The sequence below is a fragment of the Ambystoma mexicanum genome, chromosome 9 (assembly GCF_040938575.1).
Source record: "Ambystoma mexicanum isolate Mex_15411 chromosome 9, UKY_AmexF1_1, whole genome shotgun sequence".
Taxonomy (NCBI): Eukaryota; Metazoa; Chordata; class Amphibia; order Caudata; family Ambystomatidae; genus Ambystoma; species Ambystoma mexicanum.
This window is the reverse complement of record NC_090931.1, coordinates 529,783,055-530,936,487: the sequence shown is the minus strand read 5'-3', so window position 1 is coordinate 530,936,487 and position 1,153,433 is coordinate 529,783,055. Positions and strand designations below refer to the sequence as shown.

The window sequence follows — 1,153,433 nt, the reverse complement described above, 5'->3', positions numbered from 1 at the left end:
AAACAAAACTTTATTAATGATCAGGATGGTGTAACGCCCAACTAATCCTATGCAATGGTTGGAATTTTCCGTTCCTAAATAAATCTAAACAAAGTCTGTGTCTACAAGTCTAAATTAAAGGTCTGTCAAAGTCAAAACCTATGCTTGTCCTCACAACTACAACAAAATCTAGTGGGGAAATGTTCTCAACCAAATCTAAGTGTTGAAGTTCAATACAGTTCCAATGTATCTTTGTCTTGTGGGGTAAAAATACAGCTCCAGAGCAACAGTGATGGAGAGGCCATGTTAGGCCCCATTGTGGGAGTGAAGCTTTCTAAGTGTGGAGTTCCATTGAAATTAAAAGCAGTACAAAACAGTGATTTCAACATGAGGCCTAGTGTATGATCGAGAATGGGCCTCCTTCCATTTTGTTAGAATGTTCAGGCATTTAGCTGAAGAAAAGTGAGACTTAGAACTGGAATATTGTTACCTGTGTCGAATGGATTCCAAAAGACATGTGGCACTGCAGATGCTGACTTTATGTGAAGGCACATGTGACAGATTTAAGGCTGCAGAAGTGCACATGGAAGGGCATAAATACATTTGAAATACGGTGCATTTGGAAAGCTAAAAAGAAAGAATAATGCCTTACATTTGAAAAATGAAGTCAAAAGACAAATTGCCTTCATGAGGAATAAAGAGACTTAATTTCAGTACATAAAATGACGACAATTATATGGAAAGGCCTATTTCATTTTTCTAGCAATGAACACACTGGTTCCTATGTAACTGTGTCTTATCTGTGTGCGCTAGATTAATAGTGAATCTATCTCTATTCTAATGTAGTAGAAAAGAAAGATTGTATTTATGAACAACAGGCCTAGATATAATGCTAAAATGTTATATGTAAGGACATCTTGTCAATTTAAAGCTGTATTTTCTGAAGGATGGCTGCAACTGGTGTTGATCTGGAGAAGAAGATCTGGTTGTCAATTTAAATGCTAAAATATACAAAGAAGTAGATTGAAATTATGGGATTTACAGATAACACGACCAACATAAATGACCTTTGAGGTCAGGTTCCCCATAAAGTGTGCATTAGCTCTGAACAAAGACTTTTTGAAGCCCAGGAGAAGAGGGTAGAATAAACACTAGCAAGTCAGATGTCCTGATCTGGTCACAGAAGAGAAATTAAACTGCTTGAGGGTGATCAGAAAAAAAACACCTCTCATATAATGCATTGCCATGTGTTTAACATTGAATACATTTTAAAGGGGGTACAAATCCATTTGGGACCATGTAAAATGAAATTATGTTGATGGACATAACTTAAGTTATGATCAGAATTATGATTCTGGCATTTTTAATAAATCTGAGGCATTGGAAATATTTATAGAGTGATAGATGGTGAAATTAATGTTGGGAGTATTTAGTGTCAGAGTTGTAGCCATTTCAGTGCAGCAGCAAATTGCGTAAATAGTAAGAGCGTGCTGAATTAAAATGAGTACGTTCCGACAACCCATAAAATGTAGAATCCAAAAATATATAGATGTATGTAGTTATCTGAAAAATTAGCATAGCTGCAATGTTGTGAGATTTTCAGAACCTAAAACGGTTAAACCCTCTTGTCATTTTGGAATGACAACTCTTTCTCCTCCCTTAGCCTACATTATAGATATCTCCCAATTTCTGGTCCTATCAGTAGCCAGTGGGCATCTTGGTGGGAGGTGAAGGGAGAGTGCGAGCCAATCCTTACCGTGGGAATTATGATAATGTGGGAGTGTCATCAGCCCTATAAGAGGTCAATTTTGCCTCAGAACAGGGCTTTTCCACTTGATTCTGAGAGGTAGCCTGCTGCTTGACTCTTGTGAGGAACAACTAGCAGAGAGGCCTCAATCCTTGCATTGAAGACAGTGACAAGGAAATCTAGAACCTAGCTGGGACCCAGTCAGGGGAGTCAGAGGCAGTCTGGGTGCAGGGGAAATTCCTTGACTGAAGCCCTTGACCAGATCTGTGCTGTTCCCAGAGAAGCTCTGCTGGTTTCCCTGACCAAAGCCTCCCATGTAATTAGAGATATCCTAAATGCCATCAAAGGTGTGAGGGTGGAACTACCAGCCTTAAGCACCATTATGCATAGCGGGTAGGGGGGGTGGTACTGGCAAGGCCCTTGGCACATTGCATTAAATCCAATTCAAATTAATTCCACTATAGAAAATCACCCTATCCATTTAAATTGAATTGTGTTGGCAACAGCCTGCCTTAATCATTCCATTAAATTGTAATTGGTGAGAGGGAGGGCTATGTAGATCCTTAGAACATTGAATTGAAGTTAAATCAATTAATTCCCATATAGGAAATCATGGGATGAGTGTTAGAATTCAAACCTAACAAAGTTCATGCCCAGTGTCTTAGAGGCGGTATAGACAATAAAGACTTGGGTGACTGTCCTTCTGAAACCCCTGACTCCTGTCCCGAAGGGGGTTCCCATAATCCCAAAATAAGTAACCCTAAAACGCTGCTATTCAAGTGAAGGTAGAGGGTGCAAAACGAAATTCCCCATTTACTCCCTTGCATCCCAAACCAGAATTACCAAGAATTACATCTCAATTGTATGTAGGTACTAAATGGAATGTCCCTTTGCTTCCCTTGCCTCCCAAACCAGAATCCCAAAGCACTGCCTGTCCTTTCAAGGTGTGTTGCAAAACAATTTTCTTTCTCCATTATATTGTAAATGTTTTCTATTGGTTCATTTGCAATTAAATCTGAGTTGTGACTGAATATTTCAAACTTTTACCTGTGTCATATCGAAACTGTAAGGCCTTTAAATCTGTGTTAGTCAATTGGTGCAAGAAATTTGAATTTGTGATATTGTGTAGTGACACAGTATTGGTGGTTGAGGTTGGTTCCTAGTCTTCTTTGTCAAACCTTAAACAAATAAATAAGTATTCTTACTATACACCGGCCTGGTACCTAGTCCAATGGTGACATAGGGTATTTGTTGGGGTGGGTGCGAGACAGGTTGGAGGCCTCACTAAAGTTTTGTCTGTATAAGTGCTTTGGGTGCATGCCACCATGCTTGGGAGGAAAGGAACTCCCTGACTTGAGTGTGACCGCCTACTAAACTGCGATAGTTTCAAAGAGGTTTCAGCACGTTTTGATGCTTCATTCGTTAGATTCACATGTATCACAGTTTGCATAAAAAGAGGGTCTTGGGTTTCCATTCCCCAAGTTCAAATTTAACCAAGTTCATACTACACTGTGATCTTGGGACTTCCCCAAGATAAACACTCTCCATCCAGTTTTATGCTTCTCACGGTTCCCTTCCCCAAGAACTATACTGAGCAGTTGACTTGTTTCCTCTGTTCACAAGTTTGCAAAAGAATACACGGTCCACTTGACCTGTCCTTTAGTTAGCTTCACCTAGGCGGGTGAACACCAATAGCTGGGAGTTCATCAGCACATACTTCCATATGCTCCCGAAATACATTATGATCCTACTAGTAAGGGATTTCCATGAGCGTAGGATCCTGGATTGGGTGCTAGAACAGGCCACCCAGTCCAATAGCCCTCTGAAACAAAAACAACCCTAAAAACCCCAAACCATCAAAGACACCCGCCGCTGCAAAGGTAGCAGAAGTGAAAAATAATCCCACATTGGACTAGTAGACAGGGGGTCCTAAAAATACTCCTTCGACCAACAAGCAGAATGAGAGGCAGGGGAGACCCTCGGATCCAACCCAATCGGGTGGTAGCCAGGCAGGGTATCAGACCAACGCTCCATCTGACCCTGCCACCTATATCAGTCCAAGATACAAGGGTAACACCCATGCCGGTTTCAGGTAATATTATCCCCATATATATGGTCGCCGTAAATAATATCGCCGGGAAAAGGTTGCAGCGATATTATATGGGTGACCATATATATGGGGACAGAGGAAAAAAAATGTAAAAAGCATGTTCCATGCAATAATGTCGCCACAAAAAACAACCAATGTTTGGGCGATATTTTTGCATGAGGAGATTTTTGTGGCGACATTATTACATGGAACCAACAGGCCCATCCTGAGTTAAGTATGGACTCCTCTTACACCCCCCAATTTCAGGACAATAGATTCCCGAATCAGGGAGAAGAGAGACCTATGGTGGAAGGTTATCAGGGAAATTCCCAATACCTGAGCTACTCTGGGAGAAGGGACAGCTACCCTTTATGAGTGCAGCGAATGTATGAACCCAGACCTGCAAAACAGAAAAAATGTCACAACTGGAGAGACAAGTCCAACAATTGACCCATGACCTGGGTCACATGTTGAGGGCTCAGCATAACCCTCCAATGGAAACTGCTGTCCAAAATAACTCGACACCTGGGTCAGGTGCCCTGGAACAATGACAGGAAGAAACCTCTGACAACCAACAGGTTCCAGAGGAGGAGCACTGGGTGGAAGGGAGATGTGACACCCTAGAGGAAGCATCCTTTCCCACTGGAACAAAACTCCTGGAAACCTCTGAACCTGAACATAAATCTTCTACCCCTGAAAAGCTAGAACCCAAAGAACAGAGGGTAAAGTAGGAGAAATCGAAAGCCAAAGGAAACCCACTTTTTGGAGGAAGTCTGCATCATCCCTTTCAAAGTAGAAGAATCCCTGGATGATTCAGGGAAGAAACCCTTCTCTTTCAGGGATGGAGGGATCCCTCCCAAGGAAAAATGGGTCCCAAAAGACCCTGATTTCGACAGGGTAAGTATGGAAATGGACCAAGACAAAGAAGCTCTTAAACCCACACAATGTCCCCCAGATTACCTTGAAAGCACTCAGGTGGCCTCCCCCAAACAGGTTCAGATAACTGTCTCCGAAAAAAGGTGACAGCAAAGAATCAGGGGAAAAAGTGGACTTCCCAATCCCATTTGTTTCTGGGTACAAAATATTTTTTACAGATTCACAAACTCTGACACAACTAAATACCCAAGATCACAGAGTGTCGGAGTTGAATATAAAAAAAGTTAACTGCCAAGCTGCTACAGAATGCAGATTTTCTTTGCCTCCTTGAGGAGAGAAAAGGAAGATTTTATGCTTCTGTCAAGGTACAGGGTCAGTGTGCATTATCAACACTGGTGGATACTGGATCCCAAGCCACCCTCCTGTCCAAAAAGGCCTTCAACCAACTAAATTCAGGAAGGGGGAGAGTCACTAAATTCCCCTCACACCTCTTTCTGGACTCCAAAACTTCAATGGGAACAATATGTCTGTGGAATGGACTGCAGATCTGGAGATATAAATTGGGAAACATAGGGTAAAACACCCGGTGACAGTCATCACTCCAGAGGGCACACCTTGTCTGCTGGGGAATTATCTCCTTAGGAGGTTATCACCCCTGATTGACTGCATGAACAAGGCCCTCTGGACTCAGACTAACTGGCCAATCAAATTAAAACAAAGTACAAATTATGTGAGTTTGAATGGCACATGCCACATGATTGAACAGCGGTCTAACAAAATAGAATTCCATTTTGTGAACAATCAGTCCCACTCCTCCTCCTGTAATTCATGCACTACTACAATGTCGTCAGGCATAGTAATGTTACTGCTGGTTTGTCTCCTTTTCCCCTTCCCTTTCTCCTTCTAACTGCTTTTGCACTTGCACTATCAGAATTGTCACCAGACTTATTAAGATAGTTCTATTTTTCACATTCTAATTTGTTTCAAGGACTTGTTTGAATGTAACTGTATTTTCCCATGTTCTCTCCCCCCTTGAAGTGCTTTGAAACACATTGTGTAAAGGCACTTTACAAATAAACAATCAATCAATCTTAAGTGGCATTCCACACTTAAGCAAATGCTCTGACATTTTATACCAATCCACAATCAGAAGAAAACCCAAATCCCATGGCAAAAGATGAAAAACCAGCTCAAAGTTTGACTGACATCCAGATAAAGGGCGAACAGCTGTTTTTCCCCATTCAGGTAAATGAGGGGGAGGAGCCTGTTCTCGCCAGAGTATCCCTGAATAATGGAAGAAGCTTCATCATCAAAGCATTATTCAGGAAACTCCCAAAAGATCAGACCGTTCCCACATTTAAATTGATTGATAAGTGGGAAATGGGCCTGGAAACTCCAAATTCCAAACATCTCCTGCCTAGCTGGTGTATGCTAAAAAATTCCATTGGCTGCAAAAGCATAGAACATAATTGTTGAGTGAGTTATGAGAGATGTTCCCTCCACCTTTTACTTAGGCAGTGCTTCAACACTCATATAAATCCACTGCAAAGATATACTGAAAATGTAGGCTTTGTTGACCATACTTTGTTATTAATTAGGTCCAAATTAATTGGTAGCCAACAGTCACTACCTCCCATCCTAGAAACCTCACATCCAGGCCAACAACATAACAAGAGATCTCTCCTCCCAACTGGAGGATACCGCCGGAATTGCAGAGCCCGAGGTCTTTCCAGGCTTTAAGCAGATGGTCAAAGAACAAATACTTCTCGCTGATGCCTGTGAGACCAAGGAGCAAAAACAGAAGCTGAAACAGGTGTTTCTGGATTTTCAGAATATCTTTCACTGAATTCATATGTTTGTGGACGCACGGAGATACATTCAACCACCATGCCCACGGACCCCGAGATGGCTCCAGTATTTGTAAAGCAATACGGGTTGCCTCTAGCATCTATGGAGTCACTCATGGAGATTATTAAAAAGTTAGAATCCTGTGGGATAATTTGTCCAATCCACAGTACTTTTAACAACCTTGTTCTGGGTATACTCAAACCCAATGGCCAATGAAGACTTTGCGCAGACCTTAGGGGGTTAAATAAACAGGTCCACATGTCAAGATGGCCCCTTGCCTACATTGGTCAGGGACTGGTCCAGATCTGAGGGTCAAAGGTGTATACCGCCATTGACCTCACCAATGGTTACTGGACAGTACCCATGCGTAGGGAAGACCAGTAGAAGCTTGCCTTTACCATCGGGGGCAGCAATACACATGGATCCGAACCCCCTTTGGATACATATACTCTGGCAATGAATTTAACATCTTTCTGCATGAGGCCATACCCAATTTGGGTGAAAGGGGAAACCATGCAGATATTGTCTTAATCATGGGTGAACACATAGCTGAAATACACTATGTTCTGACCCAGTTGCAGAAAGCTGTAGCAAAACTGTCCTTTCCGAAGGCACAATGGTGTAAGACCGCGTGAACTTCTAAGGGCAGGAAATCACCCTATGGGTCTCAGACCCCAGGCAAAAAAGGTGGAAGCATTATTGAAAATGAAAGACCCTACTACTCTGTGAGAACTAAGATGCCTTCTTGGACTCACTGATTATAGTAGAAAGTTCATTAAGGACTACGCCGAGGTCACCCGACCCTTGATCAATCAATTAAAGACCGGGGTCAAGTGGGAGTGGAATCTAGAACATCTGAGGCAGTAAAACAACTAAAGAGAAGCCTTTCCCAAGCCCCTTCTTTGGCTTAGCCCATAAAGAGCAAGGAGTTCTTCTTGGATGCAGGGTTTTCAGATACTTGCTCAATGGTGGTATTAAACCAAAAGCACGACAAGGTCAACAAAGTAATCTTGTATGCAAGCAAGACGTTGTCATCTGTAGAGGAAAAATTCAACGATTGCGAAAAGACACTCCTGGCAACAGTGTGGGCGTTGAATAATTACCGCCCATTCATCCAGGGGAAGAACATCATAGCGGAGACTACTCACCAACCCTTGCAATACTTACAAAGTGACCACATCCAAACAGGGAACATAGGTCATTCCAGAATTACTTCCTGGATTTTGTCCATGCAAGGCTTCCTGTGTAGGTCAGATATGGCCAAAACAAGAAGAGTCCTCGAGCTCAAGGACTGGCTGACTTGCATGACTGTGCCTAAGAATACACTCTTGAGGACGAAAGTCTAAGGACCAATGACAATATGGAGGCGTACCTTACTTCCACGCACAAAGTCTATGAGGAAGACACGTCTCAGGGGATACCCACAGTTTTTGTAGATGTGTGATCCTACCATGTTGACAATTACGGGGAAAAATAAATGGTGGCTGGCATTGGGAATGCCTGGGTGAATGATACCCCGGAAACCTCTGCAGGGTACAAACCCGGTCCCTGAAGTAGTCAGGTGGCAAAGTTGATGGCAGTACATCAAGCCATGACTCACTGCCATGCAACACCAAAGCAAATAACTGGTTCATAATCACTGATTCAGGTTATGTCAGGAATGGTTTCGTGGAATATATGATTAATTGTAAAAATCGAGGCATGCTGTGCGTGAATAACAAACCGTTCAAACACTGGAAATTAATCCAATGAATTGATGATATGGTAACCTCTAATGAGATGACCATCTATTAGAAAAAGATCAGAGGTCCTTCCAAAATAGAGGAACCCGACAAAACTGGAAATTACTTGGCTGACCAGTTGGCCAAAACCGGAGCCATTCAAAGGGATCTCATTGAAACTGAATCCCGGTTGGGGGAAATCCAGGTCTCTGCTGTCACCAGGTCCCAAACCCATGACAATAATAAACTCTCAACTGCCCAGTGGAGTAAAGAAACCCCAGATGCAGATTTGATACCTGCACAAAAAGAGAACCCAGTTATTGGGAAATGTTATCAACATATTGAGGACGCACTGAATTTTCCTCTGACAGAATCTGATTATATCGGGAAGGAGGATCTCCGGGTGTTGATGAAGTTTTCCAAAATGTTCTAAATCCAAGACGATTTGTTGGTAGGAAGATCTATATCTGGATGTGACCAGTGGGTGGTACCTACCTCATTCTGAAGTCTGATGTTAAGTAATTCCCATGACACGACCACTGTCAGTCATAGGGGGTTTCATACAACATTATAACTCTTGTGCGGGGTCGCATATTGGCCACACATGAGCCAGGACCTTGACATCTACTTAAAGGGGTATCTTGTGTGTGCTCTCATTCAGCCAAGTTCCCTCACACACATAGCTCCCCTACACATAAGGGGAATAACACTGCCTTGGTCGGATTTGCAAGTTGATTTCATTGGGCCAGTGATCCGCTCCTCTAAGGAAAACAAGTACATGTTGACTGTGACATGCTTGTTTGCCAAGTGGTTAGAATGTCTTCCGGCCCCGAATTGTAAGGCAGAGACAGCTGCTGCACAAATGATCAACCATATCTTCTCTCGTTTCGGCTTTCCCCAAACAATTGAGTCGGACCGAGGAAGTCATTTTACCAGCGAGGTGATGACCAAGATGTGGGAGACACTAGGGGTAAAGAGAAAACTCCACAATGCCTACCACCTAGCCTCAAGCAGGGGAGTTGAGAGGTACAACAAAACAATTGTGGGCATATAGAAGAAGTTCATGGCGGACTCTGGAACAAGTTGGGACATCCGACTACCATTTGTCCTAATGGCCATCAGGTCCACGCTATCTACTGCAACCAAAATGTCTCCATTTGAGCTCATGACTGGATGAAAAATGGTGCTAACTCAGGTCCTGCTCTACAGAACTCAAGAGCAGACCCTGATCAACGCATCCAATACCCATGAATACATTGAGAATTTTTACAGAAACATCTTCCACACACTTTTGCTTCTGCTCAGCGCAATTTAGAAAAGTCATCAGAAGGAAGCAAAGCCTACTACAATTTAAAAACTAACAGGAAGGAGTACGAAGTAGGAGACAGGGTATACCTGTACAATTTCCAGAGTAACCAGGCCAAGGAGCAGAGGTTCCTCACCTCTTGGTGTGGTACCTTTGAAATTGTTGATAAAAATCTCACCTGTTACCTATAAGATCTGCATCCCTAAAGGAGAACTTACAGAAGAGAAATTGGTCCATATCAATCAGTTGAAGAGCTGTCACTCCAGACAGGCGCTATGACTGATTGAAGTGCCAGTGAAGGTATAGCCAAGGAACCATCTGAAGAATAAAAGGAATGGATGTTAACCCGAATAGAGAATATTGCACAGTGACAGGGAGTAAAACAATTCATAATGATAAGGAATGTACCAAAATTAGAAAAAGAGAATGTTGTAGAATTGTGTATGTCAAGTGAAAACAATTTTAACATTTGGTTGCAATGTATAAACTGTTGTTTTATGTCAATTTGTATCCCTATTTACCGGGGAAAGAAGTACTGTTTAAAATACTTAACCTCTCTTTTACTCTGGGAAGATTCAATAACTCCCTATCTTCACAGCTGGGGAGGTTGAACTTTCCGGAAAGGGAGGGGTCCAGGACCAAAACTCCAAAATCCTAAGAAAGAAGAGAGTGCAGACCAGAGCGCCACACCATCAGGACAGGAAAAAGAGCGGGCATGCTCCAATGAGGAGATTCATGGAATGAGCCAAAGCAAAAAGATAAAACAAAAAGCCCACTCTCCCCTTGCTCTTTTCTCTGAGTCACCTGAGTCAAAGATCCAGGGGAGGGGAACTTGTGGGGTAAAAAGACAGCCATGAGCGACAGAGATAGAGAGGCCAGGCTAGGTCCAATTGTGAGAGGGAAGCTGGCTAAGTGTGGAGTTCCATTGAAATATAAAATCCAGTGCAAAACAGTAATTTTAACGTAAGGCCTAGTGAATGAGAGAGAATCGGCCTCCCTCTATTTTGTTAGAATGTACAGACATTCAGCCAAAGAAAAGTGAGACTTAGAACTGGAATATTGTTAACTGGGTCCAATGGATTCCTAAAGACATGTGGCACTGGAGATGCTGACTTTTTGTAAAGGCAGATGTGACAGATTTAAAGCTGCAGAAGTGCACATGAAAGGAAATAAATACATTTGAAATACTGTGCATTTGGAAGCTAAAAAGGAGGAATGATACCTTACATTTAAAAAATAAAGTTGAATGACAAATTACCTTCATGAAAAATAAAGAGACTTAATTTCGGCACATGAAATGACAACATTTATAGGGAAAGGCCTATTTTGTTTTTGTAGCGATGAACACTGGTTCTTATGTAACTGTGTCCTATCTGTGTGCACTAGATTAATAGTGAATCTACCTCATTCTAATGTGGTAGAAAAGAAAGATTTTATTTATGAACAGCAGGCCTAGATATAATGCTACAATATTATAGGTAAGCACAACTTCTCAATTTAAAGCTGTGTTTTCTGAAAGATGGGTGCAGCTGGTGTTTTTCCCATTAAACTGAAAGGTCTGTACCTTTGAACATTTTAGCTCAAGACCTTTGGCTGAGGACCCCTAGGAGAAGAAGGCCTAGTTGTGAATTTAAATGCTAAGATATGCAAAGAAGTAGATTGACATTAAGGGATTTACAGATAACACGACCAACAGAAATGACCTTTGAGGTAAGGGTCCCATAAAGTGTGCATTAGCTCTGACCAAAGACCCTTTGAAGCTCAAGAGAAGAGGGTAGAATAAATGTTGGCCAGCCAGATGACCTGATCTGGTCATAGAAGATAAATGAACCTGCTTGGGGTGATCAGAAACAAAACCACCTCTCAAATAATGCATTTCCATATGTTTAACATTGAACACATTTTCCTAATTAAAAAAGATCATTGGGTGTCTCAGTGGGTTCACTCCGGGTTCATTTTAAAGGGCATACAAATCCAGTTGGGACCATGTAAAAACAGAATGTTTGTGATGTATATAATATAATTTATGATGAAAACTAAGATTCTGTCATTTTCATAAATCAAAGGAATTGGAAATATTGATAGAGTGATATACGGTGAAATTAATGTTGGGACTATGCAGTGTCAGAGTTGTAACTATTTGGGTGCAGCAGCAAACCATGAAAAACAGTGGCTCCACCCAGGAATGGCGTGCTGAAATAAATGTAGCACTTTCCGACTCGCCATAAAATGCAGCATCCAACAATAAATAAATGTATGTAGTTATCTGAAAAATTAGCATAACTGCCATGTTGTATGATTTTCAGAACCCAAAAAGGTTAAACCCACTTGTCATTTTGGGATGAGAAATCTTTCTCCTCCCTCGGCCTACATCATATATATCTCCCGACCTCTGGCCCATTAATAGCCAGTGGGTGTCTTGGTGGGAGGTGAAGGGAGAGTGCTAGCCAATCCTAACCATGGGAATTATGATAATGTAGGAGTATCATCAGCCCTATAAGAGGTCGATTTTGCCTCAGAACAGGGTTTTTGCACTTGATTCTGAGAGGTAGCCTGCTGCCTGACTCTTGTGAGGAACAACTAGCAGAGAGGCCTCAATCCTTGCATTAGAGACACTGACAGGGAAATCTAGAAGCTAGCTGGGACGCAATCAGATGAGCCAGAGGGAGTCTGGGTGCAGGAGAAAATCAATCCTTGACTGAAGTCCTTGACCAGATTTGTGCTGTTCTTAGAGGAGTCCTGCTGTTTTTCCTGACCAAAGCCTCCCATGTAAGTAGAGATATCCTAAATGCCATCAAAAGTGTGAGGGGGGAAACTGACAGCCTTAAACTCCATCTCGCATAGCGGGTACGAGGGTGGTAGAGGGAAGTCCCTTGGTACATTGTATTAAATCCAATTCAAATTAATTCCACTATAGAATATCACCCTATCCATTTAAATTGAATTATGTTGGGAATAGCCCCTCTTTATGCTTTCCATTAAATTGTGGGGAAGGGGGAATCTGTGTAGATCCTTAGAGCATTGAATTGAAGTTCAATCAGTGAATTCCCATATAGGAAATCACAGGATAAGTCGTGTTAGAATTTGAAACTAACAAAGTTCATGCCCAGTGTGTTAGAGCTGATATAGGCAATAAAGACTTGGGTGACTGTCCTTTTGAAACCCATGACTCCTGTCCCAAAGGGGGGTGTCCATACTCCCAAAATAAGTAACCCTAGAAATCTGCTATTCAAGTGAATGTAGAGTGTGCAAAACAAAATTTCACATTGGTTCCCATGCCTCCCAAACCAGAATCCCAAAGTACTGCCTATCATTTGAATCTGTGTTGCAAAACAATTTCTTTCCCCATTGTACTGTGAATGTTTTCCATTAATTCATTTGCAATTAAATATAATGTAAGTTGTGACTGCATATTTAATTTTTTTACCTGTTTCATATCGAAACTGTAAATCCGTTAAATCTGTGTTAGTCAACTGGTGCAAGAAATTAGAATTTGTGATATTGTGAAGTGCCAGTGCATTGGTGGTTGAGGTTGGCTGATAGTCTTCTTTGTCAAACCTTAAATAAATATATATATTATTACTATACACAGGCCTGGTTCCTAGTCCATTGGTGACGTATTTGTTGGGGTGGGTGCGAGACGTGTTGGAGGCCTCACTAAAGTTGAATCTGTATAAGCGATTTGGGTGCAAGCCACCTTGCTTGGGGGGAAAGGAACTCCCTGAGTTGAGGGTGACCACCTACTAAACTGCAACAGTTTCAAAGAGATTTGTTCACGTTTTGATGTTACATTCATTAGATTCACATGTATCACAGTTTTCATCAAAAGAGGGTCTTGGGTTTCCCTTCCCCAAGTTCAAATGTAACCAAGTTCATACAACACTATTATCTTGGGTCTCCCTTCGCCAAGATAAACACTCTCCAGTTTCTTTTGGTTTTCAGGGTTCCATTCCCCACAAACTATACTGAGCAGCTGACTTGTTTCCTCTATTCACATAATTGCAAATGAATGCACGGTCCACTTGACGCCTCCTTTAGTTAGCTCCACTAATAACACACACCTATGTGCTGCTTTTCCAATATTTAGTGGTTTCTGGTCTAGGCACAGTTATCAGACCACACGGTCCACCCACTACCGGTCACGCAACCAGCAACCACATGCCTTGTCTGTAATCTGACTCTTGATATTGACAATGTCAGCATTTAGGAAACTTCATGGGTTAGGCGCAGTTGTCAGACCACACGGTCCACCCATCACAGGTCATGAAACATACATTTCCCCAAAGGCTGTTCTTCAGTAGTATTCAAGAAAACTCTTCAATGTCCTTATAAGTCTTGCACATTATTCATAAGGTGTTTTCCTGGCAGTGGGTTACTTGATAGTCCCTGAATGTTTATGGAGTCTTTAGCATTTCATAGTTTGATCAAGTAACAACTTTCCTTACATTCAATTCTTCATAATTGCAGCATTCACTTGGTTTCACCCAAACCACGACTTTCCTGTCGCCCAATATTCAGTAAATGTGATGTTGCATTGTATTTATCAGTATAATTTGATTCAGTATTCAATAAATGTAGTTTTAATCTGTGCCGACTTGACTAGCACCTTCAATTTGGTCCCAATCCTGCAGTCACCTCGACAAGACTCCCGGGATCTCAGTTGGCATTTTGGTTCTTAGCACAGCAACTTCTCCGCTCTCTGTTCCTTCTGCGACTGCCTCTCTCATGTGATTCAGATTTCCACCTTTTATACTGTTCTCTACTACTAGACACACAGAGAGGCACATTGGGGGAGAGATCAAGCTACCAGACCCCCATCTGGTGCTGCAAGAGCAGCGGGGACACCAAGGCAGAGAAGGTAAGACCTGTTGGGCTTAAAATGTGCATTTACATTAACAAATTAAATCTGAGTGGCAAGCACTCCAAACACTGCATACCTCGCAGGTTACCTCCGGAGGGAAGCCTGCTTTTAGTGGAGTCACTGGCTCCATTTAAATATGCTCTTTTATGATTAACTTGACCAGTAGGGCTGGTAAATCAAACAGCATTCGTTTGATTGTAATATGGCTGTCGTGGTCACACAGCCTCTCAGCAGCAACACCCTTTGTTCAGGCCACACATAAGGAGCCAATCCCTTTCACCAGCAGGCAGAAGCCTGCCCCACCCAAGACTCCTGTCTGTACCTGTCCAGGCCTGGAAGGGTTGGGTGGGCCCCCTCCTTTGTGCCCCTCCACAAACAATGCTGCTGCCTCCTGAGCACTTCCTGCTCCTGCAGGAACCCAAACCCCAGCACCTTCAGGCTTCCTTCTGCTTAATGTGAGTGATGGCTGAACTGCCCTATTACCTCCTCCACCTATCTCCTTAATCCTTAACCATAACTTTAACAATCCATTCTAACTTTCTCCCTCGTCCAACTATGTTCTTTCACTTCAATCTGTGCAAATTAAATCAGGTAATGTTTCTTCCTTTGCCATCTTGCATCCATTCTGTAAACTGCAATGCGATCCTTTTAAATCGTATCTTGGTGGTGTGCTTTTTCATCTTGCATCCATTCTGTGCACTGCATTGTGATCCTTTTAAAATCATATCTTGGTGGTGTGATTTTCATCTTGCATCCATTCTGTGCACTACATTGTGATCCTTAATCGTATCTAGGTGGTGTGCTTTTGCCATCTTGCATCCATGTTGTGCACTGCATTCTGATCCTTTTAAAATCGTATCTAGGTGGAGTGCTTTTCATCTTGCATCCATCATTTTCATCTTGAATCCATTCTGAGCACTGCATTGTGATCCTCTTAAAATTGAATCCTGCACTCCACACTGCATTGTATTTGTGCCCTCTTAACCACAAGGCCACCTTGGAGTGAGAGCCAGCACTGTGCAGTGCAGCCCCCCTCCTTCCTTCTCTCATCTATCCTTTCTCACTGAGATGGCACTCACCATCTCTCCTATCTTCTCTAACTGCTACACTATCACCTATCCTCCCTATCTCACGACGTCTGGATGATAAAAGCACAAAAAAGACATTCTGGGTGCAAATCCCGGCCTTCCCATCGCAGACACATACGTCAGCTCATCTTCTGCAGAGATCTTCACTGATATCCATTTCTCTGTCCCCTCCCCAGACCTATGTACTTCTCAGCTCATCTCTACCCTCTCCCCTTTCACATCCTCTCCCAATAATGATTGCACTAAGTGGGAAGTCCTCTTGGCAAGCTTCTTCGCATCACGCTGCATAATTAATGTCTACCATACTGGCACTATCCTGGTTCAGGGTCCTCAAGCCAACTTCCTTTTCTTTGACCGGATCCTGCCATCCCTCATTAACCTTCTTCCTTCTCCTGCTTCTCCCCTTACCACTCTCTTTATCCCCCCCTCCTTTGACTGGAGTACCACACCCCTGTACTCCACCTAAGAAAATCTTCAAAGGCAGAGACCGCCTCCACCTGGGAACTCTTAACACCCGCTCAGCCAACAAACAATCTGCTGACATCTGCCTCCTTTGTGAAGCCACTGACTTTGAAATTCTCACTCTCACGAGACATGGTTCAATGCCAGCCCAGTAATTGCTTTTGACTGACTCCTACCTGACGGCTTCAAATCTCCAGCTGTACTCATCCTACTTGATCTCTCCTCTGCCTTTGACACGGTCAACCATTATATCCTTATAAACTGGCTCTATGATACCCTTGGTATCTCGGGGTGGGCACTGGACTGGCAGACCTCCTTCCTAGCTGACCATTTGCCCCAAGACATTCTGGGCACCTTCTCCTCACCTACTTCCTTCTCCATCTGTGGCGTCCCCCAGGGCTCAAACTTCTCCCCTTGGCTCTTCAACACTTACCTTGCTCAGCTGGCACTCCTCATTTCCTCCCCCCACCCCAACTTCCAGTGTTATGCAGACAACACACTCTTTTTCAAACTTCCTGCTGACACTCTTGCACCTTCCTTCATCCCTGACTGCCTGTCTGCCATCCAGGCCTGGTGCACTTCCAATGATCTCTGCCTCACTGACAGCAAAACTGAGATCCTACCCATTGAGACCACTGTTCTGCCTTCTTCCCTTCACTCTGGCCCTCCTCCATGGGCTTCCCCCCTGCTCCGTCTTCTGAAACCATAAACCTTGGAGTGATCTTCGACTCCTCTCTTTCCTTCCTCCCTCACACTCACATTGTCAAGAAGTCCCACTTTCAGCTCCTCCTTCTCAAAGGAATTCTAGCTTTTCTCACCTTCCCTCAGAAGCTCAGTGTTACCCGACCCCTGGTTCTCTCTAGGCTTGACTATTGCAATAGCCTCCAGCTAATCCAGAATAGGGCAGGAATACTTAGGTGTGTCCTCAAGCCCAGAGACTGTATCTCTCCTGCCCTAAAAAGTCTTCACTGGCTCCAAGTTGCTTGACAGATTAAATTCAAATCCCTCTGTAGCATCCATAAGGCTGTCTGAGGCCGGGTGATCACTCTATCTCCAACTCGTTCTTACTAAATATTCTCTCTCTAGACCCCTGCATTCCTCTGGCACCAATTCTTTGTGTGTAAAGAATTTTGCTAAACAGAGGGCAGGAGGTCGATTGCTTTCCTCAGCTGGCTCCCTTCTATGGAACAGCCCCCCCCCTCTGTGTCTTGAGCAGGAGTTTCTTAAAATCTGGAAGCTCCTCAAGATTTTCCTCTTTACCTCCTCCTTCGCCCCTTCTCTTCTCTGCTAATTTCACAGTTGCTTTGATTGGTGTCCAGGGCCATTATGCATCCTCAGTGCTCTCACCTCCCACACCGAATAGCCTCCAGCTTCTGTCTATCCTCAGCACACCCTCCTTCCTGGAGGCTAGCACTTGGCATACTTGAAACACTTGTGTATAGGCGTGTTATAAATGCCATATCATATCATATCATATACCTTGCACTTCATCTGTTGTTCACCCACGAGCACGGGCAGCCAGCACCTAACCCCACTTACCCTTCCCATCTGTACTTGCACGTTCTGAATACTCACAAGGCGTAGTAGGTTGGTCCTTTTTTCCCTCCACTGTATTTCATATTTTTATGTATTTAATGTGCCTCATTCCTATGTCCCCTCCCTGTTGCCCAGTGGGCGCTTTGAGACAGAATGTATTTGCTCTATAAGCACCTAACAAGCAATAAATACTAACAGGCTGCAGGTGAAACAAGGTATACTCAATTGCCTGACCCTGCTGAAGCCTATTAGTGGGACAGGCCTGCTCTTTATTACTATGTGCCTCCAGAACACTCTTCTTCACCCCAGTACCAGAGTGGTGTTTATAATGGGCACTCTGCACTACTCCTAGTTGTTTCTTCTTCTTAGTATTTAAAGGAAGACTACAGGGAAAAATGGGATGAGATTGGCAATAGCCCATAAAGACTAAGGGAGGTGAGGATAGGTCAACATCAGAAAAGACGGGATATCATGTCTTGCCTTCAGGTACCCTCTCTCCAATCCCCAAGGACCCTCCTCTCAGGTGATCCTCCTTCGGTTGCCCACTCCCAGGGTTGGGATCCAAAAACGATGGCCCTTCCCTGGCCACCTGAACAGAAGATCCCTGGGGAGTAGATTTGAGAGTACCTTCAGGTTTCTCATAGGTAATGACCAAATGTTGGAAGTTTTTTGAGTGAAGTGAAAACTCCATATTGCCTACCACCAGACATCCAGTGGGTGGTGGAGTGATACAATAAAACAATTTTAGGAATTTTAAAGAAGATTGCAGTGGATTCAGGACCCAGTTGGCCGGAAGGTTACCACTAGTCCTGAGGGCTCTGAGGTCTACACCCAGTTCTGCAACTAAAATGTCCCAATTTGAACTCATGACTGGTAGGAAAATTATCTTGCACCAACATCTGTTATACTGAACATAGGAACAAACGTTGAGCAATGCCTCTACCACTCAAGAATAAGTTAACAATTTGAGAAAACACCTCCAGCATGCTTTAACTTCAGCCCAAAGGAACCTTGAAAGAGCTGTGGTAAGTACCAAGACCTACTATGACCTGCCTACTACCAAAAAGGATTACCAGGTAGGTGATAGAGTTAATTTTTTTTAATTCCTTACAAAACCAGTCCAAGAAGAATTTCCTTGCAAATGGAAAGTATCATATCAGATCATAGACAAGATCTCTCCTGTTACCTAGAAGATCAAACCCAAACAGGGGAACGGGGGAGGAATGTTGGGGTCCGTGTGAACCAGCCGAAAGCCTGCCACCCTCCAAATGCTCTTCATCGCATCAAAGAATCAGTTTCTTCTCCCGATCAGGCAATTTCTGATCAAAGCAGGGAATCTCCGTAAAGCGGTCAGTTTGAATGATTATACTGCAAGGACGAATGTTGAAAAAAACCAAAATAGAAAATAATTTTTGCATGCATCCATAATTCATATGTAGTATTGTCAACAGAGTATGACAGATGAGAACAGGGAATCATAATGATAAAGAAAAAAATATTGTCCATATGTTATACTAAACCAGCACTCCTAGCAACTCTAAAATCAAAGTTACACATTGAATTCCAGCCTCCTGGACCCCAGAAAAATAAGGGCGTATTAAGGAAAGGAGCACTGAGTGTCTGCATGCCCCAACATATGAAACCGAGGGGGCAGCATGAGTACTGCTCTCAGAAGAGAAGAAGAACATCCATGCTCCACTGCGAAGGAGAATGTCCAACAAATAGTCCTATTTGAAAATAGTATTATTAGAAAGTCCACAAATTGCTGCCCTTCTCCTGGAGACATCAATTCAGGGAGTGGGGAATCTGTCTGTACTATATGTTATAGATAATAAAGATGAGACCTAAATAAATAAATTGAGACAGGCCTTCCTTCCTTCATGGCAAGAGCAATTGAAATAGGATGTACCATCTTTGGCGCTTATTAGAGATGTCTGCCTCTTGCATGATGTTCCATTAAAAAGGGACACCCTGTCAAATTGCAGAGCGCACCCAAATTTTGAGAAATGACTGTTGCAATAATGTATTTGCAAAGCTGGAATTCATCATATAAATGTACAGTGACATATTTTCTTTCAGCCATTGAGCAACTCACTGAGAATGTATCAGAAAAATGTGTTTCCTTTAATGCCCATCTTGAATATGTGTTGTGCTGTACACAGGCATTGTTGGCAAAGCATATCTCTGCCATGTGCAAATTCCTGAGCACAAAATATCAGGCACAGGATGATCTTCATTTGGGGATGCAGCTTTGAGCAGAGAAAAGAAAACTGTAAGGCTTAAAGTGTCACAAGAACAAACCATGTCACATGTGTAAGAGTGGCCCAGAATTAAAGTAGTTATGTTGCAGGGAGCACTTCTAGCCATTTCATCAAAAGTTTATAATTGAATGTCTTCATATGTCCCTACAATGTGAATATCATATATGAAGATGATGTAATTACAGCAAAAGTTGTATTCCAGTCAATGTGAGCATTTATATATAATGGCCCTCATTACGAATGTGGCGGAAAGGCACCAACGGTGCCGGTAGTGTCTACCAGTGCCGTTGTTACCTCTCCGCCACATTACAAGCTCTGCTTGCCGGTGCCGGACTGCACGCGTGGTCTGACCAGGCGTGCAGACCGGCACCCGCGAGCAGAACTCGTGATTGCAGCGGCACCGTTAATAACAGTGCCGGTGCAGCCATGCTCCCGACCCCCATTGTGCCCTATGGGGCAGAATGGGGATCGGGAGGCCGGCCATACCGGCACCTGCAAATGGGCAATTACCAGCCCATTCATCTAGTAATGGCCCGGTAATGGCCCATTTGCGGTTGCCGGGGCCGGTAACAAGTTTGGCAGTAGCCATGCCCTTAATAAGGGCACGGCTACCGCCAAACACGTAAGGAGGCACACTGTGTTAGTTTATTCGGCCATGGAATTAATTCATTTCAAACGATATTGTTTGAAACTCAAGAATAGGAATGGAAATGATGATATATATATATATATATATATATATATACACACACACACAATACAGATGTAAATATGTACTGATCAAAGCGCTATATACATTTCTAATTATTATTATGTACGAATTTCATTTTGCTGTGTGATGTGCACTGAAAAGACAGGTCTGCATTAGTAAAAGAAGAAATGAAACCCAAGTGAGATAGAATGAAAGAACAGAATCAAATTGTACTTTAAGTTCTGTTCCCACTTGTAGGCAAACAGAAGAGTTCAGGGCCTCCAGTCAAGTTCGAGCCAGTCAATACAGTCTATGGTCATGATAAATAGCTTTTAAAGATCACCCCAAGATGTTTCTTGATTGTGTTCAATGCAGGCTTTCAGAACATGTAAGCACTATACATCTTAATAAGGCATTCACTCATGACACCAGGCCTTGCCTTCAAAGAATCAATTTCACATAAACTCATAAAAAGTGCATTAGTCTTGAAAGGTTAACAGAGCGGGTCACATGCACTCAGATGCACAGCATTAGCCAGCTACCTTGGATTAGTCAAGTTTAAGGGTCATTGAATATATGCACAACCAAGAAGGAATACTTAGGCGGGTATTGTTTCTGCCCTCTTGCAGGGAACTGCTGCAAGTGCACGCCAAAGAAATCCCACTGTCTTTACATGAACAAAAATCTCAATTAAAATGTGCAAAAATGAAATATAGTGGTGCATCGCAATGAAAAATCTGATTGATTAAACTAAATCAGAAATTGAAACTAAATTACATGTCACTGTTAAGATGGATTTCTAAACTCTGACCTGGCGGGCAGAAGTTTGGGAGGCACCCTAGTTTAGTGGAACAGGGGAACCTTCTGGACAAACCAGACCAATCTACAGTAGCTTGGCAGGCGGTCAAGACTAAGTCTCAGGAGGAGTGATAGTGATCGGAAGCCCACAATGAGCACACACAGTAAAACTCCACTGATTACCTTTAAACAGATGCATCTCAAAAATACATTTATTATAGGCCAACAAAACATGATAAAACCACAGTTATCAAGGAAACAATTACCACACACGCTTATTCACTATCAAACATATATACAATAATGCAATTAGCCTAAGGCTGATAATGGGGGGAGAAAATAACCACAACCTGGAACAGAAAGGGGTTAGATCAACACATATATTAGATAAGGTAGTTCTTCATCAACAGTCCCTAATGTATGTAGTCCAGTCCTACAAAGTGGGAGCCTAGCGCTCAAAGTACAGTTATGTGTTAACAACACGCGGTCAAGCGTAAAACAAAAAGCGGGTTCTCTTAAGGGGGCTGTAGCTGCTCAGGAAGGGGTTTCAGGCGATGAAGAATACGTTCCTATTTCTAGAAGAGGGTCTATCCTTGCGGATAGAGCAACATTTGGAGTTCGGGAATAGCTGGGGATTGAAGGCTATCCCAGCCAAGATGAGTATTTTTTGGGGGATTCTCGTGCGTAAAAAGGGATGGATGTGCCAGGGGGCCACCGGTAAGTTATGAAAGTACTCACTGACCTTTGACACAGTCCAGACCAAACTTTGGCAGTCTGGCCCACTTCATACCAAGGTGTTAACTCTGCAGTTTCAGGATGCTCCGGCTCTTAGCGACTGCGGGACGGAGCGATGGTCTGTGGCAGGACAGTAGTCTTTACTCAGCTCTCAAAAAAATGAGAAGGATAGTTCCAGTGCAGCACATCTCAGGACATGGTACGAAAGAACTACAGGAACTTTCAGCGATAGTCACCACATGGGGACGACACAAGAACCACAAATGCTTGCAACATGGCTCACTCTCATAAAATCTGACCCAGAGGAGCTAGGACGACGAGTCTTTGTGGAGCTAGGACGACAAGTCTTTGTGGGAGAGGGCCCAGGACCACAAGCTAGCAATTTTCAAAGTCTTGAATCTCAACTCAGGACAGCAGCGGTCCTGTGCGATACCCTGAGCTCGAGCTGGAGAGTTCAGTGGATGGCACAAGAACACTTCCGAAGAGGCTCTTTGCAAAGGTAAGTAGGAGATGCCAGGAGTAGTTGTTTCACTACTCCAAAGGGCTGAAGCGCACTTGCAGGCCTACTTGGTTTGATGAAAAAGCAGGGGTCCAATGGGACAACAGCAGGGTCAGTGTGCCAAACTTTCCAAGCACGTAAGCAGCGAATCCTTGAATCTGCTCTCTTGTTAAGGATGCTTGGATCCTTATGAGGTTTGGTGTGAACCTCAGTAGATCAACCTGGAATGGATGCAGAGCCCCTTCTCTTATCCAAGTTTCGGTTTGAGCTCAAATCTTAGATATCCAATGGAAGATCTGCTCTCATGTATGCATGCCAAATGTGGGCCAATCGTGGCCCACAGTGGTTCCAGTCATTCATGGCTACCAGACATAGCACACGTGACATGCAGGAGCTCACGAAAGATGAGATTTTTGCGGAAGGCAGCATGCACAAATAAGAAATACCCAGGTCTCTCGACCTGGGGGAAGGCAAAGGGAAAAATGGATAAAGGACAGAACAAAAGACTTCGTGGCAGGGCCATTTTCAGCACTGGCCACAGTCTTGAGCCAAACGCGGTATGGTCCATAAAAACAAAGTAACATTTTTAAAGTAAACTGCTGCCACTTGTTCATACTAGACACACTTGTACAAACAGCAAAAAATCTGTAGAGGGTGACTAGGGTCATAAAACAAAAGGACCCCTATTCGTGGTACTGTAATCTTCACTGATGCTAATTTTAATTATATTGTGTCACGTTTGAAATCATTGCTGCTAACTTTTTAAGTACACCTTGATTTTCACTGTTGTTGAGCTAGTAAATCTGTAAGATAACTTTGCACACTTGCGAAAAGTTTGTTAGCAGAGGGAAAGGGGAGGATTTAGAACTCGCCTACTAATTCAGTTTTTGAGAACCACCTCTCCCAGCATTCTTGTAGTCCCGTTGGACTACATATTTGCATTCCAGGTGTGAGAGTGCCAGCGCGAGCGAGACTAGCCGGTCTTTGCCCTCTATTTAAAGTCTTTGGGCCTCATTACGACCCAGGCGGTAAGGGGTTTACGGCAGCGTTAACAGCGCCGACCCTTACCGCCTGAGTACGAGGTCCCTTAGCGCCATGGCGCTTTTAACACCTGCTTTTAGCAGGTGTTAAAATCCATGGCGCTAAGGGACCATGGAGTTAATTACGCCACCGTAATTTACGGTGGCGTAATTAACGCCTTCCCCACTCCCATTATGCCCTATGGGGCAAAAATGGGAATGAGGAAGGGTAAATGGGGATTGGGGACTTACCGCCCCGCCAAGGTCGGAATGGGGCGGTAAGTCCGCCAACCACCATGGCGTAAACGTAGTTTACGCCATGGTGGTAAAGTCACGGCCCAGGCGGTAACTTACCGCCTGGGTCGTAATGAGGCCCTTTGTGTCTGATTGGCCTCTTTACTGCATACATTTCTTGTGATTGAGTGGTTGCTGTGTGTGTTTGAAGTTTGCTAATATTTGTAAAAATCTTCACTGCTGCTAATTTTAAATATATCGTGTCACGTTTGAAATCATTGCTGCTAACATTTTAAGTACACCTTCATTTTAGCTGTTGTTGAGCTAGTAAATCTGTCAAAGAACTTTGCACACCTGCAAAACATTTCTTAGCAGAGGGAAAGGGGAGGATTTAGAGCTCGCTTACTGATTCAGTGTTTGAGAACCACATCTCCCAGCATTCTTGTAGTCCCGTCAGACTACATATTTGCATTCCAGGTGCGAGAGCACCGGCATGAGGGAGACCAGCCGGTCTTTGCCCGTCTGTGCCGTCCACGGTGGACTATATCTCCAAACAAAATATAGATATCTGCGCTCTTGCAGAGACATGGCTGCACGATGCAGCTGGCCCATCTATCCTTTTGGCTATCCTCACTGATTACACCACTCACTATACGAACGGGGAAGGGAAGGGAGGAGTAGCATTTGTTTTGAAAAAAACATATAGATATCTGGGAATTAGATCAAATGGACATTAATGGCTGTGAAACTCTGTGATTCAAAGTAAGGACAGATCCCTCCACAACCATAAACATGCTCCTCCTCTACTGCCCCCACCCATAGTTATGCTAAGTTTTGTACAAGATTTACAGAGCTGTATCCTTGCCAAATGTAAAGACTGGACCAAATTGATAATTTTGGGAGATTTTAATTTGTGGAAATGGGAACAATCAGATGCCATGGAACTTGAGAAATGGTTAGCCAGAGTAGGTTTCTTACCGTCTGGGGATGAACCTACACATATTCAAGGGCATATTCTTGATTGGGTAGCAGCCTATAATTTGCCTTTAGCTAATATGAATATGTCTGTGTGCCCGTGGTCGGATCCCTTCTTTGTGGAATTTACCATCAGATCATTACCACCACTTAGAAACAAGCTTGTTAAGCACATCTAGGTGACCTCTAGATGCTTGAAGAAATTAACCCCAGTTACAATTAAGAAAGCGATGATTTCAACTAACAACCTAATCTCACAGCTGAACTCTATAGAGATGACCAACCACTTTTTAGATACATTGGATGATATAACCAATCATTTGGCGCCGGTCAACACCAGAAAGGTTCTTGACAGATCGAATAACGTTTGGTTTTTGGATGAACTTAGACTGCTTAGGACGCAGAAAAGGAAAGATTTCTATCTGTGGTAATCGTTTCAGAGTACCACTGTCAAAGCAAGCTCGGGTCAAATGGATAGTATTATAAGAGATGTAGACTGGTGCACTGCAATTCAAAAAGTTATGTTAGCGAAGCTTGAAAAACTCAAAGCATCATTGATCAGTGACCGCATCCCCATCACCCACCAACCCCCGACCCTCTCACACACCAATTGCATTAAAACCCTGAAAAAAAGGAAACAGACCTGGTCCCCTACAACCTAACATCACTCCTCACCCCTCCTGTCCTGACCATGCACCTCACTCCCTAAATCTCGAACATCACTACCCTCCTCCCCTTCCTTACCCTGCTTCAAACCCCTCTCCCTTGAATTTTCTCCAACCACAACTAGAACCCCTAACCCCCTATGCTTTGACCTGGAATTCCCAACCCCAATCCTTCTTCACTGCCGACCAACCTCACAAACCCGTCCAACCCCACCCTCCGCACACCCAGCGCCTCCACCGCCCACATACTCTTCCCAACCACCATCGACCAACCACCTCTCCCACCCCCCAGATTCCACTCACTCCCCTCACTCCCCACCACCCACTCCTCCCAACCACCACCCCTACAACCTCCACAACACCCCCTGTAAGATGCATCCTCTTTAATGCCCGATCTGTAGCAAAAAACAGACACAGCATCTTTGACCTCCTCATCTCAGACAAAACAGACCTAGTCTTTATCAAGTAAACCTGGCTGTCCGATGACTTCACCCCTATCGCCCACATTCCTTCCCCTCAGACTACTCCCTCATCCCACTCAACCGACCCTCTAGAGGAGGAGGTGTAGCAATTGTTTTCAAATCACACTTCTCCGCCTCAATCATCGACTGCCAGACAATCATCCCTTCCTGCGAATTGCTTCTCGTCAAACTATCCCTCTCCCCAACGTTCTCCCACAGCTTCCTAATCATCTACAGACCTCCTGGCTATGACAGACAATTCTCTAGCAACCTCTGTGATTCGATAGCCACCATCCAAATAAACCATTCCACCCTCACTCTTCTAGGAGACTTCAATATCTGGCTAGACATTCCCACCAACCCTATGACCCACTCACTGGTCGACAGCCTAGATGCACTCAACCTCCGCCTCCACATAAACGGCCCAACTCACTCTAAAGGACACACTCTTGATGCCATCTTCAGCTCCCAAGACCAGATACATCTAAGCCCCCCCAAACCTATCATCTGGTCTGATCACTTCATTGTGCCTTTCACCATTTGCTCACCCGCTCCCCTCCCCATATTCGAACCAGAACCCCCAAATCAATGCAAATGCTGGAAGAAACTAAAAATCCTCCCGCACTTAGCCGATGTGCTCCGCCAGTCCCCTCCTCCAACCACCCCACGCAATGAACCCTTAAATACTGACGCATTTGACTCATGGCTCACTATCTCATTAATCCCACTCACCCCCACTTGCCAATATTCTGCTTGCCGTGGCCCTTTTCCCAGATGGTTTCCACCAGAACTGAAGACGGCAAAACAACTGTATAAACCACTCGAACGCAAATGGCGGAAAGATAAAACCTTCCTGAGTACATCCACCCTAGCCCGGCACCATCGTCACTACAAAGCCGAAATCCGAAAAGCAAAAAAAGTCCACTACAACTCTCGACTTCTGAACTGTGAAAATCCCTTCAAGGAACCCCACAAAATCATCGCTGAATTCACCAAACCAACCTGTACCACCACCCAATCGACCCCATCTCAGTCTCTCTGCGACTAACTCTCTCTCCACTTCTATACCACTGCCCCTGAAAGAACAAATTCTCTAAACAACAAACTGGCCCTCATGTCCCCACCACGTAATCCTCCCACCTTACCTGTCAGCCCCCCACCTGCCCCAGCAACTGCAACCCAACCCACCTTTGACTTGTTCACTCCAATATCAACAGACCAATTAATCAAACTTCTCTCCCCCGGAAACCATCCGGCTCCTCTCAAGACTTAGATCCCTACCCCACCTCAACCCTCAAAGAAATATTTGCATCTACCTGCGCAGGAGAGCATGCAAGATCATCATAAATGACTCCCTCACCCATGGAATTTTCACCGACGTGTTCAAAACTGCTCATGTCAAGCCTCTTCTACAAAACCTTCCCTCGACCCTCTCGACCCCAAAAACTACCGCCCCATCTATAACACCAGGTTCCTTACTAAACTCATTGATCGTACCACATACTCCCAATTAAATGCCTTTGTTGAAGCCAACAATCTCCTTGACCCTGCACAATCAGGCTTCAGACATCGACATGGAACCAGAATCACCCTGACCTCAATATGGGATGACCTTAAAAAATCACTGGAGGCTCGGCGGGATGCGCTGCACTAATCCTTCTAGATCTATCCACCGCCTTCGACACTATCAACCACTCAATCCTCCTCAACCGCCTCCACTCCCTAGGAATCCGTGGAAATGCTCTCAAGTGGATAGCATCCTTCCTCACCAATAGGAAACAAATAACCCTCCTCTCTTCCTTTGCTTCCGCTGCCTGACCAGTCAATACCGGAGTTCCACAAGGAGCGTGCCTATCAGCCCTCAACCTCTATATGTCCACCCTCCCAGGAATAATCTGCTCGCACAGTATCCTGTGCTATAACTACGCTGATGACACCCAATTAATCCTAAAACTCCTCAACTCAAACCACAACTATCAGCCCGACCTCGCTGCCTGCCTCCTTTGATTTCATTTGATTTTATTTTATTTATAAAGCGCAAAAAACCAGGCCCAGGGGCAACCGGGCGCATACTCTTAAACATGTTACAAAAAGCAGTAGTTACAGTGAGTTACAAAAATATACAGCATATATACATGTACCGAAGGGTACCATTAACAGTGTATAATACAGGGACAGAGCAGAGAGAAAATGTATATTCAGTTCTGTACCCCACATGGAGTCTGGACAGTGTCAAGGTCTCATGAGACTTGGGAGAGCAACCATGTTTTAGCATTGTTCTTGAAGGAGTGGAATGATGGTTCAATTCTGATAGGTGTGAGCAAGGTGTTCCAGAGTTTGGAGGCCAGGGCGGGGAAGCTCACCCCACCAGCTTTTTGGAGTTTGCATCTAGGCATGATGAGGCTGTGAGTTTGGGCTGCTCTGGTAGGTCGAGTGGAGGTGTGGCGGGATCAAGGTCACGCCACACCTCCCACCACAGTGGAGGTCATCCAGTGATCAATGACCTAACACTCTCTCACCAAACCAACAACGTCTTTATGTCCTGCCATTACCACCTCAAAATTCTTAGACGCATTTTTCCGTACCTCTCCTTTCCCAACAGACCCGCCGCTGTCCAAACTATTGTAATCTCAAGACTTGGCTATGCCAACTCCTTCTACCTCTGGGTCCAAGCATACCACCTCATTAGATTACAAAAAGCACAAAACGCTGAAACCAAATTGCTTCGAGCACTTGGCCCAAGAGATCACACCTCTCCAGCGCTCAGAACTCTCCACTGGCTCCCAGTTGAACGAAGGGTGACTTTTAAAACCTTATGCATCTCCCACCGAGCAATGCATAAAACCGTACCTCTATACATACAGAACAAGTTAAAACCCTACCACCCACCGCGCACTTTAAGATCAAGCTCTGCCCTCCTCCTAGTGATACCAAACACCAACTCAGTCAGGCTAGGAGGATCATCGTTCTCAGCCTTAGCCCCCACTCTGTGGAACTCGCTTCCACCCCAAATTCAACTCACCGAAGTCTACATGTCCTTCTGCAAACTACGAAAATGTGGCTCTTCCCTTAAAGAATCGGCACTCAGAACAGACAGAATAAATAGCCACAATAAATATAAACTCATGGTTGTTGAACAAAGAAAATAAAGAACAAAGGGATTCGATCGAACAGGTAGAAAGACTAAAATGGATAGTATAACTAAAACAGACAGACTGAGTGGAACGAATGAAGTGGATGCAACAAGTGAAGTGGATGGAACGGATGAAGTGGATGGAACGGATAAAGTGGATGGAACAGATGAAGTGGATGGAACAGATGGAGTGGATGGAATGGATGGAGTGGATGAAACGGCTGGAGTGGATGGAACTAATGAAGTGGATGGAACGGATGAAGTGGATGGAACAGATGGAGTAGGCAGAACGGATGGAGTGGATGAAACGGATGACGTGGATGGAACGGATGGAGTGGATGGAACGGATGGAGTGGATGAAACAGATAGGGTGGATGTAATACATGAAGTGGATGCAGTGGATGGAACGGATGGAACGGAGGGAACGGATCGAGTGGATGGAACGGATCTAGTGGATGGAACGGATGGGACGGATGGAGTGGATGAGACGGATGGAGTGGATGGGACGGATGCAAACGGATGGAACAGATGGAACCAGATGGAACTGGATGGAACTGGATGGTACCGGATGAAGTGGATGAAATGGATGAATTGGATGGGAAAAATGGAGTGGATGGATGGAATGGATAGAGTGGATGGAGGGAATGAGGGGATTGGAGGGGATGAATAGATGGAGTGGATGGAGGGGATGAATTGAGTGATGGATGGAGGGGATGAGTGGATGGAGATGAGTGGATGGAGGGGATGGAGTGGATGAGTGGATGAAGTGGATGAAACGGATGAAGTGAAAGAAACGGATGAAATGGATGGAATGAATAGAATGCATGGAACGGACACACTAAATAAAATGGATAGAGTGGAGGGTACGGATAGAATGGATGGTATGGATAGAATGGATGGAATGGATAGAGTGGATGGATGGTATGGATAGAATGGATGGAACGGATAGAGTGGATGGAACGGATAGAGAACATGAGCAAATGGAGTGAACGGATCAGATGAAGGGAATGGAATGGATGAAGAGAATGGAATGAATGAAGAGAGTGGAACGGATGAAGAGAGTGGAATGGATGAAGAGGATGGAAGAGACGAAGTGGATGGAACGGACGAAGTGGATGGAACGGATGAAGTCGATGGAACAGATGAAGTCGATGGAACGGTTCGAAAGGATGGAGTGGATAGATAGATAGATGAAGTGGATGGAATAGATGAATGGATGGAGTGGATAGAATAGATGAATGAATGGATGGAGTGGATGGAATGGACAAAACAGATGGAGTGGATGGAACCGATGGACCCGATGAAATGGATGGAGTAGATGAAACCGGATAGAACGGATGAAGTGGATAGAATGGATGAAGTGGATGGAACGGACCAAGTGCATGGGAAGGATGGAGGGGGTGGGTGGATGGAATGGATGGAGTGGATGGAGGAGATGAGTGGATAGAATGGATGAGTGGATGAAGTGGATGGAACAGATTAATTAAATGGAACGGATGAAGTGGATGGAACGGATGAAGTAAATAGGAAGGATGGAGGGGGTGGGTGGGTGTAATGGATAGAGTGGATAGAGAAGATGAGTGGATAGACTTGATGAGTAGATGAAGTGGATGGAACGGATGAAGTAAATGGAACGGATGAGGTGGATGGAATGGATGAAGAGGATGGAACCAATGAAGCGGATGGAACGACTGCTATGTACCTGTACCCCCATGTTAATCTATCTATCCTGTCACTTTATGTACGTATGCCGCTATGTACGACCCCTGTCCTGCCCTCGTGCCTGGCCGCAAGCGCTTCACTGATAAACCACCATATCACACTACTATGCTCACTCTCTCCTATACACCATCATTCAACTAGAACACAGCTATGCTATGATACATTCGGCCTAACTGTTCTCATACTAACATGACCCCACAAACACCTCATCATCCTAATAAAACACAGCTAGCCGAGCACATTCCGGCTAGTTCAGGCGTCTCCTCAGGCCTAACGCAGCCAGAACTCAGTCTGAGTGTCCACCCTCCATACTGAACCCATCCAACTGATTTCCTCCGCACCACACCTACCGCTAAGAAGCAGCTACCATGCAACAACCACATCAGCTGCACACATATCCGGTGTGCCCAGGCACCATATGACCCTCTCTCTTTCTACTGACTTGAACTGTGGTTCCACAGGGCGTTCAACCTACCAGCGCTTTGAGATCATACCAATGATACATAAGGCGCTATATAAATGCCAAGTAACATAACATAAAATAACATCAAGAGAAAACCTTAAAACTGACTCCACCGCTTGACACTACTGAGGATACGCCATCCTATAATTCTGAGATTGATGCATCCCCTACTTTTAACTTTAGAACGGTTTCAGTAGTAGAGCTGAGGGCAATTCTAGCCAAGCTCAAACCCTCTTCCTGTAAAGGAGATATTTTTCCGGCCACAGCTATGAAATTGTGCTCTGACTCTCTTGTTAACTCCTTGACCAAAATGGTTAATGCCTCGCTTAAAGAAGATCGTGTTCCCACCCGTCTTAAACAAGCATGGGTGACTACTTTGTTAAAGAAACAAGGCCTTGACCGTCTGAGTTACACCAACTATAGCCCCATCACAAATTCCCCATTCCGTCTCAAGATTTTGGATAGGGTTGCCTACTACAGTTGTTCCGACAAACGAAGGATTAACTGTAATAGTACTAAGCCTGAAGAAGCTCGAGCAGAGAGCGGAACTCGTGACATTTCTAACCCGGATGGGTGAGTGATATTCTGTTTTTTGATCCATCATGATTGTCAGTCATGTCAATCTTTTAATCCATGTGATGCACCTTACTTAATAAAGAAATGTAATTACCAAGCACTGTCTATGGGTGCCCGGCATTTTGTTTCTTTGTTGACACAAGTAGGCAATGCTTAAGTATGCGCAAGAAACTGAGCTAAACCTATATATTATAGGGCGGTGGTCGTCGCCCTGGTGAGTCGGAGACACATAGGACCACTCAAAATTCTATTGCAAAACAACTTTTGATTCGAGTAACGAATTTGGCTGAAATTTCAAAAGTGATTAAAAGTATGCAGGCTCCCTAGATTGCAAAGTTTCGTAAAGATTTATTAAACAATAAAAAGTTATTAAGTGTCAAAACAATTTCTTTTCTCTAAAAGTGCTGCCTATTTCCCATTAATTTTCCCATAGACAAAAAAAGTTCAATTTTGCCAAAGCACACAGCATAAACCACTGGACGGATTTGGACCAGGTCCAAAACAACTTGGGCACAAAGCGCTGACTTGCGATCCATGCATGGTTTGGGGTTATTCCGTGCTGTAGATATTTTTTGAAATTTTACGGTGAAGGGGGTCCCCCTTCCCCAAAAATTAGTTATATCTCCCATGGTGCATTGCAGGGTCAGGGTTTTCAGAAACTAAACAACCACCATGTTGTTTTTCTCTCGATGCAAGAGATATTGAAACACAGTAAAAAGCTATTTGTAGATCAAAAACATACAAATGCCATCATGGTAGAGGTGTGGGTGGATAGAAAGCACTGAGTGAAATTTGGGAGTTTCTTGCGTTGAAGCTAAGCAGGGTCAGCCCGCTTTGAAGCTAAACAGGGTCAGTCCTAGTTCCTGCATGGATGGGCGACTGAATGGGCATCCACATTATTTACTTTCTTTAAACCGTGCTACTGTCAGTCCTTGAAGGTGTTGCACTCTGAGACAGTGGCCCTCATTACAAGTTAGCCGGTCTGGAATCAATGGTGCCGGTATAACCGTACCGGCACTGCTTTCCGTACCGGCTCATTCAGACCCGCGATGGAGGAAACACCATCACCGCAAAGCGACCCCTACGGTGATAATGCACCTGGTATCTCTGTACACGTAAACAGCGGGACGACTCGGCAGCGCACCCCCAATCACCGGCAATGCGCGATACCAGACACATTATGAGTAGCACAGACATGGAAACACTGCCAGGATCATGGCGTAAACACTGTGAACACTGCGCCAGTACCACATGGCATTAAACAGTGTCAGGTGAGCTGCAACAAGCCCCAGGTGTGCACAATCAGGCCAGCTGCACATCATAGGCCACTGGGAGCCTACAAAAGGGCCACACCCAAGCCACCTTCTAACACAACCATGCTGTCAGCCACCCTACCAGCAATTGGGATAGGGGACCTGTAAGCAGCAGTGGAGATTGAAGCAGCACTGAGGCAGAGGAGAGGCGGTTTAGGCGCTGGAGGCAAACAGGAACCCGGTGGCCATCACAAACCTCAATGTGCAGCAGGTACCACCCTGCAGGCAGCCAGCAATACCCCGCAACCTGACCCCAATTCAAATACATACATTATACCGGCTTGACAGGGCCTCAATCATATCAATCGTCACCCTCATTGAAGAAGACATCGGTAGCCGCATTGGCATACGGACTGCAATCCCCACCCTGCTGAAGGTAGTCTCCGGACTTCATTTCCCCACCAACGGAACCTATCAGCACACTGTTGGGGAGCTGCACGGGCTGTCACAACCCTGTTTTTCTAGGATCCTGCTCCAGGTACTGGATGCGCTGCTCCGCAATGCATCAGAGCACATTGGCCTACCCCGTACCCCGACCCAGGTCAATGCCACCAAAGTGGCCTTTCATGCCATTGCCGACATGCCCAATTGCATAGGCGCATTAGATTGCACGCATCTGGAGTTGACTGTCAGACAAGCAATTCAGGTGGTGTATCGCATCGGAAGCAATTCCACTCACTCAACGTCCAGATAGTCTGGGATGCCCAACAACTCATCACGCATTGCTGTGCATGTTTCCTGGGTTCCACACATGTCTCGATGGTATTGCGGAATTCAACACTGCAACACGATGGATGCATCTAGTGCTGAGCGCAGTGGTCACATCTTTGCTGTGTGCTGTGTCTGCCTGATGCAGATCTGCCCATCACCTTACGATGCATGAGTCACCCAGCACATCTGAACACATGTACATTGCAATGATTGGAACAGGTTCTTGCCTAACATCATTCCACGAATGTAAGCATCACTGAACTCAGCATGGAAATGTGATCCAAGTGTGCACAATCGATGAGTCAAACATCTGAATACCAGAAAGAGTATTTGTGGACTGTATCTGAAACAGACAGTAATACCACAAACAGTAACATGTGCCCTTACTATCACTCCCTTGCAGGTGATTCCGGATATGCACTCACGCCATGGCTCATGACGCCCATATGATGGCCAGGGAACAGGCATGAGGAGGCCTGCAACCGGGCACACATACGGACACGTGGCGTGATAGATCGGACCTTTGCAATGCTGAAGGGCAGGATCTGCTGCCTGAGCAGATCAGGTGGTGCATTGCAGTACAGCCCAGTGAAGGCAGGGAAAATAGTGCTTGCATGTGCTATACTGCACAATCTGTGCATACGCAGGAACATTCCACTGCCCCGCACATCGAACCAGCAGATGAGGATGAAGATCATCATGGGATGGGTGCACTACCAGGCCGGGGTATCAATGATGGACAACATGCACGTGGAGCACTGATACACAATTTGTTCTGATATACCTCATACACACATTCAGCACTTCATGTCGTAGCACTAGAGTAAATGATTTCTACACACACAAAATAAGACTTGTCATTTGCATTTGCACACCAGTGTATTGTGAAATTAACAGAAGGAACTGGTTTAGAATTGGAATTAAGACCACACGTGCCCCTCCACCTCCCCAACGTACCTACCCACCATCCAGGCCCAACTAACAAACCCCACTAAAGACCAACCTCACCTCCCCAACGTACCCACCCACTAACCAGTCTCCAACTAACAAATCTCACTAAGGACCACCCCCACCTCCCCAATGTACCCACCCACCGACCAGGCCCCAACTAACAAACCCCACTAGGGAACACGTCCCCAACGTACCCACCCACCAACCCTGACCCCATCACGACTTGTGTGACTCCAGTTCCACAATGTACAGCCTATTTTTTTGCATGTTTTGGCCCATGGTCGTCCTTCCCAGTCGCTCCAGCCAGCTGCAATGACCTCCTCCGGTTGCTGCTGGCCACAGAGCTCGTGGGAGTGCTGCTGGCGGAGGTTTGGTGGTGGCACACGGCCGACGAAGGCCTGTGGGCAACCAACATTGTCTCTGCAATGTTTGACATTATGTTGTTACCCTTCGTGACAATACCATTTTTGTGGTTGCAAAACGCCCTATTGCACGCGGCACACAGAGGTAGCACTGCTCTCACGCTACAGACGGCCTCCTCCCGTTGGAGCCTTGCCTCCTTAAACTGTTGCTCCACAAGTTGTGTCAGAGTGTCCTGGCGTTGTTCGATTCGCTGTAGCCGGGCAGTGAGTTCCTGGAGGGAAGGTGTGGGGGAGCGCATAGGACTGTGCCTTCCCATGAGGATGAATGTGTCGTGCTTCTCAGGTGTGGTGTTGCTCCCCTCATTACCGTTCCCAGGGGCGTCAGCGGCCTGATGAATGTGCGCACTTTCGATGCTCTCAGAATCATTGTCGCTTGTTGGGACACAGGCACTTGGAGGTGTACTGGAAGTGGCTGCAGGGGGATTTGACGATGGCGCATGCTAGTCTGCAGGTGCTGCAGGGATTGTGGTGTTGTGCACTGGCACTGTAGCGGATGCATGGCTGCCAGAGGTGCTGGCCGTGTCTTGCTGGAGTTGTCTCGTCCGACGGCCTGGTGCAGTCCATCTTGACGCCGCCTGTTCTGCACTGTCATTATCGGTTGATGTACCTGTGGGGATTGTAGGGCATGCTGTTAGTGGTATGACAGGATGTGTATGGGGCAGTCACATGCAACACACTCCTCATGCTTCATCCACTTGCAGGCACACTCATTGATGGGTGCTGTACTCAGGTGTGTGAATCAGGTCTTGCACTCAGTTGCACGCCGTCTGGCTGTCTGGGTGGTGTTGTCACATGGGGGTGCTGGGTGTGGTGGGCTTGATGGGGGATGTGTTGTGTGCCTCTGTGGCCCTGGCTGGGGGGGAGGGTGTGCTGGGTATGGTGGGGTTGATGGGGGATGTGTTGTATGCCTCTATGGCCCTGGCTGGGGGGAGGGTGTGCTGGGTGTGGTGGGGTTGATGGGGGATGTGTTGTGTGCCTCTGTGGCCCTCGCTGGGGGGGTAGGTTGTGCTGCGTGTGGTGAGGTTGATGGGGGATGTTTTGCGTGCCTCTGTGGCCCTGGCTGGGGGGGTAGGCGGCGCTGGCCTTCCTTCATTCACACTCATGGCTTTGCACTCTGCGCACTTAGCAGTCCTGGCAGGTGTGTGTGCTCCGGTCTCAGCATCACCTACACCCTCGATCCCTTCCAGGTGCATGAGGCTGCTGCACCTCTCCTCCCATGTTTGCAGCTTCAGTGATGAATGTGGTCCCCCTCCTGTGGTACTGCTCTGATGTCTGTGTGCTGCCAGCAGGTTCCTGGCATGCAGCCGCAGGTCGTCCCATCGCTTGTGGAAGTCCTTCACTGTCCGCACTGTCACACTCCCAGCTGTGCACTTCTGAGCAGCCTCAGACCATATCCCCTTTCTCCTCTGCTGAATGGTGTGCCTCTGGTCTGCACTGAATAGTACCGTTGCATTCTCCACAATGTGATCCATGAGCACGGTCAGTTCTGCCTCGCTGAATCAGGGTTTCCACTGCCGGATGGCTGGGACCCTTTATGTCATCTCCAATAATGATTTTCACTGGTCACAGGAGCTGTAGGCCTGTGGTTCATGAGGATTGCAGTGGATTGTGCATTTTGTAATGGCCGCCGCTCTCTTTCTGGTTTTCGCGATGACGGTATTGCTGCCAACGGTATTTCCACATCAGCTGATACCGGCTTGGCAGGTGCAGTTACGGATGTACCGCTGTCATATGGCCCGGTGCATCCTTCTCCGTGGGTGTTACCGCGATGGTGGTGGGTCCGGTTACGCACTGTCTGGGCGTGTCTGCCAACCTGTAAGTATACCTTACTTCCACATACTTGCGGTCGGGGAAACGGTGTTACCGCCATCACGATAAAACCGGATTCTGGACTGACTAACTTGTAATGATGGCCAATTTATTACCTTTTTCTGAATTGCATTCTGGTATTTGTAGTCTCCCAGTCAATAATAAAAAAAATATGTGTTTTTACAGCAACAGTGGGTTTCCCATCCCTGCAGTAACTGGAACAAACCCTGCTTAGTTTCAAAGTGAGGAAGGGGTCAGCCCACTAAGCCATGTTGCCTAATATATGGAACTCCCCCCTTAGAAGAACACTTAGAGAAACACGGCCTAAGGGGGCTGGACCATTCCTCGCTTTCAAACTAGGCAGGGTCGGTCCCGGTCACTGCATGGATGGCAGACAGTGGACGGTCCTGAATGCCATGTGTTTTCTTAATTTCAAATATCTCATAACACACGGCATCTGCATTTTTATAAAACATAAAAAATGAAAGAAAATACAAATCACATTTATGCTGAACACTGCTATCAGAGAACCCTGACCTTAAGGAGTTTGAGACGCAGCACTTAACCATTATGCTAAAATGGTGTTATTGTTTGGATTTTCAAAAGTTTCATACCTAGCCTTTTAGCATTGACCATATTAAATGATAGGCTAAGTATGAAATGTATGCCCTATAAAGCACCAAGCCATTGTGGCCTAGTGGTTAAATGCTGGGTCTCGAACTGTGGCAGACCAGGGTTCAAGGCTGTATGTTTTTTATTTATTTAACTAATTTAATTAAAAGAAAAGCAACAAAAGTGGGAGGTGGCGAGGTTTGTTGCAGTGCAATGATCTTATTTAGCATGAGGGCATTTAGACGTGGCTGCAATGTCAGCCATGTCCAAATCTCCCTCACCCCAAAATAACAATGCCGGAATGGCTTTCATGCCAAAAAGGGTGAGCTGAAATGGGTGTGCAACATCGGCGTGCGCCAAAATGATAGTGCTGAAAAGAGGTGTACCGCTTGGAGAGCGCTGCTTAATCAAAGTGTGTGCTCCATGGCAAATAATTTAATCTCACCGCGCATTGCCTAAAGACATTGTGAGTTCTCAACTTTTTAAATATCTCATAACACACATAATCACATTATTTATTTTTAAACCGTGCTACTGTCAGTCCTCAAAAGTTTTGCACTCGGAGACCAATTATTTGCCTTTTGCTGAATTGCATTCTGGTATTTGCAGTCTCACAGCCAAGATGGGGTGAATAACGCCACAATTGTACTTTGCCTAACATAGTTCTATAAATGATGTATATATTTGACTGACACTGTGGTATGTGTACTTTTGAAGTTAGCTTTATAAAGCAGAGTATTGTTGAAGACAGTCATGGGACTGAGGAGGATAAATGATGAGAGTGCAAGTAAATCATGAGTATTTGCCCACGATGTGGCAAGAGAGTTTGCAATCCTGGAAACTTGTGCAGTTATATTCCACTGATTGTGGTTGCTTTTCAGGGCACCAGTAAGGGACACGTGTGGGTGAACAGAGTCACTTTTTTCCCGAGGATTTATTTGAGGTTGGTAAGCTTGCTCAAGTATTTGGATGCCAGGATTTTACTCAAGTTGTCATGTTGCCAGTGCAGACCATTGACCACAAGCACGTGTTTCATATTGGGATTTTGTTTTCCATGGAATATTTCACTACTCATTTCTGGGTTTTAAAGGTGAGCCCCTTTTATACTTTACCAGCTCATTTATTGAAAGATTTTCTCTCTCAGGTTACTTTTCTGGTGTTCATTTTCTTTTTAAACGTCCAATGCCATTTTGTCTTTCTCACTTTCTTCTAAGGAGAAGGTCAATTGACCTACATTTGTATTTTTCACTTTAAAATATGTGGCCACTTACTGTGAGTCGAGCGTAAGTACTTACTGTTCTGGGACTGCTTGTTGCTGCCACGGTCTGTCCTCTGTGTTGTTGGTTGGAGGAGGAGACACAACTTCAAAAGGTTCAGATCCAAGCGAGCAAGAGCAAGCATAGTCCAGCATGAGTCTTTACTGTCCTTGCTAATTCCGCAGCCCGTGGCTCCAGGGAGTGCTGGATTTGACTGCCTGGGTGAAGTTTGCAACGCTCATGCTCCAGCTGTTTGGATCCTGGTGGTTGCTGCATGAGTAGGTATTTTTCTAAGCAGCGGAAGTGAATGTGAAAGTGAAACTAACTGTAATCCAAAAGTACTAAGTGGAGCTTATTCCTTTACTGCGGTTCACTGCAGTTTTACATCTTATCAGCTACTTCAGTGAGCCTTAGGGTGCACTGCCCGTGGCCCTTTGCCGGCACCTTTTAATCCTCTTGAAAGTGCAATTACTCTGTATACCAGCGTGATACATCTATACAGGGGATAAAGCGTATTCAAAATTGTGCACGCGTGTAACCTGAAAAACCCACCTCGTCACAAAAAGTGAAAGGGCCAATAGGGGCAGGGGGGTAGAGATGGACTCAGGCGGCTCCCTAAGTCATCGGCGTGTCCTGACCAAGGCCTTATTACTGACCTTCTATCTTAAGGTTTGAAAACAAAAAAGGGGGAATAAGCTGCCTAAATAGGATTGAAAATACTGGAAGTGGTCTCCCCTGCAATCCTTGATTTACGGGCTTCAGACTGTACTGCATACTGTTTCGACCTGGATTTGCGTACTGGGTGTCTTGCGCGTGTTTGCCAGTTGACTAATAATCACTTTGTAGGGTCTGCAAGCAACTATTTGAGTGTCTCTCCCCGGTACTGTGGTGGTCAAAAGTTAACTTGTTTTAGAGCACTGTTTTTCCTGATATTTTACTTATATTTTTGCAGCATCTTGTTTTACTTTTTACCTCTTTTTTTACGAAGTGAGTTTGCCACTACTGGCCTCTATGGTGCTTGGTCTACAGTGAGAAAGATAAAATTGGAAAAGGGGAAAGAAAAGTTACGTTTTTATCCATGAACTAAATCAAATATTAGACTGGGTTAGCACTTATAGGGGGAGCCCTGTTAGTGTTGATTGGGATTGGGATTGTTTAATGCATATTAGGTATTTCTTATTGCATATTGTACATCTGCACTTTTTGCACTTTGCACATTGTGTATTGCATATTTTGTACAGTATATTGTACTTTGTGCTCTGCGCATTTGCATATTGCATCTTGCACTTTGCACTTTTCACATTGCTACTATTTGCTTTTAATCTGAATTGGTATAATATACTAGTATAATATAGAATAATCCTGTTTGAGTGACCTTACAATGGTAAAAAGGAACCTATGAGATGAGGGTGGTTTGGGGAAATTGGCAACAAGTGCCAAAAAACCTAAGCAATCGAGAGTACCGAAAGCTATCAACCTTTAACCAGGACCCCAAGGGCTAGGAAAGCTGCCGCCCAACTTTCTCTAGATTCCTATCTAACAACGACGGCTGGGAACCTGGCGGAGAGGATCCAGATTACTGACAAGCAATATGGGAGGCTGCTTCATCTATAGGGGTTGATGAGAACAGGGGCGAGGAGGGGGCCCTCTTGGGGTTATGGCAATTGGTGAGACCCCCACTGAGGTTGTTGGTATAATGAGGTTCGGGGGTGGTTGGTTCTAACTTGGACTCCAGGGAGTCTCCTGTGAATAAGGGTCCTGCCTCGTGTGGTAATAACCAGGCCAGTGTAGCTCCTATGGTTGCATGGGGGGTAGGGGATGCGGGGGGGGGGGTGGGGAGGGAGAAGCAGAAGAGCATGGGGATGTCCCCACTTTAGGGGACATCTTGTCAGCCTCGACAGCGACTGAGGATGACAAGATCTGGCTCGAGTCCTTGTTGCATAAAAAACGGAAGCCTTTCTTCCAACTTCTGGCCCCGAAAATAGGAGCCCTTTCTATGTATAAACTCGGGGAGGCTAAGTGGATGGAAAAAATGGAGGCTACTCAAGCCCTGCTCCAGTCTTTTAAAAGAGGGGTTATGAGTACCCTAGCGATACTGGATGACTCCATCAGAGATCTAAAACTGCGAGTAGAAGAACTGAGTGAGAAGGGAGGGAAGAGGAGCAGGCTTAACACGACAATAGCGCTGATTAAGGAAGGACAGGACGGTATGGAGGGAGTTTTATCAGGTGGTATTCCATCCCTAGGTGGTGGCGTCAACCTCCCTAAAAGTGAGATTGGCCCTTGTGGAATAGATCTAGATGGGCCCCAGCCCCTGCAGGCCACCTTGGTGAATGTTGTGGAAACAGGACGGGCTTGTGGGGAGACTTCAGTGCTAAGGCTTGTCCAGGCAGCCGCAATGTTGGTGGGGGTGATAACGGGAGTTCAGGGCCTGTCGAAGGGAGCATTCGAAACTACATCATCCTTGATGAATAAGGCCAGGTACTGGATCAATTACAACCTGATGGGTCCTAGTATAGACCCGAATCTAGTTATAATAGCCAGAAGAGTGGGATGGGTAGGCCCTGACTAAAAAATCAATCAAGGGGGACTGTATTGTGCTCTCATTTTTCAACCCTCTAATTGGCAGGCATATTTTGACCTCAAACCCAACAAGAGGCCTAAGGGCCAGTGGGTTGAAATTGGAAAACACACTGGTAGGTTTGGATTATTTCTATCTGCAAGCAGGGCTGTTAACAACTTTGCCATGCATACACGGGGAAAGGTATTCCATGGGGGACCTCAGAATTGGACAGAGAGGTGTTCAAAATACTCCAAAAGCAGCTTGCCTGCCTTCCTCGGAAACTGCATATGGGAGTTATCCACAAAGATTGGAGAGGGGGCACCTGTTAGGGATTTAGCGCTTCAGAATCCATTTGAGCCCCTATCCACGTTGGTCGTGCAGGATTGACAGGGTTGACTTCAAAAGGGGAGCCAGCGAGTACATCAGGTAGTGGGCTGGTGCTCCCCGTGGTTGCCCCTCAGGTAAAGATCGTTTTTTGGAATATAGCCGGCTCCAGCGGGAAATTGAAGTTGGATGAGAACCGGAACTTTCTGCAACGCCACGAGATCATCCTTTTACAGGAGACTTGGGACCTAAAAACCACACTAATGGATGGGTATGCCTCCTACCGTATTCTGGCTAAGAACAATTGAAGAGGGAGAAGCTATGGGGGTTTGGTTGTAATGGTTAAGGCTTCACTGCCACGGGGTGGAGGTTGCATATACCAAAATGGATTTCCTACAACTTTTAAGGTTTAATTCCCCGGGTAAGGAAAGGTTTGACATCCTAAATTTCTGTAACAGTCCAAATAAGGAAGAAGGGGATAAATGGAGCAAGGTAAAAGACTTCCTGGATAAGTATCAGGCAAATGATGGGGGGACGTAGTATAGATTAATTTGGGGGGGACTTTAACATTAAAATGGAGTGTGGTTCACCATCCGATCTCTATGAACCCCTGGAAGATCACCTCCTACAGGCACTGGACCACAAATGGAGGATACCAGGGCATGTGCAAGGGGACTCCAACTGAGTGCCTGGCTCATCAAATGGGGTATGAGATTGGTAAATGGGCGTATTAACCTGGATATACCTGGGAAACGTACCTTTAATAATCACCTGGGCTCCTCCACTATTGATTACTTCTGCTTCTCAATAGACATGTGGGAGAACATTGTGGATTTTGAGGTACCAAGAGTGGGCAACAGGGACCATTATCCCTTGGTTTTAACTGTCAGTGGTCTGGTGGTGGGGTCGGATTGCTCAAATGGTACACCATGTCAAGTGGAAATGGATGAAATGTCCCTCAGGAGGATTAAGTGGGGGAAAATCCAGGGTTCTGGGGTGCATCTTAAAATATTGGCGGGGCTCAATATAGAAATAATGGGAGGTCTTGCGGACCCCGGGAAATGGTGAACCTCTTTATGGCCATTCGGGAGACTCTGAGTGGGGCTTTCCTGGTGACATCATCAAGCAAAGTGAATGGTGGAAAGAGAGGCTGGTTTGATCGAGATTGTAGGTTGGCAAAGCTAGAACTCTTAAATGCCCATTGTCAGATAGATGCAATATTGTTCGCGCTCGCTCTGAATATCGAAGGGCGATTGAGCAAAGGAAAAGGGCGATGGAAGCCCATGCATGGGAACATTTCCTGGAGGACAACAAGATTAATGATGCCAAAGCCTTCTGGGAATTTGTTAAGGGTGGTCCTGCCGCTAATGTCATGCAGAGGCAGAAGGGTACCGATGTGGGGGCAGTGGATTGGGTATTTCATTTTGGCACTCTCTTTGGGGCTGGTTAAACACGAAGAAGAGGGAGTCCGGGGGTGTAATGCTGCAATTTTCTGTGGAAGAGGTCGCAAAAGCAACTGGGACTCAGTCACCTAACCGAGCCCCGGGCCCAGATTCTATTCCAGCTGATCTCTTTATGGTTGTGCTTCCAGCTCCATTCGGCACTGCGCTGCCCACACGGACACACACGGCTGTAACTACCAGCAGCTACCAGACTCGATATTCCTCGGGTCTCCTGTTGATCAACTCTGCTCGGCTTCTTAGTACTCTTAAGCTTGGGCATCCAGCTCCACCCTATAAGCTACATGATGTGAGAATTTAATTACCTACATCCTTGTTAGTGTCCAGCTGAAATTCGACAAAGAAAGTCACCTGACAAACACTCTGGTTTTAGTCCAGAGCAAAGGGTCCCCCATACCTTGGTTCCATGAAGAAGGCTGTGACCCTCTGTTTAGCCGAAACGTCCAGGGACCCTGCTACCTTCAGTTGTTAGGTCCCCCCTCCCCCTCTACATTCTTGGGTTCGATTCATGTCAAGGACGTCGAGCAATAACTGTTCATGTTGTTTCTATACGTTTGTGTTAAAGGTGTAACGTACCTGGTATTTCCATTAGGTGAAGTAAGAACAAGCTATGTACTTAAAAGTAAAAAAATTTTGAGCTTGTTTATGTGTTTTTTTCCTTGAAATGTCATCATACGGTATTTGCATGTATTCACTAACCCAGGTCCGCTATGCATGTGCCGCAAAAGTTTTCAATGCAGCATTTCTCTGGTAATGCGGAATAATTGTATAATTGTTTAAATGCAATGTCTGCTTTACCTACTGGTATTTACAATCCAGTTTTTGTTTAATGACTGAGAAGAGACAATAAAAAACTATTCTCAGATTCTATTTAATTTAATTTACATGAGTGCGTGTATTACCTTCCCTTTGTTCGTATACCCATCCTTTGGATATGCATAAATCATGCTACAATATAGGAGCAGATACACTTCAAATTTCTTTTGCATATAATTAAATTGCAATCAGCTTTGTCTCCATAGACAGGACTCGCCCTCTTGTTTTCCGATCTCTTTATGGAAGACATGGGCACCAGTGTTCACCCTGCCCTTCAACGCCTGTCTGAGCTCAGGGAATTATCCACCCTCATGGAAATCATCAACTATATTCCCTATATTCGAAAAGGGAGATGTATCCAAGCCTGCCTCTTACCGTCCCATTTCCCTATTGGACACGTCTTTTAATATGTTTGGTTGGGTCTTACTGGGACACATAGAGAGTTGGCTCACAGAGGGGGAAATTCTGACTGATATCCAGTTTGGTTTTCGCCCTGGTTTGGGAACATTGGAGCAGGCATGAAATCTATTTCTCCTGGTGTCTAATTATGTATTTTGCAGGGGCGAGGTCGTTTATCTCACCTTAATGGACTTACGCACAGCATTCGACAAAGTTGATACGTCAAAAGTGTGGGTTGTGCTTGAGTCCATGGGTTGCCCTGGGGGCATTACGGCAGTTAGATACAGTCAACAGAGCCAACGTGCGATATGGACCTGGAGGAAGGTGCACAAAGTATTTCAACATATGGTTGGGGGTCCGGCAGGGGTGTGTGCTTGCCCCCATACGTTTTAAATTATATATTAATGGCTTATTGCAAGCCCTGCTAAATATTGGTGCAGACATTTTGACTACAAATTCTGGCCGATGCTTATGCCTTTTTTATGACAAGATTAGGTCTTAAAGTCAATGCAGCCAAATCGGCGATGATGGGTTATAAAGAGGGAAGGAAGCTCATCAAGATCCGTCCGATAGTGTGTTGTGTGGAAGTTATCCCAAGAGTTACTGTATATGACTATTTGGGGGTAAGGTTTTCCGAGACCATGTCGGGCATTTCTCATGTGAAAAAACAGTCCCTGGAAATGAGAAAATATTTGGTGGGCCTACAACACTTTTTAGCAAGCTGTAAGGGACAGCACATGCAATCAGCTCTTAAGGTGTATTCCTCGCAAATTAAGGCAGCTACCCAATATGGAGGAGCATTGTGGGACTATTGAAAGCCTGGTGACTTACAGAGCAAGGAGAACCATTTTTTTTAAAACTCTCTTGGGGCTTCCAGCCTCCTCATCATGCGCCTCAGTCCACAGGGAACTGGGGATGGCTTTCTGGGAGTATGATTGGGCCGCCGCCCGAGTAAGTTATGGTTGAGTCTTTGGGGAAACAAGAATGCAACTGTATGCCGCTTCATTATAAGCAACACGCTAAACAGAGACAGATGGTCCAAAATCTGATGGTTAAGGGCGGTAAAGGACCTTCTGGGTCAGTGTGATGTTCCTATTGAGTTCCCCCCGGTGGCAGTGTTACCTCCGGCAGAAGTAAGAGCATTAAAGGAAGCAGTGACCCGAGGCATTGTTGCTAAGTATACCCTGATTGCACTGGTGACTCATGCTGATAGCTACCACAAGCACAGAAGCGGGACTCTGAATTTACAACCGTATCTTGTCTGGGCTTGGAAGAAGTACCAGAGCTGGCTCATTACCAGAGCCAGATTGGACTGCTTAGTGCTGAGAGGAAACACTGTGAAATGGCCTGGCTATCAAGATGACCCCAGTTGCCCTGTGTGTGGAGCCCCCAATGAGAATCTGAGTCATTTTATTTAGTTTTTCCCAGGCTATCGCGAGATAAGGAAACAGACACTATTACAGATTTTACAAAGCACAGATATTCGACATGGGCCCTTTTGTCCTACATGAAGGCTGCTATGAACAGAAGAAAGGGGTTTTAATGGAGATAGAATGCTGTATTTTAAAACATTTTAATGTGAAGCTTTTAAGTTTGCTTTCTAAGTTTTATGAACATGTTATGGTATGAGTATTATTCATTATGTATACTATGTTTATGTTTTATGTATGTCATGTGCTCGTATAGTGGATGTCTTCTACATCTGATACATCTGAATAAACCTACTACAACAACAACACTACAAATTCTTAGGTTTAAAAGGTGAGCCCCCTTTATACTTTACCAGCATATTTATTGAAAGATTTCCTCTCTCAGGTTACTTTTCTGGTGTTCATCCTTTTTTGTAACGTCCAATGGCATTTTCTCTTGCGCACTTTCTTCTAAGGAGAAGGTAAATTGAACTACATTTGTATATGTCACTTTAAAATATGTGGCAGCTTACTGCGCGCATATTCATGGGTGCCAGCTTTTGATTTTTGCTATGAGGGCAATAATGGGGGCAAAAGAACACCATTGAAATTCAAGGAAAATACTTTAGTTGCAGGGACATTAAGGTGAGCAATACATTGTCAAAAAACTTTTGAAATTCAAGGAAAAAACTTTAGTTGCAGGGACATTAAGGTGAGAAATAAATTCAACGAAAACCACGAAATGCAACTAAAGCCACCTTAACTTCGTGCCCCCTGTTGCGCACACTATGACCCCAATGATGACATCACAGATCACATCACTGATGACATCACTAATTACATTACAACAGTAACTGGCCTTAAGCATGGCCTTCAGCTATGGTCAGTGTGCATGGCCAAATATATTTTAACATATGAATGGGTACTAGTCATGGCCTTCAGTTATGGACACCGGTCACAACTTTCACCCATGTGCACTGAATATTTAAAAACAATGACAAGCTACCAACCATAGATTCTGGCCTTTATCAGTGGATGCAGCTTTCAACAATGTCCCATGTATATTATGTACACTGAACAGGCACTAGCCATTGACTTTAGCACAATACTGGCCAGTGGCCACAATCTTTGACTGTGCCCACTATACATTCTAACATATAAATGGGCCACTAGCCATGGCCTTTGACCTTGATCAGTGTGTACATCTTTTGGCCATGTTCAATGTAAATTTTAAAATAATAAAATGCAATAAGCGATGGCCTACAGCCGTGCCCACTGTGTATTACAAAACACTAACCAGCCACTAGCTATGGCCTTCGAATGTGCCCACTGTATATTATATACACTAACCAGCCACAGGCCATGGTTTTCAACACAACACTAGCCAATGGCCCCGGCCTTTGGCTGTGCCGACTGTATATTCTGACATATTAATGGGCACTAGCAATGGTCTTTAGCCATGGCCACTGACTAGAGCTTTTAGCATTGCCCACTGTATATTTTAAAACAGTGAAGGGCTACTAGGCATGGCTTTTAATCATGCATATTGGTATTTTTGAACACTAACTGACCACTAGCTATGGCCTTTGGTGCTGGCCAGTGACCCCAGCCTATGTCATGGCCAAGTCCATGGCCTAAATAGATATTAAGGTAATCAAAGTACTCATGAGCTAACTTATAAATGATGTTATGTCTAATGCCATTATTGATGTAATCAGTTATATATAATGCAATTAGTGTTGTCATCATTGTTCTCAAACATCATGTAATTAGTGATGTGATCTGTGATGTCATCATTGTGGTCAAAGTCTGTGCAACAGGGGGTGTGAAGTTAAGATGGCTTTAGCTGAATTTCCAGAGTTTTGTTGCATTAAGTTCTCACCTTACTGTCCCTGCAACTAATGTTTTTTCCTTAAATATATATAAGTAGAAAAGTCCATTTCATTTTTCCAAACCTTTTTAAACCCACCATAACTTTCTTGGTTTTATATATATATATATATATATATATATATATATATATATATATATATATATATATATTCACTGAAAAAACTTTGTTAAGGGGACATTATGGTTAAGTTGCACTAACATAAACCCATAAAATTCAGTAAAACAAACGTTGGTAAATGGACGTTATGGTTTTAAGTAAAACCACAAAACCCTTGAAATTCTCCAGTTATGGTACAATAAGCAACCATAACTCATGCTACCTCTTTGCGCAGCTAAGACTAACACCCAGGACATCAAATACTCCTTTCACCCAAACAAACTGTCCAGTGTACAAATGCACATGCAGCTCAATGTGTAATGTATGCCAACAATCGTTTAAATCTTACAGCAGTACTAAAAGACAAAAGTAAAATGAAAACTTTACAAACCATAGACTCCTGTCTAGTGCACACCCACACTGGTCTGCGAGGACATTCATTAGCCTGTATTTTAGGAACTACGTGCAAAAGCACTTTACACTACATCAGAATGTTAGCAACACACCATTCTACTATACGGAATCTTGTGCATAGAATATACTATGCAAATAGTCCTGCTCTAGAACTGCAACATCCAAAGAACTCCTTCAAGCAACAGAGCACATTCAATGTAAATACTTTGAAACTGAATGTGACTTAGAGAATTCTGTACCTTCAGAAAAACATTACCAAAAACATCATGAACACCACCCCTCTTAATAAACACCTACAAAAAAGAAATAGCTAAGTTTCAAAATAGATCTGCTCAAACACAAGACCAAATATGTGTCTGTTGCCGCAGAACGTTTCATAAAAAGAGCACAAAAATAGTAGATCCGGCTTACAAAATAGAAGACAATGAAGAATCCCAAAGGTTCCAATTAGCTTTATATCTAACAACAGAAGGTAAATACAAAATAACTAACCCAGCAAGAGTGTGCACGTACTGAAACACAAAGCTTGACAATAACCAAATTCCATCACGTGCCATCACTAATAACTTCAAAATATTCCCACTTCTAAAAGCTCTCCAACATCTTAACTTGTACGAGAGCATTATAATACAAACAGTGCACCCATTTCAAGCTATAATACGCCTTCAACCGAAATCAGCCAAATTACCTCTGTCTGAGCTACTAAAGGGCATTCGTAGCAAAGTAGTATATTTACAATTGGACCTAAAAGAAAATGTTCAAACTCTAGGACTACAACAGACAATAGATCAATTGATTATACTATTTAATGGTGTGCCAACGAAAGACAAAACATTTGGCAAAAACTAGTTGACTTAAACAAAGTTAGACAAGCCCTACAACATCTAAAAGAAAACAATGTATACTATAAAGATATAGGAAAACATAAAAGAAACTACCCAAATAATTCAAGATTCACCAGCAAGTGGCCAATTTGAACATGTAGATTCTGTTACAGCAGCCAACATTTTAGGCCAGTATACCATTCACCCAATGCACTCCAAAGACATGATTGTTGATGCATTAGAAACATATCAAATGCATTAAGCAAAAGCATCCATAATGAGCATACGGGAAAAAAGTGTAGAAGCACATTCTTTTCCTCTACTTTTTCATCCAGGAAAAGGAGGAACATATGAAGAAAGGTCCACGCAAATTAGTGTATCAGAATATCGCTCTTTACAAATGTATTCTGAAGACCCCAGATTCAGGCAAAATGTTGAATACATGTTCCACCTCCTCTTTGAAAGTGAACAAGCAACTCTATGTTATGGAGTTGCACACACATTAAAAACAGGCTCTAACTGTTTTTAACATATCTGCTACCCAGCTGCTTCAAAAAATAAAAGACAAAGATAAAGTTTTGCTGTCAAGTATCACAAATCTCTTGGCAAACATGCTTGGTATAAAAGAATACTGATTCTGATGTCACACTGATGTACATTGCATGCTAAGGAGCCTAGGCCCACCACATGGTTTGTTACTTTAAATTGTGCAGAGTATACATGGGGTGACTTGCACAACTTCTTACACAATGCAAACGAAAAAAAAGATGGAATAAAAATAAAAAGACCAGGAAAACTCTGTTCTCTTGACCCTGCAAATGTATCAAGGTACTTTCACCATCGCTTCATAGCCATGCTGCATTTTATATGCAATAAAACTACCCCTTCGCTCGGAGAAGTGCAATACTTCTTTTGATGTGATATCATATGATATGGTATTTAAAATGCGCTTAATACCCAGAGGTTTCTAAGCGCTGACCCGGGGATCGAACCTGTGTTGCTCCGTATCGTCTTGCTTCCAAGGCGAGCACATTGCCGCAGAGCTATCCTCCCAGAAGATGAAAGAATATCAATACAGAGGAGCACCACACATTCACATGCTTTTGTGGATAAACGATGCTCCAAAATGTGGCCATGATTGTGACGCCACTGTTGAATAGTTTGTTGATAAATACATTACCTGCGACATCCCTTTCAGAAACCACAGAACGGGACCTACATGCACAAGTGTTACTCTTCCCAAAAAATACATTTGGCAAATACTGCCAATGTAGATGTAAAAACAAAGGGAAATACTATACCAAATGTCACCTTGTCTTCCCTAGACCAGTGTGCAAAAAAGGACAAGTAAATAGCTTGATGTGTTCTGTTAGACACAGCATAAAAGGCAAATCCCCTAAAAATACATACAACATTAAAAGAGACACAGCATCCAAATACATCAATGATTACAATGCAACCATTGCCTTCTTGTGGAATGCAAACATAGATATGCATTATATTGCAGACAATTCCACTACAGTTGCAAGATATGTCACAGCCTATCTCACCAAAGCTGAGAAAACAGAGCTAAAAGACCTCTGGGATGACATATCATCTGATAAAACACTATCACAGAAATTGGACAGCTTCAGTATAAAACTGCTCTTGAATAGAGAATGTGGGTCCTACAAAGCTGCAGACCGTTTAGCAGGTCCAGGTTTATATGGCAAATCTGAGCACATTGTCTGGCTGAACCTTGGACCAGGTTCATCCCAAAAAAAGAGTACTAAAATTCTACCAAGAGATAGAAAACATAGCCGCAAATCCCAACAGCCAGGAAATTTTAAAAATCAATGTACTTGATACATACTACACAAACCGAAGTACTACTATGGAAAACATGTGTTTTTACGAAATTGCCCAAAACTACACTGAGAAAAACAATGTCACACCAAATGAGACTGGCAGATATTCAGTTTCAACTTGTGAGGGAAGCCTAGTAAAACTAACTTAAACCAGTCTAATTAATCATGAAAAGTTATCATTTAAAACTCAACAACATAGAGAACTGTATTACATGGCCCTAATTCAACTTTTTATTCCAACTTTTTAAACCTTGGAGAAAAGAAAAAGAATTATTGGGTGACCATGGCTCATTTGCAGTTCAATTTAAAGCAAATGAAAGCAGTATAACAAATGACAATTTCAAACAATACAAAGAAATGTTGGACAATGAACGCCAACAAGAGGAAGAAATTGAATGTCAATGATGCAAAGACACTCCTGAGGGCAGTCAACCTTCCCTTACAGGAACCCAAGACCCACTTGGAGAACCACTCATTCTAAATGAAGCAGAAATAGCCATGACCGAGGTAGAAAATATCATGTATCAATATAAACAATCTGATGAATACTTGTCATTTCTTGAAACTCAGCTAAATGATGAACAACTCACCATTTATCTAGAAGTCACTCAAGAAATTGAGCATGGTTTTAAACATGAAAGTAAAACCTATACCTGTAAAAATGACAAACCATTGGTCCTGTGTGTAAGTGGTGAAACTGGTTCTTGTAAAACATTCTTAATTAAAATAATCAACACATTTCTACAAAACTTAACAAACAACAACCTTTTAGAGCTGTGGTAACAGCCCTCACAGGTTTAGCTGCTTACAACATAGGTGGTGTCACTTTACACTGACTGCTACTCCTACCCGTAGAACACCAAAAAAAATTAGAATACTGCAAATTGTCAGCAGAAGCTACAACTGAGGTATGCAGAATTCTAAAATAAATGAAAGTGCTCCTGATAGATAAAGTAAGCTTGGTGTCAAACCTCATGTTGGCTTTAATTCATTTCAGAATGCAACAAGTCATAAAAACTAACTACGAAGAACTGTTTTTGGAGACCTCCTACAGTTAACGCAAGTGAAAAGGCCTATTTTCAAAACATTAGGACACAAAGAATGCTATAATACTCTTGGCACCATTGGAAATGTAAATCTCTCGCAACATGTTCACTACAGAGAACTAACTAAAAACATGTGCCAGTCTGCAGACCTCACATATGCTAACATTTTAAAAAGCATAGGAACTGGGCTGCTTGGTAAAGATGCAAAATCCATTTTAAATAGTAGACTAATCAATGAGTAATATGGGCGAAAAACATCTGCTTCTGATGTCATGGAACAATAAACTCAACAAAATCTAAAATGTATGTCAAGCTGTAGTCAATTCAACGAGACAATGTTGAAAAAGAAATGTAACCTATACTGCATATCTGCTCGTCAGACAAACTACAAGTGCACGGCATGACACTTCCCATGTGTCAACAACCAACAGCACATCTAAAGAGCTTAGTAAAATGTATCTCCAACACAACCGGATTGGAAAAAATATTAACTTTGTGTCTGAACTGCAGAGTATTTCTAAAATGTAACCTTGACGAAGAACAAGGCTTAGTCAATGGAACAATTGGTACAGTTGTTGGCTTACAGGCATAGCCGCATGACAACAAAGTACAGTTTGTCAAGATCCACTTTGACAAACCTGTAGAGCTTAAACAAATTGGCGGAACAATAGGATGTTATGTTCTTTTCAAAGACATGTACGTACGCAGAGTGCAATTTTCTCTGTCACTTGTATATGCTGTCACTATTCACACATTATATGGTCTAACCATAGATCAAGCATTGATTGGCATTGGCAGCACAGTCTTTAAAGAAGGTATGTGTTATGTAGCCCTTTCAAATCTGCATACACTCAATGGTCTATTCCTAGTTAACTTTGATGCAGACAAAGTCAATACTGAAATTCCTTGCACCCTGGAATAGAACAGGCTACAGGCACTATACACCTCCATCTAAATATGTACCCTGTACCTCAAAAAAAAAAACCTTTTAAAAGACAAATAATAGAAACAGAACTTATAGCAGATTTCCCAACAATACCACTAAAATAACAACAAGCAACTCCTGCATCAAACAATACAACCCCAGAACTATCTAGTACGAAGTCAAGTTCACATCGATCAGAAAATAAAGACACAAATGTCTCTTCTCCACAAAACTTCTGCAAGCCCATCTAACGATCCCCAAACACAACTCTCTGGTCCATTTAAATTCACAAACACAACTGGAGTAAATTGTTATGCTAATTTAACAATGAATCTTCTCCTCCAATTGCCACCAATTGCTCACAACATTTACTTAAACGGCTCAAACCAGTTGCGTTTGCAAATGCTCGTCGTTCACAGAAATGCCACAAATAAACCAGACAACGCTTACAGTGTCTCAGGCATAAGGCAATAATTGGACTACTGTGCAGGAATGGTAAAATTTACCATAAAAACACAAAAAGATCCATAAGAATTCCAAACGTACTTACTACAAGCACTGGAAACTGAAAACATCCCTATAAGTGAAATCTTCCAGATTTCATACACGTGGAAGCATACATGCAGTCTCTAGAACCATGTTTCACAAGACCACATCCCTAATTAATTATTTCTATATGTATCCATACCGAATTGTGAATCCATTCAATTTCACCAGCTTCTGCAGAATACAAATCATGGCATATTATGCCCTTTTGCAATTCAAACAATCGTTCCACCAAACAAATAAACTCACATAGCCAATATGTCATACTTTTGCTTCTAAGGTACAATGCAGATGGTACGAAGAATAACTGTAAGCTTACAGGCTTTACACACAGGCAAGTATCTCTTGGAAAGAAAACCTTCACAACAGTAGGTATACTATACCACGCTGATGCTACAACTAATTCAAGGCACTACACTGTATATGTGGAAAAAAAGTCATTGGTTTGAATGTAACGATACCTCTGTTACCCAAAAACATAGGTTACCATCCAGCAAATTTAACAAATGCCTACTTAATTTTCCTTCAACCCAAGTTGAGTCACTAAACTATAACACAATTAACAGTAAGAATATGCCAGCAGGTATCTAACTACATCCATAATACTGCACAAACATTTTGCAATCTAGTTAGAATATGACAACAGGTATCTAAAATACCTCAAAAACACCCTTCATTGCAAAGCACTTCAAATACGCTATCTGAATTGTTATATGACAAAAGATCTTCTAACCTCTAATGTAGTTATAATATGTCAACAGGTATCTAAGTATTGCAAGCATTCCCTTAATTACAACATACTTCAAACAAACATACTATCACCCTTACACTCACGTAACTGTAATCAGGTTTTTTGTTATCCAGTACAAATTTTATTTCCCAATGATTATGTAATGTGAAAACAACAGCAGTGTGTCATACACTAATGTTGTAGCAAACATACTACTTAAAATTGACTGTTTATGGAGGTCTAAAAAAGAAAATGTATATCCAAAACTGTATACCACTACAGATTTTGAACTATCATGCTCAACCAATTGGACTGATTTTTTCCACAGAAAAGAAACCACAAATTACAGTTGCATGATGCTACAACACTAAGTAGCCACAGCAATCTTAATCAACTACATATTCGGAGAGCACTGTCCTCAATTGTACTACAATCTTAAGTACTGTATACAATTCAATTACATAATTCCTCCATATTACAAACACTTTGTACTCCCACTACATTATGTACAATTACTGTACACATATTCCTACTATGGTGATTCTGCCAATACCCCTGTTACATTACCTATAATTACAATACACATATTACAACTGTGGTGATTTTACCCAGTGCACATATTCTGGGGGGCATAGTCTGCGGTCATGCCCCCCAGAATCTGGCCACTGAACACAACACAATTAACTGTATAGCAAGTATGTATCATACATGGTCAACTAATAAAACTCACCCCCACGCAATCAAAATGATGTCCGTGGACACCAACATTGACTGTGGGCGCAAAGGCATTTCCAAACCCTTTTTTCACCAATGAAAACAGCTCTACATTATATTAATTCCACTTCCATACCATTTCTATGCCCTCTTCCAGCTATCAAAAAACCCCAAATGTCTTTTCAAAGCCACCCATCCATGCGATGTCTGCAAACTGCTGCGGTGTCTGCGGACAGCTACGACAGCTGCTTGGCCTTTTTCAACCTACAAAAACATACCCATATCATATTTTCTCCACTCCCCCACCCTTACCAGCCCTTCTTTCCACCACCAAATGACCCAAAATGGTTTTTCCAGACCAAATGACCCAAAATGGTTTTTCCAGACTTTTTCCCCACCGCAATGTCCGTGGTCTGCGGTGACTCTCCGTGGATTCCAACATGGCACGCATTTCCAAAAATCTGACGCACATCACGCTTTTCAACATCCAATCAGTGGGTGTGTCTGATGTCCACGGACCTCACGTAGGCCCTGAGCCAATCGGAGGCCCGTCCGCAGACCGGAAAGGGAAGTAAGTCCACAGACTGAACCCAGATATCATGTATTTGCCCTACTTTTTGGTCATTTTAAAAATAACTATTGGACAGCTTTACAGCAAATTTACAAAAGCACGCTTTCGGGACTAAGCCACCACTCCTGCCGATAATTTGGTGAAAATCCTTCCAGTGGTTTGGGGTGTAGATGTGAGCAAATTGTCTTTCCCATTGCGTCCATGGGAAAACCAACACATTTTGGGACCCCCTATAACTTTGCCCCCCCTTTAACGAAACCTCACCAGTCTTCACGGGATATATCTGATGGGGCCATACACTATATTTGCAAAGATGTGTGAGGATTCGTTCAGGGGGGCAAAGTTATAAGCCACCCAAAAAGTGGTCTTCCTATGGGTTTTGTAATTTAACCATACCTAGAGGGCCGCTAACGCATCCCTGTAATATATATATATATATATATATATATATATATATATATATATATATATATATATATATATATATATAATATTGTAGTGTGCTCCAAGGTAAAGCTGGTTTAAGTTGCTTCAATTAAATAAGATTTGATTTTTGAATTCCTCACTGTCTATTCTTTGCCCTAAATTGTGGGGGGAATTATGTTAATGGAGGGTGTGAGATTGGTGTGTTTTGTCTGAGTGGACCATATGCCAACAATTTCACAAAATACACTACAGACTAGAGGAGAGAAATAACACACCTCCTCATAAGGCCAAACATATTGGACCAATCACAACAAAGGGGAGGAAATTTGGGAGTTTCATTATCTGAAGGAAACCTCCGATAGGTCGGTCCAAGGAAAACATACTGAGTCAAACGATGCTTCATGATTGGAGTTTATCAAGTATTTAAGACCAAACTCACAGGCAATTGTGAGAGTTCTTGGAGAAAACAGCAGTTTAAGGGAGAGTGCCCGACAGGAGAAGTGCTGACTAAGGTTCCGCTTGGATGTAGCTGATGAAAATTCCCTTTAAGAAGGGAGCTCATTATAGAAGTCTTTCCCAAGACAGAACCAGAATGCTTGAGAGGGACTTTGAAAACAGAAAACTGATTGGGAGTAAAGCTTTATTGGCAGCGCTGTGCTGCGCCCGGAGATGTTGATGTTCCTACCTGCCCTGTTACTATAAAAAGGCAAACCAAAGGAGAGTAAAACAACCCCTGTTCATTTACATAAATATCGGAAGAACTACTTCAACTCATTGAATGGGGACTGGGCGTGTAAGGGAATCTTTGTGGAAGTATACTGAAAATAAAATTCTCTAGAATTTATAATCATGCGGGAACAGAGATATGACCGAAGACCACCCCACCATCAAGAGGGTGTAAAAAGGTGATGGGTCAAACAACTGGTTGAGAGCATTGGTCAGTAATCAGACTCCAACACAGAAATCCTGATTCAGGTCACAGAAACATTGTCCAAACTGTATCAACAGTTCTAGGTGGACAATGACAAGAGGGACATATTCAAAATGAAAATGTACAAGGAAAAGAGGCAAACCTGGATGCAATAGGAAAGAAATGACAACCCTTACAGGAAGCTTCTTACGCATCCCATGAAAATACCCCAGAGTTTCTGAAAAATGGAAAAAGCCATTAGTAATCCCTGTTCATTCCTTGAGATAAATCAGATAAACACAAGAAAGTGAAGTTCAGTGAAGTACAAAAATGTGACAATGAGATTTGATAAAGAGGAAAAACGGTGGACAAAAACCAAGTGTTTTCTCTTTCAAAGGTGGATTAGCACTGCCAAATAACAGTGCAAAAAATAGTTTAAAAGAAAAGAATGAGATTAACAAAGAAAATGAATCCCTAGACTCAACACCCCAACAGAAGAGAAAATATAACACTGATCGCAAGACCAAAAGAAGAGGGTATCCCTTCATCTCCAGACATATCTATGGATTGCACTCAAAGCAGAGGCAGTGACCTGGAACATGATGAAGGAGCATAAATTCCTGTTTCATTTGTAATTTCGGAATGTATTTTTATTCCTAGGGAGTCTTTGACCAACCCACCTGAACTTGAGTTTGAGTGAGATGCTCATAACATGGTGGCCAAAGGTCAAGTTCGTGAAACTGCAAAAATGAGAAAGATGCATTAAGAACTGTTCACTAATTCACACTTTCTCTATCGCTTGGAAGTAAAAGATGAAAGGTTTTTCACGCCTACCCATGTTCAAGGGCAACTTGACTTACTGGCCATCATAGATACAGGGGCCCAGGTGACCTTAATCTTCCAAGAAGTACTAAATACTCTGAATCAAGAAGAGGAGGCAAACATGGAATTATCCTCAAACCCCTACTTGGAGAGCTACACAATTTGTATGGAAGGGAGTTTCCAGTAGACAGGGTTACTGAGACAGAAATCAAAATACTGCAACATTGACTCACCCATCCAGTGATAGTCATGGCTCCTCAGGCCACACATGTCTTACTGGGGAATTGTTTCCTTCTAATGCTTTCCCCTTTGATAGATTGCATGAACCAGTTCATTGCCAAATAGGTCTGTTTAAATGGTGCTTGTCACCTGACTGAGTAGCATATGAATTGAGTGGAATCTAATTTTTGAAAGACTCCAGTCCCTGACACCCCTGTCATATCTGTCATATCTGTGAAGGAACATGTTGGTAGTGAAGGGACTTGCACTGAACTTTTTACAATAAATCTTCCAACAAAACATTAGTGGTTCTCGACTCTTGATGGAAATACACTGAAGTGTTATCCGCAGCGGACTTCCAGTGGGGGTCTAGGTGAACCAGTTGATGACTCAGGACACAAAATATGTAGTGTTTCTACTGTACAAAAGAAAGGAGAGCTTACATTCCTCCCCATTCAAATTAATGGAGATAAGGATCCAATTCTCTCAAAAGTCTATTAACCTCAAGAAAGAAGCTTCATCAGTAGGAAACTGACAATTACAGAAAGATGAGAAGATTCCCACATATAAACTAAAAGATACATGGGAATCTGGATATCATGAGATGGAGTCAAAACACCTGATCACTAGCCTGCATATGTTGAAGATCACAATTAGAACCAGATCAATAAATCATAATAGTTGGGTCAGAAGATATGTTATTTCTGATTATTTGGAAATCGGTCATGATATAACACATTGATTAGCAATTCATTTGGATTATATTATCAACAAAGTCTGTTTCAAAATCAGGGGAAATCCAACAGATTTCAATGATAGCAAGAAGGCAGTTAGGTCATCTCAATTGCAAATGTATGCTGCTGAAGTACCAATCAAAGAAGAAATCACTATTCCTGGAAATACTCAACAATATACATTGTCAATAAAAGTCAGAAATGGACCAATATTGATTCATAAAAAATGTTTTAATTTACATAATATTCTTAGGAAACAATGACTCTCTCTACATCCATGTCATTAGTAGAACTTAAAGATTACATAATTCGAATAGTGATTGGCAATACCCATCCCCAGATTTTCACTGTGTCTCATGATACCTTTATTGGCATGGTGGTTGATCCCAAACATTTTTCAATGGACTTAACAAATCCTATTACTGCTCCAATTTCTGAAGATTGTTATATCCATACTGATGATAGCAGACCAGAGTCTCTCTGTGCCTGAAAGGGGGGAGTAGTTATGGTGTTATTCCTGTGTCCTTATGGGATGGAGGATGTTAACCGGGATGTGTTGGGAGATTAAATAGTATTTTGAGACACCAGTAACCATCTCGATGTCAAGGAATCATCTACCCAGGTAGATGCTATAACTAGGAATCCCTCTACCCACCTAGAAGATACCTCATCCATTTCTTCCCAATAATTATTTCCAGCTTTCTGTAAAATGTTTCTGGATTCATATGATGGTGGACATATGTCTCTCTTATTTCACAACAATACTTACGGACCCAAACATGGTGCCAGTATTTGCAAAATAGTACAGACTGCCTCTTGCGTCCATGGAATCACTCACAGAGATGATCCAAAATGTGAAATCACGTGGGATCATTCATCTGATCCATAGTACCTTCATTAGCCCAGTACTAGGAATATTAAAACCCAATTACAATGGAGATAGATTTTGTGCAGACTTTAGGTAACTGAACATGAGGGTGCACATGTCAACGTGGCCTCTCCCTCAGAGACTTGCACATATCCAAGGTTCTAAAGTAAACTCTGCCCTTGATTTGATGAATGGATAATGGATTGTCTCGGCACTCCAGTATAAACCTGCTTTTAACTTTTCAGGGGCAGTAGCCTGCATGGACCCGAACACTATTTAGGTACATTAACACTGGGAATGAGTTCAATGTATTCCAACATAAAGCCATGCCAGACCTTTTAGAAAGAGGGAACCTCTCCAATGTAGACAACCTATTATGAAGACTAAAACTGCAGAAGATGCTGACCCAATTAAGGAATGCAGGCGTCAAATGATCTCTTCAAAAGGCAAAGTGGTGCAGAATGAAAGTAAACCTTGAAGGAAATTTAATCACAGCCCTGGACCTTAATCCGCAGAAAAAGAAGGTTGAAACTTTAATAAATTGGAAGTACCCCACAAATCTACATGAGTTACAAAATCTCATAGGTTTGACCAACTACAGTTGTAACTTCATTGAGAATTAAACAGAGAATACTTAGTTCCTGGTGCATCTGTTCATGGCAGGGGTGAAGTGGGTGGGGAATTTCAAACAAAGTTGTGAAACAACTGAAAAGAAGCCTTTCCTAAGGTCCCTGATTGGCTTACTCTATTACAAATAAAGAGTTGCTTTCCTTTTTTCAACACCTGTTTAAGTGTGGTTTTGTACTAGAAACATGATCAGGTTAAAAGGGTAATGTATATGCAAGTAAAATCTTATCATCTGACGGCATTAAGTCTAATGAATGTGAGAAATCCTTCCTAGGAAAAGTATGGACGTTGAAAAACTACCATGTGTTGATACACCGGCAGCATATTATAGTTGAGATATCCCACTGAACTCTAGAAATATTTTCAGAGCAGTCAAATACGGACTGGGAATCTCTCTACTTCAAGGATTTTGTTTTTGATTTTTTTTTATTGTTCCCGGTTTATTCAAAACCTTATACAGTCAATAAACATACAGTCAATAAATTAATCAATCACATTTAATTATCTATCAATTCATCTTTTTTTACATAAAATAAATCCATTAAAATTCTATACACATTTTCTCCAAAAGTGAGATGCTTACAACCTTATCTTTACAGAATTGGGTACTTGCTTACACCCCATCACATTATCCCCAATTTTGTTTTACAAAATTGCACAACTCTAATTAACAAAGGGGTCACACTACCTAATAAAATATAGTGCCAGACGTTTTCACCATTTAAAAAAGTTAATTCATGCACAAATACACTAAACACCCTTCCCTTGTCTTCTGCAACTCAAGACACACAATCATAAGGTGTTTTCAAGTTTCAACTGCATCCTTACAAAAATGACAAGTTGCACTTTCTCATAAACCTCTAATAAATAAAATATCCCTGGTTTGGATAAGGTTAAAACAAACTCTCAGAAAAATGTCTCTAAATCAGCTGTCAGGGCACTACCTCAGATATTTCAACAAGGAACACCTTTTTTGTCTCAGGGTTTATTTCCTTTTAAGACTTGTATTTTCTCCTTTCGTCACAGGTATTGATCCAATCAGGTTCTAGGATTTTACTTTTCACCTTGACAGGATTTTCCAACAGAGCCTCAATCGTAATTTCATATACTTCCATTATACTCTGACAATCCTCTTTAAAAGGTGAAAATGGAGCTCCTTGTAAACATTCATGCTGTTTCCCCATCAAAGCCTATGGTGTGTTTGGTTTACTCAAAAGTAATTTGCGATACAACATTAACTTCAATTGCACACTGCTAATCATTGAACTCAAATCCAATTAAAAGTGAAGCATAATTACAGGGACACAATTTGGTAGGGCCAATGTCTTCCTCCAAATCAATCCTTCCAATTTACTCAGCTCCAGATTCTCAATTGCACCCCCTACTTCTAAACCATACAATGCAGCAGGGACAACCTTACAGGCAAAGAACTGTAACAATGGTTGCAAGGTAAAGCAACAGTATTTTATCTTAATGTACACCATTTGTGCTGCATATTGTTTCCCTTTCGACCATACTGCCTCTTTCCTAATAGCATACTCTGTTGGCTTAAAAAGAGTTATATCTTGGTATTTCACTGTTGGAGAACAGTTAGTGTGGTCAGTCCAATTTGCCATTTAAAATGCATTGGTTTAGGCTCCTTTCCATTGTATCAAAGGATATTAGATTTGTTCGGATTTGCCAAGAAACTGCTAACTATTACATAAACTTCAAAACTGTTCAAAAGTCTCTCCAGACCTATCAGCGTATTGTTCAACAACAGCAAATCATCTGCATATGCCACCCAAAAACAGTGTTCCCCCCTACCCTTGGGGGCACAAATGATGCGTCTTCCAAAAATCCACCCAACAGTTTTTATTGGGCCAGAGACCGCTCCACTTAAACTTGGCCTCACCTGGATCATAGTATCCCTGTGTATCTGGATCAACATTTGCAAGGGGTATCCCGGGATGCCCCACTTCAAAAGTTTTGACTAAAGCCTTGCTCTGTCCACCATATTAAATGCAATGCTCAGGTCAACACTTGCCACGTATAGCAAGTCCTTCCCCTCTGCACTAGCCTGATTGAACAGGGATTGAATAAACAATCCCTTTACATCCGTACCGATGGCCCTCCTGAACACTGTTTGAGATTTAGATATTCTCCCAGTAGAGACCCAACCCTCGATATTTCCTAGAACACATCTGGCAAAAACTTTGTTCTCCATGTCCAGGAGGGTAATCGGTCGGTAGTTCAAGGGTTCCAAACAACTCCCTTTCTTAAAAATCGAAACAATTAATGAGGTATTCCATGAGGCTGGTAACATTTTAGTCTCCAAGATACTTTGAAATAAAATATGCAGAATCACAGCCCACACTTCAGGGTCCCGCTTCATCACTAAATTACACAAGCCATTAGGGCCCGGGCACGTGATTTAGAACCATATTTAATAATTAGACACAAATTATCTGAGGATATATCAAGTTACCATTGGTCATTGCAGACAAAGTTAAAATTATCAGAAATCACTTGCATATATACTTCAAGGATTACTTCCTGGATTCTTTCTGTAGATATCAGATATGGCAAAATAAAGGTTAGTCCGCCCTAGGTGGCAGTAGGAACTCACAGCGCGCCATTGTTAAGTGGTTTGCCCTTAACTAGCATGTTGTAACTATAAGCTGAACCTAGATTTGCAACACAGTCACCCTCTGTGACATTAGCATTTGGAAACAACAGAGCGTGTTTTGAATAGTAAAATTGGGAAACTGAAAATACTGAGACCTGAATGAATGTTAGCATTCTTGCTTTAACTTGTGACTGAATTGATATGTAATGGAATTGATTTGAAGTCTGCATTTATTCTGGCTGCCACTGTGGTTGCTGGATGTGATTTAATTCCAAACACCAACTGGACATCTACTTTTGATTCTTACTGTGCATTACCATGTTTTCCTGCCTCCCTGGGCTCACACGTACGCACACACTGTCGAGAACAACAGTTCCCAGAGTGCTTACACGTCGCCTTAAGAAAACATCAGGTGCTTCAGCGCCGGCGCTTCAGCGATGAAGCCGGTCTACGCCGGTCCCGGCGGACCACGGCTCACGGCTCGAAACGCTGCTGAAACCACCCCACATAAATTGTTGATCAATCTGCAGGTATGGGCTATCCTAAACTTTGCCAACTGCTGTCCCATGCTACTATTTTACAGAACCAAAAGCTAGTCCAAACCTACATCAACTCCAGACCAGTTTCCCCCACATCCACTTCACCATTGAATGACTGTACTTTACAGTCACCAGACCTTAGTGCTAAACTCATATTAGAGACACACACACACCAAATCAATCTAAACCTCCCAAAATTAAAATTGCACTACTTAATACCAGATCACTGACAAAACACGCTCAGGAGATCCATGATTATATTGTAGACGACAAGCTAGATATCTTATGCCTCACTGAGACATGGTTACAAGAGCCAATGGGCCCCACCATAGATATTGCAGTGCCAACCAATTATACCATCTATTTCAAGAATAGAGAGACTGGGAAAGGTGGAGGAGTGGCTATAATTGCCAAACAAAACCTCAAGCTCTTCCCCTCCCCTCCCCTATACAGTGCACTGGTTGTGAGATTATACATCTTAAACTGACACCCACCTACAATGACTGCGCGGACATAATAGTCATCTACAGGCCTCCAACCTTAATCTCTGAATTCAATGACGAATTGATCAATATTTTGAATAACCTTAAAACACCCAACACAGAGAGTATCCTCCTTGGAGGCATTAACAGATGGAGGGGCAATACCAATGACCCGGAAGCTATTAATCTAGTGGAAGAGCTGCAGAACTGTTCCTTTATAGTAATTAACAAAGGTCCCACTGCCGTCACTGGTAACCAGCTTGACTGGATAATTAAAAACAACTCGGACATAACAATGTTGGGAACTTAACAATGTATCTGGACAGACCACTATAAAATTGAAGCTCTATTCACTCTCAAACAAAAAACAGCGATAATAAACAACTCACCCAAAATAGTACTAGATAGAAACTTTAAAAAAAATCACTCCCACCATTCTATCAGAAGGCATAAACAAAATTATGCTTAATACTAAAGATGACGATCCATGTGAAGAAATCATATTGGTATACAATCAATGTATAAAAGAACTACTAGACCGCCATGCTCCTATGAAAAATAAACAAGTTAGGCCCAACAGAAACCATCAAATGGTTCAATGCTGAGGCCATTGAACTAAAAAAGGAGAAACGAAAGCTAGAAAGGAAATGGTCAAAAGACTGCACAGAATCTAATAAAACAAAATGGAAGAACGCAGACAACAGATACAAGACCAAACTCATTGAACTCAAGAAAAACCACTACAATTAACTAATCAGCAATGCCTCCAATTCCACTGGTAAACTTTTCCAGATCCTTAAAGCCATTGATAAACCCAAGGCTCTCACCCCGCCTTTTCAACCCACAGAATTAGATTGTGAGAATGTTCAAATGGCTTTTCACAACTAAATCATTAAGGCCAGAGAAACCATCCTAAATTGCCAGAACTATAATCCACCTACCCCGGACAAACCACGTGAGACCAAGTTTGGATCACAAAATCCTGAGTTTCAATTTACACCCATATCTCTGGAAGAGATGAAGAAAACTCTCTCAAGTATTAGATGCACCTCATGTACAGAAAATGTGTTGTCACCTAAATTAATACTGGAAAATACGGATATCTTTGCTCCTTTTCTTAGAAGAATGGTAAATACGTCCTTTAGGACGGAATTGTACCTACCATAATTAAAACAGTAACTGTTTCATCCCTACCTATGAAACCAGAACTAGACCAACAAGCTCCTGCCAATTTAAGACCAATAACAAATTGCAATTTCTTACTAAAAGTATTAGATAAAAATGCCACTGAACAGCTTCAAGAATATGTGGATAATAATGTTCTACTGCACCCCCAACAGTCGGGCTTCAGGACTGGTCACAGCACTGAATCTGCATTACTAGATCTGCAGACTGAAATGCTGGGTATCCTTGACAAGGGTAAAACAGGTTTACTGATCTTATTAGACCTCTCGGCAGCCTTTGATCTGCTTGATCATTGGAGGTTCTGAGAGGCCTTGGAACTTTCAGGAAAGTGTTCACAAGAGGCAACCGAGTGGGTGTCTTCCTTTTTACAAGACAGACAATCTAGGATCATTAGGGGCAGTCACGCTTCTCAAACCAAACCAGTGGATTGTGGAGTCCCACAGGGAGCCAGTTTCTCCCCCTGTTATTCAACCTATACATGTGTTGCCTGTGCACTATGTTGACCCAACTTGGCATATTCTTTACCAACTTCGCCGACGACACCCAATTAGTCTTCGAACTTAGTGGAGACTATAGGCACGACAGCAAAAAACTAACATCCATATACAACATCATTGAAGGTTGGATGAAGGCTAACTGGATGTACCTTAATGGTACCAAAACCGAGTTAATGATATTTGGATCCCCATATGCCAGGAAAAAACTGAGCCCATCATACTCCTCATTTGGTATCAAAAATTCACAAATTGCAATATCAGAAAAGGTAAAGACGCTTGGTGTCTACCTGCAGGCTTCACTGGGAGCAGAGGCCCACACAGCCTACCTGAAAAGAAATTGCCAATACCACCAAAAACTTCTCAAAAAAATCATACCTTTGCTTAACCAGAAAAACAGTACCACCATAGCCAGAGCTGCAATACTCTCTCGACTAGACTATGGTAACTCCCTACTCCTAAGCGCAAATAACAAATGCCTGAAGCAATGCCAAGTGGTGATTCAGAACCATGCCATCAGGGCTATCACGGGCAAATCACAAAGGGAGCATATTACAAGTGACAGAAGAGCCTTGCATTGGTTTGCCATCGAGGAGAGAATCATATTCAAGTCTCTCACACTGGTCCATCGATGCCTATATGGAAAAGTCCCTGCATACTTAAAAAAGCAATTCAAATGGCATGAACCAAGCGGAAACCTGAGATCTTCTGAAAAAAGGCCTCCTTCAAATAATTCCAGCAAAAAAGATGAAAGGTCTAGGCAAGGCCTTCACGAGCAGAAGTGTCCTTAAATGGAACGAACTACCCGTGACTTTGAGGTTGGAAACAAACCATCTATACTTCAGAAAGCAAGCACCCATAAACCTTTGTTTTCTGCCTGACCTGACTTACATGCGTGGTCCTACCACTGTCCCGTACTCTGTTCATCATTTCGTGTCTTTTTGGAATGCGCTCGGATGCCTGCGGGCTGCAGTGCTATATAAATAAATAAATAAAATAAATAAAAAAGAATCCAATGGCCCAAGGATTAGTAGATCTACATGACTGCATTAAGGATAACTGTTTAGAAGATGAAGAATTAAAAGCAACCAATAGTATGGAGACATAGCTAGCATCTCCCCACAAGGTGTATGAAGGAAGCACCTTTCAGAAAATGTCTATAGTTATATGTATGGAGGTTCCTACCATATCACAGAAAATAATAAGAGGGAATTAATAGCTTGCATCATAAATGCTTGGATGAATGACACCCCGGAGCATTTAGCTTGATATAACATTGCTCCCGGGAGTATTCAAGTGGCAGAACTGATGGCCATGTATAAAGCTCTCCTTATTGCCATAGATCATCAACTCCAGAAACTAGTTAAGATGAATAAATTAAGATTATGCCCGAAGTGGATTTGTTGTACACTTGATGAACTGGAAAGGCAGGGGTATGCTGTGTGTCAGCAACAAATCATTGAAACTCGGGAAGGTAATACTTTTGAGAGTATGCATACATGCTTCCACGTACACCTACCAAGGATTTGACCTGAAAGCAAACACATGGCCATAAGAACATGGGTGCCAACCCCAAGCCGGTGGAGGACAAGTCGGTAGAAATGGTTCCTGCATAAGTGGACGGGCACACAAAAACAGGAAGTACAAGGAGCAATCTGGAACTTTAGCTGTTTTGATTTTGTGGCCAGAAGTGTGCAGAGTTGTTTGTGTTCTATTAGTAACATTACGTTTCCAAGCAGTAACAACCTCATGTCAACTCTAGATAAGCCTTCCACGGGAGTATTTATCAACTTAAAGGGTGAACAGTCCTGTTTCCACATTATGAAAGAACATGGCCAGCACCAATAAACGCTAAGCAAAGGTTGTGGTTTAAAAAGTACTCCTTGTGCATGATCCGAACTGCACACAACTCTTTAAGAGCGTACACGAATGATGAAAAGGTTACGGAACCATCAAGTGTTTACTTGAACAGCTGCAATTAGCCGCCTGTTCTAGATGCCCAGCAAACGTGCATTTGTTTAGTAGGGCAACGTTGACGACTATTGACATTGTCAAAGGGCTTTTGTGTAGTTCACAGCTGTCATTGGTCTGACCTGACAGTGCTGAATTCTAGGTACTGGCGCAGGGAGTGATTGATTTCTGAGTTGGGTTGGGCGACTGTTCTGTTGGATTGGACATTGGGCCTCATTACGACCCTGGCGGTAATCCGCCGTCATTACCGCCATGGCGTAATGAACGTTAACGCCGTGGGACGATGGCGTAAAGGGCGCCACATTACGACCCATCGCGCACGAGCATTACGCCATGGCGGTAATGTAAACTGCGCCATGGCGGTAGTGCCCCCAAAACGGCACCTACCGGCATCGTATGCGGCGCAAGGTGCACCACCGCCACCGCCGTACATAGCGGTGACCGTAGTTAGCGGTCACCGCAATTAGCGTTGACCGTAGATAAGCGGAACCGGAAGTAGCGTCACCGCGGCGGAACGGGAAAGAGCACGGCGGCCATCTTTAAAAACACAATCCATTGCCATCCTCCGAAACCACTGGACATCCGAGCCTGAGACCCCGCAAATACCGGCTTCAACCTTCTCCCTGCAGGAAGATGCCTAAAGTTGTGAAAAAAGCCTGTGACCGCCAGCGGCAAGACCGCTTCTCCAGAGAGGAGCTTACCATGCTAGCGGAGACCCTCCAGGAGAACGCTGCAGTGGTATTCTCCAACCAACTGACAAGACCGGCCATATCCAAGAAGAAGGCCATATGGGCACTGGTAGCTCAGCGGGTCAGTGCCGTGGGAACAACACCCCGCAATGTCAAACAGTGCCGCAAGCGGTGGGACGATCTCCGGCTCAGAGTCAGGAGCATACTATCAGCTAACATGAACCTGGCAATGGCAACTGGGGGAGGATCGGAGTCCCCTATAAAATTGCAGCCATGGGAGGAAATCTGTGCCTCCACAATCGGAATGCAGAGCATTGAAGGAGTAGGAGGAATGGAGAGAGGAGCCCCGACATCGGGCGATGCAGGTAAGTGGCTCAAATCAAGGCATGCAAATCTCACCTAAGTCCATTCATGTGAAGTACAATGTTGGCCCATAGTGTAAATGCAACACATCAGCCGGAGACTGCCCACAGATACATCCAATCTGCACCCTGTACACATGCAGTATGCACACCCTAACAGCAGCCACCCACATACCTCCATGCTACTTCCACACAAAAGGGAGACAACTTTTTTCCCCTGCATGAAATGTGCCACATGTACTAACTGATAAGATGCCAGTCGCCACAATGCCCGGCCAATGTCCGCAGACCCATCAATAACACTCTCCCTCCTCTGTCCCACCACAGGCTCAAATTCCGACCTTGAGGAAGAGGACACCACTGCCTCCACACCCACCAAGAGGGCCAGGCCAACTGTGCCAACACCACAACCCTCCACCTCTGCCCTCCCGAGGAAAACCCCACAGCAGCCAAAATCCATGCAAGGGAAACAGGACAGGGCACAGACAGCCACCCCAGCAGGCAGTACAGCAGCAGCAGCAGCAGCAGACATCACACAAATCATGCCCACAGAAGCCACAGCCTCTGCTGCAAGCAGCACAATTGGGGAAACTGCTGCCATTGCTGCCTCCTCCGACAGCGAAGCAGGGATCTTTGAGGAGAGTGATGTCAGAAGCCCCACAGGCCACCCTCATTCCCCCTACCTGTCCCTAAGCAGCCCGCATGCGGATGCCACACAGGGTCAGCCAGAGGATGACGATTGGCCAGCCACTCCATCCCCGCTGCAGGGGCAGATCAGCCCAATGGGAATACCACTGCCATTAGCCATGGGCCAGAATACCAACCATTCTCTGGAGGCGATTGCCACCCGGCAGCAGCAACTTTCCTCGCTGCTCGAAGAACATGTTGCTGAATGTGGGGGGTCATGTGCAGCAATGGAGAAATGTGCAGAGACAGTGAAGGCAGCTATAGAGTCGTCCACAAAGGACATCTGCGCGGAACTAGCTGCTGTGCGGCACGCCATCACTGACCTTGTGCAGACAATACGGGCCATGCGTCCAAATGAGCAGGCAGGATCCTCCTCGGTTGCCAGCTCGACACCGAGCAGCCCCATCCGCCGATCGGGGAGGAACCTCCGCAGCACAGGCAGGGGTGCCCCGGGGGCCAGTGGAGGGGGCTGCCAATAGTGGCCGGACAGTGTAGGAATCCTACTTCTGACACTGCTGCACAGACTAACTCACACCTTTGTTGGGATTCCAGGGGGGGGGGGAGGGTGGAGGGGGGAGTGGGTGTGTTGGGGTGTGCAGGGGGGTGGCGGGGAGGTGTGTTGGGGAGTTAAGGGGGGAGTTTGGGGGGGTGTGTGTGCAGGGGGGAGGTGGGAGGTGGTGGGTCACAACGTTCCATGTCTTGAATACACTTTTACCTTGGAAAAAAACCCAGAGTGTGTTGATTTTTTCTTTGCGCATGTGTGCTTTATTGGTGTACAGTCCACATTGTGCATGTCCCGGTGCCACACAGTGCCCCAAGTGCAGTCACCATATGACACACACCAGCCATGTGTGCTAGAAGCAGTGGTCGATGATAGTTTGGCGCATTGCACGCCCCTCCTGTGCATCGCCTCCTCCATGGGGTGCCGCCCCATCTGCTCCCTCCTCATCCTCATCGTCAGGTGGTTGTAGTTCTGCGTCAGGGGCAGGGGCACATTCTGCCTGACGCACATATTGTGTAGCATTACACATGCCATGACGATCTTTGCCACCTTCTCATGGCCATACAGGAGTGCCCCACCAGACCTACTGAGGCTTCGGAACCGTGCCTTCAATAGGCCGAATGTCTGCTCTATGACCACACGAGTACGTGTATGTGCACGGTTGAAGTCCTCCTCGTGCTGGTTCTGCGGGTTCCGGACTGGTGTAAGGAGCCAACTCTTCAGGGGATAGCCAGCATCACCTGTATGTAGGCGAGAATGTATGTGTCAGTCATGTTGTCTGATCAGGAACATGATGTTCCATCATGGCTTGCTTCCAACTGTTAATTTGGCTCACATCTACATGACCTAATTTATTCACACAATGCTACCTGTATATGCTCATGGCTTCCATGGCCTGTTTTGCATGCCATCACCCAATGTATGCAGAGGGGTTGTGTGCATTGTAAGTGCCCATCCTCTGTCTCCGATCTCCGTGTTACTCACAGACAGGTGGAGTATGCATCCCCCCCCCTTTCAGCCAGGTGGAGTATGCATCCCCCCCCTTTCATCCAGGTGGAGTATGCATCCCCCCCCCCTTTCAGCCAGGTGGAGTATGCATTCCCCCCCCCCTTTCTGCCAGGTGGAGTATGCATCGGTACGTCATTCACCTGCCCACTTCCATTACATTGGACTCACCGAGTAGCCAGGATCTTGGGCCTGCATGTTGCTCCATGTAGCGTGGTATTGTGGAGTTCCTCAGGACCATGGAATCATGGGTTGATCCGGGGAATCGGGCACAACAATGTGTGATGATCTTGTTGGAGTCACAGACCATTTGCACGTTGATTGAGTGGAACTGTTTCCGGTTGCGGTACGGTACCTCCACGGCACGTGGAACCACCAATTCCACATGGGTGCAGTCGATGGCACCAATGCAACCGGGTATGCCGGCTAGTGCATGGAAACCCACTTTGGTGTTAGCTATCTCCTGTGCAGTCCATGGTAATGAGATGTGGTTGTCTGTGTGCTTGAGGAGGGCATCGAGCACTTGGATGAGTGTTTGCGAGAATAATGGTTGTGAAATGCCATGCAGGTGCCCCACTGTGTGCTGGTAGCTGCCTGTGGCCAGGAAGTGGAGTACAGCCACTACCTTCAGTAGGGGGGGGATGGCGGTTGGACTTTCTATCATGCTGACGATGTCGTTGTGTGTCATGTCTACGATGGCGGTGATGGTGTCCCGGTCCAAACGGTACAGGGTGTGGATCTGCTCAGCAGTGAGGTTGAATGGATTGGCTCTGATGCGTGGGATTGGGGGCTGCCTGCGTGGTGGCACTGGCTGTGCAGGTGGGGCTTGCTGGGCCTGCCTTGCCCTCCTTCTCCTCCTGCGTCTCCTCTGTGCTGCCTGGTGTTGTTGCTGTTGTAGTAGTTGTTGTTGTTGTTGTTGCTGTTGTAGCACATGCATTGCTATCAGGTCCTCCAGCCCCAACATTGCCATTCGAATTGGTATCATTGTGGAGTGTGTCTGGGTGTGGGAAGGGGTGGGGTGGGCTCTTTTTGTACTTCCTGAGTCTGTATTGCCTTCACCTGTGCTGTTTCAGTGCACCTGTGGCAGCTGCATTCACTTAACATGGCCCTTTACGGTTGGTTCGCGATGGCGTTGTTAGCACCATGGTGGTAAGGTACTTAACGGGCTGGGTGATGGCGTTAGGTGCATGTCCGCTTGGGTCGGGATTTGCGTAACTTTCCGCCATGGCGCTAAGTACGGTGTGGGCGGGCGCGGGCGCGGACCCTTGTCGCAGTTAGCGGCAGCGTTGACTACGATGCCGCTAATGGCATCGTAGTTAACGGTCACATGTCATGATCGGACCTGGCGGAAAAAGATGGCGGTAACCATTTACCGCCATCGTTTTTCACTTAGCGCCAGGGTCGTGATCTTTGGATCAATCTTGAACTAAACGGATCTTCTTCTATATCAGGCTTCAAGCCAGGGGACCAGCCTTTATGCCAAGCTCTAAACTAGAACAGGGGTTTGCAATCAGCGCCTCTCGTGGCCCCTCACCATTAACTAACTATGCGTGTTACATACCACTGAAATAGGGCTTCATTCTGACAATTTATTATGTTTTTATTGAAGACCACGGAGCACTTACAACAGAAACACTGTCCATGAGCTACTGGGATTTCATGCTGGAAATAAAAATATGACTGCATGTTTCACTAGGCAATGAATGGCTTGTATTCTCCCCTGCTTCCTTTCAAGTTTAGCACAAAAGGTGCTTCCGATTCCTCTCGGCTTTTCTGGAGTAGGAATGCCTGTCATTCATGTACAGCATATGCCAAGGATGAGTGCGCCAGAGGACCCAGCCCAGCATTCAGTAATTCTAGTAAGGGGCAATTGCCAACTGGGTGAGGGTTCTACTCTCAACGGAATACTGGATCAGGCTTTGCAGCAAACACATCTTCATTCACAAGGGATTTGAGACAAGAGAGGAACTTTCCAGGCAAGAAAATGGTCACCCAGAGTCCGATTCAGGAACAGCTGCCTGGCGATGACACCCGTAAAGCTCTCCGTCGTCACTTAGCTGCAGTTACGATGGGGGCAACATATTTTGTTTGTCGCTTATAAAAATGATCTACCGAGCTGGCAGAACCCCTTGGAAACATGTGGGAGAGTGCCGACATGCTGACTTGCACCGACAGCCAGTTGGCTGGCAGGCCAGCCAAGCAGTCTACCTTTGCAGAATTGTTGAGGTTTCATCAGGGCGGCTCAAAGCTTCCCGAGACTGTGACATTTTGTGCAATAAATAATCCAGAAAACACAGCTGAAATATTGTAACAGTTAATTTTTTGTTCACAGCAGCTTTCCAGGGCATATGGTGTTCTCATTACGCAAGATATGATCAGTGCAACTTTAAGGGGTTATGCTTTAACTTAGCCTGCCTAAAGCTACGGGTTTCTGCTAAAAGAGTTCAAACAAAACTCGTTTCTAACAAAACCTACATAGAGGTAAAAAAGAAAATGCTTAAAATCTAAAAATCTAGCAAAACCAGATTATACTGCAATGTTCAGATTGCAATGTTCTAGGTTTAAGCAATTTCCCCCATTATAGGAGATTGTGGACTGAATTAACTTAAAAATAAGGAATTAGCCAAACCGGGGACCAGCCAAAAAGGGAGTTTGCTGACATGACACACTATTGCCAAGTTGTTTTAGTCTTAAACTCGCATTGAGGCTTGCTGTGCTCTCAAAACTGCTGTTAAGAGTTGAACGCATCTTTCATTCCGTATCGTGCACTTTTCCTCGATTTTACTTTGACCAGTTTTTATTTGGTAGATGTTAATGTGTGTGTGAGAGAGAGGAGTCTTGGTGAAGAGGGGGTGGGGAGGGTGCTAGAGGAGAGGTTTGGGGGGGCCCACATTTCTTTTTAAAAACAGTCAAAATCAAAACGAGCCAAAGTGCACGAAGAAAGTGCACATGATGAAATAGAAGGGGAGGAATAAACGTAGAGCCCTTTTACAACTTTGTTATAGTGTACTGTCGGTAGGTTCAGGGCTATTATGTGTCCCCTGTCCTACCTGCGGGGTATCAATCTCCCAAGTGCTAAATGAAGACTTCTGCTGGTGGTTGCAGGGGTCATACTTTTTCTTGAAGGTACCCTTTCTGATTCCAGATCAAAGGTCTGCCATACCATGCAGGAGGAGCAGGGACAGGGGATCCCAGAGGGGCAGACGCTCCTTGGGGTTCTGTGGACAGCAACAACCATATACATGTTGTTCAGCTATTTTCAATGTTTCATCACAACCAGTAACAATCGCAATGCCACTGTTACATGAGGACCAGTTTAATACACACAGCTCCTTCCCTCAACAGTCATGGTATTGCCTCAGGTATGTTCAGCTGCAAATACCACGCCAATCATACACCAGCAAGCATGGTCTGCTTTCTTTCCTTGTGTTGATGGTGCCTGGGACATGGGCTTTGTTGTTGACTCACATGCACTTCAATATTCCCAGCTGTATTCAATACGTCTGTGTCTCTACTCCTTTTCCGGCCCATTTCATGATTAAATATTCACATATCCAGATTTCTTTCTGTACAACAGACACTAAATGGGCAAAAAAGGCACTGTCAACTCACTTCATTTTACAGCACCTCTTTCATTTCCCTCTCATACCCCTTAAATCTACGAGACTTCCATCTTCCCAATGCCCCCAAATCCCTCTTGCCCCCCCAAGCCTCGTTCAATAAGATTAGAGCCAAGGTATGAGATGCGCTGCAGTGAGCGTTCCCAGACACTCCAGATTTACAGTCCATCATGTAATATACAATGGTAGATGATGAAGACGCTGCACAATTTATTTTTAGGGTCCAAGAGATGTGGAGGGCAGAAACGGGCAACGCCTTGGACCAGTCCACCCCCTTCTTCTATTTTATAGTAAAGCAAGGCCTACCCAAGAAAGTGCAGAAAGCGTTCAATAAGTGTGGCCAGAAATTTAAAGCATTATAGTCCATCATTGTAGGAGAATAAAGGAGCGTGAGAAAGAAATGATTCATAGGTGACAGGCAGAGGAAGCAAAACTAGTACAAAATAAATTAGCCAAAGTAGCCGTGGTGGCATCGGGGCCAACGCCAACACAGACAGACAAGGTAGGGCATGCCCCTAATGCTACAAGTGCCAGAATAGCCACGGTGTAGGCCGAAGGAGGGCAAGGACAGTGGGGCGGAAGCCCGCAATTCTCTAGTCCACAGTGGCAAGGGGGACAGCAGTGAGGAAGAGGTGGGTTTTGAGGATAATGGGGAGGTGGGTTTGGGGGATGGGGTTCAAAGGAGGAGGAATGGCAGTGTTGGGCATGCAGAAAGTGGGGCAATTTTTCCAGAGAATGCCAGAGTACACAGTGTATGGGGTATAACTACAGTCAGTAAAATTATAGCCCCCATCACAAGGTTCCCCCCAAGGACTGCCCCCAGGATGTCCTCAATACCATATGAGATCCATCAAGCCTACACGCAGCTACTCCCACAGATTCCCGGCCCCCCTCAACCATGGAACCCGCAACAGGAAGTACAGCATTATAAGCCCTGCCTCAACATGCAGCAAGCAGGGAACATGAACACCTTCAGCAACGTGCCCAATGGCACATTGGCCCCGTTTCAAGGCACTACAGTGGTAGGGGGAAACCCTTTTTCGTTCCCTGGGACAGACACATACCCTAACTAGGACAGCCCAGAGAGAGCAATTTCGTGTCCAGTCCTATCAATGATCCAAAACCCAGAAGAGGAACCCTTGGTGGGGGCAGAGATAGGGAACAAACAATTCATCTTTATGGTGGACACAGGAGCTGGGAAGTCGTGCATTAGCGAAGGTGACCTCCCGTTATCAGGCAAAACTCTTGACATGCAGGGATTCTGTGGGGCTGTTCTAACGGTTCCATACACAAAAGATTTAGATGTAAAGGTAGGGGGAAGGTCGTAAGGTCCCCCCTTGTGTATTCTGAGAGCTCTTCCATCCACTTGCTCAGCAGGGATCTGCTTAGCAGGCTGAACATGACGATCTCGTTCACAGACAGCAGCATTATCTGCACAACACCTAGCATGTGCTCGTTGAGGGCAATGCTCGTGATACATGCCATGGTGCTTGACGTGGTGGTACAAGGCATCCCTTTCAACCCATATGTTCATTTACTCCATTATGGTACTCGCACAAGCCATGCCACAGATTACAAAAACTTGCTGGATAGTACCAACTGATTTCATTTTTCAGCCCGTAGTATCCCCAGCATTGGTGGCAGGCACTATACTATCCCCAGATCTGGAGGGGCTGCTGGTGTCTGCCAAAAGAATTGTGGTCCTAACGACAGATACTCAGGGATGTCAGTGGTGCACAGTATTATGCATTGATCCGACTGTACCCCTCAAGGAGTTGATGGACGCCAAACTTTTTGAGGACAATAACGATGACGGGGAAATAATGCTCAAAATATGCATCCCATGTGAGATTATGGTACAATACCGAAGAGTCCAGAGCCTCCTCACGGTTGTTGTTGCACCACCCCTGTTCAGCCAAGGAGAATTACAACAGGTCACACCACAGTTTTGGACAACCAACCCACAGGATGTAGGGATGCTGAAAGAAGTGACCCCAGTAAGAATCACACTAAAGGATGTAGCAGTGTTACCCCGGATGAAGCAATACCCGTTATCCAGGGAGGAAGAAGAGGGGATAAGAGACACAATACAAGCCTTACTACACCAAGGGATCATATCATCCTCTACCTCCCAATGCAATACGGCCATATACCCCATTAAAAAGGCAACATGGGGCAGTTGGAGGATGATCCAGGATCTCTGCCCCCTCAATGACGTAGTTCAGAAAGGATTTCCACTTTTTCCAAACCCGGCCTCCATTTTGTGCAGTATCCCCAAGGAAGCAACCCATTTCACAGTGGTTGATTTAAAGAATGCCTTCTTTTCGGTACCCCTCTACACAGACTCAAGTATCTCACAGTATTCACCCATGGCGGAAAGCACTACGAACATACTCGTTTGCTCCAAGGGTACTGCGAGAGTCCCTGCATATTTAACAGGATACTGCACAAAGACTTAGGTAACATTCAGGTGCCTAGCACAGTAATTCAGTAAGTAGATGACTTATTGGTATACAGTGAACAGAACTGTCGCAAAGACTCCATCGTCCTATTGTAACTGTTAGCCCATAAGGGGTATAAGGTTGACAAGGCCAAGCTCCAATACTGCCAGCATGAAGTACTCTATTTAGGGCAGCTCATGACTGCAGACGGCAAAAGAATTATCCCTGACAGGGCAGTGACAGTGTGCGCCACGCCCAGACCAGTTACAGTAAAGGACATGCAAAAATCTTTAGGGTTATGTAACTATTGCAGGCCTTAGATTTTGGACTATGCAGTATACATGAGGCCACTCTTACAGGGCCTCAAGGAAGCACAGAAAGAAAGCAGTAACATAGAGTGGACCGCAACCATGATTCAGAGTTTCAATGATCTAAAAGAAGTAATTTTTGACAGTGCCTATTCTTGCCCGCCCAGACTACACCCAAGAGTTCTACATATGTTCACACTCAAATGGCACTCTTACGACAGCAGTACTAAAGCAAAAGAGCACAAAGGGCCACAAGCCACTGGCTTACTACTAGCGGTACACTAGAATCAGTAATGATGGGTCAATTTGCATGCGAACAAGCTCTCGCTGCAGCTGCCTTTGCAAATGAGAAGAGCTCCATAATTGTAATTGGGTTCTCAGTGACGTTGTACGTGGAACACTCAGATTTGCTATCATAGAACAATCAAAGTCCACTTTCACCACCCAACGGGCATCAGCGTACAAGATTATTCGTCAAGTCACATATCCATGTTGTAAGATGTAAAACAGTGAACCCTGCCACGTTCCTAATGGAACCGGCACAGACGAAGACATACAGCAACATGACTGTGCCACTTATGAGGGCGAGGAGGACAATATCCCCAAAGCCAAAGACAGCATTTGGAAGAGGGCAAGGTACATTTCATTGATGGCTCAGTGACAATCGAGCAGGACACAGGGCATATACATGCTGGGGCAGCAGTGGTGCGCTTAGAAGCGGTGGAGTATGAGACACTAGTAATGAAAAGATTACCCATGCATTACTAGGCACAAGCGGCAGAACTCATAGCACTCATTGAAGTGCTTCGAGCATCCAAGCGGTGTTAGGCCACCATTTATTCTGACTCTGCCTATGTCACTACAACGGCGCATGCAGGTCTTTCATGCTGGAAAAGGAGGGGCTTCAGACGGGCAGACAGATCACCAGTGGAACATTCAGCGCCACTCAACACCCTGATTTCTGCCCTGGCAGAGCCATCTGTGGTGGTGGTCATCAAATACGCAGCCCACACAAATAAAACAGACGAGATTTCTTTGGGAAACGCAGCTGCCAATGTGGCATATCTCCCAGTGCCCATACCTGCCGAGTATGATATCACAGCCATCACCACATAACCAGACACCAACCCATACACAGAATTGCTGATAGCACAGATAATAGAGCTTCAGTGCAGGGAAGCGCAGGAAGAATGAGAGATCTGACTCAAGCGTGGGTGCGTGCATTCACCAACTGACCTCTTGTGGAGGCAACAATGCACTGGGAAAGTAGCTATGCCAGTGGAATTACTGCACACAGCCTTTGAGCAGCTGCACTACCCCTCTCCCAGCTCCAAACACCACATTCCAGCACAAATACTGGAAGATTGGTTTATACCAACTCTCCAAGAACACCTCTCAATTATGGCCGTGGAGTTCTCCACCTGGATGGTTTTCAGTACTGGAATGACACTGTGCACATTGCGAGGCACTATGCCTGCCCCATCGGGCTGTTCCGCGAGCTCCATATTGATTATGCGGACATGGGCGAGAGATGCAATTGAGCTCGCTATTTCATTGTAGTGGTGTGTCCGTTCTCACAGTGGGTTGAGGCCCGCCCCAGTGCCCACCCAGACAGCCAAATTCCTTGTATCAGAGGTATTATTCCCCTGATGGGGAGTGTGCGATGTGATCAGATAACGACACTCACTTTTTAATGAACTCTTTAAGGAAATCACAGCGCTGTGAGCTATTAAGCACTGCATGTGTTCCATTTATCACCCCCATGTGAATTGTGCTGTGGAATGAATAAACAGCCTTCTCAAGAATAGGCTGTCTAAATTGTGTAACACCCTGAAAAAGAACTGGGTGCACTGCTTGCACCTGGCCCTGTTCCATTTGTGCACTCAGCCAAATTAGAACCATCACATCTCACCACATGAGATAGTGACTGGCAGACGCATGCAAATGCCCATCTCACCTGTGAGATGGGCACCAGATGTCCATAGAATTGTAACAATTCTGGGAGAGGAATTCAAGGAATATTTAACAAACCTAACATGTGCGATCAAATGCGTCTCACGACAAATCACACCACCTCACCCAGATGACGTCACCCAGATGACGCTCAAAACATGATGGTCCCACCAGCAGACACAGCACCCAACCAACCACTGTTGCCGGGGGAGCTGGTGTATGTCAGAAGTTTTGTGCGCAAATGGAACAATCCCAGATTCCATGGGCCCTACGAAGTAGTGTTTTCCAACCCTCGCGCAGTAAAGGGGAAAGGGCTTTGATATTGGATACACCTTGCGGACATTTGCAGGGCCCCACCGAATTCCACACCAGTACCCTGAAAATGGACACAATCAGTCTACCTCACCTTACATAGCTTAATGCTGTCAATATAAGTGCATGTACAAAAAGAGCCGCACATGCATTGCTGCTAGAAGTATAAGCTGTGTACATTAAAATAAATCTCTCTCTCTCTCTCTCTCTCTCTCCTTCTCCTGTCTGCTTCTTTCCCTTTTTCACTCTCCTGATCCCCTCCCCTTGCCCATCCCTCTCCCATACCCATTCTTGTTCCCATTATAGGTGAAAAGAAGATAGGTCCAACGTCAATTGTCACTGCATAGCCATAGAAATATTAGAAGTTCTGCTAGAAAGTATTCATACCAATGTGGCCTGCATTTCACAGCCATTTTGTTCCCCTTCCTTATGTTACTATTGGGAATATATTGGGTGTCATCTTTTATTTGGGTGAGCCATCTAAAAGAAGGGGGGAGTGGGAACCCGAAAAAAGTACACCTTTTAATTTAACTAAACCATTAAACACAACTGTATATATGCACAATACGTCCCAGGCAAATAACACCAGCGCCGGTATTACTGTTTGCACAAGTAAAATGTTTGAAATACTACTTCCAACTATTAAAAACCTCTTTTGTAGCACAGATAGTAATGATAAACCACAATTAGCAGGAGTAGATTACCAAGAAGATATATATCGCGCCATGACACCATGAAAAGCCAAGCGCATAGGCTCAAATATGATGGATAACATGGCCTAGGCTTGGATGCGGTTGAAGATATCCATCATCCCGAGCACTCGAATAGTTGGTACTCTGACATGAGTGCAGTGGGTAGATGAACAACCAATAGCAGTTGCTACGTATGCTCCTTAATACCGCACGCATCAGGTGCACCCACGGTTCTAGTACCGATTATAGAGACATAATGCCTGATTTATCTTGCACTATGTAGGATCAAAGGCACTTTCCAGGAACGTGACGTGAATCTACAACGTGTCTATCCAGATGCCCAGAAATGTAAAGCCAGTCCTATAAACACCAACTGTCTAAAGCAACCCTATTTGATGATCAAAGGAGCAAAGTATGTTAACAACAAGTGGCTGGAAACTACCTTCACTTGCCAAGTCGAAGGCCTCCTGGGGTTTCAAGAAAAACTGTGGCCCTTGTGGAACGACCGTGCGCACAAACGTAGAAAGAGCACATCACGAAACTGACATGGATTTCAGCTATCGCGAAACCAGTAAAAGAGCGCCAAGAAAAGAACTATGAACTGTGCTTTTTCAGCAAAGGAACTGTCTTTGTTGGTTCTAATGAACGATGCAACAGAACAGTGTTGATTCCGGATCTAAAGAGGGACACAGCAGCACGGATGGACTACTATTGGGTGTGTAGCCAACAAGCATACATGCACCTCCCACCCTCCTGGAGGAGCTATTGTACGCTAGCTATGCTACACTTAGCCCTATTAGTAGTCCTAGAAGAACACCTCAACGGGAGTTACTGCCCGACGAAGCACCAACAGTGCCCTCAACGATCGCACTGCCACCACCAGACATTCGCATTCTCCCTGGGAAAGAGTCGTATGGCCAGGTGCGGAGGAAAAAGAGGACATCAAACTATCCAAAGACTCATCGAAATAGCTTGAAAAAAAAACGGAAGAATACAAGCTATTCACCTCAGCAGAGACATGTTTTGCATCCTTATTGCTACACAGTGTACACACACAAGCTAATTTCAAATGGCTCAAAATTGTGCGCTGGGAACTGGTCCAGTTGGCTAACGACACGGAGCAGAGGTTCAACATCATAAGGGTCGAGCGGCGTGCCCTAAGGCTGATGATGTTATAACTGATATTTTCTAGATATGCTGACGGCGATGGAAAGTGGTGTGTGCAAAAAGACAGGGAGTTCATGTTGCCCATCCGTACCTTCTGAAGATGCTGAGAATGGGACTGTGTCACACGTCATTGCTGCAGTGTATGATCTGGGGGCCAAAATGAAAGAGGAGGCTGGCGTCCAAGAGGAGGACTGGTTCACAATAGATTTTAGTTGGGCTCCATCATGGCTGGGAACACTGGTGAAGATGCTGGTGCCCATCATCGTGTTCGTCTTGGTCATTTTCTTCTCGTTCCAGTTGGGTCTCTGATGTTGTGCCAAAGCAGTGCCTAACAGCGCAATGATGATGGTCTCTATTGGCATTCCAAAAGTACCTCATAGCACAAAGGAGATATAAGTACAAACTAACCACCCCATTCCCCACATGGTCCCTATCCCCTACGGAGATCAAGTTGACTGACTACACCACACATTGTCCCTCCCCCGGGCCCCTGAAAATGATAAGGAAGTATGGGTAGATTTGGCAGGGGGAGGGAGCTGCATTTATAGGACACGTACTCCTGAAGATTATGCACGAGCAGAAGAAAGCTTATGAAATGTGTGTAGTGCACGGATGCCAATAAAGAGAACACCCCCATATGAAGCTTCTGTCACAAGGGAAAACAAGTGCAAATATGGGGGAGAATTAGTTACTGTAGAAGTAACGAAAGTGAGGAATGTTGGGATGGAAATGAGTCTGTCCCCCCTAAGCACTTTAGAGTGAGGCGAATCCATAGGTAACCGTGCAATATACTGGGGAGAGGAGGCTGTGCTCAGACAACCAGCACAAACATAATATTGGGGAAATAACAGATACAAAATCGTAAAATGTATATATATTGAGACGCCATTTTGTAGTTATGGAAGACACAGGCAGACCCCTACATGGCTGCGTGGTAAAACATAGGCCGGGGAAGAGACATGAGCAGACTCAAACACGGAGGGAAGAAGCACTAGGCTGGTAATTCTCACAGAAACTTTCCTTTGTCCCCTAAATGTTGCAATTACTTATTTTCCCAGAAAGGAATGTGCCCTGCAACGCCATGAGACAGCACCAGGCTCCTTGCAGCATACATTCATCTTAGCCAGGCCAACAGCAGACCTCTAACCCCCACCCAGCCCACCAGGAGTAATGGCACCCACCACAAACCCCTGCATTCCACGATAATGAGCGACCCCAGCCCACCAGTGATAAAATCAATGGTCATAAAAGATCTGAACATGCATGACCATCTCACCTATTCCCAAAAATACACCCTTTGTAGTACGAGGTACAGGGAGGGATACATTATAGATCAAAATGAGGGTGAAACCCTTGGGTGTGAAGGAGTGCGATATAGACAGAGCAAGGAATTTGTGGGTCAGCATGATTGTATTCCTCCCTCCCCCTTGGTGCCAGACCCCGGGCCTCCCAGATGCATGCCATAATAATGAAGTAGTAGCATTAGTGTATAATAGTAATCCTTGGAAAAGCAACACGTGAAGAGCCTGACCTTCAATCCCTGGAGAGATGAGCCCACCTGGCCCACGTGGGAAAAGACAGATGGCTGAGACTGCAACCAATCAAAGCCTGGCATCCCCTATGGATCAGGACCGTGTACATTGTGTCACCAATCAGCTGAGCGGGTTTAGAGCCTATGTGATGATGTCATTAGTGACGCTGTGGGCTCTTATAATGTACTGTTCACGAAAATTCAGGCAGAACGTTCTCAAGCAGCAGAGTCCTCTGCTGACTCCTTTCCGTGTTGTACAATTAAAACCTTGTTATCCTTGCAAGCACTCTCTTGGCCTTTTTCCCTCGAGGGTTGTTTTATTTCTGGCGTGAGCGTAAAGGGACTTGCTTTCACATTTCACCCAAAGTATGAGGTGAAAAGGCTGGTGGAAGCTAAAGAAACCAATAGGGGATGAAAGGTGTATTTTTTACATTGAAGTGAAAGCAAGAAAACAGAGGGCATTTGCTCATGATGGTTTTGCTATGGCAGGTAAGTAGCTTTCAATATAACCATTAAGACTTAAGTGGGAAAAAGGGGGGCAGAAAACTGGTGAGTATGTGCATGACAACATGCACAAGTAAAGGTGCAAAAAACAAACAGATGCAGAGGCAAGGTGTAAAAAACAAAGGTACTTTTGCTCCAGCCTTTTGTAACTGACCGAGCACATGTCTAATTTCATTGAACTGGCTTTTTAAGTCCTCATTTTTGATTAGCACATCATCCACATAAATCACAGTTCCTCTCTCAGCTGCATCTGGAAGTGCTATACTTAGGAATATCCCAAAATCACTTCCACTTTTGATATATCTGAATGGGGTATGGACCCATGCATAGTGTAATCGGTTAAAGGAGAAGACAAATAGATTTTGTATATCTTCAACTAGTGGCACACACCAGTACCCTGCTGTGAGATCTAGAGTGGTAAATACCTTTGACCCCTGAAATTGTGCAAGGCACTGATCAATAAACGGAAGTAGCCACCTTGAAACAGGTACCCTCTTGTTTAATTCTCTGAAGTCTGCACACAAGCGCCACAGGCCATTGGGCTTTAGCACACCTAATATGGTAGCATTTAAAGTACTTTGGATAGGCCTGATGATGCCTCTGGATTCCAATGTTTTTATTATTTCTGGTAGGGACTCCAAACTGGCCATGGGTAACCTATATTGTCACAAGAATATTGGTTCCCTACCATATCCTTCTGGTAGTGTGGCAACATGCAAATCGGTATGCCTGAAATCATAGGCATCTTTAGCAAATACCTCCTTAACCTCTGTAACACAAAATCTTAATTGGTCTTTTTCCTCCTCATTTGTGCAAGCATTTACAGCTTGAATTTGCTCCTCTACCATTTTATAGAATTCCAGGAAGTCCTCCAAAGGAGGGACCTCTTTACTTTCCTCTAGGTGTGTGGCAGTGTCTATTTGGAGAGCCGCCACCCTCAAGTATCTTGGCAGATTAGCATCCATTTCAACATGCTGCATTTCACCTTGCAGCTCTTCTCTTTCAGATTCAACCACTTGAAATAGAATGCAATTATCCTGATGATAGCATAACACATCTTTTGGTTCGTAGGGGTAAACAGACTATATCCTGAAAATCCTCTTTGGTTTAGAATCCAATAACTCAGGCAATTCACCCTGCGAATTTATATAGCTTCCAAGTATATTCCCAATCACTGTGTTGTTTAAATCAGCAGTGTAGTGGGATTTCTGCACGGCCATCCCTAATGCTGTATGTTCTTCCAATGAATGTCCTGACATCCCTTGTTATTCACCAGTATTCGAATGGAGCCATCCCTCATCTCTACTAATGGTGTATACTGACACTATAGGCCTTGCTGTCTCATGGATTCATTGAGGCACACAAATGCATCGGGCCCTTTAATCTGTTGTCCCTTTCTGTACTTTAATGCTATGAAAATTGTCTAGTGAAAGCAGGAATAGTAATATTCTTCTTCACCTGAAGCTCAATTGCATATGGCATTGATTGGGCACAAGGATAAGTTCGCCTTTTGTTCTAAAATTCAGGTGCCCCTCCACCCAGACTAGACCAAACCTTTTGATTCAAGAAATCTAAAACCTAGCACATTCTGTGTATGATGTCATTTCCCAAATGGAATTTACTTTTGGTTTCACTTGCAATCCAAACATTGTGATGAAGGCTTTAGGAACCAATTATAATTCCCAACATGTATCTTCCCACAATTCTTTGCCCCAATTCAGAGTCGTCCAGCTGAAGAATTTGTTGCTTTTTTTATTTTAAAACATGGTATTACTTCTCTGTCAGGCATTTGCTTAAACATGTTTTCATTAATGAAACCCTTTTCCTGCTCTAGCGCCAAAACTGCTTGAATAATTTCTGGATGCCCATTCACATGCATCATGATCCAGGCCTGCCGTTCTTCTATGCGTATCGCTGCAATTGTTGAAATATATTTTTCCTGATCTGACTCTACAGCAACATTTGGTTTGTAATTTTCCTCATTTACATACAAATTCAATGTGTTTTCACCTATCTATGTTTGCCAATTTTCTTTGGGGTCCAGAGAAATCTCTAGAGATTCCTTTTCCTTTTCTCCTTGCATTTCACCCTGGCATGTGAGGATGACAGTGACATTAGGCACACAGCCATTTTGAAGATACACTTCCACTGCACTCTCTGATCTAGCAATTGTGTGACATTATTTTATACTGTTACTCGGCTCATTACCTTTTTAGGTTTCAGGGGCTTTATGGGCATAGACCATAACACCCCCATGTACCCCATCAATAAGAGGTGACAGTCTCCTGAGGCAGTTTGTTCTTATAAGGAATGGTATCTCATCTATGGGTGTGACCACCACTTCCTGTCTCATTCTGTGTCTCCCTATCTTGATCTCAACTTCAGTGACACCCTCCGCTGGTATTTCTTCCCCATTGATGGCAAGAAATTGGTGGGGGATTTTTGCTTTTTATAGTTCACCTAACAAAAAGGATGGTTTTTTGCCCGATTTTATGCAACCTTCAAAAAGTGAAAAAATGGCATTCCCTCGTTCCCAGCCCCCCACTCTGTGGCCCCTGCAACCCCAAAGCCTCCTCCCTCAGCCCCCACCTCCCTTCCCTCCCAGGACTCCCCCAACCCAAAGTTACATACACATACAGCACACACACAAACACACACTTACAAACTCTCCCTTGATGGCGCTTCCGGGTCCTAGCGGGGCTGTCAGCGCCTGCGCGCACTCATGTGTGGCAGGGGCGTGACAGTTCGATTTAGAAGACTGCTCTGTGTAGTCACAGAGCGGTCGTTCTAAATCTTTTTTTTCAAAATCAATTTTTTTTTAAAAGGTCTCTTGGCCTAATACCCATTAATCCTGAAATGATCCACTTTGTCACAAACCATAATTTGTTTTATGGCATGCGTTTCATCATTTTCAGATTGCACATTCTTTTTAAATTGCCTTCTTACCCTTTGCCCTTACGGTTCTTCTTGTTAATTTTTCCTTTCCTGTTCCTCATTTTCACACACATGAATGGTCTAGTTAAAGCCTAAATTAAACCACACTCCCTTTTTGTGTGTGTTATTGTTCCCTACCTCACTTTTATTCATTTGTTTTCTTGGTTTCAAATCTCTAAGCAAGTCAGTTTTTTCATCCAAAGGTAATTCATGGTCATCTGTGTTCTCATCATGGCAAGAATGACTAACTTAATCACTTATTGTCACACCATACAAGATCACTCCTGTGACATTCTTCACTTTCATTTGACTGCTGTTTTTGCCCCGCGCACAATTTCCCTATTTGCTCAGACAACATTTTAACTTGAGCCTCTAAGCATTGGAATCTGTCCATGTCCCTAGAGTCATCCCTCTGTGCTCTAGTCCGGTAATGGCTGAACTCACCCTGATCGGCACTGTTCTGATATCTGTCAGGAGACCGATTTCTGTTTATGTTTCCCCTGAATTCCAGTCACACAGGAGGTGAGAAGTATGGGGTGACCATTGTTTGACCATGGTCAACCTGTGGTGGTGATTGATTATATTGGTAATGTACATAGTTCACATTCTGTCTTTCATGTTGCTGGAATTCTTCCCTCTGTTGACTTCCATTTTCAATGAACCTATCTACATATATTGGTCTCACTTAATTGCTACTCTGGGCCCCTAATACCTGAAATGGCCCATTGTACACCTGATTTTGGGTTTTATTTTGCCATGGCATATCATACTGAAATCCTGCCTTGGGAGAGTTACCAAGCAATAGAGGACTAATGTATGTATTTCTGTCACTGGGATCTATTGATTGCAACAAAGGGGTTTGGGATGGTGCCCTTTGTGCTGCCACGCCCCTCTCATTGTGTGGTGTGTCATTTCTTATTTGAGCTTGAGCTGTCTCTAATAGCATCTTTGTGTATTCCTGGAATACATTGCACTCCCTTGGCTCAAGAATTTAGAATCCTAAATTTTGGTTGTAGGTGTTGTTAGATTTTAGAGTTCATTTGTATTAGATGTTTCAGGTGCAGGTGAGAAAACTACAACTCTGGCATATGGGTTGTATATGGGAAACAAGAAAGATAAGTTCCCTAGTTTAGGGAACTCGCGTCCCCTGCACACTGTTTGTGGCTGAATAAATAAGCCCAACGTTTTGGATAAAGCTAACCCTACTATAGGGTAGCTATTAAATACTTTTTTTCACATTTAATTGAAACAACTTGACAGTATTTCTATTACAATTATTTAGAACTGAAGTAATAATTCATCACAAAATTAATTTCTTCAAATGTGCTCCTTTATTGCCCAATGTGTTTCGAGATTGTATTTCTCTTCATCAGGAGCTGTTTTTAGACAGCATCTACAAAAAATATATAAAAATATACAATTATAAGGTTCTCAGAGTTTTCAAAATTGTCTTAAGTTATACTTAGTTAAACAAAGCAAAAATGCTTAGAATTGACTCATGCATCTGAATTGACATTGTGCAGTTGAATATTTCCTTCCAAGTCACTATCTCCTCTGTATTCTACAGATGCTGTTATATTCAATAGTCTGAACAAGTACACATCAGTCATGACAAATTCACTTCCTCTTTGGTTTCCTACTGATTCAGTAATATTCAGTGATTTCAGCAATTCCATATCAGTCTTAACCATGTTTATATAAATGACTGTGTTCTTCTTTGCATTATTTCAATAAATCATCTGGTATGAACTGTGAAATCCATCTATCCATCAATATATATACATCTGTTGAAATTTGTAAATGATAAAAAGTTGCTGACCTTTAAAAGGTGGACAACGTCCTATTCTATGATCTGTGACGGGATTACAAGAAGTCTCTTTCTATCATGTTGTCCTCCTTTCTTTGATTAACCTAAATATATTGGATTAGTTTAGATTCCAATCAGTAATATATTTGTAGGTAATGTATGTTGCTCACAATATGGTTGCAGCACACTTACTATATTGGCCTTTGTCCATGATGCTCATAATATTGAGTTAGAGTAGGTCAAGTGACAGAGGCGATTTCAGCTTTTTTTTCAAAACCCGTGATAATGGGTTCGAGTTTCACCAAAGGTATCTATTATAATAAAGAACGGAGCAAGGATGTTTTGTTTAGCAGATTTAAAGGTAAAGCTATGGATCTAATTTGATTCCATCCTTTAGCAAAGTAGAAGAAAAGGTGTCCCACGTTGGTTATTGTTCTACTCGAGAGTCTCTATCCCTCAAAATAGCCGCTATTTATTGCAACATCATTACGTATCTGTGATGTCATCACGTTATGCGTCGATGATGTCACATTTGTAAACAATGTAGCATCTTAAACTTGTATCCAAAAATAGGCTGATCTTTTTTTATTGGTAATAAAACATAATTAAGCAACTTAACGAAGCAACTCCATGTGTCTGATTTCTCTATGGGTTTTTAGAGGAAATATTATAAACCTGTGGCATATTCTTTTACATGAAGTATCTGGATGGCTGAATTAGGAAAAAGCTTCTTATTTTAGTTAATAAGCCTGTATGGAGTTGCAAGAAGACAATCTAATCCTAACTAATGTTAAATAGGTAATTTGATCCTTCTCATCCACTAAATGGCATCTTTCCTGATTTCCCCTCTAGAACTGTGGATGTAGATTATTTGGGTTTTTGCCTGGATTCCTTAGCTTTGGTCTCCTCCTTATCATGGGAGATTATTTCATAAATCTTGGTAGCCTGTTCAGTGATCCATTCTAAGGGTCTCTCCCTGCTAAATTCATGCACTAGCAGAGACACAATATCTCGCTGGAGCCCATAGAAATAAGCAGTCTTAAATTCTATTGAGTGTGGCTCATATGCTACATCAAAATGTGAGAATGTCCTCTTTAGATTTTGTAGAAACTGGCAGGGAGACTCATTTGGCTGGGCTGACAGGCTATACGCGGCCTTTTTTGCCTTGTGAATAGGATGATATGGTGAGAACTGTTGTCTAATCTTTCCCAAAATCTTCCCAAGAAAGATTTTGTTGCTCATTTAGGCATTGAATAACACTGGCAGATGCAGGGTCGAGGGCAAGATGAAAATAACGGCCATATTGTGCCCTAAGGATTTCAAGCATTTGAAAATGTTCAGTTACAACCTCAAGCTGATCTTCGAAACAACGATATGACCCTTTGTTGAATGGTTTTACCAAAGCCTTAATAGACTTCATTACCTTAAATGCATTGTGTTGTATACTGCCCAGTGTAGTGCTTTGTGCAGTGCTTTGTGCTGGGACGGCAGACTCAGCCTCCAGCATTGGAGAGCGGCCAGTTCTTGCTGGCTGAATAACAGCTAGTCCATCTCCCAAATTGTGACTGCATCCAGTCTCAATGAAAGTACTCCCCTTTTGATTGAATTCCCTTACTACTGCCCTGCACTGGCCCTGGAGATCCTGAATTTGGCTATAAAGGGCAGAATTCGCTCTTCTCAAATGAACAACTTCTCCCTGCATTTCAGTAATGGACAGTCGCCTGGACTTTTCTGTCATTGTCATCCATAAGTCTAAGAATTTCATCTTCCAATGCTTGCAATTCCTTGGCCTTCTCACTGCCACCCTTTCTGAGTATCTGAATTTCTGTGATTGCTATGTCCCTATCTTGTCGAACACATTGTTTAAATGCATAAATCCCCCCCCCTTCCCTGCATGAACATTTTCGCACAGACAGTGCGCTCTGGGGCAAGACAGACTCACACCCGTGCATTCCATTGGACATGTACCGCTAATCAGGTCAGGCAAAGTCAGGCACTTGACTATAATCACATACATCTGATGCCCATTAGCTCTCCCCAAACCGATAAAAGGTAGAACATAGACACACTCTGAGCAAGGTGAAACACGAGAAGGAGCACATATTCCATGGTGAAGGCAAACCTACTGGAGCAGGATGACCGATCAAGGGACTAGAGCAAACAGTGGAGAAACACTGAACTTCCCTGCAGGAGGTTGTTGCCTCTGAGAAGCTGTGAAGGAGACGTGGTCAGAGCCAAATCGCAGACAAAAAGAAACATGCATTGCATTCCAAAGATGCCAGCAACCCTCCCGGGTGAACGACAGAGTAGGAGAGGCGAGGTCAAGCATGTCGTATTAACCTTGAGTCATGAATCAAAGCCGCAGAGACAAGAAAGGAATGCTCACAACCAGTGAGTTAGTGAAAGACATGACAGGCAGGTTTGTGTCAAGGAAAGATTGAAGCCACAACAGTGTATCTCAAAAGTGAAGGGTGCGCACATGTTGATGAGATGCGGAAGAAAACTAACCAGTGATTAACTTTTAAGTGGCTGATAACTGTAATGCCAGTCATACAGAGTAGCAGAGTGGTCCGGCGAAAGGAAGTAGCCCATTCAAAAGTCTCAGTGAAATGTGAAATGTTTTGTTATAAAGCGGCAAAGTGAACAAACTCTGAGATACATAATGGTAAAGATTAACCCCGGCAAAAGGGGAAGGGAAAAGGTGAATGTTTAAAGAAAGATTTATTTGAACATTTTGCGCTTGTGGTACTGAACTACCAAGACCAAGGGGCAAACAACATGAGAGTATGAGCTAAAGAGAAAGTTCAAGTGGTCCTGCGTACATCTATAGTTAAAGCCTCACACATTCGAAAGTCTTTGACATTCCTGGAAGGTCTGAGCTCGATCGAGGGAGACCGGAAATGTGATAAGTTAGGACAAGGGAACCCCTAACGAATGTGAATTAAGCTTGGGGAAGGGAACCCCTGAAAGTGCTGTGATTGAGAGGTCCGAGCCCGGCTAAGGGGGACCTATGTGAACTGTGAAAGCTTTGAGAGGTCCGAGCCTGACAGAGGGAGGCCTACCTAATGTTTTTGTAGAACTGTGTACGAACTTTTGGAATGCTGGAATAAATGACTTTAATGTGGAAGGCTAGGCAGGCCTTGATCCACATTTTAAACTGCTTTTTGTTTTGAGAACCTGAGCTAGAGTATGTCATCCTCTCTAATCTGTGCTGTCCAATGTAACAAGAGAGCTGACTCAGTCACTTTGATCCTTTATGTTATAACACTCATTTTCCTTTGCAGACATATTTCCCTTACACACATTTTGTATAAGAGATAGGGCAGGAATTAGGTTTTGTTAGTATAGGCCATTTTGATTTGACAGAGACTGACTAGGACTGTGTTTTCTTTATTATTTGATGGTAGAGACTACTGTCATCATAGCTACAAGGGAAAGCAGGGTTTTTTCCAAACCCTGAAAATTGAATAAAGGTTTTGAAACTTGTACCTCTTGTGGCAGTGTCATACTTGTGATACCATGCCTCTCTTACAGCTCGTTAAACACATTTCCAAGGTAATTTAACCAATTGTGTTCCGAAAACAGTTTAGTCGGCAGAAGTACTTGCTCAGACAATTGGTGGTTTATTATACCCCAAAAATGTCTTTCATTTCCTGGAGTCACCACCTCTAACACCATTTGACCATCACACCAGCTGCGCCTAAATCGGTTTCTGAAACAATTATGTTATATATTGCACAATTCCCTTTTTTTTGGTGAAGGGTTAAAGTAGAATTACCCTGATGGTTTAAAGTCCGATCGCCCTTCTCAGGGCTCTCATCTGGATGCAAGTGTCCTCATAAAGATTATGGGTATATCTGCAGGTCTCTTGCCCAGCTTTTACTCTAGGTGAATCTAAGTCCCACAGAAGTTCAACAAAACCTGCCGGTGTATACATTTTCTAAATCACGGTTTACCTCAGAGTGTAACACTTCCCCCAGTTTTGCATTTAGAACAGAGCCTTCTTGTGTGAAGCAAACTATTCAATTCTTACTTAGTTTTACAGTTACCTTTTGATAAAAAGTGTTCTTAGTTCTCTGTTATATGAATGCGAATGAGACCTGTAATGGACTATAATCACTTGATCCCATCTCTTTGATTGTCAATGTCTCAGAACATCTGAAAAGCTCAGAGGGAACCACCAAGTAATCAATAGTTGATCTTACAATCTCATTCCTCCATGTTGTCACCGGCATCAAATCCTTACATTCCCAATGGCAATTTGCAGATTCCAATCCAAGAAGAATCTGTTCCAACTTTCCCCATTACGTCTCCCTATAAAAATCTTATTCACCATGTGAGCATTTTGCAAACAATAAGAATTCAAATCCCCGGCCAGTATTAAATCATCCCCTCCAAATCTAGAATTCACCTCCATGAGCAGAAAGGATAGATCCTCAAGAAACACAGCTAAATTGGAATGAGTGGGGTTCCAATACAGATTAACTACGACCATCGATCTGGTTGTTTTCTCCAAATTAAAGGAGACTATGATGGCCAGAATTCCTTGTATCTGGGAACTGATACATTCTGATATTATCATGTATGATTTTCATATCGCTATTATGAGCCCTCCCAAAGGCCTACCGGCATTCGGGCAGATGGCCAATTGTTCAATAATCGTGAAGCCATCCAACTTAACACTCTCCTGAATCCAGGTCTCCTGAAAGAGTACCAAATCATGGTTATTGAAAATGAACTTGCTCATACTTTCACCCCTACAAGAACTGGAGCCCCACGAATTCCAACTAATAAATTCTACTTTTTCCCATGCTAGAATAATTCCACACTCACATTTAGCTTTTGAAATACCTGAGTCAGAATATCAGGGAGTAAGGCCCAGATTTCCATTTTACCATCTTCCAAGGGACCAATAGAACCCCTCACATACTTCCCCTTGCTATTGCAGTTGGCACTCTTCTCTTCACTAACATCCCTGTGGGTGCCAGCACTTCTATCTTTCCCCAACATATTACCCTTCTTTGTGCAACATTTGGGGAGAAGGGCAGACACTTCTATTCCCAACTTTTTAATATCAGGAGCTGAATTCAACATAGCATTGACCTGCTTGTTTTGAGAGTTATATCTACTATGTGTGTCCCATCATCATAGTGAAAGCATATATAATCAATATCGTGAGGAAAACAAATATAAGTCTCAGATTTCCCTCACAAGTGACAATATGGCTCCATGATTTAACACTCTATCTATGGCCTTCATTAGGATCCAGTTGTTTCTGCCAAACTCTAGGTTGCGCAAGGGGATGAGCGCATGCAACCTTGCATCATCTTCTTTTGCAATATTAGGTTTGTTCAAGATTCTATCTGCTTGAGACCTTTGTGGACTTCCCAATTGATCTGACTCCATCTCGGGTGGTCTGGCCTCTATTGACAGTACCGTAGAGCCCCCACCACCCCCGGAGGAACCACGAATGGACTTCAAAAGATTTTTCCCACATAACTTTTCTCTATCACCTTAGTGTCATTATATGAATTTCTCATGTTATTTCTTCCTCTCTAAAAAGTGAGAGCCCAGCGTATTGGCTGAGTTACAGGGTTAGCAAGTTTTATGGTTTGCAGGCCCACGCTGATTTTCTGCCTGGGACTCAGAGCACTGAGATGACTTGAAGGTCTTTTTGCAGGTTTAACACTGATCGTCTCTGACTGTTTCTCTTCACAGATTATATTTAAGGCATTGAAATAGTTTCTCATTCCCGACGTTTTCAATTTTCCTTGTCTTTGATTTTTAGATTTGGGCACGTGCGTCTGCTCACTCGTTTCAACTGCTAATGATAGTTTTTCCTCTTTTTATCCTACCTCTGTTTTTCTTTCTTTTGAACTCTTGTAGCTCATTCTGCACATAGTTATGCTTGTTGGGGGGAGTCATTGACAGAAGTAGAGGGGGCTGTTAAGTCAGTCACTATAGGTGAACTGTATGATCCAACTCCTGAGGTTTCCACTTTATTTCCTTTCAGGCATGGTTTCATCCACTATCTGAGCCATTCTCATGAATTCCTCTAATATCGACTGTGATAGTGGGGTGTTAGCCAGGGATTAAGGAAAAAACTCCTGTCCCTGGATGAAGAGTATTTAGGTCCTCACCTCCATCCTTTAAGGGGATAGGTTCCTTGAAGCTTTTAATCTCTACCCACATTTGCTCAAATTGACTATCAAATCTGCTGAAATTCTGCTTGAATTCCTTCCTTCCTTCCTGATCAAGATTGGATAAATTCAGAGTTTTCAAAGAATTCAACACCAATGAATTGATTGCACCACTTAAGCCCACCAAGGATGATTTACAACCACCCACCTCCTTGGTAAGCTCCAACAAAATGCCTGAAGGAAATTGTACTTCACTTTTAAGTAGCTCAAAGACATTTACCAGAGAATTCAAGACAAAGCTAAGTGGGGTAAGAGTGGACTCTGAGGGATTCGTTCCAATGGTATCCACTAGGCTTTCATGTCGCTGATTTATTTGTTTACTATTGCGGGGGTTTCTACTAAATGGCAGAAAGCCAGTGTTCATGGGTGTACCCAACCCCGAATATTTTTGGGGAGGTACATTACAGGAGGGGGCATCCAAATGGGGTTTCTACCTCCCTCCCCTTCCCCTATTTGATCAATCCAATAGGAAGTGTCTGCACCATGGATCTGGGTGATATTATTGTAGTAAATATCAAAGCCTCCACATCACCATGAATGTGCGATCTCCTTTTTTCATGGAAGAAATCAGTTATAGTCATTTTTATTGTGGTTGTGGTAAAAAGTGTATTCCAAATTGTTCTTGTATGCATCCCCCAAAGGTTGAGCTAGGTCGGGGGGGGGGGGTTACAGACAATATTGCAGCATGTTCCCCGTGGGGAGACTGCACCGCACTTGGAGATATTCAGGGTGAGCATTCCCACACCGGAAGTAGGAGGCTTAAATTACTCCTGCTCACACGTCGCTGTGTGTCATCCATATCTGGGGCCCTTAGATAATCCCTTAGGCTCCCACTTCTCAGATTATATATATTGGGCATCCACCCCCTCAGGTCAAATGGTCACCAAGGTTCCCTGCCATAGACTAGCTGACCCAAAACCAAGATGTCGACCCAAATCCATCTAAAGACCGGCCACTAGAGGATTCTACACAGTTCCACCAACATGTAGGGGAGGGGATACCGTCCTAGGAGAATAGTTTCAGTGTGTATCAATGTGGCCTGAGCTGTCTCTGCAGGGCTTGGATGAAAGGTTGGTCTCCTGCTGCAGCAACTATGCCCCCACTACAGTTCAAAGAGTCTCACACTCACCACTTTCTGCCCTCAGCCTGTCGCTCAGAGCTTTTCCTGGGTGTTATTCTTTGGTCACCCTAAATCCAAGCCTCCATGCCGTGGTCGTCAGTACAAACACAGAAGCACGGAAACAAGACAACACACTCGCTGCACTCTGCTGAGCTCCACTGGTGGGGCTGATTTTGATGAATAAGGACCGCCTCCTCATTTGACACTGAGGACAGACTGTATGACAGCAGCCTCCATGATAATAACAACCCAGAAACACTTTCCCGCAGCTTAGTGAGTTTATGTAATGAAAACCAAATCTTGGCACACAGACGGATAAGACAGTCAAGCTCTTGTTTACGGTCTGCTGCTCGGAAGAGACGGAGGAGACACATTTGTAAAATGCTCCCTTTCCCAAAAATCTCGCTAAAAGCTTCCTTTTCAATTTCATTATTAATTTGTTCCTTCCAATTTTATATTTTATCGGATGACCACGTTGCTAAGGTGAATAATTTTGTTTCCAGATAACTGGACAGATTGGTAAATTCAGCTTCTATTTCTGTCATTTTGGGACCCAATGCCAGTAAAACAATACAGCGAAACTCAATGCGTGCCCTGCACAATCACCACCTCTTATTACACAATGCACTGCTTGCAGGGGAAGAACCAAGTGAACAAAATTGAAATTGCACCTAGCACAACACACTATGACTACGCTATGCAAAGGCCATGTCCAAAAATTGCCTTACTGTGTTCATGGCCAATGCACCATACATTTGTTGGGTATTTCGTGAGATTTCCTATCTTGCCACTAAACACTGAGCTAGACTCACACGTGGTTCACTTGCTGAAATGAAAGCAGGACTTAGTGTGCACTAGGGGCGCCATTTGTCTACCTTATTTGTATTGCATTGGTGGTTCAGTGTAATTACTTAGAATAGACTTCACAGTTCACCTGAAAAATGATGTGTTAATAATATGGGGAAACAGTTTATAATTACCCTTACAGAAATAATGTGTGACACAGTAAATAGCCAAGCCCAGCCTTCGTTATTTCATATGATACTTTATATATTGTCTGCAGATCAGAATAAAAATACACACAAGAATGCACAATATGCAATTATTGTACATTGTAGGTGAGCTGAGAGCAAAGTAATGTACACTCATTTATCGGCACATGCTGGTTTCCTAAACTGTCAAAATGATGCAATGAATGTATGGTAGTAGCAATTTTAGAATTTCCCTCCGTCTTCACAGTGAAAACAGTGGAGCTCTCTCCTCCTCTAATCTCGGTAGAACACAAAGGTGTTTTTAATATCTGAACCTTGAGATAACTCATAGTTTTGAGAGCGGCAGCTTATTTTTTTTCTCAGACAGCTAACTTAGCATAGGAAAATGCAGTAAACAAAGGGGCCTCCCTGACACCTACTTTTAACGATCAGTGTGTAAGAACAAAGAAATATCGAGGCTGAGTACCATGAAAGAAATACAACAATCACGGGCTGAAAAGATACAAGTATCTTTTATTACTGTACAGTTTACAAAGAAAAACAGATAGCTATCTGGCTCCCAATACCTCACAGTGTGTACCAGCTGACACAGTGAGGAGAGCGAGTGCTGGACATCTTAATACTAGCATTTTTATACAATTCCTGCAATATTGTCCAGACTCTCTTCACGTTAATAATTTGTGGGCTAGAGTTTGTGCCTAGTTCACATAACAGATGTTACAATATTATGCAAAGGATTACACAGGTTTGCACTTCCATAAAAACACAATAGTGATATAGGTTCTCGGATCTGCGGTAAACCTTATTTCAAGAGTCACTACAATGTAGTTCAGCTAAAGCATACGCTCTAGGTTTGTTCTTCATTGTTTCAATGTTTATACAAGGATGAGGCTTGTGAGTGCAGCAACATTCGAATGGCAGTAAATATGAAGCACAAGGTTTCTTTGCCCAGTTTAAACAGTCGGCTCTCGGACAACCTAAACATTAACAGAACTCAAAGGTCGTAAGGCTCAACTTGAAAACACAGTCCACCATTTTAGAACATGTAACACGAGTGAAAATCAAAATGGCGGATGAATCTTAAAATGGCGGCGAAGTTAACCCAGAATTGGAACTTTGCAACGCGGTTTTCCGTGTAGCGCGAACGGGCTTAGGCCAATATTCATAAAAAGGAGGCACTATATAATTACGGTTTAACAAACCCTCCTTTTGGCCTAAGCCAAAAGCTTTACTAAAAATATTCGCTTTACTCGAAACTCCACGTTTCAATGTCCGTACATCCTGAATCTAATTCATAAGATATATCAATCGCCATTAGATCCTTGACAGTAATATCCTTCATCACAAAAACATTTGTCCTTTTCTTGGATGCGTGTATTTTCGGCCCAATGTACCTACAGTTTGCGCACAACATTCCCCTAACATCAAACATATGGCAGGAAGACATTGTATGCAACAACAACAAAACAATAGAATACCAAGGATTACCACTAAGGCTGAAAAGAGTTTCCATCCCCAAGACCGTAAAAAGTCCCAGAACCAAGCACTAAGATCCCAATTTCCCTCGGGAACATGCACTTCTGTACTTGGGACGTGCAGATTTTGTATTGCCTTAAATATGGTAGGGGAGGAGTCAGGTAGGAAAACACAACAAGCAGATCCCACCAATTTACATACTCCACCACACTCAGCCAGTATGACGTCTAACACCATTCGGTTCTGTAGAGCCACTAATCGAATTGCTTTCTGTTCTAACCTCATATTGTAGAGTATATCGGTGGTCCGGTTGATGGTTTTCTCCAATACTCTTGCCAGTCTCCTAATATACTCGGAATTCATGATCTGTCACCAAAATGGCACAAAGGATTTCGCTACATCACCCATGACCTGCGAAGGAGTAACACCATTCTCGTCCCGCCTTGGACGAGCTCTAGAGACCTCAGAGGTGGTAGCTATAAATAACCCTGGTAGCAAGATACCCAAATAACAAGTACCCTGCCAATCTCTAGGTAGCCAAGTATAAGCTTCATTGCCACAAACAAAATAAATGGGATCACCTACATACAAAGGTCTGTCCTCACTAGTCAAATTTGCAATATTGGTACAACCCTCAAAAGTACCCATTGACTAAGAACCATCCCTTTGTATGCAGAAGGAAATAAAGTTGGGGCTTTGATTAATAGTGTAAGAAGGAAGCATGGAATCCCGGTTGTCTACGGGAGCCGTTTTAAAAGAGATTAACGATTGGAAAGGTCTAGAAAGTCTATCGGAAGGTCTAATAGAAGCAACATTGAGCTTGCTCCTATGTGCAAAAAGGGAACATCCCAGAGGCATCAGGACTCGTCTTTCAAACTCATTCAAATTAGTCCCATCGAAGTTCCCAGAGATGCTATAATTCCAACGACCAAAGAATAGTGCGCTTAGAGAGGTATAGAATGCAGTAGTCAAAGGAAGAGGATGAATATATCAGCCCAACCCCTTTTCCCTGTGTTGTGGCAAATGAAAACATATCCAGCAATTAGTTCTATTCAAGATCGCATGGGTCACATTCATGATTAACAAACGTGTATTGTTGCGGTAACTTTGTCTGTGTTGGGAATCCCTAGACGATAGAGTGTGCAGATGCACGAAAGGAGAAGACGTAGTGGGAACACTCTCAGTGGGTATCAAAGTTTCAAGTGGACGCACCCCTTCAATATACCAAAACCCAAGAGAAATTACTACTGTCAGACCAGTTAACATAATTACAAGAAAACAGTAAGTCCTCAAGGACCATGAATTTGTATGTCCAATGTCTTTGTTAGCCACACAATCGATCGGTTGCTTCGTACGAGTAGAGTTAGCGACAGGCATTGTTCCTCAAATTTGTTTCCGGAAAGTCTCTGTGACAGAGTCCTTAAGTTGGTTTGTTGGTGATCTCCTGACCACATGATTTATCTTGATTGAAGATAGCTTTGCCGGTCCCAGCCACTTTCATATGTTTCAGTGAGAGAGTGGCAAGGGACTAGTTCAACAGTAATTACCTGTGGGCACAGCCGTGCTGTAAGTCTAGTGCCGTGGACGCAGATCGTACCTCAAGACTCCAGGCACAGCGTGATCTGCGAACAGAGTGTTGTTGCTTCCTGATGGAAGTGGTGAAACAGAGGCAAGATTGCTCAAGGATGCAGGAAGATCCGAAGAAGAATTCAAAGACAAAGCAGCAATCTCCCCAGGCCCCACTAGCTCAGAAAGAATCTCCGAAACACCCTTGATGTTGTTCAAGACAGATTGATCACCAGAAGCAGAGCAAATAGTTTCCTTCTTTTCTTCCTCGTCGAGTGGCAAAGTTAAAGGTATTTTCTTGATGTGTGTCGCGTGCATCTAGTGTCTCCTGCCAGCTACTCGTACAGCAGCATCTGTGGCCAACAGGACCTGGAACGGTCCTCTCCAGTGCGGTGCGAGACTGGATGCTCTTTCAAATACTTTCGTAAGCACCCAGTCGCCTGGTCGAATTTGGTGTCCTGGCTACTCGTATTTAACTGGGGGATTCTCGCACCTGTTGATAAATCAAACACAAGTTTTGAGTTAACTGGTCAGAGTATTCAGCAAGAAGCAAATGCTCCACATCATATGGGGAGAGTCCAGTTCTAGTCTGTGGCGTCATCTGCATGGACAGTAGAGCTATAGGTAAGGTGTCTGGCCATTTCAAATTACTGCCAGCACAGACTTTAGCAAGCTTATTCTTCAGGATACCATTATGGCGTTTTATGAGTCCAGCACTCTGAGCATGTCTAGCCAAATGGAACCGTTTATTGATCTGCAATCCCGTGCATGCTTGCAGGATAACAGCAGCGATAAAATGTGGACCATTATCCGACCAGATGACCCTGGGCAAACCAAACCTAGGAAAATATTCCTTAAGCATGGTTTTCGCCGTTGTAATTGCTGTGGCATCTTTCACAGGGAAGGCTTTAACCCACTTGCTAAAGGCACAAATGACTACCAAGACATATTTGTAGTTATAGCAGCACTCCATCTCGATGAAGTCAAAATTAATCACTTCAAAAATCACAGAGGGGGGACCAAAACTACCCCTTGTTGTTGTCGAACCCTTCCCCACATTATGCTGTAAGCACACCATACAGTTTTGGACAAAACGCTCAGCAGTTTTTGAGATGTTTACATTTACCCAGACAGGTTCTAGTAATTTACAGATTTTTCTAGCACATATGTGAGTGGGACCATGAGCTATTGTAACCATGGTGGTGACATATACATCGGGTAGCATCCATCTATTCTTTATGTTGTCCACCCAGCACCCTCCCTCTTTCAAACTTGCTAAACCCTCATCCCAGTGTTTAAGTTCTTCTGAAGTGGCATCAGCTTGAATAACTCTTAGCAAGTGTTCGTGGCTTCTTTAGTGACATACATTTCTGAGAAAAAATCAGTGGCAGTCTGTTTGGCTATCCTGTCAGCAAAAGCTTTTCCTCTCCCTCATCATCTACTACCTTCTGATGTATGGCGCACTTCATGATTGCTAGTTGGATAGGAAGCGCAAGTGCTGAGAGTAGCTGAACTATCAAGGTGCTTTGTTGGATTTTTGTTCCGTGTGAGGTCAAGAAACCTCATAGTCTACCGAAGTTGTGAACCACCCCAAAGGCATACGGGCTATCTGTAGATATAGTTACTCTCAGCCCTTCAGAAAGTTCACAAGCTCGAGTCAGTGCGATAATTTCTGCGGCCTGCGCGGGGTTATGCAGAATTCTCTTGGTTTCCACAATCGTGCTTAGTCTAGCGATGGCATAAGCAGCAGTGGATGGACCATCCGGAATTTTGAAGCAGGAACCATCAGAAAACAGCTCCCCTTGTGGATCATTCAGAGATGTATCATTTAAATCAATCCTGCCTTTAGTTTCTTGTTCTGTGGTATAGAGGCAGTCATGTGACACTTTGTCACTGCAAGCAGTTTCTTGCGGAAGAGGTAACAATTTAGCCGGATTCAATACGCAACACCTCTTAATTTGGATATGCGGTGCAAATAGGATCAGTTTGTATCTTGTTAATCATATGGAAGTAAGGTGTTGCGTTTGCGTTCTGTTTAATAGAACATCTACGGAGTGGGGTACCATCACGGTTAAAGTGTGACCTAAAACCATACCCTCACTTTGTTTTGCAGCAGCAGTAGCGACAGCTCTCAGACATCTCGGCAAAGCGCATGCAACAGGACCAAGCATGGGGGAAAAATAACTGCGGGGTCTATACTTTCCCCCATGTTCCTGCATTAACACAGCCAAAGCACATCCATCACATTCATGCCCATACAACACGAAGGCCTTCTCATAATTTGGTGTGCCCAAAACCAGTGCTGAACACAGTGCAATCTTGAGCAGATCAAAAGCTTTTTGGTGTTCCAAGTTTCACGGTAGTGGCAAACAAATGCCCTTCTTTGTCAATGCCAACATTGGTTTATTCACTAGTGAAAAGTTCGGGATCCACTGTCTACAGTAAGAAGCCATCCCTATCAAGGCTCTGACTTCCTTCTGTGTATTTGGGACAGACATGCTAGAAATGCTTTTTATCCTTTCAGGTATCAATCTTCTTCCCTCCTTTGACAGGAGATAGCCTAAATAGGCGACCTCCTGTCGACAATACTGAAACTTTTTAATGAAGCTTTATGCCCATGCTCTGCTAGATGAATAAGCAACAACACAGTACCTTCCTTGCAAGCACTCTCTGAGTCTGCAGCTAAGAGAAGGTCATCAACGTATTGCAACAATGTACAAGTGGAAGGCAACTCAAGTGTATCAAGCTGCTCTTTCAAAGCCCTACTATAAATGCTCAGACTCTCCGTGTACCCTTGTGGTGCACGGGTGAATGTAAACGAGCTTCCCCCTAGGGTGTACACGAACAAATATCTGCTATCCAGGTGTATGGGAATGCTAAAGAAGGCATTCTTAAGATCCACCACACTAAAATGAGGAGCAGAAGCTGGAATCATTGTTAATATCGTAGTTACATCCAGCAGGATTGGAAATTGTGGAGCAACAATCTTATTGATAGCGCACAAATCGATAATGAAACGAAAAGAAATAGCATTATCCCCTTTCTTGTACACCGGTAAAATCGGGCTATTGCACAAACTTCCTGCAATTTCTTCAATTGCTCCACGATGTACAAAATCGGAAACTATACTCTTCAAAGCTTGCTCACCATCAATGGAAATCTTATATTGTGGAATATGTGGCAACTTAGCTTCTGGTTTCAAAACAATTTTAACAGGTTCAATTTGCAAAATGCCAACATCATCATCGTCAACCGCCCATAAACACGTCAGAACTTCACTAAATTCAGGCGGCAAAGGTCTAGTCAAAAACTGCGAGGCAAAAGATTGCTGTGGTGAAGTCGTCAAAACTACTCCATCCGAAGAACAATGAATTACCGCATTTAATTCCTTCAACAGATTCAACCCCAACAAATTCTCTCTACAGTTTGTTGTCGAAGAAACGGACAGTGATCCGTGAATGGCCCCAGTGAAGTCGGTACCGGCCGAGAAACCGGACTAACCACTTGCGTGCCAGAGAACCCTACAGAATCGTTATTCTGCCCTGACAGTGGGATGTCTGGAACCATGAATGATTAATGGAACACTTCTGTGCTCTTGTATCTATCAAAAATAGTTGCTTCCTATTCGCCACCGTCATCTCAACATAGGGCCCTTTCTGACCGGAATAGGCGTTAGTTCCAGACCCTGCTTCGGCCTGTCCTAACAAAACAATATATCATCGAAGACAAGATCTTCAGAAAGGTAGGCAGTTGAAGTATTATCGAAAATGTTTCTGCTATCTATACTAGGTTGCTGATTATCTAGCGAGAATGACTGTGGGTTTTGAGCGAACTGACTTCTACCAGGACCCCCTACCCCAGGGCGGCCTCTCGATCGTCTACCCATGAAACCATATGTGTTATTCGATCGTTGCGGAAGGATCAGGCATTGTGCTCTCTAATACCCACTTTTCTGCAATAAGCACATTGGTTCACGTGTACAGGACCCAACTGTGCATTACTTTGTGGAACACATTGACCTCAAAACTGTGTACTCCCACCCGTAGGTCATCTAACTATCTATTGCAATAATACTTTGGTTTTCAGGTCTCCCCTTTTCTTTTCAAGCACTCTCAGAAGTCATGATTTGTGACTGGCTATCCGGCAACAATCCACGCACAAACTTATCCACAAACAACCTTTTCCCCGACTCAGTGCTTAAATCCTGTCCGCTAAAATCTGAAAATATTTGTTCGAACCGATTAAAGAATTCGGTAGCACCCAAACAATCCTTCTCTCGGGAACCAAAGTTTTTAATTTCGTTACTATTCTGTATGGCAAAGTCAGTACCACTTGGGCTGGTCTCTCACCAGCTTTCCTTTCTCCATCTATCCTCACTAAGTTATCCCATATGTCACCCAGCCCCGCTTGATCATCTACAGTCCTAATCTGTTTCCATAAATCAGCAGGTGGGATCACAGGAAACAACAAGTCTATATCACCCAGAGTGAAAACTGATGAATGCAAGACAGATTCTATTTCTTTGTAAAAGCCTGATGGATTTTTCCTAATATCTGGGATCGACTGTCTAATAGTATTCACTTCCTGTCTGGAGAACGGGACATGAACACATTGTGATACATAGTGAGCTTCAATAGTAGTGGCTGCTGTACCTGCTGTAACATTAGCTGGAATCTCAACCTTAGGGACAAATGTCAGAGGAACCGCTCTCATAGGCAACTGAGTAGTAGGCAACTCCGAACGTTTGTTAAGCAATAAAGCCAGATCAAGCGCTAAATTGGTGGAAGCAGTATCAGACGCAAAAGCTCTCTTATAAATAATCATCAGTTCTGCGGGACAACAAATCTTTTTCTTTATACACTCATCCTGCAGGTATTCTACCATTACCTGTGACACTTTCTTCCGCATTTGTCGAGTATATTGACTATACATATCATATACTTCTATGGGAGATATCGACACATCTGAAATCCATCTAAGCGCATCCCTTGTGCAAATTCGCATCTCTTCACTCGTTGACTTACAAGGAGGAAGGAACCGTTTCTGCACATACAAAGCGTCCAGGCTATCACCATCTGTTTCATCATTCTGTAACCATCCTAACTCTCTTCTGAACTCAAAAACCCTCTCGACATGCTCTTTTACTTTCTCTGCAGTATCCCTTGAATAGGCTAAAACATTCAAAGTGAAGGGAACTAGCCTTGCAGAGTAATGGAGGTGTCTGCGGCACACAGTGAAGTGTGCTGCCAAAAGGTAAGTAAAGGGGAAGGGGGTAGGGCGTACGGGTTAACAGAATTGTTCATGGGAGAAAAAAATTAAAGTAATTTATGTTTAAATGATTTTCGTTTTTTTTTTCCTCAGACATTTCTGATTCGATCAAATCATGGACAACCCTCCCAACACACACCCAAGTGAACATGCAACACATTAGACATCGAAATATCAGAGGTGGGTAGTCCCAACAACTGGGATCCCTTAATAAGAGAGTGCAAAAGAAGTGATCAAGGGGTAGCCCTTTCGAGAACTGGCAATTTGCGGAGAGATAAAGTGTCCAAACCCCCGCAGGATCCACCAATAATAGTGAGCGCAGGCACCAACCAGCTCCTAACCAGTGAAACTTGGTACCAGCCATAACCAGGGGAGGATCCTACGTCTTGCTACGTGGTACCATTGGGAACCCCCTAGCGAAATGTAGGCCTGTTACATCACTGTAGAAAAAACACAACCAAAAAATGTCCCCATCCTATCCAATGCAAAGAAAGAAATACAAAGAATGCTGTAGTCTTTAACTGCATTCTGCTGTACATTCTGGTCGATTTGTCAGTGCTTCCCATGCCACAGGCCCATTCTGGTGGGCGGTCGAAGAAAGTCGCCACAAACAACAGGGTAGGCACGTTGGGATCTCACCATATTTGTCATACCCATGCTCCAATCAAAAGAGAAAAAAAGAGCTGAGTCCTCCGCTATCTTACACTGTCTCCTCCATTCCATCACTCTTCCACTGAAACAGAGCCTGTAAATCACACCAGTGACCCTCCTGCCAGACCCTCCCAACAATGACTAATGAAATGCAGGCCCAGTGTGGCCAACAAACCATGTGGGAATCGAGTAAGCATAAGGAAATTAAATCCACTCAGTCCTCCCGACCCATTGCACTTGGACCTAGCGACCCCCAGGTTGCAGCCACCTCCAGACTTGCAGATGCAAACCTGTGCTTTTCTGATATTGCAATGAAGGAGGAAAAGAAAATCTACCCTTTGTTGTTAGCTGCCAGCCCTCACCTTGCAGGTACCGAAAGCTCCACAGTCCAACTCCAGTCCTGACTGGAGTCCCAGGTTGAGGCCAGCTTTCAGTTCCAGAAAGAACCCTCCCAACTCTCATTCTGTCCAGGCTGCACTGCACCATCATAGGAAGATTACCAGCAAATAGGAATCCATATAGCTCCGCAATTAACCAGCATCCCCAAAAGTGAGAGGCCAAGGTTGTCCTGCATTATTACATGTAGAGCCTGTTGCAAGGCGATAATGCTCAAATGCTACAGGCCACCATGATCTTGCATGCCACAGGTTTAGCATTTATGCAGCAGAAAAGTGACTTCACAATGCAAAAGGCCCATTCAGTTTTCCCCCATATAGACACATGTGCAGTAATCTACCTATGGGCTGGGATCATGGAAGGGTGTCGGGAGTTATGAAGGTTCATGGTGTCTAGTATCACAGTGAATGGGTGTCAGTTGGGTTTGACCTGTTACAAAGCACAGTATGTATCATCTAGATGCACATTATCAGCACCCTGACCAGGAGAGACCCAAACAGGAGTTGCACTAAGACTCGCACACCTTTCCTACAATCCCAGGATAGGTGGGAAACAAGAAGACCACCTGTCATCAGCAATCATCACACTAATAATGCAGATCTACAATGGCACATAACAAGAGTAGGAGATGGGAGAGGGGGAGGGCCTGTGTTTCACCTGACCTCCCTCAACCACCAGACAGCACCAAGCAAGATTTACATACATGCTCATATCTCAACTTTAAGAAAGCCCTTCAGTTACTTCCTCAAAGATGATATGGATCAATCATTGGCCAGACAAAGTTTCTTAGGGTTTTAGTGTTTATTTGCGGTTTATTACAAGCAGAGCGACAGAATAATAATTGGAGTGAGGAAGGCGAATCAAAGAAATAGTCAGAATAGCTTCTCCTTTGGATCAGCCATTTTCCCAGGGTTTCTTTCCTAGGACTAAAAGAGGAGACAACGAGATTCTTTTAAACTTCAAATAAAAGCAGGACAAAATAAAGTTCTCCTTAAGGTTCCAACAAAGGAAAAAAACAAAATAATATCCTGGCTATCAAGTATCTCAAATGCCCAAGTTCCTTCCTGCAAATCCTTGTGGGGTTGCAAGTCACTCACAGTCTGAGATATTTGAATGTCTCCTTCACTTCTCTCAAATGTCTGGGAGACCTTAGCCTCCCCTTATTCATTTTCTCGTGGGATCCTGTTCCAGGGTGTCACACGCTGGTGGCTTTCAGATTTGGTCAACCACTGGAAGAAGGCTAGAAGACACCAAGCTTAAGCCCTAAAGCCACCTACCAGTCTTTGACTGGTAGGGGGAGGGCGGTTGGAGGGATATTCTCCAAGCCCTGGTCTGGGGAATGCCTTGCAGACACCCTGCATTCACCCTGGCCACTCCTTGTACCTTCAACACTATCTCATTCCTCTGACATCTGTTTCCACTTGCTACTCCAATGTTCCAATGTTATACTTATCTAAGATTTGAACTCCTTTTACCGCCTCATTACGTAGCCACATGCTCATACATCCTCCCATTTCCCACACTGGTCTGCCAAACATGTTGTGTACGTAGGTTAATATTCCTCTCTGTTGTAGCCTGAGCAGGCTAAGGGTTTGCTACCCCTGTAACACCATTGTCTCTACCACCTGCTCCTGATGATTCTCTAAAACCTCATTTCTCTTACCATAAAACTTATTACCTCTTCTCACTGTAGTTTTACCACCTCCACCTACCTTGATGCAGTTAATTCTGCCTGTGGCGCATTACAAATGTTCAGTTTCAATTACAATGAGCTCTAGATACGTCACCACCTCATCTTGTTTTCTTACCTCCTCATTCTTGTTTCTTCTCTCTTCACCCAGATGTCTCTTCATCTGTCTTACCACCTCCACTTTCATTCTCTTCCTGATGTTGTCTCATCCCATCTTTCATTTATCGCCCCACCTCCTTTTGATACCTTTCCTTCTTCTCTTCCTCTGGTCTCACAATTGCTTCTGGTCCTCCCACAAACACCTCTTTATATCTTTCCTTCTCTTCCTGTCTCCCTGCTGTGAGGAATCTGATAGCGTCCTCACTCCTTTCCCCAATATATCCTCCTCCGAGGTGGCCAGGGAAAGGTTGTCGCTATTGGATCCTGACTCCAGGGGTGGATATGCGAGGGAGGATCATCTGGGTGAAAGAGACTTGTGGGGGGGGGTGGGGATGAGGCACCCATTTCCCTTTCACCATGAGTCCAAAGTCCCCAAGACGTCATAAGGCAATTGTCAATCCCTTCCCTACTTTTCTTGTAAGTCATTCCCTAAAACACACAAGTTGTGTACTGGGATGAGGAAGGGACAAACTAGAGACATGCCTCCCTTTATTAATGCACACACATACAAACACCAGTTAGGTACTGGGACGAGGAGGAGGCAACCAAGAGTAACACAGCACTCCCAAACCAGCAACGAGCAGTCTATTTTCATTCTGACCAATCAGCATGGCGGGAGGTTTAAAAGCAGGAAGATTGAAGAACATGTAGTCAGCTGTGGAAGCAGGCCGCGGCACTGCTGTGCTAGAGCAGACCTCTCCGAGAAGACGGCATCGCAGACAGAGTGCTTGAGGAACCAGAGAAGATGCAGAGTGTATGCAGCAGCACGTGCGGCTAAAGGAAGCTGAATGCCGATGGCATAGTATGAAACAGGAACCAGCTTGAGCAGAAGAAGCTGCCGAGGGAGGCCGGCGCTGCGAGAAATGCATTGTTGGTGGAACGAAGCCACAGAGAGCCTCTATGGAGACTATGCGAGGAGCTGCACGAGAGAGAGAGAGAGTTTGTGACAGCCGAAAGCCTCGCATAAGGCCGTAAGCACCGAACAGTGAGTAAGCCTAGAGAAGGGGACAACGCGACGGCAGGCGAGTATGTAAGACTTATAAGAAAGTGAATGAAAGCTCTGATTTAAATGAAAGCATGCATGTTGATGAAAACAAGTATATGGAATACCGCTTTAAATGAAAGCAAGCACTTTGATGAAAACAAGCATATTAAATACCGCTTTAAAGGAAAGCCAGCATTTGATGAAAGCAAGTATACTGAATACTGATTCACATGAAAGCAAATACTTTGAACTTTGAATACTGATTTGAATTAAAGCAAACACAGTTGAATACCGTTATGAATGAAAGTTGTTTTGTGGAATCACACGAGTTAAAGGAAATGTGCAGATTACGAGAACAAGTATTGGCAAGAGGCATGCAGGCACTGTGAAAGCATTGCGAAGAGCCATGAGATGACGTGAAAGTGCAACAATAGAATGGTGGCAAAATAAGCAATGGTAAATAAAGCATTATAAGGATGTGGAATGAGAAAAAAAGTCAATACACCGCTGTAGACATGCGACAGTGGCAACGTGCCTATGAAGAAGGAACAAGTAAGATGTGTCGGTTGTGTGAACTATAATGGGTGGACCAACAACTGCGCCTGGACCGAATACACCCATCTATGCAATAGCCACTTAAAGCAGCACCAAGAAGCTTGTGATGTATTATAAAAGGAAACATTGTGTGATTTGAAGGTAAGGAATTTAATTCTATGATATTGTTGAAAGATAACCAAGACAGAAGAGTTGGCAAGAATCCCCAGGAATTGTCTTGTATTGAAACTGTTGAAAGACTTGAAAGCTTGGGGAAGGAAAGCCCCTTTTGTACTGTGAACTATTTGAACCTTGGGGAAGAGAACCCTTTTGACAAAGAGCAGGACGAAGCTCAGAACTTGTATTTGAACACAGCATTTTGAGGATGAGATCCCTACACATTGGGCCTCATTACACGGATGGCGGTATGGGTTTACCGGTATTTTACCGGTACCGGTAAATCCTTACCGCCTTACTACGAGGTCCCTTTGCGGGTTGGGGAATTTAACGCCTGCTTTTTGCAGGCGTTAAAAACCAACCCGGAAAGGGACCAAGGAGCTAATTACGGTACCGCAATTTGCGGTACCGTAATTAGCGCCTTCCCCATTCCCATAGAGCCCTATGGGAAAAAAATAGGAATGGGGAAGGGCAATGGTGGAAGGGGGAATTACCACCCCGCCAACCTTGGAATAGGGCGTAAGGTAATTCCCCTTTCCACCAAGGCGGTGCCGGTATTTTACCGGCATGAACCATGGCGCTAACAGCGCCATGGTTCACTGCCATCCATGTAATGAGGCCCACTGTATACAAACAGATGTGAGGGCAAGTATAGGCTTTGGACACAGACAGACATTTGCTTTGGACTTTCTGACACAGACTATCCTTATTTTTATTTAGGTAGGGAACTCCCACCTTATTTTAGGGCAGGATAGGCCTTTTTCCAACCTTCTTTATTTTAATAAAAGTTTGTAGCCCAAACTTTCAGTGAGTTGTCTGCGTCTCATTCATGATTTCTTCAGACCACCTCCTCCCGATATTTTTCAACCTCTTCCTGATTCTTCTCCACTACTCCTGTCTAACCATCTCTTCCTAATATGTCACTGCCTCTCCCCCTCTATCTCCACTTCTCCCTTCACCTGTTGTTTCCCAACTCATTCTTCTTCAACACTACCGTGAGCAAGGTTCTGCAGCCTTGCACCTCGTCCATCTCATCCCTGCTGTTCCCCACAGATTTCCTGATGGTCGCTGGGCTGCTGATGCCTCATATTGCAGGTAGGTGCAATTATTTGGAGCGGGAAGGCAGTATTTTTAGCGCTTGACATCGTGCCATTATGATTTTTTGCCAAAACATCCTGCTGCCTGCCACACAACGCATTTTTGGTGCTTTTTTCTTTTGGCCAGCATTCACAGTCACCATATGATGCTTTCATCATGGCCGCCTGAGCCCATATCTATATTGAGGCAGTGTGTGCAATCTGCCTGCCTACATCCTGCTCTGGCATTGGCTGGGGTGCTGCTTAGTCTGTCCAATGAGGGGGCGGGAGCCGGCCCCTGTTCAAAGGCCCACTTCTAAGGCCCCTGACTGTTTCCCTGTCTGCTGACAGACTGCTACATGAGACTTCTACCACAGGCCCAACCCTCCTTGAGGTTGCTATCCCTCGACTATTGGACTACCATGACTCTTACCTCACTCTGCATGGGTTAGTTACCTCCTTCTGACTACCCTGTACCCTCATCACTGCCTGTAGTCTCAGCTCTCCCTGTTATGTACTAAATTAAGTTGTTTCTATACTCACCTTTACCTTCTTACTCCGATTTCATTTCCTTAACAACAGGGTCTTATGTGTAACTTGAAAGTCAAACTTGGGTGTATTTTGCATTTAACTTAAAAGTCAAACTTGGGTGTATTTTGGATTTACCTTTGCCCACTGATTGTTACCTGCTAGCCCAGTGACTGTTCCATACCGCTGTACTTGCATACTCCTCTGTCTGCCTCCGCTCTCTTACCACCCATGGTGTTTTCTGTTTCTCCCATCTATTACAACTGCTTCTCTATCAACTATCCTTCCCTTCTCACTAAGTTTAGAAAGAAGTGTAAAAAGGATAACTTGGTCTCTAACCCTGGTCTCCCTAACGGTGATACCTATTCCAGCCATACCCTCACCGACATGCTCTTTGTCGTTCCTTCGCCGGAGCTATGGACCCCGCATATGATCTCTGTGCTCTCTCCTGTCTCCTCCTCTCCCATAAATGGTGGCACTCGCTGGGAAGTCCTCATGGATTCCTTCGACGCCTCCAGAGTCATCCTTAATGTCTATCTTAATGGCACTTTCATGGTCCAAGGTTTCAGGCCAATCTCCTCCTCTTCGATAGGCATTTCCCTCAGCTCATCAACTTCCTTTCATCTCTGGCTGACCCTTCCTCTCATTCCTTGGCTACCTTGCCCACCCTTCCCTCCTCCTCTGCCCCACCTCAGGCTACCCCCACTCCTCCGCAGGGCGCACCTCTGATTTGTACCCCTCCCCGGAAGGTATTTAAGGCTGGCAACCTTCTGCACCTTGCCACTCTCAAATCTCGCTCTGCTGTCAAATACTCCTCTGACATCTGTGACCTCCTTGAAGAACTGGACCTTGATGTCCTTGGTCTGACTCAGACATGGTTCACGGCCAGCTCTGTCACAAGCTTTGACACTCTCCTGCCTGATGCCTACAAGATCCTCTCCGCATCAAGATCCTCCCAACCAAGAGGTGGTGTAGTCCTGATCTTTCATGAGTGGATTCCTGCCACTATCATTCCCACTCAGATCTATCCCTCTTTCGAATGCCTTGTCTGCAGACTCTCAATCTCTCCTAGCCACTCTCTTAATGTTGATACTATCTATCGGCCACCTGGTCAAATCAACTCTTTTCTCCCTGAGTGGGCTGACCTCTCCTCCTCCCTCCAGGCTTGAACCACTCAACTCCTCTTCCTTGGTGACCTCAACATCAACCTTGACTCTCCCTGTCCCTCGTCTTTGGTCTTTAGCGACCTATGTGATTCCCTCTCTCTCTCTATCCTCCCCTCTGGCCCGATGCATTCTGCAGGTCACACATTTGATGTCTTGATCTCCTCCGGCCTCCCCCTCTCTATCCCTCTGACTACTCCTCTCTCCTGGAGTGACCACTGTCTCCTCTCCTCTCATCTCTCACTCTCTTCCCCCTAAACCAAGCCTACCCCTACACTGCCACCTACCTTCTCAGACTTCCGGCTCATGAAGCGTGTGTCAGTTGAGGCTTTCACTGCCACCTTCTCCCCCCCCCCCCTCCTCCTCTGGCTGACTCACACCCAGACACAGGCCTGCCCCTTCTCTACTCTTCTATTTATGATACTCTTGATGTCTTGCCCCTGTCATGAGGATCTGTTTGAAGTCCAAAGCCAAGTGTAATTCCTGGTATGACTCCAACCTACCTACAGTTAAATTTAAGTGCAGGGTGGCTAAGAGGAAATTGAGGGCTTCTTATTCATCCTTTGACTAACTGGCCTGTTGCCTGCTCCAAAGGCAATACAGATTCTCTGTCCTCACCAAGAAGAGAGTCCACATTCAAGCCTGTGTCTTTGCAGCATCTAACAACTCGGCCGAACTCTTGAAAATATGCAAGGAGCTGGCCAACCCTGCAGCAGTCTCTACCCCTCCTGTTGCCTCCCAGGCTCTTTGCAATGCCCTTGTCTCTCACTTTATCCCAAGAACCCAGGACATCCTGTCCACCCTCTCCTCTCCTCCCCGTCCCCTCCTCCCCCTCTCCATCTCTGCTTGCTGACCCTCCTTCAGCCACACCCCCAGCCCCCTTCTCGGCCTTTCCTCTTGTCTCCCCCAATGAGGTCTATGAAAGCCTTGTCAAAATAGGTTCATCCCTGTTCCTCTAAAACCATCACGGACCACATTGACACGCTCGCTCCAGCCCTTGACGATTCTGCAACCACTCCTTTGCCTCAGGATCCTACCCTCCCCTCTGAAGTATTCTCTTGTGCATCCTCTTCTCAGGAAACCCACAGCTGATCCTTCCTGTCCGGCTAATTATTGCCCAATTTCCATTACTCCCTTTCTGGGCAAACTCCTGGAAAAGCGGGCCATCTCCCAGCTTAACCTTCCTTTGGTTACCGTTGGCTGTCTCCATGACCACCAGTCTGGCTTCAGAGCTTCCAGAAGCACTGAAACTGCTCTACTGAACATCCCTGAAGATCTGCTCTCTAACCTTGACCCTAACATTCCCTCTGTCCTCATCCTCCTCGATCTCTCTTCTGCCTTTGACACGGTCAACCACACCATCCTGCTCACCCATCTCTGTAATATCTGGGGTATCACCGATCAGGCTCTGGCCTCACTGACCTCTTTCCTCTCTGATCGACCCTCCCAGGTCATACTGGGGTCCTTCCTATCATCTATCTCCCTCTCCACTTGTGGTGTTCCTCAGGGATCTAACCTCTCGCCCTGGCTTTTCAACCAATACCTGGCAACTCTTCCCCAATGCACTGCCAATTTCTGCTCTAACTTCCAGTGCTATGCTGACGACACAACTCATTTTCAGGCTGCCCTCAGCCACCCCCTCCCCCTCTCTCATCTCGGATTACCTTACTGCCATTCAAGATTGGTGTTCCGCCAATGATTTTTGTCAGAATGCCAGCAAGACTGAGATCCTCCTTATCGGTACACCTTCTGCATCCTTTCACACTCGGGTCGGCCTCCCTTGGCCCTCCTCCTACCCCTACCTTTGAGGCTAAAACCTTCAGGGTCATCTTTGATTCCACACTTTCCTTCATCTCCCACATCTCTGATGTCTCTAAAAAGTCAAACTTCCTACTGCACCTCCTCAGAGGTACTCTGCCTTTCCTCTTCTTCCCCCAGAAGCGCACTGTTTCCCAAGCTCTGGCTCTTTCTAGTTTGGTTTATTGTCAAAGCCTCTTTCTAAATCTGTCTGCCTCTACTCTCTGCCCTCTGAAACTAATCCAGAACAGGACTGTGAGACTTGTCCTTGGCCTCAAGCCCTGGGATCGTATCTCTCCAGCTCTGAAATCCCTCCATTGGCTCCCAGTGGATGCAAGGATTAAATTCAAAACCCTCTGCATTGTCCACAAGGCTTTCTGGGGCCTGGGTCCAAAATACATTCAGCTTTCCCTCCGCAAATACCTCCCCTCTCGAGCTCTTTGCTCCTCTACCTCTAACTCCCGCAGGGTCAGTCAATTTTCAAAGAAACGAGCTGGGGGTAGATCTCTGTCTTCGGCTGGGGCCTCCCTCTGGAATAGCCTCCCTGGCACCCTAAAACTTGAGGAGAACCATCTACGGTCTGGAACTACCTCAAGACCTTCCTATTTACTTCTGCCTTCATCCTCTTCGCCCCTGTTGATCTGTTTTTCTCTTGTCACCATGCACCTGGCCACCCACTGTCCTCTGGACCCAGATTCCTGCTCACCCTGCCACCCTCCCGCACTGCCTCCGGTCCACCACTTCCACTGGGGTCTGTATCTGTACCCATACAGTCCCCCCGCCCCTTTTTTTATGCCTGCACTTATCTGACCTATCATGTCTACTGCCTTAAACTCAGCACTTGCCACTTGCTGGCTGCACTACCACTTTTGTTGGTTTTATTATTTATTCATTAATTAAGTTATTATTATTTATTCTGTTCTCCTTTCGCTCCACACTTTCCACTCCTCCACGCTTCCTTGTACTTTTCCCCTCCCCCTCTCCCATGCACTTGCACGTTGTCAACATCACTGGACCTAGTAAGACTGTTGTTTTTGTTCTCCCCTGTTCCCCTCCCTTGCCTTGTCACGCTCTGAAACACTTGTATATGAGCGCGATATAAATAAAATATCAATTCAATTTTTTTTTCCTCCAGGTCAACCTCCTAATATGCACCCTCCTCTTTGCTCCGCTTACCTCCAACATTCTCCTTCTCCCACTTCTGTTCTCTCTAGAATCACGCTCCTTTCTGTCAACACCCCCCCTCCTTTATAGGGGCCCAGTCCCAACTCCTGCTAGGACCTTTCTTAATATTTCTCAAGAATGCAGGATCATTATTTGCCAGATAGTATTGGTTGATTTTAATTAATTGGAGGTGCTCTGCCTGCATTGTACCCCCGCCCCGCCCCTCTGCTAAATGGCTCGGAAAACTGAGTCTATATCTGGTGTCGGCATCATTTTGTATATGGTATATGCCCATGCTCTCTATAGGTTCTACGGAGCAGAGCTGCATAGTTCCTTAGTCTTCTGAGTTAGCAATTTCTGTTACAGTCACTCAGATGCTCATACATGCAGATATGGCTCTCGTTTTAAGAAGAGCATTGAAGAACACCTATGAAATGTCTAGACATTTGCTAAAGTCAAAGTTTGAGTGAATAAGTAATCATGTGAAACTGACAGGGATCCACCAACACATTAATCCAGATTGGTTTCACCTTTCCCACCCTAGCCTGTATACCCAGGCTTGCAACCATATAAATTCCCTTTTCAACATCCGTCCAATTGGTTTTGTAAGAAACCTGAAGGTGTCTTATCTACTAGTCCCTGGGGATCTGTCATCCAGGTGGCCAGGACACAGCCATCGCTTTTGAATCCAGTTCATGGGTGTGGACCAGTGTGGGTGGAACACCTGGGTGAGGGGTCTCGAGGGAGTGCGACACCGGATGGTGAGACGCAGTATCCCCTTCTTTGTAACATCTTTACCCCAGAGAGGAGAAAGATGGCAAAACAGAAAGGGACCACGAAGTACCCTTGACGTTTTGACAAGGAACTATTGCTTTAATGAGTCCTCGAGTTTGGAAAACATAAGACCATGAAAACAGGCTGAAGAATCCTGCATTGTGTGTCGGAGATACCCGGGGCCCTCCTGCATCAAGAATCAAGGCAGGGAGAATTACCAGCTACCGTAGTTCTGTCCTTGGCTCCAACAACAAAGCTGCTTCAGTGAAAACAACACAGCCGGTGAATTGGGAAGACCAATACAAGACTGGTCTGTGTTGATGCCAAGGTTGCAAGCGAGCGCTGGAACGAACATTGTTAAAACATGTGTGATAAGAGATGCAAGTGAAGTTAAATTGCTGATGAGTGATTGAACTTTAAAGCAAGCTAAAGTACCTTTGACAGAGTGGTCTGGCACTGCGTGAGTGCTCAATCAAAGGTCTCTGTAAGTTATCCAGCTGAGGAGTAATGAAAGTAGATGCATTTGATCTGAGCCTGGCGAAGGGAGATCATTTGAAAGTGAACGAATAAACGTAAATCGATGTGGTCCTGCAATGGGTCAAGCAAAATCCTGTGCACAGTCGAAAGTCTTTGATTTGGATGGAATAGAGGACATTTGAGAAAATACACAAATCTGGTGTGAGCCTGGTAGAGGGAGACCAATTGAAGATTTTGTGTTAAAGTGAGTCTGAGCCCGGCAGAGGGGGGTCCGGGGTGAACAGTGAATCACCCAAGAAGGTTTTGTATTAAAGTGGGTTTGACCCCGGCAGAGGGGTACTTGGGGTGAATCGAAAATCACCCAAGAAGTTGTACATGAGAAATCTGAGGAGAAAGGAACTTTTGAATGTTTGTCATATCAGGCCCTCCGATGTTAAGAGACTTTGAACGGCAAAGAGACTTTGGTACGGAAGGTCCTGATACTAAGATTTGAACTACATCCTCGTGCTAGATAAGCCAGAGACTGCGCTGAGCTCAAGTGTGCCGCCTTGTCCCATGCTGAAAACGTGGGGGAGGAAAGCCAATGGCTTGAATATCCTGACATATCATTTCTTGAACAGTTTTCTTTTGTATAACATTGGTTCCCTGCACTATTTGTATTTAGAAGCAAGGATTGGAAATAGGTTTATTGGTATAGGCCCTTTTATTTTGACAAGACACCACTAGGACTGCGTTATTATTATTTGATGGTCGTAGCTTGCTCACATCTTTAGAACTGTGGTCACTTGTGTCTCTCTTACTGTTTGATACCATGCCTTCCTTACAGTTCCTTATTAGTCTAGCCTTCTAAGTGTATCCATATGATTGTACCATATTATTGTGCCTTATTACTGCATCCACTTCTTATTCAGTGCACCATTGCCTCACAGCTACGATTGTCATATATAAAATCCAGTTAAAACACACTCACCACATACTTTTTGGTTAAACGTTAGCGTCAAAGTTAAAGTCTGCAAATAGAAATTCACACAATTTAAACCAAATAAAGATTAAGATATGCTAAGATTCTGACTATCTCATACAGAATAAGAACATTCAAATTTAAAATAAGAATACCTACGGCCATCTGTGATTTAAAAACTTCATTCACAAACCCTCCAAAGTAGTCTACATAAAGTTCATCATTCCATCTTAAAAGAGACCTCAATGCAATTCTCCTGTAATCGATATGTATCTATTTAACAGATGTAGAGTAAGACGTCTAAATTTGTTTTTGTGCCTATGGCTTGAAATAATTCAACAGATTAAATGCAGGACTAAGTCGCCCACATCCCATACAAGTCCTATCAATTGCAGAGGACATGAACAGCCAAATTCCTAGTGCCTACCCCTTTAATTGCAGCTGCCAAACTGCTGCTGTTTAAAACAATGTCATATGAAGGGAGGAACAGAACACTCTTACACAAATACGAATAGGGTAAACTAGCCTTTATTAGGAAGAAATAAAAATGAAGTGCTGGCAGTGGAGAAAATGGGTATAGCATAAACCAAACAGACCTACTTGGCAGCATGAAGGATTGGAAAAGGAACTCATCTCCCTTAATCGACATTTTATTTAACCTGCAGGACTCTATAGGGCCTTATTAGGAGGTTGGCAGTAAACCTGTACTACCATTTCTGCTGCCTGATATCCTGGTGCTACAGTTGTTAACGTGGCCAGTTCTTCAGTGCCGGTAGGGGTCTGAATTCCCAGCAGGTCAGGTCTGCCAGTAGTCCTGTGCCCCTACCAGCATACTCACAGTTTGGCCAAACTTGTAACAAAGCCTGTATGCCTGGAGAAGTGCCTGGGAAACCTTCAGCATCTTAGGGCTAGGTCTCCCCTCTTCCTAACTCTGGCTCTTGAATGGTCCGTGGGACAAAGTTCTATGATTTAGCCCAAGTGGATGGGCTGAGGTGACCATGGGTGATGGGTACCACCTCCTTCTGTAAAAGTACAGCCCTGAAGAGGTACCGCAGGGATCCTTCTGGCCATTACCAGCTTCACTGGAAACATTCTCTCCCCATATTCAGAGGATACAGAACACTAGGAGGGATGGGGACCCTGGACGGGAAAGGCCTGAGGTTCAGAGGCGTAGCCAGGATTGTCTGACAAGTGGGGCCTGAAACTAACGCAGGTGGGCCCACTGCAGTGATATACACCTCTGCAAATGCCACACAGCGCTGATAAGTAGACATTTACAGATTTTGGGTGGGTCTTTCCTGCTCAGGCCCCACCCTGTTTACGCCTCTGCTGAGGTCAGGACTAGGAAGCTGAGACCCAAGCTAAATGTAACTTTAAATTAGCTCGGAAAGTTGGGCATGACAAGGTGGGTAACGAGGAACAAGGGAAACCACTGCATGACCCCTTTTCCCTAGGGGAATCCCCATAAATCCCATGGTAGAAGGGATGTATGCATACAAGTCTTCCAGAACAGGGTTTACAAATCTTGCGGAACTGTTAGGACCTTGTGAACTCCATCACACTGGCCCACCTCATTATTCTGTTGCCCACAGTCCATAATGGTATATCTGAACTGAGGCCTTCTAGTTGCCCAAACATCTATCATCCACCAGACTGTGGAAAGTTTGCAACAGCCACGCAAAGAACTTCCATTTGGGACTGAAAAAAGTGGCACCAAAAGCCTGCAACTAGGAATTGTTTGCCAAATACATCTGAGCCAACATATCTCAGTAAATACCATGGGACCCACAAGTCAATGGAAGCAAATGTGGTCCGCAGCCATGAACCAATGACCATTCAACAATGGTTTTATTCACAGCCGACTACCAGGCACTTCCCAGTCAGGCTTGTTGGGAGAACACTCATGAGTGATAAAGAAATTCAGAATGTGTCCGCAAATTCAGGAGTGGTATGACATCCAAGATTGCGGACAACCTTATTAAGGGTTGGGCCCATGGAGACCAGCCAAATGGGGACAATCAGAACTAACTGGGAAGCATCAATTTAATTGAAAGAGTGAACACCTGCACTTAGCATTTTAAATTCGGCAACTGAGCACGGTTTGGCGGTCACGTGCCCTAGAGGTGGGACCACACTTCTATTTAGGCACCTTGAATTAAATTCTGGCAGTGGGCATCAGAAGGTGGCAAGTGATAGTGGCTACAGAGCGGTGAAGAGCAGTAAGCGAACAGTATAGAGGAAAGAAGCAAGAGGGAAGCCAAGTACGAGCTGCAGAAGCAGGGAGAGGAGGAGGGGGAGAAGAGTGGGAGGAGGGAAATGGGAGCGTTAAGACCTAGGGAGTGGACAAGTCAGTAGAGTGGCAAGTAGAACACGTTGAGCAAAGGGGGCAAGGGAAAATGAGAACAATAACAGACGAAGGAGAGGAAGAAAAGGAAAGAGCAGAGAAAGAGAAACAGCAATGTGTGTGGCAGGAGGGTTGAAGGAACAACCAGGAGCGAGTGAAAGAAGGTGGAAGAGCAAATATAGGGAAGAGGAGAAGGGGGTGACAATCGTTAAAGAGCTGAAAGGCCAGGGCCAGTGAAGGAGGGCGAGATTGTGAAGTGGGAGGAGGAAGGAAAGTAAGGAGAATTAGAAGGCTGGAAGGGCGGAAATCAATCAATCCCTGAGAAGGAGATGGTAAAAGAGGGGTGTGGCTGGGAACTAGAAAGGAGTCAGGAAGGACAGGAAAAGGGGAGCACGCCAACCTCTGGGCAGAATCAGTCAGAAGGAAGTGGAGAGGGGAGGAGAAAACAGAAGAAGGTAGCAACAGGACAGGAGGAAAAGATCAAAACGTTGCAGACCAATGAGGCGGCAAGTAGAAGGGTAACAGCAGAGGTACAGGGCAGGAACAGCAGACACCATCTAAGCCAACAGGCACCCCTCTATACAGCTACAGAGAAGCCCTGTTCTTTTAGAGACGGTGGCAGCCTAATTAAGGCAATGGTTGCTCTTATGCCCTGTGATATCCACCCCTAGGGGTGTCTAGCAATGTATCCCCTGATTCATTTTTTTAAATCATCTTTTCCTTTGAGTTTTAAAAAAGCACATTACATCATGTAAGAATACACTGCAAACGAATAAGCAAGATAGAATGAAAATGAAAATGCAAAGTAAGTACATCATTAATAACTTCAAGCAGATGGACATAGAGTTTACACATTCCATGATACACGTGTGGAAATAATTCGAAAAATCTAATAAGGCAAATGAGTGAGCTGAGCGCTACGACAATGTTGACACATACATGGCAAGGGGCACTCTCAATATGCAGATTTGTAACATCATCACACACGCATGCTCGCAATTGCTGATGCTCTATCCATCAAACGAATTTGTGGATTACCGCAAGTCAAAAAAGGCTTCCATTCCTTCCATGCTAAACAAAACGGGAAGCTGTTAGACTGCGGTAGCCTTTTCCACTGATATTGTAGTCCACATTCTTTCCACCAAAGAGAGACGTCATGGGTTAGTTGTGAGTATCACATAGGAGCCACCATCACCCCAGATGCTTGTATTCAGCCTATTAGAGTTTAAACCAAGTGTACAGACATTCCCTTCATCCAAGCATCCGAATAACAATACTTGTGGGATCAGGGGCAAATTTACATGTTTGATGTCTCTGATTAAACTGACTATTCCAATCCAGAATGGATGAACACCTGGGCACTCCCCCGAAATCTCCAACAAACATTCAGGACCCTGGGAACAATTCTATGTAGGCTATCCAGCGAGAAGTACCAACAGTAACACCGTTTATATATGCTAAATTTATGGTGTGAACTCATCCATGAGTATAATGCTCTCAGAAAAATACTTTCCCAATCGCTCATCAATACACTTTGCCATATTCGCTTTGAAAATAAGACCCAATAAAGATTGCGGTTTGAGCTTCTATCCTCTACTAATATTGGCTGTGTCGCCTACTGAAAATTCCTTTATTACTGGGGAATGATTAGGGTATGTTCTGGGTAGTAGTTCAGCCTCATTCAAGCAGTGTTCCAGTATGTTTGATATATGCCACATGTCTATCCGGGAGTGCGAGTCGTGGGCCGTGGAATAGTATGAGTATTGCCGTATACCTGGAGTCAGAACCCTCAAGCATCAGCTAGGTCGAGCTCTCTAAATCCTTCTTGTAGCACCTGAGCAGTTTTGGACGGCTGCCGGGTTCGGGAGCTAGATCTATCTAGACTGTGATCAAATATAGTATTAAAATCACCCCCCACCTCCAGAGAATGGGAATCAAGGGGTATTGAGCCAGTATATCAAGTATCTCTATATAAAAATCTGGGTCATCAATATTGGGTCCGTATGTGTTCAGGAATATAATCTCTTGGGCCCCTATCTTCCCATGCATTAGGACATATCATCCCACCGGGTCCAGCTGGGCAGTTATATGGGTATATTGAATGGATTCATGAATAAGTATCATAACCCCTCGACTTTGGGTCGAGTATGTAGTGTAGCAACATTGACGGCCCCCGGTCCTAGAAAATGCCTCACAGCCCTGCGCCAAAGCATGCGTCTCTTGCAAAAATAGAATCTGTGTTTTGTGCCGTTCAAGATAAAGTTGTAGGCGCCACCTTTTTTATCAGATTCTCCAATCCCCATACATTCCAGCTTACAAAGTGTATCGGATCAACTCCCATTTGGACAATTTATAGAATATCTATGACCAGCTGTTGTGCCATTATTCAGAAAACTTAGTACTTCTTTCACCTGAGAATTGTGCTTGCGATCGATATCGAAAAAACATGTCAAACACATTTTGCAGAACTTTTCCTCAACTCCCCATGCCTCCCCCCATCCCTCTCACAATCAGAGGGATGATACCCCCATTGTTAACATTCCAACAACATTTGCAACACTGCATGGTGGGGGTGCTTGCCTACTTACTCCGGTCTGGCGTAGTTGGCTTCTATGCTAATACTAACAAGTACTGTACTTCTGGTTATCTGGCCGTCTGGGTAACCTTTGAATATTGAGATGTATTGAGCTTGTTAAGCAGTATTTTTCAGAACATGACCATTGACTACAGTATTTCTATTAGGGCTTGCTGGTGAAATCTGGCAAAATGTACTGGACCATGTCAATCACCCTTGGAAGGGCTCATCCACAAATCGCATGGGTGAAGAAATAAACCTTGCTGATATGGTCAATCGTAGTTTGGCAGGGTAGAGCATGGCGTATTTTATGTTATGCTTGCGTAGCCTCTTCTCAGTCACCAAAAAAGATTTACGCTCCTGTTGCAACGATGCTGAAAAATCCGGGTATAGGTGGACTCTACTGGAGCCGAACAGTAACTCACCCTTGACCATTGCGGCCCATAGCTGGGCATCTCTGTCACAGTGATTAAGGATGCAGGCAATTATCAGCTGCAGAGGGGCACCAGGTTTAGGCTTTGGAGCTGATCTGTGGTGCGCTCGTTAGATGGCAAAATGAGGCGACATCTTCGGGTTGTCCAGCAGCGACCTCAACATATGCTCCACATATTCTTCCATTGAACCATCTACATTATCCTCAGGTATTCCAATAATTCTTAAGTTGTTACGGCAAGGTCTCACTTCTAGGTCTTTGTTCTTCTTACCGATGATCTGTACTTGCTTTGAAAGCGCAGAGACATCAGCACTAATTGTGGTCATTTCATCTTCGGTCGCGCCCACCCTATTCTCAACCTCAGCGACGCGGGCATCTGTTTTATCCATCTCGGCTTTGATGGAGCTGATTTTGCCACTCATATCCTCTAGTTTTGAGTGTAACGTGATTAACCCCACACGCATGTATTCTATCATACTTTTTAGCTTGCTGGATTCCTGATGGTTAGGGCTCGCCCCCGATGGTTTACCAGAACCCTCTGTCCCATTGATCCCTTTAGATTTAGCCTTGGCGAACATGTTGATGGAGCTTTGTTTCTTTCTGGCCCCCTTTGTCATCATGCTGTATTACTGATGGCTACACCGAGCGCCAAGCGGGTCCTGGTGCAGAATATTCGAGACAAAGGTGTTGTATTGAGACCAGTGGCAGCACCTTCCAATATAGCAACGGCAGGGGTCCTCCTAGTAATGTTGTTCAGTTGTGTTATTAAGTCATGCAGTCATACCTGGATTTCTTCATCTGGAGGAATCGACTGTGGGTTGGGGAGGGGTGTTACCCCACATCTGTTGATGAACCAACAGCTTATGCCATACAATGGTTTGGGGGCCTTCAGGGGAGCACTAACTCCAATAGTGCTAGGTTGCTGCCGCAGTTGTAGGGGATCAAAGTTGCACCGCTGAGCGATGGTGTTCTTTTAGGACACAGATATCTAAGCCTGGGGCAGAGGAGCCAAGTCTAGCAGCGGAGGACCAATATAGCACTGAGTGGCGGCCGGGGGGCCCCCTATATCGGCCCCTTTCAGTTCTGTGCAGATCAGTGAACCCAAAGAACGTGTACGTCCCCAGGGGGCTTTCCCTTAGTGTTCCAAACTTGCAAAGGGGGACTTCTTTGACAGGATTAAGGGATGGGTTAGTGCAGTCAGCGTGTATCACATTGTCTCAGTGTTCGCGCCCGCTGCCATGGGGTCACAAAAGTGTAGCGTCAGCATTGGGGATTATGTGTTTCACAGCCACTATGTCACATCCAATGGGCCCCAATTGCTGTGTAGCCCTCGCAGTATCAGGCAGCACAGCTTACACCGCTGGGGCAGACTGCAAGTCAATTCACACTCTCACCTTGTGCCTGCAAGCTGATATGCGCATGGGGCCACAGCCACCCTCTGAATTGCTGATTGCAGCGCAGGCGTCCATCCGCACCAAAGTGGGACGGCGGGCTGGAAAAGTGGAGGTGCGATACCCACAGGAGTAGGGTATGCCTCAGCCCAGCTGGCAGCCAGTTATGGATTCCAGGTGCCTCTGGAGGCCATTCAAGTAGCGGATATCAGTAAGAGCAGAGTTCACCTCACCCCGAGGCTCAGCGGTGCGGCTCCGGCAAGTGGAGTCACAGAGAGACTCGCATGGGATTCCCGCCGCCAACGTGCTTCCTTGGTGACAATATTGCTGCGGGCGGCCGGGCGTTATGGGTTAGGCGTGAAAAATGAAAGACACAGCCTCATAGCTGCTGAGGGTCATCGTCGCCTCGGGACTGACTTGTGCAAGGCAAATCTTGGCAGATATGCAGCAAAGCTATTCCACCAGCATTCAGGCTTAGAGTGGATGTACCAAATGTCAGCAAGACCTGTATTTAAGCCTAGCCGTAAAACCAAACAACGCAGCTCTTCTTCTATGCCACCATCCTCATCATGCGCAACAGCGCCCCCCCCAGTTTATGGACTTTTGCTGTCACTTAGATATCCTCTATTGCCCAATTCTTCTGCAAAGTATGAGGCAGAGGATCCATCAGCAGCTCAAACATCAAAACCCTATGAAGTAATATTGGGCAAGATAGCGTTTTGCGCATTTTAATTCTAGTCTTTGGTGCTAGGAAGTTAGCTAGGATCCACTTCAGCATTGACGGGTCAAGAAAATATTTCAATAGGACCTGCTGGAGGACCAATTTACTTGGTCGACGGCTTTCTCTGCATTGCATGAAAGATTTGCAAAAGGAAACCCCTGTAATTTGGCTATTTCATTCAAATTGATTGTTCTGCAAATGTTGCCTCAAGCACTTCTCCCTGGGAAAAACCTGGTTTGATCCAGATCAATTGACTGTGATAATATTGGGGCAATCCTCCACGTACACCTTTTCACGCAACTGCTCAGAAACATAATGTGTCTGAAGGAGGATCGCCCTCTGGGATCTTTTAATGGTTTCGCAATCAGGGTGAGAGTGGAGTCGATCAGAGGCAGGGTGACCCAACCAAAGATTGAAAAGGAGTTAAAGACCGTGGCCAATGGTGAGACAAGCATTTTTCGATAGAAAGCTTGACTGAAGCAACCAGGTCATCGTGCTTTATTACCTGAACATCTTGCTATTACAGTCTTTCTTTTTTTCCTCCAGGAAACCATCTCTCCAAGGACTCTTTCAGGGAGTTTGAAAAGATAGGGAGTTGTACTTGTTTCATATATCATTTTATTAGACAGAGTAAAAATTGAGAAATGCCTTTAGTTTCTTAGATTCTCTCGTGAGCTTTGACCCTTTTTTCCATTGTAATCTGTTTGATTACATTGCAGTTTATCGCAGCTCGGATCTTCTATTCAAGGTTCCTGTCTGCTTTCTCGCCTTTTTCCATCACTCAGGTGTAGAAGACTTCATCAGTGAGTCTCGAGAGCGCCAATAGAAGGGAGGAGGTGGTTTTCTCAGACACTGGCCGTACGGATCAAGACGACAAACAATCCTGAACCAAGCCAATAAAAACTGCGCATAGAGAGCACTTGAATCCCCAGAGACTGTAAGTGACTTTACATTTGACCGCCAGGAGGCAGCGGCCAAGCGAAGTAAGGGAAGGAATGACAGCTTACTGTGCTTAAGCAAGCTGGAACTGTTCTTTTATTTCTTTGAGCACCCTTTACCCTTTTACCCAGTGCATCACAAACGCTTGGCATATTCGTGCTATCAAATAAGCCTCTGGATACCAAACTTTATTTTATTGTCTATTGATACCTTGACCGTGATATAGGGTCGGCCTGGCTTGAGTTTCTGCTAAACCTTGTATTCATCACATGCAAGTTTGAGGCTTAGGGCAGGTCTCAACAAACTCCTAAAGGATGTAGGGAGTAACTAAACAACCCAAAAATAGCAAGACTGCTAAAGAAAAGAGTGTTAGGATGAAAGGTCAGCTTACATCTAGTAAATGATCTATACTAAGAGGACCCAGTGTGCTGAGTGCAATGACCGGTTCCTACTCTAAAACACCAGGGACCAGAGCGTCCACAACCAAAAAGGCATCTTTGAAGTCACTCATACGCTGAGTGATTTTAACTGCCCTTGTATACTTCTTTACTCGTCTTGACAGGTGTCTCCAATGAAATGGTCATTGGTTGTTCCATGCGGCAGTCCTACTGGGGCAAGACATTGTAGCATCCCCCTCTTGCCAAAGGGGTTTCCGAAGAGTCTGTGCTGATGTCAGCCCTGCAGGTGTTTCCCCACTTGACCTATGGGGTTTTGTCTGGGGACTCTTTTCCCAGAGCAAGCCCTGTATTATCTTCCTTTGCTGTAAGGGATTTTTTGGATAGGATTCTTCTACCACCTTACCTAGATATGTGTCTGGCTGCAGTAATTATATCCTCAGCCAGCCAAGCATTTTCTTCAACTACTCCTTTTGGTGGTGTTCCAACTCTCACTGCTATCACATCTATTTCAACACCCTCACACTCAGGAGGCCTTTGCCTCTTTTTATAGCAAGGCTTTGTCAGTAATTGTTTCAATTGGTGTTCTAAAATGTGAATCGGTTTACCCATTATTTAGGTGGTCGTGATTGGTGCATGGCTAATGGTTCCACCTCTTCCTCAGGTGTATGTAATGAAACCCCCTGGTCTCACGCTAAAGTGCTCTGCGTGTTCTAGCAGGCTAATTTGGTTCTATGCCATATTTTCACTTTTTGTAAGTCGCATAACAAAAAGACTGATTTCTTTGCCCGATTTTAGGTGGCTTACAAAAAGCAAAAAAACGTCATTCCATTGCACCCCCGCCCCTACCCCATCTCCCTCACTGGCACAATTACATCGAAATTGGGGGGTTTCTACCTCCAGACCTCCCTCCCTGAGCCGCCCCCACCTCCCGCCCCACCCAAGACTCCCTCAACCCAAACATAAACATACAACACACACCCGTGTCTCCCTTAACAGTGCTTCCGGGTCCTGCCGTGGCCGTCAGCCCCTGCGCGCACTCATGTGCGGCAGGGGCGTGACAGGTCGATTTAGAAGGACTGCTCCGTGCGGTCACAGAGCGGTCTTTCTAAATCTTTTATTTGTTGCCGTTTTTAATAAAATGACTTATTGACTTAGGACCGCTAATCCAGCCATCACTCCATCCCCTGCAGTCCTCTACTTAGACTGTCCGCCATGTTTGGCTCACACACACGAACGTCAGAGTGATTCAGCGTTCCTGATGTCGAGTTTGCTTGTTTGTCAGCAGCGTTTGACTTTGATTTTGTGTTTTATCCTCCTTGGCCATATGTTTTCTTTCAGGCTTCACTCCATGAGACACTTGGAGCTTTGCTCACTAAAAGTGCGCTCAATATAAAGAGCCGCTCTATGTATGAATTTGTGGTGGGTGCACAGCGCTCTTTGTATTGGTCACTTACGTGTTTACGTGTATTGGTCACTTACGTGTTTACGTCACCTCTGTGTTCCCATATGCCTTAGATGAATGTAATAATGGGCTCCCTGCCTTATATCCAGAGAAAGAGATTTCCTGTATAGTGACACAAGGGTTATTTTCTTGTTACAATATACTGGGCACCCGAGGGAGATATTGGGGAGCTCTTGCGGATCTGTCATGTACAACCACCAGGAGTTGCATTAGCTGGGAGTGGGGGGTGGGTGTCTCCTGGCACCCAGATGTCCACATTATTCCTCTATGGGCAAAGCCGATGTTACTTTGTCACAACAAGCAATACGGTAAAAAAAAAAAACTTCAAGATATGTTTGAACTTGGTCCAGTTGCATAGGCAGTCTTTCGCAGGAAAAATCTTCCCTTAATCTAATCATATCGAAGGGATGTCATGAACCCTGCGTACAAAAAGCCACAGTAACTTCCTCTTGAAACATGGGCTGCAAAAGGAGCAATCCAGCCAAGTGTTGTACAATTGCGTTTCCAAGTGATCCCAAATCTCTTTACCTTAACTGCTAATTTACCAACATTTGTGATCTGGCTTTGAGGGCTCTGCTGGGCCTTGAAATGTATGTATTGCAAGATTGCTTCAATTGAATTATTGAGCACGGCAGCCATTACAAGGCAATAGCCCACTTGATTCCACATGATGGAAACACATCATTTCATTCTGACCTTCAGAGGAATGGAGCCCTGATTGGATTTCCGCTCATTATTTCTCAGGCAGTATTATTCAGAGCTCCCAGGGCATCCATACCTTTGAGCACTAGTCCTAGTGCAGCAGCACCCACAAGGCGTGTGTACTGTGTGGTACAAGGCCGAGACAGCGCAGTCACGTCTGAGCTGTGTTAGTGCTACTGGGATTTATACAGCGCAGCACTGTCCTTTGCACGGTCTCCAGGTGCTGGAATGGAAAGAGAAGGCCACCGAGCGCCGATCTTAACGGTTGTGCCTTGAATGCCACGTTGCTGTTTGTGTAGTTTAGGAGATGCGAGAGCCTTGCACAAATTAAAGGTTTGCAGCAATGATGCGGCAGCTGCATATTAAAAAATTGCTTTCGTGTACAGCATCTATTGTTGCGCACACCGTTTCAGGCACACGCGTCTCATGTTTCGATATAAAACGTGAGAAGATATGCACCCAGTTGGAAGTTAAGCACACTTTTGAGAATATTTTGTTCACGTGTGGCAAACTTTGGCTTTGTCATGAAGTATTACCAGAGGCGGTAAATACTACTGGTGGTAATCCAGCCAAAAAGTCATCAATGCAGAGGATTCTGCCTCTGGGTGGTATTTTTACTTATTTATTTATTTATTTATTTATTTTATCGATTCGTTTATTTATTTGTGCATTTGTAAAACATGCCTGACCCTGAGGCATCTGGGCGCTGATTTTCCCCTCATGTAATGAATAGTACGGCACACCCAACACTGAAGCATGTTTATTTTTCTGTAGACCATCAGAAAGTATGGCATCCAGGCTCACCACCAAAAGAAGACTGCATCATATGCTTCTCCTTTGTTCCTCTCCCAACTTCCGGCTCATTAGCCAATCGGCATGTTTGGAATGGAGGCTCTATCCTGCTAGGCTGCATTACAAGCTTTCCAATGTGATATGCAGACGCTGGGCCCGGATCAAGAGGACATGGGCAAGCTGTGTCACAGGAAGACTACACTCTCCCGCCGCCCCTCCCTCCCCTAGACACGTTCTAATATCGATAGAGGCCTGATCATTGGGCTTTCTTGTGTGCTAGGTGTCCTTTGTCCTCCGTAGGGCCGCTTGACATCCGTGAGGTACCAGTAACCTGGGTGCCAGTCCCCTATCACACAATGCAGTCTTCTGGTGTGAAATCTAAAGCTTCATTCATTCGCCTTCATTTTTGGCAGATAAGGGAACTGGGTAGCATGGTGAGGGAGTGATTTGAGTACAATCACAATATTTGTTTCAAGTTAGACAAACTTCACTGGCATTAAAGTTTCTCTGTTCTTCCTCAGGTAATGTTTTTAGTTGCACCGTCCACAACTTAACCAGTAGTCCACGTGAAAGAATGCCATCCCTAAGGGTGTACTAGCTTGAGTGCTGTTGATTTTTTAATATCAAATCATGCGGTTAATTCTCTTTGTTAATCAGATCTCACATTCATAATACTCTATACAGAAAGTATAACGCAGGTATGTAACTCTGCTGAGGTTGACTACCGACACCCACAGAAGTGGCTTTCCTATTTGCCAGCTAGCAGTTATAGAGTTTGTTCCTGAAATCAGCCTGATGGAGCCCAAGGTTCCAACGTTTAGGGACTTCCTTTAACTGTGGGCAGCCTGATTCAAATTCTATGAATAGGTGCTACCAGAGCCTAGTGTCAGTTCAAAATGTAAATGCAAGCCATATCTAGTTTTACAATTATACGGACCAAAACCTTTTGGTATCATTTTGCCATCAGCTTTGTGGCTAGCAACTCATTTCACTGACAAGGCCTGTTGTGCATCAGTTGTCTAGGTGTGGGTTTCACCCCAACAAACGATTTAGGCCCAGGCCATGGAGCCCACTGTACTGAATCCTACGAGTCATCACCAAACCACAGCCTGAAGTCTCCTCCCATGTGGCCAGGGAGAGGCAGCCGCTACCTGATCCCAACCCTGGGGGTGGTATCAGGGGGAAGGATCACATGGGAGGAGATGGCTATCAAGGCAAAGTGCTGACTCCAATTTGAGAGAAGCAGTATTCATCTTCTGCTGAGGATGAAGTTGAAATAATTCCCAAATACTTAATGGGATGCTATCAATGTACCAGTCCCTCTAATACTAATGTTCACAGAACACGTAGTAAAAATTCAGTTACACAGAATGAAGTTGGTGCCTCAAAGGTTCAGGAATTATCATACTTTTTGAGAAATTCTCATTCTAATGAGAATTACAAACTCCCCCCACAATCTCCCCTTATTCGAATAACTCTGAGTTCATAGAACAGTCTGACTCAATTAAAAATAACATGAAACAACTTAATGTTACACATTCTTCTATTTATTTATTTAATTCGTTTTTTATAATGCGCCTAATACCATAACTGAGTTTGGTTTCTAGGCACAGATCTGGGATTCGAACCTCTGTTGCTCTGCATGGTCTAGCTTCCCATAATACTGAAAGTACTGGGATGAGGAAGAGGAGCTCACATGGAATAGGAACTCTGAATGGTGAATATTCAAAGTTGCAGTGTAGTTGCTATCATTCAAAGCACCTGAGCTGGATACTTAAATCCCAAGATGAGGACCAGCTGGGGGGAGTTGTTGTTGAAGCTAATGAGAATTAAGAGAACGGAAGTGCAACAGAGAAAGAAGGCAGAGGAGCAGTTATTGCCTGTGCGGGAGGCTTTGCTGGGAAGATGAAACTATCCAAGGTGCAGGAGCAGCCATGGAGAGAAGGCTGCCAGCAAGAGTACGTGCAGTGGAAAGCAGAGTACTAAAAAGAAGCCCAGCTGAAGAGGAGGAGTGTTCCCAAAGCAGCGTGTGGCAAGCAAGAGTCACCCTGAAAGGTAAAGCCCAGCAAACTACGCGCAGTGGAAAGCGGCATACTAAGAAGAAGCCCAGCTGAGGAGGAGAAGAGTTCCTGGAACAGCATATGGCAGACCGGTAAAACCGCGGAAGATCAACAGAGCTGTCAACACTGCCGAAGACCGAAGTACAACTTACCTGAGGCTCGCAAAGGCAAAAATTAAAGCTAACCGGACGCTGAAGGACCACTGCAAAGATCAGCAGCAAGAGGGAGCCACCGCAGAGAACCAATGAGCTGGCAGAGAGTGAATGCTGATATAGGATTGCTCAATATGAAAGCTGTTAAAAGGAAGACATTTTGAATATCAAACAATTGATAAAGCAAAGCAAAACTCATGTATTAAATGCAGAGCAATTAAAGAAAACAAAGCTAAGTGGCAAATAAGAACGTTCCCTGACTACAAGAAGGTAAAGATGATAAATAACCAGTACTACCCACAGACAATAGGCGGACAAAAGATTTTGGGAAACAACGAGTGGGGAAAACCTCTAATCAATACAACCCACTACCCAGAGGCTATGGGTATACTATATTAAGACAACCCGTGGGAAAAGCTCAAAACCAGCATTACCCTCAGCCATGAAGTCGAGAAACTCTTAATAAAGCAACCATATCACTTTTCAGAGATATACTTTTGGGTAAGATTTTATCTCACCTTCCCAACAGCCAAGTGACTGTGAAACTATACGAAAGCGACAAGGGTCAAAAGGCTATCAAGAAGTCATAGAAAAACCCTTTGAGAATAATTCTTGTACATTTCGTTATCAGTTTAGGGAAAACTGGAATACAAGATGTCAAGAGTCTGAGTATTTTTTTTAAAGGAATTGTTGACCAAACCTCATTCCAAGAGAGATTGGAGTGGAGAATCTTTGAATCAATATTGCCACTAAGTTTGAAGTTAGTTGTAGGAGTTTTCATCCTGGAAGGCGAGTATACCAGGAAGGGGCATGTAGTAGTTAGTACTGGCAGGTGAGTGGACCAGGAAAGAAGATGGTAGTTTGATGTCTTTGTGGCAGAAAGATATTTGAAAAGAACCTTTGTTGAATTAAGAAAATTCATGTATTGTAGCATGTGTTTGGTAAGCAGTAGCACTACTGAGAAAAGTCGCTTTTTGCTATCCTGAAAAAGTGCTTGGATCAAGAAGGAGTATTCAGAAAGATTGAAGTGCTATCTTGACAAGAAGTAGTTTCTTTGAAGAAAGTGTTGCCTGGTAACAGAAAACGTGCATTTGGTTTTGAACCTGTGTTTTGAAAAGAAAATGTATCACTCTTTCTAGAAGGACATTGTGGAAGACATTGGCCTCATTACGAGTCTGCCGGTAACCCACCGGTACTTCCAGTGGGTTACCAACAGACTCGCATTGCCATTGTCGCCCCCCAATATCCCGGTGTTACCAGGATATGGCGGGTGCCAGCAACGGGCGTAAATTCCCATTCCATGGAGTCCTATAAAACTCCATGGGATGGGAATTACTGAATCACTGGCACCATTGTTAATGAAGGAACAGCCGTGTGCTCTGCCTCCTGCCTCAATCCACCCTTTAAGTTGACTCAACCATGTTCAAGTAATTTTGAGCTGCTGCAGGACCCCCGGAGCTGCTTTTGTTTCTCTGCACACGTTGAGCTGCTGTAAACTGCTCTTCGATCTGTCACAACACCTACTCAACCCACTACAAACAATTGCCTTGCTATCCAGAACGCTAACTCAACGCAGAAAAAGCCATAGTTTCGCCCATCTTTAACACTGACTCGACCCGCTGGAAGCAACCGTCTTGACCCGTCGCAATGCCTTCTCCCCCTAGCCTGCTTGAAAAAGGGCCCTAGTGACATTTAAGACCCCACTCCTTAAATTTCTGAACACATCTTAATTGAACTCGACCATTGCTAGTAAAAATATAGCCCATACCCAACTGTCTTGAGAACCAGAGTACCTCTACCATCTTAAAGTCTGCATGCTCAAGCTCGTTTACAAGGATGGGTTAAAGTGTCTGTGATTAGTGCGTTTGTAATTTTAGTTTAATAAAGTTTCCTATTCTCATAGAAGCTCGGACTGAAAATTGTTATTTTTGTGCCCTGGTAGTATTGTTATTTGGTTGCTTCTTGAAGCATACAACAGCCCTATGGCCCATGCTTCTCTGAAAAGGTGAAGGAGGTATACCAACCATGTTGGGCCTCTTTCACCCTTATGACTGGGATCATTTCTGCTTAGTAGTAGTCTGGGGCTGTGGAGGAGTTTTATGTATCTTGTCCCCGCCAGGGTTTCCATGTCCAAAATGGGAAAGAAAGAAGTAATTTAGAGGACAAAGGAAGTCTGAGATTTGGCAAAGGAAGAGACTATGGGAGAGGCATCCAGTTGGCAAATGGTTGAGGAAGCATAATTGACCTGTTGCATACAAGCCCTAAATTAATGTTGTAGCAGGATAATTATGATGTGTTTTAACTGTTACCAATAGTGATAAACTCAGATTGTTGTAGTTTTTCCACAAGTAAAAAAGGTACATTGGATGTGCGTTCTAGATGTGCTCCAGCATACAATGTAGGTAAGAAAGCTCAATTCCACTGGATGTATCTTACATGTTTCCGAGGGCTACTGTCATATCTAAGGTGTGTATCAGGGTGCACGTGATGACATCCTTGCATTCTATTATGGAATGTCATCGCACGCAGCCTTGGTTTTGACAGTTGGAGACCGGTGTAGCTTATGAATATAGCTATGCTGGTGAGGTCCTTTTATTTATAATGGACGTTACTTTGATCTTACTGATTATTTGGTGGTCTGGACCTATTGTTACTACACTTTAGTGGCGACGATTGATGGGACGGCAAAGGTCGTTGACAAGCTAAGACACAGAACGGCACGTTCTTGTAGCCTTCCCAGCGGAAGCGTAGATGGCGAAGCGGCTGAGGCAGCACATGAGTGGGCGCTGGAACCCATGCAACCGGTAGCGGAGCAAGTGAGGTAGCCTCCCCAGCGTCGTTGGAAAAGTACATGTGTGTAGGCATGCCTTGAGTCTGCTGGAGCAACAGCGGAGGCAGTGCCTATGGCGGGTGCTGGGAACTGTCTAAGTGGTACTAGAACAAGCGAGGTGGCCTCCCAGCTTCTATGAAGCTGATGAATCAGCTGAGCTAGTATCTGTAGTGGGCACTGGGAACTGTGCGAGTGGTTTCTTATGCAGCAGTGTCGGCAAAACACATGTGTGCAGGCATGCCTTGAGTCTGCTGTAGCAGCGAACGTAGCAGCCGAGGCAGTGCCTGAGGTGGGCGCTGAGAACCGTGTTGCTGTTTCGGATAGGATGTGCTGAGGCAGTGGTGATGTCCGAGGCATGCCTGGGGCAACAAGACTGTCGGGCTGATCAGAGAAAGTAAGGGATCTGGCTGGTAATTGGTCTGTGTGGAGGCGGGTGCCTGCGGATTGACAAGGTCTGAAGGTGGAGGTGGGTTGGCTCAAGGAGCAGGGAACATCAGGATACCGCAGTACGGCTGCCATATTAAGGTCAGACTCTAAACCTGTGCTTCGAGCATATACGTCGGACATTTTAAAGTCAGGCACATCAATAGAGGCAGCAGCCATCTTACAGTCTGTGGAACTGCTTTGTATTCCATTTGCAGGTGATATTTGATTAACTTATTCTTTGAATAAAGGTCGGCAGCGGTACTTCCCATACTGCTGAATTTAAGATTGGAACGGAATTTTATAGTGTGGCACCTGTGGGTAAACTGTGTAGACCTAGCTTGGTTGGAATGAACTGTGAACTGCGCCAGCAGTGGTTTCTTGTTGGTGGAGTATGCAGATCTTAGACCCACTGCCTACGTTTTTGGCCACCTATCCCTTGGGAAGACTGGAAGGATCTATTCAAGTTTTACTTTATAGCATCGGAAGGAGAGAGATTTTCAGATGAGTGTATCTTTTCAACTCTGATGTGTGGTCTGGGGGCAGAAGCGATTCAAATTATAAAACTATTGCCTGATCTGGAGAAGGTTGCAGGTGGAGGGGAGAATGGTGGTGGGTTGTATGGGAAGCTGATGACCCTACTCCTGCCACAGTCCCTGGGCTTCCCCACCCTGATCAGAGCACAGTCCCATGGCTCCCTCCTCCTACCCTACTCCCTGCATAGTCCCTGGGCTCCCTTTACCAGCACTCTGCATAGTCCCAGGGCCCATACCCTGTCCAAAAATAACCCTGGGCTGATCCATCTGATCCAAAAACAATCCCAGGCCCCCACCTGCTTCAAGAACAAACCCAAGGCTCCCAAACCTATCTTTAAACAATCCAAGGGTCTCCCCCACTCTAAAAACAATCCAAGCCCCCCACCTGCTCCAAAACAACCACAGGGCTCCCCCACCCACTCCAGAAATAATCCAGGGATCCCCACCCACTTCAAAAACAACACCAGGGATTCCCATCAATAGCAACCCAAAAGACCCCCCACCTGCTCCAAAACAAACATCGCACCCACCCACTCCAAAAGCAACCCAAAGGCCACTCCATCCACTCCAAAAATAGACAAAGGGCCCCCACCTGCTCCAAAAACAAACCAAAAGACCTCCCACCTTAACACAAACAACCCCAAGGCTCACCCCACCTGCTCCAAAAACAACCCCAGTGCCCCCCTGCTGGCCCAAGGGCTAAACTCAGAAGTGGTGGCCTGACACGTCATGAAACAATTAAGTCTTTCTGACAATATACCCCTCAAGAGTACAAAAGGACAGATTGAGGTGAATAATGCCCGAAAATATTTCGTACATCCTGGTGCCCACACATCTGGCTGCAAAAGAAAAAACCAAGGATTAATACACAGTTCAAGGCAGTGGCGGAACTAGGCGAGATTAATAGCCGTTACAAGTGAAGAATGAGAGACAAGACTAAGGTTTTCCAAGCTAGGATGATGAGTACCCTGGGAAAAACAGAGGTAGCAATTCCTGGGGATGTTAGGTGTCTTGGAGTGTTTCTGAAGAGAGGATTGCAGGAATGTAGGTGTAATCCCGGGAGCATAAAAGTCTTGTTGACTATTCCCGCCGGCACGAGGACGCCTAAACACAGTATTTTGATCCTTGCGCCGTTGCGCTAATGACCCCTGAGTTCTTTAAAGTCTTCAGACAGAAGAAGTGATGATGTGAAGAACCGTTGAAAGTTCCAGATTAGTGATGATCCAGTAAACGTATGCAGTCCAATAAGCGTTCCAAGTTGGCAGCAGGTAGGCGAGTTGTAGAGGGCTTTAAACGTTTGCAGTCCTGTAAGCGTTCCAAGTCGGCAACAGGCAGGCTACGTGTAGCGGGCTTAAGCGGGTGCAGTCCGGTAAGCGTTCCGAGTTGACAACAGGCAAACAAGTCAAAGCAAAATCAGGAGACGAAGCAAGGAAGTCGAAATACAGACCAGATGATCGAAAACCAGGAAAACAAGGTAACATCAAGATATAGAGATTTCAGAACAAATTCAGAAGCAGCACCGTGCAGAGTGGGCAGGGTTTATATAAGGAACAGCTGACTGCACGCATATGCGCCGCCGTAATCTTGAAGGCATACGCGTATGCAATGGAAGCCAACATTTCCATGGCAGCCCATAGCATTCTCTGAAGGAACGCGTGCTTCTGGATGAACGAGTTTTCTGAGGGCTTAGTTTGAGTCCCAAATTCTTAGGAATACAGGCAGATTTGCTGGAGGCAGGGGAGTGTTTCCTCTTGTGTGTACCTAGTGCAAGACATGATGAGGAAGAACTGAACGGAACCCTGACACCCCCTCCTTACCTCATATAATCCCAGTCCCGATTTCTTACTGCGACTGTATTCAAACACCTGGAAGCATGCTCCCTGAAAAGGGATGAAGAGCATGCTTCCAGGGTGTCTATTTCCTGGGTCAGACACTCCCACTGACCCTAAGCCTGGCTCTGTCACACTGAGCACGTGCAGAGTAGCCATGGTAGGATGGGAAATGCACAAATGTGCATGTCCTATCCCACGCATACTTTTCCCTTTCTCCTTTAAAAAAATGAATATATATATTTTTGGATTATTATTAGTTTTTGGTCATTTCAGGCTGGAGTCCCGAGCCCACCTAGAAATCAGGCCCTGCCCCACAGTATGAAGACCTCTGTTATAGATATATATACTTTTTTCTCAAGGAAACAAAATGTGTGGGAATCAGCGGATTCCTTCATAGAGGATTTAAGGGGTTTGGTGGCATTGTGTGAATTCACAGGGAGGGAGGATACATTTGCGATCAATTGATGAGGCACACTTCAAATCCCAAAATTCAGGAATGCTTATGGCAAGCGAAGAATCTACTGTTGCAGGAAGCATTGTCGATTGCTTAGTGGTTTGAAATGACAAGCATGTGTTTGAAGGAGGTCAATGCAAAAGGAGCAAGGAGTGTGTGCAGGTTATGAAGGAGGTGGAGAGCGACAAAGAGTCAGGGCGAGAGGCAAAGGTATGTGTAGTGATAAAGAATTTTAAGATGGGGCGACCACAAATGGTGGACAAGTAGTATCACAGGAGATGTGCAAAGGGCAGTGCACAAGGGGAAGTTTTGGGAAGCATGCTATGCTTGCGCGTAAATAAACAAATAAATAAATAAAATAAATAAATAAAATAAATAAACAAATAAATAAATAAATAAAATAAATGAATGCTAAGGAGTGCCCGCTGTGAGGCTAAAGTGTAGGAAATGTGTTAAAATGGGCCATTTGGCACGATTGTGTAAAACTAAGAGAGTACCTGAGAATGACAATGGAATAAAATATGTGAGTTTAAAGTATGTTTGGTTTAGCATCAGTGTCAGCTGTTTTCCGGAAGATTATGGATTGGGTGATGTTCCTGGAGTAAAATGTTTTATCCTAGTGGGTGCTAAAACCGAGGCTGAGCATGATGCAAGAGTGTTTGAAGTGTTGCAGAGGTTAGAGAAGGCGGAGCTGGCTATTAAGAAGCACAAGTGTCATTTCAAGGTACACCAAGTGTCATACCTGGGCTATGGGTTGACAAGGGGGGGGGGGGTTTGAAAATGCAACCAGAGATGGTTGATGGTATACTCAAGGTTAAGTCACCAGAGAATAACGATGAGATAAGGTCATTCCTGGGATTTATTAAATATTATACCAAGTTTGTAGAGAACTTTGAAACAAAGTGTATGCAGTTTTGCTGGTTCTATTTAAGGTGAAAAGAAAATGTGTGTATACATTGAATACTGCACGGCAAAAACCATTGAGGATGAAAACCTTGAGTTTTTTTGGCTGAATGCCAATGCAAATTTATGTGGGGCGGTGGGTTAGGGTTATCATTAATGTGGGGTGAAGATGGAAGGGCAGTGGGGGGGTCTCCCTTTGCATAAAAAAAACAGAAAATCGAGGTTTTTGACCTCAATGTTTTTTTCCTTTACAATCAGACCAATCCGAGAATTTGTGAGGGGAGAGGATGAAGAAAAGCATTTAAGAGAATGAAGGAGGAGGTGGCGAACATGCATGCATTATATCATAATAATAATTTTGCATTTATGTAGCACTACAAACCCTCAGGCATCTGAACGTTACTTTTGTGGTGCTCACTCAGAAGGATGAAAGGCCAGGATTCGAACTTGTGTCAGCAGGCTCTGAATGGAGGTGAACGCAAGCGCTCTACTCGCTGTGCTATCTGACCAGCTTATATAGGTTTGATCCTACAGCCGATACCATTTTAATCGTTGTTGCGTGTGCACATGGTTTGGGGACGGTCCTCAGTCAGGTTCGGAGTGGTGTAGAGGCACCCATAGCCTTTGTGTCTCAGTCTTTAACAGAATTTGAGGAGAGATACTCCACAATAGAACAAGAGTTTTTGGCATGCTACTGGGCACCCAGCTATTTTAGGAACTATGTGTGGGATTGCATACAAATTCAGGAGTGATCATAAGCCATTGATGCATTTATTCTCTAAGAAAAGTTCGGGCTTGGCAATGCCAAGGATGGCAAGATGGTTAGCTGCACAACAAGGTTATAATTCTGTGTTGGAGGATGTACCTGTTCATTGTAATCCTGTGTCTGATTGTATATAAACAGCACTTATGGTTGCTAAGGTAAAAGAGAGTGATGTGTGTGAAGAGTGGATTGCGCAAGTAAAGGAGACTTTGAGTAATATGCTTTGAATGTCAGTGTGGCTTGAGAAGGTAAGAAGGGATGAGGAAATGAAGCCTGCCATAATGCACACGGACCAGGGATCGAAGACAGGGAAGGAGATGTCTTTTTCGTTGTACAAGATGAGTGATGAATTGAGCAATTCGGAGTTGGGTCTTGCGAGGGGTGAAAGGGTGATACCCCGTGCTTTGTTGGGGAAGGAACGTATGAGACGGATGCAGAAAGAGGTTGAGAGCAGGATTTTGGTGGATGGGGATCGATGCTATGGTCGATGAGGGAGTGGGGTCATGCATCCCATGTAGCATGAGTGATAAATCATTAAAAATGCAGAGTATGGAAATGGACATGGTGGACATTCGCGAGCGTGAATGGGGAAAAGGTGGCGATTGATTTCATGGGTCCCATCTGTTTGTTAGGTCAGGAACTAATGTGTTTGCAACTTATGCATCTAGACAGTTTGAGGTAGATTTTATTGAGAACATTACTACAAGAAGTATAATTGATTATGTAGAAAGATTATTTTTGCAGGAAGGTTATCCAAAGATCATCATATCGGATAATGGTGTTCATCAAGTTTAGCTTGAAATGTGCAGGTACATATCTTCACATTGAATTGAGGTCAGTGGATGGCATTATACAACCCTAAGGTGAATGGGCTAGTAGAACGCATAAATGGTATGATTACGGAGACTATTCAGCTGGCTCATGCCAACGGTATGGGAGTGAGGGAGTGTGTCAAGTAATGATGATGGGGTACAGTGACACAGTACATGTGGCGACTGGGGTATTGCCTTTTAAAAAAATGAGGGGAAGGAAGATGAGGTCTAGAGCATATTTGCACTGGCTGTCAGATGACGAAGGCATGAGGGTGATGGGAGGAGGCACAGGGAATGTCCAGGGGTGATGGGTGATATCATAAGTGTGAAGAAACCTTATACTGTTCCAAAGGACTGCTTGCGGTTCTATGAGCTTATTGTGGTGAGAGTAGGCAAGAGACAAGTGGTGACAAGTGATGGTAAAAGGTGGAGTATGGATCGGGTGGCTGTTGTAAGGAATCCTGACATGGTGAAGTCCGACTTTGTGAAACCAGTGGCAAAATATATGATGTATGGAGAATCAGTGAATGGGGGAGTGAATGGAACACTATGAGGTGTGCTTAGTGTGAGAAACCAGGTGGTGTCTCACCCATTAGTCCCCGGGGATCTGTCATCCAGGTGGTCAGGTCACAGCCATCGCTTTTGGATCTGTTCCTGGGGGTGAACCAGTATGGGTGGATGTCCTGGGTGAGCTGTCTTCGGGGAGTGGGACACTGGATGGTGAGACGCAGTATCCCCTTCCCTGTAACACCTCTACCCCACTGCCTTTTACAACACAAACACTTTCTAACTGACAGCCTGCACTAAGGGAAACTAGACTAACACCCGCTCTGTGTACCTGTCATGTCCCAATACTATGGTCAGGCGAGGTCAGGCAACTATCGACAATCATAGGTGCTGTGAGCTTGCACTGCTGTTAATTGGTAAATTGTAGTTTAGATTTCTTGGCTATTACTTTAATTCCAAATACTTGTGAATGGGGTGCAGACCCACTAATTTGTGCCTAAAAAATTATGACAAGGCGCGCATTCTTGTTCCCAGTCAAGTTTTCCTGCTGTAGCAACAAATTGTCTTCTCCTCCAAACGTTTTCTTGACTCCATCAATCATCAGGGAGGCTGTGTTTCTTTTCTTTTTCAGGCGTGTCTAGTTGCATTTCCTTTGCAGTTGTTTCAGGTTAATTCACATTGATGTCTCTAAGGATTCTGGTACTTGTATTCTCACACTTTTTTCAATTGCAGGTGACTGGGCAACAACTCCCTCCAAAGCACAAATTTATCCTTTATAAGGGGAGGGGGAAAACCATGTTTATGGCTCTCCATAGTAAGGCATGATGGCCCTGGTGCTGCAGCCTCTTGAGCCCGGGACTCCTGCAACATAGTCTAAAAAATGATGACAAGGCACGCACTCTTGTTCCCAGTCAAGGTTTCCTGCTGTAGCAACAAATTGTCTTCTCCTCCAAACGTTTTCTTGACTCCATCAATCATCAGGGAGGCTGTGTTGTCATCAGGGCACACCAAAAGTGAAAGAGATAGAAAGACCTAGACTGTTTAACCTTTGGTGTGGGTTGCACCCCCTAATATCCACTATGTGGTTATAGTCTCTTGCTCAACAATTAAAGTTACATTTAGCTTTCTCCACGTAGATCTCTTTATATAGAATCATTCTTAATTCTTTTGATTTCAAGTATTTATAAGGTTTAATTTTAAAACATTTGGTGCAGATGCAACTTGTGCCAATGCATTCCAGACTAATCATAGTCCTTCATGAGGGCCTTTAATTCTCATCTGATCCATATACAGTCAGTTGCAATTTGCAGTCATCATCAAATTCACCCAAAATGTGATTCATCATCCAATAATATGAATTGATGTTTCAATACAACAAGGCAATTGTGAGTATTACATATCAAAACAATTGTATTCACCATTGTTGAAAAATACATTAGGCCACAAGACATACCAACATCCACAACATATTGAAAATTGAAAAACATAGAAAAACAAATGTCAGAATGGTGCACTATGACACCATTTTCTTATACACATCTTATTCAATGACTTATTTGTGTGGATCTGTGCTTAGGGTTGAAATATCCCTCATAACCACATCCATCGGTCTGCATGTGACGTTACTCTCCGGGGGAATTGCCTTTCTTGATAATAGCGGTGCGTTATAAACCCCTTTAAATCAGCCCGGTTGAAATAGACACAAGTGATTAGCTAGTAAACCTTTGGTGAAGCTTATTAATCTGCACGTGTCCCCATCCTTTGAACATGGGATGGGTAATAAAATAGGAAAATACTCCCAAAAAATAGGGAAATACTCCCAGAAATTTAAATAGGGAGTAAAAATACTCCCAACATAAAATAGGAATCAGACACAAAGGACCTTGTGGTCCCTGCTTTCACCCAAACAGCTACATGAATATGTTTGGACCAGCAGTGCATGTAGTACCATAGGAAGACATTACTATTATTATTGCCTGATCAGAAGAAGTAAACATGTGCATGAATAACTAGATGGAGAGAAAGTACATTTCCGTTTTCTGATTAAAACGTGTTTACTCGCTTCAAAAACACTCCCATTGGGAAATTCACTTACATTTTTACCCCCCTAAAATAATTATATTCCCAAAAAAACAGGAGTGAAATACTCCCACTTCAAAATCTTGTCTGGAGCACTGCCTGTGCCGTTGAGGTCCTTTTATTTATAATAAGTGTTAGCGATTATTTGGTGGTCTGGACCTACTGTTACTACAGCTACATTTCATGATCTTATTTCTGAGACGGCTGATCCTCGGAATCAGGGGAGGTCTAGTCAGTGGATGTGAATAAAAACTAGACTGAGAGAAAGAGAAAGTGATGGGGGGCCGAAAGACCCTTGCATATACAATCTCTGCTGGGGTAGCCAGGGGCTATGGATGTAAAGTGATTGCAATGAGATCCTGAAAAGCTTGAGATGCTAGTTTCTAGTCCCACTTCGTTATCATATTACTGCAGTATGAGCTGAGTGTTGCTTGTACTTTTTGGGATTAATCAATCTGTTGGAGCTAAATTGATCTTTACCCCGTGGGAGAATAGGTGTGGAACTCCCTCATTTAGTTAAATCCATAGATGGATGATTTGATGTTTACCCCATCCAAACTTTGCTATTAGTTATAGAACTGCTTAATAAAGGAGACTCCCAGCTTGCAGTTGTAATTGACACTGTATAGTACTCTACATCATCTAATTTATTATGTGTTCTATATACAATAGTCAGACTGTTCAAGTTAAGCAGTTGTAACACCACTTAAGCTACAGTTTATCTAATCTATAACCATTTTTGGGTCTCATTTTTCTAACCGGTACAGAGATATTTATTTAGCGCTTATATTTGTTAAGAACGCAGACATGCAATGTGCCATTTATAAAAGGCATTATAGAGAACAAGGCTGAACCCCTTGGGCAATTGATATAAACGAAGAACTGCCATGAAAGTACACGCCCCTGCCCTCAGTTATGTTACATCACTCAGCTTTAAATGCACATTTTGAACTTCATCGAACCCCACTTTTCAGATGTCCTCCCTGGCAGTGAGGAGCTAGCTTGGGCCTTTAAAATGTCATCTTATAGGAGCTTATATTCAGGTCTCCTAGTAATTCGGTGGCAGGGACCTGTAGACATGCTCTTTGGCATGCACAGGTACCTGCTGCCTAAGATTCATCATTTGCATAGCGGAGGGTGTACGCAGCCTTTGCCCTGCACATTTGCACTCGGATGTACAAATGAGTAAACGCTGCCTACCATGCTCGCAAGGCATACAGCATTTACAATTACAACTAGATGCTGCCTGCCACGCACGCATGGTAGACGCTGTTTATTTATAATTGTAAATGCTGCCTGCGATGCGGACATGGTAGGCAGCGTTTAATAGTAATTGTAAAAGCTGTCTTCCATGCTAGCATGTTAGACAACATTTACTATGGATCCCTATGGAGTCCGCCTTTATGCTAGCGCAATGAGCAGGTGGGCTCAATAGGGATCCCCAGCACTTGAACCGGCATGAAAATGCATGCTGGCGCAAATGGTGGGGCATTTGTATGGCGGACACGAAGGGAGGTGGCGGAAATGCAAGTTGCACTCAGCCCCTCCTCCCCACCATGCAAATTTTATTTTATGCCTTCCATTCATGTTACGCCCGTGTAACGCAGTTTTTGTTATGTTGTGTTACGTTACTTAGATTTCTATGCAAATCTTGAACTTCACCAAATCCCACTTTTAAGGTGCTTTTCCTCAACGCTATACTCTGCTGATAGCGAGAGGCGGCTTTCTGAAATGTCTCCTTATAGCGTTTTATGTGTTTATGTTATGACGCATTACTCACCTCATACTGCACATTTTGAACTGAATCCCACTTTTAAGATGCCCTGTTGTTAGGGAGATACTACTTTGGACCTTTTAAAGGTCACCTTATAGATTTGTATGTGCTGTTCGGGATATGTTAAGTTAACCAGCAGTTAATACAAATGTCAGACTTTACCAAATCACCCTTTTAGGATGTTATTTAACATCAGCATGCTATGTTAACGAGGAGCAAGCTTTGGATCGCTCAAATGTCCTCTTGCAAGGTTTTATGAGCAATTCGTGTTATCTTATGCTAGGTTGTTCGGCTTTTCTACTGCACAAATCACGGTGTATGAGCTTCATCAGAGTCCTTTTTCTGTGTCTTATAAATAGTGTATATCCGCCTTGGCAAGGGATCCCCCATCTGGCGGCTAGACGGCGTTGCTACCTGATCTAGATAGTCAGGGTTCCCCAGCACCCCTTTCTATTCGAGCCAGCTGGCGTGGGATAGCAACTCTCCGACTACACCGGCAGCATTTGGGTAAATCTGGCAGTCACCGAGAGTCAACCACAACATGAGAACGCCCTTCTCGTGCACATTAAAGAAACGCCCAGCCAGCTCTCACTTAATAATGGAACAGCATGGGTGAGAAAATGATAGCAAAACATCTGAACGTATCATCCCAGTGAAAGGCGTGGGAACACTCCAATAAGCAACACATGAGGCACTCCTCAAACTATGCATCAGGATCATTCCCCGGGATTTCCAGCATACGCATGCTCAGAATAGTGACTGGACTTCTACTACTATATAGTGCTATTACACAATATGCGTCCAATTGACCCAAAGATTGAACTATGCTTTGTTAAAATGTCCATAGACCTTGGGTGGCAAGGGATAGATGGATTTTTCTGTCAAGTAAGGCAGTTGCTGTGAGTTGTGAGGGCAGTGGGTGGCTCACAAAAGGACCAAGAAAAGTCCTTGGTACATAAAGTAAAGTGCCCGTATGCAATTTTCACAACCAACTAGCTGCAGTATGCTGCGCTTTGGGGAACATTTTGTTTGTAATGATTTGCAAATAAATACATTGAATGCATTTTAGAAACGGTGTACAGACCCTTCTTATTTTTTCTTGGACGGGCTTGCTGCAGCTCCACATTTCTCTTTAAACCGTTGCTAGGGTCTGCGCTCTCTCGATGTATCCTCAGGCGGACAACGGTCTTAAATGCTTGATTCCTGAAGTTGGTCTCTTTTGAATGTGTGCCATTGCTCAGGTGTCTTTGGACGAGGGTTGAATCAGTGATGGGTTTATTTCACCTGGATCCCTCGAGGACTCTGTGCCAGCCAGAATTCCACACAGTCACCTTTTCTCTGTCAGTGCCTTTGCAGTTAGCCTCAGTTGATATATTCCTTAGGCTTTCCTACAGCTGGTCGTGGCTATGGGTTTGACACTTGTGGTGTGTGAGCCACGACTATCAATATTTCGTCCTCGGTTCTCTTGGGTTGGTCAGCGCTTCCAAGCTGTGGTGGTGTTTTCTCATGAGTCTGGCTCCCAGTGCGTTACTCTACCTTGGTTTCTCTCTTGGCGTCCCCAGCGATCCTGGGCAGTGTTGTTAGAGGGCTAGAGACCTATCTCCCAAGAAGTAATTCTTATTTTGATCACTTACCTTTGTCCATGGCACTGGAGTGCTTGAACTGCAACACCTAGTAGGCAAGGTTTCTCTGGATCACTCTGCTTTGCTAGACCCTTGTACTACGTTTAAGACGGTTTGAACCACAACTCCCAATAGGTAATGCTTCCCAGTTTCACATGCGTTTGTTAATTCCACTTTGCTAGTTGTTTGATGTGTTTCAACCACATGTCCTACTAGACAATATTACTCTGCTTCACTTGGTGATGTCAGCACTACTACATTAGTTCTTCATAGTGTTTATATGACATATTCCAATATGCAATGCTTCCCTGGTTCACTTGACATTGTCAACATCATTTTGCCAATTCTTTTGCGTTTTTAAACCCCGTTTCCACAATGCATTTATTCTCTAGGTGACTAGGTCTTGTTGGCACCTCTGTGCTAGGTATTTTAAATGATGGAACCACAACTTCCACTATTCAGTTCTTGTATATGGTCTCCCTATGAATATGCCCTGCACTCACTCTGCGGGTCTCCAATGTCTTCCTGTCTTGACTGCATCCCCAGAGCTGCTTCCTCAAGTGTCCTCTTCCTCCCTTCCTGGAGATCCATTCAAGTTTCTCTCTTTCTGTCACCTCGTTGGTATCAGAGCTGGTCTAGGAATTTATCGCTTTGCAACTTGTAGCATGCTCTCCTCAATTACCTCCTCCTACTGGCTGTCTTCTTTTCCAAACCTTGTCTCTGCTCATGGGGTCAGGTGCACATAAACAGAGAAGAAAGATTATTCTACTTTTGCATTTCAGAGCTTCGTCTACACAGTTGTAAATGGTGCCTTTCAAAGCACATTAGGCCACTAACATTGGTCGAAATTACCAACTGTAAACTTGTTAAAATAGTCCACATTGGCAAGAAAATCCTTCACACACTGCTTTGTCAGGAATGCCATTTGGCCATTTCCATGTTGCCCTTTGGGTCAGTCCAAGCCTGAACAGGGGCTGTTAGGGATTTTGTCAGAGGGCTATACCTAATTTGGTTGTATTTTATTAAATGGTGGCTTAGTGTTATTATGGAAACGCCCATATGGTGTGACAAGACTCCCCCCCCTTTACCTGTATTCTACTTAGGGTCAACTCTAATTACAGATTACCAGGCCTATTACACTAAAACATGTTGACAGTGCTACCTTTCACCCCAGCCACTTTTTTACGAGGTTGGACTACTGTCTTTGACAGATTTGTTAATAAAACATTTTCCATTGTGAATGATTCACCAGTCACACATGCATCATACACTTTTAAACTTGCTTACTATGAACACCAAAACGTACCTCCTGTTTTACCACCTGTGGTAAAATGTATGACCTCCTTTGGCACACTGGGGCTCTTCCTTGTAACTTCACACCCTCTTTGTCATTGAATATATTTAGACACAGAAAACACAACCATACTGTTTCAATTTTAAAAATGTTTATTTTTTATATACACTATTATTTGAGAACATGTTGTGCTGTATAAGCATTAATACAAAATAGAACCTCTCCATTAGATTGCATGACCAGTCTGTATTCATGAATAAACATCCACAGTTCATAGCTTACCACCGACCTTCGGTCCCAACACAATTGGCAGAAGACACAGTCCAAGAGAGAAAACAAAAAAAACTAAAAACACGACAGCAGGCCAACTTTCTTTTTTCTTCCTTTACATTTTCAAATTTGTATCTCCTTCAAATGCTAAAAAGGCATTATTCATCAAAGTGACCAGTTGATCCTGACTGAGTATAAAAATAAACCCAATCATCTGTGTTACTCCTCACTTCACAAATACATTCACCTTTCACTCCAGTGATTCCTGTACGGTTATCTCCGGACCACTCTGAACTGGATTATCAGCACATGGGACTATCACAGACTCTGCACAGCCCAGTCACTCACACAAAGGACACAGCTCGTCTGCCACAGATTCAGTTTCCCCCGGTGTCTACCACACATTAGCTCAGTCTCCAGAGAGCCTCTGGGGTTCTGCCTGGAAAATCTTGCCTCTCTGCACTACACAACTCTGGATGTCTGCTATTATGCTGTTCTGCCCCACACCCCTTCCATCTCCTGAATTTATATGCTATCCCTGTCATTCTCACTAAAAACCTGCCTCTAACATGATGTGTATCATCACCTGATTTGGTTTCCCTATAAGCATAGCTTTGGGAATAGATTTGTAACAATTATATACATATTTTTCTTGCAGTTTGTGCAATGAAATCACAGCCAGCAAACTGCCTGCACATTTTAATTCTATTGCAAAAAGCACCTTACTTTTGACATGTCATTTGAACCTGGTTTACACTGCTTTGTTACAGACACATTACCAATTAGTGGGAAGGGGTGTTAATTGGTTAGTTTTGGGTTAATATGTACATAGTGCAAACTGGCCAGATGACATGTTCACCCTGAAGTGGATCATTTTAAAATGTGCTTACTACAAGAATGTGCATTTCCATTTGTAATGCATGCCAGCTATTTGATATCTGTATTCTGTTTACTGCCTCCTCTGAATATAATGTCATGTCCCACTTACTGCCTCTCATATAGAATGTCCCTACATGTACAGCATCTCTCCTACATCTACCTCCTTTTTCTATTGCTGGGATATCACTGCAGGGGAACCAAAACAACCTTTCAAAAATAAAATTTAAAAACAAAAATGTGTACTCCCAATTTAAGTGTCCATATCTGAAATAAACACTCACCATATACATTAAACCACAGGCGTGATTAATTATGTACATACTTCAGCTTCATGGAACAATCAACATTTCCCACCAGAGATACATCAATGATGTTTCAATACATCAATAAATAGAATATATTTCTCAGAAATGTATTATTATTTTTTTTAATCAGATCTCATCTTTTATCAGTGGTCCGATCTCCATTTTGGTGGAGCACAACACAGCAATATGCTCCATATGCAATAAATAAAAAATAAAATAATAGTGAAGATTATGTCTTTTTAGTTCCTGGTACCCAGAATATACTGGATCACGTCACTGGAATGTCCTGTCCATTCGTTTTTGCACTACAACTGCACTCAATGCTGTCATCAGAAGAACTCCTCTAGTCCGGCACTCCATGGAATCTCCTCCAAAGGCATCTTCTTTATGGCATCTCTGGCTTCTTATCTTCACCCTTTTCTCCTGGTCCGGGGGCTTTCCTGGGGCCTCTGATCCTGTGGCATCCTCCAGGGGTCCAGTGCTCCAAGGATCCGGCGCTGCCGGGGCAAGGAATTAGTTTTCTAAAGTAAAAAGAAAAGAAAAACAAATTAAGCACCTAGCACAACACATTTATTTATCCCTCTCCTGCTGCAATGTCTGAAAATAAAATGGGATTGTCGTTATTATGGTGGCTCCATGGGGTTTGCCACACTGGAACATCTGAAAATAAGTTTATCATTATACAATTCAAAACATACCTCTCATCATGCAAACAAAACACTTTCAGCAACCTGCATTATACAGAACATAGCTCTTTATATCAGAAACCTTGATCATTATTATTATTTTTTTAACAAGCCTCAACTTGCCCAAGCCTTGAAACCTCATGTTTCGGATGGGAAGGCTTGATTTGATTTACATGTACAAACTGTTCCACTGTCCTTTCCCCCTCCTTTTTAACTATCATGTATACAACAGGGGAGACCTTGTCTGTTATTCTAAATGGTCCTTGCCATGCTGCAGGAAACTTAGTGTTTTTATGCTATTTTTCCCAAAATTGAATTTATAGATCTTATCAAACACCATGTATTCCCTTATAGATGTCTTCCTATCAAAATATGTTTTTGCACTATCAGCAGCCCTCTCCAGATTCTGCTGCACAAATGCAAATGCACATTGTAAGTGCTTCCTCAACTCTTCCACATATTCGTGAATCGTGGAGGCATTTACAAGTGTTTGCTAGTGGGTCCTGCACAATAAGTGTTGTGGCAACACCATCCTTCTCCCTGTCAGTATTTCATGAGGACTGAGATTTCTTAATTTAGCGGGGGTCGATCAAATGGTCATCTACACTAAGGGCAGATGAAGTTCCCAACTAGAACCTGCCTCAGCCACTAATTTCTGTAATATGTCAACAATTGACCTATTATCCCTTTCCAGATGACCTGAAGAAGGCCGATATGAGATTTGCAGTTTTGTTTTCACACCCAATATTTGCAAAACTTTGGTCATTGATGCACTAGTGAAATGACTTCCCCGGTCTGACTCTATTCTCTGGGGTAAACCAAACCATGAAAACATATGATTTACCAGTAGTGTGGCTGCTTTTTGCGCACTGCAATCCGGTGCTGGAATGCATTCCACCCATTTGGACATTAAACAAACCACTGTTAACAAATATTTATTTTCCCTGGCTGATCTTTTTACAGGCCCAACATAGTCATTTTTCAAATCAGACCATGGAAGGGTCAAACCTCTTTTCATTAATGGGGCTCTATGCGTAGGTGACTCAGGTTGAAATTGTGCACATACTAGACACCCTCTGGTGTATAGTCCAACATCTTGGGACATATATGGCCAATAGGTGTAATATATTAAAATCTCCAAAGTTTTTTATGAACCCCTGTGCCCTGCAGTTATTGCATTATGTGCATGATGTTACATTAGTCCCCAAAATGACAAAGGTACCACCCATTGGATTTGACCGGTTACAGATTCTCTAATCATTAATCCATCTTGCAACCTAATTCTTTTTTTGTTCTTCAGCAGTACTCTCAATTCTTCTTTCCCTTTACAATCATTTTCGGTTAGAGGATTTTGTTCTGAATCTACCAAATAATTATAAAATATGCGTAAAATGGTGTCTTCCTTTTGCGTTTTGATCAGGTCCTGACCTGGGGCATCAGAACTCCATTGCACTACAGGCTGTTCAACCTCTTTTGGAGATTTGGAGCGTGTTATCACATCTACCTGTACTTCACCAAGTAGGTGTTCAATGGGAAACAACTCTCCCATTACAGCTCCAATTTTGGGTAACTGATCTGCTTTTTCATTCCCCTCCTTGTCCTCAACTGGCGTCTTTAAATGGCCTCAGATTTTTCTCCATTGTATTATCAAATCATTTTCTGACACGTTTGTCTACGGCTTGAATCATCTTGCCATGTTTAAGAGGTGTTTTGTTTTATGTGAACATATCTTCAAGCCAGGTAAATATTCCACAAAATTATTCTGTGCATAATCAGAATCAGTCAATAAAACTGTCCCTTTGAGTTTATTTTCAACTGTGGTACCCACTGCTTTGTAAATAGCAGCTAACTCTGCTACTTGACTACTCCTAGACCCAGTCCTCATGCTCACTCTTGGGATGTTGTCACATTTAAACGGTATGCAGTGATAAAATTGCAGCAAAAATGTCACCTATACAAGGTTTGACCGTGTAAAGGTGAAACCCGTTATACCATTTAAAGGGAACGAGGGTTGCGAGGGTGTACCCTTAAATGGTATAATGGGTCAGGGGTGTCCCCCGCATCCTTTACATGGATTGCGGCGGCAAAACCACAGCATTTTTGCCGTGATATTTTGTAACCACTGCAATTTCTGCCGCACTTTTACCACATGGAACCATTTAAACCAGATAGTTCAGATAGTTCCCTATTCCTGCTACCAGTTCTTTTTCTGTTATTTTCAAAATGGTATGCACATCCATCTACATACACTGTTGGTAAATCCCTACATACATCCTCATTCAAAGCTTTGTGGGGAGATTGTTCAAATTCATTTAAATTGGATTCTATTTCTGCTTCATTGTGTGTACATTCGGCTGCACAATCATGCAGATCCGCTAGCCCTTGGGCAATTGGGCTCTTTTTATTTTGTCCATATTTTACTTCCACAGGAAACCCCTGCAATGCCAATATTCAGAAGTAATTCTGGGAGGTGCCAAATTGCATGACCCATTTCTCTTGCTTTGTAGAAATTGTAGCGGTTGATGATTTGTTTCAATAATTACTCTCTCTTTTTGTTTAGCTCTCGTAGGTCTGCACATAACGCCATTGGCCATTAGGTTTTGACACACCCAAAATGTCAGTATTTGATGTACTGTGAATGGGCCTAATAATCCCTCTAGATTCTAGATTCTTAATTATCTCAGCTCATGATTCCAAACATGCCAGTGGTAACCAAAATTGACGTACTGTAGGGTATTTTGTGGAGATTTGGGGCCTGACGGTATTTTCTTACCGCCGAAATATAATTTAGCAACAATCACTCCTTGTATTCAGATTGGGCCATGTACAACAATAATACAGTGAACATGCATTATTTCAGCACCCAGGCATGCATATTTGGTATGCGTGGGTGGTAGGCGTGGTTGGTGGTATTTTGGTGAGCATAATTCCCTTGTTTTATTTGTGGCCCCAATGTCCAGAATCCCTTATCTTTGCTTAGATTTTTCATGTAATCACTAGAGAGACCTCAGACCTACATTTTAGGAATACCACATTTTTCAGTGTTAGTGTGCCACCATGGGCGATCTCACTGACTTATTTACGACAGAGAGCTATATATGGTAATCTTGTGGTAATTTCCACTACCTTATATACGGTAGGGAGCTATGTTCAGAGAGTCTCTCTTCCCGTTGGCTCATGTACCTCCAACGAGCTATGCTACAGTCACTCACAACTGTTCATACTGAATCTGACATGCACACATCTGTCTTAAAATGACCATTGCACTGTTTAAAATCTCCCCACATCATCAGCATTGTAATGGTAAATAGTAAATACACCACCCGTCTGTTTTCAAATATTTTTCTGTATTATAAAAGTTGCAATTAAACACGATCTCATTCTTTACAGAAATAAATAAAATGGTATAGTAAAAGCATTGTCTATGACACACTGCAAAGAGAGTGGCGGAGAACAGAACTCAAATTGCAACATTAGCATTTGATTAAGGCATGCACAGGAATCCTATACTGACTGCATATTATCGTACACACTCAGCTCCCACGCTTCTGTAATTACCTTATCTTTTTAGTTGTTCTTTTTGGCTGTTCTCTTTCTGAATGTGGCTCCCTCGAAGATTAACTCCAGTAAAAAGGAACGCTTGCCTTCTCAAACCGGGGTCATTGCCTGGAATTCTCAGCTTTTGCAGATAGGAATGCCTCAGCCAGTGGAAAGGTCCTTATTTCAGCTCTCCCCAATCTCGACTGCCTTTCGCCTCCCTCAAACTTCCCCCAGCAAAAAGCCTGATCACTCCCTCTAGCATGATACTTGCTATGACGCTGCTCCAATCAGAATTAATCACGCCATCTCCTCCTTCTCTACACAATGGCTCATTTTTATAGTAATACTTTGTAACCAACTGATTTCCTGTTCTTTCGAGCCCATTTGCTTCCTGTAGTTATGTGGACAGGGCAGCAGAGAGAACAGAAAAAAAAATGGATGTGCGTTTAAAAGTTCACTTTCAGAATAGGCCTAATTCTGTAGTGGAGACACATTTTTATTAGTGGATTATGTTTCATTAGTCAGGTTAGTTGTCAGTAAGGTTAGTTATTATTTTCAAATGTGTCTCTCGCACCATAGGCATTTCAGGTGAAAAATAGTGTGCATTTTTGAATGTGCACGTGTACTTTTAACTGTAAAAATAGATTTGCATCTTATATGTTAAAATCGTTTTTGACTGAATGGCCTGTCTTTCCTTGTTAATCTGGTAACACATATAGCAATGCACCGCACCCTTGTGGTGGTGCTGCAAAAAAAAAAATTGCTACCTGTGCAGTAGTGCTGTACTCTGTGCTGTAACACGCCAAATATCCTTACATATACCCTCCTTTTGTTTTTAGAATCTGGCCACGATCCAAGCCAATTCCTAAAACAACTTGTTCTTTCTTTTTCTTTTAAAATGCATGTGTATTGGGATATCTTTCTCTTCCTGACGTAGCTAGTAAAATCAGTAACATTTTCATTTTTACTGATAGCACAATCAACCATCCACCCATGATTAGCACCAGGATAGTCAAACCCACTATTGAGCGTTCCCCCCAGGTTCCCCAATTAAATCTTTCCACTTCTATTATGCCCAGATTACTAATTGTAATATTGTTTTTTCTCAAATTCATTTTTATAACATGTCTTTCTTTGTGATTCAATAAATATTCCACATCCGGATCTATTGGAAAAGTATCCCTTTGAAAAAAATCGATATTTTCCACTTGGCTTTCCCAAACATCATTTGTTACATGAAACAATGTTAATCCCCCAATTGACACAACTGCATCCTTTGGAACCTGTAAATAAAAAACATTATATTTTACCTGTTTAACCACGTATGTTCCATGGTTTAAATGCACTACCGTCATGTTCTTTAAACAGGTGCTGACCAACCATTTACCTCTGACCATCTTAGCCTGTGCCATTTCTTCACTCCCCATATTACTAATAATCACTTCACATCCCTCTGATATACTTGGGTCAGATTTCAAACCACAAATAGCATCTGTGGCATCAGGAACAAACCGTTTACCTGGACACATATAATTTTGTTCTTTAAATGTTACACATGTTTCCAGGTTTGGTATTAAATAAACTTCAGGTTCCCATGACTGAAATGCCACCACTTCTGGAGTCTTAATCTTAATGAATTTGTCCTCTTGCCAAAATCCCACGTTGTGTACCCACTTCGTTTGATAAATAAGTTCAGGGGCTACATATGGGATGCATAGCAAAAATCCGATCTCTAGTCTTTCCAAGTCCACATATAATGGCATTGCATTCCCCATTTCGAATGCAATTTTTACCTGTATTATGTCAATTTCCCTCCTGGTCAATCTTTCTATCATTTGACGAATGATATCCTGCGAAACAAAATACAAGGGAATATGTCCTTGAATCAGTTGTGAAACTGCAGTTTGAACTTCTCTCATATAATTCGTTAATAGTCTATCAACAGGACTCATTATGTTCAATATTTCATTTAAAGTTCTGTCATGCTTAAGTATTATTTTAGTCGCCCGTTGCATTACATCCGCTTGTTCATTTAGAATGATTGCAGTTTCATTTATGAATCTCACTTGTTCATCCAGTCCCCCTCTAATTCCATCTAATGTTTTTTGTATTATTTCTAGGTCAATACTCAGTTGTTGTGCTTTAGTACTCAGTGTTCCTACCAAAATAGAATTGGCTGTTGATATTGTGGTACCTATTATTGCTCCAATTATAGACATTACCATTGATATCGCGAGCATCACCGCACCTCTCTTTCCTCTCTTCTTCTTAATGTCTGCTGAATTCACAAATGTTTTTTCCAATTGCATTAATATATCTCTTATTGACTGCTTAGCGTCCTCTTTTCTTATTTCCAGCCACTCTTTAGTCTGTTCAATCTTAATTCCGGTATTGTTCAAGTGTTTTTCAATCAAAATCTCAGGATTTAACGGTATGTATATATTTTGGAAAATCATCCTTCTATCACTCATGATGAATCCTGGTGCCTCTTCCACCGCGATACCAGATGCTGGTCCAGGTTCAATGACAACCTGTGCTTCTGAATTCTTGAAGATCCCTCCAAATATCATCATCATCAACCAGATCATCGGTATCATCTTCAATGCTGATCGCTTTGCAGCCTTGGTCTTCACCCCTCTTTGGGGCTTTCCCGGAATCCGTCCTCGTGGGCTCCAGGACTCCATCGTCTCTCCCGTGGGCTCTGATCCCGGAACCTCCGACCAAATAATGTTAATTGTCTAAATCAAAATAGAAAATAACAAATTAAGTACATAGCGTAATACTAACTTCATCCTTTTGCCAAAAATAAAACATGCTTGGTAAAAATATTTCATTTTTTTATTTTATTTATTTATTTATTTATTTATTTTTTCTGAAATTAAACACAATTTAAAAGAAAACAAGCAGATATTCAATATTTAACACACTTTCTCTCTGCACACCAACCATGAGCTTCCATTATATGTGCATTTATTTATTTATTTATTTATTTATATTATATATTTTTACATATATTACAGTGTTTATGTACCATCATAACAATCAACTTTTTTTTTTTTAACTTCTTTGTCACTGCCTCCTGATTACACCCATTTATTTTCTCTTTTTTTGTTCAAGGGACTTTATCTGTCTCTATATGCTCAAGCTGCCTGATCTCATGTCTGGGATGGCATGGTTTGATTGGATTTACATGGACAAACTGCTCTATTGCTGTTTCACCTTCATTTTTCAAAATTTTATAAACCACAGGAGAGACCTTATCTATAATTCGAAATGGCCCCTGCCAGGCTGCTAGAAATTTAGAATTTTTCTGTTTACTTTTTCCAAAATGAAACTTGTACACCTGATCCCCTACACTGTATTCCTTTACTGATGTCTTTTTATCATAATATGATTTTGCACTGTCAGCAAATGCCTCCTCAGTTCATCAATATATTCATGAACTGTGGATGCACTCACAAGGGTTTGCTCATGTGTTCTGTATAGTAGGTGTTGTGGTAACACCATTTTCCTACCTGTTAAGACCTCATGGGGGCTAACACCTGTTGCTTTGGCAGGAGTCGACCTGATTGCCATCAAAACCAATGGTAAACGCAAATCCCAGCTGGAACCTGCTTCTGCCACAAATTTCTTTAAAATATCCACAACAGACCTATTGCTTCTTTCAACTGTACCTGAAGACGCCGCCCGATATGCGATATGTAGTTTCCTTTTCACACCTAGTATTTGCCATACCTTACTCATTAGAGTACTTGTGAAATGACTTCCTCTGTCTGACTCAATTCTTTGTGGCAACCCAAACCTTGAGAACACATGGTTCACCAGCAATGTGGCTGCTGTTTGCGCACTACAATCTGGTGCAGGAATGCACTCAATCCACTTCGACATCAAACATACTACACTCAAAATATAACGGTGTCCCCTGCTCGATCTTTTTAAAGGACCTACATAGTCTATTTGCAAATCTGACCATGGGAGAGTTAGGCCTCTTTTCATCAATGGTGCTCTATGCATTGGTGAAGCAGGTTTAAATTGGGCGCATACTAGACATCCTCTAGTATATAATTCCACATCTTGGGACATATGAGGCCAGTAAGCATAATCTTTTAGTATTTCTAATGTTTTTTGTGAACCTCTATGGCCTGCAGTTATGGCATCATGTGCATGGTGTAGCATTAGTCCTCTGAATGAAAGGGGTACTACCCACTGTATTTGTCCTGTTATGGACTCTCTAATCATGAGTCCATCCTGTAATCTAATTCTTGTTTTGTTCTTTAATAACATCCTCAACTCTTCTTTTCCCATACAATCATTTTCTGTTAAAGGATTTTGTTCAGGATCTATCAAATGATTATAATAGATTCCCAAAATTTGATCATTCTTTTGTGCCTCAATCAAATCTTGGTCTGGCGTGTCATGACTCCACTGCACCACCGGTTGATCTACCTCCTTTGGTGCTTTAGAACGTGTGACTGCATCAATTTGTATTTCACCCATCAAATAATCAATAGGTAGCAATTCTCCCATCACAGCCCCAATCTTAGCCAGGTGGTCTGCCTTATCATTTCCCTCCTTATCCTCTCCTGGTGTTTTTAAATGCCCACGAATTTTTCTCCAGTATATTGTTAAATTATTTTCTGACACCAATTTGTCTATGGCTTGTATCATTTTTCCATGTTTAAGTGGCTTTTTGTTGTATGTAACCATGCCTCTTGCTTTCCAACCAGGCAAATACTCCACAAAGCTATTCCGTGCATAGTCAGAATCAGTCACCAGGACAATTTCACTGAACTTTTTATCAACTGCAGTAGCAATTGCTTTATAAATGGCTGCCAATTCCGCCACCTGACTGCTCCTATCTCCAATCCTCATCCCTATACTGGGAACGCCTTCACATTTCAACCAGACATTTCCTATTCCTGCCACTAATTGTTTATTACTGTCATTTTCAATGTGAAAAGCACAACCATCCACATATACAGTTGGCAAATCCTTGCATGTTTTTTCATCAAAAGCTTTGTGTGGTGATTGTTCAAATTCCTGTAAACTAGTTTCCACTTCCATTTCATTTGGTATTAGTTCAGCTGCACAGTCATGTAAGTCAGCTAACCCTTGAGCAATTGGGCTCTTTTTATTTTGTCCATATCTCACTTCTACGGGAAAACCTTGTAATGCCAGCGTCCATGAAGTGATTCTGGATTGTGCTAGATTGCCTGATCTAATTCTTTTACTCTCTAAAAATTGCAAAGGTTGATGATTTGTTTCAATAATCACCTTTTCTCCCTGAACAATGGGGCGGAAATGTTGTAGCGCCCACACAGTGGTTAATAGGGCCTTTTCACATTCATTAAATTTCATTTCAACTTGGGAAAATGCCTTACTTGCATATGCAATGGTTTTGTGATTCAAATCGTGTTTTTGTGATAACACTGCTGACATACAATGTTCAGAAAAACCTATTTCTATAAAGAAATCCCTGTCCTTTATGGGGTATGCTAAACATGGTGCCTTTACAAGACATTCCTTTAATTTAGCCACTGCATCAGACTGCCCTCTTTCCCATTTCCAGGGAGTATTCAGTTTAAGCAGTTTAGTCAATGGTTGAGTGATTTCTGCATAATTTTCAATGAACTTTCTGTTATAGCCTGTCATCCCTAATAAACTTTTTACTCCTTTCACATTTTTAGGATCTTTTAATCTTTGTATGGCCTCTATTTTCTTCCTTTGTGGATTTAGCCCATGTTCAGTCACTTCATGCCCTAGAAAGTTCACTTTTTTCTTGCACCATTGTGCTTTTTGCAAAGATACTTTGGCGCCTGCTTTCTGCAATTGGCCAAGTACATGTCTTATTTCATCAAAATGGCTTTTCAGGCTTTCATTTTTTATCAGGACATCATCCACATAAACTATTGTTCCTCTTTCCGCTGCATCCGGCATGGCCTTTCTCAAAAATATGCCAAATTCACTCCCACTATTGATGTACCCGAATGGAGCTCTACGCCAGGCATATTGAGTCCTGTCAAATGTAAAGGAAAATAAGTGTTGTATCTCCTCTGCCAATGGCACGCACCAATATCCAGAGGTGAGATCTAATGTGGTAAATACATTTGAACCATGTATCTGAGCTAGGCCCTGATCAATGAATGGCAGTGGCCATCTAGATATTGGTACTCTTTTATTTAACTCTCTTAAGTCTGCACACAGCCGCCATTGACCATTTGGCTTTAACACACCTAAAATAGGCGTATTGGATGTGCTATGAATGGGCCTGATTATTCCCTGTGATTCCAAATTTTTAATAATCTCTGCCAATGATTCTAAACATGCCAGCGGTAGTCTATACTGGCGTACAAACACTGGATTTCTGCTACAACCTTCTGGTAGTGTGGCCACATGTAAATCAGTTAAACCACAATCATAAGCATCTTTTGCAAATACATCCTTAAACTCCATAAATATTTCCCTCAGGTCGTCCATATCCTTATCGCTGTCACATGCATCCGCTAAGGAGATCTGCTCTTCTACCATTCTGGAAAATTCTGGAAACTCTTCTGGTAAAGGAATCTCAGCGCTTTCCTCTAACTGTGTGGCTGTGTCTTTTTGTAGAGCTGCCACTTTTAAATATTTTGGCATATCAGCTTCCACTTCAATGGGCTGATTTCCTGTTTCATTTTCATTTAAATTAAATATTATGCAATCCTCTTGATGGCAGCACACTGTCTCATTTGAATCATAAGGATACACAGAATGAATTTTAAATATTCCTTTGGGCTGAGAGTCCAGGTGTTCTGGCAACTCGCCCTTGGCATCTACATATTTTTCAGGAATATTCCCAATCACCATGTTATTTAAATCTGCCGTATAATGTGATTTTGGTATGGCCATTCCTAATGGGGAGTTTTCCTCTAAATGAATATCCTGACAACCTTTATTATTTACCATGATTTTTACAGATCCCTCACCAATGTCTACCAATGGAATGTATTCATAATCCAGGCCTTGCTGTTTTATGGATTCATTCAGGCATACAAATGCATCAGAGCCTTTCATCTGCTGTCCATTTTTGCATTTCAGTGTTATTGCAAACTGTTTTGTAAATGCAGGAATAATAGTATTTTTCCTCATTTGTAATTCGACTGCATAAGGAACCAGTTGTGCACAATGATAAGCCCTTCTTTTGTCTTCAAATTCAGGTGCCGGACCACCTAGGCGTGACCATATTTTTTGATTAAGGAAATCTAACACCATACACATTCTGTGCATGATGTCATTGCCCATGTAAAAATCATTTTGTGCTCCACTCACTATCCATACATTATGGTAAATTGTTTTCTGCCCAATGCTAATTTTAAGCATGCATCTGCCTGCAATTCGGTTTTCAAAGTCTGGACTGTCCAACCCAGAAACATATTGGTTTTTAATCCTAAATTTCGGGATTTCTTCCCTCTCCATAATTTTTTGCAACAATTTCTCATTAATGAAACTCCTTTCATGTTCAAGCGCTAAAGTGGCTTTTATTGTTTTAAGATAATCATTTATACCAACATGAACCCATGGTTGCTCATCTTCCATGTGTATTTCTGCCAGAGTGGTAATGTGTTTTTCTGAATCTGTTTTAGGAGCAATATTCTGTTTGCATGTTTTCTCTTTTAAATAGAAACGTAATGTGTGCTCATCTATGGCAGTCTGCCAATCTTTCCTTGGATCCAAGTATATTTGTACAGGTAGTTTTTCATTGTCGCTCTGCATTTTGTCTTGACACATTAATATAACAGTGACACTAGGTATGCAGCTATTCTGGAGATATACCTCCACAGCATCATTTGTTTTGGCAACGGTGTGACATTCATTTATATTGCTGTTTTGTGATTTTAGTTTCTCAGGCCTCAATGGTTTTTTGGTTAAGGACCACAGCACTCCATTCACCCCATCTATGAGAGGAGACAATCTTTTCAGGCAATCTGTCCCCATCAGAAATGGAATTTCACAAATAGATGTGATCAATACCTCTTGTTTCATTCTGTGCTTTCCTATTTTTATGTCAACCTCAGTTACACCTATGATGGGCACCTCCTCCCCATTAAAGTTATGCACTGGGCCTTGATTTGCCTTCACTGTGATCTGACTCTGTGGAGGCCTCCCTTCATTGTTACTCTTTACCAGCTCCTTGGACATAATTGTGGCCTGTGCGCCAGTGTCAATCATAGCAAAGGTGTGGCATTTTTCTTCTACAGTGATGGGTGCATAATATCTGTCCTCAACTTCCTCTAATACACATAAGAAATGTGAATTCTTACTGATTTCAGGGCTCACCTTTCTCAGGTCTTTTTCACTTTTGGCTAAGCACATTGGTAAATGAAAAGACATTTTTCCCTCCTTTTTACCCATTTCTGTGCGAGATATTTTATTCATTTCTCCATGTTCAGAGGTTTTTTGGAGTGTGGCCACTGTTCGCCCATCCATCTGGGTAACATCAGAGACCACATTACAATCCTCCAACTGAACATGTGTAACAACATCATTCAGCAATTTGTCATTTTTTAATTCTGTGCATTTGTGATCATTTAGTGTGATACCAGCCCTTTCAGCCTCTTCAAAAATATGTGGCTCAAAGAATTCTTCAGGTGATTGACTTGTACCCTCCTTGTGAGTATTTCCTTTTTCTGTCTGTGTTTGGTCATTGTTTTGCTTGCCCAGGGAAGGAGCTATGGCATCCCCACTTACTCCCTGTTCACTGGTATTCCCCATGCATGAGTCATTTTTCTTAAATCTGTCCCTTTGTTCTTTTGGAATTCCTAATGTTTCTTTTTCATTTGTGCAAATCTTTACTGTTTTATTTAGCTCTAAGTTAAAACGTACCTCTTTTTTAGAAGTATTTGCACTTTCTGTCACAATTTCATTTACTGGTACTTTCATTTTTAATCCATTAGGCATCTCAGAGTCGTTATGCAAAATTATATCAGAGCAATCAGTCATTTTGGCACTGCAGTTATCATGAGTACTTAGTCACTTTTCGGAAGCCCCCCGGTCATTGCTATGGCCATCAGCCCCCTCTTTGGAAGGTTGTTTTTGCGCTGTATAGAGCTTTCCTATTTGCTCAGCTAACATTTTCACTTGGGCCTCAAGGCACTGGAACCTTTCCATCTCTCTAGGATCCTCTTTCTGTGGCCTAGGTCGATGTTGGTTGTTTTCCCCCTGATTGGATCTATTCTGATACCTCTCAGGTGATTGATGTCGGTTGGGATGGTTTCTGAACTCTTGATTCATTTGTGGAGGGGAGCGGGTTGCACCCATCCTTTGATTATAGTCCCCTGGTGGGGAATCATTGTACTGGCGTGGACTGTAGTTCACGTTTTGCCTCATGTCCTGTCTCTCAGATTGTGGGTACTGGCCCCTATGTTGATTTCCATTATCAGTAAATCGATCCACATATCGGGGCCTATCCTGATTACCATATATCATGGTGTTGGGATCAAACCTACTCTGTCTCCCCAATGACTGGTAGGGACCATCATTTCTTTGATCTTGATTTTGTCTCTGGTTATTGTTCATACCTGCCATATCAGGCCGATATCCTACCCGGGGTCTATCCCCTAAATACCTAGGGCTGATGTAGCTCTCTCTATTACTAGGATCACGTGATTGGAACATTGGTACAGGAAATGGCGATCTTTGTTGATTACCCCTTTGTTCAGGTGTCACATTATTTTTACCTTGGCTTTGAGCAGACTCAAGGGACATTTTGGCTGACCTGATTTCCATTACTGTGGCTGAGGGTTCTTTAGATTTAGGCCTAGTATCTTTCATTTTATCACTTTCTCTACCCTGACAATAGAGTACCTCATATAGCTTTGTGCTTTGATGTACAATCCATTCAAGGGACTTGTCACGGTCAAATTCACGGACCAATTGGGATATGATGTCTTTCTGTAGCCCATAGAAGTATGCAGTTTTAAACTCATTGGAATTTGAGTCAAAAGATACATCAAAGCGAGAGAATGCTCTTTTTAAGTCTTGTAAAAATTGGCGAGGGGATGTATTAGGTCCAGCAGTAATTGTGTACGCGACTTTCTTTGCCTCCTGCAATGACTGAAAAGGAGAAAAATGACGCCTAATTTCTTTTTCAAACTCCAGCCATGTCATATTCTGCTGTTCATTTAATCCCCTTATGATGCTGGCTGTCGGGGCATCTAAAGTTAAATGAAAATATTGTCTGTACTGTTCCTTAGGTATCTGGAGTGCTTTAAAAATGTCATGCACCGCTTCTAAGTGATCCTCAATGCAGCATTCACCTCCCTTTTTAAATGGTTTGATCAGGGCTTTAATGGATTTCATTATTTTTATGGGGCTACTTGTTGCAATACATGGAATTGCACTATTTTGTGATTCAATCCTGTTTTCAGGTGTATGATATTGGTGGCTGCCCCCAATGGGAGTATCAAATCCCCCAAGGGCGCTGCAACCAAGTTCAGTCACCGGCCCAGTCACTGGAGCACTAGCTCTTTGGGCAGAGCTAGAATTCACCTCCACTCCATTGAATGTGGTACCCTGCCGCCTCTCCTGGGACCTGGGAATGCACATTTGCTGTTCTAAGTCCTTACACTTTTTAAGGAGTCTGGTTGCTTCATTTTGCAAATAATTATTTTCATCACTCATTTTATTAATCACCTCCTGCATTTCGCACATTTGCATTTGGCATTCATTGAACTCTTTATTTCTCTTGTCTCTTTCTTGGATCATTTTAATCATTTCTTGTTCTGCACTCTGGAGATCACCTTCTTTTTCACAATGTTCTTTTTGTAAAATCTGCATTTCTGAAACAACCTCATCTTTATCCTGCCTAATGTGATCCACTAAGGCTTTTAAGTGTGCCAATTCTTGCTCACTATCTTCAAATTGTTTCTTGCTTTTGGATAACTGAGTATCAAAGTCTCTGCATTTTAATTGCATGTCTTTTTGGCATACATCCAATTCTGCTCTCAACATTTCCTGATTTTTACTTGCCCCCTCTAATTCAGTCTTTAACCTGTTAATTAGCTGAGTATCATTCTCTTGCATTCGCAGGGACTTGTTTAAAATAAACCATATTTTGCCGCATAGCCGTATTAAACAGTCTTTCTCTGCACTTTTATCGGCTGCATTCAATAATCTTGTAAGGCAGACCTGAATTATGCTGCCTTCTGCAAAAATATTGTCTAGTTTTTCTTTCTGCACCTCACCTTGAATGCGGTTACTCCATTCTAATGTGCTATTCGAAGACCAATTCCCATGTGCAAATAACTTTGCCTCTAAATATTGCACTAGATCTGAGAATGTGGTTTCCCTTTGTGACATTCTGAAATTCGTTTTTAGTGGCACACTGCTATTATAAAATGGGTTCCCTTTAATGTGCAAATGGCAGTGTGAGACACGCTTGCCACGCCCAGTAGGTACTCTATGATCACTTTCCCGGCCTGCAACGCACCATAAATATGTAGGGTATTTTGTGGAGATTTGGTGCCTGACGGTATTTTCTTACCGCCGAAATATAATTTAGCAACAATCACTCCTTGTATTCAGATTGGGCCATGTACAACAATAATACAGTGAACATGCATTATTTCAGCACCCAGGCATGCATATTTGGTATGCGTGGGTGGTAGGCGTGGTTGGTGGTATTTTGGTGAGCATAATTCCCTTGTTTTATTTGTGGCCCCAATGTCCAGAATCCCTTATCTTTGCTTAGATTTTTCGTGTAATCACTAGAGAGACCTCAGACCTACATTTTAGGAATACCACATTTTTCAGTGTTAGTGTGCCACCATGGGCGATCTCACTGACTTATTTACGACAGAGAGCTATATATATGGTAATCTTGTGGTAATTTCCACTACCTTATATACGGTAGGGAGCTATGTTCAGAGAGTCTCTCTTCCCGTTGGCTCATGTACCTCCAACGAGCTATGCTACAGTCACTCACAACTGTTCATACTGAATCTGACATGCACACATCTGTCTTAAAATGACCATTGCACTGTTTAAAATCTCCCCACATCATCAGCATTGTAATGGTAAATAGTAAATACACCACCCGTCTGTTTTCAAATATTTTTCTGTATTATAAAAGTTGCAATTAAACACGATCTCATTCTTTACAGAAATAAATAAAATGGTACAGTAAAAGCATTGTCTATGACACACTGCAAAGAGAGTGGCGGAGAACAGAACTCAAATTGCAACATTAGCATTTGATTAAGGCATGCACAGGAATCCTACACTGACTGCATATTATCGTACACACTCAGCTCCCACGCTTCTGTAATTACCTTATCTTTTTAGTTGTTCTTTTTGGCTGTTCTCTTTCTGAATGTGGCTCCCTCGAAGATTAACTCCAGTAAAAAGGAACGCTTGCCTTCTCAAACCGGGGTCATTGCCTGGAATTCTCAGCTTTTGCAGATAGGAATGCCTCAGCCAGTGGAAAGGTCCTTATTTCAGCTCTCCCCAATCTCGACTGCCTTTCGCCTCCCTCAAACTTCCCCCAGCAAAAAGCCTGATCACTCCCTCTAGCATGATACTTGCTATGACGCTGCTCCAATCAGAATTAATCACGCCATCTCCTCCTTCTCTACACAATGGCTCATTTTTATAGTAATACTTTGTAACCAACTGATTTCCTGTTCTTTCGAGCCCATTTGCTTCCTGTAGTTATGTGGACAGGGCAGCAGAGAGAACAGAAAAAAAAATGGATGTGCGTTTAAAAGTTCACTTTCAGAATAGGCCTAATTCTGTAGTGGAGACACATTTTTATTAGTGGATTATGTTTCATTAGTCAGGTTAGTTGTCAGTAAGGTTAGTTATTATTTTCAAATGTGTCTCTCGCACCATAGGCATTTCAGGTGAAAAATAGTGTGCATTTTTGAATGTGCACGTGTACTTTTAACTGTAAAAATAGATTTGCATCTTATATGTTAAAATCGTTTTTGACTGAATGACCTGTCTTTCCTTGTTAATCTGGTAACACATATAGCAATGCACCGCACCCTTGTGGTGGTGGTGCTGCAAAAAAAAAATTGCTACCTGTGCAGTAGTGCTGTACTCTGTGCTGTAACACGCCAAATATCCTTACAGTACAAATGCTGGTTCCCTACCATGTCTCTCTGGTAATGTGGCAACATTCAGATCGGTTAGCACGCAATCATATGCGTCTTTGGCAAAAACCTCTTTAAACTCCATAAATATGTTTCTCAATTGATCCTTTTCTTCTTCATTTGTGCATGCATCTGCAGCCTAAACTTGCCCTTCTACCATTTTTTAAACTTCTGGGAAATCCTCTAATGTAGAAACCTCTGTGCTCTTCTCCAATCGTGTGGCTGTATCTCTTTGGAGAGTAGACACATTTAAATATTTTGGAATATTGACTTCCATTTCAATATGCTGTTTTATTTTTCTTTACATCAAATAGGGTGCAATTATCTTGGTGACAGCACACTGTCTCACTTGATTCATAAGGATGCACAGACTGAATATTAAATATTCCTTTAGGCTGAGAATCCAAAGACTCTGGCAACTAACCCTGCGCATTCACATATCTCTCAGGTATATTATCCGAATCACTGCATTATTGAAATCTGCAGTATAATGAGATTTTTGTATTGCCATTCCTAACTATCAATTCTCCTCTAAATTAATGTCCTGGCACCTCTTGTTGTCCACCAGGATTTTAATGGGTCCATCCCCAATCTCTTCCAGTGGTGTAAATTCACATTCTAAACTTGTTAAAATAGCCCATGTTGGCCAGAAAATCTTTCCCACACTGCTTTGTCAGGGAAGCCATTCAGCCATTTCCATGTTGCCCTTTGGTTCAGTCCAAGCCTGAACCGGGACCAAGTGTGAAGTGGGTCAAAGTTTTTATGACCATCACTCCAGCTGTTCTTGAATGCTGAAACCACTTCTAGAAGGTCACATCACTTCGTCTGCCCTGTGATTTCATCAAGACACAAGCGTTTTAAGTCTGCTAAGCATTGGCAGACTCCATCCAGTGGATTGTGTATCTTACCTAATGTTTACTGCCCTTCTGACCTGTTTTTTAGAAAATGAAATAGTACTGAATTGATGCCACCATACCTCAACAGTGCCCACATCCATATTTATGTATGTGATTATTCGAGTGAGCACAATTAAGCTAAGGTGATGTTAGATCCAACTGGTTAGAAATGTCTAGTCAATATAGCTTCTGGGCTGTCCCAAATTAAGGCAGCTCACAGCTGAATTGCTATTATTCCAGAATCTATTTCTCGCTCAATTAAAAACCCACATCAGACCACTTACAGATGAAATGGAGGAGAAGGGCAGGCAAATTTAATGCAAAATGAGGCTTCAAGTTCCATATGGCAGTATTTTTGAATGGCGTTCTGGAGCACAGAGATTTTGAGATAAAGGAATTATACCTCAAAATGCTTTTATCGAGGTTGCAGGAAACAATCAGGTTCAGGTAAGCTGTGTGAACAGCCAGGAGCCCCATCAGGGGGTATTGCCCCCATCGATGAGCGAGACCACAAGGGCCTGCACTGCAGTCTGAAGTCCTGCAGCAGGATGAAGGGTTTGATTTTTCAAAGGGTGGAGATTTGGAGCCAGGCCATTTGAGCCTTCTTGGCTATGTGTACTGGGCGGCAAGGGTGCAGTCAATAGTGAAGTCTAATGATTTAGCTGATTCTGATAGTTATGTTTAGTGGAGGACTGATGAAGGCAAATTCAGACTTGGGTGATTTAAGTTTGAGGTAGACAGTAAACAACCAGGACTGGAATGGCTAGGAAAATGCAGAGATGCCTGATGTCCTGTGGGCTTTTTACTCTCATGTACAATTGAGTATTGTCCACATATTGGGTGGATCACTATATCAGGATGTTTGATGAGTGAGGCCCAGAGGCTCCATGTAAAGATTGAAAAGGATTGGTAAGCGGGTGGCACCTTAGGGGACTCTGCAGGATACTCGTAGTCAGTTAGAATGCAATAGGTTCATCTGGATGGCCTGGTGTCTACCCAAGAGGTAGGACGGTGCCAGAGAATCCAATCCGGTCATCGAGGAGAGAGAAGTAGATGCAGTGGTTGATGGTGTTAAATGCAGCCGAGAGGTCAAGAAGCATGAGGAGGCATGATTCACCCTTATCCAAGATTTGGAGGGCATCATCCACCACTCGGATGCTGGCTATCTTGATGCTTTACTTGGGGCAGAAGCCGGCTGATAGTCATGTAGGTGGTCTAGTTGTTTTATTCTAGTAAGTAGTTTTGTAGCCACTACTTTTTCCAAGATTTTGCAGATCAACAGGAGGTTTGTAATAGGCCGGTGGATGACCAGTTTGTCTGAGTCAAAGGTTTTTTTTTTTTTAAAGTGGTCGTTTGAGACCAGTTCTGAGGGTGTATGTAGTGACCCTTCTGTGAGGGAGGCATTAATGATGCTGAGGAGTGTGTTGTGCTTCACCTATTAACTGTTTAATGATGGAGACCAGAATGATATTGTCAGAGTAGGAAGAAGGTTTGAGGGAGATGATTATGTTTAGGAGGTCTGAGAGAGCGGAGAGAAATTCGGTTGAGGAGGACATTGTGCATTCTGGAGGAGGTTGATTCGAAGATCTCTTAGATTTTGTCTATTTTTTCAACAAAGAAATTGTTGATTGTGTCAAATTTGTCCAAAGTTGCTGGCACCTTGGGGTCGGGTGAATGTTTGGTACAATGCATTACTTCTTCAAAGAGGGCTTTGCTCCTGCTAGAGGCTGCCGCGATGGTGGTAGAGTAGTAAGAAAAATTGGCCCCAGTAATTGGAATCCTGCAGTTAGCGCAGAGAGATTTGAGGTTGGTGAGATCACAGGGGTTTTGTTTTTTGTGCCACCTGATTGACCATTCGTTGGAAGCTAGCTCGGGGTGTAGCGGAAGCAGGTAGTTTGGTCTTTCCATTGCTGGATTTTAGAGGGACATGAGTGTCCACCAGTTTCATAGAAGTATTGTTGAATAATTCTAGAAGGACCACTGCATGCCCTGTGGTGGGGAAGTCTGCAAGGGTTGCTTTTAGCTCAATGAGAGGGAAGGTTTGAATAAGCAGCACTGATTAAGGGGGTGATTGGCCTTACCTGTGTGGGCCGTGGTGAAGTGGGTCATCAACAGTAGGATGGAAGTGTGGGCAGGCCAGTTGAGTGTGATCGGGGCTGTACAGGTTATGAGGGGCAATAATGTAAATACTAAGTCTAGGATGGTGCCTTGAATGTGCATGGGGAGAGTGCAATTTGCCTAAGGTCCATCGATCCAGTCAATGTGAAAAAGAGTACTGTGAGTGTGGTTGTTGGCCTGAGACTCAAGGATGTTAAAATCTGTGAGAAAGACATTGTTATTTTTTCTAACTTAGCAGAGGAGAGTAAGTTGGAGATGTCAGCAATGAAAGAGTCATTCCTGTGTGGTGATCTATAGATGAGATGGAGGTGATGGATTTCTTGTGAGATAAAAGGAACCGGCAGGCAAGTGATTCATGTGAGTTTGTTCTGGGAGAAGGTATGCTGGAGAGTGGCCATTTGCTCCTGTGGATGATTTCCACTCCGCCACAGTCCTTCCTGCGCTGTCGGCATGTTGGATGCAGTAGTCTAGGGGGTAGGAGGATGTCAAAAACATGGGGGGGGAAGAGTGGGTAAATCATGATTCGTTGATCTGGGTTGTGGTACAAGATGAGGTCTCTGCAGCATGAGGGACTGCTGAGCAAGCACTGATCAGTATGATGGGGCATGTGAATGTTAGAGGGGGCAAGGGAGATATTGATGAGGTTCACTAGGATAGCTTGCTGGGCTGCCAAGTGTGCTTGGATATTCGAACCCTAGACAAATGGTGATGTCTTTTGGTGATTAGTAGTAGTAGTAGTGACTACTTTGTAGGTGAAATGCAGGAAACCTAGTCTGGCCCTTGGCCCCATCAGGTACAATAGGGTGAGGGCCTTGTCTTCATCCATCCTTTACGGAGGACACTGGCAATAAAGATTCCGAAGGAGGACTTGTGAAATAGGGGGTGGGTGGAGGAACTGACTGGCAGGGTCTGATCACATGACCAGAATACTCCTTACTTAATGCTGTCTACCAGTAGCTGGCTTGAGTCCTTAAGTAGCTGCCTGGAAAGGTGCAAAAACTGGGGGTGGGCGGATCAACTGAGTAGCAGCGCCTGGTCATGTGACCAGCAGCCTCCTCAGTACTGTCTGCCTGGAGCTCGCCTAGAAGCTGCGACACATCGATGGTGCAGCAGTAGAACAGTCTGCAAGGTAAACTAGAAAGCACCAATGCAAACCTGTGCAGCAGAGGTAGGTGGGGAAGGATATGTCTCAGGAGACAGAAATGATATACGAAGGGCAGCTTAAAAACCTCATTGCTTTCAGTTAGGTACGATAAATCTAAGTGCTAAATGACCTCGGGATTTCATTTCTTGGCTTGAGAGTGTTGGGGGACGGGCCCAATGCTGTTTGCCAAAAGAGTCAAGATGGTGAAGGGGCCACCACACATGATTTTTGCAGCATTGTGGCAGAAGCAGGTTGAAAGCAAGTAACAAAAGAAACAAACATCAGTAACGTAACCCAAAATCTCTGCATAACTATGACATAACCTCTTTCTTCTACATTTTGCCTGCAGAAGGCAGACACTTGTTTGTGGCAGCACGCTGGTTCCTATTGCAGTTTGAGGTGTAGTTAGGTGTGGTTTACGCACATGCAATAAATGAACTGGCGGCCACTGATGATGTGAGCTAGGGGAGGCATGTATACATGACCTCCTCGTCCCTCTTCCGTCTCACTCTCATAACTTAGAGAAAGATGCCCACATCCATGACAGACACCCCACAAGTATTTGCTGGATACTTCACCTTTATGTCTACTTTCAGACTCTTCCTCTTTACAGTCACCCATAACTAGTACACCTCCCTCTGTTCATTCTGGTTTTGTGTGGGTCTTCTTAAGACAGATGGCCTATGCCATGGGCAGGGTTTGCGGGATAGTTTCCCTTTAACATGAGACTTGGTGAGGCCAAGCGATCACACGGCAGGGTCGTGCATTAGCAATGGAAAAAAACAATGCTTTCTTTGCCACCACATTTTCTCAGTGCATCAGGCACACGGCATGCACATCTCCCTCCCCTCGGTGGCGAGGCTGCAATGGAAGTCCCAGTGCTGGCATTTGCTGTACAGGGCTGAAGGCACTTCCTGGCTGTCACTGGGCTTCCTCTGCAGAGTCCGCATCAGTAAACCAACCGCCGCTGCCTTAATGCATTGAAGACAAAGATTGCTTTCTTTGGCAACATTATCTCTTTACCACTTCCCTTCATGTGGCATCTCTGACGAAGTTCCCTGCTTAACCTTGGGGAATGACAGTAGGATGGTCAAAGTAGTCATGGGCTGCCCGAAGCTGGTGGATGCTGGACCTAGCGGATGTATGGGGGGGAATCCTCAGACCACCCTCACTGGGTTCTCAAACTAAGGCAGGGGGAAGTCAGAGGAAGAACTCCAGTACTCCTTCCCAATATATCATGGTCCCTAATGGCCACAGGGCTGATGAAGAACTAACACCCCTCTGACACTGATAGAGTGTGCAGGTCAAGGAGGTCCAAAATCACAGCAAGGGAAAAGCTTCCTTATCCTTTAGGAGAAAACTCTTGCTGCTACCACGTATCCGGGAATGCTGTTTTTATTCTTGCCTGGTGATCAAACCATTTTTTTTAAAGTTTCTCCGTGAATTTCATCACAATAGCAGGGAACACTGATCCCAGACTGTTAATTTGTTTCAAATTTGCAATCTTCAGAACCAGAAAGAGACACCACGGAATACAACTATGAATGGAATTCATTATAAAAAGGTGTGTGGGTGAAACAAAGTAGCTATGGCTAGACTCTGCTCAGTTATTCACAATGGGAAAGGCATCTATCTACACAGTTACCAAAAGACACCAAACCTGTACGATGGATACAGAGAGTCCTCACATGCTGAACACAGAGCACCACAATGCATTTCAAAATTGCTGAAAGGCCATAAGACACCTCTGATCCATCCCCTAAATCCAGATCACACTCAAATGCTGGGCAGGCACTTATCCAATCCCAGCCTTTGCTCCAAGTATAAACCATTCACATAAGGCCCACCAGAGAGAGGAGTCTGAGACCTATCTAACCCAGCACGCGACTTTGTGCAATATAATCAGGAGGGCTCCAGTGGACAGAGTAGGTCAAGGGGCACAGTACAGGGGCAGGAGGAGGAACGAGACAGTGCAACCCCACTGAGGAGCAGGGAGGCTGCAACGGGTGTAGCGAGCAGGGAACAGTCCTTGAGACTAAGAATCTAGGACATTGAAGTGGTCAGGTGGCAGAAACCTACCCCAATATGTTCCTCCACTCCAGAGGAAAGGGACTCGTGGGAGACAAGATCCACCTCTTGCCTTAAACTGCTAGAGGAAAAACTGTATCATTTGGGCCTTTGCAACTGATTCTACAAAAGCGGGTAGGGAACACCAAAAACACATAACCTGAGGACAATTGCAAGGGTAATTAAACAGGCAGTGAACTATTGTCAGGAGGGGCCAAACTTAAAGAGGCTTTTCTTTCTTTCACAATTCACCATTGAGGTGCTCAACCCCTTTACTGGTTATGCAAATACAATATGGCTGTTCCAAACTGCATCCTTGTGTCAGCGACTTTGTGCTTCCCACTCAAGTCTCCATTACAAAGAGTGTCAGATGTGGGGTGCTCACAGACTGTTCCAAAAGCCACCCAAGCCTTTGAGTGGTACATGATACAGGGATGTGTAAGGGAGGTATGGTATCAAAGTACGACACTGACACAAAAGGTACAATTTGTAAAACCGAGTTTCAATGGGGTTGGAGAAACTCCTACTTTGCCCTATATCTATGATGGGACTAGTCTCAACCATCAAATGATAAATAAAACAGTCCTAGTTGTGTCTGTCAAATCAAAATGGCCTATACTAACAAAAACCTAATGCCTGCCCGATGCCTTGTACAAAAATGTGAAAAAGGAGAATATGTATGCAAAGGAAAGACAGTGTTCAAATTTAAAGAATAAATGTGGCTGAGTCAGCTCTCCTCCCCCACGCTGGACAGCACGGAGTAAGATGGTCCCTGTAGGCAAGATGACACACTCTGGCTCAGGCTCTTTAACACAATAGTCTGGGTAGTTCACTATATTATATACCAAAGATCCACATCTGCTTTTTTACTCTCCCCTTTCCTCTGGATTATTTTCAATCATCTCGCTCTTACAGTTCATTCACTTTATCGCTACAAACATTTCATCTTTCACAGAGACCTTCGAGTGGGCTACTTCCTTTCGCCAGACCACCCCTTTTCTCAGTATCGCGGACTTTACAGCTATCGTCACTTCAAGGTTCATTTGCAGGTCTGCCTTTCCTCGCGTCTCATCTACATGCGTGCAGCCTTCAATTCGGCGATATAATGTTGCCACTTCAATCTTTCTTCAGCACACACCGGTCTCTCAAGTTGCTTGCCAACTCACAGGCTGTGTGCGTTTTCTCTTGTGTTTATTGTCTTCCAGTTAACGAGTCAAGGTTAGTACCACAGGCGTCGCTTCACCTCCCCAACTCTGCCGTTCACCCGGCACACAATGCAGCCTTCTGATTTGGGATTCTGCCTTTTCCACATGTCTTTCGCAGCCTTTTGGAGGCAACAACCTCCTGCAGGGAACTCCTGCGTTTCTTCACGTGGCTTTCGTCCCTCGGTCCATTGCTCTCCTCCAGTAGGTTTGCCTACATCCCGGAAGCTCTGCTCTTACTCGTGTTCCACCTTACTCTGAGTGTGTCTCTAGGTTCTGCCTTTTATCTGCATGAGGAGAGGTAATTGGCATCAGGTGTATGAACTTGCAGTCAAGTGCCTGACTTTGCCTGACACAATTAGTGGGACATGTCCAATGCAATGTGTAAGAGTTAGTATTGGTACTCTCAGTCGCCCTTTTCCTCGACCCATTGTTTGTTTAGAAAAGGGGGACATCAGAGAATCCTATGAAATAAAAGGGATCATGGAAAGGAAAAAGGGAGTGATACCGTGTCTCGCCATTGGCTTCCTCACCCCCACACCCTGAAGAACCCTGACCCAGGTGATCCTCCCGCAAAGGTCCACCCCCAGGATCTGGATCCAATGGTAATGGCTGTGCTATGGCCACCTGAGAGCAAGATCCCCGGGAACTAGTGGGTGAGACACCCTTTGGTTGCTCACAGATGTCCCTTGTACTCACTACAGCTATGCCTGACTCAGCCGTACTAGACATATTCAGTATTGACCAACTTGTGACACAACCACAAACCAAGAGCATCATTTCTATAGGACTGAGGCTGGCCTCCTCTGAAGGGATCTCTGGGCGGATGATGTCGACCAGTGAAGTTTGGAGTTGGTATGGGTGCCAGGGTAATTGATCATGACTATAGTGGGTTAGTTAGGTCTATTTATTTATTTTACTTTATTTATTGGACATTTGCATGGCGCCTATAGACAGGTGCTTCCAGGTGCCACAAGACAAGAGGGGGGGGACGGGACATGGGAGTCAAAAAGTAGAGCAACAAAAACAGTTATATCAGCCTTGTGATAATCCGAATGTGCAAGTGCATGACAAATGGTTAATTCAATCATGGAGCAGAGAGCTTTGCAGTTTGCGAATGGGATGCCATTGTTCAATTGATCAGTGAAGTTTATGTCCTAATAAAGGCTGAGGAGGTATTTTGGAAGGAAGAGGCAGAAACGGGAAATCAGGGTTCAAGGCTTCTGATTAAATACCCATGATCCTAGAAGACCAGTGCTCACCTGGGTGGGTCCAGCCAGAATCATGCACCCAACCAGAGGAGACCATAAGGGAAGAATTTCGACAAGCCCAACATTCGGGCCAGGTGTGGCAGACCTCCTTTGACGAGGTCATTTTTGCAAGAATAAGGGAGAAGAAAAACAGGTCCTTATTTTCTAGATCAGAACGGATTGTTATACCAGGTAAGGATGTCCAGGATACTCAGAATGGGGGCACATTCTATACCAACTATTAGGGCTCCTAAAATATAGAAAGGCTGTCCTGGAAGTGACACACTCCCTCCTCTCACAATGCCATGAAGGGGTGGTCAAGACTCAAGCTCACTTTGGCTTGAGTCAAAGCTGATGTTTGGCCAGTGCTACACCAACAAATCCAGCAGTATTGCATGCAGTGATCCATAGGCCACCAATGTTCCTAAATTAGTGTAAGTAAAGCACCTTTACTACCCTTTCCCATCATCAATGGGCCATTCATGAGTTTTGAGATGGACGTTATTGGGCCCATGAGTCTTTGTAAAGCATGGTATCAATACATCTTAGGTAACACAGATTATGCTACATTCTTTCTTTGCCTCCTTCACAGGTAGGAGGCTGATTTTAAACACCCCTGTGCCCCACCCAAAAGCACAATTCTGCAGCTTGGAAGTCCTTCAAAACACATGCGCCAGCAGGCCTTCTAAAAGCTGTGCCTGGACTGCTTCTAAATTAATTTTTGTCTTCCTCTCCTCCACCGGGGGGGGGGGGGGGGTTTGGGTGGCAGATTTTAACCCCCCCACACCTCCTTCCCATCCTAAAACGCCACTGCTTTGCATCTTGGAAGCTTCATCCACATCCTCCCTTCATCTCCTTACCTCCGTGCTTAGATCCTACTACTACTCCAGAGAGACTGGAACAAGGAGTGCCTTCTTCTTCCCAGTCTAGATCTGCTTCTTGTGGAACTCATTCCGGTTACTGTGGGAGTTTAAGTAAATGCTTGTGGATGTCCAATTGCTGCGGTGGCTAGAGCAAAGGGTGAACCGAGCTATGTTTCATTCTTTGTTCCCTTTTAGCCCCTGTTTGCCACTCGGTGCCACAAACCAAGTGCATAAACAACAGGCAAATAAAACTCCACCAGAGCACTCCAATGAATCAAACTAATCACATACACCTGCATTCCGCTCAACTGCCACTATACATCTGCACAGAGGCATGAAATCAATCAATTTACTAGAACACACCTCCGACATACTATGTAACATAGACATGGCTCAAATAGGGACATCTATTATCCCCGACATGCTCCCCCCACAACCATATAATCCACCACAGAGAAGACAAACTCACATTTGACAAACTCACTCCCATTCACTTCATTTAAAGCTCTCACACTTGCTTCCCTCCGTCACACCCACCCCTACATTTATCTACCTCATTTACCATCTTCCGCGCAAAATACCAACCTACTCAATGACTAGGCTGCCTTCACTACTAACAACCCAGCTCCCCCTGCACCAGTATCTACCTTGGTGAGTTCAACCTTGGTAGTTCCAATCCAGACAACAACCCCATAATACACAATACCCTTACCCTCTCAGCCACTACGAACTCACACAGTTCATAGGCTACCCCACACATAGCTGGCAATACCATTGACCTTTTGATTTCAGGAAGAAATCATGTATCTGTGGAAAATCGAATCTGGTTGTCATGGGCTGACCACTTTATTATCGTCCATCATACTCGCTCTACCACACAAGCTCCCCCCACTTATCACAACATCTCTGCTGCCCCATAGTAAGAAAAACCAATCACATTACACATACATCTTTAGTACCACTCATACCACACCCTCCACACACACACGCCTCCATTATCCTTAACAATTACACCACCATCATCACAGAGGGACTCGACATAAAAGCCCCGCTAACATTTTTAAAAAACCACAACCACCACCATAAACCATTGTTCAACATTTCCCACCTCTCCATCAACCAGGAGCCAGATGCCTTTGAAAAAGCCTGCCTAAACAAGCCATGTCGCACCACTAGGGTACCCCTCAAACACTGCTGTTACAAATACAAAACAGCCATATGTAATGCCAAAGCCACACAATTCCTACAAGAACTCCAATCCACCACTAATCGTACATGGAAAACTTTCTGCATCATCAAGTCCATCTCCAAACTACCATTCAAACCCTCCTCACCCCATCCACTTCAGTATAGAGGAAGGATTGCTCAGGAGCAACGCGTTTGCCTTGGAAGCAAGAAAGCGCAGCGCAGCACAGGATCGAATCCCGATCCCGTGCTTAGAAATCACTTGCTGGTATCAAGCACGTTATAAAAGAACAATTAAAATTATAAAGTATGCAACTCCCTCATGGACCACTTTAACTCTAAAATACACAACATCAGACAAGCCCTCCCCTCTGCTGTCGTACTCCCACCACCGTTCCCAAACATTCCAGCACATGGGACACTTTATGCCCTATCGCCAGAGACACCTTTATAACCCTCACAGTCAAAACAAAACCTGCACCCTTCCTCGATGATGCATTGATACCTCAAGCTGCATTCAATTGCATCTCCACCCTCGCTCTGCACTGGTTCAACAACATCAACTACTGTCTTTCACATGGTATGATCTTCTCCACACTCAAAACTGGACAAATCTCCCTGCTCCTCAAGAAACCATCTCTCGACCCCACACTCCGCAAAAACGACTTCCCCATCGCTATACAGCCGTACCTCATCAGAATCATGGAACACGTCTTCACAATCCAATTCCAACAACATATCACCACAAACAACCTTGTCAACCCTTTCCAATCTAACTTTTGACCTGGACACATCACCAAGACCTCTAGACTTCACATCATCATGACCTTCACAACATCACTGACAAAGGACACACAGCCCTATTTGTACTGCTCAACTTCTCTGCAGCCTTCAATATCATTGACCACACCATTCTCAACATCCTATCCCAGAGGATGAAACTCTTAGGCACTCTCCTTGGCTGGTTCACCTTCTTCCTCCTTGACAGGACACCTTTTGTGTCCATACCCTTTTGATGATCCGACCCCATCCCAGCCAAGTACAGTGTCCTGATATGTTAAAACCTTTCTCCATTCCTCTTCAACCTATATGTAGAATCCCTCATATAGACCATTACCAAACAATGTCCATTTCCACCAATATGCAGATGGCACACAAATATACTTCCAAATCGTATATTCCCTGCAAAACTCCACACCCTCAAAAGCTCTCTCTCCACCATCACCCCCTGGATGGCCACTCACTTCCTCAAATGCGACTCTTCCAAAACCGAATTCCTCTTCATCTGCCCGTCCAGGGGCAAACAAGACCTCACCCCTTCGATCAAAGAATTTGCCCCATACACCACACACATATCCCTCTATACACCTGTCAAATCCCTCGGCTTTACAATTGACCCCCTTCCTTCTTGAACCACATAGTTGCTGTCACCACAACATGCAATCTACAACTACACTTCCTGCTTGAGATGAGACACATTCTTTCCCCCAACGACTTCTCACTGTAGTCCAAACACTGGTTGTATTGAAGCTAGACTACGTAACACTCTCCTCACTGGAGCCTCCAACATAACCTTTGCCCGCCTGTAAGTCATACAAAATGCAGCATTGAGATTCATCTTCCACCTATCTAAACACTAACATATCAACCTAGCTCTCACTCAGCTCCACTGGCTCCTTGTATCCCACAGAATTGCCTTCAAAGGACTCTGCCTTGTATTTAATGCCATCCACCTAAAATCCAGACAAACTGAAGCCCATTACTGACACAAACACCAGATCATTAATTAAATCTTTTATAACATGCTTAATACCAGAGACCAGTCTCTAAGCGCAGGACCGGAATTCAAACTTGTGTTTCTCTGCGTATTCTTGCTTCCAAGACAAACGTGTTATCCCTGAGCTATCCTCCTGACCCATAAGCAAGCCAGAATCTTCTATACATTCCACTCTGCAAAACAACATGCACACATGTGCCCTGCTATTGCCTGTCTAACCTACTCTTCCTAGCCTATCCTCAAAACATTGTCACTTTTGACTCACCTTTGAAACTTCTAAGGTGCTCCAAGACCCTTTGAGTAGGACCAGCGTTGAACAACAAAATCGAATAAAATGAATGAAATAAAATATATAACCAGAATTCTTCCCCCTTGAGGTCCAACAATGAGTATTCTAATACATCTCGTTCCCTACTTCCCGATTCCCCAAAGAGACCCTTACAGATCAGGGAACTATCTTCATATCTTGAGTCATGTCAGGCCTTACGAACACTCTGAGAATTGAAACATTGTGCATGACCATCTATCAACCCCAAACCGCCAGACTGATAGACCACTTCAGTGAAACTCTGAAAGTTTTCCTGTGGAAACTGGTTATGTGGATGCCTGATATTGGGACAAACTCCTACCCTGGGACTTGTTTACTACTAAGATGACACCACAGGCCTCTACCAAATACTTGCCCTTTGAGCTCATGTATGAAGGAAGCCCAGAGGTGTTGATGGTTGGGAAGGATAGGAGGACTCAGATGCAGAGCTCAGCGACTTCAATCAAGCCACCCATGAGAGGGATTTTGGGCTTATCCAATTTGTAGATCAACAAAACATGAAAGTCAGCAAAGGGAAAAAGCTGAGGTTATATGATAAGGTACAGAGTTGAGAGAATTTGCTGTGTGTGACCTCATCTTAGTCAAATTCCAAACCTCCATGAATAAATTGACAGCTAAGTGGCAAGGTCTGTACAAGGTTATAAAGGTCTGGAGAGACTACAACTAACACATCCAGCAGGACAATCGGATGAAGACCAACTGGCTGAAAACCTAGAGGAAATCAGAGGAGCAGATGCTGAGACAGCTACCTACTGGTGGATGAACAACAACTATTGTATACCTTGGAATGGCTAATTCCAGGCAAGCTAACGCTCCAGCAAATCCAGGATTTGGAAGCCTTTCTTGAACAATTTTCAGACATATTCTTTGTATCTCCAAGGCATGCAAAGGGTTTATACACAAAATTGAAACACCCCCAAGTAAGGCCATCTGCCTTCCGACTCACCACTTGCCTGAAGCAAGACAGATGGTTATTGTGATGGAGATACTGAAAATGCGGGACTTAGAGGGTCATCATCCCTAATAGAGCCACTGGCCCTTCCCGATCTTCTTGATATTAAAACACCAAAACCACATGGGATCTGGAGGTTTGCAAAGTTAATGAGATCTTGCGATTTCATGCCTATTCAAAGGAGCAAACTGACAAAATTATCGAAAAGATTGGACTAGCCAGGCTCAAATTCATGCGCGATTTAGCCAAGGGGCAATGGTAACATCCACTGGCACCTGAAGATCAGAAGAAGACTGCTTTCATGAGCTCCACAGGTATTTTTGAATTTATGGTGCTCCGATTTGGCCTACATGGACCACCAGCCACCTTCTAAAGGGTGATGGATACGATTCTGCGACTACACCAGACCTTTGCCGTCTACACTGATGACACTATCATCTAAAGCTGAAGCTCAAAGGAGCATATGATCCTGCATATACTGTTGCTGGGAAATGCATAAGTACTGGTTCCATGGCTAACACAGTGTTTACCTAAATGTGAGTTGTAGTGTTGATATATACATGATTAATTCATTCTTTCAAAATTTTGTATCAAGTTAAATAAATATTTTTGATACGCAATAACTGAATAGAGTCCTCTGGATAGTTTTTCAGTAAACACTGGTATGGTAATACCCTGTTCCAGAGCGTAGGGTTCTCCTGCGTTTTTCAGCATAATAGTCCATGGCTAACACAGTCAAGTGTCATCTAGCATGGTCTTTGATCCGCTATCTATCTTTCCAAATAGGAACAATAACAACACAACGGCAGATGGTTAAGACCATAGGCTGATAGGTCAAGGAGAACAAGGAGAGAAGAATGTTTTGAGTAACAAGCAGAAAGAAGAGTGTCAGATACAGCAAGAAGGACCGTTTCTCTGGAGGGGTATGCCTGAAAGCCAGATTGATAGGAGTGGAGGATTGAGAGCACAGAAACAAAGCTAGAATCTTGAGAAGAGATGATTTGCTTGAGTAACTTAGATAAAAAGGGAAGCAGTGAAATTAGACGGAAGCTCAAAAGAATAAAAGGATCAAGAGAGGGTTTTTGAGTATAGGGAGAATAGAGGCATGTTTAAACATAGAGGAAAATGTGGCAGAATGGAGAGAGGAGTTAAAGAAACCAGTGAGGAAGGGAACAAGGGATGTGTAGACCCGAGAGATGAGAGAAGAAGGAAGAGGATGATGACAGGGGGCAGTAGTAGGATGGGCAGCATGAAGAAGAGTATCAGAGTCTGAGGGAGAGAACAAAGAGTATAAGTACTGGAGGAGAGGAGAAAGTAGGAAAGGAAATTCCAGATGAAGGGGAAATGGAAGAACGAAGAAGAGAGATTTTAGAAGAAAGGTAATTAGCAACATCAGAAGCAGAGAGAGAAGAAGGGTCAGGAGAGGGAGGGGAGAATGTACATTTAAGATTCAAGAAAAGTCAGCAAAGATTAGATGAAAGGGAGGTGACTAGATCACATAGAAATAAGTTTGTATAGCGGAAAGAAGCACAGAATTGTAGTTAGATTAAAGAGAAGACAGAAGATTAAGGTCGGAAGATGCCCTGGATTTATACCAATGCTGTTTAACCATGCACAAAGAGCGATGGGCTGAGTAGAGAGCTGGAGTCATCCAGGGTTGGGAGGGTTTATGAGAAGGAGCAAAGGAAGAAGAAGGATTGAGAAGATCAAGTGTATCCGCAAGGTTCAAGGACAGGAGAGTAGAGACAGAATCTGCAGATAATTAAGAAAATACATTGATAGAGGGGAGAAGAGAATAGAGTGCTGAAGAAAAGGGAGAGATTTGAAAAGAGCGAAGATTGGAGCGGAGAAATGAAAGAGAACCTATTAATCAACAGTATCTAAAGAATGGGAAAGGAAGTCTAAAATGTGCCTTACTGGGCTTGTAAAATGAGTGGGACAAAACAACAACCAAAGGAAAATCCGAAAAAAAGAAAAGATGGAAAAATGTATCAGGAGAAATTAAAAAGGTCCCTTACAAGACTAGCAAAAAAAAACTTGGGTAACAAACAATAAACAAACCTTGCAAGAAAAGTGTGGTGACCCCAAAATGCCCCGGCAAGAATTGGGGCTGCTATAATTATTGTGATACAGAAGAAATCATTCCTTGCTCTAAGAAATAGTGTCATGGTAAATTACAAAGTTAGAAGGTACAAAAGCAGTAACAATGGTAGAGAACAAAGAGCCAAAGGCTCTGAATCGCTTACCTGCCGAGTTGCATAGAAAGCAGGAAGTCATGCGTGTTGACATAGCGAGTAAAATACTTGTGTTCTATATTGATAAAAAAGTACCTGTTGTGTTCAAGTTTGCTAAACAATAAAGTGGACAAAAATGCAGTACTGGGAAGGTAAAAAGAAAAAATTTGCTGTTAACAAATAATAAATAGAAAACATGTAATGTAAATAAAACGAATTTTAAAAAATCAATACAAATAAAAGAGAAAGTTAAAATAGAAAATGTGTACAGAACTGATACGAATGAAAGATAAAATGTAGCAATAAAGAATGAAGGCATACATAAAGAGAAGGGCAAAACACTAAGGGGTTGATTCATGGAGCAAACGTGCGCCGAAAATCCCAGCGCAAGCAGGCGCAAGGTAGCGCAAGCGCGAGAAACCCAGCGCACCCTCACGTGTTCGATTCAAGGAAGACGCTGCGCGTGTTTCCCGCTGTCCGTGTGCCCAATCCTGCCATGGCGCACGCAGGCACACACGGCGTGCACTACGCGCACAGCAAAAGCGCACATAGCGCGGCGCACACAACCAAAGTGGGCGGAACAGTGGGCGTAAAACGCGGAATGGGGAATAACGCGTGAAAAAGAAGGCGTAACTGGGGAAGTACTGCAGGGAACTATACGGAACGCCCACACGCACGCCAACAACCCGTATTCATGGATTCGAATACGGGAAACCCGCGCACGGCAAAAGACGCACACAGGAGTCAACGCGTCCGCCACACGAAGGCAGGCGGAAGCGTCCCCGCGCACAGTATAAAAGTGCGCGCAAACAACAAACACGTATATACAGCTACGATGAATGCCCCATTTGTCGCAGCACTGATCGTGGGACACCACAGGAGGAGGAGAATAGCCAGGGCACGCATTTTCGCACCACGCACAAGCCTTTTTGGGATGCCTGATGACCAGGTCTATGGCAGGTATAGGTTTCCACCCCACATCATCCTAGACCTGGTCAGGGAGTGGGAGGATGACCTTACATCCCCCACCCTTTGCTCCCAAGCATTGAGCCCCTTGGAGAAGCTGCTCAATGTCCTGCATTTTTTGGCCACTGGGTCATTTCAGCGGACCACTGCCATAGTGGGGGGGGTCTCACAGGCCACGCAGTCACGCTGCCTACACCAGGTACTGGCAATCATGACAGCGCGCCCCTCAGTCTGCAGGCACATATAAATGCCCAGAACACCCGCAGAAAGGCAGGCCGTTGTCCTGGATTTTTTCAGGGTGGCACACTTCCCCAAAGTGCTCGGTGCCATAGATTGCACCCATGTGGCCCTACGTCCACCTAGGGCCACTGAGCACATCTACTGAAACCGCAAGCACTGGCATTCCATCAATGTATAGGTGGTATGCGATGCAAAGGGAATCATCACCTCTGTCTATGCAAACTACCCTGGCTCCACCCATGACAGTTTCATATACAGAATGTCTGCCCTGAGCCGGGCCCTGGAAGCTGGGCAGCATGGCGACACCTGGCTCCTAGGTGAGTACAAATGCCCTTGCACATGCATGCATGTCACACACACACACACAAATAAACCCCAATAATCACAACCATTTACACCTCCCCAGGGGACAGTGCCTACCCTCTGAGCAACCACATGATGACGCCAATCCGGAACCCCACCACACCACCCCAGGTAAGATACAACGCCGCCCATATTGCAACCAGGGCCATAGTGGAGCGCACATTCGGAGTGCTCAAGTCACGTTTCCGCTCCCTTGACCGCTCTGGCGGGCAGCTACTCTATGCACCACCAGTAGTGTGCAGGATCATTGTGGCAGCATGTGTCCTGCACAATGTTGCAACACGGCAGGGCGTCCCGGTGGACATGGTGGTGCCCCCACATCCCCAACCACAGGCACAGGCGCTGCCCATGGGAGGGGACAGGGCACGTGGCGAGGAAGCCCGGACCCAGCTTGTGGACACATTTTTCACCTAAACTCCCACCCCTGCGGAGTGCACACAGGCCTGGCACATACCAGGTGACAATCGATGATGACAAAGAGACAGTCAAATGTCACAACCCTACCACCCTGAGATAGTTGCCATGGAAGTGCCTCATTGTCTGCATCCCTAGCTACTTAAACACAAGCTATCCTGTGTGACCAAAAGGCACACATATGACATGACATGATATGGCCTATACACAAGTTTTTCAAGGTGCGATGAGGCAGGGAGGGGGGAACAAGGGAAGACAGACAACGGTACTGCTAGGCCAGGTGTCATTTAGATTGTGCAAGTGCAGGGGTAGAGGGAAGGGAAAAGTGCAAGGGGAAGGGGAGGGGGGAGTGCAGTACAGGGTAAGTAGACCAAAAAACAAATACATAGGCCAGCTGGTGGCAACTGCAAAGGTAAGTGTAGACAAGTGCTGGGAAGGGGGGCTGTAGGGATAGAGAGACAGTCCCGCAGTGCAGGGGTTGCCAGGGAGGCAGTGCAAGTGGAGAGTGGCTGGGCCAGGGACCGAGGTCGGTGAGAGTGGCCCAGTTGCAGATCCAGTGCAGTTCCAGTGAAGAATTTAGCAAGGGAGAGGCAGAGAGAAAGCAGAAGCAAAGAGGAAGGTCTTGAGGTGCTCCCTGAACCAGAGATGGTTCTCCTCAAGTTCCAGTGAGGCAGGAAGGCTGTTCCAGAGGGAGGGCCCTGCCGCGGAGAGAGATAGTTGCTTTGAGAAGCGGATGACCCTGACATGCAAGGTGTGAATCACACACACCTGCAAAACAGGCCATGGACATCACTGTTTTGTCACTCAAACCCTCCCAAACCACAACATGACATGGCAATCAATACCCATACACCAACACAGTAACAATAAGGTACACATTGCCATGTCCAAAATGTACAGTCGCATCAGACAATGATGCCTGACCTGGAATCAGATGAAATGACTGACCAACAACCTTCCACCCAAAATAAGTAATTTCCAAATGCATTACAAGAGTTGTAGACGTAACATAACAATGAATGCCTGTCTACATGCACATTGTGCATTGTAAAATCAACACTGCAGCTTCTGTGTGCTGTGTCCTACTCCTGCAACACACTGCTCAGCGCACAGCACAGTGAACAGCCATTGTGTGTGATGCACAACCTGAGCATCACATCTAAGCGACAGACCACATCAAAAAGCAAATTAGGCATGTACAGGATCCATAATTGGTCACAGAACATGTGCTGCAGGGACACAGTGGGCACCAGAAGGCAAACAGTGTACACGTGGATATGCAAGGGTGGTTGTACATGTAGTGCATCAGAGTGCAAGTGTGTGGGTCAGCAAGGACATGTACTCAACATATGCATGTGCAATCAAGTGACCATCAGTGTTCTCTACACATCACATGTGAACATTCACCATGTGTACACCCCAGCATGTCAAACCACAACTATCCCACCTGAAAGGTAAACACAACACATGAACAGGCATTGATCAGCAGAACACAACATGTACATAGGATACCACCATTACAATGTCAGGGTTCCCATCACACTGCAGGGCAAGGCAACTATCAACAACAACCCCCCCTCCCTCACAAATGACCATGACCCACTGAACAACTGCACCTGGGTCATGGAGCCTTCAACCCTCAATTCCACCTGGCCACAGGATCACCTTTCCCCTTCGTCACCATCTCCCACCTTGTGTGTAAAAAGGTGCCTGCACCCTCGGAATCCACACTCATTTCCAAAATCACAAAATCCATGCCAGAAAAACGAACTAGAACACCCTCCAGTAGATGACTTGATGTATCAGTACCTCACAAAGGCCAACTACTACCACAATGATGCAACAACCAAGGTAGCACAGTAAAACAATGTCACAACAGGATGTGAACCATGTGTGGTACATAACATAGAATGATGCACCATGAACGGATGTGTAGTGTCACAGGTCCCGTGTACAGGCGCGGGAGTGTCACGAAACAACCACCCCCACCGTGTCCCGGATGCCTGCAAGGTCAAACTCACACAGGCCCCTGAGACCCTGGTGGGGAAGGAGGGTCAGGGATATGCAGTCGGGACAGGTGTTGGCACACTGGATAACTGGAATGAGTGGCAGGAGAGGGGAGGAGGAATGACACATGAAAGTAGGGAATGCACGAAATTGTACTATCTGCATGAACACATACACAATCCAAACAAACTTGGACATCATTGTCATGGCCTCTGTAGTCCAGGCTTAGGAGTGGCACGAACCAACCACCCCCTCTAGGGTTTTGGCGCCTGCAAGTTTGGGGTTTACACAGGCATCCGCAACCCCAGCGGGGAAAGAGGGTAAGGGAACGTTGCTTGGATAGGTACGGGAAGCAGGAACACCGGGTAGAGGGTACAGGGTTCAAAATTGCATAGGATTCTGGGTTATTAGGGGGAAAAAAACATACCAAATTGAATTACACATTCATCCATGCATTAGTGCACCCCCAGCAAGCCTATGCAGAGCAGTTTGAAAGAAAAACAACAAGACACTTAGCTCTGGTTTTGAGTGCTGGCCTCCTGCCTGCGCACTCTCAGGTCCGGTTACAGGAGCACTGCAATGCTGCAAAGAGAGTCACAGTCAACAACCTGTACGTGCCAATTACACAAAAACACACCACCAAACATGCCCCATAGCAACAAACTACTCTACAAACAGACAATCTGTTGTACATGCTTCGTACCCATATATAACATTACCCCTGTGATGGGTCATACACAGTCAAAGCAAAAACAAAGAGGTGATGGCTGGAAGGTTTAGAATGAATCTTAACCACTGGCATTGCTCTGGGCAACCCTCCAGACCACCGTTCTTCGCCTGCCAAGCCATTACAGAAGGGGAAAGACCATATGCAAATCAGGCTTGGCCCCACCCCAAAAGGGGCAGTCCAGCCCGAACCCCTTTTGGGGTAGGACCAAGCCTGATTTGCATATGGTTTTTCCCCTTCTGTAATGGCTTGGCAGGCTGAAAAACGATGGTCTGGAGGGTTGCCCAGAGCTTTGCCCGTGGTTATGATTAATTCAATACCTTCCAGCCATCACCTTTCTGTTTTGCTAAAGTCACCCCGAGTGGGACGGATATGCCCAGACGTGGGTCCCGAGTCTGCCGGGCCTAGAGACCCAAGCTACTCCTCACTGATGACGCCCAACAAGGCTGAAACATGTCTGGGGATGCTTGTGGTCTCGTGCAGAAGGGATGTGACCTAGCAGTTCGGGCTGGACTGCCCCTTTTGGGGTAGGACCAAGCCTGATTTGCATATGGTTTTTCCCCTTCTGTAATGGCTTGGCAGGCTGAAAAACGATGGTCTGGAGGGTTGCCCAGAGCTTTGCCCGTGGTTATGATTAATTCAATACCTTCCAGCCATCACCTTTCTGTTTTGCTAAACTCATACACAGTCAATGCAGTAAGTCAGCCGCCGGTGGGTGCGTGGCAAATGGAACACCAATGTGTCACAATTCACACAACATGCAATGTTCCCTGGGTAAGCAGACATACCCATATAGCAAGCCATGACTTCAGAGCAAGTTGTGTACCACCATGACCGAAACAAAGTTGGCAGTGCATTTATCAAAATGTACATGGAAATGAAATGCACTGCACCCGAGTATGTCCCTTGCTGTATGTCCCTGTGAGCTGCCCCTTTCCATGTCTCGGAAGGCTACATGGTTGATACAAGTGCCTCAATGGACCTTGGTGTACCGGAGGGTATGTGTCACTGCCCCTGCAGGTGTCCCAGACAACCTTACAATCAACAGCCATCAGTCCACCAACACATCTGAGCTGCATTGTGTGCTTTAACACCAATATTCATCCAAGCTCACCCTCAGTGCTGTGACTAAGCCTGCATGTGCAACTCGCCTGGTGCAAGCTTTGCTGTGTTGTGGCCCCCCTGTGATGCTCACCTTGCCTGGAGTTCCTTGGAACACGTCAGCAGTTCTAGGATGTAGGTCTGCAATCCCCGTGCCTCTGCTTGTGCACACATGTGCATGTGGGCACCAACAAACGTGTCCAGAATTCCGACATCCAATGGGCCATGTCTGCTGGCAAAGGTGCTCTGGAGGCTCATCCCCCTGCAGAAAGGGCATGAAACACATGATTAATGCTTCAAAGTCATCTGTGTGTGTCTCTTCAGGCATCTCATTACTTGACCATGTCAGAGAGTCACATCAGAAATCACACCATCAGTCCGTCTTTCACATCCAAAGTGTGGAACACTATCTACGGCATGAATTGCAACAAGCACGTGTACAGTAAAGATAAGAAACATACTACACAATGCATAGCAATGAATGTACACATTAATCATGAAATACCCCATCTAGCAAAAGCTGAACAGTGGACAATAACACCAAAATCATCCCCACTAGGGGTGTAAACACAAGTCACACAGCACCAGACATGCCACAGATATGACAGTCCAAAGCCCTTGTGTAAAAGGTTGTGACACCGAACCATCCTTGCGAGCCCATGGATAAGGGAGGCAGGAGTGGCATATGTGAGTCAAGGACCCCAAGCAGCAAACACATACACAAGACAAGCCTGAAGGGCCCAGCTGGAACAGACAGTGGATGCCTTCAAAAGCCACAAAGCACCGCACCATCACATGAAAGCACAATAGACAAGCAATTTTAAACTATATTAACTAATTACACTAACTATGGAAAACCTACATTACCTAATTAAACTAACTATGAAACAAAAACTTAACTAACTAAACTAAAAGAAAAATCAAAAATGGCCACATACGACCCGGGGGAGAGGGGAGGCACCCAGGAGGGGGGAGGTACAGGGTTCTGCTCAACATCCACATGCGATGATGCTGAGCCAAAAAAAAACCTCCATGGGCTCAACGCCTGCACAGCCCGACCTATGTGGGAGATAAATGGTCATCCGAGTCTAGCTCATCCTGTAAAGGAGGACGTGGCACAGTAGCCTGGCCACGCCTAGCCGCAGCTTGCCCCTCGTCGGCAGCAAGTCTGCCGGACGGGTGAGCCTGGTTATGTGTGGCGATGTTATGTAGGTCTGCATGCAGAACCTCACGTGATACACGTGCTTCCTCTTGCAAGGTAGCACGTGTAACACGGAGTTCCTCCTGCAAGGCCTGGCTGGACAACTGCTGCACCTCCCGGCAAGCCTGTAGCTCAGCCGAGATGGTACGCTCAAGCTGTGCAAACCTCTCCTCTGCCCGCTGCCCGTGGGACATCATAAGGACACCCAGAGTGGATTTGAGGGAAGCATACTCCTCCCTCAGGGCATCCATGTGCGCCTCTGCGTGAGCAGCAATTGCTTGACACAGAGACGACATTTCAGCCTAGCGTGCCCTGTCTGAGGCCGCCATGCCCAGCCTGAGTGAGCGGGCCGTGGACCGTGCCGCCTGCTGCTGGAGAAGCACCTGCCTAGCAGGGGGGAGCACAGATCGGGCCACACGCTCCATGCTCTCAGCGATGTTCTCCATTGCTGCCCCCTGCCGTTCGGAATTGGCAGTCATGTCTTGCTCCCACTCAGTATACTGCGGTTGCGCGCAGTGACCGCGTTGCTGGGCTTGACCCCTGCGGGACCCAATGACCGGGGGTCCTCGCTGTGTTGGCACCGCCCGCGGCTGCATGACTACATGCCCCCGTCGACGTGATGTCCCAGGCACATCAGTGACTGGTGTGGAGGGTGACCCTGCGTCCCGATCCACCACGGGCAGAGGAATCAAGACTGTCTGATCCCTCAGTGCAGGTGTCGCGGACAGAGAGGAGTGTCCACATCAGAATCACTCACCCCTGACACATGGACTTGATGCTCATCCAACTCAACATGGACGTCAGAGTCGTCATCAAGGCTGGACTCATAGGCAGCCAGAGACAAGATGGACTGTAGCACTTGGGGGTTTTCGTGGCCTACCACCCCACGACCCCCACTAGTGCCGGGTTCATGTAGTGGTAACAACCCTGTGTCTGGCATGACAACACCATCCTCCACCTCCATTGCGTCATCACCTGAAAAATAGAAAGAAAAAAGGTCACTACACATGTCAGAAGCACACAACACACACACACACACACCAACAGCAAACGCATCAGGCAGACATGTGACACACAACATATAACCTGGCATGCATGCTGGGTCAACTTTGAATTGCTTCTGTGATCAGACCTGTTGAAAGGTGGCAGTTTCCATGGAAGTGGGTCTATGCAGTGCAGAAAATGTGTACGCCACTCACTACCTACATGTACAAGGACTCCATGGTGTGTGCCAGGAAATGTGAAGGCAGTGCAATTTCAAATTCAGACATCACGTGCATTGTGCATTCAATGTGTACCATATCTAGAAGCCAAGCACCCCTCCACCCCAGTACCAAAGCAGGGATGCCTAGCATGGTATCAAAAGGCTGGCCATACACCTTTGTATTGACAGGCAGTGTTGACTGGCATCAACAGCTTAATGTGATTCAAGTGACAACACTGCAAATGATGCTGGGACAGTAAGCTGGACACATGATGAAAACTCTGGATGCCGCCCATGTGTGAAGAAGACACAACAACAGTTGGACAGAGTCATTGGCCATTGAACAGGCTGAGGCCTGTGAGTCACACAGATTGTCAGACCCTAAACATGTGTGCAACGCAGGACTGAGCCACAGTTGACATGGGAAGGCTGATGAGATGCCAGGCAATGTATGTAACCAATGACTTGTATTACAGTGATCATCCAGTCAAGGACACATAGGGGCATGCGTGCAATGCACATGGAGCATGAAAGGGCACTCATGTCCCTACGGGACATCTGACCTATGCACAGTACAAGTGAGATACCCTGCATCAAGTACTAAGGCTGTACCACACGGCATATGTCTGGCAGATTCTACGCTGGAAGTTAGCATCTACACAGGACGCATGAACAAGAAAGTACACATTGGCAAGATTGAAGCAGACCAGCGCAAAGGTGGAACTGGGGTGCAGAGTGGCGGAGGAGGGGCAAGGGAGCATGCCTACATGGAGTCCCCGCATGCAGGCAGAGGAGACATGCATCACGGAAGCATTGCATTACTTACACATCAGAACCATGTACACGTCACATGTAGTGGCAATCATGCACAACACATCCCACAAGTGAAACACACACATCCTCAACAAACACGCATCAACACTCACTGGACTGGGCATCAAAGTCCAGCATCTCTCCAACTCCTTCGACCAATTCAGGTGGTATGAACTCCGCAACGAGTGCCTCATGCGGAGTGAGCACTTCCTCCTCTGGTGCAGGCCCACCGCCAGTCACCACAGTCAAGTTGTAATTAGAGGCACGCTTAGCCTTAGTGCTGCGTTTGATGTCATTCCAACGCTTTTTTCACTCTTGCGCCGTGCGCACCTCATGGCCGAATGAACTGACATGTTCCGCAACATGCTTCCCGTGGGTGTCACGTTGGGCAGCCATAGTCAGACTATTGGCACCCACTAGCATGTCACGGCTGTGGCCCCGCACGTAGTCCACGAGGAAGTCCAGTTTCTGCTTGCAGAAAGGCTTCTTCCTCGACGTGCAGGAGGTCGTGGCTGTGTGTGGGGTCCTAGCCTGTGCTGCAGGTGCAACCTTCCTCCTCTTGGACTGTGGCGCAGACCCTGGCTGGCTAATGCTGCCCTGACCAGTATGGCCAGTGGGTTCGGTGGATTGAGCCAAGGGAGTGGCAGGTGGAGGGACGACCAAAGGCCTGACTTGTGTCAGTGGCAGCTGGGTGCCCTCTAATGGGCCCTGCGCAGCGCAACATCAGCTGTGGCAGGATCATTGACCGCAACAGTCCTGGTTGGCAGACTCACAACCGGGGTGTCGTTGGGTGCATCTGCCCTGCACTTGCCAACACCCGGCTGTTCGGGGCAGCAAATGACATGACTGCCCCAGGGACATGTGTCTTGGTCTGAGCAGCCCGGCCTGCCCCTATGGTATCCTTCCTGGCCTGTTGGAGATCTACCAAGGGCTCCTCAAGTGCCAACGCAGCCTGCGCTGGCAGACCCTGAGCCTGGGTGGCGGTGTCCACAGCTGCACCTGCAGCTACCACTACCCTTGGGCCCGTGGCAGTCGATGGAACAGACTGCCAGGTCACATGGGCGCCAGTGCCAGATGCAGAAGCTGCATCCCCCGGAACCAGAGGGGGTGGTGGCATGACTGCACCGACACATGGCACAACATTGTGCTCAAGTGGCGCACCCCTGCCTCTTCCCCCTCTGTGGCCGCCCTGGACACCCTGGAGTCCCCCTACTCCCTGGTCACCACGGCCACGTCCCCGACCACGTCCGCCACGAGGAGTACGCCCAGCTGAGGCGCCCCTCACCTTTGGTGGCCTCCCAACCATGGCACGGATGTAGTAGTGCCGGCACAGATGGAGTGGTGCCAATGGGAGATGTACACCACAATTGACCTGGGCAATTGGGGTGAAGGGGGTGGGAAGCAAGATGTTAACAGCCCCCCTGCACCTGCAAGGCTGTATGTGACCCCGGTGATGCAGTGACGGGTCACGCAACGCTCAGGCACCCCAAAACTGCAGTAAAACCGTGCACGCAACCCTGCAGCCTACGTGCGTGGATTCAACCTCCCGCAGTACGCGGTGGCACCCAGTATAACGAATAACGCGTAAGCGTGGGACACGCAGGCTACTATGACATCGAAAATGGGTGCGATACACAGGGGCACACGCAGTGGGAAAAAGAGCGTGTGCGACTCACCGTCTGACTAGCGCGATGCAGAAAAACACGCGTAGCCAATACCTCCGCCAAAAGTAGAGATACGTCCTTGATAGCTGTGAAGTTGTGATGGCGCGCGAAACAACAGGAATCAGCAACACACGTCGGTCTCCACGAAAGGCACGTACAGCGAACTGCTGGGCCCGCTCACCTTTAACCCGTGCTGAGGGAAACGCCCGTGCGCGTCACGTCACTTACGCGCATGGGCCCTTTCCTCGGATTACACGCGGACGTGCAGTTTTTCACGCACGCTGAAATGCCCATGCACGCCTGCGTGCATCACGTCACAGGGGCGCTTGCGCTTGAGGGGCCTTCTGTCCAATGAAATTGCATATGCGTGCAGACGCGCTTACGCGCTAAGGGCCTTTGCTCGAATTACACGCTGACGTGCAGAATTTTCACGTGCTAAATCACTCTGTATCAAGCTGGCCACGCGTAAGCACACGGAAGACCACGCTCCTGCCCAGAAGGCCGAATTACTGCCCCCAGAGCCCCGAGCACGCTCCCACCTGCCATCTGCTGCTGCCTGACTGCCTGCTGCCCACGTGCCCTGCCATTTGCTGCCTGCACATCAGCCAGGGTGCTGTTGCTGTGACCACCCCTGCTAGAACCGAAGACTCCCGACTGGGATTCCATCGCTCCACAGCCCAGTCCCAGGACCCAGTTGCCCACCCACTCCTGCCTCTGGGGTTGTCATGTCGGGCACTGCAACATCTGGCACCACTGACAACCCCCGGCCAGAGAGGCAGAGGGGCACCAGCTTCAGTGCCAGGGAAGTTGGTGTCCTGGTGGAGCAAGTCCTGGGGCAGTATGATGCCCTCTTCGGAAGTTCCCGCGCCGACAAGGAAGGACGGACTCGGATCTGGACGGACATCGTGACTGCCATCAACGCGGAGGGGTGGCAGTCCGCGACTTCCAACATGTCAAGAAGCGCTGGGAGGACTTCAGGTCCAGGACCCTGAACAAGGCCCGGCGCCTCTTGAAAGCAGCGGATGCTAAGGGGCGCCGGGCCACTTGTCGGAAGATCAGATGAGGGTCCTGGAACGCATATCCCCAGCGCTCGACGACCAGGTCCTTGAGAGGCAGACCCGTCTGGAGTCGAGCGGTAAGTGTACATGCATCCTGATTGTGAGCTGTGCGTGTGGTGATGTTTCAGTAGTGTGCAGGTTGCACATCTGTTTGTATGGGGTCGAGTATGGGTGGGGGTGTACAGGGCCGTGAGGCTAACACATGCAAGGGCTGTAATGTGTGAGACATGGATGGTGCTTGTGTGTGTAGGCTTGCATGCCAAATGCAGTTGTGTGGGCACACATGTTTGGATGAATGTGTATGTAAGTAGACATGTTTGTGATGTCACGCATGTATGTTGTTTTCAGCTGCATGTATCAGCACTGTGTACATGTGAATTTGTGTGTATTTGACAAGGGTGCAACAGTGATGCAACATGGATGCATGTGACAGCGGGATGTGGAAGCCTGATTGGCAGATGTGACATGGATGCCCATCTGAACACTGCAACACTTGGCAGAGGTGTACACATGCATGCAAGTGTGGTGGTGTGTGTACATGTGTAGTGCACTTCCTGTGTTGCATGTGATGTCTGGCTCAGCTTTGCCTGCTCATGCTGTTGTATGTGTATGGATGGTGCTGGCAGTTGCGATATGGCGGTGGTATGGCTCATGTGTGCGAGTTGAAATGACATGTGTGTTGGGGATTGTGATGGCATGTCTGAGGTTTGCCAATGCCACTCATGTACAACTGTCATGAGTGTATGTGTCCATTGTACAGTGCCCCGATGCCTGTGTTTTATTTCTCCCTGTCTGCAGCGTCAACTGATGAAGAGGGCGGAGAAGGTGCTGTGGAGCACAGCAGCGGGGATCCCACTGCCAGCCGGAGACGCAAGGCCCGGCTCCCCTCCCAGGTTGTGTTCTCGTCGGGGAGTGAGGAGTCCGGTGCCGCGTCCCAGGCCGCAGCTGCCGGGGGGAGGTCCAAGAGGCGGAGGTTGGAGTTGGACTCCTCAGCAGCAGAAGGGGCAGCTGGGACCCCACAGGGCCCAACGGGGGAAGATGGCACGGAGTCATCCAGGTTGGTGGGGGGTTTGGTGGAGGAGGAGGCCGTGCAAGCAACAGAGACGGGGTCTGGAGGTGGGGATTCCACTGGTGCTAGTGGTGCAGTGCAGGACCAGGAACAGGAGGCAGCACAGGCTGCCACGCAGGTGCCTGTGTGCAATCCTGTCCCTGATCCTGTCCCTGCATCATCTTGCACCAGCAGGGATGCCTACGTCCAGACCCGTTTTCAGGCAGGGGATGAGCTCACGATAACTGGCCTTCCTCTGCCTGCGGACGTGGCTATCCGGGTCCGGGTTGAGCCTGTCCTGACTGGTGTGGCGTTGCTTCAACGGGCCATGCGAGGTGACCTGCAGTCTTTTCATGAGGAGACTGCACGTCATCTCGAATGGCTCGTTGACCGCGTCGGCCTACTGGGACAGGTCACCCAGGCCAGATTCCTCCGTTTGATGGGGCTTGCTGCGACCCTCTCCTCAACTGAACCCCCTATGTGCCAGTCGTCCTCCGTGCCATCTTCCCACCCATCAGTCACATGGGTGCCCTGTGGAGCTGCCTCTGACGGTGCGGCCAGGCTGGTGGAGGAGGCATCCCTGCCACAGTCATTAGTCAGACGTCCAGCAGGGGTGGCCACATCAACGACTGCACCCCAGCCAGCGGAGGATGTGCAGGCAGCAGGAGGCAGTGCACGGGCAGAGGCACAGCAGCAGCAGCAACGTGGTGGGAGCCATGAAGGCTCGGGGCCTTCGACATCGGAGGGGCAGGCATCGGCCGGAGGGCAGGAGGACCCAGGACGGGAAGTGTCTTCCATGTGGCAGCGGTTGGGCCACGCCATAGATGCGGTGCGGCAGCGGGCGGAAGAGGCACGGCTCACGATGGTCAGGGTGGAGAACTCCATGCGGAGGGCCCTGAGGCGGGCCGAGTGCCTTGAGGCAATCCGCAGGGGGTTGGAGGTGGACACGTCGACGGCCCTGCGGACCCTCGGGGCCATGGAGGAGGACCGCCTCCGGGACATTGAGCAGGAGTTCGATGATGCCCTGGCCCGGGACATCCAAAAGTGAGCCGTCGGACTAGCCCGCTGCCCTTGTACATAGTTCTGTAGTTAGTGTTAGGTTTCCTTTGGTTTTGCATTTTTTTTGGACCTTTTGGACAATGGGCCACATTTTTGTATATAGTTTTTTTTTATTAGGTAGTGTTATTAGATAGGTTTCATTTCTTCTGTTGGGATCATGGACTCTGGCTTGTTCATCTGTACATAGTTGACTGTTGGATTTTCTTTTTTTTTTTACAATTTACCCATGGAGCAATGGCTTTCAATTATAATTTTCCATTGGATTTTCTTTTGTGGACTGTGACTTTGGACACCATTCCTTTGGATTATGATTTTTGGTTTTGCATTTTTTCACGAACATGCTTCTTTTTATTTTTTTACATTCCCATTTCTGTTTGTTTATTTTTGATTCAATTTATGTTTCCTTTAATACATATTTTTTGTTCAAAGTTCAATGTGTAGTAACATCTCATTGGTTTCATGCATATCATGATATGGGTTTTGAGATTCACTGACACCCATTGGGTGTATGTGAGGGACATGTGTTCGTTTCCAAACTTGCAATTGGGGTTCTATCATGTTATTGCCATTTCTAAGTGGGTGGATGCAATACTCGGGTGGGTGTTTTGCATTTGGAGGCTGACCATAGGGACCAGGGATCTAGATTGTGATGACATGTTGGCTGGGGAACATGAGTTGGGGCCTGGTGGAGGGTGCCCCACAGTGCTGGGGTGTGGGGGTGCAGGGGAACATGAGTTGGACATGAGTTGGGGCCTGGTGGAGGGTGCACCACAGTGCTGGGGGGTGGGGGTGCAGGGGAACATGAGTTGGACATGAGTGGGGGCCTGCTGGCAGGTGCCCCACAGTGCTGGGGGGTGGGGTGCAGGGGAACATGAGTTGGGGCCTGTTGGAGGGTGCACCACAGTGCTGGGGGGTGGGGGTGATGGGAGACATGAGTGGGGGCCTGGTGGAGGGTGCACCACAGTGCTGGGAGGTGGGGGTGCAGGGGAACATGAGTTGGACATGAGTGGGGGCCTGGTGGATGGTGCACCACAGTGCTGGGGGGTTGGGGTGCAGGGGAACCTGAGTTGGACATGAGTTGGGGCCTGGTGGAGGGTGCCCCACAGTGCTGGGGGGTGGTGATGGGAGACATGAGTCGGGGCCTGGTGGAGGGTGCCCCACAGTGCTGGGGGGTGGGGGTGCAGGGGAACATGAGTTGGGGCCTGGTGGAGGGTGCACCACAGTGCTGGGGGGGGTGGGGGTGATGGGAGACATGAGTGGGGGCCTGGTGGAGGGTGCACCACAGTGCTGGGGGGTGGGGGTGATGGGAGACACGAGTTGGGGCCTGGTGGAGGGTGCATCACAGTGCTGGGGGCGGGGGTGCAGGGGAACATGAGTTGGACATGAGTGGGGGCCTGCTGGCAGGTGCCCCACAGTGCTGAGGGGTGGGGGTGCAGGGGAACATGAGTTGGACATGAGTTGGGGCCTGGTGGAGGGTGCACCACAGTGCTGGTGGGGGTGCAGGGGAACATGAGTTGGACATGAGTTGGGGCCTGGTGGAGGGTGCCCCACAGTGCTGGGGGTGGGGGTGCAGGGGAACATGAGTTGGGGCCTGGTGGAGGGTGCACCACAGTGCTGGGGGGTGGGGGTGCAGGGGAACATGAGTTGGACATAAGTGGGGGCCTGCTGGCAGGTGCCCCACAGTGCTGGGGGGTGGGGGTGCAGGGGAACATGAGTTGGACATGAGGGGGGCCTGCTGGCAGGTGCCCCACAGTGCTGGGGGGTGGGGGTGCAGGGGAACATGAGTTGGGGCCTGGTGGAGGGTGCCCCACAGTGCTGGGGGTGGGGGTGCAGGGGAACATGAGTTGGGGCCTGGTGGAGGGTGTACCACAGTGCTGGGGGGTGGGGGTGATGGGAGACATGAGAGGGGGCCTGGTGGAGGGTGCACCACAGTGCTGGGGGGTGGGGGTGCAGGGGAACATGAGTTGGGGCCTGGTGGAGGGTGCACCACAGTGCTGGGGGGTGGGGGTGATGGGAGACATGAGTGGGGGCCTGGTGGAGGGTGCACCACAATGCTGGGGGGTGGGGGTGATGGGAGACATGAGTGGGAGCCTGGTGGAGGGTGCACCACAGTGCTGGGGGGTGGGGGTGCAGGGGAACATGAGTGGGGGTGAAGGGTAGTCCCCCGTGGTGTGGGCTGCCCTCAGGGGCCGTGGAGGTTGTGGAACGACCCAATTCATGTGTAGTACTCCACGGAACCCTTGAAATACACGTACCCTGCTGATATTGCGTGTGAAACTTCCCGCGCACCCCAAGGTACACGTACCCAGGACATTCGCATGTGGAACTTCCAGCGCACCCCTGAAATACACGTACCCTGCTGATATCGCGTGTGAAACTTCCCGTGTACCCCAAGATACACGTACCCAGGATATTCGCATGTGGAACTTCCAGCGCACCCCTGAAATACACGTACCCTGCTGATATCGCGTGTGAAACTTCCCGTGCACCCCAAGATACACATACCCAGTACATTCGCGTGTGGAACTTCCAGCGCACCCCTGAAATACACGTACCCTGCTGATATCGCGTGTGAAACCTCCCACGCACCCCAAGATACACGTACCCAGACATTCGCGTGTGGATCTTCCAGCGCACCCCTGGAATACACGTACCCTGCTGATATCGCGTGTGAAACTTCCAGCGCACCCCAAGATACACGTAGCCAGGACATTCGCGTGTGGAACTTCCAGCGCACCCCAGTAATACACGTACCCTCCTGATATCGCGTGTGAAACTTCCGGCGCACCCTGAAATACACGTACCCAGGACATTTGCGTGTGGAACTTCCCGCACACCCCTGATATACACGTACCCTGATGAATTCACGTGTGAAACTTCCCACGTACCCCTGATGTACACGTACCCTGATGGAATCGCGTGTGGAACTTCCAGCGCACCCCTGAAATACACGTACCCAGCTGAAATGACGTGAGGTACTTCCCGCGCATCCCAGTGATACACGTAACCCGCTTGCCGTGCTGGTACAGGGTTAGCGCAGCCCTTTGCGCTGGTTTGGGGATTTCGATGGCTTTTCCCTGCGCAAGGGGCGTTCTTGGGGGCGTAACTGGCGCTGCTGCAGGGTCGCTGCGCCACTGTGCGCCACGGCTGGTTTCGGTGGCTGGAATCCATGAATACGCGGTGCGCGGAAATGTATTTTGGCGCACGCGGATTGCGCAGGGATTCGCACGCGCACACTGTGCGCCAGCCCCGTGCGCCACTTGTGCGCTGAATTCTATGAATTTCCCCCCAAGGCTTTTGACAGAAACAAGTAAATTATGGTATGGGAGAAACCAATAGGGATATAAACCCAAATAAATAATAATAAATTATTAGGGCATAAAAATAATCACATGGCTAAAATTTGATAATTACATCAAGACAAAACACTTGTCAATGATTCGCTCACGCAAAGGCAAATAAGGTGCTCTTAATAGTTCATAAGAAGAAATGTAAATGTAAGTCCTCATTCACCCCTCCAGGGATAAGAGGGTCCATTCGATGTATCTACATTGCTTCACTCTGTTCAAGTCACTTACAGATATCTCTTTGAAGGGATTCTTGTCCACAACCTCAAGAATCTGAAAACACATCTGTGCAATGAAATGGCTGTGTCCCTTGAAATGGCGAGCTACAGAGGAATTTAAGTTCCATGTTCTAACACATGATTTGCTATCATTCCTTCTGATGTTCACTCTATGTGATTTTTGGCCAACATGCTAAACCCACATTTTCAGAATTGCAAGTGGCAAATTATTTCAGCATTATACTCTCTTCTGTTTTGGGAGGAAATACAACACCCCCTATAATCACATTGTTGTAGTTACCACAGTCCACAGTGTAGACAGGTGTATGTTCCAGAACGAGTAGGAGTAGTGGTGTCGCGAGATGTTTTTGCTAGGTTTATATGGAAATACTGGGGAAGTAGTGAGAAGATGCCTGGTTCTGCTGTCATCCTGGAATATACTGCAATGTTTTAATATACTGTTCTTAATCTTGTTGCTCTGGAGGGAAAACCTGGAAACGTACACTAGTTAGGTCTCAGATTTAGTAACCTGAACATGTAAAAGGGATTCTCTGGAATTGTTCTCAATTGTTTGTGCAGACTGCCTAACCTCCTCCTCATGGTATCCCCTGTCTCTGAATTGATCAAACAGTTTGTTGAATTCCTCACTGCATTTTCAGTGTCGTTAACAATTATTTGAACCCTGAGCAGCTGGTCATAGGGAAGACTGTTGAGGGTACTGGGGGGTGAAAGCTTAAACAATGGAGGGGATTGTTTCTATCAGTTTCCTTCAGGAATAGTGTTCTAGCAAGTGTGCCATTTGTAACATTGACTTCATGCCTAAATAATGTACATGAGGTTACCAATCTCTCCAGTGAACTGAATGCGTTCATCAATGGTGTTAATATAATGCAAAAAATAAAATAGGGATGTTTAAGATCCATGCCAGATGGAAAATGTAAAGTTGAATTAACAACCCCAAAATTGTAGGTATTTTGGCCACACTGTGTGATAGTATGTGTTGAGTTTCAAATCTGTACATAAGATAGTTGGCATATGGAAGAACCATGATGGCTCCCATTGCTGTACCAGATGTCTACAAAAAGTATTGATCCTTAAACCGAAAAAAAAGAGTTTTGTGATGTTCAGCCAAGTAAGATTAGGATGAATTCCTTGGCAGCTATTATATGGCCTTACTGAAGAATGATCCACCAGTGTAAAGGCTATTGACATCTACTCTAAACAGGTTATCTTTTTTTTTATTAAAGTGTTCATGATCACACTTGACCTTTACACTGTACCCATCAAATATTACAATTATCATACAAACAATTTACTAAAAGAGAGAAAAAGAAAATGTATAAAATTTGACTTAAAAACAGATCAATTAATTTATAACAGTTAAAACAATCAGAATTCATCTATGTTCAAGCCATTAGCAAATGCAAGCACAGCAATTAATTGCAAGCAGGCAAGTATCCAACAAATCCAATTTTCCACATATGCAAGATCCTCTGTTTGCAAGATACCTCTTGTTGCGGCCAGACATTTTTCCACCTTTTGCCATATGTGAAATGCGCGCCACAGTCCTGACCAAAGATTTTGGCCCACATATAAAACTCCAAAATTGGTCTGTTGTATAATCTGCAAACTCATGGTAACCCTTCTCGAAGAGAGGAAGTAACATGCTGCATTGTGTGAGCAAACGTCTTGCTGGTTCCACTGTTACCTTACACATTCGACAGAGCCGCTGACTTCCTTCCACCCCAGTCCAGGCCCCTATATTTTTTCATAAACCTGTAGGGTTTCAAGACGCAGGGAAAGAATAAAGTGCACCAGTTGTGGGGAATACATTTTTACCAAGTAATCATATGGGGCATTTACATTAATTCCCTGAGTGGAGTAGAGATAGTGTTTGCGTCTGGTAAACCCTTCATGCCAATTTCTATGCAGTGGTTTAAAACAAGTTTTTGCATATCAGAAAACCAAACACTGCGCCCGCAGTATTGGTCATGGCTCTTGATTGAATTTGAGAGTCTGCCATTTCCACTGAAGTATATGGAACCCCGCCATTTACAAACAGCCAACTGCCAAAGTATATGTAGGGATGGCAGTCCAAGTTCTAAATGCAAGGCTTTGACAGGGACTGATTTAGGAAGGCCTAGGAATGATCTTAATAGCTTGCCCTCCAACTTATTCAGCCACAAAACTGAACCCACGTGCAGAGTTTCCAAGGCCTATAATATCCCTGGAACTACAGATGACTTGTATGCAGAATGTTTTGCCTCCATGGATTGGCCTCCTTGTCTGTCGATCACGTTTTTTAATGAGAGCCATTTGATCCATGCTGTGGAAGAGACCACCTTTGCATGGTAATTGCTGTTCAAACTATGTGAAATGTGCATGCCTAGATATTTGCAGGACTCAACCTGTTCTAATCTTAGTCCTCTCAATCGCCATATGAACCTCTTCCCCTGGTAGGCTCCCTTACCTATGGACTTGATCTTTGTCTTCCCAATGTTAACTCAGAGACCATTTAACTCAGCATATTTCAATAGGGCACTGAGTGAGCACCGGTGGATGGTGTTGTACAGCTTCCAGGGTTCAAGCAAAATCTTCCACATAAAGATTATATAGCTATGACGCAAGGACACAGCCCTTCTCGAGACCGACGTTTGTATGAAAAGGTCACGTGAGCTACAGCAGCGAGATATTCAATCCCCAGCCAGACAATTTATTCCAAAGTCTGCCCCCATCTACGTGTCAAACGCTGATCTGTAGTCCACGAAGTACATGTAGATACTTGTGCCTGGGTTGTGTAGCATATCTGATATCAACGCGAGGAGCACCCAAATGGCATATTTTGTACTGTACCCCTTCCTTATTCCCATCTGTGTAGAGTTTACGATGGAATTTGTACCTCCCCATGAGGAGAGTAGCTCCAGCAGCAGTCGAGAAAAAGAGAAGGAATCTTGAAACTGCTGTCCAGCATGGCCAGAAGGCAGTGATTATTAGGACCTGTTCGGGGCCCTTTCTTATACACTGCGATCAGGATTGATTCTATGTAGGGGGATAGCAGCCAGTCTCACAAACATGGAGAAATAAAGACTGCAATAATTCTGCCCAGTACAAAGGATCGATCTTAAGAACTGCATTGCAAAACCCATCTGGACCCATGGCCCTTGATGATTTGGACCTCACAATTATTGTCTGTCTCCTTCACGTTGTGCCAGACCATAGAGCCTATCTTGGGGCCTTTTAACACGGGGGATTTAGGCTTGGATGTTGTCCAACAATTTTTGTTAATGTAGTGGTCCAAGTGTTTTCAGAAATGCCACAAACCATTCATTCAGATTTTGCAGAGCCGGTCAAGTGGCACAGCGAGTAGAGCGCTCGCTTTGACATCCGTGCAGAGCCTGCTAACGCAGGTTCGAATCCCGGTGGGGCCAAACTCAGCCTTTCATCCTTCCGAGGTCGATAAATGAGCACCACACACACTGGGTAATAATAAGCAGCGCTCAGATACCTGAGGGTTCGTAGCACTATATAAGTGCCAAATTATTATTATTAAAGTTTCACAGTAGGACCAGAATTTCTTGGTATCATTGGTCTTGAGGATTCTGTCTATTAATCGCCAGTTGCAAGCATTTTCGTTATATTTATAGGCACGCAGCCAACATTCATAATTTGACCGTCCTGCCCCTTCAAGCCTGCATTTGTTTGTTTTTTGTTATTTCTCGAATAGCGGCTTTTAGTGATCTCTTCCTTTTTGCAATTTCCAGGTCCTACAGGAGCCCTAACCTACTTGTGTACTTTGATCGAGAGAGTATCTTTCTTGTATGGCCATTATATGCAGCAGGCATTTCAGACCCCAATCATATCTGCTAAGTAGATCCTCATAAATCTCCATGCTGGTCCTCAGGTTCATGTTAAAATGACTAATATTAAGCGATGACCAACACGGTTCCATGTAATAATGTCCCAGCAAAAATGTCCCCTGACAAAAAAGTCACAGTTTTTTGTTGAGACATTATTACATTGAAAATGTGGGGGACACCACCACAACCCCCTTTTTAAAAAAAAACTGGAGCAGGCTCGCACCAAGCACTCCTGTGCTGCTTGGTTATTGATTGCCATAATATGCTCAGTACAGCATGGTCACTTATGTCGATGTAACCAGCTTGCAATTGTGGCGAATACTTAGAGATTAATGAATTAGCAAAAATAAAATCAATGCAGCTATTGTCAGTACCATTAGACCAAGTCACCATCGAGTCCCTGGAGCTATCGACGAGTATCTGTAAGTCAAATTCCAGGAGAGCTGCTCGCCAAGCCAGGCGCCTTGTCTGGGCTACCAAACCTTGCGTACCCCTTTTAATTCCAGATACGGAATCTGTGCAATCCACATTGAAATCCCTGGTTAATATGATGCCCCCTCAGGGACGTCTGCCACACCAGATCCGTAATGTCTCTGTAACCGCAGACATAACACTTTTGGTAAGGCCCCCCCTCCACCGGCGGATAATACAGAGTCAGACTAGAAGTGGTTCAGGGCCCCATGAGGATTTGGAAAGGGTGAAAACCAAGAGATTTTTTTATGTATAGGCCTGTCGATAAACTCAATTAAATCATAGCCTGTCTTTGCACCAATACAAAGCCCCCCTTTTGGGCACCCCGTTTTGACCAGAGATGCAAGCCTTGCAATAGCCATCGAGTTGAAATGGGGATGTCATCCAAGTTTCCTGCAAGGTAAACACCTCTGCTCTAGTCAGGTGGGCTAGCCCTCATTGGTTTCTAAGGAAAGAGTTGTACCCTCTTGTATTCCAGGACACAACCTTTACTAAGCCTGTGTCTTGTGGAGGATTCAGTAGGGAACATGCACTTGGGACCAACAGCCCTCTTGTCTAGTGGACATTGCCCAATAGCCAAGCTCTCATGCTCAAAAGTATGGCCAACAGCTGCTCTAATAGACCCTGCCCCCATAGTTGGTTGTTGTGGGGCATGGGGCAAAACACAGTACATTTGAGACCCAGAGCCAGGAGTGCTTGAACAGGCTTGCAAATATGCTCAATTACTATAGGTGAGTGTAAGGATGCGATGACCCAATTTGTGAGGATATATCTTTGCTCGATATTGTACAGAGGTCCACAGTAGTGTGCGATAGTCTCAGAAGCCATTTTCTATTTAGAAATGGACTGCTAGATGTCGGTGAGAGTTGCAACTACAAGAAAATGGGAACCCTCTGTTGTCACCACTCAAAATGGTAGGTGGGGTGTAGTAACCTATCACCAGAAGAAGTGCCATTTATGATTAAATCTCGCCTGAAAAGAAACCTGACAATGAGTAAAAACAGAAATATTAGCTACCTGCAAACAAAACACAGCAGTGAGACATTTTGTGAATATATTAGTACCCGCCTGATTAAACCAACCTATCTTCTAGCCTACCCTAACAGTGCAGTAGCCAGACAGCAAATGCTTTTGAAATTTTACATAAGTGCAGCTTTGATCACCCTATGTGCCTGCACAGGTCTTCGACGTGAAACGCGCTAATGTCACTTATGTGGTCTGAAGCGTTATAAACTATAGAACATTTATTAATTGAGTGTGAAAGTTTACAACGCTTAGGATATAGTTGTGTCAAATCTTACAATAAACATTTTAATTGTATCAACCTTACTTCATTGTGGGAATTGTTCATGAGTGGTTGTGGCCATAATTTGATACACCATATGGTAAAATTTTATTGGAAATGTGACGAGGTTTTTAAAATTTGATTCAATTCACTTTTATTACCAATTTATTTTAATCTCATCCACGATCAAATCATTTTAAAGTAATTTTATCCTACTTCTGCTCACATTTTACAGTATCAACGATGACTTTGTAATACAGATGTAATCACAAATTGTGCTCTATGTATTGTTACTATATGTAGTTTTAGTATTAAATCATATGTTCTGGTCTATTCTTCGTTGTATATAAAAAACTGGTTTTGCCAAGAGGCTTGTTTTTCTCCGCTTTCCGCAATCTCTTGTGTCCTTCATTGTCCATAGTGCATGGCTGCTGGGTAACTTCAAGTACTTTGTCCATTAACGTTTTTGGAGCCTGTTGTTCTTCCACTATGCTTGAGCAGAGTCAGACCAGAGCCTCCATTTTGGACTCCAAATTATCAAACTTGCGAGATTTTACCAGCATGCTTTCCTTCACTGGGGTGGATTTCCCCCTGTTCACGGTCTGATAATCATCCCCTTTGTCCTCCAATTCACTATCACTTGAAGAGAAATCAGACGTAGATAGCAGATCTTCTATGTCTGAAGTGTTGGAAAAAGTCAAGCCAATCACGTTGTTATAGTCTGGTTTCATAGGACCCAGAGAGTTACGCTGTAGGTTGAGGCAGTGTTTGAGTAACAATTCATTGTTATCAATTTCCGAAAACCCAGGAGATAGATCTATCAGAGTATTCGTGGATTCCAACGCACAATCCATATCGTTACAAGAAGCCGCAGGGTTTACCACTGGACTTTTGCCAGGTTCGATTCACGCAGCACCCATAAAGATAGTAATCTTGGGCTGTGTTGAGCCATGTCTGCCTGTACAGTCCTTCTTGTCCTTTTTTCCGGGGCCGGGGGCCTCCCTAGGCCCGCTTACCCACTGCTTGATTTCTTGGGCTTTACCCTAGCACTGCGCTGCGTAAACCATATATGTGGGAATTGAGTTTTGGCATAGCGTCTGTAGGGGAAAACAGGTATGTAACTTGTAATGCAAAAGGATGAAGCGGGGCAAGGTTTTGTACTCACAGGGTCGTTAACTTGAATCCATGAAGCTGTAGAACTGCAGATCTGTTGGCACCTAACAATTTCCACCTTCACTTCCTGCCTTTGTGCGCGCTTTTGCGCTAGAGATGTCAATTTGAAGGCAGAAGCAGTCAGGAGGTGTGGCCAAGAGCAGAGCTCCCAGGCTAGAGCAAGTGAAACAGATCAGGTAAACACCCTGCTTGCAATCCAAAAGTTCACTGCATATCTGTAGCCGCCTTCACTGCCTGCCTTCACGCAGGATATCTTTAGAAACTAAATTAACTGTCTCAAGAATATGTAAAAAATGTGTGGTATCTTTAATGTAAATTCTGGTTTTCTGAATGAGGGGATGTGCCTATGTGTTGTAGAAGGTCATCAGTGGCAGAAACTATTGTTCTCCCTGGTGGGTGAGTGGGATGTTTGTGAACCTTGGGCAACAGATAGAAGGTGGGTTCTCTAGGATGTTTTACTATAAATATGTTTTGGTTTTCTCGTTAATCTAATCCATTTCCAAGGCGTGTTTCAGTATGGTGTTAAGTTAATTTTGAATATCATCTGTAGGGTCATATCGAGTAGGTGTCAGTCATGCCTAATTGGCGATAACATTCTGAGTTGTAATCAGAAGTAATAAGTATAACTAATGCGCAGTAAGACGTTTTAATTGGGTGTCATCTAATTTAGGGGAACTTTCCACCCACTGCATAGCAGGCCCGCATAATTCTCCTTTATTTGATCAAGATCATTTTAGGAATCTAGGGCCTGATTTACCAGTAGTGATTCCTTTACAACTTCCCTCCCCGTTTGGGACAAGAAACACACAGGGTTGAATGGGTCTATTTATTAACAAAATAGAAATAATTTAATCAGTTTAAAGGTACATGAGGTTTGCATCCATGAAACTCAAATACCAATGATGAAAAATAATCAATACACTAGACACCTCATGTAATAGTTATATAACTAGAAAGGAAAATGTATGTTCAGCTTGTATTTGGGCTAAATTCCTTTCAGTGGTGTTTCTTTTTTATTACTGTGTAAAAGTGTACCTTTCTGACTTTCAGTGGGCAATTTAAAAAGTGGGAAGTTGAGTAGTCAATAATCACCCTTTTCCTTTTATCTTGATCAACTCAGCATTAATAACAGTATTCTGCTTGGTGTCGTAACACGGAAGAGACCTCACTTACTTTATTTGTCTAGGTATGCACACAGTGAGATGTCCTAAGCTCTTCTGTACCTATACATTGTGCAGAAAAGGAGTCAAGAGATCTCTCTGTATACACACCATATGATCTCTGTCATCAAATCAATAATTCCAGAAGGTCATACACGTCAGAAATATTTGCTTATTTCCCAGGATGTTTAGTCAGTTCATATACCCCCAACCCCTCAGTATTTACAAATGAAAGGGGGCAGTGTTTAATCTAATTCTAATTATAGTGTCACTCCTCTCAGGATTACTTTTACTACAGATGATACTCGCATATGAATTTCTTTTGGCTGCCTCACAGACAGGTGGTCACCATCTTAAGGACCGTTTCAATTCTCCCACTCTAGGAACAGGTGGGCATCAGTCAGCAAGATTCTGTCAGCTTTCCTTCTGCCTGTCTGCTGTCTTTTCCATTGAAGAAGACCTGAGACTTTAACTTTTGGTAGGTCACACTTACAGTGATCTGCTAATAATCAATCAATAGGTTAAAAAGAAGAGCAATCGTTCCTGTTATCAATTCTCCTTTCTCTCCTTCTTCCTCTTCCTATCCATCAGTCAGTCAGTTAGCGGGTGAGTGTCTCTAGAATATTAGGGGTTTGGACTTTTATAGAGCAGAAGCCACTCCCTTTGAGGTGTCTATCATTTCTGTAATCTAATTGGTCAATGTATGGGATTGGACAGTGTTCCAAAAGTGGGATCACATGAGATCTATTCTTTTGTGACCATTGGCCATATTAATGAAGGGAGTAGTCTGATGGCAGTAACTTCTAAACCCAGTTTGGTTCCCATTTGATGTAATCTTATCTTTGAGATTTCTTGCATTAAGCATTGCACTTTCTGTAATAGTATATTCCACACATGTGACCATGTTAGCAATACTTTCCCAAGATTGCCCTCTCTGGCGTGAATTAAATGATGCAATTTTCAACTCAGTATAACGTATGGTTAATGACTTCCACGTTTCCTTATTCATCTCACTTATACCCTTCTATCACAAATTAGCTTTCCAACTCAAAGTAACATGCTCACCAATATGATTGCTAAAACACGTGACCCAAGGGTGTGCACCATCTCTGCACCACAAAACATAAGCTTGCCCAATTCACACAATCCAAGCATCATCAGACCAATTTTGATCTTAGCCCATCCAATAGGTATTCTCAAGCAGAACATTTATTTTGTTGAAAAAAAATAGCTTTCTGAGATTTTTCATTTCAGAGTTATCACCAGAAATATGAATACAAAGCTGTTTCCTTATGAATGTTCTTTTCTTTATACAATATTACATAGCAGTATTTAGTTTTACTGCTTGGTAACCAACATCTGGTGTGAGTTCCTTCCAGCTCAGAGTTGGGGAATTAATGGATCCTGTAAATGCTCAGTCAGCATGGCAAATCTTTTTCGTAGTTAAGCTGGCAGAGCTCTTTTATTGCCTTTAGTTCCATCCCATTTGGAGTACTCTCGGGCCAGGCTGATCTTAGATAAGACATTCTATTTTCATAGGTGTCAGTTCTTTCCTTTAGGAAAGGCCTGGGTGATTGAAATATCAAGATTAGATGAGAAAGAACCACTGGCTGAGGTGAATTCCTTGTTTTTTAAAGATTTTACTCTCAAGTACAGAAACAGATATAGGGTGTAAAGTCAACACAAGAAGTTAATTGCTGACTCTGTCTTCCTGGGACCTAGTTCCAGAGACAGTCATGATCTTTATTGGTATGCTTTAAAAGAATTTCATTTCCTTGAGAAGGCAAGGCATGTCAGTTCCCATCTTGCTGTTTTGCTGGGGCTTGGTGGATTGAAATCCCATATCGTCTCTAGGTCCTGTAAAAATGCAGAGGTATGGGTCTGACACAGTAGTGGCATGTTTGTTGGCAAAGACCTATGCTTAAAAAAGTTAAAGAAAAGGGAAACCTATATCGCCTTATCTCTATGAGGGGTTGTCCTATCTCAACAATGATACTAAGGACTCTGTCAGGATGTCCCATAAAATAATGTTTCCATCATCCCGTCCAAACCTATTTCCGTCCCTTACACTCTAAACTAACTAAGGACAACTGGGTATCTTCTTGATCCAGAAGGAGGCTTCTCTCACTCTGATGACAATACTCAAGGAGTAATTCTTTAATTTAAACGTTCTTGCTTTTAACTGTTCTTCAAAGTGTTTACAAAACATAGTTCCCAAGTATCAGGGGGGGGGTCTCTTCCCCTGTTCCCTTTCCAGTTCACAACTGTCATTGCAAGTCTGGTTCACTATCCTGCCAGACTTGATTGTAGATCTTAGAATTACAGAAAATATCTCTTCTCCATGTAGTGGGTCTTCAACCCCCTGGTTTGGCTTCTTGCACCTCTCTTTCTTTCTAATAAGGTACCAAAGGCCCTCCCTGGGCTGTTTCAGGGTTTCCCAGACTCACTCAATTTTTTTCTCTTCTTAGATTAGATTATCTCAGGACCTCCCCAACTTGTTTTGGGCCTCAGTCCCATAACTCTGTGCTTCTTCGGGCTTGTGTGGGTCCTTGACACCTGTGTACTGCTCATCTGACTTCATGTTGGTCCCCGATCCTGGTACACTGTTCTGGTGGGGCTTCCCTGACTTCATATGGGTCCCAGACTCTTGTGCCTTTCTTCGGTGGGACCACTGTCCTTATTTCACTTAATGACCAACTGAACAGACCTGGTGTACTCTCCTGCCAGGTACTGTTCCACACAGAATGTGTCTTAATTTTCTTTCCAGCTTTTATAGTTAATAGTTATCCCTTTCTGTCTCCCGGATATTGGTATGTGTCTCTTTCCTTTCTTTGCCCCCTCTGTGTCCCACCAGCCAGCCCAACCCTTTCCCTGCCTCTGGGAAATGCTGCCATGGTCTCCGATCTTTCCTGGGAGTGGAGCAGGGCTTTTCTGTTGCTTCCACAGTCAGCATCCTGCTCTCACCGGATCCGCACAAGTAGGCATTTTCTCGCGTCCTCAACTGTGCGTCGTCTTCTTTCTTCGGCTTTGTTGGTTGGCTTTTCTCCTTCTCAGACGCCGGACAACATCCTGTTCCTCAGACCTAGTGGAGACCGCCGTGCCTCCTTGAGAGCGTCTTGCCCTCTTCTTCACGGGTCTCTCGCCACAGAACCAGTGTTCCGTTCCTTGCTCCTCTAGGGCTGTCTTGATAAGTTGCATAGCCCTTCTTTGCTTTTTATGCCAGGGCTGCATCTAGTAAAGTGTGCCATGTATGTTGGTTCCGCAGTGGGCTTTGGCATCTCTGGTTGATCGCCTTTGTGTCAGTGATTGTATGCACTACACACCTAGGTAAACCTCACTCTTCCCCGTCCGAGTATGATTGGTTTGATAGCAGTACTCTACTCTACAGAAGTACATTGAGGTGTGGGGGACCACAGGGGACCGAGTAGGGGTAACATGAGAGAGGGGACAGAAATGAAGAGGGTGAATACTGCATTTCCCAAGGCTATTGTCACTGGTCCCATGGAGGGCTCTGCTCCCCCTGAGATCCACCTGCTGAGTACCACCGCCAGGGGGACTATCAGGCAGCGGCCTCACCTCCCTGGCCTCATGGGAATGGGCTGCCCCCATGGGAGCAGTGACAATACCATGGGATTCATCTCAGTCCAAAGCTAGTGTTCGATTAAAAAATTTAACATTTAAAAGATGCTTTATTCTTCATGTGGCAAAACAAAATAAAACAAAACAGAGCACTAGAACATTGTATTTGCTGTCCAAGACACATCTTTAACCTTTGTGCATGCTTCAGAATACAGAAAAAGCAGTTTTCCATTTTAATAAGATTTGAAGGATATTTTTTGGGACTTGGAAATATTTATCTTGGGCCTTGACAGTTATATTTTTATTTTCAAGGAGCTTCAAACATTACACGTTTTCCTTGCATGTATGTTTTTCAGATGATGTACTCAGGTCATCGCTCATGTATTTGTTAAAAGGGTGCATTGCTCTGCATCTTATTTTTGAATTAGAATTCCCTACAAATCACCCCCCCTGCTCTTACTCGTTACGGCAGCAATATGGGGAGGACAAGGTAGTTGATCTAGACTCTTTTTTTTCTTTGGGTCCACTTTGGATGCGTCATTTCCTCCAACATCACTTTACATTCATGCACGATGAAGATCTTGTCCTATCTCTTGCTTTTTCCCTTTCTTGGAAATGCCCTTCTCTGTTCCACCAGTCCTGGAAAGAATTCTTCAATTAATTAACTACATGGAGGGGTAGAAAGGCTGGTTTAGTGACATGCAGAGACACACAAAAACAGTATCGCCTATAATGGCATTTTTTCCTCAACTTCATAAATGTATACTAATATTGTCATCCAGTCATTCTCTCGCACTCTCATTTTATTACTTACCTGTTGATTTTCTTTGCTAATCCTTTTCTTTTATCTGTTCTTCCGATTTCATTCTTCATCATTTTCTTCAGGTCTCCCTTCGGATGGCTCCTCAATCATTCTCAAAGCTGGTTGAGGGTGGCATCTTTTCAGCTGATTGATGTGGATCCATTTTTCCTCAACCAGATCTCCCTATGGATTTGGATCTTCTAGGCGACAGGAGAAAGGTTATCGATAATCACAAAATTACCTTACAAAGAAGGTAAAATGTCTTTTTTTGGCTTCGTTTCTTTGAAAACTATAGAAATAAACCCTGACACCTCCCTCGTACTCCTGTTTTGTTACTTTGAGGTCGTAATATGTTCTCATCCCTTCAGCAGACGTCTCCAAATTGCGTTGGGCATATGCAAAAGCTTCCTCAAATTCTCATCGTCTGCTCCTGAGTTCGGTAAAGCAGATGTTGAGGTAATACCATTTTTTGTCCAGTCATTAATTCAAAATGGAGACATCTTAGTGGCAGAAGAAGGTGTAGATCGAATGGATATCAGGGCAAGCGGCAATCGAATGTCCCAACTTGATCAAGAATCAACTAGAAACTTCAAGGTACTCACAATTTTTTTGTTGCATCTCTCTACACCCCCGCTCGATGCCAGGTGGTAGGCAATGTGGAGTTTCCTTTTCACTCCTAACATTTCCGACATCTTAGTCATCACCTCACTGGAAAAATGACTATCTATATCTGACTCAATCCTATAGGGAAGACTGAAACCAGAAAACATGCGATTGATCATCAAAGTGGGGGCTGTCTCTGATTTAGAATTTGGGGCAGGAAAGCACTCAATCCACTTTGTGAAGAGGCATGGCACCATAAACATGTATTTGTTTCCTCTGGAAGAATGTGTTACTGGTCCAATGAAGTCAACTTGCATATCATACCATGGTAATGTAATTCCTCTTTTCTGTAATGGAGCTCTGTGTGTGGGAGAACTCAGTTGGAACTGAGCATACACGAAACATCCTTTTAAATATATATTGAGATCCTGGCCCATGTGAGGCCAGTAAGCGACTGGTAAAATGACTACCTCTATCTGACTGAATCCTATGGGGCAGACTGAAATGAGAACAAATGTGGTTGATCATCAAAGTGGTGAATGTCTCTGTCTTAGAATTTGTGGCAGGAAGGCACTCAATCCACGTTGTGAAGAGGCATGTCACTGTCAACATGTATTTGTTTCCTGTGGAAGAATGGGTTACTGGTTCAATGAAGTCTACTTGTATTTCAAACCTTGGTAATGGCATTCCTCTTTTCTGTAAAGTAGCTGTGTGTGGGTGAGAACTCAGCTGGAACTGAGCACACACGAAAAAAAAAAAACCTTTGAAATATGTATTGGGATTCTGGCCCATGTGTGGCTAGTAAGCGACTTCTCACAGTATCTCAAGTGTCTTTTAAAATCCCATATGACCAGAAATAACTGTGTCATGGGCATGGTTTAGGATCAGATTTCAGAATGAGATAGGTACCAGCCATTGGTCATACCCACATTGGGGGTTTCCTCACCAACAGCCATCTTGAATCTTGGGCAAATTCAGATTTTTCATCCGAATGTAAACATCTTCCTGTGCTTGATAGTCTGACTTGGCCAGAGGAAAGCTGACTGGATTTTCTAAATATTTATAGACTTTTACGATAATGAGATCCTCTTTTTGAGCAATGATCAAGTCTGCATCAGAAGCATCTCTACTTCACGAAGCAGGCGTAAGTTCACTGTCAGTGGGAGTTTGTGATCTGGTTACGGCCATGACCTGGATTTCTCCCAGGAGGTGTTCCATATCTATGAAGTCACCTTGTAGAGCTCCCGTTTTGGCCAATTGATCAGTGAAGCCATTTCCATCTTTGCCAGGACCCTCTATCTTGGAATGACCTTTGATCTTTTTCCAATAGATGGTCATGTTATTATATGCCACCAGATCATCAATAGTATGGATCAATCTACCAGGTTTTAACGTTTGTTTGCACAAAGCATGCCTCTATTTTTCCAATTAATCAGGTGTCCCACAAACCTATTTTGCACATAATCATAATCAGTGATAATCACCAGTAGCTCAGTGGGTTGGTGCTCTAGCGTAGGGAGGATGGCTTGATCAATTGCTACCAGCTCTGCCACCTGGCTACTTTGCTGACCTATTTTGTCACCAGTAGAGAGTATGGAAATATCATTTAACCAAGCGTTCGAAATGCCAGCAACCAATTCTTTGTCCCTGTCTTTTGTAATATGGTAGGAACACCCATCCACATAAACTGTGGGTATCCCCTGACAAGTGGTTTCTTCATATACCTTGTGTGGGGATACAAGTATGCCTCCATATAATTATTGGTGATTAGACTTTTGTCCTCGAGACAATGTTCTTCAGCAAAATCATGCAAGTTTGCCAATCCTTGAGCTAGAGGGCTCTTCTTATTTTTGCTGAACCTGACCCCCACAGGAAAGCCCTGCATTCACAGAATCAAAGAAGTGATTATTGAATTAGAGACATTCCCAGCCCGTATTCTATCACTTTGTAGATATTTCAATGGTTGGTGGCAGGCCTCTACTATGATGTGCTCCCCCTGGATAAATGGGGGGTCATTTTTTAATGCCCACACCATTTCCTTACAAGGCTTTGGACCTCATAAATCCCAATAGTTTGAGAAATCACCCCTTTTGAGACATTGCGAATCATCTTCATTACTATATTAATAATTATTATTATCTATGTCCCTCACTAAATTGCGTGACCATGTATTTTGGGAGTGCATGAAATATTTTTGTCATGAACTCCCTACTGATGGTATGTACCTGCCGAGAGGTCTATGTGAATGCACGCTTCAACTCTTGGGCAAATTTTCTCAGATATCCGTCCTCGCCACAGACCCTTTTGTATGCAGCTTTACGGGCCTCTTGTGGGTTTCGGTACATAGCAAAAACATTTTAAATGGCTGCCTCATAAGTATACTATTTATGGTGGTTTTGGTCCTCAAGCCCTGTGAAGAAGCTGGAAAACTCAGGAGAGAATGTTCATTTTGCATACTCCATGTTATTAAAATCATTCCTTATTCCAAATGAAGACATCACTTGTTCATACATCTCTAGATGTTCCCACACAGAATAGTTCAGTTGAAGGGAAGACTTCAAGAGACTCTGAAAGATGAAGAAGGGGTTCCAAGATGAAGGAGGATACAAAGAAAAGTCCCTCTAGCAACACTGTAAAATCAGGAGAGAAATGTTCTGGGACATAAGAAGCAGTTCTTCATCAAGCAGACATTGGTCTCCATATGAGGGTGCAATGCATGTTGTTCAGCGTCCAAAAGGGAACCAGTGATGAATCACTGTGCAAGAGGGACCCAAACACTCATGGGAAGAGTGTTTAATCTCAATAGAGTAAAAAACAATTCAGGGGTCTTGCCCAGAGGAGTGGAAAGTTAAGTCAGCAGTGGCCAAGGTTGCCTGTGATGCAAAGTTCCACCGTCATTCACGAGCAATCATTTGGCTTCTGAGGCTGTGATTAAGAGAAGACCCCAGAAACAATGATTGTTTGGTATTTGCTTGGAGAGTCAAACCAGAGAGGACCCAGCCACAGGAGGAGGACCGGGAAGGCAAGTTTGCAGTGAGATTGCAGGAGTCAAGGCAGCACAGGCCTCTGGAGTATCCCGGTTGGGAGAGACGGGACTAGAGTGCTTGCCTGATGTCCTGGGATGATGATTCTCTGGTTGGTTCAGTACAGAGCATCTTAAGAGTCCCGTAGGTGAAGAGGCACTCACTTCTGGGTCAGGCAATGCAGGCACAGTCAGAAGCTTCAGGCAGACAAGGCCTACGAACAGAAACTGTGATCCAGTTGTCCCCACCCAATTAGGGGAAGAGAGCACCACTGTTGGTTCTCTCTGGTCATCCTAGAGAGGCAGAGATTTACTGTCAGATTATTTAGAGTGTCAAAGAAAGCTTGTGCAGAGCTTCAATCATTCCTAGAGTAGCAGGCTTTTCAGCTGCATAGAGCCAGCTGTTTATAGGGTTAGTGGGAAATGGGGTCTCTTTTCATTCCCATTGGGAGGTAGTGAGTGAACACAGCACCCAATCCCACACCAAGCATCATTTAAACAGATATGTGATTAGCCATTGATCAGCCATCCCTCCAAGCACACCCACGCACATATGAGTGGCTCTCGCACAAAAGAGTGAATTAAAACTGTCCCAAGCAGGCATCTGCATATGCCAGTCACCAATCCTGGGGCAAACATGTCCAGAGGCCAAAGATTGCAACCTCCCTTGTTCATACACAAAGAGGGACAAGGGTTTATCATGTGACCTATCAGGTCTTCAAGGCAAACAAAGACATCCTCCATTTTGATGAATGGTGGAGGGGCGGCATCAAACAACCACCGTAGCCACATGACTAACAGAGTGGTATTCCCTCTGGGAGACTAAGGAGTACCTTTGGAGCACCCCGGTAGAGCATGCAAAACACAGAGCTAAAATCTCAGTCAGGCGTTGGATTAAGTCTGCCAAGGAGAAACACAAGCCTAACACCCAGTAAAGCTAGCAAAACGTAGGAAACAGGGTTACCACATAAGGTTAAAAGTGAGCATTCTACACAACAGGGATCAGCAGGATATAAGAAAAGTCAATTTGAAATCGCATCCTAAAGCAATGTATATTGTCATCTAATTTTAACATTGCAATCTATTTGGTGTGAAGATGATATTCACTTTCATTCTCTGACAAAGTCTGCTAACCAACCCTGAAATGTAATGTACTCATGAATGCAGGGCCAGCAAAATGTAGTCAAATAAACGGAACCACTTACCGATTACCCACAGAAGCCTCACAACATGTCTAGCAAAAGCCAAACGAAGTCTAATGAAGGCACAATAAAATGTGGCCAGACATACCTCCAGGCTGACACAGCAATCCACACACCACACCATAGCCATGTACATTGCAGTGCTGCGCATTAGCTGACAGGTACCGGTTAAGGGCAGACCAGTTAGTAGCAGCAATGGTATGCTATGTCTTACATGCAGTGTTAGGGAAATGCATACGTTATAAATGTGTACACTTGTTATGCATATAAATCTGCAACGCAGACACGCACGGTCATTTGCTATGCAAAGTTGGACTATCGAGAAGCTTGCACCTTTGCACGTCCATACAGCAGAGGAGGGCTTTGGAAATGGCACACTCTAGTAACATGTGTGTATGATAATGCATCTTTGATGAGAATCCTTGACGGTTACATACCAAATGTGGCGAAGAATTAAGTTACTTTCCTAAGTTTCCATTAGGCAGAATTTGGACTGGTGGCCAAAGGAAATCAAGAGAGCCTCTTTACAAAACACAATTTGCCTTAAAAGCAAGTCTGCTTCTTTCTAAATTAGCTTAAGGCATTAAATATGCACTAAACCCTGCTGCCGAAAGCCTATAGTAGTGTTACATCTGTGAAACAGTCTTTTGATTGTTCTGGAACAGCAATGTCCTCCATTTTACTGGGAAACATAAATAAGGCTCACAGTGTCATGGTATTCATTTTTTCAACATTTCTGTTTGTATTTATCCATATTTATTTTTTTACACATTTTATCTGTATTTCTCCACATTTGTATTTGCACAGAAAGTTGCAAATAGTGCTTTTCCACATTTAAGAAGATATAAAATGTATCAATGTTATGCCTGTAATTGGAAGCTCATAGAGCTGAGTTCTTGAACTTCAACCAGGATCCATTTCACTCTAAAAACAAAAAAACTGCTCCTTTTGCTGACATGCTAAACTTCGTTAAACAATTTCACTCTTTGGAGCCTCTGCATTGTGTTACTTTGCACAGCCTTGGACCGCAAGTCATAACTGAGTGGTTTCCATTTGTACCTATGTGTAAAAATCGGAAAGAATGAGAGAAGCGAGACCCCTGAATATAATTTTCTTTTGGGCTTCTGTTATGCATAAAGGGAACAACAGAGAATTAGAAACTAGTTTTAAGTGCCAATGTTGTAACACGAAAGTGAAGGTAGCAAAGGTGGACCAAGTTAGTACAGAAACAACAGAAATCAACCTGTTTTGGCAGACCGTAGTCCTCAATTCCCCCACCCTTTCCTTTAGAGGCCACCTACTTGCCAATAACAGACAAGTCACTGGGTATATTGAGTGGCTTGCTCTTTTTTATGTTGTGATTTTCGAGTCAGCATAAGGACACTCTGGTCCTTGTCCTCGTCAATTCCTTTGCTTGCTATATGTGTTAATGTGAGGCTGTCGGTGGTGAGAGCAGGGGTTGTCGGACTTAAATTCTGCTGATCACCTAGGCCTGTCTGGACTCCCTAACAATTTTGACATTTTGAGCATGTCTGGGATTCCCACCAGTTGCTTACTTTATTTGTATTTATTGAAAAACTGTGGCTTTGAAAAACCTTGCTCCACCAGGGCGACTCCTTACAATCCCGATAGTTATACGTGCAAGATTAAAAGTTTCAAAATCCGGTCAATGAAGTCGCAGGTCAACTGTATAAGGACGGTAAAAAGCCTAACCGTCCCATACGTTGAAGAAATTAATTAATGAAAATACAGGACTCTGCGCCAACAACTCAAGTTGAGTTAAATCTTAGATTATGCTTTATTGATCATCCATGACCATTGAGCCCATAATTGATAACATGTTTCGGCTCCACTGAGCCTTTTTCAAATCCGGGCTACCCATAATTGTAATATAGGACATACAATATATCATAGTCAAAAAACAATTTGTATGAACGACATCATAAAGTATAACATAATACCAGTTTTCAAATATCGTGACCACAAAATATGCATAATAACATGAAAGAAATTAGACAGAAAAACAAGGATGGGCAAAAGGGAAGGGTTCATGGGTGTAGAAAAATAGGCAAACATATCATAATACATTGTTATGTTTGAGTAAACAGAAAAAGAGCACAAAAAACAGAAACAAAAACACAAACAAAAAGAAAAAAGAACCCATTAGTAATCATTATTCTTCAATTCATTGAATAATATAACCAAATTCTGCAATGGTCCCTTGAGACAAACTGACAACTTGGTGGATGTCCTTACCCGAAATTTGATGTAACCAGTTCTTATGACTATTTGTCCATGTAGTAGTAACGGGGTGCAATCCCCAATATCAATCTAAACAAAAAATGTAAGTAGCGAAGGTAAATAAAACTGATTGTCCAATTTAGAATATACATTAATTGTGTATATCAAGGTTGCCTGTGGCAACTAGGCATTTTCATGAGAATAAATCCCGCCCTTCACCAAACGGGCAAAACAACTCTTCTTAATGGTCACAGGCCATTTCTGCCTTATTCAAAACAATTCATTATAAGTTCCGTAGTGAAGACAATTGTAATTAACCATCATTACGTGAAATGATGACGCATTTCCAATTATAGAACACGTATATCAAGTACGGAAAGCACAACATATAGCTTATTTTGTTGCTACTCGTCAAGTACCATTAAAGCTAAATCTCATTGAAAAGTAAACCATGAGATAAGCGGTCCTCTCTTACCAGTTCCTGGAACACAAACAGTCACACGCGTCGGCAGGTAAGCCGAACGCTTACCAGGTATGCCTTCTTATACTAGGCGTCATCACTGTGCGCGGTTACCACGGCGACGCAAGGACAAGCGTCGTCATTGAAAACCGCATTCTATCCCCCAGCATTCTACAAATTACATATGCTATATAATTCAAAATATTTGAATAAAGCCTGAGAAACTAACAAAGCATGTATACGCTTCTCCTGACCCAATTTATATTTGTTGAATACTTAAATGGTTACTATCACAGTAATGTATAATCACGGGCACTAATGCACCTAACTACAAAAGGTTGGTGAGCATTACACGCAACATTCAAATAAAATACTGAGCTACCAATTATGATGGGGTATCCCTTTAACAACACCCTGAAATACATGTAACCTCCTAATAAACAATGAGCCGTGTTCTAAATCAAGTATAACAATGAAAATTATTCGAGCTTGAGAAGCCAGATTGCAATGTACTACATCTCACAAGAATGAAACCATTTCATTATCTGTATTAAGTCCTGTATTTGTCGAATTGAAGTAACAAATTGCTCTTGCTTCCGCTTGTCGTAACGCCTTCACTCTGTCACCACCTCTTTTGTTCAAGGATACTTGTTTAAGACCAATGAATCTGATTTCCGATTTGAGATGTAGCTGATGTGTTTTTTGCCAATGTTCAGCTAACGGAAGTGATGGGTCTTGACTGCCAATTTTGGCTAAATGTTCACGGATACGGATTCTCAACTGTCTCTTGGTGCTACCAATATATAGTTTGTGGCAGACACAGATGATGCCATATACTACAAAAGTTGTTTTGCAATTAATTCCTTGTTTAATGATCCAACATTTTCCATTTTTATCTTCGAATTCCGTTGTTCTTTGGTATGCATATTTACATTGTGGACAGACTCCACATTTCCTGAAACCAGAATCTTTCTTGTGTAACCATGTACCTTGAGTAGTGCTCTCAATGTCCGGTAATAACGATGGACTAAGGATAGATTTAAGTGTATTTGCTCTTCTGAAGGTAATGCGTGGATGATCACTCACAAACTCACCAATATGACTGTCCAATTTAAGTAGGTACCAATGTTTGTTCAAAATTTTTCGTAATCTCTGGTGGTCTGAACAATATTGAGTGATAAAGCTAATCGGCATGTTAGCTTCCAAATTATTCCCTTGTCTCTGTCTCAAAGTATCCTGCTGCTGCATCAATTTGGTTCTCTTGTATGCTTTACTTATATCTTTTTGGGCATATCCCCTCCTTCTAAAACGTCGTTGTAATAGATTACATTCCTCTTCAAATTTTAAGTTACTATTACAATTTCGTCTCGCTCTGATATATTCACCCAATGGTATATTGGTGATAGTTGGTCGAAAATGACAACTTTTAGCATGTAATATTGAGTTAACTTCAGTTGGTTTTCATTTGTGTTTTTGTTTCTGTTTTTTGTGCTCTTTTTCTGTTTACTCAAACATAACAATGTATTATGATATGTTTGCCTATTTTTCTACACCCATGAACCCTTCCCTTTTGCCCATCCTTGTTTTTCTGTCTAATTTCTTTCATGTTATTATGCATATTTTGTGGTCACGATATTTGAAAACTGGTATTATGTTATACTTTATGATGTCGTTCATACAAATTGTTTTTTGACTATGATATATTGTATGTCCTATATTACAATTATGGGTAGCCCGGATTTGAAAAAGGCTCAGTGGAGCCGAAACATGTTATCAATTATGGGCTCAATGGTCATGGATGATCAATAAAGCATAATCTAAGATTTAACTCAACTTGAGTTGTTGGCGCAGAGTCCTGTATTTTCATTAATTAATTTCTTCAACGTATGGGACGGTTAGGCTTTTTACCGTCCTTATACAGTTGACCTGCGACTTCATTGACCGGATTTTGAAACTTTTAATCTTGCACGTATAACTATCGGGATTGTAAGGAGTCGCCCTGGTGGAGCAAGGTTTTTCAAAGCCACAGTTTTTCAAAACTTTACTTAACTTGCAAATTGGGCTGACCCGTTACCTTTATTAACATTCTTCTATGATGGCAGCATATATGAAGAACCGTGAAGAAGAAACTAAAAACCTGTTTACCCCCCGAGGGGATATGTCACATGCATTTTCAAGTATGGCTACGAAACGAGAAGATTTACGTTCGAAATTTATAAAACTGGAAAGAATATCGAAAAAGGAAATTGACAAGTACTGGGAAAAAGTATCACTTGAGAATTATGTCGCTAATGAAAGAGTACCTAGGGGTTTGAGGATTCTTATATTTCCAAATTTCAACAATGAATTGGATAAAGATTTAGCAGAAGGCTGGGAAGCTAATTTGAGCAACAGCTCCATGAAGATGATTGACCTATTGATTGAACATGCCACTAGGGAGCATAAAAGGGCATTAGATGGTATAGAAGGCATACGCAAAGAAATTGCTGAGATGAAATCTAATGAGGATACTAAAGCCAAAAACTATGAGAAGATGTATGAACTGTTGCAAATATATCAAGATGAAGTAAAAATAAGGAAATTACGGAAAAGCTACAGAGATGAACGTGATTACAGGGAAGATCGTGTATATACATTCCAAACCAAATATGACTCAAGTTCAAAACCAATGTCCAGAAACTCAACCCCGAATACATCATCGGCCAGTTCTGATGCAGACTCAGACCAAGACAACCAAGCTAATGCTAGTTCCAAATCAATTGAACAAAGAGGATACTTGAATCAGATCAAAAGATACAAGAAAGGGAATCGTAATTCTACTCAGAAAACAGTCCGTTTTCAGCTACCACCAACTATGGGTATTTTGACACCTGTGCTAGGAGAAGAGGAAGGAGGGGGTGTAGAAAACGACGGCAACATAGGAAGCTTACAAGCAAACAAGAGACAAACCAGGGCCAGCTCCAAGGAGATGAGCACCAACAAATAACAGATGATCTTGTTCTCAATTTGTCTAAAAAAACTATATCTCAAGAGGAAAGACTTCTTCTTAACAAGGGTTTATCCTTTGCACCCACATGTAACTTCAGTCCATTGGACGTACAAATCGATTTATTTAAATTTACCAGAAAATTGAAGTTAAAAAAATTTTTTGCAACCAAAGCACCGGGTGATTTTCAACCTGAAGAGGCTAGCATACTTATCAGTGATAAGTCGATCCAGGATATTGAAGATACATATACATTGCGTTCATTGACCGAAGGTGATCAATATCATGTATTTCACTTATTAGATGAACTCAAGATAAAATCTGATACCCTTACCACAAAGGAACTTAAAGTACGTTCAAAATTCATGCCACAGTTGGCATCTGACAACGTCATTGACACTTTTCAACAAGCAGTTTCACGAGATCTATATAATCTTAATTGTAAAAAACATAAGAATTGGATTACTCAGAACAATTTAACTAAATCGGAAAGGAAAGCACTTGTTTCGCTTAAATTGGATTCACGGACAGTAATTAAAGAGGCTGACAAGGGAGGCAATATTGTGCTAATGGATCGGGAGGATTATTTGGAAATGGCATCCAGACATTTAAATACCCCTGGGTGCTATGAATTAAGAACGGATGATTTTCGAAAATCAGCATTGGAGCAAGTTGAAGCGCACATACTCAATTGGCATAGAAAAGGATTGATAACGGATGATGAACGCACTTATTTATGGATAAAAGAACCGGTAACTCCAACAATGTACTTCTTACCGAAAATACATAAACCCTATGAAAGGATACCAGAGGGCCGCCCGATCATGAGTGGGATTGGGTGGGTCACAGAGAATATCTCGGAATATCTGGATCTATTACTCAAACCAAGGGCTATGTCACTTCATTCATATTTGCAAGATTCCACCAGCCTTATACGGAAACTAAAAAACTTTACTTGGCAGAGTACCTTCCTTCTAGCGACTCTAGATGTGAAGGCACTGTACACGTCTATTCAGCATAAATGGGCCATGATTGCAGTTGACTACACTTTCAGGCATGAGTCAGCCTCGTATTACAACCATTTGAACATGATTAAAGAAATGTTACATCTCACGTTTGATCTCAATGTCTTTACCTTTGACAACAAGGTATACCAACAGACCAGGGGGGTAGCTATGGGTACTAAATATGCCCCAGCATTGGCGAATATCTTCATGGGGATGTTGGAAGACAAAGCAATATACACTGAATCATTTTTCATTGAGAAAATCCAATTTTGGACAAGGTACATCGACGATGTTTTTTGCATCGTCGATAGTAGCATAGAGGAATTTCACGCATTTGTGGACAAGTTAAATCTTAATTGTTTTGATATTCAATTTACTGGAGAATGCAACAAACAGCGGATACATTTTCTGGACTTGACAATATATTTGGAAGATCAAGTACTACAAACAACTACATTCAGAAAACCAACTGAAGTTAACTCAATATTACATGCTAAAAGTTGTCATTTTCGACCAACTATCACCAATATACCATTGGGTGAATATATCAGAGCGAGACGAAATTGTAATAGTAACTTAAAATTTGAAGAGGAATGTAATCTATTACAACGACGTTTTAGAAGGAGGGGATATGCCCAAAAAGATATAAGTAAAGCATACAAGAGAACCAAATTGATGCAGCAGCAGGATACTTTGAGACAGAGACAAGGGAATAATTTGGAAGCTAACATGCCGATTAGCTTTATCACTCAATATTGTTCAGACCACCAGAGATTACGAAAAATTTTGAACAAACATTGGTACCTACTTAAATTGGACAGTCATATTGGTGAGTTTGTGAGTGATCATCCACGCATTACCTTCAGAAGAGCAAATACACTTAAATCTATCCTTAGTCCATCGTTATTACCGGACATTGAGAGCACTACTCAAGGTACATGGTTACACAAGAAAGATTCTGGTTTCAGGAAATGTGGAGTCTGTCCACAATGTAAATATGCATACCAAAGAACAACGGAATTCGAAGATAAAAATGGAAAATGTTGGATCATTAAACAAGGAATTAATTGCAAAACAACTTTTGTAGTATATGGCATCATCTGTGTCTGCCACAAACTATATATTGGTAGCACCAAGAGACAGTTGAGAATCCGTATCCGTGAACATTTAGCCAAAATTGGCAGTCAAGACCCATCACTTCCGTTAGCTGAACATTGGCAAAAAACACATCAGCTACATCTCAAATCGGAAATCAGATTCATTGGTCTTAAACAAGTATCCTTGAACAAAAGAGGTGGTGACAGAGTGAAGGCGTTACGACAAGCGGAAGCAAGAGCAATTTGTTACTTCAATTCGACAAATACAGGACTTAATACAGATAATGAAATGGTTTCATTCTTGTGAGATGTAGTACATTGCAATCTGGCTTCTCAAGCTCGAATAATTTTCATTGTTATACTTGATTTAGAACACGGCTCATTGTTTATTAGGAGGTTACATGTATTTCAGGGTGTTGTTAAAGGGATACCCCATCATAATTGGTAGCTCAGTATTTTATTTGAATGTTGCGTGTAATGCTCACCAACCTTTTGTAGTTAGGTGCATTAGTGCCCGTGATTATACATTACTGTGATAGTAACCATTTAAGTATTCAACAAATATAAATTGGGTCAGGAGAAGCGTATACATGCTTTGTTAGTTTCTCAGGCTTTATTCAAATATTTTGAATTATATAGCATATGTAATTTGTAGAATGCTGGGGGATAGAATGCGGTTTTCAATGACGACGCTTGTCCTTGCGTCGCCGTGGTAACCGCGCACAGTGATGACGCCTAGTATAAGAAGGCATACCTGGTAAGCGTTCGGCTTACCTGCCGACGCGTGTGACTGTTTGTGTTCCAGGAACTGGTAAGAGAGGACCGCTTATCTCATGGTTTACTTTTCAATGAGATTTAGCTTTAATGGTACTTGACGAGTAGCAACAAAATAAGCTATATGTTGTGCTTTCCGTACTTGATATACGTGTTCTATAATTGGAAATGCGTCATCATTTCACGTAATGATGGTTAATTACAATTGTCTTCACTACGGAACTTATAATGAATTGTTTTGAATAAGGCAGAAATGGCCTGTGACCATTAAGAAGAGTTGTTTTGCCCGTTTGGTGAAGGGCGGGATTTATTCTCATGAAAATGCCTAGTTGCCACAGGCAACCTTGATATACACAATTAATGTATATTCTAAATTGGACAATCAGTTTTATTTACCTTCGCTACTTACATTTTTTGTTTAGATTGATATTGGGGATTGCACCCCGTTACTACTACATGGACAAATAGTCATAAGAACTGGTTACATCAAATTTCGGGTAAGGACATCCACCAAGTTGTCAGTTTGTCTCAAGGGACCATTGCAGAATTTGGTTATATTATTCAATGAATTGAAGAATAATGATTACTAATGGGTTCTTTTTTCTTTTTGTTTGTGTTTTTGTTTCTGTTTTTTGTGCTCTTTTTCTGTTTACTCAAACATAACAATGTATTATGATATGTTTGCCTATTTTTCTACACCCATGAACCCTTCCCTTTTGCCCATCCTTGTTTTTCTGTCTAATTTCTTTCATGTTATTATGCATATTTTGTGGTCACGATATTTGAAAACTGGTATTATGTTATACTTTATGATGTCGTTCATACAAATTGTTTTTTGACTATGATATATTGTATGTCCTATATTACAATTATGGGTAGCCCGGATTTGAAAAAGGCTCAGTGGAGCCGAAACATGTTATCAATTATGGGCTCAATGGTCATGGATGATCAATAAAGCATAATCTAAGATTTAACTCAACTTGAGTTGTTGGCGCAGAGTCCTGTATTTTCATTAATTAATTTCTTCAACGTATGGGACGGTTAGGCTTTTTACCGTCCTTATACAGTTGACCTGCGACTTCATTGACCGGATTTTGAAACTTTTAATCTTGCACGTATAACTATCGGGATTGTAAGGAGTCGCCCTGGTGGAGCAAGGTTTTTCAAAGCCACAGTTTTTCAAAACTTTACTTAACTTGCAAATTGGGCTGACCCGTTACCTTTATTAACATTCTTCTATGATGGCAGCATATATGAAGAACCGTGAAGAAGAAACTAAAAACCTGTTTACCCCCCGAGGGGATATGTCACATGCATTTTCAAGTATGGCTACGAAACGAGAAGATTTACGTTCGAAATTTATAAAACTGGAAAGAATATCGAAAAAGGAAATTGACAAGTACTGGGAAAAAGTATCACTTGAGAATTATGTCGCTAATGAAAGAGTACCTAGGGGTTTGAGGATTCTTATATTTCCAAATTTCAACAATGAATTGGATAAAGATTTAGCAGAAGGCTGGGAAGCTAATTTGAGCAACAGCTCCATGAAGATGATTGACCTATTGATTGAACATGCCACTAGGGAGCATAAAAGGGCATTAGATGGTATAGAAGGCATACGCAAAGAAATTGCTGAGATGAAATCTAATGAGGATACTAAAGCCAAAAACTATGAGAAGATGTATGAACTGTTGCAAATATATCAAGATGAAGTAAAAATAAGGAAATTACGGAAAAGCTACAGAGATGAACGTGATTACAGGGAAGATCGTGTATATACATTCCAAACCAAATATGACTCAAGTTCAAAACCAATGTCCAGAAACTCAACCCCGAATACATCATCGGCCAGTTCTGATGCAGACTCAGACCAAGACAACCAAGCTAATGCTAGTTCCAAATCAATTGAACAAAGAGGATACTTGAATCAGATCAAAAGATACAAGAAAGGGAATCGTAATTCTACTCAGAAAACAGTCCGTTTTCAGCTACCACCAACTATGGGTATTTTGACACCTGTGCTAGGAGAAGAGGAAGGAGGGGGTGTAGAAAACGACGGCAACATAGGAAGCTTACAAGCAAACAAGAGACAAACCAGGGCCAGCTCCAAGGAGATGAGCACCAACAAATAACAGATGATCTTGTTCTCAATTTGTCTAAAAAAACTATATCTCAAGAGGAAAGACTTCTTCTTAACAAGGGTTTATCCTTTGCACCCACATGTAACTTCAGTCCATTGGACGTACAAATCGATTTATTTAAATTTACCAGAAAATTGAAGTTAAAAAAATTTTTTGCAACCAAAGCACCGGGTGATTTTCAACCTGAAGAGGCTAGCATACTTATCAGTGATAAGTCGATCCAGGATATTGAAGATACATATACATTGCGTTCATTGACCGAAGGTGATCAATATCATGTATTTCACTTATTAGATGAACTCAAGATAAAATCTGATACCCTTACCACAAAGGAACTTAAAGTACGTTCAAAATTCATGCCACAGTTGGCATCTGACAACGTCATTGACACTTTTCAACAAGCAGTTTCACGAGATCTATATAATCTTAATTGTAAAAAACATAAGAATTGGATTACTCAGAACAATTTAACTAAATCGGAAAGGAAAGCACTTGTTTCGCTTAAATTGGATTCACGGACAGTAATTAAAGAGGCTGACAAGGGAGGCAATATTGTGCTAATGGATCGGGAGGATTATTTGGAAATGGCATCCAGACATTTAAATACCCCTGGGTGCTATGAATTAAGAACGGATGATTTTCGAAAATCAGCATTGGAGCAAGTTGAAGCGCACATACTCAATTGGCATAGAAAAGGATTGATAACGGATGATGAACGCACTTATTTATGGATAAAAGAACCGGTAACTCCAACAATGTACTTCTTACCGAAAATACATAAACCCTATGAAAGGATACCAGAGGGCCGCCCGATCATGAGTGGGATTGGGTGGGTCACAGAGAATATCTCGGAATATCTGGATCTATTACTCAAACCAAGGGCTATGTCACTTCATTCATATTTGCAAGATTCCACCAGCCTTATACGGAAACTAAAAAACTTTACTTGGCAGAGTACCTTCCTTCTAGCGACTCTAGATGTGAAGGCACTGTACACGTCTATTCAGCATAAATGGGCCATGATTGCAGTTGACTACACTTTCAGGCATGAGTCAGCCTCGTATTACAACCATTTGAACATGATTAAAGAAATGTTACATCTCACGTTTGATCTCAATGTCTTTACCTTTGACAACAAGGTATACCAACAGACCAGGGGGGTAGCTATGGGTACTAAATATGCCCCAGCATTGGCGAATATCTTCATGGGGATGTTGGAAGACAAAGCAATATACACTGAATCATTTTTCATTGAGAAAATCCAATTTTGGACAAGGTACATCGACGATGTTTTTTGCATCGTCGATAGTAGCATAGAGGAATTTCACGCATTTGTGGACAAGTTAAATCTTAATTGTTTTGATATTCAATTTACTGGAGAATGCAACAAACAGCGGATACATTTTCTGGACTTGACAATATATTTGGAAGATCAAGTACTACAAACAACTACATTCAGAAAACCAACTGAAGTTAACTCAATATTACATGCTAAAAGTTGTCATTTTCGACCAACTATCACCAATATACCATTGGGTGAATATATCAGAGCGAGACGAAATTGTAATAGTAACTTAAAATTTGAAGAGGAATGTAATCTATTACAACGACGTTTTAGAAGGAGGGGATATGCCCAAAAAGATATAAGTAAAGCATACAAGAGAACCAAATTGATGCAGCAGCAGGATACTTTGAGACAGAGACAAGGGAATAATTTGGAAGCTAACATGCCGATTAGCTTTATCACTCAATATTGTTCAGACCACCAGAGATTACGAAAAATTTTGAACAAACATTGGTACCTACTTAAATTGGACAGTCATATTGGTGAGTTTGTGAGTGATCATCCACGCATTACCTTCAGAAGAGCAAATACACTTAAATCTATCCTTAGTCCATCGTTATTACCGGACATTGAGAGCACTACTCAAGGTACATGGTTACACAAGAAAGATTCTGGTTTCAGGAAATGTGGAGTCTGTCCACAATGTAAATATGCATACCAAAGAACAACGGAATTCGAAGATAAAAATGGAAAATGTTGGATCATTAAACAAGGAATTAATTGCAAAACAACTTTTGTAGTATATGGCATCATCTGTGTCTGCCACAAACTATATATTGGTAGCACCAAGAGACAGTTGAGAATCCGTATCCGTGAACATTTAGCCAAAATTGGCAGTCAAGACCCATCACTTCCGTTAGCTGAACATTGGCAAAAAACACATCAGCTACATCTCAAATCGGAAATCAGATTCATTGGTCTTAAACAAGTATCCTTGAACAAAAGAGGTGGTGACAGAGTGAAGGCGTTACGACAAGCGGAAGCAAGAGCAATTTGTTACTTCAATTCGACAAATACAGGACTTAATACAGATAATGAAATGGTTTCATTCTTGTGAGATGTAGTACATTGCAATCTGGCTTCTCAAGCTCGAATAATTTTCATTGTTATACTTGATTTAGAACACGGCTCATTGTTTATTAGGAGGTTACATGTATTTCAGGGTGTTGTTAAAGGGATACCCCATCATAATTGGTAGCTCAGTATTTTATTTGAATGTTGCGTGTAATGCTCACCAACCTTTTGTAGTTAGGTGCATTAGTGCCCGTGATTATACATTACTGTGATAGTAACCATTTAAGTATTCAACAAATATAAATTGGGTCAGGAGAAGCGTATACATGCTTTGTTAGTTTCTCAGGCTTTATTCAAATATTTTGAATTATATAGCATATGTAATTTGTAGAATGCTGGGGGATAGAATGCGGTTTTCAATGACGACGCTTGTCCTTGCGTCGCCGTGGTAACCGCGCACAGTGATGACGCCTAGTATAAGAAGGCATACCTGGTAAGCGTTCGGCTTACCTGCCGACGCGTGTGACTGTTTGTGTTCCAGGAACTGGTAAGAGAGGACCGCTTATCTCATGGTTTACTTTTCAATGAGATTTAGCTTTAATGGTACTTGACGAGTAGCAACAAAATAAGCTATATGTTGTGCTTTCCGTACTTGATATACGTGTTCTATAATTGGAAATGCGTCATCATTTCACGTAATGATGGTTAATTACAATTGTCTTCACTACGGAACTTATAATGAATTGTTTTGAATAAGGCAGAAATGGCCTGTGACCATTAAGAAGAGTTGTTTTGCCCGTTTGGTGAAGGGCGGGATTTATTCTCATGAAAATGCCTAGTTGCCACAGGCAACCTTGATATACACAATTAATGTATATTCTAAATTGGACAATCAGTTTTATTTACCTTCGCTACTTACATTTTTTGTTTAGATTGATATTGGGGATTGCACCCCGTTACTACTACATGGACAAATAGTCATAAGAACTGGTTACATCAAATTTCGGGTAAGGACATCCACCAAGTTGTCAGTTTGTCTCAAGGGACCATTGCAGAATTTGGTTATATTATTCAATGAATTGAAGAATAATGATTACTAATGGGTTCTTTTTTCTTTTTGTTTGTGTTTTTGTTTCTGTTTTTTGTGCTCTTTTTCTGTTTACTCAAACATAACAATGTATTATGATATGTTTGCCTATTTTTCTACACCCATGAACCCTTCCCTTTTGCCCATCCTTGTTTTTCTGTCTAATTTCTTTCATGTTATTATGCATATTTTGTGGTCACGATATTTGAAAACTGGTATTATGTTATACTTTATGATGTCGTTCATACAAATTGTTTTTTGACTATGATATATTGTATGTCCTATATTACAATTATGGGTAGCCCGGATTTGAAAAAGGCTCAGTGGAGCCGAAACATGTTATCAATTATGGGCTCAATGGTCATGGATGATCAATAAAGCATAATCTAAGATTTAACTCAACTTGAGTTGTTGGCGCAGAGTCCTGTATTTTCATTAATTAATTTCTTATTTGTATTTATGCTCAGCATGCCTCAGGCGGACCATTCTCCTTCCTCTCGAGCGGATAGTCTCTGGTATATGATATGATATGATATTTTATTTATATCGTGCTCGTGCACAGGTGTTTCAGAGCGCAACTAGGCAATGGGAAGGGGAACAGGGGAGAAAACAAAAAGACGATCTTACTAGGCCCGGTGACATTGAGAACGTGCAAGTGCAAGGGGAAGGGAAAAAGGGAATAGTGCATGGAAAGGGCTCTGGATTCCTCATCGTCCTGCATCGCACTAGCTCCTGGGTTTTTCTCTTGACTGTCCTACTACCTACTCTTCTCCAATCTCTTTCCTCTCCCCCCCTCTCGACTTTCCACTTCAACCTTTACTCCCTTTTTGATGGGTAATTCACACACCTCCTCTTCTTCCCGCCTGGATCGTTATAACTCTTATTCCTCATCCCCTCTGGCCTTCTCCACCTCGCTGCTTACACTTTCTCTTTTCTACTTTGTGCCTGTGTAGCAATTTTAAGCACCACCTCCCCTCCATCATTCTCTTCATTTATTTCCTCCGTCATCTTCTCCTATCCCCCTCTTTTGGCTCTCTGGAATCTCTGCACCTTGTCTTGCCGGTGCTCTGTGATCTTGTTTCCTTTTCTTGCTGTTTCTCCTTTTTGTTCCTCCTTTTCCCTTCATGGTGTTACTCCTTTTCTGTGCCTCCTTCGCTCCACTTTCTTTCATCTCTTAAACACCACTTCTCTGCCACAGCTTCCTTTTCAAACTACCTGCTCTCTCCTGTCGTCTCTTCCACTCCTCCATCGTTCCATTTTCAAAATTCCTCTCCGACTTCTAGTTCCACTTCCACCTCTTAGCCAATCCCTCTGTCTCTGCACCTACGCTCCCTCCTCCTGCAGTCTTCTGCTCAGCAGCACCATACCCCTCCTTTCTTATTCCACCTCGCTGCATCACTAGCCTGCTTGCTTTCACACCTGACCCCAAAAAGTTCTTCTTAAATTGACCCCTTTTATAGCGGTCCAAATACCCGTCAGACTTCAAGAATTGTACCTCAAGCTTCAGCAGGACCTTTGCTGAAAGCAAGCCCTCTGATACACTGATTCCTTAAAGAACTACAAACTCTGCATCTGTGTTATATTTGTATATTGTGTGGCAGCATCTATCATGGATGAAGCGCATTTCTACGGCCGGACAGCATCTTAATTTTATTTTGTGAAGTTGCCCCAGCAGCCATGCTTCACAACACCCCTTACCACAGAGAGCCACCGGAGAAACCTTGCTCGCGCTCCGACTCTATAGAACCCTTCCCGCCAAGCTCACAAACTTACCTGCATGTGCGAACAAGGCTGCAGGGAAGGTCTCCAGTTCAACCAGTCCTCAACTTTGGTACACCATGGGCCACAGGAGTGCCTAGCAGGGGGACCATGCAGAGCAAATGAGAACAGAGATGGTCACACATGCTTATCCCGAGGGGCCGTCTGTGTTATCCGCAAGTTCCCAGCCTTGCAAGACACACACAATATGGGGTAGGGGAAAAGTCTGCATTACCTCTCTTGCAATTTTACTTATCATGATCTTCCTGCATGCCGCCTTCCATAATATTCTTTCTAACACCACTGGAGCCGCGTCCCGCCTCCCATAGTAAACCTTGCTAGAGCCCACGATTTCTAGGGCATCATAACTAATGAGGCTGCGGCCTGAGGAAACTCAGCATTGACACACCAAAACCCAGGAAAGGGGGGGACCAGGAGAGCCCTATTGTTACAACTGTTGGCTCGGCACCAAGATACAAACCTGTTGTTAGATGAAAACTCAATCTGAGGTTCTAAAGATCACCCGCAAGCACTTTGCCCTCTGGCAGGACCGAAACCACAGAGGAACAAAGACCTACTGGAAAATCCTCTGGGCCGTTGAAGCATCAGGATCATAAGTGTGGAAGGCCTCTGTAGGAATTCTAGATCAGCAGGACTTGCAGAACACGTCTATCAGAGTAGGCCTTCACAGAAACGGATCTTGGATTCAATATGATACAGAGCGGGTGTGGAAAACTTGGGGCACTAGAAAAGGGGAAAGGACACAAAGAGATGGTAAGAATTGAAATGTAACAACATTCACACAAGATCTTGCACAGAAGAACCCTAGGAACTAATACTCATGAAGCGGAGAGCTACAATTGTAGCGATGCGCCACTCCTCAGATCTGCTGCTCATTCATAGGATTCACGGTCTCCTTCTTACAGGTTCGGACGTGCGCCATCCCACGTTGTAATGGAAATGTTAGTCCGTTCGATCCACTAGTGGCTGCCATGTTGGAAGCCACAATTTGCGTGCGTAAGACCGCACCGGGCCGATGCCTCCAACCTTGCCATAACGACCATTGCATGCAGCGTGTTGTGACACCTATGCTGTTGAAACCCGGCAGAACTGTCAGGAGGTGGTCTCAAAGGGGCCGCTTCTTGAGGCTGCTTTGGTCTCATGCCTGTTCATTGTCTGGGGGAATGTGGACCTCCTCCATGTTCTATATCACAGACTGGGTGGTGGCAGCCTGGCCTCGGGGTTACCCCGTTACATGAACCAGCACCAACAACGGAACTTCGCAGGTCAAGGAGACCTTCCACACACAGCTCGCAGGGAAAGGAATGGGGGGGAAGTGTATTTTAAAAGCAGTTTGGCAGTTAAGCTTCTAACCAAAAGTAAGAACTTTTCTGATTACCTCGTGAGAGTTGAAAATGCATAGATGGAATAAAAGAGCTGCTCACACAGACGAAAAGTGACTTTAAATCATGAATTATTTTACAAATTGAACTCAATTTCGTGATTGATAAGTGACATGTGTCTTATATTAATCATGTACGTACGTCCCTCTGATACAAATACGAGGAATTAAAGTTACGCAGAACATGTTGTTTTAGATTTGCCTTACAAAGTGCATGTGTGGAGTTTGCAAGTTATGAACAACCAACATGTCTGCTTCGATTGAATTCCTATCTACATATCAGTTACCAGAATAGTAACCATGCTATTTGGGAGCAGCACATGCATAGACAGACAAGAAAATCAAATCCTCCACTGTGCACCTTATTTATTTTCGAAATGTGCCTTTAAGTGTCTGTCGATAGAAACCATTTATGTCGGCAATTCCTTCTAAGTAAACTATGTACCACACCCTATTTAAATCCTACTTCCAACCAGTTATATCATTTTGTGTTACAGTGTTCAATTAAAATCATGTAGCGTCAATACTTACTTGCAGAAAACGGTAGATACTTTAATTTCATACACAATAATACACATCAGTCACTTTTTCGAACACAATAGTCGAAGACAATGATTTTCAACTATAATGACATACTCGGGAGGAAATTTGGCAAACCAGCTGCTCACTGCTGGCTTTTTCCAGTTGCTCGTTGCTGGCTTTTTCCAGTTGCTCGTTGCTGGCTTTTTCCAGTTGCTCATTGCTGGCTTTTTCCAGTTGCTCATTGCTGTCTTTCATTGGCTGCCACTAGTGGCCTTGCTGAAATAATACCTATGAACATCCTCTATTCTTTATATTCCTTCCAGTGTAACATACAACCCATGTATCAAAAAGGGCCAAGCGACTTCTGATCTCTGGCTGTATCACACCACGCCCGTAGTTTGAAATATCATCGTAAAATGAAACACCCAAAAAGAACGTTTCCGACAGAGAGCATCACCCGCCCTAAAACGTATAGATAAGCAACATAAAAAGGGAAGAAATTAGGGGTGTTGCTAGATCTGGACAACATCAGGGGCTAAGCTAATGTCTGGAGTGGCAGGATTCGGGGCTAGCTATAGCCTTTTGCTTGTGGCCCCTGAGTTATATCCGGGGCTACAACCAAAAGATCCCGGGCTATAGCAACCTTAGCCCACCCCCCTAGCAACGCCTCTGGATGAAATAATCGATAAAATGGCAGATGACGCGCCACGCTCATGGGCAGGTAGGTGTGGCATCGTGAGAGCTTGAACTTGACAGAAAAGGGAGTGACATTGCACACTAAGGCCCTAGATTACTGTTTTTCAAGTCTGATGGGGGTAAACAAAATGGTTAAAAAAGCATTCATTCAGGCTTCTTATGCACGCCGGTGTACCCTATGCAACAGCATCCACCGGGTTTCAAGTGGTATGTGGTAAAAAGTGACTCACTTAGTCAGAAATGCCCCTATTTAGTGGTTTTCAAACTGTGGGGATGGCCCCCTTAGCAGGCTCCTAGGATGCCTTTGGGGTCGAGGGGAGGCGGAAGGCTCTTTCCAATATGGTGACTGCTTTCAATAGAAAATATAAGCAGGTATGGCATGGGGGACGGCAGCAATATTTTTTTTATCAAGGAGGCCTCGGCAACAATATTTTTAATCAAGTAGAGCTCAGCAGAAAAAAGTTGGAATACCAATGCCCTAGGTCATGGGCAAAAAAGCCGCCTTCGTCATCAACTGGCGCGGTCCTGTGACATTTTTCCGGGCTGTCTGTTGTTTTTTTTCCCATTTGGATCTGAGAGGTGAAATATTTTTAGGGAAAGTGTGTGTTTTTTGCATGGAGTGATCTACCTCGGGTGATCATTGCCAGACAAAGTTTAGTTGCATAAAATCCCACCTAGAGTATTCCGCAGTGAGTGTCAGTGAGTTGAGGGCTAGTGATAACCAGGGCTTGCGTCTTAATAGCACATGCCTGCAGCCAGGGGGCATATGGTCATAGGAGCGCAGTGTCTTGCTAGGGTACAGGCCCTTTTTTTCTCGGTTCAGTGACTCGTCGATTTGTAGAGCACTTGACAGTGAACAGTGGGGAGATGTTTGTGTCTAAGTGGTTCTAAAATGAGAACATCATCGGTCTGCTTCAAGGCCATGCTCTGATAAGCAAGTTGATTCTTCCTGAGCTAATAATGCCATGTGATACCAGCAGCCATTGGTTACCAAGGGCTGGAACCGCAAGGTTTTCTAATCACGGTCCTTCAGAGCCATACTCTTATTAGCCCTGAGGTAAAGCCTCCCTGATCGCGCATCTCATCTGTCGGCTTCTTTCTGGGCCATTCCAATTCTAATACACATTCGGTGGAGATGGATGACGCAGTCACGCCTGTGTGCAGTGGTAAATTACTTGTTTTGTCGAAATAATTATTGTAAAATGCTGTTTGGACTAGAACATGTTGGGGAAGATCGCACATATCCATATAAATAGTTTGCACCAAAAAATAAGTTGCCTCTTAGTTATTATTACCTATCTGACTGATTAAAATCTATGACTTACAGGCCACACACATATCTCTGCAGCGGGTGTCCAATCCACTGAGCTATATTTTTAGCTGAAGTCTCCCCTGTAAATTCCGTAAGGCTCTATTTCAATAAGTTTTTGTTTTTCCGAACAGAAATAAGAAACACAACTTTCAATATCTTTTGGTTTTCAGATGCTAGAGGCAGGTGGAGGCATCGGCAAGGGGTAAAGGCGCTGCCACCCACTGAGAGATGATTGACAAAGGGCTGGTGTAGGGAGGACCCCCGGCTACTTCTGTCACTACACGAGTGGGAGGCAGGGTCTTGCCACATGATATCAATGGGGAGCAAAGTGAGCTTATGGCCCTTTAGTAACGTGCATGCAATGGATGGGATCGCAGAATAATTCTGAGTCTAAATAGTCGAATCAACTCAGGAATATGGCAAAGTACAGTGTTATTAACAATTATCTAAAACAGGGAGGTTACAATGGACATCATCAGACGTTCACTGAGGTTTGGGATTGGCTAAGGGAAACATCTAAATATACTTTCTATAGGGACTAGGATTGTGATTGGCCGCTCACTATTAGGTGGACAACTTATGCCTACCTCTAAAACATGTCATCTTTAACACTATTAAGTACACAGTTTATCATTGGTCTTCAAACTATAAGGCCCTTCATTACACAACCCTCTACAATTGGTTGGCACGCTTGTGCCATGTCTGGAACGTTCGGTTCACTTAGCAGCACATAAGCTCAGACCCAGGTGTCAGGAGGTGGACTTGACTTTACCTCCCCACCCAATTAGCTCAACATCTCTCATCACCCATGCCTTCTGCCATGAAGATTGTCTTTGAACTTGGCCTTGCAGTATCCTTGTCTGTAGGAACATATGGGAGTGCAGGCTCTCACTGGAGTTGTTCTAGTACTCCAAGCTCAACTCTATTTCCATCCTTGGCTCATGTGACAGGAGACCATGTTTTGGTCCATTTTACAGAATTTGAATGTCTTAAATGAATAAAACTTGGCACTCTTGGTGTTATTTCTTTGCACCTTAACAAGGGACGATTCATCCTTCGCACATCCACTGCTTTCAAGAATAGATAACGGGCCTTGGCTGCTTCAATTTTGATACCAGGCCAGACAGCCTCGCCAAGATCTCAGCTTATTATTGCTGTGACAGATTTCTCTGCCTTTTCTCTCCATGGGCCCGGGCTTACTAAATTCATGACACCTATGTCCCTCTCCTATACAATGCAGTCTATTCACTACATATAACCAGTTCTATGATGACTTAGTCTACTTGCGCTTCAGCATCTGTACAATTATTGAACGGTTGATTTTCTGCAGCACTTCGCACACATGCAATCTTCGTTTCGCATATGAAAGTTTACTCGATTCTTAACTTCGTCATCAGTTTCTGTAAGATCCATGCATTCTCTTCAGCCAGTATTCTCGGGCGTCACCCATGTTTCTTATGACGTCACTTGATTCTCTCTTCGCTCTTTTTCATATTCCTTCAGGGAGTTACTCCCTCAGATTGTCGTCTCGAATACATTCGATAGGGTTTTCTCAGTGGATACCTTCTTTTGAATATCCACTGCAGTATTAGCACAACTGCTGTTGTCAAACATGGCACGATCTCAGGCCTCCAACATAAAGGAGGTAAGGTGGTGGGATTTCCTGCAGAGGCATGTGACTGCTCCTCTACATTCCCCCCTCTGGTCGAGTCCTCAACCACCTCCTCAATTGTCTCCACATCTTGATATTTTCTCTTGAAGAAGTGCTTCTTCGGAGTCCAGATCTTCATCACCTCCCTCAGGGTGCCAGCTGAATTGACATGCTCATCTACACTCCAGGTCATGTAGTTGCATTGTCCATTCGGATTTCAATAGACCCATCGTCCTACATACTTCTTATGCTTCTTTGGATGCAGGAACTTCGTTCCTCCCGGTGCTACGATGCTGGCCTCTATATATTTTCTGACATCTTTATCTGTCAATTCCTTGGGTCCAAACCCAGATTCGACATTGATCATGATCTTCATTCCTACCACCTTCTTTGATGTTTTCTTGCATTGGGTAATCGTTGCCCTGATCACACAGAATCCAGACATCATCTTCACCAATATTGCTCCAAGAATCTAGAATATGTTTGCCAATCACTGCGGAATTCATGAGAACATGGAGGCAAACCAACTGTCATCCTCAATGTCCTCTGTCTTGTCTTTCATCTTATTATGCAGGTTTGTTAACAACGTTATGGCTTCTGTCAAGGTCCCATTCTAGTCATCATGAGAAGGTATGAACATGCAACATGAAGGCCCAATTTTGCCGCAAACTCCTCCTTCCATCGCAGTGATCATGTCAAGGGCATATCTGTTCTACAGAGTCATTAGTCGTATGGCCCTCAGCTCTTTGTTGATAGCACTGAATCCCTTTAGGGTGGTATTGATTGTCTGCAGGTGCTCCCATCTCATAATCAACAGCCACTTGGCGTTGGCCATTGTTTGGATCCCAGGCATGAATATAGTCATAAATATTGAGGCAGTCTTGTTGAACAACCTGAGTTCATGGGGAATTGAGTCATATGCTTCTATTGATTTGGCTGAGAAGCAATTCCCTCTTCTGGTCCGATTGAGAAGTTCAAGCAATCTTTTTCTCAAATGGGCATCACTATTGCTGGAACATGGATGAGCACCAAGGAACATACTCCACCTCAATGCTTGGGCAACTTCATGTAGGCTCTAGACCCACAAGCCCAATATCGATCCATGAGTACGGCTGTCTCTTCTCCGATCCTAGAAAGGTCAATTGTAGTTCTGCATTCCTCATCATCTCCTACATGATTCTTTCTGTGTTTTCGGAAGCACAATGTTGCATTAGCCAATGTGATTACAACCATTGGACCTGATTCATCTTTTACCCATGTCAGTAGTTTGGCATGTTTAGCCCATGACTTCAAACATCCATCGTTCACCCTTTGCAGATCTTGTACATATTCTGGCTTCAGTAGTTGAGCTGCAGAGGACATCATTCCTTCTTGCCATCCCTTTTGAGCTTCACTTCTCCATAGACTAAGAATCAGGTTTGCTCCCAACACCCAGGTGATCCAGCTATTTCTGTCACATCAGTGCAGTTCATTTTCTTCATCTCTTCAACCCAACCCTCGTCTCCAACTATGATTCTCACCGCACGGAAATGTGGTGGGGCTCCGGTGTGCACAGCCACCTTTAGGGGCAGTCACAGTGTTTCTTAGAACTTGCGGGGGTACTTGTAGGTCCCAGTGCCTCTACAAGGTCCATCTGTGTAAATACATGCCAACCCTCCCGATTTATGCGGGAGACTCCAGATTTTTCTGTCAAAAATATTGCTAGTTTTGACTTTCTCCCACTTAAAATATCCATAACCCCAATATAGTTAAATGTGGACATTTAATTCTCCTGTTTCTATGACAAAATCTTCCTCCCTGGCGATCCAAAATGTTGGCATGCATGCTTGTATATAATAAAAAGCAGTAGTCAGCATGGTCACAGTGGCGCAAGCGTTTGGCACTGGGAGGCTATGTTTTTCTTGACCACAACAGCTTCCTTATCACAGGGGCCTGACTGGGTCGGCGAGTAAAGTGGCTTGCCCAGGTGCTGTTGCAGAGAGGTGCATACAGAACGTGTGCTAGCCTAATTGGTGATTGAATGCACCTGCTTAACCCTTGCTGACTTATAAGTAAGGGGCTGTGCTGGGGTTTGTGTTCCAGAATACACAAGCATCTTGCTCTTCCATCCAGGTTCCTTTTCCATCTATGCAGTCTTGATATAGACATCCTGGTATGGAAATGACCATTTCGATCTCCATCGTAAAGCGGCCCAACTTCCCTGAAATTGTCCTCTAGTCATACATGCTGCAAGATGACTGAGGCACCTGGCATCGTGTTCTGGGACATCTCTGGAGATTAAAGTTTGCACTGTATTCAGGCACAGGGGATGGGAGAACAGACATAGAAACTCTCCTTAGATGTCTTTCCCCCCACTTTTCTCATGTGCTGGTATCAGATATTATTCCCCTAGTTTGCTGTGTTATCTATATAGGTAATGATCCCTTCACTATCTTCCTCTGCATCTCTCTTGTGTCTTTTAGAGGTCATGTACCATTCATGAAGTATATCAAAAGAAGTTCCCATAGTAGGAAGAACCATAGGGACCTCTTCCACAGTGGAACTGTTAACAGGATAAAGATTGTGAGAGATGAGGAACAGAAAGACAAAGAGAACAATCATGCAAGCATATATTATGCATTAGAACATAGGCAGCCATCTCTCGCGCCATCCTACTACTCGTTGCACTTGTTCTTCGCCTAGAACCATGCCATTTTCTTCTTTAATAATTTGTACTACAATAATAAAATGTCATTATACTTGCAACTGTAAAATCTGCTCATTTATGGCAATAAGAAGCCTTCTTATCACTGGGCCATTTTTAGGATCCTGTAAGAAAGTGCGAACATCAATGTCTCTTCTCAAAAGAGCAGGGAAAGCTTGAAGTATAAACACAAAGACAGCAAGCAGAGGTCGATGAACGTCACTATTGGTAAGTACCATATGTTTAACTGCTTAGAACAGGTATTCTCCAAGAAATTAATCTGGATACTGATCTCATTCCAATTTCTAATCAAGAACTGACGTTTAGCCATAACTCTGATGCTTGAATGTATTTTAAAAGTTCACTTAAACATTCTTGGAATTCTCTGCAAGTCTTTGCACTCTCTGCTAAAATATCTATAAGGAGTGTCCACTGAATTCCAGTCAAGTACAAAATCTTTATTAACCTCTGGTTGCTTTATCGTCCTTCTTTTTCATCATCGATCGAGTCTGCACACACTGAAATTCTTCTTCTTGTCTTGCTTCTGGATCAGCATCAGTGGGAGGGAGGATCTCACCTTTATAGGCCTTTACGATACCCAGGTGAAGCCAAGCTCGTCTCCCTTGGACCTTCACAGCTGAAGGGGTTATATTCTCAATACAAAATGGACCATTGAAACGTGTCTCATGCCACCTTCTAGTAAAAATCTTATTGAGAACTGGGTCTCCAACATATAACTTAGGTGCCGGTAATAGTTCAATTAGGTTGGTTGCTGAATTGTCTTCTGTGTTCTGAGACCAACCCCCCTTGCGCTTGAGTCAATCTGAAATGAAAGAAATGCTAGAAGTCATACATGTCAAACAGTCGTGCATCTCATCACCTCGAGTTTTAACTACACTCTGGGCATCACTTCTACATCTAGATGGAGGTGTAAGGGGTGTTCTCATTCGCCCCGTCACTAGCTCATGCAGGGTGAGGTGGTGGTCCAATTCTGGCTGATTCCAAAGAGTATATCAGGCAAGGGGTAGGTAATGTAGCCATCCCTTCTTCAAAGTCAATCTAATTTTGGCAATCCTTTCTTTAAGGAGGCCATTAAGTCTCTCACATATCCCGTTCACTTGCAGGTGATAAGTAGAAGAACACCTGGGCTTAATACTCAATAGAAGCACCTGTTCAAATAGCTCATTAACAAAATGGGGCCCATTATCGGATCTCAGCACTTCACACACACCCCACCGCGGGAAAACTTTGCACTCTAAAAACTTCACTGTGCAAGTGGCGTCAGGATGTGTACACATACCAGTTTCAATCCACCTAGAGAAAGGACACACCATCACTAATAGATACCTATATCCATTACATACTTGCAGCATATCGACATAGTTGATATGTAAATGCTGAAACTGACCATTCGGTCAAGTTATTTTCCCTCTATTCGTTCGCAATGTGTGCCCAGCAGTAAACTTTTGACACACAATGCAGTTTACCATAAAATGTGCAATGTGCTCCAACAAATTAGAAATGAACCAGTCCTCTGCAATCATAGCAGCAAGACTCTCCCTAGTTGCATATGCGTGGTAATGCAGCTGTTCAAGCACAAACTTTAATAATGCTAGAGGCATCACCGGCTTTCCAGTGCTGTATTTTCACCACAATGCTTCTGTGGGGGATAAACGACACCCCCTTTGTTTCCACAATTCCTGCTCTTCCTGTGGTACACTCCCTTGAATCTCCATTAGTTGGGTTATTGACCATTTATAAATCCTTCTTGCACTAACATGGTTGTGATTACTTTTTCTTTAATATCCTCTGTATCAAAACTCGAAATGTCTGGGGAATATGAAACCCTTTCGGCTTCGTCTAAGGCTTCCTTCCCACAAGAGATAAAATATGTTTGCTTAGTATGCGCTGCGCATTTAACAACTGCTATGCCCAGTGGGAGTTGTAGTGCATTAATAAGCCTATCCATTAAGGATGCATGTTACACTGGAGTTCCGTCTGTGCAGAGGTAGCCCCTGCACTTCCAACATGCTAACACTGCGTGTAAGGTTGACGTCACGAAGGTGGCGTCACTGTACACCGTCACTTCCTGTCCTCCGTGTTTCTCGAGTCCGACAATGAGCGCTATTAATTCTGCTGCTTGCGCTGAAAAGTGAGACGGTAGCCTTGCACTTGCTAGAACTTCAAATTCTACATTTTGGGGCCGATTCATGGAGCAAATGTACGCCGAAATCGTGACACAAGCTTGCGCAAGTGTGAAAAAGCAAGCGCATGCATGCGATTCATGGAAGGGCCTGCGCATGTTTTCTCCGGGATGTGCGCCAAATCTGCACGTGGCGCACATGGGCGCACACGTCACTGCAACATCCTGAATGCTGTGCGCGATGCGCACAGCGAAAGCCCACGACGCTAGCGCGCACACCAAAAAGGGGGCGGAACACGTGGAATGGGGAACACCACATGAAAAAGAAGGCATAACTGGGGAAGTACTGCAGGGAAATACACGGAACGCCCACACGCACGCGAACAACACGTATTCATGGAATCGAATACGGGAAACTCTTGCATGCCAAAAGACACGCACAGGCGTCAACACGTCTGCCACATGAAGGCAGGCGGAAGCTTCCCCATGCACAGTATAAAAGTGCGCACAAACAACAAACACGTATTTACAGCTACGATGAATGCCCCATTTGTCGCAGCACTGATCGTGGGACACCGCAGGAGGAGGAGAATAGCCAGGCCCCGCATCTTTTTGCCCCAGACCAGCCTTGTTGGGATGCCTGATGACCAGATAAATGGCAGGTATAGGTTTCCACCTCGTATCATCCTAGACCTGGTCACTGAGTGGGAGGATGACCTCACATCACCCACCTTGTGCTCCCAAGCACTGAGCCCCTTGGAAAAGGTGCTCAATGTCCTGCATTTTGTGGCCACTGGGTCATTTCCTTGGACAACTGCCATAGTTGGGGGTGTCTCACAGGCCACGCAGTCACGCTACCTACAACAGGTGTTGGCAATCATGACTCCGCGTCCCTCAGTCCGCAGGCACACATACATGCCCAGAACACCCGCAGAAAGGCAGGCCTTGGTCCAGGACTTTTTACAGGGTGGTCACTTCCCCAAAGTGCTCGGTGCCATAGATTGCACACATGTGGCCCTACGTCCACCTTGGGCCACTGAGCAGATCTATTGAAACCGTAAGCACTGGCATTCCATCAACGTACAGGTTGTATGCAATGCCAAAGGAATCATCACCTCTGTCTATGCAAACTACCCTGGGTCTACCCATGATAGTTTCATATACAGAATGTCCGCCCTGAGCCGGGACCTGGAAGCTGGGAAGCATGGCGACACATGGCTCATTGGTGAGTACAAATGTCTGTGCACATGCATGCATGCCACACACAGACAAATACACAGACCCAACTAATGACAACCATCCTCACCTCCCCAGGAGACAGTGCCTACCCTCTCAGCAACCACATGATGACGCCAATACAGAACCCCACCACACCACCCCAGGTAAGATACAACGCTGCCCATATTAAAACCAGGAGCATAGTGGAGCACACATTCGGAGTGCTCAAGTCACTCTTCCGCTCCCTTGACCGCTCTGGCGGGCAGCTACTATATGCACCCCCAGTAGTGTGCAGGATCATTGTGGCAGCATGTGTCCTGCACAATGTTGCAACACGGCAGGGCGTACCGATGGACATGGTGGTGCCCCCACAACCCCAACCACACGCACAGGCACTGCCCATGGGAGGGGAAAGGACCCAGCTTGTGGCCACATTTTTCACCTAAACTCCCACCCCTGCGGAGTGCACACAGGCCTGGTACATACCAGGTGACAATCGATGATGACAAAGAGTCAGTCAACTGTCACAACCTAGCTACTTAAACACAACCAATCCTGTGTGACCAAAAGGAACACATGCAAGGTGTACATCACACCACCCCCCTGCAAAACAGGCCATGACAATCACTGGTATGTCACCCAAACCCTCCCAACTCACATCACCCTTGTCTGCCACACCATGACATGCCATACAACAGCAAAAGACCAAACCAAAAGCCCAACACATGACCAATTAGATACGAAGTGACACATGATAAATGGAAACAGGCCTGAGACAATCACAACTGCTATGGAATCATGTCAAATGACTGACCAACAACCTCCCACACATACAAAGTCATACACAAATGATGCCACCAGTGGTACCATCAACAAAAGACAGAATGCCTGTTGGCATGCACATTGGCCAATCCAAATCCACAAATCACAAACCCGTGTGCTGTGTGTGTCTCCTGCAACACAACGCTCAGCACACAGCACAGTGAGCAGACATTCTGTTGGGGATACACCTTGAGCATCATATAAAAAAGACAAGCAACAAAAAACCCATTGACACATGTACATGATCCCCAAATGGTAAGTGATCATGTGCTGCAGGGACACAGCATGGCAGAGAAGGCAATCTGTGTGCATGTGTGGGCATGGAAGGGTGGTTGTATGTGTGGTGGAGCATTGTGTAAGTGTATGTGTCAGTAGGGACATGCATGGGAAATCAAGTGACACTCAGTGTCCTGTACACATCACATGTGAACATTGCCCATGTGTACACCCCAGTCTGTCAAACCACAACAATCCCCTGACACCTGAAAAGTAAAGCCAACACAGGAACAGCCATTGACCTGCAGAACACATCATGTACATAGTACCCCCCCATGAGAGTGCACAAACACTGTAGCTCAAGCATACTGTTCCACAACAAAAGGACCTCCCTCATTTACTCATCACCATGACCTTCAGAAGAACAACAGTGGATTTGAGGAATGTCAGGTGTCTGAAGCGCAAGGGCCGATTCGTTAGAAGGCACAATATTCTAAAACTGGTACCAACCGCTGCTGCACCAAAGTGGAACTAGTAGGCTCCTCAAGCCAACTCACACAAAGTACAGAATGAGAACAATAGTTCCACTATTTTGATGCACTGCTTGTGTAGAAATTAGAGACAGCATCCATTTGTTGAGCAATATTGCTGCTGATAATAAGATGGCTGAAGCAAATAAAGGGTTTAGATAAAATCTTGTATTCTGTTTCTTTACAAGTATGTTAAGCCAGTCGAACAATTGGTGTTGGCGTCTGAAACCTGCGAAATCCGACATAGGTACTGCATGCGGTACAGGCACATTGGCAGCAAAGCTTCCTGATGGTTATTCCTGTTGTGGTTAGCTTGTAAAGCGAGATGTATGTTGCGCCAATTGGTAGAAGGAATATATCACTGGTGTTGTGAACAGTCTGAATACCAGAGTGACCTTCAGAAGCACTGTGTCTGGGGTCTGTTAGCTTCTTCCATCTAGTCTACCTGACTTCAGGATCCCCCTACCCCTTGGTTTCCTTGTTCTACCCTGCGTGGAAATAGGGTCCAGCCCCCTCACAGGCCACCTTGACTGGTAAAAATACCAAATCGCAGAGAACTCCAAGGAGCCAAACCCCCAAACCAGGGAAGAAGCCTGTAGCCCACAAAAAACCCTGGAAGAGTCTCCAGTAAATGACTTGAAGTTGCTGAATATGGGCAAGCACATGTCCAAGCAGAATGATAGAAGAACTACCAAGGTAGCACAGTTGAACAATGGATCAACAGGATGGGTGGCATTTTCAGTACACAATAATCAATATGGATGCAACAACTGATGGGTAGTGTCACAGCTCTGCTCTCCAGGTGCAGGAGTGGCACAAACCAACCACCCCCTCCGCGGTCTGGGCGCCTGCAAGGTCAAACTTACACATGCCTCCGAGACCCCGGCGGGAAAAGAGAGTCAGGGATCCGTTGGTTGGATAGGCATCGGTATTCAGGAGAACCGGAAAGAGGGTCAGGAAAGGGGAGGTGGATGGGCAAGGGAAAGTAGGCAAAAGACAAAATCCTACTATTAACAATTACACATACTCAATCAGAGAAACCATGTTCGTCATGCACATTGTACAAAATGGCTCAAAGCCGAGTCAAAGAGAGACTTATCTCTGGGGTGAGTGCTGGCCTACTGCCTGCGCACTCTCAGGTCCGGTAACAGGAGCAGTTCAATGCTGCAAAGAGAGCGTGAGTTACTATTCTGTGTGTGTTTTCCCCACACACATAACACCATTCATGCCTCAAACTTAGTGACTCCTCCCCAAACAAGCACTCTTGTCTGCTGCTTCGTTCGTATACTTTTCCTTGCCCCCGTGATAGTTCATACACTGTTAATGCGTTAAGGCAGCCAAACGTGGCCCCGCAGTAAATGGAAGACCATGTGGTAAGACTCACACATGATAGAATGGTACTTGGGTGACCTGCTAGACGCTCGTGGCGAGGTGCGACTTCAGTACAATTTGTGTTCTGCCAGCCGTGGATTTCTATAGGTAGCGCACATGGCAATTTGCATATGCTAATGATATGCACTGCACTCGAGTTTGTGCGGTGCTGGGTGCCCCCCTTGCGCTGTATTAGTTTGTGTCTCGGAACGCTACTGCGCTAATAACTTTGCTTCTATGGAGCAGGGTGGACTCGAGGGCATGGCCGATGCCCCCTGCATGTGCCCCTGACAACTGGGAAAGCTTCTTGCCATTTTGTCCTCAGCGCGGCTTGGCTGTACTGCGCGCATCTTCCCCAACGCCTGGCCAACCTCTCCAGCACTGGCGCAACTTAGCTTGCATGTGTGAGGGGCCTGGAGGAAGGTCGGCTGGGGCATGGCCCCTCGTGCTGCTCACCTTGCGTGGAGCTCCTGGAAACACGTCTGCTTCTGTCGGACGTCTGAGCACAAGCCCTGTGCTTCTGCTTGTGCGCACATGCGCACGTATGCCCCACCCAACGTGTCAGGTTGGCAGGGGGAAGTGTGGACATGACATGCATCCAACTCGACATTGTCAGAGCGATCATCCGGGTTAGACCCATTGCCAGCCCTAGACACGATGGTCTGGAGCACAAGTGGGTTCTCGTGGTCCACCACCCTACAACCCCCACTTGTGCGAGGTTTCTGGTGTGATAGCAACCCTGTTCCTGGCATGACATCACCATCCTCTGCCTCCATTTTATCATCATCTGAAAAGGGGAAAAAAACAAACATGAGTACACATGTCAGAAGCACATAACCCACACACACATTGACATCACATTGACAGCCAACACATGAAGCATACATGTCACACACAAAAGAGAATCGGCCCTCAGTGCAACACAACGAACTCCAGCGTGGTTCAGTGTGTTCAGTGAAAGACGCTGTACATTAGAATGCATTGGTCTTTTATACTCTTTGTGAGCACGATGTCCAGCCCTACTTCGGGTTAATATTCCACTAAAACATCACCGATCTAGGGTTCATGACGAGTTTCGCACATCCACATGTAACTGGTTTGCTTTTAATATATATATATATCAACAAGCCTATACAGCAACTGTGTATTCTGGTATTTTCCATGCAGGTCTTCTCAAACATTAATACAATGTAGTTAAACAAGTGTTCTACGTTCAGTATTTGAATACATTGTTCTTAACATGTGCTCGCGGATTAGTTTCATTGCACGAGTAATCCTTTACACACAGGTCAACGAAGGACAAGGTCTCAGTTCATGACCCCAACAAGTGGCCTGCAGGCAAGTTACATATTAGCTACATACAGAGGTCAAGACGGCCATGTTATATTTTGGAATGACATCGTCCACCATTTTAACTCACAGGGTGACTTTACAAAGCGAACCTAAAATGGCGGATTGACCTAAAATGGTGGCTTACATTGATTTTAAGGTCAGGACCTTGCAACACGGATTTCTTCACAAGCGACTTAGAAGCAGCTTGGCGTAGGCCAATATACATATATTTATTGCGATAGGAGGCACAATATAATTTCTCATTTGACAAACCCTCCTTTTGGCCTATGCCAAGTGCTAAAACTACTTTGGATCTCCTTGCAAATAACTCCATGCATCATCGTCCATGCACCCTGAATCGCTGTCGGAAATATCTATTGCCATCAGGTCATTCACTAAAATGTCTTTCAACACATATACTTTGGAAGTTTTATCTAGGGCATACACTTTATGTCCCATCGTACCTATCGCTTGTGCGCAACATCCCCCTAGCATCGAACATATACTAGGTAGACACTGAGTACAGCAACAAAGAGACAACAGAATTCCCAAAATAATCAGCAAGGCCGAAAATACTTTCCAACCCCAAGATTGCAAGAAGTCCCTGAACCAAGCGCTAAGATCCCAGTTTCCCTTGGGAACATGCACTTCTGAACTAAGGACGTGCAGATTCTGTATTGCCTTGAAGATGGTTGGGGAGGAATCTGGTACGAAAACACAGCAAGCGGACCCCACTAATTTACACACTCCACCACGTTCAGCCATAATGACATCTAATGCCATCCGGTTTTGAAGTGCTACTAGTCTTATCACCTTCTGTTCTAAAGTCATATTATAGAGTATGTCTGTGGTCCGGTTCATGGTTCTCTCCAGTACTCTCGCTAGTTTTCTGATATCTTCGGAATTCGCTATGTGTACCCAAAATGGCACAACTGATTTTGCTATATCTCCCAAGATTTGTGCTGGGGTGTCACCATTCTCGTCCCGCCGTGGACGAGCCTTTGAAACTTCTTTTGTACTAGCTATAAACACCCCAGGTAACAGGATCCCTAAATAACAGGTTCCCTGCCAATCCCTGGGCAACCATGGGAATGCTACATTACCGCAGACGAAGTAGACAGGTTCGCCTACATACAAAGGTCTGTTTTCCCCAGTGAAATTTGCAACGTTGGCACAACCTAGAAAATCTCCCATTGACTGAGTTCCATTCCTTTGTATGCAAAAAAGAAACTGAATCGGGGCTATGGTTAACAGTGTAAGAAGGAGGCATGGCATCCTTATTGCCTATCGGAGCCATTTTAAAGGAAATCAGAGATTGGAAAGGACAAGACATTCTATCAGAAGGCCTAATAGAAGCAACGTTAGGTTTACTCCTGTTTGCGAAAAGCAAGCATCCAAGGGGAGTCAAAACACGTTTCTCAAAACTATTCAAATTGGTGCCATCAAAGTTCCCTGAGAAGCTATCATTCCAACAGCCAAAGAACAGTGCTCTAAGAGAAGCATAACAAGCATTTGTCAAAGGTAAAGGATGAATATACCAACCTAGCCTCTTATCCCCGTGTTGCGGTAAATGTGAGCAGACCCAACAGTTAGACTTATTAAAAATGGCATGCGTAGCATTCATGATAAGTAGTAGAGTATTATTGTGGTACCTTTGTCTATGCTGAGAGTCCCTAGGGGACAGAGTATGCAAATGTACAAAGGGAGTAGGAACAGCAGGTACATTTTCAGTGGGCAACAAGGATTCTAAAGGATGCATTTCTTCAAGGTACCACAATCCTAAAACAGTGACTATTAAAAACCTAAATATCGTTATAAAAACACAGCAATACGTTTTCAGGGCCCAGGCATATTGTCCATTGTCCCGGTTGGTCACCCCCTCATTTACAAATCCCATACGAGCGATAGCGGTGGCAGGCATTGTAGTCTTCAAATGGAAACCCCCAATGTTCGTTGCTGGCGACTTCCCGGCCGTGCAACTTCTTAGTCCTTTCACAACACTAGCCAACAGAATCCCCTTCCTGAAATTTGGGCAAAAACAAGCCCTTGATGATCCTTTCCTTCTTCGAATGCATAGCCGAACCATGCCGTAAGTCTATCAGATGCACAGCAAAACCGTGCCGTAAGTCTATTTTCTTGGACGCAGATTGTACCTTGCTTTTCCCGGTACTGATTGATCCGGAAACAATGTGTTGTCACTTCCCGTTGGAAGCAATGTATCAGAGACAAGTGAAGATGCCCAATTTTGAACAGCAGTTTCTGTATGCAAAACTTTTGGGGAGTGTGGAGTTGAAATGGCTGTTTCCCCAAGCCTCACGGGCTCAGAAAGATTCTGCGACATACTCTTGGCGCTATTTACTGCTTTGGGATCGTTGGGTGCAGCATTAGCGAGGGGTTCTGTTTCCTTTGTAACGTGTGGCACTGGGTGAGGACGTTTCTTGACATGGGACGCGTGGATCCGGTGCTTTCTTCCAGAGACCCGCACCGCTGTTTGGGTGACCAATAGGACCTGTAACGGCCCACGCCAGCAAGGTGCAAGGCAGGAAGAGCGCTCAAATGCCTTGATGAGCATCCAACTTCCAGGCTGTATACTGTGGCCTGGGCCCTCGTATCGCACAGGTAAAGCCTCTCGTACCTGGTGATAAATCAAATACAGGTTTTTAGTCAACTGGCTGCAATAATCTGAAAGTAATACATTTTCAATGTTTCTCAATGAATTACATTTAGGAAGGTTCCAGATATTGGCAGGTCACCCCATTACCACCTCAAATGGAGAGAGCCCAGGCTTAGTTTGAGGGGTTGTACGCATGGATAATAACACGATCGGTAAGGCGTCCGGCCATTTTAACTTAGTGCCAGCACACGTCTTAGCGTGCTTGTTCTTGATGATACCGCTGTGTCTTTCTACTATTCCGGCGCTCTGAGCATGTCTGGTTGAATGGAACCGTTTGTCGATCGGTAATGCCGCACATATCTGCAGAATTACAGCAGCGACAAAATGTGGACCATTGTCCGACCAGATAACTCTAGTAAGCCCGAACCGTGGGAAGTACTCCTTTAACATGGTTGCTTCAAAAGCTACCGCAAACATAAATATAAAGCTGTGGTTTTATTTCTAAGTTTACTTACCGAGATGCAGCTGCAGCTTTTCTGCCTGTAGTCTCCGGTCCCCGTCCTCCGCGTACAGCACCAATGAAGGAAAAGCCACCCAGTGGAAGCTTTTGTTTACTACAGCTGGCTGGCTTTTCCTTCATTAGTGCCGCAAAAGCCAAAGCGAGCACAGCGGCGGGCATCCATTTCACAAAATGGATGCTCCCATGTGCTTTCTTTGAGCTTGATTTGCTCAAAATTTTACATAGGGACTTGGAGAAAAATAAATTGCCAATTGATTTTTTTTTAATATTGCCTATCTATTTTTGAAATAAAAAAATTTGGGCGAACCATCCCTTTAATGTGGTGATTGCATAAGCAGCTTTGGATGCACCATCCGGAAGTTTGAAGCAGGAGCCATCACAAAACAGCTCTCCTTGCGGATTATCCAAAGGAGTGTCTTTCCAATCAATTCTACCCTTTGTTTCTTGTTCGGTAGTACACACACAGTCATGTGACTCTTCATCGCCGCAAGTAGAATCTTGTGGGAAAGGTAGGAGTTCAGCTGGTTTAAGAACACAACACCTCTTAATTTGAATGTAAGGAGCAAACAAGATCAATTCATATCTTGTCAACTGTGCAGAAGTGAGGTGTTGCGTTTGGGTTCGGTTCAGTAGAACATCTATAGAGTGAGGCACCGTCAGGGTTAGATCATGGCCTACGACCATTTCCTCACTCTGTTTTACAGACGCAGCAGCAGCAGCGACAGCTCGCAAACATCTTGGCAAAGCGCATGCTACAGGATCAAGGGCGGAAGAAAAGTAGCCACACGGCCTATTCTTCCCTCCATGTTCCTGCGTTACAGCCAAAGAACATCCATCACATTCATGCACAAACACCATAAAGGCCTTTTCATAGTTTGGTGTGCAGAGCATAATGCAGTCTTAAGCAAGTCAAACGATTGCTGGTGTTCCGTGTTCCATGGCAATGGCGAAGAAATGCCCTCCTTTGTCAAAGCCAACATCGGTTTGATCACTAGTGAAACATTTGGGATCCACAATCTACAGTAAGAAGCCATACCTATCAAGGCTCTAACTTCCTTCTGTGTATTTGGGACAGACATGCCAGAAATGTGTTTTATTCTTTCAGGTGTCAATCTTCTTCCCTCCTTTGACAGGAGATAGCCTAAATAGGCGACCTCCTGGCAACAATATTGAAACTTTTTAAGCGAAGCTTTGTGACCATGCTTAGCTAGATGGATAAGCAATAACACAGTGCCCTCCTTACAGGCGCTCTCAGAGTCAGCAGCTAAAAGCAAGTCATCAACGTACTGAAGCAATGTACAAGTAGAGGGCAATTCAAGGGTATCAAGTTGTTCTTTCAAAGCCCTACTATAGATGCTAGGGCTCTCTGTGTACCCTTGAGGTGCACGAGTAAATGTGAACGAGCGTCCCCCCAAGGTGAACGCGAACAAGTATCTACTATCCTTGTGTATAGGAATACTAAAGAAAGCATTCTTTAGATCCACAACACTAAAGTAAGTAGCTGTATTTGGAATCATGGTTAAGATTGTCGTCACATCAGGCACAATTGGAAATTGTGGAGCGACGACTTTATTAATGGCATGTAAATCAATTATAAAACGGAATGGAATTTCATTATCGCCTTTCTTGTACACGGGTAAAATCGGACTATTACACAAACTTCCTGAAATTTCTTCAATCACCCCGCGATGCACAAAATCTGAAACAATGCATTTCAAAGCTCGCTCACCCCCAACTGAAATCTTATACTGGGGAATGCGTGGCAGCTCAATTCCATGTTTCAAAACTATCTTAACAGGTTCAATCTTTAAAACACCGACATCATTGTCGTCAACAGCCCATAAGCTCTCTGGTACATTAATGAATTCTGGCGGCAAATGTCTAGTCAAGAATTGCGAGACAGAAAATTGCTATGGTGAAATCGTCAAGCGCACTCCATCAGAAGAGCAATAAATCACTGCATTCAATTATTTTAACAGTATCAACCCCAGCAAGTTCTCTCCACAATTCGAAGTCAACAGAAATGGACAGTGGTCCGTAAAGGGACCCAAAGAAATGGGTACCGGCGAATTAACCGGACAAATAGCTGGTGTGCCAGAAAACCCTACAGAAACATTGGTTTGCCCTGACAGTGGAATGTTTGGAACCCGCAAATGATCAATGGAACACTTCTGTGCTCCAGTGTCTACCAAAAACTGATGTTTCCTATTTCCCACCACCATTTCAACGTAGGGACCTTTCTGATTGACCAGAATAGGTGTAGGTTCCAAACCCTGTTTCGGTCAATCCTAACGAAACAGAATGTCATCAAAAGGAAGCTCTTCAGATTAATATGCAGCGGAAGGATGATCAAATATGTTCCTGGTACCCACACTCGGAGTCTGATTATCCTGTGAAAAAGGTTGCTGAGGATCCTGTGTAAACTGACCTCTGCCAGGGTCCCCTACACCTGGGCGACCTCTGAATCGCCTACCCATATTCCCAAATGTGTTATTCGACCTTTGTCTAAGGATGGGGGCATTGTGCACGCCAATGACCCTCTTGACGACAATAGGCGCACTGGTTAATGTTCACAGGACCCAAGGGCACATTCCCTTGCGGGACATACTGACCTCCAATCTGAGAACTACCCCCTCTGGGGCCTCTAACAATTTGCTGTAATAGCACTTTAGTCTTCAAATCACCTTTTCGTTTTTCAACTCTATCTTTTTCATTATTGACACGGTTCTCGTAGTACTGAGCCATGTGCAGTACTTCTGATTGTGACTTCGCCTGCCAAGCGCTCTCAGAAGACATAATCTGTGACTGGATGTCAGGCAGCAATCCACATACAAATTTGTCCACAAATAACCTTTTCCCAGACTCTGTGCCTAGGTCTTGTCCGCTGAAATCCGAGAATACCTGTTCGAACCGATTAAAGAACTCGCTAGCACCCTCAGACTTCCCTTGGACACAGGACTTAAGTTTGTCCCAAATAATTCTTTTCTCTGGAATTATAGTTTTCAATTTTGCAATGATTGTATCAGGCAAAGTTAGTATCACCTGAGGCGGTCTTTCACCAGCTGGCCTTTCTCCATCAAGTCTAGTTATATTCACCCATGTGTCTCCCAACCCTGGCACGTCGTCTATAGTTCTAACTTGTTTCCACAAATCTACGGCCAGGAGTACAGGGAATAACAAATCGATATCGCCTAAGGTGAATACTGAGGATTGTAAGACGGACTCTATTTCTTTATAGAATCCAGTCGGATTTTTCCTAATATCAGGAATAGATTGTCTAATAGTATTCACTTCCTGTCTTGAGAACGGGACATGAACAAACTGCGATACATAATGTGCAGGAATGTTCAGAGCAACTATACCCTGTGCAACATCAGCCGCAACCTCAACCTTCGGGACAAATGTCGGAGGAACCTCTCTCATAGGCAACTGAGAAGTAGGCGACTCCGAACGCTTACTAAGCAACAGAGGTAAGTCGAGCGCTAAAGCAGTCAAAGAAGTGTCAAGTGAAAAAGCTCTCTTATAAATACTCAATAACTCTGTGGCACAACTAATCTTTCTTTTTACACAATCATCCTGTAGGTACACTATCATTACCTGTATCACTTTCCTCTGCATTTCTGGCGTATACTGACTATGTGTCATGTAGTTCAACTGGAGTTATCGACATATCTGAAATCCATCTAAGCGCGTCCTTCGTACAAATTCGTACTTCCTCAGATATCGATTTACGACAAGGAAGGAACCGTTTCTGTACATACATACTTTCCCCCTCGTCATCCTCATTCTGCAACTTTTCTAACTCCTTTCTATACCCAAATAACCTCTCGACATGCTCATTTACTTTCTCCACATTGTCGCTAGAAAACGCTAAAGTATTTAGATCCCTTAACCCTTGCGGGAGATCTGTATTATTTAATTTTCCCCACATTACACATAAATGAATCCCTAAACCTTCAATAAAAAAATGTTCTCAGGAAAATTATCCATATTACAAAGTGTGGCAAAAACATTAGCTCTCCATACAATGCTTAGCCCATGCAATCAAATCACGTTTCTTCTCTGGTGGTACAGTATTGCGAGTGACAACCTTCGACCCTGACCTCGATCGACTACAAGCGGCTCAGGACCACTTGGAAGAGAGGGAGCAGGCAAATTCAATGGAAGTAATGTAACTGGTGCGATAAAAAGAGGTGGAGGAACTGGAGGAAGGGGAACATTAGGAGGAGCAGGAACAACTAGAATAACAGCAGGTAGAGCAGGAATAGCAGGAGGAAGAGGCAAAGCAGCAGGAAGAGGAACATACAGAGGTGGCGCAGAGGCACCAGGCCTTCGTTCATTTAACAATTTGTTTATGAATTCATCGGAAGCATGGAGGTCTTTGGAAGGATAGATTTTCTGAATTCCAAGTGAGAAAGCCCTATCCATATTCCTAGTTGATTAAGAATGTTTATCTTGGTCATACAATAATGCCTTTTCGGCGTTCGTCTTATGACGGCGCGCATGTTTTTCTCTACTTTTAAGTTGCTGCAATGCTTCTTTTTTCCAATTCTGCAAAACATCAAATGCTGCAGGTCTAGCCTTTTTCTTTAATAGAATTGACTCTAAATACTCAGTACGAGGGATTTCAAAACTACCATTGATTGGCCACTGAAGTTCGGAGGCATGTCTGGTTTGTCTGTGCCAAATGTCATTAAATACTATACTTCCAATGCCATGCTTACAGTACATAGTACATGCCGGCGACCCCTCCTGTTGTGCGGGATGGCTAAATTCCAAAGATTGTCTATCGCTGCGGCACAACGCCCTGAAGCAGGTAGACAATTTCCCAGGCATATCAAATTATTGGTGTTACCTGGTCAATAATTGAGTCTGCAGATACAATATGCCAAATTCAAATTACCAGGGTTGAATTAAGAGTCGGGTCACGACTCCCCTGAACAAACCTAAGGAGGTCCAATCGGATTTCAAAGAATCTTACTTAACTAATCTTACCTCGTGTATGGTGATTTCGGCAAATCTGGCCGCCTCGATAAGTGGACCCTCGTCAAGATGCCGTCTCGGACCACAAGCTAATCGTCCAGGGATCGGGCCGTGCAGCGCTGCTGAGGTGTTGCGTCTCATTCAGTGGGGCCCCTTTTTGTCACACCGTCCGATCCCGGTCCGATAGCCTGCGTCAACATTCAACAATCCGGCATCAATCTTGAGGGTCCCTATTCGGGCGCCAACTGTAAAAACAAAATCAAAATATCGAGGCTGAGTACCCCAAAAGAAAATACACCGAACACGGGTTACAAAGGAGCATACAAAGTACTTTATTTTATACTGAATCCAGTTACGAAGAACAGAGCAAAATCAGATAGCTATCGGCCCTCAGTGCAACACAACAAACTCCAGCGTGGTTCAGTATGTTCAGTGAGAGACGCTGTACATTAGAATGCATTGGTCTTTTATACTCTTTGTGAGCATGATGTCCAGCCCTACTTCGGGTTAATATTCCGCTAATACATCTCCGATCTAGGGTTCATGCTGAGTTTCGCACATCCACATGTAACTGGTTTGCTTTTAATTACATGCAATGTAAGAAATGGAAGGAGATGGAAAGAGGAGCACACAGTTCTCAGGAATGCAATCAAATACAATACGAAATTCAGTTCCCCCCCCAGCAAGCTTAAAGGAAACAGGTAGGAGTTTGAAACACAGGCCCAAAATGCTTTTGAAATGTGTTGGCAATGGATGGGAAAATGTGCCAACTGATTTTAATTCCCTCTAGAGATTCAGGGTGAGTGGGAGATGCGTGTTGGTATTAGTTCAGGCTCACTTTAGCAATGCTCTATGAGTTATTACCAAGTTGCAAACGGATTTTAACAAAAGAAAGAATGGAGCTGCTATTTTGACAAGTGGAGAAATTGAGCCAAAATCGCAAATCGCGGTAAATTTCGCGAGTGCGTGTCTCGCGATTGCGGAAAAAGTTTAGGAAGTCGGTTCTAGGTTCGTCGGAAAGCTGAGATTCTAAGCTTTCAGAGGAAAGTTAAGCCCAAACGGTTCCAGAGATACGGACGATTAAATAAAGGTAGTTTTTCGGATTTAAAGTAAACTCAAAATGACAGGTGACAGCTTGCAGCTTCAGAATCGACAGGTGACAGTTGTGCAGCTTTACAAATGACAGATGACACGATTTCTAGGAGGCTGTTCTACTTAGGTTAAAATAGTTTGGATTAGATTATTTTAACTAAGAGATTGGTTCTGCACAGTTCTGCTAGGTACTCACAATATAAATTTGAAATATGCCTCGCCACGGATCTGGTCAGATTTTGGACTGGACTCCGGTTCTGGTCTCGGCACTTCACAGTGATCTGGGTCAGCTCTCTGGTTCTTCTCACAGCGGTCTGGGTCACTCTGGATCTCTGGTCTGGTCTGTCCGGATACAGCGGTCTCTGCACGGCTCCTGGATCTCTGCACTGGTCCTGGCAAAAGTTCTTGGCAAGGGATTCACGCAGCTCGCCTGGCTGTGAGTAGCTTGCAATGATTTGAGGCCTGCTGCAGAGAACTCAGCTTGTGGTTTTAGGCCTCTGATTTAGGCTCTAAATTATAAGTTCTAGGTTCTGGAGTATGTAGATGGAGTCAGTCTGGAACTGGTATCTCCTGGATGTTGTGAGGTCCGGCAAAACGCTCTGCAGCAACTGGATTTGAATGTCTCTACCTGTCCCAGCAGTCTCTTTTTATGTGTTTTGAAAATGGGTGTGTGCCTGGGCCTAGCTAAGCCTGCCCCTCTCTACTTGTCATTGCCCAATTCTCCCCTCTCCCATGATTGGGGGAAGGAAATGTGAGTCAGAGTGATGCTGTAGGTTTTATGGGTCAGAGGATCCTCCCCTGGTCAGTTTGCCCACAAATCTAGATTTGATTCAAATACATCCTTCCCAGATATACAATTTGTTGAAATGACATGTGCACATTATATATTCCTTATGGTCCATGCTTGTCCGCCTCTGATCTTCCTGGGGACTTGCATTCAAAAATGACAACATTTTGCGCTTTTTAACTGGTTTTGCAATATCGGACATTTACCCAAATGTACACACATGTGCGCAAGGAGTATGGACATTAATTGATGAAGTGTCAGATTTTTAACATGCAGACATTTGGAGTGAGACCCTATTTTCCGCTAGCAACCCCCCAGAATACACCACAGGGTCCTAAGGCATCTCAACATGTTCACAGAAAAATCACAAAAATAATGATATTACTTATATAATTCTGACAAGTCCGCACTTTGAGTTATCTATCTTTTTAAAATTATGCCCTGGTCAAAAAGGGGTGTGGCTTCCCACATCACAGGGTGAAATAACTGGTTTATCCACTTCCCCCAAGCTCAGCTGCTAGCAGAGGCACTGCCCCTCCCAGTTCCCCCTAAGAGGAAGCCACTTTACGGGCCCCCAATATAACATTTGCCTGAGTCCAGGACAGGCCTTTGTTCAACTCCCTGTAGTCCCCAGCTGCTCCACCCCTAATCTAATCAAAAGGGCCATGTGACCTCAGGATGCAGCCAGGCCTGGGAACACAGCTGTTGATCCAGTATCAACTCCTGTCGGGGGTAGTTGTCAGGCAGAATTCAGTTTCATTAAGCCAGGTTTCAGCTAAATGTCACTTTTTGTTCCCAGTTTTCTACATTCAAATCAAACTGACAGTTTTTACATATACATTAAATAATTACTTCCTTCAAGTCATTTCAGAATATAGTTTTACATTGTATCCACCTCTTAGCAAGTCTTTCCTTGGTCTGGTTTTGTTTCATTTTTTCAGTTTTACACAAAAGTCTGGTGGTTTTAAAACGCCGGCTTTCTGATAGTGGTGAGTACTGGTAATGCAACCATTTTTGGGATTAAGAAAATGAATTCCCCACAAGAAGGTTGTATCTTTGGAGTGGTCTTGTGCCAACTGCGCAGTTCTCCTATTCTGGCGTGAATGTGGGCGGCAATAGCTCATCCCCACATCCACCCAATCTATTGATTTAGTTTGTTCTGGGATACAATAATGGGCGGAGACAGCTCATCCCCACATCTACCCAGTCTATTGATTCAACATGGGTCAAAACGCATGACAAAACGCAGCATGCGCTGGCACACCCTGAGCCTGGGTGGTGGTGTCCACAGCTGCACCTGCAGCTACCACTACCCTTGGGCCCATGGCAGTCGATGAAACAGACTGCCGGGTCACTGGGGGCCAATGCCAGATGCAAGAACTTCATCTTCCGGAACCACAGGGGGTGGTGGTATGACTGCACCAACACATGGCACAACATTGTGCCGCAGTGGCGCTCCCCTGCCTCTTCCCCCTCTGCAGCCACCCTGGACACCCTGGAGTCCCCCTACTCCCTGCCCACCCCAGCCACGTCCCTGACCACACCCACCCTGTTGAGTACGCCCAGCTGAGGCACCCCTCCCCTTTCGTGGTCTCCCAACCATGGCACAGATGTAGTAGTGCCGGCACAGATGTATTAGTGCCAATGGGAGGTGTACACAACAATTGTCCTGGGCAATTTGGGTGGGATACAAGATGTTAAAAGCATCCCTGTGCACCTGCAAGGTGCACAGGGATGTGACCCCGGTGATAAAGTGACGGGTCATGCAACGCTCAGGCCCCCGGTAGCCCACATGTGTGTAATTAACCGCCCGCAGTATGCGGTGGCACGCAGGGACACGAAAAACATGTACGCGTGGGACACGCAGGCTACTATGACCTCGACAACGGGTATGCGATACACAGGGGGACCCACAATGGGAAAAATAGCATGCGCAACTCACCGTCTGACTAGCGTGATAATGAAAAACACGTGTAGCCACTATCCCGCCAAAAGAAGAGATACGTCCTTGATACGCTGTGAAGTTGTGATGGCGCGTGAAACAACCAGCAGTAGCAACACACGCGTTTTCATGGTTGCGGGGGCTGTATGCGGGTCCACTGGCCTATTCGCCATGTACTGGATTTGTGCAATGTTTTTGGCGCATGGGGCGGGTTTAAGGGCGTAACCGGCGCTGCTGTAGGGTTGCTGCACCACTCTAGGCCACGGCTGCTTATGGATGTATAAATCCTGGAATACGCTGTGTGCCGAAATGGGTTTTGGCGCACGCGCCTGGTGCAGACTGCCGTACACGCACTCTGTGTGCCAGCCGCGTGCACCCCTTGTGCGCCGAACTCTATGAATTACCCCCTTAATCTGTGCCTCACTACAGCAGCACCTGAATGCCTTTCCCCACTAGTCTGATCAATTTTTGAAGAACCGTCGATAAAGAAAATTTCCCCTCCTTCTTAAGCATTTTCCTTCACACAGGGTATATCATCATAACATTCAAAATAATTAGCACAGTCATGCACATGATCACGTTCTTCAATTGACTCAGCTATAAATGTGGCAGGATTCACTATTTTACATCTTGCAATCTTAATCGTTGGGTTAGAAATCATTACCTCATAAACTGAAGCACTTTGTCGATGTCAATGTGCCCTTGGGTTTCTCTAAAATTGCAAATAAAGCATGCTCCACGAAGAGGGCCATGGAGCAGCCCATGACAATACTTGTAGACTTATCAATTATGAATGCGGCAGCAGCCAAAGACTGTTCGCAAGGAAAGTGTCCTCTCATAACTGGGTCTAAAATCCCACTGTAATATGCTAAAGGTTGGTACCCCAATGTAGTTCTCTGCGTAAGCACTGATGTCACGAAAGTTCCATTCTTTGTGCAAAAACAAATAAAATACCCCAGCATAATTGGGAAGCCCTAAAACAGGGGCTGTGCAAATTGCTTTTATCAGCTCCTCAACCCTTAATCAATCTTCTCAGTCCATTCTATTTTTATTTCCCCCACTTTTGCTTTCTTCAAAGCTTTCAGCAGTGGCCTTTTGTACGTACTGTAATCAAACACCCAGGCTCTAACATAGTTCTATAACCCCAAAAACGGTTGCATCTGTTTCATTGTATATGGTTTTGAGGTTTTCATAATCGCATCGGCTCTTTCAGGTGTCACTTTCTTTCCTTCATGTGAAATCAACTGACCTATGTATAGCACCTCTTCTTGACAATATTGTAACTACTCCTTGCCTACCTTATATGCCTTTTCCGATAGAATGGTCATCAACAGAACATAATCTTGTCTGCACTCATCTTCTGTGGTGCTGCAAATTAAAATGTCATCTACGTACTGTATCACTGCACTGCTGAGATCAATATTGCCTAAATCCATCTGTAAAACTCTATTAAAGATCGATCGGCACACATGTATCCATAAGGCAGCCTAGTATGTTTCAGTCGAGTTTGGTGGAATGTAAAAGAAGTCAAGTCTTATGAGTCCTTGTGCAACGGGATTGAGAAAAATGCATTCTTCAAATTGAACACTGTGAAATATCGAGCTTCCACCGGGATACTGCACAGTATCATCGCCGGATTAGGAACTAAAGGACACTATGCGTCTACAATCTGGTTAATTGGTCTCATATCTTGTATAAATCTCCATGACCCTCCTTTATATTTTTTAATAGGATACACCGCAGTATTACATGATGATTCTGTTGGCACCACAATCCTTTGTTTCATTAGTGCTGAAATGTTCTGAAATATACCTTCATCAGCTTCTCGAGACATGGGGTACTGTTTTGCTCAAGGTAAAATTGCTTCTGGTTTAAGCTTTATTTTAACCTACACTAATCCCTTTAATAAACCTACATCACAAGGTCCTGTGGTCAGAAGGACTCTTGGCACCTTTTCCAAGTCTTCCTGAAAGAATTCTGGAAGTTACCGCATTATCGCAATTCACTGTAGCACTTCCCTCTTTTCTATCCTTATCCACTATGTGATGATCATAAATAACACCACTTCTTCAACTGTTCGGTCTTTCCTGAACATGTCGTCATCAGTTATGTCAGTCAATCTGTACCCTTCCTCGAGAGCTATTACTGTTCTCCATGGTCTACCCCCATCATCTACTCCTTGCCATTTCCATTTGTACTATGGCTGCTTCCAATTCTATAGGGATAGAGTGTCCTGCCTCTTCGTCCATAGGTATTTTCGGTCTAAACAAAAACTCATCATGTATCCTCATAATTTTTCCCACCAAGCCTGGTAGACATGTTAGTAAAATGGTTACCCGATATAGAAAAAATCTCTGGATCTACTGGAATGCCTCGCAGAGCCACTTGCCCTGTGAACACCAGTATACATTCTCCCACATTTAAGTAGTGTATCCTGGAGTGGAGCACACTATTCCTTCATCAGGAAATGAAATTGTCATGTATAGATTTGTCATTAAATCTCTCCCCAAAATGTTAACCAGTGTCTGTAGTGAGTATAACAAGGGAACAGACATGTCATATTCTGCTATATAGACTAGACTGGTAATTCATTGGTAAAAAGAACTTGACTCGTAGCGCCAGAGAAACATTGAGCATTCATGGCAATTCCTGACATTGGATATGTTCCTTCCCGTATACACGAACGAGTTGCTCCAGTGTCTACAAGAAAAGAAAAAGATTTCACTCCTATCGTCACATTGACCCTTGGTTCCTCTTGGGGGTCTGATGTCACAGATAGTACTGAAAACATCAAACCACCCTGTGAGCTGTCCTATTGTGGGTATAGGCTCACCACATCCCTGTAAAAGGATTTCCTCCTACAACAGTCACACCTCCTATTCTGGCTGTCAGTACTTGTCCTGTGTTCGCATACTGCGGTGTCTGCATAGGGGCTTGTTGTGACTGCCCTTGTGGTGGATTCACGTGCACTCATTCTTGTTGCTGTACCTGCTGTACTTGTGGCGCTTGTGTCTGATAAAATGTGTGATCTCTCTAGTCTGTGTGCTATATAGTGGAGGATAAGCTGTCCCCCCTCTTGAAAATTGACCATTTTGTACATTCCCTTAGCTTCCATATATGAGTGCAATATGGCCTGTCATCACACCAGTCCAACATACTGGGGGTGCCCGTCTGACAAGCCCTCCTTGGTTATATCTTCCTTGAGTACGCTTGTTCTTGTTCTGCGTACCTTGAACCCCATTTTGATTATTTTGGGATGAACCTCCTCTTCCTCTATAGCGTGCAGCTCTGCCTCGTGGCACAAACCCATAGCTACTTTGATCCATCAGGCACAGCTTACTCGCCTTGGATGCACCCATTGCTTCCTGCATTCCAAATCAACTTGTCAATACCGCCCCTTTTATGGCAAATTTGGACAATTGTTTTCTGAACTAACTTGGCTTCCTCAATTTTCCTATTCTCATCTTTCTTCTTATTTTTATGTTGTAATAACTGACAATGATGTACGATCATCAGCTGTACATCAGCCCATGGCTTCGCTTCCATCCCTACTTGTTTTTTCATCTGCCTCTGTACTGGCTCTAGCAACCCCTGGCATAAAATGTGATAGAATAATGTCACTGTCTTTTCCCATGGCTTGCAATTTTCAAACTGCCATTTCTTCGAAATATCCGTAATGTAAGCAATAGGATCTTCATCTTCCTTCATCTTTCGTGTCATAATTGCACCCATATCTGATATATCTGGGTACTGTACCCTGAGAGCCCTCCAAATGTCTGCTCTACTATTATTAAACAGCGCTCAATCATGTGCTGTATCCTGTGCTGTCACACTTGAATATCCTGCTCTTCTCCATATGTCATCAGCCCTCTCTCCAAGAATAGCTGCCAGGAGACCTTTTATGTCCCCTATGGCCAACGTGTTTCCTCCTGTCATTTTTTCTAATTCGTATATCCAGTGCCCGAAGTCAATCTTAGGAGCTTACAACTTAAAATATCCTTCTCCATCTGTGGCCATGGGATATACTGTGGTCTTGCTGCCCCTTTTTCCAATAAGGGAAACTGAGTGAACCCCCTCTGGGGTACATTTAAGGCCCTTTCAGAAATCCCCTTAAAACAAAAACCGCATGTAAATAATGTGGAAAAACGGCGGTGCTTCTCTTTCAATGGCCCATACATGTGGCGTGCACTAAACACAAGAATATCACCAAAAGAAGTGCTGTGCATTGTTTTACCTCCATTTGAAATCATCTGAAAATGATCTGCATGCAGGACGGCACCACATTTGCTGTTCTGTTTTCTGAATACTAAAGCTGCACACATGACATCCAAGACGGATTTGCAATTTGCTCTTGATTTCATTTTAAAACCTCACAAAGTTGTGCCTTTCATGGACACCCACCCTGGCATGCTTTACTTCTGCTGAGTACCAAGATGTGAGGCAATACATTTCCAGAACAGCGGATGTACTTGGAAATCATTTGAAAGGCAAAAAATGTGGTTTTCCATTTAAACATGGCTGTGTTTTCTTTTCCCATAAACCATCACACACAAACTGCAGTAAATGAAAGAAATAATGCAGTGTTTCTTTTTCTCATGTCAATTTCAAAGAAATGCTTGGCAGTATATCTCTCTGTGTCCAGGAACTGAGCTTATCTGTAAATGCACTCCAGAAAGTTCATTAAAAAGAAACTGTGTGCTGAAAAAAAAACACATTGGTAAACTCAAAATTAACTGAAATAAACACACGTGGGAATTTACTCTTCTGAAAATCAGGGAAATGCTGTTTAAAAGTGAACTGACAAATGACAGCGTTGCTCGCACAGAAACAGTATTGTATATCTGGGGGGTTTGCAGTGACATAGCAACCTAAAATGTACATTATATTTATTCCTAAAAAGACTTGGTTTCTGTTGAAAGAAAGAAATAAAAACTTTGAAATCAGCAGAACAAGTTTTGCCCAGGCACTTACTTCAAAGGTGTCCTGCCTTCCAAGGGAAAATAATTGCATCCACAAGTGAACCAGCCCCCATGGGCTCATGAAAGGACCAAAATGTGCGGGTTTGTAGGCTCGTCAGAACGGCCAGCATCCCTACCCAAAAGGAACAAAGTACCCAAGGGGAACTAGCATTTCACCAAGAGGTGTGATTTCCTATGACACTCCTCCCCAGCCCAACTGCCTGGGTTCAAAGGGCATCATGGAAACCCTTTGTTCAGACTGACCCAGTGAAAAGAGAATTGCTGTGGGGGTTTGTAGCACCACCCACATCTGTGACAAATGTACTCCATTGACAATAAAGGACATTTATACTTTAAGGCATTTTTTCCTGCAATCTGAATAAGCAGCAATGTGATAGTATGACAGTTTTCATGTGATTTTTAAACAAGCCCAATGAGACTAAGCATATGTTCCTAGCACCTGGGGAACTGGAATGGCAGGAAAAATGCATTTCTGGGTGAAGTATAAATGATACAGACATAAAGCTTGATGAACATATGTGGAATAGTTGTGGGCATATGTGTAGCCATTTGCAGAATTTTAAATATTACGTGTCTCCTAAAAATGGCAAAATTGTGGCAAAGGGCTATGCAACATCACACAGAGTTGGCAATCAGATTATTTGATTCCCAGTGAAATATGGAATCTGCATATATGTTTCTTATGATGGTGACTAGGATGGATTTGAAGTTTTGCTCCATAACTTATTTTTGTAAAAAAGTAACTTGTGGAAGACAAAGGAAGTAATAAAATCCCACACTTAAAATTATGTCAGTTCCCCTGAACCAATCAGCATGGAGGCAGAAGGGGACACCAGTAGCTTTGCCTATCCCATTGGAGGGGCAACTCCAGAGTATTTCCGCCCAGATTGTAAAATTCTATGATGTCACTCTGGCTATATAAGCAGGAGATAGGGAAACACAGGAGATTCAATGATTCAAAAACTCTAAAACCAGATCAAGAGGCAGCTGATCCCAACCATGGCAGGACCATCCAGATTGAGCCATACCCAAGCATCCAGGCAGAAAGGAGGAAAAGCAACTGATCCCATTTAGGAGTGGCCAGTGACCAGACCTTGCCCAGCTGTTCCCATTCAGGAGAGCCCAGCTGTCCTAGTGGCCAGATCTCTTGACCCTCCTGACCCACTAACCAGATCCTTGGCCCCACTGTCCAGAGACCACGCTGGCTGTCCGAATTCCCAAACTCAAGCTTATCTTGTAAGTATCATATCACCCAGTACCCACAAACTGCATATCCCGATCTTTTACCCTTGCATCCTATTAAAATCCTATTAACATCCCATACAAAATCCCAAATTGCCAGAATCATCTATTCACGTTTCCTTAGAAGAATCTGTGTTAGTCCATATTTGTTAGCATATTCCTTTTAGAATTCTTTTCCTTACCTGTGTAAATCTGTAGTACCATTTTGAAATAAATTAACTCATTCCCCTATAAAAAGATCCACGGTGAGCTTGTTACAATTCGAACTGAACCACCTCATATCAAGTGCCTTTCTTTAATAAATAGAGTCATTAAAATATAGCCTCAGTAGAATCTGTCATTGTGCAACCAAAATCGAATTTGCCCATGTATTGTGTTTTTCTCTAAATTCCGATTTGCCTTTTTCCCATTAAAACAACCCAAACATAATCCCATCAAGAATATTCCCTTTCCCTCAGAATCCTGTCTGTTATGTACCTTTGTTTCTCATCCAAAAATGATTTCTGATTTTCACAGCTAAGCCCCTTTTCTTAGCTGCTTGTCATTTTAAAGCCTGTGTAAAATAAGAAATTGCAATTCTGCTGCGTGTGTTTTTATTCTGCATTGTTTTCCTCCCAAAACCGATTTTCTTTTAGCTGTTTCACGTTGCTTTGGTGCTCTGTTCAGTTGTCTATAAGCTTCCTTGTCTCTTAAGTGCAGCCACACAATTTCTGTCCTAGCTTTCCCACTCCAATTGTAAAACCACAAGTAACCAGTCAAATCTGAGTATGCCATTTTGCTCCTTTTGAAGGTTTTCAATATGTTTCTGGCCTCCCATCCTGGGGCGGTGAGTGGTGGATTGAATTTAAAAATCAATGTTTACCTCTTTCTACTGACCCCTTGCCACTACTTTCCATCCACAAATAATTTTGTTAGTAGGTGTTTGGGGGAAGTGTTGCAGGGGGAGTGTGCCATCTGTCATTTTGAAGAAAGAAAAGTAATTTTGCTTCTGCTTTCTATTCAAGGTTTATGCAGATGATGTTAGGAATTTGAATTAATTGTGTTGTAGGATTTATGCTTTGTATAGCCACAGTAGTGGTGACTGCTGTTCTAATTTTTATTTGCTTGAATTTCTTTGCATTATAAAAATATTTCATTGTTACACACCGGCCTGGTTCATAGTCCATTGCGACACAGGTATTTTTTAGGGTGGGTGTGTGACGGGTTGGGTGCCTTTTCAAAGTAGAATTTGGGGAGAAATAAAGACAAATAGCATTTCTATTGTTGCGCCACATTCAGTGTCAGTGGAAAGAGTCCCTGGCTGGAGTGTGCCGTGTTCTAAAATCCATGACACCCCTCCCAGAGTCAGATCCCATTATTGGTCTATCCATGGCAGGGACGATCGTCCCTGTCTGTCTCCTCATGGATAACAACCTTATCGTGCTCACATATGGCAGCGACTCTCCCTTCTCACTATACGATCGTCCTCGGGATGCTCTGGATATGCTATGGGATCTGGCTTCCTATCTTTAGACTGTTCCCGATCCAACCATCTCACTTCTTTATCCATTTGCAGACTTCCTTCAGGGGCACACACAGTCCCTCCTTCTATCCCAAGACTGGAATCTTTCCTCGTCCGACATGTCTATTCCCCAACTAGTGTGACTATCATCCCCTTCACCCTTATCCAGATTAAGTCTACTCAAAGACAATGCTCTACGTCTGTGACTGAACAGATTTTCTTCTTGCTTCATAATTGAAATGCTAGGGACTGATCACTCTTCCCTTGAAACCCATACTTGCTACCTTCCTTTAACTGTTGATAGACCTTGTCAATCCTTTAACCAATACTTGCCACATCAAATCTTTCTTCTTCCAATAGTAATCTAGATGCCGCTGGTGTTGCTTCCTTTGTTTGAAGGAACTATTCTATTCTATCCCATCGTATTTCTGGGCTTAGTCCTACTGGTTGCTTGCGAATGAGACTGGTATCAAGACCTCATTGCCTCCTTTTTCGTTCCATTCGTTCATCTATTTCTCTTCGGTTTCTCACATCCCGTCTTATTTTTTGATGCTCTTGCCTTCGTTCTTTTCTCCTTATTCCTTTTCTTCTTTCCTCTTCTTCCCTGCGTCTCGGGAATCTTTTGTCCCTTAATCTTTGAGCTTCCTCCTCTGCTCTGTTCCTTTCCCTTCTATCCCTATCTTCTATTGCTCTCTGTCCATTATCAAACTTTCGTTGTTCTTCTGCCTGTTCTTTCTTCTCTTGCTCCTCCTGATATATTTGTTCTCGTCCCTCACGGCTCTTCCTTTTCTGTTTGTCTTCTTTCAATCTCTTCTCTCGTTCCTTGTCTTTTCTTTCTTGTTCATCCTTATCTTCTATTTGCCTAACTTCTTCGATACTTTCCCCATCTATTTTAAGAAATATCTGTTTTCCCATCCATTCACTCTGCACAAGCACTATCTCGTCAGCTTTATCCTTCTCTCCTTTCCATCTCTTAATCTCCCTGTCTATTTCTGCCGGCAGATTCGACCGCTCACTCCTTTCTTCTTTGTCTTGTATGGTTTTATAGATCTCTTCTTTTCTCTTAATCTCCTCTGGGTTATCGTCACTACTGTAAGCAGGGGATTCATATCAATATATGAACCCCCTGCTTACAGTAGTGACGATGATTACTATACCCAGTCACCGCTATCAACTCCTATAAAGGATGTAACCCTATTTCTTCCATAATAGCTGTTGTGTCTTGACTGTCGTGTAGTCAGAAGAGTCCTCTGTCCACAAGTGCCGCACATAGAGAATCTAAATCACTCTCTGTACAACCTTTGAGGCCACAGGTGGGAGATGATCTTCCGGAACTGTGGACCGCTGGGAACCCCGAACCACTGTAAAGAAAGCACCGGTTAAGTAACAAGCCTAAGACAGCAATAACAAACCAGACAACAAGGAAGTGGAACGGTCTTACCAATAAGTGGCCGTGGTGTATCTGCTGCACCTATAGAGGAGGTTCTGGGACCCAGCAAGGCTGTTTCCTTTTGCAGTGCAGTAGGTCAGGATGTGCTGCGTGTGCTGGGCCCACCTGATGTCAAAATCCAGACAAGGAAACTAAGCGGAACGTAGTACCAAAGGGTTAAGTAAGTAGAAGTCCAGAAGGCAGTCCGTCAATCGTAACAAGGAATCCAATGAAATAGAAGCCAGAAGCCAGGGGGAATCCGATAGCAGTCCGTAGTGTAATCCGAGGTCAGTGTCCAAGTAATCCAAAGGTGCAAGTGTAGTGCCGAACAGGTGTCCAAATAAACAGCTGTGAAGCACCGAAGTGTTGCGATGCGGCTGTTTAAATACCGGCGCTGCCTATTACCTTCCGGTCACATGAGTCGCAACCGCATCACGTGAGCGTAACTTGGAAACACGTGAGCGGGAGGTGTTGGTCATGTGATGCGGAAGAAGCCGGTCTCGCAAACGCCAAGGGACACGCCAATGGAACAGGCGTCTCCGCGAGTAGGCAGCATGTCGAACCATGCGCGGTGGCACATGGGGACTCGGGGAAAACACAAGTGAGTCCCGGAACTGGGCAAGAGGACGGGGTGGGATGGAGGTGCGAGGACGGGCAGAGGAACACTAGGGACACTGAGGGGTGAGTGTGTGGAGTGCGTGACAATAGCACCCATTGTTTCGGGTAAGGTAAGGGGAGATGAAGGCTCAACACCTTGTTCCTTTCGGCGGCCAAGCATCCAATCTTCAGGTGGCGGGTCTTCCCTTTATTCTTGGTACATCTTCCAGAGCTCTAGAATCAAAAATCAAAAATCTTTTCTCTAATGTCTTCCCTGTGTACACAGCGTGCAAGTATGTTTGTCATGTTTGTTTGTTTGTTTGTTTATTTATTTGGTAATGCGCACAAAATCCTTAGGTAGCTGGGCGCAGCAGTTTACAAGAATACATCAAGCTTCGTTACGACATGGTAAAGGTACAGAAATGACATTTGGGAGTGCCAGGGGATAATGAAACATACAAGAGGTGTCAGTACAGTCAGCTGTTGTCAAGCTTAACTGAGGAGATAAGAGGGTGGTCCAGAAATCACATGTTTAAAAAGGCACTTCAAAAACAGGAAAATATTAAATGTCATTAGTGCGAAGCCAGTTTAACATATTACGTCTGAATCTGAGGTAAGGCTGTTCAGTTCTGAATGCTAGGGGGAGTGCGTTCCGGGATAGAGCCACTCTAACTGGGAAACTGGCACCACCAGATTTGGCAAGTTTAAATCTAGGGACTTCTAGGCAATGAGAATTGGATGATCTAGTGGGGCGGGTAGATGCTCCTCTAATAATTATGTCTTAGAGATAAGGGGGTGCTGCATTGTTCAGGCATTTAAAGGTGAGGGAGACAGTTTTAAGATGGATTCTGTCGCTGATTTTTAACCAGTGATGGCTTCTTCTGATGTTAGAGATGTGCTCTCTGCTAGGAATGTTCAAAGCTGCTCGGAGGACATTGTTTTGTAGTGTTTGCATTTTCTCTAGGATATGTTTATTAGCCCCTACATATAGCGCATTGCAGTAGTCCAGTTTGGACATAATTAGTGCATTGGCAAGTGTGATGCAGCTGGCTTTAGAGAGGAAGGGTCTACAGGCCCTAATAAGTTTGTACGTATAGGCAGTTGAGAATGCCATGGCGCTAACTTGTTTTTTTAATGCTAGGGAAGAATCAAGGTAAAATCCTAATGTTTTTACCTCGGTTGCTGCTTTGATCGCGTTGCCATCAATGTTAAAAGATGCATAGCTGGGGCTGAGTTTTTTTTAGGTTGGTGTCCGGGCCCAGAATCAGGATCTCCGTTTTATCGTCATTCAGGCAGAGGCCATGTGAGGCCATGCATGCCTGAATGAGGTGGTATATCTTGTTTACCAAGGCCGTGTCCACGTCAAAATTGCCCAAAAGGGGTATCAGGATCTGGGCGTCGCCCTCATAGTTAGTGTAGGTGACACCCAGTCTGTCCAATATGTGGAAGAGAGGCTTGGTAAAGATGTTATACATAGTGATATGCATGATCCCTGTGGAACACCACAGGTGATTTGGATTGGGTCTGCGGATGCTGAGGGGGAGAACGGTTGGCTAGGAAGGATTGTACCCAGGCTATTGCATCACTCGAGAAGTGGCCAGCTGATGCCAGATGTTTGCATAACACTGCGTAATACACCAGGTCAAAAGCCGCCGATAAGTCAAAGAGGAGTAGCATAGCTGTTTTACCTTTATTCTTCAGCTCGTCAATTTGAGTCTTTAAATCAATTAATGCCGTTTCAGTGCCATGTGGTCTGAATCCAGATTGGCGGGAGCCTAATAGGTGGTTGGTTTCAAGATAATTCTGGATCTGGAGGTAAGCTACTCTATCAATTATTTTGAGGAGGAAGGGGACAGTAGTGATCGGTTTATAGTTAGTGGGGATGGAGGGATCTAATGTCTGTTTCTTCAGTAACGGTCGAACCCAGGATTGTTTGAGGTTGTTAGGGACAGTGCTAATCTTGAAGGAGACAGTAATACATTTTAGATAAATGGAGCTAAATCTCTAGCTGCGTCCTTGATAATTTGGGCTGAGCAGCTGTCACCCTGACAATTAGAAGGCTTGAGAGATAGGATCACTTTTTCAGTTTCTGGTATGGAGATATTAGTAAATCTGAAATGTATGTGGGACCTAGGTAATCCAGTAGGTAAGGTAGACAGTATTTCGGTGGAGAGTTGGGGAGCTTTTTTGTTGGCTATTTTGCTCTGTAGCGAGGCTATTTTATTAACTAAAGCATTTTGGATGCTGGTGCACCATTGCTTATCTTTAGGGATGTTATCAGTCGGAGGAATAGGGTTTTCTATTTTGCGGAGGATGGTGAATAGCTCCTTGGTGTTGGAGTTGGCCTTGGAAATTCTGTCATTAAACGTGTTCCTCTTGATGAGGATTATTTCTTTTTTGTACTTATTTGCAAAATTGGTCAGAATTACTTTGTTTTCGGCTATCGGGGAGTGTTGCCATATGGCTTGGAGTTTTCTTTTCTGTAATCGTAGTTCTTTAAGCTGGGGGATGAACCAGGTGTTAAGGTGGGTTTTACTTGCTTTTGCGCATTTTGATTGGTGCAATAGTGTCAAGGGCTGTGGTCATGATGTTGTTAGGGACTCAACTAGAGCATTAGGGTTGGAGTTATCCTTGAGGGAGGAGAGAGTAGGGAGGAGGTGCGGAAGTAATTTTTCCACTGCAATGTCTTTTTTACTTCTGGTGGGGAGAGGTCTGCCATAGCTTTGTTGGACAGCTTTTGAGGCTCGATTGTCGAGGAGAAGTTGATGAGGTAGTAGTCTGTCTAAGGTTGTGGTGTTGTGTTGGTGATGCTGCTGGTACAATTCATGTTGGCAACCCAGTCAAGTGATATCCCTTCGATGTGTGTGGGAGCAAGAACTTTTTGGGTGAGACCATGTTCTGTCAGGATGGCTTCCACTGAATGGGCTTGTTTGTCCTCGGGGTCATTGAAGCCGAAGTTAAAGTCCCCTAGGAGTAGAAGTTGTGTGGTGTCCTTAGAGTTGTTGGTGAGGAGGCTTGATAGGTCTTCCTCGAAGCTGCCTATTGGTCCTGGAGGTCTATATATCAAGAAGATAGTACGTGTGCAGTTATTGGATATGGGTACTTTGGCAGATAATATTTCGCAGGATTTGCTTTGAGGGGGTGTGGTTATTCTTAACTCCAGGTTGGTTTTAGCTATAATAGCTAGGTCGCCTCCTCCGGCAATGGGTCTGTCCGCTCTAAATATTTGGTAGTTGTCAGGGATAGCTAGCATGCGCGCGGGCTCTGCTGCATCATGTAGCCAGGATTCGGTTACTGCCATGATGTCTACATCATTGGTGGATAGTATGTCAGCAATTTCCATGGTATGAGCTATAAGAGATCTGGCATTCATAAGGGCACCAGAGATGGTTTTCGAGTCAATCTGCCCTTGGGTAGGCGAAGATTTGCATTTAGGGTGATTGGATCTCCTTTGTGTGTGTAAAGCAGGGGGGACGTAGCCGGTCTGTTTATTTTCCAAGATGTCACGTGGTATTATGGACAGTTCCTGCTCAGAGTTGGTGGTGTTATTAAGGTAGTGGTTTTGATGAAAGGCCTTAGGTTCGTAAAGACAGGGAAGTCTTGATCGGAGTCTGCAGTTTCTGTCCTGCAGGGGGCAAGAAAGGAAATTGATGCTAGCCATTATTATGAGGGTGCAAAGAAGTGATAGTCAAATGTTGGATAGTTGGGTCTTACTAGTATACATTATTCTATTAGGTTGCAGTAGTTGTGAGGTTGGTATGGTCTGGGTAAAGCAGATGCAAGGCAGTGGGCTGGCTGGTCCACGTTGCTAGGTGAGGTGGCAGTATGGTGGGCAGGTGGTGGGTGGCAAGTAGTTAGGTGGAATAGGCTTGCACAGAGATGGAGTTGTAAATCAAAGCTAGGCTATTTCCACATTTAGGATGGGCACAATAGGCTGCAAGGAGGGCTGGTCTTGCCTATGTGAGTTCCAAGGTTTACCAAGGTTATCAGTGAGTACATGTGGGCTAGATCCCGGTTATCAAAACTGCAGTTCAGTCACATGGGCTAGTCCCACATAGCAGAGGTACAGATAGAATCAGAGATAAGTTAGTACTGTTTTAGGTGCAAATAAGTCGGAGGGGCAAATATCATCTAATATGGTTACAATTAAGAGCACAGTTGGCAAGTTCAATATAAGCACTGCATCAGCTGATATGGTTATAGTTAAAATCCCAGTAGGCAAGTTCAGTATAAGCACTGCATCAGCTAATATGGTTACAGTTAAAGTCACAGTAGGCAAGTTCAGTATAAGAACTGCATCAGCTAATATGGTTACTGTTAAAATCACAGTAGGCAAGTGTGGCATACAAGGCACATGTGGCAGCAAGCATAAAGAGGGCAGCAATGCAGTTTTAGGGCAATCACACAAAAGTTGGCACTATTACAGGATATGCATGCATTACATATGGGCTAATTCAGGATTAGAGGCGCTAGGAGCTTGGGTTGCAATACCGCTTTTGACAATGATTCCCCTTGTGGCCACGGCATGAACATTTTATCTGCTGTGCCTTTCACCCATTCCGCACTATACTGTTTGAACTTGGGCATGTGCTTTGGTAATGTTTTGCATGGGTGCAGAAGAGGAGTGTCTCCCATAAAGACAAGTCTCACTTGACTTTCAATACTTATACTTTTGCTTAAATCAGCACTTTTCAATGTTTTAAAACAACAAATATGATGAGCACACACCATCAGTCGCTGCTAAAGCCTTTAATTTCAACATTTATCTATTTTCTTATTCAATATATCTATTTCCTTGATTGGTGCCAATCACTTCGCGACGCTCAATCACTGTTGCTCCTCAACTTTTTCAATTTTATTACAACTTTTATCGCACTTCGATATTTGTACTCAACAAACAACATTCAGACTAATCGACATTACACATTTGCAAACACCATGATCACCTTATCTCTCTCGCCTTTATTTTATACCCGATACAGGGTTTGAGACATCACCTTACGTAATCCTGATTATGCGTTATATGTTTCTGCCCTACCCCTTTTGGGATTTGAGACATCTCCTTCCGAAACTCCCTTGAGTCAGGACTCAAAGGCGCTACCTTTTCTCTTCACAATATTTCCTGTTGCTCAAAACATTATCACAATCCCATCCCCTTTATTTGCCATTCCCCTTAGTCTACTCACCATTTGTTAATCGACACGTGGCCTTCGGTATCGACTCCTCTTCCAATCCGACCACTTCGCCTTCCATCCGCAGAGTGCCCATGGAAACGCGCAAGGATTCCGTCAAAGGGGGACCTGCCCACCGCCCCTGTACTTCTTGCAACATTATTTCTATTGGCCACTCTCCACAGTAAACCTTGCAATCTTCTGGCTAATGGCGGAGGATGCTCGATCGTCTGAAACTCTGGAGACAAACTAGTTTGGATCTTTTTCAACCATCCCCACCACTACCACATGAGCTTATGGCCCTTGAGTAACGCGCATGCAATGGATGTGATTGCAGAGTAATTCTGAGTCCAAACAATCAAACCAACTCAGGAAGATGGCACAGATACTGTTTTATTAACAATTATCTAAAACAGGGAGGTTACAACAGACATCAACAGACGTTCGCTCAGGCTCTCAGCGATTTTCTCACTAAAACATCCTTATATGCAAAGAATACGTCAGAAATGATGTCATACTACGTGGCAAATAATAGAAAACCTATCAAGGGTTGGGATTGGCTAAGGGAAAAATCTAAATAAACTTTATATAGGGACTAAGATTGTGATTGGCTGCCCACTGTCAGGTGGATAACTTATGCCTAACTCTAAAACATTTCATCTTTAACACTATTAAGTACACAGTTTATCATTGGTCTTCAAACTATAAGGCCCTTCATTATATGGCCCTATACAATTGGTTGGCATGCTCGTGCCATGTCTGGAACATTTGGCTCAATAAGCAGCACGTAAGCTCCGACCCAGGTGTTAGGATGTGGACTTAATTTTACCTCCCCACCCAATTAGCCCAACATCTCTCATCATCCATGCCTTCTGCCATGAAGATTGTCTTTGAACTTGGCCTTGCAAAGTGTCCTTGTCTGTGGGAATATATGGGAGTGCAGGCTCTCACTATCGTTGTTCTAGAACTCCAAGCTCAACTCTATTTCCATCCTTGGATCACATGACAGGAGACCACGATTTGGTCCATTTTGCAGCATTTAAATGTCTTAAATGAATAAAACTTGGCACTCTTGGTGTTCTTTCTTTGCACCTTAACAAGGGATGATTCTTCCTTTGCACAGCCACTGCTTTCAAGAATAGATAACCAACCTTGGCTGCTTCAGTTTTGATACCAGGCCAGACAGCCTCACCAGGCACTTCCACAATCTCATCTTATTCTTGCTGCAACAAAATTCTCGGCCTTTCCTCTCCATGGGTCCGGGCTTAATAAATTCATGACACCGATGTCCAGCTCCTATACAATGGTGGCTTCGCCTGCAGTCTATTCACTACATATAGCCAGCTTCTATGATGACTTAGTCTACTTGCGTTTCAGCATCTGTACAATTATTGAACAGTTGATTTTCTGCAGTACTTCGCACACGTGCAATCTTCATTTCGCATATGAAATTTTACTCGATTCTTAACTTCATCATCAGTTTCTGTAAGACACATGCATTCTCTTCAGCCAGTATTCTCGGGGTGTCAGGCATGTTTCTTTGGACGTCACTAGTTTCTCTCTTTGCTCCTTTTCATATTCCTCTGGTTGTCGTCTCTTCAGGAATACATTTGATAGGGTTTTCTCAGTGGATACCTTCTTTCGAATATCCGCTGCGGTATTGGCGAACTGCTGGTGTCAAACATGGCACAATCTCAAGCCTCCAACATATAGAAGGTAGGGGGTGGGATTTCCTGCAGAGGCATGCAACTACTCCTCTACAAAAGTATCTTTAAGATATTATGTGAAAGATTTCAGTAAACATAGGAATGCACGGGCTGAGAGACCTTTCAGTGTTCCCCTTTGTAAAATCACATGCAGCCTGACTTGTATTTGTGAATGTATGTGTAATGATTCAGTGCAAGTTGTTTCCAATGTGCTACAGTAGCCACAAGGTTTCTAGGAAATGGGATGCTGTGGAGACGAACGCTGTGAACTGTGGCTCACAACAGGGAAAGGCCTGCCCGCCTCGGCACATGTGCAGCTCACTTGTCTTTTCAAAGATGGCGGATGAGCATATTATTGACTTAGCCCTGCCAATACAAGCTTGAAACAGTTATACAATTCACAGGCCACCATTCACAACCAGGGAACACTAACAGGCAACAGATGCAGACGCTTAAGGTAGAATGGCCTTCAGGGAGGGATAAAACCCCTATATAAACTGGGTACGTGTGGATATTTGGAGAACGAGTGAATGAGCCTTTGGAGACTGCTGCAGGCAGGAGAGAGCAGGAGGCTGGGGGAACAAGACGAGCAGAGAGAGGAGGGGAAAGAGAGCATCAGAAGGAGGTTGGGGGAAAGCAACAAGAGAGAAGAGGAAAAGCCGATCAGATTATGAAAAAAGGAGAGTCAAAGTAGAACTGAAGTGGAAAGGAGGATTACATAGAGGAGGAAGGAGGAAAGATCAGAGAAGGTGGTAGGAGGTGATATTAAGGAGGGAAATTAGACTGGGCCGGGGGGGCATGCCGGAGCTGGACAAAGCTGTGCAAGAGTGCGAGGAGAGGGAGGCAAATCATAATTCTACTGGGTGAGCTTGGGTGGGGTTGGAGGAGTGAGAATGTGGTGGGGTATCGAAAAAGGGGCATGGGAAGTATAAAGAGAGAAAGAAAATATGAGAGGTTCACCTAGGTATGAGCATGTGGCAAGGAGTCGAAGAGGAAAGTAAGACTGGTTGGGTGGGCAGTAGTGCTAGGACTGTAGCCTTGCTAGTGTAAATAGCATTGGAGAGACTACAGTAGAAATCATAGGAAGGTTGCATGCATGCTGAGAACACTGGCCTCTTTGCTAATGTTTGGGCCAACTTCCATGCCATTGAAGCCTTCAGAGGCTGACCCAGTTAGCGAGACTGAAGGTATTGGTAATCTGTCTCACTCGTCATACCCTATCTTTTCAAGATACTGACAAGAGAGCTGGAAGATCCAGAGGAATTGTTCCCCTGGGCAGCAGTCTGCAACCTGTTGCTCGCCAAATGTTTAGGTCTAGAAGTCACGTGATCCCTCACCTTTGACTATGCTGATGGTGTAACTCACCAACAGCTGAACAGGCCGGGCCGTTGCTCGACCTCGAATCTGCAGATAAGAGGGAGCTGCTCCAGATAATAGTTCAGCTCAAGCTGTGTGTTTCCAATCAAGGATACACTCAGAACCGAGCCTCTTCCATTTGAGGATCTCTTTTAGGCAATATAACCCTCTGCTGATGTAACAGACAGAGTGATGGATTGCTCAAAAGAGCGGAGATACCCACACCGCTATGACAAGGCTGTAAAGAAAGAAAGGAACAAGTTAGATGATCCAACAAAAAGAAACATAACCGAAACCCTTTTCTAGATGTTATCTACCTGTAGTGCCCATGGATGGAAGATTAAAGGAATGTTTCTCAGAATAACCACCAGCTAAGGGAAAGTAGGCCAAAAGAAATACGGTTACCCAGGCCTCCCTCAAGTAAATGCAGAGGAAATTGGACACCTAAATGATTCTTACCCAAGGGAAGGCAGGAGTGGTACCAGAGGAAGAGAAAACAACGATAGGAGAAAATAAAAAAACAGGATGGTTGGTACAGGGAAGTACCCCGGATGGCAACGGCATGCAACTAGAGCCGGGGTGGTGCACCAAGCAGGATAGCGTCCAATGTGCACTAGGCTTCCAGAGAGGTGAACAAACAATCAGTTCCACACATGAAATAGTCCCTATGAATGTCAAGGTCCTCTTGAACAAAGGTGGAAGATCCAGGAGGATACACAATACACGAGTAATCCGATAAGGTAGGTAAGAGAATGCCAATTAGAAGCAGCGTCTTCACCCGCGAGGAGCGTTCTAACTGTGTTGCCGGTGGGCGGACCCTGACCGTCCGCGATCACCTGGTTTGACACGCGACATGGGATGGAGCCACGCGAAGCGCCCCCCGCGTCTCCACGGCAACCTCCAGTGCTGAAGAAACGAAAGTGTGCTCCGCATGCCGAAATCAGAACAAGCATTGCGGGAGCGGGATGGAGATGTTACAGATGGGAATTGTAGTCAAAAACATTGTAAGAGCCACAGGTTGCATGCCCCTGATCTAAAGACTGAGTGTGAGATGTGATGGGGTTCCCAGAGACTTTGGGTATAGTGGAATTTAATCTAGTTGTGAATTGTCATCCTGATACTGAAGATGGTTTGGAGGACAAGTTGCGCAGAAGAACCTTTTCTGTACCTGAAAAGGTTTTTTTCTTTTTGTTGGGCAGGAGACTGAGTGTGAGGGAGAGAGAGACAAGAGGGAGAAATACAAAGCATGAATTTGTATCAAGTGGTGGGTGGCAAAACGTGATGCGCTAAATCAGAGGGGCCTCTCAGTCATAGGTCAAAATTCTTGAAATACTTGGAAAAACCATTCTCACTGTTCCTGTTTCTTTACTACGAAATCTGTTTATTAGTTTCCACCCACTCGGTTCGAGACTTTACTAAAGTTCTCTTTACAGGTATATTCTGATTTGGCATTGACTGATCCAGGTCTACCTAGTGACAGCTGCCTTCTTTTAAATGGCAAGATTTCTAGCATGATGGTTTAGGATAAATATTACAGTGGATTCACCATTATCTATGGCACAGCTAGAACATCTTGAGAATTCACAATCTCCTATGGTACAGCTGGAGCATCTTGAGGATTCACCATCGCTTATTGTACAGCTGGAACATCTTGAGAATTTGCCATGCCTATGATACAGCTAGAGCATCGCAAGGATTCACCTTCGCCTATGGTACAGGTATAGAATCTCGAGTAAATTCACCAACGACTATGGTACAGCTAGAACATCTCCCCTTCCAACTGCAGCACTCTTTAGAGCAGTGGAATGCAACCTTTCATTCTCCAGTTGTTAAATTAGGCTTTTTCCATCTTGCTAGCAAAGTCGAATCTGTGTGTTTTTGCATTCCTGTTGTGTTTGAAAATTAGGTTTTTCCTTTCCCTCTATCCATAATTCTCGCTGCTTCTAGGGGTCTTGCTCTTCTGCTGTATGGGTATCCTAGGTTCTCCCTTACCCTGGATACCTGACTCTAGATTGCTGCATTGCTTTTTGTTTATTGGGATTCGTGCACAGCAGTTTCTCCCTCTGTCCCTCTCCCCCAGATCCCTCTCTCCTCGCTCTCCCTCCACGGTGCTTTTGATCTCCCCTACCTTCTTTAACTGCTACTCTATCACCTATCCTATCTCTCTTTCGAAGTCTGGAAGGAAAACGTTCAAGAAGTATCTGTGGGTCTCCAATCCAGACCTGCCCATCGCGGACACCTATGTCAACGTATCTTCCAGGCAGACTGTCAACGGCAACCTCTTTGTTCCCTCTTCTGTCCCTTGGATTCCCCATATGGTCTCTGTGCTCTCTCCTTTCTCTTGCTCTCCCATTAATGGTGGCACCCATTGGGAAGTACTCTTAGCATACTTCCTTTCCTCTAGGGCCATCATTAATGTCTACCCTAATGGCACTGCAAAGGTCCAGGGGTCCCAGCCAAACCTCCTCCTCCTTGACAGGAGTCTTCCGTCCCTCATCAACTTCCTCTCTTCTCCTGCCACTCCTCCCTCTGCCTTCCCTCTGGCCCCTCTGCCACCACAGACGGGTATACCACATCCCTGTACCCTCCTCGGAAGACCTTCAAAAGTGGCAACCAGCTCCACTAAGCTACCCTCAACCCTCGCTCTGCCGTCAAACACTCCTCTGACATCTGCCACCTCCTTGAAGATCCTGACCTTGACATCCTCGCTCTCACTGAGATGTTGTTCATGGCCAGCTCTGTCACAAGTTTTGACACTCTCCTCTCAGAGGTCTACAAGATCCTCTCTAAGCCCAGATCTAACCGGTCTGGGGGCATAGTGGCCCTGATTTTCCCTGAATGGATCCCTGCTACTATCATATCCACTCAGACCTACTCCTCCTTCAAACCTTCAAAAACCTTTTCTGCAGGCTTGGTGTCTCTTCTATCTCTTGCTGACTCTGGCCACCATCTACAGCCCCCCTGGCCTCTCCCTCTTCCTTTCACAGCTATCTGACCTCACCTCTTCTCTCCTGGTCTCCACCTCGAAGGTTCTCCTCCTTGGAGTCTTCAATATTCACCCTGAGTCCCCTGATGCAGCCTCTGGACTCTTCCGCAACCACTGTGAGAGTCTTTCCCTCTCCATTCTTCTCTACGGTCCAACACACTCAGCCGCACACACCTTGGATGCTCTCATCTCTGCGGACATCCCCATCTCCAACCCTTTCACTACTCTCTCCTGGTATGGTCATACTCTCCTTTCCTCTCACCTGGACCTCCCCGATCCCCAGGCTAAGACCCTGCCTGCACTGTCAGTCTCATTCTCTGTCATCTGACCTATGCAGCAAGTGTCAGTTGCTGCTTTTGTTGCCACTTTCACCCCCCCAACTCCTTCCTCTGACTCTCACTCTGACTCAGCCCTTACTAACCTTCAACTCTCCATTTCCAACACTCCCGACATCCTTGCCACTATCATGAGGATCCGCATGAAGCCTGCCTCCAAGCACAACACATGGTCTGACTCCGACCTGGCTTCTCTGAAATGCAAGTGCAGAACTGCTGAGCGGAAGTGGCACAAGCACATACTCTGACAAACTGGCCTGCCACCTACTCCAAAGGCAATACAGACTCTCCATCTGCTCGAGGAAGAGTGCCTATATCCAAGCCTGCATCTCTGTGGCCACTCTAACAAGATGGCTGAACTTTTCAAAATCTGCAACAACCTCAAAAAACCTACAGCAGTTGCCATTTCTCCTCTTCCTTCCCTGGCCTTCTGCACTGCAATGGCCTCTCACTACATCTATAAAACTCAGGACAACCTGTCCTTACTCTCCTCTACACCACTCCCTTCTCCCACACCCATTCTTAGGCCTCCCTTGGCCCCCATCCTCATTTCCCTCTGACTATCCTCTTTCTCTTCTATATCACCTGATGAGGTTACTAGACAAGTCTGCTCTATGAAAGTCTCATCGAAACAGGTGCTCCCCTGCGCTTCTAGAACTATTAAGAAAAACATTTTCTCCCTTGGCCAATTTGCCACTGGATCGTTCCCTTGGAGAAGCTGGCCATCTCCCAGCTTATCCACCACACTGAATCTGATTGTTGTCTCCACGACGACCAGTCTAGCTTCAGAGCTGACAGGGGGACCACTGCTCGCTCCTTTCCTCCCACACTGTGACCACTCTCCATAGGCCCTCTACCCTCACCCTCCCGTGAGGCAAATGGCATTGGTGTCATCTTTGACTCCTCTCTCTCCTTCTCTCCTCACATCACGGACCTTGCCAAGAAGGCCCACTTTCAACTGCACCTCCTTAGAGACATTCTCCCTTTCCTCACCTTCCCCTAGAAACTCCCCGTCTCCAGAGCTCTGGTCCTCTCCAGGCTGGACTACTGCACCAGCCTCTTCCTCAATCTGTCTAACTCCTCCCTTTGCCCTCTTCAACTAATCCAGAATAGGACTGCAAGACTTACCCTTGGCCTCAAGCCCAGGGACCACATCTCTCCAGCCCTGAAATCTCTCCACTGGCTCCCAGTTGCTGCAAGGATTAAGTTCAAGACCCTCTGCATCATCCACAATGCTTTCTGGGGACTAGGAACCCACTACATCAAACTTTCTCCCCCTAAATACCTTCCTGCTAGAGCTCTTTGGTCTTCTAGCTCCAATTCTCTGCAGTTCAAACTCTTTACCAAGCAGCGAATGGGGGTAGTTCTCTCTCCTCTGCAGGGGCCTCCTTTTGGAATAGCCTACCTGCCTCTCTCAGACTTGAGCCGGATCTTCTTAAGTTCTGGAAGCTTCTCAAGGCCTTCCTTCCCTCTCCCCTGCTAATTGTCCACATCATTCCTTCAGATTCTTACAGGGCACCAGGCCCTACTTGTCCAGTCTACCCCTGCACTTGACTCCCCTGACCCCTCCAACCTACACTTGCCCTTTTTGGGCCCCCTCCCCTTGCAGTAGCCTGGCTGGGCTTGCACCCCTTAGACCTGCCAGCCCCGTACCTCGCACTTATCATGGGGACCTTGCTTCCCATGCATTCTCTGCATTCCCCTGGCTCTGCCCACCTTGTCTCCCCTGGCACTCGCTTATACCAAGGTCCTTCCGCATTTTCCGGTACTTCCCCCTTCCCCCTCCCCCAGACTTCTTGTTACTGCACTTGCACGATCCAAATGTCATAAGGCCTAGTAGTTTTTTTTTCTCCCCTGATCCCCCCACCCCCTTAACACATTGTGTATAGGCGAATTATAAATACCCAATAAATAAAAAATGAAATAAAGAGGCAGTTCTTACGCCCACCGGGCCGTCCTACAGACAGCATCTAGCATCTACAGAAGCAGCCGAAACCTTTACAAAGTGCGTGTGGTTCACCAGGCAAGACATCCCTTCCTTGCTATAATAAAGAAGATATTGCACATGGAGTAATAAAGGCTTTGAATGCCTGCTTGCTGAAAAAGGACCACCGTAAGTACAAACACCTGTCTAATGACCAGATGTCCTTTGTGCAGTCAAGAGCCTTGGAGGTGACTAGACTATTTAAGTTTAGTCAACATATGTAATCTCTCTAGAGACCCAATATGACCTTCTGGGGGGGAGCATGTGCTCTACAAACACACGTTGTCTTATGACTATTCAAGATCCACTCTGCATCAAAGCAGGCATTGACTAATAAGAGCATAACAAGGGCTCTCAATTTACTTGGGCCGCCAACTGAACTTTTGAAAAGTAAGGATGCAACCTTAGAACAAAGGAGGAGGATAGGGCACGCATTAAAAATATTGAAGCTAATTAACTACAAACAGGCGATCATTCTTCCTGGTAACCACTTTAAGGTCACGGATGATCGTGGGATCAAACGGATCACACTCTAAAACTAAAAGAGCAACATTAAGATCACAAACTGGGTTGGGCTTTCCCACTGAAGTAAACAAGCCAAAGGCCCTGTCCAAATGACAATTCACAGTGTCCTGCAAAGATGTGCTTCCTGTCTCCGGATTCTTGTATGCACTTAATAAGACGTCCACAATGTCTCGTGGATGCTTGTATCGGCCAAATAGGAAACAAATAGCAAATGTCACATGGGAACCAGTTGGGTGCATTTATGTGGTGGGCCGGAGCAAGAATCAGAGCCACTTACCACCGTAAGAGCACAAGTGGGAACTCCCTCTCAGCTTGAAGGGTGTCTGGGCTCCGGATGGAATGCCCCAAAGGAATAAAGGTTAGTGCTTCAGGAACCTCAGAGACAACTTCAGCAGTTGAGGACAAGGATGAAGTAGTAACCAGTGCTACTGGGAAAGAAGCCTCTGAGCTGGAAGCAGCAGAGAGGGAACCACAGCGATCTCTAACAAGTGAGAGAACCAACAAACGACTGAACCAATAACGAGTTATGAAAATCGTGAAATATGAGTAAGCCATCCAATGCAATTGAGAGGGAAAGTATTTTTGATAAAGAGGGGATTTACTGCTCATAGAATGAACAGGATTCAGACAGGGGAAGCCTGACCTTCCAAAAATTAGGGAAGCAACCCTCTTGCTGAGCTTCAACTTTTTTAAGGGGGTCTAGATATTCCTGGTTAGGCAGTCAGTTTGAAAGATCTCGGAACCCACAAGGGCAACAGTTAAGCGCAGTATATAGTGCCGACGCACACATGTCCACATATCTACTGCCAGGGAGCACACGTGAGTGTGTTCTCCCATTTGTTGACGTTGAACATTGCACTGATGTTGTTTGTCTTGTCCATCAGCAGCTTCTCTCCTAGGAAGGGATGAGAAGAATCAGGGCAAGAAAAATGGCCTTAAGTTGTATTATGTTTGGGTGAATACGCATGCCTGCCCTGAAGGGATCATGCATACTCAGAGGGTTTTACCGTGCCCATATGTAAAACTATCAGTGGTTTTGGGGATCATAGAATCCAGGGGGAGGAAAAGGACTACATGCCAATAAGTTTGATTCCTGAGACCACCAAAGACGGGCCCCTCAATGTCAACCTAAATAGGCATTTGAGAAGACTGCAGACTGATCTCTGCTTCTAATGAGAATCACGCCATATCCGCTCTGGACTCATGCAAGGGGTTCTATTTGCTCCCAGGAGCCACCAGGCTGTGGGCCAACGGGAACACCCATTTTATTTTTACATTTATGGCAGCTCATGAAACTCTCAGGCATCTAGGCGCTAGTTACAGTAAGTGTGAAGTGAACATTCTACAAAGTGCAGTACCACGTATAAGGGTTACAACATGCAGGTGGTTCTTGAAAGCACAGTCTAGCAAAGCCATGCCTCAAAGTACGGGGGGCTACATCAGGTGTACAGATTCGCAAAAGACAAAATAACGGTAGGTGCACAGTCTGGCAAAGCCACGCCTCATTGAAAGGGGGGTACATCAGGTGTATAGATATGCAAAAGACAAAATTAGAGTAGGTGCAGAGTCTGGCAAAGCCACACCTCATAGTGCATGGAGCTACATCAGGTGTACTGGTATGCAGTCGCGTATGTTGTAGACAAGTTGTTTATGTATACAATACTAAGCTTACCAATGATGCTGCTGCACGTATATTTATGCCTTGCGCCTGTACACCAGTATTGCCCTGTGTTACCAATGATGCTGCTACACGTGTACTTATGCCTGCCGCCCCCACATCAGTATTGCCTTGTGTTACCAATGATGCTGCTGCACGTGTACTTATACCTGCCGCCCCACACCAGTATTGCTTTGTGTTACCAATGATGCTGCTGCACGTGTATTTATGCCTGCTGCCCCTACACTAGTATTGCCTTGTTACCAACGATGCTGCTGCATGTGTAGTTATGCCTGCCACCCCTACATCAGTTCTGCCTTGTGTTGTCAATGATGCTACTAGTCCTGTATCTATGCTTACCACCCATTCACCACACGTGCCCTGCAATGCCTCTGTGACTTCGGCACCTGCTGTTAGCCAAGCCTTTCCCCCACCTAAAACCACCTCTCCTGACTCTTTGGGCACCGTAACCAACCCTCCTGCCACCCTGTTCCCCTCCCAGGATGTCCCACTAGTGTGCCCTAGTCAACTCCCATTCCCTACTTGCACATGTCCGAGATGTGCAAGACTTTATCATCAGGGACAACCTTGACCTATTGTTCCTTAGTGAGACCTGGCTAACGAGACCTCTGGCCCCACCCTTACCCTCATCATCCCAAGTGGCTACACAATATTTAGGCAGGACAGGTCCTCTCAGAGGGGTGGGGGAGTAGCTGTCATAGCTAAGGAGACTCTGTCCATCAGAAGGATCCAAGGGGAACTTGGTCAGAATTCCGACTACCTTCTACTCAAATTGAAGCTCTCCCCCAACTGCACCACTGCCTTTCATGTTGTCTACTGCCCTCCTGGCCCCACAACTGACTTTCATGAGGCCCTAAATCACGCCCTATCAGACAACCTCAAAAACTCTTCCAAAGTCCAGCTCTTGGGTGATCTCAATCTAGGGCTTAATGACCCTCACGACACCCACGCCACTGCCTTGCAAAAAGCTCTATCTAGCCATTTCTAAGCCTACCCACATTAAAGGTTGCACGCTTGACTGGGTGTCACATCACTACTGTTCCCTTCTGGTCACTGTGATTACTCCCATTCCCTGCTCTGACCACCATTGCATTAAATTTGACATCAATACCTCCAAAGGGACCCCCAAGCCTAACATCCCTCTTTCTGCTGCAATTTCGAGAAGCTTGTGTAAGCCCACCAAGGAGACTATCTCCCCTTACCTCTCGGTGCCTGCCCTCCTGCCTCCCTTCTCCAATGATCCAGAGCTACTGGCAAATGCATTTAAAAGGGTCATTACCCAAGCTGTTGACAATGTTGCTCCACTTACCTACAAGAAAGCTAAGAAAGCAAAGCATTCAAATGCCTGGTTCACCCAGGAGCTCCTGGAGTTTCGCTCGAAAAAAAGGGCAGCGCTTGCTACGTGGAAAAATAACCATAATGATGCCTCCAAGGCAGCCTTTAAGGCTATTTCCAAAGACGATAAAACTGCCATCATCCAGGCCAAAGCCACTTCTTTCAACACTAGGATTTAAAATGCTTAATATGGGACAAAATAAATGTTTGACATCTTTAGAGAGTTGGAGACTCCCTCCCCCCCTCCAGAAGGATGCAACATGGTGCAACAAAATTCAATCTGCCATGAATGACAAACTGGACACCCTGCACACTAAAATCATAGCCCACCAACTGGCACTTTATAACCTGGTGGCAAACAATCACAATACTGCGTCCCCAGTTACCTACTCCAGCCAATCAATCCCCTGTGTTTGAATTGAAAGATATGAGTGAACCTGAAGTCATTGCCCTCCTCAAATCCATCAAACCTTCCAATTGTAAAGGGGATGATTGCCCGGCACAGATCATCAAAGACTGTGCCCCCGCCCTTGCCCCATTTATCACTGCCTTCATTAATTTCTCCATCCAGTCTGGCCATGTCCCAACTGGACTCAAGGAAGCGTGGGTTCGACCGCTCCTTAAAAAGCCCACCCTTGACCCATCGGTTCCAGGGAACTATAGGCCTATCACCACTGTCCCCTTTCTGTTAAAAATCCTGGACAAAGCAGCCTACCTACAAGTTCAAACATTTCTAGAAGATAACCATCTTCTTGGTCTATGGCAGTCCGGGTTCCGGCCACGACATGACACCGAAATGGCCTTGCTTGACTTAAAAAATCAAATGGATGAACTCAGGGGCACAGGCAAACCGGCGCTCCTTCTCCTGGACTTATCCTCTGTCTTTGATCTGATGGATCACAAAACCCTTTGCCATCACCTTTCCAGTGTAGCTAACTTCTTCCTGAGGGCCTGTGCCTGGATAACGTCGTTCCTACAAGAAAGAGCGATGAAGGGCTTTTCCGATTCATCTAGTGCCAACCCTAGTCTCATTAAATGTGGGGTCCCACAGGGTTCGTGCATAGCTCCCACCCTCTACAATCTTTTCACAATGTCTCTGGTCAAAATCCTTGATGCCCTGGGCATCTCATACACGACCTATGCAGATGACACCCAGGTGCTCATCCCCCTCTCTGGCGATTATCTGTCGGATATGAACACCCTCAACTTCATCTATTCAATGATCCAATCCTGGATGGCAGAAAACTGGTTATGCCTCAACAGTGAGAAGACTGAACTTCTGCTAATTGGTTCACCGTCCACCTTGGGTAAACTGGACAAGCAATACTGATCCTTCACCGTTGATAACATCCACATCGCTGTCTCCCAAGTCATTAAGACCTTGGGCATGTATCTGGAACCTAACCTGACTATGAATAGGCGGGTTAATGCCATAGCATCCTCCTCAGCGTACCACTCTAAACTGCTTAATGCAGCTAGACCCTTCTTATCCCAACAGAACTGACTCACCATTGCTAGGGCAAAAATTGGGTTACAATTTGGACTACTGTAATGCCCTCTTTGTAGGTATCTCCCGGAAGAATCTCACCAAACTTCAACTAGCTCAAAACAATGCTCGCAGGGCTGCAACAGATGTCTCGCATAGGGATCACATCTCTGAGGTCAGGAGGCAGGTCCACTGGCTTCCCGTCAAGGAAAGGATTATTTTCAAAACCCTTGCTTTGACTCACAAGTGAGTCCATGACCTGGCTCCCCCTTACCTAGTCCAAATGATTTCCAAACCCATTCCATCCAGGTCTACTAGAGCGGCATACTCCAATAGGATTACTGTATCCAAAACGCGTAGAGCTTGTGCGGGCAGTACCAGTTTCCCAACGATGGCCCCCACTTTTTGGAACACCCTCCCTTCTCATATCAGGTTGATTGACTCTTATGCAGCCTTCCGGAAAGCCATCAAAACTAGGCTCTTTGTATAACAGTTCACATGTACCACCTGTATGTATCTCTGACAGTGCAAGTATTACCTGTATGTTTCTCTGTTTATGTAACCAAGCAACCTGTACTAAGTAATTATTGTTGGGCCGCATTCTTGTAACCCTGAATTAAGCCTTCTTACGCTCCAATCATAGCGCCTCGATGCCTGTGGGCTGTAGTGCACTCTACAAATCCAAAAAATAAAAATAAATAAGAAAATAAGCTGCAGGTCAAAACTGTTAAGTTGCAGGCAAGTTCAAATTACATGTATAGTACAAAGCTGAAAATCAAGTCAGGTGTGTTGCAGATACGTTAGCCTTCTGGTATGTTGCAGACAAGTTATATTATGTAAGAAGAAGAATGATGGGGCAGGGACTACGCGCTCTTGCCTACATAAATTGATTCCAAATATGTATAATACGCAAGTTGCCGCAGAAACATATATAGTCTTGAGAAACTTGATTTTATTCAAGGATTGGACAGTTATGTGTATAACCCATGATGCAGTGCGGAGCCGAGCCTTGAAATGCCTGTTATCACGTTGACAGATTTCTCTTTTAGGGGGAAGACTTGAACTCGGTACTGAATACAGGATAATCGTGAATAAAAGAGTGCACTTAGAAGGTGGTAGGGAACATTTGCTGTTGATGGACATGGGTCTGCCAGGTCAAACATACGCTTTGCAAATGGATGAAGCAAGACTGAGGGCTACAGAGGAGGAATGGCTTAACAACTAGTCACCTAAGCAGGCACCTTGGCAGAGACAGAGGGTGCAGATCTCAAACCAAAAAGAAGGGCACTGTATAGGTAATGTGCTCAACATTGACAAGCCTCAGGAACTTTCAAAGCGGCTTTCAGATACTTATGTGGAAGTACACATCCCTGCAATGGAAGACACCAAACCTGTCTCTCTACTGGAGTACTGAAAGAATGTGGCCAAAGCTGAGCAGTTTAAAGGACTCCTTTGGGAGGAAAAGGCCTGGCCATACACACAATGTAGAGGGTTCAATGGTAATTCTCAACGAATCTCCAGTGCTCAATTTGCTTCAATAGACTCAGCTGCAATGGGGTCATGTTATCTGAGTTTATTTTGTTAATCAGATTTACTAGCAGAGAAGAAACCCTTGGAGGATTACATTTATATATTTATTTATATACAAGAGGAACAATACTCTTTTGATCAGAAGAACGTACAATAGATAAGAAATTAGATTTGATGGGAAGCAGTGAGCTTCTTACAATGGGGTGAGTTTGACATTCTGACCAGGTTGTGGAGGAAAGTAAATGGAACAATGACTGGGGACAATACATTAGTAGACATACATAGATTAAGGACAATGAACATTGGACATTTTTAAGTGTAGAGAAAAAGCACAAAAATGCATGCACTTCTTTGCGCCAAAATGAATAAATGAAAGATTCCAAAAAATCAGTTGTTTCTGATCAAAATAATTCTTTGTTTATTTTTATTTTTTGCTTTGATAAAGGTTAGGCCCTTTTTGGATGACACGTGTTTCGGCGACTGCGCCTTTCTCAAATACAGGCCTTTTTCAATGGGGTTGCAATTCACCCACTGTAAAGTAACTTTGCCGTCCTATTAGTGACTTTAAAGTCCTGGGTTCAATCCCCTGTGTTGCATCAGCATTCCCCTCTGGTTTCTCCTCTGCTTCAGAACTTGCTGACGAGGTATTGGGAGTGCTCTCTCTTGACACTTTTTTAATCATTTTGTTATATTTTTCCTGGAAGGTGTAGACTCTATCCTCTAGGTAATCTCTATCGTCACGATAGAATTTCCTTAGTTTCCGTAGTTTTATATCATCTTGATATTCTTTTAGAATTTCGTACATTTTCGAAAAAATCTTCTCTTTTGTAACATCAAGCGCCTTTGCTTCCTTGATTTCTTTTTTAATATTTTCTATCTGTTCCGTCGTTCTTTTATGTTCTCTTTGATCATGTTCAATTAGCATTTCCAACATTTGTTTTGAACACTGGTTGAGATTTGATTCCCAGTTGTCTGCTAGGTCCTTATCATCCTCTTTATTAAAGTCTGGAAAAATTAAAATACGAACTCCTCTTGGGATCTGCTCTTTGGATAAATAGTTCTTCAGAGAGATTATTTCCCAATACTTATTGATTTCCCTTCGAGAGGCCCTTTCCAATTTCACAAATTTGTATCTAAGGTCCTCCCTTTTTGGGGCACTTGAACTAAATGCATCAGTGTTGCTGCCCCTGGGAGAAAAAAGGTTGCTAGCTTCTTCTTCCCTGTTTTCCAAGTACTCTGCCATCTTTGTTAATGCTCTGCGTGGTACTCGATATCTACAATGTACAGTTTTTTGACATTGAGGAACTTTTTTGGAACAGATATCATATGCTTGTACCTTCGCGACCTATTGTGTGTTCCTTGTAGTTTTATCCAAAGAGCAGATCCCAAGAGGACTTCGTGTGTTGTCACATTGGGATCTTCTAGGAGTGAGCCCAGTGGTTCCATATAGAGGTTAATGATGGCTGGGAGACAATGGAGCCCTGAGGGACTCCACAGGTGAAAGGGGGGCATCAGATCTGAAAGGCAATCGGACAGCCTGATGTCTGACAGACAGGTAAGATGTGAACCATTTCAGGAAGGTATCCTGTGTGAAAGGAGGTTGAGTAGTGTGTAATAGTCAAATGTGTTGAACGTAGCCCATGGGTCTAGGAACACAAGCAGGAACCAGTCCCCTTTATCGATAATTTGAAGGACGTTGTCGACCACCTGGATGGAGGCCTTTTCATTGCTGCATTTGAGACAGAACCCATATTTGGAACCCTGGAGCAGACAGAGCTGCTACATTTATGTAGAGTAGTTTGCTAAGTCTTCTGGGTTGAGGGTGGGCTATTTCAGGAGTGGGTGTAAGATTCCTGTTTTTATGACCTCTGGGAACTTACCTTGCTGAGGAAGGCATTGACTATCCTAAGAAGGGTGGAAAGGACAGGACTGGTATGTTTTTTAAGGATGGTGGCCAGGAAGATATAATCTGTGTAAGAGTTTGGTTTTAAGGATTCGAGCATGAACGACAGTTCCTTGGGAAAGAGGAGAGAGTAGTTGGTCCAGGGCTGAATGGCCTGTCGGGGAGATAGGGGATCAGAAGATGTGGAGACCTTAATGCGGAATCTGATGGTTGTTGATCTTGTTGATAAGGAACTTACTGATAGCCTCACACTTCTCACAGGATTCTGGAACCTCAAAGTCTGGTGTGGGATTCGAGCAGTGTTTGACTGATGCAAAAGGGCTTTGCTACTGTTAGAGGCTGTGGTAATGGTGGTGATGTAAAATGTAGCTTTGGTTTCATATATCAGGGTTTGCAATTTGGAACGTAAGACCTTGAGGGATGGAAGGTCCTCGGGTTTGTTGGCGTTGCACAATCATTTCTCAAGAACTCTAGATTCATTTGGTATACATTCATGCTGATAGCTGGGCTCACTCGCCCAAGATGCTGGAGTTCGCTCTCCAATGATCCTTTACATTTGATCTGGAGGTTTGGCCTCACTATCGCAGTCTGCAGTAGCTTGTCTACCAGTGTTCTTTTCAGTTTGCTTTGGCTACTAGACTCACAGATCTTGGGCTCTTTGTCCAGTATGAGGTGGTTTCTCAACATGCAGTTTCTTTCATTTGCTCTGCGATCTTTGAAGCAGTATCACAATTGGCAGTGGGTTTTCATCATGTGAGCCCTGGGACCTCAGACTCTGCTAGTGTATACTGTTCTCCCTCTGTTCAGCTTCTCCTCCGGGTGCTTGGGACCCCTCTATTCTGCATGCAGCTTTATTCCTTAGATCTTTAGAAATGTTCCTTTGGGCAGCGTATGTGGATGTGCATGCATACCAGGCTCCTTTAATTCCATTTCTATTTATACCATGCAGATTATGTTCTGGTGATTTGTCCTGCAGCTAGAACAACCAATCTGTCTGAAGAACTGGGAAATTGATGTACCAGTACTTATATTCCTTTGGCAAAGCCAGGGAGCATTCAAAAGCAATGTCCTCAGTACCTGAAGGTCCCCTACACACTTGTAAGGACTCCCCCAGCAAAAGCAAGCCAGAGAACTGAGCTTCTGCTCCCTTCCCTTTAACGCTTCTTACAACTCTGACTGTTGCTCCTTCCTCCCTCACTCCGTCTCACCTGGACTCCCACTCTCATTACCTCTTGCTGTGGCCAGTTGCTGCATTTTGTTTAAATTCTGTCCTGCTGACTTTGTACTTAGCTGTGCCCAGCTGCTGCATTGTGTTTTTATTCTGTCCTGCTGACTTCGAACCTAGCTGTGCCCACTTGCTGCATTGTGTTTTTATTCTGTCCTGCTGACTTCGAACTTAGCTGTGCCCAGCTGCTGCATTGTGTTTTTATTCTGTCCTGCTGACTTCGAACTTAGCTGTGCCCAGTTGCTGCATTGTGTTTTTATTCTGTCCTGCTGACTTCGAACCTAGCTGTGCCCAGTTGCTGCATTGTGTTTTTATTCTGTCCTGCTGACTTCGAACCTAGCTGTGCCCAGTTGCTGCATTGTGTTTTTATTCTGTCCTGCTGACTTCGAATTTAGCTGTGCCCCGTTGCTGCATTGTATTTTCATCTGTCCTACTGACTTCAAACTTAGCTGTGCCCAGTTGCTCAATTGTGTTTTTATTCTGTCCTGCTGACTTCGAACTTAGCTGTGCCCAGTTGCTGCATTGTGTTTCCATCTGTCCTGTTGTTTCTTGTCTTGTTCTGTCTCTACTGCTTCCGCCCGCCCCGTATTCTCCCCCAGTGTCTCCACCACCTGTCATGATATATTACATGGCACAAGCAAGCCAGGGATTTCCTTCCCCTACAATGAATGTGACACACAACACAAACTCTTTATTACTACTATATTGATTCTTTTGTTAAGGAGGCCCCAACCCGTCTCGCACCCAATCTCCACTAGCACCCCATGTCACAGTAGACTAGGAACCAGACCGGTGTGTTATCAATTCATATTTTATTAATGTATTATTTAATATCAAACGAGAATTATTTTTTTTAGAAAAGCCACCGATGTTGTGGCAACACAAATGCAAATACTTCGAGAAAGCAACCAGGTTAGAATATACTGTGATACTACTTCCTTTTTTTAATGACAAAGCATGACAAAAACAATTCAACTCAAATGATTGCATGAAGGTTAAGCACTCCCCCTGCGACACTCAACCCCCAAACATCAACTGGACTCGATTCCTTTGAATGGAAGGAAGTGGCAGGGAGCAGGAAGACATGGACAAATTGGTTTTGGGGTGGTGCCCACAGACACAAGAGGGAACCAGCAAAGAAGGGGAAATTTTGTTTTAGAGCACAATGAAAACATGTTTTTAATGATTTAACATATCTGCTAGGGACAGAATAGAAGGGAATTCGTATTGCTTACACTTAGGAGACAGGCAGGGTTTTAGAGAATACTAGTCAGCACACCAGGGAAAATAGAAACAGAGTAGGAAAAGCTGTTTTTAGGAGATTCAACCTGTGGGCAAAGGAAAAAAATGCTAATGGGAATTCGTTTTCACTGATGCTGACAATGACAGGCAAGCTCTGAGCAATGGGAAACTCACAATAGGAAAATCGGTTTTTAGTTAACATGACAGGTAAATAACAGGTAGGCTCTAGACAAAAGAATAACTCACAAAAGGAAAATTGGTTTTAGGATTAGGATGGCAGAGCCAGGAGAAAATACAGACACAAATGGGATTCGTTTTTGTAGGGCACAACTTAAACACATGGACACATTCGTTTTTCAGCCCACAATGGGGTTACTTAGTTTGGGCATCACTTTTATGACTTATAACAATTCACATACAGTTGGTTTCGATTCCAACTAGACCAATCCCATGAAATAAATGGAGAAATTAATTGATTTACTGAGAAAAATATACCAAGGATCTACACAGGCAGATGGTGATTCCTCAATGGGGAGGTGACCAAAATGCACAGGCAAACAAAGGATTCTTCAATAGGAAAATGGCTACAATGGCACAGGCAAATAACCGTTTTTTCAACCGGAAAATGATTTAAATGCACAGACATTGCAGCCTGCAGGCCATTTCTGACCACTTCAAACACGGTCACACTGGCCAGAACCCTCATCATGGCCAAAATCAAAAACAAATTGCAAATCTCCCAGAACAACGCCATTAGAGCAGCTCTAAACATCCCGCGAAACCACCACATCTCGGAATCCAGATCCAATCTAAATTGGCTACCTGTCAAACAGAGAATTTCACTGAAAGCTTTAGACCTCACCCACAAATGCCTAGCCAACCAAGCTCCCCCATATCTCTGCAACCAGCTTTCCCGCCACGCGCCTACCCGCCCTCAAAGAACTGCCCAGACCCACTGTTTAACCATCCCTAGGTTCAAACTACAAAAAGCAGGTGGATCAAGCTTCCCCGTCCTAGCCTCTAAGCAGTGGAATGCCCTCCCCCCCACCATCAGAGCAGAAGAATGCTTCAGTGCCTGCAAGTCCAAAACGAAAGCCTGGCTCTTCAATCAGACCTGAAACTTGGATTTCTCTTGTACCTGGGAGCCCTGTCCCAGCAAGTGCCTGCTCCAATCTCTATTCTGTAAATAATGTATATTGCTGTATATTCTGAATACTTTGCACTGTATATAAAGTTTGATTAAATGTATTTTCACTATGTAACCATGTCTAAATTTGCGCCCTGATGCCTCCGGGCCTGACGGTGCGCGTTGCAAATAAAACAAATACAAAATACAAAAAAATACAAATAACAGATTTTTCCACAGGAACATGATTTAAAATGCACATACAAATAGGAAAGGGGATTTTTCAATGGGGATCTTTATGGCAATGCTGAACAGGATAGGGCTTATGCAATCTATGGCTTGGGATATTGATACTTACAGGAGAGGGTTGAATGGGGCCTCAGGGAGGATCAGGGCACCACTGCTGGGTCAGTCAAGGATTCTCTCTAACCTAGAAAAGAGGTCCCAAGTCAGCAACTACAGCTCCTGGCTCCACTGCATGATTTAGGCCTCAGTGTGCTAGAATGGTTCCAGATTTTGGCAGCTGCACACCTCAGGATTTAATAGGGAGAGTCCTGATTTGAGGTGGAGTTACCTAGGTATCGGGTAAATGACATTACAAATGTGTCATAGTTCTTGCAGAAGGTATAGGGCACTGTTCAAAAGTCTACTCCCATCTGTGGGCTGATAGGTCCAGAAAATATGGGCGTGTTTTGGAAAACCAGAGGAGGAGACTTATCCATTATCTCACTTGGACAGGAGGGCTCGGTCTGGTTTTTGCACATGGAAATCTCACTGCATGGCAAATGCCCCTAATCTCCATATTTTGTCACATATGAAGGCATTTTTTAACACTATATTTTTTGGTGAATCACGTAAGCTTTGTCAGGTGTCTGTGCGACCTACTGGTGCGAAGATACTGTTTTTTCTAATTTACTCCCAAACTGTATTAATGAATAATATGGTGCACGGTGGGCGGAATACGGATCACAACTTACATATATTCTCTAATTTGTATGGTTCTCACATTCATACAGAGGGCCACATTACATTTTTCGTCATTAGTTGGGTTGTGTAGGTCCCACCAAAATGGTTTTTGGTTGACCAGAAGTGCCTGTCCGACACCTTTTCAGAAATCCTTACAAAAATATGGTGCGACAGATATTACAAATGTTATGCAACAAAACACCTGTCTCCCATTTTGCACAATGAGAGTGAAACTACTCAATGACCTTGGCCCCCTCCCTTGGAATGGGTCTGTTCTTGGCTGTGATGTCAAGAAGGGGTCTGGTGTTTAGATTAGTTCCAAGCTTCAAGGACTAATTGTTAGCTAAGGCAAGTTTTTATTGTGGCCTAAGTGGTTTGGTGCATAAACTGCTGGAGAGCAGGGCACTTCTTATCTCACCCCTACCACAAATCTGATCTCCCCTGGAATTTAAGGTTGTATTTTTAACAGAATGGGCTCATGTTTGAAGAGAAGCCATGCCTATATTCCCATGACCATGGGCTTTGAACTCTAGTTTCACATTTGAAGATCCAGCAGAGTCTTCCAAGGATGGCAACCTTCTCCACCTTGCCACTCTTAACTCTTGCTCAGCTGTCACACACTCCTCTGACATCTGCCGTCTGCTGGAAGAACTAGATCTTGATGCCCTTGGTCTCACCGAGACCTGGTTCATGGCCAGCTCTGTCCCAAGCTTTGGCACTCTCCTTCATGATGGCTACAAGATCTTCTCGTTGCCCCAGATCCAACCGCTCCGGTGGGGGTGTAGCCTTGATCTTCCCAGAGTGGATTCCTGCCTCTATCATTATTATGCAGGCCTACTCCTCCTTTGAATGCCTGGTCTGTAGGCTTCCTCTCTCTCCTGGCCACTCTCTCACAGTGGCTACTATCTACCGGCCACCTGCTCAGATCACTCCCTTCCTCTCTGAGTGTGTGGACTTCTCTTCCTCCCTCCTTGCTCTACCACTCAACTCCTCCTTGGAGGCTTCAACATCCACCTGGATGCTCCCTTTCCCACCACAAGACTCTTTCGCGACCTCCACAATTCTCTCACTTTCCATTCTTCCCTCTGGACTGACTCACTTTGCAGGTATTCACACTTGATATTCTGATCTCCTCAGACCTCACCCTCCTTAACCCTCTCACCACTCCTCTCTCTTGGAGTGCCCACTTTCTCCTCTCCTCTCATTTTTCTCTACCCCTCAGGCCAAACCTACCCCCACACTGCCACCCACCTTCTCAGTCATTCGACCCATGAAGCGTGTGTCAGTTGGGGGCTTTTGACGCATTGTTCGCCCCTCCTCCTACACCTCTGGCTGACTCACACCCTGACAATGCCCTTTCCATGCTATCTCTGATACTCTCAATGTATTCAATGTATTTGCCCCTGTCATGAGGATCCGCCTGAAGCCTAAAATCAAGTGAAACTCCTGGTACGACTCAGACCTCATTACCCTTAAACGCAAGTGTAGGGTGGCTGAGGGGAAATGGTTGGCATATTGCACATCCTCTGACAAACTGGCCTGCTCCAAAGGCAATACCGACTCTCTGTCCTCACTAAGAAAAGAGCACACATCCAAGCCCGCGTTTCTGCAACATCTAAAAACTTGGCCGAACTCTTTAAAATCTGCAAGGAGCTGGCCAACCCTGCCGCAGTCTCTACCTCTCCTGTCCCTTGCCAGGCCCTCTGTTCAGCCCAGCTTCTCACTTCATCTCTAAAACCCAGGAAATCCTGTCCACCCTCTCAGCTTCTCCGGCTTCTCCCTCCAGTCTCTCCTGCGGCCTCCCACCCTCCCTTCTCTGCCTTCCCTCTCTTCTTCTCTGATGAGGTTTCTAGACAAGTCTGATCTATGAAAACTTCATCAAAACAGGTTCTTCCCTGTTCTTCCAAAACCATCAAGGACCACATTGACACCCTCGCTCTAGCTGTGGCTGACTTCTGCAACCACTCTTTCACCTCTGGAACCTTCCCCTCCCCCCTGAAGCACTCTCTTGTGCACCCTCTTCTCAAGAAACCCTCAGCCGACCCCTCCCTTCCAGCTAACTATCGCCTGATCTCTATCACTCCTTTCCTGGACAAACTCCTGGAAAAGCTGGCCATCTCCCAGCTTACTCTTCACACTGAATCTGTTGGTTGTCTCCATGACCATCAGTCTGGTTTCAGAGCAGCCAGACGCATGGAAACTGCTCTTCTAAACATCCGCAAAGACCGTCTCTCTAACCTTGATTCTAATCTCCCCTCTATCCTCATCCTACTTGATCTCTCTTCTGCCTTTGACACGATCAATCATGCCATCCTGCTCAACGGGCTCCGTGATAACCTGGGTATCACTGATCAGGCTCTGGCTTGGCTGAGTTCTTTCCACTCGGACCAACCCTCCCAGGTCCAACTTGGGTCCTTCCTCTCCTCTCTCTCTCTCTCTCTCTCCACCTGGGTGTTCCCCAGGAGTCTAACCTTTCTCCCTGGTTGTTCAACCAATACCTGGCACTTCTCGCCCACCGCATTGCTGCTCTCTGCTACAACTTCCACTGCTATGCGGGTGACACCCAGGCCGCTTTCAGGCTCCCCTCTGCCGCCTCTTCTCCTTCTCTCATCCCGGATTGTCTGTCTGCAATCCAGGAGTGGTGTGCTTCCAATGATCGCTGCCCGAATGCCAGCAAGACAGAGATCCTCCTCATCGGCACACCTGCACCCTTTGATTCCACAACTCTCTGGCCGGCCTCCCTTGGGCCTCCTCCGGCTCCCATCTGTTAGGCTTCGACTCCTCACTCTCCTTCTCGCCTCATATTTTCAACGTCTCTAAGAAGTCAAACTACCAACTGCACCTCCTCAGAGGTATTCTTCCTTTCCTCTTCTTCCCTCAGAAGCTTGCTGTATCTAGAGCTCTGGTTCTTTCTAGGCTTGACTACTGTAACAACCTCTTTTTAAATCTGCCTGCCTCTACTCTCCGTTCTCTGCAACTCATCCAGGACAGGACTGTGAGACTTGCCCTTGGCCTCAAGCCCAGGGATTGTATCTCTCCAGCACTGAAATCTCTCCATTTGCTCCCAGTGGCTGCAAGGATCAAGTTCAAGACACTTAGCATTGTCCACAAAGCCTTCTGGGGCCTGGGATGCAAATATCTCCAGCTTTCTCTTCTGAAATATCTTCCTACTCAAGCTCTTCACTCCTCCACCTCCAACTCCTTGAGGGTCAGTGGCGTTTCCAAGTGACGAGTTGGGGGCAGATCTCTCTCTTCAGATGGCCCCTCCCTCTGGAACAGCCTCCCTGCCTCTCTGAAACTTGAGCAGAACCATCTCCGGTTCTGGAAGCAGCTCAAGACTTTGTTCTTTGCTTCTGCCTTCTCTCTTCCCTGCTGATATCCTGTCTGATACTGCACTGGTACCTGGCTACCCTCTGAACCACAGGCCTGGTCCCTGCCCTTCCAGTTGCACACCTGCACTGCCTTCTGGCAACCCTGCACTTGGGGCTGTATCTGCAACCCTATAACTCCCTACCTGCACTTATCAAACACTTGTATTCTGCACTTAACCCTGCACTGCCACCGGCCAGCAGGACTTCTTGTTTTCAATGTTTGATCTTATGTCTTGCACTTGCTCCTCCTCCCCTTCCCCTGGCACTTCTCCCCTTCCCTCTCCCCTGCACTTGCACGATCTCAATGTCACTGGGCCTAGTAAGATCGTTATCTTGTTCCCCTCCCCTGCCTTGTCGCGCTTTGAAACACTTGTGTATAGGCGCGCTGTAAATAAAATATTATTTCAATATCATATCAAAGGGAATGTAAGTATTGCTGAGCATGCCCCATACAAATAGTTTTATCTGCACACAAAAGCCATGAGCCCATGGCCCTATGCGACCTCCACACAGTAATGTGGAATCGCGCTCTAACATATCTGCATGTTTTAGTGACAGAACCCTGGAGAGAGTTGTCCATACCTTGCTCAAGAATGACTCGAGCGTGCAGAGGACTTGGGAGAACTTAAACTATCTTTGTGTTTTGAACTCTCCCCTGCCACTGCCCTATTTTGGCAGCTGAAAAAAGTAATAAACAATGTGGCGCGCTCGGCTTTACCTGAGCATGATGTGGGTATAACTCTTCAGTGACTGATCTCGTTCTCTCTTTCGTCTGCATCCTTCCTAGGAGGTGGTTTCTTTCTGCGACATGTCCTCTTTGCTTCGGAGAGCAGTTTAATTGTAAGGCCTGGGAACAACTGCTCATCCTCACTGCACCATTCGCGTACCCCCTGTCATTGTGTCAATAACAAAGGACCTCTCATTTACTGCCCTATCTTCACCTCTCCAGAGACCCAAGAATAGGGGGTCCACCCAAGAAATGATGGCCATGTGGAAAGGGCTCTATCATTTGTCATAACATGAGCTGTCCATTGGGGTCCAAGCATACATTTTCTGCATGTGGCAAAATAGCGATGGTAGTTTTGTGAGTGTAAACCAATCCATGTCACTTGTTCACTTTGGCTGGTAGCTGTGCATTACGAATAAACTGTCATCACACCATATGCTCAAACCTACCTTCTGCTGTTACTCATCTCCCCACACATCATCTTCCACTGCACCCATATTTCAACATGGAACAACTACCTTGTCAAGCTGACGATAGTGAACCCCACGCGTACCTCTGACCATGCACCCCAATCCTGGCCTACTGCAGGCCCTGCTACTCGGAGACCCGGACTTATTGACATTTCTGTCGTTCTTAAATGCAACAACCCCTACTTACTGCTGGTTCTTCTGGGACCCACAGAGCTAACCTCACATTTAGCACTACTCCCCCAGCACCCTGGAAGCTTTTAGTTTGCAGTGGGCATCATCGTGAGTTGGGCATTATTCCGGTGCTAATTGTGCCAGGATACCGCCCAATGCAATTAGCGTACGCCCAACGCGGCCGGCGCTATTTGTGCGGATCCCGAGTTGTTCGGGGGTGGAGGGGCGTGGTAAGTTCCCATTCCCATTGGGTCCATTTGACCTAATGGGGTTGGGGGCGCTATTACCTTCGGCAGCAATAGCGCCAGATATGGCCTTGAAGCAGGCACATTATCCTCCAGCTCAGAGCTGGAGGTGAATGCCTTGAAACACGGGATTGGGCAAAGCGGTAAATTCAGCAGTAATAGCATTACCGCCGCATTTTCCGGCCCCGCCCAACCCGTGATGAGTGTGTCCAAAATGTAAACCTCACATCGAGTGTGGAGCGTTGGGGTTGACCTGAAGGGAACTAAATTATTCTGGTTTAGAGATTCGTGGGTGATGGAAGGGAGCAGGGGGCTTCTTTCTGTCTTAAGTAGCATCCTTCGACAGGTCCCTCCACTTTGCCAGAGCTCGATTGGAGGATGGGACATTTTGCCCAGTAGATCTTCCACGCAGATGCCAAATCACAACACACATACATTCTAGGGACTCCTGCAGTTGGCTGAGTAAGCAAGACCTACATTGTACCCAAAGTCATATTATCTGGGAATTTTACCTCCCCTCTCCACCTTCAATAAATACATGAGCACCGATATGATTTATAAGAAATACATTTTCAAGCGACATGAGGAACATGGTGCAGGAAAGCCGCATTTCACATTCACTCAGGAAACCTGAAGCCAAGTTTCAGAGAAGCCCATGGCTGCCCAGTAAAAGTGATGTACTCGTTTTCCTGTTTCAAGGGAGACACTGCTGCCTTTTGAACTCCACAGGGGGCAACCAGAAACTGTTTCGTCCATTAATCTAGCGGGTCTTCCAGTCACATTACAGGCCAGACGTTTCAAAAGTATTTTATGTTTTGTATAGACAACATTGGAGATGCAAACAATATTGGCCAAAGTTACACAAAGAGAGGGGATACAAGTATTCCCTTTCACAGATGCAACCAGTGTGTTTCTGAGCAGGCTTGTGCCTTTGTGTTCCCTTTAAGGCATATGCACTGCTCTTTGTAAGGCTTCTACTGGACCTTCCTATCAGCCCAGTTATTATGCAATTTCTGATTACGGACCTCTGGAAACCAAGAACTGTACAAGCAGAGACTAAAGCGCTATGAGGCCATACTAATGACAGATAGCACTGTACAATTGAAACGTAATAGCATATACATGTATAACACACTATTAGAGGACAATCCACTGTACCTTCTGTCAGCCGATCATTCTGTCACCATTAACCATGTGGTATTTCGTAAAGCAAATGAGTTACCACTCAGAGAATAAGTGTTTCCGGATGTACAGCTCTTCTTATCCACACATACTATGTGTGTGTGTGTGTGTGTGTGCGTATATAAATATTAGACGTTCTCTACATAACATATGCCGTTCTAGCATTTCTTAAAGGTCAATATCGGTCGGTAATTCATAGGGTCACTTTTTTCCCATTACCACCAATTGCTTCCAGGAAGTGGGCGTAGGTCCTGTGACTTATTAATCATCATTGAAAAAGCTAAACATGTAGGTAACTGTCTCCTTTTGAATTTGTATCAGATGGAATGAGAGGTAATCGCGGTATAAGAACAGTATCTAAGTTCCATCTATTACACACACCTCAATGATGTGTCTATGTAGATGCGTAATTGTCAACAATTTTGCATTGCAGAGTCCCTGTGATGGCATAAGATTGCGTAGTAGCCTAATTACAGCACCAACTTTCAGTTTTAGCTTGTGAGGAAGCATTCGTCCTACAGTGTTTCGCTCTTTAGAGACTGAATCGTTGAGCCAGAAATTAACTGTTCAATGACACTGGAACCGCCATGCCCTGTGTAAAGAGAAGTGGGGGTAGAAAGAAGTAACTTGAAATTATTGCAAGTTTTTGGCGACAGTGGAAGGTGAAGGTGACCACGTAGCACTGTGTTTATTCTGTTTTTTAAAATAATAGCTGTTATTAAATTAGAAGGGCACACAGAGGTGAATTTTGGCATTAGGAGAGCAAAGGGCAAACTAACACTGATAAATTGCATCAGCTGAGTACGGAAACATAGGTAAGCGTTTTATATATATATATATATATATATATATATATATAGATAGATAGATAGATAGATAGATAGATAGATAGATAGATAGATAGATAGGTATACCTATATACATAAACACACACAAATACACATAGCAGGAGACTCCATGATGGGTTATTTATTATGCTCCAATACCAGTATAAAGGGGCGCGTCATGTGATAAACCTCTAGGCTGAGTTTGAAATCAATTATAATAATGCACATGTATGATACCATCCCCGTGAATTATGGGTTTTGAAATCACATTTAATTGCTTAGTAACATAGACAAATATGCTCCATGCCTGGTTTGTGCTATAAAAATATATATTCAGGGTATTGGCACGGTAGATGGATCAGGCCCTGTGCACCCATCACTTTGCCACCTAGGAGAGGTATGTAAGCAGAAAGTCACCGTTTTTGGGAAGAAAACCCACTAAGTTGTAAGGCTACTTCCATTAGCAATCGCGAGATCTGTAAATCAGAACTAGATCAAAGGTTCTGTAAACAATAGAGATTAGTTGTGCCTGCAAGCAAATTAGTAGATCCTGCATCTGTACCTACCAGAGACGTGTGAATCAGTGGTCAAACTGAGCAGGAGCAGTTGGGACCAGCACTCGTCTGCTTTTTTTAAATTATGTTTTACTGTTACTATACTTTTATTTGAAAAAGAAACAGTACCACAATGGTTTTGGTTAAAATTAAAGTTTAGGAAGTAGTTGAAACTTGCTCTTCAGTGCACTGCACTGAACATTCCCTTAAACAGCAAGCACATTTGTTTGAGGGTTTGTATTGTGCATTGTAGGGGGCGTGGTGATGGAATTTGTAGGGAGCGAGCGGGCCAGCAGGGAACATACTTCCACTACTTCTTTTCATACATTTTGACCACTGCGTAGATTGGAGGATGCAGTACTTGCAAGCATCCACAAGGACATGCGTTGTCGGCTGAGTGAATCCAAGATAGTAGTCACACGTGGAGTAGCTTTGGTGTGCAGATCACTGGGATGGCCCACAAGCCACTGCCACACAGGTTGGGGCAGTTGCCGTATTGGCAGCCCCGCATCTGACATACTGCCAGCTGAGAACCATTAAGCAGTTACATGCCACAGGTTCAACCCCATAGGACTATTAAAGCATCAGGCAGATTAGCGCTGATGTGGGAGTCAGGTGTTGGTGTGAGATACAGGTGCAAAACAGCGCATGGCAGTGCAGGGAAGAGGTGAAGGTAAGGCTAAACAGAGGGGAAAGAGGGTGTAGAGGAGGAACTGGAGATCAAAGAGGGGAGCAGAGGAAAGTAAAGAGCAGAAGTGGCAGATAGAGTTAGGTGCAGAGTGGAGGATAGAAAAGAGGCAGGAAGGAGGAAAAGAGTAAAGGGGAGGGTGGAAGAGGTGGAAGGGAGGAGTGGAGGAAGGAAAGAATGAGAGAGGGGGGAGCAAAGGAGGACAAAGGTAGAGCATAATGGAGCAGGGAGGGCGCAGCAGCATAACAGCAGAGGAGAGCAAGAGAGAGAATATAAGGGAGAAGGAGAAAAGGGAGGCGAGGTCCGAGGAGACAAAAGAAGTTGAAAGGAGGAGAGTGAGATAATTGAAGTTCGGCCTTGAATAGGATTATCCAGTGGTGGAAAGAATAAGGCCAGAAAGCCGACACGTTGAGGTTTTCCATCAATGGAGGGCACGGCGGGGGGGGTGGATTTGGGGAGTCGGAGAACCCCGGGATCCAATTTCTGCCTACAAGATCACCCAAGTAACCAGTGGTGATGGTAGTGGCAGTCACATTCCAAGAACAGGAGGAGCTAAGCAACATCCAGAACGGAAAAAGAAGTCCTGAGATAAGGAATAAACACTCAACAAAAGTCAAGAGAAAGGTGCATGGAGGGTGAACCCAACTGATGACGCCTGCTCGTGCTTATTCATATGACTGCCCCCACCACTAGTCCTCATGTAGTGGTTTCTAATCGGAAAGATACAAGCAGAAATGTTAATAATACTTACTGTACAGGGCTGCAGCACAGAACACAATTGGGACGTCCCAGGGGCATGATGGGTGCCCTGACCCTCCATTTAAGGGAAGAGGCTATGAAAGGTCACCGATTCATATAAGAAGCAAAAAGAGGGCCTGCGTTGATGGGGATGTCCCTCAATAATTCAGGACTTTGACAAGGAAGCTGGACTAGGTGTAATGAAGATTACTACTAAGTAATTTAGCCAATACACAGGCACTTTGTGGGGGGTTTTAGGGGGGGGGGCAAAACGTACAGTGGCAGCCCCACCGCAAGTTCTCTGCAACTAGTGACAAGATCATTTTTAACCCCTGGCACTGGGTTTCCTCTATATGAATTTGCCACCAAGAATAAAACAAACCAATTTTTACCAAAGTGCACAATACTATCTTTTAATCTTAATTTTGAAACAATGCCCACCTCAGGACTATCCCAGTTCATCTAGATTTCCAATGGATGGGGACCTCAAATATGTCAAATTATTCTGGGTCAAGTCGAAAACAGAGCACCGGCAGCATGGCCCGCGCCACTCATAAAACGTGATTTAAGGGCTGCTAAGGAAACATGCATTCCCATTGAGCCAACGGTCCTGGGAGCTCATGGCAGGCGAGGCCAGCAGCAGCACCCCCTAAAAGAGCTCTCTGGGAAGACCGAGCAGAAACAAGACACAGGGTGACAACACAATCCCCCCTGTGTGTCTTAATCAGCCGTGGAATTGCACTTTCTGAACTGACCCAAGTTTGAACTGTGCTGTTTCCTAACCAGTCTGTGCAGACGTGACCCTGTGGCTCTCTGTGTCCCGAGCACCAGCCCCCCCCCCCTCCCCTCCCCTCGGTTCTGTGCAGGCATGACAAATGTTATTTGTGCAGATAAGAAAAATGATGCATTGGTTACAAATGCAATCATTTTACACAGGACAGAAAACACACATTGCCTAAAACCAGAAGAAAGCGGATTCGCCTGAACATCTGCAATGAGAGGACACGCGTGCACTTTATAAGAGAGAGTTTATTATTTTTAATACACACTATGAAAGATCTGAGCATTTAAGAATTCCTGAAAGACTACTGGTAGTTTCATCCGCTACAATAAAACAGGCACAGTTAAGAAGATTTTATTCTACAAGCTAAAAACCACGTGCTACATACACTCTTGGCGTTGTGTGCAATTGAAAAAGCAGAGCCCAGCTGGGCAGACATTAAATGAAGATGAATTGGCAGTGACCTAAAAGCAGAGGGCTGTCTTCAGTCTGACCTTGTAAACTCATGTCCTGGAGACTCCAGTTCGGCTGCCTCATTGCTCAACTTTCAGACACCAGTTTACAGCCAGATTTGATCAACAGGCAAGCCTTTTGTCCGCTGGCTACCCTAAACGTTAGACAACCAGAACCCCGTGAATTAAATATTAAAACGACATATAAACGAGGCCCCCAATAGTGTCTTGGTTCCCACCAAAGAAAACTATGCGAGGCCCCAATTTTTTTTTTAAAAAAAAGCATTCTGCCATGATAAATAGTCATGACTTCCCATGTACCAGTTAGCATTCCAAATTGATCGCAAAGAAACAGCAAATTAGTAGCAGCTCAAATTACACAAAGTTCTACTTTGCAGAGGGAGGAGGCCAGCAACACAAGCCCAGGGCAGAAGGCCGAGTGATTGGGGAGCATGAGGGCGGGGAATACAGGCACCATGTGTTCAGCGGATTGCTAGCGGACGGGGGTGCTGATGAGCGCAGGCACCAGGAGGGGAAAGGACAGTGAAGGGGGATCAGTCTCCAGTCAGGGGGGACGGGAACAGTGCATATGGAGCAACCAATGAAAAGGGCGGGAGAGGGGAGTTTGGCGCGTGATTTGCAATGGAAGGGGGTAGGAAATGCAGGCAGGAGGGGGTATCAGCATGCCTAATTAAAAAAAGAACGTGCTGCAGATGAGCTATCTATTTCAATGGGGGTTATTTGTCTTTCTGCACCGCAACCTTTTGTTTCACAAACTTTTCCCATGGATCCAGTTTCCAGTTAACTCTTAGTTTCAGAAGACCTGCTCAACATGTTGTTGGCTGCTGATGAAGAGGTGAACATTTTTCATTTGGTAACTAGGCCTGGGCCACAGCGATGAAGCTAACTGATGGATAAATTCACACCAGATTTTGGGGCGTGTCCAGGTGGCGAGGGCGGCCTTCCTTGCCCTGCTAGTAGACTTATCTATGGGAATCCTAAGGGGAAGAGGCTGAGCGGCTGATTCTCGTTGGTTGGAAGGGGTGATCTGTAGCCATCAAAATTGCGTGGAATGCTCCCGCTGGTTGATCCGGAGCTGTTACTTAGGGTCTCGATACTTCCTTCTCGCAGAAGTTCTGTATCAACAAGAAGAGAGATCAAAGTTTCTGGTTAATATTTGTTATAATTCTATCAATCTGTTAATTCATAACACTTAGAGAGGACAGGCTCATTTTACAGGTATGCTTGCTGTCGACTGATTCAGAGAATTCTCCCAGAATGCAGCGTTTTAGAGATATTACTTATTATTAACAAGGTGTTGGAATAGAGAAACCACCTTTCCAAGAAATCCACACTCTAGTCAAATAATTACTGGGACTGTCATCCCTTAAAAAAATAGAAAAGAGGACTATGAAGGCAAAACACTGACATTGTACTTATTCTTTAAAATATATAGATTATCAGCAATAATTAATAGTGAAAGCCATGAAAAAATGTGCTTATACATTGAAAGGGATTTCGTTTTAAGTGTAGACTGTCACTACAGGACGAAGAAATTATATAAAGTTAACATTCAAAATAGCGAGACCCAAAAGATAAATAATAATAATTCCTAAAAGAAAAAAGCAGGAGAGCAGAACCTTTCATGGTGTTGGCCAGAAAAGTTTGTACACCAAATGCTTAGATGCTGCATTTAACAATATGTGCTCCAATAGGTCATATGGATCATGGAAAGATTCTTTTGCTCGGGATCAATTCTGATGAGGGAAAATAACTTTGCATAACAAAAATGCTTGGGGTGAGTAAGCATCACAAAGTTAGACTTGCAATGATCTACAGTCGCCTGGTAATGGGAACAGAACACCCCCCTCTCTCTCATCAGTGGTATGTTATCTGATCGAAAGGGGCTCCAAATCTTGGGATTGGATATTAGAAAGCCCATTCCCCTCCTGTGACCAGAAATGAGTAAAGAACCCTAGTTCGAGGATCTCTAAGCATTACCCAATTTTATCAGCAAGAAGCCAGGAAATCTTTCAATATCCTTAGACTTGGACAACATACCAAAAATCAGCTATCTTGCCTATTTCCCAGTAATATATAATGCTGCTTCGTCTTCACCATGGCCTTTGATCTACCATCAACCTGCTATCAATCGATGTTAGATGCTTCAGTCAAATTCTCTATTATGGAAGACCAGACTTTGCCAGTGACAGGACCACCACTACGGAGCCTGTTATTTTTAATTTTGGGTGTGCTTTTTTGACACCTAAATACCCATTATTATGAAAATATATGTTGCAATGTATTTCCTGCATGCTGATATAGTGGAGTTCCTCCTTGTAGTCTTCTGGAACCTTTGTTTTGTATCTGAATGTGGCTTACTCTGCACTATATAAGACTGTAAAACAGATGTAACATGAGGGATATTAAAACGGGATATGAGAGCTACGAAGAATTTAAGATATGGGTCTTCCAAAAAAGAAGCCAGTGTTTTATCCAAGCTCCGTCAGTAGCCATTTCATTCCACCAAAATATTGATCTTATCATCTTTCTTCTCTGAGGTTTAAGCATTTTGGCTATTTCTTCCTGAAGCCCAATTCAAACCCTAACGACTTTGCAATGTTTGCCCAATCTATAACTTCCCTTAAATGGCAAAGACTATTGACAGAGTAATACAGAAACAGCTTCAGCATCATTGTGTCTACTTCATGTTGAACAATCTGGCTTGCAACCTGGAGGAAGCATAGAAAAGGTGCTTGCAGATATCAAAACGAAACGACTAAGTGCGGTGGACTCCAAACAACGTGTAATCCTGATCCTCCTAGACATTCCAGCAGCCAATGACTAGGATGAAAATCACATTCTTTGTGTTTGTCTTACACTAGATATTCCAGCAGCCTGTGATTAGGTTGAAAATAAAATTGTTTGTGATTTCATCGTTAAAGCAATGTGAGTCAGCAGACTTAATCTCAAATGGATCAAGTCCTCCTTCTCTGACCTATCGGCACAGATGAAATTGGCCCATTTCCACTCATCGCATATCTGCTTCTCCTGCTGTGTTTCGTAGGATTTGCCCTTTTCACCCTAGCCGTTTAACACTTATATGGGTTCCTTTGCCCCAAGCATCAAAAATACCTTTGAACTACATGCTAATTACATACAGTAGATTTTCAAAATGAATACAGAATAAAGGACGAACAACACAATTTCAGAGTGCATGTCAAGAATACACAATTAGATTATAAGAAATAACCTCTATCTCAATGGTAGCAAAACGGAAATATGCTATCATTTGGTACAGCCCAATTCTACCCTTCTCATGGCTGCAAGCTCTAGGGAAACAAACTCCCTTCTTCTGCCAGCAATGGTAGGGACATGCTGTTTGTGCCCTATACTAACTTGGTCTTTACAACTTGTCCTTTATCCTACAGGTTAATGCAGTAGCTCAAACTCCTTTCCCACTGTACCGTTTAAAACAATCCGTCCTTACATGGAAATCATTTAAAAAATTGAATTACGCAGGCATTGATTGTTTGCATCTGCATTACTGCAACAGCATACACACTGCGTTTCCTGAGGAACTGGTCAGACAATAGCAGCTTAGCCACATCGAACTGCATCCCCCATCGCTAACCATCAACGAATCTCACTTCAGCCTCAACAGGGAAGCTGCTATCTGTAAAGCGGCAAAGAAGTTGAGAAGAAGCCCAAACCTTTCTCCTCCAAAGGCTCCGCACTCGGAAATGAATCACCCAGGGACCTTACATTTTGAGAAAACAGCTTCAAGCTTAGGGTGGCTCTCGAAACTGCAGCACTCCAAGTGCTCTTAACCTCTGCCGTTTCAGCGTCCCTTCAGGGCAACACAAAGGACCTTCTCGGGATTCCTGGGTTGGGAGGATAGCTCAGGGGCAACGTGCTCGCCTTGGAAGCAAGACGACACAGAGCAACACAGGTTCGATCCCTGGGTCCGCGCTTAGAAACCTCTGGGTATTAAGCATGTTATAAATAACCAATCATATCATATCATATCCTGGCTTCCTTCCGCCAGCTGAGGGCGGCTCTGTGTCCTCCTCGCTGAGATTCTGCAAAGCAACTTCCATCCAGGTGAAAATGAGTCTCCAATACACATTATTCTTCCTCCTCCCTTCATTGCTCTCTCCTTACACCCCATTTCTGTTTGGAGCTCTGAAGTGGTAAGTGTGCCTGGGGCTCATTCCAAATACATAGAATAAAATAGAATTATCTGCCAAAACCGAAACAGGAAATGATTAAGAGAAAGTGACTTTGTGGTGAGTAAAAAGGATCCGGGCCTGTAGGAAAAACTTCGGCCAAGCATGAAGGCGACAGGTTGAGCAGAGGCAAGCATACATAAGCAGCTGTGCTTGACAGTACAATGGGTCCACTCTCCGTCTCTAGTTTCACTCTAGTGCATTTGGGGCGTAAGTCTAGTACAAGGACGGGCCAGAAACTCTGCTGGGGCTAGCCAGGTTATACCCCCGTTTGATAGCATTTACGAGTATAAGGGGACACTGGATTCCAAACCTTGCTTCGAACGCAACTTTCCCTGTATGACATGTGCTAAATATGGAGACTGAAATGCACAGTGTGTTTAAGTGTTGCGCGGCAAACTGCTCAAAGGCCTGCTTCAGGGTGCACGGTGGATACTCTTTCATGATGTCTGTTAATGTTATGTTTAGTGATGGGCGAAATGGCTCTGCATTGTTCCAGGGAAGCCGATGGAAGAATAGCCAGGGAATCAACCAATCGGGAAGACGTCCCATTGCTCTGATTGGGTGGAATCCATCCAATCAGAGAAATATGATGTGCAAAAAAATCCCCCTTGTGCTGTGAACATTTTGGCCAATGATGAGGCCTGAATGCTGTGCATGCCCTGATTAGCTGAAACCCAGCGGAATGGTGCACAGCACATTTGGGCATTCTCATTGCCTGAAATTACCCCAGTGTCTTGCACGATTTTCACACATCGGCCAGTCTTCAACTTGGGCAAGTTGAATTGTGGAGATTTCTGCATAAAGGTGGAGTGGTTGTTGGTTGCAGCAACAAAAAAAGGCGTGCAATCCAGGTGTTCCACTTTGGACATTTCGCCCATCATTAGTTACGGTGCATCTACGTATGCTTACAGTGTCCCAAAGAAGTCAAAGACAACAGATTAGTGTTATAAAAAATAAAAAAAGAACTATGAATAGCTCTGGTCTTGGGCAGTCTGCAGGCAAGGAACATTATACTGCATTCACATACCAAGTGATCGTGCAAAAGTGCATTAGAGAAAAACCACACAAAAAATCACAACTCGGTCTGTCTTATGGAATGCTGAACCATGACCTCCAGGAGGAGTAGGAAACTAGCCGGGAGTGTTTTTATTTGGTCTGGGATCATCCAGCACAAACATCTTCATTTTACTCCACATCTTACTCTCACATGGCAGGGAAAAGGCAGCAATTTAAATCAGCAGTGAGTGGCGTATTCGACACTAATACTGTACTTATCCCGTCTGATGTTGGGCTTTCATCTCCACTTGTACACAGCTGGCTTTGCTTAAGCGTCTCACGTCAGAGCTTTCCCCTACCGTGGAGGCATCTCTGGCCAGGGAGGGCAGGGCTAGCCTCCAATCAAACTTCATTAGCCCGCCAAGCTCCTTACATGGTTACTGCTTTTTAACCATAATTGCTTTCCAGGCCTTTTAGCGATTCACAAAATACACAAACATTGAGTATCCTCATACTTCCTCTGGTTCCAAGAGACCTAGACGCGCCCACCAGTAGAAAAGCGCCTTGTTATGGGGTGGGGAGTTCGGGGCCTCTGCTGTATCTGTCTGAGAAATAGAGATGTCTCTGGATAGTGGCTCGTTTGCATAGTACATTATTAGAACGCACTGGTCAGTGGCGGTAAACAGCATCCCAGGGTGCAAACAGGTGTTCTAATTTACATCCGATTCATAGCACAGACAGGAAAAGGAAGGCGTCCCTTTTTTTAATTTCATTTCTTCCGTGCTTTAAATAGCAATAACATGCAGCCTTCCAAAGCTTTAGAGCGCTCAGAGACACAGTACATGCAAGCCCCCTGTCTTTTTGGGTTTTGGCAATGTTAGGCAGAACTGGTCACAGAAGATGCGTGCTTGTTTTCCTAAAATGAAAACGATGCTAAGGTCATTGTTGTCATGTTCAGACATTAGTTCCATCCACATCATTATGTGGAAGGTGGGTTAGGGTGAGCGCGTGACCCAAATGAGCGGAAGTGATGGGAAATGGGGAAGGAGTTATTCAGCTAAAATAAAGTTGGAGTTGAGACCGGACCTATCCGTGTGGGCCTCCTTATTGTCTGAAGCCTTGGCATGCTGATACGTACTGACAATCGCGACAAAAGGTAGACGGACCCGGCGCAGTCCACCTGGGCCTCATTCCCCAATCGGAGCAAAAGCGGGAGGTGCAGCCCGCCTCCACCGCTCATGTGGATCCGGGGAAGCAGTGGTGATTCCGTCCCTGTGGTGTGGCCGCAGAATTAAGTAGTCCATACAGCAGGCTCTTAGCCTGGACCGCAGCAGTGATTCCCGACATAACGCGGCCTGTGCGTCTCCCCCAGTGGCCACGCAGTGATAATCGAGCAGGCACGAAGGACGGGGAGGAAAAGCAGGCCCAGAGGACACCCCCTGCTTGGAACATCTGGGTGAAACCCACCCACACGTGCTACCAGCACAAATCAGCACTCCAGACAGCAGGGGGAAGCACAGTGTGACCAACAATGTCGGAGGAAGGCATCCCGGCCACAGTGCCTGCAAGACTTTCGGAGGCTTTTTCCCATGGCCAGAGTGACGTTATCCCGTGGCAACTACCCCAGGCATTCAGCCTCAGAGACACAGGTAACCTGGGGCTCTGGTGGGTCCTATGGATGAAGGACTTTAAGGCGTATGTGGGGGCAATAGGCCCCATGGATGAAGAAAGAAGGAAAAACATGCTTACCTTATCAGTGGGGGCAGCTGTGAGAGACATCCTCTATGAATTGGTTGACGAAGAAAATGCGACATACCAGGAAATATGAGAGACACTCGACACCTACTTTGCCACACACAACAACGTGGACTACAAGAGACATATCTTTCATACAGCCATGCAAGAGAAAGGGGAAACCATGGACAATTATGTCATGCGGCTGCGCATCCGTATGAAGCACTGTGCCTTCCATCAGTACTCAAATGACAAATCCCTACACTCCCAAGTCATTGTGGGTGCAAATCTGCTGAATTGAAACGTAAATTGCTCCAGAAACAAAGGACCCTCGACGAAATCCTAGCGATGGCCCACACCGACATAGCAGTCACGCAGCAGGCCATTGGACTGGGACGAGTGAAGATATCATCAGACACCATAAATCAGAAGGTTGTCAAGAAACTAATGCCAGCTCAGCCCGACAAACCCATCCAGTCAACGAAATCGTGCTGCTCGTGCGGCTACAAGTTTCCCCATGAAGGCACGTGCCTGGCACTCGGCCAGAAGTACGCAGCATGTAGGGGTGATGACTACTTCAGAGCGGTCTGCCAAAATGCCCTGGCACCAACCGCCCACGCAGCCTTCCCGAGGAGCAGCAGACGCCATCCCAATGACCGACCAGACGACAGGAGATCGAGCCACGAGCACAGAAGGTACCGCTCCACAGAAAGCGAGAGCAGCCGCAAACCACCCAGAACATTGCTCGGGTCTCCTGACAGGAGAACCACTCACAGGCCCTGACAGAGCACCCGCTAGGTGGAGATATGCGCACCATCAGGGATGATTCCTCTTCCTCACACGACAGTCAAAGGCGGAAATGATATGTGTGGGCACTTGGAAACGAGATGGCGAAGCAACACAGCCCCATTTTAACCCTACAAGTACACAGCACACCGACAGAGTTTCTCATCGACACGGGTGCAGCCGTCAATGTTCTGAGTGAAGAGGCCTATAATTGCCTCACTCAGCAGCCAAAACTGCGGCGCTCGCAGGTTGAAATTTTCCCTTATGGCTCAAACACACCCCTGCCATGCAAGGGCACTTTTAACATGGTCTGCACACACAAATCACACATGTCCCGCATACGACTACATGTCCTCTCCACAGAAGCCAACAGCGGATACATTTTGAATTTCAGAATAGCCGCTGACATGGGACTCCTTCACATCTTATACAACATGATGGCCAACAGATATATGGCCCTTCAAGGAGACGTCACTAAAACATATCTGAACCTCTTCAAAAGTCTAGGTAAACTGTGCAACTGCAAAGTTACATCAATCTGGAAGTCAAGCTTGATGCCCAACACTACAGGGGTATCCCGATAAACATTCAAAAACAGGTGGAAGAGGACCTGAGACGCTTACTAGACCTCCACATCATCGAGCCCGTGGTGGGGCCCACCCCATGGGTCTCCCTGATTGTACCGGTTCCCAAGAAATCGTCTGAAGGTTCCATTCCCCTGTGCGTAGATATGTACCGCCCCAACATGGCCAGCCAACGAGAGTGACACCAATCCCTGAGAATAAAGGACATGGTCCACCTCCTCAATTGCGCTCTGCGTATCTGTATTTATTTGAAGGACAGGGATGTCAATTCCGATCAGAAATGGCTTGCAATAACACATTCAAAGACGATCCCCGGAAGTGTACCACGAGAAGGAGTGATGAGCCAGTTCATGAGGGTGTGAACAAAGTGGACATGGCATAAAAAACTAAAAAAAATAACAGGTGACTTAAAGCTAACATAAACCTAATTTGTATTTAATTGTTTTAATTGAAATCAATGTTACTGATGTAAGTGTTTATTTTGGTTTCTGACAGGGCAGCATTGCTGATTAGAACATACTATAGGCATGGTTTTGATCACAGAACTTGTGATGGGATTGTAAAGTTGTTGGTAAAGGTAACAGTGGATTTTTTGTTGTCAGAGAGGAGAGAAATTGCATATGTGTTTAGCATTCACTCCACGAAGTGACTGAGAAGGTGCTGTAAGATTCTAGTGGGTGAGGCAATCCCTAAACATTTTCCCAAGAACTGGTTAGACAGACCCTGGATACTCTCTCTTCTATAAAATGAAGGGATTAGTGGGCATGCTGAACCCATATGTGCATGAGTGGTATCCCAGATATGTAGATGGTGGTGTGGTGTGCAGCTAGGAGGACAAAGATGGAGTTGAAAAGCAGTGTGTAAGGATCCAAAGTTTATGTTTATGTTGGTTTAGTAAAGGAATGGTTTTTAAGCTATTTTGTATGATTACAAAACAGTCTTAGTTGGTGTTGCAAGACTGTTGGACATGGCATGGGCCTGCTTCCACATGGGAAACCTGGGTGCACCCCTGAGGCCGTGAGGCAGAGGTAGGAAAAGCTATAGTAAGCATCAGCTGGTAAAAGGCTGTTGCCCTGTGAGGAATAGGAGTAAAAACAAAGGGTGTGTAATTCATGACCCTCCTATTAGAGGGGTAAAAGAGTTAAGCGCTCAGTGATCATTGGCCTTGTGTTCCACCACAGGGCTTCCCGGGCCAGCCTACAAGGAGTGCTCCTAGATATATGGGTGGAGGGAGGCACTGAACGAAGCATTTCGGAGTGAGATGGCTCGTTAGCCGGAGCTCTTACATCTCCAATCCAGGCTTTTGGGGATCTAAGGGCTCCAGCACACAATGTTCAGGCCCAGCATACCGTGACACCCAACCGGTAGCCAGAGTGCCCCTAAAGCTTCCCTCTGATCCCCCTCCCTTGTGTCCTCCCAGTGTTGGTTTTATAGAGGGGGTGACACCTTTGACCTTGTGGGCAGTGCCCGACAGCAGGAGGGGGGAAAGGGGACGAGGGTGGGCGATGCCTCCTTCAACTTGCAGTGTGATCAATAAACCGTACATATGGGGTAGGTCAGGAAGGTGGTGCATATGCAGAAATGCAAAAACAAAGCACAGAACATACAGGGTGAGCAACAGTGCTGTAAAGAGCCTGCCCAGAGTGTCCCAGGGCCCCCACATTCCCTGTTATGTAGGTGGGATAGCCTGGTCGTCCTGAGGATGCACAGGTGAGGTAAAGCGTTTCTTTGCTACTAAATTCAATGCCCACACTCTACGTTGTGGCATGCCTTGCTCCAGTACCCTGCACAGTGGTATCCAAGCTTTGTCGTTCATGTCTAGCCATCTCCCTTCTACAAACATCCCTGTCTAAGTAATCCAAATCTCTTCCTAGAGTAATATGCAATTTCAAAGAAGCCCATCACATCTGTTGTGTACAGCGTACACTGTTGTACGCATGCGCGAGCCTCAGCGAGGTTCGCGCATGCGCGTTTAAAATAAAGGCGGTGCCCACGGCAGTTCGCGCCGGGGACCGGAGCATCAACACGTCTCCGGCGTGTGTTCCTGCATGAATGCCTGTGCATGTATGAGAGTGCGTGCGAGGGGCCCCAGGCCGTTTCCCCCCCCCACACCACCACACAACACTGGCAACGAAGTGGGATCGGAGTCGTTCTCTGCTCCGACAGCGTCGGAGAGACGGAACATTGCTCCGTGATTACGGACCCGCTTGAAAGGCCGGCGGCCATCTTTTTTTTTCTCATTCTCATACGCAGTTGCAGTGGTTGCGGCCCGTGAGGGTGCTCGTGCGCCATCTGCCAGCTGCAATTTTTCCTGCCAATTTTTGGACCCTCCACAGCCCAGCTGGTGCAAGCCTGTGGCACTAATTGAAAAAAGAAGAGGAATTGTGAACTCTCTGGCCATATTACACGTCGAAGCCACACCACCTCATCACTTGGTGGCAGCAATTGTGAGTACCGGTTGCCGTAATGGGTGAGGAGACAGATGAAGAGGGTGCTGTTGCCCCGATACCACGCAGAACGCACAGCACTCTAGCCCCCATGCCTGAATTTGATACCACAGGGCCCCCATCCAAACTGGGCCCCAAGTGGCTTTTGTGGGTCAAGAAACTGGAAATGTTTTTCAGAGCCTCGGGGGAAAGAGATGATGAGGCGAAGATTGCCATTATGATATACTCGGCAGGGACTGAGGTCCACAAGATATATGACTCTCTCAACATCCCTGTAGTAACGTATGATGCATTCAAGCAAGCACTCCAGGACCATTTTCTTCCCATGGCAAATGTCGATTTCGACAGATTTGTCATGGGTGCCGAAAAACAACTGGATGATGAGTCGTTGGACAAGTTTAGTGCCCGCCTGAGACACCTAGCGAGCTCCTGCAGATGGGCGAACGAGGAGGAAATGGTTCGCAACCAGCTACTGCAAGGGTGCAGCTCAGGCAAACTGAGAAGACAGGTTCTGAGAGAGCCTGGACTGACTCTCCAGCAGATTTTGGACATGGGGAGAGCGTATGAACTGGCGGAGGCCAGAGGGGCAAGGATGGATGCTGCCACACATTCCAGGAAAGAAGATGAGGCATTCGCGATAGGACGATCCGCCCCTGGGAGAGCGAGATGGACTCCAAAGAGAGCAGATGGCCCTTCAACGTCAGGTACCACTTCATCGTGCTCTTACTGTGGGTATGACCACCCGCACAGTGGCGAATGCCCGGCGAAGTTGAGGGTTTGTGGCCGGTGTGGCACGCCAGGGCACTAAGCGAGAGTATGCAGAGCGTCCGCACCTGTAGCAGCGTCGAGAGGGCCGGAGAGAGTTGGAAGAGGTGGTACTCGCAGAGTAAGAGGCATATCGTCTATTGATCAGGACATGCAAGACCTAAATATCGCTGAAGAGCAAGTGGAGGAGGATGACATTTTTTCGTTTCCAGCATTGTGAAGGGTCCTGGCACAAGGCGACAACCCACATGTACCGTTAACATTGGTGAAATTCCCACTCCTGTCCTCATAGACACTGGTGCGTCGGTCTGTCTTAGCAACCAAGCACTACAATGCACTCCCAGGCCCACCAGACCCGTCAGCATCCAAAGCACAAATATATGCATTTGGGGGAGATGCACCCCTGCCCATCCAAGGTGTGTTTGTGGCCCCGGTGACCCATGGATAAAATACCATTAAAGCGAGGTTGTTTGTCACCAGCATAAGCCCGCACTTCCTTCTAAGCTGTGCGGCGTCAGAGGCGCTGAACATTGTACATTTCACTTTTGCAGTGTACCACACTGATCTTGACGGTCTGTTACAACGATTTGAGACACTCTTCGAGGGCATTGGAAAACTGAAAGCCGAACCCATACCGCTACACATTGATGGGTCTGTGAGACCGACTGCGCTCAAACATCGCCGCATTCCCTTTCACTTGAGGGCACAAGTGGAGGAAGAGCTACAGCTACTGGTGGATCGTGACATTATCGAAAGGGTAGAAGGGCCCACTCCCTGGGTCTCTCCAATTGTGGTGGCCCCAAAGCCCAAACAGCCCGGGGCAGTACGTATCTGTGTAGATATGAGGTTACCTAATGTCGCGATCAAAAGAGAACGTCATCTCACACCCACCCTAGATGACATTGTTGGGGAACTCCAGGGAGCAAAAGTTTTTTCGAAACTGGATTTAAGATCAGGTTACCACCACTTGGAGCTCCACCCCGAGTCGAGATACATTACGACATTTACGACTCATGAGGGGTTATACCAGTATAAAAGATTAAGCTTTGGGATCTCATCTGCGGCAGAGGTTTTCCAAAATGCCATCAGAGGAGCCCTGTCTGGACTAAAAGGGGTCATCAATATGTCGGATGACATCTTAGTCTTTGCCAGGTCTGAAGCTGAACACCTCAAGCGATTGGAGAGCATTTTTGAAAGGTTACGCAGCGCTGGGCTGACTTTGCACAAAGAAAAGTGCGAGTTCTTGAAGGACAAATTGGAATTCTTTGGGTTCATATTCCATGCCGGTGGCATCTCCCCGGATCCTGAGAAGGTGAAAGATATCAAGGAAGCCTCCCCGCCAACATCACCGGCAGAAATACGAAGTTTCCTGGGGATGGTTAATTATTGTGGACGTTTTATTAGAGACTTGGCTTCGTTGTTAGAACCCTTAAGAGCGCTCACAAGAAGTGAGGTAGCGTGGTCATGGACGGAAAAGGAGCAAAGGGCCTTCACTGCCATCAAGGAGGCCTTGTCTGCACAAGAAACCATGGCCTATTTCAACCCTGGCCGTGAATCTGAAATTGTGGTTGATGCCAGCCCGGTGGGGCTGGGGGCAGTCCTCATGCAAGCAGACGGACAAGGGGCCATGCGACCCATTGCATATGCCAGCAAGGCTCTCACCGACACAGAAAGGAGATACTCCCAGATTGAACGAGAGGCCCTTGCCATTCTGTGGGGGTGCAAACATTTCATAATATACATCCTGGGTAAACCTGTTGTAGTCGTAACCGACCACAAGCTTCTAATACCCATTTTGTCAGGCACCTCATCCAAGCCACCCCCTCGAATAGAAAGGTGGATGCTGTCGTTAATGGAGTACGGCGTCAGGTTGCTGTATCGCCCAGGAACACATAACCCAGCAGACTATCTCTCCTGCCACCCAGGCCCAGGACGCTCCAGGGACTTGGCGGAAGTAGCGGACTGTGTGGATGTCATTCACATGGTCATCGAATCCGCACTGCCCCTCGCTCTGTCGAGACAGGAAATTGCAGACGAATCCAACTCAGACAAAGCCTTTCTGAGAGTGAAGAGTGCAGTGGCCACGGGAGAGTGGCGTGAGATCCTTTTGAACAATGCTCGAAGGAACGTGGAGGTACAAAGAGATCTACAAATACTCTGGAAGGCTTGAAACGAGTTATTGGTGACAACAGACGGGCTGTTGCTGAGAGGACACCAGATCGTGATCCCCAGGTCATTGGTGATGAAAGTCCTTCAACTGGCCCACAAAGGACATCAGGGGATGGCCAAGATGAAAGCGCGCCTCAGGCTTAAAGTCTGGTTTCCCGATCTGGAACATAGAGTGGCGGAGTTTGTGAGGACCTGCATCCCCTGCCAAGCCACAAGCCCGGCGGAGAGAGGGCCACCCATTCAGACCATGGAAAGGAGCAATATACCATGGGGGACGGTACACGCGGATTTCGGTTCCACAGGCAGAGGACTATACTTCCTAGTGGTTACCGACCAGTGGTCACGATATCCGGAGGTGGAGCTGGTCGAATCCACAGCTAGTGACCACACCACCCTGGCGATGGACAAAATATTCGCCACACACGGTTTCCCCTTTGAGATATGCTCGGACAATGGTGCACCCTTCCGAGGACAGCAATTTGCTCGATATTGTGAAGAAAGGGGAATAAGGCATCAAAAAGTCACGCCGCTCTGGCCGAGAGCAAATGGTGAAGTAGAGCGCTTCATGCGGACGCTGAATAAAGTGTTTCGCATATCGGCAAACGGAGGGGAAGACCTACGGCATAACCTATTTGAGTTTCTCCGTGAGTACCGCACCACTCCGCATCGATCCACTTGAATTGCCCCCGCCTAGGCGCTTTTCAAGCGAATACCAAGAGGACTGATTCCTGAAGCCGAAGGGAGACGCCCGGGAGTGATCGACAATACCCAAGTGGAAGCAGAGAGAGCGGATCAGAATGAGCATGAGACAGCACGGCGAAGACTACCTGAGAGAGAGATCGCAGTGGGAGACACTGTGCTGGTCCGCAATAGGAGAACCGAAGGAAAGCTGTCGATGATATACGAGACACAACCACTGGGGGTGACGCACGTAAAAGGGTCAATGATCACCGCTGCCAACGCCCCGGGGCACCGTAATGAGAAATGTCTCATTCTTCAAGCGCATAGGGCCAAAGACATGTGAGGAAGCACCCCGTCAAGGCCCTGATCAAACTACTGAAGCGCCGCTGGAAAATGACAGACCGCCAGAGATGTCGGAGACACCCGAGATCCCCGATGGCGAGGCACGCAGGTACCCGAGCCGAGTAGGGCGAAGGCCCCCGCGGAGGTTCCAAGACTTTATCATGGACCCGGCACCATGAACAGTGACCCCCTGACAGTGAAAGTTTTGAATAGAACCACGTTGGTTCGCGAGTTGTCCATTATTTGTTGTTCGGGGGGAAAAGGAGGGATGTTGTGTACGGCGTACACTGTTGTACGCATGCGCGAGCCTCAGCGAGGTTCGCGCATTCGCGTTTAAAATAAAGGCGGTGCCCACGGCAGTTCGCGCCGAGGACCGGAGCATCAACACGTCTCCGGCGTGTGTTCCTGCATGAATGCCTGCGCATGAATGAGAGTGCGTGCGAGGGGACCCAGGCCGTTTCCCCCACACACCAGCACACAACAGCATCTAAACGGGACACTAAACAACCAATGATGCTAACATTGCAGCCTTAACAGCTGGATGGCATGCTATCGATTCGATGTGCCGTGTGGCATGGCCAATGTGCTTTGTAAACTTTAGCACCTTGGGCAGAGCAGATGGTGTTAGGGTGTTGCAAACTCGGGACTAGGGAGTGTGCAACACTAGGTCTGGACTAGAGTTTGCCCACACACCGCAAGTCTTTATTTTATGTCACTATTTCCCTCCACCTATGCAAGGAGACTTACAAAACAATACACGAATTTATTAGAAAACGTTTTAGGCACTTTGGACAACTGACTATATTGTACACACTATACTCTATACCCAATGATACATAAATACATCATATACATCATTCAAGGAAAGGCAAATAGGAAGATGCCCCCAAGAGAAGCCCATCCCCTGCTTGAGAGGGGCTTAGCCCACCACAGGTTTCTTAAATGATTTGGGAGCATTCAGGCAACCAGGCTGAGGGCATTTCACTAGATACGAGCCAGAGTCTGGGCCCGGCTTGCCTCCCAAGGTGTCTCCGGATCCAGCCAGCCTATCAGAGTGTAGAGCCTGGCGGTACTGGCTAAGTGAAGGAGTGAGTAGTGGGGCACTGATTTTCCGCTAAGGGGATTTCTCAGAGTCGTGCACAGCCTCTTTATGCACACCTGTGCTGGGGTGAGGCTAACATCCAGGCTCGCCACATGGCCTGATTTCATCCCTAACCACTTCTGCTAGATCTTCCACTCCCCCATTTAGTACACGTGCATCCCTTTCTTCGGTTGCCTTTAGTGCTTGACGTATCTTCGGTGGGACATTAAGTAGTGAATAATATTACACATAACATGGTTTGGCAGTGCATCCTATTCCATTATCCCAGCGTTTCCCCTTTCCATTCCTCTCACCCACCCACCAGTCCCTCTTTTCAGTTTCCCTGCAGCATCTCGAACTGACGTCCGCGCTCGGCTGAGCACTAAATAAGCAACCTAACCTACATATATGGCACAATGAGATGAACTGTCAAGAAGAACCGGCAAAAGGCACTCAATGCTTGTTTGAATTCTCGTGCCCCCGCCCCCACCTCAAGGTTTCTTCCATTGTCCCTCTGTAGTGAGAAGCAGCATTCAGGGTTCTCCTTCCGGCCGAAGGTGTTGCCATATTCAAATTATTGTTATGCTTCCTGAATTGCCATTCATTAGTTTGGGCATGGGCACTGCGGAGCATGTATTGCATACCCTTAGGTTGTGTCTGGGGTTGCTCGGTGAGAGGTGCTGCTACTGCTGTTTGAATGTTGCCTAATGTCAGTTGATTGCCTCTTGAAATGCTGGGTCTTTCCTGGATTTTAAGTGGTCCGGTTATGTGCAGATTTCCTTTGTAGCATGTTCCATAGTGGAGAAGCCACAGCCTCCAGGTCTTTCTCTGCAGAATCTCCGGGTTATTGGCACGTCATTTCTAGGTCTCGGATCTCGAGGTGGAAGGCACTGTGAGGTATTGCTTTCGATACATTCGGCCCCTTGACCTTGGTGAGCTCTGAGGGCGATGCAGAGGGCTGTGAAGTAGACTTGTTTAGACTGGTAGTCTATGCAATGCTCTATGATATGGATTTGGCAATGTATTCGCTCTCACTGAGATATATATTCATGCATTTTCTATTTCCCACTCAAGGTGCACTTGAGCCCACCCTGACGATATGCATGTCTCGGGAGGATAGCTCAGGGGCAACTTGCTCGCCTTGGAAGCAAGACGATGCAGAGCAACACAGGTTCGATCCCCGGGTCCGCACTTAGAACCCTCTGGGTATTAAGCGCGTTATAAATAACCTATCATATCATATCATGGCCCATCTGTGGGAGAGGAGCGGAAATGTGCTTCATCAGCATGGGTGTAGGAAGCAGCTGATCAGGAGATGTACGCGTCTGCCCTTAGGACAGCGCGCTTGGCAATCCTGAGACGAGAACTACAGACAAACAGAACCTCTTGTTCAGCAGATGGATACAAAGCCCCAATATTCTGATTTCACCAGGGGCATCTGTTCTTACATGGTTACTGGCTGTTCTTTGCGGCAGGGCAGTCAGGAAATCTCCTGGTGGGATATGTAAGCTAGACAACAATACAAACTTAACTGACATCAGACTTTAAAAAAAAAAAGACATACTGCAGAACATCAACTTTAATCAATGTTGAGAAAAAATGTTTTACTTGAGGAGGAAACAATACATAAATAAGAATGGATAATTGTGCAACTGGCCATTATGTTCCCGTTTAAAGATATGCTGTATATGAGTCAGAGCTGAGGAGATCAACAAACTACTCACACTCAAAATATATCTTCACCTTTCTCCAAGCAACAGGGATTAGGCTTTGACTATATCCCAGGGGATAATTATTAGCATTTCCCACTTTAGATACACTTTCTTTAGCACCTTGTACCTCGGTCCTTCCCTTGCTCCCTTGCTCTTTGTCTGCCTTCTTTTCAGAAAACAGTCACACAATCTTTGGGATTGATATTGGTTCACCATTCCTTCTTGGGGACTTTGCGGTCGATGTCATCATGACTTGGCATTTATCCACTTGGATTTCACCACCAGGTATCCACCCGCGGGTACCCTTGTGTTTTCTAACAGAGTCCCAGTACGGAGCAATTTTAAAGATGTAAAGACGCGGGCTTCCAGTTTGGTTGAGACCAATAGATTCCAATGGTGGGTCTTCAGGGTCTTGACTGAGAAACGTAGGCCCTTCTATGACTAAGATCTTCTGCAGTCTGATTTCTAGTCTTTCTCGCTCACTTTTGTACCTTTCCAACTTCCCGCACTCTGTTTTCCTCCTCTTTGCCTCCTAAATTCTCCACCACTTTTTCATTCTCTTCATCTCCCTTCTTGTGCCCTGTTTCTCCTGTCGGTTTCTGTTCATCACTCCCTCTTGCCCTCCTCCACCATCTCACTTTTCCTCCTTTTCATCTTCTCCATTCTTCTGTTCTTCCCTTCCCCCACACTAGTTTCTCTCTACCCTACCCTCTAAATCACCTTCTCCCTATTGATGTAAGCTGCAACTGAACTTCAGTACTCATGACGGCCATATTTCCCCCTGGCTCTACTCGCCTTTTATCTCTTAGTGGAGTAGGGGCCAGATGTGTACGTTTCTGTGTGTGACAAGCTATGATCTCTGTGTAAGCATGCAGAATGATTTGGCACAGCTTAAATGCACTCCTGAGCCCTCAGTTCACAAAGTTTTGCCAGCAAACAACCCTGCGGCTCTGCTAGCTGAAGTTATACTACCTGCGTCCACCATTATGGCATTATTTGGTGAGAGACCTACACAAAGGCAACTGTTTGCGAGTGTCACGGCCTGGTCCAGGCTGTTTAAGTCATGAATTTTAGCCTGATTTAGCTATGCTTGGAACCCTGTGCGTGGGAGTGAGCAAGGTCTGCATTATAGCCTGTGACCAGTGCTTGAAATCCTTTGACGCTCTCTGAACTAGGCTCTGTCCGTTCTAGTGTGTGTTTCGGGGATGCCTGTGACAGCGGGTCTGCCAGCAAAACGTTTCTCCTCCCAGTGCTTACCTGACCAGAGTGGTTCTTTCCTGGCCATGAGAGAAATGTATATTCAGCATGGCTCTTCATAAATGAGGGTCGAGATGGGATGACTTATCATTTTTCCTCAAGCTTAACTCCTTCACAAAAATTGCACATTGACAACTCCACCTACTAAAGAAAACAAAACCACGCTGTGAATTTCTACATAAGTTGGAAGCAGTAACAGGGTGGTATTTAACCAGCTGGACTACTGTATTTAACCAGCTGGACTACTGCAATAGCCGTCTAGAAGCCCAGCCAAAATTCCTCCAACAACTATAGCTCCTTCAAAACCAACCAGCCGGACTGTAGCTGAAGAAATAAGACCACCCCTTTTCCTTCCAGAACACCTTGCACTGCCTCCCACTTAAACATATGAGAAATGCCCCTTCCAAAGCACATACTTGGGCGGAGAGCCTAAGTACCTAGTAGCTTATTCCAGGCACTACACCCAAACAGGAACCTGTCATGTCGGAATGCTCCTTCCAGCTAACTTTAGGAGAAAATAACTGCAACAAATCATTGCCCCAGATTGGGACATTGTTTTGTAACAACTTTCCTGTACACCCCTCGAGAAGGTGATAAAACGGTCTGTCCCCCTTTTTCCAACCTAGGTTTCATCCAAAATGACCGAAAATATATGTCTGAATCCGTGATTTGGCCGAATTTCGGGCGTTCGAAAATTCTGATCTACTCTTCTTTACAACACTTTCAGCGCTCTATTAGCTCTGAATTGTCACAGAGTTCTTCCCTTCTCACCCGAGACCGATCCTTGCTGGACTCCGTGGGCGGTGTCTTCTTGCGGAAAGACCTGGACTTGAATAAGGCTGAGCGAGTCTCTTCCGACTCCAGCGTGCGTTTAAGATTCCGGGATGCAGCAATCCGGGGATCCGGGAAACGAAGAAGACGTGCTGATGGCGCACAAGTCCAGGAAGCAAGAGGAAAAGGGAAAGGGGCAAGGAATGGAAGTAGAAAAGCTAGGAACCAGGAAAGCAATACTGCGAACTGCGGAGCACACGTCTGATTGCTACTTGGCAATAGCATTGAGACGCGCGGAGCTGCGGGGGTGCGGTCTATTAGTAGAATACGTTACGTCCAACGTATAGACCGCGGAAGGCATGTCAAGCTGAACGGCCATGTTGGGAGTGTCAGGGAATGCAAGGCCCGTTGCGATAAGGACCAGGAAGACCAAAAGGGGCACGTCTTGTGGGTCATGACAGCATGCCTCCTCCGAAAACCTGTTCCTCCAGGTTTGCCTGGGTGTATGAGGTGGTATCTTCTGAGCAGTCGAGGGGTATTCAGATTAGAAAGTGGTTCCCAAGTTCTTTTACTGGGGGGATATCCTTTCCATTCAACCAGGTATTGAAGCTGACCCCGTTTATACCTGGAGTTGCATATCCGGGACACTTCATTTTCCAGTTGATTGTCCACCACCACAGGAGTGGGTCTGCAGGATTTCCGGGAGGATTGAATGTAAGGTTTTAATAAGGAGGTGTGAAAAACTGGTTGAATCTTTTTCCAGGATTCTGGTAGCTTGAGCCGGGGGGCCAATTTGTTTGGCCGTAGATGTCGGGGCAGTAATTTCGAGGACAACCAGACTTGATCTCCAACTGAATAAGAAGGCCCGGGTCTTCTTTTGGAATCCGCATATCTCTTGGTCTGTGTTCTGGCCTTCTCTAAGTGCTCTTTGGTCTCCTTATGTATGTTGATGAGTGTTTCAATCCAGGAGTCGACAGTAGGTACCGGTGTGGGTTGTGGAAGAACAGAGGGCAGAACTGATGGATGGAATCCTTGGCTGCAATAAAAGGGTCTGGTCTTAACTGCTGAATGATCGGAATTGTTATAGGCGAATTCAGCCACGGGTATCAGGAGCGACCAGTCATCCTGAACCTTAGTAGCAAAACATCGAAGATATTGTTCCAGAGTCTGATTAGCACGTTCTGTGGCCCTGTTGCTTTGAGGGTGATAACCTGATGAAAGAGCGCGTTGGATTCCTAATATTTGACAGAGGTGTTTCCAGAATTGTGAGACGTATTGAGGTCCTTGATCGGATTATCTTGGAAGGAAGTCCATGAAGGCGGAATATGTGCTCCAGGAAGATTCCAGCCAGTTCAGATGAGGATGGTAGCTTATTGAGGGGTGTGAAATGAGCCATATGAGTGAACAGGTCAATGGTGACCATGATGGTGGTGTACCCTCTGGAAGGCGGTAATTCCACAATGAAGTCTGTAGCAATAAATTCCCATGGCCTTGTTGGCAGTGCGGGTTGTAGCAGAAGACCCGCCGGCCTCTTGTTGTCATGTTTATTCTGACTACAGATTGCACAGGCTTGGACGTATAATTGTACGTCAGTCTTCGTTTTAGGCCACGAAAATTGTCTTTGTATGAGGTGGAGGGTGTTGGTGATGCCACGATGTCCGGAGTGAAGGGTATCATGACAGAGGTTTATTATTCTTTGTTGTAATTTTTGTGTAGGAATGAGCAGATCGTTGTCCTTGAACAAATATCCTTCCTTGACTCTCAGATTCCATTGATTCTTTCTTGAAATATTCTTCCAGAGTTCAGAGGATTGGGTTTGTACTCGGATTTCTTCCAGGAGGTTGACTGCTTGAGCTACAAAAATCGTGTGGGGAAACATCTTAGGATAGGCCTTATCTTCGGTAGTTTCATAGTCAGGCCGTTGAGATAAGGCGTCAGCAATCAAGTTTTGTGATCCAGGAACATGAGTGATGTGGAACTGGTACTGGGCAAAGAAGGCCCAACTAGCCTGACGACTGTTCCGACACTCTAATGACTGTAGAATTTGAAGATTTCGGTGGCCCGTGCGGACCTGGACTGGATATCTTGCTCCCAGGAGTAGATGTCACCACTCAGTGAAGGCTTGGCGGATGGCTAAAAGTTATTTTTCCAGGACGGAGTAGTGTGTCTCAGTGGGAGTCAGGGTTCGTGAAAGGTAAGTCATGGGGTGTTCTTGTTTATCCTCAAATTCTTGCTTCAACATCGCTCCAATGGTGTAGTTAGAGGCATCCGTTTCCACAAGGAATGGTCGATCAATGTCGGGTTGGGCCAGAATGGGAGCTTGAGTAAATCTTGTCTTCAAGAGTTGGAATGCCTTATCTTGCGGAATAGACCAGACAAAGGGGGTGTCTTTCTTCAGGAGAGCAACAATCGGTTGAACAATCTCAGAGAAGGGGGGTATAAACTTCCGGTAGAAATTGGCAAGCCCCAGGAAGGATTGAACTTGTTACACGGACGTGGGAGCAGGCCAGGATAATATAGCCTTTACCTTTGAAGGGTCCATGCCAATTCCCTCTGGAGTAAGGATAAATCCTAGGTAATGAACAGAAGCAACGTGAAACAGACATTTCTCGGGTTTGGCCAAGAGTTTATGTTCACGGAGTCATTGTAGTACTGCCTTTACATGCTCTTCATGCTTTAGAAGGTCCTTGGAGTAGATCAAAATATCGTCCAGGTAGACGATGACGAAGAGGAATAGCATGTCAGAGAACACCCTGTTCATAAACCGTTGAAAGACTGCTGGGGCATTAGCTAATCCAAAGGGCATGACCAGATATTCGAAGTGACCAAAGGGTGTTCTGAATGCTGTTTTCCATTCGTCTCCTTCCCGGATACGAATCAAATGATAGGCACCCCGGAGGTCCAGTTTCGTGAAAATCACAGCGCCTCTGAGCGCATCCAGGATATCCGAGATTAAGGGTAAAGGGTACCGGTCCTTGAGGGTGCATTGATTTAATCCACGATAATCGAGGCAGGGTCTGAGTTCCTTAGTGCCCTTCTTAGGAACAAACAACAATGAAGCTCCGGCTGGAGATTTTGAAGGTCTTATGGTGCCATTCTCAAGGTTGGTATCCAAGTATTGTCGGAGGGCCTTTTTCTCAGGTTTGGAAAGGATGAACATCCTGCCAAAAGGAATCACTGCTGAGGGATCCGTGTGTATGGTGCAGTCTTCAGGCCTGTGAGGGGGTAAGGCCCGGACTAGGGCAGTTGAGAACACATCAACAAATCCCTCATAGGCCTTAGGAACCTGCACGATATTGGAAACCATGAGAGGTGCTTGATGGTCTATTGGTGGTTCTTTGGAGGGGGTCAAGGAGGGATCCAGGATTAGACAGTGAGACATACAAAACTCTGAGCCGAGGAATAGTGATCCTGTTGTCCAATTGATATACGGATTGTGTTTCTGTAACCAGGGCATGCCCAGTACCATGGGGTAATGAGCTGACTTAATAATGTCGAATCGAATCTGCTCTTGGTGGTGGTTAATTGAACGCTGGATCTCTTTGGTCTGCAGGCTTATGGGCCCCGAAGTGAGGGGTCTTCCATCGATCGCTTCCACAGGCTGCATGATGCTTCGTGTTTCGTATGGGATGTGGTGACTAAAAACCCAATCTTGATCAATGAATATTCCCATAGCCCTGCAGTCTACCAAGGCCAAAACAGGATAGGCCTTATTCCCGGAGGTTGATAGGAAGGCCTGTAGTATCACTAGATTGTTTTGTCCAGGAGAGTTCAAGGATGGAATTGATGTGGAGCAAACATCTCTCTCCCGAAGCCCTGCTCCATCTAGGATCGGGAGTTGGCGTTTCCCGAACGCCGAGGAGGGGCCAGAGGGCCTTCTCTAACCAAGTGTTTGTCTGAGGCACAATACATGCACAACCTCGTATTAATCCTTCTCATCCTTTCTTGCGGGGATATGGGTCCACGGAAGGCTCCTATCTGCATGGGTTCTGGTTCGGTGACTGATCCAGGGTTTGGGTCAGATTTGGAGGTACTCTCAAAGGATACCTTCGGAGGGTTTCCCCTAGATTTTTTCTTCTCTGCCTTCCTTTCCTGGATGCGAAAGCCTATCTGCATGGCAAGGTCCATAAGAGCCTGGAATGAGTTCGGTCGGGCCACTCTGGCTAACTCATCTTTAATCTCCTCATTTAATCCTTTAATCCTCTCCTGAAAAGGGTAAAACTTGCCTCCGGAGACCAATCAGCTTCCTTGACCAATTGCTTGAAGCGGGTTACATACGTGAGCACATCCTGGGATCACTGCTGAAAGTCTAAGAGGCGTTCCTGGGCACGAAACACCTGCTCTGGGCGATCAAACATGGTCTTTAGGGCCTGTATGAAACCATCGTAGTCATCTAGGAGAGCGTCGCCAGAGTTAACTAGGGGTGTAGCCCAGGTTAAAGCATTTCCGGAAAGGTGAGAGATTATGAACCCCACCTTAGCCCTGGGGGTGGAAAAGTAATAGGGCTTAAATGTAAAGTGAACCAAACATGAGTCCAGGAATCCACAAAGGGTTTTTGCCGACCCATCGTATTTGTCAACAATGCCGCCCAGTAACACACTTTCTTTTGCGGCTGAATCACGGGATAGAACTAATTGCTTGAGAGCAGCGTTTTCCGCCTTTAAATTCTGCACCTCGGTGGTTAATTCTTGCATACCTCGCATCAGGTCCTGGACGGCCGCTTCCATGTCGACTTTGAGTGCGGTCGGTAGGCGTCTCAAACTGTCACAGAGTTCCTCCCTTCTCACCTGAGACCGATCCATGCTGGACTCCGTGGGCGGTGTCTTCTTGCGGACAGACCTGGACTTGAATAAGGCTGAGCGAGTCTCTTCCGACTCCAGCGTGCGTTTAAGATTCCGGGATGCAGCAATCCAGGGATCCGGGAAACGAAGAAGACGTGCTGATGGCGCACGAGTCCAGGAAGCAAGAGGAAAAGGGAAAGGGGCAAGGAATGGAAGTAGAAAAGCTAGGACCAGGAAAGCAATACTGCGAACTACGGAGCACACGTCTGATTGCTACTTGGCAATAGCATTGAGATGCGCGGAACCGCGGGGGTGCGGTCTATTAGTAGAATACGTTACGTCCAACGTATGGACCGCGGAAGGCATGTCACGCTGGACGGCCATGTTGGGAGTGTCAGGGAGTGCAAGGCCTGTTGCGATAAGGACCAGGAATACCAAAAGGGGCGCGTCCTGTGAGTCATGACATGAATTGTACAATTGTGTCACCCAGAAATAAGGATTTGCCCTTGTATAATGACACTGTTTTGTGTGTTTTTAATAAGTACAACTGGTAGATGTTCTGTGAGACAGAAGGTATGTCTTTATTTTCCCAAAAAGAAAGTGATGCGTCAGGTACTGTGTGAATGTATGCAACTCTGCAATTGGAGATGGATGGTAATGAGTGAAGTGTGCAGCTGGGGATCTAACAGTATTATATTGGTGATTGTATATCAAATAACATAACACTGCTGTGTTTTTGACAAGCTCACTTTCCTCGTTTGCACACTACTCGTGCATTTTTCCCAGTGGCCTTTTTCCAGTGGCCTTTTTCCAGTGGCCTAATTGGGCGGGAGAGGTGCTCCTCGACTTTTTAAATTACGTTTTACAGTTCCTATACTTTTATTTTAAAAAGAAACCGCTCCGTAATGGTTTCATTTTAAAATAAAAGTGTAGGAAGAAGTTGAAACTTGCACTTTCAGTGCACTGCACTGAACGTTCCCTTAAACAGCAGCTGCATGTGTTTGGGTGTTTGTATTGTGCGTGCAAGGGTGTGTGGTGATGGGGTTTGTGGAGAGCGGGGCAGGCCAGTAGGGAACATAGTTGTAACTAAGTGCCCCACGAGCAACAGATGTCCCTGGGGTGTTTGTGCGCTATACCAATGTAAAAAATAAAAAATAAATAGTTCCACTTCTTTTTTTCATACACTTCGAACCTTGTCTTTTCCGCTATTTTTTTTAAATATATCTTTTGTGTGTTTGCGGGTAGGCAATTGGGGGTGGTGGGTGTCAGGGTGAGGTGTTGGGGGGTGGGTTAGATTGGGGGTTGAGGGGAACCATCCCATTTTAACAACAAAAAAACAGCGAAAACTACCATAGAGAAACATGTACGAGAAAGAGATTTTAGAAGAATATGAAAAACTAGTCACTGCTTTAAATACAAGAGCCCGTAGGAGCTGGAATCTTGCTTTGGGCAGACCCTATTGGAGGGCATTGTGATATGACAATCCATCTGTAACAGGACATAATAGTAAAATTGTCATGCCATTTTCTTATTACAGGTGAGTAGTGATTTCACAACTAGACAGTAAAAGGACACTATTTATACGTTTGTATATAGTTATTGCTGGCAGCTAAGTATTATGATGCAGCACTGACATGCATTTGAGCACAGGACTTGCAACGAGGCAGAAAGGCTGTTGGTGAAGGTAACAGTGGATATTTTTCTGTCAGAATTATTGTGTGTGTGGCGCAAGAGCCTATGTGTGAAGAATTGACTCCATGGAAAAAATGAAACGTTGCCAGAAGATTCTAGGGTGAGGTAATGTCTTAACTGATTCGAGAACAGGATTCAACCAGACTATCTAGATACAAATTGATTACTCAGCTCTATTAAAAGGTAGTGGAAGTGTGTGTGGGTATTGGCGAGTGAGCTCCTGTCAGAGCTGGATCCCTGACACAATACTGCATTTTTCTGGATACCGGTGAGGGTGGTGCTCTGCCAGGGGGCAGCGCTCAGCTGAGAAGGGCAAACAAGGATTAAACCATTGTGGATTTGGGTCAAGAGCTGTACAGTGGGACCTCAGGTTGTGAGCTCTATTCAAACCAACAACTTGTATGCAGAGGCTGGCCACCAGGCCCATGAATTACATTTGCCATGCAGAACTCCGGTAATTGGTTTGGAAAAGAGAGAGAGAGAGAGAGATAGAGAGTGAGAGAGAGAGAGAGAGAGAGTGAGAGAGTGAGAGAGAGAGAGAGAGAGAGAGAGAATATGTCGGCAGCGTGATATTGATATTCCGTATGCAAGCCTGGAGCAAATGGAGGTATTGGATGAGAGAAGTACAGTAGGGAGAGGCTGAAGGGAATCTAGTATGAAAAATGACTCTAGACAGGGCTAGAGTTTAACTTACATTGATTCAAGGCAATTGTGGTACGCTCCATATCGGGTTTTTGAATGTGTTTCTGAAATACGGGGTTCTGAATGGGTCTGCGTGCTTTGGGGGAAAACTAGGTTGCACCCAGGAACAGTGTGACAGGAAGTAGGAGTAGGAAACTCGCTGCCCAGGAAAGGTGACAGTTAGCATTGGAAAAAGCTAGTTTCTAGTAAGGGACAGATAAAGGAAGGAGACCAGTGTTAATGAAAGGCGTCCCATGCTGGTGCAATCTGATCTAAAGCTAGTAATACAACCCTCCAGTTAGAGAGACAGGACTGGAGCCCTAGCCAGCAAGTGGACTGACAGCGGCAGCATCAACCTCAATTTCCTCCCATGTTGCTGCAAATCAATGAAGTTGCTTGGACCATCCAGAGTACCGCCACGCAGGCGAACGAGCGAAACTCTTTGACATGCCCTGGTATGTTACGGCATTTACTCTTGAGCTGCATACCTGGAGCTTTATGATCTGCTAGAGGTGGGGTGGCCGACTGACGGAGAAGAAGTGGGAGCAGGGCAAGGTTGCATTGTTGCCTTGTCCTTATATGCAAACGTGAAAATATAGGGCTTTCTCTGTTGTGTTGTTTTAGACATGTTGTGAGTTGTCTATAGGAGTGGTTAATGTAAGCTCTAGGTTGCTAATGTAAACTGTTTGGCCCTGATTCACAAAGCGTTTCCCTATGGTATTGCCCCATTATAAAATGGTTCTGTGAATCAGGCCCGTTGTGTGGTTGTTTGGGGTGTCTGTCAGAGTGGTGTTTAAGGAATGTGGAGAGTCAGAGAGTCGTGTTTGTCTCTCTGTTGTCAGTTAGTGTGATGTGTAGGGAAATGTAGTGTTGGCACTTGTCTTCAGGTGCTGTACATTCCGTTGTGCAGCATGCGCTGTTTTGGTGTTGGAGTCGTGTGTCAATGTCATTTTGGTGTGGGAGCTGTTTGTAGAGATGCCTTGCCTGTTAGGGTGGGAGATAAAATGACTTATGTAGTTATTGTTACTAGGTCTTGCCCAACAAATCACCCAGTAATTGGGAACAACGCTTTTCACCTTGGGAAAATCCTACATGGTCACATTTAAACTGTTTTTATTGTTATTATTCAACATACAAGAATCAGAAATCAGAAGCCCAACCGGGGCCCAGTACAACCCATTTCCGCCCCCCAAACCCCGAACACCTTCCATTTTATCGACACATCGGCCTGCAAAATCTCGAGGCTGCAGTACCACATCAGTCCCGGTACACAACACCAACGTTCAATACTACTATAGCTTCCAAATTCACATTGGTAAGCACACCTGAATAGTCACTCAACTACTAAGTTTAAACAAACGGGGCCCGAAGTCCATGCCCCCCGGGGGGACGGAGCACCCTGGTGTATCCTTCATCCTATCCTTCCTTATATCTCCTTGCGAGTTAGAGCTCGATGACCGCACTTCCCCCATGTCAATCCTGAAGGCTGCCCAGTCATCCTTAGGTCTACAGTGCGGTGGAATCAATTAAATTAAACTGTGTTTCCCTCTGTTCACATGACAGAACATTGAGCCAGTGCTGGAAAGAGGGGGGTCTGCTGGCTCCCCATGCATGCGCAATCAGCAACCTAGCCTCCACGGACGTCATGCCCACCAGCCACTTCCCACCCCCGTAGCCTCCTCCACATGGGCAAGCAGCCAAGTCTCAGGGGAGAATGGTATAACTGTGTCAACCATTCTAGACACTGTCTCAGATACCTTTGTCCACAGTGGCTGAATCAAGGGGCATCCCCAGGCTACATGGAGGAAGTCGGCATCCACCTGATTGCATCTCTTGCAACTTGAGGGTCTCTGTGGGTAGATCCTATTCAGCCGGAGGGTGGAGTAGCATACCTGATGTATATATTTAAAGTGCATCAAGCGGAACCTGTTATTAACAGATATAAATTTAGACAGCGTGCATATAGAGCTCCACTGTTCGTCAGTCAGTGAATTTCCCAGAGTACTCTCTCAGCTTTCTCTGTAGCGGGCCGCTAGGGGGGACCTGAGGGACCTAGCCATACTGTACAGGGTTGACAACAGTCTCCCTTTGGCCATTGGCGTGGTGCTATATGTCATGATTTGGGGGGGTGGTGCGTTCGGGAACTCGGAGCACCTCACACAGGCGGTTATATAGAAATTGTGTTATCGGGTTCTATTCTGTAAAAGCGAATAGTGTTGAATGAATATCGGCTTGTGTGTGAGTGGTATGCCCCACACATGATAAATGTCCATGGCAGGGGAATACCATTGTCCCTGTCCAGTCAGGATGGCCAGCTGATCCCAGGCCCTTAAAGTGACCACCACAGGCTGTATCTCAGCCCTGTCACATTGTTCCCATGGGCTTCCCAAAAGGCCCTTCAGGTTGCCAGGGCGAGTGAGAACTTTCTCCAGGATCGTGTGGGGTAAGTCAGGAGAGGGCATCCACCACCAGGCTGCATACTGAGCCTGGGCAGTCAGAAAGTAAAGGACTAGATCGGGAACCTCCAGGCCCCCCTGACAGGTCGGACGGCACATCGTTTCCATCGATATACGGGGATGTCTGCCGGCCCAAATTAGATTATTCACCAGACTCTTCACCCTGACCCAGTAGTACGCCGGGGGCCAGATCGGGACATTATTAAAAACGTACAATAATTTAGATAGGACTACCATTTTTATGAGTGAGATCCTGGCGGCCTGGAAAATGGGGAGCCGAGTCCAGGTGTCCGGCTTATGTTCTAAAAATGTGGAGAGCCATTAAGTAATTCTCTAAGTATAGCTTGGTTGGGGACGTGGACACCCTGATACCCAGGTAGCGTATCCCTTGAGGGCACCATGCAAAATCCTCCCCAATATCCTGCGAGGCCACACATGCAGTAAGAGGGAGGACCTCAGACTTGGACCAATTTATCCATAGTCAAGGATAGGGCTGCAAATCTGGTGATCTCTTCCACAATAGGACGCAAGTTTTCTCGTGGGTGTTTAACATATATTAACATGTCTTCAGCATACAGGGAGACGATAGAAGTGTAAGAGTGAAGGGTTATTCCCCTATGCGCATGATATTCTCTCAATGCGCAAGCCACCGGTTCGATATCCAGGGTGAATAGGATGGGGGAAAAGGGACTGCCTAGTTCCGCGAGATGGTGTGATAGGTTTGGACTGTTTACCGTTAGTGTACACCAGGGCTTTGGGAGCTGTATAAAGCAGGTGCACCCATTGTAGGAATGTGGTGCCCATCCCTGAGCGACACAGGAACTCAAACAGAAACGGCCACTCGACCGAGTCGAACGCTTTTTCTGCGTCCAAAGCGGCGACTGCCAACGGGACTGATTGGTTTACATTATGCATCAAGGTGAACAGCCTTCGCAGATTGTTCTGGATAGAGCGGCCAGGTATGAAACCTGCTTGGTCAGGGAGGATCAACCCAGGCATATGGGGTAGCAGTCTCTGTCCGCCAGTAGTTTCGCAATGATCTTGTTGTCGGGGACAGAGGTCTGTAGGAGGAACACTTACAGGGAGCTTTGTCAGGTTTAAGGAGGACCGTGACCAGAGCAGTTCGGGCAGATTCTGGGAGGACGCCCGTCGCACTGGTTGCCTCGAACATGGACCGTAGATGGGGGATAAGGAGATCAGGGAAAGTTTTATACAATTCCGCTGTGATGCCATCTGAACTAGGGGCTTTGCCATTTGGGAGGGAGCGGATCACTTTGAGGAATTCTTCATCCCAAGGGGGATTATTTAGTGAGGTTTCGAGTTCTGGGTCAATTCACCCAAAGGCAACCCTATCCAGGTAGTGAACGATGTCATCATGGCCAGCCATAGATTGTGAGGAGTAGAGTCTCCCATAATATTCTCGGAATATATCATTTATCTTTGCTGACTCCCTGGTGCGTTCCCCATCTGGCGTCTCGATTTCTAATATGGGGTTGGAGTGGTGCTCCTGCTTAATGGCCCACACAAGGATCTTACTAGGGCAGTCACCATCCCCGTACCTGGCGGTAACAATAGGATCGCCCAGGAACCGTTCCTCGTTGGACATTAATGCGCAGATCTCTTCCCTCTTGAGTTCTAGTTCAGTTCGGAACCCTGCAGAGTCCTGATGCGCCTGGCAGGTTTGAAGGTTCTTGAGTTCCCGCTCTTTGGAGGAGAGGGATCTACGAATACACTTTAGGAACCTTCCCTCCTGTGATATGCACCAGCCCCGAATGTAAACTTTAAATGTCTCCCAGACTACCCTAGGGTCTGGGACTGAATCAGAGTTTATTTGAAAAAACTCAATGATGGATTTACGGATGTCCTCGCAAAAAGCTATGTCCTCCAACACGCGGGCCCTGAATCTCCAACGGAGTTGTTTCGGTGGGAACACCGGGCCAGAGAACTGGACAAGGACTGGGGAGTGGTCAGACAAAGTCTGGGATGGTATCTGAGCTTTACGAGTAACCCGAGCCAGCTCGGGGAACAGGTGTATATAATCTATCCTAGAAGAACACCCATGTACACCTGAGTAAAAGGTAAATTCACGACTATTAGGGCGAAGGAGTCGCCAAACATCGACAAGGGCGTAGTCGTCCACTATAGCTTTCCATTTATGAGCTGCCTTTGAAAGGGAGGCCTGCGTGGAGGATGACCTGTCTAGATGTAATGAGAGCGCTATACTATAATCCCCTGCCCATACCACTTCGCAGCCCGGGAAGGAGCATAAGTGTTCAGAGCACATTTGAAAAAAGTCAGGCCGATCATAATTAGGACCATATATGTTGATAAAGAGAACCACCCACCCTGCAATCTCCCCGGCCACCAGGATAAATCTGTCCTCCGTATTCAACCTCTGAGTGTGTAGTTTGAATTCCAATGAACGGTGTATGTATATTGCTACTCCACGGGAGTGGGAAGTGAAAGGAGAACTATATCTATGGACACCCCAGCCTGTCAAGGAGGGTGCGGGGGAGTCTATAATCCTTGCCCAGGTGGGTCTCCAGTAAGCAGAGGACATTCACATGGTATATTTTGGTGTAGTTCGAGATCATTCTGGTTTTCTTGCCGTTAGTAAAGCCCTGAATATTCAAAGACATCAGGGTAATGTCTGAGAGGGTGTGTAAATCAGGACCATCCGGGGAAGTCATGGTGGGATTGGGCTGAGTTGCAACGTGGAATGGTAACATGGGGCCGTTTGCCGTTCCCCCCTCCGTGTTGTATGTACTTCAGTGTGTACTCGGTATAGCCGGAGTTGTAGGTGCTTGGATGGTGTTCCCCTCCCTATTAGGCACTGTGCATCAACATTACAATAACCTAAAACTGCCCCCCCACACCTCACCCATGCAAGAAACTCCAATCGACCGGCCAGTATAACCCACCCCCCTCCCACACAACATTGTAAAACAGCCCCAACTGAGTAAACCTTGTCACTGGGCATGGGGGTGCCGGCGGCCGCTGTGCTCCTGAAGTCGAAAGGCTGATTACCAAGCTTGTTATTCCACGTTTACGATCCGTAAATTCTGAGTTGCTCTCAGTGTAGCTAGGTGGCGAGTGAGACCCGTCCCTAGGGGAGAAGTGTCACCCAGCAAGAGTAATGATTTGAATTTCATCTGACCCAGTTCAACGAATCGCCCAGCTGCGTCCGAGGACGTGAAGAAGAATGCTGTGCCGTCATGGACAGCTCTGAGTTTCGCCGGATATAACATGGCATATGGTACTCCTTTCTTACTTAGGATATTTGTGACGTTTTGAAATAGTTTCCTCAGATCCTGCACCAGCTGACTGAAGTCCGGGAACAGGCGGATCGTCGCGGAACCCCACTTCAGAGTCTTTTTTTCTCTTGCTGCACGCAACAATATGTCACGGTCATGATAATTGAAGATACGTGCTATAATGGCCCTCTCAAGAGCGCCCAGGAGGGGGGTCTGTCCGCTAGTGAGCGGTGGGTTTGTTCCACCATGAAGAGGCTTGTGATAGGGGGGGTTTCAAAACCTCCAGGAGAAGTTTCTCCACAGTCAGTTTCATATTGTCAATCAAGGTGCTCTAGGCGACCCCAATGATCCTTATGTTATTTCTCCTGGATCTACCTTCAAGGTCATCATTCTTGGCCACTACCTTTTGCACAGTTTTTTGGATAGTAGCAACCTCACGTTGAAGCGTAGTAATTTTATCCTCCCTAACTCCAATTCTGTTCTCAGCCTCAGACATCCTGCCGCATAATTTTTCTATTTGGACTGCAGAAACTTCCACCTTGCAAGTTAATGCATCATTGTCACGCTGAGACTGTCTGTGCTGCCTTTCAGCGCCAGCAGGGTCTCATTGAGAGCTGAGATATTAAGCTGTGAGGGACCTGGGGGCTCCACCTGTTGTGAAGGGTCGTGGTCCGATCTCGCAAACTGCTTCATCTTGGATTGTTTCTTTCTTCCGGTTTCCCATCCCCACTGGGGCCTCTGATGGCCGGGCAGTTGTTATGAGCAGTAAGGCAGCAGAGGTTTACCCAGCCCCCACCCCAGATCAAGTAGGGGATGTTATTCCTGCTGTGTGTTGTATTGATGCAGAGCCGCATCTTTGTTTATTTCATCCAAGGGGGGTCTCACACAAATGATGAGCAGGTTGGAGTGCAGTAGCCCCACGGCCAGTCGGGTCTGGGTCAGCAGGTGGGAGGTTCGCAGAAGGTGGCACTCGGACATACGGCACCCCCCCCAGGCTGGTTGCCAAAACCTGAGCGCACTGGAAGGCTGAACGATGAGCCACTTGTATGCAAGGGGTCCCCAGTGAGGTGCTGCAAGTCTTGGCTCTCAAAGTCCCCACAACAATGTCGAAGGCAGGCCCTGGACATGTGTTTTATAAGGGCAGCTGGAACGAGGTCCTGGGACCGCAATTAAGTTATGACACAGTGGCAAGATCCACAATCCTTTTTGACTAAAGTGGCACTAGGCCACAGCCAGACATACAACCAAACCCCCCCTACTATTGGGGGCTTACCGCTCCAGGGAGGTCCGGGGTCCTGCCGAGTGTGGGCGTGCCACTCATACAGTGCAGCCCTGGGGCACCAGGGGGGAGGATGAGGTAAGGTGGCTCCTGCAAATGTTTCCTCTCTCCCGAGTCCCGGCTCACTTTGGTCGCAGGAGGGGTTCCACGTCACCAGCCTCGAGATGGGAGAACCAGCCAGTTCGTAGTGGATGAGCCAGCCGGTGCGGGATGGGCTCCCCGCCGCCATGTGGGATCCCTGTGCAGTGTAAATATTTTAAGAATATGGGTGCCTCTTGAATCTGCAGTAGCACCCACGGGTGCAGCGGGTGTTCTGAGCAGCCTCAGCTCCAGACTCACACGGAGAAAGTATACCAGAATGTTGAAATTACCACCGTATATTGCGGCCTCCGACAGAGCTCTCTCAGGCAGCAGCTATTTTGCGTGCCGTGCAACAGCGCCCCCACTCCCACATGGTCACATTTAGTTGTAGCTATCCATGCTAAATATTCTTTCTCCAACTGTTACAGCTTATTGTGTCATGCTATAGGATTTAGGCTAAGTGATGCTACGTCATCTAACACTGTGCTAAGGCACACATTTCGGGCCCACATTTTCAATTCTTTTGTTGGGACCTTTCTTCTAACAGCACACTAACACCTCAAAGACACTCCAACTGTTGGGTTGCTCAATCTTACATGACATTATGACAAAACACAGAAGGACCATGAACAAGCAATTGACAAAGCCACCATTTGAAACGTTAGTCTATTCACTACCCCTGACTTTTTGGTGTAGTTGTCCCCTTTGCAGAAAGCATGGCAAACAATTGTGTGTTAGCCCTCCCCTCTAAATAATCTCAGATCTCCTTAAGTGTTACAGATAATTGTTTGATATAGAAATGCTGTATGCGTGATAAATGCCTTTGTCAAACAATAACTACAAGCAGATGGGTTTATCTTAAAGACTCTTTTGGAGATGCTTGTTCTAGATTTAAGGTGTGTAGGGGGCAGTTTAAAGAGAGGGCAAGACTTCCAATGTCAGTTGTGAATTAATTAACCGTAACATAATAAAGCAAAAATACGTTTTAAAAAAGTTTGTTTGCATGCGTTTTGGTTTAAATGGGTATGATATGATATGATCGTTTATTTATATAGCGCCTATACACAATGTGTTTCAAAGCGCTTCAAGGCAAGGGAGGGAACAAGGGAAAATACAACCACATTCTTACAGGCCATGAACAGTAAGGATGTGAAATTAACTATCGTACTCGGCCTGACGACATTTCAGATAGTGTAAGAGCTAAGACATAGATAAGGAAGGGAGGGGGAGAGTGGAAAGGAAATGGAAACAGACAGGCGATTACCGTACTAGGCCTGACGACATTTCTGGTAGAGCCGGAGAAAAACAAAAGGTGAGGGAGAGGGGTGCAGAAAGGGAGGGGAGGAACAAAACAAGCGACTATCATACTAGGTCTGACTACATTTCAGATAGTGCTGGAGGGGTCGTGGGGAGGAAAAAAACAGTAATGGGAGGGTGGAGGAAACAGACGAGGTTGCTATCATATTAGGTCCAGGGACAATTCTGATAGAGTAAGTGCATAGAAGAAAGTAAGGGGAGGAGATAGGAAAAGGGAGAAGGGAAAGGAGGAGAAAAAAGAGAGTAAGCAGTCAAAAAGAGTGGAGAAGCAAGAGTGGAGAGCGAATACAATTGCAGAAGTCAGTATGTGTGTGACTGTGTCATGTAGAGCGAAGTTACCCTTTTTTCGTATGAAAAAAGATCGATTTAGAAAGACTGCTCGGAGATCGCTCTAAGTGGTCTTGTTACATCAAACTGTCAACCCCTGCCAGACATGAGTGCGTGCAGGGGCTGAAAGGAGTGGTCAGGCGAGGGACGGTGCCTGAGAGGTGTTTATGTTTCTTTATGTGTGGGTTTGTGTGAGAGTGAGTGTGTTTGTGCCTGTGTGGGAGTGGGGGGAATGTTTGTGGTGGGGAGGGATGGGGCGTGGGAGCGGGTAAAAGTGTGTTTGCATGTGTAATTGTTGGAGGCTGCAGGGGAATGTCTTGGGCTGGGAAGGGTGGTGCTGGGGGGTGAACGTGGAGGTTTGGGGAATCCCGCCAGTGCGGAAGAGGGTGGGGGTGGTGGCAGGATCGCCTCCACAGTGGGTGGGGTTTGGTTCAGAGAGTGATATTTCAGCATTTTGGAGGCCACAAAAAACAGCTGAAATAAATCTGTCTTTTTTGTTTTCGACCTTCAAAATGCAGTAATTTCACACAGAACCATTTGTGTGGGTGGGGGGACATGGTTTGTGGCAACTGAGAGCAGCATGGTGCAGAACCTGGGACAGAGAATATATATATTGAGACAGAATGCAGGATTTGGTTTCTGCACTAGCATTATGAAGCTGTGTTTTAATTGGGGTAATGCTGATATGTATTGTTGAGACCAGACACCTGGGGCCTGATTCATGGAAGTGTTTTATAATGGCGCAATCCCATAGGAAAACGTGGCATGAATCAGGTCCTTGACCTCATGATCTGGTTTGGACAGAACCTTCTTGAAAGTGCAGCAATGCTGGCATATATTTTTGAGAGGGACCTCATGTTTCTTTTTTCCTTTGACAGCCAGCATCCATACCAGTCACAAAATGCACCTATAGAGTGGTGGTGACCTGGCATTTATTGGAATGTTTCATGTGTTGCCCTGCAGAACGTAATATACATTCTACCTTGTTACACTATTTTTCTGAGATTTGTGGAGTAAAATGCAAATTCTCAACCCATTATTTTAAAGATTTTCTAAGGGTGTGCACCAGCCAAAACCTTATTGGATTAGTTTCGGAGAACTCCCTCGGTTCAGGGCAAACACTTACACCCCTCTATTTTAGAAAATGTCCCGGCTGCAACTGCTCTAGACTGTAGTGGTATTACCGGGGTGGGACAGAGAGGCCCATTAAAGTGGCTACTTGGGTGTTGCTGCCTTCTTTGACTACACATTGGAAGAAACCGATATTCCTGATAAAAAAACAGGATGTTTTGCACAGTTTGCCCCCCAGTCCTCCCCACGCTGAATACTCCCATGACTGTGCTAAGCAGATCTAAAAAAGTGATATAGATGATCAGATGTGGGAAGGAGAGCAGGAATGGGTTGTCTGGATTGAGCGATCCAAAGTCTTGGGCCAGTCGCAGATCCCATGGTCTCCACTGATATCGAGAAGATACTTAAGCGTCAATAATGAATTTGGTTGATATCTCTGTCCCCTTCTCCCTCTTAAGCTTCCAGCTGTGGTATTTTAGAGGGACTGGGATCACTGAGCTGACTGAAGACTTCTGGACCACCAATGCCCTTGAGCGGGAGCACAGAAGACTGGGAAGGGCTGAAAAGGTGTCCGGGATGCGCAGAAAGGGTGAGCAGCTGTGTTGATGCCTCCCACACCTCACGATGTACTTCAGGGGCCTACAACCTTTGGCTCTTCAGATGTTTTGGACTACAACTCCCATCATCCCTAACCAGCCTAGTCAATAGCCAGATATCATGTTAATTGGGTTCCATGTGTTAAAATCACGGCAAAAATAGCCGTGGACACAAATTATTGCAGCAAAAAGGCTGTGGGTTTGCCGCCGCAACCCATGTAAAGGATGCGGGGGACAGCCGCGCAACCCCCGTACCCATTATACCATTTAAGGGGAGTGAGGGACACCCCCACAGCCCCCGCTCTCCTTAAATGGTGTAATGGGATACACCTTTAACGGGTCAAACCAAAGCATTTAAGCCGCGATTTTTTGTACAGGCGAACTTTTTTCTGCGATTTTATCAATGCATACCGTTAATTGTAGTCCGAAACATATGGAGAGTCAAAGGTTGCAGACCCAGGGTGTAGGTAATTCCATTTGCATATAGGGGAGTCCAAGAAGGGCAGGGGGTGCACTTAGAGTACATTTTGCAGAGTGCAGGCCCTCACCAATAGGAGCCCAGGGCAGAAAAATATACACAACTCGACAACCGTTGTACACTTGCAAAATTAAACATTGCCAAAATGCTATAAGCGGGCTAAAGAAAGCCTCCTGTTACTTTTTATCCGTTGGTCCGATCTTCACTGAGAGGATAAAGGACCCTAAAAGCTCCAGCAAATTCAAAGGATACTTGGAAGCGGGCCCAGCCCAAGCACTGTCAGGTGAAACCGAGAATAGTCTCGAAACGTCAATGGCTACCGGAAATCCACGGAGCGCTCCTTCACCTGTAACACTCATGGCGCCCTCTTCCCTGTGCAAGCGTTCGCATCGTGTCCACTTGAGGCCTTCCTACCTCCTTTAAATCTACTCGAAATAAAATCCTGTTTGGAGTACTTTATTTCCCTGTTAATGGATTTCCCTTGCCCATATGACAGGCCCTACAGCGGGCCGCTAGGCGCAATTTCAGAAATCTCCTTTAAAGTCAGTTTGCTGGAAGAGATGACCCTTTCTTTGGTCTACCGGAGAGAATTGCGCAGGGCGCAGGGCCCGGTAGCCGGGATAACTGATACGATGACAGGCAGCCTGATGTGTCGCGGCGAGTGAGGAGGCCGCAGCAACTCTGAATGCAAGAATTATTCTTCATCGTCTCAAACTGTCACAACACATTACGCTCAGGCCCTGGGCTTGCTCGGGGAGTGACCCTAGACTCAATGGGAAAGTGCTGGGGGAGAGAACTAATTGCAGCCTCTTTTCACACGTCAGTCACTTTTCAGCGCGCACGAGCCTTTCAAGCCCGCCTGATGGCAGGTCCCCCTTTCCCGCGTTCCCTTCAATGGCCATCTCTGAGGGCATTTATTTTTCCTTCTGAGAACAAGGTCCGTTCGGATCTTAAAAATGTCCGGATGAAGGGAGTATCATGGCCCTAACATGGTGTTGGGAATTACTTTTCTGAGAGAATGGGCTCCACGTGCCATCTAAACACAGAGCACTCCAGCTGACAGCCCTTTCAGGGAATTTCACCCCAGAATCGGGGCACGGGAGGAAGCCACCCCTATGTGAAGTTCATAGAGAAACCATCACTGCGTGCCTTCAAATATCCCAAGCAAAGGCTAAGAATAATGTTAGGACCTAAAGGCAGTACCACTTAAAATACGACGGTTAGCTTATAGCATTGGTATGCAACCTTTTCATACCGAGCCCACCCCACCTCACCCCCCACCCGGAGTAAAAAATTAGTTTCCGCCCCCCCACCTAGGGAAGTCACCATAATCCTTTTTTTAAATATTAAAATCAGTAATCTTAATCCCTTTTTAAAGCGTCTGCACCCCCTCCCCCCTCACCGCCCAGGACATCCTTCGGACCCCTGGAGGGGGAGAGGAGTAGCCCCGCAGGTTGAAGACCACTGGCATACAGAGCAAAAGTCTGCCCCTCATATCAGGGATGGCAGCCCTCTGGAAATGGGTGGACATTGGTTCCAGGCCAGGGTGTTGATTATCACAGGTGTGTGTATCGATTCAACTTGACATTAAAGTGGATGGTACACCACTTTTTGACTTTTTTCTTTATTGCGCTTCTTTGGTCTTGGTAATGGAGAAAGTCCACAGGTCCGTTCAAAGAGGAGCCCTGGACAGGTAGATTCCACTAATTAACAATGAATTGGGCTTCACCAAGAATATGAAAGTGATTTTCTTTACAAGGGTGATCTGAGCATTTTAGGGAGGGCCTGCCAATCAGCGAAAACATTACAATGCCTGGACCCAGTACCAGGACTCGCGATTCCACATAAGTGCAGGAGTGACGCCTGGTCCCATAAGGAGGCTACAGCCCTTGCATGCTCATAGCGCAGTTCCCCATGACTGGCCACAAACATGGCCAACAACGTGAAAATCCATTCCTCTCCCCTAGAAAGCAGCCTGGGCACTACCCTCCCCGGGCTGGGAAAGTGTGCCCGTGGGCGGGTTAGCAATGCCAGCGCGGGCCTTGAACGTGCATAGGCACGGTCTCTGAGAAGATGCAGGGAGATGCAAGGGAATGTCCTCTCTGTTTGTGAATATGGGATGCGCACAAAAATGTGAGAAGAGCCCCCCCCCCCCCTTTTACCCGGATTTGCACAATTGCACACTGGAAAGGAAGTGTAGTTGGGAGGAGGGAGTGAAGTGGCATCTGAATACTCTCTGAAAGGGCCCTTTGTGGATCAGAGCAGGAACATCTGGGCACATTTTTCCAATTGCACGCTAGGAACCAGTACTGTGGGTGCATCCTGGGCGGTGTAGGTTTGTTTTCAGAGACGCTTAAGATGTACCTTTTTAGTGTCTGAGGCAAAAATTAAATACTTCTATAGACTCTGTGACAATTTGGGCCTCATTATGAGTTTGGCGGTATTCTGTCAGATTTACTGCTGGAATACCACCAAACCATATGACCATTACCGCCACTTGGTCTGGCGGAAATACCACCAGATTACAAGTGCCGACATGGTGGTGCTAGTCCCCATTAATGAAGTCCATAGGACTCCAAGGGGATTTCGTCAGAATTACCACCGGCGGTAACTCCGCCGGTGATCATTCTGACAAAATTGCTGCATTTGGGCATCAACATGGTGGATTTACCCACAGCATTTTGCTGGAGTTTTTCCTCCACCCCACTGCCAAAACCATAGTTGGGGTGGTGCGGTAATGCAGCGGTAATGCGGTTGTAACTCTGCTTCCATTGCATTATCACAATATTTGGCCACACTGCCCAACTCAAAATGAGACCCGAAGTCCCATAAATGAGCTCATAAATATGATCTCCTCAACTTTCCTCACAACCAACCATTTCGTTTAATGGATGACCAGAAAAACCATGTTCTGTGGTCTGTCCCCAAGTGCGATACAGACCCACAATATCAAATTACACGTTTTGTTTGTTTTCCACATGCGGGAAATTAAGATGTTAAAATATGAAGTTAAAAATGAAGATGTTCCTATGCAACATCTTAACTTTCCAGCATATGTAGGAAGTTGAGTTGTTGCTACGCAACATCATCTTCCCCCTGCCTTAGTCCCTCTTCCTTGCCTAGAGCGGATTTTGCAGTCACTACTACGCAGTCACAGCAACAGTCTTCAAGCCCATTTTATAGCAAAGGCAAACATTGCATGATCGCGCCTGCTACATTCTGCGTATCTAGCAAATACACCCTGTGAAAAAAGAAAGGATGCTAAGACAGGATCCACCATATGTGCGAGGCTGTGCCTTTCCAACCTTTGGATGAGAATACTCTAGTAAGTGGTTTATCGTGTGTTGGTCCTGATTATGAAAGGTAAGCCTCTCACAAAGAATGTGATGAGTATATCTGCCCACAGTACCACCAGGGTCCCATCTCTATAACAGGGTAAGTTACCTCTGCCCCACTAAGTAATCTTGATGGAAGAGCAATGACATGTCCCTCCTTCCTTTCCCATTTCATATAGCATGGCACTAACGTCACACCAGCTAGCATGCAATGTGATGAATGTTTTCCTCTTGCAATCACATATACTTAGGGTTGGGGACAGTCACACACACTACTCTGCACTGTTTGCTGCATAGAAACTGAAATTCCTTCTTCACCAACTTCCTCGGTGGCCCTAACGTGATCTTTGATTTATACTTGACTAAACCAAAAATGACCTCAACTGGTCCTTGCTTCTGGAGCTTCCTTCACAGCTTCCACCAGATTTCCGCAGGACTCAAGGTCTTCAATGGACAGCACATGCTCTGAATATTTCACTCCCCATGCCCCTTCCCGACATTTGCTCTTCTGTAAGGTAGGCCCAGCCTCTTACAATCTCTACAACAACTCTCACCGCTGCGCACTGTGCACAACCTTACAGCATTTGCATGCATGGATATTATCTTGGAAATATATGATGTTAAGCAAATATGCAAATATCCCCTTCATTAAACAGACGAAAAAAGCAGTCACATTCCAGCTTGAACGGCAACCAGCAAAGCGTTACGCCCCCAAAGAGGTGATGAATTGTGCAGGGTGACGTGATTCTTATGAAAATACAATCTGATGATAGGCAGAACACTGTCATACCAAGCACTGAGGCATTACTGTATGTGGCCAAAGTCTCTCGTATGTTAGGTAATGGGAGTCCATCAACCCAAAGGTTTTGTTTGCCTGACATTTACAAACACAAACCTTCCCAGTGCATGTCTATGCCAAAACAACAAGGGTTAGCCACTACAAACTCTCACTCACACCATGATACAAAATCCTACTGAAGTCCCCTGTGAGCGTGCAAAGACTGGAGGGGTGTATCTGTACTTCTGCCCTCTATATGGTAGGGTGAAGGCACAGAACGCACCAGCCAAGGTTCTCGATTATGGTAGAATGGACGAGCAATCAAGACTTATGCTCTCAGGAGGTGATGCAGGCAGGTTCTTAAGTACAGTCTTTCCACAATACCCCACAAAGGAATGTCCACACACTATGTTAGGTGATAACAGAGCTTCTTTATATAAAATAAGGTTTGCTAACCAAAAATATATATATATAATAATAACACTTTGTACTTGGAATACTTATTCCAAGAATGGCAAATATATACACTCTATGTCGTACCACACAATACTTAAATTCAGTAATACATGCACTAACTGCAGACAGTTTTAAATAGGCATGTGAATTCATAAGTGAGGGGTGTCAGCATAGAATAGGGATGAAAGGCAGGTTAGTTGTGAATGGTGGAAGAATGCTTTCTTTAGACTAGATATGCAATTATGTGTGAAGATTCCCCCCATCTGGGCAACCTCTAAGTGAAAAGTTAGGGAGAAACTTCTCTTGTTTTTTACAGTAGAGTCCAATAATGTTCAATAACCTTATGCTTTCTTTTAAAAGGTTATACCACCCCAAAGTACCTGATAGGTCACAGGATAACAGAATCCAAGACGAATATGGGACCCCTGGACGACTCCAGAGGCGAGAAGATGCTTCCTCATCACAGTACCTTTGGTGCCTCGGCAGGCAAAGTGGCAGAGTTTCTTGGTTTCAGTCGACAAATCCCTCTGAGGATGGCCCTCCCTTGGAAAAAGGAGCCACTGGGATGCTAAGTCCAAGAACAAGAACAGTGCAGCAGTTTTACTCTTCACGTTCCTCTCCTTTGGTTGACGATTTCTCCGACTGTAGAAGTCCTGTGAAGATTAAACCTGCTGTGGGCTCCTTAAAGGCTTGGCAGATGAGAGTAAGACCCCTGAGAACCTTCAATGACGTCTACCAGCGACGGGTGCATAGGTCACTTTTGGTGTCAGGTTTCAGAATATAACGTTTTTTTTACTTTTGTTCTTCGGTGCTGCAGCCACTGCACGGACCTCTGGACAGCTTCTGGCGACTTGAGTTGACCATAGACCCTCACCAAGTCTGGACCCCCGGGACGTCTTCATTAGCTTCTGGTGGTGGAAACCCACCAATGGACCTTCCACTGCACTCAGCAACTGTGGACTCTCTCTAGCGGGAAAAAGTGGTCAGTGATGATGCAAAGGATGTCCCTTGAAATGTTCTTTGGCAGTTTGGAACTTTCGCAGCTCCAGGTGTCCAGCAGCACTATGGCAGGGTACCCCCTCTTCTTGGCGGTAGACAGCGATGGCTTCCAGCGGTCACGAAACGCACCCTGGGCAATACCAATTGACTTCTTCGACTCGAGATGTCTGGGCACTCCTCTTCAGGACTCACAAAGGCCCCTTCTCCAGACAGCAGGCCCACAGGACTGGCCTGCAGGGTACTTCAGATAAAGAGCAGCAGTTTACACGATGGTCCCTCATAGCTCAGGTAGAGGTCTCCTTTGCAGGTCCTCTCTGGACCAGTCCTTGGGAGACACGACAGCTTTCTAATTACATGAAGAAAATGCAAATGCAGCAGCAGACTTCTCCTCCAGCTGGGATTCAGGGGACAGCTTCTTTTTGCTAATCTGACTTCAGCTTCTGAACAAATTGGTAAGTGAGAGGACTTTGGGAAACAAGGTAAAAAGCAATAGAAACCAAGAGACCACAGTGGCCATCTTGCCTTTGTGTAGGAATCCATTGATTCCTATGGCAGGGCCTGGGTATCCCAAAATGGAGGATTCTCAGAGCCACTGCTAAGTCAGCTTGTAGCTGCCACCAGCCCATACCCTGCTATGTAGCCAACACACAGGTGCCGAAAAACAAACATAAGGGTACAAGGGTGTACCCCCACACATGGGTGTCATAAGGGTATCCCATGGTTATTATTCACCAAAAGCTAAAATGAAGAGCTGCGCTGCCAGAGGTCCACGCTGGACCTGAGTGGCAAAAAAACTAGAGAAAGCACACACAGAGAAGTGGTAGGACAAGGACAGGGGCCCTGTCCTCCCATAAGGCATGTCCAGCATCACAGGGGGTAGCTCACATCAGGCAGGGATAAGGCCTAGTATTGGTCACAATGGACTTTGCTTCACACATAAGATTCATTTGCTGATGTAAATCATGAATGGTTCCTGACTCATTGTTCAAAACTGTGGGAAAATCTGCCATTCAACTATCGGTACCTCCCCCAGCACGACACACGACTGAGTGTTGGGATCTCTCTTAAGCACAGTTATTTCAGATGGAGCCAACCAGAAAGGGAAGAAACCTTCTATTCTGCATCTCCAACACTGCCATCCTTTGTTTCAACATATGTGCACAATTATCACACTGTAAGGTTATTAATGAAGCTGCTTCCACCAGCCTTCTAATGGGAGTACCCTCATCAGGCACAATGCTGAAAGGACCTTCATCATTCGCTGCATATATGTTGAAAACAAGTTCTCAGCTGCTGTCACTACAATCCTTCACACACTATACTTAATTCCTACTAGGTTCACAGCACAATTGAGCATGAAGCCCCGTGCTGTCACATTTACAGCACACTCCATTCCTGGCTCTAAACGAGGGGTTATTGGCAAGCTGTTGCATCATGCTGCCACGCAAACACCTGGCTTAATTCTCCTTTCTTACTTATGACTTTTTAGGTTCTGTCTGGAAAAGACACACTTCCTACTCGCTTCAGCACCCTGGCACTTGATGACTCCAGTACTATCACTATCACTATCAATTTTCATCTCCTTAACACAGTCAGCCATGTGCTCAATACCCTGTGCTAGCCAGTCCAACCAGCCACATTGTAAACATCTTATTGTGAACCTTTAATCAAACCATTTATTTCATTTATTTAATTGGTTTTTTATAACGCGCCTAATAACGTACCTGAGTTTCGGTTTCTAAGCGTGGATCCAAGATTTTAACCTCTGTTGCGCTGCCTGGTTTTGCTTCCCAGACCAGCGCATTGTCCCTATGCTATCCTGCTAACCATGAAGGAACTGGTAGACATACATTCCCCACAGAAACAACATCATACCAGGGATAAAACCTCCACTACCTGGTATGCCCAAGAACTGACTGACATTAAATGCATTATCTGAACACAAGAAAAACAGTGGTGCAAACCACATGAGCACAGGGACCTACTTACTTTAAAGGTTTTAAGCAGCAATTGCTGGGCACTCATTAATGAAGGTACAGATGGATGTTACTCAATGACTATCGTGGCAGCTGCTAACAGGAGGAAAGCCCCCTTTGAGGCATTTAAACTCTGCTCCAACTCACTATCTGACCCAATGATCCCCATGTCCACAGGAAAATGTAAAGTAATTAATAATGTCTTTATTACTGAGATAGATGAAATTAGACAACATATCAATTTAACAGACTTGCTGCCCCTCCCCACTCACAAACCACCTCACGTAACACAACCCTGGAAAACCTTGACACCCTCACCCACAAAGACCTTGCTGATACTCTTATTTCACAATCTCACACAAGGACATCTTTCCCTCTTCTATCATGAGCCAATTCTCAGGATCTGCCCTTATCCTCCTCCTCCTAATAGTCAATACCTAGCTCAATTAGGGCATGTTCTCAAGCACTTTATAAACATGATTAATCTGAAAACACATCAAAAAACGACACCCAGATGACCTTGCAAACTTTGCTTTCCTTTCATTGATACAGTCATCGATGAGGCAGTTGCCAACAAACTCTATGATTGGATGAACCAACTTAGTCTCTCTGTGACTTCCAATCTGTATTTAGACAGCGAAGCAAGACAGAAACTGGCACCATGTAGAATGGAGATGATGCTCACCAAATGATGGATTAAGGCAACTCCTGCTTCTTTGTCCTTCTTGCCTTCTCTGTTGTGTTTAACGTGATTAACCACTTCACACTTAGCAGTCTACTCGCAGATTGAATAGGGTTCACAGACACAGTCCTCAACTTTCTTTCCTTCTACATCTTTGACATATATCAGGACGTCTAGATGGGTAACCCTATCTGACCATCACACAGTCTCACCTGTAGAATCCCTGCAGCTCAATACTCTCTCTGGTGATATTCAATCTCTATATGGAATGGGTGAGGTTGCGCAACCCAAATAACTCACTTCATCATTACGCTGATAATACTCAATTATACCTCGAAGTGAATTGTACTCATGAAATTTCATGCCTGAGAAAATGTCTTATCTCCATCCTAGCTTGGATGACAAGCACTTTGAAGGTATCACGAAGAAGGACACTGACAACAGATACAGAATTCAAATCATATTATTAATGTAGATGTCAGGATGTAAAAAGGCCTAACCTGCCATGTGCTGAGGTGGGATTTCCCTACCTAAATAAAACTAAGAAAAGTCTGAGTCAAAGAGTTCATCTGAAGAATCTGTCTGTGTCCAAAACATATACTTGCCCTCACAACTAACCTATACAATGTGTAGGTATGTGTAAGGAAGGCATGGTATTGAAGTAAGACAGACACAAGTGAACAAAGATCAAGGGTGTTTATTGAACTTTAACAAGGGATTGAAAAACGCCTACCTAATCCTAAATCTATAGATGGGAGCAAGCTACGACCATCAAATAATAATAAAGCGGTCCTAGTGGAGTAGTGTCAAAATAAAAGGGCTTATACTAAAAAATCCTATTGCCAATCCTTACCTCTAGTTCACAAATAGTGTAGGGTAATGTTCACGAAAAAGATAGAAGTGTTCACAAAATAATAAGTCAGGATGTTCAGGCCGTTAGCCTCCCTTCCCCACGTTGTCAGCACAGGCAAGGCGGTTCACTCGAGCCAAGCACACACACCGACTTCTCAGACACAAGGATACAGTTCTTTTTCCAGCATCAGGACCTTCTGTGCCCAAGTCTCTTTTCCCATCAAAGTCTCTTGATTCAGAGGGCCTGATGTACAAAACAAAATAGAAAGTTCTTTTCTTCTTACAGTTTTCTTATTCAGGTGTCTCACCCTGGAGCCCCCTCAGCCAGGCTCTGATCCCTTTCCAAAACAAAAATTCAATGATGGATCACCTTCTTTGGGGCTTAGATCCACTTCTTTGCTCGGGTGACTCACGGTTCACCCCAGATCCCCCTCAGCCAGGCTCAGATCCCTTCTTTGTATTCAATTAGTCTCCCTCAGCTGGGCTCGGCCCAATTGCAGTTCACTTTACACTTATTGAAGACGGTGCACTTGGTTTTGCTGGACCAGTCCCAGGACCACTTTGATATAAAGTTCCCTTTTCACAATATAGTTGCCATTCATTTGGATGCCTAACAGAGACCTTTGAATGGGCGCCCAAGTGCCAATGGACCACTCTGTACAGAGTATCTTATTTATGGCTTTCAACGTACATTCACACCTTTGGTTTCCACTTGTTCGTGCCGCTCATCACATGCACTCCAAACACTGTTCTTTGTGGATTTCGTCATACAATGTTGCCGCTTGCAACCTTGGTTCAAACATTAGCTGGTTTCGTATCAGCCTTTCCGACTCACCAGCTGTGCGTTTTTTACTGGTGCAGCTTTGTTGTAGGAGCCAAGGACAGTACCACAGCGGCAATCGCTCCTCCCTGCCTGGGTTAGCACAGGAGCACCCGGATAAATTTGATGTACAGTGAAGGTTTGCTCAGCTTCAGTTCGCGGTCTTAGGCTTCTCACTTTCCAATGTTCATGAAAGTAACAATTTCTAGAGGTCAAGGGCACTTCCCTCCTTGCAACCCTCTCTGGTCACCTTTCTTCTTGTGTTAAACTGCCAACTTGGAACTGCTGCTTCCTCGTGTGCTTACATGCTCCGCCTTTTATCTGTGTGGGGAAGTGTGATGAGAGTCAGGTGTGTGTAATGATCAGTAATTGCCTGGCTTTGTCTGACCATGGTTTTGAGACATGTCAAGTATGCGGCTCTGGTGTTAGTCCATTGTCGCTTACAGTGAACTGTCCGTGAGAAAGTGGGGGGTTTGAGCTTCTAGGTATCCTACCTGGTAGGATGGGGAAAAGGTGTTACAGGGAAGGGGATACCGCGTCTCACCCTTCGGTGTCCCACTTTCACTCCCCGAAGACCCATCATTCAGATGATCCTCCCACACTGGTCCATCCCCATGAACTGGATCCAAAAGCGATGGGAGTGTCCTGTCCACCTGGATGACAGATCCCCGGGGACTAGCCGGTGAGACACCTTCAGGTTTCCCACAGATGCCAGCAACCAAAAGAAACATTGTCAACACAAAGTTCTGAGCCTCTTCCGGATAGTAGCTTCCTTTCAGCTCCCTTCCCCAAGTATCAAACAGTTTTAGCAAAAGTCTCAAAGTTACCACTTTTGAACTTAAAGTAATGCAGTTTTGACCAGGGCTCTGGGGTTCCCTTCCCCAAGTTCCAAGTAACACATATTCACGTACCAATGCATCAGATTTAAGTTCAGCCCAAGAAGTAGAAATAGTTCCAGCCTAACGGTTCCCGTCCCCAAGACTTAAGTTCAGCAACACGGCAAATTGTTTTTTGTTTTTGTAAAGATCTTGGCCACACGTGGATCTTCTCTTTATAGTTGATGGATCTAACATAACGTGTAAAATATGCTCAAAACAACTTCAGAGTCTTAATTAGTTATGCCTCAAAGGGTACTTCTTTGTCATATACAGTCTATGGCTTAATTTGGATGTTTACATTACTTTGGGCAAAATTTCACTCTGTTCGGTATTCAACACATGTAGAATTGTAATTGTTAAGGCTATGTTCAGTTTGGCAAATAATTCACTCAGTTCAGTATTCAATACATGTGGAATTGTATTTGTTAAGGTTTCGTTCAGTTTAAAATTCATTGGGCACGGGTTGCATTCAGCACACACCTTCCCCTTTCACCTGTGATGTAAGTTTGGTGTTTAATGAAAGCGGGTTGCACTCAAAACCCTTTTGCTCTTCAGCTTGCTATGTAATATTTCTTTATTTACATCAAAAGGAAATGTCCCATGCTCTGAGACCTTTGAAAACATGTTATTTTTTGCACAGGACCACTTTGATAAATGTACTCCTCTTAAAAAGTGAAGACTTCTTTATTCACTTCAAACGGAAATACCCAATGCTCAGAGACCTTCGAAAATGTGTTTGATCCCACACACGACCACTCTGATACAATGTATTCTTCCCGGGTTTCTCCTTTACTAGAAACTCACTTTTTTTCTTTAGGAACCTACCAGCAGCGCAGATCGCTCGGCCCTCAGCTGTACACATCAGAGATTAAAAATCCTGCCCCTCAGACACTCCTTTGTCTACTTCTGTTCAAAGGGGGATATGCACATCTTTTTCCACAAAAAGGGACAGCCTCTCCACAAGGCTCCCTTTCCAGCGCTCGCTCAGGTCCACAGGGCTTCAGCTCGCACGCCACGCTTCTACAGGTAATTTCCTTCGGCAGACCTCAACGTTTCAACGTGCCTTGTTGCCACCATTCCCTGCTGCTTCTCTTTGCCTCTCTGCTGCTGGTTATTTGACTCCACCTCTGCTTCCACCGTCTTCATCCCACCATGAATTGGGCTCCTTTTATACACCTGCAGCCCTTTGACAGCTGAAGGTGCGAATGTTCAACTAGCCTGACCACAATTAAAGGGACAAGCCTGACCCTTACAACTCTCAGCAAGCATCTTCCTCGTCCCGGTACAAGAGTGGTAAAAACACTAAGTCTTCATTGCTCTTAGTTGCTTCTTCTTCGTCCCAGTACTATCAATAGTCATGTGTGAAGAAATAAGGGGAACTGACTCACAATAACCCATGAAGGTTGGAGAAGGGTTGGGTTTGTTGTTAACAGGGAGCTGGGGATACCATGTCTTGCCCATCCTATATTTAACCTTTTTCCTTCTCTTTCTGGTACGTTTGGGTCAAAGGAATTTCATATCTTTTTCTTGGTCACTAGGGCATATATGACAATATCCCATTACTGCCCCTTGGGATAGACGGTTCCTCTGGGAAGGAACGGGGAGAATATAGTGTCTTGCCTGAATATATCTCATTCCCAATCTGCAAGGACCCTCCATTCAGGTGACCCTCCGTCAACTCTCCAACCCCAGAGTCAGGAACCAAAGGCGACCTTTCCCTGTCAGCCTGCAAAGAGGATTCAAGGGTAGGAGATGTGAGGATGCCGTTAGATTTCTCACAGCACCGTCTTGAAACTCAATCCCAACAAAAGAAAATTCATCCTGCTAGTCAATCTTCTAAACAGGAGGCCATAGAGGAGGCTGAATACACACGCCTTGAGGATTCACACCTGACTATGCCCCAAATGCCAAATCGCTCAGGTTCATGACTGACAACAATCTTTCCTTCCAGCAACATATCCCAAAAAAAAACTTGGTATCAACTAGCACTCCTCCAGAACATACAACCCTTTCTCTAGCATGAGAATTTTAGAACCAGATTATAGGTGATGGTAAGCCCACACCTTAATGTAGGGAACTCCCCTACTCATCAGCGTCTCGACCACACACCTGATCCCTGATGGGCCATTCAACATTTCACTGCACGCCTCATAACAGAAACGTAGAAATTCAACTGTGGGGGGCGTGGCTTGGCGCCGACTGGAATGACCACCTAGTTTCGGCACTCTGCTCCGGTGGCATAATATCATTTCTCCATATATTCCTCAAACTACACCTGGCATTGTTTCCCTTACTTACTGCAAGACTTCTTGGTGGTCTGTGGTTCATTGCTGAAGGGCTGCGTTCAGCCTCGTCAACTCTCCTGGAGATGTGTGTGGGCAATCTACTTTCTTTTAAGTAATTTCATCAAATTAGTACTCTGCATTTCTCACCATATTTCTCCAAGCACTATTTAAAGCAAATGTACAGAACTGCGTTACTCAAGTACTTTTATACTGGTGTGCTTGCAGATGAATGATACCTTCTCACAAATTTTACGGGAATAAAACCACAAATTTCATGGCGGTGTGCACACACATGTTTGTTCATTATGTCATCCAAGAAAGGACTGACCAAGGAAATATCCTTGCTGTCAGCTACTACCCTCAAGAAACAGAAAAGTGACTCTTCCTCCAACTAAAGAAGACATTTTAGACCCCATCATGCTAACTATTCTGTCAGAGATAAAAGCCCTGAAACCATTAATCGACGATTATAATGCTAAATTGCAGCAGCTTGACAATAAGTGGTCTATATTTGAATCTCGGATGAATGAGGTAGAAAAGTGCGTTAGTGACGCTGGGGATATCACAAATAGAGTAGTAACTCTGGAAACCACTATTACATCTCTGCAAAAACAGGCTGAGAATCTCAAAAACAGAAATAGGAGGAATAATCTATGCATCCTCTGCCTTCCAGAGGGAGTAGAAAATGATACTCCTATTTCACTCTTATATGCCTTTTTACTTCAGCTCCTTGACTTGCCTGCGTCAATGCATCTCAACATTCAAAGAGCACATCTTGTTGGACCAACAATTCAGTCCGAAACCCTACAGGCCTACCCAGAACTTTCATACTGGCTCTCTTGGATTACACCCATGTTACTCTTATAATGGAGAAAGTAAAGCAAATAAACAGCTGTCTTGGGAAGGAAAGAAAATATTTATCACACAGGATGTCTCCAATGCTACCGTGGCAAGAAGAAAATAACTCCCACCTTCAGACTTAAATGCCAGATATGGCATTATCCATCCTGCTATTCTCAAAGTCACCCTCAATGGGCATACCTCTACTGTCCAGAATCCAATGGACTTGAGACACTATCTTCTCTGATCAACTTACGCCGGAGCCGGGATGGGTACGCCTCATTTCAAATGGCTCTCCACCCCAATCTCATCATATATCCAACATGGATTAATGTGGCTGTTTCCTGTTAGCCACATTCCTATCTATAGTTCTTGGTCATGTTTCATTGGTACCAAATTCCATGTTTTCACTGTTCGACCCCCTTTACCCTTTATGTTTAACTCCCTCTATGTTTCCATCCATTATGCAGATCTCTATATATTTATCCTATTGGCGTATTACTCAACTGCTCCATCAAACATGCTCTTGCAAGTTTTCCTTTATTAGCAAATTTCTTTCTCTTCATATGCTATGAGTATTTTCTGTTCACCTCATCGTAACTCATGCCACATAAAATAACCTCTTAGAACATCAAAGGATTGCATAATCCTATCAAGAGACAAAAAGTGCTATCTCACCTTAACAGAAGAAAACCATCAATTGCCTGCATACAAAAATCACATCTCTCAAAAGAGGAAGCAGCTAAACTTAGACGTTACTGGGTGGGTCAGGTCTTTTCTAGTACAGCAAATGGTAAAAACAATGGTGTTAATACACTCATTAACAAGGCATTTAAATGTAAAGTGATAGCTAATGAATCTAATGATTTTAACTGCCCAAATATAATCTATAACAATTTCGGATCATGTCCCAGTAACACCCAAAACTCCAATAGATGGAAATTTAATGCTACTCTTTTGAGCGATTAATCATTTGCACCCTTCATCACACAGCAACACAGTAACTTTTTCTTGGAGAATAAAAGTCAGGACACATCTATTATTAACAATTGAGGCTGCCACAAAGCTGTTCTTAGAGGCCAAATCATATCCTTTGTTGCTAATAAAAAACTAAAGCAAGAAACGGATACATACTCAGACAGCTAAAGCCCCTGGAAACTCAATATGCCCTCACAAACTCTCTTCCATTCTTAGGGATATTGTAAGGCTAAGATTCCAATATAATAGAATTGTTACGCAGTACTCGTGCGCCAACATGCTGAAATATAAAGCAAAGATTTATCAATTCTCTAATAAGACTAGTAAATCCCTAGTGTCATATCTTAAACTCTAAAAAGAAAAAGCTAAGGTTGTAGCTATAAAATACTATGGAGGGAATAGGAAATTCTCAGATAAAGAGATCATCCAAGTCTTTTCTCAATTTTATTCTAATCTATATACTTCTGAGGCCCCTCCAAATACTCACATTCAAGATTTTCTTCATAATATTCCCCACGCTGCATATCCCGAAGCAGATTTCCAGTCACTCAATGTCCCTATATCCTCTACCAAAATACACCAAGCCATTAAAGCCCTTAAAAAAGGCAAAGCCACTGGCCCAGACGGTTTCCCTATTGACTTTTTTTGCCAGTTTTTGCAATCTATTAGTACCTTAACTCAATGAACTCTATACCCACTTCATCACGGAAAGCAAGGAGCAGGGATCCTTCCTAAAAGCCATGCTCATCGTTTTCCCAAAGCCCAACAAAGATCCAGAACTTCCCCAAAGCTATCGTCCAATTTCCCTTATCAATACAGATTGTAAACTTTTCACCAGGATCTTAGCTAATATACTTCTCCCCTTCTTACCTAGTCTACTTACACATAACCAGGTTGGATATGTGAAGGGTAGGTTATCCTCTTCCAACATTAGACTTTTTCTAGATGTCCTAGATATAACAGATAACTCCAAAGATCCCCACGCAGTGGTAGCTCTTGATGCAGAAAAAGCCTTTGATAGAGTAAAATGGGATAACATGTTCAAAGCCCTTAAGTGGCATGGCTTAGGCACCCCATTTCTCTCTATGATTAGTGTCCTCTACCCTAATCCTAAAACTTCAGTCTTTGTAAATGGACAAATGTCCTCCTACTTCCCCTTGTCTAGAGGGACGCATCAGGGATGCCGCCTTTTCCACGATTCTCTTCATTTTAGCACAAGGACCATTCTTACAAGCAATAAGACAAAATTATAATATTCTAGGAATTCAATGTGGACACTTACATGTCAAAACCGCGGCATATGCTGACGATGTGCTCTTGTTTCTGAAGCTAGCGCTCAGCTCCTACTAGGTATTATTTTGAAGTTTTCCCTAGCATCGGGTTACAAGTTAAACATCGACAAGTCTGAGGTTCTACCCCTCAACGTATATTGTACAAAAACCACACCCAAACCTTAGCCATGAAATGGTGTCCCAAAAGCTTTAAATACTTGGGTATTCATATATTGACATCCAGTAAAAAATATCAGGAAAAAACTATTCTCAAATCCTACTAACAAGAATTAATGAACTAACAACCTCATGGTCTCCCCTTTACCTATCCTGGTGGGGTCACCTGGAATATAGTAAAATTATGATTTTACCCATTATTCTCCATCTACTTTATATGTTACCAATCCCTCGTTCCCCCTCTTTTAAATTCATAGCTAAATTCCTATGGGGAAAAAAAGACATAGAATTTCTTTCAGCAAATTAAACAAATCTCATATACATAGTGGAGTAGGATTCCCTGACTTCAAAAAATACCACATGACTTTTGTTCTTAGGCAAACACAGCTATGGTTTACCCACGAAGAACCAAGGTATGCACCTAACAGGGTACTCTTGGAAAGAGCTATTGTTTCCCCCATAACCCTTGCAGATTTTTACCTCATCAAAGGTAAAAACAAATTTGCAAAATACTCCTGTATTCGCCAATCTGCCTATTTTCTTAGATTATATATGTTCCCCTCTATCTCAAACCCCTCCTTGTTCACCTCTCCAATCATTTGGCTTAATCCTTTAATTAAAATCAAGGGGAAATATTTATGTTGGAAACCATGGCTCTCCAGAGGTATAAAGTTTGGCAATCAGTTTTTACTACAAGCTATTCCAGTCACTTTTAATGAATTTGCCACTAAGTTCCATATGCCCATCTCTTTTATGCAACAATATCTGAATATTATCTATGCAATTGTGGAAAAACAATGCGATTTTAATGTATGATTCAAATATTCCTAAAGCGCAAAGACTGCTACATTTGCTAAACTGTCACATTACTGCCTCTATGTTTTACAAAACCATAGCTGAAACAACCACTACTCAAATTGCAGAACACCTTCACAGCGACTGGCAGCAGGACTGTATGTTACCTGATAATCAACTATAGTGGCCCCCACAATGGAAATATATCTCCAGGGTTACCTCTTCAGCTAGCTTACTCCAAACTCTCTTCTTTTTTTATTATAGAGCATTTATTACCCCTGTATGACATTTCAGATGTAAAATAGCCCTCAATAACAAATGTTGGAGTTGCCTATGTGTTCATAGAATGTCAGCATGCCAAAATGTTTTGGAACTCTGTATGGAATACTATCAAATTTATTTTTATCCTTGAACAAGATTTTTGTATTGAATTCATTATCTTTGGTAGCTCTTTTATACATGAAACTATTAATAAGAATACCTGTTATCTGTTTGATCTTTTTATGATGATTGCAATCCAAACTGGCAACTGGCAACTGGAAAAATGTAGACTGTATTCATTACAAATTATGGTGGAACTCGATTTGTAATATCCATAGGATGTAAAGTTGCAATGCCTCCTCTCTGGGTCTACTAAGTAAACATCAATTAAAATGACAGTCCTTTCTATGTTTCCTATCTAATATGAATTCCCATTAATATTCTGCGAGAAGAACTATTCTATGTATGATTCTGCATCTCCGCTACCGCCCTCCGCCCTCCCTTGTACATGTCCTCTGCTCTCTGTTTTGTCTTGCATGTCTTTATGTTTTTTGATAATACTTACCCTCTTATTCTAAAGTTCTAAACTCTTTCATACAATGGTAGCATATTTATACTTGGCGTACACGTACCAGATGTGTCTATTCTCTAATGCCTACTCTATGTACAAGTTCTATACCTTAAAGCATTTGCTGTATCTATTATATGCCTTGTATATCTGTTATTTCAAATAAAAACCTTTAAACAAAAACAAAAGGACAGTCAAGTGCATCTCCTCCATACTAAGAAAATGACATTGGTTACCCTCCAAGCTACAATACTCTACCAAATAGCCTGCATCTCATATAAGGCAACTCTGTCCAAACACCAGCCTACTTAACCATAACACTCATCAGCTCAGGTGAGAGACGCTCCTTTAGGAGTCCAACCATTGCGAGGCTCGAGACTAAACTGGCACACAAAGAGAAAACCAGGAAAAAGGCCTGCTCTTGCTGCACCCCAGACCCTGGAACACCATTGTCGTCGCAATCTGGACTGCGCTAATGCTCCTGCAGTACAGGAGGAAGTCAAGACCCCGCTTTTCAGGGAATACTTGGGGGTCAATTGGGACCTGCTACGCCTAGGTATATACAAACTTTATAATGTGGGATACCCAAGCTAGTAACATGTAACCTCCACTTCCACTGACCTCTGTTAACCACATATTACTTGCATAGCACTCCTTTGCTTCCTAGCTAGGTTCACACTATCTACACCCAAACACAAATACAAACTCGGGTTCAAGGCAAAAAACGTGTCTCATATTCTGGAGTTAGTTGTAAAACACAATAACTAGTCTCTGATCAGGGACAGTGCCAGAAGCATCCCAAAATCCATGAAGTGTAGCCACATGACCTTTGACTTGTTCAGGGGTTGCTTGTATGCGTGTGAACATGCTACACCTCTTTTGTACTGGGACCAAATAACTTGCAAGCACTTTAATCATATAAGTATCTCTTCTTTCACCCTCCATCTGGAAGATCAGGCAAGCTAACAAAAATGCTTGTGGCATGTGCGTATAGATTGTGGAGCTAGATGCCCTGCTTCTGGAAAAGAGAGAAACCTCCCCCTATGGACACTTAATAGGTTTCAAGGAGGGGCTCAAATTCCTCCATACAATCCTTGCTTGTGCGGCTACATGTAAAGGGGAGGCAGGGCTGTTCTGCTAGCTGCTGTGATGCCAAAAAAGAGAAGCTGAAAAAAACATAACTCGGGAAATTCCAACAACACAAGTGTACTTAAAACTGCCGCTTTCACACACACGTACACAATATGTAGTTTCCCCCACAATGTCACTATACCAATCATATGTCTGCATTTTCCCTGCAAAGTTACTGTATGCCAGTCAGCAAATAACCTTACCACAAGCTTGTGCAGAATACTTTCTAGCCAAGTACAGTGCCTCCCAGCTAGAAGCCAACTTGTTTGTGGGTAAGCAAATCTGTAAGACAAATCCTCTTCATACATGACAAAGAAAAACGGCAGATCACAAAGGTTATAAGGCCAGGGGTGCACTGGCCTATCGTAATCTCTGGAAATGCCATGGTAGGCCTCAGAACCCTGGGCCTCTTTTGCGTGGTATTTTCACATTTTCTCAATGGAAAAGGGTTGGGCTTCCTGAAAATGTGTAATATGGGGCCACGCTGAAGATTACTTCCAGGGCCTCTTTTGGTTCCCACTACACCTCTATATAAGGCCCTCGTCAGACCTTTGGGATCCTCTTCATGCCCCCTTTGATTTCAGGTTTTGCTAATAAACATGCAATAGAGGAAGGAGGTGGGCAGAATATGGGGAGTAAGCATTCGATCAACAGTTACTGGCGAACATGTGCAACTCAACTGCCCTCAAAGCATTTCACACCTTGGTGATGTGCAGATGGCAGAGCACCATAACCTTACTACGAGAAATGCAATCTCACATGCCACCAGGCATACAAAGTCACCTGCCACCTCAACAAGAGAGTGATGCACTGAATGCTGGCTGAGCCAGGCTTAGACCTATGGTCCATGTGCACTGTTCACCACGAAGAAGCGACTAGCATAAATGATAGCATCCCTAACCAAATATATTTGTGTCCGGCAGCCCAGAAATTGTAGGTGAGTAGCGGTGGTAAGGGTACATACTGTGGCAGAGAGAATCAACAGCTAGCCCAAGCATACCTTTTCGCCAGTTGACGTATTCTACTCATGCAGGCTTAAATTGGAGAGGAAAGTCGCATTCTGAGATGTTCATAGACTGCCACCTCTTCTTATCTTCCAGCCCCATCGGCCGTAACTGGTTGGAATTTGATTTTGTAATTGTAATTGGTTATTGATAATGTGCTTAATACCCAGAGGTTTCTAAGCGCGGACCCGAGGATCGAACCTGTTTTGCTGCGCGGCGTCTTGCTTCCAAGATGAGCGAGTTACACCTGAGCTATCCGCCCGAGCCAATGATTGAATGGGAGGACAACAATCATTGCAACTGGGTGTCCCAGCCTTCCCACAAGGAGTGAGACGGCACTCGCTTGGCTTCAAATTCAAACATGGCAGAAGCGATTTCTAAATAACTCAGCCCAAGCCAAAGAAAGTTCCTTTGTGAGAGCAGATCTGAAAAAGAGGAACCAGACGAAAGCCTTACAGTAAATGGAAGTCAGATTGCTTCCTAACCAGTAGCTTTGGTTCCCAACAAAGGATACCTAGACACAAAGAAAGCTGTGGTTCCAGGGAGTCCGGAAAGATTAAACTAACCAACGTTACATCATTCCTATCTCCATCGTCCCACTCTCAATGGCTAGGCACACAGGTACCTTGTCTCCTTCTTTTCTAGACTTGCCATGGAGAAACGGGGGTTCCATTACTGCCCAACTCCATAAATGAAAAGAGGCACGCAGGTTAGACTGAAGAATGCTACTTTGGTTTACAGGGCAAAGAAGAAAGCAATCCTTTGAAGAGAGCAGAAAAGGAGTCCAAAGTGACAAGACATACAGCAGAATACACGCAACAAGCACAAATCAAGGCGTCAGGAAATCCAGCAGGGCAAAAGTACAAGCGAAGGAGCTCTACAAAGGTAAAATCACATAGCCAAAATACATGACATTTCATAGTACTGGGGCCAAGAACAGAACTCTAGAACCAGCCCTGGAAGCTTTGTAATACAATTCCAGTGGCTTTGGAGCCCCCACCTTTGCACTAACCATCAAGGCTAAATCCTTCAAGCAGAGCTTGCCCTTAACGTGTTAGATTGCTATAAGAAACTCATGGTGGCAACAGTAAAGACAGAGACAAGTGATCACTGTTCAATGGTGTTTATTTAAACAATATGCAGGTTGGAAAAACGCCTAATCTAAACCTAAATCTAAGAAGGGAGCAAGCGTCGACCATCAAATAAAAAATAAGGCAGTCCTAGTGGGGTTGTGTCAAATAAAAGGGCCTATACTAAGAAACCTATTGCCAAACCTCACATGTAATACAAAAAAGGGTGTGGGATCATTTTTAAGAAAAGAACAAAGTGTTCTCAGATAATATGTCAGGATGCGGTAGCCTGGGTCTCACTTCCCCATGTTTTGAGCACAGGCTAAGGTGGGATCTTGGAGCACAGTACAGTCTTGGCTTCTCCAGCACGAGACAACAGTTCTAATGGCATGTCTCAGGACTGTCAATGGCCAAGTCTCATTTCACTTGAAAGTCTCCTGCCTTCGAGGACCTGATGTCTTCACAATAATAAAACAAAAGTTCCTTTAACAAATTAAAGTTCGGCTTCCAACGTTTGCTGGGTGATGGGTTCACCCCTGTGTCCCCATCTTCCAGGCACTGACCACTCTTGACTGCCAATACTTGGGTGAGGGCTTCACCCCTGGATCTCCCTCGGACCCTTCTCAAATCCCAGTCGGATCGCCCTCAACCGGGCTCGGACCTTTCTCTTTTCTTTAGCGGAATTCACTTCCCTTGTTTTCTCAATGTCTTTTCAAACAGTTCATAGTGGACATCCCTCGGCCAGATTCAGGTCTGTCAAAACACTGTTTCTCTGGACTTTAGACTTTGCCCCTTCTCACTGGCATCCCTCGTTCGGGTTCACTCTTGACGTCTCTTTTACTCACTTCACGATTGGTGGGATTCACTTCAGTTTATAGATCAAAGTCTTTCGATTCTACATGGATTTTGCTTGACCCTCATTATGACCACTTTGACCTATTTCGGTGGCTCTGCTACGGCCTGCTGTTATCTGTAGTTTCTCTCAGATGGGGAATGACCAGAGTCTTTGGATTTAGCACCCACGTGATGCCTGTTTCCCTCTGCAACTGGTCTCCGCTTTAACACTTCTTATAGTTCTTTCACAGATCATAGAACTTAGTTCAAACTTGCCAATTTGCGATCTCACTCAACACTGCCCTGTTCTTATTGTTTCCCCTTCGACTCACCGGCTTTGATGAACCGCTTGGCCGTTCTTCATCCTTGGAGTCAAGGCCGGGACCACGGTCGCGGGAAACTCCCTCGCTCCTGCCTATCGGCGTAAGCTTGCCCCATGTACCGTTGACATCTGCTGCAAGACACGTGTGCTATTGTTCGCAGTCTTAGGCTTTCTTCCTCAAAGGTTACGCGGCGCTGGGACAAAAGGGCACGTCTCGCCTCGCCACCCTCCCGATTCCTGCCGTCTTTCTCCTTCTCTTGAATTGCCATGCCCGATTAGCCGCTTCGTCATGCTGTCTGCCGTGCTCGCCTTGCTCGTACTGCATTCTCGGGCTCCACCTTTTATTCCTGTGGGGAAGGGAAAGGGCTGTCTGGTGTGTGTGGTTCCGGTTAATTGCCTGACATTGCCTGACGCTGGGCTTGGGACATGTCAAGTAAACGGTTTTATTACAAGTCCGTTGTCTGGTGTCTCATGATAAAGTGTTCGTGTTGGAAAAGGAAGGGGTTGGGAGTGTCAGATAAAGTGGGTGCCAGAGTTTCCAAATATCCTACAGGGTCGGAAGGGAAAGAGGTGATACATGGAATTATAACCCTAGGATTAGGGGTTGTGGTGACCTCGGGAGGGAAGGGTTTGTCAGATTTTTGAAATAAGCATGAGGGTTTGTTAGAATTCTGAAAATGGCAATCAGAGGGAGGGAATTGGTAGGGTTTGCAGGATAAACGGGAAAAGCTGAGATTGAGAAAAGAAGGGCATTGTGGGTATCATAGTGTTTTGTCTGATCAGGTTGGGAGTACAGAAAATAACAATCAGAGGGACGGGAAGTAGTAGTATGGGGAGTGTTCGAATGGAGACCGGTGAAACAATGATTCTGGGAGTTATGCTTTTTGGGTGCAACCAGGTCTGGGACCTTAGAGGATTGATAACGTACAGTGAGGGTGTTAGATCTGGGCAGGAGAGATCTAATGGGAGGGAAGGAGACAGACACAATACAGCCCATGAAAGCCTCAGATATCTCGCCCTCCTCTCCTTCTCTGGCCCAATACAGCGTCCATTCTCAGGCATTTCCCCGAGCACATCCCGGGCTCCCTTACCTAAGTGATTCCCCTTTGCTCTTTCACCCCCAGGGCTGGGATCTGAGCATGTCAAGTTTCCTTTGGCCACCTGACTAAGGGCTCCTCGAGGTTCACTTGGGAGAATACCCTCCGGGTTCTCACACGGCCTTATTGACTTTAAAAGTTAGGCCCCTCTACGTAATATTCCCCCAACCAGCATGAGGGCTCACATACAAGTTAACAGTGCATCCACCCGTTTTTAAGATTGGCTGCTATGCCATGCTCATCCTATACAGTGCATCTCAGAACACATGTGTGAACATAAAACCTGACTGTGCAGAAGCCCATACCTGCCAAGGTGAGACCTAGCAATCTGCTGACCCAGAGGCAAGAGGAAGTCATGCTGGTAGACAGATAGGTGAGAGATTCTCTACACCTTTCCCATGACACATGCACACTTGCTGTACTTCTGTATTCCTGTTCCAGGTAATGCTGCACAAAGGAAGAGATAGGAAGTTGTTGGGGTGTGGGGTGGGCATCAAGTATGCCTGGCCTCATCTGTTTGCTCCCTCTTTCCCCCTCAGCCAGGTCTCCTAGTTGTCAGTCGTACCAGAAATGCTGATGCTCACTGCGGTGGCTGTCTTCAGCTACCATCATCCTCTCTTCTGTTGCCCAGTCCAATAGTTCAGCTTAGACAGTGGACACACAGTCACAAATTAACGACACATGATAACTCGTGAGCTCCTTGACAATTGATGCAAATGCCCTTGATATAGGCCAAAGCCAGGGTCCTATAACAAATATTTTGAGTAAAGTGGGGGAGATGTGACAGTTCCATCACAGATCGATAACCACAAGAGTTGAGAAAGGAGTTTGAGATCATGGAAGGAATCTACAGCAGATAAACAATAGAACAGTGTACCACTGGATTTCTAACATTGCTGTGTAGGCAAATAAGTTCCTAATTACTGGCCCATGAGAAATCAAGCGATCGAAGATACACAAAAAACACCAATAAGTCAAAATTCATGAAGGTAACAGGGCTGCCAATGTATAGGGTATCTTTGGTGAATTAGTCCACTCAGGCAGAGTAATGTTTAATAAACCCTGCCAAACATTCCACTGCCAGAGCACAACACCTCACTGTCCACTGGCAGCAACTTTGACCTAGGTTTGCATAGTTGCAATTTACTGGTGAGCTGAATGTGGCACTTGTTAAGAATAGAATGTTAACAAACATTCAGCAGTCTTCTAATGTTAGTTCTAAAATCATAAAACATGATTTACGAGCATGTGATCCTCTTTGCTCTCTGGAGGACATCCAGATGTTGATTTTTGGAATGTAATGTGCACAGCTATAAGGCCATTACCTTTGACCGATTCTACGTTTTTGGCATCCAACTCAATATTATCGACTTCTTTTCAAGTGTTGCCTTATTTCTGCATGGGGGCATTTTGCGTCTTACTAAATAAACAATGGAGGAAGACCTTTCCCCCCTGTCTAGTCATATACACAGGAGGCCAAAATCTGATCCACTCTGTATTTTGTAAGCAGGAAAAATTGGAGACCATTTTTGTAACGCACTCTGTAGTGAAAAAGGGTTCTAACGTGAACCCAGCACAAGTACTCTCGTAGTGATCGCGCAACTTGAGACAAGTTCCTACAATTATCTGGCCTTTTTAAACGTAGATGTAATTTCCTCACCATGAATACACTGGGTTTGTTGCGATGCGTTACCAAGCTGCTAGACTTCAGGGCAGCCTACCTCACATGGTCCGTGTTGAGGATTTTGATGGTGCTTATGCACGAACTTCGCGCAACAGTTCGCCCTCGTAATCCAAGTAACGAGTAAGTATACTCTGGTTGTGATGTCAGTTAGGCCACAACTATTTAATGGTTGTCTCCTATATTCTCGTAACTTCAATATATCATTGTAATAAATACAGACTCGTGCTGCTAAATAAATCAATACATCACAGAAAGATATTCTAGGAACAACCACTTCAAACATGCCCTCGTGGGAAAGGACCAATGTTTTCATTGTATTCTTATAAATGCAATGCTCTTCCACAAAGTGGATGGATAATGGGCGAGGTCCAAAAGGTTGCTCCAAGAGAAAGACCAGGACCCGTCTCCCATTTTATGAAAGTTTGAGACACACAAATAAAAACTAGCCTGTACACAAAATTGAAAAATCTGGAAACAAAATGTAAACATTATTTTAAATGCAACAACCAGCATCGCCTAATCCCGATTTCCCAATAGGAAAGTCCCCCTCTGTTTCCATATATGAGAAACTGTTCTGGTTCAGTGAAAATTGGCTCTAGAATGGTAAGGGCAGGGTGGGGGTGCATATCAAGCCGTTAAAAAAAAGGCATTTTAGCTTCACAATAGAGAAAGACATGGCCAAAAGTCCAACTACCATGCGTGATATTGCCAGCCCTTGAAATGGAAAAGGGTCTGCAAAATGAATCTTTTAGTTATTTTATTTAGTTTGTCAGTAGTCAGCTGCTGGCAACTGTGTGATCTATTAGTGACGACTTACCACCACATCAATATTTTAAATGCTTCTTAAACTGGAATGGCTTTGTTCGTTCTCATTAGCAGAGGTCAGCTATGTGGCTCCAGTGATTTCTAGAAAATGACCTCCCATGATTAGAAATATAAAAAAGTAAACAATCCTGAAATCGCAGATATGCAGATGGGACATATGTTTCACGAGTTACTCAATTTGATAATTTGTGGGTAAAATGTCCTAAACCACAAGGAGGGGTATCTAATCTTAAAGGAAGTGGCGGGTGGCCACGAGGAAGGATATTGGAGAAATGGTTGGATTCACAAAACATTATGGCACTCAGGCAGTATAGATCTGATGAGGAATGTGTACCTCTATATGAGGGTGGGTTTCAAACAATGGAGGCCACTTTTCTGTGTAGATTGCGGGTCCTACCTGTATCAACACCACTCGATGCATTCCATGGGAGGGGGGGGGGGTTCTACCAGACCTTGGAGAAGATTTATAAAGTGCATCGTGCCTTCTCTGGTGCTCAGTATGGGCAGGTGGGGGGCGTGATATCAGCACAGACAATCTTGGAAAAGATGTTCACATTAGATGCGATGTACTCTTTACAATGAATGGCTGAGGACAAAAATGCCCTTGTAAGAAAAAATGCTCAGTCGTTTGGGGAAAACCAAGGCTGATAACTATGTCAATAAGCAAACAGGCTAAATAATCCGTACTACAGGTTTACAGGGAACCTGGAGAAAATAAAGGAGCTAACAAACCCCTCTATTTTAGCACATTATCGTTTATCAACTCCCTAGCACCTGGAGCCTTGTGTGAAATTGACTTTTTCACTCTCAGCAATTAATCCTGACACACATGTGTTTGAATGTTTTACCTACAAATAGATCAGTAGAACAGATGAATGGTTTGGAGTTCCATGAAAGTATTTAGCCCACATGCCCTGATCAAATTGTAACCTTGCTGCATTTTCGTTTTTACCCAAACTATGCACAAACAATGCCTTACACATGGAATTACGCTATTAAGAAATTCAAGTTTTAATCAGTATATAACAGCTTTGTTGCATTTAATATCTCTGCCTTATATGTATACTTCACATGCATGAAATGATTAAGGTCTGCATCGAAACTAACTAAAGCAATATTTTAAAGACATAGCATTTCTATAATATGCCAGCTGTACCGGGAGTATCATGCACCAATCTCTTTCTCTTTATTCATTTGTCTTTCTTTCTTTGTCTCACTTTGGCCGTCGCTTTCTTTGTGGGTAAGAGTTGCATTGTCAGGTGTGTGACCAGAGGAAAAACACTAATATATTGGAGGTGTAGAGGGGGTGTTGGGTGTTTTTTATGGTTACAAGGAAAAGAAAAGCACCGTTGCAGAGGCATTCCCTGTGGCGGGGACCAGCGTGATTATTTGGATACATGCATTGTCACTGTGTGTGTCTTGCGGGAGCATCACCTTTACATTGACACAGCTAGGCTCCACTAGGGTCTGATGGACCTGGTAAATGAGGACTGCAACTTTTTTATATTTTCTATGTTTTGTTAATTAGTAGTGTGTATGCGATCAGTGGGCAGCAAACAAAATGAAACATTGCCTTGGTGTTCACAGAACAACCAGATCATTAGCTTTAATGAGAGTGCCACACGTTGCAAGGATGCATGACATTTTGTGAGACAATTTGGTGTGTACTGCCGGAAAAAGAAGGTATTGAAAAAAGGAAATTATTTAATTGTACTAGCATTGTAACCTGGCTCTTTTTAACATTGTACAATGTTTTCATAAGCAAAGCACCTTATCAAGAGGTAGAACAACCATATCAAGTATTTTCTATTAGAAGGTTATCATTCCAAGGTGGACAATTTGGTACTCTCATGTTATACTCTTTCAAAATACCCACTGGAGAAAGGGTAAGGAAACAAATAGCAACAATGAGGTTTCCTCACTGCTTTACGAAAAATCAAAGAACATTTTGCTAACAGATCAATGACCACAGATCTTTATATTTGACAAACATGTCTATGATAAATGAGCTGAAAGCCTGACCTCTAAGTAAATAATGCACACTTGGCTTGGTGCTTTAAGGGATCAAGAGTAAGACTCGGACAAAGTAATCAGTTTGAATATAAATTAAGTGTTTTATTAATAAGATAAAAATAAGAAGGGTTGGGGGAAACCTATCTGTCCCTAATACTAAGAGGGGTTCCCCACCTCAACAAAACGAAGGAATTTCCATGCCAGGATGTCAAACAAAAAAGCCTAAACTGACCCTTACACTCTAAGCTCAGTATAATGTGCAACAGGGGATTCTGGTAAGCTATGCATTTGCAGCTTCCTTTCAAAGTTCTCAATGTAAAGTTCTTAAGGTGCAGAAAAAGCAATACAAGTTCTAATAGAGAAAGGGGTCTCCTTTCCCCTATGGTTTCTCTTATCCTTTACTGTTTATCCAGCACTTCAGGTTAAAAGTAAATAATGCCCCACTGCTTCACCAAAATGGAGGGAGTTTCTCCCCTACGTTTCGTCTTCTTCCAGTATTTGACTCCACATTTTCAAGGAGGACAGTTTCTCCCTTGAGGTCCTCGAGTTTGTATACTTCTACAGTTTTGAGGAAAATCCTTCTTTCCTTTAACTTCTTATGTTTTCCACATTCAATACTTTAACATCTTTTCACTTCAAACCAGTGGCATGAGTCTTACCTTTTGAATTCCTCCACTGGTCACACTTACTCCTACAATTCAACTATACTGAAGAAGCATGACTTTTCCCTTGAGTTTCCCTTAACCGCACAGTTCTTTATAACATTCAATTTCCCATACTCGGTCCTCTTTCTATCCTTTGTATACTCTCCTACCAGGGTATTTGTGACTTTCTTATTGATCCTTAAAAGGGGTATGAATCCTCCCTCTTGTGTATATAATTCCAGGTTAATGTCTCGGCTCACTCCTGCTTTACTCTACTGCCAGGATATCACTTCACTTCATTTTCTCATTCCTGGTTTACTCTCCTGCCAGCACATCACTTCACTTCCTTTTCTCACTCCTGGTTTACTCTCCTGGCAGGATATTACTTCACTTCCTTTTCTCACTCCTGCTTTACTCTCCTACTTGGGCATAACTTCACTTCCTTGTTGTCACTCCCGGTTTACTCTCCCGCCAAGATATCACTTCACTTCCCTTTGTCTTCCGCTCTTGGGTGTGAGTCCCAGACTCATGGTCTGGCCGGTTCACTAACCTGCCAGGGCGTTTCCTTTCCCCATACACTTTCTTTCATCCATGTGACAATGTTTTTCCAATACTGGGTTACTGATGCTCTTTTGACAATTTGTTTCTTTTTTAATTCCTCGTTTCATGTGTTGGGTCTCCAACCCTCTCTCAACACTATCTACATGTGCATTAAATATTCCTTTCAAGTATTGTGTGTCCGGCCCACCTTTAATACTGTTTGCATATGTATTAATCCCTTCTTTGAAATACTGGGTCATCGCACCTTTCTTTACAATGTTCCCATCCATGTCAGTTTCTTTAATATGGTCAAATGGGCTCTTTCGCGTTATCACTGTGACACAGCATTTGCCTTTCTGCGGCCCGGTAACCCATTTGTTCTCCCTGGGCTTGGTTGGCAGTTCCTGCATCTCTTCTTCTGCTTCTCTCCCGGTCTGCTGACTAGGTGTGCATCCAGTCAGCTCCTGCTTTGCTTTCCTTCACTCCTTGCGGCTCCAGCTGCCAACGACCTTCAAGCGGTAAGCTTCTTTCAGCACAGTCTCCCTGCACACCGTTTGTGTCTACCTCTGTGCTGCTTCTTACCATCGTCTCGTCTCTGGTGTCCCAGCTGGCATCAGAAAAAGTTACAAACATCTTCTGGTTATGCCTCTCTTTCAGATCCCTGTCAGTGTGGCAGTTTTAAACTTGTTAGTTTGGTCCATATATTCCAAAGATTAGAACACAGTATTGGCTTACCGCTTCTGGTCATCGTCATTGCTCCATCCCTCTTCCTCATCTCAGTACTAAAAGCAGGGGGGGCAGTAAATAGGGTGTTTGGTTTTGAAAACTTAGGAAGTTAGTATCTATGTCACAATAGGCCATACAGGTATGTTGTAAAGGTACATGGGTGTCATGTGGATGTATGGCTGCAGGGTTATTTTGGTTCAGCGTTTTCCTACGTCTCTGGAGTTGGTCTTCCCTACGCGGTCCTCCTGCACATAGCCACCCCCAGGGTCAGAGTCAGGTATCTTCCGCGTTTCCCTGGCCATGTAAGAGAATCTTTCCTCTAGAGAATTAGTGACAATATTGTTAGATTCGTCATAGTGCTCATATGATTTTTCATAACACTCTTTCTAACACTCAGGTGTAGCTGTATGATTTAATGTATGTACAATCTGTTTCGTAAATTTTATTTGAATACAACTTTATTTATTGGCTTCCTCTGTTTTCTTTCTTGATAACACAGATAGGTCTTTATTATCAGAGACAAATTAGGGTAATTGGTTACAAGGTATTTGAAGTATGCCATAAAATAACAGAGTGAGTGGGTGGCACATTAAGAAATCTTAACGACAAATTGCAGCCAAGGACTGTTTTTTTCGGTATCGCCTCAAAAAACGAATGCAACAACAATGACAGAGATTTCTTGTGATCTAATTTTTGCGAGATCTTTGCACTTTTTTTTACAAAAAAATGGATGGGAGGTTTGGGTATAAATTAAGGTGGGGAATGAGGGGGCCACAGGGAGAGTAGTGGAGGTATCCTCTCCACATTAAAAAAAGAAAATAAATGAAAAATAGGATTTCTTTTCTTCGAAATTCGACTACATAAATCTTTGTTTTGGCCCTTGTTTTTTTCAGCATTTTAACAGAGATCCTTTTTTCATAATCACATTAGTACTGAAGCTTGTCTGCCCACAATGAAGCTCCACTGGCCGCAACAGGTCATTTATGGCATCAGGGCTTCCAGTCTATTAGCCAAAATGTTAGCATACGCCTTGGCATCAACATTTAAAAGGACATTTGGCCTATAAAATGAGCAATGCTCAGGGTCCTTGCACAGTTTGGGTAGCATTGATATAATTGACTCTCACATCGATTGAGTAAAAAACTGTACCCTTCATTATCACATTTAAAATATCTCTATTTGGTTGCAAAAGTGTTTGACTTGGAACTTTGCATAGTTTTAAAGAGGAAATAATCCTAATAATCTTTTCTTTGGATATTGGGGTGTCTAAAATGTACTTCTCAGTGCAAGAGTGGTTATGCAGAGTTACCCCTTGTAGGAAAAGTGATAATTTCCATCTTTCACCAGCTTTGCTAGTGCGTAAGGTGTCATAGAAATATTTAAAAGGTCTACATTCCTCATTCTCTTTGGAGACTTTGCAACCCCCTTTGTCAATCAAGGATGCAACATGGTTTGCCTTAGTTCTTGCTTTGAGTTGGAACGCTAACAATCTATTATTACCAAATTCATAGTATTTTTGATTTGTTCTGAGAAGTAGATATTCAGTATTATATATATGAAGAGAGGATGATTGTTTTCTTGCCAATTGCTAAAAACATTTACGTGAACAAATTGTGTAGGTATGTTCCAGGTCCTCTATTGTCCAGGGAAGATTTTCCTCTGCCTTCACCGTAAGATTCTTGAGTCTCTATGCTTTCCCAATTAGAAAGCCTCTTACTATAGCTTTCACTGCATCCCACTACTAAGAACCAAAGAGACAGCTATGATATTGCTTTGGAAGAAAGTGCTAATCTCTTTTTCTAATTCACACAATCAGACCAGTTCTTACAATAACCATTGCGATAATTTAAAAGAGGTTTTAGGCTCCTTCAGTGCCCACTCTTTGTCAAAATACAAAAGCGCTTGATCAGAGCTAACAAACTGACCTATACAGGCACCAACTGTGATAACAATCAACCGCACCCCTTCTCATCTACCACAATATATTGAATTCGGGAATGTGTCCCATGCATATAGGAGTAGCATAAATACCCTTTGATCCTGTAATTTACCTCTCACCACGTCTCTCTCAAACACAAATCAGTGAAAGCCTGAAGGGCATCTTTAGCTGATTGGGTGCTGTAAGGAACTCCCGGTGGCAACAGTAAAGACAGACACAAGTGATCACACTTCAAGGGTGTTTATTAACCTGCAAAAGTGGGTGACAAACACCTAATCTAAAACTAAAGCTAAGATGGGAGCAAGCTTCGACCATCAAATGCAAATAAGGCAGTCCTTGTGGTGTCTTGTCAAATAAAAAGGGGTCTATACCAAGAAACCTATTGCCAAACCTTACAACTACATACACACAAGTTTGGGATAGGATTCTTAAGAAAGAAAGAAGTGTTCACAAATAATATGTCAGGATGCAGTAGTCGGGGTCTCCCTTCCAGACATTTTGAGCATGGGATAAGGTGGAACCGCTGAGCACAGCACACTTCACTGACTTTCCCAACAAGAGACAACAGTTCCGCTCTCAACCTTCAAGAACCTTGATGGCCAAGTCTCCTTTCCTGCAAAAAGTCTCTTGCCTTCCAGGGTCGCAAAATAACAAACCAAAAAGTTCCTTTTATACAGAAGGTAGGCTGATAATGGCTCACCCCTGGGTCCCCCTATTCCGTGTGTAAACCCCTTACGAATTATATTCAACAAAACAGTCTCCCTCCTTTGGGTTCACTATGGCTTTTCCTTGGTTCACAAATCTTAATGTCTTTTTAAGCAATTCTTCAGGCCGCACCCCTTTCTGTCGACCTCCCTCTGGCGGGTTCACTCTTGCCAACTTTTGCTGAACAGTTCACTGTGGACATCCCTTGGTCGTGTTCACTTCTGTCAACGCTCTGTTCATATTGACTTCAAGCTTTGCCCCTTTTTGTCAGCATCCCTCTGCTACGTTCACTGTTACCAACTTTATCAATCATGCCTCTCTAAATCACCTGTCAGTCAAAGACTTTCGACTGTACAGAGGATTTTGCAAGACCCCTGCATGACCACTTTGACCGTTCCTTTGCAGCCTTCAGGTATTAGCAGTTTTAACAAACATGGAATTGACCAGAGTGTCTCGAGTAAGCACCCACGTGGTGCCCGATCCCTCTGCAGCTGCTCTCCCCTTTATTCTAAGTTGCTACTTTGCAGCCTTTGTTCAAAACAATTTGTTTTTCTTATCGGTTCTCCCCTTGAATCACCAACTGTGCTGAACCGCTTAGCTTTTCAGAATATCTGGAGTCAAGGCCGGTACCACAGTAGCAGGCGCCTCCCTTATCAGGGTAGGCACTCTCCGTGTACCGTTGACATCTGCTGCAACCCACTTGAGCTACTGTCCACCGTTTTAGGATACCTTTTGCAGAGGTTTTGCGGGTCTGAGTCGGAAAGGGCAAGGTCGTGTCTCTCCTTGTCAGCCTTTCGATATTCACTGCCTTTTTCCTCCTCTTGAACTGCTGTGACTGGATAGCTATCTCATTGTGCGGGCTGCCTTGCTCTTCGTGTGCTTTCATGCTCCACCTTTTATCCCTGCGCAGAAAGGAAAGGGCCGTCAGGTGTGTGTGGTTCTGGTAAATTACCTGACTTTCCCTGGCCCTTACATTGGGACATGTCAGGTGAACGGCTCAGGTGTTAGTCGGTTGTCTTTGGTGTGCGAAAGGGTTTGTGTTGGAAAGTGGGGGGGTTAGTGGAAACAGTAGTGTTTGGTGAAAATAGACAGGGTGTTCGGGAAAGAATAATCATAGGGACTTGGAGAAGAATGGTTGGGAGTATTTAGGTAAGACACAGGGAAACAGGGATTCTGGGAGTTGTGGCTTTTGAGGACAGCCGGGTTTGGGCTCCTATGCAACTTGTCAGATATGGAGGAGTAGTTGGATTTAAATAAGGGAGATTCTTTGGGCGGAAGGGAGACAGATGTGGAGCATCCTATAAAGGTTTTAGGGACTTTGTTCTCCTCACCTTCTTCTTTGGTATAATACTGTGTCTCACCTGAGGCATATGCCCGAGCATAACCCTGGGCTCCTCTACCCAGCTGATCCTCCCTCGCTCGCTCGTCCAACCCCAGGGTTGGGATCTGAGAGCACTAGCCCTTCCCTGGCCACCTGAATAAGGGATTCTTGAGGCCTAATTGGGAGAATACCCTTAGGTTTCTCACAGTGCCCCCCCCCCATCTCACTCCATGTGATCCATATAGTTTATTGGCAGTTACTATGTTAACATCTCCCACCAGGATTACTGCTTCACTGTTTCTTGAAGCCTCTGTAAGAAGTTTTTAATGTATTCAATGTGACCTTCATTAAAGGCATATAGAGAGACACGTGTAATTTCCCTTCCTTGAACCAGCTCAAACAACATAAAAAATCTGCCATCTTTATCTGTGTCTCAATCTGATCAAAACAAATGGGAAATTAATCACCAAAATAATGTATACACCTCCTATTTATTCATTTTGCTGTTGTGAAATGTTTTGAGGGGAAAGTCCTTAAGAACTAAAATGATAGGTATTATGTCATAACATGTGGTTTTCTGGAATAGTGTACACTTTGACTCCCTGTTCCCAGATTAGACGGAGAACCCTAAACTAGTTGTACAGCGTGATTAAGACCCTCACCTTTAATGATCTCACATTGAATGTTGTATATCTTGATGCAATTTCAGTAAACCTTTGTGTCTGCCTACACAGAGATGTTGGTGACTATACATCATACCAGAGAAAATCTAAAAAAACAAGTAGTCAAGATCCTTCTATTGCCTTTACCCTCCAACACAAAAAAAAGAAAACCAGCATGTTCAAAACAGAATGTTCGCCATAAAGTGTATTCCTCTCTCAGGTTTGGGAGTGACATTTGGCATATACCAAAGGTGTTTAGAGTGTCAACCACCTGGTATAAATGACACCCTTTCTCCAACCCCATTCCCGGTCCACAGCACATATGCAAGGGTAAAATAAGTGCAAACCTCCCACAATGACAGTATCTTCAACAACACTCTGGTGTGAGGACGTGAAATAGTGCAATATTTGAACTATTAGGATAACTATAGCTCAGCTTTCACTTGGAAACACCTTTCTCATAATGAGGACCCATTGGCAAACCTCATAGCTCTACTCGAATTGTGAAGTTCCAAGATGAGTTAAAAAATCTATGTAATCAACCTAAAATTGTGGCAAAAGACCAAGTTGTACTTCTACAAATGTGGTCTCACTTATCAGCCTCTTTCTGGCATTTAGCCATCAGTCAAACATTGATGAGGCTTTCATTGAATTCTACTTCCTATCCTCCAGGCTACGCGTCCAAAATAACCGAAATTTGGCTGTCTTCTGGCCACTGGTGAAAACTGATGTGAACTTGATACACATATTCGTGTTAGTCAGGGCTAGTTAGCAATTTAGTTTGTTCTTCGGCACTCCAATGGCAATTTGTGTTTGAAAAAATTTAGAAATCGTTATTCATGTGTTTGGTTTTCAATTCATTTTTTTATTGTATCTTTCATCTCTCTGTTGTTGCTCCCTTTTACCAGTATGCTGATAATATCAGCATTGTCCATATCATTCTTTCATATTAGTTTGTCAAAGTTATTTTTTCATTTGGTTCACCTGGAAATGTTTATACACTAATTGTATTTATTGTTTGATCTTTTGTAAAATATAAATATATACAAAATTATTTTCTTTCAAATTGTGGTGTATCGGCTCAATACATACCCCTCATTCAACATATCACACATTTGTACATATACCATGTATACGGCAAATTAGATGATTAAATCATATAGCATTTTTCAATTTTGAATACATTTATAAATCAACTTGAATCGTGATACACGGGAACACCTTTTTGTTGTTTATGTAATCATTATGTTTATTAGGTTTATATAGCGTTTTAATCCAAAGCGCTTTACAAGATAACAACAAGATACAAGAATAATGAAAGAAGCACTTTTACATTCATGAAACAAACCAATGAAACAATATGTAGAACAATTTCCCTAGATGGAAGAAGTTGAGGGGAATGGTGAGGAGGGAGAAGAGCAGGTGGTCAAGGGAAAAGCTGACATTTCAAATTTCAAGGGTGATAGGAGGAGGGAAACGAGAAAGGGAGGGTAGGAAGGTGGGTAGGAGGTAGAATAGGGAAGTAGGAGAGGAGTGAAGGTAGGGAAGGAGGTCAGGGGGGTGGAGAAGGAGATTTCAGGGAGGTTCGGAAGGAGGAGTAGGTGGGGATGGAGCGGATAGAGAGATAAAGAGGTAAAGAGTTCCAATGTAGGGGGGCCAAGAGCTGAAAGGAACAGAAGCGTGAAGAGGCACATGGGGACGGGGGGATGGTGAGTAAGAAGAGATCAGCAGAGCGGAGAGAGCGGAAGGGAGTATAAAATGAGAGGAGATAAGAAAGATAGGGGGGGCGAGGTCATGGAGAGATTTGAAAACCAGACAGAGGAATTGAAATTTAAGTTGGGAATGAAAGAGAAGCCTGCCAAGGTAAAAGAGCGAGGAGGAAATGGAATTGCGAGAAGCATGGAGACAAAGGGTATGGAACGAGGAGTGGTAGCGGGATTTGAGGGGGTCTAGGTGAGAGGCAGGGAATCCAAAAAGAAGAGAAGAGCAATAGAAGAGATGCGAGATAAGGGAGGAGATTAAGAGTTTAGAGGCATGGAAGATAAGGGAGGAGCGGATCTTGCGAATTTTGAAGAGATGGTGGCGACACGCAGGAGAGATGAGAGAAATACGAGTTTAACTATCTGAGAGCACTAAACCCCTCTCAAATCTTAGGGGAAATAGCGAGACAGAGCAGACATCATCCGCATGGTGTACAACCTATAACCACTACAGTGAACCTTTGCATTTACTCAGCTTCGGACAAACACATTATCGGAGCCCGCAAGGATAGCCTCTACAGGCCACCTCCTCTGTAATCCGTCCATTAATCAGGATAACATTTTGTGTCTTTTCTCCTTATGGGCCTGTGATTCCCATTTTTACAATGTCTCATGATGTAGTGTTCATCGTCAGGCTTTCGGCTTCATATTCCAGACCCAATAGAGCACTCGTCTCTACTACAGTCGTCACTTGAAATTTTGTGTATCTTCACATGAAGAGTGAACCAAAAGGAAAGGAACAGACATATCTCACGTTATAGGCTCTTTGCTTTTAGAGTGGCCCTTTTAAAGGCAATTCGTTTTGTAGCATTACTGGGGCTACATTGTGAAATATGCAGAGTGTCTGCCATTTCAATGATATTTTATTTTTCCCTCCGCCCTTTTTCAACAAGTACACGTTTATGCTGTAGGAGTGGAATTTCATTATAATGTCTCTGGGGCCTGAAGTATTAGTAGTTCCCTTAGGGCCTAGTCAGTGCATTCTGTCCAGAACAATTACAGAGGTGTGTGCCTCGGTCCAGATGTTGAATTAGCTGTTGAAGACATGTTGACAGGTTTCCTCCTTTAGAGCCCTTTACTAGGCCTATCAAGAGAAGATGGTCCCTTCAGTGGTGATTTTCTAACTCTTCAATGTGGGAAAGGGGCATCACATGAATTCCTCTCTACTGTCCAAGAAGTAGAAAGCAGTTCTCTTGAATTCTCCTACTGCTATATATATAGCATTGGTGGAAGACTATAGTTCCTCAGTGAATTTCTTCATGATATCTACCTTAGGAGTTGAAGTACATGTTATTAAATCCTGTTTAGTTAAGGGCTGCTATGTTGATTTTGAGGAGCCTGGGGAGGACGATGTTGCTGAGGTGTGACAATTCACACTGCTTTCACCATCAAAACCCAGCATGTGGTCAGGGGTTTCAAGAGGAGTTTTCCACAGTTTTGTAAGTGTGGCTTTCTTGGTTATAGAGCTTTTCCTTATTGTTTCTCCTTTATAGTGCACTGACATCAGGTCACAGTAAAGGAGATCTTCAATATGCTGTATTTCGGGAATCAGCCTCTGGCTGCGGTGTTCCTACCAACTCCTCCAGCCAGTAACGCCACTACTACTTTCACAAGGTGCACTCATCTGTTTGTTTGGCTCCTACCTCTCAAAATGAAATGGCATTTGAAGCTGTTAGCACAAGCTGGAATACACTGACTCGCTGGCCATCGCCCCGGTTCAGTGTTCGACTGCGCATAAATTAACTAACATTGCAACTGATACTCTTGTGCGTACTCCCTCTACAGATACCCTTATTACTGCTACACAACCTACCGTGTGCTCTTCTGCACCAGATCTGCTTGCACATTCTAGCCACAAGTTCCTTCATATTGAGGACACTGCTTTGGTCTCGGCTGCTTTGACTGATCGGAATGCTTGCAGAGAGACTACCCCTGCATTAATGTCCTTGCAAAATGTTTTTCTCGCATTATCTTGTCCTAATAACGTGCCCGACAGCGTGCCTATTGCGTATGCTACTATTTCAGATGATCAAACCTCAAAGTTCAGACCTCCTCACAGGGACTGCACTTTGGAGGCACGAGAACCATTAATGTCACAGACTGAGACCATAGTAAGTAGCAATAACTTAACATGTACACTCATAGACACACAGTCTCTAGCCAAACACGCTATCGAAATATCAGAGTACATCACAGAGACTTGGCTCTCGGATACCACCGGCCCTAATCCAGCACTTGCCGTTCCAGGTGGCTAGTCTATTCTTATGGGTAGATTGGCTCTTGACTCCACAGCTCCTTCTCTCTGAAACAGTCTACCACCAGTTCCAAGAGAGATACTCTCATTGCCAATCTTCAAGAGAGCCCTCATGACTTATTTATTCACTAAAATTGGCCTCTTTTCTGGTGGGAAATCTGATGTTGGACCTCCATGGTACTCCGAAACAACTGGATGTATATCTATGTTATGCAAACTCTTCTTTAGTGTTTGTCCTTTTTTTGTGCACCTCTTTGTCCATGGTCCATGAGCTTTTGCCCTATGCTTCTGGTGAAGCCTTCAAATGATGTGTCAAAAGAGGGGTTCAGCCCTTTCAAAATCCAAATTGGCCACAGGGATTTGTGTAGGCTAGGACTACTTTAATTAACCAATTCTGGGTCCCCATGAAAAATATCCTGTATGCATGAGGTCATAACCAGAGTGCTTGGCAACAGAAAAGGTAAAGGGTGAAAACATGTGGTACTAAGTCCCACCCATCTTCCTGTCTGTTCTTCATCAAAGGGTCCCTCTGGTTAATGGAGCTCTCTGTGGTTTCTGATTAAAGTGCCATGTCTGCCGTAAAGCTGCAGTGAGAACTGACTTTCTGGCTCTGCCAAACCACATACTCGTACCTTCTGAATTCCCCCCGCCTCCCGGGATGACTACTGTAAACACGCAGTACCAGGTATGACATTTCACTGTCAATCTATACTGAGGGCGGGAGCTGGCATCAGGTTGACACAGTTGCATATGAAAGGGTGTTGGGATTTCCTGTCTCCTATGTTAGCCTCTGCAGCCAGGTCCCATGTGGGCCTGTTTGAATTAAACTCTGATTATTATGTGAATGCTGCTGTCAGCTATAGGGCTAAAAAAAAAGACAGGGCTGCTTCTGTAGACTGTGTCCACCCACGGGTCTGTGCGTATGTCGTGCAATGAGCATAGTAAAATGAGTGCGGATTAGCTCCACACATTTTCCAGAGGTTGATCTACCATCATTCAATTTCATTTAAATTTTCCAAAAAGGCCCAGGCGAGTGCACACCCACTGTGCGGTTGCTCGAATTCCTCACAGCTACCACTGCATTAAGCAGAAACCAGGTGCTGTCCCAGTACCGCTTCGAGTGTATGAGAGACATTATGCACTCTGACGGCCGTATCAAATATACCCTCATACTGAAGTGGTGGAAGGATGTCGACATACACCACTGAACATGGAAGAGCTGTAAGTGCAAATTGACACAAGTAAAGTGATGTTATAAAGAGATGATACAATGACGCACAGAAATGGTATAAGAATACTTAAAGAATTAAGGTGTTATCCAAGTAACGAAGTAATCAAGTATAAAGAGATGGCAAAATCGTCTATGCTAAGAAGACAAGTGAGATGAAGCGCAACAAATGAAAATATGCAGAAATGCAAGGTAGATGAGACATATAGAGGCTTAGTGCAGTATAAACTATTACATGAGTAAAGCGTCCATGATGGAAAAATGGATGTTGGATTGTTTTGAAACTACCTCAGAAACAAACCAAGGCCACAGATCAGAAACGCTGCAGAAAACAGCTACCGCAAAAAACAATGAATATCTGTTTTGCTAAGACTAAGGGTGACACAGCAAGACATAATTGGAAAGTACAAAGGGAGATAACCAGGATAAGCTATTAATGAAGGGCACATTTCTCTTAAATTAAGCAGAGACGAAAACATCTGCATGTGCCAAGTATTGGACAATCAAGGATGCGAAAATCATATGCAAGGTGGAACAGCCAAGTCTCCAGAGGCCAAGAAGAGTAATAAAACCCAACATAATGAAATCAAATAGCAATAAATGAGAGGTTGAAATGGACAAATGCGTGGTCTATTAACACAGGATTCAGAACTTGAAAAAAAGGCCTATTCATTAAGCTTCAAACAAAGATAGGGGTGTACCCGGACTCCCTTAAAGGTTCCAGAGAAGAAAACAGTCAGCAACAGTCAACTATAAAGGAGAAGCCTTGGCTTGTGGCCTAACCGATGAGAGATGGTAGGCTAATTGACCAAAGTAGGCAGTATTCTGATGTCCTTCTCTGCATCTGGGTTTTGTTTTGTTCATGTGCTGCTAGCCAGTCGAATGTCCAGGGTTGGGAGAGTACGCCAACCAATCATGAGTGGCTATGAAGCAGCATGTTATACCGTGTTGTAGAAACCAATCAGCTGTCAGTTTTTTGCTATAATCAGTATTATTTGTATTTTAGAGGTAGTTCAAGGCGTGCCCACTAGATAAGGGGCAGCCAATGATATTATTAGCACTTACACATACTCTAGGTATATATGTTCCCCTAAACAATCCCTCTCCTTGATGGGTTTTGTTGTTTGCCACCTAGGATGACGTCAACGCTGATGTACATTGAGGTATAAAGTCTTTCGGGTACCAGAAATGCTTTGATAGTGTGTGAGCTGCGACTTTTTATGCTTGCCAGATTTCCCTACTTTATTTGAACTGACAATAAAGTAGTACTTTGCCATATTCTTTAAGTCTATCCGGTTATTTGGGTCTGAGGTAATTTATTATGGTATTTTTCAAAAAAGGTAGCAGGTGCCCCTCTCCAGAAAGAACATGGCATGTTAACCTGTTCTGTGTTTTTTTCCTCACTTTGAGAGTCTGCAGCCATCGCTTTTTGCTCACTGTACCTTTCACAGATGGGAAATATCCATTTGCATATCAGTCTTTGTCCCGCCCACATGGGCAGTCCAGCACTGAAATGCTATGGCAATTCCCTTCTGAACAAGAGTACCAACAGCAACCCCAGACATGTGTTTCAGCCTTGTTGGGTCTCATCAGTGAGGTGGAGCTGTGCCTCTCTGAGCACAGTGAGCAGGGTGTCCACATCTGGGTTCCCCCAGGTAACTCAGGGTGACCAACCCCAAGTTCCTTGCAAAAAATGGTCTAACAGGGTAGCAGACGCCCCTCTACAGAAAGAACATGGCATGATAACCTGTTCTGTGTTTTTTTCCCACTTTGAGAGTCCACAGACATCGCTTTTTGCTCACCGTAGCTTTCACAGATGGGAAATATCCATTTGCATATCAGTCTTTGTCAGAAAGACAATGGGGGTCATTCTGAGTATGGTGGTAGGGGGTTAACGGCACCGGTAAGGATGCCGGTGCCGTTAACCCCCTACTGCTACATTCCGAGGTCCCTTAGCGGGTCCCACCAGGAACGGCTGGTTCAACCAGCCGCCCTTAGCGAGACCCGTTAAGGGACCATGGAGCTAATAACGGGCCCGCAATTTTCGGGCCCGTTATTAGCTCCTTCCCTATTCCCATTGAGCCCTATGGGGCTCAAATGGGAATGGGGAATGGTTTTCGAAATGGGGATTTACCGTGTCCGCATAGGTCGGAATGTCCCAGCAAGTCCCCATACCGACTACCAGGACCCGAGTTTGACCCCCAATGTTTGCTGCTGCTGCTATGGGAAATAAGGCTAGGTATCAGGAGCCTGTGAGTTTGCAGACATTTTAAGCAGCTAGAAACAGAGCCACGACTAGTTTTAGCCATTATCACCGTTGTGTTAAACTCGATTCTCACTACTTTAGAAAAGTAAATTTTCTAATTTTCTAATTTTAGACGTTCCCTTGTGAATTAACCCCAGGGCTAAGAACAGGTTCAAGAATCTCTCCCTATTCTTTAATTGTTGAAATACCACGGTACTCGGCTTATTATCACAATACACCAGGGTGGTTCTGCATTGCACAGCATGAAGGCTCAGAAGCTCCAACTATTAACTATCTTGCCAACCCGGATCCTCTTTTTATCATGCTTTTTACTAATGTTTTGCTTTTTCCTTGGGTCACCTGAAACTATTCAACCAGAAATATTTATTATAAACAGTGCTTTGGAACACTACAAAAGTATTCTGCCACTCAACAAATTATAAGGTTGTTCTAAAGAGAAGCACATCTTTGATCAATTCTGCTACTAAAACTTTTTATTGATTAATGAATGATATTCAGTGTAACTTGTCTAAAAAAGGCTCAATTTTAATTCTTAAGTGGATAAACATACGGTCAGACAAATAGCACACAGAGCTTGGAGCTTAAGTCCTACTTATGAAATACGATTGGATGTTGCAAATTCCCAAAACGGACCTATGAGAACGAATATGAAGCAAACGGGTCGGACACTGGCCCTTTGGGTCTTATCTACCATCAATTTGTACATGTAAGTGGCAGAAGGACACTGAGGCAAGCCTCCCTTTTCTTCGATGTTAAAATGTTTTTAATATACTGCAGAGATGGAATCAGTCCGCTGTAGCATGTCTCATGGCATATTAACAGAGACTCTCTGGCCGGTCCACCTTTAAATGCGTGGGCGCAGGCAGTCGCACCTTGGTACTCTGCCCCGTGGGAGCGCACATTACTATCGCAAGCAGCAGGCAGGCAGTGGCAACCCAATAAACATGCCCAATAAAACGGAGCCGAGCTTGTCCTGTATTCCCGCGCAAAAGAACACGATATTATACTAGATACCAGGAACCTCTGGCTTGCTGCCATCCTAAGCTCTGTCGGCATTTTATACGGGGTTAAAAGTGCACTGGATGAAGGAGCCCGCATTTAGGGAGACACGACGCTTTTCTACGGCCGCTGGAAACATGACGGGGCCTTGCAAAGATGCTCTCAGGTTTCAAGCTACGGCAGGCTTCTGCTACGAGCTTAAGATGTTTGGCTGCACGGACGGCACTTTAGGGAAGCGAGGGGCTGCGTTTTCTCTTGGGAGGGGATGGTGGTGGCAATATTATGTTTTATGAGAAAAGAACACATGTGATGTAATAAAAAAAGGAGTTGCAGAAAACAGAGCTCCGTGCTGTTAAGCCCAAGAGGGCAGAATGGACAAACTGCTCTTGTAAAGTTTTCAAAGCGACTTTCTACCTCCTTTCTGTATCACTCAGTTAAGTCAGTTGTAGCCAGAATGTTGACAACCATGGTACATTATATTGAGAGGATACCTTGATTTTACGTAGTGCTGCACAATCATGTATGCTTGTTTAGGCACTCTCACACATATAGACAGTTGAGGGACAAGAGGCACAAGGAGGTACAGTGATTTGGCCAGCGGTAGAAGTGCAAGGAAATAAGTAGTGGAACTGTGGTCCTGGCATGGGAGAGGGTTGGTGGAAGCATGGTGCAACATGTTGCAAGGTGTTGCAGCCGGGGCATTGCAATCGTCTAAGTGACTAGTAACTGAGGCTCCTATTACAACTTTACACTTACAGAGGACAGGAATGGACAAATCCTCCATATAGAATGGTAAATATGGTCGTAAAAAGTAGAGGAATGGTAAACAGAAAAAAATAAAAGTAGTGGAACACCGCTCCCGACCGTTACCGCTCTCTTCTATCACTGGATTTGGGCAGGTTGAAAAGTTGAAAGAATGTGCTCAGATCTAATCAGTACTAGCACTGGTCTCTCCGGATTGTAGAGTCTGATTTGAGCCACCAGACCATTTCTCCCTGTAGACTTCTTCATTACTGCCCTGCATACTGTGTATGAAATGCTAGCAAACCCTCCAAAGTCTGGAGTGCTAATGGCTACTTTTTTGTGGGAAAATGGCTCAGCACAGGCAACGCTGGGCTTTTTTCCAGAAAGAAAATCTGCAAGCATGATGGCAGCTGCGCAAAAAGTAATTATAAACTTATTTCTGTAACTGTTATTTCTAAGCATTCCGCTGAGAGTTAACAGCTTAGTTACAGCTGTAAATGGATATGTTTTGAGTCACATGTTAGTCAAAATGGGTGGCGTCAGAAAGGTACTGTGGTAGGAGCGAGGTCAGCATGTCATATGGTAGAAGTGTCGCCATCTTGGAAGTTAACAGCTAAGACAAAATGAACAGAATAGAACGTAAGCCTCGATGTGGAGCTGCCGCTCTGTTTAGCTCAGACCCCAAAACACATCTCCCTTTTCCATTCCACAGGAGAGAAACCGAGGTCAGGGGCACCCATGGTGCGCAGATAAACACTAATTGTATCTAGCTGCAGGGTCTGAACATGGTGGGAACAGAATGTTAGTTGGTAGAAGAGACGGAGGGTATGCCCCTGTGAAGGACACATTCGTGAGAATAGGGCATGTGGTCTTGTGACGCCAATGAGCCAGGCAAAGATTTAGAGCACTACTACCCTCACCTAAGAGTGGCCATCACATTTGAATTACACACAGACACACAACCAAAGCAAATACATTCCTGAAATTCAGACTCCAGAGCGGTGCCCGGGTCATGTCATTACCAGGCACCTGGGTTTGGAAGGAGAGAAGGGTGAAGCCGTGTCTGGAACGTTACATGATTTAGGATAGGAGGAGCAGAGGTGATGCCAATACATTTAGTACAAGGCCCGGGATGCAACTTCTGTGCACTGCTGTGTCTGGTATAATGAGAAGGCTGAATGTCTATCCAAGCAGAGTTGGCTTCGCCAGTGTACTTTGAACGTGTATGGATCGGAGGGATGCACATCACGTGATGGTCTCGATCTATTAGTGTGTCAAGTGTAAATGACCAATCCTGTACCTGGATTTGCTAGTGATGATGTAGTGGGCTATGTGTCTAGGGGAAGGGGTCTAGATAAGGTGTGGGCAATCGGTCAAGGGACTATAGGGGGGGTATTAGCATGTTCTACATGTGGTAGCAGATGAGGGTGCTGGGATAACATTGTAACCTGAATATTTAGGTTTTGCGGGTTTTCCGCTATATAACCGGTAACTTCTTGAGGTGTGACCAACTCTGTGTCAGTACAGTTCTACAGGACTGGCCTGAGACCTGTTTGCATGTAATAAACCTAGTTTTCCCATGCAAAGAGATATGCAGTGATTATTTGGTCCTTTGGATTATTCTTATCGTTCGCTTTTTGGGTTGCTACTTCTCTCTACAAATTGATGACCCTGACGTGGTCCCAGACTCTCTGTGAGGTTGGGGTGCCCCAGCTGTGCATCCTAGGATGCAGCACCCATCTGCAGGGACCAGTAGCCTGACTTCTGCAATGGCTGTTAGGCCAATTGCCTGACTACTACATCTATATGCCTATTCAGCCCTCTTCTTCGTCTCAGTCCCTACAGAATTCTGCAACATGTATGAGTAGTTTGTTTCATCAAAGGTAGGTTGTTACACTTCTTTAGTTTGGCAAAAAGACATCAAAAGGGTAGGATTCTGGGGAAAGTTAAAAGGGGGTCATCCCAGTATACCTGGTCTGTTTTCCCGACCCCCAGGGTCAGGATCAGAAAGACACATCTGCCTTTCGCTGGCCACATGAGGAGTGTCCCAAACCAGGCCCCAACAGATTCTTCACAGGAACCACATAATAAGACTATAGCAATATTCTATCACATGTTAAGGCAAGGACTTACAAAAGAGGTGCAGAAAGATTTGGTCAAGGTAGTGGGGATCAAGGATAAGGGATGGGCAGAGATTCGGGTGATTATAGTACATCATTGCAAGCAGCAGCAAGAGAAAGAGCAGGAAGTGGTGGATAACACGCAGAAGGCTGAAGGGAAGTTAGTACAGAAGAAATCAGTAAATCTGAGCATAGAAGGAGTGGTGATGACAGGCCCGCCTGTAGGGCAAGTAGACATGAGAATATCACTGCTGGAGACGAGAATGGTACCGGAGTGGACAGAAGGGTATGAAGGCTATCCAGACAACAGAGTTTATCAGGTAGGGTATCAGGGGGGATTATCAGGGAAGTTTCCCATGAGGGTGAGGGGGATTTCAGGGTGGATGAGGAGGTAGATGAGGAGGTAGAGGAGGAGAGTTTGGAGGGATGAGGCAGAGATTTGGCGGTCCAGGACCATGTTGGTCATGTGGGAGACTAGGCCATTTTGCGCAAGAGTGTAGGAGCAGGCAAGTGTATGCGTTATGATCCCCACTCATATCCCAGCAGGCCGACAGCCCTGGTTACATACCAACAGCAGTGCAGAATGATGCCTCCAAGCATCCCATATCGTATGGGGCCCATGCAGGTGCCCCAGCAGGGACAACCGCCCCCAGTATTTATACCAAGCACCAGTGCCACAACAGATGCAACCCCGATCGCACAGTACTGCACCAGTGTATGCGCAGCAGCAGACACAACGGCCAACCCCACAGGTTTGGGACAAAAATGCTTTGCTGCACGGCACAGTGACACCGTACACAGGGGCAAGTGTGGTGGGTAGTAACCCCCTCGTATTCCCTGAGTCGAACACACCCAGATTAGGACAGACTACAGAGAGCCCTGAAGTCCCCAGTCCTGTCAGTCACAGATAACAGAGCACTCCATATGGATTTGGGCAATATACATGTACTGGGTATGGTCATTCAGTATGCAGATGATCTCCTAGTGTGCAGCACAACAGAAGACCTATGTAAAGCAAATTCAATTACACTGCTAACACTGCTTGCAAACAAAGGATACAAGGTAGATAAGGACAAAATGCAATACTGTCAGTAATTATAAGTTACTCACCATAGTGGTTAACATACTCTTAGTCCATAGTCCCCTTTCCTCCATACTGTATGGGCGCCCCTCGCTAGGAATTGGAACGGAACCTTTTTCACCAGAAAAAACATCTTACACTTTAAATTTAGTTGCGCATGGGGGCGTGGCCCTGGGAGCAACCGCTCTGTTGACTCCGGCTATCAATGCCACAACCAAGCAACCTTTGATGCATCAGCCACATTAAGTTTGCCTAACAACACTGTTTTGTTAAACAGGGAGGTTGGTGGGACTCATGGAGGAAAGCTGAAGTACGTTAGTCACTACAGTGAGTAACTTAGTGGATTCACTTCTTGCTCCTTGAATGATGTCAAAATTGTCCTGTGACAAATGGATGTGCTGCAGGATTAAGTGCTTAGGAACCAGGTTGCTGGGGCTAACTTATCCTGGGAGGGGTGGATTACCGCCCCCCTTTTTGGGATAGTAGTGGATCCAGCCCCACTGGCAGGGGAACTGGTGGTTGATTGGTCAGTCGTAACAGCTCTGAGAACCATGGTCTGGCAGGCCACTGGGGCGCTATCAAGATAAGACATAGACGATCCATCTCCCTGACCTTGCAGATTACCCACTGCATTAGCAGGGTGGGTTGGAATGAGTATGTCATCATGCCATCCCACTGAATCTGCAATGTATCCCCCAGCAAAACTGTGCCTTGACCCATCCAGGATACGAACTGTTGACACCTCCTGTTGAGCAATGTGGTGGATAGGTCTACTTGGGGCTGACCCCATTTGTTGAAGATCTCCCTCAGGACCCTCTCATTCAATTGGAATTCGTAATTGCCGACCACCAGCCTGCTGAGACTGTCCGCCTCTAGGTTGGACTCCCTGGTGGGTGAATGGTCAAGAACAATGTTGTTGGCTAAGGCCCACTCCCATATGTTAATGGTTAGCTTGCACAGAGGAGGAGATCTGGTACCCCCGTTTGTTGAGGTAATACATGCAGGTGGAACTTTGCGTCTGAATGCAGACCGGGCTGTTATTAATAACCAGGAGGAAAGCTTTCATAGCTAGCCAAATAGCCATAATTTCGAGCCAATGTTTATGCCTGCCCTGGTCCTGTCTTGACCATAGGCCATGCACACTGTGCTCATTCAATGTGGCTCTCCAGACCTTGAGGGAGGAGTCCTTGGTAATTGTGTATGCAGGTTGTGGCTACCTAAATGGTCTGCCTGCCAAGAGATTGGTGTCTATCCTCCACCCGAGTAGGTCCTGTAGAAGGTGTGATGGTATGTTGACTAATGCCGCTTGGGAGACAGTTTCCCGACTCCAAGAGGCTGAGAAATGTAGCTGCAGCCTCCTCATTTTGAGCCTGGTGTGAGGCACTGCCAGAAGACAAGCTGCCATAATACCTAGGAAGCGCTGGTACCACCATGCTGACATTACCATCCTGCTCAGGAAATGCCCTGTAGCCGCTTTGATCGCTACAATCTTTTCCGCAGGGGGGGGGAAGACTTCTTTGCTTTCGTATCCCAGATGGGACCCAAGAAGGTCCAGGACTGCGTAGGCTGAAGCGCTGACTTCTTGAGGTTGATGTAGAACCCCAGTTCGTATAGTGTATGCATAAGCCTGGCTGCTGTGTTCCCGACTCCCTTTGGAGAATCTGCTTGCACCAGCCAGTCGTCGAGGTATGGATAGAGGTGGTGGCCTTCCAACCTGAGTAGTGCTGCCACTGCATTCATTAATCTCGTAAACCCCCTTGGGACTGAATTGAGATCGAATGGGAGAACATTGTATTGGAAGTGTAAGCCCATGACACAGAACCGTAGGAAGGAATGATGGGATGTGTAGGTATGCATCCTTCAGATCGAAGGAGCATGTCTAGTCTCCCCCACACAGGGACTCTGCTATCAATGCTGCCATAACCATCTTGAACTTTTGAAGGGGTAGAAAAAGGTTCAGGGCTGAAAGATCTCTGGGAGGGGGACTGGAAGAAGCACTTGTGTGTAGTCTTCTGCTGTTTACGCCGGTGTTGGCTGGGTGGCCTGTTGGGTTGCCTAGTCCGGCGGTCCTGGAAGCCCCTGAAACCACCAAAGTTATGACTTTAGTCAGGACGCCAATGGCTCTGGCCAAAGCTCTTAAAAGCTGGCTTTCCAAGTATAGCCAGAGATTTAGCTGTTTAGGAGCTGTCCTTTTTCTTGTCCAACTCTTCATCGGTGTATGAATGGAACAAGTCAGCTCCTTTAAATGGTAGATCGAGAATATGGTCCTGCCCATCCGGATTAAACCTAGTGGCCTTGAGCCATGCAGTCCTCCTCATGTCCACAGCCACACATACAGCCCTGCCTGCTGTGTCAATGTGAGCCACAGATGATTCCATAAGTTCCTGACCCACTATCTTTGCTTCTGCTAGACCGGTTCGGAACCGTGCCTTCCTATTAACTGCTGGGAGGTCCGGGAGGAAATTGGCAATCTCCCTCCCCAGTTTTTGGTTCACAGTGGCTAGCACGGTATCCACAAATACGCTTGCCGTAGGTGGAGAGTGGCATTCGAGTACACTTTTATCCCACAGGCCTCTAGCACCTTTTCCTCTTTGCCTAGTAGGGCCGAAGTGGATAACGACGTGGAAGTTTGAGTTTTAGCATACACTGATGCCGCTGCAATGACTGATGAGCGTGCTTGAGGGTGCATGGACAGGATGAGAGAATCATCCTCTGCCTGCCTGTACTTTGCATCCAGGCGCTTGTTGGTTGGCTGCGTTTAATGAGGTCTTGCCCAACCCTTCTTCGCTAGGGCTTCTGCATCTTTCTGTAAAGGAATGCCTCATTTGATGGTCAAGCAGTTGGTAAGTACCTCTGTCAGGACGCCCGCCTTTGGTTGCTCCCTTTATGGCAGCAGAATCCCTAGGAGCCACCCTTTCATGGAAAGACCTTGCGGAGGAGGAGGTGTCCTGATCCTTCTTGTCATTCGTGTCACCCACTGTGTCGTGCAGGTCCGTGCAGTCTGCTGGTGGAGTATTTGTGGGTGCTGCAGGTGCTGCGTCACGCTGTTAGACTGTGCAAGGGCTCTGTGGGCTGCAGCGAGACCACTGTGGTATTTGGTACCAGGGACTGTACCATAGCCAGAGGTTGGGATGGAGCTGGTGTTTGGAGCTACTGCTACTATCATCGACACTCTGATAATCATAGGATGACTAAAATACCTCCATCATTTTTGATATCAGGGTTGAACTATATGTTTTATAAAATTCATCCGGTAGGCCATCTCCCCTAGTGTTTTCCCAGATTCTAAGGAATCAATCTCTGCCCTCAATTGCATTTCTGTCATAAGGCATCCAATTAATCCATCTGTTCTGGTGTCAGTCTAGGCAACAAAATCTGCAACAGTGTACATTCTCCTCAGCATCGCAGTGCCCATCCCTTCAATAAAGCGACTCATAATAACTACGGAAAATCCTATTGATCTCAGTCTGGGAATGCCAAATTTCACTGCATTCATCCACCACTGCGCAAATGTTGTGTCTCAAACTCTCCCTACGACAAAGCCACACTAGTAGCCTGCCTGCCTTATCCCCATTTTCATGCAGCTTCTCCATATATGCTTCAAAGTCAAGCTCCCCTAACCCCTCCCATGCTCCAATACATTGCTTTCTAAGGGCGGTCAGGTCCTCCTCCTGTGTCCCTTCTAAGTCTAGCAAACCCTCCTTAACTTTGATTTCAGATTCAATGCTAGCTATTTCGTCCACCAATGTCTTCCTGATATCTCCAGTCTCAGCAATCGCTTGCCACTGAATAACCACTTTAAAGGATTCCCACAGCATATCACAAATGTCCACACTTCCTTCATTTGTATCCCAAAATTCTGCAGTCCTACCTTCCAGGTGATCTTGAAATAATGAATCAGACAGTAACTCTTTCCTCATCCTCCACATCGTCACAGGAGATATCTCACCCCTCAACACCCACGTAAAGAGCAAGGGGGCATGGTCTGAAATTGACCTACCCATATAATCTATATTAATGAATTTATCTACGAATTTCCGTGAACATATAGTCAATGCATGTGAATACCTTATGCCGGGCCAAATAATTATAATACAGCCTTTGTCCAGCATGCATCAATGTGCAAACATCTACAAGTGCTAGATCTTCAAGAATAGTGCTAAGGGCCCTCGCCAATGAAGATTGAGCCTGGTATTTGGTGTCTGACCTATCGAATCTGGGATCTCAGGTACCATTAAAATCACCTCACCATATCCAAAGTACATTCCTCAGCAGTTCCAGTCGTCCATGTAGAGAGAGGAAAAAAAGCAGGATGTATCGTGGTTGGGAGCGTAGGTATTGATAAAACACACCTCCCTATGTTCTACATATCCATGCTCCATGATCATTCTCCCCAGACTGTCTGACTATACAGCCAACAACTTAAACAGGACCGACCCAGCCACCCATATCGGAACCTCTCTAACCATAGGTAGAATAATTGGCTCTATATCCCACTCTACCCTGTCAATCAATAATAGCAGCCTGCCTATCATCTGTTAAGTGTGTTTCTTGAGGCAATGCAATCCTCACATTTTCTGTGTAGTTAGGAGCAACCTCTATTCCTTTTAACAAAGCTCTTCAGCTCTCTCACATTCCATGATACTGCATTCATTTTATTTGCCACCTGTCTTGGAGATGCACACCTTCACTCGCCACCCACATGACTCGGCACTAACTTCTTGTTTAAAAAAGGTTTTTAAATCCTCCGGCGCTTCTGGATCTATCAAATCACTAAAATGCACTTCACCATTACCATACTTCCATCCCGACAATGGAGGGAGTGCTCCATCTCTTACAGACGAGCGAACACAACATAACCAAAACATAAAACCAAAACAAGCGCTCAATAGCGCCATGCTATTTGAGCGTGCCTGCCATTCAACCCCCGTCAGAGACAAAGGTAACAGCAGGTAGCTGGACACCCCAAACTCAGGTATACCCAGAAAATGTAAACCATTCGGGGGGTAACTAACCACATGCATTGTATGTGCAATTGTAACATGAGGACTGTCCAAGCACCAAAAGAGCCCCAAATTGTCACATCATAGGATCAAGGACTGTACTTGAGCCTAAATTTCAATGAGATCTAGTGTCTCACTGTGGGATCCCCTCTTCCTGTCATACCTCTGAGGTTCTGTGTCATCTTTCCCTTCTTTCTTCATCCATCTTATTTCTATTAGTCATCGCTCCATTTTGTTGCTATCCAGCAAGTAATTCACGTCGTCTGGAATTTGAAAGAAATGGGATGTTCTCTTGTAAAGTACCTTCAGCCTAGCCGGGTAGATCAACATGTATTTCAGGCCTTGTTGGCATAGTCGTTCTTTGGTGGGTACAAACACTTTCCACTTCCTTTGGACTTGCAGTATGAGTCCGGGTAAAGTAGAAGAGCCCTTCCGCATATGACCCTCTTCCCTTGAGAATTTAAGTACCTGCTCCCTATCTCGGAAATTCAAAATGTTGGCTATTATCAGACTTGGGGGGTGCTTCAGGAGGTTGTCTCTTCACCAAGGAATGGTGCCCCCTCTCAATTGTAAACCCTTGGGTGAGCTTGCCATGTCCAATTTCCTGTAGTAGAATGTTTTTAACATATTCCATTGGATCTCTCCTTTCTTCGCCATCAGGCAGTCCTAAAATTCTTACGTTATTTCTCTGAGACCTCCCTTCGTCATCTTCAACTGTATATTTCAGTACCCTGGTCTTTACTGTAAGATCCTCTACCAGTTTCTGTAGTGTCTTGGTGGTGTTCATAGTCTTAAAGACATTTCTTTCAGCAATAGTTATTCTTTCGGCAAGTAACCATACATTCTGCAGGTTACTTGCTTGGTTGACATCGATCTTGACTCCTACTTTTTTTGACTCCACGGACTGCCTTAGTGCTGCTATTGCCTCAAAGATGTGGGTGTCGCCTTCAGTTCTATATTAGGTGGCATCTCTCGCTGTAGCTCCAGAGAGGATGGGGTTTCCGTCTTCTGGTTTTGTCTACCTTCATAGGACTCAATTTTTGTCTGTTTGGTCCTCCCAGCAGCTCTGGTGTCCGGCATGTGTCGCAAACAGGGGAACACTGATCTCCCGCAATAGTGTGTTGAAATGTTGCCACAACATAAGAGAGCACAGCACACCTGGTTTCACCAGGTGTTTCGCCTATTCAGTATTGTGGTTATGTAATATATCCTGCAACCTCTGGTATCCCTCAGTTCTCCAGAAGTCGTATGCCTGTAGGGGCACAGGTTCGGTACATACAATTTCAATGTGTTTCATCTTTATGTGATTGACATCGATTTCTGGCTCAGGCCTGGCTACCCTAATATCCGGTCATATGCAGTTTCACCGCCCTCCTGTCTCAGTTTGCCTGACCTGATATAATATATCATAGTGCCAGTGTGTCCACACCATTGGCACATCCACCATTGTTCAGCTCTACATCGTTGTCGGGTTCTGGAACTGCCAGGCCCCATCGTCACACTGCCCCTCCTCACCAGCACTGCTTCAGACCACCCGTCGGTCACCGCTCAGCGTCTCCAGTGTCACGTCCCATGCCTTTGCGCCATCTTGGAACACGCTGCAGTGGAGAGCGCTGTCCTTCTTTGTCAATCTGACGACCTTTAGCCTCAAGGAGCTACACACAGAAGGTCCAGCGATCGGCACCTTGATGCAGCCCTTCACGGACTCCAGGGGTTCCCCAGCAAGGTAGAAACAATCTTCTTTAAAAAAATCAAATCGGGAGATCTCTCAGTTTGCGTCCTCACTGCATGGCCATTGGCTACCATGCTCAATATCCAGAACAAAACGTCCCTTCATACTGACTACTTTGACTCCCACCAACCCCCTTTTACAATGATGGCTCTCAATGAAACATTGATCCCCACATAAGACTGCCACGTGTTTTAGCTTTGTACACTGACTCTGCTATCTTTTAATAATTAAATTAATTAATCTTTCATAACGTACTTAATACCGGAGACCAGTCTCTGAGCGGGGGACAGGGATTCAAACATGTGTTGCTCTGCGTTGTCTTGCTTACAAGACAAACAAGTTGCTCCTGAGTTATCCTCTTTGGGCAAGATCCACAAATTCAAACTGGTCCTAATGCTGTCTGATCATTCTCTAGTCAGTCTCAACAATCTGCCGGCCCACAAACGTGGAAACTCAATCAATCTTGTCTTTCGCTCCTCCGCACTGAATTCTTTTGCTGCCTCTCTATTGGCACATTTTCCTCTAACCACTCTTTCTGTTTTAATGTCTCTTTGCTTGCTCTAATTTCCTGCCACCCTCCTTCGAAATGATTCTGGTTTAAGAAAAATTTGATTTTAGAACTGGCAATTTCTTCCACCACGCCCTCATTGCTGATTTGCTTTCTCTCAGCATCATCCTCCACCATGGATCTGCCCAGCCAGCCAACACCAATATAAAAACTGTATGCTCAAAACCCATATCATAGAAACAAAACCTACTCTCCTCGCTTCCTACAAGAGTGTGCTCCTTGCTCTCACTACTGCTTTGAACTCAGCTAAGCCCAACTATTAGACCATAATCGTCTCCTTTCTTCACTCTCTTCTAGACAATCTAACTATGATCATCCAACAAAATATGGTCTTCTAGTCACCCTCAGCTACTTTTTCCTTCAAAATCTTTAAGATATGGTACGTTGTCCGCCCACCATAATCTCCCACCATAATCTCCCAATGTTCTCCACCACCCCGCCCCACCCACTTCATCTCCTCAATATCAGACATCCTCCCACCACCACTGCTAAAATGGCACCAATCGTCTGGACTGCCAAACCCTTCTGCGATCCTGTTGAATCTTTCGCACCACAAACAGTGAAGGAGCTGGCACACCAGACCAGCTCCTACTTCTCTCCTCTCTTTATCACTCACATTTCTCTGGTATTTCCCGGTTTGTGTTAAGGTGGCCACAATCATACCCATTCCGAAGGCCCCAACAACCCGTTGAACTATTGGCCCATGTCTCTACTTTCTACTATTCCAAAGTTCTAAAACATGTACCCTTTAGATGCATCACTGAATACATGGAGGCAAATGAACAGTGTGCCCCCCAACAATCTGGAATCCACAATAGACAGTTAATGTAGAAAACATTTGCCCAGGTCTGCAACTCCCTTACTAGAGCTCAATACTGTCATCTCTCCTCCTGCTCCTTGAGTTCCCCCTGCTCCCTTTGACACATTTAATCATATCTTTCTTGGCAAACATGTCTCCTCTTTTGGCTTCTAAAGGCATCTATTTGCTGATGAGTCTTAGACTTTGCTCTCTTTACTCTTGCTTCACCAGCTGCATATCTGCTAAAATACACAGTTAAAATAATACACTGAAACATGAAAGAAATGCATTTGATCTATCGCCCGATATTCTGGGAATAAAGTCAATTCTTATCCATTACTTAGATTCACAAATGTCTCCACCAACCAAGAGCCGACATCCACTGAATCTTTCACTGAGATTCATAGATGCCTCATATTTTGGGGATGGACTATATGGTGATGCGAGACTGCTTAACTAACAACAGTTTGGCAACAATATTATATTTGCCCTTGTAATATGGACTTCTTACATTCAGAGAGCTTTTGATCAATTCGCCTGATATTAAGGGGGGTGTTCAACAGAACTATCTTGCCGGATCCACAATATTAATCATACACACATGGCAATACTGAGGAGTGATTCAAGAATGTCTCAATGTATCACAGTGTGAAACTCATTTTGTTCCACAGACCACTTTACAGATGTTTTGGACTACAACTCCCGACTATGCAGGTTATGCTGATCGGAGTTCTAGTCTAAAACATCTAACGAGGCAAAGGTTGCAGACCCCTGCATTAGGGGTTATCACCCATTCACTCCATCACTTGGATCAACCTGTTGAGAACAAACATTATTCTATCCATCAAGAGGCTTCAAGGATGTCTCAATGTGCCAGCAACCGAGAGCTCTACAATTCATCACTTGCACCCATAAGGTGCTAAGCCAGCTTTGATGGACTGGAGAGTGCGACCCAAGAAAACCTTAATGATCCTGACCAGCGGGTGGGGGGGTTTGAGGGGCAGAGGAGGACAAAGTAAGCAATGGCATCTGTGCATGGCGTTCCTTTTCGATGGGCGCCTGCAAAATGTCACCAAAACCACCCCCCGAAGGCAGCCGTGCGACAAGGCTCGTAGCTTCAGTTTGAGCTCCTCGTATAATGCTTAAAAAAACATTATTTATAGTAACTGTTAGACGATGAGACATTGTTTACCAGATCCGAAGATAAATTATCACTTGCAGACTGCCTGTCTGAGTTTTGTGAAAGTCATCTGGTTTTGTTTTAGTGGAAAAGAGAATTTAATTCTTGATAGCACATTAGTATTTCAAAAATGTGTTTCCTTAATATAAAACCACTAATTTAAACAACATATTTCTTTCACTAACTGTTACAGAGAGAAAGCCAGAGAGAGAGACAGATTGAGAGAAATGGAGAGGGGGAGAGAGTGATAGCAATAGAGAGAAATATAGAGAGAGTGAGTGAGAGATAGAGAAAGAGAGTGAGAAAGAGAGCGAGAAAGAGAAGGAGAGAGAGATTTCACTTGAGGAGTCCTTCAGCCAGGAGGCCAGAAGAGTCATGTGGTTAAGGAGAGCGAGACCCTGCAGACTGAAAGATATCCCATGATATTGTTTCACCCTGCATTATGCAATATGATATACCATATGTTACTTGAAAGGAAAATATCTATGTTTTGTAAAAGGCAAAGAGTTTCTTTTAATTTTGGTGATAGGAAGTATGCCATAATTTCAATCTAAAAATGCATTGTGTTAAACAGCACCCACTTTGGCTGAAGCAGCCGATCAGCATGTTTGGCATAGAAACATTGTTGAAAGGTGGAAGACTGTGTTTCTGTGGTGGTGTTAGGACTTCTGTTGGCATAAATGGCAAAGGAACAGAAGAGCATTATTCCAGGTGGCACCGGGTGTTGGTTAGAATTAAAACGAAAGGCATGACGAGGCATGACCATAGAACCGAGCAAATGTACATTTAGTTCCAAGGAAGTAGGATACTAAGGTCATGTGAATGCTGGGAAGGGGTATAGCCCCAAAGAGGACCCATGAGGGCTATATGGGATCCTCCATGCCAACAAACAAAGAGGTTCGCCCGTTCCTTGGCATGGCTGAGTGTTGTAGGAAGCACCAAGGGCTTAGGTGCTGTGTTGTCTCAACCCGTGGGAGAAGGCAAGGCAGTTGTCTGTCATGTGTCTAGATATGATATGATATTTTATTTATATTGCGCCTATACACATGTTTCAAGGCACTACGAGGCTGAGGAGGGGAACAAGGGGGGACAAGACAACGATCTTACTAGGCCCAGTAACATTGAGATTGCGCAAGTACAGGGGAGAGGAAAGGGGAGAAGTGCCAGGGGCTGCGGAGCAGGAGCAATTGCAGGACATAGGAACGAAACATTGAAAATCAAGAAGTGCGGCCAGCAGGTGGCAGTGCAGGGGGTTAAGTGCAGACAGCAAGAGTTAGATAGTGCAGGTAGTGGGACTATAGGGTTGCAGATACAGCCCCAAGTGCAGGGATGCCAGATGGCAGTGCGGGTGTGCAATGGGGAGGGCAGTGACCTGGGCCCGTGGTTCCAAGAGTAGTCAGGTAACCAGTGCAGTATCAGACAGGAGATCAGCAGGGAAGAGGAAGAGAGAAGGCAGAAGCAAAGAGGAAAGTCTTGAGCTGCTACTGGAGACAGAGATGGTTCTCGTCAAGTTTCAGAGAGGCAGGGAGGCTGGTCCAGAGGGAGGCGGCAGCCGAAGAGAGGGATCTGTCCCCAACTCGTTGCTTGGATAAGCAACTGACTCTCAAGGAGTTGGAGGCGGAGGAGCGAAGAGCTCGAGTAGGAAGATAATTCGGAAGAGAAAGCTGGCGATATTTTGGTCCCAGGCCCCAGGTGACCTGGTGGACAATGCAAAGGGTCTTGGACTTGATCCTTGCAGCCAGAGGGAGCCAATGGAGAGGTTTCAGTGCTGGGGAGATACAATCCTTGGGCTTGAGGCCAAGGACAAGTGTCGCAGTCCTGTTCTGGATGAGTTGCAGATGACAGAGGGTAGAGGCAGGCAGATTTAAGAAGAGGCTGTTACAGTAGTCAAGCCTAGAGAGAACCAGAGATCTAGAGACAGTGAACTTCTGGGGGAAGGAGAGGAAGGGACGAATACCTCTGAGGAGGTGCAGTTGGTAGTTTGACTTCTTAGAGACGTTGGAGATGTGAGGAGAGGAGAGTGTGGTGTCAAAGATAACCCTGAGGTTCTTAGCCTAACAGGTGGGAGGAGGAAGAGGGCCAAGGGAGGCCGGCCAGAGAGTGAAGGGAAAGAGGGGTGCAGGTGTGCCGATGAGGAGGATTTCCGTCTTTCTGGCATTCATGCAGAGATCATTGGCGACACACCACTCCTGGATTGCAGACAGGGATGAGAGAAGGAGAAGAGTTGGCAGAGGGGAGCCGGAAAGCGAGCTGGGTGTCATCCGCATAGCACAGGAAGTTGGAGCAGGGAGCAGCAATGCAGGGGGCGAGGGGTGCCAGGTATTGGTTGAACAACCAGGGAGAAAAGTTAGACCCCTGGGGAACACCGCAGGTGGAGAGAGAGACAGAGGAGAGGAAGGACGCAAGTTGGACCTGCGAGGGTCGATCATAGAGGAAAGAAGTCAGCCAGGCCAAGATCTGTCATTGAGTCTGAGTCTTGCTCTCCTGCGATTGAGAGGGAGTTGTTAGTTTATTTGTTGGAAACCAAATATTTTCAAAATTATATACGGGAGAAGTTAGTTTCAATACAAATTGACCATAAACCACCAGTGGAGCTGCTGTCAGGTGGATGGCCAAGGCTACACTGCGGATTTCCCTTTTTATTCTGGAGACTACATGAATATGAATACAGAATAAAGAAGGATCCGGGAGTACAGAATGTTATTGCAGACTATTTGTTGTGCATACCTTTATCCAATCCAGTGCATGATCACGACAGTGTGGGTGAGTGTGGTTATGCGTGTGAGGTTGTCTGAGCCCACTTGTACCCAAAAGAGTGGATACATGAACTTAAACAGGAAACTGGGCTGTCCAATGTAAACAAATGGACCCAGAAGGGTGGTGTGCGAAGGATACCATAGACAGGGGTTTCGTTTTCCTCTGTAAATTACGAGATTAGCTATCCATTAAAGGTGAAACATTGTTAAGGGAAGGTATTAGTGCCACCACAGTCATTGAGAGAGAAGTGTGCTAAACAGGGATAGCGGGTACCAAGTGTAAGGTCTGAGAGAAATATTAGTGGCCTTGGATGGATCTCCACAAAGAGTAGAAAGTCTGGGAATGTTGGCAGTGTTGAAATTCAAATAAAAGCGCCAAAGCAAGGAAGCAGCTGTGGTGTTCTTTAGAGATCTCCCACGGGGGATGGAAATGACTGGGACTTTGTATTCGTGGGCTGTAATACATTTTGGAGGCCTGGAACAGTCACATGATCATGATGGTCAACCATTAATCAAAGTTGCCAGAGGTTAAGATAGTGGATAGGGTGAATACCAATGATGTGGTAACGTTCTTAGAAGGTGTATTCAGGAGAGAGGGGCCCCAAAGGAGATACTAAGTGACAATGGTCCATAATTTAGGGATAGTAAGGTATCCAAACACCTACAGTTAAGGGGAATCAAGTAGAAATTCACTGCTGTGTATCATCCTGAGAACAAAGTGTTTGTTGAAAAGTTTAACCAGGATGTCATTAAATCTGACCAGTTGGCCCCAAGCTATAATATGGATATCAAAGGGGCTGTGAGAGAAGTAATATGGAGCATAAAATCTGTCCCAATGCTATAACGCAATGTTCTCCATCTGATAAGCAGGAGGGAAGTGAACTCCCAAGTTTAACCCTGCGTGGGCGAACATGAATTTCAAGGGAGAGGTGATAAGTGTGGATATGGTGAAGGAATTAATGTTGAATGCTCAAGAGAAATGGAAGGTACATTCTGATAAATTTACACACATAGGAAATAGGGAGATTTAAGGTGGCAAGGAAATGAGGACAAAGGAAGATGTGAGAGGCTATAGGGGCGTGCTAAAGTATTCTCAAATTATTAGAGTGACAATTAAGTTTCTCAATGCTGTAAGTGTAGAACACGGCTTCACGTGGGATCTTAATAGGGTGTTGAGGTAGAGAGGCAACTCCCTTAGCAGGAAGGGGCAGGGCGGTTCCTGCAATCAAGATGGGATGAACAGCGATGTAAGATAGATGGCGTGGATAGAGGACCTCTGAAAGCAGTCTACGCATGTTCTGTGTCCAGGCAGTGTCACGCTGCATTCAAGCGAGTCCAGAAGTCAGGCGGATTCTACCCGTCCATTGCGGGTAACGAGGATGCCAACCAGGTTAATGTGATTCTATTAGCGATCCCCTTCAGTACGACTGGGAGGGATGTGTTACATTGTTCCGACATGTGTTGTTGGTTCATTGTTCATGTTTGGTACAACCCTAACAAGTGCAGACATTCATGTTATTACATGAATTCCTGTTAACATGTATATGCTCTGTGCAGGCTGCAGGTGCAGAACCATGCCACCTTCTGCCCGTAGATTGTTAGGGGAGCCAGGAATTCCAGAGTGAAGCATTGGGCAGTACCCAGCTGTTGGTAGGACGTTTGGAGGGAAGCCACATAGGGTCATGGTTATACAACAAATCTTGCAGGTATTTACCTTTTCTTCCTGACTCATTCATTGCTATAGCTCTAAGCAATCTGCCAGAAGCATGTATCAATGCACTGGCTGTGTCATCTCAACCCTCCTTCAAGCAAACTAGATAAAAAACACTTTTACAATTTTGGTGGTATTTCTGCAGTAAATGTGCTGAGATACCACCAAACAGATTTATCAGTCCCGCCACTTGCTCCAGTGGAATTACTGCCGGATTACAAGGGGCGGTATGTCGGTGTTAGCCCCCATGTATGGAGTCCATACAGCTTCATGGGGATTTTGGCAGAATTACCACCAGCAGTAATTCCGCCAAAATTTATGTTTTTCGGCAGTAAGGTGGTGGAAATTACATTCAGCATTTTGCCAGAGGTTTTTCTCCACCTTACCCCTAAACCTGTAGTTCGGCGGTGAAGTGATGCAGCGGTAATGTAGTGGACTGCATTTCCACACCCTTGCCACACCTGTAGAGTCTTAGTCCCTTTTCAGTGTTGTTAAAGATTTGTGAAAATAGACCGTCTGCATCTGGGTGTGGTAAGGGAGGAGTAACCGCAACCATCAGTTAAAGTTCTTTTTTTTTCTTTAAAAACCTTCCGTCTCAAGAGCTCTTCACGTTATATTAGCCCAGCGTTTTTCACTGGCAGGTGCTAATGGCAATAAGAACTTTTCAGGTGAGACATCCCAGCTGATAACCATGTCCCCAAAGCACCGATGAAGGGCTCTCGTTTTGTTCTGGCCCTAAACTTGGGCTGAGAGATGTTGCGGAGGTGAACGGACCAGCTGCCAGGTACTTAGCCCTTAAGTGATTTCATAACTTTGCAACACGCCTATGGATCCGCTGGATTGTCGTGGCGGGGAATACCAGGGTGCTCTCCCGCGGTACCTGGTGTTTCCATCGAAAAGGTTTCCAACGAAACCTTTTCCATCGAAAATATATGCATCGAATGCATATATGTGATGGGTAAAGGGTTCATTTTCGTTGGAGTGGGTTTTTAAGGGTAAAAAATGGAGAGTGGGGGAGGACCGCCCTCCCCCCAAAAAATACAAAAAATGCATTTGATGCAAATATTTTCGATGCAAAAACTTTTGTTGGAAAGTTTTAGATGGAAAGACCATAAACCCTCTCCCACTTGATCCTTCTACTCCCTTTGTTCGAGGGTCTATGTACTATTTTGTAAAATGGCCTTGTTAACCTTTGCGACGTCACACGTGCTGCTACGTGTAGCTTATGTTCATCTGTGAAAGGCAGCCACAGGAGAAATAGTTAAACCTGCTAATGTGGAAAAACATTGACAGGAGCTGGCTTTAAACTGGAGCTCACTGTCACATTGCGTTTAAGATATCGTCCTGGAGACATCGCCGAGTAGCATATAATGTTGTAGACAACTAGTTTACAATTGAAAAAAATACCCGAAATCATTTTCTGAAATAAAATGGTCTAAAATGTTTTACGTTCATAATATATATTGTCCATCAGTCGAAAGCAGTATGAGTTTCCAGTGATGTGTGGGCTTTTTTCTTGACCCAAGATATGAAGGCATCCCGACGAAAAAACTCTTCAGGCACTTTTTGACCTCAATTTTGGCTCAAATGTTTGACCATATCATGGATTTATTTACAATACAGGAATGGAAGCTATGACTTTAAAGAGAAAACTGAGAGTTTTGTCACAGTGGGTGTTTATACATGATCTGTCTTCATTTAGGGTGCTTCTTTAGAGACAACATATAAATAACATGCAAAAATCAACAAACCATCACATACAAAGGGGCGTCAAGCATGTGTGTGGAGAAGGGACAGGAGAGTGTGAGAGGAGGCAAGGGATTAGTGCACGTAAAAAGGAGACTTTCAAGCAATGTCCTGCAAGCATTAAAAATTAAAAAGACACAATGTAAGTCCTCACTTGGACAAAGATTTGTCAATGGGCCGTTTTCATTTTCTGTCACTAACTAAGGGCCTTCATCACAAGCACTATGAAATCAGAATCTGTTCACAATTCTCGCCCAAACTACTCTCATTTCGTATCAGCCTTGGAAATGACAAAATGGCCGATATCCTGTGAAGCTCGGGTTAGGCAGATAGGTACACAAGCGTTGCAGCATTGCGCCCTGGTTGGCCGCTAGCTCTGCATCCCAAGATGACAAGAGGCCTTAAGCAGGCCCTTTCTCTGTGTGGTGGGTGTGACAACAGAAAACAATCACTGGGGAGGAAAACAAGGGAGGGCCTTGGGTTGGCAATCTCAGAAGAATCAAAGCGATATTTCTCACCTCTGCTTTTTCCCCTTTTGAGACTTGTCTGGAGACGGGAAATTAGAGGAAATAGAAGCCTTTGTCCCTCTTACTGCTTTGAGAACAAACAAAAATTAGCAATGCAGAAATATAACGTTCACCTACAACTGTTGCAACAACAATTTTAGCAAATAAGGCACTGGCTCTTGCAGACATTTCGTTAGGACAGGTGTGACGAAGAGTCACCAACAACACATTCCTCCTCCCCCTCACTTAGCAACAACGTCACATGCATAAGACATGGTCATTCATGTTCTCCCGTTATTACATCCAGGATATGGAACTTGGCATTTGGTATACCAGCTACAAATAGGAGTGCTCTATGCCCCTCTTTGCCATGATGATTTTACACACACACACACACCTTTAAAATATCCAGTTGGCATACACTTTACTGCTTCTACCCCTTAGATTAAGCCAAGAGTGCAAATCAATAGGACACAAAGAAAATACACAAGATAACAAACCTACACCCCAAAGTGACGCTCGCCATATGAAAATGTCTTGAAATATTATTGCAGCAACCATATGTTTGGACAGGCTTGGTGGGTGCAACTTCCATGGGGTCACAAGGAGACTACATGTGCACTGCAAGAGTGAAACCTACATTCCAAAGGTACATCATATGAAAATGTCTTGAAATATTATTGCGGCAACCATTAGGTTACACATGTTTTTGGTGTGTGCAACTTCCACTGGGACACCAGCAGGCTCAGGATGCGCTGCAGGAGTGAAAAGGCCGGATTTATGAACACTCAGTGTGTGGCACATTCTGCAGAACCATAGTTCAGAAGGTTTGCCTTGGAGCTATTCTCTTTCGAAAGCCATGAATGCTGCCGTTGTATCGGTGTGACCAATACATTGAAAGCCATAGACTTGGAGCGCAATGGAATTTAGCTACAATTAATCTTGCCTGCGACGATGAATAGTCCTGGAATGTCTTTAATGCACAATGACTGTAGGGATTGAATAATTTGCAAAGGCAAAGTCTACTTCAGAAGGCTTGACCAACTTCGCGGCACTCAAAAATGTCAATGCATGCAATGACAGGCAACCAAAAAAGTGGCCCCTGCACCACCTGAAGTCTGAGCTGTAGAGTGGGGTCACATTAAGCCTAAGGTTCCTGGAAAGAGAGATGATTCGCTCTCAGAAAGCTCCTGGTAGGAAGGGCCTTGCCAGAGGTGGTCTGGGAACCAAAAGTGACCCTGGAAATGTTTTTGTTTTACAGTGGCCCCATAGTAGACTGTGTGAGCGAACCCAACCCCTCTAATAGTGTCTGTTGGGTTCTTCTGCAAGAACAATTGGAGAAAATAGGCACAAATACCAAATTAAAGCACATTTATCCCTATGTAGAGATTAAAAAGTAGCTGAGCAAAACATGAAAATTACATATACCTTTTGTTAAAAGTGGGACTCTATCATAAATTGTTTACTTCAAAGGAATGTGGGGGATGAGGGGAGATGGAAGGACGGGGATGGCATGGGTCCACAGGAGAGAGAGAGTAAGAGGAGAAGAAAACCACTGTATACACAGAAAAGATCCCCATGGTGCAGAGGACTACTGGGAAATCTCCAGAGTTCCACACAGGCCAGTCCATCACTGGGCTTTGCAGACCCTAAAAGAAACGTGAATCAGGCTTGCAACTGTTTGCAGCACATAACTTTGAGGAGTTGGCACATATGATCTGTCCTTGGGCAATACTAGAGTTCCATCCCAAAAGCAAGGTCCTGCAGTGAGGCACCATAGCTCCAATGTTAAAACCAGTCTAAGCCCAGATGGTGATTTTAATGTGAGCAAATTTCCATATTGGTGTATGCAAGCAACCTACTATTTTAAAGATTAGGGACTCTAAAAGGGTAGAAGCTATTCGACGATTGGCAGCATGCATTTCAGTTTTTACAACCCTTTAGCCGATGACTGTTTCACCATCCTTTGAACCACACTTGATGTTAAAAGTCCTTAAAGAACGGAAAATATGGATTCTCGAAAATGTGCCACATAACCTTTGACTGAGACGAATTAAAAAAATCTAATTTCTTACAACGATAATTTTCTATTAACATCTACTTTCCTGCGTTTGAGGTTTGTCCTATGATGACAACGGAGGCACCTCACTAGAGGAGGGCTGTCTATGAAGTGGAATGGTGCACTGCGCATCCTCTCTCTGCAGCCTTTGACACCGTTAACCATTCAATCCTCCTTGACCACCTCCTCCCTCTAGGAATCTGTGGCTCGGCACTCAAATGGATTGCCTCTTTCCTCTGCAACAGGAAACAAATTGCCTTCCTATCCTCTTTTGTCTCAACTGCTCATGATGTGAACACTACAGTACCCCAAGGCACATGCCTCTCTGCTCTCGTTTTCAAACTCTATCTGATCACTCTACCAGGAATAATCCACGCGCGCAACCTATCCTGTTAAAACTACGCCGATGATACCCAAATTATCCTAAGAATCCCGAAGACAAACACCAACCCACGTCCCGACCTTGAAGCTTGTCTCCGTGATGTTGACCGATGGATGACAAGTAACCACCTCCTCTTGAGCCCTGATAAAACTGAAATCATGGTGTGCAGCAATACTGCCCTTCTCCCTTAACTGCTCCCATGGCCCTCCTCCCTTCGTCCACCCCCTCCCTTCAATACAGTTAAAAATGTAGGTGACACTAGGGACTCAGGCCTAACCATCTCCTGTCAGATCAATAATGTTTCAAAATGCTGTCACTACCACCTCCAACTTCTTAGACACACTTTTCCTTACCTCTCCTACTCCAACCGACTCGCTGTTATGTCTATTGGTATGTTGAGACTGGACTATGCCAACTCCTTATACCTGGGAGCACCGGCATACCAACTCAACAAACTCCAAAGAGCCCAAAATGCTGCCACCAAACTCCTCCTCGCCCTGGGACACAGAGATCACATCTCACCCGCTCTACGCACCCTTCACTCGCTCCCCGTCGGACAAAGGGCCACATTCAAAACCCTATGCATTACCCACCGAGCAGTGCACAAGACCGGCCCACCCTACCTACAAGAGAAGATAAAACCCTACCTCCCACCTTGCACCCTAGGATCAAGCACTGCCCTCCTTCTAGTGATTCCAAACTCTAATTCTGTCAGCATCGGAGGATCCGCCTTCTCAACCTTGGCACCAACTCTGTGGAACTCACAACCACCAGATATTCAACACACCCAAGAATACATGGCCTTCCGCAAAGCTCTAAAAACCTGGCTCTTTCCATAATGCTGATTAAGACCATCCAAGGCTGATGCAAACTGCTGACAAATGTTCAATGAGATCCTGAGCAATGACGCCACTGAATGCGCCTATTAAGTCACTCATTAGTTTACTCTGAATGCAGCAATTGCAAACGCACAATTGAAATCCGGAATAGTGAGCTCGCTAGATCAAAACCTCCACCCAGACACTCATCTCTCCTATCACTATGCTCACTCTCTACTCTACGCCAACATACAAGAGTGCACTTACACCACTTGATCAATTTCAGCCTAGCTGCTCACATACGAACAAAACTACATGAACACCTCAACATTCCGTTAAAATACAGCTATACCGAACAAAAATCAGCCTGGCTGCACATATAAGCGTCCTACACAGGCGTAACGTAGCCAGAATCCAGTCTTGGTGACCAACCTCCAGACTGCACACATTCAAGTGATATCAAACATCACCACACCTAATGCTAGGATGCAGCTACCATCAGACAATCACATCAGCTGCGCACATAATTGGTGCACCCAAGCACCCTATGACACCTTACTCTCTCAGCTGACAGGGACTATGGTCCCCGAGGTCGTTCAACCCACCAGCGCTTTGAGGTCATACCAATTACATATAGAGCGCTGTATCAATGCCGAATAACATAACATAACAGAAGCTTCATTACTGTGATTAAGCATATATTGATGGACTGGCAGTATGGAGCTGACCATAGTCACTTTTCTGTTGAACATTATAATGAGACCATTTAAAAATATTTATTACATCTAACTGGAGAAGGGACTGTAGCCTCAGTTCGAGGACACCCGCACAAGTATGACGACCAGCGTAGAGTACTAGTCTGGAGATCAGACTTGGATTCTAAAAAACGTATAAAGAAAAGTATTTTGATGAAATATAGGAATTTTACAAAAAATGTGAATATCAATTGTATATAACAGACAACCAGAATATCTTGAATTCCTTGAAAGATGCAAATACTTTAAGATTCTGGGAAATTATGAATTCCTTAATAACAAAAGCATCTCTTGCGATTTTAGCTGTATTTCTGAGGCCTCTTAGGTACAGTTTTACGAGAAGCTGTTTGCTAAGCCTGAGAATGAACTTCCTTTAAGGTTCCTCAATGAGAACTATGTGCAAGGTCCTGGCTTTAACTGGTCTCAGGAAGAGGGCCTAGCAACTATCTCCAAAGCCAAACCATCTAGGGCTCCTGGCACTGACAACCCGTCTCTGTTCATTATTAAGAGTGACCCTGTTATGGTCTGGTATTTTGTTTTCCCATTGTAAAAAAATACTGACAACCTTGAGTTTTCCTGCATCATAGAAAACTTATTTTATTATATCTATTTTTAAAAAGGGAGACAGATAAAATCTGGCGGATTATAAAATGATTGCCACCTTAGATGCTTTTAGTAAAATATTTGCATCTATGTTTCTGAATGATCTGAAAAGCTGGGTGGACCCACTGGGTATCCTCCCCCGCTCTCAGGTTGCATTTACACAATCTCTGGGTACAATTCTTAATGGAACCATAATGTCTTATCTTCTTGAAGGAGTCAAAAGGGGATCAATAGGTAATATCTATATCGCTCCATGGACACATCTAATGCCTTTGACCAAGTTAATCAAAACACATTTTAGGATAAACATTTAACATGGAATTTACTGGCACCTTTAGTACAAATTCCATCTTTACTGTATTCCAATCTTTCGGTTAAGATTTGACTTACAAGTGAGGATACACAGACCAGACCTATTGATGCTCATATTAGTCTGAGACAAGGTAGTGTGCTCGGCCCAATTTGGTTCAATCTTTATGTATTGGATATAGACACTTTGTTGCCATCTTTTATTTCATATCTGTACAATTGGGTGCAAACAATCTTAACTGGCATGCATTTGCAGATGATCTGTATTTTTCGACCAAAACCCCTTAGGCCTACAAAGAAAATTGACCTTATTCTCAGCGTATGCCATTGATAATAATTTACTAATGAATGTCTCCAAGTCCGCAATCATTGTCTATACCTACAACAACAACAAAAAATTATGTATTGGTTGGTCTGTGATTCCTGTTTAGAAAAGGTTTCCTCCTTACGCTATTTGGGTTTCACTCTATCGAATTCGGTCTCAAGCGGTGAGATAAAAGAGAGGCTAAGACTAAGATTAGAGCCCCTGTTAGCTCAACTTAAATTAATCTATAGGAGGCTGTCTAAATATTCACTGTTACTGATTGTGCATTTTTACATTGCCAAAGTCGAACCTGCTATATCCTATGGGTTGGATGTGTTGCCGATGGATATGGGTCCATATTTATTCTCTACAGGGCATTATCTGTAAAAAAACGTTGAGATTAGTACTTTCTATTCCAAACGCAGTTGTCAGGCATGAACTGGGTTTGATCTCATTTGAGGCCAAAGTACAATGGAAACAATTGTATTCTCATGCAAAAGAATAGCCCCTCCTCGTATACCACTCCATATGGATTCAAATGTGGCTGCCATGACATAATTGGCCTGCTCTATTACTATATTTAACGATAAGATGTGTACTCTTTTATACAACATTGAGTCTGACACAGATGAGCTGCTTACAAAACCTCTTGAAAACAAAAATAAGTTATACGAAGTAGAATAGAGAGAAACTATAGAACTAGATTTATATCCGATGTACAAAGAGTATGCAGGTTTCATTTGAAAAAGGGGACATTTACAGAGATATTTGTATATATTTCCGTGTAATCAGGCTCGATATTTATATTTGAGGTTCAAATTAAACCAATTAGCTACATTGAAACGCCTTGGCCCGAGGATCACCTTGGACCTCTCAAAACTCTATTGTAGATTATGTTCTAGGAAGGATTTGATGAAGACCATGAAACATTTAACAGTATATTGTGCTGATACAGAAAATTTAAGGAGACTATATTTGACCTCATATGTGTGTGCCAATTTTGAATATGCTGGTGAGGCACTGTACTTTTAGCACTTTATAGGTTTCTAAGTTATTGCATCTTTTAATGTTGCCTCAGACTACAAACGTCACCAGCACTTTGAATGATGATTAGAGATTAGTAGGGTAGATTACTTTCTAATTGTAGTACATGAGATGAAACTAGGATTTTTACCATTATTACATTTTACAGTATGTTGCAATGATGTATTTAGAATGTAACTATAACTTTTTATTTAATGTTATTTGCCGGTCTATTGGGATTGTAATGTTTGTGTGTCTGTCATTGTTAAAGGTTGCAGTTGGCAACCATAACACAATACAAAAATTAAAAAATTCTTACAATAATCTATTTGTGGCTACATTACTGCATCAGAGTATTTCTTGACACACTCCTCTCAGAACAGCAGAGTTACATTGTAAGCTGAAATTCGGTTTCACAGCCTTAATGACCATTAGCGCAAGTGGTGGGAAGACTCTGGGCCCTGATTTAGCAGAGCCATGCACATGACTCTCCTAGCGTGCTGTATTTGTTCTTGACGACAACAGACACTAGCAGTGTGGCTGGCAGAGGTGACTGCAAACCGATCCAGGCTGTTTGCCAGCTGACCCATAATCTAAACTCTCCACAAAATGGCATATTGCAGCAGTCCCCATTTACAATCTAAAGGGAAATGTTAACTCCTATTGGATATTTACTCTAGTGGTCATCTGCGTTTTGGTTGGTTGTGAGCGCCCAATTACCCCCATATCTGGCCTGGTTACTCATTTACCCACATTAACTTTCCCCTTCTAAAACCTACGCTGGTTCTGGGCTCCTACTTCTTTCCCCCCCTCTCCCTTTGCCTCCCACCTCTTGACTAATTCTGTGTCTTTCCTCCAACTACCAGCCAGTTTATGGGCCCCGCACCATTTATCTGTCTTTCCATACGCTAGGCCTTTCTCCCCACTGGTTAATGTTTCCCTTACTCCCATCAAAATTATAAAGCATTTAGCAATGGGCATACCACTGTCATGCTATGTCTTATTTTCAGTGTTTGTGTCAAAACACAATTTGCTACCTACTATAATAAAGTAAAGAAGAAATACTCAACCACAAAACACATTTTAAATACCCACAGTACTCCCAACAACAAATGTCTAGTGAGTTATTTGATCTCCTATTCTGGGAGCATGTTTAAAATTCCTACCTAGGTGCAGCCTGAGCTGGCACGTTGAGTAGGTGGCATTTCCCCCATGAAATCAAGTTGACTAGCAAACAAGTCAAGGAACAGTAACTTGGTGAAGCTCTGGCCTAGGAGTGCTGGTGCAGTGCCCCCCGCCCCCCACCCCTGTTTTGTGAGGAGATGCAGTCCAGTGGATAGGTTGTTTGCTGTGATAGCAGAAGACCAGACCAGGTCCACATGGAAAGAGGGGTGGGGCTTACAAGCCCTTTTGAAGCCTCCTCACAGCTGTCGCCTGTCACACCTCTGGTGAAAAGGTAAGTGATTAGGTAGGGACAGTGAGCCAATCCTGTGAGAGAGAGGGAGCATGGGAGATGTTTAGTGTGGGTTAGTTGTTTGAGGACAGGAGTTGGACAGAGGACATTCGAGAGACCAGAGAAGGAGCATGCAGAAGGAGTGTGGAGCTTGTTGGAAAGAGGGGGAGTGGGTGTGAGAAGTGATTGAAGTAGACGAGAAGTAGTAAGGATTGTAAGTGGAGGCAGTAGCAGTGGGATTACTGGAGTGGTAGTGACAGTAAGGAGTGGCAATCAGTGGTGGTAGCAGTGAGAGAAGAGAAGTAGTAGGAGAGAATTAGCAGTAGTAGTAGAGGCTGAGAAATAGTGGAAGTGGTCGCAGCAATAGAGATGGGGAGAGGTGGTAGCAATGACCAGCGGTAGTGTAGTGGTAGAATAGAAGTAGTGGTAAGAGCAGATAGGTAGTTATAGTCATGGAGAAGTAGTAGTGGTGTGAAAGTGAAGTAGTAGGGAGGAGAGAAGAGAGGTAACAACAGAGAGAGTAGTAGGGTGATAGTTGGAGGTAGTGGTACTAGCGAATGGAGAACTATAGAAGGAGGAAGTGAGAGGAGAAAATAAGGTAACATCAAAGGGTGGAGGTAGGAAGGCAGAGGGCATCATGTGAGGGATAGCAGTGTGGTGGGGAGAAGAACATCATGAGGGTCCACCTGAAGCCTTCCAAAAAGTGTAACTCTTGGTACGACTTTGAGCAGGCTGCCCTTAAACGAAAGTGCAGAGCAGCGAAACGGAAAAGGGGGATCTTCAGGTGCACCATCTGACAAACTGGCCTGCCGCCTTCTTCAAACGCAATATAGACTCTGCATTCACTCCAAGAAAAGAGTCTATATTCAAGCCTGCATCTCAGCGGCATCTAACAACACAGCAGAACGCTTCGAAGTCTGCAAGGAACTGGCCAATCCTACTGCAGCCTCCTCCTCTAGTGCATCCACACAGGCCCTTTGCTCGGCCCTGGCTGCACATTTCACTGCCAAAACACAGGACATCCTGTTCACTCTTTCTCCCGCACCTTCGCCTGCACCCACATCTTTTGGGTCCCCCTCATCCCCTCCCCCATTTCTCTCCTTCCTCTCCCCTGTGATACCTGCAGAGGTCTCTAGACAAGCCCGCTCCATGATAGCATCCTCCAAACAGGTTGACCCGTGCCGTCCTAAAACCATCAAGGGCAACATTGATTCTCTTGCACCAGCCTTGGCCAACCTCTGCAACCTCTCTTTCGCCACTGGAGTTTCCCCCACTTCTCTCAAGCACTCTCTTGTGCAGTCTCTTGTGCACCCTCTGCTCAAAAGACCCTCTGCCGACCCTTCTATCCCGGCAAACTATCGCCCGATCTCCATCACTCCTTTCCTGGGCAAACTCTTGGAGAAATTAGCTATCTCTCAGCTTACCCTCCACACTTAATCTGTTGGTTGTCTCCATGACCATAAGTCTGGCTTTAGAGCATCCAGAGGCACGGAAACTGCTCTTCTGAACACCCGTGAAGATCTGCTCTCAAATCTTGACTCTACCTCTCTTTCTGTCCTCATTCTTCTCGATCTACCTTCTGCCTTTGACACAGTAAACCAGAGCATCCTGATCTCCCGTCTCCGTGATACCCTGGGCATCACAGATCTGGCCCTGGCGTGGCTTGCCTCCTTTCTCCCCGACTGTCCTTCCCAAGTGGAACTTGGGTCCTTTCTCTCCTCTATTTCTCTCTCTACTTGTGTTGACCCCCAGGGATCTAACCTATTCCCTTGGCTCTTCATTGTCTACATGGCCCCTCTGGCCCACAGGTTCTCTACCATCACCTCAAACTTTCAGGGTTATGCGGATGACATGCAGCTCTCTTTCAGGTTACCCTCGGCCTCTTCCTCCGCCTCTCTCATTCCTGACTGCCTGTCCGTTGGTGTGCTGACAATGATCTCTGCCTCAATGCCAGTAAGACAGAGATCATCCTCATTGGGACCTATGCTCCCGCTTTCCCAAATTCTCACTGGCTGGCCTCCCTTGGCCCTTCGCCCCCACCTGCTAGTGAGGCAAAAAATCTGGGGAGCATTTCCGACTCCACTCTCTCCTTCTGTTCTCACATCTCAGACATCTCGAAAAAGTCCCACTACCAGCTGCACCTCCTCAGAGGTATTCTACCTTTTCTCACTTTCCCCCAAATGCTCACCATCTCCAGAGCCCTGGTTCTCTCTAGGCTGGATTACTGCAACAGCCTCTTTTTCAATCTTCCAACTTCTACTCTCCATCCTCTACAACTCATTCAGAACAGAATCGCAAGACTTACCCTTGGCCTCAAGTCCAGGGACCGCACCTCTCCGGTGCTAAAACCACTCCATTGGCTCCCCGTGGCTGCTAGGATCAAGTTCAAGACCCTCTGCATAGTCCACAAGGCTTTCTGGGGCCGGGACCCACACTATCTACAACGCTCTCTTTCTTAATACTCTCCTTCTAGAGCCCTCCGCTCGTCCTCCTCCAACTCTTTGCAGGTGAGCTGTTTTTCCAAGCAGAGATTTGGGGGTAGATCTTTATCCTCTGCATGTGCCTCCCTCTGGAACAGCCTCCCAGCCCCTCTCCGGCTTGAGCCAGAGCTCCTTAAGTTACGGAACTCCTCAAGACCTTCCTCTTCTCTTCCTCTTTCTCTCTCCCTCTCCCCTGCTAAACTCATCTCCTTTTCTCTCCTGCCTCACTTCTCCTTCTCTTCCCTAACTCTGTTCAGTTTTTGCTGATTGGTCGCCCGGCTCACCTCCAGCGCCTCACAGGTCCCAGGCTCCCCTGACAGTCTTTGTACTTGCCTGTGGGCCGCTGCACTATGTTCAGCACTACTGCCCTTTCAGCATATGTTCCATGAGAGGGGTATACTCTCTGCACTTGACCCAGGATCCTGCTGGACTGGGCGCACTTGTCCCCCCCTTCCTCGCACTTCCGTCTGTACACTTGCATGACCTGAATTTACTAGGCTAATAAGTTCTGTCCTGTCCCCCCCTTTGTCTCCCCTCCCTAGTTTGGGTGCGCCTGAAACATTTCATGCACTTGCACAAGGAGAACTACCCTCAGGCCCCGTATGCTAGTTTTGATTAGATCATTCGGAAACCTCAAGGCCTAAGAATGACTACCGTACCCCTGTGCTTCCTTCCCACCTTGAAGCGCTTTGAAGCACTTCACTTGTGTATAAGCACTGTACAAACAATTACAATATCACAATAGCTGCATAGAGCAACTACTGCGGCTCTGGGAGTGGTGCTGGAAACACTAGTATTGGATATGCATAAGCTGGCAAAACAGGCCATGGTAACTCACATCTTGCACTCCACGTCCTGTCCACACCGGGACCATCCCTACACCTGGGGGATGGGGGGGGGGGGATCTAGAAGTACACTGGTGCAGCTCGGTCTAATGCTGCTTCCAAAAACTGCCAGAAGTTGAACTTGGTGGGAATACATGAAAGTACTGCAATCGGCCTTGCTCTTAGGAAACGCGAATACAGACTCTCAGAGTATGGTGAGGACACATTGCTTTGCTGGCAAGAGAGGGTTAACCAAATGTTTATCACAAGACTGCCTTCAGAGTTGAAAGTAATGTGATCAGTAATGAATTTTGCGTTACATTAGGCTCCACAAATGGACAGACAAGCGCAGACAACAAGTGGCCAGGAGTCGGGGCTAATCTAATGATGTAAATATAGAGACAGCACCAATTATCCTCGGGCTCGGCCCCGAGCTGCTGCAGGGACAGCAAATGAATAGGTACAAATCCGATTACCCGCTAATAGACGCACTACAAGAGGGGGCAGTCAATGCTAAATGCATTACGGTCTTGTGACCCCCCTGCTCTGAAAAACGAAATCCTAAATTTGACTTCCATACTGTGTTCCCCTTTGGAAATCAAAGCAACCCTTGTTCCCTTAAAAGGAAGAAACCAACAAGATCCCCCATGAATGAATTCAATCTTCCAATTGCTTAAAATGGGATGTTCGCCCACTCGTGCGTTCAGCATGTCAATACTCCAAAACATGTACTTTCAATTGAGTTTTACTTACTCCCGCCTTATGTCAGATCACATGGACAACAGCTACACTCTGAAAGATATGTCAACCCAAAGAAGAGTTCTTTTGAGTGTCTTTAAAACTAAATCTTTCATTCCCCTATAGACTTTCACTGCCTTCCTCCCCTTTTCTCCTCCTCAATGAAAGGGAATGCCAGTTCTCTTTATGTTAGAGTTTTCAAGTTGGGTTTGGTATTCAGCATTCAGACGGATTGGCAAATGATGACACAAGGCTGTGATTGTGTGAACATTGGAAGTTTGAATCCGATGATGTAGATGCCTATTAATTACCCCCTCTGCATGTTCAGAGCCTTGTACTTTACAGAACCAGCTTAGATGGTGATTGCAACTATCTTTCTGCCTTCAGGAATCGTTCTTTCCTTTCTTAGGCATGCAGTGGTCACACCTAGTCCTGCTTGAACCTCTTGCTAAGTGACCTACGGAAATTCGACGACCTGCAAGAATAGTCCGGGGTCACCTGGGTGCATGTGCCACAAGCAACCCACGATCGCCCATCCCCCAGAACAGCACTCAAGAAAACCCTGCCTCATTAGGTGTGTTACTACCTCTTCCATCCTTCACCCCCCCCCCCCCCAACAAAGACACGAGAGCACTTACTACTCCATCGCTGGTGGCTGGCATGCCTTCCCTTGCTACACATAGTATGTTTTCCCTTTCTAGCAATAGCAGACCTCATGATGGAAATAGAGCCATTTGTTTTCTCTATTTCTCCTTTAATGACTGTTTGGGCTCAAAATATCAAAAGTGTTTTTTTTTTCAATTTGAACTGCAAATCGCTATCCTCCTTTCCTGCTGCAAATAGAAAAATAAGATTTCAAACATGGACAGGTATGACACTGGAAACAGAAAACATTGATTTCTAGTTCAATTGATGGGCTGCATGGCTAGAAAACATGCTTCACTGATGTAGCATTTGCTGGTGTCCCGACATTTACATTTTTCATCACAGAAAGAATTTGGTGAGTCTCAAAATGTGACTTTCTGAAAATCAGCTATCCTATTAAAGGAATAGATAACAATAATAGTCTTCTTTATAGCGCTTTAGGCGAATTTCCTCTCGCTTATAAGCACTGTAATGACAGGTGCTTTTAGTACCCCATCTAATGGCACTAACTTGATCACCGCCGAAGGATGAAAGACTAAGTTGCACCTGGCAAGGGATTCGAATCTGCAAAGTGCCAACTGGCCTCAGGTTAAGGGGAGCCTTGTGAGAGATCCAACCAGGAAACAATGAAAGGAAAGTGGTATTCTGGCCAGATTATGTCTGGCACAGGGGGCCAACATGTAAAAGTAAACATATAATATATGCGGTCCAATGTCCATGTAAAATGTTGTACATTGGGAAGACCACAAGAGAAGTTAATGTACGCATTAATGAACATCGCTCAAAAATACGAACACTCAACTTGAATGCCCCTATGGTGATACCTTTCGTAGAGATGGACCATAGTGCAGACCAACCAGAATGGTTTTGCATAGAGAAAGTAAGGGCTCCCAATGCCGTACAAATGTTAACAATCTGGCCTACAAGGAACAGTTATGGACCTTTAACCTTAAAACACTCGCTAAGGGTCTTAATACTTTAGAACCTCGGAACCCAAAGTTTTAGGGTTCTGTTCCAGGCCTTGTCAACTGTGATCCCATTGTATTCAGTCCAGTACACTTTCTGCTTTTGACGGTGCCTATGAGGCATATGTTAAGGTCCAGCTTGGGCAGAGCTGCCCCACATTGATCTCCCTGGTTGCACACATGTCTCTTTCACTTAGTCTTATAGATACTACCATTTTGATCGGCCAGTGCTATGTAACAGGGTGACATACAACAGGGCGACATATGGTTGGACATATATATTTCTTGATTCCCACTATTGATAGGGAGCCGTTATATAAACTAAAACCATCATTCCAGTATTGCTCTTGCTTCTCTTGTTTAAATTCTCCATGACCAATAATAGGCCCTCTGTGGACTGCAACTTTCGAAAATGTCGTAAAATATTGGAGTTTTCCGGCCCTATATACATCATAAATCTTTTTAGCTCCCATTACCTATAGGGAGTGGCATAAGTTTAATTCATTCCAAATTAATTGCCAATATTGGTTTCCCAACTGTTGCTGTTTCTAGGTAGCTACCACTCCAACCTGGTCCTTAATATCTACAACCATGGCTACATGTGGATGCACCACAAAGCCGTGGCTACTGTGAGAGGTCGGACCCATAAAGAGTTAACAATCCGCGATTGTTCGCATGGTATCATGTGATTAGCTTGGAAGCCAGGCGGCAGTGCAACGGTGCTTTCCACGATCCCAGACGTAGGATATCAGGTGACTTTTTGCCTGTGGGATGGGCCGACGTGCGACTGGATTGGCCGCTACAAAATAAAGGAAATGACACGACGGCGCTCACAGATATGCGGGTCGTATCAACATTAGATGACCAAACCTTTGGCGACGTTTAATGAGAGGCTCCGTCAACCCATTGCTGCTGTGCCAGATGAGAAGCCCGTGCAGGAGACGCGTGTCAAATATGGTAAGTGGCCAATCCGGGAGATACTATTGGTAGTGAGTGAGGGGCTAGCATTTACAATCTATGGGACACGCATCCATGCTAAATCGTGACCTTCTGGATTACATTAACCTTGTTCCCATGTTTATGCCATGGTTGAGTCGTTGGCTTTGGATCCCAGAAACTGGGACTACTGGGCCTCTAGTGGCCTGTCGTTTATTGGTATTAGGTAACTGCAATAAGTGTCAATTCATAGCAGTTTTTCATAGCAATCTATAGCAGTCTCTCTCAGCTGTCGTGTATGGTTGTTTCTTGCCCAAAGTAATATTTGGGTCAGCTTTGCTATTTGGTTAGGCAGACAATCAATACTATGCACATATGTACAACTATCTGGGTTAATGGCATATAATCTTCTTTTGCCACACAGATGGTCTCAGTGCACGTCTAGGCCTGAGACTCTCTCTCCCCCTTGGACTTGTGCTCAGGGACTTGCGATTGTTTGGGAACCGCGACTGAACCATCTTCTTTGCGGCATCCCTTTCTTTCCAACGTGGTAAATTGTTTGCCCTTAGCTGCAACTCTTGGTTCCAGTACCTTCTGTGGATGGGTTGGGTTTCAAGATTCTCTAACACATTGAAGATTTTGTGTCCCCATGGAACATCCAATCCCACAAACATACACATGGATGGTATTTGCCGTGGCACCTTAGGGACAGGCGCAGTGAGAAATACATTACCCTGCGGCCTACTGGGAGCTGACATTATTTTGCAGCAAGCACTCACCGCAATGGCACTGGGTCTAGTGGTTCTGATGCAGATGTTCTAAGCCTGTCCAGGGCTACCTCACAACTGGTGTCTACGCTGCAAGCTCCTGGTTCATGATGGCCTTGCTATTCGGATCCTCTAGTTCACTGACTCCATTTTGCTGTTCTGGATTCCCTCTGCGTAATGTTCTGCTGTGGCGTCTTTGGACTGTTCCCGTTCTTCGGTTGAGACCTCAGCCCGTTTCTTTTGTAACTCTTGACATCAGATTCCCTACTCATTGTCCTTAGTCCTCCCCTGCACCTCTGGAATCTCTCCTGTCCATCCAGCTGTCACCCGAGACAAGGTTTATCAAATATTCAAGGACAAATCACAGGTATAATTCACTGCTTATTATGCATTCACTCTCAACTCAGGGAGTTCCTTTCCCCCGAAGCAAGGCGGCACACAATAAAGCACTTTTATTTTAGGTTCTATTTGGAGAGGCCCCCAACCCATCTTGCAGCCAATCCCAACAAATACCCAGTGTCACCAATGGACTAGGAACCAGGTCGCTGTTTAGTAAGAATATATATTTATTAATTTAATCAAGATTTGACCAACAGACTAACATCAGCCACCAATACTGTGGCAACAGCAAAATCACAGTTATGACTCGGTTGTATAAAACAGCACAGATGAAATGTTGAAACATGCGATAATAGCTTACGCAGATTTAATTTCAATGAAACCAATAGAAAACATTCCCAATACCATACAAGATCCACAGAAATAACTTATTTTGAAACAATACTTTTCTCCCAGCAACCCCCACCCTCCAGGCGTCAATTAAATCTGACCCCTTTGATTGAAAGGCAAGGTGCAAGGAGTGTGAGCACAATGGACAAAGAAGAGAAAAATGAAAACAAAAGAAAAATTTAATTTTGCAACACACATGCAGATGAGATAAAATACTTTGTAATTCCGGTTTAAAATGAATGGGGAATTTCGTTTTACACCGTCCACACTGACTTCAAAAGGTGGTGTTTTATGGATTACTTCTTTTTGGGATTATGGCCCCCCTCCTTTTCATATAGAAGTGAAAGATTTCAGAAACAGTCAACCAAGTCTTTATGGACTATACCAGCTATTACACACTAGGTATGAATTTTGTTAGTTTCGAATTCTAACAACACTCAACCCATGATTTTCTATATGGGAATTAATTGATTTACTTTAATCCAATGTGCTAAGGATCTACACAGCTTCTCCCCTCCCCACACTTTAATGGAAAGGTTTAAGGATGTCTGCTTCCAAAACAATGCAATTTCAACAGAGAGGGTGGTTTTCTATGGGGAATTTACTTTGTATGAATTTAATAAATGGGGCGAAGGGCCTACCCAGATACACCTCCTCCTTAACCCACCAATGGAAAGGGATAAATCCAGGTGACGCCCCACAAAATTGGTGGCTTTGGGATATCTACTTACATGGGAGGCTTTGGTAAGGGGAAACAGTAGGGCTCCTCTGAGGACAGCACAAGTCTGGTCAAGGGCTTTCAGTCTAGGGTTTCCTCCTGCACCCAGACTCCTTCTGCTCCTCTGGTTTGGGTTCCAGTTAGCTTCTCTATGTCCCAGCCACTGTCTCCAATGCAAGGATTGAGGTCTCGCTGCTAGTTGTTCCTCGCAAGAGTCCAGCAGCAGCCCTCTCCCAGAATAATTTAAAAAAGCCCAGTTCTGATGCAAACCCAGCCTTTTCTAGGGCTAGAGACACAGCAACATTGTCATAATTCCTGCAGTCAGGATTGGCTAGCATGTTCCCTACAGTTCCCACCCGAACGCCGACTGGCTGCTGATAGGAAGATAAGTTGGGAGATGTGTATGCTGTAGGCTGAGGGAGGGGAATAGATACACCATTTCAAATTGACAAAGATTTGTGCATCTTTTGTTCTGAAAAATCTCACACTACAATAACTCCATTGAGCTTTCAAATAACCCCATGATGATATAGATATATATGGGTTCTCTATTTTACGGTGAATCCAGCCATACTCATTTTACTTCGGCATGCCCTTCCTGAGCGGAGTTAACATTTTTCGTGGTTTTCTGCTGCGCCAAAATATCAAAAAATTAGACCATTTTCCATTTAGACTATATTTTCACAATCTACCCCCATGCCAACTCGCCCATTGCTCAGGTGTATGTAAATTGCAACAATCATACTTTACCACATAACTTAAACTATGTACATCACACACATTTCGTATTTACAGGGTCACAATGTGCTTTTTCTCCTGTTTAATTTGAACCCGGGGTGGGCTCTATCGGACACACGCTGCTCCTCTGATTAAGGAAAAACTGTATTCAATGTTTAATCACTGGCAGGGCATAACATGGCCTCACTAGGTACCATGTGACCAGCCATCTGGTTTATTCGTGTTTATCTTAACATTTTCTTCTGCTTGTCTTCAAAGGCCTTGCTCATCGCTTAATGTACATTTTTATGGTAAGCTTGACCTCAAAGTTACTTCTGCAGGACCTGTTATCAGCAACTAATTGACAACCAGACATTCTTCTTGGTAGGCCCTGCTCCAAAAAGCCTGGAGTTCAGATTTCAAAGGTTCTTTGTTCAGAACTAATTGCACTTTTTTATGGGGCACCTGACCTTATAGGTTGTGTCTGTTGGCTGTGAGAGAACAAACAAACAGGTCATGGGTCACAGGTGCGTTTCAGTGGAAATCCCACTCTTCATCCATGCTTTTCAAAGTACAGCGTCAGTTATTTTAATCTGTCCATGTGTAAAGTCTTTCTTTAATTAAACAGTTGAAATAAAATGAGCATCGCAATGCTCCAAGTAGGCCTCTCCTATTAAATGATGTCATTTAAATGTTGACAAGTAAGTGTTTTTATTCGTGACAATTGGAAAGTGCTTGGTTTCACTGTAGATTTCTGGATGACAGTATTGTGCTGCATTGAAGTCGATGTAACATGCTGCTGTCACTTAGTAAAATTGTAGCTTTTCATATTTTATGAAAACAGCATTTCATCCACATACATGTTATGCCATGCATTGGACACATCTAGCAATTTTAAGTTTTCAGGCACATTTTCCTTCACTTGAGCACATGTTCATTTTGGAAAAGTTGAAAGAGGCCCATTTCTGTTCATGTCCCATGCCTTAAGTCAGAAACAGAAGTGTTTTGGGACTGGCCAGCTTTTTCCAATGGGTAGCACCAGTCAGCTTCACTCTTAAATACTGGCCTGGCGTGGTCTTTTTAATTCCGACATTCAGGGGCTATATTTTAACCCACAAAGGAGAGAGGCAGGAAAGGGAGAATGTCACCACTGCTAACAGGGGTAACTGTCCTGTTGTTTCTCTTTTCCTTACAGCAGCCTGCTGTTATACCACTCGCCTTTTCACTTATCTACCCAGTGTAGTGATATTCTGTCAATCCTACACAGAGAGGTTGGGAGGAAAGTCGATACCCTATTGAAGGGGCCCAAGGTAAGCTGAGCTGACAGATTGTGAAGCTACCTTTCTTCACCTGGGTAGTAATGGATAACAGGTGGAACCTGTTGCAGACTTGACCTAGGCTATTGTATGCTATTCAGAGCGCTCACACTACATTTCCCTCTGGCTCTGATGAACAAGGTGGGGCAGGAGGGTTGTCTAAATACAATAGAGGGAATTCCAGGAAACAATACGATACTAGTTTATACATCTGACCCAAACCCAGCCTAAACAATAACAAAGGGGGTCAGATATTGGTGGATTATGGCAGTGTCTAAATAGTTACCCTTTTAGAAACACAACATCACATGATGTAGTTGACCAGTCAGCATTAAAAACCAATTTTATTAAACTGTGTAAACTAATACCAACACAGAAAATGTATACTAGTAAAAAGCGCTGTGCAAAATAATTATTTGATTGTTTAATCTGTATTCTTGAAGTTTCTTAGAACAGTCAGTTAGAGATGTTAATCCTGACAAAGCCTACACGTGTTGCCACACATCGTCTTTATCAAGGCTGTCATTTTCATAATGGGATCATTAGTCAAACAATGATCAATTGAAAATAAATTACAAATCACATGAGTTATGCAGTGTTCAAAGGAATATACATGAACATGATAAATAAATTAAATGTACATACCACAGAGGGATATGGGTATGCAGTTGGATAACAGACAGAAAATGAACAGAAAAAGTTCAAAATTATGAAAATACAAAGGTTTAAATCGCCCAAAAAATAGAATTATTACAAATAAGAGAACATGGTGAGTAATTAAACTAGTACAATCATTGTACTCCACAGTCAGTGAAAAAAGTGTCCATATTAAAGCAACCCAATGTTGGTACATGCAAGGACTTAGATTGGCCATATTAAGTACAAACTCCATTGAAGTTATTAGCTTAACTTTCCTGTGCAAAAACCATGACTTCCAGTATAATACCGATAACCAGGGCACTAATTCAAACTTGGTATGTTACAAGAACCGGTCCTAATACCAAAGAAAAACTCACCCAAAAACGATGCCAATTAGAATTTGTAACGCATCCAAAGAAATTGACAAAGTTGTCTTAATTGAAAGCTCTCATTAGTCACGAAAGTATCCCAATATATTAGGTCCTGGCAATTAGAAAAGACATATAATTGGCAAACCTACCCCGTGCTCCGAATGATTCCAATAATGGAGAGCGGGTGGTCGCGCACTATTTAATAATAGTCTGAAATGTGTAAGCATGTAAATAAAAGGGCCATTGCTGCGAAAAAGATGCGCTGTTGACGTACTAATTCCTAAAATGTTACAAATAAGGTAAACCATTATATCTCGCGATCTGTACAACAGATGCTCTTTTAAGATGTAAAGATGTATACTAATGACGAGTTCACCACATCAGAGTCTCAAAATATCGAGTGAATCTCCTGGGGTGACATGAATAATGGTGTATGTGTACAGGTTAAAGCAGTATTTGTTAACAACGTGACACAAATGGCGACAAGGCATATGAACATTTCAATACCTTTTGGAACTACACACTGCAGACGTCCATTCAGGAATCATCTGAAATACACGCGCCAGCGTGTTACTCTAGCAGTGTATTTCTAAACATGGCCATAACGTGATTACGTTTAGCTGTGCAGCGTCAACTCAAATGCTCACCAAGAATGATGGGATAACACACGTTAGACTGCCCTTTGTAGCGTAGATTCCTTCTTCCGCACAAAGAGAACTAAAGAAATACTGAAAACTAGTACCAAGAAATTAGCATATTCAGAAATTAAAATATTAAATCCCACATTATGAAATGATGTCCTTGCATGATTTGCCCTTCATTTGGAGAACCTCAGATGAGCAAATTGCATGGTTACTGATTTCCTGAGGTCTTTATCAAACCAGTAAATAGATAACGAATAAACACAGAAACATGGGACCCCATTAGTTCTTTGAGGCAATGAAATTTAGTAAGACCTTTGAAATTATTTTCGAATATTGTTTTAGCCTTCCAAACAATGTAAAGAACCAATAGCCATGACAACATTGCGTACAAAATCGGCCCTGATAGCAATGCATCTTGTGTTCCTTGTTGAGGCCTTCCGTTGTTCATCATAGCAAGCAGATGCATTTTAACACTAAGCATCTTAGCAAACATATAAGATCACCCCCGTTTGTTTAATCTGGCTCTGTACAGTCCTAAACAGTAAAATTAGAAGGGCTCCTGGTTGAGACCCTGTTCTGCCCAGGAGGACCCCTATAGTAAGTAACACAAGTGAAAAGGGTCAGTCTTGCCTAAATGAATATCACCATAGACTCATTAACATAACATAGTAGTCCTATCTGTTTCTTCAACTATTATTTTATATTCAAACAAAGACCTATTGGTCTATTGGCACACATAAAACATAGAACAAATTATTTCTGGCTAGACAGGGACATGGAGGGTTGGTTTTAACTTTTGCAGGATGAACCATTGTATGTACAATGGTTCATCCTGCAAAAGTTAAAACCAACCCTCAGAGGGGGGCACATCAACAAAGCCCTGATGCAACTCGAACAGAGATGGGTCCATATGCTCAATACTGTCAATGAGGGCTTAAACATCTGTGTTGAATGGAAGTCCTTTTAAACAATACAAACCATTGGGCGAGCAACCTCTGTCTGTAATCTCTACATGCACCGAATTATGGCCCAACGCGTGTGTTTTGCCTCTTAATATACGTATGCAATTGGGACTCATGGGCCTGTGTACATTTACATTAGAATGTCTTGTGTCTAGTCAACACAACACTGTCCAACACGAGCAGTTCAGGATTATACATAATTCTGTGTCAATCGTAACTATCAATTTTTAATATGCACACTGTATAGAAAAACATCTCCTGTCATTGCCCAGTGTGAGCACTTCTTACTTGCATAACTTTGCGTTAATCTCAAACAACATATTACCCATATTTTTGACAACCCACAGCCCATATAATGAGCATCCACGAAGCCAACCAGTTGCACCAATTGCTTAACCACATGAAGATTGCCCTCCAATTTAACAATCAAGATACACACAGATATCCGCATGCGGTGACCACACGTGGTCCATGTGCAATAGAGCAGCGTGCATCATCCATCCACTTGCCCATTTGGGCTTACGCTTAGTCAACATGCTATCAACCCTCATTATTAGGTCACACTCACCAACAATGTGTTTTAATCAAATGCTGTTGCCATTTTTTGCACACATTGCTCTAAACTAGACCGCAACTTGTTCAGGCCCCCACTTTAGCGAAAAATACGATATACATGCTTAACAAGCAGTACGTGCCTCAAAATGGCCCACCAGTATATAAACAAGTGGTCGCCATGACGACCAATCCTTCTTTGCAGAACACAGACCGCCGCACGGTTGCTGCACGGCTGCTGCACGACTACTAAAGCAACCAGGTAAACGATTGCCTATTTGGCACCAGACGGGGTCACCACACGACCACCCTATTCCATTGTCTGATGAGGGATTGTCTTTTGCAGACACCCTATGGACAGATCACTTCTCGGCTGCATCAGTTTCCTGATTGCGTGCCGAGCACATGCGAAATGCCGCTCTCCAGTCACGAATAATCGTGTTGGGTAATTACACCTTTTTTCAATTTATATGATTGAATTCTAGATATTATAACGATCAGAGATTAGAATATCATCTGATTTTGCTGTATTCACATGCAACATCATTTTAGGTTGGCTGCATACAACTGCTTTTAAATACATTTTGTATGTAGATACCAAGTTACATTACATGAAAATAAGCTAGTCAGACAGCAATATTCCTTTCCCGGTTTGTTTTTCATATTTACAGGCATTTCGAACTGGCTAGGCATTCAAAGCTGCCAAATTCTACGTGGACTCATGCTCCACCACCACGGAGTGTATATCAGACTGTGAGGTGCACAGGTAAGTTCTCCCACTGAGTGGGTGCGCCTCAGCACTCAGCACCCCGTTGATGCAATTAAATTTGTCACAAGACATGTAATGACACCAGTCTCTTATCCCTAGATTGAACTTCAAGCATTGATAACATGAAGTCCATCCAGGAGTACCTCTAACAAGCCTTAGACCTCCACCCACAATTAAAAACTTGAACTGTGCAGAGCTCTTCGGCATAGCACGGTAAGAAAACCTACAAATCAGACATTAATAGACCTCAATTAAGAAATAAAAAAACATTGTCTTGCCTCCTTGACAAACTGGAAATACCTAAACTATCCCTTGTCTCCTATTCCTTAGGCAGAACACTTACCGAACAGGCTTTCTTCGCAACTCCCTTGTCGTCCTGATGAAGGGCCATACAAGTCAGGCTCACCCAGTAGTCCATTAGGGCCGGAACACACCTGTGTAGACCACTTTACCCTTTGTGTGCCATGTATTCACACTGTTTTATGTGTTGTCCTATTCTCCTGTTTAGAAATTGTATGAATTGTTTTAACCTCTGTTCTTCACAACAGTGGGTGGTTATGCATTCAATGTCAATGTGTATTAACAAATTCAAACCACTTTTCTCGAATATGCATTTCCCACAAGCAATATGTACTTTGTCCATGTCCAGCCAGAAATAATTTGTTCTATGTTGTATGTGTGCCAATAGACCAATAGGTCTTTCTTTGAATATAAAACAATTGTTGAAGAAACAGATATGACTACTATGTTATGTTAATGAGTCTATGGGAATATTCATTTAGGCAAGACTGACCCTTTGCACTTGTGTTACTTACTATTTGTACAGTCCTATACATCCAATATCCCCTTTATTCTCCATCTGATGGTGAGTTTGCCAATGTAGCGCGAGAGGTAATCTTTGGTCTTGACTACTTAGGCTGTGTAGGTGTTGCCTAATCTTGATCCTTAGAGGTCGGATAGTACTTCCAACATATATTTTATTACAAATACGGATTATGGTGTAGACCACATGAGTGGTTTTACATTAATTAAATCATTCATTTTGATTCTATGTTTTGTACATAAATAGTTCAGTGTCTGAGTGTGCATATGGAAACATACTACAAGTGCCACATTTGTGGAATCCCTTGGGTGTCTGCAACCAATCACTGCCTGCATGTGTTTGCCTGTCAGAGACATCAAGAAATGAGAAGATCTTTTTATGGTCTGTGCCTGACTGTATACAAATCTTGGTTTGTCAGATATATGTGATTTAAGATCTGTATCCATGAATAGGAGGTTCCAATGTGTCTGTGCCATTCGATAGCGGTTGTGTGCATCTTTTGAATATTTCACACTTATATCAACTGTCCAGTTGATAACAGTTTTAGGCTGAGGTGTGCCTAGTATCAAATCCATCCTATTGCATTTCTCAGTTTTACTGCGCGATTGTTGAACATTACTTAGAAAGTGCCCTCTTATACGAAATCTCTCCGTAATGATGTCACATTCTTTAGTGAATTGCAAATATTTGCTGCAATTCCTACGTGCCCTGTGGAATTCTCCACCAGGTATATTCTTGATAGTCGCCCTTCTGTGGCAACTACTACCATGTAAAATGCAGATCCAAAAAGTCAATATTGCTCGCATCACAGTGTCCAGTCAAAGTAATGCCAAATTGGTTACAATTATGGTAATCAACATATTGCTTAAATATCTCAGGTGATGTTAAGCTAATAACTTCATTGGAGTTTGTAATTACTATGGCCAATCTAAATCCTTGCATGTACCAACACTGGGATGCTTTAATATGGGCACTATTTTCACTGACTCTGTTCTCTTATTTGTAATAATTTTATTTTTGGGGGTGTTTAAATCTTTGTATTTTCATAATTTGGAACTTTTTCTGTTCATTTTCTGTCTGTGTTATGCACCTGCATACCCATATCTCTCTCTGGTATGTACCTTTCATTTATTTATGATCCATGTTCATGTATATTACTTTGAGCACTGCATAACTCATGTGATTTGTAAATTATTTTCAATTGATCATTGTTTGACTAATGTTCCCATTATGAAAATGACAGCCTTGATAAAGACGATGTGTGGCAACACGTGTAGGCTGTTTCAGGATTAACATGTCTAACTGACTGTTCTAAGAAACTTCAAGAATACAGATTAAACAATCAAATAATGATTGTGCATTACGTTTGTTACTTGTGTACGTTTTGTTTTGTGTTGGTTGATTTTGCATGGTATTGGGTAATACCATCATACTTGGGTTGCAGATGGCATACTGATTGGCTTATTATTTGTGTTCAGCGCACTTGGATGTCCGGTTTACCTACCCAAATAATTATGTCAACTAAAATCACACACTTCTTGAAAACAATAATTAAATCACATCCAGTTATAATACACATAGTCATGAGGAAAAGTGCAAAAATGCAATAATTCATGAACATACATTCATGTCATCATAGAGGCACTGCTGGTGGCATATCCTGACCCCCCCATGGTTGGGAGGGGACAGACTCGCAGCGCTCTTCTATGCTGACGATGCGGTTCTCTTATCCACAACCTCGAGGGGGTTAAAACATAACATAAAATGTTTTATGGAGAAATGCCAAGAATTGTCTAAGTCACTTAACCTTGAGAAGACCAAGGTGATGGTTTTTGGAAGAAGGAATCAGAAGAAAATTAAACTAACCATCTCTGTAGGTGATTATGTGCTAGAGCAGGTGTAGCACTACGACTATTTCGGGATCAGATTTGCTGAGGATCTTACATGTGCGGCTCATCTTGTTAAATTTGCAGCTACCTTGGAAACATATAGCGGGTGAATATGCTGCATTCATAATAAAATGGAAGGGGTGCAGTTTCCCCAGCTATCAAACTGTATCAAGAGCAGGGTAGGGCTGCAGCCTTGCATGGAGCAGAAATGTGAGGTCACTGCTCCTCAGCAGAGCAGAGTCTGGTGGATAATGCCTTCCTCAGGAGCCTGCTTATGCAATCCAATGGAGCCCCTACGGCAAGTCTAAGGTGGGAGTGTGCCCTAAAACCCATTGGTGAAGTCATCGCCATGAAGCTCTAATGTACTGGGCAAGGCTCTGGAGTACACCTGAACTCCCTAGATATTGTGAAGCAATGACCAACTTGAGATGCACAGTGGGTTTGAGCTCTATGCCCTGGCTGCGATTTGTTAAGAGTGGTTTAGAGAAAGTGGGCACGGAGCCTCTCTGGACAAGCCCAAAGAGTTCATCCCACAGGAGTAAGGCTGGGCTGAGGATTAAGTGTCACGATGCCATGCTTAATCAGATGAACATTTCATGTGAGGCCCTAAGAACTGGGGCGCCCTACAGAATGCTGAATCAGGACTATGGCTTCGAATCATACCTTGCTGGGTAGATCCTGCTTACGCTCGGTGCTTATATATTCAATTACGCACCAACACTCTTAAATTGGCAAGTTATACGGCAGGGTGGTCCTCCACACCATAGTTGGGTTATAAGGTTTGTGACAAGACTGAGAAGACAGTCATGCATTTTTTACTATTTTGCCCAGGATATTTACGGCTGAGAAAGTGTTATTTGCTCCCAGTACTACGACCCATTTTGACAACTGCAATTTGCTGAATTTGAATATGAAGATATGTATGTGATTGTTCTTATAATTTAATTTTTTTTGCTGAATAAAGTTATGCTTAACATATAATTCATAACCATATAGTGGATGACTGAACTGAAATGAATTGCTTATAAGTTCAAAAATGGACCAAACAATGACTAAGACACAGCAGTAAATCACATGCCCCTTCCTCTATTGAAAGGTGATCTGTCGCAATTAAATCTGTGGTCAGTAGAAAACTCTATGACCCTCGGCTCGATATGTTTCTGTTACCATGCATCACGTGCTGAACATTCCTCAGGAGCTGAATTCTTAGTAAAAAAGAAATCATAAAATACAAACAATTCCAATGGACATAATAAAGTGTCTATGGTTTTTTGTAAACAAATATACTGTGTGTTTAAGTCCACTTTCCGTTGGGTAAAACGCGTATACTTCCAGACACTACAATAAAACCACACAAATAGCCATTAGTGCTATCTATGGGTCAGGATGCACAAGCCCAACCTTCCTCCCCCATAAGTAGCAACATAGTTTACCTCAAGGGAAAGTTCACACAGGTTCGAGATGAGTTTAAAAAATAGATTGCTGCTCATCAATGTAGGTATCCATCGCTCACAGAAATTCACATAAAATAAACGTGCATTCAGAACTTCAATCCACCAATAATCCATAATAAACTATGACATCAGCAGGATTTCTCCACCTCCCCTCCCTCTCTAGCTGCCCTCTCCTCCGCGAGCTTTCCGGTGGCTCCAGGACTTATTGAATTGCCTGCTCCTTTTCCTCTAGCACCACCAGAAAAATTCCATAGTGACCCAAAGACATATTGTACGTTCATCAATCAGTGTGTTCTCTATTTCCTGTGTAGACCTGTGGCTTTCATGGATGCCACTACCAAGGCAGTATTTGTTATTTCAGATCTGGGAGTCGTTGCTGCCTCCTGGGCTAACCCATTCCTCGGAGCTAATGACCCGGTACTTTACGATTTTGATGCGCATTTGAGAGTAATGAACCATGTCTTTGACTCTCACAAAAAAAGTCCATGATTTGAAGTTATTGGGCCTTGTCCAAAGTGGCACAAACATCCTTGCATGCATCTTTGAATTCAATCAATTGGTTGCTGAGACTTAGTGGCCCAAACAGAAAATGGCTGCAGTGTTCTATCAAGGCCTAAGTGACTACTTGAAAGAGGCAGGGGTCCATTTCCTTCTGGATATGTTTCCTGAGTTAGCAGTCTTGGTGCTTCAATTACATGCTTGAATGTGTGAATGACTAGGGCAGGCCCAGCACCCTGCATTGAAGCCTTCTGGCAGAAGGGAGACTGCTACTCATCCAGTCGGGAGAGAACAAATTGAGCCAACACAGATCAGTGGCATGAGAGGACCACGGTCAGCTAAGAAAACAGTACATACACTTTGCTAATATGAGCTTGTATTGGGGTCAATCCAGGGATTTAATCAGCCTCCACCCCAAACATCCTGCAAAGAAAGTGGGAATCTCCCAGACTCATCATTACAAGGGTCTGAATGGGTGAGCATTTTAGGACCCAGTCCCCCCGGGCTAAAAGGGCTTATCGCCATGAATGCATGCCTCTATGCTACCTCTTCGGCTCCATCATTAATACTGTTTCAGGTCAAGGTAGTAATAGACTCAGTAGCCACAGGGAATTATATGGACATTGCATTTGCTATAGACATCGGCTGCCAGTCATTAAAAAAGAAGCTCCAAAACCCAGAATTGCAGTAGATGGCACTGCCCTCAGGTCCAGGCATGTGGTAGGAAAAATTACATTTTTTGCTCCTGAAGGACATCAACAATGGTAGGCCTTTGATCTTATCGATATTCCTTTTGGCATCATTCTAGGAATGATTTGGCAACAGTTGAACAATCCCTAATGCGGCTATACACAATGTTTTTATGGATGAGTTGGCATTATGGCCCCTGTTGGTCTGCAACACCGAATGACAGGCAAGAAAGTTCTTGTCAAGATCAACTCTTGCATTATCATTTGGTGGGTTATATGCCTGTAGAACTACCTTCAGAATACCAGCGTATGCCAAAATGTTGAATAAGAAATAGGTGGAAAACTCTTCTTCACACACAGACACTATGACTGTCCTATTGATCTTGTTGAAGGGGATAGGGTGCTATCAGTGAGGATTTACACCTTAATTCCCAAAGAAGATGTGGCCTTACTTAACGATCTCGACATTGAGCTTAAGAACGGTCTCATCAGGTATTCCTATTCTCAAAATGCGTCCTCCCATTCTTTGTCCCTAAATGAGAGGGGGATCTCTGACCCCGCATAGATTATTAGACAACATAAATAATAGTACCTGCTGCAGTTGATATCTGCCATTCTGGATAAACTGCAAACCAGCATATAACATTCTCTACACTTGACAGGGAAACGAGTGGAAAACTGTGTTTAAGATTAAGTATGGGTTGTTTGAATATCTGGTCCTACCCTTCACCCCTGCAACCTTCCAACATTTTATGAACAACATCTCCAGCAATATTACAGATCGATTCATAATGATCTACTTAGATTATATCTTAATCTACTCCCCTTTACGGTCAGAACAGCTGGAGCAAGTGAAAATGGTCTTACAAAGGCTACAAGATAATTCCTTGCATTCCAAGGCTGACAAATGCCTGTTCCATGCAGGGTTTGGTTTCCTAGTATTGATCCTGTCCCCATAAGGGGTGAAGATGAGTCAAGCCAAAGTCAAGGCTCTTTTGTATTGGCCTCATCCCACAACTGTGAAGGAGCTGCAGTAATTTCTTGGCTTAGCCAGCTTTTTTAGGACTTTCATCCCCTCCTTCTCTAAAACAGGGACTCTGTTAACACAGCTATCCAGAACCTCACTGCCATTTCATGGGTTGAATGAGGCACAATGGGCTTTTGATTATTTATTACAGGCCTTCACCATGGCCCCAGTTTTTCAACACCCTGATCTGGAAGAGCCATTTTACTCGGAAGCAGATGCTTCCTCAGTAGCTATTTCTGCCATCCTCTAACAACGCTGTCCCAACACTCAGGTGTATCATGCCATTGCTTTTTCCCCTGAAAATGGGCACAAGCTCAACAGAATAATACAGGGTTTGAGCTGGAATTATTGATGATAAAGGCATCCTTCCAGGAATGGCTTCAACATCTCCTGGGGGCTAGACACAAAGTGACAGTGTTCAAAGACCATCAGAACTGACCCCCATTAGTGTCTACTGTTTGCACCATCTCCTGACAATTCCGATGGTACAAGTACTTATCAATATTCAACTCTGTGATAATGTACAGACTTGGGGTTAAACAGGGTAAAGCCAATGTCCTTTGCTGACAATTGTCAATGGCACAGATCCCGTCAATCTGAATCTTGTCATCCCCTAAGAATGTTTGCTTTGTTCTTGCACACAATCTCCTGATATGCTGAATGAACTAGAAATAATAGCACAAAGCCATCAAGAGGAATTAGCAACCCACAACTTTTCTATTGTCAAATGTCTTCCTGTTCTACTGGTCATTTTGTTCTTTCTTACAAAAATCCCTGCAGGAACAGGCTATACATTGGTGCTCCCCGCCACCCGGTCAACAACAACAAAGGCTGTCCCTATTCCTTCGTTGGGGGCCCTGCATGAAGACAGACATGCAGAACTACTTGCAGATCTGTGTTGTGCATGCCCAGAACAAGAGTACAAATGCAAAATCAGTTGGCCTCCTGCACCCTTTGCTAAACCCCTACAAACACTGGCGAATATCATCAATGGATTTCGTTGTCAAATTGCCCTTACCTGTAAAAGGGACTGATACAATCCAGAAGGAAGTAGATTATTTCACTAAAATTGCTCTGTTCATTCCATGTTGCGGCGTTCCATCTAGTCCACCTCTTGCTCATCTCGTTTTTGACCATGTGTCTCTCCATTTTGGGCGCCCCTCATCAATCATCTTTGATCACGGTCTCTAGTTTACATCCTGTTTCTAGCAAGCCCTCACTTGTCTGGTGTGTGCCGAAGTCTGTTGTGCCTCGGCCTATCTTCCACAAACAGACTGTCAGACTGAAATGGTGAATCAAGTCATTGACCAGTATTTACTCTGCCTAATATTGCAATATCAGAGTAACAACGTGCATAGTGGCAAACCAGGCCACAGTAAGGTGTTGGAAGAATAATATTGATGAAAGCAACACATTTAACTGTTCAAGGAAAGCAATGGACAATTGTTGATGGAAAGCAGATAAGAAAGGGTAATGGATGGACTGTGTTGTCCGTCAACTGCACCTAGACCGAGGGCCCTTTATCAACGGCTGCTTATATGAATTTGAAGTCAAGAAACAGACTTGAACCAGTGAAGAGTACTAATGACAAGAGAGAGTTGGGAAGTGTCAAAAGGAACTGTATTGGTTTGAAAAGCTGGAAGAGGTGAACTCTTGGGGAAGGGCACCCCAGTCTTTTGTGAAATGTCTTGAACTTGGGGAAGAGGGAGCTGATAATACGCCATTAGGTGTCATACATGTTGCAGTAGAAAAGCAGATACAACATTTTGCAGAAGTAACAATAGTCAAAATGCTAAATTAAGCAATATTACACATTTACTGTCTATATAATTAAGAGTTATTGTACATGAAGCCACATCATGTTGAAGAGAGGGTCGCTGGAATGCCCCTCTTGGCCCATATAAGCATGACAGCCCGAAGAGTCAGAGATGCAAGATGCCAGTCACTGTTTGGGCAGCCTTCAGGAGGACCAGTGCCAAATACATATGCAAACAGATATTCTCTCAGACAGCGGATCAAACCTTATCCTACTAACATTATCATGGATACAGGTGCCCCAACACTGATTATGGATCCAGACGCCTCAATGGACATGATCGACTGACAAATATCCTGGGGGTCTGACATCATTACAGACACCACGACATAGTAACGTTAGCCATGAAGTGCACTCGCAACCATGCACAAAGTTACATGGTCACACACGTTCACAAACAAAGAACATGCTTACACAGTTCTGAAGATAGAGTACATATGCATATACATAGTGTCGAGAGCTTTTATTTTTTTTTTCTTATTAGCCAAACGCAGAAATGCAAGGCAAAAAGAGATGCAGAGAAGGTTTGCAGACGCTTATTGCAACTAACCACATGGAACTACAGGATTGTACAAGGAACCTGGAAGAACCAACATACTACTAACCTATAAGAGGAATAGCACAATATAGACATATAACAATTATAGCATAACTATAGTAGAGTTACATGAAGCCACAGGCCTCTGAACGAAAGGCGAAGCAAAGCAGAATCAGGCTGCACTAAGCACAAAGCCAGGGCTCACAGCCAAGGTCAGAGACACGCAGCACATTCCTAAGCTCAGAGACAAGGAGCCACCTGCAAAACAGCGGAAATAAATCCTCACTAATTATAGCAGAAGGCTCGATTTTGTGGTCTTTACCCACGTGGTGCAGCCAAACCGAACAATTATCATTTACCAATGGTGAGAAGAGGAGCAGTTCCCAGCGAAGCAGACACAAAATTATACACATATTGTTTTACAAAGTTGCAACTCTACAGGCACTCTCAAAGGTAAAGTGGTAACACTGCTGGCTACAATGGTAACACATAGCCTTTCTCAACATCGTGAGAAGGTGCACTGAGAACAGAGCTGGGTCCCAGGCCTGGGGAGATAAGCTCCAGCCAATCAGGGAACATAAATCCAGGGGTGGATGGCAGGGGGCAAGGGACAATATTAATCCTGCGACCCTGCAACAATGTAATAGAGAGTTTTTGGGGAAGGGTCAAGCAAGCCACCGGACATGTGAGGGCCACTAGAATAATTTCTATAGGTGCCAGCATAGGTGATACCAACCCAATCAGGGGGGCTCTTAGGTTTTTAGGGAAGAGCCCTGATTTGTGATGTCAGAATGGCACAAAAACTCCTGACACAGGCTCAGGAGCTTTGATTGCTGGAAACGTGTTTCCTGTATGATCCCTGTCTGTTATTGCATTGTATATATATTTGTAGAGTGCGAACAAAGACCAAGAGGCATCCAGGCACTGGAAGGAGAGAGGAAGAGAGCAGCTTCATACCAGCAGAACTAGAACAGATGGGTTTTCAGATTCCTTCAAAAGAGAAGGTATTCTGGAATATTACGAAGCTTGGAGGTAGAGCGTTCCAGAGCATGGGGGCAAGAACCGTAAAGGATCTTCCTCCAGCTCTGGCCAGGTGGAATCTGGGAATGCTCAGTAAAGTTTGGTTAGCTGAGCGAAGAAGCCTGCTAGGTTTGTAGGGCACAAGCCTAGATCGTAGAAACACAGCCCCAGTATTGAGTGGCACGATGAACAAGACAGAGGATTTGAAACTTGACTCAGGTCCTAATCGGGAGCCAGTGAATGTGATGAAGAAGGCCTTGAGAGTGTGTTGGTCTGGGGGCTCCCAGAGCGAGATGAGCAGCTGCATAGGGAGGTAGGCCAGTATTCACCAGTCCAAGGCTGTCCTGTGTTATTGGACCCAACCAATAAGACCTGTGTTTTGTCTCCATTGAGTTTAAGGCAATTGTTGGCCATCCAGTCCCCAACGGCACATAAACAGTCTTTCAATTTTTGGGGGGGGGGGGCAAAAGATGGGACAGTGCGGCGAAAAATAATCTGCGCATCGTCAGCGTATGAGGAAAAGAGTACTCCATGGCTAGTAATCAGATTGGCTAGGGCGTGCATGTATAAATTGAACAAGAGGGGAGACAGGGTGGGCCCTTGAACCCCACAATTCAAAGCTGTGGGAGAGGAAGTGAAAGGGGGAAGAGAAACCGTTTGAGGGTTTGTTATGGAAAATAAAGGCCAGTTCTAACTTGCGCTTTGCTGAGACCTCCATTTGTATGTCACGGGAGGGTTTATTGGGCCCTGGGTGCTCTGAACGGTGATTGCGTGGTGTAAACCCTGGTCCTTTCTGGCATAGCTATACAATGTATATCTATTAGGCATAATGGACATACTGAATTTATCATTGTAGTATTAAGGTTGTAAACACAATATGATTGTAATAGCTACTGACAGTAAGAGTGTAAACTTTATTACATTAATTATTCTTTCACACTCGATTAGAAAGACGGTAAGTAAAACAACAAATTGTCTCAGTAACAACATTTTCACATGAGTCCTCTAAATTCTGATAAAAAGTATGATCAAATTACTCAGCATTTTGATAAATTCATCTGAATTTGGTTACAATACATTGAATCACAATAGCTTTTCTACTGCACAGGTTCCAATTGTATTATTAAAAATGATAAAGCCACAGTTCATTCAGATATGTTTGTATAGTCCAAAGATACAGTTCTACAATAGTAGAACAAACCCATTGGAGAATTAATGGAAATAAGGTTGAAAAGAAATGCGTCAAAGTGAAAACCTTCATTTATTCCTAATGGGAACAGTGAAACAGGTGTGTCTTCCCAGTACATATCACGCTGTGAGAGTTTAATAGCCATGTATCTTGGTGTGCTACTTCTAAGACTACACATTTAGGTTGGGTATGGTGTGTCTACGTTTGCACTGTCTGACCACAGCAGGTTTTTCGTTACCCATATGAAAGTTGGATTTATGTTCAGTCCAATGATCTTTCACATCTGCGGGATGTTTGGCCTATGTAAAAACAGCCACACGGGCAGCATAAGTCATACATTCTGTTCCATGTATTGCAGGTTGCATAATTGTGTGATTTAATCTCTCTGCCAGATTGTGAGTGTCTAACAATGTCTCCCATTATAATGTTGTTGCAGTTTTGGAAGTTGAGAAAACGGGTATGTGCTAACCATGGGCTTATGTAGAAGTATTCGATTCTCACGACTGGCCCTCTAGCTTCGAACAATCGGCCAAGAAAATTACTTCCTCATTTGTAGGCTATCATTGGTGGTTGTGGGAATAGATGTATGAGTGGCTCCCTAGAGGATTAAAGATTTACTTACACCCAACCTTATGTAAAGAGAATTCTGAATTCGTGAAAAAGTAGGATCACATTTTAAACAAGTTCTCCTTTGATCTAATACTCCTAACTATAGAAGAGTTAGCTAAATCACTATCTCAGAGAAACATCAATGTCGCTGATCTTAAACAACAATCCTCTTTTAAATCTAGTAAGGAACTTCACACAATATTGGAGGATAGCAACATAACACTGGAAACCTAGCGTAAGGATATAGAACATCATAAAATTAGACAATGTTGAAGAGATACGTTGGACTATTCAAAAGACATTGTGTATACTTGGCAGGGGTATTACCAACAAGACAAACCAACTACACAGAATAAACATATACCTAAAAAAATCCTATCAAGGCAACAGTGAACTTAGCCGCTAGCAGAGGAGGTGAGGTGAGACAAGATCCTGAACAGAACTACAGATATAGGAAATAGTGCCAGAATCCACTCCTCCTTATACCTCTACCTGCAGTGCATTCTTTTTTAGAACAATGAAAACAAGAAGAGGGCATACGAAACCCAAGACCCAAGAACAAAAACCCAACCAGCTAGTATTTCATATATCAAGGAAGCACCTTACAAGTGCCCAACTTAATCTCCTGAACCTAGGACTTTCATTTACTCCGACACAGAATACATCTTTATTTGAAGAACAGATTAACCTCTCTGAAATAATAAATTGAGATTAAAATATTCTTTTGATTTACAACCAGCACAAGAAGAACCGTCAGCTCCTTATGACTATTTGGAAAGAAGACCTAAAGGTACATTTAGTGCACAAGTTAATAATCAGGCAATGAATATGTTTGAAACTAAGATGACAAATGACGTGAAAACAATCAAATATAACAAAATAAGACAAAGAAACATCAGAATAGAACAAGAACATTTAATAAATGATTTGGCAGATGATAACATTAAAATCAGCAGATAGGGAGGGGCTATAGTCCTCATGGATATTGACCTTTATATATTCAACTGTCTAGAATTGTTAAAGATGAGATGAAATTGAAATTAGATCATGATCATGACCCACCAAATATTATCAGAGACCTGATTAAGGATGTCTTGGAAAAAGCCATCATTTGTGATGAATTTGAGGATGTCGTCCCTTCTTCCCTACTAGAAGACCTTTCCCATGGGGCCAGGACGGTGCACAGAGGGAGGATCACAGAGGAGGGTGGGGGGGGCTCCAATGGGTTTTAGGATGACTATTCTCAGGGAATGCAGAATTCCCCCGCCTTGATACATCCACTCCCTGCTCAAACACTAAATCCCCCCCACCCAATAGGTAGAGCAAATGTACTCTGTTGCAATGTCAGTCACTCTAATATACTTGAGAAACCTAGACTACAAGAGAATACTAAGTATCTTGCCTCTGAGTTGAAAACCAGTACTGTGACGAAGAAGATTATGGATAATCCGAGGATCACTCGGAATAAACAGAGTGAGTGGTCTAGCATTTCTCAAGATGTTATTTGCTTGAACGAATACAGCTGGCCGCCGTCAGCGTTCAAAAGGAATTCAGCTGTGAGACAAAGGAAGAACGATCCAAGGAGGAGGAACTGCGGTACTCCTGCTCCAGAAGGGCAGAGAGAAGCCAAAAGGGAAGAAGCCGCAAAGCGATGTGAAGGAGAACCCAAATGCGGTCCAAGCTGGAGGCACCATTTGGGTTGCTGCCGATATGAGCCTCAGGGCACCACAGGCACCGGTGAACCACTTGCAAGGCAGGATGCGGAACCTGGCAGAGGAACCGCTGCAGACCCCACCATTCACCAGGGAGCTGCCAGAGCCTCGAAGAGCAACGCAGAAGCTTGGCAAATGATGGTAACTATCAATAGGAAGAAAACAGGTACACAGGTTTGCCAGGAGGGTCGCTGGAGGCCTGGGGGAGCTAGAGAGTGAATATAAACATTGGAGATAGAGGGTCTGGGACCCTGAAGGGACATTGCGAGCCTGGGATGCGCACCCATAAGGAATTGAAAGTGTAACAGGGCTGGGGAGCCCAAGAGAAGAGAATCATATGTTTGGCAGGAGAGTGAACCGAACAGATATGATAACAAACTGCAAGTCTGAGACATACACCTATATAACAAACAAAGAGCAACCAATATAACAGGATTAGATGTTTGACAGGAAAGTGAGCCAAACACCTATGATACCACAAGAATAAGTAAACCAGAAAAGTCATATGTTTGGCAGGAGAGTGAACCAAACATATATAATCACGAATTGCGAGTCTGGGCCCGCACCCATTTGAAATACAAGCACCTAATGAAAGGCAGGAAAAGAGGGTCTGAGACCCACATGAAAGAGAGTCAGTCCATGAAAGGACACTAGCTTGGTAGGAAAACGAAACAAGCTATATTGCAAGTCTGTGACTCGTGCGATGTGAGAGATATAAAGGGTCAAGGATCCCGGAACTGGGAAAAGGGAATCTTAAATTCTATAACGAACTGTATTAAGTTGACAAGAAAAAGGGTTGTTAAGCTAAACAACATATACTTATGGACTGTCCATTGACATTTGCCTAAGAGGATAAAGGGGTTAAAAACCCCAAAAGGAAGGAAAGTGAGAGGAACACTTGGAAGTAAGGAGCATAACCACAGCATGGGAAGCAGTTTTGAACATTGTTTATTTCTTCACGTTACATTACCAGAGAGAATGGGAACTTTTATGTTGAGTAAAAGCACAAAGAACACTTGTTACTTTCAGAAGAGATCATCCTTGCACAGTTACTTCAGATTACAGTTTCCTTTGAGGTAGGGAAACCCCTCTTAGTTTTAGGGATAGAGAGACATTTTTACAACCTTTTATTATTCAATAAAGGTTTATATCCTGAAACATGCCACCACTGTGTCCGAGCCTTACTTCTGCATCCTTACATATGGTGTCAGGAATGGGAAGGTGGTCTACTTGATACATTTTGGGGACCCTGCAACATTCTGGTTGTACTTTTTTTTCCCAATGTTAATAAACATAAAGGAGTTATAGGGCAAAGAAATCCAATTAAAAGTATCTCCGACGCAATCCATTTTTACAGTAAAACAGTTCCTCCTTGCAAAGTTAAAAGCCCCCATTGCCCAACAAAAACTCTCTGTGAAAGGAAGGTCCCTACGGGACGAAACTCGTCTTTTGGATTACTCCACTGGCCCCAACCAGAAACTAAATTTGGTGATTAGACCTGACAAAAACCTCCCGCTGATAAAGGATTTAGGTATAAAATCAAATTTGAAGAAATGGCCACAAATAACTTCTTTGGAACCGGTGTTGATCCCTTCTTTGTCCCCTACCTCTGGGAAGCCCTCAATCTGGATAGGAAACTTGAAGAGGAAATGTTTTTCTTCAGAACTCCAGAACTTCCTTCTTTTGACCTTTTTGCATCAGAAACCATAGATAGGGCGGTCCATTCAAAGATCAAGGATATCTCAAATTAACCCCAGTTAAAATCAGGGTCAGATTGTAGGCACTCTTGGAATGTCTCGTAACCCACCAAGGTGAGGCAGAGGCAAGGTACCAGGAAGGTATTGCAAGGTAGTAGCAGCCCAACAAAGACCTATCCTTCCACATGGGATTTTACAGCCGTATAGGGAAGGGGAAGACTTTGGAAACTTCTTCCTAAACTTTGAACGACTCGCTGAACAATTTCAGTGAGGGGATGAATTAAAAACGTGTTATCTAGCACCCCTACTGAGAGGAGACTTATAGATGCCCTATCAGGCCCTTAACCCGTTGGGACTTACTTTGTTTGAGGAAATCAATCAGGGTTTATTACCCAAGATGGGGCAAACTGAACATTTCAAAAGAAATACATTTAGAGAAACCAAACTAATTCCAGGTGAAACCCGAGTACAATTAGGGAGCTGAATACAAAACACCTTGTCACTTTGGCACGGAATAAAACTCTCCCAGCGGTGCTAGAGGCTCTTGCCTTAGAACAATTTACAAATAGTCTACCCCCGTCTCTCCAGAGACCCATTATGCAAATGAGCAAGCCTGCACTGGTTATCGCTATAGAAATTGCCCAAAGTCATGCAGAGGCTAATAAAGTCCTTAGGTTGTTGCACAAAACAGATGAGGGGAAAAGGGATAAAGGGATAACAAATCAGGCTCCCTAAACTCGGTTCATCCTGAACTGAAGACACAAGTTAAGGAGAAGTTAAATGACACTTTACCAAGAACCAGTAGGACAGGGATTGTGGAATCTGAGAAAGAACAAAGAAAACACTTCATAACAAAAGATAAGGGAATAATAAAACCTGAGGATTTTTGAAGTTTCCTAATCACCTGTTTCTCACATGGAGAAAAGGGCCATCTAGCCAAAATGTGCAGTAAAAACCAGAGGGAAGAACCCATGGAAGTAGGCTGGATGACCGGTGAGGATGACAAATGTCTTTCTGATAACAAAGACAAAAGTGAGACCGCCAGTAACTGTTTTTGTTAATCAGAACTCTTTAAAAGTTTTAAAAGTCATTTTCTGGTTAAAGTAAATGGCCACCATGCTTATGTCTTAGTTGACTCAGGAAGTAAACAGATTGCCATCAGACCTGATCTTATATCAGTCACATTGCTTAAAAGGGGGAGGACACTTAGGGTGACCTGTGTTCATGGTGACCAGGAGATCTACTGGAAAACCACAGTCTCAAGATAAAGAGGTCCTCATGAACTCAGCCATCATATCTGGTCTCCTGGAAGAGGTTATTATCGGGACAGATTTCCCCAATTTCTGACACATTATAGCCGACCTTAACCCTCCTGTTAGAAAATATTCTCGTCTAGATTCCTGGGAAAAAATAGGAGAAGAGGAATCCTTACCCATCTGGCATTGGGAGGCCCAAGGTGAAAGGGAACTTAATGATGACAACTCCCTTCTACAAAATATAAGGGTAAACCCTTCAGCAGGAAGCCAGAAAGAAAGGGAAAATATATGTGACAAGTATGAGGATGTTGTCCCTTTTTCCCTAGGGGAGATCTTTCCCATGGGGCCAGGGTGGTGCGTCCACAGTACAAAAGATCCCCTGGGAGTGGTGCACCGTGAGAGGATCACAGGAAGAGGGAAGCCCCCTATGGGATTCGGGATGACTGTTTTCATGGAACACGGAATATCCCTGCCTTGATACATCAATTCCCTGCTCAAATACCAAATCCTCCTTCCCCTTATAGTTAGAGCAAATGTACTCTGTGTAAGGTCAGTCACTCTAATATACTTGACAAACCTAAAATAAAAGAGAATACTAAGTATCTTGCCTCTGAGTTGAAAACCAAGAAGATCATGGAGCTTCCGAATATAGCTGTACGGTGCGGGAGTTCAAAAGGAACTCAGCTGTGAAACAAACAGAAAGAACGATCCGAGGAGGAGGAACTGTAGGGCTCCTTCCCCGGACAGGACTGTGAGAAACCAAAGCGGAAGAAGCCACAAAGCGAGGTGAAGGAGAACCTGAATGCGGCCCAAGTTGGAGGGACCATTTGGGTTGCTGCCGATACATACCTTAGGGAAGCACAGGCTCCGGTGAACCGCTTGCAAGGCAGGATGAGCAACAGGGAGAGAGAAATGCCTGCGGAACCGCTGCAGACCCCGCCATTCACTGGGGAGCTGCCTTAGCCTCGAAGAGCAACGCAGAAGCTGGGGAAACGTTGGTACCAATCGAGAGGAAAAAACAGGTATGTAGCTTTGCCAGGAGGCGTTGGGGATCTGAGGGAGCTAGAAAGTGAATATACACATTGGAGAAAGAGTGTCTGGAACCCTGAAGAGACATTGCAAGTCTGGAACCCACACCCAGAAGGAAGTAAACGTGCAAGAGGACTGGTGGCCCCAAGACACCCCAAGAGAAAAAAATCATATGGTTGTCAGGAGAGTGAACCGAAAGGATATAACAAACTGCAAGTCTGGGACCTGCACCCATATAACAAACCAAGAGCAACCAAAGTAACTGGATTCGGTGTTTGGCGGGAGAGTGAACCAAACACCTATGATACCACAAGAATAAGTAAACCAGAGAAATAATATGTTGGCAGGAGAGCGAACCAAACATATATCATCACGATTTGCAAGTCTGGGACCCGCATCCATTTGAAAAAAAGGTGCCTAATGAAAGGCAGGAAAAAAGGGTCTGAAACCAACATGAAAGAGAGACAGCTGACGAGAGGACACTAGCTTGGTAGGAAGGTGAACCAAGCTATATTGCAAGTCTGGGACTCGCACCCATGTGAGAGATTGAAAGGTTCATGGCTCCCACAAATGTGAAAAGGGAATCTTGCATTCTATAAAGAACTGTATCAACTTGACAAGACAGAGGGTTGTGAAGCTAAACAACATATCTTTATTGATTGTCCATTGACATTTGACTAAGAAAACAAAGGGGTTCAAGACCCCAAAAGGAGGGAAACTGAGAAGAACACTAGAGGAAAGGAGCACATTCTTGCAGTTTTTAATAATGTTTATTTCTTCACTTTACATTATCAGAGTGAATGGGAAATGTTCCGTTGAGCGAAAGCACAGTTACTTAAGATTATTAGTGTGAGGACCGAAGCAGGTTTTTGGACATGTCAGTGACAGGTTCCTTTGAGGAAGGGAAATCCCTCTTAGTTTTAGAGATAGAGAGGTGTTTTTCCAACCTTGTATATTTTCATAAACGTTAATATCCAGAAACATGCCACAATTGTTTTGGAGCCTTACTTCTGCACCAGTGGCGGCTGGTGAGTTTGAAAGTTGGTGGGGCGTAAATTTTCCAGGGCAAATTTAGTAGCGAGCGCGCGCAGCGCGTGAGCCCACCCCCCCCAAGGGGGGTTCGGGGGGGTTCTCCCCCCGGGAACATTTTGGAAAAATGGCCTACAAAATGTGCAATGTACTGTCCAAAAAACCCACTGAAATATGAAAAAAAGCATTCGGTTTTACATATTAATGGTGGTACAGTATTCATACGTGTGCAAGTGTGATGGTGTATTTTACAGCAGCTTGTATAGAGAATAGCTGGTACTATGGTATATGCATAAAGAAATTCATTATATAGTCAGTAATGATGGAAACATGTTTGTGGGTGTTGGCAGTAGAGAGCAGGATTAAGTGGGGAAGCTAAGAGAGTTAACAAGGAGGTGATGGGAGTTGAGACGTTTAAGGAGCAGGTGGAGAATTCAGAGGGGGGTGAACAGAAAAGGTGGTGGGAGTTGAGAAGATTAACGAGAAAGTGGCAATGCCAGAGGGTGAGAGAAGGCAGGAGGAGGTAGTAAGAACTAAGGGAGTGAAGAAGGAGGGAAGAAATATTTGAGTAATGTAGATGTTGTATTATCAGGAAGCACGCTGCTGCAGGAAGAGATGATAACACCAGGACCCAGGAGTTGAAGTTAACAGAGGGGTGAGGGGGTAGAAGGTAGGGTGTAGGTGTAAAGATAGATAGATGGATACAAATACAAATGTGAAAATGCAAATCAATAATTGGCAAAAACAAATCAATTTGCGAATGACATTATCTAATTTGCAAATCAGAATCTCTGATTCGTAGAGAGACTAATTACAGATTTGTTGATCTTCAGTTCTGACTGAACAGTCTGTTCGACCAATCATAGATGAAGAATTTACTTGGCCCTATCTGAAATCTGGTCAGGCCAACAGAGGATTTTTCCACATCATACAGGAAGGGTTGCTTAAACTCTGTGCGATAAACACTGTGATTAGTTTGCATTTAAAGGACAACACAAAAATATAAACACAGGCTTGCGTGCTATGCACTGTGTCCATTTGATCTGTCATGTATAACATCTCACTACATCACACCTGGGTGATATCAACGTGATTTTGTTCATAAATGCCATGGAGAATCAGGGTTTGACTTCGGCACATGAAACAGGCACAGCGCCATACAAAACACAAGGGAAGACTCGCAAAAATGACAATGTGTTACTTTTCAAAGCAAACTGTTTGAGAACTATGTAAGGGTGCCTTTTTGTTAATTTATTTGCAAATAGTGTATTTTAAAGCATATTTGGTCAGTGGCACAGGGCAAATCTACCATCTGCACAGTGCAATAACCAATCAAAATGGACCACATTGGCCCCAAAAAACTGGGCCAGAGTAGAATGTTGTGCCAGCCCTCAGTCATTGTCCTGTAGGCCAGACTCAGACTGCTGTACCGAAAAATGTTTATGTAGGAACGTGGAGTCGCCGTGTTGCACGCTGACCTTGGAGTCAGCATACTCTCTGGCTCTCAGTGGTACTAGTGGTGACTGACTTACTTGTGCAGTTTTATATTTTCGACATTTTTTGTCAAAAAATGCAGAAAATATAAAACGGCACATTTTGGATGGACGTCTTCTACGTGGGCAGCCCGCACTCGGCAGCAGCAGCACCGCACGCCTGCCTTGGGCCTTGAGGCCCCGTGCTAGGCCTGGCCACCAGGCACCGCACCAGTGTGGTGGATGGTGCCAGTGCCACTGTGCCGGGCGGCCAGGCCTCTCCCTCACACTGCCAGGGCTCTGGCTCAGTGGCACTAGTGGTGACTTGTGCCGTTTTATATTTTCTGCATTTTCTGTGGAAAAATGCCAAAAATATAAAACAGCACATTTTGGATCATGGACTTCAAGGCCCGCACTGGGCAGCATCAGCAGCACGCACGCCTGCCTGGGGCTTGCTGTCCGCGTGGGCCAAGGCCCTGGGCCTTGGCCCACCACAGACCGGGGGGTAAAGGCCCAGGCCAGGCGGCCCCCGCCTTGGTGGTAGGCGGGCCCGGGCCCGCTACCACCAAGGCCCGCCGGTCGGAGACTACTATGACTCGAGTCACGAGTCGAGCGACTCGTGAGACACAGGCCAGGCGCCCCCCCCCCATTAAGTTCGAGTAACTAGTACGGCACATCAGTCAGCAACACTGAAAGACGTAGGCCCTGGACCTACACGTCTTTCAGTGTTGCTGCTGACTGGGGCTGTGGACTGTCTGTGGTCCGAGGACGACGTGCCCGGGGCCCGCCCGGGCCCAAAACACAAACATCTGCTGGCTGGGTCCGGGACCAGTTACTTACCCGCGGCGCCGGCAACTCGTCGTGGTGGTGGACCAGGGTCCAGGCCGTCTCTGCGGGGCTGGTGGTGGTCAGTCGTGACTCCTCCTGCCGTCGTCGTCCTGAAAGAATGAAGGCCCAGGGACTCAGGGAGAGAGTGTGAAGGTGGCGCAGGCACACCCACACACCCTGCACCAGCACCAGAGATCTGCATAGATACAGTAATGTCATTGGCTGTTTGCCAGCCAATGCAAGGGTTGTCATTGGCTGGCAAACAGCCAATGACATTACTGTGTCCATCCATGGACTCCATGCAGGGGAGGGGAATTTCAGTGATGAGACCTGCGCTGTTTACACACATTTTTTAGACTGGCGGCGCCACCCCTGAAGCGCCCCGCCAGCCTTCTAAATTAAAGGGGCTTACGTAGAGTGCGTGGAGCTACGAGCTCCACGCACTCTACTATTGATTAAGGAAGCGTAAAACGGGACGCGCCCCGCTGTGAAAGCAGCGGGCCCGGCCCTTTGTTATTGTTGCCTTGCCACAGCGCCCCCGTGCTGTTGGCAAAGGCAAATGCAAGCTAAAAGAGATTCAATCAGAGAAGTTCTCAGATTGAATCTCTTTTAGCTTCCTTTTTCTTTCTCCTTCTTTTTTGGGGGGGCGGCGCCCGGCCGCCCTATAATAGCAGCCGCCACTGTTCTGCACCCTAACACAATCAGGAATGGATATCACCCAGAACTAAGACATTTCTAATGCAGAAATTCCAGATCACACCACTACCAAAGATCCAGTGAAGCCACCTTTCAGACCAATAGTGGCCAGGAAAGATGGTATCTTTGACCCACTTGCCAAATATCTTGATCAAGTATTCCGTACAACCTTTAGTCCACAAATCCACAACACACTTGAGAAATACAACCCATTTCTTAAACAGCCATAACGATCTTGTTGATCTACTAGAAGACTGTATCTTATTCTCATTAGATGTCCAAAGGTTATACACTTCAATTCTTCATGAGGAGGACATTGAGGCACTAGAATGGCTACTTTTGCAACACAATATATTTCAAGCTAATAAAATCTTCACTATTGAATTCACAAAGATCATCTGATACAATAACTTTTTTTTCCATTTAACAATGCATACTACTTACAAGTGTCTGGCACCTCAATGGGCTCAGACTTGGCACCTGTTTATGCCAACATATTCATGCACCATCTGGAAAATACACGTATACCTTATCATGAACTTAAGTCCATCAAACTTTTATGTTGGAGAAGATACATTGACAATGGGCCTCATTACGGGTTTGGCGGTAGCCGTGCCTGTAGCACAGGCACGGCTGCTGCCAAACCTGTGATTTTACCGGCACCCACGAATGGGCAATTACCGGGTCATGCCGAGTTTGGCAGACCCAGTATTAGCCCATCTGAGGGCATTGGTAATAAAGGGACTCACCATCCCCATTCGGCCCCATAGTGCTGAATGGGAATGGGGAGCTTGGATGCACCGGCACTGTTCATTACAGTGCAGGTGCATCCACGAGTTGTGCTTGCGGGTGCCGCATTGCCTGCCAGGTCCGACCTGGCGTGCAGAGCGAGACCCACGAGCACAACTCGTAGTATGGCGGTACGGTAGCAACGGTGCCGGTAGTGCTACCGGCACCATTGTTGCCTTACCGCCATACTTATAATGAGGCCCAATGTCTTTGCCATTTGGAGAAGCTCCAAACCAGAGTTCCGATAATTTGCTGAATATTTTTTTTAATACATCACACCCTTGTATCGAATTCAAATTAGAGATTGGCAAACTAAAAATTACATTTTTTAGATGTTGAGATTATGTTAATACACAACAGATCAGTCACCAATATTTACTGCAAACCAGCAGATGTGAGCAAAACCCTTCACTATCTCAGTTTCCATCTTCAATACCTTAAAAACAGTCTACAATACAGCCAATTTCTTAAACTTAAAAGAATAATTTATGACAGTGAAACTCTCACAAGATAATGTTAGATAATGACAGATCGCTTTCAATCGAGAGGCTATCCACAAACTGTGGTACAACAAGGCCTTCAAAAAGCCATTGACAAAACAATTGTGGAATCACTTAAATCAAAGACTAAAAACAATTAATTCCCATTTGTCTATACTATGAAATACTCCAGCCAGAGCATCACATAAGTAGGATCATTAAGAAAAACTGGATCATCATATAATTAGACCACCAACTCACACATCTGTTCCCACAACCGCCAATGATAGCTTACAAATGAGGAAGGAATTTTTGTGACCGATTGGTCAAACTTGAGCACGTCTGTCATGAGAATGAAATATTTCTACATAAGCCCAAAGTTGGGACATACCCATGTCTTAACTGTGAAAACTGCAAAATCATCATAAAGGGAGACACTATTAGACACCAACAACCTCACCGAAAGATTGAATTACACATTATGAAATCTGCAATACACCGAATGTAATTTATGGCATATGCTGCTCTTGTGGCCATTATTACATAGGCCAAACATCCCACGAAGTGAAAGATCGTTGAACATAATATAAGTCCAACATTCGTATAGGACATTAAAAATCTCCTGTGGCTAGACACTTCAAAGAATGTAGACACTCCATAGCACAACTTAAATGTATAGTCTTAGTAGGAGTACATCACCCATCCAGAGGAGGGGACATGACTAAGAAACGCTCACAACTTGAGATGCACTGCATAGACATACTTGATTCACTGAACCCATTAGGAATTAACATTTTCACTTTGGAGCAGTCATTCTCCAATGGGTTTGTTGACGTCCACTATTGTAGCACTGGATCCTTTTAATATATAGACATATCTGAATGCACTGTAGCCTTAGAATTTATAATAATGCAATTAGAAACTGTGTAGTAGAAATCCTATTGTGATTCCATGTAATCTAACCTAATTCAGATGAATTTATCCCAATGGCCATTTATTTGATCATTATTCTTATCAGAACTTGGAGCTTTCCTGTGAAAAATGTTTGTTAATGAGACAATTTGTTTTTTTAATTACTGTTTTTAATATAGTCTTACTGTCACTAGCTATTACAATCATATTGTTTTTACAATAACAACCCCAATAATACAATTATACATTTAGTATGTCCATTATGCCTAATGTATATATGTTATGTGGCTTCATGTACAAATAACTCTTGATTATACAGATTTAAGTGCGTAACTTAATTTACCATTTTGACTATTGTTGCTTCTGATAAATTTCTCAATTATCTACTTTTCTACTACACCCTTTATGATACCAATGGTTAATACTGACATAGATTTGTACTTTATCCCCTAACTACGATGATGTACACTTTTGCATATTGCTTTTCTCCGTTAATCATTCTATTCTTTAAGTACATGGACTAATACATAATCATACTAGACATATATGTATTCGGTTGCTTCGGTCTGCAATAAAAAATTAAATAAATAACAGCATAACGACCAACGTCATTACGTTGTTGGGTCATATAAACATATGATGTCATTGCTTTATACGCGCATGACGTTATATCTATAAAGCAGCGATTTTCTAACACACTTTTATGGCGTTAAGACTCAAAATCTGCTAAGGATATTTACTTTAAAAAATATAGGTAAGATCTGTTCTTCCTGGGGACTGCACCTATGGAAGTCAGTCAGGACCAATCCATATTCTCTCCTGACTTATTACTACTCTATTTATATCCACAGATTGCTTTATGCCAATCTTTCTCACTGTACTTTCAGGTAGTTAACAGAAGGGACGCCTCATTTAACACTTAATACAATATTACCTACTACTATTGTATTAGGTAAATACCAAAAATTATAAATGTTCTTGAAAACACAGATTTCTACAGCACTACTGAGAACCTCTTTCAATTGGAGTTCTTCTACTTTTATGAGGTAGTGATTCTGACCTTCATTTAGTTTCTGCAATATTAGGGTTAACGAAATGATATCTTTGTCATCCATTCTCTTACCCATTTAGATTTAACTTGAAATATCAAACACTGTTGCGGCTTTGGAGTTCAATCCTTACCTCTAGGTAAAATTAAGGTAATATTACACACAGGTTTAGAAACGAATACTCTAATACAAACACCTTTATTGATCTATAATCTTTTTTCTTTAATCCAAATATTAACAGACTTTGTGAATGTTGTTCCTGAAGAAGGGAACTGTCCCGAAATGAGTTGAGCTATGGATCTTAAGATTGCATTGAAGTGAACAGAGGATAATTTCTTTATTTATATAGAACACCTTCATACTTTCAATTATATTAAAATTGAACCATACTAACTACTAACTATGGTTATCCAAAATTGTTACTACATTCTTACATGTTTGACTGTTATCAGTTTGATAGTTTCCAGGGGTATCCTTACCTATAGGATACTGAATCTTTTAGTTTGAGACTTTACAGCCTTTGTGCCAGTTTTATTTTCTCCCCCTGCACCTCTACTTATATTTAATTTTTGACATTTCCAAATTCTTTACCACACACTATGATAAAACACAGTGGCTAATAAGAATATATTTTAGACCTGACAGCCATGGGTGAGAATACACCAGAGGCGAGGAGGTGAGCAGAAGATCTATTGTTGACTGGAGGGACATTTGTGTGGGTGTCAATCACTTAACAGTTGGCGCAAAGGGGTCCCTACCCAGAAATAAGGGCACATGCATTTCCATCACAAACGTCATGCCAGAAGGCCCCGGTAATTCTTTTGCCACACGGGAATGCTGGAGCAGATTTGCAGAGCTGTCCATTTTCTTTATCACTCTGGTGTGCTTCAACTAGGCTGTGCTAGAGAGGCCGACACTACAGCAGATGGCAGAAGAGGAATCTCAGTGTCACAACCCGATATCCAAGTGGTCTAATCCTTTTGGAGGACCCAGACACAGATTTATACCCTGATTTAGCTCCCAAACAGAGATCTTCCAGCTTCTGTGTGAGAGACCTCAGTCCAGCATCCGAAATGAGCCTGTTGCCGGAGACCCTCAGGTGTGCACCTGCATTTAGACCCTACATGGGGATCCTCAGACTTGTCCTCTGATTCAGCCCCACCATGGGGTACCTTTGGGTTTCCCTGGGTTTTAGCCCCTGGATAGGGAATCTCTAAATTGACTTCAGAAAGAGAAGAGCAGCATTGACCCTCCTGGAACATACTGCTGTTGTGAAGAAACCAACACTTGGTATTGTGCACATTTCCTCTGTGAAAATAGTCACCATGACACTTATATGTGCGAAGGCATGAGATATATGTATATGACTTTGGACCATTTCATTGCTTGAGTTTCGGGTGTCTTGGTGAGCAAAGGACCACTTTCAGATGCAGTTTGTGAAGTCGTTGCATTGCATATCAGCAGGCATTTGAGATTCCAAGCACACAACGTTCAGCAGAGTCATGCTCAGGGGCAGAGAGCATACTCAAATTGGTGCGGTTTGGGCTGTGGGTCTACAGGACAAGGCAATGTTTGAAGGAGAGCATCTCTGTCTTGTTCTGCCCAATTCCATCCCTGTGTATACCAAGGGTTACAGGAAGGGCATTCAGGCTAGAGAGGAAAAGGCAGACCTATTCGTTTTTTTTTAAATATCTTTTTATTGTTTCATGAACACAAAACCATACAGACATTCACTTCCTCCCAATGTTGTATCCTATCTATCGGTAGCAATAAATCAGCACTGTAAACAAATTAGGCTAGGTCACATTTTTCACACACAGCCTTATCATGACATCTTTAAGCCTCCCTTAACCTCATCCCCCTCCCATTTGCCCCAGATTTTCATGGCTTTTGCTGGACAACCCCGTGCAGTATATATTCGATGTTCCAATGCTGCACACACATCTAAATCTGCAACCCATTGGGCCAACACCAGACAATCGGGTGAGCACCATCGTTGAGCTATATTACCCTTTATCAGTCCAACTGCAGTGGATAAGAATAGTTTTTCCCATTGATTGGCAGAGTTTTCATCAGGAATGCCTAATAATAGCAATTTGGGGTCCATTGGCACCACTCTCCCCAGCGTACCAGTCAGTTTATTGCAACATTGTTGCCAGAGGTTTTGAATTCGGGGTCATTCCCACAAGATATGTATAAAGGTTCCCCCCGGCATCGTAGGCAGTTTGGGTTGGGAGCCCGGTTCCACCGGTGCAGCACAACTGTGCGGTAGTACACTCTATGAAGAATTTTAAGTTGAATCAGGCGGAGCCTGGAGGCAATTGCAATCTCTTGTGAGTGCAATAAGATTATTATCCAGTCTTCCGGGTCAATAGCACCTACATCTGTTTCCCATTTCTGTTTAAGATTGGTCAGTTCTGGAGTGGCAAAGGCAGTCATGGCGTTGTATAGAATGGAAGTGACCCTGGTGGGTATACGCTCCACTAGGAGGTTGCGTTCCAGCAGTGTACATTCAGGCGTGTTTTTAAGTGCTGGTAGTTGTCCCCGTAAGGCGTAGGTGATTTGTATGTAGTGATATTGCTCATTGTCTGGGAGACCACACTTCTGCTGCAGTGTCTCAAATGGAGCGATATTACCGTCAGTGAGAATATCCCCAAACCTTGTAATACGGGCCTCCACCCATCTCGGCCATGTCACGAGATTCCCCATCTCGGTGAGATTGCTGTTTTCCCAGAGGGGTTGCATCTGTGTTATCCTATTCTCCCACTGATGTGTTTATGTGCCCTCTTCCATACCACAGCAGTGTGCTCTGACATTGTCCGTGGGAGGTGGGGGTTAGGAAGGGCCTGGTGTAGCAGCGTAAGTGGTGACCTATTACGCTCTGCCAGCATCTCAGCTCTGATGTAGGTAGGTCTCGGTTACTGTGAAACAGATCATTAATGACTGTCATTTGGCTCGCCCTGTAATATGATTGAAGGTGTGGCACCCCTACTCCCTCTTCCCATATAGATCTTTGTAGTGTACTAAGGGCGATGCAGGGGTGTCTGCCGCCCCATATAAGCTTCCTGAGGATGCCGTCTATCGGTGAATTTCTAAGTCAGGAATCCAGAGTGGGGCGTTCTGTAAAATATACAAAAAGCGTGTGAGTGCCAACATCTTAAAGAGTGCAGCTTTACCTAGCAACGTGTGCGGGAGAAGCATCCAATGTCGAACATCGTTGGAAAAGCGGTCCGTAATCAGGTGTAGGTTGCAGGAAGTGTAGTCCGAGAGATTTCTCGAGATCGGAATTCCCAGATAGCAGAAGCTCTCACGTTCCACCATATATGGGCAATTCATTGGAATCGAGTGTTCCCCACCCTTTGCTGGTAAAAGGACAGACTTCCCCCAGTTAACTGTCAGTCCGCTAACCTCACTGAAATGTGTCAGCATCTGCGTGACCACTGGACAAGACCGAGATGGGTCGCTTAGATATAGCAAAAGGTCATCGGCATAAAGGGAGAGCCTATCTTCCCCTCCATTCGGCCAGTGGAACCCGTCCATGTGTTAACATGGCAAAGCCACAGGGCTAGAGGCTGGATGTCCAATGCAATCAGTAATGGGGACAGGGGCACCCCTGTCGTGTCCCCCTGCCTAGTGGGAAGGACCTGGATGAGAGCATTACAATAATCTACTCTCGGGAGTATCACTGCTCTAACCAATTTTTTACGATTTTCTTCCAAAACTAGTGGAGCCACTTGTCGCAGCACCTTAAGATGATAATTGGTGCTTCACAATTGCATCCACGTGGGCACCACTATTCAGACTTGTTTCCAGGTAGGTGCCCAGGGTTTTTACCTTGGGTACTACTGTGATCTGACTGCCATCAATCAGGAAGTTTGCATAAGCCAAACTCAACTTCTCTCTGGCTTGTGTAGGGCCGTATAACATTAACTCGGTCTTAGTCACGTTAAGGCATAGCCAGTTGGTAGATATCCAGCTCTTAACAATCTGGTAGATCGAATCCAGCGTCTGTTGATCTTTATCATAATTTCCACAGATCTCCAGTGCCAATTGGAAGATTCCCAGTGGACATGGGAACTACGTCCTTCGAGAAAGGACTTGAGCCAGGTTATAGCCTCCACTGTGAGGCCTCCAACTTTGGCCATCCGACCCAACAGGGTCCTGTGGTCCAGCAAGTCGAAAGCTGCTGATAAGTCCAACAACATCAGCAGCCCCAACTTGCTGGACTCCAACCCAGAGAGCATGTATGTCTGCAAATCCAGCAGGGCACTCTCAGTGCTGTGGAAAATACAGAAGCCTGATTGCTTTTTATGTAGGATACCCATTTCTGAAACATGAGTCTGAAGTTGCAACATCGCAACTTTGTCTATAAGTTTCAAGAAGAAAAGCGTGTTGGTAATTGGCCTCAAGTTGGCCACATCATTGGGATCTAATCCGGCGTTCTTTAGTAATGGTGTAACTGCTATGTTTCTTATTAGGGGCGGAATGGTGCGGGTTTGAAAAGATGAATTAACATATCTGCAGAGGAACAGGGTGAAAATATTATTCTGTTCCAGTATAAACTTGGATGGAAGGAGTTTGCCCGGGCAGTTAGTGGGATGCATAGTCCTCAGAACGTTGTGAATTTCTGCCGCAGTATGCTCCCTAACCCTAAAGCTGGTCTGTGGTTTCTGTGGGGCTTGCTCCCCATATCCCGGGAACTGAAGGCCAGTCTTAGAACTAGCATTTCCTTCATCATTACTTGGGTTTTTAGTAATGGTGGTGGCATATAGAGCTGTCCTAGTTAATTCTTCCTGGATTTTTCTTTGAGCAGTTTTTAGTTTATCGGAGAAGGCTTTCTGTACTCTATAACAGTCTGTGTTAGTTGGTTTAACAATGAGGTTGGTACTTGCGGGTTTCTCCCAAGACCTAAGGAGTCTGAAAAGTTCCTTAGTTTGGTTCCCAGCCTGAAGGATTTGTTCATTGTAAAAGTTATGTTTAACTTCCACAATTTTAATTGCATACTCCTTTGCCTTATGTTTCCAGATTGCCATGTTTACAGGAGTGTTATCTTTCAACCAGGTGTGTTACGCCTGCCTTTTTATGGCTTTTAGTTCTGTTAGCACAAGTGTAAACCATTTATGATGATTGGTCCTTGTACAACTGTGTACACTGCAGTTCGGATAGCTGAGGGATCACCATCTCATCTAATATGGATAGGTCCACAGGGGTAGCTGGACCCTGGTAGAACATTGCATAAAAATCTGCGAAAACCTCTGCTATGTCTGGGTCCCGCTGGACCTGTTCATTCTGTGCAATTATGATTTCCCTAACATGCCGGTGTCCCTCGCCCCTTTTCTCCAGCCAGGCCAGCATCTTGCCTGCTTTATCACCCTGCTCGTAAATGAAGGCCCATGCTTCTCAATGAGCGTGTTTCGCGTTGACTAGCACAAGGTTTCGAAGGAGTTCTCTGGCTTTGAGGAGGGATCCATGCGTGTCCGGAGCAGTACCCAGTATGTATTTGGCCTCCCACTCATCCGCCACTCTTTCCGCATCTGCCACCTTTCGTAGTTGCTCTCTCTTTTTGTTGGATGTCCAAGAGATCATTTCTCCTCGGAGTACTGCCTTATAGGCTTCCCATAGTACTACTAGGCTTTTGGCCACGTTGGTGTTTATCTCAAAATATTCTGTGGTTTTCTCTGTGATATGGTTAACAAATTGGGGAAAGCCTAGATAATAGTTATTTAGCCCCCACGTTCTGGGGGAGCGGGCCTATTCGTGGGCCTCTCGACCATCAAGGATGAGTGGTCAGAGATGCCGCGAGCCAACAATGTTGCAGTGGTTGTATATGCCTCTGGGATCAGGAGAAAGAAATAGTCTAGTCTAGATAAGGAGGTGTGGGCCCCTGAGCGGAATGAATAACCACAATCCTGTGGGTGAAGTTCTCTCCACACATCACAGAAGCCGAGGGTTGAGGCGAATGTCGCCAGTCTAGTGGGGTTGTCAGGGTTTTGCCCGCGGATATGTGTACGGTCGAGTGGATTGTCCATCACATCGTTAAAGTCGCCCCCAAGGATCCAAAGGTCAGGTTGATATTTTGTAACTATAGCCATTACTTCTTCCATAAGTTCTTCCCTAAGTGCAGGCGGGGCGTCGCTGAACCGATGTCAGACTGAAGTTACAGCAAAGAACTCGGATGTGGACGCCGCACTGCCTCTCCCGGTTCCCTTTTGCTAGAGCGGATTTATAATGCCTTACGGGTCGCCCATGCTGAAGTCCACTCCTTAGATCAGCCGGGATGTAGGAGTTCATCTCTTTTCTCGCACTGCGGGAGCGCCTATGGGGAGCCCTGCCTGTGAATCCCTTGTGTCCCACAAGGAACGGACACAGAGAGACCACTAATCCACCATAAATCAAGACTGTTGCTTGATGCGTGACATTTTCTACACACATAAGGGAGCCAATTCTCCACCCTGTCGCTCAGAAAGAGGAGCATTAACGCCCATCATCCTCCACCTAGATGCATGGGTTATGCGTTAAACACCCATCTAACTGAAGGACTGAGACATCTACTTACGGTGACGCCCCCCATCGCTGGTTGCCTTTAGAATACTGATGGGCTCCACTTCGAATGTTCTCATCTGGAGCTCTTTTTCTTACTTGAATGTACTGACACATTGTGTACAGAGCTAATATTAAGCTCCCCTAAGTACTGGAACAATTAACGTGCTATCCTGTTAAGAAAATGTATTATTGGTGTATTGTGTTAAATGCAGACAACCCCTGAAGAATTTCCGTTTTACTTGATCACATTTGAATAGAAAGAAACATTTTGGGATGAGTTTGAGAGAAAAAGAATGAGTATGAGTGAGAGAAAACTAGGATGAATGAAGTGTTTGATGTGAGACACTGCATTGAATTTGCACAACGCAAGACACTTTTACCTGTGAAACATCATTGGGTGGGCCAGTAGAAGCCCGAGATATGTCAAATTGTCTGCTATGCGTTTTTGCACTGAATTTATGACTTTGATGAGTTGTTGGTCATAGATGAACTTGTGGAATTTTCGATTGTACTTTTTGATTATATTTTTACAATTGTATTGATATTAATGAAATTGCTATATTTTTTGTATTCAAGTCTCATGAGTGTGACTAAAAGGTTTATGTAACTTTTCAACGAACTTTGGAAGGCAGTCACAGCAATAGAGAAGCCTGCCCCCTAGCGCTATTTTGTTTGTTGCTAAAGGCTTCGCCTATATGAGGGACCGCTAGAAGTGGGTGTCATTCCCCTTACACCTCTTTTTTCATTTGGTCGGGGCGTCATACTCCACCAAGGCCAACGTAAATGGGAGATGTTTATGCATTAGGATCAGGACCCCCAGGAGCCCATAGTGAATCCTGCATGTACTGCAGTACGGTAGTTCGTCCTACGGAAAAGGGTGCAGGTCGTGCCAGCTAGATGTGTCTCAGTGAGGAGTGCAATGTCAGGGGAGTGTCTATTAAGAATTTTGTGACCAGGAGCTGTTTGATTCCGGACCCCAGGCCGTTCACGTTCCAAGTGAGGAGTTTGAGGGATTTGCAGGCATTACTGGCCCTTAGGGAATCTTGAGTGCATGCCATGTGTACTTATAGGTGTTCAAGATTGTGTAGGTGGTGTTATCCACATGTGTGGTTCGAATAGGATAAGTGAATGCATTGGGTTTCCGTTTCCTACTCAAACAATAAACAAAGAATAACAACCATTCCACCCCCCTCCCCATACTCCGCAATAACCAATCTGTCGCCCGAACATTTGCTGGCAATCAAAAAACCTTGCTGACAGCACAAACCAAGAACATATTATGCCCAGAAAAACCGACCCAGAGGTCAAGGGCAGAAGGCATCAATTGGGACTGTTATAATGACCAGTCCAGAGAGAACAAAATCAAAGAAGAAATAGAAAAAAGAACAAAAGGGAAGATGGGAGTGGGGGTAGGAAATTTACTAGAGATTAGAGTTCGAGCTGACACCATGACAGTTCCATAGCTCATGCAGTATTGGGCATCTGAACGTACATTGGTTATCCGCCCGGTATGTATATACTTTTCCTTAATGTCGTCTATTTCATGAACAGTTCCGTCAGGGGGCCGCTGCTTGCTCAGGCTCATTCTGTTCCGGCGGCATTGGACGTCTTTCTGGGGGAGAACGATCAGGTCTGAGGCAGGGCCTCCCGTTTGTTCTTTTCGGTTCCGGTCCCCAGTCGCCATTGAGGTGGTCTTTCATCCCATTTCCAGGCCTCCCGCAGGTCAGTGAAATGCACTGTGGTTCCATTATGGTAGATCTTCAGTTGGGCCGGGAATAGCAGCCCATATTTCACATTCATGGAGTACAGCCGCCTTTTCAGCTATTCAAAAGATTGTCTGGCGCGTTGTACCTCTCGGGTGTAGTCTGAGAAGAAGGCGATACGGGAACCGTTGTATGTGATTGAACCTTTCGTACGAGCCAGCTGCAGAAGCACGTCCCTGTCCCTATTGTTGAGTGACCTGGCTATTATTGTTCGGGTGGTGAACCTGGGGTAGGTCTGCCCACTGGCATACAGTGGGCTCTTTCAACAGAGAAGAATTTCAAAAAGGATTTGGGGGCGAAGATGTTGACCAGCCACTGCTCCAGGAAACGTTCCATGCTTGGTCCCACCGATTTTTTAAGGAGCCCCAAGAAACGCACATTATTGCGGCGCAATCTACCTTCTCCTTCGTCGACTCAGGCCTCCGTGTTCTTGAGGCGAGTCATTACTTGCGAGAGCTGCTGATTAACTACCCTCAGGCCGTCCTCCGTTCCAGAAATGCGTTGTTCCATCTCCCTGGTGGCCGGCCGCCGGACCGTGAGGACGCGCACCTCGGGTCCTCTGTGCAGGCAACAATAAAAGGGGAAAGTTGTAGGTCTTACAAGCTCGCAGCCATGCGAAAAGGAGGACATTTTTTTTAGGTTGTGTCGTAGAAAGAAGACCTCTGCTGTAATGCCATCCATTTTCTTCTCCATTGAGGAGCGGGATTTAGCTATAGCCCCCATGACTTCTTTAAGGGAGAGAGTTTCTTCGATGGCTGGGGCATCGGGCTGTGGTGTGTGGTCCGTAGGTCCGGTCGTAGCCGTGGTCGCATACTGGTCCATCTTACTTTGCATAGATGTCTTCCTAGGCTTGTCCTTGACCATGTTGTGTGACTGGGCCAGTTGGGTAGCCTAATTGCTGTGCAGTGTATGGTTATATGACCAGGTAGGTGACCCGTTACTCTTAGGGCGTACAGGGCATCCAGGGCTCCTCCCCCTGTAGTACTCCGTCATCGTCCGTGGGAGGCCAGTAATGGGGATGTCTAGTTATCGATGGCAGGCCAGCAGGGGTTTATAGAGTCTGTGGCGCAGTGTACAGAACAATGACAGAGTATGGCGATATTGAGCGAGTCCCTGTCTGGGTCTGTCCTCCCTACCCCAGGCGTCGCACCCGCATTTGTTCCTTAGGAACATCGTATTGTTGCAGCATTAGTGCCAGGTGAGCCTTCCTTCGTGTTACAGTGCCACCGCCAGCATCCGGCGCATTCCGGCTCCGGAAAAGGGGGTATTTCCACCTCTATGTGTACAGTAGTATCTGGTCGGCTGTACACGCTGCAGGGCTGTACGCCCAAGTGGCCCAGCTGCGCCACACCCACTGGATGTTGTGCCCCAGTAACGTAGACTGGGGATGGTCGTCACCGCAGTCGTCCCCTGGAGGGGGCAAGTTTCGGCACTCTCTGATCTTGGCTGTGGGTGCTAGTATAGAGCCAAGAGTACCTGCTGGCACGGATCTGGGCAGATCTGCGTCCTGTGGGTTGACTATGTCAGCACTGCGCTGGAGTGGTCCCCTTGGTGACCTGTGTCTGTGTAAGTTTCTTAGTAAAAGTCTCTCCACCAGGTCCAAAGTCTCGCCTTGAGGGAGACCTTCACTGGAGGCACTAGTTGTCCGTGATGCCCCGCCCCGCCGCGCAGCACGCTGCAACACCCCAGCGGGAAGGCCGGGTACAGGTCTTATGGAGTGGAGTAGCTCGAGACTTCTAGTTACAGCCAGTGCTCAGGATTAATTTAGCTCTGTCTCCAAGGATCTCCCACAATGCCCCTGTGTATGGGGAGTAGGCCCGCTAGTGATTCCCCTCCAGGGGCTCACCAGTTGTATGGTGTGGGTCGGTAAGGGTACGGTGCCATAACCCTGGATCCCATGAACTCACAGGTTTGAAGACAATGCGTTGCAGCGCCCTTCCATGCCGAACTCCATAAGGGCGGGGGGGAGGCCTTCTGGGGACCACCTCAGACCTACAAGTGTTACACTGTCTTTAGTGTCACTGGTGTGTGTCTGCCCATTCTGGCCTTCAGGAGTTACCTGTCTGCCGTCGTTCCACCCCCGCCTTATGTCCGACGGGGAGGGGGGGGCGGGCCGAGCTGCAAAGCGGTGTCCGCTTATGGATCGGCCATTGGGTCAGGCAGTTGCGCCTTTGTTATCCGGTCCGAGGTGGCAAGCGGAGATGCAGGGAGAAAGAAGTACCCCCGCTCGTTTCACAGGGAGACCACTGCTCTGTATCCCCCGGTGATGCCGCTAAGTGTATTACAGTTTGTGGGCCGGCAGACCATGCGAAATCGGACCGGTGCCTGCCCTGTGGTCTGATTTAGTTGCCATTCCGCCCGCTCAGTGCATGAGCTGGCCACAGATTCTTGGATTCCTCTGCCGCTGCCCTAGGTACAGTTGTTTTCAGTCCATTGCAGTGCTTCACGGCACCGTCTGGGTCCATGAGATTCCGGTAGTTCGGGGCCGCAGCTGTTGTCACGAGGCCCAGCAGTATTCGCCACTCAAGTGGCGAGCCCCATTTAGTGCGCTGAGTGTCCGATGCATTTATGGCATGTCTCCCTTTCACTTAGCACAGTGGCCGTTGTAGGGTTAAGTACTGCTCGCGCTGACAGGGCGTCTTCGATATTCAGGAGCCCGTTCTGCTCCGCTGTCACCTTGGGACTGATGGACACCCCCAGGCGTTCTCCCGTCCAGCCCGCCTCCACGCTGCAGCGTGCTCTGCCCACTCCGAAGATTCCGGGTGGGTGAGAACGCTCCGTTGATGCACCGGCTCTCGGCATATATTTGCTGATCCGAGTTCGCTTAGGATGCTAGCTGGGTGTTACATGGTCCACTCGGGTCAGAAGTGATTTCACCGGCACCAGCGCACAATTGTCTTAACCAGTGACCACCTCCCAGTCGTCGATCTATGCCACAGTCACTGGCTGGCGGACATTTTGGGTCTCTCTTCTCTGTCGGCCTTGGGTTCTGTTTTAATCTTTATTTCTTCGGTTTGAGCTGGATACCACACTTCACACTTCCATCAGCGGTTCAGCACATATTCACCCTCTGTCAACGTGTTTTAGTCATCTACCGCCACGGATACTGGATATTATTTCAGAATTCTGTTGGCGTACACGGGGGCTAGCAGGAACTCATGTCCTCATTGCTCTCCAGTCGGCCACGCCCTCCGGCAGACCTAGTCTTGATTCATCTTTAGGTGGGTCCACAGCTATGCTATTGTTGAAATTCTAATCCTGTAATTTTAATACAATTTGACCTTCCTATCTGCACTTTTGAGCCCCTCGGTTTACCTCAGAGAATCTCTCCTGTACCTTCGTCTGCTGTGAGGGAGGAAGCCAAGTGTGCTCGCTTTCAATGCACTCCCCCATCCTCAAAGACTCCCAGGTAGCAAGTCAATTTCTAAGCTACTGGCCCCAGAACACCTCAAAGGTGACAAGTCATTAAGCACAACCTACCACATTTCCAGACCACTTTCTATACCCGTATTTAGCGCATTCATAAGGCATCTCTGACTAGGATTTTCTGGGTTTCTCTCCAGGCTGCCACACTTCTGATTATAGCCACACACTTGATTTTCAGTACATGTAAGCGAAATAAAATTTCCTCCCAACAATGAAGTACTCAATGTATTGGGGGAGGGGGGTTCACTGCATAAAGAAACGAATGCCCAGCTGTTATGTTATACAATGGTAGCTGGCAGCCTTGCGGGGCTGGGTGGGTGGGCCTTAAACTGTAGTAACAAGGGTGGGAAAGTGGACGCCGTAACGGACATGAAAACATGTCACTAGGATTACAGGGCAGCGGGATGTAAGGAAAGATATGATTTTCTGTTCATAAATAACCGGATATTGTCTGGATGAATGAATTTGAATTAAAGACCATATGCCCTACACAGTACTTAAGTCGAATATAATGACAAACAGTGTATGCAATATGAAAGTTATATTTCTAAGTGTCTAGTGGTGTGGCTTTGAACAGGAAGCAACGAATGCTGCTGGGAAGCGTCTGAGTTATGCAGAAGCTGTTTAAAATATACTCCACAGCTCTTTTGGAGAGGTGGTCGCCTTCCATAGACCCTTTTTCTACACAAGAGGACTGCTTAAAAAATGCGGATCAACGGTCTCACCCTCCCAGCACACTGACATCACCTGCGAAATATCCTTAATCTTTGTAGACTTCAATGGGTTCCGCTCCAAAAAACATCTGCCCCCCCAACCATGGTATTTTGTACTGTGTTTTGCTTACGCCAATGTGCTTTAAAAAACTTAATGAGTTGGTACAAAAGTAGCACAGATGGCATACAACGACAGGATACAAAAGAAAGAAAAAAGAAGAGAAACCATAAAGAACCAATGCAATGATGATGCAGAAAAACTGTCAAGTTGAGAGTCGAGCAACATGATGCAGATATAGGTCCAGCCACCCCCCTACCAAAAACTAATTTTGGGGGAAGCAAAAATGGACAAGAAAAGAGTCCACTCTAGGAATCCTGATAAAATAAGGATAGGGCCAGCAAACAATAAAAACAGTCAAGTCAAGAGTCACACATTCACAAGCAAAAAGTAAAACTCCGGAGCCGGCCACCAGGATCCAGCTCTCCAGCCCCATCAGGGGCAGTTCCAGTGCCAACTACCAGGCTCCAGACCTGCAGCCCTGCCAGGGCTACCTCCAGCAACAGAAGGGAGACTGCTTATTCTCCACTCTTCCGCCCCCCACGAGACCACACAAGGAGCATCCATATGCCGCAGAAAAGAGGGGTGTGCCTCCCAGCAGGCACCGGAAGCTGTAAACACCGACAGCTCCTGTTTCTCCACCTATGGGTCCAGCGAGGACGCAACAGCAGCACAACAGGCAGCAGCCCCACAGGCACACCACCTGTCGCAGCCGCCAGCGACGCTGGCCAACAAACAATGACCGGGCACCAGCAACCCAGCCTGACTCTGCACAGCCTGCTGTTCCACCTTCACAGCCCACGTCCAGTACATGGACAGCAGACCCCTCAAGCTATGCAGTTGTTCAAACAGTAGCGCATTCTGAGCCGTAGTGCTACCACATCCATTGGCAGCTGTCCACGCGGTAGAACTTGCCACCACCATCACCGTCATGGACACAAAACAAGTTTTGAAGGTAGGTTAAAAATATAGTTAGATCTACAAGATTGGAGATTCTCTCACAATCTGATCATTTTAGTTCGACATGTGTGCTCCCCCATCAAACCAGGACTGGTTGACCCAATATTTACATTTCTGATTTCAAAATCAATATCAGAGGCATAGTGATTTGGGGTCATGACAGCATTTGTCTACTGTACTCATTGTTTTCTTCTAGGTTCCCTGGTCGATTTTTCAGTTTATTTGCATTTTGTTATCCATGGTTGTTACTGCCAGCATCCCTTTTGTGTTCATTCTTTTCCTCGAGGTCCACTGTTCATTTGTTCTGTTTCTTAACACTTCTTGCTATCCATTGTTGGTTTTCTCACATTGCAGTGATTGTTTGGTTCTTTGGTTCTGTTTCTCCTTGGTAGTTTGCTTACATTGTACTGCCTGCATCCCTGCTGTGTCCATTCTTTACTTCTGGGTTCCATTGGCAACTGACTTGTTTATATCCTGCATCTGATTTTCTGTAAATGTTCTGTCCTCTGTGTGCCCCCCCTCCTTCTGTGTCCCCCGACCCAAGTGTCCCCCCCTGCCTGCCTGCTCTCTAGCCAGCTCTCCACTCCCCCCACTCTCCCCACTGCACTTTCTGTCTCTCCTATCTTCTCTAACTGCTTTACTATCAACTATCCTATCCTTCTCACTAGGTCTGGCAGGAAGAAGTTCAAAAGGGATATCCAGGTCTCCAACCCAGGCCTCCCTATCACTGATACCTACACCAGTGCTTCCTCCAGACAGACCCTTATCGACATCCACTTTGTAGTTCCCTCCCCAGGCCTATGGACCCCCCCATATGGTCTCTGATCCATCCTCTCCTTTTTCCTCTTCACCCATTAATGGTGGCACCCAATGGGAGGCCCTCCTGGCCCCCTTCCAAACCTCCAAGACCAACATTAATGTTTACCTAAATGGCACCATCATGGACAACCTTCTCCTTTTTGATAGATGCTTCCCGTGCCTTATCAACTTCCCTTCTTCCCCCGCTGTCACTCCCCTTCCCTCTCTGGCACCTCTACCTCTTCCATCCTCTGCCGCCTCTACGGCTGTCTATGCTGCTTCTCTGGTCACCCTGTTGCCTCTTTCCTCTTTCCTCTGCCACCCTTGGCACCCACCTCCTCTTCCTTGGCTAACTTTCCCTCCTCTGCCCATCCTCGGGCGCCAACAACACTTCTGCAGGGCATACCTCTGACCTGTACCCCTCCGCAGAAGTCTTTCAAAGGGGGCAACCTGCTCCACATTGCTACTCTCAACTCTCGCTCAGCCGTCAAAAATTCCTCTGATATCTGCCGTCTCCTTGAAGAACTCGATCCAGATGTACTTGGTCTGACCGAGATGTAGAGGTGGTGCCAAGTACCGCTATCGGAAGTCCCGCCCCCATTCTGCCTTTACGTTGGTAGCCGGAAATTGCGACATACGCAAAGCCAATAATGGTACGTATACCACGAAGAGTCCTTGAAACAAGGTATCCATTGAGAAAACCCTTTCCGCTGAGAAATGACAGTCTTCTGAAGGAAGATCCGGAAGATGTGTGAAGATGAGTGAAAGAGAAGACTGGTGATGTCACGATGAAGCAGAAATGACGCACCCAGAAGAGATGTATATGAAGAAAGAATATAGACCTTATAGTATCCAATGGCAAAGTAGCGAAGTAAGCAACATTTCGGGAGCAAAATGAAGATTGGATGTGCTGAGAAGCACTGAAGAAAATGCAAAACCAGTTCACAAATTAACAGACGCAGTAACGCAAGTAGACAAAGTAATCATGAGGCTGGCTATGTAGTGAATAGATTGCAGGTGGTGCCACCAATGTATATATATATATATATATATATATATATATATATATATATATATATATATATATAGGAATGTATAGAACCTTGATGTTTCAAGATGCATTTTTAGCAAACCTGGACCCTGTGAATGAAAGGGATGAAAGTGTGGTGCAGTTGAATCAAATAGCTGACGGAGGAAGATTCGAGAAGGCTTGCCTGGCCCAGTGTGAAAAGCCGGTGCCCCTGAGAGCCTGGTTATCTGCTCGAGAGATACAGTGAACGTGAGAAGCAAGCTGAGCTCCTGTTTGAGGTGTAACAGAAAAACACTAGAAGTGCCAAGGTTTCTTCAATTAATAGTATTAAATACAATGAAGGAGTTCAAAACATGGTCTTTAGTCACATGGTCAGATGAAAATAGACTTTGGGGCGAGCTACACTGAGACCAGAAGATAAGGCCATGCCTTCACTCCCTTTTATTCTCAGACGCAGTGAACCTTTGCAAGGCCGAGTTTAAAAGTATTAATTGAATGGCAGACCGCAGGAGTGATAATGGATGTTGGGCTAATTGGGTGGGGAGGCATGTCCAAAGCCAACCCCCCAGCACCTGGGGTACCAGCTTGCGTGCTGCTAGCAAGTGGAATATTCCAGAAGGATACAAGTGTGCCAACCAATTGTAGAGGGTCACGTAGTAAGGAGCCCTATAGTTTGAGAAGACAATAGAATATTGTGTATTAGACTGACACGGAAGATGACTTGGGGTGGGCTTAGTTGCCCACCTGACCTTAGAGAACCAATCATGATCCTCGCCCCTACAAAAAGTATACTTAGATGTTCCCTTTAAGCCTATCACATCCCATATTAGGTTTTCTTATTTTGCCACCTAGTATGACATCACATATGATGCATTTTTAGTATAAAGTTGTATTTTTTCATGTAAATCGTTGAGACTTGAGAGAACCTCCGTTGATGTCCGTTGTACTCCCTGTTTTAGATAATTGTTAATAAAACAGCTGTGATTTGGCCTAACTTCCTGAGTCGGTCTGATTATTGATGTATGAGTAAGATCTGCATCCCCATCCATCTCAGATAATTTTACCTCGTCTTAAAGGACCCTGCTGGGTTTATTTGGTAGCTTCCTGTGGAGAGCGGACGATATAGAACTCTTGCAAGAAGACTGATACAGATGGGATGTGTCCCTCATTCACAAAATCCCTCCTGGTTTCCACAGGCGCTGAGCGGACCAAACGCGACAGTGGCTGGTTGGAGGAGGAGATGATCCTGAGGGTCAGGAGCTGAAAGGTGAATGTGAGTAGATTGAGGGAGCTGGCAATATAGGGGAATGGGGATTGTGGTAAAAGTATAAGGTAACGGGGGTGATTTGGCTAATATATGACGAGGAGCTTCCAGACGAGGAGTGTCTGTATAGCCCAGAGTCCTAAACTCAAGGAGCTTTTAGAAGGAGTAATTTCAAAACCCAAGGGGTACTTATGCGGTGCATGGACAACGTCTATGAGAGAGAATGATGCAAACTCCTATCGGGGTATTTTAGGGGCAAGAGATAGCAGTGAAGAGCGCTGAGGAGATATATGTTAAAGCCGACTAATTTGTCTGTTTGTGCATTTTGTGTATTGAAAAAGTGAAGTGTCAAAGAGCAACAAAGATAGGCTGAGTTGAATAGAGGTGAAAAGTTGTTATTTATCTTTTTAGTCTTTGTCGGCGTCGATTGAACAGGTAGATTGGAGTAAATTGAGAAAATAGAGGATTTTAGCAACAACTGTTGGTGCGCGCTTATATTTGTTATTTTTCTGAAATGTATTTCGTGTAAATCAATGCTAAGTATTGATAGTCAATTGAGACTTGTCACAATGGGGGATGTTACTCCGCTGATGCATCTTTGCAAACAACTGCCAAAACACGCACCCAAGCTCAAACAGTATAGTGCGGAATGGGTCAAGGGAACAGCAGACAAGATTTTTATGCCATGGCCACAAGGGGGATTGCTGTCAAAAGCAGTTTTGCAACACATGAACAGATACATGCATGCTGCGTCCACAGGGAAGAAATTGGAGAAAAGGCTAGCTAGTCTAGAACTTTGGAAAATGTACAAAGAGGAATGAGAAGATCCGCCTCCTGAGGACTGGATGATTAATCAGTGTAGGGAGGAAGGTCTTCAGCCTTCTGCTCCCCCTACATTGCTAGAAGTAAATGACGATAGAGCAAAAGATGAAGGATTGTATCCATTAAGGGAATTAAAGGCAGCAACAGGATATAGTAATCTGATACATGAAGAGTGTGCTTACAGCAGTGATGATAGCTCAGAAAAGGCAAAAGGAAAAGAAGAGACCTTTAAGGTCTTGCAAGACAATGAGGAGAAAAGTGAATGACCAAATGTATCCCTAGATATAAAACGGGAGATTAAGAGATGGAAGGGATAAAGCTGACTAGGTTACGCTCGTACAAAATGAACGGATGGGTGGACAGATGCTGCTCAAACTAGATGGTAAAAGTATCGAGGAAGTAAGGCAAAAGGAAGATCGAGACGAACAGGATAGAAAAGACAGGGAACAAGACAAACGATTGAAAGAGGATGAGCATAAAAGGAAGAGTAGACAAAGACAAGAGCAGATGTATCAGGAGGAGCAGCTTAGAAAGGAAGAAAGGGCAGAGGAGCAAAGGAAATATGATAACAGGCAGAGAACAATCAAAGAATGAGACGGGTTAGAAGAGAAGAGGAAGAAGAATGTAAATTATGAAACAAAAAAAGCAAAGACGAAGGGACGAAGAGGTGCATAGAGCAAACGAAAGAAAGGAAGAGAAAACACAAGAAGAGGAAAGGGTTAGATGGGAATGTGAAGAAACAAAGGGAATTAGATGAAGTAATGGAGTTAAAAAGGAGAAAGAGGGCACGCGATATTGATTGCATTGAGAAAGAGCTGATGAACCGAGTCCAGTAATATCATGGGGTGACAGAGGAGAGTCTCCCGTCGCAGGGGGAATTTCGAGATAGGAAGCATCGGGGATAGGATCGATGAGGCTTATCAGGAGATGAGGACAAAAGGTTTATCAGGAAGCAGAGGAAAAGAAGATCGATCTATAGTTTTCCAGTCATGTGGCAAGGAAGGAAGCCTGTTTAGTCTCGAGCACAGAGCCTTGTCTTTAGACACGCTGACTTGAAATAGGGATGAGAAAGATGAAAGCCATACTAGTTGAGGACTAGATATGTCAGACGAAGACAGAGAAACCTTCCATGGGGAGGAGGGAGAAAGTGCAAGCAGTCCCGAGAGATGTTTGCAGACAGACAAGGAAGTGAGATGGTCGGATTTAGACCAACCTATAAAAAGGATGCCAGATCTCATGGCATACCCAGAGTGACTTAAAGGAAGATCGTCTAGTGAGAGGGGGCAATCATCACCATATATGAACAGGCTGACGTAATTGCCAGGTAGAAGGCAATCAAGAACCATTGTCCCCACTATGGATAGGCAGACGATGGGAGCCGATTGCGGATTTGGGTTCACGCAGTTCCCCTTATTGGAGAAAGGAGGGGCCAGACTGCAGTATATCCTTGGCCCCAGATGGACAAGGATAATTTAAGATATAAACTCCCTAGTTTAACGGCGGGTGAGGGAAAATGGATTTATGAGCTAGAAAAGATGACAGTAGGAAATAATCTAGCTATAGGGGACATTAAGGGTCTCCTAGCAGCCATTCTTGGGGAAAGGGCTGATGACATTTGGACAAGAGCAGGTTACTCAAGTGTCACAGCACAGAATACAGCGCATGATGGAGCACCATTTAACAATTGTAGCATGGCTGTTTGGAAAGCGTTCAGGGTACAGTATCCTGATATGCCAGATATGGGTGCAATTATGGCACGTAAAATGAAAGGATGAAGATCTGCTTGCTTACATTCAATTCTCCAGGTTTCAAAGTCACTATCTCCAAACAAGCTCTTCTCCAGGAGTTAACATTCACCACTCCACTCCAGGTATTCTAATATCCCCCTCCTCTCTGGGTCTTGCACTCTGTTCTTCTACTCCAGGTTTTACAGCCAGCCCAGCAGTCATTTTCTCCTCTCTGGCTCTTACAGTCTTGTCCTCCACTCTAGGTCTTACAGCCAGTCAAGCAACCTTCCTCTTTGCTCCAGCAATCTTCTTCCTCTGTAACACCACAACTCACTGTCTCTGTACCACAAAACTCTCTTCCACTCTTGTCATGGGAGCTGGACCGACTAGCTTTCCACAGATTGGCCATAGGGGTCACATATGGGGAATATCCATTGTGGGAGGAGTGAGGCGGGGTCGCAAAATATGGAAAAGATCCTGGTGTTCTGTGTTTATTTGTTATCGGGAAAATGATGTTCTCACCCAAGAAGGTAGGAAGACCAAACTAGCCAACTTAATGGGCATCCATCCCTGACTCCAACCTAACCACTACAGTCTGGAGCAGTTGCAGCTGGTGAATTTGTAAAATGGAGGGGCATAAATGATTTCTGTGAATTCATTCAAGTGAGTGAATGTGAACTAAACCATTAAGGTTTTGGCCAGTGTTTCCCCTTACACATTTTTAAAAATAATGGGTTAAAATCGTGCATTTCACAGAAACAATTACAGAAACAGTGGGTAACAATGCAGAGTTTACACTCTGCTAGTCAGGGGTCACATGAAATACTCCAATAGATGTCAGAAGGGAGGTCCCAGCCAACAGAATTGAAACTGTGCATTCTGAATGTGTGCCATGGCACAGTGTCAATTTAATTAGCATCACTTATAATATGGTATAATAAGGCATAACTGCATAACAAAATAATCTTTTTCATGGATATAAACACATCATTTTGACCAACTGTGATGTTTCCAAAGTGAAAAGGTTTGTCTACAGTTATTGGGCGATTGGTTGGGGAACACATGGTAACAGTAACCACCTTAAAATTGTTCTACCTCCCACTCTTAACAGACAACAGATCTCGTGACACAACTCTAGGACTGATAAAATACAGCATACACAATGGAAAGTACACCACCTGAAGACACGCTTCTACACTATAATTCGTTATCCACCACACTAAACGCAGATAAACCAACACATCTCTTTGCATTACTTAAACACCACTCGGAAAGACACCAGAGAAACAATTTACATTAGCAACGTAGAGCGTACATTAATCACTGCTCCAGCTAACTCACAAAACATCTAAAATTTCCAATCCACAGAAAGCCCTTTCTTTTCAGATCGGCACATATCAACATTGAAATGAAGCAAATTTGTAATGCTACTCCCAATTATTTGTTAGTCCTCTACACACCACTCTTGTAGAACATGAAGTTCCAAGAACCTGTGAAAACAGCATAAGGTGTGTTATTCAAGGCTAAGTAATTTAACAGGACATATAAAAGAGTTTCACTCATTCGCCTGTGGGGAATTACTGTGGATGGCTCAAGCAACTTCAGTGATTGGCAGAAACACGGAAGAAAGTGAATGTTGCTTCTGCCACAGTAGGTCTGCTGTACTGGAATCTCTTGTGCACTAACAGTCTGTATCTGCCTGTTAAATGTGGTATTATGGAAGAGATGGAAAGGCAGTGCAAGAATGACACAATTCTAGGTGACAGTCTTAAGGGTCACAGAGAAGGATGAGGATTTTGTCCTTAAAACCATCAACCTGCCCAATTGTAAGGGAGTTTTTTTTTTAGTAGTGTGAACTTAATCACTTCTAAGTTGCAGTTAATTCACAGTGATATTGAATCATTTGGCTCAAATCACACACTTTGGTTCAGCAGTAAACCAGGATGTTCACCCATGTTGTAATTTTAGCACTTGGCCACATACTTTCCAAGCTTTACTTGATCCAAATATTTATGTGTTGGCTGTTCAAGAACGGCAAAAATACTGTCTTATAGTGATTACTTACAAAATACACAAGCCACTGAAGGAATGCAGATCACTTCTCCAGGATGATCAGAACACTTTTATTCACAGGTAAGAAACATACATGAATGAGCCCCACATCACCAACTACACCTTCTGTATCCAACCCTCTCTGACCAACTGTCCACCTTAGAACCTCCAAACCTTCCACATTCCAATATTCCCTTCCAACATTACACCCAGATAGAACCCACAGAACAACACTGCATTGCAACAGAGTACAATACTACACTACCTCATCACTACACATCCCCCTCCTCTAAAAAAAACCCCACGACAACCCAGAATCTATATCCCAACATTTCCATAAACAACTATACACAAGTCATAGTATTTGCAGAATAACATTAATGCACCTGCATGATCAATTCAATAAAAATACAAAGAAAATAAAAAGAACATATTAAAATGCATGACATCAGAATATAACCCCTATAACATTCATTCATACACTACAAATTCTTTGAACCTAGCCAGCACTTTACATACCCTTGAGCTTCTTTTGAAACTTCTTTAAACTTTAAAGATATTGTTGTTCATATGTATTGCACCGTCACTATCTGCATTACACTAATGATAATCAATAGACTCCAGAAATAACTGCATTTATTATTGTTACCATATCCAACTGCTTTAGCCTCAACGCCATGTTTCAATGCTATTTCAACCATATACCTAATCACTACTATTTGCATTACACTAACGGTACATAACTTGCTCTAGTAATAACTGCATTACTACCAGGACCAAACCCAACTGTTCGTCACCACCTGCGCTACCATGCTGTAACGTACTATTGCTGATTCTAATAGCCTAAGACGATCAACCACATTATCTCACCAGTACGCTTTGTATCGAATTTACCACTGTTATAGTTTGGAACATATTGTACCATTGTCCTAGATCTGCCAGTGTCCGCCTTCAGTGTTATGTCTACTAGTACAGATTGAGATGTTCCATTGTGTCGCCTATCAGAATAGCCACTACAGACCTGCCCACTGCTCAATACTTGGTATATTTCCTATCAAACGCTTTGAACTCCCACCTATTGTCTTGTATACGAGAACAGCCATTGCCTCATTGCATCATTTCAGCCAACTGCTTGCTAGAACAGCCTGTGCTGTACCCACTGTATTGCCATCTTTAGACTTTATATACTCTTTGCCGGGTCTCTTATCACTACCCATGCCATATCACTGCCTCTAAAAAACAGCCTTACCTATCTTGTGTACATACCACATCCTATCTGACCTAGCCAGTATAACCTTTGCATCCCACCCATCATAAAACATACAATGACACACCCCTGGCTTACCCTGTCGGCTCCACCCTAGTCATGATTTATGCTCCAACAAATGTTGTTACCAACTTATTGCTCATGTGCATCACAAGTACCATTCCTTTTCTAATTCCTAAGGTGCTCATCGCTGCCACACTATCTTCATCTCTGGATGGTAATATCACCATGGCTAACATGAACCTTAGGTCCCCCTGGTTGAGAAAACCCCTACCACTCTCTAACCAAATCAGGCCAACCTATTTCTTGCCACCTTTCTTCCCCATAAGCAAATGCCTTCAATCAATGAAGACATGAACCATTTACCAGAGCGAATAACTCCAGCCCAATGGATTCAGCGCTTTGCAAGTAGGCCCAAACCTAACCAGCCATGCACTACAGGTTAGAGAAATCACAGATTAGGCTCCAGACTCTCCAATACCTCTTCAACCTCTATGAGAGGGAACACACAGACTCCCTTCAAACCATGCATTATCAATCACAACTCAAAACTCAATCACGAGCCTGGACCCTCACCCCCTTTCCACAAAGATCCAGTCAAGAACATGAACAAAGAAACACACAAAATTAAAGGAGCACTCATGAAATACAGATCCCTTGTAGCCCATGCCACCGAAATCGCAGACATTATTACAGCCAACCAGCTTGATTTCCTAGCCATCACAGAGACGTGGCTCAACAAAGCAGCAGGACCTGCCCTTTCCATAGCTATCCCAGAAAATGTCACTATTATTAGAAGTGATAGAGACATTTCCAAAGGGGGAGGCATTGCATTCATCTGTAAATCTAATTTGGGTCTGAGAGCGACTGAACTCATGCCACTTCCCTCCGCTGAACTACTCTCAATCAAACTTCGTCTATCAGCCTCACGCACCATCACCATACACCTTGTCTACAGACCCCCTGGCCTCTTAGGAACTTTTGATGAAGACATAACAACTCTTCTTAACACTAATACCAAACCTGGGTCCCAAACTATCATACTTGGAGACTTTAACCTTGGCCTGAATGATCCTAATGATGCCAATGCAACTATCCTAACTAACACTATCATAGAAGCAGGCCTCACCATCAGGAGTAATGCACCCACACACACAAAAGGTCACACTCTGGATTGGATTGCAGACATCAACTGTATATCCTCTATAACTGCTATTGAACCGTGTATATGGACAGATCATTACCTGATCTCATTTACTATACAAGACAGCCCACAAATGAACTCAGCTAAGACTATGGCCCCACCTGCCCTAACAAGAAATAAAAATAACACAATAGTCAATAACCTCCTACCCCTTATCCAACCCATCACTAATTTAGCAGACCTACCCTCTGACCCTACGGCACTAGTTGACCTGTATAATAATACCATCAACTCGGCAATCGACTCAAGTGCACTGCTCAAACTCAGCAAAGAAAAACCTAGAGCTCACCTGAACTCTTGGTTTACTCCCAGCCTGAAAGCCCTACGTAAAGAGAAAATACATGCCAAAGCCAGATGGAAAAGTAACCCGGGTGAACAGAATAAGAATTACCTCACCTCCCTATCAGACAGGTACAAAAAGGAAATCATTCAAACTAAAAAAGATACTTTTAATGAAAGAATAAAAAAAGGCAACTCGAGCACCAGGGAACTCTTCTCTATCCTAAGAGAATTCTAATCCCCTACAACTCCCAATGACTCATGATTCAAAAATAAAACTTGGTTAACAGACATCCAAGCTGCCCTTTGCAACAAAATAGCCATGCTTCAAGACAAAATTGTAGCCAAAAAAATGACATTATACAAGATTGCACTAGAGACACAAGAAACTATACTGCAGGAGGTTGCATCCAAACAAATTAATCCAAGTAACCAGTTCAAATTCAAATCTATCTCAACAGTAGAGGTAGAAAGGATCATTACACCTCTCTTAAACCTTCCAGATGTCTCGCGGATACGGGTCCAGCACCGATTATTAAAGAAGCTGTCAAGTACCTAGCTCCCTTCATTACCACATTCATCAACTCTTCCTTCAAATCATGCTCAGTTCCCACCAACCTAAAAGACGCCTGGGTACTACCCCTACTAAAAAAGACAAATCTAAACCCTAACATCCCCACCAACTACAGGCCAATCACTACGGTATCATTCCTTCTTAAAATCCTGGATAAGGCTGCTTACCTCCAAATTCAATCTTGTTTGGAGATTAACAACTTATTAGGTACACGTCAATCGGGTTTCAGACCAAGACACAGGACAGAGATTGACCTTAAGAGCCTATTGGATGACGGGAAAGACAATGGAGAAGCTTCCATTCTCCTCCTCTTGGACCTATCCACCGCGTTTGATTTGGTTGATCACAAAGTTCTGTGTAACCATCTAAAATCAGCAGCCCATTTCTCAAAGGAAGTTACTATATGGATCAATTAATTTCTAGATAATAGATCCATGAGAGTTTTCTCACCTTCCTCTGCAGCGGACCAAGTACCAATTACATGTGGAGTATCACAGGGATCCTGTGTCCCTCCAACCTCGTATAATATATTCACTAAACCCCTCTTCGATATACTAGACAATCTGGGTGTCTCATATACCAACTATGCTGACGACACCCAGATCCTCATCCCTATCCAAGAGGACTACGACACAGATGTAGGGCTGATCAATAAAATCTATCTTATCATACAAACATTGATGGCCACCCATGGCCTGTGTCTCAATGATGATAAGACGGAGCTCTTAATCATTGGGTCAACTAACAGACTGAATAAACCCTCCCCTCAATAGAATTCCATCATCATTGATGGAATTAATATCAAAGAATCTAAGGAAGTAAAAACCTTAGGTTTTATCTGGACTGTACACTTAACTTCAATAAACAAGTCAATGCCACAGCTTCTGCCACCAGTTACACCTGTAAACTGATCCACACTTGTAAACCATTCCTGTCCACTGAAAGCTGCACCACGATTGCACGTGCATTGATCGTTTCTAAGATGGATTACTATAATGCCTTATATCTGGGCACCAGTAAACACAACATCAATAAACTTCAGACCCTCCAAAATAACGCCTTAAGATCTGCCCTAGGCATCTCCCACGCGAGACACACTACCAATTGGCTCGCCATAATAGACACAAATAAAGCTTAAATCACTTAACCTTACATTCAAAATTCTCATCAAAAAGGCCCCACAATACCTTGTGACTAGATTCACGCCCCGCCAGAAAGGCGCAATCGAACAGCATTAGAAACCCAATTTTAAACAAAAAAATAATCTATCCCTGACTCCTTAAGAACCACACCCCCCTTTCACTCATTTAAGAACAGTACTAAACTTTGGCTGCACTCCTGTGACCTGTGACCTATGTGGCTTCCGAACTCAAGTATTCCAGCATCAACACAATAAGAAACTGTAAATAATTGTTGTATATTCTGTATATAAGTCATGAAAGCTTGTAAATGTATTTGATGTTTAAATCAATTGTAACCTTTGTACCCTGTAATGCACCCAGATGCCCGAGGGCCCGGAGCGCTCTATAAATGAATAAACAATACAACAGAACAATACTTTGAGTAGACAAACCACCCAACTCATTGTTCTGACCTTCTGCATCACCAAAATCAGATTCATTGCTAGTGGTACAATTTCCTTTTGTACTAACACTCATACCCTTAACATCACAACTACCTTGCCCTCTTGTACTCCGAGACCCCCAGCCGGCCCATAGAGGTTTGCTCAGAAGTACTAGCCGCACCCTTGAGATGGATGGGGGTGCAGATTCATTACTCCAACACCAATCAATAAGGACAACTCAATGGTTTAGCAAAGGGAGTCCCTTGAATGACAAGTACAAAAAACGGGGAGCCATGGATATCAGCAGTGATGCGATCGTCCGTCTCGCTTCAACTCCAACGAACTTCATACAAGTTGTAACATTTATACTCAAAACTCATAATTGACGTGTAACCTCAAAAGTTAACATGCAATTCCATTGGTTCCTTCAAAATGACTACTGTAGACGTCAATAAAAGTACGACGTCTCATTGGTTCTACTAACTATTGGACCCTAGATTATTTGGTCCATTGTGATTGGGTTGGCACCAACCCCATGCATACTTTTCTACTTTGCTTAGCAGCACACAGAATGGTCGGCCAGGTGCGGGGTGCCCCTTAGTTACCCGGCCTTCCTCCAATTATGGTTACAATCAATCAATCATCACTTTAGTAGCCATGTGTCAATTAGTTCACTGTGGTTGGCTCAAAACTGCATCTTCTGTCTGGAAAGGTTCTGATATCTCTGTTTGGTCGGGTGCCAAGCATGGGTGTGAACCCTCGCTTCTTCTTGCTCGGCTGGTCACATGCTTCCCACACCGTGAATTTGTCTAGTTTCTCTCAATTTGTGTATTTGATTCTTATTTAGCCCGCCACCTGCCTACGTCTTCTTATCTCAACCTTTCAGAGGCAGGATATTCTGTTCTTAGTTTCAATTAAATGTAGCTACTGTTCACCTCGTCTACTGGTATGACCTTGGGTTCCCTGGCACGAGTTGCTTCTGCTAAGTTTCGATTAAGCCGTCTCTTCTCGTTTTGCTAAATATGAATCTCTGCTCATTTGACCTTTAGTAACCTGGGTTGATTCTGCTTTTTGTGCAAAGTAGAAATACATTTATAATACTGTGCTTTGTTTTGAGGTAGATTATGTATAATGGTGCTTGCTGCACTAGTCTTCTACCACGCACAGCAAGCCGCACTGTTTTCTTAGCGTTCTTGCGGTTCCAAGCATATTTACAGGTGTACACTGGTAGACTGTCTTTGTATTGTTTACAGCTTAATTTTCTTACATTTGGACATCATTCCTTTGTTTGAAGTTCACGATATCCTTACTCATGGCGTTTCGTCTCTTTGTGTCATTCTCGGGTCGTCATTTCTTCTATCTGTGAGTCTGTCAGGTCCTTATGACGTTACCATTCATCTTCCATTAAGACCTTTTTGGTTTCTTCCGGGACAGTACTTAGGCAATCTTCATTTTGTTTAATTTGCTGGTAGGGTTTCCTTAATGGATACCTTAATGTCCATGGTTTTCTGGGTATCAGTACTTCAATAGTTGTTGCTCTTCTGATGGGCACTGGGCAGAGCCCTACTGCGGCTCTCTGCTGGTTTATTTGCTCATTATACGTCACATATCTCGGTGTGAACGTTCCTGGTACTTCAAAATGGACGATTGGAGTGTAGGTTTTATTTGGGACCTCCTCTACACTCTAAAGGGATAATCCCAATGATCCCACTTCCTTACTACCACATTCTCATCTCCTTTCACTCTATCCTTCAACAACTTTAAGACTCTATTAGAATTCCAAACTGTTCCACCCTCAATTCTCACTGCTTTCTTTAAACATTCAATGACCTTTACGGGTTTAGAAAACCTGTGGATTCACCCTTCTTACACATTGTACTTTCTTCACTTTCACTAAATCTCCCACACAAAACTTCTCCCTCTTCCATATAACATTGCCCTTAAATTTCTTATCATGGTAATCCTTACATTTTTGCCGACTACGCTTAATACTATTAGTCACCAAATCCTTATCATCAGCAGGCATCCCCAACTTATCATTAAGCCAAAACAGGCACAATTAGCTGTTTCGTTCTCTGCCTCTCATTAACCTGCAAGGGGAACCCCCTGTGGTACTGTGTGGAGTTATTCTTATACTCCACAGTAAATCAATAAGGTTTTCTCTCCAATCCAATCCATTTCTCAATGCCAATTGTATGCAGTCACCAATAACTCTGTTCAGCCTTTCAACCATTCCATTGCTCTCAGGGTGGTAACAGAAGAATATTTCCATCGAAAACCCATTCTTTCAACATACCCCAGAAACTCCTTACGGCGAAACTGAGAATTATTGTCACTTATAATCACACTTGGTACTCCTTCCTTTCTGAATATCTTTTCCAAAAACTCAATCACCCTTTTGGTCGTAACACAATCCATATCTGCTCCTTCTGGCGATTTGGTGTACCTGTCCACTAACACCAACACAAATCTATTTCCATGTCCTAACGCCTCATAGGGACCCAACACATTCACAGCCAACTCCTCCCATGCTCCTTCTGAAACCGGAATAGGAGTCAAAGGCGACCTCTTAGTAACCATATTCTTATCACAATTGTTACAAGCCATACATTGACGTAAACATCTCTCCACACATGTATCCACGGCTGGCCACCAAAACATTTCCTCTTAGTAATTGATAGACCTGGGTGCCCTTCATGAGCTACATTTATGATCTCTCCTTCAACACTTCAAGTGGTACCACCTTACTTCCTCTCATAACAGATTCACCCTCAATGGTTAATTCATCTCTAACCCCTGCATAACCTTTGAACTCATCATCAACCTTGTCCGGACAACCATTCACTACCCATTCCATTACTTGACTCAAAATCTTGTCATCTGTACACTCTTTCCTCCACCAGTCTACACTCGCAGCCTTGAGTACGCCACATATCTTCTCATCAGATTCACATTTAAGCATTCTGCACACTTGCTCATCAAAATCTTAAAACAATTCCCTTCATATTCACACTAGCCATGCTCTCGTCACAAGGCATTCTAGATAGGAAATCTGCAATACCGTTTCTTTTGCCTGGAACATATTAAATTTCACAATTATACACCATAAGCTCTAGGCTTAATCTAGCAAACATAGGTGTAGCTTTAGACATGCCTTTGACAGTGAACACTTCCACTAAAGGTTTGTGATCCGATTTAACTGTAAATTTATCTCTCAAACAAATTGCCGAAAATGTTCTACCCCCAACAACATGCTAGCAATTCTCTTTCAATCACAGAATACCTTGTTTCTGTATCACCTATAGCTCTAGAAGTGAACATTATTATTCTTTCTCTCTCTCCATCACTTTGAGATAGAACCGCACTCAAACCTTTGCTACTGGCATCCACCGTAATGGTAGACTTCCTTCCTAATAACGGTGCATCAAGTATACACCTCTTAAAACAATGTCTACACATTTCTCATGTTCACTGTTCCACATGAATCTTACAATTTTCTTCATCATTTCTTTCAGTGGTTGGGTTATTTCAGCAAAGTGTTCGATAAATGTGTTGGAATACTCCGCCAACCCTAAAAAAAAGACATCAAATCATCATTGGAACTGGGATAAGGTGCTCTCTCTATAGCTTCCATAGCGTCAGCTTTGGGTTTGTAACCACCAACAGATAATGTCCCAAGTAATCTACTACCAAATTTACATTTAGTGTATTCCACTGTTAATCCTCTCTCCTCTAATCTTTTTAGTACCCAACACAATCGCTGGTCATGTTCTTCCGTGTCTGGGCCACACACCAATATGTCATATACTCTGGTAAGTGTGACATTACTCTTTGGAATACCGCTACGGCTGAGGCAAAACCAAATGGCATGCTAGCATACATATACATTCCAAACGGTGTAATAAAAATAGTGAACTCCTTTGACTCATGGTGTAACTGTATATGGTGATAAGCCGCAGATAAATCAATAGTGGAAAACATGTCAGCTCCAGCAATTAAATTTAGCATTTCAGTGATAACTGGAAGTGGATACATCTCTACAATTATAACCTTGTTAAGTTCCCTAAGGTCCATGCATATTCTCACTATACCATTGGATTTCTTGGCAACCACAATGGGAAATACCCACTCAGATGCATCAACTTCTTCAATTCTTCCTTCAATCTGTTTAATTCCGCCTTGACACCCTCTCTCAAGGCTATGGGAATATGTCTCACAGTATGCATCATGGGTTGAACATTAGGTTTCACTAAAATGTTATGTTTATATCCTTGTAACCTTCCAGTTTTTCACTGAACACATTTGGAAACAGCTCTCTCTCTTTCCCTCTAATATATTTAAATTCCCCTTTTTAGAACCAACCCTTTCATTGTTGGCCACCACTATAGAAATTGGCTCCACACTTCCAGCATTCAACTTTATCTGTAGTTTTGCCTGATCTTCCCAACCCAACACATTTACACCTTTAGAGGCTACATATACTTTGACTTCAGCCATTCTCCCTCTGAACTCAATAAGCACAAGCCTATATCCCAATATTTGGATCATTGAACCCTCAAAAGCCCCAGGGTTTCTTATGTCTGACTTTTTCAGAACAGGATTTAAACCTTTTGAAACTCTTGCCATCTCTCCTTCGTTATGATAGTGTACGGAGAACCTGAATCCTCAGTAGGATCTGACACTATACCATCAATTTTGAAAGCAGTCTTATGAGTGGATTTCTTGCTGCCACTCCTCACCATCATAACTATGTCCACTCCGCGTTTCTCTTCTTCGTCCTCTTCCTCCTCTTGTATATACTTTACCCTTGGGTTTCCCTTCTTATTTCTGCACATGGCACTAAAGTGACCTTTCATTCCACAATTCAAGCACTTTTTATTCAATGATGGGCAATGTTGTGAATTCGCATAATGTCCCTTTTTTCCACATCTAAAACATCTTCCTGTGTATGTTCCTTTTATTTTCTCCTCTTCTTTCCTTTCTGCAGAGTATTTGCTCACTTCTTTATTCTTCCATTCCTTACTTCTCACTGAATTGATCTCCTTAGATAGTTCATTTTCTTTTACAGCGTTAACTTTAGTCATTTTGATTCCCAGATCGCTCTCACGTTCTCTGATGGCTTTACTGCACGTCGCTGTGTTTTCTACTTTTTTAGCAATAGCTATTGCCTCTTCTAGAGACAGATTGCCACACAACCATAATCTCTCTTGCACTACTGTGCTGTTAATATGAATAATTATTTGATCTCGGATCAATTCATCTTGGGTTACCTCTCTTCCAAAATTGCAGCTCGTGGCCAACTTCTTTAGTGCATTGACATATTCATCCACACTTTCGCTTGCCTGTTTCTTAGTATAGAAATAATATCTATTAACAGCCACATTTATCTTTGGTTGGTAATAATTATCTAGGGCTTGCATAGCCAAATCATATTAATCTGCATTGTCACCATCTTCATCATTGCTTTCACTTCCTTGAGGGGGTAATTCTCTGTAGATTCTGTGCCCTTCAGGGCCTAATGAATGCAAAAGCAACATTTTATTTTTGCTTGCCGTGGAAGTTACACTATCAATGATATTAATATAATTCTTCCAGTATTCCTTCCATTCTCGCCATGGTATGGAAGGTTTGCCAATAGTAGCCAAAAATGGTTTAGGAGGGTGAACATTTACTCCCTGCATCGGTAATTGAAAGGCCATTGTTAAGGTGCTTTTTGTCTCCTCAATTTTGTGCTGCTCGTTGTGGCCCTGAAGGTGAGTAGGTCCTTTCAAGAAAGGCCCAAATAGAGAGGGCTTGCAGCCATAAAATTAAACTGTTACATGGCGCTGATAAAACAAAAGAAGTGTAAAAACTGTGCAACTCAGGATGGCAGAGAACGAGTAGGTGGGGCACTTTCTCTGAGCCATAGTGCCCTCCCGACAAGGCAGCAGCTCGGAAAAAGTCCCACACTGTCCAAGTTGTCCTGACTTTCTGCTCTTTGGAGCCTTGTGGATGGGCAAGCTGCCTCCCCTGCCACTACGGTTGCTACAGTACTGGGTCACATGCCTGCTCCATGGCAGGGATGCTTTGCAGTCCTAGGTTTTTGTGGGGGAAGTCTTTCAATAGGGAAGTCACCAACTTGAGTCTGTGTTTGCTGCTGGCTGTGAAGGAACTGCTAATTTGTTCTCTTGTCTCAGTCAGTGGAGTTTCCATTCTCTGAATTTCATCTTGTATTTCTCTTAGGTGAAGCAGCTCAGAGTATGTATTAAACATGTGGGGTGGGAGTTTGAAAATAACTTCTTTCTTGCTTTTAATGGTAGCTACAGCTGCAGGTACTTCTGTAGTGTACAGTGATAAAGTCGCCCTGGAAATTTCCCCAAAGAATCTACCCTCATTAAAATCAAACACTTTCCCCAAATATTCTACAATGGGAGTTTATAATATAAAATGATACCCCTCGTAGAATATTCAGGGGAAAAAAAGTCACCTACCTAGTACATTTGTCCTGGCGACATTATCACATGGAACAACTTCCGTCTCCCTTGTGCTGGCAGTTGTGAGGAAGACATGAGTTCTTGCCTAACCAATGATCCTGATAGAGAGGTAAGGAAGTGGAGCTCTGTCTGTGTGTCTGTTAACTGTGCAGAGGAGGACTGGGTTTCTTGCTGCCACTCTGCAAATGCAGTGGGGAGAGGTGGGTGTTCCCCCAAGACTGCTCCCTTTGGGGGATGTAAAACACTACCCTGGTCTTCCCCACTATCTTTCTGAATCGAAATCTGTAAGTGCATTTGCTAATCCAGACCGGGATATGCTCTGATGGAAACAAGGGTTTATGGGAGATGTAGTCCCTTGTTGGTTTGTTAGCATGACGTGGGCCTTCTAGCTTAGGGACATGTTTTCCGGTCTTCTGGTCTTCTTTCTGGCCTATGTGACCTGATGTATGGTCCATCCCCTCCTGGGTGAACAATTCCACTCCTTTGATCTAGTCCTGGTTTTGCTCAAGAGGGGAATTATGGGACATGCAATTTTTCTGGGTTGTTTACCCTAAAACATTTGTTCTATGACCAGGGAAATGCTTGTCCGGGTGTGTGTGATGCGGTCAATGTGGTCCCTTCACCACAGCTGCCTGACCACAAAACGGCAGTATCTGCGTTTAAGCCTTCAACCTAAATCTAAAAAATGTATAACAGGGCCCCTTTCTTGGGAAATGCAACCGGCTATAATTACCTTTGTGGACAATGTACACAATTGTAAATACACCAAAGTGACCCAAGTCTTTCACCTACAATAACTTTGTCTGGAAATTAAGAAACGTTTTGAATTGTCAAACCAAGCAAATAATATATGCCATCAAACGCCCCTGCTCACGGTTATAAATAGGGATGACTACTAGAAAAATCACCACCAGGATAGAAGAACACTGCTCCAAATTGCCTAGTAAGGATAATACCAAACCTCTAGTGAAGCACTATCTGGATAATGCCCATAGTTCTGAGACTCTCGAATGGTGGGTAGTAAAAACAGTCTACACTAGCATGAGAGGAGGCAACATCAACAATTGGATGGATTTATCATTTAAAAACCCACAAGGCTGGGTTGAAAGGGTAAATCAAACGGTTTAGCCTTTCGAGGATGTAGAAATTAATGTGATTCGGCAAAGAATCAAGAGGGCTGTGATAATTAAAAACATAATTGAATACATGATTAACAAATACATAAAAATATCACGCAGTTTTAAGAAACCGATAACGCATATTATTACCCGGCGAGGGGCAATGAGCTTGTAAAAAGCAAGCTCATTTGCCCTCGCCCAAGCCTTACCTCTCTGACAAGCCTCTGAGCCCTGCCGCGTCCCAGAGTTCTCTCTGCGAGTGGCCGCCATGGAAAGGGAGAAGAGAATACGTGTAGTCCTTTCGCTCATTCCATGATAGGCATTTTTATGTTTACTTTTTTGACATTTGTTTTAATTTCCGTCATGGGAAGGGAGAAGGGACTACATGAAGTCCCTTCTCCCCGATCCCTGGCAGCCATTTTTTGTGCTTTTTTCTCTCGGGTCGAGAAACGGTTGCAGCGCCGTTTCTCGACCCGAGAAAAATTGCAATAAGTACCCCGGTGCGACGTGCCGGGGTACTAATAGCAATATGACCCTCGGTGGGGGGCATTACTGGTTGGGTAATGACCCGAGGCGCTGTTAAAGCCCTTGCTTCGATAGGGCTTCTAACTATGGCCCCGGGGGCATTACTCGACCAGTAATGCCCCCTCTCCTCTGGCCATATTGCCAAAAGAATGCATGAAAAGCCTAGGAATTGAATAAGTAATTTGGATGTATTTCAAAATGTCCGCATGTCTAGGTGTATTACAAACGAGTGCAGTACTATATTTCCGTTCCTATAGTGGTACGGAAATGCCATTGAGTTTGCTGTTGAAATATACACGGATATGCGAACGCAGAGTTTCATCAATCACTACCGCAGTTCAACAGGGGAGTAATCACAGCGTTATTTGGGAGCACAATAGTTGATGACGCGTGCTGTATATCAAGTAAGTTGACAGGAAGAAATAACAGGCTACTCAATTAAAGAAAACACTATACATTGTATGCACCTAAATAGGGAACTTACATACACACACACACACACACACACACACATCTCAACAGTTCCACACCAAGGTAAGCGACTTCTACCAGTCAACAGAGGAGGCCATATACCGCTATACATAAATGAAGAAGAATAATGTGCCATGCACTTACAAGTTTGTGCATGGCATACATTCAATTAGGTCACTGACCCAGATGTATTTGAACAGATTCACACTAAGACAAAGTGTTACGGGTGGGTCCTCAGCTAAAGTAGTAAACCAGTAACTGAAAGGAAGTGAAAATATGTGAAAGAATTAGGAGAGAAGGACTATCACGTAAGGTGTGAGTGTTCTGCACTAACCCTTTGCTCGCAGAGTTTCTAAATATTTCAAAATTATTTCTTTATTAATTATATGAATTTACTAAAAGTAAAGAAAATCTCTTTCCCGTAGATGCAACACAACTGACCGCGATTATAGACGCAGAGGAGTTGAATATCCCAAAAGACTATGTGGGAATTGTAAAAAAAAAAAAAAAGAACATTAATTATTTGGTCGAGACAATGTCATTTGGTATGTTAGTGAGCAACTTAAGCAATATATTTCGTATTTTTGATGAAATTGTGAAATCTATTTTGGCAAAGAAACAAGAGGGATAATTGTCCTGATGAAGACCCTAGAATTATTAATAAGGGTTGAAACGTGGATGTAGATGTTGCATGTAGTGGTTTGTTTTGTGAAGTAATTCGAGAAGCATTTGTATATATTTTTTAACAAGCATTTAGAATGTTGTACGTTGAGTTGTGGACACTTGGGATGGTTTTGTTGAGGCACAGCACTCACTCTTTACGTTACACATTTATCTTATCCCCTTGTTTTGTACAAGTAAGATGCTTTGTATTTATTGGTGCTGTTGCTCACAATGAAAATGGGAAAGATGGATTGATATGAAATGTATTAAAAGATATTTTTTTATACATGAATACACTGTATCTTTGGTTGGTTTAGTGCGACCTGGAGGAGTGTATTCTTGAACTCAGCCCCCCTATTGTTTGATAGGAGTGTGGGAGTCTGGACAGGGCTCTGACTGCTGGTAATAGGCTTTCCCTTCAGAGTATAGAGTTTTGAAATGCAGGAAGGAGTAGGGGCACATTAACACTGTTGAATTGCAAAAGGCCTGAGGAACTGTGCTTGCTGAAGGGTGGCCTGACCCTGCTGGAGCCGAGGAGAGTGTCGGATGAACAGCATCCTCCAGAAGGCAAATAACCTAGCCAGAGAGCAGACAGTGAGAAGGAATGCTTCCAAAGAGGTAGAAGGACTTGCGAACGAGAGCACTACCCAAGTCATACACCAAGGCTTCTAGAAATCTCTAGATGCCCCATCAACTTACGGAATGACAGTAGTCAGTCGGGGTAGTAAGAGAGAAGCGGAGGAAGAAGGGGAAGATGGCAGGAAGGGCACAATTCAGAGCACAGAGCGCGAACATGTCTTACCAAGCGGCACCTAGGTGAGCGACTATTCAGTGGGAGAGCTTGGATCAAACATCAAATCACTATTGTGTAAGTGGGACAGACACCCCTCCAAGACCAAAGGAAGGTGGGGGGGGAGCATTAGTTAGTCTGCGGGATAGCACAGATAACTGTAAGCCCAAAAGAACGACTGTGCAGAATTTGGAGGCTGCAGTGAATGTTCACACATGCACATCAACTGCCAATGAGAACTGTGAAAACCCCAAATGCATACTAACTACCAATACAAATTGTGGGACCCATTGTATTGCATCCTGAAATCTGTAGTAAATGTTTCTAAGAGCATACCAGCTACCAGTGAGAATTGTAAGAGCCCCGTTGTGCTGCATCATGGAACTTGTAGTGGATGTTCCCAAGCAACTAATAAATACAACTAACAATTGTAATTAGAAGAGAGTCCTGCAAGACATTTTGGACCCAGGAGGGGAGTTTAACAAGTGCACAACAATAACTGAACCTTAGCAGAAAAGAGAACAAGCAGCTTAAATTCTTGAACTTGCAGTGAGGTTATGTAAAAGACAATAATCCTGCATTATATTCTGCTATCTGTAGCGAGGGTTAAGGAACACTGTAAGAAACAAACGTATAAACTTGAAAAGGCAAAAGAACAACACCCACTGCACTCTTGAGCTTGGAGGGAAGGTACAAAGGTACGTAACAATAGGTCTTGGACTCAGTTTAGTTTCATTTAGTTTAGTCAATGACGATCAGCACCCCTGCCAGACTTGGTTTCTCATTTCTCTTCCGATATAGAAAAGGAAGAAAGAAGGCGATTAGGAGCTCACCGGGGAGATTACTGAGCAAAATCAGACAGAGGGGTCTTCAGTCACCTCTTAAACTACATGAGGTCGGAAATGTCCTTAATGTTTCCAGGGAGATTGTTCCAAAGCTTACAACCGATAACTGATCACTATGCAGGATTGGCCGAAGGCTCTAGATCTATTAAATCTCGGAACTGATGGAGAAGGGCGCAATGACAATCTGAGGGGACAAATAGAACTGTATCAGGCAAAACTCTGGCTCATATACGTTGGGGCAGAGCCATACAGGGTCTTGTGTATTATTGTTAGGAGTTTAAATTCGATTCTAACCTGTACTGGAGGACAGTGTTGCCTTTTAGTTATCTGCTATTTGTCACAATAGTGGCCCCAGCATTTTTTAAGATCCGTAGTCGCTGGATAAGATATTTAGTTGAACCTTCATATAGGAAATTGCAAAAATCCAATTTAAAACTGACAATCACCTTACCTAGAAGAGTGCTCTCACGCTCTGACAATAAGAGTCAATGATGTTTTAAGACCATAAAATGAAAATGTTTGGAGCTGATGAGGCTACTAATATACAATGCCATTGACATAGTATAATCAAAAATCATGCCAGGAGACTTTGCCTGGTCTAGCACTTGAATAGAGCCATTTCGACCAGAGAGGTCAGCAAACCACAGCATCTCTTTTCATCATGTTACGGAAGGAGACAACCATTATTTCTGGATTGGCCTGGTATAAACCTATCCAGTTTGATGACTTCCATTTTGAGATTTCCAGGTGGATTGAATAAAGATGGTATTATCCTCCATTTTACCTGTGACAATGTGTGTGTGTAATTCTGCAAAGTAACTCCAAGGTTAACTAAAAGATCATGTTACAGCAGAGGTGAAATACAATATCCTTGTGGCACACACAGGTTAACACCTCTGTTACTAATGTAAAATCGTTTCCTTTACTTCACCAACCAGCACCTTCCAAACAAGCACTGCTGCTTCAAAAGTCCAGAAGACATAACCCTACCTGTACCAACTTGTGATGGTCTTAACTTAAAATTCAATAAAGTGATAAAGCCATTAACAGCAAGACCACTGTTCAACAGCAATCATTCCAATAGCATGGTTTAAAAGCCCTGATGACGCATCTTGTGATAAAGCTTTCTGGCAATAGTCATGGCTCCCTATTGGTTGGGTGAGCTAAGTGTGGATCCAACAACCATTTTAAACCCTTTGTATATTCCATATTCAATTCTCTGAGGGATAGAGTAGCCCTTAAATTGCATTGCTTGGAAGACAGGGTGTATTTTTTGTGATTCCTAGTTTAATCATACCCTTGGGAAATCAAATGGCTGAATGCTACCAATAAAATTGGGTTTTCATATAGCGCTTCATACTGGATTCCTCCCTTTGGTACCCTATTTATTGACATCGGAAGGATAAAGGTCTGAGTTACTCTGCTGGGTTTAGAATTTGTGGAATGTCAGCTTGTATTATGTTAGAGGCTAGTGCACAACCCACAAACTACCTATGGTGACAAATCACAGGAATACATCACTTCTCCCGGAGGTGGAGCCTTTCCCTGTGAGGCTGGGGTGGTGAGCCCACTCCGCAACATCCTCACTAGAGAGAGCGGCAAGCGGGATCTCACCAGGAGAGACTCACCCTTTGGGGACAAGGACACCCGTTCTTACAAGAAACTCCCTAAGAAAATACCAATAAAATACCCCCAAAAATACCCAGTGAAGAAAGGTATGAAAAACATACCAAAATATGTTATTGTAATCAAGAAACTCTGATTATTCCTTTGAAGGAAAACAATATTGTGCTGAGACAAGGAAAAAGATCTGTGGAGGAAAACAGGGCATAGAAGAAACCGAGAGAAAGGACTGCGACACTGCACTGGGGAAGTCCCACGGCAAACAGCAACATAATAAAACAAAGAGGTGGAAATTGAGGGGAGGGGAGAGAGAGAAAACCTTTAAGTTACAAACTTGCTTGAAGATGTATGCTGAAGAAAAGCTGGACATGTGGCGTCCTATGCCAAAGAGAAACCAGAGTGAAACTTTAGATGCAGTGCATCGGGAACAGGAACAGAGAAGAAAGGCAGATGTGGATGCAAGGCCTCTTCATCCCGAGTAAGAGCCAATAGGTGGCTGGTCCACAATCAAGCAGAAATGGAACAGCGGGTCTGTGAATGATGGGGATACCACTTCCTTTGATTCAACACAGAACATACTGTTAAACGAGAGACAGGAGAGATCATATATGAAACCTCAGGAATTGCGAGAGGCCAACCTGACAAGTGGAAGAGAATGTCCCAACCAGTCGAGAACCCCAGTGACGTTATCCCTGAACATGACAGATAACCGGGAAGGCGAGAGACCCGGGTGGGGGACTGAAGTTCATTAATGAAATGCTCATACTTGTCCCGGTCAAGATAAGATATTGGCATTGAATGAAGAGAAAGAGAATCATTACTGGAACACTTGTTTTTGTCCCAGTTGAGATCAAGTATTGGGACTGAATGAAGGAAAGGAAAATCATTGCTGGAACACTCATACTCATCTCAGTTGAGATAAATAATTTACATTGAATGAGGAAAGATCATTGAGACCGAATGAAAAAAAAAGTATTGATATCAAATAAAGTGAAAAACAATCATTATTGGAATGCTCATACTTGTCAGTCAAGATAAAGCATTAAGATGGAATGAGTGAAAACCCTGAGATATTAAAGAATAGAAAACAATAGAAAACACAGTGAAAGGGAAAAACCTGAAGAGCAGATTGAAACAGAGAATAAGGGACAAGTCCAAAGTGAAATCAAAGACAGTGAAATAAAGATTGAGAAGCCCAGAAGCCAAGGGAAAAGTGCCCAGTGTTGGATAAAGTTACCCTATGAAAGGAAAGGATAATTATAAATACAATAAGGCAAGAAGTGTATAAGAAAGAAAGAAAGAAAGAGTAATCAAGTGAAGGAGAAGGTTGAAAACTGAAGAACCCAGTATCAGAGCTGTGTGACTTAATAAATGTAGTTACCAAGAGCGACTTGAGAATATGTTACTGAAATGAACTTGGTGAAGAACCCAGCTTACAGGAGAAGGGAGCCATTCTCCTGGTTTTTGTTGTTGTAATATAATCGTGGTATGGTTACACTTAGTTAGTTTGGACAGTGGACTGATTCTCATTTGGACTCGTACTGATGACTGAGGATCACCTTAGTTCTGTTAGGCAGGGAAAACCCTTAGCGTAGGGAGAGATAGGCATTTATTCCTTTCAGTTAATAAAAGTAATCACTGTGACGGAACGCCAGAGTCTGTGTCCTTCTTCTGACCCACCACACGATCTAGGCAGTGTTACAGGAAAAACTGCCCAAGTGGTGTTCTGGCAGTTGCTGTGAAAGTAGGTTGTGATTGTGTTATCTTCCCTTTTACAGTGAATTTATATCTTCCACATTGCTTTACTATTACCAGACTTTTTTTTTGTAAAGTACAGTACACTCCAGGCAAGATGGGTAGTGAAGGGGCATGTTTGGTCAAGCTACAAACCAATGCATAGAATATTTTTAATGCTAAATGTAGCACACCTCTCATTAATATGTTAGATTCCCTGCATGGTGATAATTCTGATTAGCGATTGGGAACGGGTGTGCAACCAACGAGGTTGCTCGTAACGCGGGCTGCACCTAATGATGCAAGCCCACGCTCTAAGCCACCCGATGGCTCCTTCCCCTGCCTGCCATCTTCCCTCCACTCTCCCTTCTCCCTTCTCTTCAATTCTTTATTTTAACCCTCCCTGCCACTTACCTGCTTAGCCTGGCGGCACATGCGGCTTTCTCCCTGTGTCCGTGATGGAAATGGAAGAGGGGTTCTGAAAGGAGCCCCGTCTTCAGATCTATGGTGGCCATCTTTTAGCGAGTATTTCATTTGAATGAACGTGACGCCGGTAGACGTCCCATTCATTTAAACTAAATGCTCTGCCCTCAGCACCCCGGGTTACCGGATAGGCAACCTGGGGTGCTAATAGCGTTACTACACTCTCCGGCATGCTGGATCGGGTAATATCAGCCTGGGAACCCTTGTTAAATGCCCTTTCTACACACAGGCCTTTTACTCAGACGCTGGGCCAATATCACCCCATCTAGCCCACCAGATTGGATAGTAACGCTTAATTATTGTCTTAGTCAACCAAATGGGCATCTATTATGGAAGAAGTCACTTATTGAATACCTTTGAATGTCAAAACCGCACATTTATAGATGACCTTTCAGCAGATCCTTGTTTTTTGCTGGAAACTTCTCATAGTCACTATGTTCGTAAGCCACAAGCATCTAAGCACTTTTGTTATTTAAGAGCTAGGGATTGGTCATCTCCCTCAACATATTGCTGTGAATATCCGCAAAATGCCTAGGGCTATTCATCAGCTCCTAGATACCAGCTGCTCAAATGACTGCCAAATAATTGTGTGGACCCAGAAAATCTGAGGCACCTTAATCGATTTTTACAATAGAGTCCTATAGAATTTATCTTAGACATTTCTCTAAACCAAAATGGCATTGTATGGTAGTCTGCTTTGTTATCAATCCTTTGACTCCATTGTGGGATATATATTCGTAGGCAATTGACAAAAGGAGTTGCATTCCTGGTTGTTCAGCACCTTGGCAGAATAAGTATTTGCAAGCTGTAGGTACTGTGACATCTGGAAAATAATGCTTCTGAGGACTTTGGAACCTAAGAAAGCGTGTGAATGCCACAAAACAGCAGCAATGGAAAAATATAGAGGTACTCACAGACAGAAAAAGCATTTTGCTCAAAATGTAAACTGATGATTAATGCAACACATTTTAGAAAACGTGGATACAAGAAATTCTGGAGCTGTGTTTCTAGGTGCACGATGAAAATTCAATCAATTCCAGCTATTCAAATGGGGATTGAAGACTGCCAATTGCCTTTGGGGATGGGGGTGGGGGCTACGTGAATACATTTCTTCTCTACCTGTAGCTTACTTGAGGTCTGCTATCCTTTTAATGTGAGTATTGATCAGGCCACAAACACAGGGTTCATTTGGTCCATTTTTCCTAGTAAACCCACAGACCGATAGGCTTGCAAAACTGTTGCTGCGTTCTGACCCTACTCGGTGTGCACATGTACTCACCCTTCCTTTGCAGGCAATTCTACAGCCCAATTCTATGGTAAGGTGCCATTATCATACATGTTCACAAGCAGGGCCCTAACTTACTTTCCAACTCAGCGATTCATCTCCCTTCTCAACTGAATAGGTCTCAGCAAAATGGCTGTAGGCGATCTTACGGAATGTGTCGTTAATGTAGAGATTTTGTGAATGTATTTAATCCAGGTAAAAGCACCTTGCAAAACAAGTTTGTGTTACTTGCAAGAGAAATAGAAATATTGCGCTCTATTGGACTCCCAAATTAAGCACGCGTTTTACAAGGTGGATCCTGCTCATCCATGAACGTACTTACTAGGCCCCCTATTAAATCCCCAGGGCATCTGCTTTTTATTTGCCCTCGTTTTCGCATCTTACATGCTACATTTTTGGGAATGATTTGCAAAAGGTAAACGATTGTAAAATGGCAACTACCATTAATACACAACTGTCCAATGAGGATCACAATAGCACTACGGCACGAACATGGTTCCAACTTCAGGACGGTTTCTAAGACACAAAGGAAGATGATGCAACAAAATACATAGTGAGCTCCTTAGTGATATGGTAAGGCTTTCGAAAAAATGTGTGCACTGGTAACAAGCTGTGATGGGTTAGCATGCACCGCAACTGATTACTTCGCATAAGGGTGCAATTAGATAGCAAGCTTTTGATATTCTACTAAGCGACATATTGTGTATTTTACCTGCTATTTGCTATATTGAGTTGCGGCTTGATACCAATATTGTAAGACCAAAGTGGGCCGTCATATACATGTTTGACTTGGCTGGCAATTCAAGGTTTGTAACATCTGGACATGTTATATGGAATGATATGATCTTCCACACCCTTCTTTTTCTCTAATGCCAAGTTTCTTTTGCTTTCACGCAATCCTTTCCATGGATTTATGGGCAGGTAAAGGTACGTACGCAATTGTACTAATATGGTTATAGAATCATTTTCCATAAGGTAGGAACTGCAAAAAGAAATCAATAAAAGGGCAATGCAACTAATGTTGCACTTCAGTTTACCAAAAACCTAAGTCACATCAAATGTTGAATAAAGCGCTTCTCCCCACTCTGCTAGTGCTCGCTGCAGTGGCATCTATGACACAGAGGAGGCTTCATTCGTTTGGTCTACGGGATTCTGATACTAAAGGATTAGGAATCCCCTGGTTCACTGTTGGGTATCACATATAATGGCTCGGCTAAACGCCCACAATGAGACCGTTCACGGGCAAACATAAATAACATGATCTGTTTAGGAAAGAATGAGGACATAGCTTGTTGACTGATATCTTCAGTATATCTGTCCAGCCTAAGTTTACTTCAGGAGATAAAATGTTATGCCGCTTTTCAGGTATTTTGATGTTAAAAAGATGCAAGTGGCTTTGTGCCTCTGTCTGGTGGGAGATTGTGAAATGGTATTTTATGTTATGGGGAATGTTCTGCCCCAGGCTTGGTCAAAGAGATCGAAACATTTACTCGTAGCGGTGAAAGTTGTATCGGTTTCAATGGCCTTGGCCTCTGAATTGATTATTTTATATTTTTAACGTTCCTCTTGCTTATTTTATTGTGTGTTTGCATTTTGTAAACCCTATCGATTTTTAAATGATTTTATATGCTGTATTTGTTTTTACTGCATGTGACTTTTATGACTCGTTGGGATCAAACTAAAGTATACTTGACATATATTTTTGATTTATTACACTACTCGGTATTAAAGCTGTGCCATAATATAGATACATTTTAAATTGTTTCGCATTTTTATTATCGGTTCTAAGTATTTTCCTCTCAAATTCATTCTTACATTTTGAAACAGCGGTTGTGTGTAATATGGGCCCTCTGCTTGCTTCTATGTGCCCCGCCTCCCACAGCGTTGCACTTTCTCCTCCTTCCCATCTCCTGATGCGCCCAGTGTGTACTTCTCATTTCGGCTTGTCATCAAAATGCATTTTTGTTTTGTAGGATGTTTCATGATATAATGATAGCTTTACATCTAATAAAAACGTTATTTCAATTGAACCGAAATTGATTGTAATCGCGACAAGTGCTTTAGGTGTAGTGGGCACAATGTCAATTGAAAATGCGTGTTATTTTGTTCGTACCTGTTCCTGATCCTACAATGTCTCTCCCAGGTGACTCCGACATCGCCTCGGCCAGCCGCTCACGGAGGCCATCTTCTGTACTGTCGATGGACGAGATATGACGCAGCCCAAAACTCTCCGGCCAGCTGCCGCACACCTCCAGCAAGGTTACGCTGCGGTCATAGCCACCTTAAACCAAAGGAAGAAAGAGAAATATCAACCACAACAGTCAAATGAAGCAGCTACTTGACTCTTCCAAAATAACATCATTACTGTACTAAAATAGAATATTATGTCTCTTAGCAAAGCTAATATCAAGAAACATGGTGTGTTCCTCCTTTGGTGGGCACCGACTCCACCTACCATTAATATTATTTTCAAATAAATATTATGTAAAAGCAAAACACATTCCTGACAACAACAAAAAAGCTTTTCTTTATAAAAGCAAAGTATGACCTACTGGGTTTGCTGGGTTTGCCAATGTTTAAGAGTGTGGGAATATGCTAGTCGCACTTTGGCATAACAGTCTTAATTTATCTTGATGCACATGATAATATATTTGCGCTGGTGAGCCTGTCAGTCGAGAGTTACCTGAACTGAAGGACCTACCCACAAGGTTATGATCTATGCAGGCTGCAAAGGGAAGTCAGCCCCACTGTTTGTGCTTGCGTCATCACAACAGAGCTGGAGGACTCTCTGCCATGGTGTGAGCAATGAGACCAATGCATTTTTAAATTGACTGCCATAGTGCTGAAGATAGTTTATGAAGGACCACCGTGGTTCCCTTTGGAGACTGGTGGGAGGAGTCTCAAATGAGGGCTGCAAGCATAGCCAAACCTATGTTTCGCCACCCAGGACGAAGGGTGGGACGAGGAGGTGATATATTTCAAACTTTTTGATTTTTAGCTGCAGGATTTGGTTTGGATTCTTGAAGGAAGGCTTGTTAATTCTTCCAAAAGTGTAGTGAAGTGTGAAGTCTAACATTCCCTCTTGATTGCTATACACTTCTTACCAAGGGAAAGCCAGTTAACTTGATATGAGTCCGAAAGCTTAACCACACTTAACTAGTGGTCGAAGTGTAAGAAAAGAAGTAGTGGAACTATTTTCCCTGCTGGCCTGCCCCCGCTCACCACAAACTCCATCACCAACCCCCTCTCCCAGCCCATGCGCAATCCAACCCCCCAAACAAACACACGTGATGTTTAAGGGAATGTTCAGTGCAAGTTTCAACTTCTGCCTACACTAGGGTGGCCAACTGTCCCGCTTTTGCGGGATTGTCCCGCAATTAGGGACTCCGTCCCGCCGTTTGCAGAGTGGCTGTGCGGGACGCAGGTTGTCCCGACTTTCGTCAGGACAACCTGCCTCCAGCACAGCCACTCTGCAAACTGGAGTGGCAATCTACATAGCACGGCGCTGTCGCCTGCTGCTTGCTTTCCCCGCGGCTCTACAGAGCTGCAACGCTCGACACCTGCCTTAATTGAAATGCTAATGCTTTGTTCCTGGGGTCTTGATGGTCATCTTTGAATTTAAAAAACTTGACCATCACCTCCCAAGGACAAAACATTTGCATTTCAATTAAGCGCCATTAGAAAAATGTAAATTAAAAAGGGGTGGCCCAAATGTGAATGACGTTGTGACGTCATCGCCGCCTTGTGGGCAAGTGACCCGCGAAATACTATTAAAGAGTTGGCCACCCTAGCCTACACTGTTTATTTTAAAACAAAACCATTCTGGCACGGTTTCTTTTTAAATTAAAAGTATATTAACAGTACAGCTTTTAAAGTAGAGGAGCACCGCTCCCAACCGCGCCCGCACACTTCGACCATTCCACTTATCACATTTTTTTTTTTTTAAACTTTATTTTTGGTTGCATGTCACAGTACACTCGCAGTAATCCTCATAAACATGATACAAATATATAGTTTTGTCCTGCCCCTGGGCAGGACAAAGACTGATATGCAAATGGATATTTCCCATCTGTGAAAGGCACAGTGAGTAAAAGCAGTGGCTGCGAACTCTCAAGTGGTTAATAACCACTGAACAGGTTATCATGTCTGTTCTTGCGAGAGAGGGGCGCCCGCTACCTTTGTAAAACTATTTGTTAAGGAACCTGGGATTGGTAACCCTAGGTCTCCTGGGGGCAACCAGACGTGGTCTCCCTCTCACTGTGCTTAGAGAGGCATCAGCTTCACCTCACTGATGATCCCCAACAAGGGTGAAACACGTGTATGGGGTTGCTGGTGGTACTCTCGTTCAGATTGGAGTTGCCATTGTATTTCGGTGCTGGACTGCCCCTGGGCAGGACAAAGACTGATATGCAAATGGATATTTCCCATCTGTGAAAGGCACAGTGAGTAAAAGCAGTGGCTGCGAACTCTCAAGTGGTTAATAACCACTGAACAGGTTATCATGTCTGTTCTTGCGAGAGAGGGGCGCCCGCTACCTTTGTAAAACTATTTGTTAAGGAACCTGGGATTGGTAACCCTAGGTCTCCTGGGGGCAACCAGACGTGGTCTCCCTCTCACTGTGCTTAGAGAGGCATCAGCTTCACCTCACTGATGATCCCCAACAAGGGTGAAACACGTGTATGGGGTTGCTGGTGGTACTCTCGTTCAGATTGGAGTTGCCATTGTATTTCGGTGCTGGACTGCCCCTGGGCAGGACAAAGACTGATATGCAAATGGATATTTCCCATCTGTGAAAGGCACAGTGAGTAAAAGCAGTGGCTGCGAACTCTCAAGTGGTTAATAACCACTGAACAGGTTATCATGTCTGTTCTTGCGAGAGAGGGGCGCCCGCTACCTTTGTAAAACTATTTGTTAAGGAACCTGGGATTGGTAACCCTAGGTCTCCTGGGGGCAACCAGACGTGGTCTCCCTCTCACTGTGCTTAGAGAGGCATCAGCTTCACCTCACTGATGATCCCCAACAAGGGTGAAACACGTGTATGGGGTTGCTGGTGGTACTCTCGTTCAGATTGGAGTTGCCATTGTATTTCGGTGCTGGACTGCCCCTGGGCAGGACAAAGACTGATATGCAAATGGATATTTCCCATCTGTGAAAGGCACAGTGAGTAAAAGCAGTGGCTGCGAACTCTCAAGTGGTTAATAACCACTGAACAGGTTATCATGTCTGTTCTTGCGAGAGAGGGGCGCCCGCTACCTTTGTAAAACTATTTGTTAAGGAACCTGGGATTGGTAACCCTAGGTCTCCTGGGGGCAACCAGACGTGGTCTCCCTCTCACTGTGCTTAGAGAGGCATCAGCTTCACCTCACTGATGATCCCCAACAAGGGTGAAACACGTGTATGGGGTTGCTGGTGGTACTCTCGTTCAGATTGGAGTTGCCATTGTATTTCGGTGCTGGACTGCCCCTGGGCAGGACAAAGACTGATATGCAAATGGATATTTCCCATCTGTGAAAGGCACAGTGAGTAAAAGCAGTGGCTGCGAACTCTCAAGTGGTTAATAACCACTGAACAGGTTATCATGTCTGTTCTTGCGAGAGAGGGGCGCCCGCTACCTTTGTAAAACTATTTGTTAAGGAACCTGGGATTGGTAACCCTAGGTCTCCTGGGGGCAACCAGACGTGGTCTCCCTCTCACTGTGCTTAGAGAGGCATCAGCTTCACCTCACTGATGATCCCCAACAAGGGTGAAACACGTGTATGGGGTTGCTGGTGGTACTCTCGTTCAGATTGGAGTTGCCATTGTATTTCGGTGCTGGACTGCCCCTGGGCAGGACAAAGACTGATATGCAAATGGATATTTCCCATCTGTGAAAGGCACAGTGAGTAAAAGCAGTGGCTGCGAACTCTCAAGTGGTTAATAACCACTGAACAGGTTATCATGTCTGTTCTTGCGAGAGAGGGGCGCCCGCTACCTTTGTAAAACTATTTGTTAAGGAACCTGGGATTGGTAACCCTAGGTCTCCTGGGGGCAACCAGACGTGGTCTCCCTCTCACTGTGCTTAGAGAGGCATCAGCTTCACCTCACTGATGATCCCCAACAAGGGTGAAACACGTGTATGGGGTTGCTGGTGGTACTCTCGTTCAGATTGGAGTTGCCATTGTATTTCGGTGCTGGACTGCCCCAGGGCAGGACAAAGACTGATATGCAAATGGATATTTCCCATCTGTGAAAGGCACAGTGAGTAAAAGCAGTGGCTGCGAACTCTCAAGTGGTTAATAACCACTGAACAGGTTATCATGTCTGTTCTTGCGAGAGAGGGGCGCCCGCTACCTTTGTAAAACTATTTGTTAAGGAACCTGGGATTGGTAACCCTAGGTCTCCTGGGGGCAACCAGACGTGGTCTCCCTCTCACTGTGCTTAGAGAGGCATCAGCTTCACCTCACTGATGATCCCCAACAAGGGTGAAACACGTGTATGGGGTTGCTGGTGGTACTCTCGTTCAGATTGGAGTTGCCATTGTATTTCGGTGCTGGACTGCCCCTGGGCAGGACAAAGACTGATATGCAAATGGATATTTCCCATCTGTGAAAGGCACAGTGAGTAAAAGCAGTGGCTGCGAACTCTCAAGTGGTTAATAACCACTGAACAGGTTATCATGTCTGTTCTTGCGAGAGAGGGGCGCCCGCTACCTTTGTAAAACTATTTGTTAAGGAACCTGGGATTGGTAACCCTAGGTCTCATGGGGGCAACCAGACGTGGTCTCCCTCTCACTGTGCTTAGAGAGGCATCAGCTTCACCTCACTGATGATCCCCAACAAGGGTGAAACACGTGTATGGGGTTGCTGGTGGTACTCTCGTTCAGATTGGAGTTGCCATTGTATTTCGGTGCTGGACTGCCCCTGGGCAGGACAAAGACTGATATGCAAATGGATATTTCCCATCTGTGAAAGGCACAGTGAGTAAAAGCAGTGGCTGCGAACTCTCAAGTGGTTAATAACCACTGAACAGGTTATCATGTCTGTTCTTGCGAGAGAGGGGCGCCCGCTACCTTTGTAAAACTATTTGTTAAGGAACCTGGGATTGGTAACCCTAGGTCTCCTGGGGGCAACCAGACGTGGTCTCCCTCTCACTGTGCTTAGAGAGGCATCAGCTTCACCTCACTGATGATCCCCAACAAGGGTGAAACACGTGTATGGGGTTGCTGGTGGTACTCTCGTTCAGATTGGAGTTGCCATTGTATTTCGGTGCTGGACTGCCCCTGGGCAGGACAAAGACTGATATGCAAATGGATATTTCTCATCTGTGAAAGGCACAGTGAGTAAAAGCAATGGCTGCGAACTCTCAAGTGGTTAATAACCACTGAACAGGTTATCATGTCTGTTCTTGCGAGAGAGGGGCGCCCGCTACCTTTGTAAAACTATATGATACAAATATATTGTGCACTTCATAATCACACAATCCTTTTCGGACTAATGTTATACATCAGGCGTTTGTAGTTATGTAAAATGTAGACACAGTGCAGATAAAAGGCGGCAGAAGACCATCTGGATAACAGTGTAGTGTTACACTTCATTCACACTATCATTGTCAGAGTTTTCTGTGTCGGAAGAGGTTTCAGTTAAATATGTCCTAAATGGAGCCCAAATGTCCTTCGGTTTACATGGAGAGGGTACCATTCCCATGTAGTTTTCTTCGCATTCATTCACATATACCAATGCTGAAAGGAACTGGTCCACAGTCGGAGCCGGTGTGCTCTTCCATTTCTGGAGGATACATTTCTTTGCGACTGCGCATGCGACATTTAACAGTCTCCTGATTTTTTCCGGGACCTTTCCAATGTCCCCGAACAGGTATTTCGGGGGGTTGAGGTTTGCGGGGATTTGTGTGATCTCCTCTAGGATATTAGCCACCATGCGCCAGAATTCCGCTACTTGGGGGCAAGCCCAGTACATGTGAAAGGAGTTCGCGCCAGGTGCGTGGCATTTTGGGCAATTGCCAGATAAGGTGTCATAGAATTTCGCCATTTTTACCGGGGTGAAGTGTAGCTTATTCAGGATCTTGAACTGTATCAGTCTCAGGCCTGCATTCAATGAGATCTTTTTAGATAGGAGACAGTATCTGGTCCATTTCCCTATTTCAATAGTAGTACCCATGTCCTTTTCCCACGATGTCTTAATGGTGTTTAGAGTTTCCGTATGTGTCTGGACTATATTATATAGTTTGGACACCCCTGTGCCCGTCTGAGAATACAATGACTGATAACATGCATGTTCGGGGGGTTCATCTGGAAATGTAGGCCAGCGTTTCTTGAACGCCGCTTTCATGTGGTGGAACCGAACAGTGATCAGTTGGTTTCCACCAACCGATTCTGCAAAGTCCTCAGGGGTCACAAATTTATCATTTGGGAACATGGTTTTCATTGTAAGCTCATAATCTGGGAGCCAACTTTTCTGGATACCAATGTCGTACGTGGGTGTGATGCCTGGGAAGTTCCAGAGGGGGCCTGAGAATCATAGGGGTTATCTATCTGGAGTCGTTTGCTGATTGCGGCCCATGCTGCGATTGTACATGAGGTGGGGTCAAACTTGCAATCGTCTCTATACCTTTTCGTAAAAATAATGGATCGCAGGTCTGTTGGGCGGACTGAATGTCGCTCGATAGGCATGTGTGGTGCCTTATCCGAAGGGTCTTGCCAAAATTTTGCATAGTGTGCCTGTGCTACATAATAGTATAGTTCGAAGTCGGGGGCCGCAAACCCTCCCTTTTCATAGGGTTCAACCAGCTTGGCCCAACTAATTCTGCTTGCCCCCCGTTCCAAACGAAAGTAGTAGCCATGGATCGAAGGTTATCGAAGAAGGGTCTGCCCGGCCATATGGGGACGCTACAAAAGATATAAAGGAGCTTGGGGAGTACTGTCATCTTGAGTACCGCTATACGGCCAGCAAGAGATATGGGGTGTTTGGCCCAGATTTGAAGTTTCGGGTATATGGATTGTAGAGTGGCCTCGTAGTTGTCTATATACAGGGAGGTGCTATCACGAGAGACTAGGATTCCTAAATATCTGATGTAATCAGGAGCCCATGCAAGACCATGCGTGTTTGTGGGGCAAGTGGTGGCACTAGTCAATGGGAAGATTTCGGACTTGGCCGTGTTGATCTTGTAACCTGAATGTAAAGTGAAGTCGCTTATCACGGCCAGTATGGGGGGAAGGGTCTTCCCTGGTTCACGAACATATAACAGTGCATCGTCAGCGTATAATGAGATGGCTTGGTATGCCCCTGACATATATATGCCTCTCAGCTCTTGCTCGGCCCTGACTGTGGCCGCCACCGGTTCAATAGTTAGAGCGAAAAGTATGGGAGAAAAGGGGCACCCCTGTCTGGTCCCTCTGTGTAAAGTGAATTGGTCAGACAGAGTTCGATTGGTTAGCACCCTGGCTTTGGGTGACGAGTACAACAGCCTGACGCATCGCATCAAATAGGGGCCGAATCCGAATTTGTGGAGGACCTCAAACATATATAGCCATGAAACTGAGTCGAATGCTTTTTCTGCGTCTAATGATATGGCTACGGCTTGCGCCCCTGGTTTTGATCTGTGCCAGTATGCAGAATAATCTGCGCAAGTTTAGGGCCGTGGATCTAGTGGGTATAAATCCACACTGGTCAGGGTGAATCAGGGTGGTCATTTTGGGGAGCAATCTGGTGGCGAGCACTTTTGCATACATTTTGGTATCGGTATTAATCAAGGACAGGGGGCGATATGAAGAGTGTTCGTGTGCTGGGCGTCTAGGTTTCAGAAGCACTGTAATAGCCGCGTCTGTCATTGATTCTGGGAGTGAACCTGCATCAATGGCCTCCTCCCATACAAGAGTTAGTATCGGGGCGAGGATCGTGGAGAAAGATTTGTATAATTCAGCATTCAGACCGTCCAGTCCTGGGGTTTTACCTGACGACAGCGATTTGATTGCCTCAGCTATTTCATCGCTTGTTATGGGTTGCTCGAGGGTCCAGTTGTCCTCCAAGATCAACTTAGGGAGGTCAATCTTACTCAGGTATGTCTGTATATTATTTTGTGTACAACTGTCATGATTGGCATATAGATCAGTATAGTAATGTGAAAATTCGAGGTTTATTTCGTTTTCTCCATTAACGACGGTTCCACCCTCCGTTAGGATGCTCATGATAGGAGTATGGTTTTGTTCGTTACGGAGCATGCGGGCAAGATGGTGACCTGCTCTATTGCCCTTCCCGTATCTGCGTGCTCTGATGGGGATGGCTATATATTGTTGTTCTTTGGTTGCCAGATCTTTGAAAGTTTGGAGTTGCGCACTAATATCGGCCAGGATGCGCTTATCATGGGTCATGCTGTACTCAGTTTCGAGTGTTTGCAGGCGTGATTCTGTATTACCCAACTCGGTTCTGACAGCTTTAAGGAGGCTGGCCGTTTTGGAGATCAGATTTCCCCGTGCCCATACCTTAAACGTCTCCCATATAGTCGCCCAACTGTCTACGGAGCCCTTGTTCAGCTGGAAGAATTCTTCCATGTCGGTGTGAAGAGCTTCAACGACACTCGGGTCTTTTAATATGTTGGGGGACATCTTCCATCGTTGTACTGGGCGATTTATTTCGGGGAGCAGTATGTCCAGGGTGACTGGGGAATGGTCCGAGAGCGTACGAGGGAGGATCTCGCAACGTTCGATACAGTTAACCAGGGGGGACGAGATGAGCCAGTAATCTATTCTGGATTCGGTGTCATGGACTGAGGAGTAAAACGTGTATTTTCTGTCGGTAGGGTGGGTCCCCCTCCAAGCTTCAGAAAGGTTAAGTTCCTCTTGGGCATGCCGAATAATGTTCGCCGCTTTGGTAAGATGCCTAGGCCTGCTGGACGACCTATCCAGTGTGGTGTCAAGAATAGTGTTGAGGTCTCCTCTCCAAAGGACCCAGACATTTGTCGTCAAACCTATCACTGCGAGAAGCTGTATATAGAACTCTGGGTCGTCCAGGTTCAGACCATATGTATTGACCAATATGAGTTTTAGGCCAGCCAACGTGCCCCAGACCACCACATATATGCCCTGCGGGTCTATCTTGCATTTTCCAGTGGCGACCCCAATGACGGGTGTATCAGTGTGATGACCCCCCCTGTTCTGAGAGGAATATTCCGTGTAATGTCTGTTGTTACCCCATTGCCGAAGGATACTCTCGTGTGTAGATTTCAATGTATGGGTCTCTTGGAGCATCGCAATGTGTGGGTGGTGCCTATTAATGTATGCCCCCACCTTACTGGCTTTCGCTCTATTATTTAACCCCCGAACGTTCCAAGTGATTAGTTTCAGTTGTAGCCCCCTGGGTGTTCTAGTGTTTTGCGCCATTTTCGTGCATCGTGATGACATTCAAGAAAGTGGGTATTCTTGCAAAGAAGGCCTGCGAGTGAGCCAGTGAGTGCAATTTTAACAGGGAACAACCAGCAACAAAAAAGAGAAACTTTGTGCTTTGTGCCCAACCGGGTCAAAGTCAAGGCTGCTGCAGGGGATTCAAAGAAATGCGCTCTCCCGCCGTGCTGTATACGAAGTTTAGCCGGATACAAAAGGGCGTAGGGGACCTGTCGCAGTCGCAGCTGGCGTTTAATGGTTTCGTAGGATCGTCTTTGAGTTTGGACCCCTGCGGAGAAATCCGGGTAGATATGGATGTGATCATTGCCGATTCTCAGGGGTTCTTTCTCCCTTGCCAGCCTGAGGACGGCGTCCTTTCCCTGTAGTTCAGTAGTTTGGCTATAACCGTACGGGGAGGAGCCCCGGGCCTGTGCGGTGGAGCGAGGGAACGATGAGCCCTCAACTAGGAACTGAGGTGAAAAGGCCTCTTCCCCGAGGAGGGATTTCAGTAGATCTTCGATTCGGAGCTCCATTGGACCCTTGCAGAAAGACTCCGAAAGGCCAACTATGCGGATGTTGTTTCGCCTGGAGCGAGATTCCAAATCATCGCATTTGCCGCGGAGTTTATCCATTTCCCCTCTCAGGAGGGATATGTCCTGGGTGTTTTGCCGGGTCGAATCCTCTTTCGCACCGATCCTGCCTTCAGCCTCTGTGATTCTGGCACTTTCTTTGTCCAGTCGGGTCTTTAGTGAACCAATTGTGGAGACAATGTCATCGAGTTTGACATTTATAGCCAAGAACCCGCTCTGTACCGTGGTGAGTAGGCGGTCGAATTTCAAATCTTCCGATGGCAAGGGAGAGGAAGGACGTTGTATGGCTGGGCTTTCGGGAGGCGACTGTGAGCTGGTAAATGAATCCATGGGGCCAGTTCTTTTGTTCTTGCCCACGTTCTTGCTAGGCATTATGGAGACAGTAAAGTAGCCTGTGCCAGTTAGGATGGTGAGGTCGTGTCCCAATGCGCTACAGCAGGAGACTTGAGTAGTGCAGGGTTTGCGTGAGGGTCTCGGCGTGTCTGCCCCACCACCCGTGCCTCAGTGCTGTATTACGTGGGCCAAACAGAGTGATATTCCTCAGAGCTGGGGTGCGCAGACACGCACAGTGCAGTAGAGTAGCACAAAGTTCGGGGCTTATCGGGCGAGGGCCCAGAGTAGATTAGTGGGCGCTAACTATAGCCACCACGGCCTGTGTCATGATACGCCAGGGTTGTGCCGATGGTATTGGGACGACTTGGTTGTGTCTTCCCACGTCGATACTGGTGGAGGTTGTGATTTGTTTCACAAAGGGGTCTGCTCTCTGTGCGTGTTGCCCAAGCATAGTACATCAGTGTCCCAAATAAGTCTTGTTCTGAGCTCGACGCAACCCCCCCAACGACACGGGCAGGGTAGCGACCTCCTCACTGAGGGGACTGCCAGGGTCTTGTCGTGGCCCCCTCATGCCCAAGGGCCTCACCCGAAGCCGCTGCGTGTACCTGCTGACGAGAAACAGGATCGGTCGTTTTCTCAGGACCCCAGCGTTTAGGCGTAGTGCGAGCCGTGCCCAGGCCCCACCACGCATCCAGCGGTCTACCGCACTCTGTGGCGTACTCCTCCCTCTGTCCTCCTTTGCGCGGCTATGGGGCCATCCCGCTCGGTTCGCAGGACTGATGAACTGTGGTCCGCCGGTGACGCGCAGGCACGGTGTAGTGTCTCCCGCTTCTCCCGACTTTCCCGGGCTCCGCGTCGGCACCGGCAGCCCCTGCCGCGGGGCACGTGGGTCCGGGTCTGGGAGACAGTGGGGAAGCACATCCAGCGCGGCGTCCCGCACGCGATACAGGACCAAGGCCGGATACTACGGGGCACACGCTCCACGGCGCTCCACGTCTGCAGTCTTCCAGTTCTGCTCCGCCCACCGCGAGGCCCGTGCGGGTCTGGGAGCAGCGGCTCCCTCGTAGGATTCCGTGGAGCCGTGTGGTGGCCCGGCTACGTAGGCTCAGGGCCTGCCCCCGGCCGAGGGCTTAGGGTGTCCGATTTCAGTTGGAATTTCTCCTGCAGGAACCAGAGTGTAGCGGGAAGCAGCCCAGCTATTTTTGAGGCTCGATGCACCCTGGAACCGGGGGAAAATTTCACACAGGATTCATGCCGGAGAGGAGCTCCTCACCTAAGCGGCCATCTTGTTGCGCAACAGCGCCCCCTGCCCCCACTTATCACATTTTAACAGATATGATTTTTGTGTGTTCTAATGACTCTCAAAACCAAAAGACTACTCAGGTCTTCAGCTGACTTTCTTTTCTGACAGGGTTTTCTTTAGAGTGAACCAGGCTCAAGAGGCCATCAGAGCAACTCGCATCTTAGTACAAAGGGAACAGCAGAGGGATTACTTTTAATGTCATGTTAGGTTATGTTATTTGGGATTCATACCGCGCACTGCTGCCATTTTCATCGTCCCCAGGCGCATAACAATAGGGGATTCATTTTTTGGGGCACAAACAGGATTGAGGTGGATGTAATGTAATATAAAGTTGTCTCATATAGCACCCTTCTGCCATTTTTGGTGCCCTCGCTGTGGGATAGAGGGAGTGGCAGATGCGAAACCTGTGGCACTAATAGGTAGAGGCTAGAAATATCCAAATCCTGAGTGCCACTCTAGTTCTAAGTGTCTGGAAATGAAAAGTAGGCCCTGAGTTTATCCAGAGAAGAGAGCCCATGATCTGGTCAAATCACAGCATCTGATGTGGGGGAGGGGTGCTAGAGCTAGAGAGGAGAGGTTTCACATAGCTCAATTAATGTTGGTGTGATTAATGATAGGTGTGAGTTGGCATTGTGTAGGGGTTTTGAGTATGTAGTGTAATCTGGTTAGAGATTTTAGAAGGGAAACAGTTTTGAGAAAGGAGGAGTAAAAGAATGCGGGGTCCTTGTAGTGGGGAAGAGAGAAAGTATTGGGTATCATCCAAGAGTGAGATAATTGTGCCCGATTCGGGGATATGACAAGGGTGGTTTGTTGGATGTTTGTGGTAGCGTTTGATTTCATTGAGGAAATGGGGAGCCTAACCTCAAGGAGCCAATTATCAGATAGTGGGGTTCTTGGTATGTTCATATGATTTGTGGGAAAGCTTCTTTTGGGTTGAAGTTGTCGCAAGTAGGTTGGATGAGGTTGCAGTGCTGGTATCATACAGGTGCTAGTTGAATAGCCTATTTTTGTGGTTTTCAGAAGCTCAGGTGGTTGTCTTCTGTACAAATGTCTTGTGGAAGTGAGTTCGAGAGTTTCCTCTGTGTCATCTTTAGTTGAAGGTTGGCCCTTGTACTAAGGCATTTCTGCTGGACTGAAGCACTCTCGATGGTGGGGAGTAGTGAAAATGTCCTTGTGATTGATTCAGGGCCCCTGTACAAGATGGGCGGTGGGCTATGCAAAGTGTTCTGAAGTAAAACCTCTATTTGATCAGGAACCCATGGAGTATACAGAGGGCCCGGTGATGTGGTTGAATCTTTGTATCCTCAGCAGCAGATAGCAGCTGCATCTTAGTCTCTTTTTAGTTTGTTGAGTAGATATTCTGGATCCAACATGGAGGCTGTTGGTCTAGTGTAGTATAGAAAGAACAAGTGTGATAACTGCCATTGTCCTGTGAATTAACGTCAGTTAGAGCATGATGTGCCGGATTGTGTAGACCTGGGAGAAGCAGCTATTTATGATGGCTTTACCCTACGTCTCTGGTGTGAGGTTGCTATCCATCATGATTCCGAGGTATTTGACAGTTGCTGTGGGGAGCCTCACATTTCATCTGGCCATGGGACTAATGCAGGGTTTAGTGGTGCTGTGTCAAAGAACATGAGTTCTGTTGTGGTTGGGATGCATAACTATTTGCATGCATCCAGAAAAGTGTGCAAGGCATGCGCCGAAGACCGGTGTAGAGCCATTTGTGAGGTTGTATACAATTTGCAGTCATCTGTATAGTTGAAACATGTGAAGCCTGAGGGGCTAATATGTTTCAGTAGTGGGGTCATGTAGATGTTAAAGAGTAGCAGTAAGAAATGTATCTTTGCAGTACTTTGCATATTGACTTGCAGGGGTACCTTTTACTCCAATGTACGCTAGTCTATATATTCGAATATTGGGCTGATGTTGTCAACAGTGTCAGAAATGTCCAGAAGGAAAAACACATTGGGTGAACTGGTGTAAGCATTGTGTTTTAGGTTGCCCATCACAGGAATAAATTTAATTCAGTTCCTGCTCTAAATCCATGTTGTGCTATGTGGAGGAGCCGGCAGTTTTATAAATATTAGCGTAGCTTTTGTTAAACACATTTCCCAAGGCGTTTGGTGCTGAAGGGTGCGTGTAGGTATTCCTTAGAGACAATTCTTGACATACAAAAGAATAATCTCAGGACCCGAAGCAAATTCTTACAAAGTGGAGACTTGAAACAAAAATGTGTTACAAGGGGTTATAGGGCTATAGTAAGAACAATATTTTGATGAGAATGTGTAAAGTTGATCAACTATTGAGAACAAAATTGTTGGGATCGAAATAAATAAAATCAGCTCTGAAATGAGTATATATAATGACATATTCCATGCAGAGCCACTTGATAAAGAAGATTGTGATGAAAAATTGGGAAGGTTTAAAATTAGACAACACATTTTTGCCTTTAGGAAATGTCAGTCACTTAGGAATTATTGGTACGAGCAGATCCTATTGACCAAAGAAGAGAGATCCTATTGACCAAAGAAGAGAGATCCAATTGAACAAAGAAGGAAGACTGGAAATAGGAAAGGTAAACCACCATGTGGCAAATGTCAACATTGCCACCGAATTATCCTTACACTGGTAAACAGATTTCATTAAACCATTCAGCTACCCATGATGCACAAAACGGGATTTAGGGCATTTGACGCCCGTATGGTATCTTTAATGTTGGATTGACCATGCAAAAAGCTAAGATACTTTGAACAGAGCACAAATACAATGTACACACAGGTAATGAGAGGTCCCCGGGGGCACTATATTTTATTCAAAAGAAACATTCTGTTACACAAGTAGATTTTGTTATTTTGGAATAAGTGAGGTTACCAAGAAGAGGTAATTTACAACTACTACTAGAAAAGAGGGAGTTCTTTTGGATCAAAAACATAGAAGCCCTGCAACCTAAGTGGCTCAATGTTGAATGGAATCTTTCCTGTTATATTTAACTAGGTGTACATGTTGACGTAAGAGAATGACCTACAATATAGGAGTGAATGTTGCTACACCATTGAAATGAGATGAGACATAACCAATCCTAAGTTATTTACTTTAATAGCATTTGGAATCCAATTTCAGGATCCTTGGGTGCTAATTAATATTAGAATTGTGAATGAATATGGAATATAAATTGAATTATAACTGTGAGCGGCCATGATACATGGGACTGCATGTATGATGTCATGCTGCGTATCACGAAACGTTGCGTGACATGATGCAATCTTGAATTCTTAAGCAACGTGTTGGGAACACAGTGGTTGTGACTGGGCAGTCTTAAACACTATGAATTACTACAAGAGAACAGTTTTCTAACCTAGGTAAGTGAGGTATGGAGAATCTGGAGTGAGATTGGTGGTATGGATACACATTCTAATACGATACTAGTTGAGATTTATTGTTTGGACAGGATTTGCCTAATTTGAGATTTTGTGAAAATAGCTGAAGAAATGGTTCAATGGATATAGGAGACTTAAGTGAATTGAAGATTTTGGGGAAACTGGGTGAGAAACCAAATGTATACATTATTGAAACTAAAAGATAGCAGGTTATGGCATAGGGTTATTTGAGGAATCTTCTTTTGTAAATATCTTTTCAGTATAAATCCTGGGAACAAGAGAAAGTAAAGAGAAGAGAAACCTCTACTGAAGCCAGTGAATTCCCACTATATTGGTTATTGGTGTCATTACAAAACTTACAGGGATATAATAAGGCCTATGTTATTGGTCATTTTAGTAAGACAGTTCTGAAAGTTTCTTGAGGAAGACCTGGTTGTCCGAAACGTGCCGAGATTATGAACAGTGGATAGAAGAAAAAGTTTTTTGCTAACACCTTTGGTATGTCAGGAATTACACAGAAGAAATGTAATCATCGTGAAGCTGCATTATTAAAAAAAGATAGACTGTGATTAGTTAGAACAAAAGATTTTTGTTATTTTAAAAGTTTATTGGTTAATGAATCTAAAAGTGAACTGTGTGATTTTTTTATTTAAAGAAAAACTGTTTTTTGTTATGAATAATAACCTATATATAATCATTAAGTTATTTGAAACTTAGTTTAATAAACATTTTCTGGTGAATAATTGAATTTGAATTTAACTAATTTGAAAGGGTTTGGCCGCATGGGAGTGCATCCTGCGATCCCAAAAGTGGCTGTCTTGTGATTTGATAAGGATTTCGACCTGCACATCCAACAGATCGGATCCATGTGATCACTTCGACACCCATAATTCCGACGGCTGAAAATTGTGACTTATCTTAACCCCCTTTACACCACACATGTATGCAGGGGAGACCCCTGCAGCCCCCCACATTACTATAATATCGCATACCCCCCTCACATATATATGTGGTGTGTAAAAAAAAAAAAAAAAATCAGAATTTCGGCCATGGGAATTTTGAGGGTGACATTTTGGGCCATTACCAACAGATCTTATCCAGATGCACTAGAAGTAAAATAAATATTAGATTAACATCTAAAACTTGCTTTAGAAGGAATGTTGGAGGTGTGCAACTTATATTTTTTCTATTAATTTGCCAAAGCCAGTGGTCATCATCAAGGAATGCCTGCGAAGGAAAGGTCCTGTGCCCATAGCATGAGCTATACCGCCTGCTGTATCCAGGCCAGAGTTCAGTATCAGTAGAGCCACCTCCTTGCAATCCTTCCCCAGAGAGGTTTCCCCGTCTTTACCACCTAAATAGGCAGGTCATTAGTAGCTTTTACAAATGTTCAGTCGTGTTACTACACAGATGTGTATGATGCTACAATACTGTTGTTTCATTGATATTCACATATCCAAAATACATAGTGAAATATCCTGAATCTTTTAACACATATCCAACATAGAAAGTTCAATGGTTCTATATGCCAAGTATAGCATTTCCCCTCTCCCATACTCAGCTGAACATAATTAATTGCTCGACTAACAGAATCCAGGCCCAGAAAGAGTAAAAGGGGATGTGTCCTGACAGAGTGTGGGAGTTAGGAATGCAGTGGTGCGTTCAAATCACGATGGTGTGGTGAGATAGAACGACAGTGGAACAGCAAGGATGTGTGAGACAGGAGAGTGAAGGAGCGAGCAATAAATGTGAGGCAGAATGAGGAGTGGGGAGACAAAACAAAGAGTGGAGTTTGGAGAAAGAGGAACAGAGGCGGACAAAAGACCGAAAGAAGGAGGGAAACCAAGAAGTTGAGATGAGGAGAAAAAGAGGGAAGAGCAGGGGTGGGGAAAAACATAGCAGAGGTGTAACGGTTACAGCAGAAGTGGAGGAGAAACGTAAATAGGTGCAAGAGGGAGTATGCCCAATGGAGGTGGAGAGAAGATGGCAAACAGGAGGAGGAAGGGAGGAGGCAAAAAGAGCCAAGGGATATATGAAGGAAAAAAGGGAGAGAAGAAAAAGGAGGCTAAGAAAGAGAACAGAGCAGATGAGGTGATATCAAGAGAGAGAGAGAGGGGGGAATAGAAAATGAGAAACCATTTCAGGGGAGATTGGAGAAGACAGAAAGGAAGGAGTGGTGGAAAAAGGGAAGGGAAGGAACTAGCTGTGTGGTACAATGACCAGGAGCTCTGTAGAGAGGAAGCTGGAACTGAACAAAGAAAGGAGATATAGAAGAAGAAAGTCAAGAAGGATGAAAGGCTGAAAGGAAGAGTAAAGGAGGATAGAGGGAAGATAGCCAGAGCTTCGAGCTAGAGCCTGATCATAGAGCAGTGAATCTGTGGCAGGACCACCGATTGGGGGAAAGAAGCTATGCCAAACCAGGGCCCTACAGCATCCAAAGAGTCTGACACACAACCCCTGTCATGGTGACCCAAGGCATCAGAAGTGGTGGTACTTCAGAATTCCAGGTAGACCAATGGGACATCATGACAAGCTTTTTCCAGCCAAGAAAGATTCTAGCTCCCCCAGCTAGGTTTCAGCTGAATACATTCTATACATACATACATTCTTGAAGGGGCCAAGAAAGAAGTGTGGGGCACTCAAAACCCCAGCAACATTGCGTGACTGCTGCCAGGGAGTCAGACTTATTCAGGGGAGAGACAGAAAGACTGGGTCATGCCTCTTAAAGAGGAGCTGATCCATTTACACATCAATTTACACAATTCCAACCCCTGTGTTCCCCCTTGCAACCTCTGCAATCTCTCTTCCTACCCCTGTAAAACAAACAAAAAAACCTTCTGGAGTAGCGAACCCCCTGTGGTTTGTTGGTCCCACCCACACCAGGTCTGGGAGTGCCCCAGCAAAGTCTTCACCCATCAGGGTGAACGCTGCGCAGAAGTCTTGCAGTGCGAAAAGGAGCTGAGCGTGATATGTGGCACGTGTCACATGCCATGTTCAGCCCCAACCTCTTCTCCTCTGGCTTCCTCAGGAACCAGAAACCAGGAAGCTCTCCCAGCTTCCCGTTTCCTGTTTGTGAGCAGCACGGAGAAGCCAAGGGTGGCCTGGAGTCACAGAACGAAACTGGAAATACAGGTAAAAAGGCTTTGTGTTAATGTGATGTGTATTTTGCATGTGTGACGTGCGTGTCAGATGTATGTATGTACTAGAGGTCAGTGTGTGGTGGGTGAATGATATGAAATGTGATAGTGTGTGTGTTTGAATGTTCTGGGTGGGTAGATGTGAACCTGTGTAGATAATGCAGTGAGAGTGGATTATTTAGGTATTTATTGTGCATTTGTAAGGTGCTTATACATCAAGTTCATTTTTTTCAAAGTGGATGTAGGAGAAGCTGTATTATGAGTGAGTGACTGATGGGTGAATGAATATGAATGTGGTAGTGTGTGTTTGAATGTTCTGTGTAGGTGGGTGGGTGTGTTCCTGTGTAGAGAATGCAGTGAGAGTGGATGTAAGAGAAGGTGTGGGGGTCATTGAGTGGTGGGTAAATGAGTGGGAATGTGATAGTGTGTGTTTGAATGTTCAGATTGGGTGGGTGTCGCCCTTTGTGGAGAATGCAGTGCAAGTGGACGTGAGAGGTTTATGGGTGAGTGAATGGGGGATGAGTGAGTAGGAATGTGTGTGAGTGTGTGTGTGTGTAAATGATCTGGGTGGGTGCCAGTATAAGTGTATGTGAGAGAAGGTATATGGGTGATTGACTGAGTGTGTGCATGTCTGTGTGGTGAATGCAGTGTGAATGAATGTGAAAGGAGATGAATGGGTGGGTGAAAGCGGATGCCTGTGTGTATGTGTGTAATCCCCTTAGAGACTGGGGTTCACAAGAGAATTTTTGACACATTCTTTATTGACTTAGCATGTTTTACTGGTATTTTCAGACAAAGCCAACTTCATGTGTGCCATTACCTGGCTAGACTGGCATTTTGGTACTGCCAGTCTAGCTGTTGCTTACTGTGGCATGACATGTATTACTTGTCATCTTTGATAAAGCAAGCATGCTAAGTAGTATTACCTCGCTAGACTGATGTTTTGGTGCAGCAACCTGCATATTTCTTACTGCAGCATGGATTTTTTCTTAACTGAGCATCTATGATGAAGCAAGGATGACAAGTGTTCTTAGGGGTCCAGACTGGCTTACAATGGAACCAGCTTGGACATGTTTTCTTATTGTGACATGTCACTTTTAATGGCCAAACCAACATGAGTATTTTCTTGCATAGAAGTACTGGCATATGTTGGCAAAGCCAGCTTTGTGCCTAGTGCCAGTAATGATAACATAAAAAAACATCTCAACGCGATAATGGCTAGGTTCTTACATGGGAATACTAGCATATGTTGGTGAGTCAGCATGGAAATGTATGATCACATCCAGCATGAAAATGTTTTTTATACTGGAATATATTGAAGGGACTGACATGACAATTCATTCGAAATGCGCTTGTGCACTTTTGGTGACTTGCATCTATTGTAATTTTTTGCCATGAGTTACGCTACACCCTACAAAACTGCTTGCAAACTGTCTGGCCTGCTACCTACATTTTCACTGAAAGTGTGCTGTGTAATGCACCAATTTAACCCATTATTCAAAACATTCTCTCATTGGAGGGGGAAGGATCTCCTTGACACCCCCAAACCCTTTTCATTAGTTCGGGCCCCCTCGCTATGCTCGATGGCAGTCACATGTTTGTGGCAAATATTTACACCCTCCAATAAAACAACTCACCAGCCACCAGTGGTGGCTGGTATATTTTGGGACCAGGTACCCCCCCACCTTCATTCAGTGCAGGGTGACACATTTAAGCTTTGATTAAAAAACATATTTACTTCCTTGACTTGGAGTAGTGCACGCCCCTGCAGCGGCATAATCATCATGGACATTGCGCACCCGTGGTGGTATGAGCCGGCCCGGGGTGTGGTGTGTCCTAGGCTTTGTTAAGGAGCTTAAGGGTGGGCCCCAAATGTTGTGCTATGCCACAGATTGGGCTCTGCTCACCTTGAATGCATTCAAGATTGATGTGAATGGTTTAGAGGGGACGCAAACTTGACCAGGACCCTGCGCTGGTGCAACACTGTTTAAGAAAATAAGTGCTGGACGTAGAGTCTCAGAAGTGAGAGAGCCATGGAGTGATCCACCCCTCCTCCCTCAAACTCCTTCTTGGAAAGGGCTTTGTGGAAGCTTCATTCACAGGCTGGTCCTGGAGTGTGGCGAGTCATTGAATAACACACCTCACACACAGAACTCTGAAAATCGTAGATGTATTGAGCCTCACTCTTGAGGGATGCGCAGGCCCTCTCCCCACACCTCACCCCGTTAAAAAAGATTGAAGAAGAGTAAAGCATCAAACCCTAGGACATTAAGGTGTTATGTTCGGGTCTGGCTTGTGGTTGCTTGTCGCATAACTTAAAGATAAATTCACAGAGACAGATGGTCTCAGCTTACACCCGCAGATTAGGTTTCTTCTATCGTAGTGGTAGCTGACTCATAGATGCATTTATAACCAGGGAATTTTGTTGACACTAAATCCTGATCAATGATTTAATTTTCAGGTTATGCTTGTGCAGCATTTTACTCCTGGGTAAACAGACAGTGCACGCCTCCCCGGGTCAGTGCTTTTTTGGCTTAACACATTAATGTCACAGATGACGAGTACTTCTGTGTTCATTGATCTATAGATGTTTCATACACTAGCTGTAGCCTGCGTTAGAGATTTTGGTTACCCTGTTACAGGTACTATAGGTTCCACGTCGAATCTGGAAAATGATAATCCCCAAATGTGTGATCGTGGACAAATCTCGGCTGCCCCTGTGCCTCGGTTCTTATATCTGTCTGAAATGAAAGCACCTGAAAACACGGGTGTTAGAAGCATCCGAAGGTCGTGTGCCATCAATTCCCTTGATGTCACTTGGTTGCGGGTTCAGAATAAATCACTTCCGGTGATGTCATCGGAGGTCAAAAGTCATGTGATGTCACTTCCGCTACCCTTGGCATGTTGGTGAAATGACGTATTCCTAACCGCCTTCTGCCACATGGGCTCAGGCACAATCTGGTGACTTTTCTGCTGTATCCAAATAAGTTAAACTGAAGCCTTGAAATGAGTTACCTGTTGATCCCTCGACTGTGGCAGGTGGCAGAGGGATCCAGTATCACCAAAGTCATGTTTGTGGCAGAGATTCTGAAGCTCTGTCGGCAGTCAGTGAGCTAGCAGTACTGGCATAGACCTGATCAATAACCATGAACTACTCCACACAAAATGCTTCATCCCTAACACAGCAGACCGTTTTCTCTTTTTAGCTTGTTATAAGTGTTGAACGTACAGTAGAGAAGTTAAATCCCTTATGAAAATCTCAACAGGTGGTAATTGCAATACACGTTTATTTTACTATATATAAATTGATGAGGTTGTTTGGCATTGGCAAATTACCCAACTGCATGATTTAACTGCGGTAGGTAAACCTTAAATTTAGCTGTCTGCATAAAATATATTACCGATGATAGCCTTGCTGTGGAAAGGGAGTGTAAGATAAATCTGAGGTTTTGTGGCGCCCTCTCATTTGTTCTTGAGGAAGCGAGTGCCACATGTTTACTCCCTTGGCATGCTCTTAGCACCTCACACCATGCTGCTGACGAAGAATGTTCGATAGTCCCGGGACCAAGAGATGCTGGCACCCCAGTCCACTTCTCTCCCTGGCTCCCGCGCGGGTACATGCGGGGGCCGAGGGGTGCCGCTTTACGTGTGCATCTTTTGAGGAACACTGACTGAGTGAGCCAGTGTCTGCGTTTATAAAGTCCCGCACTGATTTCAAAGTGTGTAGCGCAGGCACTTGGCAGCTAAGATAAACCTATCTTGAATTACTCTCATTAAGTTGGATTAGGTTTGTGCATCGCTGTGAAGAGCACATTCTGCAATTGTGGTCCAACTAGAGAAAAAAAATAACCACTGTAATTATTATCACTAAGAGCAATGTTTTAGGATCGATATTTCTTCAGGAAGGATGATTTTGGCAAACATGTTTAAAGGCGTGCAGGATGAACATAAATAACAGGCAATGGCACATTTTGAACTCTGAAGTCTATATTCGTGAGAAGGGGGTCGGTGTGGAGGTGCGGGGGTGGTGAGAACTTTGCAGTGTGTTTTAATACACAGGGAAGAGGAATGTAACTAAGAAAGGGTGCTCGGCATGAACATCTCCTGGCTACTTTAGCAAGTAACATACATACATCGTACACACACTTCACACATGAAAAATACAGATCACATTTTTAAAAAGCCTTCTTATCTGTTTTTTCACCTTTGGTCTTTCACTCCAGAGCACCCTTGGCTCCTCTGTGCTGCTCACAAATAGGATCCAGGAAGCTGGGAGAGCTTCCTGGTTCCTGTATATGAGCCACGAGGAAGTCAGATGAGAAGGGTTTTGAGCTGAACGTGGCATGTGACACATGCCACATGTCACGGTCAGCCCCAACCCCTACTGCGTGCATCCATCTTGTACTGCGTGACCCAGCGCAGCATTTACCCTGATGGGTGAGGACTGGGCCAGGGCCCCCCCCCTCCAGGCTTGGTGAAACAGGGCCCCTGGGCTGCGGGGGACCCCACTACGCCAGTGCCCCCATAATCAAGTAATTACCAAAATCTGTGGATATTACATTTTTAAGGATAAAGACCTTTTACATCTATAATTCCGCGAACAGAGACTTAGAATAACAAAGTTTTACATTGGTGTCACTGCTGCTATTCTTGTTCAACTTCAGACATGGCCCTTTACAATTCATCTCCCAAGCAGTGTCTTTGCATTCACGAGATACATACGAATGTCGGTTTTGTGCTGCCATGTCTGATGCTGAATGAGAGCGAGTTATGCATGGACTGGCAATGAGAAAGTAGAGCTTTTACGCAGCTCGCTGCAAACAAAAATCAGGCTATACAACATATATGCAAATTATATAAATATATACACACAGGAGGCGGAAACAGCTGCTGGAGATGCACCCCAACAGCAGGAAACCTCTCAGTCTGAGCAGCAAACATCACTGCTGTGAGCATCCAGTCTATCGAAATCAAAACTCCAATTTACGCAAATATACAACGATGTGGGAGTCCCTCTACTGAGGACAACCATGGTTCATCTAACCTATTCTATGGGATTTATTCCACTCAGGAAGGTCTACAACCACGTTTTCGTTCCCTGAACCCTTCACAAAAGAAACAAACGATTTGCATATTTGTCTGGTCCCATCCAAAAGGGGAGTGCAGCACCAAAATGCTAGGACATTTTCTACTGAACCAGAGCGCAATCATCCACCCAGATGTGTGTTTCAGTCTTGCTGGGCCTCATCAGAGCGGTGACGCTGAGCCTCTCTAAGACACAGTGAGCTAGTGGCCCATGTCTGGATTGTGGGGTAGGGTGGGCACCGCTAAGTCTTTTAGGTAGTTCACCAATTCAGTTATTTCTCACACTTTGTATGGGAGCTCACCCTTTAGCCTAGGCACAAGGTTTTAGCATAATCCAAAAAAGTAGGAACGAGCAGCTTCCGTTCCTGGATGAGCTCAATCGCAAGACCCTTTCCAGGGTTCCAAACAATATTCAAATCAATTAGTTCGCTTTCATATATTAAATTAGCTTTTAGATCATAAGTTCACAGTTCCTTGTGTAGTTTTTCAAATATCGTTATTTATTCCTAACTCGTCAGTGTGACATAATATCAGCCAATGCATTTCGGACATCCATCCATCATCAGGGCTATTAACACTGCTGGTCGCCTTTAATCATCCAGAGTGTATTCCCACTCTGTTATGTTTCCTCTTAAGCAACACGCTTCCCTGTTGGTTAAAAAGCTTGAGTTTAGGACCTCATGTCATTGTATTCTACTTATCCTCAAAAGATCTATTTCCATCACCCTCATTCGGTTCTTACCTCTTACTCTACGTGCTGTGCCGATGCGCTGGCTGCTCAAAAGGAGCTGCCGCCGTCACTGGTGGCGTTTATAAAACACTGATCTTTTCCACGCATGCGCTTATGCTTCTATCTCGTGTTTTCTCACCATTCTATTCTCCAGAGGGCCTCCCCTCAGTCCCTACGCTTATAAGCAATCACTGACATTTTCTTTATTTAATTTTAATGTTATTGGTGACAAAAAAAATAGATATTCTAAAGTTCATATGTGTGCTGAGGATGTAAATCTCTACCGTGCATGCGTGTTGGGGAAAACACTACATTACGGGTACCGCGCTTGCGCGTAGACCCTCGAGGTAGTGTTCCTAATCGTGTAATGAAGTGTGTGTTGCATTCAGTGGAAACCAATGCATTGCTTCATGTTTTTCACATAAATACTATCTCTGATCTATCTCATTCCCCAATCAGATATTATGGGTTTGTCTCAAGTGTTGTCTGGATTGCCCATAGAAACTTAGGGTAAAACCCCATGTTTTACAAAATGTACAAAGGTGTGGGAGCCCCTCTAACAAGAGCAAAATTGTTTCATGTAAGCAAAGGTCTACAACTACATTTTAGCTCACTGAACCCTTCACGGAGGCGAATTACCCATTTGCATATCAGTCTGATCCCACCCACAAGGGCAGTCCAGCACCAAAATGTTAGGCAAAATTACACACATGTGCATATTTTTTTTAAATGATTATGGTGCAGTTAGTTTTCAAAATAAAATCTTGCACACATTCAGATGCATACAATTCCATCAATTCTTGCAAATTATTAAGCATTACAATTATTGAACATTTCATATAATTTCATCAATTCCTAAAAGATAATAAAAAGGCAACGATATTCACTTCCAAAAAATATTATCAAAACCATCAACAATAACAAAATAAATATATATATCAGTGTTGTTAAAATAAAAATAGGGAAAAGAGATCAGTTAATTAGTTCCCTTCTTTAACAAGCAGTCAACTCTATAGCCAATAGGAATTGATATAGATCCTTCCGTAGCTTCCATGACGTCAGATTCTCCAAGTATATGCATAGGGTTTCCCAGGGTTTAGTACGAAGATTATGAATATGGGAGGCGAAAACTGCATTTTCTTTTCACGCCGACTTGGGCATCAAAGAACAACATGCTTTAAGGTTTCTTCCTCTGATAGACTACAAATAGTATCCCCACAAGAATCTTTCTTCCAAAGGAAGCAGTTATCTTTAGTTGGTAAAATGGTTTAATCTAAACAACAACAGGGTGGAACAAAATGTTCTTGATGGAAATTGGTTTAAATAAAAGGCACAAATGCCCACCCTCTTATATATCATTAAATAATCTGGGAATCTTTAGTATTTTGAGTTCGATTCGCATGTATGACACCAATCAGATCGCCACAACATTTTCTTATATGCCACTGGATTCTATATAACTTTCTTGTAATTGAAACCATGTTTAACCAGCAACATTTTACAGTTCATAATATGCCAATTGGTGGTATCATATACAGCCGAAATAAATTGGCCAATATAGACCTTGGTGGAGGATTTTCAAGTTTTTTTATAGAGTAACACTCTCTTCCACAGTATTCACGCATTAAATGAGATCAATCCAAAATCTAATCTGCTTGCCACTAGAGGCATTGATAAAGGGAGCGACTGGGTGTATTTTCAAAAGAGGCCTTCTAAGACAGTAAAATCATGGTCGAATAGGATATGGTAAATCTCAAGGCCAGAGATGAATACCGGTATTATTTTAGCCTCATTAAATGTCCTAACAGGTAGTACAGAAAACTTACCATATCTATTATCAAAGTGTCTCATTTGGATTGCCAAATTATTTGCCTTCCCTTTCAAATGTCTCAATGAGCCAGATTTATTAGGCTGCACTGTAATGAAAACCCCCTGATATTTGCAATCATTCATGGCTTCCAGTTTCTACTTATTCAACCACCAAGAATGACTTTTACCTGGCCTACGGAGAAGGTTAATATTTTGGTTTTATTAATATTGATAATCAACTCATTCTCATTGTAGTAGGACTGAAAGGCTAACAGCAATCTTTGCAGCCCTATTTGCATTTTATCCATTAAAATAATTTCATCCACCTAGGATATCCACGGAGTTCTAATTCAGTTATTTACCGGAGGGTGTGAGAAACCTCAGGGTGTCATCACATCTATTCCCCTTGGGTCCTCTTCTCAGGTGGCCAGGGAAAGGACATCAATTTTGGATCCTGACCATGGGGGAGGAGAAGTGAGGGAGGGTCACCTGGGTAGAGAATTCTTGGGGGATGGGAATGAGATATTCTCAGGTGAGACACAGTATTCCGCCTTTCCCTTTCAGGAAGAACCTCCTATGCCAGAGGCAGTTATGGGGTATTGCTATCCCTGTCCCACTGACCAAGAACACGCCAGGAGATATTACCCATCTAGAAGCACTAGAAAGAGGGCGAAGAAGAGAGGGGTTAAGGGTAAAGTAGCTGAGACATGCTATCCCTCTTTCCCTATTGAAGACCAACCTCTCCCAGCCTTTATAGGCTATGGTACAACATCTCCCCTTACTTTCCCACACTTTACATATGACAGTACTAGGATGAGGAAGAGGTAACTAGGAGTAATGAACACTAGTAACTCCTTTCACCACTCTAGTACTGGGACGAGGAAGATGCCTGCAAAGTACTGTGAAGGTCAGGCATGTTCCTTTAATTATGGTCAGGCAAGTCCAAGTAGTTGCGAGTGTATAAAAGGAGATCAAAGGAGTAACAAAGGGAGCACCAGGGAGTCCTGTGTGGGAGAGACCACCAGGGGACCCTTTCCAAGAGGAGGCAGCCATGGCGGGACCTGAGAGGAAGCCAAGACACCAGCAGAAGTCCCAGAAGACCTGTGGAGCCCAGAGCGAGGTGGGCATTAGACTGCCAAAGGTGTGGGAGCCTCATGATCGGGAGAAAGCAGCTGGAGTTGTGGGAAAAGGAAGAAAGAAGAAAGCAGGCTGTCCGTGTTCAGGGACAAGGATCGGAGCTGCAGCATGTGCTGGGAAGCACCCATACTGTGAGTAGGGCTCGCAGAGATCGGCCCACCAGCCTGTGAAGCAGAGAAGAAGCAGCAGTGCTGCCGGAGAGGAACACCAAGGAGCGGTGAGAGCAGGGAAAGGGCACTCGGAGCCAGAGCGCTCCTAGGGGCTACGCGTGAGTTACAAAATGCTGTATGCAGTAAAATGGAATACCGGACTGAATGAAACTCAAAACAAACTTAAATTAAGCATATTGAATACCGAACTGAATGAAAATGGAAGCAAAGTTAAATTAAGCAAATTGAATACCGAACTGAATGAAAACTTGTAGCAAAGCTAAATTACGCACATTTAATACCGAGTTCAGTGGAACTTTGTGAGCAAAGCTGTTAGCTGCTGAAAGTCAAAAGGGAAAAAGCCCATTTGAAAACAATCTAAGAAAAAGAGTGCACGTGTGAAAGAGTGCGACAGAAAGGGAAATTAACAAGACCACCACAAAGTGGGCTATATGAATGGAGACAGTGTGGCAAGGCCAAAGATTGGCATACAACGTGCAACACCTTATGACAAAGCTAAGAAGCCGACTAGGAAAAGTGTGTGAAGCTGCACATAAAACCAAGAGACTGACAAAGAGAAGCTAAATGAATGTGAATTGGGACACAAGGCAAATGCAGAAGAAACTGTGTGGGCTGAAGAGCCTAGAGTTCCTCGTTGCACGACCTTTGATGGGTAGACCGCGTGGTCTCACAACTGCGCCCAGGCCTGGGAGCCCTAAATTGTGAAAGCCAAAGACATTGCGAAACACACCAAGAAGGAGCACTGGAAGTGAACTGTTGATGCAATCCAGAGGAGGATCAAGTTGACCTGGAGTTGTGTTGTACTGACAGGTACAAGTTGCTACGTCAAAGTCTTGCGGAAGGGAACCCTGAGATGTGTTGAATTGCAGATGCTGTTTTGAGGACGGAGCCTAAAGACCCTTTTCTTTTGAACTGTGTTGCCTTGAACTTCGGGAAGGGAACGCCGAGGATTGTGTGGAACTGTATTGGTTTGATCTTGAGAAAGGTAATCCTGAGACTTTTGTGGAACTTTGGTAGCTGAAAAGGAAGCTGGAAGAAGCTGAGAACTTTGTGTCACTCACCATTTCTTTTATTATTAACATCCCTACACATTGTTTAGTTTTAGTTGTGAGGGCAAGGATAGGTTTTGGACACACACCGACTGTTAAGTTGAACACTTTGACTCAGACTTTCCTTAGTTTCGTTCAGGTGGGTAAATCCCACCTTAGCATAGGGCAAGTTAGGCCTTCTACCATCATGACATTTGAGTTAATAAATAATTTCTGTTTGAACTTTTAATCTGTTGTCTGTGTCTTGCTTCATGATGCCTTCACAAGGAATGAAAGAAACATTATTAATCACTTGCCCTAAATCTGCTAAATATGCATTAAAAAGAACTTGGGCCTGGCTACATCCTTGGTGACGTCCTCTGGATGTCGGGATATCTATAATATAGTCTCCATTTAGGTTAAGACAGACTTTTATGGATGATTTGGCATGTAGATAAATTAAAATATTCAGCAAATTGTCCTGTAAGCCCCAGCGTTTAAATGTAGCCCATAAAATACCACGATTGACCCTATCAAATGCTGGGGAAAGGTCAATGGTGGCTAAATAAAGGTTTGACCTGTTTATCTATGGCTTACTTTTTAATATAATCTATGACGTAGCCTGCACATGTTGTAGCCATCCCTGGTCTTAAGCCCACGTGGTTGGGGCTAAGAAAGCCCTTCTGGTCAGCCCAAAGGGTAAGGTCTATCAAAAGGAGAGAAGAAAATATCTTCGTTTCCACGTCAAGCAGAGCTATCAGTCTGCAGTTAGACAGTTAACCTCAATCTCCTTTTTGAAAAATGGGAACAATTAAAGATTGTGTCCACGTTTTAGGAGTTTCCTCTGTTCTTATAATTGTCTGAAACAGATTGAATAAGATTCTTGCCCATAATTTGGGGTCCTCTTTAAAACCTAGAGTACGGAGCCCATTAGGGCTGGAGGCTCTGGAGCTATTGCTTTTTAATATAAAGTTTTTAAAATAATGAACAAGAGGGCCCATTTTGCATATGGTCGACCCAGAAGATAGGAAGTTACAGAAGTATAATCCGCACAAAGGTTCCCCAAGTGAACCACCCAGGATTTCTCATCAATGGGGTTTGCCGGAGACTTGGCTTGAAAATTGACCATTTTCCAATAGTTAATGTCAGATTTGGTCACTATGCATGCCAACATAAGTTCCCTGTTCCTTTGGTACGTCGTCTGTCTTAGAGATTTGACCCCGTTTTTATGTCTCGGTTTAGCTGTTCTAGTTATCTCATTATATTCCCCTCCATCATTGGAATATTGTATATCCCATCTTAATATTTTCCTAAGGACTATTTTTGACTCCATGACATCATCATTAAATGGTCAATTTGTTTAGGGTTTTATTTTCCATGTAAGGTTTTTAAATTTCAAGTCATCTTTTATAAATATTGGGAATGCTGCATGTGTACAATACTCAAACATGGAATTTTCCTTATAAATTCCTATCAACTTTTTAATAGAAAGATTAAAGGTCCTGATTGTATTCACACACCATGATCATTTATTTGTACCCCTCGAAACAATCACATTCATCGAGAAAGCCCAAGGTCTTTCTACTTTGGCCACTTCAAACAAGGTGCATAGTCATTGATGGTCACTAGGAGTACCATTGACTACTTAACAAATTATCAATTTTTCCATTAACAACTCAGATGTCACAATAAAATCAATACAAGAAAATAAATTAACACGACTACCGTTGTAAGCATCACTAATTCCGGCAACATTGCCAGTATGCAAAATAAACAAATTCCAATCCACCAGAAAATCAGCCCATTTGGCTGCATAATGCCTATGCGATTTGGTGACTTGGATAGTTCCGAACCAAATTTGTCTTTACCAACACCACCCCGGCAGTCGGTATTGAAATCCCCGGCTCAGATCACTTCCCCTGCATGAATTGGAAACATGATACTAAGATCTGTGCCAAATGAGTGAACAAAGATTGAATAAATGCTTCTCTATAATTACAGTATATATTTATAACTAAATGTTTGGGAACTATTGCTTAAATTTAAATGAATAGCTAAATTCCCATGGAAGTGTCCATGCCATATGATGGCTTCCGAGACCCAGGCAAACCGAATTGCCACTAAGAGTGCACCTTTTAGTTTACACAGAAGGTCCTTAACGGCTGCTTTTATATATGTGATGAAGCCATTTACTATAACCTCCTCAAGGAGGAAGGTTTCATGTAAGAAAATTAAATCACGTTCACTCAAAGAGGCACAGATCCCTTTAACACTAAGTATATGGTTAAAACCTCACGAGTTCCATGAACAAGTGTTAAAGACTAGGATGTTTTAGTCCTGGTTTCGTTCTATGACCAGGTAAGCTCCCGGACCAGGACCAATCTACAGAATTAGGGAGCTTCTTATTTACAACCGTGGCAATAGAAACTGTTCTAAAAACATTATGCCCAGTGGAACAGGAAACGGTCAAGGGACATAAACTGGTAGCTGGTTTCAATAAAACAAATATGAAACCAAATCAAATCAAATCCCTGCAATTGAAGGTTGTGTAGGGAAGCTAAAACCAGTTCTCTAACTAGTCTTGATGGAATTTTCAAGGCCACTATATCTACCCCTGTTTCATCTAAAAAATATACTTGGGCATGTTAGGAAAGATTTCGTAATTGTAGGTAATTTTCCTTCCATGTGGCAACCCCTAAACATTTTGCTGTTGTTTTTCACCTTGTTCTTGACTTTGCCAGAGAAGTGCAGCCTTCTGCCGCACTCCTCTGGGCTTTCGCTCCTTTCTTATGGGGAAACTGACATGCCCTTAAGACTGTCAGTACCGGGGAACGCTGTTTCCCATAGTTTCTTTTATCATGTTGCAGCTTTCGTGCAACATGACACAAGAGGGCACTGTAAGCTAAGTTACAGCTCTCTTGGGTCTCTAGCCTTCTACAGGCCCTAGATACTCGTTTAGGATTGTAGCTGATCGGTGCAAGTGATTCAGGGACGGGAATGGTGGCAGCGATCGTTTTCTTGTGTTTTGAGCTCCTTTTGGCGTTCTAAGCGCGTTTTCCGCGCTTAACCCAAAATGGTGGCCTGGCTCCCAAAATGGCCAGACCACGAGGCTCCTTTGTCCTGTCCGCTGACCGTCTTGCTCCCTTCACCTTCCCCAGGTCGAGCCGACCCGGGGCCTTCCTTATTTGGGCATGTACTTTCCCGCGAAACACGGATGCTTTCGCGGGCTTCTACATGTCTTGTGTGTGCCTCCAGGATGTGGGCTGGGATGTCTGGTCCCAATACACATCCTGGGTGCCAGAGAGTCTAGGGTGGTGTGAATGCCTGGGACCACCGTGGTCCGTGATTGGTCCACGAATGGTGTGAGTGTTGATGAGCGGATCTCCCATTGGGTCCCCTCCGTTTTGGCGCGAAGGGAACCGTGGATAAGAGGGGGCTGGAAACACCACTACCATGTCGATCTCCTGAGTTCTCACGAACGAAGGAATACAGGAGCCAAGTATCCTGCAACCAAGAGGCTGGACCGAGGAATCGCTGGTGACCCGCTGAAGGACTTCTCCTCTGCACTGCTGTCGCCTTGTGAAACCCTTTTCACCTTTGATCGAACCAGAAGGCCTGTACTGGTACTTCGACCCTTTGGAATAGCGGGAACAGCTATTCTCGGCATCTTCATCATCTCCTGCCAGTAAGCCTTCGGAAGCGTCTCTGGGCCATCCAACTGACTGACCAGCTTACACGGGAGTCTTGCTCTGTAACCGCCGCCAGGTTGTGTAGTATTTCGAGTCCTGGTCACTCTCACACGCTTCGTACACTTGGCGTTCCCAGGTCGGAAGTGAGTAGTGTTCATTTGGCTCAGATACACACGGCCGCTCCGTTGCCCTGCTGTGGTAACAAACTGTGCGGGTTTCTTCGATTGGGACGTCTTTTTACTCGACACGACGACGAGGCTTTCCCTGCTCTTCTGAACCTGCCAGCTGCTGAAACTGACGCGGAGAAGCCTGGGTCTGCTTGCATCGGGGACCGGTGAGTAGCATAGCTAGGATCTGGTCGCCCTCCTGCAGGAGCCCATTGCTTTTCCCCGCTGTGTCAAACAGCACCCTTTTCCGTACTCGCGCTCTGCTTCTGCCCACTGTGGAGGCTGCGCTTGAGTCGCGGAACTTGTTCTTCTTCTTTTGTGCACTAAACGGAACTGCCTGATTTCCCTCGAAGAGCTTCTCCTTTTGCCCGTTGGCACCAGCATGTGCAGGTACTTTTGAGCACAAGGCTCCACTCTTCGCAGGGCTCGGACTTCCATCTAGTTAGGTGCCTCTGAAGGCGAAATGGGTCTAAGCATTATTTCGCACTGCCTGTCTTCCTTCCCTTTTAGGTGGACTACCCATTTCGTGCATCTAATGCTTGAGATTGTCGTATTTGTATATATATTGTGTTGATATGGTATGTGTTGGTTTACTATCGTTATATTGTGATTTTCTCGCTACGGTCATTGTTTTAAAGGCCTTGGAATAAATGTGTATATATTTTTAATATAACAACTGTTTGGAGTAGTTTGTAAGTGTTCTTGCTTTGTGTGCTCATTGCGGGCTTTCAGTCACCCTCACCCCTCTTGAGACATAGTGTTGACCGCCGCGATCGCTACCTTGATTGGTCTGGCTCGTCCAGAGGTTACCCTGTTCCAAGTAATTAGGTTGGCCTTCTGAACTTCTGCGCCACCAGGACAGAGTTCAGAAATCCGTCTTAACAGGGCAATATCACTTGAGTTTAAGATTTTCAACCGAGGAATACCATGAAATACAGAGAATATCGTGCAGCGATTTAGAGAATTCTTATCCTCTATCGGGAACATCGCCTCTAAAATGTAGTACAATGAGTCCTCTGAGGATTCTGAAGCGGACTTGTCTTTCCTTTGATCTTTCGACCAGGAGCTACTCATTTTTTTGTTAGAGGCCGAGGAAGATGCTGGAGACCTTGTGATAGTCCTTGGCACCAGGTTCAGAGTCCCAAGCCCTTTTGGCTCTCTCTCTCCTGAAGGTTTTCCAATGACATGTTATCTAGATGATCTTCATCAAAGGCACTGCATTCATTCTGAGAGGCTCGTATTGTTATTACAGGAATTGGACGTGAGGGAATACTTACATTCTCGTCAATTACAGAAGCATTACACTGGCCCCTTTCTGAAGTTTGAAAGGTAGATTTGTTATCTTAACCGAAGCCTTTTTTTTCTTAAAGATCGATGCAAGGGGTATAGTCATCAGTAACTTGGTCTTTTCCTAAATTGCCTATCGAGGTGATAGATCGTACGAATTTCTGAGAGGAGCCCTCCTTCTTCTTACTTTGCTTCTGATTCTTAATTTTTTTGACTGCGAGGAAGGTCCTATAGAACCCTTTTCACGCCTCCTCCTTGCACCCAAACCAGAGGGAATGGGAGACTCTGGGCCTCATTACGAGTATGGAGGTAGCCATGCCCTTCATAAGGGCATGGCTGCCTCCATACCAGGTTCCAGTACCGGGTTCTGTGAATGAGGAATTACCGGGTCATTCCAACCTTGGAGGACCCGGTAATTCCTCATGCACAGAACCAATCCCCATTCCCATTTCAGCCCCCATAAGGCTCAATGAGAATGGGGATGGAGCTAATAACGGGCCCGTTTATAACGGGCCCATTATTAGCTCCTCGGTCCCCTCGCGGGACCCAGAAAGGACATCTGGTTTTACCAGACGTCTGTTCCAGGTCCCGCTAGGGGACCTCGTAATCAGGCATCCCGTAATTAACGGTGCCGGTCCTGTACCAGCACCCTTCATTACGGAAGCAGAAGCCTCGTAATGAGGCCCTCTGAGTCCCTGAATACAAGATTTAAATGTGGAGGGGATGTAACTTCCTCTCCTCTCACACTCAATACCAGCTAACCGCTCAAATTATTCTAGAAAAAACAGCAAAGGTGGAGTATCATTATAAAGAATCAGATGTTATGAACAGGCTTTTAGGTAGATCTGTTACATGGGGACTATGCAAACTGGCAGACAGTAAATGTTGCACCTGATTTGGCATCGTAATATTTGTCAGAGTTTACTTTACATCTCCTAGATGTTTAAAAGGGTCTTTCATTTTCTCTCTTTGAAGTGCCATTAGGAAGAGTGTATGATTTCTGTCAATCTTGATCACATATCTACCAGATCCACATTGTGCACTGCCATGAAGGAAAGATTATTCAGTAATCCAGTCCATTGCAAAGTATGACCTTTCACTTTGTATCTTAATAATACAAAGACCCGAGTTAATGAATTTAGAGCACAATGTAACGCCACCAAGGTGGCATTACTCAGCAGTTCAGAAGAAGGATGTTTTGTGCTCTCTATAGAGCTGGTAAGTGAAGAGGAGTCCACTGATTTGTTTTTGTCTTCATTCGTCATTACGAACAAGTCGGGTGTCACTGTTAATGATTCTCCGGACCCATCGGAGAAAAAGCGACCCATAGTGGGTCATCCTTTGCAGCTGCCAAAAAGACGTCTATGGCTATCAGGTTAACCAAGTTAGAAGCAGAGGGAGGGACAACATTTATAACAGGGTTCTTTAACTATGCCAAGATTGAAGAGCCACAAGGAACTACCTGACGTATATCACCCTCGGTCACACTGCGCCCATGAGGAAAAAAGGCAGTTATTTTCTTTTCATTGTTCGTAGAAGTGAGGGTTTAATCAAGCTGAAGGAAACCTGATGCAACTGGAGTAGGAGAGTGGCCGCCCATGATAGCAGGGGTGGAGGTGGTCATAGTAAGGGATGCGAGGACAAGGGGAGGCTGATCGTACAAAACACACTGGTACAAGTTCAGTTTCCGAGAGATCTTGTCCAGATGCCATTAGGCCTGACCCTGTCCCTCCTTTACTTCTTAGTTTGTACATTGGGCCAAGCAAGCACAAAATCACTTACCAATGTGAAGACTGTAATCCGTTGCCCCACTCCCACCTCCTGCCTCCCTACTGCCATGCAACTATCACATTGTGACGAATCAACTTCCAGGGCACCAGTGGTCCAGGGATCAATATCGGTTTCTAAACAATCAATCAGCCCACAGTTCTAGTACACCAGAAGGGATCGGAACATATTGGAAACACAAGCAAATTATAAACAACATTGTCCAATTTTGGTAACATGGACAGAACAGCAGTCTTATTTCTGCAAGGTCATAGATTGTTGGTTAGTTGCAACGCAGCGAAAATACAATGATTATCCAATGATAAAAGGGACTGTCCAGTCAAGGTTTTATACAAATATCTACTTTATTATTATTCAACAGACAGTTCTAGCACACTACAAAATACAACCCACCCTGCAAATGAATGCAGAGGACAGACAGTTTCAAGGAGGAAAAGGGATGTACTCTGGATATGGACAAGAGGGTAGTCAGTAAAGTAATTAATTGCAACAGTTCACGGATACTTGGTTTCAGCACAAAGGGAGCAATGGGTTGTAAAATGTCACTGGGGGCCTTTGGAGAAGGACCAGGGGGACAGAACCACAATGTACCTTGTGCTTGTACATGTTCTTGCTGCTCGACAGGGTCGAGTCGGTTTCAGGGCGCTTTGCAGCTCCTGCGACACAGTTCAAGACGGGAGACAGCTGCAGGTATCAGACGGCAGGCAGTTTGGTGAGCGAGGCTGGACGGGCGGCTGCATGCTGGCTTACACTGAGGCTCGGGCCACGAATCGTCTCAGCACTGGGTGGCGGGTCTGAAGCACTGATCGAAGATTCTTGGGCACAGTTAGTGACTGCAGCGTTTCAACAGTCAGTGGTGCAGTCGGTTGCAGCTCAATGGGCTCGACCTGCTCGAAAATGTCCTTTAAGGCAGACAATGGTTGATCCTCATCGATGCACTCCTCCTCCTAGCTTCTTCACTGGTCTTCTGTCGTCCTTTAAGGCCGACGGTTCAAAACTGAGGCGAGAGTTTCAGGCACCGGACTTGTCCTGGGTTCGGTTCAGAGACTCTCTGGCACTTCCTACCTACCAGTGTGCTGGATGGTTACCGATTTTGGAGCTGCTGGAGGGTCCTCTGGATTCAGTATCTCCCTATGTTCTGTGTGAGATGTTAAGGAGAGGGGTCTTGCTTCCCTCTTTGGAAATCCTGGCCTTCATTTATTGGTGGAAGCTGTAAGGCGGACTGTACCTTCAGCCAGGGTATAAAGAGGATTCCACAATACAGCTACCCTCCTTCACAAACACCAGGTGTGAAAGTCCACACTTAACACTGATTCATAGCTGCCATTTTCAATTTAGACAGACCCATGCTCTACAGTTAACATATTTTAATATTCATATATCACATATATACAACATATACATAAAAAAAGTCTTAAAAATGTATGATATGACATTTCCAGCAGACATCACTTGTTTAATAAAGCGAAAACACAACAAATGTCTCAATTTGATCTAGACATTTTTAACCAATCACGTTGTTTAGTTTTTTGAGACCTAGAAACACAAATATGTGTTGACCAACTTAAGGAGAACCATTATCGAGGGTTCTTTTTTCATTGAACATGTCCCTCAGGTTCCCTTACTAACCTCACACATCGGTTAAAAATGTCTAGATCAAATTGAGACATTTGTAATGTTTTCGCTTAATTAAACAAGTGATGTCTGCTGGAAATGTCATATCATGCATTTTTAAGACTTTTTTATGTTTATGTTGTTGTATATATGTGATATATGAATATTAAAATATGTTAACTGTAGAGCATGGGTCTGTCTAAATTGAAAATGGCAGCTATGAATCGGTGTTAAGTGTGGACTTTCACGCTTGCTGTTTGTGAAGGAGGGTAGATGTATTGTGGAATCCTCTTTATACACTGTTGTATCTTTTGGTCCTCTCCCACACAGTCCCCAATAAAGAAAAAGAGGACCTTACAGCTCTGTACTTGTACATTCCCTTCAGCCACGGTCCAAATGAGTGCTTCTTGTTATTCCTTGCTTGGATCCTCTTTTAAAGCCAAATATGCCCCAGTGATTGGTGTTGGCTAAGCCTACCTTAATGAACCAATCCTGGGTCCCCACCAACAATCTCCTGTATGTGTGAGGTCATAACCAGAGTGATTTGCAACAGAAAAGGAAAAGGGGTGAAAACATGTAATTCTAAGTCCCACCCATCTTCCTGTCTGTTGTGGATGAAAGGGTCTCTCTGGTTAATTGAGCTCTCTGTGTTTCCAGATTAAAGTGGCAGGTCTCCCTTGACACTGTGGTGGGACCAGTCTTCTGGTATCTGCCAAACCACATACTCGTACCTTCTGAATGGTGTCCCCCTGCGGGAAAGACTACTGCAAATACATAGTCCCAGACATTACAGGTCTCTGCCCTTGATACTGAGAGTCGGGAGCTGGCTTCAGGTTGACATGCATATCAAATGTTGTTGGGGTTTTCCTGTCTTTTGTTAGTCCCGCGACCAGGCCTCCCGTCTGCCTGCTTGAATTAACTCTGATTAGTATGCAAAGCTGTCACCAGCAGCTAACAAAGGACAGGGCGGATCCAAGGAGCCTTTGTTAGTGAATTAGGCTGACCATGGCAGGATGAAGTTGATGCCTTCCCCCTTCTGAGATGCCTTGATGTACTCTTGGCTGTGCTATTCCAACTAAATAGCAAAGGGGGGGGGGCACCTGTAGGTTGTGTCCACCCGGAGTATACAGGTCTATGTGCATGTCGAACAGTGAGTATAAGAAAATGTGTGCAGAAAAGCCCCAAGCATTTTCCGCAGGTTTATCTACCATCATTCAATTTCAGTAAAAAAATGTAAAAAGCCCAGGGGAGCGCCCACCCACTGTGAGGATGGTCGAATTCCTCACACCCGCAACTGCGCTGTCGGCGCTTAGATTGCATGAGGCTGCAGGCAGTATTTAAAGTCTGCCACACCTTTGCTCTCCGCCAATAGAAATCCTCCTCTAAAAGAAGTGAAGAGAGACGTCCGCTCTCAGTAAAGACTGCCCCGCAACTGCACTGGTGCATATTTCAATAGTTATGATGTAGGATTTTGCCTCTCCCATCATAGGTTGCCCTCTAAATTTGCCTGTGGGCCTCTATGTGCCCCAGTGAAAATGATTGCTGGGAACACCAGAGCTGTGGGGTTCGGAGAAAACCTTCTGTACCTTAGATATCACACGCAAGAACGTGTATATCTTCAGCTGTAACAGACGCACTCACACCAAGTGCTTGGGTTTCAAGAGACTTAGACATATTCATGGAAACATCCACAAAAGCTTCACCCTTTAACCTCGTGGCGTTATGAATGGATGAAAGTGAAGGACCAGGGGAGCCACCTCCGTCCGATGAGGCCTTGTGTTTAAGAAGGGCCTAGTGCGCATTGAACTGGCATTCCGCAGCCCTTCAAGGGCCGCTGCCCTGCCAAGGACCATGATCCTTGTCTGGAGAGGACCATTTCAGTGTTGAAGGCTCTCTAGTGCCAGGAATCTACGGCGCACCCTAGGCAAGGGATCAGTCAAAAGCTGTGGGGCTCCTCTGCCGAAATCCCTAAGTCCCGGTTGGCCATATACATCTCGGAGTGTTGTTCGCCCCTCCCCCTGCACAGTGTCGCTTGAGTTAGGGCCACTGGAGTTCAAAACTCTCTGCCGCTGCCCGGGTGAACCTGCTGCCCGAGTGTTCACCGGCGGTTATCACGCAGTACTCTGGTCGTTATCAGACGGCGGGCCGCCTGCCGCGGGCCTCGGTCTCTCACCCTTTCTATTAGCGCCTGTCATTGGCGGAGAGTGTGCGCTGAGCCTGCACAGTCAGGCTCTAGAAGTGTAGATAGTTTCTGACGGCTGATCAAAGAGGAAAGCCAAAAGGCTGATAACGAGGACGTGTTTCATGTACTTTTAACTTTGAGAAACCTACGCATTGGCATTTTTTTCTCTCTCAGGCTGCCAAACACTAGGTCCAACAAATGCAGCATATTCAGTTACTTAAAAGGCGAGTGAACGGCGTGTGCTTAAACCAACAAAGCCCGGCTGTTGGGTGGTTCCGAGAGGAAGTGATTTAAAGTAAGCCTTTATTTTGTCTTAGGTGTGCTGGACTTCCACCCAAAGAGCATCTGAGCGCTTATAGACAGGTATTTAGTTAACGAATTTATAATATATTCATACTAAATTCTGGACATTGGGATAAGGTGGCTTTAACTAGTCTGTCTGTAATCATTAACCTTACGGCAACGAGTGGTGGACTGGCCTACAGGGAATTCTGGAGATTTGGGGCTTTTCTGTGGGTGCCCTGGTTTTCTACTCCTCTTGCCCTCTCTCCCAGCTACAGCAACGCCTTCCCCAAACCAGGCATTCTGGCGCAGATAGATCTCTGTGCCAGGATATAACTGTTAGGCGGGCTATCCTGGTACGGACAGCTCCATGGGCGTGCCTAAACGGGAGCTGCGCCGAAGGCACTGTGCCGAAATGGCTGGCGCCTAATCGGTTCCGCCGGAATGTTCGGCTTCAGGAAGGCAGCGCTATCGATGGTAGAGACAAGAAGAGGAGTAGAAAAGCAGGGTACCTAAGCGGCTGCGCCAAAACACAGCGTCCCGCCGCCTTCCTTTCATCTCTCCTCACCCCCCACATCGCTTTAAAGTAAACAGTTCACAATAAAGCCTAACTTTTAGTAAATGTTAGGTTCTCTTTTCCGATATGCTTAACTACTTTTTAAACCCTATATGGGGACAAATGTGGTTTGAAATTCTCCATTTGGACCAATGTTTTCCAAATGTTGTTGTGGCAGAATCCCACACATCCTATTTAGAAGGTTTGGGCTTTCTCGAAGATTGTAGAATAGGGCTACTTTGAAAAACATTTGCAAGGATACTTGAGGTTCCCAGTACACAGTCCATACTGAGACCTATAGAAATGTCCCACATTTTTCTTTGCATCTGTGCATTCTTTGTCTGTATGGGTCCACTCTCAAAAATGCATCACTGCCTATGTAGTCTTTATGTATGCATCTGCCCACTTTATTAGCCTATTATTAGCCTCTTATGTCAGGCCCTGTGACTTAAAGTCTCGGAAATCTTACCCTATGCCACTCCATGAACCCCTTTGCCTCTCTACTTCACCCCAGTCTTTATAAGGGGACCACCTCTGGAGAGAACCACTCTTGTGAGCAGCAGTTTTCCCAGTACATGTTACCATGCTCGTTGCATTGCGGAGTATACATAGTCCCATCGTCACTCCCGGAAGATACAGGAATAATAGATCTGACCCCGGAAGAGACTGAGTACACACCTGGCCCACAAGCAGTCGCTTTTGATGACGTGCAAGAAACATGGTGGATCAGTAAGTGGAAACTCCTTTAAAGAGAGCCTATACCGCATCACACTGCGCTGTTTATGCCTCCAACTATGCCATACATGATTCGCAGTCCAAGGATTTGGGCACGCTATGGACTGTGGTGGAGGATGATGCACACTATGCTGATTTGGTAATTATGATGACAAAATATTGCACAATATCACTCTGGCATTGCTACCATGGGCGTAATTTTAGGGGGGTCAGGGGTGTTTGTCCCCCCCAACTTTCATGGCTCACCCTTTTGCCCCCATTCATTTGGCTGGGGCACCTTTTCTACAGATGTCATGTCCCACCCAACATTTTCAGTAAAGTGACTCCATTGCTAATGACAATATCGAGTCCTCTGTGCTGGTTGCATGTTCCAGTGTTGGTGCACAATGGCTATATGGGGTTTGGCCAGTTCAGAGTAATGCACACAGAAACTCTGCAGGTTAAAGTTACGTTTCTCAGAAGTGCTTTGGTGCAAAGCTTGGCATGATGGCCAAGCAAGCAGGTCAGGATTAGGGATCACCTATCCTCTTAAACCAAGGATTCACTCACAAGGTTGGCAGTGTGCATACCCAAGATATGGTCCCTCCCTCAACAAGATTTCCTAGGAGAGGGTGAGACTGTGGAAGGTTTATTCTATCATCTTACCCTCGTGTCAACCCACCTCTGCCCCCTCCTGTAGCAGTACCAGTACCAGTCCTGAGTGCTGAGACCAGCTCATCCTGTGTAGACACAGTCTGTAACATTTCTGTGACATTTGTGAAGAATATATTACCGACTTTGAACATTGTGCAACAAGGCTTCCTTACCTAGTTTCTGCAAATACTTCTTTCCGCAGGTTGTATAGTGGCGCCCTTGTGGAAGGCCAAGGAAATGGCTCAACATTATCTGCTGTATATACAGAAATTGCCCAAAAAAGGAGCTACTTGTTCAGTCTTCGAGAAAGGGTTGTGTTTTTCTTTCATCCTCTTTTTGGTCTTGAAACCGCCGGGAGTCGTATGTCTGGTTCTGGAATTAAAAAGAGTCATCTTTTTGTGAGGCAGGTTGCCTTTGAGATGGTATTGGTCCATTCATGACATCCTTAGGCCTGAAAGGCCAGCAGAGGGTCGCTGTAATGGGCCACACATCTCAATTTCAGGTTCTGCGATTTGGGCCACGGTCTGCTCTACTGATTTTGACCTAGATTACAGCCCATTGGTGGGGGTACTTCATAGCAAAGGGCTACACGTTTACACGCATCTGGACAACTGGTCAGTGCACGCTCCCATACAAGATCAGTTGAAGGTTCACAGTCACATATTGTGCAATTTCCTCAATCATCTGGGCTGTGTGTTACATTTATGAAGGAACCGTCTGGGTCCTTCTCAGGGTCCCATCTGGGTCCTTCTCAGGGTTCCAACTGTGTAATTATCAGGGTCTCACTCACCTGGTTCCTCATGTTTCCCAGGAAATGGTTAACTTCCACTGAAGTGAAAGTCTTCCTTTTTCTCAGGAAAAGCCTCAAGCTCCAAGAGTGAGGTCTTTCTTCCCTGTTACTCTTGCTCTTGCTCTTAGTTAAGTTCAGTCCAGGGTGAGAAGAATGTTCCTATGTTCACAGCAGGTAAAAGGTTCAATCTCAAGCTTCTGGTGAGATATGTCCTGTGCTACAGCACTGGAGTTTGACCCTTTGTGGTTACCTCAAGTGGTGGCTGGACTGCGCAAATTTGTTCAGGGGACAAATGTGGACCAACTAACACCCTTTATTCTTACTATGAATGCAAGCTTGATAGGTTTGTAGAAGCTTTTCTGGGCATGCGTTCAGATCAAAGCACTCTGATGTCAACAGACTGAGGAGATATTCAATTTGGGTGGGAGTGGCCAATGTTATTTCTAGCAGTGAAAGAGTTACCCACATTTGATAGTTCATATGTTCTTGGTGATAAACCACAATTAGGCTGCCAAGGCCTATATTAAATGCCAGGGGCGTGTTGCAGAGCAATGGTGAAACTGACCCACCTTCTGTGTATTTGGGCGGTGTCCCAAACAATTTCTCACACAGTTTCAACATTTTAGGTCGAGAGAATGTTTGGGCTGACACCTGAAGCAGCGGTCTTAAAACAACCCCTTTATTACAATCACTTGAAGGGTTTAACAGTGGCCCCTCAGGTCTCGAGTCCTAAGACTGGACCTGTTGTCATCAAGTCAGGATGCCCTGCTTCCTCATTGTTTCTCCAGGAGAATGCACTTGCATGCGTGGCTGATAGCTGGCTTGGCGGTGCCTTCGCTGAACATTTATTTTCTTAGCTCTATTCCAATCCTGATAATCGCAAGACTATCAGTAACAATCAGGAAGGAAGGGTGTCAGGCCCTCTTAGTGGTTCTTTGGTAGTACAAAGCATCTCGTTTTCACTTGCTTGCCCTGCTTTTCAATGAGCCCAAGAAGGTTCCTTCCCCTTACACTCTGAAAGCAGAGGTGGCCGTTCTACCTGAGACAATCCCTAGTCTGGCTTCAGGTCTTGCATGTATACTGAGGGGTGAGCTTCAATTCAGAATAACCTCTCTGCATCAGTGACTGGGATGGTCCAACTGTCCATATATCCATCCATGTTAAGATCCTATAACAAGCATCGGTGACTTTTACTTCTCTGTGCTCTGCTAGTGTTGAAAGCCTCTCAAAGTTTTTAACCATGAGGAATATTGCCTTTCTCCAAGGATAGTTTAGCAAAGGTCTGGCAGCTTCCTCGCTTAGAGCTTAGCTAGAAGTAATTTGTGCCTTCAGGACTTCTTCAGTTGGTATTAAGATGATTTGTGTTCATACCAATAGTTCTTGTTAGGACTTCGTTGTGACGAATGAAATACCGGGGCACCAGTGGCCCAGGGATGAATATCAGTTTCTGAACCATCAATCAACCCCACACATCTAGTACACCAGTAGGGATCTAAACAAGTGAATTATAAAAACTTCTTGTCCAATGTTGGTAATGTCTATGGAACGGCAGGCATTTCGCCACAAGTTTGTGGATCGTTGGTTAGTTGCAACACTGCAATAATACAATTGTTATCCAATGATCAAAGGGACTGTCCAGTCAAGGTTGCATAAAAATGCCTACTACAGCAGACAGTTCTGGCACACTACAAAATACAACCCACCCTGTAAAGGAACAAAAAGGACAGACAGTTTCACGAAGGAAAGGGATGCACTCTGGATACTGACAGGAGGGTAGTTGGTAAAGCAATCAGTCTTACTGTCCAAGGTTATTTGGTTCCTGCACCAAGGGGGAAAACGGTCATAACTGTCTCTAGAGGCCTTCACTGAAGGACCAGGGGGTAGAACCACAATGTACCTGGTGCTGAAGAGGTTCTTGGTGCTAGACAGCATCGAGGCAGTTCCTGGGTGCTTTGCAACCCTTGAGACAGAGTTAGTGGCGGGAGACAGCTGCGGATATCAGGTGGCAGACAGTTCAGCAAGCAAGGCTGGACGGACGTCTGCAGGCTGGAGGGGCGCGGCATCTCAGGGCCAAGAATCATGGTCTCTGTGCTGGCTGATACATCTGGAATGCTGGTCGAGGCGTCTCGGATGGCTCTGGTTACTGTGGCATAACTACAGTCAGCGGTGCAGCTGGATGTGGTTCGAAGACTCGACTGTCTCGAAAAATATCCTTAAAAGATGGACACTGGATAATGCTTGAGTGGCACTCCTCCTAGCTTCTTCGCAGGGCTTGTGTCATCCTTTCAAGGCGGACGGCCCAAAGCTCAGGAGAGTATTTGCAGGCTGCGGCCCTGTCCTTAGTTCAGATACTCTGCGGCACTTCCCACCTAGGAAGGTTGCTGGCAGAACGTAGCAGGGCATGCTGTGTGCTGGCTGGGTCCTGGTTCTGGAGCTGCTGGACGGGTCCTCTGAGTTCGGTACCTCCCTCTGTTCCCTGGGAGATGTTTAGGGGAGGGATCTTGCTTCCCTCTTGGAACACCGGGCCTTCCTTCACTGGTGGAAAATGTAAGGTAGACTGTACCTTCAGGCCGGGTCCAAATGAGTCCTTCTTACTCCTTTCAGAGTCGTCGGGTGATCTGTCAAGCCCTCGCTTAAAGCCAAATGGGACCCAGGGATTGGTGCAGGATAAGCCTACCTTAATGAACCAATACTGCGTCCCCATCAAGAATCTTCTGTTATGCATGAGGTCAGGACCAGCGTGCTCTGCAACAGGACATACAAGGGGTGACAACATATACCCAAGTCCCACCCATCTCCCTGTCTGCTGTAGACCAAAGTGTCTCTCTGGTTAACTGAGCCCTCTGTGACTCTTGATGGGATGGGAGCAGACTACCTGTCTTCCATAAATCACATTCATCGTCCCTCTGAAAGGGGTTTGCTCTGCAGGGACACCTGCGGTAACTGATGAACCCAGACAGGCCATTCACTACCTTTCATAGAGAGCGGTAGAGGCTGGCTTCAAGCTGACACATTGCATACCAAAGGGTTGTTAGCCCTGCCTTCCTGTTGTCATGTTCGACAACCAAGCCTCTTTGGGCTTGCCTCAATTATCTCTCATTAGTATGCACTGCCACCACCCGAATGACAATAGGAAAACAGATCCATGGAGCCTATGGTATTTAAATTAGGCTGCCGATGGCTGCAGGAAGGTGTGCCTTACCCCTTCTTGAGATGCTTTGATGTACCAGTGGCTGTCACATTCCAGCTGAATATGACAGGGGAAGACGGCGCCTGTAGGCTGAGTCTTCCTGGAGTACATGTGCATATGCGTTTTATGCGGGAAGCAGATGAAATGTGTGCGGAATGGCCTCACACATTTCTCTGAGGTAGATCTCCCATCATTCATTTTTATTTATCAAAAAATCAAAAAGCCCAAACGAGTGCTCTCTCCCCGTGCGGATGGTCAAATTCCTCACAGTTCTACTGTTCACTCTCCTGTACCTGTGTTGGTATTGACAGCCTTAAAGTCAACTCCTTTTGAGCCATTACAGTAAGAGGATCTGAAACATCTTTCTTTCGAGATGTCGATCCCAAGGTCATCACCTCGGAATGCCACTTGAGTGAGCTGGATGCTCTTGTGTGTTCAGAAGTACATTTACAATTCATACCAGAAACCTAATCCTTTCCCCGTCCAGTCAGATTTTCATTGACATTGGAAGTCCTTGTTTACAACCTTCTCCCCTGATGTTGATTCTTCGGGGGGGGGCTGAATATTTTGGATGTTGAGCACGGTTTTAATTCATCTAGCTAGTACGGACTCCTTTTGAGCTTTTGTTTCTCTGTTAGTAGCCTTTATTGCAGGCCTAAGAGGTAAGATAGCCTTTAAGGTACCTCTAAGCAGAGAATTACTCTGACATATGAACAGTAGAAGGATGATCCCCTCACATTATCTGGGGGTGTTTCACTAAGTTCATTTCTTCCTCTAAGGTCAGAGTCAGGGGTAGTCTTGATGTCTGAAATTTGCAAGGTTGCCTCTTGGGCTTTTTTCTCGACATTGGTGACACCTTAAAGACAGAGTTAATATTTAGTGTGCCTTCTCTTGGAAATTTGGCATGGCTGTCCTTGGTTCAGCCTCCGCGTGATATACTTTGATGAATAAGAGATAGATGTCTTGCAGCACCAGTACTGGCATTTCTGTGTGCAAAAAGGCTGGATATGTTGGGTATATCACCATAACTTAAGGACTGGGAAGAGGGAGAAAGGACTAATGTCCAAATTGATTACCCGTAACCTTCATTTTTTCAGTGTTAGCACAGTTTCCCCTCTCTGAGCCTTGTCCAACTTTGGCATTTGCATGGTAGACTCACGAGGTGATGGGAATGGGGGTGGAACTATCTGTACTCGCCTATGGGAAAACCTTCAATGAAAAGTGCTTGGGAAGCTGCTAGGAGCAAGTAAATCAATTCCCAGCCTCTTATTACTGCATCACTACTTTTTATAGATGCACTCTCTGCTTTTATCTTCAGCCACATAACAATTGATTATTACTTATCATTTCGTTTTTACATTGAATCCGGTCATTCTCAGACCTATGCCTCCTAGAAATTTTCCTGCATAGGGAAATTGATGGTTGTGGATATGGCAATGCCACATGCTCTTCCACCATCCCATTCACATTAGTTCTATTCTCTTTGGCCAAATATACCCATTTGGGAAAGAACAAAGATATAGTTTGGGCATATACTGTGGAGGAAGAGTGAGAGAACTGTGTGCCTGGCAAATGTGTCCTGGTCGCTATCTCACTGTGCTGCATAGCTTCTAACTGACTGTCCTACCCAACTATTTTCACCGTTACCCCTTGATTTCTCATACAACTTCACCTCACTGCTGCAAGAGTATGGAAGGTGGTATTTAGAACAGTACCACAAACCAAGATAGTTCCATACATGTATCATTGAGCTGCTACTGTGCATCTGCACCCGTTTCTCTGTCAACTCTGAACAGGTGACCTATATCCGTCTATTTTCAGCCATATAGCAACACAGTCTAACCCTAGATTAGCTAATTCGCTGCTATGTAGCACTGGAATATTACCGCAAAACTAGGCAATATTACCATGTATTGGCCCATTCTCAGGCATGCATCACTGCATTGGTAGCTTGTATCTATGAATTCTTTCCCCCCTATCTGTGAATGCTTACACTGCATAATTCCATTCTCTTCCATAAGCCCCCACCCACATTGCCAGCCTCCTTCTTTGTCATTCGACCTATAAAGCAAGTGCTAGTTGTCGCTTTTGACGCCACCCTCTATCTCTATCCCCCTGCTTACACTGATTCTCACTCTGAAACAGCCCTTACTAACCTTCAACTCTCCATCTCCAACACTCTGGACATCCTTGCCCCTGTCATCAAGATCCGCATGAAATCTACCTCCAAGTGCAACTCCTGGTATGACGCCAACCTAGCCACTCTGAAACGCAAGGGCAGAGCAGCTCATGGGAAGGGGCAGGCTTCATGCACATCCTCTGACAAACTGGCCTGTCGCCTGCTCCAAAGGCAATACAGACTCTCCATCTGCTCAAAGAAGAGGGCCTATATCCAAGCCCACATCTCAGAGGCCACTTACAAAGCAGAACTTTTCAAAATTTGCAAGTAACTTGCCAACCCTACTGCAGTCTCCACTTCTCCTCTGCCTTCACTGGCCCTCTACACGTCTCTGGCCTCTCACTTCATTTCTAAAACTCAGGACATCTTGTCCTCACTCTCCTTTATTTCATGGCCCTTTTCCTTCACCTGGTCTCAGGCCTCACTTTGCCCTCCTCTCGCCGCCACTCTTCTCTCCGCTTTCTTTCCCACAACACCTGATGAGGTTTCCAGACAAGTCCGCTCTATGAAAATCTCACCCAAACAGGTGCTCCCCTGCTCCTCCAGAACTATCAAGAACAACATTGTCTCTCTTCCTCTAGCCTTGGCAGATTTCTGCAATCGCTGCTTTGTCACTGGATCCTTCCCCCCCACACCTCAAGCATTCCCTTGTGCACCCTCTCCACAAAAAGCCTTGTGCCAAACCTTCCTGCGCGGCAAACTACTGCCCTATCTCCATTACAACCTTTCTGGTCAAACTCTTGGAGAGGCTGGCCATCTCTCGGCGTATCCACCACAATGAATCTGTTGGTTGTCTATATGACCAACAGTTTGGCTTCAGAGCTGCCAGAAGCACAGAAACTGCTCTCCTGAACACCCATGAAGACTTGCTCTCTAATCTCTATTCCAGCTCTCCTTCCATTCTCATTCTTCTCGACCGCTCCTCTGCCTTTGACACAGTCAATGATACCACTCTGATAAATCAGCTCTGTGATATCCTTAGCATCACAGACCTGGCTCTGGGCTGGTTGACCTCCTTCCTCTCCGACCTTCCCAGGCTCAAATGGGCACTTTTCTCTCCACCATCTCACCCTCCGCCTGTGGTGTCGCTCTAGCCTCTCTCCTTTCAACATATACCTGGCCCCATTGATCTCCACCTTCTCTCCTAACTTATAGTGTAATGCGGATGACACACACTCCTTCAAACGTCCCTCCTCTGCCTCCTCCTCTTCTTCTCTCATTCATGACTGCCTGTCTGCTATTCAGGCATGGTGCGCTGCTATCGATCTCTGCCTTAATGCCAGTAAGACACAGATCCTTCTCATTGAGACCCCTGCTTCCTCTTTCGTCCCACACTCTAAGCGTCCTCCATGGGCCCCCTACCCTCACCCTCCTGTGAGGCAAAAAACCATGATGTCATCTTTGACTACTCTCTCTCCATCTCTCCTCACATCGTGGACCTTGCCAAGAAGGCCCAATTTCAGCTCCACCTCCTCAGAGGCATTCTCCCTTTCCTCACCTTCCCCCAGAAACTCAATGTCTCCAGATCTCTGGTCCTCTCGAAACTGGACTACTGCAACAGCATTTTCTTTAATGTGCCTATATCCTCCCTTCACCCCTTCACCTAATCCAGAACAGGACTGCAAGACCTATCCTTGGCCTCAAGCCCAGGGACAGCATCTCTCCAGCCCAAACATCTCTCCACTGTTCTCGGTTTCTGCGAGGATCAAGTTCAAGATCCTCTGCATCATCCACAAGGCTTTCTGGGGCCTGGGACCCCGCTACATCCAACTATTTCTCCCTAAATACCTTCCTGCTGGAGCCCTTCGGTTGTCTAGCTGCAACTCTCTGCAGATGAGACGTTTTTCCAAGCAGAGAGTGGAATGGCCTCCCTGCGCCACTCAGACTGGAGCCGGATCACATTAAATTTCAGAAGCTTCTCAAGACCTTCCTTGTCTCTTCTTCCTTCCCTTTCACTCTCCCCTGCTAAAGTCCCTGCCTGCCCTTGACTGACTGCCTGGTTCCTTCAGAGTTTTACAGGGCACCAGGCCCCGCCTAGTCCAGTCTACCCCTTCACCTGGTCTCCCCAGACCCCTCCCCTCAACTTGGAATTATGGGCCCCTCCCCAGGCACTAGCCTGGCTAGGCCTGCACCCTTGTAGCCATTCCAGCTCATTAGCCCGTGGAATTTCCTTTTCACTGCACTTTCTGCTTTCCCCTAGCCCTGTCCACCTGGCCTCCCCGGGAACTCGCTTTTCTCTCCGCCCTGACCAGCACTCCGCCCCCCCCTGCACTTCTCCTTACTGCACTTGCACTATCTGAATGTTACAAGGCCCAGCAGGCTCATTTTTGTTTTGTCCTTGTTCCCCCAGCCTCTTGTCTTGTTGCACCTCGAAATACATTGTGTATAGGCGATGTATAAATACTCGATAAATGAAAAAAATATTGCTGTGTATTACCTGAATTAGTCTATCCCCAGTCATATATTAAGGTACTGGTACCACGTAGCCCATTCTCAATCTTGAATCATCGTATTGCCACCATAAATATGTGCATTTGTACCAAGGCTCATTGCATTCTAAAATGTGAATCTATAAATAATGTGAACCCTCCCTTTACCTGCAGCAGTGAATTATCACCCGGAAGCACTAGGATCGTTATGCAATGGCACTGCACTCCAAGACTCACTTTGAAAAGATACTGGAATATGAAGAAGAGTTTTCTGAAAACAGTCACTACAAAATACCATCCACATTCTACAAAATGCAAAGCAAAATCATTTCCCCAAAACGTAAACTACATCTACGCCGAGGTTTCGCATTCTTGCTGTACAACTATCTCTTAAACACAGGGTGTCCTGCTCGCAGACATCAAACCCTCTTTAAGAGGCATATATTGAATTATCCATTTTGCTGAGCGCCCTTTGCTTTCAATTCATCTCAGGGATGTGAGGCTGTATAATGAATGGCATTATTTATTTATTTGGTGTTTTATAATGCGAAACATTGCAATCAATAATCGCTTAAATGGAGGCAGAGCTTTTGAGTGGTCTGCCATCTTCAGGGAGAATGTTTATTCAACTGATCAGCGAGACAGAATTACATGCGCAATATCACTGAGTACTATTAAATTGGGTACTGGTAACACAAGTGTAGTAACCAAGTTCCTGTCTCGTAAAGATGCACACTTAACTCTGCCTGCAATTATATGTAAAGTAAGCGTATCGCTTAGCTGAAATTGCAGCCAGAAGTTTAAGTACAAACCAATTGATATTGGAGAAGCCTACCAGACCATCCATTCACTGCCAGCTCACATGAATCAAATGACGAGCAGAGCACCCCTTCAAGCCCAAACACAGTCTATGCTGGCCCATCCACATGACATCACAGATCATGATGCAGCAGTCATGCAACCATCCAGATAATGATGCAGCAGTCACGCAGACCATCCATCCACCCACTGCCAGCTCACATGAATCAAATGATGAGCATAGGGCACCCCTTCAAGCCCAAATACAGGCTATGCTCACCCATCCACAGGACATCACAGATCATGATGCAGCAGTCATGCAGATGCAGACAAGCACATTTCAACACCCCTCACAAAGTACACATTCAAAAGACCATGGGAATAGTGAAATAATGACGTAAAGAAGACACACACAAGTACAAACCTAATACAACTTAATCTTTCAGCCTAACAGTACTCATGCCTACAAACCCACACCCAGTACTATCAAGTAGTGTATTCCACTGCCACTAAGATCCAGTAATATACAAGCAATACACACTGGAAACAGTATTACCGATATCCCAATGCACTGGGGTTAGAGCAGCGAGACCGCAGTTGATGACTAATCAGGCTAACACGTAACACCAGTCAAGGTCAAGATGCAACTGAATAAAATAACCTCTACTGAGACCCTACTGCTTATCCACATTAACATTCGGAAATCAATGACTCTAATGTCTCCAGATAAGCATACACTCGATGCTCAGAGAAGGCACCTCATCACCCAGCACAAGTACTATCAGTGCACCATGTGAGAAAACTAAAGGTGACTCCCTAACTAGTCCCTGGGATCTGTCATCCAGGTGGCCAGGACACGGCCATCGCTATTGGATCCACTTCCTGGGGGTGCACCAGTGTGGGAGAATGACCTGGATAGGGGCCCTCGGGGAGTAGAGCGTGAACACTGACGGGTAAGACGTGGTATTTCCCCTCCCATAACTCCTCTTGCCTATCCTACTATGTTAGGAAAGATTTCTTAACTGTGGGTCATTTTCCTTCCATGTGGCAACCCCTAAACCTTTTGCTGTTGTTTTCACCATGATCTAGACTTTGCCAGAGAAATGCAGCCTTCTGCCGCACTCCTCTGGGCTTTCGCTCCAATTTTACGGGGAAACTGACATGGCCTTAAGACAGTCAGTACCGGGAAACGTTGTTTTCCGTAGTTTCTTTATCATGTTGCAGCTTTCGCGCAACATGGCACAAGAGGGCACTGTAAGCTAAGTTATTGCTCTCTTGGGTCTCTAGTCTTCTACAGGCCCTAGATACTCTCTTTGGATTGTAAATGAACGGTGCAAGTGAATTACGGCTGGGATTGGTGGCAGCGATCGTTTCTTGTGTTTTTGAGCTCGTTTTGGCGTTTTAAGCGCGTTTCTCGCGCTTAGCCCAAAATGGTGGCCTGGCTCCCGAAATGGCCAGACCACGAGGCTCTTTGTCCTGTCACGCTGACCGTCTTGCCCCCTTCACCTCCCCCAGGTCGAACCGACCCGGGGCCTTCCTTATTTGGGCATGTACTTTCCCGCGAAACACAGATGCTTTCGCAGGCTTCTACAGGCCTGGTGTGTGCCTCCAGGATGGGAGCTGGGATGTCTGGTCCCAATACACATCCTGGGCGTCAGAGAGTCTAGGGTGGTGTGAATGCCTGGGACCCCCGTGGTCCGTGATAAGGTCCACAGATGGTGTGAGTGTTTTATGAGCGGATCTCCCATTGGGTCCCCTCCGTTTTGGCGTGAAGGGAACCGTGGATAAAAGGGGGCTGGAAACGCCACTGCCATGTCGATCTCCTGAGTTCTCACGAACAAAGGAATACAGGAGCCAAGTATCCTGCAACCACGAGGCTGAACCGAGGAATCGCTGGTGACCCGCTGAAGGACTGATCCTCTGCACTGCTGTCGCCTTGTGAAACCTTTTCTACCCCGGATCGAACGAGAAGGCCTGTACTGGTACTTTGACCCTTGGAATAGTGGGGACAACTATTCTTGGCATCTTCACCATCTCCTGCACGTAAGCCTTCGGAAGTGTCTCTGGGCCATCCAGCAGACTGACCAGCCTACCCAGGAGTCTTGCTCTGTAACCGCCATCAGGTTGTGTTGTGTTGTATTACGAGTCCTTCTCACTCTCACACGATTCGTACACTTGGCATTCCCAGGTCTGAAGTGAGTAGTGTACATTGGGCTGAAATACACACGGCCGCTCTGTTGCCCTGCTGTGGTAACAAACTGTGCGGGTTCACTGCGTTTGGGACGCCCTCAACTCAACTTCTGCTACTGCGGAATATACACGACGACGAGACGTCCCCTGCTCCTATCTGAACCTGCCAGCACTGAAACTGATGCGGAGAAGCCTGGGTCTGCTTGCATCAGGGACCGGTGAGTAGCATCGCTAGGAACTGGTCGCCCTCCTGCAGGAGCCCATAGCTTTTCCCCGCTGTGTCTAACAGCACGCCTTTACGTACTCGTGCTCTGCTTCTGCCCACAGTGGAGGCTGCGCTTGAGTCGCGGAGCTCTGTCCATCTTCATTTGTTCACCGAACTAAACTGCCTGATTCCCTCGAAGAGACTCCCCTTTTTGCCCATTGGCACCAGCATGTGCAGGTACTTTTGAGCACAAGACTCCACTCTTCGTAGGGCTTGGACTTCCTTTTAGTTAGGTGCCTCTGAAGGCGGACTGGGTTTAATTATTATTCGCACTGCCTGTTTTCCTCCCCATCTAGGTGGTCTACACATTTCGTGCGTCTAACTCTTTAGACTCGGTTGTATTTGTATATATATTGTATTGGTTTGGTATGTGTTGGTTTACTTGAGTTTTATTGTGATTTCTCGCTACAGTCAATGTTACAAAGGCCTTGTAATAAATGTGTATATATTTTTAATATAACACCTGCTTGGAGTAATTTGTAAGTGTCCTTGCTTTGTGTGCTCATTGCGGGCTTTCAGTCACCCTCACCTCTCTTGATACCTAGTCTTGACCGCCGCGATCGCTACCCTGATTGGTCTGGCTTGTCCAGAGGTTACCCTGTTCCAAGAAACTAGGCTGGCCTTCTGAACCTCTGCCCCTCCAGGACAGAGTTCAGAAATCCGTCTCAACATACTACATAGGATATTTAACGTCTCTACTCCCCCTGCTTTTCTAACATGAACATTTTCACACACCGCGAGAGACAACAAACTAACATTAGGGCCCTTTACCCGACATGTCCCAACACAAGGGTCAGGCAAAGTCAGGCAATTGACCAGAATCACTCACACATGATGGCCTTTTCCTTTTGCGTCAGGGATAAAAGGTGGAGCACAAGAGCACACTACGAGCAAGGCAGACAGCACAACGAGAGAGCGATCCCAGGGCAGCAGTTCAAGAAGAGGAGAAAGGTGGCGAGAACCTTGGGGGTGACTGTCAGGATTTGTTCCGTCCCTAGTAACTCCAGCCCAATAGGGCAACCCGGGTCTCCTTTCACTGGGAGACTTTCCTCCTTAGAGCGTAGCCTGCAGAGAGCAAACAATGCAACTGACAGGCTAGGGGCTCAGGTGAAAAGGCAGGAGCAACAGCAGAGCTAAAAGTAGGGAAAAGACACAAACATTATGTTCAGATACCTTATTCAGCAGCTGTATGTTGATCAGAAAATACCTCCCTCAGACAGTCCCCAACTCCTACCTGTTTTGGTCTAACTGGAGACGATTAACCTACTTGACAAGCTCCTGCCAAGTCTGGGGAGCACAGGTGTCCCCAAGGAAAAGAGGCGCCAGGAAGATCTTCGACAAAGTGAATGCACCTCTAGGATAACTGACCTGAACAGCACAAGGAAGCAATCTAGGGGTCAAGAGGGCAGTGCTAGAATTCACAGGACTAAGTTAGAATTCACAGGACTAAGTCCAACAAACAATGAAAGTCTCAAATCCGAAGACGATGAAAAGCCAAAAAAAAAAAAGAAAACAAGAACATCCAGGTCAGGGAAAAACCTAGTTCAAACACAAGAATCTGGAAATCCAATGTAATACAGGGAGAGGGAGAACAAGCAGGTCCTTGGGATAGCAGAATGGAGAATCTGAGGAGAAGGATGCAAGACCCTGGCAAACAGGAAGAGAGCAGGCAGTCCAGGGACAGGGTCAGGTTCGAGGGAGCCAGAATATCAATCCAAGGGGGATACGCACCAGACAAAGACAAGGGCAAAACAAGGCAAAATCAAAGGAGAGGATCCAAGTTCAATGGGAGGCGGGTGATCAGACCAAAGGATTGGAGTGCCGAAACCAGACAAGGGCAAAGCAAAGGCAGGTCCAGGAAAAGAGAGGATTAGGATGACAGGATATCAGGAAGGAACCACAAAACGCCAAGCAACAACCATGGAAAGCTGTTTGCCGGGCGGAGGGTAACGGTAAGGAGTGCCGCCCGGCAGGATTCTACTGCTCACGTACTGGCAGCTTCCGGACTGTGCTGGTGAGCTGAACACGTGACGTGTCATGTGAACGGAGCACCAGGACTTCTAAGTAGTGTAGTCCGGGGCAAGCAGCATGCTGTGTGTTGTCCCAGTCGCCATGGCAACCACCACTGCCGAGGCCGCATAGCATGGGGGGAACGAGGACTAGTGGGGGTGGCGAACAACCCATGACAGTGACAAGGAAAGACGCAACCTTGCCCTTTCTGACCAAGACACCGCATTTCACTGTGGAAGAAATCATAAGGTCGCAAACAAAAGCTAACATGTGCTGCAGCAGATGTCAACGGTACACAGAGCGCGTCTATGCTGAAGCAGGAGAACAGAAGGCGCTTGTTACCATGGTACCGTCCTTGACCCCAGATACAGAAAAAGCCAAGCAGTTCATTGCAGCTGGTGAGTAGAGGCGAGATCCAACAAGAAACTGAACTGTGTTGATGAAAGTTGCAAGTTGAGGCAAGTTCAAAGCGCTGTGAAGGTCGCAGGGGAAAGCCAGTTAAAAGGTTCCGTCACCACGTGGGTGTTCAGCGAGAGACTCTAGTTGGTTCCCCATCTTTGTCGAAGCTACCAATACCAGAAGGCCATACGAGGGCTATGAAAGTGTCAAAGTGGTCATACAGAGGTCGAAAGTCTTTGACCATCAAGTAATGAAAAGCTAAGGGAGGCAAATACTGCATGGTGAGAGAAAAGATTGGCAAAAGTAAATCCAACGGAGGGATGCCGATAAAAAGGTGCCGAAGCCTGATGCCTCAATGAACGTAGGTGCTGATAAAAGTGAACCCGATAAAGGGAGGCTCACTGTGAACCGTTTAAAAAGACATTAAGAATCATGAATGTAATGGGGAAGATTGTTTGAAATCCTTGGAATACAAGCCTTACTACCCTGAGGAGGGAGACTAACATTCAAGAAGGGTCTGAGCCTGGAAGAGGGGGACCCAGGGGTGAAGAGACATCACCCAACATATAGACGGAAAATTAACTTTTTAGTTGATTATTTTGTATGCAGCAGGTCCTCAGAGGCAAGAGACTTTTTGCAGAAAAGAGACAACCGCCAGAGGTCCTGTTTCCTGAGAATGGAACTGTAGGCTTGTGCTGACAAAAGCTTGAGTGTGTGCTGTGGTCCGGAATCCCACCCTGTCCTGTGCTGAAAACGTGGGGTAGGGAGACCCCCGGCTACTACATCCTGACTTATCATTTGTGAATACTTCCTTCATGCTTAAAGAAACCTTAGCCCACACGTTTCCGTATTTAGTTGCAAGGATTGGCAATCGTTTTTTTGTTAGTATAGGCCCTTTTACTTTGACACAACGCCACTAGACCTGTCTTATTAGATTTAGGTTTAGATTAGATATTTTTCCAAACCATTTATGTAGTTTAATAAACACCCTCGAACTGTGATTACTTGTGTCTGGCTTTACTGTTGCCACCACGAGTTCTTGACAACCATTATTCAAAGTTGAGGTGAAACACACCTCAAAGATATGGGGCAATTTGTCCCCATAAAATAACATTTGATGCTCCTAGAACTGACTAAATCTACCAACAGCGCATAACACAAAATTATATCTAGTTGCTAAAACTTCCCAGGCATTTGTGGATACCCCATGTACCACAATAAGTACATGGAACAGAAACATATACTGACAAAACATGCATGTACATACCAACAAGACAAATGCAACCGGTCTTAGGTCAAGAGACCTTTTTAAAAAGACCAGAAAAAAAGTTCTGTGACTGCACATAGCGGTCTTTCTAAATCGAACTGTCAGCCCCTGCTATGCACACAAGTGCGCACAGAGGCTGACATGCATGTCAGGACCCGGAAGCGGCCAGGAGAGGGAACGGGTAAGTGGCTATGTGTGTTTGTGTGTGTGTGTGGGTGTTCCTGTGTGTGATTGTGTGTGTTTTGGTGGGGGTGGGGGTGGGGTGTTGAGAGGGGAGGGAGACAGCGGGGCCCGGTGGTGGTGGTTCGGAGATGAAACCCCCAGTTTTGAACTAAATTCAATTTTGAACCATGCAACCACCAGCATTTGGCCCTATCATTTGCAATTGGCAGTCTAACCCTAGAAGCAACCTAAGTGAGACCATAACACATTACCCAATAGAGTGTACCCCGGTTTGAAGTCTCCTTTAAACTGTACTGGCAGTGAATCTCCCCAACATGCCCACATTTGAGGACACAATACAAACACGACGAGCACCGCTCCCGACTACTCCCGCTCACTTCGTAGTGGTCGAAGTGAGCGGGAGCAGTCGGAGTGGTGCTTCTCTACTTTTTTAAATTAAGTTTTACAGCTCCTATACTTTTATTTTAAAAAGAAACCATTCCAGAATGGTTTTGTTTTCAAATAAAAGTGTAGGAAGAAGTTGAAACTTGCACTTTCAGTGCACTGAACGGAACGTTCCCTTAAACAGCAGGTGAATGTGTTTGGGGGTTTGTATTATGTGTGGGATGGTGCGTGGTGATGGGGTTTGTGGGGAGTGGGTGCAGGCCAGCAGGGAACATAGTTCCACTACTTCTTTTCGTACACTTCAAACACTGGGCAATAGCATCAGGACTAATACAAATTTAGTGACGACATCCGACCATAAGATGCTATAAGGGCTATGGTAAGCATCCAGCTGGATTGCACCTGCAAATGCTAGGAGGCGCCTTGTTAATTTGTCTCTGCTCCAGGTTCAAAATCTCCCATGCCATCCTTGTCACTGCTCAACATACCATCCACACAACATTGCCGTAATCTGACATACCTCCATGGGCACTGTGAGGTATGCTGAGTCTTTTCCCTGCAGCTGATGTCCAATTCCTAGGAGCTGAACCAAAGATCCTTCATAGGAACGGAAATGCCAGTCCATGCTTCCCTTTTGTTTTTTGGGAACTAAAATTCATTCACACTGGAATGCACTGCACCTTCCACCACCTATGACACCTTTTGCTCCGGATGCACATCTAGGAACTGCATTTCACTGCAGCGATGGGCATCCCATCGGAAACATGTTTCGCAGGCCCCAAACGGGTGCTCCCGTGTTCCTGGACTTCACTATATGATCCATACAATGGCCATGCATAACAAGCTGAACATGGTACAGTAATTTGCTGATTCAATTAACATGTAGGAAGACCCTTTGCCAATGGGTGATAGCCTAACACTGCTCCGTCTCTGCAACTGAGTTGGGATTCTGTTCCCAGCCAAGCAACTGCCACTCACCAGTCCTGTTTCTAGTCAAGGAATAGAGGTGTGCCACTTGGACGCACTGCCTGCAATGAGGCAACACCAAGCAGTCTGCCCAGCCACTAGTGAACATGCACAACCCTACATCATGTTTCACCTTGTTAGGAACACCTCCTTGACTCTTGCAAGAAGCTACACCCAGGCTGGTCCTTCAAACAAACCATTCACACATGTGACTTAATTACAACTATGCCCCTGGTTTTCTTTTAGTAAATGAATCATCTTGACATCTGCACCCCAATAGCCTCTTTGGTCCAACTGCCACTCTGATTGGCAGATAACTGCCCACTCTTATGGGCCTTGAGGTTTGCTTCAGGGGTTTGTAAACTCCCTAAAAAGGAACAGAACAGTACTTCTGTTTTCTCATGCTGGCTTAACTGACATCTTCAAGAATTCCTTATGTCATTAGTGGATGAAATGGTACCCTTGCGGGCGAGTGTGTTTTCAGCTTTGCTCCTCCCATCATGAATTCCTGCCTTCATATCTTTGCCAGCATCATACCAGAATTTCTTGTCTTGTAAAGATGGACTTTTGACTCTTCTGTTACTTGTAAGGTAGGTATGTTTAGAATGTATCTTATATTCCAGTTACAGAGATGTACACACAACAGATAAAGGGGACAGCCACCAGACCATCCACTCCAAGCTGACTCTAGTCTACTGACAAAGAATACTAGTAATTCCGACCATCACATAAACATTCCATGCTCACCCATCCACGCGGAATCACAAGCATTCCATAAAGCAACTTCATGCTGATGCAGACAAGCAAATTGTTCCATTAGAAAAACACAATGGTACCATGTGCTGTAAAACAAGCTTCTATTATTTCTTCTGAGACAACATCAGGTAGACACATTTAGAACCTAGTATGGCAGAGCACATATTAGGCAGGCAGAAACCACACTTGGAATTAACCCTGAAATGTGAGTAGGAAAAACAATTGCTTTTAACTTTGACAATATTTAAACATGAATGGCCACTAGGGTGGGTTTACTCTACTGCCAATGGCCCCTTAGCTTGAGATGACTGGTCTAAATGAAGCATAACAGGGCTTCCGACTGGAAGTGGAGGAGATTTGAAGGTTCTAGTAGGGGAAAGTGGGGGAAAAACGGTTACTGGCAAATTGTGTGGTTGGCACCTCTCCTAAAAGTAAAAACGATGCAGCTAGCCCCGTCTCTTTCAAAACGACTGGACTGGGTGCTTGCTGCATTTCAATGTACAATATGTTTTGTAAACTCCCTACACATGATGCAAGCATGTGAAGCGCAGACTGACAATTTGTGAGATAATAACCATTCCATACAAATGGCATGCAACCTACAAATAACTTATTTAAGATTTATGGAGCCCACGTCTGGAATACACACAGAAAACAACAACAGGGGCCTGGCATTTTGTTTTACACATTACCTGTTGCTATGTGTTTTCAATGAAAGCATAGTATTGTACATAACAATGAAGAAATAACAAAGAGAAATAATTTGAAAATGTACACTGTTTACACCTCTTTAACTTGTACCTCATCCAGAATATGTGGCAGCCGATAGTTGAATATAATGATATTTATTTTTCTAACAGCAATACATTTACCAAATGCATAGTTGTTTTCCATATAAATGTATGGGGAGGAATTAATGTGATACAATGGTAAATTAGTCAAAAATTAAGTCCTGGACAATTTAAAATCTTCATAAGTAAATGACAATTTTTAACATTCTAGGAATATACACATCAGATCATCTGTATTACAAATAGCATGATATCAAAAATCACTTTGCCTAATTTTGCCCAAGTAAATCCTTGACAAGGTAATTGAACTCGCACTGATTTGAAAACAAGGACCAACGAGGTCCAGAATGCTCAAGAGGAAGCCATCTGGCCAATCAGGGCCTGTGATAAGTGGGTTGCACCACACAATCATGTGCTTATATCAAGAAAAATACCTGACAAATGCATTCTGAGAAAATTCAATTTATGGTCTCCTTATCCAGTTTATGGCTGGGAGAAGTCACACAATGGGAGGCCTGTTTTCAGAAACAATACATCTAAAGAATCTTTTTCCATTACATTTTGAAATTTAGCTTGGCCAGTTAGCACATCTATGTATGACTTCAATAAAGGGGCTCTGTCAGTAGTTTGCATGAATCATTAACTTGAAATGAAACTTCTACATACAGAATTACCATCAATAAAACGTTTCTTTACTTCAGATTACATTATGATGCAGAATACATTTATTTCTGTAACTTAGTCACATAATGGGGTAGCAGAAAAGTAGAAAATGTTCTGAAATTGGGAGTGTGTCTCACAATAAGAGACTAAACATGACCTATTAATGTGTATTACAAATTAACAAATCATATAATTTCAATACCTTTGTAAAGTTTAAAAAATATAGAGACTTGTAGTATATGCTTAAATGTGTCTTTATTTAATGATTCTGAAAATCCATATACCACTCATGTACAAAATATTTTGAACCAATCAAATTATGGGGTGGATTCTCTGGAAGTAATATTCTGTTAAGAAAAACATTGGGAAGATTACACTGATCAAAAATGATTATGTCAAATGGCCCTCTTTGGGAAAATGTAAAGCCCACTTAAGTTCAAACCCACAAAGATAAAGGGAGAGCTCTGGGAATTTTGGAAGTCTGCAGACAGGGGATCCTTGCCCAAATGGATGAGTACTAAAGTGGAATAATACCTTGAGAGATGGCAGGAATCCCCAGAGAACTTGTTCAGAGAAAGCCTGACACTGTTTTTGCTTAAAGAAGACCTGATTCCTTAAGATGGATCGAAAGCATTAAACAGTGGGCCTAGCTGTGAGGGGAGAGTTACCTGGAAGCTATGAGGGTCCATCGCGGTTCTGTGCCTTAACAATAAAATCTAGAAATAGGCATAAAAGCCCCAATGGAATTAGATATATAGTCTCAAGAATCCTTTATTAGTAAGCCCACTAAAAAGGATGGAACTGAAGGAAAGATACTTGGAGACTGATTTCAAATAGACATTTCTGGACATAATGCACAGTCTCTTAATTATAGCCAATGTGTTTCAAATGGAGAACTGTAGCATTTTATTGTGAAATGTGCCTTGCTTTCTGACCATATTTAAGCTAAAAGGGAACTGACTTAAAATAGCAGAATAGCATTTTCTACACAAGGACACAGTGCATTTTGACATTAGTTAAATTAAGTTAACACTGTATTTCCATAGGTGTATTCAGAAACATGAATTGTGAACAGGTGTACAACGCATCAATTTTGCAGTGGGTTATTCAATTTCTGACCTGTGAAAGCTATAATAATACTAAAAGCAATATTCCTGGGGTGAAAGGGAGCTCAATGGGGTCAGATCCATCCCCTAGAAAATTATGCAATTTAAAATGACCATTTTAATACCTCTAATGATGTTGCACTTAAGGGGGCATGCACTAAATATACACACATCTCCAATGGAATTGGGGAATAGCTCCTGTCCTTACAGAAAATTAGAAATGTATGTTTCAATGTGGTGTAAAAAAACGATATTCTGTGTGCTCTAAAACTGAAAGCACAGATTAACTAAACCCAAGCCTGTAGATTCTGATGAAACCTTTTATAGGTTGTATTTTACATATGCACACCAGAAGCCCACATCATCATATTCATACAGGAAAACCTAATACAAATGATAAAAATGTGTTTTTAAACCTAATGTATATGAGATATTGATTTTCTTGCTGAAACCGTTCTGAGAGAAACGCCTGTTGTTGGGAATGGAGAAATTAAAGTATCTGACGTAATCCGTCATACACTGAATGAAGAGTTAAACAGCATAATGTTATAGAAGTATTTAATACACAGGACAACAGGCGGCATTGTTAACATTGACATGCATATAACAGCCTAAAAATAGATTTATAGCTATATATAGATTTCTCATATTTGAGTAATTGTGTGATTTATGATTTAATGAGACTCTTGAAGGCAGGTTAATTTTTATTTTTGTAGGCAAACTTCCTGTTATTATACATTGTTGGTGATTTCTCCAGCATACATTTTGCGGACCACCTTTGGTTTTGAATTCATATTTCATTTGAAAAAGTTTAACATGTAACCACAAATACAGCCCCTTTCTTGTCCCAGAATTTTGGGGTAGCATTGTGTAATAGGCGGTGTTAGATCACAGGTGCCAGCTTTGTCAAAAGAACCATAGCAAAGCAAAGCAAGGGCGTGTATGTGGGTCCCAGCACCATTACCTGATCGGTAATGCTTATTCAGAGGTTTATAGCTATTAGCACTCAGGCATGCTTTCTTAGGTGCTAATCGTTTTTTCTGTAAGTTGACAAATAGCGTGATTGGCATTTCGCAACTGAGAAAAAATGTACAAAAGAAATTGGTTACTATTGCCATTGTGGGAAAGGGGCAGAACAGCAGGGGTTTTGGGATTTTGTGTAATTGCTGAATTCCTGACCTGTGGTGACCAGTGTTGATGTATGTGTGAGGCAGGAGTTGAGAACCCCAGCGGCTCTACCCCTCACCTTCCATGCTATATTTGTAAGGGATGGTGTCTTGGCATGGACTTGGCCACAGGATGAACGGCCCTCCCTGTCACCTTCCAATCTGCCTTTGTATGGTTAAGTGTGCACGTGTCTATGAGTTACTCTCTGGTAATATCAGATTTGGAGCTAGAGTTTCCTGTAGGCACAACCCGCTTCTTCTCCAAGTATGGTGGTGTGTGTCACTGAAGTCAGAGCAGGTTGCAGACGGGTGGGCGAACAGTGGTCAGCAAGTATCCACAACGTGTTTAGTTATCTTTGCAAGTAAACAGACACATTATCCTAGCTTATTCCTAGGGGAAGGGGAAGACCTTGATGCTACAAACCCTCAGTGTTAGTTTGGTCATGCTACTGCCACAAGTATTAACTGCTCTTTATTATCCAATATTGAGCATTTTGTCACTGAAAAATATGTTCTAATTTAAACTATGTGTTACACAAGTATGCCCTTTTAAATTCTGAAAACTCAATCACAAAACACCTGTATTTAACACTGCTTTTGAAAAGACACCCAATAAAACAAAACCAAAGTGATGATTTATCTAATTTCGGGGAAGCAGTAAAGATGCAAAGTCATTAAGATTCGATATTGGTACGAAACCTTTTCATCTGTAATTGCATAGCTTAGGTGATGAAAGGAGGCACCCAGATGGTACACGATTCGGTCAAGTGGATAGGCCAGAATGGGAATCCAGGTCTAAGGTCAGCAAAATCAACAAACGCCACTAGACACAAACCCCCATACATGATGGGCACATTTATAGCTGTCTGCACCATAGCTGTGTTCAACTATTTGACTAGGACAAGGGTCTACAACATGCAGCACTCCAGATGTCTGGCCTATGATTCCCATGATCCCCCACTATTAAGTGTGCTGGGTAGAGGTGATTGGGGATGTAGGTTATTTGCCTTAAAATTAAGAAAGTCGTGATATGGTTATTATTATGATGGTAATCACTGAGCGCGTACCTAGCTTCGAGAAGCAACAGAATGCTTTGCAGAGGTATACAACAATACAGATACACACACAATGGAGCACTTTAAACAGGCATACAACAGCACAGACGCTTAACAGAGCTTTTTCCAGAGGCGAAAACAGAACAGATATACAGCGGGGTAGGATACAGAGGGATACAGAGGGGCACAGAGGAGGGGTATAGCTTTACAGGTTGGCGGGAGGAGAGAGGCGGACAGCGTCTAGCGAGTCAAGTGACGCAGAGGGCAATGTGATGGCCTAGGTGTTGAGGAGGAGCAACTCTAAGAGGTGAGTCTTGAGCTCTTTTCTGAATTATAGGAGCATGGTGGCAAGCCTGATGCTGACGGGGAGGATGTTCCATAGTCTTGGGGCATAGGCAGAGAAGGCTTGCTTTCTGGTCCTTTGCTTTTTGCAGCAGCAGATTTCAAGTCTGCACGCGTCCTGGCTTCTGGTGGCTCACTGTCCGCCAAATATGTTGAGGTTCTCTGCGAGGTAGCTGCTCGACTTGAAGGTTCAGTGGCTAAGTTACTTACCACAGAGCCCAACGGTAAGGGCTTGGCACTGAGCCACACATTGAGAGATTCAATTTATCTACGTGTGCCTCAAACGTAAATATTTGTAATGTAATTAAATATCTAAAAGCCAAAGGTATTGTATGTCACATAGTTCTGTACTATTTGCATGTGTGTTCTCCTCACCACGCACCATTTCCCACTCCCTCTTCCATCACATCAGGATTTCCATATTCTGGTCCTCACTAGGACAATGCATAGGAAACGTTTTGGTGTACGGCAGTTTATTTTGAAATGCTCGGGCTACAATAGATATAAAATCCCTCATGGAGCCAGGTGGGGGTTAACCATCGGGTATCTGACGTCACATGCAGCAATCTGGGACAGGCACTATGTGTGGGCACAGCAGGAGAGGAGCGTGGCACCCACTTTCTAATTAGAAAATGCCAGTTTTGCATTCGAACTCGTTAATGTGGTGGCCAATCAGGCCAAACAGCTTATGCAAAAGCAGCCAACAAGGCCTTTGTTTCACAAGCAGAACTTAACATTAAACAATGCTGCTGCCCGAATCAACAAATGCGGGCCTAGAACACAAGGTCAATCGTCTGCAAAAAAACAATCATTGGTAATGCCAACAGCTTGGGCTTATGTGTAGGCATGGGAAAGGCACTTGCCAGGCACAGCCACAGTGGTATTAACTGCCCATTGATGGTAGTAGGAGAAAAATGGTGCGAGTACCTGAGCATCTAATAGCAGTGCCTGGCAAAAGCTTAATACTTATACACAAGGCAAAACTGTTGGCTTTGCCAGTGCATGTTTTTGACAGAACTTCAATGAAGGAAATGCAGAGTGCTTCTAAATCGAGTGGATGAAGGCAGGCCTAGTAAGACATTTTAAGACACCATTAGCAGGCTTACAACTCCAATTAGGTCATTAAGTCTCAAAAGACTTTTGAAAAAAACACTGGCAGGCACTTGAGTGCAAAGTGTGAAGGTAAGGCTTGATCAAAGCAAGCTCCTCTGAGGAAGTGTTTTAGGCAGCAGAAAGGCAAGAATGTGTATGAATGGCCATAGGGATTAGAATGGCCATGGGCAGTCAATGGGTGGGCACATAACCAAACAACACCTACAGGCTGTGCGTCCCTCCTCATATACCATTTCTTCCTATCTGTACTCTAATGCAATAGTTTCGGCATATGGGTGTCGCAGGTGACACCTAATAGCCCAAATAACAAGCACTGGTTAAAGAGAATGCAGAAAGGTGGCATGACTGGCAGATTTCAGACTGGCAAAAAATGCTCAATGCACGTAAGCAATGGCACAGAGATTTACACTTTTTTTTTTTTTTTTACTGTTGTAACGTTATGTTTGGCTTTAGTATAACGCCTAAAAAAGGTAAATAACCGCTGCGGTAAGGCAATTAGAATAAGCCTTTTGGGAAGATGAAGAGGCCACAGCAGCACCGAGTACAGAGTCTAGTGCGGGCGACCCAAACTGTGAATGTGCACTGAGATTCTGCAACTGAATTACCAGGGGGGATTGCATTCCTTGCACAAGCTTTGAAGGAATCCTTCTGCACTGCACCCTTAAGTCAGCTCATGATGGTGAATGGCATTCGGAAAACCTTTGACATTAGCACCCATCAAAAAAACATTAGAATAAAAGCAGAAAGTGGAGCTCAAGCCTTTCCCAGCAGAACAGCTATCCGTGGCCCAATTGGAGGGCTAAAGGATGTGTAGGCCCTGCCACCATGCCCACAGACCTGCCACGCGGGCAGATTGTAGAATGGGTAGCCCAAATCATGATGGTCCTAGGGAGAAGTCTTACTGATGACGACTCGGCTCAAGTGGCCCTTGCAGGGAAGGCGCTGCATCTCTGCAATGGGATGGGGCGGGGTTATCCGCTACTTGGCAGACCTATCATGGCAGCTAAGCAACCCCATGAATTACATTACACGGGAGCAGTCTGGCACTAATCGAGAGGAACAGGAGTCCTGAGCTGGAAACACGGTGCACCCACAAAAAACACACACAGAATATTGGAGAAGTTTCTGAAACAATAACCCATTTCTGGGCTTTGGACTTGATCAGCAATTCAAGACAAATCATTTTACCTTCCGGTGCCTAAATTGCAAATGTGTAAAGTAAGGTAAATATGTAATAAACATGTAAACAGTGTGCCATGTGGTCGATGCCGTGCACTCCTGTTTATGTAGTCTATTCTTAACCAGACCCGGGTGTGCAGCAATGTGCAGAATCACATGCTGCAGAGTCTCCTACTACAGTAAATGTCCCTACAGTGGAACAACGTTCAGGTTATCTAACATATATTCTATACATTCATATAGTCACTTGAAAAAAAGACGAAGGCAGGGACGTCAATTCACCAAAATAACAGGGGTAGCAGAAGTGACATCACACGACCCTTGACCTCTGATGACATCACAGGCAATGATATCATTTGACCCCACAAGAAGTGCATCACAGGAAGCGATGGAACCTGATCTTTCACCCCTTCACAAAACAGGAAGTGGCATCACTTAGCATTCTCCCTAAGTACACTAAGAAAAATATGGATATGATATCACTATAATGTGAAACACATTTCATAGAAGAATGGATCACCATATGCATCATTAATATCAGTGTGTATAGACCCATACTACCAAATTACTGGGAATGCAAGCAGGCATTTAAAAAAAAAGGCAAACATTTTTTCTTTTTTATTTACTTGTTAGGGGTAGCAAGGGAGACCTAAGGGGTCGTAGCTGCAACCCCTGGCGAACCCCAAATGACGTCCCTCGATGCAGGGGCACCGCCCATGTGCAGGTGTATCCCTTAATCCCTAACCTTTGCCTAGATGGGCTGCTTTAAAGCTCACTCCATAACTCATTCCCTGTAGTGTAGTTTTGTCACCCGAATCTGCGGCCGAGACACTAGGGCACACTTATTTATTGAGCAATACTGGTGGCCCCTTTATTTCCTGCCCTGCCAACATCAACTAGAGCTACATGCTAGGCTTTTTTCAAGTACACACGGGAACAACATCAAATGAATCAAGCCATGCTCCAAATGATGCCCCAATGCCAAGAAAAATAGTATTCAAATAAATAAGAGGGGAGCTATGCATTGTACCTACACATGCCATGGTGGAGTTTTGGTGGCATAGGCTCAGACAGCTGCAGTAAAGAAAGGGGCATTAGTACACTGAAGGGCTCCCAGTTGTGGGTATGGGGTAAAGGTAAAAAGGAATCTGGACCTTGTTTCTTTCATCTCTTTGTCTTGTGTAGGATGTACACATTGTCCCAATATAATTTTACGCTGAATACCAAGAGAAGATAGGCTTCCAACATGTTGTATATGCTGCAAACCTACTGCAACTACCCATACACAGCAAAGCACATCTAATAGTACTACAGAGAGGTGAAATAATTGTGCCTTTGATGATAGAAATATGAATGTTGGCACAAGTTTAGACCACACTCTAATGAACATTTGTGGCTATCAGGCCATCTCAGATTTGTCCTGAAACAAAGTTGGCAACACTTGTTAAAACATGGGGACTTGTTGTCATTTAGGGATCTTAATATATTTGTAGATATTCATTATTCAATCATTTACTTGTGGTCATGCAATGCCTATTCTACACTTTAGAAGTATAAATGAAGCCTAACAGTAAATCTTTTCTTTTCTTCATAATTTATAGCCGAATATATACATTCATTGATTTAGTCAATGGAAGAGAAACAAAACCATTAACAATTATTGATGCTTATGTAATACAAATCCAGTGTCTTATATTACTGATTTTTAAGTTATTGTTCATTATTGAATGAATATTGATACTGTTCATGAAACAGATTATTTGTATTCCCCCGCCCCTTATTTCAGGCAGTACAAAGAGTGCCACAAGTACAAAGAGCAGTACACTGTACAGTAGCTGTCCTACACTTACACTGTAGCATGCAGCCTTTCTTGCCGCCACATCTTAAGAGTTCACTGCAAGCTTGCATTGCCCTCTGGTAGGGTTTATTTATTTATTGCATTTTTTACACGCCCAAACCTTGAGGTATCACAGCGTAAGTTACATGAGACAGGCATAACTGGTTACACAGAGAATTACAGTATGTGATTACGGTATGAGAGCTGTGATGTCTCAGTACAAGGCATAGCATGATTATTGTACAATATAGGCAGTGCAGCACAGACAAAGCAGGAAGCTGGGTGAGACAGGGGAGGTAGGAGCTTGGTGACCAAGGGGAGGACTGTTATGTTATGTTATGTTATACAAACTTGATAAAGCGCACGTACACCCAAAGGCCTCTTGGCGCTAGTTACAGAAGGGGAATACAATCAGAAAATGGCCAACAACCACAATAAGCGGGCCTGGAACAAAGTGGTTTTCAGCAGCCGGCGGAAGGTAAGATGGTCTTCAGTTGCACGAAGAGCGGTAGGCAGCTTATTCCAGGCTGTAGCAGCCGCGACTGAAAAGACACGGCCTCCCATACGTGACAACCGATAGCAAGGAACAATGAGAAGACACGCAGACTGAGAGCGCAGCAAACGGGAAGGAGTATAATGAACAAATTTAGCTTGGAGATACTCAGCACCCACGCCATAAAAGGCACAGTGCACCAGACAGAGCGATTTGAACAAGATCTGGCTGGCCACAGGAAGCCAGTGACGTTTCTTGAGCAGAGGAGAAATATGGGATCCAAAAGGAGGACGAAATATAGAACGAACGGCAGCATTTTGCAGTAGTTGAAACCTTTGGATGAGATAGCGAGGCTGGGCCAAATAAAGAGAGTTGGTTTGGTTAGAACTTGGTGAAGAGCCAAGTTTTGATGAGGCTTTTGAAGCGCTGATGGGAGGGCTCGTTTCCGATATGCATGGGTAGGAAGTTCCAGATTTTAGGTGCAGCTACATGAAAGCAGACCCCCCCTTTCCCCACCCCCTGCTCTGGTGCTCAAGAACCTTGGGACGAAGAGGTGGGTACTAGAGTCTGATCTGAGGGATCTAGTGGTCTTTTTTGAGTGACCGTGTTGTTCAGATATAATGGGGCCACGTCAGTGATACATTTGTGAGTGGTAATGAGTGTCTTAAATAGGATTCTGGCTTCGATGGGAAGCCAATGAACATCTCTCTTGATGTGAGAAATATGATTATTTCTTTTTAGTCCAAAACCTGCCGTTAGGGCTTTGTTTTGTAACAATTACATCTTGTCGAGGTTATATTTGTGGTTCCTAGTAAAAGGATATTACAATAGTCAAGTTTCGATAGAATTGGGGCTCGAGTGACGGTGAGGCAGTTTTGAGGGGTGAGAAATTGGTGGCTGAGTGCAATGAGTTTAGCAGTGTAGGCGGTAGCCGAAGCAAGGCCTCTGATATGTTTGCTCATTGTGAGGTTGGAACCTATGTGGACGCCTAAGGTTTTGACATATTTAAGTACTGGCGTGGGAGTACTGTTGATGGTAATGGTTGAGTAGTTTGCATGGAGGGTTTTTGGTGGGGATGATGGACCTACTATGAGGATCTCTGTTTTTTCGTCGTTGAGACACAGACTATTGGTGGCCATACAATTTTGAATAATGCTGTGTATCTTATTAATGCGTAGTCTCCCGAGATGGGGATGAGGATCTGGGTGTCATCTGAAAAGTTAGTGTAGAGAACAGCCATGGCATCCAGTGCTGCAAACAGTAGTTTTGTGTAGGCATTATAGAGGGTGGGAGAGAGGCAAGAACCTTGGGGGACCCCTAGGGGGACTGGGATGGGATTGGCAGCCTCAGCACCGATGGAGACTCTTGAGGATCGATCAGCTCAAAATGATTTAACCCGTAGAGTGGCTTCTGAGGTGAAGTTGAAATTCTCAGCGAAGGTGTTGCATAGCTTGTCGTGGTCGACCAAATCAAAAGCAGTAGAAAGTACAAGTAGGAGAAGGATACACATTTTCCCCGAATCTCTTATGCTGTCCATCTGGATTCTGAGGTCTAACAGGGCAGTTTCAGTACTGTGCTTGGGACGGAAACCAGATTGTCTGGCTCCTACCAACAGGTTACTTTCAAGATAATCTTGGATTTGGGAGTAGGCTATCTTGTCCACTATTTTCAGTAAAAAAGGAACAGTCGTGATGGGACGGTAATTTGTGGGTATGTTGGAGTCTAATGAGGATTTTTTAAGCAGCGGGGTGCCCCATGCTTCTTTAATGCTTGCTGGCACAGAGTTGGTATTGAATGAAGCATTACTGAAATTGGTAATGATAGGCGCTAGAGTGCGGGCACAAAGTTTGACTAGGTGAGCCGGGAAGCTGTTGCCTTTACAGTTGGACGGTTTCAAAGTGGATATGGTGTTCAGCACCTGGTCTTGGGAGATGTTGGTGAATCTAAATTGGGTGGTATTCTCTTGGAGTGCATGTGTCCTGCAAAAGTGAGGGCAGGTTTTTGTTGGTCAAGAGGTTCCTTTTAGTTTGGATTTTGTTTTGAAGAGTGAGGATTTTGGAGGCAAGTACATTTTGGATGGTGGTGCACCAAGCTTTCTAGCGTTAGTAGGGCTGGTGGCGGGAATGGGGGCATCCAATCCTCCAAGTATGGAAAATAGCTCTTTGGTGTTGGAGGAGGCATTATCTATGCAGGAATTCAGGGAGTTCGCTTTATGTGCTATAACTGCTGCTTTATAGGATTTGTTTGCTATTAGAAGTAGGTTAGTTGTGTCAGGCGTTGGGGTCTTTTTGTGCCAGTGCTCCAGCGCTCTTTTGTGACAGCGAAGAGCAATGAGCTCTTCATTAAACCAGAAGTTGGTTTGCTTGGCGTTGCAGGGTGTTTTGGAAGTGAGCAGGGCAACTGTATAAATGGTGGCTTTTAGACAGTTGTGGTAAATATCGGCGATGTCAGGACTGGTGAGTGCATTAGGATATGTTTTGAGGGAGTCAGTCGGTAGAGGGGTGAGGTTATCTACTGTGGGTTTACAGGTTTTTCTTACCATACTGGGGGCGAGTGAGAGTTTTGAGGCATTCTGAATGACCGGGATCAGCGTGATGAAGCTGATTAGGTATTGGTCAGTCCACAAGATGTTGGAGATGGAATCGATTGATAGATTGGTATTTAGGGTGAGTATCCAATCTAGGATTCTGCCTTTGGAATAAGTGGGTGAATTAACACGTCTGTGAACTGCATTTCTTGAAGGGCTGCGTGGTCTAGTTTGTCATTAAATCCAAGAATGAGGTCACCTAGAATGATACATTTTGTATTTGGCTTGAGGAGAGGGGTGAGGAGTAAGGGGATGTCGGTTTCGGGGTGGTTTATTCAGCGCTCTGTAAATAATGAGGAAGTTTGTTGTGGTTTTAGGGTCAGTTGTAAGTTTGAGGTCTAACAGGGCAATTTGAACCCGGGTATTGGGTCAAGTGTGCAGGCTCTAAACTGTAGTGTGGATTTGGCAATAATGGCCACTCCTCCTCCAGTGGTGTCCTTTCGGCCGGCCCTCAGAATGGTATAGTTAGGTGGGCAGGCTAGGGCTACGCACCCAGATACCTGAGGGTTAGGTGCGCACTATAAATAAATAAATTAAACTAAACTAATAAGGGGCCGGTGCTTGGTGAAGCCAGGTTTCCGTTACGACTAGGAAGTCTAGGTGTTGGTCCAGAAGTAGGTTGTGGATGTCGATAGCATGAGCGCCTAGAGATCTCGCATTGAGAAGGGCGCCTTTGAGGCTGGGGTTGGGAATTGTCAGGGGCGCGGAGATGTCTGTGGTATGTCGGGAGTGGAGGGTGAGGTAGGCCTATTGGAGCGTGAAGAGCTTTGTTCATGCTGTAGAGTGGTTGTGGCTGTGGCTTGTGTTTTGGGCCGCATGGATTTCTGGAGTCTCTGCAGACTAGGATAGTGGGATGTGGGGGATGAAGTGGCTGTGGATTTACGGGGGTGGGGTGGGCCAGTCTGTGAGGAGAGTCTGGCATGCCTTAAGGACCCTAGGATGAGGTGGGTGAAAGGCGATGGAGTGGCTGATGTTATGGAAATGTGGCGCGGAGTGCCAAAACAAGTGGTAATAGTAGCTGGTACAATGGCGGCACTGGTAAGGGGAGAGCCTGAAGGGGGGCTGGCTAGGTAAATGGGGTGTGTAGCTTCGCTGGGTGGGTAGTGGAGGGTGTGTCTGTGTAGGGCTGTGATAATGGTGGAGGGAAGAGGGGAACTTTAGGGAGGAAGGGTGTTGGACAGGGGAGAGGGTGGTGCCGGGGGCACCAGAGTCGAGCAATCACATTCCCCGCGTTGCCGAATGCGCCTGCTGTACACAGCAATGAAGCAGGCATGACGGGCAAAGAGCTGAGGGTAGAAGGCTGGTTCTTGGTGACAGGAGGTCTGGAGTAAACTAGTATCACTCGGGTAAGCAGGGCCCACAAGCGATGCGTTTGAGGTGGTAGGTATGGGTAGCAGGACCTAGCCAGGGGTTGGCCTAAGCTTGTGTGGCACAGTCGGTAATAGGATATCAAGCAGGCAAGAGAGAACTTATTCGGAATAGGTTTGGGAGGTTAGAATGAGGCAAGAAGTAAGTTAAGAGTGGTGGGATACAGTGTCAGGGGATTTAGAGTTTGTAACAACACAATGCACAACTGCCAAGGACAAGTAAGCAGTGGCATGCAGCAATGCAAAAATAACATGAACCGTAGCAAAGCACAACTTGGGTTACTGGCGTGATGGTGGTGCTAGCCACAGTACTACAACATTTGGATAAGAGGAAGCAGGCAAACAAGGCATGAGTCGCATGTAGGAATAATTAGTAGGTAGAATATGCATTAACAAAGTGCAAATTAATTGCAAGTAGCGGGTCAATGCACAACAGCGGCAGGTCACGACCCCACCTAAAAATCCTTAGTAAGGTATTCAACAGTAGTGCACAGTTTGGTATAGTAACGGCAGGTATGGGGTGACTTGAGCCGCGACGGATAGGGTGGTATTAGGTAATAAACATTTGGGTTTTCCAGGATATTTCCCATCCACCTTTATCCTTCTTCTTCCAGCCCCAAACACTTGGCAGTGGAGGCTGTGGTATTGCGACAATCATTTGGGCCCAGCAGTAACTAACCTGGTAGACAGACTCGTACGGCCTATACGGCAATGTCCGAACCAAAAACACAAAATGCTAGTGTGGACCCGTTTTTTGGTCAAACTGTGCCACTTTTTTGGCCCATGTGGGATAAATGACTTCGCAATGCGGATAGTAGTTTTGACCAGTCTTACTGAATAAATAGCCTTTAAAATGCATACTTTATGTTTATGTTTATTTAGTTTATGTAGCGCTTTAATCCAAAGCGCTTTACACTATAACAACAAGGTACAATAAAGGAAGAAGCAAGTTAACAATCATGAGTCAAATCATTGATTCAATATGTAGAACAGTTTCCTTGGAAAATGGAGGTGAGGGAACAGAGAGGAGGTAGTAAAGGGAAGAGGAGCAATAAAGTCAAATATGTGATATAAGGTCAAGGGGAAGGGAAGGTCTGAGGGACAGGGAGATGGAGAGGAGAGATGGTAGAAGGTCAAGGGGGGGAATGAAGAAGAAGGGCTTTCAAGGAGGTGCGCAAGGAGGTGTAGGTGGGGATAGAGAGAGGTAAGGAGTTCCAGTGTAGGGGGGCCAAGAGCTGAAAGGAACGGAAGCGAGAGGCGGCACATGGTGACGACGGTACAGTGATACTTTGCATCACATTTTACCAAAAACCTCCCCCCTTGGGTACTACTTAAACTGTCACAAAAGAAATGAGTTGCCATTTGCAACTGTGGGTCACTTTTTCATTGGTGCCCGAGACAATGTTATGCCCCAGTCTGACCGTGCTGGTAGATAACGCTTTTTGTATGCTGAATGAGCGCATCTTGCGTGGCAGGTAGATTGTCAATTGCTCTTTGTTTCTGAGTAAATAGGTGCTGTCTTGCCTCATTAATATTCTCCGCACTGCTAGTACGGTCATATAGAAAAACTACAAATCTCTCCAATGGCTTTAGTATTTCTTCTACTGCCTGCTGACTAGGCCTGTCAGCCAATCCACAAAAAGCTGAAGTGACTTATCTGTATGCATTCCAGGTGTCCCATGCAGTCTCTTGCCTCTTCCTCCAAAAATGAACACGGTGTTACACATAGTTATTGGATGAAATATCGGTTAGGCAGTAAAACAATCAGGACTCAAAGCTCTTGCTAACTCATGAGTGGCAAAGGACCGGAAGTTCTTTCCAACTCCACATGTAATCCATAGTTCCTCAATGTTCAGAGGTTGCAATTTGATGTTGAGAACTTCAATGACGGTGTCCACAGTGCGTAGTTCGGTTTTGTTATATCCCTGCTGCACAGCATCACATAAATGGAGTAGGATGCAAGTGTCTGCTTCTTCATGTGAGCATGGAGCCAGTCCCAAGATATCTTGATTTTTTATAGAAAGAACATTGGTACTATTTGTGGTAAGTACTTGCTTGTTCGAGGCAATATCTGGTAAGGTTTTTGCCAAGAAAGAGAACAATTCAGTCTTATTTTCATCAACCCGCATTTCTTGGTTCAACAAGTTTCCGAACACCTTTTCCCCTTTAACTGCATGTGTCACGCTTCAAGCTGTCAGGCCTGTACACATCCAGATGATATCTAGCCTTCTAACATATTGAAGCTGAGATTTGATGCTGGATATGAACACAGTACTAGCATAATCTTCTAATGTTTTCGGAAATCCTGGTTGCGGCATGTTGACAATGTGTCATGCTTCTGAGGCAATGGTCTCTATGGAAAAGGTGGCGCTTGGGTGCCCGGCACATCTGTGTCTTGTTTTGCCCCTTCCAATATGGCAGCCTTCATGTCCACTGCACATTGCTTTGCATGCTGAAGTTCTGCCCACTTCAAGATGGTGCTGATCGCACAGAGAGACTGCAACGGACCTTGCAGCTTCTTAATGCAGTGAGAACACTGCAGCTTTGCGTCGCAACCATTTGCACATGGATGCTCCTTGTTTCATCTGATGTAACTTCTACTGTGCTACTCTTCTGCTACTCTCCTTCCTGCCTCCTTGAATGTCTTACCTTATCCGTGTCTTCCTGCTGTATCCTGTTATTCTGGACCTGTTACTTGCCAATTCTACTCCAGCCTCAGTCAAGCCACAGCAATTGAACTTCTGATCGCCATGGTTTTTATTCCCCACAAGGATTTTCCTTGGCAATAGCTGGGAAGTCCGCCATTCACCTGTGTTACTTCTCACAGGTTCACTAAAGCTTCCGGGAGTGATAGGCCACAATTCACCAAGACCAGACACCTATCTTAAGAGGTACGTCCAATCGCTGACACAATTGCAGCACCGTCAAGGATGGTCATTTGGACTGTTGGTTTGGAAGTAGTGTTTTTTCCAGCTGTGAGTTCTTACAGGCAAATCAATAAATCAGACTTTGTTCCGGTTCTTAGACTCCCTAACTTAGACATTGCTGGAGGATAGGCTTTTTTTTTGTGTCTAAAGAAATCTTCCAGATCTCTATTACGTATCTATGATGCAATGTAGAGTCTAGAAAATAGTGACCAGTCATTCCTCAGCAATGTCAGTTGTAACTGTTTACTTGACTTTGCATGAACTGGAGGACGACTGAAGAGGTGCAGGTTATTCCTCCTAATAGGATCTGTGATACGTTTAGTTTGATTAATAAGCCTGCCGCTGACATATAACTCATACTGGTCAACTCCAGTTTTTTCAATATTTAGCAATGTGTCTGCACTTGCTGGATGTACTATATTTCTGCTGTCTAGTACCATTAGATCACAGCTAGTTTCACTAAAGGTATTTCACATATCATGCATTGCATGAGTAAGAGACTTGATATCTTCTGTGAAATCCATCTGTGAATGCTTGTTCGACCTCGTGGTGACGCTCATCTTTTTCCCATCTCTTTGTCCTTGTAGAATTCAATTCTTCAACTAAGTGGGCCATTTCAGGACCAGAGACCATCCAACGATGCAGAACTGTTGAGTTTTCTGTCATGCATACAGCCCCTCCATCACCTTTGACTGATGTGTTATGTTTTTCATGGGCCTGATCAATGGCAATAGCTGAGAACGCATGCTTTGACATTTTTGCGACAAACTTTCCTTTCATGAATTTTGCATGGGTGTTAGGGTGATGCCTTTTAAGTGAAACCATATCTTGTAAGTGGACAGGAATGCATGGCACATAGTGAGTAGGGTCCAAAGAAAAGAACCAGGGAACAATCTTGGATTGCGCCTTTATATAGAGCTGCAAATATCCTTCTTGTATCACTCTTATAAAAGTCATCAAAAGGCGTTCTAGGTTTAGAATGATGTCCCAGAATCTAAATTGGGTACATACATCACTTCTTTCTTAATACCAGTCTTCAAGTGACTTAACTTGATTGCTATTCTCTTTATCATGTAGTCATTGTAGGCCTGCTGTACAAGTAAATAGAGACTACTGGCTGTAATTTTGTGCACCCTTGGGGTATGAATCACATGGGAACCTTATCTAAATTAATCAGCTTTTCCAGCTGTGGTAATATCAGCCCGAACAAGTGCCCCAGTCCACCCACTTTCATCCCAGAGATTTCCAAGAACCTTGAGAACTGCCATCTCAATTTGCAGCCCAGCAAATATTACAATGAATTGATCTTCATCATGAGTTGTTGGCCAGTTCCACTGGGTGTGTTTTGTCAATGCGTAGAGAGGCTGATCAAACATAATGATTGGCATCTGCCCAGGATTAAGGCCTTCAACTTCTTTCCTCACAATATCCATTACATGGCAATTCATGGCCACTGACATAGTATGGTCTGGAAAAAGAGGAAGCAGGGGTGAAAGTATTCATTCACAATCTGTTGGAGTTCCTTCTTGATGACTTGCATGGTATGCTGCCCAGATGATTTTGTCATCCCCTTGTAGGTTGTCCCTAGCCAAAACCTGTGTTGCATGCTTCAGCCAGGTGTATTATTTCACCATAGCTTGCTGCGTAGCATGGTAGTCAACTAAGTTTGCTTCTACTGTTGGCAGATGACAACCAGTTCTCATAGGAGGAACAGGGGGCACACTGGTGTAGCACTCAGGAAGATGTAAGATGTTTAGTCACTTTCTCGGCACAAGGCTTTTTAGTAATAGTTTTACAAAGGTAGCGGGCGCCCCTCTCTCGCAAGAACAGACATGATAACCTGTTCAGTGGTTATTAACCACTTGAGAGTTCGCAGCCACTGCTTTTACTCACTGTGCCTTTCACAGATGGGAAATATCCATTTGCATATCAGTCTTTGTCCTGCCCAGGGGCAGTCCAGCACCGAAATACAATGGCAATTCCAATCTGAACGAGAGTACCACCAGCAACCCCATACACGTGTTTCACCCTTGTTGGGGATCATCAGTGAGGTGAAGCTGATGCCTCTCTAAGCACAGTGAGAGGGAGACCACGTCTGGTTGCCCCCAGGAGACCTAGGGTTACCAATCCCAGGTTCCTTAAAAAATTGTTTTACAAAGGTAGCGGGCGCCCCTCTCTCGCAAGAACAGACATGATAACCTGTTCAGTGGTTATTAACCACTTGAGAGTTCGCAGCCACTGCTTTTACTCACTGTGCCTTTCACAGATGGGAAATATCCATTTGCATATCAGTCTTTGTCCTGCCCAGGGGCAGTCCAGCACCGAAATACAATGGCAATTCCAATCTGAACGAGAGTACCACCAGCAACCCCATACACGTGTTTCACCCTTGTTGGGGATCATCAGTGAGGTGAAGCTGATGCCTCTCTAAGCACAGTGAGAGGGAGACCACGTCTGGTTGCCCCCAGGAGACCTAGGGTTACCAATCCCAGGTTCCTTAAAAAATTGTTTTACAAAGGTAGCGGGCGCCCCTCTCTCGCAAGAACAGACATGATAACCTGTTCAGTGGTTATTAACCACTTGAGAGTTCGCAGCCACTGCTTTTACTCACTGTGCCTTTCACAGATGGGAAATATCCATTTGCATATCAGTCTTTGTCCTGCCCAGGGGCAGTCCAGCACCGAAATACAATGGCAATTCCAATCTGAACGAGAGTACCACCAGCAACCCCATACACGTGTTTCACCCTTGTTGGGGATCATCAGTGAGGTGAAGCTGATGCCTCTCTAAGCACAGTGAGAGGGAGACCACGTCTGGTTGCAGGACAAAGACTGATAATAACCACTGAACAGGTTATCATGTCTGTTCTTGCGAGAGAGGGGTGCCCGCTACCTTTGTAAAGCTTTTTAGTAATAGTCTGATCATTCCCTATAGAATTATCCTCTGGATGTTGAAATATTGATATTCCTGTACAATGGAAAGATTCAAGAGCTGTGGTAGAGCTTGGGTTGTGGTCTTTCTTGTAGACTGCACTAGTTGTGAAGAGCCCTCCTTTTAACTGAAGAGGAATGACAGCATTTTCTATACGATAGTGATGACATACTTTATTGCTAAATTCTGATAACATGTGCAGCATACTTCCGACGTCTCACCAAACTGTTGTACATTAGTAACGGTGCAACAGTGAGGATTGGTTATGGCATTTTTGAAGAAGAGTATGCTTTAATCTTTGGGCAATTTCTAACCTTAGCAACCAGTGCTAACGAAGATGCTGACTGACAGAGTCTTCCTGATGCTTGTTTCCAAATGATCCGTTAAAGTGATTTTTCATTTTAAAGATGTCTCTTCTCACTAAATTTCCCGCTTTAGCAAGAGGAACAGCGTCACTGTGGCTTCCGGTAGTGATAGGCCACAATTCTCCAAGACCAGACAACTGTCTAAAGAGGTAAATCCAATGGCCGACACAATATCTTCATCATATTCTCAGTGTAGATCCAATATCATTACTAAATATAAGCATCACATGACAGCCTTGCTTACATGCTTTCATGTCATGAAAGTTAGCAAGTATCGTGTTTTTCAGTTTTGTGGAATGTATCCGTGCTGCAAGATCACTGCCAAGTTGTTTCATCCTCATGCTGTACAGATTGCATAGGTCAACAAGTTTAAATATGGGTGAACATGAATTGTACCTTCGAGCATCTTCAATGTATGGTATACGTTCTGCAAATGCAATACTATGGTTAATTTGGTCCATCTCAGTTTCTTGTGTTGTTTTTTGTCTCTTGCTCTATTATGTAATAATACTAGGCAAAGAATATGAAATGTGGCATATTGTGCAAACAGATCGCCTGCACTCAGTTTGGCAAGCTGGGGTTTGTCTTCTTATTTAAGGGCTTGCGAGCATCAAGGCCGAATTTAGGTGATGTACACAATGATCTTCCAACTGGGGCGAGCTTGTCACAAAAAAAAAAACATATTGGCTTTGCATTCAAGGAACTTTTTTCTTGAACACTCCAACAGGTGAATTTTTGCATTGTAATATCTTCCTTTTCTCTGCTCTTTGCAATTTGTTTTATTGAACTGCAATCTACATGATTTGTGAAACCGAGCTTTACATCGTACCAGTGTTGACTCGATACCGCCACCTTCATCCAGGCACGACAGATTAATTGTCCTTTGTAAACATGACTAAACCCCACAACCAGATTGCATAATTGTCCCCAGCTCCCTTTGTATCATGTGTAGTCTCTGCTGGACAACGAAGAACCTCCAAAGTGTATTCTTGGCAGATGAAACACTGGTTCCACTCTGTTTCTGTGATTATTTTTGAACGTATCAGGCTTGAACTGATTTATCAGTTTATGTACTTTCTCCATATTTGTATCTTCTTTTTCTTCTTCTTAAATTGTCATGCAAACTCTTTCATCTGTGAAAAAAATGATAATATTACACTACCCCTTTAATGCACCCTTGTTTTGTATATGCATTTTTATTAACTATTGGATGTTTTCCACATACGTTTACAACAAATTCGCTGAAAATCACATTTAATGTGGAAGTAACAGCACCAAATAAAAAACGAAAGAGCAGATTAACAATTTTCCAGGGCTGCCATTTTGACTGTCTGCCATTACCGTTAGAGGGAAAATCTGGGATGGCCTCATAACCAAAATAAAACCTTTCCATGTGCAGTATATGTGCACCAAGTTTCATGCTTCTATCAATAGTGCAATTCTTTCAAATATTTCACCGTTCTGCTGTACTATTAAAACTGTAGAATACAGCTAGCATGCGGTCTCTTTCAAGGGTGTAAATTACATCTGTCTCCCCTAGTTCTGTTTATCGGTTGAAGTTGTGGTGAAAACCAGCACACAGAGATGCGCAGCTGCAGTGAGATAATGTAGAGATGTTTTCATCAATTTTCATTTTTTCTGATTGAAGCCTCCTGATCTGGAAAAACACTTTCTTTTTAATAAAAAAAATATTTCTGTTTGAAGCCTTCACCGCAGGACATTGGCCTTGATTTCCAGCTCTCCAGATATTTTGGATTATGACTGCCATGATCCCTTTGCATCGACTGTGATGGGTAGGTCTGATGGGAGCTGTAGTACAAACATCTGGAGAGCCAAAGGTTGCAAACGTCTACCATAGGACTTCCCACTTATATATTGTGGTGACTCCAACTTTCACTTTCAATGGAGACATCCCTTACTTTCTCAGGATAGAGGTACTTGTCAGCATAAAGTAAGTACCAGGCAATGATTCCTATTGGACAAGTAATATACCGATTCACTGCACTGTATACATAAAAAAGGTCCATTTGGCTAGTGTACAATGGCATGCAGCACCTAAACATTGGGTGAACAGATGACTCGATATCGCTGGTCGCTGTGTTTCTAATCCTGGAATTTTACTTGAAGAAATGGATCGCAAGAGTTCAAGTCTTGGTTAATTCCCATCAAAGCAAATGGACAAAAGAACAGGGGAGGAATTGGACCGGAACGCCACCAAGTTGAAAAAGCTCTCTGCCCGTGACTGCCATCTCAATCTGTGCAGCTGTGCGGTGCGTCTCCAAAGACTGCATCTGAATGTCATCCTTTGCTCAACAGCCCAAACTTAAACAATGAAACTGGATGCCATGACTTCAAAGGCTGAGTCACTGGCGCCCACAAAAAGCCGTGTGGCTGAAGTTCTTGCATTTGGTTTACGTAGGAGGCAGAGACTCCAGGTGAAGCAAATGTCTTTGCCTTGTGACATTACTAAGGCCGCTGCTCAAGATGCAATTGTGTTACCGAGGGCATTTATTACCGACTCTCACCCGGTGCAGCTCCCCGATTTGGGTAGCTCTCTTGATAGATCTATGGTCTTTGCATCTGGGGTTCTTTCTCCTGACAGGTATTCTGAAAGCTGTTGTGTTTCCCCGACGGCCTCTGTCAGCGAAATAAATTCCCCGGATAAAGTTTGTTCTTCTATCAACCTGGACTTCAGTCAATCATTTGGCCCGTACTGTGAGCAAAATTCCCTTTTCTGGGCCGTGGAAGCTCTTTCAAGCCCAAATTACCATGGCCTGGATGGAACATATTCAGAAATCTGTTAAGAGTCACCTCCTATCCAAAGCTGGCTAACCTTGCTCCTCTGATCTTCAGTCTTTTTCAGCTGTGCTTGTGGTTTCTAATAGGGCTGACAGTGCTAGTCAAAATGATTTGCTTTTCGATAATCCCGATAAGCAAGGGCAATTTATATCGGGTCGGTCCACCTGCCTGAACTGCTCCAATATATCTTCAGTCAAGTCTGTTTTTGTTTTAAATGCTCCTGCTCTGTCTGTTACTTCGATAATAGACTCCTCACTACCTGACAACTCTGCTTCCCTAGCTTCCACCAGAATTGCAAAGTCATGCTTAGCTCGTTCGTCTGGCCATGTAGATGTTGTTTCTAAACCAGCTATCCTACGGAGTCTACGTATATGCTTATACCTAGGGATGGCCCAATCAGAGATTGGGTCAATGATCATAGGAACTTTGTCATTACTAACGTTGATGTACCCTGTGCGAAAGAACCAAGAGAAGCCTTACGAAACAAAGTCTTAGCTTGGCTCCGTTTAAGAACGGGCCGGGTGTGGTCAGAAGCTCTGATTTTAAGCTTATACGTAGAATAAAGATTGATGATTGGTGTACATTGAAAAACAGGAATTGTATTGTGGTTGGTTGTGGCACTAGTAATCTTCCGGGTTTTTTAAAAACTTTTGTAGATACCTGCCAATGGGGTCTTCTAACTTAAGACAAAAAAACGAAAAATATGAGCGGCACCACTGTCTTACTTTACTTTCATGTAATGATATATGCTTTTCCAAGTGAACCCAGTGTACACCACGCTGGAATAATATGAACAGAAAAATGTGTCTAACTTAAGACTCATTTGTTTGTTACTCATTATTTTTCTATATTTATTTATTGTTTTGTTGGACCTTGATCATGTTTTGTGTAGCGCTCCGAGGCCTGTGGGCGTGTAGCTTATAATATAAAAACAAACAAACTATCCAAAACTGTATTTAGGTCTCATGCTTTGTACACATTTTACTGTTGGTTTGACTATTCTGACAGAGGAAATGAGCACCAAACCAAGGGTGAATTGCATGGTCAAAGGGAATGCATGTTTAAATTACTATCACAGACATGTTTGATAAATTGGTGGTCATTTGTATGTTCCTAAAATGGACTTTGTTTTTATGCAAAGTATACAGTATTCTATATTCAGGGCATTCAGGGCACATATGTTATAGGACACTTAGCCCCGCCCCTCGGTCCCGCCCACACCACTGACAAAACGCCCCCCCTCCCACCCACGCAAAGAGGAGAGGGATTGTTCCCCCAGTAAATTGTTTCCATTTCCAGCACTGCAAAAGAACCAGCCCTGGACTGGACTGGCCTACAGGTGACTGTGGAGAATGCCCTGTGGACCCCTGCACCATGGGCCCCTTTTGTGTGGGTACCCTGCTTTTCTACTCTTCTTATCTTTGCTCCAAAGCACCTCTCCCCCTTTCTCCCATCCATCTCTCCTCATCTCCTACATCCTTCGAAGTAATGGATGTATTTGTTTTAAAGCTTACATTATGTTGTCCCTCACTCTTCCTAAATGTTAGGTCACTATGCTTATATCTACTATGCAATCCCTATATAGGGACACGTGCTTTAAAATGCACTCTTTTTGCCCTTTTCCTCCAAATGTTCTTCTGGAAAAAGCTCCCCTTCCCCCCCTAATCCAGATTAAAGGGTGTGGGTCAGACTGCACGGTGTAAAATTGGGCCACTTTGCAAACACTGTCAGGGACACTTTTGATTCCCAGTCCACCCCTGGAAAGAACAGGATTCCAACCAATAACTCTTAAAAGGAAAACAGGATTGGAAACATGGGCACCACCCTGACCAGCCACTGCTTCTGCATGACTAGTGATCGTGCCATCCATCCAAAGCCCCTGCACTCGGTCGCGTTCTGAGCCCTCTTGTCCCGGGCTCCAATAGCCATTTAGAGCTCCCAAATGCGCCCGCGGCCTGTGCGGGAAAACACATACTTTGCGTGCTTTTCACCCTGCCTATTACTCTGCAATCCTCCCATGACACTATCATTTCCAAATACCACATTTGCTCCTGGCTCGTTTAAAAATAGTTTGCGTGTATGTTTTCCTATTTTCTCAAACACATGCAGGGGCTTTGAAGTCTGAAAGCCCGAGTCCGTAGGAACTATGTTTTCATTAATCAAAGTGGATGTTCCCAAAGCCCCCAGATTTATCAGGACTGGATTTCAGATGTGAAACCCAATATACACACAGACATCCCCTGCTTGTCCTTTTGGATTATTCCTGACCTTTTACACTGCCTTTTTTTCCAATAAGGGGGTCTGCGTTTCCTCAGAATGCACTGCGGCTGCCCTGCCACCTCACCAGGCCTGGGAGGACGTGGTGCTGGCGCTTGCACTTTCCTCCTCTCTGTCTGAGCCCGAGTCTCTGTTACAGTATTAACATTGAAAAGATGAAACTGTCCAAAGAAACGCTCTGCCCATCACATGTGCTCTATCCTCCCTAGATGTTGCAAGGTAACCCACTTTGTTAATGCACCTGTTGAAAAAACCAGACAGCTTAAACCCCGCCAGTGACCACGCAGCATTTGATCCTCCACAGTCCACAAACTGTTTACAATGAAGTTGGGTAATACGCATGTCTTGTATTCACACTTGGAATGCCAGTACTTCAGCGCCATGCAAAAGACAGGGACGTCATTTGACCAAAATGCCAAGGGTAGCGGGAAGTAATATCACATGACCCTTGACCTCTGATGACATCATAGGAAGTGATGCCATTTGACCCCAGCCCAAAGTGACATCACAGGAAGCGATGTAACACAACCGTTTACACATTGACAAAACAGTAAGTGGAATCATATAGCATTGTTTCTAAGTACACTATGAAAAATATGGTTACAACATCACTCTAACGTGATAGATATTTCATAAAAGAATAGATCACCATATGTATCGGCAGAAAAAAAAACATGCTACAACTAATTGCAACTCGCGAAAAGCAAAATAGATGCTAATTCTATTCTAAATGCTTTTTGGGGGCATTGTGAATTTGAGGTGTTTAAGAACAGACTAAATCAGTGACTCACCCCCTGAAGTGAGCCTAAAATAAACCTTTAATGAGTCTAGAAATTATTGTATAGAATTCCATAAAGATAAATGATTTGTTATTCCTATTCTTTCTTATTTAGGGTCACTGCTGAAAGTGTTACACCTGTGAAACCCCCTGTTTTTTTTAAGAAGCCTGAACAAGAAAGCCAGACACTCTAGAAACAAAGAGCCACATGGCATTGGCCACAGCCCAGGAGTTTCAATTTGTAAAAAAAAAGAAAGGTTTTTATTTTAATTTTTTTTTGGGGTAGCGAGGGAGACCCCAGCTATAGCAAGGGAGACCTCAGGGGTCGCAAGTGCGACCCATGGCGACCCCTAGATGCCGTCCCTGGCAAAAGAGCCACTGCAATTATGCAGACAGTAAGTCTGGCACGTTCTTAAAGCAAGGTAGTAACAGGCACATAGCTTGACAACTAAAGTTTGAACATTAATATGAGAAAAATGTAACATTTGAGCTATTAAAGTTTGAAAATACTATATATATTTGGAAAATGCAGTATACGTATGAATATGGATTGCAGGTAAAGGGCTTGGCAGGAGGGGAAAGGAGATCAAAGTTCTTCCACCCCACCCCATTTAAAAGGAATAAGAATAAGAAAGGGGAACGAAAAGAGAAAGGGACACTTGACTTGAGGTAGAGCAGAGGAGAAGGGTCAGTGGTGTATCTGAGGCCCCTTAAAAGAACATAAACATATATATCTTATTTTTTTTGTTAAACCACTGGGCATTCCCAGTGGGTCTAAGAACACCTTGCAAGGTCCCAGAGTTAAATTGCGGGGTGGTAAAACAGAAGTTACAAATCTTTTCAGGACAGGATAGGATTTTTCTGATGGCAGTGGAGGTTATGAAGGTGGATTAGGTCTAAGGAAAGAGTTTGTTTTCAGGATTTTTCAGAAAATGGTTACGGATGGTGTGGCGCGGGTATGACGTGGTCGGGTGTTCCAGGCTCTGGGTGCCCATTAAGGGAATAAATGCTTGTTTTTTGTGTGCATGTTAGTTTTCAGAGTGGAATGTGCAGGAGATTTTGGCTAGGTTGTCTGGTGTATGTGCGGATGATGGGTTTCAGTTTGTTGTGAAGGTAGGGCAGGGTTTGGGGTGGATGGCTCTGTCACCAGAGATTAACAAAATCCAAGTGGGTATACCTTTTATTGGATTAACTAAACATATTCGGTGGTAGTTTCTTTAGCTTTCAAAGTCCCATGTTCTTCTTCATCAGATGGTGGTCACACGATAAATGAGCAACTAAGAAAATCACGCACAGAGATGGACATCGCTATTACATAGAAAAAAAAATGTCTATAATAAGGGGAAAGGCACAAGGGTGAGATGTGGACTACAGAAGTAAAAGCTATTTGATTGTTTTAAAGGCCATCATTTCAAATTCAATAACATATGGGTGTGTGCCTGTGTAGAGAATTCAATGAGTGGATGTAATAGAAGGTGTGAGTGACTGGTGGGTGAAAGAGTATGAATGTGATGGTGTGTTTTTGAATGTGGTGGGTGGGTGTATGCAGCGCCTGTGTAGAAAATGCAATGGGTGGAGGTAAGAAAAGGTGTATGATTGAGTGACTGGTGGGTGAATGAGTATGAATGTGAGAGCCTTTTTTTGAATGTTCTGGGTGGGTGGGTGTGTGCCTGTGTAGGGAATGCAATGAGTGCATGTAAGAGAAGGTGAGTGACTGGTGGGTGAATAAGCATACATGTGGTAGTGTTTGTTTAAATGTTCTGGGTGGGGTTTGGTGTGTGCCTGTGTGGTGAATCCAGTGTGAGCGAGTGTGAAAGGAGATGTGTGTGTGAGTGACCAGTGGGTGAAAGGGGATGCATGTGTGTGTAAGGCCCTGGGAGAGTGGGGATCACTGGAGCATTTTTGCCACATCCTTTTTGACTTTGGATGATTTACTGGTATATTTGGGCAAAGGCAAGTTCATGCCTGCCATTCCCTGGCTAGACTGGCATTTTGGGGCAGTCAGTCTAACCATTGCTTACCGTGGCATGACATTTATTTCTCGGCATCTTTAAAAAAGCAAGCATGATAAGTAGTGCTACCTCGCTACACTGATGTTTTGGTGTAGTGCCCTGTATATTCTTCACTGTAGCATGACTTTTTATTAACTGAGCATGTATGATGAATCAAGCAAAATAAGTGTTCTTATGAGTCGAGACTGGCTTATATTGGAACCAGTTTGGACAGGTTTTCCGATTGTGACATACTTTTAATGACCAAATCAACGGGAGTATGCACTTACATGTACTGGTATATATTGGCAGAGCCAGTTTTGTGCCCAGTGCCAGTAATGACACTATAGAAAAACATCTTAAAGCGAACATAAGTATGGTCTCATATGGGAATGCTAGCATATGTTGATGGAGCCAGCATGGAAATGTATGGGCACAGCCAGCATACAAATGTTTTTTACACTGGCATATATGGCAGGGACTGCCATGGTAATGCACTGGGAAATGGCCTGTGTACTTCTGGTGACTTGCATCTATTGTACTGTTTTTCATGATTTACCCAACACTCTACAAAACCGATTGTTGGCCTTTTACCCACATTGTTCGCTTTTAGCCACATTTTCCCAGAAAATGTGCTTTGTAATGCACCATTTTAACCCAGTATTCAAAATATTTACTCTGGGGAAGGAGAAGAATTCCCCCGGAACCCCCCAACCCAAATTCGTTAGTTTGGGCTCCCTCACTATGCTCAGTCGCAATCACATACTTGTGGCAAATATTTACATCCTCCAAAAAACAACTCACCAGCCACCACTGGTGGCTGGTATATTTGTGCACCAGGCACTGCCCCCTTCTTTCTATGTTACGTTAAAGATTTAAGCTTTGATTGAAAAACATATTTACTTCTTTCACTTGCAGTAGTGCATGTCCCTGCAGTGGCAAAATCATCATGGACATTCCGCACAGGTGGTGGTCCGGACTGGCCCAGGGTGTGGCGTTCCCTGTGTTTTGTTAAGGAGCTTGGGGGGGACGCCACAGCATGGCTCGCAGGGAGCTACCAAATTTTGTGCTACGCCATTGGGGACCACTAGGTCCGACAAAGTGGTAGTGTGCACTGCGTGCCTTGAAGTCTGACAGTGAGTCCCTGGATGAAAAGCAACTCGTGGGTGTTTTCAATTTTAAATAACTGTGTGGTACTATGAATTTATGTGTGCAACAATGATATTACATTAAATGGTGTTTTTCTTTTAAGTCCTTTGGCACCCAGTATTACGCTTAGATAATAGAAACTATGGGGGGTCTTTGGTGTATTGAAAGGAACGTTCCCAGGTATTATACTCCAGCAAAGATAACATTATCAGGTGCTCTCCCCTCTGTGCACGCAGACCAGCCTAGTAGGTTTCTTCTATCGTAGTGGTAGCTGAATAATATTTACATTTATAACCAGGGAATTTTGTTGATACTAAATCCTGGTCAATTATTTAATTTTCAGGCCTTGCTTGTGCAGCATTTTTCTTCTGGTTAAACAGCAGTGCACACCTCCCCAGCTCAGTGCTTTTTTGGCTTGTTTAACACAGCAATGCCACAGATAACACACACTTTTGTGTCTATTGATCTATAGATGTTTCATACACTAGCTGTAGCCTGTGTTACAGATTTCGGTTACCCTGATAGAAATACTGCATTATGTATGTTTTACATATAGACCCCACGTAGAATCTGCAAAATGGCATTTCCCAAATGGGAAATCGTTGACAAATCATGCCCCCCTCTGTGTCTCGGTTCTTATATTTGGCTGAAAAGAGAGCACCTGGAAACACGGGTGCTAGGTGGTTCTAATACATCTGAAGGTCGTTTGCTATCACTTCCTGTGATGTCACTTGGGGGTGGGGTCAAATGACATCACTTCCTGTGATGTCATCGGGGGGGGGTCAAGGGTTGTGTGATGTCACTTCCGCTACCCCAGGCATTTTGGTGAAATTATGTCCCTGGGCCCCAGACCTAGACTGGGGATGTGCCTTCCTCCAGAAGGTGCACCGACAGAGGGGCAGAGTACAGCATCCTGATCTCCTTTAGCCCCACTTGCACCCCAGAGCCTTTCAGTCTGATTCAGGGCGCATTCCACGGCTGCTGCAGTAGAAATACAGTGTAAACTCATAATACAACATATATTATTAACAATAATGTTGGCTGTACTTGGAGCAATGGGATACCCAGAAGCTAAAAAAAATAGTGGTGCTAGAGTGGCACCAATGAATCAAAATGAATACTAGAGTTAAAGCACCACTATGGGCCAAAAAAATGTGGCCGCAATTGGTGGTGTTAAAAGTGTCACTTATTACTCAAAATGAATGTGAGAGTTATACGCCAGATATAACAACGCCAGGTTTGAACTACAACTAATAGTAGCAGTGGGGGCTAATACAATTGATGTCAATAAAGTGCAAAATATAAGGCAATTTTGGTGCTGGTGCTAATGTGCCACGTATGAGCCAAAATTAATGGCGGTGATAAATTGCCAGTTATGAGCCACAACTAAGGTGGAATTCAATTGTGACATATGAGCCAGCAGTAATCGTGGCACTGAAGCATCACATATTAGCTCACTACCCATTAGCCAAGACTAATAGTGGTGCAAAAGCCAACCTATGAGAAAGAACTGATCATTGTAATGGTACCAATGTGCCACTTATGAGAAAACACTAGCAATAGTTGCATCTGAGCAAAAACTAAGCAGCCTAAGCACACGGCTCCACTTTTCTGCCTCCACAGGAGCATCTATGCAGATACACTAGTCCTAGGATCTGCAACCTGCAGCTCTCCAGGTATTTTGTACTATGAGTCTCATGATCCCACACCATTGACTGTGCTGGATAAGGCCAAAGCATCTGGGGCGCTAAAGGTTGCCGTTCCTTAGGCTACTCTTTACCAATATTCATGCCTCATTAGGTGGAACTAAATCACCACATAAGAGCCAAAGATAGGAAAGGCTCTCTAGGAGCTGATAAAGAGGACAGACTGAGGTCAGGGTAGTGTTCAGTGCGAACCCCAGCAGGAATGACTCAGCCCTTCTAGTTTAATAAATGAGTACCACTAAGTACAGTAATAATTGCTACTATTATTTAATCATCAAGCAACTATTTAGTTTATATGAGCATTATGTGTCCTGTCAACATTGGATTTGTATATGATGTAATGCAGCCTCCTTTGTAACAAACCAACACAGTACCTAGAACAAGTTATTACTTGTTAAATATCAGTTTATGGAGGTGGAAGGAAATGGAAAACAGAGGGTCCAAAGTAAGAGTTAGAACAGACTATCTGGCATGTGAAAATAACACAGGAGCGTTAACTGTAAACAAAGAATCAGAAGAATCGTATTGAGACCTGGATGCAGGGGGGAGGACTGGGGAATCTATCAAGATTATCAAGGCAGGTTTACTATAAAGCTGTGAGAAGTCTGCATCAGTGGCCTTGAAGGGCAGATATGGCCATATGAACAAGTATACAACTAAAGCCTACTGCTTCTACAAGTACATGCATACACTTAGAAAGTCTTGCATCTCATTAGCTATCATAGTACAGAATTTCAGCTCAAATGTACATTGTGTTCTTACACTTCCAAGCGGCTTTAATCCCCCAATTCGAAATGATTAATAAGGAATAAGGAATCCAGTCCCCAATAGCATAGTCCTGTGAAAACGTAGTCCGGGTCTCCCAAACTCAACTTAACAGAGGAGTACCCCTGACTACCACCATTTATAGCCCTCACCCCTTTTCAGCAGTGTTACATATTCACCACTAGCAGTACAAGGTAAATATTCCCTCCTAGCAAAAATGACAGGTTGGTGACAAATGCTGTATTGTAAGGACTGACCCCCCTGTAACCATCTAATACATTTCTGTAACCTCTACCAATGAAGAGCACTCAATTACTTTGCAAAGCTTGGTTTGGGCTAAATAGATACCCCCAAAAAATAATAAGGAGCTCAGAGTTCTGGTGCATTTTGATATAAAATGATATTTGGCTCGAGTTGAAATACCAAAAGGGACTGTGCATTCTTTCCATCACTCGGATGGTATTAGTGCCGATTTTAAAACCTTTCCTTGATTAAGGTGAGACTGAGTGGACTCTCCTCATTGGTTCAACGTGTGACAAATCGACTTCTGCCCTGCAGGACTGCAAGGGTGAGTAGAGGCGAAAACGCTCACTCAGTCGTAACACGTCTGCAAACCGAAAGCCAACACAATCATAAAGGGAAAACAGGCACAGTCAAGAGCTATGCCTTCTTCCCCTTTTGTGGTAATGTGGGCCTAGGGAAGGACATACTCTTAAGAGGGGTATGAATGTGGTTCAGACGCAACCCAATCAGCGAAGTATAACAGTCCAAAATAAAGGAATACCCAATCAAGGTTCTATAAAAAAATATACTCTTTAATTAAACACGCCATGTACAATAATAACAAACTAGAAAAACGCTGCACAAAACCCACCCCTGGGGAAAGAACACAGAATAAGCAAAGAGAGCTGATGCAGCACTCGGGTAATGAATCAGGCGTGAAAGGCAAGCAAACACAACAATGTTCTTGAAAAAGGATATGCACTTGTGAGCAAACAGGGTTCAAAGTTACCCAACCAGTCTCTAGCGCCCGAAAATGGACCAAGGGGGCAGTTAGCCGTCAACAGTACCTTCTTTGCAGTTCAGCAGCGCTGAACCAGACTTCTTGGCACTGTGCGAAGAGAGGGAGAGAGCAATAGGCAGCAACAGCAGGTCCTGCTGCTACATATGGATTTAACAGATCATGAAACATGCTCCACGCAGGTCAACGACGAAAAACACTAGGATCCCGGCTGTCTTGGCTCTCAGGTTGTTGTGAGTCCCAATCCAGGGACACGGGGACAAAGTGAGTCCTTATCTTGTGCTGCCAAACACGGGAGAGGCTGGCATACAACTTCAGAGGTCCTCTAACATGGTTAGGTCCTGGGTACCGGTATGGCTGGCAGAGAGTCGGTCTTAATCCAGCAGCAGGCCCCTCCCCCCAAATGGTCCCTGTGGATGGTTAGGGGACAATGTTTGCTTCTGCCTTTGGAACACCTGCCTCCACCTCACAACGGGAAGACTGTAGAGAGGACTGCTCACCCAGCATGGTCCAACAAAATCTTCCGGATGATTCTAAGCAGTGGTGGGTCACCCCTTCTTTTATAGGCAAAGGTTCCCAGGTGATTGGACTAAAGGTAGCCTGCTTCCCCCATCCTGACATCCCTCTTCACGTCCCTTTCCCTCTCACTTACACCTCCCTATCCTCTCCACTTCCTCTTAAGCTTCATTCCCTCCGTTCACATTTCTTCTTCCTCTCCCCATCTTGACTCCACCATTACTTCCCTCTTCCTCTTCCCCTGCTCCATTTCTTGTGTTCATCTTAGGTAAATGGTTCTATATACTATTTTTGAAGGTTTGTCTCATGTTTTGCAATTAAGCTTCTATTTTATTATTCTAATGTATTCCTGTTGTTGTAATGTAAAACTCTTTGGCGTAAAGCGCTATATAAATTTAATGAATACAAATACAATCCCTACTCTTGAAATGAGTGGACTTTTCCCTTCTGATGTCACACACCAAGTGCTTCAGAGGAAGTGGAGGGCACAGGAAAGAGAAAAAGAGGCAGAGAGAATCAAGATGGCAGGACCATCCCAAAACTGTGTAGATCCCTTTCTGGCTCACCCTAACTCTGCCCGTTCCCTCTCAATATGATCAAATGCCTTTAGAAATGCATCCCCATGATGTGACATCTGGCTCTCTGTGACTGGGTGTGCCTCTTGGTTTCTGTTCCCATGTCAGCGTTGCGTGGAGTGGCTGTCCTGTGGGAAAGGGTGTTACCTGCCCTTACAAAGGAACAAAGAGAAGCAATCCCCCAAGGCTAGTCCTGTCAGTGGACAGGAGGGGGCCTTTTCTTGGAGGAATACACATAATCCTTCCACAGCTGAACTGGGCCCACAGGGCTGACACATGTGCAAAATCAATATAATGTGGCTGGGATAACTCTGAAAACTTCTGTCCACCATGCCCTAACTAGCATATGGCTTATATTTACAGTTTAATGTGCCATCAGTACAAAATCTTCAGTTATGCAATTTTCGGGATAGGAGTGCATATTTTAGATGCAGTCCCTACACTGCAGAGACTTGGGTGTCACTGCAGCTATCAAGTGGGCATCTGTGAACTCCGAACCTGCTCTGTTCCACTGGTAGAGCAGGTGCTGCCGAATCAGGATACTGATGCAGCAAGGCACAGGTACACACTATGCTTTTGGCATGGAGTTTATGAAAGGGGAATCTGACTAGCAAATTTCCCTTTAAGTGCTGGAATTAGCCACATGATTTTATTATTCAGTACAAATCAAAAAAGCCAGGGCTTTCACACCTTCAAAAAATAGCAATTCATCAGTTGAATTTAAAATCCCTCCACAGGCCTCTGGCAACAGCTGCTAGCAGAAATGTTAGACTTCTAGAAACAAGCAAATAAACAGAAGAATTGCACAGTATCCAGACTGTGACATTAATAAAGGTTATAATAACCCAAATAGTGTATTATGCAGTGCTTACTTTTGCAGGCTTACAGCTTTGAGGCACAGTAAATAAAAGTTACTCACCGTAGTGACTAGGGTACTCATAGTCCATAGTCCCCTTTCCTCCATCCTTGTGGGCTTCCCCCAACATGGGGACGGTACCGGAACCTTTGGCAGCAAAAAATTGAGCTTCCCCTTTAAATGTAGCATAGCGCACAGGGGCATGGCCTTGGAAAAGCCCCACGGAGGCACCGCCCTCCGGTGCCTCACTTCAGTCCCCTTTGAACACATCGGACGCTTAGATACCTGGCTACGCTTAGTACATACTAGCCCTTGGCATACTAGCGGGGGAAGGTGGGTGGGACATATAGAGGGAAGGGGACTATGAGTACTCTAATCACTACGGTGAGTAACTTTAATTACTCATACGTCCGTCCCCTTTCCTCCACCGTTGTGGATAATTACACCGAACAAGACCATAGGGTGGAGCCGTGATAACCTGCCTCATATCTGGGACGAAGCAAAAAGGTTCTTCAGGACTGCCTGACCGAACTCACCATCGCACCTGGAGCTGGTATCCAGGGACTAGTGCTTACAGAAGGCCGACGGAGTGGCCCAAGTAGCCGGCTTGCTGATGAGATCCCAAGAAGCATGTCTCTGGAACACGACGGCCGGGGCCTTAGCTCTGACCAAATCGGCGTGAATCCCCTCAGGACCCGATTTGCCCATGGTTGTATACACCTTCGAAATGGCCTGAACCATCCAACGGGTGATGGAAGCCTTGGAAGACTGAGAACCAGGGGATGAGCCCCCGAAAGTGACAAGCAAAGCCTTGCACTTCCTGAAGGATTTCGTCTGAGAGGGGTAAAACTTGAGGACCCTCTTGAGGTCCAGGGAATGTAGGGCCCTTTCTGCTTCTGATTGCGGGTTGGGGAAGAACTCTGGCAGGCAGATTTCTTCATTCAGATTAAATGGAGAGACCATCTCTGCCAAGACGTGTGGGTGAGTGTGCAAGATGACCTTGTTGTTGTGAAACTTGGTGATGGGCTTACACAAAGACAACGCCTGCAGCTCACTTACCCTGCGCGCAGAGGTGAGAGCCACCAGGGAAACTGTCTTTAGTGTTACTAAGCAGACGTCCACAGAGGCCATCGGCTCTAAAGGTTTGCGCTGCAAAGCTGCCAGAACCACATTAGGGTCCCAGACCGGGTGTGGCCTCTGCACCGGAGGAAAAAGCCTAGAAAATCCTTTGAGGTGGGCCACCCAAAAAACATGGTCAGTGGAATTTTTGTAAGCCCCAATGGCCGCCGTCAAATAAGTGTGGTAAGTATCCACCTGAACCCCAGAACGAGCCAGGTGTGCTGAAAAAGCCAGGATGTCATCCAGCGGACAGGTGACAGGATTCAACCCCTTGTCACAAGCCCAATGGCAGAATCTAGTCTGTTTGCTCTTATACTGGGACTGAGTAGAGGGCCTCCTGGCCTGCTGAATGATGTCCCAGTTGTCATCCGATAATTGTGCATGCTGAAGCCTCAGCTGGTCAGGAAACAGGCCGCCAGCGCTAGTTTGGCTGGATTCGGACATTCCACTTCCCTGCCCTGCTGCGTCAGGAAGCCCCTGGCTGGTGATCGAAAGGTGGACAGGACCCTGGGAGCACAAATGCATCAGATCTGAAAACCAGGGCCTTGAAGGACAGTGGGGGGCAATCAGAATGAGGCTGCATCCCATCGTATCCCGGAACTTGCGGAAAGTCTGCTGGAGCATCGGGGTGGGCAGGAATGCATAACACCTGTAACCGTGCCAACAGATTTGGAAGGCGTCTCTCAGCAACCCCCAACCCTGTCCTGCCCATGAAGAAAACTGGGGGTACTTGGAATTCTGGGCAGATGCAAACAGATCCAGGTCCGTGAACCCCCAATGCTGAAACAGGGGCAACAAGGAGTCGGTGTACAACTCCCATTCGTAGTTGTTGAACCCCAAGCCGCTCAGCTGATCCGCTTCTGCATTGCTGCTCCCCGGAAGGTGGACTGTGGAAATCAAGACCCCCTCCATCAGGGCCCATTCCCAGATCGATACTGCCTCCGGACAGCGGAGGGAGGAATGGGAACCAACCTGCTTATTCAGGTAGAACATCGGAGTAGAGTTGGCTGTCCTGACTAGAACAGACTTGTCCCTAATGACGGGCCCAACTGCCCTGAGGGCTAAGCCCACAGCCCTGAGTTCGAGCAGATTGACATGCAGGAGGGCTTGTGCTCTGGACCATACGCCATGAATCACGTAGCCCTCCAGAGTAGCCCCCCAGACTGAAAGGGAGAAGTCAGTCGTAACCTCCAAGGTAGGTTCCGACTCGGTGAAGGGGGATCCCATGGAAACATTGCCACCCATAAGCCACCAAAGATCAAGCAGGAGGAGGGCGGGGATTGGGCTCCTGACCGACTGAGGACCCCGTCTTCTGATCCCAATTGGCTGCCAGCTGGAGCCGAATGCGCCTCATCTTGAGGCGAGCGTGCTGCACAGTGAGCACGCAGGAGGAGGCCATCAGGCCCAGAAGGAGCTGCAACCACTGTGCCGAGTTGGTCGAGTTGGACAGAAAGTATCCTATCGCCTTGAGAAGGGAGAGGAGACTCTTGGACATGGGGAACACCTGATGAACGGCTGTGTTCCAGCGTACCCCTAGGAAGACCGGAACCTGGGAGGTGCACCACTGCGACTTCCTTTGGTTGAGGGACAACCCTAGTCGATGAAGAGTATCCACCAATCTCTGGCAGGAGTGTATCACTCCCTCGGGTGACCACGCCCTCGCTAGCCAGTCATCCAGATAGCAGTATAAGTGATGGGCCTCCAAGCAGAGGAGACCCGCCACTGTGTTCATAAACTTCATGAAACCATGAGGGGCCGAGTTCAGTCCAAAAGGCAGCAAGCACCTTGTACTGAAAGTGGTATGACATGGTCGTGAACCGAAAAAACTTTGATGTGGCTGGTAGATGGGAACATGCATGTATGCATCCTTGAGGTCCAGTTAACACATCCAGTCACCTGCGCACAGAGACTCTGCTATGTGCGTGGGAGTGATCAGCTTGAAGCGTTCTAGCGATAGACAGATTTAGAAATGACAGGTCAATGACAACCCTCAGGCCAGCCTAGTTGTTCTTGGGTAGCACAAATAACCTGGAATAGAATCCGTAGATCCTGTCTGATTGAGGAACCGGTTCTACCGCCTGCATCTCCAAGAGCGAACGGTCCTCCCGTAAAAGAGCGGAGGACCAGCGCTAACTAAGAGAAGAGGATGGTACAGGGAAAGGAAGAGGAAGACTGAAGCCTGTGGAGACTACGGATAGGATCCACGGGTTGCTGAAAAGACGCTTCCAGGTATCCTAGAAAAGAGTCAGATGGCCCCCACAGGCGAGCTGTGTTCCATGACCGTAATGTCACTGTTTCTTGACGTTGGAGGTGGGGACAGAGAAGGGGAGCGTAAAAACCCACGCAAAGTCCTCTGATGCTTCCTCCTGTTGTCGCTGGACGACCTGTCAGGCCTCCTCGCACTGCGGTCCCGGAAACCCTTGAAGCCAGTGAAAGCACTTGGTTTGAATTTGGTCCCGCCCTGAGACTGAGGGAAGGAATTCTGCCCTGGCTTTGTCAGGATGGCCAAGGACTTGGCAGTTTGAGTGGATGTTTTCTTCTTTGTCAACTCGTCATTGGTTGAAGAATGAAAGAGGTCCACGGCCTTGAAGGGCAGATCCAGGGTCTGCTCCTGCGGAAAACTTAGTGGCATGCATCCATGCCGTCCTTCTCATTTTGACACCAAAGCACAGCCCTCTGCTGGCTGTGTCAATGGGGGAGACCGAAGACTCCATGAGGTCCTGTGCAACGTCCCAGGCATCCGCCAGTTCAGCCTTGAAGGAGGCTTGCCTTTCCAAAGAGCAGCTTGGCAGAAATTCCCTGAGCTCCTGCAACAGCTTCTGGTTAGCTGTGGCAAAGAGGGCATCAGCATTGGCTTGCCACAGATGCAGTCCTTAAATGGCCTAACAGCGTGTGCCCAAAGACTCGAGGACCAAGTCCTCCTTTGGAGGACAACTGAAGGTGCCTCCTGTGGAGGAAGACAACAAAGACGATGGTTTTGAATATAATGAGGCCGCAGTCACCACTGAAGAATGCGGCTGCGAGACCAGGAGGATTGGCTCCCCATCCGTCAGCCTGAACCTGCTGTCCAGCTTCTTGTTCATCATGGCGTTGGCCCTGGACTTCTTCCAGACCTTTCTCGCCACCTACAGGACATCCTTCTGGAGGGGAATGCCAGATTGGGTGGTGGTGCACTTGCCCAAAACCTCTGCTAGCACTCCCGACTCCTGACTCCTGGGGGGATTCATTGGGTAGAGGGACTCTCAAGAACTCCACCGGGCCCTGAAAGCAGTCATGAAAGGCCTTAACTGATGCAGAGGGTTCATCGTCCTGGCCGTCATCACCCCCCCAATGTTATGGACCCAAGGGGAGTCTGGGCCCTGGGACACAGGTGCTGGTGGTGTCCCTGGAGTCAAAGAAAAGTCTAACAGCTGTTGAGGAGGAGGCGCTGATAGTACAGGAGGAGGTGGGGCCTGGACAGGCGGTAGGACCGGCACTGGAACAGGCAGCACCGGAGTAATGGGTGAAGTACCCAGAGGAGGGGTCTGAGGAGGCGCCACCTGTGGGATGACCTCCTTCACTATATCCTTCAGGAGACCCTCCATCTGAGGGGAACGCATGAGGAACAGGAAGCGCTTGAAGAAGCAGTCATCTCAAGCCGCTGAGTCCCTAGGGGCCCGGCCTCCAAGGCGCTGGGTCTCCACTCATGGTCAAAGCGCTGAGGCGCCTGAAGCGTGTAGCCATAAGGCTGCGGTGGGTAGATGTATGCCTGAGGAGACCAGATGCCTGTACCATACAATCTGCTGCTGCTTCCCAAGGGTAGGGAACAGGGAATTTCCTACAAAGCCCATTCAATGGGCGAGAGCACGGGCAGGCTCTGAGTTGGATCCAAGATGGCAGCTGGCCTGGCGGACTCTGCCACGTGCCTCTCTGCCATTTGAAAGCCTTGCACCACGCCCTGGGCGAGAGGGTGCGAGGCCCTGAGTCACGAGAGGCCTCAGACATGGGAGGATACAGCTCGGATCTTGTACCCAAAGTGGAAGTATCAACCTCAGAGATCACTCTGGTAGGTGTAGCACCCTCAGCCAGCTGGCCAATAGTTGTAAAGCTCTGACTTAAGACCTCAAAGTGAGCTCCGGTAAGCTGGACGCCCTTGGCACCTGTGCTGGTAGCCGTGCTGGATCGTGCCGAGGACTGACTCTTGGAGGTGGCACCCAACGATCCCTTACCCCTTGGGGTCGAAGAAGAGGACAAACTTGATTGCCCTTCCGAGAACAGTTTGGTAGGGCCCCTGAGCCCCTCAGCTTTGGAGCCGGTATCCTTTGAGGCCTCGGGTCTGTCAGAACCTGAATCCGAGGAACCCCGGGGATGGAGTCACAGCGCTGTGGAGCTGTGCTGAAGAGAGGGCCTACATTGTCTTGACAAAGTCCTTAAGGTGGGGCGTAGGAGAAGTGTGGGAGATCTCCCTCCACGGCGACAACCAATTCTTCAATGCCCTGTGACCGAGAGGGCTGCGTCGCAGCGTTGGTCCGCCCCAGACACTCTAGACAGAGTACAAGGGGTTTGAGGCCGGGAACGGGCGGTTGCATGAGGCACATCTCGTGAAACCTCCTGCGGCCAACATGTGCCGGGGGAGGCGAGGCACCAATGGGAGGTTAAGTAAGATTGAAAAAACAAAACATGGAGTAAGCGGAAACCTAAAGTCTCTGCACTGGCTGCCAGGTCTGACACCGTGGTGCGGAAAGATAAACTGAGGTGAGCGCCGGATCGTGGGGCTTTCCCATGCCCGAGGCTGCGCCCCGCTAGTTATACTAAATTTAAAGGGGAAGCTCAATTTTTTGCTGGTAAAGGTTCTGGTACTGTCGCAATGTTGGGGGATGCCCGCAAGGATGGAGGAAAGCGGACGGGTTGTATGAGTAGTAGGTGTAACCAGAAAGGGGGTGGGGCAAGAAAGTGGGTGGGGAGGTAGAAAAGTGGTTGGGGTGAGAAAAAGCACTGAGGGTGAGAAAAGGGTTTGGGGGACGAGAAGAGGGTCCTGGGGGTGAGACAAGGATCCAGGGGGATGAAAAAGGGGGCTGTTGGCAATTAGGGCGGGAGTTTGCACCAGTATTTTGTGGCCAGTGGACTTGCAGCCTTCAGGGCAAGGTGGGGGAATTGTTGATGGTGGCATGGCTAAGGCAGAAGATGGGGGCTTGTGGCATGGGGAATAGCTGCGCTGGTCGAGTCAGGGTGGGGAAATGAAAACGCCAAAGCATTTTACCTGCTTCAAAGTTGCGGCTTCACTCTTACGAAAGGAAATTAAAGGATTCCCTGTCCAAAACCAGCCAATCAATGAGTGGAAGAGGGACGGGACAGAAGTCGGGCAACAGCGCTGCCTTCACGGCAGAAAAGTTTGGTGTTTAATTTTGTGCGGCTCACGCTGCTGCGCGCAGCAGGTTGGGCCCATTGCTGGTCCCTGCTTTGGGCAGGCAGTGCCCCATTTCTGACCTGGGTGCTCTGACCCTCACTGGTACTGCCCAGCTCCATAATCATGTGGGTAATGATAAAACCAGTTATTTTATAAGATTGAAAGAGGGAGAAATCCATCATCAAGCACTAATAAAACCCTGATTTTATTTGTATTAACTGATTTTTGAAATGAGCAAATCTGTATGGAATGTCTGTGAACGGTGGTGACATGTTCAGCTTCTACTATTATTACTACAGAGTGGACCAGCTCTAGCACACACAGACATGACATGGGGCGCACGATTGAATCTGGGAATGGAAATGGAAGGGTCTCGCGATCATGAATGGGAGGCTGCCATGTTATCTGAGCCGGGACATCAATCACTGCACTAGAGAGCACTGCCATTTTGTGGAGAATAAATCCATCGTGTCAAGTGCCATGTTACTACTTCTGAAGACCCAGACGCCACGCGGGGTGTGCGCTTGCTTGGAAGCGGCTCCTTTTCGCATGTTTCTGAGATCTTACATGGTTACAGCTAATATGAGATAATTTACTCCACTAACCTCACAGGAGTGGCTGTAAGGCAACACCAGGACGTTCAGCTGTAAGCGAGAGCGCCGCTGTCTCTCCGCATTTGGAGGCACGGCTGCCCGTGCCAGGGTCATTATCGGCTCAGTGGTCGGCGCGCTCGCACAGAGGATACATAATGGCTCCGCTTGGGGTATCACGTTTGCCCACAAGTAAGGGTAGAACTGGCCATTCAGGAGTTTCTTGGGTTCGCCGGGACAGATCTCGTTACCTGGAGACACAGAATTGGATTTGTCTTGCTCCGCCAGCATGGGCGGCGAGGAAGAGGGCACGGATGTACCTTTCATGCGCAGCGGAAACGTTGCCAGCGAGATCGGGTGATATTTCAGCTTCATGGTAGCAACATGTCATACTGGTGTACCACAAGCCTAGCCATGGTTCCTTCCTGCTCGTGTCGGGGCTCTTCCGGTTTACTTTGCCATCATCGCCCCAATTTTCCACGCTTGTACAAAATAAAGGCACAGCCGGAGCCGTGATTTCGACCGCAGTTTCGCCTGAATTGGCTTCGCAAGATCCTTTCCCGTTCTTTATCATTTGGACTATTTAAGATTCGGTAATTTGCTCTTTTGACATACATTGCCAAGAATGGAACTAAAGGATTAAGGACCGCTAACACATTGCAAAAACAGCTTATAAAAAGGGGGTTACAATATATCAAGACGAGGACATTTTTAAATGCATTTGTAAATATACCCTTAGTACATAAACTGATCTCATAATAGTACACATTTCCCTTGTTCGTTTTGGCAATTAGGTGGCGCATAGACCAAAACTGTTGCATTCGAGTACAGCATTGGAAAAATGGCACATGAGGAGGGACACAAATCTTTTAGGTGTTTGGTTATTTACCCCACCCTTTATAATTGATCTTTTATAACGCATTTAATACCAATATAAGCGCGGGGTCGGGATTCAAAACTGTGTTGAGCTGTGTTGTCTTGCTTCCAGACAAACCTGTTGCCCCTGAGCTATCCTTTCCCCCAATGGCTGTGGTAATCTCATGACCATTCCCACCCACTACTTGCCACTCCCCGCCCAAAACACATCCTCCTAGGATCTCTTTGAACTATATTTGTCAAGCCTTACCGTCAAACTTGGTGCTCAAAGTGCCTGACAGTGCTTTTCAAAGCAGCTTTCTGAGAGTTAATGACATAATTGGAACAGTAAACATGCTACTGGTGTAATAAAAATATCTTAACCAGGTCTGCCTTCAGCCACTCGATTTATACGCACTATTTATTTATTTTGCATTTGTAAGGTGCTTATACATCAAGTAAATTGTATTTCAAAGCGCCCACATGGTAACGGGGAGGGAACATGAGAATGAAAGGCAAATATGGCAATGAAACAAAGAGACAGTCCTACTAGGCCATGTGAGCATTCATAAGGGAATAGAGAGAGAGAAGGTATTGGGGTATGTGCTTGGAGTACCACAGAGTGAAGTGCTAGGGGTAAGTTGCAAGCAGCTGTTAAGTGACTGCCAGAGATCACTTGGTAACAGCGGTCAACTGCCAATAAATAAGTGCAGACCTGTGATAGTACAGGCCAGTGGGTGCCAAGGCAAGTGCTGGTGGCGGGCAGAGGCTGGAGGCGATTGGGGGTGGGTGGCCAGGACCCAGGTGGACGCATAAGGGCCCTGGCCACCAATCTCAGCGACTGTGGGGTTAAGTACAAAAAGGAGGGAGTGAAGGAGGAGGTGAAAAGGAAAGTCTTGAGATGCTCCTGGAATTTGAGGACATCTAGCTCAAGATGAAGAGGAAGAGGGAGGCTGTTTCATGAGAGGGAGCCAGCTGAGGAAAGAGATTGGCCACCAGCTTGCAGTTTAGAGAAGCACTTGACATGCAGAGAGTTGGTGTCGGAGGAACGTAAAGATCTGTAGGGAGAGTATTTAGTGAGAGCAAATTGTAGATAGTGTGGTCGTTCTTCACTGGAGTCCTGTTAAAAACAAGCATGGGCAAACCATCAGTTTTGGCTCGTGCATAAGTATTAGGTATTTGCCAGACACTGCTATTATATACCCAGGTACTCGCATCATTTGGCAGCTGCTATCACAGATGGCTAGTTAATACCACTACGGCAGTGCATGGCAAATGCATTTCCCAAGCCTATATATAAGTTAAAACTGTTGGCATTGCCAACGTTTGTTTAATATTGCATATAGGCAGAGCCATGAGAGAAGGTCTGTAGTGGGCACTCCTGAAGAAGAGCAGGGCGGCAAAATCAAAGCACTATTAGGCACAAAATTAATGGAACCTCTTCAAACAATCAGTTCATCAACAAAAATGGTGCAGTGAACAATGCTGTATACCAAGTAAAATGCTGAGAAGTTACAGGAGTCGGAATCAATAGCCCCCTTTCTACAATTTAATTTTGGCTATTACGTGGCACTTTAGCACCACCTATAAGCTGAAACTGGACACAGCATGTGGGTTTAATTGGGTCACTTACCCACCAACTGACTGCACGTGGCCATGGTAATCCCTATGGCCAGTCCCACATACTACCCCGGCCCCTCCCAGATCAAAACCCACCCTCCCGGGATCTCATTGAGCTAGCTCAAACACATATTGGCATCAAACATTGCGCTGTGGAAGGCCTGTCAGTATTATTTCTATGTAGACTACTGAACGTTAATGACTGAATTGCCCTTGTAATGAACTCCTGGTGTAATAAAAATGGCACTTGCAAAAGAATTACTCCAAAGCTCGAGCATAAACTTTAGACTTTCCCGGCTGATTTCAACAACATTCTGTGAGCTTGCACAGAGAACATGGGTGGGGCTTAGCCCCATACTTATGTTTTTTCCTCATGTATAGCTGCAATGGGAGGGTGAGACAGGCCCTAATTGGCCAGTGACAGATTTCCAACCACAACAGAGGATGAGGGATTAGAGCAGGGGACAGCAAACAGGAAGTGTGGGCTATCTGGGTGAGGTCAGTGGAGCTTGAGGTGGCGGACCAAGAGACCAGCAGGATGGAGGAAGGGGTAGAGGTTTTCTGCAGACGTGGTGCAGAAAAGGTGAGGTATTGGCTTACGGCCGATAGTGATTATGCAGTTCGAGTGAGCATGTTTGTGTGGCAAGTGAGTAGATGTTAGTGTAAGGATTGACTTGAAGTGACTGATAATTGGTGAGAGAAGGGTGTTTCTCTAGGAGGAGGGGTATTGTTGTCGGAGGAGTACAGTAGTAGTGCGAGGAAGAATGCAGTAGGAGAAGGAAGATTGGAATAGGGGGAGGAGAAATATAGCAGTGGGAGGGGACGTAGCAATAGAGGGGAAGAGTAGTGGAGTGGTTACATCAAAGGGTAGAGGCGAGGAGTGAAACAGCAGAGGGATGAAGAACTGTTGGCAGAAGTAAGGAAGGAGCGAGGGGTAGTGAATGTAGAAGAGAACTGATCCAGCCTGAATACCACAAAGCAAGTGCAAGGCATGATCCAAACTCCCTTTAGAACACTAGCCTTTGTTACAGTAGAGAAAGTGACGAGAGTGCCCTAATGGAGTTGAGATAGCCTGCTTATAGGGGAACCACTTATATAGAAGAGAGGATCATAGACAGTAGGGGTTGTCACCTAGTAGCACTAATGTGTGATTATGAATGCCTGGGCTAGGGTGGAAATCTGACGGAGACGAGACAGAGAGAGAGAGAGAGAGAGAGAGAGAGAGAGAGAGAGACGGCCGCAAGTCCCACAAACAGAAATAAACACCCTTGAACTGCCCTCAAGCCTCAGAGTGTGTTATACAATCTCTTACACTGCTTTGACACAGATTGGTATCAAACTTACAAAACAGTGTTGAAAATACACACACCTTGGATCATGATGAAATTGTGAAAGATAGCGGGAAACAAACCTTATCCAGTTAAACTTCTCAACTGAGTAGATTACTTTGAGCAACAATGTACTTCATGGAGTAAATATTATTGGCAATTTTGCATTGTGGAAAAGATGACATTTTGTATTCATATAGATATTCAGAAATAAGGGATTTTCAATATTATACCAAAATGACATTGGTCTAATTATGAGTTTGGTGGTAAATCCGCTGATTTACAGACAATGTGAATTACCTTTATTGAAACAAAGTCACATTGACTTACTATGGGAATCTGAGTGATGGTATGGCGGTATTTGTCCCCATTTTTGGAGTCCATAGGACTCCATGAGGATGTGGTCAGATTTACAATGAGCATAATTTTAACGCAGTAAATCTGCCGATTTATGGTGTTCAAGTGGAGCATTTGCCTCCAGCATCATGCTGGTGGTAAATCCTCCACTTCAGGGCCAAACTCGTAGTTTGGTGCTGCAGTAAATACAAAAGAAAGTAGAACTACTACCATCAAGGCTACTACCCAATTCTTGTCAGTGAGTGAAACAAAAATGGAAATCGGGGAGCCTGATTGGATTTTGCTAAGGGAATGAATCCCTAGGTTCGTAACCCAAGAGTTTGTCCAGAAAGAAGAAAGATCGAATAAGGAGACTCACACGTGTCAAAAGTTGTGAATGTAAAAAGTTTGTATTGAAACAAAACTCAAAGGAACACATTTGGAAACAATATATATGAGACAAATTTGTAAGGGTTGTAAACATAGAAGGTTTAAGTCAAAGAAAAAAACAACATCAAGGAAATACATTTAAAGAAACAATGTGTCAGAGACAAATTTCAGTAATCTAGACAATGAATAACTAAGTAGAATATTTGAGAATATCAGAATAACATCTGAAGACACTATGCGAAAATAAATTTCAATAATCTAGACAACTAATGGTTCTAGATTTAGGCCATGCTCCATGTGTGGTGCATGTAAGAGTCAAAAAAGTTTGTGGGACCTGTAAGTATCTAGGTCCTGGAGTTGCTTCTATTCATGGAAGCATCTCATCTTGCAGGTGCCAACGTGACAGGGGGACCTCGGTCAGCTTATAAAGTCCAATTGCTGGCCTGTGAATGTCTGTTCAATAGATATTGGTCTAACATGTAAATCAATACAGCCCCCTTGCACATGGTACACGTTTCGGCGGGAGAGTTGTCCCATTAGGAAAAACTTCTGAGGGACACATTCTGTTCTACATGAACCGCCTTCATCAGGGCAAATAGAAGGCCCCTGTAGCAAGAGAATAAAGATAAAAAAACAAAGGAAGAAAAGAAAAAATCAATATAAATATCCTTGTGTGTCAAGACCCTAATTCTTTCTGGACATAACTGGGTCATAATCGTAGCAAACAATGTTAATTATGTACTAAATCGAGTGTTCGATTTCGTGAAGAGCCTAAATTTAGTAGGTGGGCAGGTCTAGAAGTAAATTTCGTAAATGCAAGAAAATGCAACTGTAAAAAACGTGTCTGGAGTGGTTAGAAGACATGCCTAACTCACCACAGACAACCTTGAAGAAAATCTCGCTGTAGGGCGGGCACTCCTTGTAGGTCGGGCCGGACAGGTCGCACTGGGGGTAGCCTGGTAAAGTGGAAGAGTGGCTGGATTCAGTCCACAATATTGAATCCTGCCGGAAACATCATTCTGTGCTGGAAGGGCAAGGAAAAAGAAGGTGTCATAGTGTTATCACATGTATGTGTCGAGAAAAACTGCAACGGGTTCTGTGTGGTGTGCTAGGTTGTGAGAAGTCGCCAAAAATGCAATCTGAAAGGAATGTCATTTGTGACAGCATGAAGTCTGGTGCAGACTGTATTCACTGCAGGTAGAATATGGGTGCCTCCTATGGGTGTGAGCTGAACGGTTCTTAGGCGCCCGATATGAATATAGTGGGCGTGTAGTGAATTAATAATTAGAGCCAAAAATACCGGTTGAGTAGTGCCGGAGGCGCTTCCAATTCGGTGCTATTTAGTCGGAAATCTTCAGATTTCAAGCGTGCGATGCTTGTGGTCTGGCGGGCTGCTGCAGACTGAAAGCGTTCGTCTCGTGGGTGTGTTAAATACCCTGGAGGTCCAAGAAATAACCCTTGTTCAGTGCACACAATCTGGGCAACCTTTAACCTTGACTTATATGTATACAGAATCTCACTCTGAGAGGGTGGGCACTCCCCAATAGTCCACCACACAATAAATCAGGTGCATATAATGGCAGAAAGTGCCACTCTAAGTTACACAGAGGAACAGACATCAGATCTGTTATCAGGACCATCCTTCTTTGATCCCACTGGGCCCAATATATCCGGGCCCCCCACAAGCACAGGAGACGACCTCCTGAAACTCAAAAAAAAGGTATTCAGGACTGAACTACATGGTCATTTCTTGAAGGAGTATTTACGGGCTAGTATTATCCCGACGGGATTAGTTGTTAGGAACGAACCTTGTTTGTTCCTTGAGGACAAAGAATATACTACGAACTTCAGCTACATTGCAACCAAATGTAGCAGGGACCTAATGGTCCTTACAATCACAACAGCACAGAGAGTCAGCCAGGAACTCCAAAAGACATTAGATGACGAAGAGAGAAAATTCGCAAATAGCGCGCTTATAACAGACGCCAAAAATCAAATAGAAGCAATCAACAAACAATTTGCCATTTTCAAAACAAACACGGTAAACAAAAAAACTAATAAACTACACAAAGACATTCAAGAATTTAAAACAGAATTAGTTTACCCCTATACCACAGAAGGATATTGCAAAAAATCGAACCAATCAGGAGGAACACAGTCAAGCAACCAGAAAGCTAAGGGAAGGGGCGTATCCTTCTCTGGATCAAGTAACAGCTCATCCAGCGGTAACTCCAACTCTAATTATAATCCATATCCATTTAACCCATTTGGCCAAGCCCAACCACATAACTATCCACCACCACCCTTCCAACCCCCTTTTTTAGGACGGGGAGGAGGGGGGGGATGGGGCCCTCCACCTTGGAACCAAGGTTTCCAAGGCCAACACAGACGTCCGAGACGGCGGAGGAGATAAACCACACGGCCAATCAGGTCCTACCCATTTTCAATTTAGCCAATGCTCAACTAACTGCCACACAAATCTCAGTCCTCACGAAGGGCCTATCCTTTGTACCATCTGATAACACAGATTGGTACAACACTGAGATGGAGATACGTCGGTTCTTACGGACCGTCAGATTACGAACTTTTTTCAAAGAACATGTAACGAATGAAGATCCCAATGACACAGGGCTACATCCCAAGTCTTCTTTCTCACCCTCTGAGAATCAAGTCCCCTCGGATCTTCTCACCTTTGAGAGATGCGTATTGCGTGACCTCAGAAGCCTGAGCAAAAGAAAACATAACCACAGACAACAAAATATTACACGAGCAGAAAGAGAAGCCCTATACGAACTAGCTAAAAAATCTGAGCTAGTTATCAAACCCGCAGACAAAGGGGGCGGGATTGTTATCATGAAATCTGAACAATATTTCCAGATGGTCATGGACCTTCTCAAAGATACACAAAGTTACAAACTTTTAAAAAAAGATCCCACGAAGGACCTGAAGGTCGAAATTTCTGAGATGGTCTCCTTTGCTCTCGAAAGAGATTGGATTACGGAGAAGGAATCTGACTTTCTGAACACTACAGGAGGCAGAACTCCCTGCCTATACGCACTACCCAAGATCCATAAAAATTCTACCAACCCTCCTGGCAGACCCATTGTGTCAGGATGCGGATCCATTCTAGAGCCACTATGTAAGTTTGTGGACCATTTCCTCAAACCTATTAGCATCACCACAGAATCTTACATTAGAGATACGATGCATACAATCCAGATGTTCGAAAATTTAGCATTTGATCCTCAAAAAAATGTGTTGGTGACTTTTGACATTAAGTCGTTATACACTAGTATTCCGCAACAAGCTGCGATTGACTGCGTATATGAATATCTTGTCGAAACTAATAGAGAGACCAAGGCTCCACCGGAATTTATCATTGAACTAATGACACTTGCCCTCTGTAAGAATTTCTTTGAATTTGACAAACAGTTTTATTTGCAAATTAAGGGAACAGCCATGGGGGCGGCATTCGCCCCAAGCCTAGCTATTTTATTTATGGCCAAATTTGAAAAGAATTTCATTTACAACACGATCAACCCCTGGAAAGACAATATCAAACAATGGCGTCGATATATTGATGACGTCATTTGCTTATGGGAAGGAACAGAGGACACATTACAAAACTTTTTTGTCTGGCTGAATACTTGCAGCATAGACATACAATTCACAATGGAATGCAGCCACACCAGGATTAATTTTTTAGACCTCACGATTGGACACAATCAGGGCAGATTAACTTGCAACACTTTTCGCAAACCAACTGATCGCAACACCCTCCTCCACTTCCAGAGTGACCATCCCAAACACATTAAAGAAAACTTACCATACGGACAATTTCTTCGTCTGCGCAGGAATTGCACAGACCTACATGACTTCTACCATGATGCCGAGTTACTGAGCAATAGATTAATTGAAAGGGGGTATCCCAGGAAGTTAGTATCCAGATCTTTGAAGAGGGCACGCTTCACCTGTCGGGACTCACTCCTCACCCCCAAAACTAGAGTGGAATCGCAAGACCAAATCACATGCGTGATAACACACGGTCAGCATGCTTTTCAGGTTAAACAGATCATTCACAAGTACTGGCCTATTGCCAGACTATGTCTCCCCGACCAACAATCACCCCGATTTGCATTTAAGAGAGCACAGAACATTAGAGAGCATTTAGTACACTCTTTGTACACTAAGAGACCACCTCAAAGCAATCTGTGGAACCTAAGGCCACTAAAAGGACACCACCCATGTGGGTCTTGCTCGGTTTGCCAATTCACGTCCAAAATTCAACATTTCCAAGTGGGATACAAAACTTGGACGCTCAAAGACATTTCGAATTGCAAAACCAACCAAGTGGTCTATTGTATAGAATGCCCTTGCAAGTTACGCTACGTCGGGCAAACTACGCGTAGCGTTGGCACACGGATTTCTGAACACCGGTCACGGATCAGGTGTAAAAATCTAACATCACCTTTGGTACAACATTATATGGACAAAAAACATACCACCCAAGACATCAAATGGTGGGTTCTCGAAAGAGTGCGCAACGGCCCCAACATCCAAGGCAGACTTCTAGACCTTGAAAGTAGGTGGATCCATCGATTGGATTCGGTACAACAGGGGCTTAATGAACAACAAATCTTTCCGTATTAAAAAGAAGTAATGGTCTACTTCGCACTCTTCCTTATTAGGACGACCGGCTCACCCTGACTCACCCGAGCACATTTTTTCGGTGGAGGACGCCGGAGCGCGCCCCCCTATCTCGGGACCCCACTCTGCGCAGTCCGGTGGCCGCTCCGATCATTACCATCGGGTTTTATCTTGAGCTCCACGCCGGTTTCTGCCCTCTCTTTCTCGTGCTCCTGGCTCCGACTCATCCAGGGAATTCCGCCCGGTCACACAGCGGACCTTCTACACTCGGTTCCGCATTCCCGGCGATACTCACCAATCAAGACACGACACGTACAGCGAGCCGACTGGTCAGCTCCAACACACCTCCAGGGTATTTAACACACCCACGAGACGAACGCTTTCAGTCTGCAGCAGCCCGCCAGACCACAAGCATCGCACGCTTGAAATCTGAAGATTTCCGACTAAATAGCACCGAATTGGAAGCGCCTCCGGCACTACTCAACCGGTATTTTTGGCTCTAATTATTAATTCACTACACGCCCACTATATTCATATCGGGCGCCTAAGAACCGTTCAGCTCACACCCATAGGAGCCACACATATTCTACCTGCAGTGAATACAGTCTGCACCAGACTTCATGCTGTCACAAATGACATTCCTTTCAGATTGCATTTTTGGCGACTTCTCACAACCTAGCACACCACACAGAACCCGTTGCAGTTTTTCTCGACACATACATGTGATAACACTATGACACCTTCTTTTTCCTTGCCCTTCCAGCACAGAATGATGTTTCCGGCAGGATTCAATATTGTGGACTGAATCCAGCCACTCTTCCACTTTACCAGGCTACCCCCAGTGCGACCTGTCCGGCCCGACCTACAAGGAGTGCCCGCCCTACAGCGAGATTTTCTTCAAGGTTGTCTGTGGTGAGTTAGGCATGTCTTCTAACCACTCCAGACACGTTTTTTACAGTTGCATTTTCTTGCATTTACGAAATTTACTTCTAGACCTGCCCACCTACTAAATTTAGGCTCTTCACGAAATCGAACACTCGATTTAGTACATAATTAACATTGTTTGCTACGATTATGACCCAGTTATGTCCAGAAAGAATTAGGGTCTTGACACACAAGGATATTTATATTGATTTTTTCTTTTCTTCCTTTGTTTTTTTATCTTTATTCTCTTGCTACAGGGGCCTTCTATTTGCCCTGATGAAGGCGGTTCATGTAGAACAGAATGTGTCCCTCAGAAGTTTTTCCTAATGGGACAACTCTCCCGCCGAAACGTGTACCATGTGCAAGGGGGCTGTATTGATTTACATGTTAGACCAATATCTATTGAACAGACATTCACAGGCCAGCAATTGGACTTTATAAGCTGACCGAGGTCCCCCTGTCACGTTGGCACCTGCAAGATGAGATGCTTCCATGAATAGAAGCAACTCCAGGACCTAGATACTTACAGGTCCCACAAACTTTTTTGACTCTTACATGCACCACACATGGAGCATGGCCTAAATCTAGAACCATTAGTTGTCTAGATTATTGAAATTTATTTTCGCATATTGTCTTCAGATGTTATTCTGATATTCTCAAATATTCTACTTAGTTATTCATTGTCTAGATTACTGAAATTTGTCTCTGACACATTGTTTCTTTAAATGTATACTTAGTTATTCATTGTCTAGATTACTGAAATTTGTCTCTGACACATTGTTTCTTTAAATGTATTTCCTTGATGTTGTTTTTTTCTTTGACTTAAACCTTCTATGTTTATAACCCTTACAAATTTGTCTCATATATATTGTTTCCAAATGTATTCCTTTGAGTTTTGTTTCAATACAAACTTTTTACATTCACAACTTTTGACACGTGTGAGTCTCCTTATTCGATCTTTCTTCTTTCTGGACAAACTCTTGGGTTACGAACCTAGGGATTCATTCCCTTAGCAAAATCCAATCAGGCTCCCCGATTTCCATGACACTCACTGACAAGAATTGGGTAGTAGCCTTGATGGTAGTAGTTCTACTTTCTTTTGTTTTTGTATTTTCTGTGCCTGAGTCTGCTACCTGTCACCCTGGGCACACCGAAATCCTTAGAATATAAGCTGCAGTAAATACGGCGGTAATGATAATTCCGCACCACTGAACTTCTAAAGCAGCCCCATATGGTGTCCAGAACGTTAATCTACTCATAATTATGGTAGCATGATGGTTCCTTTTTTGTGGAATTATCGCGTTTATTTGCTTTGTGAAGTTTGAAAAATCTGTTTAAATGAGTGCCTTTTGGGATTTCTTTTGTTTACATTCAGAGTTCCCAAAGGCAGTAGCATTGCCAAACTGTAATGAGATTTTCAACCTAAAATGCTGCTGTATGAGCACATCACTTCCACAAATAAATAAATATCATATCAAACTAGGCCATGCAGCCTCCCTCTGATCAATGTGGTTACAATCCAGGCAAAAAGGATTTGCCTGGAATCCCTTCTACATCCATACATTCCATAGCAGGCAGTAATACTGCCATATGCACTTTTACTCAATGCATTAATGCACGGCGATTTGGATTTGAATTTATCTTATTGCATGCTTAGTGCCCAATCGTCTTATGCCAGCACAACAGGACCAGTCTGAGGGGTTCCAACTACATAGGGCACATTCTCAAGGCATTGCACACATGGATAAAATAAGAGTTCCATAGGAAACCTGAAAAATGAATTGCTAATAACTTTTGACTTAGGGCTCCCCTCCCCACCCCCCAGACTGGAAATTTTGGGAAAGATTTGTTAAGCCTTTTTTAAAGTTATTGCGAAAGTAAACAAAAAAACCGCTGTTTCGGCCTAGTCGCCATTAATTTTTCCCATAAAGAAAAGGTCAATTTTTTGCTCAAGTGCACAGCCAAAACTGCTGGACAAACTTGGACCAGTTACGAAACAACTTGGGCACAAAACGTGGACTCGATTTACTGTAGAGGTCTGGGGTTATTGCGTCCATTCATTTTTTAATTATTTGAAAGAGAAGGGGTGCCCGCTTCTCTGGCAATTATAGCTATATCTCCCATGGTGTATTGCAGCAGAGAGGCTGACATGATTTTCAGAAAAGAAAAAGCAGCCTTTTTTCCCCCAAATTCTATTGCTAATAACGTTTCACTTGCTGAATGGATTTGGATGACCCCCCAACGGCACATTTTGGAATCAATATGTTAAAAAATGAAAAAGTTATTCACAAAACAAAAACAGTTTCACAGTTTTTCGGCCATTAATTACCCATAGAGAAAAGGTGCAGTTTTTGAACAGCCATACTGCGAAAACCAGTGGGAAAATTTGGACCAAATAAGAAATAACTTGGGCACAAAGCACTGACTTAAATGTGTGACTGGTTTGGGGTAAATCCATCAGCGCTATGCGATTACATCGAAAGAATCACTGCGAAGCCCACCACATCACATTTGTCTTCTTTGAAGTTTTACACATTTCATCGAAAATAAATGTGGATGGAAGCCCTGCAACCCCCCAGCTTAATTATTACCCCAACCCCATCTATATTTTCAATGAAATGTGCTCAAACTATTTAAAATAATTAATTGAAGTGGGCTTCGCAGTGAATGCATTCGATTTAATGGGTTAATACCCATCCAGCAGTTTTTAAAATATGTGACAGAGTAGGGGGTGACTCCAGCGCCTTAAAAACTTTATATTGGCCTTCGTGCTTTGTACAGCATAGAGGTTGGGCGAGGCTAATAACATTTGATTTCCAAACAAAACGTTTATCAAGACCCCAATTAAACTGGACATTTTGGGAAATATTTTTTAGAAAATGAAAAAGCTATTACAAAAACCTCAATTTTCCTGTGGAGAAAAAGTGCAGTTTTTGTAACAGCGATAGCATGAAAAACGCTTAGCAGATTTGGACCAAATAAGAAACATTTTGGACACAAAGCGTTAACTTAATTTCCTTGACAGGTTCGGAGTAAATCCATCCAGTAGTATTTTAAATATTCGATAGAGAATGGGGTGCTCTTGTGCCTTAAAACCTTTATATCAGTATATTTGCTTTGGAGCAGCAAGGCTGAGAGACGCTTTGACTTGCTGAATGGATTTAGATGACATTTTCTAAACCAAGAGATTGTCAATGTCCCCCCTCCCCAAACTAGAAATATTGTGAACAATTAATCAAAAAATGAAAAAGTTATTAAGAATGGTGTGAATAGTGCATAGTGGTCACGGCATGCATAGTGACCCCGGCTAAAGGCTGTGGTCACCTAGTGGGAGTAAAAGAAACATATTGGGGGACATATACAATGGAAATGGCCAAAGGCCATTGCTAGTGGCCTATAAAAAACAATGGTACAAGCACAGCAAAGAATATAGTCTGTAGCTTTAAGAAGGCCTCGCAGCTAAGCAAGCTATTTGAAACAAATACATTTTATTCAGGAAAAATGCTGCAGTGGCTGGACATAGCTGCCCCAAAGGAATGTCAAAAGCCGAAGACACCGGAGAGAAGGTTTACATAACAGAACAAGATAGCAGTGTCATAAGAAATAATAACGGTGTACATTTCAAGTAGCAACCCATAAAACGTCACTCACCACCTCAATTCTACACATACACACGACTGGAGTCAGTTATCACTAGCCAATTGTTAGTGGCGAGTGCACATTTGTAAACCCTGGTATATTAACAATATTATGGTGGGGTTTTTTTTTGATAGAGAGAAAAGTATAGAAAAGAGACTTTCTACCTGGGCATGTATGGGCATGTATGCCTGATGAGAAGCTCCCAAGAATGGTTTCTTTACAATAGTACACGAAATACAAGGGCCGATACATAAACCATAGTAGGGAGACATCGGGACATTAAGAGGGCTGGGCACTGACAAACAATGATTACATGAGGACATATTACACAATAAGCAATATTGGCATCCATGTACAGGTGGAGGATCATGGGCCCGGGATACTAGCAGACAGCTTGGGTGCTCCTTCGTGGGAAAGGCAGTGCTTCTGCAGGATAGTCTTGAAGCCCAGTACAGTAGGGTTGTCCTTTGTAGTCAAACAGTGAGGAGTTCCATTGGTGGGGAGCAAGAAGAGTGAAGGAGTGAAACTGAGAGGTTTGGGAGGAACTGAGATCGCAGAACGTGAGTGGGTGAGTAGCAAGGTGGGGTGAGGTAACCCATGGATAGATTACCCTTTTGGACACGATCTGATGCCCAATCCCTGTACCCGTAAAGAGTTTGCGTGTCAGTACAAACATTATTCCCTCACCATCCCGGCTCATACCAATCTACAGCTTCCTTTGTGTCCTTGATGAAATAAACTATTATTTGAGAAGTTTGGGGTTTATGAAGGCAGATGCTGCATTAGTCAATCATAAAGCAGTGTTAAGGGAAATCAGACCCAGCAACGTCTGACTGCCAGGACGAATCAACAGACGCAGTGGTTCAGCATCAGCCTTGAGAACCTCACCTCAAAGAATGGTAGGCCGCACTGATCAGATAGGAATGAGGTATGATATGATATGGCATTTATAACGCGCCTATACACAAGTGTTTCAAGTGTAAACCCAGCATCCCAGGCTGGGGGAAAATGCCGCCCCTTCCCACATTAAATCACTGTATCCAGACGACGAGCAGCACCCCACAAACACTGCCAACATCCTTGCACTCTCAGCTGTGGAGATAATTCACTCTTATGGAAGCAACAGAATGCTAAATCTGAGTGGTAGAGAACAGCTACTTTGTTTTACCGGGCTTCTGAACTTCCACTGTACGTGTATCTTGACAATGAAGGGCTTAAACAGTGCTGCTTGAACAGATGTGATTAATAGTGCTGAAATTAATGCTCAAGGCGAAAGCACTATCTGGTTCTCGGATCTGTCACCTCCCTCTGCTGCTGTCACTGTGAAGAAATTAGGGGAAACTTGCGTTGCTGTCACACAACTGCCTGTACAGACTACGCAAGGTTGAGCAAATCAGGTGGTAAAAGAAATGGGTGGGGGGTGGACATTCGCTGTTACACTGAGTAGTGGCATTCTCCCACCTTACAGCCAGCTAGCGTGGGGGACGCCATGCTGTTCTGACCAGGATTTGGTCAGAATATGGGAATTCAGGCAATAGAGAGGCTGCAGCCATCAGTCATCAGTATGATGAAGTAGCTTAATCTTTTATTTTTCACATGTCCCTCCTCACATACCTGACTTCCTCATGTACATTATCCTCTCCTCTTGTCCCGTCCCCTTCATGTGGTGCCCACCCATCCTTCCACTGATATCTCCATACCTAATTTCTTCCAGCAATCTAGAGGAATCTCCCTGATCTACCTTGTTGGGCTTGTCTTCTTTGTACATTGTCTGCTGGACTTTTTTCTTCGCCGATTGTGTTGGGTTCGACATCCACCTCTGTTATTGATCTCATCACTTGTTCCTCGCGTCAGTCATCTTCTGCTCCCCTGAAGTGTCAGAAGTGTGATGCATTCCTTGTTTCTCTGTGTTCTGATGTAGCAGTGACCATTGCTCCCTTTTGAGCTTTTACTCTGAATTGTTTAGGTATGAACTTTGGGTCTGTCTTTCGGATATGTTGTTGTACGAGCACTTCCTCTACAATTTCAAATTCCTTGTTCTGCACATGTCTTTGTCTGAGTTCTCCATGGCTGATATTTAAATATCTCTCATTCTGAATTGCCTTATCATAATTTAGGAGAGCTTGTCCAAGAGGTCGAGTTATTAGTGGACGTGCCATCATATGTTGCGCTGGGTTCATAGCCGTGGCTTTTTGATGCACCATATATTACTACAATATTTTATTTAGGACCTGTTGCAAGGACATGTTTTCTAGCTCAGCTTTTTTTGTTTTTTTTCTTTACCGTGGCCATGAAACTTTCCGACCATACCCCTGGCCTGTGGCCACAGAGGGGTTATGTTTTGATGCGTGAATCGTAGCTGGTCAGCTAATCTTTCAAAATCATGTTTATTAAATGATGGTCCATTATCTGATTTCACTATTCTTGGAATACCCCACTCACCAAAGACCTCGTCTGTTATTTGAGCTATTGTCTTAAAGTTGGTTGATGGCACAATCCGGGTGATTGAGAATCTTGAATATTCATCTATCTTGACAAATATGTGTGACCCTTCTTGTGCTGGTCCATAGAAATTCACGGCAGCTATGTTGTTTTGGGAAGATTGGTGATCCTTAATGGTTTTGCATCTATTGTCATTTGACATGTCTTGCATTGTTTTTACAATATGATCAATACTGGAGAACGAGACATTATGATGAAGAAGTCTTTTCGTATTCACCACTCCATGGAGACCTTCATAAATAATGTTCACTATGCTTTTCAGAGGTGTCTATGGAGGAGGTGGTGAGAGATGTTGAGGGGGAGCTTGGGAGAGATGTTAAGGAGAAGTCTGCCCTTAATATAGAGATGCCTAGGACAAGGGCAAAGAAAGAGAAGGTGGCCAACAATAAGATGATTAAAGAGATGGATGAGCCTAAGGGGAGAAGTCAATTGGAAAATAATTTGGGGCAGGAAAGAGGAGGAGGAGGAGGAGCCGGAGGAAAGGAAGATCAGGGTGAGAATAGAATAACAGGAGGAGACAGAAAGAAGACGCAAGGTGAAGCCTGGGAGAGGTGAAGGAAGGAGAAGCACAAGGCTAAAGACAGAGGGAACGGAGGAACAATAAAAGGTCCTCCAGGTATGAGCTTGTGCCATGACAGAGAAGGAGATAGATTAGGTTGTAAGGCGACAGGACCAGGATACCCAAAGAGGGAGGCATTGAGAGGCCTAGAGAGGACCCTGTAAAGACCTTCGTTTTTGCCACCTATCTTCCTAGAATTGGGGTCTTACTTTAAGGCCAGCTACAGGGAGATACCATTTACAGAATCAACCATCAGGCTTACGTGCAGATTTGTGATCTAGGAGGGGGACTCCACGGCATCTACTTGCTGCACAAGAACATCTCAAAGGAAGCTATGAAAACCAAGGACTGTTTTATGACTGAAATGACAAGAACAACTGTGGTAATGTTTTTCCTTGGAACCCTTCACATTTTGTTTGGGATACTGAGCACATACCCCTAAATTTGGTCTGGTTTGTAAAAGCAGACCTGAGCAACCAGGCCACAGCCTTAAAAAGGACAGAAATAACTTTTTCTTTTGACCTTTTCAACATTTCTGAGAGACCCTTACAGATACTTATGTGCACGACTAAAATTACCATTTTGATTTGGATTGATTTATTACGCGCACCAGACAGAGTAAACCGTATTCGGGCGCAGATGATAACTAAACAAAATTCAGAAAGAAGAGCAACAGGAGTTTAAAATAAATTAACATTCATTTTTTATTTAAATAAGAACGTTTTCAGTCTCTTCCTAAAGCGATCTAAAGTTTCACACATTCTGATTTCTAATGTAAGATAATTCCACACTTTAGGGCCGAAGACTCCAAAGCTTCTGTCTCCTCTCGAGACACATCTTTTCTGTGGAATACAGGTCAGGAATTTGCCCTCCGAATGCAGAACCATGCTTGAATTATTTTTTATAATCATTCTTTGGCATTTGGGGAACTGGTTCGATTGGTCATAATGAAATTCCCAATTAAGAGGTGTTGGGGAAAAATGTCACATATGGCCTCTGTTTGATCCCTGTGTGCTTCGTGGCAATACCCAGAAGGCCCAGGTCCTAGATATAACCCCAAACTGCGTCTTGGTTGTTTTTCCCCCTCTGGATCTGGTTTTGCGATACAGCTATCGGCAGAGTTTTTTTCAAGTCTCATCTTCTACTCTCCTACTCTCTCAGGGACTGGATCAAGAAACCAAACAAAACGTTTAGAGGAAAGTTCCATGTGGAGAGAAGAGGATATGCTCACTCACTAGTATTTCGAACTCCTTGGATGCAAGATAGGAGCTGTGCGGCCTTAACCCCTGATCCTAAAAGACACGGTGACCCAGGACTCAAGGAGGGTCAGTGGGAAGTCCGCTGTGCACTTCATCCAGGTAGCACTTCACAAGGTGAGTGGGCAACCCTGGTGCCAGATCCTTCTTGAGTCCTAACGTTAAATCGCACAATGTGACTTTGTCACGAGGGTAAAGAAAAAAGTAGCAACATTCCACTGCAAGAAGGATGCCATCTCAATACAAGTGACCACGGCCAGTGAAGAAGCCATCCAAATTCCCTTGAAAACAATACACACGCACGCAGAGGGACAACATCATGAGAAACACTACGGAGAGAGAAAAATATCACAGAATGAGATGCAGGAGAAAATAAAGCGATAGGACCAAAGAACTTGCAGAGATGGGGTCAGGTAGCAGAGCGAGGGAAGAGGGACACCCACTCACACAGCACCCGAGTAGCAGAGGAGGACCAGACAGCCAGGAGGATGAGACATGTGCAGAATTTCTTCAGCTAAAGGAATCCTTGAAACTGCATCATGCAGTTGGCAGCTGGGATGGAGGCGAGTGGGGGGCTATATTGCACGGAATGGTCAGACCGAAAAGAGGCAAAGATTTTACTCAGCACACAGAAAATGTCTGCATCAAGATGAAACAGAGAGTTCATGGACAGAACCAACATGTAGGAGGACAGATGAGGAATGGGCGAGGTATTAAAATAGATACTTAGCCATGCGTACTTGTGATAGGGCAAAGTCTTAGGAAAACATCAGACACAAGAAGGGCATTTCCACGAACGGAGTTGGCATAAGGCAGACATGTGATGCAGGTATGCACATGTACAGAATCACATCAACTTAGGATGGGGCAACGTTTTATGTGAACAATGACCAATCTAATGCTTGTGTCTGGATAGGTCATTACACAGCAGGGACATAGACACAATTTGAAAACACAGACGCCGTTCATTGAACAATGTTCTGATTAAACCAAAAAATAAAAAACAGAACTCGGACATGGCAATTTGCACCGCAAGGACTGTGGGAAATAGTACTGTGATGTGGGATTGCAGCAAGCAAGATATGCCTCAGGCAGTGTCCACAAGCCATGACCATGAACAACTTGCACACAGGCACTCCTTCAGCCATGCCCTATGTACAATATCCATGGAACATCACCACAGGCCCAGGCCTGCAGACACTGATGTACACTGTTGCCAAAGGAACTACAACCAGACATGGTCACAAGCCATGCCTCAAAATCAGTGTTTTGGCACATGGTCACAAGCCAAATGCCCTGCCAACATTTACCTGTTGTCAGTGCCCACGACAGCATGCCGTTAACCAGTCCCAACGCACCTACTACATGGCTGCAATCAATGTCCAGTAGGCGGTGCCGACAAGGGCACTGGGTGCACACCATGGCTGATGACTGTGGTCCGTTCCACGGTGCACAAATGGTAATATCTGAAGTCATACTCTCTTGACATTGTGTGCAAGGAATGAGTACTAGAACAGTGGATCCCGACATTGCATAACAACAAACATTAAACACCAAACTCATATGAAGCAAGAGTGGTAAATATTCACATGCTCACAGACACCATTTGACCACTCAAGGAACAAACGATTCATATAAACTTCACACACTACTGACCCACATACACAGTGTTGTCAGGGGAGGGTTGCACAACACCAACCTACCCCATTCTACCTCTTTTTCCCCACTATGATGAATTGGCTACACCTTTTGGAAGAAACCTGAGGGCGTCCTCACATCTACTCCCCTTCTCAGGTGGCCAGGGAAAGGCCATCACTTTTGGATCCTGACTTTGGGGGGTGGAGAAGCAAGGGAGGATCACCTGGGTAGAGGGTCCTTGGGGATTGGGGATGAGATGTCTTCAGGTGAGACACAGTATCCAGCATTTCCTTTTCGGGACGAACCCTCTATCCCAGAGGCAGTTATGGGCTATTGCTATCCCTGTCCCACTGACCAAGAACACACCAGGAGATATTGCCAATCTAGAAGCAACAGAAAGAGGGTGAAGAAGAGAGGGGTTGAGGGTAAAGTAGGTGAGAAATGGCATCCCCCTTTCCCTATTAAAAACCAACCTAACCCTCCCCCGGCCTTTATGGGCTATTGTAAAACATCTCCCCTTATTTTCCCACACTTTACCTATGATAGTACTGGGACGAGGAACATAAGACTAGAAGAAATGAACAGTTGTAACTCATTTCACTGCTCTAATAATGGGATGAGGAAGATGCCTGTAAAGTACTGTGAAGGTCAGGCATGTCCCTCTAACTACAATCAGGCAAATCCAATTGAGAAGTCACACCTGCAACCTGTCAAGTGGTTGCAGGTGTAGGGGTGCATAAGAGGAGAGCCAGAGAGCAGGAAGATGACGACCAACAGGGAGGCCTATGAGGGAGAGACCAGCTGGGGATCCTGTGTGTGAAGAGGCAGCCTAAGGTGGGACCTGAGAGGAAGTCAGGATGGCGGGGGAAGTCCTAGAGGACCTGTGGAGTCCGAGCAAGTTGGGTTGTTAGACTTCCACAAGTGTGGGAGCCTCCGTGGTCGGGAGTGAGCAGCAGGAGCTGCGGACAACGATGAACGAAAAAAGGATGCTGTTCGCGTCTGTGGAATAGAAGCGGAGCTGCCGGCGTGTGCAGGGAAGCACCCAGTGTGTGAGCGGGGCTCGCAGTGACAGGCCGCCAGCTGGCGAAGCAGAAGGAAAGCAGCAAGGCCACCAGAGAGGAACGTCGAGGACCAGTGAGTGCAAGGAAAAGACACTTGAAGCCGGGGTGCTCTTAGGGGCTACGCATAAGTAACTAAGTGCTGTATGAATCAAAATGAATACCGATCTGAATGAAAACTTGAAGCAAAGTTAAATCACGCATATTGAATACTAAACTGAATGAAAACTTTGTGGGCAGAGCTATTAGCTGATCAAAGTTAAAAGGGACAGTGTCCATTTTAAAGGAATCAATGAAATAAGAGCGCACGTATGGAAAAGCATGACAGAAAGGTGGGGAATAAAGAAAAACGCCACAGAGTGAACTTTATGAATAGATACAGTGCGGCAAGGCCTAAGACTGGCATGAGATGTGTGACACGGTATGGCAAATCCAAGAGGCTAAGCAGGAAAAGACAGTATAGTGTGAATCTGCACATAAAGCCAAGAGGCCAACAAGGAGAAGTGAAGTGAATGTGAATCAGTACAGAGGGGCAGATACAGAAGAACCTGTGTGGGCTGAAGAGTCCAGGGTTTCTGGTTGCGCAAGCTGTGATGGGTGGACCGTGTGGTCTAACAACTGCGCCTAGACCAGGTAGCCCTAGAATTGTCAAAGTCAGAGACATTATGAACAAACCAAGAAGGAACACTGTAAGTGAACTGTTGATGCAATCCAGAAGGAGGGTCAAGTTGATCTGGAGTTGTGTTGAACATTGAGAGACTGAAACAATTACAAGTTGCCACGTTGAAGTCTTGGGGAAGGGAACCCTGAGACTTGATGAACCCCATATTTTGTCTTGCGGACGGAGCCTCAAGACCTCTTTATTTTAAACTGTGTTGGATGGAACTTGGGGAAGGGAACCTAAAAGATTTGCGGAACTTTCTTGGACTTGGGGAATGGGAGTTGAAAAGGAAGCTAAGAGCTGGAAAAGGCTCAGAACTTTGTTTTGATCACCATTTCTTTAATTATTGACATCCCTACACATTGTTTAGCTTTAGTTGAAAGGGCAAGGATAGGTTTTGGACACAGACAGACACGTAAGTTGAACTCTTTGACTCAAACTTTCTTTAGTTTTGTTCAATTAGGGAAATCCCACCTTAGCATTGGGCAAATTAGGCCTTCAATCATATTGACATTTGATTTAATTAACCATTTGATTTTGAACTTAGAATCTGTTGTCTGTATCTTGCTTCATGATGCCTTGCCACTTTGCAGAATCACATGGGTGAATAGCAGAGAAAAGTGCTACTCATCCCCACACTTCTACTAAATAATCAATTATAGCTGTCAAAGATTACACAGGAACAACACGGACGGTTTACCGCCTTCGACTCTTCAAGATAGCATGGGTGGAGGGCAAGTTATACTCTTCAGGAAGGGTTTGAGCTAGCATAGAAGCATTCAAACAATAGTCCTGTAACACAAGAACACCCAACAAAAGTTCTATAATAAAAGAGGAGCCTGTAATGAAACAAAGAATACACACAAATAATAAAAACACTAATAACCCACCCATGTAAGAGAACAGAGAGAAATGTAGACTTTGGAATAAAAGGGGGGCACTATGGATCTGAAGACAAGGGTAGCCATGAAATCATTTCAGCTGCAATTTTGTTTTTTATAAAGGTAGGCAGTGGGGTCCTAAATGTCACTAAGCCTCTTTAAGACAGGCCAGGGGGACAGAACCACTTCAATACCTCATAGGCTTGTTCCTAAAGGCCAACTGAATCATTCTGGCAGTCTGTGAGCTTTCTGAAGTGGCGATTCAGCATCTGGTTTGTGAGTGGGTCTATTGGGTCCAACACACAGTGCGGTTCAACAAGCAACAATTGCACTTGGCACAAAGAATCTTGGAACGGGCAGGCGATGTCTGGATCTGCATAGATCACAAGCGGTTTGAGGCATGAACCAGAGCCCAGAGTTGTTCCTTTGTCCCTGGGTTGCTCCAAGATCCAGTCAAGGGTCTCAAAAACAAAGTGAGTCATTGCTCTGCCCTGCTCAGTCAGGAAGATTTTCAGGGGGCACTTGCAGGGTGTTAGAAATTCGACCAGCCACATGGTGGGTGTGCACTCACCTGGGCTTTTTTGCATTTTTAAATGAAATTGAATGATGGTAGATCAATCTCCGGAAAATGTGTGGGGCTAATCCACACGCATTTCCTATGCTCACCGCACAACATACGCATAGACCTGTGAACTGTGGGTGGACACAGCCAACAGGCGCAGTCCCCCTGTCATACTTAGTTGGGATATGACCGGAGTACACAATGCATCTCCAGAAGGGGAAGGACCAAACCTTCCACCTGCCATGGCCAGCCTTATTAACTAACAAAGGCTCTGTGCACCTGCCCTGCTCTTTTGTTCAGCCCTGCAGCTGGTGGCAGTGATTAACATAAGAATAGAATGTACTTCCTATAGGCCCACATGAGGCCTGGCTCTAGAGGTTAACTAAGGAGAAAGGAAAACCCAACAACCTTTCATATGCAATTGTGTCAACCTGAAGTCAGCTCCTCAGCATCAATTGACAGTGAGCTGTCATACCTGGGACTGTGTGTTTATAGTAGTCCCCATCCATAACATATGAGAAAGTGGTTTGCAGGAGCCAGAGAGTCTGGTCTCGCTGCAGCTTTAAGGGAGACATGCTGCTTTAATCAGGAACCACAGAGAGCTCCATTAACCAGAGAGACACTTTGATCCACAATGGACAGGAAGATTGTTGGTGGGGACCCCTTTACCTTTTCTGTTGCAAAGCACTCTGGTTATGAACTCCTGCATACACGAGATTGTTGGTGGGGTCCCCAGGATTGGTTCCTTAAAGTAGACTTAGCCTACACCAACCACTGTCGCCCATTTGGCTTTAAAAGAGGGCTGAACCCCTCTTTTGGCAGATCATCTGAAGACTTTACAAGGAGTAGCAAGAACTCATCAGTGGACCCTGGCTGAATGTATTGTCTGCCTTACATGTTCTGCCAGTGAAGGAAGGACAGGTCCTCCAAAGAGGAAAGCAAGATCCTTCCCCTAAACATTTCCCAGGGAACAGAGGGCAATACTGAATCTAGAGGCCCTTCCAGCGATTCCAGAACTGGTACCCAGCCAGCACACAGCATTCCCTGTTAGATTCTGCAGAAAGCTTCCTAGGTGGGAAGTGCCAGAAGGTCTCTGAACCCGAAACCAACGACAAGGCAACTGCCTGCAAGACACTCCTCATCTTTGGGCAGTCTGCCTTAAAAGACGACACAAGCCTAGTGAAGAAACTGGGAGAAGTGCCTCGATGAGCATCTACCGACATCTGCCTTGATGGACATTTTCGAGCCAGTCAAGTTCCTCGAGCTGCAACCGACTGTAACGCTGACCGTTGTTATGCTGCAGTCGCTTAAAGACATCCGACAAGTCTTGACCACTGCTTCAGAACCACCTACCAGCACTGAGAGGATTCCTGACCCCGAGCTGCCGTTTGTCCAGCTTCGCTGGCTGAACCGTTTTGCCACCTGATAGTTGACTCCCATCTTGAACTCTGTCATAGAAGCCTGCAAAGCGCCCTGAAGTTGACTCAACCCCGTCTAGCACCAAGAATAGCTACAGCACAAGGTACATTGTGGTTCTGTCCGCCTGGTCCTTCCCAGAGGGCCCCTACAGACATTTTACAACCTATTGTGCCCTTTGTGCTGAAGCCAAGTAACCTTGAACTGTTGCGATTATTTACCATACTGACTGCCCTCTTGTAGTTTCCAGAGTGCATCCGTTTTTACTTCTTGGAAACTGTCTGTCCTCTTCATTCCTTTACAGGGTGGGTTGTATTTCATAGTGTTGCTATAATTGTCTGTTGTGATTATAATAAAGAAGATGTTGTTATGCAACCTTGACTGGACAGTCCCTTTTATTATTTTATTTATTTCTTTATTGGTAATTTATAATGTGCCTATACATCAGAAATGTGTTTCAAGGAGCATCAAAACAAGGTGGGGGGCAGGGATGAAGAAAACAATACAGAAATAATCCTACTAGGCCTTGAGACATTCGGATTGTGCAAGTGCTCTAACAGAAATGCAAGGGAGAGTGGGAGAAGGGAGTGCAGGTCGGGGAGGGTGCAGGGATGTCAAAAACAAAAACGTTCCCACTAGCCCTAAAGACATTTGGATCATGCAAGTGCTGTAACATGAAATGCAGGGAAGAGGGTCAGAGGAGAGTGCAGGACGGGGATGAAGAAGCAATGACAAGGAGGGAGGAAGGTGAATGCTACTTAATTGCAAGTGGAAAGGTACAACACAGCACAAGGCTTTAATAACAAAACAATTAAGTATGAGGTTACAAGAAGTAAAATGCAACATTCAATCCTTAAAAGTGCAAGATCAAATAGGCATGTTACAGTTATTTCTTAGTAGCATAATCTGGTTAGGCCATGCCTTGTGGTGCGGGGGTGCTACATCAGGTATACAGATACAGGATAGGCAAAGTTAGGTAACACAAGCTGGCAAAGCCACGCCTCATGGTGCAAGAGGCTACATCAGGTGTACAGAGTTTCAATGGGTGTGTGGTCAGGTAGAGCATTGACTTAATACAAGAGCAAATGAACAGCATGGGGCTGCAGGTGAGATTCAGAGCATGTCAATCCAGTGGTTAAAGGTGGGCTTAGATGCCTATCAGATAGACTGAAGGCAGGAAGTAGGGCTGAGGCAAAGCCCTTTCATCAATTCCGACATTGCGTCCGCGATCTTGGAAAAGGAGTCGACGCTCTGAAAAACATGAGGCGGCCGCTGCATGCCCTCGATTCAGAACAGCTCCAGCATCATGGCCCAGGGTGTAATCAGGCCGCGTGCTGGTGGAGCTGAGAAGAGGGGCACATTGGGTAATAATTTTATTTATCCTGTGTTGCAACTAACCAACGATCCAAGAACTTTCGGCGATAAACCTGCCGTTCCATCACTGGAGGTTACCAAAATTGGACAAGGAGGTTTATAATTTGCTTGCGTTTCCAATCTGTTCGGATCCCTTCTGGTGTACTAGAGGTATGGGGTTTAGAAACCGATATTCATCCGTGGACCACTGGTGCCCCAGAAGTTGATTCGTCACACAGGGGCTGACACCTCCAGTTGGGAGAATCCTGGTTACCACTGTTCTTTTTACAGACAGGCCTTGTCCAAGACCAGTTCACCCTAAATGTTTCTCTGGGATGGGCGAATGAAGGGTCCTTCTTTTTTTTTGGAGGCCTCTATCTTCAACTCTGTAGCAGAAGATATTGATTAGACCGTACCATGGTAGAGCTCCAGTGAAATCCTTCTTCTTGTGTTCAAAGATGAAGATGATTCAACTAAGGAGGTGAGGTCACTTCTTTAAATAGGCATTCTGCCACAGCGGATAAGTCTCTGTCTAGCCTTCTGTAAGGATCTAATCATGGCTGTTGTGTGCAGTTTTATGCCTGGTGATGTCTTACCCAGAGTGCTTTGACTGCAGGACGTGGGCATGGAACACAGGAAAAGTTAGTGGTCTAAAAAACACCCAAGATGGCTGAACGGTTCTCATGTTCGTCTTTTCCCTCCGAAGCCCCACCAACCCTGGCCTATCTTTGTCTGCCTTGCATCAAAGGGTCACCAGTGAGTACCATCCTGCTGGGAGCTTTCCATTGTCCTGGCAGGGGTCGCCTTTGAAGCACCGGTTCCTAGCTAATCCCCTGGAGAGACTTCGTATCCTCTGGAAAACTAAATAGCGGTTTCTGGGGAGATGGAATAATGGTTTGTTTTGGGTGAAACCCAGTGCCTGACAGCTGATACACATAATGCTCTGTCTATGAAATTAGTCACTAGCAACCAAGCTGACAAAATTACACCAAATGTTTTCTGCCAGTCTAATTGTAGTTTCCCAGAGGCCACCATGCGAAAACTAGTAGGGCTTATATTTTGATTTTAACCTGCCACCAGGCTAGGAACACACAATTATATAATTTGGATCAAGGTTGCCAACAAAGAAAGGGAGTCCCTGGTTGTTGGAACTTCGGGTTGCATCTAACTACTATGTTGCCAAACTAAAGGCAGCTGCTGAGGGGTGAGGACAGAGTGGCCCAGAAGAGTTACATATTTGCATCATAAAAGATGCAGTTATCACTTTCAGAGACAAAATGACCAATGTAATTTTATATTAAAAATGTAAAAGGCGATCCACCAGGGGGCGCAGAGATGAACTGACGCATCTCGGCTCGTCTCCCCAGCAGGGCACTGATCGAGGGACCTGAGCCCCCCCCCCCCCCAACACCCCCGGAATGAAGAGCCGACACCACCCCCGCCAGTACGAAGGTGCCGGGCACCCCTGGTTCAAATGTGAGCCTCCGACGTGGTGCGGAGCCGGAGATCGGAACCCTCGAGTTTCGAAGGATAGAAGCTCCTCCCCCCTGCGGCCCCGCGGAAATCTAAGGCGAGCCCGGGCCCGAGTGAGGCCTGTAGAGGGCCCTGGCGACCCCCGGCCGGCAGTTCCCGCCCTGGCCCTGAACCACCTGGCGGCGGCGGGGCGACCCTGGGGGCAGACGCGGCTGACCCGGGTGCGGGAGGTGGACGCACTGGAAAAGCAGAGGACCTCGATAAAAAAAAAAGAAAGGAGAAAGGAGCGAGCGGATCCCGGCGAGCCCGTGAAGGGTGAATATAAGGTCCAGGCGGCGGCGCAGGAGACACGCGGTGCCTCTCGCAGGCCAGAACGTGCCACATGCGAACTCCCACAGGGAGGTAAGGAGGTCCGGTCCGGGGCTAGGCAACCTCCGGGAGAGTGAGACTACCAAAGGGGGAAGCAGGAGAAAGGCGGGGGTGAGTCCCCGGCGTGCAGGCGAACCCCGAAGGGGCCTGGGGCAACGAGGCTTCCCCCGTGCAGCGCACTCCCCAGCCGTGCTCAAGGGGCATACGAGGCCCGGCTGAAAGAGAGCACCCCGAGTAGGCCACGCGAAAGGACAGGCTAAGGACCCTGAGACTTCTCCTTCACGCCCCCCGGGGGCAACAAACACTGTCACGGCTTCGAAGGGAGGGAAGTCGAACCATTTGAGGATCGAGAGGTGTGGGGGGATCCCTGTGGAGACGAAACTTCCGGGGCTGTGTCCCTGCCCTTTTGCCCCAAGGCAGACAGGGGGCCCCCCCCACGAGGGTGATAAGCAGGCCGCATCGCCCACAAACATCTGGGGGTAGCCCCCGGGGAACAGAGGAACCCAGGGAGAGCCTATGACCTGGAGAGAATCCTTACAGAAGTTTCGCCGCCTGCCTCCCGAGCCCCTGACAGCCCCTGAAATGGCGGCCCAAACGCAACAGGAATCCGCGGATGCAAGCACGGTCACCAGGGGTATGGCGGCCCTATTGGAGGAAATCAGAGGCTTCAGGGCAGATATTACCCTAAGACTGGACACCCTAGACAAAAAGGTGGACAATATCGATGACAGGGTCCAGGCATTGGAGAACACTACAGCCTCGAGCGACATCTTCGAGACACAATTTGACATGCGCCTGTCCGAGCTCGAGAGAAGAGAAGAGAAATGTTCCTTAAAGATTGACGACTTGGAGAATAGGGAACGCCGCTATAACTTGCGCTTCCTAGGCTTCCCGGAACACGACGGTGAAACGCAAGCAGACATTATGAAGGCCGTTAACGAGGTAATAAGAGTGCTATTTGAGGGGGCCAACACCAACGAACCTACCATCGACAGGGCCCACAGAGCGGGGGCATCCTCCAGAGGCCCCAGATCTGTCTTGGTCCGCTTTCACTACTTCTCTGAAAAAAGCAGGATCCTCGAACTGGCTCGCAAAAAGGGCCCAGTGGAATGGGAAGGGGCCCAGATCTCGGTGTATCAAGACCTGTCGGCCTTCACCCTTGCAAGACGTCGCCTTTGCTCCCCGCTGACAAAAATGCTCCAATCCAAGGGAGTCCGATACAGGTGGGGGTACCCATTTTCACTCTCTTTCGAGTTCGAGGGCTATAAATACGCCTTGATCACTGAAGGCGATATCCAGAGAGTATCCGGCGAACTATTAGACAATGCAAACACGGAGCTGGGAGACCGATACCAGGAGCGTGCCCCGACGGGCCCAAAAGGGAATAAAGCTCCAAAAGAAAGGCACAGAGTTCGAGGGCAAAGGAAATTCAGGAGAGTGGCCCCAGCGTCGCCAGACCATCAGGGTAGCTGAAAAGCGCTAATGGAGCCCGACGAATAACTCCACAATTGACACTGTGAAGGGAGGGTGATGTTTCAATTCATGAATCGCATTGACCCTGGGGGGGGAGGGGGGGCTCGAGTTGTTGTTTATGTAGAGTTAATGAGCCCGGAGGGGGGGAGACGTTGGTGGCCTGGTCGGGGTTTCTGGACGATGCCACGACACAACCAGGCGATTAGGGGGAAGGGGGGAGGGGGGGAGTTAGGTTGTTGGGGCTACAGTTATGGTGCGCCAAGTTTTAGGGACTCTCTTGCACCCCAGGGGCTGTCTCGAGCCGTCTATGGGTTGCTAAAGCATTGGGGGAGTAATAACGCTTGCTGTGTTGAAAATGGAGGTATGAGCCTCGATCCGCATTTTAATGGATGATTCCCTCCAATCCTTGACAGTGGGGACACTGAATGTCCGTGGACTTAACTCGCCCACAAAGAGGTCATTACTTATAAGGGAATTTGTGAGGATGAGGCTACACTTCCTCTTCGTGCAGGAGACTCATTGGGTTCGGGGGAAGGAGCCTAAGCTCAAGGCTAAAACAATAGATCAGGTGTATATGGCTTCTACCCAGGCAAAGAAAAGAGGAGTAGCTCTACTGGTGTCCCCCGGGGCCGATTTTGGGTTTTAAGCCTCAAAGACAGACCCTGAGGGGCGGTATCTCATGGTAAAGGGAGATGTACGAGGCCGTTTGTTCACCTTGGTTTGCATATACGCCCCAAATGAAGCGCAGGACACCTTCTGGGAGAGTATGAAAGGGAAAATAATGGCATTCGCTGAGGGTACCCTTCTGGTGGGGGGGGATTTCAATATGGTGCTTTGTCCCGAGAGGGATAGGAAACCCGTGAATCCTTGCCCTAACATCTGTCACTACAAAAAGCTGGCGCTGACCTTTCTGGAAGTGAATGGGGAACTGGGTTTAAGTGATACTTGTACAACTAAGAAAGGTCGGCACCCTGGTTACACGTTCTATTCAAAGCCACATGCTTTTTTTTCACGTATAGACTACATCCTGGTAGATTCCTCGCTGCAGGGAGAGGTCTCGAGCTCAGGAGTAGAGACCGTCCCTTGGACGGACCATGATATGGTAAAGATTAAGATTGGCCTTCCCCCTCCCCCGGCAGCCGGATCCAGGTGGAGCTGTAACAACCTTCTCCTACAGGACAGAGAGATACGCCAAACCCTCCTAACAGCCATAGAAGACTACTTTACCCTTAACGACAACGGGGAGGTTGGCACCATGGGAGTATGGGAGGCATTTAAGGCAACTATTAGAGGCACCCTTATAGGCATTGGGGCGGGGAGAAAGAGGGAGAGGGACCGCGAAGAGAAGGTGCTTAAGGACAAGATAGAGGCTATTCAACCGGGAGGGAAGTTGAAAACACAGATGTTTCCTGGGCAGTGGGAGGAATTGCAGGGGCTGCGAGACAGGTTGGCCGACCTTCAGGTGGGACAAATGGAAAGGAAGCTCTCATTTTTTAAACAAAAGTACATGGAAAAGGGGGAAAAGGCCGATAAAATATTGGCCTGGAGACTCCATGAACTTAGGAAAAGCAGGAGGGTGAATTCAATCCACACCCCGGAAGGGGACTCAACCGCGAGGGACTCCAAAATAGCAGAACAATTCAGGCTATATTATGAAAAACTATATTGCACAGAATATTCGGGGGATGGGAGGGACATTGACAGATTCGTGGATTCCCTCCCGGTCCCGGGCCTCCTCCCCGACAAAGCCGAGGCGCTAGAAATACCCATTTCCCCTGAAGAAGTAATAGATACTATAACTTCTTTAAAGAGCGGCACTGCCCCGGGAGATGATGGCTTCACAGTCAAGTTTTACAAGACCTATAGGTCTACACTTGCCCCATTCTTGGCTAAGATGTTCAATGCTGCACTGGACCAAGGTACTCTCCCACCCACGATGATGTCAGCTTTAATTGTAGTCCTACCTAAAGAGGGCAAGGACCCCGCTTATTGCCAATCGTATCGCCCCATATCACTCCTTAATACCGACGTTAAAATACTGGCCAAACTCCTGGCGAATAGACTAGCAAAGCACCTCCCAACCCTAGTACATTGGGATCAAGTGGGCTTCATCCCGGGGCGCCAGGGGTCAGATAATATAAGGAAAACCCTCGACCTTATGCACGAGGCATCTAGACAGGGAGTGGAGGGGTACCTCCTCTCGCTAGACTCAGAAAAGGCCTTCGACCGTGTCGAGTGGCCTTACATGGGCAAGGTTCTCCGGAAGATGGGTCTGGGAGAAAACTTTTGTGGGTGGGTCGCGACACTATACAACTCGCCCTCGGCGAGAGTGTTGGTTAACGGGGGTACCTCAGAGCCCTTCTCCCTTTCCAGAGGCACCCGGTAAGGCTGTCCCCTGTCCCCTCTATTGTATGCCCTGGCAATGGAGCCCCTGGCCATAGCGGTCAGGAACGACTCGGAAATCACGGGAATACAGTGCGATGAGTGTGACTTTAAACTTTCCCTATTTGCAGACGACATACTGAGTTATTTAACCAATATTCCAAAATCCCTACCGCGGTTGTTTGATCTCATACATTATTTTGGCTCCTTCTCTGGGCTGAGAATAAACACATCTAAATCAAGTATCATGCCTATGGGCCCGGGGGACCAAGACATCGGGAGCAAAGAGGATATTCTGAGGGTCAAAATTGAACGAAAATCCACTAGATACCTGGGCACCACCATCCCCAGAGATTTATCACAACTATACCAGTGCAACTTCCCGGGGATCCTCGCCCAGGTCAGTAGCGATCTTAAAAGATGGGCACCCCTCACGCTTTCTTGGCTGGGGCGCATGGTCACGGTGAAGATGAATATCCTGCCACGCCTACTCTATCTTTTCACAGCACTTCCCGCTGTGATACCCGAGACCTTTTTCGAGGTGCTCCAATCCCGTATCCTCCATTTTATTTGGAACGGTAAAAGGCCAAGGGTTAAAACATCCACCCTGACCCTCCCAAAGACTCATGGTGGCTTTGGACTCCCCGACTTCAGGATATATTACAAAGCAGCGCAGCTCAGGGTGATGTTGGAGCATATGCGGGACGACATGCGAACGTATTGGACATATGTCGAAGAAATTCACGCTCACCCGAGAAAGGTTAGGGATTTTTTTTGGACCGCTCCTAGGGCTATCCCCCTACAGCTCAGAAGGCATCCTACCCTATCAGCCCTGTGGGCGCTATGGAAACCCAGTAAAGCTAATAAACTATTGTCTACTTGGCCTTCGCCGCTTTCTTCGCTCTGGGGCCCTCCCATTGACCTGGGCACAAAGGGTTTCCGTGACACTCAGGCCTGGTCTGATATGGGGTTGGAAAGAGTCTCCCAACTCTCACGTGAAGAGGGCTTCATAGAGTACGACAACTTGGCCGAGGCTCTGGTGTATAGGCCCCCCACGGTCTTCGAATACTTGCGGTTGAAAGGGATTTTGTCCCAACCCCGGTGGACCGAACAGCTTAGCCGCCCCCTCACCCCATTTGAACTCATATTGGCTAAAAGTACATCTCGAAAGGGCTCGCTGTCCAAGCTTTATAGTGTACTGATAACATCAGATCTAGAGGGTAGGCAACCCTTCAAACGCATATGGGAAGAGAGGCTGGGGATGACACTGGATGATCACACTTGGAGGGCGGTTTTTAAATGCATCTTTACGGGTTCCCTGTACACGGCTGCCATGGAACACAGCTTTAAAATCCTCCACTCTTGGCATCGCCCCCCGGCCCTGTTGTCCAGGATGTTTCGGGATGTGTCCCCCTTCTGCCCTAGGGGATGTCACCAAAGGGGAACCTGGTTTCATATGTGGTGGAGCTGCCCGGTTATACAGGTTTACTGGACGGAATTACTTAGCTGGATCAAAGATATTGAGGGGTTTGGTCCGCTCTGCACCCGCTGGAAAGCCTACTGGGCATCCCCATGCCGGAGTCGGAAGTAAATGTTTACCTCAAGGTCATCGGTGCCATGCTGCGAGCAGGGAGGTTGGCGCTAGCCCAAAAATGGAAGAGTGTCTCGGCCCCCTCCAAAGAGGAATGGCTCTGCAAACTCAGGGTGATTTTTACATATGAAAAACTCACTGCAATAGCAAATGATACCATGTCTGATTTTGCACAAGAATGGACTGCAGTTCTACTGCATGATGACTGTTTCCATGCGCCTGTAAATGGGAGATTGAACGGGAGAGAACATGGCACATTCCTTCATACCCCTCAAAGTCCCGGTCTGGCCCTTGCCTAACCGTTTCCCGGTTGTACACCACTGTTTCAAGGAATGCTCTTAACAACCATGTGGTACGCAAGCGTCCTCCCCTATGTTATAACTATTAGCAACACCTCTAAACTTGGCATGTTAATCGTTTGGGGGGGTGGGACGGGAGGGGGGAAATGGGGAAGGGAGTTAAGGTAATGAAAAAGAAAATGTTACTGACAATGTGGTTCATTTTGCTGTTTTAGCCGGTTGGGTCGGCCGTTCCTAATTTGTCAATTGTCAATAAAAACAAATTTAAAAAAAAAAAATGTAAAAGGCTTAGGCTAGTGTGGCCTCACAGAAGGTATTATGTCTCACCCACAGAGTTTCCATAGTAGGGAAACGTACAAAGCAGCCGGCAGCGCCAAACCACTGTCTAAGTGTTCATTTTCAATTACATTCTTGATGGCAACTTTTGCAACTTTTGAAACTTCTTAGATAACAAAATGGTTCACTTTTTTGTGAAATGTTAGGAAAGTTTCATACGATTATGCACACGATTTCAAGATTTATTTTCCGGCAGGTACTACAATGGTGAAAACGGTATGATCTAGATAACTTTATCAAACAGCATTGTGAGACCTTTAAACAAACACTTTTCCGATCTGTTTTTAAAAAAACTTGTTAGCACGCCTTGCCATTTCTGATTCGTTTCGCAGTGCTGGTCGGGGTTGTGTTGAAAAAAGGAGGTTGCTGACGAGAGCACATCCTGAGCTGTGCAATTGCCAAAAATCGTATTCTGGTCAGACGTGAACAGCATGTGCAAAGACTCTGGCTTCCAAGATCTCAAATCACATTTAAGGAGCAGCAGGTTTAACCTCTGCTTCCTGACATCTGCATAGTTCAGACAAGTGAAATGAAAATGACTTAATGCTGCAATTGCATTCAGATCCCACAAGAACTGGCAGGCGATCCACCCAAAGTGATACAACCCTTTCAGACTTCCAGCAGCTGATTCACAGCCAAACGCTTCTCAAAGACAATGATATACACCAGAGTGCTAGCTAGAACCAGCGGAGGTTAGCAGAGACCAGCCAAACAGTGAGCTACAACAGGTATGGTATGGTAATATTTATTTGTAAAGCGCCTTGCAAGGCAAGTGTTTCAAAGCGCTCAAGGAGGGAGGGAACAAGGGGTGAAAAACGACAGTCATTCAGACCCCTTGAATTTCTGAATGATACAGGTCTGTAAAGGGAAAGTAAGTGCATATAATACAGTAAACAGTGTAGATAACAGCAAATAGGTCTGACGACGACTCTGCAGTTTTTCCAACTGCAATGATGTGCCACCACGCAAGGAGGGGAGAAAGGGAATATAGATACATGATCTTCAAGGCATGGTACGTTCAGATCTTGCAAGTGCACAGACGGTACAGGAGAGAGGAGGATAAGTGCAGGGGGGAGTCCAAGTGTGCACAGTCAGTCAGAAACTGGGGTAAGTGCTGAGAGATGCCACTCTTTTGGGCCACTGACCAAGTGCAGTAGCAGTGAGGCAAGTGCAAGCCCGGAGGCAAGTGCGAGAGGACTGACGAGGGGGCCAGGGACCTGTGAGACTCTAAGGTACACCCGGTGGCCAGTCAGCAGGCTGTGGGCAAAAGAAGGGAGAGAGGGATAGAGCTGAGAGAGAGGTTGGAAGGATAGAGGGAGAGAGAAGGAAGAGGAGAAGAGGAATGTTTTAAGGAGTTTCCAGAATTTAAGGAAGTCAGACTCAAGGCGGAGGGCGGCAGGGAAACTTTTCCAGAGGGAGGCACCGGCTGAGGTTAAAGATTTCCCTCAAAATCTCTGCATGGAGAACCGGCTCACTTGCAGAAGGTTGGAGGTAGCTGTGAGGAGGGCACAGGAAGGACAGTATTTAGGTAGGCATTGCTGCAGATAGGTAGGTCGCAGAAGGCCTTGTGGACAATGCAGAGGGTCTTGAACTTGATCCTTGCAGCTATGGGGAGCCAGTGGAGAGATATCAGCGCCAGAGAGATGCAGTCCCTGGGCTTAAGGCCAAGGATAACTCTTGCGGTTCTGTTCTGGATGAGTTACAGAGAGCGCAAAGCAGAGGCAGGGAGGTTGAGAAAGAGGCTGTTGCAGTAGTCCAGTCTTGAGAGAACCAGGGCTCTGGAGACAGTGAGCCGCTGCGGGAAGGTGAGAAAAGGAAGAGTACTTCTGAGCAGATGTAGCTGGTAATTAGGCCTTTTAAAAATGTCCAAAATGTGAATGGACAAGCAGAGAGTGGAGTCGAATATGACAAGGTGTTTTGCCTCGTAGTTGGGTGCGGGTAGGGGAGGCTGGCCAGAGTGAGAGTGGGAAAGCGGGAGCAGGAGTCTCATTGTGAACAATCTCAGTCTTACTGGCGTTGAGGCGGAGGTCATGTGCAGCACACCATGACTGAATTGCAGACAGTCTGCTATGAGCAAGATAGAGGAGGTAGCTGAGGGTAGCCTGAAGGAGAGTTGCATGTCATCCGCATAACACTGGAAGTTAGAGATGAAGGTGGCAATCGCACGTGCCAGGGCAGCGATGTAATCATTGAAGAACTAGGGGATAGGTTAGAACCCTGGGGAACGCCACAGGTTGAAAGAGTGATAGTAGAGAGAAAGGACCCATGAAGTCATGGTGCAAGGCTTGTGACCCAGGGATCAACAGCACACATGAGACAGAATTGAACTTCAACGATTTTATTTAACTGTTTGTCTGGGACAAACTCCTACTGTGCCTAGGCCTTTCAGCTAAAACTTAAGAGCGATAGTCAGGATGCATTGTAAACGAAATGGCGTGTAGCCGTGATATTACTTAACATGGTGGTGGGAGAGGCAACCCTGCTCACCCTCTAGGCACTTTGCTTACTTAACCCCTGCATATCTAGACCTGTCCCAGTACACCTAGAGATGAGAAGGTAGGTTATCAGGACTTATAAGTAAGGCCTATCCCGCCACCAGGGTGGTGACCTTGAGTCTTCATTGGAAGGATCGGATCCTGAGCGTAGTTGATAAGCACCTGGATAGCACCACCTCCCACCCCCTGCCAAGCCCAGTCTCACTGGGAACTTATACATTCAAAGTAGTGCATGACAAAGAAAACACTCAGTTAACTTAAATAATTGTTTCCACAACTTATCTAAACCATGAACCATAGGTGGACCATACTTGTATCTGTGTCCCAGTGCTGTCTCTCAAATCCCAGATGGCTATGTAATTCCAATAAACCCAATAGAGAGCATTTACACCTGATCTCATCGCCAATCCCATCCGCATCCTATCACTGTAACTCAGGGAGGAACCATTAGGAATCACTGGATAGAAAATTCAGCCTTTTTGTCAACTGTCCTAAATAAGTTAGCAAATGCAGGCATGAACAGGGATCATAGCCTACGGTCAACTGTAGACTACCAGGGTATGTCCTTCTGGGGCCCCAAAGCAAGGTAACTGCCCGCTGGCTCACTTGATTCCCATGGAGGTGCTCACTCTTTGGTTCCAAATCCAGGGTTTGTTGACACCAACCTGAAACAGGCCGCAGACTGCTGATGGAGACCACCAGTGGTAGAAGCCCCTAGATGTGCTGGCTTCCCCTCAGCTCCTTTATTTCTCTCATCTTCTGTTTCTGTTCAGCTGCAGCTGCTAACGGCCCCAGGACAGATTCCATTGGTTACGTGACCGTTCCTTTGGCCACTCCTCATAGTAGCTCCAAAAACCCTTATCTTGGAAAAACCCATCATCAGCCATCTCATAGCTTCTCAGAATGGGCCATCAAGGAAAAACGCTCTCATATTTCACAGCCCTATTCTCCATCAAGCTAAACACATATATACATACAACTTCCTTATACCACTAAAAGAAATAGGTATAGCTTAAAAAACTATCAAATGTGTTTTCTTTTGTTTTATCACCAAGAGCTGGGAAGCCTGGGGCATGCTGGATTTACATGAAACCAGGAGTTACAGCTACAAGGGCCAATTAGGATCCTCTATTTTAATGCATAGTCTCGGGGATCTATCTCTCAGCTTGCTTCTTGCCTTCCTAGTCGCAGGGATGTAGCACCTAGCTCAATCGATAATTTCACAGTCGTAGGTAAAAGGCAAGGAATATTTGTTCACTCCTTAGCTTAGGGTCCTACCTTGGCATAGATTTTCTTACCCTCTAGCCACGGGGTGCCTTTCAGGACTGATGAAGGAACCTTCTGATACACTGCTGCCAGCAAGTATTTCTTCTCCCTTGCTTATGGGTTATCAGGCTGGTGTATTCTCAAACGCCAGGCATGGCTCTACCTTCTTGGCCCAAGTCCATAGCTGCTCTGTGTGCCGCTTCCTGGTCTCTGACACTTATCAGTCCCCGAGATATAGCCATCAACAGGCTTTCTGTTTTTTCACTCCTTGTTCTTATCTCTGCCAGTGGCTAAGCTATAGAGCCATCTGCAGACTCTCTGCCCCCTCCCCATCTAGTCTCCACCAGTGTCTGAGATATCGTGCTCAGCAGGCTGGAAGCTTGCCTCATTCACTCTCTAGGTCTGATCTCCCCTTCTAGTTCCTTCTTGGCTGCTTGGGGTTCAGCTTAAGTGTCTGTTCAGCTACACAGCTCTGTGGCTCATTGGATGCTCCCTGCACCACATAGACTTGTCTACACCAGCCCATGCTTTCCATTTAGAATTCCTATCCATGGGTCGGCCTAGGGGTGGTTGCAGATCTAGCAGGAGGAGCTGGGGAAAATCCCTTTAACAAGTCTAGTGTTAGATGTTAAAGGGAATTAATGCATGACCGCGATGCCTGCTGTGCTTTTACTGGTGTTCGGGAAGGGGGCTTCCCTTCTTGCTGTATTGGACAGCGGCACTGAAACCTGCCTTGTTGTGGTTGGGAGGGGAGGCGGGCAAGAGAAAACCCTGGTGTTACCTTATAGCAGAGCCCTGCTCGAACATTCTTCCCGGCACCATTGGTAGGTTGGGAGGTGATGGTCTGGGAGAAAAGGTAGAGCTTCTGGGAAATCCCCCTGCACCACCTCTAGCTATCTCCTCAGGTGACCAGAAGACATCATTGGTCCAGAGTACCTATTGCTCCCGAAGAAGGGGGGCCGTACAATGTGACTTTGTCAGACAAGATAAAGAGTTTTCTTTACAGAGAGGGATTTTATGGTGCAGAACTGGCTTCTGGAAGGAGTGGTGAGGCCACCTGAATAGCAGCATTCTAGAAGGCCTGGCACCGTTTTCTACCCACAATCACCGCCGGCAGGCGGAAGCTGGCCCGTCCTTGCGAAGGCCCGAATTGAAAAGGCCCTGTTTAGCGCCTGTTAAGCGCAGGAAAGCGCGGCATGGCCAACTCCCTTTGCTTCTCAGAAGTAAGTCTCTATTATTCTTGCATTTCTGACCTTTCATCATATCTACTGCAAGACTCAATGAACACTATAGGACCTGTGGAGTCCTGTGTCTATTACAATCGGCGGAATAGCCGACGGCCATTATAAGGCCAAGCAGCCCTGATTGCCCATGTTCACCGCTGAACGACGCGAGGCACCTTATTCACTCCAACTTTGCCCTATGGACATGTATCTATCACAGGTACCTGATGTAAGTACACCATTAACCCTGTAACACAACTTACTATTGTTCTGTACTACCTACACATAACATTGTAGTTAGCTTCATCGCACTCTGCCCAAACAGCGTTTGATCATGATTTCTGCCTGTGCTTGCTGATCCTCTGCTCACGTGATCAATATTAACTGCACACTGTTTCAAACGAGGTGGCTCCCTTTCTGACTGCTGCATTCAGCCTGCAAGCTGCACACCACTTGATTGTTCCATTTAGCTTATGCTGCCCACCATTTGTATGTTGCATTTAACCTGCGCTGCCCACCATTTCGATGGTTGCATTTAGGCTATGCTGCCCACCATTTGATTGTTGCATTTAACCTACGCTGCCCACCATTTGATTGTTGCATTTAGCCTTATGCTGCCACCATTTGAATGTTGCATTTAGCCTATGCTGCCCACCACATGATTGTTGCATTTAGCCTATGCTGCCCACCATTTGATTGTTGCATTTAGCCAAAGCTGCCCACCATTTGATTGTTGCATCTAGCCTTATGCTGCCCACCATTCGATTGCTGCATTTAGCCCTAGGTGGCTCCCACTCGATTAACGCACTCATCCTATATGTATCATTTCTGTTCATGCTTACCTCGTGAAACATAGTTATTTATCTGCATCCATAGAGAATAGGATTGCACCTATTTACAAGTGATTTATTCGCCGTCCTTTCCCTAAGTCGTCCCATTTGGACACTCATCCCGCAGATCCCGCTCCATTCTGCCTCCACAACAACCTTAGTTTCCCAGCTGCCCTTGTCTGCTACCTACACTACGTTTATTGTAGTTATGATAAGGATTAGCAACTAATTGTACCATTAATGCACCCATCCTACTGTACCATTGCCAAATGTTTATCTCTGTACTTGTTAACTGCTAATACTGCATAGCCTGACTTGCCTAGTTCACTCTCTGCTTAACCTTGCCTCAAACACTATGTACCTCCATTTATCAACCCGAGTTTATCTGGCTGCTATCACTTACCTAACAGCTTTACTTAATACCACTGTTTATATCACCATGCCCTCCGTACTGCCCTCAGAGAAGGTAGGAGCTCCTATTTTGCCACCTATTCCTAAATCTTCATGTAACACAGCACAGAAAAATCTCAGACTCCGTGCACAATTACCTAAAATATTCGAACCCCTCAATAAATACATTAACTTAGACCATCTTCGACCTAAAATACATCCCCCAATGGAAACCACCCCACTTCCCAGCTTTAAGCCTCGCTCTAAAAGAAACAAGACTACCGCTAACCTACATACCACCTCTAACTCACGCCAAATGCCACATTCACAACCTGACCTCAAAGGCGCATAAATAAATGCTAGATCCTTAGTCGCCCATGCTACAGACATAGCAGAGACCATCTTGGAAAATGATCTTGACTTCATCGCCATCACGGAATCCTGGTTCCATGATGCAGCAGGCCCAGCACTAACAGTAGCAGTCCCAGACAATTATACCACCCATAGAGCAGACAGACTAAATTCACGTGGTGGTGGAATAGCGATTATCGCCAAAACTAATCTCTCTATGAGAATTACCTCAACACCCAAAGTTAAATCCTGTGAGTCACTATCCATTAAACTACCTACCGCCAACTCCCAAGCTAAACATCCATCTCCTTTATAGACCACCAGGCCCGATCAGAACCTTTAATGAAGACATTACTATTATTATCTATGAGAAGTTAAACTCTTCACAAACCCTACTACTAGGAGATTTTAACCTAGGGTATGATGATATCAATGATCACCAGGCTACTTCCGTAGCTAACATCCTGACAGAATTAGGTTTCACACAGAAAGTGAATACTTCTACACATACCAAAGGGAGAACTCACGATTGGATTGCCAGTCACAATTGCAACCTTTCCATCACATCCATCTCCCCCCAAATATGGACAGACCACCACCTAATCTTCTTTACTCTTAACATTATAAGACCTAATGCACCAATTCCTCCTACCGCCCTACCTACTTTAACTAGAAACAAGAAAAATATCACAGCGGACAATATCTTACCCTATATCTTACCGAATCTCAACTCCCTACCAGACCATACAGACCCATGTTTACTAGTGGATGAATATAATAATGCTATGACTACCGCTCTTGACAGCATTGCTCCACTAAAATTTAGGAATACCAAACCTAAAAAGCATCTCAACTCCTGGTTTACACCTCACCTAAAAAACCTAAGATTACAGAAAAGAAAATGTGAAACGGCCTGGAATCTACATCCCACTATAGAAAATAAAACCAATCTAATAAGTATTTCAACCCTATACAAAAAGGATATTATCATGGCCAAACAAGAAACATATAACAACAGAATTACACAAGCTAACTCTAGTATGAAGGAGTTCTTCTCTATTCTAAAAGAATTGGAAACCCCAATTGCAGTACAGGATGACCCCATTAAAGATAAAACTTGGTGCACTGACATCCAGTTTGTACTACCGAATAAAGTTGCCAATCTCCAAATCAAAATAGCCCTTAAGAAAGCTTTATTATCAGCTCAAACTCAAACTACCACCAATAAAACACCGAAATCTAAACCTAAAGAATATACTCAATTCAACTTGTCTAAGGTCTCAGTTATTGAGGTAGAGAAAATGATTCTTGCGCTTAAACCATCCAATTGCAAAGGCGACCAATGCCCAGCCCAACTGATCAAGGACGCTGCTAGGGACCTAGCCCCTTTCATCACCAAACTCATCAACGCCTCCTTCACTACTGGCACCATCCCGCGTAATCTAAAGGAATCTTGGGTACTTCCTCTTCTGAAAAAACAAACTCTGGACCCTAACATACCACCGACTACAGGCCCATCACCACGGTGCCATTTCTCCTAAAAATCTTAGATAAGGTAGCATATACCCAAATTCAAAACTTCCTTGAGGTGAACCTACTCTTAGGCGCTCGCCAATCTGGTTTCCGACCACAACATGGCATAGAGACAGCCCTTATCGATTTGAAGGCCCAAATAGATTCATTAAGAGATGAGGGAAAATTAGCACTTCTCCTCCAACTAGACCAGCTGCCTTTGACTTGGTGGACCATAAAGTCCTTTGCAGTCACTTGGACTCAGCAGCCCATTTCTCTAAGGAAGCTATAGTCTGGATACAGTCTTTCCTCAGTGACAGGACTATGAGGGTCTTCTCCCCATGAGCCGCAGCAGATCCGATACCTATTACTTGTGGAGTGCCGCAGGGATCATGCGTCTTGCCAACACTCTATAATATCTTCACCAAGCCACTCTTTGATGATCTTGACAATCTGGGTATCACTTATACCAACTACGCAGACGATACCCAGATTCTCCTATCACTCACTGGGGACTATGAGGAAGATCTGGCTATGGTGAACAGAGTCTATAGCATCGTTCAGGCATGGATGGCCAACCATGGCCTGTGTCTGAACGATGACAAAACAGAGCTCATCATCCTGGGTACCGCAGCTCGCATCACCAAACTTAACCCCAATTACTCTGCGTTCATTATTGATGGGAATACTATCAAGGTCGCCAGATAAGTAAAAACCCTAGGTTGTTACCTCGACTCAACCTGATCTCTTACCAAACAGGTAAATTTATTGGCTTCCTCTATGGCTTACACATGTAAATTAATACCAGCCGGAAACCAATTCCTGTCAGCTGACAGTTGTTTAATCCTATCTAGAGCCCTCATCCCATCAACACCTGATAATTGTAATGCTCTCTACATAGGGGCAAACACACAAACCATCAACAGAATACAAGTGCTCCAAAATAATGCTCTCAGGGCTGCCTTAACCATTCCTAGAAGAGTACACATATCTGAAATAAGAAGGAAATGTAAATGGCTCTCTACCCAAGAAAAAATCAATCTCAAATCGAGTTACCTCATCCACAAACGCTTAAACAATAAAGCTCCTCGTTACCTAACAGAACGATTTATCAGAAAAAACTCCATCAGACCACCAAGAATAGCCAACCCTAACTGTCTCCAAGTGCCAAGATTTAAACTGTCCACCATTGGAGGGTCCAGTTTCCCAGTTAGAGCAGCACAACTGTGGAACTCCCTACCACACATACTCAGATCTGACCAAACGTTTATCAAATTCAGAAAGAACACAATTAAATGGCTTATAGAGAAAGATATGTAACCTACACTCTCTTACTGCACTAACTCAACCATTACTTGCATGTACTCTATTTTGATAAGGATATGTTAATATGCAAATGTTTGTTAATTATGACATGTTGTGTACACAAGCATTCCCCTACTCCTGTAATATACTGTTTTGACCCTCATCTTGTAACACAGAGGAAACTGTTCTTACCTTTGCTCTGTAACATCTGTAACTAAGCTGTATGTAATCTTTTCACCTGGGCCCTGATACCTCTGGGTCCGGCACGCACAATAAATAAATAAACAAACAAACAAACAAACCGATACCGAGGTATCACCATGCATTACACATCAATACAGAGCTGGGGACAGAGCAGAGTGCAGCTGTTACTGCAGGAGGGGATGGCTGGGCCGGGCAGTCCCTACCTGCGACTCAAGTTCTAGTTGAGCCGTGCGTGAATGAACAGCACCTTTATTCCTGGGTGTCAGGGAACCATCATGAGCCCAACTTCAAATCCCTGCATACCCAATCAAAGAGAAGAACAGATCGGAGCATTCATTGGATCGAAAAGATGGTACTGCGCATATATAATGGCCCCGTACACAATGTCGATCAGCGTGCCCGTGCACAATGTCGATCACCGTGCCCCGAACACAATGTTCTATCAGCGTGCCGTGACAATATCTCTGAATTATTTTTGTGGCAACAGCTGCAGCGGTGTAGGGGCACCAGGAGCCAGCATGGACCTGGGGATAAAAACCTCTGTGCATCCCCACCACCCCCTCCCCGGCATCACCATATACAATGCAAAAATGCACTTGTGCAGCCCTTTTACCTGGGCTTCTAGATAGTGCTGCTCCAACTCCCACACTACTCAGCCCTATGGAGCTTTGCTATTTATTTTACAAAGATTAGAAATCATTGGTGCAAGCCAGGCAGATTGCTCGTGATCACCCCTACACGCTTTTCCCAGGAACCCGGGGGGTGATACTCCTCATCTGAATATACCGCGGCAGCATTCGCCAAGCCCAGCTGCTCCGCCATGGCCTGCCCCCACTGTCCAAAGTTTTACCTCTACATAAGATGCCAGAGGCTTCGTCCTTGTCACCTTCGCTCTACATCATGAAAGTGGTGGCTGCATAAGGCAGAGTGGCACTGTAAGGTGGGATGATGGAGTGGAGAAATGATTGCAGCTGGCAAGTCTTGGCCTACGGCTCGCAGCCACTTAACTCATCTCACTGCCAGCTTTGGAGAAGGCTGAACACAAAGGGCGCGGGGAGCGCCCTGCACGGAGCGTGCTTTCACATCAAGTCCCCAATGGAAAGAAATAGGGAGGAGCGGGCATACAATATGGAGCCCAACAGGAAGAGCTCGGATTGTGATGGCAATAATGCTTCCCTGTGTTAGAGATAAGGGGACGTGGGCACGAGTTGGGTTCTTCCTGCGCATATTTGCTGAATGTGACTGAATTATTGAATGGGGTTTCTTAGCCCCACTTTGGTTGTGAATATTCCTAATGGATGGCAATTTGCTCTGTGCCTCGTACTGCGGTGTTGGCTCAGTGTGCACAGACTGTGTCTATGAGTGGCTTTGCTATCCACAGAGCAGTTGACAGGGGTGCAGGGATTATGTCGGCTGTGCCTTCGAAAGAGCTCTTTTTGCTCAGTTAATACGTTTCTCGGATGGAGGCATTCCAGTACCGTGGGCAGATCTTTCCCAAAGCAGGCGCGGAAGTCTTGGGTGGTTCCAGCAGAACATCCTAGACAGGTTCCTTATTCATGCAGGCTTCTGAAGAGCCACCAGGCCGGGGCACTTTTCCTATCTTACAATCAGCATCTCAGAGTGTTCTGTACATTCACTTCATCCATTTTTTTAATAGTGCTAAGAAACGCCTAAGCAGGCACATGCCGCTAAAAATCCCAATAACATGACCTCTTAATCTTAAAGTACATTTTTTTACTTCACCACCAAAACCTCGAAGCATATGTTGCTACTACCACTGTGTGCTAACAGCCTTGCAGACCAAGGGAGGGGGTCACTATTGCTTGGGATCACGACCCTTCCCCAACGTATGTCCCGAGGCGAACATTATCTCATAATAATGACCCCTCCCTCCGTCTTTAAGGCTTTATCATTATCAATATGCACGTCTGTTTTATTTATTTTTTATGAAGCTGGATCACAATGTTGGCAGACAAAGGTAAATGCGGCAAAGGCAAACAATTCATGCGACGTTCCGAGCAAGCCAGGACCGGGTGGGGAAACGGGGTCTACGACGGGGCAATACATTGCTTTAAAATTCTCCACCCATCGTGCCCAAGTGGCCAAAAGGTGGGTGAAGGCTAATTATGGGAAAAGGCGCACACCTATGAGCTGGCTTTGCAAGGATAACTTGCCATGCTGTTGCCCCGTCCTTAGCCCCTTAGAGAACTGGGAGTAGGCCAATCCAGTCCTGGACAATAGATGTGCAAGTCGCAGCACCAGACACAAACACAGCAGAGCGTTCTACTGCTTGATTGTGAAATGAAATTGTGCAACACTTCACTGACGATATTGCTTGAGGCTGCCAGCAAACAGCAACACAGAAGATAAAAACGGTGAACAAGAAAACAGAGCAGGTTGGTGGAACATGTGCAATCTAGTCCTAGCCCAAGGACCGGCGTTTGGAAAAGGTGGTCCACCAACCCAAGAAAACAAGGTCACGCGGAGACATTCGTAATCATTCATTTGAGAATACAGATTTCCCACTAAAAACACACACATTTCAAATAAAGTTATGAACACACTATTGTAAAAAATGAGCATATTATAATAGGATACATTCAGAGGACCTGCCCTTTCAAGAATGAGTATCCAGGGACACTCAACAGGCAACTCTCTTGACAGGGACTGTGCTTGGTTATGGGCGTAACCCATGGGTATGCCGCAACGCCATGGCAGGTATGCAGAACATGCCCCAACTGTGGGACCAGATTTGTAGGTATTTATAAACTTTTGTGGGAAATAGTTCATGATCGACAATCCTGGACTGCAGAGTTTAAGTGAGCACAGGTGAGGATAAAATCACATATCACATGCAATGACTGGGCTCGAGCTGCACCGGCCTGCTACTGCTCCAAAAGGTAGGCTTCCTTCAGCAAACACCTTTAAAACATTGCGCGGTTACAAGGGCTCATTAATGTGCATTGAAGTAATCGAATTCTACCAGGGAACAATAGAAATATTGCAAATGAGAGAATTGAAGCGTAGGGAAATAGTGATCTGCACACGAAAAAAACATTGGGGCCAAGCAGTGATGCTGAGATTCAGATCCGGCTAAAGGTGGCATGTCACCAAATGTCTGACCTTTGGTCTCCTTGCTAGTCGGGGGGTGGGGTGGGAAGCATATTCACTGTGATCATACAATTGCAGATAAGTTCAGAAACTGGGAATAAAATTTGTAGCATTTCATAAAAAATATTGGGGTCATGGATATGAAATCAAACAGCTTGTGACTCCTCAATGACATCTCAGGAAGCTACATCAAATGATCCTCAACCCCAATGGTGACGAGTGTACGTGCCTTATTACGAGAACCGCGGTAGCCATGGAGCTGTTAGCTCCATGGCTGCCACCGTTCCGGGCTCCATTACCGGGTTCCTGCAATGGGGACTTGCCGAGTTACTCCGAGATAGGAGGACCCGGTAAGTCCTCCATGCAGGAACCCTTCCCCATTCCCATTTGAGCCCCCATAGGGCTCAAATGGGAATGGGGAGGGAGGTAATAACGGGCAGATTACATCTGGCCCGTTATTGCCTCCCTCTTCCACTCGCGGGACCCGGAAAGCACGCCTGGTTTTACCAGGCGTGCAATCCGGGTCCCGTGTTGGGAAGCTTGTAATCGGCACTCCCAGAATGAAGGGGGCCAGTGCTGTACCGGCCCCCTTCAATCCGGGAGCGCCAGGGTCATAATGAGGCCCTACGATTTTTGCAATATTTATTGGGAACCTGTGGTTTCAGCACTTTAATAAACAAGAGTGATAATGGACAAAACTAACAAAACTAAATACTGTGAAAGCATCATAAAGCAAGACAGACAACAGATTCAATCTTTACATTAGACCCCTTCCCCAAGACTTAATTCCAGCAGTAATTCTCAGTGCTCCCTTCTTAAGACTTAATTTCAGCAGAAGAATATCCTTTGTCTCTTTAAAGTTAGTTGTTACTCTTGTGCCTTCTTTATATGTTAAAAATGTGACTGTGTTGAAATAATCTTCAAGCTTTGTTTCAATATTTAAACTTGTAGGTAGAGTGTGTTCATTTTTAGTATACTGCATTTAATGGTTTTACTTGAAAGTACATTTCTGCTTTAACACTGAACTTAGTATGTAAGAGTTCTGCTCTCTTATGAGTTTTCCACTAAGTTCGGTATTCAAGAAACAAAAATTATATTCAGTTTAGTTTTCAATAGGTACCGGTTGCCTTTGTCAATATTTTCATTCAGTTTGATATTCATTAAATATGTTTTGTGTACATTTTGGTCTACAATAGGCACGGATGCACTTCTTAAGATTTTAATTCAGTTCGATATTCAGAAAGCAAATGGTTTGCATTCAGAACGCCTTTCATTCAACCTGTGGTATAATGTATTCTGCATTCACTTTAAAAGTAATGTTTAACCTTCAGAGACTTTTGAAAACGTGTTTTCTCCCATACGCGACCACTACGATACAAAGTATTCTTAGTTATTTAAAGTTGAACAATGGATTGAACCGCAGACCTTTGAAAAAACGTGTTCCTTCAAACACACAGGCACTCCAATACAATGAATTTCTCAATTAGCTCAGTGTAATGCTTGCAAACGGGGTTTCTCAATGGATAGAAACACACTGGTTGCGTTTAAATGCTTCACAGCAGTCTGGATCAGGTGGCATTCTGCTCCTCATGTCCGGGGTGTCACACCTGCCCCTCAGATACCCCTGGGTCCACATCTCAGCACAGGGGAATCAGCATCTTGAATGAACATAAAAGGGACAGGCACTCCACACAGCTCCCTTCGTAACGTTCATTTTCCTGCACGGAGCTCCGACGTCACACTTGCGCCAGTCTTCCTGCTGCTGTGCCACATATAGGTGTCCTTGTTGTCTCGGCTTCAGAACAGAATACTGGAGCACATCTAGCTGTAATAGCATCGTGTTCCAAAGTTTGCAGTGTTGCCGCTAGAAAACACTAAATTTGCTCGTCCAGTCTCTTTGGTTTAATAAAGCGCCTTATATTGGTTTTTATTTTGATCATAAGCACTTTCATGTTTAGCAGCAAACAGCAGCAAATCATTTTGGTCAGTTGAGGATTCTGGGGCTGGCACCATGACCTTCTGGTTGCGAAGTTGGAAACTTATCAGCTGCCCATGTTATTTTCCTCTTATTCCTTTTGCCTTGCCCCATTCCCCTCCGCTTCCCTGTATGTCCTCCCCCACACCCAGTGCCTATGATTTGCAGAAAGGCAGACATGCTCCAATGATGGTATGGATAGAAAGTGCTACTGTTTGTGATTGGAGTTGCTGACTGGATGAAGGTTGGGTATGCACCTCTCTAATGGGTGGATTGCAGATGGCAGGCGTGTGCCTGTCAGGTGTGGCTGGAGTGTGATGCTCTGCCAGTTTGGAGTGGATGATGAGTGAACGGGCTTCTGGGGAGTGGGTGGAGTGTTAAATTATGTCTGTTGGGATGATAGATTGGATAGTGTGGGGGTGTGAGGTAGTGGGGTTGTTGATGGAGGGTGGTGATATGTCTTGAGTGGAAAAAGGGGGTACCCTCAACTGTAACCATGAGCCACAGATTATCAAATCTGTAATCATTGCTAATCCTGCATGAGATCCTTGTAGCTTACTCTGTCTGGTAGTCTTCATTCATAATATTGCATAGGGTCAGTATTGTTAATCCCCTGGGAGTTGATCAATAGGGCAAGTACACCAGATGTTCCTCAGTACTGCTATCTCCAGCTGATGTTCATTATTGCTCATCGCCTATGTGATGAATCAACCCAACAGCGGGGTGGGGAGCACACAAGGTTAGAAATGATTGCTCAGTGACCTCATATTTTGTCTTAAAGTGACATATATTTTACAACCAACCATCATTTGGTGGACTTTCTTGTAGAAAATCTTGCATGGCTGAAGTTCCAAACACTTAAACGCTAGATAATAACCAGTAACAATACGTCTTATACCCAAGTATTTGTTTATGGGATAAGGAACCCGCTGTCATGCGTTGCATGATATTGCAAGTCACAAAGGTGTTTGTGAATAAAGTAACAAGGCTGAAGGGTGAGTACCTTTCTAGGCTCACAGAACACCAAGGTGACTTGCAATCTCCTTCAAATGTACAGACAGAGGTATTATATTCCTTATAATACATGATCGCACCTTCATCGTCTTTGATACTTGGTCTCTTGCTTACTCTAATGCAAGAGGTCTAAGAGTGATTGATACATATAGATAATGTAGAATCAGTTTAGATGAACACACCACTAAGAAACAGCTTGTAATGTGTTGCAAAAAATGTTAGATGAACACAGTACTTTTTAAAGCATTTTGTTATTTAAAATAAGTGATAACATGCATAGGTATTCTTGCTCTCCTGTGTTACACTCCAGCAGTGCACAAAAATGAACATTCCAACACAAACAATATATTATCAATCAAAGGATGATTTGTAAAAGAAGTACATTTATTACGAAGAAAGGAATCTGGAAAGATAGTTAAGGCTTTAACTATGTGGTCCTGTGGAATCTGGAATTCTGCTCTTGTACAGGCTCTCAGAGCAGGCATTATGACATCACACCTCAACTGCTCCAAGGGCTGGAACAGGTGGCAACGGCCCGGTGCCCGAATTAAAGGCCCAGGCGAAGCTGGGATGGGGCTAATTTGAAGTATTTTTGTATTGTGGATGGGTCGCCTTGCGTCGCCCCGTTCACAAAATGAAAAGTCTGTTAGAAAACGGCTGCCATGGTGCGGAAAGGCGGGGCTGCTTACAGAGCCCCTCTTCCCTTTCCTTGGCAGCCTCACGCATGAAGACGAAGAGGAAGCAGCGGCGGCAAGTGCCACAGCCGCAATGAGGTATGTGGAGTGGGGTGATTAGTTAAAAAGGGGTCCAGGGATAGGGAGAAAGTTGGCAGGTGGGGGAAGCATCCAATAGGCAGCTTGAAACATGGGCTAACATCGGGAGATTCGGCCTGCGTTCCTAGCCTCCTCATTGGCTGTCTCCCCGCCGAGGTTGCTAATAAGTATTAGCACTCTCAGCGGGGGAGCCAGCCAATCAGGGGGCATGGAATGGGGGTTGAAATGTACAATCTCAGCTGCCTCATGGCCGGTTCCCCCCCACCCGCCATCTACCCCACACGGACCCAACAGTAATTTGTACCCACCACCCCAATACCAACTTACCTGATTGCTGCAGCAGTGGGTACCATTGCCGCAGCTCCTGCAGCTTCTGTCCTCACTTCATTTGGCCGCTGTAGACCCCTGCATTCCCATTCCGATTCCATGGTAGCCATGTTTGTATAGTATTTTCTTTCCTTGAACAGGATGCCGCAAGGGGACCCGTTCACAGAAAGAAAATACTTTCCAGTTAGCCCCGTCCCTTGGAACGGGTGCTAATAGCATTAAGCAGCCATTCCAAGGGCTGGAACGGGTGTTAATGTCCCAGGGCCATTAACACCCATTCCATCCCTTGGAACTGGTGCTTGATGCTTAATTACAGTTATAGTAGTGTGTTATTTTCTTATTAGGGATAAGCAGTGGTCCAATTATCGTACCATATGTTGGAAATAAATATTACAGACTTAAATGCAAGATACTCATATAATACAGGAAAGATTAATCTCCTGTAAAGGCTTGCAAATGATTTTCTTAATACAAACAAGGTGTGATGCCACATATTACTTGCAATTTGCTATTCATTTACACAGGAAAAGACTTTGCAAACAATGAAAACAGTGGAGAAAAGCTCTTTAAGCTTTACATGGAGCCTCAGGGCAGCCACCTCAAAAATCCTGACATAGTCATACACCAATACATAGATGATACTCAGTTGTACATTAGAGTAAAAAGCCCGCAGGACATCAGTCGTCTCCACGATTATCTAGCCATCATTAAGCCCTGGGTGTCAAGGGCCTACATGAAACTTAAACCCTCCAACACTGAATTTGTCCTCATCAGTCCCCCGCTCAACAACTTCTCAAACAAGGGTTCAATGATATGTGCCTAGAAGAATTTGATCTGCAACTCTCTGATTCAGCAGAATCCTCTGGCTTCGCCATTGACCAGGGCCTGTCCTTCCAAACACACAGCAATGAAGGCTCAAAGAGCCTGGCTTCAAATTTCCACATTTTGTAAAATCAAATCCTTCATGCCGCTGCAGTATTTCCAGACCATAGTACATGCCCTTGAGGTCTTGCACATCGATCGGGTATACGTCCAACTGACAGAGCTCCCAGCAGCCTAGCTCGTACAAAAGCAATCCACCATGCCACATCATGCCTTATTACAGTTACGCGCGAATTTGATCAGACCACCCCCATCCTAGGCAAACTATACTAGTTTCCTCTCCAGGCCAGGATCCTGTTCAAGCCTGCATGTATCATCTACAAAGAAATGACAAGTAGCACACGAGCGTACCTGACAGCTAAACTCCACATATCTGATGCCACATGTTCCTCGTGCACCATATCAACGAACAGGCTCAAATCACAACTCGTCCACAAAGAGAGGATCCACTAACACTTCTCCTCTTGTCATGCATCCACCCTCTGGAACTCGATCCCGGTATCCCCACAATTGTCCACACCAGCAAAGCTCTCAAAAGTGGCTTTTTCAACAATACCTTTTTCAAGGACTAATCCCGATGGATGCTCAGACTGACACGCAGGCCGCAACTCACAGGACGAGCTACACATCCCCTGTGCAGTGATCTGCTGCTCTAGAAACTATGTCTGTGTTTTGAACAAAAATAAATAAAAAAATAAAATGACAACATCTTCCATATTGCACGTAAAAACTATACTGCAATTCACTTAGGAGTTCTATGACTCAATTAAAGCACTTGACCTGCAGCCTTGCACCTATGTAACCATTTGGAGACTTGCAATATTCTTTTTAGTTTGGGTAATTATTGGGGCCTTTAGCACCACCTAGCAGCTGAAACTATTGCAATGAACTACAGAGATTAGGGAGATTGGATGCCAGGTGTGAGGAGGGACACACAACTCATGAATCATGGGTGTCATTTGTCTTTTTTACTTACCCGCTTACTGCCTATGGCCATTCTCTCCCACTACATGCTCCATCCACCCAAAACACAACCTACTGGTATCTCTTTGAACTAGCTCAATCATTCAGTGACAACAACCATATGCTGTATAGGGCATCCAGCTGTACTTCTAAGCAGTCTTCTGTGAGTTTATGAATTAATTGTAGTGGATTAAAGGAGTGGATATACGTTAAAATATCGAATTTTGAAAAATGAACTAAATAAAATATTGCGGGAGAGACCTCCGCCTCCTCCTCCCCCCACATTAACTATTATCCTTACTCCACTGCGATATTTTAGGACAATGTTGGGGGGGGGGATTGGTAAAAGATGCAGTCATTTCTTAATTTGTAATTTTATTTTCGACTATTTCTGCGCACACCTAAATGAGTTACTGGGGTGATAAAAATGTCTGAGCAAGTCTCTTCAGCTAATTGATTTATAAGCAGTGTGTGTGTCTAAAACATGCTCATTGCACCTGTTAAACCCAACATTGGCAAAGCCATTAGTTTTGGCATGTGCACAGATATTTGATGGACATTTGCCAGGCACTGGCATCATACGTTCAGGTACTCCTACCATGTTCAAGCTGTTGCTATTGTATGGTCAAGTAGCACTACAATGGCAGTGGCTGGCAAATGCCTATCCCGTGCCTACGCAAAGCTCAAAACTGTTGGCTTTGGCAAGGCCTGCTACATACAAACAGAAGTCGTTTATCCTATATATTATATTTACACAAATAATTAGAAGAAAGCATTGCCTCTGATCCATTAAAGGAGGTCGCTGCATATTCTAGGGATTGGGCCTTGCAGTTCAGTCCAATTAGTATTTGTTTTAACGAAATTAACAAAATAATGTAAAATACTGACTCATCTTTAACTAGCGAACAGATTTAGTGGCAGATGCCTTCATTTCTGCAGTGGCAAGTGAATGCGTGTGTGCACAAGAGGAGCTGGGTGCATGGGGTAACACACACACACACACAACATGCAATGCAATGGCTGGGTTCTCTCAGGGAGACAGTTTCAGTGAACACTCGTAAAATGCTGTGGTTAAAGCCAGCTTCAACCAACTCCGATCGTTAAGAAACATATTACAATAAATATTTGATTAAAACACTTAATTGGCGCCAAGTCGTTGGCCTGCCTGCTATCCTGTTGAAGGGATAACAGCGCCCTTTGGAAGAGCGGGGGCCTGTTCGATAACTAATGGATGCAAACCCGAGTAAATGACCCCGCTTCAGAAAGCTCTTCATTGGCTTCCTGTTGCGGGTGCTCAAGATCACTCCGCGAGGCCGGTGCACTTTCTTGCTTCCTTCCCTCTTGCAGCTTTATTCCTGCTCCTGTCCATCAGCCTTCGGCTGCAGTGCGGGCCCTCTGGTGGCCGCAGGCAGGGCAAGATAACATGGTTCATGTATAATATAGAAAAGCAACAGAACCGTCCATCTTGTGGGGGTACATCTTGTACTTGCACACACATCCAGGTCCCGTGTGTTGGGTGTCATGGCCATTCATCCATCCATCCATCCATCCATCCATCCATCCATCTATCTCAATTCACCAACTGCTGTTTCCCACTGTGTTCAGTCCCCATTCTTACCCTAAATCAAGTCTCAGTTACCCCAGGAAAGACGGGGGTAGTGTGACTACACTGTGACCTGAGGCAGCTATCCTGCCCGCATGCATCCTCCAGGATGGTCACCGAGCAGGGAAGTGGTGCAATGTATGCACCACACAGATAAAGATGCAGAGGGAAGATACCAACTGCTCATGTCAGTATGTAGGCACCCTCTCCGAGCAGCATCTCTGAGCTGTGCCCCTTGGGGCAGGAAGCTGCAGGCTGGGCACACCTTCTGCTATGTTTGGCACTGGCTCCTAGAAGGTTTTCTCTTAGTGCCTTATCTAGATCACACTGCTGGCAGGTTTTCTGTCCTTTAAGGAGTCGGGGATAAATGCAGCTCCATTTTCGTAAACCTTTTCCTGCACTAGTCTGATTCCAGTTCACCTACCTACGGATGAGCCTGTGGCGACTGTGCCAGCAAGAATAAACCCCCTTGAGCCATCCCCTGGTGCCACATAATAAGGCTGCTTCCCATCCAGAAACTGGGCGCAGGGGTCGAAATAAGGATTTGAAGAGCAGGAGATAAAAGGAGCTCCTGGCTATCGGGCATCACCCAGCAAGCAGGAGCTAACGTCTAGGCAACCAGGAGCTAGCACACAGAGAGTCACAAATCTAATGTCCACACGATAACCGTGTGTTAATTTTACATGACAAAATATGCTCCTTTATACATATCCCAAACACAGAATTGATGTCAGATAGATATGTTTGAATGGCACCAGCTAGCCTGGCGAGTCAAAGTAGCTCATGGTAGCTATTGGTGTCAAGCTAACCAGACTCATCTGGGCTACAAGCAGGAGCTAAATAGCCCCCAGCTCCTGGTAATTTCGAACCCTGTAGGCACCTTACATCAGGCCCACTTGACATTACCTGCCACCTCCACTGTATAACCATATTACAGTAGGTGAGGCTCGATCAGGACTACCCACTTATTATTTCCTTAATGTGGCATGAGGACACCCTGACAGATGCAACACAGCTTGAACGCCCGCCGTCTCGTGAGCTCACACTACCAGCTTGTATCACAAAAGAAAAGTGTAATGGAAGGCTTACAGTATCCTGTGAACTACCAAAAATCAAGAAAGTGTAATGGAAGGCTTACAGTATCCTGTGAACTACCAAAAATCAAGACAAGCAGCAGGCAACTTTCTAATTGGTGGAATGTAAAACGGGCATAGAAATGAACGGATAGCATAGGGGCAAAATGCTTGTCTTGGAAGCAAGACCACGCAGAGCAACAGAAGTTCGAATCCCAAGACCACGCAGAGCAACAGAGGTTCGAATCCCAGATCCGCGCTTAGAAAAAGAACTCAAGTATGGTATTAGGCGCGTTATAAAAAAAACAATTAAATAAATAAATGTAGAATACAACCCCTCATCTCTCCATGTTACACATATCTGAAAAAACTGTTACTTCAGTGGTACACGTGTTGCAAAACTTGTGAAATGTAAGAACCAGCTCTCCCCTAACCCTCCACCTCGCTTCCCCAGAGAAAAAATAAAGATGAGTTGCAGGGTAGCAAAGCATTTACAAAAGCTTTACAATCAATGGAAATCCATTCCTGGGCGGGGATAGCTGTAAAAAGTAAATGGGTATACCACGCCCACAATCTTTCAGTTACTCAGTACAGGGACTAACATTGTCATCCGGTTCCTAGTTCGGTTTTTCCTTACATTTCTCAACCCCTAGAGAGGTCAGAGGTTTAAACGTGTATCCTGAAGTCTGTGCATAGATTGATGCAACAGGCTCATGTGACTGAGCTTTTTCTCAAACAAATCACATAAGCATACATGATGTGGGCAAATACTATATGGTATAGGGTAACCTCTGCAGTACGGTATAGGGACATTTCAAGCCACTGAGGAGTTGCGTGGAAGACGCCTGGTGCATTTACGAGGTTACACACATCTGAGGTTACCTGCACCGTCTGTTTCAGAACTGGGGAGATGGTATTCCTTATACTTCATAGATGCCAGCCCACCCCGGCACAAATCCCCGGTGCCCTTTTCTGTCTTTTTTACTTTTGTAAAAGAAGTCCTGCATTTTCTTCTCCGTTTTCGAATCTCAAGGACTGTAACCTTAGTTATTTTATCTTTCCTCTATTGTGTCTCTTTCCCTCTGTTAAGTCTAAATTTTTCATTTTGAATTCAGTACTTCTTCTTTTCTTTCCCTTTGCTTATATTTTTAGCTCTATCCTATTTTCTGCACTTTGACTCTCGCGCATCACCTTTCCATGCTTTCGTCTACTTCTATTGTTATCTTTTTTCTCATTCATTTCCTTTTCCCTGGCTTTTCAATTCCGCCTTGTCATCTTCCATTACTCTCTTTGTTCCCCCTTTTTTCCCACCAAGCCCAGTAGTAGATAGAGCACCTCTTCTGCAAACATCGCTCAGAGCTGACCCTCATCTCTCACCATCAACCAGTCAACAGTGACAAGCGCTGGCCGCTGGAGCTGCCAGGAATATTGTGATGTCCGTTACCAAACCGGAATACAGTATTACAGGTGACTGGTTCTTTGATTTTTCCTACTTCAAGCGAGATGTGGAATCCCAAGAAGCTGAATGGTGCTACTCTGCATGGGAGCAGGTCCAGCTGTGAGTGCGGTGGAGGGCTATGAGGATTGGTAAAAACAATAGGTGGAAAAGAAAAACCAAGTGCAAGAGAGAAAGAGTAGGGAAGAGGGGAAAGGTGAGAACCAAAACAGCTTGAGAAAATTGGCCAAAACGTGATAAAGGGAAGTTAGTGTAATAAGAAAGATAAGTGGAAAAAAGATACAAGCAAGTGTTGATTGAAGGATAGATCAGGCAGTAAAAATGGTTAAGAGGAGGAGAAAAGGAGCGTACACGTAGAAATAAAAATGAGGGAAGATAATTACTAAAAGGATAACTATGTACTGCAAAAAAAGGAAAACTACATGAATTAAATAAACGTTCGGGTATAAAATAACACCGGAGATTTGGGGTGAAGGTGTTTACACTCATGTGTTTAATAGAATAAAAGACTTCCAACCGTATGCAAAAAAGATATTGCACGTCACTGCAAGAACAGTGACCCCATAAATTCACACATTCCCATACACGTATATAGTCACTTAGCTCCTGGTAATATTTCAATATCATTAAAACATACAGCTGCAGGGAAGGTATCCCACATATACTAGATAGCTGCCAACAAACCCTTTCAAGGGAAGCTTGCATCCAATCTCGTAGAATGGCTTTGGAAGGCTAAAGCTTAAGTCCCTTTTACCAAATCAAATCTGACTCAATGTTCCCAAAATATGGACATTGTCTTTTTGCCAAATACAGAACAGACTGGTTAATGTTGTAAGGGGAGGGGCATGACATGATGTCTTCTGATTCAGCTTTCCATAGGACTTTACTGGAAAACAGCAAACCAGTAAATGCTGTACCAAAATTCAACAAACTTGGCAGGTATCTTACAATCAGTATTTACACTTGAATATGTTTTTTACATGGTTTTTAATGAGCATGGTTTGGTGTCTGAGATCCAATGATTATACTTTGGCGCTGGCAAGTTATACCTTTTGTGAAATCATTTTAACTTTCCACACTTGATTAGTGTTTGCAATCCTTGATGATTTATTTGTCAATCTGTGTTCCATACATTACTTGTCACTTGTGCAACATACATACTGGTATGTCAAAGTTTTTCATGTATTTTGACAAAAAGCATAATGCTTTAGGTTTTCTGGTGCCGACGCATGTTTCAACCTTAAGGTTTTTCTCAAGGGTGTTCAGGGTGGACGTGGCGATTATCGTGACAAAGTGAATGGTGATTTTTTAGGAAGTGGTGACATTATTGGGAATACATGTTTATTCATAGAGCCAACGAGACCAGTACAAATTATATATGTAAGGCATAAAGTATCGTGACAAGTGCCCGGCATGTGCATTAATTGCATCAAATGTTTAGTATCATCATATTTCATGTCGGTTTCGTTTATAAAAAAAAAATGTTCATATTTGCAAATCATTATATTGGCACAGTAGACATACCGTAATACATTTGGTTTAGCCTACCGGGACCATACTATTGACGTTACCGGTAAGCTTGCCCATCCAAACATTAATTGACCAGGGAACTGGAGTTCTAGTGATACATACTAACCATGTTCTGCACCATCTTCTCTCGCATTTTTTCATGCTTACAACAATCATCATGACTTTGTGACCACTGTATTACTGATTGCAATACCATGTTAATTTCTAAACACACACCAAATGTATTGCGGTATGTCTACTCTATTGGATCTCAGGCACCAAACCAAATATCACACAGAACTTGGACAACAGGAGCTCTGTCCTCCTGAGATCTACATACAGGCGGCAGGCAGACATCGAAGAAAGCCTATGCAGGAATTTTGAGCCAACAAACCAATAGCGCGGGGATACACAGTTCTCAAAAGCTCCAACGCCCCCACACCTTTTAATGAGCATGGTTAGGTACTGTGAAAAACCTGAAGGTGTCTCCCAAACTAGTCCCCGGGGATCTGTCATCCAGGTGGCCACGACACAGCCATCGCTATTGGATCCAGTTCCTGAGGGTGGACCAGCGTGGGAAGACCACCTGGATGGGGGGTTCCTCAGGGAGTTAAGCGGAAACACCGACGGGTGAGACGGGGTATTCCCCTTCTCATAACCCCTCTTCCCTATCCTACTATATAGGATACTCAACCACCCCCCTTATAATATGAACACTTTCGCACACCACTAGAGACATGTCCTGACATGTCCCAACACAAGGTCAGGCAAAGGCAGGCAATGGACCAGACTCACTCACATCTGATGGCCTTTTCCCTTCCCCACAGGGATAAAAGGTGGAGCACTCGAGCAAACTACGCGCACAGGAAGTCAGCAACATGACACCGGTATCCCAGGGCGGCAGTTCAAGAGGAGGAAAAAGGCAACGAGAACCGGGAGGATGACAAGGAGAGAAGCGACCTTGCCCTTTCCAACCCTGACCAGCGATTCCTCTGTGGAAGAAATTGTAAGACCGTGAACAAGAGCTAGCGTGTGCTGCAACAGATGTCAACTGTACACGAAGCGGGCCTACACTGATAAGCAGGATAACAGAAGGCGCTTGCTACTGTGTTACCATCCTTGACTCCATATACAAGGAAAGCCAAGCGGTTCATCACAGCCGGTGAGTCGAGGGGAGAACTAATAAGAAACCGAACTGTGTTGAATGCAAGTTACAAGTTAAGGACAGTTCAAGGAACTGTGAAGGTTGCAGGGGAAAACCAGCTGACAGGGTCCAACACCACGTGGGTGTACAGCGAGAGACTCTAAACTGATTCCCCATTTTTGCTTAAACTACCAATACCAGAAGACTCTGCGAGAGCCGTGAAAAGAGTGCTAAAGTGGTCATACAGAGGTCCAGCAAAATCCGCTGTACAGGCGAAAGTCTTTGACCAGCAAGTAACGAAATGCTAAGGGAGGCGAATCCCGCAAGACGAGAGAAAAGATTGGTGAGTGAACCCGATGCAAGGATACCAAAAAGAGGGATATGAGCCCGGAAGAGGGGAATCGAGGGGTGAAAGTAATCACCAACATATTGACGAAAAGGAACTCTTTGTTATTTTGTATGCAGCAGGTCCTCGGTGGCAAGAGACTTTGTGTACAAAGAGACTTAACTGCCAGAGGCCCTGGTACCTGAGAACGGAACTATAGGCTTGTGCTGACAAAGGCTTGAGTGTGTGTGCTTTACTCCGAAATTCCACCTTGTCCTGTGCTAAAAACATGGGGAAGGGAGACCCCGGCTTCTATATCTTGACTTACCATTTGTGAACACTTCTTTCTTTCTCAAGAACCTTATCCCACACTTTATGTATTTAGTTGTAAGGATTGGCAATCTTTTTTTTGGTATAGGCCCTTTTATTTTGACAAGACACCACTAGGACTGCCTTATTATTATTTGATGGTCGTAGCTTGCTCCCATCTTAGATTTAGGTTTAGATTAGGTGTTTTTCCAACTCATTTATACAACTTAATAAACACCCTTGAACTGTGATCACTTGTGTACCGTTGTCTACATGAGTTCCGTACAGTACATGGAATCAGAGTTCCAAAAATCTGGAAAAGAAATGTATCTCCATGAAGTTACTAATGCATGTGAACTAACTCTCCAACATCGAAGCTTGGGAAACCTATCTGCTGCACTACAGTACATCTGGCATTACAAACTAATATATATGGAAGATCTGGGTAGGAGCACTGAATCGGGGTACTGCAACCTTTGGCTCTCCAGATGTTTTGGAATACAACTCCCACCTGCCCCTGTGAGGGATCATTGGAGCCATTGTACAAAACATCTGGAGAGCCTAAGGGGTGCAGACATGTGCCCTACACGGTCCAATAATATAAATCCAAGAGCACATAGGCATTTTGTGGTCCTTTGGTATTGAAATTTGAGGGCCAAGGTAGACCCTCTTTTCAATATATGTTCCCTAGATGGACAGAGACTGCAATGGGGAAGCACATCCAGCAGGGGGCAACAATGTTGCTAAGCAATAGCAGGGAAAGGAGACCATGTAACAGAAGGGCAGCTTTGTGTCTGTGCAACTGGTAAAAAGCAGTCTTTCCACCGGGCGCCATTTTTCTTGCGTAGCAACCGCATCCCTAAGCACACTTTTCATATTAGGTAACAGTGTAGGGGTATCCTAGTCTGTGGAGAAGGCTATTTACCTCCCCTGCACCCAAATTATCATTGGGTTCCCCATGAATTCTATACCGAGATACGAACCTTATGTGTGCATTCGAACAGTTTGATATGTGTACATTGCTGAATGCTTACAGATACTCAATTCACATTGGTCAATTGCGACCAGTTTTGCACCAACACAAACCCATCAAATAAGTGGTGTCCCAGGTTTGCACTAGTGCAAATGATGAATGCATCTTTCTATAAAATAAAAAATAGCTGCACAGGGGAGGCAGCCAACTAGCTGTCCTCAAGCTCAAATGGGTCGGCCGGGTTGATTAACAATCAACTTGATGCCAATTTTGAACTTAATCTCCCTGCAATAAATATAGGGAATTGCAATCTTTCCAGAGAATGTAAAATGGACACTAAACTATGTGATTCAATTATATATGCCGAATTTGCCATTTCAGCCAAGTCACAGACAAAGGGCCACCATGTAGCCATAACTGAAGGTTCATCTCCAGTTCTGAGCCAGACAGACAGTGCATTGTGGTTATGCAAATTTGTCAAAATCAGTCAAGCCTTTGTTCCAGGAACATGCCTGTCTATACGGTAGTGCTATTTTAAACATAGAAGGTTTCAACCGAAAACAGACAACTCTTAATGATTTAGACAACTACATACATATTTCACACATTATGGATCGTCAGTGCAGTTTAGTCTGGAGCATGATAACCAAACACTCTTAATGTTATGGTGGGTTTAAAAAGCTTGGAAAAACCGACCACCCGAAAAGTGAAATCAGAATTAGGCATTTCAGCCAAGTCACACAAAACACAGCGCCACCCAGTTGCCATCACCTGAAGTTCTAAGGTAAACCAATAGGGTCCATACGGCTATTAATTCAATTAGAGAATTGCTTGAATGATAAACTATTTAATGAGTGTACCAAGGAGGTATCACTGAACCAGTCAATTTAGGCTACTACAGACTCAGAAAGCAATCAGCGTAGTCTCATGTTGAAAACAGTAAACATATTTATTTTCAAAAAAACATCATAGACAAGAAATGCATGAGTAGCTAAAGAAAAATATTGTGGTGAACAAATGGGTACACTTATCTGTTGGTTAAAAAGTTGAACATTGAGAACACATAAACAGAAATAGTGGTCTTACTTCAAAGATTAAGACAAAACAGGCAGACCTGTCAATAAAATGAAGAACATAGAATAATCCAACCTTGCTAATCCTGTAAAAAAAACTTGTGTATTGGCTGAATACAAGCCAAATCTAAGAGTGTTGGCTCAGTTTTAGGTCATCACTCAGAATTGGCAGTTTTTGTTTTTGTTTGTTTTGTTTTAATCTTTGAAGTAAGACCGCTATTACATAATTGTTTTCTCCCAATTAAATATTCATAACCAATGGAGTTGGAGGTATAGGTTAAAAATATAAGAGCTAATTTGACTGTCATAGGATTGGCGTGTCTATAATATCTCTAATGTGTGTATGGGTTGAGCATATATATAAATCTGTGTTTATGTGTGTCTATATATATCATGTAAAAATTATTGTGGTGTAGAAACCTCAGTGGGGCAGAGGACAACACAATAGCAAGACTCTGCCTTCCCTTTCCCATGTCAGGTGATGTTGATTGCGGTATCATGGATCAGAAAACAGACTGAAGATACGAGAGAGAGAATGAGAGAGAAAGAACCAGTGAGAGAGAGAGAGCGCTTGAGTGCAGCTAATCTGTGGAGAGTTTGAGGAGTCACAGTGAGTACAGAGAGGGGGCACTTGGCTGACATGGCAGCTCTGTGCAGCTGGGAGGATGAACAGAGCATCAGCCCTAGGCGAAAGGAGGAGGAGGAGTAGGAACCCATGACCAGTAAAGGCATTAGCTTCGGGGGAACAACAAACTCAGGAACCACACCGATTGGGCAAAGGTACTCATTTCGGAGGTGTGAGTAAGGGACAAGGAGGACTGGTTGAGCAGAACCCGCGGCTCACCCAGGAGGACTGATCTGCAGACCCCAGCTGCTGAAGTAGGAGACCTGATAATAAGGCTGTGGGATGGAGAGGAGAAATTAGGGTAAAAACCCATGAGGGCAGCACGGCCGGAAATAGTTGGTAGAGGGAGTATTGTGAGTTGCCTGAAACAGAAGAAGAAACCACGTGGAGTGTTGATGAAGCCTTGAACTTGGAAGAAAAATTCCTACTGCGATTGGAAGATGTACTACAATTGGAAGATGTAATACTCTCATTTCTGGAAATTGGAGGTAACATTCCTAGTGAAAGAGTTTAGAGCATATAATGGGAGAAACACTGAATTCTGGAATTTGAAGGAAAATGTCCCTGTGTAATTAAAAAAAGCACATAAAAGGAGAAACAGAGACTTTTGGAATTTGCATAAAAGGGTACCTTGTACAACTGAAGAAAACACATACAAATAGAAACAAAGAATTCTGGAACGTGGAGGAAAAATGGCTTTGTTCTGATTAACTAAGTCGATAAAGGGGACAAAGATCCGAGCAAAACATGAGAAAGTAATCTATCAATGAAACCTTAAACCGTGGATCTTTGGCGCACAGATTTTAGCACTAGGTGAGAAAACGAGTGACATGAAAAGTGCTAAAAACCGGAGCTTACAGGCAACGTTCCAAAAGACAATTGAGAAAGACACTGCGTGAATAAGTGAATCCTGGAAATTGGTGTGACAGATCCCAGCCGCGCTAGCTATAAAGACTGAAAGACAAAACACTGAATTCTGGAACTTGGAGTATAACATCGATCACTGTTTATGAGAGGCTGAGATGCCACCATAGAACCTGAATCCCAGATTCTTCCAATTCATAAGTCAGATAAAGAGAACTGTGGCTAACAAGCAGGTAACAGTTACAGTTCTACACTACCTAACAATACACTTAATGTATTCCTTGTCTAATCCTCTGAGCAATAACCACATCACACACTCCACCTGAGTCTGACTAAAAAATGGCTAACCCTAATCCGACTGTCTGTATAGAATTTAAACTTTGATGAGCCATGAAGATTAGTGCAAGAGTAAACTTTGGTTTGCTTAACATTAATTTCTATGTTCATTTCAATCTGGATTTAAACCGAAATCAATGTTCATCCCGCTGAATCGTGATCCTGTTAATATTTCCAATATATAAGAAACATATTACCAAGTGGCGGGAGATAGTATTTTTTTGCATTTGATAAAAAGCAAAAAAAATATGATGTCCGCTCAGAAACAAGCCTTGATTGACTTACACTTAGATGAGATAATAGTAATAAGGCCTTCCAAAAAAGGTAAGGCGTTGCTAAGACTACAAACAAGAAACAGTTAAATCACTCATATCTACAACATGCTATCTACTAATGTCACAATGAACCAACTTGGAAGTTTGTGAAGAAATGTAATGAAATTCACATTTTGATTAAAACATTTTCAAAGATACTATGTTTATATCTTCTTCTTAAGCTCCATATGTTCTAACTCAATAGGCTGTCAAACTGTAGTAACATGTATTTTCAAAAAAGGTAGCAGGCGCCCCTCTCCAGAAAGAACATGGCATGATAACCTGTTCTGTGGTTTTTTCCCACTTTGAGAGTTTGCAGCCATCGCTTTTTGCTCACTGTACCATTCACAGATGGGAAATATCCATTTGCAAATCAGTCTTTGTCCCGCCCACATGGGCAGTCCAGCACCGAAATGCTATGGCAATTCCTCTCTGAACAAGAGTACCAACAGCAACCCCAGACATGTGTTTCAGCCTTGTTGGGCCTCATCAGTGAGGTGAGGCTGTGCCTCTCTGAGCACAGTGAGCAGGGAGACCACGTTTGGTTGCCCCCAGGTATCTCAGGGTGACCAACCCCAGGTTCCCTACAAAATATTTTAAACAAACAGTAGGATGTAGTCTTCTCTAGTGAGTAGATATTGCCTCTCCCCATGCAGGATGAGTTCATTAGACTATGTGAAATGCAGGGGCTGGTGTGCGACAAAACAGGGTATTTAGGCAGCGAATGGCTAGATGCCTCTCCTGCTCTGTGAAGTGACAGATTGTCACCCATTTGTCATGTTGGGTAACTTTGCTCTGACTGCTACTATGAGGCTATGGCATGCTTTGTACATCACTTTGTACCAAATTAAGCCCACCTCACACGGAACACTGGGGGGCAATGAGGGTAGCTTTCTGGTCACAAGCCAACACATGCAAATACCACTGTACCCAAAGATCAGCACTGTGGGGTCCCTCAGACACCCAAAGTGGAGAGAATGAGCATGAGACAGAAGTTATTGTGCCCCAAAATAGACTCACTGGCACACAAAATTGTGGTCTGGGCAGCTGCTTCACTTGGAAACCCGTTTAATGACATTTGGGACGGGTTATACATTAGAAATGCAAATGTGTCATGTTTGTTTGCAACTCCCTGAAAAAATAGCAACATTTTCTTGTTTTGAAATCTTAGATCACCAAGGCTTGCCCCTTCGTGCAAAATTGTTTAAGGACATAACTACTGTCTTTGACTCAATGGTGGTAAGAACTTCAATACTTTCACAGTGCTAGGTGTTATTGTGCGCCTGGGTATGTTGAAACCGTCTACAAGAAACTTCTAGGGGGAAGCTCTTTCACTTGGCACCGAACAGCCAGGTTCCGTAGACAGGAAAAGAACTATGTCCATTTTTAAGTGAGTATCGGGTTTCAACCCAGGCTCCTTTGGGAGAAGAGCCCTGTAATGGGCTTTCTGACGTTCTTGAGGCCCGCTGGAACGCTATGGGGATAGTGCTATTGGTGTGTAAGGCAGGACTTTTCTTAGGCTGCGGCTGGGCTCTTCTGGAAGTTCATCTCCGTAATCCCTCATTGCCAAGCCTTTTGATATGGGCTGCAAGTAATGGGCGGTCCTGTTACCAAAATGCAGCATGCAGATCTTGGGTCAAAACTGGGGTGCAAAGTCTGGTTATCAGATCATATTTGCAAGGCTACTTCGGGCGTTAAGGCCCTCTTCAACAGGAAGTGAGTTATCAAGGCCTAGACTGCGCGATCGCGCAAGCATGGAACACTCAGACTGCCATTCATGAAGATCATAAATTATGTGCACAACAGCTCACTGAAAAGCAGTGATGGAAACAAACAAAAGTTTGAGAAAACAGCGCTAAGTAACCCATGTGGAAGAGGTAAGCTAGAGATGAACATATAACGCAGGCAAGAGCCTGTCCCCAGATCCGGCATTGTGAGCTGAGGCGCGCCCAATGTCTCCTAGAACCACGTGAAACATGCTCAGCGGGCCGCCGGTTCAGCTCTTTATTCATGAAAGGAGACAGACAGCCCCATGGAACGAGGGCTGGAAACTGCAAACCACAGAGCCAGCAGTCTGGCCAGATGCTCAAAGTCAGGCGGAAGAGCCAATAACAAGCACTGCTCCACTGCCAAGTTCAGTGATGAAGCCTTCCAGAGGGAGCGCGATAAGGAAACCCAAGACTCGTCAGCAGTTGCACAGGCATAGCAGACACACCAGGGCAGAAATAACTCCTAGTGGCCCACTGGGCTGACTGACAGGCCGCTTTGGGATGCACAATTACTTAGACGTGCTTTGTTCGAGAGCTTTGTTATTTGTTCTTCATAAATGCTTAAACTGCTTCTTAAAAATACAATAACGCTATTGAGAGATTATTCTGCTGCCCTCAGGAAGGTCGAACAAAGTGTAATATAGATTTTCATAGGGAAGCAGTAAAGCCATGTCAAAAGCCACAGCCCCGGCTCTAGGCATCCTTCAGAAGTGTCAGGGTCAGTACAGAGCGGGAGTAGTGGGAGCTAGAGGAGGGTTCTTGTGCCTGGAAAGCGAGACGAGCATCTGTTGCTGGAAAGACACTCAATGGCGTCCTTCAGACCTTTACTATGGAAGTGGCTCATCTGCCGGCCTAAGATTTGATCAGCCGCATACGCAATCTGTAGAAGGAGGCCGCACTCCTTGATGTAGGAAAATAACGCTGTTTTGAGGTCAGAAAACATAACTCGGTTAGACCTCTGCATAATGCATAGTGCGGTAAATTGAATGAGCTTGAGATTAGCAGCCAGTCAAGACACAACGGAAAGAGATGTGTTATCAGCCTTTGGCTCTCAAATGGACAGGAGTGGATATGCACTCAAATCACACTCATTTCCCCCCAAAACAAGTAGTACGTACGTAGTGTGCCATAAACTTGCCATAGGAGAACATCAAATGGGCAGTTTTAAGGGCGTACAAATTCAGAGGTTCATCAGTAAAAAAAAATAAAAGAGTAACAGCAATATGGATGGGACCTAATTTGTGATATCAAACTTATGAGGCACCCCCTAATGACCAGGGATGTAGGGCACAGAGACGCATTCTGTTCAGCCTCTTAGTAGACTACCATACCACAGACTCGGACATCCTTTTGAAAAGATGTAAGGATTGAGAGTAAATCAGAGGGCGCACACTGGAACGTTTTTAGTTATTTCCCATCAACCACAGCCAAGATGTAGACCACCAAATCCTCCTTCATGGAGATTCCTTAATGGAGTACCCACCCGCAGAGGTATTTGTATCGCCCTCCTGTTTAACACTGATATGTGTCCAATTCCAAAACGAGCAGTTCGAATTGTAGCTTATGCCGACAACACAACTTCATAATTGAGAAGATGGAAGAAGCCATCCCAACAACACCAAGTTCCCATTTCCCATCTAACACATGGCGTAGCAGAGCTTCTTCTACCTCAAAAGCACTCAAATAGATTGTAGACGTATTGGGCAGCCTAGAAGGGACCATTACCACTTTTCAACATCACACCTGGTTAGGAACAGTTCCTACTATCTCACAGAAGGTAAAAAACCTAAATATTCTACTTTGACCTCTCTATACCCCTGTAGCATCCCACCAGTCAACTATTCGTACTTCGCATAATTCTATTGCCGCAGATCAGCCATCAGGTGTAGCCAACCAGATCCCTAGTGATGGCACAGAGTATTGCAATATGGTATACTGCCACACCACCTAAAAGGATAGACAAATTATGGAGTGCACAAAATCAGACAGACCGTCTGGCAGTCAACGTTAAAAAATTGGAGCACATGTAACCTAAAATAGATACTCTTGAAGCCAGTCGCCGCCAGAATCAAGTTTAAAGCCCTATGTCCCACAAATGAGGCATACTGGAACAAGGTCCTGGATACCTACAGAACATTACACTTTACAATTCTTTGACTACACTGCAGCACTCAAAGTTCCAGGCAATTCATCAATAAAAGTTAAATCGTCAAAAACAGAGGTGCAAAGCTTTGGGAATTCAGGGCCCAAAACTATGAAATGCCCTCGTCCCATTCCTGAGAAACCAATCAAACTTACTCACCTTTAGGAAGATACTACAAAAATATCTTTAAGGAAGTATTCAATTGAATGGTGACTGTGATGTGTGATGAAATAGTAAAGTCACCTCAACAAATCAGTGCACTCTACCATGAGGCCCCCACCACTATGCAACTACTGCTTCCTTGCTGTTATTAGACACTACTGGGCCCCTTTTTGTCTTTGGCTCAGACCAGCCCATTCTTGTCAACTCTGTGTTCTTTTGGTAATTGTTAAGATGATCAGAGAATGTATCCAATCCTCGTAGTGTGTTGTTTCAAATTGCAAGAATATCATCAATAATAAACCTTCCCCAATATTTAATGAAGTATTTGGCTTACTGATTAGTTACCTCAAAGTTAACTTATACCTATGCACTTACTGGACACCTTTTTCCCCCACTGTTGTTTTTTTGTTGTTGTTTTATTATTAAAGCATATGGTTATAAAACAAACCTTTTGCCAAAGTATAAAAATACATCAAATACTGTTAGTACACACACAATGGTTACAAAAAGAATGTGCAGAATTAGGGAAAGAAATGCCAGTACAATATAAAACAATAAGAGCTTTCAAATATACAGCTATAAAATCTCATTATTACATAAAATTCATTAACAAAATACATTACACAGTTGTTATTATATTAACCAATTATTAGCTGGCATGCCATTTTCCATACGTGATAGGCTGCCGTCATCTCAACAACACTTTCTGCACAATAGAAAGAATTTGAAAATGTATTCTCCTCTATGGATGAGACGTTATAAATTAGGCCAACATAGCTAGCCCTGTAACAGGATATAAGAACCGGGCATTGGGTTAAGAGATGACGTATTGTCTCAATATGTACCCTGCATAATCTGCACGTACTTTCACAGCATGGTATTTTATGCCATCTGCCCGGTTGTTCTTGTGTCGTGAGAATATTAAAGCGTGAATACACTATAAATCTACGTATATTAGAGGGCAATAGTTTGGTTAGGTAGGTCGGGAGAGAATCCCTACGAAACTCTTGGGTACTATATATCTGGTACATGGTGTTGCTGCTTAGATGCATAATATTTGCAACACAATCGCAACTGCTGTTCTTTTCTAATATACTGGAGAAGTTAGAGGCTTCCAAAATATCATACATGTCAATGTCCAAATGGGATAGATGGTCAAGCGCAGTCTCTTCGAGTTGGCAAAGGAATATATTAGAGGTGTTCCCTTTATATAATCTAGCCATGCAGCTATATGCATGCTTGGCCTTAAGTGGTGAATGAGAAATAGCAAGAAAGAGTTTGCACCACTGGAGTAACCAGAGCGGAAGGATAGATTGCACACCAAGTTCACAACAGAGGGCCTCAACAGGGACGGAGGAGGGAACCCCCCCAATATGGATCTCAAGGGTTTGGCTTCATTGCTATCCATTCCTTGCATCATGGAATTAGGAAGAATAGCAGAGCCATGCATCATCATGGGAATAATACTATGATGGTATATTTCAACCACTGTTGTTTTATAATTTAGAAGTCTAGTTGTCAAGAATACCACTGAGAACGTGGGCCCCATCTAGAAAAGGAGCATGGAACTCTAGGACCTCCTAATTATGGCAGCAGCAAAATGCTCGCCAGCTGTTTGTGAACCACACCACTGCTCTTCAGGTACTGTTAACCCTTTGTGAGGTTAACTGAGTTGTAGTACCAACACATTTGTTTCTTTCAGTAAGTTCTTTCGTTTATACCTTGTTTAAGTCACGTTGGCCCCTTCCCCGTCTTCTTCCTCCATAAATCATGTTGTGGTTCCCATGGTGGGAGTCACAATTCACCAATTTCTTAGACAAAGTACCAGTTCGGTAAGACCACTGCATAGGTGATAAGCTTTACACCGGAACGTAACATTTGTTTCATTATGTATGATTTTCAAATAGGCTGGAGAGGACCAGTCCCTCAAGCTTTTCTTTCAGAACTTTTCGGAGCACCACTTATCACAGAGTTTAGAATTAACCAGAAAATACATTAATATAGTAACAAATCAATTTCTGTATTCTTCTTATGCAAAGTTGTCCTTAGTCTTTTGATTTGGAATCCACAGAACCATGGTAATCACTGCATAGCACGAAAAACATGTTGGCTCCTTAAAATTAATTGTTTGATTAAAAAAAGAAGTTAAAGAGGTTTTCTTTATAAAAAAATAAAATGGTGACGATTAATTTTGCTGGTATATTAAACAATCTCTGTTAAAGTTTCAATTCAAATATAAAAACAATATTTTTTCACAACGTAGCATGGTTGAGGATTGGCTAATAGCTTTGACAAAGTCAAATGCAGAATGACAGCCGCCTAGAGTGGGGATGGCCCCAACTCCATGATGCAGGGCCGGAGGCCATAGAGGGGGATTCAACAAGTTCTCTGTCCTATGCCTGGTGCCACCCGATGCCCTGGTAACGCAACTGCCCGGGAATCATGCGTGGGACACGGGCACAAGCAAATGATGCAAAATAGAAATTGGGAGTCTGCAAGCTGCACTTATGCGTATAAGGAATCATGGTTGTCCGAAAGAGAAGTTTTCACAAGCAGCGCTCGTGCCGAACACCCCGGGCCCTGGTTATACCGGTGTGTGTGAGCTCACGCAGCTCAAGCGAAACACACAATGAACACCATGAAGAGAAGTAAAAGGGAGGTCCTGCCAGCCCTCAGACTTTGCTTGTTACTGGAGCAAAAAAAATGAGGCATGCACATTTTGTAAACTCAGCAAGCGGAGCCGCGGGCAGTCCACTCCACAAACTAAGCCACATGGGGAGTTTAATAGTTCCAAATCAGTGGCCAAACCATCTTTTATACACCTGACACCATTTACATAACAACTTGTTACAGCCCCAGATCCACAGTCCTATGTAAATGAGACACAGCAGATGAGTGGCGTGGGAGTTAGGAGTCGGTGTGGAAAGGCGCAGGTGCAGAGTAGAACATGGTGGTGCGGCAGAAAGGAGAGAGAGATGTGGAGGAGGTGGAAAAGAGAGAAATGAAAAGACTAGATGCAAAATATAACATTGCGCTGTAGATGAGAGAGGGAGAAGTGGAGGAGGTGTGGAGCAGAGTGAGAGGAATGGAGGAGGTGCAGAGGAGAGATAGATGAGAGGGAGAGAGGAGGAGGAAGCAACAAGGGAGAGTGGAGGGGGATGTGCAGAGGTGTGAGAGAAAGAGAGAAAGGAGAGGAATGTAGGATGAGGAGAAAGGCCAGACAGCGGAAAGAAAGAGAGCGTATGATGATGAGGAACATCAACAGAGCACATGGGGGAAGGAAGAGGTTCGGTAGACGGAAGGAATGGAGGAGGTGTGAATTGCAAGAGGGAGAGTTGGAGAGAAGGCCTTATGCACTAGAAGAGAGAGGAGGCCTAGAAAGGAAGGTGACACTGCAAAGGCCTTCAAAACTTGGATGAGAAGAATATTTCTGGGGTGGTGGAGGAGGGGATAAGGTAAGGGCCTATCTAAGAGGGCCCAAGAGCCCAATACAAGGCACTGTCAAGGAATCAGCTTGATTAACCACCAAAAGAAAGAAAGCACAAATACCAACTAGCAGTACTTTGCCCTAGTCCCTGACCTCCATTGGAAGACCTAAGTAAGACACGCCACGGGGGAGGGGGTCAGCTTTTAGGAGACTCCCGGAGTTCCAAAGCATGACTTTGACAACATTGGCCACAACCAAGAAAGACACAGATTCAAGAATGAAATGTGGGACACTGTAAACCCTAGATTCTGCGAGTGACTGTTTTCCACCATGGGTGGCAGCCTTGTACAGGAGAAAGGGGCACACCGAGGACCACAATCCTAAGGTTATTGGAAAACACCCTATGCCTATCCTGTTGACTCAGTGAAAAGTCTATCCTAGTGCCCATTCTATAAATAGGAAACACATGTATAATAAACAGCGTATATGCTTTTGAGCCGTCTGTGGATCCCTCGGCTGTGGCAGAGCCCAACTAAGTGCAGGTTCTAAACCTTCCACATCCCCTTCTTTCCAACATGCGAAATACATACTTCTATATCATTAAAAAACACCTCTGTCACAATTTTACATGCATAGGAAAATGATTTGATTGTAGTGGACTAAAATGGGCTCTTTGACTTGTGTGGCCTTTCATGTCTTGTTGAAATTAACAGAAAGAGACAACACCAGGAAAAGAAAACCAGACGCAATGAACAGAAAAGCAACCCCTTTAACAGGAAACGTGCATTCTAACGTGGTCGAAAACAAACAGCTGGGTCCCCAGAACTCGCCAACGTTTGATGTCGTCCGGTTCAAATTTCATAAGGGCAGGAGCAGTAGTAATGTGTAATATGCTGCCTGGGACTGGAAATGCTTTGCCTTCAATGGTAGATCTCTCGGATATGTCCGCCTCAGGGAAGATGCTTTCTTTATCAGACTAAATACTGTGGATAGGGTGCTCCTATGCGCTCATGAAAGTAGGAAAGGGAAACTGGCGGACATGTTTCTCAAGGGTCAAAGGAAGCCGGGATATTAACTGTGGTCTACCATTCAGAGGGTGGGGGTTGAAGAGGCATATTAGCGGATGAACTGTGTTTGTCAAGTGTGTGCAGCTTAGTCCCTCACCCCACAGCACCACTCCCCTATGGCGATGCTAATGGTGGAAGGACCAGGAGCCTGTTGCTCATGGTGACAGTGCATGGATGGAAATGAATTGGGCGCTCAAGTGGTGTGGTATATTTTGTTTGAGGGGCATGGTGCAAGTGGAGGGAGGCACCTCTAAGACTACAAAAGGGTATAACTGCTCCACTGCTGCTGTGCCACCGGGGAAGCCCTATCTGTTCTATCTGCTCGTGCCACATCCTGTCAAATCTGATAACCGCCCAACAATGCCAAGCACAGAGCACAAAGTAGGGGAGTGGTGGCAGAAAGCGTTCTTCAGTGCTTTGTGGTGCAGTCATCACAACTGCCTGCAATTGCGCAGGCAGTCTGCCTGCCATCTCCTTTAGAGTCGGGTCACAGGTGACAGAGTTAGAGGTGTGACATGGTGTTGTGGTGCACAGTACTGGTCCGTGCAGGGGATGTAGGGGTATTCGTTGGAGGCTGGAACCTGACCCGATGCACAGTGGGACGGTTGGTTAGTTTTCCAAGATGTCTACAACGCTTTGGTAGTTTTCTTCACAGTGGACAAGAAGATTCTGCAAGTCCGTCTACTCAAGTCCATGTGGAGCTGCCAAATGAAAGAAGGAAGATTCACAACTCCTCCCTCCACTTTCTGACATGTGTACTTTTTTCTGGAATACACATTTACTGTCAATTTGTGGAACTGACACACTTCAATGAATATCATACCCTGGCCTATGTGCGGATTCTTAATCCAGGAAATGTGCTTCTACACCACAGGAGACAAACTGAGTGAGGGACTAAAGGGAATGTCTGAGAAACTTTCACCCTAACTGATACATTCCTTGTCCACCAAGTCCCGGTGCGGACATTTATTCCACTACTTTCACTTCTTAACCTTCTTACCTCCACTGATAGAGAGCAAGATGTGTTTCCCGGTGCCCCCTTCGATTACTGTGTGTACTTTGCCACATACTGTCGACGAGCCACTAGCCAAAGTACTAGTCCTATATGCCCTTCTGTACTCTTTCATTTTCCATATCTATGCATGCAACGCCAATGCATGACACATTTTTGCCAAATGACAATTTTGCCAAATTATTTTTGCTGCATTTTTTACCACTGCTTTTTACCGCAAGCATATAGAATCTATGTTTTGGTATGTTATGTAGAAAGGGTGGTGTAGGAGGGGAGGTGCTTTTTACGAGGAAAAAAGCTGTGAAATTGTCAAAAAGAAATTTGACATTTTATTCGACATCGAAAGAAATTAAGGAATGTTCATAAATCCAATGCTGAAAGTGTTTAAACCAAATCTTAAAGTGATTCCACAGCCAATGACAACCACATCTTCCATGATGGTTTCTGGGACATGTTATGTTATGTTAATATGCTTTTGTACTGTGCTCCATCACCAACATGGTAGTTTCAAAGGGGGAAGTGAAGAGGCGTATTGTCTGAGGCGCATTGTGCCTCCACGGGGGTAAACCGATGTTAGTCTGCTGGGAACAATAGCATAAGCAAGCGGGAAGTAAGAGGGAGGGAAAGTTGCAAAGATGTTTGCAGACATGGACTGAGTTACGCAAGGCTGAATGCTTGTATTATCATGTTCGTCCATTATACATGGACGATCTTCTAGAGAGAGGTCACACACAAGGGTATGTGTTGAGCTAATATATGAAATGGGATTCTAGGGCACTTTTAAAGTATTCAAAGAGAGAGATCATGTAGTACTGGGTGTCTGAGGGGCTCAAGGGCATGATCAGGCAACTGTCACAATATGTAGGCTTAAAATATCAGCCTTGTCTTTTTTTAATTCAGCAGGAAAATGTATGAATAATAGTTCTGGGGCTGCCAAGCCACTGGCGGCCTACTCCAAGAGAAGGACATATTCAGAGGTGAATGATGTTTGCAACGAAATGCCAGGGAGTGGGGTGGAAAGAATTGGTGTTTCTTTGAAAAATGAAAGATAAAAGTGGAAATGATTGCACAAAGGAGAAGAGAGGTTTAATGGGAGGGGTGGGCGGAGGTAATCAATCGGGTGTACAAGACACCTGTACACAGAGTGACATTTCAGGTGGGTGCCCAGTAAGGAAGCCAAATTCAGAATTGTTTGAACTGGCGCTTTGTGGAAAACAGGCCCTTTTAATTGATAGTCCAAGCTTTTTCTTATTGGACTGCACAGGATGAAATGACATTTTAAAAAGGTTTGAGGGCATGGAATCTATTACCAGAGCCCTCTATAATATGCTTTATCTGTGCAAGTATGGAGCGTTCATACTTGCACAGATAAAGCATATTATAGAGGGCTCTGGAAGTATATAACAAAAGGAAGTATATAACAAAAGGATCACTCAAGCCCAATCAAACACCAAGGAACTCTTCAAGATCCTTAAGGAATTGGAGTCCCCTGTTGCCCCGCTTGATACATGCACCCCGGACACTGAATTGTGCTCCAATATTCAAAAGGCACTGCTTGACAAAATTGCCTTGCTCCAAGACAAGATTAACACTAAAAAAAAGCTACCTCGCCGACTCAACGGGTAACCCCCATCATACAAAACCCTTTCTCCTAAACACTCCGCCAAACCTTTCAGCTTCTCACCCCTCACCATTAAGGAAGTCGAAAATATCATAACGAAGCTTAAGCCTTCCAATTGCCAAGGTGACGCCTGCCCTGCACCGGTCATAAAGGAAGCTGCACATGATCTTGCCCCTTTCATTACCTCTTTCATTAATGCCTCTATCAAATTGGGCATTGTACCTGACAACCTTAAGGATGCTTGGGTCATCCCATTAATGAAAAAAACAAATCTTGATCCCAGTAATCCCTCCAACTACAGGCCCATCACCACGGTGCCTTACCTTCTCGAAATTCTGGACCGCGCAGCCTATCCCCAAATCCAGGACTATCTTGAAACCAACAATCTTCTAGGGCTTAGACAATCTGGCTTCCGTCCCAGACACAGTACTGAGACAGCCTTAATCGACTTGAAAACCCAAACTGAGGAGCTGAAAGACAAGGGCAAACTGGCACTCCTGCTCCTCCTTGATCTTTCAGCTGCCTTTAATTTGTTCGATCACTAAATCCTCTGCCACCACCTCAAAATTGCGGCCCACTTCTCCGACGCAGCCACATCTTGGATAAGCTCTTTTCTGGCAAACAGAACCGTGAGGGTCTTCTCTCCCATAGCCGCAGCTGATCCAGCCCACGTCCCGTGCGGAGTTCCACAAGGATCCTGTGTATCTCCCACACTTTACAACGTGTTTATTAAACCCCTCTTTGATATACTTGACTATCTGGGTGTCTCCTACACTAATTATGCGGATGACACCCAGATACTCATCCCTATCACTGGCGATTATGTAACAGATGCCAAAGCTCTCAATACAGTCTACACTGTCATTCAAGCCTGGATGGCTCATCATGGGCTTTGCCTTAATGATGGAAAGACGGAATTAATCATTCTTGGATCTCAATACAAACTCACTAAACTTGACCCCAAGTTCAATTCCTTCATTGATGACGGGAACAATATTAAAGTCTCCAACGTCACTAAAATACTTGGAATATATCTCGACTTGACTCAATCGACAAACGAACGCAGTTGTCTCAGCATCATCCTATACTTTCAAATTGATTACAGCATGTCGCCCCTTCTTGACAACGGAGAACTGTATGATTCCCGCCAGAACCCTCATCATGTCCAAAATTGATTACTGCAACGCCCTCTACCTAGGGACTAGTCAAAGAAACATTGATAAACTCCAGGTCATGCAGAACAACGCCATAAGGGCAGCTCTCAACGTTCCTAGGCATTCCCATATATCTAACACGAGACGCAACTTGAACTGGCTACCCATCACTCACCGCATATCCCTCAAAGCACTTGTTCTAACACACAAGGCCCAGAACAGCGCAGCCCCGGCTTACCTGTCCACGCGCTTCATACAACACACAGCAACTAGACCGCTAAGATCTTCTCAGGCTCATACGCTGAATATTCCCAGTTTCAAGCTACAGACAGCCGGAGCCTCGAGCTTCCCTGTCCTCGCGGCTAAGCTCTGGAACACTCTTCCCAATGCTCTCAGAAACGTTCCTCACATCTATGCCTTCAAAGCTAAAACTAAACTGCGGTTACATGAACGGGATGCCCTAACCTCCTCTTTATAAGCCTTACATCTGTCAATCTCATTACCGAGTGCTCATTGTATATAGACTGTTTTATACTGTATTCTTAGATTCGCTCCTCTCCTCTTTGGGATGCTCTGAACTCTATGTAAATATGTGTAAAAATGTATAGTGTATCTATTTGCTGTAACTTGTAACCGCCTCTTTAAACATGCGCCCAGATGCCCCGGGGCAAGGTGCGCACTATAAATAAACAAAATACAAATACAAATACTTTCAAAATTGTTGCTGTACTAACTCTAACACCATTGTGTTCATGCAATCTTCCTATAGTTTGATTTGAAGTGCCCATAACTGTGTACATGCACAAAGCCTTAAGAAATCAAGCATTACAAACCTCTAAACAATATGATTTTCTTGGCAGGCATTACTATGTAAATTCTGGGATTTCCAAACTTCTCTTGTTATCCTTTTCAGATTTCTACACAGTTCCACTACATTAATTACAGGACAGATTATTCAAGTATTCTTTTTCCTGCATTTCAACAAAAGGGCACCACGGGGCCTGGTCATTCTAATTGTTATGGAACAGAGATCTTTTTTTAAAACGCATGATTTACTGGATTTCAGTTTCATATAGAAAGGCTGGCATACATTTGATACAATGCTTTTTAGGCCTGACATGCTTTAAAATAAAAAAATATAAATATTCACATTATTGTCAACAGATGCTGCAAATAATTGACTAATAGAGGGGAATTCCTTTGGAATTTATGATGAGAACATAATGATGTTAACAAAGGTAAACTATTTAAACCTGATTAGATACACCACAACAGAGAAATACAAATCTTAAGAATGGGTACAGTCTTCGTTCCCAAGGTCGAATTCGGAGCAGATTCTGAGCACGCCAACAGAGATTCTCACCCTCTATCTACACGCCAAGGAAATCTGCAGAACTGATTTTCAAAGCTAATCATGGATGATTCAAAAGTCAAAGAAAATCTTCCCACCTGGAAGAGTTACATATGGTCCCTCTACATTGGCAGACTGATATGACCATCACAGAAAATAACAGGAAGAACTGAATATAAGCATGGCTCTCCAACATACGGTACAAATATTTAATCATTTAAAAAAGTAAAAGTAAATGTATAATGAATGACGGCTTTCTTATCTCGCATGGGAATACTCTTGTTAACCAGAAGTAGCCTGTGTGTGATGCCTCTGAAAACAATAAATACATTAACTAATTAATGAATATGTTATCTTAATTAACACTTGTTTATTAAACACTTCAGTGATCCTTATTATTAAAGCACTGAGCTATCGTAAACAAGTATTTAAAATTAATCAATTATTCCAGTTTAGTATCAATACTCTCAAAAGCGACCAATAACACTGCAACGCCTTTCCAATCTACATAAACAGACATATTTTGCTACTGCATTCTTTAATTGCTCTATAAATTAGGAATCATCATTTTAAGAACACTGCCATGTGGATACAAAATGGTCAATAAGAGACGCAAGATTGATGCTTTAAATTGTCTGTATTTGAACACCCCTAAAAGTGTTTTATCTTTCTTTGGGTGTTGTCAAACATCTCACAGAAAAAAAGTCCATTGCGGGAACGCTCCATTAATAGAAATATCCTAGCAGATAAATTTCCATTTCATTGTATGTAATCACATTCAGTAGCTAAGACTGCACTGTATTCCAATTTTTTATTGTACATTTTCAAATTTCAACAATACAATACTGAGTCACACATTTCATTAAATAATGCAATAAAATGGTGGAAAACATGGGAATGATTACACCACCAGTTACAGCATCAACAATAGCGTCCACCCGATTATCCCACCAGAGAGGGCACCACTTGAACCGGTATGCCCAGGGAAGCATTTCTTTTGCAAAATATAGCCCATACCTTGAATTGGATGTGCTCTGCAAAACAGGAGTTTGTTGTGCTAGCTCGCACAATAAGCATAATTAGAGTCATCACTAAATGAGTGCATGGCCATTAATCACTTAATGGAGGCAAAATGTTCACATTTATTTATTTGACATTCGTAGAGCGCTCCAAACCCGTGGTCATCTCAGTGCTGGTTACATAGAAGACAAGACGCATAAAAAAACAGTACTTTTGAGAGCCCTAGAGTCGGGTTGCTGGTTACATGGGAGCAAAACCCAGACCACTAGAGCTATCATTTATAAACTGCAGATGATGATTACGTGCAGAGCCAGGCCAGGTGGCGGCCCATGATTCAAGGATCCTGCGTGAATGGCCAGGTTTTTAGACTTTTGCGTAAGGACCAGATGGATGGATCAGATCTTAAGGAAAGTGGGAATGCGTTCCAGTGTTTAGCTGCTACCACTGGGAAGCTACGGCCCCTTGATTTTTTTTGCTTAAATTTGGGGACGGAGAGGGGGTGTGAGGAGGGAACAAATCCCATCCTATCTAGAATCCAGAAAAAGAGATTGGCTAATGTGGTCATTTGGTATCTCATGAACAAAGTGTCAAAAAAGAAAACAACAAAAATCCTATGAAAAGATATGCATGGGCAATGGTCAATTTGGGTGTGAAAAGGGAAACAAATATACAAAATAAAAAATGTGCTAAGACGCATAGATAAGCAAACACTATAGTCAGGGTAGAGCAGTAGCGGAGGCAGCTTTTGGTGCTGGGGGACACATAATAGGGTGCTGGCGGGAGGCGCACTGGCCACCAAGAGGGCATGGAGGGGGCATCACCCCTCCCCCCCATATCCCAAATCCGCCACTGGGGTAGATAGAGCGAGCAATTCTTAGCTGCAGTTAAACAGCAAATGAAGTCAATGCTTTTTTCCAACATATCTTGGCAGCACTGCTGGAGCATTCAGCCTCAATTATTGCCTTGCATTCCTTTCTTCTATACGTTTCTGTGAACAAAGACTTGTTTCCTATGAGCAGAGGAACAAGCAAAACAACGTGGTCGATTAGCAGGATGCAAAGGGTTAGAAAAGCATAACATTTGACGGCTAAACTTTTCATTGAAGCCTTGAACTCATGAAACTAAATTATGCCAAGATCAGCCATGAGTAATCCAATTCGTGTTGACTGCAGCACTTCTGTGTTATTCAATATCAGCACCCTCGCGGGAGGGGGGTGGGGGGGATGCAGCCAATCAAGTGGCTAGGAACGCAAGCTTGAACCGCTGGTGAAAGCTTGCGTTCCATCCCACCTGATGACCAGCTCTTCCCGCCGCCATCTTCCCCCACCCCCATCCCATTTATTTTTTCTCCCCCTCCCTTACCACTTAGCGTATTTCTGTGGCGGCGGCACGCCACGCCGCTCCTTCTTTTCTGCTCCTGCTGGTCGCCATGGAAAGGGAAGAGGGGATCCATATGGAGCCCCGCTTTCCTTTCCATGGCAGCCATCTTGGGAAAGTATTTTTCCTCTGTACACCAGGACGGCGCAGGTTTTAGCACCCCGGCTTACCACTTTGGCAACCCGGGTGTTAATGGCCTTAATCCACCATTCCAAGGGCTGGAACTGGGAGTATCGGCCTGGTGCCTGTGTTATCCACCCTCGTTTTGCTAAGCCGATAACATGCCGGGTCGCTACACCCCCCACCCCCAGCACACCCCTGTTCCTGCCCATGGAAAGGGGGATTAACGGCACTGTAGCTTATATTGGTGACTCATCTGACCCACAATTCTCTAGGTGGGTCTTGAGCTCTTTTAAAAACTGGGATGTGTATTTCTCTACTATGAACCCCTTCTCGTTCTCCCTTCCTCTCCAGTTAAGGTTTTTGTGCCAGCCTCAACCCATTTGGTTCCTGCGCTTTCAAGCGATTTGCTAATTACAATGGTCTGTGAAATGAAGCATCAAATATTGTACTTATGAAATGAGAACGCCCTCGGTTTTGCAGGGAGTGAAGGCATTCTTATTGGGCATGTTGTTCAGGGATACGAGGACAGGTATTTCAAATAAGTTGGTGGTTTGTGGACTATTGTTTATTTCACACACAATCACTGTTCGGATGTTGCTGGTAGGAGAGTGAGCGACCATGTCAACCTCGGACAAGGCCTTAAAGAGACACTCATATACAGGCGGCCTGCAATGCTGATGTCAAGCTGAGAGCGCAACAGCCAATAACAAGAGTCAATCAAGGTCAGGCTCCTTGCTCTCACTACTACTCTAGAGTAGGCTCTAGATGCCTACAGGTCATGCCAATCATCACAGACACCTAGAGATAAGCTCAGAGGTCATTACCGATGCGCACCACAATCCAAAAATAATATAGGGCCCGGTACCATAACCTGACATCCACCACCACACCTGCCAGAATCCATGATTGCGCTAGCATGTCCATGGAACTATACTGACCGCTTCCACCGTAGGTTTCCAACGGAGCGGAAGAAGCTGGCCTTGCCGCAGAAGGTCGGGTGCCATGGTCAAGGGGCAGGAGCTCCTCTTTCAGGGCTGTGCCAGAAACGACGTTTACACTCATGCTACATGCCTACATCGTTCCCGAAGATGTCAACTGAAAGGTACGATTGACTCGAGGCTGCCGGCTCTCTATTTCCCAGATCTAAGAGCTAAAGGAGCAGAGGTGCAAAGAGCTTAATAGCATTTGTGGATGAAATTAAAACTTTAAGCGAAAGTTATGGCGCGCGGTAAATGTATGCAATGACATCTGGGACGGTAATCAGCTGCGTGCTTTCAAGAGCTGCCAAAGCAAACAGCCAAATAACAAATCCACTTTACAGATCATCAATCTGGCCCGGCACTCGCCAAGGTAAACAGAGCAGGGCTGCAGTTTGCTTTGCAGACCTGCGCGCGGGGATTTGCAGCACAGCTAGCATCCAGCGGAGCCATGTGGGTGCAGGGCCTCCGCGGCTTCAACACACAGACACAAAAGTTCAGCGACACCACCATAAAAAAGGAAGGGGGCGCGGAATAGCGAGATCAAACGGCGCTGCTCTTTGCACGTTCCCGGTCACTTTGGGAGCCTCCTGTCGGTGATAAGGACAGGCTCGACGGGGAAAACAGCCAGCTCAAAAGCTTAGTTCATAGAAGTTCACGTTTCACGCTTTACGACCGCGTCTCTTCCACGGCAGGATATATATGCGGTGGGCCTTTCTTCTTAACAACACGGAGTGTGTTCACCAGGGTCGGCACTCGGATTTGCGGGGCCCTGGGCAGCAACATATGCGTGGGGCCCACCTTATATGAATCGCAGACAATGATGTCACAACATTACTTTTTAATATCCCTGGGAGTCAAATAAACGGACATTTACTGGGAACGTATTAAAAGACTCAGAATAAGCAATTCCTCAGATGATATCAATACGGCTATAGCCACAAACAACGTGGGACGGGGCTCTGACAATATAATACGCACATTGAATTCAACTGGCCTTCCCTAACAAAGGAAAATTCGCAATACAAATGAATCATAAATGGTTTTATGGTATTTATTTTTGCACCATTTCCATCGGTATTCATCCATTTTTTTTCTGTATTTATCCACATTTAATTTTTGTCATATAAAACGATAATTCACAACCAGTACTTTTTTGCATTTATTCTAATAAAACATGCATTTATTAAAGCACACATGAAGCCATATAGGAACGAAATGCTAGCTCATTTTTTTCGGTAACAACAAACGGTTACTCCTGTGACTGCTGCTGCCTTAACATATATGCTGTCAGCAACTTGAACTTGAAGAACTTTAATGCTATTTTTTTACAACTTGTACACTCTCCATGCTGCCAATTTGCAATGCGAGTGGCTTGCGATGGATGCGACTGATGAGTGACATCAGAGAGAACCAGACAGAAAGACCTTTTTCCTGTTTTTTTTTCATTTTTATAAATAAATACAGACAGAAAGCAGATTGATTTCCGTCTGTATACATGTGTAAAAACAGTAAAAACTAAGAACTGGAAGCCTTAATCATAAATAACCAAGAAATAACAAGATAGAGGAGATTTTCCTATAACGCTGCTGGTAACCTTTCAAGACCAAAAATCTATATTGAAATAACATGTGCTTTGAAGACACTTTCATGTGGTCTTGTGGGTGTGTCCAGAGAACTTGAAGACCTGGGTTCAAATCCTGGTGGCCGAGCACTGGAGCAAACAAGCTTTTTTGTGTTCCGGCCTCAAAAACACCCAAGGGGGATGGCGGCCACAATGTGAAAAAAGTGGGGGGATGCGGTCAACCCACATGTACCCTCAAATTGTACCCTGAAAATCAGCAAAGGACCAGGGAGAAAAACCTCTTCAGTCTCTTCATTGATGAACCTGGTAAATAATCATAACCAGTTTGCCCTCTGATCCCTTCCCCGCCTCAGCCCAATGTTTGGCTTTCAACAATATAAAGAAGACTTGAAAAGTACACACATCATCATTAAAGTACTCCAGAAACATAGCAATCTATATAGAAAAGTTAAACAGAAAGAGTACAACTGTTTCCCCCCATCTTGAAGACTACAGATACCAGAATGCAATTCAGCTAAAGTATACAAAATGGCTTGCAGGCTTTCCTTCAAGACTAAAAAACTCATAACTTATGTTTGAAGTGGTCTGACAACGGCAGGCTTCCTTTGTGACATTGTACAAAAAAAGAAAACTATTTGGCGCACCAAAAATCGTAAACTAGCATTAAAACATTTTCGTTAACATATTTTAACTGTCTTCAAAGAAGACATATTTGGGCAGCAAACTTTTTGTGTGTGTTGTTTCAAAATAAAATACCCATTTTGAACACCTTGTCCAAAACAATGGTTCTTAAATCGACCATTACTTAACAATGATTCCACTTTAAACGCTCTGCTACAACAAAGAGCCTGATAAATCCTAACTGTGAGGCCCCACAGGGTCTGTTTGGCTGCTTGGGAGGTGGGCGGAGTATTTGTCTCTAGAAGAGAGTCAAAGGGTTGTGAGAGCTAAAAGTACAGCCTCGTTAAGACGGGAGCCCCGTGCTTGGAAGCAGAAACATAGCACCCGTTTACAGCAATTTGCATTATTTCATAAATATATATCATATTCGATATATATGAACGCTTATGAAAAATGGGTTCATAATTATGAGGCGATAAAAGATGAAGTCTTCTGGTATGGATGCCTGAACCCAGTTGCATTAAGTCTACAGCTAGCTCTATTTAGGGTATGGAATCAGATAAAGCCCTTACTCCAGTAAGGATTTTATCTATATTATTCTTATCTACTTACTATAGGGCACTCTCACGACTGTGCAATTTTCTCACAATTTTCTCACTATTTAGGTTACTGTTATGTGACTTTATGGATTTTATGTATTTTATGTATATTTTCTATATAGAATTTAATTGAGTTGATATGTATGATTTGCTTGTTTTGAAATGTGTATAAAAATATATGAGTTGTGTAAAATCCAATTCCTGGATTGTATCACAATAAAGTATTATTATTATTATTTCATAAACTCTCTGCAGCTGGTGTATGCTGGGCCCACAAGAAAGCAGGGTCCAGGGCAATGACACACACAGCCCATTCCTTGGGCCGGCCCAGGTGTTCGCCCTAAAAACTGCATGCACCCCCACCTCGTATCTGTCAGACAGCCCAAGATGGGAGACACACTTTCCCTTCAGTTTTAGAAGTGCCCGAAGTGGTGTGGAGTTGCCACAGTCTCTTTTCCTCTGCATCACACGTGGGTTCTATGACTTAATAGAGTAGCACAAAACACATTTTACCTCAATATTGACATTGTTTCACTGGACCATCATCCCCCAAACCCCCTTTCAGTTTTTTGGGGTTCTACGTTAAATATTGAGTTTTGCCACAATTAGCTCAAGTATTACAGAATTAACAGAGGAACATCCCATTTACAGTATATTTGCCTGCAGCTGTCTAATGCCCCATGCTTCTCCAAAACAAACAATAAAATATCCAATTTAACAATTATGTTTCGCAGACTTTAGGGTTAGACATTTTAGAAATATTAGATAATGTGCACTCCGTATTTTGGCTTACTTATAAAATATAGTGACACAAAAGTGCACATTTAGAAAATATCACCCTACATCAAAAGACACAAAATATAATCTTACATAATGGCTTGCTTTGTTGTACCTTGAGAGTATTGACGGTGGCCATCAGAAATCTACAAAAACTGTGATTGGCTTATCCTTGCAACAAATTAAAACGAGTTCTTGTTCAATAAAGTGAAGCACATGAAATGCGTCCCTTCTAAGGTAAGTTGGTAGTATACATCCAAAATGAGGATACGGACCTTACAGCCCTCCCTTGACAGAGGTTACAGTAAACGATACACTAATTGGTAGCCTCGGGATCGCCACATGCATTGGTGTCGTAGACAGTCTAGGAATTCATATTACAAGGGAGAGGTGGAGAATTGCAGCAAAATGGCATTTCTGCTCATGATGGTGTACCTATACGCATCCTAGCCTAATCTTGGTACAAAATAAACTTGAGAAACCGTGAAATTCGAGGGAAGGTGTATGTTAGTATGTTACCGAGAAGGATGAAGGTCTCTTAGGGGGGAGACACAAGGGAAATTTAGAAATTGAACTAAAATCACATCAAGGGAATCAAATCCAAAAGCTCTCTTTAGATAAAGAGCAGATAGGAAGATAATAAAAAGATCTTAAGAGGCTTTCAAGGATACTATTGGGATGCTAGAGGGGGGTATAGCCACCTAATAAGACTAACATATGGTGCATAATCACCAGTACACAAAGTTAGGTAAGTTCCCTTGAGTGTATGGGATTAGCACACAACCAAGTAAATTGTGTATGGAAGAAATTATAGAACCAATTGAATCAAGAGAGTGGTTGTCACCTATTGAGATAACACAGAAAGAAGATGGGAGAATACAAATATGTGTGGTTTTGCATAATGGTAATTAGGCAACATGGGCGGACAGGTTGCCTGCTTCTCAACAAAAACACCATGTTATCTAAAGTGGTTAGGTAAGGTGGCTCACCACTAAAGATCTGTTTTAAGTTTATCCTCAGATAGAATTACATCCAGAATCACCATACATTATCTTATTTATAACACCAGTGGGGCATATCAGTACAAGTGCATGCCATTTCATTTGGTCTCAGCGAGTGCTATTTACCAAAGGATGATAATGATATGTAACAACTAAGGTCATTTTTAGGTCTAATGGAAGTGTATTCAGAATTTGTGCCATGGTTTTCAGAGAAAACCACTTAGTTGAGAGAGGTGTTAAATGTGTGAATTTGAGTGGACAAGCAGAATGCAAACAACAAAGGGTCTATTGCTAATGCCCGGACCCTACACAGATTTGTAGTAGGGGAGAGGACGTTCTTGACTATAGATGCTTGCAACAAAGGGATAGGCATGGTGTTGAGCGAGTGACATGGGCAAGGGGAAGTACCCATATCTTTCATCACAAGGTCTCGAGTGCTTGCGAGAGTACATTTTTGTTATTGAGAAGGAAGCTTGGGCTTGCAGCTGGGCTGCAAGATATGTCAGAACTTATCTGTGGGTAATGCAATTCATAGTATGAAACAACCATAAATAATTGCTACATTTGCTTTCAACCCCAGGATTACTGTACATAGATATAGGTATTTAGAGATACAGGGTAAAGATAATCTAATGGTGGATTGCCTGTCGCAGCTACCTCTCATAGGGTCCCAGAGTGAGGGAAACGAGGAACTCATGGTGAAGCTGTACTACCAGAAGAAGAATGGAGGAAGGCCGTCGGTGAAGATGAACAATTGAATTTGGTTATATCGCATGCCCAGAAGGGCAGCCCAATAAACCAGAGTGTGAGGCAGCATGCACCATGGTCAGAGATGAAATGACATCATTTGAGGGGGTGCTGACGAGAAAAGAGAAACCTGTTACCCCTCACGAGGTGAGAAAAAAAGTGTAGCTAATGCTCACTAAGGGCAGTTTTGCAGTATTCTGACCAAGAGTGTGTGGTATTAGTGGCCAAGAATGGATGCCCTCCCATATCATATTCCACTAAGTACTATACATTTTACTGCCCACAAGGATCTAACATGTAGCTAAGAACTACGTAAACTACACACCCCCTCCCCTTGACATGAAATAACAACTACAACTATATACAAAAAATAAAAATTAACTATATACAACATTGTCAATGAATACATTGGAGTAGCAACAAAACAAAAACAATACTATATACAGCATAAGAATAACATTCCTGTAAAATAAACAATGTCACATTCCTGTAAAATAACATATGCCAATCCTGCACAATGATACACCGACATATCTATACATCACAAATTCCTTAAATGTGCCTGGCAACCTACTCACTCTAGTACTTTTCTTGACTTCTGCAGGAATTAACACATCATCAGATCTGTTGTTCGGATCCACCTCTGCATTTCCCTTAACATTGACAAGGTTCTCAGCTCCATCTCCTTGTCTTTGTCTACTAGCATTCACATCCCCATCAGCACTGTTACTCTGTGCATTTTAAGGATAATCCCAGTGATCCCATTCTCTCACAATAACATTCTTGTCCTCCTTTATTTTTTCTCTCAACAATTTGAAAACTCTGCTGAAATTCCACGCAGTTTGGCCTTCTACTCTGACTGCTCCCTTAAAACACTCAATAAACCTTACTGGTTTAGAATATCCAGACATCTCTTTTTTTCTCATCCTTCCCTTCTTCACTCTCGCCACGTCTCCAACACAAAAATCCTCTCTTTTCCTGGCAATGTTACCCTTAAACTTCTTATGATATTCTTTATATTTCTGCTGACTTACTCCTATTTTGTTGGCTACAAAATCCTTGTCAACCGCAGGTAATCCTATAATCTCATTCAACCAAAATGGGCAAAATGTACTACTAGGCTCCCTGCCTGTTATCAACCTAAATGGAGAAATACCAGTAATATTATGCAGCGTAGTTCACATATTCCACAACAAATCTACCAGATGTACCTTCCAATCCAATCCATTCGCAAGCGCCAACTGCACACAATCACTCTATTTAATCTATCTATCATCATATTAATTTCTGGATGATATACTGAAGAATATTTCAACTGAAAACCCATTTTACCCACATACTCACCAACTTCTCTACTCCGGAATTGTGGACCATTATCACTCAATCACTTTCAGTATGCCTTCTTTTCTAAAACTTCTCTAAAAACTCAATGACTTTTTTCGCTGTCACGCAATCCATTGCTGCAACTTCAGGTAATTTAGTATATCCCTCCACTAATACATTATTATTATTATTATCTATTGCCACGTCCCAATACTTCCTAAGGACCCAAAACATACATGGCCAACTCCGTCCATGGCTCATCAGGAACTGCAATTGGAGTTAAAGGTGATCTCTTAGTTACCATATTTTTATCACAATTATTACAGGCTGCACACAATCGTAAACATCTCTCTACTTGTGTGTCCATAGCTGGCCAACAACATTTCTCTCTCATCTTACTTTTAGTTATCGAGAGCCCAGAATGCCCTTCATGAGCCAACTTGAAAATGTTCTCATTTATAACTTCTGGTGGTATGTTCTTGCTACCTCTCATTACCAAATCCCTTTCAATAGTTAATTCATCTCTGACATTAAAATATCCTTTGAATTCCTCACTAATGTCCTCAGACCAACCATCCACAATCCATTTCATAAACTTATTCAAAGTCTTGTCTCCTGTACATTCCTTTTTCCATTCATCTTTACTCATTGCCTCAAATACACCACATACTTGCACATCTCATTCTCCCTCAAGTACGTCACATACTTTTTCATCCCATTTATTCTCTGATTCAGCTTCCGTAGTTTCCTTTTCATCATTATCTTCACAAGGCATTCTGGATAAAAAATGTGCAATACAATTCTGTTTCCCAGGAAAGTACGCTACCTCACAATCGTATTCCATTAGTCTTAGACTTAGTCTAGCAATCCTTGGCGTAGCTTTACTGTTGAAACTTCCACCAACGGCTTGCAGTGCATTTTGATTGTGAATTTCTCTCCCCACACACATTGCCTCAACCCCCCAACAGCATGCTAGTAATTCCCTTTCTATTACGGAGTATCTTGCTTCAGTGTCACCTACAGCCCTAGAAGAAAACATTATGATTGTTTCTCTTTGCCCATCCATTTGGGATAACACTGCACCCAAACCCTTGCCACTAGCATTTATTGTGATTACCTATTTCCTTCCTGGTATGAAACCACCTAACAATGATCCATCGAGAATACATTTCTTCACTGTGTCCACACACTTCTCATTTCTCTATTCCAACAAAAGTTTACATTTTTTTCATCATCTCTCTTAATGGTTGAGTTATCTCTGCAGAATGTTCAACAAATTTGTTAGAATACTCAGCTAACCCTAAAAAAGAGTGTACGTTATCCTTACTGGAAGGATAAGGTGCTTTTACAATAGCTTCTACGGCTTTTGATTTGGGCTTATAGCCACCCTTAGACAGCCTGTGCCCAAGGTAGTCTACTTCACTACTTCCAAACTTACACTCAGTATATTCTACATTCAAGCCTTTTTCTTCTAATCTTCTTAACACACTACACAACCTTTGATCATGCTCTTCTGTACCTGATCCACATACCAATATGTAATCCTGGAAAACATATACTCCTGATATCCCTTCTAAGTGTGACATTACTCTTTGAAATACTGCTGCAGCCGAAGCCAAACCAAACAGTATTCTCACATACTTATACAGACCAAAAGGGGTAATAAAGGTGTTAACATTTTTTGAATCATTATGAAGTTGAATCTGGTGATAGGCCGCTGATAAATCAATAGTAGAAAATGTGTCAACCCCAGCAATTAAATTCAAGATTTCAGAGATAAGTGGCAAAGGATACTTTTCCACAATTATTGCTTTGTTCAGCGCCCTACGATACATGCATATTCTCACTTTCCCATTGGGTTTCCTGGCAACTACAATGGGGAAAGCCCATTCAGAAGCATTAACTTCTTTGATCACTCCCTCATCCTTTAATCGGTCTAATTCAGCTTTAACATCTCCTCTCAGTGCTATAGGAATGTGTCGTATCTTATGTCACATGGGTTGAACTTCCAGTTTCACCAATATTTTTGTTTGTTTGTTTATTATTTGGTAATGCGCGCCAAACCCGAGGGTAGCCGGGCGCAACAGTTTACATGACAACTTAAGCTTGTTACAGTATTTGGCAGGAGTATATACAACATAGCAGAAAAAAGCTAATATATACAAGAATATATACAAACAAATGCCCAGGAGAAGGGCATGTCTTGGGGTGTCCAGGCAATAAATCGGTAGTGGCTGGGTGGGAGTAAGCTAGGTGTAGGTCAAGTTATGTGTCATTGGCGCGCAGCCAATTGATTATCTTGTGCCTGAATTTCGGGTACGGTTGTTCAAGGTTATAAGCATAAAATAACTGAAGTTTACCAATTTTCTCAATTAATACATTAGGGAACTACTCGTTCTCCTTGCCTCTAACATATTTCATCTCTACCTCGCGCTTATTGGCTACTACTATAGAAATAGGTTCCTGTTCGGCAGCATTTAATTTGATCCTTAGTTTGGCCTGATCTTCCCATCCTAACACATTTACACCTTTTGAGGTTACATATGCTTTGACTTCTGCTAATCTTCCTTTAAACTCCACTGATGTATGTCTATATCCGAATATCTGAATCGTACAACCTTCAAAAACACCTGCATTTCTAATATCTGTTTTTTTTAGTACAGGGTTAAAACCTTTTGAACACACTTCCTGCCATTACTCCTTCGATACAATCGTATAAGATGAAGCAGAATCTACTCTAACTTCCAATTTTATGCCATTGATCTTGAATGTGGTTTTAGGTGTGGTCTTTTTGTTGTGACCCTTAACAACCATGACATTCCCCTGAGGCCTCCCCTACTACCCCTGTGGTCTCCCTTGCTACCCCTGTAAACGTTTTTTTCTCTCTTTTAAATAAAATCTAATTGAGGCTCCTGGGCTGAGACCAGCAGCATGTGGCTCATTGTTTCTGTAGTGGCTAGTTGTTCTGATATCTATAGCCGTTAAGATAGTTCCGTTGGTTGAACGCTCACTGCTGAAATGTGTGTGTGATCTCCAGGTTGCAGGTTCGACTCCCGGCAAGGTCAATTCAGCCTGTCATCCTGCTCAGGTTGATAAATGAGTATCAACACAGGTTGGGTAATATTGTATGTATATTTGTTCTATATGAAGCACTTAAGCATAAGTGCTATATAATAACACATCGTTATCATTTGGCCTTGGACGTCTGCTTGCTTTCACAGGAATTTGGTAATATGGGCCTATACACGGTGATGTTAATGATACACATGGAGATAAATTCTTGTATAAATGTACATCACTTTACAGTGATATCGTAACCATATTTTTCGTAGTGTACACAGAAACAATGCTATGTGATGTCACTTCCTGTTTTGCCAAGGAGTGAAAGGTTGTGTTCTGTCATTTCCAGTGATGTCACTTTGGGTTGGGGTCAAATTACATTACTTCCTGTGATGTCATCAGAGGTCAACGGTCATATGATGTCACTTCCGCTACACCTGGCATTTTGGTGAAATGACATCCCTGTCTACTTCACGTTTCCCATCTTCTTCATCTTGTATGTATTTTATTCTTTGGTTGCCTTTCTTGTTCCTGCACATTACACTGAAATGGCCTTTCATTCCACAACTCTAAAAAATGTTATTTAAAGCTGGACAATGTTGCGAACTGGCATAGTGTCCTTTCTTGCCACATCTAAAAACTTTTCCTACATATGTTCTCCTTGCATTACCTTCTCCACTCCTTTCTATAATGTGTTTGACAGATGATTCTTTGTTTCTCTGCTCCTTACTTCTCACTGAATTGATCTTTTTAGATGTTTCAACTTCCTTGACAACATTCACCTTATTTATCTTAGTTCCTCATGATCCTTGATAGCCTTGCTGCACGCCACTGTATGTTCCACTTTTTTGGAAATGGCTATCGTCTCCTCTAATGATGGGTCACCACACATCCAAACTCTCTCTTGGACGACTGTGCTGTTGGTGTGAATAATGATTTGGTCACAAATCAATTCGTTGTGAGTTACACCTCTGCCAAATCTCTACACTTTCGCTTACTTCTAGTTTCCTGGTGCAGAAGTAATATCTATATACAGCTACATTGATTTTAGGCTGATAGTAACTATCAAGGGCTTGCATGGCTAACTCATATTCATCAGCAGCTCCATCTCCATCTTCTTCTTCATTCTCTTGTGGTGGTACCTCTCTATAAACTCTATGCCCTTCAGGACCTAATGAGTGTAGTAGCAACTTGTTCTTTTTGACAGTTGTGAATGTTCCATTGTCTATGGTGTCAATGTAGATTTTCCAGTATTCTCTCCATTCCTTCCATGGAATAGAAGGTTCTCCGACCATGGATGAAAAGGGCTGAGGTGGATGTATATTGACTCCTTGCATTCTTGATAGTGTTTGCAATAGCAAAAGAAATGCATTTATAATAATTTGGAATGCTATGGGCACTTATGAAATGGAGCCACAATATGTGTATTGGGAAACATGTAGTTAAAAATAGTGTTTGATGAGAATTCCTTTTAAATATGTCTAATAGTATCAGTGTTTATTCACTTTCAACTACCTGTATCTTCTGGGTATACAAAGTATTAACCCATCATAATTACGCTTGGATGTGATTGGCAACCATTCGTTCTAATCTTCACTCGCTTCCGATGCACCTTCCTGTGCTGCCGCGTACTGTAACCGGTTAATTATCCGAAACACATGTCTTTAAGATGGCCGTTGCTCGCAATCGCACTTCAACGTCCTCACTATGATGCCTGTCCTTAAATGGCCGCTGCATGAAATTGTACGCATGAAGGTTCATGAAGGTACAGGCCACGTACTGTAACCGGTTAAACACTGCAACCTCTTGTATGGAGTCAGACAAGCAGAAAAGCACATACCAGTAACACGGTGGAGCCTTCCAGCATCATGTTCTACATTCCTCCATCACTGCCTGGCTCCGATCCCATCCTCGTTGCCAATTGAAGGAAGGACAAACGGTACACAGCAGGTACAGGAACACTCTTTATTTAAGTATTATAGATAACATGCCCCACCACTTAAGTGATACTGTTATTTCCTGACACTTCTGCTAACTGCCTCTCCCAGAACCCTCCTACAGAATGCCCTCCCATTCCATATTTCCATATTCCACTACAAACTATACATTCTACTGCCCACAAGGTTTTAACATGTAGCTAAGAACTAAGAACACTACACTTGGCCTCAAGCCCAGAGACCTTATCTCTCAAGCCCTAATATCTCTCCACTGGCTCCCGGTGGTCGTGAGGATCAAATTCAAGACCCTTGGCATCATTCACAAGGCTTTCTGGGACCTGGCACCACGCTATCTCTAACTTTCTATCCCTAAATACTTCCCTTTCAGAGCCCTCTGCTCCTCTAACGCCAACTCTCTGCTTGTCAAACGCTTCTCCTAGCAGAGAGTGGATGGCAGGTCTCTTTATTTGGCTGTTGCAGCTCTTTGGAACAGCCTCCCTGCCCCTCTCAGACTTGAGCCGGACCGTCTTAAGTTCTGAAAACTTCTCAAAACTCTGTTTTTCTCTGACTCTTTCCCTTCCCTGCTAATCACCCCACTGCCGCTGAGACTGGCGGCCTGGACCTTCATGAACCTAGAAGGTTAACAAGCCCCTGCCCAGTCGACCTAAGCACCCTCTCCTACTTCCCATACCACCCCTAGGAATGCTCCACCCTAGCACTTAGCCAGCGGCCTCCTCCCCTGGATCCGTTTGCACTTCCCTCCCAGGCTGTCGCCACAAAACTTACCCATACCTTGCTCTCCCTGGCCCCCTTTTTTTCTCCTGCACTTCTCTTTGCAGCACTTGCACGGCTGAATGTCAGACGTGCAAGTGCTGCCTAGTAACACCCCAAATGTATATTTACTGCTTCTTTGTCATTTCATTTACTCCCCTGTCTCCCCTACCTTCCCCCACCAAACCGCCTAACTTGTCTTGTTGTCGCCTGGAAACAACGTTTTGTTGTATAGGCGCCTAACAAATGCTTAATAAATTCAAAATACATTTAAAAAAATGGCCCTCTGAGCCCTGCATCATCACTATAATCACCCAGACCGAAAATCCTCTGTGAAAAATGAATATTTTTGGTTTTCGGTTAAACGACTTTGCACTTTTCATAAAACATATGCACCCAATTATCCTAAAAATAAAAAGGGCCATCAGGAAAGCCGTAAAGGGAGGTCAGGGTTGAGTTCTTTCTCCATTCCCCTTGTGGCAGGAGTAGGATATTGAGGTGCCGAGGGTATCTCTTGCACTTTTCCCACTTATTCCCACTAACTCACCCCCACCCTCCCTATTCAGAGCCGCTAGAGCACCAGGGGACCACTCCGGTGGTGATAGTGCACGGTACAAATATCCTTTAACATTAACAGACAGAGAGCTGGTAGGCAACCTCAGGCAAGTGGGGTAGGTGGGAGCAGAAGGTGGGGGCTTGAGTAGAGGGGGGCATGGTTCTAGAGTGTCTTAGGTGTGACGGCTGGGGAAAGCGGACCTAAGAAACTACTGGTGGGGGTGAGAGGCACCTGCAACTGGCATGGAGGCTCATCCCTGGACGGGCCAATGATGCCCACATTCCTGTCCAGCTACTTGGGTGTTGGCTCTCCTGCAGATGCAAACATTGGGGACCCTTGGGGACGAATGGTAGGTAGGACAAACTACCATCTGATCACACGCTCAGTCGCACTTTAACACTGGTCTGTCTCATTTCTCAGCTGACTCCTTTCTCGATTGCGAAGAAAGGCTGCTCATCACCAGGTGTTCAGCAGCATGTAAATCACAGCGCGCAATCTGGGGAGCACACCTACATGACCTGAAAGGTTACACCGAGTCCAAAACAAGGTTCGGGCGACCCGCCATGGGCTGTGGAGAAACTTGCGCGTCGGCTCCCAGGGCTGTCATTGGGTTCGTAGATAAATGGATTTCTTCAGCCCCGCCAGCCTGGCGTGGCGCCCGGGCCCTTTGCTCACCGGAAAATGTTACCAAAGAAGAAAGAAAGCTCCAAAACGGCATCTTCAGTTCACTTTCACAGACTACGCGGCCGGCTCCTGATGTACATCACACACCCGGCCCGGGCTGATTTACGTACCATATGGCGCACGACTCCAAAGGGGGAAACGGAGCTGGCCAAAGCAGGAACATAGAAGGCCTTTCCAAAATATGCTCACGTGCACAACAGAAAATGACATTTGCTGAGAAAAATGAGCATCAGTCAGAGCAATGGCGGCTGTAACTGTGACGTCTCCTCTGTGGGGCGGATTCGGCACTCCTATGGTATGGCAATGGAGGAAGAGATGGATTGGCGGGCTGAACCCGTTCCTCATCTGATCCCTCTAGGATGTCTGAGCCATGGCGACAACTCCAAAACCGCAGCCAGCTCACTGCAGACCCCAGCGCTTCAACGAGCTGAAAGCTGCGAGAACGACGCACCGCAACAGGGCACCCACGTGCGGTGCTCGCCGGGCTGCTGGGCTTTTCCACCCCAATCATTCCCCAAGACGAATATTATTATATTATCTCTTTGTTGGCACACGTTCTTGCATTACAGGATTTTACACCATAGCAGATTGGCATTGAGAAAAAATCTCTGCCGGCTGGTGCACTCCCAAGGCCTATAGGTCTGGGGTTAATAAGTCCCACGCCAGGCAGGGAGAACAACAGCCAAGTCGTGACAAACATCTTAAGTGGGCATTCAGCTTATACAAACGGTTAATGTAACAGGGTGGATAGAGTCTTTCAGTAGCAAGGGATACGCTAGGGTCTGTCCTCCCGTCTAAATACATCCTCTGGAAGCACCCTGAGAGGTACTCCTTGTGCCCGAAGTATTTGGAAAGTGTTGCCTCAAAGTGATGAGTCCAGCCTCATCACGTTGCCAGTCATTATGCTCCATGGGATGTAGGCATGTGCTGTGTGTCTGTTTGGTTTGAACTGAAAAGGTGGAGTTACATAAATGGGAGAGCTTGCTCTCCATGACATGTGGGCCTAAGTTAGAATTGTTAAGGGCAGTGCACTGGAATTGTGTAAACGGAGGGCTTAGTAGGTATGCAGCACTGGGAACATCAAGCATACTAGGAATGTCACACTGGGAGCCTACTGGGAACGTTAAGCTTTCTGGGAAGGTCAAGCTGGGAGTTTCCTTGGAATGTTAAGCTGGCCTGGACTGTCAAATCATGCCATTCTATGACATAACCTATCATAATATAGAATCTGAGCGTGATTGCAAGTAAGTGTGACTGATAAAGTGAGTGAGTGTGAGCGAGAATAAGTCTGCGTGAGCATGTGAGAGAGTATGAGTGAGTACGACCATGAGAGTGCACGTGGATGAGTGAGAAACACCGTGAGAGTGTATGTGGATGAGTGAGAAACACCATTAAAGTGTATGTGGATGAGTGAGAAACACCACGAGAGTGAATGTGGATGACTGAGAAACACCATGAGAGTGTATGTGGATGAGTGAGAAATACCATGAGAATGTATGTGGATGAGTGAGAATCACCATGAGAGTGTATGTGGATGAGTGAGAAATACCATGAGAATGTATGTGGATGAGTGGAGAATGTATGTGGATGAGTGAGAAACACCATGAGAGTGTATGTGGATGAGTGAGAAATACCATGAGAATGTATGTGGATGAGTGAGAAACACCATGAGAGTGTATGTGGATGAGTGAGAAACACCATGAGAGTGTATATAGATGAGTGAGCATGAGAGACAGAGTGAGTAATTCAAGCCTGGTTCAGGCAACAGATCTACCGCACAATCTGTCTATATACTATGTGAGAAGCCACGCAAGAAGCAGGGCTGGTGGAGAGAGCACAATCAAGGCATGAATATTTGGAATGCAAGCTTGGACGTCTTCTATTTATATTTACAGGCATCAAAATTTAAAAAGAGGGGGTACAGGGTTAACGTCAGATCGTGCTTCTTAAAAATCCTTTACCGACACTAATCTGGTCAATATTATCCCAGCGAAGTTAACATTTTACGTGAGTGTATGTTTGGCTGTCTTCTGTTCGGGGGTGCTTCCTGGCCCAAGAGCCCATAGCAGCCCCCAGAACATGACTCTACATACCGACCGCCTCCACAACAGGTAGTGAGAGACTAACTAGATGAAAATTGGTAAAACCAACATAGGTCACAGCAGCGGATGCACTAGTCCACTGCGCCACCAGACCAGAATACACATCATCTGGGGAGTAAATCATGTGTTTAAAAGAAATTCATATTCCCTATAGAGGTAATGGCACTTTTCCATTACAATCATATGAGCTTCGGCCAGGCAAGGGAAATGTCAAAGAGCAACTGAAGACAGAAACAGACACAATGGGCCTCATTACAAGTATGCCGATCTGGAAATAATGGTGCTGGTCACACCGTACCGGTACCCTTATCCGGACCAGCACACTGTGACCCGCGATGCTGGAAACTATGTACCCGCAAACATGACCCATGGTGCTACCATCGCTGGCAGCACTGTGAACACCAACAGCAGCAGCCCCCGAAAGCTGTGCCAGAAACACTGGCACAGCGGAAGTACAGCATCATTCCGACTTCCGTCAACACGGAAACACTGGCATAAAAATGCCAGTGCCACCGTGAAAACCATTCCGTAAAACTTGGTATCGCGGAGCAGGCGTTAAGCAGTCTCAGGTGTGCAGCAACAGGCCAAAGGTGGTCGTAATCAGCCCAGCTGCACACCATGAGCACCGTGAATGCTCAAAAGGACCACACCCCACACACCTTTCAACACAACTATGCTGCAACTGCAGTAGCAGTCATGGAGCTGGGGGCCCTGAATGCAGGGATCCAATAAGAGCTGGAATTGGAGGAGCAGACAGGCAGAGGAGGCAGCAGAAGCGCAGGAGGAGAAGGGGGAGGATAATGGCCATGCAGATGAACAATGGCTAGCAGGTAGTACCCAGCAGGCAGCCACCCATACCCTGCATAAGGACCACACCCTGGAACCTCACTGACACACAGATCCACACCCTGTATCGGCTGGACAGGGAGACCATAACCACCATAGTCGACCTAATCCAGGACGACTTCCGTAGCCTAATTAGCATCCGGACCGCCATACCCCCTTTGCTCAAGGTAGTATCAGTGCTGCATTTCCTGGCCACCAGCACCTATCAACAAACTATGGTAGAGCTGCACGGGATATCCCAGCCCAGTTTAATGCCCGCCTGCATCACGTGTCTGACCACATTACCCACCCAGAACACCAGCCCAGGTTAATGCTAAAAAAGTAAGCTTTCATGCCCTGGCAGGCATCCCGAATGTGATAGGTGCGCTGAACTGAACGCACGTTGACCTGGTGGTCAAACATTCCAATGAGGAAGTCTACCGCAATTGGAAAATGTACCACTCGTTGAACGTCTAGGTTGTGTGTGATGCAGACCTCCTAATAACCCACTGCAGTGCAATTTTGCCTGGACCCAAGCACGACTTCATGGTGCTGTGTAACTCCATGCTCCAGGGTACAAGGGACGATACAGTGGAGAGCAAACCTGACTGTTGTGTGAGTGAAAGTACCTACACATAGCATGTGCACTGCAGAAGGGGAGGGAGGGGGTTGTCCACTGTCACCAGTGCATGTGCGTTATGCAACAGTATGTACACAAATTTGCATGCATGAGTGGGAGGGCCTGTTTGGCATGTGGGGCATGGGCAAATGTATGAACACACCATCACAATTTGTGCATAGATGGAAAGGCACATCAGGTACCAAAATTCATTGCCCCATGCCGCCTAACCCAGCATGTACACACTGTGCACATCCCCCACCGGCTGCGTCACAGCCATGTGAGACAAATTTGACCTACCTCCCCACCAGCAGTGTATCCCACAGCATGAGGCCAGGTGACTTGCCTGTCACAAGCGCACATACCCATATGCATGCAACATGAATCTGAACAATGAAGGAACACAGAATAACGAATGGGAGGGATAACCGATGTACAACATACAAAAGCAAATCAACATGGCACACATCATAGTCAATGTAGAAGCCTATGTCGGCATAAGGGTAATGGCCAAGGCGGGTGTCATATGGTGTGGGGAATGTGGACGCAACCCACCCACCCTGCAATACAATACACCAAAAACTCTGGTCATTTGTGCCATTCGCTACATCTTGCGGCAATCCCATGTGACACAGACCCACATCCAAACATGGTTGCATTGTCACTACCACCACAACGACTGTGCCCCCCTTGTGTCCCTCCCATACAGGTGATTCAGAATACCCCCTACTTCCATAACTCATGACCCCTGTCAGGGATGCACAAAATCAGCATGAGCATGGCTACAACTGTGCCCACATCTGGACAAAGGTGAACCATCAAGCAAACATTTGGACTCTTGAAGGCAAGGTTCGGCTTCCTAAGTAGATCTGGGGGTGCCCTGATGTACAGTCCCATGAAAGTGGGCAAGATCATCCTGGCCTGTGCCATGTTACATAACATGTGCGTCAGGCACAACATCCCCCTACCCCCAGACATGGACATGCCTCCAGCAGAGAGGGATGACGGTAGTGACAGTGAGGCTGAGATGCCATTGCCCGATCGCAGGGATGACATGGATGGACGTAAGGCCTGCTATCAACTCATCACCAACTACTTTTAGGCACAGAGCATGTGCACATGATTTAGGTCATCCACTACAATTAACACTGTACAGTAAAAAATCACACTTTCACAAAAACAATAAATGCCCAGTCATGATTTGCAATGCAAAACACCCAGTGTATTAAAAAAGAATGAGAAAAAACAAACTGGTGGACCAACACCACCTCCCCAACTATCCCTACCCACAGCCCCTCCGCAACTTGTGACACAATGTCAATGTGTCAGTCTGAGACACACCTATGCCACATGTTTGTCCAGGGCCTATTTACATGGCCGCTTGCCACCTGGGCCGCCCTTGTGCTGTGTAGCAGACAGGCACATAGACCTGCGCATCAGGCTGCTCTGGAGTGAACTAGCGGGCATGGAGCTTGTGGCCCGCGTGTGGGATGACTCACTGGTCCATCGATCCAGGGCCGCTGAGAGAGACTCTGCCATGGCTGACATGGTACTGTTGTTCTCGCAGACCCTCCTGATCAGGTGTACTATGGCCGACGTTGCACGTCTGAGTGCAAGTGCACTGCGACACCCAGTGGCCTGCAAACTTTTGTACATGAGCTGGGCATCGGTGCAGAGCAGAACTGCCTCCCCCCTCATCAGCAGGACTCCTTCAGGTGCTGCTGCACCAGGGCGACAATCGCTTTTCCTCAATGCGGTGCAGACGGCCGTCCATGTCCCTGACACTAGGGAAGGGCGGGTGTTAAGGTGGATTTCTGAACTCTGACCTGAGGGGCAGAGGTTAAGAAGGCCAGCCTAGTTTCTTGGAACAGGGTATACTTCTGTACAAGCCAGACCAATCAAGGTAGCATTGGCGGTGGTCAAGACTAGGTCTAAGAAGGGGTGAGGGTGATTGAACGTCTACAATGAGCACACACAGCAAACAACACCACAAATGACTCTCAGTCAGGTGTATATATATAAAAAATATATATACATTTATTAAAGGTCTTTTAAATCAAACACAAGATGAAACCACAGCAATATTAACAATTCTAACACAACCTTATACTAGGATACATATATACATTAACTATTGGCCTAAAGCAATATTAAACAAGTAAGGATCCACAACCTGTAACAGAAGAGGGTCAGACAGTGCAAATATACTTTAGGCGTCTTGTGCTCAAAAGTATGTTTAGCGCGGCAACGCTTGATAGTGCGTTAAAGTAAAAAACAGGTCTCTTCAAGGGGCTGTAGTGTCTCGGGAATGGGGGTAAAGCGATGAAGAATAGAGTTCCACTATTTGGAGAGGGTCTCTACAAGGGCGCAGAGCTATTTCCAGGAATCCGGGATAGGATGGTAGTTCAGACTATCCTAACTAAGGTGAGTGGCCCTTGGGGGACAATCATGCATAAAAGTCTATGGATGCGCCAGGGGCCAATGGCAAGTACTCACTGACCCTCAAGACAATCCAGACCAAACTTCGCCAGTCTAGTCCAGTTCCCTCGCAGGATCGGTTTCAGCAGTTGCACATCTCTCCGCTTTCAGGGGCTGCGTTCCGGGACCTCAGTCCATGGCTGGACAGGGGCCTTTTCTATGCTTCTGGGGAAGGGATCGGGCCAGTTCCACTGCAGGTCGTCTTAGGGCACAGGAGGGCACACCAGCAAGGCGCCCACAAAGCTCATCATCACAGCGTGGCGACACAGCGGGGTGAAACAGGTATCGTGTAGGCTTGGGCTCAGGAAGACTCTCCTAATTCCAGATCTAGGAATGCTATGTGTATGAAACTCAGCAGGAGAGTTCCCGTAGGAACTCAGCAAAGGTCCCGTAGGAGCTGGTCAATTAACTAGGCTGTCCCAGAACACTTCCGAAGAGGCTCGTTTGGAGATTAAGCAGGAGTTACCGAGAGTAGTTCGTCCCACTTCACCAAAGGGTCGACCAGAGGCATTGCTAGGGGGGGGGCTGACGGGGCTATAGCCTCAGGTCTTTTGGTTGTAGCCCCGGAAAGATGCTCAGGGGATACAACCACAAGACAAGCTAGCCCCAAATCCCGACAGTCCCACCATTAGCCTAGCCCCCAATCCTTTCCAGAGCTAGCAACACCCCTGGGGTCGACCCACCCTTGCAGGCCTTCTATGATTGATGAGAAACCGAGGCTACGACGGGACAACAGCGGGATCAGGGTGCTAAACCTTCCATCGGGTCACCAGCGTTTCCTTGGTTCTGTTTCTTCAGCTCAGGATACTTGCCTCCTTTACTAAGTTTGGTGAGAACTCAGAAGATCGACCTGGAATAGTTTTAGAGTGCCTTCTCTTATGCAAAGTCTCCTTCGTGCCAAAACGAAGAGAAACCAAAGGGAGATCTGCTCACATTCAAACATCCCAGACGTGGACCAATCACGGACCACAGTGGTCCCAGTCATCCCAGCAAACCAGACATCCTGGCACCCAGGATGTGTATTGGAACTAGACAGGTCCAGGCCATATCCTGGGAGCGCACACACACAAAGCATGCAGAAGCCTGAGAACGCTTCAGTTTTGCGGGTGGTCCTGCATGACCAAATAAAGAATTTCCCAGGTCTGCAAGACCAGGGGAAGGCAAAGGGACAAAATGGCCAAAGAACAGAACAAAGGACTTCGTGGCATGGCCATTTTAGGCACTGGCCACAGTCGTGGGCCAAACGTGGGTTGGACCATAGAAAAGAGTCAAAAATGCTTTAAAATTAACTGTTGCCACCAGCTCTGTCCTGGGCACACTTGTACATTCACCAAAAAGCCTTCGAGAATGCCTAGGGCCTTAAAAATGAAAAAGAGACCCCAGCGCACTGTACTGGAAGGTACATTGTGCACTGATAAAATGTTACCAACAATTGGCAACCAAGTGAAAGACTAAGGCAAACAAAGTCTCCCAGTACTGACAGTCTGAAGGGCATGTCAGTTTCCCCTTAACGAAATGAGCAAAAGCCCAGCGGAGTACAGCAGAAGGCTGGCTCCACTGGTCAAAAGTCAGGCTAGGATGGTCAAACAAAAGCAACAAGTTGGGGGGGGTTCACAACTGGAGAGAAAATTACACATTAATGGAAATCTTTCCTAACAGCGAGCGTGGTAGGCTATGCAGGTTGATGGGCCTGAATTCCGGCAGCTCATATGGGGTGTGATCCGTGGTGTCCCGTGGTCTCAGCAGCATCATCTGCAGCATCTTCATTGCTGGTGTCAGGTGCATATGATGGAGGCTGTTGGAGTGGGGGAAATGGCCGTCCTCCTGCCGTCACCCTTGTAGGCATTTGCGCCATGGCAGAGGCTGCAGGAACTGCCTGGGTAGTAGGGGCCACTTTAGTGGCCACTTCAGGAGCTGCCTGGGTAATGGGGGCAACTATTGTGGCCACTGCAGGAGTTGCCTGGGTGGTGGGGGCAACAGTGACTACCACAGTGGCTACTGCTGTGTTCTGGGTGGTGGTGGTGGTGCATGGAGTCGACCGCCTTCCATGCCTGGTGCCCCTTGAGGTGCCTGTTCAGCCTCCATCTCTGTCAGATGAAGTGTCTGAGGGGGGAAGAAAGGCATGATGCTAGGGACCATTGTGTCTTCCAAATGCCCTGATACATCCAATATGGTGAACGTGTGGCGTGCTGTTGAGGGGACATGCTGTGGTACATGCATGGTGCACTCATGCATGTATTGTGTGGACTCAGCTGCAAGGTCTGGGATGTTGGCACATGCAACACAGCTCTACTGCGACTACTGGGGTGGTGACCAAGCATTTACTAGGGACTGTGGCATGCAGGTCTGACCGAGAGTGGGATGTTGGGATTTGAAGGGGGTTTTTCGAGGGGGTCAGAGGGGTCAGAAGGTGCAAGGCACAAGTTAACGGCTGACCCAGTTGGAGGTCCACCATGTGAATGGGTGCTTCTATCAGGCCTCGGAGGGACATGGAAGGTCCATGCCCTTTCCATACAATGGGAGGGTGGCCATCTGTGGATGCAGGTGAGGGCTGGCATTGTTGTGTTGTGGTGGCAATTGTGGCACATGCAGTACGTGGTGACAGAGTGCCTTGTGTTTGTGTCGAAGGGGCATGCATTTTCACTTGGCAGTACAGAGAGCCTGTGCAGTGTTTATTATGGATTTCAGGCATGGATCATTGTTGGAGGGCCTGGGTGTATGCCCACAAAAGTTCCTTGTGTGTTTACCCTGGTGTATGTGATTGTGCCTGCAAGGTGTGGGTGTAACGCAGTGTGCAGATGACACAGTGAGGTGGCCTGTCATGTGGTTGCCTTTCATGCGGTTGGGAATGTGTCCGGTGGCAACCAGGCTTGGGACGTGGTTGCCACCATTTGGTCATGTTGGGGAGGGGAGGCAGGGCGGCTGCTGGTTGTGATTTGGGAGATGGGGACTGTGCAATTGCCATTTCAGTGATGTAGCGCTATGGTGGAAAGGACAGGGTGGTTACTGTTGGGGTGTCCATTGTGTGGGCCCATGTGTCCCAGAAAAGATGGGGGTGGTGGTATGCACTGGGTATGGCTGCGTCCGGACTTGGCGTCGCATGGTTCTTCTGGCCACCTTTGGCGTGGCCATGGCAATGGGTGGCTCTTCAGTGCACATTTCACCTGGCCTTGGCACTCCAACAGGGGGTGGTACTTCCTAATGGGCTAGGGGTTTTGTGCATTGCCATGGGACTCACTGTACAGGGCTGCTGCGCAAGGTTTGGGTGTGCTGATGGTTGCATACGGTGGGAGAGTTTTTACGTGCAACCATAGGCATTGTTTCATGTGTGCCTCCACAGGCGGCTGGACTGGGGTTTCACAGTGACTGACATCACAGGCCACAGGGACTGGTGCTGCCCCCGGACTAATGTGGTTTCAGGCAATGGGAATGTGGTGCGTGTTGGGCACGCACTCCACAGTGGCAAGGGGGGGTGCCTGGCAATCAGGTGCCTTGTTGAAATTGGGTCTTCATTTACTCACCGCCCTCAACGGGGGTCCCGGCTCAGTCCTCCGCAGCACCAACTCCTTTGATTTCCTCCATGTAGAGCACACTGCTGCACTTTCCTCCCAGAGCAGGTGCCTGATGGGGGGGAGGGGTGGTCCACCACCTGTTGCCCATGCACTGTCTACGGTGTGCAGACAGGAGGTTCCCGACCCTCAGGCAGAGGTCATCCCACCGCTTGCAGCAGTCCTTCACTGTTCGCAGGGTCATCCCCACCACAGACACCTTTTGTGCCACTTCCTGTTAGATGTCCTTCGTCCGCTGCTGGGTTCGGCAGCACTGGTCTGTTGAAAACAGCTCCCCAGCATGCTCATCTATAGTATCGGTAGAGTGCAGCTCCGCCTCAGTGAAAGCGTGGCTTGCGCTGCTGGGTCTCTGGGATGCAAGATACCATGGTAAGGGATTGATTTCTGGAGTCAGGAGGGGTGGATGGCTGCTGGTATCTTCGGATTGCAGTGGATTGTGATTTTGATGATGGCCGCCGGCCAGATTCCTGTTGGAGCGATCACGTAATTTTCGGTCACAGTGTTTCCGCTCATGGTATTTTCAGTGCAGCTTGTTTCCGGTTCCACTGCGTCTGGCATAGTCATGCCGGAAACAGGGGCACTGGCACCCTGGGTGATGGTGCGGCCGGCGTATGGCCTTTGTGAGGAACCTGAAGGTGTCACCGCCAGTCCCTGGGGATCTGTCATCCAGGTGGCTAGGACACAGCCATCGCTTTTGGATCCAGTTCCTGGGGGTGGACCAGTGTGGGAGGATCACCTGGATGAGGGGTCCTCGGGGAGTGGAAGTGGGACACCGAAGGGTGAGATGCGGTATCCCCTTCCATGTAACACCTTTTCCTCAACCTACCAGGTAGGATATCAAGAAACTCACCCCCCCACCCTTTACCGACACAAACACTTTCTCATAGACAGTTCATCGTGAGCGACAACGGACTAACACCAGAGCCGTATACCTGACATGTACCAACACCCTGGTCAGACAAGGTCAGGCAATTACTTATTACACACACCTGACTCCCATCACATGGATAAAAGACAGAGCACGAAAGCACACTCTGGGCATGAAAAAGCACATGAGGAAGCAGCAGTTTCAAGATGGCGATTTAAAATAAGGAGAGAGGCTGTGAGACCGGAGAAGGTTGCATTGAGGGAAATGCCCTTGACCTCTAGAAACAGTTACTTTCACAAGCCTTGGAGAGGGAGAAGCCTAAGCCCGGGAACTGAAGCAGATCTATCCGACACTGTGCATCAAAGTTATCGGGATGCTCACGTGTTGACAACCAAGGCCGGGAGGAGAGAATGCCACTGTGGTAGCGTCCTTGCCTCCTGCAAGAAAGCAGCACCAGTAAAATCAGCACAGCCCGTGAGTCAGAGAAACCAATACGAAATCAGCTTGTGTTAGAACCAAAGTTGCAAGAAGCAAACATTGTATCAAGAACTCCACAAAAAACAGTGTTTGAAGTGGATGTGATAAGAGGCGCGAACAAGTGGAAACTAAAGCAGTGAATGTACTTTGAAAAACCCAAAAAAGATACTCTGTAAGGTATCCCACTGAACGGCAACTGCATTGTAAAAAAGGAACTTTTGTATCGAAGTGGTCCTGCGACGGGTTGAGTTAAACCCTGTGCACATTCGAAAGTCTTCAATAAGCATAAAGTGAATTGCAATTGGTCTGAGCCCGGCTAAGGGAGACTAATTGAATGTGAAGGAGGGATTTGAGCCTGACTGAAGGGGACCCGTAGTGAACCGTAAGTCACCCGAGAAGATCTTGGGGATCTGAGCCTGATTGAGGGGGATCCTGTGTGAACCGTCAGTCACCCGAGAAGGAATAAAGGGACCTGAGCCTGGCTGAGGGGAATCCGGGGTGATCGCGGAGTCATCCGACAAGAATTTAGGGAGCTGAGCCCGACTAAGGGGGATCTGGGGTGAACTGTGAGTCACCAGAGAAGGAATAAAGGGATCTGAGCCTGGCTGAGAGGATCCGGGGTGAACCACGAGTCACCAGAGAAGGAATATTTTTGAAATCTTAAAATAAAGCGATCTGATCCTGGCTGAGGGGGATCCAGGTAGAAACACCCAAACCAGATAACTACAAGAAGAAAAGAACTTTCCATTTTTGTTTTGAACATCAGGCCCTCTGAATCAAGAGACTTTGATGGAAAAGAGACTTGAGCTCAGAAGGCCCTTACGCTGGAATTGGAACCATGTCCTCATGTCAAGGAAGCCAGAGTGTGTGTTTGCCTCGAGTGAGCCGCCTTGCCCCATGCTGAAAACGTGGGGAAGGGAGGCCAATGGCCCGGACATCCTGACTTATCATTTTGTGAACACTTCTTTCTTTTTCATGAACATTCCCCCATACTATTTGTAAATTAGCTGTAAGGATTGGCAATAGGTTTTTTGGTATAGGCCCTATTATTTGTGATAAGACTCCACTAGGACTGCATTCTTTATTAGTTGATGGTTGTAGCTTGCTCCCATCTTAGATTTAGGTTTAGATAGGCGTTTATCACTCCCTTTCAAAGTTCACTAACACCCTTGAACTGTGGTCACTTGTGCCTGTCTTACTTCGATAACATGCCTTCCTTACACCTTGTCCAGGCTGTTACTGTAATACCGGTGTCATCGTTTCCGGCATGCCGGAATGTGCGCTGTCAACAAACCGTAATCAGCCATTGAATCCGGTGCTACAGGGTGCCGGAAAAGGTGGGACCGGCATCATGGTAACACCGGGGATTTACTGGCATACTTGTAATGAGGCCCAGTGCTTTAAAAGGAGAAATTAAAGGGTTTTTCAAACAATAAATGATTGAAAACATAACGCCAGATGATGTATTTTAAAATGAATGATCCCAAAATATATTTGCTACAAAACATATGATTTAGAAAGAGTTCTGAAGTAGTGCACGTGAAATATACAGGTGACAGGCTGCATAAGGAGAATTCAGAGCCATGGCCAGGCATGTCAAAAGGTGGGTGTCTCCACTGAAGATGCCTCTGCTTTTTGCACACACTCTCTACCCTTTGCAAAAATATGCATTTTAGCATGAGGCAACTAATTGACATCTGTGTGGGGTAGAGTCTGCATATCCTCACACTCTACTCAACTTCTAAAACAAAAGACCTACCAAGTCCTCTTCTTTTAATGAGAACACATTGTTATATAGTGCTTCATGCCCTATTCCTTCAGCTTCTAGGCACTTTAACAACAGGCGTAGTATAGTTCTTGGAATGATGAAGGGCTGGGATGGTCCATCCTGGCAATCGAACCTTGAACTGCAAGGTGCACACACATATCTGGTGCGAGCGCTTAACTCATTGAGCTAACCAAGTGGCAACCTTAACCTTCTCTATAAGAAACAAGTTAAAAGAAATGATGAAAGTATTTGCTCTTTTGGTTTCAGGACTATTATGACTCAAGTTCTCCTTTTTGTCGTGTTTTCCTTGTTAATGAAACATTCTTGACAGATCCTCAACTAGTAGCTTCACAGCAAACCTGTCATCACACCTATGGGTTTTGGCATTGGCAGTCTTCCCACCCTTACAAAATACACGTTTCCAGGTGAGCACTATCAGAGGAGCAGCTGGAGTTGGGTTCCTTCGGCTGTGAGCTAGTCCGCCAGTGTTTCATTATATAACATTTCACCAATCACTCTGCGCTGCTCCCAAATATATTTTTTTTACGCTAAAGTGACACAGTGCTTTCGCTTTAGAGATCATCATGTTTTTTCTTTTCTGATGACCAATATTATAGAGGGCAGAATAAAATAAAGTGTCTTCAGAACACTGAACGGCCTGCTTGTGCTTAATCCACTAAAGTTACTCACTGTAGGCTCTAGAGTACTCATAGTCCCCTTTCCTCCATCCTTGTAAGGCGTCCCCCAACATGGGATGGTACCAGAACCTTTGGCAGTGGGAAACTGTTTGTATTTGTATTTATTTTATGTGTATAGCGCACCAGGCCCAAGGGCAACCGGGCGCATCACTTAGTTACAGCATGATAAGGCAGACAGAGCAATAATTACAGAGGTTACAGGTATAAAAATAACAATGAAAAGATAAAGCAGATTATATTTACAAGGATACAGATATGTACAAGGTTACAAGGTGAACCCAAGGCTAGAAGTCTTGGGCAGACAGCCAAGCTTTGGTTAGGTGTTTGAATCTCAGGAAGGAGGGTTCTGCTCTAAGCTCATTTGGAAGCCTGTTCCATAATTTAGCTGCCATAATAGGGAAGCTAGTTCCACCTGATCTTTGAAGATTGAAACGTGGTACGACAAGGCAGTTAGTTCGAGCCATTCTGCGAGGTCTGGTGGAATTGTGGAGGGCAAATATGTAAGCCAGGTAGCAGGGAGCTTGGTTGTGAAGGCATTTATGAGTGAGAGCGAGAGTTTTCAAAGAAATCCGGTGTGGGATCGAGAGCCAACGAATGTTGCGTCTGGTGTCAGAAATGTGTTAACGCCTGGAGATGTTGAGGGCAGCTCTAATAGCATTGTTTTGGACAATTTGTAGCTTATTTAGGTTGCAGCGATTAGTGACCAGGTAAAGTGCATTGCTTGTTAAATTTAGGATAGTGCTCAGGGGAGCGGCCCCGTCCCCCCCTAAGGCCCCGCCTTCCAGCACCTCATCTCGGCCCCCTTTTAACACATCAGATGCGTAAATATCTGGCTACACTGGATGTATTAGCCCAGGGGGGTAGGTGGGTGGGACATATGGAGGAAAGGGGACTCTGGACTAAGTACTCTAGTCGCTAGTGAGTAGTTCTAATTACTCATACGTCGCAACACGTTTCCTCCATCCTTCTGGGTGATTCCACTGAACAAGACCATAGGGTGGAGCCGTGACAACCTGCCTCATATCTAGGACAAAGTAAAAAAGTTCAGAATTCTGCATCGCGCCTCGAGCTGGTATCCAAGGACTAGTGCTTACAGAAGGCCAATGGAGTGGCCCAAATAGCCGCATTGCTGATGACTTCCCAAGAAGCATGCCGCTGAAATGCGACAGGCGTGGCCTTAGCTCTGACTGCATGGGCATGAATCCCCCCAGGAACTGATTTGCCCATTCACATGTATGCCTCCGAAATGGCCTGAGCCATTCAACGGGCGATAGAAACTTTGGAAGCCTGGGTGCCCGGAGACGTGACCCTGGTAGTGATGAACAATGCCTCAGACTTCCTGATGGATTTTGACCGATATAGAACTTGAGGACTCTCTTGAGGTCCAAGGAATACAAAGCCCTTTCTGACTCCTACTGCGGATTCAGGACGAACACTGGCAGGCAAACTTCCTTGTTCAAATGAGTGTGCAAGATGACCTTGTTGTTATGAAAAGTGGTGAAGGGTTTGCACGATGACAACGCCTGCATCTCCTTGACCCTGCTCAAAAGTGAGCACCACCACTGTCTTTAGTGTCACAAGCCAGATGTCCACCGAGGCCATCGGCTCAAAGGGCTTGTGCTGCAAGGCCGCAAGAACCACATTGAGGTCCCAGACTGGATGAGGCCTGTGCACCGGAGGAAACGGTCTGGACAACCCCTTCACGTGGGCCTTAACCACAGAGCTGGTTTCTGAAAAAAGTGCTCCAGGGAAATCTTGTAGGTCCCAAAGGCCACCAAATAGGTGCGGGAGGTATCCACCTCAATGCCAGAATGAGCCAAATGCACGGAGAAGGCCAGCACGTAGTGCAGGGAGCAGATGATGGGGTCCAGCCCCTTGTCGTGAGCCCAATGGTCAAATCATGTCCACTTGCTTCTATACTGGGATCGAGTAGACATCCTCCAGGCCTCTTGTATGATGCCTGAGTTGACATCTGAAAATTGTGCATGCTGCAGTCTTAGCTGGCCGGGTCTGGGTGCTCCACTGCCCCGTCCTGATGGATTAGGAAGCCCCTGCTGGGATATCGGAAGATGGACAGGCCCCTTGGAGCACAACTGAAGTAGGTCTGAAAACCGCTCCCTCGACGGCCAGTGTGGGGCGATCAGGGTGAGGCTGCAGCCACCGAAGCCTGGAAGCAACGGGTCCGCTGTAGCAACGGTGGAGGAGGAAACGCACAGCACCTGCAGCCATGCCAGCAGAGCTGAAACACGTCCCCCAGAGACCTCTGGCACCACCTTGCTCAAAAAACAAAAAAGGGCACTTGGAATTCAGAGGCAATTTAACAAGTCCAGATCCGGAAACACCCATCTCTGGAACGGAGATGACAAGGAGTTGATGTGTAACTCCCACTCGTAGGTGTTGAACCCCAAGCGGCTGAGCTGGTCCGCTTCCACGTTGCTCTCCCGCAGGAGGTGGACCACTGAAATCTGAATCCTTCATTAAGGGCCCATTCCCAGATGCCCATCTCCTCCAAGCACGGGTGGGGTGCGGTGAGGGGGAAATGGGTACCACCCTGTTTGTTCCGGTAAAACATTATTGTAAAGTTGTCGGTACTGACCAGAACGGCAGTGTCCCAGATGAGAGGCAGAAAAACCTTGAGTTCCTGGCCCACTGCCCTCTGCTCGAGCAGATTGATATGCAGGAGGTCCTACTCCCTGGACCATGCAACATTAATGGAGTAGCCCTCCATAGTAGCACCAGCCCCATAGGGAGGAATCCATCCTCAACACCAGAATGGGCTCCGGTGGGGTCAAGGGCGCACCCACTGCCATAATGCAGTTCATCAGCCACCAGCAAAGATCCAGGATGAGTAGCAGGGGAATTGGGATCCTGTCTCCTGCTCCCAATTGGCCGCCAGGTGGAGCTGGTAGTGCCTCATCTTGAAGCGGGCATGCAGGACCGTGAGCACGCAAAATACCATCAGTCCCAGAAGGTGCTGGAACCACCATGATGAGGTGGTCAAGTTGGCTAGAAAGTGCCCTACCGCCTTGCAGAGGCAAAGGAGCATCTCTGGCATGGGGAACACCCACTGCACTGCAGTGTCCCTGGGCACTGTAAGGAATACCAGATCCTGGTTGGGAGTCAGCTGCGACTTCTGCCGGTTGAGGGAAAAGCTCAGCTGGTGCAGAACTTCCGCCAGCCATTGGCAGGAATGCACTGCACCCTCGGGAGAGCTGGCCCTGACTAGCCAGTCGTCAGGAAAAGTGTATAAGTGATGGCCCTCCAGACGGAGACTCGCCACCGCATTCATCAGTTTTGTGAACATATGAGGGGCCGAATTGAGGCCGAAGGGCAGGACCTTGGACTGGAAGTGGTGCAACATAATCGTAAACCGCAGAAACTTCTGTTGTGGCTGGTAAATGGGGACCTGAAGGTACGCATCCTGGAGGTCTAGCGAACACATTCAGTCCCCTGCGCACAGAGATTCTGCTTTGTGCGCAGGAGTAATCATCTTGAAGGGTTTGAGTGGTAAAGACAAGCTGAGGAATGACAGTTTCCAGGACTACCCTCAGACCAGCCTGGTTGTTATTGGGTACTGCAAAAATCCTGGAGTCGAAGCCAGAGCCCCGGTCTGACTGACAAACCGGTTCCACCACCTGCATCTCCAGAAAAGAAAGGCTCTCTCATAAAAGGGCCGGGGACCCTATCTGACGTAGAGGAAGAGAGGATGGTAGAGGAAAAGAAAGAGGAAGACTGGCGTCCATGGAGACTATAGAAGGGATCCAAGGACTCTTGAAATAACGCTTCCTGCTGTCCTGTAAGAGAATCAGCTGGCACCCTACTGGGCACCTATATTCCTCACCCATGACATCACTGCTTTTTGGTGTCTGAGGTGGGAGCAGAAGTGGGGGAGTGGAAAAATATGTGTAACGTCCTTTGCTGCTTCCTCCTATTGTTGCTGGGCGATCTGTCAGGCCCCGGCGTACCGTGGTCCAGAAACCACTTGAATCCAGTGAAAGCGCAGGGTTTGAAGTTGGCACTGTCCTGACACTGAGAAAACGACTTCTGCCTGGGCGTAGTCAGGATGGCCAAGGACTTGGTGGTTTGCGTGGAGGTCTTCTTCTTTATCAACTCGTCATTGGTGGATGAATGAAAGAGGTCCACACCCTCGAAGGGAAGATCTAGGATCCGCTCTTGCATGTCAGATGAAAACTTAGTGGCATGCATCCACGCTGTCTTTCTCATCTGGATCCTCAGGCACAGCCCTTTGTTGGCTGTGTCGATGTGGCAGACCGAAAACTCCATGTGGTCCTGGGCAACAGCCTGGGCATCCGCCAGGCTGGACAGGAAGGAGGATTGCCTCTCCCGAGGGAGATCTGGCAGAAATTCCCCAAGCTCCCGCCACTGCTTCTAGTTACCCGTGGCTAAAAGGGCATCAGCATTGTCCTGCCCCAAATGCAGCCCTGATATGGCATAGCATTGTTTGCCCAAAGACTCAAGGACCTTGAGTCTTTGGGCAAACAATGCCCCAATGTCCTCTTTGGACAGAAAACTGGAGGAGGCTCCTGAGAAGGAAGACGACAAAGACGATGGTTTTGAATAGAGTGAGGCTGTGGCCATCACTGAGAGTGAGGCTGTGGGAGGCCAGGAGGACCGACTAGCCACCCTAGTCACCCGTCAGCCTGAACTTGCTGTCCAACTTCTTGTTTATCTGGGCGTTGGCCCTGGGCTTCGCCCAGACTTTTCTCGCCACATGCAAGACATCTTTCTGGAGTGGAATGCCAGGACGGCTCATAGTGCATTCACCCCCAAAACCTGTGCTAGCACTCCCGACTCCTGGGGGGCACCCTCGGGCAGTGGGACCCCAAACAATTCCACAAGGTCAATGAAGGCGATCATTAAAGGCCTTCACAGATGCTGAGGGTTCATCATCCTGGGAATCATCATCGCAACCCCCCCCCCTTTTTAAAGACTGAGGGGAGTCCAGGTACTGGGATACAGGTGAAGGAGGGGTCCTCCCTTGGTCTGGAACCAAAGACAGGTCCAACGGTTGTTGAGGGGGAGGCGTTGGTGGAACAAAAGGAGGCAGAGCGGTCTGGATAACCAGCAAGGTCTGGACCAGGGGAGTGACAGGCACTGGCACCAGCTGCACTGGAGCAACAGGAGGAGAGCCCAGAGGCGAACAGGGAGGCACAAGCTGCGGGACCATCGCATCCTTCACTATGTCCATGAGGAGCACCGTCAACTGTGGGGAACGCATGAGGAGGAGAAAGAGCTTAAAGAAATGGTCCTTGCAAGCTTCCGGGTACCTAGTGGGTCGGCCCTCCAAAGCACTGGCTCGTAGCACCTGATCGAATACCAGAGATGAGTGAGGCGTGTAGTTGTAAGGCTGCGATGGGTAGATTTACCTCCCCTCCCCGACCCCTCTGAGATCAGCCACCTGTATCATAAAGTCTACTGCCGCTTCCAGAGGGAAGGGGACTGGGACCTTCTTGCAAGGCCCATTCAAGAGGCGAGAGCACGTGCGGGCCCTGAGTCAAATCCAAGATGGCCGCTGACCTAGCAGGCTCTGTCATTTGCTTATCTGCCATCTTGGGGCATTGTACTATAACAGCAGGGTGTTCCCGTGAAGGAAAAAGCTTTTAAGTAATTAGTAAGCTCAAGGCATTTACTAAGTAAATATCGTGATTGAATCACACTGTTTGTAAAAAGATGGTACCTATGCGACTATTTTCATACAAAGTACAAGTCATTAAACAAGAAGGAACAACAAATAATGAATACATGAAGCAAAAACAGATTTTTTATTATGAAATTAACAAAGAAAAAAGGGGGGGAACAGAATATCTCACGAAAAACTTGGCCTCCAAAAACAGGCATTGTAATATATTCCAAGAAGGAGCAGTGAACTTTAAAATATAAAAGGATAGATTCATAAACATACGGACAAAGAAATGTTAAACAGTTAATGCATAAACAAACAGACTAACAGAATACATTAATATATACATACACCTATGTGAACAGATACCAACGAGGAGCTGATGATTGAAAAAACACATTCAATCGAAAAGGCAAATTGTATGCAAGACAGTTTTGCTTGTTGGAATATGCATTTAACAAATATGCACATACATTTTGTAGTTCAAAACTGTAGAACAAACGGAAATTGTTAATGAGGCACCAAACAGCATCCTAGAAAAAAGTATAACTCTCTGTCCCTGGCTATTTGATAGCAAATTACTTCACACCATCATGTTGCGCCGGCAGGCAGAAGCAATGTCTTGTAACTTAAAGAGACAAACAATGTCACTGGCAGTAGAAATCAACCTGGTGATTAATTCCAGGGTGAGGCTGATACAAATAAAAATGATGGTGTGAAGTAATTTGTGCCTCAAGGCGCTTTTCAAACATAAAAAATAAATACATATATACTGCTGAGCTGAGTAACAAGATCACCCATATGAAGCGTCCAATAGGCAATTTAGTTGGTGGTACTGCTCTCTGAATGATCCTATGACACGACTATGTCATTTCCAACTTCGTTGTTTCTGAGTAAAATGCTACAACAGCTTGAAAGGCAGAGCGTTCGGATGTGGTACCACTTCGATACCTCCTTGGAGGCGAGAAGTACGCTCTACATATGTATTACCTACTTACCTGTGCCTAGACCCAGAAAATGAAAAGGCCTAACAGAAATAAAAATGCAAACCTCTGTAAAGTTGCCGGTTGAACAGCTTCCATGTGCAACACCTTCAACCTGTCTGGAAGTTTAGGCTACAGCACTGTGACTGCCCTGGCTTGCAGTTTCGATATTCCTACTGTAAGTGCAGACTACAGGTTTTAACATGGGTAGTGCTATTGACTTAAAAAAAGAGCTGAAGTTGTGTTCAGTCAGGGGAATTTCAGAATGTAAAAGCCCATCGTCTGTTCATGAAAATCAATGAGAAATCCTGAGGAAGCATAAAAGGCGAGGCCCCCCCAAGGACCATGAAGGGCCTGTTAACGTGAAGGAGGACAGATGCAGGCCACGGAAAGTGGAACTGTGGTCATGATGGTGGGCAGGCAGGTGTTTAGGGGAGGCGCGGGTTTGCATGATAACAGAGAAGAAATGCTGCATTGTGATGACACAGGGTGGTCCATATGAGGAGGCCAGGAACTAACGAGGGAGTACGGTGGAATGGAAGAAGGGAGGAGGCACTGGGCCATAAAATAGTCTTGGGCATCAATGAAAAAGTGGCCCACAGTTGCAAATGGCTATTCATTTCTTTTGGGACACTGTCTGAATAGTATCCAAGGGGGAGTTTTTTTGATAAAATGCGATGCAAATTGTGCATTTTAAAGAATATTTATTCAGCAACACCAATCAAAACTACTGAAGTAACGCATCAAACTGGCCCACATTGGGCAAAAAAGTGGCCCACTTTTCGCCCAAAAAACCTGCCCAAGCCAGCATTTTGTGTTTTTGGTTCGGCCATGGGCCTCTTGCCCTATAGGCCAGACCAGGCCTGTTTACATGGCAAAGATTGGCTTTGAAAAACAACCCATTGTCTCCAAAAGCAATGCAAGAGCTCTACATGGCATCCTGCCTCCTTAGCCCCACCTGGCTCACACACCTCTAGTTTTATAAGAGACATGGTGTAAACCAGGACCAGATCTACGAGTGGCACGGCCCTGTGCAACAAAGTATGCCTTGGAAACCATAATGTGCATGTGTATTCACATCACAGAGCGTGACTTCAGTCTCTGATCATCATTATGGAACGCTACACTGCAGCAAGTTACCATAGGTGCACCAAGAGACACATAACTGATGTGCAAGATATGAAGGGTGGCCATTTTACTCTAATACATTTATATCGCCTTGGCATGGCCCCCATGTACAGCACTCAGTTCTTTCCAAGCTAGTTTCGAGCTTTATGCATCACATACATAAATGGAGCAACACTCTAGACCATTACACCACGATTGTGGCTTTTCTATTAATACCGTACACGGTGAATTAAATCACTTTCAGGGACTCTCAGTTTTACCAGATGAGGTAAAGTGGGATACAAATTATTTGCCCAGAATCAAACACTGTCGTTAAGTGAAAAACTGGGATTTGAAGTCTGCAATTTAGGCATGTGACCACATATTGTCAGGTTTAGTTAATAGATAATGCTTGGCTTCCAATTGCTGAAATAATACCCTATTTTCTAGAGATGATTTGAAATGTGAACAAAATGCAAAAGAAATCAACTTGACAAATACATACTTACAGAAATATGCTAAGGGTATGGTGTTAGCTTGTTTTTCCCCAAGCCTGAATCATAGCCTACAAATATAAGATTTCAAAATGATTCAAAATGATATGAACCTGAGCACACTCCTCTGGGTTTTGCACTTGTACTTTCAAGACTTAAAGACACGCCACAAAAGTAACTGTGTGATCAGTTCGACCTTTTTAGTTAGGTTTTGACACAGGCATGCAGCGTGTTACTATGCACAAAAGCAAGAAAAATTGGGGATCCAGCCCACCTACTTTGCAGCACGAAGCAGTGACTCCTGACTGAATGCCAAAACGGATGTATAGCATGTTGCAGTGTGGAATCCTTCCTGGCACCTTTCGAAATCTCTGGTGTGTTGTTTGCTTACCTTCTCGAAACACACTGTTTGAGATTACAGTGGTACGTCATGGTTAAACTGTGATGATAAAAAAACAGATTGCCCCCAATTCTCATCAATAATCATTGAACAATGATCACTGGCATACTTCGGGCCATTAAAAAGGCAAAATAACGCAGCTCTCCAGAAGGCGCTGTCACGCTGAATGGGAATAGAGAAGGTCCTTTACTCGAAGAGAACGGATATTCTGCGTGGAACAGACAACTCAAATGCAGCCCTGTCTGCCTATTCGAAGGAGAGTAGAGGCGCATACAAGGATGACATTGAGGCAGAGGCGTTGCTAGGGGGGCCTGAGGGGGCTATAGCCCTGCGTCTTTTGGTTGTAGCCCCAGATAGAAGATGAGGAGCTACAACCAAAAGGCTAGCTAGCCCCGAGTCGCGACAGTCCCAACATTAGTACAGCCCCAGATCTTTTCCAGACCTAACACCCGTACATTGAGGGATGGAGAGAGTGTGTATGAGGGAAAAACCAGGGTAGGGGCCAATGCCGAAGAGGGGTAGGTAGCACATGCACAGGATCCCAGGTAAGAGGATCGGCAAGAGGCACATATAAGGAGTGCCCTCCCATTTCAAGCGTATTGAGTGTGGGGTGGTGCCTGAGGGTGATTGAGCAGACAGTCAATCTGAAATGACCAACAAGTGATTTCAAGTTTTACCATCCTCTGGCAATGTTTGTGCTGGGGTAAACTCTAAAAATCAGGTATGACTATGTATACTGTGCCTGAATTTCTTGCCCTCTCCTTAGCGTTGTGCACATATAAATCCATCTGCCATTATTTACTTTCCCTCCATTCACGTGTTCACACATTTCATGCACCCTTCCATTTCCTTTTTCCTCCTTCCTCTTCTTATCCTTTCTCTCTCATCTTCCTTCCTTTATTTTGACTTTCCTCCAGCAGACTAAGATCTACTGACCCCAGTCTGGGGACATTATACACCCTTCTCCTGTCCAAGTAGAACTCACAAATAAGAGATGCAGACTGAAGCTCTCTAAGCAGGATGTAGAGAAGCTGGGTCCAACTTTCTCAAGAAACGTTGTATCAAGAAAACTCTCGCTGCAACACTGACAGTCGATTATGTCCCGCTGCTAGCCCCATACCTGGTTCAGAACTCGCATAGCATGAGATCCAGAACAGGACACCACCATGACTACAATAAAGAGGCAGCCCTGAAAAAGAGAGCTCCAAGCTAGGCTGTGGCTACATTAAAATGGGCTCAACTTACATCTGTACGGGAGGATATAGAGAGATCAAAGAAAAAATACAATAACTGGAACAGGGGCCATAAGAAAGAAATAATCCGGAGAGATGCTCAGAGCACTTTGTGAGCTCTAGAACAAAAAAACATACCTGAAACTTGGGCTATGATCAACTCAACTGGAGCGTGCAGGAACTTACCACTTACCACTAATAAATGCAGTTGCTGAAAGCGTCTGGGTTAGTTTCTTTTCAGCCTTATTCACAGAGCAGCACACAGTGGAGGAGATTAGTTACGATCCACCAACTTGGCACCTCCACTATGATCAGGCCGATCTGGTCAACCTAACAAAGCAATGTAAATCGTTGTGAGCTCCAGGCCCAGACGGCCTCTCAAACATAACTCTCAAAGAAAACCGGAAACAATGGGCCTACACCTTGAACCACATCTTGAAAAATGTTTTGGAAATGAGACGCTTGCCAAATTCATGGAAGAAGGACAATGTGGTCCTGATCTTTAAGAGCGGCGATAAGGGCTGCCCGAATAACTAATCACTTTATTGGACCTTATGGGGAAACTATATGCCACATTGCTCCTACAAAGATTGGGCAAATGGACACTGAATGAGGGACGTCAAGATCCGAACCAGTCAGGTTTTGTAAAAGGTCTGGGGATTTTCCTCCTCTCACTGCTAACTGACAGAGTCCAAAAAACGAACCAGAAGATCTAGATAGCTTTCGTCGACTTATCTAAAGCTTTTGACAGAATCAGCACGAAACGACTCTAGAACAAGCTGCTGCCATGGAACTGCCCTGTAGACCAGGATGACTAGCTAAAGGCTTTGCATGCAGACTCTTTCTGTAGAATTTGACTGAACACTTTTGGCCTCCTGAGTGATAAGATCCTGATTGGTCGAGGTGTCAAACAAGGTTGCCCTTGCCCATTAGAACCAACCCTTTTTAATCTTTACATCTCTGATTTGGCAGCATCCATGGACGGCGTGAGGTGTTTTCCACAAAAAAAAAATCGGTGGAGCAAAAGTCAGTCAACTCATGTACGTGGATGACTTAGCCCTTCTTGATACTAACCCTATAGGCCTGCAGCGACAACTAAATTGACTGGAGGAATATACTGTCCTAAACGACCTAGTGGTGAACACAAGAAAGACAAAGATCCTTGCCCTGCAAAAGAGCTGAGGGAAACAGAACAAGCTATTAACTTGGCAATTGGGGTCTAAGGAAATCGAGGTGGTCGTCTCCTTCAAAAATCCTATGCAAATAAAAACTTTTAAAACGTTGAAACAAAAAAGGAGTGCCTTGTCGAAACAAGCTGTAATCTTGAAACGCACATTTTGTGGTTTCTCGATGCAACCATTAATAGATTTCTACAAAGCCAAAGCAGTTCCTGTGGTGGCATACGGTGCTGACACCCTGATAGCCATCCCAAAAAAGCAATGGGCATTATTAGAAGGTCCCTTCTGGAAGAGAGTGCTTGGCCTCCCCAAATTTATCCCAATTCATATCATCCGAAGGGAGCTGGGGATACCCTCTCTGAAGGGAGTGATGAAGTGGAAAGTCTTGACCCTTTTTGGAAAATACTCTGCCGTCTGCCCTCCTATGATGTTTGCATTAATAGAAGCTGAGGTAGAGTATAGGACCAACACGTTCGGCACCTCGTGGGAATGGACTAGTAGATCTCTCTTGGAGGAACTGGGGACAAACCACTGTTGACCAAGCCAAGCAAACTTAAGAAACAGCTAAGGGAAAGCGTCTGGATTGATCTTTGAGGAAGCAAGCAAATTCAAACTGTTTCACCACTTAGCAAATGAAGTAAGACCAGTGGGAGATCCTCCGGGTTACGTAAAGACATTTCCAGACCGCTACTTCAGGTCTAAGTCACTGAGGCTCAGATTCAACCGATACCCCACAAAGGAGATTATTGTGGCAAGAGAGGGCAGGAGTTCAGAAACTGCACTGTGCAGGAGACAGGGAGTTTTGGAAAATCTCTGCACCTGTCGCCCAGCTCTAACTGAATTAAGAACATACAATTTTGCTAAAATCGTGGAAAGCGCACCTTCCCGCTCGGCAGAAGATTGGGGGGCAATATTGCTGAGAGGAGGACAGATCACACTGACCATTGCAGCAGTAACATTTTGGAAAAGATTCTTGGGACACAGAGCGCCTCTGTTAGTAGTTAGCAATAAGGACTAGATGATAATATGTAACACTTTGACGAGATGTACGATTCCTTAAGAACGGATTTTATTTTGCTAAAGGTTTTTTGTATTAAACTAAAGTAAGTAATACAAAAAAATCATAATAAATACACTCTTAAACTCGGCAAGGATAGGTACATTGACACCACTACTGTGTGATTCGTAACATTATAAAAGCTCAATAACGAAAGAATAAATCAAACTTTATGCATGTATGACTAAGGCCAGTTATCTAGCATTTGAATGTCACATAGATTGTATCATTCTTAACTGCAGCCTGACAAGTGGAAATACATTGAATGCATCTTGGACATACATGACACATGTGCATGTCATTTACATGTCATTGCATGTTATTCTTCGTGCAGGTGCTCTGCCTGTAAGGTATAGCAAAGCCCTCAACTATAGACAGTTGACATTGCGGTTTTTAGACTGATTTATACTAGCCCCGTTTAGCGCCACAACACTTAGAATACAACAAAGTCTCACGAAAAATGCGTTCCAGCAGTCACAGCCAATGAGATGGCAAGCCATGATATACCTGAGTATTCTTCATAGTACAGCTATTATAATGTCACTACGCTAGTCATCTCTGCTAATAATTGAACAGTTGCTTCAAATTCTATATACTTATTGCATGCAATGTAATGCACCTTTTTCATGTGTGTTTAGACTAAGGTCTGCTAACAAACAGGCAATTCCCCCACAGTGCTTTGAAGCCATAACAATTGCAGTAAGGCGCCGTACAAATATTAGGTAAAATAACACATCATGCCGATAAAAACGTTTAGTGTGTCAAATAGCAGACAACACCAAAATGAACTAGAAAGAGCATTTTTATCACAACCCCATTTGTCTTGAGTAACCTGGGCTGATTGAGGGGCTTCAGATGCAAAGACAACGATCGTAGTTCATGTAACCAAAAATGTAGACATATTAAGGGGACTTAACCCAGACAAAGGTCACTTCAATGTGTCATTCCCATTGTTTGGGACACTTATGTGTACTACGTGTATGAACCTGGTGGATCTTTCTCATAACGATTCTCTCTGGTGTTGATAAAGGGCAGTGAGGCTCTGAACTTGGGCCGGGGGTGGGGGGGTGGTGAGGGGGGAGCAGCAGATCAATGAAAAGAATTGGCATAAAGAAAGGGGGATGTTAGAAAAAGAAGCACAGTATAAGCACAATGGGGTTTGAAGTCTAAAACAGAATGTCCTCTATAATCATGTCACAATGGCTTAAATATAAAAAGATGTATCAGAAGTAAGCAACATTACTTCACCTGAAGGAAATAAATACCAGAACATACTGTCAAAGCGTTAGACTAAGAGTAACATAGGGAACGAGTATTCATACTGTTAACTTTCCCATAATAACTCTCATAAAATCTCAAGCCGCAACATGGGTGTCCGGGAACATCTATGTAGCACTGCTGATTTGGCGGTTGCTCAATATAAGTGCTCAGCAGAGCAAAGCATTGTGGGATCGCACCCTTCTGCACCCTAATTCAAATTTGAAAAACTTGGAACAGGTACTGTAGGGGGAGGAGAAGGGGAATTTGTGGAACCAGATCAATTGCCTTAATTCCCTTTACCACCATTGAAATGACGGCAAGCCAGGCAGATTGGGGGAGGGGGAGCCAAGCTAGCAGGAAGGGCGCTGGCCGGCAGGCCCTTCCTTAACCCTCTGCACAACGAGCCACCATGTCTTCTGCCGCCGCCTTGGCGTCTCAGGTGGCTGGACTGGGGCTGGGTGGTGATGGAGGAGCTGGCGTTTGGCAGGCTTCTTGGCAGGGGCGTCACCGCAGCAGGAATGGATGGTATAAGGCCACCCAACGAGAGAGGTTTATCTCTTCCTTCTTCCCGCTATGGCTGTCGACCGCTCGCTCCCCCGATACCGCACCCACTGGATGATTTTCTTTGGGGACTGCCCAGCAAGGAACAATGTTGTTGGTGCAGAACTTCCTGGCATTCATCGGTGTGGCTTGGTCTAGGGCGAAGTTCCCCGGACTGGTATGTCCAAGTCCCACTGGCAGTTGGGGTTGGACTGTTGGTATGGAACTTTGCCCCTAGGGGGTCTGCAGTGCCTAGGGTCAGCCAGTGGTGTGGTCAGAAAGGCACATGGTTCAGGGCCAGTAGGAGCCCCAGGGGAGTGGGAATAGGAGGCATTTGGCACAGGTGCTGAGTCTCCAGCCTCCAGTTATTGCCCCAAAGGGCGTGGCGGGGGTGGGGGCCCAGTCCCCTGCCATGCTACATGAATAGGGACAAGAAAGAAATGTCGAATTGCTGAAATAAATTGTTTGGTATGATCGTTTTTATCCTCCTTGCATTTTGGTCTGATTAAATGTGACCTGAATATGCCCAAAAAGATTGTGGGTTTGGTTTTCTTAGGTACCCTGGCCCCTGTGCATCCCATAGAAACGTCAAGAAGTTCCAACCTAACATAATTTAATAATTCTATCTCAATGCTAATTTTCAGTAAAGTCAGCCTCCTCACTTTCATTTCCTGAACGTGACAATGCAGTGATCCATTTCTCTGCTAAAAGTTCATGATTTTAGTTTTACTTTAACCCCTTTTGTTTTTTAATAACAGCATATTCTTACCTCAAGAAAATAATGCATTCTTATTGCCACTAAACAACATTCAAATAAAACATCACACAACACGACAAATGAAATGGGAAAAACCTCCGGAGCACAGTCTTCTTCTTTTTTAACTGAGGTAGAAGATGATGGAGGAGACTGTCTAGGCCGCCATTGATTTGAAAGTGTGGATAAGACTGTACTGATGACATCGGTGCTGATGGGCGTCCGGCAAATGGCACCCGCCCACAGCCAGGGAAGATTTATTTCTTTACTATTTAGAGAGAAAGCAGGCCTCGGCAGATAGGCTTCCAATTGGAGCTGGAGCAAGCTATTGTGTCTCGAACCAGCCCGAGCTCTGCCTGGCTTGCCGAGATACGGTGGCTGGATGTCTGGGTATATGTGCTATGTGTCCAGAGTGTGGGGGCTTGCTATTCTGGCCATAGCCATCAGAGTGGGCGAATAAGCCCTGCCGTTGTGTCTCTTTGGGCCCCCAGACTACAGTACCCAGAAGTCCAGGGGCCTGAGTACTGTACCGCACGTTGAGCTCTCAGGGTCTTATAAAGCCTGCTTTCACCCGTGCCAGGTGCTGGTGATTAACGGTTGGAGGCATAGGCAGAGGCGATGGTGGGTGCACGAGAATCCTGATTTTCCCCAGGCTGCAGCGGTGAACCTTATGCAATCCGGGTACTGCAATTATCATCCGGGTATCAAGGTTGCACCAGCGGATTGCTTATCAGAACTCTGGTAAACTGAGCCCAACGCCGGCAGGTGAACGCAGACAGACTGCTTCAGTTGTGGCTGTGATCCATTTCAGCCATGGGCGTGGCGGTGAACTAGACGGCGCACATCCCGGCTGAGTCAACGCAGCACATCATTCTTGGAGCTCCCAGGATTCAGTTTTTCAGTAATTTGACTGATAAATGAAAGAACTGCAAAACGTTTATGAATATTTTTTGTGTGAAGTAAACACATGGCCTTTCAAGTTGGGAAGACACTTATGGAACATTTGGTCACATAGCTTGAATTGTTTGTCCTTGTGCTCATATTCTGTTGCCTTCATTTCATGCTATTTCATGCTGACACTTGTGCTTACCATTTCATGAGTTTTGTCATGTTCATGTTGCTGCATGAGTTTGTCATGTTCATGTTGCTTGTACTCAGAAATCAATGTCTCAAGCCATGTTTGTTTGGGCCAGTTTGCCATATTTCATTTTGGAGTTCAAGACTCCTCTCATATTGAAATGCTAAGGACAGGAAGAGTCAACAGGGCAAACTGGTTATAGATGGAACAGGATAGGTTACTCAGGATTCATACATTTGTATGGGTGTGTGCAGTGACAATTAAGAGCGGCAAAGTGTATCAAAATGTTTCCCTAAACTCCCCCACCTTATCTAATTACATACCCAAACCCTCTTTCTGGTTTTCCTAAAACCCCCATACCTATTCAGAAACTCTCCCTAATCCCCCCCACCCCACCCCCCTATTGGCTGTCTCGTGGTCCCCTGTAACTCTGGATATAGACTTTTTTCAACAAAGAAACCAAGAAAGGGTTGGAAAAAAATCCTCTCTATCCCTAAAGCAAAAATGTGTTTCCCTACTTCACAGAAAACTAGTGTCATTGTCAGGATGTCCAAAACTAAAATGGCTGTCACTGTCGCGTCTCAAAACCTTCCTTTGTCCCTTACACTAATAACATAAAGCAACTGTGCAGGGATGATCTCTTCTCAAAGTAAAAGTGTTTGTGGTAGCTTCAACCAACAGAAAGGTTCCCAGTCTCTCTGCTAATCACAATTGATGGAAAATAAACAATGTTCAGAAATATAAGACTCCAATGCTAGGGTTGTGTTCCTTTCCCCTACAATACTTCTCATCTTACTTTCAATCCCTTAGAGCTCCTGGGCCCCTTCATCCTCTTCGGTAAAAAGTCACTGTGCTATTCACAGGGATATACTTCTTGGGTTCACAGTTCTGTTTCCTACCAACTTGGCACACTCTGCTACCAAACGTAGGATTCCTTTTATCAGTTCCAGGGTTTCTGACCCTCATATTCTCAATCTCTCATGCTGGGGCAGGTCGAGACTCGCAATATTCCAAACGATTTGGTTCACTCTCCTGCCAAGCAAGTACCCTCTCACTGACTGCCTCTCTTTCTCTTACAGGGTCTGTAATGAATCAGGAGTCAGCCTCGGACACAAGGTCATTGTGATGATTGCTATAGACTTTTATTAATGAATAAAGAAAGGTTGCCGATCGACCTATCTCGCCCTATCAGTATGAAGGGTTTCCCTGCCTCATCAAAATGGGATTATACAAATACTGCGCCCCCTGTAAATGCAGACTTGTTTTTATTTCAACCCCCTTTTCACCCCATACATATGTGGGGGGATGGTACAGTATATAATGGATGAAGGTGGGCTACAGGGGGTGTCCCCCCACATATATATGGGATGAAAAAGGGGTCGAAATAATGAAGTAAATAGTACTCCATCCTGTGTCCAAAATCCTAACCTGACCCCTTCAGCTAAACTCAAAAGAAAGTACAAAAGGGGTTTAGTCTTTCAACTGGTCATCTATAGCCTCTTCCAATGCTTCAACAAAAAGTTCCAAAAGGTGTAGAAATTAAGTAAATAATCACAGTTCCACAAACTTCCACAAACTTCAAGAGGGACGTTCCCCTTCCCCTGAATTTCTCAGGTTCTCCACCATTCACTATCACACTTCTGTTTCCTAGTTAATGCAATTCATCAATGCAGAGGGTATGGCTCAATTCTCCTGGGTTTCACACACTCAACAGTTTCTCTTGTCTTTCACAACTTATGGGGTAATTAGGTGTGTGTTTGCAGTCACCCAGGCTGTTAAACTCTCCTACCAGGGCTTTTACAATGTTCAATTTGAGATTTGGGAGCTGGTCTTCAGACTCTCTCTCACACTGCCTGGTATACTCTCCTGCCAGGGCTTTCACACAATTCACTTTGCCTTTTAGGAACGGGTCTTCAGACTCACTATCACACTTCCTGTTATACTCTCCTGCCAGGGCATTTTATAACATTCACCAAAAAGGAATATGGTTCTTGCCTTTTCTACTTGTATGCCTTGTTTCTCATTCTACCCATCACTGGAATGTGTGCAGATTGCAGCAGGGCAAAGGGGTCTCTTTTTTCCCTTTCTCACCCTTCAGCCACTCTTCCGTTCTTGCAACCCTTCTACAATGGGCTCACTGGTTACGCAACAACTTCTCTGCCTGTCCTGCTCTTCTGCGGGTCACTAACTGGCTCTGGCGGCTAGGCGTACTGCCGGCAGCATGTTCCTGCAGCGTCTCAGTGTCGGCTTCCATCTCCGGCTCTCCTTGCTGGCATCAAACATCCTCTTTGTCTCCCTTTGTTGGCCTGCCTTCTGTCACAGCTTTAGAGCTCTCAGGGACACATCACGGATCGTACACCAAATTCTCTCCACCTGCAGCTCTCGACATCGCTGCCGCAGCACCCACACCACTCGTTGAACTCACAGCCTCGGCTAGGAAGGAGTCTCCCTTTCCCTTGCATTGCAGGGATTTTAAATGACCCGACATCTATTGACTCGGACCAACCACTATAGTGCTCCTCTAGGTTGGTAGCTCCAGTGATCTGTATTACTCATTTGTTCTTCCTCATCCCAGTCAGTTTGCATAAACGATAAGAGTCCTTCTGTCAGTAGAAAGGGGTTGGACTGGCTCTATATTACAATAGGCCATATATGTTTGGGAATTCAATAGGTTATTGTATTCTGAGAAGAAAGGGAGATACCATGTTCCTGCCAGGGAGTCTAATTCCCTCTCCGGAGGATTGTCTGTCCCCATGTGGTCCTCCCTCAGGCAGTCACCTCCAGCAGATGCCCTTCCCTGGCCACATGGGAAAAAAGTTTCCCCAGAGAGGGAGGGATGATATCACTAGATTCATCACAGGTCCCAGACCTTCTTTCTTCGTCACTTTATACTTTGGTTTCTCATATGGGTGCAAGTCCCAGACTTGCAGTTTAGAGTTGTCTGCTTGGTTTATTTGTATTTTTGTATTTGTATTTATTGTTTTATATATTGTTTTATATAGCGCCTTAATCCATGGCTCCCTGCCTTTACTCTCCCTGCCAAGCATATAACTCTTCCTGATTTGTTTCTTTTATCATCAGGGTCCCAGACCCTATTATTCTTGACTTCGTATGTGGGTCTGGGTCCCAGATTTGCACTGTAGTGTTGTATCCACTCGGTCACTCCCCTGTCAACTATACTACTCTTCCTGGTTTATTTCATATTCTTGGTCCTATGCCCTCTTATTCCCAACTTCTTATATGCTTCAGGATCCCACATCCTCTCTTTCCAGCCTCTATGTTCACCCAGTTGCTTCCCTGGACCTCTTGCCCCTTTCAGGTACTGGGTTGCGTCTTCCTTACAGGTACCAGCGTTTCCCGTGCAGCAGCGTCCCTTCTCGAGGATCCGGTAGCAATCGGGTAACCAGCATAGTCTGCAGCGGCTCTCCAGACGTCTGACTTTTCCCAGCTGTGCGTTCTCTCTCGTGCTTCGCTGGGTCCTCTGGTGCCCAGAATATTCGCTCAACTGAAGCCTGAGTACTCCTTCTGTCCTGTACCACATCCAAGCTCTCCTTTTCCTCTGGCCATAGTTTATATTTCTGCTCGAGTCTGCTGCTCCGGTGCACCGCTCCCACTGTTCCTCCTCAGAGGATCGTTCTCTGTCAGCAGCGTCCCAGCCGAGCTTAATTCAAACTCTTGTGTGGGATTGTAATAATGCTTTGGGCCAATCACTTGCCTCACAGTACCAGTTTCAAAACCATATGTAGGATACTTTGTGCTCTCTGGTCTTTCAGTATTGTCACATTTGTTAGGTTGACTGACTTCACAACAAAATACATTGGCTTTATCTAAAGAGGGGGAAGGATGATTTAGTATAGGGGAAGGGGTTACGTGTATTGAAGTGAGGTCATGCCATATTCTCCGATAATGTTCGTCTCAATCCCATAAGGGGATTCCTCCCCCATGTGATCTTCCCTCTGTGCACCACCCCCAGGGGGACTAGTGTACTGTGGGCGCACAGCCCTGGCCCCATCCGAAAGGTCTCAACCTAGGGGAGGAGGGATGACATCCTCAGATTTGTTACAATAGGTATTTTTGTCCCAGGCCTGATCACCTGGCAAATGCCATTTGTTGCCCGACAGGTGTTGCACTATGGGCAAAAGACCAAGAAGGTCTAACTCCAAATAGGCATATCAACTGTGTGGACTGATATCACTCATCTTGTCCCCAGACCACTAAGAAAGAAGAAATGGGGGCCAGCAGTTTTCATATCCCACGGTGCTCTTTCTCACAACCAATAAGCTCATGCCTCCCTTAGCACTCCATTAAGGGGAATGACTCTGGTTCCTATGCATCTCCCCCTTACTTGCCACCATCTGATCCTTGCACACCATGTACACTGCATCAATTAGAAAGAGAGAAAGTGATCGAGACTGAAAACGGGAGCTGTCTATAGAAGCCTAAAGTGATGTGGAAGGAGTAGGAATGAGGGGTACAAAAGAAGAGATAAGTGCACCCTTTGATCATTTTTATAATGTCAGAAACATTCTTTGTTTTGATACACTATAGTCACCCTCCTACTGGTTACCACTTTGGTAACACGGTTCAAGTATGCCCAGCAGAGATCTTGTTACTCTAACACACCAGCCCACACATGAGGGACAAACTTGAGTGCAGGCGATGGAGTGCGCACTTCATCAGTAGTAGAGGCTTAGGCCACAACGCACTTTGCACAGGCCAGAGTCACAGCAGACACCTCACAGCACTGATCTGACATTGCACAGGCGCTCATGTACAATATCCCAAAACCATGGCACCTACCCTGACTGCACCGCTCACCTGCCAAGCACACTATGCCAGCCTTTAACAGGCCTGCGCCATGGCAGCAACTGCTGACAGAAAAGGAACTGAATCTCACAAAAGGAAATACAGCACCTCAATGAACCAACTTGCACAGGATGGGGAAGACATAGAGGTGCACGACTGCTTTGCCAGCCCTCAAATGAACAAAGCCACGCCAACACTGAACCCTGGAGTCGCAGAATGACCAAATATCCTGGCCATCCTGTGCCAAGTTCCTGACTCAATATGTTATGTTACACTTGTGTGCCAAAGCACCACCGTAGTAGTTTCAGAGCACCTGGTCACTGTCCGTGGCATATTGTGCCCACAGCCGGGGAACTCCACAGCTTAGTCTGGTTGGGGAATAGTGAGCAAAACGATATCCTTTCTAAAGGCTTTTGGAATGGCAACAATCCTTCCCAATCAATCCAGATCAACCGTCTTCCACTGAGAGACCACCATCGACTGTAAAAAGACATGTAAATAGTTAATATTGCGCAGTATAAAAAACACCTCCATGGTACCAGTTTGGCATTTGTCCTTTTGCCGGGATTCAAACCGGTGCACAGCTGGCTCCACATAGATGTCAGAGGCAAGCACTTAGCTCACTGAGGAATCATTCCCTGAGCTATGACTACAGCCCCTGTTATCTGCCTTCCATCCCGAGGATAAGCACTTGCACACATGAACTCACAGACTGCTACATTCCCCACAACCAATCCCAAACCTTCGAAATATTGCAACATTCTTCTGAATTAGGGCCAGAGTCTCTAAATATTTGGGTGACGAGATGCACAAGTGAATGCCATCACCTGCGCCAAAAAAGGAGCAGATGCCCACATTCAGACGGCCCTTTTCACACTCGCCCACTGTGCATTTGATCAAATAAGGGGGTATTTGGGAGCATTTCATTGGGACTCCAGAGTGCAAAAATGGGTTGAACTTGGAAATGCACAGAAAATAGTCTCAGTCCCCTGTGCCTATTTGTTATAGGCACAGGGCAAGAGCAGTGAATGGCAGGGCCATTTCTGACCAGATCACACTTGCATTTCAATTTCCAAACAGGGATAGAAATGTTTTTTCGTTTACATTTCACAGTGATGGGCCCCTTAACAACAGTCACTGTGAAATGTACTGGGAGCCAGTTACACATTCATGTTGGGAGCGTGTTCCAGACACTAATGTGTGCGAGGGGGCCGGCCAGCAAAAAATGTGCCCCGGGACATGCGGAGGTCGCCTATGTTAATAAGGTGACATGACATCCCTGAAATGAACGCATATGAAAACAGTACATGCTCTGCGCTTTTTTCATATGGGTTAATTATTGAGAATCGGCCCTGTATTCTCTACTTTAAAATGAGACTATAGACTAACCAGCAAAGAGAAATATGCTATGAAGAATACAAATGACGAATAATAGAAGCACCCATTCTTATTGCAGATTAAGGAAAGAAAGCACGGTTTCTGCCGGGCCCCTCCCTCTCTGAAAGCCGATCCCTGTGTAGCGCTTGCCTGGGTCGCACTTGAGAGCTCCCTGCTGTGGCCGCTTGTCTGCCTGCTGCTCCAATGTGTACAATTAGATACGGCCCAAAGGGAGGAATCCAGCGTGTAATGCGCGCTGAAGTCACGCTGCTTGGAGACCCGCTTCCATGGTTGGTGCACCCACCTCGTCGCCCCGAATCAGAGGATTACGAGCTTCCAGTGCACACAACGTGAAACGCAGAGCCCCTGCTCACGCCACACATGCCTGTACACATGACAGAGGGGCTATTTAAAAGCCTCGAGGAGCCAAGTTGGGACTCGGACAAATTATTTATTTAAAGTGCATATGTGGTTTACAATTGAAACCGTATACATTATAATTACTTGAATACAAAACTTTTAAAACAGTTCATACATACTTAAACATTCAATTATATACCAATTTACAACCAATTAATCCATCATTCATTCTGTATTATTCTTAACAATTCATTTTATAATCCCAATTCTATTTACACACGTTAAAACCATACCCGTTTAAAGACTCGTCAACCCATATCCTTGAATTACGAGGAAATCTTCACTCATTTGACTAATTCCTTCATTAATTCTTGCCAAAAAAGTGACGATTGCGAAGTATAAACTCGCATGACTCGTTCACTTAATAGACCTTGGGCCTCATTACACGTCTGGCGGTAATCCTGCCGGTGCTACGGCAGGTTGCTGCTAGACTTGTGAAATTTGACCGGCATCTAACTTCCCGGTGCAACTGGGCGATTCCAATTCTGGCGGCCCGGGAATTCAGGTGCTTGTAAAATGTAAGTCCCCATTCCCATAGAGTTCCATTGGACTCTATGGGAGTGGGGACTCGGGAGCGCCGGCACCGTTGCTAACAGTGCCGGCGCATCCGTGACCGGTCTGCCTACCTTGGCCGCTGCGCCCTGCAGGGTCAGACAGACCTATCGAGCACGGCGGCTCTGGCAGGCAGACTCTTAGGTTGCCGGTCCGGAAACAAGTTGTTTCCTGACGGGCAAACATGTAATGAGGTCCCTTGTCACCCAGATATAAGTAGCCCACCTCTGCTGAACGCAATTTTGGACTTTTTCCGACAACCTGTTTGGGTAACGCATGGGGATATTTTTTGTAAATATAACTGGGAAATGGTGCTTTGTAACCACCTAGAGTTGGTAAAGTTGTTATGAAAGTGACACACGTGGGCCCAGTGAAGCGGCCTACTTTAGCCGGCTGTGAGCGCCCTTTTTGTGTCTTTCCGTAGGCTGGTCTGAGCCTCCAAGTGCCAAGCAGGGCCACCGCTCACACAATTCATCGCCACACGCTGGAAGGCACCATTTAAAACCCGGGATGATCACATTAAGAGCTTCCGAACGGCCCCTACATAGTGTGCTTGCCCCCGCTGGACTTCGCACCTCTGGCTGCTCCATCTCACACCACTGACCCCCGCAGCGGCGACATAATGCTCTAAGCGAAGGCCGGATTATCTTTCTAAGACTCTTACATGTGTCCTGTAAGGTCGGGTGCCAAGTATGACACAAGGAAGTAGCTGCGAGTCGTGGCAACTGGACAGATGCTGGGGGTCTCAATTAGTGAAGAAACTGAGTCAGATTAAGAGTAATTAACAAACGCACACAACAAAGACCTTGCATTGCTTGGTGGGCTAATGTCTAGCCTGCCTTTCGTGTGGTGTTCTTAGGCTTTCGGCTTTTCACAGATTTTAGAGGCTGACAAATGTCTCACGAGGCCATGGACCTCTGTCACGCCAACGACGCTCCCAAACTACAGGCTGGCTCAGGGCTGGGCCAACAAAAGTACAGACTCCGAGTGTGACATCCCACCCCCAAAAAATACGGAGAAATGCGGGGCTACTTTTGGTATGCGCGGAATTCCACAATTCAAACCCTCCCTCCTGACCAAATCCACTCAGAGGTCCTAACCATATGGCCCAACATCCCACCGAAACCTTCCGAGCCAATCACCTGACTGCTGCCTCAGCCCGCCCACCCCCAACCTTCCCATTTACATTCAAGAGAACTTTCGTGCCCCCTTTAGAGGACTTGTAAGAAATAGCTGTGTGGTTTGTACCGGGGAACATCCCAAAATAAGCGAATATTCTTCTACCAGGACCAGCGATTCGATGTTTATATAATGATAATATTTAACACTTCTATTGCGCCAGCTCAGTATTTATGGAAATCAACCTCCGAGGGATGAAAGGGAGTCAGCCTGGCCAGGCTTGAAATCTAGGACTTTCGGCCATGCCAGATGAAGAGTGGGCTACCTTTGCTAACTCTAGAAGGGGAGGCCTATACACACCGGAACTCTGGGACAGTCAGTCAAATATACAGACCTCTTTTACCGAGGCCACGTGTTTAAAAGCAAAAAGAAATGACGCACATACTCTTCCCCTGGTCAAAGCTCACCCCTTTGTGCTGGCCTGGTAGAATAGTTATACTATACTTATCTAGATCATGATATATGATCGAAAAGTTCATTATTTCTTGTTTGTTGTATGCTGGGATTATTATATGTACTATGTCTTGCACGTGAATGAAATTAGGGCGGCAGAAAAAAATGTGTACTTTACTAGGTGGGTTTATGAAAAAAACAGATGGCAACAGGCACATATAGTTTACTGGTCAAAATAGCAAGGGCGACTTAGGTAAATCTTTGCCCTGTAGTTGGAGCAAAATGGCTTCATGTGACTGCACCAATTGTGTACAGCGCCCCAAAGCCTATGCTGGTCTGCACTCCCCCTTATCATAAATAAACATGAGTCGGGAGAGAGTGCAGAAAAAACATCTACTGTGGTGCAAGTGAGTGGAGAGAGACAACCGCCAAAGGATTTCCCGCTCTCATTACTTCTTGACTAAGGAGAGTTTCCTCCTGAAGTCCGGTGCGTTTGGGGGCCTTCTAAAGTCTTGGTCCTGGAGAGGTACAAAAGAGGCCACCTTTTGCGGACTGGTCGAGCTGTCGTTGTGAACTTGGGTGCGGACTGGTCGAGCTGTAGTAGTGAGCTTGGGCATGGACTGGTCAAGCTGTAGGAGTGAGCTTGGGTGCGGACTGGTCGAGCTGTAGTAGTGAGCTTGGGCGCGGACTGGTTGAGCTGTAGTAGTCTGCTTGGGCGCGGGCTGGTCGCGCTGTAGTAGTAAGCTTAGGCACAGACTAGTCAAGCTGTATTAGTGAGCTTGGGCATGGAATGGTCGAGCTGTAGTAGTGAGCTTGGGCATGGACTGGTCGAGCTGTAGTAGTGAGCTTGGGCGCAGACTGGTCGAGCTGTAGTAGTGAGCTTGGGCGCAGACTGGTCGAGCTGTAGTAGTGAGGTTGGGCACGGACTGGTCGAGCTGTAGTAGTGAGGTTGGGCACGGACTGGTCGAGCTGTAGTAGTGAGCTTGGGCGCAGACTGGTCGAGATGTAGTAGTGTGCTTGGGCGCGGACTGGTCGAGCTGTAGTAGTGAGCTTGGGTGCAGACTGGTCGAGCTGTAGTAGTGAGCTTGGGCGCAGACTGGTCGAGCTATAGCAGTGAGCTTGGGCACAGACTGGTCGAGCTGGAGCAGTGAGCTTGGGCGCGGACTGGTCGAGCTGTTGTAGTGAGGTTGGGCGCGGAATGGTCGAGCTGTTGTAGTGAGCTTGGGCACAGACTGGCCGAGCTGTTGTAGTGGGCTTGGGCGCGGACTGGTCGAGCTATAGTAGTGTGCTTGGGCGCAGACTGGTCGAGCTGTAGTAGTGAGCTTGGGCGCAGACTGGTCGAGCTGTTGTAGTGGGCTTGGGCGCAGACTGGTCGAGCTGTTGTAGTGTGCTTGGGCGCAGACTGGTCAAGCTGTAGTAGGGTGCTTCTGCGCAGACTGGTCGAGCTGTAGTAGTAAGCTTGGGCGTGGACTGGTCGAGCTGTTGTAGTGAGCTTGGGCGCAGACTGGTCGAGCTGTTGTAGTGAGCTTGGGTGTGGACTGGTCAAGCTGTAGTAGTGAGCTTGGCCATGGACTGGTCGAGCTGTAGTAGTGAGCTTGGGCACAGACTCTTATTATTGATGCTGAGGCATGTGGGGCTTGTCCATAGATGCATTGAAGGATTTTGCATTTGCCGTGAGCTAGTGGAGCAGCACCCCAAGGATTTTCCTCAAAGCTACCTGCCAGGATGCAACATCTGGTCGACCAGGAGATGAACAAGTTGCTTTCTTACCTGGTAACATTCTTTCGATGGGATGGTCCAACGACGTATTCCATATCTATGACAGTTAATCACCACAGCTGTGCTGCTTGGGAAAATTTTCGGTGTCTGCGTCCTGCGTCGATGACGTCGATACGCTGTCCTCGAGGGCCTCCGTCGAGCCGATGTCACCTCACCGGATGTTATAAGTAGGACGCACGACGCCCGTAGCCTCAGTTGTAGTTTTTTCCCCAGAACGTGTGGCGCCAATCTTCTGCCAGTATGACCACAGAAAGCCTTGCGGAAACGTAAGCTGCAATCGCATAAGAAATTCTGTAGAGGGGCAGGTAGGGAGGGAGCGATATGGAATACGTCGTCGGACCATCCCATCGAAAGAACGTTACCAGGTAAGAAAGTAACTTGTTCTTTGAGGGGATTGGGTCCTCCGACATATTCCATATCTATGACAGACTCCCAAAGCAGTACCAACGTATGGAGGAGGGAAAAGAATTTAGAATATAGCAATTAAGAATGCCCAATTAAATTGCAGAGTAAAGGACCGCCTTGCCAAAGGCCAGATTTTGCCTATGGATGGATGGAATCTAGGGAGTAGTTTCTTACAAAAGTATGGACCGAAGCCCATGTGGCTGCTTCACAGATGTTACAAATAGGAACACCCCTCTGCAGGGCAGTAGAGGCAGCCATACCCCTAGTAGAATGGGCCAGTAAGCCTACCGGAGGGTCCTTACCCGCCAAGTGGTAACATTCAGAAATTGCCAAGATAATCCATCTAGACAAAGTAACAGCTTGTCCCAAACGCCTTCCAGCGTATACTATAAAGAGCTGATCGTCCACTCTGACCCGGGACATGCGTGAAATGTAGAAACTTAAAGCTCTCCTAGGATCCAACCTATGGAGCCTCTCCTCTTCCTTACCAGGATGCGGAGGAGGATAAAATGCCAAAAGAATGACCTTCTGGCTTAAATGAAATTCCGACACCACTTTCGGAAGAAAGGAAGGATGAACCCTAAGGACAACCCTGTCCTTATGAAACACTATGAAGGGTGGCTTAACAGAAAGTGCCTGCAACTCACTCACTCTGCGAGCGGAAGTAACTGCAACTAAAAATACAGTTTTAAGGGTTAGCAGCCTCAAAGGACAAGACTGTAAAGGCTCAAATGGAGCACCTATTAGAAATGTTAGGAAAAGGTTCAAATCCCAACCAGGCACCTGGAAAGGACGGTGGAAACACATTAGTGAGCCCTTTCAGAAACTGAGAAATTAAAGGAATTTTGAAATAAGAACACTCCTCAGACGAGCGATTAAATATAGACAGCGCCGCCAGGTAACCTTTAATGGTACCCACTTGCAGGCCCTTGTGGGCTAAAGAAAGCAAAAAAGACAGAACCACAGGAATGTCACACAAAAAAGGATCCACATTCTTAACCCTGCACCAGTCACAGAACTTTACAGGCAACGGTACAGGGACTTTGTTGTAGGTCGTCTGGCCGAAAGCAACACCTCCAGCACGTCTTCAGGGAGGTCCCAATCCTTATACCTCAACCTTTCAGAAGCCAAGCGTGACGGTTGACGGATCTGACCTCTCGATGGAGAACCAGACCTCCCTCCTGTGAGAGCAGATCGTCTCGGTAGGGAAGACGGCGTGGAGGGCAGATGGACAAGTCGAGAAGGTCCGGGTACCACATTCTCTGGGCCCATGCCGGAGCAATGAGGATCATCCGGGAACCTAACCTCCACAGCACTTGTGGGATGACGGGGACTGGAGGAAACGCGTACAGCAGTGGGAAGGACCACTTCACCACAAACGTGTCCCCTAAGGCTACTCTTGGAGGAAATTCCCACGAGCAGAACCTTTCGCACTTCCGGTTCACACTGGAGCTGAAAAGTTCCACTTGTGGGGTCCCCCAAAGGGCGAAGTTCTCCAGGAGAAGCTCCTGAGCCAGCTCCAACTCGTGAGAGATCGTGCTCTGCCTGCTCAGAGCATCCGCCGTCTCGTTTTCGTCTTTGGCCAGATGAACTGCTGAGATCGGAATATCCTGTTGGATGGCCAAGAACCAGAGCTGCATCACCTCCCTGCACAGAGGAAGTGACCCTGCCCGCCCACTTTTTGTTGAGGTAGTGCATGGTCACTGTGTTGTCCATCAGAATCAGGACATTCTTCCCTCGCACAGTCGGCAGAAAAGCCTTCAGGGCAAGCATGATGGCCCTCAGCTCCAACAGATTGATATGGAGTCTGGACTCCGACAGAGACCAACGACCGCTGACTGTCAACTCGTTGGCATGAGCTCCCCATCCCGTGAGGGATGCGTCCGTCACAATCGTCACCTACGGCCAGGGTAGCCAAAATGGAGCCCCCTTCATCAGATTGCCTTCGACGGCCCACCACAGATGGTCCTGGGTGACCCAAGGCGGCACCTGAACGGGGTCCGACATCCTGCCGGAGGACTGTGACCACTGCATCTTGAGAGCCCATTGCAGAGATCTCATCCGCAAACTGGCCTCTGGCACCAGAAGAATGCAGGATGCCATGAGGCCGAGAAACCTCAAGAACTCAAACGCCGGGAGACTCTGGGCATGTTGAAACTTGTGCACCATCTGCAGAATGTGTTGAGCCCTCACCTGGGGAGGGAAACACTGCGCCAGGGACGTGTTGAGCACTGCTCCGATGTATTGGAGCCGCTTAGTTGGCATCAAGTGGGACTTCTTTAAGTTGAGGCAGAAGCCCAGCTTGTGAAGGGAGTGGCAGGTGACTGACAGATGATCCAGGACTTGCTCGGGAGAGCGCGCCCTGATCAACCAATCGTCCAGGTAGGGGTAGACGTGAATCCCCCCTTTCCTGAGATACGCTGCCACTACCACCATGATCTTGGTGAAAACCCTCGGGTGGAGGTCAATCCGAACGGCAGGACCCTAAACTGAAAGTGCGAGTCGCCAACCGCGAACCTCAGGTACTACTTGTGCTTGGGATGGATCGGCACATGAAAATAAGCGTCCTTGAGGTCGAGAGACACCAACCAGTCCTGAAGTTGAAGGGCTTGGAGGACTTGACAGAGAGTAACCATCTTGAACTTGTCCTTCCTTAGGAGCTTGTTCAAACCACGCAAGTCCATGATGGGTCTCAAACCCCCGTCTTTCTTTGAAATCAAAAAATAAGGGGAATATCATCCCTTGTTCCTCTCCGCTACAGGCACCAGTTCTATGGTGCCTTTCTCCAGCAGGGATTTGATTTCCTGCGCAAGGAGCGGATCCAGACTCTTCAAAGAGATTCCCTGGTGGATTGTCGTGAGGCCTCTGCCGGAAAGGAAGACAGTAGCTGTGGGCTATGATCTCCAGAACCCACACATCGGAAGTAATGGCACGCCATTCTACAAGATGCTGCGCCAGCCTTCCCCCAACCGGCGAACCATGGGACATGACCTCATGACTGAGCTGAAGCGGCTGCGGCAGTGCCTGAGGGTAAAGAGGCAACTGCCCGAGCGGCTCTAGCACCTTGAGTACCTTGTTTTCCATCTCTGGCACTCCTACGGTGGCCCCTTTGACTTGCAGCCCCTCTCGATCTACCAAAGCAAGAGTAGTATCGAAAGGAAACCCTCCTCCATTGCTGTCCCCTTGGACGAAAAGGCAGAGGTTGGCGAACTGCAGTGCTCAACGACTTCGCTGCAGCTTTGGAGGTCTGCAACCTCTCAAGGCTCTCGTCAGCCTTGCTGCCAAAAAGATGTTCACCATCAAAGGGCATGTTGAGAAGCCGGGCTTGCACATCAGGAGCAAACCCGACTTCCGCAACCACGCAAATCTGCGCATTAAGGTGCTCGCCGCCATGGACCGGCTGACACAATCTGCCACGTCCAGACCCGACTGAATGGATTCACACATGGCATCCTTGCCATCCTGAACAAGAGCAAGAAAGCGATCCCGTTCCTCCTCTTCGGGAATATGTTCAGCTGCCAAAGAGACACAATTCCACAGAGTATGAGTGAAACGTGCTAAGGCACACACAGTCTCGGCTGCCTGTAAAGCCATACCCCCTGAAGAAAACACTTTCTTCGCCCAGCCATCAAAATGTTTGTCATCCCTATCAGGAGGGATGCTAGGGTATGACGCCTGTTTTGCCGGTGCTGTAGCCGCCTGCATCACCAAACTCTCCGGAGTGGGGTGCGTAGTCAAGTAGCTGGGGTCGCTACTGGCAGGACGGTATTTTTTCGGCAAAGACTTGCCCACTGCTGGCAGACTCTCCGGAGCAGTCCAAGCCGCTGCTACCCTTCTTTGCAAGGCCATATGGAATCACAGTACCGGGTCAGTTGGTGAAACTTGGTCCAAGGTGTCCGTCAGGTCATCCTGCAGAAAATCTCCTGGTGGCTCAGACCACCCCAAGTACTCCGTTACCCTCGACATGAGGCGCCGGTAAGAGGATTCAGCATGCAAACCCGGCTCAGGCCTGCCAAACTCAACCTCTGGGGAGATGTCCAGACCACTGGCGTCGTGCAAAGACTGATACAGGTCTTCTAACTGGCTATAACCAGATAATAGGTCATCAGGAACCTCCTCAGAAACCAGACCTTCATCAGACCCTTCATCCACCTCAGAAATATAGTCAAGAGGCTGGAATAAATCCCTGGATGAGAACACGTGTTTGGACTTGGCCAGAGCCTTCCTCGGGGTTTCCATCTGTCTCCAGGGCACCTCCGAGAAATCCTCCTCCAAAGGCGTTGAGGGCGTCTACGGAATCGGCGTCGACGTCGAGCGTGGCGCCGATGGCTTCGACACAGGCCTCGAGGGCAGAGCCCCGAGCGTGTCCTTCGACAGCCTCGGCGCCGATGGCCTCCTTGGAGGCGGATACTCGAGCGAGTCCTTCGACGGTCTCGGCGTCAACGTCTTCTTTGAAGACCTCACAGGCTCCGACGGTCTCGATGGCGCTGAGGACAGTGACCTCGAGCGGGCATGCCTAGAACGATCCACCTTGTCCGACCGGGACCTCGAAGGTTCCCGGTGATCGCGACGACCGCTCGAGCCCGAAGGCCGAGGCACGCCAAGATCCCCGAAGCGAACACGTTCGCGGAAAAAACGGAACTGAGGCTACGGGCGTTGTGCGTCCTACTTAAAACATCCGGTGACGTCGGCTCGACGGAGGCCCTCGCAGGACGCAGACGCCGAAAATTTTCCAAAGCAGCACAGCTGTGGTGATTACCTGTCATAGATATGGAATACGTCGGAGGACCCAATCCTCTCGAAATGATATTTTAGTAAGCCTTGGAAGGCAGAAATTGGGTTAAGTATAGTGGCTTCATTATGCACTTGTTGAGAGAGCTGGGAGGCCTGCAAGAGGGCGTTGCAAATACACCAATACCTGGAAGTGGTTGATAGGTGAGTGCAAAGACAGGCAACGAAACATGAGTCAAAGTACACAAAAAGGTTTGTGATTTTGCTAGAAATCAATGGCAAGTGACAGGGTAGTGGTTGGGTGCGAGCATTAACAGTGTTGGCGGTCAAATGTGCATAGCTTGGAGCTTTCACTACCACTCTCTGCTACCTTCCAAGCTGTACCCAAGGATAGCTTTCCTTCCAGGTTCCTCACTTCTCTGACCTCCCTGCCTCGGTCTTGTCTTGGAAGCAAGACGAAGCAGAGCAACACAGGTTCGAATCCGGGTCTGCTCTTAGAAATCTTCGGTGTTGAGCGTGTTATAAAAAAACAGTTATAATTCCTTTCTGCTCTTGCTATCGGTGCCACCAACTCCTCCGGTGGTTATCAGCTGCTCCTTTTACTCAATCACACCTCTTGAAACAGCAATTTCCTCACAACTCTCACTTGTTCTTTCTGAAGCAATCACCTCCTCCTGCTCCTTACAGCCACCTCCTGATGTTAGCAGCTGTTCCAATTCTTCACCACTTTACCCTGACGTTATCACCTCGTCTAATTCTTCACCACTCCCTCCAGATGTTATCAGCTCCTTCTGCTATAATGACGTCCTCCACCCATTCACCATCTCCTCCTGGTGTTATCACCTCACCTAGCTGCTCACCACCTCCTAATATAACGGCATCCACCAATTCCTCACTACCTCCTCCAAATCCTCACCACTTTCTCCTGGAACTGTCTTCTTGTCTTCCCTCCACTCCTCCAAACTCCTTCTGTTACACAACAAACTCCTCCAACCACCAGTCGCAACCTTCTCCAACAGCCCACACTGCCAGAATCGGCTGATCAGTTTATATAGGGGGACCCCACTGCCCCCTTTGAAGGATACTGGCTGGGTGACGGGGTGCACCTGTGATTTCCAGGTAGAATTGAATGACCTCTCCTTGGCCCAGCTGAAGCTGGGAAGGCAGGCCTACACCGTTATATTAGGTCTGGTTGCAATCTTGGATTTCATGTTTGTGTATGAAGGGACTGGGAGATCTGCCTGTGGAGGGAACAACCCTTAGGCAGAGTCTCTCAACCCAGAAAAAAACATGTGCACATTTTTAAGGCTATCCTTTCCATTTTAAGATTGGCCTGATAAAACATGTTCACGTTTTTTTCAACCTGCACAAATCTTCCAAATGTGTAGTTTTTAAGGGGTGCCCTGGTAATCAGATCAGAAGGTGAGAAATGCAATCTATTGCAAATGTTATCCATAGCGCAGAACAGCACAGCAAATGGTACATGTACGCATAGAGTGCAAGTGCTGAAAGTGCAGCATGGCCAATATGGACTGGCATACTTCCAGTCAATTGAACTTGCAACCAACTCTTCTCATCCATCTTTCAAGCTCAGTAATACAATTAAAAGATCTACAACAATCAGGTCCTTTAACTGGCCCAATGGAAAAGGACACTCACATGTCGCTCATCTTCAATTGCTATATGTGTGCTGGTTCTGAGGCTCCAAACAATTATTCATTTAAACTGAACGTTCCTGCCAGACCAGCAAAACAATCTGATCGCCTTCACTTGCACAATTTCTCGCTTTAGTTCCTTACCTTTCGGCCTCTAATCTTTACCCCAGTTCTCAAATTATTTTGCGGACGAGCACTGTGCTTCATGAAACATGGATATTTTGGAGTAACTGCAGAGCAGAGGCCTCGTCTTCTTCATCCAAACAAATATCACCATCCCACAGACTCCAATCCCTGCAGTGATGCCACTTCGAGGAGTGTGCTTTGTTAAGGATGGATGTTTCCAATGGTTGGCTGCAGCTCCTCCACATGACTAATGCAACCCACTTATAAGGTACCCACCGCAAATTGAGTTATCTCCACTGCTTAAGTACCAAGTGTTCTTATTGCAAATAGGAAAGTTAAGAGAATTCTGGGATGTCGGCTCCTAAATTACCACTGTATTGAAATCAAAGCAGGAATAATATAGACACTGTTAAATATGTGTGTTTCAACTGGAGGCCAGATTAGTGGAAATATGCTTGGCAGGGCTGCTGACATAACGGATTGATCTGCCAAAACAATAGGGTCACTCTCTGTGAATGAGGGCCAGTTGGCAAGCTTGAAGCTCTGAGTGGGAGAAAACCTTCAGAGTACATGGCCCTGTATCGCTCCACTGTATCAGCAGCACTAACTGATCACTTCCACATTTCCGTTCCCAGTGTGTTCCCTGTTGAGTCCCCAGCATGGGATTTCTGTAAAATGGAGCCAAGGGAACGTAGAGTGTGTGGGTGTGTGGGTGTGTGTGTGTGGGTGTGCGGGTGTGGGTGTGTGTGTGTGTAACTGTGTACACGTGAGTGCGTGTGTATATGTTGTGACAAATCCCAGGGTATTGTCACATCTTCCACGGGGAGGCCCCTTTTTCATGAGGCCAGGGAGGTGAGGCCGCTACCCGACAGGCCCCTGGGGGCAGCATTTTACGTGTGGATCTCATGGTAGGGGAAAACCCTCATGGCATTGGTGACAATGGCCCTGGGAGAAAGCTGTATTCATCCTCCACTTTGGTGTCCCCAACTTCATTAACCCTCAAGTGGGAGAAAACATTCAGAATACTTGTGTAGGGTGGCTGAGAGGAAATTGAGGCCTTCTTGTTCATCCTCTGACTTCTCCCCAAGGCCAAGCCTACCCCACACTCCCAAATACCTACTCAGACATCTGGCCTAAGAAGCGTGTGGTGTCAGTTGAGGCTTTTGCTGCCACCTTCTTCCCCCTCGCCCCCATCTCTGGCTGACTCACATCCTGACACAGCACTGTCTATGCTCTACTCTTCTTTTTCCGATAGTCTTGATGCTCTTGCCCCTGTCATGAGGAACCGCTTGAAGCCCAAAGTCAAGTGCAATTCTTGGTATGACTCCGACCTAGCTACACTTAAACCTAAGTGTAGGGTGGCTGAGAGGAAACGGAGGGCTTCTCGTTCACTCTCTGACAAACTGGCCTGTCACCTGCTCCAACTGCAATACAGAGACTCTGTCAGCACTAAAAAGAGAGCCCACATCCAATCACGTAACTCTCCGGCATCTAACAACTCGGTCGAACCCTTTAAAATCTGCAAGGAGCTGGCCAATCCTGCTGCAGTCTCTACCTCTCCAGTCGCCTCCCAGGCCCTTTGCATGGCCCTTGCCGCTCACTTCATCTCAAAAACCCAGGATATCCTATCCACAATCTCGTCCCCTCCCCCTCTTTTCCTCTCTCCTTCTCCAAATTCTGGCCCTACCAACAGCCAACCCCACCCTCTTTCTCGTCCTTTCCTCTTTTCTCCCCTGAAGATGTCTCTAGACAAGTCAGTTCGATGAAAGTCTCATCAAAACAGGTTCCTCCCTGTTCCTCCAAAACCTTGAAGGACCACATTGACACCCTCGCTCCTGCCCTTGCTGATTTCTGCAACCTCTCCTTCACCTCAGGAACCATCCCCTCCCCCCTGAAGCACTCTCTTGTGCACCCTCTTCTCAAGAAACCCACAGCTGACCCTCCTTGCCCAGCTAACTATCGCCCAATCTCAATCACTCCTTTTCTAGGCAAACTCCTGGAAAAGCTGGCCATCCCGCAACTTAACCTTCACTCTGATTCTGTTGGTTGTCTCCAGGACCATCAGTCTGGCTTTAGGGCTGCCAGAAGTACAGAAACTGCTCTCCTGAACATCCATGAAGATTTGCTCTCCAACCTTGACTGTAACATCCCCTCTGTCCTCGTCCTACTTGATCTCTCTTCTGCCTTCGACACAGTCAACCATAATATCCTGCTCAATAGTCTGCATGACAACCTGGGCATCACTGATCAGGCTCTGGCCTGGCTGACTTCTTTCCTCTCTGATCAACCCTCCAAGGGCCAACTTGGGTCCTTCCTTTCATCTGTCTCCCTTTCTACCTGCATTGTTCCCCAGGGGTCTAACCTCTCACCCTGGCTTTTCAACCAATACCTTGGAACAGGGAGGGCGTCCTACCAACACATTTTATATAATTGCAACCATTTTATGCAAACATATTTTCCTTTGTAGTGCATCACTAAAACAAGAACATCTCTGTCTCACTAATAACCAAAGCGTAACATTGAGAAGCACACTCGAGCGGAGCAGTGTTCAACCAGCTTTTATTATTTAGCTGCTGATCTTATTTTATATTATTTTTTTACTTTTTTGTATGCAAGCAGCTATAATTATTTAGCTGCTGGTTTTAAAAAAAGTTTTTTTTACATAATTGAAAGGGACTTTTTAGGATCCAGGAACAGATACTAAATACAAGGTGTAAACAAAACAACACAACAGTCATAAACAATGGTCATACAATAGATGATTATTTCAACAAAGGGTGATTAGCGGCTTCACTCTGTACATAAATTAAAGTTGTACGTAGCAAATTTCTTCATTGTTTAAAAATACTGTGATGGTACAGAGCAAGCACAATCTTAAAAATTGGGACAGAACTGAGCTTGGAATCAAAACAGAGCCCTGATGGTGCCACAAAGTCGTACACATATTGAAAATCCCAAGGGGTGTGTGGGGTGTCACACTCCTTAGTGGAAACCTTATAGAGGTCTACCAATGCCAGGCAGAAGGGTGACCTATTGGAAGGTCGACGTTGGGATTGTAAATCAAGGGTCAATGTTCTTTTTACGGACTTTAAGGGCACCAAAGGTGCGGCCTCCAGTGACGTTTCGGCTTGTCGAGATAGAATCCTGTTGGCTTTGATTTTGCATGCATTTACTGAAGAGATGAGCCAAATGACTGCCTGTCAGTAAAGTGGAATAGCAAGAGAGAGAACGGTTTCATAACACAACCCATGTGCTTTTAACTGCAGTTGGGCCTCCATCTTTGATAACGAAGACCTACTCTTTCTCATTTGCTAATGCTTGACCTCAGAACTCTTCTTCAACTCGCAGAGTGCTTTAGGATGGCATAGTGTAGGTGGAATGTCATGACGACACAACTTGAATGTAGACGGTTGACAGCCAGCATTTAGGAAAAAAGTGGAAGTTAGAGGGAGAGGATATGGGAGGTAGACACAGGGCAGTAGCTCAATGAACCCTCAACCTATACACTCCTTTCATCACCATAGACAACCTAGCAGCCACATTCCTGCTAGAATCAGATGAAATGAACAACCCAACACGCAATCTACTAGACATATTTAACAATGAAACATCAGACTCAGTGCAGCTGGCCACCTCTACAACCAATCAATTATCTGACAACTCACACCCCGGCTTGCATACAGAGCATGGACACAACACAGGGCAACCACAATACTGACACATGAACCAGAGGCAGAAGACATAATGCACTGCAGCTTCATCAATACCTGCTCCATCTCTAAACACAGAACGGAGATTGACAAAATTCTTAGTGAAGAAGGAACCAAACCAACATGTTGGCAATATATTGATATAGGGATCATACCAATCAGCTTCAAACCCATGCAAGTCAATCAGACCCTTAGAAGAGGAGGCGGTATCTCTGTGGCACACAGAGAATACTTCAAAATCTCAGCTTCACACCAAATAGACATCCTGAATGGTGAAGGAATCCTGGTCAACCTCACACACAGCAAACATCTTCTTCCTACCTACTGACAGACCACCATCAAACAAGGCAACCTTTGCAGAAAGCTTTGTAACAATCCTCAGACTTCAAGATTTGGTTCGAGGAGTTAACAGAATTAGCACTCAAAAGCTTGAGCTCCTGCATGCCAGCTTTCCCCTCAAACAAAGGGTCAAAGGAGTGACACACACTGCATGCCACACCATACGCATGCAGTAATTTATGAGGAAGGTCTAATACCCACTCCCCTATTCATGTACTTTAAAGAGATCAACAAATGATTTCCCTTACTATTCACATAACAACAAATCAATTCCAGACTTACAGAGAACAAACAACCACTGCAAGGAGAAGCTAGAAAACTCTAAACTTGAAGCAACTTGGAAATCATATGGAAGAGACCAAGCCCAAACCAACCTTCCAGGACCCTTACTACCGGAAGGAATTTTAGCGACACTAGAGAACTGGAAGCCAAAGTACTACACACCCTCACCACCACTAAAGCACATCAGACTCAGAAAAAAAGCTTCAGCAAGATGGTCACCCCACCTATGAACACTGAAAAAAAGAAATTGAATACTTGAAAAAAACATGTAGGACACACTACAAGCCACAGATCTGCCGTTACAAAGCAGGAGTCCGTATAGCAAATAAAGATTACTATTCAATATGAATCAAAAATTCACCCCATCCAGAGAAAGAACTTTACCAAATTATCAATGCAAAAGAAACCCTGCTTCCTGCAGCAAAGTATCTTCAAAGACCCAAACACTAGTTGATATCATCAACCATTTCCCAAACACAGTACTAAACATACAGCAATAAGGAATGGAACTGGAAGCAATAATCAAACCTCAGGAAAAGACATTCAGCATACAAACCCACTGATGGACAGATTTAACCCAATATCTTAACCAGACTCCCAAAAAATTGGTGGAACTTAGGAGCAAAGACGGCTTTCCGATTGGCTCCCTGTGCTCTGAACATCTACAAACAGATCCTTAACAAGGAAATACCAGCTTTCTACTTTTTGGAAATTGCTCACCAAGACAGGAACTGCACCAAAAGCTTTCAAAACTGCCTAAAAGGGGCCCAGTCTCCACAATGCGCCAAGAATCCCTGTAAGTGTGCCGACCATGTCCAATGAGAGCTTGGGCAGAAGTATTCTCAACAGGGGACCTACATGCCGAAAGGCACCTTCACATGGAAGCGTCTTTAGGGTCAGCCACTTATCCTTAATATAGAACTGGACTTTCAGGGGTGAGGTGCACCACAGTCCTAGTGCTAGACATTGTGGAGCATTGCTGTTTATATTGTTGGCCTGCATCCTAAAAGAAACCCTCTCAGCTCCTTGCCCTCAGAGCTGTGAGGTGGCCTTACTGTGGAATAAAGGTACCAGGTACTATACATTTTCAAAGGTTATTCTCCTCACCTTACAGCTACACTAGCTTAGATACTTGGCGACAGTCTTGCTATATTCATCGGTGTTAGCAACTACTGAGAAAATGTATACCAGGTCTCCACATCACCCTACCCATCGTTGCTCTTATTCTACTCTCTCATTCTGTTAGGCATTCCTAGTCTATTTTATCCACCCAAATATAACCCACTAAAATATTTAAATCAATAGGGTGGCAGGCTGCATCACTTCATTCATTCCACTAAAGTGCCAGGCTTTTACAGCATACAGAAGTATGGCAACCCAACCTATCCCTCTCTTGCTACCTCTATGTTTCCATTCACATATCACACACTCTATTGTTGACTTGGCCACTCTTGGCCTCCAGGCTTGGCAGCCCCAGTATTACTATTCTGGGGTTTGTTTGAGTGGACAAATTAAACAGATTCCTTGATAACAACAAGCCTCCACATGTCAAGGGGTTCGCTTGAGCACGTCTTGAGTCCATCATACAGACACACACTAGAATTATTTAAACCCCTCTATCTTTCTTAAATCGAACTACTTAAATACTTCCTGCCCCTACAGACACACTAGAATGTATCCTTTAAGTGCCCTGCACTCTACAGCCATCATCCATGTTGGCTGGATCAACATGCACCCATACTACCACAAACATCCCACTCCCTGAAACCGTCATTGCCCTTGCTTGAATACCTGTGTGTTTTATCTTTCCCCTCTTCCCCTTCCATTACCACTACACCCGCTCCCTTTTTCTCTTCCTCCAGAGATTACAGTCTGCAAACCCTAGTGAATGCATAATATGCCAACTTTCAGACGAGCCTCAGCACTCCGAAAACACTAAAGAGAGCCCCCACTCACTTTTTTTCGTCATGGTATTCACAAGCCACCAGAGCACTGTGCTGCAAAGGATGGTTGAAGCTGACCTACACTGAGCTAGAAGCAGAAAAAGATTGATTGATTTGTTCTGGGTGGGTTGTGTAGTGCCCTGTTTTTTTTAGCCCTGTGGAGTGCTTGCTGACAATGTAAACAGAAAGAGCTGCTGAAACCAAAGCAAAATCTAGAAAACGCAATCAACGGCATGGGTTCTCTGCATTGGAGGTGTGAGCAAGGTCACATGTTACCAGTGTGAACTGCACTGTACTCGGATTCATAAAAAGTGATTCAGGCTCCAGCATCTTAAAAATGAGAAGAGCTTCCTTCATGCCCTTGCATGCAGGCGCTGCCTTCGCTTGCCCTTATCCTGGTCTTATCGAGCTGTGGATGAGTCGCGGCCGCATGGAGCATGTTATCCTCTGCAGCAAATCCGCCGAGAGCTGCAGATGATGTCTTGGGGGGTGAAAAAGATTAATAAGGAATCACTGGCGGTGGCTTTGGGAGAGCTAAGGATCTTAACCCATTTAACCTCCCCTAAAACACACAATCAGCTCAGGACAAGTTGTAGGAAACTCATTTGAAAGACGCTCAGCGACACTTTTTTAGGTCAGAGCTGCAAAGCTCATTAGAATGAAGGACTATATTACTTGACATTTTAATACTAAGATGTACGGCGGCTCAAACGAGAAACCCTCTTGTCCTCATTTTAGCCCAATGGCTCCACAAACCAGGCACATTTAAGGAAGGGAATGTAATTGTTGCATGTGCCACCCGCTAAACCTGAGCAAAGTTATCAAAGCTTATGTTACTACAAGAAAAGCTGAAACAAAAAACTGGGAAAATGGATCCGCTTGAGCGCCCTTGCCTATGGCTCGACAAGCTTCCTGGGTAGGGCTGACGCACACAGCGTGATGAACAGAAAGGCAATATGATTCTTTCCAAATGATAATTGATCTGGAAGAGAAGGGATCATTGAGACATATGTGCTATTGATTTGTTCAGCCCCGTCAGTTCCAGAACACTCTTGTCTGTGTGCCCCCCAGGTGCAGGGGGAGGGGGCGCTGGGGAAGGAGATTCAAGACTGGCTCGCTTGATTCTGTGACCAGTGCATCTGACCCGTGTGTTATAGAAAACGTAAAGAAAAATATGAATTCCTAAAAAGGTAAAAGACATTTTCCACTGGCCTCCTTGTTCAATTCCTCACCAGCGGTATCATTTCGTCCTGCATTAGCAAAAATTGTTATAACTTCAACGCAATGAAGCTCAAGTCAAGTTTATTCCACATTCTCCAATTAACTGATGTATAAAAGTAATACATTATTAATGTACACAGTTTCTTACTTTTAAGCATGCATGTGGGGTGCACAAAGAGTGTTATGTTATACTGATTTATACTGCACACTGCTACCATTTGCATGTTCTCCAGGTGCTCACGTGGCTCTGTAAGAAAGTGGCAGTGGTTGGTTAGTGGGGAAGAGGGCTAGGATAGGGGTTGTGCTCTTCTCTAGATGGTTACAAAACAGGGAGAAACTGGCGTCTGTGTGTGTGAGCTTTCTGAGTGTGTTTTGTCGTGTGCACAGGTTTGTTGTGTGCGGAGGAGGAGCATCCAGTGTCTGGGCTGTTTGTTGTTTGTTTTGTTCTTGTGGTGGTGTGTGGCTAATGTGTAGTATGGCTGGCCTTTTTGGGCATGTGTAGTACGTGGGAGGCATGCAGGACGGGAGAAAAGAGCAGGGGGTAGGTTTTGTCTCTGGGTGTGTGGTTGTTTTGTTGTCAATTCCATGATCTGTACTGTCTCGTGTTTGCCTTGGGTCTGGGGTGTGATTTGTGGGGGAGCCTCTTTTTAGGCTTGTCTCAGTAGTTCAATAGCCAGGTTTTAAGTCATTTTCTGAAAGTTAGGTGATCTTCTGTAGTTCTTATTTCCTTTGATATCAAGTTCTATAATTTGGCTATCAAATGGGAGAATGCAGGTTCTTTGAATGTCCTTTCTCGTAGTGTTTTATTTCTATTTGTACATTACTGATCGATCTTCGGTTTCTTCCTGGTTTGTAGCGGTTGATTTTGTCTTGAAGAAATTTGTCTCCTTGTCCATGTAGTAATTTGCGGGTGATGCAGAGGGCTTTAAAAATGATTTTTTTTAATGGAAGCCACCATTAGCTGGAAGACCGCAGAGTTTCCTGTGGGGATCGACAATACAAGCACGTGTGACCAGAGACGGTTGTCAGGTGCCCCTTTGAGCAAATTCCTGTCCGGTCCCCGCAGGCACTCCGTGGACTGAAGGCAAACTGCCCGATTGGGATAGAGTCGATACTGAAGGCCTCGAGCTCAATAATGGATTTAAGTAGAAACATCGAAAGTGGCAAATAAAAGGGGAGGGGCCATATTGCATGTATAAGGTGGGACAATGGAGCACGTTTTCATAGGGAAAATGAGATACCACAATAACTTTCCTCAAGGAGGAAGAAGGGACCACGTCACACTCCGGAACAGAGTATTATTTAAGGGATGCCTGCAGCTACACCCAAGGAAGGGTGTGCGACACACTCCTATATGGAGTAACATAGAAATGAGATACGTCTATTAGGAAGATAGGACAAGATGATTGTTGAAGTGTGTACATGTGTTTTGGGGGATTTTTGAAAAATATCACTGTAAAAAATATATTGACGTGTTTTGTATTAAGGGTGATGAAATAAGTTGAAAGCTTAACAAATATAAGAACGATAGTAATACAAATCGACAAATTATTAGGCCCTAGAAAAGTAAGCGACTGGCGCCAATCAAACCTAGGAGTTATAATATTTGGAAAAATAAGATAAAAAAGAGATACTTAAAATGATCAAAATAATAACAGGCTAATATGAACTGACAAACACTATAAATTAAAGAGATAAAAAGGGATATTGTTGTATAGGTTTGGAAATTGTTTTGAAGAAATTGGTTTGTTGGAGATGGCAGGGGATTGATGGTGCTAGCCAAAGTAATTGTTGAAGTGTGATTAATTAAATAAACAAAAAATACCTGGTGAATATTGACAGTTAAAAGTGACTTTTCACCATGGGGGACACCCCCCTTTTACATCTATGCAGAAGATTAGCAAGATACACACCTAAAATCAGAAGTACCACACTGAGTAGGTGAAGGGCATGACTAATAAAACACTTATGCTTTGACCTCAAGAATATTCATTATCAAACCACTGCTGCGACACATGACAACATACTTTCATGCTACATACACGGGGAAGAAGCTAGAGAAAAGGTTAGCTATTTTAGAACTCTGCAGGATGCACCAGAGTGAAATAGAAGACCCACCAGAGAAGGAGTGGATGGTAAATCAGCATAAAGAGGAGAATGTAATGCCCTCAGCTCGCCTTTCTCCTCCTAATAATGAGAGCATGATATAAGACAAACAGGGGATTTATCCTCTAAAGGAATTAAAAGCAGCAGCAGGGTGTGTTAATCCAATATACGTACCTCGCGCTCAAAATAGCGAAGACAGTATGGATGAAAGTAGGAATAAGGAACGTAAATATAAGTCTACACCTGACAAACAAAGAGCGTGATGAGAGAAAGGATAGACAGATAGAAATAGGAGAGGTAGCCAGATGACAAAAAAGACAGAAAGGCAAAGCAAGTGGAATGACAATAGTACAAAACGAGTGGATGGGAGGACAGATACTATTGAGGTTAGGTGGAAAGGCATTGATGATGTTAAAAAAAAAAAGAGAGAAGAAAGGGAAAAGAAGGAAAAGGAATGAGAAAGGCATGTGAGAAAGAGGAGCAAACAAAAGGAAGAACAGAGAAGGTATGAAGGATAGAAAAAAGAGAGACTAGAAGAGAAGAAACATGAAGAAATAGAAGACCAAAGATTGAAAAACGTAGGTTGCAAAAAAGGTGAGAGGAAATAGAGAACAGGGAGATGAGAAGAGAAGAAGAAATGAGAAAAAGTAGGGGACAAAGAGTTGACGAAATAGATCATATCGTCGCTAGAAGTATAATACCCATTGAACCACAAGAGTGATGGGAAGAAGAGAGAAAATCACAACAGCCCTGCAAGGAGCTGCAAGGGATACCAAAAATACAGACATGGGCTGACGTGTATAAAGGAGAAGGCATAGGGAAAAGGATTGGGGATTTATATAGACAAATGAGAGAGAAGAATGGCTACAAGGCTATGTGCAGCATCACAGGATCTCCAGCAAAGGAAACAGAAAAAAGAGCAGATAATACGTTGATGGACGAGCATAAAACGCTGTCCCTTGGTAGACTAGATCTTGATGATGAGGAAAGAGATAATAGACATACCAGTTGGGGTATAATGATGTCAGACAAAAAAAGGGAGGAGAATGAGAAAGCGTGAAAAGAAGGTGCATGCAGCTTTTCAATAGTCCCGAAAATAGAGAGGGGTGAAATGGTCAGATTTAAAAGATGCTAAATGGAAAATACCAGAGTCAACACCATATTCTGAACCAGCACAATCGCGCAGTGCAGGGGATATATTACTGCCATATGTAAGCAGGCTAAGGTCGCTGTCAGGAAGAAGACGACAAGCAAAACTAGCCCCACCTGGAAGACGGGGAGTGCAGGGGGATATGATTTTGGACCAGGATTTACACAATTCCTGTTATTAGAAAAAGGGGGAGGACGACCACAATATATTCCATGGCCACAAATGGAGAAGGAAAATCTAAAATGTAAATTACCTTGTTTGACTGCAGGTGCAGGAACCTAGATTTATGAGTTAGAGATGACAGCGGGAATGACGTTACTGGCAGCTTTACTAGGGGAGAGAGCTGATGACACATGGAGACAAGCAGGGTATGCAAGTGCAACTGCACAGAACACAAGACATGATGGAGCACCATTTAATAATTGCAGGGAAGATATATATACAGTATCCTGACACATCAGACATGGGTGCGATTATGACTACGATAATGGGAGAGGACGAAGATCATGTTGCCTTTATTCAAGAAATTCGAGAGTGATGGTGTCTCGAGATGACAGAACCGTGGGATGAAACAAGGGCATTATTTTACCATATTTTATGTCAGGGACTTCCCGAACCAGTGCAACAGCAGATGAAGAAACAGGCAGGGATGGAAGCGAACCCATAGCCAGAAATACAGTTGACTATTGTACCTCATTGTCAGTTGTTACAAGAGAAAAATAAGAAGAAAGTTCAGAACAGAAAGCAGGCGAAAGCGAAGTTAGTCCAGAAGAAATTGTCAAAATTCGCTATAGAAGGAGCAGAATTGATGAGTGGTGAAGTCGTAACCACACACGAAGCACAGTCAGTGCAGCAACGCTATGTAGGGCACCCTATGGATCAGACTGGGTATAACTTTTAGCCAAGAAGTAGAGGGAATGCACCTATTATTTAGCACCTATTATTTATTTATTTATTATTTTGTATTTTATTTTATATTTATTTTAACACTTGTATAATGCCCAGACCCACGGATATCACAGCATTTGTACAGGAGGCAATAATAGAGAAGAGATACAATCAAGGTAGCAGGTCAATAATCAGATCATCATGTACAATGTAAAACTAGAGTAAGGTTTAGTCATACTTATTGAACAGCCAGGTTTTTAGTAGTCTATTGAAGGCTGGGTAGGAAGGTTTGTTTCTTAAATGCACTGAGAGAGCTCCAAAGAGAAGGGGCAGTTGGAATGAAGATGATCCCTCCTGCTCTAGTGCATTTGAAGCGTGGGACCATCAGGGTGAGATGATTACAGGAGCGGAGAGAGCGATAGTGATGTTTCCATATGTAATGATGAGGCAAGAAGGCAGGGATGAAGAACATTAAAATCCTTTATTCATGTGAAAGAGAGAAAAATAAAACTAGTTCAGTCTTCTTCGGTATGGATGAGTCTTCAAATTCCTCCTTTCAATCTTCATAGGCCCACAGACTCTCTGGTGTGACTCTCTCTCCCTTGGCTCGAATGTTCTGAAAGAGCGTGGAAGAAGCACACACAGTCCTTTGTTACTTTCACTCTTATATAGGGACAAAACACTAATCAACCAAACAGAGGCATCTTTGTTGTCACGTCTATAAATATTCCCCAAAACCCCGCCCCCTGTCTCTCTGGTTGAGGGTTGCTCCGCTACACTCTCCCATGTCCCTCCTGTCTGGTTACGACTGTTGCTGGGAAAAGCTTCAGGTGAGTGTAGTAAGTAACAGGCCCGGGGAGCGGGTATTATTGCTGCCTCATGGTCGGGGTCCGTGCTATCCGACCAACCCCAAGTCCGTGTGGCCGTATTGGGTGTGTTGTGTTTCTCATCGGTTTCATCCGACACGTTGTATAAGTGTGATCCGCGGTCGGATTCCGCACCGCGGCCGCCGTTTGGTTCCTGGTCAAGTTCTGACATGCAGTCACTTTCTGAATCGCAGATGCCGTTCCTTCCCGAGTCTCGGCCAGGGTTGCATGTCTGCTGGTCTCGTTCAAGCAATTTACGACCGCGACTGCATTTGGGTACTGACTCGTGACTGCTCTCGTTAACCAGCTGCCAGTTGTTGAGAGCTAGAGGTCCTTCCTCTTCACAAACCCTCCCCGAAGAATCGAGCCGTTCGGGACGATCAACACTTCTGGATAGATAGTCTGGGACCACTTGGAAGGCAGCGGGCTTATGAATGGTTTTGAAACAAAACGCTTGTAGAGTTGAGAACCACTGCAGAACACGCTGATATGCATCTTTTTGAACTGCTAGCCACTGTAAGGGTGCGTGGTCCGTAAATACTGTGAATGTTCGACCCAGTAATTATATCTCAAAGTCTCCACTGCCCATTTGATGGCTAGACACTCTTTTTCGATTGTAGAGTAAGTCTCTTCATGTCTCAGGAGTTTTCAGCTTATGAAAGCAATGGGATATAAGTCCTCGTCAGTGCCCTGGGAAAGTACTGTTCCTAGACCGGAACCCGAGGCATCTGTTTGTAAAAAACTCCTCTTTAAAGTTGGGGCACCTGAGAACCGGTAACACCGAAATGGCTTGTTTCAACTGTTGAAAAGTTTTGAGCGCTTAGGATCGGAGTGGATGTCCCATTTGTAGGATGATTTCAAGGCTTCTGTCAAGGGTGTTGCTATTGATGAAAGCATGGGAATAAACCTCTGGTAATAGCCTACGAACCCTAGGAAGGCACGTATCTGTTTGCGATTGCTCGGTACAGGAAGCTTCAGGATGGCATCCACCGTGTCCAACTGTGGTCTAATTTGTCCTCCCCCTACCAGGTACCCTAGATACCTAGTACGTTGTGCCCCTATAGTTGTTTTCTTGGGATTGATTTTCAACCCTGCCACATCGAGGTCGGTTATTACTTTCTGAAGGTGTATGAGATGGTCATTCCAAGTACTATATACAATTATATCATCCAAGTAGGCTGAACAATATTCCCCATGTGGTGCTAATATTTGATTCATAAGGGATTGGAACGTAGCCGGCGCTCCATGCAGCCCAACCGGCAAGACCGTGAACTGGTACAATATTGAGGGTGTTGAAAAGGCAGTTTTGATTTTGTCCTCCGGTCTTAAAGGGATCTGCTAGTAACCTTTGGTAAGGTCAGATAATGTGCAGCGCCCAGCTTTTCTAACAACTCGTCAACGTGGGGCATAGGGTAGGCTTGGTATGTTGATATGCTGTTCAATTTTCTGTAGTCCATACAAAACAGAGTGGATCCGTCTGGTTTTGGAACTAAAACGATTGGGGATGACCAGTGACTTGTGGATCGTTCAATGACTCCCATTTTCAACATTTCGTCCACCTCTTTCTGTACCGCCTCTCTTTTGCTTTCGGGTAACCTATATGGTCGTACCCTCACGAACTGGTTTGGGAGGGTCTCTATTTTGTGTTCTATTAGGTGGGTTTTTCCAGGTACATAGGAAAATACATTTTCTACCGGGGTACATATCTCCAGCAGTTCCTTCCTTTCCTTTTCTGTCAATTCAGACCCCCATTGTACTGACTGAAGGGCTGTTTGGTTGTGCATATTACTGGCCTGCGTCACGTTCATGGTTTTGATGTCGATAGGGTTGTCCGAATCTTCTTTCCATTCTTTTAACAGATTTATGTGGTCGTTTTTTGATTTCTCCTTTCTGTCAGGTTGTTCGGTCAGGTAGTTCACTGGGCCCAAGACGTCTAATACTTTATAAGGTCCTCGCCATTGGGCCAACATTTTTATGTCGGATGTAGGTACCATCACCAGCACCTTGTCTCCCTTTTTAAAAGACCGTACTCTGGAGTTGTGGTTGTAGTATTTCTACTGGGTTATCTGGGCTTTACCCAGATTATCTTGGGCCAGGTCCCTTAATTTGGACAGGTTTTCTCGTAATTCTAAGACATAATCGGTAAGTGGTATTTCCTCTTCCTGGTCTTCGCACTCACTCCTTGCTATGTCTAACACTGTTCTGGGTTTGTGTCCAAATAACAGTTCGAACGGAGAAAACCCTGTGAAGGATTGGGGAGTGTCTCTGAACACCATGAGTACCCACGGTAGAACTCTATCCCAGTTTGCACCTGTTGGTTCAGTGATCTTCTTTAACATATGTTTAATAGTTTTGTTTTATCTCTCTACGAGACCATCTGTTTGAGGATGGTATACCGACGTTCTGAGTTGCCGTATTTTCAGTTGCTTACATACGGCCTGCATGACCCCAGAGACGAAATTCCTTCCTTGGTCAGTGATGATTTCCGCCGGTAATCCAACCCGGGCAAAGAAAGGTACCAGGACGTTGCACACATTAGTTGCACTGATGCCTCTCATTGGGAAGGCTTTGTGGTACCTCGTGGCATAGTCTACAAGGACTAGGATGTACTTGTAGCCGTGACTGTTAGGTTCCAGAGGTCCCACGATATCAATCCCAATCCTATAGAAGGGTTCCTTTATCAACGGCATAGGTTGTAACGGTGCCTTAGGAGGTAGCGTGGGATTGGTCTCCTGACATACTGTACATTCTTCACAATACCGCCCAATGTCCCTATAGAGTCCTGGCCAGTAAAATCTTTTTAACACTTTCTCCAAGGTTTTTTCTCTGGCCAGATGGCCTCCCGTAGTGTCGTCATGGGCCAGTTTTATTACGGTCTTTCGGTAACGCGGGGGTACTAATAATTGTTCAAGTTCGCTATCGGGTTGTTCCTTAGTCACTCGATATAATACACCCTTTGTGGATTTGACCAGGGATAGGTTATTCCCTTCTCAGGATAGGGAACAGATTGCTCCCATGCCACTTTCAAGGTAGGGTCGGTTCTTAATTCACTGCGGTATGTGGGACACTTGGCCTCTGGCATCCAATCTATGAACCCTGTATATTTGGTTCCTTCACTCCACTCCCTTTTCCCTCTTCTGGCTCCACTCCTGCTTTTCTTGGGTCTGTAGGTTGAATTACCCCCGATGTCTACACGGGAGAAGGGAGCATTTTGTAACCATTCAACTTCTTGAAAACACTCTTGGAAAGAAGGGAGGTGTGTTCCTAATAAAACCGGGGTGGATAAATGGGGCATGACGGCAACCTTCATCTTGTTTTCAACCCCTTTACCTCTATGACTACCTCTTTCGAGGGGTAGGTCTTAATATCCCCATGAACACATTTGATTGGGATTTGTGACACAGCCCCTCGCCCTGACCCACTTACTTCTGGTCGGACTGCTGTCTGTTCACTTGCGCTGTCAAGGAGGGCTTGTCTGTTTGTTCCGTTTACTCTCACATCTAGGAAGTAGGGATCTCGAATTCTGCGATACTCTTTCCCTTGTAGGAACCTGACCTCCATAGGTTCAGCCGGCTTGACCTTCCTGCGGCAAAACCTTGCAATATGTCCCCAGTCGCCACAATCAAAGCACTGTGGTTGTCGGTTTGTTAGGCCATGACACAGTTTTTGGATCTCCCCTAGGGGTTTTTAGTTCTCCGACTCCTGTCGCCTTCATGGGCGTAGCTCTGGGTATATCTGGCGGACCACCCCTGGGAGTACCGGCCTTCTGGAAAGCAGAGGCGATATCTATAGCCTCTGGTAGGGTAGGTCAATGGTGTTGCTTTACCCATTGTTGCATGGGAGGAGGAAGTGCCTCTGTAAACTGTTCCAGCTTTATTTTGTCTACATCTTGCACAATACTGCTGGTGGGTTTGAACCATTTTTCGGTGATGTCATGGATGCGGTAGTAGAGTTGTCTGGGGGTTTCCCCCGGCTTAAGCTTGGTCTCCCGTAGTTTTATCCGATAAGCTTCATCATCCATTCCCATCCTTTCTAGGATTGTCCTTTTTTATCTCTGTGTAAGATGTATCTCCGGCTGGTTTGGCTGCCTGATAGGCCGCTTGCATGCTTCCGGTTAGCGATGGCGCTATGAAGTGTCCCCACTTCTCCACTGGCCACTGAGCATTCCTGGCAACCCTCTCAAAGTTAGTAAAAAAATAGCAGGGGTCCTCGCTAGGTTGGAATTTTTGTAAGACTGCTGTTGGTGCCGTGGGGTTTCCTCTAGCAACCACAGCTTCCGTCACTTTTTTTAAGGCATCTTGATTGGCGACTTGTAATTGCAAAGCCTGTTGCAACGCCTGGCGATCAGATTGGGCTTGGTGTGAATGCACTTGTATTGCCTGCTGCAGTTGTTGTTGTCCTTCCGCCAGCGCCTTTATAATAGCCTCCATTGCGTTGCCTTATCCCACCGCTGCCACCAAATTTGTAATGGTGAGGCAGGAAGGCAGGGATGAAGAAAATTAAAATCCTTCATTCAGGTGAAAGTGAGAAGAAAAAAAAACTAGTTCAGTCTTCTTTGGTATGGATGAGTCTTCAAATTCCTCCTTTCAATCTTCATAGGCCCAGTGCCTCTCTGGTGTGACTCTCTCTCCCTCGGCTCGAATGTTCTGAAAGAGTGTGAAAGAAACACACACAGTCCTTTGTTACTTTCACTCTTATATAGGGACAAAACACTAATCAACCAATCAGAGGCATCTTTGTTGTCACGCCTATAAATATTCCCTGAAGCCCCGCCCCCTTTCTCTCTGGTTGAGTGTTGCTCCGCTACACTCTCCCATGTCCCTCCTGTCTGGTTCTGACTGTTGCTGGGAAAAACTTCAGGTGATTGTAGTAAGTAACAGGCCCGGGGAGCGGATATTATTGCTGCCTCATGGTCGGGGTCCGTGCTATTCGACCAACCCCAAGTCCGTGTGGCCGTATTGGGTGTGTTGTGTTTCTCATCGGTTTCATCTGACACGTTGTATAAGTGTGATCCGCGGTCGGATTCCGCACTGCGGCCGCCGTTTGGTTCCTGGTCAAGTTCTGACATGTGGTCACTTTCTGAATCGCGGACGCCGTTCCTTCCCGAGTCTCGGCCAGGGTTGCATGTCTGCTGGTCTCGTTGAAGCAATTTGCGACCGCGACCGCATTTGGGTACTGACTCGTGACTGCTCTCGTTAACAGGCTGCCGGTTGTTGTGAGCTAGAGGTCCTTCCTCTACACACCATAAAATATGACTGTTCAGATATTGGAGTGCTTCATTGTAGATGCAGCAGTGTGCAATGGATAAACTTTTGAAATCAATCTGTGCTTTTATCGGTAGACAGCGGACCTCATGACGAGTTGCTGAAATGTGGTCAGATTTGTTGAGGGCAAGGGTCGTGCGCAGTGCTTTGTTTTGTAGAAATTGGAGCTTTGCTAAGTTGCAAGTGGACGTGCCCTTGAACAGCATATTACAATAGTCAAGTTAGCTCTGGATGATAGCTCTCGAGAGAGTGAGACAGTTGTCATGGCTTAGGAATTGTCTGCTCGGTGCGATGAGTTTTGCATTGTGGGCTGTAGAGAGGGGATTGATGTGCCTCGTTATGGTCGGATCAGCATCAAGGTAAACTCCCAGAGTTTTGGCGTGTTTGAGGACAGGGATAGCCGTGCCATCAATGATGAGAGCGGAGTAGGAGTGGTCAAGGGATTCAAGGTGAGAGGGAGAGCCCACAATGAGTAGCTCAGTCTTCTTGTTGTTGAGACAGAGATTATGGGTGGCCGTCCAGTTCTGGATAGTGCAGAAAATTGTGTTAATGATATTAGTGTCATTTGTGATGTTACCTGAGATAGGGATGAAAATGTGTGTATCGTCCACAAAGTTGGTATAGGTTATACCTAGAGCATCAAGTATGTCAAAGAGGGGTTTTGTGTAGGTGTTGTAGAGAGTGGGGGAGAGAAGGGAGCCTTGCAGGAAACCCAGGGGACCAGGGATGGGATCAGCTCCTTGGTTGTGAATGAGGGCAAGAAGGATTTTAAAACACTCAAGGGGGAGAGGAATTTAATGGAGGATAGCCACAGCAGTGTTGTAATTGTGGGAAAATAGGTCATAAAGCCCGAACATGTAGAAGTAGAGGAGGAGGCATGCAACAGAACTGGCTAGCTCCAAGAGAGGGGATGGGCTATACTCCACAGTACAAAGGAGTATTATGCCCAAGATCACACACAGTATCAGACAAGCGCTCAACAAATATAACGAGCACTTCACGTCCCACAGCAAATGCAACTGCCACAAGGGCAACCACAGCAAGCACCCATGCAGACACAACACGCCCAAGCACAGCAACCACAGTACACACCAGTATAGCAAGCAACAGTGTCAAATGGAAAGCAAATGCAGGAGCTCCACAGGCTTCCCCCCCGGGGTAGGGAGTGTGAAAGTAGTGGGAGGGAATCCATTTACAGGTACAGGGATGAATTTATACCCACAATAGGAAGGCCCACAGAGCGACTTGATGTGTTCAGTATTATCTCTGACACCAGACCCACAAGAGGAACCAAAGGTCAGGTTAACGATAGGAGGCAAGATATTTTCGTTCCTTGTGGACACAGGAGCAACTCGTTCCTGTGTTCGAGAGGGAAAATACCCAATGTCTGGGATCGCCATGAATGCGCAGGGATTTTCTGGGGCTACAAATTTGATTCCTTTTACTGACGAATTTCCACTTTCTATAGGTGAACATGATGTATCAATGCCACTATTATACTCTCGGCAGATAACAGTTAACATATTAGGAAGTAACATGATGAAAAAAACTTAACATGATGATATCCTTTACTGACAAAGGGATAGTGTGTTCAACTCCTGGGATATATTACATGAATGTGAGAAAACATATACTAGCCTTTACAGGTCAGACGGCATTATGAGGGGTTCCTTTAGCACCACAAATATTTTTGTATGGAGTCAATATTTCTTTGACATGGCTTCCTGTACTGACAGGGAAAATATTGAGAATACCCAAGGAGTTCTTGTTTAGGACAGAAATACCTATGGATAACGAGGAGGGACAGGTCATTCCCATCGAGCTAGAAGCAGCAGCAGTAAATCGAGAGAGGGTAGTTGTTCATGGGACAGAGGATGAGGGAAGAGCATGGAGAACAGTTATAGCTCTTAAGGAAGGATACCTAATGACAGATTTGACAGACGAAGACTTGATTAGAGATGAATATTCATAGTGTTTTTCATAAGTCTTACTTATTGGATGAGAATTGGGAATAGAGAAATACCACACAGAACGGCATTGGTAAAATACATTTTTCAAGAAGACTGGGAGAAGGTGCCCAGCATCTTGTGGACTAATAGTCCATATGATGTGGGACTTTAAGTGGAGCAGGTGTAGTGGAGATCAACCTTAAACCATGAGCAATTTTGCCATATGCAAAACAGTATCCTATGTCTAGAGGAGCAGATGAAGGTATATTCAAGACTATTTCTGCCTTAATAAAGAAGGGAATATTAGTGCCATCAGAATCCCCATGTAACACAGCTGTGTACCCAGTGAAGAAGTCAACAGGGGGTTGTGGAGATTTATTCAGAATCTCCGCCACCTGAACAATATAGTTGAAGCAGAATTTGCTTTGGTCCCGAACCCTGCTACAATATTATGTAACATCCCAGCTACAGCCAAATATTTCACTGTCATAGATTTAAAAAAGGCATTCTTTTCAAAACCATTTCATGAAGACTCACATGATTTAACTTCATTTTCATATAGAAACCAGCGCATAAAACACACAAGATTGCCTCAGGAGTACTGTGAATCTCCATGAATCTTCAGATGGACTTGGGCAATGTACAATGTGAGAGCACGATAATTCAGTATATGGATGACATTTTGGTGTGCAGAGAAAAGGAGGAAAGGTGCAGGGAGGCCTCAGTTCAACTAATGACAGTATTAGCAGAAAAAGGATATAAGGTAGTCAAAGAAAAACTACAATACTGTCAGGAAGCGGCCCTGTACATAGAACAGCTCATCTTTCAAGAGGGGAGAAAAGCGACATCCGAAAGAGCAGAAACAATCATGAGAACACTTGGAACCTGAGACAGTAAGGGAAATGCAGCCGTTTCTAGGCCTATGTAATTATTTTAGGGCCTGTGTTATTGACTTCAGTACATATATTCGACCACTCTTAAAAGGACTCATGGAAGCACAGATAGGCAAATGTAAAATAGTATGGGAAGACGACATGACGGAAGGATTTAAAGAATTAAAAAGGGCAATTTGCACAGCACCAGTGTTAAGAATACCAGACTATAGTGAAGAGTATTACTTAGGATTTAAAGAATTAAAAAGGGCAATTTGCACAGCACCAGTGTTAGGAATACCAGACTATAGTGAAGAGTTTTACTTATTTTCACATTCAAATGGCTAAGTGATGACAGCAGTACTTACACAGAAGACATCAGGACATGGACACAAACCACTAGCCTATTATAGTGCAATTCTAGACCCAGTAGTGAAATGACATTATCCTTGCGAAAAAGCTTTAGCTGCTGCTGTTTTTCACAATTGAAAAAACTACCAGTATTACAAAGGATGCTCTATAACATTATTTGTCGAGTACTCCGTATTCGCCATTTTGGAGAAACCCAAAAGTACACTGACTACACAGAGAGCAGCTGGATACAAAGTGATTATTTCAAATCCAGCAGTCAAAATTGTTAGATGTAGAATAGTGAATCCAGCGACATTCATAGCAGAACCAGTAGGAAAGGATGACCATGTACACGACTGTACAGCGTACACTGAATTTTATGATGATATTCCCCATGTTAGAGAAAATGCTCTCAGGAGGAGGATCCGGGGGGAGTTCTCTTTATTGATGGTTCTTCAAAAATGTACCAAATAACTGTTTAAAGGCATACTGGGACGGCAGAGGCAAAATTAAAAAAGAATGGTGAATTTGAAGTAGTGACAAGAGCGAGATTGTCTTCACATTGTTCAGCGCAAGCTGCAGAATTAGTGATGCTTACGCAGTGTTTCAGGGATTTGAAGATGAGGAAGTGACGGTGTACTCTGACTCTGCGTACGCGACGACAATCGCACACGTAGGGTTGTAACGTTTGAAAAGGAGGGTTTTCCTCCATACAGACGGCACTCTAGTGCAACATGCATCTCTATTGGGCAGGCTTATTAAAGTACTAAAGTTCCCATTGGCTATTGCTGTGGTGAAGTGCACCACTCATACTAAAGGGCCAGACCTAATTTCTTGCAGAAACAAAGCTGCAGACGTAGAGGCAAAAAGAGCAGCAAACTTTCCAAATATTTCTGATTTCGAATTAAAAGATGTTAAGCAAGGATCAGAGCGATGCATGCTGCTTCAGGAAGGATTTAATATGTTATACATTGTACAGTTAATTGAGCTGCAAGGTTGAGCCCCCACAGTAAGAGCAGGACGTATGAAAAAGGGCAGTGTTCTTGATCCCCCACTGAGGCTTTATGGACTCAGGATAGCACTGGAAAGCCAGTTATGCCTCTAGCATTATTGAAGGTGGCACTGGAGCAGCTTCACAACCCTGCACACACCATCAGAGAGAGTCTTGCTGCAACAATCACAGAAGACTGGTTCACACCATGTTTATTAGAACATGTGGCACAGTTTACTGCAAATTACATTGTGTGCCAGAAATGTACAGCAGGGCACACCCTGCGAACAGGGAAAGTACCAATCCCTAGACCCAATGGTCCGATTCAGCATCTACATATAGATTTTGTGGATATGCTACAAGTATGCAGCAGATATAGGTACATGCTGGTAGTAGTAGTAAGTCACTTTTCCAGATGTATCGAAGCAGGTCCATGCACGCACCCTGGTAGAGACCAGACCCCTCTGACAGCCGGTGACAGTGAAGCAAGAGAAGAAGTTCTGCGCATACAGACCAGATCAGCTACAATGGCCAAGGATGAAGATTCAATGGATTAAAAAAATTGCTGGAACAAAATGGATTTCCAAAGTCTTATAGGGAATGAATGGACTTGCAGCTGTTCCAGAATTTTCTCAGTTAAACTAAAAGTAGATTGAACATTGAAAAACATGACACGTAAATTGCATTACACATTCTATGTTGTCTGATACGTTGCATGAATTTTTGCATGTTTTTTTTTACATATTACAAACCTATCCAGCTCTAATGTGATGACGTGTAGATGAGGTGTTTTTGGGAAATACTAAAAACTGTCCTATTATTCACAGAGTTGTAATTGCTATAATAATCCAGTGTCTGTTATAAAAAGTACAAATTGGAAAATAACTAAAGGTGAATACAGTAAATCAAATAATTTGAATTTTCCATTGTATAAAACACACACTAACAAGAAGACCAGCTACTTCAAAAGAGATCATGTGGCATTTGAATACTATGGCAATACTTACTACAACTTCATTTTGCCTTTGTTCTTTGTATTTTCTTATGCTCTTTATATTTTTGGAGATATTGTTTTATAATTCAAGTGAAATACCGGAGGAAGAGACATCTCTTTCTATCCCTGACAAAGACACAAGTGATATTCTTTCTGATATTTGGGAACAAATAGCTTGATCTAAAAGTGTTGTTGGGGAAGACAATGAAGGTATAAATTCATATCTTGACAATTCAGCCCATTTAAAAAAATAAACATATGGTATTAACACATGAGAGAGGTGGGGAAGAGAACGTCAGATAAAGCTGCTACGTATGCTCTCTCCTTCCTTATGTCATGAACGCAGCCAGAACATTAATTGCAAGAGAAATATCTGCACAAGATGCGAAGTGCCTCAGCCCTCTAGCAGCATGCGCAACAAGAGGACAATTCGAAGGAAGATGGGCGGCCCTACAATGGCAATCAAAGAAATCATTTCCATATGAAGATGCTTATGTACAAACACAGAGGATGTAAAAAGACATAACTTGGTTGAGCAGAAAGCTTATTTATTCATCCATGACTGGGAACAAATAATGGTTACCAAACTGAAGCGGTTGGGATATGCAGATATACAGGAAACACCAGGATTGCCATGATGCTGGGAGAGACCTCAGCTATTGGTATATGGACAAGTTGCCACCAGTACAGAATGGGAATAAGGAATGTTAGCATGCAGTGCACATTTATTGATCAAAGAACCAGTAGACATAGTGCAAATTGTAAATGTAGGATGCCTAAAGTCATGAAACAAGTATTCCAAGTTGCTACCATGGGTTGAAAATGAAGCAGGACTGGTGTCCATAATATCAATAAAGAATGTGACAAAGTGCTTCAGGAACCAAGGCCTGGTTCTAGTTGGAGAACATAAACGATGCAAGTAGACACTCCAAGTACCAGGAATGAATGGAGGAACGGCCATGCAAATGGATCGCTATTTGGCCTGTGGATCCAAGGCTTATATGCAGCTGCCTAAAAATTGGGGAGGAACGTGTTCTTTGGGTATTATACATGTTTCTGCATTGGTGATTCCCCAAAGTGAGCTCCATATTGACAGTTTCCCAAAAATGGATGCACATTTAAGGAAGAAGAAACCACTTAGTCTCACACGATGAAAGAGGGAGAAATATTTCTCAGCAAAATCAATAGATGCCTATTATGACATTTCACATCAACATACATTGTTCAGCAGAACAGCAGTGATATTCATGCCAGGAATTCAGACTGCAGTAAACCCCAAGTGGTTACAGATCATTAGGTGGGGGCTGCTACAAACGACCAACACGTCAATAAAAGGATTTTACGCGATCGAGGGCAAACATGCTCATGACCCTTCAGAAAAGGTATGTCCTGGACTTAATAACAGCAATGGAAGGAAGCGTGTGTGCTAAGATCGGGCCTTCTTGCTGTACATCCACACCTGCCTATGATGGAGAAAATGGAACCCTGGCCGAAGCCATAACTATGCTGTTAACACTGCATACCAAAATGGTGGATGAAGTAGACGAGACCGAGGATGAAGATTGGTTTTTATCCCTGTTTTCATGGGTTCCAACTTGGGTGGCAAATGCCTTCAAACTACTTGAATCAATACTACTGTTAGTATTGCTGACATTCTGATTTATACGAATATTCATTGGACAATGCAAGAAGACAGCAAAGAAAGCAATTGGAATGAAGATGATGATCGATGTAAATGCTGCGACACACAGACCGAAAACACTACCTGTGAGCACCTGAAAGAAAGTTCCCTAGCACTCCCAGGAACAAAGTTCTGGTACCCTAAGGATCATAAGAACTATGTAGGGCATTGGGAGTTCTGTCAATTAACTGAAGAATGCTGCCATATGACGTGGAGCATGGATGAACATATAAATAATGCAGATGACCTGAGGGGGTGACTAAGATATGTATTCCAATGAAATAATTCTGTGAAAGAAGAATTAAGAGAATTGAGGAAGAGGTGGTGGTCAAGGACTCGACCAGAGGGGGAATGTAGAGGAGCAGATTTGTATGTCATTGACAGGCTCCGCCCCTTACCTCTGTCATACTGGATGAATAACAGGAAGACAATGTGCATGACACCAGGTATCATCCCAATACTGCATTGAGTGTATGAGAGACGTTATGCACTCAGACAATCATATTGAATGTATCCTTGTACTGAGGTAGTAGCAGGAGACTTGCAGGCACCACTGAATATTAAGGAGTTATAAAGAAGATCTGACAGGTGCAAAGTGATGTCATAAGGAGTAGATACACTGATGCACTAAAACAATATAAGAATAAGTAAGACTAAAGATGTAACTGAAGTAATAAAGAGAAACATGTAATCTAATACGAAGAAATCATGTGCACCAGAGAAATGTGAGAAGAGGCGAAGAGAAAGTATATACGCAGAAACGCAAGGTAGATGAGCCATATAGAAGATTGCTGCGGTAGAAAACAAACACAGGTGAAGTGGCCATGCTGAAAAGATGGACGCGGGTGCTCAATGATAGTAAGCGAAGAGCTCAAAGGAAAGCGGCCAGCGCAGACAGAGGTTGGAAATACAAATTCATGCATGAACAAAGAATAGCTGCTGGCCAGAGATCAAAGATGCCACAGCGAAAAGCTACGGAAGGTACAAGGGGAGGTGATGAGGATAAGCAACGTACACAGGACATATTTCTCTTACATTACGTAAAGGTGTGAACATTTGCAAGTGCCAAGTATTGACAATAAAAGATGCAGAAAAGCCCAAGAGAAGTAGATAAACCAGGTCTCCAAAGGCCAAGAGGAGTAATGACACCAAGCTTAATTGAATTAAATAGCACTACATAAATGGTCGAAATTGACAAAATCGTGGTCTCTCACATGTGATTCAGAACCTGAAAACAAGGGCTATTCATTAAGCTCCTGTCGAAGATAGTGGTGTGCCTACACTCCCTTAAAAGTCCCAGAGAAGAGAACAGCCCACAAGTACAACTACAAAGAAGAGGCCGTGGCTGAAAGCTTGGCTGATGAGAAATGGTGGACTAATTGAGCAAAAGGGTAGTAGTCTGACATTGTTCTCTGCACCTGAGTTTCATTTTGCTTACGTGGTGCCAGTGAGCCGACTGTCCAAGAGGATGCCAACCTATCATGAGGGTCTATGCATCGATGGGCATATAATGTTGCATGAGCCAATCTGCTAATGTTATATTGTTATAATATTTATTATACATAGTTAGAAGGATGTTTAAAGGCTTGCCTACAAGAGAGGAGAAGCCAATAAAATAACTAAGTCTTATAGACTCTATAAGTAGATGTGTTCCCCTAACCAATTCCTAAATCTAATAGGATTTATTATGTGCCATGTAGGATGACATCATAACTGCCGCACTTTGAGGTATAAAGCCTTTGTGTAACCAATCTTCATTGTGAGTGTGTGGACTACAAACCGTTGTTCGCCAGATTGCCCTACTTTATTGAGCTGATAATAAAGTAGTATTTTGTCATATTCTTTGAGTCTGTCTCGTCATTTGGGCCCAAGACTGCTTATTATGGTAAACCCATTCTGTCTATAGATATGCCCAAAAAAGTGCTACTGCACAAAAGGACTTCTGTCTTAGTGGGGTTTAGATGGGCGTAGTGCTCTGCCATCCAAATCTAAATGGCGTGTGCCTTTCTTCTGCTTTTCATGTTCGCATGAACCTAAAGGTTTTTTTTCCCTTTTTAATGGCAGATGTTCAGTATGTGCTGATAGAGTACCATCCAGGGATGGCCACTAGCAAGGGGTCAATTTCCGTAAAGCCTTGTTAACGCCCCTTTCTTTGCTCAGGATGATTAACTTAACCCATGCTATGCCCGCCACTGAGCACAAACTCTGACATCATAGAGATGTGCCAAGGAGGCATTAGCGGGCAAGAACAATGATGCTCATCACACTGGGGTGTCATTTCTCTCAATGTATACGTGGCTGAATTTCATTAATTACCATCAACAATGATCATTTGAGTGGGCTGGAGAGGAAGAGATGGTCACTACAAATAACTTGAATTCAATTGGGATGGCACCTGTGGCCACAAATAAGGATATGTATGTCATTGAGATGGTACTAGTGACTGTACACAAGAACAACCAAGTTAATTAGAGAAAAAATGTGTGGCCCGGAATTAGTATTTGAATGTCCTTGAGATGCCACCAATGATTGTTAACCACAGTCTAAAAGCACCCAGAGACACCATAGGCCATGAATTAGGATGTGAATGACAGTGGGCTACTACTGCCAATTGGTTGTTGGAATGTGCCAAGGAGGTCCCGTCACCATGGGCAATGGTCCATATGTCTTCGGTGAGACACTGATATCAATGTTAACAGAGTGGAATGTGCTTTAATGGCACCAATGGCCATAAATATTCTCCAACCTTGATAGTTGTGCAGCAAAAACCACTAGCGTTGACTTAAATACCACTGGGATGGCACAGGTTGTCATAAATTAGAACTTGAATGTCCTTGGGATGGCACCAATTATCATAAATAATACTGGTTATGTCTATTACAGGGTAAAGATACTCTGAGGCACCAAAGCCATGACTAAAGATTTATAACCACATATAGTCTGAATTAAATGATTTGAGGTACATGAATAGCACTCATTTTCACAGTTAATTAAAAACATCTACAGGCAAGAACAACTAGCAACAAGTCATCATTAAATAATAATACAAATGTCCTCTAAAGGGCAGCAGTGGGTGTTTTTAATTAAATTATTTATATGTGAATGATATCTGCCGTCAGTGTAATTTGTCACAATAGCAATAACTATGACTAACTTTATTTGGGTTGCAATGATGTCTACCGAAAAATGATTGTCCTCAACGTGACTCTATAGGCCATATATAATAGGCTGGGTGCCCATGGTTGTAAAGTGGCATGTACCAGGATCATTAGAAGCTGTAATGTACCATGAGTTAAGCCACCAATAGCAAAACCAACATCTATCTCGGAAAGAAAATATTGGTACTTTGCACGGGATACATTTTGACTCAGATGCAAATTGTATTACTTGTTTTAATATTTGAAGTTAAGTGCATTCGAGTTTAAATATCTTCTAGATCATGTTATTAGACTGTGCAGCATTAGCATTTGGGGGTGTGTGGCTAGGTGGGCAATTTGTGGGCCTTCAATCAGATGGTCTAGTCTCGTGTCACCCACTTGACCTTCTCTATTTCCCCATCCTTGCAACTAACCCTGCACATTCAGAGTACTTTGAAACTCTGCATACATGACAACATGCACTACATAAACATGGCCGACTAGCCACGTACTCTATTAACATAGCAATATACGTCTACTCCATTTCAGGCTCCATTGGCTGATACAATGAAGCCTATAAGGTCCAGTTCCTAATTTTCCCAATCAGTAATGTTTAGATTATAAACTGAGAAAAATTGGCATCATCAATCTGCCAAAATGTCCCAATGGGAGTGGCTCAAGCAAAATCCTACAATACTTTCTGCTACAATGGGGAGACACCAAAACCCCCTCTCCCCAAGAAAGATGGTGATAGTATTTTACCTCTGTCCTTGATGTGCCCTGCAAAAGGATTTGGTGTCAAGAACCAAGGCTTGCATTCAGTTCCCGAAATCAGAAACCACTTGGAAGGCAGCTAAGCAGGTAATCAAGGCAGTCTGAGGCCCGGCTACCCTGTGATGTAATTTTAGGCCCCAAATAGAATTTAGGTCTGAAAAGAGATGCCTTATTGTGCTGAAATTAAATGATGAAATGGCTCGACGTGATGTCAAAATGACAAGGCATCAGAAATTTGCGGTCTACAGGAACAAAACAAGATCTCCAACGCCGCACAGTCTCCTCGGCTAACATTTCTTTGCCCGGCCTGAGAGACTGTCAGAATGACAAAACGCTGCGCGGATCTATCAGACCAATCTCTGAACACGTGATCGATACATCTGACATGTTATTTAATTATGACTCTCAGTGACAGAGACAGTATGAAAAACTAGTGTCAACATTCCGAGCGCAGAATAAATAAATAGATGTAATTATTCCTTCGCCTGGTCCCAGCTGGATTGTAATGTACCCAGTCAGAACGCAGGCCGGAGTTCTAAGGTTCCCCTAATGTGATAGAGTTTGATGTAGAGGGTGTCATATATCCAATATGTTGCTGTTTAATTTGAATAAAAGACTCTCTGGGGGGGTCTCAAGTTCAAATGGTCAGAGTACCCTATGCCCCCTTGCATCTCTCTGCCTCTATTCGCAGAGGCACTTAGTGCTCCGACGGCCACACAATATGTGGGGGGCTAAAATCGACAATCAGAAGAAAGCCCTCATTTTATACATTTCCTTCGGTGCTGTTTATTTTGCATTAACTATTTTTGGTGCACCTGTATTTTAATGATTGCTTTTTTTGCTTTAGTTTCTTTTTTATCGGTCTTCGCGCAAATTTCGAGATCTTTTTTAGTAAGTGAAAATATAACCGATAAAGGAAAAAGGTTTTAGTTATCAATGGCAAATTCTGAACAGTGCTAAAGTGTGCCCATAAACGGATGTTGCTGCACCCCTTTAAATGCAACAATGCTGGAAGCGCCCGAGGAGCACGTGTGGGAAGTCTTACCTGTTACTGCAACCCCGATATTACAACAGAGAGAGAACAATGCACTGGGCCCAAGGAGGGCGCAATCCCATTGAAAAAAGCGATGGGAATCCGGCCCACTGTCTCTTTTTGACCAGGCGATGAAATTGTAATTTAGGTAAACAATGAGATCCTTAGCTTAGCTGCACGGCCATCAGGGCTACCTTGCACGGGATTGTGAGCAGTGACAACAACAGCCGGTCCGCGATCCCAGAGGGGTTTGGCATAATGAGGGCTCTTTGTGGCGAGAGTGAAATTGAAAATACTGGCTGCAGATGGTCATCCTTGGGAAGAGGCAAGACCTCCCCCCCCCTAGTGAACTCCGTTTACCTGCCACACAGATGCCACACTGAATACTGGTTAGATGGCCTTGTGTTTCCTAAAATATCAGAACTCTTTACAGAGACCTGTGGCACCAACAAGAGGCTTCAATGGAAGAGTTGGATGGTGGAGCTTCCCGACAGATGCACACGCCCAACCCTCGTACAGCCCTACCACGGGGGCCGATTTACCCACACAAATGTTATCAAACAATTAAACGCTGTCCATGTGGTGGCACCTATTTTGGGACATTTGCAGGCGAAAGGTCAAGCAGTGAGGTGGGGGAAGGGCAAGGGGAGATGGAACAGTGCACCCCATTTTGGCACGGCCAGTTCGTCACGGGCCGGTTTGGCGAGGCCCGTTAGTCTCCACCAGTCCGGCGTGGGGATGTTTTGGCGCGGCAGTACAATTTGTATAATAAAATAAAAAAAAGAAAGAATTGATGCTGTCTCGAGCCCTGGCCTGCAGGGTTGCGAGACCTGAGAGCTAACCACCAGACTATCGAGATCTTTTCAAATGCGCCAGTTACTTATATCAACGTAGCTCATTAAGAATAAGTTATGGTCATAACTTATATTAACGTAGCTCATTAAGAATAAGTTATGGTCATAACGCATAATATAAGTAACTGGTGCAGATAATATATGTATGGCCTTGTAGGTAACTGTTCAGTCACGAAGCCCTTCAGGCCATGGTTCGCGATGGCCCTAATTGTATGTTTATAATTTTTTTAACAAAAATTACAATGTATACACTGTTAATTGAAAAGATTAATTGAAAGGGCGCCGAAGCGGACGTGCCAAACAGGTTGCGCCAATCCAGCTTCTGCAGCGAAAAGTCTGTGCCAAATAGGCTTGCGCTGAAATGGCGGCACTGAAATGTCCTGCTCCGAGATGGAAAGGGTTAGCGATCATTGACTAGGTGAGCTGAAGGGTGGTCTGACATGAGTCCGGCTTAGGCATGTCCTCTGCTCTTTTGAGATTTGGGGGAGTGAAATAGCTAGTCTTACACTGAGGACACAGAGAGATTTTTCAAGTTCCTTGTGCTGTGTGCCCGACAAAGGCTATTCACCACAACTTTTCTGGTCAGCTAAGCGCGGACCACTGATATCTGTGCATAGCGTGCTATGGCAGGTTCGAAACCCGGCAGGGTTATCTCAGACTTTCATCCTTCCAAGGTCGATAAATTGATTACCACTCAGTGGGATAATAACGTCTTCTCTTATTTCAGTGCTCTGAGACCTATTGGTGTGTAGCGCTATATAAGAAATAAGTTAATAATATTATTTTCTCTTTTGCACTACATGATTTCCACTCTGAAGATGTTCGGCTCGTTGGGATCCACTGGCCTGTGGATATGGTGGGTTTTTCTACGAACTGTGATGGTGTTTTGGTAGAGTCGAACTTGTAGGGCAAAGAGCATGTTTTTATAAAGCGCCTCATGCCGGATTAGTCCTCTACTAAGCACTGTAAAAAAAATACGTTCATGAGAAAAGCAGAGGTACTTTGCATGCATTTACTCTACTTCTATGTCAATAACAGTGGCATGATAGCCAAAGTCCATTGGTTCTCTCCAAAGGCAGGCGTGTTGCCTTGGCCCCAAGGTGGCTCTTGCAATCCTATGAAACGTAATCCCACGAGAGATCACAATCGCACAATATAACGTTTCAGGATGATGAAGACTTTTGGACTCGCCAGCTACTTACATGTTCTACATTTTTAGGACATGAGGGAATGTTTTGTATGGTGAACCCTGAAAGACATGCTGCTTAATGGCGCCAAGTAATAGAAAACAGCGTACTGGAGAGGAAACCACTGGCAGAAAACATGGGTCTCTGATCAATGCAAATTGCAATATTATGAAGACCCACTGAAGTGTTTAATGCTAGCGTATGCCTATTATTAAGCTTTCCCAATTTTGTACATAGGGTTAAGGAAAGCACAGAAAGATAAAAACGTTTGCCCAGTGTCACACAATTTGGTCAAACATGGAACGTGGAGTTAGCTGTTCTTCTTGTTCCACCATCAACAGACGAGCAACCAGACCATATCTCTGCCATATGTGCTCAGTATCTTTGTGAAAGCCTTGCAGGTGGTTTCCTATAGCAGCATAAGAGGCCAGAAGTATGAACTGGTGGAATCCCAGCAAGGGATGGGTCTTGCGGGCCATGCAAAGGTGTGTGAGGTTGACCGTCACCTCCCCTTTCACTACTCGCAAAGCCTTTTTTGTGACATTTTCCATTAGTACCTGGGAGAGTGTGAGCACTGTGCTGAATCCAGGGAATATGTCCCTTTTCCCCCCAAAGGGGAGCCACCCGCATTGGAGTGAGTGAGGGGAGCCCACTGCGTAATACATTTCCTAGGGCAAGCAGGCTCTCACTGGGGGCACAACCGCCCCTTTAGGGGGCAAGGAATCCCCAGGTGAGGAGTTTGTAGCATCTCCCTTAAAACAAAAGTCCCAATTGGTTCTGGGTTACTGAGGCTGACCACCATAATAATGTACAGGGGTGGGTCTTTAGATGGGAATGGCTTGTTTGCTGACCCCACTCTGTCGGCCTCGATTCCAGAAATGTGGAAGAAATGGGCTTTCCTCTCTCACTTCAGACCGGAAAGTAAAAGGAGAGAGAGGAGGGAAGGAGGGAGGAAAGGAAGGAAGGGAGGGAGGGAAGTACCAGCCTGAGAGAGCCTGTGCACAGTGGACGTCTATGATGTAGTGCCGAGCGGCACGATTCTGTAGGCAGGTCCATGTTGACTACGTGGTGGGCGGAGGAATTCCAGAGCCCGCAAAATGCTGCTGATCCAAGGCGGGTCGGAGAGCTTGAGGAATCTAGGAGCCCTTGAGCAGGAGACCGAACCGCCGCCGAAATGGCACACCGCCATCCAGGAGCAACGTTGCCCAGCAGAGAAACTGCTGGAAGAGAGCCGATGGACGCAGAAGTACAGTTAACAAGGGAGCCAAAACCTGTTGTACCACAAAATTGATTGAGCTACAAATAAAAGTACTGCAATTTAAGACTAAGTTTTTTAATTGAGCAGAACACTGGTGAGGTGGTCAGGAATACCCCTTTCTAGAAAACAAGGAACCATGTGGACATTGTTTGAAATTAACCAGCAGGCTGTGACCTGAACTTGAAACAGAGAGACCTGAGAGACAATTGGGTGGGATCACGCACCCGTCTGCCCATTTCTCTAAGTGCTGTAGCAGCTATGAAAGATAGCAAGTGGTTTTGGTTAGTTAGGATAGGAGGGGATGGCAACATTGTAGTGTTATTTGTTGAGGTTGCAGATCCGAAGTACCCTAAGATATGTGTGCATGTAAGTGAGGTGTAGGATGTATTGATGTCTTTATGTTCAAAAAGGTGGATTTGTGCTTGTAGTGCGAGCATGCTTTGGTCAGGGGTGCATCGAGTTAGAGGTGTACATTTTGTGTAGTTCGAATTCTGCAGAGAGGGTCTTTTTTAAAAGCTGTTTGTGAGTGGCTATCTTGGGTTCGTGTGTGATGAGTAAGGTGGATAAAAGGGAGCATTAGTCAAAATTGTAGGGGGTGTCCTTGAGGGTTTCCGTAGTGCTTTGAAATCATTGGTCTTGATGTCAGTTGCGTTGTGGTGTGAGAGCTTTTGCTTTGTGACTGATGCATGAAGATGTCCTTGGTTGTGGTTTAGATATTCCGGCAGACAAGGAAGGTGTTCTCTCAGCATTTTGACAATGACAATGTTGTCTTGATGTGTTGTCCTATAGTGTTATTTTTGTCTGAATGCCATGTGTTGTCTTCTAGGAGGGAGTCGGGAGCAGCATGTTTCTTCCTTGTTTCGGCATGGGAAAGTCGATCGATTGAAAGGTGCTGTTCCCAGGGCTAGATGGGTGTAGGTTGAACTTTCTGTCTATAACACATTGGGCCTCATTACGGGTCGGGCGGTCCGGAATTAACAGTGGCGGTAAACCCGCCGCCACTGTTAATTCCGGACCGCCCGATCCTGAGTCCTGCAGGCGGGAGGTGATCTTCCCGCCAGGTCTGACCCGGCAGGCGAACACCTCCCGCCTGCAGGCGGATGTGGAAACACCAGCACCATCACGAGATGGTGCCGGTGTTTCCACTTCCTCATTCCCACTGAGTCCTATGGGACTCAATGGGAATGGGGATTAACACCATTCCGCCTCCGTGACTCCCGGGACACCGGGGCTGTAATGCCCTGGTAATTCCGGGAGTCATGGAGGCGGAATGGTAATACGAGTCCGGCGGTAACCAGGCGGTTTTACCGCCGGACACATAATGAGGCCCATTGTTTTTTTTTATTCTCCTGAATTTCAGCTGGTCCTGTAGGGAGAAGATTTCCTTCTGCAGGCCATTCTAGTGTTTGGACACCATAATGAAAAAAGCAGATTCTCCGTCTCTTTCTCTGCAGAATCGTCCTGTCTCCAATAGCACATTTTTCTCAATCTTAGGTTTCTGGTTGCTTGGTAGAGAGAGATTTGTTTCGAAGAAATGCTACTGCTTGACCTTCAAGGGGCTTATGGGTGTTACCGAGAGAGCCTTGAAGTGGATACTGTTTTTGATTGGTAACCAATGGAGTGCTCTGAAAACCGGTGTTGTGTTCCCTACTTTTGAGTGTGAATAGTAGCTTAGCTGCTGTATTTTGAATCTGTTGACATTTATTTGTGGGGTAGTCGGGCATATCAAGATACATGCTGTTTGCCTACTCGATTCTAAGAAGAATCAGGAAGATGATGGCCAGCACTCTCTTTGTGAAGGAGACGTAGAGAATAATTCGTCGAACAGAGCGGATATGACAGCCTGGGGCAGACTCTCAAACAAAAATGAGCGCAAATGAAAGCAGCGCAGAGAATACGCTCCTTTCATTTGCGCTCATTGCTGAAATGCTCAGGTCACCTTGTTCTCAAAGATGACCTGAGCGTTTCACGAGAGGTTGGAAGATTGCAAATATTGGTGTCGCGAGCATGCCCCTGACACTAATGCATGACAGGCTCGCAGCAACCACGTGGTCTCTGGGAGCGATTTCACAGAGACAGGCCAGTAAAGGCCCCGTCTATGTAAATGGCGGAAGAAAAAAAAAGCATTTCCATCCCTGCTTTCACACTTCCCCAAATATAATGACAGGATTAGAAATAACCCTGTAATGATTTATGTCTCTCCTGCACCGGTTCCAAAAGGTGTAGGGCCGCGGACTCATTTTCAGGGCATTGAAAAGCACATCCTGGTTGTGAATTTGGGATGTGCCTTTGAATGCCCTGAAATTCCCCAATTCCCCCTTATATGGGCACATGTGGGGGGGGGGTTAAAGGGGTTCTAGGTCATTTGGTCGAAAATAAATGGTCGACAGGACAAATAGTCGACACCAAAAGGTCGACAGGTCAAATGGTCGAATTTTTTGTTTGTTTTTTTAAATTTCTTTGTTTTTGGGGGGTCCTCTCCAACCCCCTTTTTTTGCTAAAAACCCCTTTTTTCCCTAAACGAAAACCTAAAAAATATATATATATAAATAGAAAATTCAACCATTTGACCTGTCGACCAAATTGTGTCGACCATTTGTCTGTCAACCATTTGACTGGACACCGGTTAAAGGGCATCTGAATGAGTGCATCTAAGATGCATCTAAGATGCACTCCTTCAGATGCCCATTGTGAGCTGTGCTGCTCCTTTTTTTTGGCACAAGCGGGGAGATGCACTAGGGCATCTTCTCACTTGTGCCAGAAAACGTTTTGAGGATAGGGCCATATGCGCGCAAAAGAGAGGTAGGGCGCATTCTGCTGGGTGGAGCCGAGATAATCTGTGCACTTTTTGTGTACTGCACTAACTTGGAGTTCGGGTTCGTAATCATTTAGGATGGTTTGTGGTGGTTAACTGCTTCCAAAGGCCATGGTAGAGCTGTTTCAGGTTTGGTGTGGGGTGAAACGATCATTGTTTCGTGGTTGTCTGGGTTGAGTTTTGGGTAGTGCCCCATCATCCATTTGCTTACTGCATGAGGCATCGTCAGTCATTTTTGATACAAGAAATATCTCATGCTCTGTGGCAAAGCTGTTTGTTTTGGTTAAAAGGTTCTTAGCAGCCTGGGGAGTTTGCTGCAGTGTTAATGGCGACAATGGTGGCCAAAGCAGGCCGTACCGGCCCGTAAAGCCCATCAGACCTTGTTAAGTTGTTTCCCGGGAATTCTATCAACCGGGGATGGCAGGATGCTGCATCCAGAATGGCACGCCATTGCCGCCATTATCACTTCAAGGAACGCTTTAGCTCCAAAACCCTCTTGGGGAATCCAGTGTGCTAGTGAATAGGAGGATGCCTTCTCAGTGGGCATGCAGTTGCATTTTATTTTTAAGCTACAATGTCAGTAAAAACCTTTTCAACCATGCAGGGGTGTTGCTATGTCTAGAAAAGATCCAGGGCTACACTAATGTCGGGATTGTCGGGACTCGGGGCTAGCTAGCTTTTTGGTTGTAGACCCTGAGATTCTATCCGGGGCTACTACTAAAAGACCCGGGGCTATAGCCCCCTACACCCCCCCTAGCAACGCCTCTACAACCATGGTTACAGTGCGAGCAATCAGAGCCTAAATCACACAAAGTCAATCACTTCATTGTACGCTAAAGACTATTCTGCCAATCACTTCTGTCTTAGAAGAGGAGAGCGGTTATGGTGCATTTGGCACCACAACACACCAAAAAGTAACAGGAGCTAGTAACCGGTATTCCCAACATTAAAATCGGAATTCTGGATTAGCTCAGATTGGAAGTCTGAATCATGGTAAAAAAAATAACAGGCAAAAAGAGCCACTGGTCAGAAAATATCCATCCCGACATAAGAGATGACTAGTTAAGAAGGTTGGCACGTTTACTTTCCCTGCGAAAAAATAAGCTTCTATGAACCTAACAGGGATAACGCAGGGCCACAAACCGTCAAGCCTGCACCAGTTAGACATGAAAACTGGCAGAAATATCCTCATGCAAATGTCTTAGTCACTAAGAGTTACAGTTTATGAAATTATTCCTTTCCAGTGATACAGAATGAACAAATAAAATGTATTGTGTGTTGGCCAACAAAATGGTACAATCTGTTGAAACATTACACTTCTAAAGAAAAGACAGCATCCTGAAACCTTCTATCCATTGCTGAAGCAAAGAGGTGACCTGTTGAAAATGCTGAATTATCGTGCCCTGCCTTCTACTAGTTACAGAGGGATAGGAAGCCTACCATGGAGCAGCCCTAGGGTAATTGTGAAAGTCCGTTAATGTGGGCGACAGTGCTCTTACTGGCGTGGTCGACCCGCCGCTGAGGGTCACATCACCATCAGCACCTGTGTAACTCACACGCACATATGAATGAAGAAAAAAAAGAAATCTTACACAGTGCTGCCTGACGCTGTGCAATATTTCTAACGTCTGTTTCCCTTGTTGATGACCATGACATCATCGACAAGGAAAAAGGACTTTAGAAATATAGTGTGGGTTCAGTAACCACTGTGTACAATTATTTTCTTTTTAATTCGAATACCTGAGCACCTGCTTGTGATCTTTGCAGATGCTAAGGGGTGTCAGAGAGAGAGAGGGCACAGGGGACTCTGGCTGAGCGGCATTCAGGCTGCACGGAAGGCAGGCTTATACCAGTGAATAAAGCCAGTGTGCCCAGCTTCCTGATTGGGTAGCTCCCCCTCCCAGGGTGCTAATTAATAATGCTGCCAAGAGAAAGGATGCAAAGATATCAGGTCTAAGGATTATGGTGCCCTTCCTTCTACTAGTTACTGAGGGATGGGAAACCTATAAAGGAAAAACACTGAATAACACTGCAAAAGATATGAGGATGGGGGGGCGTAGCCTAACTGGAAGCTAATGGCGGTGTAACCCCAGTAGCTCCACAGCCCCGATCAGCGATAAAAAGGCATTTGGAACATCATGAGCGGAGGCTGAACAACTGAGGAGAGGGTCCCAAACGTGGGGGCTACCTGAATCTTGCACCTCCTATGCTGGGACATTTAGCATTGCTTCGTACTTCGAGCAGACGGGACTCCAGGGCCTGACCCGCTGCAACATGCCAATAGGGCGGCTGTCGGCGGTGGCGCAGCCAATAGCTTTTGGTCACTCTGCGTCCGCTAGGGTGTCTGAGGCTGGACAGCACTGGCAGTGGTAGTCGGAGCAGGTGACAATGGCTCAGCGGTGTGGGCCACTGCCCGTGAGATAGCTGGAGGGAGAGCTGCTTGCCAGCAGTGGTGGATGCTCTCGGGAGACGGCGGAGTGTCTGAGCTGTGCGGAGCAGCCTGCCTGCAGAGGGACCAAGCAGCTACTGCTCCGTCTGTGGAGTGTTCTATTGGAGCGAAGACTGTTTGGTGCCCGTGAAGCAGACCCTGATGACCGCGGGAGCCCGCATTGGTGAATGGTGGGCTCCACGCTGTGTGAAAAAAGAATGGAGGCAGCTGGAGCACATTTTCGGCTCTGTGCAGCAAGGCATCAAGAAGCAGTGGTGACATCTCCTGCTCCCACAGTAAGTGGCAGGCCCCTATGTGCATTATATTTTTACCTCGCACTGAGGCACGGCGAGTGCTGGAAGTTGTGGCCCCGTTGGAGCGGGACTGTCCTGGGACCTGGGAGAGTTTTATCCTGGCAGACCCGCTAACCCTGCCAGCAGGAATGAGAGCACTGAAGTGGAATTTTGCCTGAAGTGGTTTGGGGCACCCTTGACACAGAGTGTGGAAGAAGCGCACATGGTGCGACATATTTGAGCCTGTTACAATCCAGCAGAGACTGTCCTAGCATAGACCGTCGAGCTGCAGATGGAGGAATAAGCGCAATCTGTACATAATTGTTGCTCATTACTATCAGTATTGTTGTCTGGTAGTTGATCCTGAGTTGGTGGGTCGGTCCCTGTTTGGACATTTATCTACCCATGCAGAGGCATCTTACAATACGACTGACCACCCCCGACCTGCTGAGCTGCAGCCCTGAGCCCGGCTTTGGGTCTTAGAAGGTGCAGTGTCCAATGTGGAGGTTCTGTTAGTGGAGTGTGTGAGTCTAACAGGCACTGAAGTGAGCTGTTCTTTTGTGGAGCCCAGGGAAGGCCAGGGGGTATTCGGAGAGTACGCCTTTTAAAGATTTACTGGACTGGAGTGCCCTTCAGTGCTGCACACTGAGTAGACCCACCTATGCGCAGGATGAAGTCTGGAAAGGCTAACGAGAAATCAATGACTCCCATCAAGGAGATGCTTCAACAAGCAAGACAGGTCTCTGATCCAGCCCCTGCAGCAGAGGAGGATGCGCAACCAGCCAAAAATGGAGACATTCTATGCTTATTCCAATCTATTCAGAAGGAAATGGAGACAACAGGAATTAAAAAGCTTCTTTCAGGAACTGTCCCACAATGTGCAAGAGAATGAATGATGAATCCAGGCTTGGAGAACTAAAATCTGCCTTTTGTGACCATGCAAACTCCCATGATCAGTTAGAAAAGAGGGTGGCAGCACTCGATGCTTATATGCACACTGCAGAAGAGAAGCAGGACGACGCTGAAAACCGATCCCGCAGAAACAATGCCCAGATCAGGGGGATTCCAAGGGAGATTAAAGACCAGGACCTGGAAGAATATATCAGGAACTGTTCCAGGGAATACTGGGAGACACGGATGTGGAGGGTATTTTCCAACTTTCAAATGAGACAGAAGCTCCTTCCAGATGTCTTGGTAAGAGCCCACTTCTTTAAGGGCAAAGACCTTATTATCTAAAAGTCCAAGGAGCTAAGGAGCCTGGAATTTAGGGCATCTTCTCTCCCATTGTTTCAAGACCTTTCCCAGAGAACGATTCAAAGACGGAGGCTGATGCGGCCACTGACCAACTGGCTATCGGAAAAAGGGATCTGCTATAGGTGGGGATACCCATTCCAGATCTTGGTTCAAATAGACGGGGTCCAACATCAATTCACATCTCTCCAAGAGACTGTGGAAACCTTGAAGATTCCTGAGGCGGATATACACTTACTGGAAGAGACATCCCCATAGACATCAACTGCCTCATGGTCTCAAGCGCGTTCCAGAAAGAGTAGAAGGCATGAGCGAAGAAGGCCTTAGATAGATAAACTAACACCCATACAGGTCAGAAATATGCATAAGCTCACACCAGAACATTTAAACCCAGTACTCAACAATCTACTCAATGCCAAACCTCAGACCAACACCAGCCCAGAAAGTATTGCTAAGCAGTACCACCAATGCCTAAAATCTGTGGTTGATGAAGTAGCACCGCTCAAAGGCAAAGTGCCCAAAGCTAAACGCAGCGCCCCCTGGTTTAATAATGAACTCATAGAACTCAGAAGAGAAAAAAGAGCATCAGAACATCTAACTAGAAAAAATAACTCACCTGACCTACAAACCAAACTACAAAAACTAGCCAAGGCCTACAAACTTAGTGTACTCCCCCACAAAGCTGAATCACTCAACGACCGCACAGCAGCCACAGCCTCCAACACCAAAGAATTATTTACTATCATAAGAGAACTAGAAGCACCTATTCTCCCCACTAACCCCATAGTTCCGAGCAAAGCCTGGTGCACCACCATTCAGGATGCCCTATCCTTCAAAGTGACCACACTCCAAAACAAAATAGCCTCACAAAAAAACCTACTAGATCTTACCACCACACCCCCCCCCACCCTTTGCCTATCAACACCTGCCCTGACGTAGCGGAATTCCACTTTACACAAGTCATCACTGAACAAGTCCTCAAAACAATAGTGTCCCTCAAGCCCTCAAACTGCAAAGGCAACAGCATCCCAGCTAAAGTAGTCAAAGACTGCGCCACCATACTACCTCCCACCATCACCAATTTCGTGAATGAATCCTTAATTTCCAGTGAAATACCAGCCTCCATTAAGGCAGCCTGGGTCACACGATTACTAAAAAAACCTTCGCTATAACCTACAGTCCTTACCAACTACAGGCCAATAACAACAGTACCATTCCTCCTAAAAATCAACGACAAAATAGCCTATTCACAAGTACAACACCAGCTTGAACAGAATCAACTACTAGGGGAAAGACAATCAGGTCTCCGACCCAACCATAGTACAGAGACTGCCCTACTAGACCTCAAAAACCAGATGGATACCATCAGGGATTCCGGCAAACTGTGTATCCTATTATTACTAGACCTGTCAGCGGCTTTTGACCTGGTCGACCATGCTAAACTTTTCCAAACCCTATCCGCTAACTTCCACTTCTCACATAAGGCCACCACTTGGATAAAATCGTTCCTCTCTGACCGCACCTCAAGAGTTTCTATTGGGGAAGTTGCAGCAGTTCCCATCCCTGTACCACAAGGATCCTGCTTCTCCCCACCCTCTACAATGCCTACACTAAGTTACTCTTCGCAGCACTAGATGCCATGGGAGTAATCTACACAAACCTTGCTGACGACACACAGATCCTCATTCCCATCACAGGTAACTTGGACCAAGACACAGCCACCATTAACACAATCTACTCGCACATCCAAAACTGGATGGCCTATAACAGTCTCTGTCTTAATGGGGACAAAACTGAGATTCTCATAGTTGGCTCAGCAAACGCCACCAAGACTACACCACCATAATGAATGATGGCACACCCATTAACATATCCCGTAAAGTCAAAACACTGGGAGTGTAACTTGATTCAAATCTCACCATGAACAATCACATTAGCGCCCTCGCTTCCTCAACAGCCTACACCGCCAAACTCATCACACTTAGCAGGCCTTTCCCATCATCTGACAACTGCTTGGCACTTACTAGAGCCCTCATCTTTACAAAAATAGACTATTGTAACATCCTAATGTTAGGTACATCCGAAAAAAACCTAACTAAACATCAACTCCTACAAAACAAAGCCCTCAGAGGAGACCTGGGCATTAAGAGAAAAGAACACATTTCGCAACCCAGAAGAGAGGCACACTGGCTCCCAGTACAGTCCAGAATCCTCCATAAAACACTAACCATCATGCACAAATGCCTATCTGACACTGCCCCTACCTACCTCAATAATTGCATTGCACGCAAAGCCACACTTAGATTTCTCAGATCCAATGCAAACATCCAACTGCACATTCCCCGCTTCACCACCACTAGAGCAGGTAATGCTAGCTTCACCATTGCAGCCCCCTGTCTCTGGAACTCTTTCCCGCCCCATCTATCCAACAAAACCTCGCTATCGCAGTTAGAAAAAACAACTCAAAACCTGGTTGTTCAACAAGTACTAATACTCTTTCAAACACTCTTTACCCCTAGATGGTAAATCCCAAGCGACACTAGATCATTGCTATATCATATGATAGACTATAATTATATTTGCCTGTTATACTACTGCAACCTAAAATGTATGTAACCCGGACTTGATAACTAAGACATGTATTCTGCTGTAATCTAAGATGTATGTAACCCGGATTTGCTAACGAAGATATATGTAACTACGCCGTGATACCCAAGGGTTTGGGCGTACATCCAAATGCAAGAACGAAAGAAAGAACGAAAGAACGAAAGAACGAAAGAACGAAAGAACGAAAGAACGAAAGAAAGAAAGAACGAAAGAAAGAAAGACACAGAGGCTTCCGACTGAGAGGTCTTCATGGGGAACTGAATTGGATTTCATGGGGTTACCTAACACATTGGAGTTGCTCGACATTCTGAAGTTGCAATGAGTGTCAGCTACAGTTGTTGAGGCTGCTTTATGCCATAAGGTTTTGAAATTGTATGCAATCCTAGGCGAATTAGGAGTATGTGCCCTCTTTCAGCCGATTGGGCCTGATGTTTACCCCACACAGGGTTGTTACAGTTCTAATTTTAATTCTCAGTACCCAGAATTAGTGTGTATTGTGCGGGTTGGGAATGCAGGTTCTGCAGGGTGGTTGAAATTTGATGGAGTGTTTGCAATTTGGCGGAAGTAACACAATGGCCGATGTGTACATTTTCAGGGGCTGAACTCTCTGAGAAAATGGAAGAACATGCTTTCAAAGCTGGTGGACCTTAGGGCTGACATTGCCCTGCTCCAGGAGACCCATCTCTTGCAGCGGGACTTGTCGTGGATGCAGTCTTGCTGGTTCCCTCATCAATACTTTGCCTCCAGTCCTTTGAAAAACTTGGAGGTTGCAATTTCGATTGCCAGATCCCTACACTTTGAACACAGGAAGGTTGTGAAAGATTTCCAGGGTAGATATATTGGGTTGAATCTACGCAAAGCGGGAAAAGATGTCTCTGTGGTGTCTGTGTATGGGCCTAATAAGCAGCCAGATTTGTTCTTTGCCCAACTATTCCCTCACATAGCGCAGCTCCAACTGGGAGAAATAGTGGTAGGTGGGGATTTGAATGTATTGTTAGATGGAGGAAGGGATAGGTCTGGTCCTGGAGCTCCAACTGAAGCCTCAAAATGATCTCCCTTAAACAGGCAATAGCTGACATGCATTTGATTGACGTATGAAGGCATCTCCACCCCCACCATCGTGATTACTTGCATTTTTCATATGTTCACCTACTCCAGGATCAACATTTTTCTGGTATCTCAGCCCTTACTTGCAGGGATCACTTCAACCACCTTAGAGATAGCACTGGTCTCAGACCACTCTCCCATCACCCTACAACTAGATGGTATGATCTAGGGGGAAGAAGTCTACAGGACGGAAACTGAACGATTTGTTACTGGCTCATCTGGTCATATGTACTACCATTTCGGACTGGATCACCCAGTATTTTCAAGAAAGTCTCACTGGGACGGTCTCGCTATCAGGGGCATGGGAGGCTCTTAAACCCACGCTGAGGGGGAAGTTAATTAGCATAGCCTCAGCACGGAAGATGATTCTTTCAGCCCAACAAGTTCGAGCCGAGGAAAGAGTTTGCGAGTTGGAAGTCCAATATAAGAGGGATGGTGCCAGAAAGACTTGTATGCAGCTCCAGGTAGCTAGGGCAGAGTTAAAGGCGTTATGGGGCGATGATTTTTCCCACAAGCTGCTTAGACGAAACACTTTTATTATAGTACATCTAACAAGGAGTCTCGAATTTTAGCCTACAAACTCCAGAACCGGAAGAACAGACCACAATTGGGGGTCTGAGAGATGAAAAGGGTGTACTATATGATGCTGAATACAAGAAAATAAGAGTATTGTTACAACAGTATTCGGAATTGTTCGCGGCGGACTCCCTTAATGCCTGCAGCAAGAAGCATTCATCTGGAGGCCCAGCTTCCATGTATATCGGCAGACTATAAGACAAGCCCATAAAAGCAGAGGTTGGCGCTCAAGCTATTCGCTCTCTCCCGGGTAACAAAGCTGCAGGTCCGGATGGGTTCACAGCCCTTTTTTATAAAACAAATTCCGGGCAACTCTCCCCTCGAATAGGCAAACCGTTCAATTATTTTGCCAAAACAGGGTCTATCACGCCAACAATGGGGGAATTCACACACACGTTAATCACTAAACCTGATAAAGACCCCACCTTATGTTCCTCTTTCTGTCCAATTGCGGTTCTTAACTATGACTCCCGATTAGATTTGAAAATCTTAGTCACACGATTAGCTACAATATTGCCTGAACTGGTAACAGGAGATCAGACAGTGTTTGTTCCGGGACACCAGGTGTTCGATAATATACGACGCACGATAGACATTTTCGGCCTGGGCACGGAAACATAAGCGGGCAATGGCTCTGCTTTCGATCAACGTTGAGAAAGCGTTTGATTGCATTGACTGGACATATTTGTCCAAGGTATTGGAGGAGTTTGGTTTTCGGCCCAAGGTTTCTCAAATTGGTAATCCCCAACTTTGTGCTTCCATCTACACAGATTAAGGTGAATGGGGTCCTCTCGGACCCAGTGGGTCTGCATAGGAGAACTCAACAAGGGTGCTCGCTGTCCACACTTTTGTTTGCTCGGTCTTTAGAGCCTCTGGCCTGTCTGGTACACTCATCTGAGAATATCTGAGGACTTGATATAGCGGGTTATCAACACAAATTGGTGTTAAAGGTCAGACAACCTCCTTTTTTATGTGCAGGGTTCCAGAGCCACATTGCCCCATATCGTCTCGCTGATGGAAAGATTTCATAAGGTCTTAGGCTTTAAGATTAATTTCCAAAATCTGTAATACTTAATATATCGGAAACACCTGAGGTAGTGAGGCCCTTAAAGATGTTCTTTTCTTTCTCGTGGGCCTCGCAGTCCCTGAAATAAATTACACTGATCTATGCACAGCAAACATCTTGCCGCTCTTTGCTAGGGTCATACAAGACCTGGCACGGTGAGGGGATTCAGAAATGTCTTGGCTTGGGAGAACACCGGTCAAGATGGCCCTGTTACCATGCCTGCTCTATATATTCCAGGCCTTACCAATCTGGATTCCGAAGGGCAGTGCTGAAGGATTTGCAGTCACATGTGTTTTGATATATCTGGTCCAGAAGGTCTCCGAGAGTAGCTAGGCACAAACTAATGGCAGCTAAATGTACGGGGGATTAGCAGTGCCAGATATTGAGAGCTACCTGTATGGAGGCCAATTGGCACCCATTCTAGAAAGCCAGACTGGAAAGCCAGACAACTGCTCAAAATCCCAAATGCTGGGTAGCTATTGAGCAAGACACCTTGGGGACCCCATTGCATCGATGGTGTTGGCATTCCCTGGGGACATAGAAATGGGGCGAGCAGGGACTTCTGACATCAAGGGCTACAATGGAGTACTGGGATAAAGCAGCAGGAAGATACTCTACAACCACCTTGCCCTCATCTATGACAGATATCTGGGATAACACTGAGTTTCTTCCGGAGATGGACACAGGGCGGTTTGCCCGTTGGAAGGAGGGAGGGTTGTAAAGGCTGGGCCAGATGTTTAGAGACAGCCATCCTCCCACATTTGAGCAATGCAAACAGCATGCATGTTGGAAGACATAGATAGATTTGGGTATTTGCAGCTACGACATTGCGTGCCTCAAGGCGGGAAACAACTCACTTTGCGGATTTATTGATAGGGGATTCCCCGGCAGCCAGACTGATGTCTCTTTATAATGTACTGAATGCGAACAGGTTTAAACCCCCACGCGGGTATATGGCTAGATGGGAAGAAGATATAGGTAGACCCATTGATGACATGACCTGGTATAATATTGTGACAAGGACAAACAGGACATACCAGGCCGTGCAGCACAGGAAAACAGCTTTTAACTGCTGTGCCAATGGTACCTTACCCCAGAACGGTTGAACAAGATGAATCTGCACTCTCCACCGAGTGTTGGAGGTTTGGTGCATCCCCAGACTCCTATTTCCACAGGTGGTGGGGTTGTCCTCAAATCCAGGTATTCTGGCAGGAAGTGGTTGCCCAGGTCAGGGCTATATGCGGGTTGGAGGTGGAAATTGACCCCTTCGTTTTGCTCTTGGGGAGTGAAGATTCTCAGAGCAATTACAAGCTGAATGCCAGAAGCTCTAGATTGAGCACTCAATTTCTGGTTGAGGCACCTCTAGTAATTGCAAAGCACTGGAAATCCCTGGTAGCACCTGACATGAAGGAGTGGTGGGCCTGGGGGTGGTATCTGGCCACTATGTCTAAAACAGATGGGGCATTGCGGGTGGGGGGGTTGATGCAATTTTTAACTGACTGGAGCCCGCTAATAACTTTTGTGAACGATCACGATAACCCCAACATCTACCATAAGCCGCAAAAGATGATATCTTTCTCATTAATGTAATCAGTGAAGCGAGATCTATGATTTATAACAACATATGCACTATGCATTGTATTTTGAGCCTGATTTTGTATTCATTATGGCTGATTTTGGATATGTATTCTTTCAGTTTTAATTTGATTTTGATAAAATTGTCTAACAGTTTCTTATCTATAGAACTGAACCAGCGGAGATTTCGAGATTCCGATCGAGTTCATTTGAGGTTGAATGGCCCTGTCACCTTTCCTTTGGCATGGGAATATGCATGGTCATTATTTATGGTACAATGTTGAATATGTTTCAATAAACATTAAATGGCACAGTTTGAGGTTTGCCCAATGATTATACTAAAATATTTGGCCATACTTATAATAACCACTTCACAAGAAGTCAATGTGAATTGGTGGGTCAACCCCACAAAAATCACAGATAGAACAGGTTATAAAACGGACCGAAACAACACATGCCACATATTACCCGCCAATGCAGCTTCTGCATAGAAATAGAAATGTGAGCGGGATAAAGAGCACCTTACATTTTCTTGGTATTACCTTCATACAAATTTCACATCATTCCTGTCTAAAAGCTGTACCCGCTTGACCGTTCCTGTCAGCACTCCTTTCTCCCTATTAAGACTGCCACTGCCACATCACTCCTTAAGCGCTGAGCTACTATGCAGTCCTATGCAAAAAGGACGAGCATACTAGCCCTTTGCCCTTAGGAGTTTTAAAGGGGGCTCAATGCTTACAGCTAATAAATGCATAAGTGACAAAATATAATACTAGTTTAAACTGTTAATTGAATAAACGTCTTAGTGGCCATTTACTGTCACGCGCACTGCACAGCTTTAAACTGAAGATGCAATCTCATTAGAAAGATGTTCCTTTTCTCTGGTTGCGATGCAAGCTACTCTGACACTCGTTGGTTTTGCTACTCACTGCATTGACTTTTTTTTTAGGTCGGATCGTATATGTGATGCTGTTTGTGGAGATCGATTGCAATATTTTACTTGAAACAGCTGACGTGCTGCGTACACACCTCTCAAAGGAAGGGCACATATTCAATAGGCTGAGCAGGGGGCAGTGCGCAATGGCAGAAGAAACACCGAGATCTACTTGGGAAAAATATGGCCACATTTATTCACCACAAATGCGATCAAAAAACAGCAGAATGATAACATGAAACATATCGACATATCAACATATCAACATTGCATGAATTTTCCTTCACAGACAGGTGGTCCATTCAGCCCCATGGGCGGTGCATAGCAGGAAGGTGCTGCTCCGGCCTCCCCACCATGTTCTTTTGGGGGCGGTACCAGGAGTCCCCATACCCAGTACCTATACCCACTTGCCTCCTGATCCCACCCCCCCTCCAACCCGTACGGCACCTGAAATCCCCAGTGAGAGGCAGCCAACCTACAGCACCGGATGATCCTCGGCACAAGGGTCCCCTGAAGGTGCGAATCACTGTCCTCTTGGACGTCCACCACCTGCCCTCAGGAACGAGGACCTACTGGTCCGGGGCACTCCCCCCATCCCATACAGAATATGAATTTCAAGAAGTACGGCCACAAAAGTTCAGTTCTTTTATCAGGCAAGGGCACCCCGTACAGATGCAAATACAAGATTCTCCTCAGCAAGCCATGGGCCACAATCCTGAATCATCCGTGGCAGGATGCCAACCGGAACAGCCCATTGGCCGCTTTCCTTGCAGAAATGTTCAAGGGGCGAGCCGCCACTCCTGGTCCCGACATAGATCGTGCAATGATCTGTGACCAAGCAACGATTCCCGTAGACAGGCCCTGCATATCCACGAGAAGGAAGACACCAACCTCTCCTTCAGCTCTCCCCCCCCCCAAAGGAAACTGGTTGTTACCCCCAATGTACAATATCACCAAGCCCAGGTCCGGCAGCCACCGCCTTGTTCTCTCTTTTGATACTATCTCATGCACTTGTTGCAACCGCAGACCCTCTACACCGATGAAAAACACAGAGACCCCAGACACTTCAGGAGACCCAGTCAGGATCGCACCATTTGCTCCCATCCCCCTGATACATGAGTATCCAATGAGCCATACCCCTCTCATTAGCAGTATCCTCTAAGGTGACATGGAAAGACATCGTGAGATACACGATGATGATGGATTGAATCAAACAAAACCCCTGAAACATCCCCCTACTGATGACTCTCCATAGCATTGCTCATCTGTCCAGCCCTGTACCCCTTAATACGATAGGCACAGGCGAATGTAACCCTTAAATGCATTTGATTTTGTACAAAACATTTTCATTATCAACTTCTTATCCAGCCCCAAGCCTGCGGTTATGATAGCAGCCCGCAGCCTAAATGAGTGGGCTGCACAGCCCAAGCCTTCCAGTCTGCTACTGCCACAACCTTTTAAAAACCCTCTTAAATTGAAAACAAGATATGCTGGAGCCGTACTGGTGTAAAAACAAAGGTCCAGCATCCTAACCCCTCACCTCCAAGAGATCTGCTACAGCCCAAACAGGGCAAATACGTGTATCGTGGCATATATGTAATGATTCCCTTGCCCTTTTTCCTTATTGATCTGTCTTCGACTGCCTGACCCAAAACTGGACCATCACACCGTCACAGACCAACACATCTGTGCACGAGACCCCCCCATCCTGATCAGTGGTGGATGATCCAACCAGCTTGCCAATCCTTAAAGCACCAAAGAAGCCTGTTTTCAAATGCAGCCTTGAATAGCATAACTTCATACAGAACCCCCTCCCCCCAGGCAAGGCGCAATGAGGCATAGCTTTGGAGGGTGCCGGGGGCCTCCTTCCGTGCAGTGGCAGCCATAATCCCCTGACGAGATGATGACCTTTCCATTGCATATATTGGTTAGAGGGGAAGATGTTTTAGAAGAACACACCTCTTTGCTGCAAGAGCGGGGACGTTGTGCAATGATGATGCGTGGGGAGGTCCTGAAATAAAATCATTATCAATGGGTGGGGGTAGGGGGTAGGGAGCCTGGTACCAGCCCCCGAGTCATCTTGTTTTTAAGGCAGGCCATCACATCTCCACAGAGGTTGTAGCAAGGGAAAGTGGGTGAAGAAGGTTTCTTGGGCATGACAGTTAACTTTAGATGCAGATGAGTTCTTTGGTGTAATTGACAACTTCCCTAGTGTGGGACTGGTGATGATGTTTCTTTGTTTTACTGCAAGCACCCTGGAAGTCATGTTGGTGGATTATTTAAAAAATAAGGTTAGCGGGATATGTTCATGGGACTACCAACATTCCAGAGAGTGACCCTGGCATTTTGAAAGCCTTATGTCAACTAAAAAACAGATATTTTGTTAACGCCGCTCGAAATACGTTTGAGAGTTCTAGTAAGAGACAGCTTGTCAACAGCAATGGTGATTATTATTTCCATGTAAGCAAAGATGGCGGATGGGGTTTCAGGTTGGGAAGCTTCGACGGTCATGAGTCCTTTCATGAAGACATCAGGGTGGAACTTTCACCGATTTTCTTTCCTGATGGCAGGGCCCTGTGAAAGAGGCGATTTTTGAGCTGGAACTCTGTTAATCTTTTATGGTTTTATTAATTATATTGTCATCAAACCCTGGAATAGGTTGCTCAATGTTAATCGAGAGCTCAGGGATTCATGAGAAAAGAACATCAAGGCTGTGCCCATGGTGGTGGGTAGGTTTGCGCACTTTTATGAATCCTAGATTGGATTGTCCATGTCCATTATGATAGGATCGAGAGAAGTCAGGCTCTAGATTTGAACGCTCCTGTTCTGAGCTCTATTTATTAGTTTTATAGTCCTGATTTTTCTGTGCAAGGTCACAGGATGGTAGAGGTGAACCCACACCCCTAGAAAGGTATAGTGAGACAGTCCTGCTTACCTTGCAGCTTCTAGATTTGAGAATCCTATGTATAAATTGATTCCCACGCTAAATGCGTTGTTTTACAGTGAAGTTTTTATTGCAGCGATATTGTATGATATGATAGTTTATTTATACAGCGCCTATACACAATGTGTTTCAAAGCGCTTCAAGGCAAGGGTGGGGAAAAAGGGAAATTACAATGACATTCTTACAGGCCATGAAGTAAGGATGTGAAATTAACTATCGTACTCAGAGTGACGACATTTCAGATAGTGCAAGAGCTAAGATATAGATAAAGAAGGGAGGGGGAGAGTGGGAAGGAAATGGAAACAGACAAGCGAGTACCGTACTAGGCCTGACGACATTTCTGGTAGAGCCGGAGAAAAACAAAAGGTGAGGGAGAGGGGTGCAGAAGGGGAGGGGAGGAACAAATCAAGCGACTATCGTACTAAACCTGACAACATTTCAGATAGTGCTGGAGGTGTGGGGGGGGGGAACAGTAAGATGAGGGGGGAGGAAACAGACAAGGTTGCTATCATACTAGGTCCAGGGACAATTCTGATAGAGTAAGTGCATAGAAGAAAGTAAGGGGTAGAGGGGAGGAGATGGGAGAAGGGAAAGGAGGAGAGAAAAGAGAGTAAGCAGTCAAAAAGAGTGGAGAAGCAAGAGGGGAGAGTGAATACAATTACAGAAGTCAGTAGTAACACATAATGTTGCAAGCCAGGACACAAGATGAAGATGGGAACAGCATTCAGGGCCACCATGAACACAAGTTGCAAAGGAAGTCCAGTATGAGAGTTGAGAAAGGGTGACGCACCGTGAATCAACGAAGTCCATAAACGTCAAATCCAGCATTGGCCACAAGACGGTCATGGTGAAACCAGAATGTATCCTGCAGAAGTAGGCTACAGGGGGGGGGGGGAAGCAGGGTAGAAAAATCAAGCAAAACAGGCAACACCTGTGTGCGAGAAGGGGGGGCACAAGGGAACATCACAGGGGGACCAGAAGGGGTGGGGATGGCCTGTGGGGACAGAGGGTGTAAACATATGTTGGTGAATGCTTACCTGCTGTCTGAGCAAGGGGTTGGGCCCTGGGTCCTCCTGGTCCGAACAGGTCCAAACAGGAATCGCCCTTTTGTCTGCCCTTCACTTCGGACGCACGGGCGAGATACTAAGAGTTAAGAGCAGGAAGGAAGAGGCAGGGCTAAGAAGGTGATTGACGTATGAAGGCAAGAAGGTGGGTGGTGCTTAGGTCAGGTGACCTAGATCCACTTCACCTGCTCCCCAGCGGCAAAGGAAGAGGCTGGAGGGCTCCTTAAGTAGGGAAAAGAGCGGCAAGCAGGAAGGCACCAGGTGGGTGGGGCTTGCTAAGTGGTGAAAAAGAGCGGCAACCAGGAAGGGACCAGGTGGGTGGGGCTTAAGCCAGGTGGCCTAAATACACTTGCACCTGCTCCCCAGCTGCAAAGGAAAAGAGTGTAGACAAATAGTCTTGTGGTGGTCAGCCGACACATGTTTCAACCTCGAGGGGTATTTATCAAGGCAAGATATAGGTTGTAGGAAAGTGGGGTTGTTAAACCTGGTCGAGCCCTCTTGGGATTGGCATGTTCTTGTTGGATCTCAGCATTGGGTCTTGACTTATCCAAGGCTGCTGTTACAGTCTCGGCGGAGCTGATCTGCAAGGAGGGATCTCATATTAACAGACGCCCTATCCAATAGCTCGATATCAACTCAGGTCACATTCTCTCACAATTACCACATGCCTTGAAGAAGACCCCTGTTGGGTCAAAACACGTGTTGGCTGACCTGTACTAATATAGGTCTGAACCATACCAATAAAATAATCATGCTATAAAACAAAAGAAGCCTCTACCAATCTACGTATACATAGTAGATAAGATTACCAAGAGACATTTCATAACCAACCTAGCGCCACTGTGACACGGGTTCACACCCCACCCTTTTCTAATATCCAAAAGCCACGTGGTATTCATGAATTAACTGTTCAGTATTTTACTGCCGGGCACTCATCAACACAAAATAGTTCACCCCAGTTAGCATAACAGGTTCTCAAATTTGAAACAACAATTCATGACCACTGTAACTATGCCCCTTCCCTGAGGCCTGGGGACAACGAATGGGGGGCAGGGGGGGGGATCAAGTGTAGAGGTGCTGCCAATCGCGGTGTGATGATAGGCTAGGAGAAGGTACACAGCAGCCTCTAGGACTACACTGTCTTGCCCCAGGACAAATGAATAGGTCTGTCATGCCTGTTACAGTTCCTGTGCCCCTTTGACAAGTCTACATATGTTGAGAAGAAGCTGGTCCCTTGGTGGACTTGTGAGTTATGGCTCCCCTGTTTCGCCGTTGATATTATGCAATACTTTCAGAAAGAATTGCTTAAGTGGATAACCCTCACAGTGATTTGCCAATGGAGTCAAGAAGGGCCAGCTCAACTGGCCAGTTAGTGGAGACGTGAACGTAGGTAGTCCTCTCAGCGGCAGACTTAATGTGCATAAGAGATCCAAAATTGTTGACAATCCTAAAGAAGTCTAAGTCTGTGCTGCCACACAGCACTGCATTTGGAGATTACAAACACGTGAGGCAGGTCCTGCATGCCTGACACTCCAATCTGCATGCCCCACATTAATCCCCACTGCAGCAATCACTCCCACAAAAGACAGCTCTGGGTGTGTAGCCAGGATCAAATAAAAGAAAAGGCCATTCTGTGAGCTTGGCGCGGGCATGAAGAATTGGTGAATGAGTACAGGAGGTGGCTTGAAATAAAGGGGGCTGATGAAAAGAGTGTGAAGAAGGAGGAAGGGAAAACGGGAGAGGGTGTGTGATGAGGCACTAAAAAAGAGTTTGGAGGAGCAGACCAGTGAGGTGCATGTTGAAGAGATACAGATAAAGAGGAGAGTGTAATAGACACCACAGAGGGTGTTGCGAGAGGGAGGAGGAAGGGAAGACTAGAGAGGGGAGCGTGAAGAGGTATTGGAAAGGAGGTTGAAGGAGCAGACCACTGAGGTGGAGATTGCAGAGACAGTTAAAGAGGAGAGTGGAGGGGACACCAGAGAGGAAGCTAGATTAAGAAAAAAAGAGGAGGGCGGAAGAGAGATAAAGGGGGAGTTTGGAGAGAGGCAAGGAGTGAAGGTTGTAGGAGATATTCAGAAGAAGGAGGGGAGAAACGTACAGAAGAGGAAAAGAGATCTAAGAAGGAGATGAGACGGAGCAGTGTGGATTTGCAGTCGGTATGATTGGTACCAGACAAACAAGGGTGAACCTGGGAAGAGAAAAGGCATGAGCTTAATAAGATAGCAATTAAGAGTTTATGAGTCCAGGAGAGGTTCCCTTGAACTGAAACTGTTGCAACCCAATACGGAGGGCAAGTGGGACAGCCCCAGGCAGGAGAAAGCCAGGCCCCTAAGAAAGGGAGGTGGCAGGGTAACAGCGGTTGAGCAGATAACCCAACCCGGGTAGCTAGCCTCCTGGTGGTCACTCTGGCACTTTGCCAAGCCCTATTCTGCTCCAGAATACTCTGTCCTGCAGGTCTAGCTTTTAGGGGCAAATGGACAGCGAGACTCAGGAGCCAACAGGTTTTCTGGGAGACTAGAATAAGAAAAGGAGAACCAGAGACCATCCGGCAAAGAGACAAGCAAGATGCACACACACACTCAAAACACGAGACCGCGAGTGACTGTAAACTGAACATTTAACTTGGGAGGAGCCCTGGATTGGGATTTGCAAGCAAAAGACTGAAACTGTTCAATCCGAGAAGTGATGCTGTTATTGACGTTTTGTGTTGCATTTACATATTTTGCCACATCCCTGATAATATTCAAAATACAACCCTGTTTAAATATACATTGGTGCCTCGGCCTTGTGTTGATCCTACTTGGTTTTGTGGCAGCACCCAACAAAGGATTAACCTTTGCAGGTTATTATGATTTATCATTTATCTGAAGAGCCTTGAAAAAATGCATTATGCACGAAACACGAGTCGGCTGACCAAACAATTGTATATATATTATGCTCAAAAACACCCAATTACACCGATTTATAGCAAAACCTCATGTTTCTTTTGCTAAAGAATAGGGCTTTGCACATTTGAACAAAGAGCTGGAGTCTTCTCCTTTTGTGAAATAGGAACCTATCAGGAAGCTCTTTGGTCCATGTTTTCATTTAGTCGAAGGACAGAGATCGATCAAGGAGGGAAAGGGAAGGCAATCCAAGATGGTGAGGCTTCAGGTCAGATGGTCCCACTTCTAAAAGACCTGATGCATCTTTAACAGCTATTGAGGATGCATATATATATATATATGAACCATAACCAAGAGGTTTAGCATGTGTACAGCAATCTTCCCATGTTGTGAGAACTGTGCCTGAATCAAGACGACCACCATGTGAGTGCCAGCAAGGAAAGGAGCATGGTCAATTGATGAAGTGTCGGGCTAAGAATCAGTGAACTTTTCTTGCAGGTGATGGCTTCCTGAAGGCTGGGCAGTTTGCTTAATGATAGTAGTGTGCTGGGAAAGGGTGTATTGGAAAAATTATTATAATGTAACATTCTTCATTAAACCAGGGGTATTTTGAATGGCTTTGCTTTTAAATATAATGTAATCAAAGGTAAGACATAACAATAAAAGTATTGTACTAAAGAATGACATTAGCTAATGAAAAAGCTTCTGCATTTATGTAGCTATGTTGCATGAAGAACATGCAGGATTATACAAATGATACTGTCATTACATATTCCCACGGTACAGGCACAAGGACGCCCCTCAGAACACAAAGCCTTTGCTACCTCCTAAACTTCACACCTAGAAAGCTTACAAGCATGCAGAGCTCAGTGTACTTCCGATCTGCAAACTTAGCACAAAAACGCTACAATCCTGTCTTTCCCTCTCCTCCCAACTACCCAAACCCATCCACTCTCTTCCAGGTCTGCCAGAGAGCCTGGAGGAAACCATGGAAATGGAAGCAGTGGACGGTTCAAATATTCATAACATAACATATAGGGCCTCATTACAAGGTTGGCGGTGTGAGAAAAAAGTGGCAGTACTGCCACTTTTCACACACTGCCAAACTACAAGTTTGCCGGTGGGGTGGCCTGATTTACCTCCAGCCAAGAGTTGGAGGTAACTCTGGCCCCCCACTGGCAAAAAACAGCTGGTATTATTGGTGCCGGCAATCCCCCTCATGGAGTCCTACCGGACTCCATTGAATGGGGATTTATATCCCCTTACTGGCACCTGTAAAATCAGGCGCCAGTAACAGCATTATCGTCCGGTGGTTCCTGCCGGATTTACTGGCGGGATACCGCAGGACTTTTAAGGAGGCCCATACTTTTTCATGCAAAGTATTATCGGTATGTAAATAACCAAGAGAGTGTTTAAATGCCACAATCCCCAGCGCAGCCTACATTACTTTACTGAGCTCTGACAACTTGTGTTTGAGGACAGCACAGGGCCTCAAGGGCAAAGGGGTGGATTGACCTTGTTGGGATTGTGTTAGGTACTGGATGAGGTGTAGAGTTTTGCTGTTTGGTGTTACTGTGGGTGTTGTGGTTTCCGTGTGCGGGTGAAGTGTTTGGTCGGTGTGTGCTGTGTATGGATAGTTTTAGTACAATTAGTTTGGAAAAAGGGGTTGATGCTGGTGCCAGGGTATAGGGACAAATCATAGTTGGGTGGTTGCTTATTGTTTAACCTGAAATCCACTGTGCGGTGGCGGATGATGTTAGGTATCTCTTTCACTGGTAGGTTAGTCCACTTGGATCACCTGACCCAGGAATCCCGAGAGGGAGGCGGTACATTGTGGAGTATCTCTTAGCATTAAAGCTACGCACTTCTCTCAGACCATGGACCATGGTTTGGCGTTTAGGATGGCAAATCAAAGAGCCATGTATTTAGTGCTTTCCTAAAGAGAGGCATTCCTCTATTGTGCATGCTTCCTTGGGCAGGGTGCTCAAGAGTTTAGTTGAGATATTTAAAAGGCTGATTCACCGTATTTCATTTTCAAATAATGTTTGTGTTCAAGACACACACCATTGCTAGATCTCAGGGTTCTTTTTGGTCTGTAGGTGGAGATAAGTGCAAAATGTCAGAGACACACATGTACATATAGGCTTCAGGCCATGGTGGCGATGAGAAGGAAAGCATGGGGAAAAGTGATGGGTTTTGCTCAAGAAAGGCCAAAGGATCGTAGGAGGAGAATATGTCAAACTGATAAAGTGAAGTGTTGTTTGTTCATCATGAACAGAACATAAGGAGTTAAGATGAACATCTACACAAGTTTACTTCCATGACATATCTTTAAATCTTTAATGGCGTATTCTTGTGTTTATATGTCATGTTATGCCATTTTTAGTCGCGTGCGAGATAAATGGAAAGCATGCCACCCGATAAGACGCTTGTCAATTGACTTATCTTCAGAAGCGGTGACCGTGTGGGTGTCGGCAGTTGTATTAGTAAAACTCTGCCGGCAGAGGAGGGACTACATTTTGTCCAGATAGTTCTTCGGAAATGCCTTGATCAGCCACAAGCCAATTAGTAATAAGTTAGCTCAACGGGCTACAAGCAGCCTTTATGCTGATGGAAAACTTTGGGGTCACTGGAGATTTGTGTATGACCAACAACTGTGTTTGAACGGTTTAGGCCTACTTGGTCGAAAATATTTGACCTTTTCACATTTTCCTAAATTATTTAGGGTCGTTTATTGGTCGGAAATGCGGGGGGAGAGCCCCCGCAACCCCTCTGTTCCCTTACCCCACCTCAAATATACATTTAATTAAATTTGAGCTAATTTGGACCAAGAAAACGATCAAAAAAATGTGGTCAAAAGTAAAAGGTCAAATGTTTTTTTCAACAAGTAGGCTAATACCGTTTGAACTTAACTAACGAAATGAAAAGTTCCCAAATGTTAATAGCATATTGGCAACCTATGATCTAAATTTGCAAATGAAGGGTGCCTGTTAAATCGACCATCTTCTCTCATTGACGACATTTAGCCCTTGTGTCCTGAATGTGATAGTGTTAAACGCATAGTTCGATTGTGCAATAACGAGTTACGCTGCATGATCCTGAATTGTAAAATAACTCAATTGCCTTTAAGTTGAGGTAGAGTTCTATCAATATAATTTTAAATAAAGCAAAGACAACCTTTTTTCAGTGGTAGACTGAAGCAAGAAGTTAAGTGGGTGTGATATAGCAGTTTAAAATAGCAGATAATTGGAACCCAGTGACTCCACAGCCATTCCATGTGATAAAACGAACTAAAAAGCTTTATCCAGCCTGACAAAGAAATCTTTAATCATAATCTAATAGAACGATTCCTTCCAGGACCTGATACGAAGTCCAGATTTCCCCCTGGCAGTGTTCACGATTTTAAGGTAAGGAATACAATTTGTTTAACTATGTCTTGGTTTAAATTTGTTGCTCCGTTTATAAAAAAAAAAAAATCGAGCACACTCCGATACGTTTGTGATTCGCTGCCAACATTTTTCAACCATGAGCTCTTTATTTGTTGTTCTTCTATTTCCTAATTATATGTTTCTAATTTATCTTCATCTGATAGGCTTTTAAAGTGGTAACATACACAGTAAATGGAAACACAAGCTTGAATATTGGACAGGATAGCTGAAAATAGCAATGCGCCAGCATATGTATTCCCCAAACGCGTAACTTTTGGAATTGTGCATTGGCTGAAGCCGCCACCGTGATATTAAATCCACATATTTTTTCAGTTCCTAAATAACCAGCAAGTAGGCGAGGGGGCTTGGATGAAATCTGTTCTCCTGTTTCACATCAGTCAGCCTGCAGTGTTTGACATTCTGGAGCACAATAAACTTGAGTTCCTAGTATAGCCGGGGCAATGCTTCTCTGGGGGTTCAAGATGGAGTACCTTGTTTGCTACACCCCCTGGGGCCCCCACACATATCCGACTCTTCACAATCCCTTAGCCCCGCCCGCCCCCATCTTCCCCTTGGAGAGTCTGAGAATTCTGCCTCCTTGAAGCTTATAATTTAAGTCCACCCTGGATACCTTCAAAAAATCCCTCAAGCCACTCAAAAGGCCACATTCTCCACCTCCTCTGCTCACTGAAGCCCTTGGCTCTCTCCACCCGGCATTATATTGAGGACTACAATGGACACTGATCTATGTTCCTCTGTGAATGTGAGGCCCCTCCCTTCTCCTAAGGGTGGAGGTGGATCCCACAATGTTCTTTGTTCAAATGACTGTCAGTCTACCCCTCCTGTCCCACCTTCTCTCCCACAACTTGGGTTATGTTACCATCTGCTCCAGTGCCACCCACGGTCATTCAGAGGAAAGTAGTTCTGCTTGAGATGTTCGACACATAAACACAATCGAAATTCTGCTCATGTGAGGCACAAAACGACTGTAAACAATTTGATAGATCCATTTATAACACACTGCACTGCCAACGCGAAGGAGTGCAAGGGCAGCAAAGCCGCAGAGAAAAACCCTGAACAAAGTGGTGCGCAAAAGAGACCAAGGCAAGCAGGAATGTTTTCAGGACCCATTCGAAGAAAACCAAAGTGAGCACAATTCAGACGCTTAGTAGGAGAATGTGCCAAATTTTAGGACGATGCAAAGCAAAACACTGTCTCATCTGTCCGCATATCTCAATAGCAGAACAATGAGGAGCCTTTAGTCTGATAAAGGCCCCCCACCATTAGTGGTTGAAGTTCAACTGAAACATATGTAAGGGCTATGTGAAATTTACAGATTTAGTCAAATGGAATTTGCTGCAAGCAGTGGCTGAAGGAAAAGGCCAATGTAAGTGTCAAGCCCATCCACAGTAACCAAAGTATGATGATTGTACTAGGTTAGGGACGCTGACAGATCCAATGGCATGCCAGCAATGGCTTTTGGGAGCAACCCCGACATGTGTGCCTTGGAAATGTAGGGATAGTTGATGCAGGTGAGTTTTCTTTGAAAGTGGCAGGTGTCAGCCTGCGACACCTGCGCATAGCCCTCTCTTCCTCTTTGCACAGATTGAAAAAATGTGAAGAAAAATTGAAGGAGCTGTACTTAAAACTATGTACGTCAATGTACTGCTCGCCCATTTCTAGACACTTCGGGAATTTTCAACCAGGCACATGCGCAAACAAACAAATGCTATGATTACCACAGCTGGGACTCTTTGGTACATTCCCATAAGAAAATGAGGGTGTCAATTCCCACTGACCATCAGCCCCACCACAGCCCTCCCCGCCAAGACTCGGAATACAGAGCACGAGCGATGGACGGAAAGGGCTCTGCAGTGTGGAGGCCAACTTTTATTATTTACCGATTCTCGCACACGCAGGACTAGAGGGCCTTGGACTTTTCCCACCATGAAGCCATTCCCTAATGCATTTACTCGTCAGGCCGTGAGAAGGGTTTCCACTACATACTGCCGAGCCCTTATTTATTTATTTAATTGTGCTGGTTTGTAATAAACCTTTACAATCCAAAAGAAGCAAAATATTTCACTTTAAAAAAAAGTTACTGCTAAAATTTCACGTTAAGATATACAGATATCACATAAATAACCATTTCATTCATGTGCAAAAGATCACGATACATTAAAAATCTAAGATATAAGTATACACTTAAAATATCACAATGAATCCTTAATCACCGACCAACACATTAACAAAGATCGCAGATGATTTTCAGGAAAGCTTACACGTATGGTCAGAATTGCTGAATTTTCATGCATCATTCTATGACAGAGCCATTCTCTGTTCACAGAAGCAGTCGAGTTCACAAATTGAGCAAAATATGCTATTCATTGTCCCATAAGCGCGGGGCAGATGAGCAAAATATGTTGGAGTGTTTCCTCCACACCCTCTTTTTTACAAAATCGACTCCATTTTCAACCATCCTCCGTTTGCTTTTTTATATGCCTAATTTAATTAGTCCACATCACGTTCATTTTACAAAGCATAAATTCATTCTGAGTCAACATAGAAGGATATTTCCACAAATAGCCTTCCATTACAGGAAAGAATTTCCACAGACAATATGTCTGATTATACAGCTTCGAATTGGACAATAAGTTTAAAGTCTCTAGCCAGTCATTTCCCCTAATGATTTGTTTGATCTTATTTGGTTTATTGATCAAAGTGCAGCGTGCTTTGCGCAAGTGCCCAAGCAAGTTTTCACCCTCTGTGTGCAATTCATTCATGAACATACAGGGTGATGCATTTCCAGCAGATACATATAGATCTTCCCTAGACAAAGTACTTTTTCTCCATAATAGGAGTATTTTCCCAATCACAAGTGAATTCATAGATTGTATACCAAATTTGTATCTAATTACTTCAATAGGTATACATTTAGTTAGAAAGAACAAAATACCCCTCCATAGTCTACATTCCAGCACCTTTAGATAATCCATAAAATCTGAGGCGAAAAATTCCAAACCATATAAAAGCCTAGGCAATACTTCCGTAGTATAAAATTCCTTCAGAGGTTTCATTGTGAACTTGCCAAATTCCTTTTCAATAAGACACATTTGTCTCAAAGCTACCTCAATTTTGGCATTCAACTAAGTTTTAATTAAGGAGTGAGAACCAGAACCAGTAAATCAGTAGCCAAGATATTTGAACACAGGTTGGAATTTGATGCGTTTACCCTCGCAGTACGACGTAAAGGCATTTTCACCCTTACAGGGTTTACCCATACGGATGATCGTCTTTGTTGGATTGATTTTTAATTGTAACTGTGAGATACATTTTTCAAATTCTTTGATAAGACGCTGTAAACCCACCTTTGTATTATCCAATAACTGGAAATCATCCGCATATTCGAGCCAAGAAACGCGGACATTGCACAATTTGGGCGATGCCAGACCTTTGTTAGTCAGAGCCATTTCTGCACTACTTACATACAGATTCAAGATAGTTAGCGCTTGGCGTAAACCGTTAAGAATAGGTATCTCCGATGATAACAACCCCTCCGAGTTTAAACGTACTGTAAGCTTTGTATCTGTGTATCAATTAATAACAACGTCCAGGAGATGTGTCGGCATACCCAATGCACTCATCTTTTTCCATTAAATGGGTCTGTCTACCATGAAAAGACCATTGGAGCAATAAATGTTGACCTTGCACACTTTCACGTCATTTGGCTTTGTAGATAGCGTAGTATAAAACCCCTACAATCTGTTCCACAATTTTTCTTAAAGCCAATTTGTTTGACATCAAGGATATGGTTGTTCAAGATCCACTCTTGTATGTCAGCCAGAACCATTGATGCAAATATTTCAGATTCAGGATCGGCGATAGCTATCGGCCTATACCGTGTTGGACACATGCGGGAGCCTTTTTTTTAAAATCAGTAATACAATGGAAACCCTCCATGAATGAGGAATATTCTTAGTTAGCAACACATCATTGAATTAGATAGATACAATTCTAGCCCAGTTCAATGGATAGAGTTTCAACATTTTATTAGAAAGCTTGTTGGGACCTGGAGCCCCTGAGTTTTTGATTTTTTTAATGAAGCCTCTCACTATTTCCACCAAGTTATTAATGGACCATGGTGAGTTTGGATCCGAGGATGGTGTGTACGACCATGCCCCTTCTTTGTAAATACTCAATAAGTGACCCACCCAAACCTCCTCTGAAATAGGATTCAGAGCCAAAGATTTCTGAGAGCATTCAGTACTGTTAATAAGTTTCCAAAGGTTTGCCGAATTAGTGTTCAGCATCAGTTCCCCATCTGATTGCGCTTTCCTACTTCGATGATTGAGCAGCCAATTTGTGTAGTGCTGTTTAATTTTTTTCATCCCTTTCGAGGTCTCTACATCAAACTTTCCCAATCTACGGAGTCTACGTAATTCTTTCTGCATTACGGTTTTGCATTCGTGGACCTCATTATCAGTACAGTGTCTGTTAGTTTTCATGGGGCTACTCCTAGCTTCCCGTGGCCTCTGCAAGGCATTTATGTTTTTACCAATATAAGATATAAAATTCTTTACTGAATACCTTTTAATACGTTGACACAAGGGAAACCCATCATATTCCTTTATCATCGTAGAAGTGAATCTCTGGGATTTGGAAAAAACATTTGATTCAATTACCTCTGGGGCTAATCACAATACCATCTTTATAATACCTATATCTTTGTTGGTGCGTCTTGCACACAATTTCGATGGATAGCATACAGTGATCGCTAACCTGTACTGCTTTTACCTGTTTGAAATAGTATTATTCAGTTCGGCAGAGAGAAAAATGTAATCAATTATTGATGAAAGACCTCTTGCATTTCAAGTATAGTGGTCATTATAACCAGTTCCAAGCCCCGTAGGTCCCCAAGATGTAACCAGAGCATACCGCTTACTTTTGAGTTCCCACCCCTTGAAGCATAAGCACTACTGTTTGAGTATAGGACATCCCCGACTACCCTGTCGACCAAACAATCGGCATTCAGGTCACCGGCTATGATTTGACCTCCTACGTTGTTATATAGACACAGGTCAATCTTTTCCCCTGGAATACTCAGCTCAGACTCCAGCTGTGCAGCTGTAAACTCGAGCGGATTCCAATATATATTAGCAATGAGAAGCGTGTATCCACCACCATCACCCCAACCTTAAAAGTGACAACCAGAAAGGATTGCGATTGCACCAGCCCCCAGTTTTTTTGATGTACATAGATTCCTTATAAGACAGTATCAGCCCACCTTTTGGTCGGCCCTTAACACCAGCCGTTGCACAGATTTCCTCCACTACAAAACCATCCCAGCTCAACTTTGCGCGGGCCCATGTTTCCTGTAGTAAAACAAAGTCGAACATAGTTAGCTTGTCTGTCTGTCTAACACTGTTCAATAAATGATAACACCCCCATGAGTTCCAGCTGACTAGCCAGCAGTTCAACCTGCATGCTAGAGGGGTTTCCCCAACTGTTTCAATACATTAATCGATTCTCTCAGGGAAAGGGCCAGCCACCTCCAATCCTGACTATCGAGTTAAATTCCCGCATGGAATAATCGGACCCAGCTTTTGCCTCATAGGACACTCCATTCCCTTTCTTGGGCCCAGGTCTCTGTGTACCAACAGAAGTATTCAAAGATGTGAATGGAAACAAATCAAAACCTCTGCATTGTAAAGTTTCAGTTTCTTTCATTAATAGTGATAACATTACAGGTGACGGTATGACCAATCTTACAAAGTCGTATCTAAACTTATTGATAAAATCCACCAGCAATAAATCTGCAGAATCAATAAGACTTAATTCAGGTATAGATGCAAATAGCGAGAGAACGTATGGGCTATTCAATGGCTGCCCACCCTCATTAAACATAGTACGAGACCGGGTAATTCAGGATAAACCAGATTTCTCAAATTATTTGCAGAGTATTCCAACCAGGTTTCCTCTGTCTCTGTCCCACCCTCATAAGGATAGACAAGTGGCTCAGTTTTGTTGGAATTTACTTGGACTCCAGTGGTCTCACCAATTAAATAGTGCTCCTTCATTACAATTGGTTCATTAATAATGGTCACAGCGGGCTCTTTTATGCCTTGACTTAACGCTAGAGCCTTCTGAACAGCAAGCATCAAAACTTTTTCACTTATCCTGCTTTCTACAAGCATTTTGTTAGCTGACACATTCTTGTCAATGTTCATAGTTGTTTTTTTCCCTTTCATATGCTGATTGGGTTTCGGGTCAATGACTAGAGTGTTATTCGTAAAAGGATTGGTATTTAGTTTGACACAATCCTTCTGACCTAAACCTTTGTTGACTGTTGAGGTCTGCCCTCCGGAGCTGGAAGTGGCTGGCTAAGAATTGATCTTTGAAGCAAAAGTTCTTGTGGCTTCACCTTCTTCGATCATTCGAGATCCAGTCTTTTCCATACTCCCTTTACCACTCATCACATCTGTCTGAGACTCCCTCCTTTATTCAATCACTGGGTTTTGAAAAATCTCAAAAATATAATTCAACTGGTTTTCCAAAGACCTTAATTGATTAACAATGCTGACCGGGTCTCTCTTTTTTTTTCCATTATATCAGACAGCTGATCCTCACCATCCAAGTATTCACTCTGGGTAACTTGGTCAATGGAGTATAAATTTGGCTGCGACCCCTTCCACTCTGAACTGGCAGCAGGGGCGCATTTAGAGGGACCAGTGGGTGGTACGGGTGGTACAGTTGATGCCATCGCATCCTTCTTTTCCTCTTCAATCGTATGTTTAAACCCATAGTCCCTTAAGAAAGTTCTGGATGATTTTTTATTGATCTCCAATTTTTTCTTTTGTTTCATCAAATTTTGTACTTGATTTTCAGCATATTTATTTTTGGTTTTCATCATCTGTTCAGGTATCTCGGGTATCACTATGCCCCCTTCCGTACCATCCAAACTTTCTGGCAGGACAATTACATCATTCGTTTGATCCTCCAGAGAGACATTTTCAATTGTTAGATCTGAAATTGTAATGACCTCCCTTGGTACCGAGGTTACCCATTCATCTTTTACAATCCCACTCATCTCCCACTTGTCCACTTTGCACGACTGTTCCCCCAAATTACCCCAGTTAGTTGTGGACATTAGTGCATCACATTTTTTACTTGTTTTTCGGCAGATTTATTTTTGGTTTTTGTTCAGGTATCTAGGGTATCACTATGCCCACTTCCGTACCATCCAAACTTTCTGGCAGGACAATTATATCATTTGTTTGATCCTCCAGAGAGACATTTTCAATTGTTAGATCGGGAATTGTAATGACCTCCCTTGGTACCGAGGTTACCCATACATCTTTTCGAATCCCACTCATCTCCCACTTGTCCACTTTGCACGACTGTTCCCCCAAATTACCCCAGTGAGTTGCGGACATTAGTGCGTTAACCAGTCTAGAAGGTAACAAACCGGAGCCCTCAGCTATTTTTGTTAGGACTTCAGTTTGTTTACGCAATTCCGCAAGAATTAGTCTGTTAAAAATGCTGAGCATCATTGAAAGCTCACCCCCTCACCTCTCTCCGCCATTTCTTCACCACAAACCCCTAAAGTTGGGTCAGGAATAAAATTTTCAGGAAGAAAAATCATGGGGTATTGATAAAGGATTCCCCTTTGCTATAGTCACCTGAAAGATGAAAATCATATGATGGCAAAGGGCAGTTGGGGTTGATGTTTGCATTACCTGTTGACAGATCATCCATGAATAATGATTACGAAGAATCACCAGTCTCTTCGCTCCTTTTTAGTACTGCTGAACAATCCTGGGCACACTGCAGAAACTCCTCCTCCGCACCCGGTAGAGGAAGGGGAAGGGGAGCGCTGCAGCCAGCGCAAGGCTTGCCCACCGCGTACTAACCCCAGCAAAGAAATCGGCCCCTGGCTCCATCCTAAGCGATGGAATTTTATTTCTCCTCATACCCCAAAAAGATCCACCCCTCCTGGTTTTATAAATAAAGAACCACTTTAGTCAGTCAAAAATGTAGTTCGTTATCCGGAAGTACTTTAATATGAGAGGCCAGCCAAATTCACACTCTACCTACAATTTAAACACAGCAATAGAGGTTTTGAATCGTGGTGTCAAAAAGACGTTAACTGCTCCCTGCCCCGAAGCAGCCAAACAGCCAAAGCACACTTCCATACACTTCCGGTGCACATGCCTGGATTTCTTATGGAGTGTGTCAGCCAGTAGGATTGACCGAAGGGCAGGGCAAGATGAAACTGCACACCTAACAGGGGGCCAGGCTACAGAGAAAAGAGAAGCAGTAATTTAGCATAGTCCCTTACATTACTCGAAGAGCACTACACAAAGAGTTCAGTCGTGTTTAAGATAATTACTTTAGAGTCCTCGTTCACACAACCCATGCTCCAGCCGTGCTTCCTCTCCGCAATGGCACACTTCCGAAACAAAATACTCCAACACAGTTCCACAGGTAAACCCACGAGAGGTCCCAGCCAAACAGCCACAGCACACTTCCATGCACTTCCGGTGCGTGTGCCTGGATTTCTTATGGAGAGTGTTGGCCAGTAGGATTGACCAGGGGGCGGGGCAAGATGAAACTGCACACGTAACAGGGGGTCAGGTTTAGAGTCCTCGTTCACACAACCCAAAAGTCGCGGCGTGCTTCGACTCCAGCTGTGCTTCCTCTGCACGACGGCACACTTCCAAAAGGAAATACTCCAACACAGTTCCACAGGTAAAGCCACGAGAGGTCCCAGCCAAACAGCCACAGCACACTTCAATGCACTTCCGGTGCTGAGCCCTTATTTCCTTCGTGTAAAATATATTTATATATAGTACGTACACACACACACAGTTATATACATCTATTGAAATAGACTCTGCAAAGTACCTACACCAATGGTATTTGCTGGGTACATAAACGATCACTATGCAGTGGCTTAAGTCGGTGCAGGAAAGCGATAGCGGAGGGGGGAAAAAAGGCCACCGTCCTAAGCAACAGCGAGTAATAAAGGAGGTGAATTGTTTCTTGTTATTAGAATCTTTCATTTTTATAAATCTGTTCAATAACGCAACTGATGGAAAACAGGCGCCACTTGGTGTTGTTTGAAATACTCCTTGGGGGAATGCCAGGTAACCGTTAAGTTTTCACGTTCCGATTTTTTAATACAGCTTTAAAATGGAAGTACCCGCGCTCCTCGCCAGTCGACAGCGATTCTCGAATGCGAAGCATCAACTTTCATCAAGCACTTGACTTATGGCAGTCGTAAAGCGAGGCAGACAGCGTTCATTAGCTCACACATGCTTTAGAACGTTCACTCCTTTCGGCTTTCCCAATAATTAAAGCCATACCCCACCTACTACCCACGCACACTCCGCGCGTGCACAGAGACCTGGAGTTAAAAGCTAGGGTGCCCAATTGGTGGAGAATACAGAATGAACACGTATAACCCTCTGCCATTTATTAACCCGAGGAGACATTCAGCAAGGTTTCGGCATAACGACATTTCAAAGCTGTGAAAGGCCAAGGAGTTCAACGGTTGGGCCTGTGACGCCCGTGGCCCTTCGTGGTTGCTTTCTCTTACTTTGTGGTATTTGGGGGCGGGAGTTTACTGTTCCTGGGGGGGCGCTTTGCATGACAACTAAATGTTGCAACTCCACTGGAAGCTCCAGAAGAAAAGCATTAAAATGTCATGGAAAAAAATGAAAGCTGTTAAGTTACGTTCCGTTGAGGAATGGAGAAAGAACCACACTCAAAGGAACGTGGCCTGCCCCATCAAAGTTTTCCATCATTGCAGCAGCAAAAAAACCTCTAAGAGGATTTGGTTTTAAAGCAGCATTCACACCGAAATCAGCTGCCACACGAGTTCCTCCAGTCGCTAGATTACTTAAATGTTTGGCAAATACCACTTTCAAAGTATAGTAATGGCTCTGAGAAGAGGGATTCGCCCAGTAAGCTTCGGGTAGCTCTATTGACTGACCCACTAGCCCATTTGCAGCTACAGGAGCCAATCCGCCAGTCTCAGTGAGCTGGTGCATCTACCACAGAAAAGCAGGCATGTGCAATGGCCACAGTTTTGGCTTTTGTGTAGACATGGGAAAGGTATTTGCCAGGCGTCATGGCAAATGGTACTAACTGGCCATTAATGATAGCTTGAAAAATGGTGCACGTACGTGGGCATATGAAAGCAGTGCCTGGAAAATGCCTATCTAATATCTATACACAAGCTGGATCTGTTGGCTTTGCCAATGTTTGTTTTTTAACAGGACTTTAGTGAGGGACACGCATACTGCTAATAAGTCAAGTAGCTGAAGGCAGAACTAGCACTTTTACAGCACCAGATATACCAATACCTCTCAGAAGACTGCTTTCAAAGAACCTTGCAGCGGTAACAACTATATAGCATTCAAGGACGGCCTCGCCAAACTTGGATGTCCAAGACACTAAACCATCCCCTGCCCCACGCCCTTCCTACCATCCCTGCCCCCCTTCCCACCCACCTACCACTCACCTTCTACCCCCCCCATAAACACCGACCTCCCAATCAATGCTGACAATACCCTTAGCTACCCTAGACCCAGTGTTCTAGACAGCGCCTCACCCAATACTAACTCTAACCTCACCAAACCTAACACCAAGCCCTCTGCCCCAGCCAAGCCTCCAGGACCTACCCCCACTATCACGCCTAACCTCACAGCCCGTAACAACAGACTAGGCACCAGACTCACGATTACAACTAGCAGGCCCACTACCAAATCAAACACCAAAACCAACAAGAAGCACATGCCACCTAATAAGCCCAAACCACTCCCACTAAAAGGAGCCTTACTCAATGTCAGATCCATTGCTGCCCACCCCACAGAAATTGCTGACATTATTCTAACTAACGATCTTGACTTCCTAACCTTAACTGAAACCTGGCTTCATGAAGCGTCCAGGCCTTACTTATCGCTAGCCATCCCTGACAAATACTCTATCTTCAGAGTTGATAGACCGAACGCCAGGGGAGGAGGCGTAGCAATCATCTCCAAATGTTCCTTAGATTTTAGATCAGTCTCCTCAGTGTCACTCAAATCCTGTGAGCTACTCACAGTCAAGTTGCAAACTTCCCCCACAAGCACAATCACCTTTCACCTCGTATATAGACCCCCACATCCCCCTGGGGTCTTTGAAGAAGACATCACCTCTCTCATTGCTGAAAGCTCCAAGCCATCAGCACAAATCATCATCCTTGGAGAATTTAACCTTGGCTACCATGATTCCAATGATGCCCCTGCTGCATCCCTAGCCAATGCCCTAACAGAACATGGCTTTGCACAACTTAATGCCCTCCCCACCCACCACAAAGGTAGAATTATCGACTGGGTAGCGACTTACAATTGCAACACAATCTGTAAGGATCCCCAACCTCTTGCATGGACGGATCACTACCTCATCCCTCTTGAAGTTAACATTAATCATGTAGCACCTAAAAGGTGCCCCATGGCACCAGCCTGTCCAACCAGAAACAAGCGCAACATAACTGCCGAGGCCCTACTACCCTTGGTCCTATCAACCCTCAATGCACTTCCAGCCAACGCTGATCTAAACCTAATGATTGACACCTTCAACGACTCCATGGCAAATGCGATGGATTCCATTGCCCCTCTGAAACTGCGCAAAGATAGACCAAGAGCACATCTGAACTCGTGGTACACCCCCGAACTCAAGCTACTCAGAAAAAAGAAAGCTAAAGCACAACTTTTATGGAAAACCAACCCCTCTGCAGAAAACAAATCAAATCTTACGAATATATCTACTTTATATAAAAGTGAGATATTTCGCACCAAAAAAGATGCATTCAACGTTAGGATTGACCAGGCAGGGTCCTGCACCAAAGAATTATTTAAAATCCTAAAAGAACTAGAAAATCCCAACCCACCTATAGACACTTGCTTGAAAGACAAACGGCAACAACTCTCCAACAACAAGTCTACCAACCCTAGCTCACCAACACCCATCAATACCAAATCGGTCTTCATGTTCAAGAAAGTAACTATGATAGAAGTTAAAAAAATCATCACCTCCTTAAAACCGTCGAACTGCAAAGGGGACAGCTGTCCTGCCCAGATCATAAAAGACGCAGCTAGAGATCTATCCCCCTTCATCACTAAACTTATTAACCTATCATTCATCAATAACTCAGTCCCCAGCAACCTTAAACATTCATGGGTTCTTCCACTTTTAAAAAAACAATCACTTGACCCAGCCATACCCACCAATTACAGACCCATCACAACAGTCCCATTCCTATTAAAAATCCTGGACAGAGTCGCCTACCTCCAAATTCAGGAATATTTGACGTATTCCTAGCAATTGGTTGGATTCCAATCTGGCTTCAGACCTCAACATGGAACAGAAACTGCCCTAGTTGACCTCAAAAGTCAAATTGATGAAATCAAAGACAAAGGTAATGCCGCTATCCTACTCCTCTTAGACCTTTCAGCGGCCTTCGACCTGGTCGATCACAAAATCCTCACACCACCCCCATCGGCAAAAGCGTGAAAACTCTAGGTTTTTACCTTGATGCCAACTCTAACCTCACCAAACAAACAACATGATCACCTCAGCCTCCACCTACACAGGCAAACTAATTAGGGCCAGTAGACCCATCCCATCATCCAATAACTGCCTCACTCTTGCTAGAGCCCTCATACAGTCCAAATTGGACTATTGCAATAGCCTGTACCTAGGTGCTAACCAATCTATGATCAACAAATTACAGGTACTTCAAAACAACGCACTACGAGCTGCACTTAACATCCCCAGGCGAGAGCACATATCCACTGTTAGGAAATCATGCAAATGGCTCTCAATACGACAAAAAATTGATCTGAAAACCATCTGCCCCACATGCAAGGCATTAAACCACCTAGCCCCAGCATACCTCACCAATAAATTCACCCTGATACCCGCCACCAGAACCCCCAGATCCTCCAACACCTTATGCTTGACACTGCCTAGATTCTCCATAAAAAGAGCTGGAGGTGACAGTTTCAGAGTACCTTCCTCCCAACTTTGGAACATTTTACCACTCAACATTAAAACTATTGAGTCCTTCCAGATCTTCAGGAAACAGGTTATCGGCTGGCTCCTGAACAAAGAGTGACACATACCTCCCTAGATATGTGTGTACACCTCCCTCTGGACTATGTTTGTAAACTCTGTAAATTGCAAACTTTGTAAATTGCTGTATTTTGAAATTGTATATATCTCACTATGTAACTGTCTTCTTTAAGCGCCCTTCTACCTCTGGGTTTGGAGCGCTATACAAATAAATAAAACAAACAAACAAATAAACCCTGGCAGGCACTTTGGAATGCAAAGTTGGATTTTAAGGCTTGACCAAGCCAGCCAGAGATACCAGGAGGGTGTGTTTTGGGCGGAGAGGGGCATGAAGTGGGCTGGGAATGGCCATAGGCAGTCAACGGGGGGGAAATAGCCCAACTCCACCTACAAGAATTGTGTCCCTTCTCCGGTGGTGCAACAACCATTGGGCAGACTGGGCGTTAGCCCCCCTCCTCCAAAATGTTGGGTTTGGTTGGCTTGATCAGGCAGACCTACAGAGCCGTGGCAGGACAGAACAGGACACGGACAATAAACAGTGCAAGAAGCTGCACAGTTAGGAAAGGTCCAGCAATTACAAATGTAAAGCGTTTCATTGTTAACACCTGTATTCCTAGGCATACATTTGTAGGCATTTGAATCGTGATGGGGTATTAGTATTTGCATGTCAGGTGATCGATTGGAATGGTTGGGGGACAGAAGGCAGCTCATTCTCACAGCAGATCCAAAGTGTGTAGTTTCAGACCTGAAGTAGAGAGTTAACTGCTTGCAACATTGAAGGTACATAACAATAGTCTCATTAGAATGTGTAATAAAGTGATATGCCCCTTACAGGTAAGTTCACGGCTCCCCCAGAGTCCTTGAAGTTAGCATCTCTCCCAACATTTGAAGGGTTAGCTCTCCCACCCCCCCCTACAATGTTATTCTGGTTGCACACCTGCCCTCCTCATATGCCAACTTTTCCCAGAGGTACTCCAATGCATTTGTTTCGGCTTATACGGGGCGCTAAAGTGCCATCTTAGGCCAAAATCTGTGAGCTGAAGGCTATGGGCGGGGCCGTCATTACCTTTCATCGCTCCAGGCTTCATAAGGTTAGTAGTACACCTGATTCATAAAACAGAACTGTGACGCCATAGTGGGCAAAAGAATTAAACAAAAAGAAGTTATTCTATTTGCGATACAGACCTTGACAATTCCTTTCTGTTCACGCGTGGTCATCTCTGCATCATAAAAGGGTATGATGGCACCAGAAGGGAAATTATTAAATCGTGTCCTACTTCGAGCTCCAACATATGAAAGCTGGGGTCATCGTGACAACATCATATCATCTATCAAAGCCTGACAAGTGAGATGAAAGGCCGTGAAGGAAGACCACTTCAGTCTCACACAGGGAGCAATGGATGTTTAGGACACAGAAAACACCACACCGTAGAACTTCTCAGGAAAGACACGTGACCCTCGTTTTAGACCAAGATTACATTCCAACCTCAGCAGTGTTTTGAGGATTTTTTTCAAATGAAACGTTAATTGCTTTTAGCACTGTGTAAATAACATTAGCTAAAAAATAATGTTATATTCTTGTCGAACATCCTTCAGATTGGCGGCTAACAATTGGTGAAGAAATCACATGTAATGTGCATTTGAATATTAGCGCTCCCTATTATGCGATGCAAACCTAGGCGGTGAAGGTCCCATGCAATCAATGTAGAATCTGAAGCCGACAGCCTGCAATGCCCAGAGATGAGCGCCCAGCTCTGACTTCAATGACTTTAGGCAGAAGCTTTGAATAACGTCACAATCTAGAGGCAATGGTCCTTTAAAGTGACTGTGCCCCAAAAATGGAGCTTCCAATGGACTGCCTTGCCTGGAGAGCAGAGTCGCTGGAGCGGCAGCAAGCCCAATCAGACCCAATGACAAGCAATGCACAGAAAAGAAGGAGATCACAACCACTGCAATGTGCAGCATAGCAAACACATCCTACATCACAGACACAATCTCCCTCCCATGCGTCCAATTGCAGGTGGTTAAGTGTCAGACTGCACTTTCATAGCACTGGAAACACATTTCTTAACTTCTAGGGGGCAAAGCAATTAACCTGGACACGTGTTTATGACTAGTTTTCTTGCAAAAAGATGCATCTATCTAATGGACGGAATTCGAGCAACGCCCCAAAATATACCCGGCTTTGTAAATGTATTTTGGTGTTTTATTTGAGGCGTCTACATGTAGCCTTACTGCAGCTTGTAAGTGACTTCAATGCAGCACTCCTACTAAGTCAATGCCTAGTCTGGGATGCCCAATGGAAGTCCTTATTTATACATTTTGATGTCAAAGTTCTTCAATCTGGATGATGAACCCTTATATAACGCCCCTCTCTATGGATCTCCCTGACCTCACTGAGCCAAGTAGTAGTTTTGTTTTGCAAATTAAAAGGTTTATTTGAAATATTAAACAATATATATCACACATTTATGGATAAAATATTTTTTTGATAGCACACTTATGAATATAACAGGGATCAACAATGGGTAATATTACAATAGCAAAATCTCTTTAATCTGAAAGGAGTCAGAAGAGGAAGAATAAGGTAGCAGAGAATACTTCTATGGTTCAAGGAAATGCAAGATTGGAAAGAATGCAGCACAGAAATAACTTGATATGAATTCAATCAGAAGATAATATAATCACTTTTTCCCCTGTGACTCCTCACTCCCCCCCACTATGCAGTATGAAGAGATGGGAAGGAGGGTACACAGGTTTCAAGAATACAATCAAGAATGCAGTTCAATTCCAGATCCCCCCAGCAAGCTTAGAGAGACACGGGAATGATTTTAAATCATAGGTCAAAACGCTTTGGAATGTGATTGCAATGGATGGAAAAATATGCTAAAATGATTTCAATTCACTAAGGGATATTCAGAATAAGTGATAGTTACTTCGGATTGGTTCAGGTCAACACTAGCAATGATTCATGAGTGATTACCAGGTTGAAAACGAAATTCAGCAATTGAGAACAAGGAGGAGCTATTTTGACAGAAAATGAAATTGAGCTAAATTGCAATTCGCAGCACTTTTTCCTCGTGCGTAAATCACAATTACTGAAAAACTATAAGGAATTGGAAAGCTGAGGATCTTAGCTTTACAATGACAGTTAAATTTCGCTTTTAGGACATGCGGTTCAAAAGATACAGACGTTTTTGTGAAGGTTTGGACTTCACTTGCCACCGGACGGTCGCAGGCACTGGTTCTGCTCACAGCACGGCCTCTGGTCGGGATCTGACGGGTTGTGGATACAGCGCTGCTTTCTGGGTCTGGACCTCGGTCCTATCACAGGGTTCTTGGCTAGAATAGAAAAGCTCAGCCCGGCTGTTGAATGTGAGAATCAGGTTGCTAAAGTTCTGAGGCCTGCTGAGAAGGATTCAGCTTGTGAATTAGGCCTTTGATTCAAAGTTCTGGATTCTGGAGCTTGGTTCTAGAGTCTGGTCTCTGGATCTATCTGGACTCTCTGTCTGGATATTATCTGGATCTGGTCCGGCAGAGTGCTTCGCAGGAATCAGTTGAAGTGGAAAAGTGAGTGTGTCCTCCCCTGCCCTGAGCATTCTCTTTTTATGTGTTTTCAAAGTGGGTGGGAAGGCTGATTCTACATGCCCACCCCCCTAAGGATTTGATAGGTTAGAGGATTTCCTGCGACCTGACTGGAGGAAGGATTAGCGTGTCAGAATGAGTCAGAGTGATGCTGTGTTTTACAATCTAGTGAAGAAACTCCCCTTTGGTTTTACTTAGAAAATACATTTTTCCCAAAAACCTATTTCCCAGATACACAAGTTGTTGAGAATACATATACACCTCACAGATTATCAAGGCATGTCTCTGTTCAAGTATCATGTTCCTACGTGCTTGGGTTCAGAAATGACAACTTATTTTCGTTTTTGGTGGGTTTTGCAAAATTGGTTCTGCACCAAATTTTACACAGACATACACACCCTCTCTGAGCATATTACTGTAAGTTTTTATGTTTCTAGCATAAACACTGCAGCTACAATATTAATAATTACAGGGTTTGGTCTCAGAACATCACACAGCGTCCAGCTTAGTCTTGAACTGTGAGTGAATTTGTCATTTTAAGAATCTCCAAGTTTGACATTTCTGTCAGCTTGATAAACTTTGTAAATTGCAATTTTATAAAACATATATTTGCTTGCAATTGAATTCACATCTCAGTCTAGTCCGCCCCCCCAGAACTTCAGAATATAGTTTTACATTGTCTCTACCCCTTAGGCTTCTGATAGCCAGTATTTCTTTGGCATAGTTTGGGTTCAGTTGTTCCGTTTTTCAAAGAATTGTTTTAAAATGCCAGCTTCTGGTAGTGGTGAGTACCGGTATTGCACCCATTTTTGACAGCTGTCTATCTTTTAAAAGGGAATTTAGCTTGATAGCATATGATTCTTGCTGACATTGTGTTGATGTGGATTCTTGCAGTAGAATAATGTGGAACACCCAACAAGAAGGTTGGATCGTTTTGGTGGTTTTGTGAGCCATGATTGTAGCAATTTTGTACAATCCAGAAAATGGATTCCCAACCAGCTCTGTGTTGCTTTTGGCGATCAGCATTGCTATTTCCAAGTGGTTTCAGGCTACTTGGGGGATAGCTCAATGCTGGTTTTGGCCAGTGATGATCTGTGCTCACTAAGATAGGCAAAAGTGGATGGGAGCCTATTTTTCCGGTTTTCACTGCGCATTTTTGGATGGTTTTGAGCGATCAGCATGCTTTCCAGTGGCCATTCTGATGTTTCTGCTGCCAGCAATGCACAGTACTGTTGTAGGGCTTGGATGCGTGGGTTAAAACATCCCACAAGCTTCCAAGCAAACCATTTGCCATTGCAGATTGAAGGGGCTTGTGCATCCTGCTAGTAGGTTCTATTGGTTGGAGTCTTGGGTGTCAAGACTCAAACACCAGCAAATAAATAGACTGTTGATCAGAAAGGTTAGTTCTACTGCCACAGAATGCCATCTCTGAGGATGTACTAGCCTGTGCTTTTTTGATTTTAGTACAAAATGATGCTGGTAATTCTATCTCAGAAAGGGAGATCTTCTAATCAGACCCCACTTTATCATTGCTCGATGAGAAAAGGTATAGTGCAAACATGGAACACTGCTGGGCCTATTTACTGACACATCCAGCAGCTGTCATGTTGTGAGGAATTCGATCATCCGCACGGTGGGTGTGCACTCGCCTGGGCTTTTTTGATATTTTTTAAAGAAATTGAATGATGGGAAATCAACCTCAGAAAATGTTTGGGGCTAATCCGGAAACATTTTCCTATGCTCGCCGCATAACAAACACATAGATCTGTGTATTCTGGGTAACACAGCCTACAGGCGCCACCCTCCTGTCGCATTTAAGTTGGAATGTGACAGCCAGGAGTACAGGAAGGAATCTCAAGAGGAGCAGGACAAAATCTTCCTACGGCCCTGGCCAGCCTAATTAACTATCAAAGGCTCCATGGATCTGCCATGCCCATTGCCAGTCCTGTTGGTGGCAATGCATACTGATGTGAGTTAATTGATGCAGGCCTGCAAGAGGCCTGTTCGCAGAGCTAACGAAGGGCAGGAAACCCCAACACCTTTTTCATATGCATCTGTGTCAACCTGAAGTCAGCTCCCATCCCTCAGTATCAAGGGCAGTGAAGTGTCATGTCTGGTACATGTGTTTACAGCAGGAAACCCCCATTCAGAGGGTAGGAGTATGTGATTTGATGGAGACAAAAGGTCTGTTCCTGCCACAACTTCAAGGGAGACCTGACGCTTTAATCAGGACCCACAGAGAGCTCCATTAACAGAGAGACCCTTTGATCCACAACAGACAGGAAGATGTGTGGGACTTAGTAGTACATGTTTTCACCCCTTTATCTTTCCTGTTGAAAAACACTCTGGTTATGACCTCACGCCTAACAGAAGATTGTTGGTGGGGATGCAGGATTGGTTTGTTAAGGTAGGCTCAGTCTACACCAATCACTGGGTGTCAGGGATGGCACTCTATTAAGAGTAGCACAAGACACCCAGAAAGGGTTTGGGTGGTTGTGCCAAAATAAAGTGGACAGATAAGTACACACACAGCAGAGAGGAAAGAGAACAAAGAGTAGGCCAGAGTAGCAAGGGAAAAAGTTACAGAATGAATTCCCTCTTGGGGTGTATGCAGATCTAGGAAAAGAGTATTCCACGAACCTTAGGAAATACTCTAGCCTTCTACACAGTTTGCTATAACAGAGGCCCACGCTGTTTGCTCATGGCTTGGAACAGCAGCTATGGGTGTCTGTAATGTAGAAACGAAACAAGGGAAGGGGCAGAGGTTGACTGATGGGAACCAACAGACAAGCTCTGTACAAAAGGGTCTACAAACAGTACAAGAGAAGATACTACAGACAAATCCAGGAAAGGAGGTGATAGCAAACTAGCAGAAGGAAATGAAGGGAAAGTCGTGTAACAGGATAGGATAGCAGAGGACAGTAAGGAACAAGGTTGAGAGCTCAGAGGAGCAGGAAAGCAATGAGCAAGCCCACAGGAGCAGGGCTGTAAGTTAGAGAGCCCAGATGAAAAGGGCTTAGGGCAGCAGAGTAAAGCAGGCTGCACGGTAAGGAACCCAGAAGGGCCGGGCGGCAAGGAGTGGGCCCTGAGGGGCAGGGCCGCTGACCGTAGAAGGTAGCAGAGGACTGTAGCGGGCTGCTAGGCCGAGAACCCAGCGGAAAAAGATAGGTAGTAGGCAGCGGAGCGTGATAAGCTGCAAAGTCGGAAGGCCAGAGGACAAGGGCCGTAGGCAACCGGAGTGAGGTAGACTGCAGAGCAGGGAGCCCAAAGGACAAAGGCTGAAGGCAGCCGGAGTGAGGCAGGCTGCAGAGCAGGGAGCCCAGAGGACAAGGGCTGAAGGCTGGAAAGCAGCAGAGCGTGATCAGCTGAAATGTAGAGAGCCCGCAGGGCAAGGGCGGAGGCTGGAAGGCAGCAGAGCGTGATCGGCTGCAATGTGGAGAGCCCGGCAGGGCAAGGGCAGAAGCTGGAAGGTAGCAGAGCGTGATCAGCTGCAATGTGGAGAGCCCAAAGGAGCAGGGCTGTGAGGCAGGGAGCCTGGAAGGCAATGGCAGGAGGCAGCGAAGTGTAACAGGCTGCAAGGCAGGAAGCCCAGAGGAGCTGGACTGAGGTAGGGAGCCCAGAAGGCTAGGGCTGTAGGCAGCAGGGTGTAGCAAGCTGCAAGGCAGGATCCAAGCAGGAGAGATGGTAAACAGCATACAAAGATCCGTAGAAAAACGCGAAAGGTGGAGGAAGGACTCTCAGATGCAAGAGGCTGAGCCACTGCAGGCAGCAGCCTTTATACTGCCTAGCCCAGCACAGAGGCAGGCTAATTGGTTGCACCTGGCTAAGCACACCTGCAGGCAATCGGCCACCTCCCTTTCTGTTCCTGGGCTGGTGGAAGCAGGGCAAGTCCCTAGGGCATCTGGGGGTGTAGTTCCTTTGATAACCAATAGGAACAGCCAGGAATCGATGCTTGTAGCCAGGTGCATTGTGGTATACGTAGTTTGTTGGAAAAAATAATAAAGCACCAAAGTCTCGCAAATGGGAAATAAAGTTCCTAAAGTAAATATAGATGGATCCAAGAGTCTGTTGTAAATAAATGATAAACAAATAGTCCATATTGAGCGTAAATGGATGCGCCCGTGGCGCAGGCGTGACACTGGGGCCCATTCGCCTCTAAAAGAGGGTTGAGCTCCTATTTTGGGCAGATCATCTGAAGACTTTGCAAGGAGTAACAAGAACAACTAATTTGGACCCTGGCTGAAGAAACAGTCTGCCATACAGCTTCGGCCAGTGAAGGAAGGCCAGGAATACCAGGAGGGAAGCAAAAGCCCTCCCCTAAACATCTCCCAGGGAACAGAGGGAGATACTGAATCCAGAGGACCCTCTGGTAGCTCCAGAACCTTTAGCCAGCCAGCACACAGCGTGCCCTGCTAGGCTTTGCAAGAAAGCTTCCTAGGTGGGAAGTGCCAGAGAGTCTCTGAAGCGCAAGAAGGACAAGGCTGTTGCCTGCAACACTCTCCTCAGCTTTGGGCCATCCATTTTAAGGATGACACGAGTCTGGCAAAGATGCTAGGAGGAGTGCACCGACAAGCATCAACCACCGTCCGATTTAAGGACATTTTCGAGCAAGTCAAGCCCCTCAAGCTGCAACCGGCTGCATCGCAGACTGTTGTCATACCACAGCCACTCACGCCATCTGAGATGCCTTGGCCAGTGCTTCAGACCCGCCGACCAGCAATGAGATAGCAATTGCTGACCCCAAGCTGCCCTGTAGGCCAGCCTGCAGCCATCCATTCCGCCTCACCCCTGAACTGTCTGCTGCCCAATACCTGCTGCTGTTTCCTATCTTGAACTGTCCCGGAAACTGCTAAGTGACCTGAAACTTACTCGACCCTGTCGAGCACAACCAATTTCTACAAGCACAAGGTACATTGTGGTTCTGTCCCATGGGTCCTTTCTTCCGAAGAGACCAAGTATCCTTGAACATTGTGATTAATTAATTACTTAGCAACTACCCTCCTGAGAGTATCCAGAGTGCACCCCCTTTCCTTCTTGAAATGGTCTGTCTTCTGTATTCCTTTACAGGGTGGGTTGTATTTTGTAGTGTGCTAGAACTGTCTGTTGTGATAATAATAAAGTAGATATTTGTACGCAACCTTGACTGGACAGTCCCTTTTATCATTGGGTAATAATTGTATTTTCGCTGTGTTGCAACTAACCAATGATCCACAACCTTGCAGAGATAAGCCTGCCGTTCCGTCCATGTTACCAAAATTGGACAAGGAGGTTTATAATTGACTTGTGTTTCCAATCTATTCAGATCCCTTCTGGTGTACTAGAGGTGGGTGGCTGATTGATGGTTTAGAAACCGATAATCATCCCTGTACCACTGGTGCCCCGGAAGTTGATTCGTCACACATGTGGATTGGCAAAATGGCAGCTACAGAGTAACATGTGCATTCCTGCAACAGCCTGCTGAAACCCAAAGTTCCAACACACAGGGGTTTCCCTTAACCCTAGGCAACAATGATCCAAATAATATACATAATTATGTAGCCCGGATGCCTAGTGGCAGATTAATAACTATACAACATACCTTATTTGCTATTGTGGTGTATGGGAATGTACAATTATACGAGCCAAAACCTTTTGAAGTCATATTATAGTCAAGCTGGTTTCTAGCAACTCATTAAATTGTCAGAGTTTTTCTAACATTGTCTTGGGCTGACTTAACCCAAAACAAACCATTTGTATTCAGCCCAAGAAGCTCCAATTTGTTTTCTCAGGGAAGGCTTGTCGGCTTCCAAAGAGGACAGGATGTATCCCAAGGTGGTTAGCTGGGAACTAGTGCTTAAAAGGAAATTCATGCCAGGACAATGAAGAGACCACACCAGGGTGGTAATTACTGGAGTGTCTTTGTGGTAAGGAAGAGAGAGGGGAGGTATAGTAGCTCAGGAGAAGCATTACAGCCTGGAGTAGGATCAAGTCATCTTGGAATCTCTTAGACCACTCTCACTTCATCTCTTAGACCACTCTCACTTCATCTCTTAGACCACTCTCACTTCGTGTGCTTCCTCTCCACATTCTGAATACAAAGCACCTAGGGGACTCTATTACCAGGAAAAGATACTTGTCACAGCAGCCCGGAATGCATCCTTACAAAAGGCTTAAAATGTTCAATTTGCATCACCTGAGCCAGGTTGAATTGAATAGGCCATTTTGAGGCGGCAACTCAACCACCATCTGCCTGTTGTTCAGCTGATTTGAGGCGATCCCCCGCCACAGGACCAAACTGCATTACTAGACTGCATCAAACCAACTCTACCATGTTGACACTGATCCGGTCAATTTCGGAGCACCTGATTCACCACTGTTTCCACCCACTGGAAAGCACTAAGAAGCCCGGATCAATGATGTAGAAACACTGAAGGAGATCAAAGTAATTGTAGTGGTTCTGTCCTGCTGGCCTGGTTTTAAGGACTCAAGAGGCATTTCAGACCCACTCTTTACCTTTTAAAGACATATGCTTTGAACTTGAACATTGCTGCAGAGACTAGTGCCTGTTTACCACTGTCTTCAGATGACCCAGAGTGCCCCATTTTTATTGAATCTCGATGGCACATTTCCCTTATGTTGGTATCACAGTACTTTTGTTGCTTGGATATTTTGCTGGTAACTCCCAGAGAGGAAGGAGGTACATGTATGGAGCTGTGCCAGTTTCATGTTTATGATTGGATGGTCTGCTGGATTCGTATGACTGGAGGCCAGAGTAGGAGTTTAGAAACCACTACTCATCTCTGTGCTCTTGCAGAGCAGTAGTCCTTTCGTCACATATGCAACACAGTAATTCTAGGTTGCCAGCTAGAGCCCTGCCAGGCATATCCAGGATGGCCCTACACGTAGGAAATCTACCCCCATTTACGGAGAGGATGGGCGCCCAGGAGGCAAGAAAGTGCAGCCATGAACTGTTGATAAGTGGGCTTTGACATCTGAGAGGAGCCAGAACCCAAGTCTAGCTGGACTTAGAGGCACAAGAGCTCCTTGAAAAGCGATGCTTTCCCTTTATACTAGGGAGGTTTACATCGGTCTTCATGCTGTAAGTGAGGAGTATAATCAGGACATTTTGCAACATAAGGCAGCATTGACATGGGTGGCAGTTACACTGCAAATTCCTGGAAAGCCACATCTACAGCAACACCCGTCCATTGCATCTGCAAAACTGGTGGGAGAACGACCAGGAGAAATCAAGTGTTTAGACGGCAAACTGTCCAGTGAAAAGACTATTTGACGCTTGTCTTTACTGAAGACAAATCACATAAACAGAAAACAAAGCTTTTACGAGCTACTTCCGTCTGCCATTTCCCACCGCCTGATCCTGAAAAACCTGCAAGTTCGGGCAATCTGTGTGCCTCATAAATATAGTTTTTGGCCACACCTTCAAAATGGCAATGACACAAAAGTCCACTGCATCATTCTTACTTTGAGATCTTTTTAATTTACTTTGATTTCTGAAATACTCATTTCAAGGTTTGATCAATCCCATCTTGACACAGTTACCAATTGCTATAAATGTAGTCAACATTGTGCTGAAAAAAGCCCCTGCCAAGGGTTCACCCGAGAGATGCCCCTGGGCGATATCACAGGAAGTGCGGCGGTGCACTGGAGCCTCTCCGCGATGTATAAAAGCAACACTCTAAGTGTCCTGGCCATTGTGAGATTGCCCTTCACAGAATTAGCTGGTGATTTCATCGACATGCCTTCATTCACAATTATCAATTTAAGCAAAACAGGCCGCCGCGTGTGCAGTAAATTGACATGGGCCTCGGAAAGTGTTTGCTCAAGTGCCCACATCTTTTAGGGCGCATTCCTTGAAAAAGCGGCCTCTGCTGTACTTGACTGGAGGTATCTCAAACAAAGCTTTGACTAAAAGCATCTCTTAGGAGGCCGCGCGGCAGGTCCTGGGCGCAGGCTGCACGCCTCTCCTTGTAGCGACAAGCACTTTGGGTGTACGCAAACACCACGAGCCGATGACGTGTCAGATAGGCCAGTGTTTTCTTTATCACTGGATGTTTGCTGACTGGGACTCCCTTGAGCCGTGGTCGCCGCCCCTCCCGTCCCTCAATTATTGATCCCGGTAGATAATCTAAACTCCATTTATCTCTCGCTCTCGCCCAACTAATGGACCGAGAGAGGAGGACTGCTCGTCAAAGACAGGCCTCATCTGGACTCGAGACAAGACGCGGCACGAATAATGCATGTCTCAACTGAATACCACATTCAATGATTGCGTCTGCGAGGGGCGGGCGGGACGGCGGTGCTCGGTTCGAACCGAAGGACTCACCACACACAGGCCACTGGAACGTCTGCTGCTCGACGTCTGCTGCTCGACGTCCGGTGACAAGGTATAGATGTTGAGGCTATTAGGCTATCAATGAAATCCCCTAACTTCATTACGCAGAATTGTAAACCATACCATTTAATAAAGATTTCGGAAGATTGGACTGCAGCTACTGTTGAAAATGATGCTTAGTAATGAGGCCGAGGGGTTGTTCAACATGCAGGCCTTTGGTTGCAGTAGACCATGGCAGAGTTTCCCTGGCAGTTTACATTTACAAACGAGGGCATTTGCGTTTGGCTGATCAAGGTCACAGCTCTTTTGAAATACCCTTAGGTTCTTCCCAGCCTAGTGAAATGAACTGGTAATACATTTGGCAAGTTAATCTCTGGATTGCCTTCTCACACAAGACCAGCTGTTGTGTTGCTAAGTAGAGGCAGTATTTACCTATAATAATGAAATGGCTAAATATAATGCAGCGCGGGGAGACTGCAAGGCTCTACACACCAGGCAAACCTGCAGATTTAATCATATGATTTGTCAGAACTAAAGGGTGCACATCTGGAAATATCTGCAGCTGTGCATTTTCCGTGCTCATGCACTTTCATCTCGTGCAGCGATTTGTTATTTTTTAAATATGCATACTGGCAGTGGGAACTCTATCAAGGTTGCAGGAGAATTCCATCTCCGAGGTCGATTTCTGCCGGCCTACACATATGGCGCCTCTAAACCAATCTGCGCAACATTATCCCAGAGGTTTCTTCAGCCCTTTTGGAATTGTTACAAAAAACGTGGCTATAATCTGTCAAGAAACAGAAGGAAAAATGAAGGGTTGGGTGCATTTACTCGATCAGACACCCATAAGACTGAATAAGGCACCATGTTCTCTCCAAATACGAAAGCAAAGCTGGATTCTAAAGGCAGCCCCCCCCCCACTCCCTCCCCCACCTGCCGAGAAGGGCGATTTACAATCAGCACTTTTCAAGACAACCCCAGCCCTTGAAAAACAGGTAGGGCGCATTTCTTTATGGAGGGGGCAGCAGCGGCACAGAGGGGAATGAGAGAAGAGATGGGGTGAGAGGGAGAGAAAATGAATTATGGACACTGCAGTCGAGATACAATCCGTGTCGATTCTATGGACGACAAAGGAAGTCCTAGTGAGCATGCAGAAGATGACTCAGGGTTGTATGCAAAACCACAGAGCCCTCTCTACAGACTGAGACTTTGCCGTCAATATTTCATTTTTTAAACTCCTTTAATTATTAAACAAGATAACAATCTATTGCCTGCTTGAGACATGCTTTTCTAAGCACGAGATATCAGCACTACAATGCATTGAGTAAGTTAATAAGTGTAGTGCTTTCCTACATTATGGCAGACATTGTTTTGATCTTCATTTTAAATCTCGGAGGCCCATCCACACTCAAGGCTCATCCTTGCTCCATGGCCTATCCCCATCCAAAAGCTCATTCTTGCCCGAGGCCTATCCAGGTTTGAGGCCCATCATTGCTCCAAGACCCAACCTCAGCCCTGCCACTTGTGTGACCATGAATGAATGAGTAAACCAATCAGAGACAGACAACAATCCCAGGGGTATATAATATGTATGTAATGTGAGAAATCTGAGCGCATCCTCACTTCTTTCCCCAAAATATCCTCCCCTCAGGTGGCCAGGGAAAGGCTGTCGCTTTCGGATCCTGACCCTCGGGTGGATATGCAAAGGAGGATTACCTGGGAGGAGGAGACTTGGGGAGTGGGATTGAGGCACCCTTGCGTGAGACATGGTGTCCCTGATTTCCCGTTTCATAAGGAATCAAATGCCCCGAGGCTTTTATGGGATCTTACCAATACCTTCCCAATTTTGTTAGAAAACCATCTCCCAATACATACCATTATGGTACTGAGACGAGGAAGAAACCACATAGAAACATGCAACAATTCTGTATTAACTCAGACATAAACAAACACCACGCTGGTACTGGGACAAGGAAGAGGGATGCCAAGTACCAGGACTGTTGTGCAATTAAAATGAATGGCCTGCACCTGAAGCCAAATGGGTGGGGCTAATGAGATAGCCTGGGAAACGCTTGCAGACAGAGAAGCCTGAGGTGAAGGCAGGGAGATGCATGTCCAAAGCATCGAGGGGCTGCAGAGTCGTTGCAGCGAAAGCAGAATGTGGTGGGAGTTTTCGAAAGGTCTCTTGCGACAGAGTTGGGCTGCCGACCTCCTGTAGTCAAGAGAATCCGGTAAGCCGAGGTGTCAGAGACCCTGGAACAGTAGCGTTAGCCATGAAGAGCCAACCGAAGCGGAGGGGAGCACACAGACAGCGCACCTGGTAAGTCAAGTCAGTCTGAATTACTCTGGGGCGCTGTGGTGTGAGCTGCATTTTGAATGTAGGTTGCAGCGTTCCCGAGTGAGCAAAGGGCAGCAGAGGCAATGGGATTGCTGGTCCAAATGTAAAGTAAAGATGAGTGATCACTACGATGACAGGAAGGTTGAAATTAATGAATGGAGTGGTTTGTGAATACCAAACTGTACTGAAATTGGAAAAGCAGCAGAAGGGCCAGAAAAGCAGTAAACTTTAAAGTGAATGAAAAGACTGTGAATCGGGTGCAAATGCAAGCAGGAGAGTGAACTGGGAATTTGCGGTTATGTTGTTTTTAATATAAATGATCTGAAGTTTTGAATACCGAACCAAAGGAAAGTAACCATGATTGAATGCCACTTGAATGGAAAGCAGAGAAAAGCATTCCCTGATACAAAGGAACTGTGAATCATGTAAACTAAAGAAAGCAAGCATTGGTAAAGAATATAAGGAACTGCGAATAGTGGAATCTGAGAGAATACAAACATTGACAAGAGCCACAAAGAAAAGAGGAACTGTAAAAGGTGAAAGTTGAAACTGTGGCAAAGCTATGAGATGGTTTTATTACCCAGCACGCAAATGGTGCCAAACAAGTATTGAAAAGGACTGAAAGAATATAAGTCCAATACCACTGTTGAGCTGAAGGAGTGGCAGTGTAACTGTGTAAGAGAAGCCAATTATGTGTGTCGGTTGCATGACCTGTAATTGGTGGACTGTGCGGTCCGACAACTGCACCTAGACCGAATACACTCAACTAAAAGAAGTTTATCAATACGTTTATGGTTGACTGTCAAGAAAAGCTTGAACATTGTGAACTGAAAGAGTTGAACTTTGTGATACTGATAAAAGGCACAGAAGCCTGAAAGCCTGGAAGCTTGGAAGAATCCTGAGGAATTGTGGTGTTGTGAATACAGTGAGAGACTTGAAAGCTTGGGGAAGATAACCCCTTTTGATTGAAAGTGAACTGTTTGGAATCCTTGGGAAGGGAGAACCCCTTTTCCGAACAAGAGCTGGAGGAAGCGCTGAACCTTTGTTTGAAAACTTTTCATTTGATGTTGACATCCCTACACACTTTGAACAAATAGATGTGAGGGCAACTATAGGTTTTGGGCACAGACAGACATTTACTTTGGATTTCTTGACACAGACTATCATTAGTTTCAGTTAGTTAGGGAAATCCCACCTTAGCATAGGGCAAGTTAGGCCTTATTGCAACCTCACTGTGATTTTAATAAAGGTTTGCTGCACCAACGTTCCTCAGTTGCCTGTCTACTTCCTGATGCCTTCACAGTACATATATATTTATGTGTATACTTTGTTGTTTTCTTTTGGATCAACACTTTTTAAATCAATTTCTTCAGTGACAAAACATTTTTTAAAGTGTCATTACAAGTGCAAGGCAAAACAACCAAGCCTTCTTTATGCATCTATATATGCACTATGTTTAGTACACGTGTTTAAATGAGAAATATCGCTGATCAAATGCCCTCCCCTGACGGCAATACTTCTTCACAATCTGGGACAGGAAACCGCTTTTTTTAAACTATGAATATTCTGTTTTAGCTAAAGTAATAAATCAGGAAATACGATACAGGCTGCTTATCTACATAAAGGAAAATGCAACGTTCCTGCTATTGTCTCATCTAGTATCTCTGACTTCTCAAAACAAAATAATTAATTCTCCATTTTAAATAACACAGAACCCAGAAGAAACTGTATAATAATAATATGGAGAAAATAATTCTGTTGCATGATTATCAAATTGTACCAGCTATCCACAGAGTCTTTTAAGTGTGACAAGGCCAGTAACGCGACGAAAGTGGGCAAGGCTTTGCCCGCTATTTCTGAACTCACAGGAAACATCATTGCCCCCAGGGGAACAAAGGGCCCGATTGCCAGGGAAAGGGGACCAATCCCAATAGGGAAGGAGGGATTTAAGCAAGGAATAGGAAGTGTGGATTATTTGGGTGAGGTCGGTGGAGGTTGAAGGCCAGCAGGAGGGAGGAAGAAATGGCAGAGTGTGGGGGCGTTTTGTGGAGAACGTGAGGTATTGGCTAGTGATTTAAAGTGGTACTGCAGTTTGAGTGTGTGCGTTTGTGTAGCAATTGTGTTGAGGTAGGACACTAACCACTGGACTTAGTTAGAAAGGGCAGTTCTGCCTTTATGTCCTCACTGCTAGTACAAGACAGTTTTTAGAGCGTAAGGGTCAATCTTCTATATCTACTAAACTTGGGGTCAGGGACACATGGGTTGGGGTGGAGGTTTGATTTTAGATATGAGAGAGAGGGAGGGTGCTAGGGCCCACAAAGGCATCAATAAAAATCATTGAACCATCTCTGAGACTTGGAATGTTTCTTGGGCCATCTGTGACATGAGAAAGATATAAGTTCCTGATATCTCACACAGTAGTTGTTAAATAATCTTCATTAAAAATGACAAGATGTGTCTCAAGTATGTGGTGATCTGAACAAACTGTTTTTACAACAATCCCGCGGGCAGGTTTTTAAAAAGAATGGCTGAGGTTTTCCTTTTGAAATATATGGAAGTTGCTACCTTGTAGAAGCTTTTATTTTGGAGCACAAAAAATACCTTCCTGTATTGAAGCATCAATCAAACATCAGATCATAACAATTAAATGAAACTGAAAAAAAAAAAGTTTCATTGGAATTAAACAAGCCCCTGAATTTTGACTGTGAACAGGTCCCTGGATTTTCTCCGATATGAGGGTTCAGGTTCTGTAAAACAGACCTACTAAAAAGTCATACATAGGAGAAGTAGGAAGATGTTCTCCATTAAGGAATTATATTCCTGAAAGTGATCGATGGATTTCGGATTCATTCGCATTTCAGATTTTGCATATTATTTTGTAAACATCCTTTTTGGAATTTGCACAATGCATTTTTTGCACTTTAAGCGGCCCTATAGCTTCTGGAAAATTTTGCATTTTTGCACAATGTGGATGCACATGTTAGGTGCTTTCACCGTTGCTTTCTTAAATTTGGTTTTACGCTAAATGTATATTTCAGCTTAAGTTATGTATATAGCAGCAGGTGTCTGTGTTTGATCATCTTTGTGTTTACAGAGTCAAACAACTATATACGCCCACTAAAAAAACAAGGGTAATTTTCTCACAGAATGTCTCTTGTTAATAATAAATTGTAACCATAAGATGAAATATTAAAGAAATTGTATTGAATGATACACACACACACTGAACAGGTGGTTAATTTTTGAAAGACTGTCTACAATCTCTCAGACATTGAATGTTGGTTTGAAGAAATGATGCTCAACACTGCTCATATACTATGTTGCTAAGGCTCCCGCCCAATGTTTACTAATAATTGGAATTATGAGTCTACTTAAGATAGAATCCTATGTATGCACAAAGTTAGTTAGAAAAATGATGTTGATTATTTTAATTATCTTACAGTTTCTTGGAACTGAAGCAGAGAAACCAACCTCCTAACCTATTGCACTTTAATTGGTAGAAAACATTATTCAGGATTAAAAAAAATATAAACTATGGGTTTCACAGGTCAAGATATTTATCAATCGCTGCATATTGGCGAGGTACAATGTACACCACCCTTACAAACCTAGATATAATTTGCTCCTATGAAAACCCAGTGAAAAAATATTTTGTTATGGTCAGGAACAAAACATGCCCTGTGCAATTATAGATTTTAGGGAAATCCATTTTAAATATACTGCCACAAAGTTTCAATTACAAGCCCAGTCTCCTCTTTAGTGATTTTGTTTATAAAAAAAGGGTTCCCCCCAAATACTCTTAATTTCTATCTGACATTAAAATGAATTCTTGGGACATCTAAATGCTCTGGAATTAGTGTACTCATTTCTGGGTTACTTTTCAAAGAGACACAGTCAAACAGGCTCTTCATTGCAGTCTGCCCACCTACTCCCAAAATCCATCTCAGGTAATCTGGTACCGTCTTACAAAAAAACACTAAATTCAGTTCCATGTGGAAACGGACTTCTTAAGAAGATTTCCCATCAGCTACTTCCAGGTGGAGTCCCAATCTCCCTTTCTCCTGTCGAACATGCTGTCTTCCTTTTATGCTTTTCCAAAATTCCCCTCCCTTCCTATGTCTTTGAGTTCAAATACCCAGCAAATGCCACTCAGACAGCATCATTTGGCTCAGCATTGTTGTATTGGACAGCGTCTCTGAAAGCTTTCTTTTTCACTTACACACACCCACTAGGATCCTCCTCCGTGCTTCTATGTCAAGTGTCAGTTATGAGGCAGCTATCCCCTCAGAAATGCGGAATTAAAAGTGGACTGGAATACTTATTTTCCTATAATTTCCAATGTGGACTGGTGCCATTAATAAGAATGCAGAGTGTGGTGTGAGTGTTCCCGGTGAAACAGATGGCAACAAAGTGCAAAGGAGAGGCAGTCTATCTTCTGTTACTGTGGAGGAGGCAGTATTTATACTGATGGACACTCAGATCATGGAGGAGCGTAGTGCAAGTGTTACTGGTGTTACATGGCGCAGAGGAGCCAAAATCACGGACCCTGGAGGAGGAGACCGAACACATAATTGCTGGTGTGAAGTGCAGACTACGATAGTCAGTTGCATTGTGCATCAGAAAGTGAGGACTGTGATCGGGAGCTGTAGTAGCCAAAAAGACGTTAAGCAACAAGCGCTGTGGCTTCACAAATGAATGACTTGTGTATAGCCGCAGACTACTGCAAAATTAGGTCTGCATGTCTGTGCGGTTAATCATAGTAGATTGCCATTTCACTTCTGAGGCACTGTGAGCATTTTTTTGTACCCTCTCCCGTTACTGTCAGTGCTTGATTTAGCTAGTGCGGAACATATATTAGCAGGCATAGCGTAACTCGCTTAATAAGCCCTATGGAGCTCTGGGCATGTATAACAAAACCCTGCCAGGAAAGCTAAGAACAAGGGCAAATAATTATAATCGGCGCAACAATGCCCTATATAGAAAAAAAACAAGTGTTGACGCCGGCTCTAAGGGGCAAACCTTGAATCTGCCTGCTACAAGCTCACCCCCTAGCACAGATGCTAAAACCAAGGGAATTGGGAAAATGTGTCAGAGAGACGAAGAGGAGGAGGTGTACATGGTCAATACTGTTGATGGCCAAACGAGAGGCGTCAAGCCACACTCTGTGATCAATGTCAATGGTGTTGGAATCAATATGCTAATTGACAGTGGGGCAGACTATGCGCTCAAACTGTTAAACTGCTGTGGACTGCAGGAGTCTTATGTGGCTGTGCATGTATATGGAGAGACTCCTATAGAGATTTAGGGGGGATTTGAGGTGACGTTGGCATTCAAGAGCAGGAAGGCGAAAGGATGTGGTCAGGTCACTAAAAGAGGGTTGAAATTGTTGTCATGGGATGCACAGGCTGACCTGGGGATAACATTGGATCCTGAGCATCTGGAACAAGTTTTTACTGTGGAGTGCGTACCTACTGGGGAAGGGGAATCACAGGATATTAGAACTGGTATCCTGGTGTATTCAAGGAAGGCACATGTTGTCTTAAGGGGTTTGTGCATTATATTAGTCTGAGGAGTGATGCTGTGCCAGTGAGGGTGAAGGCATGAGTGGTGTGGTGGCTTTGAGGGCTGAAATAAGGGAGGAGATCAAACAGTTGGAGAGGCAAGGGAAAATAGAGGAGGCAGAGGCAGCAGAGTAATATAGAGGCACTGGGTGGAGTTAGTTCTACACTATCACCACCAGGTGACTTAGATAAGCCAGGGAATTAGAGCTCAGCCCCCCCATTCACGGAAGAAGGCTATCTCTGGCCGGTTTGGCTGACATAGGGTATGTTTCGATAATGTTTTCACCACTGGACACCGCTGGGTTGACTGGCAAACCAAAATTCCTCCCTGCCACTTGCCCCGGGAGATGAGCAATCTCAAGGGGATCTAAGGGATCTTCTTTGGTGACATGGGTGGGTCGGCCTTCTTTAACTTTAGTTTCTGTTGAATCCAAATCGTGGGCAGAGATGAAGTCGACAGCACTTGAGCTAATGGCACTATTTGAGGCAGTAGTCTAAGCCGTTATAATAATAATAATATATTTGCATTTATATAGCGCTACGAACCCTCAGGCATCTGAGCACCGCTTATTATTACCCATTGTGTGTTATAGGGTTGTTAGTCACCTAATTCGCCCCCCCCGCCCTATGATCCCCACTCAAACCATCAAAATCGATCAGTAAGTACTTAATCTCCATTGTCAGAGAGTTTACCTCTTTGATTGGTTTGAACATTCTGAAGATCTTGCTTTGGCTACGACCCGGATGAACCCTGTCCTCGGCTTTCCTCTAGCCCATACTGTGCTTTATGTAGACCTCCACACAATGGCCCCAAATACCTCCTCACCTGTTGTCAAATAGATCAGTGAAGGGCCCTTAATAGTTTGTCTAACCGTTGACAGGCTCAGGCAAAGGGTGTGGGATGCTAACTGCCTGCAGGCATCAACTGCTGCGCACTTTCCCCTGAGGTCTTCACCCTGCGGTATGAGGCCAGGATAGATGTAGTGGAGGGGATGCGTCATCCCACAGACTGCCCACAAGGCTTCCTGGGCTCCTTTGGCAACTCTCACTGCAACTCTCGCGCCCTTTCCCCTGAGGTCTTCACCCTGCGGTATGAGGCCAGGATAGATGTAGTGGAGGGGATGCGTCATCCCACAGACTGCCCACAAGGCTTCCTGGGCTCCTTTGGCAACTCTCACTGCAACTCTCGTGCCCTTTCCCCTGAGGTCTTCAGCCTGCGGTATGAGGCCAGGATAGATGTAGTGGAGGGGATGCGTCATCCCACAGACTGCCCACAAGGCTTCCTGGGCTCCTTTGGCAACTCTCACTGCAACTCTCGCACCCTTTCCCCTGAGGTCTTCACCCTGCGGTATGAGGCCAGGATAGATGTGGTGGAGGGGATGCGTCATCCCACAGACTGCCCACAAGGCTTCCTGGGCTCCTTTGGCAACTCTCACTGCAACTCTCGCGCCCTTTCCCCTGAGGTCTTCACCCTGCGGTATGAGGCCAGGATAGATGTAGTGGAGGGGATACGTCATCCCACAGACTGCCCACAAGGCTTCCTGGGCTCCTTTGACAACTCTCACTGCAACTCTTGCGCCCTTTCCCCTGAGGTCTTCACCCTGCGGTATGAGGCCAGTATATGTGTAGTGGAGGGGATGCGTCATCCCACAGACTGCCCACAAGGCTTCCTGGGCTCCTTTGGCAACTCTCACTGCAACTCTCGCGCTCTTTCCCCTGAGGTCTTCACCCTGCGGTATGAGGCCAGGATAGATGTAGTGGAGGGGATGCGTCATCCCACAGACTGCCCACAAGGCTTCCTGGGCTCCTTTGGCAACTCTCACTGCAACTCTCGCGCCCTTTCCCCTGAGGTCTTCACCCTGCGGTATGAGGCCAGGATAGATGTAGTGGAGGGGATGCGTCATCCCACAGACTGCCCACAAGGCTTCCTGGGCTCCTTTGGCAACTCTCACTGCAACTCTCGCTCCCTTTCCCCTGAGGTCTTCACCCTGCGGTATGAGGCCAGGATAGATGTAGTGGAGTGGATGTGTCATCCCACAGACTGCCCACAAGGCTTCCTGGGCTCCTTTGGCAACTCTCACTGCAACTCTCACGCCCTTTCCCCTGAGGTCTTCACCCTGCGGTATGAGGCCAGGATAGATGTAGTGGAGGGGATGCGTCATCCCACAGACTGCCCACAATGCTTCCTGGGCTCCTTTGGCAACTCTCACTGCAACTCTCGCGCCCTTTCCCCTGAGGTCTTCACCCTGCGGTATGAGGCCAGGATAGATGTAGTGGAGGGGATGCGTCATCCCACAGACTGCCCACAAGGCTTCCTGGGCTCCTTTGGCAACTCTCACTGCAACTCTCGCGCCCTTTCCCCTGAGGTCTTCACCCTGCGGTATGAGGCCAGGATAGATGTAGTGGAGGGGATGCGTCATCCCACAGACTGCCCACAAGGCTTCCTGGGCTCCTTTGGCAACTCTCACTGCAACTCTCGCGCCCTTTCCCCTGAGGTCTTCACCCTGCGGTATGAGGCCAGGATAGATGTAGTGGAGGGGATGCATCATCCCACAGACTGCCCACAAGGCTTCCTGGGCTCCTTTGGCAACTCTCACTGCAACTCTCGCGCCCTTTCCCCTGTGGGCTTGTGTTACATATGAACATGACCAAGCTCAAGCGAGACCATAATCTGAAGGTAAACAATATTCAAATAGAAACAAATATTGCAGTCATAGAAAGAATGTGGAGTGTAAGGAAGGATTCCAACTTTAGCGCCTGAGGTGGTTGAGAGTGTGGAATGTAGGGATTTGAAAGGCGAGAGAGAGAGTGTAGGAGAAGATGGAGGGCTGCTGTTAAAATTTCAACGTGAAATAAAAGGTTTGTGAGTGCGGACAATGTGAAGACTCCTGCTTCATAGATACCACTATAAACCCTGGGACTTGGGTCTAAAAGACTTGTACTCAGGATTGTTCTAACCAATGTGGCACTTGATTGCGTGCTTTGTTCTGCTTCTTGGCTGGGGCCATCTGCTGGAGGAGGCCTTCTTCGAGCAGGCCTCGTTCTACTTCCTCGAGCTTCGGAAATGGTCAATTCTTGGTTCCTGGAAAGTGTTTTGATGGCACAGTTCCTGGGCTGCTTCTCTGTTCTTTCTCCTATGACCGGGATGTGGCCATTTTGTCAGCAAGGATTCTTTAATAAGCATGAGTCGATGTAGGCCATTCTTTTATGTTCTTTTTAAGGTGGATTCTGGGGTCAGCCTTACATGAACTGTGGCCACGTCTTTTGCAGTCAAGATTAAAACAAAAATATCGCAGAGATGAGCCAATGGGAACTACTTTTTTTAACACCCTAGGGTGTTTTTAGGACAGCAACGGGAGACTCCTCAAAGTGGTTTCTTGCAGGTGCAGTTCTCTATTAGAATTTTTGACATGTTCTGTGCTTTTGGTGATGCAGAAGCAAACAAGACGGACCCGTGTCCAGGCAGAGCGGCACCAGCTACATATGGCATCAGCTCGGTGGGAAGGCCATGTCAAGACTGTGGTGCAGTGCTACTTAAAGGAAAGCCTAGCACCTGTTGACATGCTCAGTGAAACACATGACTGACATTCACATACACTATGAACGCTGTGGTATGAAGATGATTAAATGTACTTTTGCCATGAGCTACTGGCAGAGGCTTCAACACAGTTGTCATGTTCGGACAGCACGTGCCCTTCATTCCTTTCAGGCTAGCGCCAAGTGGGCAGGGAGAGTCCCCAGCACACACGTCATCCGTGCCTCGCTCAGTGATACTAGGTTTGCCCCTTCCCAGGTGAAGCAGGCCATGGGTTATACAGCCCCTTAAAAACAATGTATTTACGTCACAAAAGGGGAGCACCAAGACAGATCGCCAAATTGTGAAACCAAAGCCTCTCTCTCGCTACAAACTAGTATCATTTCTCAAAAAGGCCTTATTTGGAAAAAATATGTAAGTCACTGGACCTGTTTAAGAATAGATATCGAAAAGACGTGAATAGAAATGCTAGGTTTTGCCTTCACTGTGTGAATATGCCTGTGTTTACATGGGAACGTTTTTAAAAACCGATTAAAAATGAGTGGGGGCGAAAAGGGGCTGACGATGAGACGAGTGTGTGTACCCACAAGTTACACAGAGGGGCTCCCACCGAGAGACTGATTACTCAACAGTTGTCTGACGCACACAAACACTCCCTCGTTCGTCAATGTTAAGTGTTTTTCTTTCGCATATTACCACAGATGAGAGCCTTTTATTCTGGCCCACCTCGACTAAATGCCCGTATGTAGTATCAAAGACCGCATTCGATGGCATAAAACACTGCACCTACAGTGACATTGCGACACTTGTCCTAACACTCGGCTAGTTAAGCGTCAGCCTCTGCTCCGCCAGTGTTCCTTCACTCTCTGACGGCAGTGTTAAGTAATTAACAGCTACATAATGAATAACTCTTGTTGTGGTTTACACTGCATGTCAAGTTGTTTCTCATTATTGGCAGTAATGCCCGGCTCTTAGCACGTTTCCATCATCAGCGTTTCCATCATCAGGGCCGCTTAGAAAACGCACTGCGAACACTTCGCATGTGAAGCAAAGAACAGCAGCAGCTTGCGCTCTGCCGCGGTACCAATTTAAAACCCCACGTTACTTGATGGCGAATGCGGCAAGTCCGGGCCCTGTGATAATAAGGCATAACTCAAAAGATTTATGTTAAAAGATGAACATCAAAACGCTTTTGCAGACCAACACAATTCAGTAGCATGCCAGGATTGTAGACGTGAATGGATGCCACATGCGAGCAGGAGACGCGCGCGGCTCCATGGCGGCCAGCATGTGGCAATGATTCGCATTGTGTCTCTCTGCCTGGCACAGCAGCCCGTTCTGTGGGCCGGGGATGTTGGTTGTGTCCTGAAATCCTTGCGTAGCTTTCCCGGTGCTGCGGCTTTCGGTGGTTGTGTCTGTCTGAGGCTCATTTTCGCATCCCATCACGTTTCCTCTCGGAACAATGTTTTGCAGTTGCTAAGACTAATCTATTTACCATGGCAGCAAAGCGCGCTCGTGTCTCAATCAGGCAGCAGAGCAACGCGGGCACAGCTTGCATCCAAAAATGCCATCTAAGGGGGTGAAGCCCAGCGAAGGAGCGGAAGCTTCTGGGTGAAACAACCAACCTGCCCATGTGAAAATGGAGACAACACGAGCGGACATGGTAGAATCTCAGGGCCTGGATTGGCTCCACCCATTGGCACCAAGAGTGTCATTCTTGTAAGCCAGTGCACCACATTGTGCACACCTTGGCTTCTAAGTGGCAATGGAGTCACTTTACTGAAAATGTTGGGGGGTGGGACATGACATCTGTACAAAAAGTGCCCAAGCCAAATGAATGGGGGCAAAATGGTGAGCCATGAAAGTTGGGGGGGACAAACACCCCTGTCCCCCCCTAAAATTACGCCCATGCTAAGTGGTTTATAATGGCGGCACTCTGCGGAGTGGAGGTACCAAGCACCACATCTTGCAATCTTCACATGGAAATCAGTAGCACCTGGTCCAGTTCAGTGGGTCCCCAACTCCACTCATTTCTGAGACTCAATGCTGTCGCTCACCAGTTCTAAGGAAGACTGAGTCACTTAGTGATTCCAAGTTCAGGCCATACGATGACTGTTCAGTGACGGGTAAAGTTAAATTGGCCAGTTTCTATACTGCAACAGTAAGCTTGAATACAAAACCTCCACAATAGAGCGCAATTCTGTATGATGTGCCTGGTAATTGGAGCTCTATACATTGACTACATCCAATCAGTGCATTAATAAGTCCGTTTCTCCCCCACTAAGGTCGCAATGATGCAGAGGTTAGAATTGATCAGAGGCATCCTGATGGGAGCTTCAAGCAGGTGATTGTCAGGTGCCACTGAACTAAGGGCTAGAGGTGCAGTGATGTCATGTTTTTCATTTTGGGGGAGAAGGACGAGTCAGAGCCTTAAGTTTTGTGAGTGACGATGAAGCGGCTTCCGGGTAGGTTCTGAAGGATATATAGCATTGGGCTTCCAATCCTGTGGAGGCCAGTGGTGCAGTTATTAAATGGTAGAAATAGAGGCACTAATCTGTAGGATTTTGTCACAATGACACTGGTTAGTCACATGCAGAAAACATATGTGTTATGCTATGGAGCATCTGGTCGCAAAACGGGAAGGAAGTGTGACCTCAGCGAGCTAGTGTGCAGAAGGCTCAGCGAGAGGGGAAGCCAGGAAGATACAAGAAGGCACAGACAACATGCAAAAGGAGGGTAAAGAAGCAGTGTACCCGAGGAATCCAGGGACTAGAGAAAAGAGCACTATGCAGGTTCGAAACAATTCCTGCACTTGCAATACAAAGCTGCAGGAATTGATGCTCCACAGATACTGGAAGGGAAATGCTGTATGGCCAGCATCCAGAAGACTAGATTGCACAGAGGCTGGAGCCATCGGCATTGCGGGGCTATCCCCGTCCAATGCCAGTATCTCCTCACCAACCAAGAGTATATTTTTAGTCAAACTTTTATTGACTGCCAGACTTGATTCTGATGCTTCCCAGTTTGACGTACTCTTCTTTTGTAGAGCAACATGAAATGGTAGGATTGGATCTCTTTGAGGACCTTCGTCCAGGATATCTATGAGGCCCTCCTGTTCGAATGGGAGAGCAGGCCTGTTCCAGCCCAGATAACAAATGACCTTGGTCCTTAATTGCCTGTAAGAGGCATCTGGGTGATCTGCCGGGTCTGGCTTGCCAAATTCCATTTCTAGAGAGGTGCCCACTACACTGGCGGATTGTAAATTATCACACAGGTCCTGCATTCTAGACTCCTCCGATATCAATCTATCAGCAACATTAGGTGTGCCATATTGTAACCCAAAAGGAGTATTATTGTCGTCTGAAGTTTCATAGTCTTCATAAATCGACGTGAGATTTTAAAAAAGGATTTTGGAATGTCCAGTGGAGGCGTCGATGGCTTCCATGGTTTTGAGCCAGATGCTGATGGAGTTGACGTCAAGCTTGGTTTTGGCGTCGAAGAAATCGGTGCCTTGTGCGCCGACGGCGTCAATGGTTTCGACGTTGACTTTTCAGTGGATTTTGTCCATGACAGACTTCGATGACTCGGTAGTCTTCAATGATTTTTAATTCACTCGAGATCTTGATGGCTCTCGATGAAAATCTGGCCTCCGTCCTGGGCTCGAGGGCTCACAAAATTTGGCTCTAGTTTCCTTGGCGGCATCAGAAGGTGCAGTAGGAGCATGGACTACTTGCTTAGAGGGAGCTTGTTTCTCAAAAGATTTTATAATTTCCTGCCTGAATGATTCCCATTCAGCCGGAGTCGAGGCCTTAGTAGGGCAATATATACTCCTTTCTGGAGATGAGTCCGATGAGGAAGACGAAGTAGGCAATTTATGATGCCTTTTCTTTGTTGTTCTCGTCGACGAGGAGTGGTGAGAGCCGCTCCGTGACCTAGACCTTTCAGTTTTCTTTCGTCGAGGAGTGTCTTCTCTTGCCTCGTCGGAGGAATGTTTTTTCGGCACGGTAGTCGAAAGGGATTTTTTGCGGTGTCTACCTCCTACCATTTCCATTTACGCTCCTTCAGAGCTTTTCCTGTCATCGATTAACACGACTGACAGGTCGAGTTCTTGTGCGCCACACCGTGGCACAACAAACATACCCGATGTGGGTCTGTCAGTGACATTTTAGCGCCTCAGTCTTGGCATTTCTTAAACCCAGTCTTTGGGGTTGTCGAAGACGACATTACGAAGTAATATGAAGCGCGCTGTAGTTCACAAGGCGATAGCTTACTCAGAACAAGCAAGAGCCATTCTAAATGAATCCCTCATCTCTGGCATCTTCCCTGATGCCTTCAAAATAGCGCATGTCAGCCACTTCTAAAAAAGGCATTGTTTGCCGCGCTTGACCCCAAGAATTACAGACCAATCTCCAGCACCAGATTTCTGGTGAAACTCATTGACTGGACTGCATATTTCCATCTCAACTCCTTTGTGGAATCCAACTGTCTCCTCGACCCTGCACAATCAGCCTTCAGACTGCCACATGGGACCGAAACCACTCTGATATGGATCTGGGATGATTTCAAGGTCGCTGCAGACATGAAAGGCTGCGCAGCATTGATTCTCCTCGATCTCTCTGCAGCCTTTGACACAATTAACCACTCAATCCTCCTTGACCACCTTCACTCCCTAGGAATCCGTGGCACTGTTCTCAAATGGATTGCTTCCTTCCTCAGCAACAGGAAACAAATAACACTCCTCTCCCCTTATGTCTCAACTACTCGCTGAGTGAACACTGGAGTACCCCAAGGCGCATGCATGTCTGCTCTCCTGTTCAACCTCTATATGACCACTCTACCAGGAACCATCCGCATGCACAACATCTCCTGTTACAACTACGCTGACGATACCCAAATCAACCTAAGAATTCCCAAGTCAGGTACCAACCCCCTTTCCGACCTTGAAGCATGTCTCTGCGATATTGATCGATGGATGGCAAACCACCTCCGTCTGAACCCTGCTAAAACTGAAATCATGCTGTGCAGCAATACTGCCCTTCGATCCACGTCAGCTCTCATGGCCACCATCCCTCCGTCCACCTCCCCCCTCCGATACAGTGAAAAACCTAGGCTGCTCTATGGACTCAGGCCTGACCCTCTCCTGTCAGATCAACAATGTGTCAAAATGCTGTCACTACAACCTCAAACTTCTCAGACGCATTTTTCCCTACCTCTCCTACCCCAACAGACTTGCCGCAGTTATGACTATTGTGATATCGAGACTGGACTATGCCAACTCCCTAAACCTAGGAGCCCCGGCATACCAACTCAACAAACTTCAAAGAGCCCAAAACGCTGCTGCAAAATTGCTCCTTACCGTGGGGCAAAGAGACCACATCTCACCAGCTCTCCGAACCCTCCACTGGCTCCCAGTCGGACGAAGGGCCACCTTCAAGACCCTATGCATCACTCACCGAGCAGTGCCCAAGACCGGCCCAATATACCTACAAGAAAAGATAAAACAATACCTCCCATCCCGCAACCTAAGATCAAGCAGTGCCCTCCTTCTAGTGACTCCAACCTCTAACTCTGTCCGGATCGGAGGATCCACCTTCTCCCCAACTCTGTGGAACTCGCTTCCCCCTAATATTCGACACACCCAAGACTATATGACGTTCCGCAAAGCTCTAAAAACGTGTTTCTTTCTGTAATACCAACCACGACCTTCTGAAGCGATTGAACCCCAGCTACCCGATGACTGATGCCCAATGAGATCCGAACATTGTCATCACTGAATAGGCTTATTAATTCACTATTAAGCAACCGCATGCCTGAAATGCAGAATTTCTTTCTCCTTAGATCATAACTCCACGCAAACACTCTCACCCTGTATCACTATGCTTACTCTCCACTCTACACCATCACACAATTAGAGTGCAGCTACAACCCTCAATCAATTCGGCCTAGCTGCTCACATATGAACATCACCCCATGAACACCTCATCACTCTAATAAAATGCAGCTATATCCCATGACAAAAACCAGCCCAGCTGCACACATAAGCGTCCTACAGGCCTAAGGCAGCCAGAACTCAGTCTTGATGTCCACCCACAAGACTGCACACATTCAACCAACATCAATACCACCACACCTAATCCTGGGATGCAGCTACCATCAGGCAATTACATCAGCTGCACATATAACTGGTGCACCCAAGCACCCTACAGCACCCTACTCTCTCAACTGACCTAGACTACGGTCCCTGGGGGCATTCAACTTACAAGGTAACTTTGAGGTCATACCAATGATATATAGAGCGCTATATAAATGCCAAATAACATAACAGAAAAACTGAACTGAAGCCAACAGGCGCTGCACATTCCATATATACCTTCGATGACATCATTCTTGAGACGGTGGCCCTCAGGGGAGATCGAGTTGACCGCGATGCACAGCGCCCTCTGCCGAAACCTTTTTCAGAAGCATCTGAAGCTCGATATAGGAGATATCATAGATGAGGAATACATGGGAAGACTCAATCCATTCGAATCCATTTAACTGTCAAGTTGTTGGAATTATAGGGAAAGATAACCCCTGATGAAATCAGAGCAGGAGAGTCTTGTGAAAGCAAAGTATTGTGAACTGTGAAATTCCTGAGAGAAGGTGATGAGAAGGGCTTCCATGTCTGTGGAGTAAGAAAGCCCTTAGAAACATGAAGGTATTTTGTGTGAACTATTTTGAACCCAAAGAACTTTGTGGAAGCCCAAGTAAGTCGAGTTTGGGGAAGGGAGCTGTGGGACAGCTCCAGTGCTCTCATGGTATTTTTTTTACTCACTATTTTATTTTGATCCAATTCTGCACACATTATTGTTCTAGAAGTAAGAGAGGGCAAGCATAGGTTTGGCACAGACATCTTTATTATTATGACTGACAGACATTTGACTACCTTCTGACTTAGTTTAATGGTTGAGACTACTCCCATTTAGAAATAGGGCCAGTTAGGAAGTCGTCAATCCCCTTTCAAATTAATAAAGGTTTTACAAACGTGCTTGCTTGTGTATGTGCCTACCTTTTGATACCAGGCCTACCTTACACTGTTCACAAAGGATAAGGAAATCCTGTATTATAATGAAACGGTCCACTTCAGTTCTCTTTCTAATCCAACTTAACAACACAAAGTTAGATTCCAAAGGTAATTCACATTTGTTAACACAGCTTTCCTCTTTCCACTTGTAGCCAAGGTCTTGAGACAGCGTCTTGTCATCAAAAATGCATACTTCAACAAAGATATTGAAATAGTTTCTTGTCATCAACACAGAATATTTCAGAACTTCATTAACTACAAAACAAATTACTGTCCGAATATTTTGGCACCACCTTAGCTTCAGTACTACTTCACCAAAACACTTCAGTGATTTCCAATTACTTTGTCATAAGCTTTACCCCACCACAGTACTTCATGAGTTTCCACCTGGTTTACTCTCATGACAGGTTTACTACTACTGCAACAACACCGCTACGGTGTACTGCTGCCAGAACAGAACCAGTGGTTACAAAAGTGTCACGCCCCTTCGAAGGCGGTGGTCCTTGTGGCATCGATGGACCTTAGGACGGCGGGTGTCAGCCGTTTTTACTAGCAAGATGGCCGCCGCAACTAGAGATGCGGGTCTAGCCTCTGCACGACTCGGTATCCAGGAAGTGCTGTCTCCCTACCCGAGTGTAGGTATATCTGTTCCTGTGACCAGCACACGAATGCGTTGCTACTCTGCTTCAACAACGCTACGTAAGTTTGCATCTAGGTATCCTGATACGGCTTGCTAAACACTAACTTTTCAGCCTTCTAAACTTTCTTGCTCTGTCTCTGTTCAGTGCATTTCTCACAGCCTCTCTGTCTCCCGATTCCACGGACTCCATCCCTTTCTCTCCCAAGTTTGCCCACCGGTCTCGTTCCGGAGCACGGTAAGCTTCATTCGGGATTCTCCGGCATATTGAATTCCCGTTTCTCTACCTTTTCCAACTCACTATTCCATCTTCCTTCGCATAGTTACAGGCTTATGGCACACCGGTATTGCGACCGCCCGCACTATCAAAACAACTCCTAGCTCCGCCCTTCATTCCCTTCATGCCTCTCAGGTAAAGATTCCCCGTGGCTTTCCCCTATTCAATCTAGTTATCTTACTAGTTCTAATCCAAACCTTTTCTACTATCGTAGAAGTTTTCGGAAGTTTCTAACTGGCACCTTTTCCCACACATCGTTCCTGTTTAAGGGTAATCAACATTCCTAAACATCTTACATTTCCATATTTCCACTTACCTGTTGATACTTACCAGTCTCTTTCTCTTTCAAGACGAACGTCCTCCGGACTTCACCTGAATCTCCGCCTGCAATTGAAGACATCTTTCCTGCAACCTTCGGTACAGGGTTTTCTTCCCCAGAGGGTTTCCCTGGGACTTCTTCTCCTAACTGGTTTATCTGGGAGGGGGAAGAGGTACTTGGGAGGCTTTCGCTTTCATCTCCCCGCTTGGAACAAGGAGAGTCTTCCCCTGCTGGAAGGTGTCAGTCACAGGACAGGAAGAGAGGTAACGGTGAGACCTTGGGGTAACCTGCCAGTTGTTAAAATTGTAATGATTAATTTGACAAAAAGCTCTTGACCTGGTATAATCTCCTACCAGCCAAGACAAACTACTGCAGTTCCCTGCTCGGGTATACTCTCCTGCCCGAACAGAACCAATTAGTACATAGTCCTATGACCTGCTATACACCCCTGCCAGGCCACACTACTACCTCTAAGTATTTCTGTCATAAGGCCAACTTGAAAGATTTTAACTATAGCTTCTGCTTCACTCAATTATGTAGCCGAATTTCTTCAGGGGACACAAGAATCACACTGGTGCTATTTACTACACCTATATGTTTGCTAAATGCAAGACAGGTAATGCTTCCTTCCTCCTGAACCTCTTTCATCAGAAGGGCAGCCTTCCTGCCAATCTTATTCCACCTTTGTTAATCAACTACTGATAATAACTCTTTCTCTTCATTGCACTGCTTTGGCAATGTGGGTTTAAGACATTATCTACACCTGGGCAAAATTCTTCATACACTCTGTAATGTTAACTTATCTTCTTTTGGCTTAGGCAACCCTGGTTGTTTATCAATTGCCTTAGTGTGTGTCCCTTTTGGCTTAGACAAAAGTGGCTTTGGTCCCCTTTTCGTGAAATATTGCCCCTTTGTGTGGTTGGCTGTTATTGTTACCCACTATAGACCAATCACCTCCTTCTGGTGGTAGCCTTAGAGTCTCTTTATGCCAACGGCTTTGGTTTACATCAGCTTGGTATGTGTCACAATCATTAATTTGTTTTTACATCTGTTCAGTATTCAAAAGGGAGTCTGGATTCAGGCAACGGGCAGTCACCGAGCACTCTGGGTCACAATATAACAGTGACCTCACCGGCTTTGGTGTGCACGTCCATGTCTCTCGCTGCTTCCAGCTCGTCTGGTCCAGTTCTCCTACGTGGCCTGGCAACTTCTCCTGCACAGCTTCCCTTGTTTCAGAGACCTCGAGGCTCATCCGGCGATCCGATGCTCACCTGCTACGGCTGAGCACTTCACAGTGGGGAAAGTCACAAACAGGTGCACTTTCCACTGCGTGACCTCTGCAGCTGAAATCTCGAGCCCATACGACCCTCTCAGGACCGGTTTTAACTTCTCTCGCCACTCTGGTGCCAGCTTCCTGGCTCTTCCAAGATTTCTTCCTCTGCTGCTTTGTGGAGAATTCAAAACTCCTCCACACGCTACTACTAATACTGCTCTTCTGCTGCTTCGGCTTCCTCGCCTTCTTCCAGCTTAGTCTCTTGGCCTGCACTTGAGAGGGCCTTTTATGCTTCTCAGCCACCCTCAGGTGTGGGTCATCAACTTTAATGGGCTGCGCTCTGAAACCTTGTGCCTATGAGGCCCTCTTCTTCGTCCCAGTACTGTGAGAATTCTGGACTAGACGTCCCTAACACAAAAGTCAATATTCTTAATAGCTTCTATTTTACAATAAGCTATTAGGAGATTTGGGTCTTGGGGAAAATTACAGGGGTCTCCCATTCCACTGGACCTGTTTCCCCTCCATGCGATCCTCCCTGCTAACACTGCCCTAATGGTCAGGATCAGAAACAAAGTTACTGCCTTTCCCTGGCCACCCGAGAGGAGTTCCAGGTCAGATTTCCTGGGTCAATCACCTTTGATTCATCACACCATCCAGCCAGACACTTTAAATGTAATATGTAGAGTGCTCGTCCTTGTTGGATTGCTTTTTGTGGCTTGTGACAAGACCGAGGAGGAACCTGCTATGACAAGATGCACAGCAGCCAATAGCATATATGATATGATATGATTGGTTATTTATAACGCGCTTAATACCCAGAGGTTTCTAAGTGCGGACCCAGGGATCGAACCTGTGTTGCTCCGTGTCGTCTTGCTTCCAAGGCGAGCACGTTGCCCCTCAAGCTATCCTCCCGAGACTAGCAGAGTAAGGATGCTAGCAGTGTAAGGATGTTTGGTTCTAGGAAAATGAGATGGGAAAGGGTGCCAAAGATTAGACTCTCAACGGGCAGAGAATGATCAAAGTCTGGTGGGGCTATGAGCAATGGGGTCACACAAGAGGCTAAGAGGAATCCAGATGAGCAACATTTCAGTGGAGGAGAACCACAGCCTGTGGGCCAGGACAGGATCAGAGAAGGCATCAACAAGTTGCTTACATCACTTACCAAAAATATCAATTAAAAAAGACCACTAGACAAACACTAAAAAAGAAAACACACGACTACGGGGATATATAAACCAAGTTGTCATTATGTAGTCTCTTTCCACTGGCGTCCCCGCTGCCAAGGAAAACTCGGATTTCCTGTAAGTGTAACCTCTCAGTGATCTGTGCTTTGAAATGCTCTCTCCCGCAATTGACAGTGCAACTTCTCACAATGCTTTGGGGCAAAAAACACTCACACGGCATCTCGCTGTCTAAAGGCATAGGCCAAAATGGCAGGCCATACCTTCACAAACAGAAGGACTTGAACCTAATGATGGGGGTTACAAAATCCGCTTGGACAACAGAATCCGAAAGAAATACCTGTACACCAATAAGAAATAAATCCACCATTCATATCATCAAGTTACTACATTATAGTGAAGAAAGTTTTTTAATTTACCAAAGTCCCCAGTGACCCACGAGCAATCCTATAGTCACATATCAGTGTGTACAGTTAATCAACGTCAGTGTCTGTAAATGGGAACTGCTCCATCTGTTCGAAAAAAAAATGTCGTGGACAGGCCGCTTTCACTTAGCCTGTCGGGGAACGTCTCATGTGCAGCGCATGCGCGAAGGAGTAGGAAGCGCGAAGGAGTAGGAAGCACTGTGGCAGAGTGATAAGGAGGAGAATTGGGGAGGGCGCAATGCATGTAGATAGGTATGTATGTATGTACGCATGTATGTGTGTGAGTGTGTGGGGGGGGGGGGTGCATGCACGAGTGTATAAATGTATTTGGATTTAGGAACGTGGCAGGATCTCCCGCCCCGAACAAGCAACAGACCGTGGAGGGAGGTGGGCAGGTGAGTAAATAAGGGTTGCAGGGGATGTCCCCATCATTGGGAGCACTGCGGGCAGAGCCATGGCAACGGGATGCGATTTCCCTGCAGCGCCAAACCGGGACCAGTGAATCTGGCTTAGGTGAATGCGGCATGCAGGGAAATCACATAGAACCCTGTAAATGCTGTAAGAAAATCAGAAGACAGGCAGAGAGGAGGGAGTTAAAAAGAATGATAACATATCAAAAAGGAAGCGGCTGGAGAAAAAATGACAAAGGAATACAGGCAGAAGGACTTAAAATTAGAGGAAAAGAAAGAAAATAGTCAAAGAAAGAAGAGGGCGAGAGAAAGGAAAGCTGAGAAATAATTGTAGAAAGAATGAAAATAAGGGGAAGAGAAAGAAGGGAAAAGGTTAGGAATGTTTAAATAAAGAAGAACAGAATGGGAGAAGGAAGATATGTCTTAGATATGACTTTTGGACAAGCAGTTTGGTGTGTGATCAATAAATAGATCAACAGCAGTGACAACTACATAAGGCACAAGAAGATCGCCAAGATAAACAGGTCTGCTCCATTTTCTCTCTCTGACACCCAGCACGTCTCCCACCTTACTCGAAGCCTGGCTTAACCCATCACACCCGTTCTCTATGCCAGCTAGTCCCTTTGGCAAATGTAACATGGCTCCAGATTACAGGTGAGTGCTCGCTCTAACTCGATTTCCATTTGTACCATTTTCTTCGATAACCTTTCTTCCCATTTGCAGCAGCGCATGGAAAAACGCTCACGAAAGGCATAATGGAGAAAATCCCAGATCCACAAATACCTTGTAAACCTCCCTTTTTTGATGTTCTAATTACAGGTGATTAAGAGAAGGACATTACAATCCTTATATGAGGCCGTGGAGATAATCACCTTCATTTCCTAATTGTGAGGTTAGGGGACTTCGGCCACTAGATCTGCCCTGCCAAGTGGCCAGGTGTCGCCAGACTGTCTTTATCCAATCCCTGTTTTCTAGTCCAGGGGTTTGCATGCTGGGACTTGTAGGCCGTTACTTACAATGAAAACGTAAACATCAAGTCCTGCCATGAAAAGTGTTTCTGGATACCATGAGCCAGGGCTGAATGAAGGACTATTAGGGAACTTGGGAGTTGTAAGCAACTTCTTCACCACTAGCAGTTTTTCTTTCTTTTCTCGGCTATAGTAAGCCAACGGGTTTAGGACTTATAGATACACTATATAATAAATGGCTGCTTGTAGTATATTAAAATATTAAAATACATTTTCTTAAGTTTGCAAGTCATGTGTTGCTCATCAATACAATAGCATATTGTTTAGATTTGGAACAACTCCCCACTCTCGAGATGGCGGCTAAAATAAGCTACTTTATTGGATTATTTATTTATTTATTTGTATAGCGCCGAACCGCCCTTGGGCATCGGGGCGCTAACATTGAGACAAGGACGGACGAAATAGGTACGTGGAGACAGTGGACAGGACAACACGGAAAATTATTTCTTAGCTGATTCAGAGAGGTCCAGCTGGGGCTAACAGTTTTGAGTTTTTTACGAAAGACCAAAAAATTGGTCTCTAACCTAAGGAACTTCGGCAGTTTGTTCCAGATGGCTGTTGCTCGGTTGGGGAAGGCTCTGCCCAAACCAAGTGCCTTTTTGTGCATTAAACAACAGACTTTTTTCAAAATAAAAAAATGGATAAATGAGGCGTTTCCAAGGGCCATCCTACTGGCAGGAGATTTTTGTAGGGTTATGATTTTAAACAGGATCCTTTGGGCCGGGAGGATAGCTCAGGGGCAACAAGACAATGCACAGGATCACAGGTTTGATACCTGGTCCTAAAAACAAGATCCAGCAAAAATAAACAATATCCCCAACATAGCAGATATGCATGCTAAGGGTAGCCATCTCTGCACCGCTGTCATTGCTTGAAAAACATGGAACCTGCTTTATTTAGTAACTCTGCCCACTGATGGACCGAGTAAATATGCATTATGCTTTTTGCAAGATTTAATAGCTCAGAGCCTGTTAACAGTAATGCTTTCTCAACATGCTGCAGATGTAAGTTTTCGCTAAAACATTTTTTCATGTGTACACAAAATGTTATGTCTTGTCAACCGGTGTCAAGAGTCATGTGAAGCTGCTCCCTGGGAGGTCACTGTGGGTTCAAGGGTTGTGCGATGTCCCTTCGGTTGACACGGATTGTGGCAAAACAATGTCACATTTTGAACATGATTTTTTATCACTATTCTCTGTCTTTTTATTGCTGTACAGCAACCAGGTTTTTCATTATTACATGAAATACATTACACATCGTCATTAGGCATGCTAATTGTATATGCTTTATTATTTCGGGGTGAACCATAATACAATAATTACACACTTGAGCTGTTTTCCCAATAATGGCACGGGATTAAGATAGTCGAGTGCAAGCCGCATTCCTTACCATGGTGAAAAGCAATCAAAACATGGAGTGTTTATTTTAAACGAGAATGGACACTTGCTCCGTCTGCCCCTCGGGCAGGAGTCCTCTGTGACAAGGTGTATACGTTGTAATACTTTCTATTATATCCGTGGACTAAAAATCTCTTTAATCGGTGCCTGTCCTACAAATCTAGAAACAGATGAAATTACAAACTCAATGCACCCAGACTCAAATGACTGAATAAGAAAAAACCTTGAGCATGTCACTCTAGACAGACAGTGGCATGCCCTCCAATCCCCCGCAGCCCCCCCCCCACAACAAGCCACACTCAGAAAGTGACACAAACACACATTCCAACTGCAGAGAGACAGGAAAGCAAAGACATCTCCTAGATAACAAGAGCAGGGTATCTCAGGGCACAGTTCACAGGGCCTTGGCCTAGATATCGACAAAGGCGCCAATCTCCTCACCTTCATTCCCACTGAGTATCCGTCTCGAAATAGACCATCAGCTGACACTGTCACTCAAGCTGTGGAAAACCCCAGTTAAGAAGGCAACAAGCAATGTTAAAGAACTGTCTATGTACGCATGACCCATGTCCGACCAGATCATATCAATTTAAAACGAATACAATAATCCTATGTATTGGACTGCCATGATTCCTGTGTATATTTCCATTGTAGCCCATCTATTGGTGTACAAGGAGAATAGCATGCTAGTTGAAGACTTCCATAGACTGCCAATGTGCCATCAGCTGACCAATTGCAGCTGTTCTCTGGTACGATGCTGAAATACCCAAAGTACCAATCAAATGTCTTTCAATTGGACTAGTGAACGAATGGACATATGTAACAAGTATTTAAAACTAGATGGCACTTCATCCGTGAACCAGTTAAAATTAGTTCACATTCTAGGGCTTCTAATTTAGACAGTCTTTATGGGAATCACGCCACCTGATTGGGTGCTGGAAAACCTCTAATCAGAACGCTAACTGAGGAATACACTAAATCTTGAAATGTTTACAATGGTGACGCCCAAATTGGAAAACTCCCACCGATACGGAACACAGGATAATTCAGCAGCATTGTGAGAGGAGGTGTAGGAGGGGCAGAGGGGAGCTGTTGGGCCAAGTGACTACATTTCGGACTGGGAACCCAAGACACCCGATTTCTAATCTCCAACTTGAACAACCAGTGCAATACTAGAAAAATCCCTTTAACTCCTCGTAAATCAGTTTCTTTAGCTGTAAAAATATAGAGCACTTACAGACCTATCAGTATAAAGCAGTGTATAAAAAGTGGAATATTGAGATTAGATGTGCTTACTATCGTCAAACATTTACAGGTCTAAAGATGCTCCCGCTATATGGCCCACCCACCTTCAAAATTGCGAGTGCTACTATAAATAACTGCATTGCTTCCTTAGTATCTTCCCACAGTTCCTTTCCACATCTACTGCAAATCTAATCTTAACCCTTTCACACTTGTCCCCTAGGCGCTCCACCAGTATCTACCTTCTTTTTTTAGGTTTAGCTAGTAGGCGGCGCAAATGCACAACCTATAAGCCAAAACAAATGCATTAGAGTCCAGCTAGGAAGACACGGCATGAGGGATACAAAACATGTAGGTGTAGTTTAGTTATTTACCCACCCATTGACTGACCATTGCCATGCTAATCCATATGGCTATTCCCACCTACTTCCTGCCCCTCTTCACCCAAAACACATGTTCCTGGGATCTCTTTAAGCTAACTTTAACAAGCCTTACAGTAAACTGTGTGGTCAAATTGCCTGCTACTGTTTTTTTAAGTCTTCTGAGAGTTATTGACTTAATTGGAGCTGTAAATGTACTACTGGTGTAAAAAAAATGTCTTAACCTTCAGCCACTCTATTTGTAAGCTCTAAGAGTTACCTTCACTGAAGTCCTGTTAAACACAAGCATTGGCAAAGGCAACAGTTTTGGCTTGTGTATATGTATTACACATTTGCCAGTCCCTGCTATTATAACCCCAGGTACATGCACCATTTTACAGCTTCTACCATCGATGCCCAGTTAATACTGCTACGACAGAGCCTGAGCCTGGAAAATGCCATTGCCACGCATACGCGAAACAGTTGGCATTACCAATGCTTGTTTTTGTTCGTTCTCATCCACAATAGGCAGTATATATAGCTATAGGCATTGATATATTTCGATCTATCATCTCCGGTCAAGGGTTTTGGGGTCAACAGGACAAGACTAGCAGATTTGGCAGAAGCTACAGTCTGGAATTCCCCTTGCCACATTAGGAAAAGGCACCATTCTACGTCTTTGCTGAATAAAATTCCTTCCTGCCAGTGATGAGCTCATAAGAGGTGCTGTGATCATAAATCGCATCCTATCCGCATGTAGAGAGTCCGTCTCAGATAGAATGTATTAATCTGTCATGCTTTTACCACGCTAAACCACTGGTGGAATTAGGGTGTGAAACAGTCAACCAGTCCGCGAGACTGCCCAGAAATCACACTCCCCAAAAGAGAACTTTGTGGAGCAGTGCCAGTGGGTAGGAGATGTGGCTAGGTCACTGAGTATGGGATCAAGATACCTCTATTCAAGTTCAAGATCTTCCATTTGACCAACAAGTGTGCTCCCGAAGAAATCACTTCACCCTCCACTGCCTGTTTTCTGGTGAACACAGGGGACGGGGGCATTTATAAACAGGATCAACAATGTATCTATTAGCCGCTGTTAAGGCCAGTGGCGGGCAGTCAGGATGAAGGTGGTATGTCGGTAACAATCCATTCAACCTTGGTGAAAGCAGTGCTATGCTTTTTCTTCACATAGCAATGACCTATACAACATCACTCCTCCCACTCGTATTGCAAATCCTGGAGGGTAAAAAGGCAGGGCTAATCCCGAGTGAAAATGTAGGCAGCATTAGGCTCTGCCCCTAAAAGCCAAGCTTTAGGGAATAGGAGATGTACAAAGAGTGTTGCGGCATTCAGGGCAAAACAATATTTTATCCTATTCTTTGCTATATCAAATGATACTCCTTACCCTATTAAATGGTTTATGGTCTCAAATTCTTAATTAAATCCATGATTTCATCCCTAATGATCTCTGTAGTTTTGTAATATTTTATCTTAAAATGAGTGCCAAACCGACACAAATATCAATCAAGATGTGTGATTACAGGGGTAAGATGTCATGCTTGGATGTGTTTTTTGGATCAGAGTCGACTTCCTAAAATCCTTACTCAGACCACCAGTAAGACACCGAAAAGGCGTTGAATTCAAAGCTCCATTCCCTTGCACAACTCTAACTAGGGGGATGTCCCCCATTATCTAGTGATACTATCTTGAACTTTAGCTCACAGCAATCTTGTTTTTATAAGACTGATTTATTATTAGATTTTCACAAGAGGCGCACTGGAAAGGTGGGGGGGCAATAAAACACACAATGTGGATTTGAACCTCCCTCTTTCCTTGAGGTGCAACCCTTCTACCCAGACACATATTGTTCCTCCTTCAAACATCGGGTTCATAAGGCAGACAATTCTTCAAGGCGCGCCAAAACAACCGATCGTTAGCAAGCATCTTGCCCCAACCTTCTCCTAAAGGAGATTCAATGATATCAAAAGAAGGTCTTTGGGATACAAACACTTAAAATGTCTTTTAAATTGGCAACCAAAAGTTCCCAAGTCTCTCCCCGGCAGCCCGATGAGTTCTTCTAAATTGTCTTTTATCACAGAGGTCAGTATTTTATAGTAGTTCAGTGCCACTGGATCTTGGCAGTCTTGTTGCCCCCCCCCCCCTCTGTGATGGGTACCAGGATAGGGTGATATTTTGGAGTGACTGACATGTCTTGGACCACCACGGTTGAAGGGAAGCAGGCTTGGAGGAATTAAAGGCTGCCTCTCTGTCCGCTGCACTCTATTCTCTGTCTGGAACCTACACTAACAGCTCATTCCCCCCTCTTTATCCTTCTCATCACCCCAGCATGAGCTTGCACTTAGGAAGCCTCTCACAATTTTCTTATCGGAGTTCTGGCCCTTCACTGACTCCCCACACAGATCCATGATGTGCGGGTACTCCCTCCCACCAATCTCACTCACCGGTATAGCAAAGGGTGTGTGTTTCATCTCTCAATCTCTGCCCCTTTCCTGCTACTCGGATCCCATAGCCTCCACCTTCCTCCGGCTTCTCAGATCCTTCGTTCACCACCTCCCCCTTTTATCTTGTTCCCACCTTCCGCTCCTCTGCTTTTACTTTCAGGTCATCCTCCTGCGATCTGATTTTCTTCTCCACCTCTTCCGCTTCTCCTTTCAGCACCTAATCTGCTGCTCCTTTTTGCACCCCCTCCTTTTCAGATATTAATCTTTTTTTCACCTTTTATGCTCTTTCAATTAGCAGCCTCTTTTACTCTCCCTATCTCCTCTGCTCATCCAACCTGCACCAAACTTGCATCCTCTTCTTCTCCAACCTGCCACACTGCTGTAGTCTCCTTATATACGCCCCTCTGTGTTGCCCATAGTCAGCGATCTCTACATGGACCTGCAGGTGTGTTTGATTTGATTCACTACTTCATGATTGGCCCTTTTTGAATATGTGTTGTAACACAGGTGCCATTAATGTCTACCGCGTCACAACTTTAAAATGCCAGTCAGACATTTCGTTTTTTTGTGTCACTGCCACGTATGCGCAGGAGCAGCAACTGTCTGCGCTGCTCTTGGACGTCTAAGATTAAGTTTTGAGGCAGTTCTTTTGGTGAGTGGTGATTCTCTCTTGAGTTTATTTCAGAACTCTGCTGCTTGGGGAAACTCACACTAAATTAGGCTGAGATACAGAATGTGTGCACTCCACAGGGCTTGGCTTACAGAAACCGTGGTATAGATATCAGCAACACACTCTGTTTGTCTACATTGTAAAGGGCCAGATGTTCTTTTGTCTCCATTGTGACAAGCCTCCTGATCCAGGTGCAAGGGGATTGACCAGGAGAACCTCCCCACACCACCCTGGAGCCATGCACCACAGAAGAAGTGGTGGCAGCCAGCAGTCTTGACTCCCTCCCGACACACCCTAAAAGCCAGGCATGGGCGAACGTGAAAAGATGGAGGCTCAAAACAACAATCATAAAATTCTTCTTAGCAGGAAGAGCGGTAACCACACAACCAGTAACAGGATATAAAACGGCCACCACACATGCTCACAACCAGTTGCATATACTTGTTTTTATATATCAAGATTAGTTCCATCTAAGAGGCATCTTGGTGCTTTGTGTCCTTTAAGAGAAGGTTCAGGCTGCTTAGTGGGGATCATGAGGACAGCATAGCTGTGGTTGCTAAAATAGTGGTGCGAGTCAGATCCGAAAGCTGTGTTCTGGTGTGGTTAAATGTCAACGTGTTGCGCTGTGTGTTGGTCGAATTGTTTCATGCGGGATAGTGTGTGCGCAGAGGTATCATCCCTGCCCGCAGGAGTATAAAGAATGGGAAGGCCTTTGGCGCGTGGTTGTTGTGTGATATGAATGTGTGAGTGGATGCTTGCTATACTTCAAGGGTAACAAAGTATGAGGCAGAAGATGAGTGCTAGTAATGATGGGCCTCTGAGGGATGTTAGTGTAGAGGAACATGAATGTTGGTTAGGTCACAAGCCTGAGAGTAAGATGTTAGTGTTGAGTCAAGGATCGCCTGAGCGTGGCTGGAAGGAGACCCATCTCCTCACCCCTGCTAATCGCAGACCCCTCCTTCTTTAAGTAGGCCGCTCCATATATATATCTATCTATATATATATATATATATATATATATATATATATATATATATATATATATATATATATATATATATATATATATATATATATATATATATATATATATATATAAATATTATACATCGTTTCATTGTCAAAGAATGATCAGACACTCTGTCTCTGGTGTCACAGAAGATGATTTGTATTAAATCAATGGTAGTGAAGATGCCCCACACCAAAGCACTTCTCTCAAAGAGTTGCACCCCAGCAGGGACTCATGCAAAATGTATACCTATCTCCTTGTCCAATCTGAATGTCATGGTAGCTGGGTAATAGCACTTTTGCTGCTTTTAGGTTGCTTCAAGTGGCAAAAGTTGAAACAAGGTAGGAGGGAACAGGAGAAAGAATGTAGGAGAGAGGGAAGAGGGAAAGAGGAGGTAAGGATGCACAACATTACCATAGGTCGCGCTGTACAATCCAGCACCATTTAAAGCATTCAAGATCATGGTTGCTTGCATGAGCTGTCTCACTTCAACAACCGTTCACCTCTGCTGGATGTGTGTGCATTAGACATAGTGTCACAGTTTTTAGGGACATTGCATAACATCACACATGACTTCCCGATATCCTTCATCATAGGAGACAGTGCACTCTAGCACTGTTACAACCATGTATATACACTACTATCTACTGAATTCCGTGCTGCTATACTGAAGCCACACCTATTTTGTCAAAAGTACCAAAAGCTCATTCGAATGGCAATTATGAGCTATATGAGTCCTTGTGACAGAACATATTGTCGTGTCCTTCGCTTGAAGGACACAGCATCATATAAATAGCAATAACACATCCAGAGATAAGCTGTGACAATAACAGTTCTTAATTTGTCTTTTGGTTTGCTGAAGGAAAATCTACGTTTTTTTTTATTTTTTACAATGAATCAATACTTCCATAACCATACAGTAATACTAGACGGGGCTAGCAAAATGTACTGACCCACTTGCATTGGTGAGGAGATTTTATGAGGGATGAGTACCATTTGCATGGTACTCAACCTTGCTGTTGAGTATGGGGATATTTGAAACTTGTATTTGACATTTACTCCAAGCAAACTTTTCAGTAAATGTCAGAAAAGGTTTCACTGTGCATAGCTGGCTTTTTGGCCAGTATGAAGTGTGCTTATGGTGACATATACTATTTTACAGAAATCACCGGTAAATATTGTGTCACCCATCACCGCGGGGCAAGTGCATTTCTCTAAGTTCATGTTTTTAAACTATGTAACTTTGCCCTGCAGGTCATGTGGAATTTTTAATAATTTGGATTCAGTTTAAAGCAGTCAATCTGTGAAAGCTTCGTAATAAGGGGTGCTGTAGTCAACAATATACGAACAGTGAAATGAAAAGCATGGGGCCTCATAAGTTTGCCGGTCCGGTAACAACGGTACTGGTAAGCTTGCCGGTACCGTTGTTACCGGACTGGCAAACTACGAGTTCTGCTCGCGGGTGCCATCCCGCCTGCCAGGACTGGCCTGGCGGGTGTACCGGCACCCGCGAGCTGAGCATGTCGGATACACTGGCACCATTCTGAATAGTGCCGGTGCATCTGACCTCCCCATTCCCATTGAGCCCTATGTGGCTCAAATGGGAATGGGGAGCATTTTTTTCCGGCACCCGCGCATGGGCACTTACCGGGTCCGGCGGGGCCGCAATGACCCGGTAATTGCCCATTCGCGGGTGCCGGAAAATATCGCACGTTTTGCAGCAGCCTGCCTGTTTCACCGGCAAGGCTACCACCAAACTTGTAATGAGGCCCATTGTGTTATTAAGAAGGGCAGACAGATGCATTTCAAAACCCTTTATTGGTTTATCACTCAGTGCCTGCACCAAAGTAACACTCTTTTGTAAACTTTTCAAAGCTGAAAAGGCAATAAATGATATGTGGATGCGGGTGTGCATGCACATGAGTGTGCGTTTTTTATAAAGTAGTACAACCTTTAGGACAGTTGACCGAGATCACAAGTTGTCCTCTGTAAGGTATCAAATATTCGGTCAGTCCATAACACATTCATGCAACTGTAGACCTGCATTGATAATGTGAAGAAACCTCCAATTGCTGTCCAATTCCAGGAAATTGCATGCGATAAAAAGATAGTCCTTAAGAACACATTAAAACATGACTTGGGGGCTCTCTTTGTGCATATTTTGTAAGAAAAAAAGATCACGGAAGAAGTGATGTTAGCTGAAAAAAGTGGGCAGTGGTTTGTATGCATTTCTAGTTTTTAAGGGCTTTAAAAAGTTATTATTCCGCGGTTTAATGGGTGATTGACAGGTGATGAATTGAAATTATAATACAAAATCTTTTCATTTTACAGCTTTACTTTGATTCATCAAACCACAATTTATTTTGCCTACTTTCTGAAAATGAAAGAATGTATGTTTTGTAAAACGAAATACAGCCAAATATGCTTACAATTAGGTTGTGTCTATTGTTTTCAGTGCCTGACCTGCCTGTGCCAACTCAGTGAATTCATCCCTAAAGGCCAGATACACATATGTATGTATTATTTTATTTTATTTAAATTCTTGTTTAGCGCTGACCCTACCCAGAGAGTCTTGGAGCACCTTAGATGGTTCAAAGTTTGAAAAGGTGGGAGTTGAAAAGGAAGTTGCAAAATGTTTTCAGGAAAGGATCAGAAGATTAGAATCAACAAGTGATAGCAGTGGAGGAGGGCAGGGCTACTGTTGGGAAACAGGCATGTTTTGAGACTCCTTCTGAAAGTGGTGATGGAGGGTGCAGTGCGCATGTGAAGAGGTAGGGTGTTCCATGGCCGGAGAGCCCTGTAGTTAAATGTTTGTTTTTGTGTGCATGTGAGTTTGCAGAGTGGAATGTATAGAAGGTGTTGGGCTGGCTTGTCTGGTGTTTGTGGGGTGTTGCGTTTGAGTTTGTCATGTTCAGTGTTCAGAAAAAGAACTCAAGACTGAACTCTTCAAGGAGTCTCTCCTCCTCAGCACCAAGGCCATCACGTAGCCGCTGCGCCACTTGACACGCTGTCTCCTCCCCGTCACCCTGTACAGCTGTACCCCTCCTCTGTGCCCCTCTGTATCCTACCCCCTTCTGTATATTTGTTCTGTTGTTACCTCTGAAAAATGCTCCAGTCTGCATATGTACTGTTGTATACCTCTGTAAGACACTCAATTGTATATCTGTATTGTTGTTTACCTTCGTAAAGCGCTCTGTTGCTTCTGGGTCCGCCCACAATAAATACCATAATATTAATAAATAATAATAATAATAAAAGGTAAGATGGTGTTTTGAGGTGGATGGCTTTGAATACAACACAGAGTTCTTTGAAGGCAATTCTCAGGGATATCGGAGCCAGTGGAGCTAAGCAAGAGCGGGGGTGGTGTGTGAATGTTTGGATAGGTGGAGGATGAGGCTGGCTGCTGCATTGCAGGGGGCCAGGGTGCTGTTGGGGAGTCCAGTGAGGAGAGCATTTCTATAGTCCAGCTGAGAGAGAACCAGTGCTTGGACTGCAGTGCAGAGGTCATCAGGAGGAAAGATATGTTGGAATTTCTGTAGGAGGTGTAGCTATAGAGCGTGTGTTTTGGTTACAGTAAGTACAGGAGTACAAGTAGTGCTGTGTGTACTTTGTCTGTGATGCTGTGGAAGTCATTGAAGATGTGAAGAGTAGTAGTCTCAGTGCTGTATCCAGGTCGAAAGTCAGATTGGAAGGGGCAGAGTAAGTTGTTTGTGGTGATGTGTTTTTGCAGTTGGGGAGTGGCAAAGGGTTGCATGATTCTGGTGAGGAATAATAGGATAGTAATGGGGCAGTAGTTTTCAGGGAGTGAGGGGCGGAGGGATGTTTTTTTAGGAGGGGTGACGTTTGTCCAGATTTGAGTGCAGTGGGGCTAGCACCATGTGAGAGGCAGGAGTTGATGATGTTGAGCCAGTGGGGAGCAACGGTGGTGATGCAATTTGATGCAGCTTGAGGTAGGCATTCATCATCCAGGAAGTGTGTAGGTTTTATTTTGGTGGTGAGGGTGTCAGTGTTGATGGGGTGAAAGGTGTCCCATGTGTTGGAATGGGGTGTGTGAATGTGAGAGCTGTTGTGATGTGTATTCTGGAGTTGAAGTAGCGTGCAACAAAAAGCACACCAATATCTTCAGATCTTGTGCCCAAGCTGAGGGTTTGTGGACCAACTGGAGATTGTCAAACCCAGTATGCACAGTGCTGATACCTGTGCTGCACTGGTGGAGTCAAGAATGATTGTGCTGCTACTACCTGAACTGCACCTGTCTGGAGAGAAGGAATCCTCCTCTACTGTTGCCTGCACTGCAGCTAGCCCTGCTGCTGCCTGTGATGTGTACCTGTTCTGTGGGAGAGTCTTTTGAACTGGTGCTGCCTGTGCTGGCCATGTGTGAGGAGAGGTGTAGATGCAAAGATATAATGTGGGAGGAAGCTTGCCCTGCTACTGCCTGTGATGTGCCTGTGCTATGGGAATGAAGCTTGCACTGCTGCTGTGTGGGATGGACCTGTTCTCTGGGTGAGGAACCCCCTTTCAATGCTGCATTTGCTGTACTTGGTCAGTGCCTGGGAGTGAAGTGTGCACTGCTGCACCTCCGATGTACCAGTTTTGCTGAAGGGGAGCTGGCATGCCGGCTGTGTGTGCCTGACCTCTTGTACAGGGGAAGCTTACACTGCTGGGTCCTATGCCGTCAGTGAAGGAAAGTTTGCACTGGTGCTGCCTTTCTTGCACCGATTCAGTGAGCGTGAGCACAGCGTGTACTTCTGCTGCCTATGCTGTACCAGTTCACTGAAAGGGGAGGAACCCTGCCCAGCTGCTGCATGTGCAGTGCCTAGCATGGCATCGTGGAATCTGCCATGGAAATTGTCTGGGGCAATGCAGAAAATGGAACATAAATCTGTGCATGCCTGCATGCCATGGGCATGTGGCGCTAAAAAGGGGCATATGAGGCTATTTTTGGCATATACGTCTGCACATTAACATAGGCGGCTGTCCCTGTGCTTGTGATGCATACACAAGACACAGAACCTGGGCATATGAAATGGTCAATGGTGTATAATGCAGTGTCCATGAATGCGGGGCTGGCCCTGGGTTTGTAGAGCTCTGCTGGCATATGATGGCGGTGTATGGTCATGTGAAAACATGCATGGTTATATGATGCTTTTATGCTACCAGGCATGGTCCTCTGAGGCGGCACCTCAGACCATAAAGGTTTCCTTGACATATGGCCATGGGCACGCACGTTTGAACCTGATAATATAAATGTGTTGGTGGCATGTATGGTGGCACATGCGAATGTGGGGAAAAACTGTGAGAACTTATCAAAATGTCCAAACTGATGTCAGTGGCATTGGGTGACCACTCTGAGCCCCCTCTCCCCCCGCTTCCCGCCCCCCATATGAGTTGCTCTCTGAGCTACCACCAAAAATGAAGGCTGGCTAAACCATTGCATCACAAATTACCTTTAAACACAAAAACCTAATCTTTGAAATAATGTGAAAAACGAGTTATTAAAAAAGAGCGTTCTAAAAAAAAACTCCAGTGGAGTCAATTTCATCCAGGAAATAAGACTGCTGGGAGCAAACGGGGTCTGGGAACCGTGCAGGATAAAAAAAGAAAAATCAGTAACAGATTTATCAATCAATAAAATAGTGCACAAAAATTCTTCTGAAAATGCAGACAAAATACGATAATCTCTGGGATTTAAGAAGCTGTCACAGATGGAAGCCAGTTTACTACAATTTAAGGAAATCCAATATTCCAGGATGACATCAAGAGAGAGTGGGGGAGCGCAGCCTTTCCAAATAGGGGAACGTCAGGGTGATTAATCACGCCTGCCTTTACCCTTCACAGCACTCCGCGCCAGTTTCCTGCAGTAGCTCATGTGCTGCACTAGAGACAGTCAGCTTTTCGGAATCCACAATTTATAGTTTTTCACAGCTGCTGTGAGAGGGCTTGAAGAAAGCTCCAGATTGCGAGGAGGCCTTGGGTGGATGGATACACAGTGGACATTGCACCCTGGTACACTTTTCATATGTTACCTCCTCTGTCACAGATAGGATACCGGCCAGACGTCTTTGAAGACCAAACATGTGCAAGTATTTATTACTATAGTGCCTTGGTCATCTGTTTCCCGGGTTGTCCCCTGTCAGGTGTAATTCAGCCCTGGGTTTCTCATTGCATTCTAGTACTTGTAACCGCGACTTAGCAGCGACAGCCAACACTTGGCCAACCCGACCTCTGGCCATGCTGCCCCCATTACAGTCCCTTCTCAGCCCAGCCCAACCCACAAACCCACACAAGAACTGATATCCAATCATGAGTGCTGCGGCTGCTTTAGTGACTAGAGATAACTTAGAGGGGATCTGCCGCGGGAGCTACGCTAAGCTAGCGTCAAGCCATGCTCCACAAATAGAACCACAATTCCCTCCACGCTTCGCAATTTCTTAATCATTCAGCTTTGCTCTTCTTGCAACAGCAAGCTTTCAGCTTCAATTTCCCCACAAAGCCAAGTTTTCCCCCCTCTCATTTTCTTGCCATTGGAAGATGTTTCCCCTACAATTTATTTGCAACACCAAGCTTTTTCCTATTATTTTTCTTGCAACTGCAATTTCCTTTTTGCTTTTCTTGCAACGGCAATTTCCCACTTTTCTTTTCTTGCAACAGCTATTTCCCACTTTGCTTTTCTTGCAACAGCAATTTCCCTTTTGCTTTTCTTGCCCCCTTTGCTTTTCTTGCAGCAGCATTTTACCTCTTTGCTTTTCTTGCAACAGCAATTTTTCCCTTTGCTTTTCTTGCAACAGCAATTTCCCCCTTTGGTTTCTTTGCAACAACAATTTCCCCCTTTGCTTTTCTTGCAACTGCAATTTCCCCCTTTGCATTTCTTGCAACAGAAATGTACCCCTTTGTTGTGGGGCAACGGCACACTTCTCCCCCACTTCCCTTCAACAGAACCCACGCGTTCATTGAATTTTGATTGCATTGGCAAGTGTTTCCCATTTCTACTCCTCCTTCTCTGTCCCTCTTTAACTCTGTCTGCCAAGGGTCCCTCGGGGCTTCAAGTGCATAAATACGACCACATGACTTTTCGACCCTTTCTGACAATGCATACTCCTTAGACATCACGGGTAACACTGCTGTGGGCCCTCTTCAACACGAAGAACCTTCTTTTTAACACAGCAACATAGTTTAATGACAGTGTGTGGAATCAGAAAATACAATATTAAGGCTTTTACACCATGCAAAGAGAATTACACCGACACGGGCTTGTAAAGATTCCCAGAATCTTTATTGCAATTCTGTACAGTCTACAAAGTACACAAATAGCTATTTGGCCGTCAGTACATCACAGAGACCACCAGCAGGGTTCAATGTGAGCAGTGAACAGGATATGCTAGCTGGACATCAGCGTATTTATACAGTTTCGTTATAACGATGTCCAGCCTCTTACAAATTAATCATGTACTGGGCTAGGGTCACGCCAGGTTCATTCCTAATTTACATATCTCGTGCATGTGGTTTACTTTTTAATACATTTACTAACAAACACTATTATTTTCTAAGTTTAACTTTACACTCTTTACACATTTTTTTAATACATACCAAACAAATGTTTTGCATGTCGTGTTTAGATAGCGTTATTGTTCTTGTATACTTGTAGGTTAACATCGCCAATTCAAGTAATCCCCTGATCCTGAGGTCAACAAAGGACAAGGTCTACATGACCCTAACATGTAGCCTGAAGGCAGGTTGGGCATTAACTCTCCTCCAGAGGTTGAAGAGGTTAAAGCAAGAACAAGAGAACACAAGACGGCCATTTTAGGCCACAGGGTGACTTTGTACAATAAACTAAAATGGCGGCTCTAGCCTAAAATGGAGGCTTGATTCACTTAAGGTCACGACCTTGTAATACGAATTTCCTCGCAAAGCGACTGGGCATAGGCCAACATATACAATGAGGACGAAACAATATTACATCATTTCTAACAAACCCTCCTATTGGCCTATGCTAAGCGCTAAACTACCTTCAATCATTTTGCGATTAAATCCACATTTCAACGTCTATACACCCCGAATCATTGTCAGACATACCTATTGCCGTTAGATCAGACACTAGAGTTTCTTTCAACACATACTCCTTGGAAACCTTATCTGGGGCGTATATTTTATGCCCTAATACACTTGTTGCTTGCGCGCAACACCCCCCTAAAACTGAACATATACCAGGGAGACCCTGTATACAACAACAAAGGAACATAAAACCTCCCAAGATAATCTGCAGGGCCGAAAACAACTTCCATCCCCACAACTGTAGGAGGTCCCAAAACCATGCACTAAGTTCCCAGTTTCCCTCAGGAACATGCACTTCTGAACTAAGAACATGTAGATTTTGGATAGCCCTAAAGATCGTTGGAGAGGAGTCTGGTACGTAAACGCAACAAGCGGACCCCACTAATTTACATACTCCTCCACGCTCAGCCAGAATGACATCTAATGCCATCCGGTTCTGAAGAGCCACTAATCTTATTGCTTTCTGTTCTAACGTCATATTGTAGAGTATGTCAGAGGTCCGGTTGATGGTTCTCTCCAATACTCTCCCTAGTCCCCTGATATCTTCTGAATTCGTAATTTGCCCAAAAAATGGCACAGAGGATTTCATGATGTCCCCTAGTGTTTGCGCTGGAGTATCCTATTTCACACCTCGTCGTGGACGAGTCTTTGAAATTTCTGCAGTACTGGCAATAAATACCCCAGGTAATAGAATCCCTAAATAGCAGGTTCCTTGCCAATCCCTGGGCAACCATGGAAATGCCATATTACCGCAAACAAAATAGACAGGTTCGCCTACGTACAGAGGTCTGTTCTCATCGACAGCAACACGATCGGTAAGGCGTCCGGCCATTTTAACTTGGTGCCAGCACACGTCTTAGCGAGCTTGCTCTCTATAATGCCGTTATGCCTTTGCACTAATCCGGCACTTTGGGCATGTCTGGCCGAATGGAACCATTTATCAATCTGTAATCCTTTGCATATTTGTAGGATTACAGCAGCGATAAAGTGTGGCCCATTATCCGACCAGATGACTCTCGGCAGCCCGAACCTAGGAAAAAACTCTTTCAACAGAGTTTTTGCAGTGGTTATGGCCGTTGCATCTCTAACAGGGAAGGCCTCAACCCACTTACTAAAAGCACAAATGACAACCAACACATATTTAAGATTATTGCAATGTTCCATTTCAATAAAATCAAAGTGAATAACCTCAAACGGAACAGAAGGTGGAGCGAAACTTCCTCTAGGAGTCGAGGTACCTTTACCTACATTATGCTGCAAGCAGACCATGCACCCTTGGACAAAGCGCTCTGCAGTTTTGAATATCTTATCATTGGCCCATACACTGTGTAGCATTTTAGTCAATTTATGCGCCCAGACATGTGTCCGACCATGAGCCATAATAACCATCATTGTAATGTAGGCGTCAGGGAGTAACCATTTTCCTTCAACATTGTCCACCCAACACCCATCATCATCCGACCTTCCTGCACCCTCGACCCATCTCTTAGTTTCCTCTATAGTAGCATCTGCTTCAATGTCTTTTACAGAATCAATACTTTCACAGAAAGTGCAAATATTTACAGTTTCTCTTACAGCATACATTTCTGAACTAAAATCAGTGGCAGTTTGCTTAGCTATCTGATCAGCGAAAGCATTCCCTTTTCCTATATCATCTGTAACTTTTTGATGTGCTGCACATATTATGATAGCTAACTGAACAGGGAGTGCAAGTGCTGAAAGTAATCGCACTATTAAAGTGCCATGCTGAATTTTCGTGCCATGTGAGGTCAAGAAACCTTGTTCTTTCCAAAGTCTACCGAAGTTGTGAACCACCCCAAAAACATACTGACTATCAGTATATATATTTACTGTAAGCCCTTCAGAAAGTTCACAAGCTCGAGTTAACACTATAATTTCGGCGGCCTGCGCGGAATTATGCATAATTCTTTTGGTTTCCACAATCGTGCTTAAAGTAGTAACGGCATAAGCAGCCGTGGATGTACCATTTGGAAGTTTAAAACAAGAGCATCACAAAATAGCTCTCCTTGTGGGCTATTCAAAGGTGTGTCTTTCAGATCGATTCTACCTTTAGTCTCTTGTTCTGTCGCATAAAGGCAATTGTGTGACGTTTCGTCACCATCAACAGTATCTTGCGGGACAGGTAAAAGTTCAGCCGGATTTAATACACAATACCTCTGAATTTGAATGTGGGGAGCAAACACGATCAGTTCGTATCTTGTCAATCGTGCGGAAGTGAGGTGTTGCGTTTGAGTTCTATTCAATAAAATATCTACAGAGTGAGGTACCATTAGGGTTAACGCATGACCCAGGACCGTTCCCTCACTCTGTTTTACAGACGCAGCAGCAGCAGCAACAGCTCTCAAACATCTCGGCAAAGCGCATGCAACAGGATCAAGGGCGGATGAGAAATAGCCGCAGGGCCTATTCTTCCCTCCATGTTCCTGCGTTAACACAGCCAAAGCACATCCATCACGTTCATGCACATACAACACAAAGGCCTTTTCATAATTCGGAGTTCCTAAAACCGGCGCTGAACACAGCGCGGATTTGAGCAAGTCAAATGCTGTCTGGTGTTCCAAAGTCCAAGGCAATGGCAAAGAAATGCCCTTCTTTGTCAAAGCCAGCATTGGTTTAATCATTTAGGAAAAGTTAGGGATCCATAATCTATAGTAAGAAGCCATACCTATCAGGGCTCTAACTTCCTTCTGCGTATTTGGGACAGACATGCCAGAAATAGCCTTTATTCGTTCAGGTGTCAACCGTCTTCCCTCCTTTGACAGGAGATAGCCTAAGTAGGTGACCTCTTGACAACAATATTGGAATTTTTTGAGTGAAGCTTTGTGGCCATGTTTCGCTAGATGACAAAGCAACAACACAGTGCCTTCTTTACAGGCACTCTCAGAATCGGCAGCCAAGAGGAGATCATCTACATACTGTAGTAACTTGCAAGTAGTAGGCAACTTGAGAGTATCGAGCTGCTCTTTTAATACCCTATTATAAATACTTGGACTCTCAGTGTACCCTTGTGGTGCACGAGTGAATGTGAACGAGCATCCACCTAGGGTAAACGCGAACAAATACCTACTATCCTTGTGTATGGAAATACTGAAAAACGTGTTTTTGAGGTCAACAACGCTAAAGTGAGTGGCAGAAGCCGGAATCATGGTTAGTATCATTGTAACATCAGGTACAATAGGAAATTGAGGAGCCACAATGTTGTTAATAGCACATAAATCAATTATAAACCGAAAGGGAATCGCATTATCACCTTTCTTGTATACTGGCAAAATCGGGCTGTTACACAAACAATCCGTAATTTCCTCAATTACTCCACAATGTACAAAATCAGAGACTATACATTTCAAAGCCTGTTCGCCTTCAACTGAGATCTTATATTGTGGGATGCGAGGCAATTTAACTCCATGTTTCAGAATAATTCTAACAGGTTCAATTTGAAGAATGCCCACATCATTATCATCAATTGCCCATAAGCATTCCGGAACATTACTGAATTCTGGTGTTAAAGGTTGAGTCAAAAACTGAGAGGCGAGTGATTTCTGAGGTGAAATTGTTAACCGAACTCCGTCCGGAGAACAATGTATTACTGCATGCAATTCCTTCAACAAATTTAACCCCAGCAAGTTCTCCCTATAGTTTGTGTAGAAATTGACACTGCTCCATGAAGGGACCCAGTGTTATCGGTACCGGCAAAGAGACTGGACAAACTACAGGTGTGCCTGAAAACCCTACGGAAACGTTGGACTGCCCAGACAGGGGAATATTTGGAACCCGTGAATGGTCAATGGAACATTTCTGTGCTCCCGTATCTACTAAAAATAGATGCTTCCTATTTCCCACCATCATCTCAACGTAGGGGCCTTTATGATGAACGGGAATAGGCGTCGGTTCCAAATCCTGCTTTGGGCAATACTAGCAAAACAAAATATTGTCAAAAGGAAGCTCTTCAGAGAGGTACGTGGCAGAAGGGTGATAAAAAATGTTTCTATTATCCACATTCGAAACTTGCTTATCCTGTGAAGGAGGTTGCTGTGATTCTGGTGTAAATTGACCTCTGCCAGGGCCCCATGCACCTTGGCGACCTCTGGATCGTCTACCCATGTTCCCAAATTACCTTTGCTGCAAGGTCGGACATTGTGCGCGCCAGTGGCCTTCCTGTCGACAATAGGCACACTGGTTAATGGTTACCGGAGCCAGGGGCGTACTTCCCTGTGGAATGTACTGACCTCTAAATTGATTACCCCCTCTAGGGTTTCTAACAATCTGTTGTAATAGGACTTTTGTTTTCAGGTCACCCTTTTTTTTCTCAAGTTTTTCCTTTTCATTATTCACACGATTTTCATAGTACTGAGCCATGTGCAGTACTTCTGATTGAGACTTCGCCTGCCAAGCGCTTTCGGAAGACATAATCTGTAACTGGATGTCAGGCAGCAATCCACGTACAAATTTGTCGACAACCAGCCTTTTCCCTGACTCTGTGCTTAAGTCTTGCCCACTGAAATCTGAAAATACCTGTTCAAACCGATTGAAGAAATCGGCAGCACCCTCAGACTTTCCTTGGACACAGGCCGTAAGCTTGTCCCAAATGATTCTTTTTTCTGGAACTATAGTTTTCAATTTTACAATAATCCTATCAGGCAAAGTTAATATCACTTGAGGCGGTCGCTCGCCAGCTGGTCTTTCTCTATCTAGCCTAACCATGTTATCCCATGTATCTCCTAACCCAAGTACATCATCTACAGTCCTAATCTGTTTCCACAAATCAACTGGCAGGAGTACGGGAAATAATAAATCAATATCACTTAAGGTGAATACCGATGACTGTAAGACCGACTCTATTTCTTTATAGAACCCGGTCGGATTCTTTCTTACATCAGGAATAGATTGCTTTATGGTGTTCACTTCCTGTCTTGAAAACGGGACGTGAACAAACTGCGATACGTAATATGCAGGGATGTCCACCGCGAGTATTCCTCGTGCAGCATCGGCCGCAATCTCAACTTTCGGGACAAATGTCGGAGGGACCTCTCTCATAGGCAACTGAGAAGTAGGCAGCTCCGAACGCTTACTAAGCAACAGAGCCAAATCAAGCGCTAAGGCAGTCGAAGAAGTATCAATCGAAAAGGCTCTCTTATAAACACTCAACAATTCTGCAGGACAACCAATCTTTCTTTTTACACACTCATTCTGCAGGTATTCTACCATAACCTGTATCACTTTCTTTTGCATTTCTAACGTATACTGACTATATGTGTCATATACTTCATCTGGAGTTATCGACATATCTGAAATCCATCTCATCGCATCTTTTGTACAAATTCGTTCTTCCTCACCTTTTAATTCACGGCGAGGAGGAAACCGTTTCTGTAAGAACATAATACCTAAACTATCACCTTCTGCTTCCTCATTCTGTAACTCTTCCAACTCCTTCCTATACACAAAAATCCTCTCAACATGCTCATATACCTTCTCCGCAGTATCTCTGGACAACGCTAAGGCGTTCAAATCCCGTAACCCTTGGGGGAAATCTATATCGTTTAATCTATTCCACATTATACTCAAATGAATCCCATTTTTCTCAGGAATACCTTTTACATTTTCGAGTGTGGAAAAAACATCAGCTTGTTCACCCTTCTCCATACAATGTTTAGCCCAAGCGATCAATTAATTATTTTTTTCTGGGGACACAGTATTACGAGTCACAACCCTTGATCCCGCTCCCTGGTCTACTACAAGCGATGCAGAATCACTTGGAAGAGGAAGAGTAGGCACATTCTGAATATCAACAGGTGGAGGCAAGGGGGCAGGCAAAGGAGCGACGGCTGGAAGAACAACAGGGAGGACCGGAGGAACTATAGGAGGAGGAATAACAATGGGAAGGGGCAAAGCGCCAGGAGGAGGGACGTACGGAGGTGGCGCAGAGGCACCGGGCCTTCGTTCATGCAAGAGTTTATTAATCAATTCATCTGACGTATGAAAATGTTTTGAAGGGTACATTTTCTGAATGCCTAATTGAAACACCCTGTCCGTGTTCCTAACTGACTCCAATTGTTTATTTTGATCATATAACCGTGCCTTTTCGACACTTGTCATATGTCTACGCATGTTTCTCTCTACTCTTTCGTTGCTGCAAAGCTTCTGTTTTCCAACTATGCAATGTGTCAAATGCTGCAGGTCTAGCCTTTTTCTTTACTAAAACAGACTCTAGATATTCTATACGAGGGATTTCAAAGCTACCATTGGTTGGCCACTGAAGATTAGAATTATGTCTGGTCTGTCTGTGCCAAATGTCATTAAATGCTATACTACCAAAGCCTTTCTTACAGTACATAGTACATGCCGGCGACCCCTCCTGTGGTGCGGGATGGCTATCTTCCAAAGATTGTCTGTCGCTGCGGAATAATGCCCTAAAGCAGGCAGACAATTTCCCAGGCATATCAAAGTTCTGGTGTTACCTGGTCAAATAATTGTGCTCGCGAGTACAATGCACCAAATTCAAATTTGTCAGGGTTAAATTAAGAATCGGGTCACGATTCACCTGATGAAAGGACTGGGAGGCCCGATCGGGTTACTAAGGACAATGCTAAGGACCCACGTGTCTGGTGATTTCGGCAAATTTACCCACCTCGATATATGGACCCTCGTCAAGATGTCGTCTCGGGCTACAGCTCACCATTCAGGGATTGGATCGTACAGTACTGTCGAGGAATTCACTTCTCGTCCAGAGGGGCCATTTCTGTTGGCACCATCTGATCCCAGTCCGATAGCCGAGCCAACCTTCAACGAGACGAAGTCGATCTTGAGGGTCCCTATTCGGGCGCCATCTGTGGAATCAGAAAATACAATATTAAGACTTTTACACCATGCAAAGAGAAATACACCGACACGGGCTTGTAAAGATTCTCAGAATCTTTATTGCAATTCTGTACAGTCTACAAACAAAGTACACAAATAGCTATTTGGCCGTCAGTACATCACAGAGACCACCAGCAGGGTTCAATGTGAGCAGTGAACAGGATTTGCTAGCTGGACATCAGCGTATTTATACAGTTTCGTTATAACGATGTCCAGCCTCTTACAAGTTAATCATGTACTGGGTTAGGGTCATGCCAGGTTCGTTCCTAATTTACATATCTCATGCATGCGGTTTACTTTTTAATACATTTACTAACAAACACTATTATTCTCCAAGTTTAACTTTACACTCTTTACACACTGCTTTAATACAGACCAAACAAATGTTTTGCATGTCGTGTTTAGATTGCGTTATTGTTCTTGTATACTTGTAGGTTAACATCGCCAATTCAAGTAATCCCCTGATCCCGAGGTCAACAAAGGACAAAGTCTACATGACCCTAACATGTAGCCTGAAGGCAGGTTGGACATTAACTCTCCTCCAGAGGTTGAAGAGGTTAAAGCAAGAACCAGAGAACACAAGACAGCCATTTTAGGCCACACAGTGACTTTGTACAATAAACTAAAATGGCGGCTCTAACCTAAAATGGAGGCTTGATTCACTTAAAGGGATGGTCTAGTAAAAATTGTTATTTAAAAAATAGATAGGCAACATAAAAAAAATACTAGCATTCTCCGTTTTAAAACTTCCTATGTAAAATTTTGAGCTATTCAAGCTCAAAATTCACAAAAGCAAGCACATGGGTGCATCCATTTTGTGAAATGGAGGCCCTCCTGTGCTGGCTTTTGCTTTTGCGGCACTAATGAAGGAAAAGCCAGCCAGCTGTAGTAAACAAAGGCTACCGCTGGGTGGCTTTCTCTTCATTAGTGCTGTAGGTGGAGGACGGGGACCGGAGACCAGAGCAGGAAAGCTGCAGCTGAATCTCGGTAAGTGCTATTTATTTTTTTTTTAAAATAAGCACTAGCTGCGTTTTTTTTTCTAAGTTTTCCGGGCTGGAGGAGCCTGGAAAACTTAGAAATAAAACTGCAGCTTTAAAAACGTATTTATGTTTGCGGTCGCTTTTGAAGCGACCGCAAATATAAATACAACGTTATTGTGTTGGAAAACGCTGCGTTTTTTCTTTCCAAGTTTCTCAGGCTCCTCCGGCTCGGAGGAGCCTGAGAAATTCGGGAAAAAAAACTGCAGCGTTTTCCAACACAACGGCGTTGTTTCTGCCTGAATCTGCTTTCCCATTTGGGGTTCTCGGGCTTCCGTGGAGCCCGAGAGCTCCAAATGGGAAAGCAGATTCAGGCAGAAACAACGTGGCATTGCGGAAAACAACCGCGTTGTTTCTGCCTGAATCTGCTTTCCCATTTGGCCCCAAATGGGAAAGCAGATTTAGGCAGACAACGCAGCATTTAGCATTTCCCATTTGGGTCTCTCGGGGAGTCCGAGAGACCCAAATGGGAAATCAGCTGCAGGTAGAAACACTACGCGGCATGTAAACATAACCACGTGTGTTTCTGCCTGCTGTGGCTTTCACTTTGGGTCTCCGGTGCTCCCCTGGGAGCACCGGAGACCCAAAGTGATAGCCACAGCAGGCAGAAACACACGCGGTTGTGTTGGAAAACGCTGCGGTTTTTCTTTCCAAGTTTCTCAGGCTCCTCCGAGCCGGAGGAGCCTGAGAAACTTGGAAAGAAAAATCGCAGCGTTTTCCAACAGAATACGGTGTATTTATGTTTTCGGTCGCTTCAAAAGCGACCGCAAACATAAATACGTTTTTAAAGCTGCGGTTTTATTTCTAAGTTTTCCGGGCTCCTCCAGCCCAGAAAACGTAGAAAAAAAAACGGAGCTAGTGCTTATTTTTTTAAAAAAAATAAATAGCACTTACGGAGATTCAGCTGCAGCTTTCCTGCTCTGGTCTCCGGTCTCCGTCCTCCTCCTACAGCACTAATGAAGGGAAAGCCACCCAGCGGTAGCCTTTGTTTACTACAGCTGGCTGGCATTTCCTTCATTAGTGCCGCAAAAGCAAAAGCCAGCAGAGGAGGGCCTCCATTTCACAAAATGGATGCGCCCATGTGCTTGCTTTTGCGAATTTTGAGCTTGAATAGCTCAAAATTTTACATAGGAAGTTTTAAAACAGAGAATGCTAGTATTTTTTTTATGTTGCCTATCTATTTTTTAAATAAAAATGTTTACTAAACCATCCCTTTAAGGTCACGACCTTGTAATACGAATTTCCTCGCAAAGCGACTGGGCATAGGCCAACATATACAATGAGGACGAAATAATATTATATCAGTTCTAACAAGTGAACACATCACATATTTCATTTCTGGTGTGGGAGGGTGGGTCAAATGGTTCCAAGTAATAATGCTGCCTCAAAAATCTCGTTATGCAAAAATATCGCCGACAAATTGCTGTTTTTTGTGGCGACATTATTGCATGGAACATTTTTTTGCCCCTGTCCCCATATATATGGTCACCCATATAATATCGCCACAACCTTTTCCCGGCGATTTATTTACGGCGAACATGTATATGGGGATAATATTACCTGATACCGGGTCAAACATGCCCTGCTGCTGTAGGAACAAAGAGGGTATCTACCCCTGCTGCCCCATTATTTGGTATTTGACCACGCTCCCATACTGCCTACCCATTGCCATGGATGACTTTTCATAAGCCCCCTCCTACCTGCACTTTCATTGCCCCCCCTCTTTTAGGACATGGGTTGTCACTAGTGTCTGGTGGGCGCAACCACTGCGCGTGGGGCCTCCCAGTGGACGGCACAGTCCACCTGGGATTCCTAGTGGAAATAAAGTATTTTGAAAACCTGGTTCGAGACAGCAACGCTCAGTAATAAGAAGCAGTTTTGAATAATAAATGAAATAGCATAACATCCTAACGCAAAGAAAATAACCAGGGTGGATGAGCTTCTCCCACCAGACATGGAGAAATTAAGATTACCTTAAAAAAAACTATTAGCATCGCTAAAAGGTCTAGGAAGGTTTGAATGTGTGTGGTATGCAGTGTACAGATGGAGGCATTGCTGCAGTGTGGTTGCATGTGGATTTGGAATATGTGTGTGTGTGCCACTCTGAGATTCTAGGTGTATGGTGGGTATATGTGTGCTTGCACTTGTGCTGTATAAAGGGGTGGATCAGTTCTGGCGCGTGGCAACGGGCACGGTGCAGTTAAAGGGCAGTCATAGCAGCATTGCGAACAGAGGTGATATTTGCAAGCACAGTCAGTGTACGAGGAGAGTTTTAGGAGTACTGCCAAAAAGAGATGATTTCTATGGCCACATTATGAGTAGTGTGGCAACAGTATTATAGGTATCGAAAAGCCTGCATCCACTATACCCGCCTGCTTATATGTAGAGGAACTTCCACACAAATGCATTACCAAATGTGCTATTACACATGCAGTAATACGACATCTCTCCAATGGAGTCCAATGGGACTCTAAAATGGGGACTACTTTAGATTCTGCAGGGCTCTAAAATGGCTGGTAAATCAGCATTATCGAGTTGGTCAGTCTCACCGAAGGTAAAACTAACAACTGACGTTATAGAAAAATGGTATGCATTATGTCATCGTCTTTCTTGCTCGTCATAGTCCCATACATACAGTGTAAGGGGCACCAGCCCTGAGACAGACACATGCTGGCATGCAGTTTCCTTTGGCTACATTACAAAACTACTAGCCCAAGCTTACTCTCTCTCTCATTAACCCCCTTGTCTCACAACAGATTGCATATGTTAAGGATGCCTCATCTCCCACTTACATGGCCTCTTCTACCCATTCGTGGTAGGGAAGGCTGCTGAGGCAGTGTGACGAATCAACCTCTGGGGCTCCAGTGGTCCAGGGATGAATATCAGTTTCTAAACCATCAATCAGCCCCACACCTCTAGTACACCAGAAGGGATCCGAATAGATTAGAGAAAAAAAACTAATTATAAACCTCCTTGTCCAATTTTGGTAATGTGGATGGAACGGCAAGCTCATCTCCGAAAGGTTGCGGATCGTTGTTAGTTGCAACACAGCGAAAGTACAATTATTACCCAATGATAAAAGGGACTGTACAGCCAAGGTTGTATACAAATATCTACTTTATTATTATTATCACAACCAACTCAAAGAAGGGAAAGGGATGCACTCTGGATACTGACAGGAGGGTAGTCTAGTCGGTAGAGTAAATAATTGCAACATTTCAACGATCCATGGTTTCTGCACAAAGGGAGCAATGGGTCTTAAAATGTCTCTAGGGGCCTTCAGAGAAGGACCAGGGGGACAGAACCACACTGTAGCTTGTGCTTGTAGGTGTTCTTGGTGCTCGACAGGGTCAAGTCGGTTCAAGACAGTGAACAGCTGCGAGTATCAGGTGGCAGGCAGTACGGCGAGCAAAGCTGGACGGACGGCAGTGGACAGGCCTACACAGCGGCTCAGGGTCAGTCTGGTTGGCAGATCTGAAGTACTGGCTGAGGAGTCTCAGATGGCTTTAGTGACTGCGGCGCAACAGTCAGCTGTGCAGTCGGTGGCAACTTGAAGGGTTTCACTGGCTCTAAAAATGTCCTTTAAAGTGGATGTCGGTAGATGCACTCCTCCTAGCTTCTTCATTGGGCTTGTGCCGTCCATTAAGGCAGACAGCCCAAAGCTGGGGAGTGTGTTGCAGGAAGCTGCCTTGTCCATGGTTTGGTTCAGAGACTCTCTGGCACTTCTTACCTAGCAAGCTTGCTAGGGAGCCTAGCAGGACATGATGTGTGCTGGCTGGGTACTGGTTCTGGAGCTGCTGAAGGGTCCTCTGGATTTGGTATTTCCCTCTATTCCCTGGGAGATGTTTAGAGAAGGAATCTTGTTTCCCTCTCGGTGGTCCTGGCCTTCCTTCACTGGCAGAAGTTGTAAGACCGACTGTACCTTCAGCCAAGGTCCAATGGTGAGTTGTTCTGGCTACTCCTTGCAAAGTCTTCAGATGATCTGTCAAAAGAGCGCTCCACCCTCTTTTAAAGCCAAATGGGCCACAGTGATTGGTGTAGGCTAGGCTAATGAACCAATCCTGGCCCCCACCAACAATCTCCTGTATGTTTGTAGGTCATAACCAGAGTGCGTTGCAACAGAAAAGGTAAAGGGGTGAAAACATGTAATACTAAGTCCCACCCATCTTTCTGTTTGTTGTGGATCAAAGGGTCTCTCTGGTTAATGGTGCTCTCATTGGTTCCTGATTAAAGCTCCAGGTCTCCCTTGATCTGCGGCAAGACCAGACTTTCTGGCTCCGTCAAACCACACACTGGTACCTTCTGAATGGGTTTACCCTGCTGGGATGACTAGTTTATACACACAGTCCCAGACATGACATTTCACTGTCAATAGATATTGAGACAGGAGCTGGTATCAGGTTGACACAGTAAATATGAAAGGGTGTTGGGGTTTCCTGTCTCCTTTGTTAGCTTCTGCAGCCAGGCCCCATATGAGCCTGTCTGAATTAGCCCCACACATTTTCCAGAGGTTGTTCTACCATCATTCAATTTCATTTAAAATTTAAAAAAAGCTCAGGCGGGCATACACATACCATGCGGCCGGTCGAATTCCTCACAGCCAGACTGCGTAGCATACACCCTTTTTCACATGCGCACCAAGCGTGAAGAGTCAGATGTCAGGCAGAGTGGGAGATTCCAGACTGAGCACTTCAGCTGATTAAGTGAGTGGTGACCAGCATTTAGCAGAGCCATGAACGAGCAGATCCAATGTACTGCTTACTTTCGGGTTGTGCCTCGTCCTATATTGCTTTGTGGGAAACATAAACCTGACGCAAGGTGCACAGGAGATTTAAACAGTTCTTGAAATAATGTTAGCTCTGATATGCTGAGAAACCCGAGAATATACCGTGCTCACTTTTGATAAACAGAGCAGACTGTTCTAGACCCTATGCATCGCTCCTCCTGATGAGAGGCTAAGAAAGCGCAAACATAAAAGAAACAAATGTGGCAAAAAGTCTGACTATAATTCTTCCCCTGCAAGCCTGCTCCATCAACTCCCATCACCCACCTTCTGTAGTACTGCGACAACAAATGATTGAAAGAATTGTTGTGGCTCTCGAAGCTAGGAAAGCTGGCTCTGAGCCCCAACTTAAACGCAGGAGGATGAGTGAGATGGTAGAAGAATGTGATGAAGAGATGAGGTCCTATGGAAGTAACTATATCTCAGGAGATGGCCATGGAGAGATCCTTTCATTTGCATGCATAAACTTGGGTACTGGAGATCCAGATCAGCCTTTCACCTCAGACAGACTAAAGATCAGAGAGCTTGGGGCTCCAGTGGTAGTGGGTGTACCTCTGATGGCATAGAGAAAAAGGCGTTCTAACAAGGGAGGGAAGAACTTGTCAGAGCAATGGTGCCAAGATTCCCCAATCACCTCTATCTGCCTCAGGGTTTTGAAGATAATGGCCAACTAGCTTGAATGTTGAGTCCATGCTACCTAATTTGTTTCGCTGCACTGTTGTTGCACTTAAGGATGTCACTCCCTCAGATCCAGTGGAAAAAAGTTTGAAGCATCAATGAAACATACTTCCATTTACTTTTTAATTTGTGTATCCACTCAAGCCGATATCTTACTTAGTGAATGATTCAGGGTCTTTCAGCTATATGGGTCAATTTCTCTTTCTAACTAGTGCGTACTGAATACGCATTATTCAGCACTATTCACTATACGTTTGCATGGGATATGCACAAGACCTCTCAGATATTCCATTTGTGCTCGTTTTCAGAGAAAGCACAATCGTCATCACTGAGGACGAGTCCCAGTCATTGTTTTACGGCATTCCAAATCTTCTGAAGAAGGGGGCCGTTCTACCAGTCTTTCCTGCATTTACTTTCACTTTGTTTCCTTGAAAGTACATCTGTAAATCGCAGGGGAGACTTTTTGGGACTCGTGCTACTTGTATGCTGGTTCTTGAAGCCTTACATACAGGTTAAGGGAAATAAAATTGGCATCATACTCTTTTCGCTCAACATGTTATGCTAATGATTTAAATATGGCCAGGTTGGTTTATTAAGTGGTGTGTTCACTTTTCAAATCATCACTATAAAACTGGATATTTCTTAGCCCAGCGTTATACACTTTCTATAAGCTCATTGCTTGCCTACCATGACTCCACCCGTACTGTCTTCATATCTCAGGCCATGCTCCACAAAATGAGGTGGATTCCCAGGGTAAATGTTTTCCATTTCGAGCAGGGATGACACTTCAGGGCACCCTGCCCTTGAGAGATATCAGGAGAGAGGCCAAAAGCCGGGCAGACTTACACATATGTCAGGACAGCCGAGCCAATGAGGTCGCCTACACGTGAAATCTGTGTGGCTTTGCTCCAGTCCCCCAGAGACCACATGGAAGCGTGTCCTCCTGAACCTAAATGGGTTTCTATATTTAGTAAGTACTACTGTCAGGCACCTGTGTGTCACCGCACATTGCAACACTGGCATCTCGTGTCCTCTTTGCAGAGCTGAGTTGTTTAACTTCGACTGATGGTGGTAGCAGCTGTGGTGTCCTGACTGCCACCTCATGCCAACACAACACCTCCGCCGTTTCCCAGCCCCAGAAACTGCAGACTTGCAAGTTGCTCCCATTAGTTGCTGTGCATTTTAAAATGTCCGCAGTCTGGATATTTTGCTTATTTTACACAAAATCTAAATTCCCACCACACTGCCGGCTATTTTAAGAGGCCAGACATTTGAACTGAGCAATATTCCCGGCCACACCAAAGAGAGTGCAGAGTGCATGAACTTAGAAGTGTCTCTTGTGGAGTGTGTCAGAATCCTATAAAGGTAACACGTTCCAGCTGTTTGTCAGGCAATTGGATTTTTTTTGCCGCAGCTTAAAAGGGAGTTACAGAGACAGAAGAAAGATACTTCGCTTGCATAGCCACCCCCCTGCAGCCGAATAGCGAGGAGGGGGGTTGCCTCAGAATAAAGGGGCTGGAAGGTGATGCTAAGGAAAACGTCCATCGTGGCGCAATTACTGTTGTATATGTTTGGAGTTCAGGAACACTACGCGTGTGCACTACATAGCACGTGAATAAATATATGAACTATTAATGAGACTATCCCCAGAGGTGGCTTTCAACGTGGCCCCATATTACATATGTTCAGCCAGCCTAACCCTTTTCCCATTGGAACATTTGGAAATAAAATAGGTTACCACACAAAAAGAGGCGCAGGGAGCAGGGGCCTACTGGAAAATCTCCAGAGTTCCTACCTACTAAGTTCCCTTTTTTACGCTTTGGTAACGGGTGGCATGATTACCCAACTCATTCTATCGACCTCAAACTCATGACAGGGAATTGGCCTGATCAGAAGGCCCAGGTGGCCTTCAAAGTATGTGGTTGGATATGGTAACTGGGTCTAGCCAATTTCATGTAGCCATTCTCTTGGTTACAGAAGAGTGTAAGTGATTAATGTTTGGTGGATGCAGTCACAGCAACCAATGGATAATGAGATGTGGCTATGGTCTTTGGCACATCCCTTAAGAAGTGTGGATGGTGCATGATTGGAAATTGGATGAGTGCATAAAGGCGCATGCCTTATGAAACAATAACTACAAGCACGTGATAGTATCATGCATTTTCTTTCACTGTGCTTTTTCAGTCTTCATAGTCTGTCAAATCCGGGAGGCCATTTTTTTAGGCTTTCAATACTGCTGGTAACTGAAGGCTTCCACTTTCCTTCAATATGGGATAAACAATGCAGTTCTATTATGTTTTTCTGCATGTTTCTATAACGATTTCTATTTTTTCACATTGGTTGATTATGTATTTTGTGTACTTGTAGTGCCATCTCTATAAAAGGGTGTTATGTTAGACGTATTTGCCTGCCATGACTCCAGCCAATCCCCAACCTCAGGGGGTTTGGGGTTGCCAGAGTCGTTTATTTTCCATTTACAGCACTAAAATAACTTATTGAAAGTATGAGGCTCAGGGTATGCAGCAATTTTCCTAAAATCACATCATAGTTGATGAAGTGATTTTCACCTCCAGAAAGCCATGCCCATTGGGCGACCAGGCGATGGGAAGTTGGATAAAGTTCCCCTCCATTTGACAATTGACCTTGGTTGTGGTCTTCTGCCTTCTTTACCCCCCTCACAAGATGGTTCCTGCCTCACCTGCTACTGTCTGCTATAGTCTCAGCTGAATCACTACATCAAGATAACTATCAGTCTGGACTACAAGAAGGCAATTGTTTAATTTTTGGGTTGACACCAGACTTTCCCTTTATTGGTGTTCACTACCAGCTTGTTAAATAGATTGTTGGTCACTAACGACCAGTTAACTGTAGCTGCGAAAGGCCGATAATTTAATTTGTGGTAGCTATGGGGCTGTTAACCTAACTTGTGCCACATTAAACTGAATTGTAACAACTGTTAAGTCCCTGATTTACTAGCACACCATAATCTCTTAATCACGCAAAAAGAGATTTCTCGTCCCATGAATGGGAACACATGTGTAAATAATACTAGCCATTGAATACAACTCACCTACAAAGGAGACCCTTTATTCAATATTATATTTTAAAACCTAGGTTGTAAACCTGAGCCCTGGTGAGCTGCTCTCAGAACTGCCAGAAAGGCAATACTACTTAGAGCTAGATATAACTTAGGTGGCATAGCAGACGCATCTCTACAACCAAACAGCTGTGTAATCTGTGGTTGATCCCGCACTATCCAGCTCATTTTTGGCCCTACATGTTTGTCAATGTAATTTTTGGCTGCAACTGGCCTGGTCATTTGGTTTGCAATTGCTACTGGCTTATTAATCAAATTCGTGGTTGCTTAAGGGAACTGAGCTGAGCAGGTACATGGCACTGCACTCAGAAATGACTAAGTGTAGCATGCCCTTCTTTGAAAGTTTCCTCAAGGGCCCCCAGCTATCCTCCCTGTAGATCAGGGCTTTTAGAGTTGTGTGCTCCTTCAGGGCTCTAGGGCCGGGAGCCCCAGTAGTGTGGCGATGCTCGCTCTATTTACCTAAGGCCATTTCCAGAAGTGGCGATTCTGCTGTGTCTCAAATCATGTGGAAGGACCTTAAGAAGCGCTTTAGGACTATGTATTCAACAGAGCAAAGCAAACAAAGATATCACCATACTGCAAACTCACAGCACTTCGGTTGCAGGAGCACAAAGATGATCCTGATTCTGAAGCCGGTGGTAACTGGGATGTGAAAAGGATGATCCGCAGCACGGGACTCAGCAGATGTGGTTCTTATGATTATCTGTGAGGCACCATGATCTATAGCAAAGGACTCAGCAGACGTGGACTGTATGATGATCTTGGAGGCATCATGATCCGCAGCACAGGACTAGGCAGACGTGGAGACTGTATGATGATCTCGGAGGCATCATGATCCGCAGCACAGGACTTGGCAGACATGGACTGTATGATGAGCTGAGAGGCATCATGATCCGCAGCACAGGACTCGGCAGACGTGGACCGTATGATGCTCTGTGAGGCATCATGATCCACGGCACAGGATTCGGCAGACGTGGACCGTATGATGATCTATCTGTGAGGCATCATGATCCGCGCCACAGGACTCGGCAGACCTGGACCATATGATGAGCTGTTAGGCATCATGATCCGCGGCACAGGACTCGGCAGACGTGGACCGTATGATGAGCTATGAGGCCTCATGATCCGCAGCACAGGACTCGACAGACATGATGATCTGTGAGGCATCACTGGTGCCTGGTCACTTCACGAAAGAACTGCTGAAGTTCCCTCTTCAGCTGAACGAGTGTCATAGGCATGCTTGAAAATGCTGGTTTTCGGCCCTCTCATGGGAGATCAGGCCGAGTGCAGCCTTTAGAGGAGAGAGTTCAAGGTGCTCCAGAGGTAAGGACCGAGGGACTCTGGGTGGTTGTGCTTACTTTCCTCTTGCATTTGAGTGTTTCTCTCTCTAGCAATGCAGTGAATCAGCATTGCTAGTGGATGCCTACCTGAAATGAATCCTCCTAGATCTTGGTCAGTTCATTATTAGGCCTTATTGCTCATTACATTGAAAATTATTACCTGTGAAAAATTGCTCTGTTTTATTGTTTTACATGATTTTGGAGTAAAGATGTTTTTTTCAACAACACCTGACCAAGGTCTAATTGGGATGGGTGCACAGACTGACTGACACAATGACAGCAACTTACAGTACTACACTGCTATTAGAAGACGCTAGCCCAAACGCTGGCTACCGATACCCTGTAAAGCACTCTACTGCTCTTGAGCTAGGGCAACGCTTTAAACCATAAAATAAAATCAAGGATCTCAATTTATTTTAGTGGTACTCCTGAAACCAACAACCTGCAATCTGTACAGGTGGCTAGAATGAAAAGGATGTACTTAATTGAACAGCAAAAAAGTAAGTCACATCGAAAGGGCCACCGTTATCTGGAATAAGTGACATGTGTCCGTTCCCTAGCTGGGTCTTCCTATTGGCCGAGTGGAGAGGTCTTTGGCAAGACGGCTATTCTGAATGTCACACAAATGGACAAAAAAAAGAGAAACAATGACAGCCCGCCTAAAAGGGCCCATGACAGAAGTGAAGCTGACACCACCCTCTGTCAAGGATTCCACGGTTTTCATCAGGCTGGCCTATAACCCAATCCGCCTCTTGGAAATTCTTTTAACTGCAGCGCGAGACCAAGCTATTAAAACAGCACAGTAAGAGGCTTCAGGGCCTAATGGATACTAAATGGGTTGCCAAGGCCAAAACATTTATCTACAGGAAAAAGGACATTTATTTTCTTTCATTTGAAAAAATAAAACCACTGCTCGAACACCACGCTTAAAGGGGAAGTGTCACGAGCCTTACAAGAAGCGACTGAAGTTTACTTGCTCCAAAACAATCGTGCAATTGCCTTTTTTACCTGACACATGGAGGAAGGCTTTATCCACCATCGTAGGTCATCTAGAATATAGGTCTCCCATATATGTATGTATATGTGCGGCCTAGCGATGAAATTGCAACCCACCTCACCTGACGAGCCGCGTTCCGGTACCGGCTTCCAAATTACCTCAAATTGTGTGGTCTTGCAAACCACTTCATCCTCCTGTACGTCTGCACTTTTTCTCTGACGGGGCGCGAATTCACGGTTGGAGGCCCTTCGTCGCCGAAAAACACTCATGCCCACCCCATTAAGCTGGATAATCTACAGTCACCTGCCTGCACACAAAACCAATCCTCCCACTTTTAACACAGTACCCAATTATCCCCGTAACCAGAGGCGTTGCTAGGGGGGATAAGGGGGCTATATGATATGATATGGCATTTATAACGCGCCTATACACAAGTGTTTCAAGGCGCGACGAGGCAAGGGAGGGGAAACAGGGAAGACAGACAGCGATCCTACTAGACCAGGTGTGATTCAGATCGCGCAAGTGCATGGGAGGGGGAAGTGGGAAAGTGCAGGGGGGTAGGGGACAGTGCAGTACATAGGATGACAGTAAAATAAATAAAGACAATAAATAAAAAGTGCCGTCAGCAGGTGGAAAGTGTAAAGGTAAGTGCGACATCACATGTTAAGTGCTAGTAGGGGCTGTAGGAATACAGAAACAGTCCCCGAGTGCAGGGTTGCCAGGGGGCAGTGCAGGTGTGCAACTGGCGGGGAGGGATGTTAGTGAGAATTCTCATTTATGACTAATTTCTCTCACCTAGTGAGTCCCTCAGCAGCTTTGCTGGATTTCTGGGGTTTATTTTTTTCCACCAGGTAAGAGTGTGAGCCTTTTTCCCACTCTTACATGTGTTTTGCCATGTGTATTTCTACTGTTTGTGTGATCTTGGGCTCTGGAGCACACCACTCCACGAGCCCCACTTTTTGTGTGTGTTACACAGCACCTTCAGTGCAGTGACACAGGGTTGTCTTTTAGACTTCCCACTGACTCCATTTTTCTGGGGCGGACTACTGTCCCCCAGAAACATGTAAAGTTGCCATTAACTTTATATAGTCACTTTAAAACTACAGACCCAGTAGACCACATCTTACTTGGAGTATTGGAAAGGGTTAATTCCTACCCCTTTTTGTCTGTGCCTCTCTGAGTTTTGTTTTGCTCTTTTAACATTTAGACTTGGCCGGTGGCAGTGGTATCTACCCTAACTTTTCTACCGCGATTATACTATATAAACGTGGTACTGTTCCAGGCTATTGTGGTAGCCTCGAACTTAAACCCGCTTGCCCAAATACTTTTTATTTCGGCTCCGGTCGGGTATAGTCGCCATTTCTTTTTTTAAAGTCCTTCTTGTGTTTTACTTTGCGCGGCAGGTTTGCCTTCTTTGTTCACCGTCTTTTGGCGGGCTTATCTAGGTGGGCTGAATGTGAATGAGGGGTGTAGTAAGGGTGTCTAGGTGGTCAGAATGTGAGGGAGGGGTGTAGTCACCCCCTGCACAGGGTGTCCTTGGAGACCCAAGTCGCACTTTGTGATGATTGGCCGAGGTGGTTGTCCGGGCCAGACAACCCCCCTGCTGAGTGATTGTCAGCCAGGCTGTGTGAATGGGGGATTTTTGCATGTAAGGCAGGACTCTTGGGCTGGAAGTCAGAGTCGCCACTGGAACTTTAAGGAACCAAAGAGAAGCAAAGAAGACGACGACTGCTGCACCCCCGAGTCCCGGTGAAGCCCTGCTGCAGTCCTGAGCTATCTACCCTTCAACGACCAGAAAAGATCCAGTCCGGAGTCTTCTTCCCTTGAGCCTAGTGGGGTCAACCAGCTCACCTTCCTCAGCCAGGGGATCCTCTTCGTGGTCGAAATCACTACACACTGCTGTAGTGGTCCGGATAGCCATCTGAAGAGCCTCTCCTGTTTTAAAGGAGCGCACCTTTTATTCACCGTCGCTGCTGCTGGCCTCGTCCCTGGGTAGTGCAGATCACTCCAGACGTCCTCCTCCTTGTTTCCACGACTGAAGCTTCAGGAACCATGAGTCTGCAGGAAACTACCAGGACCAACTGCCGTGGCACTAGCGTTTTGCAATGAATAAGGTACTGTGTCTGACTTGGAGGAATTGGGGTGAACCCTTCTTCCTCACCAAAGGCTTGTCCTTTTCTTCCTTCCCTCTTCTAACTTTTCCTCCTCTTCTGACAATATCCAAGTACTCCTGGCAATCTTGAATCGTGAACTGTTCTAACTGTGTGATCCTCGGCAACAGGAACCCTGTTCCACTTGACACTAGCGCAGGCCTATTGACTTTTATCTTCATGTTAGAAGGTGCCCTCTGATTCTCTCTGCCTTGACAAAAGTATTGCCTATGATTTTTATCCCCAACTCTCGTGTTAATTCATGTGCTAAGTGTGTTTGACTACAGTTACATTTCTTCCCGCGGGTACGCGTATCTTTAGTAAGACCAAACTGTCATTACTGTCAAAAAGTGATTGCATATTTATTGCCGGTTACGTCTTTTGTTTCATAACACCGGTCTGTCAAATCCTAAGGTACTTACCTTGAATTGTTCTGCCCAAGGGAAATTGGTTGTGTGTAGTGTATTTGAAGTGTGTTTTTTATTTTACTAGAAGTGAAGTGTTTTGTGAACAGATGGTTTAAAAATAAATGTACTTATATTTTTTAACCAGAAACCTTGAGTCAGTGTTTGCTTGAGTCACAGTAATTGTAGTCCTTTGTGTAATCTCTACTACTGCTCATTTGTTCTTGAGATAGGTCTGGCTGCTCAATCACTGCTACCACTCTTTCTGTGTAGTACAGGCTTGTACCAAAGGTGAACTTGTATTACCACTTGTAGTCTTAACTCTGTGCAGTGGTAGCTAAGAGCACTGCATAGGATTCTGTCTAAAAAGGGACCTGGGCCCGAGATCAGAGGGTGGCCAGGTAACCGGTGCAGTTTAAGATTCAGCCAGGAGATCAGTAGCGGAGAGGGGGAGAGAAAGCAGAAGCAAAGAGGAAGGTCTTGAGGTGCTAACAGAACCGGAGATGGTTCTGCTCAAGTTTCAAAGAGGCAGGGAGGCTATTCCAGAGGGAGGCCCCAACAGAAGACCAACTCACTGTTTGGAGAAGCGACTAATCCTGAGGGAATTGGAGGCGGATGAGCGAAGAGCTCGGGAAGGAAGATATTTAGGAAGAGAGAGTTGAAGGTATTGAGGTCCCAGGCCCCAGAAGGCCTTGTGGACAATGCAGAGGGTTTTGAACTTAATCCTCATCGCCACTGGGAGCCAATGCAGAGATTTCAGCCCTGGAGAGATACGATCCCTGGGCTTGAGGGCAAGGACACTTTTGCAGTCCTGTTTTGGATGAGTTGCACGGGGTGGAGAAAAGAGGCAGGCTGATTTAGAAATAGGCTGTTGCAGTAGTCCAGCCTAGAGAGAACCAGAGCTCTGGAGACAGTGAGCGTCTGGGGAAGGAGAGGAAAGGAAGAATACCTCTGAGGAGGTGCAGCTGGTAGTGTGACTTCTTAGAGATGCCGGAGATGTGAGGAGAGAAGGAAAGTGTGGAGTCAAAGAGGACACCAAGGTTTTTAGCCTCACAGGTGGGAGCAGGAAGAGGGCCAAGAGAGGCTGGCCAGAGAGTGACAGGAAAGGAGGGAGCAGGTGTGCCGATGAGGAGCATTTCGGTCTTACTGTTAAGAAAGGAAGAAGGCAATGTGTACGGAATCTCAGTGTACAACTTTGAATCTAAATATGTGCATACAAAACCCAAGACTTGTGTATACTAAAACCCAGGAGAAACAATAATACCTATATATGAAAAGGAATGTGGGGTAAGCACTTAGAACCTCCTTATGACTGAAAGGAAAGTCGGCAAACTCCTTACCCACTATGCTATTACAGATACTGACAGCGCTAAACCCACGTAGAGGGCAAGCAAGGACAGGATCTGTGAGCGGACACTCTGGATGATACAGAATAAGGAACTTAGAAACTGTACTCACGAGGACCGGAAAGACCACTTGAATGTCAGTAAACTCACGAACCCAGTTGATCAAACAGGAAACCTGAAGGCTATAACAGCAATGGGTGGAGGAAACTAAATACATAAGACCCTAGTCAAGGGGCGAGTAGAAATAGTGATATAAAATAGTGAGGAAACAAAAGGGCATTTACACTGGGACTAGTTACAATAACACCCACACCTAATAATCCATGGGAAATGAATGCAGAAGTGAGATGGAAAACATGGAATGGATCCCAATAGAAAGTAAGGATCAGGGGCAGGGAAAATGATATCACAAAAGGAAACCTTGAGGCAGGAAGCTAAATCTATAAAGGGAAAGACTAAAGCATCAGGTTTTTCAGTAACAAAGGACAGTAACAAAGAAACAGAAAACACAGGCGAATTGGGCAGCATCAAAGGGTAAAGCACAGAGACAGGCTGCCTGCAGACAGAGGAAGACAGAAAGGGAAATCCAGTGAGCAGAAATCAATTAAGCACAAGAATCCGAAATCCAGGGCAGAGGAACAAGAAACAGGAACTGGGCACTAGGCACAAAAGCTAGGAACAAGGAACAGGAACTAGGTACTAGGCACAAAAGCTAGGAACAAGGAACAAGGGACCAGTCACAACAGGAACACAGCAACAATGACCAGCGCTGGACTGAAGCAAACTGAGGCTTTTAAAGCTGCTTAATGAGCACACCCCTCAGGCGTGCCGCCTGCTGCACCTGCAGCCACAGGTGTTGCCTATCCTCCACCCAGCCTTGTCCTGCAAGGGAGGAGGTGAAGCAGTGAGCCAGGCATTCTGGGAAGCATAGTCATTTGATTAAAGTAGCATGCTGGCTGCCAAAAACCTGGAATGGATCCGGAAGGGAAGTAATTTGGGAAATAAGGTTTTAGCGCTCCCAATTCATCAGGACATTGTAGCATAAGGTTCGGAGGAAATGTCCAGTAGGGAATAAACCCCAAAACATGCCCCCAAGTGGCGGGAACGGGAGCGAAGGGAGCGAGCCGTGACACTTACTGGCATTAAGACAGAGATCATTGGCGGCACACCACTCCTGGATGGCGGACAGTCAGAGATGAGAGAAGGAGAAGAGGTGGCTGAAGGGAGCTTGAAAATGAGCTGAGTGTCAGCCGCATAGCACTGAAAGTTGGGGGAGAGAGTCGCTATGCGGTGGGCAAGAAGTGCCAGGTATTTGTTGAACAGCCAGGGAGAGAGGTTAGACCCCTGGGGAACACCACAGGCAGAGAAAGAGATAGAGGAGAGGAAGGACCCAAGTTGGACCTGGGAGGGTCGATCGGAGAGGAAGGAGGTCAGCCAAGCCAGGGCCTGATCAGCGATACAAAGGTTATCACAGATACGGTTGAGCAGGATGGCATTGTTGACCATGTCAAAGGCAGAAGAGAGATCGAGTAAGATGAGGACACAGGCGGTGTTGGAATCGAGGTTAGAGAGCAGGTCTTCACGGATGTTCAGGAGAGCAGTTTCCGTGCTTCTGGTAGCTCTGAAGCCAGACAGATGGTCATGGAGACAGCCAACAGATTCAGAGTGAAGATTAAGCTGGGAGATGAACAGTTTTTCCAGGGGTTTGCCCAATAAAGGAGTGATGGAGATTGGACGATAGTTAGCCAGGCAGGAAGGGTCGGCAGATGGTTTCTTAAGAAGAGGTAGCGCTGGGTCTTTTGGTTGTAGCCTTGGATAGAAGCTCAGGCGCTTCAACCAAAAGGCTAGCTACCCCCGAGTCGCAACAGTCCCAACATTAACGTAGCCCCAGATCTTTTTCAGACCTAGCAACACACCTGCCCACAACTAAATGATTATCTCTGCCCCCTGTAGTACTGCGTGCTTGAGGTGAACACACACTGATGTAGTCTAAGGCAATACATGTGCCTCAAACTATATGGGTGCAAACCACAGAGGAGCCTTGTGCTTTTGTTTTTGGCGGGCGCTGTTAATCTCTTAAGGCAAAGGCAGTGTTATTTTAAGTAAAACTATTACTAATACTTGTGTATAAAAAGTACTCGCTTTCATTGGCAAAAATATTTCTCAAAAATCCGGGGGCTGAATTCCCATTAATTGCACCCAACATTTGTTGTCCCAGCACCCCCAACTGACAGTCTCTTGCCATTCCCAGGGTCTCAGAGCACTCTGAAAGTGGCCGAAGCTGTAATACTGGTGCTGTGCAAAACATTGGAAAGAAATACAAGAAAAAAAGGCCCATATTATATGAATGAGCCGCGAGAGGAACAGAAACGGCACTCCTATCTATTTGGAATGACCTAAAGACAAACGCAGACTCTGACGCCAAATCTGCCCTAATACTACTCAACCTCTCTGCAGCGTTCGACGCAGTCAGCCATGGCATCCTCATCAAGAGAATAGAAGAAAAAGGAATAACAGATTTAGCCCTACTCTGGATAAAATAATTCCTAGCAAATAGAACAGAAACTGTCTGGATAAGACCCTTCAAATCCGCTCCACGGGACGCCTACTGTGGAGTACCACAAGGCTCATCCCTATCCCCACTGTTCTTCCACATCTACCTGGCTCCGCCAATCAAGATTATCAAAAAACACAACCTTACGGGCTACAACTATGCAGACAACACACAAATCATCTATAAAATTGAAGATACACAAGAAGAGAACGCAACGCTAGGAGAATTCTATGACTGGGTGAACCCAAATACCCAGGCAAGACAGAAATCATGATTATATCCAAAAACCTGGAAAATAACAATTATAATCCATGGTCCATAGAACTAGAAGCAGCACCTAGAACATCAAAAAGAGTGAAAAACCTTGGAATCCTAATGCACAATGTGCTAACAGTAGAACCATAAGTAAATGCAATACTCAAGAAATGATTTTTTCCTCATACACCAAGTAAAAATAAAATCCTACCATTCCTGTCCTTCACCTATAAGACACTGACAATCATCACCCTCATAATGTCAAGAATTGTCTATGCCAACAGCCTCTACCTCGGAATGCTGTAACACCTACTGAAGAATCTGCAATGTATCTAAAATGCAGCGGCCAGACTACTCCTCAAACTATCATGAAGAGACCACATCACCCCAGCGCTAAAAATGCTACACTGGCTTCCAATCAAGCAATGAATCACGTTCAAAACAATGTGCATAACGTAGAATTCCTACAAAAGAAAATAATGATTCACCAACCGACAAGAAACGCAGATCAAGCAACAACCTCCGCCTAGAACCAAAACCTCACACAAGGAAAAAGCTAGGGGAATCCTCCTTCTCTCACCTGGCAGCAAAAACTTGGAACACCCTCCCGAAAGCCATATGAAATACAAAGCACCACCTAAAATTCAGGAAACTACTCAAACCTGGCTCTTCAGCACAGAACCAGAAGGAATCAACGGAAAAAAGGGTAATAACATTCTTTTTTGTTTAAACACGACCTCCCGCTCCCAGGCAAAACCCCTACGCCAGGCAAAGCCCAAGGGACAGGGACCGTTGCTAGAGATGAAGGAGCATTAAACACCAACACCCGACAGGACATGGAGCGCTTAGAATTCATAGGGAGGGGACCACACCCTAGGAGCTCAGGGAGACGATGGTAGGCAGAGCCCTCTTACAACCTCACCTCCTGTCCCGCCCATGGATAACAAGACAGCCTCAGAAATAGGCCACCGGCTCGCGCAGAACCAGGTGAATGAACCAAAGAGGAATGTTCCAGCAGACAGCAAGGCCAAAGACACCGAACACAGATGCCCGATAGAACGAGATAACCCACTAACCCATGTGCTAAAACCTCAACTCTCGCCACACGCCGCTCAAACCCTAAAACAAACACAACCACTCTGTCCTGCACCGCAAACCCGTCACTACACTGCAACAACAAAACAAACCACACATAGTCTCTCACAACAGCACATGGGAGCCCACAGATCCGGAAACTGCACCCATGCTCAGTAAACGGTGCTAACCGAAATGAAGCTGCCAACAGAACATCACAAATCTCGTTCCCACCTTTATCCCTCTACACCCTACTAACCGATCCTACCCTCTTAACTTTCAGATCTGCGTAGTATAAATATCCATTAACATAACATGATCGTCGGCCAACACATGTGATGCGTGGGGTGATGACAGTGGCCTCCTTTCACTCCAAAAGGCAGAGATATTGCATCACGCAGTGTGCTGAACTGGTTTGAGGAAATAGCCAGCCAGGCCGCCCACTCAGGCAGACTGGGATTTCTTTCTGACCAGCCACTCCAGATGGGAATTTACCGCTGGCTGGAAACAATCACCAACCAATGGGACAGATCATAGTTGTTTTGTTACATGACCCTAAATATAATAAACAAGCCTTAGCAATGCTAACAGTTTGGGCTTTTGTGTAGGCATGATAAAGACATTTTCCTGGCACTGTTGTCATGTATTAACTGGCCATTGATGGTAGCAGTTGCAAAATGGTGCGAGTACTTGGGCAGTCAATAGCAGTTCCTGGCAAATGCTCAAAACAGTTGGCTTTACCAGTGCTTATTTTTAACAAGACTTCAGGGGAGCAAATTAAATTGTCAGGGGAGGATGCCACTGCCCCATTGATTCTAACGGATTGAGCCTGCTATTTTAAGTCAACAGAAAAAATGCAACATTCATCTGGAATCAGCTCTTTCTGCAAGTGTTGGAATGCTAATCAACTATGGGATGGGGTGTTTCTGCAGCAGTGCAGGATCATCTGATGCCGCACGGAAAGGAATTGGCAGAACAGAAGGATTTTAGTAGGTACATGCATGTTTTTCATGGATTCTCTCGAGGCCACTATGAACAGAATGAGAGTACAAGTAAGGTAGAGGGCCTGCTATGGCATGCAGTCTTGTTACAAGGCTCAGTTGCATTCGGTGACAGAGTTCAATCGTTGCTTCACACCAGGATAAATATAGGGCATCATGTGACATGTGTTTATGTGGGATCATACATACTGAAGGAGTCAGATCATTCAAGGACATGTCGTTTTTTGGGGTCTTTGTAGTGAGAGAAAGGATCATGCCCTCTGACATGACCTGGGAACTCCTATGCGAGGAGTCTGCAGCCTTTACAGAGGTTTAGAACTACATCTCCCGTCATTCCTAGGCATTTTAATCAATGGTGAGGGATCATGGGATTCGTAGTCAAAACCATTTGAGGAGCCGCAGAGTGCAGACCCAAGAGATGTTAGCGCCTAGCCCAGGCATATGCCATTGTGAACTTGTACCAAACATATGAGGCAGTAACTTCCAATTGAGCTGTACATGGGAGGACTCTGCGGCCTGGAGCAGGAGACTGAAGAGACAGAGGTCACAACGTCTCTCGAGTCAGTGGGGGTGGGGTGGGCGATTGGCTGGGCCTGGCCGGCTTTTTAATTTGGGAGGCAACAGCAGTGTTCTCACTAGTTCGCTCTCAGGAGGCCACTCAGTGTCAGCAGCAGGCAGCAGCTATAGTCGGAGCCGGAGGAGAGGAGCCGTTGACTCGAGTCGCCACCGGCACCACCACTTGATTTACTTTGGCTTGCTTGCCTTCAATGCCTTGGCATTGGGGTCAGGACGGTGCCTGGCACCGGCGGCTGCCTACCTGTAGACTGTGCCGACAGTGCCGTGGCAGGACTCTTGAGCCAGTGGTTCACCACACTACTGGCCCACACGCACACTGATACCCAGGCCGGGGGCCCGAGTCCACCACCACTGGGCCAGGCCTGGGCTGACTGGCACGCACTCTCCTCGTCGACATGTCGACTCGAGTCGACATTGTTTGACCCTGTGTCACCGGCAAGTAAGTGTGGGCCTGAGCCTGGGTGGGTGATTCAGGATAGATTGTCGACAACAGATGACTACAGGGACAGGGGGAGGGTCGGACTGGGCTGGTCATACAATTATCTCGGGCACCAACGAAAAAGTGGCCCAGTTGCAAATAGTAATTCATTCCTTTTGTGACTGACAGTTTGAATAGTACCAAGGGGGGATTTTTGATAAAACGTAATGTAAATTGTGCAATGTAAGGATTATTGATTCAGCAACAATGGTCAAAACCACTAGCCGTATGGTGAAATAACTCATTAAACTGTTACTGGCCCATACTGGCCAAAAATGTGGCCCACATTGTAAGTGCCTTTGGCCTGGTACTCACTGGTGGAAAATGAAAAAATGTAATGGGGGATCGCACAAGGGCCATGGTGGGGGTGGTGTTTGGAGGAGGGGGCCGAGGTGCTCAAAACAATAGTTTTTAAAATGGGGAAACTTCTTTCATCCTCCTTCTTTCCAAACTCCACACTGTACATCAATTCCACTTTAAATCACTTCTGAGGCAGTGGTGCACCCAAAATACTGTTGGTAATGCAGTGATTTTGAGTACATTAAGGGATCCATAGGCACGTTCTACAGTAGCAGGCTAATGGGATAGCTCAGCAGGTTAAGAGATTGTTGCTGAGATGTTATGCATTAAAAACTGGTTGCTAATCGTATGACTTTGTGCAATTCCTTATCAAACACTGGTGCTATAAAATGTGTTTGGCCAGGGCATGGGTTGGGCTGGTCGCTTTCTTAGATTCAGGGCAGAGGTGGGGGTATTTCTGCCCCTGTGTTGAAAATCAATGTTGTCACCCATGAACCCAGTTTAATTTCCTGATAACTGCTGTCAGCACAACAGAAGCATTTATTTGTCATTCAGCAGTTTGACAAGCACATAACATCTTTATAAATATAACCTGTGATAAAACACAAAGAAAGGGGCACAAAAATTACAGGGTACATCCTGGCACAACGAAATTGCAGGAAATAACAAGGGACACTCTTGGTGACAACTAACCTAAGCTAAGTGCTGTACTACCTCATGTGTGTGTATTAGGTTGCAGTGCCTTTGTATACTGCTATAGTGATAATGTATATGGGTGTAGAGTCAGAAGCAGGGACATGTGTTTCTATGAGTGTAACAGCTGTCTGGAAGCGTGTGCAGTGGTCAAAACCTTACACTAACATCCCGAACCTATCCATAACCTCTCCCTAAACCTAATTCCGGTTTCCCTGCTTCCCCCCTTCCTACGATATGATATGATATGGCATTTATAACGTGCCTATACACAAGTGTTTGAAGGCGCAATGATCCAACCATTGTGACCCTAACCCTCCTTCCCTTCTGGGGTTGCATGGCCCTGTATAAACATTGACTTGTAGCAGGTCCCAAAACCGCAGTGGGGGTGGTTGGTTCATGCCACTCGTGTGCCTCGGAGCTGTGGACCCTGTCACAGAACTGTATGCAAAGTTATGATATTTTATAAGTTGTGTTGTAATGTAACATTTGAGTATAAATACAACTGGCAAGGTACTTTCCGGTGTCATCATTTGGCTGTACTGCTTATTAAATGCAACTCTATTTTCCCTACTGGTGGCAACGAGTAGACGTGCCTTGAGTCTAGTTCTGCAAAATAATTATTTAGCTATGTGATGATGATGGTTTTTTTTTTTAGAAAAGAACAAAAGAAATGTTATCACTTTCTCAAGCGTTTACACAAAACATAACATGCAACAGACACATGAACCCTCCATAAGTACAATTTTCTGTAAAGTTGTGAATTGACGGAATTCACGGATGATGGCTTGAGGGACACTTTTTTTCAGGCGAGGCATGGGCCACTTTTCTTTGGGTGTCCGGGCTATTTCGTGTGCCAGTCCGACTCTGTGCTGGTATATTTCGTGTGCTTGGGATTATGTCACCTCATTATAATTTCATGAACGTTATTAGCCAATAATAAGCAGCACACTAACATATCAACTTTTCTTTAAATTTAATATTATGTGACAAGTGCAAAAATAAGGTTCTGAAATAGTATCAAGCGTTTGAGCTTTGTCTTGTCTAAGACAAAGGAGAGCAATGGAGATATAGAACGCTGTTTACATTATCCTTACTTTCAAGCTAACCAATTTGTAAATACCATTTTTAAGGAAATAATCAAGTAGTACCAGAACTGTACATAAAACCAACATATGGAAACACCAAGTCACTTTGGGGGGCATTTCCTCTCTCAGAACTGACGTCCATATAACTCAACGTGTGTACTGGTGGGATCAGCCGCTCATCGGCCTCCTCATAAGGGATATGCTCTGCTCTCAGCCCCAATCGCCATAGTAGGAGCCTACACCCAAACACTTATTCATATTGAGAGTCCTAACCTTGGGAGCACACCAGGCACTCGTAGAAAGAAGCCACAAATGCCATCGCTAAGCGGGCCCCATTAAAGACCTGGACATCGAAATGCAGCCACTAGACAAACTACTCATCCACAGATGACCTCCCTCAACTCGAAGGTAAAGGCTGTACACTTAAAAAACACAGAATCCCAACACAACCTGTGGCTGATCCCACTGCATGTCACAACCACCAGCATGGTTATAAAGCTGCTTGCCCTCGTGCCAAGATTTGCCTCATTGATGCCCAGAATTACACCAAATGGCATTTATGTATAAAGAATGGGCAGCTCCCCTCTGCTACCGATATCTGTGACAGCCTGATATCTTTGCTCATCAATACGATTTTCTTCTAGCGGGGAAGCATTACGATCATGATCTTGTCCAGTATCTCAGGGTGTACTTGCACAGTGACAAAGCTGACCTCCAAACAATTGCAGCCACTTTAAAATTAAAATTGTTTCCAACCGATATATTGTATTGTATTGTATTGTATTTGGTTCATTATATAGTGCTCTTTCCCCATTTGTATGGCCCCAATGCGCTTTGTGGTTGGAACGCCCTCGGTGACCGTTGTGAATGTGCTGGAAAATTCTAAAAAGTTTAGATTGGGAGATGCATGTACATTTTTCGACGGTCTAGGACTTGGGTGGCTGGCTAGGCTTGGCTAAGCTACCCAAAGGAGGCCAGGCATGTGGGTGGGCACTGTTGATTGTTTGCGATAGAGTGCTATTGTTGGGAGAGTCGATGTGTGGCCAGCTATACCAAATTTTCTTTAGTTGGTAGTCGCTGTATGCTAGTGCCAGAGGTGTTGGAGGTACGTCAGGTGTTTCAGTGTAGACGACTATATATGCTGCTAGACTAGAAAGCATAGCCATAGCTACATTCTATGATGCATAGATGGTGGGCCGTGCCTGTGTCCAAAGATGTGGTGTAAGGTATATGTACCGTATTCTTCAAGCTTATACGTACCGTAGTCTTCGGAGATGTTCAACTGGAGTGATCTTTGTCCAGCGTGGATGGCATGGTCTCATTGTTCATGGTATCTCTAGTGTGAGGGTCTGAGCAGGCGGTGAGTGTGGGTGAGTTTGTTGCGGTGTGCCTCAGCGAGGGCTGCTTGCTAACCTGGTCTATTTGTCTCATTACTGGTGGTCTCTCTAGTGCGTGGGTCTGGGGGGGCGGTGGGCGTAAGTTTGTTTATTTTCGGTAGGCTACTGGCTTCACTGGTCTATTTGTCAGGTAGGAATGTTGTTGTGGATGGGGTGAAAGTTTGTCAGGTGAGCCGCTGCGAAAGCTGCCGGCCACTGTGTTGTAATTGGAGTAATGGGATGTTGGGTACGGCAGTGTAGTTTCGAGGAACAAGGGTTCAGGGGGATATTGGGAAAAGCCAGGGTTTTTAGGGCCTTTCTGAATTCGAGATGGTTTTCAGTGTTGCAAATGTGTAGGGTTATGGAGTTCCAGATGATTGGCGCTCGCTCGGTGAACGTCTCTCAGGTGTGAGGGTATGGGCGGAGGTGCTTGAGTTTATTGCGTTGTGTCACAGCGAGGGCTGCTGGCGTCCCTGGTGTATTTGTTAGATATTTGATGTTATTGTGTATGGGGGACAGTATGCCAGGTGAGCCGCTGCGAATGCTGCCGGCCATGTGGTGTAATTGGTGTAAGGGTGTGCTGTCCTGGTTGGCTGGCCCAAACTTGGTTCGGAGGTGTGGTTTCGAGGGGAGGAGGGATTCAGGGGGCTATTATGGGAAGAGCCAGGATTGTAGGAGGGATTCAGGGGGCTATTATGGGAAGAGCCAGGATTGTAGGGCCTTTCTGAATTTCATATGGTTTTCAGTGTTGCGAATGTGTAGGGGTAGAGAGTTTCAGACGACTGGCGCTTAGACGGAGGAGGATCTGCCCAGCCTTGAAGAGTTGTGAGTTGGGACCACTAGGCGAAATGCTGTGTGAGATCTGAGATTCTTTTAGGGCGGGTAGGGCACCATTTTTTCTCAAAGGAAATCTGGTCCAGGTGTTGTGGAGGACTTGGTGGGTGATGCACATGGCTTTAAAGGTAGTGCGTCGACCAATTGGGAGCCAGTGGAGGACTTTTAGTATGCGGCTAATGGTCTCTGCCGAATAGGTTAATGAGCAGGCGTGCTGACGCATTTTGGATTCTATGGAGTTTCCTTAGTTGCAATGTCGGAGTGCCTAGGTAGAGGCTGTTTGCATAATCTAGGCGGAAAGGATGATCGGGTTGATGGCAGAGAAGCGGTGGGGATAGGTCAGGTATGGGAAGATACATCAGAGAATCCGTAGATGGAAGAAGCAGGTTTTAGATAAGGTAGTGTTGTGTTGGGTGAGGGATAGGTCTTAGTCCATTGTGCATCCCAAGTTTTTTACCACGTTGGAGATTGCCGGTGCTTGTCCTAGGGCTTGAGGCCACGGAATCGGTTGGGGGAGGAGGGCAGATTTCCCAAGGACTAGGATTTCAGTTTTCCACGGGTTGAGGATGAGGTGGTTAGTCGTCATCCAGTGGTCAATATCAGAGAGGCAGGACGACATGTCCGGACTGCCAGAGCCTTGAGATTTTGGGATTTTGAGGATGATCTGTGTGTCATCTGTGTAGTTCTAGCAGGTAAGATTGTATTGTATGAACGGACGATTGCGGGCAGGAGTTTTAGGTAGAAGTTGAAAATTAGGGGAGATAGGTCCTTGTGGGACACCTTTCCTTACTGGTCACGATGTGGAAGAATACTGGTAGAGGTGCTGGATTTGTAATCGATTTGAGATAAAGGAGGAGATCCATGAGATGGTTGTGTTTTTGATTCCTAGTGTTTTTAGCCTGTCTAGTAGAATAGAGTAATCAATGGTGTTGAAGGCTGCAGAGAGATCCAGCAGGATGAATACTGCACAGCCTTCTGCATTGGCTGTTCTTTTTATGTCGTCCCAAATGGAGACTAGGGAAGATTCTGTTCCCCTGAGTGACCTGAAGCCTGATTGTGTAGGGTCTAGCACGTAGTTGGCTTCAGCAAAGTGGCCAAGCTGTGTGTATGCCGCGCGGTCCATACGTTTGGTGATGAACCGTGTGTTGGAGATAGGGCGGTAGTTCTGGGGAGAAGTGGGTCGAGTGTCCGTTTTCTGAGGATGGGTTTTGACGTAGGAGGTTTTTAGGGCTTTCGGGAAAGATCCTGATGTAAGTGAGTGGTTGAGGATTGTGAGTGCGACACTACCTGCACAGGTGGAGGCTAGGATATTTTTGAGGGGTGTAATATGAAGATCATTAACTTTGTCCTTCCTGTCCTCTGCCCACCTCACAATCACAAAAGTCATCAATGTCTCCCTTTCTATAGGAGTTGTCCCAAAATAATAAACACTTAAAACTAGGGAAAGCATCCTTGCATCCTACCTTACAGATAGCTAAGACTCGCTAAACTGATGGCAACAGTAGCCACAGCTACCCTGTCACGTGGAATCAAATGACCTGCTGAGTAACTTTCAGACTACATTGTATCATAGAAACAACCCTACTGAGTATTAGGGAACAACTTCTCTCAATGGACAACCCATGTGAGGCAGGGGCACTTATACTAATTTGCCTCTCAGCAGAATTTGAGACTGTGGATCATGATGTGCTGCTTGATTGTTTTGGGAATTGGAAGAGCACCCTTCAAATCGTACATATAACCTGTTTACGGCACTCCATCTATCATGTTCAATCGGAATCTACACTATCCTGACCGACCAACAGTGCTTGGTGAGCCTTCAAGGGATCTTTCCCGCTCACCAATTCTATTTCACGTTTTTTTTTTAAGAACTTTATTTTGGTTTGCATGTCACAGTGCACTCGCCGTAATTCTCATCTACATAGCACGAAATTATGTTACAAATTGATAACCCGATCCCATTACAGACTTTTGCATCAGCTGCGTATCTTCGCAGAAACATACAGTGTGAAATTACATTTAGCTTACAGTTTGGCATGGTGTATCATCCGTACTTTCGCTATCAGAGTTTTCAATGTCTGTTGAGGTATCGTCTAAGTATGCCCTGAACAGGGCCCAAATGTCTATTGGTTTGCATGGAGCAGGCAGCATACCCACATAATGTTCTTCACATTCATTTACATAAGTCAACGTTGCAAGGAACTGTTCTGCTGTAGGAGCCTGACTGCTCTTCCATTTCTGAAGGATGCATTTCTTTGCTACTGCGCAGGCGACGTTAAACAGTCTCCTCGTTTTTTCCAGAACCTTTCTGATGTCGCCAAACAGATATTTAGGAGGGTTGAGGTGTGCAGGAATTTGTGTTATTTCCTCCAGGATATTAGCCACTGTGCGCCAGAAACCGGCTATCAGAGGGCTAGCCCAATACATATGAAACAAGTCCACACCTGGGGCATGGCATTTCGGGAAGCTGTCGGATATAGCATTGTAGAATTTTGCCATTTTTGCAGTGGTAAAGTGTAGTTTATTCAGGATCTTGAATTGTATTAGTCTTAGGCCTGCGTTCAGTGAAATCTTCTTAGATAGGAGACAGTATCTGGACCATTTCCCTGTCTCGATTGTGAGGCCCATGTCCTTCTCCCACGAGGTCTTGACGGTGTTCATTGACCTCGTGTGAGCCTGAACTATATCGTATAATTTGGATACCCCAGTGCCCGCATGAGAGTACAATGACTGGTAGACTTCATGTTCGGGGGGTTCATCTGGGAATGTTGGCCAGCATTCTTTGAACGCTGCTTTCATACGGTGGAATTGTAGGGTGACCAGTTGGTTTCTTCCAACTGAGTCTGCAAAGTCTTCAGGGGTTACAGATTTACCGTTTGGGAACATGGTTTTCATTGTGAGATCGTACTCGGGGAGCCAGTTTTTCTGGATGGCCATGTCGTATGTCGGCATGATGCCTGGGAAGTTCCACAGAGGGGCCTGGGAGTCATATGGGGTGTCTATGTGGAGACGTTTGCTAATTGCGGCCCATGCCGCAACTGTGCAGGAGGCTGGGTCAAACTTACAATCGTCTTTATGTGATTTTGCGAATAAGATGGATCGCAAATCGGTTGGGCGGACCGAATGTCGCTCGATGGGTATATGTGGTGTTCTGTCCAAGGGGTCCTGCCAGAACTTCGCGTAGTGTGCCTGTGCCACATAATAGTATAGTTCAAAATCAGGGGCAGCAAAACCTCCCATTTCGTAGGGTTCGACCAACTTGTCCCATTTCATTCTGTTTGCACCTCCGTTCCACACAAAGGTGGTGGCCATGGATCGGAGATTGTCAAAAAAGGGTTTGCCCGGCCATATAGGTACATTGCAGAAGATATATAGGAGTTTAGGGAGTACTGAGTACTGCTATTCAGCCAGCAAGGGATATAGGGAGTTTGGACCAAATTTGAAGCTTAGAGTGTATGGTTTGTAGAGTGGATTCATAGTTGTCTATATAGAGGGAATTCTTGTCGCGAGAGACCAGGATTCCCAGGTATCGGATGTAGTCGGGAGCCCATGACAGGCCATGAGTGTTTGTGGGGCAAGTAGTAGCTCGTGTCAACGGAAAGATCTCGGATTTAGCAGTATTGATCTTGTAGCCAGAATGTGTGGTAAATTCAGCGATTACCGCCAGAATGGGGGATAGGTTCTTTTCTGGTTCCCGGACATATAGCAGTGCGTCGTCTGCATATAATAAGATGACTTGGTATACGCCAGCCATCTTTATAACCCTCAGGTCTTGTTCAGCCCTAACTGCAGCTGCCACTGGTTCAATTGTAAGAGCGAAAAGGATGGGGGAGAAGGGGCATCCCTGCCTGGTTCCTCTGTATAGAGTAAATTGACTCAATAGGGTACAATTGGTTAGGACTCTGGCCTTGGGAGAGGAATAGAGAAGTTTGACACAGCCTATCAAATAGGGGCCGAATGCGAATTTGTGAAGGACCTCGAACATATATAGCCATGAAACCGAATCAAACGCTTTTTCGGCGTCTAATGATATGGCTGCTGCTCGTGCCTCTGGCTTGATCTGCGCTAGGATGCTGAATAGTCTGTGCTAGGATGCTGAATAGTCTGCGCAGGTTCAGGGCCGTGGATCTCGTCTCGTTGGGATAAATCCGCATTGGTCGGGATGTATGGTCGGGAAAGTGGTCATTTTAGGGAGCAGTCTAGTGGCCAGTACCTTTGCATACATTTTGGCATCTGTATTGATCAGGGACAAGGGACGATAGGAGGAGCGTTCACAGGGTGGGCGCCTGGGTTTCAATAGCACCGTAATGACTGCATCTGACATTGACTCTGGGAGTGAACCAGCGTTCATAGCCTCTTCCCACATGAGAGTCAATATTGGGGCGAGTATCGGGGAATATGTCTTGTACAGGTCAGCGTTCAGGCCGTCCGGCCCTGGAGTTTTACCTGCTGCCAATGATTGAATTGCCTCAGCAATTTCCTTGCTCGTCATGGGTTGTTCAAGGGACCAGTTGTCTTCTAGTGTTAGCCTAGGGAGGGCAATCTTACTCAGGTATGTCTTTATATCGTCTCATGTGCAGCTATCATGATTGGCATAGAGGTTAGTGTAAAATTCTGTGAACTCAGAATTTATCTCATCCTCCCCGTGAACAGCTATTCCCTCATCTGTTAGAATGCTTGTAATAGGAGTGTGGTTATGATCGTTACAAAGTATATGGGCCAGATGATGGCCTGCTCTATTGCCCTCCCCGTATCTGGGTGCCCTGGCCGGAATGCCCATGTATTGTTGTTCTTTGGCTGCCAGTTCATTAAAGGTTTGGAGATGTAGGCTAATGTCAGCCAAAGTGTGTTTGTTATGGGTCGTGCTATAGGCAGATTCAACTGTGTTTGCAGGATTGATTCTGTATTGCCCAAATCGGTTCCGACGGTTCTGAGAAGGCCAGTCGTCTTGGACATCAAATTGCCCCGTCCCATACCTTAAATGTTTCCCATGTGGATGCCCAGCTGCCCACCAAACCTTTGTTCAGTAGGAAGAATTCTTCCATCTCAGTGTGGAGAGTTTCTACTACATTTGGGTCCTTCAATATGTTGGGGGCATCTTCCATCGCTGTGCAGAGCGATTGATGTAAGGGAACCGTATGTCGAGTGAGACCGGGGAATGGTCCGAGAGTGTGCACGGGAGGATGTCGCAGCATTCGATAAAGTTGATGAGAGGGGACGAGATGAGCCAGTAATCTATTCTGGATTCAGAGTCGTGAACTGAAGAATAGGATGTGTATTTTCTATCTGTAGGATGGGTCCCTCTCCATGCATCGGACAGGGTTAGTTCCCCCTTGGCTTGGCGTATAATGTTGGCCGCTTTAGTGAGGGTTCTAGGTTTACTTGAGGACCTGTCCAGTGTGGTATCGAGGATAGTGTTGAGGTCCCCTCCCTCACAATACCCAGGCATCTGTGGTCAGGCCTTTCTCTGCCAGGAGATGTGTGTAAAACTCTGGATTGTCTAGGTTTGGATCATATGTATTTATCAATATAAGTTTTCTGCCTGCCATGGTGCCCCAGATCACAACATATCCGCCCAGTGGGTCAATTTTGCTTTTCTCGGTGGAGAACCCCAGTGAGGGGTGTATTAACGTGAAGACACCTCTGTTTTGGGAGGAATATTCCGTATAATGCCTATTGTTTCCCAATTGCCACAGGATACTCTTGTTGGCGGATTCTAATGCATGAGTCTCTTGGAGCATAGCGATGTGTGGGTGATGCCCGTTGATGTATGCCCCTACTTTTCTGGCTTTCGCCCTATTGTTTAACACACGGATGTTCCAGGTGAGCAATTTTAGTGTTAACCCCTTGGGTGTACTAGTTGTCTGCGCCATTTCCGTGCGTCATGATAAAGCTTGGGAGGGTGGGTTTTCACAGCGAGTGGTGCAGTGAGTGCAATTTTATCGGTTACTAAGCCAACTGAACATCGCGCCTGGTGCCCAACAGGGGCTTTGAGGCATTAACATTGTTCTCGAACAGTAGAACAGTCCCCCGTTGCCCGTACCCACCCCCTCCCACAGCATCGTGCCCAACTTGATGAAAAACACTTTTAACTAACTTGTGGATGTTCCCAAGGAAGGGGACGAGTGCAGCAACTCCGCTTCGCGTTTGAGCGCATCTCATCCGGCAGTATTCAAGGATGGGGGGCAGAGGTGTTTCCCTGCTTCACCCTGCTTCCAGCATTTTCAATGGCCAAGAGAGGCCAACCATGACTGCGGCTGGGCCCAAGGAATTGTGAGACAGGCTATACAGGTTGCTGCAGATCATTCCGGTCGAGCTCCCGTCTTCCGGGCGGAAGGGGTATCGAGGCTTCCATATAGGCCAAAGCCGTTGCGGGAGATTTGAAGAAGTGTGCTCTTCCACCATGCTGTATACAAAGCTCCGCCAGAAAGAGAAGGGCGTAGGGGACCTGTCTCAATCGCAGCTGGCGCTTGATTGTTTCGTAGGATCATCTTTGAGTTTGGACACCCGCGGAGAAGTCCGGATATATATGGATGTTGTCATTTCCGACCCTCAGGGGTCCTTTCTCTCTTGCCAGCTTAAGGACGGTGTCCCTATCTCTGTAATTCAGCAGTTTGGCTATTACCGTGCAGGGAGGAGCCCCTGGCCTGGGCGGAGGAGCGAGGGAGCGATGTACCCGCTCAACAAGGAACTGAGGTGAGAGTGCTTCCTCCCCAAGGAGGGATTTCAAAAGGTCCTCAATTCGGGACTCCATTGGTCCTTTACAGAAGGTCTCCGATAGGCCAACTATACGGATGTTGTTCCGTCTAGACCGAGATTCCAAATCGTCGCACTTGTCACGGAGTTTATTCATTTCCCCTCTGAGGAGTGATATGTCCTGGGTGTTTTGCCGAGTAGAGTCCTCATTGGCGCCAATTCTACTTTCAGTCTCTGTAATTTTGGCACTTTCCTTATCTAAACGAGTTTTGAGAGAGCCTATCGTAGAGACAATGTCGTCAAGCTCGACATTGATAGCCAGGAACCCATTTTGAACTGTAGTCAGTAGTTGGTCAAATTTCGTGTCTTCCGTAGTCAAGGATGAGGCCGGGAGTTGTGCATCTGGACTTTAAGGAGGCGATTGTGAGCTCGTAAAGGAGTCCATGGGTCCTGTCTCCCTGCTTTTGCCCACGTTTTTTCCAGGCATTGTGAAGGTGAAAGAGTCGCCTGAGCCAGGTGGCATGAAAAGGTTGTGTAATAAGTTGTGGTGAAGGGTGGCACGGGAGGGTTGTGAGGCCCGCAAGGGTCGAGGAGTGCCTGCGACGTCGATTGTGCCAGAACAGCGTGTTCTGTGGCCTATACGGACCAATGTCCTTCAGAGTTGATATACATGGATTTTCAGGTATGGTTGGATGATGGCAGGCTCCGAGCCGGTTGGAGGGAAGCACAGGACGACCCGGCGGACGCCAGCCGTGCCAGTCAGGATCTGTACCTCGAGACACCTGGTTTGGACCAGATAGTCCTGCACTGAATGTATTGTGTCCTCCCACGTTTATATGGGTTACAGCTATGCGTTTTTCCTGAATAGGAGCGTGTTTCCTGTGCCGAATGCTATAGGGCAATTTACTGTTGACTAGGTGGAAGTCGTACCGGAGTCTGGGGCTCCGGATCCCAGGAGATGGCTGAGGATACATGGTCGGGGGGGATGGTCGCTGGGGTCTTGCAGTGGCCCACGATATGGCCAGGGGCGCTCCTCCACCGGCCCTGTACACAACTGGTGTCGAGGAGGGGAGCGGTGGAGCCCCCTCAGCACCCCACGCTGAATCCAAGTGTGGCATGTTATGGGAAAGCGCCAAGACCTCTGTGTGGGCCCCCGTGATCCACCCCGCGGCCAAACGTAGTGCTTGTCCTCACCTCTGTACCTCTCTCTCTGCCACCAAGGAGTGGGATCGGGGACGTCCGATCCAGGCTGCCGGGCCGTCACCAGGGGTATGCCTCGGGTTGCTGTAGAAGCCCGGCTTGTACACTGCATCCAGCCGCACGGATGATCGCGCCAGCCTCAGGCACGATGGAGAGAGAGACGGAGGCGGCGCGCCCCCGGCCACCCCGGGTCCACGCGCCGGTGCTGGTCTCCCCCCGCTCCGCGCAGCGGGTCGCCGCCTCCGACCCAGACGCCGACAGGTACGCCGCAGCCTCAGGGCCACAAGAGCGGGGGATTTGAGGAAGGATTTTCGTTGCGGCACATTGATCAACTGGGAGAATGTAGCAGGGCGCTTGATGCAGGACAGGGCACAGGATGTCCCATGAATGTGTGCCGCAACGTTCCGTGGCCACAGTCCGCCAGCTTCGCTCTGCCCACTGTGAGGCCCGGCGTGAGAGGAAGCAGCGGCTCCCTCGTAGATTCTTGTGGAGCGGCTCGGGCCCACGGCCTCAGTGTCCACCAGGGTTCCCACGCTTAGGATGTCCGATTTCAATCGGGATTTCGCCTGCGAGTTCAGGATATTCTTGGGGACCAGCGTGGGTAGTTTACGAAGCTCGGTGAATTCTAGAAGCAGGATATAAATCGAACAGGATTTCTGCCGGAGAAGAGCTCCTCACTCAAGCGGCCATTTTGTTGCGCAACAGCGTCCCCTCCCAATTCTATTTCATGTTTAAATCGCTACATTTGCGCATGCATCTGAAACTGGACAAAATCACGGGAACGTAAAGAAACAACCAACTGCCTAACCGATGTTAAACATTGGATTCATACTATAGGGCTATGCTTAAATAATCAGAACACCAAGATCCAACATTTGAGCCTTTCATGCCCGTCTTCTCCCTTCGATTGGCCCACTGCTCTGGGCCCAACTCCATTACCCATACAGCTCATACGACTACGGTAACCAAGAACAGCTTCTTCCACCTTTGCCTAAAAGAAATCCTCCCCAACCTTCAGTGCCCATGGAAAATTACACTAGTTTTCTGAAAAACAATATCCTAATTACAAAGAACCCAAAACCATACTACCTGCCTCATCTTTAGCCTGTATCTTAGCAACCATACCATGCCAGCACTAATGGCCTTGCATAGGCCCCCAGTAAAATAAATACATTCATTTAATACATTATTGCAGAGGGAAAATCCCTACATGCTGAACACTTGACTTCCGGTTCAGGTTCTTAAAATTATACCAACACTTTAGACACCTGGAATACTAGATGTTCAGGACTCCACCACCTGGAGCATCCTCCTAACACACCTGGGGCAGAATAAGAAATTTCTTATATTCTGAAAGAAGAGAGTACTCTTCCGCACAGCATTTGTTGACGAAAGCCTCTTGATTCTTGATATTTATCATCTCATTAACGTTCCTAATCAGCTAGATACATAAAACTAGTCCAACATCGTCTATTTAGTATGTTGGCTCTATGGGATCTTTGACTTAAGGAATTGGCAAAATTCTCAAAAGTACTCCCTATGCCTGAAAATCTTTATCCAAAGCCTAATTCTACATAAGACTATTGCTGGCAGTCTGCGTCCTTCCTCTTGGTATCCCATCACCCCCAGTGATGTGAGCTGCCTTATGACAGCATGTAACATAGTACACATCCAAATATACAAACATTAAATAAAAAGGAACTCTGTAGAAGTTCTAGTAAGGTGCACATCATTGCCAGGTTTATTTGTGATACCTTTTATTTGTTTGTCAAAGCTAGAATCTCAGCAAGATGTTATCACTTACTATGTTATGGAACATTATACTTACAATAACCGAAAGCAGACTAAAAGCTGGCAGAAGCGCTCAGAGCCCTGTGCATGACCTAATGGTGCTTTTCGGTTCCCTCTTCCTCCCTCCCTCCTGTGGTATGCATAAGAGGGTTTAAACTCCAATATTCTGAGACGAAGTATGGAGAAACGACTAGAAGTGTCTCGTAAGGTAGTTCAGTAGAGTGACAAAAATGCAATGGCAACATATTCAAAGGGAAGGGATCTTCTAGCTAAGCCATAGTAAGAGCTTGGAGAATAGTCACTGGTAACGATAAAGCCAGCTTGAGAGAAGGGCCTTCCCTACAGCTTTCTCGGGGGAAGAGGGGTCTGACAGTGGGAAGGTGGCAAGTCTGGAATGAGATTTCAAGGACATATTCCCATCTAGAATCCTCTACGCAGCTCAGCTTAACTTCCCCTGTGAGCCAATAAGAGCCTTGATTGCGATTCACCAAGAGGAAGGGAAGAGCCGAACCTCATGCGTATAGGGCACACTCGTCCAGTTCTACCTCTGTGTATTGGGACAAAAGGCTCATTGGCAAATGCTTCCCTTACTCGCTTATCTACCATCCCACTCCCAGGTAATCTAATGAACCTTCATTCTTGGCAGTCCTTTGGGGACTTAGGCCTCGTGTGCATGTATGCTGCAGAGGGAACCTTTCTCAGTAAGGCCACTAATGATGTCTGTAATGCAGCGGGAACAGGGGACCAGAGAGAGAAAGCAAAATGCATGAACATAAGAAAAGTAAGTGCAAAATCAAACTCATTTTGGGCAGAGCACTACCCAGCACAGACAATCCACGTTTGTCCTGGGAACATGTACAAAATAACAGACTCCTTAGTGGTTTATCCTCAAATTCACTATTAATAATAGTCATACAGCATCGTTACATTTTTCAACAGTACTGTCGGAAGCAGGTAAACGGAGTATGATAGGCAAAGACTGCATTGCTAATTCTGGAATACGTTTTATTTTGCCCCAACAACAGCAATGCTCAGTAGACTCCCACTCCAGCTCTTATCATAGATCCCTAGCGGCATGTGTGGAAGGGGTCCCACGCAACTCGGGTCATACAGTCGACACTCCAAACACAGGAGCATAGTTACCTGTGTCGTTTCTTTGTCTTCACATACACCTGATCCCTTTCACCCAATGCCCCAACCCTTAGAGAAGAAATATGAAATTTTGTCAGATCCACCCTAAACTCTCAATTGGCGTAGGTGTCCGAGTGCGCTCCCTAAATCTGCCCAGTCACCAAAGCTCCCATGTCCAAACTCTTCAGAAGACTGCAACCAGACTGGCGCCGGGAAAGAAATCTTTAAGACCAAATCACCTCCACCAAGACGTCCGCCCAACTGCTTCTGCAATAATCCAAGTAACATTTGAAACTCTCCAACTCATACCAATTGATAGCCTATAAAAAACGAAGTATCTCAACAACTAATATGTTACCAGGCTCTTCTAAACCCACAGCAGTCTACCCAACTCAAATCAAATCTGCTTTCCTAGACAAATTACAAAAGAAACGGCAGCCGTTCCTTCAGAGTTCAAGGAACAAGACTCTGGGTCACAATCTCACTGATATCTCCAGAAGACCATCTGGCCTTCTCTACCCAACACCAGTCTTAGAGAGTTTGGAGGTTACAGAAACATGGACAAATCGTTGACGCAAAATGTTAAGGTTGAAAATATTGTAGCACAGATGTCCCTCCACTGTACAAAGGGTTGGGCATGTTAGAAGATTCCTCCACTTCAAGTGTTATATGTATTGCCTGTGCAACGTGGATTATATGTAAGCATTTATATCTACTTAAACAAAAGTCCAATTTGGATTGCAACTGCTTGTGTGTAATCATTTTGTCTCCAGTCAAAATATATTTAATTCTTATTTTCCCTGCCTCCATTGATTTGTTCATAATTTATTGTGTAAAACATTAATTTCCATTGGCGATTTTGTTTACACTCTTTGCTTTCTTGATAAATATGGTAGCCCAAGAGAGCTACTTAAAATAAACACAGTGAAGGTTGGGCGGCTATTAGTTCAGAATATGGTATTTGTGGTAAACCAGCAGTAGTAGAAGTGTGATGGGCGGTTTCCCACAAATTACTCTTACGCTTTGGGCTGGGGGACTTTTAAAGTCCAGTCCATCCCTTCCTCTTACAGGTGGTTTGAGCACATTGATTGCACTTTGGCTGCGGGGCTGATCTGTTCCTTGATTGGGCCTTCTGCTCCGGGGTCATGTGATGCATCAAAGGGCCAGCCTAAAGTCATATAAAGGCTGGTGGCCATTTTGGAATCTCCCTTGGAGGTTTGCTTAGTAGGGATGACTGCCTGTGCTGTTGATATGCTCTGTTAACTGGCAAGTGCATTACATACATGTTAGAGTAGTTATTAGTAACATTAAAAATACTTTTAGGCATTTTTAGAGTTCCCCCACATGTCTGTAGGTTGAACGTATGATGGACCTTTGCTGCGGATCAGACGAAGGGCCTCATCATGAGTTGGGCGGAGCAGTAAAATGCGGCAGTAACGCTATTACTGCCACATTTACCGCTCCGCCCAATCTCAAGTTTGCCAGAAAGTGGGAGTTTTACCTTCAGCTTTTTGCTGGAGGTAAAAATTTCCCTTTTTTGACCCATTTCAGCGCTAATAGCACCAAGAATCTCCCATTGGGTCGAATGGACCCAGTGGAATGGGGATTTACCTCCCCACCGCATCTCGGAATCTGGCACAAATTGCGGCAGACCGAGTTGCAGTAACAGAAATAGCGTTGGGCGGTATCCCGGGGCAATTCATTAACCCATAATCTGGAACAAGATGGATCTGTGACTGGCATTGTGGGCATTCCGCGACTTTTGGGCACCAAACGGGGATCCTGGGAGGCACCATGTGGCATTCGCACGACATGGGAACTGGAAAGTCACTGCTTATTCTAAATAGGTAGTGCAAAGAACTGGCAGAAAGAACATTTGACAAATCCTTAGTTATGATGAATACATAGGTTGGCACGCCTTACCAAAAAATACTTTTGTGATGTAATCAGCTCTACTATTAAACTAAGAAAGCTGTTTAAGTGCAAAGAATCAAGAAGAAGCAGATGCCTTCCATGTCCTGATTACATGCATTGCGATGTACATACAGTTATTGAGTTGATCTTGAGGAGAGAAATCGAGATGACCCTTCACAATCACTGTTTACACTGTCACAGATAAGACAGCACTAACAGTAAATGAAGAGATGTTATTTTACCATAAAATGATGGTGAGATTTCAGGTGGTCAAGGTATGGATATTTAAAGAATGGTCAAGAGTTCTGCACAGGCAGGTGGCACTAGAGAGCCCTACCAGTTTGGCAAACTCTCTGGGAGCTCCGTTGTTCAGCCCACATTAATTCTGTAGATAGCAGACCAGAGGAGACCCGGGTCCCAAGAAGTGAATCAAGTGCTGGCAGTGCCAGGGCACAGTCTGGGGACACTGTTGGACCTTGTGACAGAGGAGACCTGATAAGATCCTGCCCAATAAATACCATAATAATAATATCCCAGCGTGCTACAGGGAGATGTGGTGCTGGACTGCGAGCTGTGTGTGCCGAGTCGAGGTGCCTGTCTAGGGGCAGGTGTTCGGTGCACAGCCGCGACAACATGACTGGTGAGACTTGTGATTGCATCCATCTTCCTGAGAGGGGACCGCATCCTGGTGTCAGTGGAGAGGAGGGCGGGCTGAGTGGACTGGGCCTCTGAGGGCCAGGAGCGCATATTGATGTACTATGCTCCGGTGTACTGTGTGGAGGCTCTGACAGCACTGGAGGCGGCACGACTGACATGAGAAAGTGGGGGTGGGGGGACCGATCATCATTTTGCTGCAGCATGTACCAGACCACTGTGAGTAACAAGCCAAGTCCCATGCACATCCGTGCTAGGCAGCAAGGCACTGGCCCCTCTTGTGACCGTATTGACAATCCTGGAGTGGTCCTGGGCTTGGCGCACTGGCTCAGGGTGAACAGCCTGATTCAGCACTCCAGGCAGAGGGTGATGCGTAGTGATTAGCTCCCAGAGGATTGAGGTTGTGATTAACTGTGGCTGTGCTTTGGTCTCTGCACCCTGCAAGAAGGGTGGCACTATCCGGGCTACTGGTCCTTTCTGAATTGGTCTGGATTAGCGGTCTGGTGGAGTGACGATCTTTGTTCACTTGGCATCAACTTGTTTTCCAGTGTTCCCTCACTGGTGCCTGATATTGATCCTGCTGTATGTGATTGTCTCGTGTAGGCATGGGGAAAACTGACAAACTCCAGAAGACACTTTCATTTGACTAGCTGTTCCCGGCATAAGATAAGCCATTCTAGCATATCTTAAAGGTCAATATCGGTTGGTAATTCATAGGGCCACCTCTGTCCCCCTTATGACATTTCAGAATTACCACTGATCGCTTCATGGAAGGGGGCCTAGGTCTTATTATTACTAATGGTCAATGAAAAGGCTAAACATATAGGAAACTGTCTTCTTATGAATTTGAAAGGCATAATTGTATCAGATGGAATGAGAGGTATGCACAGTATAAGAACAGTATCTAAATGCAATCCCTCATTTACACAGGCCTCTATGATGTGTCTTTGTAGATGCATAATTGTCAACCTTGTTCCATTGCAAGGTCCCCGTGATGGCATAAGATTGTGCAGTAGAATAATTACAGCCCCTTTCAGTTTTAGCTCGTGAGGAGGCATTCGTCCTACAGCATTTCGCCCTTTAGAGACTGAAACTTTGAGCCGGTTATTAAAGGAATGGTTCGGCCAAAAATTTGTATTGCAAAAAAGATGGGCAATTAAAAAAAAAAAGGGGCAATCGATTTTTTTTATAAGTCCCTATGTAGAATTTTGAGAAAATGAAGCTCAAAGGGAAGCACATGGGGGCATCCATTTTGTGAAATGGATGCCCGCCGCTGTGCTTGCTTTGTCTTTTGCGGCACTAATGAAGGAAAAGCCAGCCAGCTGTAGTAAACAAAAGCTACCACTGGGTGGCTTTTCCTTCATTGGTGCCGGGACTCAGAGGACGCTCAGGACGGAGACCGGAGACTACAGGCAGAAAAGCTGCAGCTGCATCTCGGTAAGTGCTATTTTTTAAAATAAAAATAAACACTAGCTGCGTTTTATTTTCTAAGTTTTCCAGGCTGGAGGAGCCCAGAAAACTTAGAAATAAAACTGCAGCTTTAAGAACGTTGTATTTATGTTTGTGGTAGCTTTTTAAGCTACCGCAAACATAAATACAACGTTATTGTGTTTGAAAACGCTGCGGTTTTTCTTTCCAAGTTTCTCAGGCTCCTCCGGCTCGGAGGAGCCTGAGAAACATGGAAAGAAAAACTGCAGCATTTTTTAAACACAACCGCGTTGTGATTCTGCTGCCGTGGCTATCACTTTGGGCGCGGCATGGAAACACAACGCGTTGTGTTTCTGCTGCCTTGGCTTTCACTTTGGGGCTCCGGTGCTCCGGAGACCCAAAGTGAAAGCCAAGGCAGCAGAAACACAAAGCGGTTGTGTTTCCATGCCGCAGTGTTTGAGCCTAAAGCTGTTTTCACATTTGGGGCTCTCGGGCTTCCCACGGGGAGCCCGAAAACCACAAATGGGAAAGCAGCTTTAGGCAGAAACACAACGCGGTTGTGTTTGAAAACGCTGCGGTTTTTCTTTCCAAGTTTCTCAGGCTCCTCCGAGCCAGAGGAGCCTGAGAAACTTGGAAAGAAAAACCACAGCGTTTTGAAACACAATAACGTTGTATTTATGTTTGCGGTAGCTTCAAAAGCTACCGCAAACATAAATACAATGCGTTTAAAGCTGCGGTTTTATTTCTAAGTTTTCCGGGCTCCACCAGCCCGGAAAACTTAGAAAAAAACCCACAGCTAGTGCTTATTTTTTTAAAAGTAAATAGCACTTACCGAGATGCAGCTGCAGCTTTTCTGCCTGTAGTCTCCGGTCTGCGTCCTCCGAGTCCCGGCACCAATGAAGGAAAAGCCACCTAGAGGTAGCTTTTGTTTACTACAGCTTGCTGTCTTTTCCTTCAATAGTGCCGCAAAAGCAAGCACAGGCGGGCATCCATTTCACAAAATGGATGCCCACATGTGCTTCCTTTTTTAAATTTTGAGCTTCACGTTCTCAAAATTTTACATAGGGACTTAAAAAAAAAGTGGCAATCGATTTTTTTTTATTATTGCCCATCTTTTCTTGCAATAAAAGTTTTTGGGTTGGGAGAACCATTCCTTTAACTGTTCATTGACACTGGAACCACTGTGCCCTGTGTGAAGAGAGGTGGGGGTGCAAAGAAGTAATTTGAGATTATGCTGAATGTTTGTGATAGTGGAAGGTGAAGGTAACTTTTGTGAGGAACTCGTGGCGGCAACAAGTAAGACAGTAACAAGCGATCACAGTTCAAGGGTGTTTATTGAACAATGAATGAGGTATGAAGGTTGGAAAAACGCCTAATCTAAACCTAAATCTAAGATGGGAGCAAGCCTCGACCATCAAATGAAAATAAGGCAGTCCTAGTGGCACTGTGTTAAATAAAAGGGCCTATACTAAGAAACCTAGAGCAAAACCTTACAACTAATATAAAAAAGAGTGTGGGATATTTATTAAGAAAAGAAAGAAGAGTTCTCAAATAATATGTCAGGATGCTGTAGCCTGTGTTTCCCTTCCCCACGTTTAGGGACACAGGGTAAGATGGGAGCTTGGAGCACATCACAGTCTCAGGCTTGCCCAGTATGAGAAGACAGCCTAATGGCAGCTCTCAGGACCGTCGAGGGCCAAGTCTCGTTTCCTTGAAAGTCTCTTGCCTTCGAGGAGCTGCTGTATTCAACTAACAAAACAAACACACAGTCTCTTTGCTTTCGGTGACGACTTGCACCCCGGGATTCCCCTCTTCTGGGCGCAAATCCCTTCCAACATATCTCGTTTTCCAAATTATATGACAGTTCTTTTCTCAGTGAACTTTTGGGCGATTGCTTTACTCCTGGAAGTCCCTCGGTCGGGCTTGGAACCCACTTGACTATCAGTACACGGGTGATGGCTTCACCCCTGCATCTCCCTCGGTCCGGATTGGATCTCTCTTGACTGTCAGTACTTGAGTGATGGCTTCACCCTTCTTTCACTAATCTTAATGTCTTTTTAAACAGATTGAATGGACATCCCTCTGCCATGTTCACTCGTGTCAACTTCACATTTGCTTGCATTTTGCGGGATTCACTTCTCTTGCTTTCTCACTGATGTAGATCAAAATCTTTCGATTGTACAGAGATTTTACTAGACCTCCTGTGCGACCACTGACCTCTTTCCACGACTCTCCTACGGCCTTCTGGTACCCATAATCGCTCAGATGAGGATCGACCAGTCTCCTGAATTAGCACCCACATGCTAGTTTTCCCTCTTCAGCTGGTCTCCCATTAACACTTTTATTCAAACTTGCAACTTTGCACTTCTCATTGAACACAGCCCGATTCTTATCGACTCTCCCCTCAACTCACCGGCTGTGATGAACCGCTTGGCTTTTGGCTTTCTTGGAGACAAGGGTGGTACCACAAGCGCAGGAGCTTCCCTCGATCCTGCTTATCGGCATAAGCTTGACACATGTACCATTGACATCTACTACAAGATACTTGGGCTATTGTTCGCAGTCTTAGGCTCTCTTCCACAAAGGTTCCACAGGCCTGGGCTGAAAAGGGCAAGGTAACTTCTCTCTGCCACCACCCTCTTGTTTCCTGACACTTTTCACCTTCTCTTGAACTGATGTGCCTGATTAGCCATCTCGTTGTACTGTCTGCGATGCTCGTATTGTTCTCTCTGGCCCCACCTTTTATCCCTGGGGGAAAGGGTTGTCAGGTGTGTGCGATTCTGATCAACTGTCTGACTTTGCCCAACCCTTGTATTGGGACATGTCAGGTAAACAGCTCTGGTGTTGGTCTATTTTCCTCTATGTTGTGTAAAAGGGTTTGTGTTGGACAAGGGGGGGGCAGTGGTTTAGAATGTCCTACATGCGAGGAGGGGGAAAAGGTGTCCAAGGAGGGGGATACCGCGTCTCACCCGCCGGTGTCCCACTCCCACTCCCTGGGCACCCCCAGCCAGGTGATCCTCCCTCAATGGTCCACCCCCAGTAACTGGATCCTGCCCACCTTGATGACATATCCCCGGGGACTAGACACCTTTAGGTTTCTCACACTGTGTAGTACCGTGCTCATTCTGTTTGCTAAAATGATAGCTGTTGCTGAAGTGGAAGCACGCATAGAGGTGCACTTTGACATTTGGACAGCAGAGTGCAACCTAACACTGATAAATTCCATCAGCCAATTATGGAAACATACCTAAGCATTTTAGATATATAGATGGGGCTCTGCCACAAAGAAGTCACGACCTCCCGTGTTATACGTGCACCCAGGCCCTTCCGGGGCAGAGCAGGTGGAGCCAGCCCGAACAGGAATCTAGCATCAAAGAAATCCTTTTGCAACTCAAAGATAGAATTGGGGGGCTTGACTCCAAAAATGGATTCCCTTTCGACTAAGGTGGACATGCTGCAACAGTGGATAGACAAGCAAAGCAAGCATCTGGACGGATGGAGCACCAGTTTCTGATCTCGAAAATAACACTGCCTCCTTTGCATCTAGCATCTCTACGCTGGAGAACCGCATCAAGATGGTCTCAGCCAAGAATGAGGATCTGGAGGGTCGGTCCATCGGAATTAATATTAGCCTTGTGTGTGTCCAGGAGTCCCAAGGCCAGCCCAGGATGCAAGACTTTGTGGAGCGGCCGTGCAGGTCTGTCTTCAGGAGCGAAGAGCTATCTGCCTTCTTTGTAATTCAAAGAGCTCACGAGTTCCGCCGGTGAGGCAGGTGCCACCCCCGACCCTAGTCCCATTATTGCTCGCATCCTGAATTACTGGGATTGGGAAGCAATTCTTCACTTGGCATGTCTCAAAGGGGAGCTTCAGTTCGATGGGGGCAAGTTTCAGGTCTTCCTGGATTTCACAGCCTATGTGCAGGCATCGAGAGGATCGTTTACTGGGGTCACGCGCAGGATCAGGGACAATGACATACAATACTCCATGCTTTACCCCGCAAAACTTCGCATTCAACTTGACAAAAGAGTGCACTTCTTTACATTTCCCAAGGTGGCTAATTCATTCATAGATGGGTTGGGGAAATTGGCTCAGAGGGGAAATCCTGATCCTGTGATGGAGTAAAGAAATCACGGACTGGAAGGCCAAGTGGATCCCTTGGCATTAGACTGAAATAGAGAATGGCTACATCATGATGCTGCCTCAGACGATTCTGTATTGATGGCTGCCTGTTTATCCTCCTGACTTGTGGTCCTCATTGACCACTTGGGTTTCATTTGACACATCCTTGTTAGCTTGGGCTGGACTTACTATGAGAGCACTGGCGCCTGAGTGCAGTACCTTGGTTCATGTACGATGGGTTGGGGGTTAAGTGGGGGGGTGTCAATGAAAATTGGGGTTGCTCGTGTGGGAGGGTGGTTTGCTCATACAGGGGGGGAGCGTTTGTTTGTTTGAGTGTACAGGTGTTTAACACAGTAAAGTCACGGGGGTATGGTTTTGGTGGGGAGCGAGGTCCTTCTTCCTATCTATATCCACTTCCTATTTGAAAATTACGCCCCTGAAGTTGGCCAAATGGAATATTATAGGGCACAATCAACCTACTAGAAAGATCTTACAATACCTGCAGGGGTATGGGATGAATGTAGCATTTATTCAAGAAACACACCTCGTCCCTGTGATGCTGGAAATGCATTGATGGGGCAGTGCCTCCATGTCCTTGTCATGTACTCCTTTTATCATGTGTGTTCTGTGTTATTTTCTGCACAGAGGTCCATGTGGGACTCCTGGCAGTGTAGCCCTTCCTCTTTTTGGTTTGGCTAACGGACACTTGGGATACCCTTATGGCACCCATGGGTGGTGGTACAATACTGTACCCTTAGTGTATGCTTTTGGGCACTTGTGTGTGGCCCACAGAGCAGGGTATGGGCTGGAGGCAGCAGCATGCTGAATTTGACAGGTTCTCCGAGTACCCTCCATTTTGGGATACCCAGGCCCTGCCATTGGAATCAGTTGATTCCTGATAGGAGACAAGATGGCCCCTGTGGCCTCTGGCTTTATATTGTGCCTGTTACCTTGTTTTCCCAAAGTCCTGGGAAGCCCTGACTCTGTCCCTTCCCCTGACTGGCTGTTGGGTGGAAGTTCCCAGTGACTGCATGTTGTGGGTACACCTTTGGGGTGGGACCTGGATGAATGGAACGTGTGACCAATATGCATTTCATGTTATGGGTGTCTGGTTTCTGGTATGTGACACAATGACTGAGACAGCCCTGCCCAAAACTGGTATGAATGTAGAGTAGAGTGCTGAATGGCTGGGTACTTGTCTCAATCTGCATTCCTTGTTGTGAATGTCTGGATGGAGAACAATGACTTGAATGCACTGTGAGCCTGATTGGCTGTCTGCCTTCATGAATGCCCTTCTGAATGATGGGTTGGCTGAGTGTGACCCAGCAGGGTGAATGAGAGACCAAACAGTATAACTCGGGACCCCTCACTGATGGAAATCGTTCAGAAGCTGAAGTCGAAACTTGAGGCTTATTCTCGAAGGCGAGCCGGAAGAAGAAGGTGGACTTCTGATACCTTCGACACAATCTGAAAGCTGCTGTGCGTTCAAGAAACTGATCCAAGAGGGGGCGTGGCCAACGAGCGACCGATGTAGACGCGTGCTCGCTGAGCTCCCGGTGCCGCCAACACATCCTGCCAAATCCTGGGGGAATTTGACTTGCGACACTCCTGCAAAATTACGAAAAGTTGGCCGACAGACGACACGACACATTGCAGTTGCTCCCGTAACAAAACGGAGGCCGGAGGCGAAGATAACTGCGGTGGAAGGTGATAGAGCGTGGCACCCGCCGAACTCGATCCAAGATGGCCGACAGTGACTTGGGATAGTGCGCCACTGACATCCGGCACGAAGAACAGCGCCATACAGGAGGAGCGAACGGTTGATGGGAAGGCAGTGACCAACCGTACGCGCTCCGCTCCGCTCCGCGTTGAGCGCCCGCCAACTCAGAACAAGGGGCGACAGACAGCGACGGAGAGGCACGTGATTGGGCACGCGAAACGGTGAGGAGCAGGGTGGGCGGGAGGCAGTGGTTGCGAGCAGCTTTCCCGCTTGCCCGCTCCCAGAAAATCGCTTGTGATTAGATCGAGAGTTAAATCCGTGCCCCGGCCCACGCACAACGCTACTAGAATCATCAAGGCGGATCCTCATCGAAGTTGTGACTGCAACGGTCATGGGCAAGGACAAGAGCAGGAGAGGCACGACGCAAAGCAAAATGGAACAATACGCGGTGCCCACACTGGCCACGGAGCCGACACAGGAAAGATCGGCAATTACTGAAGATGAGGAACCCGAACCCTCTCTCAAAGACATTATGAACGCCATAGCCAACTCCAGAACCGCTATGGAGATTAAAATGGACGGCATCAGCACAGAAGTGTCCCTCCTACGCCATGACTTGCAGAAACTCACGTCCCGCACGGGAGAGGCGGAAACCCGCATATCCAACACGGAAGATGGCCTCCGAAACATCCATCAACAGATGACCAGAGTACTGCAACGTGTTAAGACTCTAGAGGAACGGGTGGAGGAAGGAGAGGGGCGCTCTAGACGGAACAATATACGAATCCTGGGATTACCTGAGAAAAGTGAAGGCCCCTCCATGGAACTATTCCTTGAACAACTACTCATGGACCTATACGCCCCAAAGAATTTTTCGAAACTTTTCTCCATTGAACGTGCACATCGAGTCCCAACAGGCAGACCAACGCCTGGGGCCCCACCCCGCACTGTGATTGCCAAAATCCTAAATTACAGAGATCGCGACGCGATACTGCAAATGGCCAGATCCAAGGGAGCCACGACCTACAACGGCGCGAAAATCGCTTTCTTCCCGGATTTCACACGGGAAGTACAAAGAGCACGCCAATCATTTGACCAGCTTAAGAAGAAGCTACAGACCCAAAACATCAAATATGGTCTCCTGTTCCCGGCACAGCTGAAAATTTACCATAATGGCACAACCGTGCACTTTAATGACCCAAAGGATGCATGGAATTGGGCAGAAAATAACCTGGAGGGAGATTGGGGCCCCACAAATAGAAGGGAACGTGAACGAAATAGACCGCGCCCGGACAGATCCCCGAATGCACAACCACTACAAGGCCAGGATGGACTACCACCAAGAGAAGCCGACTGAAGTGTGCGGACACATGCTGATAGCAATGCACTGTCAGAGCTTTTCCCCCCCCCCACATTGAAGAAATGGCGGCTCGAGCGGGGGCCCCCCCCCTCAACAAAGGTAATAGGACCAGCGCCGAGCAACGGCGACAGAATCGCAAAGAAGTTATATCGAATGTATTGATTGTTTGTTCGGTCCGAGCAGACCCTTGTCAGGCTCGGCCTAATGTTGGGGCGACAGGTACTTCCAGTTGGGGTGGAGTATGGGGAGGGTACGAGGGAGTTTGTGTTTAGGACAGAGTTTATTTGTTTGGTTTGCTGCTCTAAGATCAATGCGCGCAATAGGCTGGGGTCGGGTTCCAGGGGGGCGGATAAGGGGCAATGCCCGGAGATACACACAACATTACCCGGCATGTCCGATTCCCGACCACCATGACTGACCACACCGCTGAAAGCAAGAACAGGTCTATTAAGATAATGACCTGGAATGTGAATGGGCTAGGCAGCAGTATCAAGAGACGCCTTGTACTCCAATATTTGAACCGTTATACGCCCGATGTAGCCTTCCTAACCGAAACGCACCTGGCGGGCACAAACTGCAACCTCTTCAAGCGAACTAATTACCGCATCGCGATACACTCAGGTTTCTCCATGGGAGCTAGGGGGGTGCTGATCCTCGTGCACAAACGACTTCCACTGACCCTCTCATCCGTCACACAGGACCCAGGAGGTAGATTCGTTCACATAACCGCGACTCTTTGGGAGCGGCCTATATCCATGCTAGCCGTATATGCACCACCTACCTTACTCACTGCACTACTTGAAGATATAACGCCAATGTTGGCGGCGGACTCCTCGAGCTTGATGGTGGTGGGGGGAGATTTCAACGAGGTCATGCACCCAGAACTTGACCGAACACACATCCGCTCGAGAAATCCAGCTACGCATACCAAACTAGCCACGTTCGCCGACGCAATAGGCCTGAAAGATGTGTGGAGACATTTGCATCCTGGCACGAGAGAATACTCTTTCCTCTCCGGAGCACACGCCTCATTATCTAGACTTGATTACTTTTTTCTCCCGATCTCCGAATTACATCTAGCAACCGATGCACACCTCCTACCCAGAGGTATATCGGACCACTCCCCGCTCGTAATGGTGCTCAATACACACAGGCCGATTCCCCCACCCACGTGGAGGCTAAACAATTATTATCTGGGCTTCCCCGACCTAGTCGAACATATCAAAAAAGGAACAGAATCATACTTTGAACTGAACACAACCTCAGTGGATAGCCCTGTAACATTGTGGGAGGCATACAAACCCGTACTGAGAGGGGAACTCATATCCCAGATCGCAGCCCATAGGAAAAAACACGCCGCGGCGATCCGGGCGGCCGAAAAGCGAGTACAAGAGGCAGAGGTAGCTCATCTATCCCAAGACCTCCCAGAATCCCATCGCGAATTACAGCTAGCACAAAAACAGTTTCAAAACGTCGCCCTGGACAATGCCAAACAGGCACACGCAGCGATGCGGACCAGAGTGTACGAAACCGGGGATAAGGCAGGCAAAATGTTGGCGTGGCTGGAGAGGCGTGACGAGGGGCTCCGACATGTTAGAGCGATCAGAACACAGGGGAATACACTAGTGACAGCGGACCGTGACATAGCGGAAGAGTTCGCAAGCTACTACAAGGAACTCTATGGACCGCCAATCTCCCCCATTGACACTACACCCATCTCGGGAATCACCCTTCCCTCCCTGACACCTGAACAAAGAGCCCTGCTAGAAACCGACATATCGGAGAATGAATTGTCTGCAGCCATAGCCGACCTTCAACCCGGGAAAGCCCCGGGACCCAATGGCCTTCCGGTCGAGGTATGGAAGAAAATAGGCACGAGCGTAATTACACCACACTTGCTGAAAATGTATGAAACCTCCCGAAACAAAGGGTCCCTCCCACAAGACCTGAGACAGGCCACCATAGTGGTCATACCCAAAGCGGACAAACCCCCAGAGTGCTGCAGTTCGTATAGGCCCATTTCCCTTATCAATACAGAAACCAAAATTTTAGCGAAAACCTTAGCCAATAGATTGCAGCAAGTTATACCCTCCTTGATCCACCCGGATCAGTGTGGTTTTATGCCGCAGAGATCCACGCGGATGAATATACATCGATTATTCATGGCGATGGAGAATGCGACCACCATCCGAGACCCGTTGGCCCTGTTGGCCGTAGACTTCGAGAAGGCCTTTGACTCTATCAGGTGGGATGCGATCTGGGAGATAATGCAAAGGATGGGATTCGGGCCCCAGTTTATGAGCTGGGTTAAATTATTGTACAAATCCCCGCTAGCAGTCACGAAAGTGAATGGTCACGTGTCAGGCCCCTTTGAAATCGGCACAGGAACCAGACAAGGATGCCCACTGTCGGCCATGATATTCGCAATAGCGATTGAACCACTCGCTATACTGTTAAGAACAAACGAAACATGGAAGGGATTTAGATGGTCTGAAGCCTGGGAAGATAAGGTGTCCCTATACGCGGACGACTTATTGGTTTACTTACAAGACCCGGTCAGATCCTGCCCCATAGTGACTGATTTACTGCAGAAATACGGCTCCTTCAGTGGCCTGAAAGTAAACTGGGACAAATCCACCTTATTCCCACTTAAACAAGAGGGAGACTCGATCCCGCCCCAATGTCCCTACCGGGTAGAAAGGGAACAATTCAAATACCTAGGTATTCTAATAACAAATAAGCTGACTGATTATGTGCCCAGAAACCTGTACCCAGTCATGACAAGATTTGCAGAGGATGCCCGTCACTGGTCATCCCTCCCGCTGACACTACTGGGTAGAGCTGCACTCTTCAAAATGATGACCCTACCCCGCCTACTCTACATATTACAAAATGCCCCATTACACATCCCTTCAAACATATTTAGGAAAATAGACCAGACACTCCGCAGACTGCTGTGGAATAACGGTCATCCACGCATAGCCCTAGCTACACTCCAAAGATCCATATGGGAGGGCGGAATAGGACTACCCCGAATGCAAACATACTATTGGGCCAGTCAATTGATGAAAGTGAATGACCAACTACACGGCGACACCGATGCACCACACAACAAATCTCTAGAGTCGGACACTCCTGGAAAACCCATCATGCTGTACCTTTATAAGAAAAGAGACCGCGCGGCTACTCCCAACATGCGCGCACAGCTAACACAAATCTGGACAGACGCACACAAGTTCGTGGGATGGGGCGACAAACTATCGCAGGCCCAACCTCTGTGGAACAACAAGAACCTTCCAGGTGTATACACGCTCCCCAGGTGGCCGAACTGGTCCCGGCAAGGTCCGCCCATCTTGGGAGACGTTGTGAAAGATAACACCATGGTCCCTTTTGCAGAGCTGGCTCTCCGACTTGGACTTCCCCATACCGAACATTACCACTATGCTCAACTACAACACGCACTACGAAACATCCTCCCCGAAGTGAGCCCCCTACCGGACTTCACCCCCATTGAGAGAAATCTACTCCCGGAACCAATTACCCGGAGAGTGACATCGGTTCTATATAGTGCCATAAGTTCCTTTGGCACACCAGATCTACTGTCACTGCGGACCAAGTGGGAATCGGACGTGGGGGCCATACTGCCGGAGGAATGGGTCATGACATTGATGTTCCCTAGGGAGATAGCGATTTCATCAAGGCTTAGATTGGTTCAATTAAAGATATTACACAGAGTATACTATCCCAGGGTGGCCCTACACAGATGGGGAAGAATAGATGATCCGAACTGCCTGCGATGCAAAACGGAAGAGGGTACCTTTTTCCACATCATATGGGATTGCACACATATACAACCACTTTGGGAGGCATGCTGTGCGGAACTCTCTAGAGTTATGGGGAAAACAGTTCCCAGAAACCCTAAGCTACTACTATTGGGGATAGATGATGAAATTGACCTATCTAGATATGAAAAACTGCTCTTGTTCACCACCACCGCACTTTTGAAAAGGAACATTGCTCAAAAATGGGGCTCGGACCAAATACCGAGCTATGAACAATGGAGAACGGATGTGGATATCTGTGTCGCAACGGAATACAGAGTATACGCGGCCAGAGGATGCCCGGCAAAAGCCCTGAAAGTGTGGAGGAAATGGGAAGATGCCCAATGAGGATTATAAAACAACTGGACGCTGCCTGCGGGCTCAACTAAAGCTGTCCCCCCCCCCCTTTTTTCCTTTGCAAACATATGTGTACAACATCTGAAACAGCCAGTAACCCTCTCCGGCAATGCGCATGTATTGATTGTTTACGTTGTTTATTTGTTTAACCTTGTTTTTTCCTAAAAACACCAATAAAATGTGTTATTAAAAAAAAAAAAAGAAACTGATCCAAGAGAGGACTTGGCTAGGAGACCTCTCCCGAGCTACGAGGGACCATGGTGCACCAGCTAACCTTTGCTGAAGCGCCCTGGAAGTCAGCCTTCAAAAGACTGTTGTCCAGAGACGGGGACCACCGAGGAAACTGAAGAGAAGCGCCCGGTCATTCCGTCAACCGTCATCGACCAGGTTTCGGGGGATCGCCGTAACCGCTGGAGGCTCATCGAAGCCGTGTTGCCCGGAAGCGGGGACAGTTTGATTCCGTGCCACCGACGACCGGAGCCGCAACGCTCCATTGCCTAAGAACACTTTGAATCAAGGACTCCCTTGCTCATCACCATTGACCGCTTTCTCCCACCAGAGAAAGTCAAGGTCGCCGACGAACCAAGGTGAATACACTGGTGGGTTTCCCGCCACTGGAAGACCACAAAGATGCCGGCAACCCGACTCCCTTGCTGGGCCAAAGTTCTTCATTGACTCTTTGTGGCAACGAACTATCATCGTCGAGGTGCACCGCACACCTCATCTTTGCAGGACGTCTGCGACCGATCGTCAACAAGCACCGCCAGAACCGAAGCTGCTACCTCAATGCCTTTGTTCACCTTTTCTTCAAGGGATCTCAATGATCTGTGGTTCCTGCCTTAAAGGGAGCTCATTCAAGAAGGATCTGTCGATGACCCAACGCCGAACTCTGCTAAACCAGGTACATTGGGGTAGTAGAACATTTGTAGAAGGAAATAAGACTCTTCTAAGCAATATATGGACCTGGCTTGTCAATACATCTTTTATTTACAGGTTGCCCAGGTGGGGGGATCCTCACATAGAACTGTGTCTAGGTAAACCGGGCCAGTATTCTGCCAATTGTCTAACCAACTTGTTTTCCTCCTCAAGCATATTGTTGGTTCACATTATTAATTGATTTGTATGTCATTTGAAACTCTCTACAGTAGAGGCATTTTAAAGGAATCTAAGAAGTAATTGTGGTACCACAAAGAGACTGTTTTTATTTATCATTATAGAGTACAAAGTGTGTTATTGTATGTGTACGTAGTCAAAGCCTTATTTATATAAAGCACTGTGTTATCACTAACATAGTGTGTGGACATTCCTTTGTGGGCACTTGGGGACTGCACTGTACTTAAGAAGCAGCCCTCATCACCTTCTGAGAGCTAAGCCTTAATTGCTTGTCCATTGCTACGAACAATAGAGAATCATGACTGGGGTGCGCTGTGTTTCTACTCTGAAATACAGAGGGCAGGAGTACAGATATCCCCCCTCCAGAACAATAATGATGCTGATAGAGCAAAGGCAATCTTAAAAACATATAAAACCACTTTATTTTTGGCAAAACGGGACTATTTACATAAAGAGATTAAGCAAGCTGGCAACCAATCGAAGGCCATTTGTGAGGTGGTATCGAGATTCAGTAAACCGGCTTGCAAGGACATTCATACAGGCGCATCCCAGGAGCAGGCAGATAAATGTAATATTTTTTTTCAAGAAAAGATAGTCACTATTTTAGAGAACACAACAAGGAATGGACCGTAGACGTGAGAAAAAAGTTGAGGAAGAAAGAGAAAAAGAGAAAATAAAACCAGGAGAGACAGCCTTTCATTTCCAAATGGTGGACGAAAAGATGATCTGTACCCTCCTGAGTCAATTAAAACCTACAAATGACCTTTCATGTAAGATACCAGCATATGTGGCTAAACACTTAGCAAATTAACTTACACCATTTATTAGGACTTTTGTGAATAAGTCTTTACAAGACTCTCAAGTGCCTAAAGCGCTAAAAAAAGCATTAATAAAGCCACTGTTAAAAAAATCCAACTTAGACCCGGAGATAATGAAGAACTACCAACCAGTGGCAAACTTGATGTAGCAAACAAAAATTTGGGAAAAAGTGGCTTGTTCCCAATTCCAAGCATTTGTAGATAAGGAAGAATTGTTAGATAACCTTCAGTCAGGATTTCACCCGAATCACGCTACAGATTCTGCGCTTTTGGCCGTACATGATGATTTGTTAAAGGCTGCGGATGGGGAAAGGTCAACAGTATTGCTGATGCTGGACCTGTCCACGGTCTTTGACACCGTAAATCATCAGATAATGGCACAACGGATTGGGCAAGTGGGTAAAGCATCTAAAGAAGTGGTGAGATGGTTTGGATCATTTCTTAAAGATAGATTGCAGAGGGTTATGTTGGATGGATTTATCTCTCAGATGGTGAAGCTGGAATGTGGGGTTGCACAGGGTTCCTCCTTATCCCCTCTCATTTTTAATCTGTACTTCCGTCCAGTCTTCAAAATATTTAAAAGTATAGTCTGTTGTTTCACTCATACGCAGATGATGCACAGCTATATATGGAATTAATCAATGTATGGAAGAACTCAATGAGTGGATGACTGATAACCATCTACAGTTAAACGCAGCAAAAACAGAAATTATATTGTTCGGACCAAAGAATAAAATGTCAGAAGAAAGACAAAATCCCCCCCCCCGCCTCCCCCACAGATTTTGAGCGAACAGGAGAACTTGGGGAGTGAGAGTCGGGTAGGCGCAAAGGTAAAAACAGTCCACATTGCACTGCGATCACTACAGAGTATACTACCCTATATTCCAATGGAAGATAGAGCAGCTGTGGTGGGGGCGATGACTAACCCCCACTTGGCCTACTGCAACAGTCTGTTAGCAGGAATCCCTCAAAAACAAATAGATGGGCTCCAAAGAGTACAGAACGCGGCAGTTAGAGTAATCGAGAACTTGAGAAAACAGGATCATGTTTCATTAATGCAGAGATCCATCCACTGGTTGATAATGGATAGAATTAGGTTTAAGATGGCATGCCTAGTTTTTAAATGTTTGAAAGGGCTTGCACCTGCGTATCTGGCGGATAGGATTACGCCATATCATCCCAAAAAAAAACCTATGTTCAGAGGATAAACTCCTGATTTGTACTCCTCAAACAAAATGTGTATCGAGAGGAGACAGAAGCTTTGGAGCCTTTGGCCCTAAAGTCTGGAATTAACTTCCACTGGAAATCAGAATGTGTGAAAATCTGAACATCTTTAGGAAGAAACTAAAAACCTTCTTGTTTAAATAAAGGAGGAAAGTGGCAGAATTAGAACTCTACCCCTGGCTCTTCTTTTTTGTGCCATGGTCCAGGCTTTAGTTATCTGTGCCCGAATACTGTTCACTCTGTCTGGTGCCCTTTATAAATTCATCAAAATCAAATCAAATCAGTCTTTACATTCCCCTCTAGTGAGTCTCGCTGGGCCACACTCTGAGGGTGTCATAGATAATACTCTTCATACTCCACATACACTTGGGGAGTGGCAATCCTGATTCAAAATAAGTTTCTGCTTCTGGTGGTGACTGGGGACTGGGAGGAATGTTGGTGAACTCCTATGAGCCGAATGTGGATGATGCAGACTTCTCCGATTGGGGCCTGATTACATTTGCTACTTATTCATTCTCTTTAGACACACGGACTTTCCATTGTGAATCATATCCAGGACTTCATACAATAGTAAGTCTGTTACTTTCCACTTTAAGTCAGGACATCTATTCTTTTGTCTGGAATATTGACCATATAAAACAATATTTGTATTGTTTGTAGGTGTGACAGATACGTGTCAACACCTGCATGAGCCTTGTTCAACACTGTGACCGCTCTGACATTGAAAAATCGGTCGAAAATTTGGTAGACCATTTTGTGAACAAACGGTATGCATTTTCTTAAACTGTATATACACAGTAATATCCCTACAAGTTCAGTATTGGTTGCCACTTTTTTTCATCCCGAATAGCACTCCTATAGTCTATTATGAAATGTCAGTTTAGGATCTAACCAATTGATAAATCATGTTGTTTAAGACGTTATATCATTCAAGGAACCAACCAGGCGAATAACAATACATTGTCTATACAATTGATGATTGATATTTGCACAAAAATCTTTGAAATTTGCACTAAAACCTTTGTTTTTCTGAAATTTTGATTAATTTGACAGATTGACTTATTTCTATTTATTTTCCTTGAAACTGTAGATTTATGAAAATTGAATGAAATCACCAGCCCCCGATGAAGAGAATTTCTCTCGAAACGCGTGGGCACATATATATGTTTGGAATAAACCTTTTATGTAAAAAAAAACTCAAGATTTTTGTAAACTTTGTATTTAGGCTCTTTATTAAAACATGGATTCAATTGACAAACCTATTTCTACTACCAGATAAATTACTGGGCTGATCTAGCCATAGATCGAGTGCAGGGGACGGGAGTTCCCAAATAGGGAACTTATTCTGTTCGATTGTATTGACAACCCAGATGCCAGGGTTGTTTCTTTTCTCCCCTGCACCTTGAATCTTATTACACATTACCAGATTTATTCACTGTAATATAAACACATCCCCTACATTTGGTGTGCATGGTGTCTAAATCCGATTGTACATTTGCTACTTACCACGATGCCTCGGTTCTGTGTGGCAGAGATCTCAACAACGTACTCGATCCTGCCAGAGACAAATCGAGTGGTTCCAAGGGGATCCAATCCAAAGCGATCAGGAAGATTTTGGTTACTTGTGACACATACGACTTGGTAGATGCGTAGAGGGTGCAATATTGTGATGACCTTGACTACACGTTCCTCTCGTGGGTAAATGGGTTGAGTTCCAGAACTGATTAACTGTTGGTGTCCCGCGGTGGTGGGCTTTCACTGGGTGTTTGTCAAATCCTGCCCAGGACATCATCCGATCATTCGCCCGTTGTAATGGATTGTAGGGTCGCTGGTGGGCAGACCGGTGCAAGATTATGGCGATTCAAGTCAGAGGCTTTGACAGACACAGTGTTCTGAGAGAAGATCCGTGGGGAAATTGGAGAGTTTCTGGGTCACAACATGGTCTTGGTGAGCTTCCATGGGGTCCTTTGGGAGTGCTTTAAATGCTTTATTAGGGGAATATTCATAACAAAAGAAAACAGGGTGTTGTGGCAGATCCGGGCTGATTTGACGCTTAATGAATGGAATCTCAAACAATTTCAGTGAGTATAGGCTTCCTCTAAATATCCCAAAGTTCTACCAACGCTGAGAACAGAGCTTGATAGCTTCCATGGTAATGCGCAATGGGAAATCTAACTCCTGTGCAGGAACCACCAGGTACAGCAGTATGGGAGGGTAAAAAAACCAGGGGCATTACTGGCCAGGTTACTGGCGTGGACAAGTGACCTCAGCATATTGAAGTAGTTAGAAATTCTCGGGGTGTACCCCTGTATGGTGAGAAGGATATTGCAGCCAAGTTCCGAGACTTCTACAGGGGCCTTTATGCGTTCAGATTCTCTTTGGACGGTCCACGTCTATAGCAATACCTGGAGGATATTGAGCTCTACTAACTTGATCCTTCGCTCAGGGATGCTCTTAACTGGGAGATATTAGCAGTTATTAAGGAACTCCCAGGTACTAAAGACCCCGGGCCGGGTGGGCTAACTGGCGACTTCTATAAAACATATGCACCCCTTCCTACCCCTTGCTATTGCAGGTATATGCTGAATCAGTGGGACAGGGGTTTCTGCCCTTTCACTGCATGAAGCAACCATTACTTTGTTACATAAACGGGGGAAAGAACCAAACAGCTGTACATCCTATCATCCGATTTCCATAATTAACATAGACAGTTTTGCTAAGGTGCTAGCCAATCGGCTCCTCCCACCGATTCGGACCAATTGGGTTTTATACCCGTCATCTTTCTGAATGATATAAGTCATTTATAACACGCATGTACACAAGTGTTTCTAGGCGGGAGAATCAATACAGCTGGGGAGGGGGACGAGGAAGCAGTGCCTGCTGTCTCCTCTTCTCTTTGCTCTGGCAATGGAGCCCTTAGCGGCGGTCCTAAGTGAACAGTGTATCCAAATGGGCATACGATTGGGCCCACTTACATTGATCATCTCCTTGTATGCAGATGATGTGGTCCTGCTTCTCCTGGACCCGGTTTTCAATTTGTCACCAGTAATGAGACCGGTCCTGAAGTTTGGGGAGTTTTCCGGGCTTCGGATTAACCATTCAAAATCAGTCGTTTTCCCACTGACGGAACAAACTAGGCCCTTTGAGGACGAGTTTGGTCTTGTCTGGAAATCAGATAACACTAGGTATTTGGGCATAAAGATATTGTGGGATTCAGCGCTGGCCAATGGACCGGCTCTCGCCAGGTCCGAGATCCAGAATTAGATGTTTAGCCAGATCTCAGGACCCCGCCTTCACGATAATCGTGCCGCCCCCAATCGCCAGGTCTCTGAGGCATCTTTAACCCTCAGCAAACCTGGGGCTTGGTGATCGCAAAGGTGCCGTGCGTGTGACCCCCTGCTTCGCCTAGTGAGCAGGTTAACACACGCGAAGCTGGTGGCTCAGTGACTAGTGCCTTTTCCATTAAAGTATTTGTAGTCTCTCAAGAATCACGATGGGGGATGTCACAATTGTACACGTTTCGTCTAACATCTTTCTATGTTTATAAAAAAGATGGCTTGAAAACTACATAAACCAAGGTACGCACTCAAATATGTCAATCTTTATATTTATATATTTGTGTGCGTACCGTACTATGGTTTGTGTACTTTTCAGGACATCTTTTATAAAGCAGAGCATTTTTGCAAGACAAACGGGGATGAGGAGGGGAGAGGAGTGAAAGTGAGTCATGAATATTTTCCCAGGATCTCATGTGGCAAGAGTTCTTCCAATGCTGAAGACTGCACCTCTTCAGATGATGGGACCCCAAAGCAATTCTGAAGTGGCAATGATAAGATATTTTGGGTGCACCACTGCCATTGAAATGATTTTAAGTGGAATTGATGTACAGTGTGGAATTTGGAAAAGAAGAAGCATAAAAGAAGTGTCACTATCTTTAAACTATTATTTTCTACATTTCCTTTGAGTGGAGTTCCACTGCCAGCTCTGAGCCCTCGGGGCTCTGCCTCCTCAGAACTCTGCCTCCTCCTCCAAACTCCGCCCCCACCCAGCCCTTATGGGATACCCCTTCAAACGGTTTCCATTTCCACCACTGGCAAGATCCAACTACTCTTTTTCGTAAAAACTACAGTAGGGTCATTGAGTACTAAAATGGCATAGCCCTTTCCTTAATGGGCGAGATTTCCCTCATGAAAATGATTGTGATACCAATGCTCCTATATTTGTTTCTTAATGTCCCCCCCGTTTTTTTCATCTGGTTTCTTTAACCGTTTGCAAGGAATTATTACTGAGGTGGTCTGGGAAGCAGTTTTAGGTATCCTATGCCGTATTGCCACAACCTTGGCAGGATATCTCGGGGGCAACGCGCTCGCCTTGGAAGCAAGATGACACGGAGCAACACAGGTTCCATCCCGGGTCCGTGTTTAGAAACCTCTGGGCATTAGGCGCGTAATAAATAACCAATAATAATTATCAAACCTTATGATAAGGGTGGGCTAACATTGCCAGATCTGGAAATGTATTATTGGGCGGCCCAAGCACATTACCTGTCATTGTGATATACCTCACAATTTGTTAGGCCATATGTGCAGGTCGAGAGGGAGTTGGCCGACCCCAAACTCTTGCTGTCTGTGATATTGTGTGCCTCCGGGTGGCTGTACGCACATCACATGTTGTGAAAATCACCTGTGCAGGGTTGCCCATAAGGTCGGCGTTGATTTTCTGTATTATACCGAGCACTCGGCAAGACATGTAGCGGGAATGGGAATCACTGTGGAAAATGCCTGTATACAATGGATGGAGAAAATTGGGGTTTGTACCTTTGGCGACTTCTTTGTTGATGGTAAATTTGTGTTGCTGCAACAAATGAAGGATAGGGGTGGCACTTCCCCGCTGGATCTCTTTATGCACTTTAGGGTTTTACATACTCTGAAGAGGGCATTTCCCACCTTTCCGGATTAGCCTCCTACTTGGACCTTGTTTCACGGGGTAATACAAGCACAAGAGGAAGGGCGGTTGATCTCCCGAACTTTACAGTAGCTTTAAGTCTGAAATCCCAGGGTGAGTGATGTTCCTAGATTGCAAAGGGAAAAGGCATTGGATGGGACGATTGGGGAGGCAGACAGGAGGTAGACAGGAGTTACATCATGACTCAAAAACAAAAGGTTTCCATAAATGCCAGGCTTAAGTTAATCCATTTAAATTTTGTCCACCCGTCTTATTGCACCCCAGCTCGAACTCACAGATGCTTTTCGGCTACCCCAGATAGTTGTTCCCGTTGTGGGTTTTGCCCGTCAGATTTTACGCACTTCGCCTGGAGATGCCTACAGACAGCCCAATATTGGTGGGAAGTGGTGTGTAAGGTGTCACTTATTGTTGGGGAGCCACTGGATATGGACCTTCTGATAATTTTACTTGGGTGCACAAAACCCTTCCTCATTCAGTCCGTAGATTGACAGGTCTCCTTCTGGTGTTGGCCCGTAGAAGGGTGGCCATGTCATGGTGGAAGGGCCTCAGACCCTCATTGCAGGCCTCGTTGGAGGATGTGGCATATTGCCATGATATGGAAACAGCATTTATCTAAACCATGCCCTTACACGCTCGTCCTCTGGACGTCTGGGGTCCATATGTTTTATATTTGCTCAATGCTTGAAATAAAATCTGGTTGGGGGTGGGTGCTCCGTTGACTGTGTCCTTCCGTGCAGTGCTGATTTATGTAATTACATTCCACTGTGAGCTGCTGTGTGTTTTTGGACACTCTGTATTGTTGGTTATTTATGTTAAAAACATAAATAAAGTTTACATTTTTTTTAAAAGAGTTCTGCAGAGGCTGAGAAATGGGAAAGACTGATGTTCTCCCTGATCACAATCTTTAAAAGCTATCTGTTCCTCTAGTACAAACTTAATAAGTCCCCTTTCTTCACATGAACTCCTTTTGTAGGCAGAAGATTTGCTGTAAAGGGTTCTGACATCTAGAAACCCCACGCCCCTGTCTCAGAGACATGTTCTAATTAGTGTGAGACATTTCCAGGGCATCTGCCTAACTTTCAAACAATAAAGTTTGTTTACCAGCATAGGAACAAACACACAAAGCTGACTCATGTATTGCTAAATAAAAGATTCCTGTTAAATTTGTATAAATTTAAGATTGACGTTTCGTGTAATGTTACTCATAAAACAGCTCTGTGAGTTGGGCACGAACCTTGGATAGTTGTGTGCTGTCTGAAGTGACAAGCTCTAATTCCTGTTGCTAAACTCTGACTTTTATTCTTCCAAAGTTGATAAATTGAGTAGAATTAATTGCATGAAGCTCTTTAAAAAATGTAACATTGTTATCTTTTCCAATTCTATCTTACACCAAACGCTGTGCAATGTAGGCACACCTTTTAATACTGTGGGCCTCATTAAAAGTTTGGTGGTAAATATGCCGAAATACCACCCAACCGATTTTCCGTTACTGCCACTTGATCCAGCTGAATTATCAACGGATTACAAACGGCAGTATGGCAGTGTTAGTCCCCATTTATGGTCCATAGGACTCCATGGGGATTTTGGCAGAGTTATCGTTTTGTGGCAGCAAGGTAGCGGAATTACCCCAACCCACCGCCAAAACCATAGTTGGGTGCGGCGGAGTTAGCACTGCATTACCGCCAATTTTAGCTGCACTGCCCAACTTGTAATGAGGCCGAGAATAACTAACTTCAAGGTTTACCAAACGTTTTAAATTATGTTAACAAATAAACAGATTCAGTTGATATGATTGTGTGGCCTGTTTAGAGGATTTGTTACCTCAAGAGTGCGTTTTAGGACTGTGTGCATGTATGTTTCAGGTAGTTGTGTGTGTGTGCGTGTGCGTGAGAGAGAGAGTGTGTGTGTGTGTCTTTCGCACAAACACACACAGGCACACTTTTTTTTTATTTGTTTATTTTTAAATCAACACACAGGAGCTTATACATACATATTACTTATAGCTTCTCAAAACATATAAAGCACAGAATCCCCCACCCTCGGTGGGCACCATTCCCGAGTCTCATTCGGCCTGGTCCAGCGGCGGCGACCGATCATCCATAGAATTAAGGGTTCTGGCGATCACGCATGGTTTAAATGTCAGGGCCGGGAAGTTCTGATCATAATCTAGCACTGGTGCTCAAATGTCCATAAATCGATGAAGCAGTCCTGCCTTAGCTGCCGTGACCTTCTCAGCTACCAGAATATCCCAGAGCTTGACCAAGCAGATGGTCATCAAGGGTCCTTCCGCGGATTTCCAAGTGCGGGCCACCGTGATTTTGGCTGCCAGCAAAAATTCGGAAATTAGGGATGCTATTCTCCCTGATCTCGGGTATATATCTGGCAGCGGGATCCCCAGGAGGACTTGCTCAGGCGTTAGCGGAATGGTCACCTGAGTGACGGCCTATATAGGGGCTAGGCAGTGAGACCAGAACTCCTGTACTCTGGGGCAAGTCCACCACTTATGGAAGTATTATCCGGGGAGGCCGCAGAGATGCCAGCATTGAGGATCCAGGGCCTGTTGGAAGTGATGGAGGCGCGGGGGAGGAGGGGCGGGTAATACCATCACAGGCGCAGTTTATGGGCGCACTCCCGATAGGTGATGCAGCGGGATGCTGTGCGCGTTCTAGACCAGATGTCCACCCACATGTGATCTTCCATGGCATGCCCAAGGTCCATCTCCCATTGGGACATATAGGAGGGCCTGGAACGGAAAGGGCCATCTTGTAGCAGTTTATAAAGGGCTGAGATCTTCCCCCAGGCCAGCAGGTCGTTCACTGTTAGCTCCAGTGGAGTAAGGGGTCTCGTGGCCGCTGCTCGGGTCCGGGGGTGGGAGCACCAGTGCCTGAGTTGGGCGTAGGGGTATCTGTCTGTCTCTGTTAGCTGGAATGCCAATTTACATAGTTCAAAGGTTAGGGGAGAGTCCCCATCAAAGAGTTGCCCCAGTCTTTCGAGGCCTCCTGCGACCCAGTTCCTGAAGTTCACATAAGCACACTTTTGCTCCAAAGGTCATACTCTACCCTTTGCAATGCAAACTTTGACTCTGCCCCACAGAAATTACTATTAACTGAATTATTGAACGGCCGGCCAGCAGGACATGACACAAACAACAGGCCTCTCTTGATGTGACCAGGCAGCAGCACACACACACACACAAACACACGCCCTGATCCTTAAAGCAGGCATGTGTGTTGTGGTAGCAGGGACTGCTAGGCTAAGCTCTGCTCAGATTGGCAGTTTATGTAGCCCCAAGGAAGTCACCCCACGGAAACCAAAGAACCAACTGAAAGATAGTCGACAGGATGAAACTAATGACTGCATACAAAGGCTGACCAAGACGGATGCACTAGGACGCCCCATCAACAGCACTCCGACCCTGAACCATTCAAAGCCTCAACCGACCAGTGTCACATAAAATAACAAAAGAATAGATATTACCAACCCAGTTCCACAACCAAAGAAAAGGTTCAGACACACCTATCACTCCATACAATACTCACTATGATGCAGCTGGATCCGCGCAGCACCACCACAGTGAGACGGCCCATGAGGAACCAGCAACAACCCCACCCACAGGGATACAGCCCTAACGGAACCAGAAGTACCTGAATCAGGATACAGACCCCACTAACCCAACCCTCAATCTTCTGCATACTTAACCCACACAAAAGCCACACAACCATCTCTCTCCCAGCAATCCCCACACACTTTACCACACTGCATCAACAACACACAAACATCACCTACAGCACACAAGGTCTTGCTTGATCCAATACTTGCATCAAAGCCCAGCACTCTGTGTATACCGAGCTGAAGCTGCCAACAGCACACCACTTCTTCCACTCTCCTTCTCCCCTCCTCCCGACTAACCCTACCCGTCCGTCTTCCTGTTTACAGATCCGCCAGAGCGCCTGGGGACCAATTCCGTTGACGACGGTGCGCTATATAAGTACCTTTAACATAACATAACATGTTAGTGTAGTGTTGGGTGGGGCCCTTCAGTAGATGTCCATTGTCTCTTAGGAGTCATGTGCATGTAAGGCTTTGGACATGCATACGTGAGCAGCCCCAGTCATCCTTAAACAAGGCGTGTTGCTTTCCCATCCTTGCATGGCCCATTGGGGATGCAGGCTGGGGAAATACACATCTGAATGTCCGTGAGGGCCGCCCTTTGCCTGCCCGCACATTCAGACCAATTGGGGTGCTGACAACGAAGCGCTCTGCAACACATGTGCAGAAAATAGGTAGCTCTCTTTGCTTCCAGGTTTCTGTTAGTGCTGCATGGGAGCTAAAAGGCTTTCATGGAGGTGCCATGGACCAGGCCAGCGACGCAGGTAAGATGAATTTTATTATGTATAAAATAACATGCCAGATATCTTGCACGCTCATATTTGTGGGAAATATGCACACACCTTGAATTTAAAAATTCTCCCGCCACTACTGGAAAATACTATTGTGGGGGTTCCGGTGAAATGACTACTGATAGCCTACTCACACTCGGATAGGTTTGTAGTCAATCGCGCAGACCACAAAGCGCTACTGGGAGTTTGTTCAGTGATTAGCACAGTAAAAAAAAAAAACCCTGGCTCTATTCCTCTGGTATCCACTGCACAGACGAGGTTATTACGGCACAACCGCTGCCAACAAGCACACACGTGAAACTAGCGTGTGTGCCGCCAGTGCGTAAATAAAGCCTGCTAACATATACACGCTGGCGCAATCGCCCCCTCTATTTACGTCTGCGCACCGGCCCCGGGGATGGGAGGGGGCCGAAACGGCTTTTGATAATGCACGATATTCGCGCCGCCGTTTATTTGAGCAAGTGGCAGGCGAAAGAAATCAGGAAAGCGCTAATGTCAACATTCTGGATTAATATTTAATTCCAGAGACCTCCCTGGGCTGCAGGGAGGCCCGTGCAATTTGGCAACGATTAAGCTGTTTAAAACGCGTGTCTTTATCATAAGCCAAGCAGAGGGAGCGCAAATATTTGAACAAATGCTAAACTGGACAGTTTGGCCGAAGAAATCCGATGCATTAGGTACCAAATAATACAGTGGCTACAACTGGCTGTTTTTTTTTCTTCAAACCGGACGCCCCAACAGTCAATGTTATTTAAACCTTTACGGTTCAGAAGAAAGCAAAACGGCAAAAGTAAACTGGAAAACATCGGCATGTTGAGTTTTCAAGAGAAGCCGGTATAAATCCATTTGCTGAGATTGCTGAAGGGGCGCGCGAATGTTCGCGGCCTCCCCGAGCGGTTATTAGTCTCGGTAATGTAACAGAACAGATAGGCCCAGGATCCTGCTCGGGCATTCCTCCCCCTCGCTGGAAAGGCCATCAGCTTTCTTTCTTTCTTTTTTTTTTTATCCCAAAGTGGGTTTAATAAAGAAAAGGAGGGCTGTTAAACTAATACGTGAGGCTTTGACATTAAGCAGCGCAACCCTGCAGAGTCGGCAAGAACAGGGTCTCTAATCTCCAGTGATTTATACGGGGGCTCTTCCTTCATCTGTGCACTTGGGGAGGGACACCACATTTTGGAGACAGTCTGGCGTCCCCCTAGCTCCACTCCGCCAACTCCTGCTGGCTGGGCTGCCTGATAGAGCACGTTAACCAGCTGGCTGCTGGGCCCCGGGTTCCGGTACTTCCCTCTGCCTGCACGGGGAACCGCCACAGGGGGCGCTGCAAACTTCTCACTTCCACCGCCGCCACCTACCTGTTCAACATCTACAGGATACTGTCTGGCAAGGCCCTTCTCCCGAACCAGAGGGAGGGAGGGAGGGGCCTGCTGCGGCAGAGTGCCCCCGGTACTCACACCCCGTGCTGGCCAGCTCCTGGGGCAGTGGCGGCACCCTGCCACCGCCACCCTGCTTAAACTCCCCCCTAGCCTGCACACTGGCTGGCTCTCGGCCTACTGTAAGCTACTGGTTGGAATAGCGTTGTGTCCAAGCCAAGCGCAAGGTGATTCGTTTCCCATTTTAGTTTTCTGTCAAATCTTCATCAGCACACCTTATAAAGGCATAATAAACACTCTCACAAAAGCGAGTGCCCCTGTTTATCAAACAATTCCGTTATTTAGAACAGCGCTTATATTGCCATCATTATTTCCCACAATGTGGTACTTAACTTACTGACCTGGGGAGGTTGGGGAGGGAAGGGCTCGGTCAACAGCACCTGGGCATCGCCCTGTTCCCAAGACGTGTGCTTTGCGCTTTCTCTATTCATCCGTCTTTAGCATAATGCCAAAAAAGCAGCATGCAACAGCTTGATCTCAATTTGTAAAGTTGACCATGTAGCTTCGAATGGATGCATATACAAGCATTTGTTGAAAGGTTAATATCAAATATGCTTCTTGCTATCACAGATTTGATAAATCTACCCCCTCTATCATCCCTCGAGCCTTTAAACAGGGCAGAGTAGTCTCCATACAAAAAGCCTGACTCTCTCTGAGAATTAAAATCACACAATACCAGCCACTAGTGATATCCCGGACTTAACGGACTACAGCAGCAAGCGGGGTTTCGGCCAGCTAGAGGTACTTCATACTGATATCAGCGGTGGGCCATGTGCACCTGGCAGTTAATGCTGAATGTGTCCCATCACCATTTCTACTAGAGTCATCTGCTGCTGCATCTGAAACAGCTGGACCGCAGCTACTACTGCATGGTCCAGATTTAATCTCCCTAGACTCTAGAAAGTGCTGCTATAATGGGACCGCTTTAGCTGGGTGCTTCTTTTCTATTTGACCAATCTCAATCCATTCGCGGTCCATAGGCCACACCCCCTACAGGCAGCATACAGAATGTCAGAAACATAAGTCCTCCTCCCTTACATAGGCCTGTAGGGGGTGTGGTCCACATGGGAGCTAGAAAAGTGGTGCCGGCCACCGGAGAGCTTCATGTAAAGTGGGGAGGTATTTGAGGGAGGGGGTGGATGCCGCACAGCAGAGGGTGGAGTGCAGGGAGCAGCCCCTCTGAAAAGGACCGGGAGTGGGCCCAAACAAAAGTAAGAACCTGCATGTGCAGAATTTTTTGCCAAAGAGTTCAGCCTTTTGTATGCAGCCAACCGACATATATCCCTCTCAGTCAGTTCTGATTGCGTTTTTCTCTAATGATTTTTCCTTGACCTTCAGCGAGCGTTTGTCGCTCCCCCACACCCCCGTCTTATTTAATATCTACATTCAGCTCTAGGACAATTTGTCCACTTCACTAGCTCCCAGCTCCACTCCTATAATAATGATGATGGTGACTCCAGGTTCTTCTCCAAATGGACTAAGGTAGGTGCGCTGTTGCCTACACTTGTTCAGGATTGTCTGGGTGAAATTGAAGGGCGGATGGGTGAACAGTGGCTTAAGTTAAACTCCAATAAGACTCAAAAGCCCTCCTAGTGCAGGGTCCAGACAATCCCAAGGAAATCCTTTCAAAGCTACAGCCTTTGAGCCGCTTTGAGCCGATACAATCATCTAAATCCCCAGTTTTGGTTTCCCAGCATTTACAACTTACCTGGAAACCGAGACATTCTTACAACCACTGTCGCAGTCTAATCTATGCTAGGTGCAACTATTGTACCTCCTTATACATTGGATGCCCAGCAGAGCTGCTTATTCACCTACAGATAATGTAAACACTGCTGCCTGCCCTTCATCAGGTGTTTGCTGTTTGCCATTTGCAATATCTCTCTCCTATTCTTCGCTAAATTCCTTGGCTTCCTACACAAAGCCAAATGAAATTCCAGAACTTGCGTATGGTTCATCAAGTCTTCTATGGCTCTGGCCTTCCTTTCATCTAGGACACAATTCAGAAGTAGCGTTCACACAAACATCAAATCTAGCTCAGCACTACTACTTAATGTTTGCAGATTTCCTAAGCAAAAACTGGAAGGCCCCGCCTTCTCACTCTAGTCCTACTGTCTCTAGAACTCCCTACCGCTCTTCAATCTCTGTCTCGATTTCCTTTAGACACACATTAAAAGCCTGTCTGCTTCCCATTTCCTCTTAATGTCTGCTCACACGAACTTCCTTTCAGCAGGAGCATTAAACAGCCTTTAAAAGCATAATTTTCCCTGACATTTGCGGATTCAGTTAATTAGAGCGTTTTCAATCGTTGGCCAATGTAATAAAACCTAACACATACAATTGCTGTGCAGTTGTTACATTCAACAAAAAAACTCAATGTATTCAAGTCCTTGTGGATAGCTCAGCGAGGTACAAGTCTGGCTCTGACGTTGGGTCAGGCGTGCACTTCTAATCAAGTTTCAAGCGCTTTCCAAGGCTGACGCCGACCTTCACCTTTCGAAAGGCAATCATTTGAGAACCATTACTTTGGGTAATAACAACTATTTGCAAATAGAATCTACTTCTGACTTTCTCTGAGTAAATCAGAAGGCTCAGAATGTAGGCAGTAACTACTGGTATTGACTGAATTACATCATTTTGATTTCAGAAGCAGACAAGGAAATAGCAGAAAGCATTTCTCTGCATTCAAGAAATAGCAATGCAATTTCCCAATAGGATTCGTTTTCAACAAGACATTCCCTCTGTGGAAGTATCCTTTTTCACGGCACTTTCAGAATTACAGACAGCATGATTTTAACACACCAAAGTGAAAGGGTATCTAGTAATATTATCCCCATAAATAATGTTGTAATACATATAGTCGCCGGGAAACGGCATAAGTGACATTATTTATGGGGACACTATATGGGGTAAATGGGAGCGGGAATTGCGGGGGAGTCCCCCACTCCCTTAAAAAAAATATGGGGGTTGCAGGGGTGTCCCCTGCATGGTCCATGTGGTAATATTGCAGGAAAAAACGGCACCATTCTTGTATGGCAACATTTTCGCGGGATATTATCACATGGAACCAGTGAAAGCTAAAACATGGAAAACTGTTTTTACTTCCAAATTGAGAAACCATTTACTCTTACACTACACCCACTGCATGATGTCACAATATATTATATGGCACAAACAAGTCCGGAATCTCCTTCTCCTACAATGAATGTGGCGCACAATAAAAACGCTTTTTATTTCTACAACATAGATTCTTTCTTAAGGAGGCATCCAACCCGTCTCGCACCCAACATCCACAAGCACCCTGTGTCACAGTAGATTAGGAACCAGGCCGGTGTGTTATCAATTCATATTAAATTAATTTATGATTTAAGGTTAAATTAGAATAAAGAATTACAACAGCCGCCCAGGTGTGGCAACATAAATTGCAGAGTCCTTTCTGGTCAAGCGGCACACTGAGACAACTCAAATATATAGAGCACAAGGATTTACTTTACTTCTTTAACCACTACCATCAATGAAGAGTTCAAAACACCAAGAAAATGGATGCAACATACAGGAAAGTGCATGCACATCCACAATGATACTCGAGTCCCAGCAACCCTAACCCCACAGGCCTCCACTAGGCTTGTCAGTTCTGGATGGAAGGCAGTGGCAAGGAGTGGGAACACAAGGTTAAAATGGTATATTGTGTGGTACTTACAGAAACAATATGGGGAGCCAGCAAAGAATGGGACTTCACACTGCTTATACATAGAACACAAGCAGGACTTTGGAGAATACTAGCCAGCACACACAAGAAAATCGGTTTTAGGATATGCAACACATGGGCAATGGAAAGGGAATGCAAATGGAAATTTATTTTGACAACACAATAGGGAAAGAGGAACAAAATGCAAATGGAATTTGTTTTTACTAAGGCTGCAAATGACAGACAATCGGTGGGCAATGGGGAACTCACAATAGGAAAATAGTTTTTAGGTAGCATGACAGATGCAAATAAGAGGTAGGCTCTGGGAAAAGGAATAGCTCACAATAGGAAAATCAGTTTCAGGATTAGGATGACAGAGCCAGGAGAAAATACAGTTGCAGATGGAAATTCATTTTGCAGGGCACAATTTAAACACAGGCACAAATTCGTTTTTCAGCTCAAAATGGGATTGTTTCTTTTGGGCAGCACTTTAATGACTATAACCATTCGCAATGCACTGCGAAGAGATGATGGATTTCAAATTTCCACAATACAAATGTGAAATACATGGGGAAATTAATTGATTTGCTTGTAAAAATATATGAAGGATCTACACAGGCAACTGGGGATTCTTCAATGTGAAATGACTGAAATGCACAGGAAAACAAATAAAATATTCTTCAATGGGAAAACGACTACAAGGCACAGGCAAATAAAGGATTTTCAACAGAAAAATGGCTTAAATGCACAGACAAATAAGATAGGGGATTTTCAATGGGAGAATCTCTAGGGCAGTGCCGAAAAGGATATGGCTTATGCAATCTATAGCTTGAGATATCCATACTTACAGGAGAGGACTGGATGGGACATCAGGGAGCATCAGAGCATCACTGCTGGGTCAGTCACGGATTCCTTCTGTCCTCCAAGCAGTCCCAAGGCAGATACTAAACCTCCTGGCTCCACTGCAAGATGTAGGCCTCAATCTGCTAAAATGGTTCCCGATTTTGGCAGCTGCTCACTTCAGGACGTAGTAGGAAGAGTCCTGATTTGAGGCAGAGTGACTTATTTATAAGGCAAGTGACATCACTAATGTGTCATAGTTCTATCAGAATGGATTGGGCACTGTTCGAAGGTTCACTCCCATCGTGGGCTGATAAGTCCAGAAATGGTAGGAGTGTTTTGGTAAATGAGAGGAGGAGACCACTTCGTCATCTTACTCTGACAGGAGGGCTCGGCCTGGCTTGGGGACACAGAAATCTCACTGTGTGACAAATGCCCCTAATCTTCATATTTGAATATATATGACAGAATTTTTAACACTATTTTTTGGTGAATCAAATGACCCTACTTAGAAGTTTGTAGGTTATTCCATTGCAGAGCTACAGTTTCCCCTCATTTACTCCCAAACTATATCCGTGACAAATATGGCGCTCAGTGGGTGGAATATGAATCATATTTTGCAGGTTTCATCCAATTTTCATATCTCTCAACCACACTATGAGTGCCCCATGATGTTTTCCTAAATAACTTGGGTTGTGTAGGCCCACCAAAATCATTTTTGGTTGACCAGAAGCAGTCAACTTTCGCCTTTTCAAAAATCCTACCCTGATTATTGTGCAACCAATATTTCCAATGTTATACAATAAAAATAATATCTCCCATTTTGCATAATGAGAGTGAAACCACCCTGACCCCACCCTTGGGATGTGTCTGTTCCTGGCTGTGACGTCAAGAGGGGGTCCTGTGTTTAGATTAGCTTAGAGCTTCAAGAGCTAATTGACAGCTAGTTCCAGTTTTATTGGGGCCTAAGTGGTTTGGATCATAAACAGCTGGAAAGCAGAGCTGCCCTTATCTCGCCCCACCACAATTTTGATCTCTGCTAGAATTTAAGATAGTATTTCTAAGAGCAAGCACTCATGCTTGAAGGGAAACCAGACTTCCATCCCCATGACAACAGGCTTTGAAATCTAGTTTCCCATTTGAAGACACAGCAGAGAAACAAAACCAAGATTAGCCTGCACCCCACTGAAAGCATTTTACATTCAAATAAACTCTTGGAAATGCACACACCTTTAACATTAAAAACCCTTGCAAAGAAGCTCCCTGCACAGAGTGGTTACAGAAAGGCAACATAATTATATATTTTTAGAGACTCTAGTTGTACATCTGGATGCTCAGAGTGTCATTTTAAAGGCACAACTGAAATGTCACTTTGTTGAGTTTCTTCCGGGGGGAAAAAGCCTTAATTTCTGCTGCAATTCAAAATCCCCTTGTAGATTCTGTGCATTATTTCCTCTGCGATGGGCTCATGACGGACAGAACCCAAGTTCATATATTACTAATATTGCACACATTTTCATGAGCATGTCTTTAATTTAAAGGGAATGCAGATTTACACATTTTCTTTTATTGTTCCTGTCAGAATGCAATCTACTTCTTCACTGCAACTGTAGCTCACAATGCTGACATCCAATTTAGGGTTCTGTAGAGTGTAATTTCTGAGGATGTTACTGCAACTTTTCCATAATTTGGCCACTCTTGTCTCACGTCTTTCCCTTCGGCCGGGCAATTAACATTTGGATACGTCTCCAGGTTTTGAGGCCCAAATTCACTCCTTTTTGCTTTGAAAGTGCAGGGCCTCATTTACACATTAGTGCAGGGCAGGCCTTTCTTTTTGAGGAGCCCTCATTACTGACTCCGGCCTTTTACTCATGACATCCGGGTATTTTCACCCCACAATGCTCAGTCAGGTTAAATACACTCTAGTTCCCCAAGCACACAATTAAAATGCATATACAATCCTGGTTATTTAAATACAACAAAATAAAACCACATTTTATTTAGTAACACAGTTTATCCAATTACTTAACTCACTATTAAACTAGCTTTGTCTACTTCACCTATAAAACCTATATTGCGATTACGACTATGTGCTAATAGCCTTGAGCTCAGGGGGGACCATTACCGATTGTGATAATGACCCTTCCCTAACTTAAGACTTGAGACAAAGGGTGGGTCATTAGCCAGTGATAAAGACCCCCGCCCCCTGTCCTAGAAGGCCTATTACAGAATGCAGAGGGATACATAACTGGGAACTGTGTATGATGGTACTGTCATGCCATTGAGGGGTTCTAATGGCATGGTACAATTTTGATAAACTACATGTCATATAAAACATAACATTGTATTATTGGGCCATAATACTCAAGTTTCTTATTATATGTTTTATATTACATGACACATGTCAAATGCACAATGAAAAGCTAAGGCACTATATAGCAACTTTGGAAACAAGCATTGGCAAAGCCGAAAAGTTTGGCTCTTGTGAAGGCATGGGTTAGACATTTGCCAGGCACTGCCATAATGGTATTACTGGTCAACAAAAATAACGACGGTTGCAAAATGGTATGATTATCTGGACATTTGATAGCAATGCCTGTCAAATGATTATCTGATACAGATACAGAAGCCAGCTCTGTGGGATTTGTCAATGGTTGTTTTTAACAGAACTTTAGTGCAAGGAAGTAGGCACACTGGCTAAAAGCACACTTGCTTGAGTCCTTTTTATTACAACTGTAGCACTGTAATTAAGCTATTAACCTTCGCAGACGGCTTGGAAATAACACTGGCAGGCCAAGGTACATGATAGAGTGAGCTCTAAGAGATCCCATCAGGACTTGTTTTGGTTGGGAAGGGGCAAGGGGGTTACCATGACCATGGGAAATCAGTGAGTGGGAAGCTGTGTGTCCCCACGAAAATGTCATCTATCCCAGCTGTACTACAATGCAATAGCTTCTGCTTATTGTTGGTCCTTTAGTGCCAACTAATAGCTAAAACTAAAATTATGACAACCATGAAGAATACTATTTGAGTATGCAAAAAAAGAGGAAATATTTGATTTCAGCAGCACATTTTAAAAAACAGGATTGTTTTGAATGATAAGTTTTAAAACTAGGTGCTTTCTTTTATAGGATATATTTTGTTATGGAATATACGCAGGCCAAATTATAAAAACGGGCACCGTGGTAGTTTAGTTTCAAAACATGCTGAAAAATGAAGTACAGCTGCTCTGCGGGGGTGCTCGGTAATTAACGTGGATGCGTCATCCCCATGCATTACGTTTCAAAAACCACTCACACCAACACAATCATGTAAACATTGAGAACTGGATAGATATTGAGAGACGGTCTCCATTATCATCATTATTAAAGGAGCCAACTAACAGACATATGGACTTTTAAATGCACATATCCCCAGTTTCAGGTCAAAGTAGAACCTCTCACAAGCGGCTGCGGGTGGAGGTGCTGATGGCATCCCACCAAAGCACCCGGTCCACTGGTCTGAACGGTCAGGGCATGCCAAACACTGCTTTCATTGCTTATGATATGTAAACAGCCATGCACATATAGGCGCTATGCAAACTGCACAGACCCAAATCATTTTTAACTGCTGCAAATTAGGAGTGCGCTTCATGAAGAACACGTGGGGGCGTGGGGTCCTTTGCATTCCGCTGATTTACAGTGCGTGCGTGCGTGTCTGTGAAGGATGAGCGGCAGAGCGCACGTGGGTGGATCACTTTTTTCTTAGGAATTGACCCCTGATGAGCAGGAGTAAGAATGGTTTACTCCGAAATATGCAGTTCAGGTATTGTATTCCTGGAGAGCCTCAAAAGTAACGGCATACAAGACAGATTCTTGGCTCCAAAAGTCTCTAGTATTTAGTGAGAATGCTTGTCTTTAAATGTCCAACTCATACTCTTCCGGGCGCCTAGTCCTGACAGTTCAGAAGACAACAGAGAAAAACGTCCATGTTCATTGGCCGGTCTCCTTCCAGGAGCTAATAGGACTCTGCGCTGCTATGAGCAGGTCCAGTAGTTAGGAATTTCACAGGCACACCTGCCTGCCCCTTTGCCTACCTACCACTGGGCAAGCTGACGGCCATCATTTCACTCGCATGGCAGCCATTGGCAGCTCTTAGATGGTGGTAGAGAGCCTCCAGTTTCCTGCCGTCTGTCAGCAGATAACTCAACTTGAGGTCTTTGGGCATCACATCCTGGTGGACAGTTTCACTCTTGCTCAGACTCCACGTCCTCTGCTGACTTTTAAAGAGTAGCCACTTGACAACCATGACTGGGCCATTAAGGTTCTACGAACCGTTGCAGCATTTTCTTTTTTTTTACTGAATGGGAACCTGGCAGAATTCTTTTAGCTGATTTTCTTTTTTGTTACCATAAACAGTAAGGGGGTGGGGATATGGCAGGTCACCCCCTGCACCGTCGCTTCCACCCACCCCCTTCTATCACCCACCTATTATATACCATTTGCCAACTGACCACGTACCTGTTTGTGATAAACAAAAAAGCGGCAAAAGTGAGCTAGACCACCATGAAAACATTATCTAAGAACTCATTGATCTTTAGGAGGTTCCTCCGGCACCCCTGTAAGTTCTAAACCCACTTGTTGCCTGAACTCATCTTCCTAGTAAAGTCTGGTGTAAGAGAGCCAAGGGCAGGAGAGCGAGCAAGATCCACAGATCTCCTTCCTCGTTCTAGTCCGGAATGAGGTAGTCTCAGAATTGTTGGTAATATTGGTGCAAAAGGCAGAGCAAAATTAGTGATGGGACCATCTGCTACTTGTGTTGCTGATAGGTGCCAATTACATATTTTCACCAGCTTCTCTCTCCGCCACCAGTGCAGGCATCCCACGCTGTCCACCAGTGAGAACTCTTTACACCACAAGTCAGTGCCAGCTCTTCACACTCTCGATCTCTCAAAGCGGACATGTGTGCAGTGCATTTCTGCACGTGCATGTTGCACACAAGTCTATGCAGGAAGTTCTCCTCTCACTGAACTATCTTATTATGTCATAGATCATTGTATGTCGACTACATCGACTAGTACCAGAAAGATCTAGACTTGGAAATGCACTACTTTAAATACTTTATTCCAAAATGTCCGGCGCGGAATGAACCTCTTTTGCCCCGTCACTTCCTTCATCTGCCTCATATCCCTGCCCTTAAGATATCATGTCCCCACAGGTTTTCCGACATCATTACTCCTCTGTATGCAGACCTCCTTCCCACAACCCGTTCTTGGCAGTCAACCTGGCTAACATGGTTGCAAATCTTTCTGTAGACCACCAACACCTCACGCTATTGTGAGACGTCAACAACTGGCTTCAAAAGGAAGACAACACAACTACAAAGTGTCTCTCTACAAACATTGGAAGACTTCACTTAGCACTGGAACACTGGATGACTAACACAACTGGACAATGTTTAGACCCACAAGTGGATAAACACTACCGTGGACAACATAGCACCAAAGAAGCTATTAATAACTTCAAAACAGAAACAAGCCAACAAATGGATCACCCCCAAAAGAATCACTCCAAATAAGAAAACTGGAAAGTGCATTAAATCTGAAACAAACATATACACATGTGTACTTCATCCGGTCTCCAACGTCCATGAGTAAGCATCATTTTAGTACGTTTAGTCTCGCCCCCATAAAGTCAAATTTAAAAATCAGGTTGGGGAGGACCAGGACAGTGCTCGGGGGAGGGACATAGGGGAACCACCCGCTCTATGACGTGACCCCTGAAGGTGATATAGGGAGGATCCCCTCAACCTCTTATGTCAGGGAATACCAAAAAAGCCAACACACTAAAGATAGGGACACTGAGTGGGCTAGACTCTCCTGTCGGCAGGTGCGGACAACAGTGGCAGGGGTGCATTGAACACAGAGACCCTACAGCAGATTAAACAAGTAGTTCCCAAGCCCGCTCAGGCCAGAGATGGAATGTATGGCATGGGCCAAAAGCTGCTAAGACACAGGAAGTTTACAGGTAGTGGAGGAGATGGGAGTGCGGAGGATTCCACAGTAATGGAGGCAGAGGTAGCTTGAAAGTGGGAGGTGGTGAGACTGTGCTTGGGATTTAAAAAATGCCAAAGTAAACCCTCACACCGCATAAGCTGTAGAGAGTTGTACAATGATCTACTCAGATGACCTATTTTGTAAGACAACAATTCTAATGTCCTCTTGTGTTTCTTATTGCATTTATCAGGGTAAAGCCGACATCTTTTTCCATGCCCCTAGTTCAAATCGATCCTCCAGGCTTTACTCAGTGTATGGCTTTGTCAAAAATGGAGAGAACATAATTGTTCAAAATAGGTATGGTGACCAGGCCCTTCAGTGCATCTGAAAGGAAATGGAGAAAAGCAAATTGTGTGTCCTGCCGGTTGTGTTGGTCAATCACCCTCTGGCCACTTCCTAATTGAGAATCAAACAGTTAAAGCACACAGACAGGAGGCGGTGATAAAACATGGGAATGGAAATGATAATGAGGACGGGAGAAATACATGGTGGGGATGTGTAACAAGGAAACCCTAGCTAATCCTGGTACCCGTAGTTCACTTAAAAACTGCCCAGCCATTCCTTCGAATTATTGGGTCATTCAAGACAAGTTGAAGACTATTCAAAGGAGACAGAGAACCAGAGAGCGAGGGAGGGAGTTGGTCAACACCCAGTGCGGTGTCGCAGTAGTAGAAGAAGGCAGATCTTACTAAGAGCTGCAACGTATCCTCCGATACGAGACAGAAAGCATGTCTGCACCAAGATAAAGCTCAAATCCTGGCCAAGGATAATCAAGGAGAAACGATTTACAAACAGCCTGTGAGGGGTGATAACTGATATCCTGTCGAGCGAGAGTGAAAAAGTGAGAGACAGATAGAGAGACCTATTGGTTCTTAGTGGGGTGACCCCAGACTGGAGAGTGAGAATAAGTTCAGTGTGACATTCACCCAGCTGGGGAAGAGAGGGTCCTGCTCATAATATCCCCAAAGGCAATAATACAATCTTGCTGGCATGTGTGTGATACAGCAACTTTCACAAGTCCAGGCGACTCGTGAGCAGGGGACCAAGAAGCAACCTGAAAGGAATCCCAAAGAAGATTATATTTTTGGAACCTTGGAGCTTGGACACTAGGTCCTATTTTTGAGACTAGGAACTTTGCAACTTTCGGCTTTAGTATGTGTGAGAAACCTCAAGGTCTATCCCTGACTAAACTTCGGGCATCTGTCATCCAGGTGGCCAGGACACGGCCATTGCTATTGTATGCAGTTCCTGGGTGTGGACCAGTGAGGGAGGATCACCTCGAGGGGGTGGTCCTTGGGGAGTGGGACACCGACAGGAGAAACGCTGTATCTCCTTCCTTCAACACCTTTTCCCCATCCTCCTCATAGGACATTCAAACACACTACTGCCCCCCCCCTTTTCCAACACAAACACTTTCTCACTATACAATAGACAGCAGATTACCAGAGCTGCTTACCAGACATGTCCCAATACAAAGGGCAGGCCAAGTCAGGCAATCGACCAGATCACACACACCTGACTGCCATTTCCTTTCCCCACAGGGATAAAAGGTGAAGTCACAAAAACGATGCATAGTGACCACGATATGGTGATTTTAAAATTCAGCTCTAGCATGCGACATAATCAGGAGCGCTGGGCGCACTCTTTAAGAATGGGAGCTGGCCGAATTCGGTTATATCTTGATACTGATGACTTATCTGTTATTCCGGCTGAATTTCAGAATTCTGGATCCTTGGAATATGATCACCTTCTGACGCAATACTTGGAACGGAAGAACAACTTAAGAAATGGTGAATTTACTTTCAAATATTTTAAATAGTTTAATAGAATTGTCAAGTGCTGTAACACCCCAAAATCATGGAAATCTGCTGTGATTGTACCAATTTTTAAAAAAGGAGACCGTAGAAATCCAAAGAACTACAGACATATTGCACTGCTTGATGTGCTGGGGAAAGTGTATGCCACCCTCCTACAACAGCAACTCCTGGAGTGGTCTACTAAAAGTAATCGAGTAGACCCGAGACAGACAGGATTTGTCAAGGGTGTAGAGTGTTGTGTCAATCTCCTGTTAAATCTATTGAAGATGGAAGCTCATCGGTCAAACTCTAAGAACTACTTGGCCCTAATAGATTTATCACAAGCATTTGACAGTATAAACAGAGACCTACTCGGGGAAAGCAGAGTGAGTAGAATTGTCCATCTAGTCTGCTGGCTGCCATTCGTGAATTACATACAAACACTTCTATTAGGGTCAGACTAGACCTTGGGGGCAATCTATCAGCCCCAATTGACACGTTTAGGGGCGTGAAACAAGGCTGCCCCTTAGCAGCCAGGATTTTCAACTTGTTCATATCTGACATTAAAGATATTTTTAAAGAGTTGACCACGTTTCCACCCAAAATTCACAGAAGCCATATTGACTATCTTGTCTATGCGGACAATCTCATTCTTCTGGATTTAACACCCATAGGCCTCCAACGTAAACTTACCATCGTTGAAAAGTACTTGACGGAGAACGGCCTTAATATCAACAAGGGAAAATGTGAAATTATGGTATTTGAAAAATTGCAGGGCACCAAAGGAAATATGAAGAAATTCAAATGGTATCTGGATAAAGAGCCAATTAGGATTGTGAAGAACACCTAGTATTTGGGGATGAGAATCAGTGCCAGTAGAAATGATGCACCCTGGGTAGAGTCAGCAAAGAGCAAATGCCGGCAGTTGGCATGCCAGGCGTCTCTGATCAATAGAAAATTTGGTAAATTTTCTTTAAAACCCACGGTAATCTTTTTCCAACAAAAAGTGGTGCCAGCCTTGATATATGGTGGAGAAAATGCCTTTGGGTGTGGGCACGAGGTGTGGAACTCACTCGAAAAACATCTTTTGGTCAAATGTTTTACACCTCCCAAAGTGGATTGCAACAGCTTGTGTAAGATACGAGCTTGGGTACATCTCAATCCAAGCAAGAGTAGCCTGGAATCTTTTAAGTCTTTTCAGGAAAACAATACAAATGAATCCGCCACCTCAAATTGCTATACTCCACAACTCAGAGTCGGAAAAAAACTCAAACAATCTTGCATCAATGGAATGTGTTGTGTCGCGAGGTATTACACACATTCGACATCACGGTACAAACGTTGATTGAAAACCCTGACTATGCAAAATTGAAGACGTGGAGAACCGATTGGATCAACACATGCAAACTAAGATCTGACTTACGAACAATGAAAGAAGTTCCTGCAGAAGCGAGAGCATATGGCCAGCTTCCGGAATACTTAACTCGTTTCCCTGATCAGCGATCAAGAACCTTATATATGCAGTTTAGGCTCAATGCACTGCCTACCAAGGAGCGATTAAGTTTTTGGTCCTAGTCGGACGACTCGGACTTATCGTGTCGATTCTGTGAAACCACGAATGAAACTCTCAAACACTTGACAATGATGTGCTCTGGCCTAGTACATCAAAGAAATACCATTTTTGGCCCAGTAACAAAGACATTTCAGTTTTTATCCCGGGAGGATTGGTGGAGAGCTCTGTTTGACGGTTCAAATAGATCTGTGCTATATGCATTGGTTACTTTTCTCTGGGTTCTAAAGGAGAGTCTGGATGCAAAGCCTGTCCACTAATTGATGTGACGGAACTATGTGCACCCTGACGACGAAAGATGTGACTCAGATGACGAACTGAATGCAAAGAGATGTATTCTGTATTGTTTTTTATTTTGTTTGTTATTTTGCTGCTCTCCTTTTAAAGGTTTGTAAAAAACCAAATAAAATTAAATAAAAAAAAAAAGATGGAGCAAGAGAGCACAGGACGAGCACAGCAGACAGCACGAGAAGACGGCTAACCAGGCACGGCAGTTCAAAAGTAGGAGAAACGCGGTGGGAATCGAGAGGGCATGAGGAGAGAAGAGACCTTGCCCTTTTCGTCCTAGGCGCGCCAAACCTTCGTGGAAGAGGACATAAAACCACGAATATTAGCACAAGTGTCTTGCAGCAGATGCCAACGGTACACAGCGCAAGCTCACGGCGATAAGCAGGAGCGAGGGAAGCTCCCGTGACCGTAGTACCAGCCTTGACTCCAGTGAAGCCGAAAGCCAAGCGGTTTATCACAGCCGGTGAGTCGAGGGCAGAACCAATAAGAACTGGGCTGTGTTGAATAAGAAGCACAAAGTGGCAAGTTTGAACCAAGTTCAATGAACTGGAAAAAGTGTTAAGGGAAAACCAGCAGCAGAGGGAAACATGCACCAAGTGAGTGCTAACTCAAGATACTCTGGTCGATCCCCATCTGAACGAAACTGATCAATGACGAAACAACTTAACCAACTGCTCCAATAAACCAAGGGTCTAATTATCCTACACTTAAGGGGGGACGGCACAGGATTTTTAGAACAGTAGCAGTATTTCTCAGATTTTGCTCAATCACTTGGCTTCCACTGTAGAAACCAAAACATAAGTGACATAATCTATTCTAGCTTTTTGTTCAATGAAGGCTAATCCAAAATAAATTAATCACCATGGTGTTCGGCACTTTGAAGAAAAAAAATAACTGTTTTTAAACTGGAGCACAACTCGGACTAAATTGATTTCAATTACCACGCGCATGAGTTCCTACTACATCAGAGGGAGCATGTTGCGGCGCGGCGAGGGTATATTCACCATGAGTCATGGCATTAACTGCAGAAATCAGGCCCTTACGCCATTCTGTTAAGTATGCCGTTCACATATTTAAGGGGCATGTTGGGAGCTATCCTTTGGGGCCAAACATTTGATTCGGTTATTGAACTGTAAAACACAGCCAGGGCTCAATGCCTAAAAAAAGTGTGTGGAATCTGACATATGTGATGAGAAGTGACGTCACAGGCATTTAACATAATCCAAAGTGAAATATGCAAATTACATTCAATGTGGCTTTCCCAACTGAAGAAAGTGCACGGGACAAATACGCATTTGCCAAGAGAACCGATTTTCCTATAACATTCCTAGCTGAGTATAAAAGGTGCTCATCTTTTATTTCTAAGAATCTATAAGAAAGCATGTCCTGTAGGGTGGCGTGTCAATATGAGACATTCTACAGCTTCCTAAAATGAGATTTGCCTGGCCTTCCAGCCGTGCGACCTGGGGCACTGAGTAGTTCAAGTGCGGGAGGCAAATTATTATTATTACTGTTTTAATACCTTGGAAACTCTCCGCCCTCTGAAAGAAATGGGCGGACGCATCCACCCGTGCCCTTCATGACAGTGCTTCCCCCTGAAATCTTGGCCTACCTCCCCCTGCCACATTGTGTTCTTGATGTCCACTGGTCGTCAAGTTAACACCAAGGTCAAGCGTGTCTTTCTGTGACGCGCCAGTGGTGTGTGCTCGAAGCAGAACTGTTTGGAGGCATTTTATGTTGTTTATAGACACACTCCATCCCATTTACCCAAACACTTCCATATTAGGGCAAACAAGCCACTCGCCGCTGCCGAGACTCGTTTGTTTTGCCGAGAATTTTCTAAATGACGATTTTGAAGTCAAAGATTTGTGCTTTTATTAAAAACCCTCCAGTGCGTGGAATATTATTACTGATTTAGCTAAAGGTTAACAGAGGGGACCTCGTATCTGGTGCACCTGGTTTACAGTTGAGCGCTTCTATGGGGGTTCCTCCCAGCAGTAAGATCTTCGGTACATTACAACTTTGACATTTGCCTGTTCATTTAATCTTAAACAGCACATAAACAGCAATGTCAGTGCAAGGTCGAAATATCTTAATGTAAAACGTACAGCGACTGTTTTTTTCTTTCAGGATGTCAATGCAGCTAACCAAAAATCATGGGAGCCCCCTTGAATTTCCCTTTAATTCACCCTCCCACTCGTATGTCACTGTTATCCTCCAGCATAAACCCCTCGTCTCTCTTCTTAACTTCTCCAGAGGAAGGGCGCTTCTTTATGCAAACACGCTGACAGCAGCAGCGTCTCCTCTTCATACTATACATATCATTCTCAAAGGATGTCTGTGCATTGGGGACTGGGAAGGAACACAGTCAACATCCTAAGACCGAGACCTGACTTCTCCTCCGAGACCCTGCTCTTCTCAAACGGTGGCCCGACTGGACTCAATACCCTAGGATGGACCTTAGACCGTAGTGGAATGACAGATGTTGGCGCCATTTTATACACCTGTTCAGTTTCGGAGGTTGCCCAAATTAGTATATATGGTTATTGGTTGCAAACACTGTAAAGTTTGGGTGTGTGTAGTGAACATGGAAAAGAGCAGCAAGCCCAGTGTGGATTGTGCGCTTCAAGGATACACCCATATTATCACAGGCATATCTGTCAAATCAAAATATCTGTGGCACCCTCAATGGTGCTATTTGTTCCCTACACTTTCTCACAGGAAGTATTTTGTAAGAATACAAAAGGAGTGTAACACACTGTTCTTCTTTGGATGAAAATCAATCAGAAAATAATGTATATGTATATTATAGGTTTCGATATTGCACTAACATGTGTAGGAAAACTACAAAATATACTGTAAGTGATCAGTTTACAATGTTGGTACACTTAAATAATGTACTTTTTGATAGCATATTTTGCAGATAATACTCACTATTTTGTCTTTCAAACTATCCTTGCCTTTTGCAAAGGGACATAATTGAATTGGAAACAATGATGTATTTTTTTCTCGGAACACAAAGACAATGTTTAATGTGTGTGCAAGCCCCAGATTGATTGGTAGTGCTACTGAACCAATACATTTGTCACAGTAGGCATAAACACTAATAATGAACAAAAGTATAGTGATAGACCGCACAGCCTTATTTGCGTGTCCCTTACAAGGTTCGTCGTACCCCAGCAATCGCACTAACCCGCCGAGCTTCTCCATGCCCGCCAACAAACCCTGTATGGACAATGCACCCTCTGTGTGATGGCGACATTCCTGCAGGACATTGGCGATGACAATACAGCATAATCTAAAAGCAGAGAATGGATTGATTGCTAAATCTCTTTGAGAGGCGGCCATCCTTTAGTAACCTAGTTGCGCTGGAAGAACTGCTGCCTTTACATCACTTCTGGCGGTTTGCTTTTAAAAGCTGGGTGTGTCCCAGTGATCACTTCGATTTCCACAGCCGAACACACAGACTGCAACATTCTTAATAATGGGCTGCAGTGAAGATGTGTGGCAGCGACTCGGTTATCCTGGGCCATGTTTACACACTGGCCCTCATTACGAGTTTGCCGGTCCGGAAACAAGGGTGCCGGTGGGCGGACCGGCACCCGTCCGCAGATTTTCACTGTAACACTGGCACCGTCGCTGACTTTGCTGGTGTTACAGTGGTCCCATTCCCATAGAATCCTACTCTATGCGAAGTGGGAACAACACAGTTACCAGCGCCTGATTTACCAGCAGCTGTGGCTGTAATATCACGGTGTTACCGGCAAGCCAGGCGCTGGTAACTGTTTACGGGTCTGGCGGCAGCCTGCCAGATTTACCCGGACTCGTAATGAGGGCCACGGTTTAGTTGTTTAAACTGCCTACAAGGTCTTCACTGGCAGCTAAAGGGGACGATGTGATCTTTCATATTCACTGAAGTGCTCACGACTGTCCCTTTTATCAGCAATATACAAAGACTGGGAGAGACCGCTTTTCAAATTCACCATACTTCTGGAAGGGACTTGATAGCAGTAAATACATATAGGGAGTGCATTTAAAAAGGTACTTTTCAGGACACCAGCACACACAACTGATAGCTTGAGAAAGGATGGTCTTCAACTTTAGATGCAATAGCCAAACCGAGGGCTTACACTCAGAGCTATTGGGAGCCGCACTGCTGAGAGACTGGCCAAAGAGCGAGAAGTTCCCCAATAGCTTCAAAGAAGTCTTGCTTTCATTATCTGGCGAAGAACAAACACCGAGAAAAGAGGGCAGCCTCTTCGCTTGCGTGCTCCATTGTTTCGGCACATTTTTCCCCCACTGCCTTAAACGTATCTAATTAAAAGCAAGTGTCCCAGAAAGCCAGCGCCACGCCCCTTCCCGGTTCCCGAGAACGCTGACGTCAGCAGAAAGGCCAAGGCGCGAAACCCGCATTGCAATCACAGTCTTTTCAGGACTAGCTTAAAAACCAATTTGCTTCGGTAATTTATTTCTCCAATTCGGTCTTACAAAAGAAAACTTGTGGAATGGAAATAAACAGGTTTTCTTTTCTTTTTTTATGGTCATCATAAGAGAGCAGTAATGAGGTTGGAAACCAGATGGTGGAGCAGGCAAGCAAGAGGCTCCCACTGCACCCCACGCACTCTGGAAAGCCGCGGTAAAATATTTACAAGCGGTTCCGAGCCTCGACTAAGAGGGAGTCATGATGAATAAGGCGGGGCATTGAAGGGGACGGGGTGCAGGATACTAAGCAGACTGCGTTTGCTGGGTTACTGTACGGCAGGAGTCTTGGGGGGTCCCAGGCAACAGTTCATAATCCACTTCTCGTAAAGCAGGAGTGCGTGGAATGGCCTGGCGACACTTTTCCCATGGCGGTCCCTGGCGTCGCTCGAAAGTAGGCACAGTGACTAATGCACTTCAGGCCGCTGCAGAATGTTGCAGCAAAGAGAGGTTACATGTCAAGACAAATCTAATCAAGCGGTAATGCAATGCTGGGCGCGTGATCCACAGCGTGTCTTTCGGGAAGAGTGGATGTGCAAAGACACCGTGGCCCTGCGAAGCGATCCTTCTTCCTTTCATGGCACCCCTTTTTAGATACGTTTACATAGAGATCAGGTTCAGCATCACCCTGTGCACAGGGGAGCACACACATTTCAAGCAGATTCACTCATTGCTACCTGGGACAGGTCCCTTGCACACACTGGATCTCGAATAACCTGGGAAAGGTCCTTTGCACACATTGGATCTCGAATAAACTGGGACAGGTCCCTTCCACATATTGGATCTCGAATAACCTGGGACAGGTCCCTTCCACACATTGGATCTCGAATAACCTGGGACAGGTCCCTTCCACACATTGGATCTCGAATAAACTGGGACAGGTCCCTTCCACCCATTGGATCTCGAATAACCTGGGACAGGTCCTTTGCACACATTGGATCTCGAATAACCTGGGACAGGTCCTTTGCACACATTGGATCTCGAATAACCTGGGACAGGTCCCTTGCACACATTGGATCGCGAATAACCTGGGACAGGTCCCTTGCACACATTGGATCTCGAATAACCTGGGACAGGTCCCTTGCACACATTGGATCTCGAATAACCTGGGACAGGTCCCTTGCACACATTGGATCTCGAATAACCTGGGACAGGTCCTTTGCACACATTGGATTACTAACAACTGGGGACAGGTCCCTTACAAACATTAGATCTCTAACAACGGGGGACAACTCCTTTACAAACATTGCATCTCTAACAACAGGGACAGGCCCCTCACAAACATTGGATCATTGACGCCTGTAACAGGTCCCTTGCACATAGTGGATTCCCAACAACTGAGGATAGGCCCCTTGCACACATTGGATCTCTAACAAGCTGCTAAGAAGAGGCTTTGACCACACCTATAAACCATGGCTCTCAACTCACTGGCAATGTCTGCTGAACTGATAAACCACGGCTCTCAATTCACTGGAATTGCCTGCCGAACTGATAAACCCTGGCTCTCAACACACAGGCATTGTCTGCTGAACTGATAAACCACAGCTCTCAATTCACTGGAATTGTATGCTGAGCAGATAAACCAAGGCTCTCAACACACAGGCATTGCCTGCTGAACTGATAAACCTTGGCTCTCAATTCACTGGAATTCTCCTCTGAACTGATAAACCACAGCTCTCAATTCACTGGAATTGTCTGCTGAACTGATAAACCATGGCTCTCAACACACAGGCATTGTCTGCTGAACTGATAAACCACAGCTCTCAATTCACTGGAATTGTCTGCTGAACTGATAAACCACAGCTCTCAATTCACTGGAATTATCTGCTGAAATGATAAACTATGGCTCTCAATTCACCTGAAGTGTTTGCTTAACTGATAAACCACGGTTCTCAATTCACTGGAATTGTCTGTGGAACTGATAAACCATGGCTCTAAACTCACTGGAATTGTCTGCTGAACTGATAAACCATGGCTCTCAATTCACTGGAATTGTCTGCTGTACTGATAAACCACGGCTCTCAGATCACAGGCATTGTCTGCAGAACTGATAAACCATGGCTCTCAATTCACTGGAATTGTCTGCTGAATTGATAAACCATGGCTCTCAATTCACTGGAATCGTCTGTTGAACTGAAACCACAGCTCTCAACTCACTGGAATTTTGTACTGTTCTCGCACACTGCTAATTTCACCCACATTACTCAAGCACAATTCTCCATGGAATCAATTTTGGATGGTTCCAAATGCAGGCAGAGTGCACATTGAGGTGCTTGGTTGTCATCGAAGTCAGTAATAGCTTTCGTTGCTCCTGTACCCATTAGGTGCTTTAGGATATTTATCCCGGTGTGTCCTCTGCATTCTGCTTCACTGTTGCGAAGCATTCAAACAAATTGCATTGCCCAGTCCAAAAATTTGGAGGTAAGCAAAAACACATTCATTTAGAAAGGATTCCAGTTTCTTGTCTCATTCCATTTTTTGGGACATTCTACTTGATGACTTTTGAAAAAGAAGATGTGGCCAACTGTCTGGTGTTCCACACTGGTAAATGTCACACCACTTGTATAAACACCACCCACAATTCCTCAACCGTAACCAGGCTTTTTAATATACACACAGAATATGTTTAAGTAAATTCGGGCTCTTGCAGGCCATGCATGCAATGTAAGAGGGGCGCTGCCATCCCAAGGCCTTACAATGTCTAGAGATGATGGGAATCGCAGGGGTCATTAACCACATTTTGCAGTGGGCTCTCACTAACTGTTCCGCTACCTCTCCAATCTGCCCCCTTGCTATGCAAGAATGTGCCAATCGCAGAGGAATATCAGCCGGAGGGCCGATCATAGGTTATGGAGCCAGAGACCCACATTTACAGAAGAGAGAGTCAAGAAAAGAATTTCAACAATTGTAATTTCGTTGTGGAGTGAAAAGGCTTAATGGCAAACAAAAAAGATCGATTTAGAAAGATCGCTCTGAGACTGCTCAGAGCGGTCTTTCTAAATCAAACTGTCATGCCCCTGGACGCACACGAGTTCAAGCAGGAGCGGACAGGCGTGGCCAGGACAGGCAGGGGTAGATGGAAGTCGTGGGCATGAGGTAAGTGTCCGTCCTTGTGCCTGTGTGTCAGTGTTTGTGTTATGAGTTAATGTGTGCAGCATGGAGAGGAGGGAGTTGGGAGAAGGTAAGTGTAAGTGTGTTTGTGTGGAAGAGTGTTGGTTGCAAGGAAGAGAGGAGGCAGGTGAGTAAGAGGTTGGGTGTGTTTGTGAATGTGCATGTATCTGTCCGTTTGTCTGACTGTCTGTCTGTGAGGGTATGGGGGCTGGGTAAGAATGGTTATGCAGGGGGGACAAATTGTAGTTAAACCCACCAATTTTAAGGGTGAGGGCAGGTGGGGGATTGGTTTTCGGGTGTTTGGGGGTGGGGTAAAGCCCATCCCCATAAAAGGGATATTAGCAAATATTAAGAGACTACACCAAATCCGGAGACAAAAATCAGTCTTTTTTATGTGTGGATTTTAATATTCGGAAATATCACATGGAATCGCAATTTCACCCCAAACTAGGCATTGGGCATACTTCTTCATGTCAATGTGCTGAAACCTTGTGCTTCTTTTTTTATAACAACCAACCTTAAATTGTTATTTTACCCCAAAGAAGCCCAACCGAGTCCACAGAAATGACCAAGATAACAAAAAAAATAATATGGTGCACGATTTACTGAACTTTTTTATACTACTGAAGAGGCTTCAAGGTGCTCACAATTGCATAAAAGTATGCACAGCTTGCACCACACCCCTTAGTCAGACAGCTTTGCAAAGACAATTAAGTGAACAGAGATAGATAAATGAGTGTTAAACGGATACTTAAAGGGGTCCCGAAAAAGGCCAGATACGGTAAGGTGGAAGCATGCAGACAGTTATTCAATTCAAAGAGTTAAAAGTAAATTCCAAAACAAAGTAGAACTGTAAAGGAGGTTCCACAAGAAATATGTTCTTAAATGATTACAGCACAACAGGTAGGACGTTGTATTCACTTAAATCTACCAGGCAGTTTGGCTCTCCCATAGTTAAATGTCTGGGGGGCATTGTGGTGACCCAGAAGGACTCTGACTACGTGGAATCATGTTTCACGAGGTTTATTTAAATGAAAACAAAAACACCTAACTAACCCAATTGCTGTGAGGTTAGTTTCCTACCTAACAAAAGTAAAACTAAGAGTGCACGTCAAATCCCACAAAAAAGTCTTCTGTCTGAATCCTAAGCAACTAACTGCCCCTACAATTTTAGAAAAATACCTAACTAAAAGAAAAAGGGAGGCTCGCATAATAGACTCTGTATGGACCTTTGCTGGTCCACTTGTAGTGGAATTGGTCTTAGTATCAAAGTTCTTTCAGATGGTCCTTCACAACATTTGTAGCAAATCCTTTAGGAACAATGATAATTATCTTCTCTATGAGTTTCCCTCTCCCTTTGATAAAGAAACTGTCTCTTAATATTAAATGCTCCAATCTCTCCGGGATGACTTGAAAATACACTTCTTTCTTTCCCACCTTTGTGCCATTGGAACTTCCCAAAGTCCCCGGTAGCTCTGTGGTATTTCTCAGTATAAAATGTATCTTAGGGCTTCTGCCCATTCAGGAAATACAGCTCCCTGTGGTTTCAAGCACTTTGCTGTTCGTTTTGCAGAGTATTCAACTTCCCTTCACTCTGTTAGGACCTATGTCTGTGCCTCCTTGATAATCTTGTCAGCTATTGCAGCTTTGATATACAATGTCTGTATCTTTTTCACTCTGGTGTAGTGGGGCTGGGTGTCCTTTTCATTCTCTTAACTTCTCATACTTTTGGCAGCTATTCCAGCCTTGAATAACAGTGTTCTTATCTCTTTCACTGTGGTTTAGTGGGGCTAGGTGCCAGTTCCGTTCTGTTTACTTTTCGTACCAGTGTCGGTTTCAGTGCTCCTGGAAACCAGCAGTTGTACTCCCGTTCACCTCCACAAGTCTGAAGCATCAATTTTCCTGTTGGTACCTGTCGTGGCGGGAAAGGCGCTTGCTGGGTGGAGCTCAGGACACTGGGCTCCTCTCCTCTCTCGGGTCTCAGTTGCTGGGCGCCAGGCCTATCACGGCCCTTCAGTGGTCATGCCAACCGAGAAAATGATTTTCTTGCTGTCGCCTCTTTCCACTTGACCAGAGCCTCTTGCTCGGTCATGGTACTCGCTGTCCAGCCTCCAGCTTGCAGGTTTCTCATCCTGCACATCACTGCTGGCTGCGCGGCTCCACGTGGCTCCACCCCTCCAGGATGTCACTGCTACAGGGGCTAGCCCCTGCATAGCACTTGCTCTCTTCCATACGTGGGAGTCTCCTCTCCATTCATAGTCCGTTCTCTTCTTATACACATCATTAGAATGAATGAAATCATGTCCGTTTTCCTTGATCATGGCATTCAGGTGAGGAGGGCTCAGAAAAAACATTTTCATTTAAGGGGGACTCGGCATAAAAAAGTTTGAATACCACTGGCTTAAGATAATGATGACCCTCACCTGAATGCATGATTAGGGAAGACGTCAAGAGAAAGATTGCCTTAAGGTGTGAAGTCACTTGAAGAAAGGGGTTTTTGCTGCAAAGTGTAAGAGATATGCAGTTTGTCTTTCAAGTGCTAGGCCAGGTGGAGATATAAAGCCTTGTAGATTTGCCAGTCTGCTTTGAACACACAACACGTCTCCAAGAGAAAGCCATTGAAAGGAGACTATCAACGGAGTGACGCAATCAAAACATCAAGATCTCAAACTGGCTTCTAGATCCAAGAATGTATTTAACTTAGGTGGCTTTTTGGGGGGCACGTCAGGAGACATTATACAAGCCTTGAGAGGGTGAGAGTCAAGTAGACTGACTGAAAGTTAGCTTTCCGTGACAAAATCTTGTGAAATTCTCCAAAAGGTATGTAGGTGTGTGTATATATACACCCAATACCAGAAGTGGAAACACGATATGTATAGATTGGGAACATTAAGAGCTCTAGATTTTCCCAACTGATAACAAGAAGGTGAGTTTCGATCTATGAGCGGTCTATTTTCAGTCCTAGTCGGGCATTTAAGGACATCCCCGGTGGCTCCGTGCTACCTATAACTAAAACTGTAGCTACAATATCATCCGACCTTGATCCTCCGATTCCAACATAGGTAAACATCCATAACCAATCACGCAAAAGCTATCATTTCTTGTGTGGTGGGATACCTTCTTGGATAAGTGAAGAACTGTTTCTAACCGCCTGCATCTACGGTTGTTAGCGTCTTTAAAGGATACTTCTGTTCACTTTCTTTTACGGTAAAATGAGAAATGAGACGCTCTTCTTAACAGTGATGCAAGAACAAAACAGATTTAATTTCCCATTAATTAATATGGCGTATATAATTTCACCAGTTATACATACAGTATGGTAATATTAGTGTCACAAGCATATAAAATCCACAAGAACGTATGTGTTCAAATGATGTGTTAACTGGGGGATCTTGCAATTTCTAGTGCTTCTAGAACACTGGCGACCCTAAAAAGAATCAACTCAACCATGTCCTGGGAACTGCCATGATAAAATCTGCTGCGCTTCGACCACCGTCCCATTCTCAATACTCAGTGACGTTGCACAGTGACTCCCCACATACAGAAGGAACACTGTGAGAAAGTTGTCCCGTCTTCTGAAAGTATCCAAATATGAACGACAAAAGTTCATACAGTATCTAAATTTAACCGTGAGTTCCAGGACAGAGGAAAACTGGTGGGAAGATTACAGGCTTACTTACTCCCATCATTGACCTCCAACAGGAAAAGAGTTGTCAGCCTTCATATCTCCCCCTGGAAAGCTCAAGAGAAAAACCACGCGCAGAGCGCCCTGTAGCATGTTCCCACTCCAGCAGCTTCTATTTTGGAGAGATCAAGCAGGATTAGGCCTTTTCCTGGGACCTACAAGCGTGGAAATATTCTCAACTCTGCTGTCGATGGATATATTTGGTTGTGCCTTTGAGTTCAACCTTGCCCTGTACACTTCAGCTCTCCCTCTCCCTGGCAAAAGCTCTCAGCTACCAGAATAAACAGGAACAAAGCTGACGCAAGTTTACTCGGTGCCAGACAGTAGCTTTTGCTGTGCTTTGGGCGCTCACTGTAGATCCTGCTACTTGGTGTTATGAGAAAATAGTCACACAAAAGGGCTCAGGTAAACCATTAATAGTTAATTAGTATGAAACATGTCATTTGGTTTTACATACTGGTTTCAGGATGGCTAGGTTTTTGTCACAATGGCCAGTGTGTATGTTTAAGTTGCACCGCTTGGTTTTTCACGGATTTATTGTCTTGGTTTTCCTTTTCTCATAGGAGATATTTGCCAGACCTGCACTGCCACTGCAGTAAGAGCCGGTTCGAAGGTGATGTCACCAAACCCACACAACCGCAGTGTTGACTGTGAAGTAGGTGATCACATGAAGCCAATTGAAAGGATGCATTTTGGGAGGGAGGCTCCATGAAAGCGTCTGGAGGTATGTTGCTTGCTAGGATAGTGCAGATCAGTACCAGTTCTAAAGTAAGGCAATCCACAAGCAGCAGGGCACAGAGGGAGTGCCGCGTACACCATAAGCTGCAGCATTTGGCCCCACTGTAACGGAAGGAGGGGGGGCACCCAAATGGGACTTGGCCGAGTTGGCATGAACCCTTGCACCAGCTCTGCTACAAACGATTACAAAGCAAGTAAGTGAAGCTCAATGCGTCAGAGGAATGCCAGCAGAGAACCTCAAAGTGCTTACTACACAACATGAAAGGAGAGCCTCCGGGACAAATGACGCAGGAATTAAAGGTACTTCACCAATTATGATTACAATTCTAGTGGAGGAATCTTAAGCTCGACAGACCCTCCGTCGAGACTAATTCTCGGGGTACCAGCAGAAGCAAGTGCTATGGCTGTATCTACCCTAAAAAGGCCCAACGACATCCCTGCTAAAACACTAGCTATCGCAAAAGAAATACGCACCTCCAGAGATTCCTTAAACAAATGCACTGCTGTCGATTTACAGTTTTCAGCAAGGGTGCACTCAATGTGTGTGGTACTGCTGAGGTCACCATGCTGCAGGGTTATTAGAACACGGCCAAAGGTTTTGTGGTCTCTCAAAACGCCACTCCTGAATCCACGTGGCTGTGGTATCACAGCAATATAACTTTCGTGGGTGGCATGATTGTGGTGCAGTATGAGTGCAATGAATATGTGTGTGTGTGTGTGTGTGTGTGGCATCTAGCAACTTTCTATCTCTCTAAAAGTCAACCACAAATGGGATCTGCATGTGCATTGAGCCGATGCTAATTGTTCCTTAATTTTAGGGAGCCTCTCCTTGCACAGAAGAACAAGACATCCTCTTATCCGAGTTTAAATAAAAGTATTAAATAAAAAAAAGAGCAAACTTGAGGGCGATATCTTGACGCGAGGAGGAGATGCCACCAACAGGAACAAGAAGCTAAAGTAGAGCCGAGTATCCAGTCTTGGGGGGAACTTTATGATTCAAGAGCTGACACTTCCAATAACATGGATCTTTTCACCCCATCGTAGGAACCCAGATATTGTTTTCTTTTTCCTTTAGTGCATAAAACGTGATAAACATAATATTGTCCCAGGCCTATAATGTTTGATGAAAAATAAATAAACTATGGCTCAAAAATTGTGCCTAGATTTCGAAAACCAGGGTAATCTGCATAAAGGAAGGTGAAACATTTAGGGTTGAAAAGTAACTGCATGTTTTGATGAACACATGTTTGGAGGGACAGAGTGTAGGGCACCCACACAATGGGTCTGGGACTCTAATAGGGCTCAGTCAACACAGAAAACGTAAGTAAACGATGTGGAGATGATTAAAGGAAAGTAAAGTAGTGATCTATAGAAACAGAAAGTCGTCCTTAGTGAACATTAAGACCAGCAATACTAATAGTAGCACATCTTTACAGAGTGCTTCATGCCAGATTATTCCCACCTCTAAGTGCTTTAATAATAGAGACTCATATTACATAATTCTAGGGAGCTCAATGTATCTAGCACGGAAGGATAAAGGGCTGAGTCCTGATGAAATACAAACTGGGGAAGTGCTGGGTGTACCCATGTCTGATGCCAGTGCTCAACATGCTGAGATATTACCCGGGGAAAATGATGTACCCCTTTCCTCCTCTCCCACTCCTCCTGTCATCCCCAACCCGACCAGTTCAGCACTTGCAAGAATACCCCACCAACTCTTTTGCGCCATCATCAACACCAGGTCAGTCTCCAAAAATAAATTCAACAACTTTGACCTCAACACAGAAGAAAATCCAGACGTCCTTTATCACAGAGACCTGGTTTGCTGATGATTATTACTGCATTGCGCACAAGGCCTTCCCACCCGGATACAATCTTACTGCTGGGAACAGATCGCGAAGGGGTGGAGGCCTTGCAATGCTACACAAGCACCAATTCCCAATAATAATCAAGGACACCTCAGCCAACACCACAGACTATGTATCCCTTCAGGTAAAACTCCAACTCTTAGCCTCCACCTAGCACAGCTTCCTACTCATCTACAAACCCCCCTGGCTACAACAAAAACTTTGCAGACACACTATGTGATGCTCTGACAACCAGCCTCAACCTCCATCCAACACTTCCCCTCCGAGTGGATTGCAACATCTGGTTTGACTCACCCTCAAACCCTATGACCCTATCTCTCACAGACAATTTAGAAGCCTTCAACCTGACACAACGCATCGCCACACCCACCCACACTGGAGGCCACACCCTTGATGCAATCTTCAGCACCTCAAAGATATCCACACACTCTCCATGCCCCCTATTATGCACTCAGCAATCTTCTTCTCCATACCACTGACCACCGCGTCCAAGCCCACGCCCGACCCCCACCCCACCTACCACCCCAGACCTAGCCAACTCCCGCCTCACCTCTCTCCCAAAACTCTCCCTCCAGGAAGGGCAACCCCATCAAACTCTTCGACTTCTGGCTTTTGAGCACCATTATACCCCTCATCCCAACAAAACGGACCTCTCAGAGATCAGAACCCACACCCAGATGGTACACGCCAACCTTAAATCCTTAAAAATCCTCAAGCACTGTCTGGAACGGACCTAGAGAACTATCCCTACGGCCCAGAACAAACCACCCTAGCAGGACTAACCAGAGCATACAGATCGGAAATCAGAAAAAAACAAGAAAGCTTTTATGGGAACAGAATCTTAAACTCTTGCAACCTGAGAAAGGAACTGCATAGAATAATTTCTGATTTCAATTCCATGGCCTGCTCTACCCACCCCCCCCCACACCTATCTCCCAATCCCTATGTGACACCCTAATCAGAACACTTCCACAATATTGTTATCGACAGACACACCACCATCATCTCTAAATTGAAAAACATGCGCCTGGCCGCTACCCACCCACAGCCCGATCCCTGTCGAAACCCCCCTTTGATACAAACTTCACCTCTTCCTCTCCAATCTCCCACCATGTGTTCCTCTTGCTCCTAACACAGAGCCGCCCATCAGGCTCCCCTGAGGACCACTACCAAGCCACCCTCCTCAAAAACATCCTAGCCTCAAACTGTGCAGGCAGTATTGCACGCTCAATCTTTTTTTACATTTTCTTATTTTTATTTATGTTACTGCCGAAACAAATCGACTTTTCATAAAACAAAGTACAATGATTACATTCTTCTGAAAGAAAATGAAGAAAGAACTCAAGTAAAACAGTGCAGCACAATCCAACATAAACAGACATGAATACAATGTTAAAAGGTCAATAAGTCTAGCTTGTGCAGTAATTCTAAAACTTCATTGGTTAATAGAGTGTCATGCCCCGTAATTAATCTTTCCCAGAAGTCATTTGTATACATGCATTCCTCTATGGGTACAAAACGTTTCAGGAATCTAATTCTGAGCTCTTGGGTTCCACTGCACTCCATTATAATATGTTTACGGGTCTGCAGCAGGGGCTTTTTAGAGAGAGGACAAGAGATGTTGTCTGGAGGGGTGTGTTTCCTAAACAACTTTATCCCTCCAGTGGGCAAGAGGTTCAATTGGAACTTCAGGAAATTTGATCTGCCTACGGAGTTCGAAAACCTCCTGAGGTACTTTGCAAGGTAACCCCAAGTCATATCTAATTCAGACAGTGGCTTAGCGACTCCGGACTTTTGAACTTGTGTTGTAGTGGTTATTCAGTCATACCTAAGCATTGAGTTTCTAATTCTTTGCAGATGGTGTATACGTTCGTCTTCTGAGCAGTGAATACGTTTTAGCATTTCCCGAGGGACACCAACTAGATTGGAGTTAGAAGTTATTGGAGTTGTTGTTTAACACTATGTTGATGTTTTCAATGAGAGAGCCAGGAGGGATAAGCCGTAGAGACCTAAACAGTGAGAGAATCTTCCAGTCTACTTGAGTTTGCATAGAGGAGAGACCTAACTCATGTCCTAAGAAAAATACTGGGAGGCTCAAGGGTAAGCAAAGTGTTTGTTTTCAAATGCAGCCTTCCAGCCTGGCCCAGATTACATGCTTAGTCAAGGGGTTCACTTCAACACCATAAAATAGGGAAGGAATTACCTTCGAATTGTCATACTTTACCAGCGGAAGCAGAGAAAAGCAACAGAAAGAATTCAGCAGTTTCTTAATTTGGCATATTAATTGATAAGCCTTGGCATCTAAGACCAGCTCAAATGAGCCAGAGTGGGAAAGGCCCTCCATTTGAAACCCAGATATGTAATCTCATTGGTAATTGGTACTGTCTGCTTATTAAATTTCCATATGAAACTCTGGTAATGTTCGCAAGGTCTTTTGAATTTGACTATTTATGATTTGGCCAGATTAAAGGCCAAATCATTGGTGTTTGCATAGGTCTCTAAGGCATTTAGCATTCTTTAAAGGTCAATGGGAGCGTAGTCTAAAAGAACTAGGTCGTCCGTGTATGCGATCCAGTTGAGTCTTTCACCTGCAAATCTCGGGCTGTTTAGTGCAGATGAACCAAGAGCCTCTCCCAGCTCTGCTAATATAAATTGAAGAGGAGGGAGGCTATAATGCAACCCTAACAGACGCTCTGAGTAGGTCCCCCCTTTCTCCAAGATTTTTCACATGCCATACTCATGAAGATTTAATTTATGGATGTCCCTATGGTTTTTCGGAAGCCCAGTTGGTGTTTAGATAGGATTTTCTTACTGTTGAACCACGCTTCCAAGTGCTTGAGTATGAGACCGGAGAAGATCTTACTGTCGACGTCTAAAAGGGCGATCAGGTGATAGTTCTTAGGATCTGCCCAATCACCCTTCTTATAGCTGGGAATGACGTGATTCTGGCATGCTTTGTCATCTGAGGATTTCGGCAAACAATCTTTCGAGAATGGATGTCTAAATGTCTATGTTGAGTTTCATGATTTGGTTAGACAGTCCATTGGCACCAAATGCCCGGGAGGAGGAGGGATTCTTCATGAGATATATTATGTCCTCCTTTGTTTTAGAGACTTGCCAAGGGATGTCTGCGTCATTTTCAAATGACTCATCAGAAGGCTTCTTATACCAGTTAGTGAAAAAAATCACACCATGTTGACTCTGGGGCAGTGTTGCCCTGGATCATGCCTTACGGGGCATAGAGATTTTTCACTACGATCCAGAAATCGCTAGAGTCTTTTTGTTTTAAGGACACAAGCATTAGTTCGCTGTCATTCTGTAGGTGCAGATGTCTTTGGCTTCTCCGCCAGTTTCTATTTTCATTTTTTAGATATTTGAGTTTGGCTGCATATTCCATCTGGCTGTGGCTTTCCCATATAAGGGAGCAAATAGCTTTTCTTATGTCACTTTTCTTTTGTGCAGTCTTATCATCGTAAACATGATTATGTTTAGGAAAAACATTTGATTTCCCTGGTCTTGTCTGGTCTAGGTTATGCAACACGTTTGTGTAGGACTTGGAAGAACAGAGTTCCCGTATTTCTGAATCGATTGCACATTCCCAGTGGTGTTTAATTTTTTTATTCAGAATGGCACAATTTTTCCAGAATTTTCTGACCTGATTTTTGCCTTGATTAATGGCAATTTCGGATGTATACATGTTTATTTTTGTGTATTGTGGGAAAGCAAATTTTGCTACTAACATGTTATGGTCACTGGCTGACTAATGTAGAATTTGAAAGCAGGTGCATTTAGAAAATAGCATGTCAGATAGGAACATGTAGCCAATGATGGATCCCTTAGTTCCTTGCTCCCAGGTCAGTTTCGGAGGGGTGTCACCCTCTATATTCCCATTTGCCATAGTGCCCAGTGATTCATAAATAGAGACCACTGTTTGCCTTTGTTGCTGACTTGACTTATTTCATGATTTGCAGCGATTGAGTTACCCTTGATGCATTTTGAGTTCAAATCACCAGCAATGTGTAGTCTTTATGCATATTCTCAACAGTCAGGATGACTGACGTTAAGGATTGTATGAATAGTATTTGGGTTGTCACCTCTGGGTTCCAATATACACAGATAACCGCTACCTTGACAGGGGCAGTGATGTTTTTGATTATCATACCAATCGCCAGAATGGCAGCAAACTTGTTGCTGATGAGAAAAGATTTAGGTATAATGGAGTTGTGAACAGCAATAAGGATGCCACCAGATGGACGGCCACCCTTCTCATTGAGTGCAAGTTGACTGAAAGTTGAGAAGCCATCTACTCCTAGGTGACTCATCAGTCACATTTCCTGAAACAACACAAGACAAGGTAGAAATGGTCAAAGATTAGGGTCCACGTTTTTAAAACGAGCTGTAGCCATGTGTGTTCCAGCATTCCACATTTATCCCATCTTTGGCTAGAGAAAGACATTCGCTAGACCTAACTTCACTAAGACTTGAGTGATGATTTCTGTCAGAAGGGGATAGATCTTTATTTGTAATGCAGAATGTCCTTCTACTTTCTCATCCTTTTTGTCCTGGGTGGACCCACCACCTTTGGAGTACTTGGTCTGACTCCAACTGGGCTCCTTTGATTGTCTAAAGTGTGTCTCACGTGTGTCACTGGTTTAGGGAGGGATTCTGTAACCATGATACAGGTCTTACTAAGGTCATGGCTGGCATCCATCAGTGCTCTTGCACCCACCCATGATTTCAAATCCAATTCTACAATGTGAACATGTTTTATGTGATGAAAACGGAAATATTCTAGATCTTCAGAAGAGAAAATTTATAATGACAGTATTCATTTTAAGATAACTATTAGAGTACTTCGGTTAAAGGCTTGACGGGCCCTTCCATTCACGGGGCCTGTCATCCAGATTCTTGGGATGACAAAAGGATTGTTCCTATTTGTTTTAGTGGTATGTTTGTCTTCATATTCTTTATTCTCTGCCCGGAAGTCATTTGCTTGTTCTATGGAAACGATTTTGTTCACTTTGACTTCAAACCATTGTTCTGTTATCTTTTGCTCTGGGATGCTTTTTCTTTTTTTTAGTAAAATAAGTGGCAATTTCCTCATCGGAATTTCTCCCACTTTGTCATTTCTGTCTGTTGGCTGAATGTCGCTTCCAGACAGTATTTCGTGATGGTCTGTTTGCACAGCTTGATCAACTGCCTTTTGTGCTAGATGTCCTGTAGTGCCTGTTTACTTCTGGGCTTTTCTTGTGGCAGATTGCTCTGTGTCACTTTCGGAAGCTTCTTTTTGTGTTAGCAATATTTTGCTGAAGAAGCGCATATTTTTCTTTCTTCTGTTTTTCTTTTTCTTTGGGAGTAATGCATTGTTGATCTTGCCCAAAGGGGTAGATGATGGGGCTGAAGTATCAGATGGTAGCTTCGAAAAAGGGACCATGATCTCATGGATTCCCTTGTTCTTTTCCGTCTTCTTTTTTTTTTTAGATGGAGCATCTTCCCGTTTGGAAATAGATGGTATTTGTGGGAGACAGGTTTCTTCAATGTTGTTGGCTTGTTGGCTAATATCATCGGTCTGATTTTTGATGCCAGAACCAAGATCACCTCCTATTTGGGCAAGCCTCAACCCTCAACCACTCCCTAACATCGGGAACCTTCCTGGAAGCCCTAAAAACCTCCTACATCAAAACCCTCCTCAAAAAACCTACACTCAACCGCACTCCTCCCCCAGAACTACCAGCCATTCTCCAACACCTGCTTCTTGGCCAAACTCATGGACTGCACAGCATACAGGCAGCTTGGCCTTTTCAATGAAGCCAACAACCTCCTAGACGATGTGCAATCTGGCTTCAGAACGCTCTGAAGGAACAACATCTTCCCCAGTGTCCATCTGGGATGACCTAAAAGAACTGCAGATGCAGAAGGCTGCGTGTACTCATCCTTCTGGACTTCTATGGTGCTTTCTATACCATTGATCACTCCATTCTCCTAGACAGGCCACACTAATTCAGAATCAAAGACACTGCCCTCTCTTGGATCTCCTCTTTCATCTCTAATCGCTCACTAATCATCCTCCTCCAATCATTCACCTCCACCTCATGACCAGTAACAAAAGGGGTCCCACAAGGAGCATCCCTATTTCCCCTGCTCTTCAACATCTATCTAAACCCTCTCCCCAATCTCATCCGCTTCCACAATCTCACCTGCTACAACTATGCAGACGACACCCAGATCATCCTTAAAATTCCAAAATCGCCAGGTTCCTACCATCTAGATCTGTCATCATGCCTCTCTGATATTGACTACTGGATGATGACCAACCACCTTATCCTCAATCCTGCGAAAACTGAAATCCTAGTCTGCGGGGAAAATAGCGCTCCTCCCCCAACCTATTCCCTGGCCACAATCCCTAGGCCCCAAACCGGCAACCTCCACCTCGGTAAAAAACCTTAGATGCCCACTGGACACGGATTTATCCCTCTCCCAACACATCAACTCTGTATCCAGAACCTGTTTCTTCCATCTACGCATCCTTGGGTGAATCATCCCTTACCTCACTTATCGCCATCATCTCCATCATCCTCTCCTGCTTAAACTACGCAAACTGCCTTTACCTAGACACACCAGCATTTCAGATAAGGAAACTGGAAAGAATGCAAAATGCTGCCACCCATCTGCTCATTAACTTACCTCCCAGAGAACACATAGGCCATACACTCAGTGTCCTCTATTGGCTCCCTTTTGGTCGACGCCCTACCTTTAAAGCCATGTGCATCTCCCACCGGGCCATCCACAACACCGGGCTGGAATTCCTTCAAGACAAAGTCACTGGCTACCAGCCCTCAAGGACTCTCAGATCTTGCACAGCATCTCGCCTAGTTGTCCCACATTACAACTCCTCCAGACTGGACGGATCCTCTTTCTCTGTCCAAGTGCAGATCATCTGGTACGCACTACCCCTGCACATTCGCAATATTGAGAATCACCTGGCATTCAGAAAGGCCTTAAATAACTGGCCTTTCGCTCACTCCTCTTGAAACCCTCTTGCACTCTACACTGTCGATAGGCGCACAGAAACGCAGACCCAAACACAACATTCCTATACACCAATACCCCGCCGATGCCTCCAGCGTTCACATAGGCACACCATGAAAAACTATCATCTTCCCCGCACCCCTCCCCCCAGGCCCCTCTTCACTGCTCAGACTTCCATTCCAGGAAGACCACGAATAGCGAGACAAGCCAATCGCATTGGACCAAGAAAATGAACATTGCAGTCGAACTCCATCCAAGCGTACGGTACGTATACCTTATATCACGTCTGTGTACACAGGCCACAGGCACAGCCACCCACCCATGCACCCTAGAATGCAACTATGGCTATGCTATTCTGTTCTAGCAGCTCACAGTCGTCCGCACTGAAACCCTAGACGTACCTCAACACCTCTACCATTTGTATACAGCGACAACCTAGGAAAAACAATTCGGTCTAGCTGGGCATACATCAAATCTTCAGCACTAGCACTCTGTCCTAAACCACCAACCGCACCCACCCACGTGCCTGACCTCCGGGCTGCTTATTGGAGTCCAGCCAGCCTACCTAAGGCCTAACCCGGTAAAATGCACACATGCATATTTTAATTTAAACTCTTAAGAACTCCTACACACGGACTGCGGTTACCGAGGGGTTCCAACCACAAAGCGTATAAAGGCTATACAAATGGAGAAAGAGCACTATATAAATGACAAATACAATACAATTGCAGGAAGAAGAGGTAGATATTTAAAGAAGTATGTATTCACAGAAAAAACGGTAAGGACCACACTCTTAGAACTGGCATAGAAAATTAAATCCAAAATGCTGCATGATGTCTCCATCCCAGAATTATTTCTAATGAGGTGATATGCCACAAGGTAGCGGGCCAACCCTGTGGCTAACGGCCCAACACCCAGGTTAAGGGCCCGATCACAGCGAGAGTCCCTTAATGAGGGTGATGGTGCCATTACCGGAAGGGTCGGCCTGCCAACGAGGGGCATATCGCCATTAATACCTATGTAGTTACCTACACGGGTGCTAACATTTTTTTTTGTAAATAAAAAAAAAAAACATTTTTCCTGCACGGCACTGACTGGGCCGGGCGGTGCTGCGGAAAGCCTCAGTCCATTTTCCATGTGCATCACATTGACGTCATCAGCATGGAAAACGTACTAATGGGACAGCAGCACTGCCGATGCCAGGCCACGTGGGAAAGGTAAGTTTCTTTTTTTTATCACACTATTAGCACCAGGTAATACGGCACTGGCATGATACAAAGGTAAGAAGAAGGACAGCAGTTAGTCATATTTATCAAACAACCAGGTCTTAACTAGTTTTTTGAAGGTGGAGAATGACTGTCTGTTTCTGATGAGAGCGGGCAGTGAGTTCCAGAATGTGGGTGCCGTGATGCAGACACTGACTCCACCTGCTCTTTTGCTCTTGTACAGGGGGGTACGCAGCGAGATAGTAGAACTAGATATAAGTGCACACACATGGGCAATATGGGTAATGCAGTTGTTGAGGTACAGGGGACCTCGTAGATGCAATGGTGGGCGATGGAAAGGGTTTTGAACTCCACTCGGGCTCTGAAAGGGAGCCAATGGAAATTGCGGTTTGTGGCTGAGGTGTGATCAGAGTGTTTGAGGCCGAAGGGAGAGTGTAGTGCTTTACTTTGGAGTAGTTGGAGCTGGGACATGTTGGCAGATGAGGTACCCTTAAGTAGTACGTTGAAATAGTCAAGTTTCGAGTGGATCAGTGCTTGTGCGAGTGTGAGTTTGAAACAGTTGCTCAGTGAGTGGAACTGTCTACTAAGAGAGATAAGTCTGGCTTTGTAGGAGGTGGATGATGCTAGGGCATTAATGTGCCTAGATACAGATAGGGCTGTTTCCCGGCATACTCCCAATGTTTTTATTTGTTTCAGTACAAGGATGGACATGCCGTCAATGCAAAAAGAGAAGAAGGTAGCGTCCAAGTTACTAAGATGTTGTGGGCAGCCAATGATGAGGAGCTCTGTGTTTTTGTCATTGAACCATAAATTATGCATGGCCATCTAGTTCTGGATTGTGTTGTAAACTATATTGATTTTTATAGTGTCTGAGTTATGATCACCCGTGAGAGGAATAAGAATTTGTGTATCATCAGCAAAGTTGGTGTAGATGATCCCTCTCGCATCGAGGAGATCAAAACAGGGTTTTGTGTAGGTGTTGTAGAGGGTGGACGAGAGACATGATCCTTGCGGAACGCCGAGTGGGGCAGGGTTAGCATCAGCTGCAGAATTCCCTATGAACACTCATGTGGTCCAATCACTAAGAAAGGATTTGATCCACAGGGTAGCTTCCTGGGAGAAGTGGAAGTGCTGGCTGAGGTGTTGGCAAAGGATGGTGTGATTGACAAGGTCAAAAACCGCAGCAAGATCAAGCAGGAGGAGGATACCTTGTTTGCCCGAATCACAGATGGAGTCCCTTTCTATTTTTAAGTCCAGTAGGGCAGTTTCTTTACCGTGCTTCGGGAGAAATCCAGATTGCCATTCGCTGAGGAGATGGTTACTCTCCAAGAACTGCTGGACTTTGATATAGGATAGGCGATCCAAAATGTTTAGTAGGAACGGGACTGTGGTAACGGGGCGGTCGTTGGTGGGAATAAGCGATGTGACCCAGGCAGATATGATGGTGGAGGGCACCATGTTTGTTGAGAAAGATTTGTTGACAATCTCAGTGATGATGGGAGTGAGTGTAGGAGCACAGAGCTTCACTATGTGGGCTGGGCAAGAGTCGCCTTCACAGTTAGAAGGTTTGAGCGTCCTGATAGAGGCTGCTACTTGCTCCTGGGTGACGTCGCTAAAAGTGAAAAGGGGTACTGGTGGTGAGGGCCCCAATAGGGGGGGCATATGGGTCAAGTACAGGTGCTTTTTTAGCGAGTAGGGCCTTTTTGGTGCTTATTTTAGTAGTGACACAATCTTATGAGTGAGGGCATCTTGTTTCGCAGTACACCAGTCTTTATCGGCGTGTGTACCGCCCATGTGCTATGGTGAGGGGGAAGAGGGAGCAGGGAAAGGAAGTGGTACTTGGGATGTGGTCTTGTACCATACAGTACATCCCGCATTCCGAGCCTCCTGATTGGCTGGCACCCCCCCCGCCCCCCCAATCAGGGTACTAAAGTTCAATATATGTACTTTTTTCTTACGGTTACTGACCTTTGTAAAGCAAAACATGCTATCTGTTTGTGACATCAACTATAAAGCATTTAGAGACACACTATGCATGCTCCAGCATTTACAAAGACATATCATTAAATAAATTATCGTTGGGCAGGCAGATCCACATAGCTCACAAATAGAACAATATTCACTTTAGAAATCTGAGAAATCCCCAATGGTTAATTAGAAGCAAAGGGAGCTAATCAATTAAAACATACAAGAAATCCTCTAATGACCAAGGAAGTGGCGAGGAGGCAGGGCCTTGACAAGTAGAGAGAGTATAGCTGTTTCAAAGGGTGGTGGAACTCCAAGGAGTTGAAAAGTACAAAACCGCTGAAGCATACCAAAGTATATAATAAGAACACCACATCTGGTGCTTCATACCCCGCCTCCTCTTCACAATGGTGCCATGTTCATCATGCTCCTTAATTTGGATGCAAGCAATGCCTATACATAAGAAAGACTAACACCTAATTGGGGATGATTGAAGCAACAGCTAACCAGACAGCGAGACTGCAGACCTGCAGGAGCGTGCAGTGTGCACTGCAGGTAGGGAGACCAAACAGAAGGAGTGTGAAACTTAAAGGTAAGAGACAATTTAAGGGTGTCTTGATTGATAAAGGGAGTAAAGGTGTTAAGTGTCTGTACTTGTGTTACTTTTAGAGACAGGTTGGAGCACATGTGGAGCACTTGGTTAGAGAATGGAGGCAGATATGCCTCAGACTAATCCTCTGTGCAAGTTCACCCAAACTGATGATTGATCGGTCATACTTTAAACGTCAAAGCAAGGGTGTGGAACGGATAATAAACCTGCAGTTTTGCAACATTCATACCTGTGTGGCCTATATTTAATCTATATTACAATTAATCAGCCAAATTGGTCTCTGTAAAGTCTAAACAGAGAAAATATAAAATGAAGCCCACAGTTTTTCAACAATGTTTGATCACCCATAAGCTGGAAAGGTCTTGAAGCATTCTAGAGAGAAGAGAGCATTCCTAAGATTTCTTTTTCTGAATAGGGAATGCAGTCATGACCTTCTTCTCTTATAGTGTGTGTCACGCTACTGCTGCTGAAAATTGTCTAATTTCTTTAACAAACACCTTCAAACGTGGTCTGGGACACTCACAGCAATAACACAATTTTACCCAGGTTCAGGACTGTAATTTTGCAAAATGCATACATCGAAATGGGGCCATTATGAGGAAGGTCTGACATAAATATCAGGTCATAAAGGAACCACTTCACAAAATCACTGACAGCATTGGAATAATCAGATGAAGGAGATCCCTTTTCTCCATATAAGATCAGAAAATAGAGGAAATTAACCATTGTACTAATCAGATGAAGCACAGCCTCACTTAGAGAACAACCTTGTTCCCAATAAAAGGAAACTGAATAGAATTTGAAAAAAGTAGATTATCATAGCAGAAGAAAAATATTCAACTGATATGTCTGGCCAGAATTCTGAAGGTGAAACGTGTTTCTCTTTCAATTGTATGATCATAGTGTTTTCGTACCAATTGTTCAAGTATGTATGAGGTGAAAAGAGCACAGCAGTCATAAAAGAAAGCCACTTCCATTATCCCCTCCTAGATAGCTTATGATCTAAATGTCAAAAGGGTGGATCTTCAAATGAACCTGCAGAAAAAGGCCAATGATTTTTTAAGGACACACACTCTTATGAAAACATGTGTCTATGCACATTAGAAATAAACAGTAAATGAAGGCAGGTGCTAAACGTCTACTGGAAAAACATATGCATCAAACAAACATATCTATGTTGAAGGAAAATCAGGCATGGAGGAGTTTGGTTGCCTCTCCCTTGTGAATGAAAGATTTACAGTGAAATTGAGGAAGTCAAAGACACAGAAAGACACAGTACAACTCAGGAGAATGCCCCTCAAACAACGCGAGCTGACCAAGAATCAGGAAGCAAACACAGGGCGGTTTATGGAGCAAATACCAAAAAGGATAAATGGAATTACACTGATAGACAGCGTCATCGATCTGCGAATGTTTTAACAAATCATATTTAAATGGCTGCTACAGAAAAGAGGTGGGTCAGAGCCACAAAGGACTTATGGACAGAGACTATTTTTGGCTCGAGGGATAACAAGGGGGTGGTAAAGAGAGTGTGTTAGGCTGTAGCCTTATTTTTTATTCTGACTGCTGAAATTACAGAAAAGAGTTACATGAATAACACTCCCCTTTGTGTGATAAATGCAATCCTGACTTTCCATCATTAATACATAGGAATAATTGACACTGCAACCACTAGTCAATCATTGTAAATAAGTAAATGAGGAGAATCACTCAGTTATTCTACCATTTTAAAACAAACCTTATTCAAACACCAAATTAGCTAAACTGTATTTATTGTTACTCAAACAAAATATCTAATAAAAGAATACTATCCATTTAGTGTAACTGTAAATTTCAATCCATTTGTTTAAGTCAATTCACTGTACACGGACACAGTTAACACATTAGGATAGTGTTTCCTCAATACCTAAAACCAACAAAGTCAAAATAATTAATTACAACTGTCAAAAACAATATTGATCTCAGCAAATGTGAGAAAGTAGTAGAATGTTTCATCGTATGTGCACGGTTGCAATCTTCAATTAGATATTCAATTGAGAACTATGTCTTTAACTTAAAGCAGTGGCCGAAGAGGCCGAGGCTACCAAATTCCTATAGGCGTATGAGTGCGGCTCACTCTAGTTCTAGCCAAAGGTGCATTACCGTTTGTGGAAAAATATCCATTTCACCTGATCTTATTTGAAACAACTATTTGATTTCTTTCCTCTCCCATCAACCACTAGACCTTTGATATTATCAACTGCCCGTTTACATGTTTCTGTTCTCTGGGGAATCTGTGAATGACTTCACACCAAGTGAAGAATCTGGGATTCCTCTTTGATTTTGTCCTGTCCTTGCCCTTTCCTGAGGTTACCCCTGGTGAAGGAAACAAAGTACCAACTGAATGCACTGTGGAAGATCCTCTTCTTTAGCAAGTGGTTATATAGACTTTGTTGGGGTGTGATCCCCGACCGCTGGTTAACTGCAAAGTATTCTACTCGGGTATACCCAAGGAGCAGATCACAAAAATATAGAGGATACACAGAAAATGCCAAAAACTGTACTTCTAGCTCATTAAGAACCAGTTCTATAAGAGAAATGAATAAAAAATATTTGGCATAACACTCAAGGTCGTTTTGGAAAAATGCCATAAAAATATTGCATCCTGGCCAGGACCATAGGATCCAGTTAACTCCCTCTCACTCATTGATGACAGAAGGCAAAGATATAAAACACACACCCTTAGAACAATCTGTTTGAATCAATGACAAACTAAACTAACTGTCAAAGATAGAGGAAAGATCTAAAAATGTGCTTTTCAGTCTCACCTTTGAAGAGTAATGGTGGTTAGCTGAACCCCTAACACTCCTTTATTCTCTAATTCAGGATCAGAGCCAATGGAACAAACTAAGCTTTGCAGGGTTTATATGCTATTTCTGCAGATATGTTTATCAAAGATGCTTCCCTTAAGTAACAAGCCAACAAGCATTTTGGGCAATAACTTAACCCAAAAATTACAATTGAAAATGCAATCACGACTACTATTTAGGTGTATCCAATGACCAATCTCACTCCGGCCAATTGGTTACATTTCACTACATCCAAAGTCAACGGGACATTCTAACTGGCCTACAGAGGTGTGGAATTTGTTAAAAAATCTACTTGTCCAAGGCACAAGATGTTCAAGAAATCTACTTGTCCTGTTAACAAAAATACTTGTCACACCTTTCTGGGTCACATTTTGTAAACCTGGAAAAACATGATTTCTCTGCCCGCTACTCAACCTTTTCTGGAGCACATAGTCCCTGCTTTTTTTAATAAAAGATGAACACATGTACAAACTAGATTCATGTGGAATTACTAATGGGATTTGAAGAGGGACCCTCATTTAAGTTAGTTAGTTGAGTGTTTGAAAGTCAATGGTTCTTGAATTATCGGGAACGGCAATGCAGAGCATGCCAGTACCTATGTAAATGGTATGTACCCGTCTTTCAGTCTTGAGTCAAGCAATCATACATATCAGTATCTGGGAATCAAAGTTTCCACATGAAAAGCAAATATGCAGCAGATCAGACAAGACAGAGTTGCTTTGGCAGTAGGAGGCGTGCCGGCTGAAGCTTAACTATCAAGCATGTTTCCAAAAACACAGGATTAGGCCCAAAAGAACGTGTGACCTATAAGCGCAGGTGGGTTCAGTCTTGGTCCTATTTCGTATCAATTTCATTATAACGGGGGAAGAAGAGCTGCACTGGGGCAGTTCCCAGAACATGTGAGATATTAGACTGTTGTCAAAGATTGTGAACTGGCAGTGGGGGTAACACGAGTTTACAGACAATGCGTGTAGACATCCAACCCCATTTCTTTGATTTACTTTTTCATTACCCTTACAATGTACTCGAGGCTTGAAGGCAAAACAAAATCTGAAGACAGGTGTAATTAAATTTGACCTGAAGGAAGTAGACCTGTGCAGTCTCCCAAATGGTATCTTTTTATAAACTGTATACAAAAGAAATGTCATTTAAGGCAGACAACCTCCATTATGGGCACATTTCTAAATGGTATCAGTCTTTCTCCATGAAAATGCATTGCTCTGCATATATAAATGGATAGTAAGTTATAGAATTTGCAACTTTGTAAAAAGCATATGGAAAAAATACAACATGCATATGTTGCCTAAACAAACCCACAAAAGAGGTGTCACAGGAAATGCCGCCACAGAAGAACTCTAACATGTAAGCAGGTAAAAGGAAGGCAAAGCATGATGGACGGGTAAGTGGGTCGGGCAGATGTGGGACCGTGAGGGAGAGGACTAGAAAAAAGGACATGAGCAGCTGGAGAATGAGGACAAGGGGTAGGTCAAGAAAGAGCACTCCAGCTGGCAGGCAGGGGTGGATGAGGCAGGACGGGGTGGAGAGGGTTTAGGGAGTGTGGGGATTGAAACCCCCAACCCCAATGAGGAGGATAGGGTGTCTGTTGATTCCCCGGTAGAAGCCACTTCTAAATAAGAGCAGCATAAAAAAGGCATGATTTTGGCACAACCTTTAGTGGTCAACTAAGATACATAGAACAAACCACCTTTCCGACAGAAGCTCCATCAACTGCACAACTGCACATGCAGGCGTTACATGTATGCACTTTCATACCCTCAAGCTACAAGATTTGAATCAGTTCTCCTTCCAGCTCCCTTTATGTTACTTTTTGGAAATATCCCAGCCCTAACTCTTGTCTGCATGCTTCTTTCCAAAACTACATGAACAGCTCATATTCAAGAGTTTTATGTATGCAATACATAAAAAACATACACCTAGACTATATTATAACCTCAGCAAAAAAAGAATCCTGTCCCAACCCCAGCCTTAAGCAGCACTTCAGCCTGAGCACGAGAGAAATCAAGCCAAAGCTTCCGGCCTTGCACCAATGTGGTGCACATATGTTGTTGCAATGTGTTTGGACTTTCAAATGTGACTGGAGTTTACTTCGTGGTCATATGTAGGACGATCGTCCCCCACTGTGTGTTCCTACACTTTCCATTGTCACAGTAAAATGAGACTGTGCACAACAAGCAACATTACTAACCTGTGACCACAAGAGACATGTCACACAAGTAATGTAAAATAAAGCAGATGTAATGTCAAAGAGAATGTGAAGCACCAGTGTAAAGAACTGACCTTTGATGTCTTTTTGAACAGCAGTGGACACCTGAACCGATAGCATGCACGGACCAGAGCCTACTTGTCCGGTGTAAAAAATGGCTTCAAAAACGTGTTGAACTGGATAACAAATAACTTGTCTTAGACGTCGTGCTGTAGGATGTCCACACCCCTGGGCCTAACAAATGCCAGCAAGCATTACCAGCATGGTGCAGAAGGAAGCATTCTACCACCTGAATGCAAAAACGCCATGTTGGCCTTGATGACAATCGGCATTCATACCCATACTTCATTCGACTGTTCGAACAGTCCAAACATACTCAGAAGTGTCTAATTAGCGACAGTACAAAAACTCTGAATAAAAGAATATTTCCAGTAGCTGCAATAAAGCCACAACATCAATGTATATCATTAAATCTATCAACAACATTCTTTCTCAGGCCTCACAATTTGCACTCAATGGTGTGGTGTGTGTATGTGGAGAAATGAGTGGGAAAATGGCTCTTTGTAACTGAATAGTAGCTCACAACGTTACCTTTTTAGCCCTTTCACTCCCTTAACAAATGAGAGAAAATATTAGATTAAGTTGTGTACGCCATTAGATGAAATTTCTGTATGTTCAGCAGAAACAAAAATAAAACAATGTCCACAGATTAACTCTAACCTGAGATTTTGAGAAGCAAGTATTTCTGCTCTCACTAAAAAATGTAATTCATATTTTCTAGATTCATCCATTTCCTGGCACTAAAGAGGTTCCAGGGCCTAGATACATTAAGTGGGCCTGCAGGAAGGTTGCTTCTGCATACTCATGTGGGAAGGAAACATAGAACTCATTGAACACAAGAACAACAGGAAAAGACAAGACATTTGATTTAAGTACAGCCCAGGGAGTTTTTACAATACTCCCTTTAGTAGTAGTATGTCACCCCCAAAACCGGGCAGTGCTTGTATAACCTTCCGAGATCATTAACAATAAGAACATCATTAGCTCAGCGTACACCCTCCATTCGGCAGCAAGGACTGCGTCTTCATGTGATCGCTCACCTACAATTTTAAGTAGCTCATCCCAAAACCATCACACAATGGGTACCATCAGCTGAAGCTCGCTGCAGTGATTTAGGGACATACATTTGTGCATGGAGTTTTCCCTAACAGAAGGATTTTTCTTAGTCATTAGGCAGATTTTCACTTACCACTATTGCTTGGTAGATCCTGAAAGATCTCAGGTGGGTAAGGACACAGGAATAAGAATCGGGTGCACAGGTTATTCTGGTGGTTATTATAGACATTTATTAAAGAAAAAGGAGGGTTGGAGAAAGAACTATTTTGCCTGAGGGGTTTCCCTGCTTCAACGAAACTAAAGGATGTTGGTGTCAGAATGTGCAAAAGTAAAGAGTTCTCCGTCCTGTGTCATGAATCCTAACCTGACCCTTACATGCTAAACTCAAATAAAGTGTAAAGGAATATACTCTTAACTGGCCATCTGTTGTTTTTTCCAAAGTTCTAACACAAAGTTCCAAAGGGTGAAAAAATAAACAAATAAACGAAGTTCCACAATCCTCCGGAGGGGGTGCCCTTTCCCCGAGTTTCTCAGATTCTTTTCAGTTCACACTCACAATTCTCAGGAGGTGTTTCTCTTCCACTAAGTTCTTGAGACACTTAATAGTTTACAATTACAAACTTTCAAGGGATATGGTTCCTCCCTCGATTTTTTTTCCACAGTTTCCTATTTCCTGGCCCAGGGGATGTGCTTCCTGTTTCCCTTTTCCCCTGGATTTTCCATATTCAAAGTTATTTACTTTCACAGTCTATTATATATTAGGATGTGGGTCCCAGACCCACATTCAAATCACCTGGTGTATTTATCCTGTCAAGACTTTCTTACTTTCTTCACTTTGCTTTTTCACAATATGCAACTTTTCAACCCACAGGGTATGGTTCCCTTCCCCTGGATTTGACACACTCATGGTGTTTCTCTTCCTCTCCTTAATCTTCACAATTCCACAATCATAGTTCTTTTCCCCAGAATATGCCATTTTCGAGACCAGTGGGTATGGATCCATTCCCCTGGATTTCACACACCTATCAGGTTGTCTTTCCTCTTCTTGACTCTCACAGTTTATTCGCAATTTGGTTTGAATCCCAGACTTGCAATCACATTGCCTGATATACTCTCCTGCCAGGGCTTTCACAATGTTCACTTTATGATTGGGTGAAGTCTCCAGACTAGCAACAGGCTGCCTGGTATACTCTCCCGCCAGGGCTTACTCCACATTTAACAGTGTGACTCATTCAGCTACTGGGTCTTCGACACTTTCATTTGTTTCACTCCGTAATGCACTTGGGTCCCAGCTCCCTTGCTCAGGTTCGCTCCATGAATATCACTGCCTGTCCTCAGCATGCGCTTTAGAGCACCCCGTTGTCCCAATTCCCATTTCTGGGCTCACTGGTCTCTTTTGGCGGCTTTGGTGTTCTCCAGACTCTTTGGTTTCTCCACGCTCTTCGGTTTCTAAAGAGGGGCACCTCCACCTTCTGTTGGCGTCCCGTCCGCTCTCCGGTACCTACCATGCCTTGGCCTTCTCTCCACAGCGTCTCCTGCTGCAGGCCGCCATGCGGCGTACCTTCGACCTCTGAGCCTCAGTCTGGTATCCTCTTGCGCTTACTACATAAAGTTGCTCACCTACCTTAGGCCATTCACTCGCAGAAGGACGCAGAAACAATCGCTAGAGCAATTAGAAGGGCAAACATTGATTACTGCTCTAGCCTTTTCATAGGCATTGACAAAGCTGTGTGTAACAAATTACAAGTATCACAAAATGGAGCAGTAAGGGTGGTGAAGAAGCTTGGTCGCAGAGACCATGTAGTGGCTGCAAGATGCGCATTGCATTGGTTACCAGTCAAATCAAGAATTCTCTTTAGTATCCTGACCATCACTCAGAAGTGCCTACAGGGAAAAACGCCTTCTTACCTACAAGAACTTCTGATCAATAAAACCTATGTCAGATCATTAAGATATAGCCATCAGAATTTCCTTACCATCCCAAGATGCAGAACTGTGAAGGTCGATAAAGGTGCCGTCTTTGCAATCGCCCCGAAGGCTTGGAATGACATCCCACTAGAACTACGATGCATCGAATGAACAGATATATTCAAAAAGAAGCTAAAGACTCATTTGTACGCGTACATTTATGAGATCATTACTTTAGGACCTTGCAGTTGCCTCTGGCACTGTGATCTTATTTGTTGTCTTTGTTTTTGTTGCGCCCTTAAGCCCAAAGGTCAATAGCTGCGCAATACAAATGTATTAAAGTAAAGTAAAGTGAGCTTCTCGTGACGGTGCCAGTTGGAGCTCTCCTGCTCCCCGCTACAGCAGGCATATTTTGGCTTCCAGCTGGCTTCCAGGCCAGCATCGGGTGTGGTGGTTCTCCATATTCCTCGCGATGCCAGGGTTTTAAATGTCCTAGCACATATCGTATGGACTGGATCTATATCATAATATGCCATACAGGTATGAGAATTCAAGCGGTTGGTGTTATACCCTGAGTGAGAAGGGGCATACCATGTTCCTGCCACTGGATCTCTTTCCTCCCATGAGGGTTGCCCCTCCACCACCATATGGTCCTCTCTCAGGTAGCCACCCAGAGGGTCAGGATCAAGTAGCAGCTGCCTTTCCTTGGCCATATGGGATGAGAGTTTCTTCAGAGAGGGAGTGATAACAATGCTACTGTGAGGAATTCGACCAACCACACGGGGAGTGTGCGCTCGCTGGATTTTGGATAATGAAAATTAATTATGGGAGATCAATTTCCGAAAATGTGTGAGGCCATTCCGCACACATGTCTCTGCTCACCGCATTAAACGCATAGGCACAGGTACTCTGGGAGGCCACAGCCTAGAGGGCCGACCTCCCTTGTCATGTTCAGCTGGAATGTGACACCCACAGGTACATGAAAGCATCTCAAGAAGGGGGAAGGCACACCTACCTCCGGCCATGGGCAGCCTAATTAAAATATCAAAGGCTCCATGGATCTGCTTTCCTATTGTTTAGTTCATCTGGTGGCAGTGCATACTAATGAGCGATAATTGAGGCAAGCCTGTTGAAGGGGCTTGGTCGTAAAACAGACAACAGGAAGGCAGGGATAACACCCCTTTGGTATGCAATGTGTCAACTTGAAGCTAGTTCTCACCATTCCGTTAAAAAGGCACTGAATGGCATGTCTGGGTTCATTAGTTGCCGTACCCCTTTCAGAGGGGAAAAGTATATGATTTGAGGGAGACAGGAAGTCTGCTCTCATCACAATCTTCAGGGGAGACCTGCACTTTAATCAAAAGTCACAGAGGGCTCAGTTAACCCGAGAGACACTTTGATCTACAACAGACAGGAAGATGGGTGGGACTTAGGTATATGTGGTCACCCCTTACCTTTCCTGTTGCAGAGCACTCTGGTCCTGACCTCATGCATAACAAAAGATTGTTGGTGGGGGCCCAGGATTGGTTCATTAAGGTAGGCTTAGCATGCACCAATCACTGGAGCCCATTTGGCTTTAAAAGAGGGCTGAACCCCTCACTTAGCAGATCATCCGACGACTTCAAAAGGAGTCAGAAGGAGGACTAATTTGGACCCGTGCTGAAGGTACAGTCTACCTTAGATCTTCCGGTAGTGAAGGAAGGCCAGGAGTTCCAGGAGGGAAGCAAGATGCCTCCCCTAAACATCTCCCAGGGAACAGAGGTAGATTCTGGACTCAGAGGACCATCCAACAGCTCCAGAACCGGTACCCAGCCAGCACACAGTGTGCCCTTCTAGGTTCTGCCAGCAAGCTTCCTAGGTGGGAAGTGCTGGAGAGTATCTGAACAAAGAACAAGGCTGTTGTCTGAAAATACTCTGATAAGTGCCACACAAGCATCAGCCAGTGTCCATCTATTAAATTTATTTTTGAGACAGTCAAGTCCTCGAACCGCAACCGGCTGCACAGCTGACTGTTGTCACGCCACAGTAACCAGAGCCATCTGAGATGCCTCGGCCAGCATTCCAGATGCGCCAACCAGCACAGAGACAACAATTCTTGACCCTGAGCCGCCATGTAGGCCAGCCTGCAGCCATCCGTCCGGCCTCGCTTGCCGAACTGTGTGCCGCCTGATACCCACAGCTGTCTCCAGCCTCGAACTCTGTCTCAGGAGCTGCTTGTCGAGCATCAAGAACTTCTTAAGCACCAGGTACATTGTGGTTCTGCCCCCGGGTCCTTCGGCTAAGGCCCCTAGAGACAGTTATGACCCTTTGCCTCTTGGTGCTGAAACCCAATAACCTTGGACAAGTAAGACTGATTACTTTACCCACTACCCTCCTGTCAGCAGCCAGAGTGCTTTCCTTTCCTTCGTGAAACTGTCTGTCTTCTGTGTTCGTTTTCAGGGTCGGTTGCATTTTGCAGTGTGCTAGAACTGGCTGTTGGAGTAATAATAAAGTACATATTTGTATACAAACTTGACTAGACAACCCCTTTTATCATTGGGTAATAACTGTATTTTCGCTGTTTGGCAACTAACCAACAATCCACGACCATGCGTAGATAAGCCTGCCGTTTCATCCACATTACCAAAATTAGACAAGGAGGTTTACAATGGACTTGTGTTCCAATCTGTTGGGTTCCCTTCTGGTGTATGAGAGGTGTGGGGCTGATTGATGGTTTAGAAACCGATATGCTACCCTGGACCACTGGTGCCCCAGAAGTTGGTTCGTCACAGCTACATTCATCACAGGTGTTTGACCTTATGTGCTTATGTAGCACCACAATCCTCGCCTTCAGACCACAGATTACCAAAAGACTCCGGATTGCAAGCCTATTTAGGACCCTTTGTGATTTTCAGCGAATATTGCGAAGAACACAGTTTGACTCAATAAACCTTTAGCGAAAAAGGCTATCTTTTAGGCCAGGCCTCTGAAAACGCTGGCAAGCCAGAAGTTTTGCACTACAACTCCCATCATATTGAATGGTGAGGGCTCCTGGTAGTCGTAGCACCAAAACTGCTTGAGCGCTCAGGCAGCAGACCAATTTTTTAGGTCTAGAAATCTACCATGCACATTATCCAGGGGAGGGTGCTACTGATGTACAGAACAAACATTACACTTGTATTGTCCCTTATAAATAGGCAGACCAACTACCATCTTTTTACCTGATGGACAAGGAAAACTACAAATTGACTACATGTCCATTCTCCTTTGTTGGAACCCATTTTACAAAAAAAAAGATCATGGGAACAGACTCTACAAAATGTCATTATATCATTAGCAAGTGGGAGCTCAACAGTGTGTAATAACTAGAAGGTTCTTTTCTTGGTGTTCCTTTATGTTGAGAAATTCAAGTATGAGGGCTTCCAATAGGTTTCAGAAAAGGAATGGCCTCCTCTAAAGATACCTTTCTACTCAAGTGACTGGGGCAGTTGCATAATTTCTGTGCAGCTTATCCAGTATTCTCCAAAGGGATTTCTGTGGCTAGTCAAAGTTCTGGTTTCCATAGAGCTTGACACAGCCCACACATTTTGGTATCCGTGCCCAGCATAGCAAAATGTTTGTCTTGGCGGAGCACTGCCGGAACACTGCTCTGGCCCACCAGGAAACTACCATATCGGTTCTGAAGCTTAGGTTGGATGCACAAACAGCTTGTGTTTCAGAAGACAACCACGGGAGACTGGATGCAGAAACAGCTAAAGCCTCACAATCCGTTCAGAGACTCTGCAAATTAGTATAAATGTCTTGGAATTTACAGACGTGTTTGTTATGGTGAGTATTGTAACCAATAAAAAGAGCAGAGTTTAAAACTTTCATTGCTTGCTCAAAAGGGTTTCTTACTGAATCACTATCCCAGACATGTTTTATATTTAAAATTGTGGGCAAACTTTTGCTCCCAAAATTCTCTTTGCTTTCATGCAAATTTACCCGGCTTGGGTTCCATGAAGAGATGTGACCTGGCCTGGGGCCATGCCCATCAGCCCTGCCCTCCCAAGGAGGAGAGGGTTCCCAGTGTACATTGTTTCAATTTCCTGACTCCCCGTTCTGGCTTTGTATAGGATCACCAACCTTCTAGGAAGTCTTATCTCCTAGCTCAGAAATAAAGGAGTATTTTCCAGGAATCCCTTCCATTGCTGAACTTAAAATCTCTATACCTGCACGATAAGCCTTTTAAGCAAGCCAATAATCCTACAATATTTTGGTTTGTTTTCAAAGCACCACAAAGTACCATCCAGATCACAAAATAAAAGTAAATTGCCCGCTCAGTTTTTGGACTTCATAGAAAAAAGTAATCAAACTGTATGATTTGCGCGATATGATCTCAATCACATGCTTTTAGCTCAAAAGGTATTCAATTGAAACCCGAAAGAGCTACTTGACCAAGACACAGAAGCAACTGAAAGGAGAATTGGTTGTCCATCCACTGAGTTGTTAAAAGGAACTTTGATGGATATGGAATTTATTTTCGCTGAGCAATGAAACCACACGTCCAAAACTGTTTTAGATTTGTTAGCAAGCCCGTAGTCGCATGTGACTTCAAGTTCTTGGCATGGAAAATGGATTTCCTACTAGCCAGATGAGTCAATACCTACTGGCTGTGTCTGCTCAAATTCGTGCACGTTTATTCACAGAAAGAATGAGATCTGTATCATGCCTTTCCTTCCAATTATAATTACAGATGTCCCGGTCAAATAGAAGTTCATCTTGCCAGTCTACTTTCCAACCTATCATTCTATTTGGATCAAAGAAAAGATTGACTATCTGAATTCAAGAGGAGCTCTTATTGTCTATTCGGATTGACGCACCAGCATGTTCTATCACATGGCACAGTAAAGCGCACAGCAAGCATGAATATTTTTCATCTATTACTTACAGAGTTAAGCCTAGCATTATGCATGCCTGGTCAGTCTCCACTGCAATGTTTTTCAGAACCAAGCATGCGTGTAGGGCTTTTCTAGACACATGCCCCAATCATTGATATCCATGGGGCAGTCATACGTGCTATTCCATACACTTTGTGGGCATTGCTCGTGGAACACACCCTCCTGTGCAGTGGCCTAGGTTCATGTTATAGGTATTTGTAGTGCGCACTGTCACCAACGGAAATGGTTCTCAGGCAGATCTGCAAACAAGAAGGTGGGGTAAATAGGGCGAAGAGGAAGCAGGAAAGTGACAAAGGTGATGTCCAGTTGGCAGCTTCAGTTCAGTTTTCACTGTGCATTGAGCGTGGGTGTGAATATAGGATCAATGCGAGTCCTCGTGTGCTGTTGATGTGACATATGTGGTGTTTGTTTGTTGTTGTGGTTTGGTGAAGTTTGTGCGGTTTGCTGTGCGAGGGTGGTTTTGTGGATATTTGTGGTTAATGGGTTATATGTCACTTAGTCCTTATAATTATGGATCTGGTTGTCCTATGGAGTAGGCATATTCTTTCTCTTTTTCTTTCCTGTCCGTCTAATTGTTAGGAGTTAACCATGCTGTACGTCATAAACCTCCCGCAAAAGTCGGGAATGTATCTATAACATCGCCCCAACCAATATTTTATGCTTCGTAAACTTGTGAAAAGTTGGCAACGTTAAGGAGCTACACAGCAGCATAATGCAAAAACTAATTCTGGTATTCCTAGTTCACAGACACATTTCTTTTAAAATCAGCTACCCTCCAAAGCAGCTGAACGTCTGGTGTGGGGCCATTTCCAAAACACTCCGTCTACATTAACTGATGTATTTATGAGTTGCATAGCTCATCAAACATGTCACATTACAGTCACTTTAGGATGCTTGCCTGATTGAAAGAAGTAGACAGTTGGAAAGTGGGCAGGGAAGGGCTATTCGAGTAGATTCCTGAATTGTACTGTGACGGATTTCCATCTGCTAGGGTGAGCTCTCGGCTTTTTCAAAATATACGAAGCTCTAGTAATGAAAGGCTTCTGCCATGAAAGTCAGATCTACCTAGTCTTCCTTTTCGATAACTACCTGTGTTATACAAACTGGTATTGTTGGGGTTGTACCCAGATGGTCCTGCCAACCACTGGGTGCATTATTGAACTTACCAATATCCACATACCTATTACTGAATTGAGTAACTGACATGCCAACACATGTTTAGCTGCAATAGGGCCCCACTTGTAGAACGTGTCACGCCAGTTTGTTCACTAAAAATTGTAAACTGAAATTTGGCTGCCAAATCTGCTACAAAAGTGGTGAAAGTCTATAATGTGGAGATACCATTCATGACTACCCCCATAGGATTTCGAGCTGGCATGCATAGAACTAAAAGAATCCCTTTGAAAGTGACCAAGCAGTTTTAACTATACATAATTTTATGGGCCCAGAGGTTTGGTGGTAGATTAATATCTAAATATACGAAGCCATGTCTGGGTTTCACCTGGTGTCTCTTCGAATTATACAATTGTACTAGCTACACAGCCATTTGGAGTCATTGATTGTCATTTTGGTCTCTAGTGCCCTCCACTGGCAGACAACGTCCTGTATATTCACTTGTCTGGGAGTTGAGTTTGGCCCAAAACAGACCATTTGAGTGGAGCCCACCAGGACCATTTGATGTCTCTGGCAAAGAGCTAAACTTCTTTCTCAGAGAACAGGAACTCCCCCAGGGGGTAGGCAGGGACCAGGGCTTCCAAGGCAAGTCTCTGTCATGAAAATGGGGAATCACACGAGAGGGCCAACCACTAGAGTCCTTTTGATGTAAGCAGATGGGAGAAGAGGCAGAGTCATATCAGCCCAGGAGAGAGCTACGTCCACAAAAGAGTCAACATCTTTGACTTTGTTAGGGATCCGAAATTTCAACACCTCTTCTCCATTTGCTACAGAAAAAGCACTTTGGGTATGACACCACCAGGCAGAAGAATCAGAACACAGCAACCGGGATTGGACTTCTTACAGAAGGCTAGAAGGGAACCATTCCATTGTGGTCTTTTGCCTATAAAAGGAGGGGTTCCTCATAAAAGATTAATCGTTGGATTCTTGAAGGAGAAGGATTCACCTGAAACCTGGTTGGGAGTACAGTCTGCTTCAAAGGCCTCTGCTACAGATGTAACGACTGAGGCATCCAAGGAAAGAGCAAGTAATTGCCCCACCCGCTCCTGGGGAACATCTGTAGGGACTGCTGTTTGAACCAATGCTTGCCTGCCTGCCTGCCTGCCTGCCGAGACACTGGTGCCATGACTCAGAGGCGTGTCCAGACCCTCTTGACTGGGGTGGCCCAAGTCGGGCACTGACTTATGCATGGGTGGCATGAGTTTGGAGCGCGCACACACACACACACACACACTTAGGATCCTAGACTGGTTCTCATAGAAACCCCGGATCAAAGGAACAGCTCTGGGCTCTGGTTCTCGCCTCAAACACTTGTGAGTTAAGCCAACACAGACATCCCATGCCTGTCCGAAGCTCCTTCAATCCCAGTGCATTTGTTGCTTGTCAACCGCACTGCATGGTTGACCCAGATGACTCGCTCACCACCCCAATGCCAATTCGTTACCTCAGAGAGCTCCCAGACTCCCGGATCGACACGGTCTAGCTCACAGAATGAGATTGAAAGATATTTGAAGTCTTTCTCTCTCGTGACCTGCCTTGAAGAACCCTAATGACATTTATGACCCTGCTCCTTACCTTTTTAAAGACAATCTCATTGAACTTGAACATTGCTGCTGAAATTCCTGTCTGTCTACCACATGTCTTCAACCTAGAGTGCCCCTTTATTGGTGGGTTGTTCGTTTTTAATGCTGTGCAGCATTAGTTTATTTAAAGGGTTGTATTTTTATAGACCCTTGATTGGACATTTCTTTTATTTTGGTACCACAGTGTAAAAGCAAGAGGAAATATCGAGGCTGAGTGCCACAAAAAGAAATACACCAAACACGGGCTTATAAAGATTCACAGATCTTTATTCAATTGCACAGCTTACAAAGAAACAAATCAGATAGCTATCTGGCCCTCAGTACATCACAGTGAATACCAGCCCTTCAGTGTGAGAAGTGAGAGGTACTGGACATCTGGACACTCACGCATTTATACATTTTTAGTAACAATGTCCAGCCCCTCTGCAAGTTATTAATCAGTGGTCTAGAGTTCGTGCCGAGTTTACTAATGGCTTATACTACAATATGAGAAGTCAAAAAAGATGAGTATCCCCAACTCTGTGGACCAGGGGAGAAATATATTTAGAAACAAGAGAAATTAGGTCACACAGATAATTACTACACTTTTAATCAATCTCAGTTGATTCCAGTGGCGGAAGGGGACAAAAAGCTCAGTCAAGAGAAATAGTCATTATAAACATTATATCTTAATCTTTATCACAATCAATATTATAGCATACAAATGTACATTATATTCACACCATAACATCATAAAAAAGACATTGTAATATATATTCATGTCAACAAATTAACTAGAATTGTCAAAAAAGAGAAAAATAATGGTCAAAATGGCCAAACATTTACTAACAGCTGTATAAAAAATAATCTGTAGTTAAATGAGTAATGTTTGTATTGGCCAGTTCTAAAAGTGCTGACAAAAAGTGCTAAGTGGCTACTACATGTAAACAATACCTCTAGATCTTTAAAGTTTTTAAAGTAGTTTCAGCGACACCGTTTATCTTGTTCCCATAGGGACTGATGGTCACCTTCCTCAGGGCGCACTAATAAGTTGCATCTAACATTTTTAAAAATCACATTCACAAATACAATTATTAATCAAGCAACTGAGATCCTTGTTTGTTTCATTTTTGGATTTCAAACTTGATTGTAGATCCCAATATCTTTGAAACATGAATGTCAGAAAAAAACAAAGAAGAAGAAAGAAGAAAAATACATATACATTAAAAACAAAAAAATGACTGAGCTTTCTATACCTAACCACCCAAACAGAATTCAACATGAATGAGCTATCAATAATAGGCCAAAGAATTTTGAATTAATTCACCTATATTAGTCCATGTAAGGCGCAGAGAACAATGATTTTTTCACGCAGCCCAAGAAAAGACAGATGACATTTAAATTACATCTGTGGAGATAAAACAGATACAAGGGATCCAATAAATGTTCCCAATATCTAACCATGTTGCAAACCGAAGACAAGGTCCAAATGAATACACTGAACTACCTCTCTACGGGTATATACTAACCTGAATAATTTGTCAATTTAGAGCATATGTGTCTATGGGACACTATTCACACTCTGTGTAGGTTTAGAGAAAAGCTTTCCTGATAAACGGCATTTTTCTGCCGTAACGTGATCCTCCACTGTTGTCAGAAGGCAGTCAAGAAAAGACTAAATGCATACGCAAAAGGAAAAAGCATTTCAGCGAAGAATAAAGACTAGCATTGAAGGGCATCAAGTACAAGAGCTACCAGATGTCTAACTTAGTCAAGAAAAATACATGTCTACATCCTTACAAACATATCATTTCTCTTGGGTCAACACATAAAGCCGATGTATACAAAGCCGGGATCTCTAGATGCCAACAGGTATATAATTTCAACTGTAATACACTGTTCAAATGCAACGAAGGACTAGTTCAAGTGAGACCTCTTTCAAACAAATCGACTAAAGTTAATCCCTCGACCCTACGGCAGAAAAATGCCGTTTATCAGGAAAGCATTTCTCTAAACCTACACAGAGCGTGAATAGTGTCCCATAGAAACATATGCTCTAAATTGACAAATTATTCAGGTTAGTATATACCAAAGATTTAGAGGTATTGTTTACATGTAGTAGGCACTTAGCACTTTTTTGTCAGCACTTTTAGAACTGGCCAATACAAACATTACTCATTTAACTGCAGATGATTTTTTATACAGCTGTTAGAAAAATAATTGTTAAAATGGCCAAACATTTACTCTTTTTTTGACAATTCTAGTTAATTTGTTTACATGTATATATACTACAATGTCTTTTTTAAGATGTTATGGTGTGAATATAATGTACATTTTTATGCTATTATATTGATTGTGATAAAGATTAAAATATGATGTTTATAATGACTATTTCTCTTGACTGAACTTGTTGTCCCCTTCCACCACTGGCATCAACTGAGATTGATTAAAAGTGTAGTAATTATCTCTGTGACCTTATTTCTCTTATACTACAATATGCACATGGATTACATTTGGTTTACATACAAACAAGTTACAATTGCAACAGTGTATTCTAAGGTTTAGCAGTAAGCCTTTAACACATGTTCCTTCACAATGCAGTTCAGCCAGTGTCCACGTTCGATATTTGCATTACATTGTTTTCGAAGTATTTTCGCGGATGAGGCTTATTGGTGCAGACAATCCTAAGACCACAAGTCAGGCATGGAACAAGGTCTCTTTACCCAGTCTAAACATTCGGCCCGCGGACAGCCTAAACATTAACTAAGGTGCAAGGGTCGGGAAGGCTCGGTTACAAGATGGAAACATAGTCCACCATTTTAGGACACAGAGTTACATTTGAACAGAAATCAAAATGGTGGATGATCCCAAAATGGCGGTGAAGTCGATCTAAAATCGGAACATTTGAAACGCGGTTTTCTTCGCAAAGCGACTGGGCTTAGGCCAATATACATTAGAAAGGAGGTACAATATGATATCCCGTTTAACAACAGTACTATTTCAGTTTTGGTTGCTTTTGTGCTAGCTCGCATCACTTCTGAAGAGTATAGCCTGCCCCTGGCCTGCGCTACCGTTAAAGGTCAAGGAGATATACCATTGCGTTTGTGCCTGTTTCATTGTATGACTGGGATTGTTACTGGTTGAGGAGTAGTGTGGGTCTGAGTAGGTGCTTTTGTCATTACTCAGCCCTGCACTCATGCAGAGCAGTAGTCATTTCATTTCACACATAAATAACGCTTAAGCTATCGGGATCAGGTGAAGGAGGATCCAGTCTATGGGTACTGTGACAAGTGACATTGATCAACACATGAAGGCTCTGACACAAGGATGTGATTAACAATCTCTTTATTAGAGTTCTGTACAATTTTGGGCAAAATAATAAATGGGAGGATTTTAACTAACCCAAGATGGTTATTCACCAGGGGCTGGGCACTGCTTCAGGACAATTTAAACCAAACAGTCTCTTCAGGAAGTTAAGAATTGTCAAAATTAAAATTGTTGGGCCAGGTAGCTTCTTGACGATTAACGCAATAACCTGTATGCTTATAGTCTCAGCTTTAAGGAGTCCCTGCATCATTTATTTCTGATCTTCTTTGGGTCTCCTGTTCTTGCTCCGCAGCCCTGGCTTTAAGGGGTACCCCACACTGTTCTTCTGCTGTCTTCCATATGGAAGAGCCTCCCGCCCGAGTCTCCACGCCAGACTGAAGCTTGTTGTTAGGCTTTGTAGGTGGTGTCACAGTTGAGCTGGTCTTTCACCAAGGCCTTAATAGCAGGAATACTCAAGGCTACCCTAGGGATCTTGCCAGGGTATTCCCTAGGATTTTTACTACCTCCCTCCCCCAGAAGTGATCTGGTTCACCAGACACCTACATAAGTGTCTCTCTTGTCCTTGGCTGAGTCTTGTTTGTAGAGGGTCCTGCCCCGGGACTTTCTTTTTCAATTTTTTTGTTCTGAGCTTCTCTGCCCTCCCCGCCAGTTGCCTCACTGTGATGCACATTCCTCCACCTCTCTTATGTGTAATCTTGTTTCTGTTATTGTCTTACACCTTTGCATCCCAACTACTAGTCTCTACCACCCGCATGCTTCCCCTTCTAGATGCCCTTTCAACAACTCTTCCACCAGCTTGCTATCACTTTCCTCCATCGCTTTCTCTTTGCTTGTCCAACTCTCATCGACTGATAACTCTTTCCAGCCCTCTTAGTCTTTCTTCTCCCCTCCCAGCCCTCTGGGGATTTCTTCTCCCAGCCTTCTGAGTCTGTCTACACCTAGTCCTCTGAGTCTTTCACCTCATAGTTCTCTGGGTCTTCCACTCACGACCTTATGGATCTGTCTACTCCCAGACCTTTGAGCCTTTCTCTGCCCAGCCCCCTGGTTGTTTCTTTTCCCAGCCCGTTGGGTCTCTAAATTAGCCACCTCTAGAGTCAGTCTTGCTCCAGCCTCTTGAGCCTCCCCTGTAGCCTCCTGTTTCCTTCCTACCTAACATTTCTGATCCTATCCTGTAGATCTCCTGCTCTCCCCAGGCTGAAGGAGCTCTCCTACAATCTCCTGTCTAGTGCTCTTGATCCAGCACTTTCTGTTCATCTCTCCAGCCAGCTCCAAATTAGCCTTTTCTCCTAACTCCCAAAGCCTTCTGCCACCGGTCTTGCCTTGTATATGGCTTTGGCACCACCAGCTATCTTGTGCATGGGAACTGAGGTGTGTTTCCTTGATAGCTGGGATGGTGATATGATAACGGGGCTCTGCCCCTGAGGGTGGCATACAGCTCTGATGTAGGGCTTGGTGTCGTCTCATCCCTTCCAATAAGGTGGTGCTCTTGCTGCCTGTTACGGCCCTCCTTACGGGATGGTCAGGGTTATCTTAAACAGTCTTAGTTAAGAGCGTGGAGGCCTTGTTAAAAGTCTGATTAATTGCTTGTCTTCTATCTCCTGGTTCAGGTCGTGCTCTTCCCCTGCCCCGGCGGTTTTATATATGATTCATGTCCCCAATGCGAGAGGCGCTGAGCGTGCAGGCGTGGTAACATTCCTGGGATCACCACTCCTCGATTCTCTAAACAGGAAGAAGTATCTATGGTGGAAATGTGAGGACCCTCTCACTCTTGTCCGTGGCATTGTAGGGGTCACCACAGTATCCTCCAAATTCTGCCCCTCAGAGCCAGCATCATGTGACGTGTGTCGTTATCTTTCCCTCTTGGCAACTTCAACATCCACCAGCTAGACTAGGTGGGGGCGTTCATCACAGTACTTGCACTTCTGGTTATCTGCCGCCATGTTTCAAGAGTTTGTAGGTTGGTTGGGGAATTATATGTGTAGTAGCCCTGTGCATGTTTCTAGCTGATGAATAGTGTTTTGCAGTTTTCTGCACACATCTTGGCCTTTTGTCCCAATACCCTTTGTAGGCAGTGCACAGAACTTTGAACTAAATTAAAGACTTAAGTCTGTAAAGAGACGCTTTGCAGCTTTTCCATCATCCAGGTCATAGTACCTAGAAGGTTTCAGGGAACCTATGAACATGGGCACAACACTATTGGGCTAATTTGGCGCAACCCCCTTGACCCCCTCAACCCCACACCTCTATCCCTTTCTCCCGAAATTCTGAGTGATTCTTGAGGAGACCTACTGACCTTCAAAGGTGTCATGAACAGGACAAAATGCAAATGGTGGACGGAGTCCGGTCTGCGCAATTTCTTTCCTTTGGCTACTAGCATTGCCTTTCATAGGCATGACATTCTGCACACAATCGGCACTATAATGGGGAATTTCCATCTGGAAAAACACTGTGCAGCTCCCATTAACTAGCAAATCTGTGTCTGCTTCCAAGACAATTAAAGTGTGTAAAACAATAAAGATCCCTTTTAAAGATTAGTTTATAGCGCCATGTCCACCACCTTGGCATGTAAATAAAGTGTGCGTTTTTCTGCGATTATCAAATGTTCATAACATCACCCATTACAGCAAGCTGGACGTTTGAGATAAACAATCTCTATACCATGTGACCTTTTTACATAATTTCCTTTAGAGTGGGGACCATGTTTATTTTGACCTAGCATAACAATCATGTGTAAAATGTATGTGTAAAATGCTTCTGCATGTTTTTTAGACCACATCAATTATTTAGTCATTCGTATGACGGGGAGGGGGCACATAAGAAAATGGCCTTTTCTGCCACCCATCCTTTCCATCATACAATGCCGCAAACTATAAGTCAGCATCACATGTTTATGGTGGCGCAAAAGCTCTGGATTCTTAAGGAATCTGACTGCTTTTTACATCAGCTAAAAACAGGTACACACCAGAGAAATTCCATTGAAAACACTGCCTGCTATGTTTAAATGGCAAGTGGCAGTTACTCAATGTGTACCTCAAAGTGAAAAACTAAGATGTATTTACACCTTTGTGTTGCACTTGATAGTGCAAATGACTAAAATTGCATGCAGAGGACATGTTTGCCTCTGAGGGAACACGTAACAGAACCCATCCATGCAATTTACATTTTTATGTAAAAGTACCCCCTGCATTTCTTAAAGCCCTGAAAGCACAATGCTGTACAAAAGGAGAATGTTCAGGCTATCCTTATTTTGCATTCTAGCACTTTTACTTTTACATTCAGGCTGTGGAAGTAAAGGTACAATGATATTCTTGCGGCTTAACATATTTCAATAAGTATTGACATTTTGTCAGGCTGCTGTAAAAAAAAAACACTACAAGACAGTATTACTGCAGTAATCGGAAGTCAAAACTGAAATATTTGTACCAAATAGATCTCAGTAGGTATGCGGCCAAGTTCCTAATTTGCAGATTGGGTTAAAATCCCGGGTTCCCTGCTTAAACAAAGTGTGTAATCTTACTGTGATTTAACTGCAAAAAGTAGAGTTTTCACAAGTGATCAAGTTCACACTATTAAAAAAATGTTTAAAAAAAGACTGCCTTACAATGGGGCAGATTTCATGATTTGAGGGACACAAAGGTGTCTCCGTGTGCTCCTCCATTAGTGGGTGCCACCTAGAATTGTGTCATTGTTGCAGTGTCATTCCCTCCTTTTGCATATCACTTAATTTGAGAGGCAGAAATACCGTCCCCTCGGCCAGTCACCGCACAGAGATTAGAGCATAGCTACCGAAGTACCCAGGCACATTCAGATAATTGACCCAAATGAGGATGAGTGGAACTCTTTGCTATGCCCCGGCTGTGCTATGGTAACCTTCTCCCTTTTTTAACAGTTTCTTGGAGTTTCAGGGTCTGCAAGCGGTAGGATAACTGACTAACACAGGGCAGGTCAAGGATGTCTGTTGCAATGTTGATGTGGGCAGAGCTGAAAAGATAACGCTTTCTATAGTGTGTATGTTTTAGCCTTCTTGTGACTTGTCTTGAGCAAATGTAATTTGCACCTGAGGTTGCTAAAGAAAACTGTGTGGTTGACTGTGGTGTCTGGCAGAGCGTCGTTTAAGGAGTGTGTAGAACTGTGTTTGTGTCTCTGTGGTGGTTTAGTGTGGCATTCAGAGCAATTTAATGTAGAGATTTGTCTTCAGTTGGTGGATCCATTGTGTAACCTATGTTCATTTGCTCTTAGAGTTGTGTTTCAAGATGTGTTGTTAGGCTAGGGGGTGCTATGTCGGGTAACACTATGCCATGACACAAATTCAGGGGCCAAAGCATCGAGTCAGGTTCCTGGGACCTACCTTCTGACTATCCATTAACACTTTAATGACACTGCAATGTACTCACCTCTCAATCCTACGTGGGATTATGTTACAATGTAGCTGCATATGTATCATGAAGTACCAACTGACAAAGCCAACCATGCACCACGACACAACCACAGCATTACCATGCGGACAGGAACCATCAACATGTGCATTTTGTATTTAAACCCGAACAGGTTTTTGGGCAATGTCACTGGTCCAATGGGCATTAAATTGCACCATTGGCTGCTAAATTGACACTCGATCCCAAAAACATGTATTTGGGACAACAGGAATGGGGCACCATACAAGTAAATGTGCCCCACCCACACAAAGTCTATGAAGGTAGCCGCTCCCTACCATGTGAGGTATTAGCTTCCCCTGCCCTGAAGGTTCGGTCTAGCTGTGCCCCTGCCTATGAACAAACATGTAGTTTATCACCCTAACTTTCCTAGATCCTGGAAGTGCAAGAATTAAAATGCTTCTTGGGAGCAAACATTCTGGGATAACGTGATCACACTCATTTTCAGATGTGCACTGCACACGCCCAGGAGGTAGGCAGTCCTGCACACACCATCTGGAGTGGGATAAAATAAATCTGTTCAACGTGATGGGTGACGTTTGTTGCCCGTCAGGCTGCACAGTGAGCCGATCCTCCTTGTGAATATGGCCAGACTGGCACATGGTCCGTGCTATACGTGGCAGCCACACTAGAGACGAGGTGCATTCCCATGGATGTCTGTTTATCGGCTTCTATTTTAGAAAGGGGTGAACATGTTCCCTCGATCTTGGAATGCCCGCCTCTCTCCTATTTTCCCTTTGGAGCCAATGGGTTATGTGAAAGTGGCCCGTGCCAAGCTGGGTTCTCGCAGGCGCAGCCGAGGCACCCTGGCTTGCCAGTGACATGCTCCTGACGTAGTGTGTGGTCAAGCCTTCGGAACTGGGGGGCCCTGAACGAGGGCCAAGCCTTGCACTTCAGCTTCCTGACCTGGCATCCATTCAGAGGGACCCTGCTAAGTGCTGTTTCCTAAACACACTCGCTTTTCATAACAAATCTCGCCACATTGCTTCCCTTTACAAGCTCCTTCGGAGCGAGCTGGGCTCCTTCTGGTTAATCTAGGCAGACTGCGTTTGGAAGACATCAGAAACTGAACTCTAAACAAAAAGGCATTAATGTGTTGTAATCTGCCCTCTACATTCCAGATGAAAAGAAAATGTTTTATAGCTCTCGGGTATACGCTTTAATTGCCTTTTAAGAGTGCATATACTTCTGGTGCTCACAGTTATTAAACGGCAGTATCTGTTTCTGGATAACTGCTGAAGGATCGCAGCTATTTTTATGGGACTTTTTCCTGCTATTTCCTCTGAAATGGCCACTTCTGCGGGTTTGTTGCCGTTCTCGCCATGGTAAGTGCCGGGTGTCAGACGCCATTCAAAGCCTCCCCTCGTCCTGTGGTCGCATGGAATTGGCGCTTCCCTGCTTTGGTGTAAAGAACGGGGCCTTCAGGGAAGCTGGTTACCATGGCTTGTTTCGGCTGCCAGGTAACTCAAGGAGTCTCTGTGAGAGACTTGGAGCGCAGGCACGCTGGGGAGAGGGGAGCATTGTTACCAGGTAGGGGTGTACCAAACGTCGGCTTCGAGTAAGTATTCAGCCAAATTATGGCTGAAAAAATCCCATTCGGCTCCAGATGAATAGTTTCTTGCTATTTCGCTGGTTTAAAGAACGGGGCCTTCAGGGAAGCTGGTTACCATGGCTTGTTTCGGCTGCCAGGTAACTCAAGGAGTCTCTGTGAGAGACTTAGAGCGCAGGCACGCTGGGGAGAGGGGAGCATTGTTACCAGGTAGGGGTGTACCAAACGTCGGCTTCGAGTAAGTATTCAGCCGAATTATGGCTGAAAAAATCCCATTCGGCTCCAGATGAGTAGTTTCTTGCTATTTCGCTGCTGCTGAATACTTTGTCATCTCATATGAATACATTGTAACAACACAGAGAAGCAAAATGGAGGGCAGATTATAAATGAGAATGGAATTAAACATTGTCTGACAGTATTACTCATTAAATATCAGTATAAAGGGAATAGTTCTGTGTATTGGAGTGGAGAGGCGAGTATGATTTTTCCCAAAGGGAAATGCCTATGGAGAAGCGTTAAGTGTTCACAACAGGAAGTGGATACCAATGTGGTTGAGTTGGTCAGTTATATGTAAGGCAGAGTGACATGCCACAGCCCATCCTCTCAGAAGATCATCAAGTTAGATAACCTCTCCAGTTTCTCTGGGGGATAGTCTGCCAGAGGCAGCACAAAGAGATGGGTGTGATGGCTCTGCTTGAACGGGACATAGTCAGGGAGAGATACTCTGTTAGCAAAAGAGGTAGGAGGGGAGAATGTTTGGAAATCAGCAGCAAACTTCCCAACAGGTGTGGGCTGAGTCTTCCAGGTCAATAGGGCTGTCAATAGTCAGTTACATATCAAGCAGTGCAAAATGTGACCAACGTTTGGCAACCCATAGTTTCTGCTTGGGAGAACTTGCTTATTGGTAAATCTCTCCATCACATTACAGGTATGTCAGCCCCAACATGAAAGGTTGTAAGAGAGGAAAGCATTCTTCTGTGTCAACAGGGTGATATAGGGAGCACTGCATCTGCTTGTGAAGTGGGATGCATGGTTGAAGACTGGAGACAACGAAAAAGCCAAGAAGCTTTGCACCCTCTAGTTTGGTGGGTAGGAGGTGGGGATGGCGGACGTGGATTGAGATTCAGTGCAATTGCCTGACGGCCCCACAGGCAAGTGCCTTCTTAGAGCTTGAATACTTGATGAACCATTCAGTATTTGACCGAATACTAAATATGCTATTTGGTACATCCCTAGTACCAGCTGTTGTTGTGGAATGTGCCAGATGACGTGTCTGTGTTTGAATGGAGTTTATAGTCAAAGTCTAATGAAATAATATCGAAAGTCATAATGTCTAAAACAAAAAGTTGAAAAAAAAATGTTGCATTTTTTGGGGTTATTTTTTGTTCAAAATGGGGGGGTTCCCCCCAAACCCCCTTTTTTTTGTACCCCTTTTTTTTTTACCCCCGGAACCCTAAAAAACATGTAAATGAAAAAATTTAAAATTCGACATTATTGTTTAGACATTTTTGCAATTCGATATTATTTTTTCGACATTATGACTGCACACCTGGCAAAGGTACATAAAATGGCTTTTAGCAATGTTCAGAAGTGAGGGATGTGTCTGAGGATACACAGATGTTGTAAGAGCGGCAGTATGATCTGTAAATCAGGGGTTCCAAATGTCCCAATGAGTTTACCGGTAACAAAAGCAAACAATGATGCAGTTTTATTTCCGGACCTTACATGTCTAGTGCTGTGTAGCCTACATATTTACCCACACTTTAAAGATAGGACATAGAGCTAAAAACTCTCTGAAGTGACTGAGCAAATTATCAACCACTTGGGATGGGCGAATAGTAGACAGTTATACTCCTGAACACGGAATGATAAATTTCTTACCACTGTACATGGTGTTAGTTTGTGCTTGTGGTCTGCTCCAAAAGAATGTAGTGTTTTGACTGTACAAAAGGTCATGTTATTGGCATGAGCAATCGCATTGATGGGGGCTTTAAAAGTGATAACATGTTACACTACGTGTCCTCTAAACCTGGTGATAGAGGCTTGGGGTTGGAAACATTATAATAGGAAATCATAGACATTGACAACCATATCAATAATAAGCAGTATTTACATGTACATATGAGTTAATACAGTGGGATACGGATCATGAGTGAGAGGGGATAACACTGTGCAACATGGGTCTGGCTTTAGTTAGAAGAGGTAATTGTTAAGCACACTCTTCAAACCTGTCATTGCAGGAATGTTCTGGATTTCAGGAAGGTAGGGTGCCCCAGGTATGAGAAGGTATGAGGGTGAAGGCGGTAGTAAGGTTGAGGAGAGCTGGGGGAGCAAAGTGTGCAAGGGAGTAAAATAAAGTGAGCCACTCTGGGGAATAGCCCATGAACAGACTTGAAGGAAAGGAGGTGCTAGGTGAGGAAAGCACAATTTTGCATGGAAACCACTTCACACAGAGAAGGATGAGGACTGTGGGACGCTGACAAAGGTATGTGTGGAAGAGTATAGTACTTATCAAGAAGGTCAATGGAAGGGAGGGGATTATAGGCTTGGCCAACAATCCAACCTGCCGAGGACTGGAGTCAGCAGACATTTGCTAGAGGGTGAAAGGCATTAAGAACATTGACATTGTTTGATCTATGAAGCTACTATGAGCAGTCCCTTTTGATTGAGCTCACTCTTTTGAAGCTGATTAACCCACAGGCGGTGAGAAGACCACCTGAAACCAATCCCGGTTTCCTAGCATTGTTGAACCACCACTTTTTGCTTTAGAAAGACTTCTTAACACATTTGTGTCAGAGAGTGAGGGCAAGCATAGGTTTAGACACAGACTGATTTTTATTTTGGACTACCAGATTCGGACGGCCCTTAGAAACATCAGTTAAGGCAGGGGTGCACAACTGATTTTGACAGAGGGCCGAAAGTACCTTACATGAGGGCTATAGTGGGCCGAAAAGTAAAAGTGGGCGGGGCGGTAGGCGGGACATGTCAGGAGGCTTTTTTCAACCCCCAATTTGTATTAAACACATGGAAAAAGATGTTTTTGAGGGGTAACGATTTTTATTGCATTTCAAACTTACATTTTGTACTACACATTTTCCATTGCTATCATTTATTTCGATTTAGTTATTGTATATCGTCTGTTTAATTAAATTATATATATTTTATTGACCCTTGATTGGACATTCCGTTATTTTGGACTGCTATAGTTTGCTGTTTGGGTTACCCAAGAGGAGCATGGCCTTCGTTGAGTCAGGTTTCCTCAAAAAAGCAAAGGATGTACATCTCCTAACTGTGCCTGTTTTAGCTTTATTATTGAGTTCACTCTTGGAGTGCAACACTATGCCCCATGGCTCCCATCCCCAACCAAACACTATGCCCCATGGTCCCCTCACCCCCAACCAAACACTATGCCCCATGGCTCCCATCCCCAACCAAACACTATGCCCCATGGCCCCCTCACCCCCAACCAAACACTATGCCCCATGGGCCCCCTCACCCCCAACCAAACACTATGCCCCATGGGCCCCCTCACCCCCAACCAAACACTATGCCCCATGGGCCCCTCACCCCCAACCAAACACTATGCCCCATGGCCCCCACCCCAACCAAACACTATGCCCCATGGCCCCCACCCCCAACCAAACACTATGCCCCCTGTCCCTCACCCCCAAGCAAACACTATGCCCCCTGTCCCTCACCCCCAACCAAACACTATGCCCCATGGCCCCCTCGCCCCCCTAACCCCCAACCAAACACTATGCCCCATGGGGCCCCTCACCCCCAACCAAACACTATGCCCCATGGGCCCCCTCACCCCCAACCAAACACTATGCCCCATGGCCCCCACCCCCAACCAAACACTATGCCCCATGGGGCCCCTCACCCCCAACCAAACACTATGCCCCATGGGCCCCTTACCCCCCAACCAAACACTATGCCCCATGGGCCCCCTCACCCCCAACCAAACACTATGCCCCATGGCCCCCACCCCCAACCAAACACTATCCCCCATGGGCCCCTCACCCCCAACCAAACACTATGCCCCATGGGCCCCCTCACCCCTAACCAAACACTATGCCCCATGGCCCCCACCCCCAACCAAACACTGTGCCCCCTGTCCCTCACCCCCCAAGCAAACACTATGCCCCCTGTCCCTCACCCCCAACCAAACACTATGCCCCATGGCCCCCTCAGCCCCCTAACCCCCAACCAAACACTATGCCCCATGGGCCCCTCACCCCCAACCAAACACTATGCCCCATAGCCCCCACCCCAACCAAACACTATGCCCCATGGCCCCCACCCCCAACCAAACACTATGCCCCCTGTCCCTCACCCCCAACCAAACACTATGCCCCATGGCCCCCTCACCCCCCTAACCCCCAACCAAACATTATGCCCCATGGGCCCCTCACCCCCAACCAAACACTATGCCCCATGACCACCACCCCAACCAAACACTATGCCCCATGGCCCCCACCCCCAACCAAACACTATGCCCCCTGTCCCTCACCCCCCAAGCAAACACTATGCCCCCTGTCCCTCACCCCCAACCAAACACTATGCCCCATGGCCCCCTCACCCCCCTAACCCCCAACCAAACACTATGCCCCATGGGCCCCTCACCCCCAACCAAACACTATGCCCCATGACCCCCACCCCAACCAAACACTATGCCCCATGGCCCCCTCACCCCCCTAACCCCCAACCAAACATTATGCCCCATGGGCCCCTCACCCCCAACCAAACACTATGCCCCATGACCCCCACCCCAACCAAACACTATGCCCCATGGCCCCCACCCCCAACCAAACACTATGCCCCCTGTCCCTCACCCCCCAAGCAAACACTATGCCCCATGTCCCTCACCCCCAACCAAACACTATGCCCCATGGCCCCCTCACCCCCCTAACCCCCAACCAAACACTAAGCCCCATGGGCCCCTCACCCCCAACCAAACACTATGCCCCATGACCCCCACCCCAACCAAACACTATGCCCCATGGCCCCCACCCCCAACCAAACACTATGCCCCCTGTCCCTCACCCCCCAAGCAAACACTATGCCCCCTGTCCCTCACCCCCAACCAAACACTATGCCCCATGGCGCCCTCACCCCCCTAACCCCCAACTATGCCCCATGGCTCCCAACCAAACACTATGCCCCCTGTCCCTCACCCCCCAAGCAAACACTATGCCCCCTGTCCCTCACACTCAACCAAACACTATGCCCCATGGCCCCCTCACCCCCCTAACCACCAACCAAACACTATGCCCCATGGGCCCCTCACCCCCAACCAAACACTATGCCCCATGGCTCCCACCCCCAACTTAACACTATGCCCCCTGTCCCTCATCCACCAAGCAAACACTATGCCCCCTGTCCCTCACCCACCAAGCAAACACTATGCCCCCTGTCCCGCACCTACCAAGCAAACAGTATGCCCCCTGTCCCTCACCCACCAAGCAAACACCATGCCCCCTGTCCTTCACCCACCAAGCAAACACTATGCCCCCTGTCCCTCACCCCCAACCAAACACTATGCCACCTGTCCCTCACCCCCCAACCAAACACTATGCCCCCTATCCCTCACCCCCAACCAAACACTATGCCCCATGGCCCCCTCACCCAAACCAAACACTATGCCCCATGGCCCCCTCACCCCCAACCAAACACTATACCCCAAACACACTCTCAAGCATGCACCCATACAGACCCGAACCCCCGCCCCCAACGCAGCACACACATTCTCAAGCATGAACCCATACAGACCCGAACCCCCCGCCCCCAACGCAGCACACACACATGCACCCATACAGACCCGAACCCCCCACCCCCCAACTCAGCACACACACATGCACCCATACAGACCCGAACCCCCCACCCCCCCAACTCAGCACACACACATGCACCCTTACAGACCCGAACCCCCCACCCCCCAACTCAGCACACACACATGCACCCTTACAGACCCGAACCCCCACCCCCCAACTCAGCACACACACATGCACCCTTACAGACCCGAACCCCCCACCCCCCAACTCAGCACACACACATGCACCCATACAGACCTGAACCCCCACCCCCCAAATCAGCACACACACAGACCCGAACCCCCCCAACCCCAACTCAGCACACACACAAACATGCACCCATACAGATCCGAACCCCCACCCCCCCAACTCAGCACACAAAAAACATTCAAATCAAAACATTCATACACATCCGACACCCACCCCCACCCCCACCCCCGCATCTCAACATACACATAAAATGCATTCAAATTCCAACATTCATACACATCCGACACCCACCCCCGCATCTCAACACACACACAAAATACATTCAAATTCCAACATTCATACACATCCGACACCCCCCCCATCCCCTCATCGCAACATACACACACAAACATAAAGTAAAACAGACCCGATACACAAACGCAAACAGACCACTTACCGGAGACGTGCTGGAAGGCAGGCAGGCAAGCGGCAGGTAAGCAGGAACGCTGGAATCGTACTACGGCTGGCGTGGTCCAAGGCTGAAATGCCTTCCGGCATCAAGCCTTATGGACCACGCCAGCCGTAGTGCTGGCCCTCCATTGGGTCAGCACACACACACTACGTGGCTCGTAGGAGCAACGTGGTGCATGTGTGCTGAGCCAATGACGGCCAGTGTTTTGTCCGGCCCGGAAGACAACAAAGACTTTCCTAATGGAGGGCGGCTGCGGGCCGCCCTCCATTAGGAAAGCCTTTGTGCCTCGCGGGCCGGACAAAAGAGCATGGCGGGCCGCAACTGGCCCGCGGGCCGTATGTTGTGCACCCATGAGTTAAGGGAACCATCCCTTAACTGATAGAGTTAACTGGTAGAGTTGGGGCCAGTTAGGCATTACACCCACCTAGGAACCTTAGTAAATAACGGTTTTGAAACGATTATCTCTTGATACCATGCCTGTCTCACATGTAGGAGCAACATTTTGCTGTCGAAAAATGAAGCCTAGGGATACTAGAGAGAAATACATATTTCTTGTCTAGTATGGCACATAGAGTCAGTCAGTCAGAATTGACTTATTTCGTTATAAAACCATACACAGCACAATTACAATTGCAAATCATCACATAATATCATATTATCAATAGAAATAAAGCATGAATTAATATAACAGCGCATATGAAATACAACTAGAAACCCTTTCCTTGTAAAAATTCGCAGGAAGTGGCTGTCACTAAAAAAAGACTTCTTACCCATCAAGCTCGTTTTGAATAATAACCTTGTGCCCATGACAAGGAGACATTTTGAGTGTGCATAGGGCAGTGTACAGCTTGGCGTACTGCATTAATGCGTATGTTTCTATAAATCAGGAGTAGCCATTTGTTCCTCAGCTTTGAGTATAGAGGACAGAATATTAATAAGTGTTGAAGGTCATTTCTGACCGGTTGGTAATTTTGACACTTGTGTGAATATACTGATTTCCACTTCTCTGTCAGAAGTAGAAATAGCAGATTTCCCAGTTGTAGTTTCAGATACAGAACTTTCGGTTTTCTATGAGCTAAGATATCTCTATCTTTTAGAGCCAAAGTATGTTTTATTGTCTTAGTATCTTGCTATCATGCCAGTGGTCTTGCTCTCTGATAGTATGGTTCTATAATGCAAGTCTTTAGAACACTCTGCAATTTAGAGTTTAGTGACGGCTGTCAAGTCCTTGAAAGCCACATTGGCTATATTTAGATTCAGTTTTGAGGCCAAATCTCATATGTATCATACCAGGGTGTATTCTTGGCCCCATTCCGTCCAAGAATATCTTCTAGGGCTGACCGGTGTATTGCCTAGTGGTCAGAGGACAACATCTAGTACCAATATAAAAGAGGCTTTCATTTGGCGCATGAAGCTAAAACATGGCTTTAGGCTCTTCAGAGGTGGACATTGTTCCAAAGAACAGGTCATTTGTCCTTGTTTGATCAAAATCAAGAAGCCTTTGCATTTTTGGAAAATGTTGAAACGCTTGGGTTTCGACCTAAGTTACTAAGGGTAATCTAGGCGTGGCTTTCTTGCTCTGGGTCTCTCGATGCTGCACCACAGCCGCACCTCACTGATGCAACCCAACAAGGCATGAACACATGTCTGCGATTGTTACTGACGCTTTTATTCAGAGCAGAATTGACAGGCTATTAGTTGCTGGACTGTCCATATGTCCGGGACCGGACTGATATGCAAATAGAGATTTCACACCAGGTTTGGCATAGAAAGCTAAAATATAATTGCAGACCCTCCTCAGTGAGTACCAATCCATAAAGCAGGTTAGTTGGCTTTGTTCATTCTCAAGAAAGGGGCTCTCACATTATATGTAAAACAAATAATTGCTAAATTGTAAAACATTATTAATTTATAAGGTAAAACAAATATTTGATCAACAAAGTTATCAATGCTCTCTTTGGTACTGTCCCAAATCAGAAGCAAGTCATCTACATAATGCATCCAAACTTTCGCGTGTTTCTTGTATATGTTGTCATTTAAGGCAAATGTCTCCTCAAACAGGCCCATAAATAGGTTGGACAAAGGGAGGCATATTTGACCCCCATTGCAACCCCCTTTGTTTGTAGATAATCCTTATTAAAGAGAAAGTTGTTGTGCTCTAGAGTAAATTTAAGGAACTCCTTAATTATCTTTAAGTGTTCCCGATTGGATGCAGAGAAGTCTGTGAATAGGTAGTCAATATCTTCAATAGATAATGAATGTTTTATTGATGTGTATAGGGACTTTACATCGTGTGTGGCCAATTTGTAACCCGTTTTCCATTGTGTTTGGTCTACAATTTGAAGGACTTGGGTCGAATCCCTGATGTATGATGGTAGAATCAGCACTTTCTCTTTTTTTTATTCTGATTTGGGATGGTACCAAAGAGTAACACAGGTTCGATCCCTGAGTCCGTGCTAAGAAACCTCTGGTTATTAAGTGCGTTATAAATAACCAATTACATTACATATCGATGAATTGGCAAGCTTACCTTTTAGATTTGCATATTTCATTAGCCGATGGGAAACTGAAAACAAGGACATTTAGAAAAGCTACAAAAGTCAGCTTGACGCTGCATGCTAGGAGTTGCCATAGGAAAACAACCATCTGCAATATTCCTGTAGCGGAATTTTATAGGGCCCACAGCAACTGTAGTACTGACATAGCATACGAACAAGAATGCAAGCTTCTGACTAACAGGTTTTGTGAAAGGGGTTGCTCGAGAGAATGTGTCCTCAAAGCTTGTGACAAAGTCCAGGATATTGAGAGGACAATCCCAGTAAACTCGGTTGAAAAGACCAAACCTGCACACATACCCACTGTTAATTGTATTACCCAATTATCAAAGGACATCAATATACTATATAAAATGGAACACAGACATTGCTATATCCTAATGCTTGATAATGACTTAAAGAGCGATATCATTGAAAAGCCACAGTTTATTTACACTAGGGCCTGCACCATTAAAAAATAAATAAAGCCTGTCTTTTCTTCAAGTAAATTAGGGGAAAGAGGGCAGTGATTGGCTGAAATCTTTGGGAAATGGTTTGCATCAATGCGGAACCTGGAGTATTTGAAAATATGCACATCAAGATTGCGAGAAATTCATATGCAGGAGCAATGGAAGTCAAAATCCAAGAGTTCATTAACTGTGACTCCAAATACGTAGTATATGCTATTGGATGTATTTGTAAAAAGATCTATGTGGGGAGCACAATACAAGAGTTACGGGTACATATTAGAGAGCATCTGTCAACCTTCAATAGGCAAGAGAATGCCACTAGCCCATCACTGGCAGGAAGAATATGAAATCGAAGATAATGCCAATATAGAATTCATTGGGCTTGTCCGAGTGAAATGTGGCAGGAGGGGAGGCATTCTGAAGTTACAACTCAGACAGTTAGAATCAAGGATGATTTGTGAACTAAGATGTACAACTGTTGACCTTAACAAAGAACATGAAATTAATGTTTTCCTGTAGCTCAGTTCTGGTATCTTGTGTTTGACTGACTGTTAATATTATGTGGTTGAGTATCTGGAGTATCCACAATAGCAACGAAGATTTTTATACTCTGTGAGAATGCTTAATATTGCCAGGCAAAAAACCTTCTGCGTTACTGGTTAAAAAACAATAAACATTTCACAATACTATTTGTGAAATCCTGTAAGGACAAACAATGTAAATGGAACTAAGGATATTTGAAAATATGAGATGACATGTATATGACACAGATGTTGCTTTAGAACACTGTTTTGGGAAATTATTAAGCTCCTCAAAATTAGTATAATACGTGTACAAGAGAAGCTTCTAATTTAGATTTAATTTGGCAAATTGGACAAGTAAATATATGTCACACAGAATTGGATACACCACCCAAAAAGTAAATTGGAAGAACTAGTATGCTCAACAGACGACCTTATCACTAATCCCCAAAGAGTAACGGAAAAATTGAAATTCCAAGACTGGATTGCCACCACCGAACAAGCAGCAGCAATCAAGTTTTTAAAACATCTTCCACCCATGTACAACAAACTGAAATCTGCTCTGCCGTATTGCACCAAATTTCCCGACAAAAATCTTCGATGTACATTTCTAAGAGCACGACTTAATCTGCTCCATACCAGAGAAATTCTGGGGATAAGAAGCCTTTCCGCCATCACAACTTGCAGATTATGCAAAATCCCTGAATCCACTGAGACAGTTTGTTACCTCCTGTTAAACTGTCCTTCCTTAATTCAAGAACGTACAGCTTTCTTGGCCCCTCTATGGGTTGACTCCGTTCTAATAGAAGAAGACACATGGTGGTGTCGCCTGATCTCTGGGGAAAATCTCGTTGGGCTGTAGTGACGGCTAAATTAATGGAGGCAGCCTTTGTTAAAATCAATGCCAACGTGCTCCCACCGGATACGGTACTCCGGCCGTCAGTTGGCAATGAACAATCAGTCATTCTTCTCCACTAGGGAACAAACTCTACGGAAATTTGTTAGAGATTGCAACTTGTCATGTCTCTTATTTGCTGCTACAAGTTACTGTTTTCAGTCTACAGGATCTTATCTAGCAACTTAGAAAATTCGGAAACAACTCCTTGAACATTCATATGAAATGACTCTTTCTTGTAAAAATCATTCTTTTCTGATTATACACAAGTAAATAAAAAAATAAAAAATAATAATATGCCATGCAACCAACTTAATATATCTTTGATTGAAACTGGTTTGAATTAAGTTTTTAAGTCATTTTTCAATAAAACAATTTTAACTCCAATTATTGGGTTAACGTGAATCTTGGGCAAAATAGAATGTAGTGATCTGAAAATGTATTAAGTCAAATATGTTTAAACTTTGGATAAGCAATTACTGTTCCGTATGTGTGACAGCAATAGTATGGATATAATGCGGAAAATAAGTTCACCTCTATTACTAAAATGGATGCAAATTCCCCAGGTAATACACCAAGAAATTGGTGCTCAATCCAAAAATTCAACATTTCTGTTTTATATTTAATCTTGAAATATAAATGATCAACCTTATTTTTCAATTTATTAGACAAGGTCACCTTTACCACACAATGAATACATTTGAGGAGCTTAAGAAAATCACTATGAGCTACAACATTAACGAGATGTAAGGAGGATCCCTTATAGGGTGAGTTTGGTATAGAGCCAAATCAAGATTTGGGAACACTATGATGCATGCAATACCACGAAACACTAACACCACTAATTTGGCACAAGGGCACTTTAGAATAAACTAGCGACCTAACAGAAATCGTGTGACACACCCGGAAGGGCAGGTTTGTGGCTTATTTTATTAAATTAGATTGGTTTGCTATGACATGGACAAACCAAGATACAATGGTGCATCATTACATTAATGGGATGATAATGCGTCATGAGCATGGTGATATTAACCTTTTGGGGTATAAGTTGAAAAGTTTAATGTGAAGGCTTTTGGGAACTGTAGCAATAATCTGTTATGGCACGATGCATACTTAATTATACTTTTACATTTTTTCTTTCCCAACCTTTATATCTCTCATTGGTAATTGTTTTAACCACTATTTTCATCTGGACATTATTCCATGATGTTTGAATATCCCTTCCTAACCACATCTCTTTCACTTTGAATATTTTCCTTTTTCTTTTTACAAAAAATGATTTATGCAATATCTAATATATGACGGTTTGTGGGTATTTTAGACCATATGTTAATACTTTGTGATCAAGTTATTTTCCCATCGTAAAGCCTTGATAAGGACCTGTTGGGTTTAAACACTTTTACAATTTTTGTAATAACTAAAACATAGCATCTATTTGTATGTATGACAGGATTTGAACGATAAGGGTCAGCTGAAGTACAGAAAAAAAATGTCTTCAACAATTAATATATTCAAGGTTTGAATTACAAGGACTAAGAGTCCAGTTTGTGTTTAGGACCAGGAGTCCACATTTGTTTAATTAAAAACACTTCTTTAATTATTTGGATAAGCAGGTATGTGTGGGCTCTAGAGTATCAGGAGGCAGGTGGCGAAATGAGAAAGGGAGCGGAAATCCCAATGTGCGGAAGAGAGGAAGAAATCTCAGAGTGGCGAGCAAGAAGGAGACAGACCTAGGAGTGGGCAGAGAACAAAGAAGCCCCAAAGTGGAAAGAGAGGAAGGGACACACCCCAGAGTGGGGAGGAGGAAGAAAGTGGCAAACCCCGGAGTGGAGTTAGAAAGGAGAAGCCCCAGAGTGGAAAGAGAGAAAGAGACACACCCCGAAGTTGGGAGAGTATGTAAAAAGCCCAGAGTGGGGCCAGAGAAAGAGAAAAGCCTCAAATTTGGGAGGGAACAAAGAGACCCCCGAGTGGGGCGTGGGAAAGAGGTAAACCCCAAAGTGGGGAAAGTAGGAAGCAACTCAGGACTGGGAAAGTGAGACAGAGGAACACCCGAGAATGGGGGAAAGGTGGAAAGTCCCTGGAGTGGGGACTAAAAATGAGCCGAGCCCCACAGTGGAGAAGAGACTGAGGAAACGGTTAAGACTTCAGTCTCTCTAAAGGGAAAAGGCAGAGAAAAACCCAGATTCAGAAGCAAAGAGACTTGGCTTCAGTCTCGGGGAAGCACTCTAGTAGGACATGAACTGTTTGCCTGGAACTGTACAAATAGACTAGGGCCTATGGTAAAAGAGACATACGGTTGGGGGTCAATAGCCATCAGCCAGTCTTTGCCATGGGTGGTTACCAAAAGCCTATCTTTGCTTAGTTGTTTCCTTTACAAGGGTTGGGGAAAATAGGTTACAGTAGGATTTTATATTCAGACATTCTGACATCCCAACGTGCATTCTTTTGACTTTGTTTTGTAGAATAGGGTTAGTGCTTATAGGTATAGGGAAAGTTGGTTCTTTTTTTGTTTGGTTGTTTGAATAAGAGACAAAGAAACCATGCGGCTTTGTCCGTCTCCTGACTCTGACCTGCCACAGTACACATCTCTATTCCCTTGACACTGAGCAACTACAAACAAACCCTCACTCACATTTCCTCTATCCTCGATAACCAAAACCACTCCTCTCTCATTTACAACTGCAGATAGCCTGCAGACCCTGAAAATGACAGCTGTGCCTAGTGTAAATGCCAGTAACACAACATAACATACAACTGAGACTCCGCTATAGCATTGTTTAAGGGGCAGAATTTAAGCTATTTTATGTTACATTTCTTCTCCTTTTCTTAATTAAAATTTCCTTGGGTTAAAAAAAAGACATAAGGACAAACAGCTGCAAACACAAGCAATTGACGTTGCCTTTCTGCCTATGCAAACACTAATGCCATTTATCGGTTTCTTTCTTCAATTTGTTTTCAATTGACTGTGACAGCATTAGAAGAAAACTACACCAAAAACGTAATCATTAGGAAAATAAGTCCTCCATCTCCCAAACAGAACGAGAGGCGGCATTCTGAGGTGGCAACACAAGTCATGGCACCAACCTCGAAAGGGGGAGCTGTGCACAGGAAGCTGTTATTTGTTTTCATGAATAACTACGACTCAACTGCGCATAATACACATGAAATAATTGGTTGGATGTGATTTCGTTGAATGACCCAAAGAAGCATTATACTGACTTGAAAAGACAGAAGTTACACCATCCCAGTTTTGTTGCCAAACCAATCAAGAAAAAAAACTATTTTGCTCAGGGAACAACTATTACCGGGGCTACACATGCAGGTAAATCATAAAGGGTCCCACCAGAGTGAGCAGACATAAGGAGTGGACAAAGACATAGATGCACTTGGACAATAGGGTATTAAACAGAAATGCCCAATAAACAAATAAATAAATAAATAAGAACGATGGGGAAAAGGTGACCATTAGCTCTTTGGGCATTTTAAGATTTTCCCATGGCAGGCGCTTTAACCGTTTGTCTACGTAAGCTCTCTCCATGTTCCATTGGAAGAGGAAGTAGTCACAACATTCGACTAAGAAAGACAAGGTACACAGATTGGGAACAGAGACATGCAACCTTCACAGCAAGCACAGGAAATAGAAAGACCTTGGGGTATTGCTTGCCTCAGAAATTAACCTCATCCCACAAATCAATTCCCTTCCGAAATGGGACTACCGTAAAATGTTATGACTATGAATGGGGGGAGGAGGAGTACATGGCGGACCATGGGGAGGCACCTCTCCTTCTGACCCTACCTCACTGCTCGGCCCAAGTCCTCGCTGTTGCAAAATTACAGCTAAACTACTGCAAAGCAATCAGCAGACGTCTCCTGGCTAAGACCTTCAGCAGATTCATAACGAGCCATAACTGCACTCTCCACCATGCGTTTTGGATAGCTTGGCAGCAACCACATATTTCTGGCCCGATACACTTGCATTCTCTTCAGCGCAAGTATAAATCAGACTTTTAGAGACAGTGAGGCTCATTACATGGTTTCCGGTTTCTCTGTGGTAATTCTGCCAGGATACCGGCAACCCTGCCTTACCGTCTCCGCCACTGCATATCTCAGTATTACCAGGATATTACGGGGGCGGCGGAGTGACGGTAAGTTCCCATGGAGTCCAATAGGACTTCATAGGATGGGATTGACCAAATCATTGGCACCAGGATTACCGGTGCCAGAGATTCAGGCATTTATCTGCCGGTAGGGTTGTGATCTACCAGCATGTCATCCAGGCCTGTCGGGATATTCCCCCCTCATCCCACGCCGGCAGACTTGTGTTTTGCTGGTGCAGAATAAATGCTGGTGCCGGAATTACCAGCAGTTATTCAAGCATTTATTCCGGACCAGCAAACACTAAATGATGGCCACTGTGTTTGTCTACTGCATGGAGAGGCCCGATACAAATTGCGTGGTTTCAATGAGCAGGCCAGAGGCCCAAGGTCGGCATCCCTGAACTGATTAGAAAGTAAACTGGTTGCATATTAGCAACGGGGCAAAACACAGATACATACACAAGTTGCCACTCTCTGGAAGTCTATCCTTGTTGACTTCCAATTTCTGAGGCTCTGTAGACAATCTAGTAAGTGACCATCAGGCCCATCACCTAGATGCCAAGGAAGTGAAAAGAAATAACGAAGAACATACAGTGAGCAGTCCATAGCATTGTTACTCAGCTGGCAAGTGGCAAAACAAAAGGCGTTGAGTGAAATAGGCATATAGGGATGGGTGGATGCGGTGGAAAGAAAACAATGATGATGGCAGGAATCGGGATTACTGACGCTTCTGGCCATAAGCTGGGTCATATCAACAATTTGGGACTAGATGTTGGAACCCGACAAGCTAGAGCCCATTGGCACGTCATACGCCCGCAGAAAGCAATGACCAACCTCGGCCACTAGCAATCATCAAGCAGAATCCATAATGAATCTGCATACTTGCTTCCAAGCCCAACACGTGCAGAAAGGGCTTTTGTGGCAGGCGGCTCTGCGCGCGTCTCCATTTGTAAACCAGAAACCATATTTTTGATAAAGAGACAGTTCTGACCAGGATTAGTGGGTGGCTTTAGTACTCGATGTTCTAAGGGAGGCAACGTTTGTGCTATCCTGCTATTATGCGATAGGATTTAAGTGTAATTGCTGTCTGTTGCAAAAGTTCCAAAAAGCTTTCAGAAGTTCATTGACACTAGCCAAATAACTCCACAAATGACATACTGTCTACCACCACTTAAAAAAGGCTTGCGTTTGCATACACTTACAATTATCAGGATTAGTTTCCCATAAAAAATGACTTCTTGACGGTAAAATACAGATATTCTTCCCTCATCGAGAGAGCACTAATTAGTTTACTTTTATTAAATGTGAGCTCTTATTGCTTTCATTTATTGCTTCTTTTCCAGATAATCATCTTCCCTTTCCGAGCATTGCGTTGCATCCTTCCCGATGCCTCTGCACCCTCCCGCCCTTTCATGCGCGTTACTCTTGCTGCAAATCCGGGGTGATGCACTGAGATGTGGAGGGAGGGAGGGGACAGGGCTATGGAACCTTTGGACTACATAAAATCCTGTGCAGTACACGTCTCTGGAACAAGGCCACATCCACCAGTAAACGATGAGTGGTGTAGGTTGACTGAACCTTGAACATGTATCCCACACCTGTGCTGAATAGTGATGGTCATTGAATGGTTATGATGGTCCATATCTATCACACACTGTCAAAAGAAGAAATATGTATCTCTAGCTCCTTGTTTTACGATGCAGATAAAAGAGTAGCATCATTAAAAACAATCCTTAGCCTACCGAACGCATCAGCTGGCGGTGGCTGCCCTAGATGTGTATCGAGGGCTTACTCGAAATGTAGGAACTGGGCATGGCCGAACACCCAGTCTTTAGTTCTCTGGTTACGCTGGGGCCATGTACTTAAGCCCTGCCAATGAAATAGAAGTCAGGCTGCAAGGACATTTAAAATGTTGTCACACTAAAACCTGTGCTTTTCTTTTATAATATTAAGGACAAATCAGAGGCCACCAGCATGAAGTCCTTACGTTGCAACACGCACATCGCCTCAGTTAAGTCATTCGTATTCAGACTATCTGGCATGCTGCAAAAAAACAGGATTTCAAGCAGGGTCTCATCGACACTCAAAAACACCTTATGGAGCTACAACAATACAACGTGAGTGGGGCTGGCGTGTGGCGAAAGTAGTTTCTGTTCTTTGTATTCTGTTCTTTGTATGTCTGTGCCTCACAAGAGTGGTTTAAGGCTTGATGGAGAAGGTGGGTTGGACTTGTGGGAGAAATGATTGGGAATTCTGGTCCCTGTGCAGGTTACCTAATGAACTCCTGAAAAACAATGATATTTGCCTGATGGGTAAAGACCCAGGAGACCCCATGAGGCAGAAAACCTGTGTAAGTTGGAGTGGGGTTTGAAGCTGCTCTCAGCCTCTCCACCAACATAGAGACTGTGGTGGAACATTTGGTGATTGAAAAATATATCTTCTACTCCGGCATATTACTGCACTAGGATAGCAGGTATTGCAAACTGCCACGTTTAAACAACTGCTTCCTTCAGGTGCGAGGCAAGGCTTTGAGACTTTACTGAGGATGTACTTGCAATGAATGCTCTTCGCCTAGTGTAGGAATGCCAGCCTCCACATTTCTCACTTCCGACGTGTTTACTTTTTGGCACATGCAAGCATGTTTTAGGCTCCTGCTTTCTTAGGAAAATTGGCGTTAGCAGACGGAAGTCATCATATTAGAAATGTTCTTGCTTGCTGCAGAGCATGTGTGAATCTTTGAGGAGTATATTCACCCCTGCTAATTGGATTACGATGTGCTGTCCTCCCAGATAACACTAACTAACATTAAAGAGTGCAGCTGGTATCAAAGGCTTGGATAGTGGGGCTTTGTGCCCGGTTGCCAACATTGTTTCTGTGTGATTCTTTGCCATGTCTGGGCCCCCACTTCTATTGAAATGCATGTCTTCATTTGGGTGTAAGAGAACTGTGAATGGAGGGGGTTCTCACTTGCTCTGAAGTCTCGTGATTGCCGTTGGTTTTTTCTTGTTATTGCTTTAATTAATATATTATTCACCAATCCACTGGAATTGTGAGTGTTTATTTTTTCACCACTTTTTTGGTGCCTTAGAAATTTGATTGCGCTGCCCTATAGCCAAGTCCAAGGGTCGCTGGGCGCACTTCTCAGTGATCATAGTCGGCCCAGGAGAGTCGATTTCATCGGAGGGGGAGCTAGCAGGGGTGCTCGGAGACTCGAGGAGGGTGGGCAGAGCAGGTATGGAAGAAAGAGCCAACTGAAAATCATGGGTTGGTGAACCCATTGTATTGTTATGTTTTGTTTTGCCTTGTCTGAAACAGTTTGGGGTAAATCTGTCTTTGAAATCTGAAATCTGAAACTCAAACCTAAAATCTGAAATCTGTTGTGAGAATACAAGGATACAGAAGGGAAAGTACCCTGCCTATAGAACTGTTCATCTAAATGAGAAAAAGTAAAAATCAGCTGGTCACCACAGTTTAAAAGCAGTGCATCCATGTTCCCTAATGATTTAAGAGAACATGTGACCATTGTATGGGTCATGGTAGTGTGCTATCGGATAAGAATTAGGAAGAGTGTGTTCTGTATGAGTATGAGTGTGAAGAAAACATTTTTATGAGAGCCCAATGACTGTTTTGTCTTGGTGAGACCCGTACCTCGATACTTGAAACCCTAAACATGCAACTCAGTTGAGACCCTGCCTTACATTTCACACTCTATCCTAGTATAGGAGCTCTAACAGGCTTTGTTTCTACCATTATTTGACTTATCTTTGACCCTTATCTAACCCGTCTCTGATAAAGCTGAAATCCTGCTCTGCATTGTGGGTTGCATAATGGATATATGCTGTGAACCAGCAGTCATCTAAATCTGACCAACACCTGCAGGTGTTTATGAAATTTCTGTAGCGACAGAGGAACAGAGGCTGGGTGTTGATACCTAAGCCTCGGACTAGATGTGGCACGGCGGTCAGTTAATGAGCTCTGCCCACACCACCGGCTCCGGGACTCAATAGTGTACCAATGCAGAGCGAGTTAGGAACTGACCTAGATCTGTAAATTAAGTGTTACTCCCCAGCGTGACTAATGTACTCCTAGTCTATAGTCTCCTTTCCTCCATCCTGCCTGGGGTGTCCCTTGCGAGGGATGGGAACGGAACCTCTATTCCACCCCGAAAAAGACATTTCCCCTTTAAATGTACTGGTGCGCGGGGGCGAGGCCCAGGAGTACAGGCTCCCTTAACCCCACCCACCAGTGCCATACCTCAGTCCCCTTTTGAGGGGTTGCCTGTATTAAAGTCTAACTACCTCAAAGGTCTTATTATAGGGTGTTACGCTCACCTAGTCTCTGCAGAGGCATTGGGGCACAATTGCAGCCCTCCCTGAATTTGAATCACCCCCTTCAGGCCCCTCCCTCAGTAGAAAAGCTGTGAGCGGTGGTACGTGGCGATACTCCTCCTGAGAATTATGGAAGATAAGCTCTCCGTCCCGCTACTTCTGGCAGGGGCGCATCTAAAGGGATCTAGTGCCTTCAATGATCCCTGATAACGATTAGTTCAGTCCAGCTGCGACTATGCTTCTCCTTATGATTGGTAAATCTTTCTTGAGCTCTTGTGATGCTGTTCGTTCTGTTTTATGTCTTTATATGTTGCTCCTAATTATGCCCGCTTACCAGCCACACCTTGCCACTCCTAGAGAATGAGCACATGTGAAGGCAATCCATTAGTAGCCACACCCATAAATACACTTGGGGCTGCTTAATGGATGGAATGTTCAAGGTTAATATATCCTGCTTAATGGATGGAATGTTCAAGGTTAATGCATCTGAAGTGCTATGTCCATAATAAAATCTTTTTGGTGTTAAATGGATGTTCTTGTTTACTTTTGTTCATGAGCCTAGTGCCAAAAGCGCCAGGACAGTGGCCACCCAGGTCTCCTGTGCATGCGACCCCTGCATGCCTGTGCGCCTGACTTCATGACCATGACAGCGGGGGATGGATGGTGGAACGTATGGAGGAAAGGGAGATATGGACTAGGAGTACCTTAGTCACTCCGGTGAGTAACCCTTAATTACTCCTACGTCCCGTCCCCTTTCCTCTATCCTGTATGGGTGATTACAACTGACACAATGCCCTGGGGAGGAGAGCCTGACGTCTTAAGCAAATAGACTGTGCAGCACCACTTGGCCAAATGCTGCATCAGACTTGGCACTGGTATCCAAGCAGTAGTGCTTGCAAAAAGCCGAAGGCATGGCCCATGTTGTCACCCTGCTGATCACATGCCAGGGAACGTGGCGCTGGAACGCAACTGCTGTCGCTTTACCTCTTACCGCATGTGTATGCATTCCCTGCAGCAGATCCTTACGTTGTACCTTGTATGTCTCCTGGATCGCCGCTGTCATCCATCGAGCTATGGATGCCTTGAAGGCCTGCTGCCCAGGCTTAGAGCCTCTGAATGTTACAAACAGTGCGTCTGTCTTATGGATGGTCTTAGTTCTGTCTAGATTGAATTTCAACACCCTCCTAACATCTAGGCAGTGGAGCGTTTTCTGTATATCTTCATTGAGTCTGGAAGAATGATGTGGTATGCACAATCTCCTCGTTGATATGGAAGGAAGGAAAATGGGGTGTGTGCGGAGCACGACCTTGTCCTTGTGCAATCTAGGGTATGGCTCCGAGGCGACTAACGGCTGGATCTCACTTTCTCTGCAAGCCGAAGTAAGCCCAACCAGAAGGGCTGTCTTTAATGTGACCAACCCAATGTCTGTTGTGGCAATGGGTTCAAATGGTTTATGTGCTGTAGCGCTTAGGACTTCATTCAGGTCCCAGACAGGATGAGGATGCTTGAATGGAGAGTACAGCCTGGTCAGCCCCGTGAGGTGCAGTTTTACTACAGGATTGGCCGAAGAGGGCCGAGAGAGTCCGAATTCCTATACACACCAATAGCGGCCAGGTTCGTTCTAAAGGTATCAATCTGGACGCCAGACCTGGCGAGATAGGCCGAAAATGATAAAACTTGGCCAAGAGTGCATGTCACTGGGTTCACACCATGTTGATTAGCCCAAAAGCAGAATCTTGTCCATTTGATTTTGTACTGCTTGGGTGTAGCTTAGCTCCTGGCCTTTTGGATGGTCTCCAGATTGTGGGAAGACAGCTGAAGGTGCTGGAGCGTCAGCTCCTCAAAAATCTGGCCACTAGGACTAGACTCTCTAGAGAGAGGTGTAGCACTGTGCCTCCCTTCTGCGCTAGTAGAGGACCCTTCTCGAGGGGGAGTAGAATCTATGGCTGAAATGACATTTTCTGTAGGTCCAAGAACCAGGGTCGTGCCACCCAGAGAGGCGCCACAAGGATGATCCTGAAGTTCTTGGAACTCCTGATCTTGCTCACTACCTTGTGCACGAGCAGTGTGGGCGGAAATGCATACCCCCACATCCCGTCCCACGGTATCTGGAGTGCATCTCCTACAGAGTTGTGTCCCCTTTCTCCCCAGGAGCTGAATGGCTGGCACGTCCGATTGTGAACTGTCGAAAGAGGTATGCTGTTGGGTGACCCCATCTGCTGAGCACTTCCTGTAGGATTCTCCCATTCAGCTGCCATTTGTAATTGTCGGCGGCCGAGCCTGTCCGCTTCCAGATTGGACTCCCTCGGAAGGTGGAACGCTGAGAGCCACACTTCCTGGCTGATGGCCCATTCCGATGTCCAGGGTCAACTTTCACAGTTCCAGCGATCTGGTGCCCCCCTATTTGTCGATATAAAACATGCAGGCCATATAGTCTGTCTCGATGCACACTGACCGGCCCTTGATGGTCAGTTGAAAACACCTCAGTGACAACTGTATAGCCATGAGCTCCGGCCGGTTGATGCGATTCTGCCGGTCGGACAAGGTCCAAAGACTGTGCACCAAGTGCGCTTCCAGAGTGGCTCTCCAGCCGTGGAGCGAGGAATCCATGGTAATGGTGTTCTCTGTGGGGAGACGGACGGAATGGTCTGCCCACCAGAATATTCTCCTCGTGTTGCCACCATCTGAGGTCATGGTCCAGGTGTTGTGGAATGGAGATAGGGGGCCCCTGGTGGCCCGATTCCTGATACCAGGAATCTGCGAAATGCAGCTGGAGTCTCCTCTTGCGGAGCCAGGTGTAAAACATTGCCAGAAGACATGCTGCTAATACTCCCAGAAGGTGTTGATACCCCCAGGCTGTGGTGATTGATCTGCTGCGGAAATGGGAGACTGCCGATCGGATCGCTGTCACCTTGTCCCCCATGGGGAATATCATTTGCTACTGTGTGTCCCACAACAGGCCCAGAAACACCAGCATCTGAGTAGGGGTGAGCTGAGATTTCTGGTAGTTTGATCGAAAACTCCAGTTCGAATAGGGTAGAGATGAGTCTGTCTGCTCAGTACCTGACCTGTTCCGGAGAGGAACCCCTGACTAGCCAGTTGTCGAGGTACGGATAGACATGCAACCCCTCCGATCTGAGGAGAGCTGCCACCGTATTTATGAGCCTGGTGAAGACTCTCAGAGCTGAATTTAGTCGAAAGGGCAGAACTCTGTACTGGAAGGAAGGCCCGTTGCGGCTGCACAATGGGAACGTGAAGAAACACGTCCTTCAGGTCCAGGGAACACATCCAGTCTTCCCCACACAGTGTCTGGGCAATACGCGCTGACTTCACCATCTTCAATTTCTGCAAGGGTGGGTAAAGATTCAGGGAAGATAGATCTAACACCACTCGCAGGCCCACCTGGTTCTTCTTCTGGATAGCAAATATGTCGGAGTAAAAGCCCTGCCCCTGCTGGGAGGGGGGACCTGCTCTACCACTTTACCCTCGACAGTGAAGTGAATCTCTGCTAAGAGTGATGGTGTCCCGATCTGTGGACGTGGAAGGGAACTTGGAGGGGGAGAGGGAAGAGGTAGCCAGAAGCCCCAAGATACTACTGACAGGACTGTGCAAGGCCAGCCTGCCCCCGACTGGTGTGCTGTGTACCTGATGCAGAACGTCATTGCTACTTCTGGTCCGAGGCTGAAGCAGAGGTGGGGGACTGAAAGAACCCCTTATGGGCTGTTTTGTGGTGATTTCTCTGGTGTTGACTGGTAGATCTGTCCGGCTGCCTGGCTTTGCGGTCCTGGAACCCCCGGAAGCCACCAAATGAGCACCCCTTGTCTGAGCAAGACTGAGACTGAGCGACTGGTTTAGTGGCCAATTTTTCTAAGTATGGCCAGAGACTTTGCTGTCTGGGAGCTAGTCTTTTTGTCAAGCTCCTCATCAATTGCGGCGTGGACGAGATCTCAAATGGAAGATCAAGGATTCAGTCCTGGACATCTTGGTTGAACCTAGTGACCTTCAACCAGGCAGTGCATCTCATGCCCGTTACCAGACAGATCGCCCTATTCGCCATGTTGATGTGGCCCACTGATGCCTCCATCATATCTTGGGCTACGATTCTTGCCTCCGCCAGGCCTGCCATAAAAGAGGCTTGCTTGTCCTTCGGGATATTGGGCAGGAAGTCTTTGATCTCCCTCCAGAGGTGTTGGTTAGCCGCAGCAAGGGTGGTGTCTGTGTTGACCTGCCTGGCATGTAGGCCTGCGTTCAAATAGACCTTCTTGCTATATGAATCAAGGGTCTTTTCTTCTTGGTTGAGTAGGGCTGTAGTGGTGGTACTGGTCAAGGAAGCTTGGGGTTTGGCATACATAGACGCTGCAGCAATTACTGACGACAGGGGCTGCAGGTGTGTAGAGAGTAGTATGCTGTTCCCGAGCGTCAAGCTACTTGTTAACAGGTTGTGTGGATTGGGGTTTGAGCCAGCCCTTTTTGGCTATCGCTTCCACATCTGTTTGTAGGCGGGTGCCCGACTGAGCTTTGGCGTTGATACTCAGGACCTCTGCCAGAAATCCAGCTTCAGGGAACTCCTGTTGTGGCTGGAGGATACCCAGGTATTCTGACAGGCCAGCAATTCTGTCATGAAAGGTTTAGCTGACAAGGGCATATCCTGCTCCTCCTCGTGTCAGTCCTGCCGTATCCTGCTCCTCCTCGCCGGAGTCCTGACGCTGTCCCTGGGGGTGGAGGGGTGGTGCCAGTGAGCCTTGGGGGTTACTCCGTGGTGGGGAAATGGGGACGCACTGGAGTTGCTGGAGCCTCTGTGCCAGGCTGCTGTGGCGGTGGAGCCTGCGGGGGAGGCATGAGGAGTGTTGCAGTGGACTGCGCCTGAGGATTGTGCCCATCTGAGGGGAGCGCATGAGTGTCATGAACTTGTCGAAAAACCTGTCCTCACAGGCTGGCTATGAACGGTCTTGCGTGGGAGGAGGGGGCGAATATGCCAGCTGTCTGCCTAGCCCCTGTCCATACATGGGAATATTGTACCCGGACCACAGGATGCTAGGATAAGACATAGACCAGGTGACAGGTGTCAGTGGTGCCCAGTCTGTCCTAGGAGCCACACCTGTGAGGCTCCCTTCCTTTGAGGTTCAGGAGTGGCAGTCATCTTGTCTCTAGGCGCCATCTTGTTCACACCCTGGGCACGTGGACCTGCAGCTGGCATGTTCGCGGGCTCAGCCTGCATTCTTGATGGCACCGGCTCTGCCCCGCCCTGTACCACGGGTATACATCCAGTAGGCGGCAAGCCCTCGGCCTCCCGGCCAGTAGTGCTGGCTCTGTATTAAGGTGCCCCCTCGGGTAAGGACCCAGAATCAGGGCGATGCCTCTCAGGACGTGTCCCAGTGATCGTAGAGCTCACAGGCCCCTCGGCTGCGGGACCAGGAGGGCCTTTGGACCCCTCTGCCGTGAGGCCAGTAGCTTTGTGAGTCTTGGTTGTCTCTGTGCTGGTGTGAGGGCCAGACTGACCCCTCCCACCAGAGGGCTTCCCGGGAAGGAGTTGCCTCTGTGGGGTGCCTTGGAAAACAACGCACCTGTCTTCTGTGTCTTCCTCCAGACATAGTCTTTGATGTTCTGCAGTCCAGTTGAAGAGTTCCCTCCAATGCTCGAGTCGGTGTTTGAGCGTCCTGGCCGTGAGGGAGTCATGCAGAGCATCTGTCCCAGCTGTGGTCCTCACCAAGGCATCGAAGACAGAGCGCGTGGGGATCTGCTGTCGGGAAAGAACCACATGGCATTATGAAAAAAAGGCCCACATGTACACCAAAGCGAATGGGATAGTTATTTAGATTGGTATATCGAAGCTACTAAGAGACATAATGAATCCAAGTCCTGTGCATTAAAAGATACTCGAGAAAAGCTCCATGAGCAAGTAAAATCCCCAAAACCTGGGTATTCTATTCTGCAGGTACCGGCACAAAAAGCCAGGTGCAAACACTGATATCCTTACCAATTTAAATGTGGCACCTAATCAACATCCTGCTAGCTTACACTCTAACCAACCGCCTATCATCAGTCCACCCCAATAAATTATTTGGTTTGTCCGTTCACCCCTGAAATACCAGCTCTGAACTCTAAACTCTGTTCACCTTCTTCAGGCACATTTGAAGGGTTCTGAATTTAACAGACAATGCCAGTACTAGTGAATTCCCGCTTAGGCAACTCCAGGGAGGAGGTGGTACACTAGTTACTGTGCATGCCCCATGGAGCGCTACTGATTTGTTTAACATTGTCTAAAGATTCCCAAAGATATGAGAAGATCCTGTTAAGTTCCAAGAGGAACTCCATCCAAGTAATCATAGATTATTATCATCCCACTTGTAGTGATTTGAATCTGTTTTCATGCGAGCAGTGCTGCCAAACAATACATTTACCTTGCTTAAAGTGCATGCCAAAAAGAACCTGCTACTGCAGAGATTTTCAAAACGTTTACTGATAGATTGGTGCAAACTGTTATTGAAATGTGTCCACAAAAGACAGATTGGTCTAAGATAAACACACGTAAGTAAGCCAAATGAGAAAACCCAGCCGAATATCTCGAGCGTTTGAAACGATGCTTTGAACAATATTCTGGGATTGTTGATACAGCGCTTATACAGCCTCAAGCCAAGGTGATAGCGTGGATATCTAACCTTCACGGTGTCAGGAATCGGTGTACACGTGCTCCCAGGGTTTCCCTTACATCTGCTAGAACACACCCTAATGTCATGAATCGCCCCATGCCCATGGTTCCAAGTTCCCGACCCTATGGAGGGTTTTATACATAGAGACGAAAAGTGCTGTTCTTCGTGCAGTGCGGACTGCCTTGGCGACGGTGGATGCCCCTGTATGCATGTCACACAGCCTGGGGTGCGGAAGCTAGTGGAAAGCGCGTCCCTCCCGGTCACCTGACCATGCTTGCCTAAGGACCTCTCTGTCTCACGTTTTAGTTAATGCTGCCCGCTCAGTAACCTTGCCTGCATAATGGACTGCTTCGCCTAACGTTTGGATTCTTCACTGCCCGTGCCACTTTGACTTCGGCTATGCCCTCGGCTTTCCTCGTCCTTCGTTTCTGCTTTTTGGACTTCGCACCATTACAACCACCTTTGCTCTTCGGATTTCTTCACCATGCTTCACAGCTGCCTTATCTTGGGACTCCCTCAGTGCACTTTCATACTCACTGTGCACAGACTAGAGACGCTTGTTGAAAGTGCACCCTTTTTCAACTCTCAGGCGTCCTCCTGCCACCGGGATAGGTCCATTGGTGCTACATTTTGGATTGTTGGACATTCCAGGGAACTCCGCTGCTCCAGTTACCATACTCCAGGTAAGAACAACTCCTTCCTTTCACCACCTACAATACCTCCCCTTGCCTTCACTTTTCTTAAAGGAGTCTTCTGTGATTCCAGGTACATCCAATCCACTGCGAGGTATCAAGGGGACGCGATTGCACAATAACCATGTCCACTACTGCCATCAACTACCTATATAAAGGACCCTCTTCCTGTTGAGAGGTTAGTCTTGCTTGGTCATTTTTGGTTTTGCTTGTGGTACTGTAACCAGTGTTATTAATCACAGTGTTCTTAATTCACAGCCGGTGGCATCGTGGTGCATGTCCCCAGTCTTCCGACTAATAGATCCCTCTGATTGTCAGTATCACACAACAGAGGGCTACATTGGTAGGAAGAACTCGTCTCCAACTAACGAGTCCTATATCCTGACTACTCCTGCCACGCTGAGAGACAGTACTGGTGGTGAGTCCTAACACACAGGCACTCCAATATTGAATGGAAAAGATCTTTCAGCATTATTGAATGCATTGTTACTGCCTGCAGCTATAGCCATAGTGAAATGCAAGGGACATGATCCCTTGCAGCCCATGGAAATGCTTTAGCAAATGGTGCAGCTCGCTCAGTGGCCTTGAAAGGGCCCTTGGCTCCTAATTAATTTCTTACTTGTATTGCAGTTCCATGGTGAGGTATCCCTTCCCTGTCCAGTCTGGCAATCCTCCAAGATCAAGCACCAGAAGCTGAAAAAGTGATCTGCACTCAACAAAATTGCAGATTGGGAGTAGACTCACTGTGGCGATAGGCAGACAGCCACCTGGTGGCACCGATGGTACCCCCCCCAACCCACTACCTGGTCCGTGAAACGCCCAGGAAGTCTTGTTCTGGTAAAAATGCTTTGATTACTATGTTGCATTTAGATCGAATGGTTCCTGGTCGAGCCTCTATTGCTCAGAGTTATTGTATGTCTTACTTATAATGCTGAGAGAGCAGTGTCCACAAAGCTGTCTGCACGTCTGGTACCGGAAGGTACATTTTTACACATGCAGACTCACTTCATACAGCTACCCGCCTGTATGACCTACCTTTATTGTTTCGGTCCTTGTTGATGTACTTTCTGGGTGGGTCGAGGCACATACTTGTAGAAAAGAAGGTGCTGAGGAAGCTTACACTCAGCAAGCAGTGCCCTTAACAACCCCAGAATGCCAACACAGGGCATGTTTACCCCAACCTCGCCATTTGACAACCTTTACGCCTAGGTACTGAAGGAACAAGAGAGATTAATTTGGGGGCTATAAGCACTCAACAAAAGGAGCTGCCACGTAGGTGTGCTATCTGTAGCACGTATATATCGTTACTTATAAAAGTACCTTTCAAATGTATTTTTTATCTTTTACTGCTGTTCATAGTTTAGGAATATGTTCCTTCCACTATTTTAGAAAGTCTGATTAAGAAAAGAGTCTGCCAGTCAAGGCTCTAAAATACGAGCCAAGGCTCCCAGGAAATATCAGTCGATCAAGATTGTTAAAGAGGAAAAGTCACATTCAAACTCATCAAAATTAACCAACTAGATGCAGTGCATAAACCAGAGACATCAGTCACCATAATGTCAGTGGCATCGGAAATGGCACTGCACAGCCAATGAAATCGCAGAAAGCGAGGCCACATGATAGTTACCCATGATGACATCACAACACTTTACAAGAAATATGCCCAAGAGAACATTGCTTAAAGTGTTGCCACAGAGGTAAAACAATACTACTTCCGTTGCAAACTATTTTTTAACTGCATCCTTGATAGGGCATAGGTTGAGTCATATATTCACCTAGCAGAACCAATTTTGGCCAGGGGCACTGTCTTCCTGTGTCATTAAAGCGACATAGAGCCATGTATTTCCATCTTAAACTAGTTATCATATGATATGTCATTTATATCGCGCTCGTACACAAGTGTTTCAGAGCGCGGAGTTTAGTTGCAGCCTCACGTGCCATATATAGTTATTGCATGCTAAATACACCCCCACCTTCCCAGAGTCACCAACAGAGGCTTTCGGCAGTGTTGGCAGCACGGCAGAGAGGAATGCTCAGGGGTTTGCTTTAGAGCAGATGGCACAGAGAAAGTTCCATGGCTCTGTGCTTTCGATGGAAAAGTAGAGCGGGCACTCAGTACTAGGTGTAATCTTGTTTTGTTACTCAGGTTTGTGGGTGATTTTCCCTGGAACATTTGAGAGTGAGGCAGAGGGTCTTGAAAGTCACTCAGGACCCATGTATTCTTCCCAGGCATCAATCTAATAATAGTGTTATGCGCAGTGTAAGGGCAGATGATTTGCGGTTCCACAAAATAACTACATTGTTTCCACGAGGACATGACATTGATCACATTGAGGAGTAAATAATGCAAAGTGCTGATCACCAATCTAATTACTGAGAGTCAGGACATTTCCTACACATTTATCTTTGGAGTGGATGGCCATTTGAGAGAGCACAGCGAGAGGGCTGGTGGTGCATTCAGAGTCGAGGAGGAACAGCAGTTCCTGCTCAGAGCTTGGGAGTTTAGAGACGTTCCAAGTCAGCCTTGACATTTCTCTAGAGGACTGTGTTGATGTGAGAGGTACCAAAGACTCAGAAGACCAATGAAAACTGAAAGATGTGCCGTATTCCTCTTGTTGCAGTTAGTAGCAGGTACGTTTTAGGCAAGTAGACTGAAGTATGGAGATATCACACCAGTACATCCTCGCTCCCAACCAGCCTCTGTCCAACAGTCACTCCCAGAACACTTGCACCGCTTACACACATGGCCCGCCACACTCAGACATCACATCATACATCAGAGCAAGCATTCCGCAGAGATAGGAAGAAGATCAGAGCACATGTCCTGCCGATAGAATGGCAATTCAATGTAGGAACGCACTTAACTGCAACTCACAACACAGAGGAAGAGAATGCACAGAAAAGAGGGTCCATGCAACACCACATACAACAACACCACATGTTTAACTAAACCACACAATGGGGAGATGAACCACTTGTTAATAACCTCCACAAGTGGACAGTGCACACCTACCACTTTCATAAGAGGTAAGTACCAAACACTACCTGACCCAGCACGGATTACATCGAACAGGAAATTCTCACAAGCAAGGCGGTACAACACAACACCATACTAGGGGACAATAACAACCCATGCCATCAACAAAAGAACACAAATAAAAAGTCCATGGTACTGACATCATACCAAGGGCCACATAAGCCCAACAGGCTAGATAACCAATACCATCAGACCAACCAAGGAGAAAACACACCAGCATAAACACTCCCCTCACTGCCGAGCAACCCAGCATAACAGGCACTGAGAACATAATCACACACAGACAAGTGGGAACGCCCAACTTAACAAACCTGACTCTGCACTATCGTAAATGACCTCCAGCGAGAGATAGAAGCAACGCCTAGCACAGAATGCACAAATAGCCACATAGCTGTATAACCAAGCAACAGTGTACTCCGAACACGTGACCCATTTGCTCAAGAAGATTTCCCCAACAGACTGAAGTCTTACCAAAACAGGGAATGGAGTCACCACATGAGATGCATATGAGGGTAGCCAACAGCAGGGCCCATATCTGGGACCTGGCCTAGACACCAGGCATTATGCAAGCAACACTTGCCCACCCCACCCTGGCAACCACAACATACTAGGTACTGGTGTTCAGAAAGCCTAGAATTAAAAAATAAAAACACAGGCCCTGCACATCACCTTTAACATAAGGCCTTCATGTCAGTATGGCAGCCCTCCAGTGACTCCAGGAAACTGTCGACACTAGTTAGTGCAAGGTCCCAGGGTCTAGCACCCCATAGCCACCAGGAGGCCTGAAAACCTAGGGGAAACAAAGAAAATAACAGAACAACACAGATACGATTTAAATACCCTAGCTAAAAAAGGCCCCTGCAGGTAGTACATGTAACCATACGCATAACTCTCATCACTTAACTACGAGTAGACATGCATGACCCCAAAAATATCAGTAGTAAAACTGGAGCAAATTCTAATACCACCCGCAACTGGCGCAAACTCTAGCAATTGACCAAATCTGCAGCCAATGACAGGAAGCACAAAAATACTATAATTCAGGCTGCAACAGGCCTAAAGGTGATTGTGGGCTATACACAGTTTGTTTGTTTGTTTATTTATATTGCGAACCAGACCCAAGGGTATTCAGGCGCGAAGGCAGAAAGAGGGTTGTTCAACTTAGGTTACATGTTACAAGTAAACAGGGGTATAGCTACGGTTACAATGTTGTAGACATGTAGTGTCAAAAGAAATCACAGAAGTATGTACAGTGAGTTAACAAGAATGCAGATGTGACAGATAAATAGAGCAGAGCAAATATACAAAATATACATGAGATCCCAAATGACAGTAGGGCGAAGTTAGGCATCATGATCTTTTAGCCATTGGATCAGATTGGATCTGATTTGCTGGTAAGGGAGATCTTCCCTTTGAGCAGTTGGAAGGGAGTTCCACAGTTGTACCGCTTTAACAGCGAAGCTACTCCCGCTAGATTTAGTAAGTTTGAATCTGGCGGGATTGAAGCGTCCAAAGTATGGCTCAAATGTTCCGGAAAAGATAATGGCAGAACTGAAAACCACTCGAGGCAGAACACAAACAGTATGAGGAAAAACACAAGCTGTCGAGAACTGATTCCTCAACCACACTCTTCTAGTGGTATGAAAACTCAAAAAAGCAGCTGGACCTGGACTGTGCTTGCAACCAGCAAAAGATATAAGAGAAGGGAAACGGGTAGCAGATGCTGCTCAGCCATGAAGAATTACACCAGTATCCCATGACAAAAGAGTCGAGCTCAAACTTTTATGGGCAGTCATCGGGATCCCGTAAGATGTCGCAATGCATCCCCGACCATAATCCTGGGCGCCCTCAGGGCCGCTAACCTGTTTCCCACCACGAGGTGGACACTTCCGAAAATTGCACACAAATGCTTTGAGCACGCTGTGAAGTATGCATGCAGAAGATTGAACAATGTCATCAGCTGGGCACAGAGCAGAGAGATGTGAGAAGCTCCAGTGTCTCCAAAAGTCACTCTCGCCTAGAGGGCTGCCTCGAACTTTCTCACAGTTCCACTGCAGGCAGTCAACAGAGGGACCATGTTGCCACGCACGCAGAGTGGGTAGCTCCAACAAAGCCCCAATGCTGCAAGGCCACACGTAGGGCCAAATAACCGGGGTAAGCAAAGCAAAGCCCAATCAACAGAAGATGGACAAGATACCGGTAGATCCTCTCTCTCTCTCTCTCTCTCTCTCTCTCAGCAAGCCTCTCTCCAACAGTCACTGCCAGAAAAAAAAACAACACCCAAGCAAGCCTACAGGATAGCATTCAGAAAGACAGGAAACAGATCATACCAGGAAAAAGACAGTGGTCAAGGGTTTGGTGCTGGGAGAGGGACGAGAAGACCAAGTAGAAACGAGGACCTGTCCAAAGTCGAGTGGCGAGACAGCAGAAACACTCCGCCATTCAATTTCCCTTTAGTTTCGTTCCTTTCTTTTCAGGAACTGGGAAAAAAAAAACTAATCTCATGTCAAAACAGCTCACTGACTGTGCCATTGCCCAAATTCAGTCTCCGGCAACACCAACAAGAAAAGCAGAACAAAAGAAACCTATTTCCCAGATATTCTTCTCTCTGGAGGACGAAAATCCTACCAACACACAAACACTCAACGGAAGGCTTCAGCCCAAATCTTGTCTGGATGCCATTTTCTAGTCAAACGCTGGAAAATCTTTAAAGATAAGTATTTCCAACAACATGCCACAGCAGATTGACCTCTTCTGTTCGTTCCCTTTGACTGAACTATTCCTGCGCCCGTTAATAATCCTCAAGTGTTTCCTGATTTAGTAAAGATTTTGGAGCGGTGCAGGGAATAAAATGAGAAAACATGATATTTAACAGATCCATAAATTATCAAATTTAAACCAGAGAGCTTGGGCTCCTTTAGGAACCGAACAATGTTCAGTCTATCAGTAGCTGGAACCAGTGCCATAATATCCCTTTCCATTCAGCTCTTATAAAGAGATGAATGTTACAGAGCGGCTGCTAAATTACAAAAGGCCGCACTTAAACACTTGGGGAAATAGCCCCTGGTGAAGCTAGAAAAATGTAACGTCCGAGACAGTTCCCATCGGCTGAGCTTAACTACAAAAAGCAATTTTGGTTTTTCCCACAAGAAAGCAGATTATGAAAAAAATGCTGTCAAATATAAAAATAACACAGCACAACACTCAAGTTGACCTCAGAAGGAGAATTCATAACTTCAAGACGCATATTAATCCTGGAAGTCTGGAGGTAGAGTGTGTCCTCCCTGCCCAGAAACTTGAGCTTATAGAATCGACTCAAGCAGTGCTCTTCGCAGGTACGGATCAGGGCCAGGTCAACCCTCGCTTTTAACTTTCTGGGATGGATAAGGCGTAGAATGGAGGCAATTTGTGAACGTTAACGAGAGCATAGGGTTTGCTGTGACCAAATATATATGGGGTGTGATGCAATCTATGAAGTCTGGGAGTACCCACTGTCATACGAGCTATGACCTCTCAGTGCCCAAACAATTACCCAAATCAACCTTTTTTAAGATCTGCCCCTTGGGTTAGTTCGTATTTCATGAATGAATCTGGAAAAAGGTAAATCAATGCTGAGAAAAGACATGTGCGAATAATGCATTGCAGTCATATAGCACAACAACAGTTCCACCAGCCATCGACATTCCAGCTGCCCTTCCATGAAAGCTGAATGGAGCAATGCAGCACTTTGGCCACGTGGTATTGGGCATCTATGGAAGATTGGGCAGGTACCATGCAGTGCTAATACAAAGCGGATGTCACACAAGAGGAACGTGACGTCTACTGTTCTTAGAGACATACCAAACACACAGTCAGTCCAGATACGGGCTTCTTTCCTCTTGCTAAATGTTCTACCAATACCCCATAAAAGCGTCATTGGTACTAAGACTCTCTGTAGAAAATATTCTTATCCATAGAAGGAGAGAATATGAACAGTCTAGCACATCATGCAGCACACTCCAGCGAGTGAATTTATCTTTAAGCACTCTGCTGTAAGGATGTGATTATCCACCTTGGAAGGATCGGAAGCTATGTTTATAGACGAAGGTTTGAACCTGTGACGTTCGTGTAACGGACACATAAGTGCAGGGCGTGCATTTGCTCCCTGAGCTATCCTACTGGCTAAGAAAGCAATTCGCCATCAAGCAAGGCTCACATAACAGCAGCCATCAGCTAACAGGTGCTGCAGCCAACTGCGCACAACAGTCCTGTTCTCATAAGGCCCTTTCTGGCCTTGATCTTTTTATTTATTTTGTTACCTTTTTTTTTTTTACCGTGCCCTGCCGCCGTTTGCATTGCCTCTTGATGCTGCGGTGCGCGAGTTACTGCACTGCAGCATAGCCTACGGCTGGTTTTGCACTAAATTACACAGGAAATATTATTTCATTTTAGGCCTCTGTCTGAAATGAACGCCATACATCTAAGGATCATCTTTGTAGGCAATCCATTCACTAAACATTCTTCCACCAGGTCTACAGTAATGTTTAGTTGTGTCTGCTTACAGGATTAGAGTAGGTGCTCACATGACACCCACAGATTTGTTGCGAGTTTGCAGAAAGTCATTTGGGAAGAATAACCGTCAACAGAAAAGCATCTATGTAGATGAGCATCCAAATCAGAAAGTGGGAATGGGTAATCATGCCTGACCCAAATAATCGCATGTAGCCGTTCTTTTTCATGAGCTTTGCTTTTGATGGGTGCATTACTGGAGGCACTGCTAGTATAGCTCAGTGGCAACACGTTTGGGGTCTGCGCTAAGAAACCTCTTCGGTATTAAGCGCGTTATAAATAACCAATTATAATAATTATTATTCTTACCCAGGAAAACATCTTGGCCAACACAGTGGATGGCTCTGTACACCAATAGCTTAAGGCAGGTGCTCTTAATACATGATGGCTGTGTGGGATGTATTTTTCTTGCCCGCCACTTACACTCACAAGTGGCTATTCTGTGAATTAATCAACTAATTAAGACACAAATGTACATTAGTCACACAGAATAACTAGGACCCAAAAAGGGCACAACACAGAAGTTCATAGCTCTGAGGATACTTTGAAGTATTAACTCCCTACATGGTAATTTCAAAATTCCAGAATTGTAGAGCAGTATTGTAAAATATGGCCTTATCCAAGGGCGCCAACCACAGTAGTTGCTTCTTCCTAGATCTGCAATAGCACAAAGCGAACATGCAAATGTCATCCAATACTTTAGCCATTCTGTCTCAAATTACAAAAGGAAACCGTCTTCCTCTATCCACAACAGTTTTTCAAGTGGCACGAAATGGAGATATTCAGCATTACCTCAGAAAAGCAACCGTAAAACTATATCTGACGGCCACCAAAATGCGAGGAATCATCGAAGTGAGCACAAGAAACGGATGGGTATTGAATATGAGCAGTTCCAAAAACTGTGTTGATACCACAAGATTCAACCTTGGCCCTTATGGTTAGAGCTAAAACATTAAAGCCCCATTTTGGATTCCCAGACTTCCTCCCTAGGCAAGCAGTAAGAAAAGTGCTTTTCGTATGTTAATTGCACAAATTGTTATTGAGCAATCTTTAAACTCCATGGGTGAAAGGATGCAGACCAATACAACTACGCACTAGATTGGTACTTTAGCGCTCATATAATATGGTCATGTATAGGTAAAAAACATTAATAAACCGTACGTTGTGGACATGTTTGAGATACCCCTCTAAAAATGCTCATAAATAGGTGATCCAATGTCTCGAGGCCTTTTTTTCCACTTTCATCAATGAGTGGTAAAATGAGTCCATGGCCTTTTCAAATGTGCATCAGTAGGCAGTTTGATGCTCACATGACTTAAGTAAAATAGGTGGAAAGTCCAATAATGCTGTACCATTTTCAATTTAACCTAAGTATTACATTCTTCCAATCATAAAGTGTTCCATGCTAAAAGAGGAACATTATATCTGAACTCTGTCCTCATTGTCTATTTGTGTGAAAAAATGTATTTATGTATTGAAAATAACATAGGACATTATTAACCCATCTGTACATATCATACTGCCAAAGCAAAAAGAAATTGAAGATATCCTACTAAAAAGTAAGCAATCGTCAAATGGTTAAATATGTTGATTTTTATGAAAAAGCATCATGAAAGATCCACGCTTAGGTACTGTTACTCATGGCTATGGTAGCACTAACATATGCTGGAAAAAGATTCAAAGCCCTTTGCAGGTATTTCCGGGAAGATTATGAAGCATTGTACCGTTCTGCAAAATATGCTAACGCATAAACGGATATCTGGTGAGATAATCGGTCAACCAAAAAGGTGTTGCAACATAAGGAGAATACACAATATAAAGGCGGTCAGGTGCAAACGGAGAGTGGGTGGAGCTCAAAGGTAAAACACAATGTACTAGAAATGGCAGGGATGGGAGATCATAAACAGAAAAGACGTAGCAGCGATTCTTTGAGGGGGAGAGGTGTGTGGGGGCACAAGAAGAAAAGACAAAGGACTTGAGACGGAGGGAACCAAAGGAGAAAATACTTTTTTTTTTGTATTATTTGCATTTAATCTGTTTAGATTTTTACAAAGACGTTTTGGTCTTGAAGAGGAGTGTTTAGTGTTTTTACTATGCGATCTCAATGTTCTCAACGTAGACCAAGAAAGACAGGATTTTCCAAAAGTAAAAGAAAAGACTTCAGGCAGAGGAATAGTCCTGGTATCATCCTTTGTACTGGAGGTTTTTTGGGGGCAAATTGGGAGAAAAAGCAATGGACCAGATATTTGTGAAGGAGACAGGGATCATAAGGAGAACATACAATGCATCCGTGGCAGGCAGCTTGAGTAGAGTGGAAATGAAGGAGGATAAACTCTCAGTTCCATAGGTGAGGGAGGGGGTGGGGCATTCCATTCCAAACAAACTTCAATAAATGATAATGCAGTAAATGTTGAATGTAGTGTATCATTTTACATAGTACATCGAGTGATATCTTAAGCTACCCCACATTGTAACATTACCCCAAATATATACATTCATCTAATAACTGATAACACAAGCTTACAAACACACTCTGCAAAGCTTAACATTTTTTACACAAAGCAAAGTGTTAGCTCGATATAAAACATGAGAACAAATATATAGCAATTTTTATGCAGGACATACTACGCTGTCAAACTCATTGGAGACTTTTGACATTTCTACCTCTGTGCCAACTAAAGTTCTCATGACCTTTATCACTTACAAAGTGGATGAGTGAACATACGTGTTAAATCCAACAACACAAACTTGACCAACTTAAGGTGACACCAATGTGTCCAGGAACTTCTGTAAAGGAGCAGCTGCATGCCTCTACAGGAAGTCCCACCCACCTGCCTCCTATATGACTGTGCCATAGTCATATAGGAGGCAGCAGTTGTGCCAATTCCACAGCGAGTCTTTGAGAAAAGGAATCCTCTGAGAAAACCCTATTGAAAGTATTCCCGAAAAGATGACAATCTGAGGGAGGAACTCCCTGAAGGAATATGAAAAAGAGTGAAAGAGAAGCTAGTGACGTCACAAGAGACGAGCGCGTCGCACTGACAATACTGACTGAAGAGAATGTATGAATCTTATGGAAACTGTTGACAAAGTTAAGAATCGAGTAAACTTTCCTATGCAGAAAGGAAGATTCCATGCATGCGAAGTGCTATAGAAATACAAACGTTCAATGATTGTACAGACGCTGAAATGCAAGTAGACTAAGTGATCCCAGAAACTGGCTATATGCAGTGAATAGACTGCAGGAGAAGCCACCATTGTATAGAAACCGGACACTGATGTCATGAATTTTAGTAAGCCAGAACCCATGGAGAGGAACGGCTGAGAATTGTGTCGCAGCACGAATAAGCTGAAATCGTGGAAGAGCCTGGCAGGGCTGTCTGGCCTGGTATCAAAACAGAAGTAACCAAGGTCAGTTATCTATTCTTGAAAGCAATACACGTTGGAAGGATGAATCATTCCGTATTGAGTGGCAAAGAAAGAACACCAAGAGTGCCAGGTTTTATTAATTTAAGACATTTAAATGCTGCAGAAAGGACCAGCTGAGGGTGGAAATAGAGTTGAGCTCGGAGTCCTAGAACAACGATAGTGAAAGCCTGTGCTCCCATATATTCCCACAGACAAGGATACTTTGCAAGGCCAGGTTCAAAGACAATCTGCATGGCAGAAGGCATGGGTGATGAGATGTTGGGCTAATTAGGTGGGGAGGTAAAGTAAAGTCCACCTCCTGGCACCTGGGTATGAGCGTACGTGCTGCTAAGTGAACTGAATGTTCCAGGCATGGCACAAGCATGCCAACCAATTGTAGAGGGGCGTATAACGAAGGGCCTTATAGTTTGAGAGCCAATGATATACAGTGTACTTAATAGTGTTGAAGATGACGTGTTTTACAGTAGGCATAAGTTGTCCACCTGACAGTAGACAGCCAATCACAATCCCAGCCCTTATAGAAAGTATACTTAGATGTTCACTTGTACATATCACAATTCCTGGTAGGTTTTTCTTATTTGCCACGTAGTATGACATCACTGCTGACTTATTTTTTGCATATAAGGATGTTTTTTGGGTGAAATTTGTCGAGAACTGAGTGAATGCCCATTGATGTCTGTTGTAACCTCCCTGTTTTAGATAATTGTTAATAAAAAAGCAACCTTTGCCATCTCCCTGAGTTGGTGCGATTATTTGAACTCAGTTATTCTGCAAACCCCATCCATTGCATGCACGATATTAAGAACCATAACTTCACCTCTTTTCTTTAATTAGTGCTTCATGACATTTTGTGAGACTTGCAGGTTTTGGCAGATAAACGAATATAGGCACAAGGAGCCAAAACCAAGTTGCTTATGATGCAAACAAGATATTGCCCAAATGACAAAACATGGATTAGAAATCAGTTTTACAGGTTCTACAAACCGGATTTTCTATCCCTTGATAAAGGCTCACTTTACAGTAAATGACTATAGATCTTGACCAGCGCACAACAATGTCCCCTTGGACTGGTGTTACCATAGCCAGATGCGGAAAGACAAAACTTGCAGTAGTTTAGAGATGCAATATGACATGAACTGAATGACAGTTCTCTACGTTACCTTGGCAGATTGTGATCAATTAAATACAGAAAAGCAATTTGTCTCCTATGTAAGTCTTCTGCCGTGCCCCACATTTCCACCACTATGATCAAAGGTATCGACATATACTGAACTTTCTTCATCAAATCCTTTACCCTGTAAAATGATCTTGATAATTGGCACCTTATACATATTTTAGCACAAAGCTGCATACTGAGATCATCTAAAAACTCGTTCAAAGTCCACATCATGCAAACCGCCATTATTTACTGTGGACTTTATGGCCTAACTGCAAATCAATATGAATCCTTTCTACAGTCGTGACCATACCCAGTGGATCTGCCATCCTCAGTGACGGAGGCCGAAACATGTCTGAGGTTTCTTATGTTGTTCCTGCATGAAGGGAACACAACCTTGCAGTTAGGACTGGACTAGTCCCCTTGGGAGCCGGACCAAGGCTATTGTGCACATGGTTGGTCTTCTTCCGCAATGGCACGGACAAGATAAAAAATGGATGTGAATCAAACAATATCCAGCTGGACTCATTATGGTTGAGAATTGCAAACTCAAGCGTTTCTATGTATACCTTTTCAGTTTTTTTCAGTGAGCCTACTGTGGTGCTCTCTATGCCTAGTGAATCAAGCTGCGTCTCACTGATGAAGCCGACAATCCTAAACCATGCCTGCGGTTGCATGTGTTCCTGTGACAGGTGTTGAACTGCTTCCTTTGAGGGTGTGACTGCATAGCACATGGTTTTTCCCCTTCAGTAATAGCGCGGCCATTTTAAAATCTGATGCAATGTGTGGCCACCGAGAGGAATTCCTTGGTTAGTGAGAGGTGGCCCGAAGCATTAACTCACAGCCATCATTTTAGTTTTCTCCTCAAAGTACAAAGTGCCAAAGTTAAACCTATGTAAATGGGTTCATGCAATGTAAGAACGTGTCCACGCGAATGCTAAACGGAGGCCAGCACCTCAAACACACTTACAGCTCAGTTTCCTAAGTGCAGAAAAACACACAGAATTGCAGGCTTCGAATTTCTCCATGGAAGGTCAGAACTATTAAAAGATTTCCACCATTTCCCTGAAAGGAAGGTTAAAGTCTCATTAAAAAGCATTAAACAAGCAAAGGGATTTTTCTTTATTGGTTCAGCGGGAGAAATCCCACATCAAAAACAAATATATCTTGACACTGGGCTCACAAAGTGCAGCTCGGTGGAGTTTTGCTAACCTCTGCACATCACCTATTACTCCCCCAGCACCACGGGGAGATTATGTCGGAATCGTTGTAAAACAGGAAAGGTTATAACCTTCTACCAAGAAACACTTTTAGTTCAAAGGGTCTATGTGTTCTTTTCAAAATATCCAAATTTAAAGAGGTCAAGTTCTCAAGTTCTTCGATTAAAATAGTACTAAAAGAGTAAACATTAACCCACAAGTTCTACTTAGGATTTTCCTATTAAAGGCTGGTATTATATTTTTACCAGAATAGGTTGCTGCCTTACAAACAGTAACTTAATCTAGATTAAAAATCTTTTAATGTTTTAGTTTTTAATGTGGCCTACCTTTTCCAAGAATTTCAAAAAAGCGATATATTTTGTTATCTCGATTATTAACAATTCTGCATTGCCCAATACAGACTTGAAAAACGCTATGTTGCAATAGGCTACCTTCTTAAAAGATCACTTACAAATTACATAAGAAAGAACCACTGAGAAGGCACATTGTAAATACTGGTCGTGTGCAAAAAAGCAAAATAAGCAAGCATTGGCAAAGCCAACATATTTGGCTTTTGTTTAGTCACGGGGTCTGCATTTTCCAGGCACAGCCATAATAGTATTATCTGGCCATAATATGGAAACAGCTGGCAAATAGTGCTAGTATCTGGACATGCTGTGGCAGTGCCTGGCAAATGCCTAACAAATACATTAACAAGAGCAAGAACTATTGGCTTTGCCAATGCTTGTTTTAAACAGGAATTTTCTACAATGAACAGGGACATTTTATAAATCGCGTGGCTGGTCCACTTGGTAACAACATTTGTATTATACATGAGCTGGTTTGTAGCTGCAATTAAACTATTAACTTTCAGAAGGCTGATTGAAAACCACAAACCCATACTCAGAGAGCCCAGTGGGATGTGCTCAGGGTGGGGAGGGGCAGGTAGTGGATGGTAGTGGCCATAGGAACTAGCATGGCCATGAGTTGTGAATGGATGGTCCACAAACATGAAAAGGTAAGAGTCCTAAACTTAAGGGACTCCTCTTTTCCATGTTTATATTAATCAGCCTTGTGCCAGGGCTGCTCCACCTCCCCCACCCCCCGCACCCGGAGTGTACTACCCGTGATCAGAGGCGTTGCTGGGGGGGGGGGGGCTTAGAGGGCTATAGCCCCGGGTCATTTGGTTGTAGCCCCGGATAGCATCTCAAAGTCTACAACCAAAAGGCTTGCTAGCCCCGAGTCCCAAAGGTCCCGACATTAGCGTAGCCTCGGATCAGTGATTAAAGTGAGTGGGAACTGTCGGGAGCGGTGTTTCACTACCTTTATTTTTTTCTGTTTGCCATTCCTCTACTTTTTATGACCATAGTCCCCATTCTATATAGGAGGACTTGTCCATTCATGTCCTTGTGCAAGTGTGAAGTTATAATAGAAGCCTTAGTTACTAGTTACTTTGGGCCCAATTCATAGAATCCAGGGCAGAAAAGGCAAAAGCGCCTCATGTCAAGAAGGAGCGTGCGCCAGCCGTGGCACAAAGAAACAATTGCGCGGAACGTGTATTCATGAATTTCCCAAGGCATCACTAGCCATGGCGCAAGGAACATCATGCAGTGCCAGTAACGCCCCCACGGGCAGTAAAAAGCAAGTAAAATTACAAACACGGCGCAAGCTCCCCGCGCCATCCCTGGACCAGCTTACAACCCCCCCTCCCCCAGCTAGGGTGCAGACGGGGTACGCGCTGAGTTTCCATGCGATTTGTCTGGGGTGCGGACAGGGTACGCGCTGAGTTCCCACGCGATTTGGCTGGGGTGCGGACAGGGTACGCGCTGAGTTCCCACGCGATTTGGCTGGGGTGTGAACAGGGTAATCGTGAAAACTCAGCACATACCCCGTCCGCACCCCAGCCAAATCGCATGGAAACTCAGCACGTACCCCGTCCGCACCCCAGACAAATCACATGGCAACTCAGTGTGTAGCCCGTACGCACCCTATTCGCTCCAAAACAACATGCGACACCCGCACAAATCCACAGGAAGCAGACCCCTCTTGACGGGACACTCACACCCCATCACCCGTCCCCCCACCCTGCAGGCAACCCCCACTACATGGGACACCCCCAGCCCGCAGGCAGCCCCCGCCACATGGGACACCACTAGCCCCCATCACCCGAGCCACAGGCATCCCCCACCACATGAGACACCCCAGCCCCCATCACCCCAGCCCGCAGGCAGCACCTGTCACATGGGACACCCCCATCCCCCGAGCCCGCAGGCAGCCCCTGCCACATGGGACACACCAGCACCCATCATCTGAGCCCGCAGGCAGCCAGAGCCACATGGGACACCTCCAGCCCCTATCACCCGAGCCCGCAGGCAGCACCTGCCACATGGGACACCCCCATCACCCGAGCCCGAAGGCAGCCCCTTTCACATAGAACACCCCAGCCCCCATCACCCGAGCCCGCAGGCAGCACCTGCCACATGGGACACCCCCATCACCCGAGCCCGCTGGCAGCCCACAACACCTGTGACACCCCAGCACCCATCACCCGAGCCAGCAGGCAGCCCCTGCCACATGTGACACCCCAGCCCAGCCCCCATCACCCGTGACGGCAACCTGCAGGCAGCTCCCTCCAGACTGGACATCACCTGCCTGCTGGATGCTGACATAGCGACACACGTTCACTCTGTCAATGGCGTGTTCAGGAACTAGCTTGCTGTGTAGTGACACTACCCTTAAACCCCTGTCTACAAAATACCCTGCAAACACCAAAAAAAACATACACCTAGCCCACAAGCTTCAGTGTCCCAGCTGGTCATACACAACCATATCCCAACATACACATCACAAAAGTGTATGTCAAAGTGAGGCCCTGCATGTCATGTGACAAAGTAATGTCAGCAATCCACATGTACAAATAATCACACAGTGACAGAATGCAAAGCACCCTCAATTTGCGTCACATGACGAGACATTGGCCTGGCGTGTCACGGCATGAGCCTCAATGAGCACACATCACCTTAACAGATAACCTCAAACACACAAGTGACCCTCCCATGTGTGAAGGACATGACATGACATAAAATCAAATGACCTGTCATTCTGAATGCACATGTACGCAAGTGTCCAAAGGGCCAAAGAGTCCCGGGAGGGGGATGAAAGTGAAGACAGACACAAGAAACCTGTTAGGGCAGGTGACATTGAGAGGGTGCCAGTGCATGGGAAGGGGTGATTGATGAAATGTGGTCGCGGAGGTGCCAGTTCAGCATATGTGAAGGACATCATAACAAATACCCCCAAACAGACACGAAAGAAAGTCTGCCCAGCCGGTATCAATTACAAGCCTAAGTGCAGTCAGGAGGTGCAAACTGTCGGTAGGTGTCTGTTGGCATACATAAAAACAGTCTAAGGATTGGGCATGCCGGGGAGCCAGTGCAGGTGTGCAAATGGTGGGCGAGGGGATCTTTTGGCAAGAACAGAGGGCAGCGAGCTGACCATAGCAGATTCACACAGGACTTCATGAGGGCAGATGAGTACCAAAAGCACAGAGGAAGACTCAAGTCATGATTGAGTACATGGCAATCATACCGTGCTCTATCCACCAATACTGCAGCATTGTTCTGTCCATGTGTAAAACCATACCAATTGAAAAAAGCTATTGCAAAGCAAGATGGCCAACTACAGGAGAGAGCATGAAATAAGCACAAAGACATGTTGGTGAAGGGCAAAGCACGACATGTGCGTTACAATTCATTAAGCAAATCCTGCCCTAAAATTTAAAACATTTTACACTCCCTTCACTCACCCCATCCACCACCCTCCCAAACACAGTGAGGAACAATACACATTGATGCTGCACATGTGAAAACAAATGCCATTACACTGTGCACACTCCAACTCCACCTTGACACCCATCCACTGGTCATGCACACCAGAATAGTCCCCATGCAAATGGATGTCAAACATGACACCCGCATGCAAGTGTGCACACACATGACCAACAATGGTCTTTAGCAGCGACAAATAACAGAGTAAAGAAGCGTCAAACATGTTAAAAATAAAAGATCAAACATCACAGTTAGTAAAATAAATTAAATATATTCAAAAGTTGTATTTTTGTCATACATATTTGTTCAAAAATAAAAAGGTGCATGAAGAAACCAATCAAATGTAAGAATGTCCAAATGAAAATCCAGTGTATGTAAACAAAAGATGGAAATACAACAAATAAACTCCACGTCCATAAATGATTTTCAGAAAGCAAATACAAATGAAAAAAAAAAATAACATTCCAGCATGGTGAACACAAAATCAGTGAAAAAAATAAGAACTATGTGCAAATGAAAGAGGTCCAATGTCCCAAATGCACCCCTAACCATGAAATAGAACTCCCCAAAATGACAAAAAAAAATGAAAACTATGCACAAAAAGTGGAGCACAGTCCAAACACTCCAAAAAACATAAAATGAAAAGGAAACCTATACCTAAAGAACTATATACAATGGCTATATACACCTGACCATGCTCCCTCAATATCTCGGCCAGGGCATCATCGAACACTACGTCCAATTCCCCTAGACGGGCCTCCGCTCTCACCGTGAGGGCTTGCAGGGACTCCAACATGCCCGTCTCCCACTCCCTGCAAGTCTCCTCAAGGACCTCAACCCGCCTCTCTGCCCGACGCAGTGAAATCTCCACCCTGGCCATGGTGAGTCTTACCTCCCATGCCCGTTGCCGCTCTGCACCGATCTGATGCCTCAAACGCTTCAACACGGAGGACATCCTTTGGGTAAGGTCCACGTTTGCCTCCTGCCTGATGGCTGATACCTGTCTCCCTGAGATGGTATGCCCTGAGTAGTGTAGCCTCCTACTCCGAGCATGCTGCTGCCCAGTAGTGCAGTGCCTGCTCCTTAAGGACAGCCTCCGGGATGATGACAACTCCCGGGGCTGTTGTGCACGTGCCCTGCTCCTTAGTGCCTGTTCTCCCTCCAAGGATTGGCCATTACCAAACTAGTGTGCAACACCACTCCCCACCCCCCGTTCACCTTTTATAACAATAAGGATTTTACCTTACAGTAATCAATTCAGTTGATGTTATTTTGGATAGTGGACTTTGAATATTCCCTGTATTCAGAACTTTCACGTGCTCTAGAACTATTACCAGACAGTAACTGTTCATTATCTAACCTGCACATTGTTTATTTGTTGCTTTGTTCTTTTTTCTTTTCCTCATTTACTTTTGAAATGTTGCTTTCATTGAAGTTCATCAATGTACCGTAAGAATCGCACTGTAATGATTTTCCTCTTGATTTGTTTGAACTTAAGGATTGGTTTCCTTTACAGCAAGAGTAATGTCCTTTCTATGTAAATAATGTATGCCACACAACTCTAAGACCAATGGTTAGTTTTGTTGTGGGTCCTTATGTATATGCATACTGTCTTTGCCTTTTGTTTGCATATTTAAAATGATATGTACTGCCTTAATTGCTCTAATATCATTTTATTTTATCTCTACACCATGCAAATAAACACATGAACCTTTTTTGAGACTTATGAAACTAGGAACAGATTTGTGATTTATTCCAAACTAGCCTCACAATCTCTCCGCATGTGAGCATTATTCAGAATACTTTCATGTTGGGCTCTTGGTGATTGTTACAAACACTAATTTAGCTATATCAGAATATTATAACATACCACACTCAAGATTCAAATACATGAAAATTCTAAACCGGCGGCTACCACACCCCCAAGTTATACATTGCTCTCCCTCCATCGCCAGAGCTCCTGGCGCCAGCTGGATCTGCGTGGCGACCATCTCGGCTGATCCAACTTCGAGTCCCGACTCTGGCAGGGATGTGATCTCCACCAGACTGGCCACAGGGGTTAAGACAGGTACACAGGGGGCCCTGGTGGTAACTGGGCCAGAAGGCGTCAGGAAGGACAACTGGCGCTCAGAGGAGGAAGACGAGGAGGGGGTCGCAGAAGGGGCCAACACACGCACCCAATTCGAGACCAGGAAATGTGCTAGCCAGTTCACAAGACGCAAAAGACCTCTTTGTGATGATCTGCAAGCCCCCGACTGGAAGCCTGCACATCATGACGAATGGTGCCTGTACGCCTCATGATACCAGGTAGCAAAGGTCCCACCCTTTCCCGAATGGCGGCATACGCAGTTATTGGTGTTCCGTTTGTGTGGAAACATCCACCAGCTGCAGGTGGGTCCGGCCTGGGGCATGCCCACAGGTGCATACTGGCGCAGTCGCAGTCCCAGGGGCAGGATTAGGCACAGGCACCTCCACAGCGACCTGTACTGCCTCCTGCCCCAGATTCTGGACTGCACCAGTCACACCCACCTCATTACCCCCGTCGGGGGTGCCCCTGTGCGACCTCACCTGTCCCTCCCACTGCCGAGGAGTCCACGACCACCTTTGTCCGCCTGGACCTCCCCACAGCAGCTGCGGCCATTGTCTCTGTCGCTGCACCAGTCTCCTTGCTCCCAGAAGATGAAATTACCTGGGCGCGTGACTGGGCCTTGCATCTGTGCCTGATGGAGGCATCCCTACTGCCTTGCTCAACAGTACCTTCTCTGCCCTCTTCTTCCAACGTCGCTGTGGATAGAAAAAAATACATCAGGGTACTGTACATTTGTGTGTATGGCACAAAACATATGTACATGAATTGCACTGGCAAAATCCCCAAACATCATCACCCTCCACAACCCACTGGTACGTGCAATTAACACACAAGCACATACATGACTGTCCTTCACAGCAGTGAATCACATCCTTGGACAAGAGACTGTCAGCACATACAAATTGTGCATGCCCCTCACATGCATAATGGGACATACACATGTCATTCACACACATCACCTGACAGTCCTGAGGCAGGGTATGGAGCCATCACATCAGAGTCCCCTCAATGTCAATTAGCCAGCAAGAGTCAAGCATACATTAAAATGCTCCAGTAACATCCATCCAGGAGTGTTGGCCAGTCACACACTCACTTTTCGGACACAGGCACATGTATACCATGCATGTCCATGATATTGCCGACAGGACCCATTTGTCACACCTCTCACACGGCCACATCCATACACATGTATGCAACCATGTGCATGTCGTTACATGCTGCAGCGCATCACATATTGCAACTGAAACACTGTTGATGTCATACATGCTTGATTGGACACACATGCAGCACTGTATGGGACATGCACACAGACATCCATACAAGAGGCATGCCTGACATAGGGTCAAGGTGCACACTCCAGCCACACATGAACATGCACATGCACTGTGGAGGACAACAACACATGGACACTTACCAGTCGACTCCAGGCGGAGCTGCAATTCCATGACCTTGGCTTGCAGCGCTGGGTAGAATCTCACCAGGACCTGCATGTTGTCGGTGTTCAACCGGCCCCGGCACCCCCCTTGGTTTACACCAGTCTTGCGGAAGTGCCGGACCGTGTTGTGGGTCCTGGCTTTGAAGCCCTCCCAGCGCTTGTGGACATGGCGGACGTCCCGGGGTGCCACCCCCTGCGTGTTGATGGCACCCCCGATGTCAGCCCAGATCATCTTCCGTCCTTCCTTTCTAACTTGCGTTGGTCTGCGGAAGACGGCATCAGAATGCTGCAGGACTTGCTCCACCAGGGTGTCAACTTCCCTTGCTGTGAAGCGGACATCCCTCTGCCTCGCTGCAGGGGGGTTGCCACTTGCCTCCGATGATGTTGGTTCAGGCATGGCAACCTCTGAGGCAGGTGTGGGTGGGCAAGGTGGTCCTACGGCTGGGCTGTGGAGCGGTGGTCTGGCACGTCGGCAGTCTTCTGGATCACCAGAGGTGGTTACAGGTCCGACGACAGAAGCACTGGCAATGGCTGTACCGCAGGCACCAAAGTTGCAGGGCACGTGGGCAGCAGGCACACACAGTGGGCAGGCAGCAGCAGATGGCTCATAGGAGGCAGCTCAGGGCACTTGGAGGCAGGTAAAATGGCTGGTAGGCAGGAGCGTGGGATTTCCATGTTACTCGCGTGGGCAGCCGCAAACAGAGTGACTCCACACGTGTGGAAGGTGCGCTTTAGCATAAAATCAGAGGAAAGGGCCTAAGTGCGTACATTTTGTGACATGCGTTGAATGTTGGGCGTGGCGTTCAAGATCGGGATAAAGTAGTGCGTAGGAGACCATCACAAGCTTGTGCAAGTTTTAGCAGACAGACGTGTGGACTTAGTTTCCACGCAATCTCTTCACTACTGCGACCATGCAAGCCTCTTGTTTTGGTGAGGGATTGCGTGTACTTTTGTGACTTACGGTGAGTTGCGTACACATTTTGCATTCTGTGGGTGCCCCTGTGTGTTGCGTAACCCCTTATTTAACATCACAGTAGCTCACGTGCCCTTCACGTACGTATTGTTTGTGTTGCTTGGTGCCACCGCGTAATACGCTATGTTTTTCCTTTACACGTGGGCTACTGAGGGGTTGCGTACATGTGTTTTTTATTTTTGGGGTGCCTGTGCATTACATGGCCCGTTTATTTTTCCCCAGGGGTTACATTGAGCCTTGCTGGGGCACACTGGTATGTTTAACATCACGTACACTGCCCCCTCACTCAAATTGCCCAGGACAATTGATATCTGCACCTCCCATTGCACTAATCCATCAGTGCCATGACTGGGAGGGCAACAACTGGGAAGGGAAGCAAAGGTGGACAAGGTGGCCGAGGTGGAGGAGGTGGCCGAGGTGGCTAAAGTGGGCGAGGTGGCCAAGGTGCCCGGGGACATGCAGGGAGAGCCATGCCCTAAACCCATTACCCGGGGTCCTAGAGCAGCATCGCCATCTGCTTTCCACACCATGCAGGGTGAGGAAGCTGCAGGGGCAGCTGCAGCAACCACCACCCAGGCTCAGGGTCAACAAGCCAGGCATGTAGTGGTCCTGGCCCAGGCCCGCAGAGAGGCAGAAGACTTGCAGACAAAGATTCAAGCACCAACACCCAGGGTCCTGGGGCAGCATTGCCATCTGCTGTCCACACCGGGTAGGGTGAGGAAGCTGCAGGGGCAGCTGCAGCAACCACCACCCAGCCTCAGGGTCGCCCAGCCAGGCCTGTAGTGGTCTCGGCTCAGGCCTGCAGAGATCCAGGGGTGGGTGACCCTGTCACCAAGGGCAAGTGACGTACGGACAAAGGTCCAGGCACCAGCACCCAGGTACAGATGCCTGCAAGGCTACCTACAGTCACAGCATCAGTGGGTGATGCCACAGACCAGTCCACCAATGCTCCAGCCCCTACTGACTCAAGTAGTCCCAGCCACTCTGGGTCTGCACGACCTTGCAAGAAGGCAAAGCTAGCAGTAGGCAAACAGGCTCAGTCCCAAGGCACGGCACAGGAGACCCAAACGTCGAGGAAGTGGAGCTTTATTGATGAGGAACTCCAGATCCTAGTGGACTATGTGCGGGAACACGAACATGACATGCTTGTGCGGGCAGAGAGCACACATACGCCTGCCCAGCGTATGGCCCACTGGCAGTGCGTCATTGATCATATCAACGCCTTGGGCAATGAGAGGCGCACAGCTTCTGAGGCAGTGAAGCGTTGGAATGACCTCTGGCGCCGAGCCAAAGATAAGCTGGGTGCCAACTACGCCTCTACTGTGGTGACTGTAGGTGGTTCAACACGAGAGGCGAAGAACACACTCTACATGAAGAGATCATTAGTGATATGATTGATGTGGAGCAGATCCAAGGTGTGGGAGACCTGCCAATTTATGAGGGAATGTCTGGTGAGTGGTGATGCGTGTGTGTCCAGGACATGTGTATGTTGCTTGGATGAAGTGTAATGATTGTCTGTCAGTTCTGCCTGCATTTACATGACTGCCATGGGTGAACCATGTCATGGTGGACCGACACGTGCTTGTTGTCCTGCCTGAAGACTGCATACACACAAAGTGCTGCATACTGTGACAAACCCCATCACCACACCTCCTCACTCCTTCCATGTCACTCTCTGTCCAGCCTCTCTTGGCCCTCTTCCTGCTCCAACCTGTGATGGCGGATAGCCTGTGACAATCTTCGAGACGACACTCACCTTCTCTCAGCACATCTCTGATGTCTCTGAGAGGTCGCCCTGTCAGCTGCACCTCCTCAGGGGTATTCTTCCTTTCCTCTCCTTCCCCCAGCAGCTACCTGTCTCCAGAGGACTGGTCATTCTTATGGTGGTGTACTGCAACAGACTTTACCAAGATTTCTGTGCTTCTACTCTCTTCCCTCTGCAACTCATGCATAACTGGACTGTGGGAATTGTATTTTGTCTTGGGGCCAGGTATTGTATCTCACTAGAACTGTGATGATGGCACTGGCTCCCAGTGGCTACGACTGTTCATTTTCAATCCCTATGCATTGTCCACAAGGCCTTATGGGTCCTGGGGCCGCAGTTCCTTCAACTCCATCTTCCAAATTTGCTTCCTTCTCATGGTCTTTGATCATCCCTTTCCAACTCCCTCAGGGTCAGTTACTTCTCATAGCAATTAGTTGGTGGTTAATGTCTAACTTCGGCTGGGGCCTCCCTCTGGAACAGCATCCCTGCCTCAATGGAACTGGAGGTGAACCTTCTCCAGATCTGGAGGCACTTCCGATGCTTACTCATGTATTGTGCTTTCTCTCCTCCTCTTCCCTTCTGGAGTCCTGGATGACAGAGAATGCACTAGTCACCTGCCCACACTCTGATCTCTGACACGGCCCTCTGACCCACCAGTTGAACCCCTGCACTGCCTCCCTGCCATCCCCCGCATTCAGTGGCTGTTTACTGTATCCCTTCAACCCTCTAGCAGCAATTGACACCTGATGTCTGCACTTACATTTACACTGCAAACAGCCCACAGCATTTACATTACTGATTGTGTCGTTTTATTTGGATGCCGTTCCCATGTACTGCACTGCCCACTCCCATTTCCAACCCCAGGTCTCACCTTCACCGTGCCTATTCACTCGCGTGATGTCAATGTGACTTGGCCTCATGGGATGGGTGTGAGTGCCTTCACTCTATTCCACCACCCTTGTATCGCAGCAGCTTGTGACACTTGTCTGTATTGAGTTTGTAAATTACATGTCATGTCACATCCATTGTATATGGCTCTGGGACAGTAGTCAGCAAGTTCAATCTAATGCAGTTTGACAGATCAGGCATGGCTATGCTGCGTGACATTTGTGTATTTGCATCAGTGAGGTTGGTGACTGAACTATGCCAGTCAGGTGCTCATGTGTGAAACAGGTGCTATGCACTATGCACTACATGTGGCATTTGGCCCTTCCACACACATCCATGGCTGCTTTCATGCTACCCTTTACTTCCATTGACACTGCGTACGTAAAGGAGTTTGTGACAGGGCAGGTTAATGTGTTGCATGACGACATTGTGATGTCTATGTGTGTGGGCTATGCCATTTACATGATTCTTCGTCTATTTTTATGTCCATGTACAGGTGATGAGGCACTGGATGAAGAGGAGGAGGAGGAGGAAGAGGAGGATACTGATCCACAAACAAGCACCAGTGGAGGACGTGGTGTGGCAGCCCATGGTACCACTGGTGCTACAGTCCATCCCGGGCCTGACTCAGTATGAGTCTGCCTCTGATGATTCCTATGGCTCTGGTGGTGAACCTGAATTTGATTCCTCTGTGCTGTTGCAGGTGAGTGCATCGAGTGTGGGTGTATCCCAAACGTATGAAGGGGGGCCCTCACATGGCCAGTCAGTGTTGGAACGTCCGTCTGTGTACGGCTGCAGGGTCACGCTCCACAGTATTGACTCCTGGTCCTGGGCCAGCTGATCAAGGGAAGGATACAGTCCTGCAGACACAAACAGCGCCATCACATCAAGGGCCAAGTTCCCTTGTCCCAGGCAGGAGTGGGATCCGCCAACGCGGTGGCTGTGTGTTAGCTGGCGAGACTGTGTGGAGCAGCCCACGTATGCTGTTGCATAACAACAGGCTGCTTCATATGAGATGTTGGCTCAGGGCATGGATAGGTTGGCCAATTCCATGATACCCCCAGCAAGACAGGTGGAGCACCAGCAGCAGGCATTGCGGTCCACATGCTGCTCACACAGGATGAACATTGTGGCCAGCAACAGGAGCCGATGGGCAGAACTGAGAGCTCTGCATGCATCCATGGCTGCAGAGGGTCAGGCCCACAGGGAAGCCCTGAAGTTAGAGTATAGGTCCTTCAGAACGACACTGTCTGCACTTGAGGCAGCCACCAGTAGACAGTTTGAAGAGCAGATGCAACAGTTGACTCATGCCATAACGGAGAAACTCTGTGCATACCGTGAGGTGTTGCATGGGGACCCTCTAGCCATCATGTTGCAGATGCAATCATCTCAGACCTGCATGGCCACTGCCATGGAGGACCAGGCCAGGGCTATGCGTGGTGATCCTTCCTTACCACTACCACATTCTGATGCTACACCAGAGAGTGGCAACATGTCTCCCTACCCATGCTAGCCATGTGGTCAATTAACCCATGGAGGGTTTTTTTTCTTCTCAACATCCACACATGTGGGTGGATGTTGACGTGCATCCTGCACCTCCTCCCTCCTGGACGCCCCCCACCCGGTTCCCCATGGGCATTTTTTTTAAACTTGTTTTTTGTCTATTGTGCATTTATGTGACAGTGTGTTTCTTTGTGTGGCAGCCAAGAGCATCCACTGTAGATTCCAGCTGGACCCATGCAGGCTTGTCTCGTGTTGGTACCCTCCTTGTTTGTGCCTTAGGGTCCAGACACATATGCCACTCCTGCTTCCTGTTTCCATGGGCTTGCAAGGAGTGCAGCGTGCAAAAGTAACTTACATAGAGGCATTGGGCTTCCGTTATTTCTGTGGGCAGTCTCAAGTCCAACCTGTGTATACACCCCTAGCAGGATTCATGATTGTTTGTCCAGTGCATGGTTAGCATCCCTTTTTGTTTGGACATTGAGATCCATCCTTTGTTCATGTTCAATCTTCATGTATTAGCTTGACTATCTCCATTATTGTTTGCCTTCCGGCCGTATGCACTTCCCTGCCCCCTTTAGTTAGCAGAGCCACACAATAAATACAAGGGTGCCATGTGCAAGTTACGACACATTGTGGCACTTGTGCAATTATGATTGGTCACTGTCAGACAGATTCACTGTTGGGTCATGTGTTTCTGGTATGTTGTACAGGCCAATTGATGTTCATGTGTACATTGTTGTTTTGATGTGTGAGAGTGAGTTATTTCTGAAACTGTTACGTTGAGCGCTTTGTGACAGTAGTGTTATGTGTTGGCCATTTATTTCTCAGTTTTGACACTGCAAGTCATGGCATGGTGTGTCAACCAGGTAACATGCAGTGTGGGAGGGTTTAGCTGACATACCGGCATTTAGATGTGTACTATGGCATGGTGTTAGTGGCATACTCCATCTTCCATGTGTACCTTTTGTGCACACCACATTGAGTTATTTTAAGTTCTAAGGGATGCACACAATGTGGCACTTTCAAGGACACATTCTCAGGGTGGTAAGGTTGGGACAGTTGATTGTCCCTTTGTCATCATCGATTGTCACCTGGAAAGTGCCAGGGCTGTGTGCACTCCGCAGGGGTTGAATTTTAGGTGAACAATTGTGCCACCAGCTGGATACGAGAAGGCTCGCCACATGTCCTTTCCCCTCCCATGCGCAGCCGCCATGCAAGTGGTTGGGGATGTGAGGGCACCACCATGTCTACCGGTATGCCACACCGTGTTGCAATGTTGTGCAGGACACATGCTGCCACAATGATCATTGTACACTACTGGTGGTTCATATAGTAGCTCACCACCAGAGTGGTGAAGGGAACGGAAGTGTGACTTTAGCACTCCAAATGTGCGCTACTCTATGGCCCTAGTTGCAATATGGGCTGTGTTGCATCTTACCTGGGGTGGTGTGGTGGGGTTCCGTATTGGCGTCATCATATAGGTGCTCAGAGGGTAGGCACTGTCCCCTGTGGAGGTGACATGGGTTGTCAGTGGTGTGGTTTTGTCTGTGTGAGACATGCATGCATTTGCAGGGCCATTTGTATTCACCAATGAGCCATGTGTTGCCATGTCTCCCAGCTTCCAGGGCCCGGTGTAGGGGTGACATTCTGAATATGAATCTATCATGGGTGGACCCTGGATAGTTTGTATATACAGATGTAATGATTCCCATGGCATCACATACAACCTGCACGTTGATGGAATGCCAGTGCTTGCGATTGCGATAGATGTGCTCTGTGGCCCTAAATGGAAGTAGGGCCACATGGGTGCAATCGATGGCCTCAGGCACTTTAGGCACTTTAGGGAAGTTCACCACCCCGTAAAAGTCCTGCACCACGACCTGCCTTTCTGCTGGTGTTCTGGGCATGTATACGTGCCTGCAGACTGAGGGGTGTGCAGTCATGATTGCCAACACCTGGTGTAGGCAGCGTGACTGCGTGTGCTGTGAAATGCCACGACTATGGCAGTTGTCCCCTGAAATGACCCAGTGGCCAAAAAATGGAGTACATTGAGCACCTTTTCCAAAGGGCTCAGTGCTTGGGAGCACAGGGTGGCTGATGTGAGGTCATTTACCCACTCTGTGACCAGGTCTAATATTATATGAGGTGGAAACCTCTACCTGCCATAGACCTGGTCATCAGTTATCCCAAAAAGGCTGGTCCCGGGTAAAAAAAAAAATGCATGCCCTGGCCATCCTCCTCCAGTGATCACTGCTGCCAAAAATGGTACATTAATTGTAGCTGTATATGCGCGTTGGTTTTTCGCACGCCCTTTTTATGCATTGTTTTTAGTGCGTGGTGAAACTTATGCCTGCTTTCGTGTGGCAGGCGTATTTCCGGATTTGCGCGCCTTTTTCCGCGCGCCGGTGAGCCCTGTTCGATTCCATGAATACGTGATGTTAGCACGTGTGTGGGCATTGCGAGTATTATACGGTGGTACTTTCCACGTAACGTCCACATTTACGCTTGTTGTTCCCCATTCCACGTGTTCCGCCCCCTTTTTAGGTGATTGCGCAAGACGGTATGCGTCTTCGCTGGGAGTCTCACGCAAGGCGTTCTTGGTGTTGCAGTGACGTGTTGGACCAGTGGGGATTCGGCGCAAGTCTCGGATAAGCGCCGCGCATTGTGTTCCATGAATCAGCGAACGGGAGCTTGCGCGCATTTTGCACTTAAGCGCCCCTTTTTCCGTGCAAATGAATTTTATGAATTGGGTCCTTAGACTTTTGGAATGCCCTGGCTGCACTTGTCACATGTTGCCCTATGTGTCCACCTACCCGCTCCCCTGCCGAGACCATACTTCCACTACTTTTTTCAGTACACTTCTACCACTGCCCCGGATCTTTTCCAGGCCTAGCAACACCCCTGCCTGTGATCAAATTAATTGTTTTACATAGGTGTGCATCCTGGAGAACTTAGTACCATTTCTAATGGGTGGTCAATACAAAGCAACACCGACAGGCTGTGCTTCCCGCCTCACATCTCATCCTCTCCTACCTTCACTTCCCATGCCAATGGCTTTTCACAGCACACACCAAGAGCTGCTGAGGCCGAAAGGTTCATCAAATAGCAGACGCACGCATATTTCACACCAGGCTAATTGATATGGGCACACTTTCTCTGACTGCAGAGTGGTTTGTTAAGATGTCTGTCCGTCAAGCAGGAGAATGAAATCTATGTCCTACTACTTCACTTCCTCTGAACCGGCCTTCCTGACTCTAGCAGAGGTGGGAGGCAAGTTAAATCTTCAGAAGGAGCTTGTTTATTGTGGGAGGCAAACATGGGCTAACATAGGTTAGCTCATACCTGGCACAAAGGGAATATAGGGAGGGAGCCATAAACCGTTTTGGCACCCCAAAAGGTAGCATAAATTACTCAACAGCAGTGGATTCTCACACCCCTAACAATGTGGTCCAGACACAATGATGTGTATCGTCTGCTTCCGTTCATAAAGAGTGTGTTGGGAGTAGCGTCAATGGAAGGAAAAAAAGAAGACCCGCTAATGCCTCTTTTTTAAATTTCTCTCACAATCAGGAAGTTCTCTTTCTAATACAATTCCTTTTCCATATACAACATTTTTGTCAAACCTGCAGTGTCCCTTGGGGACTTGGCTTCAGATACTGCCCCCTAACCCACAGCCACAAGATCCTCAGTTTCTCTGCAGTTCCATCCAGGTTCACTCCATCTCTTCTGTGATCGCAACTGGAGTTCAGTTCTAGGTGTTTCTTCTCTTAGGGCTGTTAGTGTCCCTCAGGTTCTAGGTGTTTTTCTGAGATCTCAGCACTAGAGGGTGCTCCTCAATCATCAGCCTTCAGCGTCGGAGACAATGGCTGGCACTTGTGCCATCTTGCTCTTTTTATCCCACCTCCTGATCTTGATTGCAGATTCCCTCCATTTCCCCTATGTACAGCATTCTGTTGCTTCTGAGTTAGGTTTGCACTTTGTGCATCCCATACATAAATGTCTTTTGAATTCTATTGGCTCTTGAAATTCTAGCTCTGCCCTATTTCCCCCTCATGCTCCGTGTTCTGGCACACGTCACCTAATCGTGGACGGTCAAGTGATACAAAGCTGGTCAGCTATTTCAGATTTTGTTAATCACTGTTTAAGTCTGAACATGGATGTGCAACACCAGGGTGTTAAAGGATTTGTGGAAAAATCTGATTTAAGGCAGCCAACCACTTTTCCTCTTAGGGTAAAGGGCGACCCATCACAGAGGCTAACAAATAGACTATAGTAGATTTTGATTGTGCCATTAGAACAGTCTAAGTTATCTGTGTTTCCACTCATCTCAAAGGCACTACCACGTGTTCATTAGGGAATTAATGATGTTAAAAGCCACTGAATTGATAACGGATTATAGCCAATGTTAAAAAAGGAACAAGTTACTTACCTGTAACTGTTGTTCTCCAGCAGGAGTCTACCATGGATTCACATGCTCATAAATATTCTCTGTCTTCAGCCTGGGAATCCTCGGTAAAAAAAAAAGAAAGCAGTCTTGCTTTAAAAACTTGAAAACTGCCTTTCTCCCATTAACCAATCACTAAATTCTGGGTCACGCTGCACCCATCCGATGATGACCGTCCCTAAGCCCCACCCCCTGTGGCCATCTTCAGATTTGAAAGCATGTGAAGTAACAGTATAAACCAAGAAGAACCACAGCGGGTGTTGGGGAGAATTCTCAAAAATGTGCTAATGCCCTCTACCTTAGAGATCCCCAGCAACTTTGCTGGATTTTGAGGACTTGATTTTTTTAACGTGGAGAGAGTGAGACCCTTTTTCCCACTTTCTCATGTATTTTATGTGATTTTATACACTGTTTCTTTTTGGTTATGGAGTCTAGTATAGGCATCATCTTTTACAATTGTGTCACAAAGCACATTTAGTGCAGTGACACAGGGAGGTCTTTCAGGTTCCCCACGGTTTAAATACCTTCTCTGGAATAAACTGTTTCCCAGAGCAGTAGAGTGAAATTGACTCTTCTTAGCATTGTACTTGCTAGACCCAGCACACCCTATCTTACAAAAAAGTGCTGGAGGGGTTACTTAGTATCCCCTGGGTCTAAATGCTCATGTAACATCTTATATGTTACCCTTTCCTCTCAGAATGGCTGGTGGCAGTGGTTTTGCAATGAACTACCATGATATACCCCGACCGCGAACTGTCCGCAGCTCCGATAAGGTTAAATCATGGGAGCCATGTTTTTCAAAATGGCGCTGAGTCTCTTTGTTAAAATGGTCCCCGGTCTTCTTTTTTCGCTATTTCATTGTGGAAACGTCCTTCTCGAGTTTTTCTCTGCGCGCCAAACCAAGTTTGTTCTCTTTGTTTATTCGCCTTTGGCGGTCTTCTGGAGTGGAACCCGCCTCTGGCGCCAGAGTGTCTGGGGTAGGCAGGAAGTGAGGGAGGTGCACAAAACTCCCTGTGCTTACTCTCCTAGGAGACCCAAATGCACTCTGCGACGATTGGCTGGCTTACTGTCCGGCAAGGACAGCCACCCTGCTGGGTGAGTGGCAGCTAGGCTGGAATGAATGGGAGAGAACTGAATAAAAGGTGAGTCTCTTGGCTTGGAACGCAGAGTTTACCACTGGATGAAGGAACCGAAGAAGAGCTTGAAGAGGCTGGCTGCTGCAACTCCTGGACCGTTGGTTTGCCCGGTAAAGCCCTGCTGTAGGTCCGAATTGCCAAGTTCACATCGAAAGAGAAGCCCTGCAAGGACAACTTTTCCATTTCAACTCCCAAGTAAGCCACCTGGACACCCATCTCGGAGCTGGTTGAATTTCCTCAGAGTTGCTGCAGGAAACCGTAGAGCCAGGGAGAGGGACACCAGATTGTGTGTGTTGCTTGTAAGCTGGCCTAAAGCTTTTGGAAGATCCTCTGGACTCCCACAAAGCAGGACTGACCAAGCCTGACCCCCCCTCAGTTGAGTGCGGGACCTCAGATGTGAGGAAAGTCCAACTTGACAGCCAGGAACCACACTTATTGCTATTTGCTGTACCACAAGGGGCTGAAATGGGAAACAGACACTGAAAGTAAAGATTGCCAGTTGCCAGCTTTGACAGGGCCAATACAGTGCAGGAGTCCCCCAACGTCTTCTCTCGTGTCCCAACGACTCAGGCCCAGGAACAGTGAGATGTGCAGAGCTGTACAAAAACAGAAGTCTTCAGCTGCATCCTTTTCTTATTTACTAAGGTACTGTAAAACTAGCCTAAGAGAACTTAGCTCTTACTGTGGAAGTGCTTGTACCTTCTACAACTCACAAGTCTAATCAGCTTGTGGCCCTACATTTGATTCTTCTTTTTACCAAAGACTCCTAAGAACTTGTGCAAACACTTTTCCATTTACTTACCTGAAGTGCTGCATCCTATACAAAGACTTTGGCCTATTGACTTTGGCTTAGCCTATTGAATTGAATGACTCTTCTAAGTGCTATCTGAAAGTATTTGCCCTGCTTGTGAATATTTGTACATTCTTGTGTTTTAATAACCCTTGCCTTTTACTTACTTTTTAAAGAGCATTCTGAATGCCAACAGTAAGGTATTAATGTCCCCAGCACCCTTGTTACTGAAGTCACCTGTGGGTGTAGGTTGTGTATGTGGCCCATCCCAAAAGGGCCTTGTCTGATCCAGAAACTCAGAGGGTACCGTATTGAAGTATATTTGTGTGTTACTGGTTGATTTCTCCCTTCTATAACTGACTGATAAATACATTAATAATGGTTTATGCAGGAAACCTTGAGTGTAAGAGTTTATTTGAATACCAGTAATTGTGAATCTTTGTGTAACTCCGCTACAACTCACATTTCCCCTCTTGAGATAAACCTGGCTGCTCAACACGCTACCAAAACTGTGCAGTACAAGCTTATACCAAAGGATGGGTTTCCTATACCTGTAGTCATAGTTGTTCATAGTGTTCCCAGAGGGTACTGCATACAAACTTTGCCTAACAGCGGGGAAGGAGGGAGGGTTTGCATGTGAATCCATGCCAGACCCATAATGGAGAACAACAGTTACAGGTAAGTAACTTGTTCCTTCTCCAACAAGGGGTCTGGCATGGATTCACATGCTCATGAATACAAATACACAACACTACATAACACAACCACAAGAGGTGACAAGGCTCAACAGAAGTACAACCACTTACCCCTGGAGCAGACTCTCAAATCTCGACTCTAGCCTTCCTTCTGTCCTCAACTTCCTTGATCTTTCCTCTGCTTTAGACACTGTCAACGACACCATCCTGATCAATCATCTCCATGACAACCTGGGCATCATGGATCAGGCCCTAGCCTGGTTGACCCCCTTCCTCTCCTATCAACCCTCCCAGGTCCAACTGGGGTCCTTTCTATTCACCACCTCTCTCTCCACATGTGGTGTTCAACAGGGCTCTAACCTCTCACCCTAGCTTTTCAACCTTTACTTGGCACCTCTGGCCCATCTCATCTCTACCTTCTCTCCTAACTTTCAGTGTTGTGCGGATGACACTTCGCTCCCCTATGCCTCCTCTCCTCTCCTCTCTGCTCATTCCTGAGTTTCTAACCACGATTCAGGAATGGTGTGCCTCTATCTCGGCCTGAATGCCAGTAAAAAATGAGATCCTTCTCATTGGGACTCCTGATCCTGCTTTCCCTCTTTCACTCTGGCCCCCTCCATGGGCCCTCTACCTGAGCCTTCCTGCAAGGCAAAAAACCTTGGTGTCATCTTCAATTTCACCCTCTCCTTCTCTCCTCACATCACAGATGTCTTAAGAAGTTCCACTACCAGCTGCACCTCCTCAGAAGTATTCTTCCTTTTCTGACTTTCCCCCAGAAGCTCACTGCCTCCAGAGCCCTGGTTCTCTTTAGGCTGGACTACTGCAACATCCTCTTTCTAAATCTGCCTGCCTCTACTCTTCGCCCTCTACAACTAATCCAGAACAGGACTGCAAAACATTTCCTTGGCCTCAATCCCAGGGATCGTATCTCTCTAGCCCTGTAATCTCTCCACTGGCTCCCGATGGAGGATCAAGTTCAAGACCCTCTGCATTGTCCGCAAGACTTTCAGGGCACCACACCACATCCAACTCTCTCTTCCTAACACTTTCCTTCTCAAGCCCTCCGCTCATCCACCTCCAACTCTCTGAGGGTCAGACGCTTCTCCAGGCAGGGAGTGGGGGGTAGATCTCTCTCCACGGCTGGTGCCTCCCTCTGGAACAGCCTCCTTGCCTCTTTCAAACTTGTGCAGGACCCTCAGGTTCCTGAAGCAACTCAAGACCTTCCTTTTCGCTTTTGCTTTCTCTCTCTCCCCGGCTGATGTTCTTGTCTGCTGCACTAACTGGTTACCTGGCCTCTCTCTGAACCTTATGGGGACCAGGCTCCATCACGACCAGTAGACACATGCATAGCCTCCAGGCCTACTAGGCAGCAGAGTCTATATCTACAACCCTACAGTACCTTGCCCCCTACCCTTACCTAGAACCGGCCACCCCAGTGGCACTTACTTGAGCTTTGTACTCTCCTTTTCCCTCCTCTGGCACTTCTCCTCTCCCTTCCCCTTGCATGATCTGCGTACAGAAACGTTATGAATGACTTATCATATATCATATCAAACCTCAAACAGGCTGTGTAGCCTGGCGACTCTGGACTCCTCCCTGGAATCTCTGCGATGCAGTAGAATTTCATGAAGGTGTGGGTAGACCTCCACGTAGAAGCCCAGCAAATATCCAGAAGGGTAACACCAAAGAGAAACGCTGTTGTTGCTGCAATGGCTCTGGTGCAACGGGCTCTTGGCCAGCCTGGAAGAGTTCTATTTGCCAGTCGATGACAGTGCATGACATAGCCAAAGAGCCGCCTGGATATGGAAGCCTTCGACTGGGCCGTCCCGTGATTCACAGGTCCGAATTTACAAAGAGTTGAGACATCTCCTGAAAATCCTTTGTGTGGGCCACATAGAACTTCAAGGCACAAGCAATGTCCAGCACATGCCTTTCAGCAAGCTTTTTCTCAAGCCTGTCCCGTTTTGCTGGTGTAGAGCTTGGGGTCTTCATGAGGGCTAAGCCTTCTTCCCAAACATCGTCCAGCAGAGGAATAGACTTTAGTTTTCCTGGATGACGCGCATCTCTGGTAAAGAAATTCTTCCTTTTTCTTTTCCTTGGGCGCTAAATTGAAGAGGGTAGATGCCCTCTAAAGCATGGAGTGGAAGGAACCATCTCATCAGTAACAGTAGGCGGTGCCCTGGGGGGGATCGTCGGCACCCAGTGGTTCTCCATCCGGTGGTTCAAAGTCATCAAACTCATCTGTCTCCATAGTGCCTGTATCCCTCTCCATTCCAGTGTCCGTATGGAGCGGATCCACCACGGGTACAGCCGAAGTGGAGGGTGGCAATGACCGCCTCAGTGTTGGTTGGCACTTTGGGGCTGCAGGGTGGGGTCTGTGCCGTGGTCTTTGTGGGTTGTGCCTGGGGGGGTCGCCATTGGATCCATCATGGGAGGAAGCCACTGTTGTATCTCTGACACCAAAGTGTGTAGTGTAGTTAGTTTATCCAGAGATATGTCTCTAGGGCCCTGGTGAGGGACCAACAGGGCTGGCACTGATGCAGGGCTAGTGCACCTTGCCGGGATCGATGGCCGGTCCTGTTCCACTAGGGGGGTCTCTTCAACCATCGGGTTGTCCCCCTTCCTGACCCAAGCAGCAGCCTTCCTGCAAAGACTCTTTGTCCAAGCTTGTATAGATCACCATGATGGGATCCCTTGCTACCTCCTTTAGACCCACCATAGGCCTGGGGAGAAAATCCACGGGTGGCAACAGATAACTTGATCTTCCTGCCTCCTTCGAGAAAGAATAAATGACTGGAGCCTTCACAGAATCAGTAGTTGTGGTCGGGGCGGTCGTAGTCATGGCCGGACCGGTAATAATCGTGGGGTGGGGTGGCAGTGTAAACCTAGGAGACGATTTCACCATTGCCATGGTCATTGCCGGGGCAGTGGTCGACTGGATCGTCATTGTGATCGCCGACGGGATCGTCGACGGAGCTGGGGCAGCCATCAACGGGGTCCTGGTCGTGGACGTGGCTGTGGTGGACGGTGGTCTCACCGTGAGGGTTCTCTGCTTGTGAGACGCTGACGGCGTCGCCGCTGGTGAGGCCTTGGACGTAGGCGTTGATGAGGACCTTGAAGCGCCCACGTTGCGAGTGTCCTTCTTTGGTCTATCTTTCGACGAGGACCATATTTGGAAGAGAGGGTCGGTCTCTCCACCGACAAACCACCCACCGGCAGGCTTACCGTGGACAGGGAGAGCAAAGGGGAGCACATGTGCTCCGATCTGAGACCTACAGCAGCCTGTGTTGGATGAGCAGCGTGGAGCTTAGCCTTTCTGTGGACGTCCTGTGAAGGAACATCCTCGGCGGATCTCAACCTTTTCCCCGAGGGAGAATGCTCCAAAGTTTGTCTGGACCTGGATTGGGCCTGTGGGTGCCCAGAGGCCACGCCTGGAGCCCTTTCTTCCTTCAGCCATGCCACCAACTTGTGATAACGGTCCCACTTCGTCTTGGCAGGGAAACCTCAGCAGATCACATATCTGTCCTCGTCTTGGCTCGGATGTAGACAATAGAGGTAACTTGTGTGTCGGACTTCCATAAAGATGTTCCTCAAGCCACATCTGGTGCAGAGCTTAAACAGACTCCTCTTGCCTTCTTCTGACTTAGCGAGGTGTGAAGTAGGTCTCAAATAGGCCTTCCGAACTGGAAAGACAAAGATACGACGTTGTAGTGGTCGATCTTCACCGGAAATGGTTCCCCGCTGTCGGCACTGACTAATGGTCAGCTAATGAAAGAGCTTTTGGACAAAAATTGAGCAATTTACCTATCAAAAACTCACAAATAGGAAAAATAGCTCGAAGAGCAACCAGAGAGTACTCCCAGCACCGAAGCATGCAGTAAGAATCTGAAGATGGCCACTTGGGGTGGGGCTTAGGGAGATGGTCGTCATTGGCTGGGTGCAGTATGACCCAGACTTCAGTGATTGGTTAATGGGAGAAAGGCAGTTTTCAAGCTTTGAAAACAAAAATGCTTTCTTTTTTTTTATTGGGGATTCCCGGCCTGAAGAGTGGTAATATTCATGAGCATGTGAATCCATGCCAGACCCCATGCTGGAATGGGTCCTTCCGATTTCTCGATTAATAAACATACATTACAGTGAATTTCCACCACTCCAATCATTTAGACAAGGCCAATTCAGAGGAAACAAATAATATGATCTGGTTCCCTTTCATCATGTCTTTAGAGGATCACATACAAGGGGTGGCAGGCCAATCAACTTCTGACGTGCATCTCCATGTAGGAAAAAACACGAGACAGAAAAATTGTATTCAGCTGACACGCCTGTGCCCCTGTGTTAAAGGGAAAACACAATAAGCTTTTTCATCACGTTGCATGTCTCAGAAGAGGAAGTATTTACCACAACACAGTTACAGTCCATTCATGCATGCAAAGAGTTAACCCTGGCCTTTCAGACTGTAGTCTCTCATTCGGGGATTTTGCAAGGATGCTTGGAAAATGACGGTCCAGCTGTAATTGTCACATTCCACGCTCTTAAGGCGCCAACATTTACGAAGTATAATTTAACTGGTCCGGTGGTTGATGTCGTCCAAATTCTTGTTTGGATAATCAGCCTTTGTCTAAATATGCACTAAAAAAAGCACAGGCCAGCATTAACCTCCGGCATGTCATGTGAGCTTATTACCCCGCAGCCGGCGGTAGCAGGAACTCGTACACAAGAGGAGGATTATTTTCCTAGTATTACTGTTAGCGCAACATATAATCAGCCCTTCTTCCCTCGCTCCCTAGACCTCCCCTCAACACACCATTTTTTGTTGCAATTCACAAGTCTTCCTTTCAAGTTCAAACACAGTTGAAAGGTGAAATAAATGTCAAGTAAGTTATATGGTCAGGCTGCTAGACGGGATACAGTCAACAAGGGAATGGTATCCAACCCTCTGGCTCAGCCATCTTTTTTTTTATCATAGTGCTGGTTTAGCTTAATGCAAAACGCCAATTACCACCACCATGGATAATACAACTGTCACGTTTTAAGCGATTGGTGGCAGGGAGCCACATTCAAAGGTTGCAGTGATCTGAAAAGTTCGCAAAAACAAATCATTAAAAAAATGCTCAATGTTTGATAGGGAGTTACTGCTGGGCTGTGCTCCTGAATGCACTGGAATATCTGGGAGTTCCACAGCAAAACACGGAGAACTGAATTCAATTCCCCATGTTTTGTATACTCGTCCATGCTTGCCTTGCAGAATTGACCGGATTTCCACGACTGGCTATCGCCCCATTGAAATGTATGGATGTTTACATTAATAGACAAATATGGATTATCGAATCATAATCTCCAGAACTCCATATTTGTGTATGCAGTTGCACGTATTTCCATCCACGCTGATTGAAATTGTATGGAATTCAATGTTTATCAGCAAGGAATTGCATAGTTATTTCTGCAAACAACTACCGTGTCTTAAGTGACCTGTGGGAAGTGTTTATAACAGTGGAGAACTAAAATGAACTCCAGTGTTTCATGTGCTTTTCCATGATTGGGCTGTAGAATTATAAGGATTTACATGACTGGTCTCTGTTTCTTTCCCAGTGGAATTTTATAGATTTTTCCATTAATTCAAAAATAAGTATTATTGGATCATTAATTCCAAATGTCTCTATGCAGTAGCACGTATTTCCATCCACTCATTGTGAAATCTTACGAAAGTCAATGTTTTTCTACAAACAGCTACAGCATTTTAAGTGTCCGTAGGGTAGTGGTTGTAACTAACTGCTCCTGACAGTTGATTTACACAGAACGCGTAACCTCCTTTTAAGAGCGAGCAAGTTTGCAAGAAGGGCCCTGTATGCCATCTACAATCAGTTGCTGACCACTTAAAAATATTGTCTTGCCTAAAACAAGAATATTTTGAACATACAATCAATCACACACATTCTGAATAAATCGCTGTACTAGCCCACAAAATTATACATGAGGCAACACATTTTGTAGACAGAATAAATCTGAAAGAAATAACTTTCATGCACCAAACCATTCTCATAACGTTAACTGTTTATAAATTAGGTAAGTAGTGCACACACGCGCGCACACACACACACACACACACACACTGAAAATAGGATGTAAGACCACAATCCTGGGACACAGAATATATGGGGCTCTTAGCCCCACATATATTGGAGGGAAACTGCTAAAAAAGGAAACCACAAGCCAGAACCCTTTGGTCTAACTATTAAACACATCTGCTAACAATCCCAAAACAGTTTTTGGGGGTCTTTCTCTTGAACAGTCGATGGCCACTCTTTGTGGAAGGTCTCACTACTGTTATTCAAAGAAACGGAATCACATCCAGATCTCTATGGGGCACTGAAAAAGAAACAATGCCCTTCCTATCGCCAGGGACACAGAAGACGAAGCCCCCTCCATCTCTAGGTCCATCCTTGTTATATGCATCACCCCTCACGCTTTTGCTTGTCTTTATCCATGTGTATGTGCTTTGTTTTCCCAAGCTCAGGTCCCCTTCAGAAGCCAAGAGGAGACAACTGGTGCTTTATAAGATGCCTTAACTCCTGCATTGATACTAGTGCAACACATATATGCATCCCAAAAAGTGGGCCTATTTTGCCCTCAAGATATATGTACAGGTGTATGTGCCAGGTTGCATTTGTCCCAGCACTCTGCCCCTAGGTGGTCCAGCATACAGAGGTTAACATAAGCCATCTTCCTTGGATACGGTCCTCCATAAGCTTGGACTTTCTGGTTCATTGTGCCGTAGAAGATCTGCCACTGAACCCAGTTAGATCTAAAACAAACATGTGAAACGGCATTGACTATCTCAGCACAGAATGTGCTGAGCAATCTTATTTTCCTTGGCCTGTATACTTTCATAACAATCATTGTCACTTTTTTTTTATATTTGTTTATTGTTTTGTGTGTGAGAGAAAGATCGAAAGAGAGATTCGAGTGTCAGTGTGTGGTGTGAATATTTCAGTCGATTGGTGTTTTGGCGTATAAGAAAGACTGAGTTTTTTGGCATAGCAATACTAGGTGTCCAGCGAGCAACACATTGAAGCTAGCAGGACCTTCTAAGTAGCAAATTTAGCCAATTGCAAGGAACAGAATTGATATAAGGTTACTTCAGCCAGGGCATGAAGCTCTCTAGCAAAGGGGCGGCTTTCTGTCTGCCTGCCAGCGTGGGCATTCTCTCTGCAGGCCTATGAAAGCATGTCACTCAGTCTGTTTTTGCTGGTTTTACTCAATGAGCGAGGAGTGACAGAGAAAGGAGCACATGAGGAACTGGGGCTAGCCCATGCGAGAGCTTTCGTGAAACCGAACCATCCATTTCATGGCATGAACTTCCTGCGCATGAAAAGTGCCGGTAACACGCCAGATATTTGAACAAGCCCCTTTTTGACCTCTAGAAGCGGTTTAAGCTCACCGACTTACCACACGTACCTCTAAATAAAAAGCTCCCTGTTTCATTTCCCTGCTGCATTTCTTTCAGCTTGACACAATTCCAAGTAACAGTTGTTTGGGTTTCCAAAAAACGAAATCGGCCCGAACGCACTAATGGACAGCAATGGCAGTAAAAGCGGGCCTGCCGGATCCATTAGACATTGGAAGTCCTGCACGGTTCGCTTTTGCAGTAAACCCCCTAGCTCGGGTTTCCCCATCGGGACATTCAGGTGTGAGGACCCACATGGCGCTGGAGCCCAACTTGAGCATTTGAACCCCCTGAACTTTGCCTGCTCCCAGCAAAGTACTTTACCGTCAGCTCGCACCGAGTTCTCTCCCTTGCAGAGAGACAGAGAGAGAGCGAGAGAAAAAGAGCAACTCTCAGGCACATCCTCCTAAATAAACCCTGCCAGGGAAAGAGCAGTTATGCGAACCCTCCTCTTCAATACCCGCTGAAACTCGAGTGGGTTGGCACCTCTTTCCACGCTGCTGACAGTGTCACAGGGGGGATAACCAGACAAAGGCCTGAGACTTTTCCATCTGGAAAGCATGTTAGGGGGAAGCACATTCCGCTCTATTCCCACCTGTGCAGGAGGCGCAGCGAGCTGTCTTGCGTTTCCAGGCCATCTTTGGCTGCGCCACAGAGTGCTCAAACACGAGGAATGGGGAACCTGCCAAGAACAACCATGGTGAACTAACTCCCTTCAAACGTGTGGGCCGCAGCCGTGTTCCTTTGCTGAAACTCGAAATAGAGCAACACTTACAGATTCCCAACATTATAATGCACGCCAGAGTGTGCGATTACTGGGTCCAATTCCGACATGGAGGGGGGGGGGCCTAACAGCTGCATCATTTTCTGTTTGTATCCTTCTTGCTGCAGTGTGTTTCCAAGAGTGGAAGAAAAACAAGTGCTGACGAAAGCCAATAGGTCTCGGGAGGATAGCTCAGCGGCAACATGCTCACCTTGGAAGCAAGACGAAACGAAGCAACACAGGTTCGATACCCGGGTCCACGCTTAGAAACATCTGGGTATTAAGCGCGTTATAAATAACATATCATATCATATCATATATAGAATAGCTTTTGTCTGTTGTGCATGAAGATAGCTTGTGTTAATTATGACTACGTAGCATACTTATTTGCAAAGGGCAGCATTGTTAAGGAGGAGTCTGTGCGTGTTTGTCACTCAAAAGGAATGGCAGTGTTTCTTGTAACTAGTTTTTACCAAAAGGCAGTTCATCATCGTTATCATGGTAAACGTTTTTGAATATATTTGCACCATTATAGTATATGGTATGTCTTTGCATCAGACTGCGACCAGGGAAACCTAAAATGTGCAAACTATCCACCAACAGCAGCGGTTTCACATTTGGCTATAAACAAAGAAACTATTGCATGCATACAATATCCAAAAGCTGCTGCTTGCACTGTGTGTTACTTTCTCTCACAGTGGTTGCATACAACACAGCCACACAATGAGCTGAGCAATGAATCTAAAATCAATCTAGAATGCAGCTGGCACAGGGTCATTGCATTATATTAACAAAAGGTTGTATACACCACAAGGCAAAAGATATCTCAGTGTTAGAATGGATTTCTAAACTCTGCTCTGGTGAACAGATGTTTAGGAGGCCACCATTGTTAGTGAAATGGAGGACACTTCTGAGAAGTTGACCAGGACAATTCAAGGTAGCTTAGAGAGCAGTCACGGCTAAATCTCAGAAGTAGCAGGGGTGATCTGAGGTCTTGGATGAGCACACACAGTAGGACAACAAAAATTAACCTTAGACATTAGTATATCAAAAATATACACTTTATTAGGCCCAGAACATACACAAGTGAATAATGGAAAACACAGTAAAATCACTACTTAAACACACACAATGTAAAATATATGTACAATCACTTTTTGGAAAATGCAGTAAAGTGTGGTATCCTGCAAAAACCTGTCGGGAGCGAGCGAAAGCAGAAACACTTCAATGCATTGGCCAACTCCAGAGATGAGTTTCCCTAACTTAAAAAGTCCAGCCCTATGAAAATTAGAGCCTTGTGCTCAGTGTCAAATTTGTGTGTAAAAGCGCTAAGTTTTCTGACCTGTGTTTCTGTTGCTTTAGTTCCCTGCTCAGTAGCCTGTAAGCTTCCTTGTCTCTTTGGCATAGCCACACTAATTTCCGTCCTATCTTTCCTACTGCAAGTGTAAACTGATCTACAACTAACGCGTGCAATCCGCGTATGCTATTTTGCTCAATTCTAACGTTTTCATTTTCTTCTGTGACCTCCCATTCTGGAGTGGTGGGTCGAATTTGAAAACATATTTCTCCGTCTTCTTGCTGACTCATTGCCACTGATTTCTATCCACACAGACTTTAGATAGCAGGTGTTTGGGGAAGTGCTGCAGGGGGAGTAAATAACATAAGTGCCATCCATGATTGGGAAAAATAGTGATTTTGTTTTCATTTCTGTGTAAAGTTGATGCAGATGATGTCAGAAAGTTGAATCCATGGTATTATAACATGTTGCATTCATATTGTCACCACACTGGTGATTGCTGCCCTAAAATGTATTCTGCTCTGATTTTTCTGTAATTTTTTAAAGTAAATAAATATTTCTTTGTTACACACCGATGAGAAAAAGAAAAGGGGCAGGAACCCTCTTTTTGTAGGGGCCTGACTCTAGAGGGTTAGGTAGCAATAGTAGACTAGAGAGCAGAGTCAAAGGCTACCCTTGTCATTGACGCACTAGAGGTCGCCCAGTATTGGCAGTGTAACTAGAATATTATATACTAGCTCAATTTTTTCTCACTGGAGACACTGAGTTCTTTGGCATCCAGAGACACCGATACAGCTCTCCTCACAGGTAGCGATATATTGCGCCCCTGGCTGACCACAACAATCAACCCTGGAAGACCCAGCCATATCTTCCATGTGATTTACCTGACCTGGAATTTCAACCATCAGGTCCCAGATTTCCAAGTCCGATGTCACAGACCAAATCCATGTCTCCCACAGCATTGACAGCTGGTGTTCTCGTGAAAATTGTCTCCACATCATGACGCCTGCATATTAAACCTTGGTGCACGTCATACCTTGTCCTATATTGTCCTGATGACATTTGGGTGTCATAACAGCGCTGTCTAACCAACGCAGCCACTGTTACAGCTTCAACCCTCACCGACCTAGAAACACCAAAGTTCTATGTGTTGACAAAAATTGTGCATTGTTAGCTGACGCAGCAGTGCATGAAATGACAGTCCCTTTTTGATTTGTCTACTAACCCACAGATATGCATATATATATATATATATCCTTTTGTGTTACGCATACCTCACGTGCCACCTAGTGGCACACCTGTATTCTTAAATGTATGTCAATGGAAGAAATTAAACTTTGTTTTAAGATATTTCTATTCTTGGTGATCTCTACTAGCTAGTATATACTATTCTAGTTACACTGCCAATACTGGGCGACCTCTAGTGTGTCAATGACAAGGGTAGCCTTTGACTCTGCTCTCTAGTCTACCTTTGTTACACACCGTACTGGTTCATAGTCCACTACGACACAGGGTGTTTGTTAAGGGTGGTGTGGGACTGGTTGGGTGCCTCTTCAAACCAAGAATCCAGGGTTCAAATTAAAATAAAAGGGTGTGTTTATTGTGCGATACCCTCAGTGTCAGTGGTAGAAGTCTCTGACCGGAGTGTGCCGTGGCATAACACCTGTTACGATAGGCCTTTTTATTTCGACACAACTCCACTAGTACTGTCTTATTTTTCATTTGATGGTCGACACTTGTTCCCATCCTAGATTTAGGTTTATAGTGAGACGTGACAGACAGTCAGCAGCACGATTTTTCACTCCTGGCACATATCGTACATTACAGTTATATTCTTGTAAAAGTATGACCCATCTCTTGATTCTGTTTGACACATTATCCAATCCTTTATTCATAATAACATGTATTAACGGTTTATGGTCAGTGCGAATTTCCACCTCCACTCCCCAGATAAAATTCCTGAATTTCTCTGTTGCCCATATTCTTGACGTCTGGTTAGAAACATCAGGCCGCTTGAAACACTGTCTTGCTGTATAAGGGCCTTATAAACATCCAATTAATATATAAAATAAATTGTTAGCCAGCAATGTTTCCAACTGAGCATTCGTCGGTGAAGGGCCGGAACCAGCAAATTAGGGACACTAAAAGTTCCAGGAAAATGGGATTGTGGATAGTTAATGAAGTGTTTTGATTTAGGCAAACAGAGTTCCGGTGAACAGTATGCGCTGTTCAATCAGAGACAAGAGGATGGCAGTAAGACCAAAGGAGCAGTATCGCTTTGTTGGTTTATAGGCTGGTTTGAGTTGTGCTTATCTGAAAAATAGGGTCCACGTTACAAAAACAGGCATTTTATCCGGTTGTAGTAAACATTATTCATGTCTGTGCTTTGGCTTTTAAGCACACAGGTCAGGAATGTTTTCACCCTTCTTTCTCTTATGTGTGTTGCGATACCTCAAGGGCATGAGAGGTGCAAAAACACTATCATGTCACCTAAAAGAACAACCATCAAATGCTCTGCAACAGCACTAGAACATCGCAATTCCCCTAAGCCCTCTCAAAAAGTCATGTCTAAGGGCAATATAGGAAAAAACGGTCCCTCATTTTTTTTTCTTCCATAAAGGACATTTATTAAGCGTATTGCTATACGTTTAGCTGTTGTACATCAGCCAAAACAACATGCTAACAAAATGGAAGAACGTGTGCCAGTTAGAAAACATTTCAAGGGAAACTCGTTATTTTTTCAAGATGGTGCCTTTGCTATGAAGCAGTTATAATGCAAAGTATAGTGGCACGTACTGAGATGCCCCGCTGGCATCATCTTTCCAGCATCATGATGCAAAATGTAAAGGCTCTGGGCTCTCGTCCGTCTACTTGTGCATGGCAGGAAGGGGAAGGCTGTGTATGCACATCTGCCACAAGAGGGAAATTAACTAAGGAACAAACAATGGGTTGTATGAGGGAGAATAGCAGGTGATGGGGCAGTGTCCTGGCACTAAAAAGTGGAGATATTCAGAGGAAACACTGGCAGGTAAGTAGGGCATGAAAATGTGGATGAGAGAATTTGGGATGGAAAAAGTTGGAAAAAGGATGGAAAAAGATGACAAAGTAGAACAATTAAATAGACATGTGGATCATTATTTTTCCTAGAGACTGTAGTTTGCCACAGAACGGTCCCTCAAAAGAAGCAGAGTTTAAGTTGAGTGGTCAGTACTGTCAAATACAGCCTCATGTTCTCCTATGCTGATCTCAACCCATCTTCAATGTGAAATTGTAGTTGAGCCCCACATGTACCAGCCATCTTCCGCAAAAGCCGCTGACACCTTATAACTTCCATAAAAGCAGGCTCTGACTCTTGCCACTAGTGCATGGCCCTCAAATTCCAAGGGAGGATGGCTTCAAGTGCAAGTGGAAACCAAATATTAGAGTCACTGAAGGAGGATGAATACGGGGAGCATGCCTAACCAGGAAGATGTCTGCTTAAGAAACATTTCTGTGCAGTTTATACGTAGAATGCACACACCGGCATTTAATCATGATATCTAGAAGTTCAGTACTTTGCGACAAAAGCCTTAGCACTCAAGGCACAAGATGATAGCTCAGCGGAACTGTATGCACAATAACAGTGGCCACTGTAAGGGTGCAGAAGTAAGGCTCGGACACAATGGTGGCATGTTTTTCAGCAGAAACTTTTATTATATGAAAAATGGTTGGGAAAATGCCTCTCTGTCCCTAAAACTAAGAGGGGGTTCCCTGCCTCTAAGAAACCTAATGAACTTGTCAGAATGTCCAAATTATGTGTTGTGTCTCAAAAAAGCCTACTTCTGCCCTAGCACTATCAACACAAATCAACTATGCAAGAATGATCTCTTCCTAAAGAAAAAGTATTCTTTGTGGTTCTAAGTAACGGAAAAGTTGCCAGTATCTTGGGCAAAAAGTGGCATAAGAAAATCAATGTTCAAAACTGTAGGCCTCCAAGGTCAGGGTCGTAATCCTTTCCCCTAGATTCCTTATTATAGTTTTCTACTTTGAGGCCTGTACTTGCTTCTACAAAAGTCAATAGGCAGTTCACAAGAATATCCTCCTTATGCTTCTCCTATGTATCCTACCACCTTGGCACAATCTCTTGTGTTCACTCTCCTACCAAGCAGTTATCCTTTCATGAAACCTTTCATTTGGGCGTGTATCACAGACTCAAAACATTTGATTCGGCCTGGTATATTCTCCTGCCAAGCCTTTGTCCTATTATGAACTGTCCCTCTATGGGTGCGAGTCCCAGACTTGTAACATAGTTTCTTGGTTTACTCTCCTGCCATGTAACAGTTCCATCATAGGCTATCTCTCTTTGGGTGCGGGTCCCAGACGCACAATATTTGGTTTGGCTATGTTTCAGTTTCTCATATGGTAGCAAGTCCCAGACTCGCAATCTACGAATCAGCTTCTGGCTTTCAAATGGATGCATGCCCCAGACTTGCATTCGGTAAGCCTCCACATTCACCCCTTTGCACCCCCGGCCTCTTGCACCACTCAGGTAACCTGCAATCATGTTTGCCTCCCACTTGAAGGTACCAGCGTTTCTCGAGCGGCTACAGCTTCTCTCGAGGCTCCAGTCATGTTGAAGGGCTTTTCTGATGTCTGCTTCTTCTTGTCGGTGCGTCCTCTCTGCAGGGTGCTTTGCTAGTGCTCGGGATGTCAGGAGGTTCCACACGCCAATAACGTCAGCAGTCCTGCCTTCTGAGACCATGCTCACGTTCTCCTACTCCTCTGCTCTCAGCTTCTCCGCTGCTGGCTCTCGTCTTTCTCGTCATAGCACATCTTGCCGGTTTCCTCCTTGGAGGATCGTCTCACCATTGCACCTCATCTGTCTGATGTTTAAACTCCTGCGGTGGGAACAGGAGTTGCTTTGGGCCAATCACATTTTTGCGGAAACTAGAGCACTCATTCTGCTTCCCGAAATTGGCGCCGGATCAGCTTCCTCTTCTCAGTACTTGTCATAGAGTTTGATGTAACATACTTTGTATTTTCGAAGGTTTGAAGCTTGTCAAGTATATTAGATTGACTAACCGGACTATACCAGATATTGGTCTTATCAACAGAAGGGAGGACTGAACATTGGAGAGGGGTTTAGGGGTACTAACACAGGGGCATATCATATTCTCTGAACATAGTCCTACCTAATCCGATAAGGGGGTTCATCCCCCATGTGATCCTCCCATGGTGCACCACCCCGAGGGGGTACTATTGAACTGTGGACGCACTGCCATGGCCCCATGGGAGAGGTTTCCCCTGGAGGAGAAGGAACGACATCCTCAGAAGCGTCATCCACATTTGAATGGATTCATGTATCCAAAATGTAGAAAGAATCCGTTTGAATAATGTCACAATAAGATATTTCTTTTTTCAATCTCTAATGTTCTGAACTCATTTGCATGTTCCAAACTATAAGCATTGCTCAAATGCAGTAACTTTTTTTTCTGTTGGTGGGTGGTCTTCTGAGGTGCCATTTGTTACATACTCTTGATTAAACACTGCTGAAAGGATAATGGACTGGTGCAGACCAGACCCAGTACAGGGATGGATGGCCACACTTTGCCGATTGTTATGTTCAACTTGATGTTTAGAAGTAATATAGAGGAAGGGACGAATTCTGTTTGATCCAAATTTGTCTGAGCAGAGTCAAAGGGCAAATGTACATTCCCCATCGTTCAGTAGCCCATGTGCGTTGTTATGCTAGCTGAACTACTTTCTAGAGACCCTGCCACAGAATATCAATTAAGGACAAAAATGCGTCCCCTACTCTTTTTTTCTTTTTTGGAAAGCCAGCACTTTCTTCCAATACAAATAAAAACATGGTTGTACTTTTCGCCAATCAATTTCTAGAATTGTTTGGACGCGTCTTCGAACACTGAACGCTACTGCAACCACAGCCATGCACAGTTTCCCCCACCAGAGAGGCGTTCTAACAGATTAACTTGAACAGAGCTGCTTTATTCCTTTCCCATGCTGTAGGTGTTGGGCCCTGGAACTGTTATTCAACAGAAAAAGGGCAGTGTTTCTTTTGGCCTGTGAGCCTCACCTCATGAAGGAGACCCTCCAAGCTGTAAATCGGCGGCCAAGAATCCAGTCCACTGGGTGCCCGGCCACTACTGGCACAGCGAGGTGTCAGGACTGCTGGCTCCAGAGGAGCTGCGGTAACAAAGAAACACCATTTTTCCACATTAGCTGTGGGTGCGACACCCAAGACGACTGCACAGGCAGTTGGAACCAGGAAACCACAGCTGAACGTGCCAGAAAGCTGGAGAACTTGCAGCTCTGGATCAGGGAGGTAGGAGAAACAGCTCTTAAAATAAACAGTCCATTGCAACAATATTTTTAACAGAGGAGCGGAGTATTTCATCAGGCGCCATAAAAATACAACACACATTGTACAGGTGACAATCACTGTTGTTGATGAGAATATCACTGATAGCACTGCAAATTGATGGATTCTTTGCTAAGACAGACAGCTTTTAATACAGAACCCCGTATGGCTTGGAAAGACAGCCAATCCCCCAGAAATAAGACTGATAGTGACATGGCTCACAACATCGGTCTCGCCACCCAAAACGGCAGCCATCTTATTGCCGAAGTAGCCCATGAGTTACTGGCCCAAAGTGCCATTTTCTCATTAAAAACGTTACTTAAAGTTAAGGACCCTACAGACAACACTATCCAAACATGCTGCACATTTGAAAGGCAACGTGCAAAAAGCATGTAACTCAGTAAGGTTTGTTATAACCGCAAAATTCTTGGAGAAAATAATTCATTTCGGACATGTGACTCGTGGCAGTGGTCGTGATGTTGAAAATCCCTGCTTTGGCTCCAAATTACCCCTTTTTTGTCTGTTTAGTTAGCTCAACCCCTTTGTCATATACCATGCACGAGATTGGTGGCAATGAAAAAGTCTCTGCTCACTTTGTTTTCCCTTTTTTCAGATGGAAACAATAGTCAGATCTGTGTCATAAAACAAAACTATTGCTTGCAAATACATCTATATTGTGGGTTTGTGGGCAAAATTAAAAGGTTCCACTACACTTTTCTCTTCTTCCTATAATTTGTGATTCTTCTCATTTCCTAAACAAGCTAGTTCCTTTTTATAATATTCATTGTAGTCACAAACATAGCTCCAGGATCCGAGCTTTAGATGTGGGTAAACTTAAGGTATGTATGGGATCTGTGCATTCTGCCACACTTACGCTCTATTTTATTTGGGAATGCACTCTTAATCATCTCATTATAGGTCTGTTATATTATTGTATCTTGCATTTGTAGAGCGCCTCTTGTCATGGTTTTTGACGTTGAAGCGCTTTGCCTCTCAGAGAGTCAAAGGAGGAGTATGATGGAACATTCAGTAGTGGTAGGGAGGATGAAAGTAAGGTAGATAGTTGGGATTAGGGTGGAAGAGAGGTATGAGGCTCAGGAAGGAAAAGGTGGAGCACTATATGTACAACTGGACCGAATTTATCGTGGGACTCAACTGTTATTCTCTGGACTGCAGGGCCGGAAAGAGACACCGCTGAAGAGAGGTGTTCGACGTGCTAGGGGGTATGCCTGGAGTGTACGCATCTCATGGTGAGCCAAGGCATGTTGAAAACAGACAGCCATGCCCTTCTACTTGCTTCCTCTCCTGGGCCCCTAACAAACATTTGGGAAGGGGTTGCATATCAGAAATCCGAATTTGCCAAGTTTGAAAAAAGCTCCCAGAAAAGCGATCAAAAATGACCTCAATTTTTGTGACAAAAACCCCTAGACATGTACCTCTGTGCAAAGTGCTTAAGGAAACAAAGCTGGTATATTCAACAGGATGGTAAAAATATGGGTGGCGTCTGGTATGTAGATTATGGGTCTTATTATGAGTACAGTGGTAACGGTAAAGACATGTGGAATTTCAAATACATCCTATTTTTAAAATATCACATTATTAAGAGATGGGATCGTGATGAATACTTAGGGAACTGTGTGCATAGAAAGTACTGCACACATGGGATTAATAAAACCATTTACCCCATTTAGTACTTTCTACATACCACATGCTGCAAATATCCCATGCAATCAAAACTCCTATTTAGGTGGTACATTGAAAACAAGTGGTATTTTAAATTGCATGTTTCTACTACTGCAACCATACGCATCATGAGACCCTAGGTGTCCTAACCAATATTGATTTTGTCAAACGGCAAATGGTGTCCACGGCAACAGAGTGATGCCCTCTTCCCCTGAAAAGTGGCTAAACAAAATGGTGCAGCAGCTCAAGAGTCCTTATACCAATGAGGTAGGGGGTGGAGGTGCCAAACGCTAGCCCTCTAAGCAGGATAAAAACGTGTGTTGGATGAAGAGCTCATGAAGCTAGGATGCTTTCAGCTTTGAGGGTCAAAGACTCGAGTGCTATGCGTCCAGACCGAGGCATGCTCTCTGAGCTTGTCACGGCTCTTCTTCAGCAGAAGGCCGAGAGCTGGATTACTTCCTGGACATTGCAGTGCTGAATACATTTTATTTTTGATCAGAAAAAAATGTGAGATAAGATTTCCTACGGAAATGAGGGGCTGCTACAAGAAAACAAGGGGGTCAGTAAGAGATGTGAGACTTGATCATGGGAACTTAAAGCACGAGCTTCTCTGCTGCAGAAAGTGTCTTGGTGGGCCCAGGTGGCTGAAAGTGAAGGGCAGTGAGCGTGCCACCTTTCCTCCACAGCTCATGGATCTAGGCACAAGCTTCTTCACGTGCCACCTTTCCTCCACAGCCCATGGATCTAGGCACGAGCTTCTCTGCTGCAGAAGGTGTCTCGGTGGGCGGAGGAGGCTGAAAGTGAAGGGCGGTGAGCGTGCCACCTTTCCTCCACAGCCCATGGATCTAGGCACGAGCTTCTCTGCTGCAGAAGTGCCTCAGTGGGCAGAGGTGGCTGAAAGTGAAGGGCGGTGAGCATGGCACCTTTCCTTCACAGCTCATGGATCTAGGCACGAGCTTCTCTGCTGCAGAAAGTGTTTCGGTGGCAAGAGGAGGCTGAAAGTGAAGGGCGGTGAGCGTGCCACCTTTCCTCCACAGCCCATGGATCTAGGCACGAGTTTCTCTGCTGCAGAAGTGCCTCAGTGGGCAGAGGTGGCTGAAAGCGAAGGGTGGTGTGGATGCCACCTTTCCTCCACAGCTCATGGATCTAGGCACAAGCTTCTTTACGTGCCACCTTTCCTCCACAGCTCATGGATCTAGACACAAGCTTCTCTGCTGCAGAAGGTGTCTCGGTGGGCGGAGGTGGCTGAAAGTGAAGGGCGGTGGGGACGCCACATAACAGTCATATGCCCTTATTTACTTTTTATCCTCTTGAGAAAGGGGCCTTGGGTAGGTGGTAACAAAAACTACATGGTCATACCTACTGTATAAAGTATGCAAAAAACATGATGGTAGTACATATGGGTTAGAACGTGGACAAAAGACATCACGTTGTTAGTGGTGAGGTAAAACCAGCACATGAGATCTAGGAATATGTATTGGCCCTAGTAGAAGCCAGATACAGTTGGATCAGAAGACACATTATTTTAACCCTTGACCTTACATTTTCAATAGGCCCAGTATCTCGAAAGAAGGTTCTTTGAATATAGCCTACTAACAACTAGCAAAATTAATGGTGATTTCCGGGCAGCCTTAATTTGAATCATAATCGCCTATAATCTATATACTTGGACTCCAGTCACCGAGCGTGTTCACCCACAAGCGTGTTGAGACTATACTAATGGAATACAGGCGCTATACAAATGACAAACTACTACTAATACTGCTATAGCAAACATGAAGGGAAAAAAAGTGTGGAAGATATACTGTGAATACTGTTTCTGTGTGACTGTGATCACTGTGCCAATTTATGAGCCTAACAGAGTAGGCCCAGCACGATGGCCGAAAGGCCCGGAACAGCTACCAGCCCGAAGGCCTAGATGATGTTGCTAATAAAAGCCAGAGTGCATGGACAGTGTAGCTATAAGCAAGCACTCGGGCCTGCAAGGACCATGCATCAGCAGTAAGACCATGTGTGTGGACAACAGGCATTGTGATGTGGGTATAACAATAAACAGGATTGATACCTACATAGCCTGCAATATTGCAAACAGATCGCATGTTTTACTAGCTAGGAAAGAGACTAAACATGGCCTTCCATGGAGGCAGGCAAGCACACCGAAAAAAGAGCCGGGCAGTAGAAGTCTGATGAAACCAGAGGCTAAAAGTGAACTGATTACCCCCGGCCCAAGTATAGCCGGCACTAAGCGTTTCTGGATTGTGCGGATAAGATACTGTCTTTGCTTATTACTGCCCCTTGATCCAAGGAGATTTAAGCAACTGGTTTCAATTAGATGTCTTTTAAGCTAGTAAAACGTTGTCTGTAAAGATATATTTATAGAACAACTTAAAACTGCAAGAATTAAAATGGCTATGAAACTGATGAAATCCAAGCTCGCGCGCCCCAATCACTGCGCTGAACATTAACGAGCAGAGAGCACTTCCAATTGTGGGAATTAATCCATAGCTTGCAAAATTAAATCAAATAGACGGAGTCGGGTAATGACAACCCGGTGGCTCCAGAGATGTCAGGTTTGCGGGTGAAGTAAGTTCAAGATGTCCGCGTGGCCCCCGAAAGGCAAGAGATAGGGGAGCGGGACAGGCCCGCGCCGCCAACTGGAATCCACTGGCTGCCAAGCAAGGAGGGGTGCACATTCAATGTTACATTTAATAAATAATCAGACGGCGTCCAGGGCTACGGGCCAAACCTCAGCACATGGAAAACAAAGGGAGAGCGAGAGATGAAAGTAAATGGGAGAGAGGATCCTCATTTTTTTGGTCAGTCGCCGTCTGGCCCGAGCTCATCAGCGCGAGGACCGGCCGAGCGTGATTGCTTTCATCCCTCCTCGCGTAGGATGCAAGGCGAGTGGAAAATGCGTTGCGATGATTTCCATCCGGTGAAATCTCTCGCAGGCGAACTTCGCAGTACACGCGGCGGATCCACGGCGTGTGCAACTAACTATGCGCTGCGGGTAACCTTGCACTTTGCCATCTGGCCGCCAGGGGTCAATATCATGTTTGAGAGATGCATCTACACACATATTAAAATACACAAGTTAGTGAGTGTAACATCGAATTCATACCATTTTTGTTTATTTATTTATTTATTTATTATGTTTGGGTATTTACAAAGCGCCAATTGAGCAAATAGTGAATATGAAAGTGCGGCTTTCTTAATCACGGATGTATTGTGAATATTATATTTCATAAATGCATAATCGTGCATGAAAGTACCCCCTTCTATGGTCTCCCAGCTAATGAGGTAACTGTTTGCACTTCACTCAAAGCAAGAAAACGGACAATGGCGACATCAGAGTGTGACAATTGATAAAAGCGATGCCAAAAGTGAGCGGTTTTGTCTTTTGGTGCGGGTTGCCATTACTTTGTTTTAGCGTCACTGCGCATGCGTAGACTCAGAATGATCCAAGTGTTGAGTATTACGAGGACATTAGGACAGACGCGATAGGCAATAGACATTATAAAAGACTCTGCAACAACACCTCTGTAGATATAGTGAACTTGGACTCCCCAAAGGAATATCACATTTTGTGATGCTTCAAATTCTGCACAAAAGACACAGAAAGGAACTTAAAAAAAACTTTAAAAAATGGATGATGACTTTTTTGGGAAATGCAATTTCGTCTGGGGGACATTGGGGACGGGCGGGGGTGTTCTCACAGGTGTCCCAAACCTGAAGGGGAGACTGGCATCTTTGTCCCACTCATGTTTTTTCCTTTTGTCTCTTAAATATCTGGCAAGCAGTTTTTTGTTAAAGACAAAAAAGAAGGCAGACAACGAGTTCGTGATATTTAAAGTCCATAGGCCAATTTGTAGACCCGCATAGTGTTTTTGCAGGCTCTAGACAGGCCTTCTGGGTACGCAGACACTCTGGTACAACCATTCTGTGCCAGGTCTGAGGAACTCGAGTTGCACATCTTTTTCGTTTTGGCTACTGTGAACTATTATCGGGTGAAGTGAAGAGAGATGATATGTGGGGAAAGACACACAGCATGCAGGTGTTGTTTGGTTATTTACCAACCCATGCCCCTCTCCACCCAAAACAAGGACCTAGTCTGGGATCCGTGGGTCCTCGGCCAGGTCTGAGCAGTATCACCAACCTGGCTTGGAGCATATGGCATACTTGCCAACATTCTGTGACCAAAAAGATGTAGGATTTGTCAAATTTCAAAAATAATACTTCGCATAACAATGACATCACAGTAAAATACAAAACACACAACAGCACAACCTAGACAGATGTTCAAATGTTTAAAATGTATAATTGTAAATGTGTACGTTAACACTGAATTCAATTACCTAACTACACAGAAGGTAATCACACAAAACTGGTAGGCAACGTTTGCCAGGGCTCTGTAGCAACAGCCTGGGCAATACATATGTATTCCTGCAGTGCAAGAGGAATAACAAAACAACATGCAGACTGACAGCCTCCTGTCTGATATGCAGATGCTTTGTGATGGTGGCACGCTCTGCCACTTGCCTTCACTGGTGATACACCTAAGACCTATCCGGGCCAGAGTGCGGGGCAGAGTCACTTAGCTGTCAAGCCAGTGGAGTGGTCTGAATCCATCACTTAACGTAATCTCTTACCCGCCCACCGCACAGACAGACTAACTAATGTGTTGCATGCGTTGCCCTGCAGCCTGCCTTACAGTCACATAAATGACCTGCCACTGTAAAAAGCAGTAGGATCTGTCGCCCAAATCTGTAGGCGGTAGGACTGCTTAAAAAGCAGTAGCCTACTGCCCAAATCAGTAGGGTTGGCAAGTATGATATGGGCACGAGCCGGGTCTTGCGGGGCCTGCAGATCAGCAGATGCGCCAGCCCACGCAGGGGGCACTAGAAGCACAGCTCACATAGCAGGCCGCTCCTCTGGCCGCCCCCATGCGTGGACTCGCCTCCTCTAGGGAGGACGCAGTCAGGGTGCCCTCAGGGGTCCGGCCGGAAACGGCCTGCACCCCCGGGGGCTTAAATAGCCAGGGCTGAGAGAGCAAGTCCTCTCATCCAGCCCTGGCAGCAGCGACACCGGCTAAGGATCATGGTTGGTGCCAGGCAGGCGTAAGACCTGAGCAGGGATGGGGGGGGCGCCCTCATAAAATGACTCCAAATTATGCGACCACATGTTTTTCCAATAAAATGTTATATATGTTTCCAACTTTCAGAATGTCTCTGACTATCATTGGGGCAAGCAAGCGGGAGAGGTTATGTATGTTGCCAGTATGATGTAAGGGGCCAAGGAGTAAGGGTTAGCCCCGCTATGTCTGGGACTTGCCTGCGCAATCCCATGGACCCCAACCCAAGTTGGGGGTGAACTAAGGTCCAATCATAGCACTTTGCCAAACATCATAATTACTTCTATTTTTGCTTCATTAGGTGTAGTGCTTTCAGATGACATTTGTATTTAACTAGTAGAACTCCCCATGTTTTTCCAAACAGTATATATTTATTTCACATATGACGATAGAATCCATATGCCACAACAGAATCAAACCAACGCCACGTGTTTCTCTAGACATGTGTGTGACTTGCCATGGGTTTCGCAAACTATCAGTGTAGGTCACCGTCCAGCACCAGCGGCATATCTTACCATCACAGGGCAGAGCCCCAATTCTTCCTGCTGAGGGGACGTCGACCCACACTACTCTTCTATGAACCTTGGATACCGCCTTTTATGAAGACCGTCACTAAATGGTACGGTGCCTTATGCAAAACGCTGGCCAATAAAAACCCAATAAAACAGATTGAAATGTAAAGACCTGACACAGCTTAAATCTCGCGGACACCTTTGGAGCCCCTTGAAGCCTAGACAGGCCCTGTTAGGCCTCTGCACTGGAGGTGACAGCCACCCGGAAGTACTATATTTCATGGCGCAGGAGGGCCCCTTCTCTCGGTGTGCGTAGACACGCGTGCCCGCAGGCCTTCAGGCGGAGACTCCTCCATGAAGGTCAATGTTTATAAGGCTCTGGCCAACATAACGTGAGCACTGCGGAGTACATTTTCGATCATATTTTTTGGGATCGTATGCTTGCTGTAAACATGTGCAGTGTTGCTTTTAAAAACAAAAGAACAGCAATCCGGACCAAAAGACAAAACGGGTCACTTTTGGCATCGCTTTTACGAATTTTCAGACACTGATGTCGACAGTGTCCGTTTTCTTGCTTTGATTTCAGTGCATCAGAAGAAAGCAATTACGTCATCAGCAGGGAGTCCATAGAAGGGGGTATTTTAAAGCACGTTTATGCATTTATGAAATATATTTACAATACAACAGTGATTAAGAAAACTCCACTCACATATTCACTAACACAATTGCAATCCTTAGATTTTATGCTCCCTCATTTCACTAACTCCCAAACGCCTTCACTTGCTCACTCCACCTTCATTAAGTAGTTCACCAACTCCACATCGCCTGCCCCATCGCTCAACTAATCAGTAAACATACCGGTCCCATATCACACAAGGTCACACATGTGCCGGGTCACTCACTTAACCTGTGACTTATAGCTGCACCATCACTCACCTACCTCGTCACCGAACTGCCCCATTACTTACCTTTAATTGACAAGCTTGCCCCATCACCCCCCCCCCCCGCCATGAACCTCACAAATGGCACACGACTCCCCTACAGGGTTATGTTATTAAGCTTTTATATTATGCCAACACCATCACAGTGGCCTTGCACAGTGCTTGAAATGGAAACGAAGAAGAAGAAGGGCAGGTGCTCACTATCGCAGAGTGCCTGCTTCCTGTTCAGAAGTGCCTATACTGCTCTATTGCATGTACTGGCTTCCAGCTGAGAAGTGCCAGTACTTGTCTGCACACTTACTCTACCTAGAATGCGCTATGCCTAGCACAGTAGTTTGTTTCTGTATGTTCGTCTCCTTCGCCCCCCGCACCTCCTTATCACCTTGCTCTCCATCACGCACTATCTGAAACGTCGTTGGCCTAGTACGGTAGAGTAAGGATTATATGCTCTTCTCCTCCATTTCCGGCCTCCCCTCTTGTCTTGAACTTGCAGTAGCAGTAAAGCCGTCAGGCCTAGTCTGCTAGTCAATTTTTTTGCTGGATCATTCGGAAATGTCAAGGCCTAAGAATGACACTGTATTCCTTTGTTCCCTTCCTGCCTTCAAGCGCTTTGAAGCACTTCACTTGTGTAAAGCGCTTTACAAGTAAACAATTACAATTACAAATAAATTAAGTGTAGCTACTCAGGAGGACCTGCAAGTACCTGTCCATTTAAAGCACTGGCCTTACAGTGCCGGAACATTGTCAGAGAAATGTGTGCATTGTGCCCCACTATGGGTGAACGGAAACATAGTCTGCGCAGGAGAGAAGGAAAAAGGACAAAAGTGAAGGGCTAGGGAGAAAGAGGAAAGGGTTGCACAGAATAAACACATTAGGAAGATGCCAGAAGGTTGAGGTAAAGGGCAAAAGTACAGGTGTGTGTACGCAATGGTAGACATCGGATTTTCGTGGAAGCGTGGCCCGAGAGTAGTCAAGCACCCCTTGAAGTGAGTAAGACAGAATCGCCAGGGTGCTTGTTTTTTTAAACAGACCCCTGGATACAATTTGGGATTGCCAAGCCAATCGTCAGATGTGACCGAATCATGGATTGGCCATGTAAAAAGGTGAATGCAGGGAGCCACCGTGGGAAGACGTTAGAGGAAGTGAAAAGCAACCCCTAAGGAGCACACATGCAATGCCCATGCATGAGGGCAAACCCACCAATGCGAGCAATAGAAGGGCCATCACGAGGCCTACTGCCCTGAAGATGGTCTATGGGTAAGTACTGACCAAGGCTACTATTACGCTAATATACCTACCGCCCTTCTATACATTGGTGCCCAGTGATTCAGAGGGGTACATTCTCATTAGAGTTTAATGTGCCAATTATATGGGTTTCTGTGCTGCGACCCAAGTGCTTAACCTTGAGTCCACTTCTATCTGCTAGGGGTGAAAGCCTTCCACCACCACAATGCCCTCCAATTTGTGCAAACCGCAGTGTAATTGTACCACGTTGTGTGGATACACCCAGAAAGAAGTCCCTTTACCCAGGCCAGTAATGAACATTGAAAAGATCACTCACATACATTGACTTAACTATGCACCTTCCACTGCACTCTTAATGGTTCTCACATTCTCCCCTGGATTCACCTTTGCTTGCAACGTAATGCAGGGTAAAACAAAGGGGTTCTGCTTCCTGGGCACACCGTCTAACTCTCACTGTTGACCCATTATACACTTTACTGGAACTTACAAGACATATATTTCAAGTCCAATCTGTCCGCTACTCATCGGCATGGCCACCAGTTTCATTACATTTAGGAAAATCAACAAAAAATACAGGAGTTGCTCTTCCAAGCGGAACAGAGTGGACATCAATAGTCACTTTAAAACTCTTAAAAGCCAGGACTCTCCGTCTACAGACACATTCAAGAAATTGCCAGGTTTGCATAATCCTTTGTAACTTCTCATCTCTGCTGTTGCTGGAATATTAGCTGGGCATTCTAGTTCAGGTCGTAATCGTTTTTCTTTTACCTTTCGGAGTTATGAGAAGTGGGCAACTGCAAACGCATCAAGAGATGCCAGGAGCCGAGGTTAAAACCATGTCTAATTTACCAGGGAAACACCATCAAATGAACACACCAGGCAGTGTACACAATACAAGTAAAGCAGGGAGTCTACCCCTCGCTCTTTCTCTACACATCACCAGTTTTGTTATGCACGTATGACTCTAATTTTGGTTGCAAAGTGAACCGAGGTAAGCAGCAAAGTTATTTGCAGAGGATCACACAATTTGTTTAAGTGAGAAACTGGGAGTTCCTGTTCCTTTCGCGTTCAATTTATAAAGTAGACCACATCCCTTTATTGAATCTTCTGCAAACCAAACCTTCTGGCTTTAAGGCGGGCAGGAAAATAACATGACTGGTCCCTATTAGTAACACCAACTAAACAAGTTGGGGGTGAACTGAGGGGAGGGGCTAATAAAAGAAATCAAGTCCAAAGACACGCCGCTTCCTGAAAATGTATTTAAATATGTGACTAAAGCAAAGCTGGAAGGAAACATGAAAGGCAAGGAAACAGCATGACCATCAGATTAGCAGGCACATAGCCTGCAGCATAAAGCAGCCCCAGCACCGACTTCAAAGCAGCCAGAAGAGCTGTTCTGCTGGTGGCCACCGGTCTGCATATTAACAAAGCAAAGCTTCCCTCTAAACAAGCGCATGCTGGTCTAAGAGTACGTGATGTCCTGTGAAGCCAAACACTCAATCTCACCCAGCATCCTCAAAACAAGTAGATGCCAAAGAAATCTTAAGATATTCAAATGGCACATAGCACTGACATTTTGAAAGGATCCTTATGTTGTGGGAGATGTAGGCGGCAGGGTCACTGACAGACACTAGACACAGATATTGTTTGGAAGGCATAGGCCGCATTTATTACCTTTCATCACCAAAATGCGACAGCATCATACATGAATAACATCATATGAACTGTTACGTCATCAATCATCAACTTGAATGTGGGGGAGTGGCCATCGCCCCCCATGCTCTGCGGAACGGTCCATGGGGTAATAGGTGACCCCGGAAACCGACCAGACCCCCAGTTCCTTTCTCCCGTTGCACCGACCGTTGAGGACCGCTCAATGAGCACCTGCCATGACACCTCATCATTCCGTGCCATGGACTAGATCATAAATGAGAAATAAATCTCTCTTCAGTGGCCCCAATTGTTGATCCCATATCGTAAATTCACTGCAACATGCCCCAACCTACCGCCACAGGGCCACTGGCCCCAAAACGGTCTTATGCTCATCCCTTGAGAAACTCTAAACCCTTGTATGTCCAAAAAGGGCATATAATTACATATGCACAAATTACATTTCCACAACTTCTTTGGAAGAATTAATGGCAGAAGCCATCGGAAACTGCTCAGGAGCTCGTATTCGATTATGACGGACATCACACCTGTGCACTCCGCAGGTATTCGGTCTCCTCGAGGCCACACTATTTTCCCCCCACCCCCATTTAACACTGTGGCTGTTCTGCCAGAAATGACCTCGGAGTAAAAAACACAGCACAGGTTAATACAACCTCCTGCTTGAGCCCAGACAGACTCCTACCAATCTTGACACTACAGGCAATGACATAGGAAGCCCTGTCCCGGACAAAGAAAAAACTAACACTCGTTTAAACCGCAGGATGAGTTGGAACCACCCAGGCCACAGCACTGGCAGCCACCATACTGTCCTGCAGTCTCCGTTCAAACACTCACTAGCGAACCATCGCCCACGATACAATTTGACCCGAAGACAGGGACAGCCACCAGGACGCAGGTACCATCCAACTAGACCCAGTAAAACCACACCAGCCATCCCTACCATTGATAGTGCCGATACCCGCTGGGACCACTATGCTACCTGCAACTGGCATACCTCTGACGGTCCTAACACTGAGTAGCACCGCCAGACATCTAACTGTAAGCCACAGAAACCTGCCCAATTTACACCACCTCTGCCCCAGTTCCAAGAGAGCTGGCCATATATCCATGCGGCCACCACGCCCTCACAACCAAGTAACCATCCTTGAAAGTAAATACTAATACCCAAGCCAACACCGTTAGCAGGCATTGCCCAAACCGAATTCAAACTATCACCACTTACCGCAATTCCTCACCTACACTTAACCAATAAGGGTGGGCACGCCAACCGCCACGCTCCTCTCAGAAAGATACCCGGTGACCCCCAGGTACCCAGGCTTGACCAGGGAACCTTCTGGATTCTGATCCCTGGCCCCCGCAGTCTACACCAGCCCAGAGCCCCCTGCCGTGCTCTGACCGTAATCCAACACTCCTTTTGTGCCATACCCCTGGGACTGCCTACACAGGGCAAACCAAACAACACAGATGGGGTTGGGTGCCCTTCCACAGCACAACCGCCCCTTTTGGGAATGATACCCGGGGCGGCCTAGGCACCTTTGACCCACCCTGGATCCCGATCCCCCAACCCCCGCAGTCACAGCCGGCACAAAGCCCTGTGCCATGCTGCTCCGACCGTAATTCGACACTCAGTGCCATATACCAGGACTGCCGCCAGCGGGCAAACCTTCCCAATGCGGGAGATCCCGATCTCCCGGATCGATCCTACCTGCCCTGAAGACCCCAACCCCCACTCCCAGTGGGAGCTCATATACACGGACACCAGGCGTGCCACCAGGGGGCAAGCATTTATCACACAGGCCCCCAAGAAACCAGAACAGGAAACCTGTCACTAACTATGGGCAAATGTCCCAGAGAAGTGTTTGTCCCCCTGATAGCGTTCCGTAGAAGCAAAACCATCAGAGACCAAGTGATGAGGAATGATATCAGAACACAGAAGAAAAAGCAGCCTACATTGACTGAAACATGGGGATTAAACACTCCTACAGGACATTTCCCATGCGGAAGCTGTCCATGTTGTGAATAGACTAGGACAACATCGGAAATAGATATAGGATTGGATACCAAATGGAAACAATGCAGTATGACAAACTGCAACTCAACTTTTGTAGTATATGGCATCTGGTGTCCATGCAACAAATTGTATGTTGGAAAAACTGAAAGGAAGTAAAATTAAGAATAACAGAACATAAGAGCTGCCTTAAGAATCCTGTGCATTCAGCACCTCTAGTAGGACATTTTGTGGAAAGAATTTACAGAACGGAAGATCTGAGATGGTCAGTCATCTTCAAGCTAAAACGGAGTAATGACATTAATGTGGATCGAAAAAGGCTGTTAAAGAAAGAAAAAGAGCAGATTTTTTTTACTAAAAGTGCGGAAACAGGCCTAAACGAAAGATCAGACTGAATGAAAGATGTCACCAATGAAACACATGAGAAGAGAAGAAGAAACGTTTGTCCACCATGGCCAATACACACATTGTGTGTCCTGAACTGGATTTCATATGCTGGAAAGATATGGCTGGGAGCTACTGCTCGAATCCAGTTGCTTTTTGGGTGTATACTTTAAACAAAAGCAAAACGTGAGAATCTACTTAAATAGTATTTTGAATACAGTTAGAAGACGACGTACCTCTAAAATATAACAAATCCCCCATTAAGGAAGAAACAAATGAAGAAAAAATCCAATTATTAGAAAAAAGGACCTAAGAATACGGCGAACATACGGGATGACGTCATTATGACTATAAACACACGTGTGATCCATCCAATAATAGATGTGAGGTGGGACAAACAGACTTTGCCGGCGCTTTGACGCAAAGACGGAAGGAGTTCCTAACTAAGGAGACTGACAATACTGGTTGAAGAAGCTTTGCCGAGCAGACGCAACAAACAAGAGACTACAGAGCGAGGACACGGCGCTCATCAACGGAGATGAGGATTTTCCAAATGATCCCGAGAAGAGTACGTGATTGCAGAAATTCCAATATAACGCACGCAAACACAACGGTTCCCCAGGAACCTTGAGAAAAGAATTCCGAAGCGGCCTCTCGCAACCGCAGGAGATCTCGCGTGAAGAGTAACCGAACGACCAGTTCCAGTAACAGAGGTAAGGCAGTCCACGCCTGCTAGTACTTAGAAATGGCCTGATTTTGAAAGTAGTTGCCGGATTACATGGCAGACATAGCATCTGGCAACTTTTAACTGATGAATCCTTAAATGTGTTGAATTCACAGGGCACTGATGTCCGAATTATAGTGGTACCCAGACAAGCCATAAACGTGCCCCCTGATCAAGGCGATGGCATGAAGTCCCGACTGTTAGGCGCTAGAGGAAGAATAGATAAGCCTCGCGTGATTAAAGATTGTGAAAATTGACAAAGAGGATACATGTGAAAAAAGGTAATATGGATTATTGGGGTATTTCAGACCAAACCCAATGAAAGCAATATGTTGTGATTGGACTTTAACTATAATACAATTCTAATCTCTCCTTACAACATAGGGGGTGGTCCTTCAAAAAAATCTATCCCATAACAACTAAATAGAGGAGAGGAACAGAAACGGCAGGGGTAAAGCATACAGCTCCCCGTACTAGGAAGAATACTCCCTCTACAGGTATTGGAGATTTTTGTTTAGCCCTAATGTTTAAAGATCTAGGGACAGAGGTCCACCATAAAGGTATAGACAGAGGACTCTGCCGGATGGTGATTAAATAATGCCTAATACTTGTCATTGGGACAGCGATTTACTAACAAGAATAAAGGGGATGCAATAGAGAAAAAGAGAAAGACGATAGGGACGATTGTACCCATCGATAAATGTAATTATAACTTCTAAAAATGTATGAATGAGACTACATTTAAAGAGTGGTGAATAATAGAGCCCTCTGTATTCCTTGTATTTTCCACAGAATATCATCCAGAAACTGACCTAGAGCTCTAACTAAAAGGGATGAGAAAGGAGACCTAGAAGGCTGGTGAAATCCAAGAATAAGGAACAATTCTGAAAACAAAGATTTTTTTTAATCTATCTAGTGTTTTTTTTCTTTCCCTTGAAGAATTTCCTGTAAAGTAGTGTGTAAGTTGGTAATGAGGAATGAAACATGTCGGGTATGTTTGTTTGAGGAATGAAAGAATGGATGAATGAGGAGCCATCGGTACAAAACAATGGAGATACTGTTAGACGATATTTCATAATAACTAGAACCGTAATCAAGTATCCCATGGTGTGATTGAAAAGCAATAACACACTAGATCTAAAATGAATTGCCTTTGGGAGATAAACTATAGAAAATGATTGTCAGCCTGGGAGGCTAAAATGTTGCAATATGTAATAATTTTTATAAAAAGAAATTGGAAAGAGAAAAGCTGATTGTTCTCACATATAATGAAATATGGTGTTTGTATAAAGGAAATGAAGAAACTGTATTTTTATATGAAAATAAAATAGTGATATTTTTTGATATAAGGCTCTCTGTAGTATGTCTAAATATAATTGGATAAAGACATGCATCTAGGGTCAGTAGCTGGATGAGTGGTGGAAAACAAGGGAGCTTTTGCACATTTAATACAATATTGTGTGCAGTTTTTTTGAAGAGGGCTGTTGCATAAAGGTCCAAGACAAAAATATTAGTCAAAAACCTCTGGTCTCTCAAATTTGTGTGTCCCACAAATCCTCCATCCCCTTAGAGAAACGATACCCAGGGAGCCCTCAGACCTCCAGTCTGCATTAAGTGGCCCACCAATCCTGATCTCTGGGCCTCCGTAGTCCCTACCCATCAGAAGCCCTCCCTCAACCCCCAGCTCCTGCAGGAACAACACACACGATTGACAACTTTGGCCCTACCAAAAAGAACCCTTGCATTGAAGATACATCTACTAACACTCACTCTTCTGCACAAAAGAGAACCTAATGCAGTCACTCCCTGCCTAGAACGTAAGCCGATGTTGGGTGCATTTGAAGGCGATAAACAGAAGCCCCGTTCACATGAATGGCAGGAACTTTAAACACGGAAACAAAAATGGCCTGGACTTTGTCTTGGTTTTTCAAGTAAAAATTAAACAGTCATCTGGAAAGGGGCCTACCTGTCATTACCAATTTATAAGCAGCATTTTAAGGAAAAATCAAAGATCCCCGTCACATGGAAAACATGATTTTCAAACATTGAAAACAAAAAGGGCCTGCATATGTGTGTGCAAATAAAAATGGGTTTAAAAGTAAAAGTGAAAAAATATCACTGCTTGCAGAAAAATGTCAGGAAAACAAAACATGATGTGTGGGTTGGCAAAGAGCAATGTATATTATGTTTCACCCACAAAACTCCAGTGACATTTGAAGAGCCACTTTGTCTTCATGATAAAAATGTCTTCCCAAGGCAGACTTTTGCTGGCTGTGGGCAAAACGTCGCAAGGAAATCTCCCACTCCGAGCCTGGATGTCACATCTCCCATCTAATAACCAACCGTAATAGAAATATCCTGCTAAAGGTGACGAAATTGAGTTTTCTCCAGACCTGCTGGCTCTCAAAGCAAAAGTTACCCTTGGCTGGAGCATGACTAATATGTGTGAAAATGGGAACACTCACTTCAAAGAGCAAGCTTCTAACACAAAGGAGACTGATAAAGGCACAGGCTGACCCAGGGAAAACAAATGGGTGGTAGGCAGGAGGCAGGACCATTTGTCCCACATGAAGATTCACAATTTATTTAAAAGGACTATTATAATTTGGCCTTTTCCTCAGCCATCATAAGGCAGATGGATTTCATCTATGTACCATTTTTTATGTAATTTCCAGGCAATTTTGGGGATATAAAATTAATCTTCCTGTGACTCTGGGAACTGTAATGGACAGTTAAACTAGGTTTCCGGCTGATCTGAACATGTTCCAATTGTGAGAGTTGGTGAGCGGGCAGAAATTGAAATGAGGGATATGCTTAATAACGTACATATTCATAACTGTTGTGCTTTTTATGGAAATGGCCGAAAGGTGCCACATGGCCATGCTACATAATACAGATTTGGTGGTCGGCTTATCTAATTCCCCATGATCAGCTGAAACTGAAAATATGTTTAGTTTGGCAGTTGTTATTAAAATTATGAAGTTGTGATACATAACTTGTTTTTGCCAAAAAGTTGAAAGGAGAACAAAGCATGACAACAAATGGGAATTGCCCTATTGCTCCAGACCCCTAAACCAATCCTGACCTGGAGGCTGGTTTTGGGCGGAGAGAGAAGGTCAACTGTCCAATCCTAGTGCCAGGGATTATTGCAGGGTACCTCCCTAAAATTGTAAAATTGGTGGTGTCATTGCTGCTATATAAGGGGGACTGCACTAGGAGAGAGAGAGAGAAAAAAGGAGAAAGACAGGAGGACAGAGAGAAGAGACAGATCATCAGGAAGGCTGTGGAAACTTACTATCTGACAGCTGTAAGGAGACACCAGGGGAGACTGCTGAGAGTGCATCTTGGTGGAGCTGTCTATCTCTAGGGAGGCCTCAAAGCTGACTGGGTCCTATGGTGGAGAGCGAGAGGCCATCTTTGAGAGTGGAGTGACCAGACCTCTGCCCTATCTTTCCAGAGTGTCCTAAGATGCAGCTGGATTTCCTGAACCTTAAACAGAGGCTTGCTATGCAAGTAGAACGGAGCCCTGGCAAACCAAAAGGTGGAAGAGTCTTCTTGCCCTGAATCCCCTGCCTTTATAGTGGGCAGGGTGGCAAAAGTGTGTAGATCCTTAGCCTATTTAACCAAAATATTAATTTAATTAATTCCCCATTTAGCAGAACACAATGGGGTCAATTCTGTTAAAATTCGAAATAAACAAAGCTCACTTCCCAGTGTGCACTGAAAACGATAGCCTATGAATGAATTGGGTAATCCCTGTTTTCCAGCTAACCCCAACTTCGTTAAGGAAGAGGGGTGTCTTTGTTCTTAAATCAGTCCAACCTTTTTATCCAGCTTCCCCAACACAGGCCTTTCTGTAAGGGGGCCTGAAATCCAGAATTCCCAAAGGATTCAATTTTTTCTGTCTGACTTCCCAACATAGACCAAAGCAAGGTGGTGGGGGGTGGGGGGAGTTCTGAAAAACAAAGGGATAAATCACCCTGTGTTTATTTTAAACCGAAAGTGTGGGCAAAAGTATAATTGCCATATGTATTTTTACCAATCTTGAAATCCTACTGCTACCCTTTTAGGTATGCAGGAAAATCAAAATCGCACAACATTACATAAGCACCTTTGTTATTGATCAGTGTAATTATTTTATGAAGTGAAATTGCAGAAAGTAAGAATTGTGATCGTGTTCTTTTTAACTCACTTTTTTGATTTATTCATGTTGAGAAAAGTTGATTGTGGTGTGCCACGGATAAAGTGGTTTTTAACATTTTCGTGCTACTTTCTATTACTTTTAATTAAAATAAATGCCAATATTTTCCCGTACACCAGCCTGGTTCTTGGCTCATTGGTAGCTCAGGGGAGAGGGATCCAGGGGGCATGATTTGTGTCTGAGATAGGGCTAAAAAAAAGAATCTGTTAAAAAGTTTGTTGTGTCACCACTTGAGTGGGGAGGGAAGGAACTCGCCGTGTTGAGGGTGGCTTCTCAACAAACCGTTACACTGACCAATACTATAATGCAATTCAACCGAAGGCGAACATTGGCCTTTTGCTCCCCGACTTGTGACACTGGGGGTGTGACCCCACAATACACCCCACCCCCTATGAGGTGCACCCAGGGGGCCACACACCCTTTTCTTGAGGAGAACCTTGCCAGCCAACTCCCTAATTCACTCAACTGTCATAGAGGCCCCAGGGAGGGCAGCCATGCCGCTTTCCCAGTTCCACAAACCATGCTTAAACACAAAGAAACCGGACATGAAAACAATAAACAGCCCTGTCCTCCCCTCAGCAGGGGAACCCTGTATGGACAAAAACAATACTCCTAACCCATTACACAAGCTCATGCCAATATGGCATCACTAATATCTGAAGCAATATTCACAAACCCGACACGTGCATTGTGGGATATATTTACCCACTCAGCAGAATTCCCCTCCATCTTCAAGCTGCATTTCAGCAGTTACCAGCAGAATAGCTGCGCTGGCTCCTTGGAGCACTAGTGCCTCGCAACGAAACTGCGTTTTGCAGCTACAAAATGTTGGCTGCACGGTCTTGCCAAACACCTATTGGTTTCTAAACAAAGGGGTGCCTGGTCGAAATCTCTGGTCCTCCAGGCTAAATACTATAGGAACAAACAAAAGTGTATAACTGGGATAGGGAATGGCACATCTTTGTACATTTATCTTTTTAATATATCAATAAATGTCACTCATTCAATTCAAATTACTTGTATTTTCATACACAATTATAAAATGTAAATTCTTAAAACATGTAACAAAACAATTTATTCAAAATTCAACTCACACACATTCAATCCTACCATTCAGTCAGTGTCACTTTCTTAAAAGACATACATATCACACCTCTCTCTTTGACCACTTGGTCAACAATATATATTTTACGTTTTACACTGTGAACTGTCCTCCACCAAATTTTCTGATGGTTCTATCTGTGTGCAATAAATTACACAGATATAGCTGTCTACATGTGTTTCGGTTGTCTGTTTGGACAACACATTCGTCCACTTGATAGTGCAACCTTCATCAGGACCACAATGGGGAATTCCATCATTCCCATTTACACCACCTAAAAAATACAATAAAATACATGAACAATCTAAAAATTATGGCCATTTCCTCTTGTTTATCTGTTACTATAAATGTAGATGAACATGATTCTAAAAGGTAATCATTGAATCAGCCTTCCTAAATGTTGTTTGCTTGCATTCCAGCAATTTTGATATTCGGATCAATCCTATTCACACCTCTGTGCAGGAATCAGAGCATCTAACCCCATGCCAAGGATGCGAAAAAACAGAAGGTCAACCTCTTTAGTTAAGTTTTGAATTTAACATTATAGATTAATAGTATACTTACTCAAAAACATAAAACAGAACATTTCTGATGTCACTTTCCAGTACTTACAACGTGCCCTTACTTCGTGGAAAAGGGTTCTTCAATCCCCAATTAATTGCCTGTAATATCGATCGTCAGATTGATCAGATCACAATTAATATCCTACAGTGAACGGAATCCGGGTTGATGTCATATATATACCAATGCGTCTGATGGTAATCAAAAGACTTAGTGCAGCCAAATACTTACACTCCGCATTACTCCTCATGGGCAGATATTCCAAGTCATAAATATAGTTCAAGCTTCCAAGAAGTTTCTTCAGTGTAGCTAGGCGTATAAGATCTCCCTATAGTGACATAGCATAAGGTGTCATCAACTCTAGCAATCTCTTCAAATTCCAATTTTACAAAACATCTCCTTGTAATGCCATCTTTTTATAACTGTGTATTCACTCCCTATTGGGTTTCCTTTGTTACTATCCACCCCGGTCTATCTATAGATTCTCTGTATTCCTAAGAATCTCTGCGTTTAGCATACTAACAAGACACATCTGTTATCATGTGCGCCTTTCGTGCTACATTGTGCCATTGAGTGAACACTATTGCGGTATTCGTATGAATCTACACATTCACATGTGACAGTTCACAGTTCACAGTGTAAAAAGTAATCTATATATTGTTGACCAAGTGGTCAAAGAGAGAGTTGTGATATGTACGTCTTTTAATGATATGATGTGTTGTTTATATAGCGCCTTAATCCAAAGCACTATATACATTTAAGAAAGCGATACTGAATGAATAGTAGGATTGAATGTGAGTTGAATTTTGAATACATTGTTTTGTTAAATGTTTTAAGAATTGACATTTTATATTTGTGTATGCAAATAAAAGTAATTTGAATTCAATGAGTGACATTTATTGATATATTTAAAAAGATAAATGTACACAGATGTGCCATTCCCTATCACAGTGGTACACTTTTGTTTGTTCCAAACACCTACTGGGCAAGATGGAACAGGGAGCACACTGAGAAAGGCTGCTAGTGTGTTTCCTTACATGCACCAAGGAAGAGAATTGAAAAGCAGTGCTGCTTGCCCAAAATGACCTATTGTGCTCCAGCAGAAGAGAGCATTATCACTGAATGAAAGGCTGTGGCAAGCATGATCTGGTAAATCACCAGAAACCTTACTCTCAGCCGTACGGAAAAACACTTGACTTTTGCTAACAAGTGTCAAAATAAAACCTTCAAAAGAAACCCTAGATCTCTGTGCACATGTCAATTTCAGTGGAAATTTGCCTTGAACATACTGCTGTGTAAGAGAAACTGACTAGGGCTGCAAACAATGTTTGGAATCCAGATTGGAGAGAAAACAGAATTGGAAGGGGACATCCCAGCAGAATTCACCACGTGTCAAAATGTGCTTTTGCAAAAGAGAAAAATGCCTGTTTAAAAAGTACAATGTGATTAAGGCCCTGTCCTTCCCTAGAAATGTAAGGGGGGTTGGGTAAAATCTAGATAATGATTAATTTTAACACACTTGCTTCTGATTAAGAAAAAAATAAAATAAATAATTAAATGCACTGGCTGTACTGGGGAACCAGTCAAACAGGTTTCCTGCTCAGTTTACATGGACATTTGTGTGGTGACATCAGGAGTGGCCTCCCCCAAAAGGAGCCACAAAGGGATTTCTGGGACACATATTTGTTACTTTCTGCCCTTGAAAACTTTGAATGGGCAAGAGGAAGAATATCCCAGCCCCATCAGACTTCTGTCTGGGCTTCAGCTTGAGAAAATAGATTATGGGACACCTACATATTACTTTTGGAAGTGACAACTACCAGTCACTCAAACTGAGAAGCTCCATGGCATCCATGGGCTAAACTGACATTTTGTCGTAGCGTTTGGTGGTAGCCTGAAAGAAAAAATGGTTGCAGTGGAAGACAAAGGCCAGCCCATATTGGCTCAAAGACTATTTAATGAATAAACTTTAAAGACTGTTAATTCTATAAGCGGACAATGCAGTAATGTAAAAGTTTAACAGGTAATTTTCGTGACTGTCCATAGCATGTATGGGACAAACACCATGAGAATATGAACCATGGGAAAAGTACACATGGTGGAACGTTAACAATGAAAGGAAATGTGCCCTATGATAATATGTATATATGCTTAAAATTGTGAAATTTTGGGTGAAGCAGTTCCCACTAAAAACCGCACAAAACTATTAGAAGGGCGAAAAAATGTCGTACAGACCTAGCAGTGGGAAATTATAAGTTACTCACCATAGTGACTAATGTACTCTTAGTACATAGTCCCCTTTCCTCCCTACTGCATGGGTGTCCCTCGTGAGGGACGGGAGACGGAACCTTTTTCACCAGAAAAATCTTCTTCACCTCTAAATTTAGAGGCGTGCGGATGTGCGGCCCTGGGAGCATGTGCTGCCCTGACTCCGCCCTCTGGTGCCACATGTCAGTCCCCCAAGACGCGTTGACAATAGATTTACCATTGCCTAATGACACTAGATTATTAGGAGGTAGCATGGTGGAATGTATGGAGGAAAGGGGACTATGGACTATGAGTATCTTAGTCACTACGGTGAGTAACTTATAATTATTCTTACATCCCGTCCCCTTTCCTCCATACTGCATGGGCGATAACAACTGAATATAACCCCAGGGTGGAGAGGAGACCCTCCTTAAGCAAACAGGTTCAGGAGAACCGCCTGTCCGAAAGCCGCATCTGACCTGGAGCCGACATCCAAACAGTAATGCTTGCAGAAAGCCGATGGAGTGGCCCATGTGGCCGCCCTGCTTATGTTTGTTTATTTGTTTATTATTTATAATGCGGGCCAGGCCCAGGGGTTACCGGGCGCAACAGTTACAAGATAATGCGAAGCTTAGTTGCAGGAAGTCAAAATATGATGCATAGATTAAAGACAGGTAAAAATTGCTGTTTACAGATATTATATACATTATATACAAGAATGTGAAAAAGTCCCTGTAAGGTGGCATGTGTTGGGTCACGAAAAAGCAATACAAATTCTTACAATGCCAAAATTCACAGAGGTGTTTACAACAGTTGTACCCAGAGGGCACCCGGAAAGGGTTTCAGCTGGTGGTAGGCATTGGTTGCAGTTCAGTGGGCGTCAAGTGAGTTAGTAGTCATTAGTTTTCAAACATCGGATGGTCTTGGTTCTGAAGTTGAGATAGGGTTGGTCTGATCTCAGTGTAGGAGGCAAGGAATTCCAGAGTTTAGCCGCTTTAACGGGGAAGCTATTGCCTCCGATCGTGGTAAGTTTCAATTTAGGGATGGACAAACGGTCCATATTTATTGATCTGCTGGGTCTTGTGGCAGTTTGTCTGTGGAATCTCTCAGAGAGGTAAATAGGGGTGGCGTTATTGAGGGATTTATGGGTGAGTGACAAGGTTTTTAGGAGGATTCTGTCCTTAGTTTTGGGGCCAATTATTCTGTTGTCTAATCTCAGAAATGTGATTTCTTTTAGAAATGCCTAGTGCTGCTCTAAGGGCATTGTTTTGTAAAGGTTGTATTTTTCTGATGACAGATTTGTTAGAGCCTATGACAGGGCATTGCAGTAGTCCAGGCGGGACAAGATAAGTGCTCTGGCCCGGGTGATACAGCTATTGGCGGAGAGAAAAGGCTTGCCTGTTCTTATGAGTTTGCACGAATAGGCCGTCAAGGACGCTAACGTGTTGACCTGTTTAGAGAATGAAAGAGTAGAGTGGAGATAAAAGCCTAGTGTTTTTACCTTGTGTGCTACCTTAATGCAGTTGCCATTGATTATGAATGACGCGTAGTCGGGTCCCAGTTTTTTTAGGTTGAAGCGGGTGCCCAAGATGATGAGTTCTGTTTTATCATCATTCAGGCATAGACCGTGCATGGCCATCCATGCCCGGATGACGATGTACACTCTGTTCAACAAGGCCAAATCCTTTTCAAAATCCCCTGAAAGTGGGAGGAGGATCTGGGTATCATTTGCATAGTTAGTGTGGGTGATACCAAGATGGTCCAGATCATCGAAGAGGGGCTTGGTGAATATGTTGTACAGTGTGGGTGAAACACAGGATCCCTGTGGGACACCACAAGTGATAGGTATGGGATCTGCAGTGGCAGAGGGTGAAAAGACCCTCATAGTTCTGCCGCTGAGGAGAAATCTAATCCATGTTACAGCGTCCTTCGAGAAGCGTGCTGCTGTGTCGAGATGGTTGCATAGGATTGTATGATCCACCAAATCAAACACAGCTGAGAGGTCTAGGAGGAGGAGCAAGGCTGATTTGCCATTGTCTCTGAGCTCATCAACGTGGGTCGTGAGATCAATGAGAGCAGTCTCTGTTCCGTGTTGTGGGCGGAATCCTGACTGTCTAGCTCCTAGTAAGTGGTGTAATTCCAAATATTTTTGTATTTGCGTATAGGTCACCTTATCTCAAATTTTTAGAAGAAAGGGCACTGTTGTAATGGGCCTGTAGTTGGTAGGTGTTGAAGGATATAGTGTTGGTTTTTTTAAGAGTGGAAGTACCCAAGATTGTTTGAGGTTAATGGGTATGGTGCCGGTGGTAAAAGAAGCGTTAATAAGCTTGGAAATGAAGGGAGATCGGTCTTGCGCGGCATCTTTGATGATCTGTGCTGAGCAGAGATCGCCCTGACAATTGGATGATTTGAGGGATAGAATGATTCTTTCCACCTCAAGGATAGATACTTTGGAGAAGTTGAATCGGGCAGGTTGGGTTTGAGGTGTATTTACAGCTGTTTTGGGCAATGGTGTGTTCTTTAAAGAATTATTTTTTGGGAGATTTTATTTTGTAGCATAGATACTTTATTGGCCAGGGCATATTGGATGTATCTGCACCATTTTTTATCTTTGTTACATGTGTCTGGTATGGTGATGGGGGTCTCTAATTCTTTAAGAATAGAGAATAATTCTTTCATATTGGAGTTAGCTTGGGAGATCCGAGTCTCAAAGGAGGCCCGCTTAGGTAAGCAAATTTCTTTTTTGTAGAGGGATGAGATTTTAGAGAGCTTTAATTTGTTAATTTCCAAAGGTAGTAGTTTCCAGGCGGCTTCACAATTTCTTTTTTGTTGTCTTAAGTTTTTTTAAAAAGGTGTGAACAATTTGTTCAGGTGGCTTTTTGGTTTACTGGGTCTCAGTTTAAGAGGGGCTATCTGGTCCAAGGAAGAGGCCATCATTTTGTTGAACTCCTCAACCAGGTTTTCTGGGTTGGCACTGTCAGGAAGTGCGTTGAGGGTGGGGAGTAAGGCAGGGATAGGTCTATCCGCTGTAATGCTCTTTTTATTTCTGGTAAGAATGTGAGGAGCCATGGGGGGTGAGTGGGTGGGGGTCTGTTGGTGGAGAGTGTAAATGACAGTAGGCAGTGGTCGGTCCAGGCTAATGGTGAAATGGAAAGGATATTGGCATGGCAGTTGTGGCCAGCAACCCAATTTAATATTCTACCTTTGCTATGAGTGGGGATAGTACTTCTTTGGGTGAAGCCTAATTCTACTAGTGTATTGGCTATTGTTAGCACAGGCAAATCCAAAGGGTCGTTGAAACCCAGATTAAGGTCACCTAATAGTAGTGATTGTGTTGAACTTTTAAGGTTGTTAGCTAGGATCATGTTAATGTCATCCTCAAATGTCCCGATTGGGTCCGGGGGGCGATATATCAGGTGTATATTAAGGGTTTGAGAGTTAATCAGCGGCACTTTGACTGACAGAGCTTCGCATGATTGAACATCGTAAGAGGGGGCTAGTCTCATGGTGAGACTTATGACCTGCCAGAGGACATGGCGCTGAAAAGCTATGGCTGTTGCCTTGGCCCTGACCGTGTGGGCATGCATGTTCACCGGAAGTGGTCTATGCTGGCCCTCGTACGCTTCCTTGATGGCAGAGACCATCCAGCGGGAAATGGAGGCTTTTGAGGGCTGATAGCCTGGCCTGGCACCTCCAAAAGTGATGAATAGGGCATCTAACTTGCAGAAGCCCTTGGTCCTGTCCAGGTAGAATTTCAGGGCACGCCTGACATCTAGGCAGTGCAGAACTCTCTGAGGCTCGTCCTTTGGGTCAGCAAATAATGTGCGAAGGACGATCTCCTCGTTTAGGTGAAAGGCTGATGGCACTTTAGGTAGAAATGCCGGATGGGTCTGTAGGACCACCTTATCCTTGTGGAAGGTAGTGTACAGCTCTGAGGCGACTAAGGCTTGGATCTTGCTGACCATGCGTGCCGAAGTAAGGCCGACTAGTAGGGCCGTCTGGATGGTGACTAGCCTGATGTCCGCAAGGGTAACCAAGACTAGGTTCAAATCCCACACGGGGTGTGGCTTCCAGATGGGCGGGTAGAGTCTAGCGAGTCCGGCCAGGTGTCTCCTGACAATTGGGTTGCAGGAGGAGAAGACCCCTTCCTCCGAATTCCTGTAGGCCCCAATGGCTAAAAGGTATGTGCGGCAGGTGTCCACCTGCATGCCAGAGTTGGCGAGGTGCGCCGAGAATGACAGTACGTCGTCCAGCGAATAAGCCAATGGGTCGATATCCTTGGAGTGGGTCCAGTAGCAGAACCTGGTCCATTTATTTTTATACTGCGCTCTGGTAGCCCTGCTCCTAGCCCCTTGTATGATTTCTAGATTGGCCTGGGATAGGTTGAGGTGGCTGAGCGTCACCTGCTCAGGAACCACATCTGAGGGCCAGCTTCTGAGGGGCGGGGTGGACAATCCTGCCCCCCTGTTGTGTCAGAAGATGTGCTGGGCCCGTCGGGAGGTGGCTTGGAGGGACCTCTGAGAGGCTGAGCAGCTCCGAGAATCATGGCCTGGCTGGCCATCACGGAGCTATCAGAATGACGTTGAACTGGTGAGACTCCTTGAACTTACAAACCACTCTGTGAATCAGTGGAGTGGGTGGGAAGGCATAGGCTGATATGCCGTTCTACTCGATCCATAAGGCATCGTCCAGGGAGCCTAGGCTCTGCCTCTGCCAGGAGGCAAACTGGGGGCACTTCTTGTTGTGCCTGGTGGCAGAGAGATCCACCTGGGGGAGGCCCCATCTGTGGAAGATCTCCTGTGCAACAAGGTCGATCAGCTGCCACTCATAGTTGTCCGCTCCCAACCTGCTGAGCCTGTCTGCTTCCAGGTTGGATTCCCCCAGAAGGTGGACTGCCGTGAGGAAGAGCTCATTCTCCAAGGCCCATTCCCACATGTTGATAGCCAGTGTGCACAGGGCAGGGGACCTGGTCCCCCCCTTGCTTGTTGATGTAGTACATACTGGTCGAGTTGTTTGTCTGGATGAGAACAACCCTTCCCTTGAGACGTGGGAGGAAGGCTCTGCACGCTAACCAGATGGCGTTCAGTTCCAGCCAATTGATGTGGTAATCTTGTTCCTAGCGGGACCACGTGCCGTGGTCTGAGAGATATTCCAGGGTGGCTCCCCAGCCCTCGAGGGAGAAGTCTGTGGTAATCGTCACCTGCGGGACGGGGAGCCTGAAGGTCTTGCCCCTCCACAGATTGCAGTCCTCGGGCCACCATATGAGGTCCATGTGGAGAGAGATGGGGATCCTGATGATTTTGGCTTGCGATCCCCTCTCCTAGTTCCACTATGCTGAGAAGTGGAGCTGAATCCTTCTCATCCTCAGTCTTCTGTGGGGGACTGCAAGCAGTACCGCTGCAAAAAGGCCCAGTAGATGCTGGTACCACTGTAGAGGAGGTCCCAAATATAGCCTGCACTCCAGTTGCCCATTTTGAAGTACCAAGAACGTTCACACCGAGATATGGAACGTATGATGAGGAAATAAACCAGCAGAGAGCTGCAGTGGGGCTCTGCCCAGTACCTATTATAAGAACAATACCTATTGAAGTACAAATACCCAGACAACCATGGGCAGTAAGGTACCCATTGAGAAAACCCTACCAGCAAATGAAACGAAATGAAGATTGTTTAAGTACTGTACAGGAAGAAACCAGAAAATCCTTAATGGAGGGTGAATGGTGACGTCACGAGAGCCTGGACGGACTCACAGATAGAGCAAATGACGAACCAAGAATGACACAAAGAGACAAAATGCCCGGAGAAAAGAGATTGTGAGCTTAAAGTGATAGAAAGCTATCAAAGCTTAAGAGAGGTAAGCTGTAAGCAAAATGAAGACAGTCGATCAGTTTACGCCTGTACATATGCTTGGAACCGCAAGAAGCTAAAGAAAACAGTGCAGCTTGCTATGCTAAGTAGAAGAATAGAGCGGCAAGCGCCATTGTATATAATCTACCTCAAAATGAAGCACAATATTATAAGTGCAGGTCCACTTTGCATGAGAAGCAGAACCAACTCAGGTTATTACAGGCCAAACGCAAGAAGTTCCATATTCTAGCATCAAGAGGAAAAAGGCAGAATCGAAACTCGGCAGAGGCAGCTTGTGCCAGGGAAGCCGAGGTCACATAAATTGAAGCTGTAAACAGCAGGTACTTTAATTAAAGCAAAGAACAGAATATCCTGCCTCTGAAGTATCGAGATAACAAAGCAAAGGCAGGTGGCAGGGTGAAACAAAAATCAAATGCACAAATGGAGAGAAACGGGGCAAATTCATGGTGTATTAGCACGTGACCAGCCGAGCAAGAAGAGGCACGAGTTCACACCTACACTTGGCATCCGCCCAGACAGATATATCAAAACTTTCCCGACAGAAGATGCAGTTTGGAGGCCAACCACAGTAACATAATTGACACATAGTTTTTGAAGTGATGATTGATTGCAACCTTAATTGGAGGAAGGCGGGGTAGCTGAGGGGGCACCCTGCACCTGGTTGACCATTCTGCGTGCTGCTAGGAAAAGTGGAGAGTTATGCATGGGGTTGATGCCAACCCAATCACAGTGGACCAAATAATCTAGGGTCCTATAGTTAGTAGAACCAATGACACTTCATAATTTTAGTGACGTTTACAGTAGTCATTTATGAAGGAAGGGCTTAGCTGCCCACCTGACAGTATTTACCCAATCCCCTCACTCCATTACCATATACAGATATAGCACCTATATTAAAGTTACGTTTTTCAAACCAATATAATTGCATGTTAACTTTTGAGTTTTACACGTCAGGTTATGACGCGTTTTGAGTAAAAAAGTTATGTTTTCTATGAAATTCAAGGGAGTTGAAGCGAGACGGGTTGTCGCACTGCTGTCGATTTCCATGTTTCCCCGTTTTTCGTACTTGTCATTAAACTGACTCCCCTTTGCCAAACCATTGAGTTGTGCTTATTGATTGATGTTGGATTAAGAGACCCTGCACCCCCATCCATCTCGAGGTGCACCTATCTCATCTTAAAGTTCTGCAGAGCAAACCCCGACTCTATGGGCCGGCCAGGGGTCTCTCAGTACACTACCAAGCCGAAGTAGCACCTCGGCTGAGAAAGTGGGATGTGGCCCTCCTGATGGCCGAGATCCTGTCCTCCGAGGGAAGACCCTCTCGGAGTGCGTGTCCCAGATGAGGCCCAGGAAGGTCAACGACTGTGTGGGTTGCAGCTGTGACTTCTTGAGATTGAGCGAAAAACCCAGGTCGTGTAGCGTGTTCATCAGTGCCTGGGAGGAGTGGTGAACTGCTTCCTGAGATGTAGCCCTGACGAGCCAGTCATCTAGGTAGGGGTACATATGGACTCCCTGAGCCCAGAGGAGGACTGTCACTGCATTCAGGAGTCTGGTAAAGACCCTGGGGCCGAGTTGAGGCCAAAAGGGACGACCTTGTACTGAAAATGGCATCCCATGATCCTGAAGCGGAGGAAAGACCAATGGGGTTGCCAGATTGGGACGTGCAGATAGGCGTCCTTCAGATCCAGGGAGCACATCCAGTCTCCCCTGCATAGTGTCTCCGCAATAAAAGCTGGCGTCACCATCTTGAACCTCTGGAGAGGTAAGGAGAGGTTGAGGGTAGAAAGGTCTAGTACAACTCTCGGGCCAGCCTGGTTCTTTTTCTGAATGGCGAAGATCCTGGAGTAGAAGCCAGAGCCCCGCTCGGAGGCTGGGACTTCCTCTACGGCCTGGCTCAGGACGAGCAACCAAATCTCTGTCCCAACTTGAAGAAGCGGGGGAGAGGAGGGAGGAGAGGCAGGAATAGGTAGACGGTACCACTACTGACAGGATCCAGGGGTACGTGAAGTTCTTTCACCAGAAGTGTGCGTAAAGACCAAGCCTGCCCCCCACTGGTGACACGTGGACCTGAGTGGGGCTGTCATGACTTTTTACCCGCAGAGGCGGAGGAGGGAGACTGGAAAAAGCCCTTGCCCCCCCCTTTTGATGCTTGTGCCAACTCAGGGTCCGCGAGCGTTCCGGCTGCCTGGACCTCCGTTCCTGGAAGCTGCAAAGCCTCCAGATGAGCGACCCTTATCCAAGCTTTGCTGAGACTGGGAGTATGCTTTGGGCTTTGTCAGATGAAGACTTAGCCGGCTGAGAGCTATTCATGCCCAGCTCCTCGACTGTGCTGGAGTGGAAGAGGTCACTGCCCTAGAAGGGCAGATCTAGAATTCCTTCCTAGACATCCGGGTTGAACTTGGTTGCACTGAGTCAGGCCATCCTTCTCATCTCCGTGACAATACAGATGGCATGTCAAGAGGTATCGATATTTGCTAGCGTGAACTCCATTATATCCTGTGCCACACGCTTGGCCTCGGCTAGCCTCGCCTTGAAACGTGATTGGCTGTGGGAGGGGAGTTCCGGGAGGAAGTCAGCAATTTCTCGCCATAATCTGGTTAGCGGCTGCCAGCATGGCGTCTGCGTTGGCCTGTCGCAGGTGCAAGGAAGCATTGGAATGCAGCTTCTTACCGTATGCCTCAAAGGTTTTCTCCTCCTTGCCTAACAGCGCCGTCGATGAAGAAGACAAGGACGTCTGAGGTTTGGAGAACAGTGAATCCGCAGCGATCACTGAGGAGTGTGGCTGAGGATGGGAGGAGAGCAAGAGTGTATCCTCTTCCATCTGCCTGTACTTGGCGTTCAGGCGGCGGTTGACTGGCTGGACAGAGTGTGGCTTGAGCCAACCCTTCTTGGCGAGGAAGACTACATCGGTTTGCAGCGGAATTCCCATTCTGGCAGAAGGGCGCCTCGTGAAGACCTCAGCGAGGACGCCCACTGCCGGTTGTAAGACCTGGGGCTGTGGGAGGCCCAGGTATTCCGCTAGGCCCACGATACATTCGTGGAAGGCTCTGGACGATGATGGTGTGTCAGGATCCTCCTCCTCATCAGTATCCTGAGGCTGGAGTCAGGGGGATCCTGTGGAGGAGGAGGAAGAGTATCCAAAGCCAGAGGCTGGGGCACGGGGACCACCGCCAGAGGCTGAGGAAGAGGCTGAGGCTGGTATGGAACACTCTGTGGAGAAGGCTGAGGAGCCAGAGGAGGCGGCTGCGCCGGGGCCAGAGGTGTCGGCGGAGGCATCTGTGGTGCCGCTAGCATAGCGGGAAGCTCTTCCCTGACTGTGTCCTTGATGATGTCCCCCATATCTGGAGACTTCATGAGGCCGAGGAACCTCTCAAAGATCTGGTCCTCACTTGCCGAAGAGGAGGAGGAGGAGGGCACTGCAGGGGTTACTAGAGGTAACTGAGGCCACTGCCAACCCTGTACATACGGACGCAATGAAAAACAGCCTTGCGCATAAGAAGGGTAGGCTGTAGGCCACGTACCTGGTTGATGCCAGTCCCACCTCGATACTCGTTCTTCGCTGAAGTCTTGCAGAGGTGTCGAATGGGTGTCCTTTTCTGGCCCATCAGCCATTTTGTTGAGCTGCCTACCACGTGGCTGCTACGTGTTGCTCAGCTCGTTGATGTGAACCTCTGCCAAGTCTCTTGTGTGAGGTGCGTGACTTGCCCCGCTCCTCGGGCACGTGCCCGGTAGGTGTATCAACCTCGACCTGGGGGTCATTAGAGCTGCGTTCAGGCGTAGCTTTGGACATACTGCCAGTAACAGGGTCTAGCGCCTCGGCCATGATGCTGGTACAAGCGCAGAGCCCCTTGGGCGCAAGCCCGGTGATAGAGCCTAGCGGACCCTCAACCCTGGCACCGGGAGGATCCGAGGACCCCTCAGCCCGATGGCCGGTAGCTGTGACAGCCTCGGTACACGAGTTGGTAAAAGGACCAGACCGGTCCCTCCCGCGTAGGAGAGTCCCTGGGAAGGAGTCTCCCTTGCGAGGTACAGATGAAAATATAGGCCCTACCTCTGGCCTGGAACTCCCGAACTTCTTGAGGTCCTCAGAAGGAGACCGCTGAAAGAGCACCCTCGACCTGGCTAGTCTATTCTTCAGCATTTTCGTGGACAACGAGCCGCACACCGAACAGGCTTGCCAACATTGGTCTGGGCCAAGGCAACGTAGGTAGAGGGCATGGGGGTCTGAAGTCAGAAAAGGCCCGTTGCAGGATGGGCACCTGCTGAACCCTGTCGAAGTCGACTTGCGCCGGGGAGGAGCTGTGGCGTATGAGGACCAAGTACCTATTGAACAAAAAGACAAAAGAAGATATAGAGGAAGATTCTGCACGTCGAATTACATGGCTGAAGCCAAACCCAGGAGCGCTGGTGAATTCAGCCTGTTCCCGTTGGTGTGAAAAAAGGGGACTGAGGTGTGGTGCCGGAGGGCGGAGTCAGGGCAGCGCACTCCCAGGGCCGCGCATCTAAATTTAGAGGGGAAGAAGATTTTTCTGGTGAAAAAGGTTCCGTCTCCCATCCCTCGCGAGGGACACCCATGCAGTATGGAGGAAAGGGGACGGGACGTAAAGTACACCATGCTCTGTATGAAATATTCAATTTGCCTATGTATTTTGTAAAAGTGCCACAACTGTATAAATGTGTGATTTATATTAAGATTGATTTTAGGCAGAAATGACTGTGGGATGGCTTTGCACCTCATAAAACACAACCCTATAAACTGAGTCTCCTCCTGGAGGATGCAACCAACATAGTCATAGTCATCTACTACTGATGCAACCATCAATGGAATAGGCATTGTGGACAGCATCATAATTTTCTTTTTGATCTGTTTTATATTCTTTATAAGAAAAGGGACTTGGTTTTTTTAGCGTGTTGATAATTTATGGTTAAAAAATAATGAAAAAAACAAAATAAATCTAAAAAAACAAAAACAAACATCACTGGAATAAAAGAAGGACAAAACAAGAAAAGTGATTAAGAGATCAAAAGATAGAGATAAAAAACTAAAACAAAAAGAAAAAATACATATATATATATATATATTATACATTTGAAGAAGTTTGGTTACCAATTGGATGGCATTTAATGTTATAGGTTAATGGATGTTCTGGAGTATAACAGTCTGAAATCGAAGTATGAAATTATTTTGTGTGCCCAAGATCACATGTATGTATAGAACTAAAGCCAAGATTACTTTGTTTCTGCAGTAACTCTTTGGTTAGGTCCCAGCAGAAACAAAGGTGGGAGTGCAGGAAAAGAGGGCTCTGAATTTTAACTAAGGCTCTGAATTTTAACAAAAATGAAAACTGACCCCACTTGTCAACAAGAGTGTGGGACAAGAGTGTGAGACTCTGGGCTGAATTTGGTCTGAGTCAGTATTCTGAGTGCTTTGAAACATACAAGGTAAAAAGGGGGGTCGAATGTGGCATTGCATAACTGCTGATGTTATCATGACATACCAAACCACAGTACTATGGACTGAGTGCAATGAAGAATAAAACTAACATGTACAAATTCTACTAATAACCCCAAAACTCGAACGTATCCCATTACTAATATTCAAGGCAGATCGGTCCATACCCATGTGCTGCAAATAATTGATGACAAGCTGGTTCATTTTAAAAGAGAATACATTTGCAGGATGAAAGTAGCATTTGAAAGAAAGATTTGAGCTAAGGGAGGTGGAAAGTTACACTGTTCAAAGTAGCTCCATTGTTTAAAAGGCTTTCAGAACACGAACCAGCGCAAAGATATGTAGCCAATTACATCCGTTTGCTGCTGCCTCAATCTGTGTGCAGAGGTTCAGGTTGAACATGTGCTATCTGGAACTTTTTAGTGGGTTGGCTGATTGAGAGGGAGTTTCTGATTGATGGGATGGCATTACTGAAAGAGGCACAGATATTGTATGCCTTTTGTAAGGGGAACATACCTTGAAAGGAGGAAAGTTGGGAGAGCTTAAAAGAGATGTGCAGTGAGAAGGAGGGGTTCTTCATTGCTGTTGAAGCAAGGAAAAGGAGGTTGGCAGAGGGACAGACAGACGGCCAAGCTACCCATGACAGAGCCTTGAGGACTGCTGCTTTTGCTAAAATTGCCTGCACAGGCTGGCTTTGCTGAGTTAATTCATGCCGAGAGGGAAGAAAACCAGATAAAGGCATTTTCCAGTGCGGGTTCTGTCCAGGGAGAAAACAAAAAAAAGGCATTTTCGCCAGTCCAGGTGGAGGGGCTCCTGGCTTCGCTGTGCAGAGGCACACAGAACCAAGTGTCTTTTGGTGAGTTCCAGCAAATATTGAGGTGCATGAAGTGTATGAATGTTTTTACAAAAATATTTTACAAGCAGTTGAAGGCTGGCGAATCTTGTCATAAATTAACAACGCGGGTAATTTCAGGTGCTGCGCAGAGCAATTTGCTTTATTTCAAGGGTTTTTGATCAGTTCATTTTACAAACAGTTGCAATCTAGAAAAGCGCATTCATGTTCATAAATGTAGACAGCTATTTTCCATGTGTTTTTGAGCACCCAAGTGACAATCCTCAGATGTAATAGAAGGTTTGAGCTGCCGAGATTAGTAGCGAATGTTAAGGTCAGTTTTAGCTGAACTCTTGGCCTCTATTGCATAGAAGAGTGTTTGAAGTCTGTTTTTTTTTTTAAAAAAAGCTATTTTCCGCAGGGGAAGCAACTGCAAATGAATTGTATTTGTGGATATTTCATCTTCATTTTTGAATTAGACGAAATTTCATGTAAAACCACTGTGCATTGCACGTTTTGTTTTTATAATTTGCATAATTCTAATCTCTTATAAAGCACAAAAAAGAGAAAGGTGAATCAGCCTCAGACTACTTATTATGTATCCTGGTTTCTTGTGGTAACATACCGACAGTCGTGAACCAAGTGATATCTTTGTGTTACCCCAGGCGGTATCTCCATTTTACCGCGTGTGGTAAAAACTCAAAACCAAACTGGTCACTGTGAACTGGGTCAATCATTCAAAGGGGTTGGTTATATGGATAACTGTTTTCAGGTACTCTGGTAAGTACATACTGGGTTAATGTAGATAAACTACCACATGATAATGAAATTGGGATTTAGGGTGCACCAGGTCCGGTTTTGGCTTATCGTTTATGATCCCGCTATTGGAATATCAGGCAGTCCTGTATATTTAGGGCTCACCAAAATACCACAAAATACCCCAACAGGCTCACCAAAATACCACGAAAATACCCTAAAAGGCAGCACCATTTAATTCATAACATTTTATTTCCCAAATGGGCAGTAATGAATAATGCAATAGATTTTAGGATTTGTGAGGTCAGGTATGCATCATTGGATTAGGCAACTGGAAAAGTGAAGGTGTTGTGAAAAGGGCAATGATGGTGAACGCAAATATTGAATCAGCTTTTAGGCTGCTGATGATACATCGTGAGTACTATTGGTTACTAGGTTTCCAGTTTCAAAGAAAGTATCAGTAAGACAAATGTATGTCAATGGGTTGTTCTGTGTCTTGCTCCTATTTTGAAAAATTGGTACATTCTTGGAATGAGTGACTTAAGAGGTAACAACAGTTATTGCATTATCTGGATATGTTCTTATTCCTGGACCCGCCTGCGTCAGGAATGTGGTCAGATGTCATGTCAGTTTGTCCGAGCTATATAAAGGTTGGGTGTCCTCTAGCGCATCAGAAGACTGAGGGCCCCCTAGCATGTTAATGTTACTTGGGATAGAGATGGATTTGATGTCGGGAGTGAGCAGAATACCCTGCAAGAAGGTTCAGGCATTTAAGGATTCAACTGAGGTTTGCACAGCTGCAAAAAAGCCAACACTCTACCAACTTCAAGTTTTGGTGGGCCAATTTATTTATTCTTTGCATTTGTTGAATGTAATTCTAATGATAACTCCAATAGGCAGTTCATTCTCAAGATTGATGGACCAGGCAATGGCAGGGCTGCAAAAGAAGCCCCACATGACTTGCTTATTAGGAGAATTGAGGGATGATTTGCGAATAGGGCCAACATTTCTGTCAGACTTTAATGGTACACTAGTTTGGCCAGCATCAGTGGTGTCAAGCAGAGAGCTTGGCTTCTTTACAGATGCAGCAGACACTGTGGGTTTCTGTACAATCTAGGAAATAAAACGGTGGTTGAGCATATGGGTTAAAGATTTGGTATTGTCTGGGTTAGTGATGAACATTACCTTTTTAAAATTATTCCCCATTGTAGTCCAGGGAACATAGCAGCAAATTCCGGAACAAAAGTGTGGTGTTCTGGTTTGATAGTATGTTTGTTTTTAGGCCGTCAACAATCAGAGGCTGTCTTGCAGGATGGTGCGGAAGCTGATATTAACGTGTTTAAAGGGGAATGTGGTCTTTAAAGAATACATGTACCTGGTGTGAACGATGAAGGGAGATAACACACACACCTAACATCTCCTGTTTCTAATGTTTTTCTAAGTAAAAGTCCTAAACAACATCACTTTAGAAATTCTAAAAATGTTATGGACTCCAACTCCAATAAAGCCTCAAGTACTGAGATGAGGAAGAAGAAGAAGGAGTTGATGCAGTTTGCTAAAAACACAAAGGTAAACATGAAGACTAGTTGTTTTGGTGAAGTACAAGGGCATGGAACATTTAAAAATGGTATCCACACTCGGGATGCAGGCAGAGCTGGAGAATGTAAACGTACATTCCAGTTACATACCAGCGTAGCACAAGGCCAGGAGAGATGCAGCGGGCACCGTTGGAGGACCGTCGGAGTACTGGAAGCAGCAGTAGAGTTACTGGAGATGCAGTCAAGCTGAGAAGCAGCAGTCTTTGGTCCCGGAAAAAAAGGCGGCGGGTGAATGCAGAGCTGCTGGGAGCGTTGGAGGAAGTTCTGCAGTGCAATGGAGGCTGTCCCAGAGAGGAAGCTTCTTTGCAGCAATATGCCACAGGTCAGAAACGCTGCAAGACACTGGTGAGTCTGCCCAGACCCATTGGGGACCTACGAATATTTGAATACCGACCAAATAACGTACCGAGACAGAACTCAAACAAGTCCCCATGTATGAGATATCAAAGTGGGGAAAGTTGGAGCAAGTGTTATCCCAAGCAAATTAACACTAATGAAGAAGTTAAAAGACAGAGCTTGAACTAGTCCACATGTATGAGATGTCAATGGGGGGAAAGGTGGAACAAGAAATACCTCAAACCTATGAAGTAGAAACAGAGTGAAGTACTACAGCTCTGCTATACTAAAGGCCAGTGAAACAGAGAAGAAGTCCTGATGAAAGGAGCACATCAGGCAGTGAGCACTTGATATAATATGATAGGTTATTTATAACGCGCTTAATACCCAGAGGCTTCTAAATGTGGCCCCGGGGATCGAACCTGTGTTGCTCCATGTTGTCTTGCTTCCAAGGCGAGCATGTTGCCGCTGAGCTATCCTCCTGGGACGGCGGTGGGGGGAGATACCTGGCAGAGAATTATACCAGGGGATCTACAAGATCCCAGAAAGGGATTCAAGGCCGGGAGTATACCAGGCACTCCCCTCAAAGTATAATGAAGTATAAGACATTGTGGCAAGATATCCGACAGGAGAGTATATCAGGGGATCTAAAAAGTTGATGAAAGGATGCCCTGGTAATCAAAAACACTAGGCATTTTTAAGTTAAATAGGAACTTTATAATTGCGGCAAGACACCTGGCAGGATTGTATACCAAGGGGTCTGAAGAACCTACCAAAGGATTCCTGGCAGGGGAGTATACCAGGAGATCCATTAAAGTTGCAGAAAGAAACATACTTACTTTGCAAAATACATAGTGGAAAAGTATACCAAAGACTCTAGGAAAGCACATGGAACAGATCTTGGTGCATAGATATACCAATCATTTGAAGTTGTGAAGTTGAACAATTTCATGTTGAGACCAAAATACCCGGCATATGGGTACACCAGGAGACCTGAAGAGCTCAGGGGAGGATTCCTGGTGGTAAACTGGCAAGATACAAAAGGAGGTTAATGAAAACCTTATATGGAATTCCTCATCTGAATAAGATCCTCTTTTGTGAACTCATTGCAAAGAAACCTAGGAAGAGCTAAATGGTATGGTACATATGGTTGGCACAGGACCTTTCTGAACCTGGTATTAAGAACCAAAGGAACTATTGTTTGAAAGACACTTTTTGCCATCCAGCCTAGATATCCATGGCAAGGGAACCACCGTCTGGATCCAAGGATTTCGCCTTGGAAAAGATTTTTCTGTTGGATTTATCTGCTTGTTTTGATTGTGAACACATTTTGTTAAACATAATTCAGAAACATTTCCTTGCACCCTTAGTTAATTTCTAGTGTGAGGGTCAGATTAGTATGTTTTTCGACACAAGGACAGTTTGTAAGTATGGCAGCTTGGCACAGACAGATCTTTAGTTTTAGTTTCCTAGGAAACTCTCTTTAGGATAGGGACAGAGAGGCCTTTATCCAACCCTTTATTTTTATAAAGAGGTCTGATAATGAAAATATTACAACTTTGTGTTTGCTTCTCATTTCTGACCCCTAACACAGGACAGTGGCTTTGGCTAAGAACAATGTTTTTCGGCAGTCTCTTTCTTTGATAATTTAGCTGGGGGACACCTTGTTAAACTATTTCCCAGTTAAAAACCCTTGTCAGGTTGTGGTAAGGTAAGAGGGCTGCAGCCAGATGGGATGAGACCATTGGATTCCAAAAAACTGGGGATTACATCGGTGTAAAGACTGGAGGGGGGTGTCTGTACTTCTGCTCTCTATATGGTAGAGGAGAGGCACAGAGGACCCCAGCCAAGATTCTCTATTCGGTAGCTATGGTCGAGCAATCAAGGCCTAGCTTCTCAGGAGGTGATGCAGGCTGGTTCTTAAGTACAGTGTAGTCCCCAAGCCCACACAAAGGAATGGCCACATACTGTATTTAGTTAAAACACAGTATTTATATAATTAATATTCAAGGTTATGTACACTATCACGATAACTTACTTTGTACTCGGTTATCTATAATGGCAAATATATATAGTTCTAAAGTGGTACCACAATTATTATCAGATCTCATTAAAGTGTATCAACTATACTGTCAAAATGCCACACAGATCAATAAAGAGGAAACCAGCAGTAGAGAGAGGAAGGAAAGCAAGATGGTTGAACAACTGGCAGAATACTGGCCCCTACCAACTAGGCACAGTTCTGTGTGGAGATCCCCCCACCTGGGCAACCTGTAAAGCAAAGATGTATCACAAGCCCAGTCCATATATTGTTCTATGAGTCTTATTTCCCTCTACAATAGTTCTACAGCCCCAATGTACCAAGAATTGTAGCGTTCGTCGACGGGAAATCGACGGCCCTTCTTGAGTGCCCTCCCTTTAAACCAGGAGTCACGGGTCGTTGAACGTCCGACGGAGAAGAGGGTGAACTACGGCGGTGAAGTGGCAGCTTCTTTCCTAGCGGTGCTCATCGACGACAGAGCGTTGGCGTCCTGCAAGGAAGAGGCGTGCGGGTCATCTCGGTGATGGACTGCAAAGAGATGATGGCCCAGCAAGGGCGTCGAGTCGTCGGCGTCTTTGTGGTCTTTTGGTGGCGGGAAATCCACCGGCGGATGCTCCTCGGCGCGTCGACAGTCGGGCTTTCTCCAGCGGGATAAAGCGGGCAGCGGTGCAGATGAGAGCGTCCTCGGATCAAATGAAGTTCTTAGGCAAACGGGAGCACGGCGGCTCCAGTCGGCGATGGCGGTCGTCGACAGAGGCGGACAACAGTCCGGGCGCTTCTCTTTGGGATTCCGCGGCAATCCCCGTCTCCGGTCTGCAGCCTGTCATAGGCCTGTCTACCAGGGAGCTTTGGCAAAGATCAGCTGGTGCACGATGGTCCCTCGTAGCTCGGGAAGAGGGCGCCTTACCAGGTCCTCTCAGGGACAGTCCTTGGAGACACAGTCGCTTTCAGATCGACGAAGTAGAGCAGCAGCAAGATTTCTCTTCCAGCAGGGCTTCAAGGTTAAGCTTCAGTTTGAACTCCAGTTTCTCTTCAGCTTCTGAACACGATTTCTAAGCAGTGAGAGGCCCCCAGATATATTAGTTGATCTCCCATTCATTCTGCTGGGTCACACTCAGGCAACCAATCGGTCAGAAGGGCATTCATGCAGGCAGGCATCCAATCAGGTGCATAGTGCATTCAGGCCATTCACTCCTCTCCAGACAATCACAACAAGTTATGTGTATTGGCACAAGTACCCAGCCATTCAACACTCCACACTGCATTCATACCAGTTTAGGGCAGGGCTGTCTCAGTCATTGGGCCTGTTCACGACTTTGGCAGTAACGCCGGTGGTATTACCGCCGGTAGTATTAGCCCTACTGCCGAACTCCCCGGCGCTAATAGCGCCAGATCACGAGTTTGGCGGTAATGTAATTCCCCATTGACCCCATTCGGGAATGCCCCATTCCCCATTGGGCTCAATGGGGAAAATTCGCGCTCTTACCGCCGGCGGGAAATCCACCGGCGGTAAGAGCGCGAATTATTGGCGGATTTGCCCCCAGCTCAGAGCTGGAGCGAAATCCGTCGAAGTCCTGATTTGGCGGACCCTTAAATCCAGCGGTAATAGCGCGACCGCCGGATTTAAGGGTTACCGCCAAAGTCGTGATCAGGCCCATTGTGTCACACACCAGATACTAGACACCCACAACACAGAATGTGTATTCATCACACACTCCATTCACCCAGGTCCCACCCACAGGGTGTACCCACAACATACAGTCACTGGGAAGGCTCCAGCCAGTCTGGCTTGGACTTCACAACAACACCATATATGGAACTTCCACCCAACAGCCGGTCAGGTGGAAGGGACAGAGTCAGGGCTTCCCAGGACTTTGGGAAAACAAGGTAATAGGCAATAGAAAGCAAGAGGCCACAGGGGCCATCTTGTTTCCTATCAGGAATCAACTGATTCCAATGGCAGGGCCTGGGTATCCCAAAATGGATGATACTCAGGGCACCTGTCAAATTCAACATGGAGCTGCCACCAGCCCATACCCTGCTCTGTGGGCCACACACAGGTGCCCAAAAACATACACTAGGGGCACAGGGTTGTACCCCCACCCATGGGTGCCATATGGGTATCCCATGGGTCTGTTCACTAAACCAAAAGATAGAGCTGCCCCGCCAGGAGTCCCACATGAACTCCTACGCGGAAAACATGACAGAACACACGATAAAAAACAGTAAAGGACAAGGATACGGAGGCCCTGTCCCTCCGATGCATTTCCAGCATCACAAGCGGGAGGTCTAAAACAGATTTGTATGGATAATTGAGAATTCCTAATATACAAGGCAGCTTTTGTCTTGGCATTTTATGGATCATTCCACATAAGCAAGTTTCTGCCATACTCCAAGAATGATGGTAAAGAGGGTTTATTGATGGAGGATGTGCAGATAACAATTGTGGCATTGAGGAGATGGCTATGCAACTCCAAGTCTGACAAGGAAGGAAAGGTGCGCAAATCATATTGCAACAGGCAAATGGATAGTACAGATAGTTCAGTGTTAGCAGTAACTGAGATTCTTGGAATAAGACCTGGGAGCCAAGGGAGTGGTGCACTTTGGACTAATCGGGATGGGATGGCAATGTCACAATTTTAGAAAAGGAGAGTTTTTATAAAAGCGGTAGAAGTGGCACATTGGGCCTGAGGGTTTATTCGCTCCATTCCTAAAGGATTGGTGCTGCAAGTACAGCGGCAGACATGGCAATTGGGGATGAACAAATGAAAAGTATTCTGCAGTGGAAGTCTAATTTTGTAGGCATTTTGAAGAGAGGGTAAGCGGAATGGCCCTCATGTTCCCTATGCACAAGTCAGCCTGAAGGATGAGACACGAGAGATATAACTCGCTGTTCGGCAAACCAACAGGCGCACCAGTGTATTCCACGTATGGAAAGAGATATTCTCTCAGACAACCATTTAAACCCTATCCAGTTGACGACTTCAAAGAGACAGGTGTCTCATCACTGGATTAAGTTGACTGATAATAAAGTCCAGCCATGCTGACGTCACTAGTGACAACACGACATAAGCAGCGTTAGCCACAAAGTAAATTTGCACTGCACGAAATTGCGCAGACACACATTCACACACGAAGAACATGCTTACAATATTCTGTAGATAGAGGACAGATACATATACATACTGTCAAAAGCTTTTCCTTTTCACTAGCCAAATGCCGAAATGCAAGAAAATTATGCATACATGGACCAAGCTTGCAATTGCTTCATCTCAACTAACCATAAGGAGCTATGGGGACATATAAGGAAACTATAAGGACTCGATCACCACGAAACCCCAAAGAAAATATTAGAACCTAGTAAATTTCGATGAAGCCATAGGCCTCTCAAAACATGGAAGAAGAGATGCAGACTCTGCAGCACAAAGCGCAGAGACAGTGTTCACAGCCAAGCACAAGGGCTGGTGGAAATTTCCTGATTCCTGACGTGGTGAACCAGCTGCCAAATACAGAATAAAATCCTCAATAATTGCAGAGCGAAAGGCTCTGTTTTGTGGTCCTCGCCCACATGACCCAGCCGAGCCGAAAAATGGCTATCTACTCATGGTGAAGGAGCTGTTCCCAGGGAAGCAAACAAGATTGATACATGCGTTGTCCACCACACATTGCAACCTGCAAGCACTCTCCCAGGCTAGGTGGCTATTTCAGTGGAACCAAACTTGTGTCGTGTGGAAGCGGGACACTGGTGGACCCCACAGGGTCCAGGGTGCGGCAGGAATTCAGAGTACATTTAGACTGTTCCTTTTTGTTTCACAATTGAAAAGCTAGCCCCCACACTGCTTCTCATCTGCCTGTGATAAAGGGCAGTGGGTGAAGCTTGTCCATCATCACCAACCCTCTTCTGGACAAGTGGTCCCTTCACTCTCAACAGCTACAGCTCCGAGCCACTGCTGACAGTGCACATTAATCCCAGTCCCCCCAACATCTGCACGGACCAGCAGTCAAAGCAGGTGCAATGGCACCAACCATGGGATTCTGCAGAAAGTGCCTACGCTACCTGGAAACCAAGACCAAGCATTCTGCAAAAGCAGACGACTCAGTGCTACAGGCTCCACATGTTGGGGCCTCTGTTAAAGATGGCTGTTGAAGAAGAGATGTGTACAGTTTTCACCTAGCTCCCCCGTCTCACATGTTGCCTCTACTCACCATCTCTTTAAAATGGTAGCGCTGCACCATTTTCTTCCTATGCTGTGGACCCCATATCTCACGGTATGAGGTTTCTGAACTATCTGATATGTGTGCTGTTATCACATTCCGTGCTCACCCGGTCCATGCCCCTCCAACTTTTTTGCCTTTTCTTTTACCCTCTTTCACTAATTTAATTACTTGTATAGGGTCATTGTCACTTGATCGGTTTGGAGAGAGTTGACCGTTCTTTTTAATTGGGTTCGCTACATTTCATTGTATGGGTAAACATCAATAAAAATATACAAAATTTCAGAGTTGCAGTATTTCGGATGGATTAGCATTAGCCATATGCATTCCGCATTAATACGCATAGGGTCTGCCCTTTCCCACTTGGAATTCTGCCCACAATATAACGACCTCGAGGTATGCTTTTAACATGGGAAATCAGAGTGGTGAAAATGTCAGGTAGGTCTGACTAGAACGCTCAGGTGTCATTTTAGGCCATACCCAGGGTCCCCTCGTTATATGTCAGCCGACGTGGTAAGGCTTTCCCTAAACCAATCACGGAATGCGTGCACATGACAGACACAGCAGCGAGACCGCGCCAACTTCCGCAGGACCGGTAATAATGCGAGGCGGGCACTCCGGCAGACATGCATCAGGAGAGCGGATGCTCCATGGTGAAAGAATTATGAGGCAAGAAGTCATGCAGAGTGTCTTGGACTGCCCCAGGCAAGCAGATATTGCATAGCACCGCTCGCCCAGCATCCTCCCTGCTAAGTGCATTTAAGCAGTTAGCCTGGCCTTTTCTAACTGTAGTGATCTGTTTTTTTCCCTCATTAAAGTTTCACCGAATGTGCTGCAGCTCGGCGGTTGAGCCTAAGACCCATCCTAGACAGAACACTGCCCCAGTTCTGTTAAGCATCAGTTGGCTGGCTGAAAGCAACATTGAAAACGACTGACTGAAAGTGTAAAACTAAAGGTAGACGTGATGTATGCCTACTGGATCCAAATCAATATAAGATGTGCTCAGTGTGGTAATGTCCCCTTTAAGAGTGTGTCATGACTGTGTCCTGAATGGCTCCCAATAAAAGCCGGCATGTGCTTTAGAACGGCGGCAGACTCCATGAATAGCACTTCTGCCTCGTATCTCGTTTTAATGGGCCTGCAGGCTGACGCTGTGTGATCACGGTACTGCAACCCTGGCCTGCAGGTTGGCACAGTGTGATCACGTTACTGCAGCCCACACTGATCTCGGTGATCCCAGATCATTGTGTGTGACCTGGTTACCCCCAGGCCACTGGCAAGCCATCCGCTCATGGCTGAATTTGAAAGCCTGGGTGCCTCAGGAACCTGTGTCCCACCGTGTGACCACGGCACAGTAACTGCACGCTGCGTGCCCGCAGCTAGGATCCGGCTGTCCCATATGCCCACGAGCCAGCCCCGCAACAATGGCACGAAGGGTGGTATGGCACTGCCGTGCTGACATCGGCTATCCTGTCTCCCTTGACCGCGGTTTGGTTCTTTGGCGCTCATCAGCGCTGCAGCAGTGGGCACCCCCTGCAGTCAGCGGCTGCTCCAACCGGTGAAGGTGAGCGCACACTCTGGCATGTGTTCCAGGCCGCAAGTCGGTGAAGAGGGTTGGCCCCATGATCTGAGCTACTTTGAAGAAGAAAAAAAAAAGAGGAAGAAGGTGCTCCGTGAGCAGAGCCAAAAACGGAAATGCAACCTGGGTTATCCCGGACCAAACGGGCGATGAAGAATAAAGCGTTCTGGAAAGAAAAAAAGGAAATCGAGTTGCGCGCTTGCAACAGTGTATGCCTGCACTCTGACATTTCGGCGGTTGCCCTGTTGCTGCCAGGCTGCGACGGTGTGCCCTTTGATCGGAGCAGGTATAAAAAAAAAAAGGAATTAGAGTACCGGTATGCTCGGTGTACGGAGCTTCAAAAAATATATCAATAAAGCGGCTGCTGTGTATGCGCTAATGCGCTCTGAGGTGGCAGCCTGGAGCTGGAAAAAAAGGTGGAGACTGTATGCTCTGGGGATTGGAGCTTTCAACAAATTCAAAAATACATTTTTCATAAAGGTGCTGGCAGTACGTACCTGCCTCAGAGCTGGTCAAAGGCCCTGGGTGCCCCGGGCCAAGATGGTGGCGACTGTGTTGTGCTCCATAGTCCGAGCTAAAGGAAAAGAGCAGTACCTGCGTGTGCTCCGTGCTTGGAGCTCCAATGGGGGAGATAAAAGGAAAGAAGCACACACTGTTGCGCTCCATAATATGGAGCAGGTACATCAAATGAAGCCTGCTGTGCGCTCCTGACTGGAGCTGTAAAACAATAAAGGTACCTGCGACGCACTCCGCGGCCAGAGCGCATACGGGGAAGCTAAGTGGTCAGTCATTGTGTGTGCTCCGTGAAAGCGCTAGAAAAAACCATGAGGCACAGCCCACACTGCAGCTACAGCATTTGCCAAAACCCCCTGCCTGGGAAATGGGGCCCAGACACCCTGCCACCAGTCTCTTGCAAACGACGCTTGCCTGGAGAAGAGGAGCGGCTGGTGCCACGCTAGTAAGGAGATACTCCTTCCTGGGGGAGTTGGGCCAGACACCCTGCCACCAGTCTCTTGCAAACGACCCTTGCCTGGAGAAGAGGAGCGGCTAGTGCCACTCTAGTAAGGAGATACTCCTTCCTGGGGGAGTTGGGCCAGACACCCTGCCACTAATGTCTCGCTGCCTGCCCCACCATCAAGGGACTGCAGCTGATGTGGGCCCCCGGTGAGCCCGGATGCGACTTTGCCGGCTCATCAAATGTGGTTTCAACCTTCCTGGACTAATGAAGTGTCATTGCCCAAATAAGTGGTCTCACAACCCTGTAACTCTGCCATTCCTTGTGGCCACGATACCCCAGCGTGAGGCAGGAGCAGGCCGATGTGAAGCTGTTGTCCTGCATTGCCTTAACTGCTTAAAGCGGACTCAGTGACGATGTACATTTAATGCTGGAAACCCGCATGTTATTAATATGCTCAAAGAAGTCCCAGTAATTCTGTGTGTCTGAAGCTGCGATCCTGCACATGATCGGCATGATTAAAGTGCACCCAGTGGCTCGGCACTTTACTGTTTGTGGGAGTTCCCACCTCCCCTGCCTATTAAAGGTTCCCTTATTAAGTGTGTGCTGCACTATGAACAACTTCCCGACCAAAATATGTCCATAAGTGTATGCAAGTAACAGAATAATGTTTAATGCACGTGCTTGAAACTGTACCTAATGTCGCATCATAATGTTGCCTTAATGTTTTACCCTTGGCATGCGATGTTGTCTCTGGCCTAGAGGAGAGAGGAAAGGACTTGAACGCACCTGCAACTGTGAAATTGGGTAATATGTATAAGACATGTCTGTTATTTTGTTTGTTACGGAAAAGGAGGAGTGTGGTAATGTCCCCTTTAAGAGTGTGTCTTGGCTGTGCCATGACTGGCTCCCAATAAAAGGAGCCTCAGCCAGCATGTGCTTTAGAATGGTGGCAGAATCCATGAATGGCACTTCCGTCTTGTATCTTATTTAATGGACCTGCAGGCCGACGTCGTGTGATCACGGTACTGCAACCCTGGCCTGCAGGTTGGCACAGTGTGATCATGTTACTGCAGCTCACACTGATCTCGGTGATCCCAGATCAGTGTATGTGTCCTGGGTGCCCGCAGGCCACTGTCCAGGCTTGTGCTCATGCCTGAATTAGAAAGCATGTGTGCCCCGACTGCCTCCCACTGTGTGACCATGGCACAGTAACTGCATTCTACGTACCCGCAGCCTGGATCCGGCCAGCCCGTGGGCCCACGCGCTAGCCCCACAACACTGAGCTCTGAGTGACGGTGAAATCCAGGCGACTGAAGATATTCTTACTAGGCCTTCTATACTAAATGCAGAGAATTTCAAAGGTGTCCGGTTTAATCTATCAGTCTCCAGGAAACTGGGCACAGCCACCATGTACCCCAACCCACATATAAACCACTCGGATGCCCCAGTGGAATTTTAGATCTGGACTCATCCACATATCCTAACAATCCCATGCCAAAAACAGGCGTTTGCTTCTCAGCATGAAGAGTGGCCCCATGTTATGTTTTTATGAGAGATCTGTAAAGCACAACAGTCCCCTTTTGCCTGCCCTCTACACTCTCATGCGTGTCTGTCCCCCTGCCCCAGCTCGGGCGTTTCCTCTAGCTGCAGTTGGGATTCTGCGGCGTGTGGTTTTGTTTTCCCCATTATAAGCAGCAGCCTCTACATCCCAGTATGTAGAGAGTTGCTGGCTAAAAAGGCAGGCTTGGCTAAAGGATCAACACATGGCAAGAGGCCACTTGGCAGCGACAGATGTGCTCTGTCTGTACTCGTCCGCAGCGTCCGATTTGTGGTCCTCACTGCAACAAAACATCAACTGTCCATGATTCCCGTCAACTCGTCATCAATTCAGTGTATTTTGCATTATCTCACAAAGACCAGAAGAAGCTACATGTGCTGCACATAATGCCGCACATGGTTGGGATTATTAATGGGTTGAAGCGCACGGCTCACGTGTCAAGTGTACCAATCTGCCTGCATGGGCAGTCTACACATGACCAATTAGGCAGCAAAGTAACACAGCAATATATATATAATCACGAAAGGAATTCATGTTGTAGGGCCCTGGTGCAGGTCATGCTAGATTACGTAATGTCATGAGGTTGACACGCTGCACCAAATCACCATCCTGGTAGTAGTTTAAGAGCACCCCGGCTTGCGCGTGGAGTGGAGTTGTGTGTCCCACCAGGAGTCGTATCCAGATCTGGGTCTGCGGGAGGAGAGGAAAGGAGGGAGCGGGGGAAGATAGGAGGATGGGAAAGTGGCCACAGACGCTACAGTCACTGGGAGGTGGGGATGCAGCGGGGAAGAAGGTATGATGATAGCATGGGTACATGTCAGTCCTGTTAGGCGGACCACAATCACGCAAAAGTATTACAAAACCTTTCTTTCACTCCCCACAAAGGCCATCGAAAATCTGTTTTCAGCCACCAAGCACAGATTGAAGCATTAAGAAGTCACGCCAGGTTCAATGGGTAGCAAACATCGATAGGCACAGGAAGTCAAACAATTGCCAAACTTTCGGGCTCATTTGAAAGTTATCAATACCTTTAAGAGCAAAAACCAACGATCAGCCCCCTACCATAAATGACCAACTTTATCAACTGCCATGTTTTTGATAACAACTCAGGACACATCCTGGTGAGCGAGAGCATGTCACAGGTTGATGTTTCGCAAAGCATGGGTGACGAATGCAGGTGCAAGTGAGAGGGTTGCATTGTGAGTGCTTAAGCTGCTCGGGTAGCACGATGGCGCCTAATGAAATATCAGTGACTGGAAAGACGAACATCCTGAAACTCCCAGGAAGCAGCTCACACGACTGAGAAAAGGCCTTTCTCGCGAAGAGCGCGTATGGGAATCTGGATACTGTGGGAATAGGCTCCTCGTGTGCTATTTCCATCGCAGGCAGTGTGTGAACGTCCGTTTTCGTTGTATTCCCAGTGAACCATGGGACGCCGCTACAGCTGCTAACATTTTCTAAGAAAGGGTCCATCCAAGCAATGAGGAGCTGGGACGCCGTGCAAACTAAACAGCCTCAGAGGGAGGGCACTCCCTCCAGAGAAAAAGTACTTCAGACAAGAATTGCCCTCCCTCGCGTCGCCATGATGGATGCCTGTCCTTCAGCAGGCTTCCAAACGCAGAGATGTGTATTTTCACAGGATGCGCATTACAGTTGGCTTTCGCAAGCCCAGCACTGTTGCTCTTACTTGCATGCCAGAAAATGTACAAAGTTGACAAACATTTGCATTGAAGTAGTACAAATGGTCAAGTGCTTAAACTATTGGCACCAGAAGGACAGAGGTCTAAGCTGTGCCTGCTGGACTCCACTTACAGAAGAGTGCTATGGCTCGTTTCCATGCCAGAACAAAGAAATATGGGTGCAGAATACTGCCTTCACCTTTCTTAGATGCCTGTATTCAACAGAATCAATCATGTAAAATAAATGAAATCGGCAGACATCCAAGAAAAAGTTTCTTCACTGATATCTTGGTGCATAGAAAGAGCATTCCAGTCAATTAGAATCGATCACTAACACTGAAAACACATGTGACAAAGTCACGTTAGGTAGATCCGTTGTGGAAGACCGGGAGAATCTGGGGTCTGGGGGAAGCCAATCTCTATCAAATGCGACCACGGGAGGAGGCAATGGGGGAACCCCTCAGTCTATCCCGGACCTTGGGGATTGGCTGGGGGTCAAAGACCAGAAAGCCATGGTGAGAAGAGAGGGTATGTTATGCATAAGAAAAGAAACACTGCAGTGTCTGGGTCCAGATCAGTCATGACGCTGAGCCCTAGACTGCAACAATACTCAGAAAGGGCCACATAGTTTTCCGTACAGATCACTGAGCAATCTGGTATCTTGCCGACCGCTCTGCTCTCAATAGAAGGAGGAGGTGCACATCCCTAGCCTATAGATTCCGAGTGGGTTGGAGACCCACAAGTCCCCATTCTCTGCTTCCTAAAATTCTTCACTGCTCAAAAGCAGGGTTAAAGTGAGCAACCCTGCACTGCCAGACACATTTCCTTTTCGACCCCAAGAGTGGACCAGGGTTCTAAGCTCTCGGTCCAAATCTGGAGGAGTCGTTTACCAACTAGAACAATTCAGACCTAAAGAAACCCACAACACCTGAGAGCCATAAAATGGGAACTTGAGAGAGCAGATCTGAAGGTGGAGTCGGAGATTACCAGCCAATCTGCGGGCATACATAAAACAGGAACATTTCCCAGCCGTTCCACTGAATAATATGATATGATATGATAAGGTTATTTATATAGCGCCTATACACAATGTGTTTGAAAGCGCTTCAAGGCAAGGGAGGGAACAAGGGAAAATACAATGACATTCTTACAGGTCATGAACAGTAAGGATGTGAAATTAACTATCGTACTCGGCCTGATGACATTTCAGATAGTGCAAGAGGTAAGACATAGATAAGGAAGGGAAGGGGAGAGTGGGAAGGAAATGGAAACAGACAGGCGTCTACCGTACTAGGCCTGACGACATTTCTGGTAGAGCCGGAGAAAAACAAAAGGTGAGCGAGAGGGGTGCAGAAAGGGAGGGGAGGAACAAAACAAGCGACTATCGTACTAGGCCAGACAACGTTTCAGATAGTGCTGGAGGGAGGGGGGGTAAACAGTAAGGGGATGGGGGAGCTACAGACGAGGTTGCTATCATACTAAGTCCAGGGACAATTCTGATAGAGTAAGTGCATAGAAGAAAGTAAGGGGAGGAGATGGGAAAAGGGAGAGGGGAGGAGAGAACAGAGAGTAAACAGTCAAAAAGAGTGGAGAGCGAATAAAACTGCAGAAGTTAGTAGTAACACATAATGTTGCAAGCCAGAATACAAGATGAAGATGGGAACAGCATGATTCAGGGTCACCATGAGTAAAAGAAAGATGCAAAGGAAGCCCAGCATGAGAGTTGAGAAAGGGTAACACACTGTGAATCAATAAAGGCAATAAGGCAAGCAAGAGGCAGACTAGGGATTTAAAATGAGACAGGAAGAGGAAGGTTTTCATGGATCTGAGGTAGTAGTCTGCAGATAAAGTGCCCCAAAGTGTGAGAGAGGGGGAAGAAAGAGGTGCAAGAACACATCTTACTGAGGGCTACAGCTCAGTTCCTGGCACAAGTCAGTGGATGTGGTGATCAAGTTACAAAGAACCTACCAGGGACTATATCACAGATGACGGCCAAGGCGAGTAAGAGCAAGGATCCTACTAATGGCCAAGAGACATACAACCTTTGCTTTTTGTGGTAACGTGGGCAGAGGGAAGGTACACTCTTAGGAGTGTGAATGGAATGTGAGGCAGTAGGACCCTGTTGTAACTGGGAACCCAGGTAAGCCAGCACTCAGGAACCACACAGGAGTCAGGAAAGTACAAACAGGAAATGTACTTTATTAATTGGATGTCAGAAAGGAAGATTACAAGGGAGAGACAGGGCTAGGCATTTTTCTACTGCAGGTTACCATCTCCCTGTACCGCCATCTCTAGAATCCCACCACACACCACATTCTACATTCCCTCTGGCATTCCTAAGGTAGCTGACCCACACAGACAGCAAGGAGAGCATTCCCTCTGCATGCACACATGCCAAGTAAACATGCCAGACACCACAGACCCAAACAGCAATCGTACACAAAATAAAAGGTCATGGTTCTATAAAAATATACACACGTAAGTAAACAAATCAATCACACAATTAACTATTAAAGCACTTTAAAAACCCACCCCTATAAAAGAAGACAGAAAACTAAGAACAAATATGTGATGAATCAAATTCCAGGGGACTAGTGGTCCATGGGTGAATATCGGCCTCACACCTCTAATACACCAGAATGGATTCAAACACATTGGGTTAAACAAGCATCCAATTAAAATTATAAACCTTCTTGTCCAATTTTGGTTGTGTGGTCGGAACGGCAGGCTTAGCTCCTTTAAAGGTCGTGGATCGTTGGTTATTTGCAACACAGTGAAAATACAATTATTACCCAATGATAAAAGGAGTTTCCAGTCAAGGTTGTATACACATATCTACTTTATTATTACAACACACATATCTACTTTATTATTACAACACAAAATCTAGTAACATTACTAAATACAACCAACCCTGTAAAGGAATGCAGAGAACAGACCGTTTCTAAGAAGGAAAGGGGATGCACTTTGGATACTGACAGGAGGGTAGTTGGTATGGTTAATACCCATAGTCGTTTTCTAAAAGGCTTCTTGGCTACAGGCAAAAAGCGAGAAAGGGACTTAAAATGTCTCTGGGAGCCTTCTGTGAAGGACCTGGGGAAAAGAACCGCAATGTACCTCTTGCTGTAGTTCTTGATGCTCGACAGCATCGAGTTGAATTCAGGGCGCTGTTCAGGCTTCTGCGACAGACTTCCAGATGGGAGTCCGCGGCGGATAGCAGGCGGAAAGATGGTTCAGCAAGCTAATCTTGGCGAATGGCTGCAGGCTGGCCTTCCAAGCGACTCAGGGTCAGGAATCGTTGCAGTGCGGATCTGTGGTTCTGAAGCGCTGGTCGAGATGTCGCAGGTTCATTCAGTGACTGCAGCTTGACGGCGGTAGCTCAAGGCTTAACGGCGGTCAGCGTTGCAGGCAGATGTGGATCGAGGAACTCGACTTGCTCGAGAATGTCCTTTAAGGCAGACAGCAGCAGGTGCTTGTCGTAGCACTTCTACCAGCCTCTTCAATGGACTTCAGTTGTCCTTTAAGGTGAATGGCCCACAGCTAGGGAGTGTGTTGCAGGCAGCTGACTTGTCCTTGATTTCGGGTTCAGAGACCTTACGGCACTCCCTGTCCAGGGCGCTTGCTGCAGAGCCTAGCAGGGCAAACTGTGTGCTGGCTGGTGTGAGAAACCAGAAGGTGTCTCCCTAGCTATTCCCCCGGGGATCTGTCATGCAGGTGGCCAGCACACGGCCATCGCTATTGGCTCCAGTTCCTAGGGGTGGACAAATGAGGGAAGTTCACCCTGATGGGGGGTCCTTGGGGAGTGGGACACAGATGGGTGAGACGCGGTAACCCCCTTGGTTCAACAGCATCAGCGCCCAGAAGAGGGGGACACGAGGGTGAAGAATCCTCACCCTAAATAAAACCAGATGAACTTGCATTTGGTTTAAGAAACTTTTGTTTTGCTATTTGAAATCCATTGGGCCCAGAGAGCTGAAAGCAGACTGGTGCCTTGTGCTGGAGAAGCTTGAGAGTGTACAGTGCTCCAATATCCCACCTTACCCTGTGCTTAAAATGTGGGCAAGGGAGTCCCCAAGCTACTGCATCCTGACATATCATTTGTGAACACTTCTTTCTTTTCTTGAAAACCATCCCACACCCTTTTTGTATTAGTTGTAACGTTTGGCAATAGGTTTTTTAGTACAGGCCCTTTTCTTTGAAACAACGCCACTAGGACTGCCTTATTTTCATTTGATAGTCGACGCATGCTCCCATCTTAGATTTAGGTATAGATTAGGCGTTTTCCCAACCTGCATACAGTTTAATTACACCCTTGGCGGGAGGGTCTTCAGAGTTTGTTTCGCCGTCTGTTCTGTGGGAGAAGTTAAGGGGAGGGACCTTGCTTCCCTCCTTGGATATTCCTGGCTTTTCGTCACTTGCGGAAGCTTTAAAGGTAGAATGTACCTTCAGCCAGGGTCCAAGGATAAGTTTATTTATTGGACATTTGTATGGTGCCTATACGCAGGTATCCATGCCTATTCACGGCTATACACAGCTATACATTCCTGTACACAGGTGCCTATACACTGGCCCCTATGCAAACTTCTTTGTGCTTCAAGTGAAGTGTTCAGATGATCTCCTGAAAGAGGAGCACCAGCCTGCTCTTAAAGATAAGTGGGCCACAGTGATTGGTGTAGGCTGAGCCTACCTTAGTGAACCAATCCTATGGTCTCTAACAACAATTTTCTGTATCTGTGAGGTCATAACCAAAGTGTTTTCCAACAATAAAAGGTTAGGGGCTTCTACAGGAACAAGGGGTGTCCAAGAACCAATATGGTGGAACCCTTCTCTCAACAGAAAGAGTTCTGAGCTCACTCCCTTGTGATACTAGGTCCCACCCACCTTCTTGTCTTCTTGGATGAAAGTCTCTCTGGTTAATGGTTCTCCCTGGGTGGTTTCCTTTTAAAGCAGCAGAAAGCCCTTGAAGATGCTGAGAGACCAGACTCTCTGGCTTCTGCAAACCACATTCTTGTATCTTACTAATAGGGTTCCCTTACCGCGGGTTGTCTACTGTAAAATGACTGACATGTAATTTTGCTGTCATTGATACTGAGGGTCTTGAGCTGCCTTCAGGTTGACACAGTTACATATGAAATGTTTGTTGGGTTTCCTGTCTCCGTTGGTGTACTCTGCAGCCAGGCCCCATGGGGGCCAGTTTGAAGTACCCTCTATTGGTATGTTAATCACTGCCACCAGCTGCAGGGCTAACAAAAGAGCAGGGTGGTACCATGGAGCCCTTGTTAGTTAATCAGCTGTCCATGGCAGGAGGAAGCTTCCCCATCCTCTCCTTCGGATGACATTGTGCTCTCCTCTCCTGTCAAATGCCAACTAAATATGATAGGGACAGACTGTACCTGTAGGCTGTGTTCAAGCTGCAGTAGACGGTTCTATGCATTTGTTATGGTGTGAGCATAGGAAAATGTGTGTGGATTAGCCCCACACATTTTCCTGAGGCAGGCCTACCATCATCCATTTACTTAAAACTTTTTGCAATAATGTCACTCAAAAGATATGATTATTGAGAAAAAGGTGCAAAAAGGCACAGTTACTAGAGCCGCAAAAATGGACCAAGGTGACAGGAGCTATTAATAGTACCTGGTTCCAGTACTTAGTCATTTAAACAGGGTCAAACCAGGCATCAAAACGTGATTCTTGTGGTTCGGACTGGGTTCAGGTGCAGCAAGTCCTGGTGATCCCAGGTGGGGAGTCAGTACTGAGCAGTTCGGAGTACGATTTGAAGACGGTGTTGAGCAATGCATGCTGATGGATCAAAAGGAGCGGTTCAAGGATCGAGTTTGGTTAGAAAAGAGGAATCCCGCTAGTTCAAGTCAATAAGTGATGTGATGATCTATCGGTTCAAGTAGAGCTGCATATAAAAATTCCTGGTGGTTAAATGTTTGATTCATTGACGAAGCAGTACAAAGTCCTCTGCACAATGTGCTGGTGATCAAGCCCGGCAGCTGACAAGGCTTTACCACGGAGATGCAGCATCGAGTCAGCTCGATGATGCAGCAACTGCAGTTCGAAGATGAGTGCCAAAGGCAGCGCTGCGGCTACTGAAGGTGCACAAAGCGGCAAACATGGTTCAAAGTGGTTTAATCAATCAAAACAGGAGACTCGACTGCTTTGGTACCCTGGATACTCTAAGTCCCCCTACAGGGGGCTCTAGAGCAAGGTGAGTCAATTTCAGTATCTGCTCTCCCAACCTATGAGGTTTATTAGCAGAGTGGTAGGCCTTGGTACTCAGCAAAGTCACCTCCAATGTGCTCTGGAGATGGGTAGGGAGCAGAGCTTTACTCTGTCTTAGAACACAACACCAGCCTTCACCTTTGGCACAGGGCTTGCAAAATGTCTTTTCACCTAACAGGAAATATTTCTGATGTCAGTGAAGTTCCAAAAGTGAATCTAAAGTAGGAGTGGGACATCCCTCTTTTGTTGGTAAAAGGCAGTAGGGGATTAGACAAAAACAAGCCTGCTTTAAGGGACTCAATTCTTGTCCTTGAGACAAGTAACCCTTTACCTCCTTAAGTCATAGCCAGAGTACCTTCTTCTGTAGAAAGTGGAGGGTACAGGAAGGAAAGAAAAGCTCACAGTAAAGCAAAATGGAGGAATCCTTCCTCAAGCCCATTTGTGCTCTCTGACTGACCTAACTCTGCTACTTTCTCAGCCTGCAGCTTCAACTGCTCTGTGCAGTGCCACACTCAAGTGCAAGGCAGGCCTTTGATATGGAATTACCACTTTAAAGCAAGGTTCCCAGCAGATTTACTGGAATGAGCTACTGGGCGTAGCAGGAAGGAGTTACCCTTCCTCCCAGAAACTCAACGATGGCAGGCAACCTGTCCTTTGTCTCATTCACTGGAATGAAGACAGACAGGCTACCTGGAATCAGGGCTCAAGTCGAGGGTACACGCAGGGGACGGAGTCCACCCACTTTATTCAGAAGGTGGACTCAGTCCCCCCCCAGGTAAAATGAGAATGTCCTCTTCGAATTTATGAATTCAATCCTACCTCGGTGATCAAATCGCAGTCGTCAGGTTTGTATGCCGGACACTTCACCACTGCGCTATATAACCCGAGGAAATATTGCGAACAACTAAAGGGGAAATGTCCGATTTTGCTACGGCAAGTCCCAGGGAAAACATTTCTATTGGTTCTTGGCGTTTAAAACATGCACACCTTTTAAAGTTTTCAAAAACACTATTAGAAGAAAATATCCTCTCTTGGTTTTGTGTGTATGTTGATTTTATGAAAGGCAAATGCCATTCGTCCTGTTCAATTTGGGTGGGTATGCAAAGCCAATTTAATTAAATGTGCATATTTCATCTTGATATGCTAATTTCTGGTGACGTTACATCCCATTGTGTTTGTTGATGAGTCCCCCCCACTTACATTTTTAGGACATGACCCCTGCCTGGAATCCACTTGGCCTCTCATAGCTGGTCTGAGCTCACTGTATTGACACTGGTGTGCTACAAATCAGATGTGACCTTAATAATTATGTGAACTTTCAGCCATTTTACCAAAACCTAAGCATTGCTTACATTTCCAGATTAGCCAGCCATCAGGTGATAGTTAAGCATATTTATTATGCTTTTGGAACAGTGATGCAAACCCAAATGCGTTGTCAAGTATGATGTCTCGCTTGCGCTGTGTGCCTGAGCTCTTCTTGGATTCTCATGGATCCTTTTGCGGAAGCAATGTACTTGTGACATAGGAAGCACCCCCAATTAAGGCCCAGTGGGCAGAACACCCTGAGGCCCCATCAGTGAATTTCATATGCCACGTTACGGCGCCCCGTGTATTTCCATGGCACAGGGACCGTGTAAGGCACTGACAGGGCAGGTGACCGCAGTGAGGGTCAAATGACCCTACAAGGAGACTGGATAGCAGACTATCCCCTGGATGATGTAGTGTGGCAGGAATCCACAAGAAGGTACTGGCGGACAAGCTGGCACGTAAATGACAGGATAGGCAACCAGAGGTGAGATAGGCAGAGAGGAGCAAGAACCAGGATCAGGGAAATGGTAAGAGACATGGGAAAACACTCCGAGGGCAGAAGGAGGAGCAGAGTAACAGTGGGAAAAGAAGCAGGAAGAAAGGAGCCAGGAAAGCCACAGGGAAACAAGGCAGACTAGGGAAAAGGGAATAGTCAGAGATGGCTCGAGCAAAACACTGTCGGCAAGGAGCGTTAAGATGCACCGGTCTTCAATTCTGCAATGGGTTGTATAGCCAGCAGAGGTTCCTTCTGTGTCATAGTACGGGAAGCGTTGCCATGGGCACTGGGGATGCTCCACTTCGTACCCTGTAGCTCAGGGGTGGGGTGTCCACCCCTAAGGGGCATCACCATCATAGCAGCGTCTGCACAGGTCATTGGGCCACTTCCTGATTGGCATTCTCTGCCCTGCCCTGTCTCCCCCGGGCAGTCGTTGTCGGGAGAGGCCACCAGCGCTGGTACAGGTGCCAGAACCCACCAGGTAATTGAGGTAGCGATGCGCCTGAAATGCATCCTCAGCACTGCAGTGACTTTGCTGTCAAAGCAGCTGTCAAACAGAGCGTCTGTGATCTCTGAACCTGCTCTGTGTCAGTGAAGAGCAGGAGCTGCAAATAAGGGAAACTGATGCAGCAGAGTACACTATGCTTTTGGCATGGAGCTTTCAGAAAGTGGGGCCTGATTAGCAGACCACCATTTGAGATGGAGTTACCCGCATCATCATATTATTTCATAAAAATCAAAAGAGAGAGGGCTTTTACATGCTTACCAGGTGGCAAGTCCTCACAACCTTGGGCAAGAGGGGAGAACGGCTTGCAGGTTAAAGTCACTGCAGTACTTCGGCGGGGTGGGGGGAATTACATCCCTGCTGATAAGTTGACCTCGAAGTCAAGGGGGACCAAGACATTCATGCATGTACGCATTTGCTTAATGCAAGAATGTGGAAAGGCTGGCCACTGCCTTGGAGGACTAGCAATGAATCCAAGGAAAAGAGTCAAGAAATCAAGAAGTGTGCTGGATGTTATCTGCCTTACTCTGAATGGAACGAAGAATGTACTGGGCGCCATCATTTTGGTACTCCATGGATTAAATTAGGGCACTGGGCCTTTTTAAAATAGGCTAGTGCAGCATCTTTTGTTGCACCTCCATCCTGCTACTCTGGCCACATGTAATAGTAAACATTCTTATATTGCTGCAGAAGACGTTGAACCGCTGTGTCTCGATCAAGCGCCTTGAGTCGTCAGCACTTTCCTCTTCGACCCATGCGTAAGCCTTAAAACGACCCTGGTGGCCCCATCAAACTGCTTAATCAGAACACCACATCGAACTGCTCTTCGAATGGAACTTGATGCCTGCCCTCTGTCTGGATCACTGCGACTTGCCATATCCAAACATTATTCAAACCACTCCAACAATGAGTAAAAGTCTGGATCGACGCTGCCAAGAAGAGCAAGTAAGTATTACCAACATAATGGTTATGGATTGCTTTTCATCCCTGTTAAGTTAACCAGACTGGTGTACCCTTCTACCTCTTGCATACCCTGTGTATGAGGTGGGTTTTTGCAGTGTTATCCCAGTTTAGTGATTTTTGCATATACAGTATTTAAATTATATATATTTTTGAAGAACCTTGATTGGTCATTCCTTCATTTTGGACTGTTGATTGTTGCTGTTTGGGTTACTATGGTTTCACATTCAGACTCAGTATAGCCTGCTCTCAGCCAGCGTTACCCCTAAAGGCGAAGAAGGTATTTCTCTTACCTGTGCCTGTTCAAATTTATGATTGGGATCACTCTTGTTTTAAAGTGGTGTGAGGGATGAGTAGGCTGTTAGGCAAGTACTCACCCTTAAACTCCTGCAGGGCATTAGTCCTTTCGTCAGCCGAACATAGATTCATTTGCTTATCGTGATTTCCACTTGCGCCACACAAAAACGAATATTTTCGCGAGCATTTAGAAGGGGCCTTCTAGAATAAAAATGATGTTTTACACCAGTTTGCATGCTTTCTGCCCCGAGCTTTCCTGGAAAAGAAGTAATTTATCTGAAATGTATCCAGGTGGAAACCAAGGCGCTATCATCCGGGCCTGTAGTGTGGCAGAGAGCGACGCCACAATTGCCGCCCGACCAGCGGCATATCCACACCAAGTGAGGGGAAGGCAGGTGAGGCTTCAACGGCTACAGCTGACCACAAATTAGACCCAGGGCAATAGGAAATGAGTTCTCGCATTCTTTGGAAAGTTATTCTTCTTTCATCTGTAAATGAATTCCTAGAAAGGAATTTGGTGGGGAGTGCGTTGCTCTTTTTACTTTTTGTGTCCATCAATAAGGGGGTCTGAGGTTACTTTCATGCAAATGCAGGAAGGACGTGGACTGGCAGTTTGGGCTGCACTGCTCGCTTTGGGGACAGGGTTAAGATGAATTCAATGCTGCTGATCCATTTCTGTGAGGAACAGCCATGCTACAGGGAATAGAATGGAATGCTATCAGAGGAATCCCACCTGGTCGATTCCATGCTCCACTTTTTGCCTTTCTAAAAGAGTCTCCCAACGTGTGTTTGTGAGGACAGACATTGTTCCTGAGCTTGCTGTGCCTGAGCTTGGAGGCTGCACCTCTTACAAGGCACAGATATATGGTGGCGCTCGCTTGAGTTCCCATGCAGAGTGGACTCAGGTTGGGATGCTCTCTTTGAAGCACCGGAATGAAACGCTATCGTGGTCAATTAAGCTCAATCATTTCTATCCATCATATTTTCAGCCACATGGGATGCTCCCCACGCACCAGGGTCATGCTGAGTATGAACCACAAAAGGCATCTGTACTGCCCATTTAAAGAAGCTGGCCAAGATTCATGTCATTCATGCCGTTTGCGCCAAAATGAAGCATGCCAATCAAACTATGCAACTCTCTCTCCCTTTCCATTCTACCCTCCGGTCTGACACACACTGCTGGACACACCTTGGATATTCTCATCTCTCAGACATCCCTCTCTCTAACCCTCTCACCACTCCTCTCTCTTAGACTGACCACTTTCTGCTCTCCTCTCACCTGAAACTTCTTGCCTCTCAAGCAAAGCCTACCACAGTTCTGCCACCTTCCTTCTCAGTCATTCGGCCCATGAATCGAGTGTCAGTGGATGCCCTTGCCTCTACTTTCTCTTCTCCTTCTACTCCTGTGGCTGACTTGCACTCTGACACAGTCCTCTCTAACCCGCATCCTTCTATCTCCAACACTATGGTCATCCTTGCCCCTGCCACGAGAATCAGTCTGAAGCCTTCTTCCAAGTGCAACTCTTGGTACGACTCCGACCTCGCTACACTGAAGCACAAGTGCAGGGTGGATGAGAGGAAGCGGAGGACTTCAGATGCATTCTCTGACAAATTGGCCTGCCGCCTGCTCCAAAAAGTAATACAGTCTCTTTGTCCTCTCCAAGAAGAGCGTCCATATCCAAGTCCGCGTTTCTGTGGCCTCCAACAACACAGCCAAACTCTTTAAAATCTGCAAGGATCTGGCCAGTGCTACTGCAGTCTCTACCTCTCCTGTTCCCTCCCAGGCCTACTGTACGGCTCTGGCCTCTCATTTCATCACTAAAACTCAAGACAACCTGTCTTCACTTTCCTCTTCCTCTCCCTTCCTCATTCCCTCCTTGGCCACCTCTCGCTCTACTCTTCCTTTTTCCCCCTTCGCTCAGACAACGCATGCTGATGTCTCGGGACAAGTCCGATCTATGAAAGTCCAGCTTTGGCCGACTTCTGCAATCACTCTTTCACCACTGGATCTTTCCCTTCTATCCTCAAGCACTTCCTTGTGCACCCTCTCCTAAAAAAGCCTTCTGCCGATCCTACATCCATGGCAAAAAATCAGCCGATTTCTATCACCCCTTTCCTGGGCAAACTCCTAGAAAAGCTGGCCATTTCTCAGATTACCCTCCACACCGAGTCTGTTGGTTGCCTCCATGACCACCAGTCTGCCTTCAGAGCAGCCAGAGGTACAGAAACTGCCCGCCCGAACACCCGTGAAGATCTGCTCTCTATCCTCGACTCCGCTCTCCCTCTGTCCTCATCCTCCTTAACCTTCCCTCTGCTTTCGTCACTATCAATCACACCACCCTGCTCGACAGACTGTGTGTGAACCTTGGCATCACGTATCAGGCCCTGGCATGGCTGTCCTCCTTCCTCCTGGACCGTCCCTCCCAGGTACAACTTGGGTCCTTTCTCTCCACCACCTCTCTCTCCACATGTGGTGTCGCCCAGGGCTCTATCCTCTCACCATGGCTCTTCAATGTCCATCTGGCCCTTTGGCCCAACTGATCTCCTCCTTCTCCTCAAACTTCCAGTGTTATGCAGGTGACATTCAGCTCCATTTCAGGCTTCCCTCAGCCTCCTCTCCTTACTCGCCCATTTCTGACTGTCTATCCGCGATTCAGGATTTGTGTGCCTCTAACAATCTTTACCTTAATGCCAGTAAGATGGAGATCCTTCTCATCGGGACCCCTGCTTTCCCTCTCTCACTCTGGCCTCCATCCTTGGGTCCTCCACCCTCGCCTTCCTAGGAGTTAAAAAAACCTTGGTGTCATCTTCGACTCCGCCCTCTCCTTCTCTCCTCACATCATGGACCATGCCAAAAAGGCCCACTTCCAGCTGTACCTCCTCAGAGGTAATCTACCTTTCATCACTTTCTGCCAGAAGCTCACTGTCTCCCAGAGCCCTGGTTCTTTCAAGGCTGGACTACTGCAACAGCCTCTTTCTCAATCTTCCTAGTAGAGACTCTTATGTCTCCAGCCCTGAAATCTCTTCATTGGCTCCCGGTAGCTGCAAGGATCAAGTTCAAGACCCTCTGCATTGTCCACAGGTCTTTCTGGTGCTAGGGCACACACTATATCCAACTCTCTCTTCCGAAATATCTTCTTCTGAGCCCTTTGCACAGCTACCTCCAACTCTATGAGGGTCACACACTTCTCCAGGCATAGAGTGGGGGGTGTGGGGTGGGGGGGTAGATCTCTCTGCTCTGCAGGTGCCTCCCTCTGGAACTGCCTCCATGCCCTTTCAGACTTGACCCGGACCACCGAAAGTTCCAGAGGCAGTTCAAGACCCTTCTTTTTACCTTTGCCTTCTCTCTCTCATTCCCTTGCTAACTTACCTGTCTGCTGCGCCGACTAGTTGCATGGTTCCCTCAGAGTCTCACTGGGTAACAGACTCCTGCCCGACCGGTCCTCCTTGCACTGCCTCCTGGCCTACAGTGCATTTGGGGCTGTAACTGTAACACCTACAGACCCCTGCCTCCAGCACTTACCTAGAGCCATGCTGCACTCACTCCGAGCCATTCTGCCCTGATCAAACTGTCCCTTTTTCCTCGCCCTTGCACTTCACCCGCTCCTTCCCCTTGCACTTCTATTGTCGCACTTGCATGATTCAAATGTCACATGGCCTAGTAGGATCCTTTGTCTTGTCCTCCCTATAGCTTCCTTCCCTTATTCTTGTGGCGCCTAGAAACACTTGTTTACGGCGTGTTATAAATGCCATATCATATCAAACTGCAGCCAAATGGAACATTAACTCTAAAAAGAGAATGCAAACTTCGAAATATACCTGTGGCTTCAACATTATCCCTAAAGGATGCCCAATATTTCTGACCGATTTTGGAGACCTTGGAAATGGTCATTATTCTTCTAAAAAATAGTATATTTGTGCAGGTCACAGAAGAGTAGGAGCTTTGTGTTTGTAGTCCTCCGATAAATGTATGATTTTTTTAAATTAATCCTAAACTAGAAACCAGTTAGCATAGAGCATGATGGCTGCAAAAGAAAGGCAGGTCCAGCAGATGTCCCAAAGGGCACTCAAACACAGGAGTCAAATATGCCACGTGATCTTCCGCTGGACCTTGGCTTTCCACAACCCTGTGTATGCCACATGGCTACAGAGGTTCAGTATCACCTTTTACCGCTGGGAAATTCCTAGGATTCACTGGTGATTAATACAATTCAGAGATTCTTAGGGTTGCCTATGCTTTCTTCAGAATTCTAGATTCACTGTTCTGCTAAACAATGCTGATCTCTTGAACTGTGACATTCCCTAAAGGAATGCACATGACTCTTATGCTTGCCTCCTTTGATCCCGACAGCAGAACTGGTCATCTCTGTGGGGAAAGACGCATCACTTCAATACTGCAAATTTGAAGAGTCCAGCATGCACAGGGGTTATGGTTGAGTGGGCAAAAAGTCCCGGGGAAGTTGGGGCAAACACCATTTAGCTGCCTGCCATGCTCATAATGTCAACACTGAGAAGAGTGAGTCTATAATAACGAAACAATATGTTCCATGCAGGGGTATACATCCTACACCCATTTACATTCACAAACATACTTAGCTCACAAGTAAGAGTGAGTGTGCGTGTATCTTTCACACCCCAACGCTGCCCATTCTGGATCCACAGACAAGTCGATGCAGGTTGTGCTTAACAGAGCCCCCCAACGAGCATGCAGTGCTTCCAACATGGTAACGCTGGCTGGAAGACTGGTTGCCCCCGTGCGTCCTCCCATTTATACTAGATGCCTGGAGAGAAGCCATCATAAGACGAGAATAATACCCGCAGCTGACACCATAGCCCTGCCCTTCAAAATACATAGTATTCAGAAATGTTCTAATGCCCGCACATTAACCTCTGGCCTACCGACATTGACAACGTCCATAATGGTCTGATCACCCACACACTTTGATATTGACAGGGCGATAGGTTGCAACCTAGCACCCGCACACACTTGCTTATTTGGCCATTTGACCCTGTTGTTATGTGATTAATAAAGCATAACCAAAGAGGCTAAGATCACAAAGCTGGTGTGACATAGTGCTGTGGAGTGGGTAATCAGAAGGGATCCACCTCCAGACAACATGTAACATGTTATTGTATGAGGAATCACACATCATCATGACACACATTGCAAATAGTGGCCCCTCCAAAAATAAATGTTTGTGCTTAACACCCTGAAGAAGCCATACAGTAACTGAAACATTCCAACCTTTTTGTTGCAGTTTAAAAGCAGCCCGATTTTACAGCCATTTCTCACAAAAGTATTAAACGAGTTGTTAACTTATGCCAAAAGTGGGCAACTTGCGGCTCTCCATAGGTTTTGGTATACAACTACCTTTAACCTTCACCAATGACTAGGGCTGAACGGCTACACATTTAAAGGCCACAGGTTGTCCACCACTAACTATTCTTAGCACATCAAAAGTCACTTTTAGGCAGAGGCATTGCTAGGGGGTGGCTGTGGGGGCTATAGCCCAGGGTCTTTTGGTTGTAGCCCTAGATAGAAGCTCAGGAGCTACAACCAAAAGACTAGCTAGCCCCGAGTCTCGACAGTCTTGACATCAGTGTAGCCTCAGATCTTTTCCAGACCTAGCAACACCCCTGCTTTTAAGCAATTTTAATTATAGATTTTCGGTGCAAAAAAGCAGCTCAGATGACTTGTTATAGAACTGAAAAGAAACTGGTGCAGGGCAACTTGAGCTTTCAAAGGGGTGCAGCCCTCCATTACCAATGAAAATCGACCACCAAAGGTTCCTTCTGCAATGAGCAGAAACTATTATAAGGCCAACTCCTCCAAAATAAATTCAAAATGTATTTTGCAAATGTGGGACACACTACTGCTGTCAACTCCCATACCCTTCTCTCAAACCCTTTACATGTCCTTCTCACAAGCTTTTTACATAGCATCCTCTCAAGCAGCTTTTTCCACTGATATGCACCCTGATCGCACAGTGCCTCCCCCATCTTGTCGCAAGAATCAGGAGTATTTAATGTAAGAGAAAAATATATCATATCTGGTGTTCACTCCAAACTAGACAAGCTATTATCTTCGCCTTGACAACCTAAATTAGTGAAAAGGTCTTTGGTAGACTCAGTGTGTGTTGGGTTGTTCCATAAACACTTGTCTATATGTGCGATATAAATAAAATATCATATCATATATCATAAGTGGAAGCTCTACAAAGGATGTGTGGGCATTGGTGAGCAATAATTGGGGCAAACCTCTGCACCTGAAAGGAAGTACCATTGCGAATGGTGCATATAAATCTCAAATAAATAACTAGTCCTTCTCAGTTCGTGTTCAAGCCATTTTAAAAACCAAGGTGGTTGTTTAAAATCCACTTCGAGGTTCAAACTGATCAAATATATTAATTTTGATGAGTTGACTCAGCAGTGCCATTAAGTACAAGGGGAGCACAGCACTGTGAGCAACAGTGAATCTATCCACTGCGCTGCAGATATATGGAATGAGTAAGATTCCTGAGATGTGTGCGCTGTCAGAGCTATACATGTCCAGCCAGGACAACAGTATAAATTACCCTGTGCCGAGAAAACTGGATAGAGGCCTAAGGATTTGCATCAATCCACATCAATCAGTGCCTTCAGATATAATCTACTGCCTTTTTATTGCTGACTAATTTCCTCTAAATATACTTACAAAATGCAACAATGGTTCTTGCATAGCACGCACGACTTGACATTTGGCAGGCCTCTTGGTTCTATGGTATGCTTACACTCTGGAAAATTCACAAGTTGGGCATTTTAGTACAAGTCCTCATTGTATTGATCCCAGAACCTTGAAAGTCATGTCAGAATTGTGTGACTCACTGATTACATGTAGATCTCGGCAGAAGATGCATTAACGCAATGAGCTACACCCCAGCCTCAAAATGAGGATCTCAAGTTTCTTAGACCTTGACCTACAATAGGAGGAAAGTACCACAAAAAAGGTGGGGCTCCCTTTATCCTTGCTCCCTAGACAACACATATATTATGTGTCGCATAAAAAACAAAAACCATACACCTATAAAAGACACCATTTATTCTCGTGTTTAATTAATTTAATAAGCAATGATGATAATTCTTAATGTTTGCAATTGTTGTGTAAAACAAATGATTGACATACAATCTCTTAATCTTATCGTTAGTTAAAGTTCAGAAGTCCTGAACCAAGATTTAGTGAGTTGTCATTGAAACAGATTTATACACTTAGTCATTACCCTACTTACAGCAAGTTTTCCATGTTGACATTTCATGCTGTTTTTTAAAAAAGTTCAAGACATTTGGAAAGAGGGAGGGAGTGTTACCATTAGCTGCATAGTTAGTGAAATATAAAGTAAAACACGGCTATGAGTAATACTTTTCCTTAGAAAGCACTTGGCAACTACTTACAGTTAATATTCTGTAAAATATTATAAATTACTCACCATAATGACTACCGTATTCCTAGTCCATAGTCAGCATCCCTTCATACTGTATGGGTGTCACTCGCTAAGGATGAGAAATTGAACCCTTTTCACCAGAAACAAAATGGTCTTCCTCTTTAAATTTAGATACGCGCGGCCCTGGGAGCATGCACTCCCGTGACTCCGCCCACTGGCGCCACTCCTCAGTCCCCTTTGACGCATCGACAATATTATGATCGCCTAATGACACTGAGATGTTAAAGGGGAGGATGGTGGGCCATATGGAGCAAAGGGGACTATGGACTAGGAGCCATTAGTCACTACAGTGAGTAACTTATAATTATGTCTACGTCCCATCCCCTTTCCTCTATATTGTATGGGCAATTACAACTGAATGCAGCCCTGGGTAGGAGAGCTGCCCCTCTAAGAAAACAAGTTCTAAACTGCCTGCCCAAATGCTGCATCCAACCTGGTGCTGGCATCCAAGCAGTAGTGTTTGCAAAAGGCTGATGGGGAAGCCCAAGTAGCCGCTTTGCTGATCGTCTGCCATGGGATGTGTCTTTGGAAAGCCACAGCCGTGGCCTTTGCTCTGATGACGTGGGAGTTCATGTTTGCTGGCAAAGGCCTGTGCTGCCCCTCATACACCTCCTTGATGGCCATCACCATCCACCTTGCAATGGAATCGTTGGAGGCTTGACAGCCTGGTTTTGACACGCCAAATGTGATGAACAAGGCATCCGATTTACGGAAGCTCTTTGTCCTATCAAGATAGAATCTTAGAGCACGCCTGACATCCAGACAGTGCAATACCTTCTGAGCCTCATACTTTGGGTAAGCAAAGAATTTAGGGAGTACTATCTTCTTGTTAATGTGAAAGGAAGAAACAACCTCAGGGGAAAGGCAGGATGCGTCCTGAGCACCACCTTGTCCCATTGAAACGTGGTATAAGGCACTGAAGCCACCAGAGCCTGAATCTCGCAGATCCGGCGTGCAGAAGTAAGGTTAACCAGCAGGGCAGTCTTGATGGTCACCAGCCTGATGTCTGCTGATGCCATGGGCTCTAAGGGTTTGTGAGCAAGGGCCCCCAGCACCATGTTAAGGTCCCAGACCGGACGTGGGCACTTTACCGGAGGATATAATCTGGTCAGTCCTGCCAGATGCCTTTTTACCACTGGATTGGAAGAGGAGAAGATGTCGGCTCCTCAATTCTTGTAGGCGCCTATGGCTGCCAGATACAGTAGGAGGAAAAACTGTCTCATGAGCGTCTCTACACGCTGCTTTACTTGTATTTCCTGAGCTTGCCCATCCTATCAGATACTGGAAACAAATCATTAGAAACCAAGACCCCCAAGGACAACCAATCCAACGTCCATTGGTAAACGCATTCATTCAGATCTGTACTGTAGTGTCTTCTGGGAGCAAGATGATGCTTACTAGAACCCCTGCTAAGTTATTAGCATAATTGGCTTAAAAACATTTGACCTAAAACAATTGATGGAATTCTTTTTTTTGGTCAAATTTAATTAAATATATATATGGGGGTGGGTAAGGGTATAGATTAGGTTGAGGAGAAGTGGGGGGATTGCGGGGATCTCCCCCACATTTTTGACTGAAAAAAGGTCAAATAAATTCAATCAAATGTGATTAGGTCAAATGGTTTAGGTCAAATAGACCCAAACCCTTGCATAGCATGTGGCAGATCATCTGGTTGCTTGTATGTGCGTATTTTCGAGGCAAGGGCATGGGTCCCCCTCTTCGGTTGCATAGCTACTTGTGCAGAACTGCCTCCGCTGACAGACACCACTTTACCACTCCACGGGCTAGAAGCAAGGCTGCATGTCACCAGGGCCACCGCGGAACAGTCAGCAGCTGCCTGGGAAAAGGAGGGCACGCCAGCTCCAAGCCGCAGAAGAGCCTTTTCGCGGCAGCTATTTGCAACCCTCCAAGGAGCCACGAAGCCTACCCATTAAAGCCCTGTTAAGACACTTCTGATGTTGTCAGCAGTGGAGAGCTGAAAGAGCACGGCGAAAGCGGAGATGCGATCTGCCTCGAGCAGTTCACTGGGGCTGTCAATACTGGAAACACGAAGGTGTGAGATGAGCAACAACCTAATTCCTGCATCAAATTTTGATGAACTCCCTCGGCTGCTGGAAGCACGAGACGGGGGCAAACACGGGACAGGCCAAGGGTGTGTGGAAGGGGGGAGGGAGGGTGACCTCTGCAAGGAATGTTTCTTTTCCCGATTCCAAAAGCTACAAATCTTCCACTTCCGTTCTTTGAAAAAGAGAAAACACGCCCAATAAATCCCCATATATACCCTGTGTTCTCAAAAGAGGCAAGTATTTCAAGGGACACTATCGAAAACAAAATCCGTTTTTTTCTCCAACTGTTTTAATTAACTTGTGTGCACAGATTCTCAGAGGAAAACGGGTTCAACACATTACTGCGAACATTATGCCTTCTCCCGAGATCACAAGTGACCGAGGCACCGTGTGATACTTTTCCAAGTCTGATATAGTTCCTGTTTTACAAAAGCAAACATAAAACAGCCAAAGAAAATGTGCGCAGTAGATACAAGCCCAAGTGTCATGCGTGTTGACTACTTAGAGACATGATCCAAGTTCCGTTGACACATCCAGACCGCCTGGTCTTTACGTCAGTGTAGGATGTAACCTACAGCTACCAGGAAGAGATTCCAATGCACACTACAAAACCTCCACTACCATGTGGGGTTGTATCGCAAATTAAATGCACAATAGATTACATAACATGGAGAAGTCCACAGGGGACATACTAGCGTTGCACAAGAAGTAAGGGAGAATGTCAATGGCAACAGCGCTTTGTGTCTATAGGATGACATCACTGCTCAACCTTTTTATGTATTGAAGGTTTGGGGCTAAGTGGTTTTAATGCTATTGAAAATATGCTTTTAAAATTATCCTTGGGAGTCACCACGTCTGGATTGCAGAGGTTCTCATTTTGGCTGTGTAGCCTGGGTAACATTATGGACAGATCCCAACATTTCCCAATCTAAAACATCTGGCAGAAGATCAGATGTATTATTTTGCCTGGACTACACCAGGTTACCCTGGTTAGTCGAGATGACCTCGATCCTCGGTGAGATAAAGAGGGAGTCTAATTTGTTAGACCGTATCTCCATACCCTATCATTCTACTTAAAACCTAAAATCGACATTTATGACAGACTAGTGGTGAGGGACACTTATGGATCCATGGCCACAGAATGTGCTTAAAGTTTTGTCTCGAACGATATACGTAAAGACCCATATACTGTGCTTTTATCACTGACTCGTACCATAAAAGTCTAGTTGCCAAACTAAGATTAATTGATCTGTTTCCTGGCGATTAGATGACTAATTGGAAATCCACACATTTAAGATAAAAAATGTGAACTAGAATTGACAGAAAATGTTTTGTTTAATTTTATCCCGTTTTGTTCCTGATGTATACAACATAATACGCAGCCGGATTTTTCCAACGCTAAGGAAGTTTATCATTTGTAATTACAGAGATGCTATGTCTTTTTTTACTCAATTTGTGTAAGGGAGATATTTTTTTTTAGGTTGGCTACCTATATAATGACAATGCCTTAATCCTGCGTAATAAGAGATAACTGTATGTGCAATTGAATATAATGTACCTATGTTATCTGGGGATGTACAAGTTGTGCACTTAAGTCATTATTTGCACATATGCTACTTGTACAGCTATTTCATGGGAATACAAACTTTCTTTTGGCTTCTGTGAAGCAATTAGTTCGCTGTATGCAATGAATGGGGACGGGTGAAGCACATTGCATTCATCAATAAATACCTTCTTGCTTCAAAAGAATAGGTAAATAACAGAAAATACTCATGCAAAAAAAAGCTAGATTTCTTGACTGGGAAAGCAATCTGTCAGACCGCCTTAATTCCTGCAATGCGTGTCACTCTGCTCTCCCATGATGCACTGGGGTGTGGAGAATCTGCCTGCTGGGATGAAGTTTATTCACAGGAAATATGAAGGGAAAATGTGCGCTCGGCTGCCTGATCTTAACCGACACTGCATCTCAAGAGGACGGGGGACTCGGGATGTCGGGCAGGTCAACACGGGGCAAGCAGACAGTCAATGAAATATTCAATAAAGTGCTCCTATATCATGGATCTAATCCTGGTCTAGAAGCCGCAGCTCGTCTTTGAAAAGAAGAAAACAAGCTCGGAATGGGCATGTATTTGGCAATGCAAATACGCCGCAGTGGCTTTTTGGGTTCCCCATTGCCTGGCAGTGCACGTTGGCAAGAGCGCTAGCAGATACGCCTAGATCTGTGCTAAGGTTTCTGCATGTGATGCTCTGATGATGGCTGTACGGCCTATTTCTTTGTAACCCTTCTCGATGGAAAACAATCTTTATTGTACAATTACAATTTCCATAAATGTGATGGTTGCGGACAGACCAATAACTCTAGACAGAGCTCCATGGTGTGGATATCTCTTAAAAAGGAAGTAGATACAACTGCAATTGTTTATTCATACAACGCTTATACACAGGTGGAGTGCTTCTAAGCGCTTCAAGGTGTGAAGGGAACAAGGGAATACAGTAATCATTCTTAGGCCTTGAAGTTTCTGAATGATCTAAACAGAAGAACTAGCATACCAGGCCTGATGGCATTTCTCCTATTGCAAGTGCATGAAGTGTTACAGTTTTGACCCAGCTGGGTAGTGGTGACAGAAAAGGTGGTGGTGGTGGTGGGGGGGGGGGACAGACAACTTAGTAGTCCTGGTACATTTAGGTAATGCATGCGTACAGATGGAGTTGCGAGGAGGGGGCAGGGGGAACAAACGGGTCCAGTCCTACAGGGCCCTGGGTTAAGTGCAGAGAGGTTGCCTCGCCCATAGAGCGTAAGCAGAAAGTGCAGTAATGCTGAACATAGTGCATTGGCCCGGAGGCAAGTGCAAAACTGTTCCGGGGGGCCTGGGGCCTGTAAGGCTCTGGAGCTGAACCAACCAGTCAGCAGAGACTGAGCAGAGTTAGGGTGCAGAAGAAGGAAGGAGGGTGGGGAAAAAAAGAACAGAGGTTAGCAGGGTAGAGGGAGAGAGATGGAGGAAGAGAAGAGGGAGGTCTTGAGGAGTTTCCGGATCTTAAGATGCTCCAGGTCCAGAGGGAGGCACCAGCAGAGGATAAAGATCTACCCCCATATCTCTGATAGTGAAAGCAGCTCACCTGCAGAGAGTTGGAGGATGACGAGCGGAGAAGTCTAGAGAGATTATTTAGTAAGAGAGCATTGTAGATAGGGCAGGCCCGACCCCAGAAAGCCTTGTGAATTATGCAGAGGGTCTTGAACTTCATCCTTGCGGTGGGGTGCCAGTGGAGGGATTTCAGCGCCAGAGAGATGCGGTCCCTGGGCTTGAGGACAAAGATAAGTCTTGCGGTTCTGTTCTGGATGAGTTGTAGAGGACGGAGACTAGAAGCAGGAAAGTTGAGAGTGAGGCTGTTGCAATAGTCCAGCCTAGAGTAAACCAGGGCTCTCGAGGTGATGAGCCTCTGGGGGAAAGTGAGAAAAGGTAGAATACCTCTCAGAAGGTGACTTTTTGGAGATGTCTGAGATGTGCGAAGAGAAGGAGAGAGGGGATTCGTAGATGACGCCTAGATCTTTTGCCTTATTGGTAGGTGAGGGCGCAGGGCCACGGGAGGCCAGCCAGTGGGAAAGTGGGAAAGCAGGAGCAGGGGTCCCATTGAGGACAATCTCTGTCTGAATGGCGTTCAGGCAGAGATCATTAGCAGCACACCAGGACTGAATTGCGGATAGACAGTTAGGGATGAGCGAGGAGGCGGCCAAGGGTAGCCTGAAAGAGAGCTGCGTGTCATCTGCATAACACTGGATTTTAGAGGGATAAGGAGAGATCCTGTGGGCCAAGGGGGCCATGTAGATATTGAAAAACCAGGGGGACAAGTTAGATCCCTGGGGGACACCACAAGTAGAGAGAGTGATAGAGGAGAGAAAGGAACCAAGTTCCACCTGGGAGGGCCAGTCTGAGAAAAGGAGTCAAGTCATGCCAGGGCCTGATCTGTGATGCCAAGGGTATCACGGATATGGATGATTAGGATGTTGTGGTTAACTGCATTAAAAGCAGGAGAGAGGTCAAGAAGAATGAGGACAGAGGGAGAGTTAGAGTCAATATCTAATAGCAGGTGTTCACGGGTGTTCACAAGAGCAGTTTTCGTGCCTCTGGATGCTCTAAAGCCAGACTGATGGTCATGAAGACAGCCAACAGATTCAGTGTGGAGGGTAAATTGGGTAATAGCTTCTCCAGGAGTTTTCCCAGGAAAGGGGTGATGGAGATTGGGTGATAGTTTGCCGGAATAGACAGATCGGCAGAGGGATTTTTGGGCAGAGGGTGCACAAGTGAGTGCTTGAGAGGAGTGGGGAAAACTCCAGTGGCAAAAGAGAGATTGCAGAGCTTGGCCAAGGCAGGAGCAAGAGTGTCAACATTGTCCTTGATGGTTTTGGAGAGGCAGGGGTCCACCTGTTTGGAAGAGGCTTTCATAGGCCTGACTAGACTAGAAACCTCATTGGGTGTGAAAGGGGAGAGGGAGGAGAGAAGAGGGGGAAGGGCCCGGGTGGGTGCAGTAGAGGATGCTGCTGCACTAGGGTTGGCCAGCTGCTTGCAGGCTCTAAAAAGCTCAGCCGTGTTGTTAGATGCCGCAGAGATGCAGGCCTGAATATGCTGCACATCAGCCATGATACACTACACAGTAGCTAGGGTCTAAGTATTTGTTAACTTCCCATAGCTTTACTAGTTGTAGGGAGACATGGTCCTTCCTTGTGAGGACAGCCCCATTTCTCTGCACTCTTTAGCATAAATGTAGAACCAGGCCAATAACAATGAATGGTCCTCGATTTGTGGGTCCTCCTCTTAATCACCTTGCAAGGTAGGGCACCTTTGGAACACTGCCTGAAACAAACATTGGGGTGAATGACTGAAAGATAGCAGTACCCCTTATTTAGCATATATCTGATTTCTAGTCACCCCACTTGGTAAAGCACATTTCCTTCATCGTCCAAGCCATTTGAGGACCCGAATGCTGGTCAGACAAGCAGAAACAGAGGGCATTGCTGGAAAAAGTACATCAAGGGCTGGTTGTAACCACTCTCCTGGTCCTCGAACTGAAGAACTTTGCTGCAAAGTTTACTGCGGGCTGTTATTTTAATTGCTGCAGATTTGGCAAGCCATAAGCCTCTAGTCTAGATAGTCATTTATGTGGACAACCAATGGTCTTCAAACACTTTTTACAAGGGGGTAATGTAACTTGTGGCAATAGCTTTGATTCATTAAGGACCAGGCTCGTAGAGCTATTTTAATTTGTCTTAAGCTATTCCCCTCCACCCTCTGAGAAACAAAAGTGCAGTTTGTAACATATGTCAGGGTTCCATTGTATGCCCCATCGGAGAATCAGAGAAGGAGTTCACGTAATAACCAACTGTCTAGTAAACCCAGGGGATCTAATGTTTTTGGGTCCAAATTGAGAGGGTCTGCTATGACTCAGGCCCGTTCTCCCAAGTGTTACCTGCTTGTACCAGACCCGGAACAGCCCCGGACTGCTTTTGTCTGAATCCTCAAGTCTTACCTGCTCATACCAGACCCGGAACGGCCCTGGACTGCATTCGTCTAAACCTCAAAGTCTTGCCTGTTCATACTCGACCCGGAACGGCCACGGACTGCATTCGTCTAATACTCCAAGTCTTACCTGCTCTTACCAAAACCGGAATGTCCACGAATCGCAACTTCTTCATCCCACAAGTCTTACCTGTGTTTAATCTTCTTTTTGGAACTGCCAAAAGACTTTTTCGGACATTCAAGGATTACCGCGCATCGGCGCAAGGACCAAAGGACACTGGCGCATCGGCACAGGATTTCAGGAACATCAGCGCAACAGCGCCAAGATCAATTAACTTTTTAGGTGTCCTCATGCCGGCGGGTATGGGAAAACCAAAGACATTGTGTTTCCCGGACTACCAACTAATTTCCCACATTTTCTGCAGCGACTATGTAGGACACTCATTTGGTAAGCACAAGACTATTATTTCTGCCTTCCTAGTTATTTCTTGTACTCTTGGTAACAGTCGCCTTTTGCTTTCAGTTTACTCACTGATCTAACTTGGAACATTCGGTCCGAGTCTGATTTTCTTGTTTGTGAGTATCAGTTCAGTATCATGCTTTGGAGTTCTCATTACATTTAGCTTTATGTTAATGCCTGATTAATTCTCTTGCAGCCAGCTGTTGAAGTACCAGGGTGTACCTTATTTTGGGCAGTACTCACCTCAAACTATCCTTATGTACACTTGAGGGGTATATTGTCAGAAAGCCTAAATTGCATCACAACGTGTCAAGCCACCACTACTATATTGCGTTCCTGGTTCCTGACATATTCAGAAGCCTACAAAATGGAAGAGGCAGTTGATCATTTGGCGGCTCTATCCAAAGTGGTGGAAAACCTGAGGGCTGACATGACAGCCGCTCATGATGCTACCCAACGTCGTATTAATGAATTACATGCTGGGCTGCAGTCAGGGGCTGGAGCAACTAGTCCAGGAGTGAGTTCAACTCCGGGAAGAGCTCAGTCAGGAAACAAGTCAAGTCCAGTCTACATGACTACGCAGTTTCCTCTAGCCCCACTAGAAAAGTTCTTAGGAGACCCTAAGACTTTTCGAAATTCATTAATCAGTGTCGTTTACATTTCTTGTGTAGGCCTGCATCTTTTCTGGATGCTACTACTAAGGCAGCATTTGTTCTGTCTAACCTTGGGGGCACTGCTGCAGTGTGGCCCAATCCCCTGCTAGAAAAGAGTAGCACATTACTTTACGATTGTGAAGCCCTGATTACGGCTATGACCCATGTGTTTGATACCAGATATAAGTCACAGGCAATGGATTTGGAATTACTTTCTCTACAACAGAAAGACAAATCCTTTTTGGTTTATTTGGCAAAATTTAACCAGTTGGTTGCCGAAACTGATTGGCCTGACGAAAAGAAATCTGTACTGTTTTACAAGGGTCTTTCGGAAGCCTTAAAGGATGTTTTGGCAACAGTACCGGTGGTTCCTACTGGTTTCCCAGAACTGGTTGATCTGGTTTTACAAATCGATGCCTGCCAGGTGGAACGTAAAGGAGAACAAAGAACCACACTAACTGTTCCTATGCCAGTGACTCCTGTTTCAACTTGAGAACCAATGCAAATTGGTGCAATCTGAGGTCCGCTTACTCCCTCAGAAAGGGAGCTTCGAAAGCTCAACCATTTATGCTTCTATTGTGGTTCATCGGGTCATTTCCTGAACCTTTGTCCCAAGAAACCTTAGAAGGCAGGAAACGCCAAAGCTCGACAATAGAAGGGGTCCCTTTGTCAATTCAAACTGTCATGGACCCCAGATCCTCGGTTCCTTTCTCAGTTTTGGCTACTTTGTCTTGTACTCCTGAGACTACTTGGTCTGTTGAACCTATGATTGATTCCGGTGCAACTGGAAACTATGTGGATGCACAATTTGTACGTGATCATTCCATTCCTCTAATTCCCAAGAAAACACCAGAATTAGTGAATGCAGTAGATGGTACATCGCTGATTTCTGAGCTGGTGACGGAACACACCATCAACCTTGTTTTGTCGATTGGTTACAGTAATTCAGAGAACATTCAGTTGGATGTCATTTCAGCTCCTCAACTTAAACTGATTTTGGGGTTACCATGGCTAGTGAAACACAACCCTTCCATTGATTAGAGGTCACGTGCGGTCGAGTTTACCTCAGACCAATGTCATACAGATGTGGTTGAACTAGGAAGCCCTAGTGCAAGACTCCTAGATTCAGCCTGAACTATTGTGGTGGTTATCACAATGCTTCTTCCACATGAATACGATTCTTTTAAGGACGTGTTTGATAAGAAAGCGGCAGAAAAACTACCTCCCCATTGCCCTTATGATTGTCCAATAGAATTAATGGCTGATGCCCGTATTCCCTCTGGAAGAATCTATTCGCTTACACAAAAGGAGGATGTGATACTAAAAGAGTATTTAGATCAAGCATTCCGGACGGGGTTCATCCGCCCCTCCAGGTCTCCAGCAGCATCACTGCTGTTCTTTGTACCTAAGAAAGAGGGAGACTTACGTCCCCTGCATTAATTATAGAGAGTTGAATGCTGCGACTGTACAGAATCAGTATCCAATTCCCTTAATATCCGTTCTGTTGGATCAACTAGGTTCTTACAAGTTTTTCACCATGCTTGATCTAAGGGGGGCATATAATCTGGTGACAATCAGAGAAGGCGACGAATGGATGACAGCTTTCTAAACCAAGTATGGGTTGTTCGAGTACTTGGTTATGCCATTCGGCCTTTGCAATGACGCAGCCACCTTCCAGTATTTCATCAACGATGTCTTCAAGGATTTACTGGATCGGTTCATGGTTCTTTATCTTGATGACATACTCATTTATTCTTCTACTTATAAGGAACACGTCAAACATGTATCCACTGTTTTACAGAGATTGCGTGAAAACAACCTTTATGCTAAATTGGAAAAGTGTGTCTTTCATGTTGACCAGGTGAAATTCTTAGGCTAAGATATTACCAGTGAGGGGGTGAAGATGAGCAAGAATAAAGTTACATATTTTGGGACAGGCCAGTCCAAGATGGCTTTAAAGTTCCTTCAGTCTTTTCTAGGGTTTGCAAACATTTACAGGCGGTTCATACACTCTTTTTCCGCCATCGCAGCACCCTTGACTGCATTAACCAGTGGTAAGAAACACTTTGTATGGTCTGATCAAGCCCAAACAGCCTTTGAAACACTGAAGTCCACGTTCACTTCTGCACTGGTGCTACAACATCCAGTTCAAAGAGCCCGTTCATTGTTGAGGCTGATTCCTCGGATGTGGCTTTGGGTAGCGGTGCTGTCCCAAAGATGTGAAGACACTGGTCTTCTACAACCTGTGGCATACCATTCCAGAAAGCTCACTAAGTACGAGATGAACTATACAATCACAGAACGTGACCTTTTGGCTATACGCGATGCGTTCTTGGTATGGAGACACCATCTATTGGGTACTATTACTCCCATACAAGTCTTCACTGATCATCATAATCTTCTTGCTCTTAAGTCTGTACGATGTACCACTGCTTGCCACGCAAGGTGGCATGAATTCTTTTCCATGTATAATTTCCAGATCACGTATCGTCCCGGCAAGATGCATTCTACGGCTGATGCATTATCAATACTGGATGAAGGCGGTCTGACGCCTCACCGGGAAAGCACTGTGTTACAACCATCGTTTGTCATTTGTTCTTGTACCATAGCCTCATCCCTGAAGGGGATGATTACATCTTGGATGGAGACGAACCCTCCTGAACTCCACGTTCCTCAAATACATATCGTCAATTCCATGCCTTATGTACAAGAACGGTTATATCTCCCTACCTCAGAAACACGTATCTTTGCTCTGCATTGGTGTCGTGATGCCTTGATGGCCGCACATCCAGGACACAAAACGCTGGAATTGTTAAAACGTTTGGTGTTCTGGCCTTCTAAGGTTAATGATGTTTCGGATTACATCAAGAAATGCGCAGTTTGTGCTCAGTATAAAGGTACGTGTCTAAACCTATGGGTTTAATTCCACCTATCCCTGTTCCTAAAAAAACCCTGGCTGATGATCTCTATGGCTTTTGTGGTGGAACTACCTCATGGTCAAGGTCATGATACCATATGGGTGGTCGTTGACTACTTTTCCAAGATGGCCTTGTTTGTACCATGCCAGGGTATAGCAACAGCACCAGTTCTAGCGGATATGTTCTTGCAGAATGTGTTCTGTCATTTTGGACTCCCTGAGATCATTATTACCGATCGTGGCTCACAGTTTAGCTCCCGTTTCTGGCGCCACCTGGTTACTGCATTGGCATCGATGCTCGTTACTCTACGGCTTATCATCCCGAAATGGATGGACAAACCGAAAGAGCTAATGCCACAATTCGTATGTTGTTTGATTACCCAGCATCAGGAATCATGGTTAAAAGTGCTGGGGGCGGCAGAATTTGCATACAACAACTAAGTACATTCATCTACCGGTACTTCTCCGTTCTTTGCTCTTTACGGTCTCCATCCTAAGTCATTTCCTGAGGATCTAATACCTATCACTGAAAATCCAGCAGCCCAGGCTTGCATTCGTGATTTCATCTCCCTTAGGGAAACAGTCTTTGATTATTTAAAAACTGCTCAACAGCAAGCCAAACTTTACGCCGACAAACACTGGAGGCCGGCTCCTGATTATCAAAATGGAATGTTGGTCTGGTTATCCTCCAAGAACCTCTGTTTGCCTGGTCGTAAATGTTTGGCGCCTCGTTTTGTGGGACCTTTCCCTATTAAGGAAGTGATCCATCCTTTGGCGGTTCGTTTAGATCTACCTTCCCAATGGAAGATCCATCCGGTATTTCATGTATCCCTGCTAAAGCCATGTCCTGCAGGTACCCGTCTCCCCTCTCGTCCAGCTCCAGTGATAGTGGAAGGAGTAGAGGAGTACGTGGATAAGGCTTTTCTGGATACTAAGTTGGTGCAGGGAGTCTGTCATTTCCTTATTGATTGGGAAGGTTATGGTCCGGAGGAGCGTACCTGGGAACCTGAGTCTAATATACATGCTCCACATCTCTTGTCTGAGTTCTTGGCTGCATGTTCTGGGGAGGAAACTGTCAGGGTTCCATTGTATGCCCCATCTGAGAATCAGAGGAGGAGTTCACGTAATAACGAACTGTCTAGTAAACCCAGGTGATCTAATGTTTTTGCGTCCAAATTGAGAGGGTCTGCTATGTCTCAGGCCCGTTCTCCCTTGTTTCTGGCACATCCTTTTGCAGAACGCTATGGATTACCGTGGAAACGCTGGCGGCCATGGTATTCGCGTAG

At 45.1% G+C, this 1,153,433-nt stretch overlaps 1 long non-coding RNA gene across 3 annotated transcripts; it reads right to left on the bottom strand.

Annotated features, from left to right (window-relative positions):
* Positions 1–306,187: 306,187 nt before the first annotated feature.
* Positions 306,188–805,706, bottom strand: LOC138488242 (uncharacterized). 3 transcript variants are annotated; one of them, XR_011274620.1, is made up of 4 exons: positions 805,595–805,706; positions 498,046–498,213; positions 406,913–406,985; positions 306,188–307,545 (listed from the first exon to the last, which is right to left on the bottom strand). It is a non-coding gene; the product is annotated as an uncharacterized lncRNA (long non-coding RNA). The 3 variants fall into 3 exon arrangements; XR_011274618.1 differs by having other exon boundaries at positions 406,913–406,988; positions 805,595–805,704; XR_011274619.1 differs by lacking the exon at positions 406,913–406,985 and having other exon boundaries at positions 805,595–805,656.
* Positions 805,707–1,153,433: the final 347,727 nt, after the last annotated feature.